General features: G+C 41.0%; 10 protein-coding genes and 4 long non-coding RNA genes across 54 annotated transcripts; 7 read left to right on the top strand and 7 right to left on the bottom strand.

Moving 5' to 3' along the window:
• The first annotated feature begins 14,631 nt into the window (after nt 1–14,631).
• Nucleotides 14,632–135,157, top strand: FOXO3 (forkhead box O3). Of its 7 annotated transcripts, none has more exons than XM_082475224.1 (4): nt 14,632–14,773; nt 17,585–18,337; nt 114,504–115,939; nt 130,218–135,157. In XM_082475224.1, exons 2-3 carry the CDS (start codon nt 17,720–17,722, stop codon nt 115,902–115,904), a joined length of 2,019 nt encoding a protein of 672 aa, XP_082331350.1. In that variant the 5' UTR covers nt 14,632–14,773; nt 17,585–17,719; the 3' UTR covers nt 115,905–115,939; nt 130,218–135,157. The 7 variants fall into 7 exon arrangements, with proteins under 7 accessions (XP_082331350.1, XP_082331354.1, XP_082331349.1 ...); XM_082475222.1 differs by lacking the exon at nt 14,632–14,773 and adding an exon at nt 15,385–16,487; XM_082475225.1 differs by lacking the exon at nt 14,632–14,773 and adding an exon at nt 16,272–16,447.
• Nucleotides 134,515–149,190, bottom strand: LOC309667187. The gene is made up of 2 exons (XR_014267600.1): nt 149,118–149,190; nt 134,515–142,370 (listed from the first exon to the last, which is right to left on the bottom strand). It is a non-coding gene; the product is annotated as an uncharacterized lncRNA (long non-coding RNA).
• Nucleotides 149,191–255,866: 106,676 nt separating this feature from the next.
• ARMC2 (armadillo repeat containing 2) lies at nt 255,867–434,228 on the top strand. 3 transcript variants are annotated; one of them, XM_082475148.1, is made up of 21 exons: nt 255,867–255,916; nt 282,419–287,122; nt 298,971–299,231; nt 299,714–299,786; nt 308,053–308,224; nt 314,715–314,919; nt 328,206–328,282; nt 332,646–332,744; nt 336,912–337,087; nt 342,359–342,461; nt 344,158–344,381; nt 358,372–358,517; nt 362,295–362,394; nt 376,459–376,774; nt 388,475–388,597; nt 388,910–389,023; nt 390,734–390,866; nt 391,223–391,383; nt 397,436–397,703; nt 411,843–411,993; nt 412,428–413,026. In XM_082475148.1, exons 3-19 carry the CDS (start codon nt 299,014–299,016, stop codon nt 397,591–397,593), a joined length of 2,598 nt encoding a protein of 865 aa, XP_082331274.1. In that variant the 5' UTR covers nt 255,867–255,916; nt 282,419–287,122; nt 298,971–299,013; the 3' UTR covers nt 397,594–397,703; nt 411,843–411,993; nt 412,428–413,026. The 3 variants fall into 3 exon arrangements, with proteins under 3 accessions (XP_082331274.1, XP_082331275.1, XP_082331276.1); XM_082475149.1 differs by lacking the exons at nt 411,843–411,993; nt 412,428–413,026 and adding an exon at nt 410,534–410,552; XM_082475150.1 differs by lacking the exons at nt 397,436–397,703; nt 411,843–411,993; nt 412,428–413,026 and adding an exon at nt 431,053–434,228.
• On the bottom strand, nt 389,395–400,336 carry LOC309667234. Its single transcript, XR_014267646.1, has 2 exons — nt 399,109–400,336; nt 389,395–390,366 (listed from the first exon to the last, which is right to left on the bottom strand). It is a non-coding gene; the product is annotated as an uncharacterized lncRNA (long non-coding RNA).
• SESN1 (sestrin 1) lies at nt 412,528–527,202 on the bottom strand. 3 transcript variants are annotated; one of them, XM_082475287.1, is made up of 10 exons: nt 526,500–527,202; nt 427,330–427,395; nt 426,300–426,500; nt 425,488–425,670; nt 423,345–423,587; nt 420,815–420,962; nt 418,110–418,222; nt 415,776–415,966; nt 414,362–414,506; nt 412,528–413,707 (listed from the first exon to the last, which is right to left on the bottom strand). In XM_082475287.1, the coding sequence occupies exons 1-10, from the start codon at nt 526,776–526,778 to the stop codon at nt 413,621–413,623; spliced, it is 1,656 nt and encodes a 551-aa protein (XP_082331413.1). In that variant the 5' UTR covers nt 526,779–527,202; the 3' UTR covers nt 412,528–413,620. The 3 variants fall into 3 exon arrangements, with proteins under 3 accessions (XP_082331413.1, XP_082331415.1, XP_082331414.1); XM_082475289.1 differs by lacking the exon at nt 526,500–527,202 and adding an exon at nt 434,238–434,470; XM_082475288.1 differs by lacking the exon at nt 427,330–427,395.
• A 686-nt stretch (nt 527,203–527,888) lies between these two features.
• On the top strand, nt 527,889–611,385 carry CEP57L1 (centrosomal protein 57 like 1). Of its 6 annotated transcripts, XR_014267522.1 has the most exons (13): nt 528,061–528,246; nt 561,626–561,846; nt 563,390–563,569; nt 564,723–564,862; nt 571,658–571,774; nt 572,748–572,825; nt 573,318–573,404; nt 577,956–578,033; nt 578,149–578,390; nt 579,412–579,556; nt 581,728–581,980; nt 582,728–583,355; nt 608,571–611,385. XR_014267522.1 is itself a non-coding variant. In XM_082475313.1 (11 exons), the coding sequence occupies exons 2-11, from the start codon at nt 561,684–561,686 to the stop codon at nt 581,944–581,946; spliced, it is 1,449 nt and encodes a 482-aa protein (XP_082331439.1). In that variant the 5' UTR covers nt 527,889–528,026; nt 561,626–561,683; the 3' UTR covers nt 581,947–582,151. The 6 variants fall into 6 exon arrangements, 4 of the variants coding, with proteins under 4 accessions (XP_082331439.1, XP_082331441.1, XP_082331438.1 ...); XR_014267523.1 differs by lacking the exons at nt 582,728–583,355; nt 608,571–611,385 and adding an exon at nt 580,481–580,599 and having other exon boundaries at nt 528,059–528,246; nt 581,728–581,862; XM_082475313.1 differs by lacking the exons at nt 528,061–528,246; nt 582,728–583,355; nt 608,571–611,385 and adding an exon at nt 527,889–528,026 and having other exon boundaries at nt 581,728–582,151.
• Nucleotides 583,425–764,337, top strand: LOC309667344 (uncharacterized protein). Its single transcript, XM_082475725.1, is given in 62 exon segments — nt 583,425–586,759; nt 611,409–611,572; nt 614,488–614,560; nt 614,955–615,065; nt 621,723–621,836; nt 622,860–623,054; nt 624,130–624,283; nt 625,568–625,725; nt 628,102–628,254; nt 630,199–630,297; nt 633,920–634,081; nt 639,644–639,756; nt 640,427–640,562; nt 640,823–641,026; nt 650,411–650,413; nt 650,417–650,603; nt 652,339–652,376; nt 652,380–652,466; nt 657,862–657,908; nt 657,910–658,054; nt 658,801–658,893; nt 658,895–658,905; nt 659,429–659,483; nt 660,705–661,031; nt 664,307–664,596; nt 666,022–666,118; nt 667,092–667,279; nt 668,371–668,446; nt 668,586–668,696; nt 681,782–681,909; nt 683,042–683,153; nt 684,596–684,645; nt 685,025–685,201; nt 692,073–692,190; nt 694,697–694,862; nt 697,278–697,479; nt 699,295–699,435; nt 707,460–707,517; nt 707,521–707,613; nt 709,461–709,556; nt 710,593–710,748; nt 715,101–715,274; nt 715,278–715,330; nt 716,261–716,399; nt 718,226–718,275; nt 718,277–718,341; nt 729,473–729,582; nt 737,124–737,249; nt 737,253–737,273; nt 737,860–737,913; nt 738,559–738,726; nt 740,619–740,714; nt 740,716–740,775; nt 741,022–741,153; nt 741,720–741,794; nt 741,798–741,872; nt 743,373–743,582; nt 745,362–745,575; nt 751,428–751,471; nt 751,474–753,472; nt 755,758–755,805; nt 758,046–764,337. Coding segments are annotated over 59 exon segments (7,089 nt in total). The 5' UTR covers nt 583,425–586,759; nt 611,409–611,426; the 3' UTR covers nt 751,627–753,472; nt 755,758–755,805; nt 758,046–764,337.
• On the bottom strand, nt 764,203–778,711 carry CD164 (CD164 molecule). The gene is made up of 6 exons (XM_082475464.1): nt 778,416–778,711; nt 775,399–775,482; nt 773,916–773,987; nt 772,415–772,450; nt 768,350–768,406; nt 764,203–766,698 (listed from the first exon to the last, which is right to left on the bottom strand). The coding sequence occupies exons 1-6, from the start codon at nt 778,597–778,599 to the stop codon at nt 766,532–766,534; spliced, it is 600 nt and encodes a 199-aa protein (XP_082331590.1). The 5' UTR covers nt 778,600–778,711; the 3' UTR covers nt 764,203–766,531.
• Nucleotides 778,712–778,851: 140 nt separating this feature from the next.
• Nucleotides 778,852–821,469, top strand: LOC309667181. Its single transcript, XR_014267590.1, has 3 exons — nt 778,852–780,017; nt 798,181–798,427; nt 821,338–821,469. It is a non-coding gene; the product is annotated as an uncharacterized lncRNA (long non-coding RNA).
• PPIL6 (peptidylprolyl isomerase like 6) lies at nt 784,309–821,627 on the bottom strand (the record flags this gene model as incomplete). 8 transcript variants are annotated; one of them, XM_082475428.1, is made up of 8 exons in its annotated part: nt 784,309–786,438; nt 791,262–791,397; nt 802,106–802,162; nt 811,886–812,033; nt 812,138–812,200; nt 815,291–815,479; nt 818,602–818,697; nt 821,521–821,627. In XM_082475428.1, 8 exons carry the CDS (start codon nt 821,620–821,622, stop codon nt 786,327–786,329), a joined length of 903 nt encoding a protein of 300 aa, XP_082331554.1. In that variant the 3' UTR covers nt 784,309–786,326. The 8 variants fall into 8 exon arrangements, with proteins under 8 accessions (XP_082331554.1, XP_082331552.1, XP_082331558.1 ...); XM_082475426.1 differs by having other exon boundaries at nt 821,434–821,622; XM_082475432.1 differs by lacking the exon at nt 821,521–821,627 and adding an exon at nt 818,384–818,456 and having other exon boundaries at nt 818,602–818,676.
• Nucleotides 821,628–821,744: 117 nt separating this feature from the next.
• Nucleotides 821,745–825,069, top strand: SMPD2 (sphingomyelin phosphodiesterase 2). Of its 2 annotated transcripts, none has more exons than XM_082475356.1 (10): nt 821,745–822,265; nt 822,470–822,566; nt 822,682–822,758; nt 823,113–823,206; nt 823,355–823,444; nt 823,689–823,771; nt 823,899–824,031; nt 824,126–824,230; nt 824,412–824,565; nt 824,673–825,069. In XM_082475356.1, the coding sequence occupies exons 1-10, from the start codon at nt 822,216–822,218 to the stop codon at nt 825,053–825,055; spliced, it is 1,266 nt and encodes a 421-aa protein (XP_082331482.1). In that variant the 5' UTR covers nt 821,745–822,215; the 3' UTR covers nt 825,056–825,069. The 2 variants fall into 2 exon arrangements, with proteins under 2 accessions (XP_082331482.1, XP_082331483.1); XM_082475357.1 differs by having other exon boundaries at nt 821,748–822,265; nt 824,676–825,069.
• Nucleotides 825,070–825,211: 142 nt separating this feature from the next.
• MICAL1 (microtubule associated monooxygenase, calponin and LIM domain containing 1) lies at nt 825,212–836,753 on the bottom strand. Of its 9 annotated transcripts, XM_082475106.1 has the most exons (26): nt 836,390–836,753; nt 835,949–836,112; nt 834,557–834,858; nt 834,256–834,463; nt 833,871–833,975; nt 833,548–833,652; nt 833,282–833,437; nt 832,456–832,556; nt 831,461–831,718; nt 831,092–831,207; nt 830,762–830,888; nt 830,484–830,565; nt 829,740–829,887; nt 829,121–829,311; nt 828,859–828,947; nt 828,694–828,735; nt 828,385–828,468; nt 828,109–828,265; nt 827,719–827,795; nt 827,158–827,428; nt 826,947–827,041; nt 826,567–826,680; nt 826,349–826,442; nt 826,059–826,158; nt 825,883–825,956; nt 825,212–825,488 (listed from the first exon to the last, which is right to left on the bottom strand). In XM_082475106.1, exons 3-26 carry the CDS (start codon nt 834,812–834,814, stop codon nt 825,340–825,342), a joined length of 3,201 nt encoding a protein of 1,066 aa, XP_082331232.1. In that variant the 5' UTR covers nt 834,815–834,858; nt 835,949–836,112; nt 836,390–836,753; the 3' UTR covers nt 825,212–825,339. The 9 variants fall into 9 exon arrangements, with proteins under 9 accessions (XP_082331232.1, XP_082331227.1, XP_082331229.1 ...); XM_082475101.1 differs by lacking the exon at nt 835,949–836,112 and having other exon boundaries at nt 828,859–828,950; nt 829,106–829,311; nt 834,557–834,890; XM_082475103.1 differs by lacking the exon at nt 835,949–836,112 and having other exon boundaries at nt 828,859–828,950; nt 834,557–834,890.
• Nucleotides 836,754–844,742: 7,989 nt separating this feature from the next.
• Nucleotides 844,743–860,731, bottom strand: ZBTB24 (zinc finger and BTB domain containing 24). Of its 10 annotated transcripts, none has more exons than XM_082475213.1 (7): nt 859,909–860,706; nt 858,259–859,242; nt 855,715–855,882; nt 855,132–855,215; nt 854,364–854,447; nt 846,576–846,657; nt 844,743–845,789 (listed from the first exon to the last, which is right to left on the bottom strand). In XM_082475213.1, exons 2-7 carry the CDS (start codon nt 859,211–859,213, stop codon nt 845,069–845,071), a joined length of 2,094 nt encoding a protein of 697 aa, XP_082331339.1. In that variant the 5' UTR covers nt 859,214–859,242; nt 859,909–860,706; the 3' UTR covers nt 844,743–845,068. The 10 variants fall into 10 exon arrangements, 7 of the variants coding, with proteins under 7 accessions (XP_082331339.1, XP_082331341.1, XP_082331342.1 ...); XM_082475218.1 differs by lacking the exon at nt 844,743–845,789 and adding an exon at nt 845,801–845,972; XR_014267503.1 differs by lacking the exon at nt 844,743–845,789 and adding an exon at nt 848,653–848,988 and having other exon boundaries at nt 845,979–846,657; nt 859,909–860,728.
• LOC309667243 lies at nt 848,995–854,092 on the top strand. The gene is made up of 2 exons (XR_014267655.1): nt 848,995–849,272; nt 849,654–854,092. It is a non-coding gene; the product is annotated as an uncharacterized lncRNA (long non-coding RNA).
• Nucleotides 860,732–861,049: the final 318 nt, after the last annotated feature.

The following is an 861,049-nucleotide window of genomic DNA, read 5'->3' as shown; positions in this document are numbered from 1 at the left end:
TGAGGCTCAATGGTTAAATAACAGCCCAAGGTCATATAGCTGGTAGGTGAGGGGATCAGACTTAACCTCAGCGCTTGAATTCTTAAACTCCATGCCATTTAGCACTACTCTGCCTATTACATATGGTCTTTGTGAGGATTAAATTAAACACTGCCAATAAAACGCTTAGTTCAGGACCTGGAGCATATTAAGTGACAAAGGTTAGCTGTCATCATTAACTTATAACACCGAAACAGAGAATACTTGCCACGTTCTCTTGTCTATGCAATTCCATGTCAGGTAAATCTTCACCCTTTTTTGGATCCTCCACCTTTTTTTCTCCCTGAAAAACACACATACTTGCCCTCCAGATGAACCACAGGACAGTCACTGTAATGACCTGGGGGAGGCTCTGCCAGGGTATGTCACATCTGAAGGGGGAAAAGGGAGGGGGAGAGGACAGGAGCTCCAGACTCTTGGAGAGGGTGGTGATGAAACCTGCCTGGGTTGATGCCCCAGAGGACAAGACAAAGCTCAAGCTCTTTGGTATATAGTGTTCAATAAATATGTTTTCCAGGGGAGTAGTTTGCTGAGGAGTGGGGAAGCAGAGGAAGGACTAATGAGGGTGTCAGACAAAGGATGGGGAGCAGCTATAGACCTGAATATTGGGGATCCTTCTTTCCTTTCAGCTGGGTCATATATTTGCTTGGAGGCTATATTGTGTTTGTGTTTCCTGTCTTCATTATTGAGATGGACATAGAAGCCAATCCAAGAGGGAAATGAGCACCTTGCTCACAGGCAGTGTGCTCAGTTCCTGGTGTTTGGGCTGGGTCAGAGGGAGTATCCAGCTGACCTAGGTGCAAGGAGGACTGTGCAAGGACCCAGGTGCTAGTGGTGACCCCTGAGAGGAGAGCCCTGGCATCTACCACCAATGCCACCACAATTAGATGTTTGAAATGGTGACTTTACTTAGCTTATTTTTTTTGAATTTTATTTTATTTTATTTTTATACAGCAGGTTCTTATTAGTTATCTATTTTATACATATTAGTGTATACATGTCAATCCCAGTCTCCCAGTTCATCCCACCACTTGCCCCCCCCCCCCCGCTTTCCCCACTTGGTGTCCATACATTTGTTCTCTACATCTGTTTCTCTATTTCTGCCTTGCAAACTGGTTCATCTATACCATTTTTCGAGATTGCACACATGTGTTAATATACGATATTTGTTTTTCTCTTTCCGACTTACTTCACTCTGTATGACAGTCTCTAGGTTCATCCACATCTCTACAAATGACCCAATATCGCTCCTTTTTATGGCTGTGTATATTCCATTGTATATATGTACCATATCTTCTTTTTCCATTTGTCTGTCAGTGGGCATTTAGGTTGCTTCCATGACCTGACTATTGTAAATAGTGCTGCAATGAACATTGGGTGCAGGTGTCTTTTTGAATTATGGTTTTCTCTGGGTATATGCCCAGTAGTGGGATTGCTGGGTCATATGGTAGTTCTATTTTTAGTTTTTTAAGGAACCTCCATACTGATCTCAATAGTGGCTGTAGCAATTTTCATTCCCACCAACAGTGCAAGACGGTTCCCTTTTCTCCACACCCTCTCCAGCATTTATTGTTTGTAGATTTTCTGATGATGCCCATTGTAACCAGTGTGAGGTGATACCTCATTGTAGTTTTGATTTGCATTTCTCTAATGATTAATGATGTTGGGCATTCTTCCATGTGTTTGTTGGCAATCTGTATATCTTCTTTGGAGAAATGTCTATTTAGATTTTCTGCCCATTTTTGGATTGGGTTGTTTGTTTTTTTGATACTGAGCTGCATGAGCTGCTTGTAAATCCTGGAGATTAATCCTTTGTCAGTTGCTTCATTGGCAAATATTTTCTCCCATTCTAAGGGTTATCTTTTTGTCTTGTTTATGGTTTCCTTTGCTGTGCAAAATCTTTTGAGTTTCATTAGGTCCCATTTGTTTATGTTTGTTTTTATTTCCATTTCTCTAGGAGGTGAATCAAAAAGGATCTTGCTGTGATTTATGTCATAGAGTGTTCTGCCTATGTTTTCCTCTAAGAGTTTTATAGTGTCTGGCCTTACATTTAGGTCTTTAATCCATTTTGAGTTTATTTTTGTGTATGGTGTTAGGGAGTGTTCTAATTTCATTATTTTACAGGTAGCTGTCCAGTTTTCCCAGCACCACTTATTGAAGAGGCTGTCTTTTCTCCATTGTATATTCTTGCCTCCTTTATCAAATATAAAGTGACCATAGGTGCGTGGGTTTATCTCTGGGCTTCCTATCCTGTTCCATTGATCTATATTTCTGTTTTTGTGCCAATACCATATTGTCTTGATTACTGTAGCTTTGTAGTATAGTCTGAAGTCAGGGAGCCTGATTCCTCCAGCTCCGTTTTTCTTTCTCAAGATTGCTTTGGCTATTTGGGGTCTTTTGTGTTTCCATACAAATTGTGAAATTTTTTGTTCTAGTTCTGTGAAAAATGCCATTGGTAGTTTGGTAGGGATTGCATTGAATCTGTAGATTGCTCTGGGTAGTATAGTCATTTTCACAATGTTGATTCTTCCAATCCAAGAACATGGTGTATCTCTCCATCTGTTTGTATAATCTTTAATTTCTTTCATCAGTGTCTTATAGTTTTCTTCATACAGGTCTTTTGTCTCCTTAGGTAGGTTTATTCCTAGGTATTTTATTCTTTTCGTTGCAGTGGTAAATGGGAGTGTTTCCTTAATTTCTCTTTCAGATTTTTCATCATTAGTGTATAGGAATGCAAGAGATTTCTGTGCATTAATTTTGTATCCTGCTACTTTACCAAATTCACTGATTAGCTCTAGTAGTTTTCTGATGGCATCTTTAGGATTGTCTATGTATAGTATCATGTCATCTGCAAACAGTGACAGTTTTACATCTTCGTTTCTGATTTGAATTTCTTTTATTTCTTTTTCTTCTTTGATTGCTGTGGCTAAAACTTCCAAAACTATGTTGAATAATAGTGGTGAGAGTGGGCAACCTTGTCTTGTTCCTGATCTTAGTGGAAATGGTTTCAGTTTTCACCATTGAGACTGATGTTGGCTGTGGGTTTGACATATATGGCCTTTATTGTGTTGAGATAAATTCCCTCTTTGCCCACTTTCTTGAGGGTTTTTTATCATAATTGGATGTTGAATTTTGTCGAAAGCTTTTTCTGCATCTATTGAGATGATCATATGGTTTTTCTCCTTCAATTTGTTAAGAATGGTTTATCACATTGATTGATTTGTGTATATTGAAGAATCCTTGCATTCCTGGGATAAACCCCACTTGATCATGGTGTATGATCCTTTTAATGTGCTGTTAGATTCTGTTTGCTAGTATTTTGTTGAGGATTTTTGCATCTATGTTCATCAGTGATATTGGCCTGTAGTTTTCTTTTTTTGTGACATCTTTGTCTGGTTTTGGTATCAGGGTGATGGTGGCCTCATAGAATGAGTTTGGGAGTGTTCCTCCCTCTGCTATATTTTGGAAGAGTTTGAGAGGATAGGTGTTAGCTCTTCTCTAAATGTTTAATGGAATTTGCCTGTGAAGCCATCTGGTCCTGGGCTTTTGTTTGTTGGAAGATTTTTCATCACAGTTTCAATTTCAGTGCTTGTGATTGGTCTGCTTATATTTTCTATTACTTCCTGGTTCACTCTCAGAAGGTTGTGCTTTTCTAAGAATTTGTCCATTTCTTCCAGGTTGTCCATTTTGTTGGCATATAGTTGCTTGTAGTAATCTCTCATGATCTTTTGTGTTTCTGCAGTGTCAGTTTTTACTTCTCCTTCTTCATTTCTAATTCTGTTGATTTGAGTCTTTTCCCTTTTATTCTTGTTGAGTCTGGCTAATGGTTTATCACTTTTGTTTATCTACTCAAAGAACCAGCTTTTAGTTTTATTGATCTTTGCTACTGTTTCCTTCATTTCTTTTTCATTTATTTCTGATCTTTATGATTTCTTTCCATCTGCTAACTTTGGGGGTTTTTTGTTCTTCTTTCTCTAATTGCTTTAGGTGTAAGGTTAGGTTGTTTATTTGAGATGTTTCTTGTTTCTTGAGGTAGGATGGTATTGCTATAAACTTCCCTCTTAGAACTGTTTTGCTGCATCCCATAGGTTTTGGGTCATCGTGTTTTCATTGTCATTTGTTTCTAGGTATTTTTTGATTTCCTCTTTGATTTCTTCAGGGATCTCTTGGTTATTTAGTAGTGTATTGTTTAGCCTCCATGTGTGTGTATTTTTTACAGTTTTTTTCCTGTAATTGATATCTAGTCTCATCGCATGGTGGTTGGAAAAGATACTTGATACAATTTCATTGTTCTTAAATTTACCAAGGCTTGATTTATGACCCAAGATATGATCTATCCTGGAGAATGTTCCATGAACACTTGAGAAGAAAGTGTATTCTGTTGTTTTTGGATGGAATGTCCAATAAATATCAATTAAGTCCGTCTTGTTTAATGTATCATTTAAAGCTTGTGTTTCCTTATTTATTTTCATTTTGGATGATCTGTCTGTTGGTGAAAGTGGGGTGTTAAAGTCCCCTACTATTATTGTGTTACTGTTGATTTCCCCTTTTATGGCTCTTAGTATTTGCCTTATGTATTGAGGTGCTCCTATGTTGCATGCATAAATATTTAGAATTGTTATATCTTCTTCTTGGATTGATCCCTTGATCATTATGTAGTGTGCTTCTTTGTCTCTCGTAACATTCTTTATTTTAAAGCCTATTTTGTCTGATATGAGAATTGCTACTCCAGCTTTCTTTTGATTTCCATTTGCATGGAATATCTTTTTCTATCCCCTCACTTTCAGTCTGTATGTGTCCCTAGGTCTGAAATGGGTCTCTTGTAGACAGCATGTATACGGATCTTGTTTTTGTATCCATTCAGCCAGTCTGTGTCTTTTGGTTGGAGCATATAATCCATTTATATTTAAGGTAGTTATTGATATGTATGTTCCTATTACCATTTTCTTAATTGTTTTGGGTTTGTTTTTGTAGGTCCTTTCCTTCTCTTGTGTTTCCTGCCTAGAGAAGTTCCTTTAGCATTTGTTGTAGAGCTGGTTTGGTGGTACTGAATTCTCTTAGCTTTTGCTTGCCTGTAAAGGTTTAATTTCTCCGTCGAATCTGAATGAGATCCTTGCTGGGTAGAGTAATCTTGGTTGTAGGTTTTTCCCTTTCATCACTTTAAATATGTCCTGACACACCCTTCTAGCTTGCAGAGTTTCTGCTGAGAAATCAGCTGTTAACCTCATGCGGATTCCCTTGTTTGTTATTTGTTGCTTTTCCCTTGCTGCTTTTAATATGTTTTCTTTGTATTTAATTTTTGATAGTTTGATTAGTATATGTCTTGGCGTGTTTCTCCTTGGATTTATCCTGCCTGGGACTCTCTGCACTTCCTGGACTTGACTATTTCCTTTCCCATATTAGGGAAGTTTTCAACTATAATCTCTTCAAATATTTTCTCAGTCCCTTTTTTCTCTTCTTCTTCTGGGACCCCTATAATTCGAATGTTGGTGCGTTTAATGTTGTCCCAGAGGTCTCTGAGAATGTTCTTGATTCTTTTCATTCTTTTTCTTTATTCTGCTCTGCGGTAGTTATTTCCACTATTTTATCTTCCAGGTCACTTCTCCGTTCTTCTGCCTCAGTTATTCTGCTATTGATTCCTTCTAGAGAATTTTTAATTTCATTTATTGTGTTGTTCGTCATTGTTTGTTTGCTCTTTTGTTCTTCTAGGTCCTTGTTAAATGTTTCTTGTATTTTTGCCATTCTATTTCCAAGATTTTGGATCATCTTTATTATCATTACTCTGAATTCTTTTTCAGGTAGACTGCCTATTTCCTCTTCATTTGTTTGGCCTGGTGGGTTTTTACTTTGCTCCTAAATCTGCTGTGTATTTCTCTGTCTTCTCATGTTGCTTAACTTACTGCGTTTGGGGTCTCCTTTTTGCAGGCTGCAGTTTCATAGTTCCTGTTGTTTTAGGTGTCTGCCCCCAGTGGGTAAGGTTGGTTCAGTGGGTTATGTAGGCTTCCTGGTGGAGGGGACTGGTGCCTGTGTTCTGGTGGATGAGGCTGGATCTTGTCTTTCTGGTGGGCAGGGCTGCATCTGGTGGTGTGTTTTGGGGTGTCTGTGAACTTAGTATTATTTTAGGCAGCCTCTCTGCTAATGGGTGACATTGTGTTCCTGTCTTGCTAGTTGTTTGACATGGGGTGTCCAGAACTGGAGCTTGCTGGTCGTTGAGTGGAGCTGGTTCTTAGCATTGAGACAGAGGTCTCTGGGAGAGCTCTCGCCAATTGATATTACGTGGCTCTGGGAGGTCTCTGGTGGACCGATGTTCTGAACTCAGCTCTCCCACCTAAGAGGCTCAGGCGTGACACCCGGTGAGAGCACCAAGACCCTTTCAGCCACACAGCTGAGAAGAAATGGGAGAAAAAGAAAGAAAGAAAGAATAATATTATTAAAATTAAAAATTAAAAAATATATTATTAAAAATAAAAACATAAAAAAGTAATTAAAAACAAGAAAGAAAGAAGAGAGCAACCAAGTAAACAAATCCACCAATGATATCAAGTGCTAAAAACTATACTAAAAAATAAAGAATAATAATGAAAATAAAAAACAACCAACAGACAGAACCCTAGGACAAATGGTAAAAGCAAAGCTATACAGACAAAGTCACACAAAGAAGCATGCACATACACACTCACAAAAAGAGAAAAAAGAGGGAAAATATATATATATATAAAGGAAGAGAGCCACCAAATCAATAAACAAAGCTACCAATGATAATAAGCTCTAAATACTAAACTAGGATAAACATAAAACCAGAAATAAATTAGATGCAGAAAGCATACCCCAAGTCTACAGTTGCTCCCAAAGTCCACCACCTCAATTTTGGGATGATTCCTTGTCTATTCAGGTATTCCAAAGATGCAAGGTACATCAAGTTGATTGTGGAGGTTTAATCCACTGCTCCTGAGGCTGCTGGGAGAAATTTCCCTTTCTCTTCTTTGTTCACACAACTCCTGGGGTTCAGCTTTGGATTTGGCCCTGCCTCTGCATGTAGGTCACCTGAGGGCATCTGTTCCCTGCCCAGACATGACGGGGTTAAAGTAGCAGCTGATTAGGGGGCTCTGGCTCACTTAAGCCAGAGGGAGCTTGGGAACTCACTTAAGCCAGAGGGAGGGAGGGAGGGAGGGGTACAGAATGCCGGGTGAGCCTGCGGCATGACATTGCAAGAGCCTGAGGTGCGCCGTGTGTTCTCTCTGGGAAGTTGTCCCTGGGTCATGGGACCCTGGCAGTGGCGGGCTGCACAGGCTCCCGGGAGGGGAGGTGTGGATAGTGACCTGTGCTTGCACACAGGATTCTTGGTGGCTGCAGCAGAAGCCTTAGCGTTTCATGCCCATCTGTGGGGTCTGCACTGATAGCCATGGCTCGTGCCCATCTCTGGAGCTCGTTTAGGTGGTGCTCTGAATTCCCTCTCCTCATGCACCCTGAAACAATGGTCTCTTGCCTCTTAGGCAGTTCCAGACTTTTTCCTGGACTCCGTCCCGGCTAGCTGTGGTACACTACCCCCCTTCAGGCTGTCTTCACGCAGCTAACCCCAGTCCTTTCCCTGGGATCTGACCTCCAACGCCCGAGCCTCAGCTCCCAGCCCCACCTGCCCTGACGGGTGAGCAGACCAGCCTCTCAGGCTGGTGAGTGCTGGTCGGCATCAATCCTCTGTGCGGGAATCTCTCCACTTTGCCTTCTGCACCCCTGTTGCTGCACTCTCCTCTGTGGCTCCAAAGCTTCCCCCCTTCCCACGCACCATCTCCACCAGTGAAGGGGCTTCCTAGTTTGTGGAAACTTTTCCTCCTTCACAGCTCCCTCCCAGAGGTGCAGGTCCCGTCCCTCTTCTTTTGTCTCTGTTTTTTCTTTTTTCTTTTGCCCTACCCAGGTATGAGGGGAGTTTCCTGCCTTTTGGGAAGTCTGAGGTCTTCTGCCAGCGTTCAGTAGGTGTTCTGTAGGAGTTGTTCCACATGTAGATGTATTTTTTATGTATCTGTGGGGAGGAAGGTGATCTCCACGTCTTACTTCTCCGCCATCTTGAAGGTCCCCCGAGTTAGGTTGTATTCTATTTTCATTCTTTTACATGTAGCTGTCTAGTTTTCCAAGCACCACTTATTGAAGAGCCTGTCTTTTCTCCATTGTATATTCTTGCCTCCTTTGTTGTAAATTAGGTGCCAATATGTGTGTGGGTTTATCTTTGGGCATTCTATCCTGTACCATTGATCTATATTTCTGTTTTTGTGCCAGTATCATACTGTCTTGATTACTGTAGCTTTGTGGTATAGTTTGAGGTTGGGGAGCCTGATTCCTCCCACTCCATTTTTCCTTCTCAAGATTGCTTTGGCTATTCAGGGTCTTTTGTGTTTCCATATGAATTGTAAAATTTTTTATTCTAATTCTATGAAGAATGCCATTGGTAGTTTGATAGGGATTGCATTGAATCTGTAGATTTCTTTGGGTAGTATAGTCATTTTCACAATGTTGATTCTTCCAATCCAAGAACATGGTATATTTCTCCATCTGTTTATGTCATCTTTGATTTCATTCATCAGTGTTTTATAGTTTTCTGAGTACAAGTCTTTCACCTTCTTAGGCAGGTTTATTCCTAGGGATTTTCTTCTTTTTGTTGCAATGGTAAATGGGAGTGTTTCCTTAATTTCTCTTTCAGACTTTTTGTTGTTGGTATATAGGAATGCCAGAGATTTCTGTGCATTAATTTTGTATCCTGCAACCTTACCATATTCATTGATTAGTTCTAGTAGTTTTCGGGTGGCATCTTTAGGATTTTCTATGTATAGTATCATGTCATCGGCAAACAGTGACAGTTTTACTTCTTTTCCAATTTGTATTCCTTTTATTTCTTTTTCTTCTCTGATTGCTGTGCCTAGGTCTTCCAAAACTATGTTGAAAAAGACTGGCGAGAGTGGACATCCTTGTCTTGTTCCTGATCTTAGTGGAAATGCTTTCAGTTTTTCACCATTGAGTATGATGCTTGCTGTGGGTTTGTCATAGAGGGAACCTACCTCAACATAATAAAGGCCATATCTTCTCTTAACTTTATGATTTCTTTCCTTCTACTAAATTTGGGTTTTGTTTGTTCTTCTTTCTCTAGTTCCTTTAGGTGTAAGGTTAGATTGTTTATTTGATATTTTTCTTGTTTCTTGAGGTAGGATTGCATTGCTACAAACTTCCCTCTTAGAACTGCTTTTGCTGCATCCCATAGGTTTTGGATCGTCGTGTTTTCATTGTCATTTGTCTCTAGGTATTTTTTGATTTCCTCTTTGATTTCTCCAGTGATCTCTTGGTTATTTAGTAACGTACTGTTTAGCCTCCATGTGTTTGTGTTTTTTACATTTTTTTCCCTGTAATTTATTTCTAGTCTCATAGCGTTGTGGTCAGAAAAGATGCTTGATATGATTTCAATTTTCTTTAATTTACAGAGGCTTGATTTGTGATCCAAAATGTGATCTATCCTGGAGAATGTTCCATGTGCACTTGAGAAGAAAGTGTAATCTGCTCTTTTTGGATTGAATGTCCTATAAATATCAATCAAATCTATCTGGTCTATTGTGTCATTTAAAGCTTGTGTTTCCTTATTAATTTTCTGTCTGGATGATCTGTCCATTGGTGTAAGTGAGGTGTTAAAGTCCCCCACTATTATTGTGTTACTGTCGATTTCCTCTTTTATAGCTGTTAGCAGTTGCATTATGTATTGAGGTGCTCCTATGTTGGGTGCATATATATTTATAATTGTTATATCTTCTTCTTGGATTGATCCCTTGATCATTATGTAGTGTCCTTCCTTGTCTCTTGTAACATTCTTTATTTTAAAATCTATTTTATCTGGTATGAGTATTGCTGCTCAAGCTTTCTTTGATTTCCATATGCATGGAATATCGTTTTCCATCCCCTCATTTTCAGTCTGTATGTGTCCCTAGGTCTGAAGTGGGTCTCTTGTAGACAGCATATATACGGGTCTTGTTTTTGTATCCATTCAGCGAGTCTGTGTCTTTTGGTTCGAGCATTTTATCCATTTACATTTAAGGTAATTATCAATATGTATGTTCTTATTACCATTTTCTTAATTTTGGGGGTTTGTTTTTGTAGGTCCTTTTCTTCTCTTGTGTTTTCCCACTTAGAGAAGTTCCTTTAGCATTTGTTGTAGAGCTGGTTTGGTGGTGCTGAATTCTTTTAGTTTTTGCTTGTCTGTAAAGCTTTTGATTTTTCCGTCGAATCTGAATGAGATCCTTGCTAGATAGAGTAATCTTGGCTGTAGGTTCTTCCCTTTCATCACTTTAAATATATCATGGCACTCCCTTGTGGCTTGCAGAGTTTCTGCTGAGAAATCATCGGTCAACCTTATGGGAGTTCCCTTGTATGTTATTTGTCATTTTTCCCTTGTTGCTTTTAATAACTTTTCTTTGTCTTGAATTTTTGTCAATTTGATTACTATGTGTCTCGGCCTGTTTCTCCTTGGGTTTATCCTGCCTGGGACTCTCTGCACTTCCTGGACTTAGGTGGCTAAATCCTTTCCCATGTTAGGGAAGTTTTCGACTATAATCTCTTCAAATATTTTCCTCGGGTCCTTTCTCTCTCTCTTCTCCTTGTGGGACCCCTATAATGCGAATGTTGGTGCATTTAATGTTGTCCCAGAGGTCTCTTAGGCTGTCTTCATATCTTTTCATTCTTTTTTCTTTGTTCTGTTCCAAGGCAGTGAATTCCACCATTCTGTCTTCCAGGTCACTTATCCGTTCTTCTGCCTCAGTTATTCTGGTATTGATTCCTTCTAGTGTAGTTTTCATTTCAGTTATTGTATGGTTCATCACTGTTTGTTTGTTCTTTAATTCTTCTAGGTGTTTGTTTTTTTTTTTAAAGGAGGAGGCCATTTATTTATTTATGGCTGTGTTGGGTCTTCGTTGCTGTGCGCTGGCTTTGTCTAGTTGCGACAAGCGGGAGCTATTCTTTGTTGAGGTGCGTGGGCTTCTCATTGAGGTGCCTTCTTTTGTTGTGGAGCACAGGCTCTAGGTACGAGGGCTTCAGTAGTTGTGGTGTGCGGGGTCAGTAGTTATGGCACATGGGCTTAGTTGCTTCGTGACATATGGGATCTTCCTGGACCAAGGCTGGAACCCGTGTCCCCTGCATTGGCAGGCGGATTCTTAACTACTGTGCCACCAGGGAAGTCCCTAGGTATTTGTTAAAGATTTTTTGCATCTTCTCGAACTCTGCCTCCATTCTTTTTCTGAGGTCCTGGATCATCTTCACTATCATTATTCTGAATTCTTTTCTCTAAGGTTGCCTATCTCCACTTCATTTAGTTGTGTTTCTGGGGTTTTAGCTTGTTCCTTCACCTGGTGCATAGTCCTCTGCCTTTTCATTTTGTCTATCTTTCTGTGAATGTGGGTTTCATTCCACAGCTTGCAGGATTGTAGTTCTTCTTTTTCTGCTGTCTGCCCTCTGGTGGATGAGGCTCTCTAAGAGGCTTGTGCAAGCTTCCGGATGGGAGGGACTGGTGGTGTGTAGAGCTGGGTGTTGCTCTGGTAGGCAGAGCTCAGTAAAACTTTAATGTTTGTCTGCTGATGGGTGGGGCTGAGTTCCCTCCAGTTGGTTGTTTGGCCTGAGGTGACCCAGCACTGGAGGCTACAGGCTCTTTGGTGGGGCTAATGGCAGACTCCAGGAGGACTCACACCAATGGGTACTTCCCATAACTTCTGCTGCCAGTGTCATCGTCCCCGTGGTGAGCCACAGCCACCACCCACCTCTGCAGGAGACCTTCCAACACTAGCAGGTAGGCCCGGCTCAGTCTCCTACAGGGTCACTGCTCCTTCTCCCTGGGTCCTGATGAGCACACTACTTTGTGTGTGCCCTCCAAGAGTGGAGTCTCTGTTTCCCCCAGTCCTGTCAAAGTCCTGCAATCAAATCCTGCTAGCCTTCAAAGTCTGATTCTCTGGGAATTCCTCCTCCTGTTGCCAGACCCCCAGGTTGGGAAGCCTGACATGGGGCTCAGAATCTTCACTCCAGTGGGTGGATTTCTGTGCTATAAGTGTTCTCCAGTTTGTGAGTCACCCACCCAGCGGTTATGGGATTTGATTTTACTGTGATTGTGCCCCTCCTACTGTCTCATTGCAGCTTCTCCTTTGTCTTTTTTTTTTTAAATTTATTAATTAATTGATTTATTTATTTATGGCTGTGTTGGGTCTTCGTTTCTGTGCGAGGGCTTTCTCCAGTTGTGGCAAGCGGGGGCCACTCTTCATCGCGTGCGCGGGCCTCTCACTATCGCGGCCTCTCTTGTTGCGGAGCACAGGCTCCAGACGCGCAGGCTCAGTAATTGTGGCTCACGGGCCTAGTTGCTCCGCAGCATGTGGGATCTTCCCAGACCAGGGCTCGAACCCATGTCCCCTGCATTGGCAGGCAGACTCTCAACCACTGCGCCACCAGGGAAGCCCTCTCCTTTGTCTTTTGATGTTGGGTATCTTTTTTTGGTGAGTTCCAGTGTCTTCCTGTCAATGATTGTTCAGCATTTAGTTGTGATTCCAGTGCTCTAACATGGCACTGCTTCTGGTCAAAGAAATAATTTCACATTCCAGAGTCTGGGAAATCCAAGATCAAGTTTCCAATAGGATTTGGTTTCTGGTGAGAACTCTTTTCCTGGCTTGCAGATAGCCACCTTCTCACTGTGTCCTTACATAGTGGAGAGATATCTAATGTCTCTTCCTGTTTTATAAGGATAACAGTTTTAGCAGATTACTTAGCTTCTTCAGGTAAAATTTTTTAAAAAAATGTTTGTTCCTCCAGTGACTGAATTTACAAAATGGAGTGGACAGTTACCACCTTAAATCATTGTAGAAATAAACACAGTATGATAAATAGGGAAAATTTTGATAAAAAATTCTACTGCAAAGGTAATGCTGGCACTCTTTCCTAATCAACAACCATAACTTATTCAGCTTTCCTATACTAAACACTTGGGTGAAGAAATGAAGGACCAAGGAAGCCTTCAAGAAGAAAGCAAAGGTCAAAGCAATTTCAGGCTAAAAGGGAACAATCACTCTGAGTTTTCAAAGGCTTGCCTATAGGGACACATTACAAGTGTTAATTCTTTGGGTAAGATTCACATTTACCAGACTGAATGTTTATAGTCACTGCCATTTGAAGTTTTGATCCTCAACTCATTAGAAAATTACCCAACACTGTATGTATGACCTCTTGTATTTGTCTTGTACTGCTTTTAAGCTCTTGAAATACTGAACTTTTAAACGTTTCATCCCCCTAAGACTGTAAAGCTTTTTGAGGGAAAGAGCTTTATTATGTCCCTACCCCTGTTAATCACCAAGAGGGTCACAATGAGCTCAATTAATCTACTGAATCTTTTAACTCTTTCATTTTTTTTGGAATGCCCTTGGGATATGCATTCTGTAAATGGACACTCAACATGTTTATAGTGAAAATATAATGGCTGAGAGCCTGGCCAGTGTAAACACATTCTTTCTACGTCTTAATGACAAAGGATTGCTTAGATTTAGAGAAGAAAAAGGGTGATTTCTTTTACAGTGTGTTAAAGTATTAAAAAGAAGCAACTGAAAGTTCTTTGGATTTTATGCTCTACCACAGTGCAAAGCCCTGGGGAATCTGGCCTCCTGGTTCTTCGTGCAAAGCAGAAAATCAGACTCTGTAACAAATTCTACTCAGCCTTGGGCACTTGAAGCTGAGAGCTGTGATCGTACATCATCTTCCACACTGCCAGCTTATAAACGAAATGCAAACTCTGGGCTTCTCAGCAGGGCAGGCACACAACGAGAGGAGAGGGGCCGCACGCAGAGGGGTCAAGCCCAGGAAGCAGTCAGAGACCTCTACCCCAGACCTCCCCCTCCGCAGACAACCCGAAGTAGAAGCGCAGTTGTACGTGGGCAGAGATGTGTGCCCAAGAGACGGGCACAGATGGACCGGGGACATTAGGAGCAAGGGAGCAAGGACACAAACCACGAAGGGTGATGGAAATCCACCTCGTGGACGGTATTTTCTGCCAGTGAGTGTGTGAACGTGTGAAATCTACTCCAGAACGGGTGGCCGCGGAGCCCGGCCTGGCGCGGCCTCCAGGGCGAAAAGAAAGAGGTGGCTTTGTTCCCGGGATGTGAATGAGGGAGCCGAGGCCGAGCTTACAAAAGGCAGCGTTCCGCGGCGAGAACACTTGTCTCGGTAGGGGCTTGGACAGCGCGCGAAACTCGCAATCAGGCTCCCGGCCGGAGCGGCCGGCTGCACAAGATGCCCGCAGTGGGGACAGCCTTGTTGGCCCCTGAGCTTCGCTCGTAGAGGCCGTGGCGCGGGCCCCGCCGCGTCCCCCAGCCGGCGCGGGCGGCCCCACGCGCCCGCCACTCGGCTGAGCTGCCAACACAACATTCCGTTTAAAAATAACACCCACGTGCGCTGGTAAACAAGCGCGCGCTACTGCTGGTGCCGCGCGCTCATGGCGAGCCTGTAAGGCGCGCCCGCGCGCGCGCCCGCCCTTCTCCCGCACGTGTCTGCCGGCTCCGCCCGAGCTGCGCTAGCGCGGCCCAGTCTCCGCCCCTTCGGCGGGCCGCGCACCGCCCAGGAGCCCCGAGACCGGCCGCTGCCGGGCCCTAGCGCCCCCCGTGTTACCAGGCGTGCCCCGCAGAATGCTCTCCAACTTTCCTCCCCTGATGCCACCTCATCGAGGCTGGACACATCGTCTCAGGTCTGCTCCTTCCCTCCCCTCCCCGGTCCTCTCATGTCCCTCTCCTTTTCACTCTCCCTCCCATCAGTGCGCGGAGGATTGGCTTCTGGTTCGCCCTCTCTCTATCTTCTCCTTCCTTCCTTCGAATTTTACTCGATTGTTTATTATTTGCTGGGGGGCGGAGGCGGGGGGCGGAGAGGGGCGTCTGGGGCCTGGTGACGGGTGGCCGCGGCCAGTCAGCGCGCGGCGTGGCTTGACGAGTAAGCGGCGCGGCTTGACGAATAAGCGGCGCAGCGAATGGCGACGCGGCGCAGAGATCCCGGGTCACGCGCTTGTGGATACAATGACATCATCTGTTTGTACGCGTCGAACTAGCTTGGTGCAGGGGCGGGGCCGCGCGTCACTTGAGTGACGGGTCCTGCGCAAAGCCCGGAGCCTGGAGTCGGCCGGGTGGGCGGATTCCTCGGTACGCTGGGTTGGACCTTTTTGTGTACGGGGTTGTTGCGGAGTCCGCTTTGGGCTCCAAGATATTTCTAGTGACTTGGAAGGATTTGGGGGGTGGGGGCGGGGAAAGATATTTATAAACCAAAGCGGATAGAATTTTGGTGTGCGTGTCGCATGTATTGCATTCTTAGTGCACAAATGAACGACTTTGGGTACTGATCGTAAGATAAGGACTTGTGAAGATATTTTTCTAAACCTAAAGGAGTACTTTTCTTTTAAAAAGTAAAAAATGCACAATTAGGTGTTTTGCCGTCATTTAAAAATTAGACTCATTATTTCCCATTCATAGTTGTTCAAAATTTGTTCTTGCATTTAGGAATGTGGAATAATCTGCTTTTCTCCCGAGTTACACTTCTCCCCTCGTTTGCCGTGAAATTCACGAAATGTGAAACATGATTACGGTCAAGCGTCCTAGGTTAGTGCAAACCTCTTGGTGCCTGATCAAATCTGAGGGCATTGGTTTATCGAAGTCCTGAGGGCACCAACATCTTCGCTTGCCAGTATTTTCACGCTGAGGTAACCCTTGCCATCTGCGGTCAGCATCTTATCTCGGGTGTTACCTGGTGTCGGGTTCTAATGGGGAACCGGACACCAGGGCGGGCGCAGAGCCTGGCGGAGGGACGCGCTAGCTGGGGACCCCCCGGTGCCAGGCGCCCTGCTTCGAGTCAGGGAGGCCACGCGACTGCGCTGGTGGAGGGTTTGGGGCTCTGCGGGCCCCCCCCCCTTATCCTGGGCCAGCGCCGCGCTTTGTTGTCGTTGAGGCTCGCGGGAGAGAGGAGGAGCCTGGCGGGGACCGCTGCTGGAGCCTGCGGAGTCCCGACCTCCGGCGCGCGGTCTCACACCCAAGCCCGCGGCTCCGCGGGGCCGGGTCGCGCAGGCGCGCGCGCGCGCACAGACACGCGCGCACACACACGCACACCAGCACACCCGGGCCCGCCGCCCAGCCCTCCCCCTGGGCGGGGACCCGCCCGCCCGCCGTCAGCTTAGGTTGAGGCACCCTGCGTGTGTCTATAACTTTGTGCTGCTGCCGCGGCCGCCCTGCTCGTGGAAGGGAGGAGGAGGAATGTGGAAGGCAGCAGCGCGCAGGCTGACAGGCGGTTCTTCAGGCGGGCTGCGGCGGCGGCCGGAGCGCCTCTTCTTGGCCGAGGTTGCGCGCCCCCTCCTCGCCCTGCCCCGGCCCCGCGCGGGATTGTGAGTCCTCCCCCCTCGTCCCTGAAGGGAAGGAACCCAGGTAGGCGCCGGAGCTGTGCAGCGGGTCGGCCGCCTTCCCGGTGACTCCGGATCTGCTTCTGAGCTGGGCCAGGCGCTTCCCTTTTCCCTCCCCGTGACTCGGTGTGCGCGCCCCTCTTCTCTCCCGCTAGTGTTTTTAAAGGACTTGAGTGAAGGGGGGAAACTGTCAAGATGGCAGCAGCGGGAGCAAGGAGGTGATGAACGTGCTGGTCCGGGTTTTCTGGCGGCCCGGGAGACTTGGTGCTTCCTGACCTGTTGGAAGATTGACGTTCCGACTTGCCCCCTCCTTTCGCTCTTTACCGGGAAGGGGGTGGAGTACACGACGCCCGCGGGAAAATAAACCACACAAACCCCCAAAGTGGCCGCTGCTGCTCGGCTCGACCCTTTGCGAATACCCGCCGAGCTGCTTGCCCCCCTTCTTCCCTCTTTCTTTTTTTTCTGGAAGTGACAAGGGCCCGTTTGCTCTCGGACGCACGTTCACTCTCTCAGCCCGCGGGCGAAGAGGGGAGAAGGGAGCTGCCCGCGCCTTCCCCGGGCTTGGGCCCTCCGCTAGGAGGGGGGTGGCAGGGGGGGCGCGGAGGCGGCAGGGCCAGGGACTGGGAGAAGAGCCGAAGACGCCACAGACTTTGGCGGCGTCGCCGCGGGAAGCACTTGAGCGGGCCGGAGCGAAACATAAACAAACGCACGCCCGCCCAGACTCGGGCTCCGACCACGGCTGGGCTGCGCCAGCTCGGGCTGCTGCCCGCTTTAAAGGCGCGGCCCGCGCCCCTCCCCCTTCTTCCCCGCCCCTCCCCCTTCTTCCCCGCCCCGCCACCTAGCCCAGGAGAGACCTGCAGCTTCCGCGGCGGCGGCGGGGTAGTGGGGAGTGCCCCGTGAGAGTCCGTCCGTTCGCTCCAGTCTCCCCAGCGGCCTGGTAGGGGGGCCGCGTCTGCTGCGCCGGGTCCGCGGGACGCACGTCTCCAGGTCTGCCTGCTCCTGGGAGGCGGGCGCGGTGCGATCGGGAAGCGGCGGCGGCGGCGGCGGGCGAGGACTCGCCGAGGACTGGGCTCCAGCCCGGGATAACCAACTCTCCTTCTCTCTTCTCTCGTGCTTCCCCAGGCGGCGGCAGTAGCGGCGACGGCGGCGCCCGGGAGCCCGAGCCTTCGCGGCGCCCCCGTCCCTCCCCCGCCGCACCCCGCCCCGGCGCGAGAGGAGAGCGCGAGAACCCGAGCCGCGGGCGGGCGGGCGGCGAAGATGGCAGAGGCGCCAGCCTCCCCGGCCCCGCTCTCTCCGCTCGAAGTGGAGCTGGACCCGGAGTTCGAGCCCCAAAGCCGGCCGCGCTCCTGTACGTGGCCCCTGCAGAGGCCGGAGCTCCAGGGGAGCCCGGCCAAGCCCTCGGGGGAAGCGGCCGCTGACTCCATGATCCCCGAGGAGGAGGACGATGAAGACGACGAGGACGGCGGCGGTAGGGCCGGCTCGGCCATGGCGATCGGCGGCGGCGCGGGCGGCCCGCTGGGCTCTGGACTGCTCCTGGAGGACTCGGCTCGGCTGCTAGCTCCCGGAGGGCAGGACCCCGGGTCCGGGCCAGCCCCCGCGGTGGGCGCGCTGAGCGGGGGGACGCAGACGCCGCTGCAGCCTCAGCAGACACTGCCACCGCCGCAGCCGGGGGCGGCTGGGGGCTCCGGGCAGCCGAGGAAATGCTCGTCGCGGCGGAACGCCTGGGGGAACCTGTCATACGCCGACCTGATCACTCGCGCCATCGAGAGCTCCCCGGACAAACGGCTCACTCTGTCCCAGATCTACGAGTGGATGGTGCGCTGCGTGCCCTACTTCAAGGATAAGGGCGACAGCAACAGCTCTGCCGGCTGGAAGGTGCGTACCCACCTGGGGCGGGCGGCCAGACCCGCCGGGCCTCCTGCGCATTGCGAGACGCGCCTTCGATTCGTCGGAGCGCGCCTGCGGGCGCCGGGGAGAGGGGTTGGCAGGGAGAGCCTCCACTGTGAGGCTTTGGGGGTTCTGTGTGACCCCGGAGGAGGGGAACCCGGGGATGGCCGCGCAGGCGGCGGGAGGGGGAGAGGAGGCTCCTGGGGAAGCGTCGGGCATGGCCAGGTGAGGAGAGGGCGCGAGGGACGCCAGCGAGGGAAGGACAGACGGACAGGAGTGCATTTGCCGGATTCCTGGGTCATCGCAGAGGAGGTAGGTCCTCGGCCAACTTTGGAGTCGATTTCCCGGTAGTGGGTGCACGCGAGGCCGCTGCGGGTGGAGTGAGGGGACGTGTTTGGGAGTCGGTGCCCGGAGGTGAGGTTGGATGTGTGGTTTCCAGTTGGTCGCAGGAGCATGGTGTGTTGTGACTAGCTGGATGAGAACCCTTGTGTCCAAGTTTCGGGCTTGTGGGTGTTAATTAATTCCCACAGGCATATCGATCCCATGGCAAAAAGCAGTGGTTGTAAACCTTTTCCTGGCCGGTTCTCTTTCCTTGCCTGTGTTGACACCTGTATTCCTCAGAGATGTCTCAACAGCAAACCTGCCTCGGAGTAGCCTCTGAGATGATTTGGGACCTGGAACGGGCCAGCCCTGCCACCTCGACAGGGACTAGCCGCACCTGCTGCTTCCCCACTGAGGCCTGGACTCTGGCCCTGTCTGAGGCATGGGCTCCAGGTGTGGAGGACCGGGGCCTGGCGCTTCACCTAAGCCTTTGGGAGGGAGGTTTGCTGGCAGGGCTGGACTGTAATGGCTTCTACCTATTATTATAAGTGAACCTGAAGAGAGGCTCTCTACTGCTCTTTTTCTGCCTCTTGGGGCACTGGACACGTGGTAAGGAGAGAGGTGTGGAAAGGCCTATGATGTAATGACTTCCTGCAGTTGGGCATCCAAAGAGATTAACTCCTGTGCCCCTGCTGGGCTGCTGATACCCAGCTGCTTTGCTCTTGCATCTCATCCTCCTGGTCCCGTCTCCTAAGATATGAATGTGTACCAGGCAAAAGAGAGCCCTGTGCCTTGTGCAGTTGGAGATACATATCATTTGTCAGTTGCTTCTATTAACAAGTTAGCCTTTTTTTTTTTTTTTTTTTTTAATTAAAGAGGTAGTTGCTTTCGCCTTCTGTCCTTTCCTTCGTTGTCTTTGGGGAGCCCTGTACTTCCTGGATTCCAGTGGGTGTGTAAAATAAGAATAATTTGACCTTAGGCGGAGAACTGAAACACTTTAGAAGAGTCAGTGTATGAAAAAGCTAAAGAATTTAGTGTTATTGACTTTTAATTTGCTTTAAAAAAATCTTGCAAAGTGCCTTTAAAATTTTTTTTTTATGGCTAGTATTGGGAAGGGCTAGTTTAGATACTTTAAAAGGGAAACGTGTGCTTTGATATTATTCCACCAATCTATCTCATCCTTGAACAAATACTGATGTTATGAATCTTACATTTGATTTAATTTTATTGCTTTGCAAAGGAATATGAGTTGTGTGATATGAGGGATATTTATGAAACAGATGAGAGTTTCATTTCAAAACAGTGCTAATGTGATACCTTTAAAAATTGAGTTTCCAAGTGGATAGTAAGGGTTAATCTCAATGTTCAGTGTTAGGAAGGGGTGAATTTCTGGGATCTAAGAAGATGGATTTTGGGGGGTGGTGGGATATTTTCCAAATTTCTCACACTTGAAATTTAGTCCTACACATTTTGAATTTGGTGCAGAAAATCTATTAGTTAAAAGTTAGCTTTAAGTTAGTTAAAAAGTTAACATAGGAGGGGTTTTTACCTTTCTTATTATTTTTAAGATTATGAAGGTAATTTAAACTGCACAAATAATGTTTCTTGCATCGTGTTTATAGTTAAAGATAATACCAGTTTATAGTATTTGAATTTTTTATAGTATCTGAATTTAAGATTTGTGTGAGAAAGTGGTATTACCAAAAGTAGCCATGAGTTGAGACTGGATTAATTATGTTTTCATGTAGCTTGCAGGATTTACAATAGAGATTTTGGACCTAGTCATAAACTTTGTGGTTTTATGTCCTAACTATTTTTGGTCTCATGGTTTCTATTTTCCTTCTCTGTTATCTCATCTTTCTTTAACTAAGATCTTATGAAATACTGTGAATTGAAACTGCCCAGCCCTAATATGTTTAATACAGGTCACATATTCTATGAGTATTTTTACTTGAAAATTTTACACCAATTCCATTTCTGAGTATCACACGAAAACTAATCCTTGAAGACTATAGGGATATAATTTAGTTGAAGAGTTTTTGTAAGATGACCTTTATCAAAAGATGCAGCCATGCAGGAACTTCCAAATCTTTGATGATGGAGAATGCCCTTTGAAACTGGGGCTGCTGGTTTCACATTCCGATTATGACTAATAGCCAAGCTTTTTTGTGCTTGTGGTTTAGTGGGGGGTGGAAGAAGAGGGACAAGGGAGAGGTCAGGAGCTAATTGTGACCCATTTCCATGCATCCGAGTTTCAGGAGTTGATTTCTATCATGATTAGTCATTTTGGAAGCATGCATGTGCATTTAAACCACACTACTTTCACTCTGAGTTATGCATGAAGGTTTTTAACTTCTAAAAATGTCTAGAATTCAGGTTAACCTCTCCTAGTCATGTGTACACATAGGCATAATATGCAGGGTCTAGGCCTTACTTCTTTTGTAGCTTTTTGGGCTATTGTATTATGAGATCTTGTAACCAGAATTATCACTCTAAGATCGTAGACTGAATTAGAAAAGAGGACTTAGAGATCAGAATTGAGACCAGTGGCTCAAAATCCTGGTTGCATGTTAGAATTACCTGGGAGCTTTTAAAAAATACCAGTGCCCAGAGAACCTGATTTAACTGGGCTGATGTGTGGGCATTGGTTGGTGGGGTTGTTTTAGTTTTATTTTGAAGTTTCTCAGGTGATTTTAATGTACAGCCAGGATGAAGTTTGCAGATCTCCTTCAACCCCCTTATTTTATAGGTGAAGAACCTGATTCTTCAAGTTAATCACTTTTCTAAGGTCACACAGCTAGTTAGTACAGAGGTAGTTAGTAGCCGTTGTTCTAGAGATCTTTTTTACACTGTTTTTCTCTTTAAATTGATCCTTTTTAAAGGTTATTTATTAAATACTGAGTAGTCTTATGTAAGTAGAAGTTGTTTTCCTGAAAAGCATAGTTGCCTCTCAATCTAAAAAATCTTGGTTATTGTTTCAGCATTGGAAGATGGATGATTATTGATGGAGGCTGAGTGAGTGCACAGTGTTTTTAAAGCTGTCTGGTGCCTATCAGGATGGATACTTAGGAACTATGAAGTGACGAAGGAGGCAAAAAAGAGAGCATTTTAACAAAAGGAGAAAGCTCTTGGTTAACTGAAGTTTGTCGGATGCAAACTGTGCCAGGGAGAAAGGTGATGGCTATCTTGCAGGTTCCCTTACCTCGGGCATGAAAGTAGAAATGAATAATCAGATGTGGTTAAGAGGGGAAAAGGTTACATTTCCTTTAATTCAGATTCAGCTTACTTGCATCGCACCTGTAATTGAGCTGGTGAGTTGTCTGTTTCCTCCTGTCTCAGGCAGACCTCTAGGACTCCAGGGTTTACCTGGTAAGGCCCATTTATTACTGATTGTCCTACACACGTCCACACATCTGTGGTTCCCATGGGTCAGGGCACAGTCACGTTAGGCAGCCATGAGTTTCTGTGGTGGTTCCTACAGTTTCATAAATGTAAGATACTGTGTGAGGACTTCTGCTGCTGCTGCAGAGGATGATTCTTCAAGAGACCGAGTCTTCCTTCATGTGAGAATGTGTCCTCTCACCAGTTCTTCCCAAGGTTGAAAGATGAGGGCTGACCCGCCACATAAAGCTTGCTCACGTCCTCACTGTTCTAGCTTTTTAGATGAACGCACCCAATTCCTTTTCAACATACTGTGTTTAAAAAATGTTATTTTAACTGCAACTTTGATGTTTAAAAATATTTTTAACAATTTCAAAATGACAAACTCATAATAATTCCATATTGGCCTCTAATTTTGACCTCAGTCACCTTCTGGAGTAAAGGGCCAGTTACGGTCGTGCCATGTATGAGGAATCTGTCTGCAGCTTGGCCCCTGTTGCTAAAATGCTGTTTTGTAATTTCCTTTGGCAGTACTGTCTTCGTCAGTGATTCTCAACTAACATACTTCCTCTTTCTACAGCAGCAGTACACCAGGGGGACTGTTTTTCTTCTTTTTCAAAGCTGTGTCATCGACCTGTGAGGTGAAGAAATTGGCCCTTTTAGACTTTGATCGGTGAGCTCCGTGTAGCAGAGAGACTCTTTTAAAAAGAAGCTGTTTGTTTTGATATGTTTATCTCCTTCTTCGAAAATGAAATGAAACTATGCAGACTTATTTTTAGGAGTTTTTAGGAGGATTCTATTTTAAGAGAATGACACCATAGAAGAACATCTTGTAGTTAAACTTTTTAATACTCTAATTGTGATGCTTACTTAAAACCTGCAAGGTATTTTTATTTGGAAAATTAATGAAGAAGCCTTGTCCCACTAAAAAATCATTTACTTGGTTTTCAAAAAGTTTAGCAGACACCATTCATCCAAAGATCTTTATAAAAATGCAAAGATAAGACTTTCTAGGCCAGTGCCTTCTGGGGAGGTACCCAAATTACCCATTGCTGATCAGATTCCAGATTCCCTGGGCTGGAGAGAATATGGAATTTATTTTGTTTTCATACTCATTCATCTTGTCTGTGAGGAACAGACTTGCTCCTATTTTTGACTCCTCATTTTTCTCCTCACCGTTTCCTGTATCACAAATGGAGGAGCCCTGAAGACCACTTTGGCTTTTTGCTGCTATAGAAGGAGCTGGGGATGCCACATATGTAGGTGGGTTAGTATCAGTGGATGATACAGCTGGCGTACAGTAAGTGAGTAAAAGATTGGAAAGAGAAAACCTTTTTACCCGTTTGCATTTCATGCCATTTGATTCATTCAGCAAGTATGTATCAACGGCATACAGTGTGCAGGGCGGTCTGCCGGGCCCAGGGATGTAGTGGTAGCACAAGGCAGATAAGGTTCCAGTTCATAGGAGTTCGTATTCTCTTGGGGGAAGACAGAAAATAGACATGCAAATCTGTGCTCTGTAAACTTGTCCCTTCTCTTTGCCTTTTTTCCCCTCTGTACTTCTACTTTCCTTAGTGCTTCGGCTCTCTGCAGAGAAGTTACCAGCAAACGGCAAAGTCGAAGTTGAGCTCTGGCTTGGAGCTGGCTTTTAGCTCTCTGCAGATCATCTTCAGCTTGCTTTAGAGATGCAAGGCCGCTGTCACATGGCTCCTGCAGTTTGGGTTTGTTTGGGAGAAGCTGGGGCCTTCCCAGGCCCACCCGGATTAGAGCATGCCTGTGGCCCTGGACTAATCTGGGGTCCCCAATTCTGTCTTGTGGGGCTGTGGTATAGGACCGGCCTCTCGGAGTAGATGTGGAGCCTTGATGTAGTCGAATCATCTGTATTGCTTCTTGCCTCAAATTCAGAACTAAACGAAGTCTTAAAAATCCTCTAACTACTTAATTTTGCAAGTGAGGAAACAGGCCAGGAGCATGTGAGGGACTACCTCAGGGACCCACAGCTAGCAGGGGTGGAGTTAAGAGTGTCTGTGTGAACTGAACCCAGGGCACAAGTGTTCTGTAATATCTGTTACTAACCATTGTGGTTTCACAGCTGTTCGAGTCATCTCCATTTCTGCAAACTCTTACTTCATTTTCTCTCCTCTGCTTCCCCTCCCCCATCCTCTAGGCTGGCTGGCAGGACAGTAGCTGTGTTTCTCTTTTTGCATTCTGCATCAGCACTCTCCGCTCACCTTGCTGGAAAAACCTACTCTCTCAACCCCACCCTACCCTGCCCACCCTCTGACTCCTGTCTGTTCCTTTTGCCATTTTTCTGTGACTCCTGTATATTCTCAACTACAGTGTAAAAGCCTTGAAAGCAAGGAAGGTGTCTAACAGACAGAAGCATTTCTGATGCTGGGATCTGCTCTTGGGATCATTACGTCCTCAGCCCGTGAGCTTAGCCTTGTTCTGGGACAGTGACACTGAAAGGGGATGACGTGACTCAGGAGTGGGGTGACGTCATGTGTAGAGTCTTTTGGATGCTTGTAGCCATGAAGGTGGCCCAGACCTCCTAGCGTTGGTGTCGATATGATGTAGTGTAATTATGAAATGATGCGTTGCTATCTAAGGCATTTCTTGTAGTGTCTTATTTCTGCAGTTCTAGTGTAGAGGTCCTTGAAAACTTCATCAGTGCCAGTCACTACCCATCACAGAAACTGAGGGAAACCTGATCTTCGGATGACTTTTCCTTAAGAGAAGGTTGAAATCAAGTCTTCCCTCTGTGTGTGGACCCCACTTTATGCAGCATCAATGTGACTGTCTAGAAAGAGTCACCATGGCATTGTTCAGCCTAAAACGTATATACTTACCCACTATAGGAGCAGAGCTGTGGTGTAAAACTAAGTTGTCCATAATGTTCTGCATTTGGGGGTATAAATCCTAGATGTACTTGAAGTTTTTTATTTATGGATTGGAAAATAGAAGTCACATATGAAGGAAGGAGAGAGAGCGAGCAGTCTGAGCTGGACCTTTCCAGGGCTAGTGTGCAACTCTTCCGAAGCAGTTTTCTGAATAGGTGGTTCAAATAGTGATTATCATAGGAGATCCCGATTCTGATCGCATCACTGCCCAGACAGGCTCAGCATCTAACCATTTTATTCTTGACTGAACAACTTTCATTTCTCAGTATTGCAGTTTCCCCAGTTGGAAAAAGAAGTATAATAGCAAGCATTCATAGAATATCGTGATGTATCACTCCTTCCTGGTGAAACACAAATGTATAATTAGAGTATGTTTCAAGCTGGGCTTTTTTTTTTTTTTTTCACCTAAGAGTGTGCATTTTCACTTGGACCTTTTTTTGTGGTTTTAATCTTGAGGCTTTTTCTCTGGAGTGTGTTAGTCCCTACTATGGGATAACATTACAAAGTGAAGTAGACTTAAGTTCTCTGGTGGCCTGTGGTACCTGCACTAATTTGCTACTTCTATAATTGTCTGTGGTGAAGAAGCCAGGTTATCTTCTGGGGGCTCACCATGCCTGGGTGTCCAGATGCACCCCTGGCCTGCAGTGGAGAGGTGAGCTTAGAGCAAGGAAAGCTGTGGCATGCTTGTGGGGCAAAGCCAAGGTCGGAAGTGGCCCCTGCCACACGCAGATAAGCAAATGCATTAGCTTTCCTCTGGAGTGAACCCGTAATAAACCCAACAGATGCCTTTGGCAGTTTTCAGTATGTGTTTTGTAATTTCTTATTTATTTCTTCGAAGACTTTTGCGTGTATATGTGTGGGAGAATCCACATCATATTTTTCCTTGTGTTTTGGATGTCTAGTGAAATTAATAACTTGGCTCCTGAAACCATTGAGAATTTTCTTTAAATTTAGAGCCAGAAGAGGGAGTACCCAAGTCTTTAAACTGATCTCAAGTTTTTTTTCCCCACACAGCTAAAATAATACCTTGGTTAAAAACAACAAAAAAAAAGAACTCTAAAGTGCTTCCATGTAGGCTTATGTCATTGTTAGAAAAGGATAATTTGGAGGAGGGAGTGTTTAAAAACCCAAGGTAACTTTTTTAAAAGGAAACTTTGGTCTCCTAAGACCCATGGTCCAATTCTCATCCCCAAATAGTTAAATGAAAGCATTTTTCACTGAAAAATGTCTTCTCCTGGCTTACATCTTTTTACTACTCCACTCTTGATAATATATGTGAATGTTCATCTGTACCTGATACCAAACTTCACAGTATGTCAAGTGTCTGGGTCAGTGGATGGTTCTGTGTTTAGTGCTCTTTTGATTGAGACTTTTGATATTTTCCAAGATTTCATTTTCCTGTGGGTGAGAGAAAGGCAAAAGCTACATTATTCCCAATTCAAATTTAGTAGTTATGGATCCACTGGAGATGATAACTTTGACATTTTTATCATCTAAAGTTCTGTAGTTTTGTGAAGCTGTAATTTGTCATCTCCCTCCACTTTGCCCCATGTTTTGGTGGTGGTGGTTTATTTTCATTTGGCAGCTGTTCTGGGTTGAATAGTATCCCCCCCAAATTCATGTCCACCTGGAACCTCAGAATGTAACCTTGTTTGGAAATAGGGTCTTTCCGGGGGTAGTTCGTTAAATTAAGATGAGGTCATATTGGATTAGTGTGGGCCCTAAATCCAATGACTTGTATCCTTATGAGGAGAGGAGAGGACATGGTAGATGCAGAGAAGGCTGCATGAAGGCTGAGGCAAAGGTTGGAGCAATGCAGTTACAAGCCAGGGAGCATCAGACTGCTGGGAGATACCAGAAGCTAGGCAGAGGCCAGGAAGGATCCTGCCCTGGAGCCTTCAGAGGGAGCATGGTGCCGCCCATGCCTTGATTTTGGACTTCTAACCTCCAGCACCGTGAGAGAATAAGTTTTTGTTGTTTGAAGCCCCTGAGTTTGTGGTTATTTGTTATGGTAGCTCTAGGGAACAAACACAGGAGCACAGGGGTGGAAGAGAGGGACAGGAAGGGTTGTAGATAGAAGAGAAGAATAAAAAGGTTTTATTTTATTTTTTTAAATTGAGATATAACTGACATACAATATTATTAGTGTCAGGTGTACAACATAATGATTTGGTATTTATATGTGTTGCAAAATGATCATCACCGTAAGTCTAGTTAACATTTTTTTTTTCTTGTAATGAAAACTTTTAAGATTTACTATCTTAGCAACTTTCAGATATACAAATATTAACTACAGTCACCATGCTGTATATTACATTCCCAGGACTTACTTATTTTATAACTGGAAATTTGTATCTTTTGACCCCCCTTCACATATTTTGCCCGCCCCCCCCCCAAAAAAAAAGGTTTTATTGAGATTAAAATTAAAATGTTAATCATTGATAGGCTACTTTCTGGTAATTTATTTATTTATTTATTTATTTTTGGCTCTGTTGGGTCTTCATTCCTGTGCGAGGGCTTTCTCTACTTGTGGCAAGTGGGGGCCACTCTTCATCACGGTGCGCGGGCCTCTCACTATCGCGGGCTCTCTTGTTGCGGAGCACAGGCTCCAGACGCGCAGGCTCAGTAGTTGTGGCTCACGGGCCTAGTTGCTCCGCGGCATGTGGGATCTTCCCAGACCAGGGCTCGAACCCGTGTCCCCTGCATTGGCAGGCAGATTCTCAACCACTGCGCCACCAGGGAAGCCCGCCTACTTTCTGGTAATTTAAATTTCTTCTTTCTTCATCCTGCTTTGAGGCACAGAAGGGAGGCATGAATTCCCCTGATTGCCCAATGAGAACTGCTGCAACTCGTCCCTCCCTCCCTCCCGCTTAGCCTGTATTCTGGGCTCCCTCCCTAACCCTCCCACTCTGCTTACTCAATTTCTACTTTTTGGCCTCTTTCGTGAAGCTGGTGGAATGGCTGTGCTTGTGGAGTGTGGACTTGAGGTTTACTCTAAGGCCATGAGGTGTGGCTGAGCGACTTGGTCTAGGACCGTCAGTCGTCAGTCTTTAAGGGCAGGGAGCAGCCTGGGTCCTCAGCGAAAGGAGAGTGAGTTTTGAAGAATTCTCTCTTCCCTGTCCCAGTCAGGCTTGAGAAGATGCAGCCCCATCAGTTTCACTGCCATCCATGGTGGCAGTAAGGCTAATCCAGAATCTCTCTGGAGTCCCCTCAGCTCCTCCTATGCTTGGTTCAAGGCCTTTCAGGGTCTCAACACACTTGAGCCTTCAGGCTCCCGTCCCCTCTGTATACATTTATGTCCACAAAACCCAACAATTCCAATGGGGCATAGAACATAGAGTGGTTGTCCTCATCCAAGTAGCAGCAGGTATTTTCTAGGTACCTCGTAGGTGTTTGGGCTGAATTATTCAGAAGTATTTAAGAATCAGAATTGCGTCTGTTTTTTCTCATATTTCAAAATGATATTTTTGGGAAAGGGAGCCAGGGTTATAAGTCAACTGGAAGCACAGTTTTGTTTTTAAAATAAAAAGAGGAGTTGACACAAGATATTCTGAAGCCTAGTTATAATAATAGCAGTAGTAACTATGATTTATTGAACACTTACTATGTGCCAATTACTCAGCTAGGGTTTTTACATTTAATATTGATCCTACGTGATAGGCATTTAAATATAAATCCCAATTTAAAGGCAAGAAAATGGTTCAGAGAGGTTTAAGTAAATTGCTTGGGATTCAAACCCAAGTTTCTTTGAACTTTTGCCTTTTCTAGTATGTTCTGCTGCCTCCTGAGTGCGGGTGGGACTTTTCGGTAGGGGTGAGACAGCAGTAAAATGAAATAGCTCCCATTTTGTAAGTTGCTACTGTGTGCCACATTCTTTATATATATTACCATCAATCCCATTATTAATCTTTCAGAATACTGTCTTGAATGTTTATCTTCCGAACTGTGGCTGACTCAGGGTAGCTAACGCGTCTCTGTGTTGGTGGGGGAGTGGACGGAGAGCCATGATTTAGGCTCCTGCCTCTGATTTTGCATGAGCTAATAATTTTAAGAATCCAGTCAGTGCCTGGGCTTTTAGTGGGGGAGTTTGATTTGGGGATTCTCATTTCTGTTTGGATACTGCCTTGTGTAACCATGGTTTACTGTGGGTCAGATACATAGTGTATTACTATTGAGAACTAATAGAGGGATACATGGTGTGTGGAAATCCTTTGGGTTGGGCTTTTGTCTCTGAGAAATTTCTGCCTTGGTAGAACAGAATATCTCTGTTTCTGTAGGCTTCGAGTAGGTAGATGGATGGAGATAATACCACCAAGAAAAACGGATTTCAGGGAAAAAAAACCAACCAACATTTATAAGAAGTTTCTGGCGGAAGTGTGGTTGCTGTGTCAGATCTCATAATTAAAGGTATTAAGCATATTTTGTGAGGTGGTCGACCCTTTGCAATGCAGTTACTAACGGGTTTAAAGGCAGGTACTAAGACAGAAACAGAAAATGTTGCATAATGCAAGTGGCTGGCCAGGTTAAAGTGTTTATCTTATTAAGGAGCTTACTGCTTTTGTCTTCAAGGTAAAATATGTATGAGTAGGACCTAAAATGATGCTTTTAATTGGCCATAGGAATGTAGCACCCGTGCCCCCTGAGATAAAATATGGCTTGCAGAACACTAATCTCGTGTGTGTGTTGGAAAAAATTTTAGAACTCTCAGTTTCACAGTAAAGATAGGTGAGTAGTGTCTGGACAGTGTCCAGAAGATAGACTGAAACCCCGTGATAAACGTGGAGCAGGCAGAATGGCTCTGCCTGATAGCTGAACACAGCCAGGGTGTGGGGGAGGGCAACAGGGCCAGAGGCAGCTGCGAAGAAGGCGGCCTTGGCCTCTGTGGACTTTTAAAGGCACAACTCTGGGTATAGGTCTGAAGTTGAAGCAGGGCATAAAATTATATCCAGTACAACTTGTTAGATGTCTCCTTGAAAATTGGTACTACATTAAAAAGATCAAGTGGAGAGTTAATCCATTGATTCGCATAATTCAAATCTCAAAACTGCCTTTTTCCCTAAAGTGTCCTAATAATTAATTTCAAAAATGATAGTTCTTTCATCATAAATTATCTAGATAATTGCCTCGGTTCCATATTTCACATTAAGCTTGTCTGAGTGATGTTTAAAGCCTCCTGCTCACCTTCCTGTCCTTTCTCTTTTTTATTTTCATTTTTATTTTACTTAATGTTTTTTAAAAAAACTCAGTATAGTTTTTCTTCTAATGCTGTAAGGGTTTCATAAAGTAAAAACACTTTCTCTAGATCTCTCCATTAGAACTTCTTGTTGGTAAATTCCTTAAAAAAATTCTACCTATGGGGATATATGCACACGTACAGCTGATTCGCTTTGTTATAAAGCAGAAACTAACACACCATTGTAAACTAACACACCACTACATTCTGTAAAGCAGAAACTAACACACTATTATTGCTGCAGTCTCTTCCCTCTTACGCCATTGTAAAGCAATTATACTCCAATAAAGATGTTAAAAAAAAAATTCTACCTAATTTAAAACTCCGTTTTGCTGCATATTTCTTCTAGAATTTTTACCTTATATGATAGCTGTTCTGGGGCTTCGTGGCAGCCTTCATTTCCAAATCAAGGACTTGTTAATCGCACCCTTCATACTTTTTGTTTTTCTTCTTCTTTCCCCGGGCGGTAGGATGAGAAGGGACATACCATTATTCACTAGTTATTTGTCAGAATAGTCCCATTAACAGCATCAATTTGCCATTTATGAATATACCTATCATGTAAATAAACAGTGGCCCATAGACTACATTTTAAGCAAGGTAATTTTTTTTAAAAAGTAAAAAATTGAAACTCTTGAGTCCAAGCATTCTCCTGAATTTCTTTAAAAGAACAGTGATCAGATATATACACTACTATGTATAAAATAGCTAACTAATGAGAACCTGCTGTATAGCACAGGGAATTGTACTCAATGCTCTGTGGTGACCTAAATGGGAAGGAAATCCAAAAAAGAGGGGATACATGTATACATATAGCTGATTCACTTTGCTGTACAGCAGAAACTAACACAACACTGTAAAGCAACTATACTCCAATAAAAATTAATTAATTTTAAAAAAAAGAACAATGATCAGTTATTTGGGGTGCATCATATGTGTAACCCTGAGAAACCCGGGGTGTGCCTTGGAAATGTTGTGGGCCTGATTCTTTTAAAGTTGTCTTCCAGCTGACACGGGTGTGAGCATGCTTGCTTTAGCACACTTGGGCTCTTAAGCTCCTGATAGATAGCTTCCTAGGTGAGCTAGTATACTGTTTCTTGAAATTAGTGACCTCGATCAGGCCTTCTATCTACAACCCTGTCCAATACAGATAAGCTTACAGCCTTCTGTTTGAATAGATGCATGTCCTCTGCTGAACTGAATTATCTAAATCAGTCCTGTTTAGTCCCCTTCCTTTCCAAGAAAGATCCTTTTTTTTCAGGCTGAAAGTCTAGGTCATCTGGGCCATGTGTTAGGCTTTACCACATTCAACCTTCATGTTAGTTGCCAAGGTGAAATTTAGCTTCCGATATATTTTGGCCGCGCTGCATGGCTTGCTGGATCTTAGTTCCCCAACCAGGGATTGAACCCGGGCCCTCGGCAGTGAAAGCGTGGGGTCCTAACCATTGGACTGCCAGGGGAATTCCCTGGCATCCGATTGTAGGCATCTTTTAGTAGGTGTTCTTTGGGAGGAGGGAGAGGTTTATTCTGATAGTCTCATAAAATCAGGGAATGCTTCAAGTTAATTTGTGGGCAGTCAGTACTGAATTAAGTGAAGTACCATGTGTCAAATTAGGAAAGCTAACTTAAGGTGTTAGTGAAAGCTACCATCTTCCAAATTGATTTTAACATAATGACTTAACAAGTGAATGTTTTTATCAAAAATTACTATTCTCATTTTTAAGATGCAGATTTTCCCACATCTTGGTTTTCTAATTACATCAAAGGCTTTAAAATGATAGATAGTTTTAACTGTTAGCGCAGTGGGATAACATCTGGTTTTTCTGTCTGGGCTCCCAGTGTTTGTCCTGTTGTGAGCAAAGATAATTTTCACCTGACGTCTGTCTGTATTACCTGCGCTGAGATTCCCTGCTCTGTCCACTGACCACCAACACTGCATTCTTCTAACTGGTCTGTTTTGTGTTCATCATTCTGCCTTAAACAGGATCATAAAGCTTTCAGATATCTTTTCCGGCTTGTTACCTCATGCATCTGTGCTTAGTCAAGAAGGAAGAGAAGAAAATAACTCTATCTTGGTTTTATCATCTGCATCACATGATTTTACAACTTTGAAAACTCACTTGTCAGTGTGGTTACTGGGGAGATAAGTTCAATTACCAAGGGCTCTGAGAGTGACTGCTGTAGTCTCTTCCCTCTTGCCTCCCCTTTGGAAAAGAAAAACATTTAACTTTGCTCAAGGATACATTTTATTGTTTTTCCGGAGCATGATTTCAAAGTTGAACATTTAGAGGATTTGTCTGTGAGACATTAAAAGCTCTTTGCCTCGAGTTCCTAGTTATTAACTCTTCTGAAAAAAATAGTACCGTTTTAAAAAAGGTTTCCTGATATGTCCTTTGGACTGTTGCCATGTCTGTGGCAGTTGAGGGTACTTCCTTGATTATCTAGCTGTTTCTGATTTTTGAACCTAAGACCGCCAGTGTTGGGTTGATCCTTAGATAGTCTCAGAATCTAAGAGCCTCAGTTTTACTTGTCCTAGTCGTTCCCAGCTACTTTCCCATTCTTTCTTGTTTTGTGTCATTAGACATTATCTAAAGAGGTCTTACTGCTCTTCTTCTCTCTTTCCCATCACCCATTATTTCTCTGTGACCTTTCTCCTGCATCAGTGGTTTTCAATCTTGGCCGTATTTGAGAATCACGGGGAAGCTTTGGAAAACACCAGTGTCGAGGTCCCATCCGAAACCAATTAGGTCATCAGAACCTCTAGGTATGGAGCCTGGGCATCTATATGTTTTAAAGCTGCCACGTAGTTACAGTGTACAGTTAGGGTTGAGAACACTGTCTTAGAAAAACGAGAGATTTTGGCTGTGGAAGTTATCAGCCAATTTAGTAATGACTTTTATGCCTATTTCCACCCTATTCTCCATGGGGAGATTACAAGGTAGAGTTTGCTCCCTGGAAGCTCCATATAAAAAGGAAGGAGCACTAGCAAATGGGGATCTAAGAGAACAGTTGGCTTCTAAGACAAGGGCATCGTTATTTAATAAACTGTGTTTAACTCGGATTTCCTCTCTACTTTCTTTTGTGTAAATGAATGTGGTTTCTTTAAAACTTTCCAGCTCCCACTCATTTTTCTAGTCTCCGCTGGACCTTAGTTAACTAATTTTGAAGTTTTCAGGCATTGGTAAGAGGAGACGGTGCTATTTCGAGTCATTGTATGTTTCTTGAAATCTGAGACACAGAAACTCACTCTTTTGTGCAGCCTAATCTGATATACTAGAGGGTTCTACCCTGTTCTGATTCATTAAGCTAGTGCTTCTCAAAGCATGGTCTCCACACCAGCAGCATCACCTAGGAACCTGTTGGAAATTCAGATTCTTGGGCTCACCCCAGACATATTGAATCAGAAAGTCTGGACCCAGCAGTCTGTGCTGTCACAAGGTTGTCCGGGTAATTCTGCTGCAAGCTGAAGTTTGAGAACCACTGCTTTTATTTTTTTTTTTTTTTTTTTTTTAATTTTTATTTATTTATTTATTTTTTATTTATTTATGGCTGTGTTGGGTCTTCGTTTCTGTGCGAGGGCTTTCTCTAGTTGTGGCAAGTGGGGACCACTCTTCATCGCGGTGCGCAGGCCTCTCACTATCGCGCCCTCTCTTGTTGCAGAGCACAGGCTCTAGACGCGCAGGCTCAGTAATTGTGGCTCACAGGCCTAGTTGCTCTGCAGCATGTGGAATCTTCCCAGACCAGGGCTCGAACCCGTGTCCCCTGCATTGGCAGGCAGATTCTCAACCACTGCGCCACCAGGGAAGCCCAGAACCACTGCTTTTAGTCATTTGCTGAGTCCAGAATTCTTCTGGGTACAGATTAGGAGTCAAAAATCAAATTTGTCGCGCCGTCTTGACTTCAGAGGCCTGATAAGAGCAGGAACAGATGAACCAAGAGCTTGCAGTGGTGCCTGTGGAGATGTAACAGAGTTCTCAGCCCTAGAATAGACTTTGCACAGATCCTTGTTGCTGTGTAGCTTTCTGTGCAGTCAAGGGCACCAACCTCCCCCCTCCCCCAGACAACAATAATAGACGATGCACTCAGGTGCACAGAGGAAGCCACGTGTTCATCCTAGTGTGTGTACTGTGTTCAGAGGGCTCGTGTTTGGGTTGGATTCTTACTGTTTTGTGATCTTTTCCCCGTACTTGTTTGTTTTGGTCTTTGGGGAATGTTCCTAGTTTAAGACCAGCGTCGGACAGGGGGAGTAGTCAGTCGCCTGACTCATCCACAGACGGACGTGGGACATGTGGGAGAGAGATAAGATTAAAATGTGCTGGGTGTAATCAGTGTGAGAGGGCGAGTGAAGTGAAGGGGAAGGTGATGCTGCTTCCATGCTGAGGTCGAGGCGAGGCTGCGGTGAGGAGGCGGCATGCGCATCTTGGCCCAGAGTCCTATGGGACACACGGCCTCTCCCGCCACAAGGTGAAGCCAGGTAAAGAGCAAAAAACAAGTTATTGTTGCTTGTCAGTATCCCTGGATTCTGGAGTCCATTATACAGGGCCTCATGATCAGCCATATCAAACACAGCTGATGGCTTTAGGAATATAAATAGTGCAAAGAACAGTCGCTTGGCCGGGTCTTGGAAGTTCATTTCAGGACCTCCTAGCAGCTGCTTCAGAATGTTGCCTGAGATTCATAAATACTCTTATATCTGACACTTAAAAAAAAACAACAAACCAGCATTAGTTTGGATTACAAATTCTTCTGCTGTTAGTAGCATACCTTTTCCTCCATGAAGCTCTATCCGAGATGACGTGGCTTGGGTGCTGAGCTTCAGAGGGACAGTAATCTGGGTTTTCTTCTTGGGAATGGGGAGGGCAGGCAAGTTAGTCTTCTCAGATTCACCAGGAGTCTTGGCAAGGAGCAAGAAGGCAGGTTCAGGTGCTGGAACATCAGAAGGTTTGCGCAGTGGTGGGGAAAGCTGCATTGAGAGACTTAACGTCCGCAGCCAGAGTTTGGAGGAGAGTCTGAAATATGGTGACCTTAACACTGTGAGCAGAATTCAAAACTGGGCTCCAGGAGCGCGCAGGCCTTTCAGAGAAGTCAGAGGTCCGTCAGCTGGTGGGAACTTCAGCGCTTGCGACGGTAGGATGCTTCCCAAAGCGGCCGCTGCTCACAGAGGAAATGAACACATGTTAGTTCACTTCCATTTTGGTTTTCCTAAAGGATGGGCTGCTGCTTGCATGTTTGGGGGATGGGGTGGTGGTGGTGTATGTTGGAAAAAATTCTGACATTAAGAATGCATTTACAGAGGAGTAAAGTGCCTTAAGGAACAATCTGGCTCATAAGAAAAAGCTTGCCTGGCAGCCATGTAGAAGGCTTGGCTTCCAGCCCAGGGATCAGAGGGATCTGAGTCCTCGGCTCCTGTGGCCCAGATCTGAAGATGGAAATCAGGGGCATCAATCTGCTCGACCTCTCTTCAGAAATCCCCTCTGGGAGGCTGTAGAGGAGGCCTTTGGTTTTGAGGATAAGGTCCCTGAGCCCTGACTTCTACGGCGAAGGTTGTAGTTGAAGTTAGAAAGCTTTTATCCTCTCGCCACAAAAAGGGCAAAAACAGTTGTATGTGAAAGCTGCATTGGTGCGAATGGGTGTGATGTGTGCAGTCACAACCTTAGGTTGACCCATCATTTTCATGGCTGTAACTAAAAGCTACTGTTAATTGAACAGTTATTATGGGCCAGGCACTGCTGTGGGCTTTATGCTTATCGGCTCTTCTTTACAGATGGGAAGACTGAGGTACGGGGTGGCTTTGTAACTTAGCCAAGGCCATACACTTGGTAAGTGATAGAGGTGGGATACCTCTATCAGCATGCCTCTACTTTGACTAAATAACCTCCAAAATCAATAATTAATCCCAGCTTTAGGGATTTTGATTTCATAAAACTGCCTGAGACCTCACTGGGCTTTTCTTTCCAGCCATATCTCTTATTTTGGTTTAAGAGAGAAAGGAGGGGAGTTTGCATCATCTCTGTTAAAGGTGAGGCAGTTGTGTTATACCTGGCTGGTCGCTCTTTCGGAACCCAGGAAGAACGGACTTGAGCGTGTGGTTGTAGACAAGCACCCACAGTGAATGCAGAAGCCTCTTAAGACTTGCACGCCTGTGGAGTGTAATTATTCTTGGGGATGGGACTCTCCGAACTGCCTGTTCTCTCCAGGCTGCAAAGCAGATGTAAGTGATGTTCCTTGCACTCTTCACCCCCAGAGGAAAAAGGAGATACCGCCTTTCTCTCTTTCTTTGTTGGTTTGGCATAGGCCATTTATTCACTAGCCACGGAAGCAAGTGCCTACCAGCTTCATTTAGATTAAATATAGGGCTCATCCTAAACACCTTGTTTTCCAGATGTGAGGGGCAGGCCCAGCAGGCTGTGACTTGTCCTGGTGAGTGGAAGTGAAGGGGAAGCATGTGCTAAGAAAGCCACAGCACCCAGCCCCGTGTGCTGGTGGGAGATACTTTTTCATCCCAGAAGTCATGTGGAAGTCTTTGTATCTAGTTGTAAGAACTCAGAAACATCTCTTTTCTTAGTCGTTTGACTAGTAATATTTTTGAAAGAGGTTGGAATTTTTAAAAATGAAAATTTTGCATTCTGCATGTAAACAGAGATGTCCTAAGAGACCTAAAAGAAAATACATGAGGTGTTCGTAAGAGAATGCATTTATCCTATTTAACTTCATACCTTCCAGTTAGGTTTTTGTTGTGTAGATGATGAGTGACTCCTTCAGAAGATGTTAAGGAGTGGGGTTATTTCTTTTCTGAAGAGACAGTTTTCAGGGCAGACTTTTGATATTCTGTTTTTCCCTTCTTCCTGGATATTAAGGTAGGAAAGCCACGTCTGACCCCCAAAAAAGCAGTGCAGTAGATCAAACCACCCCTTGATCTGTTATTCACCACCTGTGTGAGGTGTATCTGCCAGCCCAGTACTCCTGACTCTTAGTAGCTAGCCCACCCTTCTCGGCAGCCCCACTGTATGTACCTAACATCCCCCCCGTTCATCTCACCCGGGCCCTGTTTCCTTAGGGATTTTCTAGGGAAGGACTAATCTGAGAAGCAAATTAATGCCGAATTGATGACGGAACCTCTGAGTTCCGGAACTGAATGCCTTGGATGTCGTCTGAATTATCCCTTTATTTTCTGGGTGAGGAAATTGAGGATGAGAGATGTAAAGCACACAGGGAGGCCACTCTTAGTTATGCACTGCCTCAGTAGTCACCACAGTCACTTTTCCAGAGGACAACCCTCTCCACCGTCTCACGAGGGTCTGTGTACCTGCCGGTACCTGCCTGGACAGGTTCCTCAGTTCAGACAGCCCTACATTATTCTCTAGGGAGGAACAAGGTGTTTCATTTCACTGTGGCCAGTGTGGAGGCATTCTGTGGAAATGCACCTGTGGGAGACCCGCAGGCAGCCAAAACGCTGCCTTATAAACCTCCGGACCTTGAAGAATGACTGCCTGGTGGCAGCCCTATAATCAGGAGTTACGGGGCCTGAGTTTTCTTAAGCGGTTGTAACTTGGAGGCCTGTGACTTTGGGAGAGAGTTGCACTGCATGCAGTGTTTCCAAGAATTAGTTACTTTGTGCCAGAGGAGTGGGCGCAGTTAGCTGGATCAGTGGCTTTAACTGGCAGCGGTTTGCTGCAAGGGAAGCTCACGGTTCCATCAGTCTTAATGCTGAGTGGCCCGTACACTGCATACTATTGAGTCGCCTTGGATATCTTTTATTGAGAATTAAGTCGCCAAAGCAGCTTTCTGTAACTATTAAAGTCTGATGGATAATGCTAAGCTCTATTGGAGGCATTGGAGAAATTTGGTAGTCTTTGGAACAAGCAGTTTCTTTGGCTTTGGCCTTGAGAGCAGAAGTGCCACTTCTAGTCACTTTTAATGTTACCAGGAACTTTCAGACTCCGTACTGATTATTGACAGGTTTGTAGCAAATGGGATTTCTAATGTGGTGGTGAATTAATCTATATGTGCCTTGAAGGTGAACTAAAAATACAGCAAATTATCTGAATAAAACTTAACGTGAACATAAATTTTTTTAGTCACACAAATTGTTGGAAGCTCTGGTCCCTCCCCAGCAGTTTGCTGGCAGTGGTGCTAGCTTCTGTAGCTTGGGCCAGGGTCTGGGTCTTACCCCAGGGCTCACATGACATGGTCATTTGGGGACTGGACAATGGGAATGTGCCGCCTGGGTCACAGCCACGATTATTCATTCATCTGCTTTCACTCAGCCAACGTGGTGATGCGTGGAAGACCAAGTTGGTTGTAGAAGTGGGCATTGCCTTTATGAGTATACGGTGTACTGGATGATAGGGATGTGCACAGAATGTTGCCCCTTTTCTTCGGAGGCTGCACTGAGGAAGCCCCCTGTGGGCCCAGCGTCTACCTTGCCTGGAAAGAAGGGAAGTCTTGCTGAGCTGTGCATCCTGGCATGTATTTCTGCCCATCCTTCATTGTTTTCACCTCTGATAATGACACTTCTGACAGTACAGCGTGTTGCTGGAGTTCACTTTCTTTTGTTGATGAAAGTTTTACAGTAATCAAAGAATTCCTTGCAGAACTTTTGCAACCCTCAAGGAAAAGTGATAAAACACAGACCCCGCTTGATAGATTGCAGGGTACGGGGAGGAGGGAGTTGTCCTTCCTTTCATTTTGGCTTGGCTATTTGTTTGTGTAGCTGTGAAAAAACACTGAGTCTGCTTTTTGTAAAGGAGATAGCTTGGCTCATCCCTAACATGCAGAGTGTTGGGTGAATTAATGAGTGGAAGGCACATAATAATATGTGGCACTTGTGTAGTCTTTTGATGATTTCACCTAGAATCTTGCCATCTGGAAACTTGCATTTACTAGGACGCAGAGCCAATTTTGGATGATACTTAGTCCAATGTGTACTTAAAAGTGGTTTAGATTTTCATTTGGCTGAAACCTAGGAGGTTGTAGACTAACAGAATAATAATAATGATAGCTTTTCCTAAGGAGCCCTGAATAGCCTGAGAAGCACTCTAATGGGAGGTAAAAGGCAGGAATCTTATTCTGTTTCATAGCAATGAAATTGAAACTTGGTAGCCTGCACAGGGTCATAGAGCTGTCCCTTTTGAAATGAGAAGTTGAATTCACGATCCCTATGGCTTTGACACCTGGCTTTGCCCCCAAGCATTGCTGTCTCCAGAGTTTCCAGACCATGAAGAATCCTTGCCATCTTATTTTCCCAGTCCTCTGGAGTGAAGGTTTCCCACCTGGAGTTTGAATTCTGCTGAAGGTGCCTACATCCAAGCCTGATAGATCTCAAAGTGGGTCGGGGTTCACAGGTCACTTGGCTTGGGGACCAGCTGCTGACTGTTGAGTTTGGAGCCCAGCTGGCAGTGCATCCATGACTCCCTTACTCTCCGGGAGGGCCCTCTGCACTTCTCAGCGCTTCAGCAGAGTGTGGCTGTGCTCTTTTTCCCAAGACAGCTGAGAGCCTCTGCAAGGTGTGCCACCTGTTCTCCCCCCGATTTAGAGATGCCTTTTACCTCCCATTAGAGTGCTTCTGAGGGCGACTTAGGAAAAGCTATTGCTATTATTTATTATTCTGTTAGTGTACAGTCTGCTCTGTTTTAGCCAAATGAAAATCTAAACTGCTTTAAATGCGCATTGGATTTGGTATCATCCCGAGTAGGCTTGCACAGAGTGATGGAGTATGCTGCCCCAGGCATCCATGTCCCTTATTCTGGCTGCTGCCCTCATGCATCCTTTAGGGGTACATGGGAGAGAAGAGGGGGGCACAGGCCTAAGCTTGCTTCCACCTCATTCCCATCCCACATTCTCAGCAGGCTCCTTGCCTTATTATTGTCGGTCTAAAAACCAACATAGATCTGCCATTTCCCGGGTGGACTCAAGCCTACAGAAAAGCAAAGACCACATTTCCCTAAAGGTGTTAATTTCAAATTTAAGTTTGTTTATGCTCCTCTTATACACAGTGGCAACTTAGAAAGACACATGCAGTGTGAAAAGATGAAACCTGAGGGCAAAGGACGATGTAGTAGTTGACAGGTGCCGAAGTTAGGCCACACATTTGGCTCTTGAGTTTCACAGCAGCTGATACGAAAAGGGACTTAAGATCAGCTTCCAAATTTGTAATTGCCTTTAAATAAAAACAGATCCGTTTCACAGAAGAAGCATGGCTTTTTCTGTTACTGAGGAACTTTTTCCCTAAGGACGTCATAAAGAGAACACTGATCTAATAGGTGACATTCTCCTATTTGAAACTTAGTTCTCAAAGGTAATGAGCCAGCCCATTTGTTTGAGTGTTCTCTCCTCACTGGTGTATTTGTGTGTCTGTCTGTCTAGCCTGGTAAATCCATCTCTGACATCCCAGGAGTTTGGTTGGGGGTGTGTGGCTCCAGACTTCGGCAGTGACTAGGACTTACAGACGAAGCCGTGTGGACCAGGTTCTTTGGGAAAGTCCTTGGAGTGGCCCAGGACGGGAAACTGAGGCTGGTGGGAAGACTGAGGAATGAGAAGAGGCGGGCTGCAGGCAGATGTCTCAGTCTAGGGGATTGCAGCGACCAAGAACAAGTCCAGGGACTTAGCCGAAGGGGAACGCCAGGGAGCAGTTGGTGTTCACCTCAGCGCGTTGGTGGAGTCTGGCCTCCAGCAGGACCTGGCCTGTGAGACCAGACTGGTTGTCCTGACGCAGGCCTCAGGGAAGGGACCAGGGAGTCAGCAAGGAAAGCGTGTTCAAGTTTATCGAGGACTGTCCTCGTGATGAACCTGAAGAGAAGATGATTCCTTTTTTAGTTGCTGAAGAAACTGAAGCTCAGAGCTGGGTCTGGCCCCAGATTTGTTCACTGGGCGTTTGGTGCACCCAGTCTGGCTCCTGAGTGACAGGGAGTGCAGGCCCAGTCTGCCCGCTCCACCTCCTGGCTCCCCCTCCTCTATCAGAGGTCCCTGTCATCTAGAACAGTTGCTCAGGGCTGGAATAAGCCTCCAGGTGACAGATGAAGGGATCCTGAGACTGCTTCTCTCTGGGCAAAGTTGGTCCCAGAACTGCTCAAGGGAGTGAGGTGGTTCCATGGAAAGGCAACAGACATGGGGGTTGATGGGAGTGGGGCGCCAGGCGGCACCCGGGGCTTTGTGTGCCCACTGGTGGTGCACATACTATGCTAATTTTTACAAAAATGTATATGTGTGTACACACACACACACACACAAGTTCCGCAGTTTGCCTTTGAAGTGAAAGCTGTGGCTCAGTGCTGTCCTTGTTTTTTCTCCCCTCCATTTTAGGCCAATCCATGTTCCTGCGAACAGACAAGGCATTGTTTAAAGTACAATGTACTGTCCTGCTTTTGCATTGTCATCAGAAACCCTTGACGAAACGTTTAATTTCTCTCTGAGGTTATCTGAACTTAGTCGGCTTGCCTGATGGTACATTGGGTTCTGGAACCTGGAACTTTCTTTTTGCCCACCCCTGTTGCGTTAAGTCAGTCATAGAACACAGAGATATTTTTATAGAAAACTTAAGGATTCCTGCACTTTGAGATGACTCAGACCAGTGTTTCCAAACTAGTAATATTAACTGGGATACATGCTGGAGAAGGGCTTCGCCTTCTCTTCCCTGCTCTAGCTTTTCACTGGTCTAGCTGTCTGTCCTGTTACCCTGTTTGCAGTAAGGCCAAAGGGACCTGTCTCCTAAGTGTAAGGTTCCATTTAAAAGTGAAGATACTTTTTAAGGCTACTTTAACAGAGTTAAAAGCTTTTGAGTTCTTGTGACAGTCTGCTAACCAGCCGCATTGTCTGTGACCTCATTTAAGAACGTTTTGTGTCATCATCTTTTGATAAATTCAACAAAGGTAGGGATGATAGGTGTGAGTTAAGTAGTTAAATTGCTTTTGAACTGTATATTTTTTAAAAATTCCATTCATTTTTTCCCCTCATTTGGGCTTACTCTTTTTGCAAGTGTGCTGATTCATCAGCATGGACCATGGACTGGATGTCATAGTATATTTTTTAAGCTGGACTATATGAAAACTTAAGATTTACAAATAAACCCATAAAAACCCCACATAACTGAGGTTGTTGTACGATTACATTTATTTAGTCAGCTGTTACATTTTTAAAAAATCAGATTTCAGAAATGCAGTTAGAGTCAACTTTACAAGAATGCATTTGTTACACAAAATGAGATGTGCATGCACAGACCCAGACCCAGTTTTCCCTTCTTCCCTGTGGTCAGCACTGCTGCTGCTTTATACCCCCCAGCCTCCCGCTTTCCCCCGCCCTAAGAGGCAGAGGCGAAGAAGAGACTAGAACGTCGGGGCACACGGAGACTGTCCTTGTGGTGGGTGGAGATGAAGCGTCCTGCTGGCGGGGAGGCAGCGGTCTGGGCTGGGGAAACAAGCCAGCTCCATGGCGCCTTGTGCTTGCGCGCGAAGCCTCCGCGGGGTGCTTTCTGCCCGGCTGGGGTGATTTTCTGCAACTAGGTGGAAGAAAGAAAGGGAGTTTGCTCTGGTGTGACTGGAAAATGGAAAAGCTTGAAGGAATGCCGACAGTTTTTGGTGGAAAGTCATGACAATATCTTAGTTCCTTAACATTTTTTAGGCAAACATAGTGTTGTAGGTTCCTCAGTAGAATAGTTAAAACTTGAAATCCCTGAGGATCATTCCTAAGACAAAACGGCCAACGCTGTTTTTGGTCCGGTGGGGTTGGGGTGGTTTGATCGGGGCGTGTTTTGAGGAGAAGACGGGGGTGGCACCATGCTCAGCGCCTGGTACCATTCCTGTGGGCCATTCCACATGTAGCCTTTTGCCATGTTCCTGCTTTGCTGAACTTCTTCAGAAAATTACTGTTTTTGAAGAAACAAAATCTTAAGTGGTGGAGAGAAATATAGGCTGTATTTAAGCTGGCCTTTGTAATTTTTCCTGGGCACACACAGCCCATATTTTGGAGCTCCGTGACGTCAGCGCCCCTTCCTGGGGGTCGGGAGTCTTGACCAGTCAGGCCTTGGCCGCCCTGGGCCACACAGACACATGCCTAAGCTGGGTCCTTGTTTACTTCCTCTTGGTGCTGGGACATCGAGTACTAAGAAGGACCGCACGCCTGCACAAAAGCTCCTGCCAGCACGCTCAGCCCTGCCATTCCTGACTGTCTTGGAAAGCGCTCCATCCTCGAGGCAGGCTTTTGTTCTTCGAGTGCAGGCTTTTTCCCCCAGCTACACACCCTTTTCCAGATTCCAAAGCAGACCCCACGCCCACTCCCCTGCAGTCTAGCCCCGAGCAGGGTCCTCAGCTTCAGCGGCTGTGAACTTTCAGAGCAGGAGGAGGACAGGGTAATAACTTTCTCAGTGCTCTGTGGTGACCTAAATGGGAAGGAAATCCAAAAGAGAGGGGATATATGTATACGTATAGCTGAGTCACTTTGCTGTACAGTAGAAACTAACACAACATTGTAAAGCAGCTATACTCCAATAATAATTTTTAAAAAATACTTTAATTAGAGGAAAAGAAAGAGGTAATGGATAACCAAAATAAAAGTACTTATTTTATTTATTTATTTTTTTAAATTTTATTTATTTATTTATTTATTTATTTATGGCTGTGTTGGGTCTTCGTTTCTGTGCGAGGGCTTTCTCTAGTTGCGGCAAGCGGGGGCCACTTTTCATCGCGGTGCGCGGGCCTCTCACCATCGCGGCCTCTCTTGTTGCGGAGCACAGGCTCCAGACGCGCAGGCTCAGTAATTGTGGCTCATGGGCCTAGTCGCTCCGCGGCATGTGGGATCCTCCCAGACCAGGGCTCGAACCCGTGTCCCCTGCATTGGCAGGCAGATTCTCAACCCCTACGCCACCAGGGAAGCCCAAAAGTACTTATTTACAGACTATATTGGCCAAGGATTATGGATAGAGGATTGAGGCTGATGTTTCTGTCAGAATTTTGGACGCCATGTTCACAAATTCTATCATGGTTCAAAAAATGTGCAGCCTTTCTCATTTTACTCTTGGCACTATTTTGGCTCTTTTATGAGACTCATATTACTGCTTTCAGACTGGAGAGAGTATTAGCGCTCATTCTAGGCCGGCCTCCGCGTTGGATAGAATAAACTGAGGCCTACGACTTGGGGTGGGCTCAGAGCACCCAGCTAGTGGGTTAGGCAGAGCGGGCAGGAAACTGAATTCTCACTCCAGGCCTTTCCTTTAGACTAAGTTGCTGCTTGCCTTTGTGACTGTTACAAAGCCCTGCCTGGGGCATGGGTAGGGACTGGGGCCTGGGGGCACGGAGAGTTCCTTTTGCCTCTGGAGCATTTAGAGTTTCTCATTCACAGCCCCCGTGTAGCTGGGACTCGCTGGGAGGTCTTTCAGAGCCTCTATTTTTCTATTTAACTTTACACCCAATAGTGGGAGGCGAAGGGTGGTCCATTTACCTTCAGGATAACCATACCCATTACAGCTGGGCAGCCCTCCTGAAGCTAAGTACCACGTGAGGGATGTTCTTTATATCTGTTAGAACAGTGTTTCCCAAATTGTATTCCCCTGAAAATAGTAGTAGGCTTCATGATTTGGGCAGTTAGGTTAAACAAAATTTAAGTGATTATATTTTATTTTCTTTTCCTCATAGGACTTCTTGAGGCAGTCTCATCACACCCTTTTGGTGGTAAAGTCACTCAGGAGTCAGCTTGAAACCCCAAATTCTGAATAATCAGAAGGATGAGAACCAAATTTAACGTAGCCCTGAAGTTCACTTTTGGGTCAGGCATTCAGGAAGCAGCACATAAAAATTTGCTTGGATACAGTTTCCTCATAGTTCTTTCCTCATAGTTCTTCAGCAGCTTGAAATAACATCTCGAGCTGGCAGTAAACAAAAATCTCAGGTTATCATTTTTCTTTCCATCTGATTGAACAAGTTATTGTTGTAGGGAGGTGAAACAAAACAAAACTTTGTGTTCCTGAAGCCGAGATCTGCATTTCAGTTACTTATACGTTCCAGTTACTTTGAAAGAAAGAAATAGTGGTATTCTTAAAAAGTTTTATGTACATGTTTTAAAGTTCACCGTTGCTGCCTTTTTATTTAGAAAAAAGTTTGGAAAGTTGTGGTATCTTGATTCAAAGGAAATACTGCTCAGCAATAAAAAGGAACAGCCACTGATACAAAACATGGGTGACTGTCAAACATGCAGAAGGACACGCTGTTTGCTTTCATTTATATGAAGTTCTAGAAAAGGCAAAACTAGCCCATGGTGAGCGAAAGCAGATCAGTGATTACCAGGGGCCACGGGGGTAGAGGACTGACTGCAAAAAGGGCATAAGGGAACTTTCTAGGGACATGAAAACGTTCTGTATAGTTAGGTGGTGGTCACACTGGTGTATACATTTGCCACAATTCATCGAGCTGTGTGCTGAAAATGGGTGCATTTTCTGGTGTGTAAATTATATGTCAGTAAAGTTGATTTAAAAAGAAGAGAAAGTTTAGAAAGACTACGATGGAACTTGTGTAGCTCGAAGAACAAATCGTGCATTTCGGCCAGTTTTTCAGCACTGTAATGTAAGCCTGGCCCTTTGCTTTCACAAGTCTTCAGTTATTCCTGTGTTCACCAGTAGTCAAGAGGCTGCCCGTCTCTTCTGCTTTCCCACTCTTTTTGTGATTTGAGCTTTCGAAATTCTTTCCTTTCAGGAACTTACAGTCCTTGTTAGTAGTCAGCAAAAATGTGTTTTAAATTCACCTGAAATTATTTTTCACCTAGGAGGTCGTGTAAGCATTAGTGGTTTTCTGGAATGGAGGTGTGGTGGAAGCATGAGTGTTTGTGTGTGGGAAGAGGGTGTGTGTCCTTAGATAATTGTGCCATGGTTCCTCACACCTGTCTAAGCTTCTGTGTGAATAGTAAAAGAAAGGGTCATGAATTTTGCTTCTGGCATTTGTCTGCCACAGCTGGGGCCTAGGGTTGCACATTTGTTGTGGTTTCCGAGTCTCTGAGAAGCCATTTGTTGAGAATGGTCCTGCGGCTGGTAATTCAGCGGGTAAGAGGCGGAGGATGGTTCTCAGCGCTTTCATTATTCTCCAGTCTTTAATCTCAATCCCATTAGAAATTAGGACATTTTTCTAGTGTGTTCACAGAGAAGTGGATGCATGCGTAGGAATGTATGATTTAGTGGGTAATTTGAACATCTAGGTATCAGGAATATTGTTGAGTGTTTTTAAAGTTCAAGTCCTCCATGTATAATCAAAGCGGGCTCTAAGAAAGAATGAACTTGTTCTTAATGGATCATGTTAGCTGGATTTGGTTCAAGTGTTTTTTCTTAGAAGGGAGGATTATGCATTATAGTAACAAGATGTTCTTTTATTTCCTAGTTTATTAAAAGATGTTGATTGTGAAATAGGGTGTGCAGATATTTTAGATCTTACTGTTTTTAAATAGATGAGTTCAAAAGAGTGAGAAAAGGTTGTGTCAGAAGGTGAACTGTGCCAGAGGAGAACTAAATAATTGGGGTTGGGGGAGGGAAAAGTAAATATTCTTTTCCCTTGTTGTGTATTTCTCTTGGACATCTTTTGGTTGTGTGCTTGTGTTGTGTTTTTGTTAACTGGCTTTCTTAAGACTGCGAGAGCAGAGCGGAGAGGTGGTGCAGAGCTGTATGCAGATGTTCTTCCCTCTTTCTGGTGTTTCCCTCCCCAAAAAGTTGTTGGCAAATTAATTTCAAGGGAGTGGGGAGGGAAATGGGCCACTTGAGCTTTTTAGATTGGTTTGAGCTGTATATTTGTTTACAAAATGAAAGCAGGTGAAGTTTGTGCAACTTTAGAGAAGAAAGGAGAGTCCCCTTTCTCCTCCTTCCCCTTCTCAGGAGAGTTGTTAGAAAATCGAAAGCTTATTTTACGCCCCTGTGGTTTAGAAGCCAAATAAAGAAAACTGCAGGCGAATGAGTGGAGTTTTGGCTTCTTATTAATAGAATCAAGATGTGAACCGGCCTCCTGACCCCCGGCAGCGCCGTGCAGGTTCCTGGGGTTCCTGTAAGGTGAGCGGCCTCAGCCTCATTTCCCTCTGTGGGCTCGCCTCCCTCTCACGGCCCTTCTTCCCTGGGCTTGGCCCTGCTGATTTTGTACTCCTGCCCCAGACTCTAAGAACGTGCATGGCAGACCGGGGCTCTGCATCCCTGGTGGTGGCCCCGGGAGCCTCAGGGCCTGGCTGTCCTGTCGCAGTGACCAGGTGGGGGTGGTTCAGCACAGCCAGGCCTTGTCCCGAATCTGGCTTTGTTGGCGCTGGCAGAGACCCAGCTCTTTCCCAATCGCCTCGGGCCTCCCTTGTGCTGCGAGATAAGAACTAAGAACGGGCTTCACCTGAGCGGTTTTGTGCTTGCAGAAACCATTTCAGAACGTGGGTTGGTGGTCTGCAGTGTCAGGGAAAGTGTGTGATTTTGGTGGAGACATTTGTGATCCAGAGTATTTTCATGGTGGTTTCCCAAACAACACTAGCAAGAACTAAGAGTTCAGTTTATCCTCTTGGTATTTTAATGTTGCACTCAAGGAGAGTTTTTTTTATTTTTTTTTTTTTGAGGCGTGACTTCCATCCTTCCCGCTCCCCTCTGCCCCAAGCAGCTGGGTTTTGCAAACCTTTGTCAAGCCACATGTTGTTGAGGTCAAAAGCCTGCTGCTTATTTTTGCTGAGTTTATGAGAGGTGTGAGCATGTAGTGTTTTTAGGTAGTGCTGTGGAATGCAAATTGGGCTGTCAAGAATACTGGAAGTATTTCTGAAGAAGGAGATAGGGTGAAAATACTTTTCATTATAACTGTCACCTCTCTAACTCTTCAACTTGAGCTGAATTTAACGATATAGAAGAACTTTGGTGCTGATTATATTGAATTCATTTCCTAAGCACTGTCATTGTTTTATATGAAATACAGCATAAGTTTCGTTATTAAAAATCTCAACAAATGGTGTTGGGTACAGGGGACGCTTTTGCCCTTTCATTATTTGATGTTTTCTGTGTCTCAGAAACATGTCTTTCTAGAGGGGAGGGCAAGTTTGTTAATGCAATTCCCAAAGATTGGCTATTTACTCTAGGACAGAAAGGCATAGTGAGAGCAGAAACGTCATAGAATCTGCCTTCTTATGTTCCCCATTCCTAGGACTTTAGGATGAAACCTGCTTTTATGTTTACAGTAATTGCTGTCTAAGGGAGTTTTTGTACACATGTGAAATCATAATGACCTCTGTAAGACCACGTGTTATGAGTGCCTTGCTGGTGTTATCATGCCAAGCTGCCATTTTATCTTGTTAGTGATAAGCTTCATAGTTCTGCTGGAAATTGATTTTGTGTTAAGGCAAAATATAGGGTCAAGTATAGGATATTTCAAGATTCCAGTAAAATAAATATTTTATTTTACTTTTTAAATTTTTATTTATTTTTTGCCTGTACTGCGTGGCTTGAGGGATCTTCGTTCCCCGACCAGGGCTTGAACCCGGGCCACGGCAGTGAAAGCGCCAAGTCCTAACCACTGAACCACCAGGGAATTCCCTAAAATAAATATTTTAATGGTGGCAGCCTGGTTCTCGGTCATTCTGTCAGGCTCTGCCTAGACCCTGTTTCCTTCCTCCTGTCCTTTTTGTTTAAGCTTACCTTTTTGTTTTTTTCCCCCTACAATGTTCTCTTTTTTTAGAATGCTCCCCAAACTTATAATCTGCCAGTATGTATTATTTTACCATAAAGGCCAAATGCTTTATTTTCTACATGTCTCCTCTCCATTCCATTATCCCATAGCATTGAAAACATTTTTATAATACCATTTTTGCTATTATTTGTGTATTATTAACAGACCCCTTTGAGAAAGTTGTACTGCCTACTCTAGGAAAATATGGTTACATAAGACATTTTGCATGCGATTTGCATATAATTTCAGGGGTTTATGAATGCTCTAAGTCCCATCCGTGGACTTCTGGTTAATACCCTAATTTAAAAAAATATATTGCTCAAAGTAAAAGTAGGAATGTGGACTTGGAGATATAGGGGGAAAAAACCATGTCCAGATTACTTGAAGAGTTATGGGTTGATGAACGATGAACATCTCAAGTATGCTTTGTAAGCAGGGAAGCAAAATGTTTGTTTGTGAAGGGGTGGGAAAATTTAAGCAGGAAATGGACATCTCAGATAGGAGCACTGAGCAGGGCCATTCAGGGGAAAGAGGAGGTCACTGTACACCTGTCCAGAGGCAAAATTATAGGGTGTTTGGGAGAATCTCGAACCCTAGCCTAATCACACATTTTATTTTTTAAAAGATTTGTGGTTAGATGAGTTTGGAAAATAATACACTATCACCCTTCAGGGTCTTCAAGACGCATATCAGCAGGTTGAAGTCCCGGAGGACTCCTGCAGTAAAGAACCCTGTTTTACATGGTTTAATCCACCATCTCCCAGACAGTTTTAGGTCCAGGGGATGCTTTCTGCAGAAAACAGTTATCAGCGGAACACACGTTGGGAAGTGAAATACCGGACTAGATAAACTTGTCCTGTCTAAGTTTTAGAGTCTGAGGTGTGGACAGTATCCTGAACCGCAATAAGCAGAGAAAATCCCAAAAGATTAGAGAGAAAATGTCACTGTGGAGGTGGCAGCAGCTAAGTGAGAACATAACTAGGCCATGCAGTTGTGTCTTCACATTGGCCCAAAGGGGACGTGCTAGAATGTGGGTGATGCCGTCGGACTGTGTTGAGAGGCACACAGCCCAGAGGTTGTGCGAGTTCCCACCATGGCTCCATGAGAAAGGGAGAGCAGACCTGAGAGTGTCCAGTTCCTTTAGAAACGATGTCACCCATTAAATCCAGAGCCCACCAGGCTGAGGCTAGGTAATACACTTAGGTAGAAGAAAATTGCTCGTGACTCTGAGTGTAAAAGGCATTTTTCTTTTCAGCTGTGTGGATGCTCACATAAGAGAAATTGCTTTCTTATTAAACAAAATGATTGTGCTGTGTTTAATGGGATCAGGACATCTCCATGCTGCCCTGTGGTATTCGTACTATTCTGGATAATGATTATGTGAAATTATGGATTCCGTGGGCTAAATACAAGCCAGCAGTACAGGACAAAGGGGTGCTTTGCTTCTACTGTGCATTGTTACCAGTCTCCTGGTTAGGTAACCCACGTTTTAATATGTTTCAAGGATTTTTTTTTTTTAACACAGATATTCTGCAGTATTAATAGGCTTTGGTGGCTCATACTGTACACCTGTATGTGGCTGAGTTCAGCCATACCATGTGTGGTAGCTGGAGAGCTATTTTGGGAACAAACCTCATGTTTCCCCTAATTTTTAATAAGCACTTAGGTCTGCCTGGCTCTTGAGATGTGTCACAGAGTCCATCACATGCCACCTACTACAGTTCTAAAGAGGTACTAAAATTAGAATTCGTGCTTCTTTTTTTTTTTTTTTAAGTTAGTGATTCTTCTTCCTTTGCTGAAACTACTTCTAGTCAGCAATATTTGTTAAATAACCTCTTCTAAACCCATAAATTCCGAGCTAGAGTTTGTGAACCTTCAAACTAAAGCAAGAAAGAAGAAACTTAATACAAAAAATAGAAACATAATTCCTCTCATAGAGTTTTGAGGTTCCCAATTATTTGGTGAGGCTTGTGTTTTCCTTTAAGGATCTGGTGCCCAAACAGTTCATAATAATTCAGTACTGTGGGTTCTCTCTGCTTTAATTCTTGCCTTCCTCTGGATCCTCCTTTCTTCTATCTCTCCCAATTTAGTGAGGGACCCCCCCCCCACCTTGCTTCTCTCAGTTTGAAGCAGTCTTTTCGCCCCAGAATTGTGTTCTTCAGGGGATTCTTCATCTTCACTTGATGTGACTCTAATCTTAGTCCAGAGGAGGAAGGGATTGGCTGAATTCTGCTGACTCTTTGCTCCCCAGCTCTGTTGATACGGACACGCGTAGGGTGGGGATGACAGGGGATTACCAAGCAGTTGCTGAGTGATAAACTGAAACTGAGGCAACCACAAGCAGGATGTGCAAAAAAGAGCCCCTGAGACACACTGACCCATTGCTCTGAACCAGCTGTCTGTGCTGGGCCTGCTGGGAAACAGGAGGAAAAATCTAGAGCTTTCTCTTGAGCAAAGTTGTTAAGTACAACATGCGTCAGAAGCGTAATTCCAAAAGGTTTGGGGCCATCCAGATTTGGGGGTAGGGTGGGGGAGGAGTGTTACACATTTTATGGCGATTGACTTACTGGAAATTCACCATCATGGAAACAGAAATTTAGGGAAGGAATTCTGAATATGTTCTGGGAAGGCGCCCATTCATGGAATTGGTTTGGCAGGCAAATGGCTTCCAGGAATGCCAACCAGATTTATATAGCAAGATGAAGATGGTTGATAGTATCTTTTCCTGTTATTGCAACCTGGTGGTGGCTATAAACCTCCAGCCTAGGACAAGGGCCCTCTCTCTCCACACATGAACCTCCACTTCTTTTATTCTCGGCTTTTCACTATGGCCAGGGAGAGATTTCTCAGAGTCTCATCTGTGCACATTCTTTTTCTCTCCCTTTTCTTTTTAGATGCAATTAATAGAAAGATTACTAACAGTATTATATAAGAAACTTGAGATGTAAACTTGAGATGTAATAAACTCTAATAAATTTGAGTTTATTAGAAAAATTGAATGAGACCTGTTTGCATATTCCTAAATCAGAATAACTTTGCAAGAATAGGTTGTTTTTTATTTCCTGTCCACCATCTTCCTTTTACCCTGCTGTTATTCCAGTTAATAAGTAAATGACCCTTCTGAATTGAAACAGGTTTGGGAGTGTTCTTTAAAAGCATAACCTTTTTAAATGGGGATTTTCTTTTAAACAGGGCAGTTTTATATAAAAAGTATAATCCTGCTAGGTACTAACTTTATTGCTTATTTTAGGACCCCCAAATATTTAATTTGTATATATCTGTATGCTCTCAGCTATGTCTAGAATTGTGCGTGTGTGTGTGTGTACATATCACAACTAGAGTTTGTGGATTTAAGTTTTGAATTCAATTATTTTTCCTTTTTTGAATGGTGTTTACTATTTGGTTTAGGAAGTAGCATACATATTTTAAGATTATAGGCTTTTCATAATGCTTCTCATAATGATCTTTTATGCAGTATGTGCCTTGCCCTGGAACTTGATGGGAATTTTGTGTTTCTACAAAGATGCTTCTGGTCTTTTCTCTTGGTGATCTTGAACAGAAGGTTTTCCCAAGTTTAATACATTTTTGACTGTATTTCAGTGGGTTTAGTTTTGTGAAACCCTTCTCCCACCCTCGAAAAAAAAAAACCCAACAAAGTTTAGTCCATTAAAATCTGATTTACAAACTTAGAAATGTTTTAGAATAAGTATCTGGGAAGCAAGCTCGCTCCACATCCGGCATATGAATTGTTTCTGTTAAGGGCTATCCCATTTCTTCAGACAGATTCCATCCTCTTCTTTTATCCCATTTATTCTTGACTGTGGTTGTGGATTGTCCATTTCAAGTTTCCTTTCAGAGTGTAGCCACATTCCAGCAAGAAGATGTTGGGTAGCTGGTTCTTTCCTAAAAGACCCACCTGGCTATACCAGCCCTCTGGGCAAAAGATTGAGTTGCTGCCCAGCACCACTTACCCCTAGATACAGCTGTCTTTCCAGGCTTCTGAGGGGTAAGCCATTTACTTACTTACTTAATTTTCTTTCTTTCTTTCTTTCTTTCTTTCTTTCTTTCTTTCTTTCTTTCTTTCTTTCTTTCTTTCTTTCTTATTGAGATATAATGGACATATAACATGGCATTAGTTTTAGGTGTACAACATAATGATCTGATATATGTATATCATTTTGAAGTACTACCACAATAAGTTTAGTTAACTTCCATCACCATACATAGTTGCACTTTTTTTTTAAGCCATTCACTTATTTAAGAGACTACTGACAAAACCTTATGTGTTACCTGGGAGGATTAGCTTAACACAAATTGGTACTGCAAAGATGTAAGCCTTTTAAAAGTTTATTCTCTTTCATTATTAAAATATATGTGTTCATTGAAGAAAATGTGAAAGCTATAGATTGCAAAAATGAAGAAAATAAAAATCACCTGTAATACTGCAGTTTATTGTTAACATTTTATTGTACTTATTTTCTGGTTGTTTGGTTGGCTAGTATTACGTATTATACCTATGGCCTTGAAACCTGGTTTTTCCTGCAAGCCTCAGGAACTTTGTGGTTTGATGTCTTGGTTAATTTTCATAAAATGGGTGGGATTATTGATACTTTTCCATGTCATTAACAATTGTTAATGACTTCATTTAAAAAATTAAACATCTTATTTTGAGATAATTGTAGACTCACATGCAGTTGTAAGAAACAATACAGAGAGATCCCATGTTGTAAGAAATAATACAGAGAGATCCCATGTGCCATTCCTAGATTCCCCAATGGCAATGTCTTGCAAAACTGTAGTGCACACAGCCAAGTTAGTGACATTGATAAGTCAAGCTATAGAACACTTCTATCACAAGGATTCCTCCTGTTACTCTTCTATAGCCATACCCACCTACTTTTATCGTCTCCACCCTGACCCCTGGCAACTACTCATCTGTTCTCCCTTTCTATAATTTAGTCATTTCAAGAATGTTATATTAGTGTATATAAGAACATATGTGTGAACATAAATTTTCATTTTTCTGGGCTAACTGTCCAATGACTTCATTTTAATGATGGCATAATATTTCATTGTATCTCATTGTTTTTCATTGTATGTTTTCACTTAGCATAATGCCCTCCAAATCTATCCATGTTGCTGCAAATGGCAAAATTTCATTCTTTTTTATGGCTGAGTAGTATTCCATTGTGTATATATGCCACATCTTCTTTATCCACTCATCTGTTGATGGACAGTTAGGTTATTTCCATATCTTGGAAATTGTAAATAATGCTGCTGTTAACATTGGGGTGCAAGTATCTTTTAGAGTTATAGTTAAGTCTTTATGCACGTCTTTTATTTCTAAAAGTGGAATTGATGCATCAGACTATGCATAATTTTAAAGCTTTGCTTTTTTTCCTAGTATCTTTTTTCTTTCATAAAAACCTGCTAGACTGTTACCAGCAATGCCCATTTCTCATGCCCTTGCCAACACGGAGCATTATTACTCTAAAAAAATCTTTGTAAATTTCTGCCTTACCCCGATAGCAGCATAAACACAGCTTGACTGTTCGTTTTCCAGTGCCACTTGCCTAAGAAAATCTTTTAGAATAACCAAGTTGCCACCAAGACCTTGTTTTGTATGAGGTTTGGGAATCAGCTAAAGTGGTTTTGTAAAGCCTCAGAAGACTTTTGGTCTAAGATAGGTACAAAGAATTATAAGAAATCACTCTGAGTCCACCTGTTTCTATATGTTGTCTTCTGTTGTACCTCATATTCACCCAGAAGAACTAGACAGGACCTTAAGAAAAGAAAAACCTTTGAGATGTGAAGCACTGTTTATAAAAGCTGATAAACAATATAGGAGTATGTGTGTGTGTCTATGTGTGTTATGCCCATTTGAAGCTCTTAGAGATGAGATGAGATTTAAGTATAGACTTTTAATGGAGCTGTTAAGTATATAGAGAGGTGAGATGCTTTTCTTTCTCCTTCTTACACTAAAGTATTTTCGTGTTTCTCTCAGTATGACTAGGCAGTGATTTTCAGGGAATAAGATAAGGTTAAGAATATATATCTACTAAAACCCAGGAAATGTATTTGTGTCTTACTGAGATAAATGACATCTTTGGTTTGAAGCTTACTTTCTGGTTGGAATGTGGCAAACTGATGTTCCTGCCAGTGTAAGACTTTTTTCCTTTTTGTGTTTCAAGCTCTATAGTTATTTGTTTTCTTCTTTACCGGTGGTACCATATTTAAGATGAATCAGACTGATTTCAGTAAAAATTGTTTTACTCGTAGAATGGCAGATCACTCTTACAGAAGGTTGGATGATTTCAGAAGAGATTGTGCCCACTAACTCATTTGGTGCTAAATTAATGTGATGAAGACAGACCCCATTCTTACAAATAAATGAATAAAGGAGGCTGGCAGAATCTGCCATTTCTCTTTTTAAAGTTATAAGAAGTTCTTATTCATTTTGCCATTTAAATACCTTATACAGATTCATAGCTGAAGACTAGTAACGAGTATAACAAAATGAGTAGATCAAGTAAAGTGACATCCATGAAAACTATTCACTTTTTCAGGGATGATAAAACTTTCTCTTTTCTTGTCATATTTTTCCAATTTATCATGATTCTTACAGCATTGGTGATCTTAAAATTAAGTATCTAGAACATTCACTTGCATTTTGGCCTAGGAAAGAAAATATAGTATTGAACATCACGTGGTTTATTCTTATCTCTAGGTATATATAACCTGAGAATGCAGGAAGGGGGCTCTGCTTAATGGGGGAGAGAGAGGTGATCCCTTGGGGAGTTTTGGGTAAAGTACAGCCTTTGCCAAATTGAGTGTGTATCATCATTTTCCTTCACGGCAGTAGGAGGGATCTGGAATTTATCAACTTAATTGAAGCTCTGAGCTTAGTTCTATTTTTGAAATTAAAATTTTTCTCTACATGGTACATTATAGGCAGTTTTTAAATTTTAACAGAAGTATTTTTGTAATGATCATGAAAATATCTACAGATCTGAGAACTCCTAGAAGAATCTTTGACTATGAAATTGACTAGGAATGGTGACTTAAGCTACCCTGAAAGAGTAAGATTTGCTTTTGATCAAATGCAAACAGCAGTATCAGACTCTCAGACCATTTTGACTAAAATGATGGTGTTTGATTCTCATCTGAGTGGTTATTAGGAGATGATTCAGCGTCATGCAGAATTAGTTTATTGAGGAGGTCAGAAGGTGCTAGAGGAGATGTATTATATAGATATATATATAGGAGAGTTTTGCTTATGAAAATCTAGAATTATGGTGGATGTAATAAGTAATAAAGAGGAAGGGAAAGACAGCAGTACATATCTTGGTGACTAAATGAGGTGAAAATTTTTGGTTTCCTTTGACCTCTTCAGTGACAGGTTAAATTTTTGTGGATTATTGTACCTTTGGATGACTATGTGGAAGACTTCCTGACATATTTTTTTGTTCTTGAATTTAGATAACATTTAACAGCATCACGCCTTTGCCTGAAGTGAGTGAATGAATAGTGCTGTTTTAAAACTGTATTGGAGTGTGGAGGTTTCACATGATTTATTAGTACATCATGTTTGACATTGACCTATTTGTGAACAAGGAATATTCAGTTCACATTCATTGTTCATTATTGTGTTCGAACAACAAATAAATGTTACAGTTTTAGGGTCTGTGCTTGAACTGAATTTGAACAACAGCCTGCGACTTCAGCCAGAGAAAGTAGTATGTAGTATGAGGTTGAGATAGGACAGAAAATTATGTTCAAAGGAGAAGTCACAAGATGCAATTATTTTGTAAAATGTGGTACTTTCATATCACTCAAAAGACCGGAGGACTTCCCTGGTGGCGCAGTGGCTAAGAATCCGCCTGCCAATGCAGGGGACACGGGTTCGAGCCCTGGTCCGGGAAGATCCCACATGCCGCAGAGCAACTAAGCCCGTGTGCCACAACTACTGAGCCTGTGCTCTAGAGCCCGCGAGCCACAACTACGGAGCCCACATGCCACAACTACTGAAGCCCGCGCGCCTAGAGCCCGTTTTCTGCAATAAGAGAAGCCACCACAATGAGAAGCCCACGCACCGCACCGCAACAGAGTAGCCCCCGCTCTCCGCAACTAGAGAAAAGTCTGTGCGCAGCAACAAAGACCCAATGCAGCCCAAAAAAAAGACCAGAAAAAAAGTATTTTTAATCTTATAATGTGAACATGTGATGCTTGATAATTAATTTGCTTTGCAGATTGTCTTTGGTAAAATGTTTTGGATTTTTTAAATATAAGAATTACAAGTAAATTAAGATAGTTTGTGTCTTAACAAACTTTGGTCCAAGCAATTTTGGTCTGAAACAGAACAATATAAATTTAAGAGAGGTGGGGCAGGATGGGAACACAGCTAATTTGGTATTAAGGGTTTGAGGACCAGAATTCTGTGATCAGAGCCTCTTTCTTGGTTGTCAATGATGTTCTTCTCAGTTAATGACTAATTGCTGCTCTTGCCTAGAAATCCAGAAACTCTGGAGATGAGGAATTCTTTCTGAAACTAATTCCACAGTACATCACCCCTTTTGTTCACCGCCACGGACTGTACCCTGGCTTCTCTTCCCAAGGGCAGTTTGTTGTTGGCACATCTGTCTGGGAGGGTGGTGTTTTCTGCATAGTAATCAGGCTTCTGCAATTGTGACCTTCCTCCCCCTCACCGTAAACTCTCTGGGTTCTTGACACACACCTTAAACTCTTCTGTTCTTGCCACTGATAGAACAAAAATCAAAAGGAGAACAGGAGAAAAAAAGTTTTCTCAAATTTGATGTGTCTGCATAGTTCTGCCATGCTGTGATTAAGGAAACCCCATTATAAAAACTTCCTTCTCCTTCTTCCCAGGAAGCAGCCTTGTGAACAGGCAGGTTCAGAAAGCCAGGGAGCCAAAACTTTTTCCAGTGCTTTTACCAGCCAGTCCTGCTTTTACCAAGGGTTTAGTGATCAGTCTGCATGTTTTAAGTAGTTAAAATGTGTATTTTGATCACCGTTAGCACCTGCGGATTTGCACAGCTGGCTATTTGGCCACTGTTGTGTGTGATTTTCATTTTTGTTACCCTCTGTGACTCCAGGGGGTCAGGATGAGGGTCCCATAAAGATAGCTCAACAGGAGTATATTGAAGAGGCAATGGTAATTCAACCAGCAAGTGTTCACGTTGGATTTTGTTTTTTGTTTTGTTATGTTTAAAAAACAAATGAACCCCCCAAGATACTAGAATATTGAGGGGCAAGGTATTGTTGTCATCGGTTTTCAGACTCATGGAATTTAGAACTGGACTTTTTAATTTATTGTTATGTTTTGTCTTTCATACCCAAAAGGACATGCTTAGGAGATTAAAGGTTTGTTGTATTTTTTTTTTTAAATCACTAGTTGAAATACTGTAGAAAAATAATATTTCCTACATTCCTTTATCAGAAACTTGTTTCGCTAATACCGTGTTTTCTGATCCTGGTAAGGTTTTACGTCTTGAAAATTGGATTGTAAGATGCTTTTGTTTCAAACCCTGTTCGTCTTGCTCTATTCAGATGCCCAGGTGACTGTGGATGAATTCTGCTCAGTCTCCAAAGCCTAAGGGAGGCTCCGTATTCTTGTTTGTCTGCCATCCCGACATGTAGTAATATATAAGCATCCTTTAATGGCTCACAGATTAAATTCTCTGGATGCTTTACTTCAGATGTTAAGGGAGAAATTTATTCATTCACTCAATAAATGTTTATCGATGCCTACCATGTGGCAGGCACTCAAATGTGTATTCTTTAACAGTGGGTTATCCTGGAAGAACTAATCTTGATCATTACCAGTGTCTTGGTTCATCACAACAGCAGTTTGAGAGTTGATGGCAGGTCTGGCCTTCAGTACTGTTTATCCTATTTACTGCCATTTTCCAAGGACCTTGGTATCATAGAATGTCAGAGTTGAAAGATATGTAGAAATTCTAATCTAGTTCCCTCATTTTACTCATCAGGGGTAATGTAGAATTTCATGTGCATAGTCCCAGTTGGCCTCAAGATCACCTCAAGTTTCCCTGTTTTAAGCATGTCTCTTTATATACTCAGAATCATCCTTAAAATGCTTCAGTTGAATGAAATCTCTAGTTCAGCCTCTTGGAAAACTTGATGCGTGGATAAATGGGCACACCTACTTAAACATGATTGAGAATTGGCTATCACAGACCTATTTTCTGGTATTACGAGTAGTTCTACCAAAGAGGCTTATTCTAACTGGGAATTATCTTTTTTCCTCCAGAGGGAAATGGAACATGGACTGCATTAGGAACACAGTCTGAACAAAGTAGGAGGCTACTCAAAGAACTTTTCAGAACTTGGGTAAAGAAAAGAAAAGCCAGCCATTTTCTGATGCTTCTGCAGTTCTCCATCAAAAGCACAATCCAGAAACAAAAATACCCTGACAGAAATCAGGAAACCAAATATCCTACCTGCTAGCCAACTCTAGAGGTTCTGAACAGAGTGTACCATTGAGGATCCCTTTTAGCTGTCTTTGGGTTTATTTGAAAACCACTCCAGTGTGTGTTTATAAGAGGAAAACAATTTAAAAGCTCTTCTTTTGGCCTTGATACTTTTATAGGGTTTAGCATTGCTAATCGTCAGTTCTTCAACGTTTGAAGAGAAGCATGCTATTCTCAGAGCAAAAAATAAATAAAATAAGAAGCTTAACTTTTTCTTCACTTCTATCTTCCCAGGGTCAGAAAACTGGCCCTGAATTCCCTGGACAGATTGGTTTCAACCTCAGGATAGCAGCTTTGGCAATTAATGCTCAGCAGTATAGTGTGTTTCCTTTTGTTAACACTGAAGTAGCCAGAGTGCTTCCTCCAGCTGTGAGTGTCTGTTCTCTGGACCTCAAGATTTTGCCTTAATCCAAATGGACAGTTACCAGAGGACATGATGCAGAAGAGGTTATTGGAGGTTTGTTCTTAAATGTCTTTAAGATCGGCCTACCGTAATTCATGTTCAGTAAAGCGGTGGTTTATAACTGGTAAGCTGAGTAAATGGATTATCTCTGAGCCTTATTATTTTTAGCTTTTCCCCCAAAATGAATTGTGAATCATCATGTCACTTCCAAAAGGTTTTGTTTCAGTGAGGGCTTAGAGACAAGACAGGTCCCTGGAGTTGTTCTGGAAGAAGGCGACGGGTAGGATTGGTTGTGCTGAATGGGGGTAGTGTCCACCGTTCATGGAGAGTACCCCGGTGCCCACGGGGCTGGGTTCTAGGCCAGGCACAGCTGCTTGGTAGCTGAATGATCTCGGGCAGAGTTGTAAAGCGCTGGGTCTCGATCACTTTAGTTTTTTTTTAGTTTTTTTTTTTTGGTAATTTTATTTATTTATTTATTGGTTGCATTGGGTCTTTGTTGCTGCGCGCGGCTTTCTCTCTAGTTGCAGCGAGTGGGGGCTGCTCTTGGTTGCAGTGCGTGGGCTTCTCATTGCAGTGTCTTCTCTTGTTGCAGAGCACGGGCTCTAGGCACACGGGCTTCAGTAGTTGCAGCACACAGGCTCAGTAGTTGTGGCTCACAGGCTCCAGAGCGCAGGCTCAGTAGTTGTGGCGCACAGGCTTTGTTGCTCCACGGCATGTGGGATCTTTCTGGACCAGGGATCAAACCCATGTCCCCTGCACTGGCAGGCGGATTCTTAACCACTGTGCCACCAGGGACGTCCCTCTTTAGTTTTAACATTAGCCCAAACATTGTCTGTCCTGTCTACTTCTTTCAAGGTGGTGATGAGCATAGAGTATTGAGATTGAAGGTGGTTTTGTTAAGAAGGGAAGCAGAGGTACCAGATAGGCAAGTGAATTTGTTCTCACTGTATCTGTCTCTAAATAACTTTATGGATCACCTTTAGGGTGGAGGTATTTGTGTTTCTGGGTCAGCCACATGGACCAACAAAGTGACCTCTTAATTTGGAAGCAGTGTTGTTCTCACCTGTTTCTTCATGTCACACCCCTTTAGCAGTACACATCATCGCAGGTCCTTCAGTTGTAGCTTAGGGCTGACAACATACGTACATGCCGGTAACATGCCTAGAGGACTTGACTGTTGACCACAGGGATGCTTGTTGCCTAGGCTAGAGTCCTTTTGTCAAGCTCAGGAAACGTGCACCTTGGATTTAAAAAATATATGCACAGTCAGACAGAGAAAGACAAATACAGTATGATATAATATATGGAATCTAAAAAGTAAAACAAACTAGTGAATATAACAAAAAGGAAACAGATTCACAGATATAGAGAACAAACTAGTGGTTACCAGTGGAGAGAGGGATGGGGACCTGATGGGGGGAGGGGATTAAGAGGTACAAACTACTATGTATAAAAAAGAAAAAAGAAAAAATATATACACACATATGTACTGTACACTTTTGAGAAGAAAAATGTTGGGATGGGGAACCTTTTATAACCCTCTTATTTTATGTGAGTTCCTTGCAGATTTGATCATATGCATATTAAATATTTACTTAGCTACATTAAGAGAGTTTGTTCTTTGTTTTATGTGTTTTGTTTTTATCCGTACGTGGGCATCATAATGACTATTTTAAATTATTACTTTAAGAGGACAAGGATTGGATGGATTTATAATTTTTTTAAACTATTTCCCTGTTGGAGAGCCCTTGTTTTTTTCCCCTTTATTTTAGTATTCATTAATATTATAGTTATTGTTTTTTGTAATTTTAAAATAAAAGGACTGCATCTAAGAGTCTTGTAAATTGCTAAGTTTCTAACTGGGGACTCCTGATCAGGAACTCACAGCAAATTAGCTGCAGGGCAATTTGCCCCACAAGAAACGCAGTAGAATTAAGAGAGGAGGATTCAGTGTTAAGTCTGTACAGATGAGAGTCATGAGACTGGACCTCTTAGCCTAACAGGCTGAGCCTCTTCACCTTCGTGCTCTGAGTCAAAGAGGAAAAGAGAATAGATAAAGGACTGGTGGGGGGGGCGGGGGGGTTGGTTTTTGAAAGAGAGAAATACCTTCCCGTTCTGTGTCCTTTACAAGTAGATATAAGGGATGGGAGTAGGGGGTGGGCATATAAGAGCAGTTCAAACAATTCAGAGAACAAGCCCCACATTTTTCTCGCATTCATGTTTTTTGTTCCTGTTCCCTAACGCCACTCCCCACCCTCACCTCCACCAGTTTGTGACCCAAGGAGGATAAAAATTTTTTTCCCTACCATCCTGCTGTTTGAAGTATTTGGATAATTTTACACTGAAATAAAATTCTTTCTCTCAAAAAAAAAACAAAAAACTTATGGTGATTTATTTTGAAATTCACCCATGGAAAAAATTAATCAAATGTATTGAGTTGTATAATTTGACTACATTAAAACTTTAACAATTTAAGTGTAAAATTTGAGTTTTAATAAATGTGTACAGTTGTGTAACTAACATCACAATCGTGATGTAAAACATTTCAAACATTTTTATCAACCCCCAGAAGTCCCTTCATGCTCCTCCTTTTCATTGAGTCCCCTGCCCCTACTCCTGGCCCCTAGCAACATCTGAGCCTGCTTTTTGCCTTTTCTAGAATTTTATATAAACAGTCATACTGTATATAGCCTTTTGTGTTAGCTCCTTTCACTTAGCATAGTGCATTTGAGATTCACTCCTGTCTTTCTTTTATCAGTGGTTCATTCCTTTTAATTGCTAAGAAGTATTCCATTATATGAATATTCCGTTATACAAATATAGCATAATATTTTATCCATTTACCAGTAGATGGACATTGGACATTTGAGCTGTTTCCAGTGTTTTGTTTTTTTTTTTTTTTTTTTAGTATTATGAATAAAGCTGCTGGGAATATTCATGTTCAAGTCTTTTTGAGGTACATGTTTTCATTTATTTGGGGTAAATAGCGAGGGAATAGGATTACGTATAGCGTATGCACCTTTATGAGAAACTGCCAAACTGCCAGACCACAAAACCAGCAAAGTTTGAGAATTCTAGTTATTCCCCATCCTTTCCATCATTTGTAATTGTCAATTATTTTACTTTTATCCATTGTAGAATGTACTAAGTGTGTAATGGTAGATATCCCATAGTTTTAATTTGCATTTGCTTAATTAATAATGTTAAGCCTCTTTTCATGTGTTTATTTGTAATTTGTATTTCTTCTCTGCTCAAGTGTCTGTTGAGATCTTTGGCCTTTTTTAGAACTAGGAATATTTGTGTTCATACTGTTCAGTTATAAGAGTTCCTTATATTTTTTAATACAATTTTTTTTTTCAGAAATAAAATTTGCAGTTTTTTTCCTGTCTCTGATTGCTTGCTCATTTTCCTAACAGTGTCTTTTGAAGAACAAGTTTTTAATTTTGGTCAAGTCCAGTTTGTGCATTTTCTGTCGTAAGAAATTTTTGTCTAATCATGATGGTTTTTCTCTCTGTGTTTTTTCCAACAAGCTACATAGTTTTAGCTGTTAATTTTAAGTCTCTGATCCATTTGGAGTTAGTTTTAATGTACTGTTAATTTATCCATTGAGTTACTTTGTCATCTTAGTGTATTTCTGGACTCTTTTTTTCTGTTTTATTGATGTACATATCTTATACCAATACCATACTGTCTTTATTACTGTGACTTTATAATAAGTCTTGAAATCAGACAGTATAAACCTTCCAACTTAGTTCTTTTTCAAAATTGTTTGGCTTTATTACTAGTTTTTTGAGTTTTTTTTTTTCTTTTTTAAAATCATGATTGGATATTGAATTTTATCTGATGCTTTTCCCACGTTTATTGAGATGATTTTATGGTTTTTCTTTTTTAGTCTTTTAATATGATGCAATACATTGATTTTCAATGTTAAACCAACCTTGCATTCCTGGGGTAAATCCCACTTGGTCATGATACGTTATCTTTTGTGTTGCTAGAGTCTCTAGCAACACAAATTGCTAAAATTTTGTTAAGAATTTTTGTCTCTGTTATGATGAGAGATATTGATCTGTAAGTTTCTTATACTATCTTTGTCTGATTTTGGTATCAGGGTAATGGTAATCTCATAAAATGAGTTGGAAATTGTTCCCTCTTCTGCTTTCTGGTAGAATTTGTATTATCTTTTCCTAAAATGTTTGGTGGAATTCACCAGTGAATCCTTCAGAGCCTGGAGTTTTCTTTGTGAGGTTTTTAGCTACTAATTTAATTTATCTAATAGAGTTCTCTTTTTTCTTGAGTGAGTTTTGATAGTTTGTGTCTTTTCATAAATTTGTCCATTTCATCTAAGTTGTCAAATTTATGAGCATAAAGGTGTTTATATTATTCCCTTATTATCCTTTTAATACATGTATGATCTGTAGTGTTTTTGTTTTCATTCCTGGTGTTGATAATTTGTCTCATCTTTCTCTTTTTATTAGTCTGGGCAGAGTCATATGATATTATTGGTCTTCCCAAAGAATCAACATTTGGTATCACTGATTTTTCTCTCTTGCTATTATGTTTTTAGTTCCATACTTTCTGCTCTTTATTATTTGTTTCCTTTTGCTTGTAGGTTTAATTTGCTCTTTTACTGATAAATTAAGATGGAAGCTTAAATCATTTATTTGAGACTTTTCTTCTTTCCTAATACAAACATTAAAAGATAATAAATTTCCTGCTAACACCTGCTTTAGCTGTATCCAACAATGTCTGTTTGTTTTTACACTCAGTTCAAACTATATTCTAATTTACCTTGTGATTTCTTCTTTGACCTATGTAGTTTATTTAGAAGTGAATTTTTAAATTTCCAAGTGTTTGGAGGATCTTCCAGATATCGTTCTATTATTGTTTTCTTACTTAATCCTTTTGTGGTCAGAGAAACTACTTGGTATGATTTCAGTCCTTTTAAAATTTATTGAGAGTTGTTTTATGGCCTAGAATACGATCTCTCTTGGTGAATGTTTAATGTGTGCTTGAAAAGAATGTTATATGCTATTTTGGCTGGTGTGTTCTATAATTGCCAATTAGATCAAGATGGTCAGCTTCATTTTGGACCTCTTGTTCTGTCAATTCCTGTGAAAAAAATTTTGAAATATCCAACTGTAGTTGTGGGCTTGTCTCCTCTTTTCAGGTCTATCTGTTTTTGCTTCATGTATTTTGAAATTCTATTACTGGCAAATAAACATTTAAGGTTATTATATCCTCTTGATACGTTGACTCCTTTGTTATTATGGAATGTCCCTCTTCATCCTCACAATATATATTTAAAAAAATTTTTATTGGAGTATAGTTGCTTTACAATGTTGTGTTAGTTTCTACTGTACAGCAAAGTGAATTGGCTATACGTATACATATATCCCCTTTGTTGGATTTCCTTCCCATTTAGGTCACCACAGAGCATTGATTAGAGTTCCCTGTGCTATATACAGTAGGTTCTCATTAGTTATCTATTTTATACATAGTATCAATAATATATATATGTCAATCCCAATCTCCCAATTCATCCCACCCCCATATTTTTTGAGCTGGTTATTAATACAGTTACTTCAGCTTTCTTTTGATTAGTGTTTGTGTGATATATCTTTTTTCACTCCTTATACTTTTAGCCTATCTGTGTCTTTGTATTTCATCTTTCTATATGTATGTAGATAGCATGTAGTTGGGTCTTGTTTTTGTTGTTGCTGTTGTTTGATCCAATCTGACAATCTTTGCCTTTTATTTGGAGATTTTTTTAAAAAGACCATTTCATATAATGTAATTATGACTTGTTTGGGTTTAAAGCTACCATGTTGTAATTAGTTTTCTATTTTCCTATATGTTCTTTGTGTCCTTTCCCCTCTTGCCTGCCTTCTTTGGAGTTAAGTTGTTGTTGTTGTTTAAATGAATCCCTATTATCTCCACTCTTGGCTTTTCAGCTGTACCTCATTGTTATTTTATAATGGTTGCTGTAGGGTTTGTACATCTTTAACTGATTACAGTCAATCTTCAAATATACCACTTTACATAGAGTGTAAGATCCTTGAAACAATAAAGTGCCTTTCTCCCTTCCTGTTTAGTCCTACTTTACTTCTACGTATGTTGTAAACCCCATAATATATTATTGTTATTTTGCTTTAAATAGTCATTACCTTTTAAAAAGATTGAAAATGAGAAAAAAATCCTTTATATTTACCCAAGTATTGATAATTTTTGCCTCTTCATTCCTTTGTTTAAATTCAAATGTCCATCTATATGGTGTCATTTTCTTTTTGCTTGATGAACTTTCTTTTAACATTTCTTACAGTGCAGCTCTGCTGGCAGTGAACTCTCCCAGCTTCTGTTTGTCTGAATAAGTCTTAATATTATCTTCATTTTTACTAGGTATAGAATTCTAGGATGATAGCTTTTCTCCCTCCTTTGTTAAGGATGTTCATTCATTGTCTCCTGTCTTAACATAGTTTCTGAAAAGCAGTTTGCTCTTGTTCTTTCTTTGTTCTTTTTAATGTGTCTTTTTTTCTGTTTTTAATTTTTTTCTTTATTGCTAGTTCTGATATGGTGTACTTTTGTGTGGTTTTCCTTATATTTATTCTATTTAGGGTTTGTTAAATTTTCTTGGATCTGTGGGATTATAGTTTTTAATCAAAATTTTTAAAAATTTAGCCATTATTTTAAAATTATTTTTCCTGTCCTTTCCCTCTCTCCTCTTTTTGACCCCGATCTCATGTATCGACAGCTTAATATTGTCCCACAGGTCACTGATACTCTGTTAATTTGTTTTTCAGTCTTTTTCTTTCTCTCCGCTTCATTTTGGATAGTTTCTATTGTTGTGTCTTAAAGTTTACTGATCTTCTGCAATGTCTAATCTGCTGTTAATCCCAACCAGTATATTTTTTATTTTAGATCTTATATTTTTCTTCACTGGAAGTGCCACTGGATTTGTTTGCTTTGTATCTATCATTTCTCCACTTCTTTTGCTCTACCTTCCTACTACATGGAGTATATTTATAATAACTTTTTAACAGCTTTGTTGAGGCATAATGCACACTGGTATATAATTTACCCACTTAAAGTGTAGAAATCAGTGGATTTTAGTATATAAACAGAGTTGTGCAACCATTGCCACAATCTAGTTTTAGAAAATTTTCATCACCCTGCAAAGAAATTCCATACCCGTTAGCAGTCCCTCCCCATGTTGTCCTACTCCTCTCCGGTCAACCACTAATCTACATTCTGCCTCTGTACATTTGATTATTCAGGACACTTCATATAAATGGAGTCATATAATATGTGGTCTTTTATGACTATTTTCTTTCACTTAGCATAATGGTTTCAAGGTTCATCCATGTTGTAGCATGTATCAGTACTTCATTCTTTTTATTGCTGAATAATATTCCATTGTATGGATAATTCCACATTTTACTCATTCATCAGTTGATGGACATTTGGATTGTTTCTACTTTTTAACTATTATTTATAAAGCTGCTATGAACACTTGTGTACAAGTTTTTGTGTGGACATACATTTTTTTTCTCTTGAGTATATGCCTAGGAGTGGAATTGCTGGGTCATATTGTAACTCTATGTTTAACCTTTTAAGAAACTGCCAAACTATTTTCCAAAGAAGCTATGCCAGTATAATAACTTGTTTAATGCTCTTATCTGCTAATTCCATCATCTCCTGTCATTTCTGGGTCTGTTTCTATTGATTGATTTTTGTGCTGGTTATGGGTCATAATTTCTTCTTCCTTTGCCTGCCTGATGGTTTTTGCTTGGATAGCAGACATGTATTGTTTGGGTGATAGATTTTGTTGTACTTCTTTAAGTAGTGCTGGACTTTGTTCTGGCATGCAGTTAAGTTACTGGGACTTAGTTGTATCATTTTGAAGCCATCTTTTAGGCTTCGTTAGGGTGGGTCCGGAGTAGTTGTTAGATTAGGGATGATTTAGCTCCAGTACTAAGGTGATACTCTAATGAGGATTTTTTTCTGATGCCATGTGTATTATTAATGAATTACTGCCATTTTTGTTGGTGGAAACATGAACTATCCCTAGCCCTGTAGAGCTCTGGGACTTCTTAGACCAACTGCTTTCTGGTGCTTCTCTTCCCAACTTTAGGTAGTCTGCTGTCACACAGATCAGAACTCAACCTGACTCTAGGGGACCTCTGTGCTGCCCCTTCCTCCCAGGTGTGCTGCCCCCTCCTCCCAGGTGTGCTGCCCCCTCCTCCCAGGTGTGCTGCCCCCTCCTCCCAGGTGTGCTGCCCCACCAAATCTAGCCATCTTGGCCTCCCTGAATACTGATCTCTACCCTTTGACTCAATGTGACTACCATCTTCTGAGTTCCCCCTTCTCTGTGCTGTGGCTTGGAAACTGCCTCCTAGCAATAAGTTCAGGCAATCATAGGGCTTGCCTCACTTGTTTCAGTCTTCTCAGGAATTAAGTTCTGTGCTGCCTGTTGTCCAGTGTCTGAAAACAGTTGTTTCATATGTTCTGTCTGGTTTTCTAGCTGTTACTCCCTCATGGCTGGAATCCATGATAAATGCGATGTCTGTGCCAAAATCTTTTACTGCATTAACTGTTCAGAGCAGAGCCTATGATAGGGAATAAAAAAGGAGTCAGTATCACTGTGGGCCCAAGGCAGAAAGCATTCCACCTATATACAGAAGTGGTACCTTCGCTTTCCAACTCAGGGCATTTGTGGTTTAAAGAAGAGATACCTGGCTCTTCAGTGTGCTAGTCATTGTTTGAGTAATTGCCCCTTTTAGTCATCCAAGTAATATTTATTAAATACCCACTGAGTACTTGGTGCTCTGCTAAGCATTACTTCTCATTATTCCTACTTCTTAACTGAGTATAGCAAACAAATGAAATAAAAATAATTTTCCTATTCTGGTTACCAGTTGTATTCTTGGATTTATCTCTCAAGCTTTGACATTCAGAAACTGGAAGTGGAATATAGTATATTCTCAGCTGTAAAACTGATCTTATTTCTTCACTGGCCATCTGTTTATTTGTGTTCAAGAATAACAAAAATTTCATAGCCACGTCTGTACTATTTAATTACTTAAAACAATGAATGGGCTGGACCATGCTTGCTCCACTTTTGAAACAATTCCTCCTATAGGCTGTTGAAGTAGGATGCTAATGCGTCTGATGAAGAATAAAGACCAGACCTACATAAGCATATGTTGTATGGCTGTCTCTGAAGTCATGAGGGTGTGATTAATGGTCCTTAAGAGTTTTACTTTGACATGTCTTACTCTTAAATCTCACTTAGGCTTGGTTGCAAAGCCTGACAAATGAGTCTTCCATACATGCCAAGCTAAGACATGTCACTGCCTTCTTGGGATCCCATTTCCTAAACCCGCCTGGGTTTCTCACAGGTTAAGTTTTAGGACCAAACTTGCACGGAGTCATAGGGAATCTCCACAGATCATTCTTAGAGCAGAATAGTTAAATAGCATTCTTTGCACGAGAGCATGGTCTATTTCCCAAACCAATTCTAACAGTGTCCTCTGTTAGATCTTTAAGTTAATTAAATCCTTTCATTATACTTTTGAGTTAGAAAACAGACCATGCTTGTATTCAGGAGCCCAGAGACACACAGCATCATTGACTGATTCCTGTCTTAGAGGTCTTGCATGGTTTCATGTTGCCTTTTTTATTTGTTTTTGTGTGTGAAACATTTTCCTTAACACATTTAACAGTACTTATTTTTTTTGCCTGTCCTTTTCCTTAAGTAGGAGGAAAATATTTGATGGTAAGTAGCCTCAGTTTATTCCATCTGGAATCTAGATGTTTCCTGTAGAAACTAAAATTACCTGCTTTTTGCAGACAGGGCCCCTATATTTCTTTACAGATCTGAGTACTTTATAGTGTTTTATAGGCGGAAGGGGCTGTGTGTGTTTGAAGGCATGACACTTTTCTGGTGGAGCTGGGATCATTTGTATCATGAAGCCATGTTTCTGAGTCTGAGGATGAGAACACCAAGTTATTTATCTTGGACAGAACTAATAATTTGTTTATAGTAAGAGTCTTTTATTTTTCAATAGCAGCTGTTGTTGGCAGCTTATTACTAAAGATTTCAAGTTGTAGTCTTTAATTTGGGGTTGGAGTAGGAGAGAACAAAATTAAAATTACTAATGTTTTTACTTGATAGAAGTTGTTTTATTTGATACAGGGCCTAGCTGGTGTCTTTGTCACATAGTGTTTTATTACTGACACGCGGCAAATGATTCCATCTGTGCCTGTGACCTGCCCCAGTATCCCAGATGTAGGCACTTCTTAAATGTTTGAACGAATGATACAACCAAAACTATTAAAATGCTTATTAAAATCATGTCTTATTTATATCTCCACTTCCAAAGAAAATTTTGGGGATAACTAGTATTTCAATTGTTCACTTAGGATAATTTTGTTTGGATGGAGAATCTATGTTCTTATGAAATCAGAGTTTATGAAATAAGATTGGGAAGAAATAGAGTGTGTAACTGGGCACATCCTGTACTGCTTAGTGAATCACCAGACTGGTGTAATCGCTATTAAGCATTTTGGAAGCCAAGCTTGTATGTCCTTGCTCTGCCTGAATAGCTAGGAAGTTACCCATGAGGAGCAGGAATTCATCCAGGATGTAGTTATCAGGGTGACGGAGTGGAGCTTCTGTTCATGTAAGCACGCCGGCTGCCTTACTCACTAACTGCCTGTGTGAGTCCCAAAGACATCAGATGCCATCAAAACCAAATCGGGGCCCTTCCTTGGTCATTTTTAAGGCCACCTCAGGAGTCACATTCAAAATACAATTTGCAAGGCAACACCCAGAAGAAAGAATTATGTATATGTGTAGTGCATGATATATACCTCAGCTACTACAGGGAAAAATCACTGGAATGAATCTCTCACCACATTGGCCAAATTTAGTCCAGTACAGACCCGCTTTGGAAGGAGCAGGTGGATCATTAGGAAGAAAATGCCTGGAAAAAGTGAAATCCAAACCTAGGGCCAAATTAGGTATTCATATCCTCCTGCCCTTGTAAGGTGTAAAGCCTTTTAAGTGTTCTTAAATGGTATGCAGAAGGCTGTGTATATGGACATTTTTCCGGGAAGTGGTGGTGTAGCATTCACCAGACTCTCAGAAGAGTCCATAACTCCACAGGATGAGGATCGGATCCACTGACCTAGAGCAATGGTGTGGCTGTGAGAAGAAAGTTAAAGCTTTGAGCCCATCAGAAAGGGCGATATTTATCCCTGGAAGAAAAACCAGCATTTATTGGCCTTCGGCTGTGCCTGCCTGCAGAAGCCCCTCATTCCAGCCTCTAAATCCTTTGAAGGAAAGACTGTGATTTCCCTTGTGGGCAGTAACGTTTCCAATAGCTGATCAGGCTGCTGTGAGACAGGGAGCTAATTTTTAAAGAACTTTTTGCTTTGGAAGCACTTTTTCTTCTCCTTTGCCAACCCCACTTCTTGGCTTTCCTTGAGAATCCTGGCGGTCTGCAGTCCTCAGCACTCTGGCCCTTTTGCACTCCTGTGGTGTCGTGGCCTTCAGCACAGCATTCATTGTACATTGGTTATACATGAGTCTGGAATTAAAGGGGTCCATATTCGAAACTCAGCTCCATCACTTATCAGCTCTATGACTTTTGGCAGGTAGTCACTTTGAACCTCAAGTTTTCAGCTATAGAATGGGGATAGTAATGCTCCCTATATTATAGGGGTGTTGTAAGGATTGAAAGAGATAATGGACATAAAGTGACTTGCATAGAGTTTGGGATTATAAGCTGCCAATAAACTTTAGCTGTTGCTATTAGATGGTGATGATGATGAATGTGTAATTACCCTTTTCTTTTCTCAACTTGATTGTCAGCAACTTGAGGGCAGGAACCATGTTTTATCCTTTTGTATATCATGTAGAACTCCTAGAGTAAGTTGCTTGTTGCTTACTCAGTGTGATTTTGCATCCCTGTGAGTCCACCATCAGAGTCATTCCACATTGTAGGCTTGTGTCTCACCTGTTCCAGTTGTTTATGTGGGCACCAGGACGCTTGTCCAGGGCTCCTAGAGACAGTCCTCAGGCAGAGTGTTGGAATTGTTGGCTTCGTTTCAGTGGCCAGGTCCAGTTTCACCCTTTGGTCATGGATGTTTGGTGAGCTTCAGACTTTCTGCAGTTCTGGAGCTTCTTACAGTGCCAAGCCTGTATTCCTTGGGTAAGACAGAGAGTTGGATTCTGTTCTGTTCCCTTATAAATAGGGGGATAGGGAGGGTGGGAGGGAGGGAGACACGAGAGGGAAGAGATATGGAGATATATGTATATGTATAGCTGATTCACTTTGTTATAAAGCAGAAACTAACACGCCATTGTAAAGCAATTATACTCCACTGAAGATGTTAAAAAAAATTTTTTTAAAAAATAAAAAATATCAGAAAGCCCAATTAAAAGTTGATAAACTCACATAACAAAAAGCTGAGAAAGGCAACCTGGGATTACTTACAATAAATGAATGAATGAATGAATGAATGGAAAGCAGCTTCAAGTCCCTGCTACAAATGGGGAGTCAGCTGTTTCTTTCTGTACCGTGTTTCCTACTGGTGGCATCTCCATTCCCACCACCCCCCTTCAGCCCTGCCACAAAGGCCGAGCCCTCAGTGTAATGGTGTCTTTGTCAGGCTGTACTCCTCTCAACAAAGATTCATTCACGCTGAAGTCTTAGTCACTTGTAGCAGTTCATGTCTTACTTCTCCCCCTAAGAAAACAGGAATTTACAAAGAAGAATACGCAGAAGTGCTATCTTAAGCCAGTAGTTCTCAGCATGAGCAGGGGACCTGTGTGTGTTTGTCAGGGGAAGAGGTTTACCCCCAGGGGACATTTAGACACCTTTGATTGTCACAACTGAGGGACTGCTCCTGGAGTCTGTGGGTAGAGGCCAGGGGGGCCGCTAAACATACTCCAGTGCACAGGACCGCACCCTCACAGCAGAGAATCCTCCAGCTCAAAATGTCAGTAGTGCCAAGGCTGAGAAACCTTGCCTTACACCTGACAGGGGTCCAGGCTCTTTCCCAACTTGTGGGGGAGAAAATTGGAGGCGAGAGGGCTTCAGCTCCCCACAGTCAGGCCACTCAGTGCTTGCCAGCCAGGCGATGCCTAATGGCAGGGCGTGCGAGGAGGACTTCTCCTGAATTTGGCTTCAGGCTCATGCAGTCAGGTTTATACGACATTAGGGACTGTCGTGGGCCTGAGGCCACTGAGGAGTAAGTCGCAAGTTGTGTCTGGAGAGTTGGGAAGAAGGAAGCAGAGGCATCTGAAGCTTTGAGGAGTGGTCGGGGCAGCTCTCCTTAATTTCCTCTTGGAGGGCAGGAGAGCTGGGGAGAGTGGAAACTTTCTGTCTTGAGGTTTGCTCTGTTCCTGAGAGTCCACTTGAATCAGCCAGGAGAAGGCAGAGGAAAGAAGAAGGAAGATGGATCTTGTCCAGTGTAATTTCTGCTTGGGATCAAATCAGAGGAAAGAGTCCCTGCCCCTTGGAGAGTTATGAGAATATGGTTGAGTTGAGATTATTTTCCCCACTAATATTTTTTTTTTTGGTGTTTTTTTGTTTTTCAATATCTCTCTCTCCTTCCCTTTCCTGGTATTTCCCCTGTTCCCCCTTCTCCCCACAACTACACAGACATTGAGGGGAGCCTTTCTGCCCCCTGGGGAAGGAACCAGCATGTGTGGAAGCAGCAGCAGGCATTCTTCCTGGACCACTCCTTCCCCGTTGCTGTGGTGATCACACATCCAGTTTCCACGGATGCTGTGTGGGTCCATTTGCCTTACTCGTTTCCTCGGAGCAGGGGTGTCAGCAGCAGACGTAGATGAAGTGACTCACTTTGCAGATGTCTGTGGGAGAGCCGGGGCCTCCCGTGTGCTGTGTCTCCCATTCAGGCATTCTTTCAGAAACGTGCTTCTCTGGAGTCCTAGAATCATGCGGGCCTTAAACTGGAAGTGTTTCCCCTTCCGGAGCGGCAGTGGAGGCAGCAGGAGCATCGGCCGCTTCCCAGGTCGGGGAGGCCACAGAAGGAGTCTGAGACGGGCAGGTGCCACGTGCCCACCTCTGCTCTGTGGCATGGTTCCCTTTCTCACTGTGGGCCCATCATAGGACCGAAGCATGCCTCAGAAGCCTACCAGCATCTGCGGACGCTTTCCACTGTCCAGTCTGGGGAGGATTCTGTGTGCTTCTGGGCTAGCCCTCAGGAGGGGTCGGGGCAGACATCCTGAGCCCTAGATGTCTCTGGAGTCTTCCTGACGAGCTTATAAGCTGTTTCTTGTCATGGTTTCTGGGTCATTGGCAAGTGTGGATAGGAGTCGTAGGACATTCTGTGGGTGAGTAGAAGATACTTGTGGTAAGTAGGTTTTCGTGAACCCACCTGCACATGCAAAGCTTTCCTTAATGTCTCTCCTCCTCACTTTGGGTGGAGACACTTGCTACCTCCAGGTTCCTCCCTAAGGACAACTCAGCCCTGTCTCAGGCTCCGAACTGACAGACACTGGCTCAGCCCCATCGTGGCCGCCGGGCCTGGCCCTTTAGTTGTGGAAAAGCCTGTTTTTACCCTGGGTAGACATTGTCAGACTTCTTGCTCCTGGGTATTTGCTTTTTTGATGTCATTAACAATAAGAAATCACAAAGCCTTTTTCCAGGAAGGCAAAGAAATATACCCCTGTCAATCTTCTGACCTTTGTGGAAAACACAGTTGTAACAAATCAGGTATTTATACGAGGTTGTGCTGATTCATTAAGGAGTAAAGAATATTGGCTAATAAAATTCAGATCTTAGGCTGTGCGTTCATATACTGGTCTTAACAAGAAAAGTCTTCCTCTTTTCATGATATTGACTATTCTTAATGTTTCCTCTTTGGGGATCAGTTGATACAAGAGTTTCCCCCTTTCACCAAAAAAAAAAAAAAAAAAAAAAAGAGAGAGAACGGACCTGCAAATTGCATTGGTTCGTTTGTGAAATGAATTTTGAAGTAATGGAGAAATCTGTATTCCTCAGTGAAGATAGGTACCAAGTTAATGGGTAGGTAGGAGCCATCATGCCACCAAGGTTTTGACATCCGATTGCATACAAATGACAAAGACATCAGAGGCTAGTTAGTGTTGGAGTGGGGAAATTCCTTCTTCCAGTGAGAACCTGTTTGGTATTTTGGGAATGTTCTGGGGAAAAGTTCTCTCACTTGCTTGGAGAGCAAGGTCCAGATCAGATTGTACCCGTGCTTCCCAGGCACTTGTGTCTGAGCTTGGAAGCCCATGGATGATGGAATTTAGGGTGTGTACCTCCTTTCCTTGTTTTGAAGAGACATTTTTTTAGGGTGGACTAATGGTAAAAAAAAATCTCTTGGTTTACTCTAGAAAGATTTACAGCTCTTTGGGCACAAATCCAAGGAAGTTCAAGTAAAAGGGTTAGGTTTTATAATTATATTTCAAGATGTGAAGGGGGAAATTATCAAGTTTATCAGACCAGTAGGTTGCTTGCTTAATAAATAGCGGCAAGAATGAAGCTATGGGTCTAGGATGAGTGCACTTTTTAGGAAAGATTTGTAGTTGCAAGGTAAATACTGTATGTGGACTTGGAAGGAAGAATTTACATTGCCACTTTATTTTGGCAGGAAATAATCAAAATGTAAAAAGTTAAAGTTGGTGTTAAATTTTGGTAAAGCTTTAGATGTGTTTTGATTTCTTAAAAAACTTTTTTTCTTTGTGTAAAAGTGAGGATCAAAGAAATCACAAGTGCATCCTCAACTGAGTGGAAATGGGTGCTGGTGTTTCTCATGTTTATCATATTTTTTGCAGTTACTTAACATTTTTATAAGACCCCGACTAAAGAGTATTAACTGAACACATGCCGTGTGTAGAGGATTAAATATTTTATCTGGTATTTGTTACAATTTAAGCAGGAGTACTGATAAAACTATCTATAATGAACTGGCATGTAGGTGCAGTTATGCTTTTCTTAATTCTTGTTTAGTTTCCTGCGAAAAGTTTAATTCCTAAATATTTTCATGCTTCTTGGTGAGTTTGCTCAATCGTAAAATAACGATTGAAGTAATAGTTTTGTTAGGTTGTTAGGTGAGTGGTCTCCCCTTTTGTATAGTCATAACAGTTAGTTTCTTCCTTTAGGTTTATTGATGCAGACTATAGTGAAGATCCTAGGCTGCTCACAGCACCCCAGTTAAAGGTGCATTCTTGTGTCTGGTCTGAGATACTTGTCTTCGCTGTATTAATCATTGGTACTAGCCAATACATTTTAACTTCTAAAAGATACAACGATAAAAGGAATTCTTTCTCTAAAACTAAAGAAATCCTTACTCTGGGAGGTTGTGGTGAGAAGACTTCGAAGCTCTGCAGCCTTTGTCAGGATCTTCTGGCGAGATCATCACTCCCCCGTGACTCACCTTTGGTGTAATAGAGGGGTGATGTGACTCGGAGTCAGAGCTGGGACCCAGCCCCACCCTGCCACCTACCAGCTGTGAGAGCCGGGGGTGAGCTACCCGCTTTGCCAGGACTCATTCATCTTCTCTCTAAAGTAGAAGAGTATTGCTATGTGCCGGGTTGTTTAAATGGGGTTATGGAATGCTGAGATGGTGCCTCCCCTGCACGGGCGCTTGGTACGTGATGGCTTCTTTCCCTGCCTCTTGCCTCCTTGTAAGGGAGATCAGAGCAGGTTGACTTAGAATTGTGTCCAGATTCAGCCGGTGTGTTGCATAAGCTTAGTTATCTGCTTTTCCTTTCAGTTCTTCCTAGGTAGACAGCTGGTGTGGGGGAGGTTGGCGGTGGGGGGAAGAAGCCGCTTGAAGCGGGCTCTGAGGAGGGGACGTAGTCTGAGGCTGTTTAGTGTAGGTGCACACTTCAGTATGACCCTAGACATCCAGAAAGTGTTAATTTATGTCCAGTACACTCTCTTAAATTGGCTAACATTTTAATGTTTTGGCATTGAGAAGTAAACGTTAGTTTATGAAAATTTCACTTGTGTGTAATCCCTGTATTTTCCTGTGGTATGACATAGGTAAGGTGTATCAGTTGGCCTGGGTAGAGTTTAAATCACTGTTAACTCCGAGGAGGTGATCTCCGAGGATGCTAGCTTTCTTTCCTGGGGTGTCAGAACTCATTGGTTGCATTGCCAGCTCAGATACCTGTGGCACCTTGTCCTCCTAGCAAGTGGTCGCTGTTTTCTGGAATAACTTGTCACTACCTTAAGGCACAAGCCCTATTATTTATTATTATTTTTTTTTAAAGAAATTCACGGTCTTTTATTTATTTATTTATTTATTTATGACTGTGTTGAGTCTTCGTTTCTGTGCGAGGGCTTTCTCTAGTTGCGGCAAGTGGGGGCCACTCTTCATCGCGGTGCGCGGGCCTCTCACCATCGCGGCCTCTTTTGTTGCGGAGCACAGGCTCCAGACGCACAGGCTCAGTAATTGTGGCTCACGGGCCCAGTTGCTCTGTGGCATGTGGGATCTTCCCAGACCAGGGCTCGAACCCGTGTCCCCTGCATTGGCAGGCGGATTCTCAACCACTGCGCCACCAGGGAAGCCCAAGCCCTATTATTTTAATCCATGTTCCTAGGTTACTTAATGACCTGAGCACATATATCAGAGGTGCACAGGCAGGCCATTGATTTTTGAAATGAAAAACTCTATAGCCAGGGAGGGCAAGATAAAATCAGTTTATAAGTTACAGTGGTTCAGGGTTCTCTGCCTTCTCAGATTTTTTGTTGTTGTTCCTAGGAATCATTGATATCATGGATTTTTTTTTTTTAACCTTTACCATTCTGCATATTTCTGAGTAAAATGTCCTGTGAGAACAATCTTGTTTTCTTTTATCTGGTATTTTATGTTCCCCAACTGACCATGCCAATACTTTGATTAGGAATTTAGGTGATTTTTATTTTTTTATTTTTTAAAATTTATTTATTTTATTTTTGGCTGTGTTGGGTCTTCGTTTCTGTGCGAGGGCTTTCTCTAGTTGTGGCAAGCGGGGGCCACTCTTCATCGCAGTGCGCGGGCCTCTCACTATCGTGGCCTCTCTTGTTGCGGAGCACAGGCTCCAGACGCGCAGGCTCAGTAACTGTGGCTCATGGGCCTAGTTGCTCCGCGGCATGTGGGATCTTCCCAGACCAGGGCTCGAACCCGTGTCCCCTGCATTAGCAGGCAGATTCTCAACCACTGCGCCACCAGGGAAGCCCCTAGGTGATTTTTAAATACACGGACATAACTCCCTATCAGTCAGCTACTTCAAATAAGGGGAAAGGTTTCACATAGGAGGTGGCATGTGGGTCGAGCCTTGAGTTTTTCTTTCTTTTTTTTTTTTTTTATTTTTAAATTTATTTTTGGCTGCATTGGGTCTTCGTTGCTGCACGCGGGCTTTCTCTAGTTGCGGCGAGTGGGGGCTACTCTTCGTTGCGGTGCGTGGGCTTCTCATTGCGGTGGCTTCTCTTGTTGTGGTGCGTGGGCTCTAGGTGCGCGGGCTTCATTTGTTGCAGCACGCGGGCTCAGTAGTTGTGGCTCACGGGCTCTAGAGCGCAGGCTCAGTAGTTGTGGCGCGTGGGCTTAGTTGCTCCACGGCATGTGGGATCTTCCCAGACCAGGGATTGGATTGAACCCATGTCCCCTGCATTAGCAGGCAGATTCTTAACCTCTGCGCCACCAGGGAAGTCCCGAGCCTTGAGTTTCTTTAGGTGAAGAGGATGGATAAGCTCCGTGAGGGCAAAGACTTTGTGTCTCTAGTTCACCCTGTATTTCCAGCCCCTTACAGACAGCCTAGTGTATGGTGGGTGCTCCAGAAACAGTTGTCAAGGAGTAACAACCACAGACAGTGGGAAGAAAGGGAACAGGTCCGCCCAAAGGTCAGGACAAAGGGTGTGTTCTTTATGCTGTAGGGCAGGAATGGTCAGTAGATGCCCTCTTGCATGCCGACCTGCTGATTAATGGTGGCTTCTGAGGTCACTCTTGGACCTGGCGGGAGGGAGGGCTTCGAGCTCTTATGGACCTTGGGTGGGGGATGGAGCGGGATGGAGCAGATGTCCAGTTGCTGTGCATTGCTCCCCAGTGGATTAGAAATGGGATGTAAAGGAATCTGACCTTTATGTTAGGCCATTTTCAGTCTGTACCAGTCATCCTTCGCCTATCCCCAGAATGGGCCCAGGCAGGTCAGGAGGCTTTGGGGACTGCTGAGGTGGGAGGAGCTAGAGGCTTGGACCCAGGCAGTGGAGCTGAGTGAGGCACTCTCAGCGGTCAGATCCATCCCTCTGTTGCACCGGAGTCAATTACAGTTGACCCTTGAACCAAGGGGGGCTTGCACTGCCTGGGTCCACTTATATGCAGATATTTTTCGACAGTAAATATTGCAGTACTGTGTGGTCTGTGGTTGGTTGAATCCGAGAATTTGGAGGAACCATGGATTCAGAGAGCCAACTGTAAATTATACATGGATTAAACCACCCACCCCGCATGTTGTTCAAGGGTCAACTGTATTTACTGATGACTCTGCCTTAACCGGTTCATAATACTGATTGCTGAGTAGGATATGAAGAGTGGTCCCTGTTCTCCAAGAGCTTGCAGTCTCATTGGAGAAATAACAGCAAAAAAAAGAAAAAAGAAAGGTAAAACAAAAACCCAGGTAGTATGTTTTACAGTATAGTTCAGCAACGAGAGCACAGGTGGTGGAGCCGTGAGTGCCTAGGTTTAAATCCTTTTATTTATCAGCTGTGTAACCTTGGTCAAGTGACTCCCTCAGTAAGTTTGCTCATCTCTTAATAGTATCACCTACTCCTTTAATCCTTACAGCAGGATTAAAGGAGTCAGTATATGCATATTTAAAGTGCCTGGCACACAGTTAAGTGCTGTATAATTATGTTGGCGGTAGAGTCCCTAAGCCTCAGTTTCCTTTTTATAATAAGAACGTCACAGGGTTATGAAGGTTGAGTGAAAAATTGTCTATAAAGCATCTAGCACAGAGCTTGGAAGAGACCGAGTGCTCAGTCACCAGTAACCATTATCAGTCTTTGATACTTGCCCCTTGGTCCAAGTTTGTTTGGTTCTTCCTCCACAGAGATATGGGAAGATGCCATGTATTTTAGTTCTCTGTTTTTGCTTTCGGTTTCAGAATCTACTTTTCAGTACAAAATATGTGGCTTCGTGCTAAGAAAAACAACAAGATTACCTCTGTGTACTCTTCTCCCCTCCTCCAAAAGCCCTGTATGAACTTGAAGTCTCTGACTTGCATATTTAAGCATTAACTAAGATAAAGCATGAGCTCAGCAGGAGCTTTCTAATGGCTAATCCACAGTAACTCATTTCCTCAATCTTTTTCGCCTATACAAGAGAAGCGCTAGCGGGGGAGAGGACATTTGTGTGGTCCTTTGAAAGGAATGTCACTCAAAGGGCTTGGGTGGGAGGAAGTGTGGCGTTTCACCATGGAGTTTTGTCACTTGGTACATGACTCTTCTCTGGTCCATTTGCTTCATCCAGGACATGAGGTGGGGCAGGGAGGAGGAAGGAGGCTCCATCAAAGTTCTAAGTAGGTGCCATGGCGTTGAAAGCATTTAAACCCACACTCTCCACCAGCTGTAATTAGGAAGAGGTGGGACAGTCCTCTATCCTGGGATGGGGTGGGGAAGACGCCATCACACACATCACACACGCCACACTGGCCATGGCAGGCATAGGCAGAAGGTGGGTGAAAAGTTTTCACACAATGAGTCTTCTGATCTTTAGGGAGCTTTGGACTTCTGCAGTTGGGATGGGGTCTTGGAGGATCCTTTTTGCCTAAGGTTGTGTCATGGTTTAGATTTTGGGCTTTAGGACATACCTGGGTTCCAATCTGAACTCCTTGACTTGCTGGTAAGACCCTGAGCAAGTTTATAACCTCTCTGTGCACCCATTTCTCACAGCTAAAATCCCAATTGAGGATTACATTCAGGCTATGCATATTAAGTGCTTAGCACAGTTCCTAGCAAAAAGTAATCCTTTACTATTGGTGGTGAATAATAGTAATCACCAACAGCAGTCAGAGGTGCCAAGGAGGGCAGATAGATCAGAAGAATCAAGCAGCGTTTTCAAGGATGAGGGATCAGAGTTACCTTCTATCTAGATTGTGAAGGGCCCCTCTAAGACCTTCTCCCAGTTCAGTTCTGTAGGAAAGGCCAAGTAAGGTTGAGGATGAGGGTTGTGTAATTTTCTGGCACCATCTTACTGTGGTGTCTTAAGAGCCGAGACACAGTGGAGTCATGTGGTAAAGTGGTGACGGGTTGGGGGGCTTGCAGGGGAGGACTGCCCATAGGTAGAGGTTTGCGGTATCAGTTTACAGGGAGGTTTTTTGTTTATTTCTCTCCTTTTACCGCCTTACCAGCGTATTGTACTTTGATGGCATTGCGAAGTCAAAGGATGATAATGTTATAAGCAAATATTCTATCTTTTCAGAAGGGATTAGGAGGAGGTAGAATATTTGCTTCATAGTAAAACCTCTCTTTCAGCGGTATTATTCTATGATCTTAAAAAACACCTATTTTTTTTTCTAGCAGGAGACGTTAAGTAAGTGAGGTAACTGCTCTTTTTGTGCTTTTCTCAGGCTTCCTTATGAATAAAGTAGCACTTGTCTTTAAGCACCTTTGAACGGAATTTGTCAATAGATAATAAACCAGTGAAGAGAGATCTTTTCATCTATAAATCCCTGTGGCCTTGATGGTGAACCCGTGATAAATGGGTTAGAAATACAGACCAGGAGATTAATTTGGATACATTTGCCTGGTTATATAAATTCTGCACTTCGGGCCCTAAAATTGGAAAAGCCCACCTGAAGCTTTGGGGGCCTTCTTACTACATCCAGGTCATCCTTGAAGATGTTTAAAACAATCTTTAATGTGATCAATTTTTAAATATTATATTGGTTTAAACCTCATGTTGACCCTTTCTAGGAGAAGATTGTTTCCTCTGGTTTAGTCAGATGACAAGTGGCTTCAGAACTGGCTTCTAGGTATAGAATGGAGAAGAGGAGGAAGTGGTAGGGACAGAAAGTTCAAGTGGGAAACAGGAGTGGGAACCGTTGTAACACAAAGCATGAGAAAGGTATGAAGAGGAGGGGACAGAGAAGAGGGGAGGAGAGGAGAGCAGGTTGGAAGGGAAAGGGAGAAAGAGGGCAAAATGGTGAAAATAGGGAATACTGAACAACCCCGAGAGGATGGCCAGAGATGAGGTTGAGACGAAAGGGGTAGAGGTAGATAAATGCGGGGGGCGGAGGAGAATGCATTAGATTTGAGGGAGATGGAGCCTGAGGGATGCCTTTGTGGCTGTGAGAGTTTCAAGAGAATTTGAACATTTTGTGGGGGGGCCGGGGTGACATTCAGAACCTGGTTGAACTAGGAAGTGGTGGGGCCTTTGTGTCTGATGGTATCACCTGCGCTGTGCTTTGGAGTGGGGAGGAAACAGTAGAAGGCAGCTCTGCCTATCCTTTTATGTTAATTTTCTTGTGATCTTGTGACTCAGGCCTATCTTGTTGGGTCAGCTAGCTCTACATTTCCACCTCCTAAGTTAGATCAGTTTGTGCATAGGTCTTGCCACTTCTCTCTCTAACTCTTGCTGACTTGTTTCACTTTTTAAAAAGAAGAAAAAGCTTTATTAGACTTTCTCAAACTCTGCTATTCTTCCTTCTTTCTCTCCTGTTACTATCAAGGAACTATTCCTCATATTCCTTCTCAGGGAGGCATTACAAAAAGACTGCATTTGTTAATTAATTTATTAGAATGCATAAAATAATCATGAGCTTTAGGATCTTTTATTGCTTTTCATTGGATAGAGGTTTTTGTGTGTGTGTATGTGTTTTAAAAGTATGTATAAGTGCCTAAACCCATTTATTTTATACATTTTCATAGTCTTTCTAAAATGTATTAAATTGTACAGCTTTCTTAAACTAAATCTGTGGAACTTAGAAAATATTGATGTCCATGATGATAAACTAAGTCTTCTGGTTTTGAGAGGACAAAAGACTGAGGTAGTTCGGACTGTAACTATATTTACTCACATTCCTTTGAGTGTGTTATCTGCTGAGCACCTGGGGATATGTTGGTGAGTCTGTAAATTCTGAATGATGATGCAGACCAGTAAGGATGGAAACTATCGGTTTTACTTGTTAGGCTGTCTCCAGATAAATGGGGTATTTCTCTTTTTAGGGACCTGACTTACACATGTGGTCATTTCCACCTCTTGTCTGCAAACATCTAGCCTAGCTGACTTTCACATACCTGTACTCCCACTTTCTCCTTCCCTGAAGTCTTAGGGGTGGGGATCTATGAACAGTATGCCAGTTTAAGCTACTTCACTGATAGGCATGAAAATGCGGTCAGAGAGGTTTGAAAATAGTTGCTTCATTTATGCATAAAATTTTAAATTACTGCCTTTGAGCCTCCATAATTTAAAAAATCATGAAAAAGTTCAAACATGTTAAAAAATATGGAATATATATTCAAGTTATCAAGATTTTGCCTCATTTGCTTAATCTACCCTTTTTCTTTTTTCCTTTCTTGAGAATTTTAAAACAGCTCCTAGGCCAGTTATTTCACGTCTACATACTTCAGGGTGCCTCTTGGAAAGACATAGACATTCTTACACAGCCACAGTGCCATTATCACAGTTATATTTATTGTATTCTTTGGTATCATCTAATGCCCAGTTTATAAAAAAAAATTTTGTGTGTGTTAAAAAAACGTTTTTTTGGTTTTTTTTCCTTTCTTTCTTTTTTTTTTTTTTTTTACAGTTATTTTGTTAGACTCAGAATTCAAACAAGGTCCGCACATGGCATTTGGATGTTATGTCTCATAATCAAGACAGCCTCCACCTCCCCGCCCCCTTTCTTTTTTCAGGCCGTTGACTTGTTGCAGAAACTGGGTCAGTTGTCCTGCACAATGTCCCACATTCTGGATATATCAGTTTTCTTGTGGTGTCATTATCTTGTTCCTCTATCGCCTGAATTTCCTGAAATTGGAAATTAGCTCTTGCTCTAGAGTCTGGATTCAGGTTCAGCCTTCTTAGTAGTGCTGTGTCCTTCATGTTGCTTCACACCAGGGAAAGCCGCCTTAATTTAATTAAAGATAAATTTTTATTAGTGAGCCCTGAGTTTGGTTTAGACACAGTACTAGGCACTCCGGGGACTGCAGAGATGCCTCACATTTTTTGTGGACGCAGACCCTGACCAGCAGCATGACACAGGATAAGTAAAGTGTAGCCAGGGACCAGGAAGTCAAGAGTTAGACAGACGGTGAAACCTTGTATCAAGAGAAGCCTTAGAAGCCTTTGAAATTTTAGCACTCTGAAACAGTTAATACAGAAACGTAATACTTTCTCCCATACAGTAGCACCTACACTCTTTTCTACTGCTAGTTTTATTCCCTGTAAGTCTTTCTGAAGTAACTTTTATCTCTCCCTAACCCACTGTGTATTGCATTATTCAAGGTACTGTAACTTTGATGTAGGTGCCTTTTAGTGCATCTGGGACGGGCATCCCTATAACTTTCCATATCTGGTCCGTGAGACACACAAAAGGCAAGTGAAGTTCACAGTAAAAGAGAAAGCTGGTGCCATGTTTGAACTGGAGATCCACCAGTGTCAACTGCTTCTGTTTCTCCACCTTGTCCTGCCCGACCCATGTAAGTTTAGAGCACAGAAGCAGTACAGCGTAAAAAACTTCCAGCTTTCTAGTGAACACCCTCGTATTTCTTTTTCTTCTTTCCCTTTTTTTGGAGGGATATTATGGAGAGGCTTACACTTTATCAAGAATGAAGCTGGAGGGGACTTCCCTGGCGGTCCAGTGGTTGAGACTTAACCTTCCAACGCAGTGGGTGCGGGTTTGATCCCTGGTCGGGGAGCTAAGATCCCATATGCCTCGCGGCCAAAAAACCAAAACATAAAACAGAAGCAATATTGTAACAAATTCAATAAAGACTTTAAAAAATGGTCCACATCAAAAAAAAAAAAACCTTAAAAACAAAGAATGAAGCTAGAGCTTTGAAACTGTTTATGTGGCCTTTATAGAACTGTTCTTTTAAATCCTATGAAAAAGTATCTGTTACCATATTATGATCTTCTTACCTGTCTCTACCCAATCCCCACCTCTTGTAAATTTTTCTTTCCCATGAGAAAGTAAAATTTCAACTGGAAGATGTCCTCTCAACTGAGGCTTTGTAAGTCAAGAACTTAAGCAAAAGAGCAAATTTCTCTATATATTCAAATTAAAAGCTCTCAAGGAGTATCTTGTTCACTGCTGTATTTCAGCATTTAACATAGTGGTCAATAAATGCTCATTGAATAAATAAAATGAGACATTGGGGCAGCAGTGTTTACTCTTGTTTAGAAATTGCAAGTAAACAATATGACCACAGTGAAAAATCCTAGTCCATTTTGGATAAGGGACTTTGGCTTGGACACTAGGGGGTGGATAGGGAGGAGTGAGTGTGTGTGTGTGTGTGTGTGTGTGTGTGTGTGTGTGTGTGTGTGTTGCATTGGCAAATAGAAGGATTTATCTTATCTGCTAACTGATTTTTTAAAAAAGATTGTATGTTTATAAACAACACAGCATTTTATTTATATATATATGTAAATAAATATATATAAAAGCAGAAGCAATATTGTAACAAATTTTATGTTCCTAAAAAGCTGCTGAGTGAAACTCTGGATTTTGTTCTTAAAAGAAAAATGGCATTTCTCCCTTACAAACCAATTTCTGTTATGAATGACCAAAAATTGTTAGGGACCAAGCTTGATGCATTTACTGCATGAAGGTCAAGTACTTAGATCATTATAATTCTGCCCCCTTTTGTGCCTGCAATACAGTGAGCTCTTTGATATGGCGATGCCCCATTCTCAAGATGAAGAAGGTCACGTGTTTTCAGGCATTAAGAGCATGATCTACTCTTTTTTCAGTTCCCTGTTATAAGTGGCTGTTGAGGGTAAAGTTGAAGGGGGAAGCTGGCCTCATGAATGGCTTTTGTCTACCTTTGTACTATTTTTTAGTTTTCTTTCACAGAAGTCAATTTGATTGCAACCTCTTAAAAGAAAAAGTTGAGTGTCATGGAGCTGAGAACCAACTGCCCAGAGGAGTCCACAGATAGCCTTCAGTCTGGCTCAGTTACTCCAATTTTTATCACATACTTGCTAGTGGAGTTTTGATTGCCTCCAAATGTTCAAGCATGTGGCTTCTTTATATTGCACTGGGAACTGGTCCTTCTGCTAAGGAGGCCATGGGGGTTGTTACGTGGGCCCTGGAGCCAGTCCACCTCGGTTCAATACATGGCTCCACTTGTTAGCTGTTTGGCCATGGGGAGATTATTTAACTCCTCTGCTCACAGTTTTCTCATCTGTAAAATGGGTTTAGTGCAACCTCAGGCATGAAAAAAATGCCTGGCACAAAGAAAGCACTTGGTAAATGCTAACAGCTATTGTTACATGTGTATGTGTAAATTTATTTAGAGATGCAGTTCAGACATGGAGCATGAGAAGGAGGGTGAGGATGGGGTTTCTCTCTAGGTGACAAGAGGATACTATCTTGAGCAGTTCAAGTATTCAGAGATAAGACTGAGCTGGGGTTGAAGGCAGTAGCAATGGAAAGGTTCAGGGATGACGTCCTCCCAACCTCACAGCCAATGGGAAGGGAGAAGCTTATGCTTTGACTGCTGGGCATTCTTTTTTGCCCTTTCAGATGCATTTGCTAATGATTTAAGCTATACAGTTGTCCCTCAGAATCCATGGGGGATAGGTTCCAGGACCCCTGCAGATTCCAAAATCCACAGTTCCCAAAATCCGTGGATGCTCAAGTTCCTCATATAAAATGGCGTGCTATTTGCATATAACCGTGGCACATCCTCCTGTAAACTTTAAATCATCTCTAGATTACTTATAATACCTAATACAATGTAAATGCTATATAAATAGTTGTAAATACAATGTAAACCTTGTATAAATAGATGCTGGTGTGCAGCAAATACAAGTTTTGCTTTTTGGAACTTTCTGGAATTTTTTACTCCAAATATTTTTGATCCAAGGTTAGTTGAATCTGTAGATGCAGAACGCACAGGTAGGGAGGGTTGACTATAATTCCTAGAGTGGTTGAAACCAGGTTGTGTATTTAGATTTTTTTCCCCTTCTGCTTTGGCTTCTCTTTAGAACAAAAGCCAGCTCCAATAGAAACTAGACCGTTAAATGTTTTGCATGTATGGGATTTGTTTCAGAGTAATTGGGGGTGGCAGAAGGGGAATTGAGTGAGTAGGGGATAGATATTTTATTTATTTATATATATATATATATAGTATAATAAGATTGCTCATGAGGCTGGAAGATGCGTAGGTAGGGGTTTATCATAACATTCTTTCTACTTTTGCATATGTTTGAAACTTTCCATAAGAGTTTTTAAAAAAATTGAGCAAAAAATGCAAGTTGCATAACAATACAGACAGTGAGATACCATTTATATGAAGTTTTAAAATATGCAAAGAATATTATTTAATATTTATACATATATACTTATATAGTAAAAATTTAAACTTTTATATAAAATAATAAATACTAACTTTAGGATAGTGGTTAGCTCCAAGGAGTGTGGAAGAGAAGTGAAATGAGCAGGGGAAACATGGTGTTTCACCTGTATCTGTAATGTTTTATTTATTTTTTAAAAAAAGTTATTTGGAGCAAGTATGGCAAAATATTAAGATTTATTAAAGTTGAGCAGTGGGTACATGGGGTTTGTTATATTCTGTGTAGCTTTTTTTTTCCTGTTGAAAATATATCACAATAAAAAGAATAATAATGCTATGATTCTATGTCAAGAAGTGTTCTTAGACATGTCAGGAACCAAGCTTCGGGGCTGAGCGGCTCTTTCCTTTCTATTAGAGACACACGGCCTGACACAGCATTTCACGTTGTGGCGGACATGGCCCCTCATATGGCTGCACAGGGAAGAAGACCTCATTAGTCAGGAGAGACGGAGGTAGGGGATCAGAGTGAAAGGCGGATAGCTATGGCACTGTTTTCTGGAACATGCTGACTTGTTGCCTTCATCAGAAAGTTTGGGCCAAGTCACGGGGGATGAGTTAGTTACAATGACTTGAGTGTTTAGAAGCAACAAAGGAAAGGGAGATTTTTTTAAAAAGCATATCTTTTGTGTATAATTTAATAAGTGGTTCCCTTGATAAGACTTCTCAGTAAAAAAGAAAGCTGGTTCTAGTACTGATTGGTTGTCTGAGTGGTAATCTTGTCAGCCTTTCCACACAAGGCAGGATTAAGCTGTGTCACTCCCTTGGCCTGGCAGGCAAGCCCTCAGTTTGGAGAGTGAGAAGATCGATTGTTCTGAGGCCTGGGTTCATGGCCTACTTCCAAAATGTGACCTGCACCTCCATGCCTCCCCACCTGCTTCTGGGAAGGAAGACTCGGAGATGGGAGTGATCCCTGTGCCAGGTCTCATTCTGTGTGTGACTTAATGTATTTGTAGATGTTGGGGGTAGTGAGTGTGCAGTGTACACACGTAAAATGTTAACTTGGTCTCGAGGGGAATACAGATGTAAGATGTTCATTGCTGTGGTATTTTTGTTCACTAAACCTGTGAATAGGAGATCACTTGTTTCCTATGCTCAAGAGAGGAAAGGATAAACCCAACATGCCATACAGGTTAAACTTTCTGCTAATAGAGCAAACGCTGTGTTGAGCCTGCGTGGAGGTGGGGAAGGGGTGCGTAGTCAGGGGACCAAGCATCTCAGAGACCCTGCTTTGAGCCCCGTGGGCTGGTATCCTGGAGTCTGAGGAAGGAGGTGACTAGAAGACCAGAGCAGCCCTTCACCACACGTCTTGGGGAATAGCCTCCTCTAAGTAGAGATGGAGGTCTCTAGTGTGTGTTCTGGAAGTTTGTGAGGATGAACATTGATGTGAAGGGACCTCCCTTTGGTGTATTCCTGATGAGAAAGCGCAGGAAGCAAAGACCACCGGACTAGCAGCCCCCGATGAGATCTGTGTTCCCAGAGAGGACTCACTTCATGTGCTGTACCCGTGCAGGCTTATTTGCATTCCCTGGAAGGATTTGAGAGGTTACGAGACCCAGGTGACATGGGCAGCTCTGCAACTTCCTCCCAGTCAGACCCATTGACCTGCCTCTGTTTAAATCCCAGCTGTTCCGAACGAACAGCCCTGTGAATGGATCTGAAGATCTGATGAGCAGGAATGGATGGGGGAGAGGGGTAGACTTCTGCAGAGTGAGGGGGTTCCTTAGTGCTGGGCAGGGTTCTGCTACACTGCCTTTGTCCTTTATTTTAGTTTCCAACTTTGTTGTCCTTTAATAAAGTTTTCCTCAAAGCTGGCAAAAAATAAAATAAAATAAAATAAATTGCAGTATTAAAAGAACATACATATAATTGAGAGGTTATTTTGTGTTACCTATTTTTGTCTTCTGTAACTGTTTGGCCAGTAGTTTAGCACCACTTGGGGAAAAAATACATTTAAGTTTGATGAGTCCATGTGAGCATGCGAATCAGTAGCTTCTTGAGGTGCTGCTGGGTCCAGTGGCAACACCTAGAACACAGTTAGAAAGCCAGAAGCCGCCTAGAACGAGGCAGAGGGCTTTGTCTTAGAGCCCTGCTCCTCTTGTACCTTGTTATGGATTTTAAAGTGTCTGAATCCAGCTGTTGGTTCTCTTCCAGAATAGTGGGGGCCATAGCAGAATGGCGTAATTCACCTCTGAGTGTTTTCAGGGATGTATAAAAGTGGTATTAGATGAGTTAAGCCTGTATGGGTTTACTATACACATCAGACTCTCAATAAAGTTGGAAATAGTTCATTTTCCTGGAGGTGCGGTTCTCTAAGGCTGCCTTTCCACCAAGACTTTCCTAGCGCCGCTCTTTCTCTTTCCCGCTGAGTTTTTCTGCCCATGTGAAAGTCGGCCGTGTGTCCTGTCCTCTAGTCCTGGTCTTTTCCGCCTCCTCTTCAGTAACTTTTTGGTCGTCCCCTCCTTAGCTAATATTATCTCTGTTAAAAAATACTTTTTCCTCACTTCAGTTGAATGATTATAATGTCCAAGTTTTCTGACATATTTCCAAAGGTAGGCACTTATCAAAAACATTCTGAAATTCTCTGTTCATAAAAATTTAATTTGTTAAGCAAATATATGTCCAATGCCAAGTCAGTAAAACAGGACAGAAAATTATGTTTTCAAGTTTGTAAAACAAATATACTTAGAAGAAAACAATGACAATGAAATATGTCGAACTGTCAGCAATGGTTATAAGTTAGCGTAGTTGGACTATGAGTAACCGACTTCCCCTGTTTTCTGCACGTTCAGGAGTCTCGTTATTTGTGTGCTTACATTCACCACCCCACCCCACCCCAGTCCATCTGGCATTTTCCCGTGTGTGGGACGGCGGAGTGTAAGAGCAGTCTTTTTCAAATGCAGTCCCAGGAGACCCCAGGGCTCCTCAGAGGGGCTGCAGGCCCGGAGAGAAGGTCGGGGTTGTGGGTAGGGCCTCCAGGTCTTCTAGCCCCTTCGATTTGCTCTGTGAATCAAGGTTTGCCTGAGGTTTCATTTGGGGAAAGGATTCTACTACTGAACATAAGATTTGGAAACCACTGCCGTAGAGAAAAGAGCAAGCCCTGGCATCAGAGCCAGGAACCCTGGGTGTGGGCCCTGGCCAGCTCTAACCAGCAGCGGGTGGCCCTGTGTGTCCCTTCAGTTCTCTTCACTCTGGTGTTCCCATCTCTGAGTTGAGGCGTTAGGGTGAGGTAGTGTCTGGAAGTCCCTTGCGGCTCTGACATCTTGGGACATTCCACGCAGGTGATGTAACAAAGGAAAAGGAAAAGGGAGCCATGATTCCCAGCCTCCTCCTGCTGCTCACACCTGGAGGACCAGAGACCCCTTTAGCAAGCCCCACATTTGGGCGTTTGGGTTTTAGCTTGTGATTTGTTTTCTAATAGGAGTGTGTGGCTAAGACGAGGAGCAAGAGGAGCCAGCACAGTGATGTGTGTTGCTGTTTTTAGATCAGAGGTCTGGGCTCTTTAGAAAAAGTGGATGGCGATTACTCTCAGCTTAAAGTTATTCCAAATTGACAGTAGGAAAAAGGCCGGAAACATGCACCTTGTCCTGGCTGACTGGTCCGGGGTGTTCATTTTCAGAATTCCTTCCTGCTGCTGTGTCCATACTCTCTAGATGGTCTCAGATGGGTGTGAGGAAGCTGCACTCCCTCTGACATGTGGGCTATGACAGGAGACCTTTCACATTAATGGACCAAGAAGAAAGGTCACCTCAGGATCTGTCCTTTCTTGCTGGAGAGGCCTGGAGCCCTGGCACCAGTTTGCTCCTCTGACCTGAAGATAGGGCGTCCTCCTTCAGACCACCTCTCACAGCCACCTCAGGTGAGGCCCAGACCCTGCTTCCTTTCACATGCAAAGCATAATCTCTTCACCAGGAGCCCTCTGGGGAAGGAAGAAGGAACTCCATTGGTGGCTACGCTACTTATGCATTAGCTTTTTGACTTTCGGAAAAGCTTTCATCTCTGTGTACGTAAAGTATATGGTGTTGAGAATAAAATCTAAAGTTCAGCTTGTTGGTCAGAAGTGCATTGGACTGAAATGTGAGAAAGCCAGATGAGGCTGCCTTGTTTCTTACTGTACTGTGCTCAGAAAGCATTCCCTGGGACAGAAAACCCTGCTTAAGCGTGGGTGCAGCGACCCCCGGTGACAGCAATGACAGGGGCCCTTCAGAAAGGAGCAAGTGAACCTGGACCCTGTTTCACGCAGGTTTGGGTTTGCTCCCAGGTTAATTAACACTCCCTCCTATCCCTATCCCCTCCCCCCAAAAATCCAGCTACTGCAATTACCTAGGCACCGTTTTAAAAAATTTAATTTGAATAAATTAAGTATGGACTAACTCTCCCCGAAAAGTACAGTGAATTTTAAGAGGACAAAACTTGGATCATCAATACATTGTGGTCTCCGTCCTATAGCATAGAATTTTACTGTAGATTTTACTTTCTAAATATTGCTCGAACACCACACAGCATTCATCAAACCATTGTCAGTCACTCTGAGGTACAGGAAGAGTAGAAAACTCACTTCTTGGCTCTCGGAGTTTACAATCTACTCGAAGAGGCAGCAGCAAACAGAAAACCATAGTTCAAAACTGCAAAGCACTGAGTATAAGATAGTTGTACTTTTAAATGTGGAGTATCTGTCCTTGCAGGCCCACAGCAGTGATCTGAATGGGGTAGAGCCAGCCTTGCTGCAGGCAGTGAATTTGAAGGAAGGATGGGTGTGAGGAGGAGGCGAGGCAGTGCTTCTGGAGAGATTTGTGGAAGGAAGCAAGCAGATTGCTTTCATTGGAGGAGGAAGGTAGAGATGAGGTTGTGTGTTAATAAAAAAAGGTTGAGGGTTTGAAACCATGTGCACAACGGCTGAAAAGCTTAGCTGCACCACAGTAGACATTATGGTCATCTTTGGCAGGAGAATTTTTCAGGTGCCGTAATTTGGGCAGCAATACATATAGGCTGAACTGAAATGGAGATACCCCTTGCCCCCCAAGTTGGCCATGTGCTTCCCCATGTAGGCCTCTTCTTATGTTAGATCACCAAGTGCTTTAACAGCAATACACTGTACTTTTATGAACCTTCAGCACATATTAAATAAATTCACAAAGATATGCTTCATCAGTAACAAAAAATGACAGAATTTCATGTGGATGTAGTTCCGTTTATCCTGATGTTTAATTTTTTTCTATCATTTTCAGCTGTGTGAACTTCTTAGCATCCACTGTGTAGCCTGTTTAAGATATTTAATCAATTTGAGTTTTTTGATCCTTCACAATTTCATATGTACAATTAGTAGATATGAAATTAGTTATTAATCATACAGCTCATGAATGCCTTCCAGACTTCCTTCCTACTTACTGCCTTGAATGATTTTACTCTTATGTGTTTGGTTTTTCTACAGAGTTGATGGATCCCATTCATTCATAAAAGTTCATCCAACAAATATCTATTTGGCCCTACTATGTGCTGAGCACTGTTCTAGGTATTGAGCTCCCAGTTGTTACTGATTAGAAACAAAACTCATTATTTCAGTGTGATAGGATTGTTTTAGCTAATGTTGGTTTCCTTATGATGCCTTTGAATTTAAGCTATTGATTTATTTTGAAATATTTCATCAATAGCAAAAAACAGACAGTCTTACTAATGCTATTAAAACATTCCTGAAAATGCTTTCGAAAGCAATCAGTTTTGGTAAACTCGCCACATTGAATGTTGGTGGGTTGGTCTGCTTCTCCCACCTAAGGCCCTAAAGAACCAGAACCTCCACGAATCCACTAAGCAGTTTGGACACAACTGGGTTAGCTGATCTCTGAAGTCCCTTCCCATTCTAAAATTCCATCTTAACTTCTTTGTGCCATTTTTCTCCTGTATTTAATAGGATAGGAATAACATTTAACTTACCAAGTAGACAGAGTTGCGATGACTACTTGATATAGACGTAAGGTGTCATTCCCCCTCATCCATTTTCGGGTCTTTTCCTCCCTATAGTGGCCTGATTGCCCCCATAGCGGCAGGATGGGGCCTGAGGAGTGGGGAGTGCAGAAGCAGCCCTGGAAGCACGAGGATGTGGCGTGGAGGACATGCTCGGGTGTGCTGTGTGCGGTGGGTCTAGAGCTGTCCCCAAAAAGACAGAATAAGTAGTACCCTACAACCAAAAGCCCTCGTGTGCTTTGCTTGTAAAGGATAAACTTTTCATTATACCTTGAATACAGATGCCATTCCTTGTATTAAGACCCGTGTAGGGCTTCCCTGGTGACGCAGTGGATAAGAATCCGCCTGCCCATGCAGGGGACACGGGTTCGAGCCCTGGTCCGGGAAGATCCCACGTGCCGCAGAGCAACTAAGCCCGTGCGCCACAACTACTGAGCCTGCGCTCTAGAGACCGGGAGCCACAACTACTGAGCCCGCGGGCCTGGAGCCCATGCTCTGCAACAAGAGAAGCCACCACAATGAGAAGCCCACGCACTGCAACAAAGAGTAGCCCCCGCTCGCCGCAACTAGAGAAAGCCTGCGCGCAGCAACGAAGACCCACCGCAGCCAAAAATAAAGACCTGTCTATACAAGTGGGCCGACTGGAAGAGCATCCTGCATGCTTATGTTCTGCCTTCTGCATGGAATTTGGGAAGAAGAATGCAAGAGTATATGAAACTTGAAATAAAAAGCCTTAATAATTCAGACCTTGAGAGCAGTACCCAACTCAATAACGAATAATACAGGTCATTGAAGTTTTAAGAAATACGTTTAAGAGGGCTTATTGACAAGAGGCCCTGCTTATTATAAATATAACATCAATTTGGGGAAAACGTCAGGATAGCGTGCAGGATGTTCACATTCATATAAACAAAAACTATAGAAAATGATGGCAAAATCTACAAAGGTTGTGTCTGGAGGGCCGATTATGAGATTTTTTTCTCTGCTTCACACTTTTCTGATCTTCTTAGTTTTTTAGAATAAGCATATATGACTTTGGTAATCAAAGAAAAGTTGAAGACAAAACTAAAAGGCTCAACAGCTTTTACCCAATTCAAGGCTAGCAATTAACAAAGATTTTGGAAAATTAGAATAATTTGCATATGGCAGCAGTTGCACTCTAAGTTACTTTAGTCCTTTCGCTGAGACTAGAATTTTAACTCTTAACTTGCCTTGTTTTGCACAGTTGCTGCAAGAGTCACAGGTAGGATTGTCTGATCCTGTCTGAGTAGCAGGAAGTCCAGTTACTGGTCCCACGGCTCATTGATCTCCAACTAATGCAACTTCAGTCTTCGTTATTGTTGCAGGCTGTTTTTAGTCCTTTGCATACAGGTGGAGCTCATTTGTAAGACTCCAGAACATAATGCATGTTTCACATGATCCAATAAGTGCATCTAAACTTCCTAACTAAAGAATTTCTACATGCTCTTCACTTCCTAATCTAGAGAGTAACTCATACAATGTTAAATACGCTTCCAGACTTTCGTTTCCCCACCCTTTGGTAATCTCTTCGAAAACTTTACTGTAGGAGGAATTTTATTTCACCTCGGTTCTTGTGTAGTGCTATTCCACAGAGGATGACTTCATTTTTCTTTCATTCTTGTCATTTTACTGTGTAAACAACAAATAACTTCTTTATCCAGGGCCAGCTTGATGTTTTCAGACTTAGTCTACATTAAACTGTCTGAGGGCAGAAAGGACCAGGAAGGGGCAAGGGGACAGGAAGGCTTGGGGAGGCCACCCAAGGACCCTAACTTACTTAAATTACTGTTTTTGACCATTTAGGTCGCCTCAGAACTGGCACGCACCCTCCCAAGTACCTAAAAATGGTGCTAGGTGGAGGTAAAGGTGGTGGGAATGCCAGGTCCTGAAAACAAGATGAGCAGACCTCAGAAGAAATCCACAGCTGCTCTATTTTGCTTATGTCCGTATGTTTATTTTCCTGGTTATGCATTGAAAGGACCGCTCAACAGCAGTGCAACAGTTTCTCCTCGTTGCTCAACTCTCCTTTCTGGCTAAACTGTATGGGAGAGAATACATCCAGTGTGCTCTGCTTTGCTTTGCCCCTGCCCAGCCTTTGGCGGTGGGGCCCGTTGATGAAAAGCGTGTGGTCCAGAGCTGAAGTGTTGAGTTATGGTGTGGAGCAGGGGGCAGTGAGACCTGACTTCAGCATGGACTCCAGCTCTGTTCGCCCCTCAGGGCGTCTCTAAGTGGAAATACTTTCCAGGGGTCTCACTGATGAATAGTGGAAAAACAAGTGGGAGATTGCAAAGTGCTTTACTCTGGGATATACCCTTCCTTAGATAGTCATTATTTTCCCAAGGTGGAAGGATGGTCCTGTGGCCACTGTACCCAGTAGAGCCTGCCCAGCCACGTCCTCTGCTGGGAAAGGCCTGCATGAGACTCAAGGGCCAGGACAGTGCCAGCCCCTGCCCACAGGCCCTGGGTCTTGTTCCCTCTCACCCCTTTGATGCATAGTGTTTGGGCTCGAGCCAGACCCCTTGAGACCTGATCTTGGACCCTCCGTGCACAGCATGCAGTCTTGAGCAGATTTCCTCAGGCTTCAGTTTTCTCATTTGCAAAATGGGGGATAATATGACCGCCATTGTTAGAACAGTGCTTAGTACGTAATGAGCACTCAATAAATGTTACCTCTTTACTTATGTTATGACTTATGATTGTGATTTATTATCTATTATCCCTTGCTGGCATCTTCCCTAGCTTCTTCCCCTAGCACTCCCAATACTGCTGTTACCAAGACCACCAGGGATACCTCTTTCTTGCCAACGCTCATGGACAGTCTTCACCTCCTCCTCTTTCTGCACCTTTCAGCGGTGCCTGCTGTCTCCTTCTGGAAGATTCTCTCAGTCATGACCACCACACTCCCTCCTGTCTGGTGGCTCCTGTTCATTTGGGTCCTCATTCTCTACCTGACCTCATGTTGCATGACTTCAAGGCGAACATCTCAGATTCTTTCTTCCTTTTTCTCTCTAGTTAAACGCATCCACCCTGATGACTTTCACTGCTTGGTTGCGCATCCTCCATTCATAGGTCTTTCTTGACTTTTCAGTCTAAATCTTAGGTCCATCCAACCCACCCCATTATTTTCTCTCATGGTACCCTGTTGCTTTCCTTCAGAACACTTTTCACAATTTGTAATTATGTATGTATTTGTTTTAATTACTGTCTATCCCTTGTCTCCCCTTCACCCCACAAAATTGTAAAATCCATAAATGAGACCAGGGACTGTCTTGTTTACCTGGTACATGAAAGGACCTCGGTAAATACCTGTTTGAATGACTGTGTGTTATGTGAGGCCCCTCTATTTCTTCCTCCACTGCTCCAGCCCTGACAGTTCAGATGAGGCTGGTGGGAGAGGCTGCCCCTTTGTTGTTATTCCTTCCACCCCCTGCCACCCTAGATCCACCCTCTGTGTCAGGGGGAGTCTTAAGGGGTTGTGCCATTTCCCTTTTACCTCTAGCCACGGTCATCTTCAAGTGATAGCATCCTCAAAGTTAACGATCAGAAGACTAACATCAGCACCAGTGGCTAGTGCTGGGGAAGCCATCAGGATGGAACGTCCTGGGGGGGTTGCTCAAATCCCTAAGCAAAAGGAAATTGGGACTTGATGTAGGACATTTATACCTAAGGACAAAATGTTAGTAAACTAAAATCACTTTCCAAAACAGCTGTTAGTCCATTAAACATTTATTGTGATTTGGAGGGGTTTTCTTCCCTTTAAAATCAGGGTGGTTGCAGTTTAATGACAAAGAGTGCCCAGCCCTGTGCTAGGAGTTTCAAGGGAGACACCAGAGAAGTTGGTGGTCCTGGCCCAATGGCCTTGCCCTCTAGTAGGATACTGATGCCACAAACCACCTTTCCAGAGCCAAGACTTGATGAGTTTGTTTATGAAGTGCCAGGAATGAACTCAGTAGCATATCACAAAGAGGTTAAAAGATGTTGAAAGGGACAGTTTAAACTCTGAAATAACCCTTTACATCCCACACAGGCTTGCAGAGTAACTATGTAGTATATATTAGTGAAATGTATGTAAGATGTCAATTACTAAGTAAGCTCCTTTCCTCTGAGTAAATCACCCATCTTTTCTTCTCCTGGGGATGGCTCCCTTTTCACCAACAGTCAAAGACTACCACCCATAGTGCATACCTAACTGGGAATATTCAAGACTCTTTCCCCAGCATGTTTTTTCTTACATATTGGTGAAATTAGGCAGCATAATTAAACATTTGTAATGCTGCCCTGTTTATTAGGCCTTCATAGATGCAATTTTTAATATCCAGCCTTTAGACATGAAAAATTGAGACAGTCATGTGGTATCTTAATGCAATAAAGTTTCTATTCTTGTGTAGCATTCATTACTCAGAATATTGGAATAGCTTTGTGATAGATTTCTTCATTTACTCATTCCCTGATTTTTGAAAATTCATTTTAGGGATAACTGACCACAATTTGGTTCAGTGGGAATAGAGAGTTGTTGTTGTTTTTTTAATACTCGTACTGGATGTTATCCCACACTGTCCAGATATGAGACTGTTGGTATTTTATTAGATAGCATTTTTACTTTTTGGATTTAATGCTCTGGGCTTAAGTGGAGATTGGTGTATCACTATGTCTGCCTTACTTTCCACTCATTTCATGTTGCTCCAAAGTCAGGAGAGCAAGCCTTTGTCCAAGTTAGAACATTTTGGCATGTTGTAGATATTCTTTGCTTACTGGCTGTTGATGTTATTTCTGATAGGTTTGTAAAAATCATTGCTAAGGTGTGACCCTGCATAATTCCCACGATTGGTAGAAATATCTTTATATATTACTGTAAAATTAATTCCTAGAAGCTGAGACCATATGTCTCTCTGAGCCATAATTCCCACAATTCATTTTTATGTCTTGAAGCTGCAAAAGTGCTCTTTCTCTTGAAATACAGGTGTATCCAAAACAAGAAGTGCTCAGAGCCTGACCATAATACAGCCTCCTCACTTGCAATGTGCTGAGCTCCTCTCCTTAGTGGCCTCCGTATCAGAACTTCTAAAACTTTAGAAGAGGCCGTGAGGTTCACTGTTTGCTCTGCCAGCCTTGTACCACTGAAGGCTGACAGTGTCCAGCATGTACACAATCATTCATTGAAAAGCACTTTCAAAGTGCGTGATGACACGTACATCAAGGTGGATGGGAGACAGGCACAGAATGGCCTTTCTTGCTGGGTGTTTCTATTGCATTGTTTACCTGATGTGATTAGAAACCTCTCATTACCATTATTAATAATTGTAATTTTGTAATCAACTATTTTTTGTTATCAATCTAATATATGCAAAAGTTGAGAGAGAGTGTGTGTGTGTGTGTAGAAGGATGTATCAGTAAGATTAATTCTTAAAAATAGAGTTTCTGGGTCTATCAGTTAGGATTAGGTTTGGCTATGTATAACAGGAAACCCAAAATTAATAGTGAACTATTTTCATGTAAAAGAAGTCTTGGGGTGATATGGTCACTCTAAGAACTGATTGACCCATCAGTCTCCTCTTATATCCTGTCCCACCTTAGCAGGTGGTTTTCATCCTCAAGGTTCCCCCTATGGTCGGTCCATCTAGATGTAGGCCAACAGGAAGAAGAAAAGCAGAACAAAAATGTCTCTCATCTGAGTCAGCTGCTTTTAATCTTGCTGAAAGTTCCACGGAACTCCCACTTCCATATCGTCACCCAGAACTAAGTCACATGGCCACATCTAACTTCAAGAAAGGCTGGAGGATTTCGTCTCTTTTTTTTCTGGGCAGCCATGTGCTTAGCTAAAAATCAGTGTTCTGTGGTAAGGAAGAAGAGGAGAATGGAGTGGTCTGTTCTACTAAGTCAAAGGTTATTTACATTTTTAATATCAATAGATACTGATTTTTAAAGTTTGTACCCACTTAATACTTTTGCCAATCAGTCAAAAGGTTTATTTTCCCAGTTACCAAAAAACAAAAAAAAAAATCCATGAATCTTAATTAAAAACAAAATGTTCTCTCCTACTGTATTTGAATTGTACAGTTCACTTGAAGCATGAGTATAATTTCTAATAAAATGAATAATATCCACGTTTTGAATTTCTAAGTGTTTCTGAAGTTTACGGCAGATGTCTTCACTTTATTTAAATCTTATACTTTATTTACTGTGATTTTCAATGCTAAAGGTAGATTTCCTTGGAGATGGAGAACCTGGGAAAAGAGTGTCTACCTCTGTAATGCTGGACTTCCTGGATTGTTTTACAGATGCTAACCTTACTCAGCATGGTTTACTTCAAAAGAGAAAATAAAGGGGGAATTCATTTATCCTTTCAAGAAAATGTGTTGACAGTCTTCCATGTGTCAGGAGAGAAAAAGGGATGTAGTTGTGCTTTCTTTTGCTATTTAACACTTCCCAGTTTTTCTTCTATTAAAAACTTATGTAACTTCTTCATATTTTTATGCACCTTTTCCCCCCAAGAAATATTTTAATAATTATCACCAAACATAGTGCCACATAAGAGAGAGCTGTCAGGAGGAAGGACAGAAAAGCTATAGGACTTTTTAAATGTCCAAGTGGTATCTAAATCTTAAACCATCATTTTTTTTTATATTTTTAGACCTCCTATATGGATTTAGAGAGACAAAATAAAACCTATTTCCTATGGTAAGAATACCTTACTGTAGCTTAAATTGGTGTTTTTAAAATGGTGGGTTTTGCCATATTCTTTTGGCAGCTACTCTAGACTGAAAAGCACTAAAAATTGACTACTTGCAAGTTGTTGCTAGTAGTTCCTTATTTATGTAGCCCTTGCCGGAGCCCAGGTTGGGGTCCTGGTATAATGTTAGTATCTGGAGTGTCTGTGTGGGAACCTGCTGCCCCAGTGGAGTGAGTTGACTCTAATTTACTCCTGGATGTCACATTCTTTCCACATAGGTGCACAGATAGCATCAGAGCAAATTAACATAATTTTCTGATTGATGTAAAGAGAACCAAAGAAAGCTTGTTATGTTTGGTAGCCAAACTACTACACAGTGTGAGCAGAGTAGAACTGCTGGCCCACTTTATAGCACTCTAATTGATAAGTATTTCTCAAAGGGCACATTATTTGGCCGGGTGGCAACAATCCCGGCACGTGTAGGTGCACGTGAACACTATAGAAAATATACGCCTCCTTTTGCCAAGAATGGAAGTAGGTTATCCAGGAGGAAAGGGAAGGGAAAAGAAAATACCAATTTCGTATGTACCAGAACATGTCTGGCTTAAATCAGTAGTTGAAAACTGTAGAGCATGAAACCTTGTAAGGTTTTTATATTTCATAGTAGAGGCTCCTGGTTCATAGTTAATAAGCTAGAAAACTAACTCTTTTGAAAACTTGGAGTGTATAAATGTGTGTGTGCGTGTGTTTGCTCTTGGTTCATGGGAACTGCCTAGTCCGTCTTCCTTTCCACAGGTCTGAAGCTGCTAGATACTGTCTGAAGAATGAAGAAAATGTATGTGGGAGAGCTAGCACGGAAGGAGGAGGGAACCCTGGGCTTCTGCCTGTGTGACAGGTGGCAACAGCAGTCACTGGGGCAAGGAGAAAGTCCTTGAAAGCATTTCCATCAGGATTAGATTTGGGGCAGCCCATAGGCAAGTCAAGGGGATGAGGGAGAAATTCTTCCCTCTGAGAATGGCCCAGGGCTCCCTGATGGAGATTGGGCCCCTGCAGAAACTCAGCAAACGTTCCCTGGAGGACATAAATGTGGTTTGCTCTTGTGTTTGGTAGAGGAGGAAGGCAGAAGCGACAAACCCAAACCTGTGGCTCGCTCAGCTCTGCTCTTAAAAGCAAACCGCAGCGTTGAGCAACCACTGAAAAAGATGGTGACGGATGCAGACAAAACACTGTAGAGTGACTATATCAGGAGCTTCTCCTTTCCCCCTGCCCCTCTCCCTTTATTAGTGGTTTGCTTTCATAAAGCCTACGGGTCCTCAGCAGAGCCAGGTCAGAACATTCAAAATGTTGGAGCCATGTGCCTCTGCCTCTGCCTCTAACTTGTGACCTCATTTTCCTCCATCCCATTATCTTGTGTTCTTTCTTATTCATGTAGGGGTAGAGAAGAAGGTTAGCTAGAGATGAATCGCCCAGTTTTATCTGGTGCAGTTAAGGACGTGTCAGCAGTTCATAAACTAAAGCAGTAGTCTGTCAAGAACTGGAAGGATCTGAGATTTGATCCTACTGGCCATGAGACTCTTGGGTCAGAGGCAAAGGAATTTATTACTCACTGGTGACCCAGCAAGCAGCATGAGCAGCAGCATATTTTCCATCAGGTCCATCCTTGCTCCCGAGTGTCCCATGGGAATAAGTGACACAGATGAGCCTAGGTTGATGCCTGCACACGCAGTGGGTTCTGTTAACGGGAGAGGAACCCTGAGTTTGGGGATCCTAAGTCTCTTGTAATGAGCAGTCAGCATATCTCCCCTTTGCTCTGGAGGGTGATGCTGTCTGTCGCTGTCTTTCAAGGCTGTTTCCTATGCAAATACAGACATCCTTGAAAGATAATCCAGCACTAAAGGCCATTAGTACTTTGCTTGCTAGATGTGCAGATACATCAGAGACCCGTGTAGAATCGTCTCCCAACTTGAATTTGTTAACCTTATAAGAAGCTTAATGTGATTTCCTGTTCTATCCACAAATTAACCTCAGGACTTGGCTATCTTTTTCACTTGGGGAGACTGCTGAGGTCATGGCTGTTTGAAAGAACCTAATGAACTTGTTCCTGGAGAAACAGGTATATTGGGTGATACTATTCCACGTAATGCCGCAGAGAGTCTGAAGTGTGTTACTTGAAGCTACCTTTGAACCTAAAAATGGCTCAGCAACATCTGTTCTTGGGTGTTTTTCCTCCCTTGTCTTGATGTGAGGGGATTAGTTTCAGTGGGCCCCGTACGTACGATGATTTGTTAAGTCTTAGGGAAAGACCTAGGACCTGGTTGTGCTATGAGCTCACGCACATTTCTTATTAGCAAATGAACAACCTAAGGGGGAAGAGTTAGAAACTTCAGGAAGTCCAGATGACGAGCCCCAGGAAGTTGGGGGAGAGAATCTGAGGGCTAAACCTGCCAAGTCAGACTCCGCCAGGGAGGCGGCGGTTGTAGAGCCCAGGAGTCCTGATCCTCAGAAGTGGCTTTGGAATCACTGACAGCGAGTGTGGGGGAACCAGGAGCCCTGGAGCACTCTGACACCTGCTGGGTGAGGCGTGGGCTCACCCCCGACTCTCCACCACACACTTAGAGTCGCTTATGTCTTACAGACTCTTAGTCTCTTGTGTGACTGTCCTTGCCAATGAATATTATCCCGCCTGCCCTTTGGGTGATAGATTAATATCACCACTGACGGTAGTGCTTCCAGTTTCTTAAGTGCTTTCAAGCTTACCTAGCAGTGTACATGACGAAGATTATAGCCTGGTACATATTAGTATTAAAATACTGCATTCTTGTCATGGTTTTTAGAAACATTGAGATTTATCCCATGCATATTCAACCCACTTGGAATAGTGCTAATATTAACTTGCACATTTGAGAACATCCCAGATTATAAATTAAAATGTATCCTAGATTATAAATTAAAATACGAATGGCTCAATCAATGTTTACTTCAGAAAAATGGAATGAATTCCTGGCTCTTTGGTGAGTGGAAATGTCCTCTTCTTTCTTTATTTGATCATTTCATGTGGAATTTCAAGCTGGCTGGTGCTCATCTGTGCATGTAATTGGCACCCAGGAGTGTCCTGGAATAAATGGTTGATTCACTCAGCATTTAGTAACATCATTATATTGGTCATCAGTCACTTTTGCATCATGTGGTTTTAAACAAGAAGAAATCTTGCAAAACCAGTACAGGGAAATGCTGCACATGCAGGTGAGGTTTTCAGGTAGAGGGAGCAGTTCCTTAGGAGACTCCTTGTTAACTGAATTTCACTGGGGTGTGGAGTGGAAAGAGGGTACTGTAGGCCGGAGTCATTTTGCAGAATTGACTGTTGTACTCTTTATTCCCGTAAAGAAAAAGTCCATCAGTGGTGTGTTTGCAGTAGCCAACATGAGATACTCTGTTATGTGGCATTTATTTTCTTTTTCTGCTTATTTCACCAGTAACACCTTGATTTTTGATGACTATTAGAATAATTAACACTGACACTTGGAAGGTAGCCTGCTTCCAGATGCATATACACGTGTCTCTTTTGTAAACACTAGCCCCTACTTTTTCCTGCCCTAGCTGAAAAATATGCCTCCACCCCTACCAGTCTTTCCAGGGTGTGGGCCCATGTGTAACTGTGTGACTGTGCCCACACACTGGCATATATTTCAGAGCTACCAAAAAGAGATTGGTTGCTCTTGAAATAACAAGACAAAAAAACCATTTTTTCTGAACCATAACATCTGAAGAGCTGGAAACAGTCAATGTTTGTATGTGTGACGCTAAAGCCAGTGAATTCCATGTGAAGGGAGGGATTGTAAACTAAGAACAGAAAGGCAGTTTTCCTGGATTTCAGATGTCAAACTCTCAAGCTGTTGAACTCACCCACTCAGCACTTCCACATCCACCCTTTTAATGTGCTTGCATTTTCAATGATTTCTGTTTCTGCAGGATTTGATGCCAGAAGACAAATAATAAAATAGCATGCATATGAAGCCTTAAAGCAGTTTTCTACCAGAGTTTTTGACTGAGGCTAAACAGAAGTAACCTGATTGTGCTGTCAGTTGGCAGGCAAAAGGCATCGTATTTTAAAATTCACATAGTTTGAAAGCAAGCTAATCTTTTCTGGCTCAATAATAAACTAATTACATGTTTTAAATAGCATAGAGCTGAGTCCCTGTTTCACATTAAGCCTTGAAATAGCAAGGTCCAGGGCAAAGCAGACATTTGCCTGATGTCTCTGGCTTCAGGACCTGTAGCAGGGTGCCAGCTACTGGGGGCTTGAATAGGCCTGCCAGGGACAACCAGGTAAACTGGCTTGATTCAGTTATGGGGTGATGGTCCCTGAGCACAGAGGCCACCAGATGTGCCTCTGAGGAAGGCCTGGACACTCAAAAGTTTAGGGCAGTGATCTTGTTTGGTCGTTCCCTAATATAGTGATCCCAGGTCAAGGTAGGACATGTCCTTAGTGTCCCTTTTGGGAAGTGTCTGAGAAAAAAAGGCTCATTTCTAAAACTGATCCATTTCCAACAAGGCTTGTTTCATAGCTAGCGCTTTTTCCACCTTCCCCGCCCCCCCCCCCACCCCGGCCTTTCATAGTCCTAGGGACCACGTACGGAAACTTAGAGCTGGGAACACTTAATTCAATGGCTGGTTTGTGTAGTCTTGAAAGCTTCATGTTCCTTGGTCACTTGTGAATGGTGCCTCTCTCCTTGGGCATTTCAATGACTTTAGAGGGACACACAGTGCAGTGGTGAGAGCTTTGCTGTAGGAGTTAGCCTTGGGCTTGATTTCTGGCACCACCACCTATAGACAGTCACTGTTTTGCCCCTCAGTTTCCTCCTGACAGGCTTGCCATGAAAGTAAAATGAGATTAGATTTGTCAAGCACAGAGTTTTGACCCTGGTCGGCACCAAACACAGTAAGTTCCTTCAGATTGCAGGTGAAGTAGACTCTATTTTGGATTTCTCTTGTTGCCCCTGTGCCTGCTTGGAGGAGACTTAGAACCAGATGTCTGTGGTTTCAAGGTTGCCTCTGAGCGCTCTGGGCCCACCACATTACCAAGTGATGGGGGCTCCATAACATCCTGAGACAGGTGGAGAGTCATCTCTACACCCTGGACAGACCTGAGACCATTCTGTCGAGCCCTTGCTCCCCCGAGTAGCCCACTTACCATCCTTCTGCCCATCTGTATAATATTATTACAGAGAACCTTAAGCCTACTTACTAGACTGTATCATCTTGGTTTTGGAAATTCAGTTGTATAATTGAAGTTAAAACCTAAGGCTGAGACTTGTCAACTTTAGAACAACCTAGATGCTGTTTCACATTTTACAATGGAAGCTTACTTCCATCTTTTCATGTTGAGGATCATTCATTGGTGTCATGTTTTATAACATTTCATTTTAAAGTATAATTCAGGCCTATTTTGTGGCTGCTGCCCCCTTACATTAATTCATTGATTAGAGAAATATTTTTGAGCACCTACTATGTGCCAGCCCCATGTTAGGTGGTAAAGCTATAATAAGACATGGCGTCTGGTTGTAAAGAGTTCAGTATGTGTTAGAGGAGACAGACTTCTATTCCTCAAGTTGTAAAGCAAGGCAGACAAGTTGGATGGATGGATGGATGGATGGATGGATGGATGGATGGATGGATGGATGGGTGGGTGGGTGGATGGTAGATCTTACCATCCTCTGTGCTCCCTGCACTTCAGTTGTCTTGGTAATCCAGACACTGGGACTAATGGTGTTTCTGGGTGGTATTACTATAACATGTCAAGGCCAGGAGATCTGAGTTGTCTCAGCTTGGCTGTCACCTCCTAGCTGATTGAATTCAGGTATACCTTGTATCTCTTTGGTCTTCAGTTTCTTTCACTGTAAAGTTAAAGGCTGCTTGTTACTAGATGGGTTTCACAGCCCTCTCCATTTTCCACAGTATTAACTTTTTACTGAACTTCCTGCCCTGATGATCACTTACATAATGCCATGAAAGTGATTAGACTCTAATGTATTCCTGAATTCTGGATGTGTATTCCCAATGCCCTTTTATTCTCTCCATTTCCACCCACAATACAATTTCAAACTGGAAAAACTTGCAGCTTTATTTTTTTTTTAATCTAAGTGAAAAGTATGTTAATAATAAAAGTATTTCTGTTCCACTTTGTTCTACTTTGCAGAGTCAGTTTCAAGAAGGTGCTGAAACTTCATGGGTTTTAACCCTTTGACACATCCATTTTGTGTGGCTAGTCCTGCATGGTCTTAAAGGGGAATTTAAGGTGTGTGTTTGCCGAGCTCCTTGTGGGAAGGGGAAAAGATTCAATCACATCAGGATTCAAGCCTGGAGCAAGAGGGCAGGGGTGGCCAAATGCTGCAGCTTTGACTTGCTTTCTGGAGACTGTCCCTCTGTTGACTGCATGCCCTTAGTTGCTGCTTCCTCAGGTGGTGGGGAGGAGGACACGGGTCTGGAAGCAGGGGGTTCGTGGGGTGGGGAGGGTGCTGCAGGGAGTGGGTGTGGGCAGAGGGCGCAGGGCTGCCAGGGTTCTCTGTGTGCCGGAAGTGCAGGTTTGGCTGGGAGGAATGGAATGTTCCCTCTTGCCCTCCAAGAGCAGAAACAGCTGTGGAAGGGCTTGAAGAGATCGCTAAATGAAAAAAATTAAAAAGTTAATATGAAAATAAAACCCACCCTGGAAAACCCAACAAAACTGTCTGTAATAGTGTGGTAGCTCTTTAAGAGAACTTTCTTCCCATCTAGGATTTCTTTTTCAATTGGGGACAGAACAAATTGTCTGCCTAGCCCTTCCTCCCCTAAGAAAGCTTCATGTATCTTGGCTTGGGTAGGAATGGGTTCATTTTGTTGATCACCAGGTTATTATTATTTTATTCCTCCAAATGAGGGGCCAGAACCTGCTGCTTACTGCATGAAAACGCGAAACAAATGTGAGTTTTCCAAGGAGACCTCTGCGGGTAGAGGATTATTGTCAGCAAATTTAACAGAAATCTTGTTTCTAGCTGGAAATGTAATCCTTCAGCCAAATTCCCGACATTATTTATTTTAGAACGTCGTATTTTTAAATAAGTCCCTTAATGGTTTGAACTTTTAGTGTTTTAGACAAAAGTAAGACTGGAGCTAGCCTGGACCTTGTCTTACACATTAGGGTTGATTGTGCAATCCTGTATGTGAATGTTTAAGTTTTCTTCTCTGTCTGAAGACAGAGAAGCTGGGATTCCATATAGTCGGAAAGAGTAACTCACAAGTCTGTTTTATGCTATCGTACTTTGCATACTTGCTTTTGAACAAGTTAGCCCCAGAGTAGATAAAGTGTAGTAGAAGAGGATAAGACAGCTAAATGTCTAATGTCTAATAAGAAGGACCAGCCCTCACACTTCTCCCTCAGATGGTGGCACTACCTGGCCCTTTGCAGTATTCCCTACCCCTACCCCACCCAGGGTCTTTGCAGTGAGTGCGGTGATGTAGTGTTTTGTACAGTCGAGGAAGGAGAAACTGTGTGATCGTTACTGAGGCGATCTGCATATGTACTTTGCTTCTCAGGGAAGTTCATTAAGTAATACTTTGCTGTATTCTTAACAATGGAAGCTAATAAGTACCTCAGGATTGGGTTATGGCTTTTTCAGTGGTTATTTTTGTGCAGTCTATCTTTCTGGCATTTTGTTTGAAGGACAGTCTTTTATAAAGGAGATTATGTGAGGTTTCATGCTAATTTGGGGAAGATTCTGAAAATTACAGGGATCAATTATGGTCCCAGCCCATTCCTTCTTCAGCCTATATCATCAGTTCCTACTTTTGGAAAGTCCACTTACCCTCTTTTCTGTCCACGTCTATCCATGCTGGGTAGAGAAGTGGCACAGGGCAGAATGGGTGACCATCTACAAGGCAATGCAAGGTCAAGGACCCTTCCCCTTACCTTTTTTTTTTTTTTTTTTTTTAAAGAAAAAAGATATCTGGACCCCAGTTATTTGATAAATTACTCTAACTCTCCATTTTACTCTGTACATATAAACACAACTTTAATCTGTGAGCCCGATTCTCATCCTTGTCTTCTGAATGGTGGAAACTTGGACTTAAAGAACATCTGCTGTGCACCAGACCTGGGAAGACTGGGAATCATTATCTTAGAGTCTCAGCCGGTAGAAAAGTAAGGGGGAAATTCCAGTGATTCTCAGCTCTAATTGCACATTAGAATAATCTGGGGAGCTTTAAAGATGTACCTTCCCAGGCCTTACCCACACCAGTCTCTATGAGTGAGTACTTAAAGTCTCCCCAGGTGATTCGAAGAGGCAGCCAGGACGGAAGACTGATGCGTAAGAGAAATCAGGGCATCATCCAGAGAACTGCCTTTGAAAGAGCCTGTCATTATAAATCAGAGGCATCTTCCCAGGCCCTCTGCTGAAGCTGTGTGTCTGTGTTGTTCTGCTATGGCACACAGTCCCCTGGGTCTCCCCAGGACTCACGGTTTCCATTGGGCTTTTCACGTGACCTTTATCATCTCCTGTTCAGCAGTTGCATATATTAGGATTCAGGCCTTTGGCGGCCTCATTTTGAACTGTCGGTGCCAACAAGTCAAAGCAAGGAGACCTACTTGAAATGCTGGTCCTGTGTGCAAGGTAGATGAGTACTGGATTTAAAAGCAGTGCCTTATAGATCGTCCCCACTGAAATCCCTCATGAGGACCAGGGCAAAGCCTGCAATCTGCTTGGTGGGAAGCAGTGGGTCTGGCTTGGGAGTTGACAACCATAATTCAATTTGAGACAGCAAAAAGAGAGAGAGAGAGGGAAAGGTAGAGGCCTTTAAGAGTTAAATTACACAACTCCCTTTTTTATTTTTAAAGTCAGTGGATTCCTTGTTGCCGTTGCTGAGAAAGATAAATTGATACCACATGTTGCTTCCAGACAAAACCCTCTCTGTGTTCCAGGGGAAGCACATGCAGCTGGTGTCTGGGTTAGTGGGCAGTCTTTACAAGGTAAACATGGGTTGGAAGGAGCTGGAGCGGGCATAGGGTAGCAGTAGTTGGGAAATTACCAGCTACTCCTGAGTGGCACAGCACCTTTGAAATACTTTTAAGAGTTTGAAATCTTTTCCTGGAAGGAGCCGCCCTCTCACCTTCTGGCTTCAAGTATATGATGCACGGAAAACAGTAAGTGAACATTTGTGATGTCACTGCTTCCGTACGTGGGATCTGACAGTTGAGAGCCTCTTTTGTGCTTGGCACTCGATGAGTAATTTGCATGTGTACTTTCATTTAATCTTCCCAAAGATCCTAGAATTAGACAGAGAGGGTGTTTTATCCCCGTTTTATGAAAGGGGCAACTGAGGTTAAGTCAGTTGCCCAGGGTCACAGGACACATGCCAGGGCCACGACTCCAGCTCCGACCTGGCTGACATTGAAGCCTGCCTCCCTCCACTGGCCACGTTAAATTGCATGTGTGAATTACCCACTTTGTAAATATTGGTGGAATACTTATTCATTTCAGGCAGCTTCTCTCTGACACCTAATCTAATCTAATCTGTTTGGGGTCCATCTGTCTTCACAACCAGTTGGCATAACTGTAGTGACTGTGCACTTTAGCATTAGGGATAAAGGTATCTTGCATTAGGAGACTGTCTTCATTATAGCAAGAAAAAGAATTACTGGATTCTGATGAAGACAGTCATCTTTTATGCTGATTTCTTCAAGGAGGGCCAAGCAAAGGGATCTCCAGACTCTGGCCCACACGGCCGCAGTCAGCCCAACTGTGAAATGTGAGTTCCGTCAGGCGGCCTCCTTCATGTACCTGCACATCCCTCCTCGAAGGATTAGGCCACTAATGGCAGCTGCAGTCACACAGGACAGGTTTGCCAGCTCTGTTACTAATTACACCTAAAGCGTTTACTGCCCCAGTGCAAGCTTTGCTTCAGTGTAAATCTTTTTGTAAAAGAGAAGATTGACATAAGAATACGCTTCGTCTCGTTTTTATCTCTGCTCTCTCTTCAGAGACATTGTGTTACAGTTGCTTTCAGGGTTTTCTACATTTTTGGGCCCAAGTTGGAAAAAAACTGGCACATTTGTCTCTGACAAAAGTTTCTTCCTAGAGATGTTTGGTTTGCTGTAATTCATCAATCTCTGGATTTCTTAGTAGTGGATTTAAATAACCAGAACTATTTACAGGGTTTTGGGTTGGGGTTAGAGTAATTTATTGGCTCCTTTAGTAACCAGATGTGATGACAGAATGGCCTGAGCTCTAGCAGTGGGAGTCTTGGTTGGTTATATTTACCTTATCACCTTAGCCTTAAGGAAAGCACACCCGGCCAATTAACAATGGTCTGCCTCACAATGTATTTCAAAATGTGTATTTAGATGTGATTAGAAAAATCACTCTAGTCCTATGAAACTATTCCTCCTTTACTGTCAGCTCTCAACCCCCAAACTAATGTTACATCTTACAAACTTAAGACTATTTGGTATGACAGATGAATTAGTGGAAAACCATAGAATATTTTTGATGGTAGTTTTATAGTTTAAAATACACACAGTACATTGGAAACTAATTTAGAGCCCCCAGTGAAGAGGTCTTTAGAGAACTTAAACTACAGATCATAAGAAGATTTTATAATTGGCTTGTCTCTTTTTATAAATTCCATGTCTTCATTCCTGGGATTAAGGTGAGGGAGGGGCAGTTTGAAATCTTACAGAAATCATATCACCATTAACTTCCGTTATCAGGGAAGGTGTTGGGGAAACGTTGTAGTTCTGATATTTTCTCTGGCATTTACTCACCTTTTCCTGTTTCACCGAAAGTTAGTTAGAGAACCTGGTAATTAGAATCATGACCTATGAGGCAAAAAGGCAGAATACATTTCTGGTATCTGACCATATTAGGGTGAGGGGCATTTGAGCTAGAAATAGACAGGGGGGCCGTATTGACTGGCCTTTGTCAATGCCCCCCCTTTCCCCTTCAGATTATGGATTTTATAAACGGAAGGCTGGGGACTGTGAGGATGGTGGTGACACAGGGTTCTGTTTGCGTCGTCTTAGTAATGGAACTGGAAAAACCTGTCCGAGTGTTGGGTTGTAGGTAATATGCCTTAGGGAGATGTATTCTGCCACTAGTAACCTCTAAAACAGGAATTGAGCGAAGATTGGACACTGCAGCTAATCACCTATTTAATAAGTTGGGTTTTGTTTCAGAATCTAAGGGTAGTTTCTATTGGTTTGTATGGTAACCACTGTCCTCTCTTTAGGATGAACGCTACGATGGCCGCCTTAGTAAAGAAACACAAATGTGGGCTATAGGATGAGCCTTTACTTTCAGGTTTGCTCTTCTGAAGACTTTCTTTTAAAAACATTTTTAGCAAAGACCTACCAAATGATTACCCTTAACTATTTCACAAACAAAATTATAGTCATAGAATTGTGCCTTTGTATCCTTCTTCTTTCTTAAATGTTTCTTTTTTTAGATGTTAGCACAGGTAGCACGATGACTTCTGTCTAATTTGGTGACAGACCTGGGAAAGGTTTCAGAGGAAGCATTGGAGTGGAGTTGGGAAAACAAGTTTCAGTTTTGGTTCTTATAGACGCTAGCTATGTGACCTTCTGTAAGTTATTTAATTTCTCTCAGTCTGAGCCTTCGTATATACGATGAGGGCACCAACTTTGCGGGTTTACTAGGAGGATTAGAGACGAGGAATCTAAAACCTCTGGCCCAGTAACTGACGGTGCTGTAGTCAGGCAGGCTCTCACTCTTCCCTCTTGCAATTAGGGACCTTGGGCCCTGACAGGCTGTGGTTCTGGTCCTCCGTGTGGGTATTCCGGCCCCTTTACCACAAGCCCCTACAGAAGCTTAATTTCTCTCTCCAAATTCTAACCAATGGTAGCTTGTAATTTTATAAAATTACACACATACATTGTTGGGGTTTAGAGTTGTAGAAATAGATGACCATTAGAAAATCCATAGAGAACATTTTGGAGGTCTCTAAAGTGTTTCATTTTCTTTCTTACTTGGTTTGGAATTGTGAGACTAAAAATGCGTTAAAAAAAATCTCCAAATGCTTTTTAAAGGTGGGGGGATAACTGGGTACTTATGATTGGTCATGGTTAATTCTGGGTGTTGGTATGAACTCTTTCCAAAATCTAGACCAAAGGGGGCTGGCCAGGGGAGGGGTAATTCGGCTAGTGTCTACATTGCCCCCACAGAGCTTCAGGACCACCCTGTTTTTTCAATAAGAAGCTTGAGTTTAAGTTTTTAGTTAATATATCTAGTTGTCTGAGTACTCAGTAATAGAACCACCTTGCACTTGCCTGCTTTTTGAACCCTGCAGAGTGAGTTTTAAGAGCATGCTTCGTATCTTTATCGAGAAGGTGTTTTACTTTTTAAAGAAATGTGATTTCTGAACCATTCGTAGAGATGCCATTATTCTTTTAAAAACCGTAAGAGTAAAAGGGAAGCAGGATATATAGTCTCATGGGCAACATTTGTCTCATCAGATACTCAGCACGTTGCCTGTTTTCTTCTCTCAAACGCGTCTGTGCGGCTGTCGTAGAAGTGCCGAATTATGACCCATGGTTGCTAATGCTCATTGCCCAGCCGGAGCTGTTGGGCATCCTTGCATGGGAACATATACACGGGAAACACTCTATTTTGGGTTATTTACGTATGGTGAAATCCTGCTCACTTTCTATGTTTTAAAAACATTCTGGTAGAACACATGTATTTGTATCTTCTACATAAATACAGTTGGTGATTGCCAATTTTTTTTAAACTACGGTAGCTTTTAGAATGGTTTGTATTTAATAGACAGCAGCAGGCAATATCTTCTGTCTTTTTAACTTGCAAATAAAAACTCATCTGGCCTGCAGGTGCTATTCCAGGTGTGGCAAATACCATCAACTCCTCTCTTTTACTGCACATGAGGCATTTTCAGATTAGAATGAGCCCTCCCCAGGCGATGACCCTAGGCTTTATAATAGCAGTAAGAGTACCCTGACTTGGTAGCGTGACTGGCTCCTGAAGTATATTATCATATATCATCCTTACATCATCCCTATCAGGGAGGGACGGTTTGGATGTTATGGCTGCAATGAAGAAGAACTGGAGTTGTTGCAGACAGATTAAACGATTTGCTCAGGTCACATGGTTGGTCGGTGGCAGAGATAGGACTGGATCTGGGTCATCCCTGTTAACTGGGCTTATCTACCAAGCCAGGAGGATTCTTGCAAGATGGGTGCAGTTGTGAGGTTTTCGAGGATATCTTGCCCTTTTTCTTTTCTTTTTTTAAATAAACCTTTCAATATAGAATAGTTTTAGATTTACAGAAAAGTTACAAACCTAGTACAGAGAGTTCTTGATGTTAGGTATCCACATCAAGTTTCCCCTGTTGTTAACATCCAATATTAGTTTGGTACATTTGTCACAACTAATAAACCAATGTCGATACATTATTATTATTTTTAACTAAGATCTGTGCTTTATTCAGATTTCCTTAGTTTTTGCCTAATATCCGTTTTCTGTGCCAGCATCCCATCCAGGATACCATATTATATGTAGTCATCATGCTTCCTTAGGCTCCCTGTGGATCTAATAGTCTTGAGGAGGACTGGACAGGCATTTAAAAATGTTCCTTATTTGGGATTTGTCTGCAGTTCTTCTCATGATTAGACTGGCGTGATGGGTTTTGGAAGGAAGACCACTGAGGAAGGTGCTGTTTTCATCACATTATATCGAGTGCCTGTTATCAACCTGACTTTGCCCTGTTGTTGTCGATCTTGATCACCTGGCTGAGATGTCAGGTTTCTTCACTGTAAAGTTACTCTCCCCCACCTCCTCTTTCTATACTGTACTCTTGGGAAGGAAGTTATTGTGCTCAGACCACATTGCCTTGAGGAGGGAGTGTCTGTATAAATTATCTGGAATTTTTTTGAATGGGAAACTTGCCTACTTCTGTCAACTCAGCAAATCCTACTTTACCATTTTTTTCGTATGCTTGTGAGACAGGTGTGAAATAGTGGCAGGAGGAGATGGAGTCATAGAAAGGATAGGTAAAAATTCGCACCAGTTCTGGGGCCATAGAAGTGGTTAAGAAAAGGTAGATGCTGCCTCTGTACTAGAGGAGGAGGGGACCAAAATAGAATAAAATAGCCCCCTAGGTGATTAATTATCCTTAGAGAGCCAGGGAGGTTTATTGCAAAGTGCAGGGAGAGATGGTGTGGTAATACATTATAAGTGTGAACTTCAGTATAGGAAGTACAATTACAGAAAGGACAGTGAAACTTGGGAATTTAAGAAAAACAATGTCAGGGAGCTCCTACATCCCCAGCATCTCCTGGATATGAAACCATCTCCCACCCTCTAAATATGGAACTTGCCATTCTCAATATTGTCATTTAATTCCAAGCCAAGGAGGGTCATGCAAAGCCTTTTTTTTTTTTTTTTTTTTTCCCTTAGCCTCTGAGGTTGCTTCAAAAAATGAGTCTGATTAGTAACTGTTTCTTCTGGGTGCTCAGTTTGGACCATTCTGGCTCATCTGCATTGTCCCTTCTCTCTCTGCAGAACTCTATCCGGCACAACCTGTCGCTGCACAGCCGGTTCATGCGGGTTCAGAATGAGGGGACCGGCAAGAGCTCATGGTGGATCATCAACCCCGACGGGGGGAAGAGTGGGAAGGCGCCCCGGCGGCGGGCCGTCTCCATGGACAACAGCAACAAGTACACCAAGAGCCGGGGCCGTGCAGCCAAGAAGAAGGCAGCCCTGCAGACCGCCCCCGAGTCAGCAGACGACAGTCCCTCCCAGCTCTCCAAGTGGCCCGGCAGCCCCACGTCTCGCAGCAGCGATGAGCTGGACGCGTGGACCGACTTCCGCTCACGCACCAATTCCAATGCCAGCACAGTCAGCGGCCGCCTGTCCCCTATCCTGGCTAGCACGGAGTTGGACGACGTTCAGGATGATGACGCGCCGCTCTCCCCCATGCTCTACAGCAGCTCGGCCAGCCTGTCCCCCTCCGTCAGCAAGCCGTGCACCGTGGAGCTGCCCCGGCTGACCGACATGGCGGGCACCATGAATCTGAACGACGGGCTGGCCGACAACCTCATGGACGACCTGCTGGACAACATCGCGCTCCCTGCGTCCCAGCCGTCGCCCCCCGGGGGGCTCATGCAGCGCAGCTCCAGCTTCCCATACACCACCAAGGGCTCCGGCCTGGGCTCCCCCACCAGCTCCTTCAGCAGCACAGTGTTCGGCCCCTCGTCTCTGAACTCCCTGCGTCAGTCTCCCATGCAGACCATCCAAGAGAACAAGCCAGCCACCTTCTCTTCCATGTCGCACTACGGCAACCAGACGCTCCAGGACCTGCTCACGTCGGACTCACTCAGCCACAGCGATGTCATGATGACCCAGTCGGACCCCTTGATGTCTCAGGCCAGCACCGCTGTGTCCGCCCAGAACTCTCGCCGGAACGTGATGCTTCGCAGTGATCCAATGATGTCCTTTGCCGCCCAGCCTAACCAGGGAAGTTTGGTCAATCAGAACTTGCTCCACCACCAGCACCAAACCCAGGGCGCTCTCGGTGGCAGCCGTGCCTTGTCAAGTTCCGTCAGCAACATGGGCTTGAGCGATTCCAGCAGCCTCGGGTCAGCCAAACACCAGCAGCAGTCTCCTGTCAGCCAGTCTATGCAAACCCTCTCGGACTCTCTCTCAGGCTCCTCCTTGTACTCAGCTAGTGCACACCTTCCCGTCATGGGCCATGAGAAGTTCCCCAGCGACTTGGACCTGGACATGTTCAATGGGAGCTTGGAATGTGACATGGAGTCCATTATCCGTAGCGAACTCATGGATGCTGATGGGTTGGATTTTAACTTTGATTCCCTCATCTCCACACAGAACGTTGTTGGTTTGAATGTGGGGAGCTTCACTGGTGCTAAGCAGGCCTCATCTCAGAGCTGGGTGCCAGGCTGAAGGCTCACTGAGGAAAGGGGAAGTGGGCAGAGCAGGTCAGTGCCCAGTGCTATGGCATAGTAATTACAGGGGCGGTGGGGGACGATGGCTTTCATTTACATGGTGCACGGTAACCTGGCTCCCAACCAGCTCGTTCTGAGTTGTACCAGCAAAACAAATAGGGCTGTCAGGTGCCCCTCCCCACAGTTTGCTGACAGCTCAGGAGTTTTACTGCCAGTAAAAAGAATACACATTCAGAGGTTTCATTTTTCTTTGTATCCAGTCACCCTCGCTGACCTATGACACAGGTCTCCCTACTGGATGGATGGTTGAGGATAGAAGGGATGGGAGGAAGGGGACCTTAGGCCATGCAAACATCAAGGTTAAGGACCCAGCCAAAGGACTTTCTTAGGCTCTCAGGTCCAGCACTGCCTTTGTCCATCTTCGATGCTACCGTTTCTATATCTTTTTTTTCCAGCAAAGTAACAAGTTTTAGGTGCTTCCAATTTGCCTGTAGACTATGCTTTCTGGACTCTTTCATACAGGAGTATTTCCACCAGAAGCAAGATCTGTTAGCTTCTTCACCATTAGTACTAAGCATCTTTATTAGCACTCAGCATCTAAGCATTTAAAAGAGCAAAAAGAATTAAATTGAAAACAGAAGTTTTTAATGTCAGAGAGCACTTACTCATGTGCTTCTTTTTCCCAACGTATAAATGATGTCAGCTTCCAAACAGTGACAAGAGTTGTGAATGGTGACAGAGATTTTTTAAATTGTGGCATTTTAATTCTGTTGGAACCAGAGAGATCATGCAACATCATGTGGCAAGAAAAGAGAAGCATTTGACTGGAATTGGGAGTTGAGGGTTCAGTTCCACTTCTACTGCTTTCTGGTTGCTATTGGGAGTGTGTCACTTAGCCTCTGAACCTCAATTTCCAGTTTTATAAAATGAGGATAATAGCTTCTGTTACTCTACAGGGTTATTGCAAGAATCAAATGCACTGAAGTGTGTGAAAGTGCTTTGTAAAACTACAGTGGGCTGAAGTATGTATGGTGTTATTAGGTACACATACTGACTGACACATGAGTAAGCAGGGAGCCCAGAGAGGTTAAGTGGTCTGCCCAAGGTCACACAGCTGGACCCAGAATCCCTATTTCTGGAATGGCTTGAACCATAGTCGTCCTTCCTAATTATCTCTAGATGGTAAAAATGAGAAGTGCTCTGAACCGGGGCCAGAATAGTAGGTAACACACAAGCTTGCCCCAGAACTCTCCTCTTCAAGTAGTAAGATGAGCACTGGGGTCTTCTGCTATAACACATTTGTACCCCCAGACCCTCCCATGTTCAGGGGCTCTTTTCTATGCCCCAGTTCCTTTTTTTTTTTTTTTTATAATATCAGCAGGCTACTTACACTCTTCTTTAAGTGGTGTGAAAGAGAAATGGGATTCAAAGCCATGAAAAGCTGAGCCTTGTTTAACCCTCTGCCCTGGTGAAGGAATTATAAGGATCTCCTGTGAGGAGCTCATCCCGTTCATGGGTAGCTGTCGAAAGTGGAATGTTGAGGGTGTTGTGATGCTCAGCTTCTCAGCTTTCCCAGGCAGAAGCAGGTCCCTAATGGCACTCAGACGTCTGTTTCGAGTCATTTAATAGCCCTTGAGACGGTAAAAAGACTGCAGCAGAAGCTAGGAAGGGTGACACACTTCCGTACTGCCAGAACTCGGACTGGTGGAGACTTGCCTTGAGAAATTTAGACATTTGGCTTTTAGAAGAACAGTTTGTCTTCCTTTAAGAAGAGGAATATGATTGTGGCTTCTGAAGACACAAGTAGGTTTTAATTTTGGTTTGGTTGTAAGGAGTCCACTTTCTAGTTCATTGAAAAGAGTAAGAGAAGAAAATGTGCTATCAATTTTTGTCTTATTTTTCAAGTGTAGGTTTTCCTTTTAATTGAATAGCAGACTTTTCTTGTGTGTGTGTGTAATTCTAAAAGATGGTATAAAAATATTTTAAGGGAGATTTAAATACTTATGTTTAAAAAAATATATTTAGTGAATTATTATTTTGATAATAAATAACTACTTTTAAGATTACACATTTTATTATTATGCCCTATTGGAATCTTAGGGTCGTTTAGTCACCTTTTTCTCAAAATATTTTGGGTGAAGTGTTTTTAAGGAGATATTTCTTAAGTAAAAAATATGAAAAGTCACCAAATTTTCCTGAAAGTAAACCAGCTCAGTATGACCAGAGCAAGAGAAAGAAACATCCTGAAGATGGTGAAGGGCTTTGAGGGAGTCTGGTTTCTGGCTTTAGGATTTCCATTTTGCTTTGGAATAAATTGCTCCACTAAATAGCCAGGAGCATGTGTGGCCTAATGTATATTCTTTACTTTTACAGTTAACTTGTGGCTATCGCTTTATTGAAGATTCTCCTGGATTCACAAAACGGGCCTCGGGTCACAGTCTCAGAATTCACTTCTCCCAAATTAAGCGCCCCAGCTTCCCAAGACTTGTTCTATAATGACTTTCTTGGTTTGACTTTTTTTTTTTAAGCCAGTAGTTGAGGTATTCTCTAGACTCACTTCCTGCCTTGCTAACTGAAGGTCATGTGACCCCGAGTGGGCGCCGGAGCAGTTCTGTCCAGTTGACAGACAGTCTTGCTGGAGAGCTGTGGTGAGATGCTTCTCTGGAGGGGTGGGTGTTTCACACACGTCATTCATTTTAGACCACATGTGAAATCCTTTGACCTACGGGTCTATCTGTAGAATAACTGTACCTCTTTGTGAGTGCCAGCTACTGGGGTGTGAAGGGCACTTGCTTCTCTCAGGCACTGGGCAAGCTTGGTGTGCATGTGTACAGATTGGCAGCAGGCATGGCTGTGAGCAAGTGTGGTGGTTTCAGGGCTGTGCCTCCAGTAAGCCCTCCTGAGATTGACATGTGTCTGTTCTCGCAGGAAAGCAACGTCAGTTTCACTGTAGTTTTGATGTCGGAGGATGCCTAAGTTCACATGCTTTTTCGTTCATCTTCATCTTTTGGCATTTGGAGACCCCATTAGGGAGCAGCCCCATATTTAGTTGCGTTTTAAACAACTTTATGATAAGGATTGGAAAATACTAACTAAGAAAAGCCCAGGTGGAGAGGAGAGAGGTGGTTCTCTTCCTGTCTGTGCCACTGGCCATGTCACTAAGAGGTGATGAATCTCTTAGAATAGTAGGTTTCTCATCTGTCAAAAGAGGACAGAATCATAGAGTTGTTTTTTTTGTTTGTTTGTTTGTTTTTTTGTTTGTTTAACCAATAAGATTTATCTTCTTTTTTAAATTGAAGTGTAGTTGCCATACAATATAGTGATTCACAATTTTTAAAGGTTATACTCCATTTATAGTTATTATAAAATACTGGCTTTATTCCCTGTGTTGTACAATATATCCTTGTAGCTTATTTTATACCTAATAGTTTGTAACTCTTAATGCCCTACCTCCATCTGGCCCCTCCCCTCTTCCTTCTACCCACTGGTAACCACTAGCTGTGAGTCTGCTTCTTTTTTATTATATTCACTAGTTGTTGTATTTTTTAGCAAAATCATAGAATTTTAAGGGTGCATAGTATGTATAATTTTAAACCTGAAACCTAACATTCTGTCTGTGAAATTGCCACTGTAAGGGATATGTGATGATATGGAACTGTAAAGGAACAGTGGTATACTAGTGTGGCAACAGCAGGTCCCGGAGTTGGAGGCCGTTGAGAATTTAAATTTAGGCTACTTCCCAAAAAGAACAAATCTTTGATACTTGTTGGACTGATGTTTAAATGCTGTGATTCCATTATGTCTTTAAATATTCATGTTGGGGGATAGGACTAATTCTAACCAAATACAGACAATATTATAGGCTACTCATGTGATGTTTTTTCTTGACGTACTGATAGATATTTCCATTAGGGAATATAACGTGCGGTACGTACTGCGTGGAGAACGTACTCTGTTACTTGCACTTGTGAACTGTTGTCTAGTCTTTGGTTATAGTGTGCTGCTAGCCTCAAGAATTCTGTACCTGCAGGGATCTTTATTCTTACTTTTTAAAAAACCCGAAGTCTGAACTGTCATTCATGGAGAGAATGGCTGTATGGACGTTTCTAGTGTTGACAACAGTGAAAGAAAATTGACAAGAGCCCTGAAAAGAGGTTTTCTGTGCAGAGGCTGGTACACTCCTTACATACACCCCTTTCCCTGGAAAGCAGCGGCATCCAGCACTAAGGCTGCTCTTCCTGGGTCTGTCGGGTTTTTAATGCACCTTTGCTCACCACTGGCCAGCCTGCTAAGCATGGGGACAGAGCCTGAGTGACTGTTGCTCTTCATGCAGTAGCATTTATAGATGGCTTTCTGGAAGGTCTCTTTTGGCCACAGAGCTTGTGTGGAACATAAATAAGTGGAATGAAAATCACCAGAATTACTACTGGAACTTCGTGTACACTTTAAGCTCCCATTAAATGCTTCTTTTCAGAGTGTTCATAATGCTTAATATTCAACATCTTATAAATAATGTTTTCTGTAAGTAGAGTCTTCCCCCAGGGGTCTGCTTCTCATAGGCATACCTTTCTGTATAGAGATGGGAGAAGGGGGCTTGTTGGGACCTGCCTCTGTGCCGTGGCCAGAGGGGTTGGCCTGTCAGAGGTCCCCCATGGCCCTGGGGCAGGTAGAAGGATGTTTGTTCACTGCTTTCTCTTCCTGACTTGGAGACACGTGTCTTAATGCTGGATTTTCATTCCAAGATGGAGATTCCCCACCTTGCAAGAGACTTCACCCTGGTTTTGTTGGTATGTTCATTTAATTTGAAAATACTGCTTTCCCCCATCCTCCAAATTGTTTTGAAGTTTAAAATTTTAAAAACTAAAATGAATTAAAATTTTGTATTGTGAACTAGTGACAGACACTTCAGATATTTAGAGGTCCCATGGGTTGGTGTTTCTCAAAGTATTTCACAGAATACTCAGTCCTCAGGATATTCATGGGTATTAAGCGGAAAATAGATTCTGTGGCCAAATGCCTGAGGAACGCCATGTTAAATAAAGTTAAATAGGGTTGTTTCCTGCAGGACTTCTGAGAGCCTTAGAAGTTAATATATGTTGTGAACCTTCTAGGATCGGGTTGCAGTGTCTCCTAAGTTTATCTGACATCTCGAATCACATCCTTCTTCTCCCAGAAACCATAGGACCAGTGTCCTAAGGAACCCCCTAAAGAAATCCTGAAAGAGGTCAGCAACCTCTTGAGAACTAGGGATTCTTTGCCTTTTTTCCTCTTGATTCTTACTGGAGCTTTTTGTACGACCTTGTCATACATCAAGCTTTTCTCAGCCACAGAGTGGGTTCTACTCTAGGATGAGCTAGCTGCCTGGCAAAATGGTAGGTCCCATGTTGGTAGAAGTGCTCAGGAAAAGTCTGAATTTTTTAAGCAAAATTTGTTTCTTGAGTACCTGCAGTGTGCTGGGCACAGGGGATAGAGGAAGATAAAATAGGGTCTCACCCTCAAGGTGTGCATGGCCTGGCTGGGGATGTGGTGCAGTGGTGGCGGTGACCATTGTCCCAGAGGGAAAGACTGCTTTCCATGCAGGGGTAGAGCAAAGGGCCCATGGGGCAGTGGCAACCTTGCATGCTTGCTTTTCTGGGACAACCCTGCTTTTTCAGATGTCCTGTTCCGTTATCACGTGGTCTGTTCCACCTGTCTTTGGCTGGGGGATAAAAACATAGGCTCCATGCTGATAGGGCAGAGTTCAGACTAAATCCAGATGCTGGTTCAGGTTAAAAGCCCAGCAGGATACTTGCTTTTATGTTTGATTTCTAGAACTGGTTCATCATCACAGTTGAACGTGAGCCAGCCACCCACTCCAAGATCACTGTCCCTGGGGCTCTGCTCTGAGGGGAGCTGTGGATTTAAAAAGCCTCCCCTGCAGCCCACCCCAAGTTAAATAATGTCTTTGTGGTACAGCAGAAGACCTAAGAATCTGTAGCAGAAGGCTGCCATTTTTATGGCTATGTGTCATTGAGTCAAGCCACTCCATTTCTCTGAGTCTCAGTTTGCTTGTCTGTAAAATGGGGCTACAACGAAAACCTACCCCACAGAGCTCTTGTAAGGACTATCTCTGATAATGACCTAATGTCCTTTGTCAACTTTTTAAAAAGTTACTTAATGTTTATTGTTATTTAAAATGGTTCCAGAGATTAATGCAGAATTAAGGAAAGCACCAAGCCAGTCTTAACATTGTTGGCACAAAGAGCAATTACTTTCCTCAGTAAACTAGAATCAATTAGGTTTCTTTTCATTAAAAAGGTATAGCAATTGCCTGTTGTGTGAAACCTTTGATGTCCCCTAGAAGTCCTGCCTGCCAGTTTAGGGGTACCCAGGACAGGGGCTATATTTTCATTAATAAAAAGGACCTTCTGCCACAGACGGATTGGGGAGGTTCATATATGGTACCCAGAGTGTTCCATTAATATCTTTAAAGGACTGCCTGAGAAATCCTAGCTGTCTGGCCTCTGCTTTCTTTCCTTAGGGAGGCTGTCATATCCACTCTGTGCTGTGGGGGGAGCCTCGCCCTGCCCCGTTTCTGCTTCCTCAGAGTGGAGCCTCTTCCTGTTGGGAGGGAGCCTGGAAATCTGATCTTCCCTCTCCACTGCCAGGCCACCGTGGCCACACAGAGAAATAAAAAGCTGCTCCAGTTCTTCTAGGACTTGTTGGGAGCAGAAAGATTGCCACACAATGAATGGCATGATGCTGGCAGTGGTCTGGCCATGGACCCCACCTCCCCAAGAGCTGGTGGTTTACCCCCCGTTACTGGCTAACGTGACACAATTTGGGGTTCAGAAAATATGGTCACTGTATTTTTAAGATCTGCCAACTAAGTTCAGTGAAAACCCAGAGAAACTGGGCTGTTCTTCTCCAGGAGCTTTCCTCCCAGAGAAGCAAGACCAAGCCTGCAGCTGAAACACACCACCCAGAAGAGCTACTGCCCACTTGGTTGCAGGTGTTCTGTTTTGTTTCTCTTCCCAATAACAGATGTGAACCTTACTCTGTAATTCTAGACTTTCCTGTTTTTTAATAACCTCTTTTTTTGCTGAAGTCTGTGACATTCCTTTATTAAAGGATGAGAATTACTTAGTCATGAAGCCCTCAGAGCATAATTCCAGTGTTTCTAAGGATAAAACTTTAATTGCCAGTCCTGGTTTGATTGACGGTTTGCATATCAGTATGTTCTCTCTCTCTCTGTCTCCCTCCCTCCTTCTCCCCCTTCCCCTCCCTCCTTCTCCCCCTTCCCCTCCCCTTTCCTCTCTCCTCTGTCTTTCTCTCTGTTGAAAGACATCTGGACCATAAGATTTTTTTGTTTTAAGTATTCATGTCTGTGTGGAGTGTTCAGTTTGACTCCTTAGTGAAAATTAATGGCCAAGAAGAGGCCGGAAGTTCTGAGGTTGAATTTATAAATTAATTTCCACTGGGCTTCTATTTGTGTACATGCCACTGTAATTAATTGGAACTTCCATTGATCACTTGTGTCTTCAGAAATGATTGGAAAGCAATAGAGCCCAACATACCTATAAGTAATCAGAAAATATGTGTTGACTGATAGACCTGTTAGAAGGCGTCCCTTAGTTGGTAGTGTCCCTACCGCCTGAATGCACTCCCTGCCCAGCCCCGGTCAACTCAGGTTGTCCTGCTGGCTGAGGTCGGGGTGGGGGGTGGGGGTGGAGAGCCAAGGCGGGGAGCTCCCAGCACGTACCACCACGGTGCTGGTCAGGCTGAGCAGGGAGAGGAGGACCACCCAGGCCACCCACCATGTGGATCCACCTCACTCCTGGGTCTGCACTCCCACCGGACTGCCGCCCTCAGGACAGACGGGCCTTTGTCTCTGTCAGTCTTGGAGCCACCCTTGAGACCCTCCTTTCAGTTCCTTCTTGGTTTCCTTCCTCTGTTGCACTAGTGTGGTTGCTGCCTCTTGGCTGCCATCTGTGTTACCTGCATGTCCTGGTCATACCTCACAGGTGGATGAGTGGTTTGGACTATTTGTGGAACAAATAGCTGATTTTGTGTTTTCGATTTCAGAATCACTTTGGGAAAATTTAGATTGTCTTCAAAACCCTGCATATCTAAAGCAGGAAAAAGAAGACTTTGGAGACCCCACTCTTTAGTGCTTGGTAGCCGGACCCTTAGATGGGCTGGAGCGTTACAGCCACACTTGCACTCAGTCCCAGGGGAGGTGGGGCATCCCAGCCCAAAGGGGTAGCTGCACGCTCCCAATTGTCCCCCTACTTCCTCTAGCCAGTAAATGCAGTGAGGAGTCACACAGGATGGGGCCACACCCAGTAAACATAAACATTGTGATATTCAGGTCATGGTTTATGGCTGTAAGCATTTCCTCCTGGACTGCAGTCCCCTTGTGTTTCTAAATGGTGAATCACTTTAGCAGTGACAGCAACTTGAGAGTCAGAGTAGCTTGACTCTTAATTCGGGGGGCTGGTAATAAAGAATGGGTTTGGTAGGATGGCAGAAAGTAAATTTTTTATTAAATACTATTTAAAATTTTATTTTAAAAATAAAATTATTTGGATGTTAAAACTGTGCCTTGTATTGATCCTTAGGAGGTTTCATCTTATAAGAAATGTGAGTTTTTTCTCATACTCTTCTGAATAGAAACTTCATCAGAAGCCATCCTCCTCCCAAAAGGGGATCATTAAAATTCTAGGTCTTGTCCCATAAGCAGTAGGTACTGCTTGGATTCAAATAAGATTAACTCTTAGCAAATGCCAGTCGGTTTAAAATGCTTTGTGGAAGCTGTAAGGCTTAAAAGGGTGTTAAGCATTTGAATTGGCAGAGAGGAAGAGAGGGCTGTTCCAGGAGTTGGTTCATTCATTTATTCAGCCAACATTTATTGTGTACCTCTCCTCTGTTTCAACTTTCCAGGCTACTTGGGACATCAAGAAAATGTGTCCCTGCTGGAATGTGCACTTCTTGTGGGTAAATACCATGTCTAAGACAGTGCTCTTGAAATAGTAGATGCTCCGTAAGTGTTTGGTTTGATTTGAAGGCTTTGCTCTGCTCTCAATATATTGGGACTTAAGTGTGTATGAAAAAGTAACCATTCTGGGCACTATGTGATGAGGTGCCAGGTAAGTGGCTTAGGAGTTTAGCAGAGGACAGCCTGGGGCGGGTGGGACTGGAAGAGCCATCTGGATGTTTGGATGGGGAGAGCAAACCAGGCAAAGGCACTGAACCTGACCCATCGGATCAGCAGGAGTGGGTGGTAAAGCCGTGGTAAGGACAGCAGAGCCAGACCCCCAGGACTCTGCCAGCCAGGGTTTTGGAGTATTATAATTAAGGCTAAGTAACCATGCATCCAGAAAGGATCCAAAAGCCCCTTAAAGTCTTTTGCCTTAAAAACAGTTCTTTAAAAGAATGTAATCCAGAACTTTGCAAATTGTTCTGTGTGGTTTGAAAATCTAAGAATCTTAAGAAAATATGAAATGTCTGCGACTTTGCTCTTGACAGTAAATTAATAAGTATCATATTTCTGCTATTGCAGTCACCATATTTGACTCTGGAAGCACAAAGAATATTGGTCACCGTAATCTCTGCCCCAAAATAAAGACAGAGACAGGACATTGTTAAACTTGTATTAATCATCATTAATCCCTACAGTTTGAGCAGCAGGGAAGTCTGCGTCTCTGTGCAGGTCACTCCTGCTCTGTGTCCCTCAGCTGTGAAGTGCCAGGGTGGCGGCTTCTCTCCTCATGCTTCCTGTGTTTATCAGCACAGCACACAGGCTGGCTGGAAGGGCAGTCCACACTAGATCCAGGTCCTGAAGCGTCCTGGAGGCGACAGCTCTTCAGTGGCCTGTCGCCAGCCTTCACGGACAGGCTTCAGCTGCCACCTCGAGAAGCCCAGAAATTACAGGAGGCAGCTGAAAGCAGTGCTTACACAGGTCAGCCTTTTACACAAACTAAGCTTTAAAAAAAAAAAAAAAAAGTCTAGCTGAGTGTCTTTCCAGTATCTTCCTGAGTGTCACCTTTGCCATGAAAAGTTTATTTTAAGCTTCCCTGTAACATCCCACGTTCTCCATAAGTACTTACTTGCCCCTGAGAAAGCCTGTGAGCTGCCCTTCCTAGAAACCTGATTTTCCTTCAGGGAGGCTCCTCAACTGTGTACAGATTTGGCCAGGATTTCCATACCTGTTTTCTTTCCCCTCGTAAACTATTCAGCTTCTAAGATGGCAAGTTGACAGCATTTGCTGAAATGGATTTTTATAGAGCTGCACCTCCTAATTCCCCTTCTTGGGCAGTCTTGGAGGATGGCTCTGTTAGGCCAGCCTTGCAGGCGGAAGGCTGCATTTTAATCGGCAAGGCCCCTGCAGCCCCTGAACCCCAGGTTGGTTTTCATGCACTTCCCTAAGTCCTCGTTATCGCCCATTCCAACCCAGAAGATTTTGAAAAATTACCAAATTTAGCCAAAGTGTCATGCCCATTAGGTGTTTCTTGAGCTGCTTCGTGTTTAGGCGGTGAAGATGAGCTCCGAGGGAATTGCTGCCATTTTGGCTCTCCAGCATTGGCCGTGGCTGCCTTACCCAAGCCCTGCAGAAATGCTGTTTTTCCTGGGTGACACCAACAGAAGCCTTGGATGCTGGCAGATGGCTGTGGCCTGTGATGGACTGGGTGTCCCTCAGACCCCTCTGGGGGGAAGTAGAGATGGTGGCAGGCAGGCATTTCTTTGCCTTCTACTCGGGTAGAAACATTCATACTCTGAAACCCACACCTGTTCTCTGAACTCCACCTGAAGTTTCCCTGTCAGATCAAGTGAACATCAATTCATTTCCTTTTCTATCCTGAACGTTCCATATTTAGTTCCCAGCTTGCCCCAGGGGTTGCAAGTTTGGCTTAAATCACGTTTAAAGAGTGAGGAAAGTGATACTTCACTTTAATTTTGTGTTTCAGGCAGACTTTCCTCCAAACATCTTTCAGTTTTAGCTAGGAAAGCAGTGGATAACCTGTATGGATTTGCAGATAGGAGAGTTTCATCCCTGTGGCTCTTTTTCCTTCCCTGTCGTGTTTGGTATTGGGGTCGGTCCTGTTCCTTTCCTCTCTGCCAGGAAGATGAAAACACTGCTGAGAAATCCAGATTTGTCACGGTGGAGTTGAGCTGTGGGAGGACAGCAGTAGGAACATTCATGTTTTATTCCCAGTTTAAAGTTGATGGGGGTTGTTACGTTTTGTGTACAGTTTCTTGGAGGTGTTGCCCTTTCTTAGAACATCATGTGAGTTAGTGGTGATAATTAGGCAGAAACTTGTCTTCCCTACAGATACCAAGATTATAGAGGGACTTACTCTCACCAGAGGCCAGATGACAGCATCCACAGATATTTTTAGAACAGGCCTCATCATTTGGTTTCCCCATTTCATTTTCCCGGCATCAACAGCCTGATTGCAAACTTAAGTGTTGGGCAGGGAGAGAGAGGGAAGAGATTTTCCTCCCCGTTAATGAAAGTCGCTGATGGGATGGGACAATGTTTTCCTATTTATTGTTAGTTGGCCCATTGCCTAGTAACTGTGAAGTGATAGCTGTAATTCCCTTCAGCTGTAGGCTGCTTTTTCCTTCCAAAAGTTTTGCTTAATCTGATGTGTTTTTCGACTCATAAGGGCATCAACATACACACGTAAACTTCACAGTTAACTAAAGCGTCTCACTTGAAAGAATGTCGGAGTGGTGAGAGCACCATTCAAAAGCAGGGAACTTGTATCCAAACTAAGTATCGTTAAATCCCATTACTTAATGTGCTCCCTCCATTTTTTCAGTCCTTGATGGAGTCAGATAAACATGTGCAAACACTGAGCCATCAAAGAGAGGTTAAAAATCTAAGGCAGATGAGGGGCCGCTTTCCTTGTGACGATTTTTAATCGTAAGGTCTTCCTAGTGAATGGTGAATCTGGTGTTCCTCTTAGAAGGGTGATTGCATTTCCTTTCTGTTTTCACAATATTTTACAAACTGTTTGCCTTCTATCACAGAGAAACAAGTTGCCTTTCCGTCCTGTGGAGTGGGGGTTTCTCTGTTAATAACAATTTGTCCTCTGTGACAAATTTAAACCTCTAAACCTGGGCCTGGTGTCTCCCAGTTGAACCGCCAGGCACAGGCCGTTTCCCGTGAGACCTCGGGGGAGCTCCAGGATGTAGTGCCACAAGGGGCCCCACGCCCATTCTGCAAAGAAGGAAAGAGTGACGATCAGTGCATTCCCTTCCTAATGATGAAGTTCCCTGAAGATTCTGGACCTCTGGATGAGACTGTGATGGTTGTTGCTCTAGACTGCCCACTGTGGCCTCCTGCCCCCCGTTTCAGAGCCGATGCCCTATTCTGCTTAGAACGATGCCACGTTGGGGGTTGTAGGTGCCCTCTGCCTTCTTCCCTCCTGTGCTGACCCGGCGCCAGCATTAGAGCAAGCTGCGTGCTCTGCCTCTGTACTTGGAGAATGAAGTGTGTCACCTTCCCAGCATGCACTGGTTTCTGTGGCTGAATAATTAACACCAGAGGGAACCGGGGGATGGGGTCTGGATTAGGTAATACTTTACACCTTCTCTCTTGTCACTTACAGTTAAGTCAGGATCGGGACTTGGGGACCATAGTCACCTGATGACTAATTGCATGGTGATCTTAGGTTGTGGTTTATTAACTGTTACTGTGAAGGAAAGAACCAAATCCCCTCCCAAAGAACCATGTCCGCACCCCTTCTTCTTCATGCCTCAGGGGTCCCAGGTAGAGTAGCTAGAATAGCACTGGCTCTGGCAGGTTAAATACCTCACAGTTACTGAGATCTGATATCTGTTTTATTACCTTTTCTCTGTCTGAAATCAACAAGCCATTATTTTATAGTCCAGGACAATATTGTCTAGTATCATTACAAAGCAAAGAATACCTCCAAAAAAAGCCATCAGCCAGGGAAATGAAATACTTGGGGAAGGGGTGGGAAGAAGGGACCTTTTCCTGTTTTACTGTCTCTACCTCTAATAAAACGACCTAAGTTATTCTATTTGGAGTTATAGCAAGGGTAATTATGACCATAGGTATGTAATATTACAAGTACTAAGTCCTGCTGTCTTTCTGAATATTGGTAGTGAGAGGTAAGATTGCCAAACAGTCCAGCCACAGAACAGAATTGTACACTTGTGAAAATTCCAAGTGAATTTAAGATAATATCTTTTTTAAAGGAGAGAGAAGCAGATGTACATAATGTGTGTGTGTGTGAGAGAGAGAGAGAGAGCGAGCTTATTGATGCATTTTTCATTACTTGTTCACCTTATCTGGTGAGAAGATCCTGAGTTCATGTTGCTCCCCTACCACTTTTCCATTTCTGGCCTAGAGCCATTTTTTTCCTACCATGACAGCTGGCACTGTCTCCATAAACAAAAGGTCTTGAGTCCTGTCATGTCAGTTCATTTAGCTACATCTCTATGAGTATATATATATATTTTTAATTCTCTAACTTTTCCGGGCTCAGTGGTCGCAAGAAGTGTGATGATAAGATTTGTGTAAATTCAGATGCTTTGAGAGGATTTACCGTTTGAAGGTGGCTGAATGCATAATAATAATACCAACAATAATAGTGTTGTTAATTTTTAAAGGGATGTTTTGTGGGAGGTTTTTTGGGCCATATATATGCGTGTTATAATTGTTTTTCCTCTGCAGATTTTTAATATAAAAAGCAAATTTCTAGGACACCCCACTTAGAGATTACTTCTCCTTTCATAGTGAGGGAAGTCAAGATTACCCCGACCCAGCAGTGCAGACCGATGAAGCCTTTGTGGAAAGTGGCCATTTCCACTCCCCTGATGTTGGGATATCAATGGGAAGGGTGGTAAGCAAGGTCACTTAGTCCGCATAGCCGGGGGAGGGGGAACCAGAAGAGCATAGCTGGTCTGCATGGGGTGACCAGCTCCCCTGGTTTTAGCATGAAAGTGTCGTGTCCCAGGAAGCCCCTCAATCCAAAAATCTAGAGTAAAACCCCATCTGCACCCCAGGCCTCCCTAACTTGGAAGGGCCCGCTGAGGCACCCCGATTTGCCTCGCTTTGTTAACCTCCGCAAGTGAGGGCCTTTTGTTATCAAGCACAGAAATAAGGTAAGTGATCTCCAGGCTTTGTCCTTAGGTTTTCAGCCCTTTGAAGTTAGTGCAGCAGAACAGCTTGACTTGCAGCACCCCTGGCCCAGAGGCGGGTGAGGGGACCGGAGGCTGAGGAGGCGCGACCTGGAGGGCCCACTGCTGCTGTTTGAATGTCCTTAACCATCTCTGGTTTTCTTCTCTCCTCCTTTAGACCCTCAAACTGACACAAGACCTACAGAGAAAACCCTTTGCCAAATCTGCTCTCAGCAAGTGGACAGTGGTACCGTTTACAGCTTAACACCTTTGTGAGCCCCTGCCGTTTCCTACCCCAGCAGAGACTGTTATCGGCCCCTTACCCCGGGTGAAGCACTTACCCTCGCACAGAACTCTCTCTATAAAGTATGCAAAACCTTCCTTGTACGGGGTGACAGCCACCTGCCAGCGAAGGACAGCACCCTGCCAGCACCGCCCACCCTGTTCAGAGCACACCGTGAGCCCGCGGGCCATTCTGTGGTGTTTTAATATCGTGATGGTTTATGGGATGTTTTAAGTGTTGTTTTTGTGTTTGTTTTCCTTTGACTTTGAGTTTCTCACATGCATTAACTTGCAGTCTTTTTATGTTAAAATGTTAATCATGCTTCCCCTGGCAAATTTAAAAACAGAAGGAAAATGTTGTACCAGCTACTGTGCTGGCTTTGGGTGTCACAAGCATTCGAGCCCGTAGAACTCCCCTAACTAACACATTACATAAACTAGAGGGGAGTTTTCTTTCTTCTTTCGTTTGGTAGAAAACTATCCTTTTCTAAAAACTGAACAGTGGCACAAGTGTTTTCTGTGTGCACTGGTCCAGGACAGAGCCCTGCATCGGCAAACCTGACCCAGAACCAAACCACGTGCTTGGTTCTGAGTCAGGGTGGTCGGGGGATGAGACCCTGGCACCTGGTCTGCAGTTGCCAGATCAGTAGGGCCTGTGGTCTACTGTCAGTATCCTCAGCTAACACAGTCAACAGTGATTGTACGTTGGTTAGAAATTAGAATTTTTCAAGGAAGAAATCAGCTCAGCTGTCCACTCATTGCCAAATGCCACTAACGGGTTTAGTTTTAAGGAGAAAAGAAAAGAAAAAAAAAAAAAAAAGTAGTCGTGTTTTGCTTTGCAGAAGAAGTGAACTTACAGGTGAACATTAAGCCTGCAGTGAGAAATGTGTGGAAAGTACAAACCCGAGTCACTATTTTTCTAAATGCGCACCCTTGATTATTTTCAGTCTTGCTCTGTATAATCTGATCTAGTAGACGTGTATGAGTGACAAGCAATAGCATACAAACTGATTCCTTTTTAATATAAATAAGCTTAGATTGTAATTGTACAAGTGTCACAATGGAAGTACAAGATAGGGCAGTTTTGACCTCCCCCCAGACACTTTTCCTGCTTCTATGGATTTCATTTTTTTCTTTTCAAAAAGTTATGGTGCTGTATAGGTGCTTTCTGTTTAGCCTGAAAAGTGTGATTATATTAGTTACCCTCTTTGGTAGACAGAATAGTTGGGAACACCTTTGGTACATATGAAACTGGTGTAATGATGCTCTGATTAGCACAGCATATGCATACTTCTCCAAAGTGATATATGAAGACTCTTTTCGTTGCATAAAAAGCATTAGGCATAGAAATGTATAAATATATTTTATCATGTACAGTACAAAAATGGAACAGTCTGCATGGATGTTAGGGATACAGGCTAGTATTTCAGCACAGACCTCCCTGCATGAGTTCTCGCTGATGCTTGCACCGTGCAGTGGGCACTGATTCCCTTCCACCAACACAGACGTGCCACCCAACCCCCTGCACCCATCACCAGCCACCAGGGGCCCCTTTGTGCACCTTTGCTTCCTGATTCCTCTGGGGGTGATATTGGTGGTGATAACAGCTCCTAGCATAATGAACGTTCCATTTGGTGTTGCCACTTGTCTCTCCCGCCTCGCTTGGGCTGTCATGTTTGAGTGATGGCCCTGTTGATTTCACCCTGCTCTCTACTGAATCTGTAAATTGTTGTGCAATTTGTGGTTATAGTAGACCTGTAGCATATCACCTTTTCTAAACTGCTACAAGTTTATAATCTTCATTTTGAAAGTATGTATAATTTTTAAAAATATGTATTCTATTCACGTGGTCTGCTTGTCAGTGAGACAGACTTTTGCTTACTGTATTCTTTTGTAATAAAGCTAGCCACTTCCTTGATTCTTTGGTAGTCTGCTGTACACAAGAACTGTCAAGTGTCAGCAATAGAGGGCTGCCTCTCTGGGTTCCTAAGTGACGCTGCCCCCTGGGTGGAGACGTAGTTCAGAGACAGTGGCAGCAGCTCAGGGACGGGGGGAGTGGCAGAGGGGTGTTGGATATAGGGGAGAATCCGAGTGCTTCCAACACGAGGGCCCTGAGAACTTCTCTCCTGAGCTCAAAGAAACAAGAAAACTAACAAAATAGCTACTTGCCTTTGCAGTTTTGTAGACCATGGGAAATACTTTGGGAGTAAGAAAGGCAACCCTCAAATGTGTTTTGACTTTTAAAGTGTCAAATTCCTTTCAGACATGTGGCATCTCATTTATTCTTTTTTTTTTTTTCCCCCAATGTTTGTTAGATTTCAGGCAGAATGTTTTACAAAATATCCTGGAACCAGATTCTAATTTAATCTAAAACAGCTGAGGGAGGGACAGAGAGGTATGAGAGCAGGATAGCCACAGAGCAGATCAGGAAAATGGAGAGGGAGGGGTGCTTGGAATTTTTTTCTTTTCCTTTTTTTTTTTTTTTTAAGTAATTCAGCATCTACATGTAGAGTGTCGCGGACAGCTGAGATCAGGGCGAAGTCTAGCGCCAGCATCAGTCCTAGAAAGGGTCAGGCAAGAATGGAATAGTTAAGCCTGTCCAGGATCACAGCAGCCCCACTCTCACCTTTGGCCACCCACCCAGAGGCCAGGATCCCTTAGACTGAGTCCGAAGGCAGTCAGACGGCAGAGGTGCCACCTAAGCCCTCTCCCTCTTGTATTTGAAGACCCTGCTTTCAGTAAGGGCCTACCGATGGCCACCATGTGGAGTTCTGAGTGCCATGGGCCCCCACAGGAAGTTTCCTGATCTGGAGTATCTCAGTGGAATACTTGGTAGTCTCTAGGAGTCTGGCGGTTGTAATGTTTGCATCCTGATAAGAACTTTCGGAGTCTACACTCAGCCTCTAAATAAGCTGCTCTAGGGAGCCTTCCACTTTTTGATGGGAAATTTAGAAAGAAGAGTAACAATGTTGAAAACATGGCCCGAACTCTGGGGTCCTATTGTTCTCTTCAGGGCTCCAGAACCAGATACCTTTTACCAAAGTTAGAAAAGAGCTTTATCACAAGCCTTCACTGTCCTGGCGTGAGTGAGGCCTGACCGCCAGGTTCAGAGTATCCCATTAACTGTGAATGAATCTGAGGTCGATTTCCTTTATTGCATCCCCTGCAATGTAATGACTGCCGAAACATATTTTTTTAAATTTCAGAAGTTTGGCTCTCCTGTTAACGGGAAGAGCGTGCACACACATGTAGTACTGGTGGACTCTGTGTGTGTGTCTGTGTGTGTGTGTGTGTGTGGTGGTGAGTTTTGCCCTTGAGTGTGTCGCTTCCCCACCCTGAGGAGAAGACCTCTTGGCTCACTGGTCTGGACAGGTATGCCCGGTCTCAGGGTGTCATTTCAGGCGGCTTCTGAAATTGTTAAAGATGGTAGGGAGTCTATCTAATGAACCCCACTTAAAGAATAAGGAATATTTGAATCTCTTGGAAAGACCGTCAAGAGGAAAGCAGTCAATCACCCAAGCCCATTTTTCATGCTGATGCCAAGAGCTGGTGAGGGGAAATTAAAAAGTTACCCTTTCTCTCTGAAAGCAGAAATAAAATCCTGACAGCTCCCAACTCTGATTTCTTCTTTCTCGGTGTATTTGGGGAACATTGTACGATTAGGTATAATGTATTCTTTTTTTAATTAAGAAAAGCAAAAAATTTTGTAGGAATACAATCACTGGCAAAGAGGTATGAAAAAGCCAGCCTCTCCTGGAGACCAGGGGCGGCAGGGCACAGCGAAGGGAGAGTGAAGTCCTTGTGAAATCATGTCTGTCAGACAAGATCTTAACGCAGATGCCCAAGTAATTGAAAAGAGTACAGTCGGCCCTCCGCATACACGGGCTCAGCATCCTCGGATTCAACCAACCCTGGATCCGTAGGGCCGACTGTACTACACCATTTTATATAAGGGACTTGGGCATCCACAGATTTTGGTGTCTGTGGAGGTCCTGCAACCAATTCCCCACGGATACCAAGGGGCGACTGTGTATTATATTTGATCTAGATCTTCAGTGGGTAACATTTTATGCAGTTCGAATGAATGAAATATTCTCCTCTTGTTTAGTTTTATTTGTATGTATTTTTCTTTGTTGAATGATTGGTTCCAAGGCCTCTGCCACACTCCAGAAATATTTGTGCGGCTGCTTTAAAAAAAAACAACAACAACTACATGTCTGGTCACTTATTTCTCTAAAATTATCTCATTGCCTGGCAATCAATCTTCTCTCAATACACTTGTCCTAGCACATTATGTACATGCAAAATGTAAACAGATGTGAAGGAGGAACAGAAAAATTAGTTAATATTAAAAAAATGTACGTTTTGGCTTCACATGTTTAACATTTTTTTTTAAGAAAAAAAGTTGCATGAATGGAAAAAAAATCTGTATACAGTATCTGTAAAACTGTCTTATCCATTTCAATTTCTTGCTCATAACCCATGCAAACTAGAACTCATTGTGGTGCCTGGCCATATTCAAACACCTAAGAGTCATGCAGTTGATACTTTGGTTTGAAGCACCTCATCCTTTCTTTCAAAGCGAACACTATCATATTGCATTCTTACTGAGGATTTTGTCTATCCATATGTTGCCATGAATTATCTCTACCACCTTTCCTCTCAAGAATCAAAACCAGTTTGATTTGGGAATCTTCTCTTTTCCAAATGAAATAGAGATGCAGTACTTAACTTTCCTTGGTGTTTGTAGATATTGCCTTGTGTATTCCATTTAAAACCGTAATCTAGTTTGTAAAAGAGATGGTGACGCATGTAAATAAAGCATCAATGACACTCTATCTTACTCCAAGAAGTTTTTTGTTCTCCTTCCCCCTTTCTTTAACCCGAGGAGTGAAATAGCTGAGTTTGTCTCAAGGTCTTCCTGTGGAAGAGGCACAAAGCTGGGAGACTCTATCCTGAGATCTCTAAACTAAATGAATCCTGCAAACTTTTTCTCTGACCCACTTTTGACCTTCACAGGCAACCAGACAATTTAATAAAGCAGATTTATGGCATTGTTCATGGTGGCTGATAGCCACTTTTGGCCTGCCCTGAGTCAGGTTGCCCTGGAGGAGCTTTTACATAGGGAGGCGGGATTTAAACTCTGTCTTCCTTGGGTGTCAGAGGTTTTGACCTGTCACGGTTTTGGCCCTAAGGAGGTCCTGCTCACATGAGTCCAGAAGATGAATGTCGGTCATCACGGTGGCCTCCTACGTATCAAAGTCAAACAATGCGTAAGGCTGCTGGTGGCAATAGCATAAATATTTCCTAGCTAAGTTAGGGGGAACTCCACCCTACTGTAAAACTATTCTTAGTAGCCTGGGTTGTGGTTTTCCTATTAATAGACGTTATAAAAATCATTCAGCTTTTGGGTTCAAAGTCCTAAGCAGCACGATGGACTCTTACTTCAGATCAAGTAGGTAAAAAAGATTTTAAAGTTTGCCCTTTGGGATAAATTCTATATTGGTGAAGAGTCATGCTTTCATAAGTCTGTCCTTATCATTGTTTTAATTTCCTGTACAGGTAAAACTTCATCTTCTAATACCAGAGCCAACTAGGAGAAGGTATTTCATTTGAGATTGCTTTCAAGTTTTGAGTCTGTCTCCCAAAAGATTAAAGATGGAAATCCAAAACCAGCTATCACAAGATTCTCAGTAGAGAGTTTTCCCAAACCAGGTAAAAATTCAACTAAAATTAATTGAAGTTAACTTAATGAACAACAATTACTAAGTCAATTTCAAGTGTGGCAGTGGGCCAGAGGCTGTGATGGGCACCAATAGAACTAGGCCCTGCCCTCCATGAGTTTATACTCAAGATATCATCTATCTGCTCCACCTTGAGGAGTAAAGAGTTAATTGTTGCCGGCTCTCCCTGCTTCAGCTTCTTGTTTAAAAGAGGAAGAATTTGAACCGGTTAATCTTGCTAACACTTTAGGGAATTGATTTCGCAAATGTTTGAGTAGTGAGGGCAAACCTTTTAATACAGCACACGTGACGTATCAGCCAAGCCGCGCACATCACAGCTGGAATACAGAGGTCAAAGGTGGAGGAAGGTAGAGTTCATAGCCACGGTTGATCTGGCAGACACTCCACCCCCGTCCCCATGGCCACTTCCCTGGGACATGGGGAAAAAGGGTGATGGCTGTGGTGCCCTGGGTGCCCTCAGCTCAGCCCATGGTGGGCATGCGCAGGGGAGTGTGTTTGAAGGGTGGAGGTGAAGAGAGGAGCATCCAGAAGGGGGCCCACCCTCCCTCTGCTCCATGGCCATCAGAGAGAAGCTTTGGTTCTGGGCCCTGAGGACACCTTTGGAGCTGCAGGAGGAGGGGTCCTTCCCCTTGAATTTTCTTTATTCGAACATTAAAAGAGGAGGAATCTCAGCAATATTTAAGACCTGAAGAAAATTAGATTGTGTGTGTGTGTGTGTCTGTAGTTCTGCCTAGTGTCCATCACATAGTAATGGCTCAAAACTTCATTTTTGCCTTCTTTCTCAGAGGACTTACCAGACACACTACAAACATCCCCATTCCCATGCAGGGAAGAAAAGTCTCGATGCTCTTCTTGTCTTAGCACAGGTCCACCTCCGTGAGTCCTACATTCATCCATCCCACCAGCACCAGGATGTGCCAGGCACCGGGATGGCAGAGAAAACTGCTCCCATCTCAGGCTTCTCATAGCCGCTGGCCAGAGAGGCTGCCCTAAAGGCTGAGGGGTCAATAGCTCGGCACCCCTGTAACTTCCCAACCAAACTGAAAGCCCTGATCTAGAAGAAATCACAGAAAACTTGGTAATGGTTCAGTCCAGGGACGGACGCAAGGGACTTTGGCTTTCAACTCTTCTCCTTATATACTATTTTAGGTTATCAAAATGGGAGTGTGTTACTAGTATAAAGATAAATACGGCTTCTAAAGAGCCATGGTGGAGAGGCTGGCTTTGACTCCTCTTCTGAGACTGGAAGGAATAAGGTGGGAGAAGGGGGTTAGGGAATAAAAGTGGAGATAATGAGATAACTATACTGTTTGAAAGGAATATGACTGATAAATGAATAATATCATTGCAAAGTTGTGTCTTCATAACTTTGGGTTTCCATAATTTCCTCCTATTAACATCTTGAATATCAGTATAGGAATTACCTAATCAGAACAAAGGAATTTTATGCATCTGTTAGAATAATAATTATAAAAACTATATGCTTATATTGGATGCACTCTTAGAAATGTAATTATCTATTGCTCTTGTAACTTTTATATTAATATAAGAAAAATAAAAAGCAGAATAGAAATAGCATACGCCAGTGTAAACTGTGGCTGAGGAGAGGTTCTAAAAGGTAAAATGCTAAAATTGAAATAATTCTCGTGTCCTGGACACTTTTGGCCTCAAAACTGGACTCAGGACCTCAACTGTTGCCACCGTGAATAAGCTAACACTGTTCCTCGGCCACTCCGAGCCCCGCTCCAGTGGGGGAGAAGGGGTTCTTCTTCCCACCAAGAGGCGACCATTGGGTAAATCCCCAAGTAGAAGGGTGTTCTCATGCCAGGACTTGTCCCCAAAAGACAAATGTCCATTGTAGCTGGCAATTGGTTATGGAATTTTTTTGTCAAAATTATCTTCATTTGTTGCACTGTATTTTTGAAAGGTAATGCATTCTCATGATTCAAAAGCTAGAAAGCATATCGCGATACACACATAGGGAATGTTTTCCTCCCACTCCTGTCTAGTTCTCTGCCTAGTTCCTCCCACCCCAAAGTTTCTTGTGTATCCTTCCAGAATTTCTGATGCACCTACAAGGAATAAAAGCACAAATTATTACTTTCCCCTTTTTATTACACAAAAAGTATATTATACACACTGTCAGATATCTTGCTTTGTTAATGATTTTCTCACACATGGAGGAAATATCAGTACATAGAAAGCCTCCTCGTTTTTAGAGTTGCATAGTATTCCACTGTATCATTGTATCCCAATTAATTTAACCAGTAGTCCCCTATTGATAGACATTGGACATTGTTACTGAACATTTGTTATTATCAGCAACACTGCAGCAAATAACCTTATACATATATTACATACACAGGTCAGAATCTTTGTAGGATTAATGCCCAAACGTGGAATTACTGAGGCAAGAGGTACATATACATTTGCAATTTTGAAAGGTGGATCAAACTGCCCTCGAATGTACCAATTCACAACACCAAAATATATGAGAATCCCTGGTTTCCCACAGCCTCGCGTTTTTAAAGTTTTAAAAATTAACTTGCAAGTCTGTCTTTGCCTTTGCCCCTCTTAGGAGTTTTTAGCAGATTTTTTATTATTATTATTATTATTATTTTTTGGCTGTGTTGGGTCTTCATTTCTGTGCTTGGGCTTTCTCCAGTTGCGGCAAGCGGGGACCACTCTTCATCGCGGTGCGCGGGCCTATCACCGTCGCGGCCTCTCCCGTTGCGGAGCACAGGCTCCAGACGCGCAGGCTCAGTAGTTGTGGCTCACGGGCCTAGTTGCTCCGCGGCACGTGGGATCCTCCCAGACCAGGGCTCGAACCCGTGTCCCCTGCATCGGCAGGCAGATTCTCAACCACTGCGCCACCAGGGAAGGCCAGCTTCTTTGTTTTAAGTCTGTACCTAAGGTAATGAGGGCTTGGTGAGAGTGAGGGGTGGAAGATGGGAGGGGCTTGGGAGGCAGACTCAGGGTGGCCTGGTGACTGCCAGGGAGGAAGAAGAGCTCCCGGCGTCATGCTGCCAGCCTGCCCATCCAGTCTGGCCACAGGCCCCTCCCCTCACGCCACCAGCTTGGACCGCCCAGCTCAGGGTCATCGGCCTGACCTCGCAGCTGTGCTCCCTCACCTCCCAGAATTCCAGAGGGGAGCTGTCACCAGAAGGAATCAAGTCTGGTCTCCTTGGCACCAAACCACACACCTAGACCTATTCATAGCAAGATTGCACAACCGGCTGGAGGACAGCCCGGCTGGGCGCAGGGAGAAAGGTGCTGCTCCTTAGCCGGGCCCTGGCCCACTGGTGCCCCTGGGCAAGGCGTCCAGCTCTCAGAGTGGGGCTGTCCCCAGGAGGGGCGGGGGGGGGCGGCGCTGGGGGCCTCAAGGGTCTCACCGGCTCGTCCTCACAAGTGGGGGGAACTCGCTCCTCCAAAGGAGAAGCTCTGACGCTCTCTCGCGGGCTGGCGCCCCGCAAGCCCTCCTCCTGCCCTACTGTGCAGGTTGGCACCTGGGGTGTGAGGGGGCTCTGCTTAGGGAACGCAGAAGCCAGGAGGCAGGATTTTACAAAGAGGAAACGGAGTCATTTTATGACGAAGGCCTTTCCGTCTCTGTGGGGAGCCGGTGTCACGGAGTAGGGGAGGGAAACAACTTTGGAATGGGACAGGCCTTGACTGGAGCCAGCCCTGCCATTCACTAGCTGAATGATGATACGCGAGTCCCTTCATGTCTCTGGGCCTCTGTTTTCTCGTTTGTGAAATGGGAACAAGGCTGCCTGTGTCTCGGGTCATGAGGATGACCTGAGAGGGCATGTGGGAAGTACTGCAGCGCTTTCAGCAAGTCAGCAGCAAGCGCTTCGTCAGAAGTCCTCTCTTTATACACAGCCCACTGGCTCCACACCCCGTAGGGTGATGGCTGCTTTTTTTTTTTTAACATCTTTATTGGAGTATAATTGCTTTACAATGGTGTGTTAGTTTCTGCTGTATAACAAAGTGAATCAGCTATTCATATACATATATCCCCATAATCCCTCCCTCTTGCGTCTCCCTCCCACCCTCCCTATCCCACCCCTCTAGGTGGTCACAAAGCACAGAGCTGATCTCCCTGTGCTATGCGGCTGCTTCCCACTAGCTACCTATTTTACGTTTGGTAGTGTATATATGTCCATGCCACTCTCTCACTTCGTCCAGCTTACCCTTCCCCCTCCCTGTGTCCTCAAGTCCATTCTCTACGTCTGCGTCTGTATTCTTTGATGGCTTCTCATGACATAAAAACATAAAACAAAATTCGACATGGTAATGAACCCCGTCAGTATGATTAGATTGCATCGCAATTAAGCAATTAAGGTAACCGACTTGTGAGATTTTTCTGCTCTCATCTTCTTCAGGACCTGTTGGCAGCAGCCACGCTTGTGGTCCATGTCCTCTGTGCCATGTACCACAGAATCATCATCATCACGAAGAACTCAAATGTCATGGCAAGACAGGATTGCAAGACTTGTTTCTGGCCCTGGCTTGGCCACTAAATGCTGTGTGGCCTTGAGTGAGTCATTTCCCTCTCTAGGCATCAGTTTCCCCATCTGCAACATCCACTTCATGAACCCACCGGACTTTATAAGGCATCAGGACCAGCCTGGAAATGGAGCATATGCTTTACAAACCACAAAGCAGGTATCAGAACCACAGACACTGTTTTGAGTTAGGAAATTGGCAAATGTTCATACATTCATTTTCCAGAAGGGAAACTGAGGCAGAGTCCAAAGTGGGCTTAAAGGTTCATGGTTTCTGGTTGTAACCAACCCCTCTGTTCCTCTGTCTCCAAAGTCACATGCTTAAGGCAGTGAGACCCTGGGGAGAGAGGGTAGAGAGTGCATCCTAAAGAGATAGGGAAAGAGATGGAGAAAGGGAAAAGGATGGAAGAGGAAATGGGAACTGGAGATGGGGGAGGTGGAAGGGGGAGGTGCGGTGTGGGGGGAGAGTGGCTTGCTCTGTGGTGTCCATTTCAGAGGAGGTGGTGCGCCCTACGGAGATGTCAGCCCTGTAACCCATCTGGTGTTACATGAGTCTCTCCAGTTTCTGTCCTAAAGAAGTGAGATGATACAGGGGCCCACAAGGGCCCAGCTGGAAGGTCTCTCAGACACAGACAGGAGGCCAGGGTGACCCGCTGCCAATTTGAACGGTGCAGGGAATGGCAGCAGGCTGGAACCTGCCCCTGTAATAAAGGGAAACTGTCCCCTGGCAAGTGTGTGTGTGTGTGAGAGACAGAGAGAGGCCCTCTGATGTTGCTGTCTCCAGGATGGGCCAGGATGGGCTTTCCTCAACAGACCCCTTCCTGCCCACTGGCATTGTTGTGGCTCTGTTGGGTGTTTGGAGAATTAAAGAGAAGCTAACCAGGTAGTTTGAGGCTTCTACCTGCTGTGTTTGTACCTCCTTGAGTGTAAAAGTTCAGCCCCCCCCCAACCCCCCGACTCCCACCCCTTGGCTATACACTGGGCTCACTCCACCCTTGGAGGTGGAGCTGCCCCTCAGGCTTTAGAAAAGAAAGGAGTGGGATGGATAGGCGTCTGCTTTTGCCTTTGTAAGTGCTTTGCCTTAGGCAAGGAACTTAAACCCCTGCGTCTTCATGTTCTCATCTGCAAAATAGAGATGATAATAACAATCATACCTTGTCATGTTATTGTGAGGATTAAAGGAGATCGTGCATGGACACCTCTTAGAATAGATCTGGCACATAGTAAGTGCTTGCTACACTTAGCTATGTTTATTAGTACATTGGAATTGCTCAATAAATCATAGATCATAGATTTTGTAATTAAGTTGCTAAAATGTAGCCACTATACTCTGTCCAAAGACAAAAGACAGCAGATCCTTCAAAATGTGCTCCTTGGATCATGTCTATCAGGAAGGCATTAGGGAGCTTACTAAAAATTCAGATTCCTTGGATCCATTCCAAAAGTGCCAAATCAGAATCCAGCGGGGCCTAAACTTCTGGCTTTTCAAGTGTTTTCCATGATTCTAAAGTACACTAAAGTTTGAAAATTCCTGAGGGTAAAAGGTAAGAAAGCTCATCCATTTGGGGCATCCTCTGTAGTAGGCAGAATAACGGCCCCCCAAAGACGTCCATGTCCCAATCTCTGGAACCTGTGAATGTCTTAGGTTATATGGCAAGGGGGAATTTAGGTTGCTAATTAAGAATTTCAAAATAAGAAGATTATCTGCCCAATGTAATCACAACGGTCCTTACATGGAGTAGAGGGAGACAGAAGAGTTGGAACCAGAAAGATGGCATCGTGAGGAAGACTCCACTGGCCCTGGAGATGGAGGAAGGGCCACCAGTCAAGGAATGAGGGCAGCCTCTAGAAGCTGAAAAAGGCAAGAGCCTCTAGAAGGAACTCATCCCTGCTTGATTTTAGCCCATGAAACCCAACCTGGACTTCTAACCTCCAGAATCATCAAGATAATAAAATGGTGTTATTTTCAGCCACTAAGTTTATGGTGACATGTCACAGCAGCAACAGGAAACAAATATGTCCTTTTTCAACCAGGTTGGATTCATGCCACTGGATCTGGAAGACCCGAGAGGTGCAGCCATGGGCTAGGGTGGGAGCGCTTGGCTGAGGGGAGCTACAAGGGAAGGGGACCAGCTGCCTGGTTCACAGGCTGTCCTCACGGCTTTGCTGACCCTCCTCTGCCATTTGTACCTTGTTCATTTCCACTCTGGTGCTCAGAACAGCTGTTGAGCAAGATGCTTGTACATCACGGGGTCTCAGAGAGTCTATAAACTGCAAACAATCCAGAGGTCCAAAGAATCTCCATCGTGTTTCCCACCCCAGCCAAGAGGGCTGGAAGCACCTGAAAACAGTGCAATTGGTTCTTCTCAGATCCCCGAGGAAAGGGGAGGAAACATGGCAGAGCCTCCCGACTGGAGTGGGGTGCCCCTCCCCCATACCCAGATTCTCTGGAACTGGAAACACAAGGGCAGTTCTCACACCCACACCTTCCCCGAGGGTGGGCATTGCCTGGCTTCATTCTCTCCCTGGGCTCTTCCTGCACTGGACGAGCCTTAGGCCTTTCTCTTTCTCTCGCCCATTCCCTGCCCTGCCATCCTCACCTCCCCTGCTCTCCAACCTACTGAGACCTACTGAGTGACAGGCACTGTGCTGGTCTGACACATACCATCTCTTCTTCCTGATTTCATTAGGAAAATTTAGAAACATAGAGAAAAGTTGAAAAAATGATTACCCACATGCCTGTCACTTAGATTCAACAATTCCTAACATTTGCCATATTTGCTTTACATATTTATATATTAGGTGTATATGTGTGTGTGTGTGCATGTGTGTGTGTGTATACATATATATGTTTTTGTTTTGCCAAATCTTTTGAAAGTTCAGCCATCACAACTCGTCCCCTCGAAATACCTCAGCATGCATCTTTCAAACCCCATAGGATCCCCACAAAGTACAGTTATCAGCCCCACTTTACACCTGAAAAATTTGAATGTAAGAATTTGAGATTCAAAGAATGAAATTACTTGCCCAGAATCACACAAATGGTCAGTGATGGAACAGGGACTTGACCCCAGCTTCACATCCTGTCTTCTATTTGAATGGTTCTAGAGCTCAGAATTATAGTCATCCCAGAAGGACATGCCTCTGACTTTGGATTTCTTTCTGTGAGAAAACTCAAAGCATTTCAGAGAAACAAAACTTCATCTTAACAGTATCCCCTTAAGGTCAAAGCTACCACTTCCCAAGAGGTAAATTCCAAGACGCCAGGTTACAGGAAAAGATGTTCAAGGTGCAGGCCCCAGAGGCCAAGCCTACTGCCACTGAATGCAGGTAACAGCGTTGGAGTGCCCCCAGCACACACCTCAGTGACCTGCCATCTCAGATCGCTATAAAGCAGGAGACTGGTGAATTGTCCCCATTTTACTGGTGGAAACACCAAGGCATAAAAGGGACCTGCTCACAAAAGAATTGAATTCCCAAATAATGAAGAAAGGTCTAATAGTGGGCCTCCAAGTATGGGCTGTTAACCACCTGAACCAAAACAACCTGGGAAGCTTGTTTAGAATGCAAACTCCCAAGTTTACCCTGGATCCGGGAAATCGGATCCTCAAGGGGTGGGGGTCCTGGACTCTTAACCCCTTCCCCAGGCCATCACTGCCAACTCAAGGTAGAGAACCAGTGGCCAGATTCCTAGACACTACCCTACCCCTCACTGTACACTACATGACATTGTGCTACACCACACTCTACCGTTGGACTCCCTGTTAAGTTGCTCTACTTTCTCAACGATCCTTTTGTAAAAAAAATCTTGGAGTAGTTTATTTTTTAATCTTTAAGAATTTGTCTTGGGGCTTCCCTGGTGGCGCAGTGGTTGAGAATCTGCCTGCCAATGCAGGGGACGCGGGTTCGAGCCCTGGTCTGGGAAGATCCCACATGCCGCGGAGCGACTAGGCCCGTGAGCCACAATTACTGAGCCTGTGCGTCTGGAGCCTGTGCTCGGCAACAAGAGAGCCCGCGATAGTGAGAGGCCCGCGCACCACGATGAAGAGCGGCCCCCACTTGCCGCAACTAGAGAAAGCCCAAGCACAGAAACGAAGACCCAACACAGCCATAAATAAATAAATAAATAAAAGAATAAGAACACTATGCATATTAAACATATTTTTAAAAAAAATTTGTCTTAATTTACCTACAGTAAAACTCACTCCTTTTTTATACAGTTCCATGAGTTTTAACAAATGCTTTTGAGTCCTGTAACCACCACTATAATCAAGATACAGAACAGTTCCACCACCTGGCAGGAACTCCTCTGTGCTACCCACCCCCTTCTAGTCAAACCCTTCCTGAACACTTACCCCTGGTGACCACTGATCTGGTCCCATCCCTGTAGCTCTGCCTCTCCCAGAATGTCACTTAACCATACAATCATATAATACACACCCTTTGGAGTCTGGCCTCTTTCACTTGGCATAAAGCATTTGTGATAGGTAACAGTATTTCACTCCTTTTGTTGTTTTTATGAAGGTACCAGAGTCATTCAGGGTCAACTGAAGGACATTTGGGTGGTTTCTGGGTTTTGGTGATAAACCTAATGATGTTAATGATGTTAATTATTTTCCACGGAGGAGGAAAAATCTGATATAGTGCCAGTGTGGTAAGAGAGGGTAGGTGGTGCATTAAAGACAGTGGTTTACACGTGGTTCCTGCCAATGGGTCACCTTTTTAACAGGCTAGGTTCAGCCAGGGAGGACTTAAAGTTTGTCATCATAATAAACCTCTGGTCCTCCAAAATCATAAAAATAACAGGGTCTGACAGAGTGCCTCAGAGTCTGTTTCTCACAAATGAAATGAAAAAGCCTTGGAACATCAGGCCCCCAAATTCACTCTGAAACCATTGGGGTGAACCTCTCTTCTCTTAGAATGTGTATGTCACGCGGGGAGGTGGGGAGGAGTCCTCGAGTGTCACAGTCCTTCTTCCCTACAGTTTACGATGCTTTTGCCCAACTGAATCTATTTGATCTTCCAACAAGCCCAAGAGGAAGAAAGGCAGATATTTTTACTTGCATTATTTTGAAGATAAGGTTGTGAGAGCTAAAGGAAGATGGTGTTTGTCCAAAGTCAACAAGGGCCCTTGGTTGGGGAGAAAACCCGGTTGTTCTGATTCTCAACCCGGTGTTTTCTGGTTTTAAAGTTTTACAATCTCTACAGATGGACAATGTAAGAGTGGTGATTATCTCTTTCATCCACACAGTGGAGAATCAACTCTTGCTCAAAGTAAGTGATGGGGTGGGCAGCAAGAGAACAGAGCAAGTTTAAATCACGTCTCCTTGCTGGCCTTGATGTTCTCATCCATAAGATGGGTGAAACAATTCCTACCTCCTACTGTGTTTCCAAAGATGAGAGGTCTCAGAAGGGCTAATAATGCAAGTGGGTAAGGCATACAAGGCACCTTGCAAATGGTAGCAATTATTAATTATTTGGTTTATCAGGAGAAACCATAGATCATGCACACCATGAACACCTTGCAGTGGGTGGCCTCTGCTCTGAGCCCTGCACGGGATTTCTGAGGCCTCATTTTTTTCTGGCAACGATGGAGGAAACCAAGGGGTTAAGGAGGAGGCCTGGAAGCTGGCACAGCTGGGGCCCATTAGCTCCTAACGAGGGCCCAGCTGGGGGGGAAGGAGGCCTCAAAGCGGTGAGGAGGGGCGCTCAGGGTGCCTCCGTGGAGGAAACTTGGGCTGAAAATTGTTTTTCTTCATTCTGAACTCGGTTTTACACTCCAGAGGGGAGTTCTTCGTGTCTGAACTTGGGTTTTGAGCCCTGGCGCTGGTGGTTTTTGCAGTAAATGGCTTGCCGCTCCTTGTGGGGCAATATTGCTATTGATGTTGGGCCAAGGTGGTTAGGAAACGGGATCTTCCAAATGGGGACTTTGTGGTTTGGCCACACGGAGCTGCCTTCTCCACAAGCGCAGTTGGGGGTTGAGACAGTTACCCGCAGGGTGGGGTTTGAGGGTGAAGTGGTGTTTCTCCTCCGCCACTCCACTCTCTGCCCGCTTCTCGGCATTATTATTATTGTTATTGCCCCAGCGTTGCCCATATTGTGGCCTCAGGCGCCACCAAGAGGAGGGGCTGCGTTAGGAACAAGCGGGCCCAGAGGAGCCCCCTGAGAGCAGGAAAGCAGGAGACCAGGGCACCAGCGGGTCTCTGGAGGATGAAATGTGTCCTCTGACTGCCCGTCTGTCTCCCACGGCACAGGACTCCCTTCCTAGACCCTTGGTGCTGCGGGGTTGGAGAAGCAGGGAGAGAGCAGCAGAGGGGCAGCGGCCTGGAGAAGGCCCAGGGACCCTCACCCTCTCCGGGAAGCCTTCCAGGACTGCTAGGCAGCCGTAGGCGCCTTTGCCCTGTCCCCCCTCAGCCCCCATCCCCTCCTCCACGTCACATTATATTGTAATTGCCACAGTGTGTTGTAATTACTCGTGTGACCGGCTGTGTCCCCACTGTACGGGCCACGTGCAGCTGTGGTAGCTGCTCCGAACACGCTCATGGCGTGACCCAATGCATCTGAAGAGAAGAAGGAACTCTGAAGACATCTCCAGGAGTGAGCTGAAGCGGCTTGTGTCCAGGGATTCGCCCGCTCGGCATTTCTGTTCTGCTGGAAAAGCTCTCACCAAGGAGTGGCAGGTAAGAGCCCTCACTCCTGCCCTTTGAGTCTGATTTCCTTTGAGTTGCGCCTTCCATTTTATTCCAACCATTCCACAGGAGCATTCCAAAACTAAGCCAGGAGCAGCGGTACTGGCTTAGTTTTAGGCACATGTAATGTTTGTCTTCACGGCCACCTTTGGCACTAGAGGCCTCGCCCCAGGTCTGCCTGTCCCTCTGGGTCGTCCAGGTGTGCAGATGGCACCAAATAAGCTCGTTCCCTGAACTCATTTAGCTTGTCCTTGATCATGGCTTCACGCCCTGCCTCTTTGATGCTGAGGTAAGAGTGCTGATGACAATACAAATCAAATTCAGTCCTGGCTGTTACAGAGCGGAGGCTGAAAAGGAACAAAAGCACTGAAGCCAGGAGCCTCCTAGGCGTTGGGTAGTGGGGGAGGGGAGGAGAGAATACAGAGCTTCCGTCCATGGTCTAAGCAGGAGACAGACAGCCGACAAGGGTACGGTGTGAGAAGAGCTGGGATGGGATGAAGGACGGAGGAGTTGCCCAGATGGCGAAGCTGATGACCCTCTGGACGTGCCCTAGTTCACACAGTCCGCCCCTCTTGTTCACCTGGACTGGTGTGGTTAGTTGTCCCCTGCCTGTCTCCCTCAGCAGGCTGGTCTCTCTCGAGACTTCCAGGCAGGCGTGGACAGGTAGATGCTCAGGACCTAGTCTAACTGAGCCAGTAATACATTCAGTTGACTCGCAGAAGCTTTTATTTCCATGTGTTCATTTGTTGATGTTTTTCCTTATTGCCCAAGAGGCCTGATTATGCATGAAACCGTGATGCGCGTTCTACGATCTGCCTAGAGAATGACCTCAGCGTTGGCCAGAGCTCAGCATTCTTAGCCACACGGGGCTCAGAGATACATTCACTGGGACCCAGAACTCCTGGATGTCCTGCAGGCCGGCAGTCAGCACAGTCTAGAGGCAGTGGCCAGGATGCCAAGTTGAGATGGAGGGTCCAGGATAGCCCGTCCCCCAGGCTCCAGTCTCCCTCTCCTGCTTCGCCCACTGGCTTCTGCACCCCTGCGCCTCCGTGGGCTCCCAGCTCCTGGGAGCCCTGTTCTCGCCTTCCCACAAACCCCACAGTCCTGGCCCGGAGGTCACTGCAGGGACGGGGGGTGGGCAGTCTCACAGCTCAGGCCAGAGAGAGGAATCCTGGGCCCCAGCTATTTTCAGGGCTAAAATTGAAGCCCATGGTTTATTTGCTCAGCACTTAATTAGACTCCAGCGCGGCGCAAGGCTGCCTCCTTCCCGCCCACGAGCGAAGGCCTGACTAGTGGGTTTGGGAGCTGACGCCATGTCACAGGCGGGAGGTTGGGACCTGGAGTATTTTTACAAACGCGAGGCTGCGGAGAACAAAACCGCCTGGCCCCCAGCCAGTTAGCCTAAGTCGGTTGGGAGAGGGAGGGAGCAGGAAAGCGTTATATCATCCTTCCTTCTTTGAACCGCATCGTAAATCTGCCAGAAAGGAAACGGGGATCTGGAGGGGAGGGGCGACGTGGGGGAGCCAGCGAGGCCGGAGTGGGGCCGCGTTACCAGCGCCCAGGGCGTCTGGCTCAGGAGGGGCCCCGCCCGCTGGGGAGCGGACGCACGCGGAGGACAACGCTGGGGGAGGGGGACGCTGCGGGAGGGGAGGGGCCGGCAGGAGGGCGCCGCGGGGGCGTGGAGAGCTTCCTGGGTCAGGTCGGAGTGGGAGGGCTGTATGTGCCCGAGAGTGATTTCTGGGCCCACTTCAGGTCCTCCAACTAAACCTACTTTTGTAGATAGAGCTCTTAGGGCTGGAAGGGATTTTAGAGACCCTTTCAGGCGGATGTTGAGGGCAACAGAGGAAAAATAAATTACCTGAAGCCACACAGCTAATGAGACCTGGAAGTGGTGCCAGGGGTCTTCTGACTCCTAAGTTGGCTGTCCACTGGGTCCCCTTCTTGGTGCTGTTCCTTGGCTTTTATGGAGACACAGCAGAGTGAAGGTAAGGCATAATGTACAAATGCATTTGGGTGAAATGACACATTAATTCAATTCACATTAAGAGCTAAATAGTTGATGTTTAATACTTTACTGAGGAGAGATTTTTATGAGGAGGCCCCCGAGCTCCATGGTGGAGCACTTCTGACCATCAGGGTGGGGAGGCATCGTCTTGCTGCTTACCAGGGTTCTTGGCCTTCCCAAATCAATAGAAACTGATAAGAGACCAGACAAAAAATTCAGGCAAGGATTTCTCAGGGTTCCTGCTGCAGCAGGAGGGAGCGAAAACAGGTAACAGGTTCCCTTGCTAGCTCCCTGAGGGGGGGCCAGCTGTTTTCTTATACGGGGGTTCCAGGGGTTGCACCAGAGGGTAGCTTAGGTGGCTTGCCTACCCGTTTGGTGGTGGTGTGTGCATGGGGCAGGCACAGTACCCTGCTTTTGTTCCCAGCTTTTCAAAGTGGCAGTTGGGTTCTTGGTCTTTTTGTATCTTGTTGTCCATAATTTGCTGCAAATGAGCGTGCATACAGCTGTTTTTAGTCCCGTATAGTTTCTTTGTATTTTGTTGCTTGAGGAGACGTGTGTCCAGGTGCAAGTACCGCAGCAAAGGGTCCCAGGTCCCAGGCTGTCTCGATCTGTTCGTGATCAATTTAAGGCCATTCCAGCCTTTGTGTTTCTGGAGGGCATAGGTGGGAGGAAGCTGAGACCTGTGATGTCTCTGAAATAGAATCAGTTTCCTCCCAGGGAGGAGTGATAACAGGAAATCTAGCTAATGACCACCCATATTCATAAATTTTGCAACATTTCTCTAAAAAGATCTAGGTACCAGCCTTAGAAGTACCATTACTGTTGGATTAAACTTATGCTCACCCATGAAATCACAGAGACTCCTATGTTTTCCACCTGTTCCTTCCCCTCCCACAACACTCCTGAGGCTGCCTCTCAAATGAGGAATCCAACAGATGAGAATAGTATAAGCTCTTCCTACGCACTACAGGACCCTAAATTAAGTTAAATAATAGCCATAGCCAACATTTCTTTCTTTCTTTCTTGGCCAAGCACTTCACTAGCATTACCTCATGTCATCTTGATAACTACTATTGTCTTCATCCCCATTTCACGATGAGGATATTGAAGCTCAGAGAGGTTAAGTAATTTGCCCAAAGTAACCCAGGTAGGGCCGAGACTTGACCCAAGGCAGACTTATTCTGCAGCCTATGTTTCAACCACCCCAGACTGCTTCCACTGGTAGAAACAAAATTTTTTGGCATATAGAGGGAGCTAAATAGAATTTTATCCAATAACAAGAATGAGGCCCACACTGTTTATTACCCAGGCTAGAGGATACTGAACGGTGAGGAGTATCAGGCCCTGGAGAGTGTCTTGCTGAGAGTGGAAGTTAGGCTGGGATTGCCATGTTCTACGCTCTATGCCTGGTGTTTGGTGTACATTTCTGCTTTTCTGGGCAAATAGCCTAAATAACTCCTTCACTTCTCTTTGGTGGGGTCTTGAGCCATCAATACCGTATCACCTCCACTCCATTTTTTTTTTTTTTTAATTATTAGCACCTTTAATCATTATTTATTTATTTATTTATTTATTTTTTGGCTGTGTTGGGTCTTCGTTTCTGTGCGAGGGCTTCCTCTAGCTGCGGCAAGCGGGGGCCACTCTTCATTGCAGTGCGCGGGCCTCTCACTATCGTGGCCTCCCTTGTTGTGGAGCACAGGCTCCAGACACGCAGACTCAGTAGTTGTGGCTCATGGGCCTAGTTGCTCCGCGGCATGTGGGATCTTTCCAGACCAGGGCTCGAACCCGTGTCCCCTGCATTAGCAGGCAGATTCTCAACCACTGTGCCACCAGGGAAGCCCACCTCCACTCCATTTTTGTCTCATATCTGTCACCCAGCTCATTTCCGTGGCCTGAACCTGCAATTATTTGGTGTCTGCTGAATGCAAATGAAGCTGATTCTTGATACCCAGTGACAGTTGATTTAGGCTCTTAGTTATTCCCTCTTCTCCTTCTGTTACTTCTTTTCTGCTACTTACTTTAGAAATTTCATCACCTCCACCAGGAAGCACACAGTGGAAGGAAAGCATGCTCATTGTTAGTCTTTTGTTGTCAACTAACTCTTTGTTAGTAGTTATCACTAGAAAAAGACTAGTGGGGAAGTAGTCTGAGGCTTGTAGATTACCCTTTTGCCTGTGCATTCCCTGTAATCTGATAGCCTAGTTAATGTCTAAACTTTTTTCTTAGTTGAGCCTTGGCTGTGTTTGTTGAATTATCTGTCATCTTTCACCCATGACCCACCCTTGGTCAAATTCTGTGATTGAGGAATATGGACAGCACTAGGTTTTCACTGTCTCTCATTTAATGAATTAATGCATGTAAGGTCCTAGGACATTTCCTCACCCAGAGTAAACCCTCAATAATTGTTGGTTATAATGATTGTTGACATGATAACATATTGTTTGAAAAATAATACTCAACATCCAAGGCATCAATTATTTTTGTTATCCTAAGATTTTTATTATAGCAACTGAGATTGAGTTTTATTTTTTATTTCTTTCTTTTGAGATTGAGTTTTAAAGCAAAGGTTCTTCAAGGGCAGGAACCAAGGATGATAAAATAGAGCAGTACTAGTTATAAACTCCTTAGGGGGTGACTTCTGCTTCTAGACATGATGGACTAGCTTGTAGCACACCAATCCTCCCTACGAGAACAACTAGAAAAACCTAGATTTTTAAAAAACTGTGAAATATCTATTTGGAAGCATTGGAGAGCTACAAAGACAGGGTCTAAGATGGTAGAGAAAAAGGAAACACAGAGAGGTGAGTGGCTTAACATACCGCTGCTTTCTCCATGAAGCATTTGCAGTTCTGAATGAGTATAGACATGCTGAGCAGCTGAGCAGGGTTGTTGGCAATTTCACAGGGCTAAGGAAACAAAGATTGGGATTTAAGTCTTTCCAAAAGGAGGGGTTCTAGTAAACATCCCAGTCTTTCAGCTGGAAACCTTGAAGGCTATATCCTGGTAGTAAAGCTAGCCTGAAAATAGACTAGTACTCGCAGAGACTAAAACTCAGATCTGAATCAATTCAATCTCAGAATAGATTAAGGAGGTATTCTCGTAGCTAACTGCCTGCCAGAAACAAAGTAAATCCTCTTTGGAGGAAGCTAACATCATCCAGAGCCTCAAATTATCACTACAATTTTTCATGCACAGTATGTGCTTTAAAAAATACCAGGCATACAAGGAGATAGGACCAAATAACTGAAAACTAAGAGAAAAAAATGATATAATTTAAACATATATGTTGAATTTCTTTTAAAAAGAATCAAATAAGAATTCTAGGACTGAAATTAAGAACTTGTGAAAGGGTTTAAAAGCAGATTACATGCAACTGAAGAGATAATTCATGAACTTGACTATAAGCCAGAAGAAAATATGCAGACCTCTCTATAATTACAAGATAAAAAGTTTATGAAATATAGAAAAGAGCCTACGATATATATGGAACCCAGCGTAAACTTTGTATAATTAGAGTCCTGGAAAGAAAGGAGAGAGATAATGTAGCATAAATAAGATTTTAAGAGAAAATTATCTGAGGATTTAAAAACTGACAAAAAACATAACGCCACAGATTCAAAAAGTGCTACAAACCCCAAGCAGGCAAATACAAAGAAAGTCATAACTAGGCACATTATAGTAACTGAAAACAACCAAATAAAAAACTGTAAAAGCAGCCAGTGTTAAAAAAAAAACCAAACAACAAGAAAGCTACACTTTGCTTAGAGACACAATAATAAGATAGCCAATTTTCAACAAAAACAATGGAAGCTAAAAAAAGAATAAAATGACATTTTTGAAAGGCTAAAAAAAACCCTACTAACCCAGAATTCTATAACCAGAGAAAGTATCATTCAAAAATGAAAGTGAAATAAAGACATTTTCAGCCAAACAAAAACTGAGATGGTTTATAGCTAGCTGACAGACACCAAAGGAAAAACTAAACAGAGATTTTTAGGTAGAAGGAAAAGAATCCCAGAAGGAATCAAGAAAATGCAAAAAGGGATATTGCATTTTATATGTGTGTGTATATATATATATATATATACCACATCTTCTTTATCCATTTATCTGTTAGTGGACATTTAGGTTGCTTCCATGTCTTGGCTATTGTATATAGTGCTGCTATGAATATTGGGGTGCAAATTAGAGTTTTCTCTGGATATATGCCCAGGAGTGGGATTGCTGGGTCATATGGTAACTCTGTTTTTTCAATAGTTTTTTAAGAAACCTCCATACTGTTCTCCTAATGGCTGCACCAATTTACATTCCCACCAACAATGCAGGAGGGTTCCTTTTCTCCACACCCTATTCAGCATTTATTATTTGTGGACTTTTTAATAATGGCCATTCTTACTGGCGTGAGGTGATACATCACTGTGGTTTTGATTTGCCTTTCTCTAAATTAACAACGTTGAGCATCTTTTCATGTGCCTGTTGGCCATCTGTATGTCTTCTTTGGAGAAATGTCGATTTAAGTCTTCTGCCCATTTTTTGGTTGGGTTATTTGGGTTTTTTTTTTTATATTGAGCTGTATGAACTGTTTGTATATTTTGGAAATTAATCCCTTGTCAGTTGCACTGTTTGCAAATATTTTCTCCCATTCCATAGGTTGTCTTTTTGTTTTGTTTATGGTCTCCTTTGATGCACAAAAGCTTTTAAGTTTCATTAGGTACCATTTGTTTACTTTTGTTTTTGTTTCCATTACTCTAGGAGATGGGTCCAAAAAAATATTGCTGCAATTTATGTCAAAGAGTGTCCTGCCTATGTTTTCCTCTAGGAGTTTTATAGTATCCAGTCTTACATTTAGGTCTTAATCCAATTTGAGTTTATTTTTGTATATGGTGTTAGAGAATGTTCTGATTTCATTCTTTTACATGTAGCTATCCAGTTTTCCCAACACCATTAAGTGATACACTTCTAAATAATCTGTGGATCAAAGAAAAAGAGAAAGTATTTTAACTAAATGATAATATAATATAACATGTATTATATATAATCAAAACATGTATATAATCAAAACATAAGGGATTCCATTGAAGCTGTGCTTGGGAGTTGGGGGCAGCAATTTATAGCATGAAAAGCATATGTTAAAAAAGAAGAAAGGCTGAAAATCAGTTATGTAGGAATCTATCCCAAGAAATTAGGGGGAAAAAACTCAGCAGATTAAACCCAAGAAGGTAGAAGAGCATAATAAAGATAAAAGCCAAAAATTAATAAAATAGTAAACAAATGTATAGTGAGAGAGTCAACAAAGCCAAAAGTTTGTTCTATAATACAAAAAGATCAATAATGTTGATAAACCTCTGGCAAGAATAATCTAGAAAAAAGAGAGCAAACAAAGTATTAATATTCCTTTTCAGGAATGAAAAAGAGCACCTCAGCACAGATCCTACAGATATTTAAAAGAGAATATGAGGAGGTGATAAATAAGTTTCTGCCAAAAAATTAGAAAATATGAAATGGATAAATTCTTCAGAAAGACACTGTACTAAAGCTGAGACAAGGAAAAACAGAAATCTAAATAGTCCTATATATATTGAATCTATAATTTAAAACCTGCCCTCAGGGAAAACTCCAGGCCCAGATGACTTCATCAATGAATTCTTCAAGTATTTTGGGAAGAAATAGTAGCAATCTTACATAAACCATAAACTCTCCTAGAGAATAAAGAAGGAATAGTTACTACCTTGTTTTATGAAGCCTGATTAACCTTGATACACAATCCTGGCAAAGATATCACAGGAAAGGAATATTATAAACCAAACTCTCTTACAAACATAGATGCAAATATCCTATTCAAAATATTAGCCTAAAATATATGAAAAATTATCACAACCAATTTGAGTTTACTCCAAGAATATAAGGAAAGTTTAACATTCAAAGCTCAGTTAATGGGACTTCCCTGGTGGCACAGTGGTTAAGAATCCCCCTGCCAATGCAGGGGACACGGGTTCAAGCCCTGGTCCCGGAAGATCCCACATGCTGCGGAGCAGCTGAGCTCATGTGCCACAACTACTGAGCCTGTGCTCTAGAGCCCAGGAGCCACAACTACTACTGAAGCCTGTGTGCCTAGAGCCTGTGCTCCGCAACAAGAGAAGACACCACAATGAGAAGTCCATGCACCACGTCGAAGAGTAGCCCCCACTTGCAGCAACTAGAGAAAGCCCGTGCGCAGCAACGAACACCCAACACAGCCATAAATAAATAAACAAACAAATAAATAAATTTATTTTAAAAACTCTCATTCTGGCAGATACCATTTTAATCAAGTGATCAAGGTTAACATTACCAATAATAAGAGGTATCATGTACCCCCTGATGTGATGCATTGGCAAGAGCACATCATCTCTGTAGTATATTTCTCAAAAATGCAAAGCCTCAAAGTAAGAGACTGTCAAAGATTAGAGCAGACTGAGGAGACATAACAACTAAATGTAATATGGGATCCTGGAACAGAAAAAGAACATTATTTGAAAAACTAGAAAAATCTGAATAAACTATGTAGTATAGTTAAAAGTATTGTACTAGCTTTAATTATTTAGTTTTGATAATTGTCCCATGGTTATATAAAATGAGCATTAGGGGCAGCTGGGTGCAAGGTATATGGGAACTCTGTGCTATTTTTGCAGCTCTTCTGTAAATCTAAAATTATTTCAAAATAAAAAGCTAAGATAATTCAATTAATGTAATTTACTGCATGAACAGAATAAAGGGGGAGATCTCATGATCATCTTAATAGATACAGAAAAAACATTTAAATAAAATACAACATTCATTGATTATTTTGAAAACATTCTTAGCAAACTAGAAATATAAGGAACTTCCATAATCCTATAAAGGGCACCCATAGATAACCCTATAGCAAACATCATATTCCCCCTAATTTGGAAATGAGACCAAGATGTCTGTTATCACATCTATTCAACATTGAACTAGAGGTTCACAGCTAGTGAATAGGGCAAGAAAAAGAAATAAGGTATGAAGATGAAAAAGGAAGAAACAAAACTGCCATTATTCATCAGCATCATGGATAATATATAGAAATATATATGAATATGTGTGTATATATGTATTATTTATATAGATATAGCTATAGAGAGAAGATCCAAAAGAACCTATAGACTGTATAAATTAGTAAATGAATTTAACAAGCTAGCTGGATGCAAGATCAATATAAAAAATCAATTGTATTTCCATATGCCAGAAATAGTCAGAAAATGAAATTTTTAAATAATGTTACAGCATTGCAATAACAGCATAAAAAACTATACACCTCTAGAGGAATAAATCCAATGGAAGATGTGCAACACCTTTGTGCAGAAAGAATAACATATCATTGAGCTAAGTTAAAACCCAAATAAATATTCAGGGATTAGAGGGCTCAATATTGCACAGATGCTCTCCCAAATAATCGACAGATTCAGTGTGGTCCCAATCAAATTCCAAGAAATTGATAAACTGATTCTAAAATTTATATGACAATGCAAAAGGCCAAGAATGTCAAGATAATCTCAAAGCAGGACAACATTGGAGAACTTGCACCAAAGGTTGTGTGGATATATTTTAAAGCTACAATAATTAAGACAGTGTGGTATGGTGCTAAACAGATGTTTGATTAAGATGAAAGTGGTAATGGATAACCAAATGTACTTTAGTAGTTTTAAGGGACAAAAAGAACTAAAATATTTTCAAGGCTCAGAGGGGTACCTTTATGAAAATTATGTTCTATCAGGTAAATTACCAAGTTCAAAATATGAAAAATAAATATAATGCAGCATCATAAAAAAAAAACATGAAAGTGGCGATGCAGATCAGTGAGGCAAAGGCAATTTTTCAAAATCATACTGGGTCATTTGGGTATCCATACCCAGGAAGAAAATGAACCTTAATAGCTACCTCACACCATCCACTAAAACTAATTCTAGGTGGACTGTAGGTTTAAATGTGATAGGTAAAAATTTATAGCAACTAGAAGAAACATAGATATCTTCATTATTTGAGGTAGGCAACTATTTCTTTAAAAAGACACAAAAGCACAAATCTTAAAGCAAAATGTTGATAATCTAGATTACTCTAAAATTTAAAACTTTCTAAAATCAAAAGACATCATTAAAGGAGTGTGTGATTCCATTTATATAAAGTTTAAAAACAAGCAAAATGAATCTATGGTGTTATGTCTGTGGTAGGCCAAATAGCACCCCTCCCAAAGACATCTACATCCTTGTCCCCTAAACCTGAGAATATATTACCTTTTATGGTAAAATTGATTTTGCGGATGTGATTTAATTATGGATTCCGATATAGGGAGATTATCCTTGATTATCCAGGTGAGCTCAGTCTAATTATAAGGGTCCTAGTAAGAGGGAGCAGGAGAAGCAGAGTCAGAGCTACGATGCTGGATTTGAAGATGTAGGAAACGGGCCATAAGTCAAGAAGTGCAGGTGGCCCCTAGAAGCTGGAAAAGGGAAGGAAACAGATTTTCCCCTAGAAGCCTCTGGAAGGAACCAGCCCTGCAGGCACCTTGATTTTAGCCCAGTGAGACCGATTTCGGATTTCTGTTCTCCAGAGCTATAAGAGAATAAATAGGTGTTGTGCTAAAGCCACTGAGTTTGTGGTAATTTGTTACAGTAACAGTAGGAGACTAGTGGCCAGAACACCAGTTACCTCTAGGAAGGAGAGGAGCTGTCGTGTCGGGAAGAGGCACAGGTAGCTTTTAGGGAGCCGATAATGTTCTATTTCTTGATCTGGGTGGTGGTTACGTAAGCATAGTTATGTTGCGAAAATTTATGATCTGTACACCTTTCCGAATAGAAATTACAATTCAATAAAAATTTATATATTGAAAAAACCCAAAAACTCCTTATGGGGAAAGTATTTTACATTATCCCACTACAGTCAGCACAGATCTTTGCTAAGAAGAGGCATTCAGTGTCTATCTGTTGAGAGAACTGCTGAGCAGAAACCTAATTCCCAGATATTACTTAAGGACATCACTAGCAGGAGCATATATATATATTTTTAAATTTTTATTTATTTATTTATTTATTTATTTATATTTTTGGCTGCGTTGGGTCTTCGTTGCTGCACATGGGCTTCCTCTAGTTGCGGCGAGTGGGGCCTACTCTTCATTGTGGTGCACGGGCTTCTCATTGCGGTGGCTTCTCCTGTTGTGGAGCACGGGCTCTAGGCATGCAGGCTTCAGTAGTTGTGGCACATGGGCTCAGTAGTTGTGGCTCGCGGGCTCTAGAGCACAGGCTCAGTAGTTGTGGCGCACGGGCTTAGTTGCTCCACGGCATGTGGGATCTTCCCGGACCAGGGCTTGAACCCGTGTCCCCTGCATTGCATTGGCAGGCGGATTCTTAACTACTGCGCCACCAGGGAAGTCCTAGGAGCATATATTTAATTCTATGAAAAGAGGAGGCCTGTGCTCAAGTTAGAACGTAGTCTTCCCTTGTCTTACCTGTAAGGATAATCCTCCCTCCTTGAGAAATTTATTTTTTCCAACATCCTAATTTTCAATCAATATATGAAAGATTTTTACAACAGGAAGATTTAACGTACAGACCTCATGCCACGTGGTGATACAAGATTAAAATAATAAATAGTTTTTTTTTTTAAGTTTTAGATAAATTTGAAGGTGTTAGATCCATAATTGACTATTAAAGAGAAGCAGGATGCTTGGAGTATGGCTCTGGCCTTTAAAGCTGACCTCTGTGAGGACAGCCACGTGCTTCCACTGCAGTGGACCTTGGGTCTGACTCAGTGTCGCCAGTTTTAGGTTATTAAAAGGCAGCAGGTGTGGTTCAGAAGCATAGGCTTTTCAGCTACCAGTTGAAGGCTCTGAGGATCCAAGCATCAGCCTCGTAATTATCCAATTAATAACACCGTGTTTGCATGTGGGAGCAGTCAAGGTCATAAAACTTAACATGATCTGGGAGCTGGTGACCTGGTTGTCCGTAACCTTAGTTTCAGGTCTGCCCCTCACCAGCTGCGAGACAACGGGCGTTTGGCGTGCCACTTAACGCATCTGAGCTTTGTCTGTGCATGGGGATACTGCTACCACCCACACAGGGTTGTCTGGGAAGCTGAATAAGAAGTGATACAAAAGCACTCAGTCAAGTGTGAGGCACTGTTCACATGTGAGGTAATGCTATTGGTTTTGTCCTCAAAGGGAAAAAAAAAACATAGTGCCCTGGTTACCTTAGTTTACTGCCAGAAAGATTTTTCTAGTGCAGTAGGTGCCCTGAGAGAGAAAGATTCTGTTGTCAAAAAAGTTTAGGAATCTCTGAATCTGCACCTCCTTTGCCGGATTAACCTTCATTCATCCTTTTGATCACAACTAAAATACTGCTTCCTCAAGGACGGTGTCCTGACACACTCCAGACTTAGGACCCCCGTGCACACCCCTGACCACCACACCCCCGCAGGCCTCCCCTGCATGCGTCTTCTCAATGTACAAGGACCAATCTGTTTTTATATTATTTATATTAATGCCTTTCCTTCCCCACTAGATTGTAAGCTTTATGAGGGTAGGAACTTGTCTATTTTCCTCAGTCTTATCTGTCTAGCCGAAAGCTCCACAAATCTTTTTTGTTGTAGGAAAAAAATCTCATCTTCTCAATACAAATTACACTTCCATTTCTGTTGTTTTGCCTCACTGCTTCTGCAGCTTCTCCACAAAATAAAAATCTCATCACTTAAGCTAACCTCTTTTCTCCCCAGTGATGAAACCATTTTACTGACTTCTCCAGAGAGCTTCTTTCCCACTAGCTCTGGTTTTAAACTCACATTACAGCTCTACAGACTGCACACTGCCCACACCCGGAGGCCGTCTTCACAGATTACAGTGTGTATGGCGCCCCCTGGAGTTGTGCGGTACTATAAGCTGAGACTACTCTGCCTTGTCTTTTATCAAAAGGTTTATTGTGTTGGTTTGATGTAAGCATCTGACCCAGGGCAGGTTTCTGGGCTAACGTTTATCACTACTCCAGGCCCCCTACCCCTCCTGAAACCCCACTCCCACTGCACATGTACAGGAAGATGCTCAAGCTTTTGCTTGCATGTTTCGGGGGACTTGGAGTGCACTACTTTGCTTGCTTGCTTGCTCTGGTTTGTTTGATCCTCAGGTCAGCCCCTATCTTACCCAACTCCAGGCTGTTCTTTCTGCCCAGGAAGGCCAATTCACCAAAGCCCAACCTCCTTCCCCTCCATAATTTAACTCCTACTCATCCTCAGGCCTCAATCTACAGCAGGCCACTTCCTCAGAGGGATCTTTCCTGACAAATGAAGTTGATTTAGTTCACCCTGCTATTCTTTCTCGTGATATTCTACACTTTTCCTCTAAGATGCCCATCACAACTTGTACTTCCATACCTATGAGTTATTTATTTATGTAGCAAATGTCTCCCTAATAAACCATAAACTCCATAAGGGCAGGGCCAGTGTCTCCTTTTTCACCAGCTCCATGCCCATCCCTGTGCTTGTTTACAGAGCAGGTGTTCCATAAATGTGTACTGAAAGAAAGGCACGATGAATGAACCAATGAATATGCTTGCTCTCAAAACAGCTTTTGACTCTTGGAAACCTGCCTGACTTGAAAATAACTCCAAGTCCAAGCAAAACTTAAGGAAGTGTAATTTGAAGAAACAAATTGTGTCTTGAATTTGTCAATGCCAACCCTCTGTCTATTTTGACTTGTTTTTTCACCTCTTGGGTTCAGAGCAACCTCACCAGTCTCTAATCTCCTGGGGCACGTACTTCCCTTCTGCCCTGTAATAATAGGCTGCCTGGGGGGCTTGCTGGGCTGTGGTTTAAGAAGTCCACAGGTGGCTTCTCGTCTCTGCAGCCGGAGGGGACTTTCCGGAGGGCAGGACTGTGCATCCGCCTTCCCTTGTACCCCTGGACCTTAGAGGCAAGGCTGGGTACACGTGGTCTTCCGGTCCTGTTGGAACAGGCTGACTGTTCCCTTGGTTCCGTTTATTTTTCTTTGACCCGACTTCATGCTTACCCGTAGTAAAGCAACTTGAACAGCATTTATGTAGTAAAGCTAGTAACAGAAAATGCCAGCACTCCACCCATACTCCCCTCAGTCCCTTTTTACCATTTCTTGCGCACCCCAGGCCTTGGTCCCAAAAGCCAGCTCTGTGGTGAGTTTGGCAGATGGCCCCTGGGGGCTCTGGAGCTGCCTTGGCTGCACAGAGAGAGAGCCTGGAGCACGACCGACAGGGTCAGGCCCAGCTGCCCTCTGTGGGCTCTGGCCCGTGCTCCTCCCCAGCCCTGTCCTTCGCCCTCCACTCCTTGCCAGTGTCCTCACATCACAGGCACACAGATCCTCGCCTGGGGCCTGCTTTGGGGAACCCAACCTAGGACAGTTGCTTCAGAGCGGGGCTGGGAAGCTAAGCACACTGAGGCCAGGTGGGCATAAACCACAGGAAGGGATCTGAGCGTACCTGGTGGAGCACAGACATGGTTCACTGGCATCCCGCGTTCAGTTCCGCTCCGCCTGCGCACGGAGCCCTCACGGTGGAGACTGGCCACAATTTAGAGGAAAACGTACAGGAGGTGAGTTAGTTGGACAGCTCACAGTCCTCACCTGCTACAGCTAGACCGGAGGCTAATGACATTTACACAACCCTCCTCGAACCTTCCGCCTCGGCCGGCTGGCGCTTCTGCTGGTTGCTCCCTTGACGGGGTGACTCAGCCCTTCGTCTGTGAGGAGGCTGAGCCCGGTTACCATGGCCACGCTGGCCGTAACTGCCGGGTCACAGTTAACGCTGGGCATAGGACTAACCTCCAGTTGCCCTGAGTTCTGCACATACTCCGACCAGGCCCGTGGTAGCAGGGACATAGCCTCCTCCTAACAATCAGGGTTAATTATCCCGGCCAGGTCAGCAACTTCTTTCTTTGCCTGTTGCTCTACAGTATGAGAAGCCCCCAAATGACCAAGTGATTGCCATAGATTTAGGCTGAGTAGACCCTTTCTATGTCTCCTTTCTGGAAATTAGGCTCTCTGGACCCACAGGACCTAAAGTTGTGACAATGGGAAACACACCTTCCCCCAAATGGGTCACTGGGAAAGATGGTGAACAGGGCCATTCCCACTTCCACCACCTGCCCTTCCTTGTGTGCGTTTCAGACTCTGTCCTCTCGGGCAGGGAAGACGCAGGTGCACACCCAGGTCCCCTGCAGGGTCAGTCTAAAGCCGCCCTCTGTGGGGCTCTGTTGAGACCTCACCACGGTTGGGCCTTCTCTCCTCCCCTGCTCTGCTCCCCTTACTGGTTTCCTCTAGGAGAATCTCCTTGATAAATTACTTGCACCCAAAAAAGTCTGCTTTCTGGGGAAGCCAACCTAAGAGGGACCTGGAAGTCGGGATGAGTGGGGTGGGCAAAGCGCTCTGATTTTGAATATATGAAATGGACTGAAGCCAGGTTGAAAGGAGGAAGTTTGAGGTACTGGATAGAAGCTTGAACGGGAAGTTGAGGGTCCTGCTCCTATGGCCACCTGATTGAAAATGGAAAGAAATGGGCCTCAGCTTTACCATGTTTCTGATGGGGATAATGCTTTAACTTCGAGCAACATAGAACAAACACTCTCATAACATGTTCACAGCATATTTATTTAAATGTAGTGAATTTCAAAGCTGATGAAATTATTTGCAGATAATATAAGATAATAACAAGAGCTAACACTTCTGGTGCCTTTCTGTGGCCATGCACTGTACTAAATACTCAATAAGATTCTCTCCTTTCATCCTTACATCCACCCCATGCAGAAGGGGTATAGGCTTAGAAATTAGTCCCATTTTACAGATGTGGAGACTGAAGGAGAGACGGGGATTTGCCTGAATGAGCCGTGGGGCGGGGATGAAACCCAGGTGTGCGCTCCAAACTGCCTGCTGCCCCGCAAGCAGAGACACGAATGTTCATCTCTCCCCAGCATGTCTGTGGAATGCAGGGTATTTGCCTTTCTGGTTTTTAAGTTTGCACACACACAAAACCCATGGTTTATTTGAGTTGAGAGAAAGTGCTACTTGGCTGGTCTCCCCGGAGAAGCTAAGGGCAGCCTCAGAAGCTCCTTTCATCCTACTCCAGTGCAGGAATTCGGCTGATATTACTCTCAGTTGATATGTCTCATGGCTTCATTTGGCATATTCATGAGGAAACCTTGGCGTTACTTGGTTCTTGGTTGGGCAGGTGGGGCTGGCGTGAAGGGCGTGGCAGTGGCGTCAGCAGCGCCCCGTATTGGTTGGTATGTTCCAAAGTCTCTTCCCGAGGCCAGAGTCACCATTTAAAACACACCTATACTTACTGCTGTTTTCTTCAAAGAAGATTACATTTTGGCTCCTAAGAAGTAGTTTGTCAGGACTCTCTTGATCGCTAAATGAATTTGAATTTGGTTTGGCAATTTGTGGGTCTGGATTCCCACTAACCCTGGTTTCCTTTCTCATACCAGATGCCTCTGGAGCAGACCTCCTTGTTACACTGAAAACCTTGGAGGGTGAGGCTTGTGTTTTGTTCACTGCTGGGCATGGTCCCTGCCAGGTAGTAGGCTCTCTATAAGTGGTTGTTGAATTAACAAATGAATTGGTAACCGACTAAACAGAGCCAGCATAGTTCACAGTTAAGAGCCCAGACTCTGGAACTACACATCTGGATCCAAATCAAGCCAGCTGTGTGACCGTGGGCAGGTGACCTAATTTCTCAGTGGCTTGGTTTTCCCATCTGTCCAATGGGTGTGACTTTAATATACATCCCTCAAGATTGATGGGAGGATTAAATGAGTTAGTACGGTAAAGCACTGAGAACAATGCCAAGCCCACAATAAGGGTTCTCTCACTGAATTCCTTAGACTGTGACATCGGGCCTGGCATAAACTGTCCTCACAGTTGTTGCCCTTTCCTCATACTATCTTGGAGGAAACAAATTTTGTTGTGTCTGTATTAGCTTGAAACCCCCTCATTCTCATTCCCCACTAAAGTGTCTTTGTGTCTGGCAGTGGGGTTGGTGGACTGCTAGATCTCACTGTTAGCACAAAAAAGTGCTGAGATCCTTAAAAACATTCCCTGCAAGGAGTGAGGACAGATATACTTTGTTTTTCTAGAAGCAAAGCTGACAATTTATCACCGCCTGCCAAAACCTCTCTCTAAGGCATCCCTTCTCAAACTTTAAAAACCTCTCTTCCTGTCGGCCTCGTCAGAACAACGAAGTGCAGAGTCATTCTCAAGAGAAGGGGGTGACAGGAATGGGCTGGCAGCTGGAATCCAGGTGCATAATGCTTTAGAGCAATGAGGGAGGGACATCCAGGGCTATCATGAAAAACAGTCTGCAGGCCACCAAAGGTAGGCTGCAAAAGGCCACCATTGTGGACCACGTTAGCTCAGAGGGACTGCTTTCCACAGTCTTCGAAAGCTACCCATTTCTTTGTTTATTCAACAAATATTTCTGAGCGCGTACTATGTGCCAAGTGCTGGGGATGCAGAGACGACCAAGACAGATGTCTCTGGCTGCATGGAGCTTACATTCCGTGATCATTAATGTCTACCCAACACCCACTGAAAACACTGCGCACCCAGGAAAGTTTACTGAACCACAGCAGTTCCTCAGGGATTCTCTAAGATGAAGCTGTAATGCCCAAAAAAGGCTTTTCAGCAAGTCTGCAAGAATCACTTGACTTCTTTGGTCATGAGGAAAATGTAAAAGGAGCTCTTGTTGTCATGTGTGAGTCTCAATCCTGGCACTGGGAGACCCAAGCCTCAGTCAGGTGTGCAGGACTCCATGTTCAAGAGTTAAGGCTCCACACCTCACACCCAACAGGATGGTAACACACACACACACACACACACACACACACTCCAGAAAATAGCAAGAGTTGGAATGGTTGTGGAAAAATTGGAAAGTTTGTGTGCTGTTTGTGGGAATGTAAAATGGTGACGCTTCTATGGAAAACAATCTGGAGGTTCTAAAAAAATTAAAAATAGAACTACCATATGATCCAACAATCCCCACTTGTGCGTATGTAGCCAAAAGAATTGAAAACAGGGTCTCAAAGAGATATTTGCACACCAATGTTCACAGCAGCACTATTCACAATAGACAAGAGGTGGAAGCCACCCAGGTGTCCATCAATAGATGCTCTAGATTGACAATCAGTAGTCAGTCAAGTCCAGGAAGCACAGAGAGTCCCATACAGGATAAATCCAATAGATGAATGGATAAACAAAAGGTGGTGTATACAGACAATGAAATATTCTTCAGCCTTAAAAAGGAAGGACACAGATAGCTTCAAGATGGCGGAGGAGTAAGACATGGAGATCACCTTCCTCCCCACAAATACATCAAAAATACATCTACATGAGGAATGGCTCCTACAGAACACCTACTGAACGCTGGCAGAAGACCTCAGACTTCCCAAAAGCTTTGCTTTTACCATTTGCCCTAGGGTTCTGTCTGTCCGTTTTTTTGTTTTTGTTTTTTTTTAGTATAGTTTTTAGTGCTTGTTATCATTGCTGGATTTGATTTTTGGTTTGGTTGCTCTCTTTCTTCCTTCTTTCTTTTTTTAAATTACTTTTTAATTTTTTTATTTTTAATAATATATTTTTTATTTTAATAACTTTATTTTCTTTCCTTCCTTCCCTCCCTCCTTCCTTCCTTCCTTCCTTTCTTTCTTGTTCTCCCTTTTCTTCTGAGCCATGTGGCTGACAGGGTCTTGGTGCTCCGGCCGGGTGTCAGGCCTGAGCCTCTGAGGTGGGAGAGCTGAGTTCGGGACATTGGTCCACTGAGTTCAGGACATCGAGCCAAGTTCAGGACGTGGGGGACATCCTGGCCCCACGTAATATCAAACGGTGAAAGCTGTCTCAGAGATCTCCATCTCAACGCGAAGACCCAGCTCCACTCAACGACCAGCAAGCTACAGTGCTGGACATCCTATGCCAAACAACTAGCAAGACAGGAACACAACCCCACCTATTAGCAGAGAGGCTGCCTAAAATCATAATAAGTTCACAGACACCCCAAAACACACCACTGGACGCGGTCCTGCCCACCAGAAAGACAAGATCCAGCCTCATCCACCAGAACACAAGTACCAGTCCCCTCCACCAGGAAGCCTACACAACCCACTGAACCAACCTTACCCACTGGGGGCAGACACCAAAAACAACGGGAACTATGAACCTGCAGCCTGCGAAAAGGAGACCCCAAACACAGTAAGTTAAGCAAGATGAGAAGACAGAGAAATACACAGCAGATGACGGAGCAAGGTAAAAACCCACCAGACCAAACAAATGAAGAGGAAATAGGCAGTCTACCTGAAAAAGAATTCAGAGTAATGATAGTAAAGATGATCCAAAATCTTGGAAATAGAATGGAGAAAATACAAGAAATATTTAACCTAGAAGAACTAAAGAGCAAACAAACAATGATGAACAACACAATAAATGAAATTAAAAATTCTCTAGAAGGAATCAATGGCAGAATAACTGAGGCAGAAGAACGGATAAGTGACCTGGAAGATAAAATAGTGGAAATAACTACTGCAGAGCAGAATAAAGAAAAAAGAATGAAAAGAATTGAGGACAGTCACAGAGACCTCTGGGAAAACGTTAAACGCACCAACATTTGAATTATAGGGGTCCCAGAAGAAGAAGAGAAAAAAAAAAAAGGGACTGAGAAAATATCTGAAGAGATTACAGTTGAAAATTTCCCTAATATGGGAAAGTAAATAGTCAATCAAGGGACTTCCCTGGTGGCGCAGTGGTTAAGAATCCACCTGCCAATGCAGGGGACACGGGTTCGAGCCCTGGTCTGGGAGGATCCCACATGCCGCGGAGCAACTAAGCCCCTGAGCCACAACTACTGAGCCTGCGCTCTAGAGCCCATGCACCACAACTACTGAAGCCCGCTCCCCTAGAGCCCATGCTCTGCAACAAGAGAAGCCACCGCAATGAGAAGCCTGCGCACCGCAACGAAGAGTAGCCCCCGCTCGCTGCAGCTAGAGAAAGCCTGTGCGTAGCAATGAAGACCCAACGCAGCCAAAAATAAATAAATAAATTTATAAAAAAAAAAATAGTCAATCAAGTCCAGGAAGCACAGAGAGTCCCATACAGGATAAATACAAGGAGAAACACACCAAGACACATATTAATCAAACTATGAAAAATTAAATACAAAGAAAAAATACTAAAAGCAGCAAGGGAAAAGCAACAAATAACATACAAGGGAATCCCCATAAGGTTGACAGCCGATATTTCAGCAGAAACTCTGCAAGCCAGAAGGGAGTGGCAGGACATACTTAAAGTGATGAGAGAGAAAAACCTACAACCAAGATTACTGTACCCAGCAAGGATCTCATTCAGGTTCGACAGAGAAATTAAAAACTTTACAGACAAGCAAAAGCTAAGAGAATTCAGCACCACCAAACCAGCTTTACAGCAAATGCTAAAGGAACTTCTCTAGGCAGGAGACACAAGAGAAGGAAAACACCAACAATAACAACCCCAAAACAATTAAGAAAATGGTAATAGGAACACACATATCAATAACTACCTTAAATGTAAATGGATTAAATGCTCCAACCAAAAGACATAGACTGGCTGAATGGTTACAGAAACAAGACCCATATATATGCTGTCTACAAGAGACCCACTTCAGACCTAGGGACACATACAGACTGAAAGTGAAGGGATGAAAAAGATATTCCACACAAATGGAAATCTAAAGAAAGCTGGAGTAGCAATTCTCATATCAGACAAAATGACTTTAAAATAAAGACTATTACAAGAGACAAAGAAGGACACTAAGTATTGATCAAGGGATCAATCTAAGAAGAAGATATAACACTTGTAAATAATTATGCACCCAACATAGGAGCACCTCAATACATAAGGCAAATGCTAACAGCCATCAAAGGGGAAATCGAAAGTAACACAATCATAATAGGGGACTTTAACACCCTACTTTCACCAATGGATAGATCATCCAAAATGAAAATAAATAAGGAAACACAAGCTTTAAATGATACATTAAACAAGATGGACTTAATTGATATTTATAGGACATTCCGTCCAAAAACAACAGAATACACTTTCTCCTCAAGTGCTCATGGAACATTCTCCAGGATAGATCATATCTTGGGTCACAAATCAAGCCTTGGTAAATTTAGGAAAATTGAAATCGTATCGAGTATCTTTTCCGACCACAATGCTATGAGACTAGATATCAATTACAGGGAAAAAATCTGTGAAAAATACAAACACATGGAGGCTAAACAATACACTACTAAATAACCAAGAGATCCCTGAAGAAATCAAAGAGGAAATCAAAAAATACCTAGAAACAAATGACAATGAAAACACGATGACCCAAAACCTATGGGATGCAGCAAAACCAGTTCTAAGAAGGAAGTTTATAGCAATACCATCCTACCTCAAGAAACAAGAAACATCTCAAATAAACAACCTAAACTTACACCTAAAGCAATTAGAGAAAGAAAAACAAAAAACCCCAAAGTTAGCAGATGGAAATAAATCATAAAGATCAGAAATAAATGAAAAAGAAATGAAGGAAACAGTAGCAAAGATCAAAAAAACTAAAAGCTGGTTCTTTGAGAAGATAAACAAAAGTGATAAACCATTAGCCAGACTCAACAAGAAAAAAAGGGAAAAGACTCAAATCAACAGAATTAGAAATGAAAAAGGAGAAGTAACAACTGACACTGCAGAAATGCAAAGGATCATGAGAGATTACTGCAAGCAACTCTATGCCAATAAAATGGACAACCTGGAAGAAATGGACAAATTCTTAGAAAAGCACAACCTTCCGAGACTGAACCAGGAAGAAACAGAAAATATAAAGAGACCAATCACAAGCACTGAAATTGAAACTGTGATTAAAAATCTTCCAACAAACAAAAGCCCAGGACCAGATGGCTTCACAGGCAAATTCCATCAAACATTTAGAGAAGAGCTAACACCTATCCTCTCAAACTCTTCCAAAATATAGCAGAGGGAGGAACACGCCCAAACTCATTCTACGAGGCCACCATCACCTTGATACCAAAACCAGACAAAATTGTCACAAAAAAAGAAAACTACAGGCCAATATCACTGATGAACATAGATGCAAATATCCTCAACAAAATACTAGCAAACAGAATCTAAGAGCACATTGAAAGGATCATACACCATGATCAAGTGGGGTTTATCCCAGGAATGCAAGGATTCTTCAATATACGCAAATCAATCGATGTGATAAACCATATTAACAAAGTGAAGGAGAAAAACCATATGATCATCTCAATAGATGCAGAAAAAGCTTTTGACAGAATTCAACACTCATTTATGATAAAAGCCCTCCAGAAAGTAGGCCTAGGGGGAACTTACCTAACATAATAAAGGCCATATATGACAAACCCACAGCCAACATCATTGTCAATGGTGAAAAACTGAAACCATTTCCTCTAAGATCAGGAACAAGACAAGGTTGTCCACTCTCACCACTGTTATTCAACATAGTTTTGGAAGTTTTAGCCACAGCAATCAGAGAAGAAAAAGAAATAAAAGGAATCCAGATCAGAAAAGAAGAAGTAAAGCTGTCACTGTTTGCCGATGACATGATACTATACATAGAGAATCGTAAAGATGCCACCAGCAAACTACTAGAACTAATCAATGAATTTGGTAAAGTAGCAGGATACAAAATTAATGCACAGAAATCTCTTGCATTCCTATACACTAATGATGAAAAATCTGAAAGAGAAATTAAGGAAACACTCCCTTTTACCATTGCAACAGAAAGAATAAAATACCTAGGAATAAACCTACCTAAGGAGACAAAAGACCAGTATGCAGAAAACTATAAGACACTGATGAAGGAAATTAAAGATGATACAAACAGATGGAGAGATATACCATGTTCTTGGATTGGAAGAATCAACATTGTGAAAATGGCTATACTACCCAGAGCAATCTACAGATTCAATGCAATCCCTATCAAACTACCAATGGCATTTTTCACAGAACTAGAGCAAAAAATTTCACAATTTGTATGGAAACACAAAAGACCCAGAATAGCCAAAGCAATCTTGAGAAAGAAAAACGGAGCTGGAGGAATAAGGCTCCCAGACTTCAGACTATACTACAAAGCTACAGTAATCAAGACAGTATGGTACTGGCACAAAAACAGAAATATAGATCAATGGAACAGGATAGAAAGCCCAGAGATAAACCCACGCACCTATGGTCACTTTATATTTGATAAAGGAGGCAAGAATATGCAGTGGAGAAAAGACAGCCTCTTCAATAAGTGGTGCTAGGAAAACTGGACAGCTACATGTAAAAGAATGAAATTAGAACACTCTTTTAACACCATACACAAAAATAATCTCAAAATGGATTAAAGACCTAAATGTAAGGCCAGACACTATAAAACTCTTAGAGGAAAACATAGGCAGAACACTCTATGACATACGTCACAGCAGGATCCTTTTTGATCCACCTCCTAGAGAAATGGAAATAAAAGCAAAAATAAACAAATGGGACCTAATGAAACTTAAAAGCTTTTGCACAGCAAAGGAAACCATAAACAAGACGAAAAGACAGCCCTCAGAATGGGAGAAAATATTTACAAACGAAGCAACTGACAAAGGATTAATCTCCAAAGTATACAGGCAGCTCATACAGCTCAATATCAAAAAAACAAACAACCCAATCCAAAAATGGGCAGAAGACCTAAATAGACATTTCTCCAAAGAAGATATATAGATTGCCAACAAACACATGAAAGGATGCTCAACATCACTAATCATTAGAGAAATGCAAATCAAAACTACAATGAGGTATCCCCTCACACCAGTCAGAATGGCCATCATCAGAAAATCTACAAACAATAAATGCTGGAGAGGGTGTGGAGAAAAGGGAACCCTCTTGCACTGTTGGTGGGAATGTAAATTGATACAGCCACTATGGAGAACAGTGTGGAGGTTCCTTAAAAAACTAAAAACAGAACTACCATATAACCCAGCAATCCCACTACTGGGCATATACCCTGAGAAAACCATAATTCAAAAAGAGTCATATACCACGGTGTTCATTGCAGCATTATTTACAATAGTCAAGACATGGAAGCAACCTAAGTGTCCATCGACAGATGAATGGATAAAGAAGATGTGGCACATATATACAATGGAATATTACTCAGCCATCAAAAGAAACAAAATTGAGTTATTTGTAGTGAGGTGGATGGACCTAGAGACTGTCATACAGAGTGAAGTAAGTCAGAAAGAGAAAAACAAATACCGTATGCTAACACATATACATGGAATCTAAAAAAAAAAAAAAAAAAAAGGTTCTGAAGAACCTAGGGGCAGGACAGGAATAAAGATGCAGATGTAGAGAATGGACTTGAGGACACGGGAAAGGGGAAGGGTAAGCTGGGACGAAATGAGAGAGTGGCATGGACATATATACACTACCAAATGTAAAATAGATAGCTAGTTGGAAGCAGCCGCATAACACCGGGAGATCAGTTCAGTGCTTTGTGACCACCTAGAGGGGTGGGATAGGGAGGGTGGGAGGGAGACGCAAGAGGGAGGCGATGTGGGGATATATGTGTATGTATAGCTGATTCACTTTGTTATGCAGAAGCAACTAACACAACATTGTAAAGCAATTATACTCCAATAAAGATGTTAAATAAAAAAAAAGGCAAGATGCAATTAGAGGAAATTGGCTCTGGGCATAGAAATATTTGCAACTTAAATTTAGGCATAATGGGTCAGTTTGCTGGAATCATATGCTAGAAAAAGATCAGGAGATCACAAGCCAGGAAATTCTGTGATGCGGCCAAACGAAAGGACGCTTTGCTCGAGTTCTGTGGGTTGTAAATGGTGTGTCGAGAGCATTCCTTGGCATTCTAGATGTTCAGCAGAAGAGAGTGTCCTGTGATTCTGTGCAGTCACATAGAGCTTGGGGGGGGGGGCGGCGCGGCACGAGGATGGAGAGTGTGGCTATGCGGTTCTGGGAAGATAGTGTAGAAGTTGGCTGGAAGCGGTTTTAAATAGACATTTTATGAGAAGGGAGAGTGAAAAGTCTTTTCATATTATGTTTTAAAATCAGAAATAAAAGAAATTAATCATTAAAGAAAAAGGAAGGACATCCTGTCACATGCTAGAGTATGATGAACACAGAGGACATTTTGCTAAATGAAATAAGCCCATCACAAAAAGACAAAATACCATATGACTTCACTTATATGAGGTATCTAAAATAGTCAAACTCATAGAGACAGAAAGGTGCCTGGTAGTTTCTAGGGTCTGGTGAAGGGGGAGGGAAAAGGGGGGTTGCTGTTTAATGGGTATAGTTTCAGGTTTGCAAGTTGGAAATGGTCTGGAGATCTGTTTCACAACAATGTGAATATATTAGCACTGCTGAACTATCCACCGAAAAATGGTTAAGAAGGTAAATTTTGTTACATATATATATTTTATATATCTATATATCTATCTATTTAGATAGATAGATATAATATACATATTTATTTTACCACATTTTCAATAAAGAGAGTTAAGGCTCCAGTGGCCAAGGGCTATGGGTGCTGCCCGGATGCAAGAGGAGGAGTGCAAGGGGTGTGTGTGTGTGTGTGTGTGTGTGTGTGTGTGTGTGTGTGTGTGTGTGTGTGTGTGTGTGTGTGTGCGTGTGTGTGTAAGGGGCAGTGAGGGTGGGGGACAGAGTGGGTTCTGCTCTGCCTACATCCTGCTCCAGAGGTCCTGGAGGTCCAAATTAACCTGGTCACTAGAGAGTCTGGGGTTATTTTTACTTGGATAAGTTGCCCAGAGGATGTGGATTGAGGCTCAGTGACTGGCAGTTGTCCCTGCCAGGTTTCCAAGTCCCCAGCTTTTTATCACAAGAGAGGAAATAGAATACAGTGTAGGGCAAGATTTCAAGAGTTCATATCTTATCTCTGCCACTTGCTTAGCTATGTGGCTTTGAGCAAGGTACCTGAGCTCTGAAGTGCCTCAGTTTCCTCATCTGTAGAATGGGGGCAGTAATAGTACTCACATCGTAGGCATAGGGTGAGGACTGAACGAGTCATCCTGTGGAAGCCCTCGGCGTTTTGCCCAATATGCTATGTGTTTAGAAAGTTCCGGGATTCTTGACAGGGTTGAAGCGGGTATGGGAGAATTCATGTTGTAGTGAAAGAACTGGGCATTGGGATGGAGATTGTTCAGTGAAAAGAAAATGTGGCTACTTCTGGCCAGGATAAGCTGATGGCCTGAACGGGCCCTTCCCGGGCTAGAAGTCAGAGTAGCCTCGTGCACTATGCAAAGCCATTCTGCTCAGCTTGCAATGACAGTAGGATGAGGGGTGGCTGACACCTCCCCAACAATTCCTCCCCAGGCCTATTTCATTTGCCTTCTGTGCACACCCACACTGGGTGGGAGGAGGTAACCCAGGTGTGTGGGGGGTGATAGGCCACACGTGCAGGAAGCTGTGGGTACCTCAGGCAGGGCCCTGTGGTGCACGCCAGTTCTAGGGCCTGGCGCCTCCCGTCCAGCCTCCAGTCTCCTCTGAAGAGTCACCCAGACCAACTCCTGAGAGTGCATTTTAAAACCGGTTCTTCCAGCCATTAACCCTACCACTCCTGACAAAACACTCACCCAGGTGGAGCCAATTAGGGTGGGACGGGAGACCAGGACTCTAGAAATTTGGTGCCAGCCTCCCGTGCAGGTCACTCAGGGGTTGGGGCCCTGCCTCGGCAGGCATCAGCTCAGAGCCGTGCAGCAAGCAGGCACCACCTCCACGTCTGGGTGGCAGCTGCTTCCATGGAGCCCCACTCCCCTCAGGCTGCTGTAGGAGTACACCCTCTGGTCTTGGGGCTCTTGGGAATCCTGCAAGGTAACCACTGTGTAATCATAACACTGCAGCTGAAGGATTCCAGTGAAGGACAGCTTATCGAGCACTTACTCTCTCTGTGGAGCCAGGCACTGACACTCATTATCTCCATCCTCATATCCACTCTGTGAGGAGGGTACAATTATTTATTCCCATTTTACAGATGAGAAAACTGAGGCTTAGAGGTGGTAAGATGCTTGTTTAAGGTCCCCGGCCTTTAAATGATGGAGTTGGTATTTAAACCCAGGTCTATTGGACTCCAAAACCTACTTATAGCCCCTTCCCCTTTCTGCCTCACTCTAAAGATAAAATAGTCCACCTTAGCTAGTATATTTTTGCACTGCCTGTCATGCTTATAGGAAACTGCTAGTGTTCAGCGTTGATGCTAAGAGCAATTACTAATGATGTGAAACAGTCAGAAACCTTAAAACTTCTCACCTAAAATAGGATCACGTCACTCCGTCTTTCAAAAATCTTCAGTGACTTCTCTGCTTAGCACATCAAGTTCAAACTCTTTAGCCTGCAGTACAAAGTACTAAAGAGAGTATGACAAAATGCCAAACTCCTGTTGCCCTTTTCTCTTTCAAAAATAATCTTCCATCTGGAGAGGAAAAAATAGCTTTACTGAGTTGGGATTGGAACCCAAGGTTGGTGAGAAGATACCTGAGGAGCAGGACAGGGTTGGAAGGGAATCCAGATCCCCTTCCCCAACCAGTGCACCCAGCCCAAGCCCAGACCTGGGAGAGTGAGGGCGCCCAGCTTGCTCCGTGGCTGTTGTTAATCTTTCACAGACCATGCAAACGTGAGAGAGCCCCAAGGGTGGGCAAAAGTCCTAGTTTTCAAAAGGGAGGACACTTTAGATTCTGCAAACTGCAGAATCCCACAGGTATGAGGGAGCCCCAATAAAATGAGAGTGTATGCCATTGAGCAAATGGTTTGTGCCCCTTAAAAATAGGAACACAGATCCCAAAAGAGCTACAGGGTCCACTTGAAACAAATCATGTGGGTCTCACCTCATTTCCTCTTCTAATGGGGCTGCCGGGCTGGTAGATCAGGGAAATGCTGATGATGTGGTATATCTGGATCTCAGCAAGCCAGCTGATAATGTCTCATGACTTCCTTGTAGACAAAATTGGAAAACTGAGCTAGAGATGCTTTTATTTGGAAGAACTGGTAGCTGATTAAATATATAACCTGAGGAATGCTGATTGATTGTAACTCCAAGGAGGTCTGTAGTGGTGGGCACCAAGTCTCTGCCCCGAGCCTGCTGTTTTGGATATTTTATCAATAACATCAAGGGCAGATGATGCAGCACTGGGAGAGAGAATTAACAGTTCAGATGCAGAAATAGGACCCAGGCAAACTGAAATAATGGGCAGGATCTAACAGTATGAAACTTACTTGGGACAAATAGAAAGTTATGGACTTTGGTTTAACAAGTCTATGACCCAGGGTGAAAAGGACTCAAGGCTTTTAGTGGACTAAAAGCTCCATATGAGTTAATAGGAATCAAGCCATGGTCAGAGGCTCATGGCCCTCCTCTGCCTTCAGGATGCTCTGTCCTTCCATAGGGTCAGATCCAGATGTGATATGGCTACCAGTCACTGGATGGGATCTGGAATGTGCCATGTCCTTGCACACCTCCATGCCTCTGCATGCACTGTTCCCACTCCCTCTAGATCACCTGATAGATCACTCTTAAAGACCTGGTTTGGCAGCTGCATCTGGGTGGAGCCTGAGGACCCTGTCCCAGAGCACTCACTCCTTGTGGCCCGTCGCAGCGCTCACCACGTTTTGTTCAGATGACCAATTCTCCCACCTGCCTCCTTCACAGGACTCCCTGAGGGCAAGGGCTCCCTCATTCCCAGAGTGGGTGTCCAGCAAATGTTTGCGAAGAGGGTCTGGCTGCCCCCAAAGCTAACCCCGTCTTTTGCTGTGTTTGTACGGTGATGATGGAGAGAAACGATTGCCTAGTTCTGCTCACACAGGGCAGATCAGACAACTTGAATATGGATTTCAGGTCTGGGTCCCACATTTCAAAAGAGACAGTGAGACAGGATGGAGGGACCCCACTAAGGAGCAAGCTGGGTGGTAAAGAGTGTAGAAGCTCTGTCACATGAGGAAAGGCAAAAAGATGGGCACGTTCAGCCAGGAAAAGAAGGCTTAGATGAGGACGCAAAAACTGTCTTTAAATGTGTGGGAGAATGACAGCAAGTGGTCCCTCTACGGTTGGGGGGTGGGGAGGGTCAGAGGCTTCTTCAAGTTCTCGATGGAGTCCTGGACATGCACACACGGTTCTCACAGAGTGGGAGGCAGTGTAGGGTACAGTTAAGAGCCTGACTTGAGACTTGGACTCCCGAGCCTGAATCCCGGCTGTGCCTTGGGCAAATTGCTTAATCTCCTTGTCTGTTTTCTTATCTGTGAAATGGAATGATAATATTACCCGCCTTACAGGAGGATTAAATGTGACAATCCGTGAAATACATTTAGAACAAAGTCTGCCATATTCCATAAATGTTAGTGTAAAAAAACCAGAGAGTATGCCGTCTCCCAAAGCCTAAGGGAGTTCTCTTTAGAAGGCTGCAGACACCAGACTCAGAAGCCTTAGACCTACCTCCCTGCCTGGGCGTGGAGCCCTCCCTCGTCCCTGGCCTGTGAGCATCTGTGGGTCTGGGCCCACCTCCTCTTCCCTCTTTGCCTGAGCCCCAAACTATCAGAGCCCAACCTTTGGTTAAAGAACAAGCCCAGTCTGGCCCAGGCGCACCCTTAACACGTGTGGCAGGAATATAAATGACAGCACCCCCCCCCCCCAAGGGTATGTGAAACTTACAAATCAAGCTAGCAACTGCTAAATAAATATGTTCTAGCCTCAAAACTCAAAAGCTACACTTTCATAACCACCTGGAAGGCCAGGTTCAAATCTAGAACTCCTTGAAATTCTGTGCTGGAGCATCACGCATAGAAAGAGCTGCCGTGGCCCCAGCCCCTGGCGTGCAGACTGTGCCCCTTCTTTTCATGCCCCAGATACATCCCTCACCATGGGGCTTCACATGCAGGGGTGTGGCCACCCCAGCCGTGGTGTGTAATCTACGTCACAGCCACAACACCCACGCCCCTGTAGATGGTCACCCCGTGGGTCTAACGATGGGCTGTGGGCATGGTCTACACTTGAGAGGCCAGACCAGGGGACAGGCCAGTCAGGTCCGGTAAACATGCTCCAGGCTGTTTGGGCAGGGAATTCAGGTGTCCTGGGCACCCAGAGCATGGGGGTGGTAGCCAGTTCTCCTTGGCTTTTGGAATCCTGGACTTTAAAGGTGAAGTCCAGAGCAGGGGCCCCCCAGCCCAGGCCTGAGGGCAGCACTGTGCCTGTTGGCCCTTGAAATTCCATATGCCTTCGCTCTAGCTGCTGCCCAGCCCACCCTGCCCAACGTGATGGGTTTGGAGTGGGGGCTGTGTGTTTGCCTTCTGGAAGCCCTGCTTAGAAAGAGGGAGGGAGATCTATGTACCCCGGGGTCAGTTTAGAGGGTGACAGAAGGTGGTGACAGCTGTAAAGAGAGAAGGAGAGCAGGGGCAATGCCTGAGGCCTGCAGCCAGCGATACGGCAGCTCTGAGCCTGGAAAGGCTCCAGCGTGGGAGGCCAGGGGCGTTTAGGACTTCTGGTCTCCACTGCTGGCTGGGCCTGCTTGTCCCCACGCCCATTCCTCATCCTCCCCTCTGTTCTGCATGGCAGGCGGTGTGCTCTGCAGGCTGTGCTTCCCCGGGTGCTGGGTCAGTGGGCTGCTGGCCTGGTGCTGCCAACTGGAGGCTTTGGCAAGAGACTGGAGGGTGGATGGGGGTGGGAGGAAGCATGGTATTTCTTCCCCTCCTTCTCTGCCTTGGATGTCATCTCTGGCAACTGCCACATTTCTCCTATGACCCTGACTCCTGCTGTGGCCCCAGTTTCCTCCCAGTGACCTTGGTGCCTGGCCTTGGAGAGCTGCCTCATCCCTGTGTTCCCCTAGCCTCAGGCAGTGGTGGCTTCCTACTGTTGCTGATCTCTGAGTTGCCTCATTGTCCCTGGTTGACTTCCTAACCTTTTCCATCACCTGTGTAATCAATTTCTTGCATTAAATTCCTCCTGTTTTATATCCCAACATGTCAGTTTCTGTTTTCCTGACTAACACTGAGATCAACATTCATTGAGTACTATTACCTATTAGATGATTTCATATAGCATCAGTTTTATTATTCAGACCCAAACTAATACATGTAACAGTCATTTATATAGAGAGGGCACTGAGTGTCTTAAGAGGCTATATAATTTTCTAAGGTTACCAGCTAATAAGTGGTGGAATAACTAGGATGTGAGTCTAAGTTTGTTTCACTCCCAAGTCTATTCTCTTTCTTTTTTGTTGTTGTTGTGAATATTTTTTTACAATGTCATGTTAGTTTCAGGTGTACAGTACGATATATATATATTTCAGATTCTTTTCCCTTATAGGTTATTACAAAATATTCAGTATAGTTCCCTGTGCTATACAGTAGGTCCTTGTTGGTTATCTAATTTATATATAGTAGTGTGTATATGTTAATCCCAAACTCCTAATTTATCGCCCCCTTCCCCTTTGGTAACCATAAGTTTGTATTCTATGTCTGTGAGTCTCTTTCTGTTTTGTAAATAAGTTCATCTGTATCTTTTTTCTTTTTTTAGATTCCACACATAAGCAATATCATATGATATTTGTCTTTCTCTGTCTGACTTACTTCACTTAGTATGATAATCTCTAGGTCCATCCATATTGCTGCAAATGGCATTATTTCATTCTTTTTTATGACTGAGTAATTTTCCATTGCTTTTATACATATATATATATATATATATACCACATCTTCTTTATCCATTCATCTGTCAATGGACATTTATGTTGCTTCCATGTCTTGGTTATTGTAAATAGTGCTGCAATGAATATTGGCATGTATCTTTTCGAATTAGAGTTTTAGTCTTTTCTGGATATATGCCCAGGAGTGGGATTGCTGAATCATATGATAACTCTATTTTTAGCTTTTTAAGTCTCCTCCACACATTTCTCCATAGTGGCTGCCCCAATTTACATTCCCACCAACAGTGTAGCAGGGTTCCTTTTTCTCCACACCCTCTCCAGCCATTTATTATTTGTACACTTTTTGTTGATGGCCATTCTTACCGGTGTGAGGTGATAGCTCACTAGAGTTTTGATTTGCATTTCTCTAATAATTAGCAATGTTGAGCATCTTTTCATGTGCCTCTTGGTCATCTGTATGTCTTCTTTGGAGAAATGTCTATTAAGGTCTTCTGCCCATTTTTTGGTTGGGTTTTTTGTTTTTTTGCTATTGAGCTGCATGAGTTGTTTTTATATTTTGAAAATTGAGCCCATGTCGGTTACATCATTTGCAAATATCTTCTCCCAGTCCGTAGGTTGTCTTTTCATTTTGTTTATGGTTTCCTTTGCTGTGCAAAAGCTTATAAGCTTGATTAGGTCCCATTTGTTTATTTTTGTTTTTATTTCCATTACCCTAGGAGATGGATCTGAAAAGATATTGCTGCAACTTATGTCAAAGAGTGTTCTGCTTATGTTTTCCTCTAGGAGTCTTACAGTATCTGGTCTTACATTTAGATTTTTAATCCATTTTGAGTTTGTTTTTGTATGTGGTATTAGAGAACATTTTAATTTCATTCTTTTACATGTAGCTGTCCAGTTTTCCCAGCACCACCTATTGAAGAGACTGTCTTTTCTTCTTTGTATATTCTGGCCTCCATTAATTGACCATAGGTGCGTGGGTTTATTTCTGGGCTTTCTATCTTCCACTGAGGTATATGTCTGTTTTTGTGCCAGTGCCATACTGTTTTTTTTTTAAATATCTTTATTGGAATATAATTGTTTTACAGTGGTGTGTTAGTTGCTGCTGTATAACAAAGTGAATCAGCTATACATATACATATATCCCCACATCTCCTCCCTCTTGCATCTCCCTCCCACCCTCCCTATCCCACCCCTCTAGGTGGTCACAAAGCACTGAACTGATCTCCCTGTGCTATGCGGCTGCTTCCAACTAGCTATCTGTTTTACATTTGGTAGTGTATATATGTCCATGCCACTCTCTCACTTTGTCCCAGCTTACCCTTCCCCTTTCCCGTGTCCTCAAGTCCATTCTCTACATCTGCGTCTTTATTCCTGTCCTGCCCCTAGGTTCTTCAGAACCTTTTTTTTTTTTTTTTTAGATTCCATATATATGTGTTAGCATACAGTATTTGTTTTTCTCTTTCTGACTTACTTCACTCTGTATGACAGTTCTAGGTCCATCCACCTCACTACAAATAACTCAATTTCATTTCTTTTGATGGCTGAGTAATATTCCATTGTATATATGTGCCACATCTTCTTTATCCATTCATCTGTTGATGGACACTTAGGTTGCTTTCATGTCCTGGCTATTGTAAATAGAGCTGCAGTGAACATTGTGGTACATGACTCTTTTTGAATTATGGTTTTCTCAGGGTATATGCCCAGTAGTGGGATTGCTGGGTCTTATGGTAGTTCTATTTTTAGTTTTTTAAGGAACCTCCAAACTGTCCTCCATAGTGGCTGCACCAATTTACATTCCCACTAACAGTGCAAGAGGGTTCCCTTTTCTCCACACCCTCTCCAGCATCATACTGTTTTGATTACTGTAGCTTTGTAGTATAGTCTGAAGTCAGGGAACCTGATTCCTCCAGCACCATTTTTCTTTCTCAAGATTGATTTGGCTATCCAGGGTCTTTTGTGTTTCCATACTAGTCTCTTTCTAATATGTGTTCCTGCCATCTGGAAATACTTCTTGGATAACTGTATGGGGAAACATTAGATGCACTGTGAGAAGCCAGTGGAAGGAGAGTTCTGGGGTGAGGATGGCTCTGGCTTCTGAAAATTACTCTAGCAGCCTCTCCTTATTTCTAGGGAGCCCTAAATAAATATAAGTTTTTAAACTCTCATTTTAAGTATTTTCAGAAAATCTGAATAGAAAGAAGTCTCAGAGTCCATACCAGACTGCCATTCAGACTGCTAGAAATAGATTTAAATTTTTAGGCTTAATGGAAATCTGGGTGAGACACTATGATTTTTGAGAAAAAAGAAGCCAGGCCGAAAGGAAATGCCTGCTATAATTAGACAATATTAAGATTTAATCCAGTTAATACCAATGCAAATAGTTCTTCCTTTTTTTATCTCTCTCCCTCCCTCCCTGTTTTTGTCCTTCACGTCTCTTTTAAAACATTAAACCAATGTCTCTGAGATGATGCTCTTACATCACAAGTTAGATTGGGGTGATTTGTTCCCAAGGCAAAGAACTCCAGTCTTTTCCTAATTCATGGGGTGGGAGGTGGGGAAGGGTGGAGAGGGTGGGAAATTAGGTTCATGGTATAATTTTTCTCAATTTTAAGAATTTTTGTGTTATTTTTTCTTAAAAATAACCTGAAACACTTATGTGGACTAGAATCTAGACTCTAGTGTGAGGTGAGATCTGAGTTATCATTGAGTTTACTTATGAATAATTGAAGGTGTGCCACAAAGCGGCAGGACTCCAGTCATTCTGCCCTTAAAACAAGCTCACAAACCACTGCCTGCAGAAGCGTGCTGAGACACCAGCTGTGTACCGTTCAGATTTCGGTCCAGGAGGGGAGCCACTGTGAGGTGTGGTTATGGTGACCCTCAGCTGCCCAGACTCGGCCAGCCCCAACTTGTCTGACCCTCCACATACACTACTATACACCAGACCAGGAGACTTCCAGCCCCCATCTTGGTTCAGAAAACATTGTTGTTGCAGGCAGTAGAACCTGCTCTAGGTAGGATGACCCAAATACATCTCGGAGGATGTTGTTCTGGAATGACCTGGCATTGACATCAAAAGGATTTAGGAAGTGCCTTCCTTGCTTGGGTATAGGGAGAGAGACTCTGTTGCTGGTCAACGAAGTCTTCTTTCTCTCTAGCACTCCTTAAATGAACCCAAAAGGCAGGCAAGACCTATGAGTAGAGTGTTAAACCTCGTCAGTTTCACCTTCTGAGCCTGGCCATGGCAGGGAGTCCATGTAGGTCCATAGTCTAGGGATGGGGGGGGGGTACCCCAACTCCAGTTCAGGATGGAGAATCCATGAATATTTCCCCTGGAGCCCGAGGTCCCCCACCCCACTGTTTGCTGATGACCTCCTGCGTGGGAGAAGATGACTTTCATCAAATTAGGCACAAGGGAGACACAGCCTATCTCACTGTGTGCTTTGCTAAGGACAAAATCAATTCCCTGGGAATCAATAGTTGGTGGCATTTGAAGATCCCATCCCAAACCTCACCTCATTACACCAGGCCACTGTGTTCAATATTTGCACCACAGCTAAAGAGGGGTTAATGGGATCTAAATCCACCCTGGAGGTGATTGTCTTTTATCAGTTCTAATAAGTCACCAGTATTGGCAGTTTGCAGGCCAATTTTTCAGAACAACCAATATTTAATAGACTACCTCAGATGATTAAGTGAAATGATTCCTTGGAGCAGTCCCAGACGTAGCTCTAAAAGTTGTCTCAGCTAATTATCTCAAAAGGACAGCTAATTATCTCAAAAGGAGAGAATCATAATGCCACTTGCCAGTTTAAAAATGGTTTCTGCCAAGATTAAGGATTCTAAATCTAGGCTTTACATGCCCAGAAGGTCTATGGTGAGGCCCCAGTGGGACAATGAGAACCTTAGGTTTACACAAAGTCATGTGCATTTACATCCATGTTCATCAAATTCCCAAATAGATCCAGGACCCTACAGAGGGTAAAACTGCCAACCTGGATTTTGGGTGCCATTTATTTTATAAGTCCATTTCTACAGTCTCTGATTAATTTTTCATTTTGATCTCTGCTTTTATCTTCTTACTCTAGGTAGCCTTTATAAGTGGACCACTGTACCGAAAAAGCTACTAGCTGATTTAGCAAACTGTTTTTGCAGCTAGGAAAGACACTGTATCATTTGTTTGGGAAGCTAACACCTCAGTGCCAGTTCCTCCCCTCCTTGCCCAACATTAAGATGTTCAAATCTAAACCTGGAATAGTGTGGCCATGTTCAGCATCTTTAAAATAAAGGCAAACCTGAGATCCCCCCTCCACCCACAGATTACATTTAAAGTCAGATTTCCAAACATCTGAGGACAGTGTCTGTTTGAGTGTCTCAGTGGGATTACCAAATTACACTTGGCTTCCTGTGATGAGGTCTTTTCCTCCCCACACCCTGGCAATTACTTGCCAATTAATACAATCAAGTAACCACCTTACGGCAATTTTTCATTTTGAATGTCAGGGTAACATTTTCCTCACTCTCCTCTACCCACGATTTCCTGTATTTTCAAGGCTTGGGCTATCCCCCCTTCCCCTCTCATTCAGCTTAAAACTGGGCAGGGCTAGGGGTAGTGAAGAATATTCATGTGAACGTCTGAGTGAAGGACTTCTGCCTACTTCCTTTCTAAATACACCAGTCAGATGGAAGCAGTAAGTTCAACAAGGGCTGCATAAAAACCCTTACAAATCTGCAGGCTGTCATGTTTGTGAACCCAGATTACCTCCTGGCACTATCTGGTGTCTCCAGAAAACAAAGCCCTCTTGTTCAGGAAGTTCTTTACCATCTACGCATTCATTCCCCATTTCCCCCCCCAGGGCCCACCTGGGAGGGATGCTAGGTGGAGGTGTCAGCAGCACCTGCATGGTGCTGTCCTCCTGGAAGAACTTGCACTGGTATCTCTGTCCATTTTTGTCCTAGTGACCGGCTCACCTCAGGTGGATGCAGGCAACCCTGATGACCTTCTACCCTAGTGCCAGAAGACTGAACTCCCTTTCTTACTTTGCCACTAGCTCTGTGACCCTGGACAAGTAACTTAACGTCCTTCCACTGCTGTCAAATGGAGATAATGATGTCGACATTACAGGGGTGTTGAGATGATTAACTTAGGTGAAATACACAAAGTTATTAGCATTCTATGTTAGATTTCTTCTCATTCATAAACTAGGGATAATACTACCTAACAATATATAGTATAGTATACTATACTATACTATAATATGATATAATCCTATTTAGTAATAGCCTATGAAGGCTTGAACTCTGTGGAAGGCTGCAATGAGTGAATGTGCCTCAATATTTTAAAAAATGTTTGATTTGGAGGTTAAAACCTTTGAAACATGATGCCACAAAGGCATGAGTAAAACTACAGCAGGCTTTCCTAAAGTTTCTCCTTTTGGAACAAAAGACAAAGTAAACTGACAAAAAGCCCCAAAATCAAATGTTTGGAAAACTCCACAGTCTGTATATTCCTTTTGGAGGTTCACAATACACATCAGTATCTTAAAGTCCTGTGATTTAAAAAGAATGTTTATGATAAACTTGGTATTTTCACATTTACTTGACCACTTAATAAAAAGGACACTTTTATTCATGTCACACTGTTCATATTCCTGATTCGATGTAACACACTTTGAGATATGCTAAATCACCCTATTCCTAGTGTAGGCTATCCAAGAATTGGATGACACCAATTGTTGTGATAATTTTAGGGACAGATTTTAAATTGAATTGGAAATCAAAATGGGGATGTTCTGTGACTATACACTTAGTCATCAGAAAATTTTTAACTTATGATTGAAAAAGATGGACTTCTCACAAAAGATGGGTTCTGTATCTTCTGGATTCAGATATACCAGCATCTTGTTTAACCAAAAAAAATGTCATTTTTGATGTATATGGCTTTTTAAATCTAATATGTCTGCTACTCAGGATCATCAAGGCACACAAGAAAGAAGTAGAGAGACCTTTATCCAGATATTCACATATTTTTTGCCATCTTCAGCTGAAGCTGGATTGGAATGTTTGTTTTTGTCATCACAGTTGTGAACACTTTGTCTTTACCCAAGGACAAAAGCCTCCAGAGTTTCACATCCAGCAGCCTATGCAAGAGGGTCTGTTGTTTATATATGCTACCCACTATGCATGTATTTTTCTTTTTAATCCTCCACACAACCTTTCAATGTAGGTATTATTTCCTCTATCAGATGAGAAGACTGAGGCTCAAAGTCGTTAGGTTAACTTGCTTATAGTAAGATGCAGAACTGGGTCTCAAAGGCCAGGTTGGCTAACTAAAAAGCTTGTGCTCTTTCTAATCCTTATATCACCTTCACTCCTCTTCCCCAAGATGTCTGGAGCTTTCTGTGGTGGCACGATCTCATATTCCACACCTTTTCTTACCTCCGTAAAGTTATACCTGTCTTAGTGCTATAGACTGAATGTTTGTGTCTCTCCAAAATTCATATATTGAAACCTAATCCCCAGTGTGATGGTATTAGGAGGTGGGGCCTCTGGGAAGGGATGAGATCATGAAGGTGGAGCCCTCATGAATGGGATTAGTACCCTCAGAGAGCTCCCTCATTCCTTCTGCCATGTGAGGACACAGCAAATACACATATATGAACCAGGAAGTGAGCCCTCACCAGACATTGAATCTGCTGGTGACTTGATCTTGGACTCCCAGCCTCCAGTACTGTGAGAAATAAATTCTGTTGTTTAATAGCCACCCACACTCTGGCATTTTGATATAGCAGGCTGAATGGACTGAAACACTTAGGAGGAAAACCATCTGATCATTTTTTTTGTTTTTAATTTTTTATTTATTTATGTATTTAGTTTTGGCTGTGTTGGGTTTTCGTTTCTGTGCGAGGGCTTTCTCTAGTTGCGGCAAGCGAGGGCCACTCTTCATCGCGGCGCGTGGGCCTCTCACTATCGCGGCCTCTCTTGTTGCGGAGCACAGGCTCCAGACGTGCAGGCTCAGTAGTTGTGGCTCACGGGCCTACTTGCTCTGCAGCATGTGGGTTCTTCCCAGACCAGGGCTCGAACCCATGTCCCCTGCATTGGCAGGCAGATTCTCAACCACTGCGCCACCAGGGAAGCCCTGATCATTTTAATCAATGCAAAAAAAGCATTTGATAAAATTCAGCACCATTCATGATAAAAACTCTTAGCAAGTAGAAACTTCAAGTTCATAAAGGCATCTACAAAAAATCCAATAGCTAACACCTTACTTAATGGTAAAAGATTAAACTTTCTCCCTAAGATCAGAAGCAAGACAAGGATGCTTGCTTTCACTTCTACTCAGTGTTGTACTAGAGGTCCTAGCCATTGCAATCCGGTAAGAAAGAGAAATAAAAGGCATAAAGATCAAGAAAGAGCAAATAAAACTGTCCTTGTTTGCAGGTGTTATGATTGTTTATATATAAAATCCCAAAGAATCTACAAAATAACTAATAGAACTAATAAGTGAATTTAGTACAGTTGCACAATACAAAATTATTACAAGAAAATCAATTGTATTCTTATACACTAGCAGCAAACAATTGGAAAATGAGATTTAAAAAAAGCAATTCCATTTATAATAGCACGACAAAACATAAAATAGTTATAAATAAGTCTAATAAAAGAGGTTCAAGTCTTCCATGCTGAGAACTACAAATCACTGCTGAGAGAAATTAAAGATATAATTAAATGGAAAGCTATACTGTGTTCATTGATTGGAAGAATCAATAGTGATTCAAAATTGATTCAATATTCTCCTTAAATTGATCTACAGATTCAACATATTCTCAATCAAAATCCCAGGAAGATCTTTTGTAAAGATTGACAAACTTATTCTAAAATGTATATGAAGATGTAAAGGACATAGAATAACCAAAGCTAACTTTAAAAAGAACAAAGTTGGAGGACTTACTCTACCTGATTTTAAGACATTATATAGCTATAGTAATCAGGACAGTTTAGTGCAACTACTTTGAAAAATAGTTTGGTAGTCTATCAAAAAGTTAAATATCCATCTACTAAATGACCTGGCCATTCTATTCCTAGGTATTTACCCAAGAGAAATGAAAACACGTGTTCACGGAAGGCTTGTACAGAAATGTTCATAGCAGCCTTATTTGAAATGGTTCCATATGGGTAAAAACACAAATGTCCATCATAGGTAGATGGATAAAGAAATTATGGTATATCAATATAATAATAAGTTTCTCAGCAAAAAAAGGAACAATCACTACATGCACAAACATGGATGAACCTTAAAATAATTATGCTGACTGAAAGAAGCCAGTTACCTCCTCCTAAAAATACATACAGTATGATTTCATTTATTTAAAGTTTTTGAACATGCACACTAATCTATTGTGATAGAAAGCAGATCAGTGGCTACCTCAGGAAGGAGTTAGAGAAAGGAATAGATTACACAAGGGCACAAGGAAACCTTCAGGGGTTATGGAAATAAATGTTCATTATTTTGATTGAATTGATAGTTTCATGGGGTAAACATTTGCCCAAACTCATCAAGTTGTACAGTTTTAATTTCTGTGGTAAAGTCAGTTACCTTAGTAAAGTTGAAAAAAATTACACCTGTCCTGGCCCATATGTTCAGAGCTTGTTCCCAGTTTCCTAAGGATCAGATCATAAGTAGTAAAATAACTCAGGGACTTTTGAGAACTTAAAGAAGGACCATCAAAGGCAGGAATTTCCATTAAGATTAGACTCATTTTCTTTTTAAAAAGGGTTCTTAGCATGGGAAAGCAAAGGAGCGTGTAGGCACCTGTTGAAGGGATGTTAGCAGGCATTTGCTGTGCTCTTATGGTGCCTGGTGAACAGGACCTGGAGGTGCGGAGGTGCACGGATTGCATGAAGAGGCAGGTGGATGGCAGTGGGAGGTTGAATGACCCAGATGGTGCGGATGAGGGGCCTGACATCACCCAGAGGGTGGTGTCTACTGACAGCCACCTGCCCCTGCCTTGGCCCACTTCTGCTTGGTGTTTTCATCAGTGACTTAAATGAGAACATAAATTATATGCTTGTTAAATATACATTCAGCAAATAATCTATTGAGTCCTACAACATGACAGGCACTGTGCTGGCCCCGCACAGATAGATCTTGGGAGCAGACAACTGGGCCGCCTAGAGATTGAACAAGAAAGAAAAGCAGTGAGACATACATACTCACAAATAAGGTCAGGGGGCCGAGAGGCTGCATGAGTCTGGCCTTGGGTGGTTTGCGCTTTGGCTCTGAGAGGAGGGCAGCAAAGAGGATTAGAGCCACAGAGTGACATGGGCAGGTTGGCGGTTAGAATCGACTTCTGCAGACACTGGAGGGGAGATGGTGAAGGTAGAGCAGGCAGGTGGCCCACGAGAGAGAGGACGGGGCCCGAGCTGGACAAGGGGTGGGGGCCACGCACGCAGCCTCCCAAACGTGCTACCCAGCCCTGGCATCAGCCCCTGTGACAATAGCCTGTGACACCATGCCGTCTCCCTGGAGGGTGGAAGCAGCAGGTCCCCTGCCCCTTGGTCCACCCCCGCCCTCCAGCTCAGGCTCTGCCCGTCCTGCTCTGTGACAGTGAGCATCGTGTGTCTGAGCTTATCTCTGATTGTCCCAACCTGTGCCCCTTAAAAAAGCGTGTGGACTTTGGTGTCAACAGATTTGCCTACAAATATTGGCTCCATTACTTATTAGCTATGACTTTGGGCAAGTTTCTAAACTTTCTGAGCCTCCGTTTTCTCTCTGTAAAATGGGCATAAAAGTATCTGCCCCGGTAGGATTATTATGAGGATTTAAGCCTTTTTATTGTGTAAAATTTAGGCCTTTCCTCAGCTTTTGACCCAGTGAGTCAGAATTGCTTTCTGGCCTTCATTTGAGACACAGGGACAGATGACAATAAAATTAGTAAATGTAAAAGATCAGTATTGGAAATGTTACACATTAGCTTCTAGGGCCAGGACGTCTCTAGGCAGATACAAGGTCCATTGCAATCACCCTGTTCCATTTGGATGAATGTCATTAAAGCCTCGAGGTGGAGAGGTCCTCACTGGCCCCCACGCTGAGCTGGAGGGGATATCAGGGATGCCCTCTCCTGCATGACACGGGCTGCCCCATGCCAAAGACTCTTGCTTAGTGGTTCACAACTGAGGGATTTTGCCCTCCAAGAAACATCTGGCAATGTCTGGAGACATTTGGTTGTCATGACTCAAGAGGGATACTGGCTGCTGGTGGATAGAGGTCAGGGATGCTGTTAAATATCCTACATTGTACAGGACAGTCCTCCACAACAAAGAATTACCCAGCCCAAAATGTCAGTAGTGCCAAGATTGAGAAACCCTGGGCTAGTAAGAAAGCTGGATTCGAATTCCAGTTCTATCATTTGTAGCTGTGTGACTTTGGGCAAGTTACTTAACTTCTCTGTGCTTGTTTTTACATCTGTAAAATGGGATGATAATAAGAGTTAGTGCCCCATAAGACTGTCGTGAGCATTAAATGAATTCATAGTATGTGCAGTGTTTAGATCTGTGACTGGGGCATGGAGAAACCCTATCTAGGAGTTTGGTATTGAACAATCCCTCATTAGAACCACCACTCAGAGGTCATAGCTCTTCCCCCAGGGACTACCCTACTCCCAGGTAAGTCTTCTATTCTGTGGGCTACACATGCCCATTCTCTGTAACTGACACAGCTCCCAGACACGTTACCACGCTGGTCTCTTTTCTGGAAGGATTCTAATGTGTCATTATTAAAATAAGCCTCTCACAATTGTACCCAACAAACCAGATGTCCTGAAAGCACAGAGGGGCCATGCTATTGCCTTCCTGGACTAGATGAACCCTTTGATGAAGGCTTTCTCTGTGGGGTTGGCTTTTATAACAAGAGCCGTGTGCTGCCATTGGCTACTTACACTTTGACCAGCTGGTACCTCCCTGCCTTTATTCTACAGAGGAGGGGTCCCAACATACAGAGTGCTCTGGGTAGAAATCACAGAGACTGAGGTGCTCCGATGACAAATGATGTACCAAAAAATAATTTTCACTTAGCCTAAAAGTTCAGTAAAACAAAACTCTGCTTTCCTTGAGGTGAAGTGGAGTGTTATTGAACTGGAAAGAACTTCCCAGAAAAGCCATGTCACCAAGTAGAGAGGCCCTGACACCTGCATGCCTCACTCCTCTCTGCTCCATACTGCCCCTCACCTCCTCGGTGGGGTCATTAGTCTGATTCACTGTTTTTTATCATTTCCTAAACCCCTCAGGGAGCAGTCTCTTCTAGAAACAGGAGCTCATAAAAGATTCTCCTTTGTCTAACAGTTTCATCCCACTGCAGCCTGGAGAGTGACTGTTTGACACATAAAACTGGGGCCCCTGCTACAGTCAATAGCAAGAGCAAGTTCATTTCCAAACTTCCCTAAGTCTCCGGGGAGCCCACTTAAGCATCCCTCCCATAGATCTCTGAGAGGATCTGTTAAACTGTAAAGGCTTCAATTTGGTCCAGTTAACCTCACACTGGGCTAACTTCTGCCCTTAGCTGTGTGTTGGCAGCTACCGCTCATTCCAGGTACAGTAGTGGGCAGGTAACAGTGGAAATTAACTCGGTGGATTAAAGGAAAAAATGTTAGCTGTGTCCTCCAAGCATGAGGGGAACAATAACCTGCTAAAGCATGCTGATCGTAAGTGCACAATCCACCCAGAAATCTTCATAAAAGCCGAATCAAGTGGAAATGAAGTACATGGCCGACTCAGAACATGAGGGAGGTTTGCTTGTCTGTTTTACGTTGTCAGGTGCTTTTTACTTGCAGAATGTATTGAATGGCCATTCTTTTCAGCTCCTGTGATTATAAGTCTGAACCAGTTCCTTTCAAGGCATAAAGCCTTTTTAAACAACGACAGCAACAACCCGGTTTTCTTTGGAAACCCTTCACTCTAAGTTCACTGTTTCAGTGTAAGGCTGCCCTACCCAAGTGGGAAACCTAGAGCCTCCTCTTTGCTTTCTCACTCAGCATTCTTCTGGGGTCTCCTCCACACCCAGGATTACACTTTTCTTCGCATGCATTTGAATGGCGGTTTTTATCCGAGGGCTACGGTTTGTAACCAGATAATGGAAAATGGCACTAGGACAACCAGCTCAGGCCCTGGAGACCTGCGGTCCTCTGACCCAGCCACTCATGTGGAGGAATAGGGACCCAGATTCCAAACCGCTTTCCCGCAGAACCCTGGAGTCCTCAGGGGGTTAAAGGGAAGGTGAGAGAAGCTGAGCAAATCCCAGCCCCTCTTCCTGTTCAACCAGAGCACCTCCACTTTGATATATTTTTAACTTTTAAAGTTTAACATTTACATAGAAAAGTGCGCCTATCCTAAATGTGCAGCTCAATGACTTTTACAAACTGTAAACACCTGTGGAACCAACGCAGCTCTAGAACATTTCCAGCCCCCAGGAGCCCCTGTGCTCTTTTTCAGTGCTGCCCTCGAAAGGGGAGCCACGCTCCTGATTTTTAACAGTATCTCATTGATATTTCTATACGTTGAGGCCCCATGTAGGTTTTTTTTTAACTTTTTATTTTGAAATAATTATAGATTCACAGGAAGTCGCAAAGATAGTACAGCGAGGAACATAGAGTTTTATATTCTTTTTCAGTGTTAAAAAAATCTTTCTTCAAAAGAAGCTTAAAAAACCAGTGTTGTAGTAGAAAATGTAGAGGTTTTGGAGTCAGGCCTCGTGGGGTTGAGTCCACATTCTTTCCCTTACCAGCACGTGACCCAGACATGTCCCTTAACTGTCCTGAGCTGCAGATAAGGTTCATATCGCTTTCCTGCTGCTGGTAGGTTTAAAGAAGGTGAGACAGTACACGAGCATGCCTGTAAACTGGGGGGCGCTGCGTGGAGGCACAGCTTCTGCAGGGCCGGGGCTCGGTGGAGCGGTGGAGGGAGGCAGGAGTGGTCCAGCACCACCCGGCCCGGCTGCAGCTTCGTTTGGGCTCCAGCCAGTGTCCCAGAGCGCTCGGTTACCCCAGCTCTCCCGCCGTCCCTCTGCCTGCTCCCCTCCAGCCACAGCATCTCTCCAGCCGCTTGGGCAGGTGGGGTGCCGAGCAGGTGCAGCCGGGTGGAGGGGAGGCCTGACCCAGCAGGTTCAGGAGGCCATGTCCCGCTCAGACTGCTGGGGCCAGGCCTGCCTTGGTCCCTCACCTGTGGGCTGGCCATTGTGAAAGGCCACCCCACCTCCTACCTGGGGGAAGGGTGTGTCTCTCTGCTCATTAAAGGAGTATTTCCACTATGGATGGGTAACAAAAGGCAGCCTCAAAGAGTGCCCTTACTAAACTGGAAGGAATCTGACCTCCTCTCGAGACTGGGAGGGGAGCTGAGGGCGGCTGTCAGCCAGCAGGCCCTGAGTCATCCCAGGGAAGACAAGCTGAGCCCACATGACCCATCTCAGAGACCTGAACCTGGGCAGATGCGTGGCTGGAGCCACCTGAGAGAGAAATCTGGGCGGAGGGATCCAACCGGTGGTTACCAAGCGACAAAGGCTGTGGGTTGGCTCCTGTCCGCTCTGCCACCTCGGGCTGTACTTGCCACACCTCCAGGCCAGAGAAGGGGACGGACACAGAGGAAGAACTTGCTCCTTGTGTCGCCTGCCATCTTTCAGGCTTCAAAATGTACACACCAGTGCCACCTCTGGACACCAGTGCATGGCCTGATCTGCCTTTTTGAGGCAGCCATGCCATTCTGGGAAATGCCCCCTTTCCTTCCCTGGTGGTTAACCTTTCCGGGACACCTTAGGGTGGCAGTCTTTTAAGCCTAAGGTCAGGAGGCTGTGGGGCAGAAGGGTGAGGATGTGGATGGTGATAATGAGAATAATAACAACAAGAGACAGGACGTAGGGAGGAGCGTGAGCAACGTGGGAGAGAATTGTCCAGTAAGACATGAACCTTATCTTCAAGTGGAAGAGGCAGAGGTCTAGATGGCCACAGTTAAGAGATGGCTTTCAAGGCTTGCTCCTGGCAGAGCTTTGGTTAAGTATTAAAATGATGATCCTGAAGTGGCAAAAGAGCTCTGCAGTTATTAATGCTGTTTCCCACCATGTACCCGGTACACAGGCATCCTCTGCCAGTAGTATTCCCAAGGCCAAATGCAGAAGCCAATGCAGACCATTTAATCTAATGGTAGAGTAAATCTGCCATCTAATCCGGTGTTGGCAATTTAGCTTCAGCAAAACCAGACACTCACCTACGTGCCATAAAGTTAAAGGGGCTTTCATTAAATTTCATGTCTAGCTTATATTTAGTTTGGTTAAAGTCAAGAAACATAGTGAAATAACTTAAATTGATGCCAAGAGGCTTGAGGGTTTGTTGTTTGTTTTTTTAAACAGAGAGACATACTTTTTACATTTTAGAAATGCTGCTCATGAGATAATATAACAATGAGATAATGTAAGTGAAAGCCTGTCTAACTGTGAAGCGCCATATAAATGTTCATCCTTATTGGGTTTTTTTCCTGTTTCTTTTTAATAGCATACTTTAAAAAACTTGAGGTATAGTTGATTTACAATAATATGTTTCAGGTGTATGACATAGTGATTCACAATTTTTAAAGTTTATACTCCATTTATACTTATAAAATATTGGCTATATTCCCTGTGCTGTACAACATATCCTTGTAGCTTATTTATTTTACACATATATTTGTACCTCTTAATCCCATACCCCTATCTGGCTCCTCCCCGCTTCCCTCTCCCCACTGGCAACCACTAGTTTGTTCTCTATATCTGTGAGTCTATTTCTTTGTTATATTCACTAGTTTGTTTTATTTTTTATATTCCACGTACAAGTATTTATCTTTCTCTGACTCATTTCACTTAGCATAATACTGTCCAAGTCCACCCATGTTGTTGCAAATAGCAAAATTCCATTCTTTTTTTATGGCTGAGTAGTATTCCATTGCGTGTGTGTGTGTATGTGTGTGTGTATATGTATATATATGTGTGTGTGTGTATATATATATATTTATATATATATATATGCCACATCTTCTTTATCCTTTCGTCTATTGATGGACACTCAGGTTGCTTCCATATCTTGGCTATTATAAATAATACTGCTATGAACACTGAGGTGCATGTATCTTTTTGAATTAGTATTTTGTTTCTTTCATATATATACACCCAGAAGTGGAATTTCTGGATCATATGGTAGTTCTAATTTTAGTTTTTTGAGGAATCTGCATATTCTTCTCCATAGTGGCTGCACCAATTTACATTCCCACCAACAGCGTACAAGGGTCCTCTTTTCCCTACATCCTCACCAACATTTGTTATGTGTCCTTTTTGATGATAGTCATTCTGACAGGTCTGAGGTGATATCTCATTGTGATTTTGATTTGCATTTCTCTGATAATTAACGATGTTGAGCATCTTTTCATGTGCCCGTTGGCTGTCCTTACTTCTTTTTCCTCCAGCTTTATTGAGATATAATTGACTTACAACATCGTATAAGTTTAAGGTATACTAGGTAGTGATTTGATATATGTATGTATTGCAAAATGATCACCACAATAAGGTTAGTTAACACATCCACCACCTCACATAGTTAAATTTTGTGTGTGTGATGAGAATTTTTAAAATCTACTCTTAGCAACTTTCAAATATACAATACAGTATTGTTATTTACAGTCACCATGCTGTATAATACATCCCCAGAACTTATTCATCTTATAACTGAAAGTTTGTACCTTTGGACCATCTTTACCCATTTCCCCCACTCCCTGCCCTTTAGCAACCACCAATCTGTTCTCTGTTTCTATGAGTCTGGTATTTTTAGATGTCGCATATAATGAGAGTATACAGTGTTTGTTTGTCTCCCTCCTTGTTGTTCTGTCTGTCCTTTTGCAAAGTGCTAGCTGGCTGCCCCACCTACTTCTGTAATTCTGCTCTTCCCTCTCCCTGCCCCTCCTGCCACATTCTCAGAGCAGAACCAGCCACTTGGCCCCAGCCATGAGGGGTCAGTTCCATGGAGGCCACTTCCAGGGCTCACTGAGGGAGGGTAGATTCTATCTTGCTAGACCTGGGCGGGGCCTTGGAGGTCTTATGGTCCCACCCCTCCCGTGCAAGATGAGGAAGTGAAACCAGAGACACTGGACATGACCTTCTCAATGCCACAGAGGGAGTCAGTGCCACAGATCCAGGAAGGAACTGTCTGGGATTCTTTTTCAATAAATTCTCTTTTCCCCATTCTTCCTGTTATACACCAGGATGGAAAAAGGTGCCAACTTTTCTGGAGACTAAAGACTCATTTGGCAGTGAAGGACACAAAAGCCAGAGAACCCAGCCTGGGAGGATGGAAGATGCCACTCAGGACTCACTAGTGTCCAGGAATGGAGGGCAAGATGGCAGAGGGAATGGGTCAGGGTCTTTAGAATGTTCCACTGGAATGGTTCTAAGTCCTCGGGAGCTTCAGAATGAAGACTGAGGTATCTCTGTAAAAGATACGCTGAGAAGACTCTTTCTCTTGGCAGAGTTCATTTTTTTTCTTCTTCTATTTTTACCCATTAAAATGGGAAATTTCAAGGATCACTTGCAGGAAGGGGAGAGGCCTGTGAGGAGAAGGGGAGTGAGTCATTGCTGAAAACTGAGGACTGGGCGGGGGAGGGGACTGATGCTTTGTTTCAGGGAAGATGAGGCCTTAGTCACAGGATGTGTCAGTTATTCCAGCTTGGCAAATGGCAGTGAACCTAGAAGGACTTTCTTTCACACTGGAATCAGGAACCTAAGCCTTAGGGTATTTTGAATTTAAATAAAAAACATTTTGCTGGAAATTGAAAGAAAAGTGAGTTAGAAGTATTAAACACTTTTTGAATAGTTGACTACGTGGGTTCCGGCCCAGGCGTTACCTTAAGACAAGAGTGTGTTTAGGTTTTTTTCATTTGTAAACCATTCCATCAGGAATCCGTATGTGGTGCATTTTGCCGCATGAAATTTTTAAACAGTAAATGATTTTAGCTATTTGAACATGTAGATATTTATCAGAAATACAAAAACAAAGCCCTTTTTTCAGATCCTAATATACAGTTAGAGGCCCAGAATTAGTCTTTAATCAGATTCAGTCAAGAGATTATCGGTATTTAGAGGTCTGAACTATGCTCAGGACTATGGTATGTATTAAATCAAAACCATGTCTCAGTTCTGGAGGTAGGTTTACATTACGAATGATGACCTTTAACTTCATTCCAGCTGATTTATGATATAAGTGAGGCATAGAGTTTCGCTCATAGCAGATAATTCATGTTCTGCAGTGGATCTCCAAGTTTCCAGAAATATCAAGACATCTAGGTGGCCAGTCCAATGAAACTGAGCCACTATCATGTGGCACATGCTTGATAATTTGGCCACACCCCCAGGCTTAAACCCCAGAGGCGGTCAGAGAAACGTAAGCATGATTCAAGTCTTTCATCTGTGACTGTCTCCTTAAAATGTGACTTCATTTCCATCAAATAACCCTTCAGTGGTTCAAACCTGTGACACAGTGGCATCCGGGGCAGTTCAGGAATGGGAAAGAAAGGCTTCTGTTTCCTCTTGAAGCCACATGCCTGTGTGAACTGGACGCCTGTACTTCTGTGTTCACGTGAGAAATGCTCTCCTCCCCAGAGCCCCAGCTCCATGTGTTCAGATGATTTATAGCATCGTAAGAAGGTGTGGCCACATGAGCCACGTCAGAGCACGTTAATGCTAACAAGACATGCATCTTTGGAAGGCGCTTAGGAAATCTCTCCAACCCAGTAGAAAGTGGGCCCACCTGCCTCTCCATTAACTTGAATAAACTGTCCCATCTGCACAAGTGAACTACCTTCTCCACGTTTAGACCAATGTCTCAAATTTCTTATAGGCAGGTAGTTAGCCCCTGACTAATTCATATGCACAGACTAATTGGGCAAACGTTAAGATTTGCTAAAAACCTCAGGCCTAACACAGCCCCGTGCAGGAGTGGGTCAAGTAGGCCAAATGCCTATCTGTTGGATGACCCTTCCTTAAGACAAGAGGCAAGGAAGCCGAGCTTTCCTGCAAGGTGGATACAGCCTTTGCAAATGGCTGATGACTGTATCTCACTCAGAGCACCCAGGATATGGGACAGGGTAGGACAGAAATGACAAGTAAGTCCATCTCACGCGCCAAATCCAAAGAGCTACTAGTGGCCGCCTATAGCACCTTGTTAAGAAGGATTCTGGGGCAGCATCCAGGCTCACTAGGAAACAGATCTGTGATTGTTTAGCCAGGTCTGCTTCGGGCACAGGATGGAGAGGCAGCCAAGTTTAGCATCCTGGGTAGGTGTCTTAGACAATAGCTAAGAATTCTGTTGATCAATTCTTCCAGCAGGGAAGCCAGATCAAATTTAACTTGGCCTCCAATCTCTACAGGTTTTCTCAATATCCAATACAGACTGAAAGAAGCTCCTGCAGGCCACGTAAGAGATTTCCTCTAATCAGGGAGAGCCTTGGGAGCTGAGGGGATTCCTTAAGCTTTCATAGCTTCCTCATGCTTGTTACTTTCAGCGTCCTTTGTCCATTTCCAAAGAGGAATTAGCAGTAAGTTTTTTTAAATGAAAGGTGAACTGATTGCTGATTTGCTTGTTTTGAGGGATGAGGTAAAAGTGGAGTCGGGGAGACTGTGCTTTGCCCAGGAGCTGGTCATGGGGGAAGAAAGTGCTCTTTGTCGGAGGTAGCAGCTCTGGAGTGGAAAGCAAAGCAGGTCGAATGCCTGGGCCTGTGTACTGGGAGCTGTGCTGTCCTCCTGGGAGGGTAGGTGATGGAGGGGGTGGGCATGTGAGAGGGAGGTGACACGGACACTGGACAGGTGGGAGTCCCGTGTGATTTTTAAAACTACATTGAGAATGTTTTCTGACTTTTCCTCTTATAAAATTGATGGTTAAAGGAAAATATTGATAATTTGATTATATAAGTGGCAATAAAAGGAACTGACCTACAGTTTAGGTAAAGAGGACATGCATGTAGGTATAAAAATGTCAGCTTCACAATGGAAGACTTGGCCTTTCCTTCTGTAGAAACAGAAGCTATTTCTACTTCTAAATCTATAAATCTACAAAACTACACAAACAGACTAGAGCATGCTTAAGGGTTTCTTCCAGTTTATTTTTCATTTGTGAATATCATGAAGGCTACACGGAGCTCTAATTTCTAAATCACAAAAAAAGTTTCTATACCTATTAAACTTGCTTCTTTCACTATTCTATATTCCTTCATAAAGCACCGGGGCAGTACCCAATTAAGTCTTTTAAGGAAATTCGGTATAAATTCTTTTCACGGCCCAAATATTCTTTGAAGAATGAGGAAAAACAAAATATGCTCATTTTCCTTGGAAAATTAGCTGAGGCTATTTTATGAATTGAAACTCTTAAAATTAAATCATTTCACTTGAAAGAAGCCAGAACACATATTCATTCTCGATGCTTCCTGCCTCTTGCCGGGTGGACATGTCCAGAGAATTGCCGTGCCAGAATTCTACAAGTCTGGTCTTTAAACCTGTTTTCCAAGCCTGCCCTCCAGTTGTTTGTGGAGAAACATGCCTTTCATGGTAAAGGGAAACATATCCAGTGTCAAGTTCCATGCTGTTAACTCTAAAATTAGAAAGTCTTGGTGGGAGGAGGGCAATGAGTGTAGGAATGATGGTAGTTACTCAGGAAGAAACTTAAATTAGATGGGACTGTAAAGATTTTGTAATATGTGTTTTGTTTTATTTTTCTCACGCAGCTGGGAATTTTTATAAGAGGAGCAAGCAGGGGGTGGAGTGCAGGGTGTGCTTCCAGGGAGAGTGTGAGGAGAGAGCTGTGGCCCTTGGTTTACAGTTTGTAACAAAGCAGGAAGCCCTACCCCCCACCCGGCCCCAATTCCTTTCACCCCATAAATATTCTAGTCCTCTGTTTTCTTCATTTTTACTTCTTTTTTAAAAAAATTTTTTTATTTTATATTGGAGAATAATTGATTAACAACGTTGTATTAGTTTCAGGTGTACAGCAAAGTGAGTGTTATACATGTATCTATTCTTTTTCAGATTCTTTTCCCATTTAGGTTGTTACAGAGTTGAGCAGCGTCCGCTGTGCTATACAGTAGGTCCTTGTTGGTTACCTATTTTAAATATAGTAGTGTATACATGTCAATCCCAAACTCCCAACCTGCCTACCCTTCCCTCCTGGTAACCATAAATTCCATTCTCTAAGACTGTGAGTCTGTTTCTGTTTTGTAAATAAGTTCATTTGCATCATTTTTTTTAAAGATTCTGCATATAAGTGGTATCATATATTTGTCTTTCTCTGTCTGACTTACTTCACTCAGTATGATAATCTCCAGGTCCATCCTTGTTGCTGCAAATGGCATTATTTCATTTTTTTAATGGCTGGGTAATAGTCCATTGTATATATGTACCATATCTTCTTTATCCATTTATCTGTTGACGGACATTTAGGTTGCTTCCATGTCTTGGCTATTGTAAATAGTGCTGCTATGAACACTGGGGTGCATGTATCCTTTTGAACCATGTTTTTCTCTGGATATATGCCCAGGAGTGGGATTGCTGGATCATATGTTAATTTTATTTTTAGTTTCTTAAGGAACCTCCATACTGTTCTCCATAGTGGCTGTACCACTTTACATTCCCACCAACAGTGTAGAAGGGTTTCCCTTTTCTCCACACCCTCTCCAGCAGTTATTATTTGTAGACTTTTTTGATGATGGCCATTCTGACTGGTGTGAGGTGATATCTCATTGTATTGATAGTTTTGATTTGCATTTCTCTGATAATTAGCAATGTTGAGCATCTTTTCATGTGCTTCTTGGCCATCTGTATCTTCATTTTCACTTCTAAAAGCAAAGTGGAAAGGGCAATGGATGGGTGATAGGTAGGTAGGTAGGTAGGTAGGTAGGTAGATAGATGTGTGTGTGCGGACTTAACTTCGGGAAAGTTCTGAAAACCTGTAGTTCTACCTCTGAACTTTCCCTGCAAATCAACCTCCTCCTATCTTCTTCTTCCCAGCGTATTTGTCCCCAGGACACTGGGGTGTCCTGACCTTTCTGTGTTTCTGAGCAAATCCATGGCGGTGTGTGTCCCAGCTTCTGTGTTTCTGAGTATCCGGCTGCCAGAGCTGCAGAGATGGGATGGGAGAGAGGAAGGGGTGTGTGTCCAGGCACGTTCTCCTTCTGCGGGGGCAAGGCTGTGGTTCTCTTTCCTTTGGCTTTACCAGAAGGGGAGGAAGTAAGTAGATGAGCTCCTTGCCCTGGGTCCAGGTAATGTGAGCAGTTTTGCCCTGCCAACCAAAGCAAAGTTTCACCAGACCCATGCTATGCCTGTTCATTTGTTTACCTCCTCATTTGTTTAGGTCTTAGGTCATTTTACCTAAATGTTAGCTCTTCCCTTCATGTCTACCGTGGTCATTTAGCCTCTGGAGCACAGGGACTAGGCTTTATTTATCTAAGTCTGTCTTCGGGGCTTGGTACAGCATCTGGTACCTAAAGAGAGTTCAACAAGCATTTGAACAAGCCAGATCTCTTCAACACAGTCACTGACGTCTACCACATGCAAGACCCACACTCAGGACTGTGAGTGGGGGCTTTGGGGGTGTCACTGGTGAGTCGGGCACCTTGCAAGGTCACAGTCAGGTGAGGGAGAGGGAAGGCACCTGCGGAAGGGTGCAGACACGTTCCTGAGTCTCTAAATCTCACCCAGCGCTTGGCACATAGTTATATTTACTTCTTGGTGAAGTCTGCATGTTTTAAATCCAGGAAATACTCATTTCTGAGTGGTGTTTCAGGTTTGTAGCCTCCATACTTCTAAAATCAGCCACAGCATTCTGGCAGCTGCCCTTTGTGAGGCCCTTCTTTCTCCAGTCTTTGAGGAGGCTTTGATTTGGATCCAACAAACGACCTCCTTCCTCCCCCAGATTCTGTGACCCCTCATCCCCATTTCCCACAGCCCACAGCTCTCGACGTGGAGGCCTCCTAATGACCAACCTGGTGCCGTCTGCAGCAGTGGTTAGTGGTTGTAGTAAAACAGCTAAAACTAATCTCAGGTAGAGCATGGGCGTTGTTCTGGAAAACTCCATTGCTACTGTTGGTCTACAGAGCAAAGGGCTCCGAGGACAAGATCTGTAGCCTGGCCCGCTAACGAAAAGCGCGAGAGGAGTAGGGAGTAGGGGAGAGGGCCACATTTACTCTCACTAAATAAAAAATGGAAAAGGCCAGCAGGGTTCTGTTGGTTGCTAGCTGGCAACAGTGGTGAGGGACGGAGACGGATGAGAGGCTGGGGTCTGGTTTTGAGCCACCGGAGGAGCAGGGAAATTGTGGACAGAGTTTGCTGCTTTGTTTTAAACAATTGAGATGATGCTGCCAAAGGGGGAAAGTTTGAAATCTGAACCTCGTGGCCGAAGTTACTGGACAATTCTCCTTTTATTTGACATTAAAATGTGGTGTAAATAACCACCCTTAGGTAGTTTGGAAATGTAATACCACAGGGAGGTCCCAGAGGAGGCCCAATGGGGCCACCTGTGTCTGGAAGCCCGCCCCCCCCCCCCCGGTCTCTATTTTAATGTGGTTCCTGTCCAGAGGTGGGTGAGCTGGAGGCATCTTCTGTGCCTGTGTCTGGGCTGTAGATGGGGAGCTGGGGAGAAGGATGGCAGTGAGACTCTTCTCCAGCCTGGCCCTGGGACTTGGCCTCAGAACAGTGAGACCTTTAGAAAAGCTAGAGAAAGCTATGGACACATCTTCCTGTTCACAATACATACCACACATGAGCACAGGAATAGATGCAGTTTCAGAGGCATCCCGGATCCCCTGAGCTTCATAATTCCTTTGCTCCCGATGTTCTGGCCTCCCTTCACCTCCAGAATCAACTCTGAGTCCTTATCCCAGTGCTCAAACCTCCCAAGGCATGGCCAACCTCCCCCTCCCCACATGTCCCACCGCACGTTTGTACCAGGCACAGAGGATTTGGAGATTCCCTGAAGGTGCCGGGCACATCCAGGCCCCAGGCCTGTGTTCCTCCTGTGCTCCTTCTGCCTGCTTCTCCCTCTCTCTCTGCCAAATCCCAATTCACCCCTCAAGGTTCCTTTGCACTGATGCTGCTTGAATGAGGGCTTCCCCAGCCTTTCAGATGGAAGTAATTGCTCTCTTGTTAGCATTTTCAAAGCGCTTGGACTTTATTACATGCATCAGATGATAGTGGCTATTATTTCACCTCCTATGTGTGTCACATGACGCCATCTATGCCAATGGATTATAAGCTACTTGAGGTCAGCCATGTATGTCACTCTACCATGTATCCTCCTTAGGATCCAGGATAATGTCCAATTTTGTGGTTTGAGGGGCTTAGAAATGCTGGAGAGAATAAATGATAATGGCAAAGAAGCTCCACTGCCTCGAGATGAACAGGGATCTGGGCAGGGATGGGGCTGCAAACGACAGATGCCTGGAGTCCTGCAAAGACATGAAAAGAGCTTGGCTCTGTGTGCCTGGCAGGCGCCACCCAGCAGAGCCCCAGACCCTGACACCTTTTACGGGGCTAAAAAGCAAAGGGAAAGCTCAGAGAGTGCAAGATGGCATGAAATGGGCTTTAAAAAATGATTATAATATACATTTTTGCATACGGCATCTAGTAAAAGTTTTCTGGCAAAAAGCTACCACCATTCATATTTCATGTGAAACTCCAGCCCCTTATAGCATTTTTGACTCTTACAGTCCCCCCTCTCTTTTTCTTAAACCAAAGGGTTCTTTGCTCTTTACCAAACAATTTAGGCCTTGTTCTCATTTTTCACTTGGGATGTTTTAAACGCTCTCGGGAAACAGTCCTACCATTCAGAAATTCCAAAGATATCCGTGAGCCTTTATTTTTCTTCAAGGTTACAGGAATTTTCCCTGGAAACTATTTGAATTTGCATAGAATTTTTGCCTTTCATGTCTCTTCCTGCTTTTAAAATGAGTTTCGGTAAATCGAAGTCTCTGAACTGATATTTACTTATTTATTTATTTTGCCACATTTAGCCTGTCTAAATACGCTTTGTCATTAAAAACCAAAAAGTAATTTCAGGCCCTCCCCCTAAATTTCCTTTTAAAAATTAACTGGGCAAGATATCACAGCCTGTCATTTATTACCTTCGTCATTAAGCTGGTATTGACATTAAAAGAGGAAGCCAACTGAACATTAAAAAGACATCTTTTGGCATCTCTATTAACAATCTGAACGAAACCTCGAAAGCCATTCCACCTTCTGGTCCCAACTTTGTAAATTAGACCCCTGAGTATGCCAAATTTCAGGAACTCTTTTATCTTTATGCCGAGACACTACTCCAAAGAGAATGAAATACATTGGGTTTTCTGGTGCAAACAAAAGCTTGCACATCTGAGGCACCAAGGGCAGGATGCTGCCGACCTCGCTTCTCGCTCGACATTTTGGAGCAGAAAATGACAACCTTGGCACGGTGGCCTCTCCCATACCACAAGTGTGCTGGCTGCAGAGCCACTTCTGGATCCCAGCAATCTGTCCCATCCAGGCTCAGCACAAGCTGTGGAGCCCAACCTGGAGCCAGATTCTGCAAACAGGGTCCCACACTACAACTGGGGACCCAGGAGGAGGGACTGTGTGTGGCTTTTCCTGGGAATGAGAGCACTGCCGGGCCTGGTGGGCCCTTCCGGGGAAGAGTTGAAGGAACCTCTAAAGAATACACAAAAATGGAGAGACGTCTCTCCTAGCATGGCCCTGAAATTAAAAGGGGCACCTGGAGGGTCCTGAAATGCTCTGTACGTGCTTGTACAGTTGGGTTTGATCAGGTTTAGTGGGAAGCTCACGGATTTGGGATCATGTGACCTGAGGTCATCACACTTCCTCCTTTAGTAGCTCTGCATCCTCAGGAATGTCATTTAACTTCTCTGGACCTGTAAAATGTGGAGAATAACATCTGCTTCTCTTCCCTCTGGGTTGCTGTGAAAAGTGAGTTGATGACCTATAAAATGCCACTAAACAGAGGTGGTGGCCTCATGACTATCTGGGGCTCTGGGCTAAGAGTCCGTACTCAGAGAAGGCGCCTGACCTCCAGGCAGCTAGCTTTTGACTTGACTTTACCGAGACATTTGGCTTCATGGTTATTTTTTGAGGCTCATCACCCTGCTCTGTTCTCACCTGTCCTCCTGCATCACCTGCGACCTTTGGCCGAACACTTCCCCCACCCCTCCATCTCTGCCTCTGCTGCTCCCTCTGGAAGATGAGTCTGCTCCTGTCTCGAGGAGACCTATCAGAGCAAATCAAATTCATTCACTGACCAGCATCTATTGAAGCTCTACTCTGTACCCTAAGGTAGAATCATGAATGAAAGGAAACTCCGGCCCTAGAAGAAGAGACAGACCAGTGATCAGTCAGTTCTGGGCAACGCAATTAGGTTACAAAAGAAGAATGGAGACAATGCCATGGAGGCTACCGTGAGCCCTACACTTAAAGAGCAGGGTTAGAAGGGATCTTCTTGCCAACATAAGTTCATGGACACCTCTACAAAGGAACCTGTGCTGTGCTCATCGAGGGAGAGATGGTGAAAGCAGGAACCATTCAGCCTTCTTGCAGAGGATTGGTCCCCGAAACACCCAGAGACCCGGGAGAGAGAGGTTTCCACACTTCTTACCAAGTTCTCAGGCCTATTGTCCGGGGAGTGTCCTGAGCAGCCTGGAGTGGAGACGTCCTGTACCAAACGTAGGGTTACATCACACCCAGACGCTTTGCTAACTTGCCCACTGAAAGTCGTTTCTTATTGGGGCCAAAGTAACACTTAGCAGTCACAGTGTTTGATAAGGTGATAATGAGTGATCAAGCCACAGCACACCAGAGAGAAGTCAGGAATGCAAGAGGTCAACCTTCCCTGACTCACCGGTGGGATGACTTTTCCCAGCCACACCTTGCAGCTGGTGGAGAGGTCTCATCCCATCCTCTACCTATAGCTGAGGGGAGGACATCATCTGGATGCAGATAAGGTGAGCAGGGACAGGTGGCCATAGTGCCAACTAAATTATACAGAAATTATTTCAGTCATTCATTCTTCTATTCACTTATAACTAGTTATCAAATGTGCTGGTCTTGGTGGGATATAACCAGGAAATTGCTTCTTTTTTTCCTCTCTCTCTTATCACTGCCCTTCCAAACTGCTGTCAAATCTTCTTTCATTGGGCGACATCTCAGGCAGATCCCAGAACTATTCAGTCCCTTTCAGGTATTAATGAACTGTCCTCATGTTAGAGTATTAAAAAGTACAGTCCAATATACATTTACAACTGTTTCCTGCCAAATTCAAATTCCTGCCTCTTCCCTCAGCTCAGGTTTGACCCAAGCTCAAAAAGGTTGCATAGTCTTTTATTATTGCATTGTCTCTTGCCTTTCACTAGCTGCTTATGACTCCCCAAGGTAGAGGAAGAGAGGGGAGAAGAGGGGAAGAAGCAAAAATGTCTTTTTACTTGGCGGGGTCTGCTGTAACAGCCATTGGTGTCCTCTGAATACAGATGTTCTGGTACTGGTTCTTTCTCTTGTAAGGCACTTTAGTGAGTTCCTTGGACCTGCCCCATCCCCACTCCCCGCCCCCCCCCCCCCCCCCACAACAGGACCTGTGCCTTGCAGTACCTGGACTTGGGATGATGCCCTCTCTGGCTGACTCTTAGGACTCCCCTTCAGCTTCAGAGCAATGGGATACCCCACATGGCCGTCTAATGCCAGGTTCGCCTCTCCATAGCAGAGAAAGGCCCTTGGCTGGTCCTATAGAAGACTCAAGCCCAGCTACCATCCTCAGGGTTCACGTGGTCCACAGAGAAACTTTTCACTTATTGTCTCAAGACCCTGTAGCTCAGCAAGCATCCATCAAGAAGGGAGATTTTATCTCTGCTCCTCCCCCACTCTCTGAATGGTCCTCTTGGAGCCATCCTCACTTGGCTCAAACATGGGGGAAGCACTTCCTCCCCTCCTCCAATGAGAGGAAAAGGAAAATAAATGAATGCACAGTACTTCTTACTAAAACTCCCTTACAATCAATCTAAAATTATATATATCTGTATCTATATCTCTTGTTTTTGGCCAACTCCTAACAAGTCTTACATGGATAGAAGCTGTATCTCTCTTTGGGCCACTTGTTACCCATCTCAGTTTTGGGCATCAGCAGAAGTTCTCAAACAACAGAAAAATTCCAATTTAACCCTCTGTTATTCACTAATTCATTCATCCACAATATTTATTTAGCAAATACTCATCCAGTGTGTACTATGTGCCCAGGGCTATGCCTAGGTGTACCCAGTAAAGAGCAAAACTGGCCTGGCCCTGGCCTCCTTCTGGGTGTGCTGGGTGGCTCCACTGTTGCTGGCCTCTTGAAACCTTTCCAGAACATCTACATTTGATTAATCCAATATCCTATCAACTGGAACTCTGTTATTCAGCACTGATACATAACGGCTTCAAAGACAGTTGTAACTTCATGTTTGTAATAATGGTCCCAAGTGCCACAAGGTCCTGAAGTGTCTTTGAGTCATCACTGATAACTTAATCATCATCATTGTTTTAGTGTTGACTGTATTTTGCTGATATCTGATTCTTTAGCAAGTACAAACTTAGTTATGTTTCTATTTTAATACTAAATAGACATATGCTCTAAGGTAGAGACGGTTACCTATAATCAGAATACTTGCTAAATCATAACTTCCCATTATTTGACCAGGCTGGGTTCAGAACATTTTCCTGTTTGTTTATAGAGTACATCATAATTCTATAAAGTGTGCATATGTACATGTGTATGTAAATTTTTTCCAGTTTTTTTTGGGCATGTGTATTTTATTAGATTGCATTTTCCTGGTATTTTCCCTTTTATCCAAAAACTAAAAGTGCCCACTTTCCTGGCTTCAATGGATAACTCATTGAAATATTTAATTTAACTTGGTTTTTTTAATGCAAAGTTATGTGTTTTTAAAACCCTGCTCCTGTTCTTGGCACTGCCAGTCAAAAACATCCAACTTAGAATGTCTGCCTTGTTCTTGAAGTTGGAGTCTATGTGTTTTGATTTTGTGGGAATTTTTTTTTCCATCTCATTAAACCTCAGCAGAGATGAAAAGTTTTGATCTTGGGCAGGGAAAAACACCAGCGAATCTTTAGTGTTGCCAACTATTCCATTTAAAAAGTCTTGCATTTTAACCCCAGTTCCCTGATGTAATATATAAATCTCGTTAACCTTATAAATATGATTTTTCAGGAGCAAAGAACTTCTCCCTTCTTCCTTATTATGTCTAATTTGCATACTAGCACATAGTCCAAGTGTTGGCAGATAATAATATCTTAAAGAGCACTGAAGTGTGAGAATACCTACATACTTGCAAATGTGTTATGAAATATACCCCATTAGTCACTTTATATTTGAAAGGCAGAAAAATAGGCACTTAGCAACAACATGCTGCCGCTTGGGATTAAAGAAAAGCCATTTTACATCCAGGAAATATTACCCTTTCTTCTGGGGGCTGTCAGTCTAGCACATTGAATTACACAGAAGACTCTCACAAGGAGACTGGGCTGTTGATTGTCCACGTGCGTGATGAATGACAGTAATGACATCCCCAACGATGGCTTTTGGTGGAGGAGATGGGGCTCATTGGGAGCCTTCCATTCAGGTTCATAAGTCAGTCCTGTGTAGAGAGATCCCGAGATTCTGCTTGAGAACTGCACTTTCCCTCTGGAAAGCCCTTCCTTCCTTCCTCTCTTCCCCTCGGAGTGGATTCTGGGGTGGGAGTGCCTGTCCCCAGAACCCAGAAGTAAGAATCTGGCACTTAACACCCTTTCAGGACCCACTTTTCCCCACAGGCCACGAGGGAGAGCATGAAAATGCTGAGCCCACATTAGCATCCAATTAGATTGAATTTCCAGAAGGTTCTCTCTCACACCAGTTAGGACATGTACGAAGTAACAGGAGGCAAGCAAAAGTGATGAAGAAGGAAGAAAACGTTCAAAACCTAACTTTCAGCTGGGGAGAAATTCCTTGAAGAACCCTATAGGTGCTTGCCTCTAGGCCAGTGCAGAGGACAGCCCACCAAGTCCCCAAGGCCACTCTGCATACATTTGCTGAGCCCCTGAGGATACACAGCCCTGCCCTCCAGCAGTTCCCCTTTGGGCAGGGGAGCTTGGCACCCAGGAGACTTCCCAGAAGCAGGTTGTTCTCTCTGTGTCATGGGGACTTGAGAGTAGGCAGAAATTCCCACTTGATCAAGTCAACATCTTGCCTTCAAGTCTTGGCTTCCGTTGGTTAATAGAGGGATGTAAAGTGAAACAGTGGGGATTCGCACGCATGGGAAAGCCAGGGCTAGAGGAGAGATCGACTCTCCCTCTCTCCTTAAATAAATAAAAAGACCGGAAAGCAGTAAAGGAGGGAGGGAGAAAGAGATAGAGCCAAAAATGGTATCCACGAGAAATAGATAGTGGCAATGACTGCACAACGATGTGAATGTAATTAATGCCACTGAATTGTGCACATAAAAATGGTTAAAATGCCAAATTTTATGTTATATGTATATACTTACCACAGTTAAAAAAAAATAGTGTAATATACCTCAAACCATTGAACTGTACATTTTAAATGGGTGAATTGTATGGTATCTGAATTTATATCTCAATAAACCTGTTTTTCAAAAATTTGTTACCCATGAGTTGTGTGTGTGTGTTCACGTGCACATGAGCACAGACACAGGACAGCAGGAGAGATTGCCAATTTCTGAGTTAATCTACTTTGGGTGGAAACGTCAGAGTGAGGACTAGACAAAGGTTGGGAGGAGAAATGTAACATGTCTGCTCCTTGTTTACAGGTGCCCTGGAGGAAGGGAGAAAGATGTAAAGTACGATGGATGCTAAAACAATATCATTATAGTACAGGCTTCAAATAGTTTTATAAGAGGGAGGATTCTCTGCTCTCTCTATGTACTTTGTTTTCAAAGTCAGAGGCATGGCCAGCTCTGCCTGTAGAGGCTGGTGTGACTGGTGTGAAGGTGTGGCAATTAAAGATCAAGCCGAAGCTCCCATTTTCCAATGAAGCATCTGATTGTGCCTAGGAATGCAGCACATCTCTTTTGATTATGCCTTGGAGCCAATGTCCCTTTTCCTGAAGGCACACTTTCAAGGTTAAGGGGGCGTGGTAGAGGTGATGCTGGGTCTGGGTCAAAGACTGCCTCCCTTCCTGGGAGACTTTGAGTGGCTGGTGGGTCGCCTGGGCTTCTTTGGCCATAAAATGCTGATGATGATACCTCCCATGTCTTCTCCCTGGAGTAGTGTGAGAAGTGAAATCCAAACAACATGATAAGTAAGCCTTCAATAAACTGCGAATCACCGCCCTTGTGGAAGTTGTTCTGGATGCACATAATAGAAAACCTAATAAATGAGCGTAAAAAAGAAGGCACTGAGTTGAAAGGATACTGGGAAATCTCTCAGAAACCACGGGCAGGGAGTGAGGGTCTGGAGAGCTGGGAAAACAGGCAGCTCACTCCCTTTGGCTCCTCTGTATATTCACCTGTCCTCATTTTCCTCCCTCTCTGCAGATCGTCTTCTGTTGTTCTGGCTTGCAGGCCAAATATGGTCACCCCGTGGCACCTGCGATTGCACACCCTCCATTCAAGCCATGAGCCCAGACTTTTCTCTCAGGTCCTCATTCACATCGGTTCAGCCTGGGCTGGGGGTGCACTCCTTGTCCGACGAGCCATGGGTGTGGGCAGGGGTCACACCTTTGTCCATCCCTGTTGGTATAAACTGGGCAGGTACCAGGAGAGGTGCCTTCTACAAACACGATGGCAGCATCTAGTGGTCTGAGTACAACAGTCAACGGAAGAGTGAGTTATGATTTGAAGAACCTTCTCTCATAGTGTCCCTGTCTCTGCTGTTTTCTGTGAGTCCTGTCCTGTGAGCTCTGTGGAGCCTGGCCCTGGCTGGGCACTGAGGCCAAGCAAAGTGAACCAAGGTGAGGCTGGAGGCCTGTCGGTGAGGGGGGCTGGGCCTGTGGGGTGCCTCGGGGGCCCTGAAGCCACCCTGCAGCTCCTCTGAAATGGGACCAGGCTGTTCTGCTTGTGCCCAGGGGTCCGTGTTGCATTTCTCACAAAATGTTTTACAAATGAGAGTGGGTACAGGTCATAGAAACCCATTTCAAGCTAGCTTCAGCAAAAAAAAGGAGATTATTCTGGGGCTGCTTTTCTGGATCCCTCTGTCCTTTCCCTCCTGCTGCCCTTTGAGCCCTTCTTCTGTTTCCCGGCTGTCCTCTCAGAGACAGACGTGGTGAGTCCTGCATTGATCTCCTCCCATGAAAGGACAGTGGGGAAGATGCTGAACTAAGGGCTGCTGACTTTTTTTCCTTCTTTTTCTTTGATTGCCTGTGGTCTGCAATTACCCATTCCCCTCTTGGCCTTCAGAGCTGTGAGAGGGTGAGCAGGTGTTGAGAGCAACTCCGTTCTTTTTGAGTCAGTCTCATTACGTGGAAAAGGTCCAACTCTCTCTGGGGAGCTGGCAGCTCCTCCAAGGCCAGACCACTCGGCAAGGCTCCCAAGAGCAGTGCTAGCCTGTTTGGCGTCATGAGGAGCTGGGCCAGGCCTGCTCGCCTCACCTCCATGAGCAGCTTGCTTCTCAAACAGGTGTACAGATAATTGGATGCCTTGGACAGACTGTAGTGGTGTAAGGTAGCCACCTTACCAGCCTTGCAGGAAAGAAAAAAGAACAACTCTGAGCTGAGCACACTTCTGCCCCTCAGGTCTGTGCCGTCCTTCCATCTCTCTTCCATCCTCCTCTGCTATTGGACACAGGGAAGCCAGTGACTTACCTCTGGCCGTAGGCCTGCTCCGTGCGCCATAGAAGATGCTGGCGGTGGGAAGGGCAAGGGGGAGAGGGAGGGGAGGTATAAAGAAGAGCAGGCCTCTTCGTTGCCCGGAATCTAAGTGGGCAAACACATTGAAGGTCCCTGCAGGACTTGAGCCTTAAGGATTAACCCTTAAGAAGCTACCAAGGTAAACAAGTACATGATTACATTCACGGCTAGTTATTTGATAATAATAACTCGCATCTGTTCCCAGCACGGTTCTAATCAGCTTACATTTGTCTGCTCATTTAATCTTCACAGTTCTACAAGGTAGACACTTAGATTAGCTCCATTTTACAAATGAGAAACTCGAGGCACAGACTGGTAAATACCGTGCCCAATTTCATTGGGCGAATAATGGCAGAACCAGGATTTGACCCCAGATAGCTCACCTCCAGAGTCACTCCTTCATCTGCTTCCCGTGTTATCAGCCTCTCATGATACAAATTAAACACAGAGGACAGGGTGGAATCAGTCTTTGCTCTTGTGTGCTGTGATAATATAAAAGATGCTACTAGGGAGAAGAAATATTTTTAAAGTCTAACCATTGGAAAAGCAAGTGTTAGCAACAAAAAGTTTCATGACCCATTCAAACCTCAGTGGTTAGTTCACAATTCTGCTAACTTCCCACAAGAGTAAAACTGGCTGTTCTCACTGCTGTTAACAGAGAGGAGCTGTGACCTTAATGTGCAGGGGGAGGGAGGACCAGTCATTATTTAAGCAATGTGATCTGATGGGAAGGCGGTGCTGGAAAGTGAACAAAGGTGGGAATTATTGCACTGCAGCTCTCCCTGACGTTTATTGTGATTTTAAAATCTGTGAGCATATGGTAACTGCTGGAAGCATGGAATAGCAGTTGGAAACCATAGACTTGAGGAACAAACAAGCTATTCTTTTTTTTCTTTTTTGAAAGGGAACATGCTATTTTTTAAAATTGAAGTATAGTTGATTTACAATATTATATTAGTTTCAGGTGTAGAACATAGTGGTTCAATATTTTTATAGATTATATACTCCATTTAAAGTTATCAGAAAATATTGGCTGTATTCCCCGTGCTGTACAATATATCCTTGTAGCTTATTTATTTTATATGTAGTAGTTTGTACCTCTTAATCCCCTACCCCTATCTGGCTCCTCCCCACTTCCCTCTCCACACTGGTAACCACTAGTTTGTTCTCTAATATGTGAGTCTGTTTTTTATATTCATTCATTTTATTTTTTAGATTCTACATATAAGTCATAACATACAGTGTTTGTCTTTCTCTTGTACTACTCCTTCACTTTACGTCTCCTTTTCCCACAACCCATTTTTGCTCCCAAATCTGAAGAAGACCCAAGAGGAAAGTCCAGAACAAGATATCTCCTCTTCTTCAGTCCATCCCCCACACATCATGTAAGAGTTTTTCCTCTCCTGTAACAGAAGTTAGCATTTTGGTTCTTAGCTATGGTATTTCTATGTGCTGTGCCCTTTCCTGGTTTCGGTTGGATCTTAAATTCCGCTTCTTTGTTTTATAGGGCTGGATGGAGAGCTGGAAATGTGGGGATGACATTTTGTTTGAGATCCATGGTGGCCCTTGGGAATTCAGGCCAAGGGCTACTTCTCTTGCCAGTTGAGGGAGCCCCACCGTGTGGCTAGGCAAAACCCACCTCCCTCCCCTGACACATACCCCCTCCCCTACCTGGTTATCCAGCAAACTCTGCATCTTTCCCATCTTGTCTGACTCCTTTGGGTGCATCCTGGTGGTGATGTCCATCCCCCTCTCTGTGCCTGGTGCTGACTCCACTTAACCTCTGTCTTAGTCTGTTCAAGCTGCTATAACAAAAATACCACAGACTGGGTGGCTTATAAACAACAGAAATTTATTTCTCACAGTTCTGGAGGCTGGGAAGTCCAAGGTCAAGGTGTCAGAATATTTGGTGTCTGGTGAGGGCCTGCTTCCTGGTTCATAGATGGCTGTGTCTTCTTTTTTTTTTTTTTTTAAATGATTTTTAAAATTATTTATTTATTTATTTATTTATTTATGGCTGTGTTGGGTCCTCGTTGCTGCGCGTGGTCTTTCTTTAGTTGCGATGAGCAGGGGCTACTCTTTGTTGTGGTGCGCGGGCTTCTCATTGTGGTGGCTTCTCTTGTTGCAGAGCATGGGCTCTAGGTGCGTGGGCTTCAGTAGTTGGGGCATGCAGGCTTCAGTAGTTGTGGCTCATGGGCTCTAGAGCACAGGCTCAGCAGTTGTGACGTGTGGGCTTAGTTGCTCCGTGGCATGTGGGATCTTCCCGGACCAGGGATCGAACCTGTGTCCCCTGCATTGTCAGGCGGATTCTTAACCACTGCACCACCAGGGAAGCCCCAGCTGTGTCTTCTTGCTGTGTCCTCACATGGCAGAAGGGCTGAGGGAGCTGCCTGGGGTCTTTGTTATGAGGGCACAAATCCCATTCATGAGGGCTGCACCCTCATGACCTAATCACCTCCCAGAGGCCCACCTTCTAATACCATCACCTTGTGGGGATAGGTTTCAACATTTGAATTTTGGTGGGGGGTGGGGAGACAAAGATTCAGTCTATAGCAGCCTCTCTCACTATCTAGTTTACATGTTTTGTCTTTTCTAAATGGTAAGATTCTGGAGGGTCTGAATCATGTTTTCTTTCTTTTTTTTTTTAAATGATATATATTTTTTAAGATCTGCAGATAATGCCACAGGACTCCATAAAGTTTCTAGAATCGACACAAAAAAATTGACCAAGCTTCTAACTAGTCAAAGCAATGAAGAAAATACAATTAGATACAAGAATCACAGAGTTCACAAAATAAAAACAAAGCAGTGATTATAAGTAACTATGCAATAAATTTGACAATCTGGATAAAATTGATAAATTTCTTTTTTTTTTTTTTAATGCAGCTTACCAAAACTGACACAAGAAGAAATAGAAACCCTGGAGTCTTTATCTATTAAAAAGAAATGATTTTGTAATTAATCAGAGGCTTAAAAGCATTAAATTCTATACACATTCATATGAAATTTCAGCAAGTTAGAAACAGAAGGAACCTTATCCAACTTGATAAAAGTGGAGATCAAATGACAGAACTGCCCGTGAGGGACTTAGACTTGGGTCACAGGCAGAGCTGCCCTGTAGCTAGTAGTGTGGAACGAGTTAGGGACCATTTTCTCTGACTCTGGCACCTTGTGAAGTGGGAATTTGGGCATCTGGAGACAGCATAGCCATGACATTCTTATGTCCACTGGCAGGGGTAAGTCTCTGCCATGCAGTTTCCCAGACGATGGGCATGAATAAAATGGGCATCTGGGCAGGACAGGGAAAGCTGTGTTAGGCGCCTCCAGAAGAGTGAAGTCAGGATAACAGAAGGGGTTATGACTGGAAGGGATATGCAAGGGGCTTCTGGGGCACTGGGAATAATCTCTTTCATGATCTGGATGCTGGTTAAAGAGATGTGCTTAGTTTATAAAAATCAATTCAGCTATCCCCTTTTAATACACACACTTTTCTCTCTGTGTATTACACTGCAATAAAAAAGATTTTAAAATAATTTAAAATGCTTTTAGCCTCTATGTGTCCAGCACCAGGAGTTACAAAGATCCCAGTGCCTTGGCCTCTTCCCTTGAAGTTCAAGGGACTCAGAGTCTAGGGTCTCCTGAGCCAAGGGACTCAGGAAAGCTCCTGTAGAGAGGCCACGATAACACAGTGTGAGAAGCACTCCTTCAGTGTGGCTGCAAGGGGACTGGGAGAGTCAGAGAAAGGGGTCTGAACTCTACCATGGAGGGTCATGAAAAGTGAGTTTTAAGCTGAGGCTTGGAGGATGGGTAGCAGCCTTTTCCATAGACCAATGTGCAGATGTTGGGAAGGGGGAGGAGGAGAGATGGTGGGAGGGAGGACATTCCAGGTCCATGAGAAAAGAAGATAAAAAACTGCCAATGTCCAGTCCCATCAAATACACAGTCACAGTAGAATAAATAATGTCCCTCAAAGCAAAACATGCAGCCTATTAATACAGGCTTATGACAGCTATTGGACACATAAGACTTACTGAGAACAGGGGTGTGAACCATGTTTCCTTGATTCACTGCCTGCCTCACTCCATCAGCAAGCAGTGCTGTCACCCCCTGTGTCCACATACATTCATCTTTTTTAGGCTTAATGTTGAGCACACTGCCTTTGATCAAGAAATGAATCCACCACTTTTCAGAGATTTTCCCGTTTTCTGAATCCCCTTCTTCTTCCCTAACCAAGTTGCTTTGGGAACTAGGGAACTAACTTCCCCTCCTCTCATAGTGAGAGAGGTCTGGAAGTCAGTTTCATGGGTAAACTGAGGCTCCCCCAGGTGCTTGCCCTTTCACGTAACAAGCTGTCCCAGAAAAACCAGTTTGGACAGCAACTTCTTGTCTAAACACATCTCTAGAAAGCCCCATACAGAGAACACTAGTTTCCTATGTGATATCCACTCTCTCCTTCTTTCTTAGAAACAGACCCACAATGTTATTCCAGGTGGCATGTATTCAGTAAAAAGACTATGATTCTCTGCCTCTCTTGTAGAAGATGAAAGCAGAAATTGTTGGATGGAACTTCTGGGAAATACTTTTTTGCCATTCCATCCAACCTGCCTCCTGTCATTTGAAATGTGGATGTGATGGCTGGAGCTGCAACAGCCATATTGAGGTCACAAAGAAAAGACTAAAAGAATCACAAAGATGCAGTACTAATTTTTTTGATTCTTAAGCCACTGAACCAATGCCAGTAGTTACCCACACCTGTATTTCACATTAAAAAAATAAATAGACCATTGTGTTCAAGTCACTGTAGTCAGTTCTGTTACTAGCAACTGAAAGCAATTCCTAATTGATACACTAAATTGGAGAGAGGGTAGCTCAATGAATACTCAAAGGCCTTAGTTACAGGGAGCTGAACTCTTATAAAGCCACAGTTCTCAGAAATTCTTCCTTTGCTGACAAACCCTAGTGCCAATCTTCTCTGAGTTAAGTGAGATCTTTGTGGTATTCCCAAATTTAACTTCTTCAGTGAAAATGAAACATGAAAGCCACTGGGCTCCCTCCCTAGATAAGCAGATTTAGGAAAGCAAGTCATCATCTCCCTTTGACGTGTGGTCACCTGGTAAAAGCATTGCTGATACCATGCCTGTGAGCTACATGTTGAAGTTCTCCAACATCTGGCAGCTGAGCTGCTACTGGCTTTTTTAAGCACGAGTAAAACCAAGCATTCAAATGTTCCCAATTTAGCCCCTTAAGCATTACGTTGGGTGCCTCTACCTTGGCCCACAGCTGCCAGCAATTCAAAGCTCTTTCTTATACAGACATTTTCAGTTTTTTTAGTCTGTGCGTTCTCCTCATTCCCAGTGGTGGTAAAGTCACACTGGAGGAATTTTTTTTTTTTAATTAATTAATTTATTTATTTATGGCTGTGTTAGGTCTTCATTTCTGTGCGAGGGCTTTCTCTAGTTGTGGCAAGCGGGGGCCACTCTTCATCGCGGTGCGCGGGCCTCTCACTATCGCGGCCTCTCTTGTTGCGGAGCACAGGCTCCAGACGCGCAGACTCAGCAATTGCGGCTCACGGGCCCAGCTGCTCCGTGGCATGTGGGATCTTCCCAGACCAGGGCTCGAACCCGTGTCCCCTGCATTGGCAGGCAGACTCTCAACCACTGCGCCACCAGGGAAGCCCTGGAGGAATTTTTATAGAGGCAGTCACTGTTGTGTCTTACTAGCCATAGGTTTCCCTGGGGCTGGTGTGGTTAGAAGAGAGCAGGAAAACCTGCCATGAAGCTGGAAGCCCCGTGTCCTCTTAACCCCTTGTAAAGAGAGGATTCCTCACTGTAGCGAGACCCTCATCTCAAGCAGCCAGTTTTAAGTCATAGTGGTGCCATGGGGGTGGTGGTAGGAATAGCAAACCCCACTTTCTTTCTCCTTCACACCTGGGCAGGGTGAGAAGCTGGGTCGGTGGAAGGCACAACTGTGGAACAGATGACTCCATCCTCAAGGGCCAACCATCGCATCTTGTGGACCCCTTCATCTGCTGATGGTGCTGCCCAGGACCTGAGGGTTCTTAGACCACCCTTTCTCCGGTCGTGCTCCAGGTTAGTGCCACCTTCTGCAAGAAATGTGTGGAATCAGAGATTATCAGCACTGGAAGGTGCTTCAGAGACTGCCTCACCTCACTTTCTAATTTGACATATGGGTAAAATGAAGTCCATGGCAGAGAGATGACTTGTCTCGAGTCATATTACTAGTTAGTGGCCTAGCTTTAGGTCCTGACCCTAGGCCAGTATGTTTGGCCCAGTAACAGATTTCTTATCTAGTGTTCACTATGTATGAGATGCTGGTGTAAGATATATATGGGGTGTGTGTGTGTGTGAGTACAATCTTTCTCATTTTATGCATGAGGAATATAAGGCATAGAGAGGTTAAGTAACTTGCCCAAAGTCACAGCTAGTAAGTGAGAGTCAGGATTTGAACTCAGGCAGTCTGGCTCTGCTCTTGAGCACTGCACTACCCTGACATACTAGTGCCCAGTCTTTATTCACTTCCAGTCCAGGGTAGGGATCTCTAATAAATTCCTTGGCCAGAGGATTCCTGGCTTGATATCTTACCCCTGGAGGAACGTTTTCCAAAACATGATAGCAAGCGGTACTAAACCAATCAACCAAAACTAAAACAAAACAAAAATAAATTCCATGGTCAAATAAATTTGCAATGTTGTATTAAAACAAGTTAAACAGAATTGTTTTTACCACAGAACTTCTCAGGGCCTTTAATATGCTAATGGACATTGTGAATTCTCTAAGAGAGTCTAAAAGCATTTCCTAAACATTTTGGACCATAGAACATTTTTTCATGCAATGATGTCATCACACAACATGTGGCTTCTGGAAAACTTGATTGAGTAAGAAAGGCAAATTGTGACTTATTATTGTTACAAAAATAGTTTTGACCTCAAGAATCCTCTAAAATGGAAAATAGTTTTGACTCAAAGATACCCCCCAGGGTTCCCTGGAATACACTTTGAGAACTGATGTCCTAGAAAATAATATATTAAAAATAAGACTTGAAGCACATGATCATGGGCTAATTATCAACTTACCCTTGTAAGGCACAAGGAGAAAAGCAAATGAAAGAAGATAGGTGTGTTTTAAGAATCGGTCTCTCATTCTACTAACTCCTTATTTTCCCTTTTTCTTTCTTATCTTCTCTTCCCTCTCTTCTTTCCACTTAAAAATTCCTTGTTGCTCCATAAAGGATTTAAAGTAGCTTACTCTTCCAGTGAGTCAACATTCTTGTTGACAGAGACATATTTAAGAATAAGTAAAGTGTTATTTTAGCGGGGCTCCTGACCCTTCACCCTATCCCCCCAATTGTCCTCGACTTGCACCCCAGAGGTCAACCTGAAATTTTTATCATTAGCATTTTGTTTATTTGGGTAAAGCCATGTCTTTCTAGAAAGAGGCCTGAGTTCAGATACGATTTGGATATGACGGGAGGTGGGGAGGTGTGACACGTTGGGCTACAGCGTCTGAGCCTTCGCACAAGTGGCTCAGATTAGGGAGCTTGTCCCGGATGAGAATCCTGAGGGACTGGGACTCAGGATGGGGAAGTACTGCAGCGGCTACCTGCATGGGACCCTAGAAAGCGAGGTGCCCTGATGAGAAGTAGCTGCTCTTTCCTTTTTAGGGAGATATCCAAAGGTGCACTTTATTCATTTAACAATTTTATCGGGGGTCTGCCCTTGATCTGAGGTCACTGTGCGTTTATACTAGACCCGAGGTCTTTGAACCTGACCTCAACCTTCAGGACAAAGCCAGTGCGGCATTCGGAGTAACCCAGACCAGGTGGGAAAATGAAATATTATATATGTCCGACTGGGTGGCACAGGGTCCTCCTTTGTAACACTGGCCAGTGCAATGTAATGTCCTTTGCTTACAAGGCAGTTACCCTGCGGGAGAATGCTGCCCTCCCCACAATCTGGGACCAGATGGAGAATCACCAGCTGGAGGGACAGTAAGTGTCCTCTCCTTCTTGAGAACAGCACCACCTCCTGCGCTTCTTTGTCTTTTCCATCCTCTCGGTTTTGGGGCTCCTGCCAGGTGATGCTAACACTGAATCACCAACTCTTATACTTGCCGCTGCCGTGCACCATATGGTGCACTTGAGCCCCAGGTGTGTGCCAGGAGAGTCCTTAGCTGTTTGCTTGGAGTGGGCTTGCGCAGTTGGTGTGCTCTTCATCAAGGCAAACCCATCCAACTAAGCGTTTTATAAACAACAAAACAAGTTTTATTAGGAGTTTCCCACATACATTAGTAACACATACTCCTTTTAGAAAATACAGATGAGAAAGCGGAAAAGTCGTCCATAATCCTATCACCCAGAGATAAGGACAGCCAGCTTTAGATGAGAATCCTTCCTTCCCTCCTGTTCTCTCTCTAGCTCTCGCTTCCTATGCAGCTACCGACACCTGTGGAAGGTCCCAGGTGGGGTTCATATGTGGCCAGAGGAGTGGCCACTATTCCACCCTCCCCGCCTTGCACTGATTTGCAGCAATGGTCTACACAGTGGAAGGGGCCAGGTTTTGTGTGTGAATTCTCAGGCTTAGAGGGTAAATGGAGAGGACGGCATGGAGTTGGGCCCCTTTCTGCCTCAGGGATGGATGGATCTGATGAGGGGCAAGAAGGGGAGGAGGAGAGGAACCCGCTCCACAGCTCTGGGTAGAATTCAGTGTGTCCCACACAGTGAAGACTCTGAGAAGTGCAGCTCTGCTCAGGCAAGTGAAGGGAGGGAGGATGTCCATTCTCCATCATGTATTGAAGCTGCTATTTTTTCTCTTGGGACACCCCTGTTGTGGAGTGGGGTCCTTAGGCAGGGATACCACCCTCTCGGCCAAGTATCTGCCACTTTTAACTCCTGGTTCCTGCACTCACCATTGATGCTGCTTTGGTATTCCTTTTAGACTTCCTAATTTGAAGTCTATATTTAGTTTTTTCTGCACTATAACACGCACAGCAGTTAAACATGAAATCCAAGATGTCATAAACCAGCAGCCTACTACTATTCCATATAAAATGTGTGGGGAGGCATCACAAGCATTCACGGGCTGTGATGAATCACCTCAGGTTCTCAGCATCTCACCATCTCGCTTAATTCTTCAAATTAAGCAGGGAAAGAGCTGGGGAAAGTTGGGCTCTTCTGAGGCCAGCGCTGGTCAGCTAGAGCGAATCCTCTCTGCTGGCTCAGCTTCTCCACCAGCAGCCCCTGCTGGCTCATCTGTTAATTCTGCAATCGGCATTAGAAGGAGACTCATGGGGAAATTTTTGCTTGGGGGCCCAGGATTTATATTTCAGAACTTCTTCTCCTCATTAGAGTAAGGAGAGTTTGAAAACAATAGCTCTCAGTGCTCTTCCAATAATACTCTTGATAATAATCCTTGGTAATTTCAATATCCTCAAATGCAGTCTTTCTAATACTTAGCCTCCCAGTTCCTCAACTTCCTTTCCTCCCAGTGATGGAAGGAATTCCTTTATGGAATCTTTTTTTTTTTTTTTCCTATCTCACATGGAATAGTGCTTTTATTTTATTTTTAAAAATTTTATTGGAGTATAGTTGATTTACAATGTTGTATCAGTTTCAGGTGTACAGCATAGTGATTCAGTTATACATATATCCATTCTTTTTCAGATTCTTTTCCCATGTAGGTTATTACAGAATATTGAGTAGCGTTCCCTGTGCTATACAATAGGTCCTTGTTAGTTATCTATTTTATATATAGTAGTATGTGTATTTTAATCCCAAGCTCCTAATTTATGCCTCCCCCCAACATTTCCCTTTTGGTAACCGTAAGTTTGTTTTTGAAATCTGTGAGTCTGTTTCTGTTCTGTAAATAAGTTCATTTATATGGTTTTTTTAAAATTAGATTCCACATATGAGTGATATCCTATGATATTTGTCTGAGTTACTTCATTTAGGTGAAGGAAGGTCCACCCATGTTGCTGCAAATGGCATTATTTCATTCTTTTTTACGGCTGAATAATATTCCATTGTATATGTGTACCACATCTTCTTTACCCATTCCTCTGTCAATGAACATTTAGGTTGCTTCCATGACTTAGCTATTGTAAATAGTGCTGCAATGAACATAGGGGTGCATGTATCTTTTTGAATTATGTTTTTCTCCAGATATATGCCCAGGAGTGGGATTGCTAGATCATATGGTAGTTCTATTTTTAGTTTTTTGAGGAACCTCCATACTGTTCTCCATAGTGGCTGTACCAATTTACATTCCCACCAACAGTGTAGGAGGGTTCCCTTTTCTCCACACCCTCTCCAGCGTTTATTGTTTGTAGACTTTTTGACGATGGCCATTCTGACTGGTGTGAGGCGGTATCTCATTGTAGTTTTGATTTGTATTTCTCTGACAGTGATGTTGAGCATCATTTCATGTGCCTTTTGGTCATCTGTGTGTCTTCTTTGGAGAAATGTCTATTTAGATCTTCTGCCCATTTTTTGATTGGGTTGTTTGGGTTTTTTTTTCCATATTGAGCTGCATGTGCTGTTTGTATATTTTGGAGATTAATCCCTTGTCAGTCACTTTGTTGACAAATATTTTCTCCCATTCTGTGGGTTGTCTTTTCGTCTTGTTTATGATTTCCTTTGCTGTGCAAAAGCTTTTAAGTTTAATTAGGTCCCGTTTGTTTATTTTTGTTTTTATTTTCATTAATCTAGGAGGTGGATCCAAAAAGATATTGCTGCGATTTATGTCAAAGAGTGTTCTGCCTATGTTTTCCTCTGAGTTTTATAGTGTCTGGCCTTACATTTAGGTCTTTGATCCATTTTGAGTTTATTTTTGTGTATGGTGTTAGGGAGTGTTCTAATTTCATTCTTTTATGTGTAGCTGTCCAGTTTTCCCAGGACCACTTATTGAAGAGGCTGTCTTTTCCCCATTGTATGATCTTGCCTCCTTTGTCGTAACTTAATTGACCATAGATGTGTGGGTTTATTTCTGGGCTTTCTATCCTGTTCCATTGATCCTTTATGGTACCTTGGCCACTCACACCCATGGCCATGCTCTTGACTTTGCCATTAGTAACAATTGTGCTCCCTTCATAATCTCAATTTCAAATGTCCTACTCTCCCATCACAATTTCTCCTTCCAGCTCAGTCTTCTGTTCTCTCCAATGATTCTTCAACCTCATTGAGATCTGCAACTGATGGGTCTACCACCTTTTCACTGTTCCTCACCACCCCATCATCACTCATGAGCCCTCATTGCCCTCCTCACCCACTTAGATTATGTGGGGCCTCATTATCACCCTGCCCATTAATATACAATCGATTCCCTTCGACCCCTCCTTTCATTGTACCTTCTTGGCAAGACCATGATCTTGGCTGAATCTACCTCTGCCCACTGTGTCAGCACCTGCATGGCCAGGCGTGGCTACCTGGTCTTACTTTAAGTCCATCACCACAGCTGCAGGTGGGTCCTTGGTGCTGGCCTGGCACTCCTATTTCATTTCCCTACACTATTATTCTCCCACTCTTGAAGACCCTGATTTCACATTTTTCTCCTCCCTCCTCAAACCCTCAAGTCTTCTTCCCCCATCCTCACTCTCAGATGATGGCCTTGCTTCCTAGTTCAATGGGATAATAGAACAATGAGCTGACAAGTTCCACGTTCCCACCACCACACCCACCCGCCCACCCTCATCAGTGCCTATCCACTCTGCCTTCCCTCCTAGTACCGGGATGAATTTCCCAAGAGTCGGTCAGCAGTACTCAATGTGTGGTCCTCAGTCCTGACTGGCAGCATCAGCATCACCTGGGAGATTGTGAGAAGTACCAATTCTCCAGCCCCACTCCAGACCTGCAGAATCAGAATTTATGGGGTGGGGGCTGGGAACTGTCTCTCCAAGTGACTCTTAGGCACAATGAAGTTTAAGAAGCGCTGAGCTAGATCCCTTTCTCTCTCACCTGCTCAGGGATGTGCCTCCAGGGGTGGTCCCCTCTCTCTTTTGCATCATCGCACTTTTTCCTCTTTTGGATCATTGTCCATTCCATCCTATAAACAAGCTGGAGACAAAACACACAACCTCTCTTGATCCCAAATCCCACTTTAGCTACCACCCCATTTCTCTACTTCCCTCTTTCTCTTGAAATCCCCTCAGTTTTTTGCTCCTACCATCCCCCAAAATGAACTTGTTAAGACCATTTTGGCAGAAATTGGCTAGATGGTCACCCAACTCTTCCCTCTTTCTGGCGACACAACTAAATGACATTTCCCAGTTTCTTTGCATGTAAATGAGCCCAGGTGACTAGTTCTTGGCACGGGAGCGTGAACCTTCAGGCTGAGGCATTTGAGCAAGGGTGTGCTTCGATATAGATTGCCCCTTCCCTTTCCAAGGTAACCATGGAGGCCACACACTGAAGATGCACAGAGGCTGAGTACCTGAATCACCACGTGGAAGGCCATCCACCAAGCACTGACTGGACCGTGACATAAGTGAGAAATAAGCTTTTTCTTACATTAAGTGACTGATTGAGGGTTATTTGTTACAGAAGTAAGCCTGCCTAATAAAATTACCAGTGACCACCAAATTTCTAAATCCAATAGTGAATTCTTTGTTATTATCATGTGACCAAAGAGCAGCATTTGGCAAAGTTGAACAATGGTTCCTTCTTGCAAAATTCTTTTCATATATTCTTGAGGGCTCTTTTATTCATTTTTAAAAAAAATTCTTAACTCACTATAATATCCTTTGCTAATTCTTCTTCGTGTTAGCTGCCCCCCAGCCCTCAGTCCTTGGATCTCTTCTCTGTTAGTACTCATTCCTCCGTTAATATCATCCTTGCACTTGGCTTTAAGCACCTTCTCTACGATAATGATTCCCACGTTTGTATCTGTAGCCTGGACCCAAGGCTTGCTTATCCAACTGCCTACAAGGCATCTCCACTTGGCATCCGCTAGACACGTCCAGCATAACATGTCCCAAACCAGACTCCTGATGCCTTTAGTCCTGCTTCACGCATCATCTTCCCCTTCTTAATAAAAATGTTAGCTCCATCCTCCCACTTGCTTAAGTCAAAATAATGGACTAATCCTTGATTCTGTCTCTCATTTCCCACATCCCATTATTATCAATTCCTATAGATCTTACCTTAAAAATATCCCGGGGCTCATCTCACCCTTGCACGGGTGCTGTCGGGGTTCAAGACACCGCTGCCCTCTCTTGCTTACCCTCTTGCACTGTCCTCCTAATACTCTCCCTGCTCACATTCTGTCCTGTCTCCATGCGGTTCTCAACAGAATGTCCAGGATGATCTTTAGACACAGAAATCAGATTATCTCACTTTTCTGTTCCAGTCTTGCCCCGCCCCTAGTATTTTCCCAGATCACTCAGAATTAAAACCAAAGTCCTTAAAATGGCTCTCAGGCCCTCCATGAGTTGGCTCCCCATCGCCTCTCTGACTTCATCTCTTCTGACTCTCTCCTTGGCTGGCTCTGCTCCTGTAACACTATCTTCTTTGCTGTTTCAAGCATATTCTTGCCCGGAATACACTCGCCCAGTTAGTCATAGCCCACTCTTGCACTTCCTCCAAACCCCTGGTCAAATTCACCTTCACAGTGTGGCCTTCCTCGATATAAACTCGTGCCCACCCACTCCTGCACTCCCTGTGCCTCTTAGCACTTATCACCACCTGGCACACTAGACATTTTCTTATTTGTTTGTTTATTGTTTGCCAGTTCTCACCAGAATGTAAGGAGAGCAGACTTTGTCTTCTTCATTCTGTGTCCCCAGAACATAGAACAATGTTAGGCGCACAGTAGGTGCTCCATAAATATTTGTAGAATGAATGAAAGAATGAACAGCTAAACAAGCCAGCTGCAGCCTCATTGGCCCAGGAGAAGAAGCAAATCTCACCAGTTGAGTTGTGCATGTGTGCTTTATTTCTGGTGAATCAGAGTCCTTTCTTGCTCTCCCAGTGAACTTTGTCCCAAGGATCTTGTCTTCAAAGCCTCTTGTGTACCCTGTTTTGGACTGTCTTGGGAGACCTGTCTCTTCCTCATAGAACTGGCCTTGCAGACACTTGGTGGCATCGTACATGATTCTCCAGCACAGGCCTTTGCTCATGAGGCTCCAGGGCCCCGTTTGACACTGCAGGGAGGGTTGATTCCCCCACCTGCTCTCCTACCAGGCACACCCTGAGGTCTGACCAGGAGAGCAATGGACAGCACTGGGTTCTACTTTTGAAAAACTGCAGACAAGTAATCATGGAAACTTCAGAGGAGAGGAGGGAGGCTCGAAGGTCCTTTCAGTCACAGGATTCTTGAGGAGAGATGAGCAAGACTGGACAGGCTGCTAGAAGGTGCTGCTTCCTGGTCCTCCCCACTCTCTGACACTGTCTCTGGGCAAGGTTGTTGGAACCAGAAAACATACGGCTTTGTTGATGAAAAGGCTGTTTATTCCTAGTACACTGGACACTTTGTTCAGGAATAGTTCATCCATTTGAAAATATTGCCCTTGTAATGGTGCCAAGGTCGTTGCCTGCTGGGGTTATCAGCAGAGTACGTGCCAGCTCTGCCTGGGGTATTTTAATAGGTGTATTGCTTCCCTGCCAAAGTGACTAAAGAACATTGCATAGTTAATTTGTATTCAGTCCTCTCCCTGCATGCATTCTTAATATTCAGTTTTTATTGGGACTTTGAGAGAAAAAAAGAGAAAGAAATGAATAAATAGGTTAGGATACAATGAACTGCTGTAAAAAGGAATTTTAAGTGGTTCTGACTCATTTTGGAGTTCTCTGTACCCATTTGATAATAACAATATACTTTGCAAAGCATTGGACAGTTTTCAAAAAATTTTTATATTCATTCTCTCCTTTGATGCTCAAATTTACTCTGAAAGGAAGGGTGATGTGTCCTCTATTTTAGGTGAGAAAACTGAGGCTCAGGGAAATTAAATGGCTTGTGTCAATAAAGGTCAAAGAATTAAACATGATGGAATGAGCATTAGGATCCAAGTCTCTCAGTGCCTAGGTCAGAGCATGTCCATGCCATGGTGGCGAGCTGGGTGGTATAGGCAAGTCTCTGGAGGGGAAGGATCTAGCTGGGTTTGGTCAGAGACCCTTGAAGTCCAGAAGTGAATGCAAATGGAGAGCTACTTTGTCAGTAGCTGTGGCCTTCTGTGTCAGCCAACACAAAATAATAAACACAGTTTCTCATCCTGAAAACAATGTGGAGACCCTACCTGCTGAGTGGCTGATGAGCATGTAGCAGGTGTAGCAGGGCCTGGGGGAGGCAAGCAACCCACGCAGCAGCCCAATGGCATTGTGGGAAAATCTCCACCCTGGGCTTCCGGAGACTGGAGTTCCTCTGCCAGCTCCACAGGGCATAGGTCTACTGTGTGACCTTGAGCAAACCCTGTGTAGGATAGATTCGATCACCTTGGCTCACCCCCTGGTAGAGACAGCTAGCTTCCATCGCAATGTAGCCATGGCTGGTGTAAAGAAATACAAAGCTGGCCCACCAAGTTTGTGAATGCCACGAAGCTAATGGAAAGTGTAGCTAATAATGACAAATGACAGATCAGTTTTCTAGAAGATCTTGAGACTGGCTGGAACATCGGGATGGAAACTCTAAGGTAAATGGACACAATTGTACTCGGGTTTAACAACAGTTGCATCAGGGGCAGCATTTGTTATTGATCCACATCTTTTCTACTCTTAGAAAGGACTTGGGAAAGCAAAATGCACATGTTTGGACTGGAGAAGATGTATAAATTTTAGTTGACTGGAGGCTCAATGTAACTGGGGCTGACAAATATGTTACTGCAACCATGGGCTCTACTGACAAAGGTATAGAGCCTAGAAGGGCTCACCTTGAGCTTGCACGCACAGCCAAGTGAACACTGGGCTCCATAACAATGCTCTGTAAGAGGATCAAACAAACTGGAGCCAGGGTAAGTGGTGGGGAAATCATGGTCTATGTCAGGGGCTATATGACCTGTAAAGAAGAATACTCATTGGGGTGACATGATGGTGGTCGTCACGTAATTAAATGATCAGGAGGATGAGGAAGTACATAATCTACGTGGAGAGCTGCAGGGCTGGAACGAGGCTGGTGAATGGAAACTGGACGAATGCAGAGTTTAGATGTAAAAATGGGGCCAGGAGGCCTTGAAAGGCAGTGGTTCCTGCCCATCAGATGTGCAGCAGCTTCACCTCCTGATGGGGGTTCCTGCCCCGTGTGGCGCTGGAGCTAGGGGATGTCTCTTGACCGACACCAGTGATCTAAGAAAGGAGAGAATGCATGTGATACAAACTCTAAATGGTCTGTGAAGGTAAGGTCATTCTGTTGGAGGAGCTGGGGAGACTGGCCAGGCCTTCCTTCATGAACACGCACTTTCCACTGTCTCAGGCAAGGGATAGAAGTGTGTCTACACTCACTCTTCACTAGTCTAGAGTGGGTCTCTAGGCCCTGCCCCTCCCTCTGAATAGGCCTGGAGACAAGGATGTTGCTTTGCCAAGACTTCTGAGTGTGTTTTATTTCCGTCTCACAGCTGAGGACACTGAAGTAGCAAAGACTTTAGGGTCGGGGAAAAATTCAGAGGCAGCTCCTGAAGGGCCCACCCTTGAGCGGGCGTCTGTTCTTAGCAAATCTAGTGGGCCGGAAGCCCTGTGAGTCTGGCTTTACTGGAGTATCTTTATTTATGGCATCTATAGAATTAAGGTTGAGGTTTTTCTCTTTCCTTTTTCTTTGTAGAGGTTTCTGGGTTACCTTACTAGATCAGCTGAACTAATCTGGAGAAAAGAAATTTGTCTTTCAAACAGAAATGTATCCTTCAAACAGTCTGCGAAGGCTATTGACAACATGAAGCTCTTAGGCTTGAGAGCACTGTGAGAATGATGCCCAAAGCTTCAGGCATGAAACCAGATAGGCTTCTGACTGAGGAACCTTCCTGAAGGGGGTATTTGCATTTGGGCAAGAAAATACCTGTGGCACACACACCTCTGCTGTTTGTCCCTTATAACCCACAGTTGGGTTTCATCTGGACTCCCTCCCCGGGCGCCCACCCAAGCTGCCTCACTCTAAGAATCACAACTGCCCCTGACCAAGCACAGGGGGCGCTCTTAGCCAAGTTTCTATCAAAAAGCCCTGCCCCATCCTTGACCTGGGGGAACCCATCTACAAATTGGGCTGGATTAAGCAAAGACTGTCTCCTGGAGAATGATGTTAGGCCTGGCCAGTCAGGTGGTCAGTGGCTGGCTGGAGCTGGGCATGAGGCAGAGCCAGGGTTGAAGCAGCGCCAGGGTTGAAGCAGCCATTTTCTGACATGTGCTTTCAATCAAACAAAAACTTCCCATTCAGTTATAATAGCTGAGAGGGAGCCTGATGTGACTGTGGGTGCCTGGTGTCTCCCTCCTTCCCCTCAACAACTGTGATCTCCCTGGGATGTGATTGCTAAGAGTGAGTTTGTTTTCACAGATTCCACCACAACAAGAATCAGGATGCTCTTGGAATTTATTAGACTCTTTGGCATTAAAAGTAGTGAGTGGTTTTAAGTGCAAAGTGATGGTCATGAGCAGGGTTTATAATCTTGACTTGTATAGTATTTGAGACATGCTGTTCTCTCAATCTTTTTGAAAAGAGGTATAAGTAGGCCATGGGCTATGCTAATGAGTATTTTCACTGGCCTCCCAAAAGCTTCCTTTTAGATTTTGTTAATGATAGACATGCTTGTAGAGTTGATGCTTATTATTTTGAATCAAAGGCTAATGCTTTATTCTTGTCATTACTTTTGCAGAACACTAAAACTCACTCTGAAATTAAAGGTCTTTCATAATTTTTAAGACAGTGGTTTATCAACAAGGAATTGCATTTGGCTGTGAGGGACAGAGACCCGAAAAACAGAGACATAACCAATTAGAGGCTTTATTTCTCATGTTAAATAGAAGTCTTAGGGCAGCATCCAGGGCTTGATATGATGGCTTCACAATGCCATGAGGGGCCCAGATTCCTTCCATCTGCCATCTTTAGCATGTGGTTTCCATCCTTATGGTCATCAGATGGCTGCTGGAGCTCCAGCTATCAGGTCCACATTGTAAGTGGAAAAGGGAAAAGTGTAAGAGCAAAATGTACATACCAGTTGGTTGGGTCCCACCCAAGAGCTTCTACTTATGTCTCATTGGCTAGATTTAGTTCCATGGTCATCTGGCAAGGGAGGCTGGAACATGAAAATATTGAGTCAGGCTTATTGATACCTCAGACAAAGGTAGAGTTCCATTAGTAAGGAAGAAGTCAGGAGAGTGTCTAATGGTCTGTGCTCTACAGAAAGGAAAATTTCTCTAAGACATATTCTATTGGCTTACCATTTTATAGTCAAAACCTATTAGAATTTCATATGAATTTTTCATTAAGAAACCACATCATGTACAATCTCTGATAGGGTTTCCATAGCTGACCTACCATCACTTCAAACTAAAGCCACTCACTGAACTCTTAATCATCCCACCCAATCGTCTCTGTGTCTGCCAGTTCCCCAGACCCAAAACCATAGTTTACTCTCTTGTACCCTTTATCCTTCACGTTCAGCCAGTCACAAGTTTTAGCTGCCTCCTCTCCAGACTATCTCCTAAGTCTTTCTGTTGCTTTCCACCCGCACCATCGGCTCAGCTGAGCATCCCTGTAGTCAGGCACTGTGCTGAGCTCTGCATGTGCAATGATCATTAAAGCATTCGGTCTTATGACTTCAGCCCTGATTCCTTGTCCAGACCTGCCACTCCTTGCTGCACACACAACACTTGCTCAGACACTGTCTTCTTCCTCCTGCAGGGTGCAGTCAAAATCTGTTTTTCAGAGGCCTCTGCAGCCTTGTACTTCACAGTACCCCTTTTGACTTTGCTGGGTTAGCTGGCCGTGTGGAGGGAGGGTGGATTCTAGAAAGATCCCTGTTTAGCCATTTCCTGGCACTGTGACCTTGGGCAAAAATCCCTGGCTTCAAGTGGTGTATGGGCAACAGTGGTGTGTAGCAGGGAACACTTGAGTGTGTTTGTCAGAACCAGGAACAGTAAGAAAATCTGAAAGAACCTTCTGTCTTAAGAAGGTACTTGACCCCCTTTGGATCAATTCAAAGAGGCTTCAATGACTCTTAAGAGGATTAGGCCAGAGGACTTCAGTGAAACTGTTGTGCTTTTGTTCCCTAGGTGGAGGCCCTTCACAAGTGATACACACAAACAATACTTGGGGTGGGACAAGAGCTTTATAATCATCTGTCTGGGGCCCATGATACAATTCAACATCTCTTAAGAGCTTCAGAGTCTATAAACATTTTCAAAATATTTCATTTAACCTTCACAATCATTGAAATGCTTGGGGGAAAAAAACCCACATTTTAAGATTTCTCTAGCAGAAGCATCACCAGCAATCTCAACAGCCATTTAAAAGGATGCAGTCTCCAGACCTGTCACCCTCTTACTCTCACTCATTTTAGAGCTATTGCCTGGAAAGAGGCGAAGTGGATATCATTAGCTCCATCTGCAGTTGTGGAAATTGAGAGAGTAGTGAAGTGACTTTTTCAGAATCATAGCAGTAAATGGTAGAATTGGGAAGCTAAGTCTGATCATCTGGCTCTTGTCCTGTTGAAGTGATAAGGAGAGAAAAGGAAAAAGGTGACAATGAAGGAATAGAAACCATCTCATCCTCCTTCTACTCGTACCCCAACTCTTGCTAAGACTTCAGAGTAAAAGGAAGAAGAGAATACATGAGGAGGGTCATGCCAGGGATGGAAGAGCTGAGTGTGTGTTATGGAGAGGATGGGTGTAAAGCAGGTGGCAGTGTGAAGAGAGTGGGGTCATAGTCCCAGAAGCAGGATCATGGAAATGGCCTTGCAAGACCAGAGCAGGAAGACAATGATCTTCCAAGTACCTTCAGGCAATGTGCATTTAGCAACTGGATTTGGCCTGTGGAATTTGTCCTTTTAGTTGTCCAGCATCTGTTCACTTTTCTCCTGTTAACCACATCCTAACTTCCTACTTGGGAACTACCACTAACCCTGTTCTCGATCTATAGATCTCTGGAGGAACTGAATCTACCCCTAGCCCAGGAATCAAGAACCTGACCTGGGCCTAAGCTAATCATTCTATCAAATTTCCTTAGGCAAAGTGATCGGTTTAGGAATGAGCAGCGATCCAGTTAGAGCCAATGATATTTTCCCAGATATTCTGGGACAAAGACTCACTTTCTGCTTGGTGTGGACCTGGAAGTGTGTAGTTCTGGGAGTTGCTGACAGCCATCTGATGGGCATGAACCTGTTTCAGAATGGCTTCAACATTCAACAAGAAGTGAGCAGAGAGATGGAGATAAAATTGGACCCTGATAAACTTCCTTTGAAATCTTGTATATAATGATCTTCCTGAAATTTTCAGTTATGTGAGCCAGTTGTTTTTTGTTGTTGTTTAACCCAATTTGGGTCATGTCTTCTCTCAACTGCAGTCAAATGGACCCAGTTTCATAAAATAATACTTCAACTTTACATAAACTATCAGCAGAGTCAAGGTTTGTCATATAAACTTTTTCTAATGGAACTTCTTTTTTCATAGAATTGGGAAGGTTTGCAAAGTGTTTCTGCTTCTTGCTCCAGGGAATGGCAGATATCAGACTATCCTCCTGTCAAGAACAACCATAAATCTGTGCTTAAAACACTGCTGTCTGACAGCATGGAGAAGCATCAAGGCAGCCAGGATTGGAGGTGATTATCTCTGAGAGAATGAAATACAAATCCAATCAAAAGCCCAGATTTTTGTGGAAATTGACAAGCTAATTTTAACATTTATACGAAAAGGCAAAAGGCCAAGAATAGCAAAACTACCTTGAAGAAGAAAAATCATTTTTTAGCACCACCAAATATGAAGACTTATTATAAAGCTACAGTAATTAAAACAGAATGTCTCAAATATAGACAAATAGACCAAAGGAACAAAGTAAAGATTTCAGACCCAGAAATACACAGTCATTTTATTTTCAACAAAAGTGCCATTGCAATGCAGTGGGAGAAGGTCTTTTCAATAAACAATATCCTAGGTCAATTGGGTATACATCTAAGGAAAACTTGACATCTACCTCACACTATACACAAAAATCAATTTCAGCTGGATCACAGAGCTAAATGTGAAGGATAAATAGTAAACTTCTAGAAGATAATCTAGAATATCTTCATGCACTTGGCGTAGGCACTAATTTCTTAATTAGTGTGTTTTCTGGCCTATTTATCTTAAAGGCAAATACTGAAAAATATTGAAAAAATTCAATTCAAAATATTGAAAAATCAGCCACTTGACTGTATTGGACTTCATTAAAAGTAAAACTTTCACTTATTAAAAGAAACTATTAAATAAATGGAAATACAAGCCATGGAGTGGAAGAAGATATTTTCTATGTATATAGTTGACAATGGACTTGTATCTAGACTATATAAAGACTTCCTATATGTCCATAAGAAGACCATAAATAGCTCATTTTTTAAAAAAGGGACCAAAGATTTAAATTGCCCTTCACGAAAGAGAGTAATCAAAATGGTGAACAGACATAGAAAAAGATGTTCAGCATCATTAGTATCAGAGAAATTAAGTGAAAATGTAATACAAGTTAAAACCACAGCACTCCATATATAAATACTAGAATGACTAAAATTTAAATAATTGACAAAAACAGGTGTTGAAGATTTGGAGGATCTAAAATACCCACACACTGCTCGTGGTGGTGGTGGGGGAGGGATACAAGTTTGGAAAACTGTCTGGTGGTATCTACTAAAGCTGAAGATGCCCTGTGATCAGCAGTTCCACTTCTAGGTATATATTCAACAGAAAGATATCTACAAGCGTGTTCATCTCAACACTATTTGCAAAAAGCAAAAATTGGACACCAGATCTGGGGTGTCCACCCACTCTGGGGTGTAGTAAGCTGTGATAGATCATACCAGTTGTGGCTGAACTCCTTCTCGCTGGCTGTCTTCTACTGTGGAGGCTAAGAAATTCTAAGTATTCACATTCTCCGCTTTCCTGGCAGTTGGAATGGCCATGTGACATAGCCGTGCCCAATGAGAGATCAACAGAAGTCTACTGTGGAGTTATTGGTGTAGTTTTTGCTTTCCCCTCTTTTCTTTCTTCCTTGAACATAGATGTGATGTCAGGAGCCATCTTTACACCATGAGACCACACATTTGGAGTAAAATACTAACCTGTAGCGATGATAGAATGAAAGATAGATGGATCCTGGGTCTCTGACCTCATCACTGAGAAGCTAAAACAACATCAGCAACCACTTACCTTCTCACGTCTTGTGTAAGATAACCCCCAACTTGTTTAAATTGCTGTCAGTGAGGATTCTGTTATTTGCAGCTGATGGATACATTTATAACTGATCATGTGGCAGATGAGGGCAGGTAGTCAGGGAAGTCTTCCCTGAGAGTTAATGTCTAAGCTGAGGTGTGCAGGATGAATAGGTGTAAGCTAGGGGAGTGGTCGTGGCAGAGGGAAGGTTCTGTGAACAGGGGAGAAGCACAAGAAGAGGTGAAAGAGGACATGACAGTTGTAGAGAATTACAAAAATTTAGTTTAGCTAAGGCATTGAGTGAGAATTGGGAAAAGCTGAGGTTTGAGCAATAAGCCAAGGTCAACCTGTAAGGATGATTGTCAGCCCCATTAAAGAAGTTGGACTCTATCCTAAACTTCAGTGGGGAACCACCAAACACTTATTAAAGAGAGTGATATGATAAGATTTCTATTTTAGAAAGATTCTCCTGGAGTGTGGTGAGGGGTTCAGAGAGAGCAAGTATATAGGCAGAGAGAGCAGTTAGAAATCTATTTCAGTGATACAGTTGAGAGATGATAGTACTTACTAGGTGCCCGATGTCATTTTAAATGCTATACCTGTATGATGGCAAATGGGATAGGAACAATTGTATTACTTTGAGAGCTATTAAGGAGATAAAATATGGAGTATTTGATGATTTGATAATTAAGGAGTGACGGAGAAAGAGAATTTATAATAAGTTTATGTTTGTGGCTTGGTTATGAGTGGATGGTGACACCCTTCACTGGGTTAAGGTACGTGGTACGGAAGCATGTTTTGGTAGAAGGGGTAAAATAATTAGTATTTGGACACACTGATTTTGAACTGCTATTGGGACCTTTTATTGGAGATGTAGGTCTGAGGATGAGGAGAGAAGTCAAAGCAGATATAGATTTGGGAGCTACCAGATGGATGGGACATGCATATTATATCCCATCTTCTCACATTCTCCTGGCGCCACTGCCTTTTGGACCCTCAACCACTTGTTCTGCTCCAAATGGGGTCATCACCAGTTGAGTGAAGCTACTTGCATTCGGGCAATTATGCCAGACCCTCCTCCTTGGTTGCCACCTCACAGTGGCAACATATTGTAGATTCTGGCTCCTCCCACCACTTCCAGACTTGGATGAAATGGCTTACCATAGGTCATGGGTCCTGGCATTTTAAACGAAGTATTGAATATAGGAAACAAAGCGATAATAATGGATGAGAGATTGGTGTGGGTACAGCAAAGGTAACAGTCATGGGAACAGAGAGAGAGAAACGCTGCATCCTTTTAGAGTAAATTTTAGTAAAGGATACATAATCCTTATGTCAAGAAAGAAAGAAGCCATGGGAGATTTGAGGAAAAGGCGAATACAGGTGAAGCCAGGGAGGCTCTGGCTGGAGTGTAGCCCAGTGCATGGAAAATTAAACAGGAAGCAAGTTATATTCTCCTTATGACTCTGGGCTTTCTCTTGTGTAACTTCATTCAAATTTTTATCCATTGCTGGTTTTCAAGGCTACTGTCGAGCTGGGGAAAGGGAATGGGACTAAGCAAAGTCAAAATGGCACAAAGTTCACTGCTCTTATCAATATTCAAACATTTTTCTTAAATTAATGTTCATAAGGTTAAAAAAATTTTGTCCTTGTGATTTGTAGATATTTTGGGAAATGGAATAATCTTATATTTGCTATTAGTCAATAACTGATATATTCCCTTTTTCAGTTTTGCTCTTATTGCTTACAAAATGCCACAGCAACTGTCACTACAGTTTAGTTCCTTATACTGATAGCTAGTATTAACAAGCAACTATATGTAAGTTTGTGAGTATGGGTATGATTGTATGTGATGTTGTGTGTGTGAGAGAGAGAAAATGAGAATGAGAGACACAGATAGAGAGACCCAGTGATGAGCAGTGAGAATGTAGTGGGTTTAAAACATATCTGAAAATTCTTTGATGCTTCTGCCATTGAGAGGTAGGGTGAATATTCCCCCCCCTTGAGTCTGGGCCTTAGTGGCTTGTTGACCAACTGTAGTGACTTGTTGGCCAACAGAGTAAGGCCAAAATTATACTTTATGTCTTCTGCTGCTAGGTTACAGAGGGCAATATAGCATCTGCCTGGTTCTCTTGGGATTCTTGCCTTTGGAGCCCTGAGCTGCCATGGTCACTAGCTGTGAAGAAGTCCCAGCTACATTGAGAGCCCAGGTGTAGGTGTTCTGGCTAACAGGCCCAATTGAGGTCCCAGCCAACAGTTGCCATCAACCACCAGACACATGAGTGAAGATGCCTCCAGACGATTTCTGTCCCTAGTTGCCGAGTTCCTCTGCCTCCAGGTCTTTCCAGCTGAGACTGACATTTTGAAGCAGAGGAAATCTGTTCTCACCTAGCCTTTTCCAAATTCCTGACCCACAGGATCTTTGAACATAATGCAACGGTTGTCTTTTACTGCTGAATTTTAGGATAATTTGTAATACAAAAATAGATATTTGAGACAGTTAATCATGATGCACTTTCATTGCAACTGAACACAGTTTGCAGTAACTACTCTTACCATGAATAAACAGAGGGTTTTATGGTTCAAATACATGTCTATTTTACCTCTAATAGTTTTTATTTACCCTAAATAAGGAAGAGGATGTAAATTTTAGTGGATTCTGCAAATTAAAAGCTCCCAAATACAATATTCCTTCCAGGCCTTCTACCCAAAATACCAAATACATGTACATTTGTATGGTATGGTTTATATAAATATTACTCATTATGCTGAAGTAGGAGCATACACATAACACTTTCATACTCAGCTATCAAGTAGATGTTCTGCATTTTGATTTAGCCTCAGAGGGTGTTTGTTGTGGTCTAGTATGAGGCCTGTGCTGAGGGAGGCTAACATGCTAGTTCACTGGAAGGCAGAACAGAAAGGACTAGAGAAATGAATATAGGGGAGCTGGTGCTGGAAGCAAGGGACAGAAGGCAGGGAGGAGAATGTTCCAGTTCCAGTAGTCTGGTTAGAGGTGACCAGATTTTCTACTCAGATAAAGTAAGAAACTCAAACTAGATCTCAAAGTAAAATTCCCTGTGGCCTATACATAAAACACACATGTAAAACAATGTGTCTTTGAAAGCTTGAAAATAAAAGGATAGGCAAGATCATACAAAGCAAAGGCAAATAACAAAAAAACAGAAACTAGAATTCCTAAAATTAAACAAGGTTGAATTTAAGGCAAGAAGCATGATGTTTTAGAATGATAAAGGTGTAAACCACAAAGACCTAGCAATTATAGATATGTAGTAAATAATATAGCAACAAATTTATGAAGCAAAGGGTACAGAACATACAAAGAGAAATAGAAAAATATTAATGGTAGAAAAATTTAATTCTTTTAGCTGAGCCCAGACAGGTACATAAAAACAATATTAAATGTTAAAAAAAACCCACAATATTAAAGACCTAAGTAACATAATCAATAAGATAGATCTTATGAACATATATTCAAATACTGTATCAGAGAATGCAACTTCTTTAAGGTACTCATGCAATAGTCACAAAATGTGACTCTATTAAACTAAAGAATACTTCATTGACTTGCAAAATGTAGAAATAGTGCAGGTCAAATTCTCTGACAATATTTCAATAAAACTGGAAATTGATTTTTAAATAATACAAATCTAAAAACCTTATCATTTGGAGAATTTAAGCTCTCCATTTCCTTTTTGATCAAAGAGGAAATTAGAAAGCATAGAAAATCTACAAAGTAATGGTAACATGTATGTTACATATTTGAACCTATGGTATATAGCTAAACAGTGCTCAGAAGGAAATTTGAAGTCCTGAATATTTATATCAGTAAGCAAGAAAGAATAAAAATAAATTAAGAATCAAGTTCTGGAAGTTAGTAAAAGAACAACAAAACTAAGGGAAGCAGATGGAAAGAATACTAAAGATAAAAGCTTAACTTATTATTTGTAGAGACGTGGATGGATCTAGAGACAGTCATATAGAGTGAAGTAAGTCAGAAAGAGAAAAACAAATATCGTATATTAATGCATATATGTGGGACCTAGAAAAATGGTACAGATGAACTGGTTTGCAGGGCAGAAATTGAGACACAGATGTAGAGAACAAATGTATGGACACCAAGGGCGGAAAATGGCGGGGGTGGGCGGTGGTGGTGTGATGAATTGGGAGATTGGGATTGACATGTATACACTAATGTGTATAAAATGGATAACTATTAAGAACCCGCTGTATAAAAAAATAAAAAAAATAAAAACAACAACAACAACAACAAAACTAAGGCAAGCAGATGGAAAGAATACTAAAGATAAAAGCTTAACTTATTACATTAGGAAACAGAAAGATGGCAATACTAACAAATAAATCAATCCAAGATCTGGTTCTTTAGGGGGAAAATAATAAAATATATATAGATGTTAGGTAATCTAATCAAGAAAAGGGGCAAAAACAAAAATATACAAAATTTATAAAAATGAATCATAAGTAGCTGCTTTGCTTAACTATGCAAATAAATGGCTAAGTGGATGTTTTCCTAGAAACTATAAGTTGCCAAAATTGGTCAGAACAGAAAGAAAAATCTAAACAGACAATTAACATGAAGGAATTAGAAAATGTTTTTAATGACCTAACTCCCAAAGAGCAATGGGCCTATATAGTCTCTCAGGCAAATTCTATGAAATTTTTAAGAAACCAGTAACTCCAATGCTATTTAAATTGTTTCAGAATGAAGGAAAAGAATCAAAGGTGCAAATTCTTTTTATGAAACCAGTGTAAGATTGATGTTAAAACCCAACAAAAATAGCACCAAAAGTAAATAAAATCATAGCCTAATCTTACCTACAAATAAGATATAAAAATCCAGAATAAAAGAAACAATTCTATTAAAGCCAGGAAATACATAACAATATGTATTATTACCATTATTTCACAATATATTGGAAACACTAGCCAACATAATTAAAGAGAAAAAAAAGAGGTATAAAAACTTGTAAGTAGGAGGTAAAATTATCATTCTTTGAAGATAGTATTGTTTACCTGAAGAATCCAAGAGATTCAACTATTATAAATAGTAATAAAATTTGTTTAGAAAGCTTGGTATAAAGTTAACATTAGGAAATTAATAATTTAATTATGTAGAAATAATAACCATTTAAAAATGTGATGGAAAAAAGACCTCATGTACAATAGGAACAAAAAAATAAATTGTTCAGAACAAATTTGAAAGGGAATTGTGCAAAGACTAAATAGAGAAAACTTTCAAATGCAAATGAAGTCTTTAAAAAAGGAAAGATGTTATGTTCTCGGATAGGAATATTCAACATTGTAAAGATGTCAATTCTCCCCAAGTTAATCTATAACTGTAAAACAATGGCAATAAAATTACTATCAGAATATTCTTTTAGAATTAGATAAGCTGATTATATACTTTTATACTTTAGTTGAACGAATAAATAATTAGTAATCTCAAAAAAATCTGAAAAAAAATAGATATAAGGGATGTATTAGTTTTCTATTGCCACAAAACAAATTACCACAAATTTAGTGGCTTAAAGTAACACCTACTTAATTAGCTCACAGTTCAGTAGGTCGGAAGCCCAGGCATGGCATGACAGGGTTCTCAGCTCAGGGTCTAGCAAGACTGGAATTCAGATGTCAGTGAGGTGGCATTCCCTTCTAGAGGATGGACTAGGGAAGAATCTGTCTCCAGTCTCACTCAGATTGTTGGCTGAATTTAGCTCCTTGTGGTTGTAGGATTGAGGACCCCATTTCCTTTCTGGCTGTCAGCCAGGAACTGTTAGCTCCTAGAAGCCTCCCATATTCCAGGCCACATAGCCCCCTCCATCTTCAAAGCCTTCTCCATGGTAAATAGACATTGCAGCTAGAGAAAGAGAGAGGATAGGAGGGTCACATGAATCCTTCACATTCCACTGGCCAGAACTCAGTTATATGACCATGCTTAACTCAGGGGAAGAGGGAAAAGGTAGTCTAGTTGTGTACCCAAGAGGAAGAGGAAATGTATTGGGTTAACAACTAATAGTCTCTTCCACAAATCCCTCACACCTTACACCAAAATTAATTATAGAGGGATGAAAGAGTAAAATATTAAAACGGAGGGAAGAAAGGAAAGAAGGGAGGAAAGAAGAAGAAAACATGGGAGTTTTAAAAAAATTTTTTAAATAATTTTCAGAAAAAATATTATAATTATTAAAAAATAAATCTCAGAATGAAGAAGGCCTTTCGAACTGACTCAAGAGGATAGGAGGGTCACATGAATCCTTCACATTCCACTGGCCAGAACTCAGTTATATGACCATGCTTAACTCAGGGGAAGAGGGAAAAGGTAGTCTAGTTGTGTACCCAAGAGGAAGAGGAAATGTATTGGGTTAACAACTAATAGTCTCTTCCACAAATCCCTCACACCTTACACCAAAATTAATTATAGAGGGATGAAAGAGTAAAATATTAAAACGGAGGGAAGAAAGGAAAGAAGGGAGGAAAGAAGAAGAAAACATGGGAGTTTTAAAAAAATTTTTTAAATAATTTTCAGAAAAAATATTATAATTATTAAAAAATAAATCTCAGAATGAAGAAGGCCTTTCGAACTGACTCAAAATGTAGAAGCTATAAAAGAAAAAGAATGATAAATGTAACTAATTTTAAAATTTAAAAATTCTTCCTGACAGAACAAAAGAAAAACAGCACAAAGGAAAGTGAAGACAAGTCAAATTGTAATTGGGAAAAATCTAGCACATTGATATCTCAACCAAAGTGTTAATTTCCTAAAGTATAAAGAACTCTCAGAATTTTAAAAGAGCAAAAACACCCAATAGAATAATGAGCAACGGATGTGAACAGACAGTTCACAGAAAAGGAATAAAATGGTTCTTAAAAGTATGAAAAGATTCTTGACTTCATTTATATAATAAGAGAACTGCAAAGCTACATCTTTAACCTGTCAGACTGGCAAAGATGAAAAGATGGATAACGCATTGTGTTGGCAAAAGGGTGTAAAGTCATGCTGCTGGGGGTATAAATTGGTCTAACCTCTGTGGAGAGCAATTCAACAGTAAAATTTAGCACATCTTTACCCTTGATCCAGCAAGTCCACTTCTAGGAATTTATCTTTAGGAATTTATGTACAGATATACATAAATGAAAAGACAGTAAATATACAATAGTACAATAGTCATGGCAAAAGATTGTAAATACTTAAATATTCATCAATGTGGAAATACAGGGAAGTACTATGGAGCCATAACAAGAGTGAGCTGTAATATATAAAGTCATGGAATACTAGTCAAGATACACTCTTAAGCAACAAAAGCAACGTAAGAATAGTATATACAGGGTTAAAAAACAAAATTCATCTGAGTAAAATTTAAAGATCTTATTATTTTTATTCAATGATTCATGAATCAGGCAGCATCTAACCTAGCAGATAGAAAGGAACTCTGAGGAGCTGTATGAAATGTTAAGATTTTGTAGGCAGAAGGGAGCAGGAACAAGGAAGTTATACTAGCAAAAATCGGATTGGTTATTGCAAGGTCACTTTCCTTTAGGGGCTGGCAGGGGTCTCTCAGGCAGATTACCTAACTAGTGCTGTTCAAGTGATTCCTGATTGACTGGTTTAAGATTCCATTTCCGGGAGTGGCTGAAACTGTCGTTGTCTCATTATGGTGACATGCGGCTTAGCATAAGTGACTCCATTTGGGGTCTGTTGTCTTGTTTTTACAATTGTATGGAAGAGTAGAATAGAGATTGACTTCTGGGAAAGGAATGGGAATTTAGAAGATAAACAGGTGGCTGTAGGAAAAGGATGCAAAAGAAACTTACCTTTTCTAATATACCTACCTTTTACATTTTGCACTGTTTGAATTTTGTACAATGTACATGTATGGTCCATTAAAAAAGTAAATAATATATATTTTTAGATTTTGGAAGCAAATGTGTTATTTGGGTCCTCCGAGAAGCAAGCCACAAGGTGAAATCAGACATGCAAGTGATTTATTAGAGAAAATGGGGAGGGAGCCAGAAGCAGCAGGAAAAGCCCCCAAATGGTGATGAAGGTCTGACCCCTGAGAAGAAGAGAGGGAAGGAAGTAAGGAAGTTCTGACAAAGCCAATGGGAGTCCTTAAGCCAAAATCACCAGTGGGAAGAGTCCCACCTCCCACAGGAATGGGTGTGCCTTAGTCTCCCTGCCCTGCTTAGTCAGTGGCTGGGAGCAGCACCTGGAAAGGCAGCCTCAGAACTGTTGATGGACTCAGAGCGCAGCAGACGGGGCCCTTGATGAGTTGCATTCCCAGCAGCAGATCCAAAATCTGTTCTGACCATCCCTTTACTGAAGTTTGCAAATACTTCTCTTACACGATGATTTACTTTGATTTTATAGTTGCAGTGACTTGAACTTTTCTGTTTTTGAACACTAACATTTTTTTCTTTAATCATTCACTCTCATTCATTCATTCATTGATCCAACCAGTATTTATTAAATACTTACTAAATACTATGCATTGAGCTAAGTGCTGGGGATGCAAAGATGAGCAAAACAGACACAGGTCCCGGACTTGTGAACTGTATGGTCTGCTGAGGAGGCTGACATGAATCAAATGATCAGACAGCATATAATTTCAAACTCTAATAAGTGCCATAGAGAAAAAGTATAGAGTCATGCATGCATCTAACACCAATCTGGAAGGTTGGAGGAGGTTCCCCCAAAGAAGTGAAACACTAAGAAGTATAGGCTCATTGAAAAAACAGAGAGTACAGAAGAGTTTAAAGAACAAAACTAAAATCACCTATAATTCTAAAACCCAGGGATAACCTCAACTAGCAATTTTCTTCATCTTTTTTTAAATGTAATTGCCCAACACAGCATTGTCCAATGGAAATAGAATGTGAGTCACACATGTAATTTTAAATTTTCTAGAAGCCATATTTAAAAAAGTAAAAAGAAACAGGTGAGATTAACTTTAATAATTCAGTTTATTTAACCCAATATGTCTAAAATATTGTCATTCAATATATAATCAATATAAAATTATTAACACAGTAGTTTACATTATTTTTTCTTACTAAGTCTTTGAAATCGCATATGTATTTCATACTTACAGCACATCTCACTTTGGACTAGCCACATTTCAAGTGCTCAATGAGCACATGTGCTAGAGTCTATTGTATTAGATAGCACGAGTTATATACACATATATAGTATATATACATGTATGTAGATATATATACACATATAACATCACATTTGAGACCTTACTGCATATTCAGTTTTATGTCCTATTTTTTCAGTTAACATTCTATCATATGAATTTTCCCATGACAGTAAATATTTTAAAAAATCATCTTAATGCACAGTATATGTTACACAGATCCACTATTATTTATTGAACCATTTATATATTACTAGATATTTAGGTTATTATCAACTTCTCAATATATAAATCATGCTGGCTGCAATGAACATTTAATAAACACAACTCTTCATCTGCATCACAGCTTGTCACCTTACAATACATTCCTGTTGGAGTTGCTTGGTCAAAGTGAATGAAGATTTGTAAGGCTCTTGAGACATTTCGTAAAATTACTTTGAGAGAGGCTGTACTCATGGCATCGCCAGCAGCCCTGACAGTGTATGTCTCACTGTGACCCTGGCAACAATGACCATTGTAATTTCTTCTAAGTTGTTAATTTGATTTGCCAGATTTGGCATTTCCTTATTTTCACAAACAAATCTTTGAATTCCAGAGAGGCTGAGCACTCTTTATCTTTCTCTTCATTAGCTAATTCATTTCTACTTTTAAATTACTAATTTTCTTCTGTTAATGTGAATCCATGGGGCCTCTTGCATTGAATGGGGGAGGATTAGGCCTGACATTTATGTTTACTTTTATAAGCTAACGTGGTTTGACTGCAAATTCCACCAACAATTGTCGAGCTTTACTCATTGGGTGATGCTGGCCTGGGTGTTAGAGGAGATACAGTGAGACGTGGCTAACTCTCACAGGAAGCTCAGGATTGTGAAGGGGAGAGGCAGGCACACATGCAGCCTGCTGACCCACCAGGCTGTGTGCGCAGATGGGATGGAGGTTCAAAGGGCCCCCGAGAGCACAGAGGGGTGCTGGTTAACTTACTCCAGATGGAAAAGGCTTCATGAGTGAGACAGGCCTTGAGGAATAAGTAGGATCCCATCACATGGAGTAGGATGAGAGGGCACCCAGGCTGAGGGATGGGCAGAGACAACAGAGGTGTGGAAATGCTCCTGCTATTTGCAGGAGAACTGGGATGAGTCTGATAAAACATCAGTGGTGGGAGATGACGTGGGAAAGGCTGCCGGGCTCAGGTTCCAGCAGAATTTAAATACCTTGCTAAGGCTTTACTTTATAGACTTTGAGGATTGGTGGTGCTGTTAAGCAGTTCTTTTTTCATAGGAGGAAAGAAAATCTGAATTCACAGAGCTAGCTTTTCAAGGAAAAGGGTCTAAAGAGAGGAAAGACTGTATGTTGTTAGATCTTCTGCATTCGCTTCCCACGTTGGTAGGCACCCCCAAGGTCAACGGAGGATGGAGAATGGTAAAGCAATATGGAATTATAATCGACTAAGTTCTGATTCAGATAGAAGAAATTAACCTGAAATCCAGTTTCTTTACAACACTTTCATCCACAGCTTCTTTGCAAATTGGTTTCAACTCATGATCTCCTGTGTCATAAATGAATGTGGCCGCTGAGCCAGTGGGACTTCCTGATGGAGACTATCTCATAAATGATCAGATCTTTCCACCTCAAAAATAACTAGGAGTGAAAGTGAGGTGGCCTCAGCTCCCTTGTGGGTATGTGCCCAGAGGGCAGTGCTCCTGACAGGCTGGGCCCCTCACAGGCTTCCAGCCACCAGGCGCGTCTGAACACCGCCCAGCTAGACTGGAGGGACTGTCTTCCCTGAAGTCAGCCTGGCGAGAAGAGACTGGCTTTGGTTCCTCAGAAACACACCCAGTGAATGCACATGCATGCCCTAGAGTGGCCAAACATCCAAGACAGTATGACAAAAGAAGGTTCCTTGTGGTGACAGAGGCTTGCCTGTCATGGCCACTGCTCTGTCGAGTTCCACCTTGACCCGGGTTCCATCCCTCCACCAGCCCCTCCACCTCCACCCCCTCCACCAACCCTGCCACCCCACCTACCTCAGGGTCTAGTCCTTTGGAGGAACATGAATTTGGCCACCTTTAGAACAGGCCAACCACTGGCTACTTCTGATTCAGGAAAGCTGGCTGTAACACTCAGGGCTTCCATTATCTTCATTATCCCAAAGCCTAAGCAACAATCTCTGAGCCCTCCCCACCTCTGGGGAAGGAAGAGGGGACAAGGCATCTAACCAGGTCTCTAGTCTGGGGAGGAGAAGCACCTAGAAGCAGGGAAATCCTCCTTCCAGCACAGACAAGGAAGTCTTTTCCTTTCAGAACCCAGGTGTTGATGAGATTAATAAGGCATTCTACTTGCTAATTCAAGTGGAATACACAAAACCCACCCTAGCACTGGGTTCTACAGTTTTGGTTGAGGCAGTTTTTACAAATGCTAATGAACCGCTCCATTTGGCATCTCAGACAGACCCAATCCTCAGGCGATTTGACACTTGCTAATGATTGAAACTCCCTTTGGCTCCATAAACAGGGGGGGCCAGACGTGCAGTGCTGGCTGATTAGAAGCCCATTGGGCAGGCTGGGGCTGGGGTGGTTCTCCACCTGCCTTCGTTCTTGGGTGCAGTGTGAGTGCAGTGGAAGGAAGGTGAGAAGGTGGTGCCTCTTCTTGATCTCTCGGTTTTCTCCTGAATCCTCCATCTAGAATTCTCTGCGCAGGAGAGAGGGGCAAGAGGATTCATACACTTGCGCGCGCACACACGCTCCACAGCTCTGCTTGTGACTGTTCTCTATCTTGTCAAATGGGCTCTGTGAGGGGCTGGTGAAGGCTGGGGCATACTGGGGGGAGAATGTCTGATTGCAACCCACTCTTAAAAGATTAATCCCGAATCTGTGGGTGTGTGTGGGCAGAGAGCTGGGGGCGAGACAAAACAGAGAGGATAAAGATTTGCATCAACATGATTGCTTTTTTAAAATGTGACAATTTGCGAAGGCTTTACTGTCTGTTTAGAGTGAAAGGCACTCCTTGTCATTTACAGAGCAGTTCTGCAAGAGGGCTTCAGGGCAACTCCAGAACAACTGCCAAGAGAGGGGCACAACCCAGGTCTTCTGACTTTGGCTGATTCCACACGAAGTTTCTTTTGTCATCAGCTCCGCTCACTCTGCCCTCTGTGTGGGGAGGAGGGGAAGCTGAGCAAAGGGAACATTAAATATTAGGAAACCGAAGGAAAAAGCAAAAGAGCCCGATATGGCAGTCTGCCCTCCGGAGGTTTGCGGTCCAGGAATGATGAAGGGAGACTGCCACCTACGGGCCAGGTTCCAGGGGAGCCCGCACGTGGGGCTCGGCCAGAGAGACTCCACACAGAAAGGAGGCTTCGTGGAACAGTTAGTCACCGCACCCTCTGCTCGCAGACAAAAACACTCTCAACTCATTCACAACAAATCAACCTTTTCCTGATTTAAACAATGTCTTTCCCCCACAGTAGCATGATCCTGGGAGCTGAGTTCTCTATATATAATAGACACATCTGGACGCACCACCACATTAAACAGCTGTGCACATCATTTGGCCGCTCGGTGCCACAGCAGACGTCACTCCGCACAACACCTACAATTTTATGGCTTCTTAATAAAAATGAATCAGCCTAATGGATCAGAGACAAGCATCGTCTTGCTGTGCCATCCTAGTAGAAAAGCAATAGGATAAGAACAATCGGGCAAATATCAAACACATTACAGAGGATGCCTGTGAGGGGCGGGAGGGATGGGAAATGAGAGTGGAATGGGACACAAAGGAGAAAATTAAGTAAAATAAAACTAGAGAGGGGCCTTGCATGTGGTAATGGAAGAGTATAATTGAATCAACTCTGCTCCCAAAGTGGAAAAAGAAAATTTACAGAATTTGAGCTTGTATGAGGGGGGAATCTATTGTGTTATAGTGGTTCCAACGGTATCATACAGTTGTCCTTTGATATTTGACGTGTTTGTGAATAGCAAATTCTATTATTCCCATTCCATTCTAAAATCAGATCTGCCCTACAATATTTACACAATAGTGGATCTTGACTGATGAAGCAACCCGACTTCTGTTGCAGAGAAGGGAGTGGTGTAGGTATGTATGTGTGTGTGTGTTTCTTTGTGTATATGAGTTTGTGCACATGTGTGCAATTGTTTATATAAATGTGTTTGTGTATGTGTATGTAAGCATGTGTCTGTGTATATATGAAAGTGTGTGTGTATTTAATAGAGGAACCCAGGAAGGAATATTGTTCTGTAACTCCAAGCCAAAGGGGGTGTAAAGCCCCTATGCCCAATGTTGCAGCACCTAGAGGAAAGCTAAGCCCACCCAGGGAAGCAGCACTCTCGAATAGGCACAAGTATAGGCCCTGAACATGGATCAGAGAGGCAGAGCTAGGCTGTAGAACTTTCTATAGAAATCAGAAGGTGAAACTTGGGGTGTCAGGTCTGTACTTCTGGTGAGTGCCAGAGGAAACACAGGAATGAATCCATCCGAAGTAGGAGAGAGATTTCCCAGCGCAAACCAGGCTGGGTGAGGGAGAACCACCCAGGACCTGTAGAAGAAGACAAGAAGCAGGGCCAGAGCCAATCTCTTAGCCCCACTGGTTGAGGGTTATTATTATCAGTTCCTTAGGGAAGAGGAACTAGCCATTGATATCAGAACCTCCAAGATGTCCTTTAGGGTTCTTTGTACTTAGGCACATAATAGCGCTAAATTCTCATAAGCAGCTTAGTCATTCTTGTTACCTTTTATGATGTGTAAATTCAAGGACCTCTCTAGATGTTGTAGTATTAGAACACCTGGGGTAGAAGGCACCTCTCTCTCCACCTTAGAGATGTGAATCATAACTAGGAAGATTTTGGTATCTTTGGTGTAGTATTGGTAAATAATATGTATGATTGTATAATTTATTTAAAATTTTATATAAATGATGTCACATATAAATATTTACTTTGTATCTTTTTAGCTTATCACATGTATGTTAGATTTATCGATGTAGATGATACAGATCTAGTTCACTCATGTTAACTGCTATGCAAGGTTGCATTGTATAAATAATTCCCATTTTATTTGCCCATTTTACTCCTGAAGGTCAGGTAGGCTGTCTCCACTTTTTAGCTATTACATGGAATGCTGAAAAGAACGTTCTTTTGTTTGTATTTCCTTGGGCCCATGTATCTCATGTATAAAGGTGGAATTGTTGATCATAGGTTATGCATGTAGTAACTTTACCAGGTATTGCCAAATTGCTTTCTGCAGTGGTTAGATCATTTTATACTTCCACTGGCAGTGGATGAAAGTTTTCATTTCTCCGTTCTCACAACTGGTATTGTTGGTATTGTCAGAGTTAAAAATTTTTTCTCCACTCTAATAGGTGTGAAACAGTATCTATTTGTTTTGCACCTTCTTGACTACTAGTGAAGTCAAGAGTATTTTCATGTGTCTATTGACCGTTAAATGTCCTTTTCTACTAATTGCTTCTTCATACCCTTTGCCTTTTTGCTGTTTGGTAATTTTTTTTGCTTATTTTTAGGAACTTATTATATAATTTGGATAGTTATCTTTGTAATGTTGGTTGTAGTTATCTTTGAAATGTAGGTTGCTGATATTTTCTCTAAGTCTGTGTTTGTCTTTTTACTTTGTTATTGATGTCATTTGTCATGGACAAGTTTTTTAAAATTATGTAGTTCAATTTATCACTTTTCCATGATGATTTTCACTTTGTGCCCTTCTAGGATGTTGTATATAGTTTCCATAGTCTGTCTAAATGTATACAGCTTTCCCTTAACATCTCTGAAATTTACTTTTGTGCATGCTGTGAGGTATGAATCTAATTTTTCCCTTTGAAAATATTATTAGCAAATAGTCCCAGTGCCATTTATTAAATAGTCATCCTTTCCCCACTGATTTGTAATGTCACCTCTGTCATATTCCAAATTCCTATGTATATGTTAGTGTTTCTTGTTTTTTCAGAAAACCTGTCCCATGGATCTATTTATCCAAATGCTGATATCAGGTATCTGCTAGGGTGAATCCTTTCTTGTTTCAAAATAGTTTTGGCTGTTCTTGGCTCTTTACTCTTCTGAGTAGGTTTTATGATCTGCTTATACAGGTCAATAAAAAATAATTCCCCCAGGATTTTTAATAGCATTTATTAAGTTTGTGGTGTAAATTTAGGAAAACTACTACCGTTAAGCTCTTGTCTTCCCATACATGAACATGTTATATCTCTCCATTTATTCGTTATTTTTATGTATTTCAATAAACTTTTAGAGTTTTCTCCATAAAAGTTTTTCACATCTTCTGTTAGACTTACTCCTAGGTATCATATAGTTTTTTAGAGTGTTGTAAATGGTATATCTTTTTATTTTATCCTCATTCTTGAATGATAGTTTGTGTATAGAATTCTAAATTAACAGGTATTTTCTCTCAACAGTCTGAATGTATTTCTGTTAGTGACCTAGGAATAGAAAGAAAATCCCTTAACTTGAAAAAGGGTATCTACCATAATCCTAAACAAATATTTTTCTTTATGGTGAAATGCTAAAAGTCAGGAACAAGACAAGGAAAAATATTCAGATGCAATTTCATCCTAATTACCAGGAACAAACAATTAGACATGCACTTTTAAAAAAAATAAATTTATTTATTTATTTATTTTTGGCTGCAGTAGTTCTTCATTGCTGCAGATGGGCTTTCTTTAGTTGCATCGAGCAGGGGCTACTCTTGGTTGTGGTGCGCGGGCTTCTCATTGCAGTGGCTTCTCTTGTTGCAGAGCACGGGCTCTAGGCTCGCAGGCTGCAGTAGTTGTGGCGCACGGGCTTATTAGTTGCTCCACCGCATGTGGGATCTTCCTGGACCAGGGCTCAAACCCGTGTCCTCTTTATTGGCAGACGGATTCTTATCCACTGCGCCACCAGGGAAGCCCAGAAATGCATTAAAAAAAAAAACAACCCAATACATATAGCTGGATTTATTTAAATTAAATCTGAGCTTCAGTCTTTTAACTGGCCCATTTACGTTATTGTGATTACATATTGTGATGAATTTATTCTTTAAGCTTATTTTGTGCCTTCCATTCACCATGTTGTTCTTTTTTTCTCTTTTTCTGACTTCTACAGAACTGATTGATTCTTTTTCTTTAAAGTGATTATATTTCTACTTTTTCCTACTTATTGTTAAATTTAGCAAGCATACTGTTCAACAATCTGGTAGGTTAATCCATACACCTCGCCTTCCTTTCAAACTAAATATTGACCTTAGGATGCTTCATCTCTAATCATTCTTCTTCTCTTCTCACATATTATTGTTTCTAGTATTTTAGTTCCATCTTTTTTCATAACTTCTGTTAGTGCTTTTGTTACGATTATTATGGACATTCAATGCTTATTTAGATTTACTGTATATTTATCAATATTTTTACTCTCTATTTGCTTCTTTTTAAAACATCTTTATTGAGATATAAATCACACACTATACAATTCACCCATTTAAAGTTTACAACTCAGTGGTTTTTAGTGAATTCACAGACTTGCACAACCACCAGCAGAATCAATTTTAGAACATTTTCATGACCTCCAAAAGAAACCTCATACCCATTAGCAGTCACTCCCCATTCTCCTCCAGTTTTCCCAGCCCTAGGCAACCACTAACCTGCTTTCTGTATCCATAGATTTGCCCATTCTGGGCATTCATAGAAATGGAATTATATAATAAATGGTCTTTTTTGACTGGCTTCTTTCATTTAACATAATGTTTTCAAGTGGTATCTCGTGATTTTGGTTTGCATTTCCTTACTGACTAATGATGTTAAGCAACTTTTCATGTATTTATTGACTATTTGTGTATTTCTTTTAGAGATTCAGATCCTTTGCCCATTTTTAAACTGGGCTATTTGTCTTTTTATTATTGAGTTGTAAGAGTTCTTTATACATTATAGATACAAATCTTATCTGATACAAGATTTACAAATATTTTTTCCCATCCTGTGGGTTGTCTTTTCACTTTCTTGATGGTGTTTTTTGAAGCACAAAAGTTTTTAATTTTGATGATCCAATTTATATATTTTTCTTTTGTTGCTTGTGCATTTGGTATCATATCTAAGAACGTTTTGCCTAACCCAAGGTCATGAAGATTTATCCCTATGTTTCATCTAAGAATTTTATAGTTCTAGCTTTTACATTTAGGTCTATGATAATTTTGAGTTAATAATTTTTGTGTGTAGAGTGAGGAAGAGGTCCAACTTCATTCTTTTACGTGTGACTATCCAGTTATCCAAGTACCATTTGTTGAAAACAATTATTCTTTCCCCTTTGAATGTTTTGCACCCTTGTTGAAAATCAATTGACTATAAGTATAGGGTTAATTTTTGGACTCAGTTCCGTTGATCTATATGTCTTTTCTTAATCCAGCATCACGCTGTCTTCATTACTGTAACTTTGTAATAAGTTTTGAAATCTGGAAGTGTGAGTTCTCCAACTTTATTCTTCTTGTTCAAGATTGCTATTCTGGATCGCTTGGACTTACATTTGAATTTTAGTACTATCTTCTCAATCTCTAAACAAAAAGCTAGCTGGGATTTTGATAGGCATTGCATTAAATCTGTAGATGAATATGGAAGTATTGTCATCTTAATAATATTAAGCCTTCTAATCCATGAGCATGGGATGTCTTTCCATTTATTTAGGGATTCTTTCATTTCCTTTAAAAATATCTTATAGTTTTCAGAGTACAAGTGTTGCACTTTTGTACTTTTTTTGTACTTTTGTTAAATTTATTCCTAAGTAGTTTACTATTTTTGATGTCAGTATAAATGGAATTGTTTCCTAATGTTATTTTTAGATTGTTCATTGTGAATTTTTTGCTTCTTGAATCCTTTCTCACTGGTTCATTTTTCCTATTCCCTGAAGTACATCTTTATGTAGTTCTTTCATAAAGAATCTGTGAATGGAAAATACTCTTAGCCCCTGTGTGAAAATGTCTTTATTTTCTTAAATGATAATTTAACCGGGTATAGAATTGTAGGTCAGCAGTTCTTAAGATTTCTTCCTACTTTATTTTGGCCTCAGTTTTTGCTGCTGAGATGTCAACTCTCAGTCTAATTGATGTTCCTTGACAAACAATGTCCCCCCCCCCTTTTTTTTCACTGGTTGTTTTAAGTTTTCCTAAGTTTTTTTTTTTTTTTTGAAGTTTTTCTTAGTTTCACCATATGTATCTAAGTGAGGTTTATTTTATTTATTCTATTCAGTGTTTGTTGTGCTTCTTCAATGTGAGGATTTGTGTTTTTTAATTAATTCTAGAATATTCCCAGCTATTACCTATTTTAATATTGCATTCTCTCTAATCTCTTTCGAGACCTCTGTAAATGTTATATTTTCTCATTTTATTCTCCATTGTTTTTATTTTTGCCATAAAGAATCTCATTCTGAATTGTATTTTGAATACTTCTCAGATCCATATTCTAGTTTTTTGTTATGATTTTTTATTTACTACAAAGTAAAGGAGATAACTCTCCTCAAAAAGAATATTAAATCTTAAAATGGAGGACTTGAGTTTCATCCAGTGGGAAATTTTTCCATTAAGAAGACACTATACCTTCTCCAAATACACCCTTTAAATATAGAGAATTGTCCTAAGGTGGCTATAATTTTTTAAATATAAATATTTGTTAAATGATGGGATTTATGCTAAGGGGATATCTCGGAAAATGTTGGAGGGGAAAATCACATATTTCATGATTTTACCTGTTGAACCTGATAGATCATATGCTTGGGGTCAACGAGACTTGACTTCCAATGCCAGCTTTGCCATTGACTAGATGTGGGACTTGGACAACTTATTTTAACCTTGCTGAGTCTCTCTGAATCTTAATTTCATCATCTATGAAATAAACCCTTCAGCCCTGACATGAGGAATGAATGATTAGGTACATGTGAAGTGCCTTGTGCAAAGTCCAGCCAATGGCAGGTGCTTCATAAAAGATTATCATTATTTCTTGCATAAAAATCTTAATTAGAGCTGGTGCCATCATGTGAGTTATCCCCATTTAGTATTTGAGATCTTTTCATTGGCCATGACCAATCATAACCCCTTTGCTATAAACTTTGATCTCCCTAAAATACACGGATTAATAATTAATCTAGGTAAGGGCTGGAATAATTGCTAGTGGAAATGTCTGTGATAAGTGGTATTTCACGCACTTTTCTCCTGCAGCAGTCCCCTTGGGCAGCTATTGAAGGCCAAAAATAAAACATTCTGGGGTTCTTTCTTGCAGCAGATGGTGTAACGCAAAGTCTATCTTGGAGGCACACCCTATAAGCAAGATTTCTAGGACTCTTAAAAGAAAAACACTTAGAAAATTGATTCAGTCAAATGGAACTGCTATAAACATACTTTCTCTGTAATTTTTCAAACTAATATATTTAATTCTGTCTGGCAGTGTCCTCTAAATTGAATTCGCATTAGATAGATGAGTCCATTGCATGAATATAATATATTGATGCAGGAATTACTCTGCCTTTGGTGGGGGTACTCAGTATCTCCAAAAGGTGAGGCTGCCTTGCACTCATGGTGTGATGGCAAATATTGCCTTCACAAGGCTGTTCTCATGAATTCTTTCTCTAGCAATAATTATGGTAGGAAATGGGATCTTTCCTGTAAGCACATTTTAGTGACTAGCATCCCTATATGTGTAGTATATTCAGATCTTTTCATGAACCTTGATTGTACAGCCATCGGAATGTAGAATAAATCTCATCTTTATTAAACAACATCAATTATCCTATTATCTACAACCCACTGTTGTACATGCCTGATAGTATGCTGAGCCCACACATATATTAATATATATTTGTATGTATATGATATATATTATATTTAGTCTTCACCATAACTCTGTGAGGAAGGTACTATTAGCCCCATTTTATAGATGAGGAAAATGAAGCCCAGGGAGTTAGGTGCTCAAGCCTGTACAGCTAGGCAGTGGTGGAGCTGCAGCCACCAGGAAAGTCATCTTACCTTCACCATATGAACGTGGTGAGACTTGAAGGTGCAGGGCTGCCCTCTCTTTGCTCGGGGATTCCTGGGGCCATGCTTCTACTCACCAGTCTCCCATGTAACACCTCTAGATATATTGTCAAAAAGACTGAAATTCAGAAATTTTAGCTCTGCTTAATTTAAATTGTATAATTACCTTACCTTTTACTTACCTTAACTCCACTGGCACTTAGGCAAATAGTTCTGCCCCCTCTGCCCTTCCTTCTTTCCTTTTTCTTTCTTCATGTTTGCTGAGGGCTTGGGCATAAAAAGAGAAGGAGGAGCAGAAGAAGAAAAGAGTCTCTCCACTTGGGAAGCTTGCATTCTAGGTGAGGAAACAGGCTGCACAAATGTGAAACAGAGAAGGACGTGACAGTGTTCGGGGACATGCTGATGATGCTGCAGGTAGCACAGGCAGGACCATAACGTTATCTCCAGCCTCTTCCTCACACGCAGTTGGCCTCTGGCCTGCATCTCTCTGGTGGAGTTAATGCGCCATGTTCCCGTGCTGTGGCCCTCCCAGCCCATTGCCTTGGCTCTGCCTGTCTTCCTCCTTTGCTGCCCGTACCTCATAGGGCCTTTCTGTTAGAGCAGGAGCCAAAGTACCCAGACCAAGCTGCCAACGTAAATTTCAAACCACTTGCAGTAAAATGGAATTCCACCTCCTAAGCTGATGGACGGTACAATGAGAACATTACGCTGGCATTAGCACACAGACTAATTTTTATATTTCTTTAGAGGGTTCTGGAAACACTGGGCCACAAGCAAGCATTTCAGAAGGACCTCCTTAAATTTTGATATCATGATTATAAAATAGATTTCTAGTCTCATCCTCTGTACTAGGTGATGTTAATCAGCTTGGGCTGCCACAATAAAATACCATAGACTGGTGTCTTAAACAACAGAACTTTGTCTCATGGTTCTGGAGGCTGGAAAGTCTGAGATCAGGGTGCCAGCATAGTTGGGTTCTAGTGAGAGTCCTCTTCCTGGCTTGCAGATGGCCGTCTTCTCGCTGTGTCCTCGCACGGCAGAGGGAGGAAGCTGTGATGTCTCTTCCTTTTCTGATAAGGCCGCTAATCCCATCATGAGGGCTCTACCCTCATGCCCTCATCTAAACCTAATCACCTCCCAAAGACCCCACCTCCTATTACCGTCACATTGGGGGTTAGGGCTTCAACATATGAATCTTGGGGGACTCAATCATTCAGATTATAACATAGGTAGAGGTGCTTTTAGCAGCACCTCTACCTATGTTATAATCAAAGTGAGAGCAGCCCCCAGGCTCTCTTTTCTCCTGGTCACTTTCCTTCTCCTCTCCCCTGCTTACCCTTCCTCCATGGGCTGAGTCTTCACACCCTTCCCGGGTAATTCACTAGCATGTGGGACATTTACCTTTCAGATCAGAATAACTAATCTTCCTAAAGTGGCTGCCTTCTACCACTAGTTCATAGACCGAAGAAGGTATCTTATGTAAACACATTATTCCATAGAACTTCTGAAGAATCTAGCTCAAACAGATATTTTTCCTTAAAATTAATTTTTGCAATACATGCACAAAATCAAAGAGTACAAAAGAGCATAACATTCATTCTTCAAAACTCATCAAATGGTATATTCCAATAAAGCTGACTTATAAAACTGGAAAAATGCTGGTTATGATAGTCAAAGCAAGTTCCTCTCCCATTCCTGTCCCCAGCCACCCTATCCCTCCCTGGAGGCCACTGCTGTCAGGGAGTGGGGTATAGCCTTCCAGAGATATTCCCTGCATGCCATCATAATAACGTATCGTGGAGATGATTCTATGTCACTACAGTCAGTATCACCTCGTTCTTTTGATGGGCAGCGTAGTTTCCCCCGTATGGATATAGCATGGTATCTGTACCAGTTCTTCTTAAAGAACTTTTAGGTTGTTTGCAATCTTTTGTTATTTTAAAGAATACTTATATATAAGCATATGTATAGAATAAACTCTTATAGTAGAATTATTGGGTCAAACGGCATGTACACTTTAAAAGCTGTGAAATAATCTAAATATACAAAAAGTATAAAGAATAAGGTAACTAACACTATACCCAGCGTTATTACATCTCAACAAGGAAAATCACATTTCCTTCAGGAAGCACTGAAGTGTACAGTCACTAACTCATGGGTTATGTATTAATGATTTGGAATAAGGAGGTTATCTGATTTTGCTTTACGATCTGGAAGCCTGAATTCAAATGTTGCTAGGATTGTAAATGTGTTCCATCTAGTGGCCTCATCAATGTCCCAAGTGGACTGTGTTTCTAACCCATCAGCTGTGTGTTCCTGAATACGATTCTTTGGTGTACTTGACCCTAAACAGTGAGACGACCGAGGCCTGGACTGACAAGGAGAGGAGGCTGGCGAGAGACCTGAATTAGCTAAGAGGTGACTGCTTGCACCACGCAGAGTCTACCCCAAGTATCCAGCCGTACGAGTAAGTGACTTTACAGGGATTAATTTTATCCCTTATAAAATGGAATGAGCTTTCAATTTTATCCTTATCTTTTGAATTGATTGTGGCTTAATCTCTTCGTAAAGGCATATGTATGTATATGTGTAGGCATAATTTCCATTATACTGTATTGTAGACCTCATACCTTCTGCAGGGATTTTAATAATGCTTTTCTGAATAGGAAGCCAGGGTTCTCTCCGTGCCCCATCCCCTGCTCCCACTGTGTTCACTTTCTTTGCACGTTGCACATACAGGGTTAAAATTTTTCAGTTTTCCTTTGAATAATGATTGCAGTGTTAAACACAGCCTCATAACGTTCAGCCCGTTATTTGTGTAGATGGCTCTCCAGTGCTTTTAAATTTACTTAATTAAAATTCTAGAATGATATGATTCCAGTGGGTTACATTCATCTTACTCTTACCTTCTTCAATCAGTTTTCTCTTATAGCCTTTTTCTTTGCAAGAATTATTGAAGATGACTGCAGCCTAGCAGACTGCTTAACCCATAATTCATTACTTAAAAAAAAAAACTCAAATAATTAAAAGCATTCATTGTTAAGCACAGTGGAGTTAAACTCAGCTTGATATTGATGCAGTGTCTCTCTACCACAAGGATATAGCTAACCTATCCTCAAAATGAAAAGGGAAAGGCTTCAGTTTTCTGATATTTCCTATCCATCTTTTCTTTTTTTTCCTTTTTTCTTTGAACTGAAATTATCCCATCAGTTAGCCACCGAGTCTGATTTTATAATCTACTTACAGTTCAACAGGAGGGAACAAAGGATGTGCACTATCTTTTCCCTTTATGCCCAGAACATAGTAAGATTAGCAGATCACAATTCATTGCCCGGGCATGCAAGTATTGCCATGCACAGGACAGACCTCTGGTACCTCTACGTTTCTTCCTCCCTTAGTGACAGAAAACCCACTGGATTCCAGCAGCAGCTGAGCTCTGGCAGCCATTGGCCCCAAAGCTCTACCTCCTGCCTTTCAGTAGGTAGAGGCCAGCTGGGGAGGTGACCAATCGGGCGGTTTGTATCCAGGAGAACATGGCACAGTTAGCTATTTAAATCCAGCCAGGATGATGTCAGCAAGCAGAGCTGAAAGGGTTAGGAGAAAGGCTAACGGAGAGGAGAAATCTTGTCAGGCTGTATTATTACAGAAAGCTGGGCTGAGGCTAAGCAGAGACTAACACACCCACCACCTGTGCCCTGAGCCCAACTCCCAGTGCCTCGGAACTGCCTCCTCCCAGCCTCGAGAAAGGAGGAATGGCTGAAGAAGATAACCTGATGCTAAATTATGTGGGGAGAGTTTAATTCTTACATGATTTTTTTTTAACTGGAAGAGCAAGTCTCTACTTAGATGAAAATGCACAAACCATCTCTGGTTTGCAAATTGCTGGGGTTTTACAGGAAAGCTGGGCTGACTCTCACCCGCTGATAAGAGAAAAGCGTTTGTTCCCGCCTCTGGAAGTCTGTGGTCCCAATAACCCCGGGTGAAACTTGCAGAAATGGTTCTCAGCTTAGACGCCGTTTTGCAGCACGAGCAAAATATTCAGGCTCAGGAAATGATGCTAAAGACATTTTGAAAAATGTAAGATGGGCCTGACACAGCACTGGCACAGGATATATGACGGAAGCGGCATGGTGAGTGGTGATAACAGCCCCTGGGGCTTGGCAGGGAGCTGGTTTCACACCCCAGCCTGACCAACGCCCCCCTCCAGCAGGAGCCTCACCAGACTCCGGGGTGAGAGCGGAAATCTGGCCATGCCCCTGGAGGGCCCAGGCAGGGGACAGACCCTCAGGAAGGAGGGTGAGGTTCCTGAGAGCACCTTCTTATCAGCAAAGACTTGACAATCCACCTGTACACACATCACACTTTAAAAAATTGTGTCGGTTTTGGTTGTTCTGGGCCCTGCTCACTCCTACTTTTCCAAAGCACCTGCTGTAGACAAAGCTGGCTTGGGGACAAGAAGGGATGCAGCATTTTTCCTTAGGGTCTCTCAGGGAGAGGCCACACAATGCCACTTACACAGGTGCTCAGTAAGAATTAGATGGAGAGGACACTCTGATTACTGCTAATGAGGGGGTAAGTTAATAATGGCGAGATGCCTGTTTCCGGGCAGATCCGCCCAGTGCGATGGGACCTGCAGCTGATCTGCTTAGGAGGGTGGCTTTTCTTCCAGATGGCCATGGCCTTTGTGTCAGGGAAGGGCTTTCCTTCAAAGGCTGGTGCTCCACAGTTGCAATGCAGATTAGGGGTCCGTTTTTACTTGCCACTCTTAAAAAATAAACATTCTGGGCACAAGAAAGGGAGCTTTTCAACCCTGAGAGTGTTCTGGATGTTTGAGTACACGTGGCAAGACCCTCTTTTAGATAATGAGCAAGTGCTCCCGGCACTTTGGAATTATTGCTTGCTTCCACCCCAGCATTGTTCCGACAGCTCTGTTCTTAAAGATTAACTACCATTCATTTAGTAACTTTTGCTGTAGAGAGGGGAGGGGAAAACTTGATGATATGAATTTAGAGCAATTATTATATTTGGTTTGTGTTTCTCCTGCAATGCTCTTCCTTTAAGGAGTAAGCAGGGAGGTATTAAGATCTATTTGCCATTTTGTTTCCCTAATGTTTTGATTGCTGCTGTAATTTTAACAAGTATGGGAAGGCAAAATATCTGAGGACCCCTTTAACCCCTTTAATTTGTCTCATGCAGAATTGAGACAAATTCTGCATGAATTCTGAAGAGGTCACTATATTTAAATGATACAGAAAAACCAGTATAGGTAACGAAATGATGGAAAAGAGCATAATTCCATGATATTGCAAAATAAACAGACAGTACCTCGTCTCTGTCAAGCATGCCCAGGCACAGAGAGGTAAAAACCTTTATCTCTATGTAGCCACAATTCCTGCTTCAAGGTGCTCAAAATCTAGCGAAGGAAACAGACATGTATACAAATAACTGTAAGACAAGGCACGTATGTGACAAAAGTAAAAGTGGAAACCATAGAGCTGAAGAGAGCTGAAGAAGCAATGATTCATTCCAGGGGTGAGGGCTCTGAGTCGGACCTTAGGGATGAGGAGGATTTCATCAGGCAGAATGTGGGGTATCGCATGTGAAACTCTGCAGACTTCAAAAAAGAATACCCTGAGTCTATATGAACAAATAGAGCAAGCTGTCCAATATAGACTACATAAATGGAGGTCACTTAGCAGTGTATGTAGAACTAGAATATATATATATATATATATATATATATATATATACACACACATATATATATATGTATATATATAGTAGTTGAGCTTATTTTAAGCTCTAAGGACAGACTGGATTAAAATCTAAATTTAGTACTTTCAGTGGATTGTGTCATCGTTGAAAATATTTTCTGTCCCTCCCTGAGGGAAGGTTATTCTTTCCCGTTCATTGATACCAGGCTGGTCCTGTGACCTGCTTTGACTAATGAAGTAAGAGCAGAAATGAGGTATGTGCCTCCTGAGTACACACTTTAAGAGCCATCATTTGCTTCAGCCATGTTCTCCTTTCTCTGTATTCTGATGATCAGGTAAGTCCCACTAGAGGTGCTCCTTTGGCTTCAGCCTGGGTTCTGGAATGAAGATGGCATGAAGTAGGGCTAACTGTGGTCAACATGGCTCATTAGCATAAGCAAGAAACAAACCGTTGTTAGTGTGGACACTGAGATGTCGAAGATGCTATTACCATAGCATCACTCAGTCTGGGTTGACTGAGAGACACCTGGCAACCAACGGGATCTTATATAACTTCTTTAAACCTCAGTTTCCTAATCTATAGAATGGGAAAAATAATAGTATCTATCTCAGAGGATCATTGTGAGGTTAAAACAAGTTGATTTTAAAGCACGTTACATGATGTTTAGTTCATAATAAGAATTTAGTGTTATTTTTAAATAGGTACAGAAAAATGTCTGGAGGAATATACACCAACCTGTTAAACAACAGTTCTCTCTTGAATGTGAGATTACAGGTGACTTCCTTATTTTTTTTTTGAATTTTATTTTATTTATTTTTTTATGCAGCACGTTCTTATTAGTTATCCATTTTATACATATTAGTGTATATATGTCAATCCCAATCTCCCAGTTCATCCCACCACTACCATCCCCCGCCACTTTCCCCCCTTGGTGTCCATACGTTTGTTCTCTACATTTGTGTCTCAATTGCTGCCCCGCAAACTGGTTCATCTGTGCCATTTTTCTAGGTTCCACATATATGCGTTAATATACGATATTTGTTTTTCTCTTTCTGACTTACTTCACTCTGTATGACAGTCTCTAGATCCATACACGTCTCTACAAATGACCCAGTTTCGCTCCTTTTTTATGGCTGAGTAATATTCCATTGTATATATGTACTACATCTTCTTTATCCATTTGTCGGTCGATGGGCATTTAGGTTGCTTCCATGTCCAGGCTATTGTAAATAGTGCTGCAATGAACATTGGGGTGCATGTGTATTTTTGAATTATGGTTTTCTCTGGGTATATGCCCAGTAGTGGGATTGCTGGGTCATATGGTAGTTCTATTTTTAGTTTTTTAAGGAACCTCCATACTGTTCTCCATAGTGGCTGTATCAATTTACATTCCCAACAACAGTGCAAGAGGGTTCCCTTTTCTCCACACGCTCTCCAGCATTTGTTGTTTGTAGATTTTCTGATGATGCCCATTCTAACTGGTGTGAGGTGATACCTCATTGTAGTTTTGATTTGCATTTCTCTAATAATTAGTGATGTTGAGCAGCTTTTCATGTGCTTCTTGGCCATCTGTATGTCTTCTTTGGAGAAATGTTTATTTAGGTCTTCTGCCCATTTTTGGATTGGGTTGTTTGTTTTTTTGATATTGAGCTGCATGAGCTGTTTATATATTTTGGAGATTAATCCTTTGTCCATTGATTCGTTTGCAAATATTTTCTCCCATTCTGAGGGTTGTCTTTTCGTCTTGTTTATGGTTTCCTTTGCTGTGAAAAAGCTTTGAAGTTTCATTAGGTCCCATTTGTTTATTTTTGTTTTTATTTCCATTCCTCTAAGAGGTGGATCAAAAAAGATCTTGCTGTGATTTATGTCAAAGAATGTTCTTCCTATGTTTTCCTCTAAGAGTTTTATAGTGTCCGGTGTTACATTTAGGTCTCTAATCCATTTTGAGTTTATTTTTGTGTATGGTGTTAGGGAGTGTTCTAATTTCATTCTTTTACATGTAGCTGTCCAGTTTTCCCAGCACCACTTATTGAAGAGACTGTCTTTTCTCCATTGAATATCTTTGCCTCCTTTGTCATAGAGTAGTTGACCATTGGTGCGTTGGTTTATCTCTGGGCTTTCTCTCCTGTTCCATTGATCTATATTTCTGTTTTTGTGCCAGTACCATATTGTCTTGATTACTGTAGCTTTGTAGTGTAGTCTGAAGTCCGGAATCTGATTCCTCCAGCTCTGCTTTGGCTATTCGGGGTCTTTTGTGTCTCCATACAAATTTTAAGATTTTTTGTTCTAGTTCTGTAAAAAATGCCATTGGTAGTTTGATAGGGATTGCATTGAATCTGTAGATTGCTTTGGGTAGTATAGTCATTTTCACAATATTGATTCTTCCAATCCAAGAACATGGTATATCTCTCCATCTGTTTGTTTCATCTTTAATTTCTTTCATCAGTGTCTTATAGTTTTTACTTACTTACTTACTTAATTAATTAATTTATGGCTGTGTTGGGTCTCTGTTGCTGCGCGCGGGCTTCTCATTCTGGTGGCCTCTCCCGCCATGGAGCACGGGCTCCAGGAATGTGGGCTTCAGTAGCTGTGGCTCGAAGGCTCCAGAGCCCAGGCTCAGCAGTTGTGGCGCATGGGCCCAGTTGCTCCACAGCATGTGGGATCCTCCCAGACCAGGGCTCGAACCTGCATCCCTTGCATCGGCAGGCGGATTCTCAACCCCTGCGCCACCAGGGAAGCCCGAGTGTCTTATAGTTTTCTGCAGAGCGGTCTTTTGTCTCCCTAGGTAGGTTTATTCCTAGGTATTTTATTCTTTTTGTTGCAATGGTAATTGGGAGTGTTTCCTTAATTTCTCTTTCAGATTTTTCATCATTAGTGTATAGGAATGCAAGAGATTTCTGTGCATTAATTTTGTATCCTGCAACTTTACCAAATTCATTGATTAGCTCTAATAGTTTCCTGGTGGCATCTTTAGGATTCTCTGTGTATAGTATCATGTCATCTGCAAACAGTGACAGTTTTACTTCTCCTTTTCCAATTTGTATTCCTTTTATTTCTTTTTCTTCTCTGATTGCTGTGGCTAAAACTTCCAAAACTATGTTGAATAATAGTGGTGAGACTGGACATCCTTGTCTTGTTCCTGATCTTAGAGGAAATGCTTTCAGTTTTTCACCATTGAGAATGATGTTTGCTGTGGGTTTATTGCATATGGCCTTTATTATGTTGAGGTAGGTTCCCTCTATGCCCACTTTCTGGAGAGTTTTTATCATAAATGGGTGTTGAATTTTGTCAAAAGCTTTTTCTGCATCTATTGAGATGATCGTATGGTTTTTATTCAATTTATTAATATGGTGTATCACATTGATTGATTTGCATATATTGAAGAATCCTTGTATCCCTGGGATAAATCCCACTTGATCATGGTGTATGATCCTTTTAATGTGTTGTTGGATTCTGTTTGCTAGTATTTTGTTGAGGACTTTTGCATCTATATTCATGAGTGATATTGGTCTATAATTTTCTTTTTTTGTAGTATCTTTGTCTGGTTTTGGTATCAGGGTGATGGTGGCCTCATAGAATGAGTTTGGGAGTGTTCCTTCCTCTGCAATTTTTTGGAAGAGTTTGAGAAGGATGGGTGTTAGTTCTTCTCTAAATATTTGATAGAATTCACCTGTGAAGCCATCTGGTCCTGGACTTTTGTTTGTTGGAAGATTTTTAATCACAGTTTCAGTTTCAGTGCTTGTGATTGGTCTGTTCATATTTTCTATTTCTTCCTGGTTCAGTCTTGGAAGGTTATACCTTTCTAAGAATTTGTCCATTTCTTCCAGGTTGTCCATTTTATTGGCATAGTGTTGCTTGTAATCATCTCTTAGGATGCTTTGTATTTCTGCAATGTCTGTTGTAACTTCTCCTTTTTTGTTTCTAATTTTATTTTGTTTTTTAATTTTTGTTTTGAATTTTATTTTTTTATACAGCAGGTTCTTATTAGTTATCCATTTTATACATATTAGTGTATATATGTCAATCCCAATCTCCCAATTCATCACAGCCCCACCCCCCCACCACCACTTTCCCCCCTTCTAATTTTATTGATTTGAGTCCTCTCCCTCTTTTTCTTGATGAGTCTGGCTAATGGTTTATCAATTGTGTTTATCTTCTCAAAGAACCAGCTTTTAGTTTTATTGATCTTTGCTATTGTTTTCTTTGTTTCTATTTCATTTATTTCTGCTCTGATCTTTATGATTTCTTTCCTTCTACTAACTTTGGGTTTTGTTTGTTCTTCTTTCTCTAGTTCTTTTAGGTGTAAGGTTAGATTGTTTACTTGAGACGTTTGTTGTTTCTTGAGGTAGGATTGTATTGCTATAAACTCCCCTCTTAGGACTGCTTTTGCTGCATCCCATAGGTTTTGGATCATCGTGTTTTCGTTGTCATTTGTCTCTAGGTATTTTTTGATTTCCTCTTTGATTTGTTCAGTAACCTCTTGGTTATTTAGTAACATATTGTTTAGCCTCCATGTGTTTGTGTTTTTTACGTTTTTTTTCCCTGTAATTGATTTCTAATCTCATAGCATTGTGGTCAGAAAAGATGCTTGATATGATTTCAATTTTCTTAAATTTACTGAGGCTTAATTTGTGACCCAAGATGTGATCTACCCTGAGAATGTTCTGTGCGCACTTGAGAAGAAAGTGTAATCTGCTCTTTTTGGAAGGAATGTCCTATAAATATCAGTTAAATCTCTCTGGTCTATTGTGTCATTTAAAGCTTGTGTTTCCTTATTAATTTTCTGTTTGGATGATCTGTCCATTGGTGTAAGTGAGGTGTTAAAGTCCCCCACTATTATTGTGTTACTGTCGATTTCCTCTTTTATAGCTATTAGCAGTTGCCTTATGTATTGAGGTGCTCCTATTTTGGGTGCATATATATTTATAATTGTTATATCTTCTTCTTGGATTGATCCCTTGATCATTATGTAGTGTCCTTCCTTGTCTCTTGTAACATTCTTTATTTTAAAGTCTATTTTATCTGATATGAGTATTGCTGCTCCAGCTTCCTTTTGATTTCCATTTGCATGGAATATCTTTTTCCATCCCCTCACTTTCAGTCTGTATGTGTCCCTAGGTCTGAAGTGGGTCTCTTGTAGACAGCATATATATGGATCTAGTTTTTGTATCCATTCAGCAAGCCTGTGTCTTTTGGCTGGAGCATTTAATCCATTCACGTTTAAGGTAATTATCGATATGTATGTTCCTATTACCATTTTCTTAATTTTGGGGGTTTGTTTTTGTAGGTCCTTTTCTTCTCTTGTGTTTCCCACTTAGAGAAGTTCCTTTAGCATTTGTTGTAGAGCTGGTTTGGTGGTGCTGAATTCTCTTAGCTTTTGCTTGTCTGTAAAGCTTTTGATTTCTCTGTCGAATCTGAATGAGATCCTTGCTGGGTAGAGTAATCTTGGTTGTCGGTTCTTCCCTTTCATCACTTTAAATATGTCATGCCACTCCCTTCTGGCTTGTAGAGTTTCTGCTGAGAAATCAGCTGTTAACCTTATGGGAGTTCCCTTGTATGTTATTTGTCGTTTTTCCCTTGCTGCTTTTGATAATTTTTCTTTGTCTTTAATTTTTTCGATTTGATTACTATGTGTCTCGGCGTGTTTCTCCTTGGGTTTATCCTGTATGGGACTCTCTGTGCTTCCTGGACTTGGGTGGCTATTTCCTTTCCCATGTTAGGGAAGTTTTTGACTATAATCTCTTCAAATATTTTCTCGGGTCCTTTCTCTCTCTCTTCTCCTGCTGGGACCCCTGTGATGCGAATGTTGTTGCGTTTAATGTTGTCCCAGAGGTCTCTTAGGCTGTCTTCATTTCTTTTCATTCTTTTTTCTTTATTCTGTTCCGTGGCAGTGAATTCCACCATTCTGTCTTCCAGGTCACTTTTCCGTTCTTCTGCCTCAGTTATTCTGCTATTGATTCCTTCTAGTGTAGTTTTCATTTCATTTATTGTATTGTTCATCTCTGTTTGTTCTTTAATTCTTCTAGGTCTTTGTTAAACATTTCTTGCATCTTCTCGATCTTTGCCTCCATTCTTTTTCCCAGTTCCTGGATCATCTTCACTATCATTATTCTGAATTATTTTTCTGGAAGGTTGCCTATCTCCCCTTCATTTAGTTGTTTTTCTGGGGTTTTATCTTGTTTCTTCATCTATTACATAGCCCTCTGCCTTTTCATCTTGTCTGTCTTTCTGTGAATGTGGTTTTTGTTCCACAGGCTGCAGGATTGTAGTTCTTCTTGCTTCTGCTGTCTGCCCTCTGGTGGATTAGCTACAGGTGCCTTTCAATTTTTGTTTCTCTTATTTCTTTAATCAAATTCTTTATAATAATGAGCATATATTATTTTAGTAATCATTAAGAAATAAGGTACTTCCACTTTGGAAAACTGAACAATAGTTCATTTTTCTTTCACAGTGATAATTGCACCAAACTTGGTCCCTTGAAGGAAAGGGCTATATGCCCTGCCCTGTGCGACTAGGGTCTGGCTTACTGGGTGTCCCAAGATAGGTGCTCAACATAGGTTTACACAAGTGTAATTGATCCCTGTTTCTTATCTGGATAGCTCAACGGATAGTAGGTAATGACCTACTATTTCTGAGATGAGAAACATGAAAAAGGTATAAACTCAGAATGTGTGCGTTCTGAGTTTCTCATAGATCATTAATTGGGCACTGGGAATACAAATTTGGAGATCAGAGATGGAGATATGAAGCTCCTCTGAAGAGAGGTGATTAGTCGAATATGTGGGTATAGAGTGGGAGCGTGGGCTTTCAGTTTCATCCCACTCCTCCTCACAAGACCAAGTCCAAATATTTTTCAACAACGACACCCATTCCACAACAATTTTCTGAGCACCTACCACATATCAGGCACTAATGGTATAGGAGTGAACAAGAAATGTTCAAATGTCTCTGCCCTCGAGCAGTTTATGTTTTATGGTGAGAGGTAGACAACAAGCAATAGTGAAACAAATGATTAAAATACAGAGTGTATTCTATAGTGATAAGGAGGAAGAACATGGAAGGGGAAAGGGAACTCCGGGTGTTGCCATTTTTGACAGGGTAAGTCAAGGTAGGCCTTGCTGAGGACATAACATTTGAGTGTTAAGACCCTAAGGAAGTACCAGGTAACTGTGACTACTGGGGAGCACAGTCCAGATAGAGGGAACAGAGAGGGCCAAGGCCTTGAGGTGGGAACATGCTTGTGTTTAGAGGAGCAGCAAGGAGTTCAGTGTGTCTGGGTGAGTAAGGGGGTCAGTGGTAGAGGAGTTCAGGGAGATAATGAGAGGTAGAAGGGAGGTGGTGGGCAGATCCCATGAGACCTCATCAGCAGACTGTTGGAGGAACTTTGACTTTTACTCTAAGTGACATGGGAAGCTCCTGAAGTTTGATTAGAGGAGTAGGTAGCATAACCTGACTTGTGTTTTAAACTGACCAGTCTGGTTCCTATCTTGATAATGAATGGATAAAGGACAAGGGAGAAGCTGGGAGAACATTAAGGAAGTTATGGCAGTAACAGGTGATGGGCATGTGGGCTGGAGTGGTGGCAGTGGAAGAGATAAGAAGAGGTCCGGTCCTGGATATATTTTGCAAGTGCAGCCAACATAATATACTCGTGGATTTGATGTGGCACATGAGAGAAAGAGGGAAGCAAGGATAACTCCATGGTTTTGGGCATGAGCAACAGGAATGATGGAGTTGCTGAGAGGTGAAGACCTCAGGGAGAGTGGTTTTGGGTAGGAATTTAGGAGTTGTTATAGACATGATAACTTTGAGATGCCCTTATATATCCAAGAGGAAATGGAGAGTAGGTGGTTGGCTATGTGAGCCTAGAGTTCAGGGGCGTGATCCAGGCTGAATACATACATGGGAGAGTTCTCAGCAGATCAGTAATGTTTCAACTGTGAGAATGGATGAGATCATCTAGGAAAAAGTGCAGAGAGAAAAGGGGTCTGGGGACTGAGCTCTGGAGCCCCCCACCCTTTAAAGCAGAGGAGAAAAAGACCAAGCAGCAAAGGAGAATGAATGAGCGGTCAGTGAGGGAGGAGGAGAAGCAGAGGTGAGCTGCGTCCCAGCGTGTTTCTAGGTAGAGGACCTGCTACAGCAGGGTCAAGGGCAATGAGGAGCAAGTACCGTCCATTGAATTTAGCCAGGTAGAGGTCACAGGTGACCAGACAAGAACAATGTGGTGGAGGTGCGGGGTGGGAGGTGGGGTGACTGAAGGAGGTTCAAAAGAGAATTCAAAGAGAGGAATTGGAGACAGTTTAAACAACTGTTTGAGGGAATTTTGCTGCAAAGGAGAATAGGAGGCATGGAGCCTCCTGGAGAGAGAGGTGAATCCAAGAAAGTATCTTCTTTCTTTTTTCTCTTTTTTAAGATGGGAGAAATGGCAGTGGTGTGTATCCCCCTAGCACCCAGCCCATCATACTCGTTTGATAAACATTTGTTGAACTGACACGAGCGGATCTAAGGGTAAGACATGAGCAAATATCCCCATCATCCCTGAATGATGTCAAATAAGTGAAATGAGAAAAAAATCCCGATGCTTCCTATAAGAGACTGAACATTAATGCTTGGAGACTTGTGGCTATGGGGATTCCTTTACCATCTTCCTGTACTTAATACACTGCTTTTTAACAACACAGGGTCAGGATCTATTTTTAAGTGGAAACTTTTGGGTTGAAATTTTTTAAGTGCACACAAATATAGGGAAGAAAACAGCAATGACCCACATTCCCACCAGGCAGAATTAAGTACTATTAACATGTGGGCATATTTGTTTCCAGCCTTTTCATTCAATGCTCCGTTTTTAAAACCTACACGGTGGAATTATGTGCTAAAAAACATGATGTGTGTCAGTGTGTGTGTGCACACTGTGAACTCACACATACATACCTGCTCACACATTTGTGGCTTTTTGCTTGCTCTTTCCTGGAGTTTCCGAGTTGGTAGGTGCTGTGTTATAAACTGCTATGGCAATAATGGAATCATGAAGCCATGACTTCACATGTCAGTATACAGAATGCACTGGCCGAAGAATACTTTTTTAAACATAAAAACTGTAAGTAATCTGTGCACACAGGAAAAAATTCTAACACTACCCTTCTGGCCTACAGTCCTTCGGTTTTTCTTTCCAGACACAACTGGCATTGCCAGCTCCTTGTGAATGTTTCCAGAAATAGTACTTGCATATGCAAACATGTATTTTCTATTTTCCTACACAGATGGTAGCATACTGTTGTATACGGTTTGGTACTTAAGCACAGGGTTTTGAAAATTTTGGAAGTGCTTCTTAGCAGTAAGCTTTCTTTTTTTTAAAATTTGTTTTATTGAGGTATAGTTGACATATAAAAACAGTAAGTTTTCTACATGTGCAAATTAGCAATCATGCTCTTCCTTCTTGCCTGGTTTCAGACAATTAACTCAGGGTTGTGGGCAGGGGGGGTGTCAAGAATGTTCTACACTAGCTGGACAGGTCCCTTCAAATCACAGACTCCCATGTCAGTGCCACACAGTTTGTTCTGACTCTCTCTGGTTGAACTTACTTACTTCAAAGCCCACAAGAAAACCCTTTACATTTTTGGTAGCTAAACCAAAGTCCTGCAGAATACAACAAAACCAAACAGGGGGAAATTTGGGGCTCAGCTTAAAATACAGATGGGCAAGCCCATACTTAGTTGCTGGAATAACAGCCAGCTGGGAGGGTCCAGCTAAATTTAGCTTGGAACCTTACACACTGGTCAGCTCCAAAGTCAACAGCCCCCATCCCCCCACAGAGCACTCTCCCCCGTCTCTGAAGCCGGTAGAGAAGAAGGAACAACCCTGCTTGTCCAAAATGCTGACTTTGCAAAAACCACCTAGTCGATCTGGTGTGATTTAATAGGTTGTAAAAGCTTCAATTTACAGCTGATCAATAGGCAAACAGTGTGATTTGTTGCCGGGGGAATATAGAGCACAGGGACCAGGATGAGGCCAAACAGTGGGAAAGGTTAATTAACATTGTAAAGTTCATTTAAAATTTTCTTTAAGAAAGCAAGAAGGAGAACAAACTGGAACTGTAGGTGGGTCTCGAGGTCAAGGCTGGCCTGAAGGAAAACGGAAGGTGAGCAGAACCGGGGTGCTCCACCAGCCCTCCTGGGAGGCCTCCACGTACACCCTGTCCCGGACCCCAGGGGAGGGCTGCAAAGGACAGGGAGCCCCATGCACGGGCTCAGTCTTGGCTTTATGACGTGGTGGGCCTCAGTTCCCTGGTTGGTTCAAGTGGCAGAGCTGGAGTAGATGAACACCCCCCCTCCCCCAGGCCTGGAATTCTTGGTGATTTGGGCCTCCTACAACTACCTGCCTTGCAGCCTGGAGCTCGCTACACCCTCTACCCTCACTCTCTGGAAACCCAAGTAGGGAGGAGGGACACACAGGGCCCCTAGTGCCTCAAGATGAGACCACGTGTTGAAAACATAACTTGCTAAGCGGGGAGGATTAGGCCCCTGAGAGATCCTGGCATCCACCCCAATCCTGAAGACGCCCTGGCACTGGCACCGGGGGAGGCCTGACAGCTTGCACAGAAACTCAGATGTGAGCTGGGCCTCCTCTAGGAGAGGCATGTGACATACTTTATGGAAAAAAACAAGACGAGGTTGCCAAGTGTAGCCTAGGTGGTGCCCAGGGAGTGACTGCAGTGAGGAGCAGGACGTCTGTTGTACTCACTGTGCTTGCATGTGCAGAATAATGTACGTCCTGGGTTCCGTGAGGCCCCTATCCACTGGATGGAGGTAAAGAGGAGCCAGATTGGGTCTGACCAGTTTCGACTTCGATGCAGTGATCACTACACCGTCTTTAGGGTGACTTCTGTCTCCATGCTGCTCAATCTTCCGGGCTCGCCTCCACTCCTCTGCTCCTATCTTAGAAGCTGCCTAGCGGAGGGGCGGCAGCAGAGGCCTCCCAGGATGTCATGGCAGTCGGGGGTGGGATGGGTCCCCGGCCTTATGCTGGTCTGTGCGTGTGAACACTCTCTGGGACCCCTAAGCTGTGGCTGGGCTGGTTTGATGTTTCACTGGTCTCAGCTGCCTGTGAATTCCTGGTGTGTTCTTTCTCAGCCTATTTGTGGGCCCGCTGCCCCTCCCCGTGGATCTGGGCTCCCCTTGCCTCTCTGTCATCACAGACACCTCTGAATCTCTGCCACCCTCTCCCCCTGGGCCCTGGCCAGGCTGCCCCGCACAGCCTTGGCTGCAGGGTCACTTTGTCCCCTGCCACATTAGGGCCCTGGCAGATCTCCTGGCTCAAGGGGGCAAAAAGGTGCTCCAGATGCAAGCTAGACCCTCTCTCTGGCTGTGCCCTTCACATCTCGGAGGTGGGGTGTAGGGGTAGATGTTCCCCCTGGAGACGGCGTGCTGCCTCCTCAGGTCCTGGTGGAACAGGGGAGGTCCTGGGGGTGTGCACTGCAGTGAGGACTGAGGGTTCCGCAGTCTCACAGGCCTGCTTCAGCCCCAGCTTTGTACTGAGTGGGGGTATGGCTTCAGGCCAGGGCCTTGACCACTGCCTAACCAGGAGAAGGATACACACCTCACAGGATGTGCTAATAGTCGATGAGATTTTCTGTAAAGCAAGCAGCTCCTTTTTGAGGCAGCAGAGCTAGCGTGTAGAGGAAAGAAGTATCCTTTGCTAGCGAAGCAGCGGGTGGTAGGATTCCTCCCTAAGAATTCTCATCCTGCCCCTGCCCCATCCCCATGCAGCACCTGAACTGGGCATGTGCCAGTTCCTGCTTTTTCTGAGTCTGTTTATCAATGTCTCAGTGACTGAAATACCACCCTCTGATTTGGCCAATAAGTCATTTTTAAAAATAGCAAACTTTATGTTACTTCAATTATCAATGTCTCATTGACTGAAATACCACCCTCTGATTTGGCCAATAAGTCATTTTTAAAAATAGCAAATTTTGTTACTTCAATTATCAAATCTCCTGGGGATGAAGTCAATTTACAGTGATCGGTCGACATTGCAGTAAAGGGCGTTGCTTCCTCTCTGGGTTTGGACGCAGTGTGTGAAGGCGCCAGGAAGGCGCGCGTCATTGGCAAGTAGGGAGCTGGTTATGGCACCTCCCTCAGGAAGATGGTGAAGGAATTTGAAATCAACCCGCACACCAAGTACACTTGCTCCTTCTGTGGCAAAACCAAAAGGAAGAGGTGAGCCGCTGGGGCTCTGGTGCTGTGGTGCCTGGAGCAACACCGTCACCTCCGCTGTCACCGTGAAGGCAGCTGTCAGATGACTGAAGGGACTGAAGGACCTGTAGACTCTGCCCCACCGGAAACGCCAACAGCTAGACCAAATGGGCGAACTTACGTAATGAAGAAAAGAAGGGTCCTGGGGCCCCGCACTGCTTCCTTAGGCTAACCCGCGGCACGGTGCATGCTGTCTTGGGTCCACTGAGGGTAACGGGGGGACTCCCCAGAGTCGGGACGCCTTCCAGGTCCCTCTTCTGTCGCAGGCTCTCCACTTCACAAACTCCTCCCTCTCTCTTGACAGCCCACCCCCAGGTGAATGTCCAGTTCCCTGTAGCCGCCTTTGGCTGTAGGGAAGGTTAAGGTAACCAGTTCTTCCACAGAAGGTGTGACCCTGCCAAGCTTTCATTTCAAGCCTTCTGTCGTTAACTTTTTCCTCTCTTTAACAGGGTTTCAGGTCTCTGTAGGTAGGGGAGGAGAGGTCCATTTTCAGGGCAATGGCTATGGGCCAGTAGGTGCTCCAGAATTGTCCCAGGCCTGGTGGTGACAGGTTGGCCCTTACAGAACCCTGGGTAGTGAACCAGGGCCTAAGAGTCCCCTGCTTCCTCCAATCAGCATGGTCCAGCGGGACGGAGCCTGACCCCAAGAGAGCTGATGAGAGGGGGAACTTGGGCCTCTTTTTGTGAGCCTCTCATGTTCACTTTCCTACCTAAGGACAGACCCACTTCCTTCCCGTCTCCTCACATCTGTCCCTGCCTTGCCTGCTTTGACCCCGAGACTCCTAGACACATACATTATCATACAAGTGACAGCATTTTAGATCATATTTAATGATTTCTTTCTACCAACCTTCCTGGCCTTATTTCCTATACCTTACCTCCTCTTTCCCCCGATTTTTTTTTAAATTAATTAATTAATTAATTAATTTTTGGCTGTGTTGGGTCTTTGTTGCTGCGTGCGGGCTTTCTCTAGTTGCGGCGAGCGGGGGCTACTCTTCCTTGCGGTGCACGGGCTTCTCACTGCAGTGGCTTCTCTTGTTGCAGAGCATGGGCTCTAGGCGCGCGGGCTTCAGTAGTTGTGACTTGTGGGCTCTAGAGTGCAGGCTCAGTAGTTGTGGCGCACGGGCTTAGTTGCTCCGTGGCATGTGGGATCTTCCCAGCCCAGGGCTCAAACCCGTGTCCCCTGCGTTAGGCAGGCAGATTCTTAACCACTGCACCACCACAGAAGCCCTCTCCCCCGATTTTATTTTTCCCTCTACTGATAAAATGTCTGCCAAGGAAATGTCATTGGAACCATTCTTTTTGTTAATAGAGGTATTATTTTATAGGAAGTCCACAAGGCATTTTGAGGACATAAAATGCCACATCAATAATATAATTAGAGCAGAAACATTGACTTGAGACTAAAAACCCAAAAGAGGAATTAGAAACATATTGTTCCTTAACTTCAGGGGCTGGAGAAGGGAAGGAAGCAGTTTAATTTGAGGGCTACCCCTGATGGGGAATTCAGTCATGTCAGGACAGTTGCAAGCCAGAGGGAAAATTTGGTAAAATCGGAAGAGGTTTGTTGTGTAACAATGCTATTACAATGTCTGTGCTCTTCTTGGAGGTGAACTCAGGCAACTGAAATAAGAGCAGGCAGGTTAAAATGTCAGGTTGCTGAGCTATGAGGAATTGCCCTCCCAAATATGTTGTTTGACTTCTGGTTACTTCTCTACACGATTCAAGTTATTTAGGTACCTTGTAGAATCCAAACAAGGCCATGGTAGCTCACAAACAGGTTGGTCCGTTATCGGTTTGCTGGAGTGTAAGTTGGGACTTATGCTTTTCATTCCACTTCTTTTTTACAAGACAGTTTTATGTTTTGTCTTAAGCCACCACAAAACCGAATCTGGAGGTATGTGGTATCTAAATAAAATGCAGTTAAAATGTCCTTGCTGTCAGATGCAAATTCTTCAGTGCCCACACCCCATCGCCCTTACTGCAAAATTGAAGACAAACACCTCGACCCCGAGTTCCAGGATCTCTATGGAGGGCCTCAGTGGGCCTCTCTGGTTCTTTCTCACTGTTCCCCACATGGAAACAACCACCTTCTTCTTCTGTGAAGCCAGCACCCATCTTGGCCCTCAAACCAGACCCCGTCCTCTTCTGCATTCACAGTGTGTGTCCCTTTTCATGGCACTGCCCTCATTTTGTCTTGCAGTAGATGCATTTACTTAACTTTCTGCCTATTTCTCCACACAAACCATCTCCCAAACCACACATCGTAGGGCCTCGGAGGGCAAGGACCATGCTTACTTGTCTTTGCAGTCCCTTGAGTGCTGAGAATAATATCTTGAAATAGTTAAGAGCTGATAACTATATGTTGGTTAGTAGCGGGTCAGAAATTTTTTATAAGGACATTATGAAGATAGTTGTACCTCAGTCATCCATGGGAGTTACCTGTGCTAATTTTTTGAGCCAGAGGCAACAGGAATTCTACAGCCTACCAGGTAAGCCCACCTTTTAATTGAATCACTTTCAGAACAAAGCTTTTATTATTTTGGCAAACTGGAAGACAAAGCTTCTGCAAATTTAAACATTTTCTCTAACTTCAACTTTCATAAAGTTACAGAAAAGCTTGTTGACCCTTTATAAACTTGTAGAGAGATATTAAGTCAGTTTTTTTTTTCTTTTTTTTTAGAAAGGCTAGTAAGCAATTTGGTCTAAATAGGAAGGAATAAAAAAAACAAAGAAGAAGAAGACTCGGCTTTGAGATGGGCACATTTAAAAATTGTTTTCCTACTTAGGGACTTCCCTGGTGGCACAGTGGTTAAGAATGCGCCTGCCAATGCAGGGGACACGGGTTCGAGCCCTGGTCCGGGAAGATCCCACATGAAGCAGAGCAAGTAAGCCCGTGCGCCACAACTACTGAGCCTGTGCTCTAGAACCCGGGAGACACATCTACTGAAGCCCGTGCATCTAGAACCCATGGCCCGCGACAAGAGAAGCCACTGCAATGAGAAGCCCGCGTACCGCAACGAAGAGTAGCCCCCGCTCGCCGCAACTAGAGAAAGCCCATGCGCAGCAATGAAGACCCAACACAGTCAAAAATTTAAAAATAAATAAGTAAATTTATTAAAAAAAAAATTGTTTTCCTACTTAAAAGCAGGACTCACGGCTTGCTCAATAACCTATTTGACGAAGGATACCAAACAGCTCTAGTTCTTCTTGCCAAATAATGATGCATACTCTGGCTATTAAAAGACAGTCTAAAGAGGCCTTACTTACTTATTTCCCCCACCTTACTCCCAAAAGGAATCGAATCAGCTTTATGCAAATACACACAATATATCAAACTAAGAACAAACAAATAGAGGTAGGGAAAAAGGAAAATAAAAGATAAAGCCAAGGTAAAGTTAGTATGTAGAAATGTACGTCAGAAATTCTTGAACTTTTGAGTTTAGATCTGGGTGTCCTGGGGACCAAAGCAAAGAAAGGAACGCAACTGACTGCAAATTTCACAGTGTATCAAAGCTTAGTTCCTCAGTGTCTGCGTGCCAGGCACTGCACCCACCTCTCAGTGGTTTTCTTCATTTGGTTAGTTAGTCTGGTGCCTGCCGTGATGGGCCACATGTGTTTGAAACCATAGGATAGAGGGGAGTCCTCAGTTTAGCCTGTGGACCTGCTGTCTGTAAGCACAATGCCCATTCTTTTCAAGAGTCAACCCAGTGAGGGTGAGAAAAATAAGTCAAAAGGAGAAGAACTCATTTCCATGCCAGCATCACATGATCAGTAGGGATCAAAGTTATGAGAGTTGCCTCCAAAAAGACCCTAGAAAAGTCCAAAGAGGCAAGAGTCCTTAACATCTTTTTTTTTTTAAATGTGGTTTTTTTTAAGGCACAGGCTTTTTTTTTTTTTTTAAAGATTGATTGATTGATTGATTGATTACTATGTTGGATCTTCGTTTCTGTGCTAGGGCTTTCTCTAGTTGCGGCAAACGGGGGCTACTCTTAATCATGGTGCGCGGGCCTCTCACTATCGTGGCCTCTCTTGTTGCAGAGCACAGGCTCCAGATGCACAGGCTCAGTAGTTGTGGCTCACGGGCCTAGTTGCTCCGCGGCATGTGGGATCTTCACAGACCAGGGCTCAAACCCGTGTCCCCTGCATTGGCAGGCAGATTCTCAACCACTGCGCCACCAGGGAAGCCCGAGAGTCCTTAACATCTTGACAATTAACATTTTCCTCTTCCTGCCCTCCAGAAGCCATGATATTCTCTGGTGCCTAAAGCCCCAGCCTGCTTTCCCCAGAGTCCTCTGCCAAGTGCCCTGGCTCCAAAATTGCCTCTCTTCCTTTTCCAAAGGGAAAAAAGAAAGATGACACACTTCTCTCTCAGATAGCCGTGTAAGTAAAATAATTAATACAATGATGTGCATGACTGATATATACGCCACCCAGGAATAGATTGTATTTTTTTAAGAGTGGCTTTCTAACCCACTTAAAACTCGAATTAACTGACTGGAGGGTTGATTGATTAATAGATTGTGTGTGTAGAGCAGAGTGAGAGATTTTAAAACGATGATACCTTCTTTATATGTCTTGCATGCCTTTAGTGACCATTTCGTCATCCATCAAAGGCAAAGGATTTAGCAACTTGACCTCCAGCTTCTAAAAACTGACTACTGTTGCCCTAGTGATATGTGAGACACACTGGAGTCACTTAAGCAGTTACCTCACTAAGCCTCAGTCTTAATTTATAAAGAGGAATAACAGTAGAAGTTACTTTAGGGAATTTGGACATGAAAGTAATAGGAGTGCTTTTTCTTCCCTCTTTTGCTATCAGTCACCCTCCCTCCCTCATCCCTTCGTCAAATGTAAACCTACTAAACAACTGGTTTCATGCTTGAAATTGTATGTCCTCAAAAGCAATTTTCTTCCCACCCTGCCTGAAGTTGCACTGTTTCTGGACAGTATACAGTGTCTGCTCATGTATCATTCCACTGTCCAACTTCCACATATATCTTTCCTATTGGTGTTGTCTCATAATTAAGGCTATATGCTTGATGGTTGGCTAGTTGTGCCAACGGGTTGGATGTGGAGTACTCACTGCTAACCACTCAAGATTTAGATGGTCCGTGCCCCACCTGCCCCAAACTGCTTTGTCCTACATCAGTTGCCAGTGGAGCAGAATTGTCAGTGGCAATCATCAAGGGATAGCACCTTGTGAAAGGATATATATATATGTGTGTGTATATGCATAGATATATGTTCATTCTTTGTGCTTTTTTGTATTGAGGTCCAAATTGTGCTGTATTTTGCCCTATGTATAGCTAGGTTCCAGATATGACCATCTGGGTAATTTTGAGCTTCTCAATAAACAATTCCCAATATTTTGAACATGTTTTAAAATAATCACCAATAGTGACAGAGTACTTTGGTTAGACAAGCCTTCCCAAATAATAACTATAATATTTGGGAAAAAATTTTTTAATGAAAATGACTATCAGAAAGCACTGAAGAATAATCAAAAGCTGAGAGAAACTAGACAAGAATCTACCATGGTGAGATTTGCTATTTGCAGCAGCTATTTGCTTTTGATAACTTCCCAATCTCTGTGCAGCTCAGAGGCAGCAAAAATCCACAGTCTCACTGGGTCAAAGAGTTAGCTGGCAGAGTTTGGTATGGGATACCAACACATACCCAACAGAATTGCTAAAATTTAAAAGATTTATAAAGCTAAACGTTAGTGAGACTATGGAGTAACTGGAATTCTCATATGTTGATGTATAAAGTTGGATATATGTTGGACTATAAAATGGTACAACCACTTTGGAAAATGGCTTGACAGTGTCATACAATTAACATAGAGCTACACTTTGACTTAGCAATTCCATTCCTAGGCATTATCCAAGAGAAATGAAAACATACACACACACACTCACACACAAACAACAAAAAAAACCCGCTTGTACAAGGATGTTCATAGCAGCTTTTTTTTTTAACAATAGCCAAAAGCTGGAAGCAACTCACTGTCCATCAGCCAGATAGTAAGACCTATCTAACAATGGTCCTCCCACTTAAGAACCAGTATTCTCACAATGCGATGCCTCGCAGCAGTAATTGAGAAGGAATTACTCAACAAAATGGGTGACCCTCACAAATATTGTGCCGAGTGGAAGAAGGCAGATTGAAAGAGGATGGTTCCATTTATGTGAAGTTCTAGAACAGGCAAAAATAATCAAAAGTGAAAAAATCAAAACAGTGGCTTATCTCTGATTGGGGAAGACTAAGAGGAGACATGAGGGAACTTTCTGAGGAGATGGGAAAGTTCTGTATTGTGATAGGACTGGAGGTTATGTGGGAGTGTTTGTTTGCCAGTATTACACGGTTAAGATTTGTGTGTTTTAATGTGTAGAAATTACCTAAAAGAATGAACGATAACAATTGTAACTGAGCGTGTGGTGGGGGGGCAGTGGAGATACAGATGAAACAAGAATGGCAGAATATTAATAATTGTTGCAGCTGGAGGTTGGGTACATGGGGGTTCATTTTCTGTTCACTTTGTATGCATTGGAAATTTTCCATAATAGAAGTTTTAAAAAATATAAGAGCTAATATATAATTCCTTTTGACTACAGCAAGACCCACTGAACATTATCTAGTATTTTTAATTAGCTGGAGGTTAAAAATGAGAAATTAAGTGGCTTTCATCATGAATGTGTTTCTCTTTATTTCTTGGATCATTTTCATTTGTTTCAATGTTCAAAAATAGAAGAGAGGTCATCACTGTAATGCAGTCTCAGTACTAAACTTTATAACTAACATTTCCGCAGACAGCAGACTAAAGAATTCTAATTTTATGAGAAAATTCACAAGTGTTCATGGTAGCAAGTTGTATGAGCATATAATTTGATAAACCCAAAACATTCAATTGTCTAATTTTTAAAAAATTCTACTGAACTATACACTTTAAAATGGTTAGAATATTATGTGTATTTTACCACAATTTAAAAAATTTATGTTAAGAAAAATGTTCCAGATGAAGAGATAAAATGGTTTTCTTTTTCCTCCACATACTCAATATTTATTTCTCTTGCCCTTGGATGTCACATGTTACTCAGTATTACAGTTCCTGGAAATAAAATACTTTAAAAAATATTTCCAATAATTGTCTTCAAGTTTCCAACAAGCGAAGATCCAGGATTCCAATATTCTCTGAAATTTATAAACAGAAATGCTTCATGAACAGTTGCGTCATCTGTAAACTTCTTGATGAGTTTAATTTTAGCAGCTTGTTTTATATCAGCCTTTTTATTTCATAATTTAAAACCCCAATTTTGGGGTGGGGGGCCAGAAGGAGAAGAAATAGGATGGCTTTCATGCATAAAGAACGTTTCAGTATAAATTCACTGAAGCAATCCTTAGAGAAAGAGGTGGCGTTGTAGAACCAACTTTTCGTAACCTTTTTTAAAGCAGTATTTATTTATTTATTTTTGGCTGTGTTGGGTCTTCATTTCTGTGCGAGGGCTTTCTCCAGTTGCGGCAATCGGGGGCCACTCTTCATCGCGGTGCGTGGGCCTCTCATTGTCGCGGCCTCTCTTGTTGCGGAGCACAGGCTCCAGACGCGCAGGCTCAGCAGTTGTGGCTCACGGGCCCAGCCGCTCCACGGCATGTGGGATCTTCCCAGACCAGGGCTCGAACCCCTGTCCCCTGCATTGGCAGGCAGATTCTCAACCACTGCGCCATCAGGGAAGCCCCCGTAACGTTTTAATTTGTATTTTCTTCAAGTGTATAAGCTTTCACACTGGAAGGTCTCTGGCTGGGCTACTGGGGTGGTTTTGAAATCTCTGTTTCCTGGGAGCTCGGTGGTTTTAGAGACAGAACAGATATCCCTCCAGGGTAGCTTTGGGCAACCAGGCAGCAGGAACAACTCAGCAGTCCTGGCCAGGGAGTAGGGCTGGAGTGAGAGTTTTTTGGAATGAATGAATACCTACTACTATTTTCCGTCGTTGAGTCATTTGGTTGGAGAGATCAAGTCTTGAGAGAAAGAGTCTGATTGACTGAGCTTAGGCCTGAGCCTGCCCCTGGCTGTTGGAGTGAGGGGTATGCGGGCGGGGTTGTGACAGGAGGTTTGTGCCAGAAGGAACCTCCAGGAACTCCTTCAGCCTTCTCGGTGTCAGGACAGAGTGTCTTCAATTACTGAACATACTGGAGGAAATGAAATTCACAAAAGGAAGTAGGATGTTGTTGCAGTCAGGGGATGGATGGGTCCACTTCTGAGAGGGAAAGCTCTTCAGAAGGGACTTTCCTAATATGGCCACATGTTACCCATCCATTTCATTTTCACGGATACACCCTCAGGCTCCTCCAGTACAAGAAGATGACCGTGCCTGTGTTCCCACTCATTCTCAATCATCCTTGCAATGCTGGGCAGAGTGGGTAGATCGGGATACTTTGGGCTGCAAGGAAAACCTCAACTGGCTCAGACAATACAAAAAAGTATTATTTCACATAGCAAGTAGTCCTGAGATAGGATGGGTTGAGTCAGTGGCTAAGCAATGTTATCAAGGATCCACATGAATTCCATCTTTCTGCTCTGCCATTTTAAGTGGGTCAGTCACTGGATGGTGGCGGCAGCTCCAGAGTTAAAATCTCCACACACTATCCAGAGGCAGAACAAAGGGATTACTGTGTCCTTGTGTCTCTCTGTAAGAGCTATAAGAAACCTTTCTCAGAAGACCCTCAGCAGATGTCTTTTCATGCCTCATTGGTCAGAATTGGGTCACACAATTTTTTTGGCCAGTTACCATGAAGGAAAATGGCATTTCCACAACTGGCTTAATCAAGATAGCTGGGAATGGGGCCAGCCTGCCCCAGAGCTCATGGCCACAAAAAGTAAAATGGACAACTAGACAAAGTTGGGTTAAGTTTTGTGGACACGTCACATTTGTGGCTCCTTATAGTTGAGAAATTTCCCACATGATGAGTCCCAGATGGAAGCAGAACTCACCTTCCCAGTTGGTAGGTAAGTTTGGGTGCAGGTATGTTGCCTGAACTCCACCAACCAGATACACCTGCACAAGACTTGGATTTAGAACCGAGCAAAGTGAGGGATTAGATGCCAGGCAGATTCCTTTTTCCAGTGAAGCTGGAGGAGCATTTCAGATAGACAATGCAGTTTTCTGAAACAGCTGAGTGGTAACATCTCGCGCATTGCATCCACGTTATAGGTGGCAGTGGCCACGGGTCTCCACTGGAGCAATCTGGTGGTATAATTTGGGTATCGTTCCAGGTTATATAGTCTTCAAGCCTGATTTTCCAGCCCTCCTGGGGATTCTGTGAGCTCCCTGTGTCCTTAAAGAAACCCCTTTCTAGCTTAAACTAGCTTGAGTTGGTGCTGTTGTTTATCACCAGGAACTCTGCAAGGAAGAAGTGAAGAATAGCTGTTGGGTAGGCAAAACCATGTCTACTCCAGCAGGGGATCAGTAGGTAGTCAGCACTGCAAAACACCAGGGGGCTGTATTCTATGGGGTGCACCCCACTTACGATGCCCTGCTGCTGAACCTGGCTTCCTTTCTCCATTGTCCTCCTTGGGATAACTCAAGGATCACTACCTTTTTCTGGAAGTCTGCTCTTACTGCCTGTCTTTTTAAGCAGTTCTAAATGGCTCCATACCCTGAGAATTTTCCCCCTTGGCCTAATGGGTAGGTGTAACTTAATACTGTGTGGAAGAAACCACAGACCAGTCTAGCCAAGTCAAGCCAAGCATAAATAAAATGGTTAAAAAAAAGAGATGCTGTATATGCATGATTCTGTATCCTCTTACAAATAACTAGAAGGTAATGAACCTTCCTTGCAATTTATTTAACATTTTTATTAAACAAATAAATTTATGGTAACATTAATGAAACTTTCAACAACAGAAGGAAAAACTGCACTTACAATTCTGCCCCTCCTGCTCCCTTGACAGAACTCCTTGTGCCTCTTAACACTATTATTTGCATATACCAATGCCTTTCATTAAGTGGGTACAACATATCTTACCTAACCACCAGCTACACTCGCTAGATATTTAGGAGGCTTCCAAGCTTACAAACTTTCTTCTATTAATTTTGCATTATGCAGGTGCAAAACATTGTTCTTCCTCTGAATAATGCAAATCACTGAATCAGGTAAACATTTTGAATGGCTTTGCCTGGCATTGCTGTTTTGCATTGCCATCATCAGAGTACACGTGGACCCGTTTTGCTACACCATCTCCAGCAACGAGTGTGTTTAAAATATCTTATTAATTTAATAGAAGCAAAATGTAACCTTATTGCTCTTTTATTTTGTATATTTTAATTACTATTGAGGTTTTCCTACGATTCTGATCGTGAAGACTCCCTCGTTCAGCATTATCATAGAATGTTCCAAGACAGAGTCAGCAGCAGGCTCATGGGTTGTAAATGTAATAATGGTGTGCATATTATCAAGAATGTTTCAGAAGGTGCCATGTGGTTGTTTTCAGGAGCTGGTTTTAGGCAGAATTAATCCTTTTAGAGGGTTATTATATTGGATTGTCCTAGTTATGTCAAAGGATGGCCTGGGGGAGGGGACTTCTTCATTTATTTGAACGTTGCTGAACATTTAATTTCAAATTTTCTGCTTAGTGCATAATTAAAAGTGTTCACTGAATTTGTGGCAGTCAATATAAACTGTAGTTTTGACATTTGAAAAATTTGAAATAGATTAATATTACAGAACTGCATTAGTTCTCTGTAGCATCCCTCCCAAAAATAGAACTGCTATTTTTTAGATAAATTACTCCTCCTCTTTTTCTCTTATTTTCTCTGCTGCAAACATAAACAGTCACTTTTTTAAAAAAATTAGCCATTAAAAGAAATTTACATTTTGGCAAACATTGCTTAATTTGGAATGCTAGTATAGAATTTCTCACAGAAAGCTGGGGTCCTGGAAAACAGAATGTTTTTTTTTGAACTGCACTTTGAAAAGGGAGACTAATTGTAACTCTTGCTTTTCCAGGCCTTGCCATCCTGGGGGAGGACAAACAAAAAAGTAACAAAAATAGTTTTTGGCTCCAAGTGCCCAGCAATGGAAATGCTGTAACCCATGTCCTCTAAGTTCGTTTCTTCCCCTCCCAGATGACCCTCTGGATAAAACCTGCATCAATGGTAGCCATTTAATGTGCTCCCACTTGGTACCCTCCTCTGCTCTGCCCCCTGGTGGCTCAGTCTGCCATTGCTGCCTCCATATAGTTTGACCTTTTGCCCAAAAGCCACCTGCCCTTTGTCACTGCCCCCACCCTCCTGCCAGCCTCAGGTGTCTGCGGAAGCTGTTCTCGCTGAGAAGGAAAGGAATTTGTTCCTTCAATGTATTATAGCAACCACTGCACAGTCACTCTCTGGTGAGCTCATGCCCTCAGAATCTTACAGGCCCTTTTCCTGAAAACCTTTACTCAGATTTCCTTGGCCCTAGATCAAAGGACATTTAAGTGACACAATGTTATCATTGCCTCAGAAAAAGTCTCTCACCTCTCTTCAACAGCTGGAACAACTTGGACAGTCACGTGCAAAAGAATGAAGTTTGACCATTACCTACACCATACAAGAATTGACTCAAAATGGACCAAAGACTTTTAAATGTAAGAGTTAAAACTATGAAACTCTTAGAAGAAAAGAGGAAAAAATCTTCATGACCTTGGATTTGGCAATAGGTTCTTAGATACGACACCAAAAAACACAAGCAACAAAGGAAAAAAATAATCTTGACTAGGAGTGGGGCCAGCCATCCTGTATGACTGCACAAAAGAACCACATCTGCTTTTCATCCCGTGGAAGCTCCAGGAACCTAAGAGGTGACCCTACCTAAGAGGTGTCTTTTATCTCTGCACTTGCTACAAAAGCTACCCCTGTTAGCTCCTAGGGTGGGCTATCTCCTCCCCATGACCAGAGGGGCGCTCTCTTACATGCCTTTCCTGGCTAACCATTGATTTCCCATGCCTCTAGCTCCTTCCCAGGCCTCTTGCCTTCACTTTCTTCTCCCTCAAATAGCTCATGGTACCACAGACTGTTGGAACCCACTTTCCTTCACACACCCAGAAAGGAAGGCCCAAGAAACTCCCATAGATTCTTTCTCCCACGTTACAAAGCAGTCAGGGGTGAGGCTTGACCTCAGACTCCAGGCCCTAAGCCCAGGGCTCTTTCCTGGGTAGTTCACACCAGGCCTCTGCTAACTGGAGACCTGGGAGGTTGGCGACCCCTGCAGGTGCCTGTCTGCAGGAGCCGATTTGCAGGAGAGCTTTTGGCTCACACTGACACTGATGGGAAAGGAAGGAGTTTGTTGGTGCCAAAAGGAATAGAGAAGTAAGAAAAAGAGGGATGAAGGGGTTCTGACCCTTAGCCAGGCCTGTGGACCGGTTTTGAGCCCCCGAGGGAGGAGCAGGTGAGAAGTGAGGATCCTCTGTTTGTGAATGGCTGTGTGAGGCTCTGGGCGGAAGCGGTGCTGGCCCGGGCCCTGGAGACGAGGTGCACAGAGGACCAGGAGAGCCCACCCCAACGCTCCCACTCCAGGCCGGCACCAGTGGGCAGGAGGGAAGACCACACTCTCCCAAAGAAAGGGCTCCCACAGCTGGGGCAGTGAGGAGCCCCTGAGATGGCGTGAGCTGAGGAGCGTGATGGGACTTGCTTCTGATCACAGGTGAGAATGCACAGCCATAGGTACTCCCAGAAATAACTGACAAGAGACTGGCGGTAGGCGGGGCTAGAGGGCGCTGGGGGTGACTGTCAGTGGACTGATACGGTGGAACATACAGGGTACACATCATGACACCCTGGCCCTGAATATCATCTTCTCAAGCCCACATTCACTTGTTCATTTATTCAACAAGTATTGATTAAACATCTATATGTTCTGGCTACCATTCTCGTATCAAGGATACCCAAAGGTGAGCGAGAGGGACAAACCCTCTGCTCTCAAGTGCTTACCATCCTGCTAGCTACGCAGTTCCATTCTCTTCTCCTTGGGGTTCTCCTCTCTAGGACCCAAATGAACAAGAGGTATAATATACAGTGAGAAAAATAATAACCAAAAAAGAGATGGTTTGGAGCATCTTTAAAAACTTGCTACAGAGGCATTAATCTTTCTTTTTGGTGAGGTTCTTGAAAACAAGGACTATCTGGGTGTGGGACACCTGTACTGAGGGCTCAGGGAACATGAAATGATGCTGTTCCATGCCGGATGAGCTTTCCTCGTGGCAAATCATGACCTCAGAGTGTGTCCTGGCCAGAGAACTACAGTGTGCTCTGCCTGGAGCTGCTTTAGGAGACCAGCTGGTACAAGATGCAATCACATGGCTTCCTAAGAACTTAAGCCACTTAGTGCAAAGCCTGGCAGATCTTTAGTGTTGGGTGCTAGGCTGAAACAGGAGGTGGCACAGTGCGTGGTGAGCAATGGTTGGCTGGGGGCTTGGCCCCTGCAGCTTAATTAGAGGGCAGGGGAAGGTGGGACCAGTGGGGGGTCTGGAGCAGCTGCAGCCAATGGGCAGAGAGTAGCAGGGGCCTGGAGGAGCCAGGGGGTCTCCACTCCTAGTAGAAAATGAGCTGCTTCGAACACTGCCATCTATGCCAAAAATTCCTTCTCTTAGTTTGAGTTTGAGCTCTCAAGATCAAAATGGTTTAAAAAATTGAAAAGCTTCTGTTTCTATCCATACCCTAATAAGAACTGTCACAATGAAGTTTAAAAAAAAAAAACAACTAACCTGATTGACACATCGTTTATTTTAACAATCTCTGGGTGTGAATTTAGAAAACACCCAGAAAGAATAATTTCACTGAGACTTTCAGTGCTGAAACTTCACGTTTCTTGATCAGTCAAGGCCAATGCACTGTTTTCAAAGTTCAGACAGAAATTGTTTTATCCACACTGCATCATGGGATAATCATCCTGTTTATTTCTGAATTTATATTTCCTCTGTGTTTGCATCATAGCTTTTCATTTTATGAGCCTTGTAGAGATGAAGTAGGAAGTGAGAGGGTGAAGTGGTTTATTTTAAACTTTTTATTTTGAGGTCTTGTAGATTCACATACAGTTGTAAGAAACGATATAGTGAGGTCCTGAGAGGTCCTGTGTACCCCTTACCCAGTTTCCCAGTGGTAACATTTTGCAGAACTATGTACAACGTCACAGCCAGGACAATGACATTGACACTAACAAAATCCATCATTGTCAGATTTCCTGTTTCACATGTACTGGGGGGTGTGTGTGTGTGTGTGTATGTGTGTGTATTTAGCTCTATGAAATGTGAAGTGTCTGGGGCTCTGATGCAAAGTGCTTTGCAAGTACACAGTGATTATGATGAGGTTTTCATTGGTTTGTGGCTTTTACTTTTGCATCCCTGGTAGATAATATTGTGGACCCAATTTATGTAATATCTTTTATCTGAATAGTATAAAGAATTGTATGATTCTTCTCATCTCAATGAACATAGGTGCTTAGCATCTTTAGCTCTTAAAGATATTGCTATTAGCAGCTCAGATACTATCAGCTAGATTTGGGACCTGCTAGGATTCCTTCTGCCTGAATGCTGAAACTCTACATTTCCTTGATCACCTGAATTCCCACAGCTAAATTAAACTTTTTTCCCCTCTATTTAAATTTTCCTTCTTGTCATATTGCCAAGATAATATATTCCTGGGCTGGTAACTCAGTACAGAAGTACATTGTTTTGAAAATCAAACAAACTGAATTTGAGAGCCCCAAGACGTGGCAAAGTAAGCCTCCTGGGTGGGCTCCTCTAGGCCCACGGGTCTCCAGACTGGTTAGCGGGCCCCTTCTCAGGGCAACTCATTGCCATCATCACCCAAGAGAGCTGAGAAGCCTCTCTCTCCTAGAGCCTCAAGCCCTGGAGTCACAGCCTTCTCTGGGGCTGCCAGGTTCTGCGGGGAGACACCTGTACACGGGTGTTACTAGCACGAGAGTCTTGAGGAACAAACTACTTGACGGGTCAAGTTCTTCTCTCCCTCTGTCCCTGCCTTGTCAGCACTTCCTCTGGCCTCCTTAGGCCCCCGGCCACCCTGACTGTCCCCGGGGCAGTGACCAGCCAGGCCACACCTTGGACCTCATTGTCTGGCTCTCACAACTGAGCCACTTCTAAAATCTCTAGCCCTCAGCCCTCTCTCTGACGACAACTTCCTGCCATGGAATGCTAGCGCTTGGCTGTATCTCAAGGGTCATGTAGTTCACCCTCCACATCTCACAGGTGAGAAAATCGCAGCTATTCGGTGACGTGCCGAAGCTAAGGAGCGGCAGAGGCAGCATTTGAAGCCAGGTCTCCTGACTCCTGGTCCAGGACTTTTTCTACCGCAGCACACGCCTCATTCCCTCCCTCAAGCCTCCCCATCTGCTTTGTGCCCTGGCGTGACCTCTGCCCTCTACCCTCCCCCAAGCCTTCAGACCAGCACACTTTCCTCTCCCTTTACTCCCCCATACAGCCTAGACCTGTAGCCCGTCCCTTCAGCTTCAGACTTCATCCTCTGGGCCAACCCCGGTCCTGGTCGTCCCCATACACACTATTTCTGCTCTTCTTCCTGGGCCACGGGACATTGTACAGAAAGCCACAGAAGTGTCCTGACTAGATGCACCATGAACTTGACCAGTGGACAACAGGAGGCAGGAGGGAATGAGCAGATACATGTCATCGTCTTCCTCTCTCCTGTGGGCTACCCCAAGGTAAGTTCCACCTTGCAGTCCTTCCAGAGGAGTGCTCCGTTTGTATAAACATCCCTACCCAGTGCCCTGGCTTTCTAAGGGCACGGGACCATTCAAAGCCAAGGCAAGGAGGTGGGGAGCTGTAGAAGTGTCCAGGGAATGGCAGCAGTCCGGTCTGTCTGAGTACACGGTATGTGTAGGAACATGGCCTCTAGAATCACACTAGCAGGGCTTGAGTCCTAGATCCACCATTTTTACCAACTGTGTGACCTGGGCAGTTTCCTTGCATGTAAAATGAGAATAATTGTAGAACTTCAGGGTTGAAAGATTTGCCAGTTTAAAGTCATCGAAGCACTTGCCACACGGCTAAGTGCTGTTATACCCCCCAAATAAATCCTAGTTATTATAAAATGGTAGAAGCAGCAGCTGCAGTACAAAGCCCAGAGGATCTGGGATATACTTTGGTGGTCGATGGGCAGACATTGAGAGCTTGTGAGCAGAGACAGGCACATCCAGGACTGTGGTCTATGACCGTTACTTTGGGTGCTGCCTGTAGGGTGGACTTGGAGCAGGAGGAGAATGGAGTGGGGTCAGAGGGACCAGGTGGAGAGTAGACATAAAAAGTGCCAAGATGGCATGGTAACAGGGTGGGGGGACATCAAGGATAGCACCCCGAGTCTCTGAGACTCACCTCTGAGTCATGCATCGTAAGAGTTCTCTCTTTTCCTCTGCTCTGAAGCCAAGGATTCTTGGGACATCTCTGCCTCCTGTTTGGATCCTGGCTGAGGCCTTCAGACAGGGGAGCTCTGACCTTCACTAGGGCTGGGGTTCTCCATGCTGGTTGCTGCATGTTATAGCTTCCTCGGCAGCTCTAAAAAACGCCGAACCCTTTGCCCTGTGCTCCCCTCCCCCAGCAACTGGACCAACATCGGGGTTGGTGCTGGGCACAGATGCTTTTTTTTTAAAATTAATTAATTAATTTGTTTTTGGCTGCATTGGGTCTTCGTTGCTGCGCGCGGGCTCTCTCTAGTTGTGGCGAGCGGGGGCTACTCTTCGTTACGGTGCGCGGGCTTCTCATTGCAGTGGCTTCTCTTGTTGTGGAGCACGGGCTCTAGGCGCCTGGGCTTTAGTAGTTGTGGCTCGCGGGCTCTAGAGAGCAGGGTCAGCAGTTGTGGCGCACGGGCTTAGTTGCTCCGCGGCATGTGGGATCTTCCCGGACCAGGGATCGAACTTGTGTCCCCTGCATTGGCAGGCAGATTCTTAACCACTGCGCCACCAGGGAAGTCCCCAGAGATGCTTTTTGAAGCTCTCTGGGTGATTCTAATGGCAGCCACGATTGGGCAGCAGTGAGACCAGGGACCACAGCCTCACTTCAGGACTTGGCACCAGAGCATCCTGCCTGGGCATTACTCTTTTGGTTCTCTCGTTCCAGTCAGGACGAGCAACTTTCAAAAATCTCTTGCCTATCAGGAGACATTCTTCATTAGTTCACCCAGACATTGTGGCAGACGTTGTCAGCATCTACCCAACAGCCGTTGCCCCTTCTCCCTGCTGAACAGCCTCCAGTTTGGTTCAGGTTGTGGCGGCAAAATACTGAGAGAAGATGGGCTCCTCCCCCAACCCCCAGGGGATTGATCTAAATCAATCATAGTCATAGTCATCCTCTTCCTCTCTGCCAGCAACTGCTGTGGGGACACGTGACACAGTTCTGGCCAATGAGGTGTAAGGAGAACACAGCTGAGGCGTTGCTGGGACATTTTTTTCCTTCTTGGTGTAAAGAGTGTATGGAGAGCGCTCTGCCCCTTCTCCCTCTCTTCCCTGCTCTGAGACGCTATCATGTGAGAACGCATAGGTCAGTGCTGCCACCACTGTCTTGTGACAGTGTGGGGAGGAGGCATGACTGACACTCCTTAATGCCATCCCTGAGCTTCAGGGCCAACCCTGAAGTAGCCCGCTTTGAGATTTAAACAACATAATAAATGTCCTTGGTATTTAAGCTACTTTTCATAGAGTATCCTGTTATTCACAGCTGAAAGCTTCCAAAAGATATAGGCATCCTCACTTAGGAATGCCTCACAGGTGAGCTTGACAAAGAATGGGGGTTTCTGATGGTCTCTTCTACAGGAGGTACTTCAGCAGTTGTTTTAAGATGAAGCAATTTGTAGCTAAGACTCCTGACTCAATCCCTGAAAACTAGAACCCTCTCCCGTCCAATGAAATACCAGGTAGTTAGAGACTCTTTGTAATCACCTGGTAATTAAATGGACCCTCTTTGTTAGCATCCTCAGCAATGCTTGACTTGGCTGCTCCTGCAGAACGTGGCCCAGGTGGTGCAGGTTCCATGGTAAGATAATGTGTTTAAAGGCAAAGACCGAAGGTGCACAGATTAGAGCTAAGCTCCATTAAATAGACTTGTCATGTAATTTTTTTTTCAGTGAATACATTTTAGGACCTTTCCACAGTCTTGTGTCTATCCAGTTCCATGAAATTAGTTAACTTCCATTGCACTGTAAATTTTCACCAAGTTGCATTCTAATGTATTTGTACCTTTAAATCTGCATGCAAAGTCTGCATAGACTATCAATTTGATGAACGCCTCACAGGGATTACGTGATAAAAATTATTAAGGCACCGAGATTCCATATTGGCAAAAGCAGAAAGTATCTCAAACGGAATATTAGAATTCTAAACTGGTGGTTTTTATTTCAAGCCAGAAGCAATTTTTTTTTTCTCTGTGAGTCACATCTTTGTTATGGTCATAAAAACCATTGAAGGAATTGTGAGCATGAAAGAAGTATTTATTTAACTTGTATCTTTTCAAGAATATGTCTAATGTATAAATAAAGACAGGTTATAGATATTAAATATGAAGTATATGTAATGTAAACTAGTATAAACTATAAAACACACTGGTTGTCTGTGGTTGAAAGTAGCTATCATTCTGTTGTACTTCTGCATCTCAGGGTACGTAAAATTATATTATTACCTGCTCTACAACCTATATAATTCTCACCTTAACCCCAAATCCAGAAATCCAACAGACATTTTCAAGTGAATGTAAAGATTCTTAAGTTCCTCTTGCTCCCTATAGCCCCACACAGGATATACTTTGAGATAAGTGAGGGGAGAAAATGAAGAGCATATCTTAACAGCGTCGGCAGCCTAGGAGGTACCTCTCAATGCTGTGAACAAGAGGCCTCAGCCTGAAAAATTACATTTACATGTGTACAATGGTGTATGGCACATGGGACCTGGGCATCAAAAACACCAGGCCTCAGATCACTTTACTAGCTGTGTGACTGTGGGCAGGTCACTTACCCTCTCTGAACCTCAGTTTTGTCCACTCTCAAATTGGGATAATAATCCCCAAACCAACGACCTCTCAGGCTTACTGTAAACTCTAAATAAAACAATAAAAAGGAAATGCTCCAAATGAAAGCAGTTTAGAAACTATAAAGTGCTTTATACATGTTAGAGACTAAATGTTTTCCTCTTTAATCTTTCTAAGGTATAAGAAATGTCAACAATTTTGTTTCTAAAATAATTCCACTTATAAGCTTAACTATGTCAAATTCGGTTAAATAGCCATCAGGTAACCATGGAGGAACAGCCAGGTCAATATAATAGGCCATTGCTATGATATCCTCAAGACTTTCCCATGTCGTGCCCTTCAGTGAGGTAAGCTGGACAGTTTTATTGCTTTTAAATAACTGCTGCCTATAATTCTGCCCTTGCCATTCTTTTCAATCGTTCTGACTTGCCTGGCAGACATTTCCTGGCCAACTTAGCCGGCCAGCTTCACATTCCAGTAGTGTGCTTACAAGGTCTATCTTAGCCCAAGATCCTAGGGTGCAAAGACCATAGTTAGTAATTGACTGTACGACAGGTTTTTAAACTGAAGTTTCAACTGAGATGGTAATTGTATAATCATCAGTTCCAAAATGAAGGTGAGGCAAAGTCTCCATAGGGCCAGTTACAAAGAAACATACAGACTCCCTGGACCTAAGGGTCCAGGCTGAGGCTAAAAATAAGGAGTCAGAGAGTGGAGGAAGGGGAGGATGTATGAGAAAATTTCTTTGGAGTGTGGGGTTGCCAATTCCCTCATCTCAAACTCAGCAAGAGGGGCTTCCCAGAGACTGCAGTTAGGTGGTCCTGGGAAAACTAAAGCTCCATCCTGGGATAGCATGAAGGGGGCTGCATGGGCCTGCACTCTCAGAGTCTCAGGGGCAAGAGATGTGTGGGATTTCCCTGGGACAAGATGTGGGGCCATCTTGGGATCCATCTAAAGGGTCTGGAGTGAACCCTGGATTTCTAGGGGATGGGAAGGAGTTACAAGCAACCAGTAGAATAGCACTGCACCCACCCAGAGTCTCAGGGAGAGAGGTCCCCATTAACAGGAAACTCTGAAGGACTCAGGAAAGACCCATGTGGGTTGCTTTAATCACAGGCCAGGCACAGCAAGCTCAAAGCCATCAGCTCCAGGAACGAGTGCTCCAGCTCTTGGCTTCCCCTTTCCCTACTTCCTGCCCACCTCCACCCAGGCTGGGTCTTAAGGAGCCTCTAGTCAATGGGGAAGTGGTGAGCCTAAGCCAACCACATCCCCTCTGGGATAGCCAATTACAGACCTTAAGCCTGAGAAGGGAAGAGAGGGATGAGGCCTTACTTCCAAGTTAAATTTGATGCATTTGTTTATATCTTGTACCCAACATTAGAATTTTGGAACGAAGCTGTGGTAGAGATTTAGTTACTAGAGGACTATCAGTTATCTATAAACGAGCAGAAAATACAACTCTACCCAGCTTTCCATCCAGGGGCAGGGGAAGATAACCAACACTGAATATATTTTTAGATGGCAGTGAGACACAAAAATAAAGTTGCATTTTGGTCATATCTCACAAGTTGTGAACTCAAAGTACTAGTTATGGTTTATATTAAATGGGCAAAAGTCCCTTTGCACAATAGAGTCCATTGGCCAGTAAAAGGGACTTGATATGATAATTCAGGTCGAGTCACTGGAAAAGATTTCAACCCTGAAGAACGCAAATGCTTTGTTTCAGGCCCTAAAATTATCCAGTCAACTAGTAAGTATTTATTGTTTGTTATATGTGAAATCCTGTTGGGTACTTTGAAGAATAATTAGATTCCTTTAGTTCAGGTTAGTATCATTTCCCACCTGACACCATGCCTTACACATAGTGTGTGCTCAAAAATATTTTCAATTTAATTATTCTTTACAAGATACTTAGCACCGAGGGATGTGGCATTTTTCCAATGTTGACAACAACACTTCAGCTGAAAAATCCCCATATTTATAAAATGTGGTGCAATCCTGAATGGAGAGTGATTATGGTCTCACTTGTATTTAACACTGTAAAGTGTTGCTGAATGGTCTAACAGGAGAGAACAGAATTTAAACCAGAAACTAATAAATGGGGTTCTTCTGCCAGTCAACTGTGATAATGCAGTAGGAGCAAAAAATGACTGCTGATGCGAGGCCTAGACTTGAATCTACCGCTGTCACTCACTAGACCTCGGGCCCCGATTTTGTTTCCTGTGAATGGGGATGCCAGGCTGGCTACCTCAGAGTGCCAGGGACCCTCAAAAAGATACTATACAGTGAAATACTCTTTGTAAACTCTAAAGTGCTTCACAAGTGCAAGGTCTTAATAATAGCAACAGTTTAACATTCGTTGACTGCCACATGCATAGCACTTTATATCTGTTTTCTCATTCAATCTTCACAACCACCCCAAGACCTAGCTAGGTACTATTATTCCCTCCATTTTACAGATGAGGAGAGACTGAGAGGGTTAAACTAGTTCAAGATTATACTGAACCGCAACTTGAACCAGTAAATCCTGAATCTTACTCCTAAACGCTAAGCTGCTGTCCTGCTTATTGCTATTTAATAGAGGCGCTGATATCTCATAGGGGCTCAACAAACGCGGTTCCGCAAATTGCTGATTTAAAAGCAGACGCCTTCCCACCCCCGCTCTTCCAAGCTTACCGGTCGCCCTTTTTCGCAGCACCTGATGCTGTACTCCCTGCCACGGGCCCTCGCCCACGCTCCTCCCACTCCCCGCCTGCTGGCGCCCACGCCTCAGTGTTTCTACGCATGCGTTGGGGAGACCTGCGCAAGTCCAGTGGCCCAGCGGGGGCTGAGGGACCTCTCAGTCACTCCTCGCCCGGCCCCACCCTGGTGGGCCCCGCCTGCTCTCGGTGGCTGCTGCTGCCGCCGTCGCCGCCTGGGGAAAGCTGGAGGATGAGCTGAATCTCCGCAGGTGTCACTGTCTCCACCGCTACCTACAGGTGCTTTGGGTCTGGCCGGAAGCCCCCTTCCCTGCGCCCACTCCCAGCTCATTCCCTGGCCCACTCCGCCTGTCCAGCAGCTTCCTGGCTCTGCAGGGAGGCGGCCTGGGCGTCCCGGGTAAATAGTTTGTGTACGGTTACCATGGAGACACTGGCCGGCCCGGCTGAGCCTAGCTGGCTGGCGGGCTGAGTGAAGATGCTGTTGCGCTCTGCTCTGGCCTGGACCGGTGGAGGAGGGGGTATTGCCGGGAGTGGGGAAGCCGCTCTCTGCGTGGGAGGTGAGGCTTCCCCCGCCAGTTCACCGGGCACCCCTCCTGCTGTCGTTCGCCTTCTGTCCCTGTATGGGGAGAGAGGTGATGAGAGTGCCCTGTGCACGCTGTCGGGGTCGGGCCGCGGCTGTCTTTATTTCTATACATTGAGCATTTAGGCAAGCGCGTGGTGCTTAGTAGAAACTCAGTAGTATTTGTTGAATGAGAGTGATAGACTAAGGGACTTTGTGTATGCATACAGTGACCCAGCCAAGGTCACACAAATTGTACCTGGGCTCCTCTAGGCAATACATAGGGTCTTAATAAATAAGTGTAACAATATGCATTAAAATATATCGTACGTACATATAATGCCTTTTATAATCCATTCCTGTGAGTATCACAGCAGATCTTCCATCTCACCCTGATTTAGAATTACTTTACTTGGTAGAAAAGCAAGTACCACTCTTTATTTGTATCCTATTTTGTGAGTCTATAAAATTCTGATCAATTGTTGTTTTGACATAGCTGATATTCAATAAAATACTTAAGATTCTTTTTTCACAAAGCAAAACACCGTGGTTTAAATTTTAAAACTTATAAAATGTGTGAAAACACTGAACAAATGTCATTTCCTTTCTTCTGCAATTTCTTTTTTTTAAATGCAGCTTTTCATTCATGAGAAAATTTTTTGTTGTATCCTTTTATCACATAGTGCTTGGACAGTATTTAATGTTTTTTAAGGGCCAGGCACTATGCTAAAGCACTTTACATTAATTTTGTCATTTAATTCTCAAAACAATCCTATGAAGCAATTACTATTACTACACACTTTTTACAGCTGAAGAAACTGAGGCTTAGAGATGTTAGAAGCCTTGCCCAAGGTTACGTAGCTGCAAATTGTCGATTATTTGAACCTTTACTCCAGCGTCTAAGCATTTAACCACTGCTTCTTTGGATACTCATATTAACACGAAAGTCATTCAAAATCACGGTAAGGGTCTTGAGTATTTGATTTGCAGGAAAAAGAGTATGGAGATGGCCAGTCTTTCCCCTGTTGCCAACATCCTGATAGTGCCGTGTTGCATTTAGCAAGAAGCCTGTTTCAGATGACTGTTAGCAGCAGAGGTAAAGACAGATCTTTATAATTAGGTATAAACATAAATGACAACTCACAACTTTTCCCCTAACCAATAAGAAATATTTTGTTTGAAAAGGTCGCCAGTTTCAAATTTCCTACCGCTGGTGGTGGTCATCCTCTAGAGGTCCTGTGGACATCATAAACTCAAGACAGTGATGCAAGACAGAACTCAGCTGCTTCTTTCCCTTTAAAGTCCACATCCCCTCCTGTTTTCTTTTATTTTTTAAAAAAATATTTATTTATTTGGCTATGGCGGGGCCTGTGGCATGCAGGATCTAGTTCCCTGACCAGGGATCGAACCCAGGCCCCCTGCATTGGAAGTGCAGAGTCTTAACCACTGGACCACCAGTGAAGTCCCTCCTCCTGTTTTCTTTTAAAAGGTCACCTTGCCCTCCCAACCTCCCTAAGTTTGCATACCCAGTGTCACCTCTGCCCCCTCCCTGCCCTCTCAGATGCCAAATCCTGTTGGTTCTTATGTTCTTGGTGCACCTTACTTGTTCTCATCTCTCTTCTTAACTCTATTTCACCTTCACTCCTATACTTCGGGCTTTCAGTGCACCATCCACTAATCACAACATTTGTCAAGTCTTACTCCATGCTGGGCAACTTGAAGTGAAAGCAAGAAAGCAAAAAGGGGCTAAATTTGATCTCATATTACCCCATGGCATCAAGAATCAGATGCCATTTGAAATAAAGTCCCATGTGCTTTCTTAATCCACTGTAGCAAATGCCTCCAATTCAGAAGCCCATGCAGCCTTCACCTGGATATTTTCTAGCTTGGGTCTGTATTTGAAAATGGGGTCCAGCGATTACACAAATGCTGACTTTAAGCTGTGCTTCACGTGAAGAGCTAAGGCTCAGAGTCTGGTGGGGCAACACCAGGTGCGCAGGCAATTCTAACCCAGGGAGGGGTGGGGTGTGCTAACAGAGACCACGGGGGACTGTGCAGAGTATGACGGAGGGACACCTAGTTGAGGCTGGGAGGGTGGGAGAAGCATGTCCAGGAAAGCTTTCTTGAGGACCTCTAAGAGTTAGCTGGGTGGTTATATAAAAACTGCCTGATCTTGTCCCTTCTAGTTTTTTCCATCCTTTCCATCCTGCCCATTCCTGCCATCACATCATGCCTCAACATCTTTTAATTTGCTTATCAGCTTTTATTTACTTTCTTGACCTGCCATTCAGTTCTGTCTCTGCTACAACTCCAGTCTTCATTTCCAGAGCTCCTTCCTCTCCAGCGCACACCCCATATGTCCTTGATACTCTGCCTTGACTCACTCATTGACTTGGTTGGAAATTCCTCCTCTATTCCAGCCCCAATGTCAGCCATTGTCATTTGTTCAAATTCAGACCATTTTCCAGAACCTAGCTCAAGCATCACCTCCTCCAGGATGTCTGCCTGACACCTCCCAATCAGAAATCCCTTTCTCTTTCATAATCACATGGTAGTTTATCTCTATTTTTTGTATTGCCCCCATCAGTTTCTATCGTGTATAAAAGCATGTGGGTACAAGCAGGACTGATACCCAGCTGGTTCACACCAAGGAAGCTGCTCTGCTTGTGAGAACACCAGCATGTTTCTATATTGGTGTGTAAATAGCCACAGCCCCGGGACCTCTGAGTCCCCACCTTCTACCACCCAATCCAGTGGGTAATAGTTTCAATATCAGCCCTGGGCATATGTCTTAGGTTGTGTGTGTGCGTGTTATTGCTTAAGACTTTATCCGCCTCATAGAGTTAATTGAGATGATGTACTTGAGAGTACTTAGCACACTGCTTGGTATTAAAGTAAACGTTGAGCTAGCATTAGTGGTTGGTCCTTGCCTGAGAGTGAAGACAGTGTTTATTCCTGTCTGTGTTCCCAGAGATCCAAAGGGAGGTAACAGTTCATCTGTACTAGCTGAATGGATTTGTTCCAGTTGTCAGGAGAATTTTTGTAAAGTTAAAATTTCTGTGATACTATTGCGTTATGGTTCAGGCATACTTTACTATAAATAGACAAGCTTTCAAACTCTGATCATTTTTTAAATTGGCAAAAACCATCTCTAATAAGAATTTGTAATTTAATAATTATAAAGAAAATACTCCCCCCCCCCAAAAAAAACCCACTTCTAACTCAGTTCACTTGCTTTATTGAACATTTCCATGTTTGATTTAGTTACTAATATATTAATATTGATATGATAATAGATTAACTGAGCAGATACTACATTATTGAAACAGTTTCTCACAATATAGCTGCTAAGGTGGGATTTGCGGGGAAGAGAGAGGCAAAGGGAGAGAGAAAGTTGTGTTAGAATTTGTGGTAAAAATTTACAGACAAAAAGATTTTTAAACCCATTATGTACATCGTTTCCATCAGTATTTGATCAATCTAAACTCCTGTATGCCAAATAATTTACAGAGGTCTTAGAATTTGGCCTCCTTCATTACTCTATGAAAGGGTATAGTTTTCAATGTAAACTAAAATACAGCCAAGGACAACCTTAGTCAGGAATGATGGTCCATTATTACTCATCCAAAGCACGTTCTCTAATCTTAATTAGTTTTGCCAGATCACCTTTGGACAACCCTAAACTTATTAGTGCCATGTGGGGCTAAGGTGTCACAAACTTTATCTGGTCTCTGGAAGAAACTTGTTCATTGTACTGAAATGTCTTCTTTTCTTACTTCAGTGGGCCTTTTAAAAACAAACCAGCAAACAAACTTACCATGGACACTGAAGTTGGATGTTGTGGTTCTGAATTTGTATTATTATGCATCAAAAATTTATATATATAAATACATATAGTGTGTATGAAACACTTTATACGTATTTTTAATAATTAGCATTGAATATTTTTTAGTAAAGAGGCTATCATATATTAGAAGTAAATGTACCAGGCCTGCCACAGTTTTTGTTAATTGTTCTAATGTACATAATTCCGGAGACCTTGCTTAAATTGGAACTCCTATATCAAAAATTCCTAGAAGAGTATTGCTTATCTAGTAATTTGTAACTGCTTTACTTCAACACCTGGCCTTTCCATATGAAAGGAACAACATATTGTTTGCAGTTGTCATATTTTTTTCCTGAAAAACTCTTGTGGAGGGTAGAACTAAACAGATGTTCTTGCTGTCTGTTGTTAAGCAACACCTTAATGTATAGAATCATAATACAGTCAAGTCCTCTTTAGTTGTCTAAGGAATCACCTGTAGACTCTACTTACAGAAATGGTGTCTTTTTAGTTTCCTTGGGCATATGTCACAAAACTTTTTTCCTTTTTGCAGAAGTTATTCTAAAATTGGGCAACTGAAATATATGAATAATTTACAGACCTCAGTCTCCCTGGAGATACAACATTTTTTTTTAATGAACACTAAATGTACTGATTAGAATTAAGTTTTTAAAATCTCGACTATTTTAAAGTGTAGAGCTGTCAGAGGTGTGTTGCCAAGTTAGCCAGGCCTCCATGGGACACACGAGCATAAAGAAGGATCTGCATTCTCATGGCCCTTGTGCATGACTTTAACTTTTTAACCAAGGGCGGTGGCCTGGGAAAGGATCATTTGATATCAATATTCGGTATTTATTCATGTGGGACATTATCTCAAATTGAAGGTGATTTGAATCAACTCATTCAAATATATCATAGGCAAATGTAAGACTGAACCTTTGTCTGAGTTTACAAGCTACATTTATAAAAGCTGATAGAGTTTGGATAGAGGCCCCATCTGACTAACTTTAATCTTATACTAGCATTTTGTGCGGAGGGCAGTGGGAAAAAAAGGGAAACTTCGTTAAACATTTTAGCAGAACCCCTCTGCCCCGCCACCCAGTGTGTTTTTTATAGACTGGAGACTATGAGATGGTTTTCCCTTCCTGGGGTGTCTTCTTTCACGATTTATCCTCTTTCTCTCCAGGTTTAGCTTTCACTCTAGGTCTCTTCCCTGCGCGTCATTTCCCTCAATCGCATGTATTCCCAAAGGCATCGCTGTGCACGTCAACCTATTTTTTTGAAAGCTCTTTTCCCTTCCTGATCTTCTAAGTGTAACTGCGTGGTAGATTTTTAATTAAAGGTTGTGATTTTTTTTTCAAGTTTAATATACAGGAATGGTTTAATGGTTGGGTTTGAGCACTCCTTTCTAAATGACTGGATGAAAATAGTTGATATTTTTTACCCTATATTTGCAGGGTGTGGTGTCTACCTGAAGAACATTGCACTTTATAAGGAAAGATGTTGTCTCCAAATGATAAAAAGTTAGAAAAGCTAGATCTGTTTTACCGACCTTCAGTGTCCGAGCAGAAGACTAGTGCAGAAATCATAAGTGAAGCACGAAATGCCTTAAGAACTCTTAGGACCCAAAGACCATTTACACCACGGGAAGACCAAAGAAAACTATTTGGACGTGCATCTTCAAGAACACCAGAAAATAGACCCCCGTCTTCCTTCAGGTATTTAAAATTTCTCTTGCCTATACACTCAAGTATGTATATGTAACCAGATGACATTTTCCCTTAATTCTAGTTATGGATAGTTGCTTTTCTAAGTGTGACTTCTGCTAATTATACCTCTTATATCTGTTCAAGATTTCTAAAGGTATCTCCAGACCTTGGGTCCAAGAAGTTGCTTTGGTTAGAAATGGTTAATAATGATTGTCATACCAACTTTATAAAGTGATATGAACAAAGCTTTAAAAAATCACAATATACATTCCTTCTTTTCATTATTCAATATTTACAATCCTCCTAAAAGCAAGAAAAGAGTTGTTAATAAAATGTTTAAAGTACTATGATTTTTAAAAATCGCTTCTTCCTCAAGGCTTATGCATTGAATGCTTTTACTTGTTTGGGGGCTAGAGTTAACTAAAATATACTAGAAATTAAAAAAAATGATTCTTTACAAACTAACACTTCTATTCTGTCTCCTGTGCTAGCATCCATGCATCCAGTTTTGAGTCCTCTGATTCCAGGCCCATCTTTGGCACACGTCTCAGTCCACTAGAGCTTGTGAGTACTTTATATTACCACGGGTGCTATGAAGTGGAATTGGCCCCAATACTTGGAATCAGCACTTATACATGCTAAGAAAATGATACATAGACCTAAATGTATTAATAATTTAATATGAAAGCAAATTCTTTTATACTTTTTCAAATATAATGGTTTGTATCTAATGAAACACGTTTATTATTCACCTATAGTTTCATAATAAAGAGGAATTTTAGAGATATATAGTAACCTGGCAAACAGAATGTTTCACAGTATCTTTTAAATTATGCATATGTATTTTATTTTCAGAGTTACATATACAAATAAATTATAGATGCATGTGCATAATCAAAGACTTGTTACCAAAATACCCTCCAGCAGTCTTCCATCCCCTTATTTTTCATTCTCCACTCCCCAGTGGCTCTCACTTTAAACTCTTTTGGCACATTCTTTTGGTATTTACATCCAAATTTTTAAATAACACAGTGTCTTGCTGCTCTCTGACTTACCAGCTTGAGGAATTATCTAATGACTTCCTGCTAGGGAAGATGAAGATTTAACCCTTGTCTGTCTTCCCACACACCTCTTCACAACACATTCACCCTTTCTGTCCCCACTGCTACTCCCAATATAGATATATCATAATTTTGGTTAGATCCCATGTCTCTGACTGTGATTATATAAATCCTGTTTATAGCTGAGCCTTGAACTAATGATGATTAATGATGATTACTTCTCCTTCCCTGCACCACTCTTTGTTTTCCCTGGTGTTAATAATTGCCTTGCTTTTTTAGTTTTGTATTATTATTGTTTCAACTCCAAACTCTTCTCCAGTGGCCTAAATTTCCTTCATATATTCAGACACATGAGGTATTGATTCATCTCCTTGGAGAACTTTTCACACTCCCTCCTGGACCACTTGCTCTGGGCATCTGCACACAGCTTACTACTCCTTCCTGTGCTGGCTTTTGTATTTCCTGTATCCCAAGTCCTCCTTTTTCTTGATTTACTCTTGTTTTAGCAGAGTACTCCCTCCAATAGCTTCTTGAGAAAGGGTGTATGGGAAATGAATTATTTGAGACCTTGACTGCTGCTCTTTCTCTCTGGAAGTTTGTAGGATTTTTTCTTTTTGTTCCCAGTGTTCTGAAATGTTCTGATGCTGAGCACTTTCAATGTGAAATCTTGTACCCTTCAGCTCTGGGAAATGTCCTTGAATTATTTTGGTGTGTCTTCCCCTCTTTTCTGTTCTTTTTGCCCTTTCTGGAATTTATTATTCGAATGTAGGATGCCCTGGACTGGCCCTTCAATTTTCTTATTTTGTCTTTTCTGGTTCTCATCATTTTTTGGATGAGGCTTTATCTTCTAATCCTTTTATTGATTCCTTTTCATTTCTGCTATGATATTTTTAATTTCCTAAAGCTTTTCCCCCTCTAAATTATCTTTTTTTTTTTTAATATATAGTATTCTGTTCTTATTTCATGGTTGTAGCCTCTTATCTCAGTATATTAATGGTAGTTTTGATTTTTTAATTGTTTTCTTCTCCTTTTAAAATCTCTCTTGCTTTTGTGTGTGTTGGGGGGAGGGCTTAAAAAAGAGAAATTTATTTTCTCACAGTTATGAAGATTAGAAGTTCCAGATCAAGCTGGCAGCAGGGTTGACTTTTTCTGAGATCTTTCTTCTTGGCTTATAGATGGCCATCTTCTTCCTGTGTCTTCACATGGTCTGTCTTCTGTGTCTCTGTTGCAGTTTTTTTTTTTTTTAAAGGTATGTACTTTTTTTTTTAAAAGAAATTCATGTTCTTTTATTTATTATTTATTTATTTATGACTGTGTTGAGTTTTCGTTTCTGTGCGAGGGCTTTCTCTAGTTGCGGCAAGTGGGGACCACTCTTCATCGCGGTGCGCGGGCCTCTCACCATCGCGGCCTCTCTTGTTGCGGAGCACAGGCTCCAGACGCGCAGGCTCAGTAATTGTGGCTCACGGGCCCAGTTGCTCCGTGGCATGTGGGATCTTCCCAGACCAGGGCTCGAACCCGTGTCCCCTGCATTGGCAGGCAGATTCTCAACCACTGCGCCACCAGGGAAGCCCCTCTGTTGCAGTTTTATATTTGCCTTGGTCTCTCTTTTTTCATAACAGAGACTCTCCTCTGATAGCTCATGCTGCTTGCTTGGCTGTTCTTATTTGAGAGTGGAAGCATGTGGAATGAGTTGGTCAACCCACAGGTCAACCCATAGGGGGATTTGGCTGGGCTGTGTTGTTTGTGAGACCCTCAATAGCAATATCTTTAGGGCTTTCCTTGTGGGCTGCTCAATTCTCTGTAGAATATTTCTTGGAGGATAAAGGCTGGTTGCTAACTGTTGGGCTGCACCCTGCAGGCCTGCAACACCTGCGCTTGCCCAGCTTTAAGACTGAAGAAAGAGCCCAGAGTCGGCAACAGAGACATCAGTTATAGGGGGCAATTTCTCTGGCTCATTAGTTACCAGGGAAACCAGCAGAGGTGCTTGCCCTTCACTTCCCCTTTGATAAGCTATCAGGTGGAGATGTTCTGATCTAAAGACTAGAACAATCACCAGCTGGGTCGGGGTAAATACGTAGGAAGGTCAGTCATGTGAGTAGGGTTTAGGTGAAGCACATGCTGCTCATGCAGGGGATGTACAGAGAGCAAGAGATCAGTCATCTTGAGTGGCCTGACCATACATACACCAACTTCTAGGAGCCAGGAGGAAGAAGGTAGGAATGCCTAGCATTCAGTATGTAAATATTCAGTTAATATCTATGTTTACATTAAGTACCCTGACTCTTGACTGTGCCTGGTTAGCCTGATTCAGAGACCCTCTGTTTCATCCTCTCCAAAGAACAAACTCCCCATCTAATCCTGGGTTCAGTAGCCTGACTGCGTAGAGCTGGGAGGGAAGGAGTTACGCAGACTTTCAACCAATTTTCCTTAGGCAACCCCCCCTTTATGCCCCTGCTACCGCAAGTACCCGGTGATACCAGTTCCTTACACTTTCATGGAACTGGGGCGTCAGTCAAGCTGCTTCTCAATTTTTATTACTGTTTATGTGTGTGTATGTTTGTGTGTGCGTGTGTTTGTTTCTGATGAACTATTTTAAAGTAAGTTGTAGACCTTATAAGACTTTTTCCACAAGAATTTAAGCATGCATCTCATATGAACAGGGGCAGTCTCCTACACCACAATGCTATCATCACAGCTCAGAAAATTAACATTACTCAGTAGTATCATTTAATATATAGTCCATGCCCAAATGACCCCAGTTGTTTCAAAATGCATCATATATTCCCAAAGTACTCATCAAAATGCCTCTGTGAGGAAGATTATACTTGTTCTTATATTGCAGATGACAAAAATAAGATTCCAAAATAGGAAGCATGAACCAGTGTGCAATAAGTATTGTACTTTGTCAGCCATCGTTGACATATGGCTTCTTGCACCTACAGCCTTGGAAACCACTTGGGTTTTGAGCCAGCAACAGCGTGAGGGCCCCCGGTTTAGCAGCCCAGTGGGTCTGCCTTGTTGAAGAGTGGCTCTCCATTCTACAGTTCTGTCCTTTGACTCCTATGCTCTGTTTTTAATATTGCTGTAATTTGGGGGCACTCACTCTTTCCTAAAAATCTCAATTTCTAGAGTTCACATGGTCCCTGTCAAAGTATAGTTCTTGGACTGCAGGGTTAGGTGTTAGGCAAAGATAATGTTGGCATTTGCCTCTGTTTAGGATCACTGCAGTTAAATTTCTTTACTGCAGAATGGTTGGGTGCTATGTGCAAATCAGGCTAAGAATAACTCCGTTAGTTTGAGTTTTTTTGTTAGAGTGGATTATTTAAGGGTCTCAGGTATATTTCATTTTAAACCATAATTAAAGTTTGGAGCTCCCAGTCAATAAAACCTGAAAGTGGCCTCATAACTACCTCCCCTTCCACCTTTTCTCCTCCTTTCCACTAGACCTTTTAAAGAACCCTTTGAGTCTGGTGACCACTAAATTGACAAAGAGAGGAGATCAGGGGCAATGGGAGCCCAGGGAGAGGGAGAGGGGTAATGACCCCTAGAGGGTGGGGGAGGAGTGGTACATACTTAAGTCCCTTAAGGATGCAGTTGCTGAAAGAACTTGTGATGACCTAAACAATTGAATTTCAGCACTTTTTGGATCTGGGACACTTTCTCAGGCTGGTTTGCCTTTTAATAGTTCCTCACCCAGCAGTCAGGCAGGGAAGAGGGACCCATTCCAGCTCCTACATTTAACAAATCCTCTCAACTCTTTGCACTTGTAGGCTGACCGCTCCCTCTGTCCCCTCCCCCCCCCCCACCCCCGACCCCCAGTCCTCCGTCCCCACCCCCTCCCCGTATCCGGCCTGTGCTCCTCCCACAGCCTCCAGCAGGGGTGGGCTGCCTACACTCCGAAGCGCCCTGGGCTTCTGAGAATGACAGGAGAACTGACACTCCTGGTCCCGGCTCACCAGGGTTCCCGTTAGCACCTGTAATCTTATAAATCAGGGGAAAGCACTGCAGTTTGCAGTCTGCCATGAGCATTTATATCCATCTTCTATGTAGGTGTGCCGTGCACAGCTTTCTCTTTCTCAGCAGCTCTCCCCCTTCCCATGACAGCTCTGAGACGTGGGGCTGTTGTGTAGTGATAGTTATTTCCATTTCCATTCTGCCACTCGGGTTAGTTAGCTGCTGTTCCGATTTATAGGGCTGTATAAAGTAGGAAAAGAGATTGAGGAAATAGGAAATTTTGTCTTTCATCATTATCATTGTCAAAACAGAGTTCTCCTTATGTTTCTGAAACTTACAAAGCCTAGTTATTTAAGCTCCAAGTATTTTTTTTTTTTTTGGCCGCACCATGCAGTATGCGGGATCTTAGTTCCCCGACCAGGGATGGAACCCATGCCCCCTGCAGTGGAAGCATGGATTCTTAACCACTGGACCGCCAGGGAAGTCCCCAAGTGTTTTTATTAATTAAACTTTTTATTGACATACTGAAAAGACACAGATCATAAGAGTACAGCTTGATAAATTTACGCAAACTCAACAGACTCGGTAACCAGCATTGAAGAAGAAAAAAACAGGTCGTTACCAGCACCCCAGAAACCACCTTCCCAGGGTGACCACCGTCCTGACTTCTCACAGCATAGATGAGTTTCAGCCCATTTTTGTATTTTATAGGAACTGTGTTCCAAGTATTTGACAAGTAAAACAAAACTGAATATATTTTAAAAAGAAAGGGACTTAGAAGCCCATATATACCTTTGGACTAGGGGAGGTCCAGGGTAAGAAAGAGCAGAATGTGAATGTCAAAGCAGTGTGTTTTCTTTCACTGTTTCTGAAACGGAAGGGTGACATTACAGCAGTGAATCACATGCTGGGAGTGACAGAGGAGCCCAGAGGACCTGTGGAGAAAATCATAGTAATAGAAATGCACCTACAATTGCCACATCCAAAGGTTATGTGCTTGGGGGAATTTTTAATACGTATTTGCTTTGGAACTTCCAAGAGGTGTGTGTGTGTGTGTGTGTGTGTGTGTGTGTGTGTGTGTGTTCTGTTGCCTTACAGATTAAATCATAGCAACTTTCTGAGATGGGAGGTCTTGGACCCTCTTTTCCAGTCTTCATGTAGAGTGGGACCCTACCTTCCCAGCTGGTGATGGGAGGAGCCAGGTCAGAAATTGGTCAGGGCCCACTGTGCTGGGATGAGAGTCAAGGCCAGCCAGACCCCTTAAATATTCTAGGGGGTTTGTCTTCTTTGATTGGGTTGTTCTATGAAAATAGTCTTTCAGTCTCCAAGGGACTCTAGCAGTTTTCTCAAACAGGACAGATCTTGAAATCTGACTTTTCCAGTACCTTGGTTATACCCCAGTCACTGGCTAGTATTATGACACAAAACTTGAGGGAGGTAAGGTTCTCAAGTGAAGATTTAAACCCACTTGCAACCTTCTCTGAATTATAAAATGAAGTGAATTTTACAAGAAAAAATTTTTACTCTTGTGCTTCAAAAAAGCCATTTTGCTCCACAAAGTGAAAGAACATTTTGTAGAACCTGGCATGATAGAAATTGATGGCTTGTTTCATTTTCCCTTGGAGAATTAAAAATGCTTCACACGCATCACTTTATATTTTAAGTAGTCCAATGAGGTATATGTTTAAATGGGATACATAATTTAGTAAAGGTCAGTAGTAAAATGGAACTAATTTTTTATTATGCAAACAATGACTAATTTTGCACTAGGAAAATAATGCCTTTTATCAAGGAGAAGTTAAGGGGATTTATCTTGCCATCCAGAGATAATTCAGTTATTCCCTTCTGGGTAAAAATTAGCGTTGCAAAACCACATTTTCTAAGATCGTTTATTTAGTACCCAAAACATTTCTAATAGTTAAGGCATCTGTAAAAGTAGCCATTTACTTTGTCTGCATTATTATTATTTGGCAGACTTCTCAATCTTTGTTTCAGATGCAAGGTACCTGCAGAGTACAGACATTTTGAGATAAGAAAACCTTGAATCCACATTCAGTATTGAGAAGGTTATACTTATGTATTTCATCTTTCATAATTAAATGTAAAGCACTTATTTGCCTATATCATACTCTTAGATTTTTTTGTTACTATTAGTTTCATGGCCTAAGTCACATTCTTATGAATATTTTGCAGCAAATTAAGGAGACTAAAAAGTAAAGCGACTCTTCATTAAACAAATATAATTTATACAGATAGATGAGTGTTGTCTCCTTCAGAATAAACCCCTCTGAATTCGGGATCTTTTTTCCAGCAAGGTTGCCTCAGGATCTAGGGCCTTAGCTTTTGAGACTTAAAAGTAACGTGGAACCAAATCTGGTAAAAACGTAAAGGGTGAGCAGCTTACCGAGATATGCTAGGGAGGGAGCTAGCATATCTTGAATCTCCATAAGAAGACTTGTATATGCATCAGTGTCCCTGCAAGAAGGGAACTGCTGTCTCCATTTGATAGCTGGGCAAGTTCAAAGAAGTAAATGGCCCACCCAAGTTCACATAACTAGTAAGTGGGTTTGATCTCAGAGTCATTTACTCTTCCTGTCTATTATGCTGATTATTTTATTTATGCTTTTTCTAACTGTGTTTAAAAGAATGTATCTCTATAGTCATAAAACCAATTTTTTTTGGTCTGGTTTATGAACCGTTTACAGATGTAAATGAACAAGAGGATATAAAAAATATTTTGAAATATGTTATCATTATTGAAATAAGCAGCTTCTTGAGAGCAGAACACTAATATAGATGTCTGTGTTCTGTTAATGTATATGAGAAAATGAGTGAAATTCTGTGTCGTATATGATAGATGACCTCACCCGTTTTTCTAAATTATCTGACTTGAATTTCACACTGGATTTTTAAAAAATTTGTTAATTAACCATTGGATTGAGAGTCACTCATTTCAACAGCATGTAAGTGACTTGAGGAACTTTAACTCGATTAGTTTTGGCTAGAGAGCTAGAGGCACTTGCTGCCATAAGATCGTGCTTTCATAGACAGATAATCTTGCTGCCTTGGACCACCAGGCAACACTAAAAGTGGGAGTTTAGGCCCCTGTGAGGCTGCGGCCCCAGGTTGGGTCGGAGGCCACTGCCATCTGGAGGTTAGGCCAGAGGGTGCTCTGGGTGGCACAGTGCTTGGTGCAGGTGGTTTTAAGTCTTTAAGGAATTGGAATTTTGCTAGTAATGTCCCTTTTCTAAGGGTATCAGCATAGAATTTTTGAGATGTAGCAAATAAAACATTTTCATATCATAAGTCCAAGACTACTTACTGCTCTTATGTTTTGTGACTTTTTAATCTACATTATTAAAATTTTTTTATATCATTAAAAAGATACTTCTGTCGAGTCCAAAATATATAAGGGTAGTATTCAAATTCCACACAGTTCTTGGCACATATGGGTGCCCAATAAATGTTTTCTGAGCTGAATCGAACACAAAAATTTACAAAGTATGTTGAATGTACTATACCATATTTTATAGTCTCTTATAGAGATCTGTTTGCTGACATGGGTAAACCTTTTTTTTCAAATACACTAAGCAGGACAGTAGAGTATTTCATACAATATAATTGACAAAAAAATGAAAAAGTGTTATATACCTAACACATTAAGTAAGGTGGGCCAATGAGACGGAGAACCAGGGGGCTGGGGAGAAGCCAGGCAGGAAGCCCTGTGCTCCTCTGGAAGTGTCAGGGCCAGCTCCGGGTGGTGAGTCTTACTCAAGACAAACTCATGCCAATCATTTAAAAAAATCTCTTTCCAGAAACCAAAAGCTCCAGCATCTCCTGCCACAGAAGAGGATCCCTGCCCTTCCTTTCCAAAACCCCCAGTGGACCCCGCGAAGATTAGAAGGATAAGCAGTGCCCGGGCGCGCTTACTCAGGGCGGCCTCGCAGGGGGCTCTTCTGCCAGACAGGACCCTTCCTCCTGCTCAGCGTAAGGCCACATAACATCCTTTAAAACCTGGTGGCAAGCATGTTTCTTGAGTTTGCACACAAGAGTTATTTTTATATGATTCTTTTCAAACTGCACATGATTTTTTATGTTAACTTAGTTAATATTGTGCAAAAGCTGGTTAAGAAACATTTTATGGGTGTTTATAAAGAATACCTAAATATAAGGTTTTTTAAAAAAAAGTTACTTGGTAGAAAAAGAATATTAGGATAAGTGTTCTTTAATGAATGCGTTCACCTATTGATATATTGGAAATCATTTCTAAATTAGAGTTCAAGAAGTTGTTAATTTCATTAGGCATATTTAAGATTCATGTAACGTACACTAAGCTTAGGTCTTTGAAAATACCTTTCTGATCCCATGTGAAAATGTAAGCACAAGTTAAATGGGGCTTATCCTGTGGCCACAGAAGTGCTGGCATGTATCTAAACCTGGAAACAGAGAAGCTAAAAACCTCAAATCCTAAGGAATGCCCCCAATAATTGGAATCACCCCCTGTCCAGGGCACACTGTTTTTCAAACTGTAGGAAATGTCCCATTAGTGGGATGACAATCAATTTAGTGGATCACACCAGCATTTAAAACAATGAAGTAGAATAAAATAGAATGGAAAATATCAGGGCACATTGCAGACAATAAATGTTAGTATGGCTTCAAGGACTTTACTTCAGTCACGTACATGTGTGTTCAGGATCATGTTACAAGTTTACTATACATCATATTTATATTACAAATTTATCATTACTATATGTAGCCCCAAAAGTTAGAAATCCACTTTAACAGGGGCTGATAGAATTGGCCCTCCTTCAGTCAACAGGATTGATGAAGAGGAGGGATAGGTTTACACTCACAGAGAGGAGATAATCTGAAGATGATCCCAAAAGTTACAGGCCACCACCTTAGGATCCTACTTGTTTGACATACAAGCCTTTTCTTTTAATTAGTCACCAACATTTAAATGTAGAAGATCTCATGGAAGAATCTAGATGTATGACTTTTTGTGAAAAATTGGAAGATCTGGCAGTGCTGGGCCCGCTTTCTGTGCAGCCCCCATGGGGAGTGATTGAGCTGAGTAGTCCCCAGCCCCGTTAGCCCGGGATGTGATCTGCAGTCCCCATGTCTCCCCAGCCCACTGCTCTCATTTTCCTGTCTGGTCCCTAGTGATCCCTGACACAGCTGAAGAGGTAGAATCAAGGAGAAAGGAAAAGACAGAGGCAGCGCAGGGTGTGCGTGCCACACCTCAGTGGCGTATGGAGTGTGTAATTAGGCAATCTGCTTTACCTTGATGTCCCAATTTGTTTCTTTTCTAACAGTCAATCAGATATTTATTGAGCCCCTACTAACTGCCAGGTACCAGTCTAGGCCAGCAGAGTCCTGCCCGCAAAGAGCTTGTGAGGGGAGACAGGCAATAAACTGGAAAGCCAAGAACTAAGACAGTTGGGTTCAGAGTGCTAAGAAGAGGGTGAGCTAGATGCTGGGCTGGGGAGTGACTGTGGCAGGAGGAATCGTGTCACCTCTGGAAGGTGTCCTTAAGGAGGTGGCCTCTGAGTTGAAATGTGAATAATGAGGAGAAGGCAGCCGGGTGGAAATCTGTAAACACAGTGCCCAGGCTGAAGCTGAGGCCGGAGATGGACGCAGACTTGGCTGGTGGACCCCAAGGCCCATGTGGCTGGAAGGGGGAGGGAGCTGAGGACACAGGGCCCATTCAGGGCCGGGCCAGGGGGGACATGGCCAGGACTTTATTCTTCCTGCAGTGAAAAGCCAAGGCAGGGTTTAAGCAAGGGAGAGACATCATCTGATTTCTGTTTCTTAATAGTAGCTGCACGTTTAGACTCACCCGAGGAACTTTTCAGACGTTGCACCACCAGGGCCCCAGTCAGACCAGTTACATCAGAAAGGATCGGTACTTACGGGAGCCGAGTCCTTGCCAAGGTGAGAGGCAATGGGCTCGGGAGCCACGGTTCAGGGTGAGGTCAGACTCGGATAGGAACAGGGTCACTTCTTGTAAACAGGATGGCAGAGCTGGAGTGAGGGTTGCAGAGCTGTTGTTTATCAGATGTTCTTGCTTCTGAGCCTGAATGCTGCACACATTTAACTCTCGGTGGCTCCCATTTGAAAATCCTGCTGCTTGCTGAGCTGTTGCCATGTATGTGAAGGTGACAGGAGAGACAGATGTTTCCCCACCAGCCGAAGCATATCTCTGTTTCTGTGCTTCCATCCACCCTGTTGGCAGTTGCCCCCTTCACCACTCCCATCATCCCTGCGGTCTGCGTCAGCACCCAGGAAACAGAGGCAGTAAAAAGTCATTGTCTTTTTAAAAGCACACATCACCCCATTTAAAAAACCATTCTAATGCTCCAGCCTTGGACTCCTTGTCCTTTGTACAGGAGCTCCCTGGGCTTGTTTCAGAGTCCCTGTTGTTTAGAAAAGGTATCCTTTGTTGGGTAACAGGCTGTAAAGGCCTGTGGTGGAGACTGAGACAGAGGGAGTGTCCCTGCCCCTGGTGTGAAGTCATTAGTAGCTGACACCTCCCCAGGCAGGGCTGGGGGTGCGGTGGCAGGTTTGGAATTCCTGTTTGAAGAAAGTGAAAGAAGAGATGTGTGTCGTCATGTTCGTAGGGCCAGCAATTTAATCGCTTGTGTTCAAATAGGGTTTTTGGCTGGAGGTGACCGTGTTGCTAACGCCTCCCCCCACCACCTCCCGTTACTCCAGCTGGACGGAGACCTCAGTGCGGGCTCCACCTTCTCACGATCTCTGTCATCTTAGCCACCACGGACAGGCTTCCTACGTGGGCTTCCTAAATATCCCCGGGTCTGTATTCTCCATCCCACCACTGCCGCACTGCTTTTATCACCTCTTGCCTTGTCCCTGGTCGTCCAGTGCTCCTGTCCTGCTCCACCCCCCGCTCGCTGGGGGGCTGCAGGTGGGTCAACACAAGGACCCTGGCCCTTGGAGCAGCCAGCAGAGCGTGGGCACCAAGCGCCCACGCAGACATGGCTGTGAGCAGCGGCCTTGTCCCTTCATCCCAGTGGGCCATGAAAGATGATGGTTTTCTCTCCGTGTGCCATAAGGGACAAGAGGTCAGGAAGCAAATAAAAATTAGATTGCATCATCTTCTTGCTGAAAACCTTTCAGAGGGTCCCCCGTGCCTAAAGGAGTGCTTGCCAAACAGTTCCAGGGAACACTTTTGGCAAAAATATTAATAGCTCTTCCTTGGAGAAAGGGTCCTGTGCTCAATCTGTGCCTACTTCCTCTCCCTCCTGGAGAGCCACAGTGCACGTGAGCATATTAAAGGGTGGGGAAGGCCATCTAGTAAAGTCACCTGTTTCATTTTAATTCAGCCCAGCATTTTACAAACCTACTTGACTGTGGAATCTGTCTTTTGGAGAACACAGTTCGGGAAACCCCGACCTAGCGCAGAAGTTGGCAAACTTCTTTTGTAAAGGGCCAGAGAGTAAATATTTTAGACCTAGTGGGCCATAGAGTCTCTGTTCAATCTACTCAACTCTGCCACTGCAGCAGGAAATCAACCATAGACTGATTTATGGCCACTAAAATTTGAATTTCATATAATTTTCACATGTTACAAAATATTGTTCTTTTGATTTCTTTTTCTCAACCATTTAAAAATATAAAAGCCATTCTTAGCTTGCAGACTATACAGAAACAGGCGGCAGACCAGATTTGGTGGGGCTGCAGTTTGCTGACTCCTGGTCCAGGGGATGAAGTCTTCACTGTCCAGCGTGCATAGTTCTGCCCCAGCCTAACATTCCAGGCCCTTCTCGCCCCTCTCCTTTGTCTGCCTACACCCCCTGCCCCTGGTCTGCGCACCAGCAATATGGAACCCTTGCAGTTCCCCACACCCAACCTGCTGTTTCATGCCTCATGCAGTCTCTGCTATATAATTCGCTGGACCCAGTGCATAGTGAGAATGTGGAGCTCTTTGTTCAAAAATTGTTTAGAATTTCAAGATGGCAACAGCACAGCGTTAAACCAAGTGCAAGGCCCTTCTAAGCATGGGGCCCTGCTTGACTGTACAGCTTGGACACACTTGAAGCTGACTCTCATGCCAGACTTTTGTTCCCTTTTCTCAGAACTTTTTTTTGGCCTCCTGTTAACCCTTTGGAATGCTTTTCAGGCTCCACCTTCTCTATGAATCTTTCCCTGACCAACTCCAACCCCTCAGGACTCCCCTGCTCTCTTACTCGTCCTTACCTGGCGCAGACCACACTGTACTGCATCTCTGTCTGGATGCATCTGCCTCTCTGTTTCCCCTACTAGACTGAACAACTTCAGTAGGAAAAGGGGTTTTCTCTATTTGAAGCCCGACAGCTTGAAACGGGGTATAGTCTATAGTAAGTGCCAAAGAAACTATCTGTGAAACAGGACAGTTCCTACACGGTAAGGCGACTGGTTGTAGAATCCTTTTGAAGTGTACCATGATCTGTTACAAAATTAGTACAACATGCTGCACATATTTTCCAGAGAGACCCAGAGCATTGTTACTCATGTTCAGTTGAATGGTGGACATCCAGGAGGAGTAAGAGTGAGCCCCGGGGCCACTCTTCGCTGTAGTAATAACTGACAGCTCGCTCCAGTAGATTGTGAAGACAGAGGGGCTGCAGCTCCTCCGTCCACAAGTAGGGTTGCATTTTTCCCTCTAGAACAGAAGCTCCATGGTGGCTGGGACTTCTCAGTTCACCACTGGACCACCAGCCCCTGGAACGGCATCTGGCACACGGCAGTGGATGCTTCATAAATATTTGTGGAGTGAAAGAAACGAATACTAAAATATAGGGACAGGCTAACAATGCTTTGTAATCTAAAATGAAGTATGTGCTTTGTAATTCAGTCCTAAAGATATTTAAGGTTGTCCGGTGCTGTGGAGAGAGCCCTGGACTAGAAGTCAGGATTCGTGGGTTCCATTAATAATAATGATCATGACTTCTAGGTTTTGAGTGTGCTAGCACCACGGAAGTCACTTTACCAGGCCGTATCACTTGGGACCACTTGAGGAAGGGGAGAGAAGCTGAGTGAGCTGCCTGCATCACACAGCCTGTACTTGACCCCAAGTTTGATGGAATGCCAAGCCCGTGCTCTCCCCACCATACAGTCCCGGCTCTCCCCGAACCTGCTCTGTGACCTTAGACCGGTCACCTTACCTTTTGGGTTCTCAATTTTCTCATCTGAAAAATGAAGGTTAGGCTAGCCAATCTCTAAGGCTCCTTTCTGTTGTAAAATCCAGTGTTTGGAGAGCACAGAGCTTAGTCAGAGGAGCAGATGAGGTGGTTTTGTTATTGTTGGTTTGTATTGGTTTGATGGTTCAAGTGCAGAAAAGGAAACCTTGAGTCATTTTGGAAAAGCTTGCGAAACTATTTCTCTATATGAAGGTCATCCCTCTTGCCCCTTTGAAAAACATATTTTATCACGGACTAGAGTATAGCAGCAGCATCGTGGGTAAGCTATTCCTAACGTCAATTTGCTGATAAAGAAACAGTGTTGTATTTTAAGTCTAAGGATCTGTAGCCGTAAACACAGTAGGTGTTTCAGTTCAGAGACTGGACTTCTTTTTTGCAACTTTATCTTATTCCTTTTTAGAAAGCCTTCTAAGTGTTTCAGTGCCCTCCTGTGTCCCCGCCTGGGAGTCGTCTGCTGGGCCTCCAAGAGCCGGCCTCTGCTCCTCTGATCACCTTTCTCCTCCCCCTCCCGTCACACACGCCACTTGAGCATGCCAGGCACACTCCTGCCTTTGGGCCTCCGCACCAGCTGTCTCCTGTGCTGGAAATACTGTCCCTCATCATCTGATGGCTTGATGCCTTACCTCCAGTAAGGATTTGCCTGCCATGCCCACCTGTTCAAAATTGCTACCTGCCCCAATTCCCAATCCCCTTTTACCCTTCTCCACTTTTCTACTTTTGCTTTTTTCCATAGCACTTATTATCTTATGTACTTCATTTATTATGGTCTGTTACTTATTGTCTATTGTGTAAACAGGTGTACTGTTAGGATGTAAGCCCTATGAGGGCAAGGATCTTTGTTCTGTCACTAATGCATCCCAAGTGCTTAGGACAGTGCCTGACATCAGGAAGGCGCTCAGTAAATATTTCTGAATGAAAAATTACTAACATGATCAAATTCAGGAAGAAGAATTGTTACGGGACACAGAAGTGTTTATGTGGACTTCGGTAGTTCATAAACCTCAATTCGAGTATTTACCTACAGGTAGACTCAAAGCTAATAGAGCTAAGAGTCTATTCATTTTTACCTGCTATATTGATGATGTCAAACCTAAAATAGTGGTGAGGTTTTGCATATGTTCAGGGAGGTTTTATCAATACAATTCCAGACTTGATTACTGTAAGTCATATGTAGTTTTAAAATTGTATAAATTCTTGGATTGAAAAAAATATTGAAAGATAGTGATTCCTAAAATAAGAAATGCTTTGACAAAACGTTTCCTTGGTTATTACAGCAAAGAAGAGAGTGGAATCCAAAGAAACAGTTACGATGGGGGACTCTGTGGTGAAAGTACATGGGATTTATTTAACAGAATCAAATGCCATTGGCCACTTGAGTCACCCACTTCAGCTAACGTATGACGGAGACTTCGGTGAAATCAAGGAGCAAGAAATTTTCAAAGGGACAGCATCCTTGCCACCTCATCTCAGAAGTGGAGGGTCAGTATTCTTTTCATTTAACTTTCCGATCAGGACAACTATGTCATTTACCAGTTTGCTCTCTGTCTTATGTAGATGATTGATTTGCATTTTCCCCTTTTATATAAACAAAATTTAAGTTAATGATGCATGAGTAGGAGAGATTTCTTCTCACAGCTGAATGGGGTTGATTTTACATCTCCCTCTTTAATCCTCAGGAAAACATTCATACCTGCCAAAATGCTGCTTTGATAGGACTGTCAGAATAACGTCTCTGCTTTATTTGGGCTGTTCCAGCGAGCCCTTGAGTGATGACTGATGATTCTGTTTGTGTTACTTGGGATTCTTGCCCGGGCTGGAATGTCTCATTACCTCCCTTTAGGTTAGTTCGCTGTTGTTGACTCCACCAAAGAGTGGACACTTGATTTATTTTATTCTCCAGTAGAAACTTGGATTAGAATATTTATTTTGGAAACTAATAGTTAAAACAGGAGAGTCCTATGGATTTCTCTTATCTATGATATCTCACTACTAATCCCTCATAAAATGAATGATTGAGGATTACTCTATTTCATACCATGTTCCTAGATAAGGCTTTTTTCACCCCAGTCTGTGATCCTTTCACCCCCATCCCATCTAGGAACCCCTAAATTCATACTGTGTTCCTGTATAGGGCTTTCTAGACTTCCCCTAGAAAATTGAGGAGCAATCTTCCTACCATATTAAGACGTTGTAGAGAATGTTCGCTGTATGGACTGTGTGAATTCTTACACTGGTATTTTCCTAAAGAAGCCTTGACTAACTGGGGAACCAGGGTGGGGAATAGAGCAGGCTCTGTTTTCCAGTCCCAGTCAGTAGTGATGCTAAGATAGGCAGAAGGTCTTGCACTGGACAGGGGCACTCAGTTAGAGATATTTTTCTATGACTTTCCATTGGGTCATTGTGGGCAACTGCCCAGTTCGAATTTGCTCAACAAGATTAAATTCCATGGGCCATTTTAAGACCAAATGCTTGTTGCCCTCACTTAGATTTGGGTCTGACTTTGGCTTGTCCACATGTCGTGTGCTTAAAACTCCTCCCACCCCTACTGGCTGCTTGGCAGCTGGTTAGTTTAGCTGAACTGACCTTGTCTGCTGACACAGCCTGAAGAGCTTCGCACACACAGAATTTATATTAGGCAACCTAGTAGTCCTTGTAATGTCACTTTGCATTCAGAACATTTTTTAAATTAAAGTAAAAATGAAATGTCTCCTTAAGTGGAAGAGGACTTCAAATTGGGACTTTGGGAGTTGAGCAGAAAACATCAAACTAGCCATTGCGACAAATCTTTTCCAGTTAGTGAATAAGAATAGGCTGCGGACCTCAGAGCTTAAACATAAAAGGCAGCAGGAAAACTTGTGTTTCTTTCAGCACTGAACTGAAAAGGAAACATTTATCTTGCTGCACCCATCCTTACAGTAATTAAAGTTGACTAGGAAAAACCAGACAAGAGCTGTTTTCTTTTTTTTTTTTTTTTTTTTCCCAAGCCTTCAGATGTTGCAGAATAATCTGGCAAGCCAGGGTTCATTATGTCTTCCTCAGTCTGGGACAGCAAAGGCATTTTCAATTACATATTTTATCCCACGAACAGCAAAGGAGAAATCAATTAGGGACTGGAGGCACTTCTTCCTGACTGTCCAAAGTTATGAGGCACAGGCGGCAGCACTAATTGTTTTCTTTTTGCCTTGTTAGGATGGCTTTTGCATCGTATAGTGATTGTGTCTGTTTTGGGTTTGCCATACACCCTGGCAAGTTTAACTTCCAGTAACATTTTGGCTTCCGGAATCTTTACCTCCTTTAATCATTGGATGGGAGTTTTGTTGAGGTGATTCCCCCACAAAATATTTTTATACAGTAGTATTAAAACAAACCAGAAAATGGAAACTGTTCGCAGTTCTTTCACTAATTACATTTGTGAATCAATCTGGAACACTTGATAGTTGTTTCTGGTAAACATTTAAGTGAATAATTCCAAGAAATGATCTTTGCTCTGCAGTGGAGTATTCCCAGTCTTGATGCTAAAGCCCTACCCTCAATTCACATGTTTTCATGTTTACACCAGCAAGTGGAAAATGAAGACTCTTGTCAGTGAACTGGGCTGGTAGGAGAAGGGAGGGAAGGGGTTGCGTAACTGGAAAAGGGGGCAGCAGGAGCTGACAGCGGGTGGAGGGCTGAGAAGGAGTGTGAGCCGCTTCTGTAAAGGGGACAGAGGAAGTGAGGTCATGTTCCTTGCTGGGTAGGACCAGCGCAGGGTCCTTGCTGCCAGTCCAGCAAGGACCCTGGAGGTGGGAGCCTCCACCTTCATGTCAGGGCTTCTTGGGCCAGGGAGAGAAAGGAGTAGTTTTAATTCAGTGAAACCACGTTGATTTTAGGGAAACCTTTAATTTAGAATAAGCTCAGACCTGGGATGGACTGGAGTTTAACTTTATGCTGGTCATGATGGAAAAAGGACTTGCTAAGCAAGGCGTCATTGCCAGCAAGGTGGGCGGGGGGCGGGGAGGGAGCACTCTCTAACTTTCCAGAAGAGAATGCAATCTCCAGCCCTTATTGAACTGTCGTCTTCAAACAGCGTGCCAATTACGACAGCCCATGTGTCCGTTTGAGGATTCAGTCAAGGTTTGGCAGGCCTGCTCTTAGCAACACCCCGTCTTCCCTTACTTTATGTTGCCATATGTTTTGAAAATAGCTTCCATTAGAATATGTATGTGTGTATCTCTCCATCCATCATCCATCCACTGGGTCTATCTGATGAACCCCTTTATACATCTGCTTTTTAAAACCTTTTAAGGCTTTCTGTATAAATATTGTTCAAACTCTCGTGGTTTGGAAATGTGATTTTTAGGAGGAAAGCCCAACAGCAGTCAGTTGTGGAGAGTCAAGAACTCTTTGTTGCGGGGCCAGAGTCTGTGGATTTAGGATTGGTTCTCTCTCAGCCACTTGATTCAGCTGTATGTTCTTTGACAAGTCTCTGAACACTTTCAGGGGGTCAGTTTTCTAATCTATAAAGTGGGAAAAACTGTGCTCCTTCACTTCCATCTCCTCCCAGCACTCACTATAGGCTGTGAAATGACAGCAGTTGGTTCAGAGGTGGGTACATGATCCAAGCCAGACCAATTGAATCCTTCCCTGGGACTTTTGCCAAAGCTTTTGGGGAAAGTGCTCTTCCTCCAGGTTCACAAGCTATAAAGATGATGTTGTCTTTATAGCCAACAGTGGCTATTTCATTGCCTTGTGGAGGGTGAGTCTGTCTGGGAAGTGATATATAAACAAACAGAGCCGAGGAATGGAGACAGTGACTGAGTTCAAGGATGACATATAAACCCCTAGATCCAGCTGTGCCTGAGGCCGCCACATCCACACTGCAGACTGCTCTGTTTCATGAGCCAATATGTTCCTTTTTCTTTCTCTCTCTCTTGCACTCTTCTTCCTTCCTTCTTTCCTTCCTTTTTCTTTTCTTTCCTTTTTTATCTTTCTTTCTTCTTTCCTTTATTGATTTATTTTGACAGGAACAGCTTATGGTACTTAAGATTAGGTTTATGTCACTTGGAATATTGCAACCAAAAGAATCTAGTTAACCTGCTAGACTTTATGAAATATAGATGAGGACAAGGGGGTAATTTGAGAGCAGACACCTCCTCAGACTTGAGCAAGAAACAAATCTCACTAAAAGCGAGTCTCTTAGTTAAGAAAGGTGTATCCAGTAGTCTTTAATTAAAGAAATGAGATCTAAGGATGTGGGCAGGCCACAGGAGAAGTGGGGAAGCCACAGTAGAGGCCCCCTTCAAGATCCAGAGTGTGGGGAATTCCCTGGTGGTCCAGTGGTTAGGGCTCCGTGTTTTCATTGCTGAGGGCCCAGGTTCAATCCCTGGTCAGGGAACTAAGATCCCATAAGCTGTGCGGCACGGCCAAAAAAAAAAAAGAAAAAGATCCAGAGTGTGAAGTGACACGGGGAGAATGGAGCTGAGGGTGACACGCTCTCCTCGTTTCCTGTGATCCAGCCAGTTGGTGTGTGTGTTTATGGGGGAGGGAGTTTGATAGATTAAAACCCAAGGAACCTAGCCTGTAAAGGGGCTTTTCTGTGAGTCATGAAACCTGGTACATACAAACCAAGGGAACACACACTGCAGGTCAAGAAAAATAACAGACCTGGTGGATGGATATTCAGGAAAACTAAAGTTGAAGCTACTGAGCACCCCAGTTCTCTCCCTCCATGGACCATTTTCATTCTTCAACAAATACATGGCTCTGTTTCAAGATAAATAATGTTAGCACAAGAGTTAACATGGAACTTGAGCATGGGCTTTGTAAGGAACATAACAAAAGACAGATGAAGGAAATGGATCGCAAAAGGAACTACCCTCCAAGAATAAGGAGAGTTAAAACAATTGTCCATAGTGTCAAAGAAATTATAGATAATGTTGTTACCCTCTTTTTAAAAAAAAGAGGAAAAGAGCACTTTGTTGGGTTATAAGAATTCAAATTAGAGATTTTAAGCCCACATAAAGAATGAAAATATGCTCACATTTCTCAAAAAAGAAATGAAAGAAAAATGTATAAACATGGAGAGAAAAGCCACATTAGAAATTAAAAGTGAGAATAAAAGCAGCTGAAAATGCAATCAGACATGGTGGATAAGCTAGAGGAAATCATACATAAAGAAATGAATAAGAAAATAGAAAAATGATCAGAGAGATTGAGATGGGTATGGAAGGAATGACACTTGTATTCCTGAAGAGGAAAGTCGTCCTCGTCCTGCCCCTCCCCCTCCCCCTCCTCCATCTTACTTTGACTAAGTGCTAGGCACTCTTCCAAGTGATTTACATGTATTAACTCATTTAATATTCACAACAACCCACTGAGAACGGCAGAGATAATGAAAAGAAAAATATCAACATAATAGAAGACAACTTTCTGAAATAAACATTTGAATCTGAAGCTCAAATGGACACATCATGTCCCAACAAAATTTGGTATGGAATAATCCACACTAAGACATCTCCAATAGTGCTCAGCACTGGAATGCTACCCAGTACATAGTACAGACTCCATTAGTAATTGTTGATTGGGTGGGTAAATGCGAGAAGGTATCCTCTGGCCATCAGGCTGAACAAGCAAGTCACATAGAAGGAAAAAAAGGCAGGCTGCCTCTGGCTTTGTTAGAGCTCCTCTCGGTGCCAGAAGACAGTGGAGTAAGGCTTATGAAGTCCTAAGTACAAGAAGGATAACCCAAGAATTATATTGCCAGCCAAGTTCCTTCAGCAAAAAGGCAACAGACATTTTCAAATGCGAATGCATTTGGGGACTATGGTACTCATGCACTTTCTAGAAAACTTTTTGACAACAAAATGATGAGTCAAAATTCAGAACTTAGGGCTTCCCTGGTGGCGTAGTGGTTGAGAATCTGCCTGCCAATGCAGGCGACACGGGTTCGAGCCCTGGTCTGGGAAGATCCCACATGCCGCGGAGCGACTGGGCCCGTGAGCCACAACAACTGAGCCTGCGCGTCTGGAGCCTGTGCTCCGCAACAAGAGAGGCCGTGATAGTGAGAGGCCCACGCACCGCGATGAAGAGTGGCCCCCACTTGCCGCAACTAGAGAAGGCCCTCTCACAGAAACGAAGACCCAACACAGCCAAAAATAAATAAATAAATAAAATTAAAAAAAAAAAAATTCAGAACTTAAATGGAGAAGCTATGGTAAAAGCATTCATGGTGAGTACTGACTTTGTTTTCATACTGAATTAAAGCTAAACAACTCTGAAAACGATGGTTATGGAACGGAAACCTTGACAGTGTAATATTAGCATAAAGAACCAAAACTGGTACTTGGGAGGAAGTGTGAGTACTAATTGGTTCACTTCATAGTAGGGAATAGATTTGTCAGTAGCTACAGTCTGAAATTGAAATATATAGTTAAAAAAGAGTGATTTCAGCCTCCTAATGTTTTTCATTCTTTTCTTAACTTTAGAGAGATCTTTTAGAAACTAATGTCTCTTGTGAAGACCCATTCATCTGAAGTTCTACAATTCCTTCAGTTTCACCTCAATTTCTGTGTCTCTGTCATATTCAAGTAAAATTTATACTTCATAGTTTTTAATTACAATGACACGTATGGTGTGATCCCATTTATATGTATCTTTTATCTGCCCTTCCCTCCAAGTCGCCCTTCTGTTCTTTCATTCTTTTATCTTTTCATCTGAATATATGCAAAATATGTCTGGAATGATGTTTGCCACATATTAACGATATTTATTTCTGGATGGTGGGATCTTAGATGGTTTTCTAAATCTTCTTTGTACTTCTTATATTGCCTGGCCTTAAAAAATAATAAATATATCATTTTTTCAAAAATAATGAAGTCATTATTCTTTTAAGAAATTAAGTAAATGTGGCTGAGAAACTGTTTGCATTTGGAAAAGACAGTCATTGATCAAAATGACTTTGTAGAATCCCACCTTATTTGACAGCTTCCATTCGATAAGAATTTGTTGATAAGCAAAGCCCTGCGCTAGCGGGGTTGGGAGATACACACATGGACCCTGTCCATGAGAACCTTACCAGCATGTCAGGCTCTGAGGCTCAAGTGTGGTCCCTAGACCAGCAGCGTCAGTATCACCTGGGAGCTTGTTAGAAATGCAGGATCTCACGCTCCACCTCAGACCTGCTGAATTAGAATCTGCATTTTTATAAGGTATCCAAGTGATTTGAATTCACACAGAGTTTTAGAAGCACTGTTCAATGATTGACTCTAATGCTGGAGGAATGAAAGGAGAATTGAAAGAAAGCGCCTTGGGAGTTTAGAGGTGAGAGCACCTAACTCTGACTTAAAGATCAGGGAAGGTTTCCTGGGGTCTGTGGAGTTTGGGATGCCCCTTGTGGCTGGTTTTCAATAGAGGTGGGGCTCTGTGTTCTTTGCTAAAGGAACAGCATAAGCAGAGGGGGGATTTGACTTGGTGGTGGCAGGTTCACAGAAAGGCATATGGCCCAGTGTAGCGGAAGCATGGGTCCTGAGGCTGTAGACTACGTGGAGCGCTGAGAGGTTTTCAGGAGAGTGACGCTGGCAGCCGCGTGAAGGAAGATTGGAGACGGGAGAGCAGTAGCAATTCTGGTGGGAGATGGCGACGTGTGAGCTGGAGCAGCCCACTAGGACATTGGGATGGAGAGCAGATCGTGGAAACCGGTGTGGAATCATTTCCACAGTAACGCCACGGAAGAGGGTAGTGCCAGCAACTCTCCCCTGTGCTGAAGTACCCGTAGCTGCCACGGTGAAAAGTTACAGTGCTCTTCACATGAGGCGCCTTGAAACTGGAGCTGTGAAGGTGAAGGGGAGCGTGAAACTGTGGGCTTTTACTCTAAGCTAAGGGAATTTAAGCCTAACTAAGTTAAGCTAATGTGGTTAGCTACAAAGCAGTGTCTAATCAAGTTTCTACATATAGAACTTGAGTAATAACCAGTTAGTGATCATTGAAAAAGGTACAAGAATATATGCATAATCTTTAAAAATGTATATTTTAAATCTTGGACCACCAACCCAATGCTATGGTTACCTTGGAGGACTTTATCAAAATTTTGATCTTAGGACCATTCCTTTAAAATCATGTTCTTTAATTTCACTGTGTTTCTATTTAACCATTTAAGTCGAATTCTATTTTAGTGTTAGTTATTAAGACAGAGTGCTAATGTCTAGAAACTGTGTATCTGGTGTTTCAGGCTAAGAAGACATGATAAAGGGACCACCACCTTTTGGTGGTGGTATTCTTAAATTGCAGTAAAAAAATCAAAGAGACTGCAAAGCAGGGGCCAGCAAACTAAGGCCCATGGGCCAAATCCAGCCTATTACCTGTTTTTGTAAATAAAGTTTTATTGGAACACAGCCACGCCCATTCATTTACCTACTGTCCCTGGCTGCTTTCACACTATAGCCACAGAACTGAGTAGTTGTGACAGAGACTGAGTGACTGCAGAGCCTAAGATATTTACTACCTGACTTGTATCTATACAACTTGAATCTAATTCTAAAAGTGAAGTGTCATCTTCTTAGGTCAAGGAAAATGTTAGCTCAAATTTCCTAAATTTCTTTTTATCATATATATCCTTTAAAATTTCCTTTTCCATTTTTTTACATGTAATTTTTTACCAAATGGAAATAAATTTATTATATATTTTTTAAAATTCTAAATCCTACCATTTAGTCAGCTTCTTAATATCTTTTTAGCTATTGCTCCAGAGAAGGAGTCAACAAACTATAGCCCTGGAGCAAGATCTGGCCAGCCATCTGTTTGTTTGTTTGTTTTACAGCCCTTAAGCCAAGAATTTTTTTCTGCATTTAAAAATCATTACATTTTAAATGGTTACAAAAGTACCTACATTAATAGCCTCTGTTTTGCCACTTGGCCCACAAAGTGTAAAATATATACTGTCTGGCTCTTTAAGAAAAAGTTGCTGACCCCTGACTAAAGAACCTCAGTCATAATAATTGGAAGAACTGTCTGAATTATAGCAAAATCTGAATTTTGGAATACTTTTTTTTTTTAATTAATTAATTAATTAATTTATGGCTGTGTTGGGTCTTCATTTCTGTGCGAGGGCTTTCTCTAGTTGTGGCAAGCGGGGGCCACTCTTCATCACGGTGCACAGGCTCCAGACGCGCAGGCTCAGTAATTGTGGCTCACGGGCCCAGTTGCTCCGTGGCATGAGGGATCTTCCCAGACCAGGGCTCGAACCCGTGTCCCCTGCATTGGCAGGCAGATTCTCAACCACTGCGCCACCAGGGAAGCCCCTGGAATACTTTTAAAGAAATATACTTTTCTTTCTTTGGAGTGTAAATGATCCAGAAGTAGATGTGGCCAATGTGACTGATGCACGGATGGGCAGTAGTAACTCAGTCAGTGTATGACGTTGCCTTGGCTACAGAGCTTGGTTCTGGTTGTTCAGAGTGAAAGGTGGGACTCTTGTTAATGATTGGGAAGAGAGGACCTTATTTTTGCTCTGAAACATGTGGGCTACAGCAGAGAGACCTGGGAGTGCCATACCCACTATGCTTTCCTCAGGACTCCAACCTGATTACAGATGGAACCAGAAGAAGGGCAGAGCTAAGAGAATTGCAGAAAGATGGAGCCAGTGCCCTGATCACACCACACCTAAAACCCACCCCTAATGCTTGACTTTTGGGTTACATGAGCCAATAACTTCCATTTACTGTTTAAGTCAGTTAGAATTAGGTTTCTGTTATTTGTAGATGAAGATATCCTAATGAAATGGTCTTATTCTGGCTTTAAGAAGGATTTCACAAAAGAGCTTTAAAGAATATTTTCTGGAATTGTTTTATTCTTGATACATCAAAAGGTATTCCAAAAAAAATTTATTTATGGTCTTTAACAGCATGGAACAGAAAGCTGAGAAGAAGAACAATTATACTGGATGATTGAATCAAGATCTAGAAACATTTAATAGAAACCCTTTGCCAAGTATAACACTGAAATTTAATAAGAAGAAGTCCAACATAGATGGGGGAAATCTGCCTTTAGCTGCATATGGAAGAAAAGACGAGGATTGACCAACACTGTGATGTGACCACCAAAACCGCTCACGCAGTTTTAGGCTGCATCATTTAGAAGCTCTCCTCTTTGCTCCTCAGGCCATACCTTTAGCTCAGTGGTGGGTTCCAGACAAACTGACACTCACTCTGAGTAACTGAACAGGCTGACGAAGAGATTTGATGAGGAACAGTTGAAGGGACTGGAGTTTGTTAATGACAACAGTGATGACAGCCATGATAATAGTAAACACTTGCTGAGTATTTACTGTGTGCCTGGAACTGTGCTAAGCGATTCCACGTCACGTCGTTTAATCCTCACAACAGCCTTACGTTGAGGGGCACTGTTATTTACCACCCCCTCATATGCAGATAAGGAAACCAAAGCTTAGGTTAAAAACTTAACCCGAGGTCACACAGCTAAGAAGTGGCGGAACCATAGGATTTAAGCCATAGGAGATGAACTTAAGTGGTGACCACGACATACTTAAATATTTGAAGGATGGTCAAGAGGAAGAAGGATAAAGATTTGTTTCATTAGTAGAACCAAGATCAATGGGTAGAAGTTACAGTGAGACAGTTCTTCTTTGAGTACAAGGGCATCTAGTCTTTAGCAGAGAGGGAATTTCTTTTCTGGATGCCTCTCTCCCCGCTTCATGCTTTCTGTGGGTCCTGAGCTGCACTGCTCCACAGAAACCCTGTTAGGCTTACCCTCGCCAGACCGGACAGTTCTTCCTCCGTCCTCATCTTCCTGAACCTGTCAATCATGCTCACTTTCTCAACATGCTGGACTGCATGAGAGCATATTTTCTCTGTCTTCTTGATTTGGACTCCTTTTCCTATCTCTGTCCTTTACCTGTGACTATCTGAGACAAGGCCGTGTCCTGAGATTCTGGTCTTTGAGCCACTCTTCTGATAACTCTAGTCCCAGTGTCCTGCTTTGACTTTTAACGGAGCTCCTTTCCCGATTTCCACATCTCCTTTGCTGATGCTCCGTTTTTCATCAGAAGCTCAACATGGCAAAACAGAGACCTGCTTTACCCCTCAAACTGTGCTGCTCCCTAACCTCCCCATTTCTGTTATGGCAACCCTGCTGTCCTGTTCCTCCAGGTCTGCCTTTTCATCTTTCTTCTGCCTGAAATCATCCACCGAGTCCTATCAACTGTTCATTTATAGGGTCTCTTGAACTTTTTCCTACTTCTCCAGTCCCACTATCACCTTCAAAGAATTAGTCCTTGTTACCTCCCTCCGAGTCTCCTAAATACTTTTGTCATCACATAACTCCAAATCTCACCATTTCCTCGTATAAGAACCTAGGACAGATCCTTATTGCCCATCTAATTGGGTCCATTGATCCAACCCGAAGTTTCAGACGGCTGTTCCTGACACCTGCCAGCAGAAACCTATTCCTAAATTGCTGGCCCTGTGCAATTACCCCCTTACCCTACCCACCAGGCTTCTAATGCTCCTCTTTACCTTCATGCTACTCCCCCCACTGAGAGCAGTGTTGTCATTTGTTGGTTTGACTTTTATCCTTTTAAGTCCCACCCTGTGGTCCACTTCTCCCTCTCAGTGATCACTTCCTCCTCAGCGTCCCTCTGGTCCTTGTCACCTGCTGAATTTCACGTTCTAGTATTTGATTAGAGAATCCATTAGAATTTTCCATTAAAAAAAAAAAAAAACTTCCTTAGTTCCTCAAAGTAGATTTTAAACTTCTGGGCAATGTCTTACACGTTCTTTATCACAGTAACACCCAGCACTGGGCTGCTCAGACAGGTGCTTGTTGACTCGGAACAAAAGAGAAAAAGAATATTGACAATTTATTAAGTTCTTCAAACGTACCAGTCACTGTGCTAAGTAGAGGCATTGCCCTCATTTTAAGAAAAGGAAAACAAGGCCAAGAGGTTAAGTAACTTACCAAGGCCACGTGGCTGACAGTACTTGGGCCCAGGATTTGACCCCAGGTAGTTTGGGTCCAGAGCCTGCACACTCAACCACTGTACCGTGATGGTCACACAGAGGATTAGTGGATGCCAACCCTGTGCTCTTCTTGAGAACTGGTAGGACCCAGCGCTGTCAAGGTTTGGTATTTGATAAGAAGGACCCTTCTTAACCGCCCCTCCAAATGGGGACACACAAATGTGGTATTTACGGAGGCAGCCTCATCACGGCCATGTCCTCAGGGAGGATGGATCAGGGACTTGCATTAGATGTAAACTATCCTGCCTGATTTCAGTAGCTGTTTAGGACCATGATGAAAAGAAAGGCTTGTCTCTGTGGTCCTCAAACTTTCTTGTTATTTCTAGAATTGAAGTCTGGGAACTTCCTTGGCCTTACACCCTGCCAAACTTTTGGTATTTTACCTTTTCATAGAGTTGATTTTCTTTATTTCTGTCTTCTTTGAGATCTCCATTTGCATCTCTACTCTGAGAGTGTTGACAGAAAGGATCCCATCCCCATTTCTTTCTTGGATTGGCCGGAACAATCTTGCTACCAGATCTATGATTTTACTGTATATAAAAATAAAGCAATTGTTTCAGAGTATTAAATAATTAGACCCTTTTGGGGAGAGTAACTCGATCTTTTCTCTATTGTACGATAAAAGGAAGTGTTAAATCAAGTGTTTTTTAAAAAAGGAAATGTTTATGGAAAAAACGATATTTGGAGAAACGAATTCTTGGGGCAGTAGTCAAGGCCAAGGGCCAAGACGCAGCACTGAACATTTGCTGCGGATCTCACTACACAGGAAGCAGGAGCAGTGGACAGCCACAGATGTTCATGGGTGACCCTGGCCACATGAGTGTGCATTCTTTATGATTTTTGTGGCAAATATTATATTTGATGGTAAAAATGAAATTTTTGTTGTAAAACTTGCACTATTATTCTCTCAGTAGTTTTTTTTTTTAACCTTGGAATTTTGTACAGATATTTAAAAGTAAGTGTTTTAAGTATCAGCTCTAGCTAAAGAGAAGTTATGTCCTTCATAGACCATCTCTACATTGTATATAAGCTTCAAAACCAAACCAAACCCAGGCATATAATCCTGCTGTTGGCCAGCCACCAAATTTTCATTCGAAACACAAAATATTTGTCATCTGGGGACTGCTTGAATTTACCTTCGATTTTTTATCATATCAAATATTTCTTTAAAAAAATTTTTTTTAGAGAATATTAATTTAATTAATATTAAAATTATAAAATGGAGACAGGAGACTTAGTGATTTGGTGGAAAGAGCAGTGAATTGGAAAAATGAGACGTGGGTTCCAGATCTGACCCTGCTGTGTGATCCTTGCCACATCTGACCAATTTGGGAACAGTCTTCTTGCCTGCAGCACGTGTGTACCAGAGTGTGAGGGAAAGAGGTCTCTCCCAGCCCCTAACCACTACTAGGCTTTTGTGATTCAAGCATACCAGAGTTCTTTCTTATTGCAACAGTGACCTCTTGTGGTGTAGATCCTTAATCAGGTTTTTTGATTTGCAAAATAAACTTTGGATTTATTTTGTTGTTCTTTCTAGTAGCTGTATTTCATATTGTAAAGCAAATCTGACTTGTCTTTAAAAGACAAATCTCAGTTGAAAATCAGAGGTTGATTTAAATGAGATATGGAGTACCAAACTCCATTTCTGGTTTCTTCAGAAATTATATTTAGCCAACTCTTGACTCTTGACACTTACAAAAAGAGAACTGCTTTGGCTTTTGTGCTAAGTGTTGTGTGTATTCCTCTTCCTCCCAGGGACCAGGGGAAGAGGCGTTCAAGGGCCTCCTTATGCTCCCGAAGCTCAGACCGGAGCAGGCTAGACACCAAAACAGGTGAGGCTCCCGTGTTCTTAGAGGTCCCCAGCACTCCTTCATCTTATCCTCAGAATCTCCGTCTGTAGGATAATCATTTGCACTAAAGGTGTCTGATGTTGGCTCGCTCTTTGAAAATTCCAGGAACTTAGTCTAGCTTGGTCACACGTCAGCATTTATTTTGATAAATTTTTATTATTTTCACAACAGTCTTAGCACTCTTACCGTTACCCAGCTCTAGTGCCTCAAACATCTGTAGATTACAATCTTAACGACTGCACAGAAATTATTTTGTAAAAGCACTTGGAAGGTTGCAAAACTTGACATCCACATTGTTCTTAAGTTCAATACTTGAGTCAAAATCATGGCTCCCTTAAATGAAACTATATTAACTCTATGAAATCAGCCCTTTGCAACTTTAAACTGTTTGAGAAAGTATATAACAATATAAATCACAGGCTAGAAATGCTACAAAATGTATTCATACAATGGAACATAGCAGTTAGAAAAATGAACCAGAGCACATTTATAATATTGAATGAAATGACTACAAACATAACATTACATGAAAAAATTAAGTTGGAAAAACAATGACATGTGTTGTTTATGGTTACAGCTCTATGTGGTAAACATGTAAAGTCAAGCATGATAAAAATAATCATTCAGTTTAGCGTGGTGGTAACCCCTGGGGAGGGGAATGGACGGGGTAGGCACACAGAGAGCATTAACAATATCTGTAATGTTTATTCCTTTGAAATAAGGAGGAGAATGAAAATACAGTTGGTATTTGACCAAACTATTTGTGGGTACACAGGTGTTTGTTATGTTCTTCATACTTTTTTTTTTTTGGTGCACATGAACTTTTATGAAACCAAACTAATATTCAGTTCAAAAATATTTTATTACCTTCAGAACTAATTTCTTATCAATCAGATGACTTTTGTGACCAGTGGGAATTTCTGTAGTACTCAGGAAAACCTTAGATAGACTGATTTCCGCATCAGCATTGTTGCTAAGCATCTTACGTGTACATGCTAAAAACAGCAGCCAATAAACATTGTGTCAAGTTTTTGTGTCCAGAACGCGAAGCTGCGGTTAAGAACTATAACAACTGAGACAGCAGAATCTTCAAAAACATGCTGAAATTTCTGCTTGACTTACCCAATTTCCTGTTGAATCATAATTTTTATATTTAGCAAACTGTGAACCTAGATGAAAGTGCTTTCTAAATGGGTTGTTGCCCAGGACTGGGACAAACTGTATTTATTTGTCATCTGTGGATCTTAAAAAGTAGTCACATGACTCCAGGCTTCAGTTTCTAGGGTAGAAGCCGGGTTAGTGTATAAAATGGGGTTTTTGTGGAGAGCAGAGTTGGAGGAGGTGTGTGAGGCGAAAGGCCGTAGCCGGACACCCCTGCTCGCACAGGGGTTCCTGGGAGAGGGTTGAAAGCAGACTTACACCACGGTGTCTGGCAAACTTCTGTTCTGAGAAGAAACAAGTCTCAGAAACATTCAGAAGGGCCTACGAGGGCCTTTCCTTTCCAAAGGCTAAATAAACTGCTCTGTGATTTCTGACTCACCCCTGTAATTCAGCTCTTCCTGGGGTGAACGTGTTATCAGTCTTGTTTGTCCTGACAAACGGTTTGATAATCGTGGTTTCTCATAGAGCGGTCCTGCTAAAGAGCGTGTCGCATAGAAGGTGAAAAGGCTGATCTGAACTGATTGGACTTGAAGTCTGTATTTCTAATAGATTTAAGTGTGTCATAAATAGCTGTCTATTATATTTTTTGCCTGGCTTATTATCTCCTGGCTTTCCCCTTGCCTTGATATATGTTGAATTTATTCGCATACTTTGGACTTTGATTATGTCTGATACCTGGGAATATGAGCCACTATGGCTTTTTCATATTGCTTGAACAGTCGTGTTTACTTTTAGGATCCATAACCATAATTTATCGATGTTAGGGAAGAGTCATAAAAGTAATAATCCAAAAGATGGAGATGGTGGTCTGCAATCCTTTTCCTGCAATTCTGAAACCCCAAAAGCTCTGAAAGCTGACATACTGCACAAACTCATTTAGTGGCAATGCCTGACCTGCACTGATGGGAAGTCAGTTATAGCCTTTGTTTCTTCAGTGTGAGTATTCACATGTTTCGCTGCAGGGTGCTGCCTCAGGAGAGCCCACTGGTGGTGGTATGTCATGCAGTGTGGGCACCATATTGCCTTTACTCAAATTCAGAATTTTCTGAATACCCAACCACGTCTGGTCCCAAAGGTTTTGGCTAAGGGATTGTGAACTGATATGGACTGGTTTTGTCCTAAAGACAATTCAACTATGTGTTTTGGTGAATTCTTCCTTTTGGGTTGGGCAGATTCTGTGCAACCTTGCTATTAAAACCATCAACAGCACCTACATTGTTTAATAACAGCTTTGTTGACATCCTTTCTATCTGCTTCTGCTGCTCAAATGCTCTTCATGCCCAGTGTGCATCGGCCCCTCTTGAGATTAGGAAGGTTTGATAAAAGCAAGCCTGGACTCATGGCAGCTGGGGGTGGCCGTTTCCAGCATGGAGTGTCAGGGAAAGGGCTGTACACTGGGCGGGAGAGCTGTCCAGGTTCTCCTGGGTGATGTCACCTCTGCTGGGAAAATTTAATATGTGTTGTGTATTTTTTTCTCAAGAGTAATACAAGTACATGAGAGGTTTTGGAAGATACAGGAGCACATAAAAGAAGTTAATAACCCGTAATACCAATACTTGGAGATGCTCATTGTTACCCCATTTTACAGAGGGAAAGTGAAGCAACTTGCCCAAAGTCAGCTAGTAGGTGACAGAGCTAGGACTCAAACCCAGACAGTGACTCTAGAACCAGTGCTCTTAACAGGCTTCCCTGGTCAGCTTGTCTTGGTTTTGAGTTAAGACACTCTAAAAATATACAGGCCACACATCCTTTCACTACTCTGTCTCTCTCTGCAGAACCCTCTGATTGCCCCTATGATTTCTAACTCTCCATGTGACATTTTTAGGGTCCAGGCAACCCACTGCAGGGGCACTTAATTGGTACCAGGTCCGCTCTAAGCAGGCACGGACTCCCTGAACCAGTATAGGTTGGGTGCCAGGTGAGGGCCTTAGGGGGTGGCCTTCAGAGAAGGAAGGCTGAGGATTTTGTCTGTAGCACTGCTTCTGAGTGCCCGGCACAGCGGTGCCCCCTCCGGCTAGACTGTCAGTGTTTTAGACCTGGAGATCTTGCCTGCGTGAAATGTAATCATGATTTGCAGTTTCTAATGTGATTTACATTTCTCCCCAAAGTTACCTTCTAGTTTTCCAGTTTGCTTCAGGGCAGAATGGCCCTGAAGAGGTCAAGTGCAAGGGCTATTTAGCTCTATGACCTTGGGCAGGTAACTTAATAACCCTGAGCCCCACTTTCTTCATCTAGAAAATAGTGACAGTTTGGGGACCTCCTCATAGTGTGACAAAAATTAAATACAGGCCTGCTGGATCTAAAGTACACAAGCTGTGGGAGCTATTACTCTTCCACAGCCTGCGTCGTCAGTCAGCATCTCTTCTCGGTGATCTGGTGACATCATACAGCCCGATACACTTCAGACAGTGATGATCTGTTTGTTGGTTTTCTAATCAGGGAGGTGAAATCCATACTGATTGAGTGTCACTAGATGCTAGGCACTGGGCTCAGAGCTTTGCCTATATCCTGTCTTTGAATTCTCATAACCCCGAAGGCAAATATTTTAATCTCTGTTTTGCTGATGAGGCTCAGAAAGGATAAGAAACCAGACCCCTGTCACCCAGTGCATCAGTAATGGAGTTGGGATTTGAACTGAGATCTGCCAGCACCCAGAGCTCGGGCTTCCCACTGCCCCACACAAAGCCACAGGCGTGAACAGCACTGGCCTCACGATAATGTGGACATTTTATCTTCTATAGAAAAAATAGTCCCTGCAAGCCTCCCTTTCAGAAAATTTTTCATTAAACATTTTCAAAATCCTTATTCTTTTCATATCGATAGTTTTCTGTTTATTTTATATTACAGAGGGATATGTTTAAGTAATAAAACAAACAAAAAAAAACAACTCTAATCTCTTTGCCTCGCTGACAATAATTTAAACATTTGCAAAACTGAAGACTTTATGCAGTGTCCCAGAGTTTAAAGTTCTGATTTCTTTACATTATCTTATCTGAGTTTAATTTGGGATGAGTTGATTAGAAGAAATGTAGTTCTAATTAGAATTAGTTGGGCTTGGGGGGCAAAGCGTAATGTAATTCTAGAGTTTGTTAATTATAGGGATGGATAACAGTGTCTCATGGCGGTGCTCCAGTTATAACTCCTTTTTCATGGCTCTTTCTCCTCTTCTGGGTTTCTATTACAGACTCAAAACTCGACTTGCAAGAAAAGGATACAGAAATAGAAGTAGGTGAAGTCTTTTGGAATACAAGGATCGTACCGATTTTGCGTGAATTAGAAAAAGGTAAAAAAAAAAAAAAAAAAGTTGTTTTAAATTAAAAATATCTGCACTTATTTATATGTTCCTTATTGCCCTGATATTTTCAGCACACTTTGACTATCATTTCTGTGAACATGTTCAAAAACAAATGAAGTCATCTATTTTATTTACCCAGTAGTGTATGTATTAGATATTATCAATACATGTAAACTTAATTTTCAGTGAGTAAAATTATACTTTAAATGCAGCAAAAGAACCTACTTCTGAAATTCCCTTTGGAATATAAATTATCACCTCCTCTTCCCAAGGAGATGCCAGTTTGAACACTCTTGAGTGGCAGTTCATGAAAAACGGTGAAAAATTAAAACAGATTTCAGGCCTCTGAAACTTTGACGAAGTCTCATAGACTGGCATCCTTGGCAGGTGTGCCTGTGGTTTTCTAGATCCAAACGTATACAGTCGGCCCTCCATGGCTGCAGGTTCCACACGCACAGATTCAACCAACTGCAAATGGAATTTTGATCCGTGGTTGTTTGAATTCGAGGATGCAGAACCCGCGGATACGGAGGGCCGACTACACTATGTCATTTTATACAAGGGACTTGAGCATCCACGGATTCTGGTATATGCAGGGGTCCTAGAACCAATCCCCTGTGGATCCTGAGGGAGGACTGTATGTCCTCTTTCCTAAGGTTGAGAATGCGTGTCAGGGAGGCCACTCAGAACAGGAAGTGGCTTGGGATATGCCCAACCCTTACACTCTGGAATGCCCCAGCAAGGAAGGCTCACAGCCCATGGGTCTCTGACAAGGTGACCTATGGAAAGCTTGACCTATGGAATGCCCACCCCCCCATCCCACCTTCTGCCCCCTTGCTGCTCCTCAGGGATTCCACTTCTGAAGTTGAAATGGGCTCCTCTGGAGCTGCAGTCCTGGCCCCAGGGCCAAGCCCAGTGCCTGGCCCACAGCACACATGAGGCCCTCACTAACAACTGTGGAATGAGTGCTCCTTGGATGAGCGAACCAGCATGGTAGCCGCCGGAAGAAGCCCTAGGAGAAGCAGGGTAAATGAGTCCTTCCCACCAACCAACCAGGGAAGTTGTGCAAAAGACCTACTTCCTTAAAGGTTCAAATGACCTCACCCCTCCTGGGCTCTCTGATGGTGCTTGGCAGTGTTTCTGGTTAATGTGGGAGCCCTGGATGGGGTTTCTGGTCCTGGTGCTGCTAACGAAGCAGATGGCTGGGAATCACCTGATCTCTGTGCACAGAGGTGCTCTCACCTGCCAGGTGAGGCATAGCTGAGGCTAGAACATCACCAAAGTCCACTGCAGCTCAAAACCCTGAGAATAAGACCATGATGACTTTGTCCCCTCTAGGGTCAATCATTTTCACCCTCATGATAGCCTGGTTAACATTGGGTCCTTTATTTTGGGAGATGTGCCTAAAAACTAATGGGAAGAGCAATCAATCTGGGCAAAGGTTGAAGAAGAAAACATACCAGGAGGAGCACAGTGGGGAGGATAGGGGCAGCACAAAGGCCTGTCTTGGAGAATGTCTTCAGCTTGAAGGATTTTAAGAGGGTTCTGAGGGCTCTGTCACCACAGGCACTAACAGAGAAAATTTAGCAGGAGTTTGGGATTTGAAATGTGGATGAATCTCCCTTCTTGGGGGATTATTAAATGCTGAAGGATGACATCTCTTCCATAGACAACTTTAAGAACAGCAAGTGGTGGTAGGACTAGGTTACTTGACCCTTTGAGATCTTTCCTTCCTCCCTCCCTCCTTCCCTCCCTCCCTCCCTCCCTTCTTTCTTTCTTTCTTTTACTTTTTATTTTGACATAATTTCAGACTTTTAGAAAAGTTGCAAGAATAGTACAAAGAAATCCTGTATGCTCTTCCCCCAGATTCCCAAAATATTAACATTTTACCACATAAGCTTTATCATTCTCTCTCTCCCTGCCTCCCTCTCTCCCTCTTGCTCTCTTTTTCTGTACACCCCCCCCAACACATGCACACATTGTTTTTTTCCCTTTTTTGAACCATTTGAGAACAGGTTGCCATCATGATACCCCATATCCCTAAGTACTCTGGCATGTATTTTTAGAAACAAGGGCATTCTGTTATGTATCTGGAAATTACAAACCTTATTCAGATTTTGCCAGTTATCCTAATGATTTCCTTTATAGAAAGAAAATACAGTTGTTTGTCATGTCTCTTTCATGATCTTGATGTATTTGAGGAGAACAGGCCAATTATTTTATAGACTGCCCCACAAATTGGGTTTGTCTGGTTTTTTCTCACGATCAGGTGCTTATTAGGTGTTTGGGGCAGTGTGCAGCATGAGTGGTGCTGTGTCCTTCCCAGTGTATCCTATCAGGAGGCACGTGATGCTGATTTGGTCCTTTACTGGTGATGTGGATTTTGATCACTTGGGGAAGGTGGTGTCTGCCAGGTTTTTCCACTGTAAAATCACTGTTTTTCCCTTTCTAATTAATAGGTATCTTATGGGGAGAAGTTACTTTGAGTCTACCTTGCTTTCTGTTACTCATCAAACTTTCACCCACTAGCTTTAGCCCCTTGAGAATCTTGATAGCTCTTAGATTCAAGCTGTCTTTTGAGACTACATGGCAGTTATAACAGACCAACTGGTAGAAAGAGGTAATTTAATCAATAGTTTAAAATTTGACCCGGGAGCCTTCCTTTTTAATTTCTTTTAAGCTAAAACAGCTACTCTTAAGTAGAACCCACCAGGCTGAAGAGTTTGTGGAGGGAAGTATTAGAAAAATACCTTGACGTCTACCCACTGCCACAGAGTAGCCCTCAGCCTGGACTTGGGGTTTGTGAAGAAACTGCCAGTAACAGAAGAATAAAACAACAAAACAAAACTATTTCTTACAGTAGAGCTCAGGTTTTTCCCTTTATTTAAAGTTAGTCTAAGTCATTTCCCATCAATTCATTTATTTAAGTGCATAACTGAGAGGCATGGAAGGTTACTTAGCTATTGAGGTTTAAAATTTTTTCTTAGATGTTATTGTTGAAAAGAGCTAAAAATGGCCTGAGTCATTTCCTTCTGCAGGCGCACACTTCCTCTATGCGGGCTTTCAAGAGCACATTATGGTATTTATTTAAGATTGGTTTCCTACTTTTAAATTTTGTGACGGAATCTATCAGAGATAATATTTTTCAACTGAGTGCCTTATACCTTGGATCCTTATATTCCCCTCATGTTCTATTTTGTGCGCTACTTTTCTTCCTTGTATGCCTGTTGGTAGGGCTACCACTTTCAAAAATTGCTTTCCTCAGAATCCTAATTATAAAATGAAGTGGTCTAGGTCTCCCCTGTTTCCTAACTAAAGTCTTCTTTTTATTATCCTCTTTGCTAATACCCACCTCCAAATAATGGTGGATGTGGTGACATTTTGAGATTTTGTTCCACTTGCACCTTCCTTTCTCAGATAATGAGCATTATTCTCAGAGGAAAATGTTGATCATCGTTTTTATCAATAGACATATTAGAAAATGAATCTGCATTAAGCTATGTTATAGGCTGTCAGTACAGTATTTTCACTGCACCATGCACTATCGGTACAAAGATGTGTCAGACATGGTTCCTACTCACTTAGCATGACATCTATTTGAGGGCATTGGGCATGTAACACAACATGCATATATATGTGAAAAATAACAGTATTTGTTGAATGTTGCATGGTACACCTTTTCTAGAGGAGCCAGAAAGTAAACAGAGCCTTGAAGGACCAAAATCAGTAGGGGCGAGGGTAAGGAGAACGTTCTGGGCCCTTGGAACTGTGTGGCAGAGGGTCGACGGCAGAGACGTTAGTGGAATGCTTCTGGGGCCCTGAGCAGAGCATTGGTGGGTGGCTCATCAGGAATAAAGGAGAGCAGCTGAGATAATGCAGTTCCACTTCTCAGTACACTCTTTGAAAGACTGTGTGTTTTAGATAAGCTAACTGATTAGTAAAGAAGTCAACATGGTAGGAGATGGAGAAACAAAATGGAAAAAAAAATCAGGTAGATGGAAATGATAAGAAACGGAAAAAAAAGAAACATAGTTCAAGAATTTGAAGATGTCTGGGGAAATAATTTTGGGGTTTTACTTACACCATCTGTGTTTGGCACACTTGTAAACCTGACCTCAATGAGTAAGTTCTGCTTTGCTCTCTTTGCCCTGACAGAAGAAAACATTGAAACAGTTTGTGCGGCTTGCACACAACTTCATCACGCTTTAGAGGAAGGAAACATGCTTGGAAGTAAATTTAAGAGAAGAAGTATTCTCCTGAAGACCCTATATAAACTAGTTGATGTTGGCTCAGACTTGCTGAGCCTTAAACTTGCAAAAATTATTCTAGCAGTAAGTTTTTCTTTCCTCTGGTCTCGTAGACTGTAGCACATAAAAGTTCTGTTTAATGCTTTATTTGTAAATGTTACAAAGAAGATTAGAAATGCAGTGTGTTCGTTTAGAATCTTGAAAAAAAATTAAGGTGGTAAACTGACCTCCCAGAATTTTGACCAGAAAGTACCATCTAAGGAACTAAGGCTGAGTACAGATAAAATGTTCAAATAAACCCTTACACATGGACTGTGGCAAGGTTTTAAAAAAAAAGTGACAACAGGCAAACACATTCAGAACAGTCGCTCAGGTAACCTGACTGGAGATCAGTATCGGAGAGCAGACTGTGGTTTCTGCCCTACGGTTTCTGCTGGGTGCTTGGTTCTATCACGTGATTTAATAAATAACTTCAGATAACTTGGGCTGTGGTCATAGTGGCCAGGTGCTTTATGAGGCCACGTGAAACAGAACCAGCTGCTTAGTGGTCATGGGAAGGTGGTCATAGAAGGCTCCTGTGAGGTGTTAGAAGAAAAGGCCAGACACCTTTAATAAAAGTCTGTAGAAGCTCTGTCTCAAACAAAATGATATCATTGTTTGAGTGCAGCCCTTTGTTGTCACAGCCATAAACAGTTGGAACCAAAAGATAAGACACAATTATTATAGACCGTTCTAAGAGAGCCGCTAAAACAAATGAATGAAGCTTTGTTTACCTGGTTTCATAAAAGTAAAAGCTATTAACACCCATAATTCATATAATTTAAAATCTTAAAGTACACAGTGAAGGTAAGTGTTGGCATACTTACTAATAGTTTAGTAAGGGTGCCCACTATTTCTTACTTTGAAGTATTTCATAAAGCAGAATATTCTGACTACATATTCTATGCAGGTTTTTGGAGAAGTACGTTCTTATTTAGCTGCCACCCTAAACTATTCACCCTCTTTGTAAAAGCTATGATATGATACGTGATGCAGAAAGCAACATTTACTTGAAATAATGATTTCAGTAGTAGTTTAATCCCCTCTCATTGATGAAAATGGATCAGTTTTAATGAAACAGAAAGAACATAAACCACAGGGAGGATTTAAAGTCAGAAGTTATAAGTAGAGATGAAAAGATAACTGCACGCTTGCCCAGTTCCTTCTCCAGCCCTGGATTTGGGGCACCTCCTGGCCCAGGAGACCCCAGTGTGAGGCTGGAGGGCTCTACTGGTGTAGCTGCCCTGGGCTGGACCCAAGCAACCAGCTGCCCAGGGACTGCCCTTGTTTTTCATCCTAGACATTGTGCTCTGTACCAAGTAAGTAAATAAATAGAAGAGAGAGAGAAAGGAAGAAGGAAAATGCCATGAATTTGTTAATGCTCTGCAGAGAAAATATCATCTTGGTTATTAAAGGTGCCATTCAAATTAATTATATACATGGCACAATTTAAGTGTTTTAGGGCAGAAGACTGCGATCTGCCAGGCAGTGAACACATTCTGAACGAAAGATATGTTTAGATAAAGCCCTCTCCGTGACACTGACCGCCTGGCTGAATCGGGCAAGACCGCTAGGCTACAGTCCAGAGTGCAGAGGTGGGTGGGCTGTCCTTTTTGATTGACTGTAGATGGCGGTCAGGATCGACCAACAAGTCCAACTTCCCATCTGCCACATGAATCTTCTGTAATGCTCCAGGCAAGACATTGCTTCCCTTAGACCTTGGTAATGGGGTTCTATATAAATTTTTTTTAAAGGACATCATAAAAAGCTGTTGAAAAAAAAAAAAATTTGACAAAGAACTGAAGATAATAGGACTAAAATTTTTTTAAATAACTTCTGCTAATATTTTATCTACCAGTTTAATATTAGAATTCAGACATTTAAAATTATTTATAGTTAAAAAAAAAAATCCAGTGAGTATAATGTTAGTTCTGATTTCTTGCATTCTTTGGTTAAATGGGGTTTGCCAGATAGCCATTTTCATCTTAACCTTTGTATCAAAAAAATCTTACAAAAATATATCTGCCTATTTTAAGATTTTTTTAGAGTACAAACATATATACAGTGTGAAAGCAACTACATTCAGGAAGGGAAGACAATCTAACATCCTATACAGGGGGAAAAACAGAAAAGAAATACCAGTATGTCAACGGTGACTATATATAGTGGCAGTGTTATGAGTGATTTTTAAACTTCCCTTTTCTTTAATTTTCCAAATTTGCTTTAAATAAAATAAACTCCTATGTTTAACATAAAGGTAAACTACCCCACTGCAAGAACCTACTTTGTGCCAGGGAATGAAAGTGAATAAAATAACCCCTGCCCTGCAGGCTGGCCATGTAGCAGGAGAGACAGAGAGTAAACAAAGTGCTAAAGGGGCTGATGAGCACTGTGGGAAAAAAATAAAGCAGAGTAAAGGGAATGGCCTGTGTTGGGGGAAGTGCTGTTTTATATAGGGTAGTCTGTATTCCTTGCATATAATTTAATGTTTTATTGTCTTTTTTGTCTCAAAGTCATAATTTTACAGTTACCAAAGAGAAGGTATAGGAATTTGCTTTGAATGTAAACTGACCTTATAGTAGGCCTGGAAATGGTGGGGTTTGTTGGGGGTTTTTTAATGAAAACTCTGATACCAGGTGTCCTTTTTTTTTTTTTTTTTTCCTTTCCCACTTTTCACTAAAAATATAAGACTTGGAGTGGGGAGTGAGGTTAGCTGTATTCATTCATTTATTCAACAAGTTTCACTAAGTACATAGCAGATGCTACGTTCCACATATAGAAAGAGTAACAAATCATGGTTTTGACCTCAAAGGCTCATAATGTAGTGGAAGACTGCCAACAGGTTAAAATATATTCCCAAATATAAAGGGCAATATATATTTCCATTGATACAGATTTTTTTTCTCTCTAGTCAGCTTTTTTTCCCTAGGTTTTTAAACACTTTAAAAATACCTAAACATTAAAAAAAATTTTTTTAAGTTTCCATTTCCTTTTTTCATCCTGAGAACAGAAAGAATTTCCATTCTGCCACGTGTGACAGTTTCTGAGCCTTCCATAACAGAGCTTCTCAGACTTGAATGTACACACGATCCCCTGGCAAAGTTGTAAAATGCAGATTCTGGTTCAATACGTTTGGTGGGGCCTGAGATTCTGCATTTCTAATACACACCCAGGTGATGCTGAGATGAGATGACGTGGCCTGTCTGAGGAGCAGACTCTTCAGTTGCAAAATGGGAATGACTACAGCTAATTTGCAGGGTTTGCTCTGAGATGTCATGAAAAGCGCTAGAGCAGAGGGGCAGACAGAAGCTGCTCCATGAATAATACTCACCTCCCCCTTTCTCTCCAGCTCAGGGCTGACCATGTTCACCTTGGTATTTCCTGCGGCAAACAGCACAGTGCCTGGTACACAATAGGAGCTCAATAATATTTGTGGATCAAACATAGAATGAATCTTTTAAAAATATGTCTGACAAATGCCATTATCTTTTTTTTTTTTTTACTAGCTGAAAACTCATTAATAAACAATATTGAGGGCTTCCCTGGTGGCGCAGTGGTTGGGAATCTGCCTGCCAATGCAGGGAACATGGGTTTGAGCCCTGGTCTGGGAAGATCCCACATGCCGCGGAGCAACTAAGCCCGTGCACCACAACTACTGAGCCTGTGCTCTAGAGCCCACGAGCCACAACTACTGAAGCCCGCGTGCCACAACTACTGAAGCCCACATGCCTAGAGCCCATGCTCTGCTACAAGAGAAGCCACCGCAATGAGAAGCCCGCACACCACAATGAAGGATAGCCCCCATTCACTGCAACTAGAGGAATCCCGCGCGCAGCAATGAAGACCCAACACAGCCATAAATAAATAAATAAATAAATAAATAAATAAATAAATAAATAAATAAATAAATAAATAAAATTTTAAAAATAAGTAAACAGTATTGAAGATAATTTTAAGGATACTTTTTTTCTAAAGGAATTTTTTCTTTTTTTTAGATTAATTATTTATTTTTAGCTGCGTTGGGTCTTCATTGCTGCGTGCGGGCTTTCCCTACTTGCGGCGAGCAGGGGCTACTCTTCGTTGCGGTGTGCGGGCTTCTCATTGTGGTGGCTTCTCTTGTTGTGGAGCACGGGCTCTAGGCACGTGGGCTCAGTAGTTGTGGCTCTAGAGTGCAGGCTCAGTAGTTATGACGCACGGGCTTAGTTGCTCCGCAGCATGTGGGATCTTCCCAGAGCAGGGCTCGAACCTGTGTCCCCTGCATTGGCAGGCTTATTCTTAACCACTGTGCCACCAGGGAAGACCCTGTTTTTTTAAGGATACGTTTTAATGATAAAATAATGACCTATATGCCATCCTTTTCACACAGATATATTTATTTGTTCGGATGACCTCATTCCTACAAATATATTCTACACTCTTGCAATGAGGGCACATAGTATTTCTATCTTACAGTAGGTTATGTCTTTTTATGCATGGTGTTCACTGTTATACTTTTGTGACTGCTTAATACGAATAGGATTGATGTTCCACAATTTATTAAACTATTCGCAAATGTTGGGCATTTAGGATTTTTTATTTTAATTTTTACTAATTTACATAAATATGCAGCTAATTTATACCATTTGATTCAGTCCTCCTATACTGTGTTTTTTTTTAAACAGTATACTTCCTTATTGCTTAATTTACTTGAATATTTTTCTGTGATTAGAAGGTAATTTTAACCTTTGAACGTTACTTGCGATTTTCTCAAAGCATTCCAGAAATAGGCTTAAATACTGTAATAAATACATATGTATTATCTAATCAAAGAATATTACTTCTTCATTTTATTTTATACAAATGATAAATGTAATTGTACTTTTCCCCTTTCTTTTCTTTCCTTCACCTCCATGATGTATTCTTTTCTAGGTTAGTTTAATCTGAAATTTTAGTATCCATCTTCCTTTACTTTTGTGGAAAGCAATTACTCCATTTAATTAAATTTATCAACATCAGCCCCCCCCTTTTCCTCATATATTCTTTAAAAAGTAATAATTTCACATATAAGCATGAGACTTTATGAAGTAAGAAATAAAGTCTTATCATTAAAATGTGCTTACTCTAAATATCACTTATATTGTATTTACTATAAGTGAGTTAATTAGATACCATAGTTGGCAAATATGTGGCCAAAACTTTTGAAAGTTGATTTCCTTAGAACTTTTATTTATGTTTTAAAAATTCTCTTGCTGCACTTTTTAACTTAGATGTTTATGTTTAAAAATTATGGCATATCTTTATTTCCCTGCAGTGGAAATGTGATTTCTTTCTCTGCAGCTTAAAGTGAGTGGAAAGAATCTTCTTAGTGTCTGCAAGCTTATATTTAAAATTAGCAGGAGTGAGAAGAATGATTCTCTGATTCAAAATGATGGCATTCTGGGTGAGTATTATTCAGCACTACCATTGAGCAAGTGTTGTACTTGAGTATGAATGAAAAGTTTGGAGAGCAAAGTTATAATTAATGATAGCTGGAATATTTTATTTTCTCATAATATGCAGAAGTTAGGTGATGCCTGTTTTTTCTCTGTCCTCTATGTTTTCCATGTTTCATTTAATGTATCCTTTGGAACCTAGGAGGATAGCCTGCTATTTTTTTTTAAATGCCTGTAGTAATAATATATAATTTATAAAGTGGTTCCTATTTAAAAATTCATTTCCTGGTCTTGGTTTTACTACTAGAAAAAAATACATTTAATAGTGTTTGACATAATTGAAATGTTTGATCTTTTGATATAGTAGGAATGATTAAAACTGGGAAAACATCTATAACTGTTGTATAAAATTGACATCACAGTGTGTCAAATGTGTTTCAAATATGTAGGTAGAGAAATTGTAATACATTCTAATTATCTAGCTAATAATATGTAATTCTTTATATACCCTTAAATAATTAAGATGCTTAAATAGTTACCTAAGCAGAAATCTTTTATGAATTAGTATTGTTGATCTAAGGGAAGGCAGCAACATGGAAAAGACTTTAAGTCCTCTTTTTGCAACATAGGATAAATGGTCTTCTTCTTTTTTTTTTTTTTTTTAATCCCAGCAGACAGGGACAAAGCCAGTACTGAAAGAAATTTCTAACACTGAATCAGCTCATTGAGAGTAACAGACTAAAAACAAAGAAAGGTTCTGACAGATGCTCACATTGACATTAATAAAAATTAATGTGAGATAGCCATGTTTAACTTTATCAGGGCTGCCTGGATTAATCCTAAAACCTAGTACTTGTATGTTATTTGGATGGATGTTCTTTAAGTTGTCTTGGGAAAGGGTGGATGCTATATTCGAAGCACCCCTTTCTACTGTTGAGATACTTTTAGAAGTTCCTATCTTGATTAACTTTCCGTTCATACAGCAACCAGTATATTCTTAAAGGTTTGTTGAAATTTAACTCTTAAATTGCTTTATTAGTTATTCTATAATAACTCAAACTGTTTGTAACCAAAAATAAAGTTTGGCAAATATATATATATTTTTAAATTTTATTTATTTATTTATTCATTCATTCATTCATTCATTCATTTATTTATTTATTTATGGCTGTGTTGGGTCTTCGTTTCTCTGCGAGGGCTTTCTCTAGTTGCGGCAAGCGGGGGCCACTCTTCATCGCGGTGCGCGGGCCTCTCATTATCACGGCCTCTCTTGCTGCGGAGCACAGGCTCCAGACGCGCAGGCTCAGTAATTGTGGCTCACGGGCCTAGTCGCTCCGCGGCATGTGGGATCTTCCCAGACCAGGGCTCGAACCCGTGTCGCCTGCATTGGCAGGCAGATTCTCAACCACTGCGAAGTTTGGCAAATATTAATAAGAGGCAAGGAATGGCACTCAGTTAAAAGAACACTTTCTTATTTACATATAATAATCCCATCTTTTTGCTGTCATTACTGTTACAGAGATTTGTCTTAGCTAAAAGTAAGCTTTCCTCTTTATGCCATGTGAGTAACTCTTCACAAGCATTTGAATGTAGGTTCTGACTAACATTTTACAAATCGTATTTGATGTTCACATACAAGTGCTTTAGTATCTCTCTTTCCAGCTGTTCTACTCATCCATTTGTAATAATTCATCTTTTTGACAGAATCATTATTGGAGGTCCTGAGAAGTGAAGAGCTGCAAGCTAACACCGAAGCTTTCTTATACTGCATGGGGGTGATCAAATTCATTTCTGGAAATCCAGGATTTCTTCATGAAATGATTGGCAAAGGTGCTGTTGAAATATTGATGAATTTGATGACGCAAATAAATGAGAACACCAAGAAATCTGGCACATGTTTGCCTAATTCAGGCCACTTGTTAGTCCAAGTAAGTATTTTACTTGAAAGAGTTAGACGTGTAAAGTTAGTCTTCATGTTGTCTAATACCACTTACCTGCCAGTGGGTGTAACAGGAAACAGGTGGGCTGTTATCTGTAGCCAGGTGAGGGTGCCCGGCCTCGGGGATCAGGGTGGCAGCCCTAGCCACACCTCTGCCCCGTGTGTGCCCATTTCCTCTGGAAAGGCTATTCCATGGCTTTTCACGGAGTAGGTCTCCAGCATGTAGACATCTATTTCCACTACCCTGCGGAGAAAGCAGGCCTGGAAGAATGAAAAATTAGCACCTCTTCAAAACAATTGCATGTTATAATCAGAATTTTAATAGGCAGAGTGTTAACTTTCAGAGTTTAAGACAGGTCTAGCCTGGAGATTGTTCATGATTTTTGGTAGCGTATATCATAAATATTGTATCTACAATAAAGAAAACAGAATTTAATGACACTGAGGGGACAGTTGTTGAGGGCGAGTGTAGACAGTGGTAGCAAAACCAGATACATTTAGTATGACCAGGGCAGGAAGAAAATATGTGTTAGAGTTTCATTACTTCTTTTGTGGCAGATTAAATTTCATAGTTGAATTATTTTCATTGGAGCTGCTTCAGTTCTCATATTCTACTTTAGAAGAGATTTTACTCTTTAATAGCATTTGTATATCAGATAATAGCATCTTTGGTGTAATAATTGATGAGATTTGAAATGTGCTTGTCATTTAATGGGGCTTGATCAAGGACTGCATGCTCGAAGCCTTGGGGAAAGTGTGTTAAAAATTAGATTTAGGCCCTGCCTTAAAGATGCTTAAAGTGTATATGATAATTATTAATTTTGGACTTTGTGGTCTGTCTGCATTTCGAAAAAGACTCTGAAAACCTCCTTTAGTTATGAGTGATTCAGAATTCTACTGGATGTGCCATCTTTTGGCTAGGGAGACTTAAGAAACATTATTTTCATGCTGACAGTGTTATGGAGTTATTCAAAATTTTCCCTCAATGCAAATAGTTATTTGGGTTATATAATTATTATGTTTCTTGTTAAAATGCAAAAAAAAAATAGTATGAGGAAGAGTGTAAAAATCACCTGAATTATTTTCACCCTTAGATAATCCACCTCCAACATTTTAGTAACCATTCTTCCATGCATTTTACATGCATATATATTATATATACTTACATATGTATAATTTTATATAATTCTTGCTTTTTATCATGAACTTCCTCTTTCTAATAGTTGTTTTTGCTTGTTTTCCATCACCCTCTTTTCCTCCTTGTTTCTCCTCCTGGTTCTCCCTGTTAGCCAATATTGTTCACACAGATGTGCTCAGCACCTTTTAATACACTCATAGATTTTCTTTTTTTTTTTTTTTAATACATTTATTTTTATTTATTTATTTTTGGCTGTGTTGGGTCTTCATTGCTGTGTGCGGGCTTTCTCTAGTTGTGGTGAGCGGGGGCTACTCTTCGCTGTGGTGTGCGGGCTTCTCATTGAGGTGGTTTCTCTTGTTGCGGATCACGTGGTCTAGGTACGCGGGCTTCAGTAGTTGTGGCGCACGGGCTTAGTTGCTCCGCAGCATGTGGGATCTTCCCGGACCAGGGCTCAAACCCATGTCACCTGCATTGGCAGGCAGATTCTTAACCACTGTGCCACCAGGGAAACCCCACTCATAGGTTTTCAAAAATGGAATATTCTGTGCACTTCTCTTTTCTCATTTAACAATACATAGTAAAAAACTCTATAGACTTATTCTTTTTATTGGCAGCATAATATTCTGTGATGAAGATGTACCTCAAATTCTCAACCATTCTTCCATTGAGATACTCTGCTTTTAATTTTTACGTAAAAGCTTTTGGAATTCTTGTCTTGTTTTAAAAAGCTCTTTCATATATATATAGTTGTCCCTCAGCATCCATGGGGGACCTGCCCCAGATACTAAAGTCCACAGATGCTCAGGTCCCATACTCGGTCCTCTGTATCCATGGATACAGTACACCATCCATGGTTAGTTGAATCTGCAGATGCGGAACCTACAGATAGGAGTGCTGACTGGATATATGTATATGCATTTATATATTTATACATAATTTATAAATTTAAAAATATAAACAAATATATAAATGTATTTGTATAGAATAAAAATATATAATTAAATTAGTTGGTATAAAGGAGAATTGAGTATTATTGTGACCAAAAATACATCAAATCCAGAGCTAGAACCTCTGGTATGCCAGTAAGTACAGTGCACTTCTCCCTGCGCTCCTCTCCTTTCCCTCTTCCCTTGCTTTGGCCTCCTCAAACGCAAACTGACTCAGTGGGTCAGATGCCCCTTTCTTGTCCTGACGTCCTTGCGTCCCTCTAGGGTGTGGGGGAAAGGGCACTGTAAAAACTCCCTCCTCGCTGCCCACCACCACTCACCGGGCACTGTCATCATCTCCAAAGCCTTCCTCTGAACCTGCCTGGGATCTGGCGGGGGCGGGGCTTACACAGCCCGAGGCCTCTCTCAGGAGCGCAGTCAGCAACCCACATCCCCGTCCAGCAGGAGAAAGGGGCCCATTATTGCCTCCACCTGAGAATGTGCTCCTGCTGTGGTCACCAGGAGCCATTTGTGTCAACTGTACACTGTCACTATGTGTGTGTATGTTTACACATTTGGGGGAAGGGAGATACTGTTTTAGGCTATTTCATTTGCAGAATCCCCTGAACTGGACATTCCCTTGTGTTTAATTAAAACAAAGAAAAACTGTTTTGTATCATCCGAATGATAAAAATGTAAGCAACTTGACTTCACTATAAGAACAGATGAAAATCTCTACTCTTGCGAATGTGTCGCACTGACTGGCTTTTTACCAGCTCGCTCATGTGCACATTCACCCAAACAGATCTGGCCATGGGCAGAATTGTTCAATTACACCAGCCTTGAGAACCGGTAACTCTAGCTCAAGGCATTTTTTAAAAGCAACTTTGTTCAATTGAAAAAATAAATAAATGACTTGTGGCTGTACTAATAGAATAATGTCTGTAAGCCAGAGAGAACACGGCAAGGCAAAAAGATAAAGGCAGGACTTCCTCTCCTTTATGACTTTCACTGCTGTAAAACTTTGTGCATTCTACCATCCGGCCCATTACTATAGTCGTCCTGTCTCCCTAAAGCAGCCCTGTTGGAGGCCATTGAATGAGTAGAAGGCGTCTGAAGCTGGGTCCTGCAGGTTGTGTAGGATTTGGGAAACTGTCACCGAGGAAAAGGGATACGGTGTGTTTGCGGGCTGCTGAAAAGGTAGGTTTGTCCAGAGCAGAGAGTTCCGTGGGGGAGGCGTGGGAGGTGAGATTCAGAGGCTACGGTCATGGGCCTCGAATACCAGGCTGCAGAGTGCAGACTTGGAGTAACACAGAGCAGCTGGAGGTCAGTGCAAGGGGAGGAGGAGATGAGATCAGAGTGGCAGACAGGTGGGCATGCACAAGGTATTAAACTGATAAAGGCCGAAAAGCTGAAATGTGACAGGAGGAGAGTGTGTCAGTGGTACGGACGGATTGGAGGGTTAAGATCTCACACACTGCAGCCCCAATTAAGAGGTGTTGCTGCAGTTATTAGATTTTAGACTGATTATAATGGAGCTAAAGGATCGAGATCAAGGAATGGGCACAAAAGAAAAAAAAGCTCCTCCACAGCATAGGGGCCAGTGATGCTTAGAGGAAAAAATACTGAAGTCTTGAGATTTTTGAAAGTTTCCTTTACATTCTTTCTTACATATATGTGTTTGTGTACACATACATGTATGTTTATCACTGCACTGCTGACATCAAGAGATGTTGATTTCACAAGTGTCTGTGCAGTGGCTGCTCTGTGCCAGGCGTGCTTTGGGTGGTTAGTAAGGCAGTGGAGGGCAGGAGACCTGCCAGTAGGGGCCTCTTTTTGATGATCCCCATGTCCAGATAATAGTATTCTGATGCCTTATTCTTTTACAAAACCCTGGTACTTCCACGAGTTCAGTTCTACCTGTCGGATGCTTAATAGCACTTTGAGAAGGTTGAGAGGATGATCATTGATGCTCAGAGGGACCAGCACTGCTTTCCACTAAGTGGAAGTATTAATATTCCCAGTCTGGCAAAACTGGAGACAGGAGTTTGTCTGCAAAATCATTAGCGTAAAGAAGGTTAATCTGTGCATGAGCACTAAATTCCAGAATGTTAGGCTTTTGGGAGAGCTCCCTGAAACCTGGAAAAAGAGAAATACAGACCAGCTAAAAGGCTAGGCCCCCTAGATTCCAGCATTAAATTGCATCACCTAAGGAGGTGACACAGATGAAACAGGGGTTTGTCAATATTAATCTCGGTGGATTATCAGGAGGTGTTAGGGTTCATTTCTGACTTGTAAGGGCCAGCAATTGGGAAGGGATAATACAGGAACTGAGGAAAATTCCTGGAGTCACCTCCATCCGAAAGTCTGTTGTGGTTTCCATCGTGCCGCCTTTCTGGGGACTGGAGAAGAGTCTTTGTATGCGTCACAGTCACAAACAAGCCCCAGTTCCCCTGGTGTCTCATTTGTCCTCTTGTGTCTTGAGGACACCATGTACAAAGCTGCTTTACTGTAATTGAAGAAAATCTCAAGGTACTCACATTTACAGTTAGGTAATTTGTAGGTGTATAACGTAACGATTAAACCCAGGTTGATTTAAACTAATGTTCCTATTTTTATGGATTCCTTTGTATTTCCAGCCTTTTCTTCTTTACAGCCTGACCCACTTGATTTTGAGTTCAATTCTTAGAGAAATGTATTCTTTCCCTGCTTTAGATTTAACATTTTTGAAGTTAGAACTGTCTGGCACCCCTCAGATAACATGGTTTCTTTCCTTTGTCTTACACCTGGTTTCTCTTCTCTGACCTCTAAACCTGCCACCCAGAGGGTCAAGTCCTAATCTTTCACCCTTCTTGCTCAGTACAGCTCCACTGTCCAATTCTTCCTTTTTCTAAGCGGAAGTTTCTCAGGAAGGTCGGTCCTCCCACCCCTTGGCAGTCCCTCTCCTCCACTTTGGCTCTAGAGTGTGGGGGAAAGGAGAGTGAATTAAACAGAGATTTGACCCTGGGTAGCTCAGAAAATGATAATGTTATTGTCAGAAATTAGAGGGTTATGTAAGGGAACTGATTTGGCGAGAGGAGGGAGGGAAATGATGTAATTCGCCCTCGCGTAAAACTTTAAGGTGCCAGCAGAACAGCCAAGTGGGACTGTCTGGTAGGAAACTGGAGAGAAGAACCCATGCTTAGCGGAGAAAGTAAAGCCAAAAAAGCAGACTTAGCGTCATCTACATGGAGTTGACCGCTGAAGTCGAGAAAAACAATGATACTACTCAAGGGGAGAGTAGAGAGAGAGAGTCGGCCTAGAGGAGGGCTGAGGACAGATGCCATAAAATGGCCAGATTTGTGGAATAGGGAGAGACAAGAGAAGTGACCAGAAAATTCAGAAAGGACAGTATGGAAGAGGGTAGAGATTTTAAGAGCAAGGATTGGTCAGCTTTGGCAAGTGCTACGGCGAGCACACAGGGGAAGAGGAATTCCGCTACTGTGTTGGGGGGCGATTTGAGTGGGCAAGTGGGGTCGTGTCCTGTTGCAGGGGGTCTGTCCACACTCTCTTTAAATCTTAAATGATATGTTTTGATATAGTTGGGTTTTTGTTTTTTAAATTTCTAAGCCCTAGAGTAAACTCCCCGCTTTGGCTGATGCGAGTTCGCTCCTGTATTGTGTATTCCGCGTCCCCAGCACGCGGTACCATCGTCTTCCGGAGCCCTGATGGTCCCTCTGGCTTTGTGCCCGGCGGGGACAGGGCTCAGTGCTGCCTCATGGACTAGGGACGGGAGCACAGGTCTGAGCTGGCGGTTCAGCTCTGACATCCTGTGAGCCTTGCCCTCCTCATCTCCCAGTGACTGGCCGTGCCTGGGGTAGAGGGTAGGCAGGAGAGTTAAACAAGATGATCTGTTGAAGCACCTATAACAGGACATGGCACGTAGATGGCACTCAGCAGAAATTTATTAAACAAAGTGAGATCAGAATCACAAAAACTTGAAGCTTCAAAGAGCAGTTACTTCTGATAAGAAAAAATTAATCACAACAATTAAGATGACAGAGTTAAAGATGGATTTCATCTTTGTGTATTTTTTGTGTGTGTAGCTTTCCTTTTTATCTTTTATTTTGAACTCAGTATAGGTTCACAAGATGTTGCAAAAATAGTAGAGGGGTCCTATTTACCCAATCACCCTGCTTCTCCCAATGATGACATCTTACATAACTGTAGGACATTATTAAAAGGGGGAAACTGATATGGGTACGATACAATTAACTACTTTACTTATATGCATATTATTTTTGAGATTAGGTGAATCTCTTTTTTTGTCACAGTCTTCAGTTTGCTTATTAGGCTTGCTCATTTTTTAATGATGTATTTGTTCATGGGAAGGGGAGCTATTTCTACTTATGAGGTTTCCTTCCTATAAAGGAATACCCAGTAGTGTAACTGACCACTCAGTCATCCAACTGGCATGAGAGAGTGGGCAGTCAGAGCCTACTCTTCCCTTTCCTGGGAAAGGGCTACCTATAGGCAACTCGTGTTCAACTTTGACTCTCCACGGTTGGCATACCTGAAGATTTGGGGTGAGTCAGAGATCCCAAACATGTAATGCCTTGGGCTTTGAGTTAGAAATAAGAGAGAGACTAAGGCAGATGGGGAAGAAAGTTGAAGGATGTAGTTTATAGCTGAGGTCGGTGTGCTTTCTAATCCTGAACCCCTGAATCAGATTTGCCCACCCAGTCACAGGCTGCGCCTGCCCCAGGAGGAGCAGAGGAGAACACCTGTGCTCACCAAGCAGGAAGTGAGAGGTGGAGAGTGACCAGTAGATTATGCTAAGAAATGTCACCTCACAAGGAAGGAACATTAGGTGTGGGAAGTAAGTATTCCTATGCCACCTGCTTCTGGGGAGAGCCATTTGCTTTTCAATTGCTGTCATATCTGCTCAGTCTCATCTCTTCCCTGTAGACATATTAGTTGTGGCAATAAAGAAATGTTACTAACTTTAACATGTAATTCTGAAAATCAGTGTTATTACTCTGTAGTTCTTAAACCATTATCTTTTTCAGACTCATTTTCGTTATTTTACTGCTCTGGCATTCTATGTAGTTTAGATGACATTCAAATTTCAGCTGTATTGATACATATAATAGCCACAACTGGAAGAATCAGCTACCTACTCATTTTACCAAGGTAACTGACATAGTGGCAGTAAATGGAGAAACAATAATAAACATAGGCAAATGTTAAATAAGAGTCTCAAAGTAGCGCACTGGAGCTTGAGGAGGGAAGAACCATTTCCTGCAGCAGTAGGACACTCACGGTAGGAATGTGCCAAATAGGCTCCACAGCCAGGCACCAAGCATTACTGAGGATTGCAAATTAATATTACTTTCACATGCATGTATCTTAACTCCCAAGGAGATGCTTAGGAAGTTTTGGAACTAGTGGTTTCATGTATATAGTGGCTTTTTTTTTTAAATAGTAATCTTTTATTTATTTATTTATTATATTTATTTTTGGCTGTGTTGGGTCTTCGTTTCTGTGCGAGGGCTTCCTCTAGTTGCGGCAAGTGGGGGCCACTCTTCATCGCGGTGTGGGGGCCACTATTCATCGCGGTGCGCGGGCCTCTTCACTATCGCGGCCTCTCTTGTTGCGGAGCACAGGCTCCAGACGCGCAGGCTCAGTAGTTGTGGCTCACGGGCCTAGTTGCTCCGTGGCATGTGGGATCTTCCCAGACCAGGGCTCGAACCCGTGTCCCCTGCATTAGCAGGCAGATTCTAAACCACTGCGCCATCAGGGAAGCCCTATAGTGGCATCTTACAATTGGTTTCCTTTTTCTCAGGCAGAACTGTACTAATCATACATGAGACAATATGAAACTTCTTGGGTTACCACATGGGCTCTGGTTTTGGCATATATGTGGTCTCAATTGGGCACAAATCCAGAAAATGAATATGCTTTCATTAATAGAGGGAGATGGTTTTGCTGAGGTTGGAAAATGGTGTGGCTTTGGTCTTAAATCATTTGACACTGTTTGTGGTCTCTGGCGGCTGTGTTTATTCTTTCACATCATCAGCGGGAAGTGAACCATTTTGCAGTTGGCAGTTAAGTTGAGATAAAGCTCTAGGGATTTTGGTTATGGATATTCCAGATGATTGAGCAATAAAATGAATGCTTTTAGGAGACAGTCAAATGGAGCAGGGGAGACAACAGATGAGGAGTCGTTAGAGCCCCAGATGCCCACCTACCTGGAAAATTTTCAGTTTCCTCATCTGAAAATTGGAGCTCAGGATACCTTTCCTGTCTACAACATTCAGGGAGCAAATGAGATCAAGCTCACAAGATAGCTTTATAAAAAATAAAGTAGCTGCTCATATTTTTTTCATAATAGCATTCAATGTATAAAAATAAAATGACTCTTGATGCTAATTTTGGTAGAGGAAGCATAATAACGTTCAGACTGTTAGTGCAATTTTCAATTGCATTATGTTCCAAAGCTTTCTTTGAAAGCCGGTTTTTTGAAATTGGGAAAATATTCCTCCAAGGAATAATACCATGATTGACGGTGAAGTTCCCCGGCTAGCCACAGAGCCTGTTCAATTTCTGATGCACCTAAACAGGAATTCTGTGGTGGGCTGTGAGCTGCAAGCCCCTCCGATCTGGGCCAGCTCTGATGGCTGAATGCCTCCTAGGGCAGAAGAATCTGGTGAGTTCCCTGGGGACTGAGGACTCTGATGGAGGGAGGGTGCAAAGGGAGTAGAGAAGTCATCCTCTCGAGAAATGAGCAGTATATGGAGGCTCAGGTGGACGAAGCAGCCCTCCCCACCGTGCGCCCACCCCCGTGCAGTAGAGAATGCTGGGGATGAGGCCTCAGCTGCTGGGCCTGCACTGTCATTCTTAAGTTCATTAATCGAAATCAGGAGGGCCTCATATTTTAAGGCAAATATTTCATGTGTTTGCTTGGGTTTTTCAAATAATTAATAATTGGAAACATAATTTAAAATCGATAATGAAGTACCTAAATTGATTTTTTAAATTGCTAAATCTTTTGAATTCTAATTTTGCTTTACTAAAATGCTTTTTGAGCCATTATAAAATAATCACTTCTTGATAGAATTTTTCCCTTTAAAATGGGTCTCCCAATGTTGACTGCATGGTGAAGACTTTGAGGCCCAACTAATTCAGTGTGAGATAGGACAGCTTTGCCAAACTCACCAGGTGTTTTACCTGGAGATGCTGATTGAGGTTGGGGCCCAATCTTATGATCAAGGAGTTTGGGGAAACCCAGAGAGAAAAAGCTGCCGCGGGAAAAGTGGGCACCACAAAGCTGCAGAGTGTGTGTGTGGCTCAGTCATTTTCCAGCAGTAGATTAGCAACCAGAATCACACCGGCATGTTTCTTCCCTGATATATACCAAACATTTAGGTCCCCTTTTGTCCCAGACATCATCTAACAGCTGCTAATAAGCAAGGACACTTATATTTTTATCAATCCTTTTTGTGGATTACCAGTTCCACATTCTTCTCCTTTTTCTTCTTCCCACTGGTTGCCTTCTGACTCAGTATATCTGTCCCAAGGGGTTGCACATTAAGTGATGGGAAAAAGAAGAATGGAAACTCCAGTTTTTCAGTTTGCTATTTCTTGGTGAGATGACAGTTAAGAGGTTGGGAATTGTTCCAGTAAAGTCCTTTAGAAGCTAAACAAGCATCTGTGTATGCATCTGACTTCTACTTCTTTTTCTTTTTTTGTCATAAAGTATTTGAGATGGCTTAAAAGATTATATGCAGTAAAATAGAAGAGTACATAACTCAGTGGAATTAGGAACAATATAGACAAGCATAGAAAGTTAAGAAAGGAACAGATACATGTCTCCCAGCATGAATCTCGGACTTCGGTGAACTCCTGCTTTGGGGGCAGGCCCAGTGGGTGGGCTTTCCCGCGGGGTGGAAAACAAAGTCTCAGCGGCAGAGCACACAGCTCATTAACAATTTCTGCAAATATATCTCTGTTAAAAAGTTGGAGCAAGGCTGAGAGTTAAGTGGGTTGACTTGGAATTTGCCTTTACTGTTACCACAGTATTTAGCTAGACTCTCCTCCCACTGATCTCTTTATATTTTTCCCAGAAAAAGCCACTTGTCTGTGCACAGTGTTCAGCCCCAGCCCCTCCCGCAGTGAGATCGTTGGCTCACAGCCAGCCTTTCAAATGGGGGGCCTTCAAGGCTGCATCTGCCTGGCGACCTCCTTCTGACCCTCCCCCCCCCCCCCCCCCCCACCGGGGATTTAAGCTCTGGTTTACCACCAGGCCTCTGCTAATGCCGGCACTTTCTTGTCAGAGGCTTCTTAAAGGGGAAAAGCCTCCTTTTCAGTCTCCCGTCTCCCTTGTCCCTTCATTTCCTTCCTCCTCCTCCTTTCCTTCTTTCCCCTCCTCATCCTCTCTTCCTTCCCTTCTCCTGCTGTGTATCATCCAGTAAGCTTTTTATGGGCATATTTATTGTCCTCTGGGTAGGAAAAGGACTAAGAAACTGGACTATGGAGGAGCTCACAGTGGGAGAGATGGTGCCTGAAACTAGTGGTTAGGAGTCTGTGATGGGTGTGAAACAGGAAGGTCTGTTCACCTGGAAGAGAAGCAATCAACTGCTGAAAAGTCTTCACAGAGGAGAAGTGAGCTTGAGCTGGGTCCATAAACCCGGGCAGGAGGTGAGCAGGTGGGAGAAGGGGCGGCAGAGTGTGATGGAGGGGGACATTCTGGGCAGAGGCAGTGGTCCATTCAAAGGCTTGGAATTGTGAAAGGATGAGGAGTTGTGTGTGGTGCAGAGTCTGAAAGATGGAGAGGGAGGAAAGGGGGAGGTGAAGGAGATGATCTTGCAGGGGGGTGAACCGTGCTTTAGAGAGTGAATAGCCTTTAGGATATGGATTTTGCCCACTAGGCCACCGGAAGTCGGAGGAAGTCTTTGAACAGGGAAGGTTGGGTTTCAAGATGCTCCCTCTGGCAGCAGGGAGACGCTGTGGGGAGATGAGCCCAGCAGTGGAGAGAGTGGAAGGAGCCCATGCAGGGAGTGTAGAGTTTGGGAGAGAGATGAAGTGGGCTTAAACCAGCAACCTTGAAGATGGGAAGAAGAGGTAGAACAGGCGATCAATCAGCTGTTGAAAGGGAAGGAGGGAAAGGAGTTAGGAGCCTAGGAAGGATCTGCTGTCGTGAATGAGATGAATAGGGAATACACTCGGCCCCCTCCAGGAAGTCCATTTTTCTTTCATCGATTATTTTTTTATTCCTCCGCTCCTTTTAAATCCATCTACCTGAGATATTGTCTGATTCATCCATGGTTTTCTGAATCCCAACCTTTCTATTTATACCAGTGTTTCCTTTGTAGGTATTAATCCATTAGTCCATTCCATCAACAAATGTTTATTGAGGACCCACTGTGTGCCAGGCACTAGATTTGGGCCTGGGGGGCACAATGGTGAAAAGACAAAGTGTATACCCTCACTGAAGCTTCTAGTATAGAGAAATAGACAATAAAACATAATATTAAATAACCTAACGTAAAGTAGTTTGTGGGGGGGGGGGTGTGGTATGAGGTGAAGTTTGAGGGGTTGGCAAGAGTCAGACCATACCAGGCCTTGTAGACCAAGGTCAGGAAATGGAGTCATATTCTAGGAGCAATAGACAAAAAGCCAGTAGGGCTTAGGGTGACAGAAAGCAGAAAGGCAAGATTCTGGAATGTGTCTGAAGGTTTGGGACTTGAGACACTGTGTTGATGGTAGTGTCATATATTGAGGCATCACTATGTATTTCTCAAGTGCATGGTATATGTTTCATGTATATTATTCTACTAGCATCACAACGGACAAATTTGGAAACATTCAACTCCCTCAACTCCCTGTACTCCATACAATGTGATTGATACAGGCAGTAAATAGATAAGGATTTAAAATCAGGTGATGTGTCACATATAAATGTGTGCTTCCACTCTTGATTTGGGCCATTTATAAAAGTTATGTATTCGGGGCGAAAGAACCATGAGCTCTCTTAACTTTTTCTAATGAGGTGAGAAAAAGGGTTGAAAGGGAGGAAAAAAAACAAAACAAAACTGAGGTTGAAACAAGAAAATAAAAGCCCCTAGGAAAAGTCTGGTCCCTCCTGCTGACAGCGCCCCCTGCCAGAGGTTGAGTTGGGGAGCCAGAAGATGACAACAGATTGAGGTGCCCAATCTGTGAAGCCTCGGGGGCCAGAGAAGGGGAGGTGTTTGTGTGCACCGTGGGTGGAATGAGTGTTCCATGATCTGCCACGGTCTCTGTCTGTCTGGTTCAGGCCAGGATTCACATGGGCATCTGTGCTCTTTGATGTCGGAGTGGGGAAGCTTCTGAGTCACCCTTTGGATTGACATAAACCAGCAGTGCTCCAGTGCCTGGGCTGTCTCTGAAGAAGGAGAACAGGTAGAGCCAGGGTCCGATGATGAGAATTTTCCATTTTATGGCAGTGATGGCTTGAAATGCCTAGAATGGTTTGTTAGCCTTCCGTAGCTTAAGAGACTGCGTTGTAGATCCCTGGTCAAGTGGAATGCTAGAATAGTTTGTTTCCCCTCCAGTGTTTTGGATACTGAATCTTTCAGGGAAGAGTTTACTAAATTGCTACATAATTGAATTGACTACAAAAGACTTGCACACATTTATTTGAAGCATTAATTTTATTTTCTCTGCTTTAGAAGGTAGTGGGTTATATTTTAACAAAATCTTTTTGTTGCGGTTGTTACAAAGGAAAGCTAATCAAAGGTACATGTCATCTTAATAATTGTTTTCAAAGTTTATTAATTATGGCTTTATATTTACATAATGCTCTACAGTGTACAAAAACAGTGTTAGGTTTTTTCCATCTGATACACACAACCCTGGCTGGTGAGCAGGGGTTGTAACCCCCTTTTCACAGATGAGGAAATGGGGAAGCTGAGGAATGAGTGAGTGCCTCAGTCACTTATTTAGGAAGAGATTTCGGACTTGAATCTTCATCCTTTGACTCTACGGCCAGCGATCTCCCTTCTTCTGCATTTTGGGTGTGAAGACCCACAGCAAAGGCGGGGATGGGACCCATGATTTTTGAGCTCCTGTTAGTTAATCAGCAGTGGCAATGCCACTCATGCATCTCATCTCATTGAATCCTAATAACTCCAGGGCAGTTATCACCATCCCCACTTTACTGTTGAGAAAAATGTGCTCTGGGAGGTTAACTAACCTAAACTGGTGAGTGGTAGGGCTGGGATTTGACCAGACCCTTCAACTCCCAAGCTGACTCTCGTAACCAGTAGCCTGCCTGTACTATCTCACGAGGAAAGATCACCCTGCATATTTAAAATTATTAGATAACAGCAACTTTCATTTTATGGATTTATTAAATTGTTCTCCACTTTCAGACAAGGGTTAAAGGACATAGCTTTTCTGAACATTTTTTTACAAAATAAGACAAATTTGCAAGACATCAATTCTTGCCACTTGGAAGAGAATGAGACTAACAGTCTTAAATATTCTTTGGCTACAGCATTGTTATTTGATGGTATTTATAAGAATATGGAACAAGGAATTTCTGTTCTGTGGAACTCATGTGTCATGTCACAGGGTCAATTGATGATCTTCTGACTTCTACTAAACCCAGATGACGATTTGCTTAACCCTGGGGTTTTGGTATGCTAATTGCTTCTTAACACGAATATTTCATTCATTACTTTTGAACCAAAGTGGGCTTTCTTTGTATTCATTTCTTGGTTTTCATTTTGTGCTACTTGTGCATATAGGCCCATGTTCTCTGATGGGAGATGCATAACAGGGCCTCGGTTTAGCTACTGATGTAACGAAACTTATGGTATGAATTATGCTGTGCTGATTAGTGTTGCTGTATTTTCTAATTTTAACAAATGACACTAATGTGCTTTTTTTCATAGATGACTGCTACGCTGAGAAACTTGGTTGACTCACCACTAGCAAGAAGTAAGTTGCTAAGCATCAGTGCCCTTCCCCAGCTCTGCACAGTGATGGGACAGTACATAGGTGACAAGGAGGTCTGCACCAATGTTGCCAGAATATTCAGGTAGGTAGACTAGGAAAACAAAGTAGCCTTACAAAAATGCTAATGTTTAGATTTAGGGGGTTATTTTTAATATTTGTGTGTGTGACTGGCAAGGAATCCTGTTTTTGCTTTTTATGTCACCTCAAAGAAAAGGTTAATCTAGTGGCCCGAGTTTTTAAAAAATGATTTAAACTAATGACTTCATTTCTTATGTATTTCTATTGTGACTCTAAACTCATTGATTTTAAGTTACTGTAACTAAAGTTGTGAGTTGTCCTAGTATTTTTACAAAACAAACAAACAAACAAACAAAACTTCCTCTCAGCTTATTGGAGATAAAGAGCTATATCACAAAACATGGCAAACCTTCTGGTGCGCTTGGAAACAATGCTTATGGGTTTTAACTGAAAAAGGAGGCCATTGCTTAGAAAGACTGATCTGACTTAATTTGTAATTGAAGGTCATTTTATTTCAGTTGTTTGGCTGAACTTTGGCTCACACATTCACTAGTCATGTTTATACTTACTTTTCTCCAGAAGCAATGATCACCTGAATCCAGGCTGCCTCAAAGCAAGATGTGGCCAAATTTCAGAACTGTCTTTAAATTATGCATTTATATTTCTTCCCTCACTGCTCTTTGCCATTGTTTTTACATAATGATCCTTCTCAAGAGACCCGGGCCTTTCTTGAACTATAATATTGTAGTTGTTTAATGAAATACAAAATTTCCTGAAGACTGAATTGGTAATTGACCCCAATATGAGGATGTGAGTCCAGCTTTGATCTTTTAGCACTGTGCTTTCCTGTCTGGGTACTTAATTCTGGGTACTTAGTCCCATTTTGAAGCACTATAAAATCATAAAGAGTTTATTTTTGTGTAGGGTGGCATGTAGAGATCCAATTTAATTTTTTTTTTCCCACGTGGACAGTTTTCCCAGCACATGTTATTGAATACACCATCCTTTTTTCACTGCTTTTGAATGCCTAGTCAGTAGAACACGAGGTTCCAATATACTTGCAGGCCTGTTTGTGGGCATTCTCTTTGGTCCGTCCTCAGACCAGTTCCATGCTGTTTTTACTATTCTGGTTTTAAGTCTTGCTGTAGGATAAGATGAATCCCTCATTTCTTTTCTCCTTTAAGATCCAAATTCTTATTTTCTCTTCCTCATGAATTGGAGAATCAGCTAAAGTCCATGACAGGAACTTTGGATTTTTTTTCATGAAACTACACTGACTGTGTAGAGTATCTGGGACAGACGTGGGGATAATTGATTAGCATCTTTATGATGTCAAGTCTTCCATCCATAAACATTTGTGATGTCTTCTTCTTTTAATAAAATTGTATAACTTTCTCCAAAAAGGTTCTATACATCTTTTGTTAGATACATTTCTTCACGGCGCTTGCTGCAATTATGAATGCAATCTTCAAAAAAAACCAATTCTAATGAGTGTTGCTAGTGTATATGGATAGTATTGATGTTTGCTTATTAATCTTGTATCGAGGACATCTTGATTAACATTAGGTCTAAGAGTTAGTCTATAGATTCTCTCCGATTTTCTATGCAAATTATATGCAAATAAGTGTAATTTTGGTTTTTTTCCCATGATTACAACTCTTGGCCCCTGTGCCCACCTTTTTCTTAGGTGTGTGGCTTAGGATGTCCAATACCAAGTTGTGAGAGTGTTGAGCCAGCTGACTTTCTCCTGAGTTGAAAGGAAATATTTTTGTGGTTTTGCCAGTTGAAATTAATGTTTGTTGTAGGTTTCTGTAGATACCCTTTGACAGTTAAGGAACAATTTTCTCTCATTAATGGACTTTAAGTTTCCTTGAATACTTGCCCCGAATGTATTTTGATTATGTGGATTTTCTTAACAGATTTTCTCATGTTAAGCCATTATATATTGCTAGATTTGCTTAACTAATATTCTGTTTAGTATTTTTCATCTATGGTTATGAGTTACATTGACCTGTACATTTCCTTTCTCATATTGTCCATGTCTGGTTTTAGTGTCAAGTTTATACCAGCCTCATAAAATGAGCTGGGATATATTCCAACATCTTCTCTCTTCTAGAAGAATTTCTGAAAATTAAACTTACCTGTTTCTTGAAAAGTTTGTAGAACTTGCTTGAAAGCTGTTTTATCCTGGTGTATGTATATGTGTGTGGGCATGCATGCATGCATATGTGAATATCATTGACAACTGATTCACTTTCTTTAATAGTTATATGTCTAGTCATATTTCCTATTTCTACTTGATTCAGTTTCTAAAAGTTATATTTTTATAGGAATTTGTCCATTTAAGTTTTCAAACTGTATAAAGTCATCCCAAATATTCTATTACCCTTTTAATCTCTATTGCATCTCTAATTATGCCCCTTTTGTTTATACTATTTATTTAAGAAATACTTATACAGTGCCTACTATGTGCCAGGCAATGTTCTAAGCACTTTCCAAATACTAGTTCATTTATTCCTTATAACAGCTTTAAAAGGTGGGTACTATTATTATTATCTTCACTGTACATATGAGGAGACTGAGGCATAGAGAGGTTTGGTAGTTTTCCCAGGGTCACACAGCCATGATTTAAACCAGGCAGTATGGCTCTAGAATTCATATATTTAAAAGCTATGTTACACCACCTCTTCATTTTGATATTGATTTTTATTCCTTATTTTGATGATTTGTGATGTTTCTCTTTTTCTCTTGATCAGTCTTGCCAAAGGTTTGACAATTTATTAGTTTTTGTGAAGAACCAACAGATTATCGAACCACTCTGTTGTATGTTTATTTTGTATTTTATTCCTTCTGTTCTTATCCTTAATAATCCCTATCTTGTATTCTTTTTGGATACATTATATTTTCTTCTGTTTTGATTAGAAATTCAATTCCTTTCTTTTCAGCTTTCTTAAGGTTATAAATTTTCCTCTAACTACTGCTGTAGCTGCATCTCACAAATTTTGATTTGTAGTGTTTTTGTTATTATTCAGATATAAGTGTTTTTCTATTTTCTTATTTATTTGACCCATAAGTTATGTGTTTTTAAATTTCCAAAAGTAAGTTTTTTAAACAATGTGTTTTTCATTGATTTCTAATTTAATTGTACTTTGACCAGAGAATGTGATCTGAGACACTGGTTCTCTGAAAATTTACTGAGACTTGTTAATGGCCTGGCATTAACAAAAACATGATCAAGTTTTTAAAATATTAGTGATGTTTTACCTGTTAATCTATCACTTAATGAGAGATTTATGAACGTCTCCCAATTTGAGGTAGGTTTGTCAACTCTACCTTGTGAGTTTCATTGTTTTCTTGCTTACTTTTGAAAATTTGAAGCTGTTTTCAAGGCTTTTTGCCTTAAGGTCTATCTTGCCTGATATTAATATACCACTAACAGCCTAGTATATTTGAGCATTTTAACATTTACGTCTACTGGAGTCCCAGGAGATTGACTGGTTAATATCCAGCCAGATTTTGTGTAAATTTCTTAGCTTGTGTTTTCTGGACCACATGGGCAGTGTAAATTCATACCTTGTACAAGTGTTAGAGGCTTCAGGTTTCTCTTTTTCAAAGAACTTGAAAAAAAATATTCCCTCCTCCCACTCTGTGCCCCCGGAGTCTAGAGCAGACAGGGCACCTCCTTGAGGCTTCTCTGGACTGGTGTGCACAGTATTTCCAGACTGCTTTTCATGCACAGGACAGTGCTTTGAAGGTCTGCATTTAACGTGACCCTAGGTATAGGTGAACTTTATTGAAAAACAAAGTTTATTTTTATTTTTTCCATTTGACGTTTCTGCAGCAAAGTTACTACTTATCATGACTGCTGTGTAGCCTTGGCCAACTACTCCAGATGTTATGCCTTGTTTTTGAATCTGATAAACAAATACCAGAAGAAGCAGGTCAGTCTTTCATACATTTAATTCTTCAATGTGTCTTTGCATTGGTGTATTTGTGTAAGCCCATGTTTTTTTTGTTTTTTTAAATATTTATTTATTTGGCTGCGTTGGGTCTTAACTGCGGCACGTAGGCTCAGTAGTTGCAGCCAGCGGGCTTAGTTGCCCCGCAGCATGTGGAATCTTAGTTCCCTGGCCAGGGATCAGACCTGCATCCCCTGCGTTGGAAGGCGGATTCTTTACCACTGGACTGCCAGGGAAGTCCCTGTGTAATCCCACGTTGAATGACTTTATGTTTTGAATGTATAGGTTTCTATTAGAAGCTTCCATCCGATGTGTAACGAGCTTCCCCAGGAGGCAGAGTTCCATGGAGGAGGTGGGGAGGGAGTAGTTTGAGGGAGAAATGGCCTCAGTAGGATGTGGATGCAGTAGGAGGATTCACGATTTGGGGTGCAGGGTGGGTGGACCCCCCCAGTGTTGCTCCTCCCAGTGATCTGTGGACCCATACATGAGCGGCATCTTTGGGTGCGGTGGGGTTAGCCGGGTTATTTCCAGGCCCCCCCCGCAGGCCTGCTGAGCCAGCCGGGTGCACATGGGCCTAGCCATCTGCACTTTAACAAGAACTGCAGGGACTCCTGATGCAAACTAAAGTTTGGGATCTCCTGCGCGGGATATAGTCTAAAGATTCTTCTGGCCCTGAAATTCTCTAATTCCTTGACACTGCTGTATTTAGAAGATGACATTTCTAGGTAAGTATTTAAAGGAAATAATTTGGTTTTAATGGATTGGACAAAAATGTGTATAGCTGTTTAAAAGAAAAAAAAAGGAAGAACTCACAAATGACTTCCCCTTAATAAAATTATAATACTTAGTACAAATGTTAATTTTTATTATAAGTTTTTGAATATTCATTAAATGCAGTATATAAATAAAATGCTTAAAGTGACATCAGCTCTTTAGTGGAGACGGTTTATACATGAAGACAATATATATTCATTTGAAATGTGGTAAATTTTCAAAATCACATAGTAGGTATCACCAGTTTAAAACCAAATAATTTATGTATATACTAAGACCATTTTAATATAAAGCTTTGTGTTTATTTATATTAACCATATCAAAACCACCTCAAAATATAATCCCTGTTTGCCACAAACAGCATTGAACTTATTCTTACCCAGCCAAGTACTTCTGCTGAGAATGACTAAATTTGTCATATTTTACACTATTATCAGCTATTTATTAAATGGTTACTAGTGTCTTTTTGGTTATATAGATGGTAGAGAAATTTCTATGCTCATATTACACCATTACTACATTTTAAAGATGATAAAACTTTGCTTAAAGTGTTAATGTTTCTATTTAACTTTAAAAAACTGATTCACAAACAGGCACTTGAGTTCCTGATTCTGAGTATTTGGATTACAGATGCTTTTCCCTATGTATTTTGTGTTTTCTTTAAATTACATACCTTGAAAGATTTCCTGGTAGAAGAATTTGCTGTGTCAGGTGAAGAATGAATTTGATTAATGTACCTTAAAGTAGTCACAGTGTTAATTTAAGTGTCCATTAAGCATTTATTGATTTAGATTTTGGTACAATATATTACCAGAACTCTAATCTTTAGACAAGTGAAATAACCCCATAGGAGCTTAGGTAGGCACTCCTAGTCCTAGTTTTCTTTTTTAAGGAGAAAATTAAAAGGGTAGAAAAGATAATTTGCTATAACATTAAAAGAAACTTTTCAATATTATATCTAAAAAGGGATTTAGTTATGGATTTTATTTTGTAGTCTTGTTTTATGGGGTTCCTTTATGGGTTTTAATTGTAATATTATTTTACCATCCTTGTTTCTTTCTTGCTTTGGTGTTTTGATCATGGATGACTTAGATTAGATGTAACTGGAGAAGATGTTTTCAAATGTGGATGAAAGAAAACACTTCTGTTTTACAGTTTGATTTCAAGTTATGTCATAACCCGTAATTTGTTTGAAAAGGAAGAAAACTTGTCAGTTCAGTACTGACAAATAGCCCTGTTGTCTTACAGCATTATGAGCACATAACTGTTTCTCTGATTGTAGCTTAGATGATGGTCATATTTAATAAACAGTGAAAAGTCCTGGTATCTTGCTAATATTAGATACTTGAGATGTCAGTAGGGTTAAGGATATGCTTTTTCTGGTTCAAGGGACTAAATGTCTTAAAGTTTAATTGGCATAAAATTTTAAGGCACTTCTTACTGAACTACTTTTCACTTTGGACCAATAGTTGTCTATAAAGCAAAATTGGTGTTTAAAGGGCATATTCTTCTTTATTGATTTATGTTTTAATTTTGTGTTCCTGTTAAAGTTATTTTGATCCAAAGAAGAATAAAGAGCACCTTGCAAACTAAGTACAGTAACATGTTGTTTTCAGAACCATCAAGGAAATGTGTAATTTATCCCCTTAATCACCAAAATTATTTTAATCATTGTGGTAAAATCATATTCAAATATATTGCATATTTCCTTGCCTGCTTAGAAGATATTAAAAATAATTTAACCTCTTCTTGATGCCAAAGGTCAATATTACAGGTATTAATTGTTACTCTAGAGGTTATTTGTCCTACATTGGGAGCATGAGTCTATTGATAAGGTTCTTTAAATGTCTGTGTCTTCTTCTTGTAGATTTCTCTCTCCCTTTCCATGGTTGTTAACTTTGCCTTTGGTAATCCTTAACTGTCTTTTGCAATTATTTGCAATTAGCAGGGGAACTTCATTACCACACTTGTTAAAAGTAACACCTAAATAGTCTAAAAATTGAACATGAATAGGTTCTTAGAGAGAAGGGCTTGAGGGACTCTTTGATGAAGTTTCTCTTGTCCCTTCTCATCTTCAAAAGCCAATTCATGTTTCAAGATGTAGCACTAGTGTTCCCTTCTCTGTGAAGCCTTCTAAGAGCAGCCAATTTTTCCCTCATCAATGCTTCATTTTATTTTTATTTTTAAAATGTTTGTAGCAGCTTTATATGTAATAGTCAAAAACAAGAAACAACCAGATGTCCTTCACTGGATAAATGGCTAAACAAACTGTGGAATGTCCATACCATGGAATGCTATTCAGCAATAAAAAAGAGTGAACTATTTATACACACTACAACTTGGACGAATCTCCAATTATGCTGAGTGAAAAAAAGCCAATCCCAAAAGGTTACATACTGCATGCATCATTTTGAAGACTTTAATATAGCTAGCACACCCAGTTAGTATAGCCAGAGCTAAGGACCCAAGCAGTATGTCCCTGACCTCAACCATTTCACTATTATTAAGAAAAATTAACCAAAACTTAGAACTAGGGTGTGGGGTAGGAGCCTAGATGTCCTGACAAAGTCATGCTGGGGCATTAATGGGCAGGGCTTAATTCTCAAGGAGAACATATCTTTGTTTAAACTTGCTGTTTACTATTTGATTAGAACCCAGACACTATAAAGTTACACATTAATTTGTAGATTTCTCTCTGGTAGACAAGATAACCTCAAAGTTATGTTTTGTTACCTTTAGGCTATTAGCCAGGTGTGTATCTAACCTAGTAATCTTATTCTAACATTCTTTTTAATGCCTGTAAACACCCAGTTCTTTGATTGTTCGTGGAGCTCACTTTACCATTGTATTGGCTTCCCTCATTAAATGAGATAATTTTTTTAATGTGTTAATTTTATATTTCTATGAGAGCCATGTTAACTTTTTAAAAATTATACTTTGACTCTATATTGTCTTTTACTTATGCAGAAGAATGAAATATTACAGTTTTGAACCATCTTTGATTTTTTTCTAGTAAGAAAAAATATATATAATTCATATTTTCCTCAAAACCAAAATATTTTAGAAGAGTAGGGAAATTGTTCAGGCTACAAGGAAGTAGTTATGTGTCCCAACTATTTCCTAAAATCACTAACCAAAAGCTCTCATAGGTCTTTGTAAATATTTCTTCTGTGATGCTCCAAATGTTATCATGTGCGTAGCTACCTCACCCACTGTTGGGATTTCCTAAGGACACAGTCTTTGTCTTTATAAACCTGAGATGATTCTTGGCATAACAGACTCATGACAAAAATGCTGAAAGAATGAATTTTGAGTATGTGAGATGCTTTGGAATCTGTAAAGTATTATACAGTATTTTTTTCTAGTTGTCTAGTACTTCTTCCTTAAATGTTTACTTTCTTCTTCCTACTTTGGAGGAGGAAATAATAATTTTCCCCACATTTTTCACATTGCTGGGCTGCCATACACAATGGCAAAACAGAAATGATGGATCTTAAATTACTTCGGACCGGCACAGCATCTTAGGTTCCTGTTCCCCTTGGCCCAGGTGACCAGTCGGATAAGATTTGTTTTTCCTCTTTGCCTGGAGATAAAAGTGATTTTCAGAAACCGCACACCACATTCTGATGAGAGTGTATTAATCTTCGGTGGCTCAAACTTTGCTCCATCTGAGGTTAACTTGGACGCTGAGGCTTTGAACTGATCTTTGAAACATACACCAGTCCTCCAGCAACTTTTAAAATAGAGTTATTACTTCCTGGAACTATTTTTGTTTCAGCTCTAGGAAATGTTTCTCTAAGGCTAACGTGGATTGTGGACACATACGTACTTTGGAGGCTTTATAGTCTCTTAATGTATACAAATATCACCCAGGGATTAATAATCAGAAAGAGTCTATAGACTTTTTTCTGAGAGGTTAGTGTTGCCTTTGTCTTAAAAGTCTGAAGACTACATTGGCAGTTGGGAGATTTCATTTTTCTGGGCCTTAGCCATAACAAATCACGAATCATAAATCATGTTATGGCTAAGTATATTTTCGAAGAACATAGAAACAAAAATCTAAAACAAACAAACAAAAACAAAAAGAAAAATCCTCTCTAGTAATAAATGAACTGTCACCTACACACACCTCTTTAAGTGTTTTTTATCAACCAGGTGAGGAGCTTGGCAGGAAACTGCCCAGCCACTTCCACAGTCCACCCGGGGGGAAATCCTGCTTGGAACTGGGTAGTACCAGAGCTGATGGCTGATGGGAGAAGTAGAATATTTCCTCCCCCATCCGATGCTGTTTCCCATTAAAGGAAAAAAAAAAAAAAAAAAAAAAAGAAATTGTTTGAGAAAATGTCAAAAGTAAAAATTGTTTTCCTGGTTTTTTTTTTTTTACATTATTCATATTCATCTCTTTTCAAGGGTAAAGTCTGACTTCAGCGTATGAGAATGGGTCTTTTTTGGAAAGTCCTTAATCTGTCTCTATTCAGTCAGTTGATAATGAAGGGTAGGAGGAGCATTTTCACTTTTATTTTCTACACATCTGTGTTGTGGGAATTATTTACAAGGAACATGGATTCATATTATTTTTAAACATGATATTATAAAAACAGTAGGTATTAAGGTGGTGAGATTTCTAATTCTTTCTTGATTTGAATCAGTGTCTCCTAAACTTGGGGAGCTTTAAAAATACAGGTTCTCACAGGGAACTCTACTCAGTGCCCTCTGGTGACCTAAATGGGAAGGAAATCCAAGGAAGAGGGGATATATGTATACGTGTGGCTGATTCACTTTGCTGTACAGCAGAAACTAACACAATATTGTAAAGCAACTATACTCCAATAAAAAAAATAAAATACATGTTCTCAGGCCCCAGCTGGGAGATCTTGATTCAGATCTGGGACAGGGCTCAAGAACCTATTTTTAAGAGGCTCCACAGGTGATTCAAATGAAGAGCAGGTTTGAGAACCTGTGGTATAAATTATTAAGATGGCTCCTGAAAACAATTTTTTCCCCCATATCGACAGCAGAGGGTTTTCTACAAAACCTCAAGAGATTTTAAAGGGATTTAAAAAAAGCAGCCACACAGGGTCAGTCATTCTCTACAGGCATATGGCTGAAACTGAATCTCCCTCACAAAGTAGGAACCAAATTAGCAAGACATGCCAGGTGTTAGTGTAGGTTTCTCCAGTGAGTGGTGATAACCACATGCCTTGTGCCTTTTGCAACAATAGCTGAGGAGCACTTTCTTAGCCAGAGAAAATGAGATGGGTCATTAGACCCTTCCAGGAATTTTCTCTGCCAGATTTGTGTCCAAACAAGTCATCCTGAGACCAAGCCCAATTTGATAAGTAGGCCATCGCACCGATGGGGCTTCAGGCACTGGTCAGAGTGGGCTACGGGGAAAGGTGAGCACAGGTCCACGGGACCCTTGAATTGGCTGTAGAAGGGAGGGCTCATTATCCTCCGTTAGCTAGACAAGCACGAGCTGCTGTTGACTCATTTGTCAGTGAAACAACCACCAAGATTTATGTCTGCTTTGCGACATTTCCGTAGATAGCCATATCTTAACCGTGTAAGTTTGCAACAGATAAAGTCGAGGGCGATTTGTTCATTTTAAGTAACGCATGGTTTGGTTTATAACACCCCTCTCCACGCACAGCCCTTCAGTGACAGGGGCATGTCAGAATATGATGGCTGTGGTATAAGCCAAGGGTTTCTAGTTCATCAACAGTCTCAGAGAAAAGGAATCCACTCCTCCCAGCTCTAATGAAGGACTTCCCCAAGGAGAACAAGGGAAACTTCTTTGGCTCATGTCTGTCTATGAGGTTGATTTGTCCAAGATCCACGGTCCAACTAGTAACTCCCAGTTCCCACACACACACACAGAACCTGACACTGAAAAATGCAACACTTCAGTCAGCTGGGTGCAGTTTGTAAGCTAGACTCTAACATTAAGTAAAGCATCTATTTAGAATGCTGACTGAAATTCAATTAAATGGCAAATCTCATTTAGAAATAAGCACATATTGTATGCTTTATGGTATAAACTGCGTTTGGTACAACCAAATGTGCAAACAGATGGGCCTAGTGTCGAAGGCATGGGCAGGGGCCGGCCATAGCAGCCTTGCGAAGCAGACCTGCCTCAGGAGGTTCTCTGACGTCAGCGTTGCCGCATTTAGCAGCTCAGCAAAATACGTTTGGGTTTGCTTTTTTTGAAAAACGTGGAAGGATTTTCCCCCATTTCTTCTATAAATATCTGCTGGGCAGGAGATCTGGTAAAATGCCTCAAATAAGACTTATACGACTGGCACTATTTTGCAAAGGTCACAGTCCAAAAGGAAAAACCTTTACCTACATTCCCATCACTTGTGTCCATTGAACAACTGTCTGTCTAACCCTCTCCACTTTTAGATATGGTCAACTTCTTGTGTTTCTTTTTTTAAACAGAACCTCCAAATGCAGGGCAATCATCAGCATCTCAGAGAACACTGTCTGGGAATCCCCCGACATGTCCTTGCTTGTGCTGCTTTTAAAGTCATGCCTCTCTCATTCCGTTTAGACCTCTTTCTGGGCAAGCAGCTGTCTCCAGCCATGATGAACAGTGTCTGATTTGGAGCGCTCAGGCAGCGTGATGTCGAAAACGAGACCTGGAATGTCTGGAGAGTATAGGCTGAAAGCAAAAACATCTGCCCTTTTTGGAGCTGTTCACCTCCAATGCAGCCACAGCCAAGGAGCAGGCCAGAGATAGCACGACCTCTCTCTCCCTCCCCTCCATCCTCTTTGGGGCCGGAGAGGATTGGTGAGGGAGGCGCCTCCACCCCTTCCCCTGGTGCCTTTATATGGTGACTTGGCTCCCCGCTTGCCCTCCGCCTCCTGCCTGGCAGGAGCGCGCCCTGTGGCTCTCTTCCCAGCCCCTCTGCAGGCACATTCCCAGTGGGTGCTGCGAGCATTTGGCTGAGCTGGCTCCTTTTCTCGGCCTTGGCCTTGGTCTGTACCCCTGACCGGGCGGGCAGCACAATAAGCCCTTAGCTTGTTCATTCTTTCCAGCTCCTGCTGCTTTGCCCTTGTGGAACTGGCTCTTCCCCCCACTCAGCACGGAACCCAAATGTCTGATTTATGTCTGCTGACTTAAAAAAGAACTGAGCCCAGTGAAATTCTAGCATCGCCCTGGTGCTTTTGAGTGATAGCCGCATTCAGAAGCATACAGTGGGCGCTCAGTAAACGATTGTTGACGGAATGCGTAGATGGATGGAAGCATCAAGGATAACCTCTTCTGGTTTTTAAATGATTTTCTACTTAGATTCTGGTTTTGAGTCTCCAACATCTCAGATTCTTCCGCTTTGTGTGGCTCAGCGCTTCAGCAAACCATTGACCCACTTTCAGTAGCCTAAGGTTAATTAGCATTTCTGCAGCACTGCAGTCTGTCTTCCCAATTGGTAAAATTTATCTGTTCTTCAAGCCACCTATAAGCTCAATTAATGTTGGGGTTTTGTTTGAGGGTGAGAAGTTGGATAAATGTTGCAAATTGCAAATCCTGATGGAGCTCTCAGATCCAGATCGCATGAGAACTTTTTAACCCAGATTTAAACAGGGCATCTTGATTAGTTTAATTTTCTGGTTAAGAGAGGGTTCTGATTTTAAGTACGTTTACAGCTCTTTCAATTTCAACCCATTCTTGAAAACCTTTCTCAAATGTTTTCCTTGACTTAGAAGAAGTAGTCCTCTCCCAAGTAAGTAATGGAGTCTGCTGAACATGGTTGATTCTTTCTGTGACAGCTCGATATGGTTCCTTCCCCATGGTCAACATGATGCACGTGGGCTATTTTAAGGGTTATTTTAAGGTACTACGGTAGGAAGGGTGTGGGAGTGGGGGAGGAGTGCGATCCCATTGGTGGGCCGTGGGTGGGGAATAACGTGAGGCAATGTAGAAGTGGTCACATGGGGCCAGATGGTGCATTAGATGCTGGCTTTGGCATTTAATAGGCAGTGGATGTTTTTGAGCAAGGGGATGACGTAAGAGCTGCGCTTCAAGAAGTGGAGTTGACCTTGGTCACAGAGGGAGGAGCCCGTCAAGGGTCTCTGACAAGGGTCTACAGACGGGGGAGCCAGGGGTGATTTTGAAATGACGGGTTGGAGGGAGCTGGGTGACTGGTTGCTGAGGGGAGTGAGATAGGGAGGAATGGCAGATGCCTCTGGGGCTGAGCCTGGGGAAGATGAGCAGGTGCGCTGAGGTGCTTTTGGAATCCATCTGTGAGTACAGAAGTGAGTGTCCAAGTCCTGCCTCTTCTCTTCCCCAGTGTGGGACTTTGGGGCCAGGGAGCCTCTTGAAGCCTCAGTTTCTACATCTCTGAGTAGGGGGGAATCTCCTCCATTGACTTCAGGCCAGTCTTTCTCACATGGAAGGTAACAGTCAACACGGGGGCTGCTGCTGGAACTTGACAGAGACCACTCTTTTCAGCAGTGTCCTGCTCCTTGTTTTGTTCCAGTTAATTTTATTTACAGGCCTGAGGAGCCCATTCAGATTGAGTAACGTGCTTGCTCATGAGGGCATAGCTTATGCTCAACCAAAGAGAACATCCCACAGGCTGTACCTGGGATGCACAGTTGAGTCAGGCTTTGTCCAGTAGGTGTACCTGTCTGAGCCCTGGTTGGCCGGAGCTGTTGCTGGGCTGATTCCATTTCAAGCAAAATCAGAGTCGATATGAACTGGTTATACTAGACTGCCTTCTTAAAAAAGAAAAATAAGATTCTGTCTCCTGATTCATCTTCATTTTGCTGTTTCAAAACTACATAGTTGTGGTATGAATATGCAACTTTGTGTTCAGTTTAATAAGAAGGCTATAAAAGTGCAGTGTTGATTTATAGGTGGTTCTCAGATGTTGTCTAAGAATAAAGGAGAGCCTCTGTACCTCAAAGGAGAATGGCCCCTCGATGAAATCGTTTTCTGCAAATTGTTTCTCTACAGATTGATGATTTTGGCCTTTGCTTAATTTTTCAAATCTTTACAGGATTTTAATTAAGTGACGTTTGGTAGGCTTGAGATAGATTGGGCTGTGGAACAATAAACAACCTCTCCGTAACACCATCCAGGGGCAGTGCTCTGCGCAGCGCAGAGGCCACCCGCAGGGAGCTAAGGGGCCCTGCTAAGCCCTCTTGGTCAGCCTCCTTGTTCCAGATTCCAGATGAGTCCAGACAAGCGCTGGCATGGGAGTAAGGAAACACCACCTCTGCCAGCCTCCTGTGAGACTGCTGCTCTTCTGGCCTATTCCCTCGATTCACAGAGAATATATTTGAGAGAGGGGATGGGGGGAGAAAAAAAAAAAAGATGCCTTAGCCAACCCTGAGAAAGAGGACAGAAACAGCAAGCATAGCAGTTGCTGGAAGTTTGGTGCTGCAATCTGCCAGCCCATTTGTTGATTCTGCATGCCATCCTTCAGTTGGCACCACTGCTGCCAGGAACCACCCCCTCCTTTTTCCATCTGAAGGAAGGGAGAGAGGTACTGCGGCAGGGTTAACTCTTCCTGCCCTGAAGCCTAGAGTTTCTTCTTCCCACATCAGGCTTAGTAATCTGTGCCATGTTAGGACCCACAGAGATATTTGAATCAAAGAATTTTAGAAGTGGAAGGGGCCTGAGGGAATTTTTCAGACAAGAAAAGCAGCACTCAGTCTTCCCAGATTTGACCACATGTGACAGTGGGTAGAGGTCATTTGAATTATGAAGAATGAGGACCTCTAAGGAAACCTGCTTTTTTTTACCTGCAGCCAGGGATCTGGTCAGCAAATCAGCAGGGACAGGTGGAGGTGGTACCGGGTCAGAGAAGCCTTCTGAGTTAGACCAACCAGAAAAACAAACATCAGAGGTGGAGGTAAAGCAGCAGAGCTAGGAAGAGGGAGAAAGGAGAAAAAATTAGTCTAGCATCCTTCAGAAGACGGCAGTGACATTTTAGGAGGTAACTTGATTAGTCCTGGTAATGATTTAACCAATAGAATGCAATTATTTATCGTATTCTTTATGAAGTCATTTAAGAGCACTGATCATGTCTTTCCTGACTTGCTTAAAGTGCTTTTGTGGAAATAGGAGCACAATCCAGGGAATACAAGGAAGTCCAAAAATATTAGCCATAACTGCTGTCTAAGGCATGAGGGAGGTGGCTATCCAGATTGTGGAGATTGGGAACGTTTTGTTCAAATTAAAGAGCTGCAAATTGTCACTTTTAGCGAAGTAGTTAATTTGTGTACCTAGGTGCTTGGAACAGTGCCTGGTGCATCATATACACAATGTATTAGTTGCTGCTACTACTATGAGTAGTAATAGTAATTATTACAATTTTCAGAGGTAGGACTAGTGTAGAGTGTCTTTAATCAGAAATCTTGTATCAGTGTGTGTGAAAAGCTCATATTCCTCAATTTAGAAGATACAGTGGAATTTTCCTTCAGGGAGCCTAATTCTCAGAAATAGCCTCTGTCCTGGTTGGAAAATGGTCTGCTCTGTTGCTGGGTGTTGCCAGGGTGGAGGAGTGCTCTCCTTCCAGAGCCCAGGGAGGGGCCTGCACCGTCGGGAATTACATGAAGTAACCATTGGTTCCACGCGAAGGGAGACTGGAGTATTGTAACGAAACTTTGTGTGCTTGGTTTAGATTTAAGGCCCACAGGCTTCGGCTTCTTTAGGGAACTGTCTGGTGATCAGACACAAACAAGGTGACCCCAGGCCACGGAAAGGGACTGCTCTAGGTCCTCTTTCTCAAGACATGCTCCTTTTGCCCGTGCCAACCCACCTGTGTTCCCCGCCACATCTCCGTTTTCATTCATTTTTCAAGGTTGAACTTCCCACGGTTAACGCTACTAACCTTTTATTGATAGTAAAGGGTTCTTAACAGTGCCTGAGGGGAGTTCCCTCGTGGTCCAGTGGTTGGGATTCGGCGCTCTCGTGGCCCGAGTTCAATCCCTGGTCGGAGAACTGAGATCCCACAAGCCACGTGGTGCAGCCAAAAAACCCCCCCCCCGCAAAACAGTGCCTGAATCATCACTCACCACAATCTGTGCTTTATCTTTTTTTTTTTTTTAATGAATTTATTTTTATTTTTATTTATTTTTGGCTGCGTTGGGTCTTCGTTGCTGTACGCGGGGCTTGCTACTCTTCGTTGCGGTGTGCTGGCTTCTCATTGCGGTGGCTTCTCTTGTTGCGGAGCATGGGCTCTAGGTGTGCAGGCTCAGTAGTTGTGGCGCACGGGCTTAGTTGCTCTGTGGCATGTGGGATCTTCCCAGACCACGGCTCAAACCCATGTCCCCCTGCATTGGCAGGTGGATTCTTAACCACTGAGCCACCAGGGAAGTCCCTGTGCTTTATCTGTTTTGTCTTAATTTTGCAACACAGTATTCCCCCCATTTTACAGATGAGCTAATTGAGTCACAAAGAAGCTAAGTGAAATGTGACGCAGGCTGCCTGGCTCTCTTGCTGGGAGTCGTAATCCCCTAAGGTGTCTAGCTTCTTCCTTATTAACCTTTCAGTCTTTGCTGTGTCCCCTCATGCATTAGCCTTGTCTTCTCAAGTCGATTCTGACTCTTCAGAGCGCTTTGCCTTATCCTTGTTTGTGTGTGTGTATTTCCCCCAGACCCCAGCATTCAAAATATACCCAAGGACTAGCATTCCAGTTGGGGTGGGGGCAGGAGTGGGTACCCTGACTGGACCGCCTGCTGTGATTGGTTGCACACTGCCCAGCTGAGGGTTTTCCCCCTGTGAATGCTCTCCTGGGCCAGCGCATCGTGTTAGACTCCGTCCTTTCTTAATGTTGGCAAATGATTCCCAGCTTCACAAGCAGCAGCCTGGCTGCTTCTTCACCAGGGCCAGGGAAAACTTTTTCAGGAACAATCAGGAACAAGTTGGTATTGGCGGAGCAGACCCACGCAAACCCCAGTGTCTCGTCCTTTGTCCTGGATCACCCACTCTCTCTAGGCCACACACAGTGCTCAGTGCTGCTCCCATCCCCCAGGTCCCACCTGGAGAAAAACCAGCCCCGCCCTTTGCCCTTTGTCCCAGTTCCTTAAGGCTATTGCTGACCACAGATCTGATAAATTAGGGTTTATCAGAATCCCTCCTGGTGACATATTTACATTTAAAAGGAGATAATTCCTTCACTGCTCTGAAAGCAGGGTAGGCGAAGGAGGAGGTTCGTAAATAACAGGCCCCGTGAGAGGCATGGGTGTAGGAAGGACTCCAGGTCTGGGTAAAAATCCTGGGTTCAAATCCTGACTCCACCCCTCACTGGCTGTGACCAAGGCGGCTTCTCCAAGCCAGTTTCTTGTCTGTAAATAGCACAGCGCCTGCGCAGTGAGCCTTAGCGCTCTGGCCAGTTGTAGCCCCTCAGTAAGTGTTCCTTTAACAACCGAACTGGTATGTCTGCCCGCTGTTGTCGAATTAAGAACATAATTGTTTCTGTTTCTTCTTCAGTTGTACAGTGTTCTCAGCTTGGGATTTTTTAGAAACGTTTATTTATTGTGAAATATGGCTTATATACAGAAAAGTGCGCAAAACACATTTGTACCATTTAGCAAACAGTTATAAAAGTGTCACGCATGTAACCACTACCCTGGTCAAGAAAGACAAATACTGCTTTAAAGTGGTGAACACTTTGTAACAGTGGTTCTCACCTGGGGGCCATTTTGCCCCTAGGGGACGTTGAAACATTTTCCGTTGTGGTATCTGGGGAAGTGCTTCTGGTATCTAGTAGGAAAGGAATGCCACTAAACATAAACAGCCCACCATAGCAAAGAATTATCCAGCCCCCAAAGTCAGCAGTGCCCAGGCTGAGAAACCCTGCTGTAACACAAGCTGATTAGCCACTATGGGGCAAACACCCGGTTTAGAAACACAGTGCTTCAGCAGGAGGTGAACTTTTAGGAAAAGATTTGGGTCTCAAGAAACCTGTTTGGGTCAAGACTTAGATTTATATGACACATTGTTAGTAATGTCATCCCGCTCAACTAATTGTTCTCCAGGAAAAAAAAAAAAGGCCAGCCAGAATTTCAGATGAAGGATCTGAAGTTAATAGACCTTGCTAACAGCATCAGTCAGTTGTATTCTTTCATTGTTGCCAAATGCTTTTAATCTCCTCTGTCACTTTGCACCAGTCTTGGGAATCAAATACTGTACAAGTCAGAAGAAGCCAGATGTGTTCCATTTTACTATTAATTAAATTGTGAATTAATTAAATACTGTCCTCTTCCCAACAACTTGTCCCAACCCCTTTGGTCTTGTGACTCTCTGTCTTTAATTTATTGCAGGATTTAGTCGTTCGTATTGTTTTTATTCTTGGCAACCTGACAGCGAAAAATAACCAGGCTCGTGAGCAGTTTTCCAAAGAGAAAGGGAGCATCCCAACTCTGCTGTCTTTATTCCATACGTTCTACACACTGGATCTGCATTCCCAGAAGCCCCTGGGGGAAGGAGAAGAGAGGCCCAAGGCGCCGAGGCCGGCCCAGGCGGAGGACGTGCTCATCAAGCTGACCCGCGTGCTCGCCAACCTGGCCATCCACCCGAGCGTGGGCCCAGCCATCGCCGCCCACCCGCGCATCGTGGGCCTGCTCCTCGCCATGCTGGGTAAGGAGCGAGGCCGCCTGGCGGCAAGGGCGTTGCCGGGAGATGGACCGGGGCTCGGGTGCCATGGGGGCTTTAGCAGTACAGTCGGCTCGCTTTAACAGGCCTTCTCAGCTGTGAAGGAAAATTCATTCCTTTTCTGTTCAGAACTGCCTCAAAAGTCATCCAGATTTTTTTTAAAAAAAGAAAAAAAGGAAGAAAATAGTAATACAAATTACTACTAAAACTCACTGAACTGTACAACTTAAAAGGGTGAATTTTATGGTATGTGAATATATCACAATTTTTTTTGAAAGCATACCAATCAAATTGTAAAAAATTGGCCAAACTGTAAAAAATTGGCCAAACTAACCACAGAGTTTAAAATCTTAAATTTTTCCTGGGATAGTCCACACGATTAAAGTTTATTTATCTTTTTATTTTTTCAGCTTTTTACATGATCAGTAATTATAGCCCCTAGTCATTCAGGTCCCATTCCCCCGCCCACCCCACATTAGTCAGTTGGAGCTGCCATAACAAAATGCTGCAGACTGGGTGGCTTAAGCAACACAAGTTTATTTCTCACAGCTCTGGAGGCTGGAAATCCAAGATCAAAGTGCCCGCTGACTCTGTTCTGGGGAGAGCCCTCTTCCTGGCTTGCAGGTGGCTGCATTCTCACTAAGTCTTCCTGTGGCTTTTCTTCAGTGTGTGCATGTGCACATGGTAAAGAGAATGATCTTTCTCTTCTTATAAGACCACCCTATCAGATATGGACACCACCCTTATGACCTCATTTAACTTTACCTCCTAAAATCCCTGTCTCCAAAAATAATCACATTAGGGGGTCAGGGCTTCAACGTATGAATTTGGGGGAAGAGACACAATTCAATCAATAGTATTCTACCCCTGGTCCCCCAAATTCATGTCTTTCTCACATGCAAAATACATTCATTCCATCCCAACAGCCCCCCAAATTTTAACTCATTCCAACATCAACTCTAAAGTCTAAGGTCCAAAATCTCATTTAAATATCATCTAAATCAGATAGATATGATACATCCTGAGGAACAATTCCTTTCCTGCTTGAACCTGTGAAACCAGACAAGTTATATGCAAGCTACAATGGTGGGACAGGCACAGGATAGACATTCCCATTCCAGAAGAGAGAAATAGGAAAAAAAAAGAAAGTGTGATGGGTCCCAAGCAAGTCCCAAACCTAGTAAGGCGAATTCCATCAGATCTTTTTTTTTTTAAAACAAATTTATTTATTTTATTTATTTATTTTTGGCTGCATTGGGTCTTCGTTGCTGCGTGTGGGCTTTCTCTAGTTGTGGCGAGCAGGGGCTACTCTTCGTTGCAGTGCGGGGGCTACTCTTTGTTGCGGTGCGTGGGCTTCTCATTGCGGTGGCTTCTCTTGTGAAGCCGGGCTCTAGGGGCGTGGACTTCAGTAGTTGTGGCATGCGAGCTCAGTAGTTGTGGCTCGCGGGCTCTAGAGCGCAGGCTCAGTAGTTGTGGCGCATGGGCTTAGCTGCTCCGCAGCATGTGGGATCTTCCCGGGCCAGGGCTCGAACCTGTGTCCCCTGCATTGGCAGGCGGATTCTTAACCACTGCACCACCAGGGAAGCCGCCATCACATCTTAAGGCTTGAGAATAATCCTCTTTGGTTAGATGCTTTGCCTTGCAGACCTGCTGGGGCAGTGGCCCTTCCTCCACAGCTCTGTCAGTTAGGCCACCAGGGCTCTGCAGGGCGGTCTTGCCCTCAAGGTTTTGGGGTGAAGGCCAGTGTGGCCTGTTGAAACTGAGGCAGTGGCCCTGGTGATCTCTGAATCACCACTGGGGTCATTCTCTTCTCTACTAGAAGAATAGTGCATATTCACAGCCAAATAGCTGTACACTCTGTCCTGTCAAATCCAAGGAGTCTGACAGCCTTCCTTCGTTTGGTCCTGTCTCAGCTCCTTCAGTTCAAATTGGCAGTGTTTCTGCTCACATAATCCTGTAAACTCTTTACTGAGTGATAGGCCAGCCACACCCTTGGTGTTCTCTCCAGCACATACTTTCTTCTTTCTTGCAATATGGACAGGCTGAGAATTTTCCAAATCTTCAAGTTCTAGTTCCTTTTGCTTAACGACTCCTTCTTCAGTTCATCCCTCTCTTCTTATATGTTACTGTAAGCAGTCAGGAAGAGCCAAGCCTCTCCTTAAACACTTTGCTTGGAATTCTCAGCTAAATACCCAGTATCATTGCTCGCAAACTAGACCTTCCACAGAACACTAGAACACAAACAATTCAGCCAAATTCTTTGCCTCTTTATAACAAGGATCACCTTTCCTGCAGTTTCCAAGGAACTGTTCCTCCTTTCCATCTGAGACTTTGTCAGAGTGGCCTTTAATGTCCATCTTTCTAACAGCATTGTATTCATGATTATTTCTGTGTTCTCTAAGAAGATGGAAGCTTTCTCTCCAGCTCTCTCTTGTCTTTGAGCCTTTGCCAGAATCACCCTGTTGACAAAAAATTAATCAGTAGTGTGCTTCTCTGGTGGTGCAGTGGTTAAGAATCCTCCTGCCAATGCAGGAGACACGGGTTCGAGCCCTGGTCCGGGAAGATCCCACATGCTGCGGAGCAGCTAAGCCCATGTGCCACAACTACTGTGCCCGTGTGTCACAATTACTGAAGCCTGTGCGCTCTAGAGCCCGCGAGCCACAAGTAGTGAGCCTGTGTGCCACAACTACTGAGCCCGTGTGTCACAATTACTGAAGCCTGTGCGCTTAGAGCCCTTGCTCCGCAACAAGAGAAGCCACCGCAATGAGAAGCCCACTCACTGTAACAAAGAGTAGCCCCCGCTCACCGCAACTAGAGAAAGCCCGCGTGCAGCAACGAAGACCCAACGCAGCCAAAAATGATAAATAAATAAATAAATAAATTTATATTGAAAAAAATCAGTGGATCAAAGAAAGAATTGGAAAATTTTATTCGAGCCAAATTTGAGGATTATAGCCCAGGAAGAGCATCTCAGAAAGCTCTGAGAACTGTTCCACTGGTTAGAAATCAAGGCACAGTTACATAAGTTATTTTGAGACAGAGGGCTGTACATCAAATGACGTGTTATTGACAGTTTACATAATCCAGATCTAAGCATCATCCTGGTGGGTCATGTGACCCCTTACGAGATCAAGAAGGAATGTTATCTTTTAAGGAGGGAGTCGTCTTGATGCTAGGAGAATGTTGCTCTTTATGGTTGAACAGGTATTCCTACCAATGGGAGAGGTTTGGTCGATGCATAAGGCAGATACACAAAGCACAGTGTGGGGAGAGAGGAGGCCAAAGAGCAGAGAAGAAGTTCTATGTTTAAATTTTTCTTGTCTTGCCGTAAAATATGAATTTTATTTCACAACCTTTAACATCTGTATTTCTTGTATACATCTCAGAACTCCTCCAGCCTCTACCCATTACCCAGTTCCAAAGCCGCCTCCATACTTTTAGGTATTTGTTACAGTAGCACCTCACTGCTAGGCACCCAAACCTGTCTCAGTCTGTTTAGGGTGCCACAACAAAATAGCATAGGCTGGGTGGCTCAAACAACAGACACTTTCTCACACTTCTGGAGGCTGAAAGTCTGAGATCAGGGTGCCGACGTGGTTGGTTCTGGTGAGGCCTCTCTTCCTGGCTTATAGACGGCTGCCTTCTCTCTCTCTTCCTCTTCTTCTAATGCCACCAATCCTATTGGATAAGGACTCCACCCTTAGGATCTCATCTAACCCTAATTACCTCCTAACAGCCCTACCTCCAAATACAGGCACATTAGAGGTGAGGGCTTCAACATACAAATTTGGGAGGGGCACAGTTCAGTCCATAGCAACCCCCCTTCCACTTTTTAGGCCTTGTCATTTCCCATGGGCACCTCTGCATACCAGTGTGCAAGGAAATTGACTGCCATCTAGAGTGATCTACTTCGCCACTACTTACTAGACTCTGAAAGATTGTGTTGTTGTGGAAGAAGCATTCATGCCTGAAGAAAATGATGTTTTGGGGTAATCTTTGAACTTTGCCCCTTTGCTACTCATTTATTGAGTCTTCACTGCATAATCAGTCCTATGCTGTATGTTAAAAGAGGTTTGTCTTAGTTTGCTCAGGATGCCATAAGAAAATACCACAGACTGGGTAGCTTAAACAATAGAAATCTATTTCTCACAGTCTGTAGGCTGGAATTCCAAGGTCAAGGTGCCAGCAGGGTTGGTGTCTGGTGAGAATCCTCTTTCTGGCTTGTATATGGCCACCGTCTTGCTATGTCCTCACATGGTGGAGAGAGAGCTCTGGTGTCTCCTCCTTTTCTTACAAGGGCACCAGCCCTGTCGATGAGGGCCCCACCTTTACAACCTCATTTAACTTTTATCACCTCACAGGCCCTATGTCCAAATATAGTCACATTGTGGGGTAGGGCTTCAACATATGAATTTGGAGGGGAACACAAGCGCTCAGGCCAGCACAACGTTTAAAAAAGTATAGGTTGGTATCTGCTTTCAAGGAACTCAGGGTGCATGGTGGAGGAATATCAGGTGTATAGACAAGAAGCTTATGAAAAGTGCCAGCAGCAAGGGGTACACAGAACATGAAAGCTGAGAGGACAGAGCCGCAGAGCCCAGCTTTTGGTGCGTGGGAGTGAAAGTGACCGTGCCTTCCCTTGTTGTGGAGCTGTGTAATTTATTTTTATTTTATTTATTTATTTAATTTTTTAATAAACTTATTTATTTATTTATTTTTGGCTGTGTTGGGCCCTCGTTGCTGTGCGCGGGCCCTCTCCAGTTGCGGCGAGCGGGGGCTACCCCTCGCCGCGGTGTGTGGGCCTCTCATCGTCGTGGCCTCTCCCGCTGCGGAGCACGGGCCCCAGGCGCGCAGGCCCCAGCAGCCATGGCACGTGGGCCCAGCAGTTGTGGCCCGCGGGCCCCAGAGCTCAGGCTCAGCAGTTGTGGAGCACGGGCCTAGCTGCTCCGCGGCACGTGGGACCCTCCCGGGTCAGGGCTCGAACCCGTGTCCCCAGCGTTGGCAGGCAGACTCCCAACCACTGCGCCACCAGGGAAGCCCTATTTTATTTATTTTTTAACTGGGGTATAATTGGCCAAAAACATTATGTTAGTTCCAGGTACACAACATAGTGATTTGATATTTCTATACATTACAAAATGATTACCATCAGAGCCGCGCAGTTTAAAAAGCATGTTCACATCTGTTACCTCACAGCAGCTGTGTGAGAGTAGGTTGTTGTTATTTTAGCCATTTCACAGAGGAGGAAACAGGCTTAGTGAGATAAAGTGACTTTTAGAGGTCACAAAGTTAGTAAGTGACAGGGTTACTCTGCACGTTGCTGATCCTTTTTTTTTGTTTTTTTAAAAAATGTTTATTTATTTATTTGGCTCTGCGGGGTCTTAGTTGAGGCACGCAAGATCTTTGTTGCTGCACGTGGGATCTTAGTTCCCTGACTAGGGATCAAGCCCAGGCCCCCTGCATTGGGAGCTCCGAGTCTTAGCCACTGGACCACCAAGGAAGTCCCTACATGTTGCTGGTCTTAAGGAAGGATTATTAAATTCTGACTGAGGTCTTTCCTTGTGACTTATCACTTCCACATGATAACTCAAAAACCTACACATTTAGTGTGGGACTCTCTTCCAAGCTTCTGACTGCACATTAAACCGTCTGTGCCAACCTACATCGAGCTGTTCCAGAAATTCAGTTTCTCTAACAACCTCAAAACTTTCAGCACCTGGACCATACTATCTCCCTGTCTTCTGATGATCCTTCTGCATCTGGAGGATCAGTTCTTCTCCACCCAGAAGTCAGGGATCCAGCTGCCTCAGACTCAGCTATGGGGCTCATTAAAATACCCTTTCCAGTTTCTGGTCTTACCCAGAAAAAGGCTTTACCTGCAGGACGGTTTTAGGGTCTTGAAATATGCATTTCAACTACTCCCCTGCCCCCTGGTGATTCTTCTGCCCCTTAAATGTTGAAACCCACTGCTCAGAGAATCACCTTTAGCCTCTCTGGCTACTGAGGCGCTGCCAGGTGGCTGAAACCCACCCGGTGAGTTCTCATCAGCTGGCAGGCCAAATCGCTTCACCTGATTGTAGCTACCTGGGGAGAGCCTGAGGACCTGCCCTTAGACACCTGGACACATCACTGTGGATAGTCAAGTTAAGGAATAAAGCTCTGCATGATTCATTTTCCTGCAATTATTAATATTCACATGTGAAGTGAGAAAATTCCTGGTCTTATATGTATTTTCTGAGCTTAGAAATTACATTTCTACCTATGAACTAAAGGTACAATGGATAATTTGTGTTTGACTTCAAGGAAACTGATGCTTTGGAGGCAGAAGAAAGGCTGAGAAGCAGATTTGGCCAGAGCTGAAAGGGTTAACCAGGGGGCCCTGGCTAGAGTCCTTAGGAGGCTAGGGCCTGTCCCCTCCGTTCCTCCATCACCAAGTCCTCTGGGAGGGTAGGTGCTCTGTCTTGGTCACTGGGGGATTCCCATGTGAGGTCTCCCCAGTGCACCCTCTTGAGGTTACTGTCACTCGGGAATAGCCTACTTTCTTTCTTTTGCTCTAAAGCGATCAGTGAAACTCAAATCTGGTACTTTGCAAACTTGTTTGTGCATAGAATCATGCAGGGAGCTTATGAAAGACACAGATTCTTCACCCTACCCTCAGAGGTTGTGACTGATCAAGTGAGGTGTGGAGCCCAGGAGTCTGTGTTTTTTAAAGCTCCCTGGCTGGTCCTGATGTGGGTGGTGGCAGGTCTCACTTGAGAATGCTTCAGTCTCTGCATGTTAGAGCTCAGTGCCATCTGAGGTTAAGCCCAAGTGAAGAAACCCTTCTCTCTAGCCTGCTATGCTGGGCAGTTGTTTGGGCAGGCAGTGGGATCCCTTGTCTGTTTTATCTCCTGAACGATTTGACCTGCCACGAAAAGCTTTAGTGGGGTGAAGTCACCCCGACAGAGGATCATACGCCTCCACCCTCCTCCCCTTGGCAGCTCAGCTGCAGGGATGAATGTCCTGAGCCCTACGAGGCCCCCCTAAACTGGTCTCTGCTGGTTCCTATCTGGAGTCTCTGCATCAGTGCAGAAGGGCGATCAGATCCTGGGAGAGGGAGCTGGTCTTCAGAGCGCCTGCCTCCCTTAGCCAGCCTGGTAGTGGCTTTGGAAAGCAGGCCAGGGCCGGCTTGACTCTGACCTGCTCACTTGCCTGAGGGCAAGGCAGCTGTTGCCCTGTTAGTCCCCAGTGCTCGCTTAGTCCTCACTCCTCCCAGCCTGACGGCTTTGCTGCACTGCACCCTCCCCCCAGGCACGTGGGAAAGGCATCCCTTGGGACCTGGTCCTCCACCTCTCCCCAGCCCTACTCCCCTCACACAGGAGTTGCTTGTACCCCAGGACTCCCCTCCAGAGGCCAATCTCATTGCAGAGGGTCTTTTAAAATCAAAAATATTTCTAGTAAGGACCAGCCTCCTCAGCAAGCGCCCAGATGCAGCGATTTGCTGCCTTAGTGGAATCCCCAAATTCCAGATTCTCTTATATTCATGAGTCAGCTACAGAGGGCTGTGTGGGTGTCTCATGCTCTTTGGAGGCAAATTATTGCCCCAGCTGGCTCTAATAGGCACTCAGCAAGATGCTGTGGAAAGAGCAGGATGGTGGAGTCAGGCAGACCTGGGTTCACATGTCTGCTCTATGAAATCAGGCAAGGTATTATTTAACTTCTCTAAGCCTCAGTGTTCTCATCTGGGAGGAGAAAATGGGCTATTAGGAGGCTGCTATGGACTAAACTGTGTCCCTCAAATTCATGTGTTGAAGCGCTAACCCCCAGTGTGATGGGAAAAAATTAGGTTTAGATGAGGACACAGAAGGCAGCCATCTGCAAGCCAGGAACCAGAGCCCAGCCAGACCGGCTCCCTGATCGTGGACTTTTCGCCTCCAGAGCTGTTAAATGATTTCCTGTTGTTTAAGCCACTCAGTTTACGGCATTCTGTTACGGCAGCCTGAGCTGACTGAGGCAGGTGCACCTTTAGAGTATTAATTATTGTGGGTTTAAATGTAAGTGCATGTAAAGCGTTATTAGTAAATAACTTCTGTGGGGTTAAATGCATGGAAAGTGCTTGGTGCTGTTCATGATAGATGCCTAGTAGCTGTGAATGTCTCTCCTCTTGCCCCAGATGCCAGACGTTATTCCTGCTCCCAAACGTGAGGTCCTACAGAGGGGTGGTGACACATAAGAGCTACATTCCTTTTTCTGGGCAAACTAATAAATTCTCCTACCAAGGCAAGAGAAAAAGACAGATCCCTAGACACTGCCCAAGATCTTTTGTCATCAGTCCAGGGATGGAGGGAACCAAGGATGAGACTTCCTCTTTGCTAAGGTTTAGACATTCACTCAAGCCATTCCCCGTGAGCCATCATTCTGGATAGCCCTCCTGTTCATTAACAGATGTTTATTTAGCACCCACAGTGTGCCACGTGCTTTTATAAGCCCTTTACAAGTATTAACACATTTAAACTTTGTAACAAATCTGTAATGTAGGTGCAGTTATTATCCCACTGTGCAGACAAGGAAACTGAGGCCCAGGGAGGTTAAATGACTTGAACAAGGTCACACAGCCAGCAGGTAGAAGATCAGAATTCCAGCTCCAGAGTCCCAACGAAGCAAGCAAGGATACTTTTGGGGGTCCTGTGCCCCTACTTTTACCTTGCCTCCCTCAAAAACACCTGGGATCTTTTTACAGATCTCCTAGAAACCTGAGGCCACTAGGGTATTTCCTTGCTGTAGAATCCATACTGAAGTTCAAGATAATTCTGTTCTTTATTCCCTTCCCCTGTATTTAAACTAACAGACCAGGCAATTAGGGCCTCATTTATTCTTTCTTCCTCCAGGTATTCATTGAGTGTCTACCAGGTACTGGACCCATGCTGGCTGCTGTGGGTGGAGGAACCACTGGCTGAAGGGCCAGTGTGTGTTTTCTGTAGCCAAATGCCTGAATTTCCCTTTGAATAGAGTAAGCTGTAAAAAGGTCATTCTCTTTAACGAAAAGAAGGCCAAAAGGAGAGAGAATTAAATCAGAGAATGTAAGAGCTAGCACAGTCCTCCTGCTCAGCTCACAGCCTCCCTCTTATCCCTGAGGAACTTTGGTTTCATACAAGAGATAAAAGGCCCTTCCTTACTCATAAAAAAGAATGAAATTTTGCCATTCGCAGCAACACGGAGGGACCTAGAGGGTATTATACTAAGTGAAATAAGTCAGACAGAGAAAGTCATACTGTAATGATTTCACTTATATGTGGAATCTAAAAAAAGAAAACAAACAAATGAAGACAACAAAACAGAAATAGACTCATAGAGATAGAGAACTAACTAGTTGTTACCAGTAGGCAGAGGGAAGGGGGAGAGGCAAGATGGGGTAGGGGATTGAGGTACAAGCTACTGTGTATAAAATAGATAAGCAACGAGGATATATCGTACAGCGCAGGGAGTATAGCCAATATTTTATAATAATTTTAAATGGAGTATAATTTGTAAAAATATTGAATCACTGTGTTCTATACCTGAAGTAATATTGTTTATCAACTATATTTCAATTTTTAAAAAAAAGAGGTACAAGGCACTTCTTAACCAATAAAACCCAGTGGGCAAATCAGGGCCCAAGACATGCATGGGCACTGAGGTTATTCCCCCCCAGGCTGGGGAAGGGCTTCCCAGGCAGGCGGTGACCGACGGCTGGGTGGAGAGGGAAGTGAATGTACTCCAGGCATGGGGCAGGGCAGGGGGTGGGGTGGAGGGGGCGTGTGCAGGGTCAGAGGTGAGAGGCAGAGGCTGCTATATATCGAGTTTAGTATAACCAGACTCTTGGCGTTTTCCTCTGACTCCCAGACCCGTATGTCCAACTGCCTTACCTAATCTCATCAAGTGGGTACTTGAGAAGCACCTCAAGATGTCTAACTCATGGCCTTTCCTCCACCTGGCCCTTCTTCCCATTAATTCAGGGTATGGGATTGCCGTCCATCCAATTATGTAATCCAGAAACCCAGAGCTTATTCTGAGTGATTCCTCTCCCTCATCCCCCAATCCAGTCTTCACCACATACTGTCCGTTTTCCTCTCTAAATAGTTTTCCAGCCTGGCCTCCCTGTTCCATCTCCGCCGCCACCTCAGCCTCAGCTTTGTTATTTGCCATCTGGAACACCACAGGAGGTTCCTGACGGGCATCCCTGCATCTGCCCTTCTCTGCACTGTGGTCTCAGTCGCCAGGAGATGAGTCTGGAGGCTGAGGGGAAGGCAGGGACAAAATAAGGGTCTTATGTGCTCAGCTAAAGGGTTCATTCATTCATTCATTCTTGCATTCAGCAACGACTTTTTTTTTACAACAATGAAGTTTATTATTATTATTATTTTGCTTCAAAAATTTATCATCTAGGCTTTATTCTGATCCACCCCAAGACACTGAAATGCTACAGTTTTCTGTTTTGTTAGTCGATATTTCCAGGGGGAATTCCAGAGGGAATGATTTCTTTTCTTTTTTAAATTTTTTATTGGAGTATAGTTAATTTACAATATTGTGTTTATTATATATATGCACACATCCACTCTTTTTTAGATTCCTTTCCCATGTAGGTCATTACAGAGTATTGAGTAGAGTTCCCTGTGCTGTACAGTAGGTTCTCATTAGTTATCTATCGAGCACCGCTCTGTGCGGACACTGTTCCGGATGCTGGGAATGCAGTGATGAATAAAACAAGTCCCAAGTCTTGTGGAGCTTATACCTTAGAGCTGGAAGACAGGCATTAAACACATAACAGGTCACATGTGTTACAGAGAAGAGGGGGAGGGGAAAGTGAGTAACAGTGCTATTTTATATAGGGTGGCTGAGGAAAGTATGTCCAATAAGGTGACAGCTAAGCAACAGCCCAAAGGACATGAGGAGTGAGCCAGGATAACTGGAGGAAGGAATATTGCAGACAGGGAGACTAGCAGTGCAGAGGTTCTTGGGCAGGATCAGGCTGACATGCTCAAAAAGAGCAAGAAGACTGGTGAGGTTGGCATGGGGATGGGGGGAGCTGGGGGCTGGAGCAGCAAATGAGGCCGGGGAGGTAAGGACTGGGGCAGCTGGGTCAGGCCTGTGGGCTGGATGAGATGAGTGGTGATATCTGAGTGACTTTTAAAGGACCACCATGTTGAGGACAGGCTCAGAGAGGCAAAGGCAGAAGAAGAGAAGCCAGTGAGGAGGTGAAAGATGGACTAGGTGGTAGCAGAGGAGCTGAGAGGCGATCAGACGGCGTGTTTTGAAGGCAGCGTTGATAGGAGTTATAGATGGATTATGACCTGAGGGCCATTCTTTCGGGAGGGGGGCAGGTCTGGGGAACAGACTTCCAGGGTGGGGGGCCCGGGGGAGCTCTGGGTCAGGGCAAACAAGCCCTGCTCACTGGTGTTGGCACCTTTGTACACAGGAACTAGATCAGCCCGACTTTTCCAGACCCTTGGCTGGAGGGACTGAGCTTAGAGTGTTCCAAACCCTGGCCCAGAGTGGTCCGCTGCCTTTGGCGCATTTCCCTGCAGGAAGAGTCATGGGAAGTAAAGCAGCAAACGGCAAGGGCAAACACTGCCCTCCTATACAGCTCTTGCCCGGGACAACGGCGTGTCCCTGCCACTGCTGGGGCTGCAGTGAGTCTTTGACACCCTTGTCCTCACTTTATTTCAGAATCTAAGTCCATTGATGATTGTGAGGAGCTGGTGATCAATACTACGGCGACGATCAACAACTTATCTTACTACCAAGTGAAGAATTCCATAATTCAAGACAAAAAGCTATATATTGCTGAATGTAAGGCTCAGAGTTGGGTTTGGGTAGATGCGTGTTCATTTAAGGTTTTGACTTTACTAACTAAACACAGAACTGGAGGCATTTATATTTTCTGATTTCTGGTACTACTATCTAAGAGCCTGATTTAATTCTAAGAAAGTTGAATACGGGGACACATTAGTTTCTTAGTTCCGGCTAAAGCCCCCTATAGTTGGAATTTTATTATCATTTTAAAAATTAAAATTATCAGTATTTAGCATGATATTGGTTTCTAATAGCCTTTAAATTGAAACTTAAATTCACTTATTTTATTTCTCTGGTCGCAAAACCCAGTGCTCTTAAAGCTCCTTGTGAGTCACAACATGGATGGAATCCTGGAGGCTGTACGTGTTTTTGGAAATCTCTCCCAGGATCATGACATCTGTGATTTCATTGTGCAGAGAAACGGTGAGTTAATGACACTCACATTCATAAACAGGTATGTCTTGCCAATAAACAGCTGAGCGGTTTTGCAGCTTGGGTCATGACAATGTGATACTTGTTTCTGCTTTGGGACAAGTGGTGCCTCACATTCTGTTCCGTCCATCCGTAAGGCTCTCAGCTCAGGATGCCAAGACGGACCTAGGCTGCGTTCTTAGCGTTTCCCTCTCCTTCATAAGTGGTCTTCTGAGTTTTGAGATGGCGCGTGTGTGCCTGTGTGTGTGTGCGTTTGTGTGTGTTTAAGGGAAACAAGTAATCTGTACACATCATTTCTGTCCATGGGAATGGACTGAAAGGACATTCTCCATCATGTACTGGAATGTCTATTATAGTACTGCTTGTAATAGTGAAAAATGGAAATAACCTAAATGTCCATCAACAGGTAAGAGGATAAATACATTACAGTATATTCATGCAACCAAGCTTCTACAGCAATGAAAATGAATGGGCTAGAAGTTCATGTATCACCATGCGTCAACCTCAAACGTGTAATATAGGAGCAAAAAGGCTAGTAATTGGAGGACATATGAAATAATGCCATTAATATAGTTTTAAAACCTGCAAAACAATCTTGGGTATTATTTATGTAATACTCACGTGGTAATGGAATAAGGTATAAATGTAGTTGGAAATGATAAACTCCACATTTAAGACAAAGTTACACTTGAATGGTTGCCCCCAAATATAAAATTGAATCTGTAATGTTTTATTTCTTAAAGTGGGTAGCAGGTACACAAGAGTGTATACTAAACATACTGTTTGTATGTCTTAAGTATTTCATGTAAAAACGGTAAAAAAATACCTATTTATGTTCGTGATAGAAACTTTGGATAACACAGATTAAAAAAAACACTACCCCAGAGATAACTGTTAACATTTTAGTGTATATTCTTTAGACTCTTAAAAACACACTTACATGTGATGCAGCCTTTGCCAAGCTCACTCTGTGACACATCAGTAGGCCAAGGTCAGCACAGGGTGGCCACCTCTCAGGTGAGCAGTAGAACAGAGCACACACCTTATTCATTCTCCCCCAACCCTTTGCCCAGCCCCTGCTTGGGGATGAGAAGACAGGACAAACAGTTCCATTTCTAGGAGTAAGGGAAGGCTGGGAGCCTGTCCTGATATGAGACATCCCCTACCCTGGAAGTCCGGCCTCACTACAGGCTTGTTTCCTGCGGTCTGAGCGAGTCTTCTCTTACAAGCTGTGGCCCTGGAAGACTTCCAGGAAGATCTCCACTGGAGCCAGTGCTCCCCTCTCCCAGGGCTGTGTATTTAAAGAAACTTGCTGCTGGAGGTTCATAAGGGCCCTGGAGAACAACCAGAAGTTAGAGATGAAATGAATGGCACCTGTGTGATTGGAAGGCCGTGGTACCCTCCTCTCCATGGGCGGGGGCTCTACCACTGCCTGGGAGGGGGAGCTGATGCCTGTGTCAGATACAGCAATATCAGGGGACAGGGGGCCTGGGGGGCGGGGAGCAGGTTCTGAAGTGGTGGATGTTGGGGAAGGCGCTTCTGAGCAGTGGGTGAAGTCCGCTTAGGAAGAGTGGACCGAGTCCCCTAGCAGGGTTTCCAGTTTTGCAAGCTGCTCCCCATTTCCCCTTTGCCATTTGAGAAATGAAATACAGCTGGGGCCCCTGAGCTTTACTGGCCTGCATTCGTTCTCTGCCCTCCCAGTTCACAAGTTCATGATTGCTCTGCTGGATGCTAAGCATCAGGATATTTGCTTTTCTGCCTGTGGTGTTCTTCTAAATCTCACCGTGGATAAAGACAAGCGTGTCATCCTAAAAGAAGGAGGTGGCATTAAAAAGTAAGTTCAAGGCATGGAGTCCTGACTCTGTCAGGATTCAGAGGACATAGTTTTCCGGGGAGCTTAGGTCCCTCTCCTCATTTCTCCCAGGCAGAGGTATTTCAACATTTGGAAGTGCCAAGCTAGGGCTAAAGAGGGGATTTAGGTTCCATTGGATGTTTAAAGTAATTCAGAAGTAGGTTATTGCTACTTTAGAGCTGCTTAAATTTGTAGATATGAAATTAATTTTAATAACACTGAATTATATATAATGCATATGAAATATCACAGAAAGTTAATTAAGCGTCATGTTAAAAATATAAAAATTAAAGAGATCCTGTCCTAATAACTTCTTAATTTGACTTTTATTAACTCAGGTTAGTGGATTGTTTAAGGGATTTTGGTCCCACTGATTGGCAGCTGGCCTGCTTGGTGTGCAAAACTTTATGGAACTTCAGTGAAAATATCACCAGTGCTTCGTCATGTTTTGGAGATGAGGCCGCCAACACACTCTTAGTCCTGCTCTCATCGTTTTTAGGTAAGACTCCTGACTGTGAGTCTGTGAGTTTTATCAAAATGAGAAAAATTTTTTTTCTGTGACCTGTATGGATAAAGATTGGTAGGCATTTGGGTAGCTTTGTTTCTATAAGTAACAAGAGCATGTTAAAGATTATTATAATTTGGAGCTCTCTGGAAGAGGCTGAATGTTATTTACAGTGGGATGCAAGGACTTTTAACTCATTGCCTGATGTCATGATTTCTTCTGTGGCTTTTCCCCCTTGTTTGCATTTTCTGTAAACTGCATAAATAGAAGATCTAGGCATAAATGTACTGCTGTTGTTTAAAAAGTATATAGACGTTGTCATAATTGAGAAAATATGGCTAAAAGCTACTCTGAATTAAGTCACACTTTTCATGAACCCGTACATTTTGATTAGCATCTATGTGAACTATGGGAGGGAGGGTCTGTGAAACTATGTGACATGACAGTGGGGCCTTACATTGAATGGTGGGAAATCACTGATACAAACCAAAGGAAAGATGAGAGTGTCTTACCTCGAAAAATGTCTATTTTTAGGATAATTTTTTCATCCTGGGTTAGGTCTAACAGCAGTGGTTTGGGTCAGTAAATGAGTTGAGTGTTTAAATAATCTCTTTTCCAAAACGGAGGTGTCCCTACCATTGCCTAGGCACTGTGCTGGATCCGCAAGTTCGTGTGGAAAGACTCGGTTTGACTCAGAGGCTGTGGATTCAAATCCAGCCTCTCTCGGGGGGTGGGGGGGTGTGACTCGACAGGAGAATCTCTCAGAACCTGTCTTTTCGTCTGTAAAATGGGGACGTGATATCCCTGCCCTGTTGCAGGGAGTCGTGAGAATCAAACAAGCATCCTAAGAACACTCCGGGAAGACCAGAAGGCTGTAGTCAGACAATTCTGAGTTAAGGTCTCGCTTTATCATGTACAAGCTTTTAACCTTGGGCTTAACCTCTCTGAGCTTATATTTTCTCATGTCTAAGATGGGGATGATTGATGTCCGCTTTGCAGACTTGTAAGGATAATAAATGAGCAGACCTGTACAAAGAACCTGATACAGAGCCTGACACATAGCAAGGCCTCAAATCACGGTTGTGAAAGTGCTTCATAAACGCTGTGTCGTAACAATATGTTATTAAACAGGAACTCGGAACCTGAAGCTATTTGAAAGAATCGGGTGTGCTAGGTTGATGTGAAATTTGCTTTTTTCCAGGTAAATAAAATTTTGCGTAAGAGTAGGAAAAATGAGCATGACTTTAAATCATTGAGGTTCACAGTCTGCTCCGTGCACATGAAGCTTTCTCAGGTTGCCGGGAGCAGAAGCCTGCTCAGCTTGCCTTAATTCAGTTCTCAGCTGTGGCAGAACATTGCAATCAGCTGTGGAATTAAAAAACAAAAACAACAACAAAAAAACACTTGTCTTGGCCCCATCCCCAGGAATTGATTCAGGAGCTCTGGGTGGGAGGCTGATTATCTGCATCATTAAAAAGTTCCACAGGTGAGACTGCTCTTCAGGCAGCACTGAGAACCTCTGCCCTGGTTAATGAAGGAGTTGAAGGAGAGGATGTCCGGGAAAGAAGGAAGCCGGGAGACAAGCGCATCGCCCAGAGCCTGCTGGACAGGCACTCAGGACCAGGAAGGTTGTTCCAGGTGGAAGCAGAGACCCCGAGCGGCACCCTCAGTAGCGGGCGTCATCTGCTCCACCCTGCTGAGACCCAGCCGTGCTCTGTCTCAGTTCTTGTAGGAAAAGTCCTTCCTCCCCCTCGTTCCCTCTAGGCTCCTGCATGGCCATGGCTTCAGCTGCCTCGAGGCTGCTTCTTGCCACGCTCCGTGAGTGGGACTCTGTCTCCTCTGTTGTTGGCATGACTTTCTGTGTCCCATTGGGGAGATGTGACTGGTTCTGTGAGTCACTCTCCTGGGGTGTCGGGCTTCCGTGCCTCAGGCAGCAGCTGCCTCGACCACAGGCTGTCTGTGGGTTCCTTTGGCACCTCAGTCTGGGGCAGTCAATGATATATAACAAAATGGTGGGGCCGTGTGGCACCTTGAAGGGATGTGGGCACGGCCGGCTGCACGGCAGGGGGCAGCACACCGGGGGGGACACTCGACTGTAATGGGCTTGTTCCTACCTCTTCCCGCCCCCAACCTTCCCTACAGCCGGGTTGGGCTTCTCGTGCTAGTAACCTTGTACCTTTGCTCGTGCCGTATCCCTTACCTACCTGGCCCAATGCTGCTGGTCCTTGCAGGCCCTTCCCATGAGCTTTTCAAGCCCATGGTCATAGGAAGTCTATACTACTTACATAGCAATTAATCATGAGCTGTGTAACTTGTTCTGTATTATTGTTTTGTAACTTTTCTCTTTTTTCCCCACTCCAGTGGAGCCACTTTAGGGGAAGGATATTGCCTTGGGCAAAGCAGGTTCTTGATGCTTGTGGATTAACTGACAATAGTGGTTATCTTTAATAGTGCTGTATACTTTTAAAAGCACGTTCATTCTATCCTTGTAAGATCTCTCTAAGGTAATCAGCTAGGTGACAGATGAGGTAGGTAGGTCTAGGAGGGTTAGGTGACTTGTCTAAGATCATACTGTAGCAAGGCCAGGGCTCTTCATCAGAAAGTAAACATCTAGCCCCTGTGTTTTTCTGCTGTTCCATTACATAGTATACCCTTACGCTACCCCACCGTGGAGGGGGACAGAGGCATGGGTAACAAAAATCAACATAGTCCGTCAGGGATCCAGGTCATCACACTGTGGAGGACCGGCTGCTTGCTGGCTCTTCTCTCCACAGTGTGGGCATCAGACCCTTACTTCTGACAGGGTTGTAGCTGTGTCTGGCCAGTTGGGTGGCACCAGGTGAAACTGATACATGAGTGAGAGTATACTTAAATTTCAATTCTTTTAAAAAAATAGCTAAAAAACAGGCCATTTTGAAAACAGGACGAGCCGTTAAATCACAAAAGTCCCACGTGGAAGTGTGAGCACTGTTTTTAGAAATAATGGGAGGGCAATTGATAAAGCAATGTAATAAGTTAACCAACTTTTTCTTGATGGGGAACTGGAAAAAGAAAGTAATGGTCCTCAATGTGGTTGGGATGTTGACAGTCTTTTAGGAAAGTGGCTTAAAAAGAATGTTTTCTGAAACTTCCTGATGTACTGCAGCTGCTTCTTATAAACTCATTAGCAATGTGTTTATCTTGAAGTTCTTAAGTGATGTGCCCTGGCACACTAGTCTACTGTGAGCTTCTCTCAGGGTTGCCTGAAAATGGTGTGTGCAGTTTGTTATTGTGAATGTAAACAACACTAGGTTATCTTACGTTCGTCTGTGGTATGTGGAACTTAGCACCTAGGTTATATGACAGGGTAGAGGGGGACCCAGTGTTCAAGTTAGAAGATCACATCACCAAGCCCATGCCAAAGAGCCATCAGGTGCTTCTGGAACTTGTGAAGACTGTGCCTTATAATAGTCACAACAATAATCAAACCCTCAATAGCCACCTGGTGCTGAACAGCAAGCTAGGAAATGGTGCAGTGAGTAGGGGAAGCTTTTATTGATGCTGCAGGATCCTTCAACTGTAATAGGTAGAGATTGTGTTATAATGGTCACTGACAAACTTGTTTTGAGTCCTTTAATCCTTTCTAATATCTTACCTAAAATTCTAGTATTTGGAAGTATGTTGTGCACAAAGAAAGCTTAAGAATAATTGGTTATCTAAATCAGCACTTTTCACACAGTGACCAGCATCTTTAAAAAATGAAGTAGCAAAGAAACAGAATATCAGAATGTAGTACATGGGGCTTCCCTGGTGGCGCAGTGGTTGAGAATCCGCCTGCCAATGTAGGGGACACGGGTTCGATCCCTGGTCCAGGAAGATCCCACATGCCACAGAGCAACTAAGCCCGTGAGCCACAACTACTGAGCCCACGTGCCACAACTGCTGAAGCCCGTGCGCCTGGAGCCTGTGCTTCACAACAAGAGAAGCCACCGCAATGAGTAGCCCCCGCTCACCGCAACTAGAGAAAGCCCACACACAGCAACAAAGACCCAACGCAGCCAAAAATAAATAAATATATTAAAAAATATATATATAGTACATGTAGTAATATATAAATAAGTAAAATAAGTAAAGTAAAAATAAGTATTCTATTGTGAAACATTTGCTATTTGTATATGAATATTTAAGTGTGTGTATATAGTCATCATGTAATATGGACTTCTTAGGTCACAGTAAAAAGTTTGAAAATCATAGACCTAAATTTTTCTTGAATTAGCCTCTGCTATTCTTTGCAGTACAAGTTCCAAAATTTAATACCTAGTGCAATATGACACATTTTATGCATTTGCTGTATTTACTTTGAAACTTGAGACTGCTTTTATCTTACCTATAGGTATTTGGCCACTTTTGTTATCTTGCCTAACCCAATTTACAATTAATAGGGTCTGAGTGTAGATTAACTAATTATATGCTAAGCCTCAAGAAAAGTAACATAGTCTTGACGTTAGATTAAAAAACCCCAAAACACCAAAATAGTGACTTGGCTAAAACCATCAAATCCAACCAAAAGCCCTGGGCAGAGGAGAGGACTGTGGGGTGCTTGGGCAGCCCTCAGCCCTAAGCTGCTTGGGAAAGAAGGGCATGAAACAAGAGAATTCATTTTTAATGAAAGTTTAGTGCTCAGAAAATCTGGACAAGAGTGAGCAGGAAGAAGATCTAGAAATTCAAAAGCACTCAGAGCCTCACAGACTCCTTTTGTTTGGAAGTAGCCCAACGGGAAGGACTTTGAAGGCATTGAACACCATCTGTATTCTCTTCCTTTCAAGGCCCTGATTATCAAATGGGTGGGGAGAGACAGGTTTGCTTACAGGGGTCTCCATGGAGAGCCTTGCTGAAGTGTGTGTGTCTGCCCAGAACTTATCTCGGAGCTGCATAGCTGTCCACTTGGCTGGAGGGGAGGAGGGTAAGGTACAGACTGGGATTCCAGACTTATCTTATCCTGGGTGGTGACACTAACACCAACAGTGCCAAAGTACACCCTGTGTACTGAAAATATTCAGGGTAGAAAATTTGATGTAAACACTAATGAAGCATTTTATGGTAGGATTTTAATTGGCCTTATGAAAAAAGTTTGCGAATTATGCAAGTAGTAATATTTGTGGTCACTTTAGGACTTAGTGGTTACCACTTAAGAAGGCCTCAGACCTAGGAAGTAGCAGAGCAACCTTCTGACTGGCAGGCCAGTGCATTGTCCTGAAGTCCTTCACATGGGGTCCAATATAAACAAAGAAAAATGCAGTGGCAGGTCGGTGCAGAAACCTCAGTAGCCATTTGTCTTCCTACTTGGGTTGGATATACTTATGACATTCACAGAATTCAGAGTGCCCTTGGATTAAGAAGCAAATCAAGGTTGTAATATTGCATTTTTTTTTTTTACAAGTGCTTTTCTGCATTATCCATGGACTCACTTGGGATTCTGATACTCTTTAGTATTCTCAGTCTCCCACTTTTCACTTTTATTGGTGAGAGCATAAGGTGGCAGGGGGAGGGGTTGTCTTTTCAAAGAAGTATGTCCGGCCTGCTCTGAAATGAGCAACTTGATTTTCAGTCAAGTTTACAGTGTCAAATTCAACTGTGCTACTTTCCCCAGAGATTTCCTAACTTCTTTTATATCTGTTAACCACTGAAGTAATTAACTTTTCTAATGTGCAGATGAGGAAATAAACTATTAATACTTTGTTTATTCTGAGAAATTGTGATCTGACTTTTGGATGTAGACTTACATGTAAACGTTAGGGATAAATTGAAGTAAGAGCTCAAGTCAATCTAGGATTTTTTTTTTTTTGAGAAGATTATTATCTTTTTTAAATTAAGAGACTAACCTATACTTATTTAAAATTTTTTGTAAAGAACAGAAAAGAGTTAAAGAATTACTCCCATGAAAAAAAGCCTTGTTGGAATTAGAGATGACCCAGGATGAGTTTAACTCATGCCATCAAAAATTAAACTTTATTCAGTAGGATTATGTTTCTAAATAATTGCTGTAATGTTAATTTTTCTGATACAGATGAAGAACTAGCACTGAATGGGAGTTTTGACCAAGACCTAAAAAACTATCACAAACTCCATTGGGAAACAGAATTCAAACCGGTGGCACAGCAGCTTCTAAACCGAATTCAGAGTCATCACACCTTCCTGGAACCCCTGCCTGTTCCTTCTTTCTAACATGATGCAGATAAACAACAGAAACAGGAAGTCAGGTCTCCTTCATTCTTAAGAAGTGGCAACATATGTGAACTTTTTTTCAGTATTAACAAATATTGAAAGTTTTTCAGGTACTGATTTTAGTGAGTAGTCTTAGTATTTTAAAAGAAATAAGCATTTCTTCTTGTTAGATATTATGGAAAAATGAATATACATGTTGTACTTTCTGCTATGAGAAATGTAAGATGAAAATATATGCATGGGATTTCTAAGTAAATGACTTTTTCTTCTATTCTCTATTAAATAATTTAGTTCTAGTCTTAAAATCCTGACTTAACAATTCTAGAATTTAAGTGCTTGTCAGTTCAGTAAATGAACTGTGCAATGAAGACTGTTAGGTTTTGTGTATAGAAAGAATGGTGGTCAACACTATTAGGAATACATTACTACATAAGCATCTGCACTAATTCTTACAGCATCTAATAATAATTTTCTGGTTAGGTACCAGTATTTTTCTTGTTGTCATATTAAGAGAAGGGGTAAGCAGAAACGTTTAGAGAAGATTGCTAGGGGCCATCTACTCTTTACTAAATAAGTAAAATAGATGGAAAAAGGAGTATTTTACCTTTTTATTTTCATTTGAAGTAAAATGAGTAGACCAGACAGTTCTTCTACTTATAACTCTCTGTGACTAGGGAGGTGATATAATGTACTAGAAAGAGTGTAGGCTTAAGTGTATGGCAGATCTCAGTTTGAATCCTAGCTCTCTCCTGCTTGGGCCTTGGGCAAGTAACTTGACTTTTTTAGCTTCAACTGTAAAATGGCATTAATATCTATTTCAATATCGTGTAGTTTAGGAAAGAAAACCAAAATGGGCAAATTGTCCAGTACAGTGACTGATGTATAGTAGGTGCTCAATAAATTATGATGGTAATTAGTTTATTAGTTTGCCACTCTTTGTAGGATAAGTTTGGCCTTTGAATAAATGATAAAAACCAAAGAAATTGAGATAACTGTTGTTATCCCATATTAGCCAAAGGCGATTTGGAAATAAAAGTAGATTTACTACTCTGTAGGGTGAGAGATGAGCCATTAATAACCAAAAAGCTCATCTCTCACGCTAACAAAATACCAAGACTAATGGGATGAAGGCAGGCATCCCAGACTAGATGGGCTCTTAAAATCTATTAGAAAAAAACCTAAATTTCCAGGAACAAATAGACTTACCAAGGGCTCCTCTAGTTTGGGGCTCATCCCTGGCTGGGGCTCAGCAAAATCCTCTGGAGACACTCACCTTATCCTTAAGTCTTTCATCCATAATTGTATGCTAGTAGATTCACTCCAATAGTTGAAATCATTTTTAAAAAGTCTGACAGGCTAATCTCTCAAAAACATTTGAAGATCTAAGTCTTTATTTTAACCATAGCAGGCTATATATTCTACTTTCAGTGAAAAAGATAAAACTCTCTTCCCCCTAAAATAGCACCCTCTGTATTTATAACTAATATAATAACTCATAGTGGAATACCACTGTACCTGTTCTCCATATTATACTCAGACTCATGTGCAAGCTGGACCATTTGGAACCATCTACCTGCCTTAAAAAAAAAATTATGGTGAAAAACACATAAAATTTACTATCTTAACTATTTTTTTTTAATTTAAAAAGAAAATTTTTTGGGGGGGTGGTGTGCTGTGTGGCATGTAGGATCTTAGTTCCCCAACCAGGGGTTGAACCCACATCCCCTGTGGAGGAAGTGTGGAGTCTTAACCACTAGACCGCCAGGGAAGTCCCCATCTTAACTATTTTTAAATGTACAGTTCAGTAGTGTTAAGTTTATACACATTGTTCTGCAACAGTTCTCCAGAACTTTTTCATCTTGCAAAACTAAAACTCTATAATCCATTAAACAACTCTCCATTTCCTCCTCTCCCCAGGCCCTAGAAACCACCATTCTACTTTGTTTCCATGAATTTGATTTGACTAGTTTAGATATTTCATACAGCATTTGTCTTTTTGTGACTGGTTTATTTTACTTAGCCATAAGGTCCTCAAAGTTCATCCATGTTGTGGCATGTGATGGGATTTCCTTCCTTTTTAAGGCTGAATAATATTTCCTTGTATGTGTATATCACACTTTTTTGTCCATTCATTCATCAAAGGACATTTGGGTTGCTTCTCAGGGCTATTGTGAATAATGCGACTATGAACATGGGTGTGTAAATACATCTTTGAGATCCTGCTTTCAATTCCTTTGGGTGTATACCCAGAAACGGAATTACTGGATCATATAGTAGTAATATTTTTAATTTTTTGAGGAATCTCTATACTGATTTCCACAGAGGCTGCGCCATTTCACATCACCAACAGTGCACAAGGGTTCCCATTTCTTTACATCTTCTCCAAAACTTGCCATTTTCTGTTTTTTGTTTGTTTGTTTTGTTTTTGCTTTTTGGGTTTTTTTGATAGTAGCCATCCTAATGGTTGTGAAATGGTATCTCATTGTGGTTTTGATTTGCATTTCTCTAATAATTAGTGATATTGAGTATCTTTTCATATGGTTTTTGGCCACATATATCATCTTTGGAGAAATGTCTATTCAAGTCCTTTGCCCATTTTTATTTATTTATTTTGAAAAATAATTATTTTAAAATTTTTATTGAAATATAGTTGATTTACAATGTTGTGTTAGTTTCAGGTTTACAGCAAAGTGATTCAGATATATATATATAATACACACACACACACACACACACACACACACACACACACACACACATACATACATTTGTTAGATTCATTTTCAGTATAGGTTATTACAAGATACTGAGTACAGTTCCCTGTGCTATACAGTAGGTCCTTGTTATCTATTTTATATGTAGTAGTGTGTATATGTTAATCCCAAACTCCTAATTTATCCCTCTCCCACCCCGCTTTCCCCTTTGGTAAGCATAAGTTTGCTTTCTATGTCTGTGAGTCTATATCTGTTTGTAAGTAAGTTCATTCATATCATTTTTTTAGATTCCACATATAAGTAGGTGATATCATTATATTTATCTTTGTCTGACTTACTTCACCTAGTGTGATAATCTCTAGGTCCATCCATGTTGCTGTAAATGGCATTATTTCATTCTTTTTTATGACTGAGTAATATTCCATTGTGTATATATACCACATCTTCTTTTTCCATTCATCTGTCAGTGGACACTTAGGTTGCTTCCATATCTTGGATATTGTAAATAGTGTTGCTATGAACATTGGGGTGCGTGTATCTTTTTGAATTATAGCTTTCTCCAAATATATGCCCAGGAGTGGGATTGCTGGGTCATATGGTAGCTCTATTTTTAGTTTTTTTAAGGAACCTCCATACTGTTCTCCATAGTGGCTGCACCAATTTACATTCCCACCAACAGTGTAGGAGGGTTCCCTTTTCTCCACATCCTCTCCAGCATTTATTATTTGTACACTTTTTGATGATGGCCATTCTGATCGGAGTGAGGTGATACCTCATTGTAGTTTTGATTTGCATTTCTCTAATAATTAGTGATATTGAGCATCTTTTCATGTGCCTATTGGCCATCTGTATGTCTTCTTTGGAGAAATGTCTGTTTAGATCTTCTGCCCATTTTTTGATTGGACTGTTTATTTTTTTGATATTAAGGTGTATGAGCTGTTTGTATATTTTGGAAATTAATCTCTTGTCGGTCACATTTGCAAGTATTTTCTCCCATTCTGTAGGTTGTCTTTTTGTTTTGTTTATGATTTCCTTTGCTGTGCAAAAGCTTTTAAGTTTAAGTAGGTCCTGTTTGTTTATTTTGGTTTTTATTTCCATTACTCTAAAAGAGGGATCCAAAAAACTATTCTGTGATTTATGGTAAAGAGTGTTCTGCCTAAGTTTTCCTGTAGAAATTTTATAGTATCCGGTCTTACATTTAGGTCTGACAGTAGGTCTTTAATCCATTTTGAGTTTATTTTTGTATATGGTATTAGAGAATGTTCTAATTTCATTCTTTTACATGTATCTGTCCAGTTTTCCCAGCACCACTTGTTGAAGAGACCGTCTCTTCTCCACTGTATATTCTTGCCTCCTTTGTCATATGTTAATTGACTGTAGATGTGTGGGTTTATTTCTGGGCTTTCCATTGATCTGTTCCATTGATCTATATGCCTGTTTTTGTGCCTGTACCATACTGTTTTGATTAATGTAGCTTTGTAGTATAGTCTGAAGTCAGGGAGTGTGAATCCTCCAGCTCCATTTTTCTTTCTCAAGATGGCTTCGGCTCTTGGGGTCTTTTGTGTTCACATACAAATTTTAAAAAATTTTGTTCTAGTTCTGTGAAAAATGTAATTTGACAGGGATTGCATTGAATCTACAGATTGCCTTGCATCGTATGGTCATTTTAATAATATTGATTCTTTCAACCCAAGAACATGGTATATCTTTCCATCTGTTTGTGTCATCTTCAGTTTCTTTCATCAGCATCTTATAGTTTATGGAGTACATGGTCTTATAGTTTATGGTCTTGTACTTTGACAGAGAAAGCAAAAGCTTTACAGACAAGCAAAAGCTAAAAGAATTCAACACCACCAAACCAGCTTTACAACAAATGCTAAAGGAACTTCTTTAGGCAGAAAAGAAAAGACCACATCTAGAAACAAGAAAATTCTGAAATGGAAAAGCTCACCGGTAAAGGCAAACATACAGTAAAGATAGGAAATCATCCACACACAAACTAGTAGGGAAGTTAAAAGACAAAAGTAGTAAAATCATCTGTATCCACAATAAGCGGTTAAGAGATATGCAAAACAATTAGATGTAAAATATATCAAAACCAGTAATCATGAGGGGAGGAGGGTACAAATGCAACTATTTAAAATGTATTTGAAACTAAGAGATCAGCAACTAAGACAATCATGTATATATACAGACTGCTATACCAAAACCTCATGGTAACCACAAATCAAAAATCTATACACACAAAAAAGAAAAAGGAATCAAAGCATAACACTAAAGATAGTCATCAAATAACAAGAGAAGAGGACAAAAGAAGAAGGAAAGAAAAAAGGCCTACAAAAACAAATCCAAAACAATTAACAAAATGGCAGTAAAAACATTCATAATAATTACCTTAAATGTAAATTGATTAAATGCTCCAACCAAAAGACATAGACTAGCTGAATGGATACAAAAACAAGAACCATATATATGCTGTCTACAAGAGAGCCACTTCAGATCTAGAGACACATACAGGCTGAAAGTAAGAAGATGGAAAAAGGTATTCCATGCAAATGGAAATGAAAAGAAAGCTAGAGTAGCAATACTTATATCAGACAAAACAGACTTTAAAATAAAGACTGTTACAAGAGACAAAGAAGGACACTACATAATGATCAAGGGATCAATCTAAGAAGAAGATACAACAATTGTAAATATATATGCACCCAACCTAGGGGCACCTCAATATATAAGGCATATGTTAACAGATATAAAAGGAGAAACTGACAGAAACACAATAGTGGGGGACTTTAACACCCCACTTATATCAAGGGACAGATCAACCAGACAGAAAATCAGTAAGCACAGGCCTTATATGACACATTATACCAGATGGACTTAACTGATTAATTTATAGAGCATTCTGTCTGAAAGCAGCAGAATACACATTCTTTTCAAGTGCACATGGAACATTCTCCAGGATAGATCACATACTCAGCCACAAAGCAGGCCTTGGTCAATTTAAGAAAATTGAAATTATGTCAAGCATCTTTTCTGACCACAACACTATGAGATTAGAAATCAGCTACAAGGGAAAAACTGTAAAAAACTCAACCATGCGGAAGCTAAACAATATGCTGCTGAACAACCAATCGATCACTGAGTAAATCAAAGAGGAAATAAAAAAATGCCTGGAGACAGATGACAATGAAAACATGATGATCCAAAACCTATGGGATGCAGCAAAAGCAGTTCTAAGAGGGAAGTGTATAGCAATACAAGCTTACCTCAAGAAACAAGAAAAATCTCAAACAACCTAACCTTACACCTAAAGCAACTAGATAAAGAACAAACAAAACCCAAAGTTAGTAGAAGGAAAGAAATCATTAAGATCAGAGCAGAAATAAATGAAATAGAGACACACACACACAAAAATATCAATGAAACTAAAAGCTGGCTCTTTGAAAAGATAAACAAAATTGATAAACCTTTAGCCAGACTCACCAAGAATAAAAAGAGGGCCCAAATCAATAAAATCAGAAATGAAAAAGAAGTTACAACAGACTCCACAGAAATACCATACCACAGAATACCAGAAGGACCATAAGAGACTACTATGAGTAACTCTACACCAATAAAATGGACAACCTAGAAGAAATGGACAAATTCTTAGAAAGGTAGTCTCCCAAGACTGAACGAGGAAGAAATAGAAAACATGAACAGATCAATTACCAGTACTGACATTGAATCAGCATCAGCATGAATTTTAAGACTTCCAATAAACAAAAGTCCAGGACCAGATGGCTTCGCAGGTGAATTCTACCAAACATTTAGAGAAGAGTTAACACCTATTCTTCTGAAACTATTCCAAAAAATTGCAGAGGACAGAACACTTCCAAACTCACTCTTTTTGCCCAGCATCACCCTGATACCAAAACCAGACAAAGATATCACAAAAAAGAAAACTACAGGCCGATATCACTGACAAACATAGATGCAAAAATCCTCAACAAAATACTAGCAAACTGACTCCAACAATACATTAAAAGGATCATACACCATGATCAAGTGGGTTTTATCCCAGGGATGCAAGGATTTTTCAATATCTGCAAATCAATCAGTGTGATACACCACATTAACAAACTGAAGAATAAAAATCATATGATCATCTCAATAGATGCAGAAAAAGCTTGTGATAAAATTCAACATCCATTTATAATAAAAACTCTCCAGAAAGTGGGCACAGAGGGAACATACTTCAACGTAACAAAGGCCATATATGACAAACCCACAGCTAACATCATACTCAACAGTAAAAATCTGAAAGCACTTCCTCTAAGATCAGGAACAAGGAAAGGATGCCCACTCTCACCACTTTTATTCAACGTAGTTTTGGAAGTCCTCATCATAGCAATCAGAGAAGAAAAAGAATTAAAAGGAATCCAAATTGGAAAAGAAGTAGTATGATTATCACTGTTTGCAGATGACATGATACTATACATAGAAAATCCTAGATGCCACCAGAAAACTACTAGACCTCATCAATAAATTCAGTAAATTTGCAGGATACAAAATTAATATACAGAAATCTGTTGCTTTTCCATACACTGACAATGAAATATCAGACAAAGAAGTTAAGGAAACAATCCCATTTACGATCACATCAAAAAGAATAATATACCTAGGAATAAACCTACCTAAGGAGGCAAAAGACCTGTACTCTGAAAACTGTAAGATGCCCATTTTTTAATCAGGCTATTTGTGGGGTTTTTTTGGTTTGTTTTGTTGTTTTTTGGTGGTAGTTGTTGAGTTAAAGGAGTTATTTATATATTCTGGATATTAAGCCTTTGTCAGATACATGATTTACAAATATTTTCTCCCATTCTGTAGGTTACCTTTTTACTGTTGATTGTGCCCTTTGATGCACAGAAGTAAGTTTGATGTAGTTCCATTTGTCTATATTTTCTGTTGCCTTTTGGTCTTATGTCGAATAAATCATTGCCAAATCCAGTGTCCTGAAGCTTTGTCCCCTATGTTTTCTTCTAGGAGTTTTAAAGTTTTAGTTTTTACATTTAGGTCTTTAATCCATTTTAGTTTTTGTGTATGGTTGTAAGGTAAATGTCTAACTTCATTTTTTTTGCATGTGGATATCCAGTTTTCCCAGAACCATTTGTTGAAAAGACAGTCCTTTCCTCATCGAATGCTCCTTTTCCATTTATTTGTGTCTCCTTTAGTTTTTTATAGTAATGTTTTGTAGTTTTCGGTGTCAAGTCTTTAAACTCCTTTGGTTAAATTTATTTCTCAGTATTTTATTCTTTTTGATGCTATTATAAATGGAATTGTTGCCTTAGTTTCCTTATTAGATTGCTCATTGTTAGTGTATAAAAATGCAACTGATTTTGTGTGTTGATTTTGTATCTTGCAACTTTGCTGAATATTTTAGTTCCAACAGTTTTTTAAATTTAATTTAATTTTTTATTGTGTGTGTGTGTGTGAGGGGGGAATCTTTAGGGTTTTCTATATATAAGATCATGTCATTTGCAAACAGAGATAATTTTACATTTCCTTTCTAATTGGGACATCTTTTTCTTGCCTAATTGCTCTGGCTAGGACTTCTGGTACTATGAGTGGTGCGAGTAGGCATCCTTGTTTTGTTCCTGATCTTAGAGGAAAAGCTTTGTCTTTCACAGAATATGATGTTAGCTATGGGCTTTTCACATATGGCCTTTATTACATTGAGATCGTTTCCTTCTACTCCTAGTTTGTTGAGTATTTTTTATCACGAAAGGGTGTTGAATTATGCCAAATGATTTTTCTGCATCAATTGATATGATCATGTGTTTTTCCCCCCTTCATTCTGTTAACATGGTGTATTACACTGATCAGTTTTTATATGTTGAATCATCCTTGCATTTCAGGCATATATCTTCATTTTTTAAATGTGCCATTGAATTCTCTTTACTAGTATTAAGGATTTTTGCAACAGTATTCATCAGAGATATTGGTCTGTAGTTTTCTTGTAGCCGCTTTGTCTGGCTTTGGTTTCAAGGTAGTGCTGACCTCATAGAATGAGTTTGGAAGTGTTCCCTCTTCAATTTTTTGGATGAGTTTGGTGTTGACTCTTCTTTAAATGTTTGGTATAATTTTTCCGTGAAACCATTTGGTCCTGGGCTTTGTTGAGAGTTTTTGATTACTGATTCCAATCTCCATACTAGTTATAGGTCTGTTCAGATTTTCTGTTTCTTCATGATTCAGTCTTGGTAGGTTGTGTGTTTCTAAGTTATCCAATTTGTGTATTGGGTTGGCCAAAAGTTTCATTCGTTTTTTTCCATAAGATGACTCTAGTAGCACTTAGTTGTTTTTAACGTCATTCGAAACAATTTTGTTAGATTGTATGTGACAGCTGTCATATCGGCATGCATTTAAAAAAAGACTTATCAAAATTGGTGAATTTTTGTGTAGCCATTTTAATGTTGAAGATGGAAGAAAAAACAACATTTTCGGCATATTATGCTTTATTATTTCAAGAAAGGTAAAAACACAACTGAAACGCACAAAAAGATTTGTGCACTTTATAGAGAAGGTGCTGTGACTGATTGAATGTGTCAGAAGTTGTTTGTGAAGTTTTGTGCTGGAGATTTCTCGCTGGACGATGCTCCACAGTCGGGTAGACCAGTTGAAGTTGATAGCGATCAAATTGAAACAGTAATTGAGAACAATGAATGTTATACCTGGTGGGAGATAGCCGACATACTCAAAATATCCAGATCAAGCACTGAAAATCATTTGCACCAGCTTGGTTATGTGAATTGCTTTGATGTTTGGGTTCCACATGAGTTAAGCGAAAAAAACCTTCTTGACCATATTTCTGCATGTGATTCTCTGCTGAAATGTAATGAAAACATTCTGTTTTAAAAACAAATTGTGACAGGCAATGAAAAGTGGATACTGTACAACAATGTGTAACAGAAGAGATCGTGAGGCAAGTGAAATGAACCACCACCAACCACACCAAAGGCTGGTCTTCATCCAAAGAAGGTGATGTTGTGTATATGGTGGGATTGGAAGGGAGTCCTCTATTATGAGCTCCTTCCAGAAAACCAAACGATTAATTCCAACAAGTACTGCTCCCAACTAAACCAACTGAAAGCGTCACTTGATGAAAAGCGTCCAGAATTAGTCAACAGGAAACGCGTAATCTTCCATCAGGATAACGCAAGACTGCATGTTTCTTTGATGACCAGGCAAAAACTGTTACAGCTTGGCTGGGAAGTTCTGATTCGTCTGCTGTATTCACCAGACATTGCACCTTCGGACTTCCATTTATTTTGCTCTTTACAAAATTCTCTTAATGGAAAAAATTTCAATTTTTTGAAATTTTGGACTCTAAAAGGCACCTGGAACAGTTCTTTGCTCAAAAAGATAAAAGTTGGGCTTCCCTGGTGGCACAGTGGTTAAGAATCCGCCTGCCAATGCAGGGGACACGGGATCGAGCCCTGGTCCGGGAAGATCCCACATGCTGCGGAGCAGCTAAGCCCGTGTGCCACAACTACTGAGCCTGCGCCCTAGAGCCTGCGAGCCACAACTACTGAAGCCCACACGCCTAGAGCCCGCGCTCTGCAACAAGAGAAGCCACCGCAATGAGAAGCCTGCGCACTGCAATGAAGAGTAGCCCCCCCCTCGCCACAACTAGAGAAAGCCCGCACACAGCAACAAAGACCCAACTCAGCCAAAAATAAATAAATAAATAAATAATTTTAAAAATATATTAAAAAAAGATTACAAAGTTTTGGGAAGATGGAATTATGAAGTTGCCTGAAAAATGGCAGAAGGAAGTGGAACAAAAGGGTGAGTATGGGCTTCCCTGGTGGCGCAGTGGTTGAGAATCTGCCTGCCAATGCAGGGGACACGGGTTCGAGCCCTGATCTGGGAAGATCCCACATGCCGTGGAGCAACTAGGCCCGTGAGCCACAACTACTGAGCCTGCGCGTCTGGAGCCTGTGTTCTGCAAGAGAGGCCGTGATAGTGAGTGGCCCGTGCACCGTGATGAAGAGTGGCCCCCACTTGCCGCAACTAGAGAAGAGCCCTCGCACAGAAACAAAGACCCACACCGCCAAAAATAAATTAAAAAAAAAAAAAAAAGGGTGAATACATGGTTCAATAAAGTTCTTGGTAAAAATGAAAAATGTGTCTTTTATTTTTACTTAAAAAACCGAAGGCACTTTTTGGCCCACCCAATACATAATAGTCTCTATCCTTTTTTTTTTTTTTACATTGGTTGTTAATGTCCCATTTTTCATTTCTGATTTTATATATTTGATTCTTTTTTTCTTAATCCAGTTAAAGGTTTGTCAATTTTGTTGATCTTTTCAAACAACTCTGTTTTGTTGTTGTTGTTTCTATTGTTTTCTGTTGTCTGTTTTATTTACCTCTGCTCTATGATTCCTTCCTTCTGCTAGCTCTGGGTTTGGATTGTTCTTTGTCTAGTTCCTTGACGTGTGAAGTTAGGTTGTTGATTTGAGATCTTTTTTGCTTTTTTAATGTAAGAGTTTGTAGCTCTAAACTTCCCTCTTAGTACTGCATCCATAAATTTTGGTGTGTTCTGTTTTTAATTTATCTCGAGATATTTTCTAATTCCATTTGTGATTTCTCCTTTGCAATGGCTTTTTAAGAATGTGTTGTTTAATTTCTCCATACTTGTGGGCTTTCCAGTTTTTCTTTCTGCAATCGATTACTAGTTTCATTCCATTATGATCAGAAAAGATACTTTGTATGATTTCAATCTTTTAAATTTGTTAAGACTTGTTTTGTGGCTTAATATGTGGTCAGTCCTGTAGAATGTTCCATGTGCACTTGAGAAGAATGTATATTCTTCTGTTGTTTAAGTGTTCTGTATATGTCTGATAGATCCAACTAATCTATAGTGTTGTTCAAGTCCTCTGTTTCCTTATTTATCTTCTGTTGGTTCTATTCATTTTTGGAAGTGGGTATTGAATCTCCTACTATTATTGTGTTGCTATCTATTTCTGTATTCAATTCTATTAACATTTGCTTCATATATTTAGGTATTTGGTGCCTATATGTTTATAATTATTATAGCTTCCTGGTGAATTGACCCTTTTGTCTGATATTCATATAGCCACCTCTGCTCTCTTTTGGTTACCATTTGCATGGAATATCTTTTACCAGCCTTTCACTCTCAGTCTATATGTGTCCTTAGATCTAAAGTTAGTTTCTTATAGACAGCATATAGTTGAATCCTCTTTTTTATTTTATCCATTTGGCCAATCTATGTCTTTTGATTGGGGGATTCAATCCATTTACATTTGATGTAATTACTGACAGGGAAGGACTTACTATTGCCATTTTGTTAATTGTTTTCTGCAACTTTTGTAGCTTTTTTGTACCTCATTTCCCCTCTTCCTCCTTTGTGTTTCATTGACTTTTTTTTTTTTGTAGTGACATGCTTTGATTTCCTTCTCACTTCTTTTTGTGTAAATTCTAAAGAGATTTTCTTCGTGGTTACCATGGGGATTATGTTTAAAAATGTTAAAGTTATAAGAATATTTTAAGCTGATTAGAACTTGATTTGCATACAAAACTCCATTCCTTTACAGTTCTGCCCACTCCCCACTGTTATTGATGTCCCCCTAACTCCCTTAGGCTCTCTTCACTTTTCTTCACTTCTCTTTTTGTCCCTCTGACTTGATAATATCAAATAACCTCCAAGGTTATTAATAGTAACTCCAAAGTTATTGATAATATCAGTAACTCTTCAAGGTCACTGATTAATTCTTCTCTCTGATCAAATCTCCGGTTGAACTCTAGTTTTTTTTTTCCTTAATTCAGTTATTGTATTCTTCAGCTCCAGAATTTGATTCTTCTTTATTCTGTCTCTTTAGTGACATTCTCATTTTGTTCATGCATCATTTTCCTGGTTTGTCAGTCTTGTTCTTTTTTAGTTCATTGAGTATCTTTAAGACAACTGTTTACAATTCTTTGTTAGGTAAATCAGATTTCTGCATTGCTTTAGGGTTGGTTTCTCTAGATTTGTTTCTTAGATTTTGCCACATTCTTCTGTTTATTTATATATCTTGTGAACTTTGTTGAGATTTGGGCATTTGAAAAATAGCGACTTCCAGGGACGTATCTTCTTTGGGCATGTGTGTATGCTTTTATTCCAAGATATATATCTGCTTTTAACTGTCTTAATTTCCCTAAGAGGCTTGTCTCTTTCTTCTCAGGAGCTTCCTGTTCCAATTTCTGTTTTATTCCTGGCTGTACTCTCTTGGATCTCCTGCACCTGCCTACAGAACTGTAGACTCCCTGCTGCTCTAATGCACCTCTATGCTCACTTCTGTCTTCAGTGGCCCACAACCAGCATCCAAACCATGCTACCACTCCCACTAGTGCTCCAAGTCAGGTGAGACAGAATTCAGTCCCTCAAACAGCCCCCAGACAAGCCTGAATATTGGGCACAAGTTCACCTTTTTCCTTTCTGTCCCGAGGGAGGAGCCACGAATTGGGGGTTTCCTCTCAATTGCATCATGCTGTGCCAGGCAAAGGGAAGGGCTAGGACAAGCAAAATGCCCCAAATTTTCTTACACCTTTTGGCGCAGCCTTCTCCTGGTTTTGTGTTTGCCTGAGCTATAGCTTCCCAAGGGGTTTCTAGAGTTCTCACAATGTATTTTGGTCCTTATATTGTTGTTAGCTCAGTGTCTCCATGGGGAACAAGGACCTGGAGCTTCATTGGTGATGTCACTCACCATCTACCTGCCTTTTGCTCTCCCTTGATATTCACTAGTCACAAATATGTGACAAAATCTGAGTATCTTAATGAGTGAAATGTGCTTGGAAAACATGCTTATCCAACAAGTTTTATTTATTTACTTATCTACCAATGGTCTGTTATCAAAATAATTTGAAATAGGTAAACCATTAGAAGAATTAAAAATCTCTTAACTCTTAAATGAATTTTAAGTTAAAAATATCCACTATTTATATGAAGTTAATAACTGTGGTAAATACATAAATGTTTAGAATTTAATCTCATTCTTATAGTAAGAGATACCGAATTAAGTTTCACCTAATAAATAAGTTCCCCAATTTTTACCAAAAAACTGATTTAAAAATTGAATCTTGGAAACCTCAACCAGAAATCTATTCATGATTATTTAAGAAAAAAAATTCCTCTTGTGGGGGAGAGTTTTGGTATTCCATAGTGTATTCTATTTTACCATCCCCAATTATTTTGGAAACTATTAGTTTCAAAGATTATAGTGACATTAGAAATCCTATTGTTTAGTTTTGAGAAAACATTGAGTAATAAGAAACACCTGTTAAATGGGAGGTACTGAAACATCAACTTTGTATCACAGGCATGCCTTTATTACTTTAGGTATAAGCACACTTTTTTACTCATTAAAATTTCGAATCGTGATTTGTAAGTAGTTTATAAGCTTCAGTGAAAGAAGATAATGAATTCAGTTTATCTTGTTTTGTGATCATCCTACTACTGATTAGAACCTCTATGAGAAATTTTGTATTTTCAAGAGCAAGTGCAAAGAACAAAGAGCAGCAGCAGAATGAGTAAAAATTTAACTAAATCCAGTGCAACTTTACTTGTTGGATTCACCTGTATTGCTATGATGAAAAAACCCAGCAGCAGACAGAAAAGGGCAGAGGCATGATGCAACTTCAGTGGGTAAGACCATTTGTATATTATTGTAAGCTGACTAGAAATGGGCTTATATATTTCTTTAAATATATTGAAGATAATTTTTATCTAAGGTGATAGCCTTATCTTCTCAGTAGGGTGTACAGCCGTGAAGGTAAGTACATCACCTCCATTCAAAACTGTGCCTCCCATCCCACACTATAAATTTATAGGCACTAGATGGAGCTCAATAAATGTTTCGATGAGTAAGACAGTTATTACGACAGCTTTGATTAAATTTAGAGCTATTTCTAATTGTTTGACAGTGTCATTTTTTGTTCTGTAGTGGCTCCCTAATTAGCCACCTCAGTTCAAAACGGACAAGGCATGGGGCTGTACCAGTTATTTCCAAAATAAAACTTCTTAATATCTTTCAAAGTGACTTCAAGAGTGCCATTTAATAGTCTCTCATCTGATTACAGAATTATTTAAGTGTGATGGCTAATGAAAAAGTCAAAAGAAACAGAATAGTTACCGATTGTGAAGTCATGACTTTTTAAGAGACTGAGACAGCAAAAAAAATTGGAGAAAAATTATTCTTTATTGAAAAATACCAATAATACTGACAGACTTCAAAAGCAATTCACGCCTCCAGAATACCAAGTACTTAATACATTTTTTTCAACCCTGTTTGCATTTCAAACAAAGCTAGCATTTTTGTAAATCAAATTTGATAACCTGACTAAATATATTTTCCAGCTTTATTATTTAAGGAGCTGTACAACCTCTGAAGTGGGGACCATGAGGTGGGCAGGAGCAGAGGGGCAGAATGCACCTGGGACTGCGCAGCAGTCTACAGCAATATTTCTCATAACTTTGGTGCTGGAAACAAAAATACTGTACAAGACAGCTGCCCTCCAGTGTCAGAGAATCTTGGGAAACAGCATATTAAAAGGTAGCCAGCTTTTCTTATAATTTACACACTTTCATTTAAGATTGCTTTTTGAAGAAAATCTTTAAGAATGCCACTGTAATTTAATATCATCCAATAACTCTGAATTAAAAAACTATATGAAAGAAATGAGCTGTTACCATCATAATGGTCTTTGCCGAGCTGTGAGTAATTTTAGATGCAAAAAAAATTAACACATATGCAAGTTTAATTTGAAACCACAAAAATTATGTATGTAGGCTCAGATAGTAGCAGTGTTCACTTTATTACTAATAGCTTAACTGGAACAGCCACTCTAGTCATTCCACCAGCAGGAATAGCAGCACCAATATCTAAAATTCTTTATGTATCAGTATAAAAGCTTACATCATTATCAAAGTCCCATTCTTTGCATGCTCCAATTGTTATTTTTTTAACATAAAAGCAACAGGATTTTGAGAGTTACTATTTGCTGTATTAAAAGTTATACAGCATCTTGTACTGTCAAAAAGCAAAATACTGTGAACAGCAGCCCTTCTTCACAGCTCTAAACTTGAAGCTGCCAAGCACTCACTGCTTGTGCCAGCAGTGGCATTTCCACAGTAAAATAGCAGAAACTAAAGGAATCATGGCACAATGGATTTCTGAATTCTTTTATCTACCATTGGTCCTGGGGCTTAGTACCTTCCCCTTGTAGGACTATATATCTGCTGATCGTTCATCTTCTTTAATGGAGGAAAGGCATCAGGTCATATAGCGGGTAATGGCTCTCAGAGCATAAAGGAGTTCTGCTTGCATCCTAGCTTCTATAAGAAGCAGATTAACATGAACCTGAATATAAAACACATTATCATTTAAGATAGGGTTCAATGAGGATATATGTATACATATAACTGATTCACTTTCTTATACAGCAGAAACACAACATTGTAAAGCAATTATACTCCAATAAAGATGCAAAAAAAAAAAAGAGAGGGTTATAAGCATTCACAATCAGTTTCAGTGCATCTAATAAACACCAGAAATGTTTTCTGTGTGCCACTGAATAACATCAGTTCTGTCTGAGCTGTTACCATCATAATGGTCTTTGCTGAGCTGTGAAGACCAGCTTTTTTGGATAGATGTTTTGAGCTTATATTTATATTCGATCACATCTCTTCTTGAAGGTTTGTCTCTTCTTGAAGGTTTGTTAGAATAACAACTTCCCTGCCAAATCATCATTCACAAACACCCTCTTCTTTCTCCTAAGCAGTTACAGTGATGCTAGCACTTTGAGGAGAGGCCAGCACACCTGTTCTCCCTGTCTTTATTCTTTTACTTTAAACCATAATGAGGTTCCCCCTTCCAAGGGGTATCTGAGGCAGCTGATCTGGAATGTTCTTCTCTGGGTTGGTAGAGGTGATAGAAGGGGTTTGAGACCCATTAGATTAGGTGAAGGAGAATAAGGATCACTGCTAAGTTAGAGTAAACACAATAGGTACTTACCTTCTCAGAGTGCTTGAACTGCCTCCAGAAGCTATCATACATTCTTTTGGTAACCTTTTCAGGAGTGCAAACAACAGTTTTGATATAAACTTTAAAGCTACGATCCAATAGCTGGTTAATTTCACCATAGTCATAGTCATCATATCTGTTAAAAGACAATGTGAGAATTACTATATTTTTGATGTATAGTCTGTTTTCTTCTTATGGAAGTACAGACATCAATAGTAAATGCTGTATTATTTATTTCCCCCTCTTTGTGTAGGTAGCTGTCCCCCAAAATGACAGCTTTACAATGTTTCATTGGGGGTGGATGAATGAGTATACAGGGGTAAGAAACAAACAGAGAAGTTAGATGAACAAAAAAATTGCCAGTGCCCAAGCAACAATATATATTTACAATCATGAATAAGCAACCACATTGAGGAACAAATTCTGGAAACAAAGTTTGAGTATTGCTGATATTAAGAAATTAACAAATTAATCAGACAATAATACTTATTGATACTATTACATGATATACAAATTATAATCTATTTGTGTAAATAAATATTTTTTCTTATGTTTCCAGGAGTTCTTGGGGTCAGATGAGAAAAAAGGGGGGAGAGGTGTCTGAGAGGAAAGAATCAGTGTCTACACTTAGGAAAGGCTAAGCCAAGATGGTCGTAGGCACCAATGTCTCCTCTGCCCCACTGGCAGATAGTTCCTAGAACTGAAGTCTCCTATTTGGTTTTTAGTAGAAAAGGAAGAAAGCTCTTGTAAAGCGGGTCCTATATAACCATTCAGGAGTCTAAAGTCATAGCCTGGCTACTGATAAAGTGAAGAAGCAAGAGAAAGTCTGACTTTACAGCTAAAATAATCAGAAAGTACCACAGCATGGTTGTTTGTGTATGTTAGAAGGTGGTTTATGATGGCTGTGTTTCCTATATAGCATAATAAATGGGGCTGAATACCTAACAGGATATGAAAGTTTTGTATTTTGATGAAGTATCATGGGAGTAGGTACTCTTTAGAAGCGTACTGTAAGAGTTCTAAGTTCCATGAAGGTAGAAGTATGAGGGTGTCAGGAGATAAAAGATGATACAAAGGGAAAAGATACCATAAATGTTCAGAGACAAACTTTGCCTCTTCCTCTATGCTCTTGGACCAGCTTGCTTGCTCTCCTCTTCCCTGGAGGCATCTGTTATTTAACTCTTGTCAGCATTCCTAACTCTCCCTCCTGCTTAGCTAGGCAAGAGAAAACACACCAAGCTGCAAAAAATCAAGTTTTTGAAGCACAAAATGCATAAAAATAAGCTATTGGGGAGGGGATGGTTTTGAGTATGTTAATGTATGTCTGTGCATATGTGTTCCAAACACCTGAATAATTTAGGCTAAAGGAAAATACCTCTTCATAAACATAAGAAAACAGACTAACCTTATTCCAAACATGCAGTGAATATAGTTCCAAATAGCCCGTCTTAGCATTGAGGTATCAACATCTTTGTGCATTGCCATTGTATTATAAGTAAGATTGTAAGCAATGTGAAATTTTTCATCGATCAACTGTCCTACATCTGGATAAAGACGATTTACCAAAGAATAACCATGGTCTTCCCAACAATAGTCCTAAATACAGAGAACAGAACAAATGTGAATAATTAAAATGTGGCCAACTATAGTTCTATGTCTGTCGCTCTTCGGTGCAGTGAAAGTACTGGCAGCTGAAATCCACTGCCTTTCTAGTACATCCCTAGCTCTCAGTTTCACTTGCATTCCAGTTTGATGTTTTCAATTTCTATACTGCAACATGCAAAAGTTACGTTTTGTAACTCAGCGAGTTTAAAAACCAGTGGAATCTCTTCCCCTTACACACAGCTCACCCATATTCAGCTTTCTCTCAGTTTCCCCCGTCAGCCTTCAGAGATGACCCATCTTGGGAGGCCACTCTCCTTTTCTATTGCTGCAGGCATTCAGATGGTCCTCAAACTTTGTAAATTTTTAATTCAAGGTATCCATCATTCATTCTTTTTCCTCCTACCCACCTCTGATTCTCAGCCCTATTAATTGTGTCTCCTAATTAGTTTTCCCAAATTAAAGTCTCCCTGCTTCCTTTCTTTCCATCTCAAGCAAAACTTAATAAGCCCCCACCTTCAATGTTACTCCCATATTTATTTTCCTAAAACACCTCTTTGATATTATGCCATCACTATGGTCAAAACCTACAAATCTGATCAATTTTAAACTACCTTCCCACTAATCCTTTGCTTGAAGGTCTTAGCAGCCCAGTCAGTTTATGATCCCTTCCCTCAACCTATGCTCAGTTATTACCTAGTCTCCTCTGCTTACAATGCCCATGCTTTTAAACCATTCAAATCTCTCAAATTCTAATCTCCCTCCATAAAATTTTCCAGTCCACGATCTCAATTGTAATCTATTATATTTCATGACACAACTTCACTAGCAAGTAAAATATTCTATAATTCTTTCCTTGTGCCTAATTCTGTCTCCTTAAACAATATGTTAGTTCCTTGAGCAAAGAAAAAAAAAATCTCATAGTTCTCAAATACTTTCGTAATTCTGGTAAAAGAGTTATAATAGCCCCTGCACAATAATTGGGTAAGTTGGGAATATCAACTCATCTGAATTATATATTTACCTATCTAAATTAAATATATAACAGACTGTTTAAGAAAAATATTTACACTACAGTATGTTTCTACTGACGGATTGAAAGCAGTCTTACAAAACTACAGCACAGAATAGATAAATGTTTGCTAATTGATGATTCTCAACTTTTATTCTGGAACTAGAAGATACAGCAATTGTTACCCCTGAGATATACTTGCAAAGCACTTAGCACAGTGCCTCCTGCCAAAGCGAAAACAGAGAAGGAGCCTGGTATCCTGGAGGACGACGAGGTCCCTAAGTTTCCATGGGCTCAGTATATACAGAATTGTACTGGGAAGTTTTACTGTGTATTTCAAAGTTAACAATTATGGAGCTAAACAAACTGGGTCTACCAACAATAATTCTACTCCCTACCCCAGTAACTTTATTTATTCTAAGAGATGGGTGCTAAGTAATTTTGGAATAAGATTTATTTATGTGAATCCTCTTTAAGGTTTAAATTTAAAAGCTTTAAAAATTCTCATTGCTTCAAATGACATTCAGTTCATATTTTAAAGGGAATTAGGTTATTGTAATCATGGTTTATTTTCTATGGTATCTGTAAGAACTCACCCAAATTAAAAAGAAAACAAAAAATCCGCTTTCCCTATAAGTCCTAATTTAAGCAAATTTTTCACTCTTTCTCATCCTCTTTCCCTCCACCCACACACACATAATGCCTGAGATGCTGTGAGGACATTTCTCTTGTCACTCAGGCCTGGTGCATATCAGGGCAGAAATCACCTCACTTTAACACTGGGGCTCAGTAAAACAATGCTATAAATGCAAGCTAGGCTCAAACACAACTATTATTTATTGTTTAGTTATAGTAGGAACTTTAACTGGGTTTCTGCAAACCATCTCTGGGAACCTAACCACTATTGTAATTTTGCTTTATGGGTGAATGTGTTTTGAATTCTGAGCAACTGATTTATGAACTTTAACAATATAATAAACATACCTAAGGGAATTACGTGTACGTAGAAAAGTTATTTTTCTCTGCATCGCTTTCTGTTCTCAAATCCAGATGGCTCTTTCTTATTTTAAGTCAGACTGAGATATTTCTAATCAAGCATGTACATACAACAAGTTGTCATTTTACCTGGACTCGAAATGTTGGGACGTGCATTCCATGTCTAGAGAAATCCTTATAGCCATAACTAGTATCCTCAAAGTGACGAGATACATCTCTTGCTGGTGTAACTTCTTCATCATCTGAAATAATTTTTTAAAAAAACCACGAAAGCCTTTCAAAAACAGGATGCTAGTTAAAATTCATTTTACCTATAACAAGTAAAAACAGGATTACCCTTTCTCTGACACTGAGTAACCAATATCAACTAAAAGTCTTAAAACTATAAGAAATAGCCTACTTACTAGTAAATGGAATATAATAAAAGTAGATTCTCTGTTATTAAAAAAATACTCATGGTTGAATTTTCTATGCTTTTCATTCCTCTCTTTCACAGATCCTCTCTCCCTCTGTGTCCCCACTGTAGTTTATAGATACTAGGTTCTACTGAAAAGTATGTACTCCAAGTATGAACACCCTTTTGAATAATCTTTATGGTGATAACAAATATAAACTTTAAACTTTATGCTCTAAACTTTAGCACTTGGACTATTTTTAACTTTAGCACTTGGAATATTTTTAATATCACACAATATATAAAATGATCTCTTTAACAGCTCGAAGGTCCTAGAAACAATTCTAAAATGATTGATGAATAAAGGAAAGAGGTTCTGTGCGTCATTGTTTTTACAATGTTTCCTGCACTGCTCTAAGCCTTTTCAGATTATCTTCATGTTTAGGAGTCGATGAGATTATAGTTTCAAGTAAATAAAATCAAAGACTTCTCCTCAAGCTAACATCCAACCTCCATTTATACAAATTTGATTTTTTCTTTGCTATTAAGAAACTTGCTTTTAACATATACTCTTTGTCCCACTCTATTATTGTCAAAATACACTGACACACTTTATTAACTTTTTTCCTTTAAATTATCTGGTTTACATATTAAATCCTATAGCCTACATTTGATAAAGGCCAAACATAAAGGATTTACATTGTTGTTAGTTATCTAATAAGTAGCTCCTTTTCACAAATCATAGAATTTTAAAGCTGGAAGCAATCTCAGGCCTTTAAATGCAATTTCCTCATTTTAAAGAAGACAGGGCTTCCCTGGTGGCGCAGTGGTTGAGAATCTATCTGCCTGCTAATGCAGGGGACACAGGTTCGAGGCCTGGTCTGGGAAGATCCCACATGCCGCGGAGCAACTAGGCCCATGAGCCACAACTGCTGAGCCTGCGCGTCTGGAGCCTGTGCTCCGCAACAAGAGAGGCCACGATAGTGAGAGGCCCGCGCACCGCGATGAAGAGTGGCCCCCGCTCACCGCAACTAGAGAAAGCCCTCACACAGAAACGAAGACCCAACACAGCCAAAAATAAATAAATAAATAAATAAGTTAAAAAAAAAAAAAAGATAGGAAAAAAAAAGGAAGAAAAGCACCCAATGTTAAATGACTTATATTCACAAAGTTTATTAGAAGTGATTGTAGTATTAGAACCCAAATCGAATGTCCTCGCTCTTAGTCTAGTGCTGTTTTCACTATAACTTCCTTTTCTAGAAGTAGGACTACCTATGCAATAACCTTTCTAAAAGGAAAGACATATTTGGATTAAACTTAAAAGCTTTTGCACAGCAAAGATAACCCACAGAATGGGAGAAAATATTTGCAAACGAAGCAACTGACAAAGAATCTCCAAAATATACAAACAGCTCATGCAGCTCAGTATCAAAAAAACAACCCAATCCAAAAATGGGCAGAAGATCTAAATAGATTTCTCCAAAGAAGGCATACAGATGGCCAAAAAGCACAAGAAAAGATGCTGAACATCACTAATTATTAGAGAAATGCAAATCAAAACTACAATGAGATAGCACCTCTCACTGGTCAGAATGGCCATCATCAAAAAATCTCAAACAGTAAATGCTACAGCTGTTGCTGGGAATGTAAATTGGTTCAGCCACTATGGAGAAGAGTATGGAGGTTCCTTAAAAAACTAAAAATAGAGTTACCATCTGATCCAGCAATCCTACTCCTGGGCGTATATATGGAGAAAACCATAATTTGAAAATACATGCACCCCAATGTTCATTACAGCAGTATTTACAATAGCCACGATATGGAAGCAACCTAAATGTCCATCAATAGAGGAGTGGATAAAGAAGATGTGGTACATATATACAGTGGAATGTTACTCAGCCATAAAATGGAACAAAATAATGTCATTTGCCACAACATGAATGGACCTGGAGATTATCATGTTAAGTGAAGTTAAGTCAGACAGAGAAAGACAAATATCATATGTAACCGCTTACACGTAGACTCTAAAAAAAGTGGTACAAATGAACTTATTTACAAAACAGAAATAGAGTCACAGATGTAGAAAACAAATCTATGGTTACTGGGGGGAAAAGGGGGGAGGGATAAACTGGGAGATTGGAATTGACATATACACACTACTATATACAAAACAGATAACTAATAAGGACCTACTGTATGGCACAGGGAACTCTACTCAATACTCTGTAATGACCTATATGAGAAAAGAATCTGAAAAAACAGTGGATATATGTATAACAGATTCACTTTGCTGTACACTTGAAACTAATACAACATTGTAAATCAACTATATTCCAATAAAAAAAGGATACTTTTATTTAAATTCTCTTAAATTAAAAAATTGGGCTTTTATTTTTGGACACAATAGACATTTTATTGACTATGTAATCGTTGCTTTTACCTGAAGAGAAGACAAACATGCTCTCTCTTTTTTCTATTTCAAAACGTGAAGCCATCTCTTCCTGACTTGCCTCTTCTTCATCTCGACATTCCTGTAACTGCTTCATCTTTTCCATGAGGGCTTCGACCTCAAAGAAGGAATCACTTACCTGAAAAGAAAGTGCAATTAAGGTTACATATGTCAAACACGGAATGAAATTTTTGAATTTTATTAAGTCTGTTTCATAAGAATTTGCATCTTAATACAATATAAGAAAAGTAGATCTTCTTATAACTTTAATGCACATGAATGAATCAAAAACAATTATTTTGGCCTATTATATATACAGATATTTAAATTTTAAAATATAAGAGAAAAATGATTTTAAGAACACATTCTAATGTTTTACCTTTTATTACTAAAATTAGTAATATCATTACTATCAATGCTAAATTTTAAAAATTAAAATTTAACACTAGTCAATTTAAAACAACTGAATATTTAAGAGTTAAACTTTTATTTGCTCAATCAGTTAAATAAGGTACACAAAGTATAAGTGGTTTTGCATCAACTGTGTACACTGGGCATGTTGTCAATAGACAGGCATATCTCAGGTGTATTGTGGGTTCAGTTCCACACCACTGCAACAAAGCGAGTCATGAATTTTTTGGTTTTCCAGTGCATATAAAAAGTTATGTTTAGGGACTTCCCTGGTGGCACAGTGGTTAAGAATCTGCCTGCCAATGCAGGGGACACGGGTTCGAGCCCTGGTCTGGGAAGATCCCACAAGCTGTGGAGCAACTAAGCCCGTGCGCCACAACAACTGAGCCTCTGCTCTAGAGCCCACGAGCCACAACTGCTGAGCCAGCATGCCACAACTACTGAAGCCCGCGCGCCTAGAACCCATGCTCCGCAACAAGAGAAGCCACCTCAACGAGAAGCCCACGCACTGCAACCAAGAGTAGCCCCCGCTCGCTGCAACTAGAGAAAGCCCACGAGCAGCAACGAAGACCCAATGCAGCCAAAAATACACTATACTGTACTGTACATTATACTGTATACTGTACTGTACTATACTGTCCGCTATACTGTTTATACTGTAGTCTATTAAGTGTGCAATAGCATTATGTCTAAAAAAAACAAGGTACATACCTTAATTTAAAAATATTTATTCCTAAAAAATGCTCAACACCTGGGAACAGGGAGCTTATCTACTAGGGAAGTTTTTAAAAATTCGATTATTTCACTATTATCTCATTTAATAGAGCGATAACTAGGAACAGTACTTTTTCTTTAGCCTTGTACTAAATCAAAGGTGGGGAAGGACAACAATCCAACTCTAAGCATCCTAGCAACTCATGTACTCTCCCTTAGACCATCTCATAACCTTTAAGCTTTGATAAATAATCAGTGGCCATATGCAGGCCTCTAACAACAATCCAGATAGCTCAACAGAGGGTGGAACTGATGGTCTTGGGCCTTGCCAGCACAGCACAGTGATCAACCTTGGGAACATGATTTTCCCTCCTGTGCTAATCTCACCATATGTAAATGCTACCTCTTATTTAGTACCTGATAAATGCCAAGCACTGTACTAGGCCTTTTACCTCTTTACAGACATTTCATTTAAACTTTACAATAACCTTGTGTTTGACCTTTATTTAGAAATGAAAGAATGGAGGCTCAGAGAGGTTAGATAACTTGCCCACAGTCAAATATATGTTAACAGTCAAATACACGTTAAAGTCAAATATATAAATTCAACCTGTCCAAATCTGTTTAAAAGTAATAATACAACTGAGAAAATCTGTGCAAAGTATTCAGAAGGCTGTAATGTTGTTTCTGTGATTTCAATTTGGAAATATAAACCCTTTGCTCTTTCACTACAGCTAAAGAATGCACAGGGAATTTTGACTCATTATATATAGAATTAAAATTTGCTTATAGAAAATTCAACTCATTCTGATCTGTTTCAAAGGAATAACATAACTGAGAAAATATAAAAGCCAGAGAAGAGAAGGAATAGAGGTAAAAGCATTTTAATAAATTTATATTCACTTTTACATATATTTGTGAGAAGTTAAAACATGAAGAAGTATTTTAAAAGGAGAAATTCCAGATCAAGGCTGATTAAATCTTCTAAAAAATAATTAAGAAGACAGCCTGTTTCTTCTGTGCAAAACGATGTGATCAGCATCAGGAAGTTTCTACCACCAGGTTCCACTGTTCTCAGTCTCCCCTCATCTCACTCAGTAGCCGTTCAATACCAGATGGCTCTGATGGGGCACATTGTTGGTGGCTTCTGATCCTAAAAGTATTCAAATGTAACCTCCTAGAGGGTCTTATAATTTTGTATGTCCCTTAGCATCAGACTAGTGCTGAGCATTTGGAGGCAGTCAATAAATACTTGCTGAATGAACAGGTATGGGGGCCTAATATCTTTTTGGACTTAACAGGGTAGATTTTCTTAAAAGCCAAATGAAAAAATAATATAACAGCAATTACTGTGATTACTCTTATGATGATCCTATAATAAATAATAGATACTTACCGAAACATTTCCTGCTGAGTTGACCTGCATCTCATCCACACTGTGATTGCCATTTGTAATGTCACAGATGCAGTAGTTACTAACAGAAGGAGGTCTGAATGTGTGGCCACCATCACAATGAATTTCTGGACTGATTCCACAGCCAAATGTGAATGAGGCAAGAGAATGATAGTGTGTAAGTAGAACTACTGCATGTACCAGTTCTGCAAGGGACCAGCTGTGCTCTTCAGCTTTTAGAAGTCCCTTGGGGAAAAAAACGAGAACATATTTTTATACTGGGGTATGGTATTGATGGAAGAATACAGTTCATCTTGGTATTTAACCTATTGAAAACAGGATTAGTTACTATATAAAACTTAGGATAAAATTACAATTTGAGGCATGTAGAACCCAGAATTTGCTAATTTAATTTTTATAAATATGTATTCACAAATATAGAGCTTAACATAATCTGATAATGACACATTTGTTATTATTTTGACTTTCTGAAATCCTGATTTAAAAATGTAGAATACATTTTGTTTAAAAGCAGTTGCCATATTTCAGATGATGGATTATGAATGCATTAACCATGTTGTTAGTGCAGTCTCAAACCAAATGTAATGAATTTGTGTTTAAAGTAGAAGCTACTGTGTAAAATACTCCTGTTTTTCTTTATTATCAGGCCTCCTCAAGGAATTTTTAAAAAGTGGTTTGAACAACTTGACTCTGAATATTCTTAAATCATCAAATTATATTTATTTTAAAAATTATGCTCAAGGTAAAGCCTACAGTTCTTCAAAGTCTTACAAATCTGTGTCCACTCTGCTTCATTATCTATTTTATAATATTGTGTAATTTTATATTACTAGACAATATAACAGACATTGCATTAATCATATTCAAATCTTGTATCTCCTTGATAATAAGATGCTTCAATTACATAAAAGAATCTAAAATATTCTAGGGAATTCCCTGGAGGTTCAGTGGTTAGGTCTCTGCACTTCCACTGCAGGGGGCATGGGTTCCATCCCTGGTCAGGAAACTTAAGATCCCACAAGCCTTGAGGCATGGCCAATAAATAAATAAATAAATATTCTAAAAAGAGAGAAAGACAACACCAAAAATATATTGTATTTTTAAGAATTTCTACTGCATGGTAGATTCTTTTAGAGAATGTCCATCTACTTTTATTCTATTATCTTTATTAATAAATAGAACCAGACGAAACTAGTTTAAAATGGTATTTTACAAAGATAACACAACAAGATGCCACTTTACATCTATCAGAATGGCTAAAATCCAGAACACTGATAACAACAAATGCTGACAAGGATGTGGAGCAACAGGAATGCTCATCCATTGCTCATGGGAACACAAACTGGTATAGCCACTTTGGATGACAGTTTCTTACAAAGCTAAACACAAGCTTATCATACGATCCAGCAGTCACACTCCTAGTTATTTACCCAACTGAGTTGAAAACTTATGTCCACCAAAAAGCCTGCATGTGAATGTTTGTAGAAGCTTTATTCATAATTGCCAAAAACTGGAAGTAACCAAGATGTCCTTCAATAGATGAATGGATAAACTGTGATACATCCATACATGTATTTTTCAGCAATAAAAAATGAGCTATCAAGCCATGAAAAGCCATGGAGAAACCTTAAATGCATATTGACAAATAAGCTAGTCTGAAAGGGCTATATACTGTGTGATTCCAACTATATGACAGTCTGGAAAAGGTAAAACCATAAAGACTGTAAAAAAGAGCAGCAGTTTCAGGGGGAAGGGGAGAGAGATGAATAGGGGGAGCATAGGAGATTTTGAGAGAAGTGAAACTATTCTGTATGATACCATAATTGGTGGATAACATGACATTATGCAGTTGTCAAAACCCATAGAACTGTACAACACAAAGAGTGAACCCCAATGTAAATTAGACATTATTAATTCATCAGTTACAGCAAATGTACTATACTAATACTAGATGTTAGTAATAGAGAAACTATGTATGTGTGTGGGGGCGGGGTGGATGGTTGACAGGAGTAGAATATGGGAACTCTACTTTCTGTGCCATTTTTCTGTAAACCTAAAACTGCTCTAAAAATTAGTCTAATTTTTTTTTTTTTTTAATGACACCCTAGATATATTCTCTACTTACCTCAATATGTTCTTTGGTAATAAGCCAAGGTCTATGGGCTAACACTTTGTTAAGTTCTCCTAAATTCTGTAGTTTTTGAGGAGCATTCTCTAAACCGTTAAGCCACTTGGGGTCTCCACCAACATGAAGGAAATCATTTACATGGAGATTCACTAAGTAGGAGCACTGATGTCTTGCTGCAGCCTTAAGAGAAAACAAAAAGATTATTCTAATTACTCATATTAAAATCTTGAACAACTACAAATCTTTTTCTTTACAATATGCAAAACAGCTAATTAAGTTTTTGATTAGTAAGTTTTCAAATTTTCCATATACTACAGAAATGAAGTTTTCATATAAACATTTAAAAATTCATATACTATAGAAAGCACCTCAAAAATATCCCAAGAACAAATAAAATATCTGATCAAAATATCTGAACTTTAGAAAAATTTTATACCTACTGTCAGAACCTCAGATTAAGAAGAAACTTCAATTAAGGTGCCAACCATAAAACAATGGAATATTATTTATAAATTGAACGTGAGTACCACCACTTATGTCAATCTGAACTACCAGTGAAATAATCTTGTGTTCTACTTTATTCTCGTATTTAATAGAAAATGGTTCTCAACAGAGTGTAAATACATATTTCTTTTTCTGTTATATTTGACAGCATACTCATTTAGAAAGAGGAAAAATAGATACTATCTAACAGGAATCCAATTAGAAGTTAGAATATAAGGATTTATTCCTGTGTTTGAAGCATTAGCTATCTCTTAAAAAGATTAATAAAGCAGGCAGAAAGAATTTTTCACTGAATGTTTACAAACCATTATTCCAATGTAGTGCCGATAATGTAGGGGTAATGGCCCATCCATTTGCAGTAGGTAGTGTTGAGTTTTTAAGAAACTTTCTAAATATTGTGGGTGAAAAACCATCACTAAGGTAATATTATCCAAACGACCCAAAGCAGCAAAAGAATCTGCAAATAAAGTATGCATCTGTGCGTCTTCACTCCCCACTTGAAGAATCTGTATGAAAGAGAGGAAAACCATGGTTTCAGAAATTGTAAATCAGTGTAAAAGAAAGAAAATACGCAGGGGGAGGGGAAAAAAAAGGAATATGCATGCACTGCACTCTAAGTGTCACCTAGAAGCAGATTAAATTTGGCTTAAGAAAGAGAGGTTATAATTCTACAAATTTAACTCAACTGGTTGCAAGATAGCAGAATAAAGAGTCACATATCATGTAGCAGGGGAAAAACAACAAAGGCCAAACATTAAAGGCCATCTAGATAGGCTGCTTGCAGACTTGACCAGAATCCAGACATCCAGATCTAAATCCAGAATCCAGATTTAGATTATCAAATTTGCAGAGCTTGCAAACAGACACTAATGCCTTTCCTTTTAACAACACCTACTCTCCCTGAATTTACAGAGAACCAAAAGTAACTAACAGTAAACAATCCCTGTGAAAACAAAGTATAGGAGCATTTACATATTTAGAATTAAAGATCCAATCTAGCATTGACACCAGCCTGTGGAGTTGGCCAAGACCAAGTAACTCGGCTTATGGGCACACCTAAACAACATCTAAATATAAGCAGGTGGCATATCATTGGTCAAAAACAAGTCTTGCCTTTGCTTGATTAAATATGGGTGTTAGAAAAGCATCATGAAATACTAGAAATCAACATGACTATAACAGTTTTTTAATCCCACATATTCACTGCCAAAACATGATGATTAACTTGTGTAAAGCATATTGTTGACCAACAGTTGTTCAGATGCAAAGATGTGGGTCATGAAAGCTTTTCCTTAGAAGCATACAGTTCACTATGTACTTTCACAAACAACATACCTCCTTTTCTGGGATGAATCTGCTTGGTCCGTGTCCTAGTGGTCGAGGAATTCTAATTCCAAGTTCCTAGAAAAGAAAACTACACCATCTCAGGCCTCCAGCAGTAAACAACATGAACTGAGGCCACAGGAATGGGAGAGAAAAACAGCCAGTTGAACAGAGACTGGCTTGTTCTGTTGTTTTTTTTTCATGGCCATATATATATACCAGATCCTCTGTTTGCATTACATAGCTGACAACAGTTTATAATACAACTCTGACTAAAAACAATAAAACCTGTTTCACTAAAACCAGAGTTTTGCATAAAGTACTTGGCAGAAAGTCTAGAACAGAAAGTTCAGCACATAGCAGCCAACCCTGTGGATTGTCAGTGATACAAAATAAGACCAATGTGCTTGTACATCCAAAACCCAACCAACCAAAATATCAATCCCTGTGCATCTTGTCAGGAAATGAAAAAGCCATAACCTCTACCTAGATGTCTTAAACTGAAGTATAATTATTACTACATCTATAATAACACTTCACAAGAACAGAAATACTATGAAAAATAAAAAAGCTATTTAAATCCACAAAAGAGAAAGTAGTGCAGGGCATGGTTTCTCTGTGGTTGAGTAAAACAATTTTAGAGAAATTAATTTTGTTTGTGAGTTTTCCTTAAATTTTTAATTTATAGGATCTCATCAACTTTGCTTATATTTTAGAGGAGCTCAACTAATTAAAAAATAAATGGTTTTCTGCCTTTTGACATAGTGAACCTAGAATTCTATACTTTATGTGACAGTGTAGTGTGGTTAACAAAAACTGACAATCTACTGTTAGGCTTCCATCTTTTCCCTCAATACAGTGTGCTAATAGAAACAAAACCAAAATGTAATTCAGACTTTTTTTTTTTTCTTTTTGAGGCTCATGTCCTATCACTCCAGTCTCTAAACAAAAACCCCCTCCTTCTTTAACAACTAAATATTAACCCTTGCTTATATAATTACATACAAATATTATTTCTACCCTCTCTCTACTGCTTCCAAAAGTCCTTCATGATATAAACCAGATGCTTTCCTTTTAAAGGAAAAAAAGGGGGGAGGGGGCAGTCAGAGAAGAACATGTGGCAGCAATTCAAGAAATCTGGTCCAAGTGAATGAAAACCTTTTGAGCAGAATGGATTTTTAAAAATTAAGCAGGCAGGACAAAATTGAAGAGAATCTTAATTAGGAGAACTCAAGATTCAGATTCAAAGTAGGCTGGATTTGCCAACTAAATCTAAAATTTTATATATGTTTCAAATAATCTTGTATTGGAGGTCAGTGATTTCTTACTCTGATAATTCCACACTTATACTGAAGATAGTAATGTCTAATAACCATGCCCCTCATTAGAGGAGGCACTAAATTCACTGGCCCGGCCGTGTATGTGTCTCAATTTTAATATCCTATAATAAATGCAAGGAAAAAACCCACATTCCTGCTATTCAACACATCATCTTGGCACAAATGCAGCCATTTATATAAAATGATGACTCTACTGGCCTTTCTAACTGATTTAATTACATACATTTCTACCAAAATATACTGGGCAAGACTTTAAGGCTAAAAATCAATACTTACCCCTTCTCAGTTCTTTACTATCTTATTTAAACAAAATGCATTTTAGCAAACACCCCATTTCAGGGGTTTATTATTCATTTTCTACCTAAGAGACACTATTCTTGTGACTTTAGTATACAAAAGGTGGCATTTCAAAGGAGGAGAAATGGATTATTCAACAAATGATTTTGGTACAACTGGAGAGCCACTCAGAAAAAAGTGAAATTGGCAGCTTAAATCATACTTTACTCCACAATAAATCAGATATAAGTGTAAAAAACAAAAATAAAAAACATTACAGTATTAGAAGAAAATACCTGTGGACTTAGGTCTAAGAATGCTACAAAACCAGGAAATCATAAAATATAAGATTGATAAATTTGATGACATAAAAATAAAGACTTTCACATGGGAAAAATAAACACATAAAGTCAAAAGCAAACAGAAAACTTGGAAATATATTTGCAACTCATATAGCAAAGGGCTAAATTTTTTTAATACATAAAGACAAATCACTAAGAAAACCCCCAACAACCTCACAGAAAAATGAACAAAGGACATGGACAGTTCAAAGAAAATGAAATATATATGGCTGAAAAAATGGATCAACCCTCACAATAAAACAACTGCCATTTAAGTACACTGAGATACAATTTTTCACCTAAAATACTGCTTAAGATCAAAAAGTTTGATGATAGGCTGTGTTGAAGAGGGGGTGGAGAAATAGCCACTCATTGCTTATACTTTTCTGATGGGAGTGTTTTGAAGTGTGAGGAAAAAATATCAAGAAACATATAAGGAGTATAAATTACTACAACTTCTAGGAGGGCAATTTGAAATACTGATCAAAATTTTAAAGTTACATACCCTAATCAATAATTCCATTCTAAACATTACCCTATACTCACATTTCTTAAATGTCATGTGTAAAAGTATAATCACTGCAACATTGTTTCTAGTAGTACAAGATATAAAGCAACCTAAGTGCTCATCAATAGAGGACTGTTTCAATCAAGTTTAGTATGACCATAGACTAGAATAGCATGAAGTCCTCACAAAGAATGAAGCAGTTCTATACAAGTTGGCTTTAAAAGATCTCCAAGATACATTATGTGGGGGGGGGGGGAATACAAAGTGTATAATACATATATATTATGTTACTATTTGTAAGGAAAGGGAAAAAAAATTACCAATTCCATTTCTAGGACTTTAACCTACAAATACATTAGCAGCATGTGGATTGTGTATGTGTGTGTGTTTATTTTTTTAAAAATAAGACCAGATTCCTAGCACAAGGGCCTCAAAACAAAGAGGTTGAAGTATGTTGTTTTGGTTTTATTTCTATACCAAATAGATAGTTTATATATCAAACTGTTACAAAACAATAGCTTTACAATTCCAAGAAAGTGACTATCAATGTTTCAGAAATGGAATATTTTCCTATAGGCATGCCAAAGGTCTTTCCCAATGGTCCTTTCTAATTCTCAAGTCTTTGAAAGTCCATCCCTGTAGCCAAATTTAGTGGCCATACTGGTATCACTGTCTCCCCTCTCCCTTGCCTTCAAAGGTCAAACCTTTCTTTCCCAGTTCCTTTAGAAATAGATTCTTTTATGTATTTTATGAAAAATTGTGTTTTAAAACAGGATGTTAAGAAAAAGCAAACATTCTTAGGAATGGATTATAAACCTATTATGCTAAGAACCTCTTACTGTTAAGATCACATTCATTCCTTGGTGAGGTACCAGTCTAGTCTAACAAAGCAGGGGACAGAATAGAAAAACTGAAGAAAGGAAAGGAATGGAAAGGAGTATCTGATATTTAAGACTCCAATTTCATTATTTTACTTACGGCTAGTTCTAGGTAAAATAGAATTTTATGAACTCTGAAATTGCATCCCAATTTATCCTAATCCAGATACTGTCAGGAAGCAGGTCATTGATTCCATCTAGCCTCCCACTGCACACAAACTGAGCTCTAACTTCTGGGAAAAGGAAACAGGTGACAATTATCTTGAAAACAGCCAGGAAGTCTGGTTCTAGAGTTGGTGTCTTTAATTAATTACTCTCAAAAGAGCCTCTTTAAGAGCTTTTGAGAGACTTCCCTGGTGGCGCAGTGGTTAAGAATCTGCCTCCCAATGCAGGGGACATGGGTTCGAGCCCTGGTCTGGGACGATCCCCACGGAGCAACTAAGCCCATGCGCCACAAGTACTCAGCCTGCACTCTACAGCCTGCAAGCCACAACTACTGAGCCCGCGTGCCACAACTACTGAAGCCTGGGCGCCTAGAGCCCGTGCTCTGCAATGAGAAGCCACCACAATGAGAAGCCCACGCACCGCAACCAAGAGTAGCCCCCGCTCTCCGCAACCAGAGAAAGCCCGTGCACAGCAACGAAGACCCAATGCAGCCAAAAGTAAATAAATAAGTAAATAAATTTTTTTAAAAAGAGCTTTTGATACTTAAAGGTCCTTTTAGATAGCATTATTATTATACAATAGTATTCTTGGTTTCTAAAGGGTTAAAAGTTTCAATTTTCTGGAAAACTCACTTTTGAAACACTTCTTTTCCTAGTCACATGACAAATTAGTTGCTACCCTATTTTCTAGCAGGTATTGATTAAAAAAAAAAAAAAGGCACTGCAGGTCTTCAATGGTGTGATCGTAAGCCAAACTAAGTGCATTTCATAACGTCCTAAGGGTTCCTTCAATTGTGCCTTCATATGTACCTGTAAGAAACTGAATTACAGACTTTGAACAAATTTTGGCCAATCTAGATTCAAGGAGGTAGAACTTGCCAACGGCAAATGGCCTTGTTGTGAAGCAGATGTAAATGCTAACCACAACACAAACCTCACAGGCTCTTGGTTAAGGTGTGGCTGGGAAATCTAACATGGGAACTAACAGTCTTCTCCTCTCAACAATCCTCCTAATCAGCATCTTTGAAGACATAGCAACAGCCTCTGCCATCACAACACTGCTGCAAATCTCTGACGTGATATCTGTTTCCTCTCCAGTGTGTACTAACACACTAATTTTCACAGTATGAAAATTCTCAGCAAATGCTGACAGTACCACAGAATGACTAATGTATGCAATGTATCACTGTATGAATCTGTGTTTATGAATTTACTGTTCTAATCAGATTTTTCAAATTTGTCAGATACACTTATGAATCCATAAGAATACCTTTAACCAAAAAAATGAACAGTTTGCCACAGTGCGAAATGAGAGCGTTTGCTGGCTTACAGTGTCTATCCACTTGCAAAACTAGTTGAAAAGTAAAAATAATCAGATCACTTGAATCATTTTATTTTTTCTCACTGCACTTGGTACATTATTAAACTGTCTAGATGTCTTAATACTGATAATCACAATAATATTAATTCTGATTTTTAAAAAAATTACATAAGTTCTTTTTGAAACACATTTCAACAAGGCAAAAATATGCTGTGTAAAAAGTAAAAGTTCCCATCCCACTCTTCCTTGTTTATGAGAATCATTGCCTATAGCTGAGTGCTAGCCTTTTGACATTTGAAATTTTTATATAGAAATGAAGAAATCTAGAAGCATTATAAAGAAGACTTCTTATTATAACAACATGTACTAGTGCTTCTTCTAAAATTGTCATTAACTCTTTTATAGGGAATTTAGAAATACTCAAAGTTCAGGTACCTCTTTTTCCAGTGTCTGGTCTTCTATGAAATACATTCTAGAAAAATAAAAACTCACTGACTTCAAAGTACTGGCTTTATAAGGCTGACTTAGGCCATATGTGTGCCCTATACTTTAGTCAGGAGTTCCATTCCTGGAAAGGGTTTAATTTAAAGGCACCGTGGAAGCTTGCTATTTGATAGAGTTGTGTTATTAATTCTTTTGTAAAGTGAATAGTTTTTCTATAAAGCACTACTTCCTAATTTATCTTCCCACATGTTGGAGGTTTTAAAAATGAAATACAACTATACAAAGGTTCCTGGTGTCCCGAACACAATCCCATAGGCTCTGTAATCAATGTGCAAGCTATTGATATAATGTATCTCTATCTTCCAGTTGACATGGCTATATTTAGAAATTCTAGATCTGGGCAAAAACCAGGATTCTGCACACAAATACCACCAGAAATAACAGATTCAAGCACAATGATTGAGGCTCACTTCTGAAAATGAGAACAGATCTGTTACGGCCTGCAAACAGAAACTGTAAATTCTATTTCAACACTTTCACACTCTTTTCTATGGTAAAGTTTCAAAGCAACAGTTATGAGACTTTTTTTAGGTTGTTGTATTATCTGGAAACAAGGAGCACATTATGTATCCATGAATGCTAAAATCTAGAAAAAGCATTTGGTGTTCTACAACCTTCACAAGAAAGTGTCTTCATTTAAGTTTATATGAATATATGTAGTATATCATAGTGTAGACTCCATTTACAAAAAATATATATACATATAAATACTGAGTCATTTTAGTGGGCAATACAGTAGAGAAATTACCTCGTATTTACATTTCTTTAAGTCAATACTTAAAACATTCTGATTTCAATTTTAATTACGATTTCTCTACTTTCTCCCTTGCCACCTTTTGAATTAAAAAGCCTTTTAAAGTTTCAAATTTGAGTTAAAGGTATATTAGTAACTCTCAGATGGTGCCCTATTTGCAGCCACTTAGGAAAAATACAAAATGTTACAATTAAATAGCTCTTTCTTAAGGCCAATTCAGACACAAAAAGGGATAGTTTAATAAACAAGAGTAAACGCTGTGCATAACGTCATTGAGCTGGCAGAACATACTTATTCTAGGCAACATCATCTTTTAACTGACCGAAATATATTTGTTTCTTTTTCTTTCTTTTTTAAAGTAGGAGGCGAAGAGAGTGAGGGTCCCCGAATAATGTGTTTTGACAAGACGCTGAGGGGGAAAAAAATCCACAGGCTGTTCTACCGTGAGACTAGAGTTTGTTAGGTTTCTTCTGGCTTGTGGAGACTTGTACATAAGACAACGTTATTTACGTTTTGGAGACTTCCATTTAAATGACCGAGGCAGCTGTCCCTTCCAGCCGCAGCATTTTCTGCCCGGGGACGACTCGCGGTGGCAAACGTCCCCCCCCCCCCCCCCCCCACTGGCCGCCCCTTCACCTGAGGGGCGCGGGCCAGCCTGCGACGCCCCGCCGGGCAGGGCGGCCGTCCGGGCAGTAGCTCCAGGGGCGCCCTCCCCGGGGAGCGTTCTCCTAAGCTGTAAGGGTGCGAGGGCGGGGAAGCGACGCGACCTCCATGCAGCCCAAGCAGTTGGCCGTGTGCCCGCCCGCCCACTCGCCCGGTCCCTTGCCCTGGTACCTCGTCCTGGCCGCGGCTCCCGCCACACTGCTTGCAGCCCAACAGCTCCGAGACGGCCAGCGAGGCCGTATACGCCTCGTTCGCGGCTGTGGCCAGGCGCATATCGGCGCGGGGACAGCTGCAGACGCGCAGGGGAGCCGCGGCGGCGCGGAGGAGGCGAGAGCTGGATGGGCTGCCAGTCTGCCTCTGAGCTGTAGCGCCTCAGTCGACGCTGACGGCTGAGGCACTGCGGGGCGGGACGGGGCAAACAAACAAGACATGCGGCCCCGCCCCCGCCGTCACTCCGCCGAGTCGGCAGCCGCGCGCGCCAATGGGGGCCCGCAGCGCCGCGGCACCCCACCCCCTTGGCGCTGAGGAGCGGGCGCTGGCGGGGAGCGGGTGCTGGCGGGGGGCGGGCTACGCGGCCGGGCGAGAAACAACCTCTAGGGAACGAACTCCAGCGAGGAGCTAATCCTCGGGTCGGAATGGGCTCGGTCCTCCGGGAGGTGTGCGTGCACTGCGGCTGGAAGATGCAGCGCGAGCCGGCGGGTTTCAGTTGAAAGGCAAATTGTCCCTGTCCCAGTATCAGCAGCCGAAAGCTCGCCCTCCATCCACCCGCTCGGGTCCACTTACCTAGAGCCAAACAGCAACCCACCTCTAGGCTGACCCCGACACCACCAGGAGGAATCAAATTCGCTTCACATTTTATGAACTTTTGAAATTTCCCTTTCTTTCCAATAATGCCCAAACAGCGCTGACTGGGCCGCAGAATGCAGAAACAAGTAGGGGACCATGACCCATATTCAATGTAAAATTATTTTGGGTAAGCTATGTATAAACTATAAATATCACTCTCCTACACAGATAAGCCTTGGTAGCAGATCTCTAAATTTTTTTTCTTCCCAAGTATATTCGAAAGCTTTAAAATTTGTTTCCTCATAAGCGCCCTAGGTTCTAAAGAAAGAATCTCTCTCTGAAACCTGATGAGGAACGTGAGAAAACAGGTCATAAAGGAACACAAATAACTGACATTGTTGGATCTGGAACACAAATCTCTCAAGTCCTGTGTCAACACTATTTCCTTACAGGGCTCCCATTAACTTCTTTTTAAAAAATTAACTCCTAAATTAGGTCTCTTTTTTTGCATGTTTGCCCCGTATTTTCAAAGGCTTACATGCTCAGGTTAAAAAAAAAAAAAAAAAGTTGGAACATTCTGATAGAAGGAAACAAGCAGAGTTTAAGTCAATAAATACTGACAGACACAGAACCAGGGCTCATAAATGAAAATAAGTTTCAGTCTTAGGAGTGAGGTTACAATGTCTCAGAGAAAACTGAGTTACTCTTTGAGCTCTTAAACTGTCACATTTTAAAAGTAGCAGGTTAAAAATGGTTACTTTTTATTTATCTTCTCCAGATAAATAAAATGATGTTATATGTTCTCATACACTGCTTTTATAAATTGCTAAAGCACCCAAAATATTTTTACTGGTCAAGAAAAGCAATTTGAGGTTAATATTGACATAGAAGAAAAGGTTACAGAGACGTCCAAGCTCTCTTCCTCTGAACACAGCCACAAAAACAGTCTAATCTGATGCCCACTCAGCCACAAACACACAGGCAAAAATATACCCAGTAAACCATCCAATTTGCAGCAATATGACATACCCTCCAAGATAAACTGGTTGTAGATGAATAACGTGGAAACATAAATGGACTTGATGTAGGGGTTGTGAGCTATAGAGTTACTTAATGAGGGAAGTATGTGAAAAATAATGACTGGCTCTAGAAGAGTTGAGCTGTGATTTTATTTTCTGGAAGGAATAAAATAGTGGGGTTTAGCTGCCTAGTAGGGCATAACCTTGTCTGTAACATTAAAATTATATCATTTACAAAATGGAGAATGTTTACCTTTCTATTTTCTAATGAGAGGCAAGGGAAAAGCATGCATTTAGCTAATGCAAAAATGGTTTAAATGCAAATTAGAACTGCAAACTGTGTATACACATGTGTATATATACATATATGTGTGTATATGTGTGTGTATGTATACATATATATGTTCATGTTTGATACTTTGTGCTTAATATTTATTGAAGAAACATATGTTGAAATTGAATAGGAAGCTCCAATTAGGATCTCTTTCTTTCTCTTTCTTTCTCTTCCTTCCTTCCTTTCCTTCTTTCTTTCTTTCTTTTCTCTCTCTCCCTCCCTCCCTCCTTCTTCTTTGAAAGTTTCAGTTTATTTATTTTGATGCTGCCTTACATAAAAAGAAAAATAATTTTAATAATTTCTAATTCAGTCCTTACTGAGACCCTTTCAAGCCATTAAATGTCAAGGTTCTTTTATGGTTTCTATAAAGACTGACTTAAGGTCTTCAAAGAGTACTGATTTTTGCTCTTTTTGATAGAGCAGTAACTGTGAATTAGTCACTCTCTTCTCTAACATAAAAAGGCTGCCTCCAAATAAATCTATTAACCAAGAATTCCAACAATTGTATTGACCTGCAAATATCACTGTGTAGATCTCACTTCTGGAAATGCTTTGTTCCAAATCATTTAATAAAAAGTTTGTATTTTCCAAAGATTTCACTACTTGAGTAGGCCAGATGTCCTGAAGGTGCTTCTCCTAATGAACCCCCAGTGCTAAGCATGTAGTAAACCTCCTGAGCACCGATTAGTAATTGGGAAGGACAACGTTTTTTGATATTTACCACAGGCTATCATTATAGGCCAGCAGCTATTTACAAAATCTGCTATTTAAACATTTCCTTTCAACATTTTTTTCTTCGATGAAGAATCCTGACATCTAATCCAAGAAGTAAGAGTAAATCTGAAATATTTCCTTTCCTCTAAAAATGTTTTGGGAATTCCCTGGTGGTCTAGTGGTCAGGACTCCGAGCTTTCACTGCCAAGGGTGTGGGTTCAATATCTGGTCGGGGAACTAAGCTCCCACAAGCCATGAGGCACAGCCAAATAAATAAATATAAAAATAAAAATGTTTTGGTAAACCTACTCAAACTGTATCAAAGTGAGGTTTTTGCATTTGTCATTAGCAGGAATGGTCTCAACTCTAATTTTCTCAAGAACAAGATGTTACACCCATGTAAAAGAGTGGTGTCAAATGACTTGATCTGAGCAGAGAACTATGTGGCATTAGAGAGTCCAGACTTGGTGTGGTGGTTCAAGATGGGCTTCCAGAAGGAAGAGATATCTGAGCTAGGGGCTTAGAGGATTAGTAGAGAGGCCTTGGCAAGAAAATCGGGGGAGTGTTTGGGAGAGTAAAGACAGAGTTCTAAGCAAAGAAACCAGCATGTGCAAAAGCCCACAGGCAGGGGAGAGACTGAGAGTGGTAGTCTGTTAGAAAAACTGAATAAAGGAAGTTCACTGGGGTCTAGAGCACAGGGTATGGAGAGTAATGGATGAAGTTTAGGTAAAACATAAACAGTAAGGAGGGACCTTGTTTAAGATTCATTAAGGACAATAAATTTCATTCTTAAGAGTAATGTGGAGTTACTAAAAGTTTTAAAGAGTAGAATGACATCAAATTTGCATTTCAGCTAAGGTTTAGGCAAAACTAGAGGCAGGAAGATGAGCTAGGAAGGCTGTTGAGGCAATTCTGTCAAGGCAAGAGGGTGATGTGAAGAACAATGGAAATGAAACAAAGTGTAGGGATGAAGGTGGATTTGTCTCTCCAACATGATAATAAGTTTCTTGAGAAAGGAAATGATGCCTCATACTTTTGTTTTTGAAATTTAGGAGATAAATCTCAACTTACATGCTCTCCTGACCAAGTGGCTTCCCTAAATCCATTAGACTTTAAAAAATACAGTCACCTGATGAAAAAGAATATGTATATTTTAATAGAAAGAATACTAATCAGGCCAAAACATATAATCACACTTTCATGGACCACATATTAAACCTTGAATTTTCTCATTAACTAAAGGAATTAAAGTACTATAGATTTGTAGATCTATTCTTTAGAAATTATATTTAATAACTGGTTAGATACACATAGCCATGATTTTAGCCATTAAACCAAAGAACTCCTTTAAGAGGGGGAGTGGGATTTGTTAGATTTATGGGGTTTAAGCATTCTTGAAAAAAACGCCATATTGTCATTTAAAACATTTTTACTTGGAATGAATGCTGGTTTTTAAGATTACTTCTGCTTACTAATTTTGTCAAGATTTTTCTCCTCTAGCTTATTATCTTCCTGTTTTTTTATATATAGCTTGCCTGCTAAGCACTTTTTTCCTTTCAACATCATGTTTTGGGTATGTTGAGATCCTACTAGTACTGAACGTTAATTTTATATTCTCTTATTTGGCCTCTACTTTTTTCACTTCTTCAATTTAATTTTTAGAATTATATTACTTATAAAGAAGCAAGAATGTTGACAAATCTTTGCTATCTTTCGCTCCTTTAGGGTTTCTTCTTTTAGAAATGCACAGTTTTAAATTTCTACATAGGGTTTTAGAAACATAGACCATCACTCGTATTTGTAAACAAGTAGTATTCCAAATAGTGTCAGTGGTTTTAAATTACAAAATCACTTTCCCTCAAAGAATAAGCATGTTAAATCATGGTCAGGTATTCCAGGCTAATGATAAGACCAACATATCAGACACTAAGAACTTTACACTTATAAGGCAGATACAATTATTTCTATTTTACAAATTTGTAAAACAGAAACTCATAAAATATTGGTCACTTGTCCAAGGTTGTAAAAGTAGTCAAATGCAGACTGAGATTAGAACCTAGGTCTGAATCCAAAGCAGCAGAAGCTGGGCTGCTTCTTTTAATGAATATTTTAAAACTGTCAGTAATGGTATGTTAGCTTAAGTTCTTGATTCTGATGGCAAGAAAAGAGGGCAGGAAGAAAGAAAAATTTATCTCCCTTGCTCATACTTAGGGTGAGATCTGGTTTTAAAAAACAGAAAAGAAAAAAGAAATCATGGAATGAGTGGTCTTGGTCTTTGAGAGCTTCTCTCCTCTATTTCTCTACCCCTGTCATTCCTCTCAGTGTCTCCCCAGACCTTTGGTAACTTCATGCTACCCAAAGCTCCCGCAATAAAGTTTACCCAACTTCCTACCTGCTCCTCACATTACCCCTATTCTTCTTAGAATAACTGGTAGGTATTAGGAAGAAAATAGGCTTCTTATACTAACTCACACTTATTATATGAGGGACTGATATCTCATACTAATTTATTTATTTATTTAGTCTATCTCAATAGAATGTAAGCTCCATAAAATCAGAATGTTTGTCTTTTTTGTTCACTGCTGTATTTCTGATATCTTAGTGCCCAGCACACAGTAGACCCTCAATAAGAATGTACTGAATGAGTGAACTCCACAGAGATGTTTCCATTAAAAAAAAAAAGAAGCTTAACTCAACTGAAAACTTAATGAATTTCAAGTTCAATATTCATACAATAAAAGATTTGGGCCATCTAGACAAACACTTTTGGAGGCTTTGGGGTCACTGTTTAGGCAGGCAGGCAGGCTCTGCTTGGGAATCAGCTTATCCTTTCCAGCTCTACCAAGCAAATTCTGTTTTTCATAGTCTCTTCCCATCTTCTCCTTTGGAACCCCAGATATTCCCAAGCTCCTTTGATTTTTCTGTTCCTGTTTTCCTGCACTACCAAGATAGTGGCTATGTAGGTTTGGGCAATGGTACATATGGCTCACTTGTTAAGTCAGGCAGGTACTTACAAGTCAGACACTGCCTGTATACATACCATAGTTTGACAAATTCATGAACATTCTGTAACCAAGTCTGGCTTTAAACATCCTGAGGCTTCTCTAAAGTGAAGTGACCGTAAAGTAAGTGTTGAGATATCAAAGTTAAGTGGGAGAATTCATTCATTACAACTTTTAGAGGCTAATTACTTTTCAGCATTGTTGTTGAAGTAAATAAGAAGGAATGGATTTAATCTGGAATAGGATGAGGTTCAAGAAAAAGATGAGTGTAGTGGGAAACTGAGAGTTAGGTCTTTATCCCATATGTTCTTAGGAGTTACTGAAGGTTTTAAAGAAGGACAAAAAGGAAATACCAACTCAAAAAAAAAAAAACCAAAAAGGTAATGGAAGATACTTAATGTAGGACATGTTCAAGTAGAAAATATTTCTCAGGCTGTGCATATATACTATATTGTATTTAAAATAGTTTTTGAACATAGGCAGAACACTCTATGATATAAATCACAGCAAGATCCTTTTTGACCCACCTCCTAGAGTAATGGAAATAAAAACAAAAATAAACAAATGGGACCTAATGAAACTTAAAAGCTTTTGCACAGCAAAGGAAACCATAAACAAGACGAAAAGACAACCCTCAGAATGGGAGAAAGTATTTGCAAATGAAGCAACTGACAAAGGATTAATCTCCAAAATATACAAGAAGCTCATGCAGCTCAATATCAAAAAAACAAACAACCCAATCCAAAAATGAGTAGAAGACCTAAATAGACATTTCTCCAAAGAAGATATACAGATTGCCAACAAACACATGAAAGGATGCTCAACATCACTAATCATTAGAGAAATGCAAATCAAAACCACAATGAGGTATCACCTCACAACGGTCAGATTGGGCATCATCAAAAAATCTACAAACAATAAATGCTGGAGAGGGTATGGAGAAAAGGGAACCCTCTTGCACTGTTGGTGAGAATGTAAAATGATACAGCCACTATGGAGAACAGTATGGCGGTTCCTTAAAAACCTGAAAATACAACTACCATATGACACAGCAATCCCACTACTAGGCATATACCCTGAGAAAATCATAATTCAAAAAGAGTCATGTACCACAATGTTCACTGCAGCACTATTTACAATACCCAGGACATGGAACCAACCTAAATGTCCATCGACAGATGAATGGATAAAGAAGATGCAGCACATATATAGAATGGAACATTACTCAACCATAAAAAGAAATGAAATTGAGTTATTTGTGGTGAGGTGGATGGACCTAGAGTCTGTCATACAAAGTGAAGTAAGTCAGAAAGAGAAAAACAAATACCATATGCTAACACATATATATGGAATCTAAAAAAAATAAAATAAAATAAAGATGTTAAAATAAAATGGTTCTGATGAACCTAGTGGCAGGACAGGAATAAAGATGCAGACGTAGAGAATGGACTTGAGGACACGGGGGTGGGGGGAGAGGGGAAGCTGGGACAAAGTGAGAGAGTAGCATTGACATATGTACACTACCAAATGTAAAGTATATAGCTAGTGGGAAGCAGCCGCATAGCACAGGAAGATCAGCTCAGTGCTTTGTGACCACCTAGAGGGGTGGGATAGGGAGGATGGGAGAGAGGCTCAAGAGGGAGGGGATATGGGGATATATGTATACATATAGCTGATTCACTTTGTTACACAGCAGAAACTAACACAACAGTGTAAAGCAGTTATACTCCAATAAAGATGTAAAAAAAAAAATAGTTTTTGAGGAGCTGGATTTCATCTGTACCTAAAAACATATGTGAAAATGCTTTTTAAATTCTCAAAATGCTTCTGTTTGTGGGCACAAGGCAATAACTAGTTTTAATATGTAACCTATAATTTTAAGTCCAAGGAAATATATTGGTCTGGCATAATATAAAAAATTATCTTCTCAAACTAGATTAAAATCAAACCTAATATCTTCAACTTATCCTGAGCCCACAGACTTCATGGAACTGAATTCTCAAGTGTTTACTTCCTTTATAAAACTGAATTTACCCATAGTTAAAATGTTTAGGCTAAATGCATATTAGTAAGTCATTTGCTTAATCACATCTGAATTTTGAATGTTTTATTCATACTAGAGATAATTTTAATTCAAAGAAACAAAATCCTAATGACAATATTCTAAAATCTTTTAATCAAGTTATTTTTTGTTTATAACAGCTATCCTGACCTCCCTATCCATGCCCCCTCGCCATGATTAGTACTACCAAGCTGTGAATAGAGTTCAACAATATGTGCTTTTCTAACAGCTCAAAGAACCCCCCACTCAGTTCCTTTGTGATAATCTTTAGTTGTAGGTCCTTTAATCCTTTAAACCACCTTCTTTCTTTGCCTCCTTCTGAGATCTCTTGTTTTTCAAGAGGGTATTAAGTTGTAGATCCTTAACCTCGTCACAAAGTACAAGGCCACATCTACAAACTACTTGCACATTACTAGGCATTTTAGAAATTAAATGCCATTCACTGGATTTTCTCATCTGTTCTTCTGCCCTCCAAAATCCTCACTGCACCTCTGTGGGCCATTTTCCCCTTTGCCCAAAGGATGTGGGTACATTCAGGGCACGGTAGTTCAACAAATATATTTATTTTCACTTACCACTACTATCTCTCTATTTAGCTAAGAATACTCAAAAAAAGAATGCAACTTTAAAAACTATGTTTTTTTTTTACATGAGGTTAAGTTTGAACAGAATTCAAGATCATTTCATTTGTAGTAAAAGAAAATCTGATTTTCCTAATTTTTGGCAAATAATTGAGAAACACTAAAATAGGATTTTATTCAGATATTACAAGTTGGAGAAGGTAGTATTCTTTTTTAACTTGTTATATCTCTAATTTAAAAAGTATGTTTTTAAATATCTGTTAACTTTATAACAGATAAAGCTGATTGGATAAAGTGAGTTTAGATATGAAGCCAAAGGGGTTTATAAGACTCTCCCCAAAGTGAAAAAAAAAAAAAAAAGTATGTTTTGGCATAGGTTTATGTATGGATGTCAGTGCTATTATTTTACCAATTAACAGAAATCTTAATAATACGTAAACACTTCAGTCATTCATTATTTATAAATATTTACTGAATGCCAATTATATGCACTTAATTTCTTAAGTCCTATGAACAAGGAGAAACATCTTAATTTGAGATTGGACATCTATTTTATTTAGACTTAAACCTCTCACATAAGTCATACAGATTGGCAGATAGCTTCGGATTCTGTCAGGGATCATTAAATAGGGAGTCATCTACTTTAACGTCCAACTCTGAGAAAAAAACCAAAACAACAAACAAATAAGAAAACAAAAACAAAACCCCAGAAGGTATGGCAATCTCTTAACAACCCTTCTAGTTTTAGTCCCCTCAAATTTAAAATGAAGGGCAAATGAACTTCATGGTCTCTCATACTTTACTTCAGCTCTAAAGTTCTACTCTGTTATTATAATTCCTGATTTTATCAAGAATTAATATGCTTTACGCTAACCAGAACCTGGCTTCCTCCTACACCAGGCTTCTTTGTACATTACCAGTGATTTCAGAATTGTATTTCTTACAAGTACTTTAGAGATATTATGAAATATTGTATTTAAGCTTTCTTTTTCAAGGTAACCTACAAACATCTATAAACAGTAAATGCATTGGAAACCACCAAAATAATAATTTAGATACTGGAGTAAATAAAGCTTCTTCCATCATCTCTGTGAGTATATGTTTGAACATTCTTGTAAATTTGTCAGTGGCAAGGAAGGGTATAGTTTGTGTGTTCTGGCCTTCTAAAAAACTCATGCCTGCCTGCATCTGCTCGAGTAAAACTATAGTAGTGAGTGGGCTGCTACAGCATGTAGGTACTTTGCTGTGTCAATCCAGATTTCTCTGATATTATGAATACAAGAAAATACAGAAATACTGTAACTATAATCCATAACCCCTTTATTTCAAATTTGTTTAAAACATAACATAACCTCATTGTTCTCACTAATTGGCTTGATAAATAATTTAACTTTACTTATTTGAACTTTAAAGAGATCACTTATTAATAAAACACCAGTTTTAGATATTGTATATAAATCAGAATTCTGGTAATACTGTTTCACTAAAGACTATGTGGACAAAAAAAAAAATCAGTAACACATTTGAATATCACTGTTTTATATACATGCCACATCTCCTGATCTGTACACTAGAACTCCCAGTAGGTTTGGAGAATCCATGCTAGTCTGTAGCTCCCTATGTTGTTCATCCAAGGCTTGAGTCAGGCTTTAAGGCTCAGAGAATGTTCCCAGGATTTCTGCTGGTTCTAAAAGAGTGCCGGGGAAATCTAGTTCAAAGTCTCATTCCCATCAATGCCAAATAGAGCCTTAAAGAAAAGGCTCTTGGAATCACAACAGTTCAATTACGGTTTACTGAATTACAAACCAAACTTGGCTTCCAGTAGAACTTTTATTTAGGCTGTCCCGGATTTGGTCTATAACTGAAAGGACTGTCAATCCTTCTAGCCTTTCTCCAGAAAACATGAATAAAGTCAGTCCCATCCTTCAGTGACATACATGCCAATATGATCAATAATAGCTTTTATCCTAAAACACAAAAAGTTGACCTAATAAATTCTTCAGTGATGCACTTTGGAATTGTTATTAACAATAAGGATATTATTGATATCCAAATAATCTTTTGTGTTTGTAATAGGCAGGTCTTTAAATAATGTATTTGCTCTTTACAATTAGAACGTGCTTTAAATGTCAGAAACTTCAACTTTCAAGTATTCAACCAGATTAAAAAAAGAACCACTGTACTCTAATTTGTGCATTACAAATGTACAATTAAAATCTTAAAACCTTAAAATACTGCACACTAAATTTACAAATTGATGGGTTAAAAAAAATCTAAACTTCAAAAGATAGCAGAAAAAAGTATGTGGATCGGAGAAAGAGCAAAGCAGAGTCAAAAGCAGCGCAGGATACAGTTCAAATAGGTCACATTCAACTTTTGACTTTCCCAAAGAACAAAAAAACAAGCTTAGCAACAGTTTTCAGCCAATCAGAAAGCAGACAAACAGGTAAGGACTCAACCGATCCAGATACCAATGAAGTCCAACCTTCAGTGTTTTTTTTGTTGTTGCTGTTTTTTGCTTTTTTTAAAAAATTATATAGTGTCAGAGCAGAACACAAGTTATAAAACAGGATAGACTGTCCTGGGTTAAAGAAAGATAAAATCTCTTCACCAACCCTTAACAAAATATATCAGATTTTAGTAATGTAGTGATAATTTTGTTTACATCCTTATTGTGCCAGATCCTGTATAAAGTTATCTTTAAAATATTTGTGTATTTGTAATAATATATAGAATTTTGTGGGAAATTTTCTTTCTTGTCTGTGCATAGAGGATAAGGGTAGGAAGATGTATAAGATTCTTTTCTTCTTAAATTCCCTAATACTCAATTTCTAAAATTCACGGGGGATTGGTGGGGGGGACCCAATAAGAAAATGCTACAGTGCAAATCCAAAAATGTAAATATGATTAAAAACAACCACATACAAATACAGCCTTCAAAACAATCAAGCAAACAACAAATTGTACAGTGCCATTCTATGTAATTTTTCCTCCTTATTTCTATCACTCAATACATATTCTTGAGAGAAGAAAGTTTTCTGAGGATTTAGAAGGGATTTTCAAAGAGTTACAGATTTCATCGTAATGTTTAGTGCAAACCTCAGTATTTGCTCAAATTGACAGTGTTACTTGCAATAGAGACACAAAAACACTGTGAAACAATAGTTAATAATTTTCTTCATTCTGCTTTTGGCTTGCCAAATTTATAAAGTATTCTAAAGCAGTTTCTAATATTTTCTGTAAAAATCTTCAAGAACCACCTTTTGTTTTTTTCTTCAAGTACTGCTTAAATCATTTGCTAGTTTTAGTTCCCTAAAAAAAAAATTACTTTAAGTAGATCAGCTTGACTTGCCATATCATCAATTATATACTGAACTTACCATGCACTAAAAAACATAAGAGATTTGCTACTGATACTGTAGGGTGCTGTCAAAAATGTATACATGTATACTTCCTCTCAATATTTCATTGTATTCTATACATCCCTAGGAAGGTAGGGGGAAATTAAACAAATATTTGGAGACTAACTCTAGGTTTTATTTATTGGCGATATCCTTACTTCATCCTTTTCCTCTGTCCTCAAATGTCACAGATAACTAAGCTATGCTGTATCAAGAAAAAAATGTATTTTCAATACATCATTTGGGAAAGAGACACTCTACATCAAGCTCGTATTTTCCTCGGGCTCTGAAGCCTTAATAATTTAAAACAGTATCCATCCAAATATTAATGAAAGTTTCATCAATTACTTAACACTTATATATCTATACACCAAGGATTGGTTGTGTATGTTTCTGTTAAATTCATAAACCTCTATATGTATGGATATATTGGGCCTATTTATTCAATATTCATTCAACCAATATTAATTAGGCATCTACTATCAGCCAGGCATTTTTTTTCTTCCCAGTCTACCTTCTTTAAAAATAATATCCATACCTTCTTCCTTTCTCCAACTTCTTATAATTTCCTTATAAGATCCACCTACTGTAGTCTTTTTGCTCCTAAAGGGACACTTGGACTGAGAAATGCCTTAAACTGCAAAGGCAAAAAGGTACAAAGGGCTTGGAAAGCAGGATTCTGTGTTATGCAAAACATCTGATTGTTATTGTAGCACTTAGGTAACTGACTGCCGGTTGATGGAGAGCTTCAAAACCAGTAACTCAGATTTTTAGTCTAAGATTTGATTTGATTTTTAGTCTAAGATTTGAAGTAGATAGATGCTACACTTCATGGTTGCAGATTTAGTAATATTAACAGCATAGCTAACACATATTTTAGTTAGTATGTGCCAGGTACTGTTCTAAATGCTTTACATGTTTTAACTCTTAACCCTTATAATAACCCTATAGGTAGATGCTATCTTCATTCCAGAAATGGGAAACTGTGAGACAGAGAGGTTAAATACCTAAGGTCACATAGCAAGGGGCTTGAGCAAAGGTTAGAACTTAAGCCTGTCTGACTCCAAAGGCATGTTCTTTCTACTATACCATGATGTTGTCTGATAGTTTCCTTTCCACTGTTAATATTTCAGTGATTGTATGTCCATTAGGAAAGTGGCCAAGGGACCATGAACTTTTCTCTTCATCTCTCCCGATCTTCCCCTGTACTATTTTCCCTAAATCTCTTTTGTATAATTGACTGTTCACCCCACCCTCTGTGACCACCCAAGTCATTAGAACATCATCCCTTTCTAGGAAATCGAGACTGACTCCCCACTGAGCCTACTGCCAGAATAAGAATGCTCCATAACATCTAGAAAACATTATAACATTTTATGTAAAAGGGCAAAATGAAAACATAAATGAAGACAAATTGGCACACAATGATTAAAGTCACTTTAATAGACTTAAAACATAAGAAAATATGGTAATTTTTCTTAGTGGTTAAATACTGTATTGCATACTCAAAAAAAAAAAAAATAGAATTCAGAGTGATTTGGTAGGATTAAATCTAATGATTATCTACACACACACCCCTTAAAATGTTTTCTTCCACATTTGAAAATCAGTCATTTTGGACAAAATAGGTGATTATTATAGACTATTTATATAGTAATATCTCATTATACCTAAATTGACTCGTTTGACAATCTCAAGAAAAGAATCTAAAACAAGTAAGAAAAAAAAAAAGTAAAATAGATGGCACAGAGTATATATACCAAAGAATATGTACTGTACTCAGAGGAAAACCTTTGGTTTACCTCTCTTAGACACAATTTACTTTTATTTTGTATAAAATTACAAAAAGCTTGTTTATTTAGTTTCTAAGTCCACAGTAATTTAGAAGGAAGTAGGGACTACTACTGTTTAAACTGACAGAGAAAGAATGATAGTCAACCATTTGATCACAAGGGAAGAGTCAGAAAAATTCTAAAAAGCAGAAATAAGAACTTGGACAGTACAGTAGTAGGCCATTTACTAAAAGTGTACGTTTTTTTTTAAGATTTTTTTTTTTTATGTGGACCATTTTTAAAGTCTTTATTGGGTTTGTTACAATATTGCTTCTGTTTTATGTTTTGGTTTCTTGGCCGTGAGGCATGTGGGATTTTAGCTCCCAAATCAGGGATCAAACCTGCACCCCCTGCATTGGAAGGTGTAGTCTTAATCACTGGACCGCCAGGGAAGTCCCCTAAAAGTGTACTTTGATGTAAGCCTTAAGGAGCTCTGACAGCACCACTCTCTGACAGATTAGGGTAATAGCTAACCTCCATAATAAAGATTCTTACTCATGTTGTAAAAAACACCTACAAATATTTCTATAAGAAATATAATTTAAAAGGTATGGCGAAACTGGCAAAGTAACAGCAATCCTCATAAGTCAAAAATGACCAATAGGAGGAATCCAAGGAGGTAGGGATTACTGATGCTGGTGGCTATGAATCCCCAGTAACCTAGAGCAGCAGCATAGGGAACAGATGACAAAGCCTAGGATTTGGGAAACTGGGGGGTGCCAAACCCCAAAAGGCTAAACTATCATTGAAAGCATTAACTAGGAAAAACACCCCATCTACAAAAGGAGGTAAAAAATTTGCCTGTTTCAACTTTTGTTCTTGGTAGAAGGGGTAAAACCTCCTCTGAAAATTTATAAGCACAAAGTGGCTCACATATGAGGAGCTGGGGCCTTAAATCCCTTTACCTACCTGGTCTTAAAAGAAACAATCAAAAAAACAAGGCAAGGATTCAGTTAAAGTGGTTTGGTTATGTCCCACAGGCTCCAGTCAGAAATATAGATTATCTCTGAAGGAGATAAAATTCTGATGAATATGAGCTTACAATAATAAGACATAACCTTGAAAAAAAGCACCATTAGTGAGGTCTGAAGAAACAATAATCACCTAAGACCTGCAAGACTTCAGGTGTTAGAATTATAGATGCAGAATACCAGTTTAATATGTTTCTTAAATTTTTAAAGGAAATTGAAAGTATGGATGAGGAACAAGAAACCATCAAAAAATAACCAGATTTAAAAATGAATCGAATACAGACTTTATAATAATTGAAACAAAATTCAATGGATAAACACTGTATTCAGCATAGATGAGGAGATAATTATTAATAAACTAGAAAGTAAATCTGAAGAAATAATCCAGAATGTAGCACATAATACAAAGAGATGGAAAATATGAAAGAAGAAATAAAAAACATGGAGGATCGAATAGAAGGTCTAACATATATCTAATTGGAGATCTCGAAGGAGAAAGGCAATATTCTAAGAGATGATGGTTGAGAATTTTCCAGAACTGATTAAAGACATCAATCCTCATTTCCAGGAAGCACAATGAATCCCATACAGAATAACTGAAAGGAAATATATACCTTGACATAGAGTAAAACTGAAAAATTCCAAGACAAAGGGAAGATCTTAAACGTTATCCAAGAGAAAAGTCAGATTACCTACAAAGGAAAAACTAAACTGACAGTCTAATTTTTAACAATGGAAGCCAGAAGATCGGGGAATAATATCTTTGAAGCACTGAGAGAAAACGGCCTTTCTTGAATTATACTAATATATGAAACTATCTTTTAAGAAAGTGAATGCAAGAAACACATTTTAAGAGAGAAAAAGTAAGAGTCTACACAAATATATCCTCACTGAAGTAGCTTCAGTTCAGGAAGAAGCAAAATGATCCCAGTAAGGAAGTGGAAAAAATGCTACATGTCAACAAAGAAAAGGTTCTTTGTACTTAAGATTTTCAATTCATGTGTAAAATTCTCACCTAAGTAGGATAGTACATTCCCTAAGGATCTTAGATAGGTTTGTATTGAATATATGTTTCCATTTTATTTGCTTAGAGTGGAATGGCCAGCTCATATAAAAAGCATAGGTTTAACTTTCTAAGGAACTGCCAAACTGTTTTCCATAGTGGTTGAACCATTTTTACATTACTGCCAGCAGTGTATGAGAGCTCCAGTGGCTTTACATCTTCACCAACTCTTAGCATAGTCAGTATTTTTCATTTCAGTCAATCTAATGGAAGTAGTGCAGCGGTTCTTAACTGGGGGTGATTTTGCCCTGTTAGAGGACATCTGACAATGTCTGGATACATTTTTGGTTTTCACAACTGGTAGGTAGGTCAGTTGCCACTGACACGTACCTGGTACGCTAGGGATTCTGCCAAACATCCTAAAACACACAGGGCAGCCCCTCACAACAAAGAAATACTTGGTCCAAAATGTCAAGTGCTGAAATTGAGAAGCCCTTGTGTAGTAATAATGCATTGTGGTTTTAATTTGCATATCTTGGATAACTATCGATATTAAACATTTTTTTAATGTGCTTATCGGTCATTTATATATCTTCATTCATGAAGTGACAGTTCAAATCTTTTGTTAATTTTTTTTTTAATTGGGCTGGTTGTCTTCTTGCTACTGAGTTGAAAGTGTTCTTTATTCTGAATACAAGACTTTGTCTGATATATGTGTTGCAAATATTTTCTTCTAGTCTATGTCTTGTTTTGATGATTTTCTGCTACATTAACTCCATACAGCAAAAAATAAAGTCATCTTTCTTCCAGAGGCGAGAGCAGGTGGATATTGAAGACAGGGTTAAATAACAGTTTTTCTTTTGGTATCCTTGGCTCATAAAAAAGCACTTCTTAAAAAGCAATATTAGTTGATGCTACATGGAAAACTGGGCAGCACATACCATAGAGACAAAGAGAATCTAATACTTAAAAATGATTCCCCCAATCCTAGGACCTGGCACAGAACAAAGACTGGGCCATGTAAGCAGTGTGTTGAACAAAGAGATACTTTTAAAAAGTCCCCAAACTACAGTTATTTGTATCAGAAAATAATAACACCACCCAAAACATGCCAAAAAATCTGCAGATGAAGAAATGAAAAAATGGTACTGGAATCACACAGTGGTGCCTATTGGTGACGTGAGAGAAGGTATCTTTGAACTGGGTTTGAAGATTACCTTGAAAAATGTACATTAACTGTCTCATGTACATTTAGAGTCTAAACTGTTCACTCGATAATCGTCTAAAATTCTTACAGTTTCAAGACTACTCTGAAATAGAGATTTAGTGTATGAAAATGATGATTTTTAGGATACTTTCTATCCTCTCTGCTTAAGAAAATTATTTATTATAGAACATTTGCAATAATGTAAGCAGTAAATGGGGAACCAAAGTAGCAAAAATGGTCCTGAGTTCTATAAGGAATTTCAGAGAGCTACTATTTCTAAAGATTATATAGAGCTCCGTGTCCTAGATTTTTTCCCTAGCTGTTGATGACTAAAGACACCATTAGGAACAATGGAAACCATGGTTTAAAACACAGTAATTGTACCGAAAAGGTGGTCTCCAGACTAAATGCACTTGATTCATGGCAATTTTACTTCTCAGAACAATTCTTATGAGTAGCGGGGATGATTTTTCTTTATTAAATATTTTTCTTGAGTGTGAATTATTGCCTAAAATGCCATGAATACTGAATTTTAAATGTTGCCATTTTTTCTACCACTTCCCCTCCCCCGTAAACACTCCTTTTTCCCAATAACAAGCAGATTTGTCTACTCTCTGCTTTTCTTAGTAAGGAAAGAAATGTTCATTATTTTCCTATATAAATTTGCATTCAATTAACGTCTATTTTCCTGAGCTTCTTCAACCCCCTCAGTAAAGTTCTTAGATACAGTCAAAGACTGAGAGATAATATAAGTTCTTAGATAGTAAGGTAACCAACAACAGTATGTTGGGTCCCTTCTTTTCCCCTAGTACAAGTGGTAGGTAATAATTAATAAAATGGTCTTTTAACTTGGCCATAGCTTTCCCTGACACTTGGGATTAGAGGCATGTGTCGGCTTCCTCTGATTCCCCATCCTTTGGTCCTGCAATAGCATAAACAAGATCCCTAGCCCTCGAACTCTCAGAATCTGAGCTTTAAAACCTGACAAGTCACTGATAGGACCCCCTGATCTGAGAATCTGGTCTAAGGAGAGGTATAAAAATAAAAAATAAGAAGAATGGGTTCTGGAGAAGCAGGGATATCAGAAAAACTACTTAGGACTATGAATGCCCACAAAGGCCTGAGCAGTGCTCTATGTCCAGAGTATTCATGTAAAGGTGTAGATGCTAAGTAATTGTTTCCTATGCATGCAGAGTATGCTAGGAGAAAAAGACAGTGGGAGATTTCTTCAGTGTATCAATAAATTAGGCAACTGGACTTTTTCATGTCTCAAAATACTATTTTCTCGGCTGCCTAAAATGATTTCATCCATAAGTTTGAGGACAGGGCAGAAACAGATGAAACAGAGGAAGAATAAAAATGGCCAGGACCTGGATTAGAGAGAAATATGTCACAAAGGAAAAATAACTGTCTGAAATTCTCAAGATCCTAAGGTCTTGGAAGGAACCATAAAATCTCACATTATATAATGAATATAACTCTATGTAACTGTGGAACAAAATGAAAATGTATATAGAGTTTTACAGTCCACAAATTTCCCATGGAGTGACTGTGCCATTTCTCACAACCACCTTGTGAGATGGATCTCATTATTCCTGTACTAAGAAGAAACTGGCCAACCTTTAAGTGGCAGAGGTAGAGTCAGATGCAGGTCTGTCTGACTGCAGGTCCAATGTCCTTTCCTTTCCCCTACTCAACAGTTTAAAATGCAGCTTCCGAGCCCACCCTCAGGGAGCTTACAATCCAGTTGATGATAAAAGACTCAGAAACAATGAGGACAACACTAGGCAATGTGTAATTCTGTGTTAAATTACATGCTACAAACTGAAAATATGCAGCAATGGAGAGTCAGTAAAGGCTTGAAAGATGGGTAGAGGGGAATGGCACAGGGGAGAGAACAAGCTTGATAAACTCTAGAGACTGAAAGGAAATTGTCTTGTCCCTGGCAAGGGATATGAGTTAGTAAGCAGTGGGAAATAAGGGTCAGTTTTAGGGAGCCTACAAAGCCAGCGAAAGAGGAGACTAGAGAAAGAAAAAGGCAATAATGGAGCCCTAAAAGCTTTCTGAGTAGTGATATAAAGTGGTGAAAGTGGTGACTTTCACAAGTGTACAAGATGAGCCCAGGCAAAGGAAACCTGAGTACATCTAAGGAAGAGGTAGTGAGACTAACTATTCCCCTCCTCTTCAGCCTCACGACTTTATCTAACTTCACAGTCTACCCACAGGGATCATTCCTGGACTGGTGCACATGCTCTTCCCTCTGACCACAATTCTGTTCCCTCTAATCCAGGCCCACTTCTCACTGTCAGTCTGAAGTTAAAAGTCATTGCCTTGGAGAAGCCTTCCCTGTCCTCCACGCCCACTGAGCACAGTAAATATCTCCCTTATATACTTCCCTGTTAAAGCACTTATCTCTCTGCATTGTAATTCCTAGTGGGCTAGCCAGTCTCTCTTATTAAACTGAAAGCTCCAAAGGTAAGAAATGACCCATCTTGTCCAGCACTGAATCCCTTGGTACATAATGGGTGAATCAGAGGAAGTAAGGAGGGGTATAAGATCAGGAAACAGATTTAGGGCTACTTTCCCTAAGATTATATGAACAGGTAAGAAGACAGATACATGTATAGCCATGCTTAAATAAGGAAGAATGTAATGTGGAAGATAGCCTCGATGTCAGTGAAAGAGATAGTCCAAGCCTTCTTTCCTTCTGTCTATCCAAAACCCCTTAATGAAGGAGAGGGTTGGATCAGGGTCATGACAAAGGTAGGAAGAAGATATACTTTTTATAACCACTGCTTGAGGATAATAGGCTGTAATTTTTTTAAACCACATTTTGGCCTTAAAGGGAGCGAAGAATTTAACAACCTTCATTTAACAACTCTCTACAGGGAACACAATGCTTTGCAAGAACCCACACAGGATATTTCAGAGCACACTAAGACGAAAGAAACATAATTCCAGCCCTAAGAAGCTTTATAATCCAATAAAGAACCACACACAGTGGAATTATGTTAAAGGTATAAGCAGTGCTATGGCTTCAGATGAGGGGAAGAAGTCAAGAGATCATAAAAAATGTGTCAAGCAGGGAAATGAGGTGACTGAGCTTTGATTTTAGAAGATCAGGAGAAACTTCTAGGATGGTCTGAGTTGTGGGGAGAAGCTAAGGGGAGGTAGACTTTAAGACAGTGTAATGGTCTAGTTAAGGGGTAACTGGATGTATGCCAGAGTGATGAGAGTAGAAATAGAATGCAAGAGACATATTCTGTAAAGTCAAGAAGGCAGAATCTTAAAAATTGATTACGAATGCCTTAAACTTATGAGTAAGGAAAATAATGAGTTGAGGTGATTCCTGAATCCTCACTGCTAATGTGAGCCGAATTTTTGAGTGGGTAAAGGTTGCTCCTAAGGTGACCTCCCCCCCAAAAAAATTGATTATGAATTAGAAGAAAATTTATTTCCCAAGAAGCCTTTTGCTTCTTTCCAGTTTGTACCTAAACAAATACTGTATAAGGCAAAGGTGGTGTTGTCAAAGATGGTTTTGATGAGATGCTTATGGATAAGATAGTGAGGTTGCTTTTATTAATTTATTTATTTATTTTTGGCTGTGTTGGGTCTTCGCTTCTGTGCGAGGACCCCCTCCAGCTGTGGCAAGCGGGGGCCACCCTTCATCACGGTGCGCGGGCCTCTCACTATTGCGGCCTCTCCTGTTGCAGAGCACAGGCTCCAGACGCGCAGGCTCAGCAGCTGTGGCTCACGGGACCAATTGCTCCGCGGCACGTGGGATCCTCCCAGACCAGGGCTCGAACCCGTGTCCCCTGCATCGGCAGGCAGACTCTCAACCACTGCGCCACCAGGGAAGCCCTGAGGTTGCTTTTATTTGTGACTGTTCACTTACGGACAGATGCCTCCAGCTGTTTTTATTCCATAATGTCCCTCTGCAATTATCTTTAGAGCTTAAAGTAGTATGATTAAGTGAAAAGAATCAGTACTTAAAATGAGAAGATCTTTTTCTATGTAGATACAAGGTAACAATCAGATAGATTATACTATTAAACATTTATAAAGAAGAAGCAGTAAAGTATAATGACTAGAAGCATTGGCATTAGAGTCCAACAACCCTGGGTTCCAAGGAAAAATTAAATCTATTTTAGCCTTGATGTCCTCACCTGTATAATGCGAATGATAATATAGTGACCTTAGAAGGCCAGAGGATTACATGAAATCACACACAGTGACTGGAATAATAAGTGGTCAGTAACTATTAGCTCTGAGAGCTACACAGTAAGAGCTACAATACATCAAACCAGCAGTCCTGTCTTATTTAAAACATAAATTAAATAACTCTTTAGCACAGCATTTGTGAAATACTCAAATTTTACTCATCCTTTTGGTGTTTGGGGCTTGAACAATGTACATTTAAGATTTAAATTATTAGGTATCAATGTACTTTTTAAAATTTAGTATTTGTAATGCTATTTCTTCTAATTACAATGTTTACTAAGTATCTGCAAATAATTTAATATCAAGCACAACCTAGCCTTAACGATTTTACACATTAAAAGAGAATCTATATTTTAAAAACAATACTGAGTGTTTTCTATAGCAATTCTTTGTATACCTTTTATTATTGATATTTTTCCAAGAAAATCCATTGGTCAATGTGGTAGAGATGGCTAGTTGTCCCTAGTGCCGATTCTCTGCTTCTTCTATGGTTAATAAAACCCCAAATCTTTAGTTGGGTATATTGCCACTCAGAGAAAAGACAAATTATCCAGCTCTCCTTGCATCTAGGTGTGACCAAGTTGGTAAACTTTGGCCAATGTGATTATAAAGGGTAATGGAGTGTGCATAATAAATGTCACTAAAGTGAGGAAGCATATGCTTATTCTCCTAGTAAATTTTTCCTCTGTCTGGAATGTGGATGTGATTCTGGAGCTGCAGTGGCCATCCTGGATATCTATCTTAGAGATGAAGCCACATCTTGAGGCTGCTGGAAAAACACAGAAGGGATTTGGGCACCTGATGATTACATGGAGCTTCTGAATCAGTCCTGGACTGCCTTCATTTACATGAGAAAGAAAGAAACTGTCCTGTGTAAGAATTATTATTATTATTATTTTTAAGAATTCTTATATTGCATTTTCTGAACTGGCAGCGTAATGTAATCCAATCCTAAAAAATACAGACAAAAAGAAAGCCAAAATTTAAGCTCACTTGTTTTCTTAATAAGTTTGTTCTCAACTTATACATGCCTGGTCTTTTTATGTCCCCTTTCTTCTTATTCCTACTGTAAACTCCTGGACGCCTGTAGACGTTACCTTTGATTCATTTCTATGGTGTTAAGGGAGGGAGGGAGAGGGGGTGAGTTCATTCAGCTGCTCCACCACTACCACAGTTATATTCCTAACCTATTCTTTAGTCTACCCCCACCCACTCTAGAGTCTATTTTGCTCTTCATCCTAGAATTTCAACTCCATAAAAGAACTGTCCTCAAAAACACCATTTATTTGTTCATTACCCACTCAACATATTTTGAGTGCCTACTGTATTCTGTTAGTTGATGAATAAAACAGACCCTGACTTCAGACAGCTAAGTCAGGCAATATTTTAAAATGCAGATTGAACTGTGTTCTATTATTTATGTACTACATCTCTATGGTCCCAAATTTTACTAAAGGATCAAAGTGAAAGTAAGTGAATGTAAAAGACTGGGAGAAAACAGATATATGGAGAGGGAGCAGGAAATAAGGTGTGGAGGAGGACTCTCAGGGACAAAGGCAAGATGTAACCGTATAGCAAAGGAAGAAGGAGGGAGAAGGGAAAGGAACACACATTCAATAAATTTTACTGGGCTTCATACATCCTTAAAACCTCTTTCATGTGTTAGTGATTAATAGGGACAAGCTTATTGTTAAACTTCTGGAACCCTTAGAGCATAGCAACCGCCCTCCTTATTATTATATCTGCTGTTTGCATTGCTAGAAGCAAAGACCTTCACAAACCCTCAGAAAGCTCCCCACTATTCCTTCCCAATCCCAGCGCCTATTTAGAACTTCTACCCCTTCTCACCTCTAACTGGAACCTTCTTCTACCAGTGTTGCCTGAGGGAAGAGGTGATTCAGTAGAATGGGGAGGGAGTGTTGTTGAAATCCCCAATCAAAATTTAGGTTTAATTTTCTCATACAAACACTGCTAAAATAGAATATAAACATCATTTGTGCTACTAACTTTATTGTTTGGCAATAGAGCAGTAAAAATTGGCTTTATGGGTTGTCTTTAGGATTTGCCAGAGTGAGAAAATAAGTTCTAAGTTTTAAATAATTAATATGAATTTTAACTTCGGACTGTCGTCCCACTGTGAAACATAGAAAACCTGAAAATCATTCTTTGCCTAAAATATAAAGATGGTACTATTGCTGGACACACGGCTCCAGAAGAATGAAAAAACAAAAACAAAACACCCAAACAACTCAGCTACTGATGTCGGGATTTTGGTGCTTTTTGTTGTTGTTGTTTTTATCTTAGGTGAGGGAAAATGTATTTATTAAATACTACTAAACCAGTCTGTGACATTTAGTTCTTAATACTCTACAATACGACATTATGAAAAAATTTTTTTCTTAGATTGTGGTTTTAACACTTCACAAGTAGTTTCTTTTCCTGTTAACTTTTCAGACAACTCTGCTTAAGCTTGAGCTAAATACCTGGAGGAAGTGCTACCACAATTTTAGCTTTCTTGTTTCCAGTTGAGCAGTATTATTCTCAGTATTTCTCCATTAGGAAAGTATCATATGTTTACTTTCTAGCCTAATAAAATTGCTTTAACCTAATAAAAATTTTTGTAGTATATAAAAATTAATATGAAATAATTATGGTAAAATAAACAGTTATAAATCTGAAACAGAGAAAAACAGGAACACTGTCCCACCAGTACTAGCAAAAAGGCTTATAGGATGCTTAAAAAGTTTCTTTGGCTTTTGTTTAGCACCTGAGTCAGGAAACTCAGGGTCCCTTGTCTTTTTCTACAGGATCCCTGTCCATAACATGCAGCCAAAACATAACACTTGTTATATTCCTGATACAGCATAAAAAAGCAAGAAAACATTCTAAGTAGTAAAGACAGTCTTTTCCTCCCCCATGGACCATAAGTCTAGAAAAACAAGTTACCTCATTTATGAACCATGCTATTTAAGACTCTGTGATGCAACAATATTGCACTACTATTTTCTATAAAAATGTATTCTTCCAATTACAATCTTAGCTCAAATGTTGGCCAGCAAAGTCCTAAAAATCTAGTTTTTTTCCCTCTTATTCTATCAAATTGGATTTAGGGAACAGAAAAAAGTATGTTTTTATTTCACACAGTAAAACATCATTAGGCCCTAGAAACTATAAATCTCTACTAATTGGTATCTTGGCATAGCAGTAGTTATGGCAACCTTAATTCATGGGGATGACTTTGAAGTACTGCAAGATATTAAAATCCCCTCTGATTAAACAACGCAATTATATATTCAGCATCTAGTCCACATCTGATATAATAATCATAAATTTCAGAGCTAAAATAATTATAAAATAAACTGAGTGAAGCTAGAATTGCAATTTGGAGAGTGTCTAAATACAAATACTTTCATTCTATAAATGAAAAAATTGAGAACCAGAGGTGAAATACAGTTTTAATGTTGATGTATTTATCATATTATAGTTTTGAGAAACTTGGAAATCTGTGTGTAAAATCAGGGCTGGTCTTAGGATTTGATAGAGTAAACGGCTGCTTACTTGGTGTAATTTTAGAAGTGCTATTACCAAAAAAAAACACATAAAAATGTGTCACCCAAATTTTCCCTCAGAAATGGAAATAGTAAAATGATACCTAGTTGTCTTTCTTTTACATATTTAGTTGAGGTTTAATAATGCCTACAATTCTATAAGCAGATTAATTCCATTATTTTCTGTTAAAATGCAAATATAAAACTCATATAAAAGAAAAAACTCAAACTATATAATGGATTCAAACCTTACATAGGCATGTAAGGTGAAAATCATGTAGATAAAATTATCCTTGAAAATCTCTTTTGAAGGTACCAGACTGAAGACAGATAGTCCACTTCTTAATAAGTCCAAAGCAGACATTTTGTCCCTCAGTATTAGAGCTGATGACTGTTTATTTGGTTCAACACCAGTTGGAGTCATTGGCTTGTGTTCAGGAGGCTTGTATAAAAAAGCCTTGTGTAAAAAAAAAAAAAAGTCTTTTAACACTTGAAATACGCTCAGAATGGTGAGACACTCACTCTATGAGAAGTGAGCAGGAACTCAGACCAATGGAGAACATAGCAGATTTCTGTTTCTTATTTTACACTCACTCAGGGGCATATGCTCATTGAGTGTAATGTTAGGCAGAATTGCCTATGATATTTATATTAAAAATACATTCTGCCTCACACTGAAAATTCTTTTGATGAACAAGAATAGTTACATTTGCATAAGTTAAATGTATGAGTGATGTAATTCCACTGTAGGGGTCAGTTCTTTCCTTAAGACCAGGTTTTGATGGCCTATTAGGGCAGTAGAGAAAAGAACAGGTTCTGTGTCTGTGAACAAGGAAAGATCCCATGGGGGGTGGGGAAAGACCATGGTCAAAGATAAATTTTGCCTACTGCACAAATTTGTTTAGAGTATAGATACGCATATGCTGCATAAAACCTTTAAGTTGCAATACCCTACTAACCATAATATCCCACATTCTCAAACATGACAGATAACTGAGAATTTACTATAATTTCCCTTCACTTTTTCAAATAGTAACTATTAGTGTGAAAGTATCATCTTTATATTTTACTGTTTTCAGTTCAAGATGAGGCCCAATTTTAAAAAGTTAACTTGGAGGTGAGAACATCAAATTCGTAAAACACAGTGTTGTCTTGTGGCTTTTCTACTAAGTACTGCCAGCAAGTGCTGGCTTCTTTATCTAGCTAAGCACTGCTAAAGTGTCTAAAGTGGGAGGGGTCATAGTCCTATCACTAGTAGTAAAAATCCTAAGTTACTAAATTTTATAGAGACAATTTACATGTACAGAGTCTAAACTCGTTGATCCAAATAGCAAAATGAAGTTGACAGAAATGGGAACAAGTATTTTCATGAATTTACAAACTAAGTTTCTATTAAGAGTTCTTTTGGCTACAAATTCAGTTTTTCAAGAAATTTGTTGATAGTCCTCTTTCTCCTAACTAGAGTATTGTTCATGTAGAAAATACATTAGTCAAGTGAATTATTGTGGCCTCAAATCTGAAAAGGAAACAGGGATGGGAGAGGGGAGAAAGCACATTGAGGGGGGTTATTTCGTGGCCACACACTGCACCATGGCTGTGGCTGGAATTTCACAAATGTGTATGTACCACCAGCCCAGTGGAGTTCTTTGGGAGAATACAGATGGCCGAGCTCACTTAGGAACCATGATTGGGAAAACAGCTAACTGGAAATACATGGCCAATTGATACGAGGTGTTATCTTTAGCATGAAAACCCCAGTTATGGGAAGAGAGATTATTATTTGAATTGCTAGTCTTCAGCTATAGCACTAATGAAAACTATTTAAGGAACAACAACAACAACAACAGCAACTCCCCCTTTCACAAAAGAAATAATTTAAGTTGGCAGGTCTCTTATTTATATGATATCAACTTTTTATTATATTTAAATATACTTCTTTAATTGATGAGGCACAAAAGTATCAAACTGAAGGTTTTTTGGGGTGGTGATGGGAACTGAGAAAGGACGAAAGGGTTAAGTTTAATTAATGTTCAGACTTCTGATTTCTCTGTCAACTTAGTTGTTAAATGTGGGAAAGTTATTACGAATTTATCATTTTGGTAGTGCTACTCTATTCTTCATGTAAACATTTGTCCAAGGACTCTTGAGGCAACTCCAGAAAATTACATCAGGTGTTTTGCTACAATGATTAAATTAAAACAGGAGTCCTTGGTATCACTTCCTTGATTTTATTTTAGCTTCTTAAAAACAAGTGAAATGTTAACCATCTATATGACAAACTAGTTTTTTTTAAACAACATATTCTCAGTTTGCAGAGTGTTCATCATTTTAAATTGAAACATAAAAATAGCAGACAACATTTCACCATTTCTTCTCTCCAAGGACAACCCAGCATTTACCTGTACAAGTACTTGTGCCACTAACAAGTAACTAATGAGCCAAAGGAGGGATTTTGAGGGCAATGAAGAAGTGGTAGAAGTTTCTATAACATAAGGAATCAAGGTTCAATCACAAAAATTCCTCATGTCATGGGAAAACAACAGGGCCCATGATTAATATGTGAATAATATAGAATATTTTAATGATATGGCACTGATTAGTTCAGAATTGATTGCTTAACTAAGAATCCTGGGATCTCTTCTCTCTTAAACCATGTCATAATCCTTGAACTATTTAAAAATTTCATAACAAAATATTCCAATGCAGCATTGAGAAATTATCTTTTAAATGACAGCAGTAAAAAAAAAAAAAAAGGCAGTAGACCTGGGGTATAAATTAATCAAATTAAAACAATCTAGCAGATAATTTTCTAAGCTTCTAATATCCTTATGCAAACCATTTAGGACAATGATGATGAATGTATGAATGTTTAGATAGGTAAATACATAAATATTTCTAGTTTTGGCTTAAGTACCACTGAAAAATGGGAAGATTTCTGCTGCATAAGATATATTTTATTAAACGTACATTTATAGTAGATAGTACTTCTACCACAAATTATATAATTGCAAGTATGTGAACTCAATATGCCTGTGTCTTCCTACTATAAAAAATTGAAACAATATAAACACTATAAATTAAGACCTATTTGGAAAGAATTTTTTCTAACAATGTTTTATTTTAAAAAAATCTAACAATGTTTTAGATCAATTATTATAGATGAGAAATATAAAAGCCTGGTCTCTGTAGCCAAAGGACCGGGAAAAGAAGAGCCTAGTAAGACAGAACATTTTTCAGCAATAACCACTCTACTTCAGTAAACCACCACCACCAGCACCACCACCACCACAACAACAAAACTGTGGCCCTATTCTCACCCATGCCAGCAAAGGCTAAGTGGGGAGACTAGACTCCCACCCTTGCCCAGATGTAACAAGGTACCCTAAACTCCCTGCCAGGGTAGTGCCAGAGAAGGCCCAGTAGAGCTGGGATGTTTATCCCCACTGGGCAATAGTGCTTCTCACACCCCATGACTGGCAATGTTAGTGACAGAGACCATGTGGAGAGCCTGGACATCCACTCATGCCAGAATAAGCATTCCTCCTTCCCTGTTAGGGTGGTGTCAGAGGAGGCCTAGGGGAGAGTCAGGACTTTCAACATAGCCCTGTAGTAATGAGGCCACTTCCAACTTGTGGTGTCATGGGAGCAGTAACAAGGCACTCCCACTCCTTGCAATCAGGAAGGTGCCTTTGGAGACCTGATGGAGGGCTGGAACATGCACCCCTTCCCAGAAATAACATAGAATTCCCCTCATCCCTCTGCTTGAGTGTTGATGGAGGCCAAATGGGGAACCTGGATTTCTATCTCCACCTTGCAGGGAAGGCAGTGCTTGTTCCTCTCCCTACTGGAGAAGTTTTAGACAAAACCAACTAAAACAGAATACTAAAATAAGATCCAGAATTTCATTACATAATATCCCAAATGTACAGGTTTTAATTGACTATTATTTGTCATACCAAGGACCATGAAGATCTTAAATGGGATAAAAAAAGACAATCAATAAATGTCAATACTAGATGAAAAAGTCATTAGAATTGTTTTAAAGAAGCCATCCTAAAAAGTCTTCAACAGCAATTTCAAACACTTGAAACAAATTAAATATATAAAGTCTCAGCTGAGAAACAGAAGTTATGAAGAAAAGCCATGAAATGGAAATTTCGGGCTGAAAAATATAATAACTGAAATACAAAACTCAATGGATCAACTCAACAGCAAAATGGAGTGGACAGAGGAATCAGTGAGCTAGAAGACAGAACAATGAAATTACACAATCCACACAACAGAGAGAAAATAGACTGACAAAAATACAGCCTCAGAGGCCTGTGGATCTATAACAAAAATCTAACATTTGTGTTATTGGAATCTCAGAAGGAAAGAGCAAAGACAGCAGGACTGAAAAGGCAATTGAAGAAATAATGGCTAAAAACTTCCCAAATTTGGCAAAAGATATAAGCCTACAATTTAAGGAAGCTGAGTGAACTCCAAACAGAATGAAACCAACATTAAGACACATCACAGTCACTTCTGAAAAATAAAGACAAAGAAAAGCAGCAAGAGAGAAATGACACTTTACCTACAGGGAAAAACAATTCGAAGGACAACAGATCTCTCATCAGAAACCATAGAGACAAGAAGGAAGTTGCACAACACTTTTCAAGTGCGGAAAGAAAAAACTGTCAACCCAGAATTCTATATCCAATGAAAGTATCCATCAAGAATGAAGGGGGAAACCAAGATATTCTCAGATAAAAGGAAACAAATGATAACACCAGTACACTGTAATAAGTTATGTATATAAAATGTCATATGTAGAGCAAACACTAAAAGATCTGTACTAAGAGATACACTCAAAAAAAAAAAAACAACCTATAGATAAATCAAAATAGAATTCTAAAAAAATTCAACAAACCCAAACAAAGGCAGCAAAAAGGAAATAAAAATGAACAACAAAGGGAACAAACAGAAAACAGAAAATAAAATGGCAGGTGTAAGCGCTAACATATAACATGGATACAAACCCATACATAACATAATTATATTAAATGTAAATGGTCTAATATACCAATTAAAAGACAGAGATCAGCAGAGTGGATTTAGAAACATGACCCAACTGTATGCTGTCTACAAGACACTCACTTGAATTATAACAACATAGGCAGGTTGAAAGTAGGATAGAAAAAGATATATTATGCAAACATCAATCAAAATACAGCAAGAAGTTCTGTGGCTGGATGGTGGTGATAGCCAACAATGTGAAGGTACTTAATGTTACTGAACTGTACACTTGAAAATGTTTAAGATGGCAAATTTTATGTGTATTTTACATTTCCCCCCCCACAAAACAGGAATGTCTATATTAACATAAGGTAGAGTAGACTTCAGAGCAAAGAAAATCACCAGAGACAGAGACATTATATCACAATAAAAGGATCGATCCAACAAGAAGATATAGTAATCAAATGTGCATGCGCTAAAGAGAGATGCAAAATATTATATATGAAGCAAAGCGTGATAGAACTAAAAGGAAAAACAGGCAAATCCACATTATAGTTGGAGATCAACATCTCTCTCTCAACAAATGATAGAACTAGAGAGAAAATCAGCAAAGATGTAGAAGAAACTCAACAATGCCATCAAACAACAGAATCTATATTTGTAGAACATTCCACCCAACAGTAGAATACACATTCTTTTCATATGCCCAGGACTACAAACCAAAATTGATCATATTATGGCTATAAAACAAACCTCCACAAATTTAAAAGAACTGAAATAAAAGTGTGTCCTCTGATCACAATAAAATCAAACTAGAAATAAATAACATAAAGATAACAGGAAAATGGAAGCTTGTAAACTAAACAAACACACTTAGAAATAATTCATAGGTAAAAGAGAACATATCAAGGGATTTTTAAATAGACTGAACTGAAAGAAATAGAAAATACAACATACCAAAATTTGTGAGACACAGCTAAAGCAGTAGCGTGAGGAAAATTTATAACACTGCACACATACATAAGGAAAGAGGAAATTTTCAAATAGATAATTTAAGTTCCTACCTCAAGAACCTGGAGAAAGAAGATCAGTATAAACTGAGAAGCAAGCAGAAGAAAAGGAGCAAGAGGGGAAAATATGGAGACAGTACAAAGATCAATGGTTGCCAGAGATTTGGAAGAAGAGGGCAAAATTGGATAGGTGAAACACATGAATTTTTTTAGGTGATAAAATTATTCTGTATGATATTCAATGTTAGATATATGACATTATGCATTTGTGAAAACCCAAAGAACTTATGGAGCAAAAAGTAAAACAATGAACACAAATTTTTAAAAATCGTCTAGAGGGTTGGGGCGTTGGGTCCCAGGAAGGAATGCAGACTATGACAAGAGAATCTAACTTAAATTACAAATGTATGAAACAACCTCACTAAAGTGGGTAAAGGAAAAATTTGCTGATCTTAGTAACTTCGAAAATGAGTAGAGTCTATAAAACTAAAGCAAAAGGAATTGTATGTAAGCACTGCACTGTCGTTGCTGAAGTTGTTTTCCACATGGGTATGGGTCAACAATTCTATACGGCTATACATATATACTAAAATTGAATGATTAAGTAAATGGATTGTGGATGATGTGAGCCAGATTTCCCACTGTTGGAGGGGGAATTTACAGATAAGGGGAGAAATCTAGAATGATCCATGTGGTAATGGATTAGAGTTAGAAATATCACTACAAACTCATGTTTAGCTTAATATAGAGATGGTTATATACAGACATATTTACAGATGCATATACACAGGTTAGTATATATATATATATTTCCTTACTCTGTCTGCTAAGAGGGCCTAAAAGCAATTAATGACACCCTAGTAGCAACAGGCACATCTTGCTGATGTCTCTCTGGTCATTTTGACAGTCTAAAGCTCATTCTTAAGTAGATTCTATAGGAAGTGATCACAGGAAATAGATTCTCTGAGCTGGTACATTTTGAAAAGTTTGTTGTTTACACTTGAAAGTTAGAAAATCCTTGTCCCATACTTTCTTTCCTGGAGTATATAAAATATGCTGCTCTATTTTCTTTTGGTATTGCTATTGAAAAGTCTAATGATAATCTAATTTTCCCCTTATAAGTTAATATCACTATGCTTTGGTAATAATGGCCATTCTGGGTTAATATTCTTAGGCACACAGTGTATTATTTCAATATATAGTTTCTTTCTTTTTAATTTCAGGAAAGTTTTCTTGAATTGTAATTTTTAGTATTCATTTTGTTCCCTTCCTCTGATTTCTTTTTCAGTGGCTTTTATTATCTATATGTTGGCTCTTCTCTGTCTATCCTTAATATCTGTCACCTCCCAAAAATCCTTTAAAATTTTTTCCTCATCTCTTTCCTATTTTTAAAGTTTCCTTCCTTATTTTTCACCTTCTATTTCTCTTATGGTATTATTTACTTGGGCTTACGTTCCTTCCAGTTTAATGCATTTCTTGAAATGATTTTTTCTTTACTTCTAATTTTTTGCAGAGTTATATTACCTCACTTGAGTTTTTCTAATTCTTATTTTTGTTGTTCTTTCATTTATTAATTGTTTTCCTAATGTCTTTTGTTTTAAATAGTAGGTTACAATATTTGACTAATCTTTCAAGCATGCTTTCATTGTCTGTAGAGATACTATTCAGCTCCTTATTCTCTATTATAACTTTGTATATTGTTCATTTTTATGTGAAATAAGCTTTCTTGAAATTTTTGAATGAGACAGGACAGATTTTCTAACTTCACAGAATTCCCTTTTCTGTTGTTTTTGAGTAGTTTTCAAAACTGTGACAGCTTGCATTCTGCAATTTTTGGGGGCTCCATTCTCCTCTCCCACAGACTTTCTTTTCATCTCTGTTGTCCCTATTCTGCACAATTTTTATTCTACTGTTTCTCAGTATGGGACCTTGTCTTAGAAAGAAGTCACAGAAAGGTTGGTTTTAAGAGTTCATAAAAGCTGTACTGCTCCAGTCTCCTTAGTTTTTCTTACAGTGGATCTCGCACTCACCTACTTTTGGAATGAGGAAAATTCCTCCCAATTTCAGCTACTGTTTGCAAATTGGCCTGCCATATTTTCCATATCTGTTGGCTATTTCAGGGGTTTCCTCTTCTCGGGTCTATCAGACACTGCCCCTTGGCTGCCTTCTACCTCCAGCCCAGGCATTTTCACCATACAAGTCTTGTCTTACTTTACTTCTTCCACAATTGACAATGTTGACCAATCCTTTTCTGAAATCTCCCCTCCCTTGTTTTTGGGATAATACCCTCTTTCAGGTTCCATCCTCTATTTCTGGCCACTCAATATCAATCTCTTAATGATTCTTCTTCCACTGATGATTTCTTATAAATAGGTGTTCTCCAATGTTCCATCCATCCTCAACCCTCTTCTTACTGTATATTTTGTCTCTGGGTGATCTCACTCTTGGCATAATTTCAACAATGAACACTGATCAAGGCTGTAATTACATCTCACCTTTTCTCCTAAATTTGAGACCCATTTATCCAGCTACCTAATATATTTCACCTTGATATCCTAGAGCCATCTCAAATCCAACACATTAAAAGCCAAACTCATCACCTTCTCCCAACCCATCCCACTGCACTACCTACCATCTCTTATATTCTATCCTCTATCTCCAAAATGGGCCTCACCATACATCCAGTTTCCGATGCAGAAACCTGCAAGTCCTTGCATAGGCTGCTCTGACTCCTTTACTAATCTCTTGCAAAGTTCTGAATATTACACATCCTAAAAACTGTCAAATCTATCCCCTTACCCTCAACCCCAACCCCATCAATTTGGTTACTGTCCATTTCTTTTCTTAATTACAGCAACAGCCTCGTCTCTGTCTCATTGTTTGTGCCAGCTTCCAGCATACTCTCCATACTGGAAAAGTCTTTCTAAATTGCAGGTCTGATGATGTTATAATCCTTCATAGGTTTCCCTTTAACTTTCAGAATGAAATCCAGATTCTTCACATGGCATACAATTCCCTTCTGAATCTCTCCAATCATACTGAGTTCAGCTTACTGAGTTCGACTCAAACATGATAACTCTCATGACTCTGTGCTTTTGCACATGCTAATCTCTCTGACTACAGCACCTTATCTCCTACCTCTTCAACCGGGTGCTCATCAGTCAGGCTTCAGGAGCCAGTTGAGGCTATAATCTTCTACAGAGCCTTCCCTGACCATTCCCTATCTGTGTCCCCTCATTTTCAATCATCCAAAACCTCCTCTACTACCCCACATACTTCTGGAGTCAAGCACATGTTCACACCACAATAAAACCTCAGGCTTTGCCCCTTTTAGTCATTTTCCTGGATAAGTTGACCTTCCTTCAGAGCACTTGCCACTATTTATTGCAACTGCCTTTCACCTGTTCATCTCCCCCACGTGTCTGTGAACTCCCTGAGAGTGAAGCCTTTGCCTTCTCTGTTTCCCTAGTGCACAGAGTAAATACTCAATAAATGTTAAATAAACAATGTAACATGAGGCATGATGTAGAAGAACTCTAAATGAAAATGAGAATTTGATTTTGAGTCTGTATGGATTGAAGAAAGTGTGACCCATCCTTTGCTCTAAAAGAAAAAACAATGCCTCAACATTCAATAATTCACCCACTGTGGAACATAAGTAAAAAATGTTATATTTACAAGATTTTAAAAATCTGAGGCAATACTTAAGCTCTCAAAATTCACTGAGACCACGACAAGAAGAATGTCCTTCATAAATGGGCCCACCTAAATCTTTTGTCTTCCAAGATCACAGAGGCTTAAATAAACATTCAGCTGCCCCTAAATGGCCCTGCTTATAGGTAGTGTAGGAGTTTACCACAGCTATTCCTCCACTTACTTTGCCTATTCGACTTTAGATCTGCACCATCAGTATTGCTCCAGTGGATTTAGTCAACAAAGCAGTGGAACTACTTCTAAAGGACAGCTGTTAAAATGTAGTGACTATCAAAGAAATAAGGCTACATGCTCTGAAAAGGCAGCTACCTTTTCTAGCCTTTCCCTTTAACACCACGTTTATAAGATCAGATAGGAAGGGTCTCTCAAAATTTTCCACAGAGGCATTTCTAATCTTTGAGGGGAGAGAACTCCTTCCACAGTGGATAAACTGGTGAACAGCCCAAGAGTAGCTGGCCCAAAGCCAGACAATTATTTATACCAAACTTTGTATCTTAATCCCTAATATAGCCATGCTTATTTTTAACCTAAAATAATGTTTTAAATTACTTACCAGTTAAATTACCTATCTCTTACTAAGACCTGTCCCCCCCTGTAAACTCCACCCCATTTTAAATTCCAGGGAGATATGTTGCATTTATTCTAGGTGGGAAAGATGATATGCAGATTTCACTACAAAGTGCAACAGAAATATCATACTGGAGAGGATGGTACAGCTGACATAGGACTGGAAGTGGCACAATTCCAAGCACATGTTAGATGAGAGCACTTCATCTGGGAGAAACTTAAAGTAATAATTTAAATGTTCATGAGGCAAGATATGTTCCAACTTAAAACACTAAGCAATAGTCCCATCAGTGAAAAGGAAATCAACTTCTAAGTGTACCAAAAGGGCTGTAGGGCAAACAAGAGAAAAATTTGCATCTGTTGAGGTACAACTAGGAGTAGTCCATAAGAGGGGAATTAATTATTATTAATGGCAAACCCTGTAAATACAAAATAAAACCAAAATCACTGGTCACATAATTCAAAATTTACATGCAATAAAAGCAAGGCAATAGGCTCAAGTCATGACCTGTCAAATATTTACTCCACTGACATACAACCACATATCCCAGGCTGTAATAATACTCCAATTTGTGAAGTTGAGAACTATAAAAAGTGAGGGGGTGAGTAGTTAAAACATTTTAACTGTTTACTTCTTTCTCTCCTCCACTAAACAAGAAGTCTCTTGAGGACAGGGGCTGGGACATAGTATTTCTATCCCATTTGCTTAGCATCCTTCTTTGCACAGAGCTGGCTTTCAACAAACATCTGTAGAATGCATGAATGAATGAATACGTGAATAACAGCCATAACCTATGCAAAACTTGGAAAACATCTTGGCACATCAGAGCAGAAAAAGACGGTATCAAAACAGGAGGAGGGAATTCCCTGGTGGTGCAGTGGTTAAGAATCTGCCTGCCAAAGAGGGGGACACGGGTTCGAACCCTGGTCCCGGAAGATCCCACATGCCACGGAGCAACTAAGCCCATGCACCACAACTACTGAGCCTGTGCTCTAGAGTCTGTGAGCCACAACTAGTGAGCCTGCATGTCTAGAGCCTGTGCTCCGCAACAAGAGAAACCTGCACACCACAACAAAGAGTGGCCCCCACTCACTGCAGCTAGAGAAAGCCTGCACGCAGCAACGAAGACCCAACGCAGCCAAAAATAAATAAATAAATTTATTAAAAAAAAAAAAAAAGAACCCCCTCTTTTTTAAAAAAAGAAAAGGGAGTGGATATTTATGATTTATATTAATATGTTACATACTAATATTTATTAATATATAATATTTGAAGTCAATTACGTATTATATTAACACATATTTTAATAATGTAGAACTGAAAGGAAGTTAACTTACATAAGAACTTTTAAATTTTTTTCAAGAAGAAAATTGCATCATAACAATTAAATGTCTAAACAAACATAAAGGGGAGAAAATCTCAAGATGGCAGAGTAGAAGGAAGTGAGCTCACTCCTTCTTATGAAAACACCAAAATCACAACTAACTGCTGAACAACCACTGACAAAAAAATTGCTGGAACCTACCAAAAATGATACCCTACATCCAAAGACAAAGAAGAAGCCACAATGAGACAGTAGGAGTGGCGCAATCACGACAAAATCAAATCCCATACATGCTGGGTGGTTGACCCACAAACTGGAAAATAATTATACCACAGAAGTTCTCGCACAGGAGTGAAAGTCCTGAACCCCATGTCAGACTTCCCAGCCTGGGGGTCTGGCAAGGGGGAGGAGCCCCCAGAGAATCCAGCTTTGAAGGCCAGTGCAGTTTGATCACAAAAATTCCACAGGACTGGGGGAAACAGAAACTCCACTTTTGGAAGGTGCACACAGGTCCTGTGCGCACCAGGACCAGGGAAAAAGGCAATTACCTTATAAGAGACTGGGCCAGACCTACCTGCTAGTATTGGAGGGTCTCTTGCAGAGGCGGGGGGAGGCTGTGGCTCACTGCAGGGACAAAGACACTGGCAGCTGCAGTTCTGGGGAATACTCATTGGTGTGAGACCTCCTGGAGGCCGCCATTTTCTCCCCAAGACCTAGCCCCACCCAACAGCATGTAGGCTCCACTGCTGGGATGCCTTGGGTGAAACAACCCACAGGGTGGGAACACAGCCCCACCTATCAGCAGACAGACTGCTTAAAGTCTTCCTGAGCACTGCCCTGCCCACCAGAGGGACAAGACCCAGCTCAACCCACCAGTGGGCAGGAACCAGTCCCTCCCACCAGAAAGCCTTCACAAACCTCTTAGACAGCCTCATCCATGAGAGGGCAGACAGCAGAAGCAAGAAGAACTACAATCCTGCAGCCTGCGGAACAGAAACCACAACCACAGATTGTTAGAAAAAATGAGATGGTAGAGGAATATGTCCCAGATGAAGAAACAAGATAAAACCCCAGAGAACAACTAAGTGAAGTGGAAATAGGCAATCTACTGGAAAAAGAATTCACAGTAATAATAGTGAAGATGATCCAAGATCTCGGAAAAAGAATGGAGACACAGATTGAGAAGACACAAGAAATGTTTTACAAAGACCTAGAAGAACTAAAGAACAGACAGAGATGAAAAGCGTATTCCATGCAAATAGAAATCAAAAGAAAGCTGGGGTAGCAATACTTGTATCAGACAAAATAGACTTTAAAATACTGTTTTGAGACAAAGAAGGACACTACATAGTGATCAAGGGATCAATCCAAGAAGAAGATATAACAATTGTAAATATATATGAACCCAACATAGGAGCACCTCTATATACAAGGCAAATGTTAACAGTCGTAAAAGGGGAAATGGACAGTAACACAATAATAGTGGGGGACTTAAACACCCCACTTACATCAATGGAAAGATCGTCCAGACAGAAAATCAGTAAACACAGAGCTTAAATGACACATTATATCAGATGGACTTAACTGATACTTATACTGCATTCCATCAGAAAGCAGCAGAATACACATTCTTTTCAAGTGCACATGGAACATTCTCCAGGATAGATCACATACTGGGCCACAAAGCAAGCCTCGGTCAATTTAAGAAAATTGAAATCATATCAAGCAGACTTTCCTGGTGGCACAGTGGTTAAGAATCCGCCTGCCAATGCAGGGGACATGGGTTCAAGCCCTGGTCTGGGAAGATCCCACCTGCCGCGGAGCAACTAATCCTGTGCGCCATAACTACTGAGCCTGTGCTCTAGAGCCCGCGAGTCACAACTAATGAAGCCTGTGTGCCTAGAGCCCATGTTCCGCAACAAGAGAAGCCACCACAATGAGAAGCCTGCACACCACAATGAAGAGTAGCCGCTGCTCGCCACAACTAGAGAAAGCCTGCACACAGCAACAAAGACCCAACGCAGCCAAAAATTTAAAAATTAATTAATTAAAAAAATCATATCAAGCATTTTTCCAACGATAACGCTATGATATTAGAAATCAACTACAAAAAAAACTGTAAAAAACACAAACATGTGGAGGCTAAACGATACGCTACTAAACAACCAATGGATCACTGAAGAAATCAAAGAGGAAATAAAAAAAATACCTAGAGACAAATGAAAATGAAAACATGATGATCCAAAACCTATGGGATGCAGCAAAAGCAGGTCTAAGAGGGAAATTTATAGCAATACAATCTTACCTCAGGAAACAAGAAAAATCACAAATAAACAACCTAACCTCACACCTAAAACAGCTATAGAAAGAAGAAAAAACAAAACCCAAAATTAGTAGAAGGAAAGAAATCATAAAGATTACAGCAGAAATAAATAAATAGAAACAAACAAACAAACAATAGAAAAGATCAATGAAACTAAAAACTGGTTCTTTGAAAAGACAGATAAAATTGATAAGCCTTTAGCCAGACTCATCAAGAGAAAAAGGGAGAGAACTCAAATCAATCAAATTAGAAATGGAAAAAGGAGAAGTTACAATGGACACCACAGAAATGCAAAGGATCATAAGAAACTACCACAAGCAACTATATGCCAATAAAATGGACAACCTGGAAGAAATGGACAAATTCTTAGAAATGTACAATCTCCCAAGACTGAACCAGGAAGAAATAGAAAATATGAACAGACCAATCACAAGTGATGAAATTGAAACTGTGATTTAAAAACTCCCAACAAACAAAAGTGCAGGACCAGATGGCTTCACTGGTGAATTCTATCAAATATTTAGAGAAGAGTTAACACCTATCCTTCTGAAACTATTCCAAAAAATTGCAGAGAAAGGAATACTCCCAAACTCATTCTATGAGGCCACCATCACCCTGATACCAAAACCAGACAAAGATACCACAAAAAAAGAAAATTACAGGCCAATATCACTGATGAACACATACACAAAAATCCTCAACAAAATATTAGCAATCCAAATCCAACAATACATTAAAAGGATCATACACCATGATCATGTGGGATTTATCCCAGGAATGCAAGGATTTTTCAATATCTGCAAATCAATTAGTATGATACAGCACATCAACAAATTGAAGAATAAAAACCATATGATCATCTCAATAAATGCAGAAAAAGCTTTTGACAAAATTCAATGATAAAAACTCTCCAGAAAGTCAGCATAGAGGGAACATACCTCAACATAATAAAGACCATATATAACAAACCTGCAACTAACATCATACTCAACGGTCAAAAGCTGAAAGCATTTCCTGTAAGATCAGGAACAAGGCAAGGATGTCTACTCTCACCACTTTTATTCAGCATACTTTTGAAAGTCCTAGCCATGGCAATCAGAGAAGAAAAAGAAATAAAAGGAATCTACATTGGAAAAGAAGAAATAAAACTGTCACTATTTACATATGACAGGCTACTATACATAGAAAATCCTAAATATGCTACCAGAAAACTACTAGAGCTCATCAATGAATTTGGTAAAGTTGCAGGATACAAAATTAATACACAGAAATCTGCTGCATTTCTATACACTAACAACAAAAGATCAGAAAGAGAAATTAAAGAAACAACCCCATTTACCATAGCATCAAAAAGGATAAAATACCTAGGAATAAACCTACCTAAGGATACAAAAGACCTGTACTCCAAAAACTATAAGATGCTGATGAAAGAAATCGAAGATGACACAAACAGATGGGAAGACAGACCGTGCTCTTGGACTCGAAGAATCAATATTATCAAAATGACTATACTACCCAAGGCAATCTACAGATTCAATGCAATCCCTATCAAATTATCAATGGCATTTTTTCACAGAACTAGAACAAAAAAAATCTCAAAATTTGTATGGAGACACAAAAAACCCCGAATAGCCAAAGCAATCTTGAGAAAAAAAAAAAACCCAACAAAACGGAGCTGGAGGAATCAGGCTCCCTGCCTTCAGACTATACTACAAAGCTACAGTCATCAAAACTGTACACGGTATTGGCACAAAAACAGACACATACCTCAATGGAACAGGATAGAAAGCCCAGAAATAAACCCACGCACCTATGGCAATTAATCTACGACAAAAGGGGCAAGACTATACAATGGAGGAAAGACAGTCTCTTCAATAAATGGTGCTTGGAAAACTGGACTGCTACATGTAAAAGAATGAAATTAGAACACTCCCTAACACCACACACAAAAATAAACTCAAAATGGATTAAAGACCTAAATGTAAGACTGGATACTATAAAATTCTTAGAGGAAAACATAGGCAGAACACTCTTTGACATAAAACACAGCAATATCCTTTTCAATCCATCTCCTAGGGTAATGGAAATAAAAACTAAAATAAACAAATAGGAAGCAATTAAGCTTAAAAACTTTTGCACAGCAAAGGAAAGTATAAACAAAATGAAAAGACAACCTGCAGAATGGGAGAAAATATTTGCAAACGATGCAACTGACAAGGCATCAGACTCCAAAATTTACAAACAGCTCATGCAGCTCAATATGAAAAAAACAAACAACCCAATCAAAAAATGGGCAGAAGACCTAAATGGATATTTCTCCAAAGAAGACATACAGATGGCCAAGAGGCACATGAAAAGACGCTCAACATTGCTAATTATTAGAGAAATGCAAATCAAAACTACAATGAGGTATCACCTCACACCAGTCCAAATGGCCATCATCAAAAAATCTACAAACAATACATGCTGGAGAGGGTGTGGAGGAATGGGAACCCTCCTACACTGTTAGTAGGAATGTAAATTGGTTCAGCCACTATGGAGAACACTATGGAGGTTCCTTAAAAAACTAAAAATAGAGCTACCATATGACCCAGCAATCCCACTCCTGGGCATATATCCAGAGAAAAACATGGTTCAAAAGGACACATGCACCCCTATGTTGATTGCAGTGCTGTTTACAATAGCCAAGACATGGAAGCCACCTAAATGTCCATCAACAGATGAATGGATAAAGAAGATGTGGTATGTATATATAACAGAATATTGCTCAGCCATTAAAAAGAATGAAATAATGCCATTTGTAGCAACATGGATGGACCTGGAGATGATCACACTTCATTAAGTGAAGTCAGACAGAGAAAGACAAGTATCATATGATATCAATTATATGGGAAATCTAAAAAAGAAAATGATACCAATGAACTTATTTACAAAACAGAAACAGACTCACAGAGTTAGAGAATGAACTTATGGTTACCAGGGGGAAAGGACGGGGGGGGGGTACAGATTGGGACTTTGGGAGTGACATGTACACATTGTTATATTTAAAATAGATAACCAACAAGGACCTACATCTGGCACAGGGAACACTGCTCAACATTCTGTAATAACCTCAATAGAAAAGAATTTGAAAAAGAATAGCTACATGTATACGTATAACTGAATCACTTTGCTGTACACCTGAAACACAACACTGTTAATCAACTATACTCCAATTAAAACAAACAAACAAACAAACATGTGAATACTCACAGAACAGTACATAAATAAAACTACATGTCTGACTTCGGTTTGAAACCAAGGTAACAGCTTTAAAAGAAATTTTAAAATGATGATTCATAAATAAAAGTGTTGTAAAACACAACAAATAAAAACAAGAATAAAGGAAAGGCAGTAAGTATAGGAACAACTGATTTTTAAAACTCTGGGACTTCCCTGGTGGCACAGAGGTTAAGAATCCGCCTGCCAAGGCAGGGGACACGGGTTCGAGCCCTGGTCGGGGAAGATCCCACATTCCGCAGAGCAACTAAGCCCGTGCGCCACAACTACTGAAGCCCACGTGCCTAGAGCCTGTGCTCCGCAACAAGAGAAGCCACCGCAATGAGAAGCCCGCACACCGCAACGAAGAGTAGCACCCGCTCACCGCAGCTAGAGAAAGCCCGTGCACAGCAACAAAGACTCAACGCAGCCAAAAATAAAATAAATAAATAAACTAAATAAATAAATAAATAAAATAAAACTCTGTATATATGAAGTAAAAATATTGGCCAATTCAGTGATAAAGCCTAACTGGTTATCAGGCATCTGACTTAACTACTCTTTCAATTTTCAGCAGGTTTTGTGGCATGTCACACCCTTGTTCTAATCACATGATAGAGATAGCCAGTGGAAAGAAGAAACTTCGAATCTAAACGTGTCCAAACAGAGTAATAACTGACCCAACTGGGAGCCGCTCTAGGACTGACCAACTGTGCTATTAGCTGAGGTAGTGTCTGTCTGCAACAGCACCTTAGGTAGCAGTGAATATATCCCCAGCCTAGAAAAGACACATGAATTTTTTTTTATCATTTAAAAAAAAGTCATTTTCATTTCAATTATAATGAGTCACAGATTTACCATCTTGCTAACAAATAGAGACAGTATGGCAAGTCTTTAAATATTAAAAAGCAGATTTAAATTGCAAGAGGAATAAAGTTCGTTGGAATGGTCTAAAAGATTGAGGAAATTCACTTCCTAAGAGAAGCAGACAAATACCAAAGCAGTCTCCAACTTTCAAATAACCAGTCTTTACAAGTGGGCAAGCAGCAGTAGTTCCCTCCCATCTCCAAATCACAACTTAACACAACCCTTAACCAAGGTTTCTAAGCCTAAGGGCAAATGCTCTGTTTTCCAGTTTGGCCATAAGAAGAGCAACTTTCCAAGAGAGCTCTCTCTTTTTTTAAAAATATTTATTTATTTATTTTTGGCCACGTTGGGTCTTAGTTGCGGCACGTGGGATCTTTCATTGCAGCATGTGGGCTTCTCTCTAGTTGTGGTGTGAGGGTTTAGCTGCCATGTGGCATGTGGGATCTTAGTTCCCCGCCCAGGGATCGACCTGCGTCCCCTGCATTGGAAGGCGGATTCTTAACCACTGGACCACCAGGGAAGTACCCAAGAGAGCTATATTCTTTTAGTAAGCATGTGAAATTAATAAAATACTGGTGTCAACAAATAATCACTCACCACTAGCCTCCCTTCTTTTCCAAACCCTGCTTCCATTCTCTGGCTCCCAGTCTGGTAAGGAAAGGCAAGAAGCAAAAACACAGCTTCTACTGCCTAGATAGGGGAGATATAGTCCTCAAAACATACATTTCCATAGGAATAATATTATAAGTGGTAGTTTGTTATGGTAAAAATTGTTCAATTACTGTAACTTTTCAAGTAAGAATGGGCTGAACACTTTACTTGTGTGAGCTGATCCTTGAAGCTAACCACCAAGTATTAACACTACCTATACAAAGAAATATAAGTTGAGTCCTAAACAACTGATTTATAAACTAACTCCTGTTAAGAAACAGAGGAACTCATTTCAGAGATTAGTTTCACAATGGTTTAAAATTCTTTTGGATCAGTAGCTTTAAAATTGGTTTTATGAAATTGTAGGGTTTCATGCAGTTTCAAAGAGAACCAAAATATTTTATTACAAAGATTTACTAGTTTTTTACTTACTGAACACTTGAACTGAGTCAGACTATAATGGTGCTACTTTAGTGATAATACAACAAATCAGCTATTTTTAACATTAAGAGAGTTAGATAAACTGCAACACTGTATATTAATGAGTAACACTATGTGAATTGACTCTTTGAAAGAGAAAATGTAACCCTTTAAGGAATGTTTAAATTGGGTCACTCTTATCACCTTCACACTGGACTACTATTATGTCAAAGATAGGATTCCAAGGTATGAAAAACATTAGAAGGGTTGAAGAATTGCGAAGAGTTTAGAAATTGCAGTTACTGGTTTTCATTTTTTCTGTAACTGAATACAGGACGAAAATGATAAATCACTAATGAGACATCAATAGTTTTTAGGAAAGATGTGAAAAAGGAGTTTCAAACCAAAGCCACACAGGAAGCTGCAATATATCAGAATGGAAATTCCACAAAGACAAGGATTTTTGCTTATTCTATTATAGCCTCATCTCCTTGGCTTAGAACAGTGCTTGGCACTTAGCACCTGCTCAATAAATACTTGTTGAATAAATGAGTGAATGAAAAGTATTCCTCTATACATTTCAGAAATATTTAAGAAAGTTTTAAAGATAACTCTTGTTAATGTAAAACTAATAGTTTTGCTGTAAGAAAGCAGAAAATCATCTGTATCTATAAATATAAATGTGAAATGATTAAAATTGATCACAATTCTACCACTCAGAGAAAGCTGCTGCTAACATACTGATTAAATTTACTTTCAATTCTTTTTCTTATGCATATTTTTAGAGTTGAGATCAAACATTACTTAAACTAGTCTATCTAGCCTTCATTGTACATTTACATTTTTAGTGTAAGCCTTTTCCAATGTTGAAAACAAGGGTCTTCTTTAATAATACTTTTTAAATGTTATATTCAAACATTTAAAAAGACATGAAAACATCTTTTAGTGACAAATAAGTTTTATGCAAAGTACTGGTACTAGCTTATTCTCTAGTCATTGGTATTGATTTTGTGATTTATAGGCTTAAAGGCAAGAGTATCCTACAGGAAACATTACCATCAAGTATGCTGTTTTGAGAGGAGACAGGATATACCTCTAGTTCATTCATTTGTTCATCTACTCAACAAATATTTATTATTGGCTTACTATGGGCTAAGAATATAGTGAGCAAAACTAGAGTTACTGCTCCCATAGGGCTTATAAACTAGAGCTTATAATCTCTGCAGCTAGTCAAGGGAGACAGACTAATTGACCAATCAACAAATGAATTTAAATCACAATGGTGGTAAACTATGCTAGGAATAAGAGGTATGTAGTCATATGTCTCTACCTAATAGTGAAGGAGTTGGCCTAGACTGTTTGGTAATGTGTGTGTATGTATCAGGAAATGGGAGTAGGAGGTGTGTTGGGAATAATTTTATCTACATTTATTGAGTACTTCATTCAATGTTAGTCAGTCCCTGGACTGGGTACTTTACATGGCTTATTCTCATTTTCTCATTTAATAATCATAGTACCTTATCCATCAATAATTTCCCATTTTACAGATAAAGAAATTGAGTCTCAGAGAGAAGTCAAATAACTTAACTTAAGATTATATAGGTAGTAAAGAATGAGCTGGGAGGGGAACCTGGACAATAAGGCAGCAGAGAGAGCCTGGAGTCATATGGGACATCCCACTTCCCAGCATAATTAACATTTATGTTGACATATAAAGGATTAGTAGGTGTTAATAAAGCATGAAGGGAAGGAGAACAGGGAAGAATATTCCATGCAGACTGAAAGGCATGAGAAAGGCTCTGAGATAGCAGGGACCTCAGTGAATCAAAGAGGGAACAATAACAAAGCCAGTGAACTAAGCAGGAACACAGGGAATGAGGGGAAACACAGAGATGAGCTGGAAGAATAGGCAGGACCCAGGCAGTAAAAGCCCTCATAGGCCACATTAAGGATGTTGGCTTTAATCCTAAATGCTATGAAAAGACACTTTTACTCCTTTTATTTGAAATTCAAAAACTTAAGGGTAAGAAAATTCACAAAGGCTGGATTTAATGAAGCAAGGAATAGAAGGACAAATATCTGCTCAGTTTTGAAAATATTTTCTGGGACCTATCATATCTGTATCAGTAAGTCTGAATACTTGAGGAACCAAAGTAGGCTTTTAAATACCTTTTAAAATAAACTCAAATGTAGATAAATTCAAAAGAGGTTTGTATTTTTCCTTCTGGGTCTGATGTACAACTACAGAAGAGGATTATATAAAGAGAGAGTACTAGAAAATGGTCTGGGCTAGGTTGTAACAGGTGTGGGTCAATCAGCTGATATTTAATACAGAGGCATGTGGAGGCCCCAGGTCTGAACTAGAAGCAGGGAATGTTGACATAGACTTCAGACTTAATAGTAGTCAAGAAATGATGGTATCCGAGTTATGAAAATGGAAACAAACATACCACTGAGAATAAGCTGGAAAAACCTGGGCTTCATCAGGCTGTGGGAGGTAAGAGTAAAGGGAAAGATTATAGTAAAAGGTATTTCCAAGATACAGTCTTAAAACATCCTCCCTATATGCCAACAATCTTAATATAACAAGACTGTATGTCATGTAGAAACTATGTTATTTTCAATTAATTTGACCCTTGGATAATAAATCTTTTGTAATCTCCATTAACATGTAGATTAGTTGCTATATTCATTTATGCAGTCCTTTGGATCCCACAGGTTCAGAATGCTTTGACTGCATCTTCTGAATTTTTATTATGACAATAATAAATTTCATCTAGAATATACTTTCTGAAGCAACTGAAGTCTATGATCAATTATCTATATAGTATAGTTACATTTTACCCAATTTTTTTCAATTTTCAGTTTCCTGAAATTATTTTCATTGAAATAAATTCTTTGCCCATAAATTTTACAGTGAAGATTTGATTCATCCAACAGATTTTTACCCATATCAAATTTTATCATCCATATAAAATTTGATCAGTTATAGGATCTATCATTGTGAGTTGTCTTTTGTGACCATTATTTTTACCAAGTCTTATTCTCTCAAGTATGATGAGAAAATTTGATTTGCTTTTCTTTTATTGGTAAACTTACTTTGTACAGTTTTAGTCCTTTTCATCTTTATTTTGGGATTATTTCTTATCCCAATTTTCCCCTTGTCAACCTTTCCATTTTTAATGTTACCAGCAAGATGTTTTTTTCTTAGGTTTTTTTTTTTTTTTTTGGGGGGGGGGCAGGGGGCGATGTCTGGCTAAAATTCTCTGAACAGAGTTCTAAGTTACTGTCAATTTAATTTTCTGTTGATTATTCGTATCAATGATGAACCACAAATTCACCTAAATAAAGACTAACTCTGGGAGTTTTGCTTATGAAATAAAATTTAAATGTCATAGATCTTAAGAATATAAAAGAATAATTTGACTAACAAAAACAGGAGGTAAGGGGAAGGGAGAAACAATAAGTTCATTAATTTTCTCAGTTTAATAGAAGAGAGTACAGTCTAAAGTTCAAACATATGATTTTAAAATATTTTTATACCTGATTTTTATGAGTCTTTAAAAAAACAAAGCATTCCATTAGAGATCAATTGTGAAGAAATATTATTTTTGTTCTAAGTGAAATTACTGAAAAGATGAAAAATTATGTTACATAAATTTATATGTGGTGTATCCTGACTTATATGAGGATTATCATTTTTTAAAACTACCAATTTAGTAGGCAAGAAAATAATCACTTCAAAAATGTCTTCTGTTATTATGAATTTGAACCTTTTTTGCACATTTGTTGGCAGTTTTTTATTTTTAATTTTTCTATTTTTGTCTTTTGCTTTTTCTTATTGATTTTAAGAGCTTTTAATACACTAAGAATATTAACTTTTTTCATACATGATGCAACTTTTGTTTCCAATTTCTGGTTTATATTTTAATTTTATGGTATTTTTGATGTATCTAATTTTTATGCAATCAAAACTATCTTCTCTGTTAAATGTTTCTTCCCTTGCTTTAAAAGACCTTTCCTAACTTGAGGTTGAATAAAATATCAGGTACATTTGTTAGTGTAAGATAGGTTCAAACTCCACTACTTTCCCCAAGAAGTTGAACAGTTGTTCCAGCACAGTTATGGAAACAAGCCCCCCTCTCCCAGTGGGATATATTTTCAGTGTTCTAGGTACCGATCCTCACCTCTACCTGCCAGTGGCTATGTGGTGTCCCTTCCTCTTCAGTCTATTTTCTGCAGAGAGAAACCGCTCCCTTTCTGGTCTCTGGGTGAAACAGAACAGGATAACTCTGGTCCTAACCTCCCTTTAATTTATGTTTGGCATCCAACTTCCTCCACCTTCCGCTCCAGTCCTTCTTGGGTCCCGAGGTTAAGTTCAGATTCTACTCCCATGTTTTCAAGTTGTAGGGCATTTTTCAGATATGTAATTTGGTATTAACTGCTGAAAGAATATATAAAAATCAAATATGGTTATTTCAATCAACAATATGGTTCCCCCAAATTTAGTAATCAATAGAAAGGAAAAGCTCACCAAGCGAAACAGTGCTTGGCAGAGATTATTTCAAATTTTCCAAAAATTTTATAAGTTACTAATCTAATTGCATATGCTATATGATAAGCCCTCAATAAATGTTTGTTGTAGGGAAACATTTATCTTTTTAGATGTCTGAAAATATAGACATTGGGAATAGTTTCAAATTTCAGAATTTTTACTGTCAGAATATTTTGTTCAGACAAATACAGAAGAACACAAAGGAGAAAATAACTTAAAATTTCCTCAAAATAAACTTTCTTATGATTCATAATTAAGTAAACTTCTGATATTTTCTGGTAGCTAGACACCAGTAAGAGCCTTATTTCTGTAACAGTTAGAGGAGTCACTACATTAAAAAGAAATTTTTGAAGTTCTGTAGCTATGTATGTATGGTGATGGATGTTAACTAGATGTATTATGGTGATCATTTTGCAATATATGCAAATTTCCAATCATTACATTGTATACCTGAAACTAACATAATGTTGCATGTTAATTATACCTCAATAAAAAGTTTTAAAGAAATGTTCAGGGCTCCACTTATTCACACTTTTATTGATTAAATCTCCTAGAAAGCTAACTGTTAATTCTAAGAATAGGCAATACAGGCAAATTAAAAGTAGTTGTAGTCTTTAAATGCCCTGGTAGTGGCAGACAACGGACATTACGCCAGCCCAAATTCCATTTCTCACCTGCTTCTCCCCTGGCTGCCTCTACAACAGAGGCTCTAAGAACTAAACACTTGATTTCCCAGCCTTCCTTGAGAGGTGATGTTACACAGTTCTGGCCAGTGAGACACAAACAGATGTCTGTTAGCACTGCCTCTTTCTTTTCTTTCTTTCTTTTTTTAAAATTTTATTTATTTTTTTATACAGCAGGTTCTTATTAGTTATCTATTTTATTGATATTAGTGTATATATGTCAATCCCAATCTCCCCATTCATCCCACCACCAACCACCCCCCCCCACCCCGGCCACTATGCCCCCCTTGGTGACCATACATTTGTTCTCTGTATCTGTGTCTCTATTTCTGCCCTGCAAACTGGTTCATCAGTACCATTTTTCTAGGTTCCACATATATGCATTAATATACTTGTTTTTCTCTTTCTGACTTACGTCACTCTGTATGACAGTCTCTAGATCCATCCATGTCTCTAGAAATGACCCAATTTCTTTCCTTTTTATGGCTGAGTAATATTCCATTTATATATGTACCACAACTTCTTTATCCATTCGTCTGTTGATGGGCATTTAGGTTGCTTCCATGACCTGGCTATTGTAAATAGTGCTGCAATGAACATTCGGGTGCATGTGTCTTTTTGAATTATGGTTTTCTCTGGGTATATGCCCAGTAGTGGGATTGCTGGGTCATATGGTAATTCTATCTTTAGTTTTTTAAGGCACCTCCATACTGTTCGCCATAGTGGCTGTAGCAATTTACATTCCCACCAACAGTGCAAGAGGGTTCCCTTTTCTCCACACCCTCTCCAGCATTCGTTGTTTGTAGATTTTCTGATGATGCCCATTCTAACTGGTGTGAGGTGATACCTCATTGTAGTTTTCATTTGCATTTCTCTAATAATTAGTGATGTTGAGCAGCTTTTCATGTGCGCCTCTTGGCCATCTGTATGTCTTCTTAGGAGAAATGTCTATTTAGGTCTTCTGCTCATTTTTTAAGTGGGTTGTTTGTTTTTTTTAATATTGAGCTGCATGAGCTGTTTATATATTTTAGATATTAATCCTTTGTCTGTAGATTCATTTGCAAATATTTTCTCCCATTCTGAGGGTTGTCTTTTTGTCTTTTTTGTAATTTCCTTTGCTGTGCAAAAGCTTTTAAGTTTCATTAGGTTCCATCTGTTTATTTTTGTTTTTATTTCTATTACTAGGAGGTGGATCAAAAAAGATCTTGCTGTGATTTATGTCAAAGAGTGTTCTTCCTATGTTTTCCTCTAAGAGTTTTATAGTGTCCAGTCTTACATTTAGGTCTCTAATCCATTTTGAGTTTATTTTTGTGTATGATGTTAGGGAGTGTTCTAATTTGATTCTTTTACATGTAGCTGTCCAGTTTTCCCAGTACCACTTATTGAAGAGACTGTCTTTTCTCCATTGTATATCCTTGCCTCCTTTGTCATAGATTAGGTGACCACAGGTGCGTGGGTTTATCTCTGGGCTTTCTATCCTGTTCCACTGATTAATATTTCTGTTTTTGTGCCAGTACCATATTGTCTTGATTACTGTAGCTTTGTAGTATAGTCTGAAGTCAGGGAGTCTGATTCCTCCAGCTCCGTTTTTTTACCTCAAGACTGCTTTGGCTACTCAGGGTCTTTTGTGTCTCCATACAAATTAAAAATTTTTTTTGTTCTAGTTCTGTAAAAAATGCCATTGGTAGTTTGATAGGGATTGCACTGAATCTGTAGATTGCTTTGGGTAGTATAGTCATTTTCACACTATTGATTCTTCCAATCCAAGAACATGGTATATCTCTCCATCTGTTTGTATCATCTTTGATTTCTTTCATCAGTGTCTTATAGTTTTCTGAGTACAGGTCTTTTACCTCCTTAGGTAGGTTTATTCCTAGGTATTTATTCTTTTTGTTGCAATGGTAAATGCGAGTGTTTCCTTAATTTCTCGTTCTGATCTTTCGTTGTTAGTGTATAGGAATGCAAAAGATTTCTGTGCATTAATTTTGTATCCTGCTACTTTACCAAATTCATTGATTAGCTCTAGTAGTTTTCTGGTGGCATCTTTAGGATTCTCTATGTATAGTATCATGTCATCTGCAAACAGTGACAGTTTTACTTCTTCATTTCCAATTTGTATTCCTTTTATTTCTTTTTCTTCTCTGATTGCCATTGCTAGGACTTCCAAAACTATGTTGAATGACAGTGGCAAGAGTGGACATCCTTGTCTTGTTCCTGGTCTTAGGGCAAATGCTTTCAGTTTTTCACCACTGAGAATGATGTTTGCTGTGGGTTTGTTGTATATGCCTTTATTATGCTGAGGTAGGTCCCTTCTGTGCCCACTTTCTGGAGAGTTTTTATCATAAATGGGTGTTGAATTTTGTCAAAAGCTTTTTCTGTATCTATTGAGATGATCACATGGCTTTTATTCTTCAATTTGTTAATATGGTGTATCACACTGATTGATTTGCATATATTGAAGAATCCTTACATCCCTGGGATAAATCCCACTTGATCATGGTGTATGATTCTTTTAACGTGTTGTTGGATTCTGTTTGCTAGTACTTTTTTTTTTGGCTGTGTTGGGTCTTCGTTTCTGTGCGAGGGCTTTCTCCAGTTGCGGTGAGCGGGGGCCACTCTTCATCGCGGTGCGCGGGCCTCTCACTGTCGCGGCCTCTCTTGTTGCGGAGCACAGGCTCCAGATGCGCAGGCTCAGTAGTTGTGGCTCACAGGCTTAGTTGCTCCGTAGCATGTGGGATCTTCCCAGACCAGGGATCGAACCCGTGTCCCCTGCATTGGCAGGCAGATTCTCAACCAGTGCGCCACCAGGGAAGCCCTGTTTGCTAGTATTTTGTTGAGGATTTTTGCATCTATATTCATCAGTGATATTGGTCTGTAATTTTCTTTTTTTGTAGTATCTTTGTCTGGTTTTGGTATCAGGGTGATGGTGGCCTCATAGAATGAGTTTGGGAGTGTTCCTTCCTCTGCAATTTTTTGGAAAGAGTTTGAGAAGGATGGGTATTAGCTCTTCTCTAAATGTTTGATAGAGTTCACCTGTGAAGCCATCTGGTCCTGGGCTTTTGTTTGTTGGAAGATTTTTAATCACAGTTTCAATTTCATTACTTGTGATTGGTCTGTTCATATTTTCTATTTCTTCCTGGTTCAGTCTTGGAAGCTTATACCTTTCTAAGAATTTGTCCATTTCTTCCAGGTTGTCCATTTTTTTGGCACAGAGTTGCTTTTAGTAGTCTCTTATGATGCTTTGTATTTCTGCGGTGTCTGTTGTAAACTCTCCTTTTTCATTTCTAATTTTATTGATTTGAGTCCACTCCCTCAGTCTAGCAAAAGGTTTACCAATTTTGTTTACCTTCTCAAAGAACCAGCTTTTAGTTTTATTGATCTTTGCTATTGTTTTCTTTGTTTCTATTTCATTTATTTCTGCTCTGATCTTTATGATTTCTTTCCTTCTACTAACTTTGGGTTTTGTTTGTTCTTCTTTCTCTAGTTCCTTTAGGTGTAAGGTTAGATTGTTTATTTGAGATTTTTCTTGTTTCTTGAGGTAGGCTTGTATTGCTATAAACTTCCCTCTTAGAACTGCTCTCGCGGCATCCCATAGGTTTTGAATCATGTTTTCATTGTAATTTGTCTCTAGGTATGATTTCCTCTTTGATTTCTTCAGTGATCTCTTGGTTATTTAGTAACATATTGTTTAGCCTCCATGTGTTGTGTTTTTTAACATTTTTTTCCCTGTAATTGATTTCTAATCTCATAGCATTGTGGTCGGAAAAGATGCTTGATATGATTTCAATTTTCTTAAATTTACCAAGGCTTGATTTGTGACCCAAGATGTGATCAATCCTGGAGAATGTTACATGTGCAGTTGAGAAGAAAGAGTAATCTGCTGTTTTTGGATGGAATGTCCTCTAAATATCTAATAATCTATCTGGTCTATTGTGTCATTTAAAGCTTGTGTTTCCTTATTAATTTTCTGTCTGGATGATCTGTCCATTGGTGTAAGCGAGGTGTTAAAGTCTCCCATATTATTGTGTTACTGTCTATTTCCTCTTTTACAGCTGTTAGCAGTTGCCTTATGTATTGAGGTGCTCCTATGTTGGGTGCATATATATTTATAATTGTTATATCTTCTTCTCAGATTGATCCCTTGACCATTATGTAGTGTCCTTCCTTGTCTCTTGTAACATTCCTTATTTTAAAGTCTATTTTATCTGATATGAGTATTGCTACTCCAGTTTTCTTTTGATTTCCATTTGCATGGACTATCACAGCAGTTTGTATGTGTCCCCAGGTCTGAAGTGGGTCTCTTGTAGACAACATATATATGGGTCTTGTTTTTGTATCCATTCAGCGAGCCTGTGTCTTTTGGTTGGAGCATTTAATCCATTCATGTTTAAGGTAATTATCAGTATGTACGTTCCTATCACCATTTTCTTAATTGTTATGGCTTTGTTTTTGTAGGTCCTTTTCTTCTCTTGTGTTTCCTCCCACTTAGAGAAGTTCCTTTAGCATTTGTTGTAGAGCTGGTTTGGTGGTGCTGAATTCTCTTAGTTTTTGCTTGTCTGTAAAGCTTCTGATTTCTCCGTCGAATCTGAATGAGATCCTTGCTGGGTAGAGTAACCTTGGTTGTAGGTTCTTCCCTTTCATCACTTTGAATATATCGTGCCACTCCCTTCTGGCTTGTAGAGTTTCTGCTGAGAAATCAATCAGCTGTTAACCTTACGGGAGTTCCTTTGTACGTTATTTGTCGTTTTTCCCTTGTTGCTTTCAATAATTTTTCTTTGTCTTTAATTTTTGTCAATTTGATTACTATGTGTCTCGGCATGTTTCTCCTTAGGTTTATCCTGCCTGGGACTCTCTGTGCTTCCTGGACTTGGGTGGCTATTTCCTTTCCCATGTTAGGGAAGTTTTTGACTATAATCTCTTCAAATATTTTCTCGGGTCCTTTCTCTCTCTCTTCTCCTTCTGGGGCCCCTGTAACGTGAATGTTGTTTCGTTTAATGTTGTCCCAGAGGTCTCTTAGGCTGTCTTCATTTCTTTTCATTCTTTTTTCTTTATTCTGTTCCGTGGCAGTGAATTCCACCATTCTGTCTTCCAGGTCACTTATCCGTTCTTCTGCCTCAGTTATTCTGCTATTGATTCCTTCTAGTGTAGTTTTCATTTCAGTTATTGTATTGTTCATCTCTGTTTGTTTGTTCTTTAATTCCTCTAGGTGTTTGTTCTTTAATTCTTCTAGGTCTTTGTTAAACATTTCTTGCACCTTCTCGATCTTTGCCTCCATTCTTTTTCCGACATCCTGGATCACCTTCACTATCATTATTCTGAATTCTTTTTCTGGAAGGTTGCCTATCTCCACTTCATTTAGTTGTTTTTCTGGGGTTTTATCTTGTTCTTTCATCTGGTACAAAGTCCTCTGCCTTTTCATTTTGTCTTTCTGTGAATGTGGTTTTCCTTCCACGGCCTGCAGAATTATAGCTCTTCTTGCTTCTGCCTCTTTTCTTTCTTATTGACAGGAACATATTTGTGATGTGTAATAGGCAGCCTCCAAGATGGCCCCAGTGATCCCAGCTTCCAGTTATTCACACCTTTGTGTAGTTCCCTCCCATTCCGTATCAGGGTGTGTGACCAACAGAATATGGCAGAAGTGATGATACCCTATTTCCAAGATGAGGTTATAAAAGACTACTCCCCTTCCCTTTTGGTCCATTTGCCCTGGGGGGAGCCCACTGCCATGTCAAAAGCAGCCCTATGGAGAGGTCCATGTGGTAAGGAATTGAAGCCTCCTGCCAATAGGCATGTGAGTTAGGTTGGAAGCATATCTCCAGCTCAGCCAAGCCTTAGTTGGACTATAGTCCCAGCTGTTCTCTTGACTGCAACCTCATGAGAGGCCCTGAGCCAGAACCTCCCAGCTAAACCACTCTCAATTCTCAACCCTCAGAAACTGTATGAGATAAAAAAATGTTCATTGTTTTAAGATACGTTTTGGGGTAATTTGTTATGTGACAATAGATAAAAAATACAGTGATGCCTGAAAGTATGATAGTCATTTGGTGACCCTGAGGGTGAGAACCACATTCTAAGGATGGTAGAGGGTCATTATTAATATAGTTAAGTATCAGCATCAGCTCTGAACTACTTCAATTAAGATTTCTTATGGAGGAAGACCTCCATCTGTGTAAGCCACATGGTAAAGTTTTCTGTTATCTGCAGCCAAACACATTCCTAAGTGACACACTCAACAGTTCCCAAAACCCAATTACAGTTTTCAAAGAGAGGTTCCTTTTATTCAAAGTTCTGACTCTGCTCAGAAGTTCATACTTCTCCTATCTTCTGGAACCCAGGTGTTCATTCCCTGATCCAGAAAAAATACCCAGGCTGAACTGCAGGTACTCCTAGTATCTAAAGGCAATGGTTAGAATTATCCTCTTCATTTAGGAAGCAATTACAATTCTTTAAGTAGCATGCCTACTAATCTTAAAATAAATCCCCTTTGATGTAACCTTTTTAAAGATCCATTCAGCTACACCCCAAAACACAGAGAATTCAGGAATAGATTCTAAACAGCTGGATTATACAATCCATAGGAAAACCGGTTTCTCTTAGGATGCTCTGCTTTATCACATGGATTCTAGGAACACGTTTCAGCCAAAGAGCAGGGACTGGCTGTCTCTACCCTGAATGAAGTACAGAAAACATGAGGCTTAAGCTCAAAAAAATCTCTTCTAAAACCCCCACGTTCCCCCTTCTAAATGTCTCTCTCTAGATGCCAAAAGATGCCAAAACTGTAACACGTAACAGAAGGAAAGTTTCACTTGGCACAGAAGTAAAAGTAACTTAGATCCAGTGACCTTGCTTTGTTTTTTCTTTCCAAGTGTACAATTGCTCAGAGATAGAGGCAACACAGCCCCAGAAGAGGAAGAAAAATTACAGGAAATCCTGATCCACACTTATCCAAAAGCATCAAACAATCTAGGCAACTGGTATTCACTCGTATGATACTTTTTAAGTTGTCAGCAATTCTTGGCAAATATAAGAATAGAAAATAACTTCAGCAACTCTGAGCTCTAAAAGGCTTAGCATTTTCATGGGTCTCTTGCCCTTAAAAAAGGTGAGGCAGGGGAAGGACCTAAGAAAGGAAATTTAGCCAGAAAAGAAACCTTCTGTACTAAGAAATAACATGATCCAAGATACCAGGAATACTATATTTGAGGAAACACCATATTTAATATAGAGTTTTCCAAAATTTATGCAACTTCACATATATAAATTTGTAGATAATAACTTCTAAATATTTAACCAACCCAAGGAAGCCATTTCTTAAAATTTAATTTTAAGAAAATTTCATTTTAACTTTGAGATGTAAAAAACATTCCAGGATCTTTGAAGCCAGCTGAAGTATACTCCTAGATTCTAATAGGATTAGTCAAGTAAAGTAGGCACAAAATGGTGTTTCATAGTTGCTATTCCAATGATCAGTAGATCTGCCTATAATGTTCATTCAATTGCATATGTTCAGAACTAATACAACATGAACTGATTCCTTGATTTTAAAACATGGTCATTTCTACAACAGCTACATGTTAAAAAGCAGAACAGGCTGGCAAAATTTGAAATACTAGTTCCCATTCCACAAAGACCCACACAGCACTCCTTATATTATACTTAGAGAAGCTATCCTATTTATGCATAATTTTGCTTTTGATCTGTAGAATCTAGGATTAAATTCAGTTCTAATTTTCATTCTCACCTATGCTGCCCCCACCAACCCTGCCAATAATTGATAATGATAAATTATTATAAAAAATTACTTATGATAATTTTCCTGAGACTTTTCTTCAATTTGACTTTTCTTCCATTCACAGGAAGACAGGTCTAGACCATAACAATGAAAGTGAACTCCACCAGAAGCAAGACAATATGAGTAAGCTTGGGGGCTTCCCCTTTGCTACACCATGGTACTCTTTGACCTACTTTGGTTTTCTACAAGTCACCCCTTTAGTTCTGAGCCTGAAAGCACCAAAGCTAGGCTCTGTTAAGCATCGTGCATTAATAAATGATAACAACACACATACACATTTATATTAAGGAGTAAATATCACCTAATCTGTGAAAAAAGACACCACTAAATAAAACATTAACAAAGGACAATTTTTTGAGGTTAGTTCCCCCCTCCCCCCGAATACATTCTAAAACACTTAAAAGGAGACTTTTAAGGGAAGTATTATAAGAAATGTTGTAATAGCGTTTTCATACTAACACTTCATGTGTGCATTGCTGATCCATAGTCTTTTGTTAAAAGAGCTTGTTTATAAAACTTCACAATTTCTTAGTTCCTGGACCAGGGATTGAACCCGGGCCCTTGGCAGTGAAAGTTTGGAGTCCTAACCACTAGACTGCCAGGGAATTCTCAAAACTTCACAATTTCTAATTGGAGTGAGAGAGGTCTGACCTACCAAGTCTTTCTTCCTTTGGGAGAAGATGCATTCTGCTTTTTCCATGGATTAGTTCAGTACTGTGGAGTTTTAGAAAGATTTTAGAAAAGTGTCATGTGAAAATAAACAGCAATGACAGTGAACTAATCTCTTTTAAAGGGAAAATCCCTGAAAGGCAAAGACAATTCCCTCCTTCATTTACCTTTTTAGGTCAGAAAAAGTAGGCCATTAATGACTATAATTAGTACAGTATCTGTCAGATACTCCATTCTACTTTAACTACATACAATAGAATACTTTAATCCTGTTTAAATTATGATTAAATGAGATCAGTACTAACTGTGTCATGGAGCCATTTAGTAAGTCTCAGAAAATTTGTTACTGGAAGGTAGCAATTTTTCCCCCAAGACAAGTGACCAAGATAATCAGGAATAATCACATGTTTTTCCTTCCCTCTTCATTAAATTTATGCCAGGCACTTTTCAATGTCTCAAGAGGGAAAGCATGCACTATTCTTTCTAACTTCCCCTCCCAATCTTTCCATCAGGATAGGCTGACTTCAAATCAAATAAATTTAAATGGTTAATTCAATAAATGTGCATGAGCCTTGATTTAATTTGTGATTAAAACTATTACAATAACAGAAAGTTAACATTTTCTCTGAAAACACATTCGACTCAAATATCTTGTAACTATTATTCACAACTCAGATGTATATCTGATTTTAAAATGTGCATAATATAAAATAAAAGCAACAATAAATTTTTTCTAATTTAAAGTTCCCTTAGGAAAAAAGAACAATGAGCTAACTAACACAGAGACTTGTGAACCACATCTGATGCCACAGATTAAACCTAAATAATTGAAAGGCATGTTATATAAGGAAAGAAACAGCCTTGAACAAAAAACTGTTTTTTCCAATAAATTTAAAGTGTTAGAACTTTTTATTTATGTATAACATAAAAATGAAAAATTCTAAGATTCTGAACATTTTCAATTATAAATATAAATGTATTAATTATTTTAAACAAAAATTAAATGGACATATCAGAATTTATTTCCCCTAAATATCTTGGGCTATGTAGTAAACTTGATTTTACCTTCCTCTTTTAAATGAATTAATCTAACAAATATTTATTTAGCTTTTACTGTGTGCCTACCAAGCGACAGAAATAAATGATGAGAAAAACCTGGCAGGGCCTCTACCTACATGAAGCCTCACTCTAGTGGAGGACACACATTAACCCAAGAATGATCTAAATGTAATAAAGTATGTGCCCTGAGGAATAATGAGAGAGAATGGATTTAGTAAGGGAAGTCTGAGAACGCTTAGCCGAGGAAGTTGCAACTGAGTGAGATCTGAAAGATGACTAAAAGGAGTTTATTAGGGCGAAAAAGAGAGAGGAGAAGCTCTGTCAAGGGAGAGGGAAAGGCACATATAAAGGCTTTCTAGTAAGAGTAAGCAGTCAGAGCATAGTGCACTTGAAAAAGGAACTGCAGACAGCCCGTGAGCCTGGGCCATACAGAGCAAGGAAGAGCACACTGCAAGATAAGGCTGCAGAGGTCAGCAACTGCCCGACCATAGACAGCCTTATAGGGAGGGTGACTATTCACCCTGGTTTACTCCTGTTTACCTGTCATGATCCATCTTCTCATGATGTCCCAGTTTGGATGATAAATTATGTGAGGCCATATACAGAATTTTGCCCTTGACCAAAACACCATCAGAAATCATTATAAGAATTTTAAAGTTGTGTGTGTGTGTGTGAGAAAGACATAGAAAAATAGCAGTATTATAACATGAATTTAAACATGAAGGTAAATATACAATTAGTAGAGATCCCTTCACCTGCAAAGTCTGAAATGCACTTCACAGTTGGTCTCAGGGAGAACAAGACAACTGAAATGGTACCAAATCAATGAGCAATAAAACCGTTCCACAGAGAGAAACAGCTCTTGGGTGCTTGGTCACTGCTCTGTTTGAGTCCCAGTTCCCAGTTGCCCTACAGAGGTTGAGGGGGCTTCTGGCCTGAAGAGGGGGTCAGGTACATGTCTGTCAGTCAGCTGGGTGGGGGGTGTCATAGATCCATATCTATATATTTTGTCAGGATAGGCCCAGGAGCAACAGTTTAAAGACAAACAAGTTGGGGGAGCAGGGGAGAGAACGCAGAAAAGAGAAAGCCCTGTGTGGGGAAAGGCCAGCAGGCTGCAGAAAGTAGACCAATGATTTGCCCCAAATTCCCCATGGGCCTTACCCAGTGGGCAGTTCAATGACAATGATGGATGGGAGGGGATGAAGAGGATGTGGAAATGTTCATGAAGGAGATGAGAACAATCAAGAGAAAGTTTAGGGAACTGCTACTGAGGAACTGCCTATGCATCCTCACTATCGTGACATTTGCCTAACCTTTGAATGCTGAGGTCTCTGAGATTAATACTGTGACCACTGCTGTTTTCCCTTTGCATTTTTCTGGTGTACCTTTGCTGACTTAACCTTTTGATGATACCTTTATCAGGTGAGTCTTGTGTTACATCTTCTAATCTGATTATCTTTTCACCAGTCTATAAATTCCTCAGCAGGGGAGCTTTATACATTTTCGTAGAAAGATGTTCATTGTATATTGTGAAGTTTATAAAGCATTTTATGGAGGGGGAAAAAAGAAACTTTCACAAGTCATCTGGTATCTAAAAATACCTGAAAACAGCTATACTTTTAAAGAGGAAAAAAACCTTGAAAAATTTAGGCTTTCTTCTATTTTACCCTAACTTTCAGCCTTTTACTTTACTCATATCAACGCTAAATTAAATAGGTGAAATAAAATTGAGCCATGTGCATAATTTTGGATCCAAAGAATTAACTGAAATTCACGACATGGAAATTAACAATGAATGGTCAATCATCATGAAATAGTCTTAGGATCTTAGTGAACTAATATTTAGCCTTGTCACTAAACTGGCTTGATATTTGCCAACCTTTAGCGTTCCTCCCCCACCCCCTTTTTTCCTATAGACTATGAACATTCCAAATAATCAAACAGCTATACCCTTATGTTCTTGAATTATATGCTTAGAGTCAATAAACCTAAAGGTGACTGAGGCACTATATCAGGCTATAATGGGAGGTAGTATACTTGACCCCAAAGCCTCATGGATTCAGCTATGTAGATAATACTCTGCCCCATGATGTACTAATTGATGTCAAAATAGAAAGTGATTTAAGGACAGTATGTAGTACTTGAGAACAAAAGGCAAGATCTGAAAGCCACAAGTTATCATGAATCACCAAATCAAAACATGGGTCATAATCAGCTGGTTTTTTAACGAGCTTAGAGAATATCAACTATTAGAAACAGAGAAAGATAAAGGAAAGAAAAGGAAAAGCAAAGCAAAGAGAAAACCACAGCGAGTACATCAAGTGTAAACAAATCTACATCACTGAAAATATAATGTTGTCAAAATCTGTGTGTTCATAAACTAATAACACTCAATGTTCTCTACTTATGTAAGAGGCAAAACAACAACAAACAGGCCTCTCTTTTATACCTTCTACACCTAACTATCAGTCTGCAAACCTTCAGATTACTAAATACACTGTGACAATTTAAAAACAGTTACCAATAATAGTACTGTGTGCTCTTATCATTTTTTCATTAACTGTAATATATAGGTTACCTTTCACATAGAAATTGTTATCTGAATAAGACACATGAAATAATAATAATAATTAGGGGTAGTTATTTACCCTAATATTTACCCCAACCACTTCTCCTGCTATCGGACCAACTTCCTGAGCTGCCAAACTTGAAATTTTGCACTTATTTTTAATATCTCTCCCCCCTCAGTCCCCAAATTTAATGGAGTATTAACCCTTTTAAATTCCCTTTTCCTATTCTCTCTCATTTTCACATCTATTACATTAACTTTCATAAGCTTTTATCTTCCTAACAATATAGGCATATTTGAGAATCATTATTATTATCAGTGCTCTTACAGGTTTATTAAAAAATATAGTTTTCCCCTAATGCTGTTATTTATTATGTTGCCTCTCAGCTTTTTAAGAATAAATGTTATTTAGTTTCTCCTTTTCCTATTTCCATTAACTCATTCAATTTTCATAGACCTGTTTCTTTTTATTATTCAATTTTAAAATAAACAGTAATCTATTATGCTTTAAGTAACTAAAATATAAACTCAGTTTTTAAAATCATTTAATTGACCCTCTCACACATTCCCTTCTATATGATCATGAGACAAGGGGAGGAAATTCTGAAGCAGAGTTGTTCTTCTTTCTAAAGTAGCTTCGACGGTAGTATAGATGACTAGAGGATTTTAAAAAAAGGAAAAAAGAAAAAAAAAAGATTATTGGGCTTAACAGGGACAAGGCTACAAGCCAAAAAATAAAATACATATGTACTCAGGTGTAGAAAAGGTTCTGAATCACACATTTGTCTTTCAGACATTTGTGGACAGAACGATAGTAATATTCTCAGTGTCACAAAATACTGTCCATTTATCAAAGACAGAAAAATAACAAAACTTAAAAATATAATTTATTTTCTTTAAAATATAGTAATACCTTTTTCCTATTATAATACAAAATACTATCTATAATTACAGTCTAAAACCAAGACATTGAAGGTTTTTTACAAAGAACTCCTTTTAGTCTAATGTAGGGTAAGAGCCTAAAGAAGCTAAGAATGAGATTGTCCCCTCAAAATCTGAAAGAGATATCTTTTAAATGGATAAAAGAATTACCAATATATACAGAGTAGAAGGTAAACTTATGAAACTAAGATAATACTCTAGAAATTCTGGTTTTGCATGCAAATTAATTCTCTCTAATACTCATGTTGACAGGTAATACTTTGTTAGATACCATATCTTGATTTTTGGCTTAATAATATATCAGTAGGCTAATAATAAGAAGACACAAACCTACAATCTCTATTCATATCTCTTTCTCCCTAGATCCTTTGCTGTAGCTTCCTAATGAAGGGAAAAGCAAGCACAAGCCTGTTCAGGAAGCATAGATCAGTTACTACAGTTTTTTGTTGTTGTTGTTTGGGGCTTTTTTGTTTTTGTTTTGAGGAGAGGGTAGAGGTTTACTATTTCTCTTTCTCCCCTGTAGTGAGGATAAGAGAGTCATGTGAAACCCTCTGGGATAGGATGAAAAAGAAAATAGGTAGGACTCATATGTGGGTCTATTCTATTTCCCTTAGGAAAATTAGACCAATTTGGTAACTAAGATCTGGACATGTATCAGAGCACTGAGATTATCCGATGGCATTTAAACTTAATAAAAGATTAAGCCAAAGAAGTGAACTAGATAGTCTTCTATTTTCAGGAAAGTGTGACATGAAGAAAATGATTTTATCCTGGAGGGGACTCTGAAACAGCCACTAATGAAAACAATGATGGCAAAGTGCTTAAATAACCCAGGAGCAGAGTGGAAACCCAAGAAATTTAACAAATAGTTATCTATTTTTAGGAAAAAAAAAAAAAAAGCTAAGGGGATTTCTAGGAAGATGATGGAATAAATGCTCATTCCTAGAAAATCTATCATAGAACAACCGAACTATCAGAATCATTGAAAAGCAGACCCAAAACCTAACAAGATAAAATTAAGAATATCATACAACTCAAATTGGTTAACTTAAGTCTAAGGAACAAGTATTAAAAACTACCCAAGGGGAAGAAAGGTTGCAAGGGGTCCAAGCCACCTAAAATGGTGAAAGTTCTTAAACCACTTAAATATCCAATAGATATAAATGAACCCTATTTTAAAGGATAAAAGAATAATGACTGATTAACCAAGATGGCGGAGTAGAAGGACGTGCTCTCACTCCCTCTTGCGAGAGCACCAGAATCAAAACTGGCTGCTGGACAATCACTGACAGGAAGAACCTGGACTTCACCAAGGAGGATACCCCACATCCAAGGACAGAGGAGAAGCCACAGTGAGACGGTAGGAGGGGCGCAATCAGAGTAAAATCAAATCCCATAACTGCTGGGTGGGTGACTCACAGACTGGCGAACATTTATACCACAGAAGTCCACCCACTGGAGTGAAGGTTCTGAGCCCCACGTCAGGGTTCCCAACCTGGGGGTCCGGCTACGGGAGGAGGAATTCCTAGAGAATCAGACTTTGAAGCCTAGTGGGAATTGATTGCAGGACTTTGACAGGACTGGGGGAAACAGAGACCCCACTCTTGGAGGGCACACACAAAGTAATGTGTGCATCGGGACCCAGGGGAAGGAGCAGTGACCCTGGGGGAGACTGAACCAGACCTACCTGCTGGTGTTGGGGGGTCTCCTGCAGAGGCAAGTGGTGGCTCTGTTTCACCGGGGGGATAAGGACACTGGCAGCCGAGGTTCTGGGAAGTTCTCCTTGCCGTGAGCCCTCCCAGAGTCTGCCATTAACCCCACCAAAGAGCACGGGTAGGCTCCAGTGTTGGGTTGCCTCAGGCAAAACAACCAACAGGGAGGGAACCCAGCCCCACCCATCAACAGTCAAGTGGATTAAGGTTTTACTGAGCTCTGACCGCCACAGCAACAGGGAGGGAACCCAGCCCCACCCATCAACAGTCAAGTGGATTAAGGTTTTACTGAGCTCTGACCGCCACAGCAACAGTCAGCTCTACCCACCACCAGAGCCTACCATCAAGCCTCTTAGATAGCCTCAACCACCAGAGGGCAGAGAGCAGAAGCAAGAAAAACTACAATCCTGCAGCCTGCGGACCAAAAACCACAGTTACAGAAAGATAGAGAAGATGAAAAGGCAGAGGGCTATATACCAGATGAAGGAACAAGAAAAAACCCCAGAAAAACAACTAAATGAAGTGGAGATAGGCAACCTTCCAGAAAAAGAATTCAGAATAATGATAGTGAAGATGATCCAGGACCTCGGAATAAGAATGGAGGCAAAGATTGAGAAGATGCAAGAAATGATTAACAAAGACCTAGAAGAATTAAAGAACAAACAAACAGAGATGACCAATACAATAACTGAAATGAAAACTACACTAGAAGGAATCAATAGCAGAATAACTGAGGCAGAAGAACGGATAAGTGACCTGGAAGACAGAATGGTGGAATTCACTGCTGCGGAACAGACTAAAGAAAAAAGAATGAAAAGAAATGAAGACAGCCTAAGAGACCTCTGGGACAACATTAAACGCAACAACATTCGCATTATAGGGGTCCCAGAAGGAGAAGAGAGAGAGAAAGGACCAGAGAAAATATTTGAAGAGATTATAGTCGAAAACTTCCCTAACATCGGAAAGGAGATAGCCACCCAAGTCCAGGAAGCGCAGAGAGTCCCATACAGAATAAACCCAAGGAGAAACACGCCGAGACACATAGTAATCAAAGTGGCAAAAATTAAAGACAAAGAAAAATTATTGAAAGCAGCAAGGGAAAAACGACAAATAACATACAAGGGAACTCCCATAAGGTTAACAGCTGATTTCTCAGCAGAAACTCTGCAAGCCAGAAGGGAGTGGCATGATATACTTAAAGTGATGAAAGGGAAGAACCTACAACCAAGATTACTCTACCCGGCAAGGATCTCATTTAGATTTGATGGAGAAATCAAAAGCTTTACAGACAAGCAAAAGCTAAGAGAATTCAGCACCACCAAACCAGCTCTACAACAAATGCTAAAGGAACTTCTCTAAGTGGGAAACACAAGAGAAGAAAAGGACCTACAAAAACAAACCCAAAACAATTAAGAAAATGGTCATAGGAACATACATATCGATAATTACCTTAAACGTGAATGGATTAAACGCCCCAACCAAAAGACATAGACTGGCTGAATGGATACAAAAACAGGACCCATATATATGCTGTCTACAAGAGACCCACTTTAGACCTAGGGACACATACAGACTGAAAGTTAGGGGATGGAAAAAGATATTCCATGCAAATAGAAATCAAAAGAAAGCTGGAGTAGCTATACTCATATCAGATAAAATAGACTTTAAAATAAAGAATGTTACAAGAGACAAGGAAGGACACTACAAAATGATCCAGGGATCAATCCAAGAAGAAGATATAACAATTATAAATATATATGCACCCAACATAGGAGCACCTCAATACATAAGGCAACTGCTAACAGCTATAAAAGAGGAAATCGACAGTAACACAATAATAGTGGGGGACTTTAACACTTCACTTACACCAATGGACAGATCATCCAAAATGAAAATAAATAAGGAAACAGAAGCTTTAAATGACACAATAGACCAGATAGATTTAATTGATATATATAGGACATTCCATCCAAAAACAGCAGATTACACATTCTTCTCAAGTGCGCACGGAACATTCTCCAGGATAGATCACATCTTGGGTCACAAATCAAGCCTCAGTAAATTTAAGAAAATTGAAATCATACCAAGCATCTTTTCTGACCACAACGCTATGAGATTAGAAATGAATTACAGGGAAAAAAACGTAAAAAAGACAAACACATGGAGGCTAAACAATACGTTACTAAATAACCAAAAGATCACTGAAGAAATCAAAGAGGAAATAAAAAAATACCTAGAGACAAATGACAATGAAAACACGACGACCCAAAACCTATGGGATGCAGCAAAAGCGGTTGTAAGAGGGAAGTTTATAGCTATACAAGCCTACCTAAAGAAACAAGAAAAATCTCAAGTAAACAATCTAACCTTACACCTAAAGAAACTAGAGAAAGAAGAACAAACAAAACCCAAAGTTAGCAGAAGGAAAGAAATCATAAAGATCAGAGCAGAAATAAATGAGATAGAAACAAAGAAAACAATAGCAAAGATCAATAAAACTAAAAGTTGGTTCTTTGAGAAGAGAAACAAAATTGATAAGCCATTAGCCAGACTCATCAAGAAAAAGAGGGAGAGGACTCAAATCAATAAAATCAGAAATGAAAAAGGAGAAGTTACAACAGACACTGCAGAAATACAAAACATCCTAAGAGACTACTATAAGCAACTTTATGCCAATAAAATGGACAACCTGGAAGAAATGGACAAATTCTTAGAAAGGTATAACCTTCCAAGACTGAATCAGGAAGAAACAGAAAATATGAACAGACCAATCACAAGTAATGAAATTGAAACTGTGATTAAAAATCTTCCAACAAACAAAAGTCCAGGACCAGATGGCTTCACAGGTGAATTCTATCAAACATTTAGAGAAGAGCTAACACCCATCCTTCTCAAACTCTTCCAAAAAATTGCAGAGGAAGGAACACTCCCAAACTCATTCTATGAGGCCACCATCACCCTGATACCAAAACCAGACAAAGACACTACAAAAAAAGAAAATTACAGACCAATATCACTGATGAATATAGATGCAAAAATCCTCAACAAAATACTAGCAAACAGAATCCAACAACACATTAAAAGGATCATACACCACGATCAAGTGGGATTTATCCCAGGGATGCAAGGATTCTTCAATATACGCAAATCAATCAATGTGATACACCATATTAACAAACTGAAGAATAAAAACCATATGATCATCTCAATAGATGCAGAAAAAGCTTTTGACAAAATTCAACACCCATTTATGATAAAAACTCTCCAGAAAGTGGGCATAGAGGGAACCTACCTCAACATAATAAAGGCCATATATGACAAACCCACAGCAAACATCATTCTCAATGGTGAAAAACTGAAAGCATTTCCTCTAAGATCAGGAACGAGACAAGGATGCCCACTCTCACCACTATTATTCAACATAGTTCTGGAAGTCCTAGCCACGGCAATCAGAGAAGAAAAAGAAATAAAAGGAATACAAATTGGAAAAGAGGAAGTAAAACTGTCACTGTTTGCGGATGACATGATACTATACATAGAGAATCCTAAAACTGCCACCAGAAAACTGCTAGAGCTAATTAATGAATATGGTAAAGTTGCAGGATACAAAATTAATGCACAGAAATCTCTTGCATTCCTATACACTAATGATGAAAAATCTGAAAGAGAAATTATGGAAACACTCCCATTTACCATTGCAACAAAAAGAATAAAATACCTAGGAATAAACCTACCTAGGGAGACAAAAGACCTGTATGCAGAAAACTATAAGACACTGATGAAAGAAATTAAAGATGATACCAACAGATGGAGAGATATACCATGTTCTTGGATTGGAAGAATCAACATTGTGAAAATGAGTATACTACCCAAAGCAATCTACAGATTCAATGCAATCCCTATCAAATTACCAATGGCATTTTTTACGGAGCTAGAACAAATCATCTTAAAATTTGTATGGAGACACAAAAGACCCCGAATAGCCAAAGCAGTCTTGAGGCAAAAAAATGGAGCTGGAGGAATCAGACTCCCTGACTTCAGACTATACTACAAAGCTACAGTAATCAAGACAATATGGTACTGGCACAAAAACAGAAACATAGATCAATGGAACAAGATAGAAAGCCCAGAGATTAACCCACGCACCTATGGTCAACTAATCTATGACAAAGGAGGCAAAGATATACAATGGAGAAAAGACAGTCTCTTCAATAAGTGGTGCTGGGAAAACTGGACAGCTACATGTAAAAGAATGAAATTAGAATACTCCCTAACACCATACACAAAAATAAACTCAAAATGGATTAGAGACCTAAATATAAGACTGGATACTATAAAACTCTTAGAGGAAAACATAGGAAGAACACTCTTTGACATAAATCACAGCAAGATCTTTTTTGATCCACCTCCTAGAGTAATGGAAATAAAAACAAAAATAAACAAGTGGGACCTAATGAAACTTCAAAGCTTTTGCACAGCAAAGGAAACCATAAACAAGACGAAAAGACAACCCTCAGAATGGGAGAAAATATTTGCAAATGAATCAACGGACAAAGGATTAATCTCCAAAATATATAAACAGCTCATTCAGCTCAATATCAAAGAAACAAACACCCCAATCCAAAAATGGGCAGAAGACCTAAATAGACATTTCTCCAAAGAAGACATACAGACGGCCACGAAGCACATGAAAAGCTGCTCAACATCACTAATTATTAGAGAAATGCAAATCAAAACTACAATGAGGTATCACCTCACTCCTGTTAGAATGGGGATCATCAGAAAATCTACAAACAACAAATGCTGGAGAGGGTGTGGAGAAAAGGGAACCCTCTTGCACTGTTGGTGGGAATGTAAATTGATACAGCCACTCTGGAGAACAATATGGAGGTTCCTTAAAAAACTAAAAATAGAATTACCATATGACCCAGCAATCCCACTACTGGGCATATACCCAGAGAAAACCGTAATTCAAAAAGACACATGCACCCGAATGTTCATTGCAGCACTATTTACAATAGCCAGGTTATGGAAGCAACCTAAATGCCCATCAACAGACGAATGGATAAAGAAGTTGTGGTACATATATACAATGGAATATTACTCAGCCATAAAAAGGAACGAAATTGAGTCATTTGTTGAGACGTGGATGGATCTAGAGACTGTCATACAGAGTGAAGTAAGTCAGAAAGAGAAAAACAAATATCATATATTAATGCATGTATGTGGAACCTAGAAAAATGGTACAGATGAGCCAGTTTGCAGGGCAGAAGTTGAGACACAGATGTAGAGAATGGACATATGGACACCAAGGGGGGAAAACTGCGGTGAGGTGGGGATGGTGGTGTGCTGAATTGGGCGATTGGGATTGACATGTATACACTGATATGTATAAAATTGATGCCTAATAAGAACCTGCAGTATAAAAAAACAAACAACTAATAAAAAAAAAAAAAAAAAGAATAATGACTGCCCTCAGAAGGAACACATTACAGTAGTGAAAGACAGTGTTAAAAGTTTTAGAGAGTCCATGCAGAGAAAAATTGATTTGTTTGGGTCAAGAGTCAATGAAGACCTGCAGTACAGCAAACATAAACCACATATGAAGTAGTAAAGAGATACCAGAACACAAAACAAACATTTAGATCTGGGAAAAAAAACAAAACAAACATAAAAAGCTATTATCATCTCATTACCTCCTTGGATGTGGTTATTCTGGTGCAATATTAACAAAATCAATTGTTTCCTTAGATAGGTTCATTTAAAATATATTCTATTTAAACCTTCATTCTAATACCATTTAATTTAGTTGCTTTTCTGATGAATAAAAGATCATATAACCACAAGAGCCTGCAGTCTGGATGTCCCACTGTCCTGCAGCCCTTATTATTCAACAAAATAACTTGAATCTCAATGTCTTCCCAGCCATACAACTTCCCCTCCCCATCCACAGAGATTTAGTTTATCTGGGCACAAAGGAATTGTGTCACCTTCACTGTGGACTCCTCCACAATGTAACACACTTCCTTGAGCTCTCATGGCACTCCCCCTGCACAGTGCCCACTCCACCATCAACCTCCAAAACATCACTAATATGCAGTCACTGAGTGTAAAAGTCTTGTATGGGCTGAGAAAATCTCCTAAAACTGGTTGCTAAATATGATCGTTCTCCAAATGCAAAGAAAATAAGAATGAATGTAAACACTTCAAAGGGACCCATTTCATTGGCAGACCCTCATTCCAATAGCTATATGCCAATCTTATCCTCCCTCTCCCCAGACTTTTCTCTTTCATCTCTCTTCCCTTGTTTCTGAATCCTCGAATCTTGAGAAAGAACTCTCCCCCCATCACAACTGCTCTCATCTTGACTATTCACCCAAACAATTTATTTTTGCTGCTACCTTCTACCAGATCAGCCCAAAGTGCTACTCTTTTCACAGCCCCAATCCACCCATCAAGATGTCTTCCTAAACAGCATGAAATAGATATAGTATGTCATGTATTCTCTATTTGCCTCTCCAACTTGTCTCTCTGACCTATTCTACCTTGTTTTGTGCTTCAAAATGCTCACCTCTATGGACTGTATCACTGGGGTTCCCTTGCCATCTGGCTTATAATTACACTCTTCCAATAGGAGGGACTAACAGATTGAAAGGCAGGGGAAGAAGGTCAGGGTATTTATTCCTCCACTTACCTCCCTGCCAGGCTGAGGGCTAGCAGTGAGTATATTCCTCTACTGAAGGCCACAGTTCCTGTAAGGCTGGCAGCCTTCTCCTACAGCTGTAAAAGTCATCGTGTTCCAGTAACTTCTCTGAAACCTTGTCCCTTGAAGTTTATAGCTGTTACTAGTCCAAAATGCTTATCATCTTGTTGGTTTCCCTTAACTCTGCCCACACTTTCATTAAACTCTCTTCAGGCACCCCATCTGAGTGCGCCATCCATTTCCTGCCAGAATCCTGGCTGATTCAGCAGGGAGGGAAAGAAACTAATTAAAAATTATATTGGCATCCTTAGAGAGATTACAGAGAATAAAATACTCATAATACAAGAATTGGTTGTTCTGAGAAAGGAACAATCAGAGAATAAGAAAGAGTTCTTGAAAATTGAAAACATGACTGCTGAATAAACACATCAATAGAAGCACTGAATAACAGAACCAGGCTGAAGAGCAAATGTGTAATTTGGAGGACAAACTTCAGGGAACTCTCCAAAGTGTAGAATAAAAAGGACAAAAAAGAAAAGAAAAGAAAAGAAAAGAAAAGAAAGGACATATGGGAAAAGGTTAAGATGGAGCTCCAATACTTATCTAACAGTTGGTCAAAAAGGACAGATATAACAGAGGTAATGGAGGAAAAGAAATAATATAAAAATAATTTGAGATTCAAATCTTTATATTGAAAGGCCCCAAGTGCAATGGATTATTAATAAAAGGTAGGTAGAGACACACACTCTAACATATACTAACAACATTTCAAAACTCTAAGGATGAATAGAAACATCTTAAGCTCCCAGAATGTCCTTGTTCTTAGGAGATATATGATAAAATATTTAGGGGTGAAGTGTTTGTAGCTTTCAAGAAGTTCAGCAAAAGGAGAGAAAAAAAATTAGAGAACGCCATTGTGGCAAAATGTTAACATGTGAATCTAGGTGAAGAGTATGTGGTATTTACTGTATTATTCTTTGAAGTGTTCAAGAGATTAAAAAAAAAAAAGTTGGAGAAAAAAGAAAAGGCTCCCAGAGAGAGGTAAAATAAAACAAACAAAAAAAGGTTTCATTAAAAAAGAATGAGACTCAGACCGGCATAAGACTTCTCATTATAAACACTAGATGCTAAAAAATGATGGAACAATGTCTTCACAGTTCTGAGAAAATGATTTTAATCTAGAATTCTAATGAACTATAATAAAACCTGAGGGCAAAGTAAAAACACAAATATTCAAGGGCCAGAAGGCTTACCCCCCACACAATGTTTAAGAAAAAAATAATGATACTGAGTTTATGCAATCTAAGCAAAATAGCAGTGAAATACCTAAATGGAAAACTAGTTGAAACTGTATCTTCATTGCTATCATGCTAGTCCAAACATTATATCAATTATTGCTGAAACACTGCAATAGCTTTTTAATTGGTTTTCATGCTCCCCTTGCTGTACCCATCCTATCCTTTCCCACACAGGAGCCCATGTAATTTTATTATAGTTTAATATTCTATTTTATTTATTTTTTAATGTAGGTAATACATTCACATTGAAAAATACATTCACATGATTTGAAAATAAAAGGTAAAAAAAGGCATTACATTTCTAAGACCCAGACAATGGGGTCCCTGCACTTTAGAGGGCCTGTTATAGGCCTCTTTCAGGTGCACCCCTCAAATAGGGTAAGAGTACACAGAGCCAAGGACATATTCATCCAGACCATGCTCTAGGTACTTGAACCCTGGGACTCTCTGCCCAGATGGGCTAAGCCCTCTTCCAGGGCTCATGGGTTGTCCATCTTTGGCTGAACACAGGGCCCATCAGGACACCTCTAGGCCCAAGGAGTGGGCAAGTGGTAGCTGTATGTGGGTGTACAGAGAGTCCTGATGTGAGGGCAGGTGTCCAGCCTTCATGGTATAAGTCTGAGAGTGGGGTTGGGGTAGGAGGACAGGGTGGACAGGCCACATGCTGGCCATATCAGAGTGAATCTGGATAACAGTATACTGCAAAAAGCATCAGTCCCATCTTTGTCCCCAGCTAAACGGTTTCCCTTCCCAAAGACAACCACTGTTTCTGACCCAAGAGTGATCATTTTAAATAACAAATCTGATAATGTAATCTCCACCCTAAAATTTAGTGGTTCTCCATTACTGTTGGGATAAAATCCAAAATCCTTAAAATGGCCAACATGGTGCTTCTCAAACTATAACGTGCATTAGAGTCACTTGGGGATTCAAGTCTGGTTCAGTAGGACTGGGGTGAGGCCTGAGATTCTGCATTTCTAACAACTTCCTAGGTGACACAGATGCTGCTGGTCTGTATGCCACAGTAGAGAGGGCCTAACGAGACTAATATTCCTTTTGAAGCTATAATTTCAGCTATCCCAGTTAGGGAAAGAGACTTTCGTCCTGGTATACCTACCTCATTTTGAAGCTGCAGCTGATACAGGCAGATGGGAACATGGACAGAAATGGCCAATTAGTAATAGTAGCTAACATTTATTCATTCATTCAACAAATATTTATTGGACATCTGTTTGTATGTGCTACCACTGGCTTAGGGAGCCTGGCAATGAACAAGAAAAAGTCTCCATCTTCATGGAGCTTACAACCTAGTAGGGCAGATAGAATCAACAAGTAAGTAAGTTAGTAACAATGTTAGGTAGTGTTTGGGGCTAAGAAGAAAAATAAATCAAGATAAGGAGCTAGAAGGTAAGAAGACTTGTTATTTTAGACAACTGAGTCATATACAGGGATAGATTTAATGTTTTTTGCCTACTAAGTACTAAGGTAGGCACTATGCTGAGTACCTTAAAGAGATAAAGGTGCTATTATCTCACTGATATGAGGCGTATTGTCTTATTTTGCGGGTAATAAAACTGAAGCTTAGAGATGTTAAGTACCTTGTCCAAGGTTAAACAACTAGGAGAACCAGGATATGGATCCTGACAGTATGGCTATTTCCAACTTCTATATTAATGAACTTTTGTTGAGGAAAAACACAACCCCCAAATCTCAGTGGCTTGCAAGTATGTATTTCTTGCTTCTGTTATACAAGGGCTGGAGCTCTGCTGTGCTCAGCGGAGCTCCCCGCATCTTAATATTCTTGAAACAAGACTTAAACTTCTAACCTCTGAACTGAGGTGTTGGCCTGCCAGTTTATTACAAACATCAAGTACAAATACTACCAGATATACCACAAGAGGATCACTAGACCAAGAGGGATAAGCTAACATTAAATCAACAAAATTTTCCCTCTGTTGGTTTAAAACTCCCAAATTTCAATCACTTCAACTTTTTTCTAAAGTTTAAGAAAAGTAAATTTAATATGCAGTAGCTCAGTTTTAGCAGTGGTTCTTAATCTTTTGGGGTTATAATCTCTTTGAAAATCTGATAAAACTTGGGCTCTCTCTCAAGAAATAACGCTCATCAATCTACACAATTTTGCATTCAATCTAAGGGGCAAACAGGTCCCTAGAAAAGCCAAAATCCTCAATTTGAGAACAGTTAAATTGTAGCATCTGCCAAAATAAATCTCTTCTCTGAAAACTTCCTTCCACTCCCTGGTGAACAATAGTGATTCTCTTTTACTAATTATTTCATTTAACTAAAAGATACCTAACTCTGATTATTAGCAATCAAAAACATAGTTTTGTAATCTAAGACAGCTCTGCAGCAAAAAAGAACAGGGGCCAAACTAGCTATTAAGAACTAACTATTTCAGCTTCCCTGAAGGCAAGTTTTACTTATCAATTATCTGTGTATGAATTAGTCATCAATATCTTTATTCTATGGTGGCTGGTTTTCCGTCTGTACTCAGTGGCTTACAAGTATGTTGTTGAATACAACTCTGGTCCTTCAGAAATACAAATATAATTGTAAATTATCCTAAGTCATATAAAACCTTTTTTTAGAGGAAGATAAATTTGCCCACTCCTCCCCCAAATCATGAAACTTTCATAGTGTATTATTGACCTTACTCTATTTTCTTTATAAACACAGTACTACTAAAATGTAAAACCAAACAGTGGAGCAAGCAGGATAAGTTAACTTTTGATACTTGATGCCCCATGTTTCATTATACCAACAACTGAACCACAACCTGATTAAGCTCTCATCAATACAACATACCCAAATTATTACGTGGCAATACAAACAGTTTAAAGTAAATAGAACTATAAGGATGCTTAAATATACACTGAAACAAGGCCAGCCTGTGTCTGTGACTTGATCACCATTATCTTGAAATAGAGCTAATACTATGATAGTTGTCCACAGAATCATTTTAAAAAAGGGATTTTATTTAGTCAGTGTTTTTTCAATAAAAAATGGCAATAATATGTGAATTGAACAGATCTAGGGACAATATAAACAAACAGGTAAATTTATATTATTTGCTTTCAGCAGTAGCAATAATAAAATATTCTTTCGTTTTGAGAGGCAGTATAGTGTTGAGATGAATAGAACAAACTTCAGAGGTGAACTTCAGGTGAACAGGGGCAAGTTAGATAACCTCTCTGTGCCTCAGCTTCTTCTTATGAAATGGGTGAGTTAATGGATGACTCCAAGTACAGAACTTAGAATGGCACCTGAAGAAAAAGTCCAAGCACTAGAATGTAAGCTGTATGAGGGTAGTGATTTTTACCTCTTTTGGCCACTGATGTATGTAGTGCCTAGAACAGTGCCTAAAGATAGCAGGTGCTCAATAAATATTTGTGGAATGAGTGACATATCACTATTATCAACATGGTGATTTCTGGATAGATGTAAAAAACCGAACCATTTAAGCTCAGCTACTTAAATTTGGAAACTTTCCCTTTCTTCCCATACGTCCTCCCTCTAAAACAAAAGGGAAACATAAGCATTCTTAAGTTGTACATCCAACTCTTCTAAGGCCCACAGCACCAAAATATGAGCGATAAACCAGATTTCAGTTGAGCAAGAGTGCCATCTAGTGCTCATAAAAGCTACAACAAGCTGAGAATTCGGAGTAGATTTTCATACCGTGAAGACAAAAAAACCCTACAAATGCAAAATTCGTTAGGAAAAAATCTGCTCTATCAACAGCCAAAGTCTTTGAAAGAAAGGTATTTCTACAGAAAATTAAAGAATTAAAGCTTTTAAAGTTAGTATATACCATATTAGAAGAAACATTTTAGAGAGTATGCTCAAGATCTACTTACCATAAAGGTCATCCTGCTATGAATAAAGTGGTGCATTGAGCTTATTTTCTTTTCAATGGCATGTGTTTTCTGGTCTTATTAGAAGAAACAGAAGTATCCATTACAAAAATTTTGGAAAAATATAGAAAAGTATAAACCACAGCCCAGAGGTAACCACTGTTAGCATTTGGAGTACATATATATATTTATCCTTGATTTAAAATATACATGGGGAAAATATTTTAATTTTCATCAAATATTTGGCCAAGATATTAAAAGTGAAATATGAGAAAATGATAAATGACCTTTTTAAACTAAAATTAAGAGCTTTCCCTACAATCAAAAAAACCCTAGCCTCAACATTGTATTCAGTGGGGTAAAATTTTTTTTAAATTGTTATCAGTTATGTAATCATTTTGGCTTGGTTTTGCAATAGCCAAAATTTATAAGGACTGGGCTTATAAAATGAAAAAAGATAAATTATTTCATCTGTTCTCTTTTAGATATCACTAAATTGATAGTATACCAATTTGAATTTGGGAGATTTGAATTAAAAATTTGGGTTTGCAATAATGTTTAATCTTGTTATTCAATTTGAGAATGCTCATAAAAGTTTTTGGCTTTATTTTTAATTCCTCTTCCCCTCAAATCATTGACACAGCTGAGATTTGATTCACAGCTCATTACATAATCATTAAATGATGAAAAGAAAGCTGTCTGCCACTTCCTACCTTTTGGACAAATGCTGTTTTTACATTTAGTACAACGAATGGGAAGCAGGGAATTTCCTAGGATCACACAGGAATAATAGGGTCAGAAGAGTCATGGGGGAAGATGGAGGGAAAAAAGACCAAAGAAGCTTCTGCCATTTATTTTGGCAGAAGCTGCTAGAGGGAGGTGGGTGGGCCTCTCCAACTGAACCTTGGTGGCCTCCAATCAGTGAGGCAGCAGGGCCCTGGGGAGGGCAACTACTGGCCAGGCTGGGGTGAGGCTCCTTTATCTGGAGACTGGTTGCAAGGCTGGGAAGGGGGGCAGAGCCTGGGCTCATACTGTCACTTGCTGGACTGCACTCTCTTCCAGACATTAATTAGGTTCCTGGGCATATAACCTAAATCACAACTCTCTTCATAGTAGGCAGGGAGGCCCATTCTTCCCAGCACCTAGTTTCAGGACATAAGCTGTTGGGGTAGGCTGCTTTAAAATGGCTCCCAAGGATCCCTGCCCTATCTTCTGGTACTCACTCTCATTGTGTTATATTCTTCTAATGAACAGACTAAGGCAGAACTGATGGCATGTCTCATCCAACATTTGGTTATAAAAGACTGACTTCTGTCATGCTAGCATTCTTTTGCTGGTATCTTGTCTCTGTCTCTTCTCAGGTGCTCTCTCTGAAGAAGCAAGTGGAGAGGCTCACATGGCAAGGAACAGCAAGAGCTGCCAGTCAACTACCAGAAAGGAATTGAAGTTCTCAATCCAACAGCTCTCAAGGAACTGAATCCTTCCAACAACCGTGTGAACTTCAAAACACATTCTTCCCCACTTGAGCCTTCAGATGAGACCACAGCCCTGGATGACACATTAACTGCAGGCTCGTGGGAGACCCTGAAGCAGAGGTCCTAGCTAAACTACAGCCAGATTCCTGACCCACAGAAATTGTGAGATAATAAATGTGTATTGCTTTAAGCCACCAAATTTGTTATGAAGCAACAGATAACTAATTCAGTTGTTAAACAAAGAAAAGCTGCTTGAGCCCACTTGAGAGGCCATACCCTGAGAATCTCTGTCACTGGCTTTTGGCAGCCTCCCCAGTCACCACCAAGGCCTGGACCCTTCTTGTGCCCCTGGCACAGCTGGGCACTTCTTTTGTGAGTTTACAGGTTAGGTTCTCCTCAGTTCACCTGCCTGGTCTCTCTCTCCCACCCAAGGGCTTTTGTACTGTCAACATCTGAAATAAATAATAATCTGAGCAAACTTCCTAGCTCCATGCTTCAGCGACCAGACCTATTTGGAATCTAAGCGCATGTGTGGTTTCTAAGATAAGCCACCCATCCTGACTATGTATTATTAGTTTTATTGCTTTTTGGAGTTTACTATTTACCAACTGGTATGAAAATACTTTAGTATTTTAACAAGTATTGCTGTGCCAGTGCATAATGACTGAACATCAACCCTAGTTTATGCTGTAAAGTTAATTCATCAGACAATATTCAAGATCTTAGTTCTATTTCCTTTTAATGAGTTTTTAAATACAATTTATGTAATTTTTGCAACTTCTTTTAGCCAGCTTAATCTTTAAATTATGATGGTATTACCACATGGAAACTGCAAAGCTAGAGTTGTTTTATTTATAATGCCCAACAGTATAGTGAGAAGGAGCTCTGACAAAAGTCACAGTTACATGTTCATACATGCACTGACAGATAGCAAAAGGAAAAAAAAGGGGGAGGCCACAAAAAAGGAAACAAAAATGAGGCCAAAACTTAGTCTGCAGGAAAGAACAACAGAGCATTAGTTACAGCCAGTAATAAGAGGTTTGGTTTGGGCATGTTGGGGATAGAAGCAGTGTGTACTTATATAAACAAACAGATAAGCTAAGAAGAAAAGTTAATTATTACATTAAAAGTTATTTGCTCCACTAAGCTGTCTTTATTACCCAACCCATTCTGATCTTTCCTCGCTCTGAATTATTGTAACACTCTATATGTCGTTTAATTTTTCCACATTGATTTTAAGTCATCTTCCAATATAAAAATAATATGTGCTCACGAACAAAACCAAAAAGACTATAGGAAAACAGATTGGTGCTTAAGGACGTAGAGTCAGACATGCTTCCTAACTCTCGGTATTCACTACTTGAGTTAAGCTGCTTAATCTTTCTGTTTCCTCATCTATAAAATGTAAAACTCACGTCACAGAATGGTTGTAGGTATAAAACTAGATATTGCAGTAAAATGGGCCTTCAAAGGAAGTGCACAGGTAGTTTGTAAAAATTCTTCCAAAATGTGAATGTAAATGTCAAATATAAAAAGGCAAAATATAGCAAGAATTGAGTTTTGCAGATCTGGTGTGACACAGGTAGTGTCACCAGCAGTTGCACCACCTTTAGGAGCACTGAGGACCAAGGAAAGTAGTACCCAAACAGGCTGGCAAGTGCTTCTTCTCAACGAGAGAGCCTAGCTTTTGAGACGTTCATGTTTCCTTTGCTAAATAAATTAGAAACTTAATCTAATTTCAGAGTGAGTGGGTGTATTCATATTTGTATATTTGTTTTGTTTTGGGAAGATAGCTTCCTCAAAACCTGTAACCCACGTGAAATCTTGCAATGTTATATGTCAAATGCTTATAACAAAGCCTGGCATATGGTGAGCACTCAATAAAATTAAGTATTTATTAATGATTATTATTATGAAAAGAAAAATTAAAATCTCCAATAATCCCACCTTTAAAAGAGAACCAGGGTTTTGGTACTATTTTGGTACAAGCAGGTTTCCTGACATTTTCCCCTCTCTATAAAAAATATATATATTTGGCCTACTATTTTAAAAGTTGCTTTTCCACTTAAATATATAATTTTTTTCTTTTCTTATACATTTTAAAACAACTTTCAATAATTATATAATAGTCCTTTTATACAGATGCACCATAACTTAATTAACTAATAATTTTGTTATTGGATATTTAGATTACCAACTTATATATAATAATATAAACACATTTATATCATAAATAACACTACAGAGATTATCATCATACATAAATCTTTTTTCAGATGAGTTCTTAGATGTGGAATTACTATGTACATACACTCCCACTAACAGTTGCACTATTGTCAACGTACTACCACAAAATTTAACATTTTTAGTGAAAGTCTTGATTTGTTCTTAATTGCTTTTCTCTAAATCATCGCAAAACTCTTAACGGTAGTGGTTGTTTTCCACTTCTTTTTATATTTCTCACAGTGCCATAACAGTGTTAGGCACAAAGAAAGATTTTAAATGAATTCTTACTTTAAAAAAGTATTCCCATTCCAGCCTTAGATAGAGAGGGAGGTCAGCTAGAGGTATAGTGGGGTTCAGGAAAGAAAACAATAACCCTGTTATTATTTTAAGAAAGGAAAAAGAACTATAATTTAGTTTCATTCCAACCAATAAAAAGCATTTAATACAAATATGTAGTACTAAAATGACAGAATATTTATCTCAAGGTTTGACTCTTCACATTTTACTACAAAATTACTTCCAAGTTCAAAGAAGGAGCCATTGAAGACCAGTATAAATTGGAATTAGACACCTCTTAATCAGAACAATTACCACTAAGGATTTATTTATAATAATAAAATGCACTAAAGGGAACAAAAAATCATAATAAAATAAAATGAAGATTAAAATACTCATTGCTTGGTGGAAGAGCCAAACACAACTCTAGCTTGGAGTGAAATTTTTGTTTAGAAATTTACTTTCATACGTTAAAATGAAAAAAGAAAGAAAAGGGCTTGCCAGACACCCATACCCCAATACTTAGTACAGGCCCAATCATGCAAGATTTGTTTAAATCTTCAGCATCTAAATAAGATGAATTAAACTTTTAATGCAGTATTTAGGGAAAAAAAGCAAATGTAATCATTTGTTAGTAGTTTGTTAGTAGTTGTCACTAATGAAAGAAGTATAATATTTAGATTTTCCATCTTCTTTGACAAGGTTTATTTCCATAATTATTATTTTCATCATGCTATACTAGATTTTTAGTGTACATGTCATAGATACCAAACCTGACCTAACAAATGGTATGCAAACGTATACAAAATGGCACTTACTATTATGAGTTTGAAAATATTTTGTGCTTAACAGTATAGTTATAATGGGGTTTACAATTAGAAAATATCAGTGAAATATTTTAAAATCTAATTTATAACATATAGGCAACAAAGTTGACAATGTCTAAACAATTATGTTAGTTTAACACAGTTCAAATTGGGTAATTTCTTAAAATTGTTTTATAACTTTAGTTCGTAATTTAAGAAACCAAGATTAAAATGTTCCAATTTGGTCAGATAAATGTTGAACTATGGAAAGGACAAGAAAAAAATACCTTTTACACTATTTAAACATAATCCTTTATGATCCTATGATAATTTTCCAAATAACTAAATAAAAGAATCCAAAGACTTTAAAGTATGCACGGGAAACATACAAATGGAAAAATGATTTCTATAAGAGCTCAAAGTAATGATATAATCTGGGCTTGACTTCTTAAAAAGACAATAGAAGCCCCTTTTCTTTTTAGCTGTAAACAACTTGCTGTATGACATGTAACGCAATACAATATTTTGGGAAATTTCAAACATTTATAATCCACGAGAAAAATACTCAACACTCCTACACTATTTTTTTTAAGCCCACAATAGTGCAGTCTTTCAGCTACAAAGCCAGAAGCCAGTTATAAAACCAGTACTTTTCCGCTAGAGTTACTTGTGGGGCGGGGAAGGGGATGTTCAGCACTGCAAACGTTAGGGTCTAAAATAAGATCATTGCAAGGAGTTACTACAGCACTCACACTGCCAGCACTGTCATGGCAACAATGAACTAGCTAGGAGAATGCTCTTTTAACATTCAAAGCTAATCTTGAGTCTATTACTCATGGACATATACCAAATTTTCTTTTAGGCAGTTCACTAAAGAAATCATCTTACTTGGTAATCTCTTAATGTAAAGATAGGCTTTTTATATATCATATTTCCAAGATCACAGTCTAGCACCTTCTTGCAATCAGCTGAAATTTATAATGACAACATAATGAAAATTATATGCCACAGTGAAACACAAAGATTCAATAGAGTTCAAATGCAATTTCAAGATGGGTCAGGGTTTAAATAAGAATTTGATATGCAATTTAATAACACCTGAGAATGTGGTTTCTCCTAGAAACCAAAGTTTTACATTTCATCCTGAAGGAAAAATAATTTGGAAAAGAAAGTAATATATATTTTCATAAATAGGGAAGATATTAAATTTTTATTCAGATAATGCAGTATCATGATGAAAAGCATAGACTCTGGAGTCTCACAGCCTGGGTTTGAAACCTGGCTCCTTTTCTTACTGAGCTATGATACCTTGGGCAAGTTATTTAACCTATCTGAGCCTTGATTTTTTTTCCTGATGCATAAAATGGGGATAATAATACCTACTCTTACAGTGTTGTGGTGAAGATTAAATGAAAAGGGTTAAGAATATATGAAAAGGGTTAAGAACTAGGTTTCGCATACAGAATGCCTATTCTTATTACATTCAAAAATACACATTCTACGAAACTAGAAAGATTAAGAGACTGCTGAAAATGACTTAAGATAACTTTGTCCCAGTGTGTGGCAGATTATAAGCGGGGCAGGCGTGGGAGCTCAGGAGGAGCCCCAAAGACACCTGCCATGCCCAATGAAGCAAATTCAAGAAATCAAACATGATACAAAATCTCTTCAAGCCCTGTTACTTCTGGGGTATCTTCTGGGCAATGTAATCTTTGCTTAGTTACTTTGTTCTTAAAATCATATCAAGCAGTCTAGGCCAGGCCAGTTATCCGGCCAGAGTGAAAGGACTGTCTTTGGGACTTTCTGCTTAATATGTCAAGCTCCCACTGGGGGAAGCAGAGTAGGAACATTGATAGTACAACTTTAATCTCCTCAGCAGACCGTCAAGGCAAGCAGTCTCTGCAGCAAATTTGCCTGAAGTATCAGACATGAATTGACTAGGCACAGAGGATTCAGTTGCTTACTGACAGCACTGGCATATAAGTCATCATTTGCTTTTCTACATTTTATACCCCTGAAGATACATTGGAAAGTCAGATGTTCCTAAGTGGAATAATAGACGAGCATTGTATCAGGGGAGGAATCCGGTTCCCAGAGTGCTAAAACAATGTTTATAAAACCCTTATTTTGGTTCCTAGAGGTGCTATTTCCTCTAGGATGCTATTCCCTAGGGCCAAGGGACCTAGAAAGGAGGTGAAAACTTTCCCAGTTGCCCAGAGACTTGGGGTACCCTAAAGAGCATATGGTGCCAGAGGGCTCAACTTCCCATCTCCTCTCCCCCAATTGCACTGTGAGGGCAGAACAGAATACTAATAGTTAATATTCACTGAGTGCTAACTGAGTTACAGTAAACATTGCACATGTTACCTCATTTAATCCTCACAACTCTGTGAGGGAACTGAGACTTAAGCGGGTTATATAACTTGCCCAAGGTCACAAAGCTTGGCAGAGTAGGACTTAGAGCCAGGTCTGACTGACTCTAAAGCCCATGGTTTGAGCATTCTCCTTTATTGCTGTCCAGGTATTAAAGCACAGGCCTTGGCAATGGACCTCTCCATGTACACTTGACCCCTGGATGACACATGCAACTGCCTGCCTGCAACCCCTCCCTACTGGTGCCACGCTGACATAACTAGAATGGTGCTGAACTCCAAGGAGGGGATGGATGCTACAGATCTGCCATCACCCACGGGGCAAAATTCTGGGTAAGTCCACCACTTACCCTGAGGCAGTGGTTGGTTAGAAGCATCCTTTGGTAAAGTTGGACATAGCATTAATATGCTAATATATTAAAATTTACTGTACAAAAGGCAATTAGGGGTGTAAATACATGTGGATACAAAGGGTGGGATATATGAAAGTCAATTATAAATCAATACATAAAAATCCTAAACTCTAAACAGAAAAATCCTAAAGTAATGCCAGTTTGGAGTTTGACTCATTAGCTAAAAGACCTAGATCAAGTTCACCATCTTCTTTATTATCACCAATATTCATCACCATCATCACCAATATTTACTGAGCACTTACTGTGTATCAGGCCCACTTCTACATACTTTACTGTTCACTTAATTCTCAAAACTACCCTGTGAGAGTGGTATTATTATTATCCTCATATTACAGCAAGTAAACAGTCTCAAAAAGTTTATTCATAATTAAATTTGTACAGTATATCAAAGTTTACAAAATGCTTTACCAATATGATCTCCTTTAATTTTTATAATCACATCACAAGGCAGATATTAAAATTATGTCAATTCACAGATGAGGAAACAGACTACAGAGGTTAATTTATTCATGGCTGGTAAAGAAAATCCAAGATCTTTAAACCCTTCTGAAGTAATCTCTCTAGTCAATGTGAGACTGTGTATATTTAAAATAGATGGTTAGAAAGAAAAAAAAAAATCAAGAAAAAGCAAAAGCTTCTTTTGTTTTTAAAGTAGAATAATGATTAAAATTAAGAGAAGCTTACAGCCTTTCCTTTGATATGTCAAAAGATAGATAAGCACAGCGCTTGGCATATAGTAGGTACACAGTAAATACCTCATGAATGAAATGAGAAGAAATATTCACTGCGTCCAGTGGTAAAATCTATACTGCCTCAATAAAATTTCAATTATTTCTTATGCTCAGAATCTCTGTCATCAAGAAAACTGAATAAATATAGATTAATATTTTATAATTTAAGACTGCCAATGTATACATGACTTGTTAGATGAAAAAATAGACACACCTTAATTTGGTGAGGTGTAATCACTATCAGTGACTTTGAGAGATCTTATTTTGTGAGAAAACCCATCTCCCTATCATTTAAATCACTTTTTACTTTTGAAAGGCTTCTCTAAACATGTCCTTCAGTACCACTGATCATATCACTCTACCACTATTTTGCAAGGCTTGGCCTTTATCACATGATTGGAAGAATTTCTTACTGTGTTTAGGCTATGAATAGCATTTGAAAAATTACTCAGTTATAATTATAGACAGCTAACACCTGCCAACTTGCTAGAAAATGAAATCATGTCAAGTTTAAAGACGACTGTGCAATGCTTGTCAAACAGTGAAGTGTCAAAACAGCAAATGCCCATTTTTAGTGGGGTAAACTAAGATTCTAATTAGACTTTACATAGAATTGACAAATTATCCTAGCTATTTAAGAAAGCATATGTATATGTATGTATGTGTATATTTTATATATATATATATAAAATATATATATGTATATATTATATATATATAAAATCTTGTCAATTTAAACAATTTTTAAGTTAAAACATTAATACTATTCATTTAATGAATATGTATATATGAAAGTTGATTTGGGTAATATAACTAACAAAACTCACATCATAAATTTTATTTTCCTTTAGTATGGTTTAAAAGCTTAGGAAGTTGTTTGAAGGTAACTTTATAATATAAGTAATATTTTAGAAATTTATGAAGACCTTTCCCTTTTAAAATTAAAAACAGAGTAAGATTTAAAGAAGGCATAAAACTAAAAGTATCTCATTTTTCTAAGGTAATTCCATATTTCATTGCAATCTTATTAGATTTTTCTATAAGGAATTATAGAAAAGAGATAAGAACATGAGAAGACATAATTCTTGTGTTGCCAAATTTCACGAGTCTTTTTCATGTAAACTGAAACATGTCACAAATGATGACAGTCTACTAGCAGTATACAGGCTTTCAACAATAAAAATGCCTATTGCGAAAATCCAATAAATGGTCCTAACAGCTATCCTACAAAAACTCCCTAAGTATTTCCAGTGAAAAAGCATTCTTTTAAAAAACAAGCATCTTTTTTTTTTTGAGCAATATTTTTTTAACATCTTTATTGGAGTATAATATCTTTACAGTGTTGTGTTAGTTTCTGCTGTATAACAAAGTGAATCAGCTATATGTATACATATATCCCCATATCTCCTCCCTCTTGCATCTCCCTCCCACCCTCCCTATCCCACCCCTCTAGGTGGTCACTAAGCACTGAGCTGATCTCCCTGTGCTATGCGGCTGCTTCCCACTAGCTATCTGTTTTACATTTGGTAGTGTATATATGTCCATGCCACTCTCTCACTTCGTCCAGCTTACCCTTCCCCCTCCCTGTGTCCTCAAGTCCATTCTCTATGTCTGCGTCTTTATTCCTGTCCAGCCCCTAGGTTCTTCAGAACCATTTTTTTTTAAATTCCATATATGTGTTTAGCATACGGTATTTGTTTTTCTCTTTCTGACTTACTTCATTCTGTATGACAGACTCTAGGTCCATCCACCTCACTACAAATAACTCAATTTTGTAAAAAACAAGCATCTTTTGAAAGACTTTTTTTCTATACACAAATGTCATGGTAAATGTATCTTTACTGACATTAGTTTAACTTGGTGTAGTAACCAACAGGAAAAAAAGCAAAGCATAAAATAATGTTCCCATAGTGTGACTTAAACTTCCAGTCTGCCCATTGCCCCTAGTAATACCATCATCAAATATTCTGAAGAACCCTCAGATGCCCCTGAGTTTACTGTGCCAGCGTAACTGAAGTAGTAGGTCATATCATCAAGGTCAATTAAGGTCTTTCTCTCTTAATGTAATAAATGTGATCTACAAAAGCTGGGTCAAAGTAAATCCTATTTTCTATTGACTTCAATTAAAAAGTAAATATTTTATCATGGTGTGAAAAAAATAGACTGATTTGAGAAACTGTGACAAAGAAGAGATTATAATTGGTGGCGAGGTTTGCTTGGTGCTGATATACATCCAGCATAACTTTCATCCTTTTATGCAATTTAAGTACTACCTTCCCTCCACCAGCATCTCCCCTGTCCTTCCACAAATTCTAAAATTTCCCCATGCCTCTGGTTCCTCCAGTACATGCTAATTTGCTACTCATGAACACTGTCTGTTTTTAGATATGAAATTATTTATGATTAAGACATAACACCAAATAGGGCCCCGTTGTTTCAAAGTTCTAAGTGATTAATAATCCTTCATCAAACCGAAGATTCTACAGCTACCTTCTGTCACATCAAAGTTTCAACAAATCCTTAAGTTGGCTGTTTATTATCTACTCAATTGGTTAAAAGATATCCTGCAAATTTCTAATGGCTTACAAAAGGAAAATAAATATAACCCTAAAACAAAGAGAACAGCACATCTATTTTCAAATTCTTTTACTCCAAGAATGATCTGTGTAGCACTTTAAGGGCACACAGTATTAAAAACAAGAAAATAATTCTAATTAAGCTAAACTATTGTTTCAGGGAGTCCTCCTGACATAAACAACCCATGACCTTAAATTGAAATCTAATAGGCAAGTGTTTAACATCCCATTTCCTTACAAAACACTACATCCCATTTATAAACAAAAATAATACTAGAAAAATATTTTAAAAATTGATCATTCTGGTTTTTTATTTGTTTGTTTCCATGCTAGAGACCATTTGGGGCACTGTAACAGGTATAAAACATTTGAAATCTGAAAACTTAAAAAAAAAGAGTATCCGTGTTAGTTTCAATCTTTCTTAAAAGTCGGAACAAAGGAAGAGGACACTGAGGGTAGATAGTGTAGATATGATTCATCCTGTAAGCCAGTGAGTAAAAAGAACATAGGCTCTCTACTTTGTTTTCAAACCATTTAGAAAAAAAAAAAAAGTTAAAGATTTGCCTTCAATTTCTCTACATTCTTCTTCCAAAGAAGCCCTGACAACCTGAGGGTAAATAGTATTCTCCTCTGAGCTCAAAAGCAAAGAAAGAAAGTGGTCAAAGATAGGAATAAGAGGAAGTACTGAGGAGAGAAGCAAGCCAGGAGGCTTTCTGAGGGAAAGGGACTGAGTTCTCAGTGTATCAATAAAATAAGGAAGGCCAAAAAACAGTGGATATGGAAGAGAGAAGCTCAGTGTAAACACTGAAAGAGGACTTTCATATTTGCTGTGATACCTAAGAGTCAGCAGTGAATGTTTGAGATGGACTATCTTAAATTTTTGTCTTTGACTAGACATGGCAGTAAAATAGAAATAAAAACAAAACAATCATCTTAAAAGGCCAAATCTGCTTCTAGAATGTTCCGAATCTGTTATATTTTATAGCATCATTATAAATTAGTTACATTTCCAACCTAATAGAATCTAAATTATAACTAGACTAAAGCAATATATTATCTAGTTAGATATGAGTTTTATTGGCAGCCTCTGACTAAACCTGTCTTCTGTCCCTCTTCTTCCTCACCAACAGAAATCTTTGTTCACATGATGGGGGCTCTCCTGGCTCTTAGGGGCTGAATGTGGATTAATCCAAACGAAAAATAGAAATGCCCAATTTCCTTGCCAGTTACTGGCTTAGTAAAGGGCATGTGACACTGGTCAACAGAAACTGAGAAGAAGTCTGCTGGAGGGTTTCTGGGGAAAGCTTTTCTTCCCTGATAGAGGCATGGGAAAAAACGCTTTTCCTCTTAGCTGCAAATGGTCAATGACTGCACATGGTGCCTGGAGAACAAAAAGATAAAAGACAAAAAGGTAACGTAGTTCAGCTAATGAATCAATCTTTCAGGCTTGAAATGGCCTAACCTCCAGACTCATTATGCGAACAATAGGAGGTTTACTAACCTCTTATTGTTAAACCTACAAACTATATATTACCCAATGGATACCACCTAGATACTCCAACTGCAACTCTACAACTATAAATGTACACCATACCCAACAACTAAAGTTTCATTTCTCCCTGGGGGGTAACAATCACTTCACTAAATGAAAAGTCTCCTCCATCCCACTTAAGATAAATACTTCCTTACTTGGTCTCAGTTTTCTACCTTAAGCCAAGTTACTTTCAGATAGTGTTAATTGCTGACAGGCATATAAGAAAATTTGTTTTCCTTTGTCATGGTATAGAAATGAAAAGGATCAAATGACTACTCTTAGAAACGTACTTGGCTATTTTGGATACTCCTCATAATGTTTCGATGAATATACACATACTCACATTTTCCCCCTTAATTACATGTATCATAAAGACAACAGTCACCAGTGGACTATAATAGTATATTGGGCCACTCCATTCATTTGCTTAGGGAATCAAGCATATCCAAAAGGTATTATGGGTGTAAACAAACAAACAGCACAACTAAAACCTCCTATGAGAACAGAAGACCTTCCTCTAAAACAGGGAACAAATCTAATTGATCTTCCAGTCCTGACTATAGTGCCTGGCACAGAATAGTTCTCAAAAATGTGTTGAACAGAGTTAAGTATGCTGACTTGAAATCAATAAATTGAGAACAGGAATACAAACAGAGAATGCTATCTCTCAATGTGCCAATTTTTTACATGTTTAGCCATTCTGAGTTGAATCCATCCTACCACCACCCTACCATCTCTCCCTGACCATACTCCTCTGAGCTGACCTATAGCAATTAAGGGCCCCTTCAGGAACAGCTGCAAGAATTGCAAATGCAGTTCAGCTTTTGCTGCTTACTAATGAATTACAGAAGGCATTACGGAGCACTACATTATTTTGTTTCCCTTGTGAGGCTGGTGCTCGAGTGTGAGAAGTGAGGCTGCAGCGTTAAGTGGACGCCACATGATGCTGGACATTAAGTAACATACTTAAGTTTAGATTCTATCCTAAAGGATTTTAGGGAGGAGAGAAACATGGTCAGCTTTTTATTTTAGATAAATAGCTCTGCAATTATGTGGAGGATGGATATAAAGGTGGTTGAGAAAAGTGAGAGATAACAATGTCAGGAGTAGAACAGTGGTGGCAGGGGCAGAAATCCTTTTAAGAGCTATTTCTAATCAGATTTATCATAGGCAACTTAATCTCAACATGCCTAAAACAGAACTCATCATTCCCCTAAAGTGACCCTCTACCACTCTTTTGTCTCCTGAAATGACTTAATTATTCACCAAGGAGTTCAAGCTAGAAACTTTAGAGCCATCCTTGATTTTATTTTCCTCATCTCCCATATCCAATTAAATATATACCCCATGGTTTCTAACTCCTAGCTATCTCCCAAATCTATTCACGTTTTTCCACTTTGCCCACTACATCTTACTCCACCATTTTTGCTTTGGACTAGTGAACAACCTCCTAACTGTTGCACATTCACTCTCGACCCCTGAAATCCATTCTTCAAATTGCTTCCAAAGTGATGCTTCTAATACACCATGTATCATGTCACCATCTTGCTCAACACCCCTCAGTGGCTTCCCGTTGTTCCTAGGATAAAGTCTACAACTCCTAACATGGCCCACAAGATCCTCTGTTCTCTGGATCCTGCCTAGAAACAGAATTCCTAACTTTATGGGTGTTTCTTATGTGCTAGGCACTGTGCTATGCTTTGTAAGCATTATTTCATTTTATTCTCATTGTGAGGCAGGAACTATTAGCATCATCCTCATTCTGCAGGTGAGAAAACTGAGTCAAGGAGAGATTATGTAATTTACCTAAGGCTGTAGAGTTCAGGTCTGACTCCAGAGCATGTACTTAAACTTTCACACTCTCCTCAAACTGTATGCTCCAACCACACTGCCTTACTTTCCACTCCTAAATTCACCTGCTCTCTCTTACCATGAGGCCTTCACACACACTATTCCCTATATATGGAATGTCCCCCTCACAAATCTCATTTTTGCCTGGATAATATCTATTCATTTCTGCTTAAATGCCATCTCTTCAGGGAAGTCTTCCTTTACTATCTAAAATTATATTGTTTATTTGTTTATGGTCTGTCTCCCTTCAGTAGAATGTCAAAATTGTTACCACTGATTCTCAGTTCTTAGAATGGCATTCAGTAGGGGTTCAAGTAACATTTGTTGAATGAAGGCATGAATGAATGATGTAGGGATGAAAACTCCCTAATCTAGTAACTTCATCTATTCAGACTAAGAAACAGTATTTATTTAGTAGCTTCCAGGTCCCAGTCAATACTCTTGAGAACTTGCAGCCCTCCTGGGGGAGATAGACACATAAACATGTGATTATAGCCCAATATAAGTAAAGTGCCTGTTAGAATTGTAGCTGGAATAATGTGCAATAGATGCAGAGATGAGAAAGAAGGCATAAATTGATGGGAAACCTTCACAGTAGAGATTCTTGAATCCTTTTGCAGGATGAATGAGTCTTGAAATACATATCACATAGTCCATGTATTTCTTTTATGAAAGGGGAGAGCAACATCCATTACATATGGGGCACTTTACATCTCATTTATAATAATTTATATTATTTATTATAGTAATACACCTCTGTATTATTATTCCCATTTTATAGATATGGAAATCCAAGCTTAAGAGAGGTCAAGTAAGTTAACTCGTTCAAGGGTATGCAGTATATTAATAAAGGAGGAGAACCTGAGCCCAGGTCTGACACCAGTACCACTTTACTTACCATTATGTTAGTCCTTTGACCCTGTACTCCCCAGAGCCTAATTACTTCTGTTTTCAATCTAACTCTTAACAAAATTGGTTATCTGGTTTCCCATTCTAATATAAAAAAAAGTAGCAAAATAAAAGATTCAGGAAGAGACTGAAGTGAAGTATACCAACAGTAAGGGAAGGAACAGAAAGGCTATAAAAATTGAACACACAAATTCAAACAAAATGGATCATACAGTCCTATATATACATTCCACCCTCAGCTGTACAACAGTATGTACTTGATGTGCATAATGATGACCCCATTATGAAAAAAACGGTTGTTGTAGTCACTACACTAAGAGATAGAGAAATAACTTTTGATGCTTAAAGAGGTAAACTTCAAGTATTAGAATAATTCCTCTCTAGTAACTCTGGATAAATATAAATTGTAACTATTGTTTCCACAGTGTTTGTGAGAAGAAATATCCCGAGATCTTAGAGTCTTCATTTTATACACATTATTATTTTTCTGTTGCTTTAAACTGAATTCAAACCAGAATAGAAAAACTGTTCATCTTAGCTTACATATATACCCAAGTAAATTATAAATTTAAAAAACTTCTCATACTATGACTTTGAACACATGTGGATTGAGTAATTTAGACTGATAAGCTTAAAGACCATTTCTGACAATTCTTAATATCTAAACATCTTTCCCTTAAAAAAAACCTTCTAATAAATCTTCTAATAAAACAAGATAAATTGAATATGTACAAACAGGAGGAAAACTATAACATCCTTTATCCTTTGCACTCACAACTTAAATAGGTATGCATGTAAAAAAGAAAAGAATCAAACAACTTAGGCAAACACAGAGAAAGCTAGTTAAGTAACTGACCATAACCGTCTACCATTCACTCAACCTGGATCCAATTTTTCAATCTGCAGATGTCAGCTCCTTTATAACATGGGCTTTTATTATTTTATATAATTCTTTCAGAAAAAAAAGGTTGCATTTAGGGAACAGATTCTCGGTTTTTTTGCTTTGTTTTTAAGAACAAGAGGAAATTGTTTCACCAGTTATCTCAAACAAGCTGACCAGGAAACATTTAATATCTTTATCAATTTAGAGGGTTTTAAACGTGAAACTTTCCACAGAGAACACTGTAGCAATGTGAAAAGCATACTGGCTACACTTCCCAACAACACATAAAAATGAATATAAGAAAAAGTAAGTATTTATTTGTAATTAACTGTAATTTTCACATATTTTGCCCAGGAGGAATGCATTTCTTTTTAAATTTTTTTTTATACAGCAGGTTTTTATTAGTTATCTATTTTATACATATTAGTGTATATATGTCAATCCCAATCTCCCAATGGAGGAATGATGCATTTCTGCTAAAACTCTCTAGAAAGACAATACTTGTTTAGTTGTAATTGAAAATTACTTTTACTTTAGTTCACCTTGTCCAATTTTAACCCCAAATTCAATGTTTTACAAAACAGTCTAAATTTAAGATGTTGAGTGGTTCAAATTATAACAACCTATTTGAAGCAAATACAAAGTGAATATCTGCAAGTAAAACTTCACATTACTAGATAAACAGTTGTACTTAAAATGCTATTTCTTACCTGGACGCTCTTCAGAATAAACTCACTTTTCTCTCTTACATCTTTAAAGGGACACCTCTTAGAAAGCATAAGCAGATGAGCAAGAAGCTTATTCAACCCATCCAAAGAAACAGCATTTGAAAGGCCGTCTGCTGGACGATAAGGTGTCTCTTTCACCAAACGAAGACACTCGGTTTTTCTCACAATGATCTGCCTAATGTTTTCCAGTGCTGTCTCTCTAGTAGTTGAATCTCTACTGCACAGTCCATCCCATCTCACTTCATTCTCTCCTTCAGCCATGACAATTGGAGTTTTTTCTTTGCTGTCTTCAGTTACCTTTCAGCATGTCCCCCAAAGCACTTTGCATTTTTAAAAACGAGAAATGTAAGAATAAAATCAGAGAACTCGAATCGTCATGAAAACATACGTCTGGGTGACATTTGGAGCCAGAAGTGTCTTCGATCTACAAGACAGAGCTCGCCCTCTCCTTCTGCCCGGAGGGGCAGTCTTCTGGTCAGAGACTGGAAAAAAAAGTTGGAAAGTTGAAACCTTACAGCGCTGGCTTTGCTGGACAGGCAGTGTCGGGAAAGTGTTCTCCTCCGTCTCTCGGGGTCAGCGGATATCCTCACGTTGTGGAGCTGTCAAACCCGTACTCTGCCCAAAAAGGCTGGTAACAGCTGAACGCTCACCAGCCATTCGGTGTTTTTTGTCTGTGCAGCCACGGTGTTCTCTGGAGCGTTCCCACCCCGCCCCTCCTCCGGCACCAGTCCCCGCCTTCCGCAGCTCCTCCCTCACGGCCGGGCGCTGGCTGGGAAGGCTTGCAGAGCCCTGGCTTGCTGGCCCGGGGGCCAGGGACCCTGGCGCTCCCGGGGGTGCGGCAGCCTCGTGCAGCCGCTGTCTCGGTGGCGGCGTTGGGGGAAAGCGTCTCCGGCCTGCCGGTTCCGGACTCCCCGGGCAGACGCCGCTTCTTTTCCAATCCTTGCGTCCTCGCCCACCGCCCGCCAGGCCAGACAGGCACAGGGCGGCCCCGCAATCCCCGAGCGCGGGGCTGGGCCGCGAAGCTGGTGGAGCGGCTGGGCCCGCGGCGCAGAACCCGCCCCTTCGCCCAGCCCCATCGGTGGGGCTCGGCCCAGAGGGCGGGAGCGGGGAGGGAAGATGGGGTCCTCATCCCCAGCCCCTCCCCTTTCTCCGCCCGGCACAAACGAGGAGCCGCCCCCGCCCCTGCGCCCTGTTCCCCGCCCAAGCAGACGCGACCCGCGGAGGCAAAGCCATTGGAAAAAACCCCGCCCTCCCACAGGCTACCTCCAGACCCCAAGTCCGCGCGCGGCCGCCAACCGCTACCGGCCGTTACGCTTGCGTGACGGCGGGCAGCGCGCATGCGCCTTAAAAGGCAGTTAATCTGCGCCGGGGGGCGTTTTCTGTGCTCTGAGGTTTGGATTCTTTGGCCTGAACAAGGGGAAAGGAAAATAAGGGACAGCTGAAGTACACAAGCACGGCAGAGAGTGTAGCACAGACGTACACCTGGAAGTTCTTGAATCTAAATTTAAGGTCAGCCTAAAAATAGAAACGGTCTCTTTATTACGCCAAACCCAGGTTTAAGAAGGCAGAGCGTACTCGCATTGACTTCTGGGAAGTATAGTTTTGGTGCCCCCGGCGCGTTCTGTTTGCGACAGAAACTACAGCCCCCGTGAGCCACTGCGGCGTTGCCTGTGGCGGCCTGCGAGCCAACGGTTAGTGTTGACGGAGATTGACTGAGAGCGTCGGTTTGGTGAGCACTGTGGGCTTGGTTTCCACTTTTCCTTTGACAGGATTTTTCCTTCCTTCATTTTCTCTGGGATTTTAGAAACCAAGCCATCTAGGGCTGTATGCTTAGTCCAGGGACTTTTGTTAGTAATCGACGTGGGAAGGACTAGTCCGGGTGCCCAATCCCGAGGGCGCGTTGAGGCGAGAATTTGGGAATGCTTGCTATCGTGAGGGTCGGAGGGTGCAGCATAAGGCCGGGCAAGGAGCATGCTGTGGAAACGGGTGCTCCGCGCTGCTGCCTCTGCTTCCGCTCTCTCAAGTGGGCTCGCGCGGGATGGATTAGGTACCCCTGTGCAATTGCACCTTTGTTTGCCATTGCACAGGGGTGTGGTTTATTTGCTCAGTCAAATGTCACCCCAAGCCAGGCTTTCAAAGAGGGTTGTCAAATCCATTTTGTATGAGACTAAAGGAGAAAGAATCCCCGGTATTCCTAAATATGAATTTTTGCAGGCTTTAAGGATACCATATGAAAAAAGACATATAAAAATCTCCAAAATTTAGTATTTTTTAAAGATTAAATCACTTGTTTACAAATTACTGTTTGATTTTAAAAAGTCATTCCTCTTGAGGAAAGTCGACGTTTGAAGTGTTGTCAATGGACTGAAAACCAAATTAGATTTTAATCCTTCACGTTGCAGAATAGATGTGTTTCTTAAAACTTAGCCTTGTTAGGTACTAAGTATACAACAGTGGAAAAGACTGTTATCTAGTTAAACTAATGGTTAAACATACTACACAGTACACACATTAAACATACAGTACTATATCATTGGGATGGCTAGAAAGAAGATCACTTAACCCAGTCTTGGGAAGTCAGGGAATTCTTCATCTCAGGGTAAGAGGGCCAAAAGAACAGCATATGGTGAGGCCCTGAGTGAGAGAGAGAAGATAATTTCAGGAAACTGCAATAAGCCAAAATCATACATATTTTGAGAGGGATCGCTTTTTGTGTATTGATATACTTTGAAGCAGCAAAGAGAAAGGTACTGTGAATTTTCCAGATAGTTTCTGAAAGTCATCTATCCTTGAACAGATTTATAGTTCCGATGAATTGGTTTAATTTGGAAAGCCTTTGACATTCTAATGTTACTGGTTTAAATCAGAATTTTTAAAAAATGAGAACTTCTTATGAGTATGATTTCAAAAACCAAAAAAGCCATTCCTTTTTTTTTCTTTTTGAGGGGCTCATCCTCCTTTGTCCAGCCCACAAAGGGTAGGGTAGTTTCTTAAGTCCGAGTCTCCTTTTTGCTGTGTAATTGAATATGATCTCATTCATAGCCATAGTTTTGCCACCACCTATGACTCTTAAATGTATAGCTCCATCCAGCTTCACCTTTCAGCTTTCTTATATACATCTCCTTGATAGTTCTTGGATATCTGAAAAGTACCTCAAACTCAACATGCCTAAAACCAAATGCATGGTTATCACCTGTGAATCTGATTGTTTTCCAGTGTTCCCTACTTCACTTTAGGGCACTACCATCCACTTATGATGAAAATGTGAAACCTAAGCATTATTATTATTTTTTTTAAATACATTTATTATTTTTGGCTGCGTTGGGTCTTCGTCGCTGCACGTGGGCTTTCTCTAGTTGCAGCGAGCGGGGGCTACTCTTTGTCGAGGCGCGCGGACTTCTCATTGCAGTGGCTTCTCTTGTTGCAGAGCACGGGCTCTAGGCGCGCGGGCTTCAGTAGTTGTGGTGCACGGGCTTAGCTGCTCTGCGGCATGTGGGATCTTCGCGGACCAGGGCTCGAACCCGTGTCTTTCTTAATGTCCTTCATACCTCTGTATCCAAATTATTATTAAGCCTTATCAATTTTATCTCCCAAATATCCCTCAAATCCATCCTTTTCCGTGCATCTACATAAGCACAGTCTTTTCTAAACTGCCATAATCTCTTGCCAAGACCATTGCAATAGTGATTATTCACTCTGGCCTTTCTCCATTAGTTCTCCACACAGTAGCCAGAATAACTGTTTCAAAATTCAGATTTCTCTTAAAACCATTTAGTGATGTCCTGCCTTAATCTTAAAGGCAAAATTTCTTTTTAAAGCCTAATGTCATTTGGTCCCTTTCCACCTTTCCAGCCTCACTTAGTGTACCAGTCTCCACCTATCTGTGCTTCAGCCATACAGATCTTTCTTCAGTCACTGGTTCTCATATTCCTTTTTATCCATTTGTTCACTCAACAAATATCTGTTGAGTGCCTACTATATAACAGGACATTGAGGTTATACTACTGAGCACAATGTACAAAAGTCCCTACTCTCATAATCTTACATTCTACTAAGGAGAGATAGACAATAAATATGTGACATGTATAGTAAATGAAGACAAATGCAGTGGAGAAAAATAAGAACCAACTCAGAAGGGGGATGGAGAGTGCCAGGTTTTGGGGGGCAAGGTTCACTTTTAAATAAGGTGGTCAGAGAAGACCTAATCAAGAAGGGGACATTTGAGGGGATCTGAAGTAGGAGGAGGAGTAAGTCATGCAGATGCCTGGAGGAAGAACGTTTCTGTGAAGAGAACAGCCAGTGCAAAGGCCTGTTAATTTGTCAAATTAAACATTTGACAAATAGCAGTGTGGCAGGAGAGGAGAATAACATGAGGTCACAGAGGATGGAGGTCATGTAGGTGATTGAAAGAACTTTGACTTTTTTGATTGAGATAGGAAGCCATTGGAAGGTTTTGAGCAGATGGGTTGCATGATCTGACTTTTTAAATTGATTGCTTCTTTTAAATTGCGTTGATCATGGACCATGGAGAAGCAAGCGTAGAAGCGGAGACACTAAATAGGAAGGTAAGGTAATAGTCCAGGTGAAAGATGGTAGTGGTAGTGGGCCAGGGTGATAGCAGTGGAGGCAGTGTGAAGAGGCCAGAGTCTGGGTATATTACGAAAGTATAGCCAACAGGTTTGCTGACAGATTGGATATGAGGTGTGAGAGTAAAAGAGTCAAAGATGATTACAAGTTTTTAGCTTGAGCAACTAGGAGGGAATTACCATTCAGTGTCATGAGAAAGTCTCCAGATTTGTGTGTTGGGGTAGCAGGGTAAATCAGGAGTTTAGTTTGGCCGTGTTACGTTTGAGATGCCTCTAAGACATTACAGTAGAGGTGTGGAGCAGGCAGTTCGATAAATGAGTCCAGAGATGAGGGTAAAGATCTGCCTATAGATAAAATTTTAAGTTTCACAGTAGTGTTTTGATAGTAGATAAACACTGAGAATAGCTGGTATCACAAAAAGAGGCACTCCATGGAGTTTGGGTCGATTTGGATTTATCTGCAACTATGCAGGATTCGCCAGTGAACCGAGAGAAAAACCTAGAGTGTGGCGTCCTAGAAGCCAAGTGAAAGTGGTTGAGGAGGAAGGAATGCTAAGTTATGTTAAATGCCACTCTAGGTCAAGTGAGATGAGGATAGCTGATCACTGCATACAGTAACGTGGAGCTCATTAAGAATCTTGAGAGCAGTTTCAGTGCGGTAAAGGGTAGAAAAGCCAGAAGGGTGTTTTATTTGAGAGAATAGGAGAAGAGCTAGAGACAGTGAGTATGGTACTGTTTTCTTTATCCAGACTGTTCTAGCCTAGTCTTTGACTCCTGTTCCTGTAGATCTTAGCTGAAATATCACTTTCTGAGAGAAGTTTACCTGATCTGATTAAATGCCCCTATTGCATACTCTTATTGTGCTGTATACTTTACTTGCTAATAAGTTACAAATGTAGTTTTACAATTGTCGGTGTGATAATTTGACTTAAGTGTATCTGCTTCTAAAGCTTAAGCAGGCCAGAGCGGCAGCTGTGCCAATTTTTGCACATCATCTCCAGCTCCGAGTACAGTGTCTGACAGTTAGAATGAACTTAATAAATATTTGATGAAAGAATGAATGGAAGAAAAATGTAATGTCAATTTTCAAAGGTGTTGCATATTTACCTGTTGTTTACAAAAACACAAGATAATGGATGGAGGAGGGTATTTTATAATGAAAACATTTTAGAAAATTAGTCTTAAAAGAGAACAAAACTGGGACTTCCCTGGTGGTCCAGTGGGTAAGACTGCGCTCCCAATGCAGGTGGCCCGGGTTTGATCCCTTGTCAGAGAACTAGATCCCACATGCATGCCGCAACTAAGAGTCCTCATGCCGCAACTAAAAGATTCCCCCATGCCGCAACTAAAGATCCCGCATGCCACAACTAAAGCTCCCGCATGCCACAACGAAGATCCTGTGTGCCTCAACTAAGACTCGGCACAGCCTAAATAAATAAATAAACAATTAAAAAAAAAAAAAGACAGCAAAACTTTTATTGCTAGTGAGTTGTAGTGCTCACCCTCATGAAATTGGATTTGCTGATATCTTTACCATGTTCCTGCATGTCTCATCCTGTTATAAGATAGTCGCGTATATTTACGTAGAGTATAAAGTAGAGGATATCCTCTACTTTATACTCTACGTAAATATACGCGACTATCCTCTACATTCATTTATGCTTTAAATGAATAGTGCTGTAGTCAAGGAAAAAGCTGACTGGCTGGTCTCCAACAAGAGGGCTTCACTATGAAATTCATTGATGAATTAACTGTAAGAAAAACAGGGCTGCTAAGTCTTGTGCACTTACAAACACAATCTTGCTATGTGCACCAGAGTTTGTGAGACACACACACACACACACACACACACACACACACTTGACTGATGAATTTATCAGGATGCCAGTTTATTGATATACTTTGAGATATTTGTCAAGTTGATAGCATACTGATTCTCTGACTAAGGGGTTTTCTGTGTAGGAAGATTATATGAGAAATCACCAGGTTGCTTAGGAGCTTGGAATCACAACAAAAGAAATTAAATGTATGTTGTGGTCACTTAATAGCATTAAGCTCTGAGAACCTCTACAGTAGAGCTTAAATTGCCTCCAGTTTTTGCCCCTCTGAGTTACTTTTTCTATTCCTGACAGCTCTTCTTTTTGATGAAAACATTCTGTCTTTAAATATGTTAAAACACTTATATTGTAGCCTAGTCTCTGGTGTTAGATCCATTCTGTCTCTATAAGCTAACTTTGCATATATCTGCTCTGGTCCATTATGTACTGATTTATAGTTTAGCCTTCTGAAGGTAATATTATTTCTAAGTTTTTGTAGGCCCCACATATCATAGGGGTGTACATTGATGTTAAGCTCAACAATGAGGTCTGAGCTAGAGATGTATTATAACTATCAGCCTATTAGAGTATTTTGTTTTATTTTGCTTTTAACTTACCATGTTTGTGTGCTTACTGCGGTTCAGGCAGTCTGTTAAATGCTTTGCACTTATATTATTTGGCCCTTACATAGCTAAAAAAAAAAAATGCTAGAGTTGATCCAAAGCTTACTCTTAACCATTATGTTAGTGTTATACTATAACCATGGGAGCAAATACAGTTGGCTATGGTGGGGATGCAGAATAAGAGCCACGGTAGTCTGAAACTGACCAGAGAAGGAAGGGAATAACCAGGAAATGGGCAACCAGGGTTGAAAATTTCAAGAAGAAATGACTAGTCAATATGCAGAATGCTACCAACATGTCTAGAAGGCTAAAGTTACTGAATGGTTTGACAGTAAGTAGTCTCTGTTACCCTATAATATATGCGTCTGGCGTGTATTCCCATATTAATATTGAATTACTATGCTGTATTGAGATAAAGATTGATTGACTTGGGTTGGCCTAGGGTAAAACCATGCTGCTCCTTGAAGATAGGAGAGTCTCTCCTAAAGGGCTGGCATTTCTCTTGTTCACCTCTACCAAAAATGTAGGTTCCAGATCAGGAAACGACAACTTGGATAAAAGGATTTAAGTAAGTGGGGATAGGTAACTCTGGATCCTTCTTGGTTCTCTTTCCTAGGTTTATTAGTCTTTAAGGAGGGGATATGGTAAGCATGGATTCTTGGGTGGTGGGTGCTAAAATAGTGCTCACCAGTTGAGGGTAGATCAGGAACTATGATAGAACAGGGCCTAAAAGCCTCAGAGAGAAAATCCTAACTTTTAAGATTCACTGCCTGGTTACTTTTTTGGTGTCTGTGCTTTCTTCTCTTTTATTATCTTCTGACTTTGGTAAATTCTTATTTAAATATTATAACTTTATCTTTGCTGTATCAAGATATATAAGGGAAAGAGTCATAATCATAGATCTAACAAGGCTCTAGCATTATAAGGGGAGCAGCACCCTTCTCCCAGTGAGGCCAGTGAGGAGGGACAACGATAATGAGATCTCCAAGGGGAAAGTGAATATTAAGGACAAGAACTGGAGCTTGTAGATTTAACTCATAAGTTCCTCTTCTGCATGTAGAGATTCTTCTTCCATTGTCAACCTCAGAGGATCTGAGTTTTATTTATTAAAGAAGGCAGTGCCATTTTCCTATCAGAAAATGACCTTTTCCAGTGCACTTACAGGGGAATGGAGGAATGAAAGCCTGATATTTGCATTCATTTGTCCAGTATTTATTGAAAACCTAATGTGGACAAGCTCTATGATTGGCACTAATTATACAGCAGCATAATTAAGAAGCTGCCGTTAGGAACTGCCCTTAAGCATACAATCTGCATGGAATATAGACTGTTCTTTGAAGAAGTTTGGCTGAATAGGGAGGGATAGAGATAGGGTAGTAGCTGAAGGACTGTGTAAGTGATGATGAGAGAAGGGTGATGTTTAGCAGGTAGACTTAATGGGATTTAGTGACTGTTTGGATCATGGAGATAAAAAAAGGAAATGCCTGGGGGACAACTATCCAGATGGTAAAGAGTAACTCCTTCCATTAATCAGAGTAGGGAATATATTAGGAAGACCAGTCTTGGATGGAAAGATACTGAGTCCAGGTTTGCACATGTTAATCATCTTGTTTGAGGGACTTATGAGTCATTCAGGTGAACAATGACCAGTACTGCTTATGAACACCTTCTGTACATGAAACCCTAACTGTACTTTGTGATATGTAGCTATAGATTCAAATAGTGAGAAGAGCATGGATCTTGGAGTCACAGTATCTTGGGTTTGAATCCCAACTTTACTTCTTACTGGCAGTGTGAATTTGGCCAGTTGTTTAACCTCACTAACTTTGAATGTGAGAGATGAAATAGCCTTAGTTTTCTTACCTGTAAAGGGAGGATAGTACCTGCCTTCCCAGGGCTGTTGTGAAGATTTAATGAGATAATGTAAAGTTTTAGATTAGCAATTGGCACTCAAGAAACAGTATCATAAATCACAGCAAGATCCTCTTTGGCCCACCTCCTAGAGAAATGGAAATAAAAACAAAAATAAACAAATGGGAGCTAATAAAACTTAAAAGCTTTTGCACAGCAAAGGAAACCATAAACAAGATGAAAAGACAACCCTCAGAATGGGAGAAAATATTTGCAAATGAAGCAACTGACAAAGGATTAATCTCCAAAATATACAAGCAGCTCATGCAGCTCAATATCAAAAAAACAAACAACCCAATCCAAAAATGGGCAGAAGACCTAAATAGACATTTTTCCAAAGAAGATATACAGTTTGCCAACAAACACATGAAAGGATGCTCAACACCACTAATCATTAGAGAAATGCAAATCAAAACTATAATGAGGTATCACCTCACACCAGTCAGAATGGCCATCATCAAAAAATCTAGAAACAATAAATGCTGAAGAGGGTGTGGAGAAAAGGGAACCCTCCTACACTGTTGGTGGGAATGTAAATTGATACAGCCACTATGGAGAACAGTATGGCGGTTCCTTAAAAACCTGAAAATAGAACTACCATATGACTCAGCAATCCCACTACTGGGCATATACCCTGAGAAAACCATAATTCAAAAAGAGTCATGTACCACAATGTTCATTGCAGCTCTATTTACAATAGCCAGGACATGGAAGCAACCTAAGTGTCCATCGACAGATGAATGGATAAAGAAGATGTGGCACATATATACAATGGAATATTACTCAGCCATCAAAGGAAACGAAATTGAGTTATTTGTAGTGAGGTGGATGAACCTAGATAGAATCTGTCGTACAAAGTGAAGTAAGTCAGAAAGAGAAAAACAAATACTGTATGTTAATACATATATATGGAATCTAAAAAACAAAATGGTTCTGAAGTACCTAGGGGGCAGGACAGGAATAAAGATGCACACGTAGAGAATGGACTTGAGGACACGGGGAGGGGGAAGGGTAAGCTGGGATGAAGTGAGAGAGTGGCATGGACATATATACACTACCAAATGTAAAATAGGTAGCTAGTGGGAAGCAGCCGCATAGCACAGGGAGATCAGCTGGGTGCTTTGTGACCACCTAGAGGGCTGGGATAGGGAGGGTGGGAGGGAGATGCAAGAGGGAGGGGATATGGGGATATATGTATACATATAGCTGATTCACTTTGTTATACAGCAGAAACTAACACAACAATGTAAAGCAATTATACTCCAATAAAGATGTAATAAAAAATAAAAATGAAAGAAACAGTATCATCAAAATGATCATCTTTATGTAAAATAATACTTGTCCTTCAACTTGATTGATATTAATGAAATATTTATAAAGTGCTTTGTGGTTGAACTGAAAAGTGTTATTTTGTGTAATGCTACTATTGTTGGCATTCTCTAAGATTTTATAATGAGATCCTTGAGTTATATTTCATTTTTCCCAAATTTACAACTTAGCTTTAATAATATTTTGCATTTTAAGCTTCTTAATTGGGGAAAGTTGCCATAAGTAAAAATATGGCAATTATGATTTTTTTTTCATAAAACAGAAAAATGAGAGATTACTATATTTCTGAGCAAGGACTCCATGTCCAGCTTTGTTATAGAAATTTTTTAAAACACCATATTTCATCTGTAACATATCTATATGATATAAAAAATGTAAAGAATGTATATTTCAAGAAAATATAATTACCAGTCACATAAAATTTTATTTAATGTGATGCAGTTTTATACTGTTTAATTCAGAGCTCTTAATTTTATAATGTCTACCTTACTTTTCCAGCAGCAAATAAAGTAAATAGATATTATGGAATTTAGAAGAACTTCTCCAGGTTGGTAAAACTGAGTGGTTCTTTTTTTTATTGTTGAGTTGTAGGAGTTCTTTGTATATCTTGGACACAAGTTCTTTATCAGATATGTTTTTTGCAAATACTTTCTCCTAGTCTGTGGCTTGTCTTTTCATTCTCTTGCCAGTGTCTTTTGCAAAGCAAAAGTTTTAAATTTTAATAGAGGCAAACTTGTCAGTTTTTCTTTCATGGGTTGTGCTTTTGGTATCCTAAAAGTCATTGCCAAACTCAAGGTCACCTAGATTTTCTTCTGTGTTATCTTCTAGAAGTTTTATAGTTTTGTGTTTTATGTTACAGGTTTATGATCCGTTTTGAGTTAGGGTCTTTTTGGTGAAAGGTATAAGATCTGTGCCTAGATTCATTTATATGTTTATTAAGAAAGTTTCTCCTGGATCTGAAATTATTAATTACTTTGATCAGTAATATTAAAAGGTGACAGAAACTTTAAAAAAAACAAATAATATACTGAATATTCACAACTATATAAGTTTTGTTCTTCAAAACTGTTCCTTGAGCGAGAGGCTCGAAATCAGCCCAAAGATGGGACCAGGGAGAGCTTTATCTGAAACACATCAGGAGACTGGACTAACAGCTCCATTTTAGTGCTGCTCTACTGTTATCTATTGTTAACATGTGCAGTTGGCTGAGTGTTGTATGTGCAAATTGTTTGGGGAGACTTCCTACAATTAGGAATATTTTACTTCAATTAAAACACCCTGTTGGGCTTCCCTGGTGGCGCAGTGGTTGAGAATCTGCCTGCCAATGCAGGGGACACGGGTTCGAGCCCTGGTCTGGGAAGATCCCACATGCCACGGAGCAACTGGGCCCGTGAGCCACAATTACTGAGCCTGCGCGTCTGGAGCCTGTGCTCCGCAACAAGAGAGGCCGCGATGGTGAGAGGCCCGCGCACCGCGATGAAGAGTGGTCCCCACTTGCCTCAACTGGAGAAAGCCCTCGCATAGAAACGAAGACTCAACACAGTCATAAATAAATAAATAAATAAATAAAAGAACGTGAATTTCTTTAAAAAAAAAAAAAAAAACACCCTGTTATTTGTTCACATTGCCATTTCTTTGCTATTTTGCCTAGTCATACAGGCTTGCAAAAATCCACCTGTGGTTTCTCTCCAATAGTTTCACTCTTTTATACTGTGAAACACTGAAGCCATCTGAACCTTAAATATCTCCCTATATTTTGACTGACTTCAATTTTGTTTTTAAAGGAAATTTTCCTAATTATCTACCATTTAGTAACATGAATAGGTTTGCCTTGAAATACTTGGTTTTTCTTACTTTGGCTTGTTGGAAAATAGTTTATCAACCAGTTGTTTATTATATGTGTACCTTGGTGTTTATGTGTTGCCCAGATGAATCATAAAGGCTTTTAAATGTTGAATCTTTAGATTTTATTTTTAAGGTGTCTGTAACAAAATTGATTTGAATTATGTTCTTTTCAGCCTTAAAACACCTACTTTCTGAAACACTGTCATACATACTATTCTCAGAAAAGAATTCTTTTTCTTTTTTGTGTGTTATTTTGCTTCTATCTTTCAAGAATAAATGAATGAACCACTTAAATCAGATTTACTCTTTAATATTTTCTCCAGTTCCTCTGTCTTTGATGTTACCAGATTTACTATAATATGCTTTGAATGTCTAAATCTCCAATATTTCTGGCATACTTTAATAGATTAAACAATTTACTGTTTTTAAAAAAAAATCTATATTCATTTTGCCCTTATTTAAATATTTGTGAGCCGACTCACTATATGTATATGTGTGTGTGTATATATATGTACATACACAATTTATGACATGTACATATATATGTGTGTGTATATATATACACACACACACATATATATATATATACACACACAATTTATGACAAATTTTATAGACCAATCTCACTGCTGGCTTCATTCTTTTTTTTCCTACTCTTGTTTTCCTTATCCACATATTTTATGTGACTATATACATATATAGAGGTAAGGTATTAAAATTTTGTGTCATTGTGTCATTTAAGAACTTTAAATATTTCAAACAAAAAGAAAAATAAGAATAATATAATGAAACCCTTTTGCCTACCTCTTGGAATGGATAAATCGTTAACATTTTGCTTCATTTGCTTGCTTGCTTCATTTATTTAATTATAAAATCTAATATTTTTATTGAAGTATAGTTGATATACAATGTTACATAAGTTACAGGTGTACAATATAGTGATTCACAATTTTTAAAGGTTAAACTCCATTTATAACTATTACAAAATATTGGCTATATTCCCCATGTTGTACAATATATCCTTCTAGCTTTTTTTTTTTTTTTTTTGGGCTGCATTGGGTCTTCGTTGCTGCGCACGGGCTTTCTCTAGTTGCAGCGAGCAGGGGCTACTCTTCGTTGCGGTGTGCGGGCTTCTTATTGTGGTGGCTTCTCTTGTAGCAGAGCATGGGCTCTAGGCATGCGGGCTTCAATAGTTGTGGCACGTGGGCTCAGCAGTGTGGCTTGCAGGCTCTAGAGTGCAGGCTCAGTAGTTGTGGCGCACGGGCTTAGTTGCTCCGTGGCATGTGGGATCTTCCTGGACCAGGGCTCGAACCCGTGTCCCCTGCATTGGCAGGTGGACTCTTAACCACTCCACCACCAGGGAAGTCCCTTTCTAGCTTATTTTATACATAATAACTTGTACCTCTTAATCCTCTATCCCTATATTGCCCCTCCCCCTTCCCTCTCCCCACTGGTGACCACTAGTTTGTTCTCTATATCTGTGAGTCTGTTTCTTTTTTCTTATATTCACTAGTTTGTTGTATTTTTTAGATTTCACATATAAGTGATATCATACAGTATATGTTTTTCTCTTGGGGTACATGTATCTTTTTGGATTAGTGTTTTTGTTTTTGTTTTCAGATATATACCCAGGAGTGGCATTGCTGGGTCATATGGTAGTTCTGTTTTTAGTTTTTTGAGACACGTCCATACCATTTTCCATAGTGGTTACACCAATTTACATTCCTATGAACAGTGTACAAGGGTTCCCTTTTCTCCACATCCTCACCAACACTTGTTTTTTGTGTTCTTTTTGATGATAGCCATTCTGACAGGTGTGAGGTGATATCTCATTGTGGTTTTGATTTGCATTTCCCTGATGATTAGTGATGCTGAGCATCTTCCTCTTTGGAAAAATGTCTGTTCATTTCTTCTGCCCATTTTTTAGTGGGGTTGTTTGTTTGATGTTGAGCTGTATGAGCTATTTATATATGTTGGATGTTAACCCCTTATTGGTCATATCATTTGCAAATATTTTCTCCCTTTCAGTAGGTTGTCTTTTTGTTTTGTCAGTGGTTTCCTTTGCTATGCAAAAGCTTTTAAGTTTAATTAGGTCCCAATGTTTATTTTTTGCTTTTATTTCCTTTGCTTTAGGAGACAGATCAGAAAAAAAAATATTGCTGCGATTTATGTCAAAGAGTGTTCTGCCTCTGTGTTCCTCTAGCAGTTTTATGGTTTCCAGTCTTACATTTAGGTCTTTAAACCATTTTGAGTTTATTTTTGTATATGGTGTTACAGAATGTTCTAATTTAATTCTTTTATAATGGAAGGAAAAATTACATGTGTGGTGGAAGTGTACTTGGCAATGTAATGTATTGTCTTTGTGTTTAAAAAAATTTTACGAAACAGACATCTTATGATATATCATTGTATAACTTGCTTTTTTCACTCAATGATATATTTTCAAAGCTTATCCGTGTAGCTAAGTGTAGATTTAGTTTTTGAATTTTAGCTGCTCTATGGTGTTTCATTGTATGAATATGAAAATTTACTCATTTCCCTGTTAATATATATTTAGATTATTTTTTCATTTTTTTCTATTGCAAGCAAGGCTACAATGAACATCACTATACATATCTCCAAATTAACATGTGCCGTTTTCTCTAGGGTTCATTCATAAGTACTAAGAAGTGGAATTGCTGAGTTATAGAGTATATACAGCATCAGAACTTTCAAATTGTCTTCCAGAATTTTACATCAGTTTACCCTCCCACCAGCAGTTCGTGAAAATTTTCATCTCCACACATCCTTGTTATATATTGACAGGTTTTTTTGCCAATCTAATGGGTATGAAATAATTTTTCATTGTTGTTTTAACTTGTGTTTTCCTGGTTACATTACATTTCCTGAAGTTGAATACCTTTTTGGCTTTTAGCTATTCATATTTTCTCATCTGTTAACCACCGTTAATATCTTTTGTCCCTTTGTTAATTGAGCTGTTTGTTTTTTTCTTAATGATTTGTAGAATAGGAGTTGTTTCTGTAATTCAGATACTAATCTTTTATCTGTTATATATGTTCCTTTTCAAAAAAACTTTGTCAGTGGTGTCTTTTGTTGCATAGAAGTTTTAATTTTAGTACAGTTTTTAATCCCTTTTCCTTCTCCTTGTTGTAAATTGTCTTGTTTGTTACAAAATCTTTCTTACCCAAAGTCTGAAACATATTCTATATTTTCTTCTAAAACAGTTCTGGTTTGTTGTTTACATGTAGGTGTTCAGTTCAGCTAGAATTTATTTTTGTCTTTGGCATGGAGTGGAGATATATGTTTATTTTTTACAATATGGGTAGTATGTTATCTCAGCACAAATTGTGACTGGTTAATCCTTTCCCCATGAAAATGCCCTCTTTTTCATAACACTAAATTCCTATATGTACCAGAGTCAGGTTCTGGACTCTTTTCTGTTCATCAGTCTGTTTGTCTCTCCTTATGCCACTGCTTTGATTACTAAAACTCTACAGTAAGTTTAAGGACTTACAAATTTTTATTCGGCATTATCCCTATGTTTCTAAACTCAAGATTTATGGCAAAAGCTTAAGTAACATTTCAGCATGTTTGTAAATTTGCTTCCCTTTTATTAGAATTTTAGAAATGGATGAAAACTTCAAGATTACTTAAGTCAACCCTTTTATTTTATATAGAGAGAAAGTTGTAGAGAAGTTAAGCTACTAATTAGGATGAGGTCACAGAACTAGTTAGAACTCGATATTATTGCCACCATACCAGCAAATCCAAATGTAATGCCCCATCAGTAAGTAGCAGTGCTTTGGAGGAGTCTCTGACCCCAGGTATTTAATGTTCCTCACTTTTCTCATTTTGTTTGAACCTAATTGTATTTCCTTATATTCTTCTGTTCAAAAAAGAGTAGATAATGGCTGTGAGACTTCTCTTGTGATATGTTCTTTTTTTTTAGACTTTATTCATTTAGAACATATAAGAGACAAATTCTGTTTCTTGCTCTAAAATAATTTTATGCCAGTTGTTTGAATTCTGTTACTCAATTTTACTGTCTCTTCTATGAACCCTACTTATTTCATGAGTTGTGTTAATGAGAAAAATTATAGTATCTACCAAATAATTTGGTTATATCATGATTCTGTGAGGTACTTTTGAAGGTACACTACAATTTTGGGGTACCATTTAGTCAGATATACCAGAGTTGTTATTTACTGAATCAAGTGAACTTAAATGCATGAACACTACAATCTTTAACCCTTTTTTTATAGGATAGTCTCTTTACTCCTCTTCCTTTACTCTCCTCCACTGGAAATATGAATTTCTATGTATGCAATACGGATGCTTTAGACAATTTTCTCTTTATTTCTGTTACCAGTTGTTATTTTGTTATCAGTTACTTATCTCATGATATTTTGATAACTGTCTTCCATGTAGAGCTGCTTTGAAGATTCTGTATATAGACATTACCTGAAGTCTGTTCTGTGGAACGCTGATTTCTCAGGAGGACCCCCAGAAAAGTTTTCTGTTGCAAATAAGTTTGGGAGATGCATGCTCTATCTCTGTTTTGAAAAATTCAAAATGATAGTAGAACGTTAAATATACTGATAAAATTTGCTGGTGAAGAAGTTGGTTAATGTTGTTTTACTAATTTCCCCAAATTAGTTTAATGTTATTTGCCTGGAAATCTATTTAATTTATGGAGTAAGTCCAATTAATATCCTATAAAACTAGTATTCTGTAGGACACATTTTGATAAATACTGTATAAACCATAGTGAGTTGTAGATCTATAATCTTTAAATATTTAGAATAATAAGTATATTTCCTTCTTTTTATTTCTTAAGTCACATTATCTTTATAATATGTTTTCTTCTTTTACAGCGTGGCTCATCCCCTGTCACCCAATCATTCCCGTCCCCCAAGCCAAATGTTTTTATTCATTTAGCTGATCTTTATTGAGCCCCTAGAGAGCACATGCTAGAAATACAGAGATGAATAAGGTGAAGTTCTGGCCTTGAAGACCTAACACACTGATTTAATAGAGCAGGGGAGCAGGGGAGCCACCTATAGGGGATAGCCCCTCACATCTTTGTGCAGCTGTAGAGATCCATGATCAGCACTTCGCATTTACTCATTTTGTAGCATGAGAAAAATGTTCTCAATGTATGGTTTTATGAAGACTTTATTCATTGAATTTAAGATACCAGAGATTATAAGGCACAGCATTACTTTATGTACCACATTGTGGTACATACTTTATGTACTTTATGTACCACATTGTGGTACATTATGTACCACAATGTTGCCAAATATAATTTAATGTTGCACAGTGTTGCCAAATATAATTTAAAGTTGAATCCGGATTTCAGAGAAGTAGAATGTATGCATTACATATACTAATAAATGTTTGTTAACTGTTAGCCTTAGATGTGTTTCGTTTTATGTATTTCTACGTTAATTGAATCAAGTGCAGCAAATGCTTATTGAATGACTATCATTTAATAAGGCCAGTGGATAATAGAATAATGAATAAGATATGGTCTCTGCTCTTAAGGAACTACAGAGGAAGGCAGATGTGTCCAGACCTTGCTAAAATAAAACTAAGTTTCTTAAAGCAATTTAATTAAATCACACAAACTATAATTAACAAATAAGTTAAAGCTAATGCTAAATTAATGACAGTTGATGGCTTTGTAAAAGTTAAAAATGTTATAGATTGGAGAAATAGTCTCAGGACATGGTGAGAATTGTGAACTTTAGGACTTCATCTCAGTCTAAGCAAAGCTCCAGTAATGTCTTAATTTAAAATAGCTCCAGGAGATCAGCTCGGTGCTTTGTGACCAGCTAGAAGGGTGGGATAGGGAGAGTGGGAGGGAGACGAAAGAGGGAGGAGATATGGGGATATATGTATATGTATAACTGATTCACTTTGTTATAAAGCAGAAACTAACCATTGTAAAGCAATTATACTCCAATAAAAATGTTAAAAAATAAAATAAAATAAAAAATAAAATAGCTCCAGGCAATTTGACAGTATGTATCAGAAGCATCAAAACTGTCTTTAACTTAATACTATATATCCTGTATCCTAATAAAAAAAATTCATAATTTACATAAATATTTATCTACTGCCACTAAAAAAAACCTATACTTTAAAAGAATATTTAATGATACAAGAAAACGTTTATCATATATTGTTAAGTAGAAAGGCAATTTACATAAACATTGTATGATACAATCCTAACTTTGGTTAAAATAATAAAAGATTGACTTAATAGATAACCAAGTATTAATAATACCTTAACAATCTTAGATTGCTAGAGTTTATAGTGATTGTTATTTTCTTCTGTCATTTCCAAATTTTGTAGAATGAGCATGTATTACTTTTGTAATCGGGGAAAAAAACAGTATATATATTGTTTTCAGTTTTTTGTCAAAGCTCTTTCCAAATACTCTCACCCTAATCTCTCAGCTAGCACAGTAAAATATTATGGATTTATATAAAATGTAAGTATAAGTTGTTAGCAATATTCATATACGTAAGAATAATATTACTAATGATTGAACTTATCAGTGCAAATGCCTTTGGCCGTGCCTTTTGGTTTTGCTGTGCTACAACCCTTATATACCTTTCAATGAAATGTACTTTGCTGCCAATAGGGAAATTTTTAGTTCGAGGACGAAAGGAGGCTGTGTCTGTCTTAGCTAAGGCTCATCTGAGCTGGACTGGCAAACTTGGCTGGTTACCATGATGAAAGCAGCATTGGAGGGTCAACCCCACTTTTTGTGGGACACCAGATTAGTACTAGTTTAGAGCAAGTTCAAAGGCCCACATTGGTTAGGCATTGCATTTATTTCCCCTCAGACTATGCCCTCTTCCTCTTTCCACCTCCATGTCTAGCACAAAGTCTGGCACATGTTAGGCACTCAGCAAATAGTATTGGAATTGAAGTGGAATGAAAACTGAAAATTATGCAGATTCCTAACATTAGCTTTACTGAAAAGTCATCTCAATCTTAAATGAAGTGAGTTATGCCGACACAGTCACAGGTGTAGTTTCTATTTGGATGCAAGAGAAGTTCTTAGGAACAATAAAGATATCTTATGTTTAGCCATCATAATAGGGTCTTCTCTATGCCTCTTGTAGTTTGGCTGCTAGTGGTACATTGGGAGGCCCTCAACACTTTCAGCATTTGGCACAGTTAGCTAGAAGTAAAGGATGCACATTGGAAACTAATGAAGAATTGGAAGATATAAGAGGAAGGTCATACAAATTTTCATAGGTGCATTCTAAGTAAAATGTATTTTGATTATCTTAACTAAGCTTCTACCTCAGCTAGGCAGGAAAATCTGGTTTTGTCCTTTTTCCCTCTGTGCTATTCAATAACATATGCTATTTCTCATGTTAAGATCTTAACAGCTGTGCCAACAAGTCTGGTTTGAAAAAAAGTAAGGGCTTAATGGTGTCTCTTTACAGATCAGCCTGTCAACAACTCTGTCCATCAGTAGATTACTTCAGCCCTTTAGAACAGTTGTTCACTTCAGACATACATGTCAAAAGTTGGTGTGGTTAAGATACTGCAGCTTGCTAATAGGAATAATAATTGGAATTATGAATATGGAGCCCTGGATGCTAAGGAGGCAAACCTAGGTGTGTTGCTTTTTGAAAGAATAACTCAGGCACTACTGTTAGTGACTAGAACCCTCTTTTGTCTGAATGGCATAGGCATCATCCTTTTACCTCATATTGAGATGACTTGTCACTGGGATTTATCTTAGAACTCTGCATGGCTTTTAGGCCTTTAATTCATTTCATTTTAGCAAGCATTTATTAAGTATTGAATTAGGTGCTAAAGTTATAAAGATGAATGAGACTTGATCCCTGTCCTCAAGGCTTTCAGTTTAGTGGGGAGGACATGAACAGATTATTTCAATATAATATATTAAGCATATAGGTATGCAAAGGGAAAGCTTCATGGACAGATTAACTGATAAATTGTGTGTTGCATAATGGGTAAGAATATTCTAGGAAGAGAATACAATATGAACACTAGAAATGTGTTCACTCAGTATAGGCAGGCAGGAGAAAAGAACTAGATTGATAGAGAACGGGTCATCGAGGCCCTGAGAACATGCTTGATCTTTATCCTGAAGGCAGTGAGGAGTCACTGAAGAGTTTTAAGCATTGAAGTGACATGGCTGGATTGTAATTTTAGGTAGATCACTCTAGAGGCAGAGAAGAGTATAGTTTTAGTAGGACACGATCAGTGTCAGGGAAATCACTTTAGAAGGCCATTGTAGTAGTCCAGGCAAAAAATGATGAGGGCCTAGGCTAAGGCACCTAGGTAGTGGTGGTAAGGATGAGACAGTATAGGTGATTCAAAAAGTGTTTTAGGTGTTGAAATCCTCAGGACTTGAGGGTTGAGGAGTAGGGGGATGATACCATTAAGTGAGATTAAAAATCTAAGAAGAAGAAGAGTTTTTAGGGGAATGATGATATATTAAGTTTCAGATATGAGTTTGAGGTGCCTCTGGGACATCTCAGTGGATGTGAACTTTTAAAATTCAGGGAAATGGTGGTCAGTACTTGATAAGAAATAAACTATCATTTTGAGTAGATAAAAAGCAAATATATTAGGGCAACCCCCAAAGTAATATTGTCGCTTGAGGAGGACTGGGTGTAAAGAAGGCTTTAGGTATAAAAATTGGGTTTGTACAGCAGCAATGTAAAGTTACTATAAGTAAGTTAAATACTGTGGGGAATGGAGCATTCCACTTTGTGAAAAGTCATCTTATATACCATTTATAGACTACTGTTTGGAAACTTCATAGTATGGCATGATATTAGAACAGTACTGGATATAGTTTAGATTTTGATAGTTCAAAAGGGATTTTTGGATTTTGTGGTTTATCAGTATCATCATGGACATCAATGATTATACTAACAAAATTTTGGACGTGATATTCAACGTATAAAGATTTTTAGGTATCAATAAGATTTACCGAGTGCTAACTATGAGTCAAGCTCTAGTCTAAGAACTTTGTATTGATTCATCACATATAATTGTCTGAAATAGGTATATAGACTTATTATTCCCATTTTACAGGTAGGGGAAAACCATGGAAAGTTTAAGAAACTTGCCTTAGATCACACAGGATTCACCCCCAAGGAGTCTTGCTGCAGAGCCCACCTCTTAGCCACTATGCTATACTGCCTTATCAAACAGTACAGGTTACAAGTATCTTTGCTCATTAGGGAGAATGGAAATGCATTATATAAACAGAAGTCCCTATAAAGGTAAAATATCTAGAAATGTAAAGCGGTAAGAACTTAAGAAATAGTTTAATGTCAAGAATGTGTGTGTGTGTGTGTGTGGAGAGGGAGAGACAGGAATTACATTGCTAATTAGTAGGAATGAAAACCTGACAAGTCAGAAAAATTTGGGAAACAAATACAGGAAGTTGAATTATTACAGGGAGGGAAGGGAAGAATTTATGTCAGAGATTAATATATATATAAAGGCTAAGTTGTAAGGAAACTGAAACTCCGAGAAAAGAATGATAAAGAGTTTATCACTTCCACTTCTACCACTGTATATTTACATAATACTTTATATTTTCCAAAGTTAAGAGAAAGGAAGTAACAACTAAGATTACATGCTATGTAAGTGTCAGAAACAGGAAAGAACCCAGGTCTTACAACTCAATCCAGAGCTCTTTCCATTACATCATATTCCTTAGTAGAACCATGCAGATTCAGTCCTCAGATCCATAGAAATGGAGGGGGAAATGCCTCAGAAAAGAATTAATCATCATCACTAATCCAAGAGAGTAGCAATAGCAACAGGGTTGCAATGGTAAGGAATGAACCAGTAATGCTATAATCGAAGAGATTGCCAAGCTTCTAGAATCTGATAAATCTTTCCTGTTGATTGATGTATATGACAGGAAAGTCACCAAAAGAAAAGTACTTAGGTATATGAATAATTGTTTTTCTTTCTATTCTTAAGAATCTGCTGTTGGTGGTTATCCTCAGAGAGGGGAAAGCAGTAGATGTGGTTGGGAGTCAACGGTCTAGGAGTAGAAAAGTTATTACTTTTTATTTTGTGCTTCTCTGTGCTGTTTAAGTTTTGTTACCTGTGGGGTATACTACTTTTTTAAAAAACATGTTAATAGGAGTTTCTGTATAATGGGATTATGGGCCACTTAAAAAAATTGTTTCATTAAATATTACATAGTACATAAACTGTGCTAACAAACTTTATCCCAAGAGTTACCAAGTAGGTTGACATTGACATTCAGAGTGAATTTTTCACAGATCCACGTAGAAACAATATTTTTTAAAAAAAACTTTTCTGTTTTTAAAAATTCTTATTTATTTTTTGGCTGTGTTGGGTCTTCATTGCTGCACGTGGACTTTCTCTAGTTGCTGCACACGGGGGCTACTCTTCGTCGTGGTGCGCGGGCTTCTCATTGCAGTGGCTTCTCTTGCTGCAGAGCATGGGCTCTAGGCGCACAGGCTTCAGTAGTTGCAGCACGTGGGCTCAGTAGTTGCGGCATGTGGGCCCTAGAGTGCGTGGGCTTCAGTAGTTGTGGCGCACGGGCTTAGTTGCTCCGCAGCATGCAGGATTTTCCCGGACCAGGGATCAAACCCGTGTCCATTGTGCCACCAGGGAAGTCCCAAAACAATATTTTTATAACATGGTTGGAACAGCAGTGACACTATAAAACCATTATTCTCTTGTTTCTATGGGAAAGTTAATATTAAATTGTAGGTAGGGATGTGGGAAACTTCACTTTCTGCAGTCTTAGAAAAATCCCTATACTCATGTATATACATATATGTATACATTTGCTCCTGGGATAGGAAATAGCTTTCCTGAGTGAAAGAGGTGCCGTGGCAGGGAGTGGCAAGAGTGAGATTCAAATTTGAATTCTTTTATCAATTGCTCTAGACAGATTGTGCTGTGAGAGGGATTTTGAGGACCTTCATCTACTAAAAGTAGGGAGAAGCCAGCAGTTTGGCTGTACAACTAGTTTACTTGTAAGTCACACATTTGAATTAGGGAACTCCTCACAGTGATCAGTTGGTGCTTACTTTCACTCTAAAGCCATTTTAGTCCTTTAACCACCTGTTTGGATGATATGCTTGCTATTCAATGAAATTGCAGTTTTCTAAGTTCCCAGAGCAATTATGGTGTGTAATTTGTGCAGTGTTTTATACTACCCTTGGAAAAGATGGAAAGTGCATGTCTGAACAAGGAATATACTCCTTTACTGGAAAATTATAAAAGTGCTAAAGGAATTTTTTTTCATGGCAGCATTGTTAGGAAGGGATCAATTTTTCTTAAAAAGGGCCAGGGTATTCTGGATATAATGAAAATATTAAGATAGTATGTTTGTGACCTGTGAGAGAAAGAAAGAACACCAAGTGTTGGACTGGGACTGTAAATCATCATCTTTGGCAGGAGCAAAGTTTGCTCTTCCTCCTGTTGTGTCTGGACTGTTACCAGGGCCTGTGGTGAATTTTGCAATCTAGTTCTCAAAGTTCCAGTGAACGCTGAAGCATTTACGTGGGCTCTGGGGTACAACTTGTCTGATCTCACTTGTTGTTTTGTTTGTTTGATTTATATTTTTTTTTAATGGATGAGATTTTTTATATTTAGAGGAATAATTAAAAATGTTTCATGTGATAGGAAGGAAAAGGATTTTTATAATTTTAAATAATCTTTGTTTTGTAGTTCTTACTTTTAAAAGCAAATCAACACCTATATGAAATTATGTATGAAGTACCTTTGAGAGCCACAAAGTAGCCACTCCACCCCAAAGTTTCTGGGCATTCAGAATAGCTTGGTATACATTCCATTTACTGCATTTTAGTGATTCTAAGACATTTTTTTCACATTTAAAAACACTTCTAAAATAGGGATACATCTTGTAATCATTATTGGCCTGGATTGAAATCAGATTACTTCAGAAAGGACTTGCATTTGCCTCTAGCAGTCATTTGCACTACTACCTGAGACCATTTTAAATTAAATTCTCTGTTTGAGATTTATATTTTTTTTGTTTTGTTTTTTATTTTTACCCCACTGGTAGTGTGAATTCAGACTGTAAAGCTGTGTAAGAATTGCCTTTTGGATAAAATTCCCTCTACCTGGTGCCCAGTACTTGAAAGGTAGAGGCATTCAAGTTTTCTTGCTGTCTCTTTCTGCTTTGTGGGTTTAGTTTCCATTTATTCTACACAGTATTTGTGGCCCTTCTGTTGTTCCAGCTTTACGTGAGAGGTCTCCTATTTTTCTCTTCTTGTGGTATGTGAAAGAATAGTGCATCTTACAATAGGTGGTGACTTCCATTTGATAAAAGATCCATCAGATGCTTGCTTAGGCCCTTACTATACTTCTTCAGAGCTTGTTTACTCGCACTGTAGGCACAGTTCTAATAAACTCAGTGTCATTGTTACACATTTCTTTGCTCATTCCTCATCAGTGATCTTCAAACTTTTTTGCATAAGAATCAATTGGGGAGTGAAAATTATATATTTCTGTGCCTTACGCTCAGAGATTCTGTTTCCGTGGACCTGGGTGATGCCCAGGAATCTTCACTTTTATTAAATATCCTCAAGGTATTCATACCTAAGTGATTGAAGAACCATACTTAGAGAAAAACTGCATACTCTTATATCTAAGTGAATATTCATGACTTCAGCTGCCATCTATATATACTGATGATTTTCAAATCCTTATCTTTAGTCTAAACCATTCTTCTTGGATGCCAGATTCATCTATACAACTGACGTGTCTCTATTAAAGGCAGAATACACTCTGATCTGGGGTACATGGGCTCAAGTCCCAGCTCAGCCACTTATAACTCTGTGACCTTTGGCAGAGTTACTTAACTTCTCAGTTGCCTCATGTAAATGAAATTAATATAAATACCTCATAGGGTTGCCTAGACGATTCTGTGGATCAATACATGTAAATTTCTTTGACAGTGCCTGGCACTAAGCTCAATATAAGTGGTAGCTGTTTTTATGTTGTTATTGTCCCACAAGTACGTCAAGCATGTCTAAAATGAACCTTTTTTTAATCACCTCGACACCCCTCAAAATCTGTTTTCTGCTTTGACTAGAGCTATATTTAATTTTGCGCTATCGTTAATTTTCCTCATCCCAGTCATACATTCTATGAATTCAGTATCCTAATTATCTCTAATTTGTCCCCTTCTTTTCATCCCCACTTCTGTTACTTTGGTTCGGATCTTTATTGCCTCACATAGCATTCTGGAATAGTCTTCTATCTGGACTTCTAGCCTCTGCTTGTTTTTCTCCATTCTAACTCACAGAAATCTTTATCAAAGGCAATGTGATACTGCTACTCCTCTGCTGGGTGGCTCTTATTGCCTGCGGGATAAAATCCAAACACCTGTGCCTGGCTTACAAGCCTCCTCAGATCTGGTTTCTGCCTCCTCTTCTGCAACACTCAGGCACATTTGCAATCTTCCAGCTTTGTACATTTCTTGTAGTAGCTTGCCCAAAACACCACATCCTCTCTAGCTCTCATAACTGCATAAATCAGCAATATAGCGTGGTGGTTAAAAGTGTGAGCTTTAGAGCCAAACTGCCTGAGTCAAAAGTGTGAGGTTTAGAGCCAAACTTTGAGACAAGTTCTGACTTTGCCACTTTAGGTTTGTTGGGCAAAACACAGTTTTTCTGTGCCGTAGTTTACTCATCTTTAAAATTGGAATAATTGTGCATTATAGAGTTGTTATGTGGATTTTAGTAAGTTAATTCACATAATAAGCATTCAATAAATGTGAGGTATCCCTATTTTTATTATTACCATGTTATTTCTTTTGCTTGTACACTTGATCTTCTTCTCTACCCATTCTCTCACTTTCTTTTGCCTATCAAATCCTACTCATTCATCCTTTGTTTTTCAGTTTAAGAACTAGCTTCTCCAGGAAGCCATCTCTGAAACCCCCAGACTTGTTTAGATGCCCGTCCTCTGGGTTCCCATAGCACCCTTTTTAGTATAATTAAGCTATGAACATTTTAAGGGCTGCCAAGGACTATGTTTTTCATCTTTGAGTGGCTAATGAATGAAGTGTGATTGTTTTATTGTTTCTTACTTGTTTTAGGTTGGGAAAGCAATTAGAAAGGGGAGGGATATTCTACTAGAGTCAAGTAGACAGTTCATAAGCAGGCAGGAAGGGAAGAGATAGCAAGAGGTGAAAAGACAGAAAACAAAATCTGTAACAGTCTGGAACTTTCCAGTGAAAGGGCAAACAATCCAACAAATATCAGTGTGGTTCTCTAAGTATCACTGTGCATAATTAAAATGCTACTGTGATATCCTTAAGGTTAAATTGTGTTGAGTATACTCTGCCTAAAACGAAGAAAAGTATGTTAAGCATTTTAGAAATATTTCTTTTAAAACTAGTTGAAATAAATTTTGGCAATTAAATAGGTAAGCTTTAGTTATTTATCATTGTCCAACAGCTCATTCCCCCTTGGGCTGCCTGACTAATCAGTACTCCCGTAATTAATTCTGATTATTGTGTGTGCTCTATCTGTGGGAGAAAAAAAAAAAAAGTAAAGGCCAAGGAGGATTTGCAGCAACTAATCTGAGTATTGTTAACATTAAAATTCATTATTTGTTGACTCAATTTCTAAATTCTTTCTACATGTAATAAGTTTGCCATCAACCATTCTAAAGGGTGTTGACCCAAAACAGACTGCCAGATATTTCTCCAGCAAAAATGGGTTTATTTGGGATCAGCAGAAAATTACAGTTTGGAGTCTGCAACTGTGGTGAGCCCTGTGCAAATCCCTGCAGGGCAAGGGAAGGCGAACTCTTATAGAGGGGAAAAGGAAGTTGGGAGAGCTATAGTAAACAAAGAGTCTATGGCTTTTCATTGGCTGAATCCTTGCCAGGAAAGAAGAGTATTTCTTCTACCTGCTGGACTCAGCTATGTCGCAGGGCATGAGGGCTCCCCCTTCTGATCTCTCTACTCTATTTAATTGAGGTTTCTGTTTATTAATTTTTTACAAGAGAGATGGTTAGAAACAGAGTATACACTGTATGCAGAAGTATATACCAAGGTATAATATGTGATTTTTTAAAACTTAGGATAGTATTTATAGAACTGTTGGGTTTAACTATGACAAACATTAGTGTAAGAAGGTAGGGAAAAGTTGTTGACCTATCAAATTAGTTTCAGGGGATTCATTTTACAAGTATTTTTTGGATTAGGCCCTGAGGATACAATGCCCGTTTGCAGAGCAAAGCAGTTTAGATTGTAGCAGCCTACAGAAGAAATAAACATACTTGTCCTCCCTGAGTTTATGTTGATATAAGAGGCATAAGACCCTTAAAAAATGAAAAGATGTAAGTGCTTCTGCAAATATCAGTATAAGCCATTGATACTCTACATCTTCACCATTTTCTACCTCTGTAGAAATCTAATCAAAAGGAAACTGTTTTAGTAAATTTTTGTTTCTTATTATAAAACTAATATGTATTTATTGTAGAGTATAAGGTAGAAATAAGAAATAAGGTAGAAATAAGAAAATAAAAATCTATTGTTCATCTAGTAACATTTAATATATTTACAATTATTATTTATTGTATATAATATATTATAATAAATATTATTTATTATTATTTAATACATTTATAGTCTTTTATCTATGCTTATCTTTGTCCTTTTTATTTATTTATTTATTTATGGCTGTGTTGGGTCTTCGTTTCTGTGCGAGGGCTTTCTCTAGTTGTGGCAAGTGGGGGCCACTCTTCATCGCGGTGCGCGGGCCTCTCATTATCGCGGCCTCTCTTGTTGTGGAGCACAGGCTCCAGACGCGCAGACTCAGTAATTGTGGCTCACGGGCCTAGTTGCTCCGCGGCATGTGGGATCTTCCCAGACCAGGGCTCGAACCCGTGTCCCCTGCATTGGCAGGCAGATTCTCAACCACTGCGCCACCAGGGAAGCCCATCTTTGTCCTTTTTAAAAGTTGAGCTATAATTATATAATTGTATATCCTTTATTCACTTTGTATTGAATCAGGAACACTTTCTCTGAACTGAATATTCAAGATAAAGTACAGGTAAAGATGATGGAGAGTCTAATCATTTAAATAATCTCAGACATTTTTTTTTTTTTAACACCAGTGGGAGGGATGTGACTTTTTTTTTTTTTTAATTTATTTATTTATTTATTTATTTATGGCTGTGTTGGGTCTTCGTTTCTGTGCGAGGGCTTTCTCCAGTTGCGGCAAGCGGGGGCCACTCTTCATCGCGGTGCGCGGACCTCTCACCATCGCGGCCTCTCTTGTTGCGGAGCACAGGCTCCAGACGCGCAGGCTCAGTAATTGTGGCTCACGGGCCTAGTCGCTCCGCGGCTTGTGGGATCTTCCCAGACCAAGGCTCGAACCCGTGTCCCCTGTATTGGCAGGCAGATTCTCAACCACTGCGCCACCAGGGAAGCCCCAATCTCAGACATTTTTAAGTTTTAAACTTATTTATATTCAAGTTCAGTAAGGAAAAATTTAACTTTCTGATTAGTAGATAAAATGTTCGTAAGTCTAGTTATCTTAAATCCACAAATTGATATGTTTGCTTGGAAATCAGGTAGCTCTTATAGCATAGCATTGAGAATTAACTGTACACGTAACAATTAGATGCTGTATTATAATTTATAAAAGATTTGTAAACGATTGTACAAAGATTGTACTCTTTAAAAAACGAGGTATTTTACTCATGTAATCATATTTCTTCTATTCAGACTCATTTAGGATAATGAGATTGAAGAATGGTCAATAGAATTTTAATAATTATGAAATAAGCAAACTAATTTTATTGGGTATACTGCTAGCTAACTCACCCCCTGTGTTTTTTTTCTCCCTTTTCATTGTCTCTTGTTTGTCTTTTTTCAACAGTGAGATTGCAGACTATTTTGACTGCAGAAGCCATGCCCTGTGTGTTTATTTCTACAGGGCATAGCATATTAGATGTAGATACTAAACAATTACTTGTTGTTCTTACTTTGACTTTGTCTGTGGGCACCTCAGATTCAACTATATCTAAAACAGAGTTCGTTGTTTTCCATCAGACTTGTATCTCCTTTTATATTATTTCTTATTTCTGTTAATGCCACCACCATCTCTTTACTTGACCAAGTGAAATTTTGGAGCGTGGTTTTGATTCTTTCCTCTCCCCCATTTCACATATCTAGTTGGTTCCTAAGTCCTTTTGATTGTATCTTCTAAGAATCTTTCATGTTGATCTCATTTACTACAGTCTTAGTTCAGGCCTTATATTTTTTCTCATCTTAATTACTTCAGTAACCTCTTAAATTGTCTCTCTGCCTGTAATTTCTTCTCCCTCCAATCTACCTCAGGGCCATCTGAATAAACTTCTCAGAATACAAACCTGATCATGTTATTCCCCTTTATATCCTTTATTAGTTCCCTATTGCCTGATCCTATAAAATGTGAACTACTTGTGTGATATACAAAATCCTTTGTGGTTTGGCCCTCATATACCTTTTTAGCCATCTCTTATTGCCAACATTTACTCACTGTGCTCCAGCCAAATTCACTAGGATCTCTCATGTCCCTCAGTGATTATACTTCTATCTCCTAATTATGTATTTCCAAATTTTGTGTTCCTGTTAAGCCTTTTATTGTTTGCTTGTTTTGATCTCTGTCTTTCATATCTTTCCTCAATGTCTGGTAAGCCTTTGTTAAACAACTTATATTTAAGAGTGGAGCACTAAAAAACTGATTGGAAATTCCAAATCCATCCAATCCATTCATTTTATTGTCTTTAGTGTCTTTGTTAACTTGGGCTAGTCATATTCCCTTGATAAGGATCTTTCCGTCTCCACTTGGATATGTAGACTGCCAGTATTCTGTGTACTGAATCTTCCTCCTTTCAGTCTGGTTCCCCACCCTCACCTGTGCTGAGTGTCTCCCAATCCAGAGATACTCTAAAAGTCCCTCTTCATTAAAAACAACAACAACAACAACAACAACTACTCATCTTCTTCCCAGATGAGGGGGTAAAGCAGTCTTTTGGTTGTATGGAGAAGCAAAGGAGGTTTGGGCATATAATTTACTTCTAAATTAAACTTTCATCCTATTCTCTAGGTTTCAGCCCTATCTTAACAACTTACAAATTTACTTACAGAGGTGTAGCTAATTCATGAGCCATTTTGAAGGTTCTATAGGGTAAACTTAAAAGTCACTTTTATTAGTTGAGTTAGGAATCTGCCTTTTTGCATTAGCTAAGTCTGTTATTACTTGTACATCTGTTTTCCATTTTCCAAAGTTATGTTGTTGTCATCTTTTCTGATTTCTTTGTCCTTTCAGGTTTATATCTTTTTTAAAAAGTTTTAATATTTTAGTAGGTGTTGAAGAGGAAGCAAAAGTCAGTGTATATGTTCGCTCTCCCATATTTACCTAAACTACCCTTTCAAAACTGTTCATAATTCCAAATTATTTCTGGCTTTACTTATCTCTCTGTCAATCAGAGTTAGATAATCCCTCTTCTGTGCTCCCATAACACTCTGTGTATGCCTTTGTTATGGAACTTATCCCGTTGAATCATATCTTGTTTTTAACTTGTCTCCCCTGCCACACATTGTTGTACAACCAATCTCCAGAACTTTTTCATCTGGCGAAACTGAAACTCTACAACTCCCCATTTACTCCTCCCCTCAACTACCATTCTGCTTTCTGTTTCTATGAGTTTGACTACTCTAGATACCTCATATAAGTAGAATCATACAGTATTTGTCTTTCTGTGACTGGTTTATTTCACTTAGCATAGTGTCTTCAATGTTCATCCATGTTTTAGCGTGTGTCAGAATTTCCTTCTCTTTTTAAGGCCAAATAGTATTACATTGTATGTAAATACATTTTGTTTATCTGTTCATTCATTGATGGACGTTTGGGTTGTTTCCACCTTTTGGCTATTGTAAATAATGCCATTATGAATATGGGTGTACAAATATCTATTTGAGACCATGCTTTCAATTTTCTTTTGGATATATATATATACCTAGACGTGTCATCATTTTTTTGACGTTGACATTTTTTAAGAAAACAGTCCCCCCTTTATAAAAAATAGAATGTTTTCCATTTGCGGCTTCTGTGATGTACTGAGATTCAGGTTACACGTTCCTGGCCAGAATGCTGCATAAGTGATTGCAAATATTATCTTCTGCTTTTCTTTTGTCTTTCAAATTTGTTCATAATTTCTATATGTTGTAGTATGAATTTTCATGTAGTCTTTATATCTTTTCCTTTATTTTCCTCCTGCCTTTAAACACAAAATATCTTGCTCCCTTCTAAGATTATTTTAACTATTCACTGTTTTTTTAAAATAATTTTTAAAGTTTAAAAAAAATTTTAACTATGTAATGTATTTGAAGTTTTGTACTGATGTGTGCTATTATGGAAAGGTTTAACTGGATTTTTTTCCCTAGTTTTTCTAACATCATTCATTGAATGAACGACAAATGAATCATTTGTTGAATCCCATGGAAGTATTTATGTGAAGTTCTTAGATTTACTAATTTCTATTGACCAGTCAGTTTTTATATCACTATCTTAACACTTTAGTTATTATATGTTGTAAATAATAGGTTGTAATATCTATTAGAGCATCTGTAAGGCAAATTCCTTAACCACAAGTTATTCTACTCAATTGTAAGAGTACTTTTAAAAGTAATATACATTAAGGATAAAATAAAGTTAGTCCAACCTTTACTGTGTTTGCTCTTTAGATAAGTTAATCTAGATGCATACACAAAGAAAACCAGATAAAAGAAACAGAGCTGTTGATCTTTCTTCAGTCTCTCCAAGGAAAAAAATCTAAAGTTGAAAGAATTACCAGTATGGGAAACAGAGAGTCCTCCATTTCAAGAACCCATTGTAGTATCTCTGACTGCCTCCTAAATGCTGTCTCCCTAATAGTCCTATGAGATTACACAAGGATGATGCCACCAGCAGGAATAGACATTGGTTGTTTAAAGGGACCATTTTGGAACAATTACTTCCCTCAAGAACAAGTGAAAATGCTTTGCAGTTAAGTATTTGTGTCTAGCACATTCTTTAGAGGGGATAGTTTCTTTATGCAGTGGCACCTTAGTTGCAGCCAATTAAGGTGTCTTAATTTTATACACCATAGAGGCAATGGATAATTTCCCTGATTGTTTACAAGCTGTCAGGAATGGTTCCAGGCATAACTTGAGTTTTCCTAAGCTTTACCAGGCTATTGATACAATCGAGGCCCACATTTTACAGCCTTTTGCCTCTACTTGTGGGACAGAATACTCCAACAAGAATTTCGGAGGTCTTTTCAATAACCTACAGCTAGACCTCATACCAAACATTCACATTCCTTGGAGGATGGGGCTTAGGCAGCTCTCTGTATTTTCAGAAAATTTTCTCTAGAAATTTCTCTCATACATGCCACGAATATGTCCCTTCCAGCTGCTCTCTCACTCTCTTGCTGTCTCTCTCTGGCTGAACAGTACTACCAATGCAACAGAACTCTTAAAGTGCCAAAACTGTGTTAGTGATCTCTGGCAACTTCCCCCTTCATTGGAATATAACATCTTATACAAAGCAGGGCAGCTAGTGCCTCAATCTTTTATAGAGATCTTGGTGAAGTAGTTCTCACTTTTTACTTACAGTCCTCTCTCTTCCCTACAGCCATGTATGAGTAGATGGGACTAGGTCAGAGATGAATTAGAATGACCACCACCATACTCTACTCAGAATCACTCCTCCTCTCCTCCACCAATTAAGGCTTTGATTTTGGATCAGGGTTTATGTACATCTGTCATATTCCTTCAGAGTTTTTCTCCTAGGATGCCTCAGTTCTTTATGTAAATAAGCTTTGAGTAGTTTTTAAGCACTTGTTTATAATACAGGGCTAGATTGTAAGGGTTAAGCTGGAACCCCTATTACAGTGAGAACCCCATGGCTTGTTTTCTCTCATTTCTTTACTGTTTCCTTTCTTTTCTTCATATACCAGTAGGTTATTACTCTGCTTATGCCCACTTTCAGATGTGTTTACACATTTAATTTAAATAAACTTTGGTCTAATTTTTAACTTATTGGTATCTTCTGAGTAGTCATTTCATATACACTAAAACCCTTGAATTTTTTTTAATTGGTGCAAAAATTCACTTTGTAAAATAATACTATATTTGGGACAGAGGAAGCAGACAGTCCTCCCAAGGACTTCAGTGTATAGTGACTAATAGCAAAATTTCATTCTTTTCATTATTGGAGAAACTCAGCAGGAGCTGAAAACTGAATCAGATATCTTGAGTAACTCCAAAGTTCTTTGGATAGTCTCAACCACATACCTCTCTCTGAAGATGTACAACCATGTTCAGAACATCTGTACTTCGGGGCCCTACCTTTACTTTAGTGTGAGCCAACTGTAACTAACTTTGCTCTCTTATTTTTTGAGGGAACAGCAACTTAGATAGATGCAGTCTCCCATGGGGAGCAGACAGTGTCTAAGCAGCAAGAACCCAGAGGGGCAGAGACATGGTTAGTAAATGGTAGCTGGTGCTAATAACAAAAGCAAAAATGATTACCTCCTAAGATCAAAGAGCATCAAGTATTCTAGCAAAGCTTCCTAGGCTCTATAACCTCTAATTTAGACTGATGAGAATGTACTGGAAGACAACACATTATGACAGTGCCTAAAGTAGAAAATCCTATTGAGTGAAGTATGTTCCCTGCCATCCCAGGAAATACAGTCATGGAAGTATCTTCCTTTGCCCTGTGAATTGGGAAGGTAGTGAAATCACTGAAATTTTACAATTCTCAAAAATTAAAGTAGGCTAATTATAATTCTACAAAGGAATTCTAAATTTACATTTTAAATTTTTTTTATTTATTTATTTATTTTTGGCTGTGTTGGGTCTTCGTTTCTGTGCGAGGGCTCTCTCTAGTTGCGGCAAGCGGGGGCCACTCTTCATCGCGGTGTGCGGGCCTCTCACTGTCGCGGCCTTTCTTGTTGCGGAGCACAGGCTCCAGATGCACAGGCTCAGTGATTGTGGCTCACGGGCCCAGTTGCTCTGCGGCATGTGGGATCTTCCCAGACCAGGGCTCGAACCCATGTCCCCTGCATTGGCAGGTAGACTCTCAACCGCTGCGCCACCAGGGAAGCCCTAAATTTACATTTTAAAGCAAGCTTTTGTTCTAAAAATTGTGCTGGTAAATTGTTTTGTGTATAAACAATTTTCTGTTTCTTTCAGTGTGGTTATGAGTTAATTTATTTAACATTGACTGTAATCTATTAAGTAGAATACATTTCTAAAATATTTAAATTACAGGAAGGAAAATAAAATGATATGGGAAAATTTAAAATTTATCTGCTAAGATGGTTAAAAGGGCTCTCCAACAAACATACAAAAAAAAGCCCAGAATGACAAGGTAAAGCTATTTTAGATTTTCAGATTTGGAAACCTTCTAAACTACATGATTAGAATGCTAGTGCATTAAGTGGAGTTGTGTCTAATTCAAGTGTTAGACTCAGAAATTGATATATCCAAAATTACCCTTGAAAATCCCTTAGGAAGCCAGTACATTGGAGTCTTAGAGAATCATGTTATATGGGTGGCTTGTGTTTCAAAGCTGTGCTGTCTTTTAGAATATATACCTTTCTCTCTGAACCCTAGAGTCAAACTCTTTTAGAGGGGTGCTCAGATGATGAACTTACGATCAACTGAGAAACCAGCAAATTCACACCATGCATGTAATGCTCACTCCAGAGCGTATACTCATTGAAAGTCAGGCAGAATTGTCTATACTGTTGATAGAGTAAATAGTCATTTTTCTTTCTTTTACTGCTGAATTTATTATAGTTGAATTTGTGATAATTAACCTCGTAAAGACACAATTCCACAGTATACGATTATGTATTTATGTTAAAGTTTCATCTGAATTTTTGTCTAATGTTTTTGTCATTCACATAGGAAAGAATGATGCTATACTGTGCCATTCCTTTATTGGCACAGTACAGAAGTACAGATAATGGATTCTGAATTAATGCACAGTATAGTAGGAAGCTATCTTAAACCCCCAGAAAGAGTGTTTGTTCCATCAGTCACCCAGAGTGATGAATCATCTCAGACTCACTATTCTGTGAACTTAGAAGTTACCTCTCCTAAAATGCTTCATAGTCCAAATAGCCAAGGTAATGCTAATAAAACATCTTATTTAACATTAGGGGAATGGTACGAAGTATGTTATACAAAACTTTTCATTTTTATGTAGAAAATAAGATGATTGTGTATTTAACTAATCTTAGTAAAACTGCTAATTTTGACTTGGTTTCTTAAAGTTTCTATAAACTTAAGTTACTTAACACTTTTTAATTTTGGCTTCTTCAGCTATAAGATGAAAATTAATATAACCAGCTAGGCACATATTGCAGGCTTATCATTAAAATGTCATTAGAAAATAGGAAAATACTCTTTGAAGAATAAAAGGTCAGATTTGGAGAATCCTTCTAATAAACAAGATGATTAGAATACTACTGAATTAAGTAGAATTGTCTTATTCAAGGATTAAATTCAGAAATTTCATATATCTGAAATTACCCTTGAAAATTCCTCATGAATCCAGTACATTGGAGTAACTACAAAATACAAGTATTACAACTTTTAAAATATAAGCTTAGGAGGATCTTAAAATTGAATTAGGAAAACATTTATGACTCCAAGCCTACCTACACCATTACAAATTGCTTTGTAAGATGATGATAGTCACGTTGTTTTTTAATCTTTTATAATAATGGTTGCCATTATAAATAGACTGGCTTTGTGGAGCAAAGCAACTGAAGAAATAGTAATCCAAATCAAAAAATAATCTCTAGCAAACATCTTTCTAATTAGATATAAACTATATGAAAGTTAACCTATAACATTTATTTATATTCCATTCATCTCTAGTTTTTTATAATTTAAAGTTGTAACTGAGAAGAAAATGTAAGATAATATTTGAAAATTTTATAACTCCGAGCTTATCTGAATCATGAAGATATTAATATAGCTGAAAAGAAATCACAGTAGTACATGTGTAACACTTACAATCTTTCAAGCCTGACATCAGTTAAACCACTAGGTTGTAATTTTTTCTTAATGGAAGAAACTATTTTCTATCTCATATGTCCTAATTATTAACATTATATCTTGGACAAAGAAACAATAAATGTTTGTGGTTTGACTGAAACTGAATACATGAAGAACTGAGAAAAACTTTTAACTTTAAACCTAAGTTTCCTTGTTAATTAGTGGACACTATATTTTAATTTTCTTTATCCAGCTCAGACTCTTATATCTCCCAACCTTCCTCCCTTTCTCTCCTCTCTCTCTCTCTGTCTCTCTCCCTCCATATACATATATACACACACACACATATATACATATACATATATATATCTTTTTGCCTTAATTTGAATATATTTATTTTATTAAATTAAGTGATTATTAGCTTTCTCATATCTCAAATTTAGGAAAGTACTAAATACAATCATAAATATATTGTTTTTGTAAGATATGTTAGAGAGAATTTGTCCCTCTTTAGAGTTTTGTCATTTTTCTTTTTTATGAGGAATATAAATTACTTATTTATTTTGGCTCACTAACAAAAACATACTGCTCACTTTTATATGCTACTATGATTGTAAGTGTTCAAAAATTCTCACTTAAAATATCAAGCAAATTTTTTTTCAACAGCTCTTATTTTAGCCTTAAAAACTCTTCAGGAAAAGATTCATCGTTTAGAGTTAGAGAGAACACAAGCTGAAGATAACCTGAACATTCTTTCCAGAGAAGCGGCACAGTATAAAAAGGCCTTGGAAGATGAAACAAAGGAGAGAAATCTGGCACACGAGGAACTGATAAAGCAGAAAAAAGGTAAGAACATTCAATAGTTCTCAGAAACAAGTGGTTACCAAAGTTTACAACTTGAAAATAATAAGCCCAGTCTAAGAAGATTTACTCAAATATCTTTGTTCTTATATGCATTCCAACGTTGAGGGCTTGTTCTCAGACATTTTGGTATTTGCACTAAATGGATATAATTTTGAACTTTTCTCTATTATATCTGTTATCCCAGTTCATAAATTTTTGAGATTAAAAGAAAAATTAGACAAGTCGTGTTCAGGAATTATAATATTTTCAGAATACCAACAAAATCCAATGTTATTAGCCCATAATATAATTGAAATACTTCATATTTTCACTAGTTTTTTTTAAAATTAGAAAATATAAAGCAATACTAGTAATTAAACAATATAAAACAGTAAAAATAAATTTTAAAAATTATATTTAACTTAAAAGATTAATTGGAAGAAATGGACAGGTAGGTGGAGGTTTCTGTGGAAATTATGAAAAGGACTTCTGGACATCTATTTTAGAGATTTAAAACATAAGTTCTTTATATAATTTCACTTCAAAATTGTGGCTTTTTTTTCCTTGTAACACTACATCACCCTCATAAACAAGGTTCAAATTTGTGTTTCAACTTATAAATAGAATGAAGAAATGGGGAGGGGAAAAAAATCCGAAGGTAATTGGACAAAAGTAGAAGAAAGAGCTGAGGGAAGTAACGAATTAAAGAATTAGAATGAGGTTGCTTATTATAAATAGAATTAACTGTGCAGTTAGTAGTCGAGAACAGAGGAAAATGGGAATGGTAGAATGCATATACCTGAGTTTCCTAAAAGAGAAGAAATGTTAGGAAAGAGACTTTAGGTCCTCTATTTTCCAGATGGTGTTATTTCCCAGGAAGAACCAGGATTTTTGTTATCCCACAGGTCACTGACATCCTTCCTTTTCAGAAGTATGCCCTCTGGGTGTTTATGAGGAGACAACATTAAATTGGTTATATATAATTAATGAGATATACACGAAATGTTTGTTCATAACTTTGGGAGAGTCAATATTTAGAACTAAAGAAGTCTTGAACTTTTAGCTGTTGATTGAATTCATAGAATACATTTCTTGTTATAACTCTCTGATCTATGTGATAACTAACTGACTCATTATTACTTTTTCTTTTTCACAGATATAAGTATGCAGTTAAGCTCAGCCCAGTCTCACTGTACCCTTCTAGAGAAACAACTAGAATATACAAAGAGAATGGTTCTCAACGTAGAGCGAGAGAAGAATATGACCCTGGAACAACAGGTGACCATATTTTCTATAGTAATATAATATAATATGTTTTTAAAGAATATTTAATGTCATGAGAAGATTGTCTTATTAGAAATCTTAAATAGGGTATAAAGCTGTATATAGGAAATTTCCAGTTACAGTGATACATACTAGGTCATTTGGACCAAACTTTTTGTAGAGGAAGACACAAAAAACTGGACAGAAAATTAAAAAGAAAGGGAGGGAGGGAGGAAGAAAGGAAGAAAAGAAAGGCATTGTACACAAAGGCATTGTAGAGTTAACAAGCTGATGAAAAATCACCAATTCAAAGATCTGTGTGCAGACTTAAATCCAAAGAAGTTGACCTCTAGAGAGGTTAGTTTCAGGTCCCTTCCTTCTTAGGGCATTTCTGATTCCAGAAGAGTCAGTTGAGAGGCTAAATAATGCTTTTGAAAGCCATGTTTATGGGGCTAAGGAAATTAGAGTCCAGGGCCTGCCAAGAGTAGGAACTCTGGTATATCTTCTGTGCTCTGAATGCTTTGTAATGGTGAACAAGAAGAAAAACAACCCAGATTACAGCTCTGCTCTAGGTTATCAGAGTAATCCAGAAAATCTTAGTCCCCGAAGTTGGATTAAAGTGATCCTGGATGGCTGATGTTCCCAGGGACCTCAAATTATTTCTATAAACATCTCTTCTACATAGTGAGAAACTTTCAGTCAAAGATAACCAGGCAGAAGGAGATAAAGCACTATGAAAAGAAATAGCATACATAACAGACTATATAAACACTCTCATAAGTTATCTCCAGCTAGGTACTGGCTCTAGAAGAGAGAGACTTTAAAATAATTATGCTTGCTAAAATCAAGGAGACAGAAGATAGGAATAAAATTTTCAGTAGAGCATTAAAAACCATAAAATGGCAGAGCAGATTTGAGAAAGAACCAAATAAAAACTGTAGAACTAAGAAATACAGTAAGTGAAATTTAGAACTTAATGGTGGATCTAGTAGCAGATTAGAAGAGATAATTAGTGAACTAGAAGCTGAAACTGTCCAGATCAATGAAGAGACAAAACGATAGTAAATTTAGAAAAGAGAGTAAGAGGCAGAAGTTAGAGTGAGGTCAAATTTATGTGTGATTGGAGTTTCAAAAGGAAAAGAGAAAGAATAGGACAGAAACAATATTTGTAGAGATAATGGCTGGGAATTTTTAAAAATTGATTTAAAAAAAAATCAGACCACAGATTCAAGAAGATAAAACCAAAGTAGGAAATATAAAAAGAAATAAAAGAAATAATAAGACAAGAATAAAATCCTAAAAGCTGCTGGGGGGGAAAAAAGGGTATGTTCAAAAGGACAACAATTAAAGTAACAGTGGACTTCTCAACTGAAAATACTGAATCTGGAAGAAAATGGATATAATTAAGGCAGTAAAAGAAAATAACTACCTATCTAGAGTCCAGTGCCTGGGGGAAACATCCTTCAGAAATAAAGGTGAAGTGAAGAAGTGAAGACTGACAAAATCTGAAATAGTTTGTTACTAGGAGATACATTCTAAGGAAACACTGAAGGACATTATTCAGACAGAAGGAAAGGTGTCTTAGATGGAAGGTCAGAGATGCAGGAAGGAATGAAGAACAACGAAGATGATAAATATATGGGTAAATCTAAATGAATATTGTATAAAACAGCAATAATAATGTTTTATTTATGTGTTTAAATATATATAAAGGATTAAAATTAATGAGAACAGAAGCTCATAAACTAGGAACTGGTAAACATAGTTTAAGTATTCTAAGATCTTTGCTTTATGTTGGAAATGGGTAAAGTACCAGTCAATACTGGATTTTAATGGGCAAGAATTTCATAGGTTTTTCAAGGAACTGGAAAAGTGATTCTAAAATTTATATGAAAAGGAAAGGTACAAGAGTAGCCAAGCTATTCTGAAGATGAATAAGGTGAGGTCTTACTGTATTACATATTGATGCTATCAAAATTAACATGATATTTGTATGGATAGACACCAGAATAAAGGCATAGGATATAGTCAGACACACTTATGTGGAAACTCAATATAAAACAAGGATGCCACTGCAGAACATTGGAGAAAAGTCAGATTTCAGTAAACAGTTTTGGGAAAATTGGTTATCTGTGTGAGAAAAAAAAAAAAGAAAGAAATTGATCCCTACCTCACACCACACACAAAAATCAATTCCAGATGGATTAAAGACTTAAATGTAAACTTTGGAATTTTTAGGAGCAAATACAGAACAATATCCTTATGACCTTGGAGTTAAGGGAGATTTTTTAGGCAAGATACAAAAAGTAACAAAGCAGTAGAAAAATGGGCAAAGTTATGAAGAGGCATTTTGCAGGATAAGAGGAATCACAAATGGTCATACATTTATAGAAAACTTGATCAGTCTCATTAGTAACCAGGGAAATGCCAATTAAAAAAACAAGATATCTGTCTATTCACCTATTCACATTTTATCTTATAAAATAACCTAGAAATTCCTATCCTAGCTAAATATTGTAGATCAGTGACTTTTAACCATTTTTTAAATGTTTTTATTGAAGTATAATTTACTTCTAGTGAAATGCACAGGTCTTAAATGTACAGTTCAGTGATTATTGATAAATGAATATGCTCATGTAATCCATAGTCCTACCAAATAACAGAACATTTTTTTAATAAATTCATTTATTTATTTATTTTTGGCTGCGTTGGGTCTTCATTGCTGTGTGCGGGCATTCTCTAGTTGCGGCAAGCGGGGGCCACTTTTCATTGCAGTGTGCGGGCTTCTCATTGTGGTGGCCTCTCCCGTTAATGGAGCATGGGCTCCAGGCACGCAGGCTTCAGTAGTTGTGGCATGTGGGCTTAGTTGTGGCTCACGGGCTCTAGAGTGCAGGCTCAGTAGTTGTGGCGCATGGGCCCAGTTGCTCCGTGGCATGTGAGATCTTCCTGGACCAGGGCTTGAACCTGTGTCGCCTGCATTGGCAGGCAGATTCCCAACCACTGTGCCACCAGGGAAGTCCAACAGAACATTTTTATCACCCCAGAAATTTTCTTATACTCTGCCAAGTTATTCCCTGCTCTCTCCCCACCTCCCAACAACACAACTACTATTCTGATTTGTTTTACTTCAGATTAAGTTTGCCTGTCCTAGAACTTCATATAAATTGGATCATAGAAAATGTTCTTTCTTGTGTCTGGTTCTTTGGTTTTAACATAAAGGTTTTTAGATTAATCCATGTTGCTGTATGTATCAGTAGTTCATTCCTTTTATTGCTGTATAGAATTTCATTATATAGATATGCCACAAGTTGGTTATCCATTTTTCTGTTGATGGACATTTGGCTTGTTTGGAGATATTATGAATAAAGTTTGGAGATATTATGAATAAAGCTGCTATGGACAGTTTGGAGATATTATGAATAAAGCTGCTATGGACATTCTTGTACAAATTATTTTGTGACCATATGTTTTAATTTCTCTTGGATAAATATCTAGTAGTAGAATTGCTGAACCACAGGGTAGGTGTATGTTTATAAGAAACTGTGAAACTGTTTTCCAAAATATTTTCTTCTAAAAGCTTTTTGTTTTCATTTTTTTCCTGTGATCCATCTGGAATTAATTTTTGTATGGTGAGAGAAAATATTCAAGGTTAAATCTTTTCCACGTGGATGCCCAGTTGTTCCAGCACCATTTGTTAAAAGATTTCTTTTCTCCCGTTGAATTCATTGGGCACCTTTGTCAACAATAAACTGACAAAGATATATAAAGTCTGTTTCTGGGACTCTGTATTATCTTTTGGTCTATTCTTACACTAATATCATGTAGCTTTATAATAAGTCTTGAAATCAAGTAGTGTGAATCTTCCAGCTTTGTTCTTTTTGTGGTTATTATAGATTCTTTGCACTTCTATATAAATTTTATAACCAGTGTAACATTTTCTAAAAAATAAGTCTGCTGAGATTTTGATTGGGATCTTGTTAAATCTATAGATCATTTGGGGAAAAATTGATAACTCAAAAATATTGAATCTTCTGATCCATGAACATGGTATATTTCTCTATTATTTCAGTCTTCTTTACTTTCTCTTCACAGTGGTTTGTAGTTTTTATGAGAGGTCTTGCACATCTTTTGTTAAATTTATCTCTCAGAACTTTGTATTCTTAATGCTATTATGAGCAATATTGGACTTTTTTTCATTTTTCTATTACTAGCATATAAAATATAATTGATTTTTATGTGACTTTGTATCCTGCAGCCTTGATAAATTTATTCTAGTAGTTTTCGTATTTTCAAAGGATTTTCTTTATACACAATCATGTCATCTGTGAATAAAGACAGCTTTATTTCTCCTTTTCCAATTTTTATGGCTTTTATTTCTTTTTCACACTTTATTGCTCTGGCTATTACAGCTAGTATAGTGTTAATTAGGAGTAGTAAGGACTGGCATCTTTGTTTTGTTTCTGATCTTTGGGAGAAAGATGCCAGTCTTTCACTAGGATATTATCTCTAGGTTTTTCATAGTTGTCCCTTATCAAGGTGTGGAAATTAATTTCTATTCTTAGTTTGCTAAAAGCTTTTATTGTGAATGGGTATCAAATTTTGTGAATTGCTTTTTCTACATCTAGTGAAAGGGTCATATGATTTTTCTCATTTATTCTGTTAACATGGTAAGTTACACTGTTTGATTTTCAAATGTTAACCAACATTGCATTCCTGGCATAGACCCCAATCAGTCTTAAAATAGTATTCTTTTTTTACATTGCTTGATACAGTTTGCTAATATTTTGCTTAACTATTTTTGTGACTTTGTCCACGAGGGATCTTGGTTTGTAATTTTCTTATAATGTCTGGTTTTGGTGTTACGGTTTTGTTGGCCTCATAAAATTAGTTGGGAAGATTCCTTCTTCTGTTTTCTGGAAGACCTTGTATAAGAGTAATATTATTTCCCCCTTAAATGTTTGATAGAATTCAAATTTGATAGATGCTATCTGGGACTGGAGTTTTCTTTAAATGTAAAGTGTTTTTGAATAATGAATTCAATTTATTTATAACAGAGATTGGGCTACTCAGATTTTCGTTTCTTCCTGTGTCTTTAGAGAAGTCCCTCTTTCATTCCTGATATTACTAAGTTGTATTTTTGCTCTTTTAAAAATTATCACTCTACCTATCTGTTTATCAACTTTATTGATTTTTTCAAAAAAAACTTTTAAAAAAAGTTTTATGTTCTATTTCATTGATTTCCACTTCATTTTTATTATTTCCTTCCTTCTATTTATGTAGGGTTTAATTGGCTATTTTTTCCCTACCTTTGTATGTTAGAAACTTAGATTATTGATTTTAAAACTTTTATTATTTCTTTTTAAATGTTATATCTTGTGATTAAAGCTATCAAGTTCCCTGTAAACATTGCTTTACCTGCATCCCACAGATTTTTATATTTTATATTTTCATTATCTTTCAGCTAAAAATATTTTTTAAGTTCTCTAGTGGTTTCTTCTTATATTCTATTGACTTCTCTTCTTGTACTTTTCCCCTTCTCCTTCTCCTTTTTAGCACCTGCTCTACAGGTTAAAATATGTATTCTTAACTTACCACAGTCTGCCATGAATTAGTATTAAAACATTTCACATGTAATATTAGATCCTTACCACAGTATGCTTCCACTTATCTCCCTTTGTGCTACAGTTTTCATACATTTTATTTCTACATGTGTTATATAACTCACAATACATTGTTTTTGTTTCTGCTTTAAATGATCAATTTTCCTTTAAAGAAAATTAAGAAACAAGGAGATATTTATCCACATTTTTACCATTCCCAGTGCTTATTATTTCTTTATGTAGAATCAATTTTTCATCTAGTGTCATTTCCTTTAGTCTGAAGTACTTCTTTTAAAAGTATGCTGGGAATTCTCTTAGCATGTATTTGTCTGGAAAAGGCTTTATTTCACCATCATTGGTGAAGGATAGGTTTCACTGGATATAGAATTCTAGCTGATGCTTTTTTTCTTTTAGCACATTAAAGCTGTTCTCTCAATTGTCCTCTGGATTTCATAGTTTCTAATGAGAATTGTCATCTTCATTCCTCTGTGCATAATGTGTTATTTCTCAGGCTGGTTTTTGTTCCTTTTATCACTGGTTTTCAACCATTTGATAATGTGCCCAAATGGGGTTTTCTTTGTATTTATTCTGCTTGGGTTATTTTTTGTTTGTTTGTTTTAGATTCTTGAATATGTCAGTTAATATTTTTCATCAAAATTGGAACATTTTTAGCCATTATCCTTCAAATAATTATCCTTGTCTGACTTCTCTCTCCTCTCGTTCTGTAACTCCAATTGAATGTTAGACCACAGGTCACCAAGACTCTTGTTTATTGGTTGTTTCAGTTTTTTGTTTTTTAGTAGACTATTTTTTTAGAGCAGTTTTAAGTTAATAAAAGATCGTTCTCTGTATGTTTTATTCCTCTGATAGTTACTTTTCTATGTTATAGTTAGAGAGGGGTAAATCAGTGACTGGTTTGGTCACCTTGTGAATAACACCTTTATTTAATACATGTTTCACTGATGACGTTTTCCATAGTAGAAATACTATATAAAGATACATAGAAGATTTTGTTCCATTGATCTAATATCTTTTTTTACACATTATATTTGTTTTTTAAAATTATTTTATTTTCTTGTTTTTTGCTCATAAGCACCTAAAGTATGTACATGTATGTGTGTGTTTCTTATGACAGATTTATATTGTGCTTTGAATTCTCAGAAATTGTATTACTCTTGAGCCATTGGCATCACTTGCCAAACTTAGGTTTTGGTTTTTTCCTTTCCAGGCCCAGCTTCAAAGGGAAAAAGAACAGGATCATATGAAGCTGCAAGCAAAACTTGAAAAGCTTGATGTCTTAGAAAAAGAATGTTTTAAACTTACAACAACTCAGAAAACTGCTGAGGTAAGCTTCTACTTGTTTCTTTGAAGTGGTGATGCCAGGAATAAATCTTTAGTATTAAGCATAATTACACTGTATGTGAATATGCAGTAAAATTAGATTTGTAAAACTTCATTAACAACTTTTAGTAATCCAGATATGAATTCCTGCCTATAGAGATGAAAAGTTAATGTATTCTATCACAGCATGAATGAGCTTGCCTTTTGATGTGAAATTGTAGTTTTGGTTTCTTCTGCAATGGCAAAATATTTTCATTTGTTAAGTAATTTACCTAAAGGATATTGAAAAGATTGCCTTTCACCACTTACAATTAAGTTAAGCCTATTCTAGATCCTGTCCTGAAATGCCCTCTCCTTTTCCACCCAAATCCTATCCATTTCATAGGACTTTCTCCCAGTCCTGCTTCCTCTGTGAAGCCTTCCTTGAGTTTTCCAACACTCAGGAAGCTCACCCTTTGAAATAGTACTGTCTTCCTATTCTAAACTACACCGTGGATATAAGGTGAAATACTTATGTGTATAACGTTATACAGTATATACATGGTCTGCGTCAAATCATATCATTTCTTGTATATTACTGTTGTTTCCCTAAGTACAGCATAAATAGACGTTTGTTGTAATTTGTCTATATTTTGAATGAAACATTGAGACCCAAGACTATAATTGTTTGACCTTCTAGACCTTTAAAACCTCCCAAATTTTCATTATTATGATTTTGTGGATGAAAGTTAAAAGAGCCTATGCATATACATTCTTTGCTTTTCCTTTGTTCTTCTTGTATATAATAGCAGGTAAAGAAGCATAAGAAGAAAGCCAAGAAAAACTTAGCATCTTTTGCCATTCCTTTTTCTTACTTTCTGCTTTAATTTACCAAACTATTAAGAATCAATACCCTAAGGACTCTATTTGGAAAAGGAATATAAGATATTTGGCTCTAGTTTTTGTATAATAATCCCAGATTTTTTATTCTTTTGCAGGGCAAGATTAAACATTTAGAGGAAAAACTAAAGGAAGAAGAACATCAACGTAAGCTCTTTCAAGACAAAGCTTCTCAGGTAAATAGAGCACTATATCATCTATCACATTAAAATCATGTACGTTTTATTGTACTTTATTAACTGAAGCCTGTCTTCTAGACTCTAATTTCTGCTTCCTAGCTTGTTATTTTTTGTCTCGTTTTGCTATAATACTGAAGTTCTCAGTAAGTCAGCCAGTATATTCATATACTTGGATGTATTGCCAAGAGATCTTTTGGTCTTTTGAAATTCTGACAAACATATATATATTCTCAGTTGAAAGAATTCCTGCTATAGATTGTTTTCAGTTTGAGATATAGAAAATAATTCATTCTCTTAAAACCAAAATGATTGTAATTACCAGTAGACCTGGTAACTTTTACACACAAAAAATAGTATTTGGCGTTTTCTTTTCTTCCTCAAAAAACATTTTGTCTTTATAAATTGAGATCTGATCCCTCATTATAATGTTTTTGAAGAAGAAGAAACTTGTTAAAAATCAATTTAATACATTTTTTTTCAATATTGTAGCTTCAAACTGGACTTGAAATCAGTAGAATTTTGATGTCTTCAGTATCAAATCCAAAGTGCTCCAAGGAAAAGAAGAAATCTTCAAAGGTATGCAGACACTTTATTCTTATCTTGCTAATACATATTTCTTGCTAATACTTATTTCTTCACCCTTTTAATATTTATACCTATCCATTTCCAACAAAAATTTGAAGAGATTTATAATACAAGACAATGCTCTGAAATGGGCATAAAAACATGAGTCAAGTAATGATGGTTTGGGGTGTGAGGACAGAAAATTCCATAAAACCTAGGTTAAAGAAAGTAACAGCAGTTGAGTGCAAAACCTAGCTCTGAGTTTGCTTAACAGCCACAGCAAAAAGGAGCATATAATGGGCAGTACATCTATCTTTGTGAAATAACAATAAGCCTTCCAGTTTTTCTAGAAAGACAAACATTTTCCTAGTACTAAACTGTTAGAGAAATGTTTTTGGATACTTTACGAAAGAGGCAGTAAACAACACAATAGATACTGCCAAACACAATAGATCCTGGAAGCAGTTTTATATAATATATGCACAATAAAAAGACAAAGATATAGTATTAAATTTTATTGTATTATAAATTATAGTATTATAATTATAGTCATTTCTCTAGGTAAATTATTTATTTTTTTCTGTGCTCATAGCCTTTGGATTTGCCTAAAAATAAAGATTGGGGAATGAGTACTTTATAGATTTACCAATAATATTTTGTTTAGATGAGTTGATATTTTGGGTTTATTATATTAAGCTTTCTTATTTATAATGGTAAGAAAGAAAATGTTAATCCCTTTTAATCTTATGATTCTGAAATTATAGTTTTGATGACCATCATTACTGTTTACTCAATATGCATGTAGTGTTTGTGTGTGCTCTTTGCTGTGGGAACCAAGCATGCTATTTGCAAGTTCTGGCCACTGCCATAGGCTCACCCTATGGATACGATAATGGAGGAAATGTTATACTTAGCTTTAGCTAGTCATTTATTCCATAAATAAGAGTTACTATTCAATAGTTCGGCTGCATTTTTCACAGATTTTTTTCTTTCAAAGAATTTGCAAACTAAGGTAATGAAAAACATTTTCCCAATGCAATTTATGTTGATTTTTTAGCTTATTTCCTTCCTCAAGTATGTTTTATGTCTTGTCTCTACAGTAAGATTAGAAGCTGCAAAGCCATATAGAAAATCACTATAAGTAATTTACAAGTGGAAAAATTATTGACTTATTTTTATATTTGTGTTTTATGGCACCCTTTGATGAGTTAGTGGAAAAAAATTTTTAATAAGGTACAGGGAGAAACAAGGTAAAAGAAATGAAGGAAAGAAAAGGTAGCTGTTGGAAGAAAAGAAAAAGTAATTAACAGCAAAAATCACTTTAAAAAAGTAGTTAGTTCAAGTCCCAAGTTCATAGGATCTGCCTGTAATAATGCCTCCCTTTAAAGATGGCAGGGACACTTAAGTTGCTTGCTGAAGGTAGGATCGGATTTTGAGACCTCTATGAGAGTCCTGCTTGTCTCACTGACACTTACTCCATATCCTGGATGTAGTTCATTCAACTCATACATCTTGATTTACATAGACTAGTACCTTTAGGTAGTAAAAAGATAAATAACACAGGAATTTACAGAGAAGCAGATAAATATACAAATATAAGACAGAGTATAATAAAAACTTAATGGAGGTATAAACAAAGTATTGTGGTACTGTACAGATAAAGAATATGTGAAGGGGTCATGCAAGAAGCAGCATTAAAGGCAGCCTTGGAAAATTAGTAAGTATTGATAGAGATGAGGAGAAGTGTATTACAGTCTGAGAGTATAGTTGGTTTTTCCACGAAACCATAAATAATTGTCCAGTACTGGGTGTGAGATGGTGTCATATGAGACTGAAATTGAAAGTATAGCTTGAGGTGAGATTATGACTGATCTTCAATGCCATGTTAAGAATTTGAACTTTTATTCTATAAATCACTGGGAACCCTTGAAGGCTTGTAGGGAAATGATTAGAGCTATACTTCTAGATGGTAACCGACAACAGTATAAGGTGAGCTTGGAAGTAAAGAATCAGGCTGTTTGAATGTGGTAAGCAAGATGATGGAAGCCTTTCCTGTGACATTTTCATTATTCTCTTAAAAGGTTAGATTGTAATCAATCAGAGATCTCATTCAATATAGTAACTAAAAGAATTAAATTTCTTTTACTCTTAATTATAACTGCTTGAAATAGCCTTAGACCAGACCATTGTTTTCCATTACTTGAAATTACCTTTCCTAAGGTACAGAGCTTGAATGATTGTCCAGGGTCACCGAGCAACTCTGAGTGAATAAGAACTGACTCACAAACTTGTGATTTCTCTACCTCTAAGCCATTTTATTTCTTTAATTTTCAGAAAAAAAAAAATTGAATGTTTATAACAGTTAAGATATCTAAATTTTCATTTAGAGTTGGGAATATTTTGTTTTCATTATGGAATATGCTCAGTTTATTGATTATTCGCTTGCTGAAGTGTTAACTAGAGTGACCAATTCACCCCAGTTTGCCTGTGACTTTCCTGGTTTTAGTACTGAAAATCCTGTATCATGGGCAAATTGAGACAATTGGTCACCCTAGTTCAATCCTTCCTACAAAAATAGTGAAATCATTTACTTTTAAGAATGTAGTTTAGCAGCGTCTTTTTAAAAATGTTTCATGAAGGAGTATGTATAACAAAAAATGTCTGCTCGAAGGATAATAATGAAATTAGCACTTGGTATACTCACCACCCAGCTTAAGAAATAGAACATTACCAGCACTGTTAAGCCCCAGCATATATCTCTTCTAAATTGTATTCCCTCCGTCCAAGGATTAACCACAATTCTGATTTTGCTTTTATCATTCTCTGGCTTTTTTAAAAAAAATTACTTTGCCAAATAAGTATTCCTAAGAAATACATTTTTTAGGTTTATGCTTTGAACTTTCTGTAAATGAACTTACTCTGTTTGTGTTCTTCAGCAGCTTTCTTTTTCCTCTCAGCATTAAGTTTCTGAGATTCTTCCAATTGATACATATACCTATGGTTCGCTACTTTTTATTGCTAAAAATATTTTTTTCCTTTCTCCTTTCAGTGATCATTTGGTTTGTTTCTCACTTTTTGTTATTATAAAAAACACTGTTAAGAACTTTCTTGTACATACCTCTTGGTGTATGTGTTCAGGAGTTTCTCTAAGATGCTGGGCCATACGTGTTATGCACCTTAGCTTTATGAGATAATGTCCAAAGTGATTGGACCAGTTTATGTTCCAATCAGCAGTTACCATTGTTCCATATCCTAACCATAAGTGTCTATTTTTGTTTTTCACTTTTTATTTTGAAAAATTATATATTCACAGGAGATAACAAAAAAAATATAAAGGGAGGTCCCATGTATCTTCAACCAGTTTTCCCCAATGGTAACATCTTTCATAAATATAGTATAAAGTCCAGGAAATTGAAATTGGTACAATACACAGAGCTTATGGAGATTTCAACAGTTTTTTATTCACTTAGTTGTGTGTGTATATGTATGTATGTGTGTGTGTGAGTATATGTAGTTTTATATAGTTTTATCACATGTAGATTCGTGTAATCATCACCACAGTGAAGATACAGAACTATTCCACCTCTATAAGGTTTCTTCATGCCATCCCTTTATAGTTACACATCATCCTGCTCCCTAACCCTTAGCAATTTCTAATCTGTTTACCATCTCTATAATTTTATTTCATGAATGCTATATAAATGTAATCATACAGTATGTAACTTTTTTAAAAATTTTATTTATTTTTGGCTGCGTTGGGTCTTCGTTGCTGCACGCGGGCTTTTCTCTAGTTGCGGCGAGTGGGGACTACTCTTCATTGTGGTGTGTGGGCTTATTGCTGTGGCTTCTCTTGTTGAGGACATGGGCTCTAGGCACACGGGCTTCAGTAGTTGTGGCACACGGACTCAGTAGTTGTGGCGCACGGGCTTAGTTGCTCTGCGGCATATGGGATCTTCTGGGACCAGGACTCGAACCCACATCCCCTGCATTGGCAGGTGGATTCTTAACCACTGCGCCACCATGGAAGCACAGTATGTAACCTTTTGAGAGGCTTTTTTTGCTCAGCCAATCCCTTGCAATCCACCCAAGTATTAATACATTTTTTAAAGTTTCTGTGTAGTATTCCATGTTATGGATGTGCCATGGTTTAACCATTTACCTATTGAAGGATATTTGGATTGTTTTCAGTTTTAGGCTATCACAAAACAGTTATAAACATTTGTATACGGGTTTTTGTGTGAACATAAGTTTTCATTTTTCTGGGATAAATGTCTAAAAGTGCAATTGCTGAATCATATGATAACTACATGTTTAGTTTTATAAGAAACTTCCAAACTGTCTTCCAAAGTGGCTGCATTATTTTGTGCATATGAGTAATCTGGTTTCTCCACATCCTTGCCAGCATTTGGTGGTGTCACTTTTTTTTTTTTTTTTTGGCTGTTCTAATAGGTGTATAGTGATATTTCATTGTAACTTGCATTTTTCTAATGGCTAATAATGTTGCATTTGATAAATGTCTTTTTAAATATTTTTTTGTTTACTTTTTCCCTTGTCAATATTTAGAAAACTAAATGTTTAAAGAGAGGACCACCTCAGCAAATTTATTCAAAGTTTGGATCACTGCCTATTGTGGCTGAGAAGGTGAGAGGGGAAAAATGAGGATACTTGTTCAGATAAACTCAGGCTTTGTTGTAAGTGCTATTTAAATGCCATCAGTTATTTAAAATCGTTCTCAGCTATTTCTTTTCCCCCAAAGTCTGCCAGTGCAGGCCATTCCAGGAATGCAAGTACACAAAACCTGCAGACAATGCAACATTACAGGCCACATATCCTTCAGAAACTGGCTGAAGTTTCTGAACCTAGATGTCTCTACAAGCCTTCTAGAACAACTTCTCAATGTGAAGCTGTACCTTCTGACTCAGAAAAGTCCATTTCCATTTGTAACAATTTGTCTGAACTTTTGATGGCAATGCAAGATGAGCTGGACCAAATGAGTATGTAAGTATTTATCAGAAGAAGTAGCAAGATATTTAGGTATTTTTTTTTCTTCTCAGTCTTTCAAACAATGCCAGTTATAAATTCTTAAAAGTCTTACTTAGCCATTTGGATTTATTTTGATCTGCAGATTTGTTGTCATTGATTTTTCATTATATTTGTTGTATTTAAATTGCATTTTAATTATCTATGTGTAATTACTACTGTTTCCAATTTAAAGTGTTTCTGTATTCCCAAGATCTGAACTGATAGACAAATATTTCTGTCATTCTAACAAATGGAGTCTGGTGACCTTAAATTATAACTCACAAATGCTTTTATAAGAAAAATTCTCCTTTTGTTTTTTATAATCTTTTTAGTTAAATGAATGATTTCATTAGACAAATAGGAAAGCAATTTCTTGTTTTAGATTCTGGCTGGTCTGCATTACAAGTCTGAAGCATCCATAGTAAACAAGATTCTGTATGGGATATATATTTTAAGCTTCAAGTTTAAATATATATTCAACAAAAATTCCAGAAAATACGTGATTTGGGTGGCCAGCTAGTTGGACTAAGACCTCTGTAGAAGATATAACTAGTTCTTTTGGCAGTGTTTCTTTGAGTAGGCTATCACCAAATCTCGGGATTTCTCAGGCAAATACTTCTATAGCTGGAATTCTTCCACAGATTCTACATTAAGAATTCCAAACTTGGAATGAAAAAGAGTCCCTTAATGCCTCTAGCTAAGGACATCAGAATATTTTACTACATTTAACTGTGAACATCAAGAATTCAGACCTTTTTTTTAAGATTCTTTAAGATCCTAAGTCTAAGATATTTCTAAATATATCTAATCTCAAATCATAAGAGCCTATTTATAATTACCATAGATTTAATTTTATAACCCTACAGAAAGAGACTGTCTTTGAAGGTTAGTATTTAGCTCTGATTAAAATTTATGATTGAACAGAATATTGTCTAATTGTGACAAAGACATATACTATAAACTGTAATAGTGCTTGATATTTGCTTTTCTTTCATAGGGAGTACCAAGACCTGCTGAATCAAATGAAAGAAACTGAAAGCCAATCAGTCTGTGAAAACATAGAATGTGAACTAGAACATTTAGTCAAGAAAATGGAAATTAAAGGAGAACAAATTTCCAAACTAATGAAGCATCAAGACAGTGTAAGAAGGCTTTAGTAAAAGATTTTAATGAAAAGATAATGTATCTGGATTCAGTGTTATATCTGTGTATGACCTTCCAAATTTGAGGCCTGTGTGTATGGCTTAGAGAAAAGATGATAGATAGGAATCCCTTAGGCTTATTATAGAGTCATCTGTCCATTGAAATAACATGGCCTCCTACGTAACTCTCCAAGATAATACAAAGAAAAGGAAACAAGGAAGTTTAGTTATGGGAAATTCCCTGGTGGTCCAGTGGTTAGGGCTCGGCCCTTTCATTGCTGGGGCCCAGGTTCAATCCCTGGTTGAGGAACTAAGATCCTGCAAGCCTCATGGTGTGGCCAAAAAAAAAAAAAAAAAGAAAAGAAAAGTAAGTTTAGTTATGTATTCAAAAATAACTTTGGGAAAATTAAGAGGTAGGCTAGATTTGCTTTACAGCTCTCCCAGTTATCCTTTTAGCATTCTTTCCCCTTATCCCTCTCTTCCCTAATGCCTTAATGAAGCCCCTTATGTCAACAGGTGTCTAATGCATATATAAACCTGGCTTCTGAAGCAGTACCCCAACTCTAAAACTGCTATTTCTAGTTTCCCGGAACAAGCTATGCTGTGTTCTATTCCCTGGGGACCTGTGCTCAGCTAGCTCTAGAGGGGTGATGAGGGGGACTCTATCCTTGTGTGTAAATTCTTAACAGCTAAGAATGGCATAACAGTTTTAATATTTTAATGAAAAAATCATGGAATATTATATTTTATCCCAAGACAATGACTCCATTCTTACTACGATTATGCTACTGGAACAGAAAGCAGAGGGAATCTTTCCAGGAACCCTCAGGTCATATCATGTAGCTATCTGCCTATGGAATAATCAGCATTCATATAAGTTGGTGATATATTAACCTCACAATTAAGCCTTCCCCACTTTTATAGGAAAGTAATAAAGAATGCAGAATTTTACTGCCTTTACTCTTCTATGGCCAATAAAGAAAGAAAGAAGGAAATGAAATTTTGAAGCAAACATTTTCACTTTACTGGCTTTTAAGTCTATAGTAAGTAAATTTTTTGTATGATTGTGTTAGGATGAAGATTATATAACTTGTATACTTTCTTAGAATCACACAGGAGAAACTTGAAAGGAATAGAAGAATAGTCATATTTTTTTAATTTAGGAAGTGTGTACATAAATAATATTTTGAAAAATATTATTTATATTCCATAATAACTATAGCAGTATAAATTTTCAAGCATTTTTAGACAAATAGAACACCAGATACTTAGCCAATGTCTAGACCAGCTCTACAAATTAGGCTGTGCTTAAGTGAAATAGATTAAGTAATGGAGGGAATTCCCTGGCGGTCCAGTGGTTAGGATTCTGCGCTTCCACTGCAGGGGGCACAGGTTGGATCCATGATTAGGGAGCTAAGCCGTGTGGCCTGGCCAAAATAAATAATTTAATTTAATAAATAAATAATAAAAATTTTTAAAAAGATTGAGTAATGGACTGGACTTGGAAGAAATGGGTTTTGACTAGTCTATAAGTTTTGTTTTGTTTAATTCTGTCTACCCAATCATTACTAGATACTCCTCAATGAGATAAAGTTATTCCTTTGCCTTTTTTTTTTTAAACTGGCATTCAGTAGTACTTTAAATTCATGAATACTTTAAATTAAAAAATAATAATAAATATATATATATATAAGCTCTATAAACTTGATGCTCACTCCTAGCACCAAATCTTCGCTTTGTTGTTAATGTCACCTGAAAGGTCCTTCTCTCGCCTCCCTGTTCTCCAGATTTTTCCCATTTCATATCTTACATAAACATTCCTTCCTCTCAGCTTCTCCAGCCCACATTGATCTTGTCCTACTTTAACCTTTTCACATATACACTTTTTGTCCTACTCAAAGTTATTGTGGCTTGAATTATTCTCTAGTTGTCACATATATGCTTTTATTTCACTAATAAGAGCAGTAAACTCCTTGAAAGCAAAGATTGTTTTATTCATTATATTTCTGTCTAACTAGCACAGTGTTAGGCATGTAATAGGTATTCAATAAATAAAGACTTACCGAACTTTTTAATTTCACGTAATCTTTAAACCATCAATCCAATCCATCTACTGTAAGGTATATTTTAAGTATATTTTTGACTAAAATGTTAGAATTTTTTCTCTCCAGGTCTGCAAACTGCAGCAAAAAGTTCAGAATTCGAAGATGAGTGAAGCTTCAGCTATTCAGAAAGAAGATAGCAACTGTAAAGGATCAAAGAACATAAAAAATAGCCCCAGAAAATGTTTGCTAACTAACTCTCCTCAAAAGAACAGCAACTTTCGTCCAATACGAGTCCATAATCTTCAAATGAAATTGAGAAGAGATGATATCATGTGGGAACAGTAACACAATAGCAAAACTGTCACCTTAAATGAACTTTGTCAGTGAGATCTTGAACTATCTGAAGTGGTTTTAATTTAATATACCTTTATGAAATTTTGAATTATGTTTCTAGCCTCTATAAAGTGTCAAATTGTAGTATTTTAAAATTAATGCCTAATGACCTCCTAAGAGCCCCAAATAATAAATGATTGCTTTCTTGTTTTTCTTATTGACTGAAGTACCTAATCTCACCATGTGTTAGAAACATTGTTCACTTTGCAGATACCTTAAGCTAAGTTTAAAAAATTATACTAGACTGATGATATTTAAAATTGAGTTAAATTTGAGATACAAGTGCCATAACACTTTTTCATTTAGTAGGCTTGGAACCTTAAGAACCAATATAAAATTAACAGAGTATGGAAAGGTCTTTTTACTTTCCTGGTGCTTCTTCCCTATCTTGTTTTAGAGCTGGGAAATGTTTTTCTTTTTTGGGAAGAGGCCTTTAGCCCAAGTTTTTATGTGACAATTACAAATAGGAACCCATAGTTACTTAATTTTTAGATGACAGTAACTCAGCTGTGGAAGCCTTTCTCTGCTATTCCCATTCTGTTTTACAAATCTAGCTTTGGTTTTTTTGATCTTACTCCTTTATAACTATATTTTTGATATTTTGATTAGTGGTGCCATAAGAGATTTCTATGTACATATATGCTTTATAATAAATTTACATTTGTTGACCTATCTTTCCAGAAGCCTATGGAAACTAGTACAACTCTTCTGAACTTATTTGGTTTCTCATCAGAATCCTTTGGGGCAACTAGAGAACTGGAGTCATCAACTGAAGTAGAACTAGAAGACTGACAGAAAAGGCATAACGGAAGTGAGGAACTCAGAAGATAGGGTAGCAGTTTAAGAGATGGTGATTCCAAAGGGACAGATTGGGAGGTACATCTTTATCTACAGCTGGGGGGATGTTCAAGCTATAGGTGTGAAAGAATAAAAAGATCAACATCTTGGGGAGCTAGGAAAAGCAATTTTTTAAAAGACAGTCTTTATATCCTCCTAGGAAATCCCAAAAAGTGTGTGTAGGAGAAAGAGGGTAATTGTGGACCCTCTGTTGGGGGAGGAGGAAAACTGTGATTCAGTCTCATCGAGAGAAGAGGTGCTGTTAGAAGACCTTTCCATACCTGAAGTGGGGAGATGACTGAAAATTGGCACATTTATACTTGGAATTGTCCTTGAAAGCAACTAATGGCTGAGATAAAAGTTTCTCTCCCTCTGGTTCAAATAGTACATTTGTCATTCACCCACTTTCACTCCCTCTCCCTTTACAGCACCTTCAGCCCCAGAGATGTTCCACAGACTGCTTCGTCTAAACTCAGTTTCATCACCTTACCTATTTTTCAACTTTGCCTTTTCTCCTCAAGAATGTGAGTGCTCGGTGCTTTGTGTCCACCTAGAGGGGTGGGATAGGGAGGGTGGGAGGGAGACGCAAGAGGGAGGAGATATGGGGATATATGTATACATATAGCTGATTCACTTTGTTATACAGCAGAAACTAACACACCATTGTAAAGCAATTATACTCCAATATAAATGTTAAAAAAAAAAAAAAAAAAAACCTAAAACTCCAACAGAAGGTGAAACTAATTAACCAGAAATGAATCAAATAGAGAACTTGAGAATGAGAAAGCAGTGGTAAAGTTGTTCTAGTTAGCGTAAGTTTTGTTTTAATAATAATAATCACCATCATCTAAAATAAAATTTTTGTAAACTGTGGTTGTAGAACAGAGGTTAAAATTGACATTTCTTCAGGTTATTTCCATCATTATCTCAGAGTTTCATCTTGTTTCACGGACTTCCTTTTTTTCCTTATTTTCCTAACCATTGTTCTTTCCTTTGAAATCCATGTGCCGAGATAATCTATCCAAGATCATATTTGCTTAGTTCCTTCAAAGACCCTTTCCTCTCTCTGGTATTAGTCATTCAATTTCCTGATTTTACCCTTAATTTTGATTCATGAACTTCACCTTTTCAGCAATCTTGGCTACATACTAACTGAATCGTGGCTGTCTTCTATGATACTGTTTTCTACTGAAATCTTGAGTCTTTACATAGGGAGACGTACATTTTCTAAGTGTTAACTTCTGATTTCCTTCATCTGTTTAAAGAATAACATTAGAACATTGAATAAACTACTCTGAATGCTTGCTTAATATATTCGTCATTTTATATATAAAAACATAAATGATAATTACTAAGACAGCCTTATACAATTAATTTGAAATTACTTACACATTTTTTAAAAATCTAACGTTGGATTAAGGTTTTGCATGTGTTCAAGTTTGGAAAGACTTGAACTTAACTCCATTAGATGATGTCTCCTTTTGTGACTCCAATTCCACTATTCTATATACATTCTGTAGGAATTTCCTCTCTTTTTTCTAGAGGTCTGTTCATCCAAGTCTCCTCTTCACTGCTTTAAAAAAAAAAAAAACTGATAAAAAATGGCAGATATGCACACTTGCTGCTGTTGACACTTTGCTCTGTATCTCATTCTAATTTCCTGCCACCAACTCCCAAACTGATCTATATCTTGGCAATTCCCTGTGACAATCTGTTCACAGTACCATCTACTGTCTTAAAGATAAAGTCATTATTGTTACATCCTGAATAACAGCAACAAATGACCTTTACACACTTACTAAAACAATGACTTTATGATTACTGATACATTTTTCAATCAGGACTACAGCAAACAACCCTGATGCACATTATAAAAATAGTAAAATTAATTCAAAGGTTTGAAGATTTTTCCATTTCCCCTTCTTCCCTTCCTATTCCAGAGATACTTCAGCTTTACTGCTAGACTGCCTGCTTTGTTAATGTCATCAAATAAGGCAAAGAGCAGACACATGCACATTGTTGTTTAATATACCACCTGAATCAGGAATACAGTAGTCCAGAATATTTTGAAACATATTTCAGGGCTTTTTCCAGCCAATCACCTCACCCAAACAATAATCCTTTCCTCCCATTTCTGAGTGCCTGGGAGCAGTTGCCTTTTCAGATTTGGAGGGGACTTGGGTAGCATAAGATAAATTAGATTCTTAGTTTGGTATATTTGGCTTCTTCTTCCCTCTTGTCAGTATTCCACTTAAGCTGTTTCGTATTGTGCACCTTTCTTCCCTTCTCACCAAAGGGCTGACCTCAGGAGACAGAAAAGAGCAGGCTTTGTTGTAGCTAATTAGAGAGGGTAGATACCTGGGACACTGGCTGGCTACCAGCATCACAGTAACTCTTGAAGATCTTTGCATTTAACAAACATTTGCCAAACATTTTATTATGTGCAGGGCTCTGTACTAAGTTCACTGTATTTTTGTTGTTGTAGGTTATTTTTGTTTGTTTTTTGTTTGTTTTTTCCTTCTTGAGAATATGTCTAACAGCTTGAGGGCTTTACATTAGTAAGTCATATAACTTTAATGAATCATAATCATAAATCCTAGAAAACTATGTACTAGGCCAGTTTAAGCCTGATATTTGATATTTAATATGGGAGCTAATTTCTTTGTTTCCTTTCTTACAAGATTACGCGTATATATATAATATATAAATATATATTTATATATTATATATATATTTACAGTACACACACACACACACACACACACACTCTCTCTATATCTGCTTACAGTGCTCATTCTCAATGTGTTGACCTTCAGTCTTAATTTACAAAGCAAACTTATCTCAAATCATCAATAATAAAATGTGCTGGTGTTCAGTAATAATGTGTAAATTTCAGTTTTTTCTTTTTCTATATAACAAGAAAATAAAATTCAATTATGCTTTAAAAAAAAAAAAAAAAAAGAATGTGAGTGCTGTGGCTTATACTTAGCAAAAAACTCACCAGGACTATTAATGCAGCCCTATCTTTCTGTGCCTTTGTTTTCTATGCACCTTAGGACAATGGCCGAATAGATTTATCAGTAGTGAAGTCATTACTTGTGGAAATGTATTACTAAAACAAATTACCATAAGAAATTAAATTCATTTAAGGAACACTTGAATATTTCAATTAAGAATTGAGATATTTCTTGCAAAATCAGTGTAGTATAGTAGAAAAAACATAGATTTCAGAATTAGGAGACTTGGGTTCATGTTGTGATTCTGCCACTTAGTAGTTTGGATGATCAAATAACTTTTTGGAGCCTCCATTTCTTACTTGTAAAAGTGGGATTATATTACTACCTACCTCATAGGGTTGTTGTGAGATTAAATGAAATAACATGTCAAAGCACCCAGCAGAAGTGTTGGCACTGAATAAAAACTCAATAAATGTTAGATCTGAGTAGCCAAAAAAAAGAAAAAATTGTCGTAGAACCTAAGTTTGCATGGGTTAAAGCCTGAAAGCAAGAGCCAAAAGGTACTCTTCAAAAAAGTGAGAATATTCTAATTTACTTTTTTTTTTTTTTCTTTTTCTATGTGCCTGGGAGGAAATTGCTTTGGCTTGTTTCCTGGCTCAGGTTTCTAGTGGGGGGTGGGTAAAGAATATAGTCCTACTATGGTGCAGAAATACATAATCACACACAGCAACTTGGTTTGGAGTTTGTGTTGTTGGGGTGACATTTATTAGGAGAGACAATAAAGAATGGTCTCTCATTGCTCGATCACAATTACTGAACTCAAAATGTGTCTCTGCTCACAGACTGCTGCTTGCCTTTGACTCCTCAGGGGGTGGAGCAAATGATTTCCTTCCTGGATGGGGCAGTCTATGGTCAGTGTACAAGAGTTGCTGTAGCAACCCCGCAGCTGTGCTCTGCCTAGCAGAAACTCGGTAGGATATCATAGATTTTGTTCACTTAAGTAATAAACAGGTTTGTTTGTCTTTTATTTAATCAGAAATTGAAAAAAATGAAATTGGAACTTTTTAGCCAAGACAGGTCTCAACTTTGACGAAACTGTGAAACTAGAAAGTTTGAGTGTCTGAAGCAGGAGGTATTGTGACTATTCTAATCCTGGAAATAGGAGCTGGAATCTTGAATTAACTATACTTGTGTGGGTCATTGGCAACATGGCCATTTTTATCAGGTTGTAGCTAAAGGTAGGAGGGTTGGAGGGAAATGCTCAGTTTTTAGCAGTATAAGATTGAAGAAGGAGATACTTAATACAGTGGGCTAACTGGCTAGGATGGTGTGCTTGAAAATTATTTCTGAGTTTTTTGTATAGCCTTCTTACTTCAAAAATAAAATTTTAACTATAAAATAGCATTCTTAACCCATGATAAAACATCAAAAGTTAAATTAAAATTTGACTTGTGAGACATCAAACTCGGGGGAAAAGGTGGGTTGGTCACGCGCAATGGAAAGAGTGCTCACTGTGGCCAAAAATGCACCAGCTGCCATTGTTGGTGTAGAGTAAATAGTGAAACTCCTAATGGGGTTTCCTGGAACTCTATTCAGCTGTAACTAAAGCTGTACCTACGGAGAACATTTAATTGTATGTGAAGTTTAGATAAGTATAAGCCGACTCCCAGATGTACAACAAGACAAGCCTATCTAAGGCATAAGAGCATCTGTGAGATTTAAAAAATTCTTTATGGGTGCCATGGCACCTTTTAATTAAAGTAAAATGAGGATAAATAAAAATAATTGACTGTCACTGATGTGAAAATAAATTCACTTCTTGGTAATTAAATAGACCTTGCCAATGCCTCAGCCTTTTTCTTCATAACCTATATACTTATTTTCATGTAACTTTCCTCCTTTTAATTCCTTTTTATTTTTTATTTATGTATTTTGTTACGTAAAGAGAATTAGACATAACAAAATTGTAAAGTTAAAGTTTTAAAATATTGTCTAGGCCAGAGTTTGTTTTGAGTATAGCTGTAAATGGTTTACTTAAAGAATCAGGTGGACTTTTTTCCTGGTGGGTTTTTTGGGAGTGTTCTCCTTATGGGTACAGTGTCATGCATTCTCATTTGGTGCAAGAGCCTACTAGATGCCATAGGCAATCATTAGAATTATAATAGTACACCCCCACTGAAGAAATGTATTTTTATTATATATGCATGGTCCATTGTATCCTATGTGTTTAACAGTTTTGACAGAAAATATTAGAGAAGCAAATTGATCTCTTGTTACTTTGTGCTCTGAGGTGAGTTTTTTTGACAATATAAGACTTGTAAATGACCAGTTCAACAGTCTGTAATGTTGGGAGACTGGATCCAGGTTGGAGGTGGAATGTTGGGCATTATGAATTTTCTGTCAAAGGAAGATAAAAAGTTCTGTGAATGGTATAATCAGCTTTCTAGAATAATCTTTTAAAATAAAGATGAAGTTATCCACCATACTTTCTGCACAGATTTTGCTTGTCTAACTTCCCCTCATTCTTCAGGTCTCAACTAACTGCTGCCTCTAAGAAGCCCTCTTTAAGCCTCCTCTTCACACCCCTACCTGCTCCGAATTCTGGCTTAGCTGCCTTTTCTGGGTATTTTTCCTGTCTTTGCACTTTGCACATTTTCTTGTTATCATTTGTTTGTTTGTCTTCCCATAGACTGAAAGCTCCCTGAGGGCAAGATTCTTTCTTGCTCACCGCTGTAACCCAGCACCTAGCATAATACCTGCCCCGTGTTAAGTAGCCTCTCAATAAATATTTAATAATTACATTTCATGAAAATACGTTAACCTTATTATGTGGTCTCATCCGGAGTGAGCATATTGGGTCAGGTACTGCTGTTTCAGGCACCGGTTCAGCTATTCTGCTGTTTCATCTTTTAAGGGTATGTGACCATATTTTACATAACCACTAGTTAAGAATACTTCAGTATTTTATTATTTGTTTCTTTACGGGCACAGACAACAGGCACTCAGAATGATGCTTTCTTTGATATTATGATGCTAAGAGGAAGAGGTTTGAGAACCAAGGTAGTTCTTTACTTGTATATTGGTGTGTTTGACTTGTTCATTCAGCAAGTATTTATTGATCTCTAATAATCAAGGATTTGTTGATCTCAAGATACTGTGCTAGTTGCTACGGGAGTTTCAAAGACATTATACATGGATTCTGTCTTCAAGTTGCTTATAGTCTGATAGGGGAGATAAGACTTATACATAAACATACAAGGAAAAGAACAATAGGTGACACAGAGGTATAATGACCAGCACAGAATAGATGCTCTAAAAATATTTGTCTACCAAACCTTTGTTTTCAACCATTGATAGATAAAGTTGGCCTGTTTGTATTTCTTCATTCGCTATCTTTATATATATGGCAGAATTGGTCTCGGATTCTTAATTTTCTATAGGCTTGTTGATTGAAGATACCAGTTCACCTAGTAATCTCAAACAAGTACTGCCACATAACAAGCATCAAATTCAAAGACATGAGTAGAAAGAATGGGTATGAAACACGGAAGTAAATGGGAAGGGAGTGGAGAGTGAGGGGGGCAAAAGTCAAGCAATAATGATTTAGACTGCAACAGAAAAATAATATAGAGACAAGTTATATTCCAGAGGCCAATTATTGACTTGCACAGAATTATGCAAATGATTGCCAGTCACTTTCCTTATGAATTTAAGCCATTCAGTTTCCTCATACTTCATCTTCCTTATCACTTAGGCCAAGTCAATATTTTTCAAACTGTAGATCATATCCTATTAATGGATTGTGAAATCAGTTTAGTGGGTCACTACCAACATTTTGAAAATAATATAGAATAGCATTGAAACTATCAGAGTGCATCACACATAGAGAAGGTAGTGGTGTTTTATGAAACTTTGTGAGTACCGAATTATAATTTAAAATGTAGTCCTAAATGTTATTTGGAAAAGAAAAAGCCAGCTCTTAATAAATGTTCAAAGGGAATGAATTTGAAAGATGTTGTAGAGGAAAGTGAGATAGCCAGTTTAAAATAGGAATACTCCTGAGGACTTCCCTGGTGGTCCAGTGGGTAAGACTCTGTGCTCCCAGTGCAGGGGGCCCAGTTCAATCCCTGGTCGGGGAACTAGATCCCACACGCATACCGCAACTAAGAGCCCACATGCCGCAACTAAACATGCCACAAGGAAGATCCCGCATGGGGCAACTAAGACCCGGTGCAGCCTAAATAAACAAACAAACAAATATATAAATATAAAATAAAATAAATAAAATAAAACAGGAATACTCCCAAATCCCCTGCTATGGCTTGTGGCAGACTACTGTTTACCCCAGAAATACCATTTCAAATTTGTTTTGTATGTTCTACAGATAGAAGTCCCATTTTAAATGTAACGGTATTTACATTTGCTTTTCTATAGAATACTCTTTTCAAAACACTAGCCAACCTACATTAGAGGAGTGTTGTTTTTCTAATGTGGATACAAATAAATATATTCAACATGAATTCCTTCACAAATGGCCCTGTTATTCCTCACCCATTGTTTCTATCTAGACAGTGCCTCTGTGTGGAATCTAACCAAGCTTGGGTCTCATGGATAGGAAAGAAATTTTTTCTGTATCGTGCTTGAGACAATTTTAAAATGCATAAAGAAATGAGATTTGTGGGAGAAAAACTGTGTGCATGTCTTGAATCTGAAATGAGCAAAAATTTATCCCTTGACAAACCCTATTTGTCTGAGCATCAGCAGTCAACAACACTAAAAAAACTTTAAAACCTGATGTACCACCAACATGACACTCTTTAAAAACATGTCATTTTACTGAGCTGATAAAATATCTTTAAATGAGTGAATGGGAGTATATAAATATCAGCTCTGGGCTATGGTCAGAACATAGGAAGAAGTGCCATAAAGAAGTGAACATTACAATGATGTTCACTATAATAGGATTCTAGTCACTTGTGAAAGTTTATTCACCACTACAAATTATTAAAGGTGCTTAAATCATTAAATAGATTTTAGTCTTTATGAAAAGAGGATTGTAAAGTGAGCCAGACCTTCTAGTTGTAGTTAAAATAATATACTTTTGACCTAATTTTGTTTAATCTGATTAAATAAGTTTTAGGATAAGTTCTGAAAAACCTTGGAAGATATTCTTTGGTTAGTTTTCCTTAAAGTTAAGTGTACATTGACTTGTAGGGTATTTCTCAGAAAAATCTATTACTGAACTAGTACAGAATGTGAATCATTTCTTGCCTGAAATATAAGATTGCTGTTTACAGGGCAGTTGTCCAGAATCTTCTTGCTGAATTGGAAAGTATTTCACTTTTCATCACTGTAGGTTCTTTTAACTTCACAAATGTGTTATTCAAAACATAAACCCTATTGGTACACAGGAAACCCATTTAAAATTAAATTTTAAAACACTCTTGAGAATACCATGGAACGTTTTTGGTTTTATTTTATAATTTCTAGCAAAAGAAAAAGTACCTTTAATACTTTAAAAATATATTTTCAGAGATAGCTAAACCCCAAATATGTAATACATGTGAAAGAACAGCACTATTAATATCTTAAATATTGAATGTTGGAGCACAAGATTAAAAAATTACCTTCATTTTCCCCAAAATAAGCTAAGCCACAAATTTAAAGCTGGGAAATTCAGTACCAGAATTAAAAGAAATTATTTCTAGGTTAAGAAGTTCTATGTTTTACTTTAATCTCAAAAGGAACTGGTCTTTTAAAAACTTATTCTATGATTTTATGTATATAACTCTTTGGTTTGATAAACTTGGAAGAATTTATGTCAGTATTACATACTATGCTTCTGTCTTGTGGTGTGATTTAAATATTGGGCACCTAAGCTAGATTTTCAGAGAGGGTCCTTTTCGCTTTTGTTCTTTTACAGTATAGCTCTCAAGTAGAGTGAGGGCTGTGCCTTTGGTATTTAGGTAGAATGTTTTCCTGTGATTTCTAATTCTCAGAGCCACTTCTGAGCATTTCTACGGATATTCCACAGAAAGTGGAGTTTGATTCTCTTAATCAATCTACTAAAGTACTATTGATACAAACTACCACTGGCTGAAATAAAACATAAACCACTCAGAGACTAAAGCATTCAGAAAAGAAAAGGAGTTTATATGCAAACAAGATTTGTAAGGGAGTCCAAGCTATAGAAGGATAGCTTTCACAAATTAAAGATATGACAAGTATTTAAAAGAAAAAAATAACTTACAAAAATACCAAGGTCACCAAGTTTACAGTTACTCCCTTCAAGGTGGAAAACAGCAGTTTTCTCACATAATTGTCATATCCAAAAAAGTCATCACATATCTTCAGACATCAGCATTGCCAAAATCAGGGATACTGTTGTTTTTATCAGAGAATAACTTACAGGAAAGACTCAAGGTTTCATTTACTGGGGAAACAAGAACCAGGCCGATTGACTGTTTTTGATGATATTACTTTATCTCAGGGTTGCAAAGTGTGTTTTCAGGGGTCCCCAAGGTCACCGTTGGGTTCAGTGATTCACTAAAGAATACATAGAACTCAGAAAAGCTATTATACTCACGATCATGGCTTATTACAGCAAAAAGACACAAATTTAAATCAGCAACTCAGAAATGGATATAAGGCAAAGTCCAGGAAACACCAGGCATGAGCTACTACTTGTCCTCTTCCAGTGAAGTCATTCAGACAGCACTTAATTCTAGCAATGATGTGTGATATGCTTGGAGTATTGCCAACCAAGGAAGCTCCTCTGAGCTTTGGTGTCCAGGTTTTTTAATTGTGGGCTGGTCACATAGCATGGCTGACTGCACATGTGACTGACCTTCAGTCTCCATCCCCTCTAGAAGTTAAGCTGATACTAAATGGCTGAAAGCCCCCACCATAAATCACATTGTTAGCATAGATTATCTGGCAGGGCATAAGACTCCCAGGTAAACTAAAAACGTTTTTATCAGGCAGAATATTCCAAGGGCTTAGAGGTTATCTCCCAGGAATTGAGCAAGTGTGAAATCTTTCTTCGGAATGTGAAAGGTTTACACAGCCTAGACAGACTATGTTAATCCTTTACTACACAGTGTTGTTTTATTTCGTTTTCTGATTTTGGAATATGATGTGCATTGCTTACTCTGGTTAAGGGGTCAATTTTGCCTTCAAATTTCCTCCTAAGGCACGGCTTTGGTGACATAACTTTGTTTAGTGTTTTTCTGATTCAATATCATTACTTTGATGTTTTGTTTTTATTATGTAAATTGATGAAAGGTCACACTTACATATACAAAAACCTTCTTGTAATTTGGTTAATAAAACTAGAGTCACATGATACTAAAATTTAGGAGTTAACTTTGTCTGAAGGCTTTGTAAAGTTCATATGGTTGTCATTACTTTTATATGTGAAATATTGCTCTTATCAGCTCATATACCAAGACCAGGAACCAAGAACCATCCAGTTCACCTCAAGCAAGTTGCTTGGACCTTGTTTAATTATGAGATTTGAGACATGGCCATGGTTACAAAAGCAATTTTTAAGTAACTGCCTTGCAGAAAGGAGAATATTTTTATGGAACCTATGTAAAATAGCATCATGGCCATGAAAAGTAAGGAACTAAGTAAAGGTATTTTGTGTAATTTTAACCAATTTTACTATTTTGGAGTAGTTTTTTATGTCATTTTCTCCAGAATCATAATTTTTATGTTTCTCTAATAATGTATTACTTTTAAGCTATATTGAGAATTTTCATAGAATTTTTTTTTCTGAATTCCAAAGGCTCTGTTGGAACATGATGCCATTTAAAGAGTGTTTTTCATTCCAGTTTATACAAGTGTGGCCAATAGAGAGTTTGAAATAAAGAAGAAAGGAATTTTTCTTATATGTCCATTAGATATAGAACATTAATCATAATTAACTAATTTACTCCTGGGTGAATAATTCTTGTTTTTCTGATTTTGGGTGAAGCAATCTATTTCACAAAGTCATCTGCTTCTGGATTTAAAGAATCCTAGAAATCCTGACTCTATCTGTGGTAGTCTGACAGGTATTTGTTTGTCATGCTGACATCAGCTTATACTGAAAAGTCTGCTTCCATGAGTCTACTCCCTGTAGAGTCAACAGTTATGAGTATGATAAAAGTCTTTACTGAGGCTTTCACTATTTTCATGTTTCTGCCAGAAGACTCAATTTCTGGTCTGTGTAGCTCATAATAGGGACTTAAGACTAGGCAAATGTAAGGAAAAAGCAGAAACTATCTATGGATGACAAGACTCAGTGGCTCATGTTAATTTGTAATAGCCAACAATGATAGAATAGTGAAGAGTGAAATCCTTTTTTTCTGAAATAACACATAATCACTTTATGAGGATTTAGTTAATAATTACCTTGAGAGAGAAACTATATTATGGACAGAGTAGGCATTAAGTAGTCTCCGTGTTCTTTTAATTTATCCCATAAAACATCTTGGGATTGTCAACTGGAAACAAAATATTTCTTTTAAAAAATTAATTTTTAAAAATAGGTTTGTGCCAATTTTTGTAGATGGACATGACTATATTTCTGTCCAACCTGAAATTTACACAATTACTAAAGTATCTTTATTTTATATTAATGCATTTTACTTAAAGGCAATTAAGTTAAACTCCTCTTACTGATTTGCAAGTTCTTTTCATATTGAGGACTTGATAAGCAGGATGACTTTTACAGTAGTTTTGAGCTAAGAAATAATCTGGAGTATATCGAACATATCATTTTTAACACTCCTTTTATAGGATAAATGAGCAAACCTTTGTGGCTGTCTGGCAGCTGTTTAGGAAACCCCAAAGACAACTTTGGTATAAAAGACATAGTAAAAAGTTGTTTATTCTGAATTTGGGGGCTGCATTTGGGAAATGCAATATCAAAAAATGTTATCAGAGGAGAAAAGATATGAGTAAGTATTAAAGAATAACAGTTACAGGCAATATTTAAAATAAACTAAGCATCAAGTAATGATACTTATTAGGGAACTTTTTCAAAGGTGAGGAACTTTCGTTTAAACGAACAGTTCAAAGGTATGGCAAAAGCACAAAATGTTAGGCTCTGAAGAGTATTTTGGTAATACAAGAAACCTCTGCTATTTGGGCACTAAATACTTTTTAACTGCTTTTTGTTCCAAGTAGACATATACTCAAAGATTAATTTGTCAATTTAGCAGAAAAGAAAATCCAAATTCTAGTTCTACTCTTTTGGATGCCCTCCATATTTTATAGAGCAGGATTCACAAGTCTTTCCTTCATCTTATAAATAAATTCATTTACATCTAGCTAACATTCTGGCACAATCAGACAATTTTACTTTAAGACAAAGTCAATTTCCTTTTCCCATGATATTAAAATAAAAATTCATCATTTTGCATATACACCTCTTTACAGACACATAAATATTCCTTTACATTTCTTAAAAAGGAATATACCAACATATCTCAGTTTCTCATATATATCTTTTCAACCTATTAATTAATGGTCACTTACAGTGTATAAAAGCAAAGCCAGAGGTATGTTAAAACTATGTTTGTTGATCCAGTATTTATTTCATTCTCCACAAATGACTTGCTTAGATATTATAATTTGTATCCAAGGATTATTAATTAAATGATTAACTCAATTTAATTTTAGTTTAGGAATTAGAGGGAATTCCTTGGCAGTCCAGTGGTTAGGACTCAACCATTTCACTGCCAAGTGTTCGGGTTTGAACCCTGGTTGGGGAACTAAGATCCCACAAGCCGAGAGGTGCAGCCAAAAAAAAAAAAAAAAGTTTAGAAATTAGAAAAATTTCTATAAAGTTTAATTAATTAGGTTTTTTTGGGTTTGTGGAAACAAACCCAAGCCTTTCATGAGTTATACTAGTATGCTAACATTTTAATTCACGTTGTGATAAGATCAGGAAAGAGACATATAGTTGTTTTAAGACAGCATTATTAAGCTAGTTGAATTTGTTCAAGGATTCACCTTGATTAGAAATACAAACTTTTGAACTTCGTATTTTCTATTTCTATTTTTTATACTTAATTTTTAAGAGTTCTTCAAATTAAGTTTAAAAGTACTAAAGTTTATTAATATTTCTCTCTCCTCTGTCAATTTACATTGCATTACTTGTTTTGTCAACCTGTAAACAAGGCAATTAATTTAACTCATAGCTAAAAGTTTTTTTTTTTCCTTCTGCATATAGGCTTCATTAAGAGAAATATTTTTTTAAGAATCAACAGACTTAAAGCAATGAAAGTTGGATGTTTTCTTCCCTTTCTAAAAATTCTTGAGTTCTCTATTTTAAATTTATAAAAGTGTTTCGTAGTCTCTGTAAGCCAATCAAAAAAGGAATGCAATTAAATTTAAGAGACTTACAATCTAATTTTTCTTTAGAGCAGGGTTTCTCAACCTTGGCACTATTGACATTTTAAGGAGATAATTTATTGTTTGGGAGGGCTCTCCTGTGCGTTGCAGGATAGTTAGCATCCCTGACCTCTATCCACTAGGCGTCAATAGCAACCCCATACACAAACACAATTGTGACACCCAATAATGTATCCAGATATGGCCCAATGTCCCCAGAGCAGAAAAGGATCAAGATTACTCCCAGCTGAGGACCACCGCTCCAGAAATAGGCAAAGGTGCTCAGAAAATATATGCCCTCACTTAACAGATAAACATATTAATCTTATGGGAAAGCTATGAAAAGAGCTCTGGAGAGTTTATAGCTGGACTTCTCTCTGTTTGTGTGTATGCTATTTTTGTAGTACTGTTCAATCAGATCGTGGGTTGAGCTGGGGGCACACCTTTAGGTTTATTAACACCCTGTTTTTGGACACCAAGCTGTTCCTCACATCTTTACTTGACTCACTTGTGTATTTATGCTTTCTTATTTTCTTTTGAGAGGAGAGAGGGTAAAAGGTATGCACCCAGAGCTTTTTAGATTTGTTGAAGTGGTCATGAATTTCTGGGCAAGCCAGTAGCCATCATTCTTATTCAATCACAAATTCAGGCTCGTTTGTAGAATGGTTATACAAACCAAACAAAACCTTTAAAGTCTCTCTCTACCCTTTGCTCTAAAACCATGTGAAAACAATTTCTAATTTTATCCATTGTGTATATTCTCTTTGATGGTAAATCTGGTATTGGAATTAGATATCCCTATATAGTGAGTTCAAATGACAACTTTTCTGACCTATTAATCTCAAATAGCATCCTGAGGAAGAGAGAAATTTAGCTTCAGAGAGAAAGTTATAATTGTAAACAGACTATTGTTAAAAGCTGTGCCTTCCTTTTGCAAAGAGGAAAAGAGTCTTTTTAAAAAATATACAAAAAGAACCAACAATCTTAGTTTTATAACATTAGCCACAGATGGATCAAATGTAATCAAAGTACAAAAAATTTATTGGCTGATGGTAGCAGCTCCAGATCTCCAGTGGCTGCTCTCCATTCCTGTGGGCACAAAAATATTTTTTTCTTAATTAATTTAAACTCAGAGTGTCACACACATGAAAAACAGCACAGAGGATATCATCAATGGTTAGGCAACAATAAAATAAATCAGTAATGTAGGGAATGATAAGAACAACTTCCCAACTTACTACTGAAACTGGTTATCAGATTGACTAAATCAATGTCTCAAGACCCAGAAGCAAAGGGAAGATGTATCTCAGATGACAAAAGATAACAAAATCCTCAAGACAAATATAAAATACAATCAGATATTCTGTCATAAAGACCTCATAAAGATCAGACAGTAAGAACATTAAAATCTATATTATCAACATTGCTGCCACCAAATGAGAAATTAGTGGTTGTGTACAAATTAGAACCAGCATGAAAACGAGACTTAACCAGGAAACAACCAAACAAACGTAAAGAGTCAGAAAAAGAAATAGAATCAACTAGATTAAAATCCTGTTGCTGAAAAGAACAAAGCTGAAGGCATAACCCTTCCAGACTTCAGGCAATACTACAAAGCTACAACATGGTATTGGCACAAAAACAGACATATAGATCAATGGAACAGAATAGAGAGCCCAGAAATAAACCCACACACTTACGGTCAATTAATCTTCAACAAAGGAGGCAAGAATATACAATGGAGAAAGAGTCTCTTCAAATGGTGTTGGGAAAGCGGATAGCCGTATATAAGTCAATGAAGTTAGAATAATCCCACACACCATACACAAAAATAAACTCAGAATGGCTTAAAGACTTAGGTATAAGACATGACATTATAAAATTCCTGGAAGAGAATATAGGCAAAACATTCTCTGACATAAATTGTACCAATGTTTTCCTTTTTTTTTTTCCCTAAATTTTTCAAAAATTTTATTTTATTTATTTTTGGCTGTGTTGGGTCTTTGTTGCTGCGTGTGGGCTTTCTCTAGTTGCAGCAAGCCCGGGCTACTCTTCGTTGAGGTGCACAGGCTTCTCATTGCAGTGCCTTCTCTTGTTGTGGAGCACAGGCTCTAGGCACGCAGGCTTCAGTAGTTATGGCACGCGGGTTCAGTAATTGTGGCTTGCGGGCTCTAGAGCGCAGGTTCAGTAGTTGTGGTGCATGGGCTTTGTTGCTCCGCAGCATGTGGGATTTTCCTGGACCAGGGCTCGAACCCATGTCCCCTGCATTGGCAGGTGGATTCTTAACCACTGAGCCACCAGGGAAGCCCTCTTTTTATTTATTTATTTATTTATTTTATTTATTTTCGCTGTGTTGGGTTTTAGTTGCGGCACACGGGACTTTTTGCGGCGTGCGGGCTTCTCTCTAGTTGTGGCATGCGGGTTTTCTCTCTCTAGTTGTGGTGCGTGGGCTCCAGCACACGTGGGCTCTCTAGTTGAGGCGCGTGAGCTCAGTAGTTGTGGTGTGTGGGATGTGAGATCTTAGTTCCCTGACTAAGGATTGAACCCACATCCCTGCATTATAAGGCAGATTCTTTACCACTGGACCACCACAGGAGTCCCTGGACCAATGTTTCCTTAGATCAGTCTCCCAAGCAAAAGAAATAAAAGCAAAAATAAGCAAATGGGACATAATCAAACTGATAAGCTTTTACACTTCAAAGGAAACCATAAATAAAACGAAAAGACCACCTGTGGACTGGGAGAAAATATTTGCAAATGAAGCCACTGACATGGGCTCAATTTCCAAAATAAACAAATGGTTCATACAACTCAATATCAAAAAAAAAGCAACCCAATCAAAAAAGGGGCAGAAGACCTAAAGAGACATTTCTGCAAAGAAATACAGATGGCCAACAGGCACACAAAAAGATGCTCACCTCACTAATTACTAGAGAAATCCAAATCAAAACTGCAATGAAGTATCACCTCACACCAGTCAGAGTGGCCATCATCAAAAAGTCTATAAATAATGAATGCTGGATAGGGTATGGAAAATAGGGAACCCTCCTACACTGCTGGTGGGAATGTAAATTGGGGCAGCCACTATGGAGAACTGTATGGAGTGTTCTTTAAAAACTAAAAATAGAGTTACTGTATGTTCCAGCAATCCTACTCCTGGGCATATATCCAGAAAAGATGAAAACTCTAATTCAAAAAGATACATGCACCCCAATGTTCATAGCACTATTTATAATAGCCAAGACAAGGAAGCAACCTAAACGTCCATTGACAGAGGAATGCATAAAGAAGTTGTGGTATATATATATACAATATTACTCAGCCATAAAAAAGAATGAAATAATGCCATTTGCAGCAACATGGATGAACCTAGAGATTATCATACTAAGTGGAGTAAGACAGAGAAGGACAAATATGATATCACTTATATGTGGAACCTAAAATATGACACAAATTAGCCTATTTACTAAACAGAAAGAAACAGACATAGAAAGCAAACTTACAGTTACTAAAGGGGAAGGGGGGAGGATAAATTAGGAGTATAAGATTAACAGATACACACTACCATATATAAAATAGATAAACAACAAAGATTTACTGTATAGCAAAGGGAACTAATATATTCAGTATCTTGCAATAACCTATAATGGAAAAGAATTGAAAATATATATATGTATATGTATAACTGAATCACTGTGCTGCACACCTGGAAGTAACACAATATAGTAAATCAACTATACTTTAATTAAAAACAACAACAACAGAAACTATTGCCACAGGAGATTCACCCTAAGACTAGAAAAAGATGCACCTCAAAGAGCTCTTGAGTTGCTCCTCATGGACAATGCAGTTTACTTGTCTCTGGCTGGTGAATACACCTCTGGTAGATAAATACAAAAAATCTTGGTGGAATCTCTAGAATTGTCAAAAGAATAGTCAGACACAAAGCATTTAGAAAAGTTTACTTCCAAGAAAAGTTTGCAAGAAACTCCAAGTTTTAAAAAGAATTGGTTCATCAAATAAAAAAATACAAAAAATGGGGGGAAAACCCCACAAAATTACCAACATTACCAAGTTTGTAGTTATGCAGTCCATGGTAGAAAAGACAGAAATTTTCTCACACAGTTGTCGTAGCCACAAAGGTTATCACAGATCTTCAACTATCAACATTGCAAAAACTTGGTGATAAAGTTGCTTTTATTAGGCAGTCAGTACTTATAAACAAAACCTAAGGATTCTTTTGTTTTGGGAAAGTGAACTAGGCACAGTGACCCTGTTTTTGGTTGCTTATTTTATTTCTTTCAGGGTACAAGTTGTTTTATTTTCTTATTATGATGTACACACTTACTGATAATGGCAGCAAAGCATTGTGTCAGTTTTGCTTCCACACATGCTTCCTTTGGTCCTTGGTAGTTACAAATCCTTCCATGAACAAATACTGAGGTGGTTTATTATTACTTAAGGTAAAAGACATAACAGTACAGAGGGGAAAGTCAAAGTTTGAGGGAAGGTGCTTTGGATATGAGGGATGTTTTGTCTTTTTTCTTGAAAGAAATTGTCATATCTTTGTGGACAAAATAATGGAAACTTAGAATGTATAGGATTAATATACAAATGACTAAGACAAATCATAAGAATTTGATCTTGCCCGACAAAAAGTCCTGGAGAAGGAGTATAACAAAATTAAATCTGCCAGGGTATTCCAGTGAGAAGGTAAATTGTATGCAAAAGCTGACCTTGTCATACCTCAAAGAAAAATGCATGCAGAATTATATACTTCTAGAATTTATATAATACTAAGAGGATTGAGGTACATTTAATCCATATCCGTTAGATGACCTCTTCCAAACAGCCAGGCACCTTGGTTTTTCCTAGAGATCTATTAGAGCAGTTTTTCTCAAAATGCAGATTATGATCCATTAGTGGATCCTAACATTGATTACTAGTGGGTTGTGACTAAAAGTTTGTTTTTAATGAAATAGAGTAGAAAATATGAGAATACATTTATGTAGTACTCTCAAGTAAGTATTGAGACTTCTACTTCAGGTAAGATTTAGTAGAAAAGCCACGCTCCCACTAAAATGATAAATTACAAAGTCATATGTTTAAAGTCATTGGAAAGTTATAGACACAATGAAGACTAGAAGAATTAAAATTCCAGAAAGGGAAGAACCCTCCTAGGTCACTTGACAATCCCTGGCTATTTTATTCCTTAGAACATTTACCAATTCTGGTCACAGTGACTCTGTTTTTGCATGAGGACTCTACTGGGACAAAGAAAAGCCAGGGGAGTTTTTGAAGGCCATGGATGCAGGCATGAGAGATTTGAATTTAAATTCTGAAAGATACCACTGGACATTTGCTGAATGCTAGAGTATAAAAGAAACTGGAGAACTGGCCAAGAAAGGCAGAATAAGATCTGCAGTCTCATGGTGAAGAGATAAATTCCTGCTAGAGAAAGAGACTGCATCAAACAGTCCCTCAAGTTTTTGCCAGATATTGAACTTGATGGGATGGGAGGCTAAGCTCAAAACTTTTGAAGGACAGAATTTCAGGGATGAGAAGAAAGGGAAAAGCCCAGCTGTCAGTCAAAAGTCTCAGAAGGCCATACCCAAGAAGGAAGCTGGATTGCAAAGTCATAGTGAAATCTGTCCACAGTGCTTAGGAGACAAACTCCCACCAGAGACAGGAAGTCAGCAAGAAATGCTTGATGAGTTTTCCTCTCAAGACATTTGCCAGATTTTAAAGCTAAATGAGGCGAGAGGCTAATGAGCTAAATTAAAACCTCCAAAGGCAGACTGAATCTCCCATAGTGTTTCAGGGCTGAAAGGAAAGAGACCTTCCAAGCTATTGATCAAAAGTCCAGGTGAGCCACACCTGAGGAAAACTGACAAACAAGAGGTAGACTGAGTCTAACTAAAACCAGAATCCAGCCCCAATCTAGTTCAGTTCCTGATGGGATTAAGGTGATCAACCCTTCAAATTATGCATCTAACAGAGGAAAGGGAGAACCTTTATGAGGGAAAATAACATCATTACAAGTCCCATTTGTTCATTTTATACCCCAAATATGGCATATAATAAATTATAAGGCTTGAAAAGTGGCAGGAAAATGTGAGTGATAAGAGAAAAAGCAGATAATAAAAGCAAACCCATAGATGATCCAGATATTGGAACTAGCAGGCTGGGACTTTAAAATAATTGTTTATATATATATATATATGTGTGTGTGTGTGTGTGTGTGTGTGTGTGTGTGTGTGTGTGTGTGTGTGCAGGGGAGTAAAGGAAAAGATGGACAAAATGGATAAAATGATGGATAATTTTGACAGAACTGGAATCTATAAAAATAATTAAATATACATTATAGATTAAAAAATACAACAGCTAAAATTGAGAATTCATTGTGCAGTTTTAGCAATAGCTTAGACTGAGCAAAAAGAGTTAGTGAACTTGAGGTCAGATAAGTTGATAGTACCCAAAACTGAAGCACAGAGACAAAAAGAATGGAAAGAATAAAACTTAGTATAAGAGACATGTGGAATACAGTGAAGCAATCAAATATATATTTAATTAGAGTCATAGAAGGACGAGAATTAGAGAATGGGGCAGAAGCAATATAGGCAGAGATAATAGTCAAGAAATTTCAAAAATTGATGATAGACATCATTCCAAACATTAAAGAAGCTCAGTGAACCTCAATACACAACAAGAATATATACAAAGGAAACCATAATTAAGTATATCATAGTTGAACTGCTGACAAAGATAAAATCTTAAAAGCAGCAAGAGAAAACAGGCACTTTACTTTTTCAAAAAGCAACAGTAGGGCAGATGACTATTTTACTGAAATTACGGAAGCCAGGAGATATTTAAAGTGCTAAAAGAAAAAAAAAAAGCTCTCAATTTTATGTACAATTAAAATACCTTTAGAGATCATAGTAGAAATAAAGATTTATTCAGACAAATGAAAGCTGAAAGAATCCATCAGGAGCAGACCCACACTATGAAAAATATGAAAGGAAGTTCTTCAGGCTAAAGGAAAATGAGCTCAAATGGAAGCACAGATCTTCAGGAAAGAAGAGCAGCAGGAAAGATAAATATATGGGTAAAAAAATTTTAATTGACTTTCAAAGTAGCAAAAATAAAAATATTGTGGAGTTTATATATAGAAGTAAAATAAACAGTTGCATGAATTGTAGGAAGGAGTTATGTGGATTTAAATCATTGTAAGATTTTTATTTGGATAGTAAAAGACTGTAAAAAAAAATTGCTAGCTTTAGAGTGGAAGACACGATGAAAACAAAAATTACTAGCTTAAGGTAGGCTGTAATAAGTCAAGAATATATATTGGAATCTAGAGGAGTAACTATCAAAGTGTGGCCTTTTGACTTAGCAGCATAAGCATCATCTGGGAATTTGTTAGAAGTGAAAATTTCCAGGTCTCCCCCAGACCTACTAAATCAGAAACTTTGGAGGTGAGGCCCAGAAGTCTATGTTTGAAGAAGTCCTTTAGGTGATTCTGATGCACACTAAAATTTGAGAACTATAAGTAACTACCAAAAGAAAATGGGTATAATTAAAAACCTAATAGAAGAGACAAAACAGAATAATAAAAATACTTGATTAATCCAGAGTAATGAAGGAAGGGAAGAATAAAGGAACAAAAAATAGGCAGGACGAATAGAAAAATAAATAAAATGAATAAAATACATAGTAAAATACATAGTAAGATTGTGCACTTAAACCCATCTGTAACAGTAATCACATTAAATGTAAATGAACTCAATGCTCCAATTAAAAGACAAAGATTTTCAGACTGGACTGAAGAGACAAAAAGACACAGATAGTTTTAAAGGATTAAAAAGATATACCATGTAAATACTAACCCCCAAAACAAAAACAAAACAAAACAAAAAAAACTTCTGTGACTATATTACTAATTTGTAAGTTTGACTTGAAGAAATATTACTAGAGATGAAGAGGGACATGTCATAATGATAAGTTTCAATTCAATGAAAAAAAATTTACAATCCTATTTGTATACAGCCATAATATAGCTTCAAATATATAAAACTAAAATGTCAGAACTAAATGAAGAAATAGACAAATCCATAATTATTATCAAAGATTTTAATATACCTGTCTCAATTTCTCATAAAAATCAGACCAATAAATCAGATATAAAAGATTAAGAACAAATGTGATCTAATTAACCTAATAGAACACTATTCCCAACAATAGCAAATATATATTCTTTTCAAGAGTATTTGGAACATTTACCAAAATAGATCATATGTTGGGCCATAAAGCAAGTTTAAAATATTTTTAAAAATTGAAGTCATGCAGGGTACGTTCTCAGAACACAGTGCAATCACACTAGAAATTAATAACAGAAATATAGAACCACTTCTAAACAACTTATAGGTCAAAGAAGAAATCACAATGGAAACTAGAAAGCATTTAAATGATAAATAATGAAAACACAACATCAAAATGGTAATGCAGCTAAAATAATGCTTAGAAGGAAGTTTATAGCTTTAAATGCATATCTTAGAAGACAGGTAAAAAATTAATGATCTAAACTTCCATCTCAAGTGCTAGAAAAAGAAGAGCAAATTAAATTTAAGATAGTAAAATAAATGGTATAATAAATGACTTAATAAATAATAAATATGTATATAATAAATTATAAATAAATAATTCAAAGGTATAGCTCAATTTGTATAATAAATTATATAAATAAATATCAATAATAGATGAATAATAAATGAGCAGAAATAATGAAAGAGAAGGCAGACATAGAGTAGACACAATAAAACTAAATATGGGTCATTTGAAAAGTTTAATAAAATTATTAAATCCCTAATAAGACTGATCAAGATAAAATAGCAAGTACAGAAATTATCAGTATCAGGAATGTAAAAGAAGACAGCAGTATACATCCCATAGACATTAAAAAGATAAAGGGCTGAGCAAACGTATGGACACCAAGGGGGAAAAGTGGCGGGGGGGTGGTGGTGGTGGGATGAATTGGGAGATTGGGATTGACATGTATACACTAATATGTATAAAATAGATAACTAATAAGAACCTGCTGTATAAAAAATAAAATTAAATTAAAAAAAAAAAGAGATAAAGGGCTTCAAATACTCCCTAACACCATACACAAAAATAAACTCAAAATGGATTAAAGACCTAAATGTAACACCAGACACTATAAAACTCTTAGAGGAAAACACAGGCAGAATACTCTATGACATAAATCACAGCAAGATCCTTTTTGACCCACCTCCTAGAGAAATGGAAATAAAAACAAAAATAAACAAATGGGACGTAATGAAACTAAAAAGCTTTTGCACAACAAAGGAAACCATAAACAAGACGAAAAGACAACCCTCAGAATGGGAGAAAATATTTGCAAATGAAGCAACTGACAAAGGATTAATCTCCAAAACTTACAAGCAGCTCATGCAGCTCAATATCAAAAAAACAAACAACCCAATCCAAAAACGGGCAGAAGACCTAAATAGACATTTCTCCAAAGAAGATAGATTGCCAACAAACACATGAAAGGATGCTCAACATCACTAATTATTAGAGAAATGCAAATCAAAACTATAATGAGGTATCACCTCACACTGGTCAGAATGGCCATCATCAAAAAATCTACAAACAATAAATGCTGGAGAGGGTGTGGAGAAAAGGGAACCTTCTTGCCCTGTTGGTGGGAATGTAAATTGATACAGCCACTATGGAGAACAGTATGGAGGTTCCTTAAAAAACTAAAAATAGAACTACCATATGACTCAGCAATCCCACTAGTGGGCATATACCCTGAGAAAACCATAATTCACAAAGAGTCATGTACCACAATGTTCATTGCAGCACTATTTACAAAAGCCAGGACATGGAAGCAACCTAAGTGTCCGTCGACAGATGAATGGATAAAGAAGATGTGGCACATATATACAATGGGATATTACTCAGCCTTAAAAAGAAACAAAACTGAGTTATTTGTAGTGAGGTTGATGGACCTAGAGACTGTCATACAGAGTGAAGTAAGTCAGAAAGAGAAAAACAAATACCTTATGCTAACACATATATATGGAATCTAAAAAAAAAAAAAAGTGGTTCTGAAGAACCTGGGGGCAGGACAGGAATAAAGACACAGACGTAGAGAATGGACTTGAGGACATGGGGAGGGGGAAGGGTAAGCTGGGACGAAGTGAGAGAGTGGTAGTGTATATATGGACATATATACACTACCAAATGTAAAATAGATAGCTAGTGGGAAGCAGCCACATAGCACAGGGAGATCAGCTCAGTGCTTTGTGTCCACCTAGAGGGGTGGGATGGGGGTGTGGGACGGAGACGCAAGAGGGAAGAGATATGGGGATATATGTATAGCTGATTCACTTTGTTATACAGCAGAAACTAACACACCATTGTAAAGCAATTATACTCCAATAAAGATGTTAAAAAAAAAGGTAAAGGGCTTCAAAGGGCAACATCAAGAAAGTGAGAAGATGACCCACAGAATGGGAGAAAATATTTGCAAATCACATATCTGATAAAGAACATGTATCTAGAATATGTGAAGAACACTTACAACTCATCAATAAAGAACCAAAAAACTCAATTTAAAAATGGACAAAGAATCTGAATAGACATTTCTCCAAAGAAGATATACCAATGACCAATAAGTACATGAAAAGATACTCAACATCATTAGCCATTAAGGAAATGCAAGTCAAAACCACAGTGAGATACAACTTCACATCCACTGGAATGGCTAAAGTAAAAAAGAAAGATGGCAAGTGTTGACAAGGATGTAGAGAAATTAAAACCCTCCTGCAATGCTGATGGGATTATAAAATGGTGCCCCTGCTTTGGAAAAGAGTCTGGCGAAAACCTTGACTTGGATATTTATAGCAACATTATTTATAATAGCCAAAAACTGGAAACAACCCAAATTTCCACCAACTGATGAACCAGTAAACAAAAGTGGTATTATAACCATATAATGGAATAATATACAGCCATAAAAAAGGACTGGTATACTGATACATGCTAAAACGTGGATGAACTTTGAAAACATTATGGGAAATAAAAGAAACCAGTCACAAAAGACCATGTATTATATGATTCCATTTATATAAAGTTTCCAGAATGGGCAAATCTATAGAGATAGAAAGTAAGTTAGTGGTTGCCTACTGCTGGGGGGTGGGGTGGCTTAGAGAAAAATGGGGAGTGACTGCTAATGGATATGGGGTTTCTTTTTTGGGTTATGAAAATGTTCTAAAATGAATTGTGGTGATAGTTGCACCACTGTGAATACACTAAAAATCATTGAATTGTTCACTTTAAGCAGGTTAATTGTATGGTGTATTAATTATATCTCAACATAGCTGTTAAAAATGTAATATAAAAGGGTATTATGAATAACCTTACACCAAAAAAAATCAACTTAGATGAAATGCTCTTTTAAAAAATGTATTAAAATGAATAAAAGAAAGAAACAAAAATGTGAATAATCATAATCTGTTAAAAATTTTGGATCTGTAATTTAAAACCCTCCCATAAAGAAAATTTCAGGCTGAGATGTTTCACAGATGAATTATTCCAAATATTTAAGGAAGAAATAATACCAACCTTAAACTTTCTCGGAATATAGAGGAGAAAGGAACAGTTCACAACATTTTTTTAAGAGGGTAGTATAATCTTGATACCAAAACCTGACATGAACATTTTAAGAAAATGACAGGCCAATTGTTCTCATGAACATAAATGCAAAAATCCTAAGCAACATAGTAGCAAAATGAGTCCATTTTTCTTTAAAAAAAAAAAAAAAGATAACAGATCATTGCCAAGTGGGATTTATTCCAAGAAAGCAGTTTTGTATTAACAACAGAAAATCTGTGAAATTCACCACATTAAAAAAATAAATGAGGAAAATCACATGGCTACCTCAATAGATGCTGAAAAAGCAACTGACACAATTCAATACCCATTCAAGAAAAACAAAACAAAGCTCTCGGTAAACTAGAAGTAGATGCAGGTTATCCAATTCAGAACATCAAATATATGTCTTGTGTGTCCCCTCACCCAACTAAAGGTCATGTTCTGTAGCCACACTGAAGAGAAAACACTAATGTGTTTGTCTGAAAAATGCCTAGGGGATGGTGGAACTGACTTGGAAGGAAACAGGGTCCTTGAATGTCCAAGAGGAACAGACAGTTTACACACATTTACCAAACACATTACATTAGACACATTTAAACAATTTTTTTCTTTAAGCCACTGATGACTGTGTCTTTTTGTTAAAACAGTTAGTCTTACTCCTACTGATCCAGAAGATGGTATATAATGTGTAACAGGAGAAATTTCATTTGTACACAGGAAGAACATGTTGATGATCAAAGATGACCAAGCATCAAAAATGGTTTACCCAGGGAAGTTATGGAGTACCTTGCAGATCTTTGTGAAGAAGATTGAATTGCCCCATGGTGATACAGGGCCAGTTTGCTTACAGTTTAAATTCTATTCTAGCATTTGCTAGAATAAAAATCATTGTTTTATTTTGGTACCCATCACATTACCAAATTTTAGGGGTTTTAAAAATGTTCAGAACTGTGCTAATTTATGTGTTTTGATAGATGGGCTTTATCCATTTACATTTATTATAGTTACTGATATATTTGAACGTATTTTCTACCATACTTCTTTTTGTTTCCTTTTTTCTCTTTTCCTGCCTTCTATTGGATTTAAAAGGCCCATTTCCTATCCCTCACCCCTGCTTGTTTGGGAAGCTCTGTGTTGCATTTCCATTCTTTTGGTAGTCACTTTGAAGTTTTTGACATGCATTATACATTTCCCTGTAAGACTCTAAAGTTTTTCATTATTTCTCTTCTAAACATTCCTGCTTTAACCCCATTGAAGCCCACTTTACCTATTAAACACCCTCAAACCCTACTTAAGCTAATCTTACCATCTCTTCCTTAGAGCTTAGATTGTACCACTTTTTAAACCCACTTTAAAAAAAGGGGGGGTTTTGGTTTGTTTGTTTATAGTCGATAGTTAATTAAATGTATTTATTTTTTAAAAGACACTATTGAAACAATTCTTGAGAATCTCTTTTCTGAGACGTTAAATGAGGGCCCAGTGCCTGTCTCACGCAGAGTAGGTGCTCAATAAATGGAACCCATCTTTCCCCCTCCCAAAATAAACTGTTGTGGACCTAGAGCCTGTCATACAGAGTGAAGTAAGTCAGAAAGAGAAAAACAAATACCGTATGCTAACACATATATATGGAATCTAAAAAAAAAAAAAAAAAAAAAAATGGTCATGAAGAACCTAGGGGCAAGATGGGAATAAAGACGCAGACCTACTAGAGAATGGACTTGAGGACACGGGGAGGGGGAAGGGTAAGCTGGGACAAAGTGAGAGAGTGGTAGTGTATATATGGACATATATACACTACCAAATGTAAAGTAGATAGCTAGTGGGAAGCAGTCTCATAGCACAGGGAGACCAGCTCGGTGCATTGTGACCAGCTAGATGGGTGGGATAGGGAGGGTGGGAGGGAGGGAGACGTAAGAGGGAAGAGATATGGGGATATATGTATATGTATAACTGATTCACTTTGTTATAAAGCAGAAACTAACACACCATTGTAAAGCAATTATACTCCAATAAAAACGTTAAAAATAAATAAATAAACAGTTGTTTGTCTCTTTAACACTAGCCATGAGGGCTCAGCAGGCATGGATTCCTCTGGGTTGGATGCATTTCATGGACAGTTGGCAAAGACCAACCTCTCCTTATGTTAATTTTGTGAATACTGTACTTGACTGTGTAACAAGCTAAATGATGCAGGATTAAATGTTCTCATTTCTGAGCTGTGAAGTGTTGAAAGTGATCAGGAAATAAGGGCAGAAAATCCATCCTCTGGGAGAAAAATGTCAGTCTGTGTTGCTGCCCCTCTTGGCTGCTGGTTGGAATGCAGCTGTTAAGGCAGCTGTTTAACTGTTGGCCCAACTTGAAAGGACACTGCCAAGTGGCAAATATTTTTCATAACAACATTTTACTTTTGCTGAGAACAACAACAGTGCATTTTATTGAGCTCCAGCAGCGTGCCAAACATGACAGATTTATAACTCTGCAGGTTCACAACCTAGACTGAACACAATGCTCATTTCCATTTTTAATATTTATAAAAAGAATGAATAGGCTCCCAAAGGTAGCCTCTACACAAAACATCTCTACATCTTTCCTATTTGTTGAAAAGGCAGCAGAGTAACTTGAGAAAATGAAATACCTCTGAAAATGAAATGTCAAAGGAAAAAAGGAAAGTTTAAATATTTTACCCCTTCTTGTGACTTTACCCCTTCTTGTCCAGGACAGATGAGGGCAGCAGTAGCACAAGAAACACATCATCTACTGAATCTCCTGCAATTTGTGGGTCTCATTCTGGGTCATGAAGTTAATCTATGTTGTTCATTGAAATATTGACGCTAAGTACTTAGCAAACAATTGTGTTGAATCTGACAGGCTGTGAACTGGGGTGGCAGTGGGGGTAGGAGGTGGTTATCAACTATTTTATTTCATTGTAAAAGCTATATGACAAATATCAGCATTCAGAATTAAGAAAACACATTCAAATGTGTAAGCGTGATTTTCTTCCAAACCCAAAAGTTCATGGATCATGATTGTGCAACATAGACCTGCACCCTCAGTCTGTTACCCCTGGTCAGAAGCTCATACCTTCAAAAAGGCTTATGGAGATATACTTCAGGCAAGTAGAGGGATCCTGTGCACATCTATTGTTTGTTCCAGCTGAAGTGATATTAGAAAGCAGTAACCACCACTCATAACATTTAGTGTGTAATCACCTTTACAGCCTTTATGAAGACTACAGAAGTCAGGCAGGGTGGATGCAAACTCATTTAATAAACCCTCACAGTCAAAGCTGGAACAGAGATGTTTCTAAAGGTGAGCTGGGCTGAACAAAGATGGTCAATGGATATTCTAACCTATGTTATGTTTTCTCTACTATTTACCAAATGGTAATTAACTCATAAATGACAGCAGTCTGGTCCAGCTGTTTCTCCAAATTACAAAAGCATACATTTCGACAAAACTGACATGATTTCTTGGACAGTGATAGACAAAGTCCCATGCACTGGTTAATGGTCACTGAGGAAGTCGGCCACAAATTTTGTTCTCTCTTTTTTTCAGGGATCAGAAAATTAGTAAATGCAAACCATGGATGAAAGTTATAAGATTGTTTCCACAGAAAGGATCCAGGTGTTGGAAAAAGAACTGGCTGTGCAATTGACAGAACTGAAGTCTGAGATAGAAAAACACGGGACTCTTCAGGGGTCAACTCATCGAGCTTACAGGTAAATAATGGCCGTGTGAAGGCATGGTCTTCAGGGGCTTTAACCCCTACTCTCATCCCATAGTCTCCATCAGAACCCCCTCTCGTTATTACTTGGACAATTGGCATCATCTCAAGCTCAGACTTAACTGCTGCCCCTAAGGTTTTCCTATATTCTAGAATTGTCAAGGCATTTAGAGGCAATGTGCTACCAAAGAAAAAGGAAAAGTGCTCTTACATCTCACAAATATCATTGTCTTAAAGTTCCAGAAGCTACTATACAAATCATAGTCAATGAAATCTCTTTTTCTCCAATGATATTTTAACTGAATTTGACCTTGATTTTGATGAGAAATTTCAAAACGAAAATAATATGAGGTGTTTGATAATGAATTCTGCAAAATGATGTTCTATTAGGAGCTATTCTATAGGTAAGTGCTGCCAACAATAGCAATCAAATTCTTTTAGCCAGATCAGCCCTCATGGGCCCAGGACATTCAAGCTCCTCTGTTTCTGCTACTGCCACAATTGATCAAGAGGAGCAGTTATAAGGACCCTTTTAGGTTGAGTAGCTGAGTAAACACAATGTGGATGGGGAAGGTTGGAGAGGGAAGGTCTGGAGAAGAAGCAGGAAGTAGGTACATTAGTACCTCCTTCCAAAGATGATTCTGAAGAACCAGTATTTAGTGTATTTTATAATTTGGTATTTAAAGCCCTGAGGTATATGAAGCAGATCAAGGATTGTGTGATGAAGTGGAAAGGGAATGGAACCATGCAAGTCGTAATTTCTCCCAGCTTTTGTTCCTTTATTTGAAAGGTTAAAAATATGTACCTTGCCTACCTTATAAAGGTCAGTTGAGATCATGCACGCTAAAGCACTTTGAAAACTATAAAACACCATGCAAAGGTCAAGTGTTGATATTGTTAAAACTTAAATGTCAGAGTGTCAGGGAAGGGGCTGCCCACTGTGCATTGTGGTAAGAAAGGTTCCCTGAAGTCCCTTTTAGGACAGAGTGATGGGGAATCTCTGGATACCTGTATTTCTCCACTCCCCGAAACCACCAAACACTGGACCTGAAGAATCTAACTATTAATCCAGCAAACATTTATTGATCACCTTCTGTTTGCCATGTGCTGTGCTTGGTTCTGGAGTCCATGGAAAATATCCACTCCTGATAATAACTTTAGAATTCTCATTTCCTACTAGACTACAGAATCTATTGAGAACTGGAGGATAACTGTGCCTTAGTCATCTTTCCTCCCTCCCTCCCTTCCTTCTTTCCTTCCTAGCTTCCTTCCTTCTTTCCCATTCTTTCCGTCATCTTGCCCCCATAAGCCCAGGTCTTTGTGGTTGTTAAGTGCTTCATAGATGCTTGCCGAATGCATAGATGAATGAATGTATGTTGATGTATGTTGATGAACAAATGAGTGAATCTCTTTTTTTGGGTTGATGTACATACCATGTTCACCTCTCTCTTTTCGGTCATTCACAGACACTTTGAGGTTAACTGAGAGGAGAGGCATGGTCTGAGCATGGTCTGAGCAAGAGTGGGTCAGAGAACTAAACCCAGAACCCCACCCAATCTCCCAGCATGCCAAAGAATTAGAAGACCAAAGGGCAGGGAAGGGATGGGTTTCTTCTGTTTCTCTGACTGCCTTTAGTAGCTGGTCCCCTTTCTAGGTGGTTACTGGTTCTCCACCTCCATGAGGCTGCAGCCAGAATTCAGATACCCAGTAATCACAGAAGTTATACCTTTGATTTATTAATGCTTTTACCCTTTCAGAGCTTGTGTCTTTTTTCCATCAAAACCAAGACATGAGGAGATAAGGGAAGGCATTATTCCAACTGCAGTTGTGAATTCAACACAAATGGATCAATGGGTTGCTTAGCCTCACGTGGCTGAGGGACCTCCTGACTGTCAGCCTGGTGTTGGTTTCACAGGACCACTGCCTCCAGTGGGGTGAACTGCTGGCAAGTCTATTTTCATCTTCCCTTAAAACTTATCCATGGGGACTGATAACAGTCATATGAACATTAACCATACTTTACTGACTACAATCCCCCTCAGATCTCAAGGTGGTTTCTCACATGTGTTCCAGAACTATCTCCTGTGGCTCCCTTGCCAGTGTTCCCGAAGTCCCATCTTAAGGAATTAACATCTGCTCCGTGGTTGCAATGTTCCCAAAGCTGCCAAGCCTTGGGGTATATCTTACACCCAGTGGGGAGAGCGCTCCTCTTCCTGACCCAGGATCCAACCTCTTATCAGGCCCCAGGCAGTGCTGCTTGTACCTCCTCATGTCAGAGCCTTTGGTGCAAACAACTTCCTCATGATTGGGCTTGGACAGCAGTCAATGAGGGTGCTTAAGCAGGAACTTCTGCTATGCTTTTTCTAGGGATAAATAATTTTTCTGAAGCAGAAAGTTTGGTTAAAGTAATTTCCAAAGTATTTCATGTTTGATATTTAAGGGTCATTTTCACCCTCTAGATAATTGAGCAAGAGCACAAAAATAAAGACATTTTGTTTAAATTATTAGATAATGATTTTATGTGTCAGCTACGGTAAGATAGAGGTCAGATAAGCACAGTAGTTGTTAGAAATGTGGTTACTGAAGGAAATGTGGGTGGGGGAAAGAAACATCCTTACTGTTGTCAGAAATAAAGAGGTAAATCAGGGGTAGTGGAAAGACTATGTTTGTATGAGAAGGAGAGAAAAACCGGCCCAGGGAAAGGTTTAACTGGCATGAGGTGTACACAAGAGAGATTCTGACTAAGACAGAAGCCTGTGGCCTTTACATGCCCCCAACATTCCAGTATAATACGATATACTTATTTAGAAATGAGCAGTTGTGGAGTTACAGATTAATCAGGGCCTATCTTTAATCTGATTTATTATAGCTTCTATAATTACAGCTTCTATTGCATAAAACTTTCTGCAGCTCTGTTCGAATGCCAAAGGACATTTCTTACTTTAGAAGAGAAAGGGAACTGGCTCTAAAGAAAACTTTACAGGTGAGTAGAACAGTGAGCTATTTCAACACAGCAATAAATTAGAATTTGCTAACTTGTTGGAAACTGTTAGCAGGGAAAGCTTATTTTTGCAAACAAACAGCTGATCTTATTGACAGTGGTTACAAAGACAAAACAGCCCAATATTCAGCTCACTGCTGGATCAGAGCAGGCCAATACTTCTTTGGAGATAGCTGATTTTTGTAGTGTTTTAAACTTTACAGTTCCTTGATTTGTGGTGTTAAAATTCATTATTTGGAAACAGGTGTAACAGCATAATGTGTTGTATAAAAACTATCAGAAATTATATGCCATTTTCTGTCATAGACACTGATAGATTTCCTTCTTTCCTTTTGTTTGCTTGCTCCGTTCCCCACACCCCCAACCCCGGGTTCAGGTGGCTGAGTCAAAACCCCTTGTTATTCAAGCAGATGTCATGCAGAGGGAGCTAGAGAGCTGCCTAAGGAGAGAGTACACTCCTGAAAATTTACCTTTGCTTCTGTTGCAGGTAAGAGTCATTTTGCAATTTGAAAAGTAGATCTGGAATTTGGTAGAAATGTATGAACAAAGCTGGCTTTCTGGTATGTCCTCTGGCCAGGGTAGGATTTTCTCTATATGTGTGGTTTGCAGAACCTGGTTAATATAAATGCTCTTCTTTGTTAGAGACCCACGCCATCTAAGTTCAGCTTAGTTACAGTCACTAAACAATTACTAAGTTTCTACTAGTTACTCCCTGTGCTGGTATTATGAAGCAATACAACATTGACTAAGATAGTCGCAAACCTCAAAAACTGTTGGCTGACCTAGGGAAGATTCTGGAAATCTCTCTTAAGAAAATAACTCACAACCTGGGGGGAAAGATTTTCCATAAAGATTATTATTGCAGCATTATAATAAAAGTGAAAAAAAACTAGAATTGCCTAAAATTAATCCATTTACATTTAAGGTAGTTATCAGTATGTATGTTCCTATTACCATCTTCTTAATTGTTTTGTGTTTGTTATTGTTGGTCTTTTCCTTCTCTTGTGTTTCCTGCCTAGAGAGGTTCCTTTAGCATTTGTTGTAAAGCTGGTTTGGTGGTGCAGAATTCTCTTAGCTTTTGCTTGTCTGTAAAGGTTTTAATTTCTCTGTCAGATCTGAATGAGATCCTTGCTAGGTAGAGTAATCTTGGTTGTAGGTTTTCCCCTTTCATCACTTTTAATGTGTCCTGCCACTCCCTTCTGACTTACAGAGTTTCTGCTGAAAGATCAGCTGTTAACCTTATGGGGATTCCTTTGTATGTTATTTGTTGCTTTTCCCTTGCTGCTTTTAATATTTTTTCTTTGTATTTAATTTTTGATAGTTTGATTAATGTGTCTTGGCATGTTTCTCCTTGGATTTATCCTGTATGGGACTCTCTGCGCTTCCTGGACTTGATTGGCTGTTTCCCTTCCCATATTAGGGAAGTTTTCAACTATAATCTCTTCAAATATTTTCTCAGTCCCTTTGTTTTTCTCTTCTTCTTCTGGGACCCCTATAATTCGAATGTTGGTGCATTTAATGTTGTCCCAGAGGTCTCTGAGACTGTCCTCAATTGTTTTCATTCTTTTTTCTTTATTCTGCTCTGCAGTAGTTATTTCCACTATTTTATCTTCCAGGTCACTTATCTGTTCTTCTGCCTCAGTTATTCTGCTATTGATTCTTTCTAGAGAATTTTTAATTTCATTTATTGTGTTGTCCATCATTGTTTGTTTGCTCTTTAGTTCTTCTAGGCCCTTCTTAAACGTTTCTTGTATTTTCTCCATTCTATTTCCAAGATTTTGGATCATCTTTACTATCATAACTCTGAATTACTTTTCAGGTAGACTGCCTATTTCCTCTTCATTTGTTTGGTCTGGTGGGTTCTTACCTTGCTCCTTCATCTGCTGCATATTTCTCTGTCTTCTCATTTTGTTTAACTTACTGTTTTGGGGGTCTCCTTTTCACAGGCTGCAGGTTCGTAGTTCCTGTTGTTTTTGGTGTCTGCCCCCAATGGGTACGGTTGGTTCAGTGCTTTGTGTAGGCTTCCTGGTGGAGGGGACTGGTGCCTGTGTTCTGGTGGATGAGGCTGGATCTTGTCTTTCTGGTGGACAGGACCGCATCCGGTGGTGTGTTTTGGGGTGTCTGTGAACTTATTATGATTTTTGGCAGCCTCTCTACTAATGAGTGGGGTTGTGTTCCTGTCTTGCTAGTTGTTTGGCATAGGGTGTCCAGCACTGTAGCTTGCTTGTTGTTGAGTGGAGCTGGGTCTTAGCGTTGAGATGGAGATCTCTGGGAGAACTTTCGCTGATTGATATTACGTGGGGCTGGGAGGTCTCTGGTGGACCGATGTCCTGCACTCAACTCTCCCACCTCAGAGGCTCAGTCCTGACACCCGGCCAGAGCAACAAGAACGTGTCAGCCACTTGGCTCAGAAGAAAAGGGAGAAAAAAAAAAAGACAGAAAGAAAAAATAAAATAAAGTTATTAAAATTAAAAATTAAAAAATTATTAAAAATAAAATATAAAAAAGTAATAAAAAAAGAAAGAAGAGAGCCACCAAACCAAAAAACAAATCCACCAATGATAACAAGTGCTAAAAACTATACCAAAAAAAAAAACCAGACAGACAGAACCCTAGGACAAATGGTGAAAGCAAAGCTATACAGACAAAATCACACAAAGAAGCATACACATACACACTCACAAAAAGAGAAAAAGGAAAAAAATATACATATACTAAAAAAAAGAGAGCAACCCAATCAATAAACAAATCTACCAGTGATAATAAACTCTAAATACTAAACTAAAATAAACATAAAACCAGAAACAAATTAGATGCAGAAAGCAAACCCCAAGTCTAAAGTTGCTCCCAAAGTCCACTGCCTCAATTTTGGGATGATTCGTTGTCTATTCAGGTATTCCACAGATGCAGCATACATCAAGTTGATTGTGGAGATTTAATCTGCTGCTCCTGAGGCTGCTGGGGGAGATTTCCCTTTCTCTTGTTTGTTCGCACAGCTCCTGGGGTTCAGCTTTGGATTGGCCCTGCCTCTGCATGTAGGTCACCTGAGGGCGTCTGTTCTTTGCTCAGACAGGATGGGGTTAAAGTAGCAGCTGATTAGGGGGCTCTGGCTCACTCAGGCCGGGGGAGGAGGGAGGGGTACGGAATGCGGGGTGAGCCTGAGGCGGCAGAGGCCAGCGTCACGTTGCACCAGCCTGAGGCACGCCGTGTGTTTTCCGGGGGAAGTTGTCCCTGGATCACGGGACCCTGGCCATGGTGGGATGCACAGGCTCCCGGGAGGGGAGGTGTGGATAGTGACCTGTGCTTGCACACAGGCTTCTTGGTGGCTGCAGCAGCAGCCTTAGCGTTTCATGCCCATCTCTGGTGTCTGCTCTGATAGCCACGGCTCACGCCTGTCTCTGGAGCTCGTTTAGGCGGTGCTCTGAATTCCCTCTCCTTGTGCACCCCGAAACAATGGTCTCTTGCCTCTTAGGCAGTTCCAGACCTTTTCCTGGACTCCCTCCCGGCTAGCTGTGGCACACTAGACCCCTTCAGGCTGTGTTCACGCTGCCAACCCCAGTCCTCTCCCTGGGATCCGACCAAAGCCTGAGCCTCAGCTCCCAGCCCCCGCCCACCCCAGCGGGTGAGCAGACAAGCCTCTCGGGCTGGTGAGTGCTGGTCGGCACCGATCCTCTATGCGGGAATCTCTCTGCTTTGCCCTCTGCACCCCTGTTGCTGCACTCTCCTCTGTGGCTCCGAAGCTTCCCCCCCACCGCCGCCCACTCCCCCATCTCCACCAGTGAAGGGGCTTCTTAGTGTGTGGAAACTTTTCCTCCTTCACAGCTCCCTCCCAGAGGTGCAGGTCCCTATTCTTTTGCCTCTGTTTTTTCTTTCTTCTTTTGCCCTACCCAGGTACATGGGGATTTTCTTGCCTTTTGGGAAGTCTGAGGTCTTCTGCCAGCATTCTGTAGGTGTTCTGTAGGAGTTGTTCCACATGTAGATGTATTTTTGATGTATTTGTGGGGAGGAAGGTGATCTCCACGTCTTATTCCTCCGCCATCTTGAAGGTCCCTGCTCCAAATATATTTTCTATCTTTATCCCTCCTTCTGGGACTCCAGTGATATATATGTTAAATTACTTCATATTGTTCCATAAGTCATTGAGGCTCTGTTAAATTTTTTTCTGTCTTTTTTTCCCCCAGTGCTTCATTTTGTATAGTTTCTATTGCTATATCTTCAAGTTTACTAACCATTTCTTCTGCACTGTCTAATCTGCTGTTAATCCCATCCAATGAATTTTTTATTTCATATATTATAGCTTTCATTTCTAGAAGTTCTATTTCATTATTTTTCTTATATAAATTTATTTATTTATTTATTTATTTTGGCTGCGTTGGGTCTTTGTTGCTGCACGCAGGCTTTCTCTAGTTGTGGTGAGCGGGGGCTACTCTTTGTTGCAGTGCATGGGCTTCTCACTGCAGTGGCTTCTTTTGTTGTGGAGCACAGCCTCTAGGTGTGCAGGCTTCAGTTGTTGTGGCACTCAGGCTCAGTACTTGTGGCTTGCGGGCTCTAGAGTGCAGGCTCAGTAGTTGTGGCACACGGGCTCAGTTGCTCCGTGGCATGTGGGATCTTCCCAGGCCAGGGCTTGAACCCATGTCCCCTGCATTGGCAGGTGGATTCTTAACCACTGTGCTACCAGGGAAGTCCCCATTTCATTATTTTTAATAGTTTTCGTTTCTCTTCTTATGTTCACATTTTCCTTTCAATTCTTGAACATACTGAGCATATTAATAAAATCCCTTTTAAAGTCCTTGTTTGCTAATTTCCTCACTGGTGCCATTTCTGGGTCTGTTTCTCTTCATTAATTTTTCTCCTGCTTGTGGGTCATATTTTCCTGCTTCTTTGCATGTCTAGTAATTTTTTTGGACACTGGGCATTGCAGTTTTACATTACTGAATGCTGATTTTTTTTTGTATTCCTTTAAAGATGTTGGACTTTATTCTGGCAGGCAATTAAGTTTTAGATCAGCTTCACACTTACAAGGCTTGGTTTTTAAGCTTTGTTAGAGCAGGTTTAGAGTTACCTTTGCTCTAGAGATAGTTTATTTTTCTTACTAAATTGTCACCCCTCTCATGTCTCTGCTGAATACCCCAGGTGTTCAGTGAGGACTCTTCACTCTGTCTGATTGAAACTTGAACATCTCTTAGTCCTGTTTGAACTCTGAGAAATGTTCAGTTTACAGTTCCCTAGTTAGTTATTCTTTGCACAGCCTCATGGAGTTTTGCCCTCTGTATTCAGGGCTTAATAGTCAGCAAAACACTCAAAGGGATCTCAATGCAGATTTCTGGAACCCTTTTTCTGCATAACTTTCTCCTCTCCAGTACTCTGCCCTGCAAACTCCAGCTGACTCAGCTTCCCAAACTTGATTGCGGAGAGACCATCTGCTCTGCTTTCCTACTCTATGGTTCAAAAACTGCCTTCTTCAGGCAGAAAACCAGGGCTCATTTCATTTTTTTCTTTTCTCTCAAGGACAAGAGTCCTGCATTGTCTGTTGTCCCATGTCAGAAAACAGTTGCCTTGTGTAATTTGTCCTATTTTCTAGTTGTTTATGATGGAAGGGTAAGTCTGGCCCTATTTATTCCATCATAGCCACTATTATTTTTATCAGAAATAAAATATTTTAAAAGAGTTGGCTTATCTGACTACCTTTAAGTATAAGTAAAATTCTTGGTCTAAGGTTAGAAGCTGTAATCTCACTTGTAATGTGCTTTGTATTTTAGACTCATAAACTTCAGTTTAGAAAAAAACTTTTAAGCTTAGCTTTAGATAATTTTATAGGCTTTTATGTCACTGCTAAAATTGTTCACCAACTGATAAATGAAACTACAATCTGTTGGAATGGCAAAATGCCTACTTGCTTCATTTAAATTTGAATGGTGAACCAGGTTTGGTTTTTTTTGTTTTGTTTTATTTTTATCGGTTCCCCCCTCCCTCCCCACCCTCTTAATTGGAGAGCTTTTCTCTCCAAATCAATTTGTTTTCTTTAATAAATTTATTTATTTTATTTATTTATTTTTGGCTGCGCTGGGTCTTCGTTGCTGCGCGCGGGCTTTCTCTAGTTGCGGCGAGCGGGGTCTACTCTTCATTGTGGTGCACGGGCTTCTCATTGCAGTGGCTTCTCTCGTTGTGGAGCACAGGCTCTAGGCACGCGGGCTTCAGTAGTTGTGGCATGCAGGCTCAGTAGTTGTGGCTCATGGGCTCCAGAGCACAGGCTCAGTAGTTGTGCCACACGGGCTTAGTTGCTCCGCGGCATGTGGGATCCTCCCGGACCAGGGATCGAACCCGTGTCCCCTGCACTGGCAGGCGGACCCTCGACCACTGCGCCACTGGGGAAGACCCTCCAAATCAATTTTGAGACAGGTTTCTCAATTTTATTATCCTCATATAGAAAATACATCTTTCCAAAACAATCAGACTTATTTTCCCATTATTTGTGTCCTTAAGATTTAATCCAGTCTTCCTGTTATAATTGTATTCTAAGTGTTCATTTTTTCTTTCCACCTTTGGTAAGAATCTTAACCAAACAGCCTTTTTTTTTTTTTTAAATAACAATATGTACTCCACCCACCTTGCAACATCGTTGAGTTATATATATTTATTTATAAAGTAATATAAATATGTTTTAAATAGTAAATGTATACATGTAATTAGTAAATTTATAAGAATATATATGTATATATAGATATGTAGAAAGTACTTTGTAAACCATGAAGCCCTATAAAAATTTGGGGTGCCATTATTTCCTCTTATTATGTATGCATTTGATTCACCTGTTTATGTATCTTACTATGCATCTATTCAGGGCAGAGTCTGGGTTGTAAATTGTTGAAGTACAAGATTCATGACTTTTGACAACCTGTGGGAGACTCCAGATAATAAACTAAGCAAGTGCTTAAAAAATGGCCTTTTTGAGACTTCCAGTTCCACAAACATGAAGTAATCCCATTCCTCCAGCTTGTTCCTAAAAAATCCTGTACATAGCACAGAAAACAAACATAGGAATATTTTGAAAGGTAGAAAGAAGTTGGGCTGCTTTCCTAAGGCATCTTAGGACTTGAGAAATGACATGGTGGTTAAGTGTTGATTTTTCTTGTTGTTGTTCAAGTATTATACAGAGAGAATTACCCAGCTGGCCCAGAGTAAATATTTACACATGCTTAGGTGGAAGAGATTTTGCCATCACAGTAAGATCATGGAGCAACTTTATCCTTTTTATAAGGTAGGAGGCCCATGAACAGAACCTATGGGCTATTATTAAGTATAGTCATCATGCTTGTACATTATATCTCTAGACTTATTCGTCCTACATAACTGTAAATTTGTACCCTTTGGCCAACATCTCCCCTTTTCCCTCAGTCCCCCAGCCCCTGGCTACCACTGTTCTATTCTCTGCTTTTATGAGTTCGACTGTTTTTTTTTCAGCTTCCACATACAAGGGATACCATACAGTATTTGTCTTTTTCTCTGGCTTATTCCACTTAGCATAATGTCTTCCATATTTATTCATGTTGTTACAAATATTAGGATTCCTCTCTTCCTCATGGCTGAATAATACTCCATTATATGTGTATGTACCACATCTTCTTTATCCATTCATCCATCAACAGACTCAGGTTTTTATGTCTTAGCTATTGTGAATAATGCTGCAATTGAACATGGGAATACAGATATCTCTTCAAGATACTGATTTTGTTTTCTTTGGATGTATACCCAGAAGTGGAATTTCTGGATCATAAGGTAGTTCTGTTTTTAATTTTTTGAGGAATTTCCATACTGTTTTCATAATAGATGTACCAGTTTACATTCCCACAGTGTATCTTGTCAATTTCTTTTAAAGTGGTAGCTAAAGATGGGAAGGGAACTAGTGGATGCCTTTACTTGCCAGTTCTGCCTGTGGCAGAAGATAATGGTACCTATTTTTAAGAATGAGATTTGAAGGAAGCTTTGTATTATAGAAAATGCATTTTTCTTCATAGGCTATAGGTAAAAATCTAAGAAGTCAACTCCAGTTACTAAATATCCTTCTGCACTGACTCTGTGCTGAGTCACTCTCCTTCAAAGTCCTAAGAATGTGACTGACCACTGTCCTTGTCAGTCAAATTCAAAATATGGAAGAATTTTGATATTCCAAAAAGCCTCTTATTTGGTTCCCAAACAGTATTACACTGTACTTGGAAGCAAATGACACAAGAAATAAGGCTTGTAAATAACCAAGTTCTGTCTTTGCATCTCTCTTAAACAGAAACAAGTTGCCTGCATTATGCAGGAGTACAATGATGCCCTTCAGAGAGCTGATAGATTGTCTGTTGCACGAGAAAACTTCCTTATGGGAAAAAACAATCCTCCTAACTTAGTGGCACAGGAAGACCTGACTGTTTACACAAATTGGTTATTGTGTCACCTACACTCACTCAAGACTATTCACCACTACCTGCAGGTACATGAAACAGTTATATGATGATGCAGTGCCTTCCCAGGATGGGCAGCACATTGTTTTCTCACACCTCTCACTTAGTTTTGGATTGTCAGTTTCTGTGTTCCATCTGCCTTACAAATGACAGGAAAATAATGGGTCACTAGCTTTTTTCTTTGAGACCTTTGAAACTTTTTTCTTTTGGAAGCTTGCTCTAATGAAATTACTCCATTTAGCTTTCTCAAAGATGTTTCTGTTAAACTATTTCATATTCACGCTATAAGTTCTTGTTTTCATCATCTTGTTCTGGATTTATGCTCTCTAATGTAGATCCACTTTTTTATTCAGCAACATCTAGTGAGGGTCTAATTTATGCCAGGTACATATCCTGGGCCATGTAGGGAATATATAATCTTTACTGAAAAGTAAGTGGGTCACAGGATGGTAGGAAAAAGGGCGAGTAAATAGTCAACTTAAATACAGTGTGGTAAGTATAATCACAGAGTAAAGAGAGTCACAGAGGAGAGGCCCTAACACAAGATAGAGGCATCAGAAAGGAGTGACGTGACCACATGTTTGTTTTAGAAAGATTACTGTTTTGCCACCTAATCTTTTCTTACTCCTCTATACCTCATCTCACTGATACAACCAACCACGAAACCTGGCCATCATCCTGACATCATCCCTTCCCCAATCAGTCACTATGGGGTCTACCTCTGAATCATCTCTCCCCTGTCACATGGTATAGTAATGATAGTAATGATCTGCTCATAAGTCCTGGGTCCCCCACTAAACTCTGAACTCTTTGAATTTGGTCCATATCTTATTTACCTTTGTATCTCTAGCACCTCACACGACGCCTTGTCCATTATGGGTGGTTGATCAATGTAGACCTGCCTAGAGGTTAAGGCCACTTAGAGGTGGTGATATCACCAGGTTCCCCAGCTCCAGATTTACCTTTAATGATTGAGCAAGTTACTGAGGCCCACCTCCATCTCCTTCCTCCTCTACAAAGCCAAGGACTGCTCCTGAAACAAAGTCTGGAAGCTTCTGTGAGAACTGAGTTGATGTGTGATCTCTTGGTTGTCCCCTTCTGTAGGCCCTCCAGTATTTGCCCATCTCCAAAGTGCTGAGTGTAGCTGTTGACGAAGTCCCCAAGGTTGGTCAGGAAAATGAAACGGTCCCTGTCAATGACATTGACTCTGACATCCAGGGTTCTGCATCTCCAGGCTCTATGAATACCAGCGTTTCAGGTAAGAAGTCTTCTTACCCCTTGGGAAATGTGGAAAAAAGAAGATTGTGATTTTGCACATGTGCTGTTTTGTCACCTGATCTTGTTTGAAATTTCTCTATATACCAAAAAGTTATATCTTTTTTTTAATTTGGCCACGCCACTCAGCCTGTGGGATCTTAGTTCCCCAACCACGGATGGAACCTGGGCCTCAGCAGTGAAAGCACTGAGTCCTAACCAGTGGACCACCAGGGAATTCCCCAAAATTGTATCTTCTTAATTAACAAGTGTTAATTTAATATTTTCTGATGGAAGAAAATAACAAACACTTCCCTTAGAAATTATCATCTCCATCCTGGGGACTTCTGGCTGTCCAGTGGCTAAGACTCCACACTTCCAATGCAGGGGGTGCGTGTTCGATCCCTGGTCAGGGAACTAAGATCCCATATACCATGTAGGGCTGCCAAAAAAAAAAGAAAAGAAATTATTATCTCCATCTTTATAACTAGACAATTAAAAGAGAGGAAAAAAGCAGTGAACTTGAAGTTGGGAGTACTGAGCTCTAGGCCTATTCTGTTGTGGCCTCACTGTGAGCCTGCATGTTTAGGTCATTTCATCTCCTTGGGCCTCAATTTACTCATCTCCATAACAAACCTTTCAGATGAAGTGATCTCTAAGGTTCTTTTCATTTTTAATTTTACATGATTTTTAAAGACTTTGCTTATCTGAATCAATTTAATAGTCTTCTTGCCCTTACCTTGTATTACAGATTACTTAGAAACCTGATCAGGTTTTTACTCTGAGTGATGAATTTACCAGGTGCACCTGGAGAGGCAGCCAACCCAGCTGTGGGGAATCAGAGAAAGCATCTCAAGGGGGAAGTCCAACCTGGGCGCTTAGAGATGAGTAGGAGTGAGCCAGGCAAAAGGAGGTGAAGGTTCTCAGCTTCTCCTAATTTGTTTGTTAACTTATAAATCATATTCTTTGTTTACCCCAAAGGACTATAGGTAGTTCTGTTCCCACTAAGTCATTCCCCAAAGGATATGTTGGGTTTCTCCTGCAGGCTGTGAGAAGGGAGAGTCCCAGCTACCTCCCCCAGAAAGCCAGCACCAAGAGTTTGTCAGATAGGCCTGGCTGAGTGTGGGACAGTCTACAAGTTGTGGAAGAGAAGGTTGGGCATGGAGCAGAATGGTCTTCCCCATCAGCAGAAGAGGCCCTGACTCCAGTTATCTCAAAGGACTCTCCTTTTTCTCTCCCTGACTGGTGTTCATTGGTGTTAATGCTCTTGATTTTGGATTTTTTTCAGGGCCAACAAGAACAGAAGCTGCTTTCTTTCTGCCCCAACACACAACAGAAACAGAAGAACTGAAACCTCAGCTGAGGCTCCTGCTCTCCCATTTCTGTATCCCATATGACATGGAAGAACTAAGGGATGCTTCTAAGGAGATAGAACATTTTTCCTTGGTACTTTATGGATTTTTCTTAATACAAATATAGGTGTTCATAAAAGAAAATACTAGTATTTGCCACAAAGTTGAATATTCATACTGCCACAATTGTTTCTAGAGTGATAAAATGTAATAAGTGAGATTTAGACTAGCAGTTGAACTTTATCTCTGTAAGAGTTATGAGACCCTTGAATATCCAGCCCAGAGACATTGTAGGATTATTTTTCAGTGGAATTTAAAGAAAATGGTAGGTTAATAATAATAAGTTTTCAGCCAGAGTTTCAACAATAAAGATATTTTTCTAGCTCTGGTTGTATAATATTTGTAAATATATATATTTGCTAGGTAAAAATAGTAAGTTGATTAATCCAAAAAGTCAAAGATCAAATCTGTATGTTTTTGAACACTCTTTGTGTAAGAAGGAGCCACTGTTTCCTCTATCACCATTTGCTGTGACCTTGCAGTTTTGCATCCATGTGTATTTGTTCCAGCATTATTTTCCTAGGATTATTTTTATTAGTATGTAACACAGACTCTTTAAGCTCACTGGAACCAGTGGTATTACATGTCCTCTGGTTTCTTTGAAGGTGATGATGTTTAGCTTTTGTCTTTCTTTTCATATCAGCAGCAGCACTGTCTTCAGCAGAGAGTGCTCCTATGGCAATATCCTCACCCTCATTATCAGCAAGTATTATGACAGACAAAAACCAGAATCAGAACAAGATGGTGTTTAAAAAGAGTCCAAATAAATAAAAGTAGTTTATGGCACAGTAGACTATCATCGGTGATAACAAAAGAACATGAGGCTGCAGAGCCCTCCCACAGAGCAGCCCTGTCCCCAAAGGATAGCTTGTCTTCTTTATATAGAGATAGTTTCTACTTTTGATTTTCTTATAACAGTATTATGCGCAATGCTAATTGTGCTTCCAAGATAATCACATTACAACAAATTTTTTGTGTAGGAAGAATTTCTACAAACAGGAAGAGTGTTTATTTTGGTTCTCTAATGCCCTAGAGCAGGGTCAGCAAACTACAGCCTATAGCCCACCACCTAGTTTTTCTACAGTAAAGTTTTTTTGGAATACAGCCATGCCATTTCATTTATGTACTGTCTGTGGCTTCTTTCCACTATAACTGCGGAGTTGAGTAGTTGCAACAGAGACCATGTGGTCTGCAAAGTCTAAAATATTTACTATCCGGCCCTTTAGGAAAAAGTTTGCCACCCTAGCCTTAGACTAGCACTGTCTCATTGAACTTCCTGCACTGATGGGTATGATCTGTGTCTGTCCGATGTGTTAACGCTAGTCACGTGTGGCTATTGAGTACTTGAGATGTGGGTAGAGTAACTGAGGAACTAAATTTTAAATTTTATTTAATTTTAATAAATTTGCATTTAAATGTTAAATAGCCACATGTGGCTGGGGCAACAGTATTGGACAGCACAGCCTGGGAGGTACCAGCATTAACTAGAAGAATCTTTAGGTCTGTGACTCACTGAACTTACTTATTCCAGAAACCTTTGTTGAGGCCCTAGTGTGTGCCAGCACTGTGGTAGGTTCTCTCTTTCTCTCTCTCTCTCTCTCTTTGTCTTTTTCTCTGCCTGTCTGTCTGTCTGTCTCTGTGTGTGTGTAATAAAATATACATAAGATTTACCATTTTAACTATTTCTAAGCTCAGTGGCAGTAAGAGCATCCACATTGTTTTGCAACCATCACCATGTGGTAGATTCTGGAGATTCCTCAAAAAGCTCACCTTGTACTGAGGAAGTCGTGACGCCCTGTGGCTGGTACACTGATAAAGGTGCTCGCACGGCTTGGTAGGCCTGGGTCTGCCCTGGAGAAGGGATGAAGCAGTATCTGCATCTTGGCCGTAGGAATTTATATCATAGAATGCACTGGTAGCCTCAGTCTGGAACTGAGATGTGAGGGGTTTGACTAAGGTACCTTAAAGATTTTTAACAGGCCCTAGCATCTGGACCCTTCTCTCTAGCAATATCCTGGTCAGGCTTCTGGGAGCAGGATTTACCCAACCCTTAGATTTTCTCATTTACCAGGTGGCCAGGAAAAGGGAATGTGTTTCCAAAGATGGACAGTTTACTTCCCATTTATGGTCCAACTCAAAATACATATAAATAAATATTACATTATTTCCAATCTTTGGAGCAGATATTCGGAACAAGTAACACGACACAGTTACGGTAATGGGCTGACTGAATACATGTGCCCCTTAGGTATATACCTTTAAGGTCCTGTTACTGTCATAGAATCATGTTTTATGAATTAGTTTGACTCCAGGACTGTTTCAGAGGCAATCAGTACCTGTTTCTGAAATTGCCTACAACCTGAGACTTTTGTTTTCTGGGCTCCGCTTCTCTTCTCTCAATCCTATTTAGGTTTCCCCAAAATTTCAAAGCATCTTCATGGAGCAACAGAGAATGCAAACATTTCCAGATTATGACGCTGAGATAGCTAAAGTGGAGAATTTGGGTTTGGTAGGACCTGGTATGGCCTTGAAAAAGAGAGCAAACTGGATTTCCTTTATAAAGGTAAGACCTGTGGTGACAGTCACCTGTGAATGATGTAAGAAGGGTCATAAAGTGTCCTCCAGGGAGGCCAGGCAACCTGGCAGCATCAGGTCTGTCAGATCCCTATTATCCCCTCTCCTCAATGCCCTCAGCAAACTGTCCCCTAGGAGCAAGGGTAGGTACCTACCTGACTCAGGAGAGGCAGCTCAGAGAACCTGGCCTTGTGTACCAGCATCTCCCAGCTCCTTCCTGCCTCGGGTCTATGTTGAAGTTAGCCAGGCTGATCTGCCTTCCCTGGAAGTTCCCACATACTCCTGTGCCCCTCTCTTTTGTGTCAGAACTCCTTTCTTGTTGTTAGTGACCTTGGCTACTTGGCAAGAACAAAGAATAACACTCAAAGTTATAATTGAGCTGTGTAAATCCAGTTTTTTAGTCAAAAACTATTTTTTGACTACATATTGTGTGTCAGGCATGGCCCTTGGTGCTGGAGATACACAATTCACAATAATACAAAAGTGAGCAGATTAAATGAGATGATTTGAGGTAGTGGTAAATACAGTCGATTCTCATTATTTGGGGTGGTTATGTTCTATAAAGTTGCCACGAACACTGAGTTAACAAATCCTGAACCACAGCTCATAGGGGAAATATGGGGTTAGGTTCATCATACATAATCAATACATAAATAGTTATTGTGTGTTTCTGTTTAAAGACACTTTATTTTATATATGTTGTTGATTCATTAACATCGAACTCATGGCCTGTAACTCATGCCTGAATGAAGCTTTTTGAACACATGTCCTTCTGTAAGACACATCACAGCCTTCCTATACTTAGGAACACGAGGGAGCTCTTCAGCTCTATGCTTGGGGGCCATTTTAAACAGTGAAATAGCTAACGAAAAGCACAAAAAATATTAAAATGTGTCACTAACTAGACCGTAAAAAGGACATTTGTTTACAGTATAAGCTGAAACAAGAAGGTGGAATGTCAACTTGTCTGACCTCAGCTGGAACTACGGAGTTGGGTGACTCAAGCTTTTCACTATTCTGTGCATGTCCATGATTGTCTAGGAAAGCTCTGAATAGATTTTGAGATTACAAATAAGTTTTAGTGAGTAGGCAAATCCACAAATACGAAACCCATGAATAATGAGGATCAACTGTATCATGAAGGAAAGAAAAGTCTTATGTGATAAAGATAGATGGAAGGAAAGTAGAGAAACCACAGATTATTCCTAAATCTGGGGCTTGAGCAAATAGGTGGTTGGTATAGGGGAAGCCAGGCTTTCTGTTTTAGATTGTTACACTTGCCATTCAAGTATAAATATCAAGGAGATAGTTGGATATAACAGGCTGGAGCTTAGAGCTAGATCTAAATTTGAGAGTTATCAGTATATTCATGTATTGATATTTACAGCCATAGTACCAATTTTTTAAATACAACTTGTTAATATGAAAGGTGAAGTTTTACATGTGGAACCAAGAGGGGTTTTGTGGGGTTTTTTTTGGCTGCGCTACAAGGCTTGTGGGATGTTAGTTCCCTGACGAGGGGTGGAACCCACGCCCCCTGCATTGGAAGCACAGAGTCTAAACCACTGGACCACCAGGGAAGTCCCGCCACAAGGAGTATTTGTGGACAAACTTCTCTTGCCCCATAAATTAAGTGCAATGCCCAACACTGATGGAATTGGGGTCCCTTCTGCCAGTGGATAGTGCTGTGTCATCCCAGATGGAGCTACTGCATCTCATAGGCCAGGTACAAACAGGAACTGCTGTTGCCATCTCCCTCCACAGATCTGTGAAGCCACACAGACCCTTTCCAAGACTTCACATGCTCTAGCACACTTCGTAGCACTGAAGGCCAGATCCCATTTCAGAAGGTCCTTGATTATCTTTGCTTGCAACATTTATTGAAAACCATTCTGTTATATTGTAAGTTTGTGTGAACATGTTTGTCCACTAGATTAAGCCAAAATGTGATCCTTGGCAAAAGAAGCTTTTGACCAAACTAAAAGAACGGAGAACAGATGTATTAATGCAACTCCAAGCAAAGTTTTTGAAGGTAAAAAAATAACCATGATCCCTTGTAGATAAAATTCTGTTCTCAGAAAATTGAATTCTTTCCACTTTTAAAAAATGTTAGTCATGGATTCACTATGAAGGCTATATTTGGAATTTTCTAATCTAATTGCCAAACTTTTATATCCTCTTAGCTTTCACTAGAGAGTAACAATTGTCAAAACAGCTAGATTTTAGTACAGCTTTAACACTAAGTCTCTGTGTGATATTGCTCTAGTCACATAACCTCTCTGAGTTTTAGTTTCCTCATCTGTGAAACCAAAATATTGGACTAAATTACCTTATTTTTATTGTGGTAAAAAAAAAACACATAGCATAAAATTTATCATCTTAACCATTTTTAAGTGTACAGTTCATTAGTGTTCAGTATATTCACAGTGTTGTGAAATAGATCTCCAGAACTTTTTCATCTTGCAAAACTGAAACTCTCTGCCTACTAAACAACTCCCTATTTCCTCCTCCTCGTAGCCCCTGTCAACCACCATTCCACTTTGTTTCTGAATTTGACTGCTCTTAGATACCTCATATACATAGGATCATGCAGTATTTGTCCTTTTGTTCTGGCTTATTTCACTTATCAGAGTGTCCTCAAAGTTCATCCATGTTGTAGCATGTGACCAGATTTCCTTCTTCCTTGTTTTTCATGAACATTTATATCAGCTTTATTCACAATAGCCAAAAACTGCAAACAATCTGGATGTCCTTCAGTGGGTGAATAAACTGAAGTACATCCATACCCTGAAATAGCAATCAGCTATAAAAAAGGATCAAATTACTGAGATACTCAAGAACCTGGATGAATCTCCGGAGAACTGTGTGAGTGAAAAAACTCAATCCCATAAAGACTGTATGAGTCCATTTATACAATACTCTTGAAATGACAAAATTATAGAAATAGAGAACAGATTCATGGATTCTAGGGGTTAAGGAGAGACTGGAGGGGAAGGGAAGGGAGTGTAACTGTAAAAGGGCAACATGAAGGATCCTTGTGATGAATCTGTTCTATACCTTGACTGTATCAATGTCAATATCCAGGTTGTGATACTGTACTCTAGTTTTGTAAGATATTAACATTGGGGGAAACAGAGTGAGGGTTACATGGGATCCCTTTATATTATTTTTTTCCTTTTTTCCTTCTCTTTCCTTAAATTGTGGTAAAATACACAAAACATGAAATTTACCATCTTAACCATTTTTAAGTGTACAGTTAAGTGGTATTAAGTAATTCATATTGTTGTACAACCATCACCACCATCCCTCTCCAGAACTCTTCTCATCTGGCAAACTGTAACTCTTTACCCGTTGAACAGTAACTCCTCATTCCTCTCTCCCCCTAGATCCTAGCAACCACCATTCTATTTTCTGTCTCTGTGAGTTTGACTACTCTAGGTACCACATGTTATGTAAGTATACAGTATTTGTCTTTTTGTGACTGGCTTATTTTACCCACCGTTACGTCCTCACGGTTCATCCATGTTGTAGGATATGTCAGAATTTCCTTCCTTTTTAATGCTGAATAATATTTCTTTGTATGTATCCACCACATTTTATCTATTCATTTGTTGTTGGACATTTGGGTTGCTTTCGCATCATGGCTGTTGTGAATAATGCTACTGTGAACACGGATGTATAAATATCTCTTTGAGATCCTGCTTTCAGTTCTTTTGTATATGTACCCAGAAGTGGAATTTCTGGATTGTAGGATGATTCTGTTTTTAGTTTCTTTTGAGGAAGCTCCATAGTATTTTCCATAGTAGTTGCAGCATTTTACAATCCCACCAGTAGTGCAAAAGGGTTCAACTTCTCTGTATCCTCACTAACAGTTGTTATTTTCTTTCTTTCTCTTTTTTTTTTTTACATTAGTCATCTTAATAGATATGAGGTGATGTTTCACTGTGGTTTTGCTTTGCATTTCTCTAATGATTAGTGATTTTGAGCATTTTTTCATATGCTTGTTGGTCATTTGTATATCATATTTGGAGAAATGTCTTTTGAAGTTCTTTGCCCATTTTTTTAATTGGGTTATTTGATTTTTAAATTGTTGAGTTGTAGGAGTTCTTTATATATTCTGGATATTAACCCCTTATCAGATATATTATTTGCAAATATATTCTCCCATTCTGTAGGTTGCCTTTTCACTCTGTTAATTTTGTCCTTTGCACAGAATTTTTTAAGTTTGATGTAGTCATGTTTGTCTATGTTTGATTTTTTTTTTTAAGATTTTTTTGTGTGTGTGATGTGGACCATTTGTAAAGTCTTTATTGAATTTGTTACAATATTGCTTCTGTTTTGGTTTTTTGGCCACGAGGCACGTGGGATCTTAGCTCCCTGACCAGGGATCGAGCCCGCACCCCTGTATTGGAAGGCGAAGTCTTAACCACTGGACCATCAGGGAAGTCCCTGATTTTTTTTTTTTTTTGACTGTTCTTTTTGTGTCATATCCAAGAAATCATTGCCAAGTTCAGTATCATGAAAATTTTCCCCTGTTTTCTTCTAAGAGTTTTATAAAGTTTTAGGTCTTATGTTTAGATATTTAATCCATTTTCAGTTAACTTTTGTATATGGTATAAGATAAGGATCCAACTTCATTATTTTATATGTGGCTATCCAGTTTTTCCCCAGCACCATTTGTTGAAGAGACTGTCCCTTCTGTTTTGAGCGGTCTTGGCACCCTTACTAAGATCATTTAATTATACACTCAAGGGTTTATTTCTAGGCTTGCTATTTTATTCCATTGGTCTATATGTCTAATGTATGCCAGTACCACAGCATTTTGATTAATGTAGCTTTGTAATATGTTTTGAAATCAGGAAATGTGAGTCCTCCAACTTTGTTCTTCTTTTTCAAAGTTATTTTGGCTATTTGGGGTCCCTTGAGATTCCATATGCATTTTAGGATGGATTTTTCTACTTCAACAAAAAATGCCACTGGGATTTTGATGGGGATTGGACTAAATTATCTTTGAGGTTCCTTGTGGTATTAAAATAATTGAAATATAGTAATATGTGTATCATTGAAGTAGAAGTTCAGCTCTGGGACTATTATTTGATTTTTTACCTCTAGAGGAGGAAAAGGAACATTTATTCAGCACTTACTACATGCCAGGCATTATTGCAGCAATCCTAGGAGAGACCTCACTAGTGTTCTTGTTAGGTTGACTTGTCCTGCTTTGCATGAAAAGCCAGGATTCCAGCAGGAATATGAGCCCAGGTCTGTGTCCTTACAAAGCCTGTACTTTTCTCACACTACCCAGCTGCCTCCTCCTCTGTCTCCTCGCAGCTTCCTAGGAGTAGACAAACCCAAAACTGATGAATGTTTATCTTTTGATTGGTGCCACAGCATGTGTGGGGGTGCACCTGCTGTTGTGTTGAGGGGGTTGTCACAGAATTTTAAATGACTTGCTATGTACATATGAATAGCTACAGTGTTGAATGAAGGAACATGCCTAAGGGAATCATGATGTTTGAGTTTACTTTTATTTTTTAATTGAATAAAGTCCCACCTGGGACTTCTTTCTTATTCATGTGTACATGACCAGATTCTTGCTGAAAAGAAGGGAATAACCCTTCTCCCCACCATCCCTTCTCCTCTCTCTTCTACTCAAGATTTCCAACCCTGGGAGAGTAATGCAAGTGCTCCAAGATCATGCTGCAAAAACAGTCTTGCTGGCTTCATCTCATCCAACATTTGTGGCTTCCCAGGGTTTGCATCAGGGCGACTATGACCAAATCTGGGAGACTATTTATAGCAACATCAACCTCTACCAGGTACAACAGGAAGAAATAACTAATACGCCTTTCTGTTCAACTCACCACCTGTGTGTAGACCTTAGAAATTTACTCTAGTAGTTTTTTTAGAGATCCTCCCCCAAAAGCTGTATACCTAGCTGGGTTTGTTTTCATTATAAAAAATATTAAATGATAATTTAAAAGAGGGATATAAAGAGGTGTAATACAAGATGTTCTTGCTGCCGGGACATACTCAACCAATAAATACCAGTGCAAAGTTGCACACTCTAGTGCTGAACACTAGATGAATTGGACGGATGTTAAATATTGTGAGTGTTTAGAGAGAAAGTGATCTTCACAGGGTTGGTTCTATTGGGGGAAGTCTCTTGAAGGAGGAGGAAATTGAGCCGGGCTTGAAGGAAGCATAGGGCTTAGGGAAGTGGTGGTGGAGAGGGAAGTGGGGAGCCTATTCCAGGAGGGAAGCGTGAACAATAATGCAGAGGAGATACTGTATATGGAGTGTTCAAGCTCAGTTAGGTTGAGTGGAAGAGTCACGTGGAAATAGAGTGAAGAGAAGTTTTTGTTTTTTTTGGGGGGGGGCCTCTTGTGAATGCCCAGAATTCCAGACTAAGGAAATTTGTGCTTAATCCTATAAGGGAAGTGATATATATACAAACCTGTATTTTAGGAAGATTAATGTGGCGGCAGTCTATTAGTTGGATTGAAAAAGGGAGAGATTGGAGGCAGGAAAGCCAGTTAGGTAGCTGCTACATAGGATAGGCATGGAGTTTGGCAATGAAAGGATGTTTCTACACAAAGCTAGTGGATACTTATCTTTACAATGGAACTATAAGATTTCTGAAGCTATAATTGGCTATTATTTGTTTGTTGCTCTAAGGGAAGAGTTTTGTTTCATTTGCTTATTTAAGATGGGAAGACTTGGTGTGTTTATAGTCTGAGAGGAAGGAGCAGTGGAGAAGAAGAGATGGAAGACATGAAAGGGTAAATCTGAGAAACAGATGACCCTGGGGAAAGAGGGAATGGGATGAAGAAACCAGGTGGAGGAGTAATTTTGAGAAAAGGAGAATGACATCACTTCCCTTGAGGTGAATGAGGTACATAGAATTTTCAGGTGCAAAAGATAAGATGCTGGAGCTTGTGAATGGCCCTGGCTGTCTCAGAGAGAGAGGAGGAGGAGGTCTGCATTAGTGAGGTAGAAGGTGTGAGTGACACGTGAGGAGCGGTATCGCTGTGGGGGGAAGGCCACAGGACCACCAGCAAGAAAAGAATATAAGGATGACGATGTAGCTCAGAGGGCCCAGTCGAAGTAAGAGGGCATGAATTTGTAGTGAGCCCATTCTGCATAATAATTCTATTACTTTCACCCCTAAAGATAATTGTAGAGTGACTAAAAATCACACATAAAGTCACAGGTATGGAGAAGTTTAGTAAAATGCTAGAGAAAGAAGCACTGTCATGGTCCACCATCCCGGGGTGGGTATGGGGGAAAGTGAAGCCTGAAATGCATCTAATGAGTTACAGATTGGATGTAAGCAAACACATGCTGGAAGCATGCCTGTGTGTACACACACGTACACACACACACACACGCACACCTTCTATACCTTTTTAATCTGGGTAGACAAAAATCTAGAGAATCTAATGAAAAATGAGTTGGCCACACAGACCAGGAGGAGATGCAGCATATCAGAGCATGGCTCTCCCTGGCCCCTGAATTCCCTGACAGGGTATGCAGCTACCAGTGATACCCCCTCCTCAGCTAATATCCTGCCAGAGTTGAGAAAACAGCCACATTTTTCCTAGTCCATTGCCATTTCACACAGAGGTATGTGTCAGCATTCAAGAAGACCTTCTACTAACAAAGGGAAATTTAAAAACATCTGACTCTTCTGCTTCTTGAACCAAACTTGTGGGGGAGGACACAGGGAATAGGGAAGAAAGGAGGAGGGTGAAGGCAGAGTGAGCCCAGGTATCTCTGAACAAGACCTCTGTCCCTAGGATCCTGACAGTCAATGATGCTGATGAAATTACCTGGGAAGTTCTGGTATTAACATCTGAGGGCCATCACCACAAATCTGTTTTCCTCCTTGGCTATGAGAGTAGGGGGAACTAAACTCCTGGGGGCCGATAGTGGTAAAAGGAGGAGGGAGGAGGGAGGAGGGAGAAAGGAAGGAAAGAAGGGAAAGAATACCACTTCCTCTGGCTAGTTACTGGCTAGTTGTTCTTGGAATTGACCAAAGGGAGAAAAATGTGAACACTGTATTTTCAAGTTGATTTATGGTAAATAGACCCTAAAGAGACTTAGAATATCTATAGTTCCTAGAGGTGGAGCATGGGGAGAAACATAACATACACACACACAGATTACCCTACATATTAGTGTCATACAAGTTTTCCAGTTTCCCATTCATCCATTCAGTGATAATTGCATGGGTACTACGTTTTGTGCCATGAATTGTGCTGGGCTTAAGGAAAGAAACATGCAATAAACGAGTAACAAAGAAGTAAATCTACATCTCTAATGTGTGGGTGCCATGCAGAAAACCAAGCAGTAGAGGGCAGTGGGGTAGAGAGGAGCATCCTCTGATAGAGATGTCAGCCAAGATCTTTCAGAGTGGGGGGCATCTGAGCTGAAATTTGATGAACAAGGAGTCAGCCATGCACACAACCTGGAGAAGAGCTATCCAAATAGGGAACAGAAAATAGCCCAGGGTTTAAAAAGGAAATCCTGAGGCAACAACCAATAGTTTTCTACCTTCCTTCACATTTTCCTGTGGCTGTTACTTTGTGACCTCCTCCAGTATTTCTGCTTTGGTCAAGCGCTTTATGCAGTATCAGAGCACCAATAGTAGTGTGTTGCCATTCTGAATGTTGAATACTAGTCAGATGAGATTAGGATTAAGGAAAAGGTGGCAACTGGGAGGAGTCACAGGAATGTGGATATGAATTTTAAAAGCTCTGTTACTATTTTGCAAGCACGTAGCAGTCAAGTATGAATTTTAGCACGTGTAAGCTGGGCAGCATCCTGATTCTGAACACCAATACCCTATGAAAAATAACTTTCTTAAGGGCCTTCTGCATGAAGGAGAGCAAACCTCAGAGGACTGTTCATTTTGACAGCTCTGAGAGAATACAGACACTAAATGTAGTGCAACTTCAGAACAGTTTCTGAAAAATTCTTAGTAAATACTGTTGGCCATTAACCTCTCTTTAGAGAGTTTTAAAATCTTTTGTATTTACCATTAGCATTGAAGGCTTTTCTTTAAACACAATTCTAATTCCACATACACTTAAAGATCTGGGTTTGGGAGTTAAAGAAGAAATATCAGATTTTCATGTCCTTGTTAATTGACAACAGTGTATAACTAGAAAGAGATAATTCTGATCCAAATGGACTGCATTTTGGGATATTCTTTTGAAGAAAACTTAAGATAATTTAACTGTAGTCCTGATCCGAAGAAGGACCAGCTAGCCCTGCGTAGATACTCCCAAACCTGTAATTCTGTTACTGTGTCCAATTCCATTCTTCTCAAAAACACCTGTTTACTAAAATGGCTATGTACAGACATTTAATACTGCTATTGACCATCATATTTCTAAAGATACAGTTTAAATTGGCCGCTGTTCTTTAACTTTATGGAGTGGTGAAATGGCAGAAAACACTGCATCCTTTGCCTCTTCTTTTGCTTCTTCTCACTGGCCACACGAAGGAGGGAAGAAGGGAACAGCCATTTTCCCCATCTGTGTTCCTGCTCCCCTCCACCTCCAGCGATAATGCAATATAGTGAGTACGTGGCGTGCTCTCACCAAAGTGGTGTTGTATGTGGTAGCTCCAATGTACAGGAAGTTTAGGGAAACATGAAACACCTTTTTCCTGGCTTTCGTCATTAAATTCAGTAGGACATTTTAAAAACAAACATTTTCTGATGACAATAGTGACATGTATTTATCACAGAAAATTCGGGAAATACAGAAAAGTTCAAGGGAGAATATAAAAATCACCCATTATACTATCACCCAAATATAACAACAGTATTGTTAACATTTGGTATATATCCTTCTAGTCTTTTTATTTTGTGGGTATACACAAGTAAACCGTAGAGACATCTGGGCAGGTGGGGAATACATAATAGGCTTACTTTTCCCCTAATTATTCCCTCCACTCTACCTCCCACTCCACTGCCCCTGCGAATTTTCCAGGAGAAAATGAGATTGGCAATCAGTGGAAATCTCTGAACTGTCAAAAAACATGAACTCAGCCATTCTGGTTTCAAAGACCCAGCCACAAGACAGTGTAAATGTCAAAGAATTAACCTACCCAGGAAGAGAGAATGAACACAGGTGGTACTGACATTCTGGTTTCTCGTGAGCCCTCTGCTTAACTGCGCTGTGTCCAGTTCTCTTAGGGGAATACACTCATGGACTTTCAGCATTTCCTAAGCAGTTTGCTTCTGTGGGCTGTGGCTGGTTCACTTTTCCGGGAGGATGCTGGGCTGTCTATCTTTACTCACCCTAGCCTGCTGTGCCCGCTTCCTTTCTTCCTGGCAATCTGCCAGTCCAACAGTATTTTTGTGGTTTGTTCAGTCATTCCTTCAAAGTGTCTTTCACTGTAACTTGACATCACTTCCTATTCCTTCCTGTGTAATTCTGGGTAATTTTAGAAGCAGCTGAAAAAGTCACAACCCCACAGAGAAAAGCTGTGACTCCTAGGCTTCCCTCTGGAGCCATATCGGGCAATGCTGAACACAAGAGCAGTATAAGTCCCGGAGGCAAAAGGCTTCTGTAGAGCCCCTCTCACCCAAAATTCTGGGTCAAACAGAAACTATCAAAATTCAACCCCCCTCATGGATTTCCTATGAATTTTTTTTTTTTTAAATAACAGAGGGATGATGATGATCCTGTGCTCCTGTATTAAGGAACAGGAGTGCACCGTGTCACCTCCTAGGGTCTTTTCCAGTCCTTGGGTTGCGGGATGTTTACACAGAAATACACTGATGTACATACTTACCTGAAACAGACAGGAGCTACCTCTACCCACAGGCAGAATTGGAAGCCACTTAGAGATACCCAGTTAGACAACTTTCTCTTTCACTGTCTCTTCCCAATATCCCTGTCCAAAGTTTTCTTCCCCACTGCCTGTCATAAAAACTGGTAGTCTATCTTTAGAGTCTTGGGGACTTTATTAGTTAAGATTAGGTTTGTGTGTTGGTCGTAGTTAAAAACAAAATAACTTTAGACTTTAGATGATTAAATCATATAGCTAAAAAGTAGAGGAGTTTAATCCACTGATATCTCTCAGCCTGGGACAAGACTAGATTAGAGAGGTTCAAGGTTCCAAACATCTACAAATATGTGTGTCCTCTTTTCATAAGATGAATCATAGTAAGAACAGCGATCTCTAATTTATTGTAGAAATCCAGATTTTCATATGTCAGGTTGAAATGGATCATAATGCTGTTCTACTTGTTCATCGAAATGTGCCTTGGATCATGAGATTTAATTTTGTGATGACCCAACTTTGATTTTGTTAATAATATTGCGAATGTTCATGTAATTCAACTAATGCTACTTTTTTGCTAGAATGAAAACATGAAGGAAGATGATCTTTCAGTGGAACGAGATGAAAATGACCCAGCACAAATAAGTCTTAGCCAGTGTGCTAATGAGCCTGTCAAGCAGAAGAAAGAGACAGGGTAAAATTAAATCATTTATTGGTGACTCAAGGAAATGGATTAAACACTGTGGAGAAAATTGAGTGACTGATTAATATGTAGGTTACATATTAACTCCAAAATATTTGAAGCTGAAATAAAAGCAAGAGTGTTACAGCAGACCAGATAACTAATGTTTCACCCTAGGACTGAATTTTTAATGAGAGTGATTGCTAAGAGAAATTTCTTTTTAAATTTATACATATAGAGCCATTATTTTCCTTCCAGTACATTTTTAAAAAGTGGCTATTGTGAAGTTAAATAAAATGACTTCAGTATGGTATATGTGAATTTTTATTTATTTATTTATTTATTTATTTATTTTTGGCTGTGTTGGGTCTTCGTTTCTGTGCGAGGGCTTTCTCTAGTTGCGGCAAGCGGGGGCCACTCTTCATCGCGGTGCACGGGCCTCTCATTATCGTGGCCTCTCTTGTTGCAGAGCACAGGCTCCAGACGCGCAGGCTCAGTAGTTGTGGCTCACGGGCCTAGTTGCTCCGCGGCATGTGGGATCCTCCCAGACCAGGGCCCGAACCCGTGTCCCCTGCATTGGCAGGCAGATTCTCAACCACTGTGCCACCAGGGAAGCCCATGTGAATTTTTTGAACCACTTTGAGGAGAAAGTTATTTGTTCTGTTTTTCCTGCCTGCTAAAGGTACAGTTATGCAGTGGCCCTACAACTGCTGGGCTTGGATGACGGGACTGGGCCCATTGATAGGGATCCTGTCCTGAGGAGGGGGACCTACTTGTCCTTTCTGTATCTGCGCCACCTGAGGATCAGGGAGCTGCAGGTATGCGGATGGCCCTGCATGTATCTGAATTGCTTGGTTGTCTGGAAAGGGGGCAGGCTTTCCTGCTACTCTAGTAGTAATGCATTTTTACACTTTGTTCTTTGTTCTGATTCTTCCATGAAACCAGGCCTTTTGTGGGGTGGTGTGTTCCTTTTCCAGCAGTAGGGTTGACCTGCCAACTTCTGGGGCCCCAGTAAGTTTCACTCTGTAGGGTGGGCCAGCAAAGGCAGGGTCTTGACCCTGTTCTTTCTTTGTTTCAGCGCATCTGCTTAGGAAATCTGAACTGTTTTAGATCTGTTGAGCGAACACTGACGATCAACACTTCAGGCCTTACCTTGGTTGCAGGGAGCCTGGTCCCCACCTCAGAAGATAGTTCCTGGGTAAATGTGGCAAAAGGAGGCTTGGGCACCTCGCAAGGCCTAAGCGCTCACCACTATGCCCATGGGACATCTGCCGAGCACAAGGTGAGGATTCTGCTACAATTTTTTTCTTCCATGATTATCTCATCTCCCAAGCCACCTTCTTCTTAGCACCTGGAATCAGTTAACATGATGAAGTAACAGGTAACAGGGAGTTTCTAGGGAAATAGCTTTTTTGAAAAATTGTGGTGAAAAGGGAAATGACTTTTTAACCCACAATAAAAGGCAGTGTCCACTTGAGAGCAGGACACGGGCAGGGAACACTCAGCCCTGGAAACCACAATAGGAAGGAAGGAAGGCATTTCAGCTGCTGGTTTGTCCACTTGATAGTGAACAGAGCAAGAGGGGCGCTTTCTGTTATCCTGAGAACCACATGTCCTTACAGAGAAACTCTTGTAAGACCCCCCTCCTTGACATTGCTAGAGGTACTTTTTTTTTTTTTTTTTTGCCTCTTTCCTGTTTTCTAAACCCCAATTTAAAAAATAGGTTAAAAAACAAATGTAGAAAAAAATTTGAAACAGGGAAAAATCTATCCCTCCCAAAACCTACTTGTCCCTTGGTGCTTTTAGTATCTCTTGAATATGTTTTTCTATAGTCTAAAAAATTCATATTAAATCCCTTTCTTTGGGAGTAAAGTTGAAAATGCATACATTTTCTTGAAATATCGTAGACACTCTTACAATATTTTCATCTCAATCTCTAGAAGGTTTATTCCTGAAGGTGGGGTTTAATATGGATTTTATCTTCTTAAAAGATACTAACTTGACAAATGTGAAAAATAAAATCTATTTAGCTGCTAAATAAGTCATATTTTAAGCTTGTATGACCCCTGACTTATGATTGTCATGTCTTATAAGGGTATGAAATCTTATCAACTATTGTTAATACGCAGTCTGGAGCAGTGCTGTCCAGTAGAAATATAACACAAACCACAGGTATAATTAAAAAATTTCTAGTAGCCACATTATAAAAAATATAAAGAAACATGAAATTAATTTTAATAATGTAATCTGTTTAACCCTATGTATCCAAAATATCATCATTCTAACATGTAATCAATATAAAGAAATCATTGATGAGATATATATTGTTTCATACTAAATCTTCAAAATCTAGTGTGTACCTTATATGTACAGCACATCTCAATTCAGACAAGCCACATTTCAAGTGCTCCGTAGCCACATGTGATTAGAGCCTACTGTATTGAACAGTTCAGCTCTAGATATTAGAAAACATTTCCTTATTTTTCCTACCTAGTCACCTCGAGTCCAACTTTTACTCAGTATCTGGGAGACTCCCCTTTTTGGTCTCCTTCCCTAACGATTCCCCCCTCCCATCTCCTCACCATACACAGACTTCCCTTTTTACCCCTCTGCCCTCTTCCCTTGATCCTAGTTCATGGTTTGTCAAGTCCAGTTAGTATGTTCCTCAGTGGAGCTGGAGAGGAGGGTTAAGACACTTTGGAAACAAACACACCCATAAAACAAACACATCTTTCTGTTGCTAATATCCAGCCTGTCTTACACCACAGCTGTAGATTAAAAAAAGATCTTCCTTACCACTGAGCCCATCTCCCAGTTTGTTTGTTCTGTGATGATGGGGTGAAAATGAAGGAGGAGAAGGGAGACAAATCCTATCCTGTCCCATTAATTGTAGGAAGAGCTTCTCAAGGGTAATACAGTATTTCTTTCCTATGCTCTCATAAATGATAGGAATAACATCACCCTTAAGAAGCTTCCAGCAGCTACTACTTCAGCATGAGAAACTCAAGGAAGTGGCCTTCTTTCAGGGTCTTTAATAGGACCATGTGGTTTACTGCACTCCATGTATGTGGCCATGTCAGCATTTAATCTAGAATGTCCAGACTAACTATGTGATTCTTTCCCATGTAGAGGATGGAAGGAACAGATGCTAATTTGTTGGGTTGATCTCACCAGGCCAGGGCTGAGGCTACTGGGAGCAAGATCACTGGGCTTACCAGCCAGGGGAGCTAACATCAAAGAAGCCCCTGAGATGGAGACCCTCTTCCCTGGGCCCAGTGTATTTGATCCCATGAGGAAAGTCTGGGGCCAGTGTTAACACGCGTTTGCTCAGTGATAATACCAGAAAAGGAAAGCCCCTACAACCTGTCATGGACACTTTGCCATGTGCCTACTTTAAGCATGTGGCAGGGTAGAAAGGGCCCCAGAATGAGAGGCAGCAGGCTTCTCCTGGCTGTTTGACCTTGAGCATGTCTCTTCAGACACATAGGCTTGACACCTCATAGTGTGTTCAGGATCTGCCTGGACTTGACATGCTGGTAGCAGAGACTGTTGTGAGCAAGTAGTGACAGATGAGGCTGAAGAAAAAAGCGGACCATGAAAGGCTAGGCTCTCCTCAGGATGTGGGACTAATTCCAAGGTTGGTGAGGAACAGAATTTTAAATAAGAAAATGGCACTCCTCGTTGTTTTATAAATTTCTCCAGATCTTTGCCCAAACATAATCACATTTATTCCCTTGCTTGAAGTCTTTATGAATTTTCTGTTTCTCACAAGGTAAAGTTCAGGCTCCTTGGTGAAGTTTACAAGGCTGGGTGCAAGCTGGCCCCTGCCAACCTTTCAGACCTCATTTCCCCCCACTGTCCCTATACCTTCATTCTTACAGAGCTGGGCCTGGCCTTCCTCTGAATGGGCAGAGCTGTTCATGCCTCTGGGTCTTGTGCATAATGGCCCTTCTGTCCCTCACCTCCTCTTTCCTTGATAAAGGCCTGCTCTATTCAAGTCCATCCAAACATTACCTCTCTGAGAAGTCTTTTCTTACATCTCTCTGCAGAGCTGAGTGCTTCTCCCTATGACTTGTCTACCTACGTTACAGCACTTGGCTCATTCTAAAACTCTTGGCTTATCTACTCCCACAGGCTGTGAGCCTGTCATTCATTCATCCTCCCATTCATTCACCCCACAAATGTTCTGACCAATAAATATACTACGCACTAGGGATACAGCAGTAAACAAAACTGTCACAAATCCTTGCCATCATGGAACTATTTAATGGAAAGAGACATTAAATAAATAAGTAAGTAACATATATAGAATGGCTAATGGTTTGGCACCAAAGCTTCTCCAGACATCCTAGGCCCTTGCAGTTGGGAGGCGCCAGAGGGCTGTGAGCAGAAATGAGATGTGTCACTTCCAGTCCAAAGCATGTAAGAGCCAATCCATGACGCTCCAGCATGTCAAGCCACAAAATAGAAACATCCTGGATCCCTGGGTCACTGCTAGAAGAGAGAGGCCTAGAAAGCAACTAGTCCTGCAGTGGGCTCTGCCTGAGTGATAAATTAATTTTAAGTATTGGCTACTGAGCTTTGGGGTTGTTTATCATAGAATAACCTAGCCTTTGTGGACTGGTGAAGATGGTGGTAGAAGCTGTGGAGAAAAATTAAGAAGGAAAAGGGGATAGAGAGTTGGTGATGGGAATTGCCAGGTGTAAGTAGGGTGATCAGGGAAGGCCTTACTGAGAAGGTACTATCTGAGTTAAGACCTGAAAGAAATCAGGAAACAAACCATGTGACTGACTGGGAGAAGAGTGCCAGGCAGAGGGGAGAGCAAATGCGAAGGCTCTGAGGCAGAACCGTGTCCAGCAGTGTTGCAGGAACAGCAAAGAGCTTAGTGCAGCTAGAGTGAATGAGGGGGAAGTTGTTAGGAAATGAGGTTAGAGAGATTGGAAGAGTGGAACAGGTTATATAGAGCCTTATGGATCATTTTGAGGACTTTGAGTGAGAAGGGGAGCCCTTGGAGAGTTTTGAGCCAGAGAGTGATGTGATTTAACTTACATTTTAACACTTGTGCTGCTGTATTGGGAATAGACTGAAGGGCTGAGCAGAAATTCGTTAGGAGGCTATTACATTGATCAAACTAGAGACAATGCATCTGGGAAAACAGCATGATGAGAAATGGTCAAGTTCTGGATATATTTTGAAGGTATAGCCACTATGATTTCCAGGCAGTTAAGATGTAGATATGAGAGAAAGAGAGAAGTCAAGGTTGATTCCAAAGTTTTGGCCTAAGTATCTGAAAGTTTGGTGTTGCCATCATCTAAGATGTGGTTGGAGCATGTTTGTTGGGAAGATCAGGATCTTGGTTAAGGGCATTGAAACTTTGCCATTCTTAATAGATGTTCAGGTGGCAAAAGGAAGTAGGGAGTTGCATATATATCTTCCACATAGTAGGTATCTAGTAAATATTTGTTGAACAAAAGAAATGTTCTGTTCATAACAGAATGGTTGTGAGGTCACAGACAGACAATATAAATGAAAGTGCTTTGCAAGGTATATCATGCTGTTCAAATGCAGAAAAAATAGCTATGATAAAATAGCTATGATAAAGTATCACTCTGCAGGTGAGGCGGAGACTAGAAGATATTTTTTATTTTCGTTTTAAAAGATTGTAACCAAAGGATTGGGTCAGTCACCCAACAAAGTTTGATGAGTTCTTAGACTGGGTTATAGTAGTAGTAGTAGTAGTAGTAGTAGTAGTAGTAGTAGTAGTAGTAGTAGTACTATTTATTATTTGAAATTAATGAAAAGATGATTTAGAAAAAGGCAAGCTAGCCAGAGAAGTATTGTCTACATTGCCAAAAGGCCTAAACTTTTTACTAACAAATGATGGCAGAAATCAATAGAGTGAAAAGAATTAATGATGGGCACCAATTTTCCTATAGTTACTATACTCAAATAGTTATTTTGGCATCAGTTAATTTGCAGGCTTAAAAACATATGAATCATCCCAAAGATCAGATTATACCTTAGTCAAACAGGTAATTATTGCCATCCTTTTCTTGCCACTCCTCCAAGAATAATATTGAAGGATCAACTCTCTACACCACAAAAACCTTAGACCTTAGAAGGAGATCTTCCACATGGCTGTGGAAGAAATGAAAAGTCACTTTGTTATAGTGACTGAGCCATAACCCTATGTGAGGTAGTTTGGCCATCTCGTCTTCACAGTTCATCTCCTATGGACATAAGTGTACATTTCAGACACAGGAAGTCAGGGAGGGAAAGGAAAGAAATATGTATGTCTATATAAAGGGCTTGAACCATGACTTGGGGGTGGGGAAAGTGGAAAAAAAGACCATTTAAGTGGATGATGGCATTACAGTCGGCATCCTGACACTGTTACTGCTTTCCATCAGCTTCAGAACTCAATCTGGTAGCCATTTCTTTAAAGTCTCAGAAAATTCCCCTGTACAAGAACACTGAGAAAGAAAGGTCTTTTCCAGTAAAGTGGATAAAGCATACCACATTAAGTTGTCCCTTTTTTCCTCAGAGGAGAGCTCATTTTGCATAACAGGCTATAGGAGCTAAATGCCAACAGAAGCTGACATGCTAGCTTATAAATCGAAGCAAACTTTAATTTTTGTATGTTACATGTAATTTTCTCAGCATCATTTCTGTTTTCCACCAGTGCCTATCATTTCATAAAAAACAATATGTTCACTTTTGGAACTCCTAGTCAAAGGAAGCTCCTAATTATTAAAAAGTTTTATGCCTAATGAATAGTAAAAAGCAGGGACTTCCCTGGTGGCACAATGGTTAAGAATCCACCTGCCAGTGCAGGGTACACGGGTTCAATCCCTGGTCCAGGAAGATCCCATGTGCCGCAGAGCAACTAAGCCCGTGGGCAACAACTGCTGTGCCTGCGCTCTAGAGCCCGCAAGCCACAAACTCTGAGCCCATGTGCTGCAACTACTGAAGCCTGCGCGCCTAGAGCCCATGCTCCGCAACAAGAGAAGCCACTGCAATGAGAAGCCTGCGCACCGCAATGAAGAGTAGCCCCCACTCACCGCAACTACAGAAAGCCTGTGCTCAGCAACGAAGACCCAACGCAGCCAAAAAAAGAGTAGTAAAAAGCAAAGCAAACCAAAAACAACCACCTATCAGAAAAATGTTTAACAATGAAATATCTTCTTGATGGAATATTATGAACCATAGCTATTATTTGGAAACGCTCATGGTTTTACTTATTAGAAGATTTCTAAGTTTCAGCTTAAATAAAAAATCTATAATTGAATGAGCAACTCATTAAAGAGGAGTCTCTTCAGGGAGATTAAGTATTTAATCACCTGGTGTACTTACAACAGCACGTAAAAACTGAATCAGAGCCAGAGAATCGAAAGGGCCCACAGAGTACCCCTGATCTACCTTTCTGATAATGACAATTAACCATCCCCACAGGTGATCATCTGCCCTGTTTGTGAAGGTTCCAGAGGGATTCCTGTGGTTATACAATAGGCAATGCCACATACACAAACCAAATGACATGTATCCCGAGAGCCAGGATATAATGACTGCTTAAAATTTATAGATAAATGGATTCTATCCAACAACTGATTACTTAACAAAGTATTTATGTTATAAGAATGAATAAATGGGGATCTATAAAAATAGAAGATTGGGATCTATTGGTTCCATAGTTTAAATGACTCATGAATATAACAACTAAGAAGAAATACATATACATATATATATATATATATATATATATATATATATATATATGATAGCAAATGTTGGTGAGGATGTGGAGGAATTGGAACTCTTGTGTACTGTTGGTGGGAATGTAAAGTAGTACAGCTGCTTGTGTGAAACAGTATGGTGGTTCCTCAAAAAATTAAAAATAGAATTATCATATGCTCCAACAATTCCATGAAGAGGGTATAGATAGCCTATGCAAAGGACCTGTGGCCAAGAGGGAGCATGGCACCCACAAGAAATCAAAAGAAGACATGAATGGCTGGGACACAGTGATCCAGGAGGAAAGTGATGCAAAATGAAAGTAGCCCAAGGTCTCTCAACCTTGGCACTATTGAAATTTTGGGCCCGATAATTCTTTATTGTGAGAGGCTGTCTTGTGCACCGTAGGATATTTAGAAGTATCCCTGGCCTCCACCCACTAGATGCCAGTAGCACTTTCCCCCAAGTTATAACAACCAAAAATGTCTCCAGACATGGCCAAATGTCCTCTGAGGGGAAAAATCACATTTGGTTCAAAACCACTGGAGAGAGATAGGCAGGGGCCAGACCACATAGGTCCTTTTATGGAGTTTTGCTTTGTTCTGTGAGCAATGGGAAGCCCTTTGGGATATTAAAGGGGAGAAGGGATAACATAATCTAAATTCCATTTCTAAAAGATCCTCTGCCAGTAGTGAGTAAAATGGAAGGGAGAATAAGCCCAGGCCAGAGGGGATGTGGACAGACCAATTAAGAGGCTAAGCCAGTTTAGAAGTTCCTAGACTAGTCCTAGTGCAAGCTAATGACAGCTTGGACTAGGGTGGTGGGTGGTGGAGATGCATATAATTGGATGGATTTGAGAGATAGGAAGTAAAATCAACAGGACTTCGTGATAGATGGGACATGTAGGGTGAGGCAGAAAGAGACATCCGGAATGTTTAATGCTAGAGGAAGTGGATGGGTGGTGGTGCTATTTACTAAAATGGGGAAGCTGGAGGTGGCCTTGGTTCGTGGGGGAGATCACACGATTTGATCATGTTAAATTTGAGGGGCCTTTGAGATGCCCAGGAACAGATGCTAAATAGGTAATTGGATATGTGTGTCTGGAGCTCTAGGAGGTCTGGATCAGAGATATAAATTAGGGAGCAAATGGACTAAATATGGTAATCTCAGCTGTGAAAGTGTACTATCTCCTAAGGAAGGACTATAGGAAGAAAAGATGAGGTCCTAGGACTGGGGCTTGAGTGTGGCCACCATTTAATGACCTGATAGAGAAGAAATGGCTGGAAAATTGGTGAGAGCAAGAAGAATATGAGCAGGAAGTGCTAGACTGTGTCAGATGCTCCTGAGAGATTACATAAGATGACTAAAGAAAGTCTGCTGGATGTGGAGCAAAGGTCATTGTTGGTCTTAGTGAAAATGGTTCAGGTGGCTTGATGGAGACAAGAGCCAGATGGGAATGGATGAGGAGCAGGAGGTGAAGAAATGGAGACAGTGGGTACAGATGACATCTTAGGAGGTTGGACTGTGAGAAAGAGGAGAGACGTAAGGTGGAACCTGGGGAAGGGTGTGAGGATGTTTCAAAATCAGAGGGCTGTGAGCATGTTTCAGTGTCAATTGGGAAATCTCTGGTTGAGATGAGTTGGATGTCCAAGGAGAAGAGATGCTTCAGAGGGGGAGGGAATGGCCTTAGAGAAGGGGAGTGGAATCGGCCCCTACAGTGCAGAGGGAGCAGGAAAGGAGGGGCGGGAGTGTGGTGGGTTTGTGTGTGACTGGAGAAGTGGAGGTGTGTTAGCTGAGACTGAGGGAGGCTGGGCATTGAGGGTGGGGAGAAGGGTAGAGAAGTTTGAAATTATGAGAATTATTATTAGAATAATGATTCTCAGGAAGCAATAGGCCCTTGGTCATCTAAAAAATAAAATTATGATTGGAATACTCAAATTACTTATATGAGTTTCCTAGGGCTGCCATAACAAAGTACCACAAAGTGAGTGGCTCACAACAACTGGGAGAGAAGTTTATTCTCTGACAATTCTGGAGACTACAAGTCCAAAACCAAGGTGTCGGCAGGGCCATGCTGTCTCTGAAGGCTCCAGGGGAAACTCCTCCTTGCCTCTTCTGGCTTCTGGTAGTTGCCAGCAATCCTTGGTGTTCCTTGGCTTGTAGATGCATCACTCCAATCTCTGGCTCTGCCTTCACGTGGCCTTCTCCCCTATGTATCTGTCTCCAAATTTCCTCTTTTTATAAGAACACCAGTCATTGGATTGGAGCTCACCTTAATCCAGTATGACCTCGTCTTAATTTGTGTACGTCTGCAAAGACTGTATTTCCAAATAAGGCCACATTCACATGTTTCAATTGGACATGAATTTTGGGGGGACACATTCAACCCAGTATATTACTAAGACATGAGATTGTGTTAATGCATCTTAGAAGTATTTATAAGATTAAAAGAAAAATATCTTTAACAGCTAATGTTTATAGATCTCAAGGGCCTCATATTCATGGTATCATATACTCCCTACAACAACCATTGTAGTGTCTCCACTGTGCCCATGTTACAGATGAGGAAATGGAGGCTAAGAGTAGCTGCGTGACTTGCCTAAGGTGAGATCCTGGCAGAGCCAAGACCTGAACACAGGCACTCTGGCTTCAGAGACCACCTTTAGCACTTGGCTCTGTTGTCTACCTTTTTCCAGATAATCCTGAGTTAATCATAAAATTTAGTTAGTTATCTATCTAAGGAACTACGCTTCCCTGACATTCTTTGCTAATATCTTTTTTCTCTACATATAGCTCTTTATACATTCATCATGTTTATAGCTGCATGCTGACAGCCCACTGTGTGGGAACAGAAGCCTGCTGTTTTGTCCGTTTGGGCTGGCAAAATATAGCTCTCCCTCTTCTGGTAACTTCCAGGCTTGGCTTTCTTTCCCAGGTCTAAAGTGTCCAATTCACGGAGTTCTTGGAAGTGGAGAACCAGGATGACTACTACAGCATGGCTGCTGGTTACGTCCACACCCAGGACCAGCAAGGAGGGTATGTCATGTATGATGAAGCCTTGAATGATCTGAAGGAACTAGAGACAGAACTGCTGCTTGTGGCCAGCCATTACACTGAGAAAGAAAAAGGTCAGAAGTCAGATTTTTTCAAATCAACCAACCAAACAGACAAAAACCACTAAGGGCTCTATTTAACACCTCCCACCTCAAAATATATAGGCATATACAGTAGTATCTGAAAATTCAATAAGCACATACACCTCCTCAACACACACCATTTTAGAAAAGATACAGTTTTGTTTCCAGCTCAGGTCCCCCATTTGTTGGAGACTAACTTGGTTATAGTTCTTACTGTTGTTTAGACTCTACTTGTTGCCCAGTGGCATTTCTGCCTTACCCACTGGGTGCAGGGCCCTGAGGGAAATTAATGATTTTTTTTTTAAGTGACAAAAAAGGTGATTGACCTTGGGGAAACTGCAGTTAGAAGCAGAGATATTCCTGAGTTCCTAACAGAAAACCACCAGGATGCAAAAAGCCCTGGGTAGGAAAATGCCAGACAAGCCCCAGGGGGAGAAATCATTAGTCAGGGTAATCAAATAACCCGTAATCTGTATTCTCTCTTCCTTTTGGCATCACTCAAATTTATCCAATTTTAGAAATAGATGAGGTAAGAATATTCCTATTGGAATAATATGACTGCATTAACATTGCATTTGGAAAGAACTTAGAGTTTCTAGACACACTGCAACACCTGGAGGGAAATTTAGCAAGAGTTTGTGCTATTTTGTAATATATGTAGACTTTAATTAAGGATAATTCATGTTCATATTGTTATAAAAGGCTGCTCTAAGAATGTTTGACAGTTAACCTTTCAGATCCCAGACAGAATTAATTTTGTATTAGATTGAATTCTTTGTTCTGTCTTTGCCACAGACCATTTGGGATCTGAATCATGGGATGCGGTACTGGCATCCAACATTCCAGGGCATTTAATTTCAGCTCTTAGCTTTTATCTCTACTGGTCATCCTACATACTAATGCATCATTTTTGCTGATGTTAGTTTACACTATGATTCAACTATTTCCATCTGCTAAGAACTTACTTTGATTGAAATACTTAGTCACATGAGCATCTCTCGCTGAGCTAGTGAGTATACGGTCATCCATTGTAAAATGATTTCCCACCTGCTGCTATAGAATTCCTGACCAAAGGCTTTCTCTTGTTCAAGTACGCACCATGTACTTGATAATTATTAAACCTGAAAATCTCTTACTTTTTAATATTTTATTCTGAAATAGACCACTTAAAATTTTAAGCAATAGTGATGTCGACAGTGAAAACTTACAGTACTATAGTGGGAAAATATTTTAGCTGAATAATGGCAATGATTACACTTATTGATTTAAGTTAGTAATTAACATAATTAAGGAATATCTTAGAAATTTCCCTGAAAAATTTTGACTTGGCTGGCATCAGTTCATACAGCAGGTTAAACTGAGTTTGTTGTTAAACCACCAGGGACCTGTTTTTACTGAAGGAGAAATGTGTGTTTTGCCTTTAAATTACAGGTTTGCAGACATTTTAGTAAATATTTCATGTTAACTGAATTTTGGTTATATTTCTAAAATTAGTCTTTTAAAACTAAAAGTAAAAACAAAAACCTCTGTTGATTTAAAAGTCAGCAAGTATGAACTTAGCGCCTGGTCTTGCCCATGGCTCTTTAACCGACTCTGAGGAATCCCAGTTACCCATTCAGTGTTTTCCTTCCTGAGAGGGAGCTGACAATCTGAGGGGTCCATTTCTACTAGGAATAGCTTCATAGAGAGGCCTGTCTCTGGTCATTTTCATCCATTTCTCTACCAGGTCACAAAGAGGGCAGCGAGTCAAATATTGACCAGGACTAGGGATGGGCCCATGCAGGTGTGGACAGATTTGCTGTGCTGTACGACATGTGGACTTGGGAAGCAACTCTTCTAGAAAACAAGCGCCAGGTATTTTTGCCTAGAAAACAAAACATCTATTGAATATTCTTATAAACCCCAATATATTTTTTTAAACCCAGTGGGTCTTTTAGGGCAGCTCTCAATAAAATGAATAATTATTTAAATAACCTTAGCTAGTTGTAAGGATGTGAGTAATAAATTTTACGTTCTTTACTGTGGTTCTTTGTTACAAAAAATAAAATGTGAAGGATATGACTTTATCTTAAGGGCAATTTGTTAGAGGGCTGTATAATTCAGGCCCTTTTATAATATGTATGCTTTTATTGAGAACGAATGATGATTCCATTCATGTTCATTGTCCTGTTAGGGACAAGCCTCACTTTGCTAAACACAGACAAACTGACTGACCTTATTATGGCCTTTAGAAGGGTATGCCACATGTGGGTGGGTGAGAGCAGTTGGGCAAGGATTTCCAGAATGGAAATAAGAGGATTTGAAGACTGGATGTTGGAGTGAGAGAATGAGGGTGGAATTAAAATGACTTCCTCGGGCTCAGGGAGGAGACAGTGTTAACTGAAACAGAATGAAAGAGGAGGGGCCTCTTTAGAGGGGAAGGTAACATTGAGTCTAGGACACAAGGTATGTGAGGAGAGTTTGCGAAAACCCAGGTGTGAATGTTTTGCGGGAGCTGTAGGTTTGAAGCTCAGGAGCAGGTATGAGCTGAAGTATGAATGTGGAAGTTGAACCATAGTAATGAATCGAAATGACTAGGAAAAGCCAGAGATGCCTGAAGTGGGTTCCTGGGAACACTTACATTTAAGGGGAAGGTCATGGAACAAGAATCCATGAGAGGAACAAGAAGGAGGAGCCAAAGAGACTGCAGAAAAAAAGAAAGGGATAGTGTTAGGAAAGCCCACAGGAAAAAAACATTTTAATTAGGAGAGGATGGTTTCCCGTGTGGACGTGAAACATCAAGAAAGGTGAGTCCTAAAAACCAGACAGTGGGGTCTGCCATCAGGCGGTCATTGCCAGCTTTGTAGGACTCTCTCAAAAGAGTAGCAGAGATGGAAGCCAGTTACAGTGCGTTGTGATGTGGTCGGAGGATGAGGAAGTGGAAATGTTTTCTTTGAATTGTTTTTCTAGTAGAGTAGAGGGTTTAACATTTCATCTACGCTCTGGTCTGTTACTCATGGAGATGTAGGTCACCCACTTTTGAAAACAACTGGCTGGACTTAAAGGGTGCAAGGCTCGGCCTTGAAAATTGTTCCTCTTTTCAAAGACAACTGGCTTCTAGAGTTTGCATCTGCAAACTTGATCTGCCAAACAGAACCTTACTGTGATCAGCTGAGTAAATGGGAGTTTTAGACTCAGTGTAGAAACTGGAGAGGCTGCATTAAACGTAAAGTAATACAGAATCCTCAAACTTGACAAGTTTATTGGGCCAGACATGAGTTTTAAGCAGCCCCCCTTTTCTGTACTCTCCCCACCTCCACTTTCAGTTCTTCTAGGCCTTTTATGGAGGCCCCAGGCAGGACTCAATGGCAGAGAAGAATAGAAAGGCAGAGTAATAAAAAACAAATAAATTTCTCCTTACTTTGGCCTAGGGTTCATTCTGTGCTAAGCTACCAGGGCTGTCCACTGGTTTCTTCTGTGGTACGTGAAATTATTTTAACTTAAAACAATCATTGAAAATATCTCCCTCGTTTCTACCCCGAGAATGTGTTCCCTATGGAAACTGAGCTCTCTGTGCCAAAAACTGGAAAATGTGGCTTTCTAAATCAGAAATTGTCGAAAGGGCCTAATTTTAATGGATAAACCAGATTTTTATCTAAAGTACAATTGATTTCCCCCAGTACTGATTCTACTGCCAAGTGTCCTCAGCTGTTTTTTATTGTTAAATATATTGGAATCACTAAAGTCAAGAATTGTTCAAACACATTGGCTTGTCTTAAATCCTTAAAGTAGCCATATTATGTAAAAGGCTCATAAAAATAGAGCTGGTGTGAATTTAGGTGGATTAAGAGACTCAGAAGCTGGGCATCAGCTGTGCCAGTTCCTGACATTTATACCAACTGCTAATTCTCTCCACAGCCACCAGAGGACACATTTTCAGGGTAATTTGAATTAGTGTTTAGAGCACTAAAAAAAGGCCAAAAATTCTGTGACAAGATGTGTCTGACACTGATTTTCTGTTTTGCACTTTCATTTGACCTAAAATACTGTTTTTAAAAGTTTTTTAAGTCCAAGAAATAAAAAAAGGCTGAGGTAAAAAATATAAACACAGTACGGTTTGAGATTATTCATTCTTCTATTTTCTCCAATATTTGATGCCTACCGTCAGTGTGCACCACATATTATTTTGCCTGAGAGTTGGCCCTTGACATACACAGGTGGCATTTGGCAGGCTAGGAAGACTTCTTAGACAAATACCAGCCCAGAGTTTAAATGGAAATGGGCCAGTTAGCAAACAGATAATAAATAGCAACTGTGAGGCAGAAAGATCACAGTCCTACCCCTGCTGAGAAAGAATTCATAATAAAATTATGCAAAGAGCCATCTGAGAGCTTTTCAAGGTGGAGGGCAAAGCTTGAAAAAGTCTTGTCAATTTAAAAAGAGCCACATTTTCATTCTCAACAGCTAGGGTTGCCAGGTAAAATATGACAATATTGGGGACATACTGAAAAAGTATTGGTTGTTTATCAGCAATTCAAATTTAACTAGATGACCTGATTTTTATTTGTTAAATCTGGTAATCCTACCAACAACAAAGTGATAGTGGCAATTTAGCACCAGCCTCTGCAACCTGGTATCACCAGATTGGAATCGCCAGCAAGAACCCTTACCACAAACTTCCCCTGCCAAATAACCAAACAATAGGGCTTATTGTACAAAAACAGGTCAAGGCAATACAAATACTATAAACCAGCTCCTGGGATTGCCCTGGCCCAGCCAAAAGGTTTAAATTCGTCCAGAATGATTTAGGGAAGTTATTGTTTCTTTTCTAATCTTCCCCTAGGCTATTGAGTGGCACCCTTCTTACCCCATCACTCCTTCGTTTCTGCTTTGTCTTCTGCTATTTAATAACTGAATGCTATTCTAGAGTAGAGCCCTGTGGATGGGATAAGGTCATTTAGATCACCCTGCTTACTTCATTTTCCCTGGGGTTCACTTAAAGGCAAGGGAGCTGCACCTTCCTTCATTTCACACTCTGAGCTGTGTGAGTTTTTAACCTGTGGAGCACATTCTGTGTCCTAAGCTTTTAGCCTCTTCTGGTGTTATCCTTTTTATACTAAGGTTGACCCAAGGCCCCTTGGACCAATGTTTCCCAAAGGGCATTCTGCAAAACTGGATGCTAAATAAAGTGTCCCAGGCTCTCCCTGCTTGAGCCTTAGCATTGAAGCCCTCAGACATTGGACGTCTATTACTAAGGCAGTATTTGATTCCTAGTCTGCTATTGATTCTCAAGTGTTTTCCTCCTTGGGAGCCTCAGGAGTTGTTATTGCAAGATGCAGACACTCCTGGCTTTTCCTGCCACTTGGTTCCTTTACTCCCCGCTGCGCTGTTGCCACCTATATTCAAGTAGTGCTTACACCCTCTCAGTTCTTTCTCGTCTTGCATTCTTAGCTATGGGCTCCACACAATGAAAGGGGCTCTTTATCTCCTTTTAGGAAATTCCGTAGTTTGTTAAGAAGTGGGCTGGCTTCCTGGCCTCAAACTACCAGGAAAGACCAACACCCAAGGAAACAAAAAATGCTCTTTCTCTAATGCATCTCAGCGTGTGCTAGGCTGTCGGGTGGGTAGAAATTGCAGGCTCAACAATCCACTCCTTGCTGTCAATTAAATGCGCACACTGGGCACACCTGTGTCTTTGGTGATAAAGCTACCCTGGGAGCTGAGGCCTTTCAGAAGCGTGAAACCTCCATTAGAGGAGTGGGTCAGAGAAGACTGGGGAGGGACATGTTGAGCTGAAACTCTTGGGGGGATGTTGGATTAGATTGGCAGAGGGTAAAGGGATCTGTTCTGTTGTGAGACCATTGGGAGTAAAAGTTCAGAAGCTTTCAGTTAGAGTTGATTTATCCATCAGGTAATATAGACGTGGTGTTTAGGATCTAAGAGCTTTTCAGGGACCATTGGAAATACGTGAGATCTGAGAGAAAAAACATGCATTACTCGGAAATCCAAAAAGAAAATACAAAATAGTTATCAATAAATGCTTAAATGACACTTCCATAAAATGTTAAAACTTTAACTGAGCACTTGTAAACATCTCATTACATTTGAAAACAATTTATAGATCAGATTTTCTCACTTCATAAGAATTCTCAAGTACATACTACCCAGAAATCATAGCCAATCATTAATGAAATGTATTGCTCATAGCCAAATAATTTGAAAAGCAAAATTATAAATATCATGTAACATTTTTACAGAAAATAATTGATTGGGATGTGAGTTTTAATGTATGTGATATAATGTGGGTCAGGGTCTCCAAAAGTAAGTGAGTCTAAGGCCTATGAAAGTTTTAAAACAACCCTAAGACAGTAATTACATTGTTCAGAACTACTTACATATTGGCCCTTAGGTCCCTGTTTGGGATTCCAGCCCAGTGATCTCTGAAGAGCTTTTTCTGATTAGCACCATGACTAATTACACACAAATAGAATTTACACACAGAACAGAAATTCCTTAAGTGCATAAACAAATGTAAAAACAAAATAAAGAGCATCTCTTTCTGAATTCCCACACTAAGAACCCTCTTCAACAGTTAGTGCATGGAAGCTTTCTTCGGTTTTTAGAAAAGACTTGTGAACTCCACTAAAACAAAAGTTCCCTCGATGCTCTTGAGAGTTCTGTACGTAGGCCTTTCCTAGTGAAGTCTGATGTGGGATAAATGCCTTTATAGCTAGAGGGGACTTTCATCCTCAGCTTGCCACTCTAACCCCCTCCCCCACCATTTCTACATAGGTGAAACTTCGGTAAACTGTTAAAGCGAAAGGATCATAAATGGGACTGAGGATGTAGAAGAGGGGTGGAGGCCACCTGCTCACCTTTGGTGATAGAGTAAAATGGGGGAGGGAGAGTGGGTCTGTGGAAAAAGGTGTTGGAGATAAATGGATTTGATGAAGTGACATTGAATGCACTGTCTCATTGGAGCTTATAGTTATTAGATGTTATATTATTCATTATATTACCCCCCCCTTTATTTGTGTAGAGCAGAGGAAGAGGGGACAGAGGTGAAACGAGTGCTTTGTCCCTCACCCTCCCTAGCTTGGTCTGTGTCGCACTGGTGCGGCAGCTGCCCACCCTGGCCCGGTACCCAGAGGTTCAGAGCTGTCTCTCTCCTGTTGGGGGAGCAGGTGGGGGTCTTTCCAAAGCATGGAATGGGTGGAGGCTCACCTCTCTCTGCTGGGCCCTGTTCCCTGACTATCAACCTTATTTGAAACTTCTTGGCAGTTACTCTGAAGCCTACCAGCATGCGTTGGACCCAGAGGAGGTTTGCCTTAGCACAAGCCATCACTGACGTCATACACAGGTGCCCAAGGTTTGATCTCAGCTACCCTTACTTCATTAAGGCCTACCGAGAGGAATGCACCTGCCTGAGGCTTCACCTGCAGCTGGTGAGGGGCATCCTCACGTGAGTATATTTGGGTTTTAGAAGATTCCATGTGAGAAGAGGATGAAAAACACAGGCCAGAACTGAAAGTCGTGTTTTCCTTTCAGTCCCAGCCCAGAATCTGGGTTTTCTAGGGCAGCACGTACACGATGTTTATTTGTAAGCTTATTTGCATTGTTGAATTCCAAGCATGACTACAATCTTAAAGGGAGGTTTCCCATCCTAATTACATTTAATGATACCAAAGAATTGACAACCTGTTTTCATTCAGTCACACAGTTTATAGCGAAAGAAGGGTGAAACCTACCCCCTTGTAAGACATTAAAGTGTAAAATTATATTTATTTTTTAAAAGGTTGCAATTATTTCTAGGACACTACAGGAAATGATCACAGTCTATGTCCTCTGGGGAAAAGCTAGGAGATAGCGATTGTTGCAGTACAGTTACCTTAGGCCTGCTTAGAATTTTTTCCTTGTAGTCAATTATTTGACAGAAAGAAGTTTTCTTGTGCCTCATAAGATCACCTGAAGCTGGTTGCCTTTGCTTTCCCTGGCTGACCCTCGGCTCAGGCTAAAGACAAGCATGTCTCTTTGTGAGTGAATCCTTAAAACCCGTGTCTGGGTGAAAATTAGTCAAATAATGAAGAGATGCAAAGGGCTGATGTTCTGTTCTTATCATGCCAAGGCTCATAACTCACATCCATGGGAAAGTTTGACTTTTCTAATTTTAACTTTTATGTGATATTTCTAGATAGAGTGTCAGTGAGAGTATGTCCAGAGGCTTTGGCGTGAAGGCCATCCAGATGCTAGCAATACATTTGGACTTCCCCTTAACATAATTTGCAGACAACTCATTTCCATCAACCAATAGCTGGTAAGTTGGTGTTGTCTTTAGACATTTTATATTTAATTTCTGGATAATTTAAGGGTATGATGTTAAGCCTAATACTATTCTACAAAGCACCTCTCAAGTATTTGGAGCTGAGAGAAGTAAATATAAAAGTCACAGAAGAGGGATTCCTTTGCATACTCAATATCTGTTTACTTTGTAAATAAAGAATAGGAGGCTAGAATTTAAACTTACGCCACTGGGTGCAGAATCTTCATTCCCTTGAGGAGTCCTAAAAAACCCCAGTTGCTCTTGAAATGCTGTCATAGGATTTATCAGAGGTGCCACACAAGCCAACATATATGAAACACGGATGTGCTTTAAATTTCTCAAAAAGGAATTTCCTTATTCTAGCAAGTGTCAACAAAAAGGTTTCTGCAGACTCATCTTGTGATACCACCTTCACCCCTTTAAGGAGCAGATTAAATTTCCTGAGATCACTCAGAGAGAGTACATGAAGTCACCCCCTTGATATGTGGTATGATACCCCCTCACCATTCCTTTCCAGGCTTCAAGGGTACAGAGGAACCAAGAAGCTGGTGACAAGCTCCAAGTTGGTCTGTGTAACCCAAGATCACAACCTCTCTGTTGCTCTAAATGGGTGGAGAAATTGTCCAGCTCCTTTCAACATTCAAGAAATATTTTTGAGCATCTACGTGTACCAGGCAGTGTGCTAGGAGCTGAGGACACAGAATGAACACTGCAGGCATGGCCCTATGCTCCTGTGAAGTGTATAGTCTAGCAGTACAGGCAGACTTGCAGCAAGAGATTGCCACAATGGGCTGTGATGTCATCTTGGTCCATCATTTCATGGACAGGCATCCCATGGGTAGGGTGCCATGGGATTTCATAGCTGAAGTTCTAACCTTTTCTTCCTTTCTCTTGAGAAAGAACCCTGGGAGCTCCAGGCACAAGACTGCATTTTCTCCAAAGACCTTTCTCAGGACTGATTTTTTAACTATAGTAAGTTTGAGACATCTACTGTTCAGGAAGTGGTTTTTGACAGAACATGCTAGGACTATATGGATACTAAAACCCGTCAGAGTGTCTCAAAAGCAAATGATATTTACTTGATGAGATTCCTTTCCAGACTTAGGATTGTATTTTCTAAGATCTAGGACTAAGAAGAATCCCATTTGCATGGGTTTAAGAAGTATTTAGATATAGAAAGGCCCTTGACTTGACTGGTGCTATATCCTTTATTTCCAAAGGAATAACCCACAGGAAAGTGTTTTATTATTTCTGGCCTCATTCATTCATAAAATATAACATTTTTATGGCAAACATGAATGATTCCAGCAGTTGTGTACAGAACTTAAAAATCGTCTTCATCAAAAAAAAAAAAAAAAAATCGTCTTCATCCATTATCATTTTGGGGGAAAAAAATGGATAAAGAATCGTTTGAAAAATAGAAATAGTCATGGAAAGTATTTGTTTAATATTTAGATACTTTTATTTTAAGTTATTTTGTTTTCAAATATTTGGCTAAATATTGATTACTGAAATGTTGACAGGTTTGCCATATACAATTTTAGAATCCTTTTTTTCAATTTTATTGAGATATAATTGATATACAGCACTGTATACATTTAAGGTGTACAGCATAATGATTTGACTTACAATGAATCTTATTCTTTTTTGCTTTTAGAGTAAACTATGTCTTCCGATTTTAAAAAGGTTCACATTAAAGCAAAAAGCACGTTGTGTAACTTGATGGGCTCCCTGGACAGCCTCTGAGGCCCCATTGAGCTTCCAATTTTTTATAATGCCCTGGATTATAAGAGTGTTTTATTGGTCTTGAAAAATATAAAATTCAAATACCTGTGGAAACATTAAGTTCTTCACAGTGTAAAATCGTCATTAATTGTTTCTCTTCATTAAGCCCAGCTTTGACAAACATTTATCTGCTGGAGTTCCACCCTTCCCTGGGCCTGGCTTTACGCATCCCCAGAGCCCTTGAGCACCTCCTCAGGGAGGCCTGCCACACCGGCACGCCCACATCAGCCAGTGCCCTCACCTTGCTAGAGAGACACGTGCTGCAGCTGGCCCTGGATGTGTGGCTCACTCCGGCCAAGCCCAAGTCCTGGTACAGCGCACAGCTCCAAAAAGACGTAGGTTCTCTGAAAGGGATAGGTGGGTCCTTGGCAAAGAGAATGTTTCCTCCCAGATGTTACTACTTAGCTTTGTTTTTATGTTTGGCTCTATTCCCCTCTATTTGGCCAGGGGCAGATCATAGTCCTAGGGCTTGCCAACATTTTTATTTTTATTTTTTTTCATTATTGGTCAAAGTTTCTAGTTTATCAGGATGCTGCTACAGTTATAATTTAAAGGGAGATGTACTAGGTATGGGGAGAATATTTTCTGGTTTATTATTTATATTTTTTAAATATTTTTTTAATTAAATTATTTTCTTTCTAAGATTCTTCCTAAAATGAACTCTTTTGTCCTGAGCTGAGATCTGGTAGAGGAGAGACAGCACTGAGTGAGGAGTCAGTGACTTGGACTCAAGTTCAGTCCTGCCATTAACTTGCTGTGTGACTCTGAGCCTTACTTTCCTATTTTTTAACATAATGTTTGTGTATTTGAGGGGAAGAGGGTAGAAGTGAGCTCAATGATCACTAAAGCCCCTTCCAGCTCTAATGCACTATGGTTCAAACTGTGGCCCAGTGATTTACATGGTGTTTGTAATTGGATTTTAATTCTTTTCTTTTTCTATTAAGGCTATCACAGTTGAGCCTGGGATTCTAATTTGACTTTACTCTGGGTGAGTACTTGCTGTTAAGATGAAGGAACTTTCAAGGGCCCCAGCTGCCAAAAATATTTGTTCCACAGGTCTGCCTCAGCCTCCTATCTCCTCCTGCCCAAACTAAAGTTTTATTTTCTTTTAAATTAATTTTGAGTTGATGGAAAGTAAAATTTAGAATTGTAGCAAAAGAGGAAAACAGAAAATTACTCTAAATATAACCACTCAAATGCATTTGTAATCATTATTTTTCTGAATTCAAGTATTCTTCATATACGTTTTACATAGTTCTTTCTAATCATATCCTTCATACACTATCTTCTGTTTTTCTCAGTTAACATCATATTATATATTCTTCCATTTTGCTAATAGTCTTTTTACTCACTCACTTTACAACCACATAATTCCCCTAAGTGGTGAATCATAACTTATCCAACCATCAATGGGCATTCAAGTAGTTTCCAATTTTTCATTATTATTAAAAATGCTATAAGGTACATCTCCATGCTCACAGATATTTCCGTATTTTGAATCAATTCCTTTGGATAGATGACAGAAGTGGATTTGCTGAAACAAAATTGAAGTCTTTTGATATATGTTGGCAGATCACTTTCCAGAAGAGTCATGCCAAACTATAATACCACTGATAGTGTATTAGAGTACCAGTTCTGCTATACCCTACAATGTTAGGTATAAGCATGTAATGTCTGTGCTAATATAGACATATTATATATAAAGGTGGCATTACACTGCTGATTTTCTTTCCTTGCTATTTGTTGAGATTAAATATTCTTCCAAATGTCTTGTTATTAGTTGTATTTTTTATGAATTTTCTGTTCTTTCCCTTAGTTTATTTATCTCTTGGAATCCTAATGTCATTCCTATCCACTTACATGAGCTCTTCTTTAAAAAAAAAAACTTTAACCCTTTTGTCCATCATATTTTCTGCAAATATTTTCCCCAATTTGTCTTTTTATTTTTTAACAGAAACTTATTTTCATGTAGTCAAATCTATTTGTCTTTTCTTTTGCAATTTCTTCTATCCTCCTAAATCCAGAAAGCAAAAATTCCTCCAGATGTTTCATATTTTATCTTATTTTATTCTAATTGCTTAAAGTTTTATCTTATTTCAAAAATATTTAACTCCTTTGAGTGTTCCACCTGGAGTGTGTGTGCATGTATGTGTGTGTATATGAGTGTGTGTGTGGTGTAAGGTATGGCTCAAAATAGAATTTTTCCCCAAATTACCAGCCATGTATCCTACTACCATTTATTGAGGATTATTTTCACATTGTATTATGGTACCAGATTTTTTTTTTAATGTATTTTTAGTTCTCCTATAAATCGTAGTAAATATATGGGGTAACTATCCAGTCTCTCATTGATCCCACACTTTATTTTATTTTATTTTATATTTTTGGCCGCACTGCATGGCTTGCGGGATCTTAGTTCCCCGACCAGGAATTGAATCCAGGCCCTTGGCAGTGAAAGTGCCAAGTCCTAACCACTGGACCACTAGGGAATTCCCCACACAATTTTAATTGTTATTATTCTTGAAATGTGTTCAAATTGGGACCTAGAAATGATAAATATTCAGATTAATCTTCTGTATTGGGACAGAAAATGGGGCAGGTATTGCCCTCAGAAGACAAGCAGGAAATTAGTTTAATAAATCTCTTTATCACTTTGAAAGACTTCAATTGTCTAGAAATTGCATCTTGGAGTAGGCAAGGACTTTGGTAGATAAGTGGATCTACCCTTGGGAAGCCAAACCAGGAAAGGCAGACTAGGGGGTCTCCAAACTGGGTCCTTGCTGGGAGTGGTATATTAGAGGGTAGCAAAAATGTCAGAGCAGAGGAGGTGACCAAGGCAGAAGGACATTAAAGAACAATGTGGTTACTTCACAGATCACCCAGGGCTGACTCTGAGTGGAGGAGCACTGCAGAGGCAGTTTGGTATACTGTAAAACTACAGCTTGCAGCGGGGAAACCTAAGTTTATTCTTGGTACTGTTGTATGACCTTAGAAAATTTCAGTGTTGCTTCTGACCCCTCACTGGTAAAATGGAAATAATAGTATCTGTGATGCCTAAATCATGGATATCTTGTGAAAATAAAAATGAGTTAATATACGTGAAAATACTTGAAATTTTTTAAACTTCAATTAGAGTTTATAAGAAATTATTGATATTATTATTATTATTGGCCACTAAAATACTTGAAATATATCAGAGACTTCTATTTCTATTTAGGTCATCTTTGTCATTTCTCTGTTTATTTTGGCTTAAAACATTTATGATAATGGTAATAGCAAATACTCTGTACCAAGCACTTTTGCATATATTAACTCACTTAACCCTCTCAACAACCCTATGATACTGTTTTGATCTATCAGTTCCTATTAGGTGCTGTTATTATCCTTATCCCCACTTTGCAGATGAGGAAACTGAGAGACAGCTAAATTGAGTAAATTGCCCCAAATCTCACAGCTTATAAGTGTCAGAGCTAGGACTTGAGCCCTGGAACTCTGGATCCAAAGTCTATGCTGCTGATGTATTTTTCTTAATATGTCAAATTTCTTTGTGTGTGTGTGTGTGTGTGTGTGTGTGTGTGTGTGTGTTTTAAAGTATTCTGTTTTCTTTCAGCTGTTTTCAGCTAAAGTGATGGGTGATCCCTTCCTCGTGGGGGAGGTAGGCCTGCTTGCATTCAAGTCTGCAGCAGACGAAGGACAGAACAAAGGCCAAGATTCTCATATGCTGCTCCTACAGATGTTTTCCAAACTTTTGGAACTCTTGACCCTCCGGCATAGGCTGATAGAGATGAGTCTGGAGAGTGTACAGTTAGCACGGTCAGTAGGGGGACTGAGGATACAGATGGAGGATAACAGACTACGGGTCCCCCTACCTGCAAGCCTTGCCCCATCTGTGCCCCCAGAGTAGCCAGAATGAGCTTTCTAAATGGCTGAAATGATGACCTCCCTTTCTCCCTCCCTCCATTGTTTATCCTCTCACTCAGGCCTCCCCACATGCCTCTCTGACCACTCAGCTAGGCTGGGTTCTCCTCCGAGCACCCGGGCTTCCTCTTCATTCAGCCATTACCTTTTAATTATATGCTTAATATTGGTTTGTTGGTTTTCCTGCTAGTGTAAGCTCCCTAAATGGAAAAGCTCTCTCCATGTTGTTTTCCATAGTATCCTATCAGGGGTATGAAGCCTGACCCTCACTGGGAACTCAGTGAATACTGACTGTATTTGCTCTCAAATATAATGAAGTTGAATAGCAGAGCAGAAGCAATGGAGGGCCTAAAGAAAGGAAAGAATGAGTCAGAGACAGCATCCAGGTCTGGCAGAGGTATAGAAGGTTCAGCAGGCAGGGGGAGAGAACACTTAGTGAGTTCGGTTTTAGATATGAGCGTGAGATGATGGTAAGACATTTAAGTGAACATGTTCCCCAAACTGGAAAAATATGGAACTTGAAGATTTGTTGCAAACATGTATGAGTTCTGTTGTGTTCTGTCCCCATGAGAGGCCCTGAAGACACAAAGAGTCCAATCATCAACCATCAACCACTGTCTAGGGCCTAGTGTGGCCAGGGTCTGTACTGGGGACTTTACATGTATTAGTTCATTTACTCCTCAGAATATTCTTTTGATATGATAGCTTTGTGATGTCCTTATGATATGATGTTATGATATGATAGCTTACAAACATGTTACCAGCAGGAAGGTAGAGGCTCAGAAAAATTAAGTAATTTGCCTAAGATCAAATAACTAGAAAGTAGTAGAAGCAGAATTCAAACTATGAGCCCAGATATTATTAACTGCTATGATACTACCTCCTCATAATTTCTGATCCTTGTTCTCAGGGAGTTCACAATGTAAAAGTTCCCCCTAATAAAGTTTAGTATGATATTTTAGTCATATGAACAAAATACCATGGGAGCACAGGAAATAGTGTATTTCACTCTTTCTAAGTGAATCAGAGAAAGTTCCATAGAAAATGGCCTAGGGATGATTGTGTAACTCCAAAATTCGTATGTTCAAGCTCTAACCCCTAGTACCTCAGAATGTGACTTTATTTGGAGATAGGGTCTTTACAGAGGTAGTCAAGTTAAAATGAAGTTAAAGTGAAGAGTAGGCTCTTATCTAATATGACTGGTGTCCTTATAAGAAGAGGTAGGTTGGACACAGACATACCCAGAAGGAATACTGTGTGAAACCACAAGGACAAGATGGCCATCTATTAGCTGAGAAAGGCCTAGAACAGCTCCTTCACTCAGAACCCTCAGAAGGAACCAACCCTGCAACACTTTGATCTTGGACTTCTGTCCTCCAGAACTGAGACAAATTTCTGTTGTTTAAGCCCCCCAGTTTATGGTACCGTTTCACAGCAGCCTAGCAAACTAATACAGGTGCCATTTGAACTCAGCCTTAATGTACCAACTTCTCAAGACGAAGAAGTGTGTTAGAATGGGGGTAAGAGAGGAAGGGAAGACATTCTAGACACAGAAGGCTGAAATGCCAGAGCGACATCTGAATGGATCTTGGCTGCAAGCCATGGACACGTGAGAGTAGAGCTCAGAGTTGAAGCAGGACAAAGATGGGGGTCACAGGTTCTTACACAAGGGGGTGATGGTTAGGGCCTGGAGTTGGATGACAGACTCCCTCAGGAGGGCATGGAGAAGGTGAGAAGAGGATTGGGTTTAGAACACCAGGAAACACCAGGATTTGAAAATAAAGAGGAGAAGCCAGAACGTAGCGACAGCAGCGGTGGCGGGACGGGGGCAGCGGTGCTTGGCTGCTCAGCCAGTGCCCTGGCATGGGGTGGGTGCAGCTCTTTGTGGTCCGCCAGAGCCACAACCATGTCATCAACACCCCGGGGGAATGTCTAGCAGGGGCTGTGCACATGCGACTGGCGCCACTGCCCTTCCAGCCATCCGGGTGACCTGCACAGGGTCCTGCAGGGTCTCCAACAAGGTCAGTGACGTGGTATGGGTGGTAGAGGAGGGCTATTTCAAAAAAAAAAAGAGGAGAAGCCAATGAAGACTGAGAGAGAGTGGTCAAGAGGCAGAAGCATGGAGATCCTGGATCCAGGAGAACAAAAATGTTCCTCAAGGAGGAGACAGGCCAGCCATGAGGAGCTCTGAGAAAAAATGGTGAACCTCCTATTGAGGGCAATATTGGTGACCTCAGGAGAGCTCTGAGGACAGAAGCCAGCTTGTAGGAAATGAGAGTTGAGGAAGTGCCCAAGCATATCTCCTCCTACCTTAACTACTATCTTTAACTGTCAGAGTTTAGGGCAGACTCAAAACCTTTGTGACTCATTCACTTCACCCCGGACTTGGCTTACTTTTGTTTTGACTTTTGCTTTTGTGCTTATTCAGATGGTTTGGTTTTCTTACCACTTACTTTCCTTTTAGGGGAAAATAATAGCAAATGTTCTTGGCTTTCCCCCCCCCTTTTAGTCTCTATAAGGACTTGGCGTGGGAGATGGGTTTTGAAGAGTTCCATTTGTATCTGAAGCCTCTTCACTTTGAATTTGCATCACACGAGGACAAGGTGGTCCATCCACTTCCTGTCTTTATAATCTCTCTGCTGGAGGACAGTGACCACGTAGATAGGTGAGCCTTGAGAGGGTCAAAGTAAAAATAATGTAACAGTAGAATGAGTGGCCAGTAAAAAATAATTTCTATCACCGCTGGCCATGCAAATGCAATTGCATTCTAAATTCTCTCCCTTATAATCTATCTGCCATGATGCCATTGTTTTTCTTTTCCTTTCTTTTTTTTTTTGTTTGAATGTTATTTTATTTATTTTTTATACAGCAGGTTCTTATTAGTTATCTGTTTTATACATATTAGTATATACATGTCAATCCCAATCTCCCAATTCATCCCCCCACCACCGCCCCCGCCTCCACCACTTTCCCCCCTTGGTGTCCATACATTTGTTCTCTACATCTGTGTCTCTATTTCTGCCCTGCAAACCAGTTCATCTGTACCATTTTTCTAGGTTCCACATATATGCGTTAATATACGATATTTGTTTTTCTCTGTCTGACTTACTTCACTCTGTATGACAGTCTCTAGATCCATCCATGTCTCTACAAATGACCCAATTTCGTTCCTTTTTATGGCTGAGTAATATTCCATTGTATATATGTACCACATTTTCTTTATCCATTCATCTGTCCATGGGCATTTAGATTGCTTCCATGACCTGGCTATTGTAAATAGTGCTGCAATGAATATTGGGGTGCATGTGTCTTTTTGAATTATGGTTTTCTTGGGGTATATGCCCAGTAGTGGGATTGCTGGGTCATATGGTAATTCTATTTTTAGTTCTTTAAGGAACCTCCATACTGTTCTCCATAGTGGCTGTATCAATTTACATTCCCACCAACAGTGCAAGAGGGTTCCCTTTTCTCCACACCCTCTCCAGCATTTGTTGTCTGTAGATTTTCTGATGATGCCCATTCTTACTGGTGTGAGATGATACCTCATTGCAGTTTTGATTTGCATTTCTCTTGTCACTCAGATGGCCTTCTTTGCTTCTACATGTGTATGTGCAGGTTTGTATTTGTGTGTGTATGTTTTAAATACTAATCTAATCTTGGCAGTTTTACAAAAGCCTGCCTTTGAGCATATGTTTGCTAGTTAATCAGAGTCTACTCATCCTTTTCTGACAACTGGGGAAACCTGATGCTGTCCAGATACAGAGCAATTAGGCCTGGAGCCTGCCTTCATGGGATGGAACACTGCTTAGGGAGAGACCAAATTCAGGCTTGTGGCTGAGGAGCAAGGATCTCAACATATCCAGCAGTTTGATCCATACATTTACATGTTGAGTAAGTGGTGATCCCCACCCTCAACTTCACCTTTCTGTTATGAGAGAAATTCCTAATCACTTTCACATTTCTTCCTTTAGCTCTTGTTCCATTCGGGAGTGGAAAATATGCAAGTGACCCTTGCATGCCAAGCTACTCAGAAAAATGCTTTAATGGTGGCTGTCCAGCAGGCGTCCTTCTATCACACTCCCTGAGGGGCCCGTCATGCTGATGTCAAGGTCAGCCTGTAAGATAGAGAAGCCTGAGGCGTGCTACCACTACCACCAGCTACTGTCAGGCTGCCCCATTCTTTCCTCCCTCCCCCTTTCCCTCCCTCCTCCTTCCTCCCCTCCTCCCTCCTTTCCTTCTTCCCATCCTCCCCTTTTCCCTCCTTGTCTTTCTCCCTTTTTTGACCATTTTTTCCCTATCTTTTTACCTTCTTTCCTTTCCTCTTCCCCTCCCTTCCTTCTTTCCTAATACAATCTGACATATGATCAAATTCTTACTGGGTCTCTTAATTTTCAGTGGTTTGCTGATAATTTTTCCATTGTATGTGACTCTATAATATTGACTAGCTAGAATCAACCAGCAGAAAATATCCTGTTCCTCCACCCCTACCCTTTGTGGATAAATGATTCCATTGTTTTCTGTTTTATCCTTCCTGTATTTCTTTTTGCAAAAGTAACCAGATACATTTGCCCTTCTTTTTTTCACAAAAGGTAACACAAAATATATTCTCTTTCTTTTCCGAATTTTTTAGTTGTTATTGATATAATTCACATAACATAAAATTCACCCCTTTAACGTATAATTCACAAGATCATGCAGTCATCGCCACTATCTAATTCCAGAACATTTTCCTCATTCTCAAAAGAAATCCTGTACCCATTAGCAGTCAATCCCCATTCCCCACTTTCCTCAGCTCCTAGCAACCAGTAATCCACTTTCTGTCTCTATGGATTTGCCTATTCTGGACATTTCATATAAATGGAATCATACAATATATGGCCTTTTATGTCTGAATTTTTTCACTTAGCATAGTGTCTTCAAGCTTCATCCATATCATAGCATGTACCAGTACTTCATTTTTGTTTTGTTTTGTTTTTTACTGATTAATAGTATTTTATTATATGTATATACTACATTTTATTTATCCATTCATCAGTTGACAGACATTGGGTTGTTTTTACTTTTTAACTATTATGAATAATGCTGCCATGAACATTTATGTACAAGTTTTTGTAAGGACATATGTATGTTTTGAGTTTTGCTAATGCTTTTTATTATCTCTGTTTTTTATTTTAGCCATCCTAGTGAGGGTAAAATGATATCTCACTGTGGCTGTGATTTGTATTTTTCTAATTACTTATGACATTGAGCATCTTTTCATGTGCTTATTGGCTATTTGTATATCTTTGTTAAAGAAAAGTCAATTCAAATCCTTTGCCCTTTTATAAAATTGGATTTTTTTTATTATTGAGTTGTAAGTGTTCTTTACATATTCTGAATACAAGTTCCTTATCAAGTATATGATTTGCAAATATTTTCTTCCATTCTGAGGATCATCTTCTTACTTTCTTTTTTTTTTTTTAATTTATTTATTTATTTATTTACTTATTTATTTTTGGCTGCGTTGGGTCTTCGTTGCTGCACGCAGGCTTCCTCTAGTTTCAGTGAGCGGGGGCTACTCTTCATTGCGGTGCGCGGGCTTCTCATTGTGGTGGCTTCTTTTGTTGCGGAGCACGGGCTCTAGGTGCACAGGCTTCAGTAGTTGTGGCATGTGGGCTCAGTAGTTGTGGCTTGCAGGCTCTAGAGCGCAGGCTCAGCAGCTGTGGCGCACGGGCTTAGTTGCTCCGCGGCATGGGGGATCTTCCCAGACCAGGGCTCGAACCCGTGTACCCTGCATTGGCAGGCAGATTCTTAACCACTGTGCCACCAGGGAAGTCCCTTCTTACTTTCTTGATGGTGCTCTTTGAAACAAAATTTTTTCATTTTGTTGAGTCCAATTTACCTATTCTTCTTGTATTTTCTCCATTCTATTTCCAAGATTTTGAATCATCTTTACCATCATTACTCTGAATTCTTTTTCATGTAGACTGCCTATATCCTCTTCATTTGTTTGGTCTGGTGGGTTTTTACCTTGCTCCTTCATCTGCTGCATATTTCTCTGTCTTCTCATTTTGTTTAACTTACTTTGTTTGGGGTCTCCTTCTCGCAGGCTGCAAGTTCATAGTTCCCATTGTTTTTGGTGTTTGCCCCCAGTGGGTGAGGTTGGTTCAGTGGCTTGTGTAGGCTTCCTGGTGGAGGGGACTGGTGCCTGTGTTCTGGTGGGGGGGGCTGGATCTTGTCTTTCTGATGGGCAGGGCCGCATCCAGCGGTGTGTTTTGGGGGTGTCTGTGAACTTAGTATGATTTTAGGCAGCCTCTCTGCTAATGGGTGGGGTTGTGTTCCTGTCTTGCTAGTTGTTTGGCATGGGGTGTCCAGCACTGGAGCTTGCTGGCCTTTGGGTGGAGCTGGGTCTTAGCATTGAGATGGAGATTTCTGGGAGAACTCTCGCTGATTGATATTACGTGAGGCTAGGAGGTCTCTGGTGGTCCAATGTCCTGAACTAGGCTCTCCCACCTCGGAGGCTCAGGCCTTACACCAGGCCTCATGTCAGGCCTGAGCCTGTCAGCCACACAGCCAGGTATGTGGGGATTTTCTTGCCTTTTGGGAAGTCTGAGGTCTTCTACCAGTGTTCAGTAGGTGTTCTGTAGGAATTGTTCCACATGTAGATGTATTTTTGATGTATATGTGGGGAGGAAGGTGATCTCTACGTCTTACTCGTCCGCCATCTTGAAGGTCCCCCTGCAATAGGAGACTCCACTGTAGACACCAACCTCCGCAAGAGCTAGAGGTGCAGAGGCATTTTTTTCAGACGGTTTGCAGCTTGCTGGAACGGCAGAAAGGGAGAAAAAGAGAAGATCCTCTAGGGCAAGGGAGGAGAAATAAGACCCACAACTGCAACCACCATCACTTTCGGGACTGGGCCCAATTTACCTATTCTTCTTTTGTCACTTACTCTTTTGGTGTTACATTTAAGAAACCATTGCTTAATCCAAAGTCAGGAAGATTTACTCCTATGTTTTCTTCTAAAAATTTTGTAGTTTTAGCTCTTACATTCAGGTCAATGATTCATTTATGGTTAATTTTCATGTGTAGTGTGAGATAGGGGGTCCAACTTCATTCTTTTGAGTGTACTTATCCAGCTGTTGCAGTATCATTTGTTGAAAAGACTCATGTTTCCCTATTGAATTGTCCTGGCACCCTTGACAAAAATCATTTGACCATAAATGTAAGAGTGTATTTCTGGACCCTTAATTCTTTTTTTTTTTTTTAAAAGAATTTTCACTCCAAAGATAAAAAAGTAATAAAGAGGCAGAGAATCACATAGTTATGCACTAATTAGATTAAGCATACTGATAATATTCCTTTGAAGTTGTAGATGACAAATTTTTCCCTTTTACTTTCTTTTTTTTAATTACATTATGATTTTATTAGTATTAAAATATAACAAAAATTAAAACATAAAGTTATCACATACAGTGCTAGATTAACATTTAAATACAACACATAAAAAAATCACAAAATAAGAAATGAAAAAACAAAACCATGTAAGATTTATTTACACAACAGTGTAAAGCAACTATACTCCAATTTAAAAAAAAAAAAAGATTTATTTAATGTGGTAGGTGTGCTTGCCTGTTCATAAGTTCATTCCAGTCTGGAACACAGGAGGATAATGCTACTCGCATATCTGCTGCACCATTTAATCCATTCCTTTCCTTTGTTTTTTCTGGGTTAAGACTGAAAATCCTAGTTCACACAAACTAGTTGTTGTGAATGGTAATAAGAGCAGCATACTCTTTCGACTTATCAAAGGAAAGTCTTCCTTTATCTTAATCCAAAATGTGATAAACTTAATGTTTCATAATTCTTCAATGTATATGAAGAACTGAGCTGCAATAATTCATTTTCTTCTTCAGGCACCAAGTTGAACTCAATTATTGATTCTGGGTTTCAAAAGGTGAATGCATATTTTACCCAACAATTTTGTCTTAGTGTTTCAAATTTCTCTTCTGGGAATAAATGGTTAAAAGTTTGACATAGAGAAGTGAGCTGCAACAATATCTCTAGTATTATTTTTTCCAAAATGTTTTCATTAATAACATTCTCTTCGATGTGCTGCAAAATCCTTGGAATCGTATAGTAGCTAGGATGGTTGCTTTTTTTTTTTTTAACATCTTTATTGGAGTATAATTGCTTTACAATGGTGTGTTAGTTTCTGCTTTATAGCAAAGTGGATCAGCTATACATATATATATATCCCCATATCTCCTCCCTCTTGCGTCTCCCTCTCACCCTCCCTATCCCACCCCTCTAGGTGGTCACAAAGCACCGAGCTGCTCTCCCTGTGCTATATGGCTGCTTCCCACTACTATTTTAAATTTGGTAGTGTATATATGTCCATGCCACTCTCTCACTTCACCCCAGCTTACTCTTCTCCCTCCCTGTGTCCTCAAGTCCATTCTCTACATCTGCGTCTTTATTCCTGTCCTGCCCCTTGGTTCTTCAAAACCTTTTTTTTTTTTTTTTTTTAGATTCCATATATATATGTTAGCACATGGTATTTGTTTTTCTCTTTCTGACTTACTTCACTCTGTATGAGAGACTCTAGATCCATCCACCTCACTACAAATAACTCAATTTCGTTTCTTTTTATGGCTGAGTAATATTCCATTGTATATATGTGCCACATCTTCTTTATCCATTCATCTGTCGATGGACACGTAGGTTGCTTCCATGTCCTGGCTACTGTAAATAGAGCTGCAATGAGCATTGTGGTACATGACTCTTTTTGAATTATGGTTTTCTCAGCGTATATGCCCAGTAGTGGGATTGTTGGGTCATATGGTATTTCTATTTTTAGTTTTTTAAGGAACCTCCATACTGTTCTCCATAGTGGCTGTATCAATTTACATTCCCACCAACAGTGCAAGAGGGTTCCCTTTTCTCCACACCCTCTCCAGCAATTATTGTTTGTAGATTTTTTGATGATGGCCATTCTGACCGGTGTGAGATGATATCTCATTGTAGTTTTCATTTGCATTTCTCTAATGATTAATGATGTTGAGCATTCTTTCATGTGTTTGTTGGCAATCTGTATATCTTCTTTGGAGAAATGTCTATTTAGGTCTTCTGCCCATTTTTGGATTGGGTTGTTTGTTTTTTTGATATTGAGCTGCATGAACTGCTTGTAAGTTTTGGAGATTAATCCTTTGTCAGTTGCTTCATTTGCAAATATTTTCTCCCATTCTGAGGGTTGTCTTTTCATCTTGTTTATGGTTTCCTTTGCCGTGCAAGAGCTTTTAAGTTTCATCACATCCCATTTGTTTATTTTTGTTTTTATTTCCATTTCTCTAGGAAGTGGGTCAAAAAGGATCTTGCTGTGATTTATGTCATAGAGTGTTCTGCCTGTTTTCCTCTAAGAGTTTTACAGTGTCTGGCCTTACATTTAGGTCTTTAATCCATTTTGAGTTTATTTTTGTGTATGGTGTCAGGGAGTGTTCTAATTTCATACTTTTACATGCACCTGTCCAATTTTCCCAGCACCACTTATTGAAGAGCCTGTCTTTTCTCCACTGTATATGCTTGCCTCCTTTATCAAAAATAAGGTGACCATATGTGTGTGTGTTTATCTCTGGGCTTTCTATCCTGTTCCGTGGATCTATATTTCTGTTTTTGTGCCAGTCCCATACTGTCTTGATTACTGTAGCTTTGTAGTATAGTCTGAAGTCAAGGAGCCTGATTCCTCAGCTCTGTTTTTCTTTCTCAAGATTGCTTTGGCTATTCGGAGTCTTTTGTGTTTCTATACAAATTGTGAAAATTTTTTTCTAGTTCTGTGAAAAATGCCATTGGTAGTTTGATAGGGATTGCATTGAATCTGTAGATTGCTTTGGGTAGTATAGTCATTTTCACAATGTTGATTCTTCCAATCCAGGAAGATGGTGTATCTCTCCATCTGTTTGTATCATCTTTAATTTCTTTCATCAGTGTCTTGTAGTGTTCTGCCTGCAGGTCTTTTGTCTCCTTAGGTAGGTTTATTCCTAGGTATTTTATTCTTTTTGTTGCAGTGCTAAATGGGAGTGTTTCCTTAATTTCTCTTTCAGATTTTTCATCATTAGTGTATACAAATGCAAGAGATTTCTGTGCATTAATTTTGTGTCCTGCTACTTTACCAAATTCATTGATTAGCTCTAGTACTTTTCTGGAAGCGTCTTTAGGATTCTCTATGTATAGTATCATGTCATCTGCAAACAGTGACAGCTTTACTTCTTCTTTTCCAATTTGGATTCCTTTTGTTTCTTTTTCTTCTCTGATTGCTGTGGCTAGGTCTTCCAAAACTATGTTGAATAATAGTGGTGAGAGTGGGCAACCTTGTCTTGTTGCTGATCTTAGTGGAAATGGTTTCAGTTTTTCACCATTGAGCATGATGTTGGTTGTGGGTTTGTCATATATGGCCTTTATTATGTTGAGGTAAGTTCCCTCTGTGCCTGCTTTCTGGAGGGTTTTTATCATAAATGAATGTTGAATTTTGTCGAAAGCTTTTTCTGCATCTATTGAGATGATCGTATGGTTTTTATCCTTCAATTTGTTAATATGGTATATCACATTGATTGATTTGTGTATATTGAAGAATCCTTGAATTCCTGGGATAAACCCCACTTGATCATGGTGTATGATCCTTTTAGTGTGCTGTTGGATTCTGTTTGCTAGTATTTTGTTGAGGATTTTTGCATCTATGTTCATCAGGGATATTGGCCTGTAGTTTTCTTTCTTTGTGACATCTTTGTCTGGTTTTGGTATCAGGATGATGGTGGCCTCGTAGAATGAGTTTGGGAATGTTCCTCCCTCTGCTATATTTTGGAAGAGTTTGAGAAGGATGGGTGTTAGCTCTTCTCTAAATGTTTGATAGAATTCACCTGTGAAGCCATCTGGTCCTGGGCTTTTGTTTGTTGGAAGATTTTTAATCACAGTTTCAATTTCAGTGCTTGTGACTGGTCTGTTTCTATTTTCTATTTATTCCTGGTCCAGTCTTGGAAGGTTGTGCTTTTCTAAGAATTTGTCCATTTCTTCCAGGTTGTCCATTTTATTGGCATATAGTTGCTTGTAGTAATCTCTTATGATCCTTTGTATATCTGCACTGTCCGTTGTTACTTCTCCTTTTTCATTTCTAATTCTGTTGATTTGAGTCTTCTCCCTTTTTTTCTTGATGAGTCTGGCTACTGGTTTATCAATTTTGTTTATCTTCTCAAAGAACCAGTTTTTAGTTTTATTCATCCTTGCTATCATTTCCTTCATTTCTTTTTCATTTATTTCCAATCTGATCTTTATGATTTCTTTCCTTCTGCTAAATTTGGGGTTTTTTTGTTCTTCAGGTGTAAGGTTAGGTTTTTTATTTGAGATTTTTCTTGTTTCTTGAGGTAGGACTGTATTGCTATAAACTTCCCTCTTAAAACTGCTTTTGCTGCATCCCATAAGTTTCGGGTCATCGTGTGTTCATTGTCATTTGTTTCTAGGTATTTTTTGATTTCCTGTTTGATTTCTTCAGTGATCTCTTGGTTATTTAGTAGCATATTGTTTAGCCTCCATGTGTTTGTATGTTTTACAGTTTTTTTCCTGTAATTGATATCTAGTCTCATAGCGTTGTGGTCAGAAAAGATACTTGATATGATTTCAGTTTTCTTAAATTTACCAAGGCTTGATTTGTGACCCAATATATGATCTATCTTGGAGAATGTTCCATGAGCACTTGAGAAGAAAGTGTATTCTGTTGTTTTCAGATGGAATGTCCTGTATATATCACTTATGGACCCTTAATTCTATTCCATTGATCTGTATGTTTGTTTTTATGCCAGTACCACTGTGTTATTGTAGAGTACCACTGTTATTGTAGAGTGCCAGTACCACTGTGTTATTGTAGAGTTATGGTAAGTTTTGAAATTAAGAAGTATGAGTCTTCCAACTTTGTTCTTCTTTTTCAAAATTTCTTCATCTATTTTGGGTCCCTTGCATTTTCATATGAATTTTAGGATCAGCTTGTCAATTTCTTCAAAAAAAAAAAAAGCCATTTGAGATTTTGACAGGGATTGCATTGAATCTGTAGATTAGTGTGAGTACTATTGCCATCTTAACAATATTAAGTCTTCTAATTGATGAATATGGGAAGTCTTTTCATTTATTTATCTCTTTTTTAATTTCTTTCAACAATATTTTGCAGTTTTCAGTGTACAAGTTCTGTATTTCTTTTGTTAAATTAAATCCATAATATTTTATTCTTTTTTATATTATTATAAATGGAATTGTTTTCTTAATTTCATTTTCAGTATTCATTACTAGTATATAGAAATACCGTAGATCTTTTGTCTTGCAACCTTTCTAAACTTGTAAATAGTTTACTCGTGTGTGTGTGTATGTATTCCTTAAGATCTTCTATATAAAAGATTATGTCATCTGCAAATAGAAATGAATTTACCACTCTCTTTTCATTCTGGATACCTTTTATTACTTTTTCTTGCCTAATTGCCCTAGCTAGACCCTCTAGTACAAAGTTGAATAGAAATGGTGAGAGTGGATATTATTGTCTTATTCCTGATCTTAGGAGGAAAGCTTTCAATCTTAAACCATTAAGTATGATGTTAGCTATGAGTTTTTCTTAGATAATTTTTACCAGGTTGAGGACATTTCCTTCTGTTCCTAGCTTTTTGATGATTTTATCATGAAGGGGTTTCGGATTTTATCTGTATGTAATACTCTTCGGCATTTTTTTTTTTTTCACTTAACAGTATATCCTGGAAATCACTCCAGATCTGTTCATAGAGATTTTCCCCCATTTTAAAAAACAACTGTATAGTTTTCTCTTGTGTGTATATACTTGTGAATGTAACTTAAGTGTAAAATTAAATATGACGGGGCTTCCCTGGTGGCGCAGTGGTTAAGAATCCACTTGCCAATGCAGGGGACATGGGTTTGAGCCCTGGTCCGGGAAGATCCCACATGCCACGGAGCAACTAGGCCCGTGTGCCACAACTACTGAAGCCCTTGTGCCTAGAGCCCATGCTCCACAACAAGAGAAGCCACCACAATGAGAAGCCCACACACTGCAACGAAGAGTAGCCCCCACTCGCCGCAACTAGAAAAAACCCACACGCAGCAACAAAGACACAGTGCAGCCAAAAATAAATAAATTTTAAAAAAAATTAAATATGACTTTAGGAAGTCAACTTTCCAGATGGTTCTTAAACATTCTTTAAGCTTTATGAATTCTATATAGCTCACCACATTTACCACTTAGCACAATTTATTTGCCTCTATTTCTCTATTTTTACTCTTTACATTAATAAATAAGTATAAGTTTATGAGTATGGCAAGAATACTCAATCTCCACTTCTACTGCCAAATACTAATGCCCATAGAAATCAAATACTGAAGTAGAAAATAGGGATAGAGTGAGTTGTATTGATTTTTAAAAATTCAACGCCCCAAATCTTAATTCAGTACCTACTTTAAGTTAGGCTCATCAGATAATACTGAGGTACGATTCATACTCCTGAGGAACTTACATCTGGTGTATAAAAGGGGGAGAGGCTCATAAGTGGTTCAAATACAAGGAATAGTAGAGGTTCAACAAGCTATAGAAGGAATTTAAATAAAAGAGAGGTCACATCTGGGGAGCCAGGAAGGGCAGCACAGAGTGACGGGGGGGCATTTGGGAAAACCTGAAGGATGAGTTTTTTGACTGGTAGAGATGACCCTTCAGATACTCAAGCATAGTATGAAAGGGCAGATGAGTACTAGGAAAAAATGGGAAGCCCAGCTTGACCCCACCTGTGGTTTTCATGCACAGTTGACATATGGAATTTTTTATTCAGTTAACTTAATCTTATGAAGAATACCAATATGTAAGACAGATGTAAGTGGGGTTTTCCAGGTTGAGAGGCTTATAAGTCACTCCCTGAGATTCATCCAGGAAGCAAATGGTAAAAGTCACTGGATAGGAGGACAGAGCAGGGTGGGAAGGCATTAGAGTAATAGCCTGGAAAGACTCACAGCAAAAGGAGGGGTAGGAAGGCATTAGGGTTATTTATATACATATGAATATGTGAATATATATAGTAATATATATGTGTGTATATTTATATACTCTTATACAAATGTGGGACAGAAGAGGTCTAATGATATAGTAAGGAGGAATAAATGATGGAGACATCGAGAAGGAACAAGAGGAAGGGAAAGGAGGAAGGAAGGAAAGAGACAGAGAGAGAATAAAATTGTTACTGTTATCAAAGCCAAAGATGGAGAGTGTTTCAAGAAGAAATGAGTCACCATGGAAGAGGTACAGGTGGCAAATAAGCACATAAGACAGTGTTCAACAGCATTAGTTATTAGAGAAATGCAGTTAAAACCCCAGTGAGCAACAACTGCATACCCACTAGACTGGTTAAAAAAAATTTTTTTAAACCTCTTTATTGAAGTATAATTGCTTTACAATGGTGTGTTAGTTTCTGCTTTATAACAAAGTGAATCAGTTATACATATACATATGTTCCCATATCTCTTCCCTCTTGCATCTCCCTCCCTCCCACCCTCCCCATCCCACCCCTCTAGGTGGTCACAAAGCACCAAGCTGATCTCCCTGTGCTATGCGGCTGCTTCCCACTAGCTATCTATTTTACATTTGGTAGTGTATATATGTCCATGACACTCTCTCACCCTGTCACATCTCACCCCTCCCCCTCCCCATATCCTCAAGTCCATTCTCTAGTAGTAGACTGGTTAAAATTTAAACTAACTATTTTGAGTCTTGGCAGGATGTGGAGGATCTGGAACTCTAATACACTGCTGATGGGAATGCAAAATTGTCAGTTACCTCGGAAAACAGTTTGGCAGTTTCTTAGAAAGTTAAACATATATTTACCATATGATTCAGCCATTTTACTCCTAGGTATTAAGAGAAATGAAAGCACATGTCCATACAAAGACATATGTAAATGTTTATAGCAGCTTTATTTAAAATAGCCAAGAACTGGAAAAACACCCAAATATCCATCACCAGGTGAATGGACAAACAAATTGTGGTATATTTGTACAATGGAGTATTACTCAGCAATACAAAGAAATGAATTATTGACATCTACAACAATATGGATGAAGCCAGACCAAAAAAAGAATATATACTGCATGATTCCATTTATATAAAATTCTAGGAAATGCATTCTAACCTATAGTTGCAGAAAACAGAGCAGTGGTTGCTTGAGGAAGGGGGCTGGGTGGTTGGGATGTCTCTGGTCATTATTTTGATTGCAGTAATGGTTTCACAGTTGTATACATATGCCCAAACTTATCTAACTGTACACTTTAAGTATGTGTTGTTTATTGAATGTCAATTATACCTAAATAAAGTTATTATTTTTAGGAGGAGGAAGAGGTGAAAGAGCAGGAGGGAGAGGAGGAAGAAGTTGATAGTGTTAAATGTAGAGGGAAGAACCAGAAGAGTAGGAATTAAAATGAGGCTATTTTATATTCTCAAAAGTTCATTGCTGACTCTGAGAGAGCAGTTCTAAGGGGGTTAGAGTCCAAAATACCATATACTGGGTGGCTTAAACAACAGAAATTTATTTTTTCATAGTTCTGGAGGCTAGAAGTTCAAGATCAAGGAGCCAACATGATCAGCTTCTAGTGAGAGCTCTCTTCCTTGCAGATGTCTGCATTTTCACTGTCCTCACAAGGCAGAGAGAGAGAAAGTTCTGGTGTCTCTTCCTCCTCTTATAAGGACACCAGCCCTATCAGATTCGGGCCCCACCCTTATGACCTCATCTAACCCTAATTACCTCCCAAAGGCCCCATTTCCAAATACCATCACTGGGGGTTAGGGCTTCAACGTAAGAATTTAGGGGGAGACACAAACATTTAGTCCATAATAACTCTTTAAGAAATTGGGTCAGAATTGAAGAGGAAGCTTGAGGGGTCGGAGAATTAAGAATAAAATAGATGAGATCATATTTGTAGGAAGGGACTGGAAAAAAGGAAGAAATTGAGGATAGAAACAAAAGATGGTCATGGTTGGGATTTTGAGTGCAACTTGAGGGAGTCAAGGATTTAAGGGTTCAACTTAGCAGCTTCTATGGTCCAGGCAAGGCGGTGAGCTAAGTGATGGATATACCTGAGCTCATGGATCCTCTCAGCAGCCCTAGGAGATGGAGGACATCATCCCCTTTTTCTAGGTGAGGAAACAGGTTTTGAAAGGTTAGGGAACAGAGCCAAGATCACCAGCTTGAGTGTCAGCACTAGGATCTGATTACAGAGCTTATTTTCTTCCCTCTTAGCTCACTCATAGCCTTTTGAAGACCTCTTGAGTCTTCTGAACTGGTATATTCTACTATTTCCAGGAGACTGGGATAGCCCAAGAGTCTTCAGAAAAAGTCAAGATGGAAACTTTAGCCTTTTTAACCCCAGATTTTTTTCTTTTGTCTCATTTTCCTTAAGTGTCCTTAGTAATTCAGCTATGGAGAACTTATTTCTTTCTTTGAAGAAGAATAGTCTTTCCTTTGAAGGCTTAATATTTTTCTTTTAGTTAGTATTTTAGAAAAATGTAAAAGAATTCCATCCATCATGCCCTGTAGCTCCATAACCAATAGGAATATTGCAAGATACAGATTTCCCTTTTTTTCCTTCCCCCTCTTCCTTCCTCACCCTCCCTCCACCTCTCCCTCCCTCATTATTACATTGTGCAGGGCAGCATATACAGCCCACCTCCATCTGCTTAGGCTATACAAGAATGGGCACCCTGAGATGATTTTTCAGATCTTGCAGCCATGAAGTTCATCAGCTGTATTTCTTGAGAGGGCACTATACAAAGCACTACAGCTAGCCACCTTGTAAAATGGAGAGTTTTTTCTCAGAGCACCTTAGACAACTCTATTCTGGAAATAGTCACACTTAGTGCCTCACCCCTTCGTTGTGCAAAATGGTATCTCTCTTCTGTTCGCTCCCTTACTCTCTCCTCTCCTCCCCTTCTCTTCTCTCCCTTCCACTCCCTCCCACCCCCAGTGTATCCAGACATTTACATTATATTTGGGGTCAGTTATGGCTGTGAGATAATTTTACAGTCAGTACCACAGGACTTAAAATCCAACAAATTTAATTCACTTTGGTTTGAAATATTTTAAGAAATAAGTTCAGGTCTGAGAAATCATAGTGGAATGGGTCCAACCAGAAGAAGAAATTCCAGAATTGTGAATGGCATAGAAAGCATGCTGTTAGCCGCAACTCCAAAAGTTCAGACACACTTATTCATCCTTCAGAAAGATTCCAGGCTACCAAAAGGTACTGCATGGGGGTGGCGGTGACGGGTTGTTTATAATAACAAAAGTATCCTCTTTCAAGTCAGTTAATAACAGTATTATGGGACTGAAGGATGCCTAAACTCCCAGAGTCACCAGCATGTGTTAAATTTTTAAGACCTTGTCTGAAAACGTTATAAAACACCGAGAAGGCTCAGCTCCTTCTAATATGCTCCAGTCTGTGAAGGAGAGTCAACAGTTCCTAATTTCAAACTCTTTTCTCTTCTCCCTCTTCTCGTTTCTCTTTCACTTCCCTTCTTCCCCTCCTTCTTCCCTCTCTCTATATTTTTCAAATTCCAACGAGGGTAGAACATAAGGAAGAATATGAGCATGTCCAAATTTTCCACATCTATCTTAAACAGAAAAGCACAGAACTACCCTCACTATTCTAACAAGGGTTTTTCCATTGCTTAGAATAATAGAATAGTACATTGTTAGAGAGGCACGGCCTCTACAGACATATATCTGTAAACCAGGGTTTCCCTATTATATCTTGATCTCATATTCTGTAATAATTTGTATTACAGAATATGAGATTTGTATTCTGTAATAATTATGAATACTCTGAATATTTTATTGAGGCATACCAATGAGACTCTAGTCTAATTCTGGCAAATTTAGAATGAAAAAAAAATAACAGGCAAAGCTACTCTACTCCTCAAGATGCCATTAATCTGACACATGGCCAGAGTTTGAGTGCTCTAAATTCACATTCCCAATGTGTGGATGGGAGATTTAAGACCAATGTGTCTAGTCAAGAGGACCCTTAGGAGGCCACTTCAGTCCAGGTACCCCTACAGTTCAGACCAGGAGGGCACAAAGGGACCTTGGGAGTACAAACACTGGGCCAGGCTATGAAGTTTGGGAGTGAGGAGGGACTGACGATGCATGCTTCAGGCACATGGGGGTCCCCAACAAGGATGGTGACATATCAGCAGCCCCAGTGAATATAAGAGAAACACTTGGAGCAGGTAAGAACCACAGAAACAGAGCCACCTGATCTCCTGCTGCAGTGCCCAGTATGCAGCCCCAGCTGTTCCTGTCCACCAGAGTCTTATTGTTATATGTCCATTTACCTCCTGCCTTGGGCTCACATGTCTCTGTTCACTTGTCAGGGCTCTGGAAGCTTTCGTGTCTATTCAACTAGAAAAGGTGGGGCTGCGGGACATGATGCTGAATGCCTTCCTCCTCAGGAAACAAGCCATGGCTGACAGAATGAAGAACCTCGTGAGTGTAGTAAGAAGGGCTCCCTAAAGATCGCATCATCTTTTACATTTGAGCAAATAAAAATTCTTAACTTGGAACCTGTTGCTTTCAACCTATTTGGATAGAACCATTGAAAATATAAAGAAATGAAAAAGAGAGTTCAATAAGAAATAGAAAGGAAGGAATTCAAGCTAATTGCAGTCTAGTTTTTAAAATATGTGCATTTTTCCAAGGGCACATTTTGTTTTGTCGCTTTCTAAGCAGAACTAGTTTCAGCACCTGCTCTGGAACATTTGACAACTCCTGAGTGACCCACAGGTGCTTAGGGGGTTTAGACAAGGTGTGCAAGGGCTCTTGCCATCAAATTCACCTGTTATCTTGGTTTTTCAGACACTACCACCATGTTTCTATTAAACAGTTTTATACTAACCTAATCTTTTGAAAAGTATTATGAAATTCAAACCTTTGTCAATTAAAAGTGTTGCTTAATTTTATGTATATTATTTCATTATTCATTAATTTTTTGATGAAGAAGTCCTTAGGCTAATACATAGTTATTTGGGAACGAAATGACAAGGTTTACAATCTCTAGGCTTTGTCCATACCTGTGACTGAAAAGGAAGGACTTCAATTTACCTAATCAAGTTCTACAAATTGGATATGATGGAGGCTAGACCTTCTAGATTACTGCTGAGCAGTAATGGGGGCAAAGGACTCCTTTTGATAAGTAATTAAGTAAATTACTTTGATAAGTAAATTACTATTTTAACTAAAATATTCAAAAAATATTGACCAAGTGAAAAATATATTAGCTCATTAACTGCCCTTTAGGAATATCCGATGCCTATCAGATTAGAAAGGGTTCAGACAATATAATTGTCAGTTTTGTCAAGGTCTGGGATTTTAGCCTACTTATAAGCTAATAAGTTAGCCTGTTACTGTTCTGAGGATGCTGGCAGAGGACACAAGACTCCTAGGTCAGAGACAAAGAACTTTGTTACTCACAGCAGAGCCAGCCTCATGAGCCTCATGTTTGTGTCATTTCCTTTTGCCTCCCAAGTCCCACAGGGGCAACATGGAGGAGCCTAGGTACACGCAGTTTTGTGTCACAGTTGAGTAACATTAAGCTTGGGAACCCATCTCTTTTATAGCAAACCTGCTCTTTTTTCTAGAGAGAGATGTTACCTCATCCCTCCAGACTGCTCTCTGCAAACATAATCCTGAGAAGTGGTTCAGGTAAAGAGTGGTAAGGGCCTTGAATTCTTGGCATACTCATAAGATGTGCTGGAGTAGGAAAGACCCACAGAGGAATATCTCCCAATAGGTTGACCTTCAGAAAGAATATCTCAACTTGTGGCCTTCTCCTCCTTTAAGTTAGCTATAAGTTTGTACAGATGTATTAGCTTGGGGAATTCTTATAGCCAACTGTCTAATAGGAAAACTGTCATTCTCTTTTATCACAGGATGAAATTGGGAAAGTCAAGAGAGACGTTATAGTTGAATATTGCCAGAAGTAAGTATAGTATATGTGAACTACACAGGCTGATTTATGACTGTGAACTCAATAAACAACAGTATTATACAGAAATCCATACAATTAATCAGCTGGTTTGTGTTTAAATAAGCCACAGTCCTACTGGATAAAAGCAAATTAAACTGTCTTCTGACACACACAGGAAGCAGTATCAGAAGTGACAGCTAAGAGACACTTGGAAGAGATCCATGCCTCTGCCTTCAGACAATAGCAACCTGACCAAGACAGAAGTTTCTTCTTGACAGAGGTCCTCTATTCTCTTTGAAAAGTCTCCAGGGACTTATATCCTGGAACTTCCGTGAGAGATGGAACAACTTGGATTCACCTCTGCACATCATCTCTTCTTCTGACTTTTTAGATTCAACCGCCACATGTCTCACTATGCTCTTCGGGGGCAGATCATGGCATACTGCAACAGCCTGAGAGCCCTGCTGGACGATTTCCCTACCATCAGAGATACCTTTTTCGTGGTGGGACAACCACAAGAAAAGAAGGGGTCGAGGGACTCCAAGGAGAGCCTCAAGACTGACCCCAGGTGCAGAATTTTCTTTAGAGCTTGTTATTCCCCCTCCCCATCCCACTTCTCCTAGGGGAGAGGTTTGTTAAGTTTGGTATGGAAATCTTGCTCCTTTTAACGTATTTAACCTTGATCTTCTGGTCCAGAAGGGGAAAAGAAAGAGCTAACACTCCAAGAATAAGCATATCTTTGTATTTGAACGCAAAAAGAGTTCTTTGTTTATGGGCTGTTTGACTGCTTTTTCAATCTATGAAGTTTCGTTTACCCCTGGAGTACCCAGAGATTTTCATCAGTCACACCCTTTTACATAAGCCAGCATCTAAAATAAGCAAACAAATAAGTAAACTTAATCTGGAACTGTTCTGGCTTCAAATATTTTACTCAGTGGAGTAGAAGAAATATTCAGGAAAAAACAAAACAAAACAAAACAGTGATACTCCAGTGCTTTGGATAAATCAGTGTCCTTCTGCACTTCACTGATAGAGAAAAATATATATATGTAGAATGATATTAAGTGATAAGAGTGGAGCTGCTTCCATACCACCTTATCATGCCTTATCCAGTTTTCCAGATGTTCGTAATTCAGCCTACCTAGAGTTCATTCACTTGGATGGAGGATTTGGCATACCTGTGTTGTAAGTAATCAAATTTCCTTTGAGGAAAAGAAGGGGGTATTACACAGTTACACAGCCTCCAAGAGGGAGCAAAAACACCCTATAGGGTGAGCTGCCTTCCCTCCTTACTCTTTCCCTTTTGGCGTGGCACAGAGTTTAGTTCTGAGTAAGAGTAATAATAAATATGATCACAGAACAGAAAGATGGAAGGGAATTGAAAGACCATTTGTATCAGACCACTCTTTCACTCATTTATCATTCATGGATTATTCAACCATTATTTGTTCAGTGCTTACTTAGTACCAAGCACTTTGTTATGTATACTGGAGTTACAAAGGTGAATAAGTCATTTTGACTCTGGCAATAAATTCAGTCTAGTGGAGGAAATCTCTACAAACAAGTCACTTCAAAGATTTCAAAGATAACATGTTAGAGTTATGTGAAAGTCCTGTGAGGACACAAAAGAGGAAGTGTTAAACTCTAGCCCAGGGCCTCAGGGAGAAAGTCAAAGAAGAGGTGACAGGTAAGTTGGAGTTCACCAAGGAAAAGGTGATGATAGAACAGACTAGAGAATGCTAGAGAATCAAAGAAGTTGAGTCTCTGCCCTTGGCTGACTGATAGCTGGCTATCAAAATAGTGGCCAGTCTGACCTTGATACTTATAAGGTGACCAGTCTGTGGATTACCAGTGTTTTGTCTCATGAGCCCAGCCAGTAAATTCACTTGGGTAGAATTCAGGATTTACCTAATGGAAGAATGCATTAGAGAGAGAAGCAGGGCAAAAAATACCTCAGGAGACGGATGATTTTGCTGAAAGTTTGACTGGACATCTATTGCCCAGTGAGGCCGAAGTGCATCTTTCTTTCATATAAAAACATCACAGGATAATCCTCTAAGACTTCTTAGTTCCATTTTCTCATCCACCCAATAGCCACGTCAACCATTTATAAACCCAACCTACATTTGAATCAAATTTTTAAAATAGTTTACAGAACTCTAACCGTGAGTTCACTGCCTTCTTATTTAGGATAAATGGATTACGGAAGTCTATTTTGGTTTCTGATCTGTTTTATTTGCAGCCACCAAATAAGGAGGTCAAGATGTAGAGAGGGGAAAAAAAAAATCTCTCCAACTTGCAGGTTTTGCTCTATTCCGTTATTGGGTTTTTTTGTTCGTTTTTTTGTTGTTGTTGTTGTTTTTTGTAGATGATGTATGTTACCTAAAGATTAAGGGAAACAGTCATTTAAGGGGGAGAGGCTAGAGCCCTAAATCATCTGGTCAGTTAATGTGTGATCATTTCAGGACAGGGCTTTGGTCTAGGAAAGTGTGAGCAAAGGGAGTGCCCACCCAGAACCCAAGTCATATAGTCAGGCAGTGGATGAACAGCAACTGATACAGATTCAGCAATTCTCCACTACCCCCATCTCCTGCTTCCTAAAATCTCTAGATTTTAACATGTCCCTTTTAATACACTCACATGAAATGGAGCATGGAGAAAGGAAGTTCTGTCTTCTATGGAAGTTTGGAAAAGGTACTGTATATAATTCTAACGCTAACCCTAACCCTAACTCCAAAGTCTATGATTCCATGCATTGAGTATTAATAAGAAATGAACCTCAGCCACAAGAAGGTATAGTAGAGAGAGCCATGCCCGAGAATTAGAATGTTGGACTTTACCCGGCTCAGTCATAAGTTGTTCTGAGGTCTTGGGCAAATCACTTTTCATCAATCTCTGGATTTCAACTTTCCATCAAATAAGTGAGGAGATTGCAGCAGCTCTCTGAAGTTAAACATGCTAAGTTTCTTAGTGCTAAATTGTCTAGAGCTTTATTCCAAGGAATAGGACTGCTCAGGAAAGACTTGCTGGGAAGGGAGCCATCTAAGAATGTTCATGAAATGATCGATGGGAATCATCCCAGGTCAAGATTAACTAGAGATAAAGGGACAGAGTTGAGGAATGAGGGTCATGGAGAACAGAGGTCCTCACCTTATTCCTAAAATAAGGAGTTGTGTTAGATCAAGGATAAGAAATGTTTTATTTTAAATGTCAATTCTGTGTCCTGCTGTATTAGTGTCCTGCTGAGGACTCTAAGACATCCCAAGCTTGTGAGATTGTTGTGATTGATTGGCAGTGTCATACCATGGTCAAGGAAAGGGAGAAAGGAGGCCTCCCTGCTTGTGTTTGCCATCCCCTTGACGAGAAGAGCCCCATAAATTCTGTAGGTTTAAAATTCTAAGATGCTACTTAATCCTTAAAGGCTGTAACATACTGTTTAGTTTTAGCAGAGACACCCTGCCCCTAAACCAGAACCTAAATAGAAGAGGAGCCAAGGGAAGCTCTCCTCCAAAGAATGATGCCCCTTGAGGGCTCTATGTCCTTCATGGCTCTAGAGGAGACTGGAGTCTGGAGACTGGGATGACACTTGGCCACACTCCCAGGAGCCATGGCGCTGGCTGATAGAGGAGCGAAGAAGGGACAGAAAGAGAGGACACTAACATTCAAGCCCTTACTGTGTGACAGCCAGATCCACCACTATGCCACACTGCTGCTTTATGAGGATTAGAAGAAAGCACGGTTTCCCCCGGGCAGGGGTAGCCCCAGGCCAGGGTGCAGAGCTTGGCAAGTAAAGTATAGGCTGGATCTCAGCCACTGCTGGTTGCCTCAGGGCACAATCTGAACAACAGTACATGGTAGCCTTGGTGCCAAGCACTGTATAGCAATGAGTTAGACATGGTTCTTTCCCTTTAGGCAAGGGGAAATAGGCAATTACAGTACGTTGTGATAAAGAATAAAAGTATAATGAAAGCACTCACCAGGAAATATTCAGTATTATCTGAAGGATCAGGGAGGTGGGGATGAGGAGCTAGGTGGGCTTCAGGGAAGAGGGGACACTTAACCAGGGTCTTGAAGGATGACTAGTGTTTCAGGTGCACAAGGAAAAGAAATTCAGTGCAAGCTGGGAGACCCGCATGTGTAATGGCACAGAGATATGAGACAGCATGTGGACCTCCCAGTGGCTCCTGTCCAGGGTATGTGAGGATGAGTTAGGGAAGCAGAATGTACAGCACGAAGGGCAAGATCCAGAAGTCTGCCATTTGTCCTTCAACAAACAGGGAGAAGGGGGCAAGATGATTGTCAGTGACCATTTAGGGACCTACTAAAACTGTACAGACAGGAGATGTTTAGGAAGTGAAATCAGCTAGGCCAGGTGCTAGATTTAATGCAGAACTGAGTGAGGAGAAGGAAGAGGAATCTAGGATGTCACCCAGAATCTCTGGCTTGGGTGAATAAAAAGATGGCAGTGTTGCTATTGTTTAATGGGTACAGAGTTTCGGTTTTGGAATATGGAAAAAAAATTTTTCGGGACATAAATGGTGGTGATGGTTGCACAACAGTGTTAATGTACTTCATGCCACTGAAATGTGCACTTAAAAACAGTTAAAATGGTAAATTTTATGTTATGTATGTTTTATCACATTTTATAATGGAGGAAAAAAAGAATGGTAATGCCATTAAGAGGAGAGATATGGAGGGGGAGATAATGAATCACAGCTCAGAAGCCCCTGTTGTGAATTTCTTCCCTTGGTCTCCCAACAAGTCTCAGACGCTTCTTATTCTGGATGTTTTCCACTTTCACATACTTCCATTCCTCCATGCTTCTATCATAGCATCATGCTCTCAGGTCTAGCTGCCTCTGGAATGTAAGATCCTTGAGGGCAGAGATTGTCTTCACTTCATATCCTGTGTGTGTGCCTGTGCCTTTGACCTTGGTTTGAAAGGGAGGATGGGGAGGGGAGAGTGAGCCCACAGGAAGTGGGGGCAGTTCCAGCCCCTTTAATTCAATTATGAAATAACAGACCATGTCATCATCTGCTGCTAGGAATTTGGTATGAGGCTTAAGGAAGACTTGGAGCTGATGAAAAAAGGAAATGGACATGAGAGCTGATCAAAGGAAAGAAAACCAATTTTCCCTGGCATGACACATCTCAGACTGGAAACCATTTATTTGTTGTTGCATCAATGCAATTAGCGGTGTGATTTCCTCTAGCTGTTCTCAGCAGCATGCAACTAGAAGCAGAAAGCAGACTAGCTAGAGGGATCCAGAGCTGGGGTTTTGCTAGATAAGTGGGTCATGAGTACAAAAAAGCAGAGAACTGAAGGTGCTGGTGGGAGAGTAGTTCATGTGCTTGGCTGTGAGACCCAGTGTGGGTAGGGAAGGGAGTCGTGGGGGTCAGAATGGAACTGACAGATGGAAGGGGAGGCCAGAAGGCTGGATGACATCAAGGAGCATATTTTGTGGGGATGAAGGAGGTTTAGTGGGAGTGAATGAGTGAGAAAACTGGAAGAATAAAAGGTTGAGCTGGGAAGTAGGATATTTGAGTTTAAGTCTTTAGAGGTGATATGGTTCCAGGTGATGATAAGGTCTGGAGTGTGGCCCTGGAGTGGGCGGTGAAGGAGAATGGAGGTGAAGGGGGTGATGTTGAGCAGGTCAAGGAATTGTCAGGCCACTGAGTTGATGGGCCATCACAAGCGGGGAAGAATCCTCCTTGCAGGGCTGAGAACCAGGCTTTGCTCCTGCACTGAGCACCTAAAGATTTCTGCTGCCCTCTCTGTCCCCCTTCAGTAGAGGGCTACCTGCTGCAGGCAGGGGTAGAAATGGCAGGAAATAACGGATGAGAAGGAAAGGATAACATTTGGTAGAGGGCCCTGTGGCTCCAGAAACACATGTGCTTCTCAGAGGCCAAGACTGAGTTCAGCCACACTGCTGTCAGCCCCATGGCCCACAGACCTGTGTGCTCAGACATGGGCCTTATGACTTTTTATTGTTGATAGTCAGTGTTTCCTTGGGGCACCTTCAAACAAGTAATAGAGATAAGACGAGCTTAAGCTGGTTTTGACCTACTCCAGGACAGGATAGTCTGACTTTGTGGTTGCTGAAATAAGAGAAGTTCTCCAAACTAACACCACCATACTTTGTTCCTGAGCTTCAAATTACCTGATTAAAACCCTGAGACTTGAGACTACTCCAAGTAGAGTTTTAGTAATTTAAAAAGTTTCATATTCAGAATGTTTGATATCAAAAACATTCAGCCCTCAGTTAAAATGAATTACATTTTACTTTAAGAAATGGAAAGGGTCATCTGAGTCTCTCCTAAGGACCCAGAAATAATGACAGTCAAAAAATGCCCCTATGATTTCCAAAAGGCTCCCTAGAAGGTGAGACCCTCCCGTTGAGAGCCCTTGCTATAGACAATGGAGTGGTAATGGAAACTGGTACAAGAGAGCAATGGGATCAATAGGACCTGAGAGATAAAGAAGGAAGCATGTAAAAATGACTTCCTGGTTTCTGGTTTTGAGGACTTGGGGGTTGTGTTTCTTTTAACACAGGAGGAAGCCCGGGATCGGGGTGCGGATGGGGGTGAGGAGTTCAGTTCTTGCCTTTTTTGACTGAGGTGCCCTGAGGCACTGCCAGCCAAGGTGGAGCAAGTTGGGACTCTGGAGCTGTGGAAGGGCTTCAGAGGAGCTGGAGACATTCTGTTTCCCAAACCAGGTAGTGGGTACCTGAGCTTGTGCGAATCCTTACACCAGACATACATGAATTATGTATTTGTATGTAAACAAGTAACGAAGAGATAGCAATACTGCTGCCTAAGAAATGATAAAGTATTTGGAGGAGGAAGAAAGGAGAAAGAAGGAAAAGAGGACCAGAATCTAGAGAACCTGGCAGGAAACGTGGTGGGGAGGGAAGGAAAATAGAGGCTGGTCTCCAGAGCCTGGATTCTAGAACTAGACAGACCTGCGCTTAAATCTCAACTTCATCTCTTAGGAGCTGGATAGGAAAGATCTACGTAACCTGGTAAGGCCTCAGTTTTCTCACCTGTGAAACAGGAACGACATAGGAACATCCCAAGGTTGTCGTAAGAATTAAGTGAGAAAATGTCACCCCAGGTATGGTGCTGGCACTTAATTTATGCCCTCCGCTTCCTTTCTTATCACACCTTTCCCTCCCCCCGTGCCCACTCCTTCCTCCCAATACAGCTGAAGCTAAAACCAGCCCAGCTGCTCTTCTCCTGTTGAGTTATTTATAACTGTGGCCACTTGTGAGCAGCCTGAAAAAGGAGGACTGCTGCCCTTGGGCTTAGACGCTGGGTGTGTGTGTCACCACAACGCGGGCTCTGGGGCTGTGGCTGGAGGGCGGTGGTGTAATCGCACACCAGACGCCCCTTTTAGAAAGAGAAATGCTGTACTCCCGGAGTTTTCTTCTCACGCCACAGGAGGTTTCAGCCCCGGCCGCGATGTTTGCTGCCTGCTGACGGGAAAGTCTTCCTCAATTTATGGTTCATACCCCATCCTTCTGAAGTGCTGATTATGTTCAAAACTCTGCCTGAAAAGGTTTGTATTTTTTTATGGGTGCCAGAATGGAAATTGGCTGTTTTTATGTCCCACAGTTAAACATATCAATTTCAGAGAATATCTCTTGTGTTTTTTTCAGGAACACCTCATAACTGAAATCTCACAGCTTCTCATGTTTTTGCCTGCTTTATTATATTTTCCCTTGTGCCTCATTATTTCATAGTTCTGTTTCTCCATGGTCATCACTGAACACTAATTGGAGGTTCTGACATTCCTTATTAATCCTTAATTTCCTCCACAACGCCAAGAAAACCCCACCCTGATGCGCTGAAACTAAGGGGAGGTTGAGATTGCACTTAATCATAGTCATTAGCTGGTTCCTGTTTTTTGAGGGGTTCCTCTAAGTACCTCATTTACTGATAGAGGGTGACCATTAAAAAAGAGTAGTTATAGAAATACATAAAGCATTCAAGTATTAGTTAAATAAAATGCAATGTTGAAAATGGCAATTTGGGAACATTCTGATTTTTCTTTGTAAGTGAAAACCTGTTTAGCAATTTAGGTTTCTTACCCTTTCTTTTTCCCCCCCAGGTTTATTGAGGTGTAATTAACAAATAAAATTGCATATATTTAAAGTGTACAGAATGATGATTTGATATACATATACATTGTGAAATGATTACCACAGTGAAGCTAATTAATACGTTCATCACCTCACAGTTACCTTTTTTTTTGGAGGTGAGAATGCTTATCTAACTCTCTTAACAAATTTCAAGTATAAAATACAGTGTTATTAACTATAGTCACCATGCTGTACATTAGATCCTCAGAACTTATTTATCTTATAAATAAAGTTTGTACCTTTTGACCAACATCAGCCCATCTCCCCCATCCCCTGGCAACCACCTTTCTATAAGTTTGACCTTTTCATTTTTATTAGATTCCACATATGAATGAGATCATACAGTGTATGTCTTTCTCTGTCTGGCTTATTTCACTTAGCATAATGTCATCCAAGTTTACCCATGTTGTTGTAAATGGCAAGGTTTTCTTCTTTTTTATGTCTAAGTAATATTCCTGTGTGTTTGCATGCATGTGTGTGTGACGTTTTCTTTATCCATTTATCCATCCACTGGACACTTAGGTTGTCTCCATATCTTGGCTATTGTGAGTGATGCTACATGGAAGTATGAATAATCTCCTTGATATACTGATTTTATTTCCTTTGGATATATACCCAGAAGTGGGATTGCTGGATCATATGGTAATTTTACATGCAACAGAATGAAACTGAATCCCTATTTTACACCAATCACAAAAATTAACTTCAGGTGGATTAAATACTTAACTGTAAGACTGGAAACCGTAAAATCAGAGAGGAAAACAGGGAAAAAGCTCTTTGACACCAGTCTTGGCAATGATTTTTTGGATACAACAACAAAAGCACAGGCAACAAAAGCAAAAATAAACAAGTGGGATAACATCAAACTAAAAGGTCTCTGCTAGTAAAGAAAAAATCAACAAAAGGAGAAGGCAACCTACATAATGGGAGAAAATATTTGCAAACTATATATCTGATAAGGGGATAATACCTAAAATATGTAAGGAACTCATATAACTCAATAGCAAAAGCAAAAACAAAACAAGAAAAACAATTTTTAAACCAATAATCCGATTTTAAAATGGTCAAAGGACCTGAACAGACATTTTTCCAAAGGAGATATACCAATGACCAACACATAAATGAAAAGGTGCTCAATATCACTAATCATCGGGGAAATGCAAATCAAAACCATGATGAGATATCACCTCACACCTGTTAGGATGGCTATTATAAAAAAAGACAAGAGAAAACAAGTCTTGGTGAGGGTGTGGAGAAAAGGGGACACTTGTACACCTTTGGTAGGAATGTCAATTGGTGCAGCCACTATGGAAAACAGTATGGAGATTCCTCAAAAAATTAGAAATAGAACTACCCTTTATTTCATTCATTCACTGAAGAATTTTTAGGGTTTTTAAAAATATATAAAACTACTACCTTCTGCAGTTAAATCATAATTTTTCTCTTTTCCTTCACTGAATGTTGATATTTATGATCCATTGTTTGTTTTTCAGTCATGTGTTTAAACTATGTTGATAAGTAGTTATGTTTTGCTTACAGGTATTCCCTCAGGGCAATGTTGTCTGAATATGAATCCCTGCTAGGAATTTATTTGTGACCCTTGTAATTCATTGATAGTTAGTCATACAAACACATTTTGATGTGTTTTTGGCCTCCAATGGCTTTAAACAAAGAGAAACACTTTGCTTTAATTCCCCGGCCGGAGTTACCTTGTCCAAAGACATATGTAACCTGAGTTCATGAAAAGGCTTGTTGTTCTTTTTTTCAGATATTATCCTGTAACTATTATCCTGTATTATACTGTGAAAATGTTTATCTAAATATTCTTGTTTAAATATATTATTCCTAATCAATGCTCATATATTTTTATATCCCTTTAGAAGCTTCTTGAAAATTATTTCCTTGTATTGATTTTACCCACAGGTAGCTTTTAGAGCCTTAAAGCTAACTCTACAGCTGATAGCCCCTCTCCATGACATTGTGGCCTACCTCTTCAGTTTGGCTAAACTTGGAAATTGTCCAGCATGTTTTGAATTTCCTCTAAGTCCTAACCCTCTGAGAGGCGACTGGGGAGGAACTAAGGGTATTGGTAAGTGATTAAAGGTGATTAAAATTGCCTTCAATATTCAGTTGAAATTCCATGAAGCTCTTTTTTTATTCCGCTTTATTGAGGCCTAATTGAAGAATAAAATTGTAATATATTTGAAGTGAACAACTTTATATTTGATATACATATACATTGTGAAAGGATTTCCCCCATCTAGTTAATTACTATGAAGCTCTTAATACCTGGAAAGACAGGACTAAAATATTTCCTCATAAATGACAGAAGGGCAAAGGGAAAGTCCCATTATATATTGCCTCCAAACAGATTGATTCCACATTTACAGGTTAAACCATGAAGTACGCCAAGTCAGAATTTGGGGGGCCTGGGTTTTTACCCTGCCTCTGTCACTTGGTTTACTAAAAGCTGGGCACTTTACTCCCTGGCTCTCTGTTTGTCATCTGTAAAACAGGGGTGACAACACCTGTCTCAGAGAGATGTTCTGTGGATTGAAATCTGTAAAAATTCTAGAAGGATGTACAAGTCCCCATTAAATATTAGCTTTGCTTTCATTCCCTTTCCCCTCCTGGGCTTCGTGAACTAATGTGGCAAGTTCAAGGCCAAGCATTCACTGTCAAGAAGCTTGCAGACAGCCCTCAGTTAGCTAACAATGACCCAGTAGTCCTGTTAATAAGAACAGTTGAGGCTTTTGTTTTATCTGCCTAGTGCTAATCCGTGAACTCTAACTCAGCACAAGTTCTCAGATAAATGCATGAGGTAAATTAAAGACACTGAAATGCTTAGTAAGCTGGGTTTATCAGAAGCAGTGAAACTGGTCTTACTATTTTAATAACTTGACTCCCATCCTAATTATGTCATTAGTCATGTAAATATTAATCAGTTAATAGCAGTATATTATAACATAGTAGACAAGGATTTTAAAGTGTGAGAAGAGCCAAAGAAATGAGGTAACATGCCTATCTAAACTTAGTGGTCTTAAAACAAATATGATGTAATCTGAATCTATTCCTCTCTGGGCAGTGCATCAAGGAATTGTTTGTGGGAGATTCTGACTTGTTCCAGGAGGAAGATTGATGCCTATATCTGAGGAGAGGCAGCCTGAAGAAGGGAAGGGGTTGGTGCTACCTTAGCAGAAAGCACAGAATTGTTGCAGGCCTACTAGCAAGTCTTCAATATAAGCATCAAGAGATTATAGAAGTTCCAAAGCACTCTTAGCTCCTTTCCTTTTGCTAATCTGGGGACTGTCGTAAGGGGTTAACTCAGAAAATAAACTAAGATGCTCTCCAGTGGAGCTGGATGTTGGGAGGGTTTGGAGCTGGACTGTAGATGAGGGACAGGAGAAAGGAGGATGGGCCAGGAAGAATGCCATCCCTGCCCTCGAGAAGATGAGATAGAAGCCAAGGTAGAGCCAGAGCCATGTTTCCAAAAGAAGTCACTGCATAGGAAGTTCTGTAGCAGCTGGGAGGGAAGAGCCCGCAGGGAGGGTGATCTGGGGGGAACTTGCCCTCACTTGAATCAATGGAGAAAAATAGGAGGGCTTGTCCTAAAGGGGGACAAGAAAAGGATACTGGCAAAGATAACAGGCAAGACTACACGTGGCCAGTCCAGAGAGAATGATGAACCCACCAGTGCAACACTGAGGGATAGTGGTAAATGAGGCCAAATTGTTGAGGACCTAGAATTGAGGATGAAGGAAATTGGTTTTTTACTATTTATATGCTTATGAACCGGAAACCATTGAAATAATTGGGGCCCAGGCTTTCCAAGGTGTACAACTAGAGACACACACCTTGTCATGTTGCCAGTAAAAACATTTGTGCTCCAGGGAGAATGTGCAAAGTTTTACATACTCTGCTTTGCTGAAAATAGATAAAGAGCAAACTGAACTAAAAAAAATTCCATTCTAAGATAATCATCTTTTTTAAAAGACTAGGCTGCTCAGTTCCTGGCCTGCTTCCCAGAGGAGGCAAGGAGAACTAAGGTGAAAAGAGGAGACGGGTCTGTTCATAGACCCACCCAACTCCTTTTAGCCATTTCAGAGCTGTTTGGAGTTAAAGTGACTTTTGAAGACTTATGTGCTTTAAAATATTTTTTAAAGAGACACTTCGAATTTCAGCTGTGGTCCTCCCACTTGACTGAGGAAGCTAGCTCTTAGATACTGTGGGCTAGTTCTGTGGACCCTGCCAAATTTTCTCCTTCCCTGAAAGCCAGCAACTCCCTTTGGAGTCAGTGTGAAGCAGAGGATGGAATCAGAATGTAGGAGTTTACATTATGAGTTTCTTGTAAAGGATTAGGAGGCCAATTAAACCCAGACACTACACACTGAACTCAGGGTTTCAGGAACAAAATGTACTGGCTTTGAGTATTCACATGGAGGCAGGGCCACTGTGATTCTGCTCTCTCTGTCTGATTTCCCAAACGGAACCCTCCTGGGGAAAGGCACAAGAAGAGGCTCATTTGTTTCCCGGCAGAGGGTCTCCTCCCACCACCCCCACGACCACACGGCAACCATCTGCCCCATCTTCACAGACAGGCTGCCTGCCCTGCCTGTGCCTGCCATCCCTGCTCCCGCTGAGCCGTGTGAGCCCGCAAGAAAGGGAGGCCCAAATGAGGACTGTTATCAGTGCGTAACAAAGAAAAGGTAGGCCCTCCTCCACATCTGTACTTTAATGATAATGCCACCTGTCAGCACAGAACAATTTTGCTGGGAAGTGATTGTATAAAAGTGCACACACAGCATTATATAAACAGTAATGGAAATAATGAAGAGAGAAAAATCACCCATAATCCAACCATTGTAACAAGTGAAATATTTTTATTTATCCTTACTTCCTTCTAGCCCTTGCCCAAATACATTTTACAGAGCTTTAATCACAGGGTATGTACAACTTCATGTTCTTTTTTCATTGTCATTGCAGGAGATGATAAACCTTTTCCCCTGGTTGCTGCATAGCCTGACAGAGTGTATTGCTTGTAGACCAGCCACATTAGACCTTGAACAAATAAGGCTCACTGACCATCACTCCTCCCATCCAGTACAACATTCTTAAAGTTCTTGTACAATTTGCTCTGTGACTCCTCTTCTGGTGGAAGTTTCTTTTCAGCCCAATATGACCATCAGATTTATAGAGGATTCATAAAAACTCTAATGATTGGCCCCAATTCTTTTGTGGCTGGGAAAATACCCAAAAAACATTTTTCTGTGGTGTGTAAAACATCAAATGGACATGAAATCTGGACTGCTCATCTTTTCCTAAAGCCAAGAGCATATATTGCAAGTACATATCAGCAACCATTCTCAGACCTGGCTCTGCCCTGATCAGGCTCTCGTGGACAGCCTCCCTGCTCCCTCAGTTCCCCTGCCTTCCATGCCAGAAATGTAGGAAGAGATCCAGTACCGGGCCAGATAGGGTACAAGGCTGCTCAAGTCTGGATGAGAGGTTGACATAGAGTAACTCCGGAAGTGCTTCGTGGATCTCCCATCTCACTTCTGCCATGGGCTACAATCAGGGACGGTGATCAATTTCCACAATCCTTCTCTTCCCATAGCAGGGATGTCCTCTCAAGTAGAAAACTATCACTGTCCCCACAGGGAGCTGATGAGCATTTCAGATCAGCTGACATTCTGGTAGCCCTGGAAATGGGGCCCACTCACCGCCCCATCAGTGCTCCCTAAGGGCTTGTCATTTTCTTGCTGTGCTCTCCCATTCTAAGCAGCTCATTTCCTGAGCCAATAATAGAGATGCTAGTACAGACATCTAGACCCAGGCCAGGTTCCTCAAACCAGTATTGAGTGCCCCAAAAGTCCTCTAACTTAAATTTCCATCCAAAACACATATAAATCTTTTGCAGTAAGGGTCCAAGAAATAAGCCAATTTAGGATCTCCCACATCTACTCCTGAAATGATGAGAATCTCCTAGAAGGATCTATGTATGTGTGTGTATACATGTATACATATATGTATACATATTTTTGCTTGCCTTGGATGGTCTTGAGTCTTCTTTAATCTATGAGCCATTGACAGGATGAGCCAGTGACAGGGCTGATTTGAATGGCATGGCTATGAGAAATGAGTGCTGGTTTATAGGAATTTCAAGCCCCTAATAGACTTACTGAGGCCTATACTTTCCCATTCCTTGTAATTTCTCTTTTTCAATCTATTTAGAGTCTGTAGCCTTATAAACACTGAAACTTTCTTTCAACAGTATGTTCTTATTCTGCTGAAAAGCAAAACAAGTTATTACATTCCTGAGGGAGGAAGGAAGGAAGGAAAGATAAATCAGACCTTGGGTTCTAGAACATAAGGCTTTGCTGATCTTGCAAAACATATAATTAGTATACTCACAAACAAAGAGAAGTCAATTTAGGTAAAAAGTTAGCTTTGGAGGTGAAATGGTTCACAGGGTAGCTAGGGTAGCCTGTGTTTCACACTGAGTAAAATGTCGTCCATCTTCTAGGGTCTGAGCTTCAAGAGCTGCAGAAAATGATTGAGCGCCTCCAGAGCCCCCAAGACCCCACTCTGCTGTCCCAGGTCCTCCTCCTTCGAAGGGAGGTTATGTTTCTGCAGTTCGACGCTGCAGTGAGGTACCTCATCCGGTAAGGGCTGGAGTGCTAATCCTGTCTAATAAATTCTGCGGGGCAGGTGTTTCTGAGTGATCATGGAGGGAGGCCACTCTTGGCACTATTAGATAATGAGCTTAAAATAGTCGGGGGCACAACCTGATCCAGAACACTGCCGCTACCAAACACGTTCGGCTGCAGAGGCTGTCCAGGTGAACTGTGTTCTTGTTGGATAATAATATTCTTGATTTTATTAAATGTGATTTCAATATAGTTAGTTTGCATAACAGGCTGTTTTATTGGGAATCACATGTTTTATACTTCTGAAGATGATTCTTCCTAAGAGTTTTATATTTTCAGCCCTTAATTACCTTTCAAAAAAACAGAATTTTCACTGCACATCTGAAACCAATGGAATTCACCACCTGAGTTAAATTTATAAATAAGTTAATTTACCTCTGGCCTTGTAAGTATTAAATATTCTGCATTCAAAAAGAATGGTTTTTGGTTAATCATGACTGATGAAAAAATTAGCTTGGATTAAGAGTCACAGTGTTTCCTGTATAAATAATAAGCTGTGTATGGGAAGGGAAGAGGTCAGGCCTGAGGGTCTCTGCTTATTCTTAAATTGTCAAAATTAATTAACTTCATTTGATAAATTCCCAGTGTGAGTATTTAGTCAATGAGGGGGACCTTGGAGGGCAGTACTTTTATCTGTGGATTATAATCACTTCCCACCATTAGCATGAGTGTCCATAGAGAATAGAAATGTGGGGCTTGTACTGAACCATATTTTCTCTTTCTGCTCTGCTTTTTCTTACTCTGAGCATCATGGGATTCTGGATTTAGGATGCAAATTCAGCAGGACAAAAAAATCAGGCTAATTTGTTTTCTTTTGATTGACAAACAGCTTTGGGAGCTGTACCTTTGTCAAGCACGTAGGACATAAAGGCTTTGACTAATTGTCATGATGGCCATGCATTAGCCCTCTGGGCTCTGAAATCTCAAGTCAAAATTTGCAAGGAATTTACATAGGGTGAAGAAATAGGACTATACCCCAGAAGTTCTTCCTGGATTCCAGCTCCATGGAGTTCAGCTTGCTCCTGTTCTCCCAGGGGAACCACTCTGCTTCCCCCAGGAACTGCTTTGTGGGGCTTTCTCTGCCCTGGTGCACTCAGTCTGCAGGAATGGAGGACACTGTGTCCTATGACTGGTTTCAGTATATTCAGTATATTTTTCAGAGGACCTCAGAAGGAACCAGGAGTCCTTCATTCATAGCATTTCCTCCAGCCTTTTTTCTTCAGAGGTCTTTGGGGTGTGTCTGTGTTTGGAATCACACAGCCAGTAAGTAGCAGACCAGAATTAGAACCTATGTGCATTTGACTCCAAAACCTGAGAACTAGGATGGATGCCAGACAGCAGCAGGATTGATGGAAAGGGAGACTCCGAAGAGAAGGCAAGAGGCAGGAGGAAAGGAGAAGCTGAAAGATAAATGTCTTTCCATCTGAGGATTTTACTTAGTGCTGAACCTGCAAGCAAGGAGAAGTCCTTAGATAACCAAAAGAGACAGGAAGCTTGGAGAAGTTCCCTCGCCCTTCCCAGAGCTCACCAACTGAGTAAATATGACTGTTTACTCCAGGGAACTTTTTGCTTATGTAAACTGAAGCCTTCTCCAGAGTTTGAAAAGAAGGAACTCTTACCTGGAATGAGAACAGCATACTTCCATAGACCAGGGGAGGAGAAGAAGCATGTAGCTCAAGGACAACAGGACAGTGGCCCCGTAGAGTCCCCTCATATCTGGCCTCTGCTTCTCTGTGGCATAGACCAGCTCAGATTGCAAGAAAGTTTCTAGGCACAAAAGTTTCACCCTGCTCCTGTCGACCTGTCCTCTGCCAAGGACCTGATAGAAATTGGTGCTGTCCTCCGATGGCGTCAAAATCACATTGCCCAGGGCCTGTCATTCACCTCTGGGCATGTCCATCAACCTATAAGAGTTATTTATTAGTCAGTGCAAGAAATGCCTGAGGATTGAGCTTATCTTTAATTTCAGATGAATTAATCATTTGCGCCAAAGGTAAATGCTTCAGTGGTACATTGGTTCTAATCAATCTCATCTGTTTAAGTTAGGGATCAGCAAACTACTGCCATAGGCCCCTGCCTGATTTTGTAAGGCCTGTGGGATAAGGATGGTTTTTATGTGTTTAAATGGTTGAGGGAAAAACTCAAGAGTAGTATTTTGTGACACATGAAAATTATGTGGAACTCAAGTTTCTGTGTCTAGAAATGAAGGTTTTTTTGGAACACAGCCAGGCCTATTCATTTATGGATAATCTCTGACTGCTTTCACACTAGAACCATAGAGTTGAATAGTTGCAACAGAGATTGTATGATTCACAAAGCTGAAAATATTTACTATCTGACCTTTTAAGAAAGAGTTTGCCACTCCCTGATTTAAATGATTGAATTCTTTTGAAATTCAAGAATGGAGGGAAACCGGGGGTGGTGGGGGGGTGGGCAGTGGGGGGGGGGTGGGGAAAGTCCCTCAAAGGAATTCTATAGGACAGAATAAAACATATGGCATGCAAAGTGCCACTGATCTGAGTGTATTATTGATGTTCAGAGTGATTACGGTAAAAAGGAGGAATTTAAGGAAATAAACCAAAGGTACCTTAACTTTCTGCAAGAAGCCTGATTTAAGAGTACATTAAGCAGTCTCTCAAGAAGCAACACCAATTTCTTAGTCCTCGAATTTGTGTTGGTTTTCTCTTCATTTTTCAATTTATCTTTATGCTCACCTAGTTTAAGTGTCTCTGAACACACAGATATTAAAGTGTGCTTCAGAGTTATCTGGGGATTTCTGGGAGATACAGAGAAGGCCCCATGTGCTCCTGGTCTCCAGCGTCTGAGAAGTGAAGAGCCACAACTTTTTCCTGGCCTCCTCCGGGCCACTTTGCAGGGGTTTTTTGGGTTTCATTTTCTTTTTCATATCCTTGCATCCAGGAAAAACCCTAGCATGTGTCCCATGAATTCCCTGCTCCCTGTGGCTACAGCCAGCTTGCCTGGGATCACATTATGGCTAACTCACACACAAGATGACTGGTATTCTAGGAAACTCTTGACTGCTTATTGACAGTAAGGCAGCTGCCCTGTGGCAAAACAGTTTGGAGAATGTGATGCATCTATCCTTGTATTTTAGTGGACTGCTGGGGAGACCCAACTTGATTAGGGGCTGGCAGTTGACAGGTGTAGCACTGGCACAAGCAACAAGCTGACCTTTCATTCCTATGAGTTTCCCTGTATCTTGAGGCTACTGGCAAGCTGCACTGATCAGACCTACCCCAGCAGAAGGCTCAGGCCAGGGTTTACCAACTGAGGGGCTGAGTGAGTTGTCACAGTGAGCTGTTTTCAGTATTTCTAAAGACATAATGAAAAAGACACATTTGCCCAAAAGTTTTGCAGGTAAAGAAAATGTCACATTTTTTTCTTTTTTTAACTGGAATCATAAGAACAAATGAGATAAGGAGGAGAGGGAACTTGCTGTGGTTGAGTTCCCGCCATGTGCCAACTCCGTGGGATAGCAATCATGTCACCATCTTTACAGATGAGGAAATAGAGAGTCAGAGAAGTTGCATAACTTGCCCCAGGGTCACAAGCTTGCTGTAGCAGACCTTACATTCACAGGGTTTTTCTGACTCCAGAGCCCTGTTCTTTCCTTTATATCATGTTTCTTCATCTCTTCCTACAGCTCAGAGCTTAGGCTAGGTGTTTATGTGGCTTTGAGTTAAAAACAGGAGAATGCTTAATTTGGTGGAAGAATCTTTCAAAATATGGGGTCCATGGAGAGGAAGGAAATAAAAGAGGATATAGTGCTAAAAATGTTAAGTATCATTCTGAGACCCCTTTCTATACATAGCATTACATTGTACAGCTCCCTAATAAGCAGTACTATTGATAAAGGAGAGATGGGACCTATCAAGGACAGTGATCTAGACTGAAGAATTAGGAAAGTGAGGAAAAGGATAACCAATGATTTGATCAATGGTGGTGCCTAGAATCTGACTCTCGTCTCTCTAGAGAGTGTATCATGTGCTATGGTTCTCTAGCTTAGAGTTGCAGTCATATTTACATCTGAACTCTATTGATATTTTTTAATAGTCTCCAGGCATCTATAAATTAATAGACCTAGTACGTGTTTGGGGCTCTAAAACTCTGCCAAGAATTGTGGTTGTTTGTGGCACTAAGTAGTTAAAAGTTCTGCACAAACTTACCAAGATAAGAGAGCAAGTCAATGTTCTGTGTTCTCTCATGTGAAAATCAGTCTGGTGCAGCCACAAGAGGAGACACAGGAGAGACTCAGGAAAACAAAATTATTATACTCAGTTCCTAGAAACATCCATAATGCCATGTCACACAGGGCCACAGGTCGGGAGCAAGGAGAGTGCTTAGGCCATGACCTGGAAAGGCAAGGCAGGGCAGGAGAACAGGTTAAGATCGGCTAGTTTGAATAATTCCAGCGGGCTTTGGGCTGTTGGAGAGGTCTCTAGTTGCCTGTTAACTAGCCCTGGGATGATTAAAGGAGAGAAATATTGCCTCCTGGGTTGCAAGGGTCAGAGGAGGTACGGCTCAGATTGGTTAATTTGCATATCAAAGGCAGGCTGGGCCCTTAGCTATCTCTAAGAATTGGCTATGCAGGGAAGGGCAGTCTCTCCCCAGCCAGCAAGGTTTTTTAAAGATGTTAAAACATCATAATAGGGCTTCCCTGGTGGCGCAGTGGTTGAGAATCTGCCTGCCAATGCAGGGGACATGGGTTTGAGCCCTGGTCTGGGAAGATCCCACATGCCCTGGAGCAACTGGGCTCGTAAGCTACAACTACTGAGCCTGCACGTCTGGAGCTTGTGCTCTTCAACAAGAGAGGCTGCGATAGTGAGAGGCCCACGCACCGCAATGAAGAGTGGACCCCGCTTGCCGCAACTAGAGAAAACCCTCGCACAGAAATGAAGACCCAACACAGCTAAAAAAAAAAAAAACAAAAAAAAAAACAAAAACATCATAATAAACAAAAAAGAAATTTTAAAATATAAGCAATACAGTCAACAACAGTAAGGTGCGAACAAAGCTGGACCCAGAGGCTGAGAGAGAGAAAATAATTTTGTGGATTGGTGGGAGAAAAGCATAGGAATGACATAGAAGGAGTCAACCAGGAAGAGGTTTGTGGGATATTGGGCTTCTGTGCTCTTGATTTAGGCTGAAAATAAATGTTTCCATTAGAATACTCTGCTTTTTGGTACTGTTGGCTAAAGAAAAATGCACAGCCTAAAAGTTGCAAATGTTTTATTCGGGAACCTTACTGAGGACTATAGCCCAGGAGACAGTCTCTCAGATAGCTCTGAGGATCTGCTCTGAAGAGGTAAGGGAGGAGCCAGGATATAGAGGAGTTTTTGCTGAAAAAACAGCAAAAAACCCATGTGGTTGAACATCAAAGGACTACTGCTAATCACAAAAAACAGACATCACAAGTTAATGATTTTAGTGCTTTTCTATGTATGGGAAGATACAAGAGTCTGGACTCATTAAAATTATTTCTTAGATATGCATCTTACCTATCTAGGGCCAGTATCCTGTTTTTTTCTATCCTGAATTCCCCTCAGGGTGCACCGTTGCGGGGCAGCTGTATCGGCTGATGACTTGGTGGCAGGCAACATTCTTTGTTTAGTGGAATGGCAGGCAACATTTTTTTGTCTGCAGTACCATTGTTTTAAGTAGATATATACAACCTATAAGGGAGGTATATATGTAGAAAGTGCCTTGGGAGTTTAGAGGAAGGTCAGAAGCGACTGGATAATGAGCTCTGCCTCACTGGGCCCTACTGGGAGAGAAGGTCAGACCCGTGGGGGACCCATCTTTGTATCTCAGTTCCTGACACAGTACCCTGTACATAGTAGATGCTTGATACATCACTGTCACATGGGTGTTGAATGAGTCATGGGCCTCTTGGCAGGGCTTATTGAGAATCATGAGAAAGCATGTGAATGATATGAGAAACAGGAGAAAATGTTTATATATCCATTGAGCAACTCCAAGTGCCATCCTTGAGCTATCAGGATAAGTCACTGTTTTTATTCAGTGCCTCAGTATATAACTGTATGCAACTATCTTTTGTTAATTCTCACAAAAACATGAAAAGGGTGGTATGATTTTTGCACTAGTACAATGGTTTGATATGCAAATAATAGAGCTACCTTTATCTGTCTTTGAACTTAAGTTCATAAGCCCCTACTTCTGCTGATGACAAAAAGATTAAACTTTTCAATTCCATGTCATTCAGCCACATTTACAGTTTAAAGTGGTCAGTTTGAGATATAAAATCAGTTAATTCAAGATTATCCCCTTTTACCTTTGTTTTAATGCCTCCTCTTTACCCTGTTGGTGAGGGAGGGATTCTGCCCCAAGGTTATGGGGATGGCCAAACACATGACACTAAATACTGGACAGATGAGATCAACAGCAGTTTACTCGTCACATATACTCACAGCGGAGGGGAGCAGAACATTGCATGCCATGCAGGGCCACAGAGGATTTGTACTTGTGACCAGAGTGAACAACTAGGGGCTTGAGAGGCAGGCTTTGTAGTATCAAGAGGATATAGTGCTTCCTGGTTCCCATAGGAGGATGTGATTGGTTCATTTGAATAATTCTGTGGTCTGGCAGGGAACTGAAACCACTACTTGGGGATAAGCAGGGATTGTACTTGGTCCCTTTGATAAGGAAGTTTGTTTGACTAGGGGACCTTACCCGTGGGAGCAGAGTAGGCAGGGGAACTTATAGTTAGGTCACTCAAAGCCCTCCCAATTTTACCAGATGTCAAGGCAGCACTAATACTGGACCTTAACTTAGGCCTTATGCCACACCCTTCTCCTCCTTTATCCTTCTCAGAGGTGATCTAAATTCCTGGGGGTGCTTATAAATCATCCCAGCAGTTGAAGAGGAGTGGCTACCTCACCCATCTCTGTCCAATCCCAGATCTCTTCTGGTTGGCCTGCTGCTCAGCACCCCACTTGGAACCCCCTTGTGGGGTCTTAGGCACTCCCCAGGTCTTTCCACAACACTTGACTATCTGCTCATCTCTGGGAGGCTGCCTCATTTCCATCAGTGCTAACATCTCCCTCAGTCATTGCTAATCTCCCTTTTGATATCTGCCTTATGCATGACTTGGCAAAGCCCATGGAGGATTTAGGCAAAAGATCCCTTCTGTCCTGGGGACCTTCTGGATCCCCCCGCAACTGATTCTGTTTCATCATCTTTTCATGGGCGTCCACAAGATCTAAGCTCTAGAGACAGTCTGCTTGCTCGCTAAACTCATTTCCTTTGGGGCAAGAAAATGATTGTAATTTATGAGGCAGACTTCCTTCTCTGTGACTTATGGTATAGATTTCATGCTCTAGTCTTCAGGATTTTTGGTTCTTGATATGCAAAGCCAAGTTTTGTTCAAAACAAAACAAGAAGCTTTCTCTCTCAAACCCCAGGCTCTTATTATTTAACTTAAAATTTGGTTTTACATTATCAAGAATTGCTGTCTCAGCTACTGGTCTTAAAATAAATTCAGCAACTGATGTCTTTGTTCTAGAGCTACAGCTGAGCTGTCCAGTACAGTAGCCACATGTGGCTATTTTAATTTAAAAGTTTAAATTAATATTGACATTGGTGACATAAGACTTAAAATTCAGTTCCTCAGTCATGGTAGCCACATTTCAAGGGCTCAACAGCTACATGTGGCTAGTGGCTACCATATTGGACAGTCAAATATGGAACATTTCCGCCCTGCAGAAAGTTCTGCAGTTAGACCGTCCTAGCCTAGAGGATAGCTACCTTTCCCTTGAGGGCTGTGAATTGTGAGAGTGAAGGGCAGTGTGTAAAGAAAAGGGAGTGAGGGATGATGTTGCTGAGGAAGAAACTTGTTGATATCTCAAAATGTTATCTTGCTCCAGTAACCTTGAAGAGAGTTTTGAGCTTTAGAAACTTGAGTAACTGCTGTTAATGAGATTCCCTTCCTGTTTTGGTAGAAGAACATTTTTGGCAGCTGGAAATGCTCCTGCCTACCAGTCTGTCACAGATGACATGTAGCATGGGTTGCCGCCACTGAGCAACTCTCTCATGAAGAGCATCTTTGCTTCCCAGCTCAGCCTGCCACAGCCGCTGGATCCACAGAGCCTCCAGGTGTGTTGAGAGCTATTTTTATACCAATCAAACATGCATTGTGCTGGAATGCCCTTTAGCCTTGGTAGGCTCCCCTTCACTCACATGGTAGAGTGGACTAGGCCCCCATGGCCCACTGTTATTCCCAGTCAGGGGCTCTCCCTCTAAACCGCTCAGCAGGCTAATTGGGAGCTTATCTGCTCACAGCTGGTAGTAAAACCAACACCTGATCTCTTCCGTGTAATAAATAATAATGATAGCAATTATGATACATAAATTAGGTCAGCAGCTGAGTTTTGAACGTAACAACATACGTTATCGAATGTAATCCTGGCAACTATTATTGCTCCTAGGCACTAACTATATTACCCACCTGCTACAACTAAAGAGTTTGAGGTTCTAGAAGGCCAGAGATCAGACTGCTGCATAGTCATGGCAACACTAGGTCACAAACTGTATCAGTTATCTATGGCTTCAGGGCAAATTACCCCCAAATTTAGCAGATTGACACAATAAACATTAATTATCTCATATAGTTTCTGAGGCTCAGGAGTCTGGGAGCAGCTTAGCTGGGTAGTTCTGGTTCGGGATCTCTCATGAGGCTGTGGTCAAGGTGCTGCACCTCTTAATGGGAAGAGAATCAAAGAATTTGTGGACCGGGACTTCCCTGGCAGTCCATTGATTAAGACTTTGCCTTCCAATGCAGGGAGTGTGCGTTCGATCCCTGGTCAGGGAGCCAAGATCCCACATGCCTCATGGCCAAAAAAACAAAACATAAAACAGAAGCAATATTGTAACAAATTCAATAAAGACTTAGAAATGGTCCACATCAAAAAAATCTTTAAAAAAAAAAAGAATTTGTGGACATATCTTTTTTTTTTTTTTTTGGGCCTCACAGTGAGAACTTAGTTCCCCAACCAGAGATCAAACCCGTGCTCCCTGCGGTGGAAGCTCAGAGTCTTAACCACTGGACTGCCAGGGAAGTCCCTGTGGACATATCTTTAAAACCACCACACAAGCCCAGATCTTTTGACTCCAAAACCTCCAACTTAACGTTTTTATGTTACAAAGCTAAGCCAAGTAATGCCAGCATCAACCCCATGTAAGTCTCACACTTCTACCTTCCCTAGTTACAAGACAGTGACTCTTGGCCCAAGCCTTGACCCTCATTTAGACCCGAAGACAGGGTTGGACCGTGACCATTGGGCCTGCTCCTGCTGCCTTTGAGTGTTGCCTGGGGTTAGGTGGATGCAGGTGTCCTGGCTCCCTGCTACCTGAATCAACTCCAGCTCTAGGAATTGTCTGAAGCCAGTACCGAGTCTGGAAGTGTAGAATGGGGTCAGATGGACAGACCCACTATATCCAGGGCTGCATGTCATGCCCCAAGGAGTAGGGGGTGCCTTGGCTGTTGGACAGTGATGTGGAGAAGACAGAGGCCCATGTGTAACGTTGTGACATTGGTTTTGAGTTGGTGCCTAGAACTGGAGCACAATGGAGATAAAGGACAAATATTTAAGGTTTGTAATATTGAAAAAATTTGAGTAAGTTTACTTTTTTTGATTATAAATATGTACAATTGGTTTTATACTATTCTGGGACTTCTAAATACTGATGTTGACTATTTACACTGAAATCTTAAGTACCCTCTGTGTTTAGTCACTTTCTGAAAAATCAATTTAAAAAATAAGATTATTACTCTCTCCTGTGCATCACTGGGGACTATCCATCAAGAACTATTTCTACATAATAGAGAAATCATCCCACAGTGTTTTGGTGTGCAGACACAGACATCTTGTTCATATACAAATGTCTGTTTCTTATGGACATCATTATGCAGCATTATTATATTTATTTTTTGGTTCTTTTAGGCATTTGTGCTGTTCCCTTGGAGAGCGTTTCTGGAAGATGGAGGACCGTTTCCAGTTACAAGTAGCAGCCCAGATATCCTAGAATATAAGATGCAGGTAGCATAGGTCTTCCCACTTGTCACAGAGAGAGCCGAATGCAGACCGCAAAGCAGGTGTCATTGGGTCCATAGGTCTGATCCTTCATACTCTAGTCAGCAGTGAATAATTTATGAGATAAGCAAGGTGTTTGGTTATGAAACTGTAAACCCAGTGCTGCAAGGTGAGTCATGTTTTCTTATGACAGAAGAAAATCATGGTTTCAGCTGGCATCAGACTTGAAACAGCTGAAATACTCATGGCTAATAATGATCTTGGGGAGTGGTCATATGGTCACTCTCTGGGCCTCTTAGAGTAACTCCCAGGCTGGCAGTTCAGAGACGTGTGACTACTGACCAACCTACAGTAGTAGGAAGAGAACTCTTTAAGCAGGACTCAAAGGGAGAGTCTCTTTCAATTATACGTTTCCCCCTGATTATTTAAGCAAGTATTATTGTGTTTTCATTTTTTTTAATAGAAAATATTTAAAAAGTATTATTAACAACATTAAAGTCAATGACACATTTGCTTCAAAATAATATGGAGGTGGGGAGTGATGAAGATGGGACAGGACTGGCCACAGGTTGGTGGTTCTTAGGGCCGGGTGATGGGAACTATTCTGTTTGCTTTTGTATGTGCTCAAAATTTTCCATAAGTAAAAAGATTTTTTTTTTAAAGTAAAATAGTAAGAGTGGTTAAAAAAAAAAATTAATCATAGTCCCCCACTAGGGGACGGTCACAGTTCATTTTGGTTTTTTTCCAGGATTTTCCCTGTGCATACATGTATCACACTATAATACACCACATACGGACACCACCATAAGGTTTAGGAAACTTGGACTTCCACACAGAGCCGAAAGTCTGGTATGTTCAAGGGGGACTTTGAGCTAGATATGTTGCTCTGATTTTTATGGATTTTTTTTTTTTTAATAGTTGAGAGCATGGGGCTTGTAAACACAACTACTCCTAATTTTCTCCCTCAAAACCACGTGTAAAAGATACATAGAAGTGTTTAAAATGGATGTTTTGGTTTCGTTTTGTTCCTTTTTGTTTTTAGCTATGCCTCTGTAGGCTGAGTGACCGTGACCTCAAGGTAGCTCATGGAGAGCTGGCGGGCATGCAGCTGCTAATGGAAGATGTCCTTCTGAGTAACTATCATATGATCATGGAGGGTCCCCCAGGATGGCAGGCCACACTGGACAAAAATACACAGGTATTCTTGGTGAACGGTCTACGTACTTGACCAGTGCTGCGTCGTACTGAAGGACCTTTCTATCTGGGAGATGGACTAGATAGCTTCATCCATCCCATAGCCTCTCCCAGGGTCCCGGGACTGTGCTTATGCCGCACGGGAGCAGCAGTGAAGCAGGGGTAGCCCATGAGAGCCCCTCCAAAGTGCGTTCTTTCACAGCAAGTCCCATGATCAGTGATATATACATTTCTATTAATTTTAAAACTAGAACAAACCATGGGGGGTGGTCCGTTGAAACCAATTTGAACTCCAACTGGCTGCTTTTCCTTGTGAGTCTCACACATTTCGGACTGGAGTTGGCAGGGTATGACAGAGGCCCCAGGTGAACATCTCCAGCCTGGCTCCTGTCTGCATCACTCTGCTAGCCCATGGACTCCTAGGCAAGCACTCCCTTCTCCGGACTTGTCTCCCTGAAGCTCTAAGGTACCAAGAGCCAGTAGTCCCCCTAGTATCATAACTTGAAGCAATTCTGCATGATTCTGGAACCAGACAGAGACTTGTCTGGACATGGGGTAAGCTAGCCAGTGCCCCCATTTAGAGTCCCCTTTTCAGAGCCAAAGTCTCTGCACCAGCCATTTCCATTTCCTTACCTTCCATCCACTCCTTAGAAACTGTGATCTGTCTTCTTCCTCATCTCACCAAGACTGCTCTCACTGAGAGCACCGTGGTCCTTGTCACTAAATCTCCTGGATACTTTTCAGTCCCCTTCCAACCTGACCCCTTAGCAGCATTTGACACAGTGTGTCCTTCTTGAAGCCTCTCTGCCCTTAGCTTCTAAAGCACAACTCTCTCCAGTTTTCCTCTGACATCGTGGGCCATGCCTTCTCAGACTTCTATGTCAAGTCCCCTACCTCTGCCAATCCTGAAAATGTTGCTTTTTGGGTTCTGTCCCACTTCCACCACTGCCAGGGCTGCATTTTGACGTCCATGACTCTAGCCACTTTTGTCTTTGTGGGCCCATTTCTCCATTAAAAAACAGGAAGAGTTATAGTTTACAACTGTGTTAATATAAAGAAAAATATATTACTATCATAAATTATAGCATTTTATTCAACCTAAATATTCTTTTTTTTCTGATTTTAAAGGAAATTAAAACATTTTTTGGGCCCTAAGCACTGTGCCTTCTATGTCTAATCAATAAGTTGGCCCTGAACACTATTAATAGAACATTATTAATTAATAATGTCTATGATTGAGATCTATTCAGAGGCTTTATTAACTATTAATTTCTTTAATTCTCACAATAATCCCATGAGGTAGGTACTTTCATTATTCTCATTTTATAGATAAGAATCCCAAGACTCAAAAAGGTTAAATGATATGCCTAAAAGTCACTTGCCGAGAGAGAAAAGAAACCCAGGTTCCAACCTAACAGTCTGGCCCCGGAGCTCCCTCATACTCTTATCCATGATATTGCTCCACTCCTCACCCTCTTCCTGGGCAAACCCAACTACTTTTATAACTTGGATGGCTTTATGCGATGATTCCAAAGTTTACATGTCTAGTCCAAATCTCAATCCTATCAGATTCATATGTTCAACTGCCTTGTTCCATCTCAGAGACACCGTGTCCCAAACTGAGCTCATTTTACTGCCCCTAAATGTGCTCCTCCTTCCTTATTCCCTGTCAGTTAACCACCACCTGCCCAGTTGCCCAAGCAAAAAAAATCTGGACACCCATCTTTGATTTCTGTCTATCATACCCCACAATCAGACACCAAGTTCTACTATCCTATTATTTTAATATCTTTCAAGTTTTCCCCATCCTCCCTCAGCACTCCCCTCCACCAGTCCAAATCACTATCATCTCCTAATGCTGGGCCAAGATCATAACCTCCAAAGGACTCCCTGTATTCCCTTTGCCTCCTTCACGTCCATTCACCAGGATAGTATTTTAAAATGCAAACCCGATTATGTAACTTCCCTCCTATAACTCTTCAATGACTTCCAAATGCCCTGAGAATAGAGTCTGGGTGCCTTAACCAGATCTTCACAACCTGACTCTTGCCAATATCTCTACCCTCAACTTCTTTTATTTTGTCAAATGCACCATGCTCTCTCCTCAGTACCTTCATGCAAACTGGCCCCTCTGGTGGAAAACTTCCCTGTCCTCCCACTCTTTGCTTCATCATCTGATTAACTCCTACTTATCCTTCAGATTTCAACTTCCAAACCACTCTTTCAGAAGCTTTATCTGATCTCCCACCTTTGAGCCAATGCCCCTCTGTGCCAGTTAGGGTGCACCTGCTAGAAGTAAGTAGTCATGACTTAAATTAGAAAGTGTATTAATCTTTCCAAACAGGTCTAGAAGGAGGCAGTTCATGTTGGTGCAGACACCCAGCTCTGCCATCCTGGGTATGTCAGCAAAATGTCTCCCTCATCCTTGTAAGATGAAGACAGGAGCAAAAAAGCTTTCTCCTTAAGGGGCTTTGTCTTTTTATCAAGGAGGGAAATCTTTTTCAGAAGACTTCCAGTAGATTTTTCTTGTGTCTCACTGGCTAAAACTGAGTCGCAAGTCCATTTCAGGCCAACTAGTGGAAAAGGAAGTATGTTAGATGTGCCAACTAAATTCCACAGCGGGATTCAATGCTTCACCCAGAAGGAGCATTTGCAAAGCTGGATATAGACCAAGTAGTGCCAAGACCAAGAAGCCTGCTGGGCCCTTTGGTCCTTCTGTTTGGCCCTGTTTCTGGTGGATTACCATCTTTCCCTGACAATCCTACCCTCCCCTGCCTTGTTCTTTATCCTGTTTCCTGTTCCTTCTCCCATCCTGTAAAACACTTAGGAAGAGAAGACTTCTCTTAACAGGAATATATTAACAAGGTAAGTTTGCTTTTAAATTATTATTTATTTTAATTAGTTTTATTTTATGATTGGTTCTATTTAAGAGTATTTCAATATTCATAGACAATAGCCAGCACTGGAACTTATACTGCCTGTGACTTAGGACTCTAGGTTTCCTGTCCCAGCTATGCCACCAGTTCTGTGACCTCTTAGACTTCAGTCTCTAAGACTCCCAAGTGAAGGTGATGGATTAACTCAGGACCTTTAAAATGCTCCCAGGAGCCCTGGGTTCCTCAGAGGTACCTTGGGGCTTTTTGAGTGGAGGGGCCCAACTACATGGCCTGTAGGCAGCCCCCTGCTTGCCACCATGCTTGGCCTTGGTCTGTTGGATATCTTGGGTCACTGAGTAAGATTTCATTTGCTGAAAGGCTTCTGAGGATAAAATAAATTTGGAAACGCATGAATTAGCTGATTGTTGAGGAGGTAGGCTACTAGGTGGAAGGGTTGCCAGCTGTTGGCAGGAGTTCACTCTCCCCTTGGTCTTGCTTGTAGTTCTTCCCCTAACCACCTCTCTTTCTGGCGGCCCCACCCCCATCCCACCCTCCCCATATGTTAATAGCACTGATCTAGGGTCCAGTTACATCAGGTGGTGGTTCTTCCTGTTCCTGACCAGGAAACTTGAGTGTCCAAGGTGTTGTTACCTGAATGTCCTCTGAGTCCCTTCCTGTCATAACATCATGGTCCAGGTGTGCAAAGGAAAGCTCCTTTTCCTGTACCTGAGACACTGTCTTCAGGCTGAGGGTGGGATACAGGTTCCCCTTCTGTCTGTCACTCTCTGGATAGCCCTGGCCCTCACATCGCTGGTGCAGGAGAGCAGGGACATGAAAACCTTATTCCCTCCACGTCCTCCCAGGCTCACAGCAGCCCCTCAACAAACACTTATTTAAGGAAAGCACCAGTGAATGAATGAACAAATCATAATTTTAAAGTGAAATTTCCTATCGAATAATAAATTCAAATCAAGAGACATGGTCTCTGCCTAACTTTTAAAGGATGGGAGGAGGAATAGGAGATAAGATAAACTTAAGTTTCCATTTCCTTACCCATAAAATGGGTAAAATCCCCAATTTAAAGTTATAATATAGCTCTACCATGATGGGTTGTTAAATCTTGAGTGTGTTGAAGAGCTCTTTCCAAAATGCAGAGGCTAAACATGAAAGGCTCAACTTTTCAAAGGTAGATAAAATATTGGCACCCAAGTAAAAGAGTTTTAAAGTGAGTGGTTCACAGCTCAAGCAGAAAATTGAAATGGAGACATTTCTCTCCTTTCTATATACTGTCTATTCAGGAAGGATGCTTATACTCTCTAAGCTCTACACGTGCTGCTGGCCTGTAAACCATTCCTCCTGGGGAGAAAAGTCATTCTCCAAAGACTTCGTTCTGCATGAGCTGAATGAATGTAAAAGGTCATCCTGTAGTGGTCTATGACTAATAAAAAAAAAAAAAAAAGAATTTCTGTAATGCTTTCAGCCAGATTTGTCCAGAGTGCAAGGATTCAGAAGTCGGTTCCAAAGCAGCCCAAAGACCTCCAGGCTGCTGGGGGGCCCATGTGATGCAGTGATGTCCCTTGCTTTGCTGAGATCATTTCTGGTGCTCTGGAAGCAACTGGAAGTGCTAAAGGATCACTGGAGCCGACTCAAGCTGTGAGGCCAGGACATCAATTCTCCCTCTCTCCACAAACAGTTCTCGGAGCTCTATGGGTGAGTGTGCTCAGGGGGAAATTCATGTGAAGGAGTGGAACCTGGAATCTGGCAGATTACTGCCCTTGCTCTGAGGGTGACATTTGGTCCATGAATTTGGTATGCCTAGCCCCACTGATCACAGAGGAAGCTGGGCAGTATGTCTCTATGAACAGTGCTTTACAGGAAAAGCTGAGTTCTGTTGACTGCAGGGACAGCCCTGGATTCCACTGAGCAACACTGTATATCATTTACCCAGAGTTCTATCCCTGGGAACTGGTGCTTCTGAAGTGTCTCTTCAGTGCTAACTCTAAGCTTTTCAGCTCATAGGATCCCAGCGAGAATTGAGTGGGGAGTACTGCTGCCGTGACCTCCTCTCCGCTCTCTGCCCCATTAGACCCAAGTCTAATGAGTCTCTGAGAGCTTCAGGCATCACAGCCAAGGGTACAATATGGTGCAGCATGAGGTGTTTAGTCTGCAGAATGCTATGTTGTTTTCTCAACTTCAAGCCCTGGCTGGGATGACTTAGCTGGCGGGAAAGGCATGTGGCTTCTGCCATGTGTCTGTAACCAAACAAGCATTCACTAAGCACCCAACCACCACCCCAGGACCTTACTGAGGGTATTAGGGCTCACTTTGGTGGTCTAGTCCAAATTGTCTATCTTATGAGTTATGACAGTCAGCTTTCCTGGTAAACAGGGAGTGAGAAGACTTGTCAATATTTTGAAGAATGAAGACTGAAATTAAATGTGCCCAATGGGAAAAGCCCTCACGATTTAATATTGACTAAGGGAGTGGTAACTGTGGTGGATTTAGATGTCGATGTAAGTGTCTGTGATAAGTTGGGAGGTTTATGCATGATGACAGGAAACAGAACATGAATGAAAAGAATTGTCAGAGAATCTGAAAGAGAAAAAATGTTTGTTAATTTCTGTCTCTCTTCTTTAATAGAACTGACATTCTCTACCCCAGCATGAAAGCTATAGCTAGGCGGATAGGAAAAGAAGATGAATTTGAAGGACTTATAATAAGTAGTAAGTCTACTCTTCTCCCCAGAGGAGCTTCAGAAATTGAAATAAAAACTCAGCAGGTATGCGGGAGCTATTTTTTTTTCTTTTTCTTTTCTTTTTTTTTTTCTTATTTATTTATTTATTTATTTATTTATGGCTGCACTGGGTCTTCGTTTCTGTGCCAGGGCCTTCTCCAGTTGCGGCAAGTGGGGGTCACTCCTCATCGCGGTGCGCGGGCCTCTCACTATCGCGGCCTCTCTTGTTGCGGAGCACAGGCTCCAGACGCGCAGGCTCAGTAATTGTGGCTCACGGGCCTAGTTGCTACGCGGCATGTGGGATCCTCCCAGACCAGGGCTCGAACCCGTGTCCCCTGCATTGGCAGGCAGACTCTCAACCACTGCGCCACCAGGGAAGCCCCTTCTTTTCTTTTTTAATAGATCTTTATCAGAGTATAATTGCTTCACAATACTGTGTTAGTTTCTGTTGTACAACAAAGTGAATCAGCCATATGCATACATATATCCCCATATCCCCTCCCTCTTACGTCTCCCTCCCACCCTCCCTATCCTACCCCTCTAGGTGGTCGCAAAGCACTGAGCTGATCTCCCTGTGCTATGTGGCTGCTTCCCACTAGCTATCTATTTTACATTTGGTAGTGTGTATATGTCCATGCCACTCTCACTTCACCCCAGCTTCCTCCTCCCCCCCCACCCCGTGTCCTCAAGTCCATTGCAGGAGCTATCTTGAACTTGACTTGAAAATTTGCTTTATGACATTAGCATGTAAAACTACAGATATACCCAAGTGGTGTTTTTTCTAAGAAGATAAGTGTATATTGAGGGTTTGTAAATTGCTGAACAGACTGAGGAAACTCAGTATGTAAAGGTATGTGGGGCTTTGATTAAGCAAGTAACTACCCTTTAACATCACAGTTCTGTAAGTCTAGGTTTTCATATTTTTATTTTCCTCAAATTAAAGTGCACCACTGCAAAAAAGACAATAGAAAACATAACCACTAGCATCTTAAACATAAAATCCTGCACACAGGTATCCCCCCTGCAACACGCACACTCATGGAAGTGGAATATTTAAAATAGCTCCTATGATTGTTTTCCCGAGAATAAGACAACACAATTTATGTACTAGTCTATTTGGTGTGTGTTGATGGTCTATGTGGAGGGGTTGTTTTCCCAAGTGCTTGTTCCTCTTGGTCCTGGGATGCGGGCTCTGCCTGGCTGTGCTTATTGTAACAGGGAACAAAGACTCTAGCTGGTTTGGTGTAAGTGCAGAGGTGCATGTCCACTGAGCATCCAGGAGAACTCAGCACTCCCCCCCTGCCCCCCCGCCCACACACACACCCCAGTCCCAAGCCCGTTGCTTACCCTACTGAACTCTGCTTCCTCTCTAGCACCTGGGGTCCTCTGACGGAGAAACGTGGGCTTTGCAAGCGTAATGGGTAGAGTAAGGGCTCAGGGGTATTGGAACACAGTTTTTTCTTGATCATGTATGGAGTTTTAAATCATCCCGTGAAATCCTCTTTGGTAACTAAATTGAGTTGCAGACCTAAGCGCTTCTTATAATAACAGCTCATGAAATTCTTGACCGCATTTAGAGACTCCAAAACACAAGAGGTCGCTTCAGACAGTGAGCACTTTGCAATTTAGCAGAACCTGGTAAAAAGGGATATATTTTATCAATCAAGATGTGGGCCAGGAAAAAAAGATGTCTGTCTCCAAAAAGGTGCATCTACCCCACTTGGGAACCCAAAAAAAGGAACCGTTTCTTCTTCCCCAGGAGAGAGTAACAAAAGGACAGGACCCAGCCCAAGGCCCTTATGCAAGAATTTAGGAGCCTAGAGTATAAGCTAATGGTGGAGAGTGAGTGGCTCTCAAACTGCTTACTCTAGCTTCAGAAACTTCTGGAAAATCTTGAAATTCATATGATCCAGGAGGTATTAAGTTAACAGAGAGATAACACTGGTTGTATCAGAAAAGTCCAAGGAGCAGCATACTCTCCCTGTAGGTAAAGTATGTTTATTTTATTACTTTATAAAATAACATTTTTATTATTTTTTCCTAATTATGAAAGCAATCCATGTGTCCATATTCATGGAAAAACAAAAACAAAAACACTACAACGCCCAGAAAATAGTATAAAAATTACTTTTTAACACCTTGGCCCAAGAAATAAGTACTTAAAAAAATTTTTTTTAATTGAAGTATCGTTGATTTACAATGTTGTATTAGTTTCTGGTGATTCAGTTATATATTCTTTATCAGATTCTTTTCCGTTGTAGTTTATTATAAGATATTGACTATAGTTCTCTGTGCTCAGAGAGAAGTACTTTTACCGTTTTGATATATATTCTTGACTTAAAGGGCTTTTAAGTAGAAAACATTTATAAACTTCAGTCTCTGCTGATTAACTCATAGCTGAAATAAAGTTGAAATGGGGGAAACACATAAAGCTGTTTCTTATATATAAGCGTATATAAATATATATCTTAGAAATACATATATTTGGGGTGGGAAGACAATCAAAATTGTTTCATTTGAGGTCTAAAGTCAGGGTGACTTAATGGGCAAGTGACTAGTGCACTCCCACAGGACTCTCACAGGGGCACTTGGGGTTTAATGCTTTGTAGGTTCCATCTTGTACTCTTCATTTTCACTTAGAATTTGTATTTTGTAAGTGGCATCCAGTGAGTCAATGGAGGATGCACCAAAGGCTTGTAGCCTGGGCTCACACGCACTCCTGCTGCCTCCCCACCTTGCCAGGAGGAGTTCTCAGCTGCCTGTTCCTCTGCCCTCTGGCACCCCAGGCACCACTAACTTCCCCCTCACCATCCGCATCCAGCAATGGCTGCCACTCCCCACCCAGTGGGGGCCTGAGCACGGCGAGGGCATGTGTAGGGCATGTGTACCTGACAGCATTTCAGGGACCCCAGACTGGCAGCACCAGGCTATGTTTGATGGGTGACTCACTGGGTGTGAGCTTGTTGCCCATCCCTGGGAACCTAGAATATCCCAGGGCAGAGGTTGCAATACCCTTGGGGTTGCCCATCCGCGGTAGATAGGAGCAATGGGCCTGCAGGAAGAGGAGACACCCAGCTCAACTTCTTCGCCCCTGGATCGGCACGAAGCCTCAGTCCAGTAGCTAGTAGACCAGGTACATTCATGCACCAGTCACAGGGCGGGGCCCCTGGTGCCTATGAAGGTTCTACTTGCCCTGAGCGCATCCCCATGCCAAGGAGCCAACATTAAAAACAAAAACACTGTGACAGGTCAAGAGAGAGACTGAGGAAGAAAGAAGAACATTTTATATTTTAGTACCTTTAACGGCACTTTTTTCCTGCTTTTTTTTTTTTTTTTAATAAATTTTATTTATTTATTTATATTTATTTTTGGCTGTGTTGGGTCTTCGTTTCTGTGCGAGGGCTTTCTCCAGTTGCGGTGAGCGGGGGCCACTCTTCATCGCGGTGCGCGGGCCTCTCACCGTCGCGGCCTCTCCCGTTGCGGAGCACAGGCTCCAGACGCGCAGGCTCAGTAGTTGTGGCTCACGGGCCTAATCGCTCCGCGGCATGCGGGATCTTCCCAGACCAGGGCTCGAACCCGTGTCCCCTGCATTGGCAGGCAGATTCTTAACCACTGCGCCACCAGGGAAGCCCTTTTCCTGCCTTTTGAACAAGGTCTGCGTTTTTATTTTTCATGGGGCACCATAGATTATGTGGCTGGTCCTTTCTGAACTACAGTGTCTACCCCTAACTCCTACTAATTCTGTAGGAAAATCCACAACCTTTGAGCTAAGGGGAGTTGTTTGACTGACAAAATAAATAAGGGTTTCCTTTTGAGACAAGGTTCACAGACATTGTAATGTTAATTAATAACCTCTGTGGGCATCTAAGACACTGTGGTTTTATCAGTGCTTCGAGTAACTAAATTCTGTAAGCAGGACTTTGGGAAAAGGCTGTGCAGTGAGAGAGCAAGCCCCCACCAAATGGGCATCTCTGACTGTCACCAGAGAGTGGAGTGTGGTTGAGCTCCGATTACAGAACATTTAACAAGACACAAAGCGTCTGTTGTTTGCGCCGTGTTTGCTGCATCCAGGCGGTTCCCTTCTGAGTCCTTGGAGAAGATCCACAGGCTCACGGCAGGTGCAACCATCTGCACGTTTCAGGGCTGTGATGCTTCTGAGAAGTCCGGGTGGGGGCCCAGGGGAGGAAGTGTCTTTGCTTTGCAGCTGTGCTGTGTGTTGCCTTGTGCAGGGTGCTTGTCAGCTGTGCTTGGAAAGGGCCTTCAGTAAGGGGCTGGTGGGAGTCAGGCAAAGGGGAGGGGTAGAGTTATTTTTAATGGTGGTAAGGTTGATATTACCAAACCTTACCAAAACCTAGAGTACACTGGCCAATTCTAAAGTCTTGTTCAGATTCTGTACTCTTAAGATTTTTAAAATAAATGCCAGTAATGAGGGTGTTTTGTTATTGTTGGTTTTTGTTTTTGAATCATGGTTCAGCATGATTCGGTGGAGAGGCCTGGGTCTCCTGTGCTGAGTTCCCCCAGCACAAGTGATGGAGTCCCCACTGTGTGCTAGGGGTGTTTTTATATTCTTCGACTTAGTCCTTCTGAGACCTCTATGAGCTGGGTGTGTGGAAGAGGGTGATAAAACCTTGGAACTCACACTCACCTACTGCTCATCTCAGCAGCAAGAAGCAGCCATAGTGGATTGGGCTTCCAGCAGGGGCTGCTTCTTCATGCAGAGATCACCATTTGTGGTCAAGGTTAGCTTGGGGCTAGGGGTTTCTCCAGAGGGAGCTGGGAATGGAGAGTATTGAGAACAGGGGACATCACAGGCTCAAATACTTCTCCCCTATTTCCTTCCCTCCTCCCCACCTTGTCTTGGAGCTTAATCTTTTTATACAGCTTCTGAATGAGCTTCCAGTTTGTCAGTGAGCATCTGAAAATGTGGCAGCCACACCTGGTCTGGTGCTAGTTCTCGGTAGCTTGTGCTCCCCTGAGAGTGATCAAAAGCAGCCCCAGATATCCTCACTCAGCCTCAGGGCTTGCTTAACAAAGAGATGGGCTCCACTGATTCAAAAAGGCTCTGCCATCCCCCATCTTTGACGTTTTGGCATTGAAGTAATTTTTAATTGATTTTCTAAATTTCTCTGAGCAGTTTATAAGGCCAGCAGCCTCCAAAGTGGAGGCATATATCCCAGGGGTGTGGGAAGAAAATACTAGAACTTCTAAATAGATTACATCTGTATGTAAGAAGCCCATGTTACACTGTACACTAAGGTGTCCTGAAGTGACCACGGGGAGGCAATACGCAAGAGAATAATAAGAAGGAGTAGAGTTGACAGTACTAATCCTAGTACATGCTTATCTTTAGCCACATTATGAGGTTAAAAAAGATAACCTAATCACATCTAAGAAGTCAGACAAAACTTTTTTTTAAGTCAAAGAAACTATTGGGAATGTGGATTGAGATTCATTCTTATTGTTGATGAATCTCACCCTATGTACATCATGCTTTGCAATATTAGCCATTGATAGTACTGGAGGTAGTTATGAATACATAAACAGACATATGTTAAAGGTGAGTGAACAAAAATGCTTTTCTTGAAGGAAGCACAATCAAAACATTTGGGAGAACATGGGCTAAGTCAGCATTTCCCCGGCAGTGTGCCCTGGAATACTAACTCCTCAGCATGTTAATGCAGTAGTTCTTCCAACCGCCCTTCACTAACAGACCCATGGATTACCTGAAGCTTTCCATTCCCTTGGTAGCACAAGCCAGCAAAGTACTCACTAATCACAGCCTTTGGGTTGCATACATTTACCTAGCATCATTGATCGTTGTTTGCTCCAAACCTGTTTGTGCCAGTTTTACTTGTCATTGTGTTTGAGTAATTTAATTATTATGTAAACCAATGAAATAGGAGTACAAAAAGAAAGATCTGTTCTCTAAAAACTAAGTTGAAATAGATAAACTGTGGTACATCCAGTCAATGGAATATTACTGAACACTAAAAAGAAATGAGCTATCAAATCATGAAAAGGCATGGAGGAAGCTTAAATGTATGTTACTAAGTGAAAGAAGCCAACTGAAAAGGCTACATATTGTATGATTCCAACTATGTGACATTCAAGAAAAGACAAAACCATGGAGACAGTAAAAAGATCAGTGGTTGCCAGCAGTTGAGAGAGGAGAGAACAATGAATAACAGAGCACAAAGGATTTTTAGGGCAATGAAACTATTCTGTATGATACTACAGTAGTGGATACATGCCATTATACATGTGTCCAACCCATAGTTTCACAAGAGTGAACCGTAATGTACACTGTGGACTTTGGATGATAGTGATGTGTCAATGTATGTTCATCAGTTGTAGCAGATGTACCACACTGGTGCAGGATGTTGATAGCCAGGGAGGCTATATGTTTTGGGTGAGGATGCAGGGGATTTATGGGAACTCTCTGAATTGTCTGTTCAATTATTCTGTGAACCTAAAACTTCATTTAAAAAACAAAAAATGATGCTTTTGGATTGTTTCATGGTCTTTAAGATTTCTCTCCATAAAAAGAAACACACCAAAAAACACACACACACTAGAAATTGTAGACCACACACTATGTATTATGATTTATAGAGGAAAGATGGTACAGAACTCCAGTGAGTGGTTACATACAAAGAAAAGGCCTAGGCTCTATGTTAGAAGATTGGCAAATGTTTGTATATTTGTGTATTTTTAATTTAAATAAAATGTTTAAGATAGTGCATGTCATTTTTTAAGCATTCTCTGGTTTAACAGACTTCTTATGATTGACCAACCAACTCTTAATCTTGATTGCATTGGACAGGAGGATTTCTACTGTGTTTTGCAGGGGTTAGGGGAGAAGGGTTTTATTTGCTTTTTAAAAATAAGTTTGGGAAACTGGGAGTAAATAATGTTAGAAAGGTACCTTTACTCCAGACTTTCTCAGAGCCTTTACTATCCTACTGTGTGTTGAATCTCCAGAGAGAGAGTATGAAATGTTCTTTGAACTTATTTGACCACAGAACCCTTTTATTCCCTTGGGAATATCTTTCATCACCTCAAAGAACTAGTGTTCTGGGGAGCAGTTTGAGAAACACAGGAGTACAAAATTCATACATATGCTTGAAGCAATAAGGTTTTCAACCTACCCATTGCCCCCGGCCACCCAGCTGATCAAGAGAACAACTGTGATTGGCAGTTATGTGCCTTCAAATTTCAGTTCTGCCTTGGCTTAGGATGCAGGGGCCGCTCAGGTGCAGAGCGTTGGTGGTTGTGTTAGAGACGTGAAGTGCTGCCAAACCAAGATGCTCTTCAGAGGGAGGGGGCTGTGTGGGTGTGGGGTGTTCAGAGAGGAAGAGAGAGGAAGTGGTTTGGCCACCAGGAAGTCAAAGTTTCCTTCAGTCAAATGACCTAGGAACAGAGTGAGAGGGAAGAAAAAACCCTAATTTTACCCCCAGTGTGCTATCTCCCTCCCGCCTCCATGCTTTGTCTTAAAGAAGCCATGCACACACACACACTGAAAATGGGACACCTTTGGAGACCACCAACACCACCTGGCCAGGAACTGTTTCTCTTGGATGAATTCTTCTCATCCTGACTTCGCCTGACTCCTGCCTACAGATGCAGGTGCATGTCTGAACTTGAACTCAGGAGGAGGAAGCATGCCGGGAAGAATTCCCAACACTTCAGTAAAATATTACCCCCTCAGGTGAACCCATAGCTAAACCCCAGACCAGCTCTGTGGGCATTTGCCAGGCGAAGATCCCCAAACTAGAAGTGTGTGGCCCCTCGCAAGGCTTATCTGTGAACCAGAGACCTGCCAGGAGAGTACCTTGGAAAAAGTATCCAGTTTCTTATCTGAACATTTCTGAAACATACATGAGCTCTGTCCTGTCAAAGTTTAGACTTATGGAAGTCTTAAACATCTTAGAAGCATGAACTTCTAGGCACAACATTAACTCTTGGATTTTCTACTTCAACTATGCTAGGACAGTGGTGATATGTCTATTCACCTTTATTATTAAAGAAAAAGCAAAATCAGATTTATTTGTTTATGATGGAAAGTAGCCAATTGTAGAAGAGATGTGGAATTCCATTTTGAAAAACAGGACCCCTGATAAATAATAAGTGCAAATACCAGAGGCTCCTGCTCTGTCATATCCACATTTCTGGGAGGATTTTGCTGGATGCTTTCTCTTGTGTACACTGAGTCTCCCATCAGAAAATGAAAGTATGAATAGGAAATCTCATCTAAAATTAGAAACAGGTGGGGGCAGGGAGAGGCCCTGTGTGTACACTTGCTGGTGGCCAGCCCCACCCCCAACAGAAAAGGGAGTGGGGCGGGGCTTGGCTTCCACCTCTGAGGCCATAGGGCTCTGTCAGTTTCAGGACTCCCCCGGAGTGGGAAGAGGAGAGAAATAGGTGAGGTAAAATTTACAAACAGCTCATGCAGCTCAATATCAAAAAAACAAACCAATCCAAAAATGGGCAGAAGACCTAAATAGACATTTCTCCAAAGAAGATATACAGATTGCCAACAAACACATGATAGAATGCTCAACATCATTAATCATTAGAGAAATGCAAATCAAAACTACAATGAGATATCATCTCACACCGGTCAGAATGGCCATCATCAAAAAATCTAGAAACAATAAATGCTGGAGAGGGTGTGGAGAAAAGGGAACCCTCTTGCACTGTTGGTGGGAATGTAAATTGATACAGCCACTATGGAGAACAGTATGGAGGTTCCTTAAAAAACTAAAAATAGAACTACCATATGACCCAGCAATCCCACTACTGGGCATATACCCTGAGAAAACCATAATTAATAAAGAGTCATGCACCAAAATGTTCATTGAAGCTCTATTTACAATAGCCAGGACATGGAAGCAACCTAAGTGTCCCTCAACAGATGAATGGATAAAGAAGATGTGGCACATATATACAATGGAATATTACTCAGCCATAAAAAGAAACGAAATTGAGTTATTTGTAGTGAGGTGGATGGACCTAGAGTCTGTCATACAGAGTGAAATAAGTCAGAAAGAGAAAAACAAATACCGTATGCTAACACATATGTATGGAATCTAAAAAAAAAAAAAAATGGTCATGAAGAACCTAGGGGCAAGATGGGAATAAAGACGCAGACCTACTAGAGAATGGACTTGAGGACACGGGGAGGGGGAAGGGTAAGCTGGGACAAAGAGAGTGGCATGGACGTATATACACTACCAAACGTAAAATAGATACCTAGTGGGAAGCAGCCACATAGCACAGGGAGATCAGCTCGGTGCTTTGTGACCACCTAGAGGGGTGGGATAGGGAGGGTGGGAGGGAGGGAGACGCAAGAGGGAAGAGATATGGGGACATATGTATATGTATAACTGATTCACTTTGTTATAAAGCAGAAACTAACACACCATTGTAAAGCAATTATACTCCAATAAAGATGTTAAAAAATTAAAACAAAAAAAAAGAGGTGAGGGAGGTTAAGAGGTGCAAGCTTCCAATTACAAAGTAAATGAGTCATGGGGATGAAATGTACAGCAGAGGGAATATAGTTAATAATATTGTAATAACTTTGTATGGTGACAGATGGTAACTAGATTTATGGTGGTGATCATTTTGTAATGTATAGAAATATTGAATCACTATGTTGTGCACCTGCAACTAACACAATGTTGTAGATCAATTATACCTCAATTAAAAAAAAAAAGAAAAGGACTCTCCTGGGGCCATGCGCGAGGAAGTAGGCCCCACACAAAATAATTGACGTACACAAGTACTTTTGCTCTCCCATATGGAAGTTAAAGAGTGTTGACATACTTCATTGTTCCAGCACTGTCATACTATTTTTAAATTTGATTTTATTTTTTAACAGATAATGCACTTACCTGGTTCAAAACTCAAAATGACATAAAACATATATATTTAGCAGGCTTGTTGCCACCATTGACCCCCTTCTGCCACCCCTATGTAATCATCTTTTTCAGTTTTTAATATATCCTTTTCAGTGCTTTTTATACATATACTATTTCATTCTTTTATTCAATACCTATTTCCTAAGCACCTGCTATTTTCTAGGCTATATATTTTAAGCACTGTATGGGGAATACAATAGTCCCCCCTTTTCTGTGGGGAATATGTTGCAACACCCCTAGTGGATGCCTAAAACCAGGGCTAGTACCAAACCCTATATATATATAATATACTGTGTTTTTTTCCTATACACACATACCTACAATAAAGTTTAGTTTATAAGTTAGGCACAGTAAGAAATGAACAACAATAACTAATAATAAAATCGAACACTTATAACAATATATTATAAAAAAGTTATGTGAATGTGGTCTCTCTCGAAATATTGTACTGTACTCACCCTTCTTGTTGTGATGGTATGAGATGATAAAATGCCTACGTGATGAGAGGAAGTGAGGCAAATGACATTGGCATTGTGATTTAGCACTGGGCTTCTATTGATCTTCTAACGATAGGTCAGAAAGAGGATCGTCTGCTTCAGGTGACCCTGGATCATCGGGCCATTATGACGTCCATGGTTGGATGTCAGGAGGAGACTATGTTAGTGGTTGGGGATCCCGGGTGGGGCGGGATGGAGCAGGATGGCCCAAGATTTCATTGCGCTACTCAAAACGGTGCTCAATTTAAAACTTACAAATTGTTTATTTCTGCAAGTTTCCATTTAATATTTGCAGACTGCAGTTGACCACAGGTAACTAAAACTGCAGAAAGCAAAACCACGAATAAGGAAAGACTACTGTACATCCTAACTGTCATGGAGCAAAAATCCTTACTCTCATGGAATTTATCATCTAGAAGGGGGTAGACAGACAATAATCAATGAACATAAGAAATAAGAAAATAATAGAGTGAGGAGGATGGTGGTGTGAAGGTTCAAAGGGGCACACTGTAATTTTAAGTAGGGTGGTCAGGATAGACTTCACTGAGAAAGTGACATTTTGAGCAGAGTTGAAGAAGGTGAGGGAGTTAGCTATGTGGGTATCTGGGGGAAGAGCATTCCAGACAGAAAGACAGCCCATACAAAGGCCCGAAGCAGAGCATGCCTGTCATATTCATGGAACAGCAAAGACCCAAGTGTGGCTGGAGTGGAGAGAGTGAGGGAGGGTAGTAGGAGATGAAGTCAGAGAGGAAGCATGAAAAGACAACAGACTGTGCAGGAGCTTGCAAGGACTTTAATGTTTACTCTGAATGTGATGGAGAGCCTGTCCCAGATTTTGAGTGGCATGATCTGACTTATATTTGAATAGAATCTCTCTGGCTGCTATGTTGGGAACAAAGGTGGAAGAAGGGAGAGGCTGGTTTTGAGGCTATTGCAATAATCCAGGCAAGAGGAGATGGTGAATCAAACAAGGTTGGGAGCAGTGGAAGTATTAAGTGGTAAGATTCTGGGCATATTTTTAAAGTAGTCACTGATGAATTGGGTATAGGGTTTGGGAAAAAGAGAAGAGTCCATGATGACTCCAAGGCTTTTGACCTGAACAGTTGGGAAAACTGAATTGCCATCAGTTGAGATGGCAAGTTAGGGAGGAAAGATCAGAAATTTAATTATGCACAAGTGAAGTTTGAAATGCCTTTTAGACATCCAAGAAGAGGTGCCAAGTGGATATTAGATCTAAATTTGAGGGTTGTCAGCATACAGATGGTATTTAGCCATGATACTAAATGAGATAGCCAAGGGGGTGAGTGCAGATAGAAAAAACAGAAACGGTGAACCAAGGGCTGAATCTTAGGACACTCTAATGTTAAGAGCTGGCGGTGGAGGGAGGAGGCAGGAGGAGAACCAGCAAAAGGAACCTACAGGGAACAATGAGGTAGAGGAAAACTAGGCAGGGTGGTGTCCCAACGTCTGGTGATAGAAGTTTCTCAAGCAGGAGGAAGTGACAAATTGTGTGAAATGTTATTAGCAGTCAAGTAAAACCACTGGCTTTAGCCATGTTGAGGTCACTGGTGTTTATGACAAAATCAGTTTCAGTGGAGTGGAAGGTAAAAGCTGTGTGAGTGGTTCTAAGAAGGGTTTTGAGAGAAGTCACAGACATTAAGTATAGACATCTCTTTCTGAGAGATTTGCTAGAAAGGGAGCAAAGAAATGAGGCAAAAGCTGACAGGGGAAATGGGGTCAAGTGGAGAATTTTTATGAGGTGGGAGAAATAATGTGTGCTCTTGTGAATGATTCAGGAAAGAGGGAAGAAGTGATGATATCAGAGAAAGCCAAATATTTGGACCAATGACCTTGAATAGGCTTGAGGGGATGACCTCTCCCTTTATTGTATTTTCTGTATCTTTCTTATAAAAGATAGCATTTTATATCCACTTTTCTACACCTTGCATTTTCCACTTAATCTGTGGTTCTTTTCACATCAGTACATGGAGAAATTCTTCTCTTTTTTTACAGCTGCATACTATCCCATTGGAAGGATATACTACAGTTTGTGTGTTGTTTCTAAGTTTTTGCTGTCCTCAACAATGCTATTCTGAATAACTGTGTGTATGCCTCATCACATATGTGTCAGCCCTGTTGCTGCTTCAGTGCAGGAGCTAAAGTTCATCTTCTGTGGCTCTCAACATTTCTAATCTGTGACTCTTTCTTCTCTCTTTTGGATTTCCTCCTCTTTTTTTATTAACTCTGCATTCAAATTAATTTTGCCTTGTAACACCAGCAATGTACTTAAATAGATAAATATAATAGCTCTTCATTTATTTCTGATAGTTGTGTTAGGTCAAAATAATTGTTCAGATACATATAGGGACTTTATGAAAACAGATGCCATATAGGATCAATAATTACATTTGATTTGGGATTTTTAGTTATGGTAACAAAATATTGTTCACTGGACTTCAGAGGTGCTTTTCCAAATCTTTTCTTTAGGAATCTTGTTAGAGATCTTCCTTATTCCTGTGTTCTGGAGGATCCTGTGTCCTCAACCACCACCTCCCCTCCCCTGCCTCACCCATTAGTTTTTGTGTATTTGGAAATGACAGCTTGTGTCCAGTGTTATGTCTCAGACAGTTGCCATCTCGTAGCTATTAATGGTTGTTCAATGTTTCCTGGTACTAGTGTTGGTATGTTTCTCCCTTAGATCTTTGGAAACACCAAGTCATGAAAGAAAACTTTTCAGTTATCAGACCACAAATAGTTGAAAATTTTGTACAGAGATTACTGGAGAATTACCAGGATGGTGGACTAGAGGTATGTACTGAAAATTAGTCATCCTAGAGTGTGGTTTGCTTTTTTTTTTTTTTTTTTAACATAAACCCAAACAAGAAAGACTTTCCCTTCAACACATCTCCTAATGCTTCCCTTACTCCCTTAGAGTTGAAAATGTGAAAACTGAGGCTGAACTCAAAGTAGAAATCACATGTTACCATTTTAATTTTGGAAAAAGACTGATTTCTAATTAAGTTGGGAGAGTAATTAGAATATGCATGTTGGCTAATTTCAGATTTGGCCAATTTTTTAGAGTAAACTTGGAGTTTATGGATGAGTTATTTTTAGCAATATTTCCTGTTGTTGATTTTTTTAGTATAAAAATTTTAAGAGAAAAAGCGAAATAACCTATGAAATCACTACCTAGAAAACTTCTTTAAATGTACAATATGAAGAAAATGTAACAGCTCAGAAAGGTAACATTTTTACCCCTATTCCACTCCATCATCCCCAGTTTCCTCTCCCAAAGGAAGCCAGTATCAACAATTTGTATGTGTGTATATGTATTTGAATTCATAACAACTCCATATAATATGTATTTAACAATAATATATATTTAATACATACAACAGGCATACACACAGTCCTTGGAGTTTTTAACTGTTTACTATTGACAGGAGGTGCCTTTCTAAATCAAAGGAATCTGCTGAAAAGGCAGGATAAGAGAGTGTATGTGGATATTTGGCCATAACAGAGTTTTTAGGATCTTTAAGGAATTAAGCCTTAAGTGCAGTAGGTAGCTGTGAATCCAGTTTCCTTTGAAATTCAATCATTTTTAAAAGGCTGCCTTAGAAAAATGTGCTCAATTTTTTGGACAACGTTTTCTCCACATTTACATTTTTCTAAGCTCTCCAAATAGTCCCCATAATTTTATAATAAGCACTTCAGTTCTTATTTATAAGGTAGAGAATTCACAAGCTTGGTTAGAGATACACTATTCCTCAGAATTTACATGTGATTTACATGTATTTGTTTTAAGCTTTCAATTATACCCATTGTGGTGCTGTGTATTCTGATGAGGGGGTGAAGTAATTCCTCTTGGATCCCTGCGGTTCAGTGATTCTCAAGCAGAAGTACAGAGGTGATTAAGGTGGGGTATGCTCAGAAAAATGTTTGAATCAAAAAATTTTGTGGCTTTCCTTAAAAGGAAGGAAATTCTGACACATGCTTCATTATGGAAGACATTCTGTTACGTGAAATAAGCCAGTCACAAAAACATAAATGCTGCACGGTTCCACTTACATGAGGTACATAATGTAATCAAATTCATAGAGACAGAAAGTAGAATGGTGTTTGTCAGGGGCTGGCGGGTGGGGGAATGGGGAGTTAGTGTTTAATGGGTACAGAGTTTCAGTTTGGCAACATGAAAAGAGTTCTAGAGATTGATTGCACAACGTTGTGAATGTACTTAATGCCGCTGAACTGTATACTTAAAAATGGCTAAAATGGCAAATTTAATGTATGTTTTACTATGATAAAAAAAGCAAACAAAAAGTTTGTGGCTCAAGATCTGCTCATCCATTATCTATGTACTTCACCCCAACGTTGAAGACAGGATCTTCTGGGAAAGAAATGTATTAGTAAACAGGGCAAACCTAGATCAGGCACAGCTGAAACTCAGGGCACACTGAAGAGGCTGGTATCAGCCTGCGGTTGTCTTGGAATAACAGGATCCCAGGATGTTAGGTCCCCCCAAAGTCTGTGCCTGGTGGGCTTCTAGTCTCTTCTGGATCATCTGCAGTGACTGGGAGCTCACTCTCTTTCAATCTTCACCCATACCTCCCCACCCCATTCCTGGCAGCTCTTGTTTCAGGCACCTCTTACTGAGTTGGATTTGGCCTCCCCACCGTCTCCACCATGGATCCTAGTTCTGTCCCTGGGACACCACAGATCATGGTTCTGACCCCTCACAACAAGCCTTTAGATATCTGAGGGCAGGTCAGTCAGAGAAGCTCAGTTGGGCCATTGTTAGCATGTGTGAATCTTCTGTAAAATTACAAGTAGGGCCAGCTCCAGGAGGACAGACCCCAACAGGTGCCCCTCTGGGTGGTGGATAACAAATTGTTACCCCTTCCTTCAGGCGGTACAGCCTATACTAGGGCACATGGACAGGGAAATGGTGCTCCCCTCACCTGGGTGCCCCTGCGCAGAGCAGACTGCACTGATGTGCAAGGAGAGCCTGAGCCCCACCTTCCCTCCTTCAGCCTAAACCAGCTTCCTTTCCTTCAACCTCTATGAGTGCCCCACCCTCCTGGTCAGGATCCTCTAAATTCAAGGTTGTCTGGCCAGCCAAGAGTACCCTTGTCCTGGGTGCTCTGCTTTGATTAACGCCCATGAATGTTAGGTTTTGTCACAGCTGACTCATTAGGCTGACTCATTAGGCTAACAGCCACCTGAAGCCCACACATGGCCTTCAGGCATCCTGCTACTGCCATATTATTAGCCTTGTTCTTGTTCAACTTGGTCCGCTCTTTGAACCTCTTGAAATCTTTAAAACTCTGGATTTTTATCATCCAGCATACTCTCTCTCTCTTCCAGGTTCATGTCAGCCTACCCTTGGTATCATCCTTCAAGCCTTTAATAACAGTGTATGAAAGGACAGGCCCCAAGTGCTGTGCTACCCACTGTGGGTCCCCTCCAGGCTTAACAGGTACTTTGGGCACAGTCTTTCAGTGACCAGAAACTCATCCGGTTGTCCTTTCACCCAGCCCATGTTCTCCGTTTGTCCAAAAGGACATCATAAGAAACCTTCTCAGATGTCCTGCTGAAATCCAGATACACTGCATCTGCTGTATTTCCTGAGGGAAAAGTTTAATCTGATCTGACTATTCTTGAACCCATGTTGGCTTCTCGTGATTTTTGCTTCCTTCTCCAAATTCTAGAACACCAGCCTTTCACAATCAGTTCTAATATCTCGGCCAAATTTTGTACCAGACACACTGGCCTGAAGTTAGAGATTGACCTTTTTTGCAAATCAGAACTGTAATAGTCTGTTTTGTGGATTCCAGAACCATTTCCATTTATATGCCGAGAGTCATTCACTCATTCAGCAAGTGTTTATAGATCTCCTGTTTTTTCTCAGATGCTTTATTAGAGATATAAAGGCAAAAGGCACAGTCTCTGCCTGCAAAGAACTTATGGAAGAAGTTAGGTGAACCAGCAATGTCCGGAAGAGGCTCTTCACATTAAGCACTTTGATAGAGGCACAAGTGTGGTGCTATGTGAGCTCCAAGAAGGGTGAATACAACCCAGCTAGGGGGAGGGGTGGGAAGTAGTCAGGGAAGACTTCCTGGAGGAGGTATTGTTTGGGCGAAGTTTTAAAGCACAAGTCGGAGTTGGCCAGAGGAAGAGGGGCTGGGGAGGGAAGGCAGCAATCTAGGAAGGGAGTTATAGCAGAGTTCAGAGGAGGACATTGTAAAGGTAGGCAGGGCCAGATCCTGAATGGCCTTGTGTGCAATCCTTATGAGTTTGGATTTCATCCCAGAGTCAGTGGGAAGTCACTGAAGCATTTTGTCAGCAGAGGTAGGTTTTAGAAATATCATCAAAACACCTTGTGTGTGCCTGATGTTAGATGGATTGTTATGAGGGGCTCCAAGAGGAAGCAAACCACAGAAGCACAGTTTGCTCCCAGCAGGGTTAGACTTTTGCCATAAAAAGGCCTGGCACCTACCATGCTTCACCCCAGGCTGGATCTCCAGAAGAATCCATGGGGCAATCTTGTGCTCTTCCACCCAGTGCCATCCAATACAGTTCAGGTTTAAGTGTTGGTGAAGGAATCAGCCCACTGGAGGGCACTGGGCCAACGGTCGTTACTCTGGTTCTTATGGAACCCAGGGGCCTGCCTTGGAGGGGAAGTTGGCAGATGAAGCCCCTTTGTGCTGCACTTTGACATCGAGCTGGCTTTTAGTGACCTAGGAAGGCAGGGGTGAGTTGTAGAACAGCTTCTGAGAAACAAATTGCTCTGAGAGCTCATAGGACTGTGCCAAAAGAAGCACATAGGCTGTAGTCCCACAACAGATGCTGCTCAGGTGGCTCCAATGCTGCTTCTGGGAGGGCAAGTACCATCTGCAGAAGCAAAGTTCACCTGGAGAGAGGGACTGCCGGGAACTGGGAGTCTCCCGGCACCTCTCTGTCACCTGTCAGTCACTGCTGCCTGTCTGCCCCACTCAGACATGGTCCACTTGCCCACTGCAGATGCTCTGGCAGAGCCCTTACTCCTCTCCCTGACTTCCCACTCACCCCCTCTATGCCATCACCTTGAGCTGATCTTTCAGCCCAGCCTCCTGAGGCCTCAGCAGAGCCACTGAGGGAAGGAAGCAACATGATTTCTCTGGCCTCTGGAGATGCTCAAGGGGAGTCCTGGCCATTCTCACCTCTTTGGTGTAACACAGACTCATCCAAGGCTTCCTCCTTGGCTGGTTAAAATAGCATGCTGGCTAAGAGAGGATGGCAGAGGGCCACGGTGGTTCAAGTCTGCATTTCTGTTTGTTTGGGATCCTATATCTGCAGTGGCTATGGAGGCATTAGTTTGAGAAGCGTTTGCCCTGTGGAGGCCCTGTTGGCATGCTCAAGTTTGGGCACTGCTGTCCAGGACAGAGAGGGGTGAGTCACTGTGGCTGACTCCAAGCACTGGGCCCGGCCCACCTGGATGAGGTCACCGGCCACACCTTGATGGCCCCAAATGTGGTCTCATGACTTCTCAAGGCTTCAGGCTTTCAACGCACTCAGTCTGGGAAGTGCTGTCTTTGTCAATACTAATTCACGTAGCCTTGGCCCTTTCACCATAAAGAAGTCAAGGTCCAGGGGGTGGAATCTTGGTGCCCTTTGTCTTGGTGTCAGCAGCTGACTCTGGCTGTCCTACTGCTCACTTTCCAGGACCAGGATGGATTGCCCTCACCCACCTCCTCTGAGGGAACCCCTTGAGGAGGCCCTGGAGAGTGAGGGTGGGAGGCTGAGCGCCTCCCCTGACTGCCTGGCTCCTGCTCATAAAACCCCCCATGAGCAGAAGTTTCATCTACTGTTTCCACTATGCACGTCTTGAGTGCATCCTGCCAAGCTGCTATAGTTGATAACCTTTACCAAAGCTTTACTATTTTGTAATTAGTATATACATTTTATTTAGACATACATTTTTATATATAATTATTTTAATTATATATACATTTTATGATTATATTAGAAAATAGAAATATGATGTATTAGAAAATACACTCATAATCTTACCCTCATTGATAGCCACTATTATTATTTTGGTGTCTTTCCTTCCAGATTTTATTTATAACTTTTAAAAATTCATGCACTTTTTTAACAAAATAAGATTATTCTATATGCCTTTTTGTTGTAGTGTACTTTTTTCACTAGACTATATGTTTTTTGGTTTTTTTTTTATACTTTTTTTTTTAATTAATTAATTAATTTTTTTATTTTTGGCTGTGTTGGGTCTTCGTTTCTGTGCGAGGGCTTTCTCTAGTTGCGGAGAGCGGGGGCCACTCTTCATCGCTGTGTGCGGGCCTCTCACTGTTGCGGCCTCTCTTGTTGCGGAGCACTGGCTCCAGACGCACAGGCTCAGTAGTTGTGGCTTACGGGCCCAGTTGCTCCGCGGCATGTGGGATCTTTCCAGACCAGGGCTCGAACCCGTGTCCCCTGCATTGGCAGGCAGATTCTCAACCACTGCGCCACCAGGGAAGCCCCCTAGACTATATGTTATGAACATGTTTCCTTGTCAATAGACATACATCCACAGCACAATTTTTGGTGGCTGTTTAGTGTTTCATCATATAGATGAATGAGACGGATTCAACCTGTTTTCCATTATTAAATACCTTAGATTGTTTCCATTTTTCTTTTCTATTGGAAGAGCTACTATAAAGAACATCTGTTAACATATATGTTTGTGTATAACTTTTATTATTCTCTAAAAATAAATTCCTGGAAGAGGAGTTACTGGATCAAAGAGCATGAATATTTTAAAATCCTTTCACAGCTACTGCTAGTCTGCCCTCCAAAATACTACACTGATTTCTCCTCCTGCCAGCAGTGGTGAGCAAGCCACTTTCCTCACTCCGTCAGTACTGGGTTTTTATCAGTTTGCCATCTCCGCTAGTTTGCCTCACCTGGCAAAGCGTGTCTGGGCCCTCTCTGGAGGTCAGTGGCACAGAGGTTGCACTGATAGGACAGTGTCACCAGGACAATCAAATCAGAGCCAGGGGAATCACCCCAGGCTGGAAGGAGAACCTAGTTTCTGCAGCAAACTTCCAGCGAGCCTAGAGCCGTCCAGACCCTGGAAGTGTCACAGCTAAAGCTCATCAAGTGAGCAGGCTGAATCTTGGAGTGGGCCCCATAAGACTGCCAGATACACACACAAACACACTCACTGATACACGCTGAGGGACACATACATATAGAGACCTATACAAACACTCACAGATAGAGACATACACAGAGAGGTACAGACACACAGAGAAACACACACGGACATGCATTTATGAATATAGACACACACACACAAATGCACACAGACACACTCGCTGATATAGACACACAGAGACACACAAGCACTCCCATGGACATGCAGGTCCTAGTCAGGTAGATCTGCCCTACCTTCCACATATTAGCTCCCATTTCTCTTGGAGTCTAAACCTATGTCTGCCTTGGAGAGGTGGACTTTTCCTCTGTTCCTTAATGACCACCTCTTCAAAAAGGGTGCCCAGCCGCCTAGAGAAAGGGAGGGAATGGGACTGCCTAGAGAGTGAGAACTGTGGCCCTTTGACCAAGGCAGGAAGTGCCCCTGTCAGATGCCGCACTTCAGAAGCCCCTCTGGCTCTGCTCCAGCCCCACGCTTCCCCACAGGAAATCCCCACGGCCAAGGGGACGTGCCCACTCCAAACCCTGGCCTTCCTTCTGGACCATGCTCCAGATACCTGGGCACTGGAATTCCTGGCCCTTCCCCAGATCATCCTCCCCAGAGAGAGAATGGGCCTCACCACCCGTGAGCACACCCTGGCCTGTGGGGTAGACAAGGCAGGGGTGTGGACAGCTGGGGTGTCTGCTTATATGCATGCAAGCCCCCCTCCCACCTGTGTGATGTGAGGTCAAAGGGAGGAAGCGAAGGGGGTCAAACTGTAAACTGTGGGCTGGGGACTAGCTCTCCCTGACCATATCTCAGCATAGAACTCAGAGTAGTCCAAGGATGATAAAAATCAAACCTGGCCTCCCGAGTCCCTTTGAAGGTCTGTTTTCCAAAGTAGGAGAATTAAACCTTTTCATTTTAATAGTTTGATTTATAACCTTTAAATATTTAGAACACTTAGACACGTGGAACGTGGGCCTCCATTTGTACTCTTGTCCCTGGCCCTGCAAATGTTAAGAGCAGACCTGAAAGAGAGACTTTCAAGGCTATAGAGCTGATGTTTTTCCATGGAGGAGACATGGAAGTGGGTCTGTGAGCCAAGGTAACATGTGCCATGAGCTCTGGTGTGGTGGGGCTGCCTGGGGGAGCTGCTGTGAATGATGCCCCTTTTCAGATCACTTTCAAGAAAGACCACCTCGAGGCCTGCCTCCTTTCCCTGGGTTGTGACATGATGGCCAGAGAACGCAGCAACTTCGAGAACTACTCCATGTGTTACAAGCATGTATTGGAGCATACTAGGTAGAAGCTCTGCCAGAAAAAGCAAGTATGTTCCCAGAGAGAAGTGCATTGAGGAAGGTGTGGGCAGGGAGGCCCAGGAATCACTCCAAAGAGGAAATAAAACGCGGTGCAGGGAGGTGTTCTTATGCAAGAATTGAGGGTAGATGGTCCTCTCCAAGGTTTTCTTCTCATTGGGTCATTTCCTTGGGCTCTGGTCTTCTCAGCTGGGAAGGTGATGGCCCCAGCAACACTGGGTTGTATGCTTTGGAGGGGTCTAGTGGGGAGTATAAGAGGTAAGCAGTAAGGCAGCTGGTCCCCAGGGGAAGACCCATAGCTGACCTTCCCACCCTCAGCAAGCACAAGGGACTTGGTGCTGTTCCTGGTTCAGCAAAGAAGCTAGGATCCTTGAATAAACTCTGTCTTTAGGGTGCACATCATGGGTCTCACTGATGAGACTTCCTTAAAATGAGATCCCGTCCTAAAGTGCAGTGGGGCAACAAGCACAGTCCTGGCTCCAGGTGGAGCCCGAGGATCTCAAAAAGAAGCACGAATAACACAGATAAGAGCTGTCTGGAGCGTGGTGCACTGAATAAATGTTTGAGTTTGGCTGTGCACTGCTTTCTCCTCTTTAGGAATTAGACATTATACGAAGAGGTCAGAGTCCACCTGAAGACAAGGCTGGTCAGGTAGGTCAGTTATTACTAAAAAAGTTCTCCATTTCTCAAATCCACAATCTCAGCAGTAGTCAGACATGGGACATCCTGGTGTCATTTTCTTGTGCCCCTTCCTATAGAAATCCCATCAATGACTGGTCCACTGCAGAGACATCCAAGGAATGTGCCTGTACTTTTTTAGCAATGAGGGCTTTTTTTTTTCCTTAGTTTTTTTGGTGACTTTTGTTATTTTTTATTGCTTTGTTTTTTCTTTTTGTTGTTTTTTTTGGGGGGGGTGTGTTTGTTTTCTTTTGAGGCCAATGTGCCTTCTGAGGAGGTGGTATATAGGCTAAGGTGTCATGGGGAGGCCAGTTTGGAAATGGAAGCCAAGATAGTTGAAGTATTTTCTCCAAAGTACTTAAGTAGCATCTCTTCTGGGTTCATTCATTCAGCAGCCATTTATCGAGCACCTACTATGTGTCTGGAACTGTTCTGGGACCCTTAAGCCAACTTTAGCTTCTTCTGCCCATACTTGCACAACACGATATTCACCTTCTTCATTAAGTTCAAAGTAGAATACCAATTCAACGTTGATATATTGATACAAAGGACTCTTTTTGCAGTGGCCATTTGGAATTCCTGAATTATTTTCCATTAAAAAAAAATTTCTGCTACTAGATTGCAGAGCTCAGTCACAATGTGATCATGGAAGTCACTGCTCTGAGAGCTCGACTCACGGATTTGGAGGAGGAGACTCTGAATCTCAAAAAGCAAATTCGAAAAGAAGTCCAAGAAGAATATGAAGCATTAGTTCAAGCTTTGTTTGTGACATGTTTGCACATCACAGTAAGTGACCTGGGTCGGATGTCTGGGCAGTCCTGTGGGGACCCGGGTGTACCTGACCCCCGCGGCGGCTGTACAGAGAGATCAATAACAGAGTGGGCTTTGTGACAACAAGAGATTGTTAGGCCCACGAATTCTCCAGCTCCAGGCTTTCACTGCAGAGAGTGAGTCAGCAATGAGTGGTCATTATTTTCCCAAAAGAGACACTGAATTTTAAATAAGTTAGATATTTGCAGTTTTCCTCACTCTACTGCCGTGTTGCCATCTGATTGCTGTTGAGGGAAGGGGGGGTTTCTTCTCCAAAACCCCAACAGTTTATGTCACTGTTTTGTCTATTGAATGACCATCCAAAACAGGAGAGCACAGTGCCCTGGGCCAGGCCAAACCCCAGTGTAGGTAGCAACAGCCACCACCTGGAAGCTCACTGGGCAGATTCAGAATCTGAATCAGCTTTCAGAGATTTTACAGCCTTCAAAATGCCCACCAGCCTTTCTCTCACATCTGGTGTGAGGGAGCTGCTGACCTGTCAGTAAAGGTCCACCCAGAAGAGGAGTGAGGGGGTTCCCATGTGCCCACAGCACTGTGGAAGCCTGTCACTGTCTTATGATGTCTGAGCAGCTGTAAGATGGAGACCCATGCCTAAAATGGGCTATTGTGGAGCCTGGTCCCCCAGTCCTACAAGTGAGAATTTCAGTACAAACCTACCACCCCCAAGTCCATGGCTTCCCCCAAACCTGCCCCCTTCTCTGCTATTAGATGTTCCCCAGAGCCAGCCCCAATTGGGTCCTTCCCTTACTCCCTTCCCCCAGAGGATTCCAGGGTGGTCCCTGGAGTTGGTCCATTGAGAGGAGTTTCCACTGATGCTCTGCCTTGGTCTGGTTATTCCAGAGAGGACTGGACCTTTCTCCTTACTGTGAAGTGTCCACAAAACACAAATGCTTACAAATATTAAGGTATCCAAACCAACATGCATTGGGCCTGGTGCTGCAGGAGAGAGATGAGCAGACAGTGAAATCTAGAATTTACTAAGCCATCTTCCGGGTGTGAAATTGTTGAAAAATTTCTTAGGTTCTTTTTAGCTTCTGCCAGATTCCTAGACAAAAAGGAAATTCTCCACTTCTCTCAGGCTCAGTTAGTTCCACAAGCCCCTGAAGGTAGGGAATTGCTGTTTTACCCCAGGGTCCCAAGAAGATGGTGAAGCTTTTGCTGTGTGGCCAGTATCCAGGCTTCCTGCTGTGGCTTCCCGGCACTAACCTCCTGTTTCCTCTCCCGGGAAGTGGTTCAGAGGTGAAAGGATATCCCACAGTCACCCCTCACCCAAGGATGCTGGGTCTCCAAGTTGTACTTACCAATGAGCAAGCTATTTCACCATAAGCTGTTAGCCATAGCCATTCAGAACGGGCTGTTTCACAATGAGATTTCTGTTGGAGCCTAAAGAGGAAGGCAGCCAGCTTGATTCCTTCCTCTAATTTATCTATTTTTAACGGAGTTCCTTGTTAGTGGCTCATGGACAGTGTCTTACCTGGTCAGGTTCTGCTGAGCCAACCTGATGGCAAAAATCCCTAGGTTCAAATTCCCAAGTAACCCTTTGTGTATGTGGGGGGGTGGGGCTGGGGGGCGGTTTGGTTTTCCACCTGTGACCTCCCATTCTTCTACCTGCTCAGCTTGTCTTGGTGTCTGACAACCACAGGCTCTGAGATGTGCAGGTGATGAAGCCCTGCGGGTTGAAGACAACACTAAAGGGGCCACTAGTGAGGCTTCCAAACAATACCTGATGGAGTAATTGTCTGGGTGGATGTTGTTTTGATGTGATATCATTTCTGAAAGTTGGGTTTTAGGGGGCAAAGTGACTCTTCCTCAATTGACCTTCCTGAACTTGAGCCTGCAATTTGCAGGAGAAGCTGGATGAGCATCAGCTTAATTTGATCCAGAAAGTGTGTGAGCTCATCGGTGAAGTAAGAACAGAAGGGATTGACAATACGAAAGAAAGGCCTAAAGAAGAAATGGGGCTCCGCCAGACCTGACGAAGAAATGAAAGAAAATCCAGCCATAGTATGTGATCTCACTTTGAGTGGGGTATCAGCATTTCATCCTAGCGTCTGACCCCGCTGCTCACTCTGTTTGCATTCCTGTCCTGTTTCCCTGAGAAATCCTTGTGTCAGGCATTTAAAAAGGGCACTGGGTCTCACTGCACAATTGTCTCATCTTCTGGAAGGCATGTTTCTGATGTCAGGATTCATGTCCTTCCTGAGAAAAGTGCTGGGGGCAGCCTTTTCTGAAAGTGAGCCTTCTAAGCAGGAGCAGCTGCTGGCCTTGGAGCAGGACAACTGCAGCCTGGCCGCCCTGGTGCGCAAAATGAGGAGCCTGGGCCACTGGAGGCTGGCGGTGCAGCAGGTGCACTTCCGGGGCCAGCTGAGCAGGGCTGAGAAGGTGAGAGCGCTGGGGGAGGGAGGCCCGGCCCAGCAGGGGGAGGGGGTGGCACTGGCCTCCTCGGCTGCAGCTGCTGTGCTGGTGTCAGGTAGCAAGTTTTCCTGGGAACAGGCAATATCAGAGCCTGGGAGAAATAGGAAAGAGCCGGAAGCAAATGGCAAAGAAGCAAATGAAAGAACAGATCAGAGAGTTTAGCACAAGGGAAGGGAAAAGATGGAGCTGGCAAGCTTTGTCAAAACACTGCAAATCCTTGAGTTTCAGGCATGATTATCTGAGGGAAATGAAGTAACAATAAGTGGAAAATCTGCTTTAAGGAAAATTGAAACCAAAGCACATATCAATAGCGGTTTGGAAACATTTACTTACTGTTTCCGAAAGTCTTTATTTACTCTGATCTGTCACACTATTCTTAATTGAAATCAAGGAAGCAGTGGCCAGCAGGAGCTCTGTTCTACCAGAAATTTTAAAGAACGATGGATGATGAAGTGGTTTAGAGACTGCTTGGGAAGCTGAAAATACAGAAAGGAAACTTATATCCTACCTTACTGTGTTTGGGATGTTCACAGGAAGCTATGCAAAGTAAAAGAGAGTGTTTGAACATCAAACTAATGGCAGAACAAGAAGTGGTTTTATTTTGTCAATAGCTATTGGCTCTAAGGCAGGCCCTGGCCAGGGCTCAGGCAGACAACGTGAGGATATGCAAGCAGCAGGAGAGCCAGGTGTCTGAGCTCAGAACCCCTCTTCCTCCCTCTCTTTGAACACGCTCTGGCGACCAGACGTGGCACTGAGTTGCCTGTAGCAGTGACCAGAGGAACACAGTGTGAAGCCAAGCAGACGGCACTACCGGTGAAAGATGGCCCGGACCCTGGCTTCCCTTCTGCCTTCTTTCCAGCCCAGAAACCAGGGGCAGTGGCCAAAAGGCTTTTGTTCTTATTCATATTTGGCTAAGATGGTGAAATATAGCTCATAAGTAAGAGTGTTCTGTGTGTTTCTCTGAGGATCTTTTTACCCAGAGGGCATCTTGGGGTCTGGGTCTCTGCCTCTAACACATTCCTTTCACGCTCCAAGCATGTTTTCCATGAGTGTGGCCCAGCCATCAGCATTATGCCCCAAGCAGAGAGTCTTGGTTCCTTTCCTGATGACCCACACTGTCTTTTTTTTTTTTTTTTAATTTATTTTTGGCTGTGTTGGGTCTTCGTTTCTGTGCAAGGGCTTTCTCTAGTTGCGGCAAGCGGGGGCCACTCTTCATCGCGGTGCGCGGGCCTCTCACTATCGCGGCCTCTCGTTGCAGAGCACAGGCTCCAGACGCACAGGCTCAGTAGTTGTGGCTCACGGGCCCAGTTGTTCCGCGGCATGTGGGATCTTCCCAGACCAGGGCTCGAACCCGTGTCCCCTGCATTGGCAGGCAGATTCTCAACCACTGCGCCACCAGGGAAGCCCAACACACTTAAGTCTTAATTTCAGAAATTACTGCTGCTCTATAGGGACTGGCACCAAAATAAAGGCTTTTTAAGTCTAAGCTCTTAATAACCGTGCCAACCCTCTGAGCATGAATGAAACAGAGACCCTAGGTTTAGAGAGAGAACAGCTGAGTTTAAATAACAGCCTGGGAAAGCTGGGCATATTTTAAAACATAATATAGAATTTGTTCCTTTTGGACCCTAATTCCTCCATTATTGTGTGCCAGTGAGTTATGATGTATAATTATATAAAGTCACCCTACAAATATTAATCATCATTATTAATATTATAATTAAGGATCGACCTTCTAGTGACTGTTGATTAGAAAAATTTCAGAACAGAACCAATTATTACTACTCTTTTCCTTTTCCAACCATCTGGAATCTGGCTTCCCCAGGGCTATTTTGGAAGTCAAAACAGAGACAAGATTAGCACCTTGCTTCCCCACTCACTGTACGTATTGCATCACCCTGTCTCTCCAGGTTCAGCCCTTCCATTGCTATTGCGTGATAAAGGCGCAGTGACAGGGCAAATGTAGTTTGTGGTAGATATGACTATTTGGTCTTGCTACTGGCTGGCACAGGACAGGATAGAGCAGCTGGGCTGTGGTACCCTGAGCCCAAGAATACTTCACACAGTTCTGCCCCTGGGCGCTAATGGAGGGGACAGTTGTGTTGGCCAACCTCTCATCCCCTGCCCTCTGCTGAGAAGAAAGACTCTGTGCCTTTCTTGTTTCCTTTGGCCTTTTCCTGCCATAGGCGCAATTGCTGAAAGAATTAGAACACAGAGTGACCCAGGAAGCTCTCCACCAGCAGCAGCTGGATTTAATGAAAACCTCCAGCATGGAGAAGCTTTTGGAGGATGTGGAGCAAAAGGAACAGCACCTGCAGCTCCTTACTGAAGAAGCCAAGAGGGCTTCTAAACTGGGCCAGCTCCAGCAGAAGAAAATTCAGAGAGAACTCCGACCGGTAACTCCAGTGAGAGGTAGTAAATCAGGGTGTACCAGCCACAGCTGTTTCATTCTTCCCCTATCTTTTCCATGCCTCCACAGCGGTGTTCCTCACCTTTGTCACTCCCAGGAACAGCAGGGAAATGGAAATATCTATACCTGGGTGATTGTTCAGGCTGCTTGTGACGAAAGATGATGGCTTGACGGCCATGAGGCCCAGAATCTTGGCATCTTTGTAAGCCACTTGAAAAACATATTTCTACCTGGCTCTGATCTTTGAACTAGGAGGGATCTTTTGGAAAATCCCGACGAGTAATCTGGAAAAGCAGCAAGTATTATGGAAGCTATTATAAGGGAATTTTATTCATGGTGTTTCTGGAACTGCAGAAATAAAAAAGGAAAGGCAAAGTGGTTTCCAGACCCAATATGTTCTTCTTAAATATACCCCACAGCAAAAAAAAAAAAAAAAAAAAAAAAAAGGAGGAAATTATATAGTGTACATGCGGACTATTGCAAGTCCCAACAAAGGAGACCACAGAATGAAATTCAACACAAAGGGAAAAAAAAAACAAAAAAAACCCCCAGCACCTTCTGGGGTAGGTGCTTCACACATATTCATTGAGTGTATAAGTCAGTTAATTCACCAGAGATATTAGGAAACAGAAATCAGAAGTTTAAATTAAATGATTGGCCAAGTGTTTCAAGTGCTCAAGGAGATCAGTAAGGAGAATTTTACAAAAATAAATGACAAAAAAAGGATAAAAAATGTATCCTCTCACAGTTCAGGAGGCCAGAGTTGAAATCAAGGTGTGGGTCCCTCCAGGAGGCTCTGGCAGGACCTGTTCCATGGCTCTCCTAGCTGCTGGGGGCTGCCTGCCGTCCCCCGCGTCCCTCCGCGTGCAGCTACAGCTCTCCAGTCCTGGCCGCCTTCCCTCTGTCTGTCTCTCTCTCTGTGTTTGTACTTGCTTCATTTTTTGTAAGGTCATCAACATTGGATTTAGGGCCCACCCTGTAATCCAGTATGACTTCATCTTAACTTAATCACATCTACAAAGACTCTATTTCTAAATAAAGTCACATTTTGAGGTTCCAGGTGGACACTTTGTGGGGGACAGTATTCACCTCATTACACTATTACTTATTTTTACAATTAAAAACAATTAGGAGATGATAAAAATAAATTAAAAAAGAAAAAATGCCTGTGATCTATGCAGATGAGGCATGCTTTGGACCTAGCGACTCTCTGGCCAGGGGACTCTGGGTAAGGGGTGCAAGGGAGAGCAAACACAAAGTTAGCCTCTGGTTGTGGGCGTTGTGTCAGGCCTGGAGACAGTGCTCAGAGCATTCCCTGCACATGATGAGTTGAACTCAGCATAGGGATCTGGGAGAGAGATCATGTCTTTGCTTGAAGCCATCCAGGGGCTCCCACAGGTTCTTGGGGTAGATGCATGGCTTGGCCTACAAGGTGAACTGGTTCCTCCCCCCTCCCCACTTCCCCTCTAATAAAATAAACATAAAAGATATGACTTTTGTGAGTAAACTTCTGGCTATTATAAGGTAATAAAGGGTTCCAAGGGCTGCCTCTGTCCCTCTCTGATTAAGTTCTTGGCCTTCCTGGAGCTCCTGATTTTCAGAAGGCTGAGTTCAGCCTGACCAGGATTTCATGAAGACTTGTATTCCTGGGGTAGCCTGGGACCCACACTCTCCCTAGGAATCCCCCCTAACCCACCCCTCACAGTGAACTGACGAAAGTGTGCACCAAGAAGCATCTCTGCTTCCCAAGCACTTTTCCCCTCAGATGAGAAGCCGGCTTGCCCACGAGCGTAGCGTGGAGCTGGACGCTTTCCAGTGGGTGGAAGAGCTACAAAGTCAGCTTAATGACACTGAGAGATCCTCCGCCCAGAGGAGCTCACCAGGCGGTAAGGATACCCTTTCCGTCTCTAAACTCTCAGGGTCCAGGGTCGGGATTGAAGGAGGGCCCCAGGGACTAACGATAACAAACAGCGGTTATTGAGTGGGTGCTCTGTGTTTGTTGAATGAATGAATAAACCTTCATCCTCGATTGCAGTCCGAACTTTCTCCTTCAGTCCACTTTGGAGTACTGATGGGCTATACTAAAAAGTTTCAATCATAAAAACTGGTTCCAGTTGAAATGTGCCACCTAAAGAACATTGTGTAGTTCACTAGAGTTTGAAGCATCTTAACACCTTGGTCCTATAGAGGAGCAGAATTTGCCACCCTTATGTGTCTCTTTGGCATATTGTTTTAAGCTGGTTATTTTTGAGAAAAAGCAGACATCGGAAAGAAGTTGCCCTTTTGTAAAACATGTTTACGGTTGTAAGGGTGTTTCCCTCTTCAGTACGAGGAAGAGGAGGATGACCAAATCTCTAGAAATTTATCTATGGAAAAGACAAATCTGTGTAACAGTCTTACCCTTGTTTATTGTGCTTTTCCTGGTAACCTCCCATAGCTGACTTTCCCCCATCCTCATTATCCTCTTCTGTCTTTAGCTGAGGATGGTATTTAAGTTGAGAGCTTCAGTAACGTTGGCAAGTAACTCAGTTTTCCTCAGTCTCTCCCGTGTATACATGTTATTAAACTTTTGTCTGATTTTCTCCTGTTAATCAATCTCATGTCAATTCAATTCTTAGACCAGCCAGAAGAACCTAGAAGGGTAGAGGAAAATTTCTTCCTCCCCGATAGGATGTTAATGACCACATTTCTCAGATGTTATTCATAAAGTACATCATGATTCTTGGGTCCTAGGGGCTTGAGGAGTATTATGGAAATGGCAATCAAAACAGCACTCTGGACAATGCAGCTAGCAAATAGCAATGGAACAGAGGCCAGACCCCGGGATGTCTCTAAACTAACTTCTTCCCCTATAAGATGAGGACTAAATAAATTCCAAGTTCTCTTCTACATCTATCAAAAATATTACCCAGTCAGTAGCCACGATCAGCCTATTGTTAAGCTCAGCCAAGCTCCTCCTTTCTGTTCCATAGCATAGCTGGTGGTTGAGGGTATGGACTTCGGGATAAGAGAGCCAAGGTTCAAATCCTTCCTCTGTCACTACTAGCTGTGTGACCTTGGACAGGTTAATTCACCTCTCTGAAAAATACCCACCTCAAAGGTGTATTCTGAGGACTCTATGAAACCATGTGTGTCTGCCACAGAGTGTAGTAGCACTAGGTCATTGTGCAAATGTTGGCTATTACACTTTCATATATGTGTGTCCTCCTTTATGTGTTTCCTTTTGGCTACTTACAGTGTGAATGATGTAAGAAAACAGTCTGTCAGAAGCAGAAAGATTATTTTCAAAGGTCAAGATAGTCTGGGTTTTCTAAGAACAAGGCTGGGCTTGTTGGTAAAGCCCAAGGGTGCTCCTGCCTGCCGGTGCCTGCTGCCTGGGCACTGACTGCAGGGCTGGCGTCGCCCACCCCAGCCCAGGTCCAGAGAGGAAGCATATCAAGAGCGCCCAAGGGCCCTATTTTGACCACCCACCCTGAGTGGTTCTGTACCTTGCACTCTCCTCTCCACTCTCCCTGGGGTTTTCTGTTTCTCCCTTTCCCCTTTGCCTCCAGCCCAGCCAAGCATCTTTTAAATTCCTTTCTGAGTTAACATGTCCTCTCAAACTGCCATCTGTGTCCTCTAAGACCTGCACATTTACAGAGAAGGACCAGAGTGGGGCAGGAGGCAGGTGGGGAGAACCCTAATTCCCAGGATTGGGGACACGGCAGGAGTAAAAGAGAAGCCTCTCTTTCAGGAAGCAGAGGTAGAAGTTACTCCCAAGTCTCAGCCCCCATCTGTCCCCTTCTGCAGCGACGGGAGGCGGTTTGCTTAGGACTTTCTACATGTTGTCTACTGAAGAAAAATGCACAACCTAAAAGCTGCAAGTTAAGTTTTATTTGGGGAGCTTACTAAGGACTGTAGCCCAGGAGACAGCCTCTCAGATAGCTCTGAGGAACTGCTCTGAAGAGGTAGAGAAGGATCCAGGATATAGAGGAGTTTTGCTGAAAAACAAACCATGTAGTTGAACATCATAAGATTACTGCTAATCACAAAAAAAACAAGTTAATGATTTTCGTGCTTTTCTATGTATGGGAAGATGCAAGAGTCTGGGCTCACTGAAATTATTCCCTAGATATGCATCTTAACCATCTAGGGCCAGCTTCCAGAGCACAGAATGTTTCCTGTTTTTCTCCATCCTAAATTCCCCTCAGGGCACACTGAGGGGCGTAGGACTGCAGTAGCTGATGGCTTGATGGCAGGCAACATTCTTCATTTACTGGAATGGCAGGCAACATTCTTCATTTACTGGAATGGCAGGCAACATTCCCTTTCCACAGTGTAGATTCATCAGAGGTCATACCTGTCTAAATTTAGTACCAAGCACTGCAAGAGGAGAGCCAGATATCACCTATACTATTGGTGCTAAAAGGTAAAAGTCAGCCATTACCACTCCTTTCTCAGATGTCTAGCCAGAAGCGTGAGGTGACCCAGGTCTGTCTCCTTTCTGTAGAGGTGGTCACAGCAGCCTCCCTGCCTCCCAGCAGAAGCAGAATTAAGGGGCAAGTTCTCTTTACTTAGCATTAACATGGATTCCCCTTAGGATCTTGTAACTCCTGAGAAATTACAATTTGTTCTAGTGCAGTTACTCTCAAAATGCTTAAGGAAAAAAATGAAATCAACTGGCTCACAAAACTGAAATGCTCAGAGATGGATTGGCTTAAGCTGGCTTGATGAAGGTTCGTTTTTATTTTTTGAATTTTTATTGATTTACAATGTTGTGTTAGTTTTCTGGTGTACAGCAAGTTCATTCATATATATATATATACATATGTGTATATATATATATATACACATATGTGTATATATATATACATATGTGTATATATATACATATATATACATATGTGTATATATATATATTCTTTTTCATATTCTTTTGCATTAGTTTATTACAAGATATTGAATCTTGTTCCCTGTGCTATACAGTAGGACTTCGTTGTTTATCTATTTTTTTTTATAAATTTATTTATTAATTTATTAACTTTTTGGCTGCGGTGGGTCTTCGTTGCTGTGTGCGGACTTTCTCTAGTTGCGGTGAGCGGGGGTTACTCTTGGTTGCGGTGCGTGGGCTTCTTATCGCGGTGGCTTCTCTTGTTGCGGAGCACGGGCCCTAGGCTCACGGGCTTCAGTAGTTGCAGCACACAGGCTCAGTAGTTGTGGCTTGTGGGCTCTAGAGTGCAGGCTCAGTACTTGTGGCACACGGACTTAGTTGCTCCGTGGCATGTGGGATCTTCCCGGACCAGGGCTCGAACCCGTGTCTCCTGCATTGGCAGGCGGATTCTTAACCACTGTGCCACCAGGGAAGTCCGTTTATCTATTTTATATACAGTAGTTAGTATCTACTAATCTCAAACTCCTAATTTACCCCTTCCCCCCAACCTTTCCCCTTTGGTAACCAGAAATTTGTTTTCTACAACTGTGGGTCTATTTCTGGTTTGTAAAGAAGTTCATTTGTATCATATTTTAGATTCCATATATAAGTGATATCATATTTGTCTTTCTCTGTCTGACTTACTTCACTTAGTATGACAATCTCTAGGTCCATCCACGTTGCTGCAAATGGCTTTATTTCATCCTTTTTTAATAACTGAGTAGTATTTCATTGTGTGTGTGTGTGTGTATATATATATATATATATATATATATATATATATATATATATAATCTCACATCTTCTTTATCCATTCATCTGTTGATGGACATTTAGGTTGCTTCCATGTGTTCTCTATTGTAAATAGTGCTGCTATGAACGTTGGGGTGCATGTGTCTTTTCAAATTATAGTTTTCTCTGGATATATGCCCAGGAGTGGGATTGCTGGATCATATGGCAACTATTTTTTAGCTTTTTAAGGATCTTCCATACTGTTTTCCATACTGGCTGTACCAATTTACATTCCTACCAACAGTGTAGGAGGGCTCCCTTTTCTCCACACGCTCTCCAGCATTTATTATTTGTAGACTTTTTGATGGTGGCCATTCTGACTGGTGTGAGGTGATACCTCACTGTAGTTTTGATTTGCATTTTTCTAATAATTGGCCATGTTGAGTATCTTTTCATGTGCCTGCTGGCCATCTGTACATCTTCTTTGGAGAAATGTCTATTTAAGTCTTCTGCCCACTTTTTGATTGGGTTGGTTTTTTGTTATTGAGTTGTATGAGCTGTTTGTACATTTTGGAAATTAAGCCCTTGTCAATCACATCGTTTACAAATATTTTCTCCCAGTCTGTAGGTTGTCTTTTTGTTTTGTTTATGGTTTCCTTTGCTGTGCAAAAGCTTAAAGTTTGATTAGGTCCCATTTGTTTATTTTTGCTTTTATTTCTATTGCCTTGGGAGTCTGACCTAAGAAAACATTGCTGCAATTTATGTCAGAGAATGTTTGGCTATGTTCTCTTCTAGGAGTTTTATGGTGTCATGTCTTATACTTAAGTCTTTAAGCCGTTTTGAGTTTATTTTTGTGTATAGTGTGAGGGAGTGTTCTAATAACTTCACTGATTTACATGTAGCTGCCCAGCTCTCCCACCACTTGCTGAAAAGACTGTCTTTTCTCCATTGTATATTCTTGCCTCCTTTGTCAAAGATTAATTGATCATAGATGTGTGGGTTTATCTCTGGGCTCTCTATTCCATTCCATTGATCCATATGGGCGCGATCAAGGTTTGAACTATTTCTTGAGGACTGATTTCTCTCTGCATCTCTGGGCCCTGAGCAGGCTGGGACCAGGCGGGAAGTGGAGCCCTTGGGAAGCAAGATGGCTGCCACCCCTGTAGCTTCCGTCCTCTGTTCAAGCTCGCATGGCAAGAGTGGGGTGTGGAGAGGGGACAGTTAAAAAGAATCGAGCTCTGACTGGGCTGACTCAGGTCATGTGACCAATTTTGAACAAATCACTGAAGCCAGAGACTGAGATGCCTGGTGGGCTTAGGCCCGGCTCACATGTTCTCCCCTGGAGCCAAGGGTAGGGTCAGCTCACTCTCTCCTCCTCTTCACAGCAGGTATTTTATCTTACTTTATTTCACTTATTTTTAATTGAAGTATAGTTGATTTACAGTATCATATTAGATTCAGGTGTACAACATAGTGATTCAATATGTTTATAGATTATATTCTATTTAAAGTTATTATAATGCAGCAACTATTTTAAATCTTCCTGGTCCCTTCAGACTTTCAGACACTGTCCTCCTCCCCTATCAGATGGGAACTCCCTCTACTTCTTGTCCCCAGCCTACCTACATCTATACTCAGCTGCTTCTCCTTCCCTCCTGTGAAAATGGAAAAGGTCCCCCCTTTCTTCCTTGGGACAATTGCTGTGAACAGCATCCCATGGGCTTCTGTCTTCTCAGGGGCCTTGAGCTAATCTTTATCTGCTTCCTCTCTACACACTCATATTTCCCACACATCTATCCTTCTGATCTTGTAACCAACAATGACTTGTTGAGCATGTATGTGCCATCATCATAAAATCCACCATAAAATAAAATTAACATCTGACCAGTTGAGCCAGAAACCTGAGAGCTATTCTTCCTCACTCTGTAAATCTAATTAATTACTAAGTCCTTTTAATGTAAGTATCTCAGTCTGTCCACTTCTACCCACAGGTCCAAGTAACCCATCATCTCTTTCTCTTTCACTTGGTCATGGACCCTCAGGCAAAAGACTCCATCCAAGTTTTGACATCTTCACTCAAAACTGATGAAGCTGGATCAGAGGCCCATTTTAAGCTCTAAAATTTTATGAATTAAATCTAGGCCTGTACATTGTAACCAGAGATACAATTTAACATTTTTCACATTATAGGCCTTATATCCCAGGCTCACTACTCCCTAAGTTCTGCTTCCACATCATCCAGAGACACCCAGCAACACCTTTTAAAAAGACTCACCTCATGGGCAGTAAAATAACAAGAAGGATTCAAAGGCCAAAGACTGTAAGTAATGATAAATTTGATTATGTATATGAAACAATGAAAAATGTAAATATGAAATTATGGATTTAGGGTCACTTCAAACTTACATTAAAAAAATTGTGTATCAGGACCTTATCTTAGTGGTTGGGTCTTAGAAAATAAAATTCTGGATTTCTCACAAAGGGAATTTGTCCATGAATTGTTGCTGAATCAGTGTGTTTATGCGGAAAGGAGGGTCTAGGGCTTCCTACTCTGCCATCTTGATGACATCACTCCTCAGTAATAAAATTCTGATGTTGAAACAATTAAGTCCAAAAGCACTTACTCAATTACAATTCAGTAAATGGGTATGAAAGTCAGTACCAACACCTTGCTGTGTTCTGTCTCTGAATTTTTTTTTTGATCATCTACAATAATTAACTAGCAGCATCAGAGCCTTTATCTGAGTTCCTTGGCAGAGCAGAAATAAAGAATTTCAGAAGTCATCTTAAAACACGTGAGAAATCTACCCTCCAAAGAAATTCTTGGAATACAGATTAGTTTGAAGTATAGCACATATTTGAAGAATTTTTTTTTAATATTTCAGCTCTTAGCTTATGTAAAACACCATTTGCATCCTCTTCCACTGCCCTCTCTGTACTACTTTAATAAGTATTACACTCTTTGCTCCACTGTTTTTCAGAATCCCCTCCAGAGGTTTATATATCTAATCAACACATTTAAGAATTCCTCCCCTCTTACCTTGAGAAAAATTAAGAGGAAAAAATATAATCATTTTGTCAGAGAAAATATGCCATCCTAAGGCCTCTTTTGAAGCTGATGGTCTAGTTAGTGGACCAAAAGTTTGTTGCAGTATTTCTAGGCACACAGTTAAGGCGAGACACACAGAGAGGGAAGAAGCAGGTCAGGAACATACCCAATTGAGATCCTTGACCAAGTAGGGCCACATTATCAATGCCCACCTTTTGCTTGACCCACCAATCTCTGTGCAGTCATCTTTCAGCAAAAGGTGAAGTTCTACCATATGTCTATTTGTTTCTGCAAAGCCCTTTCCAAAAGGAAGCAACATTCTGTTGATTTGTATGGGACCACAAGGGCTTTTAAGATTCACTCCATCCCCATTTCACTCCCCAAAGCAAATGTTCCTGCAGTGGGGCAGGTTGCTGATCACAACTCTTATGGTTGCGAAAGCTGCTAAGTAGCTTAAGTACATTAGTGGACATCCACTAGGTTTTAGAGATTTACAAGGGTGATGGTCTAAGACTAATTGTTGGCCACATTACCCTACTAAATAAACTCTAATAAATAAGGAAGTGTCTTGTGGGCCCATTGGCTTGCGTACAGTATAGAGACCCCAAGCAAAAAGGCTGAGGTCCAGGAAAGCCCCAAAATTAGTTGGGGCCTCTTCAAATCTATCTAAGGTCTGACTTCTTAAATAAGGCCTATGAGACAAGTCAGATAAATACAGATTGAGAGGAGTTTATACATGGCTGAGATATAAGAACACCAATGATTTTCTTTTAAAAAGTAGCACTGCACTAACACAAATGATAAAATATTAAAGAATTTATTGATTACTCCAAATATGGAATATCTTTCCTTCCTTAGCTGGAAAAGGCTTTCCATTGATGGATTCATTCCTGACCCTTTATAACAAGAGGCAAAATATGTACAAGAAGGCACACTAAATGGCCTAACCCAGACTGAACCAATGACCTTGGTCTCATTAACAGTGACTTGTAATGATGCTATAACAAGAATTATTCACCATCTTTTTTAAAGGCTCCAGTATCTACTTAATATTTATATTGCAGGTACCTATTAAACACAAGAAAAGAATTGACCATGTCTTCCTACCCAATGTGGCAGAAAATGTTCAACTTTCAGCTTTTCAAGTTAAGATGGCTCCATCCAGAATCCCATTCAGACCTGACTGGTAATCATATATCCTTTTTCCAAGTTTTATTTCTATGAGCATTTGAATGAATAAAAATGATTCTAAATTCCATTAAGCCTTTTATCTAAATTTTACTATCTGTATTGTGAAGATAGCATGGAAGGACTGAGATGACTACATGTTGTTGTCCCAGACGAAGTAGGGTTTGGCCCTAAATTTTAAAACATAAGAGCTGATTTGCGTTTCTACAACCTAGGCCTTGCCTCTGGTCAACGAGCAGCCTCTTAATATGGGTTCTAGAGTTACTGATTAGGTGAGAGAGCCAGGAGAGAGGGCATTGCTACCAGACAGTATTTACTAACAAGTGAAAAACCAGGACAGAGATTAATCCAAAGAAACGTCAAAGCACTTATTTCTGCTTGTTTCACTTAAGAACACCATTCTCTATTAACAGTCTTTTTATTCTTCCTATAAATGGCAAGACCCTCTTCAGACTTTTGTGAAGTCCTAATCCAAGTCTTTTTGTCCAGACAGGAAATTTTATCTTGGGTAAAGGAATAAATAAATAGATGAATGGAACAGAAGAGACAAGAGAAACATATTTACATACATAAATTTATATATGATACATGTAGCTTTTCAAATTAAGGAAGAGGTTGGGTCTATTTGAATTAGATTAAATCATCACCTTACACTATACACAATGAATGCCAAATGGATTAAATATCTACATGCACACACACATGCATATGCACAGACATACAAACTTATTTCTGAAATAGGACATAAAAAACAAAAGGAAGATTGATGACTTTGACATCAAAACTAAAAATTCAACATGATATGACCAGGTATGATACCACTTACGATTTATGACCTCTCAGCTCCAAATTCATCCTTCACTGTCTTCTGTGAAATAATGAATCTGGACCCTGTAAACATTTCTTCTTTGCTACCTGGCAAGATGTTAAGCTTTGTCAGTAGAGGGTGCTGGAGGGACCCTGGAGAAGGAAGAAGGGTTTCTCTTCCAGGTTCTGGGGTCCTCCTCTAGGCAGGCTCCTGAAGTATGCATGGCTTCTGCAGCACCAGGTTCCTGTAGCACATACAGCTTCTGCAATGCCCAACTCCAGTGGTGCATGCAATTCCCTGGTGGAGTGCCACTGGCATGGCACCTCCTATGAAGGGGCTTCTCCTGCCCCAGCACCCCTTTGGATGCTTCACAGACTCAGTGAACTTCTCTGCCATTCAGCCTTGGCCACACCCTCTCCCATGAGGTCTGGATGTCAGCCCAGGAGGGTAGTGGCGGCTCCCTGTATCTGATATTCCTATATTCTTTAGAACTCTCTTTATTGCTTACCAGCCAATCCTCCCATTACTTCAATCCCTTGTTAAATAATTCTTTATATTAAACTTTCCCTGTTTGATTTCCATGTGATTTCTGCCACCTAAATGGCCCACGACCAATATAGAACTGATACCGGTAACGGAGTGGTCCTAGGAGACAGACCCACAAAGATGGGATTTGGGGATTTGTTTGGTTACATCCTTGGGCTTGAACACAATGCCGAACTCCTTGCTAAGGGGAAATGGAAGCCTGTGTGTAATCCTTTGCATGCAGTGGAATGGCAATTAACCAAGCTACCACCTGTCGTAGACTGTGATGAAGTACCTGCTGAAGCACTACCTTGGGAACCTAAAGTGCTCCTACATTGACTCTCATGGCAGTAATGATGACCATAAAGACTGTGGTGTGGGATGGAGTTTTGTGTTTTTTTTTAATTTATTTATTTATTTTTGGCTGTGTTGGGTCTTCATTTCTGTGCAAGGGCTTTCTCTAGTTGTGGCAAGCGGGGGCCACTCTTCATCGCGGTGCGCGGGCCTCTCACTGTCGCGGCCTCTCTTGTTGCGGAGCACAGGCTCCAGACGCGCAGGCTCAGTAGTTGTGGCTCACGGGCCTAGTTGCTCTGAGGCATGTGGGATCTTCCCAGACCAGGGCTCGAACCCGTGTCCCCTGCATTAGCAGGCAGATTCTCAACCACTGCGCCACCAGGGAAGCCCCCAGGATGGAGTTTTTTTAATGCACTTCAGCACTTAGGGAAGAAAATGACAAGCTCAGGTCCTTTAATTCCCAGCTCAAATCATGGCCCTGAGAACCAGAGAGCTTCGATAGTAGCCTTTTAAAATCTATTTCTTGTAGTTAGGAGGATAATACTGCTAAAAGTCAAGTACAAATTTTAATTGTGCAAAATGCTAAATTACAAAGACAGTTGGATTTACAATCCTGTTGTTTCTCACTGCTGTTGAAATGGGCTCTCTCATTTCAGTGGTGATGATGCACTTCCAGAGCAGCAGAAGCCAACTGCCAAGACAAGGTGGGACATCTATCATAAAGGGCAGCAGGGACATATGAGTAGTCAAAATGCCTTGGCACACAGAGATCTTTGGTGGTTGATGCATCTCCATGAATGAAATCCTATGGGCAGCCAACTATTGATAGAATATTGCTTGATCTACACAGGAAAAACTCTGGTAGCCAAAACCTGACTTGAGTAGGCACAATGAAGAGTTACAGCCTCTCATCCAGATTCCAGACCTAAGTCAATTCACAGACCAGGGCCCCTTAACTACAGGAGGTTAGATCCCCTTGAAGGTACATACCATAAATCTTCCTCCATTTTCCTAGGGATCTATAATTATTTGCTAGAGTGACTGTTCATGAGAGGGAAAAAAAAAAATGTAGACCATTTGGCATTTACTAGGTACTACCTCTAAATTAATTCTACCTCTACATTAATTCTAATTCCTGGGAGCCCAAAACACCACTATGGCTCACCAGTCAAAATGAGGCTTACAGTGAGGTGATAGAAGCTTAGCTCAGGTCCAAATTACAGTAGACCCAGTTGGTCCAGTGTGGTTATTTCCCTACTTCCTGAATGTATATAATTGGAATAGACATAATTAGCAACTGAAAGGATTCGAATATTGTTCTCTGACCCATTAGTTAAAGGCTCATTATTGTAGGAAGGGATAATGAAAAGCCCCTGGAACTTCCCCTTTCTATCAAGAAACTAGAAGCAGTAACTGGGGAAATTGCAGAGATTAATGCCATCATCAAAGACTTGAAAGTGAGGGTGGTGATACCTTTAACATCACCACTTAACACACCACTTTGGCCTGTGCAGAAAACAGATGGATCTTAGAAAATGACTAGGGACTATCAGGTTCACGCCTTAACCAGGTAGTGATTCCAACTGCAGCTGCTATCCCAGATGCAGTATCTTTGCTGGGGCAAATGAGTATGCCCTTGGCACTTGTTATGCTGTTATAATGCCTTTTGCTCCATATCAAATTGCAAGGACACACCTTAACCAGGTAGTGATTCCAACTGCAGCTGCTATCCCAGATGCAGTATCTTTTTTAACATCTTTATTGGAGTATAATTGCTTTACAATGGTTTGTTAGTTTCTGCTTTATAACAAAGTGAATCAGTTATACATATACATATGTTCCCATATCTCTTCCCTCTTGCATCTCCCTCCCTCCTGCCCTCCCTATCCCACACCTCTAGGTGGTCACAAAACACAGAGCTGATTTCCCTGTGCTATGCGGTTGCTTCCCACTAGCTATCTATTTTACGTTTGGTAGTGTATATATGTCCATGCCACTCTCTCTCTTTGTCACATCTTACCCTTCCCTCTCCCCATATCCTCAAGTCCATTCTCTAGTAGGTCTGTGTCTTTATTCCCATCTTGCCACTAGGTTCTTCATGACTTTTTTTTTTTCCCTTAGATTCCATATATATGTGTTAGCATACTGTATTTGTTTTTCTTTCTGACTTACTTCACTCTGTATGACAGACTCTAACTCCATCCACCTCACTACAAATAACTCCATTTCGTTTCTTTTTATGGCTGAGTAATATTCCATTGTATATATGTGCTGCATCTTCTTTATCCATTCATTCGATGATGGACACTTAGGTTGCTTCCATATCCTGGCTGTTATAAATAGAGCTGCAATGAACATTTTGGTACATGACTCTTTTTGAATTATGGTTTTCTCAGGGTATATGCCCAGTAGTGGGATTGCTGGGTCATATGGTAGTAATATTTTTAGTTTTTTAAGGAACCTCCATACTGTTCTCCATAATGGCTGTATCAATTTACATTCCCACCAACAGTGCAAGAGTGTTCCCTTTTCTCCACACCCTCTCCAGCATTTATTGTTTCTGGATTTTTTGATGATGGCCATTCTGACCGGTGAGAGATGATATCTCATTGTAGTTTTGATTTGCATTTCTCTAATGATTAATGATGTTGAGCATTCTTTCATGTGTTTGTTGGCAATCTGTATATCTTCTTTGGAGAAATGTCTATTTAGGTCTTCTGCCCATTTTTGGATTGGGTTGTTTGTTTTTTTGTTATTGAGCTGCATGAGCTGCTTACATTAATCTTGGAGATTAATCCTTTGTCAGTTGCTTCATTTGCAAATATTTTCTCCCATTCTCAGGGTTGTCTTTTGGTCTTGTTTATGGTTTCCTTTGCTGTGCAAAAGCTTTTACGTTTCATTAGGTCCCATTTGTTTGTTTTTGTTTTTGTTTCCATTTCTGTAGGAGCTGGGTCAAAAAGGATCTTGCTGTGATTCCAGATGCAGTATCTTTACTGGGGCAAATGAGTATGCCCTTGGCACTTGTTATGCTGTTATAATGCCTTTTGCTCCATATCAAATTGCAAGGACCACAAGAGGCAGTTTGCTTTTACCTGGAAGGGCCATAATATACCTTCAAATTCTTGCCTCAAGGCTTCGTCAGTTCTCCTGCTCTGTCATGATATAGTTCATAGAGACCTAGAGCATCATAATATTCCACAAACATCACACTGATCCACTACATTGACAAAATTACGCTGATTGGATACGATGAGCAGGAAGTATTAAGTACTTAGGTGCCTTAGTAAGACTCGTAAGAACTAGAGGGTGAAAGATAAATCCTACAAAACTTAACTGCAACAAAGTTTCTGGGGGTTTAGAGCATGATGAACCCCCAGGATGAAAGACATATTGCTTCATCTCACAGTATGTTACCATGAAAAAAGAGGTATGATGCTAAGTAGGCCTTTTTGGATTTTAAAGGCAAACATATACTATATTTGAGTGTGCTACTTCAACCAACCTAGAGAGTCACCCATAAGACTACCAATTTTGAGTAGGAAATCACTCAGGAAGGCCCTGTTGTGAATTTGAGTTAAAGTATAAGCTGCTCTGCCATTTAGGTCCTATGATCCAACAGAGCCAATGATACTAAGTGTCCAGGAATATAGGGACACAGCATGGAGCTTCTGTCAAGCACCAGTAGAATCACAGGGCAGACCCCTAGGATTTTGGAGCAAATCTTTGCCCTCTTCTGAAGATAACTATTCTCCTTTTGCACCTTGGTAGAGACTGAATGTCTAACCAAGGGAGATTAGGTGATCATGTAGCCCGAGCTTCCCATCATGATTTGGGTGTTGTAGGACCCACTTAGTCATAAACTTGAGCATGCACAGCAGCAATCTATCATCAATGGAAATGGTATACAATAGACTTAGCTTGCTTGAGCTGGTCTGCAAGATAAAAATAGTGTTCTTGAACACGTGGCTCAATACCAACTCCCATTGCCTCTTCTCTCTCAATCCATACCTCTGACCTGAGGTGCTCTAACAACTAGCTGGCCAAAAAAGAAAAAAAAAAAAAAATCAAGCCTGCTTTATAGATAGGTCTGCATATGTTGGTTCCACCCAAAAGTGGACATCTGTAGCACCGGGGTGGACCTGAAGGACAATGGTGAAATAAAATCCTCCCTGTGAGCAGAACTTTGAGAGTACATTTGGTTGTCCGTTATGTCTGAATGAGAGATGACCACAGCTACAGATCTATACTGATTCATGGGCTGATGCTTTGGTTATCCAAGGACTAGGAGGAAACAGGATTGAAAGTCTGGTGATAAGGAAGTCTGGGAAGAGGGATGTGGATGGACCTCTGAGAATGGTCACACACTGTGAAGATATTTGTGTCCCATGTCAATGTCCAGCAAAGGTCATCCACAGCAGAGGAGGCTCTTATTAATCCAGTGGACAAAAAATAATGTACTCTGTGGGTGTCAGTCAACCTCATTCCCCACCTACCCTAGTGCTTGCTCACTGCGCCCATGAACAATATAGCATTGGTGGCAGGGCCAGAGGCTTTGAATGGGCTCAACAACATAGACGTCCCCTTCCTAAGGCTGGCATGCACTACTGACAAGTGCCTAATCTGTCAAGAGCTGAGACGAATACTAAGGCCACAGTACGGCACCAACCCCATGGGTGACAGTCATCCACCTGGTGGCAGTTTGATTACATCAGACCCCTTCTATCATAGATGGGGCAGAGATTCAACTTCACTAAAACAGACATGGATTCTGGACATGGATTGCCTTCCTGTCCATAATGCTTCTTTCAGCATTACCACCTGACCCATGTCATATACTCACAGAATGCCTTACCCACCGTCATGGCATTTCCTATAGCATTTCTTCTAACCAAGGAAACAACTTCACAATAAAGGAAATGCTGCAGTGAGCTCATGAAATTAACATACCCCCACACCCAGAAGTGGCTGGTCTAATTGAAAGGTGCAACAGCTCACCGAGTATTCGTGCGTAACAGTTGGGAGACACCACCCTGCAAGGATGGAATTCTGTCTTAAAGGTAGCATCTGGCTTGAGATGGAGTATATGGGTCCAAGATCAAGGGGTGGCAAAGGGAATGGCTCCTCTCACGATTATACTTCTCATCCCAGCAATCTCGAACTGGGCTGGTTTGGAGGTCTTAGTTTCCAAGGGATGCTTCAACTAGGGACACAACAATGGGCCTACTGATCTAAGATGAGACTGCCGCTTGGCCAGGATTCTTTTGCCACGAAACCAATACGCAGCAAAAGGTTTTACTACACTGGCTGGAATGATCAATTCTGATCACCAAAGGGAGGTTGTATTGCTGGTACATAATTGAGGCAAGGACTATATCTGGAACACAGGGGATTCTCTGGGTACCGGAGAAACAGAAAAGGTTAATGAAAAATGACAGCGACCAAAACAGGTAGGACAATTAGAGGATTCAGAACCTTTGGTAATGAATATTTGGGTCACTCCACCAAGTGAAGAACCCTGACCAACTGAGGTTCTGACAAAGGGCAAAAGAAATATCGTATAGTGGAAGTTCATAAATTTAGAAACAAGGGCTTTGAATCTACCCCTTGTTGCCTGCTCCATCCATTATTATGGTGAAAATGGAGCTGGGCCATATGAATACTTCTTTTGCTAGGTGGCATGTTTTGTCAGTAGAAGGTACTGGAGGGACTCCTCTTCCTGGTTCTGGGCAGATTCTTACAGTGCCCAGCTCTAGCAGTGCATATAGCTTAGCAGTACAGTGTCACCTTACCCTGTACCCCCTGTTGGATGACTTCACAGACTGCCACTGGTGTAGTATCTCCTCATGGATAGCTTCCCTGGCACCATCGCCAAGGGATTTACAGCTCTCACAAGCTTCATCCCAAGAGCCACAGTTGTATCTTGATTTCTGGAATCCAGCCACAAGGAACAGATAGTGGCTATTCCCTAGATTTGCTATTCTCTTTACTGCTTTGCAGATTTTTATTTCTTAAAACATTACAGATAATATGCCCCATCACTCCAATCTACTCCTACAGTTAATACTTCTGTCAAATCTTCCTGTTCATATTATGTGGCTTCTGTCTCCTGCTGAAACAGACACCAAAATCAAAGACTTGAAAATAGTGATTGAAGAAAGTCCACTGACCATAGGTTAGCACCCAGCATATTTTAAGATTAAAAAATCTACAAAATGTTAAGACGATAGAAAAACAGGCAATTCACAGAGGAAGTACAAATTAATTATAGTCACCAAATAAATCATTCTACTTACCGGAATATTAAAATTTAACTTTGCCAATATCAAGGTAAGGACACAAAACATTCTGATATCTGCTGGTGGGGACTGGAAGGCAATCTCAGTGTGTTAAAATTTTTAAAGTGGAAACCCTGTGACGTAGCTGTTCACTTCTCCATGTTTACTCTAGAGAAATATTCATACATAAACAAGGTGACAGGTACAAAGATATTCTTTAGAAAACAGTAAAAACTACAAATTACAAACAACCTAATTGTGCTTCAATAGGTAGATACTTAAAATATTCACACTACATATACCAACAGAGAATTTAAGAATTTGGTATAGCTAATGAGTGGAAAAAAGTTGCAGGATAATGTTAAAATTAAAATCTACATCATATATTTTTTTAAGGGTACATTTAGTTATCTGTATATAAATTGCTGAGGGGAAGAGTTTAACACCAAACCAATTCTAGTAATTACCTCTGGAAAGTGGAGGAGGGCAAGGAAGGGGAAGGGGCTAGGGATGGTCAAAGCAGACTTTACCTGTAATAGTTCAAGAAAAAAAAAAATGTATTTATTACTTAAATAATTAAAAATTAAAACTAAAGTCCTATCTTGAACTTTTTCTTCCAGCCAAGATGAAATAAGAGACTGGATATACCCTGAAACAAATGAAAAACTAGACAAAACACATTAAACAGTGGTTTTCAATACATTGGACTTTAGGCAAAGGAGGATAGTGATCCCCGAAGGAAAGAAAACCACCGACCCAGCTTACTGCCTTGAATTTCTAAGCCATGATGCAGGAAGGAAACAACCAGGCAGAGCTCAGTGGACTTCCTGAGTTGAGGAGATGGAGCTGAAAGTTAAGGGAGACGAAGGGAGATGGAGTTCCCAGGGCAGAGGACCAGGGAGGAGAGAACTACACAAAATGGAACTCCAGAGATTTGCAGAGGGCACCCCTCCCCTCAAGTATTCAGCAATGTATTGGTCAGCACATGTACATGAGGAAACTACCCAAGGCTGGGGAAAGGTTTAGAGGAAACAGTACCTGGAATGCACACAAGTCTAGGAATAGAGGCTGTTTCCACTAGCCCAGACCAGAAAGCCTCTTAATCCAGGGGGCACTACGTACACAGAACTGGGGAACAATTAGCCCTAGAACAAATGCTCTGGTCTCACCTAACAAAGCTTAAAAGCAAGACCTGAAAGGATCCAACTGTTTTCATAGTTTTCAACTATGTCCCAGAACAAAAATAACCGGCATCCAACAAGTTAAAATTTATGTCTGGCATGCAATAAAAAATTACCAAGCCTACAAAGAAGTAGGAAAATATGACCCATAATGAGGGGGGGAAAAAAAAAGTCAATGAACAGAAACTGACCCAGATGTTAAAAGCTGTTATATGTTCAAAAAGTAAAGATGGAACATGTAGAAACATGAAAAACACCCAAATTGAACTTTTAAAAGTGACGACACCTGAAATGAAAAACACACTGGGTAAGATTAACAACAGATCAGACATAGCGGAAGTTGTTAGTGAACTTGAAGGTGGTAATAATCTGACATGAAATAGAAAAAGATTTTTTAAAAACCTGAACAGTGCATGGGTAAACTGTAAGTCACCTTCTAGCAGCCTCTGTGTAATTAGTCTCCAACACAGAGAATGGAAAGGGACAGAAAAAGATACCTGACAAAATAATAGCTGAAAGTTTTCCAAATGTGACGAAGAACCATAGAAACTCAACAAACCTCAACCACAAGAAACAAAGAAAACTGCAGCATAGCACATCACAATCAAAATGCTCAAAATGAGTGATAAGGAGAAAAATCTTTAAAAAGAGGGGAAAAAAAAACATGTACTGAGAAACAAAAGATAAAGATGAGATTTCTCATAGGACACGATGCATGTGAGATGTTGGATCAACATCATTAAAGGGCTAAAAGCAAAAATGTCAACCTAGAATTCTATATCCAGTGAAAACGTCTTTCAAAAACGAAAGCAGACACACAAAAACTGGAAGAATTCCTCAACAATACCTGTACCATCAAAACTAGAAATGTTCAAGGTTAAAGGACATCCTTTAGGCAGAAGGTAGATACCACCAGCAACAGGTTATCTACACAAATTAAGGAAAAGCACAGGGATGGTTAACTACATGGGGAAATACACAGGACTTTTCATTATCATCAAAAAAAAAAAAAAAAAACAAGAAAAAAACCTATTGTGAACACCATTCTTATCAAAATAACAATTTTTCTCTAGCAATGTTTTTGGGAGCCTTCAATCCACTCTTCTGGGTTTTAAGGCTGATAGGTGAGTATTTATTCTCTCTTCTTAGTCCAAGTTCTGTGATTTAATATAGAATATAATGTTGCCCCAAACATGGGCCTAAAGAACCAGATTTCACATACCAGCATGTGGCTTGGTCCTAGATATTTATACCAAAGACTCTGAACAAAAACCCAATTTTACTTTATATGCAATCTGAATAAGGCAGAAAGTCACAAACAAGCTTTCAGATATCTAACAACAGATGGTATTCTCATAAATACTTGCTTAACTAGCACATAAGTAGATGATTTCTAATGATTTGAGGAAGATCAACTTGCATGTCAATCCCACAGGCATACCAAGTCCTCCCTCCAACTATCATTTCTAAGGCTCTGTTCTCCACTGATGAATACGTCCCTTAGTTACTATCTGCTAGTCTTCAGGAGCAATGAAAAACTGAGGAGACAAGCCATCCCCCAACAGACTAAGGTAAACTCACTAGCATCAAACTTCATAATCAAAATATAAAAACATACTTTAGTTAATAAAAAAGAGCAGATTAATCCAACAAACATGTAGATTTATTTTAAATCAGTTTGGTACATGATACAGATTGGTTTTGCAGTTTTTAATGAACTGAAATAGAAATTTCTAAATACAGCAGTGTTTGTGCAACAAATATCTGTAAGGTAAAATAAGGGATTTTAATAGAACTACAATCTGAATGAACAAATCAGATGAAAAATCTGAAAAGGTTTCTATATACCTTCTGGATTAAAAAGAACCCAAAAATTATTAATGGCCCAAGATACTAAACTGCTAAAGGAAGAGGGGAAAAGCCTGTGAGTTCTGTTGTAAGAGCTCTTTTTGTAAAATCTAATTCCATATTATGATTCTGTTAGAGCAGTATTCAAAATTACAGAAGATGTGAGGCTTCATCAGCTATATTTTCACAAAAATAGCTATAGTGTTAACATTAATGTGTGGCAAGGTATTCCTATCTAGGTAAATGACAATTATACCATTGTAGCTAATTTTTACCACTTTGGGAGAATGGAAATTCTGTATATTTTCAACTGAATCTTGTATCTTAAAGCACTCACTAAAAACTAATAGCCATGGCACCATAATAAAATTTTTTGTGAGGTACCTAAAATATTACTACTGAGGGAAACAAAAATGTGAGGTAAGCCTACCTTTCCCCAAAAACCTTTGAAGCCAGAGATTTTAAACAATTAAGGCACTTGAAAACATTAGGTATATGTACCAATGTGCAAGTAAAACAAACTTTAGCTGTACCAGCAAGTAAAGAAGAAACAGTAAATCTTCATTTTAAGAACCTTTAATTATCTAAATGTAAGGAATTTTGGCTTATGAAATGGACCAAAGCAACTTGTCATTTCTTACTAAAAAATATTGAAAACCAAGTGCTAAACACAGCCACTATAGGCTAAAGAAACTAAAACAAAAAACCTTAATGACCTAGAAAAGCAAAAGCTCATTTTAAACTGACTTAAGCCTCTGAACTAATCCAATGTGTCAAAGGCAGGGAAGAAGTATCCCTCTAAACCTGAAAAAACTAGTGCTTCATAAGGAAGCTAAAGAAATAAAAGTATGCATGCTTATTATACTACAGCAATTGAAACTGAGAAGAAGACAGGATGGAAAAGGAGAAAAAGTACAACCTGTTTATCCAGGGCAATCATCTTTAAAAATCTACAGTAATCTGATCAACTAAAATTTTTTCTGAAATTACACTGCTCACATTTGCTGTCTCAAAACTTAAAATGATTGTCTCATTTAAAGAGTTAATAAATGATTCTAAAACAACTTCTTTCTTTCTTGCCTTACAGAAGTTACTTTTCCAGAAAGCTTTGTGGAAATCCTTTTAAGGTACAACAGTTTTAGGATAATTTTTTGAAGTACAAAGGAAAATATAATTAAATCAACTTTATCTCTATACTTTTTAACAGCCATAAGCAAAATGCTGGGAGATTCAATAGATGAAGGCTTTTGACTTTGTATAACATCCTTTAAGTTACTCAGGCTTGAAATAAAGTAGGTACGTTTTCAATTAAATACTAACAGTATGGTATCTAAAAGCAGGTTTACTACTGCTCACATCAACAGTTACATCCTCAGACCAACCTTTCCCTTCATTAATGTGAAAGAACAAATCACCAACATTTTAAGTTACAGTCTACCTTTCAGTCTTTTAAGGCACTGTTCTTTATTTTCTCAATGATATAAGGTGCTTTACAAGTATGAACAATAACCTGCTACACTTTGTTTTGTATCCTTTCCATTCATTTCTTTAAATCTGGAATGTAATTCCCTGTGTGGCATCTTTTTTCTAATGTAGAAAAAATAACTTATCAAGCACAAAATTTTACTCTAAGGATACTAAATTTATAAATTTATTCCACTTTTGCAATGACAGCCCAAAATCCACCTGACTGATGCTCATTTGGCACATTCTTCTCAATTCTGGTCACTAAACTACATCCTGAGTTAGGATGAAAAAATGCAGCTTTCAGGCTTTAAAATGACTACATGTAAATTGCCAAAAGAGTCATGAGGTTGTCTGAGCAGGACAATGTTTTCCATCACTTACAGAGTTACATTTGGCATGTCAAGAAGAGAGAACATAATCCCACAGCAGCAGCCATTTAAAATAAAAGAAGACAGCCACAAGGATTCATGCAGAATATTTTAAATATTCCCGTTGAGCAAATAGATTTAACTGATTTTTCTTCAAGGGCGATGCTCCTATATGCATCCTTTGAAAAATTAAAGATCCTAGAATAGCGTCTTCCATGTGGGACATCTTGAAAGATAATATTTTGGTTTCAGTGAGTTACACACCAGTCCTTGTTAATTTAGCGGGTCTGTTTACAGAGTGTGGTAGTTTCGTTCTTTAGATTTGCAGAATTTATAGAGAAAGAAAATTACAGCCTGCACACCCAAGACAAGGACAATTCCTCCAATGAAACTGGCTGCATCAAACGTAGACTTCCGCGCAGGTTGTGAAGTCGGAGTTAAAGTGGTATTAGTTGTACCTGTTAAATGAAATGAAAGAAATAACACTTAATAAGTCTCATGATCCTCTATGATAATTTCAAGACTCACCTGAGCTTCTTTTTTGCCATGTGTTAAATTCTATAAAGTATTTCCTCTTGTGTCAAGTCTTTACAGCTTCCTAATTGAGGAAGACAACCATTTATCAATCCCGTTCTTCATTCTATCCAGCAACATCAAATGGTCAATGCTGCTATATAATTTCAAATATGAAAATGACAAAAATGACTCTCCTGGCACATTATGCCCTGGAAACATGTCAAGCACTTTTAAAACTTGGTTTCTTCAGACTACATATTTTAGTTAATTGCTAAAGTAAATATTAATATTTGTGTTTAAAATTTATACAACTTTTGCATTTTACTAAATATATAAGGTAAATAAAAATTTGATTACTTTTTCAAATTACAAAAATAATCTTAATAATCTACAATTATAATCTTATAAATCTGCAATTTGTAATTCTAACAAGCAGAACTCATCATTAAAGGCATTTAAATTTTACTCTGCAAATTTTATAATGAAAAAGTATTACCAAAGGAAATAAAGCACAAAAATTTAAATTCCTTTTCAGGCAGTAAAATGTTTCAACAAGAAACAAAACAAAAATTCCTTTTCAGAGACTAAAATGTTTCAAGTGGAGCACCATCCACTTTAACAAAAAGCAATTTTTCTTTTTTTTTTAATTTTTGGCTGTGCCACACGGCACAGGATCTCAGTTCCCTGACCAGGGATCCAACCCATGCCCCCTGCAGTGGAAGCATGGACTCTTAACCACTGGACCACCAGGGAAGTCCCAGCAATTTTATATTTAAAATAAATTTTATTTTCTTAACTGGAATAGCAAATATATACTGGTTCCTGTGGCTGTATAAGTTGGCCAGCTTTAAAATTAATTACAACTGTTCGTATTTCTTCTTGTGAAGATAGAATGGCTTCGCTGCAATTTAGAGAAAGGTAGCACAAGAATGAAACCAAAAGGATCAAAAAAACCATAAAATATTCATGAGAATCAAAACAGTATTATAAATATGGCTGGAGGGAAGGGTTCCTAACCTGTGTACCTACAGTGCCCTGTGGCATAACCTAAATATGATTTAGTTAATAACGTCAAATCATTAATTAATAAAAAGTTAATTTTCACACACACTATCAAAGGTTATAAAGGAAAATAAGAAATGGTAAGAAATATGAATGAGGTGCACATTTGGTAGTGATCTTGGCTTTTTAGACCCTTCACAGCAAAAAGGATGGCTATATTACCTTCACTCAAACTGTCATGGTCTAATACAGCACACAACCAATCCCTAACAGTAATCAGTATTTAATTTTTAAGCTATAAGAAATTAGATTTCACCTACAGGTTGTACTAAAAGGGTTTTGGAAAACCATTACCATTTAATTCTAACATGTCACGCCAAATGTGGTTACACTTTAAAAATCCAGAAGAGGACTCTCAGCAAACATGTCATTATTGCTTTAACAGACTACTTTCTTGGTCCTCCAAATACAAGAGATGAATTTCAGTCATAACTATTCATTAATAAAATTGGACAGTGAGAGCAGAAATAGTAAAAGGCAACACTGCACACACATCCTACCTCACTGTTAGTTTAAAAAAACCTCAATTACCTGATGTAGTAGCTGTGGTGGAAGCTGTAGAAGGGGAAGGCAGAGTTGTGGTTTTAGCTGGAATGTAAACAAAATGTATTAAAAACTTAAATTTCTCAATTATCTAGCATCTTTTAGAAACACTACTACCACTTCAACACACTTTCAAATTTTTTAGAGAATAAAGGCCAAATCTCAGTTAATGGTTCACTAACATATCTATGCATCCAAAATATTAGCTTTGAAGTGTATTTTAAAACATTAAGCAATCATAAAATTCTATCTATGTTAACATCTATGTACATATCTAAGTATAAAAATTTATGTATACACCTGGATAAAGTTGCAAAAAGACATACAGAAGGGCAAGAATTAGTATTTAGGTGAGGGAACTACAAGTTCTTCCCCAATAATCTTGCTTCCAAGACAAAAACTATTAATAAGTCATGGTAAGAAACAAATACAATTCAGTCTCTGTAAGTATCAAGATTTGCTTATCTTCTTCATTTCAAGGGCTTGGAAAACTTTTCTTAATGAGGCAGACAGTAAATATTTTAGACTTTGTGCACTGTGTGATGCACCAGCAGTCAAAGACAACAAGCAAATGAATGGACATGGCTGTGTTCCAAAAAATTTTATTTAAAAGAACAGGTGCCCTGGGGCCATAATTCCCCATCTAAATGATGTTAAGAGCCCAAGGGTAAGCTCTCATCTACCATACTGCATGAGTGTCTCTAAAGAAATGCACTCATGGGAAGAATCAGTTTGAATGTAAAAACATTTTAGGAACTAAAGCACTATATTGAGACTTCTGATAGTATCGATACTACTAATAGATATTAGTAAACGCTATGATATGTTCACACGCATTTATTTGTACCCCTTTCTCTCTTAACTGTAAGCACCGTGGTCCAGCTTTTGGTTGGACAGTTAGGTCATCTTTCATTTCTGCATGCTATGAACATCTTACAGGGCAATATTTGATCTCATCTCTGATAGGACTGATTCTTATACAGAATTCCTAGATTACAGGGTATGGTTATTTTAAGACTCACAATCCCTTCAAAGTTTTTGTTGCTTATACATTTTGTGAAACAAAAAATACACTTCATAAATTAAACATATATCAAATTCTTTTCCATCTTAAAATACTAATTTTGTCTGATAACATTAGGGGAAAAACTTTGCAAATTTGCTATTTGTTTCTCACTACCCATCCTCTGAACACGGTAAAATATACATATATATATATATATATATATATATATATTTTTTTTTTTTTTTTGAAATCTGCACTGGTTTAAATCTCTGAAGCATTAGAAGCCCACTACAAAATCAATGAAGGCAGAGCTATGAGGTTTAATTTTCGGGTATTTGTAGAAGTTGCCCTCACTTTTTAAAAAATAATTCATTTTTTGAAATAGGCAAAACATTTACATATTTTTACTTTTGACCAAAGTATTACACTGGTAAAATTTTCAAAATCAGGCACTACTTAGGGAATACCTTGTTGACCTACCCTATGTTCCTTTCATTTAAAAAAAATAATTCATAGGTTATAAAAGCTGCTACTGGTGATAGAAAATTTAGAAAATACAGTAGAAGCATTTAAGTGATTCTATCACTCTGAGAAACATGTTACTTCCTGCTGGCCATTTTTCTAGACATATATACAACAAAAAAATAAAACTGTACTGGAACTATTTAACACAGTTTGTTTTCTACTTAATATATATTTTCCACTGTATTTCTAATATAATTTAGTCATTCTACTGTAAGATACTGTTACCTATAAATATTTTTATTTATGTTTATATACTTATATTATTTGTACTGGTGGAAGACTATATAATTAACCCCATTGAAAGCCTATCTACATAAATCAGATTCTCCTTGCATTGTTTCTTTAACAGTTCCTTTATTTCTCACTTGCTCTCTTCAGCAGCTGACACGGAAGAGACCATTATAAACGCTGCTCTTCAACCACTAATTACCACTCAAATGATGCATTTTCTGCAAGCAAGCTATGACCTCCTTCCACTTCACAGAACCAAAGAGAGAGAAAACAAAAGACATTCAAGGAGATCACAGGAGAACCCAGTGTGAAGCAAGTAGAACTACATCAAGATTCATAAGGAAGAAATGAAAAGCAACCCACAATAGTTTTGGGGAAACTATTTCCTCCTCTCCCCCTCTCTGTTCATATCCTACCTTCTGGAAATTCATATTCTTTCACTATCTCTGCTTTCATCAACTTTTAACAACATCCTCCTTGTCAATGACTTCTGGTTTTATGAGCACACCACTGTTTGCTCTCCAAAATACGTCCTGTAGAATTTGCAGATTTCCATGGAGTGACTACTCCCATTGTAGCCAATACTTCAAGCTGCCAACATAGCATCACCGAGGGTACAGGTGGGATGAGCTGTGCCAGCAGAAGCCGGTACAAGCTAGCTCAACACTGCCAAAGTCTTTCAAAATGAGTTCTTAGCTTTGTTTCACCATCTGACCACTTTTTCCTCTAAAAAACTACACTTAAAACACATACACACACAAACACAGGTTTTTCTTAGGCACACGTCTCTGGGCTTACTTCTCTGCCCATCCCTACTCAGTTTCCTATCCAGTCCTCTTCCCACCTCTTACACATTGCTGTTCCCAAGAGCTTGGTCCTCAAGCCCTGTTCTCTCTCAAAGCTGCTCCGGTGGACTCTACCACTGCCTACACTGGTTAACTTATCTGTGCTGTGTAGCAAAGAGTTATCCCATCACCTCAATCATCAAGTGCTTTCCTTTCTACTTCCTAAGCCAATTTGCATACATCTGCAACTCCTCCGCTATTAGTTCTCTAGAATTACTACAACAGCATATCTCATTTGTGTTCACTCTTGCCTCTTTCCAATCACCTCTCTACACAGTTAAAGTAAGTTATTTTATTAAAATGCAAATCTCATCATGCTTCAAACCCACCAGCAAAGTATACAATGGCGCTTCCCAATCTGGCTCTTGACCTGCTGACTGTCCAGCTTAACTTGTTCTTGCCTTGTAGTGGACACTCCAAATGCCAATTCCCTGACTTTATTATACTCTTTTACCTCTCCTTCACATGAGCTAACCAGCCTGCTCCACTTGGGAAGTTCCCCTCAGATTTTACCAGTGTAATTTCAAGACTCAGTCAACATCTCCAGGAAGCTGTCACCACATATTACTCAACACACACACCTTCCTACAAATCCCCCAACACACTGTGCTTCCTGACCTTTCATAGTTCCTACAATAGACAAAATACTATCTTACTTGTGTTCCTATATCCCTATCTTCTAGCCTAGTACTTGTCCTGGAGAAGAGGTTTTTTAATTATTTACTCTTACTATCAAATTGGTAAAGATTTATACAAGGAGATATTATTTAATGCTGTTGAAGATGTGGTAAAAAACTTTCCAGTTGTTGACAGGAATGAAAAGCATATCTTTCTGGGAAGCAATCAGTATTAAGAGTCTTAAGATAATCATATCCTCTGACACAGAATGCTATTTGAATCAATCCTACCAGAGATGACAGCAAATACTTTCCTATAAGATATTCACTGCATGAAGAATGAAAGATGACCTAACTATCCAACCAAGAGTAGATGAGTAAAGTGCATACAACAATGTGTGCAGTAAGAGGGAGAACAATTCAAACCTGCATGGGCATATCATCCAATTTCCTAATAAGTATATTTATTTAGATACACACAGAGAAAAGTCTGGAAGAACTGAAAACCTTTTGGTGTACCTATGGATGATGAGAATTAATTTCCTTTAGGCGTCTATATTTCCTTAGAGTTCCACAAAATGCACAAAAAGCTGTTTGCAGACTCAACGTACAAAGCTATGGCAAATCTGCTCAAATTCAATGAACGTGAAACACTATAGTTATGCTTCACTGTCACAAATAGTACACATTAATGTAATTATTGTAGTCCAAGACTATGTCTACTCATTTTAAAAATCATACTAATGATTTTTAGATATTTAATTACTAAAGTTATTCATCAAAAAAAAGCTTCAAAAGAGGGGGAAAAGAGTCAATTATCTTGTATTACCTGTAGAATTGGTTGGCAATGCTGTGGCAGTGGGCACTATTTAAAAAACAAACAAACATGTAAGTCAAAGCTGTCTAAAATATCACAATCTGTAACACTATTTCCCAACCTGCAGTCATCTGAGTACCACTTTTACAATGTTTTCATTTAAGTGCCACATATGGAGTAGATAGTTGCTCTGTCCCAATATTGGCCTTCCCTTCTTTAGAAATAGCACCAATTTTTAGTGACACCCTCCCATGCAAAGACATTTCTTAGCCTCCCCTGCAGCTAGGTAGCCATGTGCAACTGCTAGGAAGTATCTGTAAGGTAGAGGTCTCTCACTTTCCCTTCCTCTTCCTGTTGGCAGGAAAACCATTTTGATGGCTGGAACATAAGCATTCACCTTGGAGAATAAGGTCAAAGCCATTTCTGAGGAACGACACAGTAAAAACCTAGAAGGAGCCTGGGTCTCTAATGGTTGTAGAGATGCCTCTCTAGCCCTCTAGCTGCACTGAAACCCAGATTTACTTTACACGAGAGCCAAATTAATCTATCAATTAAACCATTCTAATTCGGGGTTTTATGTCCTTGATAGCCAAAACTAATTCTAACTGATACATCAAATGAGTAGAATTACTTATTCAGTTTTTCTTCAATGTATTTTAAAATTCTATACTTAATCTTACTTCTAAGCAATATCATTATAAAATCACAGGTACACACACATTAAAATAAATATTAAAACTGTTTGTTCATTTACCACCTAAACCATATTAGGGACTCTACATTGGGTATAACTGATCTCATACTAACGAAAGTTTCAGTTACAAAGTTCAAGTTGGGAATGGGGAGAGGGGAGAGGAATGGGGAAACCCCTACCAAAATTAAATAGTTACAGGTAGTCTTTCAAGGTTACTGACACACTCTAGAAAAATCTTTTATTCTATTTATTATCTACACACCAAATCAGGAGTTTGACTTTCCAATTAATTTATAATCTTGTTAGAAAAATCAGTTTTCATCTAGGAATTTTTTTAAACTATTTCCTGGGCAAGGAGTAAAGGTTAAATAATCAAGTTCCCCAAACCAAAGTACAGAAAATGGAGGAATACAGAGAGGATTCATTTAACCATAGCACAAACTATGCTTCAGACTGTGATAATCACCAGTACCATAATCAAGAAAGTGCCAGAACAAGGTTGTCCAGGCCTGTAAAATGCAAATAAAGAGAGGGTGTAAAATACAGTGAGTATCTGGAAGAGTTAAAAAAAAAAAACGTAGAGGAGGAGATATCTGTACCTACAGCACTCCACAGTATGTACCAGCAAATGACTAAACCAAGCCTCAGAACACTGTCCTTTCAGCAATCAATATGAATATACTATTCAGATCCAAGTTTGTAACGAGATTAGAATTATGGAAATGCTTTAAACCAAATATTGAAATAAGGCTTCCTGAGGCAATGATCTTCCATACCTCTTTGTGGCCACTCTTCCCGGACGCCAATGTGAATACTTACCAGTACAGAATTCCGTGCTGTTCACCACCTTGCAATCACTAACTGTTGAATTATCTGAACAGTAGCTTTTACCTGTTATTGGAAGGGGACGGGAAGAGCATCAATTATTCACATTATCTCTGACTTCGTTACTATGCTCCAGAGTTGCTTCCAAAAATCGAACTCAGGTATAAACTCTCTAGAAGTCCACAGATAAACCAAATACTTTGTTATTATCTTTTTCCCATTGTTTTAGACATATTACACAGGATCTCTCCAAACATCCTTTTAAAATCCACATGAACATACTGAACAGTTAAGTCAGAAACACGTATATCTCAGAATTGTGGTACTATACCAGGAAGGTTGCTAGAATCCACAAGAGGGCTGAGTCAGTAGGGAGAAGTCCTTAGAAACTAATAAAGGCTTAGTAAACACTGGAGGTGCCCCACAGCAGCAGTGGGATCTCTGTTCCAGATCTCTGCTTTAGTCTTCTACACTTTCTAAAACCACTTTCCTGGATGGGAAGACCTGTAACATCAGCAAGGGAAAGCCTTCCCCAACATATCCTACAGTAAGGCAGGCATTCAATCTCCAAAACTTGCCAACTCTGCCATACAAGAGGGGAGGCGCACACTCTTAAATTCCATTTTATCAGCTAAAGAAAAGTGACCCTTACACAACAAAGAAGTTAATTCAAACTTAAGCTAATACCTTAATTTTAAAAGAGGCTTTTAAACTTTGTTACATAGTGACAATTTCCAGAACTCTTAAATTTTTCAATGAAGAATAAAAAAGCTTAACATGTAGCTTTGGCTTTTTCTTTATATAAAAAAAAAACCTGAGAGATTGTTTTACTGATAAGAAAAAAATGCAACCATCTTACCTTAAGAAAACAGAATAATTTATGCTGTAATCCAGTGGTTCTAACAAAAACCTTACTGGCATTTCAAACTATCTCCATCTAGCTCTTTATTCCTCAATCAAAGATAACTTTAAAACTTAACAATAGCACAAAAAAAGTCACTTCTTCCCACCTCATTCTCCCATATCTAAGTATCCAACAATGCTTCATGAGGTCTCTTTATAGTTCATCTAGTAGGACATCTACAGAAGATAAATGCCTCAAACATTTTTCTGGGGAACAGTTTTCAGGGGAAAATCCCACAGCTTTCTTTCACAGCTAATTTCAGCGTACTAGTATACTTAACCTAACCACAAAGGTCTAAAATTTCTCTTCCGTTTAAAGCTATTGAGCCTTAATTATCAAGTCTAAGAAATTAAAGGGGGGAGCATGGGAGACAACAAAAGATTTTAGGGAGAGTATTAAGCAATTGGTTAAAGTTTAAAGGAAAAGTATTTGATTTGCAAAATAAATAGTGCACACCATCCCAAATGTTTTACATAACTTTCAAGTGTTCAAGAATACCTTGCAGTATTTTTTAAATGTTAGAACAAAACAATATTGAACTCTCAAAATTAAAGCAATCCCAAAGTTTCTTACCTTTACATTCTATCCAAAAGCAGGTAGTGTTAGCAGCATTAGCATCAAAACAGGAAACACAGTTGTTGCGGCTTTCACAGATTTCTGGGGGTAAGAGTGGGGGTTAAAATATATAAAATCAATTAATTGGTATCTCATTTTGAGTTTGTACTAGTTACCTTTTATAAACAGCAGCAAGTATTACATACAGTACCAGACTTACTAATGCAGGAAAATGGCAAAACTTTATAACCCATCCACAGATGAACGGATAAATATGCTATACACATACAACGGAATACTATTCAGCCATTAAAAAAAAAGAAATCCTGTTATACACTACAACATGGATGAACCTTGAGGACATTATGCTAAGTGAAAATAACCAGTCACAGAAGAACAAATACTGCATGATTCCACTTATATAAAGTATCTAAAATGGTCAAAGTCTGAAGCAGAAAGTAAAATGGTGGTTGCCAGGAGCTGGGACAGGGGAAATGGAGGCTTGCTGTTCAATGAGTATAAAGCTTCAAGCAAGATGAAAAATTCTGGCGATCTTCTGTGCTTATAGTTAATACTGTACAGTACACTTAAAATCTATTAAGAGGGTAGATCTAACGTGTTTTTTTAAAACCACACACAGAAAAAAAAATTATAAAGTGGCTTACTAAAAAATTCCTATCATTATAAAAAACTTATGAAGCCAGAGGTCAACTCAAGAGAAAGGGGGGAAAAAAGCACAAGCTAGTGGGAACGCTCAATATTTCTTGGTACCTATCTAAACAACCCCTTTTTGCACAGCAACTATTTCAGACACTCAAGAGTTTCTTGAGGCATCCTTAAAAAAGAAAAATACTGGAAAAATACTGGAAAAAAGGCTGTTTAAAAAAGAAAAATACTGGAAAATAGGCTGTTTAAAAAGAAAAATACTGGAAAAAGGCCAACAACACTATACACAGGGAAATCACTGCCCCAAAACATCAGATGCAAACTGGAATTTTTTAATAGTAATAAAGATTTATTACAGGTTGAACCCAAGCTCCGATGATGCCTATGCTGAAAAATCTGAGATCGGTAATTCATAAATGGTCCACTTTTTCCGGGGTTTTCCATGACGGGAGGGTAAGAGACAACACATCTGGAGGGGGCTACAGTCACATAATTTAACAAGTTAGCAAGGTCTTTGTCAATAATTTAAGCCAAATGGCTCTGAGACAGGACATCAAAGGCAGCTAACTACAATTCAAAGTCTGGACAAACAAATGAACTATAGAAATAGGCTCTATACATTTTCCTAGAAGCTAGATGCCTCCAAAAAACATTCTCATTTGCTTTCCCCGTGCCTAAAAAAATAGTTCTGCACAAAAACATTGCATTTCAATATTTATCAGAGATTGGGACATATACTGTACCCTTTGGGGAGTGGCAGGGAGTCACAAAGTAGAAATAAGTTCTTCAGAGGTTTGTATACACATGAAAAATGTTAGTTGTTTAAAATCTTTTGTGCTTGATGATGAATATTCGGGTAGCACAGTGTATGTTACTTACAACGAACTAAACTTGCTGCCTTTCAGACTGCAGTTTATCCAACCACCACTTAACATAAAACACAAATCATCTCCTTTGCACTCATTTCAATTACACAAATGCAATTAACATATTTCCAAGCCTCTCTTTAAACTCACACACACCCCACCCCACTCCCCACCCCCCCAAAAAAAATTCTAGGAGGAAACTACCAAATAAGCGGAAAACGAAACAAATTCTGCTCTATCATCTTAGAAATAGTGCGGTTAGAATCTCCAGTATTGTACTGCAATTTCCTTTCTTCAGTAAAAGATGTTTGAATTTTGCCATTACATCTTTCTAAATCTAACAAATAACATTAAGTTTACTATATATGTAATTAAACTCCTACAAAATACAAAAACTAGAGAAGATATTGTAAAACAACGTAATCGGCCTGAAAAAGAAAAAAAAAAAGGTAAAAATTCTTACACTTCAGCAAGTCTTCGGTCTATATGCCAGTTACTCCTTGCCCAATATTAACTAGGATAACCAATCACACTAGACTGCAAGTTCTAGATATCTAAGGAAGTTCTTCACCTTATCTAAAATTTATCTTCCCTCCTCTCGCGCAGTGTTGTCACGGCATTGACAATTTCTGCTGTAAGATTCAGTGTATGCCTCAACCAGTCTCCGAGCTTAACAAAAGGTCCTGATCGAGTTTTAGAAAAACGATCAAACCTGGGTTCCAATCTCAGCCTCACAATCTACTAAACATACGGTTCTGGCGTAGTTACTTTATCTCCATCCACCTCCTAGGTTTCACCACTTATCTTCTAGTTTAGCCTAAAATACTAACACATATATGCGAAGCACCGGGTACACGAATGGGTACTTTTTCTCCTTTGCACACAGCACGGAGTGCAAAACTTTAATTAATTAAATGCTCAAGCCTCAAATATATCCCATACCTACCCGCCAAACCGATGTAATTAAATCTCAAGCGACTTATTTTTTCAGACCTAGCGCTGAGACACCAGCGAGCATTAGCCTGCAGCGTCTTTCCTTCTTTCGCCAACTTCGGGAGAAGCCTCCCTTCGAAAAGAAGATCTGGGTGGACAAACGACTAACCCCAGAGAGAGGGAGTTCGGTCTCATCGCCAACTTTGGAGGCGGTAGCCTCGCCCCATAATCAACCTCACTGCCGCCACCACGGAAGAAAGCCACGTCCCCTTTTCGGAGCCTGAATTGAGGCTGGAGATCACGAGGCACTTTTAAACAACACCTCCGGGCAGGACACTGTTGGGTCGTAAACAGCCCAACGGCCCTAAGGCTCAGCCGCCCCTTACCCCCGGGGCGATCCCCAACCGCGACCACCTCGGCCCGTCCCCGGCCGGACACGGACGGGCCGCCATGTTGCCGGACCGCGGCCAGCCCCGGCCCCGCGCGCACCACCCGCAGGGAGAGCGGCTCGGCCGGGCGGGCGGGCTGGCGCGCGGGCGAGAGCAGAAAGCCCGTTGGGCCGGAGCCCACCTGGTGCTGGAGTGGTGACCGTCGGGAGCGTCGGCGGCGGCACCGGGGTTGTCGTGGTGGTGCTCGGTAGAACCGAGGGTGTAGACTCCTTCGGGGCCAGGGTGGTGTTCTGAGCCGCGGTCATCACGCAGAGCGTGGCCAGGCAGCCAGCGGCCAAAAGCAGCGGGCGGAAGAGCCCCGACATCGCGTCCTCCGCGCTGGCCTTGGAGAAAAAGCTAGGACACCCAACACTGCGCCCGTTCCTCCGTCCCCTGCGGCGCCGCCTCTCAGACTCCGCTCCCCCCGCGGGAGCGCTCCGGTGTCACGTGAGGGCGGCGTGCGGAGGCGTGGCGCCGGCGATACCAACTGGAATTCTACGGCAGGGGGAACAGAGGAATCGAGAGGAAACTAAGGGAGGATTTTCCCCCCAGCGACTGTACTGGCCAAGCGAAGAAACTGCCTAGACACAGGAACCTCTTTTATTTGCCCTCAGGTTGCCATACAGGGCACGGCTGGGCTTTTCTCATTCCTGCAATAGAGAAGGCTCCCCCCCGGCTTGGATGGAACAACCTACATGATGTGGCGACTGCGTCCTCGCGAACGGCCAGCTTGGTCCCACGTGACCTCCGGGGCCGCATCTCCCAGACCTGAGACCCGCTGGGCGGAAGTTGTTTTCAGGCGTTTCGTTGAGAAAGAATTAAGTTTGTACTGTCCTCCCGCGTTCCCAACGTGCTTGCATAAGTATCCTTCGTAGGACCCGCGCTTTTTTCCTTCAAAGTCGATTTTCTTGGAATTCTATAACCTTGTGCTGGGACACCCCAGGGAAATGGAGGCACCACGCGGTTAAGGAGTTTCTGCTCCGCCGCCCACGTAATGTGAGCGGCTGAAACACCGAAAGCGGTCTCCTGCCTTCCAGCCGGGAACGCACACTGTCTACCTCTGTCACGCCTTCCCACCCTGACTTATCTGAATTTCGTGACGATTTCAGTTAGCGGTAGCAGCAGCCAGTCTGTGCCACCGCTGTAGTCGAAGAATCAAAGACGCTATGGGTTGGAAATCCATCTGGTCTGTTCCCACCCCTACTTTACAGATGAAGAAACCGAAACTTAGAAAAGTGACTTGACCGAAAGGCACAATTGCTTGGCGTCAGGGCCGGATTTCGAAATGCCTGTTAATATTCTGTCACTGCTCAGGCTTTTAGTAAGGGTGAGCGCCATCTGATGCCCAACTCACAAAAATATTCACAAGTGCAGCCATGCTTGTATCAAATGGTAAAACTTAGGTTATAAAAGCTGTATTTAACGCTGTTTTCAGCTATTTGTATTTATCATCTAATTTTAATTACGTGCATTTAGTCTAATAAAATAACAACATCAGTTGCTTTTGAGATCTGCTTTTCTATGGAAACCCCAAAAAAGAAGACTGCATAAGCGCTTTATCATTTTTTACCTAAACTTGAAGGCTTTCCTAACCCTAAAATCGAATCAGTGGGATCCTTCTGTACCCTCAGGACTATGAATATTTGTTCCATCAACTACACTAGTTGGAGATTTGCTTGGATGTAAACAAGAAACGGTTTTTGACTGATCCAACCTACGGCCAGAAGCGTGAGAGTACAGCCAAGTAAGTGAGGTCTCATTATCAGCCTTCAAACAAAGAAAGGTATTTCTTTTCTCAGGATACTTCTCACACGGTATTTATTTAGCACATAACCATCTGACACCAGACCAAATGAAGGCACGAGTCAGCTTTTTTTTTTTTAATATTTATTTATTCATTTGGTTGCGCCGCGTCTTGGTGGTGGCTCACGGGCTCCTTAGTTGTGGCATGCATACTCTTACTTGTGGCATGCATGTGGGATCTAGTTCCCTGACCAGGGATTGAACCCCGACCCCCTGCATTTGGAGCACAGAGTCTTAACCACTGCGCCACCAGGGAAGTCCCTCACTGTAGTTTTGATTTGCATTTCTCTAATAATTAGCCATATTCAGCATCTTTTCATGTGCCTGTTGGCCATCTGTATGTCTTTTTTGGAGAGATGTCTTGTTTAGATCTTCTGCCCATTTTTTGATACAGTTGTTTATTTTTTTTGTTACTGAGTTCCATGAGCTGTTTATATATTTTGGAAATTAAGCCCTTGTCGGTTGCATCCTTTGCAAATATTTTCTCCCAGTCCGCAGGTTGTTTTTTCGTTTTGTTTATGGCTTCCTTTGCTGTGCAAAAGCTTATACATTTGATTAGGTCCCATTTGCTTACTTTTGTCTTTGTTTATTTTGCCTTGGGAGACTGACCTAAGAAAACGTTGCTACGATTTATGTCAGAAAATGTTTTGCCTATGTTCTCTTCTAGGAGTTTTATGGTGTCATGCCATATTTAAGTTAAGCCATTTTGATTTTATTTTTGTGTATGATGTGAGGTAGTGTTCTAACTTCATTGATTTACATGCGTATAATACAGTTTTAACATGTATTAAACCTTGTGTAATATTTAAATAACTTTCAACAAAATTAGAGAAGGATTGTAATAAGTCAAATATTAACAGTGAGCTAAAACTGTATATTCATATTCTTACTGTTCACACTGTGATTAGGGTTGGTGATAAAATACTAGATGCTCTCCACTTTGACTATGGTATTTCCTTGATAATTGTTCCAGGGTTTCATAGGGGAGCATTATACTTTAAAGCAGGTGTTCTCAACCTTGGCTGAAAATAGGAACCACCCAGACGCTTTGAAAAATACTGATGCCTGGGTACTGATTTAATTCATCTGGAATAAAGTCTGGGCATCAGGAGTTGTAAAAACTCCCCGGGTGTTTCTTGTCTGCAGCTTAGGTTGCAAACTACTGCTTTACCCTTGCTTCTCAAAGCGTGGTTCATGAACCAATACCATTCATACCACTTGAAAACTTGTTAGAAATGCAGGTCAGGCCTCACCTCAGACCTCCTGAATCACAATCTTCATTTTAACGAGATCCATATGTGCACCTATTAAAGTCTGAGAAGACTGCTTTACACTATAACCTGTGGAGAACTATTCTATTCTCCTAAGTGGCTGCAATTCTTAGTGGTGAATCCTCTACAGAATTACATCAAGCAAGACATATTGTGAAGTTTTTGTTTCTTTATTTGGGTTTTTGCTTGTTTTACAAAGATATGTAAGGTTATGGTACAAGCAACACAAAACTACTGGATATGCAGGAGTCTTGGAGCCCAGCCTAGGTTCCCTTTAGGCTGGCACTTGAGACACATTTATTTTTATTTCTATACTGCTTTAAATCCTGGGCAGGCTAGGGCTTTTCCCATTGTATCTCTTAGTCCTTTAGGAAACAGAACGAAGACTTGTTAATAACTCATTCCTTAGGAACAACCCCCAAGTTCAAAGTAAACTACACCCAGGCAGCTTTCTGATATCCAGCATTACCTACTACTTCCCCCTGTGCCCAGGCATCCTTTGTGCTCCTCCCAATCCTGTCTTGTAGCGCTGCTTTTCAGCCGGAACACACCCTGATGGATATTCTGCTTATTAAAATGTTCAACTGATTCTGTACTGAATGGTAAAGAGCACTGCCTGAGCAGCCCAAGGGTCTCAGTCACTCTTCTGAAACCCCAGACTGCCCTGTTGCCTCTCTAGAAGCGGAGGGCTCACTTCCAGCCCATCCAAGAGCTCTAGGACCCTGCACCAGGCCTCTAGTTGCTGTCCCTTCTGATTGGTCAGTGTTTGCATACCTCCCTGCTGCTTTGATGAAATCAAAGTTTCTTGTCTCATCATTTTTTCTCATTCTTTTCTGTTGTCACACTTTAGTGTTTAATAACTTTTATATTTGTTCTGCATACCTGTATGCCACAAGTCTCTCATGTATCTATGACTTTCATATATCCCAGTGGTTCTTAACGTGTGGTCTCCAGGCCAGCAGATCAGCATCACCTGGTACGTGTTAAAAATGCAAATTCTCCAACCCACTCCAGATCCACTGAACCGGGAACTGGTGTGAGGCCCAGGAATCTGTGTTTTAATAGGCTCAAGCATTTCTGATGCTCACTGAAGTAGAAGAACGTATGATTCACCACGTTTTCAAAGCCCCCCATCAAGTGTCAGACTTTGTAATTTGTGTCTTATGTGTTACTACTGAGTTTGTTACATTTTGTATGATGTATAAAATTTATTGGAGACACGGACCAACTAGATTTGCAAGTTTAAGCTGCGATTCCATTTTGGGAAGGGTAGTGCATGGTATAAGCAATATGGTAGTTTAAAAAACGAGTTTGCATGAGGGAAAGAGTATCACTAGGTTGGCAGAGATTAATTTTAATTTTGAGGATATACCTTTGAATTAATTCAGTCAACTGGAAATTAGTATGTTAGCGAGAATAGCTAACACTGAGCATGACAGGGACTCTTGCTGTTCCTTGAAATGATGATGACGTTCTTTCTGTCAGTGGCAGTGTCTCTGTTTTTTGCGGGTTGACATTCCAGACGGGAAGATAATTTTTATCAAATTTCTGCGACGCGTCAAGGGTCATTAGTGGTGTCTTCACAAATTATCTCAATCCTCAAACCACCATGAGATAGGTGCACCCCGATTTTACTAGTGAAATTGAAGCCCGAAAGTAGATAATGGCATTGTTATTGCTTTCATAAATTCACTCAGGGAACCACTGAAGTTTTAGAGCCCGAAGGGAGCTAACAACTTCTTTACTCCTATTTGTTCTTTTTACAAATGAAGAAAATGCAAGGTTAAGTGATTTGGGCACCATTTTGCTAGCTAGCTGGGACTGAAACAAACACACCTGATTTTAAATATGTATAAAATGTAAATAGTATGGAATCCTGAGGTTGCCCGCCTATTCATTCATTAACAAATAGCTGGCATTGTTTGGAGTTGGGGAAAACATATCCTTTAGATAGAATTTAAAATATTTATCTCAAATCTCCCAAAATAAAAAAAAAAAAAATGAAGATACCACACTCTGCTTATTCACATGGCTTGGCGTAAGACAGAGCATATGTACCTGACTTTGCCATATCAGCATTTAGGGCTAGGTCACATAACTAACATTTTGTACAAAGCATCAGAATGCCTTTACTCTCATATTTGTAGACTTGGAAAAATTTAGAATTCCTTCTGTTTAATCAAATCAGAATCTTTCATTTTGGTTAAATCAAAGTCTTATATTTGGAGTTAATCGGGATAAGCTTCTGAGTCCTTTGTAACAATCAGTTTCTCCAAACGATATAGTTAAACATAAATCATTCTAAGACAATATATTCTAAGACAGAAGTATCAGTGCATGTACCTTTAAACGATGGCAGTAAGAACCACTGCATATATAGATCTGTGACTAAAGTTTCTACACAGCCTAAAATTGGGAAGTGAGAGCAAACAAAGTGACCATGAACTTGCTTGCCATCCTTTAGGCGGTTAGCAGAGTTCTACCTTTACATTGCAGCCAAACTGAAAAATAAGGGGAGCTGGCATCAGTTTCTTACACCCATGCAAATATCCCAGTTCTTTCACAATATCAGATAGATGCTTAATGCCCTAATATACAGGTTCATTGCCAGTAAGAATTGCTCTGCTGCTTGTTATTACATGACTAATGCCTGTAATGTTTTAACCAGGACCTTTGCAATGTGTCAGTTTCTTTCATCCCGTGCTTCAGGAGTTGCTGAGAGCCTCTGCGGCAAGCCCAGCGCCCCTTTGTTTGAGGTGTCACCAGTGTGACTGGAGGAACCCCTCCAAAGGCCCAGGGAGTGGATCCGGAGGCTTCATACAAACAGCTTGAATTCTCAGGTTGGCCAAAACTCCTAAGAGCAGAAGAAGAGGAGATACCTCCTCTTCAGTGTTTCCCAGATCTGGCTGTTAATCAGTCATTGAAGAGTTTTTTAAAAATACAAGTTCCTAGACAACACCCTGAAGGTCATATACCAGGATTTTATTAATCATACGTGTATCGAACACTTACAGCATAATTGGTCATATTCTAGATCCTGTCTACAAATTCCTGATCCCCTGAACCCTCACAGCAGCTCTGTGTGGTAGGTACTACTGTTTTGAGATGAGGCAATAGAGGCACAATGAAGTTCTTACCTGAGTTCATGCAGCAAGGGAAGGGCAGAGCCAGGATTCAAACTCAGGCTGTCTGGCTCTAGAACACACATTCTTAACATTCTGCTGCCCCTGGGTCACTTGAGAACGTGACACAGGCAGTACGCTTCCTCCCCATCCACCTCAGATCTTAGGATAGAACCATATGGCAATAGCAATGAAGCTGTTATTAGAAAGAGAGAGAGAGGAAGGGAGGGAGGGAGAGAGAGAGAGACAGGAAAAGAGAGAAAGAGGGCAGAGAGAGAAAAAGAGAGAGGGAAGGAGAGAGAAAGAAAGGAAGGAAGGGAGGAGGATAGATGTATATATAGATGCCCGATGGCAGGAGTTAGGGATGGTGGGGAGCAAGGGAGTAGGTTAACTGTAAAGGGCTAGTCCGAGGGAGGTTTTTGTGGTGCTGAAAAAGTTCTGTGTCTTTATTGTGGTGCCAGTCACACAGATCTACAATATACAGGATAAGATGACAACTCTGCCATTGTCAGTTGCCTGGTTTTGATGTTATACTATAGTGTAAGATAGGACCCCTGGGGAAACGGTGATCTGTACACAGGACTGCTCTGTTCTATTTTTGCAATTACTTGTGAATCTATAATCATTTCAAAATTAAAAATTTCTAAAAATCCTTTGCCTCCCTTTGGCAAGCCCCAAGTCAATTAGGGGGCTGTCTCCTTAAGATCAGCTCAAAGAGAGATTGTGCTTGGAAGACAGACCTTCACTTAAGGGCAAGAAAAGTGCAGTGGGTCTGGGCAGAGCAGCAGTTCGACAGCAGTGGTGGCGGCAGCTGAGCGGGGTCACCACTAACAGAGGCAAGCACCTCACTGACTGCAAAAAGGGGGCTGAAACATGTTGCTTATGTCTTGCAGTGATTCCCGAGTGACCAGTGCCCAGGTGGCTTAAATAAGAACCTCTGGGGAGAGAGCTAAGCGAATGCGCAGAATCCCTGTCCCACATCTAGAGACTCTGCAGGGCAGGGACAGGGTCCAGTAGTCTTTGTTGAAAAACTTCCCTAGGTGACATGGGTTTGAGAATCTCAGCTTAAGGAGCAGCTGATAAAGCTGGATCCCAGGAACATCTCAGGAGTCCACCACCACAGGGACTCTAACCGAGGCCCTTGGTTTTCATAGAGTTGGTATGGCTCAGAGACAAGCATTCTATTCATAAAACCATCTAAAGTGTATATCCTTCTCTGAATGTCATGTATAAACAACAAAATATTACAATGAATTTTTTTCTGTTGGCTCTCTTCTATTTGGTTATTTACCAATTTTCTTATGGCAGAAATATAATTACAGACACCAACATAATTCTGTTATAGGTACAAATGTTTTAGGATTCAAAGGCCATTAGGTACTGCTGCTAAATTAAGAATGGTTTTGGCTACAAGTAACAATAATCGACCAAGAAACAGGGATCTGTTTGTCTCAGATAGCAAGAAATCTAGACATAGGGAGTTGCTGGTATTGGTCCCGCAGCTCAAGAATTGGGGCTGACACCTCTGTTGTTCTCTTGGCCTTTCCTTCATGGCTCCAGCCTCTCTGCATTCAAGACTGGATAGAGGGGAAGGGGCAGGACCACTGGCATTCTGCTGCTGTCTTACTGGCCAGAACAGTATCCCATGGCTACTCCTAGCTGCAAGGGAGGCTGGAAAATTGTGTATTTTGCTTTAGGCAAGAAAGGAAAATGGGGAGGGATTGGGTGTTGGGAGAGCTAACCTACAGCGTCCGCCACAGCTTTCAAATCAAATTTTAACAAGCACTGTTTAATTAAATCTAGAAACAGCTGATCAGATGTACAATAAAAAATTGTCAGAAAATACTGATACGAAGGTTAGGCATAAAGCTCTCCACTGTCAATAATTACACATTGTTGTATTGGTCTTTCATTCTCTGTTGGAACCAATTCTAGTTGATGAAGAACATCTGTTCCTTCAATCAATTGCCTATATAGGAGAACAGAATGGAAAATTCAGTCAGTCATAAATTTTCACATTTAGCTTACATCCCTAAATTGAGTCCTATCTAGCTTCGCTAAGGCTGTTTCCTACAAATTAAATTAACATCAGTCATAAATACCTTAAATAGCTCTAGATATGTCCACTTTGCCATGCTCCTCCACACCTGCTCCGGGACCCTTCCAGTCTGTTATCCTCACTGCCATCAGAGCGATCTTTTAAAAATGCTAATGTGGTCTCACCTCCCCCACTTAAAACACTTCTATAATTTCCCATCATCCTTATGATAAAGACCAAAGGTCTCTCCCATGGCCGGCCTCCCCACTCCCCTCGAGGGTGCCTTGCAGCATGCTCCCTTGCTCTGTCGGCTCCAGCCAGACTGGCTCTCAGCACTTCAGCCACCGCCGCATGTGCCCTTCCTGCCACAGCTATCTCCTTTGCTCTTGCCTCCCTCTGTCCCCTGGCCTGGTCACCTCCTGGCCTTCCTTCCGATCTTAGCCATCACTACCTTGGGGGATGTTTCCCAGACATCGCCCCCCTCCCCGCCCCGCTTATGTCAAGTTCCCCCTCTCCCTTATAGGAGTGATCAGGGATAAATTTGACATTTATTTCTATGCTTCTTGGATTAATTTCTGATTCTCCCCTGAGGGCAGAGATCATGCTTTTGCATAGTGCTCAGTGCCTGGCACAGAGTGGGCACCTCATTGCCATCCACTGAATACATGAATAAAAGACAGCCCAGAGCCATGCTAGTTCAGGTCTGTGTACATGTTCGCTGGCCACAAGCCAGAACTCCCCGAGTGGAACTAGACTTCTGATGGTTCTCTCAACTAAAAAAAGGCAGCAGAGGCCAGAGAGATAGCTCTAAACATAGGACTGTGCCCTCTGCCAGTGTTTGGGTTGAAGCAGTGGTTAAGGGGAAGGTGCAATTTCCATTTCATGATCCTTTACGGGGACAGTGTCAGTGCTGACACTGACCATCTCTAGTCATTTCTTTTCTGGAGGGCTCTATTTTTGCCATCCCAATTAGAAAACATGACACAGAGCAGGACACAAGATACATTCTGAGGATGAAGAGCAGGGAATAAATGGACAGATTCACCTCTGTCCAAAGAGGCTGTGAAGCCTATTCTCCACATTGGTTTCACAAATACTGAATGGGCACCTACTGTGTGCACCTTTCCACTGTGACAGGTGTTAGGGCACAGAGTAAGTGAGACTCAGTTCCTATTTCAAGTTGTTCACAGTGTGCCAAAGAGGACAAAGAGGCAGTTTGATTTTGGTAGTTAGGGGGGTATTTCTGACCTAAGCCTTGAACGGGATTTTGGCAGACTGAAGGAAGGCAGAACGTAACAAGACAAGCAAAGGCCCAGAGGCTGTTCTGGGAGGGATGGTACTCTGGTCTGGCTGCAGCTCAGCTGCCATGTTCAAAGCTTCCAAATCTACATCTCTAGCGCTTGCCCAGCTTGAATACCTACTCCTGGTATTCAGGAGTTGCCACCTGCCTGTCATACAGGTATCTTCACTTGAAACATAACTTGTCCACCTTGAATTCATGATCTTCTCTCCCATATCCTCCTTCTTGTATCCTCTACTGTGGTGAATGGCACCAGCCATCCAACCAGTTCCAAAATCCTAGGAGTTCCTCCACATCTTCACTGCCCAATATGGTAGCCAATAGCCACAGGTGGCTACTTAAATTAAATTAAATTAATTAAATTTAGTTCCTCAGTTGCACTTGCCACATTTCAAGTGCTAAGTGGCTTATGTGGCTAGTGGCTGTCATATTGGGCAGCACAGATCATAGTACATTTCCATCACTGCGAAAGTTCTGTTAGATACCATTGCTCTATACCTTTCCATAACCTCACCACCAACATCTAAATAGTCATAAAGTCTTGTTGAATCTAATTTCCAAATATCTTTTGAATTTTTCCATTTATCCCCTGCTTATCTGTACTGCCAGTGCCTTAGACTAGGACTTCATTTATGGCCTACTATTACCATTGCTTTTTTTTTTTTTAACATCCTTATTGGAGTATAATTGCTTTACAATGGTGTGTTCGTTTCTGCTGTATAACAAAGTGAATCAGCTATAGTATACATATATCCCCATACCCCCTCTTGCATCTCCCTCCCACCCTCCCTATCCCACCCCTCTAGGTGGTTACCATCGTTTCTTAACTGGCCTTTCTACCTTCATTTTCATCCTTTGCCAATTAATTCCTCACTTCTGCTAAAAAGAGATTTTTTTCAGAACAAGAACCTGGTCATGTTGCTCCCAATTAAAAATTCTCCCATGGCTTCCCAGCCCCTTCAGGTGGGGGTCTGTGCTCAGCAGCATGGCACCCACAGCCCTTTGAGAGCCGGGACTTGGCTGTCTCATCTTCTCCAGCCTCTACTCTCTCCATTTCCCCCTGGGCTCTAAGCTCTAGCCAAACTAAATGACTGGTAGATAGGATACTCCTTAGGGTCTCTCTACGGAGGTTCTTCACTCTTTCTAAAATTTATTTTACTCACTTTGATTTCCAGCCTTCTCTATCTGGCTGACTTCTACATGACTTTCAGTACTCATTTCACCTTCTCATGAAGCTTCCCATGACTCCTCCCCACTTTAGGGGTCCCTTATAATTAATTAATTCCTCCCCAGCACTATCCCCAACATATACCCCTTTGACCTATGTATGTGTGAATGGAGATCTTACAGGCTTATATTTTGGTATTCTTTCCCTGTGAAACCACAGGGCAGGGCCATCAACAAGACTGTGGGTTGATGCAATCTCCCCTAAAGGGCATTCCCAGTGTCATCCATCTGAAGACAAGGCAAGTTCATGTACCAGAAACTAGGGCTTGGAAGGAGGGTCTGTCTCAAATAGGAAAGGAAATTTCTGTCTCTCTCTGGACCTTGCTAACCATGTCTGGGCTTCTGGAAGCTCAGATGAACCTGCGGGTGCCCTGTGATGATAGGGGAGAGAAAGCATCTTCCACTAGAGGCAGCTCTACAGCAGGGAAGGAGGGTATCCCTGAAGGAGTTAGTTATATTTTGTCAGATTATCTAGTTGCCTATTATGGTATTACTTTTCTGCTTCTCGCCTAGCGTTCTGTCAGGTGTCATTTAAATATTTCAGCCCAGACTCAGCTGTAACTTGGAGGCTTAAGGGAAAAAAATTGAGATTATACTTAGGCTAGAGCAATAAAAGCAGTGCAGCGCCTCCCTGAGGCCAGTGTGTTGGTGATAACGAATTAGTGCGAGAGATTCCCCTAAAGATGAATCACATAGAAAAAGGCAATCACCAAAAGGAGACCAAGCACTCCTCCTCTCCACTACCATCCTGTAGGATCTGCATTGGCTTTTACTAAGGAGTTGGAGGGTACTTATTGCCTTGCCCTCTCTCCTGTATTCCCAGTGCACTCTTTACAGGGCTTGCATGTTCATGTCTCACTGTCTTACAGTTGTTGGGTTTTCCAACACACTATATAGGCTCCCCGAAGGGCGGAAGTTGTGCCACATCACTCTTGCCCCAGGACTGAGCACCGGGACTAGCACTTGTTAGGTGCCTAATAAAATGCTGGTGGAATGAATGGGTCAGAAGGCCAGCAGCAGTGAAGGCTGAAAAAAGATGCGGGGCCAGAGGGTGGAGGACCTGCAATGCCGCTCTGAACTCTAGGCTCTATGCATCTGTGGGTGGAGGTGGTGAAGGAGGCACTAAATTTTTTAAAGTAGTCACGTTTGCGTTTGAGAAAGGTACCTTTTGGAAGGATATAAAGGATCACCTAAGCATATGGTTGAAGGCAAGATACTACCAGCAAGATGACAGGAAGATATTTAAAAGATCTAAGAAATTGTAAGAATTATTTGGATTTAAAAAATAATGGAAGAATGCATTTCAAAATCAGAATATAGTTTATTAAGACCAGGAAAGATGGAGGAAAATGCATTATTTTAGCTTATGTAGCTGTTAAAATCATCTCTTTAAAGAAATCTCCTTTGGATGAAAATATACTTTCTGCTTTTTCAACCTGGAAATATCACCTGCATTACACTGAAGGAATAATTGTGCTTAAATTTTTTTTTTAATTGTGCTTAAAATTAACATTGGCCTGGAATTTTTTCTGAGGATGAAGAGTCAGTAATTATCCCTGTGGAGTAGCTGGAATAATCTAATATTCAGAAAAGTTCTGACGCCTTATACATCATTTCAGGAAAGACAAAGTAAGCTTCAATTTATATTCATTTCAGTAATCAAACAGAGATATGAAACACGGGAGTGATGAAAAGTATAGTCACCATCCATATTCGGTCCACATGCCTATAAGCATCTTGCTAATAATATTCTAGTAATTATTACCTGAGATATTTCCATATTTTAAATTGCTCAGTAAAATAAAAAGTTACTTGTAGCTTGGACGATTTTATCTCTCTCTTCACAATGTTCATGGACAATTACATAAATGGCTTCACCTCACTTCTGCATCTAAATATATCTAGATTATTAAGAACTATGGTGTTAATAGTTACTAAGAATTGACAGTATCCTGAAGATCCATAGAAGGATGGATGCTGGATGGATGGATGGATGCACAGGACATTATAATGGCTGTGCCGAAATGGTTTCCGTGTTTATTATAGATAGCAAGCTTCTTATGAAATACTTACTTCTGAACATGTTTGTCTACAGTATTTGTATTACTTTTGCTTTTAAATTCTATTTTTAGTTACCCGTAGACTGTGTACAATACTTACCCACATCTTTCTGAACCACATTTTTACATATATGAATATTATATAGACGAACTTACAATGCACATACCCAAAAGCCACATATTTTCTGTCTAGATAGGGAGCTGCTTGTAGTGTGATGTAGAATTGTGACCCATTGCTGTGACGGCCTTTGTTGACCATTCCAAGAACTCCCCTTTTATTATGAGGAATTGAGAAGTTTTCATCTAGAAAAGACAATATGCAATAGGTCACTAAAATATTTCTATTTTCTTGATTGATAGTAATACATAAAGCACAAACAATGCTTGGTAACAAGGGTTCCCAATCATATTTAGCAATATATCCCAAATTGTAAGTATTCTATTTGTTTCATATTACTTTCACTCAACTGGGCTGTTAAAAAAGAGAAGCTGGAAAGTCTTAGATTACCTTTAGTTTATCATTAATATAGCTAAAAACAAGTGTGCTAAGAAAATAGATAATGTAAAAGGAAGAACTTGAAATTAATAATATAAAAGGAAGCACATACCTTTTTTTAGGAACAAAAGTCAGCAAACATTCTTGTATTGTTTTGGCAGTAATATTTTATTCAAACTATCAATGTGATTATTAAAAATGACTCCTTGGAAAAACCTTTCACAGGCAGACCCTTCCCCTGACAGCATCTTCTGCAGACCTCTATTATAGTCTTTAAAACACTTTATGTAATTGTTTACAGGCTGTTTCATGTTTGTGAAGGCAGGGGCTTTATCTCATCATCGCTTTACCCCCAGGGCCTCCTAGCACATTACTTGGCACATGTGTGGCCTTAAATATTGATGATGAAAATAAGTTAATTTATGCTTATTTTTAGTAGTCTTTAAATAAATTTTAATCTCAAACCTTATATGGGTTGACCAAGATTTTGTGGAAAGTTAATTTTTTTTAGTGTAAGATTAACAAGTAAAGAGAATTATACGGTGATTATCGGGCCACCATTTTCAGGAAGAACCATTTCCAGCATGAAATAAGATTTGCCTCCAAACTCAAAAACACAGAAGGAAGTAATAGAAGAGAAATTCAATAAAAGTTTTCATTCAATAACTTTATCAAATTCTGGGAATAATTGAGAGATATGAATATTAACTGTCAAGATTTTCTTAAACTACAATTGCTGACTATTCTCATTTTAAGTTTCAGAGCTAAGCCAACAAAGCAATTAAGCCATATCTATGGTGGTTACTTTTAGCTTGTTAAACTGCACACTGAATAAAGACCTCTGAAATCTTATGAAATGAAAATAAAGTATTTTTGTGCCAATATAGCTTTATAATTACATTGATACTCCATATTCATTTCAGTGGAATAGAGAATAGCCTGTTAATTTCACAGAAAATCACATGGCATAGAAATCTGCCCAAGCAGAGATTCAGAGAGTTTTAACAAAATGGTATTTGTCATTGCTCTTAGATATTATGATCAATTTTTCTTAAATTCTGAAAGTAATTGGAAAGAAAATTTATAGAGTTGTAACATTTTTACCAAAAATTCTGTGATTATGGGAGAACTTTTAAAGCATTAAGGGTGTAACTTTGTTTGAAAGAGAAATCAGTATTCACCTGCTGAAGAAAATCAGTTTCTGAATTTATTTAATATAAAACTCATTCTGATGTTTATAATGAAAGCAACTACTGCTTTCTCAAGTTTGGGGAAACTGCCTCTATTCTCTCTGATAAGGGAATAAGCAGACAATTTGGGACATTTCTATATAATTTTCTGAAGACAATAATGTCAAGTAGAAATTGGACTTGAATCCTGCAACATCAATTTTTTAAACCTACTGCCCTAATTTTACCAGCATATTTAAATAATAATAGCTTTTCACTAATCATTTATTGTTATATAAAAGTAAATTGGGTGTGCTACCTAGCATTTTTAAACTGCTGCTTTAATGAAATATTTTATTTTTTATATTTTTAATTGAAGTATAGTTAATTTACAGTATTATATTAGTTTCAGGTATACAGCATAGTGATTCAGTATTTTTACAGATTATATTCCATTAAAAGTTATTACAAGATAATGGCTATAATTCCCTGTGCTATATAAGATATCCTTGTTTTTCTGTTTTATACATAGGGGTATGTATCTCTTAATCTCATATCCCTACCTTGCCCTTCCCCCCTTCCCTCTCCCCTCTGGTAACCACTAGTTTGTTCTCTATATCTGTGAGTCTGTCTCTGTTTTGTTATATACATTCATTTGTATTACTTTTTAGATTCTACATATAAGTGATAACATACAGTATTTATCTTTCTTTGACTTATTTCACTAAGCATAATATTCTCTCAGTCCATTCACATTGCTACAAATGGCAGTATTTCATTCTTCTTTATCGCTGAGTAATATCCCATTGTATATATATATATGTATGTGTATATATATCTATCCCACATGTTCTTTATCCATTTATCTGTTGATGGACACTTAGGGTGCTTCCATAGCTTGGCTATTGTAAGTAGTGCTGCTTTGAACATTGGGGTGCATGTATCTTTTTGAATTAGTGTTCTTATGTTTTCTGGACATATACCCAGGAGTGGAATTGCTGGATCATATTGTAGTTCTATTTTCAGTTTTTTGAGGAACCTCCATACTGTTTTCCATAGTGGCTACACCAACTGCATTCCCACCAGTAGTGTACAAGTGTTCTTTTTCTCCACATCCTCTCCAACATTTGATATTTGTAGACTTTTTGATGATGGCCATTCTGACTGGTGTGAAGTGATACCTCAGTGTAGTTTTGATTTGCATTTCTCTAATAATTAGTGATGTTGAGCATCTTTTCACCTGCCTGTTGGCCATCTGTATGTCTTCTTTGGAAAAATGTCTATTCAGGTCTTCTACCCATTTGATAGGGTTGTTTTCTTTTTTTTTTTTGATATTGAGTTGTATGAGCTGTTTACATGTTTTGGAGATATTAACCCCCGTCGGTCATATCATTTGCAAATATTTTATCCCATTCAGTCGGTTGTCTCTTTGTTTTGCAGATGTCTTCCTTAGCTGTGCAAAAGCTTTTAAGTTTAATTAGGCTATTTGTTTATTTTTGCTTTAATTTCTTTTGCCTTAAGAAACAAAGATGCAAAGCAATCTACAGATTTAATGCACTCCCTATCAAAATACCCATGACATTTTTCACAGAACTAAAACAAATAATCCTAAAATTCATATGGAACCACAAAATACCCCAAACTGCCAAAGCAACCTTGGAAAAAAAAGAACAAAGCTGAAGGTACCATCCTCCCAGACTTCAAAATATACTACAAAACTACAGTAATCAAAACAGCATGGCACTGGCACAAAAACGGACACATAGATCAGTGGATCAGAATAAAGAGCCCAGAAATAAATCCATGCACCCATGGTCAATTAATGTACAACAAAGGAGGCAAGAATATACAATGGAGAGGAGACAGTCTCTTCAGTAAGCTGGGAAAACTGGACAGCTACATGTAAAACAATGAGATTAGAACATGCCCTCACGCTATATACAAAAATAAACTCAACATGGATTAAAGACCTAAATGTAAAACCTGAAACCATAAAACTCCTAGATGAGAACATAGGCAGAACACTCTCTTTGACATTGAAATATTTATTTTAAAACATGTTGATTGTGTACATGACGTTAGGAATAAATAGCCAAGTGTTTATCAGTACTTGAATGGATAGATTATTCGGGTATATCATAATATTAAACAGTAGTGAAAATGAGAGAATTTCAGCTATAGACGACATGGATGAATCTCATAGGCAGTGATGAACAAAAGAAACAAGACACAAAGAATGCCTGCCATATGAGTCCATTTATATAAAGTCCAAAAATAGTCAATAACTCTGTTATTTAGGGATCCATACACAAGTGTTTAACAAGAAAAGCAAGGAAAAAGTCAGGTTAGTGGTTACCTCTAATAGGGAGATGGAGTTATTATTGAGGATGGACAAATGGGGTGCTTCTGGCATGCTGGCAGTTTTTATTTCTTGACAAAGATGGTAATATGGGGGGTTGCTTTATAATTTTTTTTTAAGTTTATTTTTTTAATATATTTTAAAAAATATTTTTATTTATGTATTTACTTGGCTGCGCCTGGTTGCAGCATGTGGGATCTAGTTCCCTGACCAGGGATCGAACCCAGGCCCCCTGCATTGGCAGCACGGAGTCTTAGCCACTGGACCACCAGGGAAGTCCCTATAATTATTTTTAAATTGTACATATGCAGTTTCTCTATATAAGATAAATCTCACAATTTAAAAAAATGAATAGCCCTTAAATGGCTACCAAGACCACATTATCTTCAGTTCTTATTTCTACTAAAAAATACTTTTGTATAACTTAGTTGCATTATTGAATATTGACAGTGCATCAGGCTGTCTGCTTTTTATTAATGTTCACTTTCATTTAAAGACAAGGAGGGACTTCCCTGGTGGCACAGTGGTTGAGAATCCGCCTGCCAATGCAGGGGACACAGTTTTGAGCCCTGGTCCAGAAAGATCCCACATGCCGCAGAGCAACTAAGCCCGTGGGCCACAACTACTGAGCCTGGACTCTGGAGCCCGTGAGCTACAACTACTGAAGCCCATGCTCCTAGAGCCTGTGTTCCGCAACAAGGGAAGCCACCGCAATAAGAAGCCCGTGCACCACAACAAAGAATAGCCCCCGCTCGCTGCAACGAGAGAAAGCCCGCACGCAGCAACAAAGACCCAATGCAGCCAAAAATAAATAAATAAATAAATTTATTTAAAAAAATAATAAAGACAAGGAGATCTAGGAATTAGACAAATGGATTTTAAGTGCTATATCTGTGAATTAGGGCACATGCTAATGTTAAGAAACTGTTCTACTTAATGTAACAAGGATAATACTGTATTTAAAAAATATATTCCTTTTTTTCTTCTGCTTTTCATATAAATAACATTTTCTCTAGTCAGCTCAAGCCATGGAGTCACCAATCCTTTGAGAGTGGGAAGGATTAGGGATATTATATAAGGAATACAAGGTGGCGGCAGGAAAGGGTTGATATTCAGCTTCTAACTTCAAAACAGGATTTGGGAAGAGAAAAGAAGTTGTGATTCAAAATAAAGCAGGGCTTCCCTGGTGGCGCAGTGGTTAAGAATCTGCCTGCCAATGCAGGGGACACGGGTTCGAGCCCTGGCCCGGGAAGATCCCACATGCTGTGGAGCAACTAAGCCCGTGCACCACAACTACTGAGCCAGTGCTCTAGAGCCTGTGAGCCACAACTACTGAGCCCACGTGCCACAACTACAGAAGCCCACATGCCTAGAGCCTGTGCTCAGCAACAAGAGAAGCCACTGCAATGAGAAGCCCGTGCACCACAAGGAAGAGTAGCCCCTGCTTGCCGCAACTAGAGAAAGCCCATGCACAGCAATGAAGACCCAACGCAGCCAAAAATAAATAAATAAATTTAAAAAATAAATAAATAAATAAAGCAAAACAGACTTTCTTCAAGTTAAAAAAAAAAAGATTAACCAATTTATAAAACAATCAACTAATTGAATTATACATATATTTCATTCTTTTAAATTCACTGTGTTAAGCTTAATAAAAGTGGTTTTTGTTGTTGTGATTGTTTTTAACAAGCCCTGGGTTTCAATTCTGCACCTCATGGAAATACAGTCCAGTGAGAGAAATGTGGAGGAAGGTCTGGCTGTCAACAACGTATTAACATTCCATGTGGAGGCGGGGGTGGTGAGTATAAATGGAGGAGGGAAACCCATGCTTTAGCTGTACTGAGTACTGGTCCTGTGCTCTCTCTTTCAGCCACTCATTTCTCCTTCTGGAGCATCTCTCCTTTTCACTTGACTGTGTGAAGTGAAACACACAGACAAACTGAGGAATCAGAGTTTCCCTAAACCCACCGGGCTCCCTTGGCACCAGAGGAGCCAGGCATCCAGCTGGAGACTGAATCCCCATAGTATCTAAGGATGGGGGCAAAGGGGAATGGACGGCGGCACAGGGATGTCCAAAGGGGCAAGTGAAGAAATGAGCCAAGAGATCAGTCTCCTACTGGACAGAAGACCCAAGTTCTGCCCAGAATTGCACCTCCAAGCAGAAAGAGTTTGGGTGATCTGATAATGGCCATGGGGTGGAGAGGTATGGTAGACTCTCATCAGGGATTAAGGATGCCAGGAAAGCTGCCCAAACGTCCTTTCCTTGTCTGCAACGTCTTATTTTCAGACCCAGCTCAGAGCTGCTCTGGGTGCCGCCCCCAGATCTCCCAGGCAGCTGTTCTTTCCTTTTTCATACAGCACTGGGTTCTTCCTCTGTAATGGCGATGGGCACCGCGCCTGTATTTTATCTGTTTAAATGTCTGTCTGTACAAAAACACTAAAATCCTGGAGTGTGGAAACTTGGTCACATCATCTTTGTTTCCTAAGGTCCTAGTACCATGTCGGCACCTAACTAAGAGTTTAAAGTTCTATGAGTAAATAAATGAGTGGTGTCACTTGCATGATTTCATTTGATAAAGCTGTCTCCACATGAATTTAGAAGGAAAACTAGCTTTTACTTTTCCCTTTTCCTTTGGCCATTGATTGAATATTATTTTTTTAAACCTTTTCATTGTATTAAAATATAGACACAAAAAGCCATGGAACACTATAGTTAGAATTATTGTTAATTATTGTTAAAAGTTATTATAAGGCAAATACCCTTTTAACCACCATTCAAGAAAAAGAACTTTGCCAGCCTTCCCTCCACAGGTTCTACCTCTATCCCTTTCTTTTTTTACACTTTATCTGTTAATGAACCTAAGTTATTTCACCTCTAGAATTTCTCCCAGGCCAGAGTTTGCCGATTGCGCACACGGTGCAGTTCAACAGGTTTCTCTGTTCCCTGTCCTGTGGGTTCTGTGCTAATACTTGTGTTGAAGATGCAGATTGTTTCACCTTGTTTGATATATTAGGGAGGGAATGACTTGAGCATGATGAATCTCACCCCTGCTTTAATGCAGTTCCCTCCAGGAGAACCACCAGGCGAATGTAGGAAACTGCCTCTGCTGAACTGAGCTAGCTACCCAGGAACACACACACCTCAGACATGACCAGCCACATCCGTCATCACGTATGAGCTGCGTCCACCCACATGTGGAGTTACAGCTTCCCTCTGGCTGCAGAGAATGCTCCTTCCGCCACCTCAAGATCACTCACAAGCTGCAGCTCTTCCCATGCCACCTCCACAGATGTCAAGGGGTTTTCAGGGTAAAGTGCCTTATTTATTATGGTACTGATGTATTTCTTGACCACATAATATATATAAAACTGTGTTACTGTTTTTATTAGGTTATTAACTTATTTATTAATGTGTCACCGAGGAAGTTTTTTTACCTCAGTTTTGTCATAAGTCCTGTGGTTTTCATTGCATGATTTTACATAGCACAGAGATTTTTAAGAACACATTATAGCAGAACTGATTGCATTTCTCGCAAATTGGGAGCTAGGTCCAACAGCTTCATCAGACTCTTGTTCTGTCCCTTTGGTAGTGTGTCCTCTCAACAGAAGGCTCATACTGTCTGATTGCCTCTGTTTTTGTGAAGTTAGCTGATGCAGCAAATGCCTACATCCATTATTTCCCTGGAGGCAGCAAAATGGTGACATTCTAATTTTATTTTTCCTTTTCATTATTAATTGGAATACTTTTATAACAAGATGTTTCCCCTTATCTACAGTTTGGTATAGTTCCTATAGGAAAGGCAAGATAAATGCTTGATTCTTTACCTATATTTATCAGTTTTCAAGATAATGAATTCATTTCCTATCATTCCCCCAGAGGTGAGCAAGTAGGTTTTATTTTATAATATAATATCATTATGAACTCATGGATTTAAAATATTTGTTGGGTTTCAATCAACTGTAATTACTATTCAAATAATTTCATCTTTGGCCAGTGAGAGACTCTTCAAGTTGGCTCCTGAGCCCTTTGCCATGACCCCAGTAAATCTTTAATAGCGCTCCTGGCTATCTGATGCCATGATAGCATGACTGAGGTTCCAGGCTCATTTCAAAATTTCCTGTCTCAGAACTGGAATCTGCCATTTGTCCCAGAGGCCCTGGTTTCTTTAATCAAGAAATGACATTTCAAAACAACAATCTAAATTCCAGGAGTGTATGTCATTACTCGGCTGGTCATTGTTTACAGATGAATTCCATGGGTAGAACTATAGATACAGGTATAGATTAGATATAGATATAGATATAGATACAGATATGATACTTCTTGAGTTTAAAGTGATATTTCCAATTCAAATTCAGGACTATGGAATATTTTACTTATTAACCTCTATCGTATTTCATCTGTATCTCCTTTCTTCCACATTGAAGATTCCAGTTCTCAAGGACACAGGAAATGATGAAATTAGAAATTCCCATAATTACTTACTTGTTTTTTCCTACATTATATATATAACAATCTCAAAATAATATTAATAATACCATCACCAGTAAAATTTACTGAAAATAGTTTAAAATTTTGCATATATTCTCCCCATTTCTTTCATTTAAAAAAAATTGTTAGACTAAGCATGTAGTCATTGTATACCATACTCTCACCCTTTTAATCCTCATTAAATTTTAGTTTTATAAGTAACTGTATGATTAATGCTCACTACCAGTTCTTCTTTCAGGGTCCCTCTTGTAATTTGGCTGAATGAAACTCATGCTACAGTCACTGATTCCTCAGGAAGGACTCATGACAACACTATTCCCTAAAGTTTTACATGTTGATAACTCTGTGTGCCCTTTATAATTCAAATTCAGTTTGACTGGATATAAAGTCCCCAGTTCACTTTTCATTTCCTTGAGCCATCCTAAATATATTACTGTATTTTCTTCTGGCATAAGAGTATGATGATAATGTACTTTTCTTTCCCTTATAAATCACTTGCTGTTTTTGCCTACCTGCCCAAGGAATTTTTTTCTTTCTCTTTAGTATCTAATAACGTTAGTAAAAAATGTCTGGTGTTGGTTGTTCTGGTTCAGTATTGTCCGGTAGCTGTGTGTTCTTTCAGTAAGTAGTTTCAAGTTTTTAAACAGATACTTTTTACTTGAGGTATAAACATGCAGTAAAATGCATATATCTTAGATGTTCACTTTGATGCATTTTGACAGTTGGGTATAGTTGTGTAATCACCACCCAAAACAAAATATAGAATATCAAATCCTTTTTTATTTCAGGAAAGTTTTCTTTAATTATAATTCTTAGTGTTTGTTCCGTTCCCTTGCATTGGTTTAATTCCTTAGGAATACTTATCATCTGTATGCTGGATCTTCTCTTTCTATCTTTAATATTTATCACTTTCTTGTAAATCCTTTTTATCTTTCTTCATCTCTTTTTGGTTTAAAAAAATTTCCTTCTTCTACCTTCTACTTCTCTTATTTTTTAATTTTTTGGCTATGCCACACAGCATGTAGGATCTTAGTTCCTCAACCGAGGATTGAACCCATGCCCCCTGCATTGGCAGGGCAGAGTCTTAACCACTGGACTGCCTATTTGGTCTTGTATTCCTTCTAATTTGTTCATTTCTGAAATTTTCTTTTATTGTTAATTCTTTTCTTTAGTTCTGTAACCTCATGTCTAAAGCTTCCTCATTTTGATTTATGAGTTCTTTCCTGTCTTGTATCATTGTCTTCATGTCTTTTAGCTTGTTTTGAAATTGTTAAAGTTTTGCTCTGTTCTGTGAGCCTTCTTTCTAGGGTATTTTCATTATCTGTAGCGATGTTACTGTGCTCCTTTTTTTTTTTTCTTAAATAATCATGAAAATTTCTGCTGCTTTTTAATGCAACTTTCATTTTATGTAAAATTAGTATTCCTCAATGTTTAGAAGTAGGTGTGGCTTTAGAAGGAAGGTAGTTTTCCTAACTTCACAAAGTTCCCTCTTGTGCTGTTTTCATGTGTTGTTCAGCTGTGTGGTAACTTGCTTTCTGAGATTTCCTGACTCTGTTGCCTTTCCCTCTTTATCAATGTTGTCCCGATAGCTGCATAATTTTTATTCCATTCCCAGCACTTCTTCCTCAGTGAGGGCCTGTCCTGGAAGAGAGGCCTTTCAGATCGGTTTTGAGGGTTCGCAGAGGTTAGACTGCTCCAGCCTCCTCAAGTCTTATGAGGGGCTCCATGCACTCACCTGCTATTGCCTATTGTGGGGTTCTGTACTCTCAGCTCTGTCAGATGCCCTGCTTTCTCTCACACACATGCTGATACCATGCAGATTTTGTGGCTGTTGGTAGTTTGTCCTTACCTGTTTATATTTGGAATTCATGTAGATACCTTGTCACCTAGTTTTGTTGTGTTGTCCATGGGTCTTTAGTTTTCCTATCTAATTTTTTTTTGTCTGTATGTATGTTGGGATTTCAAAAAATTAAAGAACTATGCCACCACCACTATCATCTTCCCAGAATCCCCAACAGCAGTCTTAGTAGGATGATTATCAAGGTACCAATTCTAAGTGTGAGCATGGCAAAGTACAAACCTTAAAAATATAAATTCCCTTCTACCCCTATAATCCTAATTCTAGAAACTTATCCTAAAGAAATAACATAATTAGGCAAGTGAAAAATTTTATGTACAAAGCTGTTCTGAACTGGACTGGGATGCCTTCCCACCTACCCTATTTTAAACTCCCACTTTTAGTATGTGTACTTGTGGTATATTACCCCAAACACTATCTTATTTTGGGTTGTGAAATCGTCCAGTCCTGTTAAATTTGAATAATCAATTAAAATATGACTGACAGGGACCTCCCTGGCAGTCCAGGGGTTAAGACTCTGTGCTTCCAGTGCAAGGGGCATGGGTTCAATCCCTGGTCAGGGAACTAAGATTCCACGTGCCACGCGGCCAAAAAATAAATAAATAAAATATGACTGACAAAATTTAAAGATACATACCTTCAAATGTTGGTCCATAAATTGACTCTCCACCATCTCCTCTTCCAGCAACTATATCTGAGAAACAGCAATAAATAAACATTAACATTCTGAGACTAAAAAAGAGAATACAGTAATGGCAGGGAAAGAATGCTTTAAATTATGATTCCACTTATAACAATAACTAGAGTAAGTTACCTAATTGTTCAATATCTATACCATGAAAATATTTCTATAATGATTTCACTTGTATTTTGTAAGTACTTTTACATTCATGATCCCATTTTTTTCCCTCATAACTCTGAAATAGGTTAAATTTAATGCAAAACCTTTGAAATGATGAAGTATTAAATTATAATTGTGGTCACGATTTAAAGAGTGTGTGTTCATATAAATTCTGCTTATTTCACAAGTTATTCCATGATACATCTTGCTTTTCAGAAAAATGGAAAGATTAAGCTGAGAGGATGAAATAGGAACAGTAAGGTCTTTTTAACACAAGAATAAAAATAGATACGCTAAAAAGAATTAATGTTCAAATTTTTATTCCTTGCCCTATGGTGATAACTCATTTATCTGGTATTTTAGAAAAGAAGTTCCTTTGTAATATAATGAGGTTTTTAAAAAATGGTATTTATAGGACTTGTTTCACATTATATGCATTATATGCATATTTTAGCTTAGGCAATGATCCTACTATAAAAATCCTCCATGCACAAGTTATTTTTTTTATCGATTCACAGCTACCAGGGAAGCAAAGCTAGCTTTAATGAAACTAGAGGTCTCTGAGGTCTGTGTTTTCCCCATCACCCCCTTTACTTCCTTCAGCTCTCTAGACCACCCTCCTTGAATAGTGCGCAATAAATAACTGTTGAAGGACTGTGCCATTTAAACTCAATATGAGTGCTTTATCTATAATAAAAGAGTCTGTGCTATTTTAAAGAAATCTGTTGCAAGCATGGGGAGAGAATTTATGCAGGACAGGGGCATATAGCATTTAAATTATACTATTCCTAAAGCTGGTTCAGAAGTTAACTGATAAACCTTAAGTCTCCAACTACTCTGCCTGATACTTCTGCCCGCCCCGCCCCCCATTCAACCCCCAGCCTATGGCTGTTCTCAGGAGCCTGCTGCAATAGCCCCAGGCTAAATCCAGGCGTGCGGAACTTGAATGTCCTCTAGCACCAGTTCCTTCAGCTCAGGCAAATCTGCCCAGGTGATTCCCCTCCCCTGCTAACTTATGTAAACATCAGTGACACTCCCTTGCTCTCTGTCTCCAACACCTGCCATTACTCTTGCCCTTTGCTTTAGATCTCCCAGGTGAATATTTTATATTGACACCATTTCAATCAGTATTTAATATTTTTTGTGTCCATAACCCACCCCCTTGAATTCAGCTTTGGATATCTAATGTTATTTCTATACTTCTGACAACAAATTCAGCAATGCAGAATAGTGGTTAAAAGTAAACTTCAAAGTCAGATGATTTTGATTTCAATCTTGATGTTGGTTACCTTTTCCAAAACTGTTTCCTCATCTATATAGACAGGGATAATGGGAAGTGCCTCCCAAGTAGTTCTGAGGGTTAAAGGCAGTCATGTAGGGAGAGCACATGGTGTGGTGCCTGGCAGAGCGTCATGCTCCTTCATTAGTGGCCATTATTATTGTGCAGCATCAAACACTTATGGAATGTATCCTCTCATTATCATCTTTACCATCATTCTGATGACCATGATGATGATAAAATGTATTAAACTATTTCTCAAGAGATCCTTCTAAAGGCAGTAGGCCTATGGGAGCCACAAAGAGGCTTAGTAACTGCCAAAGTGGCTTAATAACTTGGTATCTTCATTAACTTCATACTTCAGAAATGAACAGAATGTATGTTTCCTGTTTAACTACCTGTTCATTCATTCATTCATTCTTTTAACAAATTCTTAAAAAGCATCTACTATATGCCAGGCACTGTTCTCCAACCTGAGGATGTAACAGTGAACAAAATAGATAAAAATCTCTGCCCACATGGAACTTATATTCTAGTGAAAAGAAACAATAAATCAGTTAACAAAGAAATATTAATAGTATGTCCAGTGGTGAAAAGTGCTAGGAAGAAAAATAAAGCTGGGTAAGGGGATAGGAGAGCAGCAGAGAAGGGGGTGAGGAGAGGTATATGGAGAGGAAGGTGGCAGTTTTTGAATAGGGTGGTCATGTAGTCCCTGCTGAGATAAACTCTTAGCAAAAATCAGAAACAGATCAGGGGTTGATGCAAGGGCAAACATGGAGGAATAGCTGGGTGTAGATATCTCAGGCAAAAGAAACAACAAAAGACCTCAGGGCACACATATGCTTGATGTGCTAAGGAACAGCAAGGAGCCGAATGTGTGGAGCAGAGTGAGCAAGAGGGAGGGGTCAGAAGATGAGATGGGGTTGCGGGAGAAGGAAGGCTGTGTTGGGCCTGTTGGTCCCAAAGGGCGAGCAGTAGTGCCCGGAAGCATCCTAAGGCACAGCACCAAACCACACTTAGCTCCTGTACTCCGAAATTCTACTCACAGCCCTGTGGGAATCTGACATATGAAGGAAGAGAATACTTAAAAAGCTTGGCACTTTCAATATACCATGTCACTGAATCCTCACCACAACCTGTGATATTATAATTATGATTAAGACACTTATTCAGAGATGACAAATGCCTTATCTAGCATGGTACAACTTATATGTATCAGTTTGGATTTGAATTTAGTAACCAGAATTTCTTTTCCAAACTGTCCTTAAACATCACTGCCTTGTGATCTGAAACCATGGCCTGAGACCTATACACTTACTATTTGGAAATTTTACTTCAAATAAATAGACAAGTAACATGGCCTACTTTTCCCAAATTTTGCTCTGGGGCTCACAGCGGTGAGGGGAGGTCTAGCCAAAAGCAAAACAAAGAAGAACACAGCATCCGGAAGCCCAACACATCAGTCAACACTGAACTAAGTATCAGGAGACACTGATATGGGCCCTCTTTTTTTTTTATTATTTTTTTAAATTAATATTTTTTTTTGGCTGCGTTGGGTCTTCGTTGCTGCTTCGGGCTTTCTCTAGTTGCTTTGGGCTTTCTCTAGCTGCTTCGGGCTTTCTCTAGCTGTGGTGAGCAGGGGCTACTCTTCGCTGTGGTGCACGGGCTTCTCATTGCAGTGGCTTCTCTTGTTGCGGAGCACAGGCTCTAGGCGGGTGGACTTCAGTAGTTGTGGTGCACGGGCTCCGTAGTTGTGTCTCGCGGGCTCTAGAGCACAGGCTCAGTAGTTGTGGCACACGAGCTTAGTTGCTTCGTGTCATGTGGGATCTTCCCGGATCAGGGCTTGAACCCATGTCGCTGGCATTGGCAGGCAGATTCTTTTTTTTTATAAATTTTATTTATTTATTTATTTATTTTTGGCTGCATTGGGTCTTCATTGCTGCATGTGGGCTTTCTCTAGTTGCGGCGAGCGGGGGCCACCCTTCATTGCAGTGCATGGGCCTCTCACCGCGGTGGCCTCTCCCGTTGCGGAGCACGGGCTCCAGGCGTGCGGGCTTCAGTAGTTGTGGCTCTCGGGCTCCAGAGCACAGGCTCAGCAGCTGTGGCACATGGGCCCAGCAGCTCTGCGGCATGTGGGATCCTCCCGGACCAGGCCTCGAACCCGCGTCCCCCGCACTGGCAGGTGGACTCCCAACCACTGCGCCACCAGGGAAGCCCCGGCAGGCAGATTCTTAACCACTGCGCCACCAGGGAAGTCCCGATATGGGCCCTCTTGAGGATTGTTTTATACTAACAAAAAATGGAGAACAGTCTAAATGTTCACTAATGTGAAATTAATTAAATTGGCATAGCACTATGATGAAAAATTAGGCAGACCCTAAACATTTTATGTGTTTATGTATATTGACATATGAAGATGAATACTATATAAAGTGAAAAATAATTAGGTTAGAAAACAGTATTGGTGATATCTCATTTTAGAGAAACTGAAGAAAAAACAGTTGATTTACATACAAGATGCTTGGATTAAATCTACATTTTCCTCCTCATCAGCCTCAGAATGTTCCAGATTATAGAAGAATAATGAAACATTATTAATTTAAGCCCCTGCATATTTCATCAAGTTCAAGCAAATCGCCTTCCACACTAAGCCAATTAATTTTAAATTGCAGCCTGATTGCTCCCTATGGGATATCTCCTAAAAAGCCTCCAAATTTAATTTTGTGCTGCTAATCAGGCACCTAGTCTGTGTAAAGCCAAAGGACTGACCTGAACAGAAAGCAAAGATGGAGACCAAGATGCTTTAGATCTTACTTCAGTTGTAACAATGTAACATCTTTGGTGAGAAATAAGCTGTTTTTCTTTCATTCTGTTTTCAAATTCCCACCTTTAGTATGTTTCTTAAAAGCACTGTATTTTCTACATACACTTTTTTTTTAGGTGAGCATTTAAAATTATCTTTCGGTTAAAAAAATGTTATCCTACTTTTTTCTTAATTTTTGAATTTTTTTTTTAATACAGCAGGTTCTTATTAGTTATCTATTTTACACATATTAGTGCATATATATCAATCCCAGTCTCCCAATTCATCCCACCACAACCCCCGCCTCCCCGCTTTCCCCCCCTTGGTGTCCATACATTTGTTCTCTACATCTGTGTCTCTATTTCTGCCTTGCAAACTGTTCATCTGTACCATTTTTCTAGATTCTATGGCTTAATATACAATATTTGTTTTTCTCTTTCTGACGTCACTCTGTATGACAGTCTTTAGGTCCATCCATGTCTCTACAAATGACCCAATTTCATTCCTTATTATGGCTGAGTAATATTCCATTGTATATATGTACCACATCTTTATTCATTCATCTGTCGATGGGCATTAGGTTGCTTCCATGACCTGGCTATTGTAAATAGTGCTGCAGTGAACACTGGGGTGCATGTGTCTTTTTGAATTATGGTTTTCTCTGGGTATATGCCCAGTAGTGGGACTGCTGGGTCATATGGTAATTCTATTTTTAGTTTTTTAAGGAACCTCCATACTGTTCGCCATAGTGGCTGTAGCAATTTACATTTCCCACCAACAGTGCAAGAGGGTTCCCTTTTCTCCACACCCTCTCCAGTGTTTGTTGTTTGTAGATTTTCTGATGATGCCCATTCTAACTGGTGTGAGGTGATACCTCATTGCAGTCTTGATGTGAATTTCTCTAATAATTAGTGATGTTGAGCAGCTTTTCATGTGCCTCTTGCCCATCTGTATGTCCTCTTTGGAGAAATGTTTATTTAGGTATTCTGCCCATTTTTTGACTGGGTTGTTTTTTTTTTTTAATATTGAGCTGCATGAGCTGTTTATATATTTTGGAGATTAATCCTTTGTCCGTTGATTCATTTGCAAATATTTTCTCCCATTCTGAGGGTTGTCTTTTCATCTTGTTTATGGTTTCCTTTGCTGTGCAGAAGCTTTGAAGTTTCATTAGGTCACACTTGTTTATTTTTGTTTTTATTTCCATTACTCTAGGAGGTGGGTCAAAAAAGATCTTGCTCTGATTTATGTCAAACAGTGTTCTTCCTATGTTTTCCTCTAAGAGTTTTGTAGTGTCCGGTCTTACATTTCAGTCTGTAATCCATTTGCAGTTTATTTTTGTGTATGGTGTTAGGGAGTGTTCTAATTTCATTCTTTTACATGTAGCTGTCCAGTTTTCCCAGCACCACTTATTGAAGAGACTGTTTTTTCTCCATTGTATATCCTTGCCTCCTTTGTCATAGATTAGTTGACCATAGGTGTGTGGGTTTATCTCTGGGCTTTCTATCCTGTTCCATTGAACTATATTTCTGTTTTTGTGCCAGTACCATATTATCTTGATTACTGTAGCTTTGTAGTATAATCTGAAGTCAGGGAGTCTGATCCTTCCAGCTCCGTTTTTTTTCCTCAAGATTGCTTTGGCTATTTGGGGTCTTCTGTGTTTCCATGCAGATTTTAAGATTTTTTGTTCTAGTTCTGTAAAAAATGCCATTGGTAATTTGACAGGGATTGCAGTGAATCTGTAGATTGCTTTGGGTAGTATAGTCGTTTTCACAATATTGATTCTTCCAATCCAAGAGCATGGTATATCTCTCCATCTGTTTGTGTCATCTTTGATTTCTTTCATTAGTGTCGTATAGTTTTCTGAGTACAGGTCTTTTACCTCCTTAGGTAGGTTTATTCCTAGGTATTTTATTCTTTTTGTTGCAATGGTGAATGGGATTGTTTCCTCAATTTCTCTTTCTGATCTTTTGTTGTTAGTGTATAGGAATGCAAGAGATTTCTATGCATTAATTTTGTATCCTGCAAATTTACCAAATTCACTGAATAGCTCTAGTAGTGTTCTGGTGGCATCTTTAGGATTCTCTATGTATAGTACCCTGTCATCTGCAAACAGTGACAACTTTACTTCTTCTTTTCCAATTTGTATTCCTTTTGTTTCTTTTTCTTCTCTGATTGCCGTGGCTGGACTTCCAAAACTATGTTGAATAATAGTGGTGAGAGTGGACATCCTTGTCTTGTTCCTGATCTTAGAGGAAATGTTTTCAGTTTTTCACCATTGAGAATGATGTTTGCTGTGGGTTTGTCGTATATGGCCTTTATTATGTTGAAGTAGGTTCCCTCTATGCCCACTTTCTGGAGAGTTTTTGTCATAAATGGGTGTTTAATTTTGTCAAAAGCTTTTTCTGCATCTGTTGAGATGATCATATGGTTTTTATTCTTCAATTTGTTAATACGGTGTATTACATTGATTGATTTGCATATATTGAAGAATCCTTGCATCCCTGAGATAAATCCCACTTGATCATGGTGTATGATCCTTTTAATGTGTTGTTGGATTCTGTTTGCTAGTATTTTGCTGAGGAGTTTTGCATCTGTATTTATCAGTGATATTAGTCTGTAATTTTCTTTTTTTGTAGTATCTTTGTCTGGTTTTGGTATCAGGGTGATGGTGGCCTCGTAGAATGAGTTTGGGAGTGTTCCTTCCTCTGCAGTTTTCTGAAAGAGTTTGAGAAGGATGGGTGTTAGCTCTTCTCTAAATGTTTGATAGAACTCACCTGTGATGCCATCTGGTCCTGGACTTTTGTTTGTTGGAAGATTTTTAATCACAGTTTCAATTTAATTACTTGTGATTGGTCTGTTCATATTTTCTATTTCTTCCTGGTTCAGTCTTGGAAGGTTATACTTTTCTAAGAATTTGTCCATTCCTTCCAGGTTGTCCATTTTATTGTCTTGTAGTAGTTGCTTGTAGATGCTTTGAATTTCTGCGGTGTCTGTGGTAACTTCTCCTTTTTCATTTCTAATTTTATTGATTTGAGTCCTCTCCCTCTTTTTCTTGATGAGTCTGGCTAAAGGTTTATCAATTTTGTTTATCTTCTCAACCAGCTTTTAGTTTTATTGATCTTTGCTATTGTTTTCTTTGTTTCTATTTCATTTATTTCTGCTCTGATCTTTATGATTTCTTTCCTTCTACTAACTTTGGGTTTTGTTTGTTTTTCTTTCTCTAGTTCTTTTAGGTGTAAGGTTAGATTGTTTGTTTGAGATTTTTCTTGTTTCTTGAGGTAGGATTGCATCGCTATAAACTTCCCTCTTAGAACTGCTTTTGCTGCATCCCATAGGTTTTGGATCATCACGTTTTCATTGTCATTTGTCTCTAGGTATTTTTTGATTTCCTCTTTGATTTCTTCAGTGATCTCTTGGTTATTTAGTAACATATTGTTTAGTCTCCATGTGTTTGTGTTTTTTACATTTTTTTCCCTGTAATTGATTTCTAATCTCATAGCGTTGTGGTTGGAAAAGATGCTTGATATGATCTCAGTTTTCTTAAATTTACCAAAGCTTGATTTGTGACCCAAGATGTGATCTGTCCTGGAGAATGTTCCATGTGCACTTGAGAAGAAAGTGTAATCTGCTGTTTTTGGATGGAATGTCCTATAAATATCAATTAAATCTATCTGGTGTATTGTGTCATTTAAAGCTTGTGTTTCCTTATTAATTTTCTGTCTGGATGATCTGTCCATTGGTGTAAGTGAGGTGTTAAAGTCCCCCACTATTATTGTTTTACCGTCAATTTCCTCTTTTAAAGCTGTTAGCATTTGCCTTATATATTGAGGTGCTCCTATGTTGGGTGCATATGTATTTATAATTGTTGTATCTTCTTCTTGGATTGATCCCTTGATCATTATGTAGTGTTCTTCCTTGTCTCTTGTAACGTTCTTTATTTTAAAGTGTATTTTATCTGATATGAGTATTGCTACTCCATTACTACTCCAGCTTTCTCTTGATTTCCACTTGCATGGAATATCTTTTTCCATCCCCTCACTTTCAATCTGTATATGTCCCTAGGTCTGAAGTGGGTCTCTTGTAGACAGCATATATACAGGTCTTGTTTTTGTATCCATTCAGCAAGCCTGTGTCTTTTGGTTGGAGCATTTAATCCAATCACATTTAAGATAATTATCAACATGTATGTTCCTATTACCGTTTTCTTAATTGTTTGGGGTTTGTTTTTGTAGGTCCTTTTCTTCTCTTGTGTTTCCTACTTAGAGAAGTTCCTTTAGCATTTGTTGTAGAGCTGGTTTGGTGGTGCTGAATTCTCTTAACTTTTGCTTGTCTGTAAAGCTTTTGATTTCTCCATCAAATCTGAATGAGATTTTTGCCATGTAGAGTAATCTTGTTGTAGGTCCTTCCCTTTCATCACTTTAAATGTATCATGCCACTCCCTTCTGGCTTGTAGAGTTTCTGCTGAGAAATCAGCTGTTAACCTTATGGGAGTTCCCTTGTATGTTGTCGTTTTACCCTTGTTGCTTTTAATAATTTTTCTTTGTCTTTAATTTTTGCCAATTTGATTACTTTGTGTCTCGGCATGTTTCTCCTTGGGTTTATCCTGCCTGGGACTCTCTGTACTTCCTGGACTTGGGTGGCTATTTCCTTTCCCATGTTAGGGAAGTTTTCGACTATAATCTCTTCACATATTTTCTCAGGTCCTTTCTCTCTCTCTTCTCCTTCTGGGACCCCTATAATGTGAATGTTGTTGCGTTTAATGTTGTCCCAGAGGTCTCTTGGTCTTCATTTCTTTTCATTCTTTTTTCTTTATTCTGTTCCATGGCAGTGAATTCCACCATTCTGTCTTCCAGGTCACTTATCCGTTCTTCTGCCTCAGTTATTCTGCTATTGATTCCTTCTAGTATATTTTTTCATTTCAGTTACTGTATTGTTCATCTCTGTTTGTTTGTTCTTTAATTCTTCTAGGTCTTTGTTAAACATTTCTTTCACCTTCTCGATCTTTGTCTCCATTCTTTTTCTGAGGTCCTGGATCATCTTCACTATCATTATTCTGAATTCTTTTTCTGGAAGGTTGCCTATCTCCACTTCATTTAGTTGGTTTTCTGGTGTTTTATCTTGTTCCTTCATCTGGTACATAGTCCTCTGCCTTTTCATTTTGTCTATCTTTCTGTGAATGTGGTTTTCGTTCCACAGGCTGCAGGATTGTAGTTCTTCTTGCTTCTGCTCTATCCTACTCTCTTGTATTACTTTTTAACCTGGAGTATTCCTGGTAACACACTTTAGATTTCTTTAGTTTAATAGGGAATTTTTTAAAAGAGTATGAATATCTTAATTCATCATTTGGCCATATAAAACATCCTTTAAATATATATATAACATCTAATATTAAATATATCTAATTCTATATGAATTTCACAAAGGCAGATAAACAAAAGTTTGGACATTTTGATTTAATGTTGCAACTAAGTTGTATTTAAGCTTTTAAACTCACCTCCTCCTTGTATCCAACCATTCCGTACCACTCGATGAAAAATGGAACCTGTGTAATGTAGCCTGATGCCACTTTGGGAAAACCCTGCTTTTCCTGTGCACAGGATCTGAAAATTTTTACATGTTTTGGGACATGTATCACAATATAGCTAAAAATAAAGATAAAAGGTTTCAAAGATTAAAAACTTAACATTTTGACAGAGATTCTCACTCCCCCCAACTTATTAAAAAACAACAACCAAAAACCTCTTACCTCAAAAATCAATCTTCCAATTGGATAAAAATCAATAGAAATGTCCAAGAACACAAAATTATGCTATTAAAATTAGAGAGAAGAAGGTAATGCAGGTCAGTGTTTTAGCAGAAAATTTTAGAAATGACCAAAAATATAATAGAATAATGTTTTCAGTGATAAGATGATTGACAGCATTAACAGTAGATAATGTAACAGCAGAATTAAAAGAATGACTTAAGGATCTTTGTTTCATTATACCAAAATTTTACTACCTAAATAACATGCTTTTTAAAACCCTTAAGTGGTAAAGCTCTGAATCACATTAACCTAGCATACAAGACTGACAGCACATGGCCTAGATATCCACTGCATCACAAACTGGGTGTGGAAAGGAACACTGGTCATTCCCTCTGGAAAAAGCAGCAGACTGGGAATTCTTTTCTTTCCTGAGTAATTCTGGGAAAAGATCCAACATGAGCCCATGGATTTGGTTACTGTGTGTTCTGGATTTTCAGAGACTGCACAGATTAGCTGAGTAGAGCCAGGCCATAGTCTTTCTGAGCAGGAAAATAAGGCCACTATATGAATAGGAGGTACCATACCAGGGGTAGGGAAGAGAGGATGCTGTGCTTTTGAGTTATTTCATTCATGACCTCATACTCCCAGATGCCCCCAGCTCTTGTTTTCAATTGACATCCTTTCTTGTAGAGACAGCTAACATTTGTGAGCCCTTGTCTAGCCCTACAAAGAGGCATCCAAAGTGAAAACACCGTTCTCCATCACAGTAGCATTCATTTAGGGAGCAGAACACATCTAATGGAATACATTTCAACTCTTAGGCACCATTCTCATATATAAAAATGCTGCCTGATTTAACAAATACATAATTTGCCCTGCCCTATTTCTTAAGAATCTAGGAGGCATAAATGAAATCACTTTTAGTTGTATCACTATCATTATTTTATGTCGCTCTAAGCTTTTTTTTTTTTTTTAATTAAAAGACTGAAATAGTATTGTAATATCTGGCATCCAGGAATGAAGTATTACATCCATACTTATTATAATTAATTTGTTTGTGCCTCTAAGCTTCTGTACTACAAGTTCTTAATTATAAAAGAATATTATAACTTTAGAATAAGAGGCATAATATAGTAAACTTCATAGGTTTAGGAGGAAAAAGGACATATTGCAAGTCATAATTGATTTCTGAAGTGAGTGAGTCCATTCAGACATCATTAAACTTCCCTGGGCATCAATATATTATCTTTATGTGGTTGTCAAGAGTAGATAATTCTAAAAATTCTAATGAAAAGAGAGTAAGTGACTGTGACACAAATAATGTCACCTAGCAGCCAAACCTAATTGTCTGCTATATCATTCCAAACCAGAAGTAAACAAGTCCCTGGGTTTTACTCAGCACAAAAAATCTAGCCTCTGTGGAAAAAATCCAAGGATTTTCTCTCGAATCTGGGTCCTCTCTCCTTACTGCCACTAATTAATTCAGGCTGTCATTATTTCTAGCTCACACTACTATAGCAGATTTCCAAATGGCCGCCCTGCCACCAAGCTTTCCCCACTGTACCCTGTTTGGTCACAGCCCTAAAATTTTTTCCGAAACACCAAAGAAGATGATGTCATACTCTTGATGAAAAGTTCTGTTGGCTTGCTTCCTTCTGGATGAAATCTAACTAACTGGTTAAGAGAGGACAGTAAGTTCAACCTTTCTCTAGTGGATCTGGTTTTGGGGTTTGTTTGTTTTTTGTTTTTTTTAAACATCTAAGCACCTTTCCTATTTGAGAAACTCCTCACAAGGTTGCACCAGCCTCTGGAGAACCTCCTCTCTTTCCCCGCTATGTGTGAGCCAGGGTGTGGGCATATAACCTGAGCTCGACTAGTCAGGTGCTCCTGCCCGGGGCCTTAGATGTCTAGGAAGTGACAAAGACCCAAGGAGAGCTGAGAAGTTATGCTCGGTGAAGGCAGCATTAGGGCCATTGGGCACCCGTGGCAGCATCCTGGCTGCACATTCCTGGGGCGTGACTCTGGCCATGTTTTCCTGCTGCCCGGTCTCCCTTGGTTCCTGCCTGCTTTCCAAAGTTGATTCTCCAGCTTTCCTGTCAATTGTGAGGTTACCAACATCCTTTTAATACATACTTTTTCTCCTCAAGTTAATGAGAACAGCTTGGTACTGTTGGCACCAAGAATCCTGACTGATTCTCATTTTCCCAGTGTCATTTCCCACTAATTCTGGCCTCCCTGCTGTCCCCTGCCATTCCCAGAGTACACCATGTACTTCTAGACTCCTGTCCCTTTGGGAATGAACTGCTATGAATGTTAACTTCCTCCCCACACCCTAGAGTTTCAAGCATTTTCCAAGTGCATTGTTTATTCAACAAAATATTCACAGAGCACCTCCAATGTTTCAGATTCTGTTCAAGGCAGTGGTTGAACAAGGGTGAACGAGACAAGGTCTTTGCCTTTGCACAACTCAGATCCTAGCACTGGGGCTTTATGTAGGCACAGGCCACCATGGGCGTGAAATAATTTTCAGCATGTGGTAACTGTTGGCTACAAGGTTTCTGAGCAAAATTACATACTTTTACCTCTACTGACATTCCACCCTGATGGCGGTCTCTTGCTCTCTGGACCTCACACTTCCTAACTGTCCTCTGCCATTGGAAACCTCCCCAATGCCATAGCTTGTCTAGTCCTGCTCTTGCCAACTATGTGTCATGCTTTAAAACGTCACCTTCTCAAACTTGCCATTCTCTAGTGCAGTAGCTGTCACTTAGGTTGTTAGAAAGTATTAATTAAAATATTTCATGCTAAAGGTGAATGAAGGATAGGCTTGACCTTCTCTGAGGGGGAAGGTCTTAATATTTTTAAATAGATGACAATTAATGCATATAAGCTTCTAGCGGGGAGTAGGAATGTTTGAACAGGGATGATCTTCTCCCGGTGCCATCTGCCTGCTGTGAGATAGGCTTGCTTTACACACCACCAAGCCAAACCCTGCCATGAATCCCTTGCAACTGGATCATAAGGTCATTGAGAACTTAACCTAGTCTCTTACTCTTTTATATTCCCTTTGCTAGGTTATCAGTAATTAATGGTCAATCAATGTAAATGCTCAAAGATTCCACTATTTTCCTTTAAAAAATTAGTGCAACTTGCCTTCGTGTCTCTTAAGAATTTGGCAGAATAATCCATAGTAAGTGCTTCATAAAGTGCAGGAGGCTTAAAATCAACTATATCCCACACTTTGTGGGCCCATTTCTGAAGATCAAGTGCATCACCCAGGAGCTGATCGTTAATAAAACACATCACATAGGAAGAATATTCCCAGATTTCATTCTTAAGTTCCTGTAAAGGAAAAGGACCAAAAAAAGGTAAAGGGGGGTGGGGGTAGGGATGGAGGGGAACCTAGCTAAACCCACAAGCCAGAGCTTGAATCAACCCTAGGGCTGAATCTTTAAAAAATATATTTTTTGCCGTCTTTCAGAAAATATATTTTTTGCTCTCAAAGGGAAGTTAAGAACATTTTCAAGACTCTGACGGTGTTGAAATCAAAGAATGACCTAACAGTGATCTTTAAAATGGTACGATCTTAGAAAATAGATGGTAATCTGGTAATAAAAGTCTATGTGCATAGCATACTTGTTATATTAATTTGAAAACAAAATGCAGTCCTTTAGCTTCATTTCTGAAGCACATTTTACTGTATGCATAGTTGGTTAGGGGTCCTAAATAAGACATGTTTTTCAATGGGAAGGATGGAAAGAATGCTTTTTTGATGGAGGGAAATCAGACCAGGTGAGGAAATGCCTCCTGAGGCCCAGGAGCAGTTTGCGGGGCACGCCAGGGGCCGTGAGGAAGAGAACTCACCTCTTCCATAACAATTTTTTTTTTTTTTTTTTAACTCAAGTAATTTATTTATTTTTTGGCTGCGCAGCATGCGGGATCTTAGTTCCCCGACCAGGGATCAAACCTACGCCCCCTGCAGTGGAAGTGCAGAGTCTTAACCACTGGACCACCAGGGAAGTCCCTTCTTAACACTTTTAAGCCCTAAGCCCCTCAGAATGAAGTGCATTGGTGTTTTCATCCATACAGCACCGCCAGCCAACCTCCTAAACCTCAGTGTGTGGCCACTGAGTAATGTGGCCTCTGAGTAGATCTGGTTTATTATTACCCGGTGCCAGTCCTGGCAAAGCCATGCATCATCTGGGACAGCTGTTCTCCAATTTTAGTGGGCAGTCAGAATTACAGATTCCTGAGCCCCACCCCAAGTTTCTGATTCTGGGATGGGGCCTGAGAATCTGCATTTCTAACAACATCCCATGGGACGCTGCTGCTTCGGCTGGTCTGGAGACCGCACTTGGAGAAACGCCGGTTTGGGGAACGGTTTGCCTTCAGCTGCCAGCGTGCTCCATTCCCGGCTCTTCTCTCAGGAGGAGCTCGCTTCAGATTCCTCACTTCCTAAACTTGTTCATGCTGAACTGTGAATCGCTGAGCCTATGGGTCAGTACTCCCTGGAATGTTGAAATTCATCAGGGTTCTCACATTTTACGGGACACAAAACTTTAAAAAGGGGAGGGAAAGTTTAATTGTGGATATTTTAGCTACCCTGGTAGGAGAAATGCAGTAGCAGGTACACTTTATTCGGAGGCTGAAGGTTACGTGCCTTGTCTGGGTGTCTTCTATACATGAGGAGCCCTCATCGCCTGCCTCAAGATAGCAGGCTGGACCCGATGTTTTCTAGGGCTTTCCAGCACTAAGATGTATGATGTTGCCTTTTTTTGGAGGGGGAAAAAGGGCCTTCCCAAAGGCTCTGAAGCCATCCCTCATGGTTGGCATTACATTATACTGAAGCAGTGAGGCCAGTGCAGACTAACCTCAAATGTGCTAAGAAGCACTATGTATAACATAAGACAATGCTTATGTGAAAGGAGAACAAAAAGCTGGCCTGAAGAGGAAGAAGAGGTTAAGGTGGCAAGTATCCAGGAGATGAGGGAGGAGACAGAAGTTAAGGATATGTGGGAAGAAGCAGCATTGATGACCTAGGAAGCCTCATTCAGGCCCCATGAGAAAAGCAGAGGAAGAGAACACAAAACAGCTCAAGGTTAGCAACCCAGGCTGACAAGGGTCAGAAACTGCAGAATGGAATCCACACCAGTCTTTCAGAGTATGGTGGGAATACGGAAGAGGAATGGGTGCAAACCACGAAGCGTGAAATCATGGCCTTCCTGTAGGTGGAGAGCACGATACAATAGGCAGTTTAGGAAGTTTGGTGATAAAAATTAAGAAAAACATACTGTTTTACGTAGGGTGCCCAACTGTCTGGGTTCGCCTAGGACTGTCCCAGTTTTAGCACTGAAATTCGTGCATTCCAGCAAACCCCTCAGATCCAGGCAAACCAGGACCACTGGTCACCCTAGTTGTTGTAATGATTAGAGTTAATATTTATAGAAGTCATTAGAATAGTGCCTGGCATATAATAAGCACCATAGGTAAGTGTTTGTTATGGTTCTGTTTGAATTATATAATGAAAATGTACTGTGGCTGTGAAAATGGTATGAGACTTAACATATGGTATTCTTGACTCAGTCTTGCACCGTTCATGTGACTGAGCAGAGAGTGAAGTAAAGCCGCACTATCTGCATGATAAATCACAGGACATCCTTGTGCAATCTAGCACAGGACAATCAAAACTGCTCTGGTCAGGGGAAATGGGATCTCATCAGCCACTGAGAGATGGAGTTGGGCAGGGAAGCCAGGACTGGGACTCTACAGGACTGGGCCAAGGGTGACAAGCAGGAGGCGTACCCATTCTAGCCTGCCCCCCAACATGAGCTGTATCTGAGCCAGGATGCCACATGTTCCAGGCAGCACTACCAGTTAATCAGGGATGGCACCCAAGAGGAAACCAATCTGCCATCCCTGGATAAGCTCTGCCAGCCTTAGGGTCTGGAGTTCTCCAAGGGTACTGTTAGGGGGGAGAATGCAGAGAAGGAAGCTTCCATTAGGACACGGCTACCCTGTGGGAAGTTGGCGCCTACCATCAGAGCTCCCCTAGGCAACCCTACATGCTCCCCTGCTATATCTGTGCTGGACACCACTGAAACCTTCCAGAGTTAGGGCCAAAAAGAGTGCCAGACCACAGTAACCTGAGTGCCCGAGTGTCACAGGAAGTATGAGTAAGTGATATGCCGGGAAAGAGGGGTAGCCATGGGCAGGAGTAAATAGCAGCACTGAGAGTTTAAAACTTACCTTTATCATATGCTTTCCAAAAGAAAATTCTGTAAATGTTTGACTCTTTCTTAAAATCAGCTTGGTAAAGTGACTGAAATAATTTAGGAAAAGTGCATAATTTAGAGAAATAAAATCTAGTTGTATCAAAATTACTGCTTCAGTTTTTCCAAACCAATGCATATGTAAATAAATCAGGCAAAACTTGGCTCATTTCCCACACCCCAAATATCCTTTACCCTTTTTTTCTCCTGTAGATATTGATCCCATGCAAATTCTTGAACAGGAACTATTATAGGGTCTTCAAATTTGGATGGATAATTACTCTTCAGACTCTAGGTTTCAAAATAGAATAATTATTTTAGAGTAAGTTCTCTTTTAAAGTAGAAATCATTCCCCCCAGTTTTTATGGGGTCTTCAGGAAGTTTTAGGCAACATACACCCAAGCCACAGTCTGGCTTAGATGCCCCTTGCCAGCTCCCAGAGGCCCCTGTGCTTACCTCCAGTAAGTCCCTCCCCAGGTCATACTAATTGGTCTCTCATCTGAAGAGAATAAGCTCCTTGAGGGCAAAGACTATGTCTTAGTTTCCCACTGGCCTCAATATTTGGTACATAGTGGACCATCCACACGTAGCAACTGCATAAACAAATGTACAAGTGAGTTTATGCCAGTAGTTTCATGACCTGCCATGTTCTTTTAGGACCAGTTTTTCCCTAAATTAAACTCTTACTAAACCTCAGTGGATCTATGGATACTTTTAACTAAAATAAAGAAATGTTATTGCTTTAATTCACTGACATATGAAGAATGACCAAAAGGATATTGTCGTGGTTATACCCCTTGGGAAAAAGAGAAGTAAATATTAAATGTGTTTTGGTCTAGACATTGAGCATGTATTGACTTAATGTATTTTGTTTTGTCTGTATGAATCAGAGAAAATTCTTACTGGTTAACAACATCTGTCAAAAAAAAAAGTTTTGGTTCCTGTTATGTTACACTTTGCCTCCTCCTAAAGCAAGGAGGGAAGGCAGTTGAGGCAGTAACAGTTAGGCATCACCTTTCTGAGCAGGTCTGAGAAGTAAATGGACCAACAGGGAAAAGTGTCATCTAGCCACTTCTGTTGTGGTCTAAGGGGACACTGGCTTGGCATGCTTCATCAAGGGTGGATAGTCCAAGGGGGAGAAAGCCAGGATGTGGGTGTACCCTGCCTTGGGACCAGAAGAGGGCAACAGCAATCTGGCCATTTCCTTCTTAGTCTGCTGTACCCACCCAACAGCTGATGTGTCCTTTTTCTCAATTCCAGTGTCTGTGCTCTGTCTGAGGCAGTCGTGCAGGATGACTGCTGTTTCTGAGGGACCATCTGGAATAACTAATAAGCCCAGTAGTTTTCAAATTAAGCATACTTAATCATGCTTTCTTCATAATTTGTTCCAGAATGGACTACATTATGTAATACTCTTTATAAATCTAAATCTTTCAGTTAATTAGGCATCAGGGATTGCTCACAAGTGATCATGTTGGAAATATATTCAAGGATCCTTTATTAACATAGAACTAACTGAATTTACATTCATATATTTTCATATTCAAGTAGAGCTACAGTAGGCAAAACTTAAGAAAGTGAAAATTAACATTATTAATATAATAAAGACGTTGTTTTCTTGACTTAGTGTCCTCTGCAACAGGGGCTGGCAAACTGTGGCCAGCAGGTCAAAGCTGGCCCACTGCCTGTTTTGGTAAGACTTGAGAACTAAGAATAATTTTTAGATTTTTAAACAGTTGAAAAAGAATCACAAGAAGAATCATTTCATGTCCTGTGAAATTATATGCAAGTCCAATTGCAGTGTCCATAATAAAAGTTTTATTGGAAAACCACCATTCATTTACATACTGTCTGTGGCTGCTTTTGCACAAGGACAGAGTTGAGTAGTCATGACTGAGAACCTATGGCTCCAAAGGCCTAATAATTTTATATGTGGACTTTACAGAAAAAAAATTTGCCAACATCTTCTCTACAGTGTGGAGAAAACATGTGCCTTCAGAAAAGGAGCTAAGAAAAACAAGAGAAAAAAAATCCCTCACACTTATTAAATACAATTTGGGCCATATAACTTTGCTGATCCTATCAGCCCAGCTAACACAGTCCATAATTTCTACTTCTTTTAATGGTCCATGTATCATTTTCACAGACTTCTTATCACTTGTTCTTTTCATCTTGATGTAAACTTTACCTATTTCACAGATTAGTCACTATTTCCTGACTTGATTTAAATTCAAACTAACTCTGTGAACTTGGAGCAGGTAAGAAGTTAGGAATTTCTTAAGATTTCTTCTATTTGGGAACATTTTGTGTCAAGTATCCAGCTGGGTACTTAGGGAGATACAGACATGAATAAGGCATTGTCCTGGAGTCTAGTGGGGTTTTGAAGGAGAGAAGCTTGGCATAATCTTCCAACAGCATTTCTGGAGCAAACCCCAAAGAAGTGCTGAATTTTACATTTCAACGTTTTATACACTTCTACATTTCTGCTGCATTCGGGTTTTAGGAATGCTGCGGCATTACTGACCTGGCCTATTTCTTCCAGTTACTTAAAGTGTTTTTCGTTTTACATTGTTCTGCATGTTTACAAAGAAATGTCTGTATTCTCCAAAGCACTTGTGGGTCATTTGTTAAGAAATCCCGTAAGCACCTAATTCGATTGGAATGCAGTGACTGCTATAGAAACTTTAAAGAAAAACAACAACAACAACAAAAACCCTCCCCGAATGAATAGTTTTCAAAAATCACTTGGGAAAGGAGTTTGTAAAAAAATCAGCTAGTTATAATGGTAACATTTTTTTCACAAAGTTTTAAAATCTGTAATTTCAGTTAAAAATTAATGTGGGATAAAATGTGTGTTAATGTAGAGGTAGGAATCACCTTTATTCCCAACAAGGTTCTGAACGATCCCTTCGCTCGGATCTCCCTTTAAAGGTAGCCCTTCTCGAAGTGGAACTCCCGCCTGGACCGGCCCTCGCCCTCTGCACGCTGAGATCCATCCAGAGACAGCCCATCCCGGCCGGGACATACCCTCCCTGAACCTCGACCCCCGCCACCAGGAGGCGCACGACCGGAAGCGGGACGGGCCTTCCGCCCTTGTGGTTTCTTCGCGGTTACCTCAGCGGCGCTCTTCGCAATTTGAAAGCTGGAGCTTTTGAAGAGCCCCACCACTTTCACCTGCAGCGGCTGCTCGGGCGGCGTCTGCGAGCTGCTTGCCATGGCTGCGGGCGGGGACTCCGCGGGTCACAAACACAGCGCGTCGCCAGGGCAACCGCGCGGCCCTGCCCCCGCCGCTCGCCGGAAGGAGGGGGCCGGGGGCGGGGCGGTCGGCGAAGGCCCGGCCTTTCCTCAACTTTGTGCCTGTTGCTGTGGAGGCGGCCGAGAGGCTGGAGAGGACGCGTGGGCGGCCACCACCAGCGACGAGCTTCGGAGAAAAGGAACGGGGACCCCACGCCTCGCGTGCTTCAGCGTTGTTCGCCGCCGCCCCCGCCCCCCCCCGACCTCCTCTGGGACCCCCAAGCCCAGGGTCCTCCAGCGCGGTAGTCGCCGCCCGTCAGCGCCTGATTTCACCGCAGATCGCCTTTCCGGGTTGCCGCGCAGCCAGATTGGGGCCAGCCGGCCGGTTGCCCGGGTAACGCGGGAGTCAGTCCCCGGGCGCGTGCACTTCGGGGCCGCGGCCTTCCCGGGAGAGCGGAAGCAGGGCGACCACCTGTGCGCGGTGCCCCGCGGGGAAGGCCGCCCGCCCGCCGCTGTCCCCAACGCGGCCGTCGCTGCGGAAGCCGAGCCGTCCCGCGCCGCCGAGCGTCCCCGCCATGAAGCCCAACTTCTCCCTGCGACTGAGGGTCTTTAACCTCAACTGCTGGTGAGTGCGCCCGCCGACCCGGGTCTGGGGCCGCCGCCTCGCTCGCCAGAGGCAGGAGGCCTTCCTCACAGCCGGGCCACGGCGCTCCCCTGCCCTACCCCTCGGGGTGCGGGGTGCGGGGCAACCCCTCCCTCCGGGGCCCGCACCTGGCCGTTGCTGCCCGAGCGCCCCAGCCGTCACCTCCCCTGCGCTTTTCGTCCTCAGGGGCATTCCCTACCTGAGCAAGCACCGGGCCGACCGCGTGAAGCGCCTGGGAGACTTTCTGAACAGGGAGAGCTTCGACCTAGCTCTCCTGGAGGAGGTGGGGCCGCGCGGACCTGGTGTGGAGGCCCGGCGGGAGTGGGGGCGGCTGGGGCGCGGGCGGGGGCTCCCGCCCTGGGGGAAGGGCCGGCAGGTATCATCACCCCTCCCCTCAGGTGTGGAGCGAGCAGGACTTCCAGTACCTGAGGCAGAAGCTGCTGCCCGCCTACCCAGCAGCGCACTACTTCAGGAGGTGAGAAGCCCACTGGCCCAGAAGCCTGGTCTCGGAGCTGGAGGCCCTTGGCCCTGCCAGCCCTTCCCCGTGCTTCCTGCGCCCGCCTCCCTCTTCCCCGGCGTCCTCTTTTCTGGGTGTGGGAGCGGACGAAGGTGGAATGAGGAAGATCTATCTCTTCAGGTCATCAAATTTATCATCAGGCCATCCTGTCAGCCCACGTAAAAGCCGTCGCCTTGAGCTTCGATCTGGGGTGCTACCAGCAGCAGAGGGAGAAAAAAGTAGCTGATAAGAGCTGGGAGATGGGGGAGGGGAAAGGGGCTGGGTATTTCTCTCCCTGCTTTTGCGGCTCTTGACTAGGACTTGGCTTTTCAGCGGCATCATCGGCAGTGGTCTCTGTGTCTTCTCCAAACACCCAATCCAGGAATTCACCCAGCACGTCTTCACTCTCAATGGCTACCCCTACATGGTGAGCCTGACCTCTGACCTCTTACACCTCCCTTCCCCACCCCGCCGCCCGCTAACACATGGTAAAGGAGGTGGCCTTCCTAGGGCTGCAGGGGATGGGCAGAAAGAGGGTAGCAGTGCCCTGAGCTCCCGCCCCCTCCTGCCTACAGATCCACCATGGTGACTGGTTCTGTGGGAAGGCCGTGGGGCTGCTGGTGCTCCATCTGGGTGGACTGGTGCTCAACGCCTACGTGACCCATGTGAGTGAGACCGGCAGTGCTTAAGGCTGGGACAGGCGGCCTGGTCCTGGGAGGGAGAGCTGGGACTCCTCCTCTAGCCAGGCTGCCTTGGGGTGAGGTGTGGCGGCAGGATCTCCTAAGGCCAGTAGGCAAGGTTCACACATATTTTACCAAGCAGCGTGCCAAGTGACAGACCCAAGCTTGATTTACTCCTGCCCTTGGGACCCTCAGTCTCATTTGCAATTGTCTCCTCTATCTTGCTCAGCTCCATGCCGAGTACAATCGACAGAAGGACATCTACCTAGCACATCGTGTGGCCCAAGCTTGGGAACTGGCCCAGTTCATCCAGTGTGTGAGCCTGGGCTCGACAGGGGAAGTGGGATGGGGTCCAGGAACCGAGGGGTGGCTAAGGCCCCACTTTTAGGGCAGAGCTGATGAGGGAAGAGTTCCTGCCTCACCATCTTGGTTCCCCCAGCCACACGTCCAAGAAAGCTGATGTGGTTCTATTGTGTGGGGACCTCAACTTGCACCCAAAGGACCTGGGCTGCCGCCTGCTGAAGGAGTGGACGGGACTGCATGATGCCTTTCTGGAGACTCGGGACTTCAAGGTGAGGACCTGCTTGATTATTGCCTCACCTACACCCCCAGCCTCTCTCCCTCCTCCTTTCCCCTGCATCCTCATTCAACCCCCTATTCACCTAGGGCCCTGAAGAAGGCTGTACGATGGTACCCGAGAACTGCTACGTCAACCGGCAGGAGCTAGAGCAATTCCCCTTGGGTATCCGCATCGACTATGTGCTTTATAAGGTCAGGCCTCTCCCTGCAACATGCCTTCACCCTCTGTCTCTCTTCATGGCTCACCAGCCTATCCTGATTCTTTGTCCAACTAGTCTAGTCTTTTATCAGTGGCGGCTAGAGAATGGGATACCTAGGAACTGGTTCTCTGGGAAAGGCGCTCACAGAAATTTCTCTCTGGCTCTTTTTCTAGGCGGTGTCTGGGCTATACATCTCCTGTAAGACACTCAGAACTACTACAGGCCACGAGCCTCACAGCGGCAGCCCCCTCTCTGATCATGAGGCACTGATGGCTACTCTGTGTGTGAGACACAGCCCCCCCCAGCACAACCCCAGCCCTACCCATGGTGAGTCAGCCCCATCCTTTTCCTTGGCCCTTCCCCATGGGGCAGCCCCATCCCTCCCTCAGACCCTCACTCTCCCTCCCCACTGCCCCGCTTTGTTCTTGGACCAGCAGAGAGGTCGCCGCTGATCAGTGTGCTAAGGGAGGCCTGGGCAGAACTGGACCAGGGCATGGCTCAAGGTCGCTGGTGGGCCACCATCGCTGGCTACGTGATTGGTCTAGGGCTTCTTCTCCTGGCGTTGCTGTGTGCCCTGGCGGCTGGAGGAGAGATCAGGGAAGTTGCTGTACTGCTCTGGACCCCCAGTGTAGGACTGGTGCTGGGGGCGGGTGCATTCTATCTCTTCCACGTGCAGGAGGCCAAGGGCTTGTGTCGGGCCCGAGCCGAGCTCCAGCATGTGCTGGGAAGGGCAAGGGAGGCCCAGGACCTGGGCCCAGAGTCCCAGCCAGCCCTGCTCCTGGGGCAGCAGGAGGGAGACAGAGCAGAGGAACAATAAAGCTTGACACTTTGGTGGCGCTGCCCTTTTCCTTGTAGAGGCAGTGATTGGGGCCAAGGGTCGGTGTGATTGTCACAGTGTAGACCTTCAGGCTCCTACACAGCTGCCCTCCCTGCACACTCCCCCACCTCCCCCCTGTAGGTAGCCAAAGTCCTGTTTACGGCAGAAGCTTTTTTATTGTAAACAGTGAGGCCTCTCCCAGGCAGCCCCAATGAACGGGGTGGCACTGTCCTGGGGTGAGGCAGTCTTCCTTGCAGAGAAGAAGACAGGCAACCTACCCTCTTCTAGCCCTGGGGCCCTGGCCCCGAGGGCAGCTCACTGAGCCTGCGCTCCTCCTGGAAGCGAATGAGGGCATCTCGCTGGTTCACCACGTCCACTAGCTTCCTCAGGACCTCGTCCTCAGCCTGCTGGTCGGCAGCTGTCTTTAGGGCTTCTGAAGGGAGGAGGTGAAACTTACTTAGAGAACAGAGAACGGGGAGGGCGGCAGGAGAGGCACAACCTAATCCCGGCCTGTGTGACTTCTACAACCCCAGCTGTTTCCCACTCTGAATTTGGTTTATCAACACTAATAGTTTTCTAGCATTGTTTGTTTAGCAGCAACACCACTTTTAAAGGAATCTTGTGTAAAAGCCCAATGTGCAGCTGTGATTGAACTGAAGGTGCGGAATGTGGGCCTGGAGCCCCATCCTCTGCCTTCCTCCAGTTCAAGAAGCAATTCAGAAGGCAGTTCAGCCTCAGAGGTGCTCAGACTAGAGGACTGTTGCCTGGGCAGTATCTGAGATCACGAGGCTTGTGCAAATACCAGCCTCTCCCCACATCCCACCTACCTTCCTGGTTCATGTAGGTTCGCAGTTCTTGGTCCAGCTGCCACTGTTTCTCCTCCAAGTTCAGCTCCTGCACCCTGTGTAGAAAAGGCACAGGTGTCTAGGGTGACCGAAGACCTGGCTGTGGGGCCTGGCTCACACGCCATCGTCCCCCACGCCCCAACTCCGACACCCCTTACGTGATCATGAGCTCAGCCTCCTCGGCCACCAGGCTGTTTTTCTTCTGAACAAGCTGTAGCAACTGTTCTAGCCATAGTGCCTTTTGCTGTTCGGGGGAACCTGACAAGAAGGAAGAAGAGGGGCCAGTCAGGCTTCTAACCAGGGTCACAGGAATCACGGCATGAGGAGCAGAACCTGCTGTGGGCCACAGCCTGGTAGTGTTTGGGGGGGTGGGGGTCGCTGGGGGTGGAACACAGGGCCAGAAGGCAGAGGTGTCCTAGGCTCGCTTATCCTCCCCATCTTCACTCACTGCCCCGGCTCCTCAAAGCCAGCTCCAGCTCCATGCCCTTGGCCTCCAGCTCCCTCAGAGCAGCCTCGATCTCATTTTGTCGCCGTTGGATGGCCTGAGTACAAGACAGGAGGCCCAGGAGTCTGCGGACTGCTCCAGAACAGAGTCCCGGAGGAGCTCTGATACCCAGTCTCAGAACTCTGATCCCGTTAGAACGTCCGGGAACCCCTAGGCCACACCTGAGCCTTGCAGAACCGCTTCATCTCCTCCTCCTTAGCACGGCGCAGCAGAGTCCGACGCCATGTTGGGTAACTGTTCATGGTGCCTGAGTTCTTAGCCAAGTTCCACAGAACCTATGACAGGGTCACGTGGAGAGGGGTTGGGAAAGCTCCATTTGAAAGGGACCAGAAAGACCCTGGGCTGGAAGTGGGATACGTTCTGATAGAAAAGGTGGAGGCCTAGAGACATGAAAGCGTCAGACTGGGTGAGAAGACATTCAGAGACATTTGGGCTCAGAAGAGGTTGGGTGCTGTGGGTTTCTCCCGGGCAGGGGCCGGGGTATGTTTAGTGGATGCATGCTGGCTTGGGCAGAATAGGTGGCCAGGTTCCTCCCACTCACCTGTTCCGTGTCTGAATCCAACGGCACATCTTCCTCTGCTTCCTCGTCACTGGAGCAGGGACTCTCTTCTTCCTCCTCCTCCACAGCCACAAGAACTGAGCAGAGAAGTGGACATGGGCTGAGATCCCCAGGACCTCCCTCCCCATTCCCCACATCCCTGTCCAAGAATCCGAATACCACCCGCCCATCCCCACCGTGGGCCAGCAGCTACCTTGAGGGCTCTGGACTGGCATTCCCCAGCCCACAAAGCTTCCCTCTAGGGCCTGGCGGGCCAAGACGGAGCAGCTTCGGGGGGGCTTGGGTGGAGCCTCCATTTCCGGGTCAGGGGTGAGATGAAGGGAGGATAACCGCTGGCGTTCTGGGCTGGAGAGGCGGATCAGCCGACGGGTGGGCTGGCTTGGGACAGGACTGGTCCCCTCCTGGGGGGCCACGGGAATCGAGGGGCGTGATGGCATGTTATTCTCACTGTGTATGGGAAGGTCCTAGAAGAGCCACCATATGCTCTGGTCAGTGACCTGCCCAGTGTGGGTTGAGGCAGCCCCTTGAGACAGATGTGGGCCCTGGCGTTCATTCATTTATGCCGTCTACTGAACAGTGTCAGGCAGTGTTCTAGATACTTGGGATTCATCAATAAGTAAGACAGGACAGAGATCCCTGCCATCGTGCCGTTTACACTGTAGTGGAGAACATTCAGTTACCCCCAGCAAAGCCTCGGGCTTAGAGAGCCCTTTCCTCTTTCCCGCCCGCCATCCCACACTTCCGCAGCTTTTACCTGACTCTCAGGGCCTCTGTCGCTGCTATCCTCTTTGTGGCCTGGCTGGGGCAGGTGCTGGAGGCAGTAGAAATGTCCTGGGAAGGCGGGAGAGGGGAGGAGCCATCAGATGTAGGCAGCCCGGTGACCAGATGTTCAGTTTATCAGGGAAGGTGGGGGTGACAGGCCTCTGCATTGGCTGATTAATTTATACCAGCCTCCTGGCTTCTCAGAACCCATTTGGGGCTTTGGAGGGAACAGAGGAGACGGAGCTCAGGAGAAGAAAGTGTCATCTTCAGCCTGTTTCTACCTCACGCCCAGCACCCCGGTTCCCCTCCACCTTCAAGCTCCTGGCCCCCCCAAGCAGGGCCAGACCCAGAGTCCCTCTGAATGCCTCCCAGGCCCACTCACCATCTCCTGGGTGCTGCCCGTAGCCACTTGGCCATAATGTGGCCTCACAGATATGGCAACGGAAGCAGCTCCGGTGGAAGAAACGGCCATTGGCACAGAGGCGTTCCAGGATATAGAGGTGTTCCCCACACAGTGCACACAGATCCTCGGCACTGGCCTGCACCAACCCCCAGGCCGCAGGTCAGCTGGAGTCCAAGGCAGCTGCCAGGTTTTTCCCTTCCCCTCCCTGCCCTTCCAAGGCCTCGCTCTGCCTGCAGACAGGGCCCCTGTTCTCACCTCCTGGTATTGGGATGCGGGTGTCACTGGTACATCAGGCTCTGGGACAGGTGGCTCCTCAGTACTTGGGGTCTCAGCCTCTACCTAAAAAGGTAAGTGCTCAGGCCCAGAGGTAGAGGGGCAGGATCAGCTGGGGAGTCCATGTGTACAGATGAATAGAAAGGACTGGAAGGGAAAGGGAGTGAGACTAGGAAGCGAGACTGGATGGGGGGGTTACAAGGAGCTGGGGTGGCGAGCAAGGCCTGGGGGGACAGGACATGGGAAAGAGTACCTCAGGGAAGGGACTGTCCGGCCCCTGCGTGCATTTACCTCCACGCGAGGCTTCTTGCCACCAGCCTCCTCCCCGTTTCCCTGCAAGAAGTCCTACGTTCTGAGCCTCCAGTTCTCCCCTTCCCCCATTCTGGACATCCTCATCACCCCAGGGATCCCCACAAGGAACCCACTGCCCAGGCCAACCCCACCCAAACTCCCCACCTGGACCCGGGTCCGTTGCAGGGTCCTCTGCAGTTTGCCAAGGAACAGTACAGCGCTGGCGGTGCCCGGGGAGCCTTGGCTGACTGGGCCTGCTGGGAGAATCAGGGTAGATGGGGGGCTGATACTGTACCCCCAGAACAGACAGCTATGTGCCAGCCCAGAAGGATAAAGGAAATCCCAGGCTGTCCCTTAGAGGGCACACACACACACACCACACACACTCCCTCTTCACCCCACCCCGTCCTACCCGCCTCCGGTTCACCTGGGTTGTGAGGTGTGCTCTTGAAGGCACTATGGAAGTGGCTGAGGTAGGCAATGAGGCCCAGTGGGTCATTCCCTGCCACCATTGCCTGTGCGGACAACACGGGCGTGATGCCCAGCTCATGCTCTGCCATCTTCAGCGCCCAAGAAGTCGCTTCCAGAGCCCCGACTCCCTGCAGCTCTGAGGGTTCCCTGTGGGGCGTCAGGGAGAAAGGCCAGTGGGAGACCAGAACTTGCCCCATGGAAGGGGGAGAGAGCAGTAGGGGAGGGACATCGGGAAAGGGAGGAGAGGGCATAAAGGGTTTTTTATTCTCTGTGCTACATAACGCCACCCCCCAATGACAACAGCATCTGGCCTTGGGGGGCTTCTACCATTCACAAAACTCTCCGTATTGAATGCATTTGATTCTCATGGGCAGGCAGAGTCAGGTGGGAAATCTATCTCTAGGGAAGCAAAGTGACTAGAGCAGGATTATTAGCAAGGGGTGGCCTGGGACGCAGCTGGGTGTGCTAACTCCTACACAGTGACTGCCCACCATTCCACACTGCCTGGAGAGGGAGGGGCAGAGGCATGAGAGGGATGGGCTATCACGGACCCCCAAGCCCAATTCCTGACTCACAGTAGGCCGGGCCGCAGCCGGTGCACGAGGGCACACAGAGCCAGCCCATCCGCCCAGGAGGAAGACAGGTTGGTGACATGGACCCCTGGGTAACCAGCCGTCTGCTCCTGGCACCAGTGTAGCAGCTCCTCCTGGGTGGCCACCGACCCTGGGAGAGGAAGCTGCGCTGTACTGAAGGCACCGGGGCCCGCAGAGAGAGCCCAGCTGCTGGGTGCGGGGTCTATATGGGAGGGGGAAGCAGGACCCACGCCTACTGGGCACCAGCCTAACACTCACTGTCAGCAGCACCTCCTTCATCCCGTTTTCTCATTTGAAAAAATCTTTCTGGCAATAAAGTAGGGGAATGAATAGAGTGAAACCACTGCTGGCCACAGAGAGGGCAGCAGGCTATGAGGTGAGTGAGGGGCAAGGGAGGCCCAGAGACTAAAAGGAGAGGCAGGTTTGGGGTCTGCAAGGCGGGAAGGGGCAGAACAGCTGAGAACAGTGCCGCTCGGCTGCCACCCAGCTGATGCGTTACAGTGGCTGTTGAAGTGCTGAAATACTCCACACAAGCTGGCGAATGGCTGCTGCTGAGCACCCCACTGCCCTGCACCCTCCAGGAGGCCCCAAACGTCCCCACTGCCCAGCAGTGCTCCAGCACCCTGCTCCCTGCCGCCAGCGGCTACCGCTGCTCTGATCACTGGTGCTTGTGCCTCGCTGCTCGGTAAATATTTTGGACGTGGCCCCGGAGGAAGGCCTACTCACCAGTGGCCGGCTTTCCTGAGTCTGTCTTGTCACTCATTCTCCGCACAGGCTCCTTGGCCTCCACATCATACAGGTCTCGTACCTAAGGCAGCCCCTCTCAGGTCTCCAGGCAGGCGGACCACACCCCCCATCCCCCCGCCCCAGTCCATGGGGGAGGCGCTGCCTGGGTGGGACTCACCCACAGGGCAGGGACTGGGCAGACCACAGGACGGAAGGCCTGACCTGGGGTGCGGAAGCTGACCTGGGAAGTCTTGGCGGGCGGTGCCAGGGGTTCTGACCTGACTGGGGGTCACGGCCCGGAGGTTCAGGTTGGGATAGCGGGAGGCTGGGTCCAGCCCATATTGGGCCACATTGCGGTGCATGTTTTCTGGGGATGTCTGTGACAGGAGCTGGTACAAGCTCTCTCTGGGGAGATGAGGGCGGGGGACGGGCACACGTGGGAGGGCACCATCAGCACCCACCCCTCCAGAAGTGCCAGGCCTTTCTTTCGTTCTCTTTTCCCTACACCCCCATCTACTCAGCCAGCATCCCTGACCCTACTCCTGACTCTTGTCCTATATCCAGCCCTGCCCCCACCCCGCCCCCCAACTCCCCAACTCAGGCCTCACCTCTCTGCCAACACCTCTAGGGGCCCAGCGCCCTCTGCCCAGCGCTTCACCATCCAGGCGGCATCAAAGGCTGCCAAGAAGCCCCGGGCCACTCCAGTGCCCAGGGGCCAGAAGGGCTGCAGGGGCAGAAGGACAGGAAACAGCTCAGAGAGAGTCCAACAAGGGTGTCCACGCCCAGATGACCCCAGGGCCATAGCAGAGGGGGCCCTGACACAGCAAGCCACCCTCTGCTCCTCCTTACAAGCAGCAGACCTTTTTATACCCCCTCCTTCCCACGAGGCTGCTTCCTCCCCCAGCCAGGGAACCCCTGTGCCTCCTCACAAGGGGTCCGGAGAGCCCCTCCCCTGTCAGGGGACACTGACCCCTCACCTCCACCAGGCAGTCCCCAACCAGCCCCAGCAGCAGGCGGGCGCCATGTTTCTCCTGCACCCGAGCAGAGCTCTCTGCCCGCATCATGCTTGTGAAGTCAAAGGCAGAGACGTCGGGCCGCCCGTGGGCATCCTGGGCAAACTCCAGCTTCCCGAGCTTGCCATGGGTGGCGAAGTCGGCAGCTGCCCGAGCAAAGCGCTGCAAAGCCTCGGGCACCACATTGGCACTGCCCAGCAGCCGGTCGGTCTCCGGCCAGTCCTATGTGGCCAACAGATCAGAACCAGCAGGGTCAGTTGGGCCATCACGTCCCCGTAGGTGTAGAAGGTACACATCCTAAGGCCCCAATAACGGGCTTCCCCAGACTACACAGCAGTTGAAGGCTGAGCTGGGAGGAGAATTTGAACGTCCAGCCTCTCACGCTCGAGCCCCGTCCTCAACTCTCAGCCTGCTGCTCGCTGGGGGTCCCAGGTCCCACCCTGCCTCCAAGGCCCAGTATCATTACTGTTACCATACACCTGCTTTGGACAAGTCACTGAACTTCTCAGAGCCTGTTTCCCCATCATTTAGAGATGACGTACCTAACTTCTCAAGGTACTCACGTGGATTCGGTGAGAAAATGAACATAAAGCTCTCAACAAAGTACCTATCACATAGTAGATGTTCAACTAGTTCACTCAGCAAATCCTTTCAGGGTGCTACTACATAGCAGGCACCATTCTAGGCACTGGGAATCATCAGCAAACAAGAGACGGACAAAACCCCTGCCCTCACGGAGCTTACATTGTGTAGTCCCGTGGCTGGTATAAGGTGTTTAGCCCAGAATATGATTCAGGTTGCCACGTAAGTCCCAGGGGAGAAGAGCTTATTGAGGTGGAGGAAGTGCCATCGCAGAGAGGATGGACTCCCTCCACACCCAGGGGCAGACTGTGTCCAGGCCTGGCCCCTACCTCCCAGGGCCCCCCACCCACCCCTCCCTGCCTGGGCCCAGGCCCCACCTGACGCAGCACCCCCAGCCGTAGCAGGCACTGCTTCTTGGCTGTCATCACAAAGTAGTGGGTGTCATCCTTGTAGTACACGATGTTCTCCAGATCAATGCCTGTGGGGACAGGGCAGGGTGCAAGGGATATGCCTCCTCCTCATCATGTGTCACCTCTCCAAATACCCCAGCCATGCTTGACCTCTGAGAGCTGGGATCACAGCTCAGCCTGCAGCGGCACCTCCACCCACACACACAGGGGGGCCCATGAGTTCTGGTGGCACAGTGGACCATCTGTCCCAGGCCCAGGAGGCCTAAAGGTGTGGAGCAAAGTGAGAAACTTGGGTGGGGTGGCAGCTGGGAGACGTGCACCACATAATCCACAGGCTTGCAGAGGACAGCCTGGCTTCTCCGACTGGTATGTGCACACTCCGGGAGGCGTGGCAGTGCGAAGCCAAAGTAAGCACAGGGCATCTTCTGGAAGTACCACTTTCATTTTGAATATGCAGCGCTTTGTTTTGGTTTGGTTTTTTTGAATTTTCGAATCTTGTTTTATTTATTTTTTATTCCGCAGGTTATATAGCATTTTTATATTAAAGCATATGTAAAGAAGCACAAAGCACAATCCCATGCACTTTGCAAGAGATTTCTAAGACTTGTCATGCTGGGTGGCCGAGTGGGGCTGTGGCTGCTGAATCCCTGGGGGCTCAGGTTCTTTGCTGCCAAGACCACAAAGATGGAAAAGTACGAGATTCCTTGGACTGAAGACAGGTCTGAGAGGGAGAGGTGGGAGGCAGGCCACAGTCAGGCACGAGGAGGGGAAACCCTGTGAGGGGGGTCCTGACCTGTGGCTTTCAGCAGGCTCTGGAAGAAGCTCTGGTTGTAGATCCTGGCCACGCCGCTGATCTCGGGCACCTGTGTCTCTTCCACGGTGCGCCTGTTCACAAAGTTGGCCGTGATGCCAATGGCCAGTTTGCCGCGCATTTCCCGCACTGTGAAGCCTAGAGGTGGGGACAGGGGGGTGGTGGCAGGAGGAGGATGGGTGTAACAGCCTAGAAAGGCCCACAAGGAGCTCAAGATGCTGGCTTCTTCGAGGGAAGGGATCACTCACCTTCAGGGACGAATTTACCTCCAGCTGCAGAGATGAGGACATCAAATTCATAGTTGGCCAGTTGGGCTGGGGGGCTGGGCTGGAGCTGGGCACGCCAACCACTCCCTGGGGCAGAGGGTGTGAGTGGCACAAAGGTGTGGAAATCTGAAGGGGCCCCTGTATTCCCAGGACAATCCAGTCAAATAATTAAATAAACGTTTAAAGGGTTTTATGGTTTAGAAAGCAATGACACACTGTCTATCAAATTACACCTTCACAACAGCCATGGAAAGTAGGTAAGGAAAGAAATACTTGGGGGTCCTCAGGAGCAGAGAAGTACTTACCCTTTCTGGGAGGGGGCTGAAGGCCAGTGAAAGTGACACCCCAGTGAATTTCCACCCCCAGCAGCAATGCCACTTTCAACAAAAGCAGCTGAAGTTGCCGGATGCCTGGAAGGGAGAGGACATTAGGAACAGGGACCCCAGGTCCCCCCCAGCCTTCCCAAGCACCAGTGTGTACCTGGTCAGAGCTGGAGAAAGTCTTAGAGATCACTCAGTCCAACTGCCCATTCTACAGGTGAGGGCCCTGAGTCCTGAAAGCCTCCTGGCTGAAGTGAATCTTATCCACCCTGCCTCTTGGCCGGCCCAGCAGCAGCCCCCCGACCCCCTCCACTGGCCTGTCTCTAGGCCCAGGCTCACCCGCCCCTCCAGGCCACCACATGGTGCTCACTGATGTGGTCCAGGGAGCCTGTGCAGAAGCGCCCATAGAACTTCTTGGCGCCGAGTGCCCGAAGGTCATGGATGGTGAAGGGCCAGAGGTGGAGCACGTTGTGGCGAGAGAACTTGGTGCGCTTTTCCACCAGCACCACCCGGGCCCCAAGCATCGCCAGCTCCACAGCAGCCCGCAGCCCACAAGGTCCGGCACCCACCACCAGGCACTGCGAACACACAAGGCAGCATCGGCATGGCATCTGGCCCCTCCTCTGACTCCCCCCACTCTCCCAGCCCCGTCCCAGGCACCGTGTACCCACCTTGGTGCTGGTGCAGGCCTGGCCCTGCTGGTAGACAGGCTGGCTTGCTCTCTTGTCCAGCTTGGCCCACAGTGACTTGGCACTCCAGTAGTTGAGCTGGGCCTTGATCTTGTGGTACTGGGGCAGCCCCCCACCGGGCTCCAGCCCCAGGGCCCTGCATAGCCCCTGGAAGCTGCTCAGCACATCCTGGCACAGCTGGGCCTGCAGGACGCTCTCAAAGTGGGCATGCGCTGGGTTGGTGGAGGTGGGTGAGGCCATGGAGACCTCTGGGGCTCCCAGGGAGGGGCAGGGGCACGTGGCTGCTGGAGAGAAGGAAGGAGGAGAAGGGAAGAGGCTGGAGAAAGGAGGAAGGGAAAAGGAAGGGGAGGAGAAGAAAGTCTGGTATCCCCAGGGAGCTCCAGGCCCAACCCTGATTGGCTCTGCTCCTCTCTGCCAGCTGCTCCAGAGACAACTGCTATCCCTTCCACTCCAAGTGAAACTTGCCAAATTTGGAAATGAAAAATCAGCAGTCCTGGGCACAGAGGGCACGCGGAAAGCCAGGGAGCCTCCAGCTCAGCCTTCTTGCTCAGGGATCTCCAAGCCCTGCTCCATCTCTGGGGCCCAGGGGACAGGAATTCTTACCCTGCCTTCCCGAGGCCCTGGAAGCAGGGCACAGGGAATTTCTCAGATGTCAAGAGGGCAGGGTGCCCAGGAAGAGAGTTTTCCGTGCAGTATAGACAGGGACAGATCTAACACCGGCAACACCAGCTGCTAGGCACATGTACTGCCCATCTCACCCCAAGCCTCCCTGTGCCCAGCACCCCTCGATGGACTCAGTGCGACGCTGGGTGTGGGGTGCATCTTATGCCAGGGGCAAAGTTCTCCTCCTTAGCACTGTTCATTGCCTCCCCACGGGGAGGAGATGGTCTCTAACCCCGTAGGTTCCACTTCCCACCACCAAAATACTGCAAGGAACAGCCCCAGGATGTTGCATCTGACTGAGTAACACACAACTGGGTCTATTTCTGACTCACTGTGGTCAAAATACTTCCCTTGTGACTTGCCACTGCTCCAGTGGGCCACAGTACGGTTGGGGGACTTGGGGGGGGGGGGCGGCGACAGGGCAGCAGATTTCGCCCCTCCCAGCTTCCTCTCACTCCCATCGACACCCCACCCCATCCCTGCATGCTCTCCCAGGAATCTCCCGAGACAAGGCCTCCCTTTGTCCCCTTCTCCCTCGCTCGGGCCCCCACGCAACTTGAGGGGTGTTGGAGAGAGCTTTCTCACGCTGGGGCCCGGAGGAATCAGAGGGGACGGGGATGTGGTTGCCCACGGGGGAGTTCGGGAAGGTGGGTGGCATTGATGGGGGGAGATCCTTGGGCTGATCCCCCTCACCCTGCTCGGTCGCCTCACCGGTCCCTGCCCGAGCCCAGCGGCCAGGCCGAAGCAGGAGATGAAAATCGCCGCCGCAGGTCACCCGGACGGGGGCGGACGGAACGTCAAGAAGGGCAAAGGTCTCTCTTGGGGGGGTGGGAAGGAGGAAGACCTCGGCGAAGTGGGGAGAGGGGCGACCCAACCTGTAAACACCAGGACAAATAATGTGCGAGGGGTGGACCGGTCTGGAAGGATGGAGAGGGAGCTGGACCACTGGCAGCGGGGGTCGGGGGTACTCACACTCTAGACCGTACAGTTTGGAGAGGGGCTGAGCAGGGCGGAGGTGCAGAGAGACGGGCCGGACCGGCCAGGCGGAATTCAGGAGCGCCTCGAGCCACATTTCCCCGGAGGCGCATCCCTACTCCTACCCCGGGCCTCCGCGGGCGGGGGCCGCACATTTGGCGCAGCTGGACAACTTACCAGGGGGCTCGGGAGCCCGTAGGCGCCGCTTCCTGCCAGGCGGGCGTCCCAGTCCGGCGGGTTGGGGGACGGAGACGGAAGAAGGGAGGTGGAGGAGGCGCGGACCAAAAGCCGGGATTGCAGGGCTGCGCGCCGGGTGCGCCCGGCCGTGAAGTTAGCAGGGTGTGGGCTCCCGCACAAGGGCACGCGGCCCGCAGAGGCTTTATGCGCGCCTCATTAGCATCTCATTACCCGGCGTTTCCCGGCTGGGGGCAGCCAGGGCCCCGCCCATGGCTGCAGGGTGGTGCCCGAGGGCGTGGCACCGCAGGCGCCGCTTTCCGCTTGAGGGCCGAAGACCCGGGCCCCGCCTGGTGGGGGCCAATGAGAAGCGGGTCGGAGGCATCCGGAGCCCTACTGCGCACCCGCGGCCTCTGGCTCCATCTCGGAGCCTGCGCCTGAAAGCTAGCGCTTCCCGGGAGGGCGAGGCCACCCGCCCTTGCGCAGTACGTACTGCGCGGCCGCCCCCGAGAACTGGGCGGAGAGGGCGCTCGGACTGGGCAAAAAGTTTGCAGAAGCTGTTGGATCCATAGGTAGCATCTGCGTCCTCCTCACCTCTCCTACCAGGAGATCCACGGCCCGGGCGCCCCACGATGGATCCAAGCGCGGGGTCCGCCTCCCCTGCAACCAGTCTGCCTCTAGACCCGGGCTGAGGGCAACCGGCACGGATTTAGAGCCCTGGAAACTCGGCAGTCTGCAGCTTCCACAGTGGCATGAGTGAGCGGGCAAGAGGGTCTTGGGGGTGAGGGTACTAGACCACTACTAAGACAGGCGGAAATGAGAGGGGTGTTTGGGTGAGAGGCTAGTTCCCCAATATTCAAGAATGCCTTGGAGAAAGGACCCACAGAGCTGTCAGTGCTGAAAAGGGCTTGAGAGACCTTTGGGATCAACTTCCTCATATTCCCCGTAAGGAAACAGCTGAATGTGAAGGCACTTTCAAGGTCATTCAACTAGTTAATATTAATAAAACATCAATCTCATTTGTTAAGCATCTACCATGAATATTACCTTAATCTCAGTGATCACATGAGTCCCACTTTACTGAAAAGGAAACCGAGGGTCACAGAGGTTCTGTGACCCGCAACAAAGTTACACAGCAAGTGGCAGAGCTGGTATGGAGCCCAGGTCTATCTGGACTCCACTACACCAGTGTTGATCCAACGTGACAAATGAAAGGCTGGCTTCGTAAGAAGCTGTTTCTTGTTTGGAGGAAGTGACACAACAAACACTAACAAAACAGGAATGAATGGGAGGGTCCTCCCCTTGAGATCCAGGGACGGAAAAGAACTGGGTACCCTATGGCTCTCCCTTTCTCTTTATTCTCACTTTGCATTTTGTCTGGAAACCCTCTGAGAACAAGTAAGACCTGTATACTCATACTGCTCCCAGCTTGAGCTGAGAAGCAGGCAGGGAAGGGGAAATGCCTGCTCTCTGCCAGGAGAGTCCTGAATTCAGCCAGGTCAGGCTCAGGAAACTAGGACAGCCTCCCAGTTGGACCCATTCTAGCTCTTGAGTATGACTAGTTGAGTATGACTAGTCATTTGGCTTGAAATCAATTTGCCAAATATCGGACACACCTATATTTAAATACATAGTGTAAGAAGGGTTCTAAAGTCCAGTCTGAATGGGTTACCAGGCTTTTAGAACCACTCCATTTCCCTTTCATTAGCTGATGGTAAATAGGCAGCTGCTCTGATTTAGTGGATTAGCTGAGGCCCAGCAGGGTCTGGCCCTTGACTCAATGACTTGTGCTCAGCCAAACAGGGTTATGTGGCTCTCTGAATGGCAGATGGTAAAATTTGTCTTTAAAAAAGATCACAGAACAATAAATGACTTCATCAATGCTTAAAAAACTGCTGACTTGGGAGTTTCACTTTATGTTAATTAAAGATACACAGTGGAGCAAAGATCAATGGGGAATATATTGGTTTGTAATCTAGAAGATCTGGCCAGATGCCAGCTTTGCTTCACACAAACTTACGTAACCTTGAAAAGTCACCAACCACCATGCTTCAGTCTTAAATCTAAATGGAGGCAGTTTAATTACTCAACCTCATCAACCCATTTTGATTCTAAAATCCTATTGTTCAATGTTGGTGACTCTAAGAAATGTATATAGTCCAGAAGGCCCAAAACAAGTTCTATTTAGATTTTCTTCAAAAAAAAAAAAAAAAGACCTCTAATAAAACTAAAAGAATAAATTATTATTTATCTACAAGTGTTTCTCTTCTTAATTAGAATCTTATTTGAGTCATGATCCACATTATATGTGTATATGAAACTAAAAATACTGGCACAAACACACTGGCTAATTCATATTGGGTCAAATAAGTGGTTGATACATGAAAAGTCAGTTTGTGGTTTTCTGGCCATGCGGCACAGCTTGTGGGATCTTAGTTCCCTGACCAGGGATCGAACCCCGGGGCCTTGGCAGTGGAAGTGCCGAGTCCTAACCACTGGACTGCCAGGGAATTCCACAAAAAGTTAAGTTTTAAAAGAATCACATTCTAATGTTTTTGCAAATCATCACACCAGCAGTGGCCTAGGTCAAAAAACCTGAGCCATTAAAACAGGATCCCTTTCCTCTAATCCACATCATGTTCTGTCTTCCTGCAATGCCATCCTTACTTCACCTCCTAACCTTTCATCTCCTGAGCCTGGAGTCGGAAACTAGATCCCTAGCACTGCAGGTGACGGTTCTAAGCCACCCTATATATGACTTTACACCTGTAGGTCAGCGTGTTCAAACACCACAGCCATGGTCCTGGGTCAGGAGCCATGGCTGCAGTGTAAACAGGCAGACACAGCTCCTAATGTAAAAATAATTATCAGCTGAGACCAAAGTGTAGCGTGCTGTGGACGGATATGAAAGTGTGGCTTGATTGAGATCAGAGGGTCAGGGAGGATTAGAGGGTGAGGAAGCGACACTTGAACTGAATTCTGACAGATGTGCAGACGTTAGTGAGACAGAGAGTAGTGGGCAGAAACCTTTCAAGCCTGAGAAACTGCCTGCCTTAAAGCCTAAGGCAGGAACTTGCTGGATATGCTTGGGGAACAGCCAGGAAGACAGTGTGGCTGGAAGTGAGAATGGGGAAGGGACCCAAGAGGAAGATGGGTTGGGGATTTTATTCTGAGTGCAGTGGGAAACTGCAGGATTGTAAGCAGAGCAGAGATAACAATCGTATTTGCATTAATAACATGATATCCACGCACTTAGCAAGGCACTCTGCTTGATGCTAAGGGCACAATGGTTAAGCCCAGATAGATCACCATTTCCAGCAGAGAAAGGGGTGGGGGAGGGGAAGAAAGGCAGGCCTTGGCAGGAGTCCAGGCAAGAGGATATGGTGATGGTGTAGCAGTTGGGATTGAGAAGTGGATGGACTGAAAATATAGTTTGAGATGAAACTGACATAACTTGATGATGGATTGGGAGTGGGGGTGAGGAAGGGCCCATCAAGAATGACTCCCAGCCTTCTCTCTTGGCTGATAAGAGGGAGAGAATTGAAAGTTTCAGTTTCTCATTCTTTCTTACCCTTCCCTGCAACTTTATCCTCTATATGCCGCTTTTTATTCAAATACCTTCCCCAGAAGTCAAAGTGTGATGATTTCATAGATTCCGAGATAACACAAGGGATAAAGATTAAAAATACAAATACGTTCAAGATCTGTTTACTTTCCCATATTTTTGTTACGAGAGTACTTTCATACTTCAGACATTAAGATTATAGGAAAATCTGTCCAGAAGTCACTTAATCATACTAGAATTATCTATGAGAGGTAGATTTTTAAAATGTAAACATTCTTGTTTATAACCCTAATTTAGCCTAAGGAAGCTTCAGTTTAACTTTTCATCTAACAAGGATAAAATACAAATGAACTAAAACCAAGAGCCAAACTATTCTTTTGGAAAATCTTCAAATCCATATTTTAAATCTAATATTATGGATATTAATTCAAAATAAATAATAAATCTATGCTGTAAGACCGGGGAAATTACCTGAGCTCTGCTCAAATTTTTCCCTTTCTACATAGTAGTAGAAAGGGATACAGTAGTATTTTTCACTTACATTAAAAAAGAAAAAAGCTAAGATCTCTTGCTAATGTTACCTAAACTTGTTACCTAAAAGCTCTCCTACTCTGGTACATTTCCAGGGAGAATGGTGATATGTACATATAGTCCAGTCAACTTAAGTGTTTGTTGCTTAATTACGTGTAAAGAATTTGAAAGCAAGATAAACTATCACAGTGACATTCCAGCTTCTTTTAGAGGTCATTCCTTTATACCTGCTGTTTACAAAAGGCAAAAGGGGGATTTTTTTTTTTTTTAGAGGTAATTCCTCCAAACCTGTTCTTTACAAAAACAAGACAAAGCGTTTTCTTTCAATTCTTGAGAGTTTAGGCTTATTTTAGTTTGGAAACTGAGGATGAAATTTTACCTGAGTACTTATAAGGGTAACCAAAATAAAGTAAATCTGCCCAAAATATAAAATATCCTCAATCAGAAGTTTAAAAAAAGTTCAAACAGAAGTTCAGGTTAGTTAAAGCATTTTCGCTTTAGTAGTAACTTTCAGCCAAGTGGTAAATTTCAATTAAGCTTTAAATGAATAGTAGTAAAATACTGACCTGAGTATTATTAATATGGTAGTTACTGCATTTCTGTAGAAAGATTGTAACTTTTACTATTATTGTTCTATGTAAAAAGTTTATGATTGTATGCTAAAATTTCAGACACAGACCCTCAATTTTAGTCAAAAAGGTTCTATTACATAAAGCAGATCATATGTAAAGAGAAATCCAGCTTAAAGTTTCAAAAGGCTGATGGTATTAAGCCCATCTGGTGGAAGCAGCCACCCCTGTGCCCCAGTTCTGGCTCTGCCACTTACTGTGTGACCTCAGGCAATGGACTTCATCTGTTGGGGCCTCAGTGTTCTCATCCATAAAATAGGCATAATAATATTACCTCATAGGAATGTCATGAAAATTAAGTAAAATAAGATTGTGCTGCAAATGGGTTACAGGTGTGTCCCAGACACTGCTTCCCGCCTCACTCCAGCTGCCGTTGTTACTGGCTGAATTGTGTCCCCCCTACCAAATTCATGTTGATGTCCTAACCCCCAGTACCTCAGAATATGACTGTTTGGAGGTAGTGCCTTTAAAGAGGTAACTAAGTTAAAATGCGGTCACCGGGGTGAGCCCTAATCCAGTATGAGTGGTGTCCTTATAAGGAAATTAGGACAAACACAGAGGAAGCCCATGTGAAGACACAGGGAGGAAAAGATGGATGGGAGGCCTCAGAAGAAACCAATCCTGCCAACACCTTGATCTCAGACTTTCAGCTTCCGGAATTGTGAGAAAATAAATCTCTGTCGTTTAGGCCACCCAGTCTGTCGTATTTGTTATAGCAGCCCTACCTAGCAAACTAATATGCCAGTCACGGCCAGAGGTGCCTGGAGTCCTCTAACTGAAGGGTACTGTATAAGTCTTTTTTGTGCACCATGATATGGAAAAGGTTTCAGAAGCCCTAAGATACAGACCTAACATACCTGGCTTTCCTCCTGGCCTATAGTAAAGACTCAATATGTGCCAGATATTGTTATTATTCCAATTTATGAAAACCTAGGTGTAAGCATCTATAATGAGACTCTCATATTCCTTAGCATCATTTAACCGGTTGCTCACATTTACAACACAAGAACCAAATGCAGAAAAAGACACAGAGGAGAGGTAGAAAGAGGAGTTTCAAGAAACACAGGGCCAAGCACAAGAACAACAGCTCATTTTGATGGCAAGAGCTCAAGCCTTCCCAAGGCTAGCCCTCTACTGAGAGAAAACCAGAGATTCACCTTCAAAAGTGACAAGGTCGTTTCAGCAGTCTGAAAGCATAATATTCTACTAATCCCCAAGAAGTACAATTTGTATTTCTGCACTTGTTAAAACAAGTATTTAAATTGTGCAAGCTTAGTACAAAACAAGTTGTGAAAAAAATTAGCAATTTCTCAAAGACACAATAGAAACATTTTTACGTACATGTCATTTCCTTTGGGTGCAGTCACTGAACTTTAAAATTGAGGATACCACCCTGGCGGTTAAGACTCCATACTCCCAATGCAGGGGGCACAGGTTTGATCCCTCGTCGGGGAACTAAGATCCTGCATGCTGCACGGCATGGCCAAAACAAACAAACAAAAAAACCAATGAAACCGTAAAATTGAGGATTTCCTTCAAAGGGGCAGAATGTATATTTGGGACACAGAAGAGAGGCTTGATTCATAAAGCTATCCTTTTCTCACTTCCCTTTGACAGCTGGTCAGATAACCCAGAACTCTTCCAGAAGAGATTTTTATGGCTGAGACTGGCTCTCACGCTAGAGACGGGTAGGCCTGTGCCACAGGAGCCACTAGCCACACGTGGCTACCGAGTGCTCACAATGTGGCTAGTGTGACTGAGGAACTAGGTTTTATTTTTAATTAATTCTAATATAAATTTAAAAACTGATACTTGTTTGTTATTGGGGAAAAAATTATGTCTGAAACTACATGAATATGTGAATCTAGGTTTTCAACTGTAAATTGTATAAATCCTAAAAACAGATCAAGTGTGTCCCATGAACATTAGCATCCAAACTGAGTGTGCAGTAAATGTAAAATACACACCAGATTTTGAAGATGTAGTATGAAAAAATGAATGTCAAATATTATTATATTTTAATATTGAATATTTACATGCTGAAATATTTGGCACATGTTGGATTAAATAAGCGATTTTAATCTCACCACTTTCTTTTTATGTTTTTAACGTGGCTACTAGAAAATTTTAAATTACACATGTGGCTTACATTACATTTCCCTTAGCGCAGAGGCAGACTGTCATAAAGCTAGTTAAACTTGACTTGTAAATAGTCATATGACCATACTTCCTGAATAATTATCCAGCTACCCAGAGTGAGTAGTTAAGCATTTATCTGCTTTAATACTATATATCTCCTGGCGAAAATGTGGGCCAGTACGCTTTGAAAAGCTGGTAAAAACACTGCACTTTAACAATAAGGTTAAGGTAAATAGTTTAAATGACTAAAGTCAAGAACCTGAAATAATATTTAGGGCATAAGTGTATTTGTAAAAATTATATCTCTAGTCAGGCCTAATTTAACATACCTTGGTTGACACATATAAATCATTTATGAATTTTTGAATTATATACAATAAAATATACTTTGCTAGATATGTCAGAAAACTGCTTTCATCTTCTCTCAAACCTTAACAATTCTGTATTACTTTAACCTCCAAACACTTATTTGACTCAGGTGGAAATCAAAGATCTCTAAAACAAAGAGTGACTGACATGAAGATCCTGTTGATTTTAGGGGCGATTACCCCTACTCTCCACCAGCATTATGTTAATTAACATACACTAGTGCCCACCTTTTCTCAAAAATCTTCTACCAGTTTACCTGAGAGAAAGTGGTCAACGTTTTCAATAAAATAGGCTGAGCTGGAAAAAACTTAACCCAAACATAATTTAATCTTCTGACGATTATTTAAAATCACACAATTACAGACACACACTGGCTACTAAGTCTCTGAGGCTCAAAATTATTTTTAAGATTAGGAGAATTTACTTTTAAAAATTATGTGTCTATTTTGTGAGATTTAACCTACTTTGTAATAAAAATAGATTATAAGTTCCTATCTAAAAAGTTATCAGACACAATACATAGATCAACATTTTCAGAGATCAATTAGAATCCAGTAGAGTATATTTAACATAAATTACACTGAATTTTATATTCCAGGATAGTTAAGAAAGCTTTAACTTCATCATGGAGATCAAATATCAAAGCTGACAAAAATTCAGAATTTATTTGGGGTGAATATCTTGATCCAATTTCATACTTTAATTAGACTTTTAAATTTTTAACAACCTGCTTTTAAAAAACATGTAAATCTATGTTTCTCAGAAAAGTCGAGTTTAGAATTTAAAAAATAATCCTATTCTTTTGGCTTTCTTGTTTTGTGAATTTTGAGTTAAAATAGACATTTAGGTCACATGTCTTTGACTCTATCTTAAACACGACATGATGAGCCCACGGTACCACACAGAGATTAAATCTTGAGAAATTACTCTGTCTTAGGGGATTGGAAGTTATTAAAAGGTCAGAGTCCCCAAAGTTGTAATCTGTCATATTCGGCCCCAACTTGTCTTGTAGTGGCAATTGTGTTGCCTAAGGGGGAAGGGACAATGAACCTTTGTACCCAATACAACATATGATTTTCTTCATTCTAAAAAATAAAACTGGAAAAGTCAGCAAGACCATAACTATGGCTGTGAACATTTAATACTCACAGAAAAGTTTAATGCCATGCCCCCCAAAGAAAAGTTACACAAGTCTTTAAGAGATGTAGTAAATGAAAATGAAAACCATTCATCGATATTGAAATGCTAAATCCAAATCAGTATTAGATATAAGACACGATATACACATCTTGCCTCTTGGATGGACGCTATGGGCCAGCTCAGTGAGCTACCACATCTCTGTAAGAATCTGTGAGTGAGCGTTGCAGAAAGCCTGACTTCAAGCACACAATCCAGTCACAGCGGGCTGACGGAGAAGAGACCGACGGAGCAGTCAGGCACGTGTTTGGGTCAGCTCTGCTCCTGGCCGAGCGGCGTGGACTGCGGCACCTGGTGGGTGGCTGGTGGCGGAGCAGGCTCCTGTGTCAGCTGTAGGTGCTGAGCCGGATCTGAAGCACTTGCTAAATGGAGCTCCCCTGTTTGCTCTTGATGGGCGTGAAGATGTTCCAGAGTTTCCTTGGAGAGTGTGATGACGTGCACTGGCTCGGTCTGTGAGGGTTCCATCTGGCTTTCAATCATATTGAGGCTTTGAATGTGTTCTGTTTGCTCCTGCTGAGCTGAAAGAATTAAGTTCTGCAGTTGCTCTGGCTGCTGCGTGAGCAGGGTGAGGTTAGCAGCCTGTTCTGCCGTCATGTTCTGGGAACTCTCTGCAGTGACGATGCTGATTCCTTGGCTGGGACCAGGCATGAAATTGATGTTATGTACAGAATCAGTTACAAGAAGCTGAATTTCCTGCTCTCCGGAGGTAGAGAGTTGATAGGGCTGTAGCTGAAGAATATTCCTGACCTCTTCAGCATTATTATTGCCGGAAACGCTGCTGGCATCGGACGCATGTTTCTCTTTGCTATGAATTTTTAAGTGAGCCTTCAAGTTGTCTAAGCGAGCAAACTGTAAGTTACACTCAGGGCAGGAGAAAGGCTTTTTGCCCGTGTGCAGAATGCAGTGTCTCCTCTTGGCACTCGAGTCAGAGAAGGATTTGCCACACACGGTACAGGAATATGGCTTTTCTCCTCTACGAGAAAGTATACATTTCATTTTAAAAACAGGAAGATCTATTTATCACTTCCTGATCATTTAGGGAGAAGCAGTCAAGACGAGAGGAAAATCAACCTGACTGGAAGCATAAGTCATGGGTTCTCTTACTAACTTAAGTACTTGGAGCAAGTCACGCCTGCCATGGGCTTCAGTTTCTAATCTTCAGAAAAAAAAAAAAAAAACAATGGCAGGGAGGGGTGTTTGAGGACAGGTGGTAGATGGGGCTGTGACGCTGGGTCAGATATGATAAAACTTGATGATTCCACAGTGTGTATTTCAGATAAGAAGGTAAATAGTAATAAATTACACACCAAGTTCTTTTTTGTTTTTAGTTCTCACAGCCAATTTTTAGATTCTAGAAGCCAAATAAATATATATGATTGATTTCAATATTAAAAATTTGAGTAGCCCCTAATTATTTGTGTTAGAAGAACTACTAAATCAAATCCGGAAATAAGTTGTGTGAACAAATAATTTATTCAGAAAATATTAAATTTAATATTTAGTTTTGATTGAAGATAAATCAAAATTTAAGAAATGACATCAATAACGCAAACTTCTGCTGGCCAGAATCAGTTTTCCTGATTTGGCCTAACTGAGGAATTTCTTTATTGAAAAGATAAAACAAAATAATAAACTGCCCAGGAAATTCTACTAGAGTAATAATTTGGGGAAAAGGACTATATAGGGAATGTATGTCACCCTACTGAATGCCAGGGTTGGATGAGGACTCCACGTGAGAAAAGGATCTGCAAAACTTTACCGATGGATCCTGATGTGGGTCTGAAGAGAACTCTTTGCTGTGAAAGATTTGCCACAGATTTCACAAGTAAATGGCTTCTCACCTAAAAAAGGGGAAAGCGTTCAGAAATATACATCCAAAATAAAACAAAAAGCAAAAACCACCCCATAGTTTCACAATATAAAAAAGAACAAAGGCAATACCAGTTGAACCCTCAATAAGCATGAGTGAATGAATGAAGCACTTAGCCAGCACCTACTACGTACCTGAGCTCTGTGTCCTAGGTGCCAGGAGGATACAGGGAAAGTGGGTACAGTTCTTTCCCTCAAACACTTAAACACTGAAACAAGGAGGTAAGTGATTCTACGAAGGAAACACATTCGCTCCTGTACAGTCCACCCTTAGGTAACTTACACTCCCACACTTTACTGCTTGACCTTCCCAAGGCCCCCTGAGTACTAGGGTGACTTATGGATTATTCACATATCTACCTTCCCAGTGTATCCAGAACCTGACCACCTCTCACCACCTCCACTGCCACCCCTGGCCCAGGCCGCCATCACCTCCCTGCAGCAGCCTCCTCGGGAGTTTGCCCACTTCTGCTCTGCTTCCCTGTCGTCCACAATGAATGAGGCAACTGGAGTGACCCTTTACACAGTCAGATCCTATCACGCTCTGCTGCAAGTGCTCTAGCGGCTCCCCATCCCATCCAGAGATAAAAGCCAAAGCCCTGGGCCTACAAGGAACCACAGCTCTGACAGATCTGTCCACCCACTGCCACTCCTCGCCCCAAACCTGCCTAACCTCACCGGGCACTCTCCCCTGCTCACCACACAGTCTCTGGAGAGCCCCTGAACACCACACCCCAAGCAAGCCGCGCTCAGGGCCCTCGCACTCATCATCCCCTCTCCCTGGCATGTCTCCCCCAGGGTCTCCCAGTGTGGTTCACTCTCCACACTGCCTTCAAGTCTCTGCTCAAGTGTCACATTACCAGTGAGGCTTTATCACCACCCAAAGCACCGCCCCAGCACGTCTTGGTCCACTTTCCAAGTCAGTTTTCCCACAATGCTATCGCCACCTTATATACTGTATGTTATTTATTACCTATCTCTCCCATTCTTATGTAGGATGATTTGTGGGTCTGCCTACTCCTAGGACCCCAGTGCCTAGAACTGGGCCTCGCACACTGTTCCAGAAATCCTTGTTGAGTAAATGAATTTCACAGAGTGGGAACTAAGGCCCACATAAGATGTCGTGACTGCTCCAGACCCCTAGTGGGGTCTGGCAATTTTTTTTTTTAAAGAAATAAATTTATTTATCTATCTATCTATCTATCTATTTATGGCCGCGTTGGGTCTCTGTTATCACGCACAGGCTTTTTCTAGTTGCGGCGAGAGGGGCCTACTTTTCATTGCGGTGCACGGACCTCTCATCGCGGTGGCTTCTCTTGTTGTGGAGCACGGGCTCTAGGCGCACGGCCTCAGTAGTTGTGGCTCACAGGCTCTAGAGCGCAGTCTCAGTAGTTGCGGCGCACGGGCTTAGTTGCTCCGCGGCGTGTGGGATCTTCCCGGACCAGGGCTCGAACCCGTGTCCCCTGCACTGGCAGGCGGATTCTTAACCACTGCTCCACCAGGGAAGTCCCTGACAATTTTAATAAGCCTTCAACAGCATTTATTTAGCACTAGTTTATACACTGCACATACAATGACAGACTGCCATGCCCTCCAGAAACGCAACTAAGTGATCCTAATGCAGGCAAGGGAACTATGAATTTGAAAAAAAAAAAAAAAAAGAAAAAGAAAAAAGCAAAATCCCACTTAACTATATAACAACAAGGGATGAGTGAAGTGGGGGATGGTCAGGTAGCTTCCCTTTCACAGCATCGACTAGAAAATTCAGGTGAGATGTTTCCCCAAGTTCAATCTAGGCAGAGGACACTTGTGACAATTTGGGTGAGTCTGCATCTTTGCAGCAGTAACTCTTACCACTCCAAAGGTTAAAACCAGGCCACTGCCATTCTTTCCATGGCTTTCCAACCAGAGCTGCGTTCTATTCTGATATCGGTTTTTCTCCCTCTCCCAATTCCAAGACTGAGTACCTGCTCTGTCCGCTTGTCACTGTAAAGTTCTGTGTGGGGAGCACATATAACAATGTTCACGTTATCATTCAATTCCATCTGGGGTTGCAACACCTCAGGGATTCTGTTGGCAAATGTTTTCAATACTGGAAATTCTTTCCAGAAACATCCTCGAGCACAGTAAGAAGGCAAATTTTCCTAGCCAACGTGAATCTGGGGAAAGTCTTCCTACTCCTCTGGTTCCTAACTTGTTCTGGTAATGGTTACACGGCTCCACTGCCTCCGGTTCACCGACACACTCCTTCTTCCTTTGCCTCAGCTCTACAAGGATGGACGGACCCTCAACAAAGCACAGAGCTGAGAAACAGAAAGGAAACAAAAGACAGGATCACAGCCTGAAAAAGATACACATGGTAATCAGGTACCGCAGCAGGGCTGCAGCTGACTAAACACTCAAATGAGTGGTATCAACAATACTGCGGAGAGGATGGGTGAGGACGAGGCAGGAGCTGGCTGGACTGGAGAGGGGCCCCATTCAGGTACTAGGATAAGCAGAATGACCACACAGCGGGTGTCGGAAATGACCACAGTGAGGACAAAGAGGGATGAGAATTCACTCTGAGGAGCCTGGGACCTAAAAGGTGAGGCCAGGCCACGAAGAGCCGTAAATTCCAGGCAGAGGACCCGTGGGACTTCTGGAAGTTTTTAGCAGAGGACAGACAGGACAAAGTACTGAGAAAATATACGTGGGGACGGTGGGTAGGGGCGGCTGTAGGAATCTGTGCAACAGTCTAAGCCACAGTGCCGAGGCCTGGATCAGGAGGTGCAGGAAGCAGACGGAGACGAAAGAGAAAAGGTGAGGTGACAGGGCCTGGGTGGCAGCGGGGCCAGAAGGGAGTTGGTTACAGGAGGATCAGACAATGGCAATCAAAGGACAGGGCAGAGACACGAGTATGACTATAGGTTCCACCCAGGGGGATGCTGACAGAAATATTTAAGTAACTCAGAAGTTTTCCTTCCAGACCCTCTCCTCAGCTGTACATGCCACTCATCCCACCCCACTCTGACGACCTGTGAATCCCCATCCCAGCTCCAGACGGTACCGGCTCCTGCGGGCTTGTTGGGTATCATGGCCGGGTTTCCTACCCCATTAGCTCAAACCCACGTGACCATCTTGGTTAACGCAGCAGCGTCCAGCCCCTCACCCAGCCAGGCCCGACAGTCCAGTCTGCTCCGAGTGCACATTCGACTGGCAATCTAGTTCTGTACATTTAAATTCCTCAAACAGCTGCTTTCCTTTTCTTCAAAAATCAACAATGTTCACTGTAGAAGACTCAAATAATACTGAAAAGCACAAAGTGTACAAAAAACACTCAGAATTCCCCTGTAGATTGCCACCTCACACTGTGATGAACACCTTTACAGGCGTCTCTGTGCACACACACAGGTGATATACTATGTACACCATGAGATGAGCCAGTGCATGCTGGTCTGTAACGTCAAATGGGAATGGAAAATTCATCTTAAAAAAATGGTTAAAAACAAACATTTTAAAAGGGTGTTTTGTGTCCCACTATGTATCTTGTCCAAAATTTGCCTAACTAATCCCTTACTGAGGGACATTTAGGTCACTTTTAAGCTTGTGACATTATAAACAATTCTGCTTATGATGAACATCCTTATGCAAACATCTTTTCACAACTAGACAGCTTACCTTTTGATTTATATTGCCAAAGTTCTTTCCAGGAAGTTCCCAAATTCCTTTCCCATCAACAGAACTTAAAGATGCCCATTTCCTCACATATTTGTCAATCTAACGGGCCAAAAGAAATGCACATTTCTTTTTCTCTGACAATTAATGCAGTTAACATTGTTTCAGACGTCTACTGGCCATTCCTATGTCTTTTTCTGTGATATGCCTTTCAGGTCCTCCTGCCCAGTTTTCTCCTGGGGCACTCATGTTCCCATATTTGGGCTATTAACACTTCGCCACATATGCAGTGACTCTTTTTTCCTAGACTAAAAATCTCTTAAGTACATCTCTTCTGTCCACTCTCTTGATTTGAAGGCCTTCATCTTTCTTCCCCAGAGCCTGGTAACTGGCTCACCCCCAGGACCCTCCCTCTCTGACCATCCTCTGGGGCTGCCTGAGTCCTTTTCAATGCACGAACCAAAATATGCCTCCTCTCTGCCCAAAGTCCACCCCCCGCTTCACCAGGGGCCTGCCCCTTGTCAGCAGTCTCACTCTAGCTGTTCACCGTGGAATTCCTCACTACGGCCTCCGGATGCTGGCCTCTCACATCGTCAACCCCACGCATCCTGTTCCTGTCTGGAAACACCTCTTCCAGATTCCTCTGTCTGTCTAGCACTTACTCTGGCTTCAAGACTCAGGTCCTTCCTCTGGGACGCTTTCCCAGACCTTCCCAGGGCAAGTGAAACACTTCTGTCCCTATGTTCACACCTCTACTGGGGCTCGTATCACGCTGTACTGAGGTTCTTACTAGATCACATGTAAACTCTGGAAGGGCATGTTACAGTGAGGGGCCCCCAGGTCTCTCAAAGTTGGGGACGAGCAACGTTAATGGATAGTCTGAAAACGTGGCTGAGATTTAGGAAGCTTCAAATCCAATCCAACAAAATGAGGCTGTGAATGAAAGCTGTGGCTCAATTAACTGTGTCGCAGGCAGGGGATCTACCTGGGAGTAAGTGGGAGCCCGCAGGGGTGGATCAGTGTTTACCTAACACCACACAAGGGACAGGGACACTGGAAGGCTGGGACTCTACTGTGTGTACTGTGGTCAGAGGCCACGCACCAGGCTTCTCCATGACCTGGGCTAATTCTCTGAACTTGCCCCCAGCTCACCAAGCAATCTTGGGATCACTAACTTGGTTTGCAGGTACAGTGATGTCAGGAAGGCGGTACTGCAGACAGCAGAAAGGTGCAGTCCCTTTGTTAAGTGAACACACTTGATGGTTTATCACTCCTTTGCTTGGCATGGCTTGGCTCAGTTCCTGAAAGCCTGACCAGCTCCAGGTATGGGGAAAAAACTGAGCTGCAGCGACCTCGTTGGCACTGCCTGTCCTTGCTTCCATTTCAAATTGCATCCGTCCCCCCGCCACTGAACATGCCCTCTAGGGAAGAAAGCACCTCTTGTTTATCTCTGATTTTTTGTGCTTGGCAAAGGATATCTAACCCAGAGAGAGTTTGCACTTAAAGAGCTAAGAGAAGAGAGTCTTGGTTTTCCAATGGGCGTGGCCCTCTCGGCAGGACCCGCCTGCCCTGCCAGCGGCTGTTCTCACCACTGTCCGCGGAGGCTGAGCGCCAGCTCGGCCAGGCAGCCTCTCCCAAACCTTCCTCTCTGCCCGGGAAGCAGGCGAGCGGCACCCCAACTCTTTTCAACACCCACGTCGTGCATATTCTCCAGGCTAAGGACAGAGGGGGCACAGTCTCTGCTTCCAAGAGCCCAATCTTTTGACGGGTTTGACCTCTTATCTCTAAGTCAGACAAACCACTTTACAGAGTCCCCGCGTCTCCTCTCCTACCCATCGCATCCTCCACTTCTCTCTTCTGCTCCTCAGGGCAGCGGGTGGAGCAGAGTTTGCTGGGATCCTGGAGACAGGGCTCGTGTTGCTTTCACCCCCAGTTCAAGACCTGGTTCTCCTCAGAAAGACCAGAAGCCTCACTGACACCTTATGCTCAGAAGATGAAACGTCTCACCCCGGGCACTGCGCCACGTAACCGAGGCAGCTCGGCTCTCCTCCACCTCCGCCCTCCCGCGGGGGTTCTCTTCAGAACCCCACACGCTGCCTACAGGCCTGTGTGTAAGCACGGGAATCTCGACCGCTGCTCGCGGTGCCCCCTGAGCTCGGACACAGATACCCAGCCGTCTCCTCCGCTCGTGCACCTGGGTGCCAAACGGCCGTCTCACGCCCCACGTGTCTAAAGTCTAACTCTCCATCTGTCCCTCCGCCTTCCCCGGGTTCTCACCCTTCCGGACGCTTCCGCCTCCCCTCCTCTCACCCCCATATCCAATCGTGGGCCCATCACGGGAGTCTTCCTTCCGAATACATCTGGAGCTGGGGCACTCGCCGCCTCCCCACCACTGCCGCCCTGCGCCAAGCCCCTGTCCCGGCACCGCCTCCTAATGGGTCTCTCCACCCTCCTACGGGCGCCTGCACCCCTGCCTCACCCCACACGGCGGCTGCTGTGATCCTATTAACATTTTGTGTTACATCATGTCACTCCCCGCAGTAAAGCCATCCCATTCGGAATAAAATCCAAAGTCTTTACTGTGCCTTCAGAAGTTCTTAGGCCTCAGCGCACACTAGAAAAACCTGGGGAGCTTTTAAAAATGCCAATTCCAAGGCCTCTTCCCCAGTCACTTCAATCAGAATCTCTGGGGGTGGGACCAGGCTTTGCCTTTTTTAAAGCTTCTCAGGGGGTCGAAGCACACAGCCAGGCCGGGAACCCCGTGTCACACGGGCTCCAGCAGCCTCTGATGTCCACCCACACTGCACCCTCCTACTCCCACCGCCCTGCCCCGGCACGACGCTGCACCTCGTTCTGCTCTGCCTAGGACGCTCTTCTCTGGGGTACACTCGACGGCTCGCTCACTCCCCACAGCACGCAGATCTCCATCCAAGCTGGCACCTCATCAGCAAGGCCTACCCGGACAAGCCCCCATGTCAAAGGGCAGCTGCCCCTCCTGCCTCCTGTCCCTGTGTTTAGTTCTTCAGAGCACTTACCCCACCTAGCAGGTTACTCACTCGCTTGTTCTTTGTCTCCTGTTTGAATGTTAACCCCTCAAGACCAGGGGCTCTGTCCATCTCAGGCAGTGCTGTATCCTCAGGGCCCACAACAGTGCCTGGTACCCAGTGCCTGGTACTATTCAGTAAATATGTGTTAAGTGGATGAATTAAATTTCACAGAACCTATTAATGATGTCTGTAGAAAGACTGTATAGAGATCCATTTTCATAAAACTCATACCCTATGAGATATTTAAGAAAGTAAATGACTTTGAGAAAAACATGTGTTTTCAAAAAAATGTCCAAAGCAACATAAAGCAATCTGATATATAATGTTGGTAGACAATTTAACAGAATCATTAAACTATCAATCTAGAATGGGAAGTTTTTCTTAGAAAAACTAACAGGTTTCTTTTTAAGAAATGTTTCTTTTTAAGAAAAGCTTCTTACCCAAAGTTCTAAAAGGCCCACATTTTTACTCTTCTGATCTTAAATGAAAGAATTTGATCTGCCCTAATTGATCCTGCCTCCTCTTCATCCTGGAAACTGATTTTTCTAGAGGCGGTGATGCTTAAGTTATAAGTACTGGTTCTAGGAGAGAAAGTGGAAAAATCCTCAGTGCCTGTGCTGCCTTAGTGTCTGTTTAGTTTTCTAAAAAATTTATCTTGATAATCTTCAATGCTGAGGTAAATTAAAATTTAAACACGCAACCTGATTCAGACTGTACTATTTTGTGGTATTAGATGAGGTTTCATTTACGAACAATGCTCAGTAAGTACGCTCCATTTTGCTAACCTACAGACATGGGATGTCCCCACAGGATTGTGCGACAGCATTCTGCCTGGGCTTTTTACGTGATCTACTTATAAAATTCCCACACAATTTACAAAAACTCAGTCTGAGGAGGGGACTCCCAGTACTTCATTTCTCGCTCCCCTAAAAACATAAAGCACACTAGAAAGACAGGGTGAGGTGGACTTTTACCTGTGTGTGTCCGTAGATGTTTCTTTAGCTGAGACACATCCATGAATTTGCGGCGGCAGTGGTTACATTCCGGTAACGAGTGGCCTTGTCGCAACAATAAAAAAAGTGTCAGTGCATATATGCTGTCCCTGCATTTCTTCAGTGATTTGTGTTAAAGCACTTCCCTGAAAAATAATCACTTTAAATATGGTACTTTAATAACACAACAATTTTTAAATTAAATTTGGTAACAGTTAATAGTTTCCTAGGCATCTCGGCTCACTGCTTTCCCAACAGAGGTGGGACCCTTCCAGTCTCCCTAAGTGTAATCTCCTTTTTCCCTCAACGCACTGGTGTCACTGTGGCCAACCGATCTCAAATGATGCTCCCAATCCCCCCTTCGTTTATTATCAGTTGGCAGGAAAGAAAAAAGGACAATGGGTGGAGCCAGGCTGCAGAAAGCCTGGACTGACGGCTATGGGCTGGTGACACCTCTGTCCAGGCACCACTAACAACCAATCGACTGGTGCCCTCTTAGTCAAGCGGTGCCTTGAACAATACCAATTTTTCAGGGTTTCTGCGTGTGGCACTGAAACTGCAATATAGAAATTTAATATAAATCACAAGGTAGTTGAGAGTAACCCAAGGACACCAAATTTAGATTGCTTTTTAAGAACTATTTCCCTAAAAACTAATTTATCTTCTACAATATGAACCTACTGTTTCGGAAACAATTTGTATTTGCGTTTCTCCCCCAACCAATCCAAATTTTCTCTCACTTTATTGTACCTGTATGAACTCGGTAATGGCTCTTTAGTTGTCTTTTCTGGCTGAAATATTTTCCACACTGATCACATGTAAAAGACTTCTGTCCTGCCAAACAAAACACGCAAAAAACTATAAAGAACTAGAATGCTCACTAATAAGGTAAGTATCACAGTGGGCCCAGGTCCCCATTTTCTAAAAATAACACAAGTGACTTGTCTACAAACCCAAATGCCTTCAGAGTCTACCACAGTAACATAAATGTGCAAAAGCATGTAAGGCAACAGGGAGTGGTGGAGACTGGGGCAGAACTGGAGAATTCAAGTTCCCCCACAAAGGCATCCGAAGTAAAATAATTCTAAACTCTGGTGCTTAAACAAGTCATGACTGCACACTGCACTCCTGGCAGCCAGTTTATAAACCCTAGTTTAAGGCTCAACACTGTGCAGAACTCTAAACTATGCCCTGACAGGTGCACAATTCTGTCTTTCAATCATCTCATGTGGGGAATGATACGAGGCTGAGAAAAGACCATTTAGATCACGGTAATGCCCACCCCAGGAATGGGAACCTGGTGGCAGCTGGCTCCCCGGCGCAAGCCCGCTACCTGAGTGCAGGCTCATGTGCTCCAGCAGCGAGTGCTTGGTGGTGAGAGCCTTGCTGCACACGGTGCAGGTGTACGGCCGCTCGCCTGTGTGCATCCGGGTGTGGACCTGCAGGGAGTGCTTCTGGGCAAAGCCTTTTCCACACTCATTACATTTGAAAGGTCGCTCCCCTGGAATAAGAGCCCCAGAAACATGATGTAAGCAAGAATCTGCACATCCTTCTGTCCCCTCCCAAATTAAAACGACAGTGAACAGGAGAGACAACATCAGCAATAACATTTTGCAAGATGGAGCTAGACGGGTCCTACGCCAGCGGTGAGGAGCGCTGAGATACACACAACCTAATTTAAGACAGAGCCTCCACAAGGTCAGGAATTGGTGGCACCTGTTATCTCTGAAAATAGGGGTGAGGGAGGATAAATGACAGTCTGTTTCAAAGGTAGTTAGGCCCCCCAGGTCCAGTCTCCTACTCCATGTAACCAGGAGACTGACCCTCTCCCCAGCAGAAGATGGAGATTGTTCTCTGAAGAGGGTAAATCAGATGAAGGATCTCTGGACTAGGGGTCTCCGGGTTAGAGGTCTCCTAGCGCAGTGGAGTGCCACTACCACAGGGAGAGCAAGTCAAAGTTTCCATCTGGGATGAGACTCCCCCCAGCCTTCTGCCCCCTCCTGCGCTAGATGCTGGCAGCCAGGCCTGCAGCCTCCAGGTGGGACGTGGAGCATCTTCTCCTGGAATGCGAAGGGCCAGCGGTAAGAGAGCTGAAAATGTGATGCCGGGTATCAGCAAGATGCCTACAGGCCCTGTCTACATCTGCAGTGTTGCCAGTAGCTTTTAGCAAACCATTCTTGCATGTAATCAAATATGATTAAAAAAAAATCACCAGACAGTCAAGGAAGGCCTTTAGTAGTAGAAATAGATACCAAAACGGATAAGAGAAAAAGCAACTTGCAGAAAACAGAGACTGCCCAGAGTGAAGAAAGCATTAAAAATTAACAAATAAGTAAATGTTGTTATTAACAGGTTCACAGAGGATTCTAATTAAAAACAAACAAAAAAAGAATTTAAAGGACAAAAGAGCTCCTAGAAGTAAAGAAAAATAAGAGTAGAAACAGAAAAACAATAAAAGTTGAAAGATAAAGTGGAAATCTCCCAAAAAGTAGAGCAGAAAGAGGTGGAAAACAGGAGACAAAAGATAAGAAAATTAGAGGATGAGTCCAGGAGGTGCAACATCCAAACAGGAGGAGTTCCAGAAGGAGAGAGCAGAGCAAACAGAGGGGAATCATCTATGAAATAATTCAGGAAATTCTTCTGGAACTAAAAGGTGGTTTTCCAGACTGTATGGATCTACTGGTAACCACTCAAATGGAAGAAAAGAGACCCACACTAAAGTGATTCAATGCAAAATTGCAGAAACCACGGGGAAAAGGGAAGATGCTACACGCTGTTTTCCTTAATGAATCTTGTAGAACTACTTAACTCCTTAAACTAGCCTCTGTCACAGTTCAACAAATATTTCTCAAGTGTCTATTGTGTTCAAAGAACCAAAATTCAGGGTTCTCAGTCTATCTGTACTTGAAATCTCCGGGGAGCTTTTAAAAACACCAACACTCCAGGCAATGAAATCAGAAGCTCTGGGGCTGGGACCCAGGCCCTGGTAGTTTTAGAAGCTCCCTCGGAGACTATAACATGCAGCCAGGCTGAGAACCCCACTGCTGGATGCTGCCAGGTCATAAGACAGCAGGCTGCTGGATGACAGAAGTTTTAAGTACCAGACCCTATACTTATGCTTACAATTAGGTTGAGGGGTAGATTACAGGTATATAAGTACAGCCTGACCCAAAGCAGAGTGAGTTAGGTACATAAGAGAGAGCTCAAAGGAGGAGGGATTTCCGGCTAGGGCTGCACTGTCCGCCTAGCCTCCACCTGAATGGTGGCTATTCAAATTAATTAAAATAAAATATTCAGTTCTTTAGTCACACTCACCACATGTCAAGTGCTCAAAATACACAAGTGGCTAGTGGCCACCAAAATGGACAGCATAGATATAGAACATTTCCATCCTCACAAAAGAGCTATTGGCCAGCACGGGGCTGGAGGGACCAAAAAGGAAAAGACATTTACAGCTAGATGGCTGAGTGAGAGAGCTGTCCAGACAGATCTGGGCAAAAACACAGCTATGGTCAAGATGAGGAATCGTCAAGAATCATAAAGCATATTAAATTTGGCTACAGCTTGATTCCTGGACATTCAAGCCTTGAACCAACAACTTCAAATAAGTAGAGAGGTTCTGGAATCAGGTTCCTTGGGTTCAAATCCCACCTGTCACTATATGGATGCCCTGGGCAAGTTACCTTCAGTTTTCTAGACTTAAGTCTTTTCATCTGCACAGTATTAACTGTCTCACAGGACTGTTGTGAGAATTCAATGCAATAACATGTATACATTATTACAATGCCCATCACATAGATATTGCACAATAAATGAAAGCTGTTATTATTGTTACTTCTCCAAAACACATTCCAATAAGCTGTGAAAGAGTAATTACCCGTGTGGCTTCTCTGGTGGATTGCTAAAAAGTGATTATACTTAAACACTTTGCCACAGTCTTTACAACGGGCCTCAGGGCCACCGGGGCGCTTCCTCCTTCCACAGACCCTCTTGGCTGAACCCTGGTCGTCTTCATCCCCAACAAGTTTGTAATCTTTCAGTTTGACAGACCTCCGAATCCTCCGCTTGCTGCACCGATTCTGGTTGTCCTGCCCATCCTGGGTCTTGGGATCACAGTTCTCATCTTTTTCAGCTGGCATTTCCTCCCCTCTACCTGGCTCACAAGCCGGCTCAGATTCTTCCAATTCTTTTGCTGGCATCTGTTCATTCAGTACACCATCGTCTCCCTCTTTAACCACAAAGTTTTGTCTATTCTGAACTGAATTGTTCACTCTCAGCTGTATTTCTTCCTCTGCAGCCAGTTCTGATTTCCCCTCCTGCAGACTGTTGACTTTTCTTGGTCTTCCCCGTTTCCGCTTTGGATGATCATTTTTCTTATTAGAAATAACAACCACTGGAGCACCAGCTGTGTTCAAAGTCGGTGGCTTTGGGGAGCTATGATTATTTTGAAAGTCTGTGTAAGCCTTTACCAGGTCATAGACTTTTAAGAACTGGGCAGTAGCCAAGATTTGTTCTGTACTTTTCTCACTGGCCTGGAGACAACCCGTGTAGATAAATTCCAGCAGGATACTAAACGTGTCGGCAACCATGCCTTCCAGCATATAAATGGACTGGCCAATCTCCCCCTCTTCAGCAAACATCATTGAGAAGTATTCGCTACTGGCAGCAAGTAAGGCTTTGTGGGCCCGGAAATGCACATTCTCCACGATTAAAGTAATGTCACAGAGGAAGCCTTTCTTCCTCTGGTCCTCGAAACTGGCCAGGATGGTGTCACTGTGAGTGTCTGAGTGTACAACCAGCTGCCCAGAAGGCTCTGATGATGTTTCTGCCATTTTCTTTAGAAGCCCAAGAAGAATTAAACCTGAAATAAGAAAATAATGTTTAAAAAGGAAGAGGCATTCTCTAACAAGATTAATCCCAGCCCAAAGGAACCTACTAGTCACTTCACTTTGTTGGCTAAATTTCATCATTTACCACTTTTAAAAGACTATTTAAAAACTTAGCTTTGGGTTCTCATTCCTATTGTACCATTACCCAGCTGGGTGAACTTCCGACATCCACGTGACCTCTCAGGGTCTGTTTTCTGCTCTGTAAAATGAAGGAATTGGGATCAACTATCTCTAAAGTCCTTCCCTGCACTAACTTTCCATAGTTGCATAAATATCAGAATGAAAACTACAGTGTCGTCGATTTTACATATTATTAGCCATTTTGCCTGTGACACAAAAATAGAAAGAGCGAAGAAAAACGAAGTGAATTGGGGTAGCTGCAATGAAGTAATAATAACGTAAGGCACATCCGGCCTCCCTCTGGAAAGGCGGCGCGGACCGCCCAGGCTGGCGCCCAACGGTGCGGGGAGCTGCGGGAGGGCGAGTCCCCGGAGCCCGCCGAGCTGGGAGCGGGCCGCCGGGGAGGCCCCTACCTCCGACCCTGGACCTCTCGGGCCGGGCCCGGGAGCTGCCGGCTGGGGAGGGGTCGACACGGCCGCGGTGCCGCGCCACCGACGGATGGCCAGTGGCGGACCTACCTCTCCGGACGCCCGGCAGAGTCCAGATCGCGGGTGGCCCACCCGGGGCCTGGCGGGCGCACCCACGCCGGGCCCGCCCAGGCCCCCAGCTCCGCCCGGGAAGCCGCTGCCGTCTCTGCGCCGCGCGGCTTCTGCCCCTGCGCCGCCGCCGTCGCCGCAGCCAACACGGAAGCGCCGGCGCTGGGACCCGCCTGCGCGGACGCCGGACCACGTGGCCCGCGGAGGCGCCCGGCGGCGGGGCGGGGCGGGGTGGAGTGGAGCCTGAGGTCCCCCGGCGGCGCCGCCAGCGGAGTCCTGGCAGATCTGGTGTTTGCGGTTAGTGGGGGGCGGCGGGCAGTAGCGGCGTTGTCCTCTGCAGTTATGGAAGTTTTATATCCTATTAGCTGCTCACTGACACCTTAATCAGTTTTGTCTTTTCTCCTTTCTGGATGCTGAAGCCGGCTTTCAGGTCTCTAATGTGTGCCGAATGAATGAAAGCGCCTTTACATTCACCGTCATCATCGCCTTTACATTCACCGTCATCATCAGCATCAAAACCATCATCCAATGCCTGAGTCCAAGGGCGTGAAGAGAGCGCTGCAGTTAAACAGATCTGGGTACTGAGTGATCTTGATCAAGTTACTTATCCTCTCAACCTTGTTTACCTTACTTGTGAAATGGAGAAGTTGACACCAGTGCCAACACTGGGTGGCTGTGGGGTAAACAAGATTAAGTATGAAATGGGCTTAATTGTTTAATCCATGTCTACTATCATTAAAATGATCATTATTGTTCGGACTTTCAGCATCTTTCTTCAGTAGACTATTAAGGGTTTCTAACTAGCCTAAGTTGCAGTGTTGTTCCCTCCAATACACGGGAATACAGGAGATCTTTCCAAATGCAAATCACATCCAGAGAGTGAAGTCACTGCCCTGCTTGGGATCCATTGTGGCTCCTTTGTACCCTCCTGATAAAGGCCTAGCTTCTGGATATGGCCTACAAGCCCCACCCCAATTCAGTCCCCTCCTACTTCTCTCTCCAATTATTTCAGCACTTTCCCTCAACTTATGCTTCACTAACACCTAATTGTTTATAATTTATACCCCCCAACACACCCTTCCAGATCCCCAGCTTGCCATCTCTAGTCTCCAAGAATTTGAAA

This window comes from Balaenoptera physalus (assembly GCF_965194825.1).
Source record: "Balaenoptera physalus genome assembly, chromosome: 9".
Classification (NCBI taxonomy): Eukaryota; Metazoa; Chordata; class Mammalia; order Artiodactyla; family Balaenopteridae; genus Balaenoptera; species Balaenoptera physalus.
This window is presented reverse-complemented; position numbering and strand designations above follow the sequence as displayed.

Excerpts from the sequence above, each read along its gene's own strand:
- CD164 (XM_082475464.1), bottom strand. The coding sequence starts at position 778,599 with ATGTCGGGGCTCTTCCGCCCGCTGCTTTTGGCCGCTGGCTGCCTGGCC. Across the intron at positions 768,407-772,414 it reads ATTGCCAACCAATTCTACAG|CTAAAACCACAACTCTGCCT; the intron begins GTAATACAAGAT and ends TTTACATTCCAG. Across the intron at positions 766,699-768,349 it reads CACCACAGCTACTACATCAG|GTACAACTAATACCACTTTA; the intron begins GTAATTGAGGTT and ends TTCATTTAACAG.
- FOXO3 (XM_082475224.1), top strand. The coding sequence starts at position 17,720 with ATGGCAGAGGCGCCAGCCTCCCCGGCCCCGCTCTCTCCGCTCGAAGTG. Across the intron at positions 18,338-114,503 it reads ACAGCTCTGCCGGCTGGAAG|AACTCTATCCGGCACAACCT; the intron begins GTGCGTACCCAC and ends CTCTCTCTGCAG.
- ZBTB24 (XM_082475213.1), bottom strand. The coding sequence starts at position 859,213 with ATGGCAGAAACATCATCAGAGCCTTCTGGGCAGCTGGTTGTACACTCA. Across the intron at positions 855,216-855,714 it reads GCACATGAGCCTGCACTCAG|GACAGAAGTCTTTTACATGT; the intron begins GTAGCGGGCTTG and ends TTTGTTTGGCAG. Across the intron at positions 854,448-855,131 it reads CCATTACCGAGTTCATACAG|GCCACTCGTTACCGGAATGT; the intron begins GTACAATAAAGT and ends TGTTGCGACAAG.
- MICAL1 (XM_082475101.1), bottom strand. The coding sequence starts at position 834,814 with ATGGCCTCACCCACCTCCACCAACCCAGCGCATGCCCACTTTGAGAGC. Across the intron at positions 834,464-834,556 it reads AGGCCTGCACCAGCACCAAG|TGCCTGGTGGTGGGTGCCGG; the intron begins GTGGGTACACGG and ends GTGTGTTCGCAG. Across the intron at positions 830,889-831,091 it reads CTAGAGGTGTTGGCAGAGAG|AGAGAGCTTGTACCAGCTCC; the intron begins GTGAGGCCTGAG and ends TCATCTCCCCAG.
- SMPD2 (XM_082475356.1), top strand. The coding sequence starts at position 822,216 with ATGAAGCCCAACTTCTCCCTGCGACTGAGGGTCTTTAACCTCAACTGC. Across the intron at positions 822,266-822,469 it reads GTCTTTAACCTCAACTGCTG|GGGCATTCCCTACCTGAGCA; the intron begins GTGAGTGCGCCC and ends TTTCGTCCTCAG. Across the intron at positions 823,772-823,898 it reads GAACTGGCCCAGTTCATCCA|CCACACGTCCAAGAAAGCTG; the intron begins GTGTGTGAGCCT and ends TGGTTCCCCCAG.
- SESN1 (XM_082475287.1), bottom strand. The coding sequence starts at position 526,778 with ATGGCTGAAGGAGAGAATGAAGTGAGATGGGATGGACTGTGCAGTAGA. Across the intron at positions 415,967-418,109 it reads TCCCAACATTTCGAGTCCAG|GACTATTGTTGGGAAGACCA; the intron begins GTAAAATGACAA and ends CTCTGTATTTAG. Across the intron at positions 414,507-415,775 it reads CACTGCATGTTTGGAATAAG|ATATGATGACTATGACTATG; the intron begins GTTAGTCTGTTT and ends GTCTTTTAACAG.
- CEP57L1 (XM_082475313.1), top strand. The coding sequence starts at position 561,684 with ATGGATTCTGAATTAATGCACAGTATAGTAGGAAGCTATCTTAAACCC. Across the intron at positions 564,863-571,657 it reads AGGTGACCATATTTTCTATA|GCCCAGCTTCAAAGGGAAAA; the intron begins GTAATATAATAT and ends TTTCCTTTCCAG. Across the intron at positions 579,557-581,727 it reads TAATGAAGCATCAAGACAGT|GTCTGCAAACTGCAGCAAAA; the intron begins GTAAGAAGGCTT and ends TTTTCTCTCCAG.
- ARMC2 (XM_082475148.1), top strand. The coding sequence starts at position 299,014 with ATGTTGTCTCCAAATGATAAAAAGTTAGAAAAGCTAGATCTGTTTTAC. Across the intron at positions 337,088-342,358 it reads TTGCAAAAATTATTCTAGCA|CTTAAAGTGAGTGGAAAGAA; the intron begins GTAAGTTTTTCT and ends CTTTCTCTGCAG. Across the intron at positions 342,462-344,157 it reads TCAAAATGATGGCATTCTGG|AATCATTATTGGAGGTCCTG; the intron begins GTGAGTATTATT and ends TCTTTTTGACAG.